This window comes from Manis javanica, chromosome 7 (genome assembly GCF_040802235.1).
Source record: "Manis javanica isolate MJ-LG chromosome 7, MJ_LKY, whole genome shotgun sequence".
NCBI classification, from domain to species: Eukaryota; Metazoa; Chordata; class Mammalia; order Pholidota; family Manidae; genus Manis; species Manis javanica.
The window spans coordinates 132,604,458-133,468,008 of NC_133162.1; the positions used below are offsets into that span (position 1 = coordinate 132,604,458).

The 863,551-nt window shown below is 39.7% G+C and overlaps 2 protein-coding genes and 3 long non-coding RNA genes across 9 annotated transcripts; 3 read left to right on the forward strand and 2 right to left on the reverse strand.

Annotated features, from left to right (window-relative positions):
- The first annotated feature begins 15,301 nt into the window (after window positions 1-15,301).
- Window positions 15,302-500,759, forward strand: B3GALT1 (beta-1,3-galactosyltransferase 1). Of its 2 annotated transcripts, XM_036996130.2 has the most exons (5): window positions 15,302-15,572; window positions 184,710-184,813; window positions 461,607-461,711; window positions 488,929-489,070; window positions 495,896-500,759. In XM_036996130.2, exon 5 carries the CDS (start codon window positions 496,123-496,125, stop codon window positions 497,101-497,103), a length of 981 nt encoding a protein of 326 aa, XP_036852025.1. In that variant the 5' UTR covers window positions 15,302-15,572; window positions 184,710-184,813; window positions 461,607-461,711; window positions 488,929-489,070; window positions 495,896-496,122; the 3' UTR covers window positions 497,104-500,759. The 2 variants fall into 2 exon arrangements, with proteins under 2 accessions (XP_036852025.1, XP_073097705.1); XM_073241604.1 differs by having other exon boundaries at window positions 488,929-500,759.
- Window positions 500,760-554,541: 53,782 nt separating this feature from the next.
- LOC108398533 (uncharacterized) lies at window positions 554,542-591,287 on the forward strand. Of its 2 annotated transcripts, XR_001853446.3 has the most exons (4): window positions 554,542-555,466; window positions 556,077-556,116; window positions 558,723-558,828; window positions 584,446-591,287. It is a non-coding gene; the product is annotated as an uncharacterized lncRNA (long non-coding RNA). The 2 variants fall into 2 exon arrangements; XR_012133429.1 differs by lacking the exon at window positions 584,446-591,287 and having other exon boundaries at window positions 558,723-559,486.
- Window positions 559,607-828,053, reverse strand: STK39 (serine/threonine kinase 39). 3 transcript variants are annotated; one of them, XM_036995948.2, is made up of 18 exons: window positions 827,706-828,053; window positions 776,258-776,370; window positions 762,713-762,821; window positions 760,150-760,291; window positions 758,889-758,944; window positions 739,288-739,397; window positions 738,932-739,033; window positions 736,746-736,879; window positions 726,657-726,705; window positions 726,490-726,555; window positions 680,787-680,909; window positions 680,652-680,681; window positions 673,571-673,633; window positions 671,753-671,820; window positions 622,881-622,933; window positions 619,961-620,029; window positions 579,004-579,068; window positions 559,607-561,041 (listed from the first exon to the last, which is right to left on the reverse strand). In XM_036995948.2, exons 1-18 carry the CDS (start codon window positions 827,887-827,889, stop codon window positions 560,967-560,969), a joined length of 1,611 nt encoding a protein of 536 aa, XP_036851843.1. In that variant the 5' UTR covers window positions 827,890-828,053; the 3' UTR covers window positions 559,607-560,966. The 3 variants fall into 3 exon arrangements, with proteins under 3 accessions (XP_036851843.1, XP_036851845.1, XP_073097706.1); XM_036995950.2 differs by lacking the exon at window positions 827,706-828,053 and adding an exon at window positions 794,510-794,531; XM_073241605.1 differs by lacking the exon at window positions 827,706-828,053 and adding an exon at window positions 776,711-776,729.
- Window positions 608,554-617,945, forward strand: LOC140850505 (uncharacterized). The gene is made up of 2 exons (XR_012133424.1): window positions 608,554-609,886; window positions 617,528-617,945. It is a non-coding gene; the product is annotated as an uncharacterized lncRNA (long non-coding RNA).
- On the reverse strand, window positions 630,124-639,926 carry LOC140850508 (uncharacterized). Its single transcript, XR_012133430.1, has 2 exons — window positions 631,167-639,926; window positions 630,124-631,036 (listed from the first exon to the last, which is right to left on the reverse strand). It is a non-coding gene; the product is annotated as an uncharacterized lncRNA (long non-coding RNA).
- Window positions 828,054-863,551: the final 35,498 nt, after the last annotated feature.

Here is an 863,551-nt window from a genome sequence, read left to right on the forward strand (position 1 = left end):
AATAAGGGTGCTAAAGTACATGTGCCCAAGGCATGTGGAACTGGATTAAGACACTAGCAATCAAATTTCCAAATAACACAGGAAAGAATGTATTGGTTGAGGCATGCTTTCTTTCTCATTTTTAAGGTTTAGACTCTGAATGTTTTGTTTCCTATTGCACTCTAACAAATAACCACACACTTGGTGACTTAAATGACACAAATTATAATCTTACATTTCTGGAGGTCAGAAGTTCCCAAACCAAGATAATCAGAGGACAGTGTCCCTTCTAGTGGCTCCAGGAGGTAACTTCCTTGCCCTTCTAGCTTCTAGAGGCTTTGTGGAATCTTGGCTCATATGCCAGCATAGCAGCAACCCAGTGTAATCAATCACAGCATCTTTAACTTAGGTACATCTGCAAAGTCCCTTTAGCCATGTAAGTATCATAGCCATAGTCTGAGGATGAAGTTGTATATGCCTTTGGAGAGGACATTATTTTGCCTAACACAGATCATCAAAAAGATAATGAAAATAGGCAATTATCTGAATTTCATTCATCCAATTGTAATTGAGAGTCTATTTTCCATGAAAAAATAACCCCTTCACTAAGAGCTTCACACTTTCAAGGCATTTTCACACTCAAAATCATGCGTGAGCCTTAACACAATCCTGGGAAAGAGATAAGGGAGATACATCCACTTTGTAGATGAGTTTTATGCATGTGTTCATAGACTGTAGTGGCTTGCCCGAAGGCACACATTTAAGTGAATATCAGAATTAAAATGCAATACCATGTTTTATAACTATAGATCTCATGGTCTTTCCATGACTCTGTAACTTTTCCTTGTGAATAGAAAATAAATAAAACCCCCTGGATTCATCAAATTTTCCACAACAGAAAGAAACAAACAAAAAAGTACTTCAGATGTTGACCCATCATCATTGCTCCTGAAACACTTGTCATTTTGAATGAAAGTAAGAGAGTCTAACCCTTTTCCATCCCTTTGAATACGTGGACTCAGGACTGAAGCACCAAGGGGCCCAGGAGGCACAGGATTTAGAAACTGTCAGGGACTTGGTGCACCGCCTGCCTCTCTATCCTCTAGATCTGAAAATGCATGGTGAGGAGTAGCAGCCGGGAATGTGCATGGAGGCCAGCGGGGCTTCTGAACATGATGCGGATGGGCTGCAGAGTCCGGCGCGGTCTGACCGAGCCGTGGGAGCGCAGGGCCTGCAGCGAGCTGTGGAGTGTGCTGAGCCCGCGAGAAGGGCTGCAGCTTCTCAGGACCAAATCACTGTGGCTTTGGGGAATGGGGACACAGTGCGGACAGATAGCATCTTTAAAAAAAGAGAGGAGCCAGAAATTTGAATTTTTATATTAAATCTCCCAAATGTTGTGGCTTAGCATTTTAAAGTGTCTTAAGACACTTAATCGTCTAAAAAAACATGTGGGGAGATCAGAAAGAGTCCACAGTGGGGTGCCAGTTTGGTCCCTAGCCTAAGGACATCAAGAGAACTAGACTGATGCTGTCAAAAAAAAAAATCTTTGGAAACAAATGGATGAGAAGGTGTTGAGAAGTAGTCAGGGACAGGTAAAGAGTGGAATATTGACTCAATTGTCCTTTTTACATTCCAAAAAATGGCATCTGCTCCTCATATCTCCTTCTTAAAATTTTATCAGTGGAAACCCTGATGGCAGCATTAATGGTTATTTCAAAGCAAAACAAATAAAAGAAATTAGACGCAGCAACAAGACAATTTTTTTCTTGAGTTTCCTAAAAATACACTCACAGAAAATGACAGATCACCAAAAGAGGTTTTTGTTTTGAAGATGTGAAGAGTGATTCTAGAGCAAAGGTCCTTCATCCTTCAGTACCGTGGGAGCGTATTCTAACAGTCCCCCCAAATCTGCGTCAGATAAAGAGATAAGAGTAAAATGGAAGGAAAACATGGAATGCTGTACACTGTGAGCTAAGAGTACACTCAGAGTTAAATGAGGGTTTTGCCTGCCAACTGCTGCCAGGCAGTCAGGACAGATCAGCCGGGAGACTGCCGGAAGCTCAGACACCAAAGGAAGTGTGGATGACCTTGGCAACAGCTGTTTGCTGCTGTGCAGCCACGTGAGCTGGGAGCCTAGTAAGAATTTACTTGGTAGATAAATTACTAAGACCTCAGGTGGCAAGAGGTGACACGTAGAGGATGAAGACCTGTTTGTAATATTTGAAGATGTGGGCAGAAATGAGTGAGGCGTTTCAGTGGCTCTAGGTGTGGAGATGCCCTTGAGTGTGCAGGTCTTGGTGAGGAAGGTGTTACAGGTGTCACATGTGAATACTCATTGGGTTTAGAGACATCTCCACAAGCTTGACTTTGGAGGAGTAGAAATTGTGTAAGCCATGAAATGCCTCAAGCAGGATTTGGAATTGTTATAATGGTGCCTATTCCTCCCATTTTGATATAATTAAAATAACTTTCTTTAAAAAGTCAAGGTAATTTCATAATCAAGAGATAATTATTGCTACTTCCAGGTATAAATTTGTATACCTTTCATCCTGGGATCCTCCAACCCCCTAAATTCTTTTTAATGTCACATATTAAGGTTCATTCTTCCTGCTATAAAGTTTATGGGTTTTGAGAAATGCATTGTGTCATGTATCCACCATTGTAATGTCACACAGAATAATTTCACCACCCTAAAAAAATCCCCTGTACTTTACTTGTTCAGTACCCTCCCACCTTGAACCCTTGGCAACCACTGATCTGTCTGCTTAATATGTCAATAGATTTGCTTTTTCTAGAATGTCATACAAATGGAATAACAAAGCATGCAACCTTTGCAGACTGACTTCTTTCACTTAGCAGTATGCATTTGAGATTAATCCATGTCTTTGTGTATTTTGATAATTAATTGCTTGTACTTTTCCTGTCTGAGTAGTATTCCATTGTATGGATAATGGATAACTATGGTTTGTTCATCCACCTATTGAAGGACATAGTAGTTGCTTTCAGATTTTGTGATTGTGAATAAAGTTACTATCAACATTTATATGCAGGCATAAGCAATTTCATGTGGGCATAAATTTTCATATCAGCTAGGTAGGGTCCAAGGAGCATAATTGTTGATGATATGTGATGTTTAGCTTTGTAAGAAACTGCCAAACTCTCTTCCATAGTGGTTGTCCCCTTTTGCATTCCCACCAGGAGTGAGTGATAGTTCCTGTTATGCCGTATCTTCAACAGCAGTTGGGTTGGGGATTGTAGCCATTGCAATAGGGACATGGTGGATTGTCATTGTTGTATTATCTTAGTTTCCTAGTGACGTGTGATTTGAGAATATTTTCATATGCTGGTTTGCTGAGATGTCCAGATCTTTTGTTTATCTTTAAATTGGGTTGTTTATTGTTGCATTTTAAGAGTTCTTTGTATATTTTGCATACAAGTGCCTTATCACGTATGTATTTGACAAATATTTTCCCCCAATATATGGCTTTTCTTCCCATTCTTTTTACTGGGTTTTCCAGAGATTTTAATTTAATTAAACCCAACATCAGTTTTTCCTCTTTCCTGGATCAAAATTATTGTTTTTAACTTGCTATTTCCATTTGAAAATATTTTGCACATATTATTTACAAATGTTTTGAACATATTCCTTGCTAATCAATATATATTCATAGTTCAAAACACAGAAAAAAAAGATTTCAGACAAAGAAAAGAAACAAGTGAGAAAAGAATGTTTTCTAAGTTCATTAAGCATAAAATTAGTACCAAAAAAATACCCGTCTTGGTTTTAAGAATAAATGAATGTGTTATTTGAAATACAACTTCCATTATATTTTCTGCATTTTCTGATTATCTCTCCTTAATTTAATTTCTGTTCTGCAACTACCACTGTTACCCTGTCAAGGTGGATGCTGACAAATAACAGAATATCAACATGTCTTCCAGTTATACTACTTAAAATAATACCTAGTTCTTTGTGATATCAACAGCTTTGAAATCTAAGACCGGGACTTCAGAGAGAAAGAACTTAGTTGGAGGTGAATTTGAATCAGAGGGTCTGATTTAAAAATGAAATTTACAGACAGCCAAGCGACACATGAAAAGATGCTACACATCACTAATCATCAGGGAAATGCAAATCAAAACCACACTGAGATATCACCTCACACCAGTTAGAATGGCCACTCTCCAAAAAACAAGAAATATCAAGTCTTGGCGAGGATGTGGAGAGAAGGAAACCCTCCTACACTGTTGGTGGGAATGTCAATTAGGGAAGCCACTGTGGAAAGTAGTATCGAAGTTCCTCAAGAAACTAAATGCACCCCTATGCTTATTGTTTATTGCCGCATTATTTACAATAGCCAAGTCATGGAAGCAACCAAAGTGTCCATCAATAGGTGAATGGATAAAGATGTGGCCCATATGCACAGTGGAATATTTTTCAGCCACTAAAAAAAGAAATCGTGCCATTTGTGACAACTTGGATGGACCTAGAGGGTATTATGCTCAGTGAAATAAACCAGGTGCAGAAAGATAAATACCATATGAATTCACTTATTTGTGGAATATAAAAGCAAAGCAAAAACAGAAGGAAGAAAATAGCAGTAGACTTGAAGACACGGAGAAGTGACTGTTTGTTACTATGGGGTAGAGAGAGGAGGGTGTGGGTGGGAAGGATGAGGAAGATAAAGGGACCCAAAATTTCTGAATCATAACATAAGTTTGCCATGGGGATGGTAGTACTGCATGGAGAATATAGCCAATGATTCTGTAATATCCTCCTAGGTTGACAGATAGTAACTATACTATGGAGGTGAGGATTTAATAATATGGGGAACCGTTGAGCCACCGTGTTGTACCTGAAACCAATATAAGATTGTATATCAGAAATACTTAAATTTTCAAAAAAAGATGAAATTTACAAGCAAGATGAAGATTATGGGTTAAGTCCCTTGGATCACCTTTGATTGATAATAATCAGGACAATGAGATATTATGAACTAAAGGCTTGCACTTGTTATACCATTACAGAACTTATACACAAACTGCCTTTAAATTCGGATCCTGTTAATTAAGCAAATTAGTATGTAATATGTACTCAGGAAAAAAGATACTTTGCCTTGTGCCATTATATCTTGTGGTCTCCAGTTTTCCTACAAAGTAGTGATTATTATTCCCATTTTATAAATGAGAAAACTGATGCTCTGGGAAATGCAGTGACCCAATGGCATACAGCCAATTTGTAATGGTGTTGGATTTTGAACCCAGGCCTGAGTGATTCCAAAGCCTGTTTTTTCAACTACCAATACAGAAGTAAGAACCAAGTGTATATTGTCTATTTGTATATAAATACTTCTCATTTGGGTAGGAGATGAGCCAGAAGTGACACAAATATAGCTCCTGATGTGATGAAAAATGATCTCCCAGAGTGTCACAGTAAGAACGGTGGAAGGCCAGTAAGAACTGAAGTACATAGGTGAGGAGCTACTAAGCTGTTCAACAATCCCATTTCCTCTCCCTTCTGGGTAGCTAGACTATGTTTCTCAGCTCACTTACACAGCTAGTCTGGCCATGACTATATCACTTTCACGCCTGGCCCATAAAAATCACCTAAATCTTCCTCTTTTTCTTTCCCTGGGTTTCTATCAGCCTGAATTCTTGAATGGCTGAGTGAAGTCAGTACTACCTACTCCTGACTGGATTTTATGTGAACAAGAAATTAACTACTAATTTAAGCCAATGATATTTCTAAATTTATGTCACAGAAGCTAATGTTACCTTGACTAACACATAAATTGGTACCAGAAGTGGGATGCTGTATAAAACAAAAAAATTAAATGTGTAGCTCTGGCTTAGTCACTGGACTGTAGGCTGCAAGAAAGTTAGTACTGTAAGTTTAAAAGATCTAGAATGATGCCATGTGCAGGAAAAATATTTGGAAAAGTTGTTAGCAATAAAGTGAATAAACTGAATGTCCAGAAAGCATTTAGACCTAGGCGGAGACGTTGGAAAGTGCAATTGCAACAGTGTGCATAATTTGCTAATAGCTAAACCTAGAAAGGTATTGAAAAAAAAGGGAAGATGATTTCAGTCACAAATTGACAGTGTTATAAGCAGAAATGAAAAAGAACAGAGAAAAACCAAAAGATTGGGGACTTTAAGCTTGAGGAAGTTGACTGATTCATCTCCTCACATATTAGGGAATGCAATCTAGAAATACATTGAGCAGCTTGGATCATTAAGTTGGTTTAAAGTGTATTCACTCCACCCATGTCTGTCAATCCCAAAGAAACTCTCACTGGATGGAAGGGCGAGGACAAAAACAAACAAATTAGGCTTGAGAATTATGTCCAAGAAGGAACTTAAAGTGTGAATGCTAATATACAGCACTGTCTGGAAACAAACAAGACAGAAGCCTATTAAATCTTTGATGAATTGTGTTGTCAAAGAAATCAAAAGTTCAAGATTTGCAAACAATAAAACTCGGACGTGTGAGACAACCATCAAAATTCCCAAACGTGCCCCAGCAAGAACAGGGCGCAAAAGGAGAACATCTTCACCATCACCAGCTTCCTGCGGGATCGCGGAGAATGATTTACAAGGGAGGATTCCTCTTGCAGGCGGACGCAGGGCCAGAGAGAAGTAAGCACGAGCGCATTCCTCCCGGAAACAGGAATCAGATCCTCCAAGCCCATAATGAAGTTTCCTTGATTGCCATGGATCACTGTATCCTTGGTATCTCCCATATTCTTATTTCTAAGATGTTTTTTAATTACCTCTAAATTTACCACTGTTCACTGGGCACAAGTAGTCTTTTAGTTTATTATAGTTTATGAGGAAGCACATCAGATTCTGATGGAGAAAAATGAGCAGCACACAGGTATCTTGGTTTTGAGGCAAACACAGTATCTAGTTTGGTATTAGTTTATCTTTTGACCATAGCAGGTATCGGGCGAAATTTTGAAAAAGGTTTGCCTGTGGTGGAAACTGGTAAGCTGCTCACAGAAAGGATTTCTGAGTCCTCTGCACTGGGACCGCCATCCCCAGCCTCCCCTCCAGTCGATGTGGCCACTCATCGAGCTTTCACTGGCCAATGGAACGTCAGTGGAAATGGCACAGAGCCCCCAGCTGAGTAACCTTTCCTGCCTCATCTTCCGTCTTGCATCCGCATGTTCCTTCCCAGCATCACTCTGAAAGCAGTGTGTCAAGGATGGAAGAACCCAAGCATCTGCGTGGAGCAGATCCCTTTGTCTCTCCGTCTCACGGCACCAACAGAACAGGAATGAGCAAGAAAGGAATTCCCACTGTGTTAAGCATCTCTATGCTGGTATTCATCTGCTGCAGAGTGGCCGTCCCAACAATACTTCAGGTACGACATCCCAAAAGAAAGAGAAGTGAAATGACTCTTGAAATCCACTTGCAATGAGGAGCATACCTGCTTTAGTGGGAAAAAAGCATGAGCAGAAACTCTTAGACTGGTTGACCTTTGAAAGAATGGATGGAAGCTGGACCAAGTCAACCATCTCAACTTTACGAGTCCCCTGCTCTAACATATTGATTAATAATAATGAGAATGATCTACATAGCTGATTTATATTGAGCAGTTATCTTCCAGATACTAAACTAAGCACTTAGAACAGATTATCTCATTTAAATGTTGTCACTTGATGAACTATTATTATTAGTCTTATTTTATACAAATGAGGAAACTGAGACACAGAGATATAAGTAACTTGCTTAGGTCACACATCTCATAAGAAGTAGACTTAGAATTTCAACTAAGGTTGCTCTGTGCCCAGAATTCTCATTAATTACACCATTCTATTGCTTATAAAGCAAACCACTTTAAAATGTCCCTGCCATAATCCACTTGATATAAATGAAAATGTGCATGGGATGGTTGGGGTTTTGTGGTTTTTCCTAAATGATCCAAGCTATGCTTCTCGTAAGCACATTTTCAGATGATCACCAAAACCAGCGCTCTTCTTAATGTACCACTGTCAGTCAGTAAATGTCCAGAAAAGCCCATGAAATATGTATCTCACCTGTGTTTTTCATTTTATACTAGCCACTCCATTAAAGTGAATAGAGACATAGACTATTAATGACTTAGTGGTTAATTTTCACAAGTTTCTCATTAAAAATCAAGCAAAAAAAAAAAGGATATTTACGCATTTCTTGGTTTTTCTTTTATTTTCTTCTTTCAGCTGATCTGCAATTGTGCCCCATTGAATTATTCTATTACTTTTCAGAAAATTATGATGTTCTTGCCCCCAGAGGCTAAAGCCCAACAAAGAGGATCTCTGGTCTAGTGCCAATACCAGCTGTTGAAAATCATCTTGCCGCTCAAATTCGATCTGTTGCTTTTAGATTCCAGGGTCTCCTATTCAATTCCCAGAAATAACAATTTTTCAAAGGCTAAAAAGTCACCAGTTACATTAAAGTATCTGATTTAAATGTTCTGCTAAGGGATTTCCAAGTTGCTACAACTGCTTGATACTTTAAATAACATTTAATGGGTTTGTCCTGTTACATTATCTTTGGTGTACTTGATGGGGATGTAACCCCGAGGTGCCATTAGAAGGGCTTGAGATGGCATGTGGCTTGGCAGTGAATTTATTCAGGGAGATTTACACTAAAGTCTTAAAAACCACAGGGCAGTGGGGCAGTGGCATTATGAGAGCTGACCATCCAGGAGGCAGTGGGGGGCACAGTTAAATACAAGCAAAATAAAATACACTGTCATCTATCTTTCTCATACATATTAACATTAATTCCAATACAGCACATTTCTAAAGTGCCTAAAGTATAATAGAGACGTATCATGTTGGGAATCTATCTTACCCGATGCAACCATGGTTTGTGATATCCTTGTTATAATATTTATAATTCATGTCTCAATGGATAAGTGCTTGATAATGATGAGAATTTCTTCTCTAAGAATGAAGTATTCAAGTATTATATAGGTCTAACTCACTGTTGAATATAATGAAACCTGAATGCAGTGTATACACATAACAGCTCAATCAAAGCACTGAAGCATACAAAAATAGAAGTCATTATTATTACAAGTTTTAAAATGAAATTAAAAACAATGAGTTTTTTCTTTGGAGACATTCATGTAAACTGTTAAGAAGTCACATCTTTGGGGAGAGAAAAATCATGTAGAGAAGAATAGAGTTATAAGCATTTTAGAATGGACTGTAAGCCTGGGACATAAAGATCTAGACTATAAGATTTCTAATATTCTAGTTTATATAAGCTAGATTTTAAGAAAATTCCAAAATGTGAAAACAGATTTTTACTTTTTTATTGAATGAATGCTAATAAGGAAATTAGGTTTTTCTACCACTTTTAAAAAATGTACTTCCACTTTCTCTAATCACACTTGAAAGTCCTTCCTGCTAGCAGGTAAAGGCCAATGGGCATGCATGAATCTACTTGCAACGTTAAATTCTATTCTATGATACTAAGCTCATAAACACATGCTTTTAACTCTCTTTTTTTTAAAAGCCTCAAAATTCTTGACATAGCAAGGACATAAAATATTTTGTTGGGTATTTTTATTTAAGGCCATCAATACTGAGATGTGCAAGTCTATTATATTTTTCCTCATGACTGTAAAATTATTCCATAGCACTCACAGGGCCTCTTGGTAGTTAACATAAATAAAACGAGCAGCAATGGCTTGCATGCTTCCCTTACCAACTAAACAACACAGTCCATCTACCCTTTGCGTCAACCGGTCAACAGCTGGCATCCTAGTAAACTGCAAACAAAGTACTAAAATATGCTTGTGACTTGGTGTGACAGACATTCAGACAATTCAGAAGTGGATTTTAAAACATCAATCCTGTTATGAAATAACATTAAGTAGTGGGAATCTGACTTATCCCGTGCAGCCATGTTTCCCAATGTCCTGGTTACATGTATAATTAATGTTGCATTTGAAAGTACTTGATAATAATTAAAATTGTTTCTCTGTTAAATAGACACCAAAAGTTACTAAATATAAAGTATGCATGCAACCAACCTCCATAGTAATAGGACAGTAAAATTTAAAAAAAGATTGCTAAAGGAAACATAGATTTATCTTGCACTGTAGGTACAGAGACTAATGCAGGCTTTCAGAGCAGAGAATCATTTTTTTAAGAAAGAAAAAAGCTTTACAAACTTGACTTCCAGAAAGTAATTATCATGCTGCATGGTAGCATAAAGCCCTATTGATCCAAATTTCTTTTTCCATATGAACTTCACAGGCTTGCATGACTTAGCATCAGTAACAGCTAATGATGATTCACGCTGTTAGCTTCAGTGGCCCCAGTCCCTTGGAACTTAGTTTTGACCTTTTATTAGCACTTCTCTTCCAAGTAGGTAGGATCATTCTACAGGCACAGTTCCTAATCACCTGAAAACACCTAGAGAATTAGTTAAAAGTCTGACTGGTGAGGTGCTGGGATGCTAAGGGAAAATGCAGATTCAGTCTAGTAAAAGAAAGCACCCATGGTGTGATCTGTAGAGCAATCCTGGAAAACTAACTAAAATAAAATAAAATTATATGTTATGATTTCATTTATGTAAACTTAAAACGGTCACAACTACAAGCAAGTTAAATGTTATCAGTTGGTGTGAACTTTTAGCAGCAGCTCTCTGCCCGCAAACCAAAATCCCTACGCAACATTTGCACATTCCCATTTTCTTGATGAAACATTTACTGAGCTCCTAACACTATGCTAAGCAATTAAATACCATTCTCTTGTGATAATGTGGAAGTCATTCATGTTTTAAATTTTATTAGTGTTCTCTGCTTCACGTGGCTTCTGAAAGAAGTACTGATTAGTGAAGCCATGGAGAACTGCTACCCAAATAACGTGAAAACTGTTCCTTCTCTCCTTCTTACTCTTCTGATCTCCCCCTTCCCCCTCACACCTCCCCCACCCCCACCCCCACAGTACACACACCTGCATATGCTTCCTCTCCTGTTTTCTTCCTCATGCTGAACCAATGAAAATATTTAGCTGCTCCTTAGTGATTACAGCTAAAGAAAAATAAAAAGAAACTCATTATTAAAAGAGGTTGGGTTCTCTTATTCAAGCAAAGAATGTTATTCTAAATTATAAAAATTGAAAATGGAATGTTTAGGGTAAAGAAATATCTTTTCTTCAATTTTGGTAATGGTTTGATTTCTATAACATACACACTCATTGAAGACTGCTTCTCTTTGCAAATGATAATGTTTTAATAATAACAATAAAGACTGTCAATAATTTAAGACTTTATGAGCCATTATACCGATTAAAGTTCTTTATACAGCCGTCTGCATAAATCATGACTCCACCTCTATTTCAGAATACTGAACTTAACATAACTCTTTCCTGATATAACAGAAACATATCCACTTGAACTAATCCTTTCCCCGTTCTGTGTGGGTCCAATGTTTTCACCCTAATAACGTTACCATAACTGTCCTTTCAAAAGAAACCAAAACATCTCACTTAATTCATTATGTCTTGCCAATACTTATAGTCAAGTTGATATAATTAAACTTTCACTGCTTTGTTTTTCCTTGGACTCCACAATACCAAATTACTTTTTGCCTTCCTAGATTTCAGATTAAAGTTTGCTTCCCCGTGGAAACAAACAAACACCCCCACAAACCAGCCTTACTTTCTCTTATTTATAAGTTGTCTCCTAGGCTTGTTGTTCTGCCTACCCTTTGTTCTTGGATATCTTTTACATTTTCTTAAGTCTCAGTGATGCCCTCTCTACTGATAATTTTCAAATCTCAGGAGAAGAGTATGATGTGGTGGGAAAAGTGCAGTAAGGGTAGGCGTCTTAGTATTTGCTTGGTTTGGGGTCCTGTTTCCTGTGAAATTTTGATGAGTGACTTTACTCCATTTACTTGTGTGTGTGTGTGTGTGTGTGTTAAAAAGAGAACAAGAGAACACAGATCCTGTATAAAATATATTTCTAAAAAAATACTGGTTATGATGAATGAATAGAATGCTATTTCATTCTGGTGGTTTTCATGTTTTAAAATTTTGCTTTAATATTTTAATATAAAGACTTTTTTAGTAATCTTTAACATAAACATCAATGATACCTGTTGTTAAAGGTGTTTTAGAGTTTCAAATATGAAAACAGATGGTTTATATGTTTTGAAGTATCTAATTATATTATTTGGGGAAATAGTTTTTCAGGCACACTGACACCCAATATTAAACAAAATGGATTTTCCTTAATTTAAATTAAGGTGTCAGCCTTTAAATTTGCATATTTCAACCATTTTGGAAATGACATAGTGAAGGATCCATGAGTACAACATTCTTGCTGGACATCAAAAGATTAAGTATACCTGATAGTTAATTTCTTGTAAAATTGGTAAAAGAACCTCTTTGGGACTTAATATGTTCATCTGTAGAACTAGGTATTATGTATTCATAATGAACAGAGCCATTGTGAGAATTAAAACTAAGTCAGATTCAAAAGAGGGCAATAATCATTGAATTGCAGCGCTGTACCTTTCTGGAAAGACTTTTCTGCAAAGAGCCCATTGTGGCTTGCCGTTCCAATCATGAGTTAATCCTCGCATATGCGAAAGGCAGCTATAGGTTTGATTTTGTTTTTAATCTCTATTTCACAGATAAGGAATGCTGGACAAGTTTAAGTGACTGACCTGTGACTCCTCACCTGGCCATAAGCAGAGCTGGAGCTGGACTCATTTCTTTCCTTTTCATTTAGCTTCCTGCCTGCTGGATGTAGCTTTTGTCAGAATTGACTCCAATCAAATATTGTTTCTATCTTTATAAATACTGATTTTTTGCATCAATAATGTAAAATTTTTTTACATATTTTCAAGATTTGGGCAGAAGTTACTGATTTAAATAGTGCCTAACCATATTCCTTCACTACCAAGTTGAGTGAGTTTCGCCATTGCAAGGGGAGAAACATAGACATATTTAAGTGAGCAAAAAAAAGGGGGGGGGAGGGGAAGAAAGAAGGAAACATCAAAAGTTATTTAAGTATAATTAGCTCATTAAATACTCATGCAATTAAGTAACACAAGGCTTTCTGCCCAGTACATCCTGTGAAATTCATAGCAATGCAAAAAGCCTCGTGTGAGTATGCAATCTTTTCAACTTCTTTAAATTTATTTTCTTAATTTTCCATCTTCACTGATTTTAAGTATTTCAGTTTTCATTGTTAGGAGATTGTTTATTGTGCAAGTTTATTTTGATCAGAGCTGCTTATTCAAAGAATGGTGAGATACCATTACTGTTATATCTGCATCCATTCTGTTGATTTTCTTTAACTGTTTGCTTCTGTAAGATAGTCATTTGATTATCTTACTATGGAATATGGTATATAGTAGCCATATTTTTTCAAGATTAACTGTTGCAAAATGTCAGATAACAAGAAGAAAATATTACAAGATACTGGAAAATAGTACATTTGGCAGGGCATGGAAGAGTGGTGGGAAAAGTTATGTAATTGTGCATGCACTTGCACATCTCTGGGAGTTTCTAAATAGCTTATAATATTCTAAACTTTAGTATTTTCATATTTTACATGCTTTCTTTAGTCAAGTTGGTCTTTTGATTGGAGATCATCCTAAACATCTTTTATCAGGGGTATTTCTAAATTGTTGCATTTAAATTTTCCAATTTTAAGATTTAAGTTTTAACATTTCTACTTCTCGCATGTATCAGCTCCATCTTCCCCTAGGATGTGAGTAAAACTTTAATTTTTTTCTTCCTCTCCCAGACTTGAATTCCATTCCTCTAATGATCACCTCGTGTAGTTAATGAAGATGTTGATTTTAAGTTACACAATAACAACAAATAAACAATTAACAACTTTAAAAACCTAAACAATAACAAAAACTTCTCTAGATTAAAAATTCAAAATGATGTAGTACAGATCTTTTTTTGGCCTAAAAAATAAACTTCCCATTATCTGTTTTAGCACACTTGGATCCTTAAAAAGAAATTGTGTGCCTCACAAACTAGATTGGCCAAATGACTGAAGGGGGGCTGTGGGCACAAGAAAACCAGGAAGCATGATGCTGAGATGCACGCATTTTCTACAGTACTGAAACATGGCAATGCGCAGTCTCATCTGCGAATTTTCTTTATGGTGTTCATATAATTTAAGCAGTGTTTATTTTGGGTATCACAGGATACATGGAATTGTCTTTAAGGGAGGGTAAATGAAGAAAGAAGTGATTACTGAAAACAGAAAAGGATCACTTAAAATATAATGAGAAACAGCAGCAGCCTAGCTAACACCTACTACATTCCAGCTATTTGTCAAACAACTATGTAGGTGATTTATACATTTCATTTTTTACCTTCACAACCTTGTAAGATAGGTCACTTGGGGAAAGACCCACACCCATTAAAGTCTTTGTGTACAACTTATTTTACATTTTTCCTGAAACGGGGCATTACAGACTTACTAAAACTATGGAACATTCAGACTTATTTGTGCTGAAGGGACTTAAAATGCTCCACAGGGACAGATCAAGTTTTGGGGACGGTGGTATGGGAAAAGTTTGCCACTTTCATTTTCTTTTTCTTTCCTCGAGAAGTAACATCCCTTCTGTGGCGTTTGTGTCACCCCCCTACACACTCACACCCCGAAGTGACTCTCCAAGGGAAAATCAACTAGGTGTCTGCTTAAACTGCCTCTCCACTGCTTCTTGAGGTGTTTTGCTCTGTTGAGGGGGAGGCGAGGGCGTTTACTTGGAAGCAGGGAAGGTCCACTCTAACTGCAACTTTGGGAACGCGTCCCCGGGAGCCTCCTCCGCGGCCCGGCACCCTCCCGGGCTCAGGGCTCCGGGCGCGGGAGCACCGCCCTTCGGATACCAAGGCTGCCAACGGGAGGAGGACGGGGGCGCTGTCTGGTGACTGTTCGCGCATCCTTCCAGGCGGCGACCACCGCCGGGGGTCCGCCCTCCCCCGCGCCCGGCTGCTCGGTCCCGCGGCCCTGCCCGGGATGCCCAGGCGGTGACCCGCCGCGCCGCGCCTCTGCGGACACGCACCCCGGGGCGCCCCTCTCCTCCCCGCCGCGGTCGGAGAGCGCCCCAGCCCGCCGGTCCGCGGTCTGGCCGCCCCGGGGCGCCCCCGGCGGGAGCCCCGCGGCCCTCCCGGCCCCCCCACCCCACGCCCGGCGCCCGGCCGCCCTCCCGGAAGCCAGGCTGCGGAGCCCGGGCGGAGGAGCACCTTGGGCCTTCCGCTCTGATTGGTCTCCCCCGCCGCGCGGGGCGAGCCGGCGATTGGCTGCCGGGCGTTGTCAGTCGCCGAGGCCCGAGCCTCCGCCGGGGAAGCGCCGCCGGCCCGGGGCTCCGGCTGCCGCCGCGGCTGCTCAGCGGGCGCAGCTGCGAGCTCGTGCGGGCGCCGCCGCCCACGCTGCTGCCCAGCCGCAGGCGCCTCCGGGAGGGCGGCGGGAGAGCCTCGCGCGGGCGGACGCGAGGCGGTGATGCTGGCGCCGGGCAGCGGGCAGAGGCGGCGGAGCGGCGGCATCTCCGGGAGCCCGGCTGCGGCGGCCCCGTGGCCCGCGGGCCGGCGAGCGGCGAGGGAGCACGCGCCCCGCGGGTAAGCCCCGGCCCGGGACCGCCGGCGTCTCGGGGGGTGGCGGGGTTGGCGCGCCCGGGGCGTCCTGACGGGGGGGGTCCCTGCCCGCGCCGTGTGCCCTCGGCGCGGACCGGCGGGCGGGCGCGGGGACGGCATTGTGTGTGCCCGCGTGGGGGGCGCGGCGGGTCCCCTCGGACGGGAACCGACGGCCCCGGGGCTCCCGGCTGAGAGGGAGGGAGGAGGGCGCCCGAGGCCCGGGGGCGGCGGAGCGCACGGAAGGCACGGCAAGTCCGCGGCGGCCCCGAAGCGCAGGGCAGGTGGAACTTCACTGCCGTGATGACAGAGAGACGAGCGTCCAGCGCGCCCGGGGAGAGGCGCGGCCACCTGGGCTCCGCCAGGTCCCGCTTCGCGCCGGGGACTTCCGAGGGGAGCGGGACGCAGGGGAGGGCAAGTAAGGCTCGGTGCGCCCCGCCGAGGCAAAGGAGGAACGAGGAGGGGAGTGGAACCAGCCTCAGAGGGTGGCCACTGTTCGGGGCCAGATGCGCCCGGCGGGAAGCTCGCCACCCCTCTCCGGGGCGCGGATCTGGGGACTGAGAGAGTCCGGTTTGCGGGGCTTGACCGAGGCTGGGCGTGCGGCGCGCGTGTGAGCCCCGGACTGCACGGCCGGAGCGCGGCGGGGTCCGCGCGCGCGTCCAGGTGGAGCCGCTGCCCCGGGGCTGCCTTGGCCCGAGTGCCCCCCTGGGGCCCGGCCGGCGGGGCGCGCGGGGGCCGCTGCGGACTGCCGGGCGGCTCTGCCCGCCGAGAAAGTTCCGGCCCATTGGGATCTGGGCATCCGGACCTGGACAGGGCGCGGAAACCACCCAGGTAACCAGGCTTATGCACCCAGCTTTCTCCAGTGCCCGTGCTGTTTTTGTTTTATATTAAATTGTATTTTGGAAAGCCGTTGGGAGTTCCACCTGCGCGGCACACCGTTCCGCAGAAGGCGGATTGTAGGCGCTGCTGCAAATGGATGGTGGTGCCGGCCAAGCCGAATCCCCGTAGCTCAGGGCAGTGTGTTCTCCATCCTTCGTCAGGACACACAAACTTACTCTTGGCGATTGTTTTGTATGCGGCCCGCTGTCTCCACAGGAGGGTCAGCTTGGGAAAGTTCTTGAAATGTCTGGGCACTAATGACTGTCCGCAGACGTCCCTGCTTGCCAGCTAGAATCTTTGGAAAAATAAAAATTGGCTCCGTACAGCGAGCCGGATCTTGAACTGAGAACAGCACTTTCCTGTTACTGTAGCTCCTAAATCTCTTTCATTGGAGGGATCTTTTGTCCCCAAGCACAAGACAACACAACAAAAATAAATTCAGATCCAAACCGCAGAAGCCACCTTGGTTGGGCTCATTTTTGAATTGGGAGAACAGAAAAAATTAAGACACCAAAGAGAAATACTGTAGAAAAATCAGGAGGGAGCTGTCCAAAATGTCAGCATTTTTTGTCAGTTTCGTGTGTGTGCGCGCGCGCAGGCGCGCGCGCGCGTGTGTGTAAAGATTCCATTTTATCCCAGTTTCGTAATGTAGATTGTTCTGAAGCAGATGTATAACTTACTGGTAAACTAGCAGTAAAGTTAGTTTTATGTCCGAGGATGATTGCACAGTTTCCATCACTTGATTCATAAACTATAGATGGAATTTTTAGTACTGTTTTAGTAGAACACATATATTGCATTTGGGTTAGTAGAAAATTAGTAGTAAATATTTTCTCCTTAGTAGTCATCACATCTGGGTTGAAAGTGTACTTTTTTGATATAGAGAGTATAGCTTGTGTTTGTTACATTGACAAAATTCACCTGGTGCCTTGTGATTATTTTAGTATTGCAATATTACAATTGTAATTGTCAGGACTTCAGATTATTTAACATATTAAGCAGTTGATTTTAATTCTCTGTTTCATTTGTGCAGTGCTACAAGCTGGTAAAACTGGGTTCCCTATTGGCTGATATAGGAGAAATTGGATTAGAATGTGTTAAGCATTATTAATCAATAATTTTAAAATAAGCTTAAAATTAAAACCACGTTACCAATAACAACCAATACTGAAAGTGGAATTTTTAAAGAAAATTGTAACTACTTAGCTAAGAAAGTGGTTTTTCACATTGTTATCAAGTAACATCTTGCATATCTGCACGGCATTATATCTTAGCGTAAGCCACAGTCTTTAAACAGAAACAGAACCTTTGTACTCATTTCAAGGTTTTTGCTTTTGGTGAGGAGGACTTTTACTTTAGGGAAATTTTTTTTTTCCAAATAATAAATGTACTTTCAAAACCAACAGGACAAAAATGTAATCAAGTACAGAGAACTGTGTCAATGAGCATAATATTAGCATAAAGCAGTAGGATCTATGTTTGAAAACAGAAATGATGCAGTGTTTACTTGTGTGTGTGTGTGGTGGGGATGGGGAGGGTGCCTCCCCATGGGAGGTCATAAACAGTGCTAGCCACTTAGTTTACAGAATTTAAATTCTGCAAATTCACTTCAGTTTTGACTTGTTTTGCTGGAGGGCAGCCCATGACCCCAGACTGCCATATTTTCTAGATGGATTTTAGTATCTCAAGTAAATGTCAACTTGTCAAGACTCTAGGCCACTAATTTCACTTTTTGACCTATACCAAATTTTAATTTAAATACTGCATGATTGTTCTAAAAAGATCACATTTACTGTAAATAGCAGTGCAATAAATACCAACCATAGCTTGTTAAATAAAATGTATTTGATTTGTCAAATAGTCCTGATTAGAGTTTCTGCCTTGTTAGGTAAGATAGTGAGGTTTATTTTATTTTATTTAACAGTAATGTATTTTCTTTTAATTAATGATGGGATTTTTTTCCCCAAAAAAATCTAACACATTTTTTATTGTAAACAGTTCATTAAATCAGAAATTCATTTGCATTCTCTTTCTGTTTCTCTGTACCTTTCTGTCATTCTGTCTGTCTGTCTGCCTGCTTGCCTGCCTGCCTGTCTGTCTGTCACTCTTAGTATACTGGAAGGCTCTCAGTAAGGATGTAACCCTCCTGCATTTGAAACAAATTCACCAACCCATCCTGAATGATGAATGTACTTTGTAAGGCAAAATTCTCATCCTCTTAAGTAATTTATTACCAATTAATTATCCTACTGGTTTAATCAGGTATAATTTAACAAATTGCACTGTGTTCTTAATATGTACAAAACACTGTTCTAGTTGCTTTGATTATATCAGAAAATAAATCAATAGAGACCCTTGCCCTCATGAAGCTTATATTTTACTGGGATGAAATAGTTCATAAACAAAAAATATAATTTATAACTTTTGTAGAATATTTATCTCCTACCAATCTGTTTTGTCTAAACCCCCATACCTTGGCCCAGTCTCTTTCCATTTCATTTTCTCTCCGATTAATACACCCTACCCACACACCCACACAAATATACTCAAATTAACCTAAAAACTAGTGAGTAGTCATGGTAATACTATAATGCATGTTATTCCTGAAGCCATGTATCTGACCAGTAACAGCACTGCATGAGGTAAAGGTAAGAGAGGTATTCAGAGATGATTAAGGAATGAAATGACAGGATATCTGCCCTTTAAAAAGTGTTTAAAATAAAATCATAACTTTTCAGAGGAACTAAAGTGAGAAACATTATCCTTCAATATATTTACTTCAAATTAACATTTTAAAAGGGATTTATGACTATCTAAGGTCAAATCTACATAACCTCATTTAAAGGGGATGAGTGAATTGGAAATAGTGAGAAAAGACTTAAAAGCATAATTTTTATGAGAAACATTCTGCTTCTTCCACACTGAGAATTACATATTCATGTATTTCTGTGCAAGTTGACAAAAATCCCTTGGATTTGAGGTCAAGATTTCCCTAAAGTTTATGCATCAAAAAAAAAAAAAGACTCAGGTTTTGGTTACTTTATTAAGAAATGCCAAAACACTTTAAAAAATTCAAATTAAGTTTGTCTTTAATTCATAATCGATTTAGTATCCAGTGTGTCTAATTACAGATAACATCTCGTATAAAATTTACCAGGTTCTATTCTCTTATGCATAAAACAGTGTGCAATTACAGTTCTAGTCTCTTCCTGTGCTTTCCATTTGATTATTTTCTTTAGGGTCTTTGGCTTACATCCCAAAAGAATTGTCTTTTTTTGACCCTCATATAAAGAAAGTCAAGAAGCTAACTTGATTTTCAAAACTTGGTTTGTGTACATTTTCATATTAGAGGAAAGCTGAAATTGTACCGCCAAGAAGCCACACCACATAATAATTCAAAAGTTCTATTTTGACAATATATTAGTGCAGGGCACACAGTGCTAACAGTCACTTATCAATGGATTTCCATCATGCGAGAAAAACCTTCAAGGTTGCTCCTGTACAATCCAGTTTTGGGAGAGGGGGAGAAGTCTTCTGCTAATGTCATTTTAGTGTTTTATTTATTCAGATTCAAGAATGTACATACCACCCACTTAAGCCTTAACCCTCTTGCCCTTGTATCCTTTTTGCCCAAAATGTAAAACTTCAGGAAAACAGTGTTTTTAAAAAACAAATAAATCAACCAGTGGTTACCACTGTTAACACATAAAGTCAGCTTTGGCTGATTATGAAAGTGTTAGGATGAGAGCTAAGAAGGGATCAGTTATTTAGACTTGGGAGGCACACAGGTCATTTAATTCAGTGTCCCATATGTATAAGGAAGAACTTTCCTTTGAGAAGCTCGTAATTGTCCAGCCAGTTGAAAGTAGAGCTAGGTCTAGAAACATTGTCAACCACTAAGTGTGTAAGTTAACACCATGCCAGTTGCCCATGAAACAGCTCAACATTTTGTAAAATAGTAATGTAAGAAGAGATGACTGTGTCTACCAATTTTTGTACTTAAGTATTTAAACATCTGACATAATATTACACTGTATTATGTTGAGATGAAGAAAACGATGAACTGGGGTGCATTTAGAGATGTCACCCAAGATTTATAGGCCTAGAGGTAAGTTGGCATGTACAATTTAGTTGTTATGTCCATAGAATTCATTTTAAATATTTACGAGTTATCTCCAAAACAGGATAACAGGATTTCTTATTTCCAGAAGTCTACAGGCTACACAGTGATCTATAGGCGAGCTTCAGGGACTACAGGAAATATTAAAATTGTTTGCAAGATCTTTCTAGTCTTGAATGTTCCAAAGTAAGGGAAAATGGTTAAGAAAAGCTTAAGGGTTACTACTGTAAGACAGGTTAAAATAAAAACAAAGTGTGGGCAGAAAGAGGGAACCTGGGTGTATAGGGAGAGAATTTTAAAGAAATAGTACCTCTTTTTTATTGCTCAAAGGAAAGAAAATGAAACAAAAAAGCCCAAAAAACTATCACCAGATTCCATCTGAAAACAACCCCACTATGGTTTAAAGAGATTCTTCATTGTCCTAAATGTAAATTTGCAAGTTAAGAGATGGTTTATAACTGATGTGTGGCACTTAGTTCTGAGTTACTGCAGTTAGCATTTGTTTTTTTGGTCTCTAGCTATGAAATGTTTTCCTAACATATATTGATGACATCAGGGCTGAATCAATTCTTCACTGAACAATAAAATTTCTGGGTGAATTCCCAGGGCCCTAGCACTTAGTCAAAGATGATTGCCAAAGGTAGAGTTCGATTGTATATGATTAGTTGTAAATTTAATTGTGACGTGGTGCAAAGAACTGCATTCAAAGTACAGAAGTGCACTTGGCCCCATGAACAGGGCCTCTGAGCTAATACCCTTCCCCTATCCCGTACCTGTCTGCCCCCGGCCCAGTGCAGGTGAGCCCCCACCGGAGCCTGTCACCACCTTGCTTTCTCTGTCTGTAAAAGGATGAGCGCATTACTGATCGCTTGAATTACAATTTTTGAGAAGTTAGATGAATCAAATATGAGTGATACATTTTGATTTCTCTGAGTGAACACAGCCATCAATTTACAGGCAGGAGAGGTGCTGTATTTTATAAGTGACAACTAATGAATTGTGATAGTTATTTTAGTGATTATTTTGGCCAAATTCCTACTGTTTAAAGAAATAAGAGATAATCTTTAGTTTCAAATCATGCTGACTAAAATAAAACTAGGCCAATCCTGCAGTTTCTTGAAGGTAGTTAAAAGTAGTCATTTTTACCCTCTGTGTTGATTCCTTCTCAAGCTCTCTTGTGTCTTTCTGTCTCTCTCTGTTATATGTATTTAACATTAAATATGCATATATATATATATATATATACACATATACTTAACATTATATTTTAAATGTCACATGGAGCTATTTCCTCCCTACTTTTGTTATAGCAAACCAAGATTCAGGGTATTAAGACTCAAACCTTTATTAATGGACATTTACAATAGATGTGAAAAACTAGAGAAATTTCCAAAATAGAATCACTGACTGTGTATGTATGTGTACATACATACATGTATAGACAAGCCAAAATAAAATCCAAAGAGATTTTGTAAAAATTTAGAGATTATGAGCTCATCTGGAATAGCAATTAGGTTAGAAAATTTTTTTAATTAAAAAGAAAAGCCTTGAGACAAAGTTGCACTGCTATTTATAAACATTAAAAATGGCAGTAATTAATTATACTAAATGTAGACAAACATGAAGAAGAAAGTAAAAGGAAACTCAGATTCAAACTTTAAGATCCATGAAAATGAAGCATAAAATCCAATAATCATAAATCTCTGGGAAAATGAAAAATGATCAATAGATGGTGTTAGGAAAATTGAGTAGTTATTTGTAAAAAATGTATACTTCCTACATCACATTGCATTCCAAAATAGTGTCAGAAGAAGCGGAGAGTTAGTATGAAGAAACTCTAAATCAAGTTAGAAGAAAATAAGGATTTCATAATTACAAACATAATGGGAAAAATATAAAGATTTGACCTTTTAAGATTGAACAGTTTTAAGTAAAAAAAGCCATAGATAAGTCAGGGATATTTTGAACACAAATTACTAATAACATTTCACATTCACGCTACAGAAGTTAATTATGACTAACTTAAGGAATAAGATCCACAATGAAAAGAAGGTATTTTGTAGCTTACATAATCAAAAGAAAAGGAGAAGAATCAGAACAGCTGCAGAGATCACAGGGGAAACTGATGATGTCTTTACCAGGGACCGTCACCGTGGTGAGTCAGCATCAGTCCTTGTCTGTCCCTGGGCCAGTTCGCTTCAGACCCACATTCCTAGACTGAGAAGTATGACTGATGCAGCTCAGGGTTCACGCCTAGGCTTCAGTGAGTGGATAACTGGGCGCCTTGATTGCCAGACCGATCAGGATTTTTAAAGGAAAATCAAGGGAATGATGTCAGCAGAAGGGAACATGGATGCTGGACAGGTAAAAAAAACAATAGATATTCACGGTGTGTTCAGAAAGCCTTAAAAATGCTCCCTTTGTTTCAGTAATACAACTTCTAGGAATTCATTCCATATAATTAATTAAAAACACACATGCTTCCATTAAAATGCCATTTTTAGTGGTTTGACAATAATTATAATCTATTTGGCCAGTCATATGGGAATAACTAAATTATGATATATATCATTAAATCATGATTTTTGAAAGGTTGGTAATAACATTGGAAAATGCGAATGAAATAATGGTGAAAAAAACACTACAGAATTTAATATGAAGGAGGAATGTACATTCACATCTACAAAAAGGCAATAAATAAAATATTAACATTTTATTTGGAGATTTTATTTTTAAGTATATAATTTTGTTTGGCTGGAAATAGGTAGTACTCTAACAATCATACTAATATCTATACTAAAACAAGCAAAAGAATAATTGGTGAAATGATAGTGGCTTTGGACTTGCAGCCTATGTTGGAAGCCAAACATTGGACTGTTAACACTTAGTTTTAGAAGGAAAGGAGCTAATTGTAAAATATTCCTTTTTTCTGATTAGTTAGTTATTGTAAGTGCAATTTGGCAAGTTTCCTCCTTAGGAAACTTTTCAGGAGTCGTTTGGACTTTGCTTTCTCAAATCTTTATCTCAGTGTAATAGAATTTAAAATGCATTTGCATTTTGGGGTTCAGATGTGGAATTGTTGTTGGCATAGCCAGTTAAAAAAAGATAAAAATAATAACATGTAGTGATATGTATATACATCTTATCAGTTACCCTAATTCTCAATAGTTGATGCTTAAATTGAGATAATATAAGCTAATATATCTTAGGATAAACTATAGTCTTGTCCAGTTACTTATTAAATACGTCTAGACATTTTGTTAAATTTAATTATAATAAGGCAGAAAAACACGCTTCTTTATATAAATCAGGAAGCAAATACAGCTGACTGCTTTGAATTCTTTCCCCCTCTTGGTTCTTACCTACAGCCCAGAAATTGGAACTGCCGCAGGAGGATAAAGGGGTCTGGATATCAGAATGGGTGGAATTTTCCTAAAAGCATGAGAACATTGTTGCTGTAATACATTTTTGAGTAGCAGTTTACTCTGACTTATTGGCTGAGCTCTGTATGGGATGATTTTGATGATTTCACGTTGTACTTGAGCAAATAACGCAATTATTGGAGAAGAAGGAAAGAGGCAAAGAAAAGTGGTTGATCACTGTTTCCGTCGAACAGCCATTGCCTTCTTACAGCACATGGGGATGTGCAATCTGACAGCTAGTCCCTTTCCAGGATATAGAGTAGGGACACTTGTTGTCATTGTTTTCTTTTGTGAAACTAATGTATTTAATTTTTGAATGGATGATACACGTGGTTCAAAAAATACATAGTAAAATCCCTCCCGTGTTCCTTCTCTTGATACCCAGGACTCATCCCCTCAAGTGGTTAATCACTCTTATTAATTTCTTGCTATCTTTTCAGAGATTCCCTATCACATGGAAACACTATACTTTTGAACTCTTTCTGTTCTTCAATTTGTATAAAAATGGTAACATTTTATGTATATGTTTTACTTCCTGGTTTTTACTCAGCAATCTTGAAGGACTGTCAGAGTTGATACACAGTTTCTTCATTCATCTTTAAGCTCTATGGTATTACATGTATTGGAAGCACCATAATTTATTTATTATTAGACAGTCTCCTCCTGATGAACAATTATATTTTTCAAATGTTTTGAATAATACAACTAACACTGTCATGAATAATCTACATGTTATTTCATGTGTGCAAGAATCTGTTGGAACTAGAAGTGGAATCACAACTAAAATGTATGTGTGTGTGTTTACTTTAAAAGAGTACATGTATTTGTTTATTTTCATATTTGATGTTTTTAATTTCCTTGTCTTCAGTTGCATGATTAACAGTGCTGAACTGGACAAGTTTAAAGACTTGGATTCATGACATTTCTCTAGGGATCCTTGCCCAGGTTTACTTATTAGCATGCTTTGTATGTAGGCAATTTATTGTGAACTTACCTTGTTTGGTGATCTTCCAGCATCTGCTTAACCATCTTGACCACAAAGATAGCCACTAGAATAGGGAGATTATGTCAAATTGTTCCTTAATTTAAAATATTCTCCTTTTTCATCCTCTGGTCTACTAGACTAATACATTATATGAGCAATATGAGGACTTGTTATTCATTTACTAAATGACAATATTAAAAATAATCATGTCCCATGTTGGCAAGGATGCTGTGAATCTGGTGCTTTCAGAAACTGTTCATTGCAATTAAAATTGCACAGCTCTTTTGAAAAGCAATTTGGCAGTATATAGGGAAAAAACTATAAAAATATTCATGCTGTCTTATCCATTAATATTCTTTCTGGGACTCCTAAGGAAATAGTGCAAAATATGGAAAAGGTCATGTATTTGAAGATGTTGATAGATGTATTATGTAAAATAAAAAATCGGAAGCAATGCAAATGGCCAATAATACATGTAGGCATGTACATTTGAGGATAATGTGAAGATTATAATAAAATAAAAATACACTATACTGGTTCTTGGTGGGAACATGGCATGAAATTACAAGTCCTGCTATAGCAAGGGAAAATCTATACATATGAACACTGAAATTATAAATGTGTTACAAAATAGTGGGAAAATAGACGATTCCTTACCTATCTTTTTCTCTCCAGTTTTCTGTAATGTGTTACATTAAAATTTTTTAAAATGGAAAAACACAACTAGGTTTTCCCTTTTTGTCTTTGATGTTTTGCACTGTATATAAGCAAGTCATAGCTTTTGATGGTCCTAACTTCTTTGCCACTGTCCAGTGAGGTGAGATTATTCATCTTTTTTATATAGACGATTTCATCCTGGAGTTGGCAACCCCATGCGCGTTGTCTTCAAAGGTCTCTCGTTCCCTTCTACGTATCAAAAGACATCTTAGTCACTGAACTCCCTTTCAGTCTCACCCCTTGTGAGATTTTTTTCTCTTTGGAAGAAATATTCAAATATTTGGAACAGCACTGAACTTGCTGCCTCTTGCCTACTTCTTAGACTTCATCTCCTGGCATTCTCCCCCCTGCTCACTAAGCTTTTTGTCATGCTGATCTTTCTCTTACTCAAACACTCTAAGCTAAATGGGACTGTCTCTTATTCTTTATAAAATTCTACATATTTCATTAAAATATACTGAAGGAAAGTAACATAGCAAATATATCATGTATATCAATATAGTTACCTTGTGGAATAGATGGACATTAGATAAGATTTCCCGTGATAGTTGTGTATCTTTAAGAAAAAGCAAACGACTGAAACATAATGTGAAAAACACTCTTTCATGTATGTTAATGTGTTAAGTTGAAGTGAAGTAGGAAGGAACAATGTGAAGTATTTCTTCCCCTACTCTTTGGAAAATGACTGTGGTAGTATTCCCTCTCTTTATTGAAATGCAATTTATATCATAAAATATTATCCTTGTCCAGTTGATTATCACATTATCTTCAAAGTATTAAGCTCACAGTTAATTTCAAAAAGACTGCAGTGAGAAGAAGAGGGTCATCTCATGTTTGAAGGGCTATGTTTTATAGTTGTGTCTACGTATCTTTACTGTCAGGTGAACTGATTTTGAATTTCTCCATAATAAAGATGTTATTTCCTAAGACAGTGCACCAGTGAGTAGATGGATCATTTGCAGTGACAGTGGTAGGCAGTATGTAGCTGTGTAAAGGACTTGATTTGGACAGCGCCCCATCCTGGTCTGCCTGGACTAACATCTGAGACTGGGTTAAATTTAAAGCACTGTTTTGCTTACAAGTGCTAAAAGTCCTCTTTCTTCCTCTACTGTACCCTTCATGGATATCCCTGCCAAGATCATCCCTTCCCTTATCTTTTCCTACTCAAATTCAGACTTCACTTTCATCTACTCCAAATTGCCCACCAACACTAGTGAATAGTTTGAAATGTTGTGGGTACCATCAGTAAGAAGGCCTTCATTAGCTTCTCAAGCTGTAAAAACACTTTCATTTAAAGTTACATTTATAGTTAAGTGTTCAGTCTATGATTAGAATTAAGAATGATATTACAAAATTGAAAATGAAGTTTAAATATCATTTAAGTAAATAGGTCAACAGTTCCTATCTCTTTAAACATTTTGCTGAGAATAATAACAGCAAATAATTTCTGAAGTGTTACCATGTGTTAGATATAGAATGCTAATCATTTTATAGGCATTATATACTTAGCATGCCCTCATACTAAGTATGCCTCAATACTTAGCAAAACCTCAGGAGGTAGATGTCGATATCCCCATAATATAGCTATTGAAACTGAGAGCCAAATAGAGATTGTGTAACATTCACAAGGCCAATAAATGAGTTTTTGATGGAGCCAGGAATCCGACATGAATCCAAAAAGTGCACTAATTTTGTTGACTGGCTTTTGGTGTAGAGGGACCAAATTTTCAACATTTTCCCTCTGCTGAACAAACTCAATAAAGGAGGTAAAATTTAAAATATACATACGTTTACATATGCACACATGTGCATATATACATATGTGTGGACAGTGCGTATGTATGTGTATCTATCACTAGAAAGGAGATTCTAAGTGAACAGACTCAGGGCAGTCTAACCACGGGAAAAACAGCCCCGTCTTCCTCAGACTTTGGCAGCCATTTCTCTGGCCATTATTCATGTCCTCTGTCATGCAGTTTACTGGGCCGCTTTTTTATTTCACATTTTAATTTAAAATTGGGAAGTGAAGTAAGCAGTATGTTAAAATCAAATTTGAAAAACCTTCCAACAAGATTCCCTCTATGTGGTCAGTTTAAAAATGAGATGGAGATTTGGGTAACCAAAGCATGTGTGTGTGTCTTTTGGTGGGGTGGGAATGGGAGTGAGGAGTTGAGTGCATTACTGTTAGATTTTTTTTGAAGTCTCTCATTTTATGTGGATAGTTTATGTCCCTTTTTAAGTTCGCAATGGGAAAATGACATCCCATACTTAATTTTCCTCTGTAACTCAGATAGGATGTGAGAACTAGATTATTCTGTCAGGGGCTTGACAAATATTTATGATGGCTGATCTTTTTCATCCATATGAAATTTTCAAAAATAACCAAAAATATCTAAAGCAGTGGTTTCAGTTTTTAGGAACTCCATAATTAACTCCTGTTTGAGCTGCAGATACACCTGCCACCTTGTTTCCAAGTTTTTTTATGTTAAATTCATTATCATATTTATATCTGCAACTTTACCAGTTGCAAAAGTAATTTACCCGGCAAGACCTGGCTTACCATCCAAAGGGCCATGAATCACAATCATGATTTTTTTTAAACTAAATATATTAATGTATTTCAAGAAACTCACTTCTCATAGCTTATGACTGAAGAACACTATTCAATGTAACTTTGTCTATTTTTGACACTCAGTGTTCCAGAACAGAAAGGTTAAATTTGGCATTAATTACTGTTACTCAATTTTTCTTTCCTCACATTTGCTTTGCCTTTTTTGCAGTTACTTTTTATACACCCAGGGCTAGCTCAAAACTAAATTGGTGTCTGCAAGATCCCAAATAAATAGCAAGATTTCAGAATTTCTGAGAATACAGAAAAAGATAATATGTGAACATAAGAGAGATGGAAACTTAAGAGTTTATGTACCTTGAAATTATATACCCACTTCTTTGTGTTACTTTATATTCATGAACCACTTTTTCTGTGCAGCAGAATACTGTATGTTGTGCAGAGGGTAATATGTTCTAGTGGAACGTCATAGCTGCATTGACCTGCCTCTTGAAAATTACTTAGGCTGTTTCCTAATCTCAGTCATTTGATGATTTAGAAAATGCTCAATGTTCTTTGATGCCTGCCAAATCACATTGTAATTCCGAGAGTCCAATTCATTCACAATGAAGGGTAAAATGATAAAAAAATTTGTAAAAAATGTAGGATGATGATTTCAAAAAATTCATTAGGAAAATGCATATTTGACAAAGTTAATAATATGTCTTCACTTTTCAAATTGATGTTACACAATTAGAAAAAGTATTCAGATACTTCTTACTTATATGTATATGTGTTATTCAAATTTTGTTTTTCAGCAAATAATGCTGTCCAAAACAGGCAAAACTACAATGCCTGTCAAATCACATTATGATTGCAACAAGTCACTCAGAGGATAAATGCATTTGGATGTTGTACACGTGTGATACACATTCGTTTTAATGGAAATGTATTACGCATACCACAAAAACAGTAGACAAGATATATAAAAGATTTTCTGAGTAGACATCAAAAGCAAACAGTTTTTAGTGATGTACAATATTTATGATTTAATTTTTTTAATGGAATGCATTATTTTCACTGAGCAACTTATATTTTCCCCAATAAGCCAGTATCTTCCTTGTAGAATGCTTGTTTATCTTTTTTTCTCTTTTTTCAGCCTAGCTGAAAAGAAAATAATTCAAAAGTATTTAGCCTCAAATGCAGTTATATATTCAGTTACAGTTTACTTAGTGCCTTTTATATGCCCGGTCCTGTCCTAGGGACTGGGAATGCAGCAGCGAGTAAAAGCCCCTCCTCTCGTGGAACATGTTTCAGTGAGAGGAGGGAGGACAGGAGGGAAGGAGAGAAAGAGAGAGAGTGGGTGATATGAAAGAGGGCGGGGAAGGGAGGGAGAAGCGACGAGCAGGGTAACATAGCCGGTGTTGTGAGTCCTGTGAATACACACAAGGCAGAGGGAAGCACTGGACTGATGGAAGAATGGGCAGTCTGTTTAGGTGGGGTGGCTGTGAGAGGTTTTTCAATTTTGATATTGAGCAGAGACCTCAGTTAAATGAAGGACCACACCAGGTGTCTCTCTGGAGAAGACCCCTCTGGGCAGAGGTGCTGTGGAAGAAATGAGCCTGTGTGTTGGGCACCTCGTGCCACCCCGGGCTGCTGGAAGAAATGAGGGAGAAGGAGTGGTAGGAGGTAAAGTTGGAGAAGCAGCCGGGCCCGGGAATGAGTCCTTTGTAGGCTGTAGAAAGGATTATGGAGCTTCTTTGAAGTATCAGATGTTGAAAGGTTTTGACTGAGAAGGTAGGGTGATGATGTGTTCCTGGCTGCCATGTGTAAAACTGACAATAGGATAAAAAAGAGCCTGGTAGGAAATGAGAGAGGCTATTTCAGAGACGCTTGGGAGAGAGAATGGTGGCCTTGGGGGCATGGACTAGGAACTCCTCAGCTGTGTTCAGGCACTTCTGAAATGATTTATCTTGTTTGCTAAGGTCTCACTTTTGATTCCATGTGTCACGTAAAGATAATGGCAGAAACCAAGTTGCTGTGGACTCACTTGGGTGCGATATTGTACCCTAATCATGAATGTGCATTTTATGTTTCCTGAGGCAACTTATCAATAATAAAACCACTAAAAGATCTGACTACATGAAAATTAAATGTGCTAATTAGCATTTCCATCTTTTCTCCTCTTGATTTCATTCCTGCGACACTGTTTATCATTTTATATGCCTTCTCATTTGATTATTGCTCATTGACCTGTGAGTAATTGAGAGGCGTTATCTCTAGTTATACACAGACAATCTTATTGTACATAGATTTCAAAACTTTTTAATCATTCCAGACTGAGTTTCAAGAGACAGAAATCCAGTTCAAAATAGCTTTAGGAGAATTTACTGGCTTGAACAACCGAGCGGCCCAAGGGGCATGTGCATTCAGGAAGATCAGGTTCAAAGGGGTCATCCAGTGCTGTGGGGGTCTCTTCAAACCTGCCTCTCTGTTCTGGCAGCTTCTGCCGGGCCTCATCCTCAGGCAGTTTCTCCTTCTCCCACGTCAAAATCCCCTCCCCTGAAACCGGCAAACTCCAGATCAAAGACGCCAGAAAGGGATGAAGTTCTTTTCCAGTGACTCTGGGAAAGGCCGCAGTTTAGGTCATGTGACCTGACCTATGTGACAGAGAGAGGAAAGTGCTGACTCAGGCGTCTATACATTTCTTTCTGGAACTCCTTATAAGGCCTGATCATGGCCGTAAGGAAGGTTCATAGGGAGACAAAAAGAAATTATATCCACTTTAACTGCCTTACTACAAATACATTTCAGACCTTCTGGATTTCTTGGAACCTACCACTCTATATTTTTTTGGGTTAATATATGTGAGAAGAGGTTTTTAGAGTTTGAAGTAACAGAACAAACCTCATTGTCATTTGAGCAAATGCAGAAATTGCCCAGTAGCTACTAGATAACAATACGTAGATCATTTTCTGTTGAATATTGCTTCCAACAAGGATACGCACATTAATTTCAGCAAGAGCAACAGGAAAAGTTGGATGAAATTTAAAAGAAAAATAAAACTTTCTTAAAAGCAGCAAAGGGAGAGGACAGAACCTGTGGAGGTGAGGCCGACATTCAAGGATATTTTCATCACCAGGAAGAAATGTCTGAGAGGCTGAGTTGCACTTTTGGTGGTATTTTGGGTCTGGGTGGAATCCAAGAACCTTCACAGGGAGATTCACTAGTTGGCCGTCTGCTAAATGGACTTCTAAAGAGCTGCACCTTAGGGTTAAGTTTGTTGGAAGCAAGCCTGTCCTTGCACAGACTTTCAACCCACCTCCATGTAATGTGGGTGGCCTGAAAACATCACAAGCCTTATCACAAGTCAGATTAAGGTGTTTCAAGTCATCTAGTATCCCAAGTGCCTGGCAGAAGAAAATGAAAAGCCTCTCTGATTCTTTTTGTCCTTGAATTATCTGAAGTACACACACCTTTAAATAAGTTGAAGGTGTGTGCCATAATTTCTAGAGTAAATCTGAGAGAAAAACGTATTACATTAATAAAGGGAAAAGTGAAATATGAATCATAAAGAACATAATCTAAAAGGAGACCTCTCCCCCAGAATTACAAAAGTTGTAATAGCACAACCAGGACAAATAAAAAAGACAACATGGTGAAGTCACAACACATTTTGGTAATGACATAATATAAACTGATTAAATGATCTCAACAAAAATTGTTGGGCTCTATCAGAAAATGTATATGCTGTTTACAAAGGAATATCTAAAACATTAGGATATGGAAAGTTTAAAAGAAAAAGTTATCACTAATTCTGTATGGGTGGGTACTGAAGGCTTTTTCAATTTAGCATATCAATTTAGGTATGCTGATTGTAAGCATTACAATTTATAAATCAGGGAGACATGTTAAACCAATATCGTTTTTTAAAAAATTATTTGTGATGTAATAGGGAGATGCAAATCAAAACCACAACTGCTAGAGTGGCTATCATCAAAAAGACAAAAGATAAAGTGTTGGCAAGGATGTGGATAAAAGAGAAACTGTGTGTACTATTGATGAGAATGTAAATTGGTGCAGTCACTGTGGAAAAATGTATGGAGTTTCCTCAAAAAATTAAAACTAGAATGGCTATGTGATCCAGCAATTCCCCTTCTGGATATCTATCTGAAGGGAATGAAAATAGGATATCAAACATTTTCACACCCATTTATTGCAGCAGTGCTCATAGTGGTGAAGACATGGAAACAACCAAAGTGTCCATCAGGAGATGAATGGATAAAGAAGAGGTGGGATGCAAATACAAAGGAATACAACTCAGCTATAAAAAGGAAAAAATTCTTATCATTTGCAATAACGTGGGTGGGCCTTCAAGGCATTAATGCTAAGTGAAAACAGTCAGACAGAGAAAGACAAATACTGTAGGATCTTCCATATATATGGTATCTCAAAAAGCTAAACTTGTAAAAACTGGAAGTAGAATAGTAGTTGCCTGGGGGTGAGGATGGGGAGATGTGTAATTATGTGAGGTGTTAACTAGCCCTATGTGGTAATCATTTGCAATATGTGCATGCATCATATCAACATGTACTTTACATTTATTTATACAATGTTATATGTCAATTATACCTCAACAAAGCTTAAAACAAGATTTAATTCACATAAATTAGTTCAAAAATATTACAAAGAACAGACATAAAAATGTACCATTAAACTATTTTACACTTCTGTTTCAGTTTTATCCCATTTGTCTGGAATTTTCTTTTCTTTCTTCCTCCCTCTCTCAAAGTACACTCACTTGTGCTAAGCAAAGCCCCAATATAGTGACCTGGTAGAGTGACTGCCTTGCTGAGTGCTGCAGCATCTTGGATTAATCGTGTTCTGATTTTCTTCTTCATTCATAGAAAACCAGTGTACCATCACTTCTGCCATTTTCTATGGAGATCTTACTCAACTAATTCTCCCCTCCGGATAAATTGCTATACATTTTTGTCTGCCTGTTCTCTGCCTTTTATAAAGAAAGGCATGTGGTGTATTATGAAGTCCCTATCCCGATCCCTAAACCATCTTTCACTATATGATTCACATAACCTCCTCTTGAAAATTGACAGACTGTTCTTGACTATGATCAACATGTTAACAGATTTAATGCAACAATTTTAATTTAAACATAAATAGATGGAAAGATTAAGGGTATTTTTATGTACATCCCAGCTGGGTCTCCCAACCTAAGGGGACTCTAAGGACGCTGGTTTTTTGGTACCTTAGAGTAGGAGGTCAGAGAATGATCCCTTCCAATGCAAAGCATTCAGTTTGTTACTTTGAGTTGAGTAAAGGCGGGAGAGAGAGCAGCTCCCCTGTGTAGCCCACCGTTTGGATGCTGTCATGTGGACTTGCCTGATTTCAGACTGTCTTTCTGTGGCAAGTGGTCTCTGGTCCTATTTCTTTCAATCAATTTTTGAGAAAATAATTGATTTGTTGATAATTATTAGATGCACAATTGAAACAACTGTGCATCTGATGGATGCACAGCAGGTTAGTCTACCTAACAACGGATACCCTTCCTTTGCAGTCTTGACAAAGCCCAAGTCTTTGCCGTTATTTCCCTTTGACAAAAGAAAAGTGTACTGGTACCTTTTGGTTGTGTTATCTTAAGTCCTGAAGTATGTTAAGATTATCTTTTCTCATTCTGCACCCACTAAGAGTAACATGGCTTTATCATTAGGTTAAAATCCTCGGTAAGATCATACGCTATTATTGAGCATCTCTTGCTGGGAAATTAGAGGGTCTGAATTCTTCACACACAAAAAAATGTCAGCAGTATTATGCTGATGTGCTTTTGAACTGAGCTTAGAAGTGAACATTTAAAAATACCCCCTATGTATGTATGGTATGCATAAATGTTGCTCGGCATTGGCTTCTAGGTTGAAACTGGGAAAGAATAAAGTTTTTAAAAAGGAAGTTTGGGGAAAATTGGCCTAGAATCTAAGGAATCTAAGAATTGCTTGGGAGGGGAGAAAATTGCTCAAATGATGTATTTTTACTATAATAATTTAACCTAGAAATTATTCCTGTGCCAGACTCTCACTGTGACTAGCATATACAATTTTATTTTCACTTGTAAGAATATTATAAGCTAATTGGTATGATGCCAATGTGGTAACAAGTGTTCCTTCAGTCATATATGTCCACTAGATCCTCTTAATAAAGACATAATTTGTGCCTGGGGTTGATGTCATTCTTGGTTTTATCAAATTAATTGTGTGTAATCAAACTATAATTTGTTTTAAAAATATTCAAAATTACTAATAGTGATTTATCATTTTAAATTGTCAATATAATTTTTATTTTATTGAGGTAGGCTTGCATGCAAATCAGAAATATTTTTATATGGACACAATTTTTTTTTCCTGAGTGTGATAATGCTGTTAACTTGGGCTGCTGAAGTGCAATAGTACATTTATATTGACTAAAACAATGCTTCCATTTTGTATTTTCAAGCCCTTCAAGATTCTGGACCTCCCTTTTTCACAAATAAAGGTCATGAGAGATATTTTACATAAATTATATGGATGTATAATCTCATATCCTAATAAAACTCTTAAATTTACATAAATAGGTTGTTATATATTGACTCTCCATTTCTAATTAAAGAGCTATTTCTTGACTCAGTTCAGTGTGTCCATTAGATTGCAAAATATCTCCAGAACAGGAATGCTTAATAAATTATACCTCTTAAACATTATTAAAATAAATCATGCATATTTAGTAAGACCTCTGTTAATGTAGGGGTAGTGATATACATCCATTGATTCTTGACACTTAATTGAAATATTAGTTAAACCTTTTAAAAATGAAGAGCTTGTTCTACATAATAAAATATAAGCCGAAGAAGAATAAACCATGCTTTTTGCTCCATGTAAACCATATTTAAAATCCCTATTTACTGTCATAGTGACTAAGTATAAATCTACCTACTGTGAACAGTTGCTCATCTAGATACAAAATGAAGTGAGATTTTTTTCACATAGTCTTGTTATGTCGTGTTTATATGTCAATAGCAAACACTGAATTTTCCAGTCTTGGGTCGGGTGCTTTTAGAGCGCGTTGCCTGGTGACTTCGGGCCTTCCATTCGGTTTCCTGTGACCCGGGTAGGATGTGTAACGGTAGCCGCCACTGACTTCACCACCCCTACCTTCTGGTCTCCTTCAGGGCTGGCAGGAGCTCTTCACTGCTCACCGAATTTTCTATCTGGAAAATGGAAGGAAGCAGCACGTCACCCCTAGAAAAGTTTTACAAGGATAAAATGAGATACTTGTACCTTGAAATCTTAGACTGACATAATACTTTATAGTTACTATGAAATCCACAATGTCTTCCCTCTCTCCTCTTCTGCTTCCATTGCCAAAAGTGATCCCATTTTAGCTCAGTGACTCCAGCAGAATTAACTCCTTGCAGACCTGACTTTACAGCCTTCTTGTTTACTTCTAAGGTTAATACTGAGAGAAAATCATTAGAAAATGTAATGATAGTTGAATTTCCATACAGGTACAGAAAATATTTCACTTGGTTTGATATGACAGGATGTATTTAGAAGCATTTCTATTATATATTTAAAAATATATTTGTTTTGCCTATTAATAAACTGCAAATGTTTTTCAACACCCAGTCCATAATTCCTAATAGCATGAGAAGAAATATAAGACAATTGACCAGGACTTTGTTTTATATTCAACGAGGCCTTGGAAATAAAAATAATCTTGCTGTATTTCTAGCACAGTTGTGCTTTCTAACCAAGATTGTGAGAATGGATAAACCCATGCAGGCAGGCTGGATGTGTCCAGAAGTTAGTGCTCCCAGGAATATCCTGAGTTAATTACCTAGTGAAGTTGGAGGTAAATACCCAGCTTCTGTGCTCCCCAGGGGGATAAATCCGAGGTATATTCTGTATTGTCTCTCAGCATTCCCTAGCCAGACTGTTTCCTAAAGCAGTAATAACTTATTCAACAACAAGCCTGGCGTTAACTTCCAGCCTTCTTTATCTCACTTGTGCATTCCCATTATTAGTGCTTCCTGAGATCAGCTCCAGAATAAACTACTTGCCCTGAAACCCTCCTCACAGGTCTAATACTGAAGTAGTCCAAACTATCACGTGTACCTTCCACAAAATTCTGAGGACACAACAAGGGAAAAACTCATAGCACAGATACTCAAGTGACACACTGCTCAAGTTTTTGTTTTCCTGATTTTCAGTTTATGTCAGGCCTCTGAGACTGGGTAATATATTCCATTTTCCCAGCCACGAGGATTGAGTAGGGTGGATATCTTAAGATGAGAGGAATAAACAAAGAAAACAGCTCTGATTATTTTACTGTGAAGCCATATAAGCATTTAGAGGGCTACATCAATAAAGTGTTTGCATCAGAGGATAGACTGAAATGTGCGGGATGTTCCAACATTGATCAAAACATAAACAAACAATGCAGACATTTTAGAGCATCTGGATAATCAGCCCAGCTACCTGGCATGGCAGCTGAACACACAAATTGAGTGGGTAAGTCAAGTTTTAAAGAGAAGCATGTTTTTAATAAGACTGAGCCAACCTCTGCTCTCCAAGTAGAGAAGAGAAAGGGGTGCTTTAACTCCTTCAACACAGTACAGTCACATTGTTGCTAGGGGTGACGTGAGGACACATTTAAAAGCATGTGAGCCTTCTGAGTGCCCACTGACAACCAGAATAAAGAAGCCTAGGCACCTATTTGAATTTCCAAAAGAAACTTTCATATTCTCCTTGAGTAGCATCATCACAATTTGGGGTGGATATATATTTCATTTTTTCATTATTACAAATAATTTCATTACTGCAATCTAGCATATTTATAAATTCCTTTAAAAAACCAAAAGTAAGAAATGAAGTATGATTCTGTCACAGTACAGTAAAAGAAATCAATGACTCATATGGTTTTTATGCAAAAGTTTCCTACTTGTGCATAAAGATAGCAGCAATATGTTTGTTCTTATAACAAATTACAGAATTTAAATACTAAGGCTATTTCATTTAAAAAAGTGAAAACCTATTTTCAGAATTCCTGGAAGGTGAGTTTCCACCTTGAAAATAGAGCCAACTCTAACCTAAAAACCTAAAATTCACCATTAGAAGCTGAATAAAACTTAATGAAAGTTTTGTGAGTATAGTCAAAATCAGATGATTAATTATACCCAATACTAAAATTATCCTATACATGTTTAATTTTTATGCAACCTTAATATTCCGATGCTTAATTAAAAATAAAACCAAACTGTTGAAACGCAAATAGTAGCAGATATTTACCCAAGTCGGATTTCCCAATTCCTATTATTATTTTTATTGAGGCAAATGACTGAGTTAGCCTTCTACCACTGGTTCCTCCCCCAGTTAGGCCCTTATCCTATTAAGAAATGTGATGTTTAGGATGGATGAGAAAAACCAACTTGTGTTTCTGCACTTATTTTTTTATAAAAGGTGTTGTGTTTCTTTTTTTAAGTTCATTAAGACTTCACAACTATTTAAGTTTAACATTTGTTGATCTTAATGATCCAATTTACTTTCAGAAATGCAGGCCACCCACACTCTTTGACTAGGGAGAGGCGGAAAAGCATCCCATCTCCCACCTCCTGGGTTCTCGGAGGTGCCGGGGCTCTCGGCCAGCCTCCCTGGGAGGCATGTTCAGCTGCCGCGGCCAGTAGACCCCCGTATGCTGAGAAGGGTCTCTCTGACCGAAGCTGAAAATGAGCCCCAGAAAGCCAGCAGCAAAGGGGACGGTGGGGCCCCTGGGCAGCCTGGGGGTCTAGCCTGTCGGGGCCTGCAGGGTGCCATTTACCATCAAGAACACCTTTTTTTTGTCACCTTCGCTCTCAGAGGAGCTTGAGCCACTTCTGTTTATAGCTGTGAAGAGGAATGACTTCTAGAGATGCCTTACATGGGCCATGTTGGCGTGAGAGAATTCAGTATTAGGCACCATCGGCTTGCTTTGTGAGGGACTCTGTGAGGACTAATAATAATAGTACAAATAATAGCTAGTACAAACTGAAAGTTGACCTCTTTCTGCTCATGATGTCTGTTTGGAGCACATTAGAGGCAAAGCTGCCATTAATCTCCTTGCCCTTAATCTCCTTACTACAATAGGCAGGTCTGCATGCAAACATCTCTAAACTTTTAAGAGGACTCTTCTAAGCCTTTCCTCTTTTCCTCTCTGTAGTTTGCCTTTTGTATTCTTCCCTGAGAGCCGAAGTTCCTTTCCAGCAAGACGACTGACGGTGTCTTTTTCCCTAATGCTCTGGAGATGGTACTTATGCACGAATTCAGCAAAATGGTTTTCAGTTATCAAATGCTTGTGCGGGGATGAAGTGATAAAATGTCTACATACAGTATCAGTTGTACCTGGTAAATAAAAGAGCACAGAATCTCTATAAGTCACACATCAGACTGTCAAACAATTACAGAAAGAACACCATTGACCTAATACTTTTTTAGCATGAAGGACAAAAAAAAGAGACACATTCTCCTTAGTCGGAACTCAAATAAGGAGATTTTTCCCCTTATCACTTAAAACAGGGGCATAAAAAGTCATAACACATTATGTTTTTGTAAATTCTCAGGTAGAGTTACTTAATCATACATAAAGAAAAGTCTGTTGATGATTATACTGGTTAAAGTCAAGGCTCTGGGCCAAGCTCTCTGTTCCAGCTGCCCACTGGGTCCCGATAGGCTAGGACGGAGATGCTTTTGCTCTGTCTTCATAGTTAAGTGGCTTGGTTACTTATATGCTTTAGGTTCTATACCTTAAAAGCAATGAAGCTATGATTTGAACATAGATCTATTAGCATCCTACGCTGGCATAATTAATCACTGTCTTATATTGCTTGTCTCCTTTCTTTAAGGCTGTACAATGTGATGATTTAATATAGGTATATATTATGAAATGATTGCCACAATCAAGTTAATGAACACATCCACCTCACATTGATGTGATCTTTGTGTGTGTCTGTGTGCTGAGAACCCTTGAGATCTACTCTCTCAGCAAATTTTGAATATACAGTTTGGCATTATTAACTCTAGTCACCAAGCTGTACATTAGATCCTCAGAACTTAACTCGTCTTATAAATGGAAGTGAGTACCCATTGGCTTGTGTTCTTCTTGAAACAGAGTAACACCTTCCCTTTACAACAGGGTTGAAGAGTGTTCTGATATTATGAATTTTTTAACCATTTCTCCATTTATGCAAGTCAGCATCCTGGGCTGTGTTTTAAGCTTTGCCTCGGGGCGCTGTAGATCTAGGTTTCAGGTTCATCCTAAAGCTGGACAGCGCCACGTTTATTTTACACAGTGAAACACACTTTCCACCATTGTCTCTGTTTTTCCTCCCTCCAAAATGACCCCACCGCAGTACATATAAGCATAAAGACATTTTCAAGACACTTTAAGTAATGTTTCCTAAAAGGTTATAAACTGACATTATTTGACTGTATTTTTAGGAAACAACATGTTTTTAAAAAATCAATCGGAAACATTTAAGTGGGTAAATGGGACTCAATTCAGGAGTGAGCATTGTAATTATATACTGGTTCTTGAAGCAAAATGTTCATCTCATGTTTACTTTTTAGGTTACAAGGAATATTTCCAAGTTGAAATCCATCAGTCACCATAGAGTAGAACCCCAACTCTCAAATATCCCAAACAATGAAAAAATATGAAGTCCCATCTTTTTAAGGAACTTTGGTAATTAGGGCAGAAATTTTAAAAATAAAAGTGAACCTTGGTCGAAAAGCTGGTATACTTTAAAAATTGAGAAAAAACTAAAATAGAAGAATGGAGTTAAGCCAAGGCCTTCATGTCACTTTTCTAAAAGACTTTTTGTAATGTCGTTTTAGTTTTACAACAAAATTGAGAGGAATGTAAAGAGGGTGCCTGTATACACCCTGCCCCAACACATGAATAGCTCACCCCATTATCAACATCACTCACCAGAATGGGATTTTTTTTTTTTACCAAGGATTAATCTACATTAACACATCATAATCATCAAAGTCCATACCTGACATTACAGTTCATTCTTGGTGCTATATATTTTCTGCATTTGGGAAAACATGTAATAACATATCCACCATTATAATATCATACAGGATATTTTAACTGCCCTATAAATACTCTGTGCTCTGTCTATTCATCTCTTTACCACCCCACTCCTGCAACCACTGATCTATTTTTTTTTTGGCTACCTGATTTTGTGTTTTTTGGAAAGACATATATTTGAAATCATACTGTATGTAGCCTTTCTCAGAGTGTCTTTGTTCACTTAATCATATGCATTTAAGTTTCCTGCATGTCTTTTCATGGCTTAATAGTTCATTTCTGTCAACACTGAACAATATTCCATCATCTTGGAGGTGCCACAGTTTATCCATCCACCTACTAAAGGACATCTTGGTTTACTCCCAGTTTTGGCAATTAAGAGTAAAGCTACTGTAAACATCCATATGCCTGTTTTTGTATGGACCTAAGATTTGAACTCCTTTGGGTAACTACCAAGGAGTGTTATTGCTGGATTGTAAGGTAAGACTGTTTAGTTTGGTAAGAAACCACCGAACTTTCTTCCAAAGTGGCTGTACCGTTTTGAGTTCCCACCAGCAATGAATGAACGTTCCTGTTGCTCCACAGCCTCACCAGCATTTGGTCTCAGTGTTCTGAATTTTGGTCTTTCAAATGGGTGTGTAATGGAACCTCGTTGTTTTCATTTGCATTTCCTTAATGATGTATGATGTGAGGCATCTTTTCATATGATTATTTGCATTTGAATATCTTTTCGGTGAGGTGCCTGCTAAGGTGTTTGACCCATTTTTTAATCAGGTTGTTTGATATCTTGTCACGTGTAAGAATTTTTCTTATATTTTAGAGAATGGTCCTTCATCAGATGCGTCTTTTGCCAATGTTTTCTCCTGGTCTGCAGCTTATTTTCTAATTCACTTGATTATTTTCTTTCCAACTTTATTGAGATGCATTTGGCATATTTGTGTAAATTTAAGGTGTACAAAGTGTGATTAGATACACATATACTTCAATATGATTACCACCATAGTGTTAACTAACACCTCCATAATGTCACATAATTACCACTTCATTTTTGTTGTGAGAACATTTACTATCTACTCTCTTAGCAGCTTTCAAATATATAGCACAGTGCTGTTATCTGTATTCACAATGCTGTACATCGGATCCTCAGAACTTACTCATCTTCTAACTGAAAGTTTGTATCCTTTGACCAGCATCCCCACATCTCCCTTCCCCCTCAGCCCCTGGTAACCACCATTCTTCTTTCAATTTCTATGAATGCAGCTTTTTTAGACTTCACATATCAAACAGTATTTGTCTCTCTCTGTCTGACTTATTTCATGTATCATAATTCCCCCAAGGATCATGTTGTCATAAACAGCAGGATTTCCTTCTTTCTCATGGCTGAATTAGACTGCATTTTGTGTATATGTATCACATCTTTACCCATTGATGGGCACTTATTTTGTCCATAAACATTGAGGTTTATTCCATATCTTGGCTATTGTGAATAATGCTTTAATGAACATGGGGGTGAAAATATGGTTTTGGTATATTTCCATTTTCATTGGGTATATACCCAGAAGTGGGACTGCTGGATCATATGCTATTTCTATTATTAGAATATTTTTTGAGGAACTTCCATAATTGTTGTCCATAGTGGCCGCACCAACTTACATTTCCACCAGTAGTACATGAGGCTTCCCTTTTCTCCATATCTTTGTCAACACTCGTTGTCTCCTGGTTTTTGGATGATAGCTGTCCTAACAGGTATGAGGTGATATCTCATTATGGTTTTAATTTGTATTTCCCTCATGATTAGTTAGGTTGAGTGCCTTTTCATATACCTGTTGCAATTTGTATGTCTTCTCTGGAAAAATGTCTACTCAATCCCTCTGCCCATTTTAAAATTGGATTTTTGTTGTTATTAGTTTGTATGAGTTCTTAATACATTTTGGATATTAACTCCTTAGTTAAGAGATGCATGGCTTGCCAGTATTATCTCCCATTCCATCCATAATTTGTCTTTTCATTTTGTTGATTGTTTCTTTTGCTGTGCAGATGATTTTTAGTTTGGTGTAGTCCCACTTATTTATTTTTTCCTTTGTTGCTTGTGCTTTTGGTATTATATCCAAGAATTCATTGCCAATGTCAGAGAGCTTTTGTCCTCTGTTTTCTTCTAGGTGTTTTATGATTATATATCTCTCATGAATGTCTTTATTCCATTTTGAGTGATATAAAATGGGTGTCCAATTTAATTTTTCTGCAGGTGGTTACATTTCTCCCAGCACCATTTATGAAGACACTGTTCATTTTCCATTGGATATTAAGAATTCCCTTATCAAATATCAGTTGACTGTACATGTGGGAGTTTATTTCTGGGCACTCATTTCTGTTCCATTGGTTCATATGTGTGTTTTTATGCCAGTATCATACTGTTTTGATTACCATAGCTTTGTGGTATAGTTTGAAATCAGGAACCATGAAGCCTTCAGCTTTGTTCTTATTTCTCAGGATTGCTTTAGCCCTTTGAGGTCTTTTGAAGATCACACAAATTTTAGAATTGGTTCTTTCACCTCCTTGGCTAAATTTATTCCTAAGTATTTTATTATTTTTGATGCATTATTTTTTAATATGTAATTTTCAGTGTTAACAAAAGATAATGTGACCCTCAAAATCTGTTAATGTATACTATACTTTTGAAGTTAAAGAAAAAAACTAAGAAAGGATATTTATTGGTAATGAAGGGAATAACTGGTAACATTAGTACTTATAAACCTCTTAGGGAAGATAAATCTGAGTATTTTCATTTGTACAGAAAATAGTCTTAGAACAATATTCCTGTATATATAAAGTCACTGGTTTTCGCATTTCAGCTATTAAATGAATTATAGTAAACAATGAAGCTAAATACTTACTGTATATGATGTCTATGTTTTCTGTTGCACCATCTACCTATACAACTTTGAATTACATCTCCCACCATTTTCAGCTTCTAACATGTCCAGCCAATGCAGGGAAATCAAAGTCAGAAACACAGATCTCTAAGTATCCAAACATCTATTGAGACACCTGTATCATCGATCATTTAACCAGGTGAGGGTGGGAGAAACATGCCTCCCCTTTGCTGTCAAGATTTTTCCTTTGTATTTTTCTCAGAATCTTGCCTTCCTCTTTATTGGTGCCCCTCAATGTGCATTTAAAGATTTTCTTTCCATCTTGAAATGATAACATAAACAGTGTCTGTCCATCCCATGTCTCATTTTAATTGCCCTTTCTTTTTCCTTCCACTTACAAATTTGTTGAAGTGGTAATCTAAACGTAGGTCTGTTTTCCCAATTTTTATTCACTTCTCAACCAATCCAATTCTAATCCAACTTCTCTCATTATCACTCACTTGAAAATATTTCAGCAAGGTCACCATTAACATCTGAGCGGCTACCTGCATAGGGCATGTGTTGGTCTGTGTCCTGCTGGGCATCTCAGCACCATCCAGGGCCGTGGGTCATTCCTTCCTTACTCAGAGGCTCCTCCTTGGTGTTTAAGACAGTGTGATATCCAGGGGGGAGGGAAAAACATCATGACACCTGATGTTCTCTGAGGGGTGTGGCTGCTTAATCTCAGTCTCTCTTGCAGCTTCTCTTCTGCTGTCAGTTCTTTTATAGAAGTGATATTTTCAGATGTTTATTCATTCTTTTACTGTATTAATATTTAAGAATCTACCCATAACCGGGCATGTTTTCATGGCTGTGTTACCTGTAAGTACGTCACAGTTGTCAGGATGATATTTTTCCTCCTTCCTTCCTTCCGTCCCCCTACCCCCGGCCCCATGTCTTCCCGAGAGTGTGTGACTCAAAACCTTGCATTCAAAATGATTTAAACGCACCAGTGTGCTATATTTTTACTACAACATGATAGATAACTTCACAGCTTTCATATACACATTAACATTGACTAGGTGGCAGAAGGTTAAAGCAATAACAGACCAGGAGTGGAAACACTAGAATTGTATCTTTGTGCTTCTAAGAACATGGTGATTTTTTCCTTTCCTCCTTCCATATTTTTATGGCACACATTTACATTGTGAAAGGATGATAAAATGCCATTTTATAAGATTGCATTTTCTGTAAGAGAAATGTCATGCAAAGCTATTACGCTACTTTATTGTAATAGACTTGAAAACAATAAAGAAACACACTTTTAGAACAGAATATCAAGGAAATTGTTACCTCTTTCGTATTTCTCAAAAACTGAATTGAATATTTCAAATTAAATTCTAGTTGTAGGTACTGATATACCCACATTGTGGATGTCTAATTATTAGCTATCTCTCCATCCCACCAATGAGAAGTACACTCTGCATCTTGAGATGTTTGTTCTTAAAAAGGTATGGTTATGAAACAATCCGTAAAGAACAGGGCATGTCTTTCCAGGACTCTAATGTAACAAAGACCTGTAATAAATTCCATTAGATTGAGCTATCTGGGGATAATTTAATATATTTAACAAGTTCAAAAATATGTGCTATCTAATATTTATAAGCTTTTTAATAAAGGGAACACTAACATGGAGTAAAAATTACAGGGATATTTTATTTGAGAAATCAACTGTTTCTGAGGCCAGGGAATCTAATTTTTAAAATATCCAGCCAATGACCTAGTTACTCCTGGTGAGGCGCTAAAGGTGAGACTTTCTCCTCTTGTGTGTTACGTCTGTGAAGTAAAGACACGTATTCTCAGGAAAGTTAGAATCTATTTTGAACACCTAAAGTTAATTTAATGATGAAATATGTTGCTTAATTTCTAGGAAAAGAAATACTTCTTATTACTAAAATATAACCTAATTTCTATGAAAAGATCTTCCCCCAAATATTTTTAAAAGGATCATCGTGATGTAAGCTGCCCCTGCCTTCCAGTTAATAGATGGCTGAAAAATGTATTTAATAGTTGACTATCTGAAAGAAAAACAGTAGGACCTCACAAATGAGATTCAACTCCCAGAAAATTAAGAAGGGATAAAATCCATAATTTTTCTAGAGATACTGACATTTTATTATTTATGATTTGTAACATTTTTTTAAATTTATTTATTTTTATTTTTTTGAAGAACATTATGTTTACTAGGCTCTCCCCTACCCCAAGTCCCCCCAACAAACCCCATTACAGTCACTGTCCATCAGCATAGTAAGATGTTGTAGAATCACTACTTGTCTTCTCTGTGTTGCAAAGCCCTCCCCTTTCCCCCACCCCCCACATTATACATGCTAATCATAATACCCCCGTTCTTCTTCCCCACCCTTATCCCCCCCTACCCTCCCATTCTCCCCAGTCCCTTTCCCTTTGGTAACTGTTAGTCCATTCCTGGGTTCTGTGATTCTGCTGCTGTTTTGTTCCTTCAGTTTTTCTTTTGTTCTTATACTCCACAGATCAGTGAAACCATTTGGTATTTGTCTTTCTCCGTTTGGCTTATTTCACTGAGCATAATACCCTCTAGCTCCATCCATGTTGTTGCAAATGGTAGGATTTGTTTTCTTCTTATGGCTGAATAATATTACATTGTGTATATGTACCACAGCTTCTTTATTCATTCATCTACTGATGGACACTTAGGTTGCTTCCATTTCTTAGCTATTATAAATAGTGCTGCAATAAACATAGGGGTGCATCTGTCTTTTTCAAACTGGAGTGCTGCATCCTCAGGGTAAATTCCTAGAAGTGGAATTCCTGGGTCAAATGGTAAGTCTATTTTGAGCATTTTGAGGAACCTCCATATTGCTTTCCACAATGGTTGAACTAATTTACATTCCCACCAGCAGTGTAGGAGGGTTCCCCTTTCTCCACAACCTCGCCAACATTTGTTGTTGTTTGTCTTTTGGATGGTGGCCATCCTTACTGGTGTGAGGTGATATCTCATTGTGGTTTTAATTTGCATTTCTCTGATAACTAGTGATGTGGAGCATCTTTTCATGTGTCTGTTGGCCATATGAATCTCTTCTTTGGAGAACTGTCTGTTCAGCTCCTCTGCCCATTTTTTAATTGGATTATTTGCTTTTTGTTTGTTGAGGAGCGTGAGCTCTTTATATATTTTGGATGTCAAGCCTTTTTCGGATCTGTCATTTACGAAAATATTCTCCCATACTGTAGGATACCTTTTTGTTCTATTGATGGTGTCCTTTGCTGTACAGAAGCTTTTCAGCTTGATATAGTCCCACTTGTTCATTTTTGCTTTGTTTTCCTTGCCTGAGGAGATATATTCATGAAGAAGTCACTGATGTTCACATCCAAGAGATTTTTGCCTATGTTTTTTTCTAAGAGTTTTGTGGTTTCCTGACTTACATTCAGGTCTTTGATCCATTTTGAATTTACTTTTGTGTATGGGGTTAGACAGTGATCCAGTTTCATTCTCCTACATGTAGCTGTCCAGTTCTGCCAGCACCATCTGTTGAAGAGACTGTCATTTCCCCATTGTATGTCCATTGCTCCTTTATCAAATATTAATTGACCATATATGTTTGGGTTAATGTCTGGAGTCTCTAATCTGTTCCACTGGTCTGTGGCTCTGTTCTTGTGCCAGTACCAAATTGTCTTGATTACTATGGCTTTGTAGTAGAGCTTGAAGTGGGGAAGTGAGATCCCCGCCATTTTATTCTTCTTTCTCAGGATTGCTTTGGCTATTCGGAGTCTTTGGTGTTTCCATATGAATTTTTGAACTATTTGTTCCAGTTCATTGAAGAATGTTGTTTGTAATTTGATAGGGATTGCATCAAATCTGTATATTGCTTTGGGCAGGATGGCCATTTTGACGATATTAATTTTTAGCCAAGAGCATGGGATGAGTTTCCATTTGTTATTGACCTCTTTAACTTCTCTTAAGAGTGTCTTATAGTTTTCAGGGTATAGGTCTTTCACTTCTTTGGTTAGATTTATTCCTAGGTATTTTAATCTTTTTGATGCAATTGTGAATGGAATTGTTTTCCTGGTTTCTCTTTCTATTGGCTCATTGTTAGTGTATGGGAAAGCCACAGATTTCTGTGTGTTAATTTTTTATCGTGCAACTTTGCTGTATTCCAATATCAGTTCTCGTAGTTTTGGAGTGGATTCTTTAGGGTTTTTTATGTACAATATCATGTCATCTGCAAATAGTGACAGTTTAGCTTCTTCTTTACCAATCTGGATTCCTTGTATTTCTTTGTTTTGTCTAATTACCGTGGCTAGGACCTCCAGTACTATGTTAAATAACAGTGGGGAGAGTGGGCATCCCTGTCTTGTTCCCAATCTCAGAGGAAAAGCTTTCAGGTTCTCGCTGTTCAGTATGATGTTGGCTGTGGGTTTATCATATATGGCCTTTATTATGTTGAGGTACTTGCCCTCTATACCCATTTTGCTGAGAGTTTTTATCATGAATGGATGTTGAATTTTGTCAAATGCTTTTTCAGCATCTATGGAGATGATCATGTGGTTTTTGTCTTTCTTTTTGTTGATGTGGTGGATGATGTTGATGGATTTTTGAATATTGTACCATCCTTGCAACCCTGGGATGAATCCCACTTGGTCGTGGTTTATGATCCTTTTGATATATTTTTTGAATTCAGTTTGCTAATATTTTATTGAGTATTTTTGCATGTACGTTCATCAGGGATATTGGTCTGTAATTTTCTTTTTTGGTGGGGTCTTTGCCTGGTTTTGGTATTAGGGTGATGTTGGCTTCATAGAATGAGTTTGGGAGTATTCCCTCCTCTTCTATTTTTTGGAAAACTTTAAGGAGAATGGGTATTATAGCTTCTCTGTATGTCTGCTAAAGTTTCGAGGTAAATCCATCTGGCCCGGGGGTTTTGTTCCTGGGTTGTTTTTTGATTACCGCTTCAATTTCTTTGCTGGTAATTGGTTTGTTTAGATTTTGTGTTTCTTCCTTGGTCAGTCTTGGAAGGTTGTATTTTTATAGGAAGTTGTCCATTTCTTCTAGGTTTTCCAGCTTCTTAGCATATAGGTTTTCATAGTAGTCTCTAATAATTCTTTGTATTTCTGTTGGATCCATCGTGATGTTTCGTTTTTCATTTCTGATTCTGTTGATGTGTGTTGATTCTCTTTTTCTCTTAATAAGTCTGAATAGAGGCTTATCTATTTTATTTTCTCAAAGAACCAGCTCTTGGTTTCATTGATTTTTTTCTATTCTTTTATTCTTCTCAATTTTGTTTATTTCCTCTCTGATCTTTATTATGTCCCTCCTTCTGCTGACTTTAGGCCTCATTTGTTCTTCTTTTTCCAATTTTGATAACTGTGACGTTAGACTATTCATTTGGGGTTGTTCCTCCTTCTTTAAATATGCCTGGATTGCTATATACTTTCCTCTTAAGACAGCTTTCGCTGCATCCCACAGAAGTTGGGGCTTTGTGTTATTGTTGTCATTTATTTCCATATATTGCTAGATCTCCATTTTAATTTGGTCAATGATCCATTGACTATTTAGAAGCATGTTGTTAAGCCTCCATGTGTTTGTGAGCCTTTTTGCTTTCTTGGTACAATTTATTTCTAGTTTTATACCTTTGTGGTCTGAAAAGTTGGTTGGTAGAATTTCAGTCTTTTTGAACTTACTGAGGCTCTTTTTGTGGCCTAGTATGTGGTCTATTCTGGAGAATGTTCCATGTGCACTTGAGAAGAATGTGTATCCTGTTGCTTTTGGATGTAGAGTTCTATAGATGTCCATTAGGTCCATCTGTTCTAGTGTGTTGTTCAGTGCCTCTGTGTCCTTACTTATTTTCTGTCTGGTGGATCTGTCCTTTGGGGTGAGTGGTGTGTTGAAGTCTCCTAAAGTGAATGCATTGCATTCTATTTCCTCCTTTAGTTCTGTTAGTATTTGTTTCACATATGCTGGTGCTCCTGTGTTGGGTGCATATATATTTATAATGGTCATATCCTCTTGTTGGACTGAGCCCTTTGTCATTATGTAGTGTCCTTCTTTATCTCTTGTTACTTTCTTTGTTTTGAAGTTTATTTTGTCTGATACTAGTACTGCAACACCTGCTTTTTTCTCCCTATTGTTTGCATGAAATATCTTTTCCATCCCTTGACTTTTAGTCTGTGCATGTCTTTGGGTTTGAGGTGAGTCTCTTGTAAGCAGCATATAGATGGGTCTTGTTTTTTTATCCATTCAGTGACTCTATGTCTTTTGATTGGTGCATTCAGTCCATTTACATTTAGGGTGATTATCTATAGGTATGTACTTATTGCCATTTCAGGCTTTAGATTCATGGTTACCAAAGGTTCCAGGTTACTTTCCTTACTATCTAAGAGTCTAACTTAACTCACTTAGTATGCTGTTACAAACACAATCTAAAGGTTCTTTTCTTTTTCTCCTCCTTTTTCTTCCTCCTTCATTCTTTATTTATTGGGTATCAGATTCTATACATTTTCTCTATCCCTTGATTGGCTTTGGGGATAGTCAATTTAATTTTGCATTTGCCTTGCAATTAGCTGATCCACCCTCCCTACCATGATTTTACTACCTCTGGTGACAGCCATCCAACCCTAGGAACACTTCCATCTATAGCAGTCCCTCCAAAATAGACTGCAGAGGTGGTTTGTGGGAGGTAAACTCTCTCAGCTTTTGCTTATCTGTAAATTGTTTAATTCCCCTTTCAAATTTAAATGAAAATCTCACTGGATAAAGTAATCTTGGTTCCAGGCCCTTCTGCTTCATGGCATTAAATACATCATGCCACTCCCTTCTGGCCTGTAAGGTTTCTGCTGAGAAGTCTGTTGTTAGTCTGATGGGCTTTCCTTTGTATGTGGTCTTATTTCTGCGTCTGGCTGCTTTTAACAGTCTGTCCTTATCCTTGATCTTTCCCATTTTAATTACTATGTGTCTTGCTTTTGTCTCCCTTGCGTCCCTTGTGTAGGGGGATCTGTGGATCTCCATGGCCTGAGAGACTATCTCCTTCCCGAGATTGGGGAAGTTTTCAGCAACTACCTCCTCAAAGACACTTTCTATCCCTTTTTCTCTCTCTTCTTCTTCTGGTATCCCTATAATGCAAATATTGTTCCACTTGGATTGGTCACACAGTTCTCTCAATATTCTTTCATTCTTAGAGATCCTTTTTTATCTCTGTGCCTCAGCTTCTTTATATTCCTCTTCTCTAGTTTCTATTTCATTTATTGTCTCCTCCACCATATCCACCCTGCTTTTAATACCCTCCATCATGTTCTTTAATGATTCGATCCCTGACCTGAATTCATTCCTGAGTTCTTGGATGTCTTTCTGTACCTACATTAGGATGTTGATTATTTTTATTTTGAACTCCCTTTCAGGAAGAGTCACGAGGTCCATATCATTTAAATCTTTGTCGGGAGTTGTATTAACAATTTTACTCTGGACAAGGTTCCTTTGGCGGTTCATGTTGTATATGGCGCCCTCTAGTGTCCAGAAGCTCTATTCTGGAGCTGCTGAGCCCCTGAAGCAATGTCGGGGGTCGCAGGGGAGCGGTACTTGGGGGAGGAAAGAGCTGTTCCCCTGCTCCTGGCTCCTGTGCCTGTCTCCACTGCCTGAGCCAGTGGGCCGGGCACACAGGTATAAGTTTTTGTCCCAGAGCAGGCAGATATGGATCCCTGCTTTCCACAAGCAGCCAGAATCCCAGTCTCCCCAGGAACTCTGCCTGTATTAACTTTCCAACCCGGTAGTCATGCAAGTCTCATGAAAGCACCATGAAATGCATGTTTGTGCTCCCAGCACAGATCCAGAGCTAGGTATTCAGCAGCCCCAGGCCTTCCACTCCCTTCCTTGCTCCATTTGTCTTCCTCCCACTGGTGAGCTGGGGTGGGGGAGGGGCTCGGGTCCCACAGAGCCACAGGTACGTTACCCTGTTTGCTGAGGTCTGCTCTTTTCTCCAGTTGTGTACAGTCTGAAGCATCCTCTTTCCTGTTACTCTCTCAGGATTAGTTGCACCAATTACATTTTCTAATCTTATCCAGTTTTAGGAGGAAGCCTGTCTCTCCTCTCATGCCACCATCTTTAATCCTTCTCTCGACTTGTAACATTTTTAAAGATTAAAAACTGGATTAAGTCCTAGATACAGAAAAATTGATCTCTAAAATAATTTACTTGATCTACTTCTTAAAATGCATGAATGGGCCATGTTTTTCCTATTACCAGGTCATTTCTGTTTACTTAAATGACATTTAGGAAAGTCAAAATAAGCGATTTGTTTATTAAGAAGTATTTGATAATGATTTTGCAAGGGAAAGAGTAAGACATCCTGCTGCTCACTTTCATGGCTTCTTATCAACTTCCTTGAAGGATTTATCAAAAGAAACACGAACACATTTTTTTCTCTTGGTGTAAGTGCTTATAGCAACTGTATAGCTCTCTAGCTCTGTGAGACTGGGAAGCCCTGTCTGAATCCAAATTACTGGTGAGCTTTTGAACCTTGATTTTTAAGCATATGATTTATAATGCTTATTTATTTTATCCAACACTAAATGGAGGCTTTCAGACAAAATTTTCAGTGATAGAAGCCTGGCAGTTCTTTTTCATGATTTTGGATTGTGTTATTTTTCCTCACAATTTTAAACAGAGCCAATCAGCTTAGGACTCATCACTTTCGGCATGACTAACCATTTTCATTTTGTCTCAATTGTATTATCTCCAAAACAATGCCTTCATTTTCTATTTTCTGGTCATTTTTTATAAAATAGAGGCAAAGTGCAATAAAACATTATTGTGATGGCTCAAACAATCATTGCTGTGTTTTACGTGGGCACAGCCATGCGACGAAGGCAGGCAGGTAGGCCCTCTGTTCAGTAGCTTGAAATATTGGTTCACCAGCTGAAGTTATAAAGGTCATAATTTAGCAAAGGAAAAATATTTAAGACTGAGTATATGAAGTGTAAAACTGTATGTGCCATGCCTGTTGGATATGTGAAAGATTCATTTTAGGTGATAAAGTATATCATAAATGCAAGTTGGTTTCTATTCTAGGAAATCCTTGGTCAAGGCCTCTGTATTCTTGTTTGTGCATGCAACTGCATGTGTTCTCTCACTCTGAATAGGTTGGTGCTCTGAAAATGCTGATTTAATGTATGTGTGATTAAATGAATGAATGACTGAATGAGTGGCTGCTTTGCTGAAATGTTAGGTTATTAGGAAACTCAATAACTAAGCAAGATAGACAGCAATGGTAAACTTAACAAATATATAGGGGATATTAACTGTGCACATGCAGAGCCAGTGGATGTAAGAGTAATAGAGCTTTTTTAGGAAGAGTCTGTGATGCAGAGGAAAAAGCACATTGCAGCGATGCACACCCATGTTCAGACTCTGCTTGTGACATTTCAAGCATTGAGAATGTCAGCCAATTATTTATATTCTATGTTTCCTCATTGATAAAACTAGGCCTGAGTTTTCTCACTTGTAAAATAGAAATAATTATGTTTTTCTCATCAGATTTTGTGTATAAAACACTTAGCCTGGTGATTTACATTTGATAGATATTCAAAAACTCTTGATTATTTTTTTCTTCATTCAAGAAGTTGTACTTGTCCTTTACCTATGACATCTGGGACTTAACTAAGATGCTCCAAAGTTCAAGTTAGAGTCTGGAATTTAACGCTGGCTCAGTTGATTGATTCCTTTTTAAAACATGGCCAGTGATATTGTCTTGCTAGTGGGAGCTTGATAGAAGCAATCTAGGCCACCAACAGTCTCCGTGGTGGCTTATTGCTTTGTGGCTCATGTGTAGCTCTGATGGATTAGTGGTTCTGCAGGTGCAAGATTTGGCTACACTCTTCTGGCTGGAAATGCACTCGTGCCCTGCTTCCGAGTGAATGCTAATGTTGATTCACAATGCAATTCAAGTTATCACTGTGGGTTTTGAGATTCCTAGGGATATGGCCCAGAATTACCACACCTATGATTCTTTCTCCTTTTTAGTAGCCTAGCAGCTGAAATTAATAGTAGTAGTTTGGTAGAAATTTTCAGGTATTTAGATGAAAATCTATTATCTATGGAATTCTCCATTAGTTCTCACTGCTTTAGTTCATGACATTGAGTTCACAGTAGAAGGCACATTTTGATAGATGATGGAGTGTCAGGATGATAATTATGAATAATCAATTATTTATAACTTGTCACATGGTACCAAAAAAATGTAGTTAATTTTGCTCTCTGGTATTGACTTCATTTGTCATTATTTCTAAAGTTTCTGTTTGTTCTGAGATTAACTAATAGCATGTTATGACTTACTCATACCTGAGGCTTTTTAAAAAAATTAGGACCTGAAGCCAACAAGAATGATTTTATCTCATAAACATAACACACCAATTTGTTATGTGAAAATTACTGAAGCAATGTGAAAATGTGAAATTGCAAGGTTACCTATTGTACTCACAGGAGCAGTTAAAAAGTGTTAGATTGCTAAAAAAGAGTCACAGGATCCAAAAATGATAATGCTTGCAAATTATAATTTATTGCAGGAAAAATGATGAAATATAGGAATAGCATTTAAGATCTGCATCACATCCAAAAGTTATTTTAGAATCAGGGCTCAGGAAAGGGCAGGTGCCAGTTCCAATTGCTCTCCTTAATAAAGGCCCTACTAGATGTACTTTCTCAGGTCAGAAACCATAGACATGTACTTAAAAGTCCTTGCAACCTAGGAGCCCCAACCCAGATGACCACTAATCCCGTAGACAGATTTTGCTACATAACTAGCTGAAACAGCAGGCCCTGTGAGAGTCTTATGGAGACCCAGTGCAAGTCGTCAATCTCCCTGTTATCAATGAACAATGCTGACCAGCTGGTACAAGCTTCTCCTCTTGGACCCATGATTATAAAACAACACTATGAATCATTATATTTCATCTTTTAACCAAATGTTGGTGCTGTGCAGGTACACATATTTTAGTAACACAACTCAGGCCAATTTGAGGTCTGTTGGAATTAGCCCTCATGTCATACCTTTTCTGAAACAAGTTTAAGAAAACTTAATTATAAGTGATGATGGCAAATTGGATGTGTGCATTTGCTTTCATTCTTTTCTAAAGTCCTATTAAAGTGATGGTATGGGTAACTTTTTACAGGTATGAAGCCAAAGGGACAAAAAGTAAAAGAGGAGACAACAGCAAACATAATTTTGGAAACCCAAAAGTGGATGGACAAGTGGTAGCTTAACCTGGCAGCCCTAAAAAAGCTAAATCTTAAGGAAATTGCATAGAAAGCCAAGAAATTACACAGTTTAACTTTATAGGTCTCCAGAAGTCTTCAGTTGGTGCTAAGAGGGACCTCTGGAAGGATAAAGCAGAGGTAAAACCAGGAAAGCTGGTCAGAATTATGTTTGAAAATGGGTTAAGTCCTCAGAACTCTTACCACTTTCTGCCTGCTGAAGTACTGCGCAGCTGCAGAATTTTACTTTCTGAATGTCAACATTAGGCTGTATTTGAATATTGAGCCTATGGGGCCTTTCTCAGGCTCAGATAGCTAGTTAGTGAATGAAACTATATTAGGCATGGATTCTAAATTTCCTTCTACCTGTGCTGAAATGACCTGAGAACCCAAAATGGTTCTGCAAGGGAATGCTTTGCCTCTATTGGTATATCCTGCTGGTAACAGAATAGACAGCTCAAGATTTGGGGCGGCACAACGTCATGAGAAGTCATCGGTCGGTGGTTTGTCGAATGCACTAGATGAGATTTAGATAGTAGTAGGGGAAATCATCTAGTACAGTATTTCAGGGAGGAAGTGGGCTAGGTTAGCCCAAACTATGGTAAAGTTACTGGGAATGGAAGGATGAGGACATATGTAAAAGACTTAAAAATAACCTCTCTTCTCAGTTGTGTTAGGCGGCATTGAGAAATCTTCCAACTTAGGAGCATTTTTTGTCTTTGAGGTGTGAGAGTATTGTACCTTTTGTCTCTTCATTTTCTTACTTTCCAGATAATGGCTTACTAAAACTTTTATTCAGGTGCCTATTTCTATTTTATTACTTATGTCAATTAGCACCGTTTATTATAATTGATAACAGTTTAGTACATGACCCTATTCATATTGGATAATAAATATAATACAGTGCAATGCAACAGGTATTTTAGTTACTTACTATGACTGGTCTGCTAGACACCCTCATAGACAACTTGCACACTAAGCACAAAACTTTATTATGAAATAGAAGAGACCATTTGACATTTGATTGCCTTTAAGATGAGTATGGATGGAGAACCAGCCATCTGGTATCTCCTCCTAATCTTGTGCAAAGAGGTATAATAAGTTAGAAAATAAAGGGACTCTATTCACTTTTAAATAGACTCTGCAAGATGATTTAACCATGCTTTATAATTCATTATGTTAAAGACAGTTGATGAAGCATGAAGCAGTCATTTCTGAAGTTAGTTTTAGGAGGTCATGAGCTGATTCATTCAGGTTTGTAATTCCCTGCGAAGCCCGCTCTGAACCAAAGATGTTTTGGGATGAAGTATATACATACACACTAACATTGAAACATATTCTCCTTGTTACTTGGATACTTATTGAAGGAAGATGAAGGTGAAATGAGCAATAAAGAGAAGTTTGCAATCCTTAAATGAAAGATGATAGTATAGCTTCTCTTCCTTAATTAATAGGATGGTGTTTTAGGATGACATTCTTTAGGAGGAATTAAAAATTTTATTCACAAAAACAGATAAAATATGGTGAATAAGGTGAATACAGAGATATTTTAACAATTGTGAAATGCCTCCAAAACCAAAAGTTTATTTGTACAGACTAATTCTGGCATCGTCCCTTAAGAATTATAGATAGGAGATTGCCTTTCTTTGTGGAGAATAATTTTCTTAGGCCTGTTGTCTCTTAAATTGCATGTGATTGTATCCCATCATTTATTCTGTTTTCTTTGTATTTGCCCTTAGTTCATATTCATTTCAGTTGAAGCTCTGCTGCTATTACTGTCTTGGTAGGATACTCAACTTTTTATTTCCTTTTTTATGTTTCAACTGTAGGTGTAATTTTCTGACTTTGCTTACGTGGCTGCGTCTCCAGGTTAAGCTCCATTCTCTTTAAAGCCTAAAATACTTTTCCTTACCCTTTAGTTCTTGGTCTATTATCTCCAAAACCTTCTCAAAATGAAAAAATAAAATAAAAAATAGCACAGCTTATTTTACTCTAAAAAGTAAACTGTCTTGTCTGTCTTTCTAATGTCCACAGGTGTATTTTTGGCCATCTATTCATTTACTATAGAAGTCTTATTTTCATAAGGATAACCACTTCAAAATATCCTATCCACCTTTTCCAGCTTGATGTTTTAGAAATAATTATTGATAAATACTCTATACTTAGCTTATACGTACTTAACATTTTTAATAAATAGGCATAATAGGAAGCATATAATTCCAGTTTATATAAGAACCATAGGGTTTTAGTGGTGCATTGATATTTAGGAAATTTCAACTTAGATGTGAGAAAATGAGGACCCAAGGAAGTTTGAGATTTTACCCAGAGTTCCCCAGCTAAATGACTGCAAAATTTAATTGATTAGCATCTTACTATGCTGATGGACAGTGACTTAATGTGGTATGTGATGGGGACTTAATAATGGGGGCAGTTTAGTAACTGGAATGTTGCTCACGTAATTATATATTAATGATACCAAAAAAAAAAAGGAAAAAAAATTTAATTGATTGTTACTTTACTGGTGATTGCCTTATTGGGAGAGAATAAAAAGCTTTGGTTAAAAAATAAAAACTATTTATTTTGCATAAATTATTGCTTGTTCTTGCCTTGTCTCAATTATGTCTGCCAGGCTGTGGACTGTTTGCTAATGTCATGTTGGTGGGGACCCCAGAGGGAAAGCTTGATGTTTACTTCCATAAATTTATGGTTAATTATGTGACTCACAGAATGAAATAGTTTTCTACATGTCAGCCTGGATCCTACTGTTTTAGGGCATCTGAGATCACAAAGTAAACACCATGAAGCGGAGTCCTTAAAATCACGTACATTTTCCCTGCACTTTCAGAGTGTGGGCATCGGGAGTCGTGTTTGATAAGTCTTCAGGGTTTACCCAGAAAGGCAAGTCTGCCATCCAGAAGGCACTCCCTCTAATGGTCATCAACAAAGATGCTGATCAGTCTAATTGATGAGTTGGCATCTAGATTAATCTCTGAAAGGTATCTCTGTTATGGTACTGTGAGCAAAATGGTACCTGGGTCAGCTAGGGTGTTCTTACATAAAAGTGGGTTAAAGTAGATAAGGCAGGTTGATGAGTGTTCTCTGTTCCTTTATTTCTAGGTGCTTGACAATTGATCTGTAATAATTTTTCCTAGTCCTTTTTACAGGTATAGAAGTTAAGTGTCTCCATTTCCTAAGTGAATTCTTAAGTTCCTTGAAAATATAGATACTTATTAGTAATTAATTCCTATTTTCTTTAAGCTGTTTATCATCATAACATAAAGTCTCTAAACTGATATATGAGGCTATGTTGTAATTTTAGTTTTTCTTAAATCAGTAAAGGCCCTATAATAATTTTTAAAGTTCTAAACTTTCCCTCAGGGCCCATTTTGATATTTGTTCTGAATTTGGCCCAGGAGGCCCAACTGATTGTAACCTCAGCTTGTAGCCACAATTGAGCATAGAATTCTACCTAGAAATCACTTCCTCATCCAGTAGGGTAGGTGGAGACAGGAGAACTTCTACAGTTCCCCTCTGGGTTTCCAAGATTTGCTTCCATGCCCCTCTTCCATGGGTAGGATTAGGATGTGGAGAAGCCAGGACTGGTTAGAGTAGCATCAGATGTTGAACAATTACATGAAAGTTGGTTCAAAGCTATCAGATGTGAACTTGCCCTTTAATTTTAACTGAAAATTGCATTGTACTACAGGAAAGTCTAAGGATATTATTTTTATGTCTTCATATAATTCAGGTGCTTACCAGGGAATATAGGTAATATGCTGTGAGGATGGCAGTATGTTAAAGTATTTCTGAATAGAGAGTATTCATCTATGATTCATTCCTTTGCTACACTCCTCAAACGCTCGCACACAGACACATACAGCCACATGGCTCTATAGCTCTGTAGCCAATTCCACTTTTCTGTAAGTGGGGAACTTCCTAAACAGAATCTAAATAAATTAGAATTTGGGAAGGAAGAAATAAAACTGTTTGTGTTTACATGATTGTCTATGTAGAAAATCCAAACCAATTGGCCAAAGAACTCCTGGAACTAGTAAGCAATTATGGCAAGGTTGCAGGATACTAGGTTAATGCACAAATGTCAATCAGTTTCCTATATACCAACAATGAACAAGTAGAATTGGAAATTAAAAATGCAATATCATTTACATTTACATTAGCATCTCCCAAAATGAAATACCTACGTATAAATCTAACAAAATAGGTACACTATCTTAATGAGGAAAACTAAGAAAATGCTGATGAACTAATGAACTAAATAAATGGAGAGATACTTCATGTTCATGGATAAGAAGACACAATATTGTAAAGATTCACTTCTGCTAAACTTGATCTATAAATTCAATGTAATTCCTGTCAGAATCCCAGCAAGTTATTTTGTGCATATCAGCAAACTGATTCTAAAGTTTATACGGAGAGGCGAGAGGCCCAGAACAATCAACATGATATTAAAGAAGAACAGAGTTGAAGGGCTGACACTACTTGACTTCGAAACTTACTATAAAACTGCAATGATCATGATAGTGTGATGTTGGCAAAATAATAGACAGATAGAGCAATGGAATAAAATGAAAAACAGAAAAGACCAAAATAAATTCGGTCAACTGATCTTTGGCAAAGGATCAAAAGCAACCCAATGGAGCAAATAGTATTTTTAACAAATGATGCTAGAACAACTGGACATCTACACATAAAAAAATGAATCTAGACACAGATGAACACCCTTCATAAAAATTAACTAAATTAACCAGCAGAACTCAATGTAAAATACAAAACTATCAAACTCTCAGAAGGTAACAGGAGAAAATGTAGATGAACTTGGAAATGGTGATGTTTTTTAGATACAGCATTAAAGGCATCATCCATGAAAGAAGTAATTGCTAAGCTGGACTTCATTAAAATTAAAAATACCTACTCTAAGAAAGACAATGTCAAGAGAATGAGAAGATAAGCCACAGGCTGGGAAGAAATTTTTTCAAAACACACATCTGATAAAAGTCATCCAAAATATACAAAAGGAACTTAACACTCAACAATAAGAAAACAAACAACCCAATTAAAAAATGTACCAACATTCTTAGCAGACACCTCACCAAAGAATATTTACAGATGGCAAGTAAGCAAATGAAAAGAGGGTTGACATCATACGTCATTAGGGAAAAGAAAATTAAAACAGCAATGAAGATAGCACTATGCATCTATTAGAATGGCCAAAATTGGAAACACTGAAAATACTAAATTCTGATGAGGATTCAGAGCACCAATAACTCTGAATCATTGCTGGTGGGAATACAAAATGGTATAACCACTTCGGAAGATGTTTTGGTGGTCCCATACAAAGCTAAATATACTCTTAAAATATGATCCAGCAATTGCATTTATTGGTATTTACCCAAAGGAGTTGCAAGCTTATATGCGTACAAAAACCTGCAAAAAGATGTTTATAGCAGCTTTATTCATAACTGCCAAAACTTGGAAGCAACTAAGATGTCATGCAGGGGACAAGTGGATAAACACACTATGGTGCATCCAGACAATGGAATATTATTCAGCATTGAAAAGAAAAAGAGCTATCAAGTCATGAAAAGACAGAGGGACTTATGTGCATGTTACTAAGTGAAAGAAACCAATCTGAAAGAGGTTGCCTGCTATATATGTAGGTTTGATTTCTCTGTATGCCATTTTGGAAAAGGTAAAACTATGGAGACAATAAAAAGATCAGTGGTTGCCAGAGGTATGGTGGGAGGAGGGATAAGAAGGCAGAGCATATAGGGTTTTTAGAGCAATAAAAGTATTCTGTATGTTACCACAATGACTGATACATGTTATTGTATTATTTGTCCAAACCCATAGAATATGTAACACCAAAAGTGAACTGTAATGTAAACTATGGACTTTGAATCAATATAATGTGTCATTGTGGGTTCATGAGTTGCAAAAATGTCGTACTCTGGTGGGAGGTGTTGATAGTTTTAATTATCATGGGGAGGCTATCCATGTGTTGGAGGGGTAGAAAGTAAAGGATAAATTTCATACCTTCAATTTTGCTCTAAATAATTAAAGTCTTAAATTTTAGAAATCAATTCAAAATTTACCTATGGAATCAGTAAAACAGAACCAAAATTATAATGGGTTTTGCATTAATGTTTTTATGTATAACAGAAACTGGGTACGTCTGCATTTCCCAGCTTCGTGCGCAGTTAGTTTAGCAGGCGACCAGCACCAGCAGGAGAACAGGAGGGGAAATCACATGCCTCCCGCTGAACCTGAGCTCGAGGCCCCTGAGATGGTCGTGAGGCCACAGACCGTGGCCATAGACAAAGTAGTCCAGGTTTCTGATTCACACTAAAAATTTATACAAAGCAGAAAGATGTCAAGAATAAGCAGCTAATTTTGAAGACAAACATATAAAATGAGAGAAGAAATAGATGAACAGAAGAGAATAGACATTCAAAAAACAACACATGCAAACCTGAAAACTTCGTCGATGATACAGTAGCATCAGTGAAAGGAGGCTGAGTCCATTGGCTACACTTATGGAAAAAATTAAGCTGGATACTTACTGCATACCTTTTCAGGTATTAATTATAGGTGTATTAAAAAGAAAATGTATGAAGTATGCATTTATGACATTTGGAAGAAAATTTAGAGAAAGGATTTACTTCTTAAGTAAGACAAAAACATACAAGACATAAAGAATTGACAAAAGTTAATACATTAAAGCTTTAAATGTCCGTGCATTAAAAGACCCAATAAACAAATTGAAAAAGGATAACCACAGACTGAGGAAAGGTTTTGCAATATATACAATCAAAAAAATCATTGATACTTAGCATAAATCAAATTCCTTCAGTAAATAAGAAAATACAAATTAAAAAATAACAAAATGAGATACCTGTTCATACCATCAGAGTGCAAAATGATAAAGGTGAAATAATCTAAGTATTAGAATGTAGAGGAAAAGTAACTCCCATAAAATGTGGATGCTACTTAAATTATTATTGTCACTTTAGAGAGCAATTTGTTCAATTTGAAGATGTGCATAAACTTTGATCTAGTAGTTCTTCCAAGTATATACTCCAGAGAAATTCTTACATATGGGAAAGGAAAAACTGCAGAAGGATATTCATAGTCATTTTGATTGCAATGGGAAAAGGACAGAAAAAAATTCAAATGCTCAATGAAAGTGTATAACAGAAACTACACGTATCAATGTAATTAAATTTCAAAATAAAAACGTTGAATTTTTAAAATGCAAGTTACACAAGGTAATATAACATGTACTATTTATATAAAGTTTAGAAATGTGTGAAAATACTAAGTAAATTATGAATTTGAATGCATGTATGTGGAGGATTACGAGTGTGTGGTTGTGGGTGGGTGTAAATAAAAGGCATGAAGATATGTATAAAATGATAAATACTAAATTCAAGAAAATGAATAATTTGGGGGAGGGTATTACAAGGACTTCTGTTGTGCTCTCAGTGGTTTATTTGTTAAGTTGGTAAGTGAGTTGATTTGCAAATATTTACTTCTTAAGCTGGATGGAGTATACATCGGTGTTTGGTACATTATTCTCTAAATGTCTTTTGCTCGTCTGAAAATAGTTTATAGGCAAAGGAGAGTTTCATTTGGGTAATGGAAATTCAAAACATTAGGAGCCTTCCATTTCCAAGAAGGATTAAATAGTTCACAGTAGGCCAAAACTCTCACTAAAAACAAATAGAGAAGCCAGTTCATTACAAAAATCATGTATTTAAGCTGAATTTCTGTTTAACTCCATACACAAAAGTAAACTCAAAATAGATTAAAAACCTACACATAAGATATGAAGAAGCCATAAAACTCTTAGAAGAAAACATAGACAGAAATCTCTTGAACATAACCATGAGCAAGTTCTTTTTCCTGGACACGTCTCCCCAGGCAAGAGAAACAAAAGCAAAATGAACAAGTAGAACTACATCAAACTAAAAAGCTTCTGGACACCATTGACAAAACAAAAAGCAATCTACTGTGTGGGAAAATATATTTATAACTGATTTATCTGTTAAGGGGGTAACATCCAAAATATATAAGGAACTCATACAACTCAACAGAAAACATAACCCAATTTAAAAATCAGCAGAGGACCTGAACAGACAGTTTTTCCAAAGAAGAAATACAGATGGCCAACAGGCAAATGAAAAGGTGCTCCATATTGCTAATATCAGGGAAATGTAAATCAAAACCACACCAGTCAGAACGGCCACTCTCCAAAAGACAAGAAATAACAAGTGTTGGTGAGGATGTGGAGGAAAGGGAACACTCTTAACACCGTTGGTGGAAATGTAAATTGGGGCAGCCACTGTGGAAAGCAGTATGGCAGTTCCTCAAAAAAAACTAGAAATGCCATATGACCAAGTAATTCCACTTCTAGGAATTTACCCAAAGAAAACAAAATCCCTGATTTGGAAAGATATATGCACCCCAATATTTATTGCTGCATTATTTATAGTAGCCAAGATATGGAAGGAACCAACATGTCCCTCACTAGATGAATGGATAAAGAAGATGTGGTACATATGCACAATGGAATATTATTCAGCCATAAAAAAGAAATCCTGCCATTTGCAACATGGATAGACTTAAAGGGTATTATGCTAATGAAATAAGCCAGACAGAGGAAGACAAATAGTGTATGATTTCACTTACATGTGGAACCTAAAAGCAAAATAAAACAAAGTGAACAGAACAGCAGTGGAGTCATAGACACTGAGAAGTGACTGCTGGGTACCATGGGGGAGGGGCTGGGGGAGGTGGTTGAAACAGGTGAAGGTGGATAAAGAGGCACAAAATCTCAATCATAATTAAATTAGTCAAGGGGATGAATGTACAGAGTAGAGAATATAGTCAGTGGTTCTGTAACATCTTTCTGTGTTGACAGTAACTACAGTAGTTGGGGTGAGGATTTTATAACATATATAACTACTGAATTACTATGTTGTACACTTGAAACCAATATACTATTGTATACCAATATACTTCAATTAAAAAAAATAAGGCATTATAAAGCAATGAACACTAAAAAGGGTAAAATTACAGACAGGAAAAATCTTTCAGACTTAAGCTGAGGATCTCCAGTGGTCCTTGGGGGCAGTTGCTAAATCTGTACACAGGCTACAAATGGCAAATATGGGCTAGGTTCATATAGAAGGTGACTGACAGAAACAAAGAATCTAGCAGAACTTTTTATAACCTCAGAAGGCTGGAGCGACAAAAGTGGAATTTGAGGAGTCTCGAGCACATGTGCGATCTCTGACTCTGACATCTGCTGAATTCTGAGGCTGCACAGCTTTGAGTGAAAACTTTGTAAAAGCAGCATAAGTTACTTGCATTCATAAGCATCTGGGAAATAAAGACCTGCCAAGGAAATGTGCATAGGACAGCAGGTAAGAGTTGAAAATACTTGAGGAAGTAGCGACTTGACTTTGATAATCTCCTCAACCACTTGATCCCTAGGGTCACTTAAAAATCCTGCCATAGTAGAGACTGACATTCCAAGTTTAACCCTTGACGGGGGGACAACTGCTGTGGGACAGGAAAAACAAAACAAAAACCACACAGGGCTTTCAACAGTGGATCAAGGCTGGTGTTACAAAATCAGGGACTTAGAGGCCTCAAAACAACAGCCCATCTCCTCCTCAAGACCTTTGTCAAAATCTGAAATTGTACAAGGCAGGCACCAAAAGACTAGGTCATTAAAGCCTTAGAAAAAGGTGGATTATTTTTACTCTTTCAGTGCTGAGGAGACAAAGATTCACTGAATTTTCAAGGGGAGTCATGAAAGGCCATCCTGTAAGGAAAGCACAGATAGTCTGGGTCTTTCCAAAGTAGCCTCCTTACCCTGACGTGACTCCCTGTGACAGCATCAAGGCACTCACCTTCATCCCATCCCCACCTCCCTCTCTCTCCCTTGCAGAAGAATGAGAAAACCCTCTTTAGTTGAAGATACCATTATCTGGAGCCTCTACCATCTAAAATAAAAACCCAGTGTCTAGCATTCAAACAGAAATTACTGGGCATGGGAAGAAAAGATAGAACCATGAAGTAGATCATGAAAAAAATAAGAAGTGAGTCAGTTATTTGTGTTGGCTGGTATTCAGTTGAAAATAACTGTGTTAAATATAGTTACAGAAGATAACAGAAGACAATAGGGATACGATGACAAGACGGAAAGCTGTACCAGGAAAACTCAAAGCAGCATCTGTAAGCCAAACTGAAACTCTGCAACTGAAAATTAGCAACAAGAACTCATGGATTTAACAAGCAGCAGAAATAGAACCATAGAACTTGAGACAGGATATTAGAAAATATCCAAATTGAATAACATAAAAAAACATGGATAAATAGGAAAGACTTTTCTGGAATATGAAGACAAAAATCAACAACAACAAAAAAAAGCACCCAAACATTTCAACCAGGGCAAAGAAATAGTGTTTCTTGGTTTTTTTTGTGTGTGGCTGATGCTTCACTCCAGGGCTTCACTGACATATGAGGATGTTCTGATGAGACTAATGATTTGAGGTCTGATGTACTATAAATATCTTCTTACCCTTTATTTAGAAGAGAAGCTGATATATTTTTTAAAAGGCAAAAATGAGGATCATTGCTCAGGCTTTTGTCACTATTTGTAGTGAACAATTCAGCTCTGGTTCCAAATATGCATTCTTCATCCAGCCCTCTAAATGTTCTTCATCAGACTCACTTTCCTTAGGAGGATATAGTCAGCAGACCCTCTTTTTAATTAATTTTTTAATTAAAACATGACTTTTATATTTCACCACTTAAAAGGAAGCTTATCAGTATTCATTCCAATCATATGGAGTGTTATTTGAGATGGGAATTCTGGCAAATCAGAATTTTCTTCACCTTATTAAATTTCTAGTCAATTTGGGAGTTTTAAAAAAATAAATCGATGATTGTTCTTATTTGGCTGAATCATCACTTTAGTCCAGTTTTTCATGAATCAGTGAAATGTAGTCAAGCCACATAAAAATATATTGAGGCCTAGCAGAAATAACTAAAACAATAGGAATCAGAAAGCCTTCGAGAGCATCTGAAAGATTGCTTTAAGTAGAAATTTGTAAGGTTTTTAAAATCTAAGGCTCCAAGGAAAAATAAAGTGAACATTCTAAAGTCAACATTAAGAAAAAAAGATACATCTTGAAAATGTCTAAAAAAGGACAAAAAGTCTTGGAATCAATATTTCCTGAGATGAAGTGTATGAACAGGAAAAGGACAACTTGTAAAATATTGCTGGAAATGAGTCTGTATCACATTCTCTGGCTATTTAGTTCTCTCTTCTGTTTTCTTCCCCTCGTACCTCTTCTTTATTTCCTGTTCCTTTAACTATAATTCCAATTCCAGTTTACACATCCTGGTATGTACTGAACATAAAGGGCTTGACTGGGGATCGGGGCATCTTCTTCTGTGGCCACTGTTACAGTGTTTAACACCTGCTTTTCAGCTTTCTTTTTCATTTTCTTGAAAATCAGGCTTCTGGGCTCCTAAAATTTGCTCGTAAGAGAAAAAAATAACAAAATCAAATGAGCTCTTAAGGTGGTCTAAACACATGTCACCTCAAGGGGGGGCATTCAGGATTTATTCATTTATCTTTCTTGAAGTAAGTTGTCCTGTCCACTGGGTTAAATGTCTGAATATTATAAAACTGGAAAATCTTGTAGTGAGTGGTAAGAAGTAGCTTCATTATTTTTGTTCAGTCTTTTCTCTAATAATGTTTAAATTATAACACCTGAAGTGTGAAGCAGTTGGAGTGAAAAATGAAATAAGTGTCCAGGGAAAGCACAAAAGAGCAGGCTTACATTAGGACGTTAGACAAGATTGGGTCTAATATATCCATGTTTTTGCACATGTGCTAAGAATTATTTACTCTATTGAAACTAGGAGGATTTTTATTCTGAAGTGCTAAAGGGATATAATTGATGTTAAATAAACATAATTCATCAGTTTTAATGTCTTTTTCTGAATTTGGCAACCTGAGACAAAATGTCTACAGCTATAAACATCAGAAAAATAGACAGCAGTGGCTTATCTAACATTAACTTATTCTGAGCCACCCAGCACTGGCAGGATCACCCAGGGTTAGAGGGGACCAGGCTCCTTGTCTCTCCTGGTCAGCCACTTCTACGATTATGGGAACAGAAAACCTTTTTTTCCACTACTTAGCAGGGTGCTCTGCTCTTCATCTATGTAAGTTAATGGTTAATATACCTAAAGAAAATTTGTCAGTTACCACATTCATCTCCCCAGAACTCCAAGTTTCATTTAATTTCAGTGTGTTTTATTGGTAATGAAAGGAAGGAGAAAAACAGTATGGATTATGAGTATATGACCTTCCTCATTATGATTGCAAGATGACTTCTGTGTCTAGGTTCAGTTCTCTTTTTCAGGTTGGATTAAAAGAAGGAAGATGGAAAAGACTAAAAGACAAAGGATAAAGACGACATGTTTTCAGAAATGCCTGCTCAAGTCTTCCCCTCACTAAGAGCCCATGATTTCTACTTACGTGCCATTGGCCAACACTGGGTCATATTTCTAAATCTCGCCTCTGTGGCAGAGAAAGATGAGGGAGATGAGAGTATTATATGGCTTTTGAGTGGACAATTTGCAGTGTCCACGACAGTTGTTTCCATTTCTTTCTTGATTTTTAAAAATAATTACAAAAAATAATACATAAAAATTAAAATTGATGAGTATGACAAATAAATAAGTAAAATAACAATGTAACAGAGAATGTGATCTGTGAATATAATAAAAATAAATTAGGACCTAATTTGTAAAAATAAGATGAGCCTATTGAGCCACAGTTTTTTCCTATGTGATTGAAAGAAAACTTGTCTAGTAATCACTTTGCAGTTTACAAATGTATCAAATCTACACTTTGTACACCTTAAACTTACACAATGTTATGTGTCAAATAATATATGAAAAAATCTGGTTAAAAAGAACCTTGTCCGCTTACCCCCAAAACAAACTCATCTTCACTTCTGGCAGTGAAGGGACAGTGAAGATAAGCGGCAAATCTAGGACTATTTTTATAGCATTTAAATCCATTTAACATCCTATTTTGTGCTGTTGTTGTATTTTGATTATGCTTATAATCAGCATCTTTTTTTCTTCCTTCTCATAATAATCAAACACTCTGAAATTAAACACTGAGGGCTTTGGGTGGATGAACACATGAAAATTCACAAACTCTCCTTGTAGATGTTGTTAGTCAATCCATCTAGGTCCAGAGCAAAATACTACTTAAAAAAAAATTTTTTTTGAACCCTCTGATACTACAACAAATCTTAAAAAGTGGACCCTGACATTAAGTGAATAAAGATTTCGTCAAAGTAAGTGCTTCTCTCTTTATCTGTTAGGTGGAATTTGTTTCCATTTAAATGGAATCAAATCTTACTAGATTAACAATAAGCTTTATAGTGAAGCCTTAGTAAGAGACATAGAAGTACTGTATCAAAATTTATTAAAAAGAATGGGTGATAAGTTATTGAAGTACTTTAGAGAATTACCTCAAAAATTGTATTTGGTAAACATGAGTGGAAAATGAATAGGAACCTCAATATTTTACTTGGTAGAACCTAAAGATTAAGCTGTAATTTGAAGTTTAATGTAAGTGAAATATCTACATCAATTTCAATAATAAGGTGGTTACCAATTTTAATAGGAAAATAGTAATGCTATAATTTTTTAAAAATATAAATTTCTCATCAGGCCTTAGGATTTAGGCAAAAGACTTTTCTGAGTCACTGAAGCAGTTTCAAATGAACCTTGTAAGTTACCTCAAATAAAGTTCTAAATAAATCTCCACTATGGTAAGAAAATATATTACAGACAAGAATATTATTAATTATGCATTTTTTCCGGCAAAAATGCTGGTTGGGGGATGTCTCAAATGTTGAAATCACAGCCAGGAGGAGGTTGTTAAGTCAAAGTCCTGTGGGATCCTCCGCTCCTAATATAAATAACGTAGCCTTCCTGATTTTGGTTTGTTCTTGTCAGTCCGTTTGGGCTTCTATAAACACAAATACCATAGACTAGTGGCTTATAAACAACACACATTTACTTTTCATAGTTCTGGAGGCTACAAAGTCCAGGATCAAGGTGCCGGCTGATGAGGTGTGTCTGAGAGCCGCTTCCTGGTGCCCAGACAGCAGTCTTTGCTGTGTCCTCCCTGGGGAGAAGCGGTGAGGGCGCTCTCTGGGGTCTCTTATAAGGACACCGATCTGCTCATTAGGGATCCAGCTCCATAACCTGATCAATTCGCAAAGACCCCGCCTGCAAATACCATCACCAACAGACGTGGGAGCCTCGCGATGAGGAGGGTGAGCTGGCCTGGGTGAGTCTGTAAGAAGCCTCTTAAAGCCAATTCAGTCTTGTAAGAAACGTCCTTTTCTGCAGGACCTTTCACCAGTGTTCTCTCTCTGATTATCAGATCATCTCCCTAACTGGTTTCTAGGAATTGCATTTGAGTTTCTGAAAGAGCAGAGGGCATTTTTATATTTTGTGTGTACTGTATCACCCTTCAAGCCCTATGTGACTTGGATTCACAAGAACTGATTATACTTGAAATCCTTGAAACTGGCTTGATATTCTTCAACATTGGCATCAGTGCCAAAAATGTGCACAGAATGGGTTCCTACAGAATCTTGTCATGGGCCTGCTGCTTTTCCTTAAAAATACCATTGATTCCCATGATCAGGTGAAATAACAAATAGAAAATAATTCACTTATTTTTTATTCTGGAAGTTGAATTAGTATCTGGCAAACCCAAATGTATTAATATCTTCAGAAACCAGATTTACCGTAAGAATTACTAGTTCGGTGTTTAGGGTGGTAAATAGAAGTGACACTAGTTTTTTGAACATACTTTCTGTGTGACCTTGGGCATTTCTGACTCTTAATTTCATTTTCTATATAAGAGTATTAATAATTCCCAAACTACTCACCTGTTGTGATGATCAAAGAGTGTTATGTAAATCTAAATTTTGCAAAGTACCTGGCATGTAATATATAGTGAGAAAAAGTTAACTTTTTAAATATTCTTAATAGACACGACTACCTTTAATTGTATAGAATATCTTCATGCATAGATAAAACTCAGTAAGACAAATATTAATGATGAAGATCTTAGGACTTAAGATTTACCAAAAAATTGAAACAATTGCTAGAATATGCTATGCTTAGAACCACATTTATTAACCTAATTCCAAACTTCTTATTTTGTTGTTCAAAACAAAGCCTTCTATGAATTGGTTCCTTCTGCTCCAAATTTACCTTCTACTGATCTAATTCTTCTCAAATGCAAGATGAACTTCGCTTCCTGGCATCATAAATTATTTTTTATTCACCCAGGACACAAAGTATTTGCATCCCCATTGAGTATGTGCACATCTCATTCCTTCTAAAAGACTTTTATCAAAGTCATCTATTCCAAGAAACCTTCCCAGATTCCATTACTAAAAGTACTTGCCATTCCTCTGGCCTTCCATTGTTATTTTTCTAAAGAGGTTTTATAGTATCTATCTTTCTGCATTGAAACACAATCGTATTCCTCATGTTTCATCTTTCTTATTATGGCAAAAGCTCCGTGAGAGTGGGATCCATGCTTAACCTCTGTGTCCCTGCAATAGTGAGCATAGGGCTTTATACCTGGTAGCCATACTATACCTGTTTGTTGAACTGGTCATAATTCAAATTCCTCAGTTCAGGATATAGGTATTGAAATATACTAAATGATGTGATGAGATAGATAACTATATATTCAGTATTCTCTATAGACAGAGTCTGTAACTTCTTAACAGGTATTTTTAATGGAACATACTCATATTCATAAATTTTTCTTTAAAATGAACTCTCTACACATTCTTCTATAAATAATATTGAAGACCTGAAGTTTACCATTAAGCCTTAATTCCAATCAATGCATTCCTTAATGGAATACAAAAATAGAAATCCATTTATAAAATATGTTTTATAAAAGGTTTGGTATCAATGCAAAGAACTTTAAATATATCTTCACAATTGTAATTGCCAATAAGAACTAATCACATTTTCACAGATACAGCAAAACATTATTTCCAACCATTTCAACCTTAATTAAAGGATAGTAGTTGAAGAATATTTTAAATCCGTGTCAAACTGACCAGAATCATAATGCTAAGTAATTTCACCACCTATTTACAATGGGCTTCTTGGTAGATTCCTAAATCTCGTTGAATTCCTGTTTATTCTTCATTTTAAAATGAGAATAATAGCACATGGCCTGCCTACGCTGTGGGTTGTTGAGATCAACTGTGATTATATAAGCAAAGGAACTTTTAATCTCTGAGTTGCTTATAAAATATAAATATTATAACTGATTATACTTATCACTTGCAGTCTTTTAAAAAATAATTTATATCAGTGTAGGAGGGGTTCAAGTGTGGCTGGGCACCTTCTGTGTGTTTCCAAGACCTTATGATCAATAAAGGACTTGCTGGCAAACTCACAAATTTTATCACATGCAAAGAGCTCAGATCAGCCACTACGTACATCCTTGTTCCCTCAGCATCCCACACATGCAAACTTCGCTTGAAACTGCCTAGCAGCCTGCTCCTATGGCTCTTGCATATGCCCCCAGCTTTCTGATTTTCAGACCCCTGGACTCATTCTTCTGTAGCCCAAAGTATGGCGCATACGGCCACACCGCCATGTTGGCTGCAGAGTGGTGCCACCAGTTGTGGAGGAGCACTGCGTGTCAAGGGGCTGGATCTCATGTACTTTTCCTGCCCTTTTGCTGTAAATAAACATTGCACCACTTGCGCCTGCTGTGCATGTTGTCTGTTCTTAGGGACCTCCAGTCATGCTCTGATCTCTTCCCTGGGAGGCACTTACCTGCCTTTTAAACTTGGCCACACTCACATTATACTCTGTCCTGGGGCACATCCTGACCACTTAGGTCATTTTAAGTTGTATCGTCACCCCGGAGGTGTTTGTGTACAGTCTGTGTTACAACTTCTTCGTGTTGTAGATAAAGATGATATTCATCCAGTTTCTTCTACAACAAAATAAACTATCTCATGCAATAAAAATACGTCTTTGTAGTATCACATTAATTCCTATTTATGGTGTGGCAAAAGCAGTTCCACTTTAAAAAGCAGCCTTGGCTCTGTGAAAAGGGATTTGGAATGGCGATTCAAATAAAGTAAACAAGCGTGTGTGGAGGAATGGGTAAGACGGCAGGCTGGTTCAGTGTTCAGGAATATTTTTATATATCTGAATTTTGCATTTGTAATAAGCAACACACTGATAAAAGATGGAGGTCAAGGGGACTGAAAACTTAGAGAAATATTAATTTTGTTTTTGCTTTCTCCTTTACTTCCCATGCCTCCTTCCATGGTTTGAAAGTATTATCTATATTCATCTACATGGGTATACAGACATACGCAAACATCACTTTGCTTGATTGGCAGAATCTCCCAATACTCTGAAATGAGAAGCGTCTTCTTGAATTGTTTTAAAGTCCATTGCTATTTGTTTCTCTACCTTCATCAGTTTATTAAGAGATGAATAATAGTTTGTTTCTCTTTTTATCATAGAAATGTCTGTAATTTGTCTATGTAAATAGACTTAGAGTATTTGAGATAGTTCTGTAGAAACTGTGCCAAGAGAGAGACTAATAGAATAAAGAACTCCAGTGGTCACACTTGATAACCTGGCATAAAGAGTCAAGAAGAATGTCTGAAAGTGATGGTTTACTCAACAGTCTCAAAAGGAGAACTGACGTTTGAGTAGACATCTCCCATTTTCAGAGAGAGTGAATCTCAGGGTAACAACAATAATTATCCTGACAATGAGGCACACTACTATAAATAGTAAAGCCAGTAGGATTTTTGGTGTCAAGGGATTATTGATAATAGAGGTTGAAAAAAAGAAGTGCTGGGGAGAAAAATTAGGGGAGAAGAAGCAGAAACGGAAGAGATTGTATCTCTGGAAGTATTGTAAATACGCCACCTTTTCATTGGGTTGTCAGGCTTAGTCCATCTATGACAATAAATGGGTTTCCTTCAGAGGCTAGGGTTTCGCTCAAATGGTAATAAGGTACATAAGTTCCTCCTCCTTTATTCCTTTTTCAATTGGGGAACAAAACTGATGGTATGTGAGATGATTGGGGGACAGCTATTTTCTAGACTTCTATTTAGGAGCTGGTGATTTGAAGTCTTGAGGTGGTGTATTTTAGGTGCAAGATTGTCCAGGGTTCTAAATGCAGAGTCAATAATTGGTCAGAGGTATCCACGAAAATACAAGCCATTCTGCAAGGTAGGTGACCTGTGACTTGGGGCTTTATAGCTTTCCCAAATTTTGCTTGAAGCTGAACCTTAATATTTTTTCCAGGGATTGCTTTTTCAGGGGGACAAATGGCTGTTTTGTGGTTAGCTACTTTTATATAAGCATTGCTCAAACATTACTAGGTAGGATATTTTCTAAGGTCTTGGGATATCTTATCTATTCAGTATATATATACAACTCAGCTAACAAAGCAAATATGACTGTCATAAAGGATAGTATTTTTTACTACTGTAGCTTATATTATTGCAAAATCTAAGTACATCAGATAAATAACTAACAGTATAAAATCCATATTAAATTCTGAAGTCATATAAGAGACTTGCATGAGTTTCCAATTCCCTGTGTTTTCCACTGTAGTGCACCTGGCTGAGTCACTTGGAGTACCAAACACCTGCCTAATAGGTGTGATACTGGTGCTCCGATACCTTCTAGAGGTTTGGGGAAGGAATTTAGTGTTAAAGGTTTTGAATGCTGGAGTGTCAAGCCTCTTTATTTCTTGTGATAAAAAAGGTTTGTCAGTGAAATCTTACAGATCTATTTCAATTCATAAAAGCATGAAATGTGGATGCTAATATAGTTTTCTAGTATTTTCCTTCTGGAAAAATGCTACCATTTTGGAAGTCTCAATGCAGTAAGTCATGAGGAAGCTTCCACCCGCTGTGGGTCAGCCCCTTTGTCGGATAGGCATGTTCAAGAGCCATGCCCTGCCAAGTTGCCAGGGTTTATAACAGCTCTCAGTTTTCTATACTTTTCCTGACTTATCATCAAGTCATACTTCCAGTCTTTCTCTAAAATAGCTAAAACCTGTCCAAGTTATTCCCAGCTTTTCTTATTTCCTTCCCTTTCACAGTAATACATGCACAAGTTTAGCTGTTTATTCCTTTATTAAATCTTTTGTAACTGTCCTTTTCTTCTACGTTCTTTACCACTACTTAGGATCAGACCCTTATAATGTAGTACTCAGTTTATTAAGAGCCCCTTAACAGAACTTTATGCTTCACTCTGTCATATTCCATGCAAATTATTCTCTGCTTAACAACCCTTCAATTGTCTTACATTGTTTGTACCACATTTACATCTGTCTTGCCAGTCTAATTCTTACTTATTTTTCCATATTTATCCATCCTAATGTCATTACACTAACCATCGGTTCCCAACAAATTGGTTCACTAGGAAATGTCATGCAGCGTCTAGATTGTCACCATGCTTTTGCTCATTCAACATTTCCTTCTCTTCCTTTTCCTAAAATACCTTAATTCTTCCCTTCTTCCATGGCTAATCTCAAATTTTATCTCTTCCGTAAAGTCTTGCTAAGTCCATCAGTGTGGCCCAACAAAAGCTGCATTCATACAGGCTTTAAATAAAATAATTTAGGAGACTAGATGAATTTGTTACATAGAAAGTGGCCAAGAAACATGCGTTTCTCTACCCTCCCCTCTTTTCAACAATATGTCTCAGGATGACATGTTCTCAGTTTAACCTTGTAGGTTACTATCTCAAGGACTTCGGGAGGCTCACAGAGCCCTACAAGTAATTTGCAAATTACAGTTAGTCTAGAAGTGGAAACTGGATTGGTTAAAGTTGCATTACATGGGTGCAGAAGTGAGGGCTGAGTGGACTCAGTGCCCTCATGAGGTGTGCTGGGTGGTCCTAACTTAGGAAGTTGAATTCGATGAGATATTGTCAGACATACACCTATGGGTTATACTTGGCAACTTTATAGGGCCAGTGCATATAGGATATTGCCTATAAATATCTTTTACTTAAGCAATCTGAACTCCATGATATTTACATATGATGCCATTATATATATACTCCTAGATTTGTTTTTCTGCATTAGCCTAGAACTTATCTTTTATAAAAAATACTTATTAAAATGAGTCCCTGTCTTTGTTTTTTATATTTCTGAAATTCAGAGTACCTGTTCTTGTGTTTTTTAGACCAAAGATTTTTTTCAACCACTAAGTTTAAAATATGTGCATTATGTTTGAATATTTGTACTGAATCCCAGATATCAATGATGGACATTTTTAATATTTTGAGATGTAGAAAAATGAATATTAACAGCTTTCCTTTTCTTCAAAGAGGATAATTAATGGTAAATATACTGAACCATGCATTTTGGGTGAAGGGTTGGAGAGTATTTTTGTTTTCCTTGTGGAAGAGATCAGACCGTAGCACTAGGAATGACTCACGCACTACAGCATGTCCAAGTGTGCCACATCAATGTATATAGCAATTGAGTATATCAAGTTTTCCAAGCAAAATGAGAAGAAGCTATGCACAGCTGGTGGAGTGTGAAGCCCAAGGCTGGTTAAATCTCCTCTGGCGAGAGAGTCACTTCACTACCCTAACTCTTGTCCCCTCCTCACTGTCAGAATTGATCTCAGTTTGTTGGGAAGGTCGATACTTCATTTATTATTCATTATGAACAGTGGTGCCTGAGACGGAGATATTGTGCACATATCTTGGTACCTATTGTTATTCTGCTTTTATACTGACTACACCAGCTAATGAAAATGAAATAGACCCCAGTACACTCATATGTCCTTCGCCAAAATTTGGAGAATGAAGGATGGATAAAGACATAGACTAGAACGAAGAATTTGATTTTTTGAAGTGTTATTGTCTTGAAACTGTAGCAAAAGGCTTATTATTTTTCATAGTAGATAAAAATGTATTACATAACTGTGATAAATTACATCCCTTCTATCATTCTAATTTTAAATTTCTTTGTAACACTGTATAGGTAGTGGTATATAAACAAACACTACTATATTGGGAGTGTTGTATTTAAAGAAGGCTAGTTGCAAATCCTTTTATAAAGTGAAATTTTTGGTAATCTGAAAAGTATAATTTTATTTGAAGTATTCTAGAATTTCAGACTTCTCTAATAGATTTGCTTAAACCTTGGCTCTAAGGTAATTGCTAATGGTTTCTAAAATAAAATTTGCATAGTCATATATATTCATTAATGTGTATATTCACATGTTAATAAATATATAAATTCATATATTTGTGTGTGTGAAAATATATGTGGGCAGCAACATATTACTGGTTTCCAAATAATAGGTGAGTCAAGCATCATTAGGGTGCATTTCAGTTCACTGATAGTCACACACAAATAACTCGAAATGGATTTATGATTTAAATGGAAGGGAGGAAATCATAAACATACTAAACAAAAGAACAAAAAAGATACACAGTTACCCTTACATTTAACATGACTGTTGGAAGTAATTTCCCCAGTTTAACTTGTGGGCATATGTACACATATATGACCATAAACATACACCTGTGAATATGCATGAGACAGAATTACTTTCCCATTGTTTTCTAGAACCTTGTGGATAAGTTATATAAAAAGTATATGGTAAATACACAACCATATTTATATTTAATATCATTCAAATATGTATTTTTTAATTGATCACAAGAGTTCTTTGTATTTTCCAAGTTTCTTCAATTAACTTGCATTTCTTTTATGATTAAAAATTTTTTTCAGAATGTTTAATTAATTCATGTAGCAAATCCAGGAGAAAAATTTGTGATTAAAAAAAACAAGTATTTAACTTCTAAACATATTTTTCTATTGGAAATTCACTTCAATATTTTTTTTAATGCAAAATAGTGCTGGTATTCATTTTAGCTTCACTCTAAAATAGAACATTTGTTGTATTGAGTTACATTTGGATAGTTTGTTAAAGAGGAATTTTGTTCTTCTTTTTATAATCTCTGCCACTACAACTTTGTGTCAGAAAGCCAATCAATTCTGTCAGGAACCAGGATGGTGCTTAAGAAATTGAAAACATTTCTACTGGCAGGTTCACTATTCATTTCTGACACCCGGCTGGTACAATATCGAGCACTTTAATTTATTGAAGTTGCTATTCGGAAAATAAAAGCCATACATTCTCCTACATGGAACCTATTTCAACATTTCTTTATATCTGTTTGGACACAGTTCATAGCTTTTTAATAAAACATTGTACATTTATCTTCTTAAACTGCAATAAAAATGATAGGTAAAACTATTCACTAATATGAACCCAAAATTCATTTTTAACATTTACAGAAGTCATGGGATATCAAACTAAGAGCATTTGGAAGTGTGATAAAGTGAATTTTTGTTTGATTTGGTTAAATCTTCAAAATTTGGGTATTTTGAAAAGGGTTTAAAATGCAGATGCCTGTTTTAAAAAGTCCACTTTAGTCCCACAATGCTCCATGTTTTCCTTTCTCTGAAGCTTTTTCTGCAATACATCTATTTTACGCTAAGGTTCAAAAGTGATATTTGAGAAATACTGTTTTAATCCTTTTCTCATTCAGAAAATTACTTTTGTCTCACTGAAATAAAAAGCAACACTCAACACACTCTACAACATGAATTTCAGGATTATAGAATCTTTGTACTAAAAGTAAAAAGGAAATAACTATCCTGCAAACCCTATTTGCTACATCTTTTATGAGAACATATTCACCTCCCACTCATTAGCATACTGGAAAGACCAAATAAAGAAAAATTTTTAAATAGAAATAAATAAATTGGAGACTAAAAAAAAAAGTCCACTGTATTGCTATCAAAATTACTATCTAGTCTTTTTTTTTTCTTTTGCAAGGGATGGAGCAAAACCTATAGATATGATGACGCTTGAAGGAATGCTGGGAGACAGAGCTGAGGCTGTTAGAAATTGGGTCTGAGCTGTTCCTTTAGAAAGAGCCCATGTCAGTACAGTGGAACCAAGATAAGTTCACAAATGTAGTGTCGCGGAGGCAGAAGCCTGCGTGAGGAGAGAGTACAATTTAAAAAAGGGAGTGAGAGAAGAAGGGTTCTAGGTGATCGTAATATGTGACACTGAAGTTGAGAACTTACTCTCATGGGCTGTTCATGAGGAGTACAAGGGTGGATTCAGGCGGCATGATGGCAAAGCCATAATCAAATTCTAACTCGGCGGGTCTTGTTGTGTTGGAGACAGTGCACATAAATACTTTTTCTAATTATGAATACAGCTAAGAAAATCTATCCAGTTTTGTAGAACCTGCTGGTGAATTTCTTTTTAATAACAACATGAGAATTTTGCAAGAGGCTCAATTTTAAATTGTCAAACCTTACACTCATTAAATCATATATTTATTTTGATGTGATACCTAAATCAATAGCACCATCCTCTATTATGTGACAGGATTTTAATAAATTTTACCTATATGGGTTGCTAATTTCTAGTAAATTAGACATTACATTTATTAGCTGTATAAGGTAACAGAATTGTTTTAGCAGAATTAATATAATTATAATTCACACTTAATGTGCAAAGATCTGTTAAAAATATCATCCTTCTAAATGAAATAAAATAGCTCAAAAAGTTCTGTTCTTCCAAAGTACAAGGTGCCAGCAGCATACTACTCCCTTCTGCAGTACCCACGGTAAATGTCTGCCATTAACCACAACTTCAGTGATTCTGAAATTTTAGGGTGCAGACTTCCAGGTATAGTTTTTAAATGTCCATCTTGGTATAGTATCTCTTACACATGCGCACTGCATACGAACAACCTGGGTGATTCTGCTACAGGAGATGCACAGGCCACATTCTGAGGACATCACAGAACTGGTTACGAGCACCTAAGCTGTCAGTTGTGAACAGTGCCCTCTGGTGGCTGACAATGGAAAACATTTAACCTAAATGGATACTGAACACCTTCTCTTTTTGCCCGTTCAGCAATACACCGTTTGCGGCCAATCCCAGGAGAGTTTGGCTGAATCTGTCTTAAGAAATATATTTATTAGTTTACATAACCTTTGTCCTTTTTCTTTTCCTATTGCAACATTTGCTTGTTAAACCAAGAAAACAATGCATTTCTCATAATTTCAGTGGTTAAAAAAAAAAAAAAAACTTACCAGAAACCCTTCCTGGAAAGAGTAAAAAGTAGTGTTAAATTTTATCAGAAAAAATTGAGACATATGTTTTGAAATGAATTAAGATAGAATAATTTAAGTACTGCCATAAAGAAACACTCAAAATTCTCTTTCCAATTTCAATGAAGGTTAATACCTCTCTGTATAGTGTCTGCTTTTCTTACAATTATTGATTACAGGAAATAAGGGTTAAAAACATTTGGACTCCCATTGATATTTTGTATATAAAGGCTTTTCTTTTTTTTTGAGAGGGCATCTCTCATATTTATTGATCAAATGGTTGTTAACAACAATAAAATTCTGTAGGGGGGGTCAATGCTCAATGCACAATCATTAATCCATCTCAAGCCTAGTTCTCGTCAGTCTCCAATCTTCTGAAGCATAACGAACAAGTTCTTACATGGTGAACGAATTCTTACATGGTGAACAGTACAAGGGCAGTCATCACAGAAACTTTCAGTTCTGATCACGCATTATGAACTATAAACAATCAGGTCAAATATGAATATTCGTTTGATTTTTATACTTGATTTATATGTGGATCCCACATTTCTCCCTTTATTATTATTATTATTTTTATTTTTAATAAACTGCTGAAGTGGTAGGTAGATGCAAGATAAAGGTAGAAAACATAGTTTAGTGTTGTAAGAGAGCAAATGTAGATGATCAGGTGTGTGCCTGTAGACTATGTGTTAATCCAAGCTAGACAAGGGCAATAAAACATCCACGGATGCAGAACCTTTCTCTCAACACGGGGTGGGGGGGGGGGTTGGTGAGGTTCTAAGCTTCACCACTGTTGTTCCCCAATTTCTCACCTGTTGGCCCCCCTGCGACTGTGGCTGTCTTAGGTTGTTCCTCCCTTGAGGAATCTTACCCGTCTCTGGCTAACCAGTCATCTTCCGAGGTCATACAGGGAAATGTAAAGTTGGTAAGTGAGAGAGAAGCCATATTGTTTGAAAAGGTTAGCTTTTTACTTCTTTGCAGATTTATGCCCTGTGGCTTCTAGGCCCAGCACTTGTCTTGAGGTATCTTTACCACCTGGAGGAATTATGATGCTCGGTAAATTCAATATGAGGCACGAATTCTATTTAAGGGTTGTAATTAGGAAGGAAGAAGAAAAGCTTTAGAGGTAGCATATGGAAGAAAACATGGGAGGATTGATTATTTCTTTGACATATCTTCTTGTAGAGTACCTTAAGCATGTATAGGTTTTAAACTACTAACTAACTTGTGCACACATATTAACATAATAGGAATACGGTGACATAAACAAAGCAAATCTATAATTACCAGCCATCTCCAGTGAAGCCAAGAAAACCATTTAGGCACCCTAGGCATTTGTGAAAATTTGTCTATGATATGATGGATATTGTCCAACTGTACTTGAACAGTCTGAGAGAAATCAGACAAATTAAAGCAACCCATTTCTGGGAACTGTTCACATCCCATATGTTCTTTTAACCGTAGATAGTCTATAGTCGTAAGATTTTGGAGCGCTACACCTTGCACCCCTCCCAACTCCTAGTTGAGGTCCAACAGTACAGATCCGGTCAAATTTGTTGTCTCACTGTATGCACATGCCAGCCTAGACATCTCCCTCCTCATTCCTATGGCAAGTCTGGGAAATGGTGGGGTGGACGCAGCCACAACCGCAGCATCATCTGGATCCCTGTGGAGGCTTTTTGATGATCATCCCCGGAAGGCTTTTCTTTTTTATTCAAGCCAAAGTCAACTGAAATATTAGAGGGCTGTATATGAGGCAATACATTGTGAAGTGCAAAATACTGATTTTCACATACTTTGAAGTAGTGAATTTGTAGATTAGGAACTGTTATATTCAGCCAGATACAATTAGGTATGTAGTAAGCAACTATTTTGCTATTAATAGTGGTGAGGAATTTATTAGTCATTCTATTCAGTTAATGATATGAGCAGAAAACGTTGTTAATCAAGGGAACTTAAGTTCACTTGCTGTCATTCTAGATATAGGACTGAATTTTGAGCACATCTGTTTAGTGGAGATGATTTACATCAGTTGGTCCCCACGTGTGGTCCCCAGACCACAGAACCATCAGTATCACCTTGGAATGCTTTAGAAATGCACATTCCTGGGCCTAACTTCAAACCTACTGAGTCAGAAACTGCAGGAGGCCTAGTGATCCTGATGCATTTTTAAGTTTGAGAACCACAAATCTGCATACCTGGAAATACCACTTACAATGGGAGTGTATGACCAGTTGTACCATAAGAAAGCAAGAAAATTCTCAATGAATCATCTCTCCTACACGATGCAGAGAAAATTCTTCATCAGGGAAGAAATCAAGTAACCCAGCGAAAACTGACAATGCCCATTGTTGTGGAAGCCGCAAGAGGCAAACGGAACAGAGACGGAAGTCAGGTGTGGGGCAGGGTGCTGGCAATTGCGGAGCTTCCGTGCACACAGAGGGGTGGGGTCCGTGCACAAGAATCCAGGACACATGGGGAGAAAAAAATCTCTGCGCTTTTTCCTTTGTCAGAGCATCGCACTGTTTAGCATTCTCGGTGACTGTCCGTCTGTTTCCTGCTTGTCAACACGCTGAGAAGCAGCACCAATCAACACTTAAAATGTTTCCCTGTTTTTCTCTCTCCTCTGTTTTTCATTCCGGGACCTTTTTTGTCCCACGTCAGAGTTTCAGACTCTAAGAAAATTACCTGTCACTATGGCATAGATTTTTAAAAAGAAAATACATATTCCACAGTTCAGATCTATATATGTAAATCCTCCAAATTCCCTATTGTTTTTCCACTTTGGACTTTAAGAAAGTCTTTAGTCATTGCATGGCTGACAAAGATGCCGTGATACATAAAAATGGGAATAAGGTCTAATCGGTGCCATGACATATATCGGTATTTTCCCCTCTTTTTCTGTGCTTGCCTTTATTCTCTTTCCTTTCTTTCTTCGTTTCTACCTATCCTCACACATTTACTTCTCCTAGCTCTGGGATGTTTCCTTTCACTTTCACCTCATCATACCGTGTCTTTTGTTTTCCCCTTTTCCAAGTTTTCTGTTTTAAAATGAGCACTTTTTCCCTAAATCTTGAGTATCAGATTCTTCCTTGATTCACTGTCTCATCTGCGCATCACATACTCCTTTTTATTTCTGCAGGTCCATCACCCACATCGCCGCGCTACCACCCACACCCCTTTGTCTCTCTCCCTGCTGGCGTCTGCGTTCCTCTTCCTCCTGAACCTTGACTGTCTCTGACTCTTGCCCTTCTGAGCACTCTCTATATCTTAATTTTTTTTCCTTTTTTTCCAGTTCTCCGTCTCACTCTTTTTCAACAAAATACTTGATGCTCTGAGAAAAATGTACACTGTATGTGATGTTCTGAACATACATTCATCATAGCAGAGCGAATAAGGCGTGGTCCTTGCCCACAAAGAAGGCAGCGTTCTCCGCTTTAGACTCGTGCCTCTGAAATGTGTCCTAGCCATTGTCAGCTGGGCCCTGGATACCTGGGGACAATGATTCGGCTCATTCTGACTCGTAACACCGTCACACTTGTCTCTTCTTCCTCCAAGCCCCGCCGCAGTGTCCTCTGCTGCTGCAGGACGGTCTGCCTCCAGACTCACACGCACTGCGGGCCGGACATTTCCGCAGGTTGGGGCCCCCTCCCCTTCTGTCTCCTCAAGCTCCAGGCTTCACCTTGTAAACCTCCAGGTCCATATAAAGTTGATTCACTCCTCCTCCACCTTCCGTGGTTTCCCAAGGGCTGTGCTACCACCTTTCCTGGGGCATGCTTCTCTGCGTATGCCCGGTGCCTGGCGCACGAGAGGAACTCAGTGTTTGCTGAACCAAGTTAACGTACATCTCCCCGCCTCCCCATATTCTCCGCACCATTTCCTCCCGTGCTGTAAGTCTCATTCACTTATTATTCTCAAGTGGTTGTTTACTTGACTCTTACTTCCCTTAGTTTTTGAGGGCAGGATATCCATCTTTGACTCCCAACATCTTCCTACCTAGTACACAGCAGAAGTTCTGAAAACAGTTTTGCTAAATGAAAGAATAAACATTGAACGAATCCATTTTTTTGCCTCCTAGGAAAACAAGAAATATCTACCCAGCTTCGCTTCTGGCATTTCTGCCATTCTTCACCCTTGCACCAGGGTGGCTGGGAGTCGTGGCGAGGCGCAGTTTGCATCGCGTAACGACTGGACTCCATCTAGAGCTAGGTCTGCTCTTGCTCATGTTTTCATATGCACACCTACACATGGACAGCAGTTGCATTTTATATTTAGCATAAATGTTGATATTAGTTCATATCTCCATTTTCTTTGTCTTTTCTACTTTGGATACCATGTATATTGCTAGACTAGATAAAATATGCATAAGGTCCTTTTAAAATGCACTCTTACTTCCGGGAACATTGAGTATTATTTTGATTAGCAATCTAGGTGGCCTCAAAGTACTTTATAAGAATGCCTCACGTGGATGGATCTAGAAGGTATTATGCTCAGTGAAATAAGCCAGGTGGAGAAAGACAAATACCATATGATTTCACTTATTTGTGGAGTATAAAAGCAAAGCAAAACAGAAGGAATAAAATAGCCGTAGACTCATAGACACTGAGAAATGACTAGTGGTTACTAAGGGGGAGGGGTTGGTATGGGGATGGAGGGTGAAGGGGATAAAAGGGCACAATAATTCACAATCACAGTATAAGTTGGTCACGGGGATAGTTGTACAGCATGGAGAATACAGTCAATGATTCTGTAGCATCTTACTACATTGATAGATAGTAACCATGCTGGAGGGGGTGAGGATTTAATAATATGGGCAACTGTTGACCCACTGTGTTGTATATTTGAAACTAGTATAAGATTGTAGATCACCGATACTTCAATAAAAACAAGAAAGCCTCATAGGTAGGTGGAAGATTTTCCTTGGACTTTAAATGCCTGAAATACAACAACAACAGCAATAAAATGTGAGCTATAGGAATTCACTTTTCTGATGGGCTTTTACACTGTGTCTGGCTTTTTATATTAGTTCAATAACAGACTCTAAGACAGTTTTGAAATTTCTTGGCTGCCGGTCATTTCTGGGGCTTCAGAGAACGAATTACAGAATTACAGTTGAGGAGTCAGAACGAGGGACTTATGTCTAGGATCTTTGCCCACCTCCCTTCATGGATCAGAACCTGAAGTCTAGAAACAGTCTCAGAGTGAGAAAAGATCAGAAAGGATTATGTTCTTCCTGCCCTTTCAGTTTGGAGCATTTGGTAAAGCTGCCTCAAAACCTGCTTCAAAAACAACACATACGTCTTCAGGTTATGTTTTATTTAATTCTCACTAAAATATGAAGAGCTTATTCTGTTGCCAAAGGATCAGACATACTGTTCCTGTGTGTTCCTGCTGTTGTCATAATGATACTTTTCGTAATCACCCCTAGTCCGCAAGATGCTGAACAGGAAGGCATGAGATCATACCTCTTTCCTTAGGGAGCTGGTTTTCATAATATAAGGTGCACATACACATAAATGCCTTTTGCCAAATTATCGGGGAGAAAAATAATCTGCCTTGTTTTTTGCTGGTTTTACATGTCTTGTTTTCTTACATTTTATTTCTTCTGAGTGGGGATATATAAACAGATTGCCCTAAAATCTCCAAACCGTAAAAATGAAGGCGTGCTTACTAACACGGCACACACAAAGAAGTCAGTGTGATAATAGTGGCAATAATTATCGAGTGCCTTTGTAGTGCCTCTATTAAGTACTTACATAAAAAGCAAGGCAGAAATAGTTATCCCTAATTTATGAAGACTGAAACTGAATCTCAGATTGATTAAACGACTGGCCAAAGGCTGCACATATGGGAGATTCCTGTGTTCCTTTTACCCAGCACTATGGAAGGCATTGGGAGAAAGGGCACAATTGCTTGCACAGAATGGCTTACCAAGGACACACTGTTAAGTTTTGAGAAAAATTTTGGACAGACTAAAAATTTTGAAACACTTTGTAATTGTCTCTCTAACATGAAAAACTGGCTCACTCTGTGTATATCAATGTCTTTTTTTTTTATAAAGTATTCAAACTACTGGCAATTGTGGCACCCCTCACTTGAAATCCTGTACAGAATCAAGTATACTTATGCAAAAAAAAAGTGAGTTAACTCTTTGGCTCCAAAACTTTACTTTTTTATCAGTAATAATAGAGAAGAAATTAAGATTTGGAGTGAAAGGTAATATGTTAACCATGAATAGATTCAGATGCAGATGATGAAAACACTGTAGTGTGTTTTGTATCACTGGATTTGTACAGCCATCCTGTGGGATAGTCAAGATTTATACATGAGGAAATTGAAAATATGAATAGCTAAGAAAGCAGAACATAAATGGTGGACCTGGATCAAGAATCCAGATCTTCTGATGTCTATTGTTTGGCTCTTCAGAAACACGATGCCCATGAGCCATTTAAGCAGAGACCAAGGACAGTGTATCAGCTGTCCGTCATCCCAAAGCAGAGTGGCTTAGGATAGTAGCGGTCACGTATTTGCTCGTATGTCTGCCCTTTGGGCATGACTCCAGCGGGTAGCTTCTCTCTGCTCCGTGGGACACCAGTGGGCTCAGCTCACCGGGGATTGGAGGGTCCCCTTGTACGGTGCATCACTCATGTCTGGAAAGTTGATTTTGGCTCTTGGCAGGAAGCTTGGCTGGTGCTGTCAGCGGGTCCTGGACCCTCTTGCTGTGGGCTCTCCATGAGGCTCAGGGTGAGCGGACTTCTTACGGTGCGTCCGGCTTCCTTTAGGGCACAGAGGCAGGGGCCGCCAGGCCTCTTAGACCTTAAGCCTAGGATCGGCACAGTGCCCTGTCCTCGCACTCTTTTGGCTACAGCTAGTCACCGAGCTCATCCGGACTCAAGGGGAGGAACTACACAAACACGTAAATAATGGGAGTTGGGGGCCACCGGGGACCCCGATGTCACTGACTTGCATCATAGAGCCCTTAGAAAATTCTAATTAAGAAGGGTGGAGGCATAGTATATATTTTTTGAAAGGTTTCCAACAACCCAGGTATTTACAAAAATGAATTTTAGTTAACGGGAAGGATCTTTTACTTCTTCCAGTGAGCCAGGTAACAGGATCCACTGTAATTTGAAAGAGTATCCTAACTTTTTTTTCCTTTTTAGCAGTTTGGTAATCTGACTTCAACTAGATCTTTCAGTGAAGATGTGATGGGTGACGCAATTTCTTAATTTGGGATCCCCTTTGGGGGAGTGTCCAGCATTTTCCAGCATTCTTTACTGGATATAGAGCCAGGAGAATAGCTTCTCACTCACATTATTGTGTTACTGTGCAGAAGTCACATATATTTTATGGAGGACACATTTTTGAAGAAAAAGCTAATAAGCCAGAGATGAGATGTAGGTTTTGTCTGTGATGTATTTGGCTCTATTCAACAAGAGGAACCTGCAGTTCTACTAAGAATGGAAAATCAGCTATTGTCACCAACTTTACATCTGGGAAAGGCAATGACGTTCTTTCCAGCTAAACATATAGACTGGCCCTGAAGGAGTTTGATCAAGAATTTGAACATTTATTTGCTAACTAACTAAAAAAACAAAACCAAAAAAAAAAACAACAAAACACCCAGCTCTCCCCTGAGTAAGACTAGCTTCTTTCATGGGATATTTATCAAATCCTATGTCTCCCTTGCTATCATCGTCTTGCACTGGTCTAGTCATTCTTTAAATCATAAATTGCCATCTCTGGAGTATTCCAAGCATAGCAAATCAAATATAACAGGACTGCAAAAGCAAGAATTTTCCTGTTTATTCTTCTACCAACCTTGTGGGCAGGAAGAGTTTTCTGCCCTGCACTGCAGCCCTCTGCTGTGAGCCCTCCTTCCTTCAGCAGCGAGGCTGAAGGGCAAGAGGACCACAGAGTTACAAGGAATACTTTTTTCTAAGAATGAGGAAAGTATGACACCTTCATCTCAAGTAATCTACAGACCAGAATGTGAAGATTCTGGAAGCAGTTAAATTTGGCCCAAGTAAAAAACTGATTTGAGGGAAACATTGTCTTCTGGAGTGTGTGACTCAGAATGCTCAAGTTCACATAAGTTTCATCCTTGGGTGCCTTGACATTTCATCTTTTTTTCTTTCCCCCTTGTTGATTTATTTAACAATACAAGATGTATGGTTTAAGTCCAGGAGCTATTAAGAAAAATGAGATTCTGTTGAGTAATTATTTGTGCCAAAATATAAATCCTGAGGGTTGTATTTCAATTTTGGAAGTCTTAAATCCCACTGTTTCCACCCCATGATTTCCATGTGCCTTGTCCCTAGTCCCTTTCCCTTGTTCCCAGGTGGTAGGAGCAGCTAGAGCTGCTGTGATCATTTCATGGTTGTACAGCAATTACGTATGTCAAATAAAATTCTCAGCCAGCATTTGCTGTGCAATCCCTGTTTTCCAGGTCCGTGAAGGTCTGGAACTTTTTGTCGCTCCTCGTTAAGCAGTTTGCAGAGAGGAATTATGTTCACCTGAAACACCTGATTAGGAAGTGTTAATTAAGATTTTATATGATTCACAATTAAGCCTCTAAATTTAACCTTGTATATTTCCAAATAAATGCTCTCCTTGCTGTCTTGTCTCCCTGTTGATGGGCCTGTTAGGAACCCATGCTCTTTTGAATCTTAGGGACCCTGCATCTCCTCAGCCCCAACGCAGAATGCTGCAGGATTTTAGTGTGCCCATTCATGACCGCTTCTCTGCCTGCCCAGCCCATCAGTATTCTTGAGATGGGAGATGGGGTGTAAAGCAGCCAGTTTTAAGTGAGGTATTTACGAGTAAATCAGTTATTTATAAGGAATTAGCTTGGTTCTTTTTTTAATCACAAAATTTACTTTTTCAGCCCAATATAGTAAGAAGTTTTTGTATTGGATAGATACAACTCATATACTTGTGTGCATGTGTGTCTATGTATGTGTGTGTAGTCAGTACCTTTGAATGGGAGAGAGACCAGTCTTATTTTTATGTGTGCCTGGCTTTGCATACAGTGGGGCCTTTGTGTGCTAACTATAATCCTTCAGAATATAGTTATTCTGAAGACCTTGCCTTTTACTATCTCCATATTCAGAATAGTTGGAAAGACTGAGGGATAGAATATTTTATGACTTTGAACCCGGGCATGCAGAAATCATATCAAAAGTTGCTTAGGATGATGATGTCCACAATATTTTGTATTTAGTAGTTATATGAAGGATGTAAGAGGTTTTTCAGCATCCTTCATTTTGAATGCTAACAGGCAAGATTAACATTTGAAGTATTGCATGGAGTAAACTAAGGCTTGGAAAATATTTGACATCCACTTGCTAGCAAGTCAACTGAGCTGTGAAATAGTTGAGTAAAATTACATACCTTACAAAGGTAGTTATAGTAATATGCAATTTTGTTTTAACCACCCAAGCAGAGACTGGAGTACATTAAGTGGAGGAAATGAGGCTGGGGTGATTTTGTAGGTCTAGAACAGGATTGCTTTTAGCTTCACTACTGTACATGTACCAGCCCTCAATGAAAGGAATATGTGATAATAAGTATAATTGTGGTTCTGAATAAATAAAAACCAATTTTTAGAAAGTACTATAGCAGGATCACATTGGACCAGGCAGCAAAGTGAAATTCAGCATAGTGCAGATAAAAATACTATCCTTCATGGTGGTTTTAAAAATGTACTTATTAGCTAAAGATTTTTTTTTATTGTGCCAGTTCAATTAACAAAATAAACCAGAAGACTTCAGTTCCATAACTGAGGGCCAGTAATTCTCTGTGGGTTTTCTTTGTTGTTTTTTTTGTTTGTTTTTTATTTCATTTTTTTGAGTAATGGAAGGCAGTGATCATTGAAATTAACTGTAATTAAGTGCTGAGCAGGTTAGTGTTAGTTTTTTAAAGCCAGAGTTTCTATTGCTAGACCAATGTTAGTGCATTCCCATTGCTTGTATTATGAGATTTAATCTGCTCTGTAATGAACATGTGAATACCTCATTGCTGTACATACATAGGGTTTTAGTTTAGCTTCCAGTCTCTTAAAAGGTCAAGACTACCATTTAATTTCTGTGCCTGCTCACGTGGTTATTCATTTTGTTAAGCATGTTTCTTGCAGAGGCATATGTCACGCCTAAGGGTAACATCTTCAGGGACTGAATGACAGAACCAGGAACTGAATGTTGAATGAATGTTTTTTTAACCATGAATTACAAAATTTCAATTTTGTGCACCAGATATCCTCATCAGGAAGTACGGCAGCAGGGATGCAGTAGAGATAAAAGAAAAAAGACAGTATAGCAATCAATAGAAAAAGCCTCCTAAAATGTCTACTGTGAGTCAAGAATGTCCTGTCTGATTCACTGATCTTGTTCTCATTTGCATTACAAGAATAGTCACTCTGTGAAGCAGGTTTCTTTTTTGTTTTTGTTTTTCATTTCTGTATCTTTGATGCCTTGTGCACAGTATGTGTTCAAAAATATTTCTTGAATGTTGACATAGTATGTCATAAAATTATTTAGTCTTTATAAATCACACATTTTTAATTTCTTTCAAAGTGTAATAAATATGGTCCAATCCTAAGGAGTATATATTTCTAAAAGGGCAACATTTGGATCTTAAAGCTCTTGTTGTACTGTAACAGTAATGTGATTAAATACGTAAGACTGACCCTCCATTCCATGTTTGATGATAAAGTCCAAAATTGCCTAGAATGTACTTGTGAGGTACTTGAGAAACTCTCAAAGACAGATATAACTAAGACTTTTAGCAGGCTAAATTAATTCAAACTTTGGGTAATCTATAAAAAACCATGGTGAAATACTAAACGATTTTCCTGATTAGGGACAAAGCAAAGAAGCTCCCTCTTTCCACCTCTGTTGTCCCTCTTTGTGGAGGCTCCAGCCAATAAAATAAGGGAAGGAAAAATAATAGGAGACCTACAGATTGGAAATGAAAACTATAACAAAATTATGATGGTTTATTTAGACTATCTTACAAGTCTAAAGAACACTTTCTAAAATTAATAAATGAATTTAGCAAGCTTACAGTTCAAGTAAATATATAAAAATCACTTGCATAGTTTTTTTAGAAAATGGAATTTTAAAAAGTCATTTACAGTAATAGCAAAGCAAAATCATATCTCGAAAAAATTTAACAATTCAGAAAGCCTATAAATGAGAAACTGTAAAACATTGCTGCAAGGAATTAAGGAATACCTAAGTAAATGGGAAGACATGACATGTCCATGAATTAGAATACTCAACGTTGCTAAAATCCAGTTCTCCCCAAATCGATTTACAGATTCAACACCTGTAAGTCATAATCTCAGAAGACTTGTTCCTAGAAATTTGAGTCTAAAATTTATATGGAAATAAAAATGGCATGACCTAGAATAGCCAAAACAATTTTGTAAAAGAAGAAAGTTATAGAACTTAAAGTACCTGATTTTAAAATTTACTTAAAGGTACAATAATAAAGACAGAGTGGTATCAGCATAAAGGTAGTCAAATACGTCAATGGAATATAACATAGAACCCAGAAATAGACCTACACATCTATGTCCAATTGATATTTGAATAAGGTGGCAAAATAATTCCCTTGGGAGAAGAATGTCTTTTCAAGCTGGTGGGATAAAAAAGAGCCCCAACTCCACTACATATTATATGCTAAAAATTAATTCAAGATGGATGATAAATCTAACTTTAAGAGCTGACTCATTTGAAGCCTTTAGAAGAAAATATAGAAGAATAAATTTAAAACTTTTAGGATAGACAAGAAACAAAGCACAAAGAATAAATAAAACACATAATAAGTTGGATTCATCTAAATTTAAAACATTTGTTCTTTGAGAGACACCATTAAGAAAAAAATGAAAAGTAAACCGTACGTTGGGAGAGAAAAATATTCTCAGTACATGTCAGACAAATAACTGAATATATACATTAAAAAAAGACTGGTATTCAGAATATATAAATAATTCCTATAAATCACTAAGAAAAACAAAGAGGCAAATGAAAAAAGGAGCAAAGGAGTTAAACAGACACTTCATAAAAGATGGAACTTAAATCATGAGGAAGCAAAATAATAAAAGTTGTTCTAATGTAAATTTTTTTCTAAAATGCACTCTGACATATCAGAATATATCCCTTTCAGGTTTATATATATCCCTATTTAAACCTGAGACTTTCAGTGCAGGCTATATATTAGAATCACTTGGGAGCCTTTAAAAACACCATTGTTCAGGCTCCACCCCTAACCAGAGTCACCGCTGTGAGGGTCCGGGGGCTGTCAGTATTATCTGAAACTTTTAGTGATTGTAGCAGGCAGAGCTGAGAACCAGTGCTCTGACTGACGTTCATATGCGTTACACTTCTGAGTCTACGTCTGAGGGAAGCTTACATAAACTGTGCTGTATTTGTGCCCTGAAAATCTGATTTACCATTGCCAGCTTCATGAAGGTATATTAGGCGTCATGCAACGGGAACCTACAGGGAGCAAGTAATACCGACTGTTAACCACAGGGGGACTGTTGTTTTAGGGATCAGATAAAAAAAGCCTTTGTCATGTTGAGGCTGCAAAATTGGCAGCCAACATCTCATTTAACGGTTTATTTACCTATAATTTTGATCAATTTCTCTTACTCTGACGACGTAGCCAGCAGGAGCCTTTAGAGTCTGGATCAAGTATGTCGGGCACACCTATTACCTCCGTAACCAGAGCGGCCAATTGTGTCTTATTGGAGGTTGGTGGTGTGAGCCGGCGGTGGCTGGTTGCAACAACAGCAGCAGGAATAAGTTATTGAGCTTAAATTTGAGGCTATTCATTTTATGGTTACAGGATGTCATTTTCCCATCTCTCCATTTAAAGACTTATCAAGTGCCTTTAAGTCTGATTTATATGATGTTAGTGATCCCACCATTAAATATTTTTCCCTCACGTAGCAAAACTACATTGCTGTTATTTAGGATTTAGGATTAGTGGTCCAATTAGGATTGTTGGGGGTTGAGTTTGTACTGCTCGGTTCTTGTCCCCATCACAACAAAGAATTAAAGGGCAGAGACACAGTAGGGAAGATGAGTGAAAGTTTTATTTGAATGCACTCCAAGGAGGAGCCCCCCAAAGTCGGGGGAGACAAAGGCAGGTTTACTTGAATAAAGCAGAGAGGAAGGAAAAATGGAGGAAAGGGAAGCTTATTGAACTCCTGCTCAACCTGGGCACATCCCTTGCCAGCTCCTAAACTCAGTGTCACCTGGCATTCAGTGTCCTCTTGAATATGCACTACATGGGAACTAAGGCCCTGCCACCCCAGGATTTGGGGAAGCCACAGAGCACTGGATGGAGTGAGATTATATTCTGAGAACTTCCCAGAGGCAAGGAATGGAGGTTTTCGGGCAAGCTGTTAAAGAGCAAGATTGCACAGCTGCAGTCCTGTCCAGGTCACCCAGGCAAAGGGAATTTACAAGCCCCAGATCAGAACTCTCAGTAGGCCCTCCCTGCTTAACTGGAGTAGAACAGAGAGAGTGACACACTCCAAGAAAGGCAAAGAAAAACAAGTGTGGGCAACCTCAGAGAAGGCTCACTTTAGGGATTGGGGTCTGGGGTTTTATAGAGCTTTCGGAGTAGGAGTCAGCATAAGACATGATATGTTCAGGTGATTCATAATTCCTTTAAAGGTTTGTCTTAAGAATAGAATTATTTAGGTGACTGTGCTGGTTCAGATCTTGGCATTCTTTGTTCACGTAGGTTTATTTACACTTGGGAGGTCTGTCTCCTGTCTCAGTTACAAATTTACTTGATTAAGGGGCTGGAAGAAGAGGAACAACAGCATACAGATTAAGTTAAAAAGTAAGATGGGCCTTTTTTCAGGCTAAATAGATTTTACAATGGCGCGATCTAATTGGTACAGTGCAGACGTGCTCTGCTTTCCGATACTTTTCTTTATCTGGGGAATATACGGGCGGTGTGAGTCACTCCTGGCCTTGGAACATCAACTGAGTGACCTCATGAACTCTGTGAGTCCTTTCTGGTCCTCTGATTTTATCTGATTAACCCTTTGAGTCCTTTTTACTGGGCTCCACTGGCCTTTTTCTCTCTCCATCTACTCGTACCTTGTCTTTCTGCCTAACTGTATCTCCAGAGGGAAGATATAGTCCCAGCCCAGGGCAAATAACCTCTGAAGCCAAAATCAGTCAAAGGGAGAAATAAAGTGGGAGAAACTCGTCTATTGCATACAAGCAGTTGTCTACCTCTGCTCACCTATGTCTCTCACAACCTGACTGCAGAGGATCCCCCCAAACCTTTCCAGTCCAGATGTGTCCCTGCTCCCCACCCACTCTGTAATCCCCTGTTGATATGGAGATGGCTATTTCTTCCCACTCCTCAGAAACACCTATTGATAATGGAGATGCACTAAGGCCAGGTGAGAGTTTCTGCAAATATTGCAGTTTTATCCACACTAACACAGTCATGATTTTGGCATTAGAGCTTTTTTCCGTTCTACCCTGCTACAGGAGGTTTTTTCCTCCTTTCCTTTTTTTAAAAAAATGTACCCTTTCCTAACCTCTTCACTGCCTTTCCATTACTTTTCTCTTTAATTAAGGATGTTGCTTATGGTTAAAAATTGTATTTGGATTGGGTCCCTGCCTCCCCCTCCCTCCTGTACCCCCAGGCTTTCTGTGTTTCCTTTGTCCTTCCTTCCCTTCATATATTTATCAACAACTTCTTTTATGAGGATCATTCAAGAGCTAATTGGGTTTTACCTTATAATGGAAATCTGTAGTTTTAAAAACGATCACTGTTAGAAATACAGTAAGTGGAAGAAACAGCAGCAAATTGCATCCTGGAGTTCCAGCTGAGGGAGTAAAAAGCAAACCCAAAGGCTGCGAGAGCAAAGAAAGAGGCTGGCAAGCCTAGGGTGAATACCACAGAGGTTCACTGAGGGTGTCTCACCTACAGAAGCGGGTCCTGGAGGGCTGCAGGACAGACAGACATCCACGCTGCTTTGTGTGTAGGGAGGCTGATGTATGGCTGCAGGTAGACATGGCCCGTGTGCAGGATAACCACCTGTGTGCGCAGTGAGCAGGGGCTGCCATCCAGGTGTTACAGCTGGAATTTAGAGCAAGGAGTTAGGTCCCAGGGAACAATGCTAACTGTTCTAAGCTTCTACTACCTAAGGAGTACTTGTGTGTCAAAGGAAAGGGAGTGTAGAGGTGGTCCATCAGTCAACTTGGCAGATTTGACAAAATGGCATACTCTTGCTCACAGACACTTAAAAATTAAACTGCATGAATATAGTATATGGAAACTTAGCCCACTTCCTGGCAGGCGAAGTGAAGGAAGAGTGGAGGTGAAAGGTGGAGATGGGGGAGCAAATCATGTCTGAGTTGGCATGTGTGCCTAGAATTACTCTGAACGAGTCATCAGGGAAGATTGTATCTACCTTAATCTTAGATGGCTGTACTCTATATCTTATTTATAAACATGTTCTACATTCCTAGGATCCTTCTATATCAACTAAATAGTTGGATTCAATTCCCCTCCAGCTCTAGCACTTTATAATTCTATATACAGTACCTTACTTTGACCAGAATTCATTCAGTAACCTCTTTACCAAAGTTTGCTACCAGAGGACAAGGTCAACTATCCTTCAATTTTGAGTAATTAACATAAGAGAAACAGCTGTGCAAGAAAGGCCCTCCGAAGGCAGTCAGTGTGAGGCGCCCACATCACCGATCTGTCCAGGAACTAGGACGTTTCCAAGCAATGCGAAGCAGGCCGAAACAGTTTCCACGATTTAATACTATGCTTGCTTAGATTCTATCCTGAAGTAACCCCTACACACCCTTCAGACTCAAGAAACCTCCTCTGTGCGCCTGCGGTAGCTTTACCGCCTAGGTTTGAAAAAACCCCTCTGAATTCCTCCCTTATAGCATGGAACACACAGTATTACAATACTAATTTCTCATGTACTTTTCTGACCCCTCCACTGGGCTGAGATCAGGGATCATATTTTTCAGATCTGAAACACCAGCATATAATATAGTATGAAACACATTGTAAATGCACGATAATTTTTTTATTGAAGTATAGTTAATATATAATCTTATATTGGTTTCAAGTGGTTTAACAACACGATGGTTCCACAGTTCCACACATTATTAAACCTCGCCCTCACTAATGCAGTTACTGTCTGTCAAGGTAGGAAAATGTTACAGAGCTATTCGCTCTGTTCTCCATGCTGTCCTTCCAGCCCGGTGACCAACTTATATTATGACTGAGATTTTGTTCCCCTTAATCCCACTCATGCTCCCCACCCAGGCACTCTATACCCTCCCGCATGGCTACCCCAATCCCTTCTCAGTGTCTGTGAGTCTACTGCTGTTTTGTTCATTTTGTTTTGGTTTGGTTTTATATTCCACAAATTAGTGAAATCCTGTGGTATTTGTCTTTCTCTGCCTGGCTTATTTCAGTTAATACCCTATACCCCTCTAGGTCCATCCATGCTGTCAGAAATGTACAGTAAGTTTTTTAAAGAAAATCTGGGTGGTTTTCCATCTGGGTGGTGTAGTTGTCCACGGTTCCCTTCTGCTGGTGGCCACTTCAGTACTGGCAAGCCAAGTAGCCACTTCAGTTCTTCACAGCCCTTTGCAGTATAACCCTTCAGTCATTAATGGCAGTTTTTCTCCACTCTCTTCTAATGCAACTTCTCTCAGGTTCCAAATATTATGATCAAATTTTCATAGCTTATTGCTAAAAATTTTCTCATATGTTTTAAAATGTAGTATAACATTACTATACCACTTTCTATAGTAGATGCCATACTTCTAAAATAGAAAATGTTTACATATACATCCTTACATATATGTTAAATATATAGCTCTGGTTAGAAACAGTATGGATTAGTGTAAAGAGTATCAACTCCTATGGTAAGCAGTTTTTATTCAAGTGAACATTTTGATTTTAGTTTTGCAATAATAGTGACAAAATCTGATCCCTTTGATGGATGGGATGTGGGGGAGATGGCATGAGATAATGGGTTTGGAAGAGCTTGAAAACTCTAAAAAGCACACAGTGTTAGTAAAATGGTGCTGTCTGATTATCTTTCCTGGATCCTTAAAGACTGGAAGCAGTACTAAGAGGCTTCTCCCTCCCTGGGTGGTGGAGTACGTGCCTGCGTGCTTGGTAAGCCTTGCTCATTGACACACTGCCGTTTTCTTTGAGTTTACATTCTGGACATTTATTTTTGAAACCGTCTCTCCACCCCCACCCGCTCATTCCCTCACACACTTCTGTATTCCCTGATATGCCTGTCCGCAGTCACCATCCAGTCAGCCGCCCCACCTAAAAACCTCCGATCTGCCTGCCCTCCTTCCCCTGCTGCTGCCAGTCGCCTGGTGCCTATAAAATGTCTGTAGGATGATCTCCCCCCTCCGTGTGCACTGCCGCCGCTCTAGGGCCAGTCCTCGGCATCTCTTTCCCGCACGATTGCTGCAGCCCTCAGTTCCCTCCTAAGCAGCTGGCCTTCCCTTTCTCTGGCCCGAGCCATCGCCCATGCTTCACACCTTTCACCCCTGTACGACATTTCCATCTCAGTCTCTGTGAACTCAAAACCTGGTTCTCTCTCTGGCCCAAAAGTTACCAAAAGGAGGTGATTAGCCACCTTTCTAGTTTTTCAGCCCCATCTTCCTCCAAATCTTCAGCATTGATATTGATACCCTCGATACTGTGATCCTCATTTGGACCATCACCAGAGTGACCAGTTACCCTTCGTCAAGCACTGTGCTGAGAACCGCAGGCATCTCACTTAATCTTTACCGCAATTGAGTGCAGTGGTGATGCAGAGGAGGAAACTGAGACTTAGGGACTCTCAGGAAAAGCTAGGAAGCAGGGCCCCAGCTTGGGACCCGCGAGCCCCAGAGCCAGAGCTGTTAGCCACTCTTCCCTGGCCATTCTCCCCCCCTCCCACCCACGCTCTCCCAGATGCCCTTCCCCTTCTCCGCCTGGCCCACTTCCAGGGAATCCCTTGAGACGCTGCCCAAATCCCATCTTTCCCGTGGCAGAGGTGTTGTGCAAGATGCCAAAGACCACACTGCTAGGGAACAACGTTTCTGGGTTGAAAATGAGATAACACAATGACAGTTCTCATCAAAACAGTCGTTTTGATGGACACCAGTAGCAAGGGTTGGAAATCCATCCCAGAAAACTTGTTGACTCTCATAGAATTCCATTTTGCAGCCTAATCCCAGGTTTCTTGGAGGCTGACCTTTAAAAGAATTCTATCAACCCATCTCCCAAATTTTCCACCCTGAAAACACAGGAAGGAGCGGAAGGGGGACTGCTGACAAGCTTCCATTTACATTCTTGAGGAACGGAGTCCAGGTAAAGCACCTGATGCCCAGTGTGCTGGTCTCTTCTTACTTGCTTTGCAGGATGCAGCTGTTAAGTCGAACCGTTGGTGCCCCACGCGGAGGCTCTAAGCCCTTAGTGGCTTTCCCTAATTGGCATAGACTAGAATTTAAATAAATGCACAGTAGGAAGTCCAGTTATCTTTTATTCTGCCAAAACCTAAAGCTACTGTTTCTTAGAAAATGTTAATGAAGTTCTGTTAGGTTTTGAGAGCTTACTGGGTGCCTGGTCAGGCCATTTTGTGTAGGATTGCACTGTTTATTCTTTATGAAAGAAGTTCTTCAGTATAAAATGAAAATTCTCCTTTCCAAACCTAGTTGATTAGAATTCTGCAAATGATTGTATTAATTTTGTGGTGGGAAATTGAATAGAAACGGAGGGGATACACATAAAATAATAATGTAAATTATGGTTCTTTATAGAGGGTGAGCAGCAGAGTCACTTGGGAACAGGTTTTCAAAATAGGTACCAACCCGGCCATCTCGCGTTTCCTCCAGATTCTGACTCAGTATATGTGGGATGGTGCCAAAATTGAATTTTTTCCCCCAAAAGCTTTCCAAATAATTCTGGTACACTGGATTATAAATGAGAGTGATTGTCTCAAGCTGTATTACTAGTCCTACACGGCCATATGACTTCATCCTTTAATATCAAAGTCCAGTGCAATATCCCTGACGCTTAGGACACGTGGTCTGGGAGCTCAGAGCCTATTGTAAAGTGTCCTGCTGCTTCCGGAATTGGGCGATCTTTATTTTAATAAGGCACCAAACTAGTTTTAGAAACAGAAGCCTTTTTTTTTTGCTTCCTAATAAAAGTAGTCCTGACTGTAAAGTAGGTGAAAGAGGAGACCGACTGTATGGCGTCGGGGCTGTGCGATTGCTTCCCACTTCCTCTGGGGTTTGGGTGGCCTCCCTGGTGCCCTCGGGCCCCCACAGTTGTACCACTGATGGTCTGACATCCCACTTCATAGGTGAGGAACCTGAGGAGCAGGGAAGTGAAGCAACTTGCCTTGGACACCGTCGTCAGAGCAGGAGAGTCCTCGCTGCCAGTCTGCTGTGCTTTCCATTATTGTGTTTATTTACTTCTGCCAGGAGAGAGCATGAAGAGATGTAATTGGCTGCCACTGGCTTCACTAACAGTTTGAACAACATGCCATTCCTCAGTCGGATTTATGATTGCTAAAATAAATGGAATAATACGTGGAAAATTAAATTAGCTTTAGTATCCCATTAAAGGAACCATTTGATTTTGTCACTTGGGAAAAATCGAATAAAATCAGATGCTGTATTAATTAAGTACAGTAATATAATGAAGCTTCAAAATTGTGAAACTGGACCTGGATAGGGCCCACTAGATGAGGAGATATGTTATCTCATCGTATGAAATCTCATGGCAGTTTCTCTTAGATACATTCAATTGCAAAATGTAAAAGTTAGTGGAGACCCCCTTCCTTCCACTCAAAGAAAAAAAAAAGACTAAGAAGCACTACAAAAGGAAATGGTGATGGTTTAGAAAACAGAACCACTCTGTGTTATCTCCTTACTTCAGTAATTGCTGGGCCTACCTTAAAATCCTCCAAAAAGGGACTGGTTCAATTTAAGTTGTTACTTAGCCTGCACAATTCATTTTTAAATATACCTATTCACTAGTTAAATCATAGAATGTGTTGATTTACATGCATTTAATTTAGGTTAAGTAACTCTAAACCATATAACACCATGGATATATTTTATCTGGAAAAGGGAAAAGAGAAAAGGATAATGTAAATCCCATTGCCAACCCTCCCCTGAAAGGCTGATAATGCTTATTTTCTGCAGCTGGCAGAATACAGAACATTGCATTTCAAAATTCAATTTTCTTTATTTCATGAGCGCGTGGAAGCATCTTTGAAAGGAACATATGTAACTTAATGGGATGCCACCTATTACATCACTAGTGGCATTTCCTAAAGAGCAAAACTTGAATAAAAATGTAAAACAAATATTCAATATTTTTGAATAGCAGGTGACATTGGCAGAGAGATAGCTTTCCTGTCAGCAGCATCAAATATAATTTTTTAAAAGGAACATTCTAGAGGGAGGAGAACTTCTGAGGCATTAGAATACTAAGTCTTGCATTTATTGGGAGATGCAGGATGATGAGATAAATAGATATCACAAAACAAAGAGAGAATGGACTTGGTACTATGAAATTCACTGAGGAGGGGAGATTGAGCTTTACCTGGTAGGATTTAAGATTGCATTGGAACCCACTGAAGGCTTCTGTGCGGTAAGGGAAGAATCTGGCTTTAAATCATCAAACAAATTAAAAATAGCAAACTGTTTTGTTAAGACAATCCATCTGTTACCACGCTCTAGAAGGAGAGAGACTGAGGAAATCTCCAGAAAGGCTCCTGGGGTTTAGGAGTAGGATGGTCTCACTGCAGCTGATGCTCCCTGGGGTCTCTCTCAAGTTCATTACTGAGTATGACCAAGCTGGACTTGAAGGTAATACCCGGGAAAGAGAAAGTGAAAAACCTGAGGTCAATATTCTGTCCGGGTAAGCAGGATTCCAATGCTCCGTAACAAGGAAAAGCAGAGACAAACTGACCCTGGGGGCGTGGTCCTCAGCCCTGACTGCACACGGGAATTACCTGGGAAGCTCTGAAAAAACATCCCCCTGCCTGGGCCCCATCCCAGGTCATTTGAATCAAAGACCCTAAGGAGTGAAGCATCGGTGTTAGAAGGATTTGTTAAATACTCTGCAGGTGACATAATGTGCATCCAGCCTTGAGAAGGTCTGTTTTATAATAAGTATACAGTAATAATACTTTCCATAGAAACAAGGAGAGCCATCTCCCTAATAAAACCATACATTTTTATTTGGCAGATTTGATGTACATAAATGTAAGAGAAGGACAGGGAGGTCTTGTCCCTTGAGGAAGAATGCATCTGTTTCTTTTGTGGACAAAATAATTTCCTAGAGTGTAACTTATATACATATTTTTAATTCTGGAAGAGACGTTTCCAAGAATATATCAACTTTTTGGCTGGCAGGAAGAAGTCACAATCTGGTTACAGAGAGAGCCAGTGTATTATATAAGAACATCTTGTCATAGACTTAATTCTGTGATTCTGGTGTGCTCATGAATATGTTTGATGGTGAAGACAAGTCTTAGATTATTTTTTCCTAGCACATTAAGCATCGTGTATGAGGAATTTGAGATTTTTGTCCATGGTAAGCATTTTGGTTGTATTATTTGCAAATCAGAGAACAAATTCAGATGCACAGACCTTACCAGTTGCATTCAGTAGAAAGCAGAGAAAAATAAAAAATGTCAGTAAACACACCACTGATGGGATTCAGGTGATTTTTTTTTCAGTGATTTGTGGCATTTTATTATTTTGATGTCAATTTGAGTAACTGGCATGCCTGTAGGAAACAACTACCTTAAGAATAAAGAGTGGCCATTATGAGCATCTGCTATACATTGTGTAAATTAATCAGCTTGCTGATGCTACCTTGAGTGAAGTCAACTAAATACTTCCAGGCATTATAGAGGCCAGCATAAATATCTCATGCATGAACAGGGCCCAGAAAAAAGAAAGTCTAGGCAATTGTACAGTGAACTAGAGTTGCATGGTGATCGCAGGAAATTTGCTTATTTGCAGAAAGACCCTAGTAAGAGATCATTGGTATGAGAAGCAAAAGCCACCTATAGGAAACTGACAAGGGCCAGGTGAGTCATCAAGAGAACAATCTCATGAGAAGAGGTTCTGGAGATGGCGCCTTTCTGAGAGGGACCCCAGCTATATTAAGGGAGAAGCCCAGACCTGTTCATTGGGCCATTTTGGAGGAATGAGGGTAAAATAGCCGCTAAGTAGGGTCTCAGGACAAAGCCATTGCTGCACTCTAGGGGTGACCCCCAAGCCCCGGGAAAAGGTAAGGCTAAGGCTGTTCAAGTACTTGCTTCCCCTGCTAGGGTTTATCCTGGGGACTGAAGCTAGGTTGGTGTGCAGGTGGAGCTAAATAGTTGACTCAAGTACAGGGGGGCTACAGAGCTACGGAAGAAATGAGGCAAGAACTGACAGAGTTGCTCTCACGTACGTGATCCTGATGTCGCTGTTTCCAGAAGCTGCCAGCAGTAGTACACCACCCTTCTTTAAAGAAAAGGACCTCATTCTCACCTGCCAAAATCATTTACATCTTTCCTCTCCTACTCGGCTCACTGCTAAAGGAGATGGAACACCAGATACATTGGCTGAAGAAGATTCTATTTAAAGGTCTCAGACTTTGACCTGTGGGCTCCAGGCAGAGTCTGTCAGTTGAAGTGCAGACAGTAGCATCATTTTGGAGCATTTTTTCAAACTACACATACCACATGATCTTCACTTTCTCTCCTTTTTTTTCCTGGAAATTCTGAATGTGGTCTGTCCCTCCACCTCTCAGTCCCCCTACCCAGGTCCTGGACAAAATGCAGAAGCAGTTCCTATTTGAGATCCTTTTTTTCCATGTCATTCATGACACTTGCAATTATGTATTTATTCTCTGCTAAGATGATTTCTATGCGGGAAGAACCTGTGAAGCAGAGAAAACATTTAGTAAATATCTTAGTGAATGGATGAACCACTGGTCTATTCATTTTTAATTCAACATGTTCGTCTATCTTCCTTCCTGCTTTAATAACCATACATAGAGAACACTCCAGGACTTTTTGTTTACTTTTTTTATTATATTACCTCCAACCATCATTCTCATTTTAAATGGCTCTATACATAGGAGAATAGAAATGGTCTATATTTATTAAGAAATATACTATAAAACTTGCTTTGAGACAGAATTTCTCATCTCTGTCACCTTGAATTACTGAAGGGAGAGGAATGTGGATATTGTGTGATGTTACCTGGTTTGTTGGCTTCCCTGTGGTGATTATACTATTCGTCCTATTAACCACCATCATTGGCACGACTAGTGGTTTTATCATGTTATAGAAATTCTCTCTCCTCGGAACGGCAGCAGTGTGCAGGTGAGTGAGTGAAGTGGATAACAGTACATTTGTGTGGTAGTTTTAATTATAGTTCAGTAGTTACTGTGTCATGATTTTTTTTTTTAGCTTAGTGAGGTCCCTGGAGCTTGCTTTTTGTTTCTTGATTATAGCACACTTATTATTCAGAATCTTTTACATAATAGTTTCACTGCTTCGGTAAGACTTAGATTACCTTATAATACAGGACCGGAGGCCTAGTCGGTCAGTTGAGCAGGAACACTTGTGTGAGTCGTGGGAATAACTGACCAAAGAATAGTGAATGTGCTTGCACCCACTGCTGGCTGGCATCAGTTAGGTTTGATTTTGCTAAAGCTCAGTCTAGATCAACCTGACCTAATCGATTTTTGTGGCAAATGTGAGCTCCATTTCCTGTTCTTAGGGGATCGGTAAGTATGAGCATTGTGCTCCCAGCTGCCATTACACTTTCTGCTTCTTTGTCCCTGAGAACTTAATCCTCATCTCCTGCTTCAATCCCAGTTTCTTTGATTTATTTCCATCCAACTGTAAGTGGGCGATAACTTCTATAGGAAGAGCAGGTTGTCTACTCTGTCTCAGCTTTTGATCTCTGGCCCCTAAAGCAGAGCCTAGGACAGTGAAAGCATGTGATAAACCCCTGCTGAGCCACTAAGTGATGTAACCTTAACTACTATCCAACTTTGAATAAAGGTGAGGGTGAATCTGATTAGCAAGTATACACATTTCAGAGGTGACTAAATATTTCCTGTATCCCACAGCCTTTATCAGACGGGACTTCCTGGTCTCTGTGGAACCCCATAGTTTTCATCAGTACTGTGCAGGTAATATTCTTCTGTGGCATCTGCACTGTCCAGGCTGACCACCGCTCTTTCTTTTCCGTGACCTTCCTTATTATTTCCTTCTTCCCCCTGGGTCCTGCAACTGAACTAGACCAGAAATATCTCTTCTTCCCTCTTTGCAAACTCTTCCCTCCAAACTACTTCTGTAAACTTCTAACAGTTATCTAGCTTGGGAACTTTTCTCTCAAAGACAAAAGGGTTGGGAATATGGGAGAATCTGCAAAAAAGACCAAGCCAAAAAAATCCCCCAAATATGGTAATCTTTTACTTTAGGAATATATATTTTTTCCCAGCCTCATGATTTGCCTCTTTCATCTCTTTTGTTCAGAATGTAAGCCTACTGGGCACCAGAGTGTAATCTATTATATCTCAGACTGCTCCAGGTAATTGTGATGTGCCACTCATGATAAAAGCAATTCAGTTTCAATTGTCAAGGCTTTATTATTATGTGGGTAGGAAAGGTCAGAGTTAATAGAACAATTGTAGATTATAATTTTTGCAACTTATTTTGAGATGTCTTATTGCTGTTTTAGAGCTGAATTCATTTTAAAATCAAGTAAGATAATCAAAATTACTTGGTAAATATTTTAAGTAGCTACTCTATCTCTGACAACTTTACAATTTTTTGGAAAACAACATAAAGTAGCACAAAAAAGCATTAAAATTTAAAGATAATAACAGGATTTTAATACATGTATTTCACTCAATATGTAATTTTTTTTTTTTGAGAGGGCATCTCTCATATTTATTGATCAAATGGTTGTTAACAACAATAAAATTCAGTATAGGGGGGTCAACGCTCAATGTACAATCATTAATCCATCTCAAGCCTAATTCTCGTCAGTCTCCAATCTTCTGAAGCATAACGAACAAGTTCTTACATGGTGAACGAATTCTTACATAGTGAATAAATTCTTACATGGTGAACAGTACAAGGGCAGTCATCACAGAAACTTTCGGTTTTGATCACGCATTATAAACTATAAACAATCAGGTCAAATATGAATATTCGTTTGATTTTTGTACTTGATTTATATGTTGATCCCACATTTCTCCTATTGTTATTATTATTTTTATTTTTAATAAAATGCTGAAGTGGTAGGTAGATGCAAGATAAAAGAAAACATAGTTTAGTGCTGTAAGAAGGCAAATGTAGATGATCAGATGATCAGGTGTGTGCCTGTGGACTAAGTATTAATCCAGGCTAGACAAGGGCAGCAAGACATCCACGGATGCAGAAGATTTCTCTCAAAGCAGAGGGGGTGAGGTTCTGAGCCTCACCTCTGTTGATTCCCAAATTCTCACCTGATGGCCCCCCTGCGACTGTGCCTGTCTTAGGTTGTTCCTCCCTTGAGGAATCTTAATATGTAATTTTTTAAACTCAACAAAAGTTATGCCAAAAGCAATTTATGATACTGATATGATATTGATGGAAATATCATAACACAGTAATCTCCTTTACAATGAAAACTTCTGAAAAAGCTATACAATTCTGGGCTGAAAGGGAACCATTAATGAATATTTCTATTGGTGTTGTTCTGTTTGTTTTTATTATAATCACATCTGTGATCTGGTGGAACCCCTCCTGAGCACCAAATTTATTAAGGCAGATTTGGGCAACAGCAAGATGCTCAGGGGCAGGGAGAGCCTGGATGCTGAGTGGTAATTGTGCGATTGGAGGAGGCGTGAGGGCAGCAGGAATCTGTTATATGCATTGTTTTCTTCATTACAGGAACACAAATTAAACAAAGTGTTAGTAGAAGACAAAGCAACTGAAGGTCCATCTCCATAACCCTTACATATTTTCTTAAAAATAAATGCAACTGTACAGGCCTTTTTAAAACGGTAAACGATTATGAAAACAATTTATCTACATTCTCCTTTTGAAATGAGGAATTACTTTATCTCAGTAAAGATGTCCTGTTTTCAAAGAGATACAAATCCACAGTATAACATTTTGGAGGCCATCTCAACAAAATCTTTCAACATATTGTGGTATTTTTTCAGCTGCAGGCCTTTATTTGTCACCCCCTAATCCTCATTACATAGGGCGGGACTTTAAGGCAATAAATGGACCAGAACATGCCTCATGATTCAGAGCCCTTACCCATTCATCTGACTTTGCTCTAATTTATTCCAAATTGGATGTGGCGTGAACAATGTTGTCCTTTATCATACACTTACATATAATTTAATGTTTTACAATTTATTACTCTGCAGCCAAATATCCCACTTCATTATTAAAGCTAGCCTATTGATTAGAGGCAGAGGAGGCTCACATCCCAGAGACATCACGGCCTTATTCTAGTGAGAATTCTTACCAAAAATAAACAAACCGTTCTTCATATTCAATTTTAACTGTGTAAGTAATCCAAAGTAAAAAACAAAATAAATAGCTGTGTTAACGTGTACCTTTTAACAATGCCATCTACCTCTGACGTACAAAGATTTCCAATGAGGTTGTATCCAACAAAAATTTGGGATCAGGAAAAAAACAAAAACTAAGCTCTCCTTCTACGGATTTAAACATTCATAGTTTTAGATCAAACACACTTTGTTTTCTGTATCAGTGATGAAGAGATGTGGCAGTTCTTCTAAATTCCGTCTGTCGTTACAAAAGCCAGATTCCAAAATAATCATTGCATGTGGTTCAGAAACAGAACTGTCTTAAGCAAATTCCTCATCACACAAGGTATGCTGTGCTGTATTTCTGAAATAGTATAATTGCAGCAATGGAATTCTTACTATATTACTCCATGTGTACATGATATTTCGATACTATAACTTCGGTGCAGCCCTGTGAAAGCAAGGGTCTTTTGTTCTTTTTTTTGTCAACATAGAGGTTACAAAATTATTGACTATATCCTCCTTGCTGTACTTTCATCCCTGTGACTATATAAAAATTGAGATTTTGTTCCTCTTTATCCCCTTCACCTATTACAACCACTTACCCTAACCCCACCCCATGGTAACCGCAAGTCACTTCTCAGTGTCTCTGAGTTTATTGCTGTTCTGTTCGTTTGTTTTGTTTTTAGATCCCACGTGTAGGTGAAACCATATGGTATTTGTCTTTCTCTTCCTGGCTTATTTCACTTAGCCTAATAGTTGCGGACGACAAGATTTCTTTCTTGCATTTGGCTGGCTCATATTCCATTGTACCTCCCACTTACTCTTTCTCCGCTCATCTATTGATGGACACTGGTTGCTTCGTATCTTGGCTAATGTAAATAATGGTGCAGTAAACATAGGAGTGCATGTATCTTCTCAAATCAGGAATTTTCTTTGCTTCAGGTAAATTCCTAGAAGTGGAATTACTGCGTCATGTGGTATATCTATTTTTAGTTTTTGACGAACCTCCATACTTTTGAGGAACTTCCACAGAGGCTGCACCAGTTTATATTCCCACCGACAGTGTGTAGGAGTTCTCACTCTTCTCCACCTCCTCGCCAACAACTGTTATCTCTTGTCTTTTTGATTCTAGCCATTCTAACTGGTGTGAAGTGGTATCTCATTGTGGTTTTGATTTGCATTTCCCTGTTGATTAGCTATGTGGAGCATCTTTTCATGCGCCTGTTGGCCATCTGTATTTCTTCATTGGAGAGTGTCTGTTCAGGTCCTCTAAACCATTTTTTAATTGGGTTCTCTGTGTTGCTTTTGTGGGGGTTTTTTTTTGTTTTTTTTAGAGGGGGGGTTAAGTTGTATGAATTCTTTATATGTTTTGGATATTAGCCCCTTATTGGATGTATCATTTGAAAATATATTCTCCCATACTATAGGTTGCCTTTTTGTTTTGTTGATGGTTTCCTTTGCTGTACAGAAGCTTTTACTTTCATGTGGTCGCACTTGTTTATTTTTGCTTTTGTTTCCCTTGCCTGAGGAGATGTAGCCAGGAAACATTACTCATGTTTATGTTCAAGAGATTATTGCTTGTTTTCTTCTAAGAGTTTTATGGTTTCATGGCTTATGTTCAGGTCTTCAAGTTTGTTTACTTTTATGTTTGGGGTTAGGGATTTATCCAGTTTCATTCTCTTGCATGTACCTGTCCAATTTTCCTAACAGTATTTACTGAAGAGACTGTCTTTTCCTATTATTTTTTCTTGTGTCCTTTGTCATATATTAAATTACCATATATGCATAGGTTTATTTCTGTATTCTATTCTCTTTTATTGATCTAAGTTTTGCTAGGTGTCTGTTCTTGTGTTAGTACCATACTGTTTAAATCACTGTACCTTTGTAGTATAGCTTGAAATAAGGGAGCTTGATTAGCCCCAGCCTTTGTTCTTCTTTCTCAAGATTGCTTTGTCTATTTGTGGTATTTTGTGGTTGCATGTAAATTTTGGTATTATTTACCCTAGTTCATTGAAAAATTCCATTGGTATTTCGATAGGGATTGCATTGAATCTGTAAATTGCTCTGGTCAGGATGTCATTTTGACAATATTAGTTTCTTCCTATCCATGAGCATGTGATAGATTTCCATTCATTTATGTCTTCGTCAATTTCTCTCAACACCATAATTTTCAGAGTACAGATCTTGTAACTCCTTGGTTCAGTTTATTGCCAAGTATTTTATTCTTTTAAATACCATTGTGAGTGGAATTGTTTTCTTGATTTCTCTTTCCACTAGTTGATTTTTAGTGTAAAAGAATGTAACAGATTTCTGTATATTGATTTTGTTTCCTGCAAATTTACTGAATCCATTTATTGGTTCTAATAGTTTTTTGGTGGAGTCTTTAGGGTTTTCTATGTATAGTGTCATGTAATCTGTAAATAGTAAGTTTTACTTCTTCCTTACAAATTTGGATGTCTCTCATTTCTTTTTCTTGTCTGATTGCCATGGCTAGGACTTCCAGTACTACGTTGAATAAAAGTGGTGAGAGTGGGTGTTGTTGTGTTGTTCCTGATCTTAGAGGAAAAGTGTTAAGTTTTCACCATTGAGTGTGATCCTAGCTGTAAGTGTGTTCTATATGGCCTTTATTATGTTGAGGTATGTTCCTTCTATACCCACTTTGTTGAGAGTTTTTATCATGAATGGATGTTGAATTTTGTCAAATGATTTTCAGCTTCTATTTAGATAACCATACGGTTTTTATCCTTATTTTTGTTAAGGTGGTGTGTCACATTGATTGATTTGTGGATATTGTACCCTCCTGGTATCTCTAGAATAAATCCCACTTGATCATGATGGATGATCCTTTTGATGTATTTTTTAATTTGTTTTGCTAATTTTTTGTTGAGGATTTTTCTTCTATATTCATCAGGGATATTAGTCTGTAATTTTTTTTTTGTAGTGTCTTTATCTTGTTTTGGTATTAGAGTGATGCTTGTCTCATAGAATGAGTTTGCAAGTATTCCCTTGTTTGTTTGTTTTTTTGGAATACTTTAAGAAGGATGGGTATTAGCTCTTCTTTAAATGTTTGGTAGAATTCACCTGTGGTTTGGTGTTTTTCTGATCACAAATTCAATTTTGTTACTAGTAATCAGTCTTTTCAGATTTTATGTTTCTTCCTGGGTCAGTCTTGGAAGATTGTACATTTCTAGGAATTTTTCCATTTCATCTAGATTGTCCAATTTACTGGCATATACTTTTTCATAAAATTCTCTTATAATTATTTGAATTCCTGTTGTGTCAGTGTCAGTTGTAACTTCTCCTTTTTCATTTGTGATATTATTTATTTGGGTCTTCTCTTTTTTTCTTGATAAGTCTGGCTAAGAGTTTGTCTATTTTGTTTATCTTCTTGAAGAATCAGCTCTTGGTTTCATTGATTTTTTTTCTATTGTTTTCTATTCTCTCTGTTATTTATTTCTGCTCCAATCTTTATTATGACCCTCCTTCTGCTAACTTTGGGATTTGTTGTTCTTCTTTTCTAGTTACTTTAATTGTGAGGTTAGCTTGTGTATTTGGGAGTGTTCTTATTTCTTGAGGTAGGCCAATATTGCTATGTGCTTTCCTCTTAGAACTGCTTTTGCTGCATCCCATAGATTTTGGACCATTCTTCATTATCTTCATGTATTGTCTAATTACCTCTTGGATTTGTTCCTTGTACTATTGATTATTTATAAGCATGTTGTTTAACCTCCATGTGTTTGTGGGATTTTTTTTTTGGTTTTCTTCAGTAATTAATTTCTAGTTTCATAACATTATGGTCTGAAAAGATACTTGATACAATTTCAGTCTTCTTGAATTTATTGAGGCTTTTTATGAACAGTCTTTTTTAAATTTGGGGGATGGTTTGAATTGGTCTTTTTGCTAAGAGCAATTTGCTTTGAGGACATTTTCATATATTATACTTTTTTTAAATGAAGCATTATTTTCAGCATTTCATTACTAAGTACTGGGAAAAATAGATATTTTCCTTCAACCCTGAGACACAGTCCATCAAATATTCCCTATGCCCCAACCATAGAAATTGGGAATGAGGTGGTTTAAGAGTGGAGTAAGGTCTCAGAGGGCAGAAGTGTAAACCACAGAAGATTATTCCCAGGAATTGAAACCTCATGGTGTTCACCTGCTTGGATTTGGTATTGCATATGCCCTTTATTCCTTCCATTTTCTTCCCTTTGGAATGGGACTGCCTATAACTGTTACCCTATGCTGTCCCACTATTGCATTTTTGGAGCAATTTATCCTCTAATTTCACAAGCCCACAAGTAGAAAGGAATTCTGGCCTTTCTGATTTAGATGATAGGATTTGGGACTTTGGAGCTGATGATATTTAGAAGAGAGTTTCTTTCTTTGAGTTAATGCCAAATGGGTTGAGACTCTGGGGAATATTGGGATGGGGTAAATATATTTTGCATGTCAGATGGATGTAAATCTTTGGGGGCTAGGAAGTGTACTATAGTGGGCTGAATAATGGCAGATACAGCCATGTCCTTGTTCCTGACATTTGTGGAAATTACTTTATAAGGCAAAAAGAACTTCTAGAACTAACCAAGTTGTGGTTTCTGAGATTAGGAGATTATCTGGTTTGGCCTGATGTAAACACAGGCTCCATAATAAAAGGACACTGGAAAAATCAGAATTAGAGAGGAAAATGAAGTAATGATAGAGGCAAAGATTGCAATAAGATGTTTTGAAGATGGAGGAAGAGGCTACAAGCCAAGGAAAACAAGTAGCAACAAAAAGCTGGAAAATGCAGGGAAACTAATCACCCTCTAAAGCCTCTAGAAAGAATGCAGCCCCACTGGCAGTTTAACTTGGACCTAGCAAAACTGATTTCAGATGTCAGACCTCCAGAATTCAAAGATAATAAATTCATGTTGTTTTACATCACTAAGTTTGTAACAATAGCAATTGGAAACTGATACAGAGGGATCATATGAAATGGCTTTGTAATGATAGATTCTGGTAGAAAACTGATGATTCTTTGGGATATTAAATTTGTACTTCTTGAAAAATATTCAAACAAATACAGAAAATAAAACTTTGTAATGGGGTGAGAGTTGGAGATGAAGTAAAGGTCAGTAATGTCTGTGACACATTACTGTGTAATAAAGAAGAGAAATTTTACAGTTTGATAAGGCTATTTTGACGAGTGTCCAAAAACTGTGTCAAAAACCAATTTCTTCTTAGTTTTCCTGGGTATTTTCTCTCCTGTGTCACCCACCCTCACTCCTCCAGAACACTTCAAGTTAGACCTGCAGAGACCCCACTGAAGGTAAAATGAAATTTAAGGGCTTCAATTCTTAGTTTCCCTGCTGAGACAAAAGTTACACTAATTAATGGCTTTTTTGAAGACTTGGTTTTTACTGGAAATAAAACCAAATAATTATTGGGAACAGAGTTTATAACTAATTGCTACTTAACATAATTTGATTTGAATTTCTCATGGAAAACAGTTGAATGGAAATAGAGTTGATTATTATGAATCCCAAAGTGTTTTCATCTAAAGATGTTAAGTCACTATATCATTTATAAAGTTTATTGTGCAATACATTTCCTGGTTTGCTTTACTCTACATGTTTGAATGCGTATTAAAGAGAATGAACCTTTGGAGGAACAAAAACTTAGTTTATTAAGTAGACTAAAAGCTTTCCTACCTGGAACTCTCCAAAAAAATAAGTTGTTTCAGATCAGGACATTTTCTGAATAGAATTTCTCCTTTTAATCAAAAAGCCATCTACATACCCTAGGTATGTTGACATATTTGCTCTTTGATTTTAAACACTTTGGAAGGAAACTCATAATATATAAGTAATACTTGTTTGTGATTTTTAAATAATATATGCAATACAAGTTAACGTTTTCCTCATTGCTACTGTACTACCAAGACACTATTTACCTGGACCAAAACATAAGAGCACAAGAATAGGCTTGTCGAGACGTGTAAAGCATGAGTGTATATGAAGTCCAGGACATGGCCAAGTAGGGCCACAGCCAGCAGAATAAGAAGGGGTGACATCACCACTTACATGATTCAGTAGGCATGAACAAAAAGGAAAAGGAAATACAACTTGTTACTGCAAAATGAAGAAATTCTTTTTCATTTCATTCCAGAAAATGCATCTTATTTTCTTGAGATGATAGGAATAAAATTTTTTTAAATGATTCTCACGGTATTGAATAGGGGAGAGGAAAACCTTCTCAATTCAGAACACACTGTGTTGGAATGTCGTTAATGTGGTTTGAAAACCTCTTAGAACATCTTATTCCCACTGGCGCCCTGAATGTGCTAACCAGCCCTCAACACAAAAAGACTCTTCAACAGTTAAGAAAGGGAATGGAGACGATTAAGAGGGAGTGACCATTCCTACTCAAACACTTCATATTGCATATGTAACAAATGATTTATTAAGAAATGTATTGGTGTCCTGTCTTTTCTTGAGGTTATAGATTCATCACCTAAAGAATGAAAAGTTGTTTCCCCATTCATGCCTTTGTGTTCGTAGGTTCTGGATTTTTTTGTCCCACGGGTGGGTACAGCTTATCCTTAGTCCATCCAAAAACATCTTCAGCCATTAAAGGCATCAGGTCAGTGAGCAGAATGTCCTCTCCTCCATTTTCTAGGTAGTGAAATCCTATCTTCTACCACAGTCTAAGGAAGAAGGCAAGGAACCCTGAGACTGGACTTCTTATTAAACTAGGTGAATGTCTTCAGCCCTAGCTTTGATTTGATTTGTACAAAAACAAAGTAATGTGACATTTCTTGGACCTCGAATGTGGGGGCACAATTAATCTTTATTGCCCATACAAAATAGTAACAGGGAACATTGTGATATACTCCTGCATTTGAAATCCAATTCACCGGTTTCTAGTTATGAATAATGTGTTTTATTTACTACTGTGAACAAAATTTGTGGCTCAGTCTTTGGGGATATAATCGGAACCAGTTCAAGTTAGTAGTATGCAGTTGAATGGATCAGGTTCCACAGAATGACCAAAAGTTTTAGATCTTCACACTGTTAGCCCAGGCTTGGCAAATACAAATTCATTTAGGTAATGAGAGAAACACTTGATATGATTTTGCCTTTTTAGTCACTCTTCTCTCCCCCACTTCCTCTTTAGTGTTATACCTCTCTAGCTGTATCTTTATTTCTCTCTCTATTATTCTCCAACTCTTAGAAAGTGATGATAGTTAATACCTAACCTTTACTGGGTATTTAATGTGTGCCAGGTATAACTCTCACATGAATCTTTAGATTTGAGGGGATAAAGATTTGGGTAAGATGGAAAACAACGCAATTGTTGCATTTTAAAGCATTTTGAAAAGTAAACATCAATATACATTGTAAAGTATTAACCATTCATGAGAGGAATACCAACTGAGGATATTCATGAGAAATATCCGTTAAGGTTACAGGTCTGACTAAATCAACTGGGCAGAATATCATTTACGTAATCACTCATTTAATTTACTCCCCACCCCCTTCATTCATCAGAGATAACTTAGGTGCCTACTATATATCAAGAGTTATGCCAAAATCATTGTAGCTACAAAACAAAGGAAAATTCGTTTTCGTCCACCACACCTGTTTCCTGTAGTGGGTGTTGCATTTCCATGCTGGAGCTCTTTCTTCAGAAATGTTTGTTCTGACACCAGTATATCTAAAGCCAAGGTGGCTTCTGTCAGCACAGACCTTCGTATACTAAGACTTCTGACTGTAATCAATCAACAGGGTTCACAACTCCCAGCAGTTTGAGCAACACTAGATGTGGCCAACTGCAATGGCCATGTCTGGCAGAAGCATGTTCACAGCCAATACAGGGCGGATTCTCATTGAATTGAGATGCCTTGGATAGCGATAGTGCAGACGGCTTCATTAGGTGCATTAGAGAATACAGTCAGCCACAGAGCTCGAAAATTCTAGAAGCACTTGGGCCAGCAGGAGCTGCACACCCAGGTAATTGAGTTGCAAGTCCCCGCCAGGAACCATCTTCACAACAAGTAACAAGTGTCCCCTAGAATGTTATCAAATGTCTTCTGTTTCTTAGAGGTCAGAATAATTGTTAATTTGTAACATGAATAGAAATTGATTGGGTAAAACGAAGTTTAAACACCCTTTTTTCCCCTCTGAAGTATCAATGAAGCTGTGTAAGTCTAAAATAACAACACCTGTGCCATTTGAAAGTCCATGTTTCTAACATCAAGGCCAGATGGTTACATTGTTCATCATACTCTTTCTCTTTTCCTCCTGCATTCTATTTTTCTCTTACTTTCAATTGTTTAGAATTTTGTTAAATTGTTTCATATTTTAACATTCATTGTTTTGTTTTTTTGCCTGTTTTGCTTTGTTTTGTAGAAGGAATATATTCCTTTATTTATTCTTCAAAATTATTCATTTTTTCAATTAAATAAAAAGAATTCTTCCCTCCCAGTGAGATTCCCCCATAGTTCTTGATCTCCTCTCTCATGAATTACTTGTTTTCTAGGCATGCTTCAAACATGTTATTATGACGCTTCTCTTAGATGTACTTCTGTATTAGAGACACTGTTTTTCTGGGACTTTATTCTTTTTTTCTACCTTGTTTGGCCCTCATTTTGTTAGAATATATACGTAAGTGGGTTAGAAGCAGCAAGGGAGGAGTAAAAAAGTAAAAGTTGATAGTTGCATGTCTACAGCATATTTATGGTACCTTTATCCTTCATCGATAACCTCATCGGACATAGAATTATAAATGCAAAATCATTCTTCATTAAAATTTGAACATCCCTCCAATATTATACAACATTTATTTTTGCTCATCAGTAGTGTGATACCAGAATGATTCATACTCTATTACATGAGATCTGATTTTTTAGTCTCTTTAAGTTCAGGGATTTTCTCTTTCCCCTCTAAGTTGTGACATTTCATAAATATATGACAGAACAGGACTTGCGTTATCCATTATTCTTGGAAAAAAAATGAGCCATTTCAGTCTAAGGAGTTGCTTTCTTCCTTGGAAATGTGCTGTGTAATTTTGAGGGGTCATATCTTTGATAATTTCTTCCCCTCTATTTTTTCTGTCCTTCTTTTCTTGAAATATTTTTAAAGAGATCTCTGATTTCTTGAATGAACTCTTTATTTCTTTATATATTTTGCTCACTTTATATAGTTTTCTATCTCCTACATTTTTATATAAATTCTACCATTTCGTTTAATCCTTCAGCACATCTCCATCCATTTCCCTCCTGCTTTTCCAGTTTGAAATTTTCAGCTGGTGTGTGGAAGGGAGCATCTGGGATCCTGTACTCCTACTAGACCCTGGAGATATATCATCTTCAGAAATTTGTTATAAACTCATTCATTAAAGATCTCCCTCCTTCTGTTTTCTTCACTGTTGTAAACTTACACTCTTCTTTGTGCATCGTTACTGTCAATTCAGGGGGATTTGGAGAGGGTGGGAGGGAAAACTTGTGTAGCAATTTGACCATCTTGTAGCAAACAGAATGTGCATTTTTGGTAGTTTAATTGGATTTAGAGTCTACTAGAAATCTGACTGTGTAGAAAATATATCCCCCTGAAATTGTCATCACAGACAGGAAATAGAAACTGCAACCTAAACTTCTGTAGACCTGAATTAAATAGGAAATTCTTGTACGCAATCCAATAGTTAGAGCTTCAAGCTGACTTGCCAGTGACTAACTAATATAGAGCAAGAATTTTATTTTGCTTCAGTCTGTTTTTTAAGTTCCCTCTTTTTCATGCACACATATGTAACCGGTTTGAGTAGGCAGGCATCATAGGATGTAGTTAGAAGTCAGCAGTATTTTTGTCTTCCACTGTCCCCTTAAATCTGCTCAGTGAGGAACTCTATGTTCCTGCCACTGACAAAGCCCAAGACAAACCGAGAGTCCCTTTAAATTACCCAGAGTCTCAATTACATATTTAAAATTTCTTGGTCCCAGATAATATTTTAAAATGCCAACTTTATTTAAATTAGCCTTCTGCCTTTTCTTTTTCCTTTTTACTCAGCAGCATAGCCTCAGTTTTCAGCCCATCTGCAGTTAGAAGAATTGGAAAGAGGATAGTGCATTCTTTGATTCAGCAGATGTGTAAAACTGACCCTCTCAGGGGGACTTTGGTGAATTCCGTGGAGACTCCCCCATTGGGTCTTTCATTCTGCAACTGTCCTGAGATGGACGTTGCCCGCGCCTCTATGGCGCCAAGCTTCTCCCGAGCCCCTAGCTCCACTCCGCGCTGTCCTCACCAGGCGCTCACCACGAGGATCCCCTGCCCCGGTGCCTTTGCTCTCGGGGCTCTCCCCAGCCTGACCCACTCGCTGACCCACCGCAGCGGCAGTGCAGGGAATGCACTTCGAGTTCTCGGAGTGACTGGGCTTCCTGGCTGATCCCTTAGAGTTCGCGGTTGCTTTTGCTTGAGGTTAGGCTGTAACACCTCCTTGCCCCCTCCGCCTCTGGGGATGGATTCCCAGCCCAGTTCCCCTCGAATAGATTCTCCTTCCACATTCCTGCAGTGAGGTGATCACTCTCAGACTTCTATTGGCCAGCGCCACCCAGGGCCGTCACAGCTCAGCCAAAACTGAGAAGGGAAAAGTCACGTTTTTTAAAACATGTTATGCACACAGGCTTATACTTCTTAGAATATAATATTGAGCACAAGTGTGAATAACTTTTGGAATACTCTGTGAACTGAGGAAGATTACTTGGGCTTGGATTCTGAAACCGGAGTAGAATCTTTTAAAAGCAAGGAAAATGGAAATGAATGAGTTGTTACAATAAATGGCTTGAGAGAGTCACTCGTTTGGAAGTAAAAAGTTCTGAGTGAAAGGTAAGAATAATGGACAGTCTATTTTAAGAAATTCAGACAACATGAGTTTGAATAAGAATTGGTCAGGAGTTTTAAGTAATAAAAACATAAACAGTTTCATTAGGGGAGCTAAATGGAAGTAATTGTTAAAATACCTACTAATTAATCTTATTAATAGGATAAAATTTTAATTTCTAGAAAAATTTCATAAAAGAACTATGCTTGATTTTGATCTTTATGAATAATGGTAATCATCAACCTGAAAAATTTAGAAGTATAATAAAAAAAATGTCTGATGATTGTCTTATTTTACCCTACTTAGAAAAACAAAAAGTCAACCTGACAAATGAGTTGGAACCTGGAAATATGCATTTAAGCAAAATTATCCAGAAGCATAAGAAATTCTGAAAAACTGCTGTCTTGTAGATTACAGATCTTCCTCACCTTATGATGGGGTCACATCTCTATAAACCCATTGTCAAGTGAAAATATCATAAGTCAAAATGCATTGAATACACCTAACCCACTGAACATGACAGCTTAGCTTAGCTTACCTTAAACATGTTCAGAACATTTGCATTCTATAATTTGGCAAAATCTTCTAAGACAAAGCCTATTTTATAACAAAATGTTGACTCTCTCATGTAATTTTTTGAATATTATACTGAAAGTGAAAAAGTAAGTGTTTGTACAGGTGCCGATGGCTCTTTACCCATGAGATTGCATGGCTGACTGGTAAGTGTGGTTGGAGAATATCTCACTCATAGCACTAACCCAGGAAAAGTGTCCAAATTCAAAATATGAAGCATGCTTTCTAATGAGTATGTTATCGCGTTAGTACTATTGTGAAGTTGAAAAATCTTAACTCAATCCATCCTAATCTGGGGACTGTCTGTACATAACTGGACCACTATTCTGAGCTCACATCTTGACAAATAAGTTTCAAATTAATAGTGTAACACCTACTAAAGGCTTGCTGTGTACTAGGTACTTTCTTAAAACTAATGTATTTCAATTAAATGAATCTTCACACACACACACACACACACACACACACACATACACACACAAAGCCTATGATGTAGGAATTATTATCACTTTCATTGTATTGGTAAAGAAATTAGGCTTGGGGGGTTTAACTCCATTAGAGCATACAACCAATAAGTGGCAGAACTTGAATTAAAGATCAGGCCATCGAGTGCCAGAGCTCTGCTCTTAATAATTATGCTGCTGGAAGCAACCAAACCCTCATAAAAAGTGAGAGTTATCTTCCTAGTTGAGTCGACCGACACAAAAGGGTCAGATTTCTAAAAGGCCAGAGTTGGTCACATTTCTATGGCATGAGATTTTGGAAGATGATTTGATTCTCCAATAGAGATAAGTAGTTAGCAATGCAATTCTGCTATTTCGATTAAAATGAACAAAATTTCTAACAAGCACAATATGGAATAAAAGCACAATATGGTAAGCACTTGTATTTGTCTCTAAATAATGAGTAAGACTTGGCTAAGTAGAAGCATGTTTTTAAAAAAAGGTCTGGAGATTTGGTTGCACAAATACGGCTTTAGTTGAGTCAGTGTGAGGCCAGAGAGTTATATGATCAATATTATGATGTGCTCAACATACTATGATGATGGCTATGCGAGGAGAGCTGAAACAGGAATAGAAGCCCTGCTTAATCTGCACTGCAAGGACCAGACTGAAACACTGCCCACTCTCAGGGACAGACTGGATGTCATTCTAAGGGAGACAACTGATGTGGAAAGAACCTTAAACCAGGTTGTGAGAAATAGTCAACTATTATCTTGGATGAAGGGGGAGAAAAGAGGAGGAGGTCATTTTTTAAAAATATGTAAAAGTTAAGGTTTGTTCATGAAAAGGAATTAGAATCATTTTTTTCTTGATCTCCAGAGGCAAGGACAGATGGACATAAAAGGTTTCAGGACAATATAAGGAAGTATTTTTTTACAAGCTGACAAAAGTAAAATGGAGTCTTTTGAGATGAGTGATTATTTTAAGTGTTGAAGTGGAGAAAATTTCATTAATTAAAGGTTGTTCTGTTTTGTTTTATTTCTTCACTGTTCAATAGAATTTGTTTGCCTAGCATATTTTGGCTGATATGCCCAACTTGAGTAATTATTTTGAAATTGTGAAGATGCGTCACAGTCGGTATAAATATGTTCACTCTAAGTCCTCTTTTCATAGTGAAAGTTGATGTTAGATGGCACAGTCATTCTTCGCTCAGTTTGCTCAAAGACATCTCCATTAACAAGAATGTCTCACCTTAGCACAGATTTCAAATGCTTTGGTGATTTGTGCTCTGCTTAAATAAAGCCCGTCCTGGCATGAAAATGAATGAATGCCTCCTGGCACTCTGTTCATGTATTCCTCAGAGTTTATGATAATTAGGATGCTTGTTTAATTGCTGTCCTTTTATTTCCACTGGGTTGTGGCAGCTAAAGAGCAGCTTTCAAACTATGTGCATTACATACACAGGTAATTTATAAATTCATTTTGGCTGTTATGAGCAGAAGAAAAAAAAACCTGGATGTCAATAAGTCAATGTTTTAATCATTTTGTGCCCACCAATACTAATGATACATTTGTTCTTCTCCTTAGATAGGAAGAGTAACCCTTTGATGACTGCACTGCATGACTGTGTCATTTTAGTCATGATAGATAAGCATCATTATACTATCATAATTTTTATAGAATAAAAACTCAAGATTTCTTATAGGTGCAGCCAATTTACAAATTCAGTTATTTAAATATCTGTAAGCATAAAGTGGATTTCAATCATATCACATGCAAATATTATATTAAATAATTACTATTACTTAAAAATGTTAGTAACCCTAAATATATTCCATTTATTATGTCAGGAATGCTTTAAGGAGATTGAATTTCTGAGAGTTGTTAATTTTAGCTATTATGGTGCAATAATTATTTTCCAACTACTACTCTAATTATAGTAATCATTTTTTAAAAAATAATGAGCCCAATATCCTGGGGTGCTGTTACTGGGTTAGAATGTGTCAGAACTTGGGGTGGTATTATTCCTTATAAGGAAATCATTTGCAAGTTCATGTTAAAAGTAGGATGAATCAAGATAAAGAGAATCTGACTGTCTTTTTTACATTGTCAGACAAAGGATTTTCTTCACATATGTATATTTGGAGTTACAGAATTACTTAGTCATTAGATTCCTCATACCTTCCCTTTTTATATGAAATCTGAAAAATAAATTCTGTGGTTTGATTCAGTCTCATTTGTTTTAAAGCTTATTTTGCTTTTGGCTATGATTTAAGTTGAACTTCACCATAGAGAATCATGAAATAAACAAATCTGACTATTATCCAGAGAAGCTCAAGAAAACCATAGTGAATTATATACTCTAAGGACTCAAAAATAGAATTATATTTTAAAAAACTGTGGTTAAATAAATGAATTATATAAACATTTGTGGATAAGTAGAATGAAAGAGAAATCATAGAAAGAAATATTGAGGAATAAAGCAGCTGTTGTGTAAGGATGGATGGTATTTGGTGAAATACTTTTACTTTGTTTAGTTTTTTAACATAATTTAAATATTTTAAAGTCATCAGTTACAATGGGAACCCAATACGGTTTCTTGCCTTTATTCAGGATGTCATAAAAATATGCAAGGAGGAAACAGGCTAGAATTGGAAGGAAAGATCTTAGCAGGACCTGGATCAAAAAAATACACATTGTGTCTGAGGAGAATAATGTCCAGAAACTATTTCTTCCAGATTTGTGTCTATTTTGACAGCTGTGGTAGATGAAAGATCACCTAATTTCCAGTCCAACACACTGTAGCATATCATTGTTCACGGAAGAACACTGAAGTTTTTAGATCATTTCTAGATTAAAGGTAAATGTATATTATACTTTATTATATTGGTGTCATATTGGCATATTGTATAGACCCAACAGCAAAATAAATTTTATAATAAATGAGACTTAAATCACACAACATATTATCTTGGTGGCACTATATAGCATTTGCTTCAAAACTGAAGATAATACTTAAAGGTATGAGCCAACTTGAGAAAACATATTTTTTAGAGAGTTATATTGACTCTATCTCATACCATACACAAAAAGCAACTCCAGATGGATTATAGAAATAAATGTGAAAGGCAAAACAATAAGGCTCTTTAAAGGAAATAATAAAGGAATCTTCTCAAGACATGGTGTTGGCAATGCTTACATAAATAGCAAATGAAAGCACTAACCATGTTGAAAAAAATGAAGAAAAATAGGGAAACAAAGTTACGTTTTAACTCCACATGTCTATCATATGATATCATTAAGCAGTGAAAAAACCTAGCCATGGAATTGCAGAACATACTTTCACTACCTTAATCTAGCAAAGGAATTGTATCCCAAATATGTAAAGAATTTCTACACATCTATAATCAAAACACAGACAACAAATATAGAAATGGGCAAAAGTTTTGAACAAGCACTTTGTAAAAGGGGATATCCAAATGAGCAATAGAAATATGAAAATGTTCTTTCATTTTAGAAACAAAAATTGAATTTGTAACCTAATACCATACATACTCACCAAATGGTTACTCTAAAAAGGGAAAATTATACCAAGTGTTCGAATAGATATAAAGCAACTGAAACTCTCATACATTGGTAATGATAGTGTAAACTGGTATGACCACTTTGAAAACTGTTTAGTATTATTTACTAAAGTTTAACCTGTATACCTTATAACCTTGTAATTGCAAACCTATTAGAGAGCAAAAAGAAATATGTACATCTTCTCACCAAAAGTCATGTACAAATGACTTTTTGTGGAAGCACTGGAACTGGAAATAGCTATATAGATCTCAAATGTCCATGAATATATTGTAGTATAGTTGAGTACATTACCAATGTGAGAAGAAAATGAAAGAAAAAAGTCAGAAAGCTACAAACTGAGTGGATCTCACAGCATTATAGTGAACAACACACATCATTCAGAAAAGAGTACATACTATATGATTCCATCTATTGTATTAGAAATCAAGATAGAAAACATGTATTAGAAAACAAGATTAGAAATCATGTTTCTTGCATGATCTACATTCTGAGATGAGTATGATAACATCTTCAATCCCACCTTTTTATTTATCACTTCCTCTTGTTTTGTCATTTAGTCCTTTGTATATTTTGAAGATGTATTGTTGGGTTCATATTTATGATGAATGTAAGTTGTTTGTCTATTACTTGTTTTTAAACTATACAATATCTTTCTTTGTACTCTTTTTTGGTTTTGCCTTAAGTTCTATGTTTCTAAGAGCTTTATTTGGGTTCATATTTGCCTATTTTTTTTTCATTCTATTAATATATTTTCTATGTCTTTTTGTTCTATGTCATTTACAAATATCATAATTGCTGTTTTATTAGGACTTAGCTATCTTCTTGTCCATATTTTAAGATTTCTATATTATCATTTTTTTTCATTTTTTGTTTGTTTTTTAGAATAGCTCAAGTTGCTGGGGTTTTTTTCCTGATGGCTTACAGTTTGTACATTTTAATTTTGTTTATTGTAATTGCCATACACTTAAGAAGCATATTCATTTTATTTACCCATATTGTTATATTTAATATATCAGCATTTTCTCCCTCATAACATAAACACTTCTGTACTTGAGGGAAACTATTGTTTGGTGATTTAATATTGATGTATGTGTGTGCTGGATCAAGATGTGAGATGTATTTCTTATTGTGGCTAATGATCAAAAACATTGAAAGCCGTGAGTCTAGTTTATATGCCTTTTTTAGAGGGTTAGCATATTTCTTTTAGGTCTTCAGTTTATTTCTCTGCCCCAGTGCATTTCCAAGATCATTTTTATTTGGATATTTACTGCAGCACACATCTAGCAGGGAGTGGTGCTCAGAATGATTGAACAGCGTTCAGGTATAAAACTTATAATAGGAATATCTCAAAAGCCAGTCTGCTTTCTTTGACTAAATTCTAGATATTCCAAGCATAATGACAAGTTATTTTAATGTTTGGAAATGTTTTCAAAAGAAACAAAAGAAAAACTACAATTATTTTAATATCTGGAAATATTTTCAAAAGAAGAAAAAAGATTAAAAATGCAAATGATTTTACTTCTTATGTTTCTTTAAAGTAAAAAAAAATAACCTGTAGGAATGATCTAATAGAGTGGGAAAGATATAGTGGGAAAGATACAGCCAACCTCCTTCTGTCTAATCAGTAACTGTTAATAGAAATAAGAGGCCATTCAGGATAGAGAGTAATATCAATATCAATGGAAGAGGGATGCTGACGACTTACTGCTGATACTGAGGCCTCATTCTTAAATTGATTTCTCATTTTGCATCATTTAAAAATTTTACTTTCATCTGCAGAATAGGTCATTGCACTTCATATAATTCATTAATTTATGAATTAGTACACTAATTAGAAATTGGAACCAGTAATATTTTTCTCAATAGTTAATAAACAAAATTGTGATTCACTCTGTCCTAATTAGGTGCTGCCACTATCTATTTCGATAGGTCAGTATTCCTGTTGTACATGTTTTAAAATTTTTGATTAGCAGAAGTTTTTCAATGTTGGCTGAAAAATTAATTTCATAATACCCCATAATATAGGTTAAATATAAAACTCATTTACTAAAAGAGGGGAACTGAAGAAAATGGGAGAGATTCAAATTTTCAAAGAATAGCTTTGCTTTTATAATAGATAACACAAACAGAAAGGACAATTTATTTTTGCCCAGTTTTGGTTAATGAGTCCTAGCAATTTTTGCAAAAACCCTGAACACCACTTTTGTCCTTACTTTTTACTTACTTCTTACTAATTTCTTACTCATTCTTAGGAGAACACAACCAATAGAATAAATAGAAGACTTGACCTTGAATCTTGACTTGGCAATTGACTGGCCATGTAATTCTGGCCAAGCAATGTAACCACTCTGGGAAGCAAAAATTTCTTTTTGCTTATTAGTTCTAATGTACAAGATGCAAATAACCAATTCATTTATAATATTCACTTTATGGAAGCCATGTTTGTTCGCTGTGTGTTACATTTGTCTTAAAGTGACACATAATTAAACATGTGCCCTCTTCTTGGTTCAGTGCTTTGTATAAGATCCAGAATAAATTAAAGATGCTGAATCTTGGATTTCAATAAAGAAAGTAAAATGGACTTTCTGTATAAAAGTCATTTACATAAACTGTTGAACCATAGAGGTAAGTCATGTTAAAGATCTGTTACATTTGAAATGAATGCATACTCATTCTTATGAACCTAGGGTAGTGTCCACGGAAAACACTGGAAAAACATCAATCAACAACTCTTTGCCATGCCACTAAAATAAGTCAACTGTGCCACAGATTCAGTCAGATATGCTTTTCATCTTTCCCCAGGCTTTCACAAATATAGTGATCTTGCCAGCCATAGGTATTAGGAATATAAGGTATATTCCCTTAATGCATAGCCCAGACTTGGTTTAATTTTTTAACAGACATTTCATGCTTTTCAGGTGAAAAGGAAGTCCACATTTACTGCATATTTATTGTATGTCTTGTATGCATTATCTCAATTTTATAACAACTCAATTAGATAGATATATTTTATACCCCCTTTTGTAGTTTAGAGACTGCATATCAGAGTTATGTCACTTGGCCAGATTTACATGGTCAATCAATTGTCAAATCAAGATCTGTGCTCTCTTAAGCGGTTAAAGAAAACTAAAACTATTAGGGTTTTCCTGGAAATTTCTAGGGCTCATTTACCCACCATTGAGAGGTGACCTCAGAAATAATGGTTAGTTTACCAGTGAATAGTTTCATGATTTTGCTTAACCCATCAGGCCCAATGAATCACAAACTATCATCGTCATGGTTACTGAAAGCATTAACTAAAACAGAAGCTATGTTGTCTGGCAAATGATAGTTTTGCTATCACAGACTTGGATGTTATAATGAGCACTATGCAAATCTGGCAGTAGTATTTCCTGATACGTTTCTATTACTAAGCACTATTTATTTTGTCACAAAATTTCCATACTACTCTGCTGTTTAAAAGAGTTTCTTAGCTCTTGAAAATAGCAGATTTGGGTCATAGTTTAATATTCACTTAGACAAAATTTGCATGTGACTTACTTCCATTTGGAACCTCCACCTGGTGGCCACTTTATGTTCCTTTGATTGAAAGCAATTTCAGGAATCATTTATATTTGTTTCCATCATGCCACTAACTCTCAAAGTGGCACACAGATCTTAGTCCCCAAACTTTTCAAGCATTTCTGGAAAGCTCATATTTCCAGAATGAACTTTCTGACTAATACTTTCTTTAACTTTCTCTCCTTGGGTATGGGTATAAAATCAGTGACTTACCTACAGAAAACAGCTTGATGCCAAGTCTAATGTTGTCCTAATACATTGGGGGAGCAAGGTATGGGGGTAATGCATGAGTTTGGGAAAAGGATGATTAAAAAGAGGATTACTGTTGTTTTGTTTTGTTTTCTATCTATGGTGATGGAAGGAAACATACAGAAGAGAACCAATTGCTCTGGAACATAAAAACAATTTTCCTTTATATTCCAATATCTTCCATAGACCCCAGTGACCCTAAAGGCAACTGTAGAATGGAGGTTGTTCTTAGTGGTTACCCAACCTTCTCTCATAAACAGTACTGTTATTTTACCAAAGGCTACAGATGAAGATACTTTCCCAATTCCTTCCTTTCTTCCTCCTTCTCTCTTTCCCACCCATCTGAGATGCAGGATGCTTGGCTGAAGGGTGAAGATGCTGTTCTGGCTTTTGCCCCATTGGACAGTACTGTGTGTTTGCTTCTGATAAGTGGCACACGTGATCACCTAGCCTCTGGGTGCTGCAGTTGCCCCCTTATGTCCCAGTATAGGAATGAGATGATTCTCTAGGTTAAATTGTTTTCTTATATTTCCAGGAAATGAATTATTAGGAAAGTATCTCTGTGCTCTCTGACTTAGGAATAGAGCAATGAAATGAGAAGTGTCTTGACCAGAGGTCACGAAGGTATATCTAAATGAGGAGAGCCAGTCTTACCAAAGAGCTAATAAATAAACTCTGGGATTCAGACTATGAGGAGCTACTATGCTTTCAAATGCAATCACGTGAGAAGAAAATTGCAAAGTTATTTAAAGCACAGAGTACCTTCCCTGAGTAATCGAGGTGTTCGTGCCTAATCACTGCCCATGAAATATAGCAACCTTTAAATCTGCTTTCTCCTTCCCAAAAAAAGTCCAAGTCTGGCATTATACTTACTACTTACTGATAAACAAGTATTTATTTAGATGCCTTCTCTTTGCCTAGCATCATGCCAGGCACTTTGAAAAATATAGAAAACATTTGAGACATGCATCCTGTCCATAAGCAGAGTTTGTGTGAGAGGTGACAATGGAAAACATCTTTAAATCGCCAAGTCAGTAATAACAGCAATACCACAGGTATTTGGAAAATGTGAGACCGATAGAAAGTAAAGCAGTTGGGGCAGTCACTAGAGATAAGCTGGGACAGAATGCCTTTATTCATATCATTCATACTCAAAGCATGAAGAATTTGAATCATACTTGTTAATGTGCTTTATTAATGCATCAAGATGCATCTGATAGCCTTTTCACCTCGAAAAGTATGCAGTAATGATAGTACTTACTATTTCTGGTGGCCGTTGACTTTATTCACCATCATCTGAAAGAGTCCCGTGGGCCTGATAGTGTCAAAACCAGGGAGTCCTTTAGTGATGTTATTTCCCAGCAGATTCCAACAATCATAAGAAGCTGTCATCGTGTACTAAAACCACTGCTGTAGCCAGAATAGTCAGTGTTACACAAAATACATATTTTTTACTTTAGAATTTGCTAGGAGGATTTAAAAGATTATTAAATGTCACTTGATGAGATACTTCCTACAAGATTAGTCCCAGAAAATTGCTATCTGGCTTCCCTCCATCCAGCAGAGAATAACTCTAAAGTGAAGTTCTAGAACAAACTGGAGTTTTTTGAAGTAATCTAAAGGGCTGTTGGAGATTTAGATATGACTCAAAGTTCACATATAACTTCTATGCATTGGCATCAGCATTCTGTGCCATCCATTCTTTAAGATGATAACATTACTAAACAATGAAATCCTGTCATGTGCCCATAACCTACCGATTAAAACTTAAAAAAAAAATGTTGGTGATATTCTACTTAAACTGGTGAATAATAGATAGAAGCTGGATGGTTTGACAAAGTAACAAAAGTAGCTACAAGAAATAAGAAGAAGCATAATTACTGTAAACCTAGATGAACTAAAAGTAATGTGGGCTCCTAGTAAACCTCAGAAGCAGCTAGTTCAACATAAAGTAGAGTTATCAGAGATCATCTGGCTTTTTTGAACAGACATTGTGCATTTCAAGAAGTAAGGACAGATCCATAAATCAGAATAGCTCACTGCACACTGAAGTTAACCCTAAAAAAGGCTAGTGAGCCTGCATGACTTAAATATGTCCTTTGCATCTCTAGAGTGTTTTGAAGTAGATATAAATTACTGCATGCCCGACATGACCGTTGCTGTCCGTATCTATGATGGATGGCCTTAGAAACTGTATGAACCATAGTCCTTGTCCATCCTACCAGCTGCACATGCACTCAGTCTCAGAGCACAGTCTAGTCATTGCTCTAAAGCATCTTCTCTGAGGAATAAATGGTGTACACTCTAAGTCTTACCTTCCAAAATTACTTTATTGCATAAAGGGAAAGGGCATAGGCATAGTTGTGGTAGCACATAGTTAGGGACATCATTGCAATATTATCAAAAGTCAGCAGCTTATCATAAAAAAAAAATGAAATCCTGCCATTTGTGAAAACATGGATGGCTCTAGAGGATATTATGCTAAGTAAAATAAGCCAGGCAGAGGAAGACAAATACCATATGATTTCACTTATTTGTAAAATATAAATGCAAAGCAAAACAAAATGAACAGAACAGAGTAGACTCACTGACATTGAGAAGTGACTAGTGGTTACCATGGGGGAAGGGCTGGGGTGGGTAGGTGGGGAGGGTGAGGGGGGATAAACGGTCTCAAAAATTCTCCATCATAATGTAAGTTGGCTACAGAAATAGTAATACAGCACAGAGAATAGAGTCATGACACTGCAATATCTTTCTAAGTGGACAGATAGTAACCGTATTAGTTGGGGTGAGGATTTAATGTGGGTAACTGTTAAACCACTGTGTTGTATACTTGAAACTAATATAAGATTGTATACCAGTGATACTGCAATAAAAATACTGAGTGGTTTATGCTGATATCACCAACTAACATTTAAGTGCTAATCTAATGTGAAAATGAAGAAACAGAGTTATTCAATATTAACTGAGTTGACTAACGTAATGCACTGTGAGTAGGACATCATTCTGGGTATCGTACAAGGGAAAAGAGATGAAGATCTTAATCATTTGGTACTGTACTGTCTGGTATGGTAGATACTAAACATGAGAGTATTTAATTTAAATTAAAATTAATGTACACCTAAATTTTATTTAAGTTAAACTTAAATTAAATTTAAATTCAACTAAGCAAAATTAGAAATTTAGATTTTTAATTGCCCTAGCCATTGGAGATGTTCAATAGTCAAAAAGATGGATATTGGCCACCACTTTGGACAGGGCAGACCTCTCCATCATTACAAAAACTTCTGTTAAAGAGGTCACTTGGTTTAGAGCTAAATGATTTCTATCTACATGAAAAAAACAGGGAACACAAAACAATAAAGCAAATGCAAACAGTTAATATTGCATGTAAAAATATTTAGTAAACTCTCAGGCTTTGCTGGAATTTATGTAGTCATTCTCTATGTATAGAGTTTGTTGTGAAAGATTTCATGAAGGGGGAGGCAACTATCGGTATAAAAGAAAAGACAAAGCTTTTTATTAAACATTCATATATTTAAAAGGATGTTCAAATGTTATTCTTTCTGTCTCAGCATGTCAGAGGAACCCCCAAAGCTGATACAAATGATTTTACATACCCATACCCCCATCTAAAAAGAGCATTCCTGAATTGTACATGCAGTTCTTCAAAAGGGTTGACCAAAAAGATTATTTTACGAGTGTTGGAGCATCAGCCTCTGCTATTGACTGAATTGTCTCCCCCTGAAATCCATATATTGAAGCCCTAATTCCTAGTGCAATGGTGTTTGAAGATGGAGCCTGTGGGAGTTAATTAGGTCGTGAAGATGGGGCCCTCATGATGGGATTAGTGTCCTTACAAGAAGAGACACAAGAGACCTCTCTCTTCCACATGAAGACACAGAAAGAGGGTCCTCACTAAGAACTGGATCTGCTTGTACCTGGATCTTGGACTTCCCAGCCTCTAGAGCTGTTAGAAATGAATGTCTGTTGTTTAAGCAACTCTGTCTATGGCATTTTGTTATGGCTGCCTGAGCTAAGACAACCTGCTTTTAGCTTACAGATTGATGAAACGTGGTAAATAGGATTTCTTCAGAGACAAGTTGGATGTAATGCTGAGTCATTTCCCATCTTTAGTGCAGGGGAAAAGGGTTCTATTCCCTTCACTTCATGCTAAATGAAAGAGAATTCCAAGAAACCTTAGGCATGCTTCACTTGGGTCTCCTGGAGATTGGGGGATAGGGTGATGGATATCTGAGTCATGCCTATGAGGGTGTAAAGATCGGCGGCTGGTGGCTGGGCCAGACACCCCAGTTTGGACAGCAGATCAAAGAGTGTCATTCTGGGATTCATCTCCCCTTCCAGAGATTGGCAGGGCAAAGGTGCATTTTCTTCCATGAGCCTGATGTGGACTCTATGGAAGGGAGCCAAGCTTAGGCCATCTTGAAGTGGACACCAGCCAAGAGTCATGGGTAGATCACCTTTGAGGGTGGGGTATTTTACTGAGGAAGTCAAAAGGGGTCAACTACTGCTGAACAGGGCAGAGGAGAGGTACGGAAGCATTAGCCAGAGGAGACTGCCCATGTCAGAAAATTGTTGCAGGAAGTGTGAAATATAGGAGTGTGAAAAAATAGGAGTGTGAAAATCCCTCAAAATACCCCAGAACCAAAATAGCAGCATTTGGACATCAAAATCCATCAGGCTATACCTGTACCAGTCAAGTGAGACCCATGTGGCATGTGGTTTTTTCTTCTCCTTCATCTCCCCACCCCAACCTGGGAGATCAAGAGGAAACATTATGAATGGGAGAAGAACCAGTGGTGAGGAGTAAAGAAGTGGACTGTGCCGCTGTTCATATGGGGGTATTGAGTCCAGGCTTCAGCCGAGAGAAGGAATTTTCAACTAGGTTGAGTGACTACCTCAAACTGGGCTGATCTTTGAAATACCAGAAAGCAACTTCAAAAGAAGTAAAGAAGAAAGATTGGTTAGAGAGGACTTGGTGAGAAAGAACCTGTTTGCTTTCTTTCTTCTTACAGTCCAACAGGACCAGTTTATGCGATAATCCAGATACACATACCAAAAGTATTTCTCCCCAATGCAATGAATTAAAAATCCTTCAGTGTAAAGAACCTTTAAGAAATGACATGACCTGTTGTCAAACACAAGCTGAGGGTTTCCATTCAAATTAACAAACTGAATATTTCTGCCCCGGGTTTGCCACCATCATTCTTTGCAGAATTAGTACCAGTCTGAAGGGAGATTATGACTAACCTGGTGACCAAAAGCAGGACACAGACCTGATGACCTGTTGTGTCTCAGCAGCTGCTTGCTAGGGGCCGACCTTGAATTCTTGGTGCTTTTGTTTTTTTATTTGCAGATCCGTAATGATAACCTCCACAATATAACCCCCTTTCCCCAAACAGGGATTTTTTTACTTATTTTTCTCTCTGTTCCTAGTGCCAAGAACATTACCTGGCACGTAGGAGATGCTCATTAACATTAAATGAATGCCTTTCCTGCCTAGCTCACAAGAATACACTGAAGACCAGATGAGGTGGTAGACATGACATGTTTTAAGTGCTACCCCCAAACCAACAAAGTATCTTTATGCAGAATGCAATGACTCGAAATGTGTAGATGCGATCTTTCCTGGGCATATCTGGCATCTCTAATTATTCAACTACAAATTTATTAATTGCCTAGTATGTTAAGTTATTTGCTTTGATGTATCTATTCCAGTCTGTCTTGAATACTACATGTACCATAAGTTAAAGGGTCCTTAAAGGAGCCAAAGAGATAAGGAAAAGAAATTTGGGATAAATCTCATGCTACAAAAATGAGGAAAGGTGCCAGAAGACCTGGTTTTTATAGGCATCCAAAAATGATGGTGACAGTAATGTAATTCTCGATCAGTGAACTGGCCGACTCACATAATATACAAGGAAGTGCAGATGCCAGAACTTCATTGATCACTGAAATGCCACCTGCTAAAATGCCAGAAGGAAGACATAATTAAAATTATGTAATCCAAGAACAAGCCTTTTTTTCCAACTTGAAACTTTTAGAAGTGTTCTCTACAGTGATGTGTGTGTCGTGTGTGTGTGTGTGTGTGTGTGTGTGTGTGTAGTGATTTCCAAAATGATGAACCAAAAATAGTTTGCAAAACATATTTAGAGATTGAGGCAAGTCTATAAGTCCTAGGGCTCTCTCATCCCCTGCTCATTTTTCTATGGTTGACAATGGAAATATACACTTTAGTAACAGCCATTCCCTTTTATAGCCAAGGGGGTTGTTCTGAAGGATTGTAGACTTATAGCAATAATAGAAGCCTTACATATACTACACCTGATTTCCAGCTACAGACAGACCATGAAATTTGAAAGTACCCTGTTTAGATTCTGTGCCATAGGGTGAGCATAAGAGAAGGAAGAAAATTCTTTTCCCATAAGTTTGAAATCAACATTGCATTCTAACCAAATGCACACACATATGCCTGCGCTTCTTTCCCCAGCTGCTCCTTCTGGTTAATCTGTTTACTTCCACAAGCTGCATCTTGCCAGTGGTTTTATCAGCCTCTCCTGTTACTATAAATCTACCTATTACCTAATATGCTGCAGTAAATAATTTGTATTTGTGACTGTGAACAGTGCCGGCAACCTCTTTGGATCCGAGGCTTTGGACGAAGTCTGCGGAGTGTCTTGTCTGTGGCCGACGGGGCCCTGCCGGTTGTGTCCAGTACTGATTGCAGATACCAAACTGGGCTTCACACATTCTGTTGGCAGTTGTCATTTACCACTTGAACCTAAATTTGAAGGCTACAATTGCTCTGGCTGTTATTTTGTATGTGATTCATACTTTTTTCACATTTTTGGAAGTAATGCCGTGACACGTTGCATAGAATAAGCAAGAGACTCGGTATAGGTTTAAGTGCCCACCATGGAATATTAAAGAGTGAATCTCACCAAAGGAAAAAACACACCTATTTAAAAGAAACATTTATCTTAAATAATAAGAATCTTAAAGGATTAAGGACAGAAGTAATATAGTTGAGAAAAATCCCTTTTTCATATATCTCCAGATGATACATAATTCTCCAATTGCATGCTGTGGGGACCATTGCCAGACTTGGGTTATCAGGATTAACTCCTATGGCAAATTAGTATGGGAATAAGAGAATTGCTATGCTATGTAGTCTTCTACTTGATATTCAGTGCCAGATTTTCTCAGGTTCATTTTATTTTTTCTTTTCATTCTGCACTTATGCACACAAATGTGTAGTTGTATCTGAGTACCAAAGCTATAATGATTTTCAGTGCCTTTGTACATGATTTATATGAACTAATTTTGTAATTATGAGCACAGTAGATGCATGTGTAAAAACAGAGGCACTTAGAAAAGTATGTCCATAGAATTTAAATGAAATCAGAATTCCTATTTAAAAACTGAGTTGATTAAATATTATTATGACATGAGGCATAATATACCATTTGTTGCCACTTTGAGGCACCTTATCTTCATTCCATCTAATTTGTTAAGCTAAGCCTTACAATCTATAACCTTCAAGGGCTATAACAATCCAGAAAAAATATTTCCTGTGACATGAAAGGAAAATACTCCCTATACTTGGGGGTGCACACATCAAACCAATAGAATGGAAGTGAAGCACCTTGAACCGCTGTTGAATATAATCTATAGTCGTTACCAGGACGATGCGTCAGATTCTTTATCTCTGCAGTAGGACTCTTTCCCAAAAAATCATGTTTGTAGTTTATTGGTCCCCCAGAGGGTTGATAAAAATTTGAATCCGGAGGGGCATTCAAGATTTGTTTACCATTATTTCAATTTACAGTGGATACAGTGAAATAGTATCTATGTTCCCAATGCCTAGAACACTGACTGAGACACAGAAAATCTTTAAAGTTATTGAATGAATATGGATGGATGAGTGAATGAGTATAATATATACTGAGTAACCTGACAAATTTACACAATTAGGTAGTGACAAAGCTCTCAGGGATGCTCCTGCACTGCTGATAATTATGTAAATTGGCAAAGTCATTTTGCACAATGGTGTGGCATTAACATAGTTATCTTGAAGCTAGGTACGATATCTGGATAGTTACACTGAAGATATGAACAGTCTGTGCCCCTGCATTCCACAGCTTGGTATATATCACAGAGAAGAGTGTGGTTATGTGGTACAGAATACAAGGGAAAATATGTTCATAGCAACATATTTTAATATAGCCCCAAACTGGATTCAGTCTAAATGTTCCCCAAGAGTGGAATGGATAAATATGTGTGGTATAGTCAAATAGTCGAATATTATATAACAATTACAATGAAAAACTTGCTGTAGCTCAATTTTCCAACATTAGATTGAATAAAACTGAAAAGCACAAAGGAACAACAAAATACAATTCCATTTATACAAAGCTCAAAAATAGGCAAAACTATATTGTTTAGATAGAGCATACTGGGCAACACAATTAAGATAACAAGATAATTAATACTATAAAGGCAGGGAAGTGGTTACCTCTATGCAAAAGAAAGAACTGTGGTTGGAAAAGATACACAATTTGGAGAGGATATCTGGGTGTTCGTGATATTCTATTTCTTGACCTGATTGATTGTTACACTAGTAATCACTTTATAATTACTGATTAAACTGTCCGTAAAGGTTTTATATATTCTGTTGTAAATGTAACGTATTTCAAAGTAAAAAGGTAAAACAAGGAGAAAGTTCAACCCAACTTATATTTACTAGAATCTGTTTAAAGCAGTTGGACTGTATATTGATCATGAACTCCCTGTGCAAGGAGCTGTTGGCAAAAAGTAGCAATTTCCCCAGCTTGATTGAAATATAATTGGTATGTAATATTGTACAGTTGACCCTTGAATACCATGGGTTTGAACTGAGTGGGTTCACTTAGATGTGGATTTTGTTTTCAGTAAATATATTGGTAAAATTGTTGGAGATTTGCAACAATTTGAAAAAGAAATTTTCTTTTATCTAACTTACTTTATTGTTAGACTACAATATATAATACATATACAAAATAAGTGTTAATCAACTTTTTACATTTCTGGTAAAGATTGTAGTTAACAGTAGGCTATGAATAGTTAAATTTTGGGGGGATCAAAGTTATACATGGATTTTTGACTGTAGGGAGGTGGTGCTCCCTAACCCCCATGTTTTTTAAGGGTTAACTGTGTAAGTTTAAAGTATACAACATAACGATTTGATAAATATATATGTTGTGAAATGTTTACCACAGTAAGTTTAGGTAAAGCATCCATCACTTCACGTAGTTACAATTTTGTATCTGTGTGTGTGTGATGAGAACTTTTAAGAGCTGATCTCTTAACTTTAAAATACATAATACAGTATTAATTATAGATCACCAACAACAGATTGCTAATAACTTCTTTTGATAACTAATACTATACTTAAGACATCATAGTCACCTTTAATATAGGAATCATAAAATATTAATGTCAACAGTCATGTAGTCCAACTCTTTTTGTCACTATACAGATGAAGCCATTGAAACCAAAAGGAATTGGCTAAGTGTAGGTGAATCTCGGTGGTAAAGGCCAGAAGTGTCGCTCTTGTTTCTCTCCAATCCTGGGGCATGTTATTCCTAAATTTGTCTTCTGTTAATGAAGTTAAGGGAAAAATGCTCATTCTGCCTTCTGGCTCCAAATTTCTTCCCTTTGAGGCCCTGTGGCTGTTCACCTCACAATATGTCTTTTCCCAACTTTCTTCCTTCCGTAGTCTAGCTGCAGTGGAGTAAGGAGAATGGGGCTATGACCTACCGTAATTCTACCATGAGCTAAACTGCATGCAAAATTTATTAGTGCTTTTGTGCAGAAGGGGGCTCCAGTGAAGATTTTGATGAAAGATTGAGATTGATGCAGAAGTTGTTGAATATCAGAGAAAGCCCATTAGACTCAAAATCTACAGTTGGAATTAACAAATTGAGATGAGACCCTACAGCAACCCCTTCTGAACAAATATCTAGGGTTCTGATGCTGTGGTTCAGGGAAGCACAGATCGAACTTAGCTGCATGTGACACAGTAGGCTGGAGAATCCACCCTGAGCAAAACGTTTCTCTGTCTCCAAGTTATTAAAAAATTTACCAGAAGCATTTATGAGGTTACAGATTGACTTTCACCTGAAAACTCAGCCTTTTCTTTCTGTGTGAATTTTGACTTATTTTTGAATCTCAAAAAAATATATAATGTTACATCATAAATGTTGACATTTATAAAAGGCACATACCATGGAACCTATAAACAAAAATGCCATTTTCCACTGCAATAGCTCCTATAGAGTTTCTATAAATAAAAAAGGGAGTTTAGGACTAAAACTCAAAGACTTTGGATATTTTGATAGTCTTTATATAACATTCAATTTTTAGTTCAACCGTTTAATTAAAGGAAAGTACATTTTAGAAAGATACAATAAACTGCCTGAGAATCTACTTATTCTGATACTTTTTATAAACTGGAAGTCACTACAGGATATTTTGGAAGTATGGTACCGGGCAATGGATCTCGATTTCTTTTTCAAAAGAGTTATAAACGTCAGTAAGAGGCCACTACCACGGTAACCGGGTTTCCCAGTTCCACAATCCTCAGACAGATCAAGGGACAAAAGCAGATTGTTCTGATAGAACCAGTGGGAAATGCAGGTTTTATCTTTGACTCTTCATTCTGGGAATGTGCTGTTCCTCCTTAATGGTCTGGATTTCAGACATAACATTCCAGAATTAACTGGAAGTAGAGTTGGGAAGGCACTAAGAGGGATAGAATGAGTTTGCAAGATGTGTCTGTTCTATACATACAGGAGGGCAACATTTATGTGACTGACTACTTTAACGGTAAACTGTTAGAACATGATGTGATCACTATTATTTAGTTCCCCATGTGCTATAGACAGTCCTTAAAAGAAAAAGCAAATGAACAAATGAAGGGAAATAGGGCCTGAAGATCACGTTTCAAAATTCAGAGTACAAAACTGAAAATGCATGACTAATAATAGTAACAACTGTTTACCGAGGACTTAGACTAATAAAGTGCTTCACGTTAAATTATTAGTTGTTCCTCACAACTGCATTAAGATATAGAAAACAAATTTGATAAAACAGATGTTAATTCAGACTTCAGGGTACTCAGCTGAAAGATCATTTCAGTATCATTTAAAAATTAAACTTAAAACCTTCAACACAAAATCATTCTAACTTCAAATTCTGTATCTTCCATTCATATCCCTTTACTCACAAAGTTTCTTCTTGGTTTGTGTATTAATTTGTTGCTGGGTTGATTGGTCAGTTTGGACTGTGCTTGGTTCCAAAAGGAATTTGAAGCGGCTTATATATATGTAGGTCCACAAACTCAGATTTGCAAAAAAGTCACTTTAAAAAAAGAATTATTTTCTCTGACTCTGCTCAATTTCTGACCCTGAAGCCGGAGGAGCTCTTAGAGAAATTAACCTCCGTGCTTCCTGTGCTCTTCCCCGCCCCTGGCTGGCTCCACAGCGCTGGCGTCTCCGAGCGGGCCGTGGCCGTCCCGGGCCCGTCATCATCTCGGCAGATGGCGTCGGGGAAGCTCTGGCCCCTGCCTGCGTAACCCCTCAGCTCCCCCCTGACCCTGGGCCTGCCTAGAGACCCTAGGTTTTCTGTGAGGCTGCCTAGATGCTCCGCAGAGCTTCTCCAGGGCCCGGCTGCCTCCCAGGGTGCAGCCAGAGGCCGAATCCACCTCTTCTGCTCAGGGGTTCCCCAGGCAGCCTTTCTCCGGATTTCCTCATCACCCCCTCTCTTCACCCTCGAAGTCTTTTCCTTTCCCTATTCCGCAAACCTTTTTACATTAGTTAAAGGATCTGGGCATCTGGAAAACAAAAGCAAGAAATCCTTCCAGGCTATTTTGTTTCGTGGCTGCTGCTTGTCTCTCACCCACAATACAAGCTGAGAACATAACGCTAAAGGGCAGTCGAGGAATGAGCAATTTTATAAGAGGTCAAAACAATCTGTGGCAAGAATACAACTCTTTGACTTAATTTATAAATAAATATATTAATCTCCATGCCATCTCATCCCAAGGAGATTGGGGAAGTTTATGCAAATACTATATACTACAAAAGATAAAATGCCTAATAAAGTAAATCAGAATGTGTGTGGGAATGGGACTTCCAGGAAGTAGTATAAAGCCAAGGTTAAGATCAGCATCCAACATTGCCTGCTAAAGCTGAGCGGAAAATTTCTCTCTTAGTTTCCTAGAGAAGAACTCAGAGGGAGACAGAAATAAGCAGACACTTCACAGTGTCCAAAAGATAAAAATGAGCCACGTATGAGAAAATGAGAAATATAGCTTGTCTATTTTTGAGACCTAAGAGAAACTCCTTCCATAGTTCTACATTAAAGAGAAACTTTCTCAACTAGTGAACTATGTCCTCTACTTATACACACACACACACACAAGTATCATGAGTTTCTAATGACAGCAAGTACAGTGTTGTGATTAAGAAAGCAGAGACTTGGGGGACACCAGACTGGGCTTCGATTTCAGTTCAACCACCACCACCTGTGTGACTTTAGTTATATTTGCTCTGTGCAGGGTTTCAGTTTTTTCCCAGAAGGCAAAAAAAAAGCACCAACTTCATAGGATTGTGAATATAATCCCTATAAAGACCATGTCCAGCCAATATGAAAAAGCAATTAATGTTAGCCTCTAATATTGTCATTATTCTTCAAAATCATTCAACACATACTTATTGAACACTTGCTATATGCAAGGAACACTTGTAGACACTGGCGATGCAACAGAGAACAAAACAGAAAAAAATTTCTGCCTGCAGAGAGTTTGAATTAAACTAGGAGGAGGTAGACAACTATCAAAATATTTAAATAAATTGCATAGTATGGTAGGAGGCCATAAATGCTATGGGAAAAAACAAACAGGAATGAGGATAAACAGTGCCGAGGGCAGTGTCCCTTTTAAATAAGGTAGCGGGGAGGGGGTTGGGGGGCCTCTCCTGAAGATCAGAGGAGGCCTGAGGATATGTGGAGGACAGCAAGCCAGACAGACAGAGCGGAATGGCCGTTCGTGAGTATTTGAGGAACGGCAAGAGGACACGTTTGGCTGAGGGGGGAGAGAGACAGGAGATGAGGACAGTGATGAAGCCCAGGCCAGACCCAGTAGGACCTTGTAAACCTGTTGCTTTCTGAGTGTGACTGGCGTTCGGGAGAACTTGAGTGGGGGAGTGATGTGCCCTGACTTAGCTTCAGTGAGGTCACGGGCGTCCTCTGTCGGAGGCTGTGCGGTTACCCAGGTGCGCATCGGCAGTGGCTTGCAGCATGATGGTACATGTCGGTGGGGCTGGTCGAAACTAGTCAGCATCTGGCTTTTTTTTTTTTATTCTGGAGTCAACAAAATTTGATGAAGGATTCTGTGCAGGACATCAGAGCAAAAGAGGGGGCAGCTAGGGCCCCAAAGTTTTGGGCCTGAGCAAGTACAAGGATGGAGTTGATACCCGCTGGCTGAAGTCAGAGAGTTCCAATGGGAAGACTGTGGCAATAGTCTCAGGCAGAATGCTGTCAGCATCAGCGTTATCCTTGTTAGCATTAATACTATTTTTCTTGGAGCAAAGTGATGTCAGACCCCCAAAGCTTAATTCGGAGAAAGCACTTCAATGAGGATCTGAGAGGTGGCAGGAGAAAAGTACAGCTTTTTGATGGCCTAACTGACCTAAAGCAAGGATAAAATTCCATGTATTAGGAGAAATTAATAAATTGCTTGTCCTTTGGGCAACCTTCCAAGTTATTTCTTACAACTGCAAAGTTGATAATAGGTGGGCAACGGAAAATTCTTTGGCATGAAACTGTCATGTTCTTTATGCTACTGCCAAGGGAAAATCCATGTACTTGATGGCCAATTGAGTGGATAGTATAATTAATTGTGTACAATGGAAAATGAAGAAAGAGTTGCAGTTGAAGAGATAATCATTTCCCTTCACAGAGAGGAAGGTGATGGAGTAAATGATAGGGGTAAATATTTTCCTCAGAAAACAATACTTAGACAAATGGGAAAATAAAGGCCCCCCAATTTTTTTCCTTGGATCATTGCTCTTAATAATTTTGACCTGGCAGAATTTCAAAGCAGCATTACCAATCACCTAACAGAAAAATTTCACTAATGAAGTTTTTGTTGAAAGAGAGTTTTAATTTTAGTTTTAGAGTAATAGAACTTTTTGATGAATTCTGCAGGACTAATTAAGTCACAAAAATGCATCTCCAAGTAGCTAAGTGTGTTAACCTTCTATAAGATGTGATGGTTACAAGACAGTTTAGTATTGGAGAATATCTTGCTCAAATGGAATTTTTTTGCTTTTAGGATATTAGTCCTTCAGTTATGTTTTTTGACAGTAACTGGACATCATGGTCAGTTGTCTTTGAGACTTCCTCCTTTGAGATACTAAAAAGACATCATTAGCCACTTCCTGTTTACTGGGGTAGAGGTGCTGGCATCCCGATTGGCCAAAAGCAGTTTCAAATCATAACGATGCAAAAGATGAGCAAAGCACACGGCTCTTTCAGACCACTTTAAAATTATTATCTGAAATTTGGTCAATCTTTCTGGAAAATACGATTGCTTGAAAGTTTTGCGGGGGAGTATCCTCTTCTAGTCCAAGAAAAAGATTGAGAAAGTAAGAAAGGAGGAAATCTGCAACACCACTGGAAACTAGGGAATAAAACCATAAAATTACCTCTAACTGAAATGTTTTTTGCTAGAATCAGTGTAGAGGGGGCATGAACAAAGAAGAAACTATTGGTAAACCACTGGCCCAGAAGAGGGCTGTCACGTGCAGAAGCATGCAGTCAATATCCTGGAGGACTTAAGGGTTCCTGGATTTGAAGGAGTGAACTGAGACTGACCAGGCAAGCCCCGTGTAGGGCCCCACTGAGTCACATGGACCAGCCACACACCGTAGCGGCACCAGATGGGGAAAAGCCGAAAAGTGGAAGGAACTGAAAAGCTGCAGCATGGATGACAGCAGCGGCTGTTGGTCTGGAACAGTGGTGTCCTGATACCATTAGTGAGAAGTTTTATTGACCAGAAGGTTAGTAACAGTGTCCCAAAGAAATCAGACTGTTAGTGCACCTGGAAGAAGGCTGGATCTCACTAGATCCTAGCTACCGACCCAGAGGATTCTGCAAACACAGAGGAGAAAGTGTGCAAGGTTGCCCTGCTGGGCTCATTCATAGCCTTAGTGGGCCCCTCTCCTCACAACACGATGCCAGCACACTAGCAGCAAGTCCTCCAGGCTGAACTTGAAGAGAATTTCTCTTACAACGTGCAAATGGAAAATGAGGATACCTAATAAGAGCCCCATGCCTTGTTTTCATGTGGAAATACCAGATATAGTTAGCCTTGCCACCTTTGAAAAAAAAATTTAAGAGAGGCCTGTGGAAAGATATTATAATAAAATGGAGCACAGAGCATTCAAGAGGCAGAGGAAAACCATGTTTTAGGAAGTAGACTTTATTTTTAGAGCAGCAAAATTGAGCAGAAAGTACAGAGGTTTCCCGTACACCTGCTGCCTCCACAAATAGCCCACTATTAACACCGCCCACCAGAGTGATATATTTGTCACAACTGGGGTGAACCTATATTGACACCTCATCATCACCCAGAGTCCATAATTTACATTATGGTTGACATTTAGTGTTGTCCATTGTGTGGGTTTGGAGAAGTGTATGGTGACATGTATCCATCATTATGGGGTCACACAGAGAATTCCCTCCGCCCTAAAAATCCTCTGGGCTCTGCCTGTTCACCCTCCCCACATCCTGGTAACAGTCTCAGTTCACTCCCCACATCCTCTGTGTTCCCTGGCAACTGCTGATCTTTTACTGTCTCCAGTTTTGCCTTTTCCAAAATGTCATAAAGTTGGAATCATGTAGCATGCACAATTTTCAGAGTAGCCTCTTTCACTTAGTCATATGCATCTGAACTTCCTCCTTGCATTTTCCTAGTCTGATAGCTCATTTATTGTTAAAGCTGGGTAGTATTATATTGTCTGGATGTACCGCAGTTTATTTATCTATCCATTCACCTACTTAAGGACATTCTTGGTTGCTTCCAAGTTTCGGAAGTTATGAATAAAGCTGCTCTAAGCATCCAAAAACATACTCTTGAAAAAGATTTTATACATACAGTGAAAAATTTCAGATTCTATTTCCTCTGTCCTGTTGACAGAGAAAACACAGACAATATAAGGCAAGAGATAAAAGGTAAAAAGGCTGTTAAAATGGAGCTGTCTGAGGGGCAAAGAGAAGTTTGAAGAGAGATTTGTAATACAAAAAAGTGAGCTTATGAAGATATGGAAGAATCTTAAAATGTTTTAAAACCAATTAAGATCACATATTATACAACAGAAAACTGAACGAGTATTGCACATCTCAGAACGCAGACAATAACAGACATTTAACTGAGCAGCAAAAGATAAGTGATGTGAAAAACAACACAGAATTGCTGAAGGAAACAGGACATATTTAAAAATAATATTAAAACATACAATAGAGGAAACATTACATAGCTGAAGGAGTAATTTGGACTAACAAAATTTATACAGTTAATTTTTAAAAAATAAGTCATGGATATAGTAAAGATACGGAAATGGAAGCATTCCACCAGGAAATAGTAAATAAATAACACTTTTCTTGTCAAGGCAACTATATTCTTAGATCTCTCTTCCACAGTTATAGAAAAGAATAAACAATAGCTGGCATTTTTTTTCCCTTCTTGTTCTGTTATGGTTATTTTCAAATATATACACAAGTAGGTAAACTTGCATAATAAGCCCATATGTACACATTCTGCAACTCAACATTTGTCAACTCCTGCCAACCTGGGTTCATCTATATCTCCACCCAGTCCCTCCACAATCTTGGAAGAAATTTCTGGACATTGTACTACTTCTTTCATAAATACATAAGTACATGCCTCTAAAATAAAGAATCTTTTTTTTATAAAAAACATAACTATAAACCATTACCATATCTAAAAATAATGCCTTTGTTAGTCAACAGCCAATCAGGTGATAAATCTTCCCAAATTTTTCATATTTACTAATGGTTTGTTCAAATCAGTATCTCAAATACATTCACAGATTGTCTGGTTGATTAAATCACTAAAGCATAATTTCATCAATAGATATCTCCGCCCATTCTTTTTTTCTTTATAATTTATTAATTGAGGAATTATTTATTTCTCCATCTACAGAGTTTGGGGGAAAACACAGTGATTTGAAAATTCTAAATTTAATCAACTAGTCATTTATTTGTACATGAGATCAGGAAATGTATCATCCATATGCCTTTCCTGAAATGCAAGCAAACAGCAAATCTATGAAAACAAAGAATCTCAAACTGCAAACATGATATCAAACTGGTAATAAAAATAGGATTAAATCTTAAACTTATAAGTCTCCCTTACAAAGTAGAATGAAAATATCATGACCGGTTCTTAAAGTCAAAGATAAATAATGTATGAGTGTATAATCCTAGATAATTTCAGTAAAATCATATTGAACTGATTTATTTTTTCTTTTTATAGTAGAGTCACCACATTTCTTATTCATGCTTAAAGTGGATAATTAGAAAAGCAAAGTTTAAAAAACTGAAAGCAAGTTTTAAGAGGTATACTTGAAAATTTTTTCAACTACTTTTGCTAAATATTAATCACAAATACAAAGATACTGAAGATTTATCTAATTGTTTATTATTTGTTACCAAATTCCAGGCTCAACATTTCCAAGAGTACCGCATCTTTATCTCAACATTTTTTTTCAATAGTAGGTCGTTCAGCAAAAAGTCTGAACTTGGTGCTCACTTGGGTGCTAAAGGTTTCTTTCTTGAATGTCTTCCCAGTATGAATATTCTGATGAACTTGAACCACGCTTTTCCCCCTTTTACTTTAGGACTGATATATTCCCAGTGCGAGATTGTTAATGTTGACTAGGAAGTGAGTGATCATTAAAGATGTTCCTTCATTTAAGGGATGAGAGTGTTTTGTCAAGTGTGAAGCTTCACACGTTCTACAAGTATTGCTGTGTGAGTGATGAATTTCCAGCATTACCACAGTGAATTGCATCTCCACCACGAATTACATGGTATTTCCCAAGACAGTTCCCTGTCCTGACAAAAAGAACTCACAAAAGAGAGAAAACCTATGTCTGCAATCAGTGTGGTCGAGCCTTTAGTGATCATTCATGCTCATGTGACGTAAGTGAATTTATATTGGGGGGAAACTACCCGTCTCTGTGTGGGAAAGCCTTTAATGCATACTCTGTTCTTAGACAACATCAGAGACTTCTCACCCAAGAGAATCCCTGGGATGAATGTGGAAGAGCCTTCGTCAAGAGTGTACCTACATAGACAGCAGAAAAGTCACACAGGGGGGGAATAATGAAATAAATGTAACGGATGTGGGGAAGATGTCAGTCTGAGAGCTCACCTTTATTTACCCTGAGGAACACATGGTGGAGTTGTATGTCGATAACTGCTATGGAATGGCTTTCATTGATAATTTATCCTTTAAAGAACATGAGCAGATTCACATTGGAGAGGCCTCCCAGTTATGCAGTCAATCACTGTGGAGGGGACTTTAGTTAAGCTCCAGCCTTGGTATGCACAAGAAAACTCTGACTTGGGATAACACATAAAATAGAAAAGAAGGCAGGGATGAGCTTTACTAGATATAGATACTTCAAAAATATATACTTGAAAAAAGAGATACATACTTTAAAAATTACTGGGAGATAGAGTGTGGGGAGAAATCATAAGAAAGCCTGGGCTCAGGGGAAAAAAATGTTATAAGACATGTGTCTGAGAAATGCAAGCCTCCTAGGTTTGTGGTCTTACTCTAGGCTTGGACAAACGCGAGGGCTGGCCGTGCGGATTCTAGTTTAATAAGGACTGTCAGTTAATCAGCCAAAAGTTATACAGTGGACTTTAAAATATTCCTGTGGGTTAGATTTGTTGTCTAGTCTATCAGGGTTAATATTTAGTTTAATTTTGTTGTGATTGGAGCATGTTGCTTGTTTCCATTCTACTCTTTAGAATTGATTCAGTCATGATATCAAAGTAAATGACTCCTTTTTTGATTGCCTCATAATTGTTTGAGTCCCTGTCTGAAGAACATGAATTACTCTTTCGGTCTTGATCTCTGTCTCATACACATATACACATACACATATACTCCTCTTAGTCCACGTCACCATCATGTCCCACCTCAGCTACTGCAGTAGCGTTTAACTGGTCTCCCTGCCCAACACTTGCCCCCCTATATTTACATGATGAGAATAATCCCTTTGAAAATGACTCATGTTCTACTTGTAGAACGTGTGAACACTCTCACTTGACAAAACACTCTCATCCCTTAAATGAAGGAACGTCTTTAATGATCACTCACTTCCTAGTCAACATTAACAATCTCACACTGAGGATATATCAGTCCTAGAGTAAAAGGGGGAAATGTGTGGTTCGAATTCATCAGAATATTCATACTGGGGAAACATTCAAAACCTTCATCTCACTCAAAATAAAAGTCAGTATTTGTAAATGATTTATCGGGTAAGGGGTTATCATCCAAAATATGTAACTGCTCATACAACTCAACATAAAAAAAATGGCAGATAACCCCATTACAAAATTAGGTTTTTAACAGAGGATCAAAATAAATGTTTTTCACAGACACAGACGGCCAGCACACACATGAAAAGATGCTCCACATCACTAATCATCAGGGAAATGCAAATCAAAACCACAGTGAGATATCACCTCACACCAGTTACAATGGCCAACATCCAAAAGACAAGAAATAACAAGTACTGGTGAAGATATGGAGAAAAGGGAGCCTTTCTACACTGTTGGTAGGACTGTAAATTTGGACAGCTACTGTGGAAAGCAGTATGGAGGCTCCTCAAAAAATACAAGTAGAAACACCATATGACCTAGTAATTCCACTTCTAGGAATTTACATGAAGAAAACAAAATTCCTGATTAGAAGAGATATATGCACCCCTATGGTTATTGCCACACAATAGCCAAGACATGGAAGCAACCTAAATGTCCATCAATAAATGAATGAATAAAGAAGATGTGGTACATATCTACAATAGAATATTATTCAGCCATAAAAAAGAAAGAAAGCCTGTTACATAATACAACATGGATAGACCTAGAGAGTACTATACGAAGGGAAATAAACCAGGTAGAGAAAGACAAATACCATATGATTTCACTAATATGTGGAATTTAAAAACAAAACAAAACAAAATGAACAAAACAGCAGGAGACTCATAGACACTAAGAAATGACTGGTAGTTGCCATGGGGAAGGGGTTCGGGTGGATAGGGAGGGAGGATGAGGGTCACAGGCACAAAAAAATCTCTATCGTAATATAAGTTGGTCACAAGGATGGTAGTACAGCACGGACAATCTATATTACCTTCTCATAGTGACACTCATTGGGGTGAGGATTTAATAATGTGGGTAACTGCTGAACCACTCTGTTGTGTACTTGAAACCAACATAAGATTGTATATCAACTATACTTCAATAAAAATAATTAAATAAGTAATGGAACAAAAGAAAGAAGGAAAGAGAAAGAGAGGAAGGGAGGGAGGGAGGGAGGGAGGAAAATGGATAGATAGAAAGATTGATTGATTGATTGATTGATGATTGATTGATTGATTGATGGGTGGATGGATGGATTGATTCAGCAGCTTACCAAACCCAGGATGGCACACCGTCATCTGGGCCCTGGCAACTTCTCTGACCCCCCCTACTATTCTTCTGCTAATTGCTCCATCCACACTGGCCTCCTTACCCTTCTTTCAACCTGCCAAGAACTTTCTTACCTCAGGAGTTTTGCCTGTATCCCTCACTGTTACACTCTTTCTCAAACATGGGGATGACTTGCTCTCTTAAATTTAGGTCTCTACTAATATGTGTCCAGAATTTAGGGGCCCATCCTTTGACAACCGAATAAAAATAGCCCTTATCCATCCCCTTACTCTGAATTAATTTTCTTCACTGCCCTTAATCACTACCCACTACACTACATATTTATTACTGACATATTTATTTATTATTTATTTAATATGTGTGCTTATTATTTGTTTCCCTCCACTGGAATACAAACTATGTGGCTATACCCCCAGGTCCTGGAACAGTGCATTCACTCAGTATTCGGTTAGTGAATGTGACCCATTCTCACCTCTCACTTTGCATGCAGGTAAAATCCATACCACCCTAATATGACATATAGTATGGGCTTCTAGTAGTCATCCACTGTGCTTTTACCCATCAGTCCCCAATTCAGGGGCATTCATTCGAGTTCACTATCATTGGTTAAGTAGCCTAACTACTACATTGACAGTTAGAGGTCTTGTTCCTGAAACTTGTCACTGAGGTTAGCTGCATACTATTTTCTGGAATTATGCAGAAATATGAATAATATTTCATATTCATAATATACCATTATGCAGAAATAAATGATAGCTGAGGTTTTCCCCAACGTAAAAACAGGAAGGGAAGCAATGGCATGGTTCTGATGGGATTATGGAGGAACACTGTATATGCCATTTTTTTCTTAGGAAAAACGCTCTCAAGATATTTAGTAGATTTTCATTAAATCTCTCTTGTTGAAGGTCTTCTCTTATTGAGGGATGGAAGGTTCTGGATTTCTGAACTCCCACTAGGTGGAGCACTTTCCACACCAAGGGTCCTGGAAATCCTTCCCAGTGGAGTCGGTAGCGCACACAGTGGTAAATGAGCATTCATTTGTGCCTTCTGATCCTGGGTAGGATGAGGTGGCCCTAACAGGTGAAGTGTTCGGGCACTGCAAGTGTACCCCCTACTTTATCACAAAGGTCAATACACTCTAACTCCAATGCTGCCTCTTTGAGCAGAACATTCTGCAAGAAGCAACAGGCACAGGTTTTCTATTTGGATCTAACTTCTGCAATTTTAGAGTGAAAAAAATCACTGTCTTGATTAATTTTAAAGTTTGTGCACCCATTCAGATATCTGAAGTCAACATGTGATGTTCTCAAAATCAGGGAGATGCTCCATCCTTTGACTTTGTCCTGAGAACCACAGCTTCACCTTATATGAACTCACTACCCGCATGACATTTTTAAGCACTGGAAGTGGGCCTGGTCCGTCTGTTCAATTAGCTTTTGTTTGTTCTTCTTCCTTATTGCCTGAAATGATGGAGGCAGTGGAGATTTTCCCAGTGTCACATATTTCTCAGCCACAGCTAAATTCCCAAATGCTCAGTTATTCCTTCTGCAAGAGTATCATATGCCACCATTGAGTCCCAAATTGCCTTAACTCGTATGGGGAACAGAGAAATTCACATCTTCATTACTGATACCTCATCTGTAATGGACACTTAGAGTCTGTGAGGCTAGACCTGTTGTCCCCAGTGCCAGCTCACTGCATAACAAGATGTTAAATAGGACATCAGTCTTAGTTTCCAGCAAGGACCAAATGACTGAGTAGAAAATTGGTGACAGCTTCTCCCATGATCTAAATTAAGGTGTTAGACCACCTACATAACCTTGCAAAGGAAGTTTTCAACTTCTAGCTGATCGACAACCTATAAAAGAGGACAGAGAGGATGAAAGGGAATTGGAAATTGAAGAGAGAATTTCTCTGTAAAATTTGTTGGAACGCTGTGGCGTATCCCCACACACACCATGAAGGGGAAAGGAAGGTGCTCCTCCTCCAACCCCAAGTAGACAGAGAGAAGTTTCAAGGAGATCATTCAGATGCCTGAGAAAACTAAAGGGCAAGAAATGGGAGTCGCTTACAGCAGCCCGTCAGAAGGCTGTGATTCGGAGAGTGACTGCTTTTTCAGAGATTGATCAAACATGCATGTTTCCTGTGGACTTATGTACAGAGAGAATTGCCGAGGATTGGCTTACTGGGATTATTCCTAAGAGTGCAACTTGGCAGTTTGGTAGAATTCCAGAAGGGAGCTACTTAGCTTGCTTTAGGTTGTTGAGAACTAAAAACTGAAGGGCGGGGTGGGAGGTCACCAGAGGCAGCCAGCTGGAGAGGGCGTGGGAGAATCTCAGCGATGATTGCAGCCAATGAGCATTCATGGAGTCCACAAAGCACAGGAGGAGTGAGGGTCAGCTTGTAACATACTACAAGCTAAGAAAGAACTGACACCAGCTTACGATTCTTTCCGTTTAGGGCGCTATCTTCTGCTGCTTACCACTCCCCACCGTCTTTCAAACTTCAAAGGGCATTGGCAGTCCAGTGAATTGATACAGGGGAGAGACAATAGCTTCAGATGGGGTAACAGAGAAGATGTAGCTATGTCCCCCTTTCCCCTTTAAGTGTTTCTAGCTTTAGCACAGAGAAGGACTTTACTATTTAAAAGTGAGCAAATGAAAGTTGGGATCTTCTTTTATCTGAAGTCAAGGAAGGCCCCTTGGATGAAAGCCCACCCAGAGAGAATTTTCAGAGACAGCCATGAAAAAAAAAGTTGCCTTATTTTGCCCCCTTGTTCTGCCCTTTGACTATACCACATATATTGTACATATGTACATATATGTATTATGTACATTTTATGTAATATACCTTATAAATACATTATGTACAAATTACATGTATCATATATATATGCACACATGTATGTCAACATTGTTAATTTTACATCCTGAATATATTTTGTCCTCATATTCTGATGCCTAAGATAGTGTGAAGTTCAATATACCTCAATTTTCTTCTACACTAACACATTTTTCTTTGTATACTTTAAAACTAAATTGTTTGATGCATAAAGATGGAGCTATTATGTCATCTTAGGCCATTTTAAATATTTGTTTCAATCTATTTCTTTTTATTTAGCTTTCAGATTTTGTAATGATTTTTTACATTTTTCCCAATATATTATACTATGTTTTTCCATCATGCCTCTTTCATAAATCCTTCTGTAATAAAAACAGTGTATTCAACAGCTGTAGTATTAACAATAATTGGAAATTAAAAACACATTTTTCTAACCTCTTACCTTATCTCTCTTTTATCCTGTACACTTCTAATAACTTGGATTTTTGTTTTGTTGGTTTAAGAGATATCAGCAAAAAAAATCTTAAGGCTCGTAAATTGTAACATTTTGAGGTGTTAAATATCCTATGAGTATGAATATAAATTCAAAATACTGATTTAATTGGGCATAAGAGTTGAGGTTTGCATTTTTCTCTCCTTGGGCCTTATAGATATTGCACTAGTTTTAACTAAGTTTTCATATTTTAGGTTAAGAATGTGTAAATGTGTTTCTGTTGTCTATAGAAAAACATTTTAAAATTTCTATATGGTTTTATGATTTTTTTCTTTATTTGGTCCTTACTTGAATTTACTTATGTCTAGTTGTTTTCTTTTATTCAATATTGGTCTTTATTTTCTTCTTTCATTATTTCTTCTTTTCCATCTTCTCAGTTATATCCTTACGGAATGATCATTTTGACAGTTATTAGATCTATTAAATTGATGCTCCATTGTCTCATAGATTTTCCTTCATAATTTTTTTTCCCCCTTTCCCTTTTTATTGTTTTCTGACAGAATTTCTAGTTTCAGCTTTCGGGATCCCTAACATGATCTTTTTTGCTTTGCTTTTTTATTTCTCTATTGTTTTCCTCTAGCCATAGCCATTATTTTAGTCAACCTTTTGATGGATCATGATTAATTTTTGTAATTATATGTAGTTGAATATGTAATATATTCCAAAGGATAAAGTTTGGATTGATCTGTACTAGCTGCTAGACTGGATTTATTTCCCTCCAGTGGCCTAAGCACAGTGAACCCAGGTTCTGATTGCAGGACCCCTATAGCTATCGCTGTGGACTGGGTGTGTGTCTGCTCAAATGGCTTCTAGCGTTACATTCTTTGAGTAGTTTCCTGAAGAGATGCGGAGGTTGCCTGGACCATGGCTCTACTTTTGGCTTTGGTCCTAGTACCCACCAGTATGAGTCTCTGTTGGCAGATTGTTTGCGTTAGAGGGCTGTTCTTTTGTAGTTAGCTGGATCAAACTCTGAAGCCAGTGGTCCTGAGAGCATGGGAATTAAACAGGTTTGTACAGCCTTTTTATTAATGCGTCTACTGATTGCTCCCAGTTCCTGCTACCTTGTCTTCTGTTACAAGGGTCTTCTGAGAAAACTCACTTTTTGGCAGTTCTTTTTTTACAGTATTAAAGCAATTTTTATAGTATAGTGAGTTCTTATTTTGCATAGTTTTTTCCATCAAACTTATTATCATACATCTGTTATCTTCCAGAAATTCTTCAAGATTTGATTTGATGGTGCCCTTCCTTGCTAGCCATTAGCATACTGATGTTATTCTTACTTTTATTTGTATTTTAACATTTCAGTGGGGTTTGGATAGGACATATATAGTCAGATGCCCTTCTGGTTTTAATGACTCAGATTATTGGATTTAGATATCTGATTATTAAAGAGCAGATACATCCTTTTTGTGGTTTAAATGTAAGGTATCTTGCAATATTTACAGAATAATCATTTGGGTCAGTTTTGATTCTGATGTCCAATTCTCTGAACTATTTTACTCGTAAAGAGTTACAGTAGGCAATTTTGCTATTTAGGGCTTCTCTTTCTCACATTTGTTAACTTTTACTGGGAGACACCCTGAAAATCTGCCAAGATTCGGAAGCAAAGATACTCAGGAAGTGTATCAGTTGCATTGCTTTCACTTCCTGAATTCAGATCAAAATATCCAGGCAGAAGCTGTCATCCTGCTCAAACAAGGAAGGCTGCCAGTAGATGAAGGTGGACAGAACTGACCTTCTTTTGATACTACCAGCAAATAATGGCAGTAACCCCTTTTCGTATCTGTATCTTTAAATTCATTCAAACAAACAAACATTAAAGACAGCATTTACTCTGCTGGGAAATGCTCATGGCAAGACACCCTACACTTGATAATCATTGTGTTATCAAGCAGTCGTGTTTGAGAGGAATCATATCTGCAAAGCTTGTTTTCAAATCACTTTCCAGTGGTAGGGCTTTCTTTCTGAGGCTCTTCATGGGTCAGGGGCAGGTACTCTTCTTGATGACCAGGTGTCAGCCACATGTAAATTTTTGCTTAAATGATGAAAGGATCTTTCAGTCCCTTGTTGTACGAGAACATGAGAATTTAGGGGCTTGTTTTCTACCATATAGGAAAGAAAAATGAATGTGCACTGGGTAATTTCTAAAATATGTTGTCCTTTTCAGGAGAGTTTCCCAGCCATCCAACCTTCAGAATGTAAACAAAAATGAATGAATGATTTAGCACTAATAGTGTTTTCCATTTTTATGTGAGTTAAATGAAAGTTATTCAGAATATTCTTTCACTCAAATTAATCTCTCCTGGATTCCTCATACATTATTCAGAATGCTGGGATAGAATGACCAATTCCATCTGAATGCTGGATGGTTTATTTTCTTCTAAATAGAGCCTCTGTCCAGCTGCATGAATAACCATAGCTTGATGACAGCATTTTTCAATGTAAAATATATGTTTTTAAATATTTGAAATATTTTCCCTATTCCTTTTTAGTAACTACTTTTATCGCCATGCTGATTTCTAAATGGCTGAATAACACAGATTCATCAGAGAGAAAATTACCACTCTTCTAGTATTTGTAGAATAGGTGATTAATTTTAAAATAGTTCATATTTTTTAAACAATTCATGATCATGGTTGTCTGTGTCTCTCAGGAGTATTTGAAATATTTGTTGATGATGAAAGAGAAATTGGTGACAAAGTAGTCACAGTGAAGAGCTGCCTGGGTGCAGAGTCGGCGGCTCATTGTGTTCCGTGCAGTGGGGCTTGGGAATGTACATTTGCAGGTAGAATCATTCGGATATACAGGTGTAAGGATTGCAGTGCTAAGTAGATCAAATACCAATGTTAATTGATCAGCATACTCCCTTTCCTGAAGAGGTGTCTGCATAGGGAGCTAATATGAACTTGGTGGCCTGCATGGGGAATGTAGTCACAAGGTAAGGGGTTATGTGACCTGCACAGCTGGCCTCATCAAGCCTGATAGGCACACCTTCAGGAGGGGGTACACTTGCTGGGGAGGTGCGTGTGCAGCTTAGACCCTTCGTGCCCCTCTTCAATTGATGTGTTCTTGTATTTCGAGCTCCCCGTCATCCACACTAAGGAACACTATCCCAGCTCTGTTGCGTTCCTTCATTCTTTAAGACATATTTTCACACATCTCACACATAGACTTGCACTTTATTCACTTATTCCTGTTGACATTAATCATCTCTTTCCTGCTCCCTAAAATGCTTAGTCCCCCTTGATTGAAAGTGGATGTTCCAGCTTCTCCATGATCCACTTCATAGTTCATGCCTTAGGGTGGATTTGCTTTATGTAGGTCTAGTATTTCCTATTGTATTTCTTCTTTTTTTTAAGTTTCTTCCTTAGAAGGTAAGACTTATTTCCACATTGCTAGACAACCCTGCTGACTTTATATTTCCTGAATCATTTCTTCAGTATCGATTAGATGATTATATGAAATGCAATGTATACATTCTGTTAGTTTTCACAAAGTTGATGTAAGAGTTACAACATTTGAAGACAAAGCTGAAATGAAATTGAGTAGAAGAACGTTCAGCTTACGGTCATAGAATGATACATTTTTCTGTCATTTAGGAAAAAGTGTTTGACATAAAATTGAAATTGTATGTACAAAGGTACTTTCTTACAAAGGCACTTCACCCTGAAAATTGGACAAGTGCCAATGGAGTATTTGACCTTCTCTTTTAAGTGGGAAAATGGTTGACCAAGAATTACTTTGTTTTGGGAGATAAATTTTTACTACCATTAAACTCAAGGGAAATTTTAGCAAATGATCAATTAAAAACATGTGAAAGGAAGGAGGTGGTGATCAGAATTTCTTTATGAAGTTCTGTCAAACTAATTGAATTTTCCTCTCTGTCAGAATGATAGGACTCTTATAACAGCTGAAGTAACAGCTGTAATTTACCTTGACTTTAAATGAGCTTCCGCTTCTACTTGTTTTGCATACAAATTACAGATTTTTAAAAAGTAGTCCAGACTGGGCTCTTGCATGGTTAGGGTTTTATTTGTCCACACCAGAGAGTTATCCAAAATTACCTAACATTTTTTAAATCCGTTGTCTTAAGTTTCTATTAATGTCATAACTGTGTGTGTGTTATATTCATATGTTCTCAACACACAACTGCAGATTGTGCAACACACAACCCAAGGTGTCCGGTACAGTATTAACAAGAATGGTGTGTGTGTGTGTTTGTAAACCACAGACAAAGTCAACGATCTGCAAGTACAATATTAGCTCAGCGTAGGTTGTCAGGAGGGACCTTCTGGAGAAGCTATAAGGCATGGCAGTATGGCCCCGTGGATAGTGTATGGATCAGGTTTCTCTAGAGAAGAGAACTAACAGTATATACACATGATAGGGAAATGGCACTGTAATTTTGCTCCCCTATCTTGAAGCCAACCAAAATCAACAAAACTAAGAAATATGAATCCTCAGGGGTGCGTGAGGCCTGATGATGGCCTGGAAAATAGCAGGCATTCAGTGTATGTGTGTTAAATTGTTTTTAGCACATTAAAGTTACATATTCTAAAGAAGCGGTGCATGGGATGATTATGGAGGCTGAAAAGTCCCGTGGTCTGTAGTCTGCAAGCTGGAGGTCCAGGAAAGCCGGTGGTGAGGCCCAGTTCACATCTGAAGACTGAGACCCAGGGGAGAAGGTGGCATAAATTCCAGTCACAGTGCAGGAGGAGAGGGGTGGCCCTGCTCAGGCTGTGAGGCCGACGGAGGTAATTCTCCTTTCCTCCACCTTTTTGTTGTTCGGGCTCTCAATGGATTAGATGATACCCACTCACATCACAGAGGGGATTCTGTTCTACTCAGTCCGCTGATTCAAATGCTAATCTCATCTTGAAATACCCTCACAGGCACACCCAGAAATAAAGTTTAGCCATATACCTGGGTGACCCAACCAAGTTGACACATAAAATTAACGCAGATAGCCACTTCCATCTCTGCCCTCCAGTGTCCTTCTACTCCATTATCTGCTGGCCTTGGCAGACCTAAAATAAACCTTATTATTTTCAAAAAGAGAGAATAAAAAAAAAGGGAATCTGGGGAGAAGGAAAAATGCTTTAGAAGTTCAGAGATCAATTTTTCAAATATAATTGATACAGCAGAAGAAATGTGGTTTAGACTTATGCCCCATGTAAATATTGTTTGCTTATTTAAGTGTCAGCCTCATTCTCCTGGAAAACTGAATATGTTCAGAAAGGAAAGCAATATTAAGAATAATAACCCCTTTGAATAGGATTTTTTAGTAATAAACAAAACAAAAATGTCATCTGTTACCTCATTTGCTATTCAGAACATCCCTCTGAAATGAGGTGGCAGTTTGTTACTGTAACACCAGGTTTTCATATGAGAACATCAGGGTCAATAAATATTACTCTCTAACATGCTGGAAACAGTGTAGCATACATGTACTGAATGCCTACCACCTCCTTGGCCTCAAACACCCCTGAGGGGTTCAGGGGCACATCCAGGGGCCGGCAGGTTGTGCTTTCCTGTATCTTAGCCCAAATAAAGAGCAACAATAAGTCGGACTCCCCCTGGAGAACATGGTTTTGAACACCAAGCTTTTATTTCAACTTACTAACTCCTTCTGCAAGAATTTCACGTACCGAAGTTCAACATTTCCAAACCGAAAATCCACACATGGGTTTCCATGCATGGAAAATTCCGTATTTTTCCTGTGTCCCATGATTCCCATAGACTGAAATCTGCTAAAAGATATGCTCATACATTGAACCTTTCAGAATGATGACATATATACATATATTATTATATATTAATTACAATAAACAATATATAATGAAATAAGGAACTTGCTTTATCCCTCAAATGATATTAGGTGGATAACAATATATATACATATACATATATATATATATATATATATATATATACACACACACACTACATATTATACAAATATATATATAAGCAGAATTCAGCCATTTACTTTTAATGGATTACTCTAAATGGTATACTCTTAATAAATATCTATAGTATCATAGAGTACAACATGTCACATTCCCTTAAAATTTTGGTCCAATCAACACATTTATGGCACCTGATTTATGGCAAAGAAACCAAACAGTACAGTGAAGAAAAGATGATCATTTTCAATAAATTGTCAACTGGATATAAAAGAAATGAATCTGACCTCTAATTCATATTATACAAATAAATCAACTACAGATAACTTCAGATCTCCATGTGATAAGTAAAACTATAAAACTCTCAGAAGAAAACAAACAAAACATCTTCCTGACCACAGAGTAAGTAGGGATTTCTTAAATAGGAAACAGAAAGTATTAAAAACAAATAAATAAAAAATAAATAGGACCATATTAAGGCTAATAACTTTGATTCATCAAAATTACACCACTCAGCGAGTGACAAGGCCAGGCACAGCCTGGGAGGAGGCTCTCATTGGCCTGTGGGCTGTAGTTTGCTGATTCCTGGTCTAGAAAATGGAGTAAAGGAAAATTGAGAGACAAAAATATTTTGTAAAAGAAAAAAGACATTTCCTTACTAAGTTGAAGAGAGTCAGTCTTCAGAACCGGCTCATCAACTATAAAGCATCAGGTATCCCAATGGAAAAAGAAAAAAAGAAACCTTGCAAAATTTCCAAGGTCATTACATTCATGACCAGTCTGTTCATGGTAGAAAAGTCACAACTTTTTCCCTCAAATGAATATCATATCTGCAAAAGGTAAGACATATCTTAAGACATAAGCATACAAAAGTCAGGATTAAGTTGTTTTGTTAAAGTAGGTAAAATACTTTGGTTTTCATTTGGGGGAAACCTTCAATCATTCAGGGTGACCTTGGCTTTTTGTTTCTTCATGGACTGCAAAGTGCACACTTTTCCATAGTGGCAGCAAGATGGCAGTTTTGCATTCACTTATGAAGGGTCCTCAAGGCAATATCTCAGTTCCTAGAGATTATTGTGAAAAGTACATATGTTTCAGAAGTATTTCTAGAGATTTTTAAATACTTTATTTCATCAAGGATATGGGTGTGTTAGGTAAGATGGTTTTGTTGGGAAGGAATTATGTTCCCAGTCACAGGGAAGTCAGATAAAGTAAACGGGAAACCAAAGTCAAGAAAGGAAGATTATTACGCTCTATAATAGACCTCCCGACCTAGTGACAGGCCCTGAATATTTGGGGAGAGTTCCTTTTTATGGGGTTCACAAGAGGTTTTTAGGAGGGGTAGTGTTATGCAAACAAGCGTGGGTTGACAGACTGGCAATATATGCTAATTTTTACTGCACATGCTCTTTCCCAGAATTCTCTCTGCCCACCAGTGGGACTAAACCGCAATGCTGATTTATTTTAAAGACATTGCGGTGAGGAGAGGTCACTTCAGGACATCCCGAGAGCATGCGCAGTTGGACCCTCACTGTGGAATGTCTGGTTTTACTCTTCCCGCTGGGGATTTTCTCACAGGTGGAAGCTGTTTGTAGTCCCGCCCTCTCTGTGGTCACCTGGCCTCTCCTCCTGCTTTCTGCTGTAAGGAAAAGAGAATTCAACTCAAACCAATTTGAGATTGACAATTCTGGGGAAAGGGGGGTGTCTCTATTAACTGAATAAACTCAAAGGTGGTTCAGAGGCAAGCTTTTTTCTCTCTCCTTCTGTGACTCCGCCCCCTCCGCATGAGTTTCATCTCAGGCTCTTGCCAGGATGGCCCCTGTACCTTGCTTCACGTTTGTAAGTAGGTGAAGGCACGGAGAGTGACTTTCGAAATTTGGTCCGTACTTGAAGCAGCTTTCCCAGAGGCCATCATCCGACCTGCCCTAACATGTCTTTGGTCTGAAATCTGTCAAGCACCCATTTCTTGAGCAAATCCTTGTTACCAAGGTAATGGCCCTGGCTTGAGCTGCTTATTTTGAATGAAATCACTGGGGCAAGTGGCCTGGAGTTACCCGGAGTAATTTAGCCCAACACTTCTCAAAGTGTGATCCCTGAACAGCAGTTGCCAGTAGCACCTAAGAATTTATTTGGCCTGTAATTTCCTGGGCCTCCCTAGACCAGAGGAATTAGAATCTCTGGGGAGGGCCCCTAACAACCTGTATTTTATTGAGTCCTCCACGAGATTCTGTGCATACTACAATTTGAGAACCTCTGTTTTTGACTATCAGAGGCTACATAGAGAGCTGGAGTCAAAGCTTCAAACTATGCAGCTACTAGTTAATTGGAAAGGTGTGGTATGTATAATAGGTAAAGCCATAAAGTCAACCACACAAAAAGCATATAAGGTATGTTAATTTGATAGTGAAAAATTTTCAAAAGCATTATGTTTAATCAATTAAAGTAGTGAAATGTCATTTCTTGGAGTATATTTTAAATGAGATAAATTCTTATCTGAAATGGCTTATTTTTCCTACTTGGAACTGTGATCTTTTTAGATGATTAAAGAAGTTATTTTATTTAATCATGACCAAATTTTTTAATATTTTAGATTTAATATAGAGTATAGAATAGAAAATAAGAGTACAGCAATGTGAAATTTTGATTCAAATGCATATCTGCATGTATAAATACATATGTGTTACTAGGTTGCAGTATCAGATGCTTAACAACAGGCTGTCTTGAAGCAGGCCACTCTGGTTTATAGTTTGTCAGTTTCCATGGCATCAAGAGTACATGCCTGTCCTGCCAATGGCAGATGTCAAACCTCCAATGTGACACCACTGAAAGTATATATGGCCAAGATGCACAAAGCATACCATTATTTACTATTGCAACCATAAAGATACAACAGGTGCAAATAACTTCAAGAGCATATAATAAAATAGAATAAAATATTTAGAAATTGCTAAGCCTTGATTGTTTATTACCTTTATTTCTGACATATTTGGTTTTAAATTACTTAATGTTTAAAAATGACCATTTTTTAACAACTGGCTCACAACATTCTTGAAATTTAATAATCAGCTCTTATGAGCTGGTATGGGCCAGTTCAGCTGCCAGGAAGTTTGAAAGCCACCGCTTTAGGCCATTCCCCATGCTTACTGCGGACACTAAATGTATGAGAGAAAATAGCCAGTGTAATAAGCCTTTATCATTCCTCTGGACTACTTAAACTTCTCTCTTAAAAGAAGAAAATCTGATTTTCATCCACTCCTCTTTTTCATATTCAAACTATTTTCTCCCTAAAAATTGGTGACTGTATCCATCTTTGTCCTATGCCTGACAAATTGGATTTGGGCACCGAAGGAAAGAGGAGTTGAAAACTATCTGTTATCCAAGGGTTGGTGTAATTTTGTGTCATTAACTTCAGTGAGGAGACAGGAATAATAAAACTCCACATGCTTCTTCTGTTGACTGGATCATTTCACAATTCTATGGATTCCCTCAGTATAAGCGTTTCTCATAGTCATCTTTAGCTCATGATAGTGTATTATAAAAAAATAAATGAAGAGTAATGAAACTCATTCTGCCTACGTATTGTCTCTAATATCTCATGTAAGGATATCCAAGGAAATAACCTAGGTAACAAAATTTCAAGTATGACAACAAGATAATTGCTGCCTAAGTTTGTTCTGTGGCACTTTTCCTCAGAGCCTCTTAAGTATAATAATAACAGAACAAATGTGAATTTATTGGTGAATAAAATTCATTTTCTATTTAAGCTTCAGAAAACACTATAAATCTTTACCTCAAAGCATAACTTAAGTCCAATTTTCTTTGCAAAATCATTCCTAATGACTTGCCCTAGTTTATTTACTTTTAACTATACTTTCTTCTTGGCAAAATTAGAACTCTACTGTTTTCTCATTACCGTCTTACCTCCACTAATTTAAGATCCATGAGAACAGAATCTTTTACTTTATTTTTATCTCCCATAACCCTTACCAGCATTGGGAACATAGTATACAATGCCTTGTAAAGTTTATTAGAAAGAAGTGTAAGATTCTGCACATGGGTCTATACCGTCAGCTCCCTATAATATTAAATAAAATACATTATTACTATTATTTAATGCTTAATAACATTAAGCACTATTCCAAGTATTTTGCAGGGCTTATTCATAAACTATTCACCACAAACTCTCATAGTAGGAAAGAAAAATTATCCCATGATCACATACTAAGGTCTGGCATCCAGGAAGTTTAACTCTAAAATCTGCACCTGTAATCATTCACTCTACCACCTCACATACATACATGATTAAGGAGTAGCAACATATTTCAAATGTCTACCAACAAAAATTTCAACCCTGATAGATTTCAGTGCTTTTAAGGTTGTATAAAAATGGAATTTAGAGTTTTGGAAGTTCTCTAGAGGTCACCCAGTAAAAGATATGAAAATGGCAATTATAAGACCAAAGAGAAGAGTGGGTAAGAGAATAAATTGAATAATATAAACACTTGATTTGAGCTCCTTAAAATTCAAGAAACAGGAGATGTATGGTCCTTTGCTAAAAATTTATTATAAAACCAGGAAACATTTGTAAAATCAGACCTGACATTTTAGAACTATAGTTCAAGTCTTTTGCAAGGCCTCTCACCTAGAGGATCTGATCAAGAGCTAGGACAAAGCTCTGCCTTCCTAAGGTCTAAGAAACTTGATTATTCCATTTTTAATCTTCAATATAATTTCAAAGAAAAGTCAAACTGAAAGAGAGGAGCTTTCTGAAACGTAGTTTACTTAAATGATTTATATGAGGAATTCACTACTAGAAACCAATAGTCCTGTGAGATTTTTTTTAAAGGATTTCTTTTCAGTTAAAATAATGATTTGAAAAATTCAAAGCATCAGGAGGATAATCATATAATTCCACTGCTTCAGCTAATTCTTAAAACAGATCAACTGAAAAAAAAAAAAGACAGTCGAAAGGCAAGTTCTTGGCCCCAATGAAATAATCATTCTTTTCAGACAAGAATAGAATTCATACTATTTAGAATGGGCTGTTTTTTCCTTGTGCGAAGTTAAAATTGTATCCTACAGCAGATTTTATTTGGCCATATGAAAGTTCCATGACATTCCAATTAAGAAGAAAAATATAATCCAACCTCTGTCTAGAAAGAAAAAAATATTTTGAGTGCTAATAGTAACCAGTCTTTATCTGTTTAGTAGACTCAGAATTCACCCAGTGTAGAGTACAGCAATACTCCAGGACATTGATGGTGAGCAGAGGAAGTTAAAGTCAGATCGCCTTAACTTAGAAGCTCATTTATCTGATTATTGACTGAGTGATGTTAAGATATCTAATTTTCCTTAACCTCTACTTCCAAATCTCTGACATGGATATGAATGGAAGTAGTGACTCAAAGGATCTTTGGAAGAAATAGATGATCTAATAGATACGAAGTGCCACATGCAATAAATGGAATTTGCAATATTGTAATAAACATTCTGTTTTTCATTTATGTATTATTCATAGCATAATTCATCACAAGAACATTTTTCAAATTTGTATTGGCATTGTGGTCCATTCTGCTTAATTCTTTCTAATGACATAAATAAGATACTATCTTAAAGCATCCACATGGGTTTCCAGAGGGAGGGTCTTTTGACATAAATGAGTAAATTGATAAACAAGTAGGTAAATAAATACATACCTTGTTTGTGCAGACAAGGCATTCCCAGTTATTTTGGAGGTAACTGCTAACCGCTCTGCTTTAGCCCTTTGTATGACTCTAAGATTTTCGTTCCATTCTGGAATGTGAGATATTAAGAAATATTTAAATATTATGAAACAAGAAAGTGTTTATGAGAAAGAAAATCAGTCCATTGAACTTCTTTGAATGGCGTATTTTAATATAGCTTCAAGTATTCACAAAAGGATCAAGATGTGTGTTTCAAGTGTATTCCAAAAAGAACTCCAAAAACAAATATTCATTATTTTTAATTATCTAAAACATTGTTCATTAATTGAGATTGAACTGTAAAAGAGAATAGTGCTAAGTGATTGAAAATAACTTCATTTCACGCACAAGGAAAGTGAACAGTTTAATGAAGATGTGACTGGATTTTTTTTCCCTCCTCTTCAGTAAGGTTCTCTTTCCATCTCCAAGGGCCTTTCTCGCAATGACCTTTGTGAAATTAAAGCTCAATGACATTGCCTACAGAAATCATCTGCTGCTTCTAAAGTCAGTCGTAGATTTTGCTTTAAGGCAAGAAAACACATTGCTCCCAATCACAGCTCAGCCTGCCTTCTTCAGAAAGCCTCGCCCTCCTGTAAATGCAATCCCATCTCTTAGAGTCAGACTGAAATACAGATGGTCCCTCAGTTACAAGGGTTTGACTTGTGATTTTTTTACTTTACCAAGTTGCAAAAACAAAAGCATTCAGTAGAAACCACACTTCAAATTTCGCATTTAGATCTTTTCCTAGGCTAGTGATAGGCTGTTCAATGCTCTCTCATGATGTCGGCAGTGGCAGTGAGTGGTCACGAGGGGAAATGACCCTTACAACCATGCTGTACCCATCCAGCCATTCTGTTTTTCGCTTTCATGCAGTATTCAATAAATTGCATGAAATAGTAAATACTACTATTTAGTATTTACCTATAAAAATAGGCTTTGTGTTAGATGATTTTGTCCAACTGTAGGCAACTGTAAGTGTTCTGAGCATGTTTAGGTTAGGGCAGGCTAAGCTATGAGGCTTGGTAGATTAGGTATGTTAAATGTATTTTTGATTTATGAAATTTTCATATTATGGGTTTTGTCAGGATATTACCCCATCATAAATTGAGGAGGATCTGTACTTCAATGACTTCCTCAAAGGAAATGTTACTTATGACCTATTTCACTTATATGTCTAGTGGAGCTGTGGTTTTTTTCTTTTTTAAGAAAAGAAAAGAGATGTTAAGGTATCAAAAAAGGAAGCAGTAACTGTGAAAATCAAAGTGGATATATTAAGAACTATGCATGATATCTATGAATATTTTAAGCAGGCTACTCTTGAAAAAAAAACTATTAACTTGGCCTCAGTAATCTATGTACCTTATTTGTATACAATTATTAACTCCTGTCAAGTTCCTTTATTTAAAAAGTCATACCACTGTGCTTTAGCTATGGGCCTTTGGATAAATACAAATTCATCTACAGTTCCCTTTAGTCAATCTAATGACCAGCAGGGATAGGAGACACTTTCTGGAGGGAAGGCAGAGTTGAAGGGAAGGGAGGCATGCTTAGCCATGAAAGGAGTAGAGCTGACTGACCCACGGGGTCTTATTAATATCATGCATCTTTATCTGAGCTTACCTAAAACGATACTTTGTTTTCCTGGGAGAAAGTAGAAGAGAAGTACAGAAACCCAGGTATTCCCTTGGTTTATTACCTAGTGTAGGGCATCTCCCAGTCATAGCTTTTGATAACTCATAAGTAGTCCTCAGCCACCATGTTGAGTTATAATATTATGTAGTAAAGAAAACAGTACAAAACAAAAATGTCACATTAGGATTCTCAAAAGAAGACTGCTTTATTTTTTTGACTTATTACTCCTACATATTTATAAACCCTATGTTATAAACCCTTGGCTGTGATTCTTTGTTTTGTTCTGTCAGTCAGAGTTTTGACGTGATGACATATGCCTGGCAGGGTTGTGCTCCTTGCCGAGGATGGGAGCAGAAGGACATCCTAAGGTAGAAATAATGAGAAGATTAGTAAGTTGGCTTTTAGCTCACAAGGCCATTTTGCGAAGCATTTGTATTTTGTTTGTCAAAAATATTTGTCAAAAAATTTGACAATGTTTGTCAAAAAAACAACTAGAAAAAAGCAGACAAGCAAATGAATTCAGCATACACTTTATAAACTTGGTACTATATATATATATACATGTAGATAATCTAAAGCATGAGATTAATATATTCATTCATTCAACCCATATATGTTAAGTGTCTAGTATGTGCCAGGTACTGCTTAAGGCATTGGGGTGAACCAGAGACCCTAATCATACAGCTTATATTCCGGTGGAGGAAAATAGACAATAAACATTCAAGTACACATATAATATGTTGGTTAGTGATATGTGCTTGGAAGGTATGCAAAGCTAGTAAGGGGGTAGAAAGGAGACAGATAGTGGTATCACTTCTTCAGCAGGAAGCTCGAGAGCTGTGAAATTGTGAAAGAGCGTAGCTTTCTGGAATGAAGCCAATCTTGGGAAAATTCTATAGACCACCGCTTTTCACAATTTGAAGGACTATAATATTATAGGGAAAAATATTATAGGGAAAAATTTTATTATAGATAGATAGGACTATCTATAATAAACCATTTCCAATATAATAATAATAATAATCCAACAGCTAAACTCATCTTGTTGGAAGTCACAATAATGATGACTTGTTGGGAAGAAAGAGTGTGTGAGGAGACACAAGGAGGTCTTCCGTGGGGCTGCTATTCCTGAAATGGCCAGAAACACTCATTCTACAACTAAGAGTTGTAGAAGCCACATCAGTAAAATAAGCTATTTAGTGGTGTCCTGAGGAGCGACATAGTGTCATCCTTAAAACTGTGGACGCTGCAGCCAGCCTACTGAATTGTAAAAGCCCGGTCCTACCACTAGCTAGCTAGCTGGGGAACTTTACTTAACTTCTCTGTGCTTCGGTTTCTCATCCGGCTAACAGGATCTGTTTTGATTGTGGGGATTCTTGTGAGGACTAAGTAAGTTGATGCTTCAAAAGCATTGAGAATAGTACCTAAATATGTATTGATTTAGCATATACTTATTAAATAAATATCTAATATGTATTTATACTTTGTATGTTTTTATTGTGTACTTAGTAGTTATTAAATATTATCTTGGGAAAACAAGCAAAATTTGAACTATTTTGAGAGTTCCTGTTTAGAGTTAAAATGTTCTCTGTACTGTGTCTGGACAGACTAGTACTCATTGGGTACATTTAAGTGTTTGTGTGAACAAATGTGCTCATGGTAAGAACATATTCGGAATCTTACTAAAATGCATCTTAAATCACTATTAAATAGTATTGAAAATGAATTTTCCAGATATTTTCAATCACTGTAAACCTTTTAAAGGGACTTTGATAACATACTGTCCAATTACAGAAACATGAAGCTATACTGCAAAGCAGTTTCTAATTATCATTCATATTCTTTATAAATAAACACATGATTTTAATTAATATGTATGCTCATTAGAAATTCATGGCAGGCAAGAAAAACCTATTGTTAGCATTAAGAAGTTACTAGCCTTCTATATCTTCAAAAGCAATGCAAATTGTCAGGTATTTTCTATTTCCCTATTCAAAGCAAATGGTATAAAATTATTTCTGTAAGATTTGCAAGACTATCCACAATGTTGATTCTCAAGGACAGGCTTTTTTTTTTTCTGAACACTCATTTTGTCCACTTTCAAAAGTGAACTCCCATCACAGTAGCTTCCCTCTGAACCGTAGTCCTGCTGTATATTCATGACTCCCAGGACCAAGGACCTAGCAGTACACCTCTCCAGCTTCAAACCCAATGTCTCTACTTGATTCCTCCTCTATCCCAAAGGGACTTTATTTGATGTGATTATTTTTATAATACCAAGAAGGTCCAGTAAGTTCACTGGTATAATCATCCCCTAGAATGGGCCCCTTAATCATTTCTGCTATCAGATCAATCCAGAAAAAACTAAAATTTGGTTAACTCATTTTCTGCATTCAAGCAGTTAAGAACTAATTAGAAATAGTAGTCTGAATATGTCTGTCCTCTCTTTTGAATTAAGAAATAGATTTTAGTCTCAGCATCCTAACTTTAAAATGTAAATAATATACAGATATGTTTGTACTCTAGTGTAATTCATTGAAATGTTACAAAGACTAGGATTTTAAATAATATTATATAAAGTGATGTAAGGATATTTTAATAAACTGTAATAGCTATTAAGTATTCTGTTTTCTTTTTTTTTATTGTTGCTATCTAAGCTACATTTGGAAACAGAAGGAACTGGAGAGGGATTGGAACTCATCTTTCTGACTTGAGGTTATTCCCACCCCCATAATCTCTCTCTACAGGCGAATGCTACTTTACTGATTGCATAGGATCATGATCCATTCAACCCATGTTGAAGACTTTACAGTATTACTTAGAATTATAGTCACCGGTCATTTCGTTTTACTTTGTGAGATATAGTTGACCAGTTTCTGGGAGCTTATTTCTATTTAAAAAACTTTGAAAAGCACTAGGGAAATGTAAAATTAAATAAAATGTGTACCTACTTTTCCATGTAGCTTGATCAATTTCATTTAGCTATTGTAAGGGAGCATTCAGAGCCTCTGTCCTAAGGATTTATTATTCTACATAGAATTCAGACTTTGTGGCTTTTGGCAGCTTGATATTTTGTTATCCTTTCTACAGGTAGGAAAGAGCAGGCTGATTGAAGAGATTTATTATAATGTAGTTTTAGCTCCTTGATCCCATCCAGTGGGGAAAAGTGAAGAAAAATCTGCTAAAAATAGATAAGCAGAATGCTAGATAAATAAAATGAAGAGACCCTTTCTTATTTAGGCTTCTTTCCTGAAAAATCCTTTGGGAACTGTTATTTCTGAACAGGACCTGCTAATTAATTAGCACATATTAAGTAGTGGGCATTTTGAAAGTAAAAATTGACATTTGGTTCATTTATACCACATAAATAGAACTAAGACTTGGTGGGAAGAGTCATTCCTATATATAATTATCGTTTCATAGATGAAATAGTTTTATCCCTTCAAAGTTAGCTGAGAAGGAAAGAAAGTTGATATGCCCGAACTCATCTTCTAAATGACACTCATTGAAAATGAAAGATGGGTTTTGCAGTTGAAGACTTAACAGAGCAGATGTAGAAACTGAGATTTTGGCAACCCTATCAGAAACTAATGAGCTTTGAAGAAACCCAGCTGATACGGAATTTGGATGGATTACTATCAAACTACAGGGTGTCCGACACCTACAGTAGACTGGCTCGCAGGTGGCCCACAGAGACTGACCAGAGGAAGCCCTTCCAAATGCTCAGAGGATCGCTCAGCATCACCGAAGGCTGCCCGGTGTCGTGGTGTCCAGTACCTCTAGAATCAGTACTCCTCTAATACATACACCACACTACCCCTCTTGAAGCAGGCGTAAAAAGTTCACAGTACTTTCGACTCTTGGCGGGTGACTTGTGTGGTTCATTAGTCACCATAAAGCTATGGATGGCCTCTCTTTCATGGTGGCTGTCTAGGCCAAGCCCATGGATAACATTCAGGTCGAGGGCTCTCAGCGGGAGGCCCAGAGCCTCCCACCAGGTGTTAGCAGAGCAGAGAGACGGTATGAGCCCCTGTAGTCGGAGGAAGGGCTCACGTCCATGAACACTCAGGGTTCTTGAACTCTGCATAAGGAACTCCCTTTCTGTGATTGGTGCTCCCTAGCAGTTTTGCTGTTCGCTTCTTTGCTGTGATCGACTATGAACAAACTAGCTAATTTCAGCGCGTTCATTATTTCCGTGGGTGTTTCCATATGTTTTCAGTGTGTTAATATAATTAGTGCGTATTTGCTCTTCCTGCACATCTGGCTGTAGGTTGTACAAGACGTACAAATGAGGCAATATTTATCTGTTGATAGTGATAAGGTGCTGCCATGGGATTTCAAGTCAGAATTCAGACATACACCTTTTTCAGTTAGTCCTGCTCTATCAATGTGTGTGTTTGGAAAGGTGTAAAGGTGTAGAATAAAAGTGGAGGTGGGAAATGTTAACAAGAATGAACAGGAATCTCTTTGCCGAAGATTGTAGCCCCCAAGTATTCTGGACCTTTCCAACCTATCTCAGCACCCTCCTAATTCATGGATCTAATCCAGTGTATCCCATAAAATGTAGTCTCACTGTCATTTCCACCCCTTGGGTCCAGTAAATCCAGGTTGGCGACTCATACCCTGCTGAACCTTCAATGGCTTCAGATTAAATTTTGGGATAAAGTTCAAACCTCTGATCATGGGCTAAAACATTCCATGCCAGTTTAACCCTGTCCACCCAACTACCACAATTATCTAGGACACACCCAGGTATCCTTTCTCTTCTCTGAATTTTTCTAAGGTCCTCCTGGTCGGAAGCCTTTCCCTTGTGCTTCTCTCGGCTCACGGCCTGTGCTTCCTCACTCTTCATTTTTAGACCTGAAGTGTAGCCTTTACTTGGCAGCATCAAAGGGGTAGAGCTGTCAAATGTTAAGTGAAACAGGGTGAAAAATGGCAGCCACCTGCAGGGATGTCAATGTTTCCATTTGTTTGGAATTATTTGTGACAAATTTGTCATCTCCATGGCAAGGGAGAGGTCTAAATGTCCTTTGTATTTCTTGTGAAAAAAGGAAGGGAATATTAAGGCATTTTCCTTGTGGAACATTAAAATTGCCAAAGGCAAATTTATCCTGGATTTGATATTAATTATATGATTAAGAAATCTGTATTTGGCATATTATGTATTCAGAAATCTGCAGTGAGTTTTACTTAGGATCTTAAAGTCTATTTCCAGAGGCTAATTATTCACAAAATCAAATCTTATAAATTCATTCTTTGATCAATAAACATTTATTGTGCAACTACTATATGCCAGTGACTCTAAAAGCATACAGATGTCCAATATCATTCTAAAGCATACCCATGGGAATAGATGCACAGGAAATAACTTGTAAAGATATTTCACTTTCTTGCAAACATTACCTGAGAATGTATTATGTACCCATGACAGCATGAGGCATTAAGAATATAGAGCTCCTGATTAAGAAGTTCACACTCTTTGGCAGGAATAGATTTAAATTCAATGTATTATCATAAGTAAAATAAACATTTTAAAAGTACAGAAGTGGTAAAAAAAAAATGGAAGGGGGAGTAGTCAATTAATAGTGAGACAGGTGGAAGTGTGTCATTAGGGAGGTTTTCCTGGAGTTTCTGGGAGTATTTGAATTAGGAAAGAGAAGGAACACATTTTATCAACATAGTGTTCTGTCTTTCTCTTTTACGTGGAGCTAAAGGTGGTTTTCTTATTTTCTTTCTGTCCACTGCTCTCCTAGAAAGGTTCTGCCTTTGACTGATCAGTTCTTTGATTATCAAATCAAGAAAATGAGGAAGGGGAAAACATGAATGAATCAGGACTGGAGGGGAGGTTTGGAGATAATTTAGAAGGAATATGAGTAGGGGTTGCTGTTTTATACGAGGACAAGAAACAGGAAAGAAGGTAGAGATTTTTAAAAGTATGGCTCTTCTTAGACTATGTGTCATATTTATGGGTTCATGAGCATGACTATCCTGGAGCAATGGAGATAATGTAATGGATTCTCAACCCACTGTGGAAAATCATATGGAACACAGACAGGTAAACAGACATTTACTGAGAAGACAAAGAGGGATGACACCCAAACAGAGAAACAGAATGGATACATGAAACAGTGCAGGTTCTTGAGCCAACGCCAAAAGGCTTGGTACTGAATGTTGTTCACAGGGAAAAGGAAAGTAGCAGAGTGGAGATGTTAGTATATGCAGTTATGTCTATGGGACGTACCACTGAAATATGGAAAAGTTTTAAATCACTCAATTGGCTCATACTTCAACAACTGTTTTGACTTACTGTTAGCACTAGATTGCCAGACTGGCCAGCTAAATTGATCTGACATCTCAAAATGCTGGCATGAAATCAGACTAGATTGATTTGTCTAGAACATTTGCAATATCTTTAGGCATAGTCATCTCTCTTTTCTCTTGTGTGCCTACTTGTATGTATTGCCCAGTTATCATCTAGCAAAACTGTGTTGATCTAAGCATCTCTTCATCCATGAAATTGGTTGTATGGTCTCTGGGCTCTGCCATCACTGTCTTATCTCTAGAAGTAGGTTTCAGATGAAGTTAATTAAGACTAAGCTTCAGAACCTATCACTTACATGGGCCCATTTCATATGAATCTAACTTTTTACCTATAATCTTCTCTTTTTCTCTTCAACAGGGATCCCAAAGTTACATAAGATTCAGTCCTCATAAGACCTACAGTTATCTCAGATACAAATCATGAGGTTCAAGCAGAGATAGCTGTCAGCAGCACATGGGTCAGTTCTTATCTATAGGTTCTTAGTACCACTGTCTGGGTAGGCTCCTGAAGGTCGATGTGGTGTTGACCCAGGTGTTAAAATGTGAATTATTCCACATGGAGTTTGCTCTCCAGAGGGAGTACGTAAATGTGGTTCTAAAATGATTCTAGAATTTTGAATTGCCAATTCAGATATAATTGCTGGTTGATTGAGGATCTTATCTCCTCATAATAACAAATAAATATACATGCTCTGCATTGTAAATACCACATCTTAAATTAGGTATCGTCTTACTAACCAACTGTATTAATTTGCTAGGGCTGCCATGACAAAGAACCGCAGAATGGGTGGCTCAGATGAAAGTATTTGTCACCTCATGGGTCTGGGGGACAGCAGTGTGAGGCCAAGGGAGTGGCAGGGCGGTCACATTCTCCTCTCCCAGCTTCTGGGCATTCCCTGGTGTCTTCATTGTACCTTGGCTTCTGCTGCTTCGTCCTGTCTACCTTTGTCTTCACATGGCATTCTCCCTGGGTGTGCATCTGTGTCCAAACTTAACCCACTTTACAAGGACACCAGTCAGATTAGGCCCATGCTACTCCACTATGATCTTATCTTAACTAATTACCTGGATAAGATCCCTATTTTCCAGTAATATCACATTCTGAGGTACTGAGAGTTAGGACTTCAAAATACGAATTCTGAGGGAACATAATTCAACCCTTCACAATGCATGATGGTAAATGGAGCAGAAAGGTCACTATGACATTCATGCCATTGGCTTGCTTCAATTGTGGACAGTGCTTAGAATTAAAGTCAGCAGCACTAGGTGTTCATCTTGAATAGGCGCAGCCAGAGTCAGGACAGCTTAAAGTACTGAACATTTTTTTTAATGTCAGTGGACTTAGTTATGAACATTCATTATTTTTATAGTCTGGAGTTCAGAAAAATCTCTCGCCACCAGGTTGTGGCCTCCAGGCCCATTTCAGTTCTGGAGCCTGCAGCTTTACAAGAGCAACTGATGTTGAAAGGTACAAAACATGACCCTTTGTGTCCTATTAAACCTTGACAGCTTCTTGGGTTTTCCCGTTTGGCAGGGTGGGGGAAACTGCTAACAGTTTTCAAATCCTGTCAACTGTGTCAGGGTCTCAGTATCTTAATGAAACATTCTAAGCAAAAGTCTACTCCCTCATATAAAAATATAAGTTCCCATTCAAAATAGAGTTTTGAAATTCCATCCTCTATGCCTCTCACTGAGATAATGACTTCCTTAAATTTCTGAGCTAAACTGAGCAATTTATTTCATCACCTACAATCTATATTTAATTTTAATTGATGAAATGGAATAACTAAGAAGAAGGGAATTAAGAAAGGAAGGGCAAAAAATAGAAAAAGGGGATGACCAAATGAGAAGAAAAGAAAAAAAGAGAAAAGACCTTTTTTTTTGAATTTTCAGAAAGCTTCTCTTAAGTAAGTATTGTAGTTCTGTAAATAATTTCTGTCTGCAAAAGATAAAAGGAACAGATTGGCCAATTACTTTCAAACTGTTTGATCACATCCAAGTTTTCATTAATAATTCCAGCTTTCGGAGTCATCAAAGAATCCTAACGCATAACTCAAAAGGAGGAACAAAAGCTAAGACACTGGCAAATGCCTTTTATGTTTAAGATTTCTCCTACTTAGGAATGTCTGTGCTTTTGAATGTTGGGCTGATTTAAACCCTGTACATGGGAAGGAGGTTGGCAGTCTAACCTTTTGGGAAAAGGGAAAGAAGGGCATAAATTCAACCTGCTTAAAAAGCCATGTCAGCAAGTAAAGCTAGAGGTGCAGGAAGAAGTGACCTGCTGTCAGCCTGTCCCCATGTGCCCACATCCTTGGTCTGCCTGTACATTTGTTGCTCCAGGCCAAGCAGTGATTGACCACATGTAATAATAGTACCTGAGCCTTTAAACAAAAAACTAGCTGCAAGAACAGTCTAAGGATCGTAAGAAGAATGGAATGAGATGATTAGACAGAAGAAAGAGCAAGAATGCTGCAGTGAGATCCCATAATAATTTGTAAGGGAGTTCTCAAGAAGCCTTTTTATGAAGTCTGTAATATATTACTTTAGTTGTATCCTGATTGTAAGTTATCAGACCATTTTATGGGCACTATAATGTCACTGGAAGTGCAAGTCTAACAAAATAATAGAGTGCATTACCGATTCGCCTGTGATGACCACTGCAGAGACACTGTAGATCCATTTGTTAGTGTGCCTTGGTGTCTAATAGCCTTAAAGAATGGATGGTTGTGAACACTATTCGACAGTTTAAAGATACCATTTCTCCTCATACACTTTCCATTGAATCATCAGTTTTGAGTTCACTATTTGTACACCGATGCCTTTTCAGTAAGTTGACTGAGAAGTAAACTAAAAACATTTGAAATGACAGACTAGGAAATATTAACAACGTGGGAATAGCATTTGGAAAATCTATTTAGTGTTTCAAACAGAATTGATATTTTATAACATTTGGATATTTGGCAAGTTGACCCAGAATATGGATATATATATAAAATAGATCTTCAAAATAGGAAAATCTGCTTTGTGATAAAATAACTTAAAGGTCTGAGATAGTAGTATTCATGCCATTATAAAGATTTTCTCTATAATAAATAGACTTAGCAAACTCTTTGAAAGCATAGCTTAGGTATAGTTTATACTACTACATTTATACAAAGGGGTTTGCCTTACCAATTCTAACTGCATCCTGCATTGACTGATCTTGTGTTCCCAATCCTTTATAATCCCAAATGCCACTACTCTTTACCTGTCTGACTGTTTTTAACAGTTATTAAAATGGGTGAGGAGAAAACAGAAAAAACCTGAAGGGAAAGAGAGCAACAAGGTTTTTTTTTTTTTACTAAAGAAAGAACTACTAGTCTGCTCTGTGCCCTTGAATGAGTGAATTCCATCAGTTGTTAAACAGAGGACTGAACCACTCGATCCATAAACCCACCCTCCATCTACAATGTTACGATGCTGAGTGAGGGCACTAAAATAAAAACTGTAAAAAACAAATAAAATCAAATAATAGTGTAGAACCTGGTTTCCAAAATTGCTTCAAATATTTGAAAACAACTTTTTAAAATTAAGACCAGCATGGAATTCTAACAAACCTTTTAAGAAGAGCTAATACCCATCCTTCTTAAAGTATTCCAGAAGACGGAAGAGGAGGGAATGCTTCCCAACTCATTCTGTGAGGCCAGCATTATTCTAATACCTAAACCAGACAAAGACACAACAAAGAAAGAAAATTTTAGAACAACAGCACTGAAGAACGCAGATACAAAAATCCTCAACAAAATACTAGCCAACTGAATTCAAACATGCATCAAAAGAATCACCCACCACAACCAAGTGAGATTTATTCCAGGGATGCAAGGATGGTACAATATTTGTGAATCAATCAACATCATACACCACATTACAAAAAGAAGGGTAAGAACCACAGATCAACTCAATATATGCTGAAAAAGCATTTGACAAAATTCAACATCCATTCATGATAAAAGCTCTCAACAAAAAGGGTAAACAGGGTGAGTACTCAACATAATAAAGGCCAAATATGACAAATCCACAGTGAACATCGTATTCAATGGCAAAAAGCTGGAAGCTTTTCTCTAAGATCAGGAACAAGACAAGGATGTCCACTCTCCCCCCACTTTTATTGAACATAGTACTGGAGGTCCTCGCCACAGCAATCAGACAAGATGAAGAGATAGAAGGCACACAAATTAGTTAGGAAGAAGTAAAACTGTCACTATTTGCAAAGGACATGATATTACATGTAGAAAACCCTAAAGACTCCACCAAAAAACTAATAGAACTAACTTGATTCAGCAAAGTTACAGGATACAAAATTAATACACAAAAATCTGTTGCATTCCTGTATACTAACAATCTAGCAGAAAGAGAAATCAGGGAAACAACTTATAATTTACAGTTGCATCAAAAAGAATAAACATAACCAAGGAAGTGAAATACCTGTACTCTGAAAACTATAAGACACTCATGAAAGAAATTAAAGAAGATACACATAAATGGGAAAATTAATATTATCAAAATGGCCACCCTGTCCAAAACAATTTACAGATTGAATGCAATCTCTATCACAATATGAATGATATTTTTCAGTGAACTAGAGCAAATGCCCCTAAAATTCTTATGGAACCACAAAAGGCCCTGAATACCCAAAGCAATCCTGAGAAAGAACAAAATTCTCAATCATAATACAAGTTGGTTACATGAGTTTTTGTTCTGCTGATGGTGTCCTTTGCTGTACAGAAGTCTTTTAGTTTGATGTAGTCTCACTTTTTCATTTTTTATTTTGTTTCCCTTGCCCGAGGACGTGTGTCCAGGAAAAAAATTCCTTGTGTTTATATTCAAGAGATTTTTGTCTATGTCTTCTTCAAAGAGGCAGTCTACAATATGGAAGAGAATATTCATAAATGATTTATCTAATAAGGGGTTAACACCAAAATATATAAAGAACTCATATGCCTTAGCACCAAAAAAGACAAATAACCTGATAACAAAATGGGCGGAGGACAAGAACAGATATTTCTCCAAGAAAGAAATACAGACGGCCGACAGGCACATGAAGAGATGCTCCACTTTGCTGATCATTGGGGGAAGTATAATTCTAAACTGTCATGACATGGATGGGCATGATTTTTACTATGTAAACTTGATTTTAATGAAGTTCATTTATTTCAATCCCATAATCATCTTTAATTTATCCTAACTTCCCATCAGATCATGTATTATAAGAATAAAGAAGGCTCAAAACAAATGTCATTGTTGAAAAAAAAAACCGGTCCTAATGAAGCTTTGAAAGCTCCCCTGTGTAACTGTAAAATATCATTTATCTGTTCAGATTTTGATATATTATTAACTTCATTTTAGAAACATTAGAATCAAACTGTGATATCACTTTATTAGCAAAGGGCTGCAAGGAGAGATGGTCCTCTGGGGTTTAGCCGCCCCCTCCATCTGACTCCCAGCTAGAACAGACCCATAGACCAATGGAACAGAGTAGAGAGCCCAGTTATAAACCCATGCATATATGGTCAATTAATATAGGATAAAGGACCCATGAATATACAATGGGGAAAAGACAGTCTCTTCAATAATTGGTTTTGGGAAAACTGGACAGATACATGCAAAAGACTGAAACTGGATTTCTGTCTAACTCCATACACAAAAGTAAACTTGATGTAGATCAAAGACCTAAATGTAGCACATGAAACCATAAAACTCTTAGAAGAAAACGTAGGCAAGAATCTCTTCAACATAAGCACAAGCCTGGTCTGTTCTTGTGCTAGTGCCATACTGTTTTGATAACTGTAGGTTTGTAGTATAGCTTGAAATCAAGGAGTATAATACCCCCAGCTTTGCTCTTTCTGAGAATTTTTGTGCCTCTTTATCCCCCTCACCCTTCCTATCTACCCACTCCCAGCCCTCTCCCATGGAAACCACAAGTCACTTCTCAGTGTCTCTTGACTCTACTGCTATTTTGCTCATTTTGTTTTGTTTTATTTTTATATTGCACAAAGTGAAATCATATAGTATTTGTCTTTTTCCTCCTGGCTTATTTCACTGAACATAATACCCTCTAGTGTAATGGCAATGATTAGATTGTTCTTCGATTACTTATTCAAAATATTAATGTGTATTTTATGTCAGTAATGTGTATTTTAACATCATGCTAAATGCTAGGCATCCAGTAGTTGCAGAACTATTTCTTCTCCTCCCTCTTAGCTGCTATTTGATTATTTAAATGTTGATCATTATGTGTTCCTGATAGAGCATATATTTTGTATGTATTAACTTCTGTTTTAAAAACATATGTATGACTAAGAAAAAAATGTAGCCAGTCTCAGATGCAAGTGCGTAAAAACACAACTTTTATTTATCTAATAAGTGTAAGTGAAGTTTCTGGTCCTGTTTTGATTGCTAGCAGAAAATCTGATCTGGTTAGTTGAAGGTAACTTGACCACTTCTTGTCTCCTGTTCATTCACATTTTGTTCAATGCAGGACTTTCTACCACCACTTTTTTCTATCCCTTGCTGTTGTGGGAGAAAGCGGGAGGCCCTAGCCCTTGGGCCTCCATTACAGTGGAGTGTTCTTGGCTATGCACAGGATAGAAATCAAATGAAAGCTGGGTACGATGTGAAGCAAATTTATGAAAAGTATAGCTCAGAGAGCAAAGCAGAAGGAACTACTCCACAGGCAGGATAGCCCCTCCCTTGGGGCTTGTTTGCTCTTTTGTTGGAAGTACAAGGAGTATGTAAAACAGGGTGGAATAGTCATGACTGCTCTGGGAAGATTCTTAGAAAAAGGGGTCTTTTCCTTATTAGGTCTCTTCCAGAGGGTTGTCATGACAATTGAAACTGTCACACAGATGAGCATGATTTTTACTATGTAAATTTTATTTTAATGAAGTTAAAGGGCTATTCCCAGTCAAACTGGATGCCATCTTGGTCTAATCTATTTCCAGCCGTGCCATCCATCTTGCTTATCAGTCTCAGGCCCTCTCCCCACTGTTCCCACATCAGGTTAGTCAAGCCAGCTCAGACTTTCTGTCTGCTTCACCCTGGCATTCCCTTCCCTACCTTACTGCATTATTCCTTCTGTTGGGCTCTGTGTACTGTCCTAGATTCAAAACATCTGACCTGTGGTTGCATCTCCGTCATCTGCAGTCTTGGTTGTCATCTGACTTCCGTCCCATCGGCACTGATAACATGGAATTTGCTCTGTGGGACCGTGGAGTTCTGCCACTGCAAACCCAGGCCCCTATTTGGCTTTTGCTGACATGGTGGTCCCCTAGGATTTACCAGCTCCTCCATCTGACTCCCAGGTAGAGCTGCCCATCAGCTGTGGGGTCTGCTCACATCCAGCTAGAGCACCCCTTAGACTCACTGATCCCGAGCTCAATGCTCTTGTTCCTTAGTCATAGCCTGGAGGACTTCCGTTATTCCCTCCATGCTTTATGAGAGCCAAAGAAATTTTGGGTAGGATAGTGGGCTATTTCAGGCCCCTTCCTTACCTAATCTGCCTGGGTGACATACCTATTCTGTAGCCGACTTTGATGAAAGATAAATGGCAAGGTTATTTTCTCAAGTTCCAGAGTAGATGTGAGGTGAGTCACTAGTGTAAGAGATACTGAATGTTTTGGGGAGTTTCTGTCTCCTGACTCTCCAGACTTCCAACCCCAAAGTAGGTTCAGAGAATAAGGCCACCCATACTATCTATACTTTTTATTCTCCTATCCCTGTCTCCCTTTCCTTTTCTAGTCCAGAAAGGATTTTTATTTTTATCACTTCTCTGTTTTGTAGGAAAACTGTTGCTTTGACATCACTTATTTTTTTCCAGCTTCTCTATAGCCTAAACCTTTGCTCTAAATCCTCCAGGATTTGTCTCTTGATATTTAAATCTAAGCTTTTGGAATTTTTTTTCCTTTTAAGCTGCTGGTACTTGCAATTCAAAGCCATGGTTTTAAAGACTATTGTCTGCACTGTTGACTTACAAAGGTCAAATTAATTGCTTAAAGGCCAAAAATGTGATTCTTTGTTCTCTCTGAATCAACCATACCCCCAGGCATAGAGAAAGTCCTCTTTGCTACTTACAGTAGAAAAACAGAACTAAAAGAAATTGAAAAAACAGACACTTACTTTAATAACAAAATACCCCACCACAGAAGGAAATTCACAATGGAATAAAACGATAGGTATATTGTACATATATCTATTTGCCTTTCTCTATAAGCTAAAAAAAACAAAACAATAAATGTGCCAGTTATATTTTATATTCTAACTTGAATAATGTTCTCTAATTAAAACAATTATTGCTAAAATGTCTTTGCTATAATAGAGCTTCACATGTTATCACTAAGTGTTTTTCAAAATCTTTAACATAAGCATGCTGTCCTGGGTTGAACCCTTCCAGCTATAAATATCGTTGATTCATTTATTGAATGTCTACTATATATCAGGAACTAGGGATAAATAAGTGAAAAAGAACAACGGACATGTCCCTAAACCTACTAAATGCTGAGAATTCCCTGAACATCAAAATTCCTCAAGCTTACATTCCACACAACAGAACCTCCCAAACCCTGCCTTTATATGAAGTTCAAAGCCACACCTTTAATCTTCCCTTGTTCCGTCTGGTGGTAGAGTTTACTGTGTATTTGGTATTTCCTTTTCCACCACTACAAAGAGGACTCTGTTCAATTCCCCAAAGAGTTAAAGGCTGAATTCTGAAAAAGGCTCTTTTAAATGAATAATACGCAGAAAGCAATGCATATTTTAAATGACTAAAACATACTTCTCAACTAATAGCTATCATTTCCCAAGATGCAACTGGCTTTAGAAGAGTAGAAAATGACTCTGTCAGTTTAAACAACACAAATTTGGTTTATTTCCATTCTTCTTGGGTTTAAAACGGTGTGATGTAATAAGTTATAAGAAATACATATTTCCCAGGTATATTTGGTCTTCATCCACAGTTCTTGAAAACACTGCAGAGTCTTACAGGTGAAACTGGTGTTTTGTCATGTTAATGAGAAACTTTTAGACCCCCAACCCAAGGGCAGGGGCTGGAGGCTGAATCAGCCAATGGCCAATAATTCAGTCAATCATGCCTATGCAGTGAAGCCCTCACAAAACCGTTGAGAAGAACTTATCTATCTCTACGGGCTCTGCTGGGTTGGGTCCTGCTCATCAGTCAGGGAGAGCTTCTGTGCTTGGGGAACCAGACCGCCTCCATGTGTCACCCAGCCAGGCCCCAAACTCCATGAAGATAGAAGCTCCTTTATTTGGGACCTTGCCCTCTGTCTCTCTTCATCTGGCTGTTACCTTGTATCCTTTATGGTATCTTTTATTAAACTGGTAAACGTTAAGTGTTTTCCTGAGTTCTGTGAGCCACTCTAACAAATCAATCGAAACCGAGGGGGAGGTAGACTCTCTGTAGTGGGTAAGTCAGAAGCACAGGGAACTGCCTGGGACTTGCCGCTGGCATCTGGAGTTGGGGGTGGAGGGCAGTCTTGTAGGACTCAGCCCTTCACCTGGGGAATCTGGTGCTGTCTCCAGGCAGACAGCATCAGAACTGAGTTGAGCTCTCTAACACCCTGCTGGTGATCGAGAATTGCTTGGTGTAAATATGTGTGGGGAGACTCCCTCCCACATCCTTACACACATTGGAATCAGGTCTGGATACCTGAATGAAGTCGCACCACTATTACTGCTGGGTATAATATTGTTACTGTTATACATATACATCAGAAAGAAATACACCATGGCGTTTGGTGTCAGAGATATTACAAATGAATACATCATAAATCCATCTCTCCTTGCAATCCTTTGCTAACAAAATAATCTCATAGTCTGAATTCTAATGTTTCTAAAATGAAATTAATAATATATCAGAATCTGAACAGATGAATGATATTTTACAGCTACACAGGGGAGCTTTGAAAGCTCCATTAGGACTCGTTTTTTTTTTTAAACAATAACATTTATTTTGAGCCTTCTTTATTCTTATAGTACATGATCTGATGGGAAGTCAGGATAAATTAAAGATGATCATGGGATTGAAATAAATGAACTCTTTCTGTACACCAGATCTCTGTCTCTTAGATACTAAATTCCACACATGTGAAACTTGAAATATATATTGTCCACAATCTTTTATGTTAGTGTTTCTCAAGTCTATATAATATGTAGTCTTTTAAATGGAAAAACAAAAACAAGGACAAAAATCTCCTTGAACCCCAGTAGTAAATCATTTTTACTATAATATTACTTAAAAATATGCAAAAAAAGTCAGGCATAATTGCCTTTATGCTTACACCTGTTATAGAACATAATTGCAGATAAAATAAAAACATCTATAAATTTGAGAAATTCAATTTCACAATTTGGTTTTTAATGTAGCAGGAGATGTTTTGCTAAAGTGAAATATCTGTTCACCTTGTGAATATAGCATTGGCTTGCTATATACAGATTATTATATCCAGTATGTCAATACAATATGCAGTATTGTGACAATTTTAATATTTGTGTTAACTCTCTTTGTACAAAATCATGTTGGCCTTTTTCTGTCTCTGTTCTTACTAATACCTCTTAATGCCAAAATAATTGTATTTACAATCATGAACACTGGGTTTATATGAGAGTGTGTGATTATAAGATAGTAGTCTGTAAGACCCATAAATCACTTAAATTATTTTTTAAATTACGGGAAACCAAAACAGATATTTTAAAAACATATTATTAAAGGGTAGTTTTTAATGGGGCACACTTAAGATTGTTATACAAATATGAAAAATCTGTCAAGAATTTAATTTCATTATTAACGAGAAAACGAGTAAGATGTTGTCAACTGGCTCAGGGAATTCAAAATACCAAACATACATAGTTGATTCAGGAATGTTGAAATGAATCTACAAATAAATTCAAAACTGGATTTTTCCCTCCAGTTGTAATGGGAGGGAAATCAGTTTTCCCTCTATTAGAAGGAATTTGCATGTCTATAAAGGAATTTTAACTACTATCAGTTATCTATAATTTAGAGCTTTGTAAATAGCTCAAATTGCCCTTCAAAGAACCAGATAACCAAGAAGACTATTAGATAAGGCCCCCTTTCCAGTAAAGGTACTCAGTATTCCAAGTAGTGACCCTGTGCCATCTCACTACGCTCATGCACAGTGACTGCAATGGGGTGTGGGGGGGACTTGATCATACGGATGAATGTAGTGACCACATTGTTTTTCATGTGAAGCCTTCATAAGAGTGTATATCAATCATACCTTAATAAAAAGTCTTTTGGTCCATTTTAAAGCCTTTCACAATTTTCCCATCCAGTCTGTTTAAAAGGAATACATAGATCTCATTGAACCTATTCATGGATCTGTATGGAAACCTTAAAGATGTCCTCAGCTCACTTATCTCTCCCCAGAACTGACTCCTAGCTACAGATAATCATCCATGTGAGCCCTTCGTCTTAGAGGAATATGTAGTTCTCCCTTCAGATATAAACACCAAGCAACACCAAGCAACCTGTTTGGATGAGTTGGGTGACTTGTCTGGTGAAAGCTGTGATAAGCCCGATCTTTTACACATGAAAATTTTGTCTAACGGCAGAGAGTTATCTATCATAAGTCAAATCTTTGGTAGGGATGATTGAGCCTTTGTCCTTCTACTTTCTTTTTTAGGGGAAGGGCAATTACCACATAGCAGGTGTAGGGTAAAATTGCAGGATTTCCAGAACGCCCCACCTGGCCTTAGCCCGCTTACAGGTGTTTCTACCCGCAGCCTGGGGGAGAGAGGCTGTCCTCTCCACCCTCTGCGGCACAATTGGTCTGCCGCCTGTCAGTCACTGGGGATCTGCCTGTGCAGTTTTCCTGTAAGGGGCTGGGGAGAGGCGAGCACGTGCTGTGCCGGGATGGGCGAGAGCGGGGAGGTTGTCGGAGAGGGATGAATGGCGCCAGGCCTCCTGTGAGCCCTCAACGGGTTTCTCGCACTTTATCCTTTCCCTAGACTTCTTTTGGCTTCACCATTTTCACTAGTTTATTCACCCAAGCCTCGGAACACACTTCCCGCGGAGCTGCAGCAGGTACTTCATTTAGTCTTTTTATATATATTATTTCACTGAGCATCACAATAACCCTATAGGCCTTTGCATTTTACAGGTGAGAAAATTCTGTCTGAACTAGCCACATGGTAAATATTAAAAGATTATTGAATGAAAAACAGGGCAAAACCAAGTATTGGAAGTATTTAATGAAATCTTCAATGAATAAACAGGACAGTGTCTTAAGGACTGGTTTAGATGACACATGTTGTCCGAAATTAGATTCTCAGTCAATAATTTATGGAACACATCCTAGTCCTTCCCACCTCATCTGAGAAATTAAGTGTCCGGCCAATCTACCTTTTTTTTATAGCCCATGTACACATTTGTCATAGCACATGCCAAATGGCATTACATTAAATCGTCTCTTTTATGTGTTTGTCTCCTTACCTTCATTGGCTGATATGAGTTAGAGAAAGGGCCATGTTTTTTAATTCACGTGCCCACAGTGCCTTCCTTGCACAGTGACTGACATGTGCTAGGTGCTAAATATATGCTTTTGAACTTATCTTAAGTGTGTATACATGGTAAAGTTAATTTCTAAAATTGAGCCCCACCCCACCATGAAAGATTCAGTCCTAAATCACTAGTTCCAAATATTTTATTTCTTCTTTCAAAATGTTTCAATGCTCATAGGAAGATTTTATTGTTTAACAGATTTATTAAATTTGAATCTGCTTAAAATGTGCTCTAAGGACACATGGGAAAGGTTTATCTCATTGGATCCAGGCCTGCGGACTGAGTATCATGATGTGACATCTTTGAAAGTGGTTGGGGAAGAAAACTGTGACAATGCAGAAACCTTTAGAAATCATCTAGAATTTTGCACCACAATTATGCATCCAGTGGCTTGAGACTGAGAAATTCTGAAATGCCAGTACTTAACAAGGTTCTTCAAATCTCACAACCTCAGCAGCACTTTTTTCGTTAAAAAATTTCTTAAAATACCAGTGAATTTCAAAGAATGATGGGAAGAATTGGGAACACAGAGAGCTGATATTCACATTGGCAAAAAAGACTAGAAACCAAAACTAAAGTGAGACTGAGGGAATAAAAATTGGAAAAGTGGAAGGAAAATTACATTAAACTTTTAAGAAGATGTTCCATTGTGTTAACTATTCCAATCATCAATTCTTTGGAGAATAAAAATAAAACATAGGATTTTTTTTAAAAATTGGTCAAAATGGTGCACATTTCTCAAATCTTAAATATGTTCAGCATATACAAACAGGATCTATAGTTCCTAATTGGCAAAAGAACATTTCTTTTGAATTTCTCACTGAGCAGAGTAAGAAAGCAATGAAAGTGTCATTTTATACTTTGCAATCTGGCAGAATTTTCTATAGATATATGGAATGGCTGTCATGTTTGAGAGAGTTTTCCAGAGTGCCAGTTACTTCAGAGTTTTAGTGACCATTCTTTGTCCAGCCAGCAACTAAAACCTTAAGTTGTCTGGTCAGAGACTGGGAAGGACAGTCAGACCAGTAACAGGTAATGTTGTATATGTTTGGTTGATTATCCATTATGGCCTTGGTATAAAGTAAGCTTCTCATTACGGAACTACTTTAAACAATCTTTTAGACAATCTTTAAAAAATCAAGTTGGTTTTCTTCTAGAGAGTTTCACAAAGTAAACAATAAACTAGTCTTCCTTAGAAGACTTGGAAATTCAATAATCATATGGTTCCTGTTTTATTTATTTGCTTTTCAATTATAGTCTTTCATCGTTTTAATCTCATAAGCAGCTTCTCCCATTTTGGAAAGAATTTTGAATAGGTTATAAAGACATACAGGAGAGTACGATGTTTTTTTATACCAGTCAAGCTAAGGAAAATTTTCATGGCTTTAGGAATTGGATTGCCCACAGAGAGACTTCATTTGAAAATGGTGGAGTAGTGAGGGAGATGTATTTACTTGAAAGTATTTCATGTTGGAATGCTGGCCTCTTCATGGTTATACTTTATTTGTATATCAAATACTGCACCTGTCACAAGCTTGGATTTATCCTGAGTATACATAATGCTTGTTGCTGGGAGACTGCAAATCCCTCATTGGTAACAGGATCAGCAGAAGTAGATGCACCTGTCTTCCCAGCTGGGCTTTGCTCATGAGAAAGAGGGTCATTTAACACCATGGTATCCTTATGGACAGCTGTATATATAAGCTTCCCTAGGGTGTAGAAGACCTAAATTATGTTTTTTTAAAAAAAGACTTCAGTGTACAAATGAAATTTGGCATGAAAAGAATTCTGATATTTTGATTCAGTTGATTGAGAGAATGTTTAATGGAAAAACTTAATTTGGTTTGCTTTGGTCTGACCCCTCTAACAGCTTGTAATGACTCAGAGAACACCAATATTTTCAGCTCAGATTATCTTGGGATTTAGCATAAAATAGTTCATTCTGTTTTGATGCAAGCCCTTAGTTGAAACATGGGTCTTCTCTCAATACTGTAGTCATAAATCTTTGTTTTGTCCATTTTCATTATCTATTTCCCCCCTAACAGACTCTAAGCTCTGTAATTAACTGCCACTGTATTAACTCTGGATATATATTTGTGCTTAATAGATCTTTGTTACATGGATGCATAAGTGAAAGAATGAATCACTGTGTTCACTGACCAGGAAGGACGTAAAGACTCCTTCATATAGACTGCATGATTCAAAGTCATTCAAGACTGATGTCTTTGAATCCCATTGTTTGTTTTTAACTGAAGTATAATTTACTTAAAATAAAATGTAGATTTTGTGGGTGCAGTTTCTTAAGAGTTTTTATCAAGTGTAATCTATGCACTAACCACTACTCCAGTCAAGATACAGAATTTTTCCACTATTCCACAAAGTTCTCTATATGTCACTTCTAGTTCATCTCTCATAACTACTGTTCTGACCATAGCCTTTTTTTCCCTTTTCTAGAACTTCATATAAATGTGACCATAAAGTTTGTACTTTCCTTCTGTTCAAAATAAGATTAATAAGGAAGGGCCATGTTATTTAAATAACTACTATATACCTCTCCTTGGAGGATTTATTGCCCCAACCATGTGCTCTTAAGAATTCCAAAGATATACAGAATAAGATACCTAGATGCAGAGGTCAGAAGCACCATCAAACTTACGTCATTGTACTGGGAGCCCCCATTAGCAGATCCCTGGACAAACCATAGTGATAAAGACCCCTCCATCCTAAAGCCTGGCATACAGCTCGTCTTCCTGATTCTGAGCTTTGCGCAGCACCGCACCATTGGTTTTCCTTGTCCTTGAGATCATTCTCTGGGTAAACAATCTGTGTAACAGGTTGTAGAGGTTAATGGAGGAGCTCCAAAATCATTTATCTCTGTTAAAAGTCTTCTTTAAATTATCTTTTCAGTACCACAACTCTGGGGTGTAGAGGGTGGTGTTTGGGTAGAATCGCAAAGGAAGTTTGCAAAGAACTGTAGTCAGTTTGCTGGCAGTGGAAAGAGTCTCACCAAGTAAAGCCGGCAGAAAATGGATTCATCAAATTAGAGCAGCCCATGATTGACTGCCAAAGCCAGCTTATTTTCTTGCTAGCTCCAAAAAAGAATGCCCGAAACTTTGTGGACATGGAAGGCTATCTTTTAGAACATGCTGGCAGAGCACACTTTTTCTCTGCTCAGGTCAGTATTACTATGGACTTGATGAGGTACTTAGGGCTCTAGTAGTGATTTTTAGGTTAGGAAAAAAACTGGGCACAGGAGATTAGGATCCAAAATGTGTTCATTTATTTCATAGCAGGGTAAAGCAATAAAATGGTCTAGCAAAGCCACAGACAGGACTGTCTAAGCCTAACAATTTTCAGCTTCTCTTCCAGAAACATTTACTATTGCTAACAAGACCGAAGAATAAAACTGTGATCCAGTGCACGTTAGTAAATAATCATGGGAGACGGTTAATATGATGTTGCAACAGGTAAAGACCCCATTCATTCAAAGATGGATAAGGGGAGATTATAAGTGATTTAAAGGAAGAAAAATTTCCCCTTAAGGCTCTCTGCTGATTATTTTGTACAAGATAGTTTGATGTTAGATTTGTAAAAATTTCCTGAAATGGCAAAAAAGAGAATCTGAATAACTTAAAACAGAAGTGTTACTGTCAGCTGCAGCACACCAAGGAAATTATGTATTTTTCTTTCCCCGTAGACCCAGTAAAGACGCTTGAAGAACTGCTCAGCCCCAGCATGGAGGGATCACGTGACGACATGAATGCTTCCCCCTGAGATGAGTGCAGACATCGTCATTATAAGGTAATAGCCGAGTCGCACTTCTGGTTTTGTAGCGTTGGAAAACTAATGAATTGTGATGCGGAATTAGGCAGTATTACCAGAAGTATGAAGGACGCTGTGAATTTGTTTATAGCTTTGTAGTATATACTTCTACATGCTTTATGCTTTTCATGTGAAATATGTTCAGAAATAATTCCTGGGCAGATTTACCCATGTTTGACATAGGATGTTGTGAAGTACCAATATGGCCAATATTGATTAAAATATCATTGGCAGAGATTCTCTCAGAGGTGCTTCTCAGATGTTTTTCTTGTCATGCCCTCATTGGAAATATTCATATTCCTGTGATACACTGCAGAGGCTGCTCCCTCCCAGAGGCACCTGGCCTGGCAGGCAGCTCCTGAGCAGCTCCAGGGTTGAAGGGATCGAATTGGGAACATCTGTCAACCACTGTTCGGGGAGCTCTGCTTTCCTTTTTGAAAATCCTCACATCCCCTGCTTTTTAGGTATCTGAGTGGTTGGGGTTCGGGTTTAAAGTTGTTCTTAGAGATAAAGAAATGATATTTTGGGTGCTATATTTTCACATGAAGTTAATTTTATGCCTGAAGATTGATCAGTTTCCTTGAGTTTTGTATCAAGAAACTTGAACTTAAAATGTTTTCCTTCCTATCAGCACATGATTTTTTTTTAAAAAAGACCTTTTCTAGAGAATCCAGGGGAGCATCTCACTTATGGTAAGACTCCTTGTTGTCCTGGGGCTCTGGGAAAATTTACATCTGACAAAATCTGCCCCAAGGGTCACAAGGACTCCCTATCCGTCTGAAGTAATTGTGTAACTTTTGAAGAGCTCACTTCAATATTTGGTCTAGTCTGGGTGAGACCTGTTTTAGGTGTCATTCAAAAATTGGCTAAGGTTTCAACAGATGTGGGGCCTGTCTCAAATCCAGACTCAATTGCAGAATCATAGGTTTCAGGCTAATAGAACCTGGATACGCTCTGGTATTTTTCTTCTGTGCCTTATTCCAATATTGTCTCGGGTCGCACCACAGTTACCACCTCAAGAATAAGTGGGAGCAACTGGGTGCCCAGTGGGGTCTCCATGAAAGCCTGGTATAAAACACCATTGGGCATAATTATAGAAGTTGGCTTACCTTACCAGGAGTTCTGTTTTATTTTGATTTGGTTTGGTTTGGTTTTATAACCTCTGAGTCTTAGGTTTAGCTTTTTAAAAGTTTTCTTTAACAGGTTTTTTTTTTAGAGCAATTTTGGGTTTACAGAAAAAAAACCTAAGTTTTTAATTGAAAACTACAAAGAGTTCCTACATACCCTCCCTGCAAACACACCTAATTTCCCCTATTATTAACATCTTGTATTAGTACAGTACATTTGTTACAATTGATGAACTAATATAGATACATTATTATTAAGCAAGTGCTCACTTTTGATACTGTACATTCCATGGGACTTGAAACTATCTAGTGACCTATTTTCACTGTTACTGTATCATGCAGAGTATTTGCACTGCCCTAGAACTCCCATGTGCTTCCGCTACTTACCCTTCCCTTGCTCCCTTCCCTTCCCTCACTGAAACCCTGGCAACCTCGGATCCTTGTACTGCCTCCAGCGTTTTGCCTTTTCAAGAGTGTCATGTGACTGGACTCATCCAGTATAGAGCCTTTTCTGACTGTCTTCTTTCACGGAGCAGTGTCCTCTGTGTCTTTCTGTGACTAGATAGCTCATTACTTTTCATTGCTGAATAATATTCCATTGTATGGCTGAACCATGGTTTGCTGATCCATTTGCTTATTAAAGGACATCTTGGTTGCTTTAAAGTTTGCCAGTTATGAAAATAGCCGCTGTAAACATTGCCCTGCAGACTTTTGTGTGGACGTAAGTTTTTAGTTCATTTGGGTGTGTACTGAAGTGTGAGTATTGGATGATGTGGTGTGAGTATGTTTAGTTTTACAAGAAATCTCCGGACTGTCTTCCAAAGTAGCCGTACCATTTGCATGCCTCATGAATGAGAGTTGCTGTTGCTCCATACCCTTTCCAGCATTTGGTGGCGTCAATATTTTGAATTTAGCTATTCTAATATGTGTTTTCTCCTTGTCTTAGGTTTTTAGTTTAATTAATTACAAAAGGGATTATGACTTCCCACAAGACTCTGGACACTTAGCCACTAGAAATTTCTTCAGTATTTACTAATAGTGTAATGACATCGATTAAGAAGCTGTGGTTACCCTGACAGTATCCACTCTGGTCATGCATTTTTATGAGATGAGTGTGTGTGTATACCTAAGGGTGTATGTACATGTGTCTCTGTATACCTACTATTCTCTATTACAGGAAGAACTCACAATAGGCAAAGACTTTGCTAATAATGCACAATTAAAATATGCAGATATTTTTGTTTCAAAAATGATATATGAGTATTTCATAGATCCTGATGTTTAAACAGGCCATGCTTGATGTTATTTAAAGCTAGCCTTCTGGTGTGAATAACAGTATTTTTTATATATAAGCCACACCAAATTTGTCATTCCTAATTTTCGTATTCAGTTAAATTCAGCCATGTAGATATAGCCATAGGAAGATTCTTCACAGTCCTTTTAAAATAATAATTTTTCTGTATGCTTGCTGTATGTTTCTACTTTAGATTTGATTACTTTGTAAATATTTCTGATGGTAAACTTCCATGCTACAGGGTCACTTTCTCCAATGTAAGGACTACTTTCATATTTCTGTTTCTAAAACAAAGAAAACAATTTCATGACACTTGTTAAAGATGCTAAGGAAGACTTTATTCAAGACGGACTACTGCAATGGAGTTTTGCACTAGGGAAGGGAAATTGCACTCAACAATAAATATGACATGAACAAGTGGAGATGTGTAGCTGAGGATTGGGGTGAGGATCAGTGGAAGGACAATTACCCAGGCTAGGGGAGTTCTTACGAGTCTGACTCAACAAGATTCTTGCTGAAGCCAGGCCAAGGTGATAAAATATGCAGAATGGAGGACGAGGGATTTGATCTACTATCAAGGATGATAAGATACGAGGGGAAGAAGATTTTTGCTAAACTGACTCAGCAGAATTCTTTCCAAAACTGGGCTAAGCAAGGTCAAGATGAGAACCCAAGGTTAGAGCCTCACTGAGAAGAGGGTTCAGAGGCATCTGACCCAGATGTGGTCGAGTCTTTGTTACCTGGCACATAGAATTTCAGTGAACACGTATTATGTTATTATATAGAGAGCTCTACATCACATACTGTAGAAAGCTATGAGGAAAGTCCTAAAGACACCAAACAAACAATGTAATTTATGGAAAAAAGAGGGAAATCACTTGAATTATATAAATAGTTTTATGTAATGTTTGAGACTAACCTATTTAATAGAGCGTGGATCTGGCTCAAAATTAAACTAATCAGTTGTTTCTTTGTGCAAAATAGAATCTCAGCAGTAACAGAAATGCAAAGATAAAGTAGATATGTTCTTTCTAAAAAAGATGCACTGCAGTGGAGGAGGGATGTGGATGACAGGAGAGGAAATGTGTGTCACATTAGTGTGTTAGTGATCAGATATATACAGATGTTCACAGATTGTATAGAGAAGTACAACAGTTGTACTGGGGTTGGACAAATCTGAAATCTAAGTTACAAATTCACTGACACTGTGGAAAATGGAAGACCAGTATTTCAAGCATAAGTGTGCATAAAAATTACCTTGAATCATGTTTAAATTTCACTCTTTTAATATCTATACCTTGAAGGGTCCATGATTCTACACTTTTAACAAGCGTATCAGGTTATTCTACAAGCATAGGGGATCCGCAGGCCATGCCTTAAAAAACACTTACCTGTATTATTTACAGTTTTCCTCCCTGGAGTATTATTGGTGTTAGAAAGCACCCCTTGACCACAGGGTGACAGGGAGATCAGCCCAAATACAGGAAACGAGAATGTGCCAACAAGATTAAGTAACTTCACGGCCACACACAGTTGTGTGCTTGATAGAGGATCTATAAATGTCTATAAATGAAAAAAAGAGTCTAATTGGAGGGACCAGCACAAAAATTGTGTCCAATATTAGAATATTTTAAGAAGAATGAAATGTATATTTTGTAAATAGAATAAATATTTTCTAAATAGGTAAAATATATCAGTATAGTTATATCAATATTTAATTGTTTATGATAAAATATAATTATATCAGTGTTTAATTAATTGTTTGTGATAAATACCCAAGAAGTCCAAAAGTGGGGAAATGATGAAGTTAATTAGCACCCCCATCCCAACTGAGTATTATTTTCATGCTATGAAATATTAGAAAGAAATTTAGGAAATATCTAACATGATGTTACATCAGAAGAAAAATGAAAACCCACAAATGTATGTTTGATGTGTCTGCTTCCGTATAAAATACGTATGTATATGTGGTGAAATTTTGGTTGTTTCATATTCTACAATTTTCTTAGATAATATATGGTGCTCATAAAATCAAATGCTAGAATCTAAAATGTAACTGAAGTCAATCAATAACATCCAGAATCAGAAGCTTTGGCCATGAGTTATTAATAATTAAAAGGAAATGATGTTTAAGTCAAAAGGCATTTTGAGATGATGCTATATTGAGCCCCAAGTAAACTATCAAAAACACTGATACCACCATCTGCCCAATTATCAGATCATTTGGGGCACTTTTTGAAAATATGGATTCCTTAGACTCTAGATAAGTGATTCTGTTTCTGCAGATCTGAGTTTGGGCCCTGGAATCTGCAGTTGCAAACACTCTACTGATGGTAGGATTAGTTAGCAAAGTGTGGCAACCACTGTTGTAGAGAAGAAAATGTATACCTTCAGGAATTTCTGCAGTGATCAATACATGACAAAACAAAACAAAAAAATACAAGGCAAAATAATGTCAAATTCTAGAATGTTTAATGAATATAACATTAAGTAAAGTAGAAGTTCAGAGGAGGGGAAGACTAATATGAGAAGTAAAGAGGGCCGTCTATGACTAGAACCTCGTAAGCATTGGTAGCAACCAAATACTTCATCATCTGTATCAACCAAATACTGTAGCAACCAAAAGCTTCATCATCGTGGTAGCCTTCCTGTTAAGACAAGGAGTGGCGAGGCTTTGGACCACAGAGAAGGCAGTAGAAGAGTGGCACCCTTTTGGGGTGCCAGCTTGCTCATCAGTCCAAAGTGTAAGCCCTGCGAACACCCCTTCCCAGAGCTCCCAGGTCAGTTCCCAGGGTTTGCTCCTGTTGGGGAGGAAGAAATTTCCTCTGCCCTTCAAGGTTCTTCTAGCTGGTCAAATAATCAAATTGACATGAGGCAGATTAACAGGAGAAAAAAAAACAAAGTTTAATTACAACCAGAGTTTTATTATGTACGTATAGGGAAACCATAGACATGGGTGACAAAGACAGTTTAGGAGGATGAGGTCCATATGTCATCCTGAACCCAGGAGAAGGGGGTAGGTCTCTGAGACTTCAAAGGACAAGGAAAGCAACTCACAGCAATATGAAAAGAGTAAATATTTGATAATTAAATATTCTGGACCACATAGAAACAATAAGGGGGCATCAAGAGGAATTTTAACAGACTTCACCCTGTCCCTCCCTGTCTGCCACACCTAGTTTACATTATTATATAGCTATCAATGGTGATAGCTCTCTTCCTGGAGCGAGTGCCCCTTCTAAATTCTTTTTATACAGTTGAAGAGTGGGAGGTCAGAATTTCTTTCTGAGTCTTTTGGGCCTTGATTATTCTCAACTCTGAAATAATCTACGTGTCACATGGCATGTCTGGGGGGGTAGGGGGTGGCCTGCCCTTGGTCCCTACACTCCCAAGATGAATCCTGCCTTTGAGCAAGGGATGACTCCTGGGAGAAGAGGCTAATCAGCACCTTGGGGAGGGAGGCATGTATAGTGTAGAGATCGGTGCTTCTTGAAGTAACGGAAAGGAAGATGAGAAAAGCACATCAGAATATTTGTGGAAGGACAAAACATTTATTTTTTATGTTTATTAAAAGGAATTACATCCTTTAAAAGACAGAAATTCAATCACAGAGTAAGGCTGAACTTGAACCTTTACAAATAGGCATGTTTTGCTTTCCTAGAGCATGAAAGGTGGAGGTGCGAGGCATTTCAGGGATGGGACCACATATATCTAAGCCTGCCAAGAGTCCTCTTCTGTGGAGTCAATTTCTTCTTAATACAAATGTTTAAATTTGCATTCCTCTTGCTCATGTTACCTAAACTGACAGTAAATTAGTTTTATGCCACATAGGACCTGGGACAAGGGAGCTCGACAAATATTTCTCAAATGGAAAAAGCCACTACTAGCTTGGCTAGAGTCAGTTGAGGACTGAGCCGAGATGAGGCTGGATGTGACTGGCAGTTATACTGAGCTGAGCGGGGTCTCAAGTCCCCGCATAAGGAACTCTGACTTGGCCTTACTGTGAAGGTTTCTGAAAAGCATAATGAGAAGATAAATGTGGGTTTTGAGGAAGAAAATCAGCCAACAGTAACGAAGAGGATCAAAGAGAGGGGGAGCAGAAATGCAATTCGCACGCTGATTAGCTAATTACCATGAGAGGAAACCTGGATGAGGCTGTTGGTAGTGAAAAGAGAAAGAAGGTAGAGGATAATTTAGGGAAGATTTTCAACCCGATTAGGGTAATATTGATTAATCACCCACTAAGTATCAATCACCGTTCTAGACCACTGGGGACATCAGTGAAAAAAATAGAGAATATATTCTATCAGGGGAAAACAGACACAAGGACCAGGAATAAATACAATAAATAATATACATCTGTGGGGAAAATGGAACTTTCTGACCAGGATTCCCCCTGGCCTTAATAGCACCCACTGGGTATGTAACAGGATCACATTTGCACATTCATGGGATGTTTACCAGCAACAGAGCCATTGGCCAGTCACAGGAGCACCTGCCCAGGGGAGGGCTAGAGAGGAAACACTCATTCTATCCTCTGCCATTGTTCCTGGGATGTAATTGGTCAGGCATCTGCTGGTCACCAGGGACCCACCCACAGAGCTGTTCCTGGAGTGTGGTGGGTGCTGGGTGCCAGAGGGAGAGAGGAGAGAGAGAGATGATGTGGGGTCCCAGTGCTCCTGGAGAATGGAACCGGAGCTTGGGAGCAGGGAGAGGGCAGGGAGCCAGGAGATGCTGAGGCCTACTGCCTAGAGGATTAGACTCGTGCTGGGGAGCAGACCCTGTAGCTGGCCTGGGGAGTGCATTTGAGCCAGCAGTGTACTCTGAGCTGCCTGTGACTACCGTGAGAGTAAAAGGGGTACCTCCTTTCCCCCCAGCTTTTTTGCCTTTCTTCAGTCTCATCAAAATTCATAGAGAACTTGCCCCGGGTGGGGAACTCCCTCCTCCCAGAGCTACAACATAACCTGTTGAAAGTCAGAAGTGTTATAAAAAAACTACAAATCTGACCAAGTAAGGGGAATCAAGGGGAGTGGGGGGACAGCAGTTTGCAACAATACATAGGATGGTCCGGGGAGGCCTCACCGAGAAGGCTGAAAGACTGATCCAGTACCTCGAGGGAAGAACATTCCTGACAGAAGGAAAAGGAAGCGAAAAGACCCTAAACTGGGAGTGTGCCGAGGGTATTTCAAGAATAGCCACATGTTGAGATTAAAATCTATCTCAAGGCAAATGCCCAGTTATGGGGTCACCAACTATCGAGACAGAGGATTTTGCTGCTAGAAAGACTCTTTTTTCTTTGTAGTTCTGCTTCAGGCCAAATGGGATTAAATTCCTAAAGGATGAAAGAGATGGGAAAAGAATAGTCAGCCTTGGGCCCTGCCCAGAGTACAAGTCAGTTAGAGAAAGCATAGGAGGCTGGAGCAGTCAGGAAAAACAAAAGAAAAATGATGGAGTCTGTCTGTAAAATTATATAAAGAGGCCTTAGCCAAGAAAAGGGGGCTCCTGGGTGCCAAATGTGGTGAAAGATCAATAGGCTATTAGTGAGGTTTTAGGGGAGTCAAAAGTTACATGAAATTTCCTACTGCATGGGTTGAGGGGGTGGGGGGTGTACAGCACCTCTAGTTCTCATGTTTTTCAAGGGTCAACTGTAAGGTTTTCTTCAGGACATCCACAAAGCTTGTATTTTATTAATGCATCAGGCCTTTCGCTAGAATACAGTGATGTTCTGGTTTCAAAAAACCAGCAGAAACATATGGTTATCATAGGAGTAAGAGTGGGTCCTATCACTATCATAGATGGTTCATTAGCTCCCTTATTGGATTTCTTTTAATATCTGCAAGAATTAAAATATAACAATAAATAATGAATCATGACATTTCTGTCAGAATGTCAATACAAAGTTGTGCAGAAGTCAGGGATTTATAAAATCAGTACAATCACCTGTGGTTCCTGCTCCTTCTGCTGTGACCTAGAATCCATTTTTTAAAATATCTTTTTGTTACGTAGTGAGCTATCAAAAAAATTCTTTGAAAGCAGCGAGAGGTTAGACATTTAAAGAATGGAAAAACATCGTAATAGAATAAAAGGAATGAGCTTGTTATTCTGGAACACAAGTAGGGAAAGGGTGTTAAAGTTGAGGTGATCGATGGTGGGATTTCAGGACTGATTGCAAGAACTTTCTGAAGGAGATTGGATTAATATTTAAGGTCAATCCTTTGCCCCTTATTCTCTTTCCTCTTCCCAGATTCCTATCACCGTGTCCCTATTAAAACTTGTGCTTGGGAATAGATCCACTGGCAGTCTTTTATAGCTGCATATGAATTTAAATCCATGTATTATTCTCTCAAGTGTATTTATATTTCAAACAGGAAAGGAAGGTTGTGTCACCATTTAAAATAATTACAGATCGGCCTGCTCAGTCCGTATGTAAGATGTCAGGTATTTTAGGGGTTGTATTTTGACTTGGTGGCTGCACATTTATATTTGTTTTTTGATACTGTTTTATATTACAGAAACTGTGTGGTTCCCGTAATTGCAACTTGATGAGATTGGTCTTACTTTTAATGAACCTGACTTTTTCTTTCTTAACTCCACAATTAATTCAACCAAATATGTTAGCAAATGAAAAATGATAGCTGCAGTAGTTGCATGTTGCCTTTACTATGTACTATTTGATATGTCCATCATTATGTTTCAAAGGGGAAAAATATTAAAATCCAGATTTTACTCTGTGATAAAAATCACCACTTTTTCCTTGAAGGTAGAGATTTTTGGAAAGGCAGCACTATTGGTGTCATTTCTCGGAAGGGTGGTAAGATAGTAATCTAGTATATTTGGTATTATGATACCCCAGAACTTAGCAGTAAAAGGAAATCGTACTGAAGAAAAAATACACGTATTTTGCTCAGAGGAAGAGAGTTGAATTGCTGTATTTGTGAATCTGGCAATGCTAAAAGTGGTTACTTTAAACCTTTCTTAAAGCTTTTTATTTGAATTAGTCATTGTAATTGCACCAATAACAGCATTCTTAATTTTTGTAAGCACTGAAGTGTGCATTTTTTAAAAATTATTCAATATCCAGAAATACACAAGACATATATTTTATAGAAACAGAGTGTTAAAAGTTCAGAAACAACAGAAGTAAAACCAATGAACCACCTAGGTAGTAATTAGTAAAAGTTTATTGTGCTCACCAAAATGATAGTTTGTAAACTGGGAGCCCACAAACCCAAGCAGGGAATGAGGCTTCGGAGTATATTGTTAGAAAGCAACTCATGTAGTGAGAAAGCAGGGACCGTTTGTCTTTCACAGCGATTGGTTATGACCTTAGAATTCCCTTTAGTGGTAGGGAACTAACTGGTCAGTGGTTTCCAGAGGCCCAAGGGCATAAGCCAAAAATGGTCCAGGTCAAGTTAGTCTTGCAAATGAGCTAAATTGACTTTGCTTGTATGACTAAACTGGTTTTGTCTACTCAGAGGATTTTCAAAGCCAGACTCTATTTGTGTTTTGACTTTAACAACTGCTCGCTTTTGGTTTTTCTTCCAGGAGGCTGTGTTTGACCAACCAGTGTAGCATTATTCTTGCTTGTCTCTGCTGATGCAGTCAGGCTAAAGAATCACATACTGGGTGTTTTCATCCAGTTGAATCATCAGGCTGGTAGGTCATGTAGTCACCATCTTTATCTTCTATATGATCATTGTTGATTTCATCCAATTTCTGATGCTGATACATACCATTTGGTGTGTGAGTGGCTGCCAACAGGCATTTAAAACCCTCAAAAGTATACAACCCACTGGAGAGGTTAATATGATGACTAAAAGGAGAACAATAGCCAATAATTGAAAAATTCTCTGGAGCACAGATTCCTAAGAGTCAAGATTTAGCCAGTTAAATAACTCAAAAGGATTATAATTTTTAAAAGTTATTTACATAAGCACAACATGATGTATTAGCAAATATATATCCTCATGACTACTTAGGATGAATATGAGGATGTTTTATTTTAGGAGATGGTGTTGGAAATGAATATCTGTCTAAATTAGGCCTCTATTTGGTGCGAGGAAAAGCAAATTTAATGAGAGACTTTTCTATGGAAACAAAAGAAAAGCATTAGAAGTTTGAGCAAATTAAAAGTTCATATCCTGAGTTTGGAGAGGAGCCCATTGAGATTTGTAGATGCTGCTTCCAAGCATCAAGGGCAGGCGTGGCAATCTGACAGGTTTTCCTCGTTTGTGGTATGAATGTCTCTGGTGATCTTTTTGAGTGTCCACATGGCCACAGATGTGAAGGTTGTCCACACATGAACTATTGTGGTGATTTTTCTGAAGTTTGTATCAAGTTGCCCAGCTTTAGTTTGCATGGCTTCAGGAAAAAGGCCAGTTTTAGTTTCATAGTGATTCCCAGTCAAAAGAGTTGGCAGAAAATTGGAAATGTTAGTTTGGCTCATTCTAGCCAAATACTGGAAGAAACTAGAACTCAGGGCCCAGTCCAGTTTACACATAGAAAGCAAAACCCCAAAGACAGTTAAAGCACTAGATTTATTTTTCATAAATTTTCTCTCTATGATCATCCCCATTTCTATCAAGTGTAACCACAGTAAGACTAATCACCTTTGTACAATGAACTTGGCCTGAATATTTACATAAATGAAGCAAGAATAGTAATTGACATGTAGTGACTGGCCATGATTAACCATGACTTTTAAACCTGCCTTGCTGAAGCTCTTCCTAAGGAATTTCAGATTGCACTTTCAGGAGTCTCTCAAAGCTAGGAAGAGAAGCCAAGTGTTGCCAGACAGCTGCGTCTGGGGAGGTCTCTCCCTTCACACTAGCTTCACACTAGCTGAGCCTCAACCCAGACACGGGAGGGCTCTTGACTCTGATCGGGAAAGAATTCTCCACTGGGTCAGACAATTGTAGGTAAGGAAGGAATTCAAAGCAACAGTAGTAGTGAATGGCAGTAGCCATGCAGGCAGTAGAGAGCAAGGAAGACCAAAGGAAGGATAGGAAAGTTCACTGAACTCCTGTTCAGAGAGGGCAAATCTTTTGCCAACTCCTGAAGCCAAGGTCGCCTAGCATCCAGTGTCTGTATGAATCTGCATGCTATGGAAACTAAGTCCCTACCACCCCAGAATTGGGGGAGTCACAGAGCACTGGGTGGAGTGAGGTTATGCTCTGAGAACTTCCCAAAAGCAAAGAAAGGAGATTTTCAGGCAGGCTACGAAAGAGCACGATGCTACAGCTGCAGTCTCATCCAGGTCACCCAAGCGACGGGAGCTCGCAAGCCCAAATCAGAGCTCTCAGTAGCCCTTCAGTACTTGTCTGAAGTAGAACAGAGAGACTGAAGACTAGTGCTTAAGTCTAGAAAATTAAATGAAATAGTGAAGTAACAAAGGTGGTTACCACTGGGAAAGGGGTTTCACTTAACCTCCCCAAAGGCTTGGGAGAGCACAGAGACAAAATGCAGTAAGTTTAGCAGCAAGAAGGCTTTATTTAAGGCAAAGTGCAGTCAAGGAAAGGGGAGTGTGGACAGCCTCGGAGTGGAGGTGTGCTTAAAGTCTTAGAATTCGTGTCTTCTCAGGATTTCGAGAATGGGGTAAAGGGCCTTGGGAGCATAGGCTTGACATGTAGTCTAATGATGTCTGTCTACAGTGAGACTTCATGTCACCATCCATAGTCTGTCCTCTAGATATTCTATAAGATAAAGAACACAAGGAATTTATTGATCCTGTTCTTCTCCAAGATAGTGGTTTCCCTTAAGCAGTGGGAACATATCATTTAGGACAGCTTGCCCTGCCTTCACATAGGGTAGGTTACTGGCTGATTACCATAAAATACGTTAGGAATATTACCTCCTAATTCCCTGCTTGTTCAAATGGGATTTTAGCCTTAAGATGGAGGCCCTCCTGTTCTTACTACACTATTTATATCTTGGCATTTTTCATCATAGGCAGGAAAAATTAATCACGATGCTTGTCCCATGTCCCTGCCCTACCTCAGAAGGACTTGTCCAATTGTGTCCTGTTGCAAAGTTGTATTGAACTTATGCAAATACATGCATTATCATGAAAAATTAATAAGAGTCTCTGAATTCTAGAGGAATCAGGTAAGGAGAAAAAAATTTAAAGTGTCAGCCTTTGTTACACAGATACACTTTACCAAATTGCTGTAAATCGCTTATAAATAGCTTAAAAGAGAGAAAGAAAGGGGGTCCTTTAAATTTGGAAAGCAAAACAATAAAGAATGAGCAACATTTTAAAAGAAGTCCTAAAAATTATAATCATCTTCATTAGTTCAATCACTATTATGTATTCTTGTTTTACTTCGTCTTGTGTTCGCAGCTTTATCAATAAGTTTTCCATTAGAAATCTAGAAATTCTTACCTGTTCAGTATTATAAGCTTTATGTTACCAGAAATCTTCACTTTAGAGTTTTTGTCAGTTTTGAATTGCCCTGAAGTCGAAGCACTTTTCCTGTAGTTGACTGTAAATGCTTTCAGAGAAGAATCAAGAGTAAAACAAAAACTTAGTGAGTGACAGAAGACTTAAAAATAGCCATGGTTAAAGATCTGGTGTGAGTTCACATATACACACACAAAAAAATGTTGTAATTGAAAAGTCAATTTGGTTATTTTTGTGATATAAAATATTTCACAGTAATAGCTGAAATTATGACTGGTAACATTATACCAGGATATATCATATTTTTTTTAATTTCATATAATTTCAAAATTGCTTATTTAATGATGTATGTACCATATAAATATGATCTAAGAAGGTTAATCATTACCTTTTATTTGATAATGTTTCTCATGCAATTTAATATATCAAAACTAAATAGCATTTGTTTTTTTACGTACTCAGAATTTGATTTAGGGAAGTTTGTTTAAGATCTGTCAAAAAAGTTAAATACTTGATCAAATTGGATCTGTAAAATAATGCTTTGTTAGCTGTTTAACAAAATGACAGGTAAAAGATTTCAAAGGCAAATACAGAAAGTCATATACTAGTAAAAAACCCTTAGCTCTTTTAATAGAGCAGAACCAGTTTGTTTGTTTGAAATCATCAAAGACCTGATAAGACAATGTGAAGTACAAGAAACTATTTTCATAAGACCTAGAATCTTTGTTTCTTAAGCAGATCACATTGAAGATAAAGAAAAAACATTTGTTTATAATTTCTGATTAAGAGCAAACAAATAATATAAGAAAACTTTGTCCTTTTAACAGAGAACAAAATTCTAATTTTGCACCGTACTTTTGATACAAAACTCCTTTTTTCTTTTTTAAGTTAAATAAATCTATTCCAGTCTTTGTATGACCACATATAAAATTTCTTCTCAAAATTCCTTTTCACAAACCTTCTACAACTTTTTATAATTTTTTAGCTTTTGTCTTTTTTCATTTCTTATTCTGTAACAGTCATACTTTTGAACAAAATTTCCTTCCTTTTTTCCTTGCCAGAAACAAAGGAAACAATAAAACAAAAACAAACAAAAAAAGTCCTTCATATCTTTCCTTATCCAAAAAAAGTTCTATTTTCCTTACTTTTCATACACAGTCATTTTCTTTCACCCTTATTATTTCTAGTAGTTTTAGTTACATATATAAATTAGAACTCTTAACCCTTAGAATCCTTAATTTCCAATGCAAACTTAAGAAGTAAGCCAAGTGTGGGATGGCAAATTTATCATTTCTTGAGTATATTTGTCTTTGTAGTAAATTTTCAATGTTGCACAAAACACTTATTAATAGACCCCAATATCTTTTGTCTCTTGGTAAAAAAATTTGAAAGGCAAAATAGATAAACTTATGTTTAGCATTTAGTGTTTATCTTACTTGGAAATGATTTATTCAATGAATATCCATTATTTAGTTTAACTTAGTATAAATTGTATCCTTTTTATTTTTATTTGAATTATTTGCTGTTTGGAGAAGACAGGTAGTCTTCTCCAAAGAAGCCGTATATACCATCTTCCTACGCTGATGGACAGTGACTGCAGTGGGGTGTGGAGTGGGGGGTTGATAATGTGGGTGAATGTTGTAATCACAGTGTTGCTCATGTGAAACCTTCATAAGATTGTCTACCAATGATACCTTAATAAAATAAATAACATGTTTTTAACAATTATGCTTGGATTAGACATTAAACACTTAATCATCATCTTAAATTTCTTGTTGACAAATTTTGAAGACATTGGAGATAGCATGGAGCTTATTTGATTGGTAAACCCACCTAGGAAAAGTTGTAAGTTTGTGTTACATTTAATATTCATAATTCTGAAGACATGCCTGTTTTTATTAAACCAACAAATTTAAACTAGCTATTATACATCAAAGATTGTATCAGATCATGTGAATTTGAAAGACATTTGGGTTAGTTTCTATATTTCCAAGAGCTTTAGGAATATCTACTTTATATAAGGGCTTGTTTTTCTTCAAGCCAATTAAATAGAGCTCTTTACAAATTAATTTTGGCAATACCATTGGAGGAAAAAAAAATCACTTATCTGTAACATAAATCAGATGGACTAAGTTAAGGTTTCATGCTTAGATGGCCAAAGAGTTTTTACTAAAGATTTTTTACCTTCACATGCTATAAGGATCCTTTTAGAGCTGTTTTTGGAGTAATTTTGTCAGAAGAACTCTTCAAACCAAAGAATGTGTTCCATTGTCTCTGAGAAGTTTGGGATCTTCTCTTTTAAGGTATCCCATAATGTGAACTTACCAAGTTAAAGGCTCCCCAAAGTGACCACTACAATTCCAAAAGTTCATTCATTTTTCCATAAGGCACAAGATCCTGGGCCATAGACCAGGCAGGAACCATCTTTGCCTGTAGATGCCCTATGACATCCTAACTACAAAGGACCTTGTTTTCTTGTTTCCAAAACACAGGGTATCACGTATTTCCTCCCACCTTTTGAACAGAGTAGGGTGACTTACCAATAAGCTTCACTAAATAAAATATGGTTATGCACAATAAAGTTGGAGAGCTCAAAACGCAAAGAGAGCAGAGCTCAGGTCCAGGAGAGACTTACTCTCAAATGCCAGGGTCAGCAAGGAAGTAGTGAGCTCAGTGGGCTCTGTGGGCACCAGCTCCTGTTCAGCCTCAGAACCGTTGAGGGGGCCTTGTTTGAATCCTACTTCTGACACCATGAAATGTCAAACATTCAGAAATAACAGAAGTAAAACCAATGAATCACCTAAGTAGTAATTAGTTTGTTGTGCACACACCAAAAAGACAATTTGTAAACTGGGAGCCCTCGAACCGAAACATGGAATGAGGTTCAGGGACTGTTTATTTTTCACAGTTGATTGTATTTTAGAAATTTCTTAAGTGATAGGGAATTGGTCAGTGGTTACCTCATATCCACCTTAGAAAACACTTTGAGTTTTGCTTGTGATTTCCAGAGGCATAAGCAAGAAATGACCCAGGTCAGGTTACTCTTGCAAAATAAGTGAAATCAGGCTTTTCTTGTATGACTAAACTGGTTTTGTCTGCTCGCACAATTTTTATAGTTAGTTTCACTTGTTTTGATTTTAACAAGTGTAAGAGAAAAGATAAATTTTATCAAAGCATCTCAAAACTCTGCATTAAAAGATGAAAGAATTGTCTTTCCTTCTCCAGCAAAGAGCAGCAAACAAGAGCAATTTGCAATTTGGATGGAGGAAATACACAAATCAAGTGAGAATGTATGACTGAGCTAGAACCTAGAGATTCCATAGTTAAATTAATTTATCTGCTCTACTACTAAGTACAATCTTAGTAAATTTTGTAGAAGGTGGGGAAGGGGTAAGGAGAAAGAGAGAGAGAGTGTGTGTGGGGTGGGGTGCGGTGTCAGAGAGACAATCTAAGAGGCAGACACAGGAAACAAACTCGGAAGAATTTGAGTTCCAAACAGAAGGAGATATTTGATTATCTTTCAAGTTTATGGTTTGACACTCACAATGGCTTTTGTTGCTTTGGAAACATCATATCACTTTCTTGCATCTGAATTTTTCTGAGAAAAACATCCTCTAAATGTCACAATAGCCTCACAGGAACAATTTAATAGTTTCTGCTAAAAGCCTTTAAGAACTCTCAGAATAGAAGATGTAGTTTTGCAAAGGTGTTCTCAGCCTCCATCAGTCTTAATTTAACATTGAGAAGTTGATGAGTTTGTTATCAAACCATCAGTTGTAGAGAATAGAAGGCGCAAGAATAATTCTTTAGAAACTGTTAGAATGCTGGCTATGTAATGACCAGAAAATTACAAGTGGACCTTCTTCAATGGCACTTCTAAAATATGGCTTCAATATGCCCAGTTTTATTTCACTACTTTAAACACTAACTAATCAGAAAAAAATTACATGGTGTGAAACTGATAAGAAAATTCTCTTCCTGTATATTCATTTTATGTGTTGTGGGTTCCTCCCTTGATTTGACCATATCTGGATAATATGGCTTGTCCATTACTATGGTAACTGCAAGCATCTAAGAGGCTCTGTGCCACACCGGCCCCAGGTAGAACTTGACTTAGGGAAAAGGGGGGCAGAAAATTCCCTCACTGCGCTTGTTATAAAGGCAAGAGTGTTTGCCCATAGCTTCATTTTTGTGAGCATCAGCAATTCTTGAATACATTGCTAGTACATAGATCTCAAGGTGAACGTGGCTGACCATCTCTTGGCTAATGCTATTGGAACTTTCAGTTCACTTGCTGATTCTAACTTATTCTTGGCTGAGAACTGAAAATTCTTTTGAAGAATGATTCATAGGAAGAGAATGATCCTAAAGAGGTAATTATAGGCTGTTTAGTAATGACTGGTTGTGTAATCCACAGTTCTTTACTGATAGTAGGTCTATCATACTATCTGGGATAGTGGAACTACTAACTGTATATTGAATAATTAGATTCATTCATTGGTTTCCTGCCAAATTCCTATAGGAAAATAATAGGATACCCTTTAAAAATTGACACTTAAGGAGCCAATTAGGTAAACACTTTAATGATATGTTGTGATAAAGTACAGCAACTATAAAACTATTTTCTTTTTAACAGACTTTATAAGATAGTGTATAGTGGAAGCAAATGGAATGGGCTTTGATTTACAACATGAGAGAATGCCTAATTCATTTTTTAATATCAAGTATATAAGAAATGACAGCAAATAGAAATATGTTTACTAACTCAAAATTCAAAAATATATTAATATTACCTTATAGTTATTATGTTTCAGTAATACTAATAGAAAAAAGATAGCCAATAACTATTTCTAGTTTCACATCTCAAGTTTTCAGTTTTTTCTACTTAAACTTTTAATAGGTTTTTAAAAATTTCCTGATTTAGCTTGCAGTTCAAATTTAGACAACAGTACAGCAAAATTAAAACACCAGAGCATTTACAAAACAAAACCAATGTTTTAAAGGTTATGAAACAGTTTCCAGTTGCTTTTTAGTTGCCATGTAAATATAAAATCAATTAGATCTTTCCCAAATTTGGAAACGTTTTTGCCCTTAAAGACAGCTCTCAAAAACAGTAATTCCGAGGTTAGCTCATCTGTAGCCGCCGAAGAATGTCAGTGGGGTTGGGCCACCGCTGTGGTGCTCTTGCTGTAATTAAGTACCTTGGACTTTACCTTGAAGTGCTTGCTTATTTCCTGGCATTTAGCCTTCAGAGTAGTGTTGAGCTTGAGACAAGTACATGAATGAATTACATGTGACATTTATGGAAAGACTCCAGAGTCTCATTTCCACTCTAAATTCTTAAAGTGTTAATTCCTTTGAAGCTTTAAGTGTCTCAGTGAAATAAACTTGTTTTATATCTACATTTTAGTAGTGGATAAACAGATAAATATTTCGTCAATCTTTCCATAGGTACAATTATGAGAAGTGCCATAAAGAGAACAAATATCACAGAATGCCTTAGCACTGTCAGAGGGATGGGAATCTCTAGGAGAAAGACAGGTGGAGGGAAGGGGAACATCTCAGGGAAAGCAACCAGAAGGGTCTCGGGATTTATTCTTTAGGATGTTTCCTAAACAAAACTATAGGACCACAAATGTAATTGTAAAGGATTTCAATTTATGTAGATTATTTCATGATACTTTTAAAGTTAAGGTTATGGACATACTAGAACTTCTTAAATTTCTTTTCATAATCCTTCTTCCTACCCAATCTCACGGATTGACCCAGCTATTACAAAGTGTTTACAAGCAGGGAATAGACCTGATGGATGTTCATGAGCTAATTATTCATGAAAAATTCAGAGGTGGGTATACTTCAAATCAAGATCTGCCGATCATCTGCCTGCCGTGTTTGCTTCCATGTCAGAATCACACAGACTGCACTCCCAGTTCCTGAACACCTGCAAAAAATAGAAGAGCTTACTGTTAAGTTTTTTATCATCATAGACTTTTTAAAGCTTCTAATAGCTGATGTATTTTATATGATAATGTCAAAAGATAGTAGCTTGGCACTAAAAACTCTTTACAGTCAATGTGATCTCCAACCTGCATTTCCAGCATGTCACCTACTACTTCCCAACACAAATTTTATGCATTGGCCAAAGCAGTTCACATACTTTTCTTCTAATGTACCTGAAGTTACCTCACCTCTAAGAAATTCCATCCCTCCAGGTAAAATTTCTCCCTGCAATTTCTCTTCTTCAAAAGCCTGCCTACTCAGTCTTCGTAACATCATCTCTGGTCATCTCACTAGAGTGCTTTTTTATCTGAATTCCAATTTTAGAAATCACACAAGTTCTTTAATACCATTCCATATTCCTGGACGCCCATCTGCTTGATAGCAGTTGCAAAAGTGTGATTGCATTTCTTGTGTTAAATTTCATGTGCACTTTCTTATCTTCCTTTTGTGCATAGGTTCTGTTTGCAGAACAGATTTCTGTTGTCCTATATTCTAGGTATCCTTTTTATGTTTCAAATCCAACTTTCTAGTTTATACTTAAACCTGGGTGTTTTGACTTTAAGTCAGGGTACTTGCCCATATTCACTGTCTAATAAATGCGTGTTTCTGGATTGATGAAAAAGAACAGAGACTTAATAACCACCAACAAGCAAAAGAACTGCTGCATCATTGCCAGAACTTTCTGGCTCCCTGGATTAATATGCAGTGGGTACAATTCTATAGCAGATTAATTGCTTCCAATCGTAAACAAGTTAAAATACTCTCATAATTTAGAAGCTGTACTTGAATCATAATGAAGTTTCTTAGTTCTGTGCCAAGACCATAGATTGAATGTCTATTATTATTTAGCTAGGCTTACTTATTTAGGGGTAATCATTTCCTGAGACTGTGTAGAACATTGAGTTGGAATGGATACAGTTCTACCCTAGAGTCTATATCTTAGTAGTAGGTATAAGTAGCTCAAGATTCCATATTGTATGCGAGTATATGTGAGCTAAGAAAATAAGCGCTAATCAGTTTTAAGGATCTCAAAATAAATCATGCTGAATTTAATGGTCTACTTTTTACTGTTTTCATTGTGATTGGTTTTCATGGGAAGGCAAATTATAGGACTGTTTGCTAAATACAGTTACTTCTTTTCTCTTAAACTAGTAATAAAGAAAAAATAAAGAAAATGACACATCAGAAAGTCCTTCAATTTCCATTGATGGCTGATTGAGTAAATTAAGGTTCATCTATGCGATATAGTTCATACAGCCATAAAAGAGCAGAAATACATTATTTCTCTATATACTGATACAGAAAGATCTCCAAAATATATGAAGTGACAAGCAAGATGCAGATCTGTATACGTGATATGCTACTATCTGTATAAATACAAATAAAAAGGAATATGGGTAAATCTACACAAACAGAGGATGAATCAGAATATATACATAGGATATATCAGGAATATTACGTAAGGTCTGATTATACTGATGACGTTGGAGGGAGAGGGGAGATGATTAAAATGAAAAAATGCGAGGGAAATTTTTCACTGGTTACACTTCGTATTTTTTTTTCCATTTTTAATCATGTGACCTAACTATTAAAAAAAATGAGATTCAGAAATTTTCATTTAAGTAATTTACCCTGTGGGATAATCATAGAAATGTAACAGTATATTTACTGTAGTGTTATTTTAATGAGAAGGCATTAAAAATAACAAATGATAAAAAATAGTTAACTATTTTATTCATTCTTTAAAAATAATGGACAAATATATAGAAAATGAAAATAAGTAAAATAGAGTAAGAATCTATGTGATTTTTAGATAGACCAGAAAATGAAATTTGGCATTGATTTTTCTTTTTCAATGAGGAGAGTCTTCCAAATTTAGCAAATAATTATTATTGAATGGTAGGTTTTCCTTTTTCTCCTTTTATGTATTTTCTAAATTTTCTACCTAAATTATATATTCAGAAAAAAGTTATCTGAAACCAAGGGAACAATGAATTCTGTGAAAAATGTAAAGACAACTACTAACGTGGACTTGAATTTTAATAACATTTTTTAACTTACTATTTTCGCTTATTCAAAGGGCAATTATTGAGCACCCACAGGGCCCAGCACAGGGATACAGCAGTACCCACAACTAAGCCCCTTCTTTGTGAAGCTCACTTTCTGACTCCAAGAGACATACAAATAAACATCTAGTATCTTGGAAAGCGATAGGCTCTCTGGAGACAAATTAAGTAGGACGCAGGGCTAGTTGTTACATTGATGACACACTTTGAATTAAAAGCACAATTTGAAATAGAAGCTGTGACAGCAAAGCAACGTTTCTCGTTACCCACGTGAAAAGATATGTTAATATTCCAACTATTACATATGATGTTTGCTACAGATTGTAGAAACTTTGTAGTGGTTATAGAGTATCCCTTATATTTGTAGTGTTCTGAGTTGTTACCATGAATAAATTTCGAATTTTATCAAATTCTTTTTTTATGTATTTATTGAGCTAATATTTTTCTTCTTCATTCTGTCAATGTGGTGAAATACATTAAACAATGTTAAGGCTACAACATGGTATTCCTGCATTAAACCCACTTTGGTTTATATTTATTACATAAATTTATATAACTGTGTACTTATAAATGCAAATTTATTTTTATATTCATGTAAATCTCTGTGTGTCATTTATATAAATACAAATGCTTATATTTTAATTTTAAAATATATTTATATTTGGTTGGAAAAAATTGAGTACAATTGCTATTATTTCTTCCTTAAATGTTTGGAAGAATTCATAGCACCATTTATAAAGTAGTCTTGCCCCCTCAAAAAAAATTTAAGTGGAATCTATCCAAACCTCTAAATCTAGCTATCTGTTCACAGAAAATCTAGGAGAGTTAGGAACAAGTTCAATGACACATGAAGAAGTAATCAGCCAAATATAAATAACAGAAGTTTTTTTGCAGGCTAAATGACCTGTTTTCTTCATCAAATTAAATAGTGAAAAATTGAAATCTTGCTATCACAGCTTCTATTTCAAATTGTACTTTCTACCCCCTGCTAAAAATAGAGAGAAATGAAAGGACTAGTTTTTACAAATGCAAGTATAGGGTTTTAATTTGAACAAATCATCAGAAGAAGACATTTTGAGACAATGTGGAACCTTGAACATAAACTGGATAGAAGATATTAAGAGATTGTGATTAAATTTATTAGGCATATTAAAGGTACTGTAGTTTTAAAAAATGATTGTCTTTTAGAGATATATATTGAAGAATTTCAAGAGAAATTATATGATTTGGGGGATTAAAAAAATTTGGAGAAAAAGTAAAATAAAAAGCGAGCGGGAGTGGAATAGATGAACCAAAATTACAAGATTTGTTAAAACTAGATTATGTGTAGATTCAGTATACTCTTCCGTTTCATTTTTGTGCATATTGAAAATGTCTGTTGTAAAGAGTTAAATTTTTTATATAGAACAGAATAAAAAGGTATTGTTAGCTTGCAAAATGTAGTCTTTGCTACAGTATTATTTCTGCTGTTGCCATAAGCTAATTTACTTTGTTCTTCCTTTCTATGCAAGTTTAACTTTGAGAAAATGTTCAGAATTGAAACATATTTTACTAGCTACTTTTAAATGACATTTTAAGCACATTTTTAAAGCAGATATCAATTATCTCATCTTGTAAGAGAAGAAAATAAATGTTTAAAACTGAATGAGCAAAATCATGGCAGTTTTAAAAAATATTTATTTTTGAAAATGAGATGATCGTCAACCAGTAACAATTCCCTGTAGAACACAGGAACAAAGGTTGTCCTTTCTCTCTCTTCTTCCTGCTTTACAATCTCTCTCTCTCTCTCTCTCTCTCTCTCTCTCTCTCTCTCTCTCTCTCTCTTTGTGACTACTATCTCTTTTTAATGAAAGATTCTAATTAGAAATCATGTGGCAAAGGAGAAATAAAGTTCCGAGGTCCAAACCCAGCTTCACCACATATGAGTAAATTTGGGACTGTAACAATAATCACTGCCAAGCAGGGTATCTGTTCTTTTATGCACTGAAGTTTCATCTAGTATTATTGTTTTGTTTCTCATCAAATAATGTAAATTATATAGAATAATGACTAATAACATAGACTTAGAAAGCTGCTACATCCTGACTTGCATTTGGGTAAATTACTGGCTCTCTGCAAGCCACAATCTCTTCAGGCACAACAAGGGAATAATAATCATACCTACTTTCTAAGGTTGTGGTGAAGAAACAGTGAAGTAACATGAGTAGCCCGATCATATAATACCTGGTTAATAAATGTGAACTCCTGCACCACTTTTATAATTATCATCTTGCTATTGTCATCATTGTGATTGGTATTTTTAATGTAAAAATATACCCAAAGTCTAGTTTAAAAAATTAAAAGCATGCATATTTTGATAATTAGTAACTAATTTGACTATTTTTAATCTTATCATTCACACATTCATTTTACAGGTGATGACCTTTAATATATTGCATTTAATAATCAGAATATTACTAAGGAATGAAAAGAATTAATATCTTCAGCCTGAGCTAACCTAATGAAGCTTGGAAAATCCAGAGATACATAAGAGATTATCCTCTGCAGGGAGGGAGATACACAGATTTTAGTTAGGTACCCCTAGGTCAGATGGACATATCTACTTCAGATATTATTATTTCATTCAGTATGTTTAAGGCCAATCAAGCAACCCTCAGAAACACATTGGGATGGGGGATGCTCACTTGAAATGTCCTCATATTTATTTTGGAGTTTACAAAAGATTTCTTAGCTGTGTGTAATTCAGTAGTGTTAGTTAATGTTAAGTTAACTTCAAGCATCAGCTGATAAACCATCATATTATAGTGAAGCGTAAATCAAAATGCTGAGAAGTGCCTCTGTGAGCAGATTACCATCTCAGGGAGGACGTGCAGCTATTCATTGTTTTGTCTTTACGGTGAATGTAAAGCCACCTCATTATTGTTTAATAGGGTGAAATGTTTATGTTGGCTTTGTTTCTGATCTCACTATCTTCAATTACTTTGATTTCCCAAGGAACTCAAACCCGTCATAAAGCAAGTTCACCTAAAAATTTTATTCTAAAATGCATGATGCAATTGACTTAAATTTTGGACCTCTTCAGGACATATTTATTTAGTGAATCTCTTCAACCTTACAGGACAATCAAGATATTTTTATTATAGTGACTTTTATGTAATATGGTTAAAAAACAGTCTAGTAAAACAACTATTCTAGTAAAAACTAACTTTATTAGGTCACAAGATAAACTACATAAATTTTCCGGGTCTCTTTATGTACTCAGTGTATTCTAGCAATACTTATTGTGAAGTAAACATTAGACAGAATGGACATTAATCATATTTGCCCATAGGGTTTTCCCCATCTGTGCTACTAGTATACTTTTGGACCCCCTTTTTAACCCTGTGATACTATACATAAGCTAGAAGTTTCTATTCAATACGCTGAAAACTTCGACTGAATTTTTTTTTTTTCTGCCAAGAGGCATTTGACATCTGCCCTCTGCCTTCTTGAAGCCCTTATTACTTCTTGTTTGGACTGTTTCCAGAACGTTTGAATGCTTGTCTTGCCGGGACCCTGCTTCCCTCCAAGCCATCCTCAACAATTCTGCCTTATAAATCCGAACTTTTTTTTTGGCTCAAATTGTTTCAGTGGCTCCGTATCACCCTCAGAATTCATTCCAGACCTTACCGTGACTTACTGTGCCTGCCACTCTCATCTTGAGCTCTCACCGAGGTGTCAGAGGAAGCCTAAATTTCAGTTCAATCATTTGTTATCTGGGTCACTTCTGGCAAGTCATTTAATTTCTGTGGGCCTCAATTTTCTCAGCTGTAGAATATTAGAAATAATAGTACTGTTACTGAGAAAGGTGTATTAAATGAGTTCACATATGTAAAATGCTTAGAACAGTGCCTGGCACAAAGTAGAAACTATGTCGTTTCATCTGTTATTCCTTTGTTTTTGCTGGTTTTTTTCCTACTACTGCCCTGTCAAGGCCATTACAAACATGTCATGCTGCCGCCATAATGATGTGATCATACCTGTAAGTCCTACTTGCCTCCAAGATCTATTTCAGTTTTCAGTTTAGTGACCAACCCCCCACCCCCATATAGGTTACCTGCTCGTCCTAGATGCCACCCAAGTACTTCTTTGCATAAAAGTTAACCTTTTTGACTGTCTTCCCTACAAAATTATAGTAGTTTAAAGGCAGGAATCTGTTGTTTGGGGGATTTTTTTTTTTAAATCTGTGTACCTCTAACAAAACAGAGGTTACCATATATTAGGTGCTTAATAAATAATTGAATAATTATTTTTGCAATAAAAGTGAAGAAGAGGCAGAGAGGAAGGTTCTCTTCAAATGGATTTTCTTCTTTGTTAAAACATGAAGGAGACGGATAGTAACCCCGCCAGAGGGGCTGAGGATTTAATAATAGGGGCAACTGTTGAGCCACTTTGTTGTATATTTGAAACCAACATAAGACTGTATATCAATGATAATACGTTAATAAAAAAATGAAGGAAATTACCATCTCCAGCTCTAGGATGCTATTATTATTGACGTTTTTTGCTGTACACTCAAAGAGAAAATAACCCAGTACACAGTAGCTGCCTTTCCCGCTGCTAACAGATGAGTAGCATCAACTCCAGGTCATTGACAAGCTTTTGTATTTTCTAATGGAAACGCTATTTATTTATAGGAGTTATAAGAAAATCTTCTCAAAGCAAAATAATTTTTAGTCCAGAAAGAGTAAAAATATTGCAAATATTAAACTGAAATAATTTATACTGTTAACCAGTTCTAGCCAGTTAGTATACTGCCCATATAATCAGGAACTGCTTTTCTGAAATTTTAAAAGCACTATTTCCTATTTTATAAGTAAGCCTCTTACTTTTTCATTGATTTCCGTTACAGTGAGAAGAGCAGCGGTCCAGAAACAACCCATGAATTACATTATCTAATTTAATTAAGGTGAACTGGAAATCTCTCTAAAGATTCAACAGTCACCAGACAAACTAAAAACGAAACTTTAAACTAGCTTTGTAGTGGGCATAAGCTCCTGCCATTTGCATCATTACCTCATGCTACCTGCCTTTACAGGGGCTTATGAATAATTCCACAAACACATAACACTGGATTTCCATAAGCAAAGCAGGTGTTTCCAAATGTTAGTCTGCTACTTAGTCCCAAACAATGGTAGGAGAAAATCGTTCTCTCTAATTTTATGAACCCTACCTCTGATTGTGTGGTACTCAAGTCTGTAAAAACTATTTTAGTATACCAACATAATCTCATTTGATCCAAGCTTCTGTAAACTCACTTTACCCCAGGGGTTCCTGGCCAGAGGATGCAATGTGTTTGCATCAATAGAACTTTGATTTAAGTAGCTTTCTGGGAAATGATAAGGTCCTGGAGCAAGGAAAAAGGCTAAGGCTGTAAGAAAAGACCAGGCATTAACTCAGTTCCTTCAAGCTCACTGTAGCAAGTTGGCACACCTGGGAAATCCTAACAAATGGGAAATGAGGAGTTGACTGACAGACTGACTAAATGATGAGATTTCATTCTAGATTTTCATCTTAGTGTAACAGACACCCATCTTTCTAACAAAGATAAAACATTGTGAAAACAGTTCCAAGTCAATGTTGATATAAGCTACTAAATGCTGAATTCTTACCAATTATCTACTTTGTATTACTTAGATAGAACAAATATTCAATATTCAGTATGTACGTTTTAGGCCTCTCACATTTTACCCTAATTTCCTATAGATTTTTCTTTCTTATTTATTTTTCTTGAAATTAATGTTTCTGTTCATTTCTTGTACAAGTCCATGCAAATGGGTCTAGTAACTTCGGTATCTTTCATTATTGTAAGCCTTTTCCTGGGAAGAAGAAAATGAGTAGTGTGATTTTACATTAAGCTGAATAAAAATAATTTTCCATTTGCTGGATTTTGAATAAATAGGAGTCAACTAAATTGGTTAGAATATGGTGCTAATGAGATTAAAATTGCAGGTTTGACTCCCATATAGGGTAATTAGTCTTACGTGGAAGAAAGCTATTCAAAAGCCATAATTTTGATTCCCAATGAAATTCTTGTGAAAGGAGGACTAGGATATGAATTGTAAAGGGCTTATGGCAAATTGTTCTTCCTTCGGTGAAAAAAAAAAAGGGCAGATGCAAAAATTTTAAGTAATTTAGAGTGGGTAGCTTGTCAATTGGCCATCTTATATAAGGCTACATATCACCATTTAAATGGGCACTTAAGTGACTCAGCTCATTTCTCCTTTAGTTCTGTCCCATTGGAAATAGAATCCCTGAGAATACCACGCCCAGATCAGAGCTACAGAATGCAAAGAATAATTGAGAAATTACCCCTACTAGAGCAATTATTAAGAATATGATTTAATTACTATAAGTGTACTATCAAACTGAGTAATATAAACTTGGAAAATATTCATATTTTTATTAGATACATCTTCTAAGATAAGCAATTATATTAAGTGTAATTTTACCCTGTTTGTTTCCGATATGGCAAATCTTAGCTAATCAACATGGATAATGTGAGTATATTTTATATGTGCCATGTTTTCTGCATGTTAGCTGTTGGAATATTAAAATTAAAATTGGAAGACCCAACCTCATTTTAGGTTTGCTGGTTATATTAAATTAGTCTTCATTTATTCGATTTTTTTAAATTAAAAACTAGAGTTTTATTTTAACAGAAATATATGGTCATCATAGGGAATTTGGAAAACATGTAAGACTTCAAATGAAATGAACATATGAAGTACTCATAATTTCAGCCAATAATCATGCCTTGTATTTTCCTTTATGTTTCTTTTCCTTTTATAAGAAAAATGAATTAACATGAAAAATAGAATCAAATATATATATATATATATGCAAAATTGTAGACTGTTTTTTTTCCCCACTTTCCTATCGGTTGCTCTTCAGAATACTACTTTAGTGACTGTATATATCCTTGTCTTGCCAGTGGGTTTCAGGCCTGGGCAAGTTCGCTATGGATTCAGTGTGACCAAAGAAATTGACAGCAAAACGTTCTTGGGGTGAAAGGGTTGTACCCAACTTTATTTCCAGGTGGCAGGTCAGTCACTAAAATCCCATTCACTCTGAGGGAGTCTGCAGGCAGCAAGCCGGTCTCTGCCTCTAGGCCCCTCTGTCTGCACAGCTGTCCTCTGGGCCTCTGTCCTCAGCACTGCCACCACTCCAGCCTCTGTTCTGCTCTCCTGCAGCCCTGCAGCCCTGCCACCTTCATGGCCAGAGCACTGGGCGGAGCTCTTTTTATAGAGTCAACAGCCACGTATTGCCCACAGGTGTGCAGTGAGCTAGTCAACCAGGGCCAGATGAGAATCCTGGCCACAGGAACTCTCATTTTATCCACAGTCCTGTTTTAGGTATATATTGTCATTTGTTTACTTATTACCCAATCTTAGAATTTATGGTGTTTTTTTAAATTTCTTTCATTATTAGAAATAATGCTGCTGTGAACATCTTTGTCTCCAAATCTGTCCAATCTGTACACGTGATTGTCTACCTTGGTTTTTTGTATTGTCTTAGGACCAAGGTTGTTGGGTAGAAAGGTTTAAATATTTTCAAGTATTTGATCACAAATTGCCAAATCTCTTCTCCTCCACAAATTGCCCTAATTTATTCAACCACCATCAGTAAACAAGGACACTCACTTGTTCACAGTATTACCACATTATTATCACTTTTAAAAAACCACAATTGTTAAAATTTTATGCAATTTCTAGAATTTCCTTCCTTCAACCCCCTTTAATTTCTAGGCTGACTTAATGTTTTAAAAAACATCTAATTCATGTGTATTTATTTCATTACACCAAAATCATGCAGATATTATGTAGAAAGACCTGTTCTAGCCACAAAGTAACATTAGGTTTTTGTAAATTGATTAATACAAATTATCAACATAAGATAGCTATGTATTTATCTATATAAATTTAAAATTATTTAAGTGTTGACCAAAATATATTAAGTATTATTAATTTGGCCATTGCACCACAGATAAAGACATTATAATGTCATTTAATCTGCCATAAGATTTCTAGAACAGAAATGACAATCTAACATTTATGATATAAGATTTTGGTATTTTCACTAAAGAGTAAAGTCATCAACTACATTAAGTACTCTACCTCTTGGAGGACAGGTTTGAGAAATCTATTAAGATTATCTGAGGGGGCAAACTCAATGGACAAATTCCTACCCTGTGACAGTTCGCCTTCACAAACATGCTGCTCAGTCTTGCCTCTTTTCCCAGTTTTGTTCATGCACCATTAAAAATGCTTAATTAAATTCCTCTGGAATTTTTCAGATTTCTCTGGAAAGTTCTATGTTGAGCTAAGTTTTCAATGTTGAGATAATTTTTCACCAAAGACATATTTGATCAGAAGGAAGAAAGATTACCCAGTAATGTGTTTCCCAGTGTTCCTTGTGTGTTAAATTCACGAATTAAAATGAAAATTAAACCTAAACAGTTTTTAAGAATCTGAACTAGAAAATCATAGTGTACATTAAAAAGAAAAGATTAAGTCTTTACCTGATCATCCTGAGTTCAAAATGGAATACTTCCATCAATAGCTACTAATGTAAGATTTGTTATGGCTTCCACTGTTTTTCAAATTAAAGACTGAGTTTCCTTTACCAAGAATGGAAGTCACCAAAGTCCTTCAAGACTGTATATTAAATAGGAAAGTACTTTTAAGTAGGAAAAAAAATCTACAAGTACTTTAGAGAGAATTTCAGTGTAGGCTTAGCCCCGAGCGCACTAGTAAACCAGGGGTGTGCAAGTGGGTGAATCCTTGGCCCTTCCTTCCTTTAGATGCCATTGAATATCCACAATTCCCCACCAAAATCGACTGCTGCCCCACGGACGCCCATATGCTGTGTCTCTTCTATTTCCCCACCAGTCTCAATCCTATCCCAATCTAATCTCACTCATAGTTCCATGCTTCTAGAACTGAAATTATCTTAGATTTTTAGAAAACACATCTAAATCCTAAAAGAATGACTTCTGTGGTGGGAATTATAATCTCATAGTCAAAGAAATATTTTGGACCAATGCTTCAATTCATACCGAGTACAAAAGGATGCATAAGTGACAAGTCATTATCCCACTCATGTCCGCCAGTCATTCAGATTCCTACCTCTAGAACAACCACTATTACAAGTTTCTTGTGTATCCTTCCAGAAATACTCTATTCATTTGTAAGCATTTATGTGAATTCCTTATATTGTTTTACACACATGAGACCAATATATCCACAGTATTCTGTAACTTGTTAATTTAAAATATAATATCCCAACTTTTTAATTTTATTACATATAAAACTGCCTCATTCTTTTTTTGGCTTCACTGTCCACTGATGGATGCAGCACCATTTATTTAATCAGTCACTTTTATTGGGTATTTAAGGTGTTTCAGACTTTTATAAACAGTACTACAATGACTGCTCTTGTATATATGTAGAATTTTCTTTATCATAGGATGTGAATATTTTAAAAATTTTACTATATAATGCCAAGTTGCTCTCCATAGAAATTCTACCAATAGATTTCTAATCAAAGTTTGTCTTTACCTCTACGAACTGAGCACATTAAACATTTTTCTTTTGCCAATGAGAAACAAAAATTATATCTTATATTTAAAGATCCAGATATATGCATAGCAGGGTAACCACTGTTTATGATTTCTTTATAACATGACAATATTGCCTCGACATTTTTTTCTCCAGGATAAATAATTCTTTTCCCAATGATTATAAAGTGCTAAATTAATCCATTTCATAGACAGTTAATTAGTAAGGCTGTTAGAACCTCTAAATGTTACATAAAATATCTGCTTAGTTTAACTTTTTCGCAGAATAATAGAACTTTAATTTATTAAATAAATTACATTTTTAGAGAGACTCTGCTGGGGTTTTCAGTTTTTAAAATAGATAATTTTTCAAAATTCAAGTTATGCCTTCTGGATAAAACTTTTAATGACCTTTTTTTTCCACTTGGGGGACAAGTTTGTACACAATCCTCTAAATGGTTGAGCAAAACAGCTACATATAATAATATTTTTTCAAACGAAATAAAGAAAAGGGCAATTTCATTTATTTTATGTACCCAAATCTTATATTTTTTAAGTATATGGCCAAAAATCCCACTTATGTGAGAACTGGTGTTTGCCCGATTTATATTTTGTTTTTTATTGACTCTGTTCCTAGCAGAATATATCCTAGTAAGAATATAAATTATTGCAAAACTTTTAAAGAAAATTCAAACCACATTATAACTAACCTAACTCAAAACATAATATGATGGTTTCATTTCTAGGGGGAAATCATCTGACAGTCTTCATCTGCAAAATTTTCTTCTATACCTAATTACTTAATTCTCAGGACCAGCCGGAGTATCTTCTGCAAATTAGTTGCTCCTCGATCACATACTGCAGTTAGTATACTTTACAGCATAGGTTCTATGCCTGTTATGGCATTGAATTTTTATTATAGCAGGACTAAGCTGTGGTAATAAACCATTGGGAGATTTCTCATTTGACAAATATCTTAATTTATGGATGTCTTCTATGTTTAGTATTCCCAAAATAAATCTCTACTCCTGTACATGAAGCATAAAAGTTCCCCTACCTTAGGCAACCAAGCTTTGCTCCTCTGAAGTGTTCAGTTAAGGCCTAAATACTGAACTGTGGATCATAGACAAATAATTAGAAGGTTAACTGGCGGTCATTAATTATCTATTACCTTTCTTTCCCTTGACTTTTTTAAACATGAACTTGTACAGTACACAGTTCTAAAGAATTCTAGTATAAACACACTTAGCTTAAATTTCTCTATTTCCCCTGAAAAATAAAATCTATTAAAAAACTAGCTAATATAAACTCATTTAATTTTCTAATTATTTAATATTCAGCTATTTCATTTCTTAGCTTGTTTAATTTCTAAAAATTAGTTTGGCTTTTTAAATGTATGGATATGGTCCAAAACGGATGTTTTTGATGCTTATATATTGAATTTTATTTTTATAATGAATTCATTTAACATTTTCTCCATTGTAAAAGTAAAACATATTCCTTATGACAAATTTGAGAAAAATACACTAAACTTAGAAAAAAGAGAGGGAAATCCCTTATTTTCTCACCTCTTAAAAAATCACCACTATTAATATTTTGATGTATTTTATTTCAGTCTTTTTCTATTCATAGGGTTATTGTTATCTTTTGATTTTGTTGTATACACAACTTGATACTGGCTTTTTAAACTTAATATTTTAATATTTATCATATTATAAATATTCCTAATTTTATTTTAATGGGCATAACAAATATAAATCATCTGAAAATGTAGTTTCAACTAATTGGATACTATTCAGTTTTACTTGAGGGATATATTACAAACCTGTTAGACTGTTAGAGGTCAAAAAACATTTTCTCTAAAGTACTGGGTAGTAAATATTTTGAGATTTGAAGGCTATAAAGTCTTTCACATTAGCTCAACTTTGCCATTTTAGTATGAAAGTGGACACAGACAATATATAAAGAAGCCAAGGGCCTCATTTAGCCTATGAGTTGTAGTTTACCAACCTAGTATAAAGCCATTAGACAAACTCAGTAAACAGAAGTTGAGATACTCATGTTTATAAAAAATAATTAAGCTCTTAAGTCTCTATAAGTATGTATTGTGTCCTAATGGATCACTGTGTCACACACAGAGTGTGTGTGTGTGTCTGTCTTGTAGACACAAGTACCCAAGAATTCAGGCACACATGCGGGCACATGCAAACATTTGCATTTTTATCTTTATGGCTCTTTCAATAAAGTACTATGATGTGGCCAGTTTACGTCTTGAAACTTTGAATATTTTGGCTGCATCACTTCATTTCATATTCTATCATTATGTTCTTTTTTTTTTACTGACTATAAAAACCATTCATGGTCTTTGTATATTTTAGAAAACAAAATAAAGAAAATCCAAATTACCAATTTATCTACCATGTACATAATCATTATTAACAATTTGTTGTATTTCATTCCAAAATTTTTTTCTATGAATATATATTTCAATGCATTTTATTTAAAATTTGCCTCTAACTATATATTCAGTTTCACATAGTATTTCTAAATGATATATAAAGAATATTTCTGGAATTTCTTCTCATATATTTAATATTTTGATTTTACAACATCTTATGAATTTATCATAATGTATTTAATCATATCCTTGATGTGATATTTACATTCCTTCCACTTTTTTTTATTTTTACCCATTTCTGATTTATTTGGGAGAAAATATAAAGTTACTGTACTCAGTAGTGGAAAAAGGCTAATAAATTTATGATTACTTCCCAGGCTAAAACTGAAGATCATATTTTGTCATTTAGTTATAAAAGATTAACTTATTTGGATGAGTTTGACTAGTAAATTAATTAACTTCCTTTTTATAAAACACAAATAAGAGAACTTTATTTCCAAACACAAATGTATTCATCAAAAAAACTCAAGTTTGACCCCCATATTTCATGATACTTTATAGCACAATACTAATTATAATAGAGTACATTTGTATACAGTTTTTAAAATATTTTTCATTCATAATCCTATCCTGTCCCCATACAACCTTATGCTTTTCATTTCTAAGAACTGAAAAAATCAAGGCATTATAAGGTCAAGTGGCTTTCAGAATTAGCGGCCTCTGTAGTGACAATACTAGATTCAGAATCTGAAGGGTGCCCACTATAACTATGCTTTTTCTTTAATTGAAGTATCATTGCTATACAATCTTATAGTGGTTTCAAGTATACAACACAGTGATTCAACAGTTACCCCTATTACTAAATCCTAACCCCGGCTAATGCAGTTACTGTCTGTCAACATAGGAAGATGTTACAGAATCATTGGCTGTATTCTCCATGTTGTACTGCCATCCCCGTGACCAACTTACATTATGATTGAGAAGAAAATAATACTTTTAAAGATACTTGTTTGTGTTAAGTTTTTCCCAGAATTGTTTTTAAAAAGAAAGCAATTTGAGGAATTGTTCTTTTTTGATTTTGGTTAAGGAGGAAATTGGGTAAATATGAAAGGTAACATTAAGTCAGATATAAGGTTACAAGAGAAAAAGCATGTTGCAAAATACTAGCTAACCATTGACAAATGGGTCATACAAAAATACTAGATAACATTGCCAGACTGGTCATACATACTGGTTTAGCTTAGGAGCAGCCAGCACATAAAGTAAACATGATCTCTCACCTGTGCTTACGCTACAAGCCACCCTATACTACTCTGTTCCCTAAGTCCGAACCTGATCTAGCTCCTGCCTGTCTCTCTCACCCCATCTGTCCCACTCACTGCCGTTTCACTGTTCTTCAGCCCTCTGAGCTGGCCTCCACTCTGTTCCCAGATTGCTGCAGTTGCTTTTGTTGTGTTTTCTAAATAGAAGTCCTCAAAGTCCTAGGTCTCCTGTTTTCCAGCTTTGCACTCTGGCCTCTTCAATCTGCTTCTCTCTGACCCATTTTATGCTACAACTTTCTAAGGGTTGTCTACCCACCCTGTCATCTCCCTGTGTATCTTGACCCCATTTCGGTCGGATTTTTCCTTTCCTACCACTCCACTTAATCAGTGTCTTCTGTGAGCTCCACCTCCTTGAAACCCATGTCATTTCTCAGGTGTCCCAGTACTTGACCTGTCAACAGGATTTGCACATTGATCACCTGATCCTTACGGAACAAATCCTTTCCCTAGCCCCCCAGGACACATTCCCTCTGGCTTTCCTCCTATTTCGCTGGCTATGCCTTCTCAGTTTTTATTACTCCCTTCTCATCATCTCCCTAATTCTAAATGCTGGCACATATCAAGGGGAAACTTTTGATTCTGTCTATATTTATAGTCATTTGCTAGGTGATTTACTGGTGACATATCTTAAACGGCTGTCCATACATTGGCAACCTCCAACCCAAACCTCTTCAGTGATACCATGTTCTGAACGTTTCCTTCCTTGACATCTCTAGCAGACGTCTAATAAGAGCCTCACATTCAACATACCCAGAACTGAGTTCCCGATCTCACTCTCCTCCCAAACGAGCATCACAGACAGCTGCCCCGTCCAGTTGGCAGCAACTCCATCCTTCTAGTACTCAAGCCAAAATACTTGGAATCATCCTTGGCTCCTCTCTTTTGCTAATCTGACTCTTCCATAAATTCTGTTGTTTATATTTTAAAACCTACCTAGAACCCACGTACTTCTCACGCTGCTTTGTGGCTACTACTCTCGCCATGTTGTTGCTTTCATTCTGGTGTGAGTCGCCATGTTTCTCACCTGGATTTCTTCATAGCCTCTTATACGGTCTATCTCCACCCTTATCCCCAAGTCTGTTCTTCATAGAGTGGCCAAAGCAATTCTTTCCGATCACAAACCAAGTCGTGTCAGTCGTCTTCTCTCAGCTTTCTAGTGGAGTCCCATTATATTTAAAATAATATCCAAACTTCGTACTATGGCCCATGAGACTTTATTTGATGTAGCCCCTGTATAACTCTACCAGCCTCCCCTTGTCCATTCCTTCCTTAAACATGAACGACCTTCCAGTCTTGGTGATACTAATATTGCTCCTCTCTGCTTGGAATGGTCTCCTCTGAGATATTTGCATGGCTTGCTCCTGCATTTTATTCAGCTCTCTGCTCAAATATCATCTTCTCAAATAGGTATCGGCTCTCTACCACCCAGTGCTAACAAAACAGTGCTCATGTCTCTCTCTGTCTCTTACCAGAATTCATTTTTGGTTATTATACTTACAGTACCTGATATAGTATGAGTTTTTGTTAATCTCTTTTTTTGTTTGTTGCCTTGAGACTTTCATTTATGGAAAAATATGCATTTTGTGAAAACATGTGCTTTCTATAACTTCTCATCTGCTGGATCAGTTCTTGGTACCCAAAAGGTGCCCATTAAACATCTTCTAAAGGAAAGAATGAAATAATGAATGACCTCTATACAAATGTGTTATATAGACACTGCTGTAATTCCTTAAATAAAGTCATAATTTTTTTTCTTGAATTAGACTGAATGATCTATATTTTTTGATATTTGATGTTATTTTTAAGGGAGACTATGAAACAGCCACTAAAAATTTTTAAGAATCAAGGGTGGAAGAAAACTCAGAAACTCATCTGAATCAGTGACCAACTACTAGCTTATATAAGCATTCAGGCAACCATCCATCTTTTATTGAATGTTTGTCTTGTTTTTACAACTTTTCCAGCATTTTACAACCTTGATGGGAAATCTTTTCCAATATTTAATTATTATTTCAATTGAACATCTATTTTTAAGTCAAAATCAGATTTGATCACACAAGTTTAAGTTCTTTTTTTAAGAGATCTTCTGGGAAAATAGAAAATTAATTCTGCAAACAAAATGCTTCAGTAGAAGAATGTTCATATTCAGTACAGGGGTGCATAATAGGAATGCTGGTGCTTGAATATTGTGAAATGAATCATGGGAACAAGAAGGAATTTTTTAACCATTTCAAGTTCTTTAGGGTTTTTAATCATGAGATCTGTTTTTATTCATTCATTTTTGTTCAGTTTCACATACTGTTTTTATTCTCCTACCAAAGCACAGATACCAGAAGTTCACCTAGAAAATAAACCCCACTAATTTAAAAATAATAATCCCTAGGTCTTGCATAGCAAAGTAATAGTTCATCTCAGCATCATATTATAATTTTAAATAATAGCTCTTCTGTTTGGCTCCTGGAGGCACTCAACATATATCTGTGGATGGGTTAGGGTGGAAATGGCAAGAATATAGAAGGGGAACAGAGCAGAAAGAAAGATCATTTCTAGAAATTGATGGTCACTTTCTATGTTTGTTACCTTGAAAAAGATTAAGGGAAGGGTAGAAGCTTTTTATAATTCAGTCATTGTTTTATTCCCATAATATGTTAAAACAAACCCAAATAAATGATCAGCCATCAGGTATGAAGATATGAGCTAAAGTCAGAGTAGGGCTACTTTTGGGGACTGTTTGCCAAATACCCCTTGGCTATTACTATAGCCAGTTGTAAAGGCATTATTGCCAAGATAGGGAAGTTTAATGCAATTATTTTTTCTTTAAATAGTACATGGCTTACTTCTGATAAATAATAAATACACTAAAATTAAAATAATATATGTAGCTGTTAGAAAGTAAAAATGTGAATTTTTTGAAAGAAAGTGAAATACCATGATGCCACCATCTATGTAGAATCGTTGTTAATATTTTTGCATTTCTTTCCTTCTATGCAATATTTTAATGTATTAATCAGTCTGTAGTATTAATTATACTCTATAATTACATATCACCACTTTTAATTAATACTCTAATATATGTCTGTTTCTTACAAATGTCTAACTTTAATGATCACGCAATCATTTCATGATTTATCAATGTATGTTAATTTACTTAGCCATTTACTTATTATTTACTTCACACATTCAGTATTACACTTTTTTGCCCAAAACTTTAAAATTTTTTAGGGGGTTAAGTTCCTTTTTAAAAATAATATAAGGCAAACAATCTGAAAACTTGTCTTCTTACTAGTAGTGAATGTTTGGTGTTGTGCATTTCTCAAAATTTTATTTTAAATTGCTAATTTAAATATTTAAATTGCTAATTGCATCCTATTGTTATTTTAATTTGTATAGCTTTGTTTACTCCTGAAGCTGAACTTTTTTTCATGTTTATTAGCCATTTGTGTTTCTTATTTGGGGACTTGTTCACACAATGTATCAGTTTATCTGAGTCCTAGTGTTTACATTTTCCATAAATAGTTTCTGTTATGAGGACAAGACTCTGTGGTCTTGGATCGAATATAGGTTTTTTCCATCAGGTTTTACTTAGTATGGAATGATAAAGAAATATTCAAGACCATGTAGCATGGAAGGAAAATACCCTTTGTTTAGGTCCCATCCAAATATTTTCTAAATAAAATATCAAGAATCATTTTCTTTATAGGCAATACTATTCTGCCTAGATTTATTTTATAAAATAATTTTTTTTGTTTCTTGTTGCAAATCAAATAAAACATGGTTTTCTGTCCATGCTTTTGTATATTTTCTTAGTTTACTCTGTTCTCACCTACACACATGCATTTCCCATTCATTTATTTATCTTACTTTTTTAAATGAAAAGGTGATTTTATTGGGGGGAAATGAGGAAGTAAAGGTGAAGATACTGAAATTTTGGAGAATTAAAGAATGGAAAGGAATTTGTTCAGGGCTTGCCTTGTTTTTACATGCTACATACATTAGTGAGAAACATGTATTTAGTTGAGCATTTTCAATGAAAAATCTTTGTAAGCTATAGTAAGGCTAAAAAATCTAGTTCTAAAGTGAGAAGATCCAAATACAAGGAGTATCTTAGGAAGAGGATCAAAGAGAGACCCCAATATATTAACTGGACTGATTCATGAGCTACCCTGAGCATCCTCAGCGTCTCTGTCAAGCAACCATTGGACATAAATACATAGAGAAAATGTTTATGTGTGTAGATATTTATATTCTGGGGGCATAGCTACGTTAAATTGGGTTATCTTGGGGAGATTTATGAAAGGTTATTGGTATTCCTTTTCCTATAATTTCAATAATCAAATCTTGTCTGGCAGATATTTGGGAGAAGGAAATCAATATTTATTAAGCATTTATGATGTTCTGCATTAGGCATCACATATACTTAACCCTTAAATGGTCCTGAGGTGAAAATTTTGTTATCCTCATTTTACAAAAGAAGATATTCCACTTGAAGATACAGACGCTCATGAATACAAAGCTAGCAATCTCACAGAGCCAGATTCAAACCCAAGTGTGACTCCAAAGACCATGATCTTTAACAAAACCATCCTGTTTTATCATAGTTTCTATACCCCAAGTTATCAGCAGAGAGAAACAGCAGAAGGAGGGAAAATATTATCCTATTATCCTAGAGTAAGTAGCTAGAGAGTATAAAGAATCAGTTCAGTAAATCATACAATTATAGATTTCTGTTTTTTTCTATTAGAGGAGACTCTCATTCACGGCAGGGATGAAGTGGCTGCAAGCCCGCAGAGCAGGGCCTCACGTGCTGAGCTCTGCACATCTCGGGGGGTAAGATGAAAGTAGGGCTCCCTTGCATTCCCTGGTCTATAACCTGTACAGTGAAGCTCCCACTAGGGAAAACATGGCTATCCAGTCTTCCCAGCTCTTGGGTACAACCTGCAATGTAATTTTAAGAGTGCCTTCGAGGTGGGGGTACTGATCTCAGGGAGAATCAAGTTTGGTCAGTTGGTGGAGTTAACTGAGTGCTTTACCGTTTACTGCCTGGGTCTTACAGAAAGAGGTGACTCAGTCCTCTTAGTTTACTCAGTCTGGGAAGAAAGCAAACAACAAAACACAAAAAGCACAGGGATATGAAGAAGTGGTACACCTTGTCACCCGCCCCCCAATTTAACCAATGCTATGCTATTTAGAAATAAACTTCTAGCGTAATTTGGATTTTCAAAGCAATTAGGTCATGGAATTTTTCTTATATAATTAAAAAAAGATGCTGTTTGTGTAACTTCTAATAAACAAGTGTTATTTTATAAAATACAGTAGTAATAATAATATGAATGAAAGTGTATTTTGCATTTAATTAATGCACAAGGTTAAAAAATTCAGTTTCAGAGTGTCTTGTCTGACAAAATTTCTTCAGTGTAGCAGTATTACAATTAGATATCACAATTCATGCCAGATACACAGTTTCTAAAATGTTAGGAAGGACAGAGAAATAGAGAACAGGAAAGAAAGAAATTAGAGAAGGAAAGGGGAGAGAGACAAGAAAGAGGAATTCTTAAATGACATCAGATCAACTGAGTTGTCATTTAGAAAGACATAATTTTTATAAAGCAGATAGCAAAACTTTTAATTTCTCCTAAAGTGCTACATGCACACAAAGGACATATCTATGTATCTATATAGACGTATATACATACGATCTTATGCATCATTGTTCTATAAATTCCTCCAACCTGTATTTGAACACCCCTTAGTTTCACTCATTGCCCTTCCCTTCCTGCCTCTCTACCCTTCAGCCCTCAAGAAAACAATTTTAGTGTTGGACATAGGGTGTGTTTGTGTGTTGAGAGGAAGAAGAAGAGAAAGGAAAGTGTGCAAGAAGAACAAAGCCTTTCCGGTTCCTCTTATACAGGGTTTGTCCCCTGCAGATTCCAGGAGAGTTAGGAGTCCTGGAGAAGCAGTACCTGGGGCCTTCCTCCCTGTTACCCCAACTGCAGGGACTAAGGGACTGGAAACTAACTCAGTAAGGCTGTAGAAAAAAGTGAAAGTTTTAGCTTCCCTTTCACCTCCACACTCCAACAGCCTACTTTGGAACGTAAATTTCATCTGCCTACTTTTTGCCAAACTGGGATTTCTAGAAGCCTGAAAGAAGTCCCAGGTCACTGATGCAAGTAACTGAAGGTTGAAATAATGACCGAGAAGACAGGAAAAACATTGTTGTATTTATCTATGAAATGCTATGTCTCTGAGAGAACCGGGTGAAGGTAGAGTAGGAAGGGATACTATCAAGGGAAGGACTTAAAGTCTAAAGAGATGGTAGTTTTTTAATATATATCTCCCTTCAGTTTCCCCTCACCGTGTTTCTGTAAACGGAACAATGATCCACCCAGTGGTTGAAGCCAAGACATCGGAGCCATTCTAGTTCCACTCCCTCCCAGGCTCCGAGGCCCCCAGACCCAGCCCATTTCTAAGCATCAGCACGTTCCCTCACCTTTTCCTCCAAACCTTTCTGACCTCGTCTTGCCACCTGTCTAACCTGATTCCCTGCTTCTGCTCTTATTGGAGGTCTGACATAATAAAAAAATCTGTGGTCTCTGGGAATAGAAAGCCCTTTCCAAACATATTTCTTTAAATACCTAGATGTTCGTTCTGGAGTCAGCTATGTTCTTGGCTTCGCGCCTTTGTGAATACTTCTTTGAGCTATATCATCATCAGCTCACTTATCCTAAGACTTAGACTATATCTGCATACTAGAGAACTAACAAACAAAAGATTTAAAAAACTATAAATAAGAAAATTTGGTTTTCTTGAGTAAACCACACACATGTATGGATGCATATACATACATATGTGTATGTATATGTTTTTAAAGTGTTTGTATCCATATATGTGTGTGTGTATATATGTTTTGTGTGTGTGTATGTTTTTGAAGTCTTGCAAATAGTGAGGTGGTAGAGGATATATCATGTGCAGTATTGGTAAGAATACAATAAGGGCGTCATTTTTGTCTCTGTAAATACTATCTCACTGTTTTGCTCCTCTGCAGTTGAGTTGACTGCTTAAGACTTCACACATTAGTGAGCATATTCTCCTTGAGTCGCCCTGGGTAGGGTGGTGATCTTATCATTCTCTTCACAGAAAACAGCTTCGATTATTATCCAAACTGGGTTCACTTGGCTCACCAACATGAAAAATTAAAAAAGAAAATGACTTCAGTTCATCCTTGTATAGCCCAAATAGTAGCTTACATTATATAAATCATAGAAACTGCTGAATCAAATATGAAACTAAAAAGAGTTTTTGCAAGAATTTAAAAATACCTAAGGATTTCACGAAATCTGTACTGTTTCTAGAGAGTGATAGATAATCACAATTGATGGCCTACTAAAGAATGTTAAAAATTTCATTTATACAGCAGTCCTAACATACTTCAAAATCTATGTGACGTATTTCTTGTCCTCCAAATTATTGCCTTATTACTGGTGAAAAAAAGAATCCAGAGGTAACATCTGATTATACATAGTTTATAATACTGAAAGTAAAAAATGGTAAAAAGATATACTATTTTTTTGTTAATTGTTAAAGACATTGTGGTAAAAACTAATGACAAATGAAAGCAGTACAATAAGAGCAACAAAAGTAGGTTAATCTTCTTAAGCTCATATGAATTATGTCAGCCTCTCTTCTTTCCCCAATGGTATAACCATGATTAGAATTCTCAAAAAGAGCTTAAGTAGAATATAGTCATTCCACTACTATTTAAAAAAGATTTGGTCAAGACCAGAGTTAGCTGTATCAATGAAAACAATCTTTGTAATCAATACAAAGCAGGAAAAAGAGACCTCCAAGGACAAAAAAAAAAAAAACCCAAATATGCAAATATTTGCAATTTCCCAGAATGGTGCAAGTATACTCTTCAAGCAAACACTTAACAAAAATTATTCATTATTCCAAGTAAACCAGAACAATTCATTACTTTGCAAAAACAGATTGCCCTCTCCAAACAAAGTGTTATATTTTGAGCCTCAGCCTGATATGATTTATGGTATATGTTGTGAAAAGACAGGATAGTGGTGATTATTCCTTGACATTACAGCATAAACTTGAGGTCATATAAATAGGTAGAAATTGAATTACAGTAAAATCACTTGCAGAGCTATACCCATTCTCTTCTCATATAACTCTGTTTATAGTTAACCAAAAATAGCTTTCATTCTGTTTTCACAGCTTTGTTTTTGAGATGATCAAAAAGTGAGCTGAAGCAAAGATAACATAATTTGGTTTACACGAAATATGAACAAAAAAAGAAATCATCACATACAATTTTAAATTTAATTTAATTCAAGTAACCTTTTAGAAAGCCTCTGATTCTTTTTTGTTTTCCAAACTTTGGCACAATAATCAAATCAATAAATGAATTTCTCTTTTACACAATTCTGTTCCTTAAAAGAGCAAGAATATAATTCAGATTTTATTTATTAAGAAAAAGTAGAATCCATTAAAACAAATTAGTCTAAAGCAATTACAAATGGGCATTTCCCCAGTCTTGTGTTTTCAGTAGAATGCTAGTCATTTTTTCTATTTCCAAAAGAATCCTGTTGAGTCTATGGTCATCTCCCCTCTGGGTGGCCCAGTCACCCTAGGGCAATGTCCGTAATAAAGAGTACCATTTTGGCCAGAAGATGCCCAGATTGCCTCAATCCTGGATTAACTCATTCAACCCATAAGCCAAAAAAGCGCCTTCATGTGTCCCTGTGCCGTGTAACATGCTGTCCCAATGGTCTGCAGACCAGGAGCATCCTGCTCTCCTAGATGCTTGTTGGAGACACAAAAACCCCAGGCCTCACCCCAGACCTAGAATCTACATTCTAACAAACTCTCTGCATGATTCGTCTGCACATTAATGTGTGAGAGGTGCTGTTCTAAAGTTTGAGAGTAACTGAGCGCTGTTCCTGGTAATAACTCGAATGCTCTTTGTTTTTCTCTTAAGTATTGAAACTATCATGCCTTGTTTAATCCAAATTATGCCAAAAGCCGGGTGCTTATTTTCTGTTACATTGTAGAGATGTCAGTTGATGTTAAACTAACCTACCTGTTTTTTGTGGTTGTTTTGTTGTCCTTTCCCCATTGGCTTTCTTTGGTGGGCATGTGTGTTGCACCTCACATATGTCTATTATTTCTGAAGTACCATTGAATCTACTTTTAAATTTTCTCTTACTCCCCACTAAATGCAGTTCTGGAAACTTAATTATTTCCTCTATCAAGCCTTGAGAAAGAAGAGTCAGGGATACCAGAAATATGAAGTATCCTCATTCAAACAAGGCCTCCCACCAAATGAGAACAAAGCGTGTTAATAGAAAATCATTGAGGTGATCACTTCTCAATCTTGGCATGTATAAGTCAGTCACTAAAACAGCCCCAAATAAACGCATTAGTCATGCTTTGTTTGGCTGAGATTCTGAAATCATTTTAAAACAGAATCATTTGTTCTTGCCAAGCAGTAGCATTTTTAGAATTAATGGTTAGTTCTTATTTTTTAAATCATCTCTTCATGCATATGCTTTTTTTATTGAAGAGTAAGTTCTAAGGCTTTTGTTTTCAAACAGGCTACTCATTTTGAGTTCTTACCCTGCCCTCCTCCCTTTAAGGTTGAAAAACAATTATTCCCCTTTCTGAATGTGCTCTGATTATATGATCAAGAGGATAGACTGTCATTTTTAGCTTTTCTGACTCATTTTTATGCTGCTGCTTGCCTAAGCCATGCTTCTTTCATTTCTATACTCCTCATCTCTAAGCAGTAATTTATTTTATAACAACCAAATTATATATAAGCATATCAGACAAGAAGTAAAAAACTCTTTTTAGGTAACTTGGATTAGTAAAAGTTTTCATGGTGCCCTTTTCCTTGTTCCACCTCTTTGTTGTAGGTATTTGAAGATGTGTCATACAGGATTTATACTATCTACACACAGTGAAGTAGATGAGATATGAAGTAATTCCGGTTTTCTTTAGGGTAGTTTCGACATTTCAGTTTTCGCTTTTGGAAGACACTGAACTATTTAGAAATCACCTCAATTCTCTACTTCCTGTAAATCATAGAAAATCATTTTTTTCTGCAATCCCTGCAGCAGTCCCGCAGAACATTTATTGAGGGCCTATCAGATTTTTATATGCTATGATTATATCATCCTCCATGAATGTCTCCCAGTTCACCAGATTCCTGGTTGTGGCTACATCAGGCTGTACTTATTTAACTCATTATTCCTAATTAACCTATGCTTTGAATTTCTGTAGTGGTTAATCTCCTTAATATGACCCATTCCTTAAAAGACAAATCATCTAGTGGAAACGGAATTGGATTCAGAGGTCACAGCACAAGACTTTTGATCCTTAATCTGCTGTTTGGGTGACTAATACCCTAGAAGGAGCTGCTTGAGCTCCATTTTTTTTTAATGGGAATATTAATAATGACACTGAACCTGGATGTTGTGAAAATACATTAAATGCTTTTTTTTACAAGTTCTTATGAAGCAGTGTTTAAATAAATCCAAACTATTAACTGTTTTCCACCACTTTTATTGACTCTCTTAACATTTTTTCTATACCTGTTTAAAATGTGAGACAATATACTCATTATCCTGTACAAATGATGTAAGATGATGTTTCTGCCTGCTCTGATAAAAGAGAAAGGGAAAGACCTGTCCTTTCAAAATTTATCTATAGTCTCTTTGTGTTTTCAACTTAGTTTGGTTGTATTCAATTTTCTTTTCTAAGAAAAGTTTCAAGATTTAAAATAAGGCTTAAGAAGTGATTCTGCTGTGAGATATCCCACAAAACACATCACTGTCTAATGTGGAGCCCGGATGGTGAGCTTGCTGTATGTTTGCTCTGTTAGAATGTGTGCAAGTCAGGGTCTGTCTTTTCTACCTGAAAATCTCCATTTTTGGAAGGAGGAAAAAGCCCTGGCAGTTTCTTCCTTATTGACAAAACTATAGATAGTGATTTAGAAGCCTTTACTTGCTTTTATGCCAATAAACTGAGATATAAATTCAGCAGAAAGCTTTTACAAAGGAATGGAAGAATATCTGGAATAGCTCTAGTAATCACTGGTCTACTCATATGAATGTACTTTGTTCTCAAAGAGGTGGTGAGGGTGTTGATGGAAAAACAAGCCCACAAAGTAGAATCTGGCCTCCCCATATTTTGCTTCTGAAATGCATGGGCTACTATACAAGAGAGGCAAAATCTTTTCAGTACTATAATATTTAGGGATCTGTGTATGATTTGGTATTAAGGCTTTTTCTTTTTTAAGATGAAAGAAATCAGGTAGATTTTAAAACTGTCAGTTGTATTTTGTACATGCATACTGTCTCTTACATTTTATGTTAAACACTTTTTTAAAATACTCCAAAACAGAACATTTTCAAGTGGGAGCTTAAAGTTCTTGGTGTGAAAACATATTTTCTCACTAAAAATAGTCTCATAGGAGGTTTCCTAATTAAACATTAATATTAAGAGATTAGAGAGACTGAGAAGTAATTGATGTACTGGTTGTTATTTATTTCAGACATTTTGGAAGGAAAATATATATTAATTATATACTAATTATGTTCTCAGCTCGGTCAGTAACAGAGAGAAATTGTAATTTATGGGAATTATCCTCTAGAACAGGTGCACTTGGTTAGGTAAGTAAATAGGACATAGTCAAGGAAGTCTATTTAGTAATTACTTAGAAATGCAGTAAATTTAATACTTATTGTAAATCAAATAAGAAACAAATTCATTTTGAGCAAAGAGTACATAGATGCTTTCAGTACCCTGAAATCAGATTAATAGCTTAATAAATTTTTAAAGTTCTTTAAAATAGGATAAAGTGGTTTTCATATGAATGGATATAACATTATTATGCACTATATGAATATGTTGAGAATGATGGGATGGGAGTTGGTAAAAGTCAAGAGAAAGGTGTAGTAAAAATATAAGAATAAAACTTATGAAAAAAAGAAAACTGATCATTCAGTTTCGGTTGTTGATTTGAGAATCTGGTAACGGAACATCAAGTATATGTAACTTTAACTTTCTATAACTGGAAGTATATTCCATTTACTATGCAGAATAGTACATATAACATTAACTTCATTATCGTTCATCAGACCATATCATAAGATAAGGGACAACATAGAGAAAAAGGAGTGTTGAGAAGGGTGTTGGGATGCGAGTCAGAAGATGGGGGGCACAGTCTGGTGCTACCTGTGACTTTGAACATGGTGCCTGACCTCTTCTTTCTATGGAGACTTGTGCCTATTGTAAGTGCGTTTGGCGACAAACAACAAAGAAGCAGATACATACTGAATCATAAACTTGCCAGTTTATAATAAAAACAAACAAATGCAAGTCTATTTTTCTTACATGTAGTAAGAAGTTCTGAAATAGAAAGCACAGGGGTAACGCAGTGGCTCAAAAAATGTCATTAGCGCTCCAGGCTCAATCCAACTCCCCTTATTTTGTGGGCTTCTGGCCTTATGTTCTGCCCTCCAGCCATTATGTCACATCCAAGGCAGATAGAGCAACACCAGGAGAAAAGCTGTCTGTACTCTCTTCTCAGGAAGGCAAGAACTTTCCCAGGAGGCATGTACCCCCAAGAGAAGCCTGTTCAGAGCTCTGTGGCCAAAGCTGGGTCACACGGAAACACTGGGAGAGTGAAAACACAGAATTGGCGTGAGGGACTTAGCCCAAATTTAATCCAACTCCTGGCCTAGATAAGTTCGTGGACTGCCCTTAATAAGGTCAGGAAAAGGGCAGTGGATTATGAATGGCCGGCAAACAGTGCCAACCGCAAAGAACCAGCAGACTCTAAAAAGGGAAGAGATTCTAGGTGAGGGGCAGCTGGAAATATTCAAACTCAAGGTTGAGGGCACAGGTCTCTAGACTGCCAAGTCAGCAGCAGGCATTCTGTTACCATCTGAGTTGCTGTTTCCCCAGGATTGTGTCTTGGAGGCAACAAAGAATGAAGCCAACAGACAAGAGCACAGAGCCACCAGCAAAGCTTTAAATGAGGAGTGAAAAGAGAACAGATCCTCCTAATCAGGGGGGGCTCCGAGAGAGAAGGCCGTCTGGGCTGCAGCATCCAGGGGATTGTAAGCCCTGGGAAGGGCACTGCCTGCCCCAAGACAGCCTTCATAGCAGACACTAGCCACAGTTCAGAGGTCTTCGTGGCCACCCCTCACTTCAGACCAGCTGGCTACAAATTTGGGTTCACTGTGGACTCCCTCAGGTGCAATGACTCACTAGAATGACTTACAGAACTCAAGAAATGCTATAGTTAAAATTACTGTTTTACTTTAGTAAAAGGAGATAAGTTGGAACCAGCCAAAGGGAGAGATACATAGCAATTTCAGGGAGGGGTCCATGCATAGTTTCTAGCCATCTTCTCCCGTGGAGTAATGGGTGGCACGACCTCCTCCCGACTCTGATTCAAGACTCAACATTGAGACTCAGTGACTCAAAGAGTGTTGCCAACAGGGAAGCTCAGTTTCAGTGCCCAGAGTTTTGACTGGGCCTCATATGTGGCCTCCACGGCTGACCTTTAGTCTTCAACCATCCTGGAAATTAGGGATCATACCCTTATTTTATAGTCCTCCCAATGTCAAACCGGACATGGTGGTTTCTAAGCCCCATAACATTCCACACGGTTAGACTGTCCAGTGACCAAAGCCCCCAGGCAAACAAGCACACTCCTTTTAGGCAGGATACTAGAGGGGCCTAGAGATCACCTCCCAGCACCCAAGGGTGAAGCCCAGACCCTTCTTTGGGTTAAAGTTAATCTTCACTACACAAAGGGAATTGAAAAGAAGTTCTGATTCTGCGCTCAGATAATCCTGGCATCTAAATGTACCAGCAATTTACAATGTTGGGTTCCTGCTTGATACAGAACACCCCTCTCCACACTGCTGCAATTGTTTTTACCTTGACCTTTTCCTCCCTCTCACATCTTCCCCTGTGGTGCAGTCGAGCATCTTCCAACAGCACCAGCCTGGAGGAGTCTGATACGTTCTTAGCACCAGAAAACAGCTGTCATTTCCAAGGGTTTCTGCATCGAGCCAAGCCTCCTCAAGGTCAAGATGCATCCTCGTCCTTCGAATTCCTTCACCCCACTGTGGCCACAGGCTGCTCCCCAGCATGCAGCCTCACATCTTGGATTCCGCTGCCCAGCCTCTGAGGTTGCCGTACAGGCTACTGGAAATGATTCCCCTGTAGCTCAGGAAGCTGTGCTGGCTCAGACCTACCACTGCTGCACATCTCTGGTCTTCTCAATGCCAGACAGAGTTGTTCGGCTCTAGATGGCATCTTGCTATTGGAACCTTCCTCCTAGCCAGCAGCCACATGTTTCACCGGATCATTCAGGGGTCATTTACTTCCCATGTAGCCAGCCCACCTCGTACATCAGCACATTAAAATCTTTGTCAAATTCCTGAATAGGAGGGAGAGAGACCTCTGGGTTTCTACATTATTTTGTTACAATACCTACAAAAATGTTGCATTTAGTAAAACTGAAATTCAAAGAAGTTGAATGATTGGGTGAAAGTCCCAGAGGTCGTGACGATAAAGCCAAGACAGTTTTGCTTCTTGAGTATATCTTGACTCCCCAAATAGTTGTAATCTCCTCCTAAAGACCAAGGTCCAACCACTTCTTAGAATCACTTATAGTTTCTAATTCCATACTGAGAATGCATAAGCTCCTCAGTAAATACTTAGAGAAGTGTATTAAATGAATTATTGATGTTTGTTATCAATGTAAGTTATTTATAATAGTTAAAACCAGCCATGTTTATGTATATGTATGTGTGTGTAGCTAACAAAGTCAGGAGGCACACATTAGTTTCTCTATTTTGCATCAAAAGAAACAGAGTTGAAGAACTTCAAACCGGCAAATAGCCCTCCTAGAATGCTCATCCCGGAAAAGACTAAACTGGACTCAACCCTAGCTTTCATAACCTGCGTAGACTTTGCACTGCACCCGGCGGCCTTAAATTCCCAGATAACTTAAGCTCTTCACTCAGTGTGGCTTACCTTAGATGATGTCCCTGTCGGGTGGGAGCTCCCCATTGAAATCATTAATAGGATAATTCCTTCCTATTAGAAAATAACTATTCCTTTCCCTTGCTATGTTCTCTTCTCAGCTACATCGCTGGGGACACTGGCAAAAGTGCTTAGCTCCACACAGCAAACATGCCCCCACTCCCTGACAGTGTTGTCACCGGCAGGTGGCAACCAGCTTCTCTTCCTGCCTGTGATGCCGTCTAGTCACTAGGGTTCCATTTCTCGGCACCCAATGGTCTGGGGGCTTCCTAGGCCTCACAACCAACCCACGTATCAATCAGCGAATATTTTACACAGTCCAGGAGTATGAATCCATATGATCTGAAAAGCTTGTGGAGACGTGCTGCCTTCCTGCCAACCTAATTTTAGCCTCAAGTATTATTACTGTTAAATGTTCATAATTTCATTTTCCATTTTAGTGTTTGTATTAGGGTATTCTAAAAATAGAAGTAGTTGCATGGAAAAAAGCCTTCAAAATACTCTATATTCTTAATCTTTGTGGTTATGAACAGCTGTGCCATATATTCTCCATACTTTTTAAGGTTTTTGGTCTTCAGGGCTCGATATTCAACTCTAATCTTTGATTCTCTACAGTAATATTTCCATCCACTTTCTACTTTGTTGTGAACCTATTTATCTTACCACCAACTCAAAATTAATCATAACAGGTAGTTCTGATCTCAAAAGTACACATCCTTCCATCTCTCTGCATGGCCATCCTTAAAAGAGTGGGAGAAAGCAGATGGTCTAGGCAAGTTCGTCTCAGATAATGAAGTAATTCTGTATAGTGCGTACATTAAACAAAATAATCAACTGCATTTATTATACTTTATATGAAAGCCTGAGCACTGGGGGAACGTCATGGAGTTGAAAGCACGTGTACTGGATTTTGTGATCTAAAATGCAGTTATGTCTCTGAAACCCACTTTCTTACTGGAATAGCCTGTGGTGGTTACAAACTCTGTGTGTTCTTTTAAAGTAATAGGGAAGTTCTCTCCAGCCCAGAAAGCTGAGTCTGTTCTACAGTATCAGCGTGAAAGAGTAGGAATTACATGATGATCTCTCAAATCTTGACAAACGGGAGCTGCTTTTCATATTCCTGAAGCGTTGATGTATTCGGGAGCAGAGTGAGGAGACGTGGTGTCACTGCATCCCTGTGCGCATGCAGGGCAGCTGCCTCCAGTGGCTGGCTGACTCCCCGCAGAGCGGGCATTTCAGTGGGCTCCGGAGACAGTATCTAACGAGCAACCGCCACATCTCAGTGGCTCCCTCCGGAAAGCGCTCTCGCTTCTGTGGTGATCCAGTGCGGGCTGTCACAGGTGGCCACCTCTGCACCGCTCAGGGCCTCAGGTTCCTCTGATCTCATGACCCTGCTGTCGCCCAAGGCCCACAGTCCTCTCCTGGATTTCCTACGCCGGAGGAAAGACCGAGAACAGGGAGGATGGCACAGGAAGTTGTGCACATTAGACCCACATAAACCGGCGCACTTGATTTCAGTTGCTGGATCTTAGTCATAAAGCCCTCGAAGGGAGGCTGGAATATGTGGTCTATGTGTAAGTCCAGGAGGAAAAAGGAAGCGTTTGGGTGGACAGCTACCTGTAATAACTGAAAAAAGGAGAGGAGTTGGGATACAGAAATGGCGAAGATGAATAAGCAAAAATAGACTGTTTGAGTGAGTTGGGAAGAGATGAGACAGAAGGCTTTGGTGAAGATGCTGCCTTTGAACAACAGCATAAGAAAACACATTCTCTAGAAAAGAGAGAAGAAAACATTCGTGTCCAGAGGCACTATATAGAGGACTCTACAACCACCGCATTTCCTTCTAACCTCCAGGGGACCTCAGGAGACAGCAGATCCCAGAGCAAGATCTGCAGAGTCTAACAGTGTGTGTTGCACAAAGGCACCCTGCCAAAAAAAAAGCAGAAGGGGATGAAAATGAGCTCTGGTCTGCCCTCTAAGCCATGTGCTCTGGGAACATCTGCATCCTCCTAGAAAAGAGCTACATTTTTCTTGGCACAAAGTCATCTTGTGCCAAGGGGCTGCACATCACCTAGATGAGGTGCCTTTTTTTACTTTAGCTGTACAGAGGGGGCACCTTTTCCTAAATTCACACAAGGTGCCATACAGGCTGACAGTGGCCCTACTCAAGATTAGGGGTGACTTGGACCACATAAGAGCAGATATATGAGAAGCAGCGTTGTGCCTCCCCTCTGTGGGGTCCGGAACACACTGGAGTTGTCAAGTCCCTGAGCTGGGTCCTACATTATACCCTTGCTGTTCTATTTGAAATTACTTTCTTTTCCCCAGTAGTTTAGACAAACTGTGGAACATTTCTGTCATTTCCCAGAGATTGAAAGACCTATTATAAGGAAGGTTTTTGTTCTTAGAGTCTTACCTTCATGCTAGTTACTGCTATGAGCTTTTTCTTGTAGTGAAAATTCTCAGTGCTAGAAATCAAGAAGAAATTGCTCAAACTTTACCCCTAATTAATTGGGTGACCTTGAAAATCTTTTCATGTATTTGACCTTTCATTGACTTCTGTAAGGACACTAGTGAGCCCACACTGAAATGTTTTCCTTTGGAAAAACCACTTGAAATGACAAAGAACAGTAAAGTGGCATGGATTTCCAGGCAAGATAGTCTTTATGTTTTTAGTCCTACAGTACGTCACATTTTGTTTGCTAGTTTTTTTTAAGGGTGCTTCTAGTCCTTGAATTTTTCCAATACTCACATTTATCTCTCATTTCTTATTCCTTAATAACAGTCTTAATCAAGCCTTCAGTACATGAATGTGTTGTTGCTCTACAATCTTCAGGGTGTATGATTTTACCCCTGATTATATGACCAAAACATATCATCAAGTATTTTTCATATCATCATTTTTAAGGGATTTATTCCCCATACAGAGAAGAATTTTTAAGCCACCCTTATAGATTTTTTAAAAAGGATAACCGGATCCAAAGCAGAACTGAGATCTTAGTATAAAAACTATTCACATGAGAAGAGCGAATGAGGGCAGTATTTGCATTCGGAATCAGAATGGTGGGAAGCTGAAACATGAGCCGCATCTGACAGTGTGGCCATGACTCTGATAGAATCAAATTGACCATGATGGAATGAAACTCAGGATAATAAAATATTAAAATTTGAAGCAAACTAAGAAATCAAAAAGTAAAAACCCTTTCTTTTCACACTAGGAAACTGAGACCCAGAAAGCATAAATGACCACCTGAAGAGAAAGCAGCCATTCAGTGGCAGATGTAGGGGACACGACCCCTTCCTTCACTGGTCAGTTTTGCTTTCTGTTGTGTGCACCTCCAAGAGAACAGAAAGAATCCTGGGGCTGCAGTCCACTCCCAGCTCTGCCTAACAAGCACCTGGAAACAGCCATGGACCCTTCTGGGCCGTCCGTCCTCATCCATAAAATGATAAGACTGAGACCAAATAAAGGCTTAGATCTGTGGTAGCTCTAAATTGCTCTGAATGCCTGCCATGGCTCATTTTTCTCAGTAATAGAAACCAGGTCTTTTTCCCTGGCACAATTTAAACTTATAATTTTGGAACCATAACTATGGATATGAGGCTCTTAATCATCAAAGCATTTTTTATAGACATTTAAGCTGATGCAATTTTCAGAAATCAGAAAACAAATTTTGCAATCACTTTTCCTAGTGATTGAAAAGAAGGTAAAAGGACAGATAGGAGAGGCCTAATTACATGGCGCATTTAGTAAACAACCATGTAGGCAAAATGCCAAAAATAAGGGCATCCATCAGGCATTTGAACTGTACCTAGATTTACCGTATTATGGATTTTCCTCCATGAGATCTATGTGTATTAGGAGCATGACCTTTGGTCAATGGCCTAGATTCTGGTTCTGGCCCTTCTGCCTATAAATGATGTGACTTTGAACAAGCAAAGTCTCTAAACCTCAGTTTTCTCATGTGTGGAACAGGAATAAAAGTAGTATCTACCTCATGGTGGGTAAGGGAATAAATGGTGATAATGCACATAAACTTTTAGTGTCATGTTTAACGTGTAGTAAACACTGAAGAAATATCCTTTCTGAATAGTTAGTTACTATGCTGTACAAGCTGTTAAATAATCTGAACATCGCCCTTCTCTGTAACGAAGAGTGATTGGAAAGAAGCACCGCATCACCAAGCAGAAACGTCTCTGGCCTTTTGGAAGCTCCCTCTTGGGTGCTCAGTAAGTAATGGCTGGATGGACCAATGGTTAGATGACTGAATAACACACCAAGATAACACCAAGGATTGTTTCAAAACCAGTAGGAACCAGTATTATGCAGAAAATCTGCATATCATCTTCCTTCTTAGTATATGTGCTATCCATAGAAGATTTTTTGCTTATTTCCCCGAAGATTAGTTTAAGCCTGTTCTTTATGTTCTCCTCACCAAAGTATAAAACCAGTCAAATCGTCTTTTGAATTACTTGCAAGGGACTTGTACCTTTCGTCAACTGACTAATTCCGTCTGTTCTTGCATGGTATTTCCTGACATGTCCTGTCATTTGGTCACCATAAAAAATCATGCAACTCCTCATATAACCTTTATTAAATAATCACCATATGATATAGGGCAAGGAAATAGAAGGTAAGAAGCATGGGCCTACCTTCTGAGTCTTCTACGACAAAATAGATGACACTATAATGACATAACATGCTGAGTGATAATACAAATCCACATTTCTATGATGGACTTATATTTCAAGTAACTGAACTATAGAAAGACAATACATAAAAGACTTCCATTATCCATAAGCTTCAGTTCCCAAAGTTTCCATTCAGTCTACCTGGGAAATCTCAGGCAAGCATTAGCGGGTACAGAAGGCATGGAAATAAGGCAGCTATAACGTGTTGCCATCAAATTTTGTGCCCCGGCCCTGCGCTCTAGCCATTCTGCACACATTGTCTTACGTAAGTGTCACCACAGTGTCATGAAGTGAGTTCATGACACTCTCTAATTTCAGAAGCAACTTGTCTCTGTGTCCCACAAGCGAGTCCTAAGCTAGAACAGAAGCGCCAAGTCCCTGTTGTTTCCCCTATACTACATTTCTAGGATAAAGTAGAATTCAGTCTTTCATGGGCATTTTCTTCCTACCAGTGTATAGCTCTACTGCTTGTCACTGAATTACCACATCTGGAGCTATTTCATCTTTTTGCTTACATTTTACTTTTATACACTGTTATAAAAATGCTGCATTCCAGGAAGGAACACAAGCTTTTATTCAGACAGAAAAATAGACTAATAGTAATGACAGGGGTGACTGGGAAAGGGGAAGAAGCAAGTGACGTTGCCAAATCTGTATTAGGAGTTGCATCATCAGAAAGGACTGCAGCATGTCATGCTGTGAAGATGCACATGACAGAAGACACAGTGTGGTGCTGAGACTGATTCCGTGTGCCATAGGGTGTGCTGACACATCCCGTTTCCTTGGAGAGTGCCCTAAGGATGGAAAGAGAACGGGAGCCTTCGAAAGTGTATTGAATAATCATGAGTCTGAATGCATTGTGATTATACCACCGTGACTCCATGACGATAATACCAGAATTTTTGAATGCATGTTAAGCCATTCTCCGCCTATTGATATCAGTCAAATATAAATTATTTCAACAAGACAGAATCTCCAAGAAGTATTCCGTGGATCTCAGGGACAATATGAAAGGGAACAAAGCCAAAGCAGCTTATTTGTGAGCTGCTGTTTTTATAATTATAATACAGTAAAGTTTCACATCTTCACTGGTAATCTGAGAGACAAGTCATGAAAAGGGATGTCTCCCCCTATGGAAGGATTTGGCAACATTTTCTAAATATGTTTAATATCATAATTGTGGAACCTTCACCTACTTCAAGGTTAGGTGAAAAGAATACAGATTTAATCATAATGTTTAAAACTTCAGCACAGATGAGGCATTCAAATGGAAAAGGCTAAACCCTCTTGTAAGAACTGAAGAAAACAGTTAAAAGTTTTGAATGAAAAAGGTCTTTCCTATCCATAGTGCACAAGAGTGGAAATGTACTTTTTTTTTTTTGGAAACAGTATTGTCAATTGTTCAAGCTGAAGTATTAAAAAATGTAATAAGGGTACCACAGAAAATAACATAAGGAGGTCTTCTTAGGATCTTTCATAAATTCCATTATGTTTAAAACTATTTCAATTAAAAAATGGATTTTTTAATCAAAATATTTGAACTCAAGAATTTCACTGCTTTATTAAAATCTGGAGCTAACACAATAAGGGCATATTCACTAAAGCACGGCAGGAACATGTAGTGAATAGACTCTTCACCCTTCATCTTCGTCAGTCAGGGATACCCTTAGATGGGGAACTTCCGTTTATTGCAGCTTCAGTGAGGAAAGAATATTCCAGTTATGCTTCTCTTCAGGATGCTGTTTATGAATAATTGTTCTCTTGTGGGAAAAACTGATTTACTCATTACTACGTACAGTTTAGAGGATGTGGGGAGGGGGCTGAAAGCCCAGTCAATAACTTTTTTTTTAATGTTTATTGTTTCCTGCTTCAGAATGTAAACCTTTTTTTTTCTGGCCTGGTGGGCTGCTAAGTCAAGCATGAATCCAAGCGGGATGCAGAGGAGTAATACTGAGTTCTTTTTTTTTTTTACACGTTTATGTCTTAGCTCTGAAAGAGAATGGAGATAATGTGTAGTATTGTGAAAAAGGACAAGTTTCAGATTATCAGAAAAAAAACTGCCTTTAAGATCATTTTGAAAGCATCTGGCTTAGATAAAATAGCATGGAGAGAAAAGTAAAAGAAAAATCAAGGTTTACACCTGATTCGCGGAACTTTGAAGCAAATCGTGCTTTTTGGAATAATAAAATCTAGCATTCTTTTGCAATAGCATGAGGTTTTAGTGAAGTTATGGGGCTTGCTAAATGGGTGGTGTAACTATTTAATAGAATTGCTGGGACTAAAACCCACATTTCCAGGCTGAACAAACATGCTTAAGTATGGATGGAACGGGATTCAGAGGGGCATTTGAAGTGAGGAAGCGTGGGTATTTCTATACTGAAGTCCTGAGTGACCCATAAGACCTTTCCCAACCAATGCTGGAGGCTATGCCTTTGAGCGGGAGGGAAATTGCGTTTTAAAAAATGACTGAAATTGGTCTCTCCTGGCAACATGCTCTTCAAAGGCAATTTTTGAATATTGGACCATGGACCGCCATCTGAATCACCTTGGATGCTTATTAAGGATGGAGTTTCCAGGACCTCATACCGTCTTACTGAATCAGAATCTCTGGGAAATGACCCAGAGAATCTACATTTAAAATAGCTCTTTGATGACTTATGCAGACACAGTTTTGAGAAAGTATTTGTAAAGAAATTGAATTAAAGGGAATGATGTTCCCCTCCCTGCATGGGATCTGAATTATTTTTTTTTTTGGAACTAAAGAGAGTGTGGCTGTATTAAATTGATATTAGGACAGTGGCTTCGATAACTTGGAAACTGTATTTTAAAACAAAACAAAAAGAAATAGAATTAATCTGCAAGGCTGTAGGTAATAATATCTGATTATTTTTCAAAGAGTTTTCAAATGAATATAATCCTTTGATTTAAATATAGGAGTTGTCTTCGTTATGCATGGAATTTTTATTTGGTTTTGATAATCCAAGGCCATCTCAAGGATGGAATAAGCTCTCTGTATCATTTGAACAAAGGGATCATCCTTGAAGTATTTTGTGTTCTTAGTAAAGTGAAATGATAGTGACATTGGTGAGTGAATTGATTTAAAAAAAATCTGCTGTCACTACGCATCTTTTTTTGTAGTGTTTTCAGTAATACTATAAATGTTTTTAGTTTTATGCATTTATACATTATTCACTTCCAAGATATTGTAGTAGATAATGATAAGAGTGTTGTAATTGTTAATGTGATGGAGGAATTATATTAATTTAAGAGGTATTTGGGGTACTCTGATTGAGTGGTATATTTAGCTTTGCACTTCTCAGCAGATATGTCAAAAAGCAATGCAAAAAAATTTCATCCTAGCACTCAAAACCATGTTTTTTAGGTTGTCTTTAGTTCTTTAATTATGTAGCAACATTTTAATGGTGTTCGGAAAAGAAGGTTACATCTTCTGGCAAGCAGGAAATGTGACTGTTAAATCTTGGAGACTAACAGTACATACACATCAGCAAATCTAAGTCTCGAGGACACCCTACGGTTAAAAGGAACCTGTTCAAATTTTGAATCTTGGTTCAATTGTTAAACAAACTTAGTTTCACAAGCGAAGATTTTTTCACTTTTCCTACATAATAACATCCTCCACAATAATTTTCTTTTAAAACTATTTTGGAAGCTGTCAAGTTACATAATTCTCGTTCTGTGAAAGAAAGCATTCTATTTCTTCAAGAGATATTTCTCCAAGGTATCACACTACAAATAAAATTCACCATGGGGGAAAGGGGACATTTACAGGGGATATTAAACAGCATAGCAGATAGGAACTTCAACAGAAAACACAGAATTTGTCGTATAATCATCTCTTCTATCTGCTGTTAATGAATATCTACATTAACATTAAAGTATAATCCTTTATTGGTGATTCTGTAGTGGGGGAATCTCATGTCTTCAGTTGTGTGCCTTTTCATTCATGTACTTGGTACAAGACTGGAGCTCAGACCACCTCAGAACAGGATTTCCCTTACCTAGTGGATGCTAGGGGGGTGATGTGTGTGTGTGTGTGCTGGGGGGCTTGGGGAGATGAGATGGGGGATAGGTGAAATAGATCAAGGGGATCAGGAGCTACACACTCCCAGTTATAAGTCATGGGGATGTAATGTACAGCATGGGGAACATAGCCAATAGTATTGTCATATCTTTGTATGGTGACAGATGGTAATTACAATTATCCTGGCGAGCATTTTGTCATGCATATAAGTGTTGAGTCGCTATGTTATGCACCTGAAACTAATATAATATTATGTCAGCTACACATCAGTATTTTTAAAAAATGCTGAGAGGTAACAAGGGCTCTTATAAAGCAAAATTGCTGCATTGAAATAAAAACCTCTTTATTATATATCATTTTAGGCAGACAAACATTTGATAGGCCTGGAACGAGCACATAAAAGATTATGCTCTTTGAGTTCAAATTCTGTGTTTCTGACTGAAAGGCAACAAGCAGGCAAAGGCAGGATTGGTACTTAATTAGGAAAGAAGAAAATGCCACTCAAGTCTTGCCCATAGCACCTTACACAGAGCTATGCTACAGTTGCCCCTAGAAGCTCGCGGGTTCTGATTTAAGTACCTGGATTAGGATTCAGTCAAGACCCCAGAGTTCCAAGCTATGGACAAGACTTCTCAACTTGGACTTTTTAAAGATCAAGAATACCTGGCAGTGCGAATCAAGCAGAAGAACTGCAACCGTCCTGCTGCTGTGCTTCTCTGCGTTCAAGCAGGTTTTCTTTGCAGGTTACCTGCCAGCATGAAGCAGCCAAAACATACAACTGAAAATAGTTGACCTCCTAATTGGGTAATTTTAACACTTAAAATTTCATAACGTTACAATTAGGAAAACAATAGAAGAAAAGGAAGAAAAGAGAGAAAATAATCCAAAAATCACAGTAGAACATAAGTAGCTTTTGAAAGAAACAAACAGAAGATACCATAACCTTAGACATGTCAGAAATGTAAATAACAAGAAAGAAAAGTCATATTATAGTGATTCAACTGTGAAACAGTATGGAAGTGGTGGCCGTACCTCATTATGTTATCATAAGTCAATAATGAGCATAAATACAATTAGTAGAAACAGAAGTAAAGGGAAAAACAGAATAATTAAAGTGAAGGTCATTCTATTTACACTATTAATAAGTGTAAACAATTAGTGAAATGCTCTTTCCTTCTCTAAATGTCTGCCTGTTAGTAAGTCCCGTCACTTTAATAACATTCCATGAAAAATATGTTAATGCCAAGAGTTTAGAAATATTTCTAAATACGTTTTCTATGTCTGTTCAAGTTTTTAATGATAGGGCATAAATCGCTTTTTATTTTAAATTGTTGAGATTTTCAGCTTTATGGAAGACCCTTCCAGGAAACATTTTTCAGATTTGGAGTTTGCAGTGTACCAGATGCTTCACTGACTTTCTTAGTTTATTGAGGATTAGCTATCCCAGTACATTAAACTCGCCACAAATTGTAAGACTGAAAAACGAAACAGGACTTTCTTTTTCCCAGCCCTGTTTCACCAACCAAACAGGAATTGGGATTCATGACTATTTAAGTAGAGCCTGTGTATCTGCTTCAATACCTGGTAGACATGCTCCTGTAGAGGTCAGAACCTTCACTTTGCACAAACGCTTCATTTATCTGAGATTGGATCTTGTGCTGTTCATGCTGCCCTGGACATGATCCTCGGGTGGGCGGCCTTGCTCAGTTTACAACACATTCCTGTCTTTCAGTCGTGAGTTCGCAGCACTGCTACCAAGAAGCACCTCTCCGACGGCCTTTGAACAGCCCTAGTTGGTTGCTGAGTGGTACTGGTGCATAGATGCCTTAGGTTAGAGGGAAGAAACATTACTAGTCGCCCTGTTAGTTAGAAATAAAGAGGGAAAGGAAGTGAAACCCTGCCTCCTTGCCCTGATTCAAAGAGACATTGGTCAATGGAAGCTTTAAAAGTTCCTTCTCCAATTATCTCAAGCCTGTAATGATGCTTTCTCAAGCGTCTGCCCTCAGCAGCTTCTTCCCCATGGGCGATTTCTGTCATGTCCAAAGGTGACCTGTGAGTCAAAAAGATGTGCTGAGATAAGGCAGGTGGGAGGTGAGATGAGAAAATTGTCCTAGTCTGCAAAGATGCGGATTTCTCCTGAAAATAATTTTGGAAGAAAAAAGAGAGCTTTTTAAACTAAGAAAATACAATATTCCTATTTTACATAAATACACTTTGGGTATTACTTGGTTATCTCAGGAAACTGCTTTTGCTTTCCATTCAGTAAATTGAAACAGAAAAGGTATAAACTTTTTAAAACTATTTAGATTATTGTGGAATTTTGTTTGACACCAGCGATGACAACAAATGTGATTAATTGTCACTCGTAATTGCAGTTTCATCCCAGCGGTTATTGCTTGTCAGTATCAATTAATAGCTCAACCAAAACCTCGTTCATTCCAGAATATTAAAGAATGATGGCTTGTGGGAATTACGCTAAACTAGGACTTTCAATTAGATTCTGAATTTTATAGGGTACTGAATAATAGTTTATGAGTTTATAATAGGAAGTACCAGTGAGTTATTGTTGAACTGTAAACACTATAATTATGTATGTTTATCTGGAGAATTTTAATTAGTATTATCTTCATGTTTAAGATTAGGCTATTGTACTTAATTTTTAACTTAATGTATAGTTTCTGAAGTTCATTATATAAAGGAATGGGCTTCAAAAATAACCAGTTCCAAGAATCTGGGATGAAGTGCACAGAGTATGACTCTTGGTTTATCAGGGCAGGGAGTGATTGAAGGGAAACAACGTGAGGGATCAAGAGACGAAGCTTCTCTGCATCCTGTGGGTAGTCTGAACTCAGTGGTCAAATTTTATTTTTTTTATTCTATAAATAATCTACCATATGAGTTTATAAAAACAGCCTTATATGAAAAAGTAGCAAAATGGACTGTAATACAACTTCCTTGTTGAAAGGGTTGAAACTTCAATTTTATTTTGCTTCCAGAATCTTTTTGATCTTGCTTCCAAAATTATTTTCCTTACATAATTCAAGTTTCCACCAACCCTCATAACAATTAGAGAAAGCATATTAATTTCACATTTGATGCTATAAAATATAAGCCATTCACTTACTCAATAATGCAAGGGTATTTAGCATTTAAATAATATCTTCATAAACAGACTACAGAGAATTCAGCAATCCAGTCCTGAATTAAAAATTCAAAACTAAAATCTGATAAAATTGTTAATGTGGAATATTTGGAATAGATTGAAGCCAACTAAATGTAGGTCCAATTCCCTCTTAGCATAACTGAACCAGGAGCAGTCAACTAAAAAGAAAAAAATATATAGGGATTATGTGATCAAATTAAGTGAATGTTAAAGTAAGGCCTGGTTAATTGAGAAACATAAAAGTGATCCCGGATCACCCAGTTGATCCACAAGACTGTGTGGTAAATATACATTAATATGATTGAAAAAGACATAAATGGACTATGCCATGGGATTCAATTTCACTTTAGCTAGACTGCTGCCTTTATCAGCTTGCTTTATTGAATAATCATTCAAATTTTCTCAACATTTTATGTATTGGACTTCATGTTGTGCTGTTTTGTGTTTTTCTTTCTTCATCAATGAGGCAAATAGCTTTTTCAGTGTCAATATAAATGCAGGAAGTGTGGAGAGCATAATATTAGATTATGAATGAATTTGAAGCAGGAATGATACCATATGGAAGAACAGGAATGTTATTTCCTCTGTTTTAGACATATTTGTTCCACGAATGCTGCTGGAGATGCCATTATGGCCACACTGACACCTCATGTTGAGCTCCCTGTCACAGAAAACTTCACCTGTGGGCTCTTCACCCTGTCCTGCCTGGCAACCTGTGGTTATGTACTTAGGTTTTGAAACCCAAGAGCAGAATTTATGACATAGTGCTTCTTGAATGGAAGACCTGTAATCTATTCTCACTTCCCCTCTACATACTTGCTCTGTGACTTGCAGAAAATAGCTTTATACTTCTCTTTGCTTTGGTTTTCTAATCTGTAAATTGGGAGTGACAGTATCTCTCAGAACACTGATACACTCCTGTTAATTTTATCCATCCTGCCAGCTTGTTAAGTTGCTTTAGGACCCTGATGCTGTTTTATAGTTCCTAGCACAGCGAGATATGCAAATATGACAAGATTTCCTTTACTTCTTCGTGCAAGTCATTCCTAGTAATGTTTGGCAAGACATGGCTGCACACGGAGCTCTTTGGTGTGCCAATGGGGGGTCTCCTTGCTAGGGTGAAACTGATCCACTAATCTCACACTCTTTATACAGTAGTTCAACTAGTTTGGCATCTGCTTAACCAGATAATTTTCTGTTCACACATCTCTGTCTTGTATATGAGAATATCATGACAGATATTGTGGAATAGCTTTCTGAAATATATTTTTATAAAACCAACAATACCTGTCTCCAAATCATCTTTTAGTTGAAGTTTTATATAGGCCATCATAGGCCTACTCAATTCTTTGACTCATTGCAGAGTATCTCTATATTTCCACCACCCCCACCCCCACCCCCAAAGAACAAAGGAGGGTGAAGCAATAGAATAAATCATAATTATTATCATCATCATTATAGCGATTTCATGGCTTCCCAAATGTTTTAAAACCAGGGGTTAACATCTTTAAATTCTAAAATCACATGAAATACATCTGTATGTCCCTCTGCTCTGTAGTTGCCCATCAACCATATATAATTATCTCTAAATAATTCTATACTTTGAATAGATTCCATAAATGAAAATCTTCTTGCTGCCCTTGTGTGATGGTACCTATCTTGAAATTCCAAATCGCACATTTTGTAAGAAAAAGTTGCTGGAGAAAACAATAAAAAATCCTTCTCTGATTTGCCCATCTACCAGTATTCTAGGTGCCCAGGAGCACAAGGCTCAGTGTGCTCAGGGACTTTCTGTCATTGTCGCTTCTCGCCTGTCTTCCCCCGGCTCACATGCTAAGCGCTCTCTTCTTGAACAGGCCACCACTCCGCCATATAAATAGCTTGTGAAACTGATGACCCTTTCGCATCAGTGAATATGAAATCTTAATAACCTCAAAAGGCAATTAAGAAATTTTCTCTGCTTTGTATGATATATAATATATTTACTACTTTCTGCACCCAACTCACTCCACCACAATTTTCAATAAATGCCCGGTATGCGCAGGGAAGGCGGTATAGCATGAAGCAGACACGTACGGACTCCACAGCATCTTACTGCGCTGATGGACAGTGACTGTAATGGGGTATGTGGGGGGGACTTGATGATGGGGGGAATCTAGTAACCACAAGGTTGCTCATGTAATTGTATATTAATGATACCAAAATTAAAAAATTAAAATTAAAAAAATAAAACACACTGTGATCTATTTCAAAAAATAAAAAATATTAAAATAAATAAATGCCTGGCATATAGAAGGACTCATATGATGGGAAAATGATTAAATTGAAACTAAGAGACTAGCATTCTAATATTAATACCAATAGTATCTCAGTTACACTGGGTTCCTTCTTTGTATGTCACAATACTCTTATAAAATGGAAACCCACGACTAGATTAATAATCACATCCATCAGTTAAAAACAAATATCTTTATTTTTATTTTGATGATTAACATCTGTATAAAGTGACAGAACAATGTGCAGAAGCTTAAGAATGGTGGAGCAATAAGATAATCACTTTCAATTAACCAACCCGTATGTGTTAATCAATCACTTAGTCCATGCTTCATGATGCCTTCATAATGAATATGTTTCTTTTCCTGACTTGCCTGCGCTTCTTTAAGCTCAATCATATTCCTGCTTTGTATATAACATAGCAATATTTTTTCATGTGGAATATGGCCTCAGGGGTTACAAACATTGAAATGAATTACCTAGGGGTCCTGAAACATTTTGGAAGAAATACCAGGCAGCCCACAAAGTTTACTTCATTCAAGAGAATTCTTAATTATAAAATTAACTTACAGTCCCCATAATAATTTACCGAAAAACGTTAAGAAGTCAAGCAAAATGTTTCTTAGCGAACAACAAAAATCTGCCTCTATAACCCTATTAGAGACTTAACTTTTCAAATTGCCCTTTGAAAATGAGTACATAAAACCTTGCATAAATGAAGCAATCAAAGGTATTCTCTGTCTCACATAATTCTATTCAGAGATGTATTATTATCTACCATAAACCTTAAGCAACAGGTATGTTACCAAATACATTTTACTGTTTTTTCTTTGCATGAATACACAGCACTCACAATGTAGTGGCATGTGAACAGTCACTCTTGTATGCTTGTAAACCACAGCACTGAGTTGTGGAAGGGAACATTCAGATACCACCTAGCCTTGCTCCCTGGCATGAAGAATATACCCAAAGCATTTCAATGGAATAAGAGGGAAAATTGCCCAGTAACAGATATGAAAACTTGATTAATGAAAAGCTCCAAGTATCTGCAAGGACAAATCAGAATTAACGATGGCAATAGGTTGCATCCATGCTGTGGGTTCCCCAGACCCATGTTCCCTCCATTAGTGTTATTTCTGTGATGAAAAACTGAATTTTATAGTGCCATCAGAATGATGTCTAAATAAGCATTAGGTCAGAATTTCCCCTATTTGCATCGACATATTCAAACAAAATTTTCCTTGCAGTATTTTAGAGGAAAAAAAAAAACTAGCTTTTGAAAAACAGGTATCGTCAGCTTCTGTAATAAATGTATTTTCTCCAGAGAACAGAGCAACTGAAACAGATGTTCTAAAAAGAGTTCTCTTAAAATCATAACAGGTGTCTTAATGGAGGTGAAGAAACAAAAATAGCCTGGGTCAGAATATAGGTACGCTCATGAGCTTTAACATCATCTTTTTTCTCATTTCAACATGTTTCAAGGAAATCCCAGGAGTTGAAAATCAGTGATGCTATGGAAATTAACAACTTCTGCGAGTTGTGGGGACATTTGGAGGGCAAATATGCTGCTTTTTTCTTGCAAAGCTCTGATATTCAAACCACAGGATGGGATGCATATAACAGGAAACCTAATAATACAGTGGCAAGTATTTCCTTTCAGCAGAAAGAGAGGGACATACAAACGGAACAGATGGCGATAAGTCTGTGGTAATAGGACGAAGCACTAAATAGTCTTCGACAGAGTTTGCCCCCAGATAGAATGGCAGTGGAAGGGCTTAAATCATTTTTTACATTACTCGTTGACTTTCTTTGCCTGCTAATAAGTTTTTCAGAGAATAACTTTCATTTGCAGCATGACTTTGCCTTTCTCTGTTAATGTTACGTGTCCTATGATGAATTTGTTTAACCCTATGACCCCAATTTTGGTTTCAGGACCCTCTTTTCAATCCTTTCCTCTTTTTAAATGGAATTGTATAAAAAGCAACTATTGCCGTTGACTATTCTCTTTTTAAATTTTGCAAAATAACCAGAAAAACCTGGAGAAGGAAGTGGTTCTAGTCTTAACTGTACAGCAAAAGAACTTGGGGATCCCCCCCCCTTAAGTGTTGATAATCTGTTTCCACTCAAAGACAATTAAATCTCTAGAAATCTATAGATTTCTGTGTAGCCTGAGCAGTCTGGACATTTGTATGTTTTCAAATAGCCCTCAAGGGATGCTGATGCTCAAGAAGTGTTGATAACCTCTTGACATAGGCTTTTTACACAGGCTGTGGTAACTGGCCATCTGATGCACTGCTGAGAAAAGGAGGAATTTAGCTGAATTAGAAGCCATTCTTCCTTGATGCTCTGGTACCTAGGGCTTGTTTTATCACAGTGCTTATCCTAGGCTATCACCATTGTTGCTTTCTGTGTGTATCTCTCTCGGGAATGGAGGCAGAGATTAGATTTTAATATCTCTGTCTTTCAAGTTCCTAGCCTTTATGTAATACATTGTTGAAAACCAACTCCTGAAAGGCAAGAGCATGTGAATTTTTTTAGTATATATTTTTTCTTTCAAGTTTCTAGCCTATTTATATAAGCGATTGAAAAAGAGTCGTGGAGTTCAATTTCTTTTAACCGAATTTAGGCTGTTGCAAGTGACAAATGAGATGAGCACTTCACAAATTTCATTCACTCCTGCATCATCTTTACAATACTGAGAAACAAAGCATTGAGTAAAATAAAGATATTTTGATGTAGTTCCTCAGTATTGTATTGCATCTCCTTCTGCAGCCAGACAAGTCTGATGATAAAATGGGCTCATGAAAGGGTAGTTTTTAAAATATGTTTCTGCTTTTACTTAGATTAAGTAGGACACTAAAATTTAAAGTATTTTAGGTGAACTTGAAACAAAAATGCTTTTAGAAACATATTTTTCTTTAAAATAAAACTCAATTGTTAAAACAAAAATAGCCCATTAATAATACAACACTGTCTCCTGCCGCTGGTTTCTCTTGCTAGCTGGGCATCTAAGTGCTCCATTCGTCCTCTTGGTCACAGGAGCAATGGCCAAACTCCACTCCTTCCTTTTCTTACACTATTCCCAAGACTTGGGACCCTGAAGAGAAAGTCCCTACAGCCCCGATGAGAAATGACACCTAACTTCCTGAGGAGACAGAGGCCCCCCACGTCCTCCTGAGGCAACCACCCTGTAGAAATGCAAATCGCTCTTTGTTGGGCCTGTCTGTCCATCACCATATTAATAAGATCTTGCAAATCATTACTTTTCATATATTAATTTCATTTCAACTGATAGAAATATCCACTTGCTAACATCCATGGTCCAGGGTGGGGAGAGGTTAGATTTTGCTCATCAAATCTCTGGTTTTGTTTGGAGATGAAACTAGATTAAGGAGGCTTTCCCGGAGTCTTGTAGACTTGTACTGATGGGCAGTATGAAGGGGGCGGGTCCAAGGGGCTGAAGAGGAAGGTCTGGGGCTGATGTTCACTACAGTTCCCATCATTTCTCGTAAAAAAATTGGGGGGTGGATCAGAATGGCTTCTTCAGTCTCTTATTATATAAACCACACTCTCCTCCTCTCACTCCATTCTAGGCTCAACGTAAGAAATACTATTTTTTATTTATCCCCAAATATTTGATCCTAATAAGCCCTTAAAATTATCTGATAGTATTGAAAATTATTTGATAGATGGAAAACAACTTAGAAGTTTTCCATTCCTACCAATTAAATGATCGTTTTTTTGTTCAGTAGCATTGGTTAAATGCCAGCCGTCATCATAATAAGATTTTAAAAACTGTCACTGTCTAAAACATGCCTACATGTACCTATGGAAACCCCTATGTAAATAGTTCATTTCAATATAATATATTACATATTATATGCTGCAGTAGAGGTACATACAAAATGTTTAAGGGCATTATGCCTTAGATATGCCAGAATAAATGGCTAATAATCATTAGAGTCATAATTCTCCCACTGACTGTTCTATTATTAATGTAGTCAACAATTTATCATCACTCCCTTATTCATTCTTTCTCTGAGATTTGTAATCCAGTGGAAAATATACATGACTTGAATACAATTGAAACAGATTAAATACCTCTTCTGGATTGTCTTTTGCTTTAAAAGCCGATTCATTTAGGCATCATTAGGCCCCATAGTTCTGGGGAACTGGGTGTTTTGATTCTGGCCCTGACAAGCCTCCTGTGCCATTCATACAATGATGTCAAGTGAAAGTCATGACTAACACAGTAATGACAGCGAACTGCATTGTAAGACCAACGTAGTGTCTGTTAAATCTGAACATTAATTTCAGAAACACAGAGACTTTTGAAAAACCATGAAAAGGTTTGCAAATGATTTGAGGAGCCACACTCTAAATATTTCCAGAAGGTAGCTACCCTTCCTTTTGATGTATTTGTGGGGAATCACACGGGTCCTGCAAATTAGAGTGTGCAGAAATAATTTCTTAGGCCTGTATTGTGTTTGTTAATAACCATCCAACTTGTTATGCTTCTCTCTGCACATGTGTGTCCTGGTGGTAGAACAGGGTTCCTTCCCTGCCACAGGTTAGCAGAAGCTTGAGAGTGACGATACTAAGATAGGAGGATAGCTCTTCACCAGTGAACTGATTTAACATGAAAGGAAAACCAAGCCCATGGTTTTTGGTCCATCTCCCAGATTATAGAAACTCACTCTCATTAGTCATTAAAACAGCAGCTGTTCATGTCTTGGAGCTGGTTGACCAGTTTGATTATCTTGGCATCTGGCTGGATTCCTCTTCTTTTAGCCAACATGGGGGTTTCATTCTCTCCAAACTCACCCCAAAGCAAAAGAAAATTTCAAAGGGTCCTAAAAAAGTTAGCATCATTGCCTGCCATGGGCTCACAGAATTGCTATGCTGTTGTGTTACGATAGTAATAAGTGTTCTATGCAACTGGCTTTGCAGTTAATACTGCAGTGGTATCATACATTTCTTCACTCTGTGCTCAGATGTGCCAAGGAAATACAGTGTCATTATTCTGTAAAACAGCTCTTATCTTTTTTACTAACCTCCACACACTCAATAGTAGAAGGTAGAGACATACTAGAATTAGTTCAAACATAGCCTGAGCCAATAATTTAATTTCTCTTGATTTAACTGTTTTGAAAAATTATTCAGTGTTACCATTTCCTCTCTTTCTTACCTCAGTCCCTCCTAAGATGGTGTTTGGGCCATAGGAGGATTTATGATCCAGTACGTTGGCAAGGAGTGGTCTTCCAGACACCCTGCTGGTCCTTGAGTTGGTGCCGGCAGGAATCTACACATGACCCAGGCAGCCGTTTCTGGGCCATCTACAGGGACGTGCTGCTCAGTTCAGAGAATGGTACATCTATAGTCGAACCTCTCAGACCTGCGTCAAGGCACAGGAATGATCCCTGGCTGTGTCTCATATTCATGTTGAGCTCTTACCGCCATCTCCAGAGTGGCCCACTGGCTGTCAATCAGCATCCCTGCCGTGTGGGCCCTGGAAGAGCCCGAGACCGTGCGCTCTATGCCTGGCCATTCATCCCGCCTGATGATGTGGTCGCAGCAGCTCCCTGTTGGAAAAACAGCCCCATAGTACTTCTTTCCTCAGGGCACCATCAGAGAGAGAGACAAGGAATACTGTCCTCTTACTGTTGCCTTCAGCCTCTGTAACCCACCTGCAGTTTCATCTAAAGAAACAGGATTAGGGCTCAGCAGCCTGGCGCTGCACCTCCTTTATCACTGTTTCTTCTACTTTTTTTTTTTTTCACTGTCCCTTAAATAACAAGCAGCCGGCTTTCCTTTTCTTTTCCTGTATCATTTCTTCCTTCCTCCATATGACTGTAAGCTTCATGATACAGTTGTAAGAGGAGCATCTTCTCTGCACTCTGGCAGAACTCCTACAATCTTTTACTTTCATGATTAGATGCTCTTGTCTATATGTTTTTAAAAAGTTAGGAATTCATTCTCTTTCTTTACCCGTTTCCCTCTTTTCACTCCTTGTCCCCCTCTCTCTCTTGCCTGTCAAGGTCATTTTTTTGTTAGAAGCATCAGATACCTGCCCCTTCTCTGGGATGTTAGAAGGCTGAGGGGATGTTTTTCTAAAGAGTAAGTTACAATGCACTAGTATATATTTACAAATATTATATTTGTTACCTTACTCTACTTTCCACATCCATCTTAATATATCAACACCTCCAACAACTGTGAGTATCTCCAGATAGTGTTAACATCATCTGGGACATTTGCACATTTAAACTTGACATCAGTGTACTTGAGAAATTATTTTTGGTATTGTAAGGGAGGAGAAAATTTCCCCCTCTACCCTGCTAGGTTCTCCAACTGAGGCTCTGGAAATTAGACTGATAAAAACAGATTAACAAGAGAAAAACATTGTCTCATTAACAAGTGCTTCATGTAAACACATGCAAGAAATGCAAGAATTCAGTGATGAATAACTCAGTGGGGTGGTTAGAACTTGGGGCTTATTTAAGATCTGAGCAAAGAATGATAAATTTTTAGAGGAGTGACAATACAAAGGAAAATGCATTTAGGCTCTTAGGGGTGGCAAATATATGGGGAAACTAATGGAAGGTAAGGGTTATTTTCTTTAGGTTTGTCATGTAGATCCCTCTCAGTGCTGTCTCTGGGCTGATAAGACTCTAAATTCATCTCCCGTAATTAAGAATCACTCTTTCTTCCCTGGTAGAGGAGAGGACAGAGAGGTTTGTGAGTCGGCGGTTGGGAAGGGCATGTGCGCATACATGCTTCTTTTCAATTACTTTAGTTCAAAATAATTCCTATGTCAGAAGGTCCCATTTTGTCTTATTTTGGACTTTGGTTCTGAAACCCTTTTGAGATTTTAGGAAGTTTCATCTATTAAAAATCATGTTGTGACTGGGAGGAGAGATTTGATTTCGAAGTTGTGAGATTAGCCATCTGTAAAGGCGGAGACAAACATAGATTGGAAAAAGCAGAGAAGAACAAATCTGAGCACATTGCTCCATATCTTATTGAATCAGTCTCTCAGTCATGAGAATAGGTCAGCCCAGATAAATAGTTGTGTCTCATTTCAGAAGGCAGGCGTGCAGTTGGAAAAAGGGCACCCACTGAAGTTAGGGCTCCAGGTGGTTTGTGCAGCCAGGCATTTTAATGAGAGGCATTTCTCGGGGGGTAGGGAGTTTAATGGTTATAACAAACTATAAACCCAGCTTTTGACTGAATAGGGCAGTCAACCAAGTTTCCTAGGTATTCCTGGATGGTAGCATAAGGCCAAGCAGTGGCTGTCCTACAAATTTTTTGTTTTGTAGTTTGAATGTCTCTGCTGATGGCACACATACATCACCATGTCATGGTTATTTTTCAGAGCAGAGTGTGGAAGCCCTATCTTCAGCTTGCAGGGCTCTTTTAGATAAGATCTGGGCAGTCAGGTTTTAGTTGTCAGTGATGCCAAGTCAAGAGAATGAAAGAAAATTTGGAAACCTTAATTACTGACAAAATACACAAAATGCAAGGTCCAGTTTGCAAAGAGATGGAAATAGCTCAGTGATAACGAGTGGCTGAGAAGTAAGTCCAAGAGCCTGCCATCAGACTTTTCCTTCCATACCTACAAATTTGGTGAATTTCTCTCTTCTTGAGGTCCCCAAAGCATTTTAAGATTCTTGGGCCAGCCAAGAAGTGACCTTTCTTCCTCACCTGTAACTCCAGGAACCGTGTAAGCCAGTACCAGACCAGTTTTTTTGAGGAGCTCTGTAAAGTCAATCTTAATTCCTTACGTCTCCCTGGTCGTTATCTGATTCTATCCACATCATGCTCGAATATGATATTCCAGTCAAAGTCTTGGTAATGCAGCCAATGTTTTCAATCGTGTCCTGTTACAAAGAGAAGAGATTTTTACTGAACAAATGCAAAGAACTGTATTACCATGAATAGTGTAAAACTTCGATTAGAGTTTTCTGAGTTTGGGAGGGATCAGTTAGGGAGAAAAATAAATGTTTCATTTTTGTTTATAAAAGTATAATCCACCAGTTTGCTGTAAACCATCGATAATTTAAGAGAAAGGAGAGGAATCATTTATTAAATCAGGAAAACAAAACATTAATGTTTCAAACAAAAAGTCATAAAATTTATAATCATCCTCATCAGGTCATTCAGTCTGGTATAATTTTTGTTCTTGATCCTGGGCTAGCAGTTTGGTGAATCCATCAGTTTTTCATTTGAGTTGTGGAAATTCTTACCCAGTCCAGTGGTATGACTTTAAAAATTATCAGAAATCTATACTCTGGAGTACTTGTCATATTTTTACATGAATCTATTTGAAGACAAAGTACTTTTGGATAGCTGATTATAAATGCTTTCACAGAAAAATCAAAGGAAAACTGTGAGTGGCAAAAGACTCAAAAGATGGTCGTGGTTAAAAATTTAATGAGAGTTCATTATAGTGCAGTTGACAAGGACATTTAGGTTTTTCTGTGATATGCAAGATTTTAAGGTAACTGGAATTATGTCTGATAACATATCAGGACATATTATGGACCATAAAGACAGTGACAATTTTCTCGGAATTTCATAAGACTTTTGAAACACTTGTGTTAGTAACATATTTGTAGAAATTTATCCTAAAGAAGTTAAACATCACTTCTTTGACAGTTACCCACATAATTTAATATATCAAATAAACCTAGTCAGTTTAACATCTCTTTTGATAAGGTGAGAGAATAAACCCTTTGAGATTTTCCAGACACCTTCAGGGAAATCTCAATGTTAGTTCAACATCTTTTGACTTCCTTTAAAATTCGATTTTATCAAAATTCAGAATTAGAAGTTTGTCAAAAATGTCAAAAGTTTTGACCATGTGATTAAATAGGATCACAGATCACTCTGAGACATTCTTGGTTATCTATAACAAAAATGACAATAAAAGTTCAAATGCTAACTTTACTCATGCTATTTCCTATCAGTATGTTCTTGTCTCACAACTACCCAAGTGCCTTTTGCAATTCTTTTGTTCTAAGGCTGATCTCTACTTCCTAATCTTGTGAAGGGCCAGGAAAGAAACTGTCTTATTTCTTTCTTTTTAAAAAACCTGATCTTCCTGTAGGTACCAACAGAACATTTGTTTAGGACGAGAGCTCTCGAGCAATCCTTTTAGACATTTTGTGAAAGGAAGATCCTGTGAGCCTTCAGTGGGTAGGCTCTCCTAGGGTGTTCCTGCTCCGCCTGTGGCACAAACCATAAAACCTTTTTATGGAAAGACCCAGGGGCAGCTTTCCAGGCTTAGAGTAAATTTTTACTGTGGATCCAAGAGTTCTATGATCCAAATATAGATGATAGAGCCACCGTGATCCCACACAATCACCCCCGAAGAAGATAAAAGAAAGCAAAGACTTCATTTTCGCAGACAGTGCTGGGGAGAAAGAAATTTCCCCTACCCCTTGAGTTTCTTCTAGATTATCTAAGAATCAAATTGACATGAGACAGATTAACAGGAGAAAAAAAACAAGTTTAATTACATGCGTGTACAGAATCCATAGACATGGGTTCCAAAGACATCAGGGACAGTGAGGTATATTTGTCATCCTGAACCAAGGGGAACGGGGTGAGGTCTGAGACTTCAGAGGAAAAGGGAATTTGCAAGAATATGAAAAGCATACCCTGTAGCACTGTCACCAAGCCAAGCCAAGAGTCAAGACACAAAACAAGACAGAGAACCTCATCTGATTTTTTTAATTGGTGACCCATAGTAAAATTTGTGCAAACCGACACTGGTCTGGTGAGAACTGTGCACTAGCCAGTCTGTGGTGCCAGCTGGAACAACAGGCCTATAGGATATAAGCCTGTGTCTTACCCTTTCACTCTCCTCCGTATGACAAATAACACCAAAGGCAGAGACAAAGGGAGATGGCAGCTACCCAGGTGATAAATGGATCAGTAAAAAATAGCCAATGCCACACACACCCAAAAAGGAAGTTCACACAAATCTTTTCTCGTATTCATCTAAATTTGGAAAGGAGAAATTTTTACCACTTTTTTCTCAACCATACGCTACAGGCAGAAATCTGGAAGGTTAATTTGGACAAGAATTCTCACTCCTTGGCTGTGGCCTCTGGAGTAAGTGGGATGTCCCGGGCACCCCATCTGGGTCACCAAAACTGCAGGAGAGGGAAACACTTCCTTTACTCTCAGGTTCAGTGGCTGGGCCTTCATGATAAATGAATGAAAGACAGCTTAACAAGAGAAAACAGTTTCTTAGCAAGCGTGTTACACATGCATGTGGGAGAACTTAGTGATGAGGATGTCCATGGGGTGCTTAGAACTTGGGGCCTATCTCGTATGTGAACAAAGAACAATACATTTTTAGAGAAATAACAAGAGAAAAGGGGTTTAGGCTCGTAAGGATGGTCAGTTGTGGGAAGGAAAATATATGAAGAAACTAATGAAAGATAAGAGCTAGTTTGTAAGGTTTGTTACGTAGATTATTCTGGGGGCTGGGGAGTGGGGAGTGTTCGGGCCGTAAGAGTTTAGAGCTGTCTCCGGAGATTAAAGATCACCCACTCTTCCCCGGTAGACGGAAGCAGGACTAAGAGTTCCCACTGTGTGTGTCCGCTTCTTTTCAACTGCCTTTAGAGCAACATAACCCTTAGGTCAGAGTGCCATATTTTAGAGTGGCATTCTCTGATCCCTTTTAGTATTGGAGGGGAGCAGGTTTGGCTACCCCAAAATATGTCTTTTTGGCATAAGGATTATTTTGAGCTAACAGTAATCAAAAACCCAGCAAATTCAGGAAAGACACTTTACCTCTCCCCTTAACTAAATTTACATGGGAAAGGAGGCTTTATCAGGAAGAGAGCTCTTATCAGAGATACCTTTTCACCTAAGAAGCTCATCTTTGTCATCCTGTGCACTGCCCGCCTCCCCCAGGTTTCCCGAGACTCCCACCGTTTTGCTGGGCTCAGGATGTTATATAAACCTCAATTACCTGGCTGCCCTTCAGGTCTCATAATTTGTGGGCCTCCTGTACACATGGAATTTGTTTTTCTCTTCTTAATTTGTCTTGTATCAATTTAATTATTAGACCAGCCAAAGAACTAAAAGGAAAAAAGGGAAAATTTTCCCAGTGCTACAGTATTAATTGTATATTGTGAAATCTTAATCTTAATGAGTCATTTTAAATATCCACAGCAGCAATTCTTAGTTTTTTTATGTCTTATATTTTTAAGACTCCAATAAAAAAATTAATGGATTTTCTGCCTTTCTCTCCCCCCAAAACTTGCACTCTTACAAAATCCCACTTCAATTTAAGAACTAATCTCATATATGAATTCTACATCTAGAGTCAGCTCCCACTCATGACAAAATAACTTACATCAAATTAACCATCCCTCTAGAAATAGCATGATAGCATAATAATAATAATAATAATAATAATAATAATAATAATAATAATAATAAAGCTGTCTGAAGACATTGGAAACCATCCAGGATAGCCAGGGGCAGGGGTGCCAAGATCCTGTGGAGAGGGGAAATGCATTCGAGTATCATGGGCCGGAAGGCCAAGAAGAATGTGGTGACCTGGAGCTTTTAGCAGCTTCATTAGACTAGGGAGATGAAAATTAGAATTAAGACTGTTGGTAAGAAATTCGGTTTGGAGGTGCAGGAAGTCAGAGCGGAAGGAATTCATTAAAGCAAGAATAGCAGGGCATGGCAGCTGCCCCTCAGGCAGCAGAGTGCAAGGAAGAACCGAGGGAGGAAGGGAAGCTCACCGAACTCGTGCTCGGCATAGGGCACATCCCCTGCCAACTCCTGAAGCCAGGGTCACCTGGTGTCCAGTGTCTGCTTGCATATGTACTGTTATGGGAATAAAGTCCCTTTCACCCCAGGATTTGGGGGAGTCACAGGGTACTGGATGGAGTGAGATTATGTTCTAAGAGCTTCCCAAAGGCAAAGAAAGGAGATTTTTAGGCAGGCTACTAAAAAGCACAGTCATACAGCTTCAGTCCTGTCCAGGTAACCCAGGCGATGGGAACCGGAAGGCCCAAACCAGAGCTCTCAGCAGCTCTTCCTTACTTACCTGGAGTAGAGCAGACAGAGTGAGGACTGGTACTTAAGTGTGGAGAAGAGAATGAAATAGCTTAGAGACAAGCTTACTACCAGAACAGTACAGAGACAAGACATAGTAAGTTAAGCAGTAAGAAGTCTTTATTTAAGGCAAAATGCACACTCAGAGAAAGGGGAGTGCGGGAAGCCTCAGAGAAGAGGCTTGCTTAAGGGTTAGGGGTTTGGGTCTTCATAGGGCCTCCTGGGTGAGGGTCAGCATAAGGTGTGATATACACAGGTAATTCATAATTCCTTTGAAGTTTTGTCTTAAGAATAGGGTTATTTAGATGACTCTTGGTCTGGATCTCAGCATTCTTTATCCACATAGGTTTATTTACACTTTGGAGGTCTGTCTCCTACATTGGTTACAAAGTTACTAAATTGATTAAGGGGCTGTAAGAAGAGGAAAAACAGCATATAGATCAAGTTAAAGAATAAACTGGACCTTTTTCACAGGATAAATAGATTTTACAATGGCATGAACCTTGTCCCATTTCCTGCCCTACTGGTATGGCAGAGAAGCCCCAGATTGACAGTCTTTGACCTTGAGGCCTGATCTAATTGGTACAGGGTTATACGCTCTGATACTTTTCTTTATCTTGGAAATTGTTTTTCATCTGGGGAATAGCGGACCATTCCAAGTTACTCCTGGCCTTTGAAACTTCAACCAATTAATTAATTAACTCTGAGTCCTTTCTGGCTCTCTGGTTTTACCTGTTAACTCTTTTGAGTCCCTTTTAGTGGGCTTTACTGGCTTTATTCTCTCTCCACCCCAGTCATGTCTATCTTTCTGCCTCACAAGACTAACATTGATGCCAGGATCCATGGAGCCAAGATTTCCTGGGAAGAGAGACACAGAAACACAAGCCCTTTCCCATTGAAGTGTCTGCTAATCACCAAGCTAAAAGGCTAAGCAAAACTCCTCGTAGTGTCGTGGTTTTAAGCAAACTGAAATTGGAGTTCAGGGACCATATTCAGGCTGTACAGAGAATTCATGTCCAAAATATATTAGTAGGTCCTACAAAACAATTAAACAAAAATAGAAAGCCCCTTTAAACTATTGGACAACGAACTTAACCAGGTACTTCACAGAAGAGGCCAATAATCATGCTCATCTCATTACCTCTTTGGTCATTGGGAAATTGCAAATTAAGTCTCAGTTAGATACAACTACAAACATACCAGAATGGCTACAGTTAAAGAAAATGACACATCTGAGTACTTGGGTCAAGTTGCACATTTACACACAACTGGTGAGAATATAAATTTGTGTATCTACTTTGGAAGGCCTGTTTTGCCAAATATACCAAAACTAAATGTTCATTCTGTATGACTCAATAATTCTATTCCCCGATTTGTACACAATAGCAGTGTACAGCTCCAAAAGACACAGGAAGGGAGTTCATAAAAGCATTATTTATAATATTTGAAAAAACAGAAACAACTCAAATATCCATCAGTAATAGAGTAGAACAATAAATTTTGCTATATTCACACTATGGAAGAACATATAATAATAAAAATAGTACAGGTGCTTGCCATGAAGATAGTGTTGCATACCACGTGTACTGTGTCTGAACTCAAAGAGAGACAAAACTGATCTAGGGAAGGGAGCAAAACAGGGGTTATGCTTGGGGGAGAGCATCTAGGACAGCGCCAGGGGAGCATCTGGGTTATGGGCTATGCCTTGAAGTGGGTGATAGTTACACAGGCCCATTCACTTGGAGTATTTAATGAACCTGTCTGTACATTTGTGCGATTTTCTGTATTTATATATTTTTTGAATTTGTAAAAGTTTCACTTAAAAAGAATTATTCAGTTTATGGAGACTATCTGTTTTGAACAAAATCCTTTAATTCTTCCTTATTCCAGGAAGCAGTGAGCAAATTCCAGAAGGCCTCTTTGGGGCACAATAAAGAAAAAAGTTATTTCATTTCGTAGATGCCTCTCAACTAAACACTTAAGGCTGATTATAACAACGAGCCCATTGTATGACGTTCTGTGCTAATCAATACACTACTTGGAATAAGAAGGTGAGAATATTGATAAGCAGTCTAAAGCTGAGTTAGGAAAGATGGGAGTTCATTATACTATTTTTTTATTTGCATGTATGCGAAATTTTTCTTAAGTTTTTTCTAAAGAATGGGAACATAAAGACATGCTTACTCAATAATATAAAACAAATTATATCAAAAATGGATTCCCGGAGAGGAGGGAAAAGAAGAGTCAAAATGAAATTATATAAAATTAGATGGTAAAATTTGATTTGCTTTAGCTATGAATTTTAGTTAAATGTCTTATATTCCTACCTTCTTCCTAGAAAATTGAACCCTATTTCTATTTTTAGGGCTTATTTTAACCCTACCTTCTCTAAAAAGCCTTGATTCCTATTGCCTCTGAACTCCAGTTGCTCAATTATTATTTGTTATCACTTAATTGATATTATATGATGTGCAGCCCCAGTTCTGTTTCTATGCATGTTATTTTTCTTTGAAATATTTTACTGCATACCTGGGAAACTTGTCATGTTTGGGAAATACTAAATATTGAATATTTAAGTTTTTTAATTTATTGAACTCATGTTTATTATTTATTGAATACTTATTATTGGTCAAAACGTGTTCTTAGATGCTACATATTCAGTATGCACTAAAACCATATGAACTTGCTATTATTATCCTTATTTTATGAATCAGGTCATTAGGGCACAGAGAATAGGTTACAGGATGTCACATAGTAAGTATAGGGACTCTGGGCCTATATTCTTAAATCTACCTAACCCTACCTGTTGATTGCTTATTGGGCCTAGCACAGCACAGCAGGGACAAATACCTTTCAAAGTTCCTCAAGAATATAAAGAATTTTTTTTTAATTGAACAAAATTTTTTTTACTTCAGAAGCTATGGAACATAAGGTCTAGTCCCAGTGAATATAGAATTTGTGTTTTCTTTTCAAGACTACTTGAATTATATCATTAAAATTTAGGCCTGAATTTCTTCAACTAGTTGAACTGTTCACCACTAATTATTCTTTTTGCAAATTCTCCATTCTCATACATTAATATATTATGTGTTCTTAGAAAAAAATTCTACCATTGAGTACAATTGAAAAAAGAATCTTAACTAATTATTTTACTGTCCTTTGGAAGCAGAATTCATTTCCCATTGTGGAGTTTGAGAAATAGCTGCCATGTTGTATCCCAAAGGCTAATTAGACGGAAGTTTGGTGAATGTTTAAATATTTGAGGATCAGAAATTGACTAGCACTGATCAGAATTTGCCTATGGATCCTGATGAAGTCATTGTATCTCTTTAAACATTCTTTGCCCTTCTTAGCTTCCCCATATTAAGTGTGCTCAGAAACCCAATGTGCTTCTGAAAATAGCCATCTCAGGACTATACAGAGAGATGTATGCCTCTTGTTTCCAAATAGGGCTTCTAGACGAAACACATGGGCACACAAACGGAAAACTACCTTAAATCACCTGAGATCTCAAAAACTGGCATCTCATAAATGCCAACTATTAACATTAAGGTGTATACTTCCTGTCCCCTTCCGCTACACAAATATTAACCTTTATGTTAATTAAACCAAAATATAAAAGAAGATTTCACATATATTTGCATAATTCAAAATCATTATGTATGTTAAATGATAAAAGACTTGCTAGAACCATTGCAATTTTAGAATTTTTATACATACTGTTAAATTGCTTTCTTAAAATTTTGAACCAATTTACACTCCCACAAAACATATAAGAGCATCAATTTCTAATATCCAGACTGACAATGATTATTATTTTTCAATCTTTATCATATTCAGTGGTATCTCTATATGTTACTTTTCCTTTGATTACTCTGATAGTTGAGTGTTTCCATGTGTTCATTGACATGTGAATTTCTTTCGGGAAAAAAATTGTTTCTTTCTGACACTTTTTTCCTATTATATCGTTTAGATTTTGCTTATTAATTTGTAAGATCACGTTATCTTGCCCACCCATGTGCTCACATGCTCTACCTCTCTCTCACCTCTTTCGCTCTCTGTTCCTTTCTCTCTATAACATATACATGGATCTATTTTCTAAATATTTTTCTAAATTTCTAAAAATTTTTCTTTTTGCTGCTTTTGAAATATATAAGCTTGAAATTTATAAGTGTTTAGATCTATCAGTCTTTTCTTTTATGGTTTTTACCTTCATTGTAATACTTAGGGGAGCCTTCCCTTCCCCAGGTTTCAATAAAAGCACAATTCCTTGTAATGGTTTTATAATTTTATTTCAAAATTAACCTAAGATTTATTTTGTTGTAAGATGTAAGGTAGAGTTTGAAATTTTTGTTTCCTAAAATAACTGTCTACTTATTCTAGTACCATTTGTTAAATAATGTACACTTTGCCCACAAATATATTATTCCGCTTTTTTCACACAATTTTGATATAATTGGATCTCTTTCTAAACTTTATTTCATTCCATTAATCTGTCTTCCTATTCTGACACTGGTACCACTCAGGATTTTAATCACATTGCATTAAAATTATATATTATTTTGGGAAAAAAAATCACTGTGACCTATTTTAAATTTTTATTATAGATACAGTAAAACAAGACAGTTTTCTAATATCACAAAAAAGATGATTTTATTCTTATTTCATTATTATTGAAAGCCATAATGCTCTGAGTAGTAAGAAGCCCAGCAAAAAACCTTGGGCCCACCTCCCATGAGTCTACAGGCCACTTAAAGTACACATTTTGTACATCAGCCCTGTCTCCAACTTCATCATTTTTCCTATCTTTATTTCTTCTTTGTCTCCATTGCATAATTTGTGGAGTTTTTTCTCTTAGCTTTTTTTTTATTAAAGTAACACTAATATACAATCTTATGAAATATTTACATGATCAACATTGTGGTTACAACATTCACACATATTATGAAGTCCCCCCCATACCCCACTGAAGTCACTGTCCAGCAATGTAGTAAGATGCAATACAGTCACTACTTATCTTCTCTGTGATATGCTGCCTTCCCTGTGACCCCCTTAAATTATGTGTGCTAATCATAATGCCGCTCAATCTCCTTCTCCCTCCCTCTCCACCCTCCCTCCCCAACCCCTACCCTTTGGTGACTGCTAATCCCTTCTTGGAGTTTGTGAGTTTGCTGCTGTTTTGTTCCTTCAGTTTTGCTATACTCCACAAATGAGTGAAATCACATGATACTTGTCTTTCTCCACCTGGCTTATTTCACTGAGCATAATACCCTCTAGCTCCATCCATGTTGTTGCAAATGGTAGGATTTGTTTTCTTCTTATGGCTGAATAATATTTCATTGTGTATATGAACCATATTTTCTTTATCCATTCACCTATTGGTGGACACTTGGGTTGCTTCCATATCTTGGCTATTATAAATAGTGCTGCAATAAACATAGGAGTGCATATGTCTTTTTGATTCAGGTATCTTATTTTCTTAGAGTAAATTCCTAGGAGTGGAATTGTTGGGTCAAATGGAATTTCCATTTTTAGTTTTTTGAGGCACCTCCATATATTGCTTTCCACAGTGTTTGAAGTAATTTTATATTCCCACCAACAATGCAGGAGGTTTCCCCTTTTTTCCACATCCTCACTAGAATTGGTTGTTCCTTGTCTTTTGGATGTTGGCCATCCTAACTGGTGTGGTTTTAATTTGCATTTCCCTGATAATTAGCAATGTGGAGAATCTTTTCATATAATTTATGTTTTTAAAAATATTTTTGTGTTTGCATCTACTAACCAGCTCACTCCTATCTTGAAATGACTCAGAAGTATATGTAAAAGCTTTCAATAGAGTCTCAAATAAATTTATGAGCATAAAGATCAAGAAGCCCTGGTCTAGACCATTTAGAATGACTCATTAGTGGCCAAATTGAATATAACTTTACAAATTTCCTGACAACAATCTATTCAAGAAAATCCGCATGACCCAAACAGCCATGACATTATTTGCAGAAGTATATGTGAAATTAAAATGTTAATGTCTAGAAGGCTGAGGCTGAAATTAAGTACCACCCATAAAGTCCATGGCATAATGCTTAAGTTTCAAGATAACTGCAATAAAAACACTCAGCTAGAGAAGTAGAGGATATAAAACAACAGAGTGCTATCTGGTGCATACCACATGCCAGAACTGGTTGGCGGGACTCACGTCCTCACTCATCCGTACGTAAGACCTACTGAGCTCTTGCTGTTGCAGGCCGCTGGGACAGGCCTGGATTTATGGCAATGAACAACGCAGCCAGAACTCTTTACTGCCTCGGAGCCTACATTCTTATGGGAGGACAGAAACGACAAAAAAATAAATAGAATAAGTAAGTTAGATATTGCTAAGTACAATGGAAAGTTGGGAAGTGGATAGGAAGTGTGTATGAGAAGGTGGAAGTTTTAGAGGACTGTGGGAAGTCTCACTGGGAATGTCATCTGAGATCAGATTTGTTCTTCAGAAGCCCTGATTTGGGGACATGTCACACATGTTGAGGCACAGCCAGGAGGCAGTATTGGTGAAATAAAGTGAGGTGGAGACGGACAGAGTCACAGGTAATGAGGTTGGACAGACTTTCTCTCTCACAGAAACGCTGGAGACTGTTGCCTACAGAGTGACTTTGAACAGGCTCATTTTAGCTGCTGTGTTGGAAGTAAAGAGGGCCAGAACCTGTTGCACCAGTAGGAATCTTATGTGTATTAATGTGGACGGATCCAAAGATAGTACTGAATGAAAAAAGTAAGTTGCATAAACACCTATATAGAATAATACCAGTTATATTGCGTGCACATTCACTCACACACCATAATTCTATTTTTTAAGTGTGCAAAGTTTGTATATTAAAAATGATTTTTAAAAATATAAAAGTATTTCTGTAAAACTCATAATAGTGAAGGGAACTGGGATTGGGATAGCAGTCAGATGACTTCAGCTTTGTTGGTATATTTGGAATTTTAAAAATAAGGAACAATGAATTCATGTGTGCTTTTGTGATTAAAAATTGAAGGAATCAGAAATAAAATTACTGAGGTAAATTGATGGTAATTGAAAAGAAGAAATAGGTACAAGAAACAGTTCAAGTCACAATCCGCTGGCATAAGGGGATGTGGGTGAAGAAGAGGATATAAGTCAAGGGCAGCGCCAGGGTCCCAGCCTGGATGATGGGTGCTGTGGTTCAACCCCAGTGAGTTCAGCGGGAGGAGCCCATCTCACAAGAGACTCTCAGGACTGATAGATGTTAAGATAATGCAAAAACTGAAATGGAGTGAAGGTCAGGGAGGAAAGTACCAGAGATGGAAATTAGGAATTTATCAGGCAGAGACAGGCTGAAACCGTAAGAATGGATAACCACACAAGGGGTAGAACTGAAAACAAACAAAACAACCAAATTCTCCACTTACTTTTCTTTGATCATAGCTATATACTTGTAAGATGAAAATGCACTTATTATGTATCTGGCTCACAAAAGAAACCCATTTAATTACAAGAAGATTGGAAAGATAGAAAGCAATGTGTTAATAGTGGTTATCTTGGGTAGAGAGAACTTTTGGTCTGGGCAGCTGTATGGTGTAGATGTCATCGTCAGAGACTTCACTGCTCCTACTCAGGTGGCATTAAGCAAAGGGCTGCAAAGCAAGTCCTTAGTACATAGTGTTCAATACATCATAGATGATTTTCTTTTACTGGATATATGTTGTTTATTTCCATAAATTTCTTTTTCCATCAAGGCTGTATCATTAAAATAATATTTTGGATTAATTAATTGACTGAAAGACTATAGAATAAAATCATTCCTGATAGGTGGCATTACCACATTATGATTGGATGTGTATCTTATAGCCCGATTTGTCATCATACCAAAACAATTTTTTCCAGAGTGCTTTTTAAACTTTCTGAAATCAAGTAGCCACTTCATCTGTTAAGCCTTCACAGCCCTGCATTACAAATGTGTATGTAAAACTGGGAAAATGGACAAAGGTGTAGGCAACTGCTTGCCCTGAACGTGAACAGTGGAGCTGGAAGTCAGGTGGACAGGAGAGGCTGCAGCAGGTTGAGAGGTCAGGGCGCAGAGCAAGGAATCCGGGACTCGGAGCCCATGGCAAGGGACGGAGAAGAAGTCACGGTGGAGACAGCAGGGGAGGAACAGTCCTGGGGGGCCCAGATGGTCTGTAAAGCTCTAGCAGCTAGAGGGTAAAGACAGACAGAAAGAAGTCGTGGGAGGCATCTGCTCTGGACCGCCCGCCCACGTCGTATGTTGTCCTACCTATATATTTTGCGACTTTAGTTCTTCTTATAATTAAACATAATTAGGGCAAAGACGGTCCTGTTAAATCATAGGCAAATAAAGCCTTCAGATTGTCCAAGAGTATTTTGAAATATTGTGAAATATTGAAATATCCATGTGTCTATGTGTGTGTGTGCATATATATATAATATATATGGAGGAGGAATTCATAAAAATATTCCACTCTTTATTCTGTTTTACATTTAAAAACTACACTGGAGAATCACAAAGTTTCAAATTTAAAACACCATGGAAACTCCTAGCAATGACCATAGGGGAGAGGGGAAAAAAGGTTAAAAAAAAAGTCACTTAAAAATATAATTTCCAAAATGTGACTAGCACACAATTCAGTACTTAAGTGAACCGAAATGTATGCTTATGTATTTTGGTAGAGTAAATGAAAGCTGTTTCCCTGATTTTATCAAAGATGCTTGCAAGAGAGATTAAGAAGCCTGTTTTGTCTCTTTCTGTGCTGGTATTTGCATGTGATGGTTATTCTCATTCATTCCAGAGGGATTTAAGCTTTTCAGTTCTTCCGATTTTATCGTCTTGCCTCCTATTACCGCTGTTTCTTACGAGAAGGAAACACTCCTAGGAGCCTTCCTAGAAGAGACGATTGTGCAAACTCCCTGGTCCGCTTCAACGGCGTGACGCACATCAGTTGGTAACGTTTAATTAGTTTGTGCACTAGCAGTTTGGTCTCCTGAGGAGGGAAATTAAATTTCTTCCTTTTAGCAGAGAAGAGCGTGGATAGTTTGTGAATATCTTCATCTTCTTTAGACTTGAGGGCACTGCCTTAAGCATCTATTGAGGCGAATGCAGTAAGAACAATCTCAGCTCAGAGAATGACAGATCATTTGCTGAGAGCACCAGTTATAACACAGGAAGTACCTGAGATGTTAGGTGCCTTATTTAACGGTGCCTGTGGGATTTAAAAATTGGACTGTATATAGGGTTACATTTTCACATACCTGTTCATTTTATTGAAAAAGAGAGGCAGTGAGTGAACACCAGCTTTTGAGCCATTTGTATCTAAGTTCCAAACATGTCTTTACCACTTAGTAGTTGCACACCCTTGGAAGATGTACTTACCTTCCAAGTCTCATTTTTCTCATCTGCAAAACAGGAGTAATATTACTAAATGCCAAAAGGATAGTTGAATAAGAAATAATCTGCATAGAACACTTAGTGTAATATATGCCACATAGTAAATTTTCAATAAATGATACAGTTTTCATTATTATTATTGAGATCCACCTAATTTATCTATCCCTTAGTTTTTTTCCCCTTGTCATATATAAAATTAAAATTAACAGAGAATATTATGAAAAACTGTAGTACACTTGAATAGTATGTATTAAAGTAATCACGTAAGTGCCCACACCATTGAATAATTTTAAAGGGAATTTAAATGACAAATTTATTATAGGGTGTTTTTGCAGGAGCCCTCAGTGTAGTTATTTATAAAATAGGAATGGCATAACTAACAGAATTTTCTGAATTAAATGGCATAAGATTTGTAGAAATATTTTGCAAGCTATAAAAGATTATGCAAATGTGAATTTGGCCCTGGAAAACACTTCAGAGTTCATTAAAATCTCTTATTTAATGGTTTATAAAAATGAGGATTAGAGAAGATATGACTTATCCAAGAGCGCACGATGTGCTCTGAGTAGCTGAGCACAGCTCTAGATTTAGTGACTACTATTCCAGAGTATCTCCCGCTAATGCTTATAATGTGCATCCATTGTCATATTTTAATGGGCCATTTAATATCCCTCTAGTTTTCTAATATTACATTGCTATCGCCACTATTCAGGGGCAGAAGGTGTGAAATGTGTAAAAATCAGTATGAAGTAGTGCTGCCGAAGCGAGATGAAGATCTGGCTCTGTCTTAGAGAAATGAGGGCGCTCTGAGGGTTCCCTGCGTCACCACATCATCTGCTTTCTCTGAATTGGCTCTCCAGTTTGCAAAGCCACTACCATGTGCTGTCTGGTACTCTTTTAGAGTGAGGTATTATTGAAGTTAAAACCCTAGAATTCTGTAGTTTCATTCAGGGGACAAAGGTGGTTCCAAATCTAGGCAGCCATTTTGTAAATACGTGTAGAAGGTACTCTTTCTGCTCCTGGGAAGGAACACAGAAGAATGAAAGTCCGGTAATGCCATTACTGAATATTGGGAGTAACTTTGCCTGTCTCAAAATAGTTAGCATCCCCAACCTCTATTCAGAAACTTAAATCTCATCAGATTTCTTGATACTTATATAAGGGAGAAAGTAAAAAGATAAGATATAAGCCATATAAGATCTCAGAAGATGAGAGTTGTCTGTGCAAACTAGAAAATTCTAGAAGATATCATTTGGATGTAGGCTGGTAGACGGAATTACAATTATTCCATTATTGGAAAATTGAGGCAAAATAAATATATATCCAAATAAATTAATCAGTATAAGTCACCTTTATGTTTGAATACTCAGTTCTGGTTTTGCACGTACTCTCTCCATATATATATATATATATACACACACACATATACATACATATGCATTGCATATATATATATGTAATAAATATACATGTATATGTTCACATATGTACATAATATATACATAATATATATACACACATATACATACATATGCATTGCATATATATGTAATAAATATACATGTATATGTTCACATATGTACATAATATATACGTATATTATATATGTATTATACATTCCATATTTAGTTTGCATGTATTTGTATGTACATACTACATATTATAGAATATATTTATTTATTTCAATATTCCGAAGAATTTTCTAAGTAAACTATTAGTTCACTACACCCAATGTGACAAGCAAAAAAGTTCAGGGTCACTTGTCTCAGGTATCAGGTGTTAATGCAGAATTTAGCCTTTTATTATTAATAAAGAACAGTACTCATAAAATAGGGATATAATTCTATCAGAAAAAAAAACCCAAGAACCTCGAAAGCAACATTTGGAAAATTTTATTATCATAAGCTCAGATAGAGACTCAAGTAAAATTAATGTAATCTACCCTAAAGAACAGAAAGAAACTGGTTTTCTCTAGCACAGCCTCAGGGGTTGTGTCCAGTATTTAGTGTCTTGTGGGAGTTTCCTTTATTGCTTTGGGTATTTATTACATACATAATAGTCCCCTTTGGTACAATGCCTGAACTGCCTTCAATTATTCCATTTTTATTGGTTTAAAATGATAATTGCTGAAAACTCTTAGTAGATCAACTATTTTTTTATAAACATGGCTTAATTAAAATGTAGTAGGAAGGACATGCACTCTGTTCTCTATGTTCATCTTTTGGACACTCCAGTGCCATATCACAGAACCATAGACTGCCAAAGCTTTAAAAAAAATGTCATATGCATACAGGCCATCTGGTCCAAATGGCCATTTCTTTACACACGGGAAGAATGAGGCTCAGAGAGTGGTGACTTGCTCGAGGTGAGCATACCGAGTAAAATAGGACTCCTCCATTCACAAGTCTCCCTATTACATTGTATCTGCATTTACTTTCAATACTAGTTATTAACTGCAATCTAGTTCTCTCAGAATCAGGAATTATTATAACTAATAATACTTTATGATGAATAGAGTTTCATTTTTTTCCATTATGTTTTGTGTGACTTTTAGAGTCTGGAGTGTAACTCATCCGTAATAGTAGACAAAATAGCCAAAAAAGTGAAAAATAATGAGATTCCATTTTATGAAGATAAATCCAAAAACAGACAGATCACATTGCTGTTTTGGTTTCAGTGATATTATCAATATCTCCATCTGTACAGCACATTTAAGAGCCCATTACAAGCTCTGTGATTAGATTTCACGTTGCATAGGTGGTGAGAGATGGGCAATTTTTCATGAAACATGTGTTGAAGAAAGCTGTGAATTTGTGGGTGGTTTTTCCCCACATGTTTTAAGAATATCCCCAAATTAAATACTTTTGTTATATGTTACCAAACTATGAGTCAGTTTGTGGCAGAACATTTCATTTTACATTTTATATATACCTAACTTTAGATAAACATAAACTAAAATCAGATTCTTTATCACAAAGTACCCCGCTTTACTGCTAAAATTGTTCTTGCTGCAGAATTGAGTGATTCTGATGTATTACCAATCACCCATGTGGCTTTTCCCATGTCTGACAGCTTATTTCTGTGGGAAAGTTTGTTGTATCCAGGGTAGTAAACAGTTGGTTATTGATTGTTAATTATAGATATGGAAAAAGACAGCAATAAGCAAAATGGGACATTTATCTCATCTTTATCTGTAGGTAGCAGAACTGCATCTCCATATGATGCATGCTTTTGTAAGCATTTGATGTTACACATCACCAATCTACTTTTGTGTTACTTGATACATTTTGTATTTCTCTTCTGTACAGAGAGCCGGTTTAGTATAATAAACATCTTAAAGGGAGAAAATTCTGCAAGCATGATCATGAGTGAAATGGAGCTTCAAAACCAAAGTAGGACAAAATTCACCAAAAATCTAAGAAATAGACACAAGGGAAACATCTCAGAAATCAGCCATCACCCCTCTCTTACAACTCCAAGGCCTCATGTTATTGAGAGGCCAGCCCTCTAGCCTTTTCTCATGGTTAGCCACTACTTTTTTAACAACTTTTTTGAAATATAATTAACATATCATACAATTCACCATTTAAAGGAATACAATCAAACAGCTTGCAGTACATTCACAGATTTGTGCAACCATCGCACAGTCAATTTTCAACCCCTTCCATCACCTCAGAAAGATACCTGTATCCTGGCACTATTACCCAGTTACCCCATTTCCCCAGCCCTAAGCAAAACCACTAATCTACTTTCTGTCTCTATAGATCTGGCTATTCTGGGCACTTCACATAAATGGAATTATATAATAAGTGGTCTTTTGTGACAGACTTCTTTCACTTAACATAAAATTTTCAGTGTTCATCCAAGTTAATCAATAGCATGTATCAGTATTTTATTTTGTTTATCCAAGCCATTATTTATCCATTTAAAGGATATCGTTTCCAAATTTTGGCTGTTACAAATAATATTGCTATAAACACTTGTGTAAGTGTTTTTAGAAATGTAGGTTTTCATTTTTCTTGAGTGTATATATATATATATATATGCATACACATATATAATATGTATATGTACATTACACATACACACACCTCTAAGAGTGGAACTGCTGGATTGTTTAGCCGTTTTTAAACTTTTTAATGAAATTCATTTTATGTCTACCTAGATTCTCTTACTGTCAGATTATGTTGTTTTAACCTCTGTGTAAGACAATTAGATCCTTCTTTATTGTTGTCTCTCAGGTCATAGAGAAGTTTACTTATCTCTTTGTCTCGATTCCAGATTAAACAATTTGAAATCCCTAAACATTTCAAATGTTTAAAATCTATTGCCCTGGTCACATTTACTTTAACCTGGAGTTGCTCTAATATCTCCACAACTAGCACTTCTACTTCTTATAAACCAATCCCCCTCAATGAGAATTACAGTGTACACTTAATTGACTATATCCTTTGTGCAGGTACTATGCTAAATGCTCTATGTGCATTTCTCTAATCTTTTAAGCACTAGTGAGATAAATGTTATCATTCCAGTATCAAAAATGGTGGAACAGAGGCTCAAAGAAGTCAGGCGACTAGTGACTTACCCAAGGTCTCTAGCTAAGTAAGCGGTGAAAACAGATTAGAAACCAAAGGCCAGCCAGCTCAGAAGCCTGGGTTCTTCTCCCATCCCAGGCAGGCCCGGATGGAAAGTCTTTACCAGTGACACCAAATAAAATGATTTTCTCCGTGATTCTTATGTAACTGTTTCAACTATTTACTTCAACATAGGCACATCCAACAGTGAATTTAGGAGTAAAATCTCAAATATCCACCAAGAGCAGGATACTTAATATTATACATTCGGTAACAAAGAATAATTTTCAAAATTTATTTTTTAATCATTCAAAATAAGAAATACGTCTTATCCCAAAAGCCAGTTACAACTTAACGACTGAAAGCATCAAGCATGGTTCACATCCACGCAGGTATCAGGGCCCATGGGTCTCTAAGCACAATTTGAAAGCCATTGGCATAGAGAATCTGCAGTAGGGCTGACTATTGTTTTTTTTTTATCACAGGCTGATCTGCAAGTTTTTCCTTTTCTTTGAAAAATAGCCAGAGACTACGAAAATCCTTCCCATTGCCATAGGACCACAGAGCAGCTGAGTATAAGACGGATCGGAGAAAGAGCAGTTTCCACTAGCATTTTCATAGCTAAATGAGCTCCTAGCAAAGAAAGCGGACAGAGAGACTGAGCCGCAGTGCCACACGATTGGAGGGTTCCAGATTAATCAGCAGCTAATCATGGGCGATTTTTAAGGCATATTGAAGGAAAGAGAACCACTTTAGAAACATAGCTAACACTCTTATTTTTAAATAATTGCAAATTTAGAAACAATTGCAGGATAATCTGCAATTTATGTTAGAGGCCTTGATAGAAGGAAATGACCTTCTATAGATCAGTGTAGGCTCAGAAGCAGCAGAAAGCAGATAAATATTCAAGGATAAAAGTATAATACGAATACTAGTCTTGATGAGAAATACTTCAGTTGGGTACATTTCTTTAAAGGCTCCCACCATTTCTATGGAGAAGAGTATTTCACTCTAACCACATACATGTTACATGTAGTTTATTGTAGATGCAGATTATATTTAGCTCCTTACCGTAAGTCTCAGCTCATAGTAATCACTTGTACACCTCAATTTTTCTGTTGCCTTTACAAAACCCTGAGTTAAAAAATAAATCAATGTACTTTTAGAGAAGGCTGTGGCTATGGGGTGGATTGGTCCAACCAACAGTTGCCACTAAGTAGGACAAGTAGCTCCACTTGTATAATATTCCTTTAACAAGAACTATTCTTGTTTGGCTGTGCACCTGCTAGGAATGTTAGGTAGAAAGATAGACATGAACAGCTGGAAAAGAGGAAGATAAGGCTCAAAGAAGAAGCCATGCAAACCCTGCCCAGGGAGGGGGTCCCACGTGGAGACAACACAGGCTTTGCTGGGCATGATTTCTTCCCCAATTAGATCCCAACAGACAGAACAAAGGACTACCCGAATCCCACCTCACATGGGGAAGGGACGTGCTCACTGAGAGGCAGGACTAGATAGGAAGGCCTGTAAATCAAATAACCCCACCTTGTCGGTCAAAGAGGTGCCTCTTAACCAGAATGCAACAGATAAGCCTCCTGCCTAACAGATCGAGGCCTTTGTCTCCCCTGACTCTGGCCCGCATCTCCTTGGAGTGCATTCAAATAAAACTTTCCCTCTGCTTCACTATTGTGTCTCTGCCCTTCAGTTCTTCACTGCAGCGGAGACAAGGACTGAGGGGAACTTAGTCAACGGGTAACACACCCATCTACGTGAGTGAGGTCACCACATTCAGAATTAGCACGATCAAATAAAGCATCCTTTTTGCCGGATGTTTGGAGAGCTTCCTTAGCTTTCCTCTTGGCAGTAAGCATGGCTGGCACACACAGGTATGGTTTCCACTGTATGTGCCATCAACATTTTAATAAAGAAGTGTCTACAACACATACCCACTGTTAAGATAACCAGTTCATGTTGCCAATTCTAGTTCTGGCTTAGCACTGGGCAGATGTGAACTTTCATGTGATTTCAAAATTTTATCCACCTCTGCTCACAACTGTATGTATCTCAAAATTGAAACCACAGAATGATGCAGTGGAAGCCCAGGAATCACAAGACACAGATAAAGGCCAGCTCTGTCTTATTTGCTTTGTCTGGATTACTTCCTAAAGAGAGCAAATATTAGGAAAGTCAGCAATCTTTTTGGAATCTTGGTTTCCGCCTAGGTGAAAAATGGAAAACATTTCTATCCCAGCCTCAATCACCGAGTTGTTATAAGAAAGGAATTAGAGAAAAGATTTGGAATTTCTTTGTAAATTGAACGTTACAACGCAAACGTAGAGATGAAAGGGAACTCATTAGGGAGTTCCTTCCTTCACACCTACGTCCTTACAAGTTAGTTATCTAAATATTTCCATCCGTGAGTACTAACAAGTTGTTAAAACTGTTTTTTTGCATCCTTGTTGAAGTCCCTACTTGACAGCCAGTGGCCTCTACATGTGATCTTTACTTCACTGGCTTTTTGCATCAAATCCCTTTCCTTATAGTTTGAATAGTCCTTACTGAGAGATACGCTATTGTAAAATGCAAACGGCTGCCGCCATCTAAATTGAAGTGGATCGAGGCAGCTGAGAACCACAAAGCTGAGGAGCAAATGTGTTAAACATTTCTTCAAACTGAAGTCTTTAAAAGAAAAAAAAAATTTTTTTTTCAAATCCACGTGGAACAAAACCTGCCACAATTCTAATTTAAAATTTCTCTGGCTTAATTGAGTTATCTCAATTTAAAACAACACACTGGGAAAATTTCAACAGAAAAATTGCCAGAGAAGAAATAATTAAAATAATTACTACGTGTAAGAGGAAATTTCCTGAACTGAATGTATTATTCATACAAAAAAATCTTAAATCATTATAATCTACAGTAATCATATTCTTCACATTGCAAATGCACAATAAGTACTCTGTTCCGACACTGGTTGTGGCCTCTTTTGGTACAGGAAAAGTAGCTCCCCAAACAGGTCCTTTAATGTGCTGATGCCAAGCCTGCCATGATAATTGCTTAACTGCCACCATGTTACCATTTGATTACAACCCCTACCAATGATGGCAAGAATTCGCTCCCCTGGAAGAAGAAATTTTGAGAGATTCAAGAGGTTGGCTATTTATTGAAAATAAAGAGTATGATTGGTTACTGAATATACAGTTGTATATTTTGATACTGTCACTTTTATTAGGAAACTTATCTAGATACATATAACCATTTTGTCTTGTAGATTACTGTAATTTCCATTCATTTGTATCCTGGGGAAAGGAGACATGTGCATTTATATACCTGCGATTAAGTTCATACCGTTTCTAGTGCCACATTGAACAGACCAGCAGTGATTCAGGGTCGAGCATAAAAGGCCAAGACAAAATCTCAAATCAGTGTTCATTAGATGTAATAGATTTGGGGAGGTAACTAATCAAGTTCAAGGACTGGGGAGGCAGAGAGATGGTAAGCATAGGGAGAGGTTTAAAAAATACTATAAGGAAGTGACAGGAAGTCTATAAAGGTAGGGAAGTGGGCAGATAGGCAGGTTTGGTGCTAGGTCTGTGATGTCCTCAAAAATAGGCAGGACAAGGATCGGGGGGCAAATGGAATATAAATCTGGGAAGGCCATAGGCAAAGGAGACTGAGGAGGTCTTTAAGGGCTGCACCCTTTGAACAGGTTGGAATACCTGATTTTAGGGCAAACATATTCTCTGCCCTGAGATGAATCGTCAGGTAAGGACTCCCCAGTATGTGATAAAAGAAGATGATATGCACTCCAGTGAAGACTACAGTGGAAAGGAAGCACTACTCCTCCTAGAAATCTTTCATATAGGTGAAATCTTCCTTCTCTGTTTTTTTTATTTTTGGCAAAGCATCTACTTTTTATTTGCCCCAGTGCTTAGGCATTGAGCAGCCCCAGATGCACTGACCCTAAGCTTGTCAAATAGAGCAAATAGCACACTATTTTCCTTCATCATTGGGGAAAAATAATAATAATCGCTCCTTTTATTGAGCAGTGTTTTGGCTATCTGTTGCTATGTAACGAACTGCCTAAAGAACTTAACACCTTAATGGCTTAACTTTGTGGCTTAAGAAAACAAAACGACCATCTCTTAGGTCTGTGGGTAGATGAGGAACAGCAGACTGCAGTCCCTGGGGATTTGGCCCAAAACAAGCAGGATGGCTCACTCTTATGGTTGGTGCGTGGTACTGACAGTTAGCTGACGTGGGGCTGTCAATCCAAGCGCCCTGGGTCTCCTACGCGTGGCCTTTGTGTGTGTGGCTTGGGCTTCGCGTGGCTTGGCGGCTGGCTTCACTGGAGGAACATCCCCAGCTCAGGGCCAAAGCTGCGTGTCTCTGAAGTCCCAGCCTCGGAAGTTATTCCGCAGCATGGCTGCTGCATTCTACTGGGCAAGGCAAGTCTCAGGGGCGGACTAGCGTCCGGAGAAACAGATCCCAGTGCCAGCCGGGAGGAGTGGCAAGAGCAGCCCTCGTCCTGTCGCCGCAACTGCCCGCTGTGCTGCAGACACTCCCAAGTGCTTCATCTATTGTGTCTTATTTAAACCTCAGAACCACAGAGCAAGTTAAATATCATTATTCTCAGTGTATCAAGCAAGAAATTTGATGATCAGAGATATTAAATTACAGAGCTAATAAATGGATTAGATGGGACTTCGTCTGACTCCAAAGCCCCCAGTAACCCATAGAGAAAGAGTACAGGGATGAAAACTGCTTGTACCTTTGTTAGGTAAGTTGTATGGCTCTATTGGCAGGTCCCAATCTGTTCTTTGACTCCCCTCCCCAATTTTTACTACTTTAAGATTATTAAAATTATTTGTTGTAAAGTCTATAAATCTGATTAAATTGTCTAAAAATTTCTATGGCACAATTTTTCTGTACTAGCTCACCTCGCTTCTCCGAGTTCTTAAAAAAAAAAAACAAATTGGTGTTTGAGTTCTTACCAAGAACACCAAGAACTTTGGACAATTACAAAGATAGATTAGGGCAAATATGGCCTGAAAGTTTTTAATCATGTCCAGGTCCGGCCTGACCAAATATACGTAAATTGATAGAAACCTATGGGAAATGTGCCTAGCTGAATTGAAAGTAACTATTATTACAACTAAATTAAATCTGAATATATAAAATATGCGTCGACATATAATACTTTAAGCTCATAAGCAAAGTATTTCCTTAAACTCATTCATTATAATTTTCCTTGAGTATGCTATCCATTTCAGATTTTGTTCTTTAAGGCTATAAAAAGTATTTGGAAAAAAAGAAACATTCAGTTCAAAAGTAGTTTTGTCTATATGAACAGCTGGTTGGATAGATTTCTTTTCTGCTTCAGTTTACTTTTCCACCAAATAGATCAATTATGCAACTACGACTTATGAAAGAGAGAGAAAAGTTGCAAGTGTTTGAAGTTCTGAAACTCATTTGTAAGGAAAGATTAAAAAGCTGGTGTGATTTAGCTCTGTAATTTAATATCTCTGATCATAGAAAAGTTGGGGAAAATTTAGTATTCTCATTGATAGGAAGAACTGTGCTATATTGAAAGTAAGACAAATGCAAATGTGTGGAAATGACAGTTATGGGGTGTTAAACTCTTTGCAGGTAAATTTTGCCAAAAACAGTCTTGTAAATGCTAGATTACCCTTTTAAATGAAGTTGCAGACTTTTTTTTACCATAAGCTCTTTTAAAAACAATGAAGATTCTCAGATAGTCTGTAGCCCTGAGAGGACACATTCCACATGAAGACAAGGAGATGGAGGAGTTTGCCTGCAAAAAGTCCTGTGGGTCATGATTTTATGAAATTCTTCTGTATCCTCGAGTTAAGGATTGGGAATGTAAAGACCAATGAAGTTAAGTAGCTAACCAAGGTCAATGACTAAATCAAGATAACAAAACAGTATTAGAAGATGATTTTTGTCCCTCCTTTTTCAGTTGGCAGATTTTATTCTTTGTAGAAAGATAAAAGGAAAAAAGGAAAGAAGAAATGAAGAAGGAAGAGAAAGGCAAGGTGATCTACCTGCATTGTAATCAGTCCTATATTCTCAAAATCTAACAATAGACTTTTTCTTTTTTTGTTCATTAATAATTCAGTATGGATATTCAGCAAGTATCAGATACATCTTCTGTTTCATGTAGACAGACTAGAAGAAAACATGTGGACTTGTGGGTCATGACTTCTGCCCAAGTTCATTAGTCAGAACTTGGTCCTAATGACTCTACCTGACGTCAAGGAGGCTAGTACATGTAACTTGGATGTGTTCCCAGGAGTGTGTGTGTGTGTGTGTTTAAGCAAGAGAAAGGAACAAGGCTAAGAGTACAATCCAAACATACTTTCTTTCAAAGCACTTGTTAAGCATGAACTCTATAGCACTGGCAGTGTAATACTAGAATGCATTATTACTTTAAGCATAAGACCAATTTTAATCCTTTCTAAAATATACTTTGAAAACAAATGGTGAATTTTTTTTAGTGTGGACTCCTATTATATCTTCACTTGAAAATCAAACTTGCTGTGAATTCCACTAGAAATTCTTAGGACTGAGCAATGAAATAGTGTAATTTTTAACAAGTGCCAATGATTTCCATGTGAATGGGGCCTTTATTAAACATATTTTAACACTCCTGTGGATTAATAATGTGTTAGCAGAAAAAGACATGTTGAGCTTAGTGCAATTATCCTTCCATCCCAATTATACTGTGACATTAAATCTTGTGACATTTAATAAGAAAGGCCATTTCACCCATGGCTACCTTTAGTGCAGACAATTTATGCAACAGTGTTCCCATAGACTAAATTATGAAAAGAAAGCATTCCAACATGCTGATATGTCTAACTGTCCATGTAAATTAAATAGAGTGTATCAAAATATATAGATTGTTAATATTATGATTACCTGGCCCCTGAGACAAAAAAAAAAGAGAAATTACCAATGGTGTTTTTTAATCCATCAAAATTAAACAAATGCAAATGGGTAACTAATAAGAGGGAGCTGCTTAGTAAATAGGGATTCAGGAAATTAGTTATTTCCATGGGAAACATTTAAAGCATTTTCATAATGTATGTCCTTCTGGCATATTTTGCCTTTAAATAGCTTATTATTTGTTGAGACTTAAATTAATTTGACATTAGAATTATAAGATGCCTCAATTACCTTAGAGAGTTGAAACTTGCATTTGAGGTTTAATTGTTGATATTTTAAATTAAGATGTTTTGATATCTTAAATGTCTAGATTTTGTATTTATGTGTATATGTATGCTTAATCTGCCAATAATTGTATAACATATTCCCTCCCAAATTGTTGTTATATCTAACACTACTTCTGAATTTACTATGAATTTTACTATTAAACTATTAATTTAGCATTAAGTAATAAAGAGCAAAATGTAAGAGATGGTAATCAAATATTTGTTAATATCCATACTTTTATTTCTGATCTATACACTATTGACATGATGGAAAGCATTAAATGTAACAAAACAAATCATCATTTAGAGGGCTAATCTCAAATGACTACATGAATTTTTTATTTACATAATAATTTTACCACTCATTTTAGTTTGAAATACAGAAACAAAGCTTTCAAAGGAAACTGTTAGATTTACAAAGAGCCATTATTTTTGGAAAATTTGAGAGGTGTAGGGAAGGGAAGGTGTTTTATTTTCCTCATGCTCTCAGGTTCTATGAGTGGGCCTGAGAATTAGGCTAACAAAAGACAGATGAATTTCATTTGTTGCTGATATTTTTACATATACATAGAGGCCTTCATATGAATGAAGACCCAAGGGAACAGCTAGTCTGAAGAGCTTACAGATCATGTTAACAAACAACACCAACTAGTGGAGACATGGCAAGACAGGAAATAGAAGTTTGGGCCAGGGCGTTAAGTCATGGGAAAGTGACTAGGAAATATATGGTCAGTGGGGGGGTGGGGGGTGGGGGAGGTGGAAAATGGAAAATAAGGGTTATTTTAGTAGGTTTGTACAGACTCATTTGGTGTGAACTCCCCATCTGTGGTGATAAGAATGTTCTCCTCTTCCACATACAAGGGAATCTTTGTCATGAGAGATTTGTGCCCTGCTTTTAGGTAGAAAGAGGGAAGTCAGAGAACCTTTCAAGCATTTGCTCTTCAGTTCAAAATAATCAATATGCCAAAGTAGCATATTTGGAGATGACACGTTCTGATATCCTTTGGGGTTTCATATTATTATATTTTGTACTCCTCTGGAGTATTTGTGTGTGTGTTTGTATAATTAACATACATGTAAGTAGATAGATAAGAAAGATAACTAGTTGAATAAAACCACATCTTAATCAATGGTCTGAAAATCACTATCTTTGAATTTAAAGCCTTTAGAAATTTTAGACAGTGCTCAGATTCATAGATAAAAAAAATCAACTTAATATTGGAATTGAAATTGTCCTTATAGCATAACAAGGATGTCAGCCACTCTAAGGGCAGCCCATAACCTTGGGGATCATGATCTTGAGATTAAGGGATGCTCCCCAGCATCAGTGGCATTATCCCAGAATCTCTGGCATGAGTATAAGTAACACTACGTCCTCTAGGTGGAGTTGGTCTCGTCTAACAGATGAAAGGCCCTTATTGACTTAGGGATGGGCCTTGCTCCTCAGAATCCTAGAGTATCTCACTATTAGAGGAACAGATATTATAATTATAGATTTAACTGTTTAGCTATTGCCCATTCTTATCCTAAGTGTTCCTTCTTGAGCATAAAACACGTGTCTTATCTTTATACCCTAAGGGTTACTGTTTGGCTTTTGATTGTAGACCTAAGCAGAGGCTGGCCAGTTGTCATGATCATACAAATATTGTTGGATATTCAAACTGCTTAGATGCAGAAACCAATAACAATCTACTTTCTTCTGTGTTTTCATGACATAGATTTAAAGGGAAACTATACACCAGTAAAACCCTAGCTTGCACTGTCCTTACTAATGTGACAATTTTACTATTCCAGCTAGTAACATATGGATTACAGAATGTCAGTTTGGGTCCTTTGGACTACAAGTAACCAAAAAGCCAACTCAAGTTGACTGAAGCAGTGAGAAAGTAAAGCGTAAGATTGGTTGGGTCCAGTGACTCAATAATGTCTTTAGGTCCTAGAGTTTTCCTCTCTCTTCTCTAGCTTCCAGAGTGTTGTCTTCATCCTTAGTCTGGCTCCACTTTGATTTAGAATGAATTCCAGTGGTTGCTACATAGACCCTGTACAAGTCAAGAAGGAAATGAGAGCTTAGCACAACTGTTCTCCAGTAAAAGACAAGGAGAACATTCTCAGAGACAACCAGCATGTATCCTCTTATATCTCAACATCCATTATTGTGCCACATGCAGTTCTTGAGCTAATCACTGCCCAGGTAGCTAGAATTCCCAAAGGCTGATCACAATAAGGCTAAATCCCCCTATGCTTTTTTGCTTCTTCATGGAAAAGGAATGAGATAGATGCTGAGTGACGAGCCATAACATAATTTTTGCCACAGTGGGATTAGGGCAAGGAAAACGACAGGGAGAGAAGGGAGAAACCATGTGAAATGAAGGCGTTGGAGTCTGAAATGCACCACAGTTCTGCCAGAGGGAAGGAGGGACAACACAAGCCAAGCAAAACAGTGAAGTTAAAAAAGGAGAAGAAATGACAAATGAAAGATAGGTAAGAACTATTTAATAAAAAAGTGGGAAATGCTAAACTTCTGAAAGAATTTGTTAATAGAGACATTTTCATCTTTGGAGAAGAAGATGAGGATAAGAGAAAAAAAGGAACCAGTGATTTTAGTTAATATTAACTCATGATTTGGGATTAGGGTTACATATAAGAAAGGCTAACCTATTGATCCTGCTTCTATGGATCTATTTCATTTGTATGGAAAGATTTAACCATGTAAGTGTTGACATATTGGTTGGTTGTTACAAGTAGGCAGAGTATAGATAATGAGAAATTCAGCCATACTTAAAATCAATGGGCTTATCTTTGTGATGGCCTGTAATGGGCCTTCTGTGCACACTGGAAAATGTATGTTGTGTGTTTTATAGAAAACCTTGCTCCACAACCTTTCCACAATTTCCATTAACAGGGAGAGATTTACCATTTTATAATCAAAGTTATTTGTGGGTAGCAGCTCCAAAACATACACTATCAAAATCCAAACATATCAATATATAGCCCTAGGAGAGACAAATCCCCCTGCCCATAGCAGGAGCTGTCACTAAGGCCGGCCCTAGTTAAGTATCAATGACCACAAGGTTCCCTCTAGCAGCATTTCAGGGGGCAAATAAGAACCACACCTGGTAGCGGCAATCCTTCCAAAATGTGTGCCTCATCAACAAGTTTAATCCTGAATCAACGTAGACCTCAAAATTAAGGAATGAGGCAGATTTCTGTGTGAGGAACAAGCGTCTGTGGCTAATGATAGAACCAAAGAGGAAACCACACGGGCATCCAAGACAGAATCTGGGACCAAAATCCGTGTCCCAAGCCAAGCAAACTGTGCCATGTCAAGGGCCACAGAGCCAATCTTTGGGTGGAAGTGATTTTTAGAAAGTTCTTTTCCTGCCTTATTTGGACAGCAAAGGAAATCTGACTGCGGAGACCTCAATCGTGATTAATGTTTATGTGGACTGAGTTGGCTGTATATGTGCTTCCTAGGCATATGTACAGTTTCTCAAAATGTGTTTATTTTTAAAAACTGGGTCTTTTGTGATATAACATTTCATACCTGTTAAATTGTAGGAAGCTGTCCTTCCTGGAACTTACCTGGAGCTCTCCATCATTTTCTTTCATTTCCTCAAAATTCTTCAGGCCAAATGTGGGCTGCAGGATGGAGTTTCCCTTATGAAAGTGTTCACATAATATTTCACATAAAGTCATTTTTGCATTAAGGCCTGGCAAGATAGCTGGTTTCTGTAGAAACGTATGTATAAGGACTATGTCTACATTGCCAGTGAATTGTCATTAAGAAATGGTGTGGCCTGCAATATGCAGGGAGAGGGAGATCTGTGAAAATTTCAGGGTATCAAATTCTAAGGAACAGGAGTGCCCTACGGTCACATGGTTCCATCTTGGCCAAACGAGCCAAAGCTTTGTAGAAATGAATTAGTGACTATCGCAGACCTGCAATTCACCATAAAGCAATTTTCTTGACCTAGTAAAGCCTAATCTTTTAATGTTTGAAACTCATTGGTTTCTAAAGTGAACACCTAATATCTCCTTATTAGTTCTCTCATATTCCATTGCAGCAGCAGGAAAATTGGGCTAGTGCACCTGGAGCACATCTACTTTAACCTTAAGGATGACTTTGCCTTATGAAAGTTTTTTTTTTTCCCTTGTCAAGTTCAAGCAGAAACACTTCAGACATGGAGACTCAAAAATCATTTACAGTCTGGGAAATGGAATCCATCATATTTCTTCTCTGATGGAAAAGAATATCTAAGAGATTGTTTAATTTGAAAAGGGGAACAAGTGGCCTGCTGATGAATTGCTTTAGTTCCTGACGTTACTGGGAGAAGCCTGATAAAAATGTCTTTATACATAATTATTAACAGCGGGACTTTTTTAGGGGCTTGCTGATAGCCTGTGGATAAACAAAAGAATTAACTTACTTCTTTCTAAAGCAGTATGCAAATCCATCTTCCATTGTTAAAGGGCAGTTAAGAAAATTACCAATTTCTTTGAGTGATGTAGTTTGTAGCTTTTATCACTAGATAGTTAATTTATGAATAGTAGACCTAAAAAATTCAATATTTTCTCCCTGTGGTAATATGTTTGCAATAAGCGAGACATAAACCTTTTCAAATCTTTGCCGGGAACCAGGAGCCAAGTGCTTTTAACAGACATTATTGGGACTTTCTCTCTTTGAGGTGCCGAAGCGTGCTTTCCACTGCAGCTTGCTCACTGGGCCTTGTGTTAGGATGAGCATAGACTTCCTGAGACCAAACCACCGTTTCTCTGATAATCCCTGTGCGGTGATTCCCATTAGACCATTGGATCCACTAGGCTGTGTGCTTGCTTGACAAAGGCTAAATGATCCAGCTTGCTTGAGGTCTTGAAGTCTCATATTCCAAACATCATTTTCATTTGTTTTTTAAAAGTATTTAATAATTTTCCCTATTTTTCAGGTATTTTGTAATACTTTTATGTGAGTTTTACCATAGGAAAATTTTAAAAGCCCTTTTTGCATTGAAGAATGATATTGGTATTGATAACAATGTCAGGCTCTGACAAAGGATCTGGGAGAATTTATGAAGATTTACCACCTTGAGCACTTCATACAGTATCTTCTATTTTTTCATCCTATTTTGAAAGCAGGATTTAAAGTATATAATTCTATTTTAAGGTATTTTAAAGAAATATAAGGTATTTATATTAGAAAGGTAAATATTTATATAGAAAGTTTTTATATTAGAAAGATAAAATACCTCTATTTTAAGGTATTATATTAGAAAGAGGAGAGAAAATATATGAAAAACAAATAGCAAGACTGGCTAGTAATTATCTCCTTTTTTGAGCACATGAGTCTTCATTTTTCTTTTGTCTTGATTGAAATTCTAATTTTAAAAATAATGGATACATATTAATTCTTTAGGAAAAATTTTTTTTTAAATATTCTCAAGTGCATTTCCTCTGTGGATGTCTGTTCAGGTACGTCAGAAGGTAAGTCCAGACTTCACGGAACTTGTAGTTGGCAATTAACTGATTTATTTCAGTGCTTTATCTTTCAGAAGGCACAATAAAACATCAGTTAACATACTGCAAAACTAATCTATATTTTTTATTTTCTGATATGCTTACTGTATAAAAATGATCTTCTAAGAATTTAAAGATAATTGAACACCAAGGATATTTTCATTCATTATAACATCAACTTGCTTTTCAATAAATTTCTTAGGAAACTAGGAATAAAGGCATTTTTTCTTGAAATTATAATCTGCCAGAAACCAATAAATGGCAATAATGAAGCCATGTTAATTAAAGGCAAAGATAAGACCAAGATCCCACTAACATTGTTGTCAGTATTTTTCTGGAAGTTCTAGCAAATGAAATGCAACAAGAACAATAGATAAATTTAAATTTATAAGTATTGGAAAAGAAGGGGCAAAATTATTATTTACTAATGATATGAATGTCCATCAAGGAAAACCCAAGTAAATCACCAAATAAATGCTTTATAAAGTAATTTACTGATTTGGCTATATTTTATTACACAAAAATTCAATGCTTTCCTATATGTGTTAATCATGATAGCAGTACAAAAGAGAAGGAAAAAACCTCTCCTATTAAAAATAACTACAAGATATGAAAAATAGAACTAAAGGGAGCAAAGCCTCTAGGATAAAAATGACAAAATCTTGAAGACAGATGTTAAAAAACAAAACTGGATAGAAAGTCTAAATATTTAAGAGTTGTCAAGTCTCCGTGAATCCGTTTGTAAATGCAAAGAAATCTTCATGAACATCTAGTAGAGCTATGAAAGAAGTATAGAGCTCTTACAGAAAAAGTGAATCCAAAATTCATCCAGCAAAATAAATATTAAAATAGTTAAGAATCCTAAAAAACAGATTAATACATATGACCTTTTAAAAATGTATTCTAGAGTTCTAATAATTAGAACACTGTGGAACTGATACATACTCAAGTAATGCATGTAGTTCAGTAGGACATAATACAATGTCTAAAAGCTGACTGAAGTTTGAATCCAAACTGACAATGTGATAAACATAATTTTAATACATCAGAAAAAGATAAAAGATTTAGTATATCAAAATGAAACAATTGGCCAACAGAAATAGGTTAGATAGATAGATAAATAGATAGATAGATAGATAGATAGATAGATAGATAGATAGATAGATAGATAGATAGATAGATAAACAGACAGACTTGTAAGTAGTTATATAGTTGTACTCCTAGGTTACTCATAAATTCCAGATTGAATTGAATGTGAAAAGCAGGAACATATAAATATGAAAAAAAACACAGGAGTCTAAAAGTAAATATTAGCCTGAGAATGAACTTCCTAAGCATAGTGTCTAAGCCAGAAATGATGAATGAAAGGATTGTTGATTTAACTATGAAAATATTAATTTTTGTGTGTCACATAGGACATTTAAAAAGTTGAAAAACAATAAATATTAACAAAATTTATAGCAGAATACTAGTATCTTCAATACGAGTAATATTAACACCATCTAGCACTTACGTGGTACTTACCATACGTCGAGCACTTTTGTAAGTGCTTTATTTACCCCATGAACCAAATTCTCTTAAGAGCTCAGTGTAGAAGTACTTCAAAATAGAATAAAGGGCAGAAAAGAGTGTTCACAAAATACAGAAATACTATCATCAATAAACATTTAGAAAATGTTAATAGTAATCAAGGAATGAAAAATAAAAAGTGATTAAATATTTAATTTTTCATACTACTAATGATTAAAACATTGATTAAATCTCCTGAGATGTAGATGTGGGGAAACAGGACTCTTACACTGTGTTGATAGTGCATTTCTAGAGGGACTCTTTGAAAACTATATGAAAAAAATTTTCTTAATCACATACTTTGACCAAGTAATTATTGCTCTAAGGAAATTATTAAGCAAGTGTGTGTGTGTAATTCAAATATCATTTATATGGAAAGATTACTTATTAACTAAAGCTTTGAAACAGAGAACTGTATCAGTTAGGAATGCTTTTGACTGAAATAGAATAATCAAACAATGGTGGCTCAGGAAATATAAATATTTACATAGATCACATAATTTGACCTTTGGAGACAGGCAATTCCATGTCTGGTCCTGTAACTAAGCAATGCCATTAAGTACCCAAGTGTCTTAAGTTGGGCTACTGTAACAAAGTACTGTAGTCTGAGAGGCTTATAAACAACAGAAATTAATTCTCCTTGTTCTGGAGGCTGGGATGTCCAGGATCAAGTCATGGCAGGTTCAGTGTCTGCTAAGAGCTGGCTTCCTTGTTCACAGATGGCCCTGCTCTTGCTGTGTCCTCACCTGTCAGAAAGGTTGAGAGTCCCTGATTTCTTCCTAATACCGTCACACTGGAGGTTAGGAGGTGAACATGTGAATTTTGTGGGGACACAACAGTATTCAATCCATTACACCAGATATTTTGTTCTATCACTCTCAACATGTTGGCTTTCCTACTTCAACATAAAAAGCCTCATGTTTATAATTGCCACAACTTAAACCATCACTTTAGTCATATAACCACATTAATGTCAGGAAAATAGCAGGGAGGGAGGATGAAGTCTTTTACCTGGTGAGTTTCCACATTTTATCTGAAAAGAAAACCTTTCTCAGAGTATCCCTCTCTCAGCAAACCCCTATTGTCCTGGCAAAACTGGCATATCCACCCTTAGACCTATCCCTGGCACAGGGGCATGGGATTCCCGCTGCTTGCTTATACCAATTGTGAGTCACCCCTTGGGGCTGAGAGAGGATCCCCTCTATAATTAAGGGGGAGCCCATTCCTCCACCCTCACCTATTCAGAATTAGGGTTCTGTTAACTGTGAAAAAAAGGCTGAAGGCTGTTAGGTAGGCCACAGGTAATACCTGTCACAAAAACTGAATCTTCTTGTTAACACAGTAAAACAAAACCCAAAAGTCTTTGTCAGACTTTTACTGGAGAAATAGACGAGCCCGCATTTCAACCACATTCTTTTATCATTTGTATTTTGGGAGATACAGAATCATAGAAATTTAGAACTAGAAGGAAACTTAAAAATTACCCGACTAATCCACTTAACTAATTAATGAGGAAAGCGGGGTGCAGCAGGTTCTAATCGACTTCACATCACTTGGCTTTATAATTAAAGAGCCAGGCCCTGCCTCCTGATCGCCTCTTCAGTACACAGCCTCCCATATTTTTGCCTCTAGCATGTTTGAATCGAGATCATTAAAAGCAATGTTCTATTGCGCTCCTCTTCATTTACTGTGTTTTTTCAGAGTTTTTGCTGGATTAAGATTTTTTCCTCTACCATTTAATGGCTTTCTCTTATTTTAGTCCTTATTAAATCCAAATGAAACCCTGTCACATTTCACCATGGCCAAAGACAGACAAGCAAAGACAAACAGAAGCAAAGGCGCGGAACACTTAGAACTTTACTTTCCTTCTTGTTACCACTATGAAAATCTCTTCTTGGAACCTTTGTTCACCCTCTTTGCCTGAGATATTTCCTCAGTTTCTGATTCTTAATAGTTAATACTTCCATAATTGCCTCTAATACATTTCTAAAACATATTGGACTATAGCATATTCTTGTAACTTTTTATTGATTTCAAACTTACAGAAAGATTGCAAAAGTAGTTTTGCCAGGCAGCTGCATCTGGGGACATGTCTCGCTGCGTGCTAGGTGAAACCTCAGCCCAGTCAGCGGAGGGCTCTTGACTCTGGTTGAAAAAGAATTATTGACCAGGCCAAATAAGTGCCAGCAAAAACGGAATTCATTCAAGCAAGACTAGAAGCATGTCAGCAGCTGTGGGAGGGAGTGGAGAGCAAGGAAGAACAGAGGGAGAAAAGGGAAGCTCATTGAACTACTGCTCTGCACAGGGCAGATGCCTTGCCAACTCCTAGAGCCAGGGTCACCTGGTGTCCAGTGTCCTCTCGAATCTGCGTGGCTTGAGAATTATATCCCTAACACCCCCGGGATCTGGGGGAGCTGTGGAACACTGACTAGAGTGAGTTTACTTTCTGAGAATGTCCACTTCACTACTGGTCTGAAATAAAACAGGGAGAGAGGAAAAAACGATTGTGTTAAGACTAGAAGGCTGAATGAAATTGTAAAGTGACAAAGATAATAAGCACCAGAGGTGGAGGTTGGAGAGTTCCTGTGTTTATCGTGGAAAGGAATTTGAAGAGAAAGTGCAGTAAGTTCATGCACCAAGAAAATCTATTTGAAAAGACAGTACACACTCAGATATGAGTGCTGGCAACCTCAGAGAGGAGGTGTGCTTATGGGTTTAGGCTTGGGGTTTTATATGGCCTTTTGGGTAGGGTTTGATATAAAGCATGATGTATACAGGTGATTCACAATTCTTTTGAAGTTTTGTCATAAGCATAGGGTTATTTAGGTGACTGTGTTAATCCTGATCTCAGCATTCTTTACCCATGTAGGTTCATTTACACTCAGGAAATCTATCTCTTGTCCTGTTTACAAAGTTACTTAACTAATTAAGGGGCTCGAAGAAGAACAGCAGCATATAGATTAAGTTAAAGAATAAACTTCACCTTTTATGCAGGCTAAGTAGATTTTACAGTGGCATGCCCCTTGTCCTATATCCCTGCTCTTAGTAGCACAAAGAATTTCCATGTATACTTCATCTATATTTCTCACATTTTACACATTTGATATATATGTGTGTGTATGTACATAGAATTTCCTAAACTTTTTGAGAGCAAGTTATGGACATGATGCCCATTTACTCCAAAGCACTTCAGTATGTGTTTCTTAAAACAAGGGCATTGTCTTACATAAACAGACACAAAAATGATCAAAATCGGAAAAGTAACATGGACACAGTGTTATTATCCAATCTATAGGTCTTTTTCAGATTTTCCCACTATTCCACTAAAGTTATCATAACAAAGGAAAAGTAAATTTTCCACTCTAGATCAATCCAGGGTCACATGTTGCATCTGATTGCTATGTCTTTATAATCTTCTTTTATCCAGAGCAATTCCTTAGCCTGCCTTTTTTTTTTTTTGAAGTTTAGAGGTCCTTTGTTTTGTAGTATATCTCTCAAATTTGGTTTGCTAATGTTACCCATAATAAGATTCAAGATAAGCATTTTTAGTAGAAATACCAGAGAAATGAAGTCGTGTTCTCAGTGCATCAGGAAGCAGATGATGCCAACTTTTCCTTTGTGGATGATGTTAACATTGACCATTTATTTTAAAAAGGTGTTTTGCCAGCCTTCTCTACTCTAAAGTTATTACATTTTTTCTTTGCAATTAATAAATATTTAGTGAGGAAATACTTTGAAACTAGTTAAATATTTTTCTCATTTCCTACTCCCATTACTTTTCCTAAAACAATTATTACTATGGTGGTTGTCAAATGATTTTCTGACTCCATTATTTCGAGTATATTTATTAGTTAGCAAGCTTCCCCTTCTCTTCCATTTATTCATTCATTCATTTTTATCAGTAGGGATCCCTGGATTTTGTTTTTATTTTACAAGTTATACTATCATTATTTATTTTGACACTCAAATTGTCCTGGTTTTGCTAACTGAAACCCCTTCAAACAGGCTTCTGTGGCCTCTCAACAGGTCTCAGCCATTCTTCCCATCCCACTTCCCCAGCTCTGCAACCAGCCATTGTTCGAGGGTCCTTGTTCCATTTATTAGAGAATAATATGTAAAAACCAGTATCAGGTCACTAGGTGTTTTCATTGTTCCTCGGGTGTTGTTACTCATAGAACCATTTAAAGTATGACATACCGATGGAAAACCAGAGTCTTGCAAAGTATATATGCTTGAGTAAAAGTATGCAGGGAAACATCATAATTGATTAAATGATGAAAGAAATGTACAAATACTATTTGTACAAATGTCTATGGTTTAACACATTCCACAAATTCCAGAATTGAATCATAGGATAAGAAGTTGGAAGGATAAATGGATGGATGGATAGATGGACAGAGGATGACAGACATGCTTTATGGAATATAGTTTGGAAACTTTATTACCAATTCAATCTCAAATATTAAACCTGTAAGATACTGTCCAGTCCTTCCCTGTTCCTTTATCATAGTGTGAGAATCAAACTGGTAAAACTTTCTGTCCTAATGTCCCTCTTTTTTTCCTTCTTACCCAGTGCTGGTTTAGAATTGCTTCTTTTCACTACCAAATATTGGATAAGTAAATTGTCTTTAAAGTTTTGGTGTTAAAACATATCAGTGCTTCAGAAATAACTTTAACGTATGCTTTGCATTATGATAAGTGATCCAGCAATGATATTAAGTAGAGTAGGTTCTAAATTCCAAGCTGGTAGAAATGTACCTACATGTTAACTAGGTACTTACTGTATAAGATCAGGAAAAAATAAAATTTCATGAAAAGTTGAGGCACTTGAATATGTATTGGGGGAAAAAACTACACAGATGCCCTCACTCTAAGAACAATTTTGTAATAATATCTTTTAGAACTAATTTTTAAATTATCAACATTGCAATTTTGTGTAAATCCTTTACCTTGGAGCTGCTGAACTATAGCTTTAAAAGTGTGATTCCTCTGAAATACCTTTTATTAAAACCTCAATTTCAAACAGTGATGATATGTTGACAGTTGTAATTCAGCACACCTATGTGCACACACACATCCACGTGTACACACACATCCCAATGAGAAAGTGGCAGAAAAATCTCAGTTTTTAAGTGATTAATTATTTATTGCAATTTCTGAAGATTTGGGATTGTCGTATTTGCAGGAGATGGATTCTTATCCCAGCTCTACCCTTTACTGGTTGTATGACCTGGGGGTAAATTACCTAACTCCTCCAAACTTCAGGATCTTTATCCAAATGCTAAAGTGATTCAATGTGTACAGCACCTAACATCATCTCAAAATATCACACCAAAATTGTGTGGCCACCTGAGATATTGCATATAAAGAGTTGGCTCTAAACCTAGCTCTTTGCAGATGTTCGACAACCTTCATCATGACTGTTTACCAAGGATATTTCTGTAAAAATGGGGCTGAGATTAATGAAAATTCAGCTTAAATGTGAGCAGACTGATCTTTTTCTTCCTGTCCAAGTGCTATATATTTTCACAAAGTTATAGAACAGGATGGTATTGGCCTATTAGAATCCAGGTGTTAGATGCCTAGAGCATCCTCCCTTGGGTACTTGTGAGAATTTTTACCTTAGTTTTATTCTGTCCTACATATATTTATTAAGAACCTACCTACCCCCATGGTTTTAAACCACCTAGGTTTTGATGATTCTAGCAAGTACCACTTCAACTCAGAAATCCCTTTAGTTTCCCCTGCTCTCTCCCCACTGAACATCCTCTTTACATTTTTTATTTTGATGTCTAGCACTTATCACATTTTGTAATTCTATATTTTTATATAATCATTTGTCCAATAACTGTCTCCACTCTCATACTAGATACTAAACAGCAGGGCAGGGACCAGATTTGTCTCCATCACCCAACATCCAGTGGGACGCCTGATCATCACAGTTGCTTTTTGGAAGAACACTTTCGTACTTAAAATATTTGAAGGGCATAAACCCGCATGTACATTTCCCTATGCCTTCTTATACCTGGCTTACCCTGGACAAAACATAGCTTAAAGGCGAAAGAAACCAATTACAAGGTAATATTCACTGGTTCTATCTGTGTGATGAGGCAGAATATCCCAGGTCATTCTGTGGGAACTCTGCCATGAATGTTTACATGTGGAGATCCCAATATATAGAAATAACATTTTTTCTTATGCAAATGAAATATAATATTAGTGAATTATTTGTAATTTGTTCTACCCTCAATGTCTAGATCAGTGTCTAGAGGTACATGGTACTCAGTAAATATTTGTTGAATGACTGAGTTTGCACATGAAGTTGAAAAGCTATTTAGATAAATAACAAGGGCAGGTAAATATGTGTGTCTTCCTTTAAAATAGCCATTGGTCTTAGGTAATTTTACCCTATCACGTCTGTCTGTATATTTTATTTCCCAGCTTTTGGTAGTTATAATTTTCACTGGATGTAACAGAAGTACAGAGCAACGCTAGTGCCTGTGGGGTAGCATCCTTCTGTCAATGGTATTTGTGTTACACTGATATATGTTGTAAGCAAATGTCACCAGCTCAGACTTGGCTATGTGTAGGATTGAGGAATGGTTTAAGTCTTATAAAAGTGAGTTTTGCACAACTAGTAGTTGTGAATTGCCAGATTTTTGTGTAGTGCACGTAATTAACCCTTTAAAACACCATTCATTCCTCTGGTCAGTCAGGCAGTCAGTTGGACAGCTAATATTTATTGAGGGACTGCAGTGGTTATGCACAATGCTACGGATATGTACACATCAGAAATCAAATAGGCCATCTTCATGGAGTTTGCAGTTCAGCAAAATGATAGGCTTTAAACAAATAAACACCTAACTACTAATTGCAGTAAGTTATTAAAAAGCATAAAGAAAGGATACTATGAGAAGTAATAACATGAGGAACCTACCTTAAATTGTATGGTTAAGAAAGTCCTTTCTGAAGAGACAATATATATGCAGAGGTCTGACAGACAAAAAAGAAGCAACTGTGTGAGGAGAGAAAAACAGAAAGGTGGGTGTGCATGTGCATGTGCGTGCGTGTGCGTGCATGTGCGTGTGTGTGTGTGTGTGTGTGTGTGTGTAGAAGAAAAGAAAGGAGAACTCCAATGAGGAAATAGAAGTATAAAAATATGGGTAAGCCTCACGTGAAGAAATCTTTGGGATGTCCCAAGAACTGATAAATAAATACCTCTGCAGCTGAACTACAGTAGGCCAGAGAGAGAGAGTGGCTGGAGAAGAGGTGGAGAGAGACACTGCAGTCAAGCTGTGCTGGTCCTTGTAGGCAGTGCTAAAGATTTTGGATTGTATTTTTTTTCTAAGAAAAATGAGAAGTCAAAGGTTTCAGGTAGAACATCACATGAGTGATGTTTGGAATCACATGACTCATAGTAGAGTCAATCCTCATTATTCACTGATTCTGTATTTACAAATTTGCCTGCTTGCTAACATTTATTTGTAAGCGCAAAATTCATACTTGAGGTGAAAATTTACAGTTGCTGGACAAACAGGTCTCAGCTCACTGTCAAGGTGCCACTCTGCCTTCCTGTTTGAGCTTTTCCTTTGCAAACTGTATCTATTTCAGTGTATTTGGTAACACATTTTGCCCATTTTTGTGCTTTTTATTGGTGATATCACTGTGTGAAATGGCCCCTAAGCACAGTGCTGAAGTGCCGTCTAGTTTGCCTAAGTGCAAGAAGGCTGTGATGTGCCTTGGGGAGAAAATCTGTGTGTTAGATAAACTTGGTTCAGGCATGGGTCTTAGCGCTCTAGCCATACATTCAATGTGAATGCACCAACAGCATATATTATAGAAGGGATCTGTAAACAGCAACACAGATAAAATAAGGTTATGCATTGATCGGGTGACAAAATGACCAGAGAGTCACAGGAACCTAACCTGGCATGTGCTCTGGAAGCAGTTGTTCAGTATTTGCTAATTCAGTCTTTGCAGCAGGTATATAGACCTTAACTACGATGAACGCTAAGAATCAATGACATCTGTTCAAAAGATTACGCTGGCTGCAGGATGGAGTGTGAAGGATGAAAAAGAGTGGAAGTAGGAAGCCCTATGGAGAAATATTTCAGTGGCCAGTGTGGGAGGTAAAGGTGGCATGTACTGGGACTGTGGTACATACGGATACAAGGACACATGTTTGAGAGATTAGGGTTAACTGCAGGTAAAGGTCCCGGGGAAGGTGTCTCTGGGGCCCTCCCTGACTTCCTCAGCTCCTTTTCTTGAGTTGCCCAGAGCACTTAGGATCCTATGATCCCATTCTCTCAAGAAAGTTCTCCATTATATAATAATTGCTATTATTTTATAAGATAATCAGATTCATACATAATATTTAACTAAATATTTAGCTAAGTACTTAAATATGATTCTTTGTGAAATCTTTCAAAGAATGATACTGATATCAACCATTACACACAGACTGTGTTTGATACTATCTTTTAATTAGTGTGGGCTTGATTTATTCTTTTGACATATATTTAATAGGTTTCCAATGGCTGTCACATCATTCTCTGGGAGGGGATGTCTTCTCTACCAAATTGTAATACTGATACTAACCAGCCTTTAAAAGCAAATTTTTGACCTTACCATTATCTCAAGAACCTCAAAAATGTGCTGTCCTCCCCCCTACCAAGTGGAAGGTGCTTTCCTTTCCACAGTAGAGGGTTTAGCATATTAGGCAAAAAAAAAAAATTAATATCCCTGTGTTTAGTATCTTCTGATCTCTTTTCAAGCATGGCTTTACATCAATGGGATTAGCTCTTTGGTTTGCTGTATTGGAAGGGATTTAGAGGAATTTTTTTTCTTTAAGTTAGGGGTTTGTAAATACTTTTCTATTTCTCTATTTTTTCTTGCAAAGTCTTGCTTGCTGTACTTTCCTATTTGCATTAAACCTTATGAAGAATGTTCATGAATAACATTTAGTATTTATTACTAGGAAATAACCTGTAATTACCTATTTCATTAAAATATTACTGAATAGCTGTCTAAAGATTGGTCAGTCCCAACTGATCAACCAGCTAGTGATTTTCTATCAGCTTAAAGTATGTACTGTTCCCTTGGGCCAAATCACATTCCATAAGGAACAGAGGGCCAAGCCTAATTGGAGAATAAATCTCAGGCATGCATCGTGAAGAATATAGATTTTATTTTATTTTCTACAAATAACTTGTCATGGAGGTGCCTTGAACTTCGGAAAAAAACTTGGAGTTCCGCAGACTCAAATGCAAGTACAATAGAAAAATGTGAAACCTTCCATTTTTTTTCTTTCAAACAATGTAAAACCCAAGTTGTATGCTTTTTTTTTTTTTTAAGTATAGACCAGTCTGCAACTCCAAAGGCCACAAAATGCCATAGAAATAAAAATAGGTGGCTAACCTTTGAGGTACTGCTGACCTGGGCACAATCATTCTGACCTTTACCAGTTTAGTCCTCTTATAACAGCTTCGTTATGCCTTTATTTGAAGTGCTTTTAAATATTACATAATAGGCTAAAACATTTGTTTTAACCAAACGTCAGTATTTAATGGAGTAATACAAAGCAGATGTCTGTGCTCCTATAGTATGATTTGATCTGTAAAATAAAAATATAAAAAGGCTAATATCAGGGGAAGAAACAGGATGTTATACATTAACCCAAACCAGCCCACTCGCTGATTTGGATTCTCACATTCAGAAGGAAAAATCCACTGACACCCACATCTACTTTCCATGTCAAAGGAGAGCTTTAGGTCAGTGTTATCATTACCTGTATGGCATGATTCATTTCAAATTATAGTTTCTCCATACTTGTAATTAATTTTCTTCTTTTTAGTCTTTGGAAACTGGCTTTGTTTCCTTTCCCCTTTTAATTTCTCCGTCTCATGTAATGACTGCCTATTGACTTCAAAATTATCTCTAGGTGTGACAAATTAAGGCTGTAGAAATCAATGAATGTAGATGTATTTGTGATATTTGCTTTCTGCTTGAAGCCAGGTCATATAAATTAAAAACCACGCAGATGACAGAAAAATCAACATCTTGGCTCCTTTGTCCTTTTTTTTTTTTCCATTAGGAATTTCAAAATCTAAGCCATGGCAGTGATTGCTGAAACCTCTAAAACAATTTCACTTTGAAGGGAACAATTATCAGCTCAGCTGAAGCTACAGCAGTGGGGTTAGGAAAAGGCAAGAAAAGGCGATTTGAAAAGAAACATAAAGGTGGCTATGAGCAGACTAAAATGTATTTTAGTAAATATCATATTTTTCTTTTTTTAAATTTGTGACAGTTGCCCCTAGCCATATCAAGAAGCTTTTAAAATTATGCATTTATATTATAACTGTAATTCTCATCAACCCCTTATGGGTCTTCTCTGCTTCCCTCACTAAATATTTATGCATTCTTTATCTCACAGCAAGAACCTTTGCATTCAACAATATCAATATATTAACTCATTTGTTCCATTCCTGTAATACACCACAACAGACTTGTTAAGTAAAAGTCAAGATTTCCATAGGATTCTATGTCAAGAAGTTTAGTGTCTGAATGTTATATTTTGGAGCTAAACGTGTTGCCAAACTGACAGATTTCATCAGAAATAGAGCTGGAGAAAGCACACAGTTCTTTTTAGTTTCTGATTCTCGCTTATTCAAAGACCAAAAGCCAGAGAGATATTGAACATAGCTGTATTTTTTCCTCACTAGTGGTTTAGGCTTGCCTCTGTCTTTCTGTTAATGTCAATTTGGTGAAGAAATAATAATTGAAAACATATTATGATTATTCCTGTGACTCTGTACATAGACTATTCTGTGAAACGTTGATAAGCAAATGACTCTATAGCCAAATACATTTGGTAATTACTCATTTAAATGTATTTATATATTTACAGTCACTGTAGAGACTCCTGGGGTTCTTAATGGGGGGTTAGAAATAGTCGCATAGGGTGTACACCTCCCAATCTTGATCACATAGCACTTTTCTTACTCTGTTTTCTTCAAACCACAGAGCAATTTTTATGGTGTGTGGCTTCATACTTATATAGTTAATTAATATCTCTCATCTCCTAGATGAATGCCCTTGGAGGGTACTGACCATGTCTGTTTTTCCTGTCAACTCCAGCACCAGCAAGTGCAGAGCACACGCGTGTTTGATGACTCATGATGGAACTTTACGATACCCTCGCCCTCCATGACATGGCTCTCTCTACCCCTTTTCTCTGCTTTTTCAGTTTCCTCCATTGAACTTATGACCATCTGACACAAGTGTATTTTATCTAGGCTATTGTTTGTTTTTGTCTTCTCTAAGTAAAACTCCCTACCCATGTAAGCAGAGGTTTTTGTCTGCAGTGTTCATTCTGCAAATTAGTGTTAAATACTGACACATAGTGTGTCCTCAATTTGCTTAATAGTACGTCCTCAGTTTTCATCCATTTGGCTAGAAAAAGAACCTTAAAAATTAGTACTACTCTTTCAGTTTCTTCCCTATTACTAAACTAGGTCTCCCATTGATCAGAAAATCTTCCATTCTCAGGCCAAAAATGGCAGAAGCTCTTGGTATAGTTGTGGTTTGGGGTCACTAAGGCATGGACCTCAATAATGCAAATATCCACCTGTGATGTGTATGTGTTTGTGTGTTTATGTGTGTGTGTGTGTGTGTGTGTGTGTGTGTGTGTGTGTTAGGTTTTTTAGAGTATACCTGACATACAATACCTTTTGGCCTTTTTCAATATACAGTTTTGTGGGTTTTGACAAACCCGTACATTCTGTTGTCATCACCACGGTCAAGATACAGAATATTTCCGTTACTTCAAAAAGTTCCCACTTACTCCTTTCTCATCGACCTCCTCTCCTCCTTCGCGCCTCCCAAAGACAGCCAGGGGTTGATTTCTGCCCCTTTGTTTTGCCTTTCTCCAGAGCATCTATACAAATGGAATCACACAGCATGTCCCCTTTAGAGCCTGGCCTCCTCCTCACAGCGTAATGCACTTGAGATGTATGCGTGGAGCTGCATGTATCAGCAGTTCACCTTTTTTATTGCTGAGTAGTATGCCATTGTGTGAACGTCCCACAATTTGTTTAACCTTTCACCAGCTGGTGACACTTGAAATGTTCCCAGTTTTTGAAAACTATGAATAAAGCTATTAGAAACATTTGTGTACAGGTTTTGTGTGGACCAGTGTCTTCATTTCTCTTTGATAAATACCTGGGAGTGGAATAAGTGGGTCATATGATAGGTGTAGACTTCACTTTTTAAATAAACTCCCAAACCATTTCCTGATGTGGCTGCACCATGTATATTCCCACTGACAGTGCATGATAGTGACAGTGCTGCTTGCTCCGCATCTGTGCTAACTTTGGTGCTGAATTTTAATAGAAACGTTCTAATTAATAGGTGTGCAGTGGTGTCTTGTGATTTGAATTTGCTTTCCTCTAAAGACTGATAGTTTGAATAGTACTTATTTTCCATCTGCTTCTATTCTTTAGTGAAGTTTCTGTTTAATTAGTTTGCCCTTGTTTTTTAAAATTGGAATGGTTTTCTTATTACTGACATTTGAGAGTTCTTTACATATGTCAGTGAACAATCTTTCATGATGTATGTGTTTTGCAACTATTTTCTGTCTGTGGCTCATCTATTTTCTCTTAAGAGTATGCATTGTGTTTTTTATCCCAAATGATTTCCCTTCCATGGCATCCTGTTGTGAATTAGAGAGAATAAGCTAAAACTCTTGTTAGTGGAAATGATCCTTTGTGCGTCAATGCATATATGGATTCCACCTGAAGTCTACTTAAGCCTGTGAGAGTAAACTTGGGGGAACAGAGTTGAGAAAGTTGCTTCTACAATCATTTCCTTATTTGAAAGTTGGCTTCTGGTACCATTTGATCAAAATCTCCAATTATTGTTACATGAGCTTCCTCTAAATGTCAGCTCCTCTATAGGAGTCATTGCCCTCCACATCATGAATTTTTTGCCCTAACTATATGTCCTTGATACCAACATTTTCTTAACCTTTTTCTTTAAATTGACTTTCAATTAACTCACCTTTGTTTTTAACTGAGCCTCAGGCTACAGAATAATATCCCAGGTTAGTGCACTAGCTGGAGTATTTCCTTACGATGCATTAAAATGAATAACTGCAAAAATAAAAATTGTGCATGAACCTAAAATTACCTTGTGTATCTCACTTTGTAAACACTGCCCTATAGCTTGGCAGATTTACAAACGTAATGACACTCTGTGAGAAAACAGCTGACCTTCCCCAATGCCAAAAGCTCATTAAGTGCTTTTAACATTTGAAAATTATGTACTAAATAATACATGACTAGGCGGCATATCACACAGCTGGTCTCTTTGGGCCTCTTTTTCTTCTATGTAAAGTTGTCTTTTCCAACTCTGAATGTTAAAGTACTAGACAAAACTATGTGAGACACATATAAAGAGTGAGGAAGAACACAGACAACATGTGACCTTAGAGAACTGAGTTAATCTCTCTAACTTCCATTTTCTTATCAGTAAAACAGATGCACTAGTATTATTAATGATTTAGGATTGCTGTAAGGATTAAATGAGATTAAATGCATAAAATTCTCATTGCCATTCATGATATGTAAGCACATCATTGGTTAGTTATACATAAGATGAGTGGGGAACAAGTTAAAAACACCCTAAAGAAACAACCAAATTTGATCTCTTCATGAAGTTATTGCAAATTTTTTTTAAGTGTGAAGTGGAGCATTGTTCTAGATAAGAATTTTAAAACACTTGTTGTTCAAGTTCAAGGTATTAGTCTTAATTAAATACAAATTACAAAAAATATATGTTAATGACGGGAAATAATTGGAGACATTTTAGTAGTCACTGGATATTATATTACATATGAGAATTATTGCTGATTTTGATAGGTAGAATAATGGCTATACAGGATAATGTTCTTGTTTTTAAATGATAAGTCCTAAAGTATTCAGGAGGGAAGGCTCACAATATCTGCAGTTTACTTTGAAATGATTCAGCAAAAATAATAAAGATAGCTGATTGAAAGATAGGATAAACAAATTGGGCAAAATGTTAACAGCTTTCATTGTTGGGAGTATATTGGTACTTATTATACTAAACTATACTTTTCTTTGCATTTGAAAATTCTCAAAATAAAAACTTAGATCACTTTTTTCAAAATAGGGAAAGGGTTCCAAGATACACACAGGGCAAATAAAGCCAAGAAGTATACAGAATAGTCCACTGTGTTCATCTTTCTTGTTTCTCCTTGCCTGCCTGCCTTCTTTCCATTTTTTAAATTTTAATTCTGGAAAAATAAACAAGAAACTGTAAGTCATGATTTATTTGTAGAGGAGAATCATAACTGAGGGGAAAAGGAGGCTTTACTTCTCATTTGATTGCTCTCAATATTGTTTGAATATTCAGCACATATTGAGCTGGGCCACGTACTAACTGGAGATGGTGACTTGACCATAAACAAAATGAGGGTTTAATCAGGATGCAAACACCTGAAGAGAACCTGCTGGCATTCTAACACCTGTCATTTATCTGAATAGAAGAAGTTTTAGATACTTGCTCTTTATTTTCTACAATTTGCCTTTAAAAACATAGATTGCTTGGCCATTTTACTATTAAAATATAATTTTTTAACTTAGTCTTGCGCTACAGTTTCTTAGCTAAGTTGCACAGCGGTTTGCTTAGTTACCTTAGAGTGTGGAGAGCTAGCAGTGTCCCTAAGCCTCCCCACCCATACCTACCTTTCCTTTCTGGAAGAGATTAAACAAGAAATTGAACTGAGCCGTGTAAAGCGGGCTGACTGAGGACCTCTCGGCCAGCAGCTGAAGAGACTCCCCAGGCAATGCTAACTTCCCCTCCCCAGTTCTTCTGCCTGCTCTAAGCAGGCACCTTCGGGGGTGCAGGATAAAGAGGCTTAGCCCAGCCGCACCTGGAAAGCGGAGGGGACCCTCTCTGTACCAAACTGAAAACATTCTCTGTGTCAAGGTGCGTAATCAGCCCTACGCCTCTATGGCTGTTCCCACCTATTCCGTTTGTTAGATATTTTGACGATCTCCCTTTCTGCAGGAATGCATATGGGAAACGTAATCAGACACCCACGCACATATTGAATGAAGACGAATTTCTACTCTTCTACCTTTTTTAGTTTGTGTTATGTATGGTGCTTTAATGGCCTAGAAGGGCCTAAATGACTCTACAACTTTTTAGGAGACTGAAACATTACAGGGATTCTTCTATCACCAATATCCTGATTGCCCAGCTACCACCACCATCATACTGATGGGTGCCTCTACCTTTGATTCATTTCTGGTGTGCATGGCTACTCTGTAACTCCTTCTCTAAAATCTCTACCCATATTCATTGGGGCAATAATCGGAGGATTTTTTTTGAAAGAGGTTGAATCAATAATAGTGGCAATGGTGACCAGGACAGGAGGTCAGAATCAGGCAACCTGCTTCCTTTATCAACCTGTGCAAGGATGTGTCATGTACTCGACACTGTATAATACTTCTGTGGATACAGACTCAGAGCAATAATGCTGCATCTGTAAATTCCAGGCCTGTAGAGGCACTACTGAATGAGTCCATGGATAGGGCAGTCCTTTCAAAATCGATTATAAAACTAAGTTTGGGGAATCCATAATTTCATAAATATTTCAACAAAATGTAAATAAAACATGCTTTGTGCTATTGTAAAGACACATTTTTATATCTTCACTACTAAAATAAAACAGCATTGACGTGGCAGTCATATTTCATAACTGAAAGCACAGTTTAATGAAATGACATTTATGAACTTCAAGCAAACTGATCTTTAAACAATCTCCATTAAAGCAAGATGCCGTGCTCTTTGGCTTTCCATAGTCAGCAACTGTCTTGTTCCACGTCTCCCTGTCCCAGGCAATAAGATTTGTTTGAAGCCTCTTAAGTCAAAGAGAAGGGAGGGAGGTGCATGCTTGAATGGCTCAAAGCCATGATATGGATGTTAGAACTCAGTGTAGAGTAATTCATCCATCATCCAGAATGACAGTGATACAAGATCCTAAACCTTTGCATTTTTGTTGTATTATTTTGAAATTAACACTGTATCTATTAAGTTTTAAGATTTTATTGTGTATGTCTGTGACTCCATTAAATACAAAATTTAAATTAGAATGTTTATAGTTTTCAAGTTTTTCTTGACTATCATTCTTTTAATTACTAAAAGAATTTGTCACTACAGTAAAAAGAACACTAACTAGGATTCTAGTTATAACCAAGCCATTGATTAGCTATAGAAACTTGGGCACATTATTTTCTGGCCCTTAATTTTCTGGTCTAATAACTCTGTTCTAACATTCCGTGGTTAGGGTTTTTTAATTCCATTGACCTGCCTGTGGTGAGAGCAAAGAGCTGTGTGTAGTTAATAGTCTCACAAGTTTAAATTTCTAATTGAGACATAAGTCTTACATATGCTTAAACATGACTAGATGTAATAAGTATCCACAGGAACCCAAATAAGAAGTCTGTGTATTCTCTACTTCCAGGACATACTATTTCTGGGAAACATAAAGATAGAAAGTTATATATTATAAACCTTAATGGTCACTGTATATAATATCAGATGTAAAAAATGGCATGTTGCAAATTTGGCTATTTTTATTTAGGTGTTTAATACCTGATTTATCTATGATTTGATAATTAATCTACATTTTAGTAACCAGTTTACATTCCCAGTTTGAACTTTGAGGCTTATTGAAATAACTTATACTGAGTAACAAACCTATAAAGATTATTCAGCCAAAACAGAAACACATTAAAGAAAGAAAGCCTATTCTTTTGGGTAATTTCTTCACATTGTTTGTTCATACCAAATTCATGAATAAATTGAAGTTCCATGTACTGTCATTGGCTCAATTTGACCCAGGAACGAATGTAGCTTAATTACTGTAGACTTAGAAAGGTAGTCTACAGAGGTTAGATACAGAGGCAGTATTATGGTTAATCAGCTGCCCACTGTCTTATTCTCATGTGAATAAACTGAACTTGTAGCACAAATGTACTCTAAGAATCCAGCACTGCCTCTCTTTTAGGTTGCATAACCTTTCTTTGCTCTATCTGTGTGTAAATCATTTCTCATTCTATGGATCCAGACAACGAAGCACTGCTGCTTTGTTGATCAAAAGAAATACTGTAGTTGGCGTCCAGATCATTGAAGAATTAGCTGGTCCCTGCGTATAGCACCTGAGTTCCACTCCTCCTTAATGTGACACCCCGAAGATCCCACCAGGAGAAATGGTGTGACGTGTGAAAGTAAATGAAAGAAAATTTCTTCTGAGTTTACCTGGGAGATAGTCATTGGAGATGCTAAAAAAATAAGAAAATCATTTTGAGACTAAATGATGGGTTCGAATATTATTTGTCAGCATTACAACAAGCAATTGTTTTGTAGACTGTGATGTTCTGAATATCTCTGTAGATACATTCTTTTGATCTAAGTAGTTTGAGATTAGGATGTGCCAAGCGGTTATAAAATATTTACCTGAGTACAAAAGATACATTTTCCCTTAGAAAAAGTTGGCCTCACACCCTCCACATCAGCGAATGCTGCCCTCGGCTGTGACCTCAAAGGGGAGAAGGTCCACCACGCTGTGTACTATGCAGTGGCCCTCAGCTATCCCCATGCACCTAAACTACTAGCTGTCCTGCTCTCTAAAATTCTGATACTCTGTGTCAATTTCTTTAATTCACTGTTTTTCTGTACATTTGACTGACTGCCCCCCACAATCACTTCTGTTGGTTAGCCAAGTTGACATTGTTCATACCAGAGGTCATAAACTAGTGCCCCTTGGACCAGCTGTATCCCACAGATGTATGTGTTCATTTACACTGAACAGTATTTTTGAAAAAATGAGTTAGATGCCAGCATTAAAAAATGGGGATGATTTCATATAAAAATTCCCAATTTCTGGCATTTCTCTAGTACACCCCAATCTGCTTACCCCAAAGTTTATAACCAATTCATTTCACTCATTTCCACTGCAGCCTTATTTATTTCTGTAGGCTTTTGAGCCTTGAACTTCTGATCTAGACAGACCTATGATCCCATATTTGAGCATTTTGGACAAACTATTGCCTTTACGTTTCATAAATTTCTATTTATTGAACTAGCAATAATCTGAGCATCTTTGCTGATACTCTATTTGACCTTTCTATCTAATCAAATTCTATAAAGCCATTCCAAAATTAATTTCTTCCATTAACCTCTCCCTTATCTTAACCCTAATCAACACTAATTGAACACTTAGCAGAGCAGAGAAATGGGAGTAAGGGCTGAAATACAGAGGTAAAAAAGTAAAAAACAAAAAGTGCGCCCTCAGAGTGCTCATAGCTCTGCAGGAAAGATATATGAAAGAACAATTAAAATATTCTCAGCACTATTTTAATAATAACCATCAAGTTTTGAATATTCTGAGTGTTAAACATAGTAATGTTGTGCATGTCCTTATCTACTCTCTCTTTCTTATTGCCATTTGCTCTTCAAACCAGTCAGTCTAGTTTCTGCTCTACTGAAATAGCTTTGTGGCCATCAACTTTCTCCATCTTCCTAAATCCAGCCGTCAGACTGCATGACCAGGGGTATGTTATTAATTCTGTCCCCCAGTTTCCTCATCTGTAAAATAATGATAATATCAATACCTACCACATACAGTTGTATGAGATAATTAATGTGAAGATGGACTGTATGGGATAGTTCATGTAAACTCTTAGAACAATGTTTGCAAGGTAATAAGGGAAGAATACATGTTAGCTATCATTATTATTATTATTATTATTATTATTATTATTATTATTATACTATTACTAGTCATTTCTGTAGCAGTATTTGACACAAATGGGCATTCTCTTCTTTTCGAACCACTTTCTTCCATCGGCATGCCTTTCCTCAGATCACACTCCCCTGGCTTCCCTGTACTGTGACTGGCCTTGATTTTCTTCACTGGTTCCTTCTCCTCGTGAGTCCTGTAACCATTGGAATGCCCCAGACCTTGGTACTGAGCCTCCTTCTCTTTCCCATCTTTCCATAGCAGTCATGTCTAGTCTGTACTTTGGATGTCATCTATGCTCTCATAACTGTACAATTTATATCTGCATCCCTGACTTTTGTACCATCCCAGTACCTTCTCAGCATGTCTGTCGGGCATCTCCAATCTGAACTCCTGGCTCCCTTCACTCATCTGTGTCTTTCATTTTGACTCTCTACAGAGGGTCCCTTCTCCATAAAGCAGCAGAATGATGGTTTTTTTTAAGTCTCAAATCTCTCAATGCATCTCTGTTGGTTGACTGATTGCTACCAGCACTGTCTAGGTCAATGACATCCCTCCTGGTGTGTGACAGGTACTTACCCTCACTGCAGACGTGGGGAGATAGAATTCAACAGCATTCACGGTTTCCAGCCACCCTCTAGGTCTACCACTTGCTACTGGAATTCTTGAATAAAAAAGAGTGATAACCACTAAAAATTATTCACCATTGTGGCCTCCAGCCAAAGGTTTTATTTTACCCTGAGAACCAATGAATCTAAGACTATACTTTTTATTTATGTACCCTAGAACAGCTGATATCAAGAATTAAAAACTCAAAGGACAAACCACCTGTTAGGCTGTGTTTATTAGACCAAGTGTTGATTTAATTTTGCTTTCTGATTGCCGTGTTGGATTAGCATTGTGTGAATACAACCCATCAGGAGATAAACCTTCTTTCAGTGACTCTCAAACTTGTCCTTCCTGAGACATCCCTTTAGCCCTCTGCTTCCACTTTAGCCCATTAGGGAAGCTGTCCCTGACTACCTGATCTGAAACAGTAGTCATCACCTTGTTCTTTCGCTCCCTGTTTTATTTGTCTTCTATGTAATATATTTATTTGTCGAGCTGTTTGTCACTGCAGTTGTGGTTGTGGTTACTGTTTTCTGTCTCTTTCCTCAAGAATACAGGCTCCACAAGAAGAGGGGCTTCATATTTTATGCCCCTCTTGTATTCCCAGCACCTGATACATCACCTCATATTAATCATACAGTAAATAGTTATGAAAATGTATAAATAAATGAATGCTATTAATGTGTTAAAATGTAAAACCAAGTGAGTTCTCTCTGAGAGCTCATCCTGCATCATTTCCCCACCTAAGAGCTAAGGCTATCATTATATATAAGGTTGTAGGGAACCTTCCCATTACAGAGTTAATTGTAACTGCAGTTTACAGTATTTTCTAAACACAATCATGAAATGAGTTCAGTTATATGAAAACATTCTTTATATGGTAAGCACATACCATTTCCAAAATTCTCAGTAACAAAGAAACTATAAAACTAGTGTACATTAAGTCTGTGTTTGAGATTTAGGGGGAAATGATTTATCTTCATTAAGAATGAGTAATTCAAAGCCTGTCCTTTACTTTTAGTTGATGACTCACATATTATTGGTGTATGGTCTCTTTTTACCTCTGCTGCCACTGATCACATTTGTAAGCGGTAGGTAATACAGATAGAGATTGGCTCAAAACCCGTGCTGTCCATGGTTTACAGCATTGCCCGTCTGTTGGCATTGCTGACCATGGAGCCGGGCTGGCCTGCTGTCTCATGCACCCTTCCCTTGTAAATGGTAGAGGCAAGCAAAGGAAAAGCATGCAGTCAAAGTTGACTGTGGAAAATGGGGGTGATCCTACTGAAACCTGAATTTGAAATGTTGACCCAGGCAACTGATGACAGAAAAAGAGAAAGGAAGAAAAGGACAATAATGGCAAATTACTCAAGACTTCCACTGACATGTCATAGCCCTTTTCCCTACAGTCATCATGCTAGATGGGAGAGATCCTCACACATACTCAACACTTCCAAATATAACCTATTCTCCCTTTCATGAGGCTCAGCCAAGATGAACCTTATCTGCTCACAAATATAAAAGGTGCAGGGAATTGGCAACATGAATGACGTGGGTCTGAGAACCTCAGGTGCCATGTGAAGACTGGTTATATTATCATAGAAGTTATTTTTTATTATAATTCTTTGTGCAAAGTGAACTAGAGGATTAAAGCAGGTGTTTTGAATTGTCATTGCATCCATCTTTCTTTTTTGTATAAACATTGTCATTGTCTATAAAGTGGGTGGGATTATCTTTGCAGGAAGAAGAAAGGAGAAAAGCATAAGTACAACCTAAAACCAAAGTGAACGGTAGGATAAGAGAGCACAAGATCAAGCATTACACCCAGGGTTCGCAGTTATGAAGGTGGGGTTTAGTACTGTTAGGAATAATTATATTTTATCATATTGATTATTGTTTTGATAATAATTGATAATGCCAGAAGTGGGCACTCAATGGAATGCCAGTTTTGGAGTAAATGGGCAAAACTCAGAAAGTTGGATCTGAAGGAAGAATGTGTACGAATGAGTTAATTGACACGTTTTCTGTGAGAGAGAACAAGTCTTACTGGTAGAAAACAAAAAAAAAAATCCGTAATATCTGGTTAAAAAAGGGGGGCAGGCTATTTTTCTAGAAGGCTTGAAAGGAGTATCCCCATTAATTTGACTTACATCGTTCTCCAAGAAAAAGCCCTGAAGACACTGTACACAGAGTAACTAAAAGAAATATCTTTCAAGACCACCTAGTGAACTGATTTGAAAACATTTTACCAGCTTTTATTCTAACTAATATATTCCTAATAGATTTTCTTTTGCATTCCAAACAGGAGCCTTCTTTCTAGAATTTACCATATTGACTTTGTTATCTAAGCTTTAGAACCATTCTGACTCAAAGCCATGTTCACCTGAAGTGCTTAATTGCAACTGAATATTTATTGGGGAAAGTCTGAAACTTCACGTTTAAAATATTTTCCAATATGTTTCCCATTTATTCTGAGTATATAGCACTACAGTGAGCCCTGGGCCAAAAGCTTTTTGTATCTTTCACCATAATCGACTCCTCTTATTATCTTTAAGCAAAACTATGGAAGCCAGCAACGCTTAGGGGCTAACTTGAATTGGACTCAGCCATCCACTGCTATTTAGGAAAGACTGCCGGCAGAACTGACCACCATATGCTCCCCACCCTGATTTGTTTTTCACAGCTTTTCCATACCTTTTCAAGCAATACTTTAAAATAAAGGAAAAAAAGGAATTCCTAAAATGTACCATGATTAAAATTCTTCACAATATTTTTCATACACTCTTCTCTAAAACGTCACTGACAGCTTCTTGGAGAAGTAGGGTGATACAGACAAGATATACTATTTAACACTCAAACTATGAACTCAGAGGGGAAAGCTGTGGCCATTATCAGAAAGAAACAGGCTGGTACACTGAGAAGTAAGTCTCCAGCAAGTTCCATAATGCTCTAGTGGTTTTAGAAGTGTTTGTACATGTTCCACCCTCGCTGTTACCAATACAAATTTATTACTGGGGGCTCCTATCAGTTGTGAAATATCTGTGTGAGTTTAGTAGCAGGAGAATGGCTTCATAAACTATGAGTGAAAATGTAGAAGTGACTTGTGGGTAACTGATGTCAGCCTGAACTCCCTTTCCTAGTGAACAGTTTTCTGTGCCTTCTCTGAAATCATGGAATGTTAAAAGTTGGAAGAAAGCTTAGAGATTATCTCCTTCCACACCTTATTTTTACAGAAAGGCACCTGAGGCTCAGTGAAAATAAATGGTTTGGTACAAAGTGTGAATTAAACTTCCCACAGATAACTGTGAGAGGCTACCCGACGTCAGTAAGTCACCACAGGCCTCGTGAAGATCGGAGAGCAGTTCGAAGCAGCCAAGAAATAGAGAGAGTCCTGGCTTTAGGCTCTGGGCTCTCATGAGCAGGACTGGAGGTTTCCACCAAGCACACCTCAGTTCAGTCTTCCTGATCAGAAAGGAGCTCTTCCCTGGAGTGAAGGGAGAAGAGGGAGCTCTTCTACTGTTACCCTCTTCCTCCACTGCCCCCCGCCTCCTCCTAGTCACCGACCACCTTGCGTTCTCTGTGTCTAATCGCGCTTGCCTAACCCCTCAGTATAGCTGCTCACGCAGCTGAAACTACCTTTTTCTGAGTTCCTGGTTGCTGTTTTTTGCTGTTTCCCACCTCAGCCTCCTCCACCATCACATGATCCAATTAAACCCATAACCACCGCAGTGGAAAATCAGATACTTGTAAAAATGCATTCACCGAGCAAATCTGAATTGGCACAGTCTGAGCCCATCCATTCACTGAGGGTGCGTGAGGACCTACTCAGCCTTGTGAGAAGAAGACATAAAAATGGCAAGGAAAGAAAGGAGCAGCATTAAGCTGGTCGGTGATCCTTTGTCAGCTAAATATACATTTTTCTAACAATGAATTTTGAGAGCGAATGGATTTTATTAATAGATTTATTGTAGATCTTACTGCATTATTTATAAGATTTTTTTTTTCGTCATCTCTGGATTCACTCGATGGGCATTGTGACACTGGGTCTTCAGAACTGATCTAGAGGTTTCTTCTTTGAGAACACAAGTGTAAAGTTCATCTGTCTTAGTTTAGTTTCTTACTGTGCTTGCTTTTGACACTCAGTGTCTCCATGTCACCTTCTATACTGGAACACTGCCTTTGTTAGAATAGATTTTTCCCAAGACTCCAGCCAGATAAGCCAGTTTACAACTGGACATGAATCTTCTTAACTGTGCTCAGTGTACATCTTAGAGAGGAAGCGGCAATGTCCCCCATGAAGGTCCCCCACACAGCTCGCCTCATGGGGCAAGTAGGGACCCCAGACACGCTCATGTATTTTCCAGAAAGTTCAGCTAGCTTAAATACATTTGAGTTTGTATTTCCTACTTGGCTTTTATTTCTCATAGTACCGAGTGTACCTTCCACAAGAGACTCCTCCTAGGTCTTCATGACTGAGCCGAGCATGAACAGGGGGGAAGGGAAGGCTACAAGACGGTCGATCAGGAGACACCGCAGCCTACTCGCTGGCTGGTACCCCATGGCAGAAGGCCTCTCCATCTCTCCGTCTCACAGCAAGCCTCCTTTTTGCCAAAATTCTACTGAAGACAGGGTTTTGAAACCATTCATTCACTGAGGGTGAGTGAGAAGAAGCAATAAAAATGGCAAGGAAAGAAAGAAATAGCATAAAGCTGGTCAGTGATCGTTTGTTAGCCAAATGTAACATTCTTCCAACAATGAATTTTGAAAGCCACTATTTTTGTAAGGACTCCAAGCACACTCACATGCAAGAGGAATACACAAATGCAAAAGCAAAGGCGAAGAGTCCCTGCATTAAATAATGATGCAATTTGGTATTTAAATCATGTATCCAGGGCAGCTCGAAAATTTGGAACCCCTTGAGAGAGTTAAAACAAGGAGTTTTAAATTGGTTTCTCCTAAGCTGGATTTTCTCTTTACTTCCTATCCTGGATATTTGCCCTATAGGAACTCTCCACTTGGAGAAGTCCCTGGGATCTCAAACTCTTAAGTTTCTGATTGGGCTCACTGATCACACACTCCAAATATAGTCCTTCTTTCCAATCACTCCATTTTTGATAGTGTTTCCACTGTTGTTCTAGTTTTTCATCTTACAAACCTGGAATCATCAAAGAATTGTCACCTCTAATTCAGCCACTATAGTGACCAGTCACCAAGTTTCACATCCATGAAATCTTTTCTGTCCGTCTCAGTGTGACCGTCCTAGCCCCATGACAACTTTGCCTGGATAACCACCAGAATCTGCTGACCAGTCATCTCCCTGTTAAGGTGTCTCATCTTTTCATCTTGAATACAATTAGATATATCTTCTGTAATTCTGCTTTTATAATATTGTAGTCTTGCTCAAAATCCTCTAGGGCATCTTGTCTGCATATAACGTCCATACTCTTCATGTCAGCATTTAAGGACTTCATTTGTTCAATCCTAAACTACATATCCAACCTTAATTTCTTTCCATGTACAACATAAACTGTTGCTCTTAGCAAAGTCCTCACTGTATATCATCTGGTCTCCCTGCCATGGCCATCTCAGTCTGTCTCTTACTTGCGGTAGTGTCTCTACCCTTCCTGTCTGTGACCAGTTCCAATCCATTCCTTACGATACATATGATCCCATTACCATTACCATTACCATATGATATATTCTCTCCCCTTTTTACTGCACACAATTCTGTACATTCCTCTGGTATCCATCAGTGAGGACATCTGGTCCTGGGCTTTTTTGGGAGGCATTTGATTACTGATTCAATCTCTTTTCTTTTAGAGATCTGTTCAGATTTTCTATTTCTCTTGAAGCCGTTTTGGAAGTTTCTATTTTCCTGAATCTTTTACTTCCTTAATCACATTTTATTTTTCCTTTCACATTCAAATCTTACATAAAGCTGAAAGTCAACAGAAAGATGACCCTTTTTGAAAGTAAATCTAAATGGAAGTATGTTAACTAGAGTTAAGCTAGTTTCCTCCCTAAAACTAAGTAAATTAGACAAGAAAATATGTCTACCTTCCACATAATAACTGGCCCTTCATTTTATGCAGCGAAGTTCTGCTAGAGAGCTCCTGATACAGTCACTCCAGTCCTCTAGTCACTTTGCTTCCCCCAGAAAGTATGCATGAGCCTTATATGCATATCCAAATATATTCCTGGAAGAACAGAAAAGGTGTGTATGTGTGTGTATGTGAAGAGAGAGTAAATAACCACTTTGCTGTGCTCACTGGTCACTGAAAGGAGTAGAATTTAGTCAGGATAATATTACCCATACCCCAAAATATCTTCTGATCTAACCTACATCTTTTTACTTTCCCTATAAAGCCATTACCTATTATGATCTAGGTTTCCTAAATTATCTTTTAATGGGTGCAGTCAGCACAGATAATTATACTTCTCCATTCACGGGGAAAAGGAGGTATCTACTGAAATACAATACACAGCCACTGCCTCCTCAAGTTCATTCATTCAATACACATTTATTGAACACATACTATCTATCATGCATGTATTATGTTAGACTTTTGAGTACCCAGTGTGTACGACCAGACATGTTTGTCAAAGATTCAGGTCATGATGCCTTTTGCCAAGGACCCTGTTCATGGGAGTACTGTGCTCATCATGTGCAGAGTTCAACAGCACAGTGAACAAGACAGCTGAAGGCTCACATACCAGTGAAAGTTAAATGGTCATTCAGCAGTGACCCCAGAGCTTCTGCTGCCCGGGAAACATTTAATGGCGTTCTCCAGGAAGTATCATGACACTGTACAAAGGGGCATCTGTTTGCAACTCTAACCTTGACAAAGAAGCCATTCTTCTTGCTGAAGGGAGTAGAATAAATCCCTTCCCTTTGCCCCAGCATGCCCCACGCCACTGCTCTGGCAGAGTGCTGAATGCTCACAGTAGACAGAAGGCTGCAGGGTCAACCAAAACAGCAAGAGCCAACCCAGGGCTTCACAAGGAAAGCAGGAAACCAGCCCTTTGCTGAGCATATTGGGGGGAAGCAAAACCGTGAAGCCATTGACGGATGCTGTACCAGCACCATCTCAACAGCCAAGAGTGAGACAGGCTACCCAGAGCTCGGAGTGTGGAGTGAGGAAGCAGCCGATCTCAGCATAGACAGCCTGGGTTGGAAAGGAGTGGCCCTGCCTGCAAAGCAGAGCAACAGCGGGGCCGAGGCTGGACCAGTTTGTTCTTCCTTTACTGACATGGGACTGGGGCTAGGCCGAGGACTGAATTCTAGCTCTGCCACCACCCTGCTGTGGCACTGTGTGAGCCACTGAACCTCTCCAAAGCTTGGATTCTTTGCCTGTAAAACAAGCTTACAACATTGTGAGAATTAGAGAAAATAAATATAAAGTAGGCGTGCCATAAATGGCAGGCACTTTTATTTTGAAGTGTGTATTCCATCATCACAAGTGAATCCTTTGGTAGTGTTCTTGAAGTTCTAACATGTCTTTTGCTGTTATGACTCTAGTGTCGGATGTGGATGCCTGCCCCACAGATGCCTTTAAATGGTTCATTTCTGCCTAAATGTGGTACACCTGATGATGCCCTTATTACATATTTGTCATATATTTATGACTCCCTTCCGCCTTCTACCTTCTGTCCCTGCCATCCTAGAAGCTCCTTGGGATCAGACCCATGCTTCATTCGCCTTTGCCTCTAGCGACTGTCATAGTTTTTGAACACAGTGCATGCTCCACAAAATTTAATACTTTGCATGCCTCTTCTTTCATTACTTTGTGCCACGTTTTCATACATTTTTGTCTTGAAGGGTCAGCTCACAAGAAAAGCGAAGTATTTCACGTGTGTATGTTTGCATATGCACATGGTATATACGCATGCGCACATGCCTGTGTCTGTGTAGCAGAGGAGAAACCACCTCATCTGCATTAATAGCTCGGCGTCCTCATATGCTAAAGATTTGTGAAGAACACCTTTCCTATTTACTGAAGGGAATACTTACAAATAGGACTTCAAAAATGTGGATATATATTAAATGCTAACAGCAATAAAAGCGTGTGATGAAGACTCCCCTGCTGAGCTTCAAAAACAAAATGCAGTCATTTAATCGGTATGAATATTTGTATATTTATGTCCTGAAAAGTATATAATACAAAAAGGCCTAAAAAGGTTAGGATTCGAAACAGCAGGATGTTACCCAGTTGTGGCCAATTTGTACATTAACCAGTGTGCCCCATTTTCTATTCGCTGTTGCTAATTTTAGTCTTTAGACACACATACAGCAGTTTTAAAACCTTGAAAATTCCGTGAGCTCTTTTGTTAAAATCTAGCCTCTCATGATGATCTCACTGCTAATTATCTTTTAATAAGTAGCTTTACTCCAGCACCCCACAACCTGTTTGAGCTGCCAACATCAAAAGACAGAAACTGTGGGAAGAGCAGCAATACCTCCCTGGAAGCACGAAATGATCAAGCCTCTAAAAATGAAAGAGCTCTGGAAACCAGCAGGCTTGGCTTCTCTTCCCACACCCCAAACCCTCCACCAGGTTATGTGTGAGATGCAGCAGGCTCAGCCTCCAGAGAGCCATCCCTGTTTGCTAAGCATTTTCTGCATCCAGTATGGAGGGCCTATGCTTGGGTCTCCTTAAAACCATTAGAATTAAAATGTGAAAACTGTTTTATCAGCCAGAAATGCGGGTGCCTCTACTGCCACTGCGCTGGAGGGAGTTCACCAGGTGGCTCCGCCCAGTCCACCCCTGCCCAGTTCATCACCATTCACTCCCAGCTACCCAGAGGCCTCACCATGCATTCTTTGGGCCTTAGGAGTGACTGTCCTGGGCCACTGAAATGGGAGCTACCAGCACACAGTAGGTCTGTGGGGTTAGGGGCAAAGCCTTTGTTATCACTCCCACTGGACAGGACACAGTGACACATGGCTGGTTACTTGAATGGACCTTCCTGAAAGGGCCACAGAGTCGTGGTAGGAGTGTGGCCTCTGGAGTTGGGTTGGTTGGTTGACATCCTGGCTTCGGTGCTTCTTAGTTGTGTGATCTTGTTCATGCCACTTTTTGTGCCTCTGTTTCTCCTTCTGTAAATGGAAATAATAATAGTACCTGTTACAGGATTCTTGTAAGGATGAAATGAATTGATACTCATAACACACTTAGCCTGCGTGGCATTTAGGATGCATTTGATACTGTAGCTACATTAACCTCACTGCATGGACTGAGAATGGTCCCAGAGCCCCTTACTACCAACCTCTGCCCCGTTGACAGGCTAAGATGCTGGCTGTTCAGGCTGATCTCTGAGGCCTGACCCTGTGAAATCTCTTCCAGTATTTCTAACTCTCCCAGCCCAGGTATGAGTTAGAAGTAGGAGCTAAAAACTTATTCTGCAAGACTGCATCAGAATTTTCTCTCTTCTATCTAGATCAATTCCTTTTTTTTTTTAAAGTTAAGACTGTCATTATGACTTTCAGGTTCTCTCATGCACCTTTCATATTCCTCTGACCTCATGTAACTACCCACTAAGTCAACAATTAGTGCCTCTGTCTAATTGTCTGGGGAGGATAGAGAAGGCTCTGTAGTAGAATTAATGAACAAATTCCACAAGTAAGGGGAGGCAAAGGGAAATGTTTAATGTTCTTGGAAATGGTACTTTGTCATATAAATCTACAACTACACTTGTTATCCAGAGAGCTATATTATTCAAAACTATTTCATCCTAAAAAAGAAACTTTTTACCATACTCTGAGATACACAAATCTCATTTGAATGCAGGCAAAAATTATTGACTGTGCATGTTTTTTACTTAGAGCTTAAAGCAAACAGATTAGCAAAACTGCTTAGTTCTGTAATCTAGAATCTCAATTTAACATGGAAGCCTAAATTAAGCTGGTGTATGTTGCAATTCCGTAATGTAACTCAAGCAAGTAGAAATGATAAACTCAATGGAAGGTGAGCCTTCAAGAATTCAGAGAAAATGTAAAACTGAAGAAATCTCCCTTGCGTTTGACCTGGCCAAATCCCTTTTTGTTTCTCAGTCACAACACTGACTAAATCAGATTATGCAGTCTTAAAAAATAATCATTAGGTCCTGAAAATCAACATATTATGACACATATGTAGAAATTACGGAATGATATGGAAATAAAATACCACTTGAGCAGGGGCGCTCAGAAAATATATTTTGGGCACTGGAAATTTTATTTCGGGATGCAAATAAGAGAATAGATTTAAAACTGTTTATTGACAGCTGGTAAATCATTTTTTCCCCCCATTTTCTCTGCCTGGCACAGATGGGAGGCTAACATCTTCCAAATTCGTTTCTCAGTTATACATACGTGTAAATTAGCCTGTGTAAATTACAAGTTTTCTTTGTGTACTTTATTAAATCCTGTCAAAGCTGTTATTAGGACTGATTTTATGTTGTCTAGTACTTGTGAAAATTGATGATGTAGGTTTGTAAGTTAGTCACTCTAAAAGAGTCTTAAGTATCTGATCAAATGTCAGCAAAGTAATGAAAATGCCTGAGTGTGTAAATATCTGTGCTCACATGCCACTAACACTTTCATTCACATAAATGCAATGCCCCAGCTCTTTAAGAACCTAAGTATTCCCTGCATTGGACAAGCCACTCGGGAGTTCCTCTCCCCGAAAGCGCAGAAGACAATGTGTCTCGCTGTCATTTTAGTAATTAGACAACCTAGTGGACACAGATGCCCGTGCTGTTGTCCCCATAGATGCGTTCTAGGTTCATGTGAGAGAGGAGTGTCAGGCTTTCTAAGGTAGTGGAGGTTTTCCAGCTAATACTTCTCCTCCTGCCTGTAATTTCCCCACTCAAATGTGTCCTCTTTCACTCCCCAGGTTATAGTAGAGGCCAGTTTCAGTTTGAGAAGTTAATCATTCAGAGGTCTTTCTCCTGGTTCAACCCTTGGGTCTAATCATACTATGGATCCATAGAGACTTTATGACAAAGAGCAAAAGCAAGCAAAGTAACCATACAAATCTAACTTTAGAGCTTGCTGTCGAATAGAGGAGTTTTCAGGATCTGGCTTTTTTTTCTTTTGCAATGGCACTTAGCAGAACTGAATTTTCTTGTGAAGCATTAACAACTTTTTCAATCCTCTTTTATATGCATTTCTCTTAAAATTCTAAGGAATCTAAATTTAAACCACTGCGATATTAAGGAATAAGAATCGTACTTCAGTGTGTTGTGCTTCAAGCATGTAATTGGAAAGAAAAGGCATCAAAAATGAGAATAGTGACAAGTCATTCAGGCATCGAATTGGCACATTTGAGAGTTGTGACTTATACTGGATTAACCATCCTAAAGCTTATTGTTGGTGAAGTAACAGGAAAACTGATTATAGTGTATGATCTATACAGAATTTTACCACATTCATTTAATAAATACTCAGTTTGGGCATTTCCCTACTAGATGTAGTATTTGGATTTTAGAGAGGGATGGAAGCCTGAAAGGATCCATAGATCTCTTCTCTAATACCTTAGAGAAAAACAGGTCCTCAGTAAATACTTACTGAGAACCTGTATTTAAGTACAGTGTTGGGTGTGAGAGATTCCACCGCGAAGGAGACAGAGCTCACCCTCTAGTGAGGAAGATAATAAGGAAAAAGGCAGCTCGGAGTCAGTGTGATAAAGGTCCAGGATAGGGGGAAACGGGTTTTCTGCCGGCTGAATGGTGGTGCCGTTCTCTGAGATATGCTCAGAGGGCACTGGGGGAAGACATGTTCAGTTTGGTACCTATTCCTTTGAAATACCCATGGAATGTTCAGAGATGTCTGGCAAACATTTGAGTTCACAAATTTTGAAGCTCAAAAGATATTTGGGCTGGGGAGTAAGAGCTGGGGAACTGTCAGCTTTTCACTGTCAGCACCGCGTTGCATCCTGGGAACATCAAGACTGCCAGAGATCAGCTCAGGGGGGGTATGCAGAGAGGAAGGAGCAGAGAGCCCAGGGAAGAAGCTGGAAGGGTCACGAGCATGTCGGCGGTGGACGGGGGCAGGGAAGCCTGCACAGCATCCTGAGTGGGGGGCAGTATCACGCTGATGCAGCCCGTGAGTGTCCGCAGCAAGGGGGCAGAGCTCCTCTCCATGAGTTATCTACCAAACTGTGTAAGAAAGACCATCTGCTGGGAATCGATATAAAATTTTATCAGCTAAATGTAGTTTCTAAAGTAAAAATATACATCATCAAATTTGCACAAGTATCTCGTAATTCATTTGCCAAGAGTTACAACCAAGGAACAAGCGTAAGGTTTTTTGAACCCTTCCTTACGTGAACGGTTAGGACCTTTACTAATAAATAGCCTTTTAGATTAATGTGGTATATGCTATAAGAATGTCTTTTATTACTTTCAAATGGGTGATTCCCTCAAGCCATTGGCTAAAGGACTTTGGTGATTGTGCCTATACTCTTGAGCATCCTGTCCCTACTCTTTAGAGAGCCAATACAGAGACTCTATTCATCTGTCTATAATAATCAAGGCATATCTGAGACAAGCAGGTAGAATTAGGAGAAGGCTCATCCCCACCAACAAACAGAAGAAATATATAACAATAAGTGCAATCAAAAGCAAAAGGCTGTCCTGTCCTATGAAGTTTTCTTTGTGTCCATAAACCAGTAACTGTTGAGTATATACTATGTACCTAGAACTGCTGTGGGCTACATACTGCTTTGAGCAAGACAGAAACGGGCCCATGAACTTGTAAGGCTTCTAACTGAGGGAGACAGAATATAAATACAATGAAGATTTTAAACACACAAGAAAAGCTATCAAGTAGTAATGAGTGCCATTGAATAAAAAAGAGCGCTGTGATCATGCATATCATGTCAGATGCTTGTAGGGAAGTTCCTCTAGAAATGCATAAATTGGCAATCTAGAAGGAAGGAAGTTTAACTGTAGTGAAATTTTCAGAAAATAAGAGGGGTTTAGACCCAGAGCTAAAACTGAAGTATTGGCCTTTAACAGACTAACCTCATCAGAGTAACAAAAAGGAAGAACTATCTGCACCTGAGAACAGATTGTGTGTATCTCTTCCCAAATCCCCCTGACATTACTATTCACACCAGGGGAACTGGCAAATGATACTAATAAGGCTTTTTTATTGTTCATGGACTCCTATTTGTTAAACATTTACTGGCACATCACCGGCTAAGTATATGAGTGGGTTGATCTATTTCATCTTAGAAAGATTAGGCATTCCTGCCTGCTATCTATTTGCTTCTATTAAGTAATAAGCAAAATCATACACTGAATGGTATATAGGAGATTTGAGGCACTTAGATAAAATTTGAGCAGCTGCTGTCATTAGATTCTGTGTAGATTCAAGTATCTGGCTGGAATTGCACGAAGCTGATGATCACTCATGAAATAGCTGATCCTAGAAGTCCTACCCAGCACTCAGAATATATGATAATATTATAAAAGTGATTACTGAGGAGCAACAAATTCTAATTCACTTTTGTCTTTTTAAACTAGTTTTCTAAATTGTTTTCCCAGAATTGTAGGTATAAATATGCATCACTTGTCATTTTTATGTCAGTTATTTCTTATCACTACTATTCAATTGCTCATTAAGTTTCATTTTAAAAAGTCTATAATGCTGTGATTTAGAACTCAATTGCAAATTGGAAAAACAAAGGAACCAAATCAGGGACGGAGACAAGAAGTATATCTGAATGGTATATAACTAACTCAGTAAATATTAAATTAGAAAAAAAACATCCTGGGGATGCCAGGATTCTTGATCACAGAGCCGAAGAATGAACTTCGCAAACTTTCAAGGTAGAGGCTTTTATTTAGAGATAAAGTGAGAGGACAGAGCTCCTGGCTCATGCCAGGAGGGCACAAGAGAGCTCCGGGTGGTGCATTGTCTAGGGGTTGAGGATTTTCAGGAATGGGGGTAAAGGGCTAGGGGTGCAGGCTTGTTGAAAGACCGCCTGCCCTGCCCCCAAGATGGGGTGGATTGTTGTCCGTTTGCTTGGGCTGGTTATAGTTAGGACTGCTTACCAAATTAGTCTTTTGCCTAGGTTGCAGGTTACTTGATTAGGATTAGAGAATGAAAAACAGCACATGGTACAGTTAAAAATAAGCTGGGCCTTTTAGCAGGATAAGGCAAATCTTCTAGTGTCATGATCTAATTGACACAGAGAAGTCACAGGTTATGCTGAGATAGCCTTCTTTATTTGCGGAACGCTCAAACATTCCAGGCCAAGTTGCTCCTGGCCTTTTGAGCTTTAAGTGATCTCACTGAAGACGCAGTTTCAATAGGAACTTCTTTGCACATTGTTACATTGTTTTGACTGTGATTATCTTGCTTTGCTTCTTTTCCAAAGGCCCTCACCCTACTCTGCCTACACCCACAGACCCGGTCTCACTGGGCTAGTTCTATATAATCCTTTGTTTGTAATTTTTAAAAAATATTTTAATTTTGCCTTTGTCAACAATTGTTCTGTTACACTTCTTTGACTCAAAGTTGCTACACAGATATTACAGAAGAGTTCAAACTTTTTTTTTTACGTATAATTAGACAAAAGCCTTTTGGCAAGTGACCCATCAGATGAAAACTTCAATATTGAAATCTTCCTAGACAAGAACACTAAAACTTCGTCAAAATAAACTATAAGGAAAACTTTAAAAACTGATACTATACATATTAGACATTTTCTTCTACCACATTGTAGAATATTTATTTTACTGGTTATTTCTTCAAAACCATCTAGATGACCTTGGTTCCTCAGATATTGCATAAATTACACAGATGCAGAAAAAGATGTAAAGCAAAATAATGTTTGCAGTGACTTGCAGAGCAGTGATGCAAATACTGAAAAGTCCTCATGTTCTAGGGTCTCTCCTCTTGTGCCATTACCACCCTGTGATAAAGCCCACGGACTGTTTCTGAAGAGATTATTTTAACCACTCCAGTTGTAAAATGCTTCTGTGATCTGCTGTGGGTTTCTTATGTGGAAGTTCCTTTGCAGGAAGACGATGATGTGTTGATATCTCTCCCTGATCACCAATAGCTGAGTCATAGGGCACTTCCGAGAGAGAGAATCTCCTCCCTTCTTCCCATAGTGGAGAAAATATTTTACTCCTGTCCTAGAGGCAGAGCCCCAGCAGCTCCTGCAGGTGCATAACAACTACGAGCGATGGTTCCCCGATTCCAGAAGTGAGTGGTACCCCAGTCCAATTTTTGTCCCAGTTTCATGAAGACTGTTGGTTTTTCTCTTGAGTCTGGCCTTTCCCAAGATTATTTCGGGGAAGGAGCTCTCAGGAAACAGCTGTTTTCTGTATCATTGGCCCAACTCCAGTTAGAAGGTGTTCCTGTTTGTCAGTCAAGTGAAATTTCATAAACATAGCAATGCTCTTTGGTAGGGAAATTTGAGGTTTATGCAGTATATTTGGGAAGTGAATTTTTTCTCTTGAGCATTTAAAGCTCTCTCTTCTCATAGCTGTTCCTAAGTCATAACACAGATGCACACCCTGAAAGTTACTGCAAGAAACTGCCTCTAGTTGTTGTTTGGTCTTCTCCCCTACCTGTGCGGTTCTCTACTCTATGTAGAATGTGTCCCTGGCCTGTGTTTTAAGGGACCAGGAGCAGTCCAATAGTTTGGTAAGAAGTTTAGTGCAGTTCAGATGAGATAGAGTGAGATTCAGTAGGAGAAACAAGGTTACTATTCTCTATGGTCCAAAGGAATCTTGAGAGAATATTCTGTTATTATGATTCAGCTTCCTGGGTCTCAGAGGCCTAATTACTTGGCATATTTCTATTTGCTTGCATACTATTCTAGAGTAACGCATGAAGGGGCTGTGAGTATCACTATCAATGAAGACTCTTTCAAAATGACATTTGTGAGGGTCTTGATCCTCCTTTCATCATGCATCTGAGTTCGCTGTGGCCAGGTGTTGGTTATACCTCTGTTAGCAAACTTCTACGGAATGATCCTTATTTTACTTAATGAAGAATATACTGATGGTGACATTTTCTTCATCTTATCAGAAGGTTTTCACGTAACTGACACATGACTGCTGCCTGGCTGACAATGATTGCATGATACATTGCATTGTAAGATAAACCTTATTTCAGAAAGGTTAAAAAGTGAAAATATGTGTTGCTGAGAATTGATGAAATAAGGTAATGAGGGAGAATTTCCTGGATTGCCCCACCACCTTTACAAATTTGATAAATAGCTTTTGATGAATTGTTCCTGATAGTTTGTCATTGTTGATGCAATTTGTAGTCTTCTGATGTGTGTTTGATCAACTAGAAGGAAAAGAAAGAAAAATAGGCTATAATCACTGGATTTTCTTCATTGTGCAATAGAGCGTAAATCCTCAGTGTAGGATGGACACTCACCATCATCAAAAGCCCTCAAAAGAAATTAATTGAATAAATAGGAAAATACTCCTTTAAGTCTGGGAAGCAATATTGTCACTCTCTTATCCCTCAAGTACAGTGTGTGAAGTCTCACTAGTATTTTATTGAAGATGCTTCTATAGTTCTTTGTCTTTCATTAAATCCCAAAGCAATTTCTATAATACACTATGACAGGTGCTGAACTGCTGTTTGAGTCAGTCTATGGAAAAGCCCCTTGTGGAGGAGCATTAGCTCTCCCTAGCCCCAGGAGGACTGATATGTACAGTTTGATTTCTTCAAACTGATGAAAAGTTCTGTCTGCTTGGAATGCCATCCACCCCATTCATTCAAGTGCTTCTAAGCTGTTGTTCTCCAGAGGGGTGTCTCAGTCTCACTACTGTTGACTTTTGGGACTAGATAATTCTATGTCCACAGGTGCTGACAGTTCCCTATAGGATGTTCGGCAGAATTCCTAGCCACGAGGGGCCAGAAGGACCTTCTCTGCAAGTGTGACAATTAAAAATGTCTCCATGCATTACCAAATGTCTCCCGGGGCACAGAACTTCCCTGGCTGAGGGCCGTCGTTCTAGAGCACTCATCTTCTTCTAGTTAGGGATGCTCTGGAGGTCAAGGATCAGATGCTTTGAAAGTTAGTTCTCATCATTGTTACGATGAACAAATGTGCAGCCAAAGGGTGACAGGCCAGGAGTTATATGAAGCAGTAAAATTCATGCTTTTGGTTTATGGACTCACTACTGCAACATGATGCTACCCTCTGAAATAATTTAATGTCGGGTGGCTTTGAAGACTGGAAAGATGGCATACACTTCTCTCCCTCTCACACAGTTTCTGTAAAGAAAAAACTGAAAGTTTCAGAAGTGTGAGTAAACTGTCAAAAGTACACAAAATCAATGTTACTCATTCTAGACTGCCTTGATCCTATATATTAAGAGACCAAAAAAAACTAAATTTTTCAAGATAAAGAATGAGAACAAAAAAAAATAACAAACTGTCATATAACCCAAATGAAAATGTTGTTAGAATAACAGCACTCCTACCCCACTAGTGCTTTGCCCAGCTGCATGAAAATATGAGTCACCTAGGTGCTTGCCCTGAAGGACATCACTGTGCATCTAAATGGCCTATTCCTCAGTGATTCAACAGGTCACTGCAGCTGCAGTTAGTTGTGCTTTCTTTTTAAAACAATGATATTTACACTATGCCAGAACAAAAAACTGCACTCTTACTTTGCACAAACAGAAAAATCTCTCTAAGAGATGGTCTAAGAAATGTACTGCCCCTAGAGCTGCAGTATTACAATCAAGTATGTTACCATCTGCAATAGTGATAACCCGCTTGGCACCAGTATGGAATGGCATCGTGTCTCACATGGACTAGTGCAACAGCCCATTTCCTAGTCTCCTGCTCCACCTTGCCCTGTAGATTCTCTTCTCTCCACTGTGCCAGAGCGATCCTGCTAACTATGGAGGGGATCATGTAAGCCCTCTCTGTAGCAAGTCCATCCATGGTTCCCATCTTACTTAGAACAGAGGCAGAAGGCCATACAATGGTCTGCAAGGCCCCACCACTCCAGTTTCATCTACTTATTTCTCTCCCCCTTACCCACTCCAGTTTGATTTTTCCCCCTAATATCTGTCTTTCAAACATGTTAATTCCTTTGTGGTTTGGTCTGTATTCTCTATTCCTCCCAAGAACAAAATTCAGTGAAGACAAAGATTTTTTTGCTGTTTGACCTCCTGTTACATCACAAGGACATAATAAGGGCTGTTAATACACATATTTATTGGATGGATCTATGATCATAAAAACAAGTAATAGTATAATCAGAATTTATTTGCAAGGTATAAATTCAAAGATCATAAAGAAGATATCTTGATAATCAGTTTTTTTGGAGAATAGAGTTTCAAATTATATTTCATATGGCCTGTTTTTAATCCCTATTACTCTAAGAAAAAAAGCAATGAATTATTAGGAGGAATAATTTATAATGTAAAATATTTCCTAATTATGAAATATAAAATATATTAAATGTTTTTAAATCATCATGATTTTGGAGTGGATGTAAATTTGGTGAAAGAATGTCAGTGATTAGATTATTATCATTTGCCTTGATTCCCATTGAGGGAAAAAGGATGGATCTATAATATATTACTTTAATATCTTATTTTTGTAAAAAAAACACATTATGAGAGATTCAGCTTATGCAGTTATGGAGGCTATGAAGTCCAGGACCTTCAGTCAGTAAACCAGGAACCTAGGAGAGCTAATGGTGTAAGTTCCAGTTAGAAAGAGAACAGGCTGGGGCCCCCAGAAAAGTCAGCATTTCAGTTCAAATTCAGAAGCTGGAAAATATTGTTCCAGCTCAAACCATCAGGCAGGAGAGGTTCCCTCTTATGTGAGGGAGGGTTGGCCTTTTTGTTCTATTTACAGGGCTTCAACTAACTGAATGAGGCCCACCCACATGAGGGAGAGCAATCTGCTTTGCCCAGCCCATGATTCAGATGTCAGTCTCATGCAAAACACTCTCACAAACACAGCAGAATAATGTTTTACCAACTCTCCGGACACCCTGTAATACCATCAAGTTGACCCATAAGATGTACCATCACAATGTATTCCACATTTCTTTACAGTTTCCTAGGTATTAAAGTTTTTTTTTCCTAATGACTCTAGAATAAAACCATATGCATCTTCATTGTCTTCAAAAGTAAAAGCAATAATATGTTGTATGTGAGAAAAAATGATGACTATTTCAAAAACTACTTGAGATAATATCAAAAAATTTATATTTTAAAAAAATCACTGAAGGTTTTTCTATTGAAAACTCTCCATTTAAAGAAGAATGCAAATTCCAAGGGGAAAAGATTATGACAACTGTAAGAGTGCACTTCTATTTCATGGTAAAAACAATATAAATGTAACATCTTTCAAAGGAGGGACTTCTGATTTATTAAATTTTATTTTAGTCTTGTATACAGTGTTTGAAAGGAGACTAAACAAATTTCAGAACTACTCTTTTAAAGGAGTGATAGTCAAATGTGAGAAAGAATGTAGTGCCCCCAAACCGATACAGTCCCACAACTTTGATTTTCTCAGAACCCCTCAAAGCTCAACAGTTGCTAGGAGCGTGTTCTCCTCAGCACTCCTGCTGTTGGTTCAGTTGATAGTTGCTTTGTTGTTGTGTTTTCATGAAACCCCTTGATCTTAGAGTCGCTTTAAGATGCTTTGGCTCAGTTTACCCTGGAGAAAAAAACTGGATTTTCTTCTCTGTATTGTCCAATAATATATCCAAACACCATCCTGGGGGAAAGGGACCCTGTGACTTGACACTGAAGCAAGAGTTGGTCTGTATGAGGCAGTATTCAAAATATTTAACAGTTGGTAAGCCATAGGTACCCACCTATCAGACCACATGCCATAAATGTCACTGAGTGGATGTGCCTGAAGTTCTCAGGGGAATTTTGGAAGCTCTTGTCACATAAGAAAACAGTGATGTCTACAAATTTCATCCAGCCTATATAAATGTTCTCCTTTCTTCGGGTCATCGTGCTTTTGCATTTCAAACTCTAACTTACAGGTCCTAAAGCTTTCTGAGTAGTAGTTTAAACATGACGTTAGCATTGTTGCTGAATTATAATGGAAATCAGTATTTTATGAAAATACTCAACATCATGCATCTCAGAAATTTTTATCTAAAATTGTTCAGAAAGCTTTGTTCCAGCACAAATAGAGTCTATTGAGGATGGGCCAGGAGAAAGAGAGCGAGAGAGCGAGAGAGAGAGAGAGAGAGAGAGTGTGTGTGTGTGTGTGTGTGTGCTGAGGTATCTGTTTGGCGGGGCAGGGCAGGGAGCTTCAAGTAAGGGTACACAGGTAAAAACACCCTGCCCTCAGAACCTCAGAAATACAACACTGTTAGGAATGGGGGAGCACATGTGCATAAAGATTAGAAAAACTGATCAAGTGTGATTCCTGTGAAGAGGTGCGGGAGAATGTATCGAGCATCGGGAGAAAAAGAACCCTTTCTATGAGAAGACCTCAGAAAAGGCTTCATAGAAGAGGTGATGGCACAGATTATGAGAGGAAAAGAGGAAAATGAATGAAAAAGCAGGTTTTGGATCATCTTGTGACCCATAAATGGTAAACCAAAGCCCTGTCTTGTGAATGTGAGGTATAAAAAATATTGAAAGACAGAAAACGTGTTATCCAGGCAGAAAATAATTCGATCTTTAAATAAGAAAAAACTGATACTGACTCTTTTAAGAGATTGGGGTGATACTTTTTAGATTCTATGCTCCTTAGTGAGAATAATTACTGTTAATCTGATTAAATTCTGTAATTCTTCCCATTTGCTCCCAATAAGCCCAGCACTTGGGGACGCTCTTAAACAGGATTAGCATCTTACACACTACCTTGCTTATAGTGAATAAATATTTTTAAATACATATTTATAAAATTAAGACAAAAAGTACTTAATATGAGAGCTCAAAAAGGGTCTAATAAACATTTTTCGAGATACTAGATTGTCTATTTAGAATTCTTAAGAGTCACAAGCATTGTCTACTTTAGAATTATTTAGTTACATATTTAGAATACATAGGATATAGTTAGATATTATGGTCTAGTTAGTTATCTAGGAAAGCCTTTGGGTGTAATCTATTTCTAAGGACCTCAGAATAATCAGAAAATTTGTCCCCCTCATTTACATTGCTGAACAAAGATTAAAAAGCAATGACTGGTTATTGTAACATTTGCTTTGCATGATTAATCCTAATAGTTAAACAAATTGGAAATTAGATATTAACTAGTTCTGAATTAAGCTTTGCTATTCTATTTACCCATGGAAATTATTGCTTTAATTAAAGACATAACCATAGTAAATAGCAATAAGTGGCTTCAGGATCTACATGAACTAACAACGATTAGGATTTAGTATATATTAGATATAACAAATAGTGGTATTAAAAGAGAAAGGAAGTTTACACTGATATTCAGGGCCTTTAGGACTGTGAATCAAATGTTTTTACTTGTTATTAAAATGGTTCCTGTCAACAAGCTGTTCAGAAAGACCTACCGGAGTAATAAAGCAAAATTTATCTTTGTTTATGATTGAAAACTTAATGAGTAGAAAGCATGGTCCTACTTTCTATCCCATTATAGATACACATCTCTTCTTCATTTCCTTTGGAAACATTTTTAATAAATGTCAATTTACTTTGTGTAAGCAAAAGATTAACACTTAGAAATGTACTTGTAACATAAAATGACTGGGATAGTGAGCATGGGGCCATGTATGGACTAAAACACATTTTGGTGCAGCTTCCAGAGAAGCTTTTGTCAAAGAGTAACAAGCATATAAAGCAACCAAATAGTCCATCCTGAGTTCACTTTTCAGCGATGAATAGACTCAGACTGACTCAAAAGAGTAAACAAAATCCTGCATTGGAAGTGCGTAAATGATATGCCGGCAAATGCATTGTTGATAAACAGGCACTATTCGATGAAAATTCTAGACCAAAGAGATGAAGGACCAGAGAAGATAATCAAAATTTGCCTCTTTTTTTGGAAGAGATGGTAATTTTTAAAAGGAATTTGTATTTTGACTATTTTAAAATGCTGGGCAATTTGGCACGTCAGGGATAGTTGCATATTTGTAGCTATATGTATACAAAGTGCATTAGGAAATTATTACAAACAATTTGCCTCCAACACAAAAAGGCAAAGTTGTAAATTATCACTTCCTGAAAGTTATTTTGACATGGGACCTGATGCTGAAAGTGTATTTTTCCGAATTACAGACATAAGCATCTTTCCCAGGGCTGGGGTGTGGACCTCCCAGGTGAGCTCCTCTGCACCTTGGTGGCTGGGCCCTTGGGCGGCATTACAAGCAAGAGCCTTCTTGCTTTCGCAGTGTCCCATCATCCTCCACTTTCTAAGTTAAAGTCAGATCAAGAATTGAACTTGATTCCCAATCCACCGTTGCAAGAGAGAAACTAGCAGTTCAGAAATGCTTCTGTGGTACTTTGACACATTGATTCTCAACCCTGCCATACTCCAAGCTCCTCTTTACAGCCAATAGTGTGTGAGACATCTTTATCCACCTGAGAGAAATTCTGAGATAACCTACTTGCACAGACTATTTTGAAGAAACCAGTACAGTGCCCTATGTGTAATATAAAGGGACACCTACATAAATGTCCTGGAGCACAGCTCCGGGGGGCGACATCATGACGTGATGAGACACCCGCCTCTCTCCAGGGTGGACCCACTGTAGCCTCGTGGTGAACACACCAGCTGCAGAGGCCGAGTGATACAGGGGAGCATCCTGGGAACCCAAATGCCACGAGCAGCTTTGCTGCCTTGTGATGTTATTTTCAAAACAGTGAACAACCGGCAAGTAAAAAAAAACCTGAACCAGTGACAGTCTTTCTTCCCTTCACACAGTAGCTCCATTCCTGATAAATTTTGTATGTACTAAATCCATGCCAAAAATACATTGTATTTTACTTTGCGCAGGCTTTTGGAATTGTGCCCAGGTACTTCACCTTCGTGCATATGTGAGAGCCGCGGGGGTGGGGACTATTTTGTACACTGCACGGTGCCTACATCCCTGACCTCCACCCACCAAATGCCGGTAGCATCCTCTCTGCTTTTCTGACAGCCAGAATCATCCGCAAAGATTCCCGAAACACACCCACGGAGTGGTACCCATGCTGCTGAGAGCTGTGCCTGGTTCTCTGCAGAGCAGGTGATCACGCATCCCTTCTGCTCTGCCCCAGTCCTGGTAAAGCCTAAACTGCGCCTACACTGACTCTATCAGAATAATTCCCACCAACTCCAGCATATAAAATAGTGAAAAAAAAATTTAACCCCCAATTTTTGAAAAGTTTATTCTCATAAATACGTGAAAGGAAAATATAAGGTTCAGAAGAGCAGAAAGTTGTGAAAGGCTTATTTTTTAAGTGACTATATCAGGACTCTCAGTGGTAAAGGCGCTGAGTTGTTGGGGAAATCCATTATCTTTGCACAGCCTTCTATGCAACTTCCATTAATTAATATTTATTAAATGTTTAGAACAGTCTCTGGCATGTTGTAAGTGCAATATAATCTTTCCTAAATAACTAAACGAGTTCTCTCAGAGTTATCCTAAAATTCAAATCTGGTCATATTTCTTCCTCCATCAACAGCTTCAGTGGATCTTTTTTTTTTCAGGTATTTTTTAAGGAGCAGACCTTTTTCTTCAAATAAAAATCTTACATGGAAACACGGTACATGAAAGTGATAAAGGCAGTTCTGCTCTGGTTAGAACAAGAGAGGAGACCCGGCACCCCCCCGCACACACACACAAGCACCCTCACCCAGGCCGGCCCCTGGAGGTGTGTGAGGCATCCCCCCAGCACTGGCAGTCATGGGGCGCTAGGGAACACCGTTCGGCAGGACTGGCCCACAGGACTGGGGACTAACAGTTAGCATGGCTCTGTGAGGCCCGCACGCTCTGGCCCCAGAACCGCTCCATCGGTGTCGACACCTTCATACCGTTGCCTCCAAGCGCACCCCACTGCGGGCAGCTAAGTACACGCCTCCAAGTGGACTGGCCTTTGTGCCTGTTTCCATGGCTCCTCCCCTGGAGCCCGCTGGCCACCCATCACCCAGGTAGATGGCTCCCAGTGTTCTGCCAGCTCTCGCCTCTCCAGGATGCCCTCCTTCACACAGCTAGACCGGAGGCTCCTTAGCCTTTGTGCCCCAGCCCGCTCTGTCTGCCCTCCACACAGGCACAGTCATGGCCTCTGATCGCGGTGTGGCAGGGACCTTTCTAACCCCTTTCCCGTTTTCACAAAGTCTTCCTCCCAACAGCCCTATGATATATATCCTTTATTTATGACACAGGTACTAATAGTGCCCCCATCTTGCAGAGGAAAAAACTGAGGCCCAGAAAAGCTAAATGACTTTCCCAGGATTGTTCGTGACTAGGAAGCAGAAGCTCCGCAGTCTGATCCATCATCATGCCCTTTTTTGTTGTTGACACCCCCTGTCTTCTACACTGGGAACTCCTTGAAGTGAAGGTCATATCTTACCTCCCCTGCTCAATAAACATCAGAAAATGCTGCTCAAAGAACCAAAATGAGTGCTTACTTCGTGGGTTCAGCCCAGTGAGAGACTTTAACTCAAAAATTCATAAAATGTTTACTGGCCTTCCTAGAATAATTTCCCCTTCTCCCACTTTTATTACTTATAAGCTGATAAAACTAACAATGTTAGGTCAGTGTGCAGCAGTGTACAGCGCCAATGATAATAGAAATTAAAAATATTTAAAAGTAAATTCAACTGACAGATTGCAGTTTCCTAAACAAACTTTGTTCATCTATTAAATGTGCTTGTTCAACAGGGAATCTGTTTCATGTAATCTGTAGTTTTATGTGGCTGTATTAAAGAAGTTTCCTTTTGCTATCCTAAATAAGAAATATGTCTCTTTTTGGGGAGGGCTTTCTGTATTTTTTTCATCTTTTAATTGAGATATAATTGACATTATCTTAGTATCAGGTATGCAACACAGTGATTTGATATTTGTCTGTATTGCAAAATGATGGACACATTTTAATGTCTAGTTCATATCCATCACCAAACAGTTAGGATTCTTTCCTTGTGATGAGAACTTTAAAGAACAACTCTCTTAGCAAATGTCAATATACAATATCATCTACAGTCACCATGCTGTAAATTATGTCCTCATGACTTATTCATTTTATAACTGAAAGTTTGCACCTTTTGACCACCTTTACCATAGGAATGCACTGGAATATGCTCATTCATGTTTCTGTTCTGATTTTTCAAAGACTCATTGTTTTTTAATTAATTGTGTGTAATTTACTTTTTTACACCTATGCTTTTACTCAACTCTTTGTATGATTACATTGTTTCCCCGGCGTATTCTCTTAAGTCAGGCCTTTGTAGACTGAGTTTTGCAGCTTTGGAGATTTTAGGGCTCCCAGTAGTTGGGACTGTGGGTCTGCCTCCAGCTTTGCCCCTTGCCACCTGGAGACATTGAACAAAGTCACCCTTCACCTCTGAGCATCACTTTCCTCATCTGTAAAACTAGATTGTGATCGTCCCTACCTCAGTGTCTTAAAAGTTTAACTCAATGACTGGCTCACACTATATGCTCAGTAAATGTTAGTTATTTTTAACTTTCATCTTAATCTTGCAGGGGGAGACGCTCCTTTTTAAAAATAAGTATCTCAACTTTCTAATAGACTGAGTGTCCTTATCACTTCCCCTGGGCAAGTAGCACATATTTCTTTTGTAGTTTCCCTATATTGACAGAATATAGTCTCTGATACTGGTCTTGCTAACTCATAAACATATTCTTGCTACATAATAAATCATATCAACATCTAAATTACTTTTTTGTCACTGCTCTTTAGTGACCCCGTGGACCTGACATTTTCTAAATGCTAATTTCTTTCCTCTATCACTTTTGGTGAAGGATTAGTCCTAAATAAATTTTTTGTGAATGAAAAATATCATATAAAATGTTAAACTCTTTTTCTTGATACAGGGAACAGATTTATAAATATGCATCAGTGATTTAAAGTTGCCATATTGTCCAAAACCCAGAAAGAAGGTATTCCCGTTTCATTTCAGGAAGCTGATATGTAAGAAGTTATTCACCACAAGTCAGTCTGTGAAGATGTTTGTGCTAAAATCCAGAACTAAATATTTTAAACACAGAGAGAGAGGCAGGAATAGTGCTTTGCACACACTCATAACCATATATCAGAATCTGCCAGTGGTTTGAAGGATGCCTGCGGCCTGGTGGGAAGGCGACCTTGCCAAACACTTGGTCACTAGGTAACCGGGTCTCCAAAGCATTCGGGGCACTGGATGGGGATTTTTTTTTTTTTAATAGGGGAAAGGGATTAAGAGCCTATTCCCTCCATTTTTATCTTATGTTTTTACATAGTTTAACTGTTTCCCCAATATTCTCTAAGTTCACAGATACTGAGAGAGCTAAGTATTTATGATTCATGTGGTTTTTAGAGGGTGAAATAGGTATCTCAAGAGGTGAAGGGATTTGTCTGAGCCAAGGCCACAGAAAAGGTTAGGGACACAGCCAGAATACAGACTTGGAGCATTTCTCATGTCTTCCCTGATTATTGGTGCAGAATTTACTTCTTTCAAAGAACTAAAAGAATTAAGAAAGGTTTCTTATGCTTCTGGGAAAGTCAAATATATAAAAGAAAATGAAATATCATGCAAATTGCATTACATGTATTTGCAGAAATCTAATCTAGCACAGAATTTTTTTTTAATTTTTCTATGAAGGTTTTCAGTCATTTAAAAATTCTAAAGAGAAATAATTTTTAAAGACATAATCACAAGGTGGTTGCTGTTGTTTACCTTAAAGGCATAAAACATGACAACAAAGGCTATGACAGGGAACCCTGCATACCAGAAATGAGGTTAGGTAGGGGATAAAATGAAAATGAGGAGAGAAAGTGGAGGGGCAACTGCTCTGGGGTGAGCACCCAGTGGGGAGAAGGCCACGTGGTGTGGAGATGTTGACCCAGGTCATGGTGTTTTGCTTCAAGGAATGAAATTGCAGCCACCAGATACACTATTTTTCTATGTATCCCAAAAATCTGTTTTACATCACCATTTTCTGCTTGATAAAGCAGAGAATTTGAGTCACATCATTTTTCCCTAACTCTACTTTAATGACCTAAATGGTCTGTGAAGCCATCTCGGTTGCAAAATACCTCCCAACACTCTCTCCTCACGAGTCTTGCTGACCCTCTGAGAGACGATTCAAATGGCAGCCCGTGGGCTTCTCAGGTGTTTCCATGAAGGGGCTATGGTTCCAGACCACCAGCTGAGCTCTGTGACTTTTTAGTGATGTGACCTTGACAAAATATTTAGTATTTCTGAGCATTGGTTTATTTTTAATGTTTAAAACGAAGATAATCATATTTACCTCATATGCTCACCCTAAGAATTAAATACAAAGATATATGTGAAAGGCTTAGCACAATACTACCATTTAAACAAATGGTAGCTCAAATGCTTTTCACTGATCAAGGTCAGATCCACTGAGCAGTCATTTTCATCAGACCAGAGGAATCTATCTCTTTCTCAGTTTCACTACGTACCATGGATGTAATTGATTGGATTTGGTGTTCACCAAATAAGCAATAATAACATTCACTGGTTTATACTAAGTGTTACTCCATTTGACTGAAGTTTATTAATCACAAATCATGAAGAATTTAGGGATGAACACCAAAAAATAGGGGGGATTTCAGAAGAAATGGGCAATAGGCGTAAGTTAGAGAGTAGTATATGCACTTAATCATAATAAACATAAAGCAGAATCCTTACATGTTGAACAAACTACTACAAGAACTGGATTCTAAACCTTTGCACCAGCCACAGACCTGACGCACGTCACCCAGTTTCTAGGGACCTGGGTTTCCTCATTTGTAAGACAGGGACTGGACTGAATCATCCTGTAGGTCCCATTCAGTTCTAACATGCAAGAATTGTTTGTACTGGAAAAAGTTAGCAACTAAAGTCTTGAAAGCAAATCTAAAGCTTAAAAATTCATATTTTTAACTCTATTAAGCAACTATAACTTGTAATCTTTACAAATAGCAGTACTTACACTCTTTAATGCAAAAGTCTTGTGGACTTCAACATGAAAGACCATGGGCAAACCCCAGTCATTTCTCCAAAGTCAAACTGATGGCATCTGTTTAACAGGAGACACGTCTGGAAAGCCATCTGCTGTCATTCCTGCAGGGCGCTCAGGCTCAGGCTGTCAGGATACAGCGGCCTAACTAACTGTGTAACAGGCTAGAACACCTTTCCTTTGAATTTTCCAGGACAGGAACCCTGCCAGAGGACAGTGTGTTTCGGGACGGCCTTGGTGGAGAGCAGAGGCAGGCGCTAAGGGTTTTTGGGAAGGCATTTGAAGCCAGAAAGTGCTAATTCCAATGAATTAATCAGTCTGTGGATTCTCCAGCCCAGTCTGGAGGTGTGTCACCATGCAGATAAGAGAAGAGGGTGGGTCTCACCGCCGAAGTCCGTGGAGTGCGGAGCAAGCAGCAGGTGCCCAGCTGCGGCACGGCCAGGGCAGGGCCCAAAGCCCGGGGACAAGCCAAGTCCGAGGGTACGCGCAGACTCCGTGGTCGGCGCAGTGTATTTTCAGGACAGTGAAGCATGGGTGCCGCGTTGTACTTTCCTTTGACCTGCTTTCCATTGAACCACTTCAGAAAGTGATCTCATTAAGGTAAATCATATTGAATCAGTTCCTTATCCCAGTAATTACAAAATAATGGATTGTCACTGTTTTTAAAAAGCCACAGCTATTTTTGCTCCTTGTCTTTCCATCCAATTGGAGGTCAAGTCCTTTAATTTTCCCCGCGATGTCTGACTCCTCTCCGACCTCTTCCTCCTGCTGTAGTTTTCATCCTCTTCCTCTCTTGCTTAGATCATTGCTCCCTCCCGTCTGTACGCTTGCCCAGTTCCAGTCCTCTGTCACCTTTGTTGCCTGGTATTTTAACGAAGGCATTTTGATCCAGTGGAATACACTTTTGCAAAAAAACAAATAAAATATTAAACTTTCAACTCATTAAAATGAGAAATTAAGGCCTGAAACAAATCCTTACATTTTTATCTTGTCCTCATTTTCATACTTCCAAGCCCTAAAAAATGACCCAGTGTCTGATTTAATTCCAAAAGAGGCATAAATTGTATAGAATGGAAATCTTGGAAGGGCAACATCTGCATTCAGTCCTTCAAGTAGCCAAGTGACCTTTTACAGACCACTGTGCCTATTCCTTACTTCCCTCACCTAGAAGAGCTCATTTCAAGCCCAAAGATTCTGTGAGTCCAAAAAGAAGTCTTCCTATTTCAGGTAAAATACCTACTCCAATGATAAGTATAAGCCTCTCTTGTTCTCCTAGGGTGTGATAAAACTTTTCATAACTATTTTGTAAAGTTAATGAAGATCCAGTGGCTTTAAGCACGTTTACAGTTTCCCCCTTTATCCTAAGCAGAATTAATATGAAAGAAAGAACAGGTGACTTTGTGCCTGGTGTGGGTGGCAGAAGCCTGGTGGTCAGATCAGCCAGTGCTGTTGCCACTCATGGGTGGGCTGATTAACAGGGTCCCCATGGTCATCCAAGGTACATGTGTCGCTGTCCCATCCATTAATCATAGCTGACTGTACTGAGGCTCACGGAAAGTGGACAATGACAGTGAAGGGTGTGAAATCGACATCAGCCGCACTACTTAAATCTGGATATGAGTTACAGCATGGTCTCTTCCTGCTCTAAACTGTAGAAATGACCTTAATTTCCTCAGATTGTATAAAGGCCTGAAGATATAACAAGATAGTGTACATGGGAATCTTGGTACATTGTAGAATAATTATGCAAATATTAGTTCTTGGACAAAATTAGACTGTCGCAGAACATAACCTTTGAAAGAACGAGAATCAGCTACTCACTATTTATTGAGCATCTATTATATGTCAGACATAGTTCTAGGCATGGTCCTAAAAGAAGCATTTGTATTATTTTAGTTAGAATACATAGAAAATGCAGCACAGAGGAGAGTTAGTAAACAAATCATTAAAATAATTTTCAGCGTGTCTGAGAAGGCTACTTTAGCAGTGACGCTCAGGAAACACCTAAAGGTTATCATTTGATTTGAGAGCTGTGAAAATCTGAGGAAGAGCATCCTAAAGAGAAGCAAAGACCCTGAGGCAGGGGTGAGCTTGGTATGTTTTAAGGGATGGAAGTGAGCTGGTGATGCTCAAAAATAGAGAATGATGTGCAAGTGGAATATGAGACAGAAAAAGAGGCAGGGGCCAAAGAGAAGAGTTTGGGTTTTATTCTGTGCAGCAGAATATCATTAGAAAATCCTAAAGCAATGTACGCATGTGCTCAGTAGCCCCAGAGTAATTCTCTGAAAGCTCCTCTTTCCCTTCAGAGGAAATGGCTAAGCAGACAAGCAGTCTCACAGACAAATTTCAGCCAACTAAGCACACACACTGTTTTGTTTGCTCTATTAAACCTGTTAAATATTTCACTCCACCTACTTCATTTAAATGAAAAGCTCACTTTTAATTTATTTATTATTGGTTTGCTTTACTGAAAACCAAAGAAGTCATTTACAATATTTCAAAGTGATCCTGATTTTCAAAATGAAGGGTTATTAGAATTCTTTCCCTGCTTTGATGTGTTAATTATTTCTCAGTATTCTGTTGTGAGAAAAAACTGAAGGTAGGAAGATTAGACAGTACATTAGGATTTATGAATAGCTCATTTTAATAAAAAAACTTTTAATACTTTATGCAAAATTAGGTTTACTAATAAAAACATATGCTGCACGTCATCCCAGTATTTCCATCCATTTATCCAGTTATTTACTGGGCTTTACAGTTTTATAGTTATTTAGAATGTGATCTTGTAGTTTTTAACCCATAGCAAAAACCTCATATATTTAAATTAAGATTTTTTAATAGAGAATGAAATACAATATTACCACATTAAACAATTCTTATTCATTCATGTGAATTTCTGAGTAGCCATTAGAAGAATCTAGATGTATTTGTTGCATTTTAATTCCATAAAATTTAAAAAAGTAACATTTTAAGGATCAAATCTAAGAACTATTAGGATCAAACCAATTTTTTCTCCATGTTATGTTGTTACTTAAAGATTTTATTTTTGTTATCAGTTGGAAAAAAATATTTGAATAAGATTCAACTCCTCCTTGAAGCTAGTCAGAATTTTTTAAACAGTATTTAAGCATCTGGAGTGTAGAAAATCACATGTTCGTCATATGCCATGCTCATCCCAACATGCCTGCACCCACACTTACACACATAGTAAATCCATACCTTCATTCTTTAACATGTGAGGCTCCCAGAAAAGAGGTGACCAAGTAGAAACTTTCAAGTGCTGACTATTTCCATTTAGGGTCTTGCTTTCTCCTCACAGTTCCCTCCTGAGTGGCAAGTTAGTGTGGAGGACCTGCAATGTGCAACCATCACACCTTCCTGCATAGAGGGGAAAAGGGAGGCTGTGTGTAAGCAGACATTTCTAAATCAGCCGAGGAGAAACCTTTGTTGTCATTTGAGAGGTTTTCAACTTTCTGGTGCAGGTTTGTGGGTATGTTTAAGAAGTCTCAATATGAATCCAGATATCTTGGAGTTTAGCAAAAACTTCCTGATCTATTGCATGGCATTCATAAATTTTGCTATGTACCTGAGTGACATATTCCTATACAACTTGGAAAGTTCTCTTAGGCAAGTACTGGCCTTTTTTTTTTTTTTAACTGCATTTGGAGGAATTATGAAACAGAATAACTGTTCTATAGCCAGCAACTCTCTGACATTATTCTCATTGAAAGAGTTAACTTGAGACTTATCATATAACCAGTGATTTAAAGAAAAATTAAAGAGTATCCCAAATTGTTCAAGTGATATCTCTAATTAAACTGAACATATTTAAATGAAAATGAAAATGAGCTCAAAGTTCTGGTAGTCATGGCAACATAATGTGAAAATATACCATGTCATTCAAGTCTATTAGAAAAAAAAATGTTATCATTCTAAAGGTTTCTGTTGCTACTTTTAATACTGACTATGGAGGAGGAAAGGAAAGAAGACAATGAGAGAACATAGGAGCCAGGGAATATATTTATTTTCATTACAAAAACACTTGTTTGAAAATAATCTGATCTAAATTCTAAATAAATCTGACTGCAAACAGAATTGATATTAAAGAATATGAGAAATTAAACACAAATTTGTAAAGTTTACTACTTTACAAAAATGTGGTACATCTACTTCCTTCAAGTAAGAATCTAAAAGTGAAGAGTAATTTTGTATTTTTTAACATTTATATGAGCTGCTTTTATAGCACATAATTTATAACTATTCATATGGAAACAAAACCTCTAAAACACAACTTTAAATAAGTTTAAGCAAGCATGCAAGATATTCAGAGCTTCATTCAAAAATCGTAAGAGGGAAAGGTGATTAAATTGGGATTACTGTAGATAATTGAAGGCATAGAAAGATTAAAAATGGAAATCATGCAAATATTATATTCATTCAGAATCCCTGCTAATATTTTAAGGTCTATTCTTAAATTTTTTTCTATGCTAGAAATCCAAATCTAGCTGTAGATTTTTTCCTGTAAAAATAGAAACACAATATACTGACTTGTCTATAATTTGGGAATTTAAGAGCCTAGCTTTAATGTTAGATACAATTGGACTAAATTTCACCTTTCAGTCCCATTTCTAAAGGTGTGTTTTGGGACCCATCTGAACGTCCATTACCTTATGTGAGGAAAAAAAACATAATAGAAGCACCCCTAGCAAAAGACCAGTTTCAGTCCAGGAGATATCAAACTAATGACAAAAGATAATCAATAGATACCAAAACAGATCTGACAGTGTTAGATTTCCTGCTAGAGATTTTAACACAGCCATCATAAAAATGCTCCAAGAAGCAATTATAAACACACTTAAATGAAAAAAGAATAGTCTCAGCAAATAAATAGAAAATATAAAGAAGAACCAAATGGAAATCTTAGAACTGAACAATAAAATAGCTGCCACTATAAAAACTCAATAGATGGACTCAACAGCAGAATGGCACGGGCAGAGGAGGAAGAAAACAATCAGTGAACTGAAAGATGGAACAAAGAAAATTACTCATTCGGAACAACAGAGAGGAAATTGACTAAAAAATAAATGAACAGAGCCTCAGGCTTACAGAACTAATTGAAAAGATCTAACACCATATCATCAGCCATGGAAGGAGAGAAGAAAGAGGGAGGTTCTGAAAAGGTATTAGAAGAAACAATGGTGGAAAATTTTCCAAATTTGACCCAAAAAAACACGTGAACCTATAGATTCAAGAAGCTGAGCAAACCCCAAATAAGATACGCCTAAAGAAATCCACACTAAAAAACATCACAGTTAAATTTCTCAAAAATAAAGACAAAACAATTCTTGAAACAGCAAGAAACACCTTACTTGTAGGGGAAAAACAACTTGAAGTGGACTTCTCAACAGAAATGATGGAAGCCAGAAGTAAGTGGTACAACATTTTTTAAATGCTAAAAGAAAAGAACTGTCAACCCAGAATCCTATATCCAGCAAAAATATCCTTCAGGAATGAAAGAAAAGTCAAGACATTTTCAAGGGAAGAAAAACTGAGAACAATCATCATCAATAGGCCTATAGCCAAAAGAATGGCTATAGGAAGTTCTCTAAGCAGAAAAGAAACAATAAAAGGAGGAATCTTGGAGCATCAGGAAGGAAGAAAGAGGATGATAAGCAAAAATATGAGTAAATGTAATAGAATTTCCTTTTCCTCTTGAGTTTTCATCAAGAGGTGAAGGTTAATCTCCTTGTGAGAACTTCTGGACTCTGAAAGATATAAGGAGTCATTGGAAGGGTAAATCTCCAAAAGATATTAGAAGCCACAGGAGTGATGTGATCTTGTCTGACATTTAAGAAAGTCTTCCTGGCTGCTTTAGGGCTACCAAAGTGAAAGGAGAGATATAGGGACATCCTAACACACAGTGAGATGATTGAAAGCCCGACCAGTGCATCCGCAGAAAGGTGATGAGAAATGGTCTATTTTTGGATGTTTTTAAGGTACAGTCAACAGAATTTGCAATTGATGATTGTATAACAAGATGGATCTTCAGTGAGTATGATGTCAGGTTCTTGTTTTCAACAGCTGGAAGCATAAGGTTACCATCAACTGATGGAAATGGCCATCAAAGACTAAGTGAGAATTATTTGTGCTATAGAATCTTTGTTGATTTTCATTGTTCTCTTCCTTTTGGAAATGATTTACATATGGAAGAATGCTTTCCAAGCAGGTCCACCTTTATTTAGTCATTTTTAAACTTGCTGAATTATAAAGTGGAAATTATTCACATTTCAGATTTTTTTCAAAGATCTGGAATAACAATAAGAATACCAACAAAAATATCAGCATTTCATTTATTTAAAATAGTGCAAAATACCAGAATACCTGATTATAGAAAATTGATATTTAAATTCATGAATAAATAACTTTCTGAACTTGTATCTTTTATTTAAGTAATTACAGCTAAGCTACCAAAGCCTGATTCAAATTTCAGATTTTTTTAAAAGATCCGAAATAGCAATAGGAACACCAACAAAAATACCAGCATTTCGTTTCTTTAAAATAGCACAAAATACTGGAATCCCTGATGGAGAAAATTGATATTTAAATTAATGAATAAAATAACTTTATGTGCTAGTGTCTTTTTTTAAGTAATTACAGCTAAGCTCTCAAAACCTAAAGTCCTCACAAGGTGTTTAAGATCATATTCTTGTTTCACTTTTTTTTCCTCTTCAGAGCTAGTCATAGCTTACCTTTGTAAATGCATCAGCAGCATGTTGGTTCCAAAGTGTATTGAATTTAAGCTGGCTTTGACTATCTCATTTAATTTTGCCAACCTGTGATGGGGGTCTTTTTCTAATCACAGCTTAATATCCCATCTGCAAGTGTTACATTTACCTGTATTGCCTACAGGTAATACTGAAAAGTTACATTTTATATTAACATTTGTGAGCCTTTCTGTTGTTCCATGCCCTTTGGGGTAATTTATTTAATCATGTACCTAGAGTCTACCTAGCATCATATCCATATGGCATAGTTTTCATGATATTAGTATATATGTGAAATATGTATTACTTTATAATAAAAAGAGCATGCTATACTCATTTTTTAAAATTTTGGAGTCTAGTAAATTCCCTCTTCTTCTCCCCGGTGAGTTGGTTTGAGAACCAAAGGGTGCTTATGGTTAACATAGTTGGTACAAGCTTTGCAAGTGCCTTGTAGTTTAAATTTTATGTCTTCCTTTGCATTTAAATAGATATTTTCATCTTAATGGGTTTGGGTATATTTCTGATTAATAATAACTTAAAAATAATAGACCTTTCCAAGAGTATTTAAATTACTCCAAATCATAAAAATCAAATGCCAAGTATCTTCTAAGTTGATAACATAACTCTAAATAAATGATTCTAAATAAAATTTTTTTAAAACCATTGGGCTCTGCTTTATTAACTCAGTGAAGACATTATAGCCTGTGGGTAATCCAGGAGAAAACTGATGAGATGTGCTCTTCTTTCAAGTTCCCAAGCTATGCAATTCAGGCCGATTTCCAACAAGTTTGATGAGCCGAGAAAAGGAAGCAAGGCCGCAGTGGTGCACACTGACAGCACCGTAAGTAAAATTATAGCCCTTAAGGAAGCCAGAGCAACCTCCGGGGTTGCTGAACTTGTGATTGAATTGACTGGGGCTCTCCGTGGGAGTGCTGAGATGTTGGTAAGGCAAATGAGCATTCACAGCCCAAGAGTGCCCAAGGTCTCGGTGGAAAACCCAGTATAGTGTGGGCAAGTGGTTATCTAATCTCAGTTATTTCAAGAGGCTTTTTCTTTAAAGAGCCAGACTTGCAATGGAATACTAACTTGAAAATCAGCAGGAGATAGACAAACAAAAACAGGATATTAGTAGATGTTGCACCAGATACTGATAATAAACATGGTTGTTTCTAAGTAAAGGAAGCAGAAATGTGATATTTAAAAGGTCTGTACCCTTAGGCTCATCCCTTATGTAAGCACCTGAGGGGAAGACCAAGTGAACTTGAGCAACCCTGAATAGGCAAGAAAATCTGGTAAACTTTAGGCTTCTACCAGCTTTATGAAGAGTGGCAAATATTGAAAAGGCTGTCTACTGTAGGACACTCCATCAACAAATACTCTCTTGGAAAACAGTACCATAATTTGGGGGAAAGAAATTCTCAAAGTGATGCTTCACTCAGTAGGTGAAAAAAAGAAAATGGCCCTTTTACAAACTGGCTACACTAATGACAATTTCAGATATTTCACTTTGCTAATTGGCCCTCAGATAATGCTTACACTTTGTAAATGTGAGATGCGGTCTAATTTCTTTATAACATTTGATACTGTAGATTGTCTCTGTTCCTCTGCTGCTATAAGAGTACATGATTCTGATCTATCTCCAGCCCTTTTAGATTTCAGTTTCTTCCACTCTGTCAGTCAGCTGCTGCTGTATAACAAATCAATCCAAAACAGAGGCTTAAACAATTTATTCTTTCTCACAATACTCTCAGCCTAACGTGGGTGGTCTTTTCCGTGCGGCATTGGCTGAGTTTTCTTAGGCAGCTTTGTTCACGAGGAGCTTAGATGAGACAGGAACCTCCAAGCTGGCCTCACTCACATCAAGGAGCTTTCTCTGTGCTGGCTGGACCTGGTGAAGTTTGGCTGGGCCTTTCTTTCCCTCAGGGTATCAGGTGTCAGGCCTGTAATATGACAAAAAATGGAAGCTGAGAGACTTTCCCACATATAGGTCTGAAAATACTCCATGTCATTTCCACCACATTCTACTGGTAAAAGCAAGTCACCAGATTCAAGGGATAGCCAAGAGTCAAGGCGAAGGATCATAGGCTGTATCTTTTAATGAGAAGAATGGCGAAAAGGTTGCAGCCCTCTTTAATACAGTACATCTGTCTATTCTTCTTCATCTTTGCAAACAATAACTATTTCTATTGCTGAAAAGTTTGGACCTTAACTCTCTACTTTCCTCTGTTTAAATTTTTTTCATTAGGGAACTTCATTTAAAAGCTCTTCAAGTAATTCCAGCAATTCCTATATTCTGATCCTAAAGAACTGCCTTTATTCCTAGAATGAGCCAAGCTGTGCCACATAACATCCGCTCAAAACATCCTCTACCATGTATCTTCTCTCCTTATCTGACTTACGCTTAATCACTCTGTAGCTCTCCGATCATCACTTCTAGAACTGCATTCTCTGATAATCCATGTCAGAGTTTAGTTTTAGCCTGTGCACTCCAATAATATTCCATTTTCTCTCTAATTCTTAAATTCAATTCACTCTGTGGTCAAAGTTTATCATTTGTATATCTAATTTGTATATACCCTAAGTAGATACCATACAATCATGTATATAGATTTGTAATCTCCTAATTTTCATTCCTGTTTCTTGGCTATTTCTTATTAGTCATTCCCCAAATGATTAATTATTTATTATCTTTAATCAGTGGTTAACCTTTAAGAACAGTTTCATTATATCACACAGAATAGAGAATCAACAAATGTTTGCTGTATAAGGGAGTTAATGGGTTAATAAATAAGAATACAAATCCCTGCTCAAAGCCCCTCAATTGCTCTTGTTTACTAAACTGTATATCTTCAGCCCGGCCAAGGAAATCCCTTCACAACCTGACCACCTCTTATATATCTAAGTATCTCCTGCTGTTTATCAAATGTACCTTCGGCTTTACTTTTTTTCTATTATGTTTATTACTGCTTCTACCACTTACCCTTTAGTGCTCCACTAGATGAATTCTTTGAGAGTAGGACCCTGCAGTATTCAAGTCTGAAATGACAGTGACTTAAACAAGTTAAAAGCAATTTTTTTATGTGTATAATAACAAAACAGTGAGTCCTGGGCTGATACTGCAGCCCACTGGTATTAGAAACTCCCACCATTCTCAGCATGCAGCTTTTATCTCATGACCTAAGTTGACTTCCTTAGATCCTACCATCACGTCTGCATTCCAGCCAGAGGGAAAGGAGGCAGGAAAAAAAGAATGTGTGTTCTTTCTCTTTTAAGAAGTTGCATCTATCACCTCATGCTCCACGGACTAAAATATAGGCACACAGCCACGTCATGATGCAAGGAGAGAAGAGGAAAGTATAATTGCCCTGGTATCCATGTGCCCAACTACAAGTTGAGGACTCTATTCCTAAAGGGGGGGAGAACGCACCTTGGGAATAAAAAGTTTTCTCTGCCACACTTTCATTTATATATTTCAAAACTTGCTTATATTCTGACTTGGACAGAGCAACATTCAAATCCCAGCTCTGCCTCTGAATCAGATCAAATTGAACATATTACATGGAAATGAGTATATGATGAAATTAAATAGTTACAACAATTATATGCCTATTTGCAAAGTTTAAATATGATATTTGAAGTCATTCATGATTGAAGGATTGATAGAGATGAGTAAACAAGGAGGCAGCCGGCTTGGGGATGCAAACCATGCCGCTATAAAGGACCACCTGTTCCATCCTGCACCACACAGGCTGCCGTGGCTGTGCGCATTCCAGAGGGGTGGCTGCGCTGGCAATCGCATCTGTGGTCCTGCTCGGTGAGGAAACCCACTGTCATGCTTTCCTTTTTGAGAAATGCACTGAGTCCTCCACACTGACAGATTCTTCCAAACAACACAACAGCTTCAACACAACTTGCTCTCTTATACTGGATTTCTCAGTGAATCCTACTTGATTTACCTGTCTGGGTCACAAGGGTTCTATTTGTCATTCCAGTTAAGACTTAATTCCTGCCCCCAAGGAGCTTACAGATGGTGAGAGAGTTAACCAGATAATCACGTATAATTAGACTTGAATTGATATTTCACCTACCAATATCATTGCTTTTGCCTCAGAAACACTTAGTTTGTACAATTTCAGCCTGGGTTATCTTCTAGGGAAAATCTTTAAAAAGGTTAAGTTATATATAGCCTTGAAAATAAATTTATTTGCTGGGTATTGTCATGATTGCCAAAACTTCATAACTGAAATTTTGGAAGACCATATTTATTCTTGAACTAGCCTTAGAAAGTTTAGGTTTTACAAGGAGTTAGTTACATTACTTAACCATGTGGTTTTCTAAATTAGTAATTTTTGTGGAAATAAGGAAAGTATTTTGAATGATCTTGGTCATGTGGATATCTTGTTTATAAATAACTCAAAGTTTGTGGTTTGAGTTTTATTTATGGCTCATTAAGCTATACTTTCAGGTTCAGAAATGCTCTGATAAGTGAAATTAGTAAGGAAAGAATAGAAAATTATTTTTAAAGCATTTTTCTAAAAATTGAAGTATGATTGACAATACAATCTTATATTGGTTTCAAATGTATAACACAGTGGTTCAACAGTACCCATATTATGAAATCCTCACTGCCTCTAGTGCGGTTACTATCTATCAACATTGAAAGATGTTACACAATAATTGACTCTATTCTCCATGCTGAACTGTCATCCCCTTGACCAACTTATATTGTGATTGCAGTTATTGTGCTCCTTTTTCCCCCTTACCCTCTCTCCCACCTGCGCCAGACTCTCCCACATGGTAACCACTAGTCACTTCTTGGTGTCTATGAGTCTACTGCTGTTTTATTACTTCTATTTTGCCTTGTTTTTATATTCCACAAATAAGTGAAGTCATATGGTATTTGTCTTCTCTGCCTGGCTTATTTCACTGAGCATAATACCCTCTAGATACATCCATGTTGTTGCAAATGGCAAGATTTCTTTTCTTTTTATGGCAGAATAATATTTCATTATGTATATGATCCACATCTTATTTATTCATTCATCTACTGATGAACACTTAGGTTGCTTCCATATGTTGGCTATTGCAAATAGTGCAGTGTTAAACATAGGGGTGCATATATCCTTTCAAATCAGGGATTTTGTTTTCTTTGGGTAAATTCTTAGAAGTAAAATACCAGATTGAATGGTATTTCTTTATTTTGTTTTCTTCTGTTTTTTGAGGAACCTCCAAACTGCTTTCCACAGCAGTTGCACAATTTACATTCCCACCAACAGTGTATGAGGATTCCCATTTCTCCACATCCTTGCCAGCATTTGTTGTTTCTTGTCTTTTGGACAGTGGCCATTCTAACTTGTGTGAAGTTTACAGCACTTTTTTTAGGTCATTTACTTCCTATTCTGGAAACTGTGAGTGTGTAAATAGATTTAGATTTCCAAAGATTTAAAAAATGGGGCATTAAAAATTATGTCTCTCTAAGTCCCTCATATTATAAATTATCTCAGCAATTCCAAGCCAAGGGACTTCCCCAGTCCAGACAGAGGCAAGAATTGAACCACTGAGATCACCACCTCCTAGTCTACCAGGATTTTCTTCACACCAAATTCTCATTCTTAATTAAGGAGGAAAAAGAAAGTAAAATGGACTCATTGGTTTTTATATTACAGCCTCTGAAAGTTGAGTGAAGGACAGGACTTTGATAAGTTCCTTCCAGGTTAAACTACACCAAAAAAACCTTGAAACATAAGTGTTAGTGGATGATTATTCACAATAAAATAATAAAGAAAACGCTGCTGTTCAATAAATGTTTGGCCTTTGGAGGTTTAACATTTGCATTTTTGACCCTATAGGCCCGTAACATGGTCTAAGGCAGGAATCTGGTCTCTTCATATGGCTATATTTTTCTCCACTGATTTTGAATACATAGTAAATCTTCTGAGGAGATTATTTGTGGAATTGCCAGCCCCTAAGGAAATCTATCTTAAATGTTCAGCATGAAAATGAAGAGAAAGTAAAGATCTGAAAAAAGACTCTTCTTAGCTTTAAAATAATTTTTAAATTATCTTTTTCTATATTTAAAGAATGATCAGGAGCCAAAGAGAATCCCTAGCATTTCCAGTTACGGGGGAATATATGTCTTAGAGTTATTGAAAATTTTCAGAGATCTGGATTTTTTTTCCTCTTAAATATAAGCATTTGCTGTATACATACTAATATTAAGATAATACTTTTTTATTTTTCACACACTTAAAAAAATGACTGCTTAATAGAGGCATATCTATGTAAGGATAGATCTGCAGGCATCATTTATATATTGCCTTACTAAAGTTGTTACCACGGTGGACACAATACATAGGTGTTCTGTTGTTGATTTATTTTTGCCATTATCCCTGATTTTTTTTAAATCTATTTTTGCCATTAACCCTAGCTTAAAAAATATCTATTAAATAAAACCACAATTACCAGATTATGAACCACTCTGCTTTCAGTTGAAAGAGTAAATAACCAAAAAATTTGAATAAGAAACTTTAGCAAAAATTAAAGTTTTTCAAATATACCATTATAAGAACATATTTAGTCTCTTATAATCTGTCTAAATCTTTAAAAGCAAGATCAAATTTCATGAAAAATTACTTTTAGTCACTTGTAACATTTTAGTCACTGCAGCTATCAAAATATTGGGGAACATTCAGTATACTTAATATAGAAAGGCTAGGTTATGAACCAATGTATTTTAGACAAATTTTTAATTAGAGTTTAATATAGATTTATTGCTATATAATTTATCAATATAACTCTAGTCAGTATAAAAATCAAAATGGAAAAGTTTAGCTTTTCTTGATTGTTTAGTGTTTTTGTTTTCCTAGTTTGTCATCACTTTAAAATAATCTAGAAAAAAATAACTTCCTTCAAAAAGAAAAGTATATCTTTATTGTCACCCATGTAAAAGATATGATCTCCTTTTGAAATAATAACTTTGGGAACTGATAGCCTAGAAAAAAAAATGTGCATTTTTCTGAGACTTAACATCTACTTCTCAGTGGATGCATTTCTAAAATTTATTTTGGTCATAAAAATTTATGCAAAGAGGAACATAGGGAGTAAATTAGTGGAACACTTGCTTGCTGTCATAATTCACATGGATTTAAGAAGCATGTTGAATTCTCAACAGAGAACCAAAAAGAACAGTGACTCACAGGCTGAATCAGAAAGCAGACCCGGTCTAGGCTGGCACTGATGCCTCAGGGGCTCGCCTGGCGGGGAGCGGGGGCAGGAGTGAAGAGGGGCTGAGAAGAAAGTATCTCCAAGAAAGTGTGACATGCTAGTCACATGGGTCAGACTTGTTTATTTTTCAGTGAAGAAAAACATTCTTTATTGGGAAACCCTTAAAACTTGATTACATACATTATGCAAAGCAACTGACCTCACACATGGTTATCTAATGCTCATTGTGACATTAATTGTTTTTGAGAGGCCTGTAAATTTTGAGTTAGAGTGACTGCAGTTGTAAAAAAGCAGCCAGGGGAAATGACTCTAACTGAAGCAAAACATTATGTAGCACCGTGATTCAACAGACTGTCCTTTCTCAGAATCAAGATACTAACACCTGCCTTCATAATGATAATAATTTCTTGAATATTTGCCGTATGCCAGGCGTGGATTGTGCCTAATGCTTACGTGAATTTAATATTCACAACCACCTTATGAGACAAGCATAATCGTTGTTTATTTCGTAGATGACAAAAAAAAACAGAGAAACAGAAAAGACAGGGAACCACCATTAGGGAGAGGCGCAAGCACTCGTTACACTGCTTGGCAAGGTCCCCCTAGTGCTGGAATGGAAGTCAGGAGTGCGTAGGAGCTGCTGGGGAATGGCTCTCCGTGGCACCAGTCCCTTCCCTGGGTTCGGGAGGATGAAGGGTGTGGCTGCCAGAGCTGGTGAGCAGGGGGGCGGTTCTTCAGGGGCAGTCTTGGCCTAGGCGAGGTAGAGACAGTGACTGAAGGTTTCCCGGGCAAAGAGACCATAGGCACTGATGCTTACAGTGGCCAAAGCCATCAACGTTTTCTTTAAGAAAATTAGCAACTTCCTATGAAGATGCCCATGGTGGTCATAAAGTTTCCTTTCCGAGTACATGGACAGAGTGATGAATACCAGGTTCCACAGCAATAAAAATAAAGCATGTCATGAACCTGATTTTTTTCCCTAAGCTCTGTTAAATTGAAAAGAATTTAAGATCTTATGACATCTTATTCCTTTGTTCTGACTGAAACAAATGTCCACGATCAGAAATTAATTAGTTACAATATAAATATGTAAGTTTTGATAATTGAAAGTAACATTCAGTATACAAAGCTCTTTCTCTTTGACTAAAATTCAGATTCACTTTTAATTTGGCATAACGTTTTTCTGGCCAGGCTTTTTGAGGACAGATGCTATTTGGCAAGCATCAACACGCCACATGAAGCCTCTTTTGAGTCCTTTGTGAGAGCTTTGGTGCTTTACTATTGCGTCACATGTGGACCTGTTAACACCTGGGATAATGTCTCATCAAATTAGGCTCACCAAAATTTGGCATGGCAACCACCAGCCTGAGTTACGATTGAGTTCTGAAGAAGTTGAGGCTGTATGGAATCCTTTGCAGAATAAACATTCTACATTCATAACATTAGGACCTGCAAGCCTTTGAACTAAACTCCATAGCAGTGGCTTATAATGATCTCTATGTGATACAGTCCTCTCTTTACCAGAAGTTCCTTAGTGGCTACCTGGGGAACTCTTAGCTCACTTATTATGCCAACATACCAAAAGCCCAGAATCTTCTTTGGTCATTCACCAGCAACTCTCTGAAAAAGCAACCAGGGCAGAAGAGAAAAGAGTTTATTTATTAAGCCTGACTCAAATCTCTTCCTGTTTCTACCAATTATTATAAAATATCTCTGCATTTCATTATTTTGTTCTGAGAAATGTTCTACTTGATGAGGCAATATTCTTCCATTTCAGTTTCTGGGCGAGTGAGATTAACATAATGTGCATATATGTTGAAGGGTAAAGCAAGGTATTGCACAATATAGATGAAGTAATCATCAGTTTCTTTTACATTCTATGCATTTTAAATAAGTAAGTTCCTATTTACAGGAATTAAATGTTCCAGATATTGATTTCAGAGGGGTAATATATAATATGAAAATAAAATTCAGTGATGTCATGCAATGGTATTGTAATTCAATATAGCTAGAACCCTGGAAAGTAGAAAATGATGCTACTCCTGTTGAAATATTTCAGAAAATCAAATTCAATCCCTGAAGTACATTATAATAAAATTGCAGCAATTTTGCATGCTTTGTAGTCTTCAAATTCCAGTTTTTAAAGTGATTTTCATGTCCAAAACAAGGGATTTGTTGGCTCCTTTTACTCAATCGTTTATATATTCTGTAATGACATAAGAAAAATTTACAAAAGAAACATTACAAAGCATATGTTACTTGCCAGAAGTTATACAACATAGTGATGGAGAGAGCCAGGTTTCACACTCAGGAATCAAAAACTGTTCTAACCATTAGACCACTCTCCTCACCATTAGATCCCTAGAAAGAGTGCAAATGTCTCTAGTGAGGGAAATGACTTCCATGAATGGTCATGAATTTGATTTATGAAAACTTGACACATGCTCAAGTGAGCCACAGAGAGCCTGGTCCCGGGAAATCAGTGTTTTGTCATTTTGTTTTCTTTGAAATTAGTCCTGGAGGATTGAGATTATTTTAACATAGAAATAAGAATATTTGAGCAATGCAAAAAGAAGCTTCTTCAGTTACAATAGATGGCATCTGCTGCCTGGCTACAATTCATTTTAAGGTGACAGAAAATGTTACCACAGGGACAAGGGAGCATTCATTAGCAAAGACCAACTCTTGGCTCCTTTTATGGGAAGTTGAGCTCAATCTGGAATTCTTAGAAATAGCTGCAAGAGTGGATCATTTTAGAGTAAGAAATATTTAGCAATCAAGGCCTAAAGAAAAATTTAACTGGAACTTGAGTAACACCAAATAAAAACTCCTCATGAACCCTTCAAAGACTCCCCCTGACCCTCAAAAACAACCATTCCCCTTTCTCTTCTTCTGAAAAAGTAACTCAGAATTAGAAACGTGTAAATAATGGAATTATGAAGTTTCTTTCTATCCTGATAACTATGACAGCCTGTCAGAATATTTGAAGTATAATGATATGGTTTTTATTTGTTTCAACTTTTTTACATATAAATAATACTTGCCTGCTGAATAATCTAACAATGTGATAGTATGTGAAGGATAAAGTGAAAATGAGACACCACCACCTCTTCCCAGAGGTGACCTAACCTTCCTAATCTCTTCTAACACATATAAACACGAATATTTATTTATATAAATAGCATCATTCTAAATGTCAATCTAATTTCATAACCTGCTTTTAACAATAACAATATACCATTAATATTAAAGATTTGGCTTTTAAAGATGTTGAATGGTTTAGACTAAGCTCGACTAATTTTAGACAAATGCTGTAGAACTCTAAGTGGGATAGCCCCAGAGAGACTGCATTCTAAACCAGTTGGGTTTTTTTTTAACTAAAGGAACATCAAAGGCTTTAAGAAAAAGAGAAAACTAAACAAAATTGATGCAATAAGACTAATTATTCTACCACATCACATTGAGAATATCAGATGAGTCATTAGAGCTCACAGTTAGTTAATTTCAGATAACTAAATTTGTTGATGTGTTTGCCATAAAAAATGTGATTTAAGAAAAGTTTTCCAAAGATGAAACTAAAAAAGAGATGCATCAAAGCACCATTTCTCTCGGTGTAGAAAAGGTTTTTTTTAAAAGCCTGGATTTTATTATCATTACCAGAAAAGTGTGTGTATATGTGTCTGTGTGTTTGAAAGACAAGTGGGGAGAAGGATTGAGTTTGGTATAAGTGTGGTAAATTAAATCATTGTTTTTAATTCTTCATTCTCTTGCACTCGTGCGCTATATCCATACCCTCTCCATGGCCTCATAGTGGGAAGTCTACCTGCTATTCTGTGACTCTGCTTGGCCATGTGACTTGCTCTGGACAATGGGATGTTAGGCTGTGTAATTTGAACAAAGACTTGACATGTGCTTGCAAGGCTGAGCTTTGTCTCTTGAGATTCCAACATCCCTGTGAGAATATATCCTGCAATCCCTGAGGCAAACACAGCCGTACTCAGCCTGATTCAAGCAATGCAGCCAACATATGCTTTGTGTTTTAAGCCACTGAATGTGAAAGCGGGTCTCAGTGCTAAGCCCTGAAGGAGCCTTCTTCTGGACTCCGCTGAGCTAGCCCTCAGGTTGGGAAGGTTGGGAGCAAGGTGATGCGGACCTGGCGCAGTTGGCTCATATCACAGCAAGATTTGGGGAGCCTTCTGGAGGAACCAGGATGTTCTTTCTAGGGAGAGTAGGCATGAGATCCGTGACCACAGGAGACTTGGTTTAGCTGTGTCTTTGGTAAATGAGGCTCATCTTAGCAAATAAACCTGTTCAGGGAAAAGCCAGAGTCCAGTTGAGCTTCTCATCCCTTTAAAGTTAGTGATGCAACTGGAATTACCAGCACATATAAAAGCCTTACATGCTGCCACATCCTCCGGGGGCTCTGACAGTTTCACGCCTCCCTCCCTGGCTGTGAGGCAGCTTGGAGAAACTGAGGACCTGGAGGCACACTGGGAGCCCATCATTTAGAATCATAATATCCAGCACTTGGTAGTGTAGCCACTAACCATGTGTGGCTGTTTACCCTGACATCAAATGACATTAAATCAAAAAGCCACTTAGTCACACTGGCCACACTGCGAATGCCTAATGTGCTCATGTGCCTAGAGGTCCACAGTGGACGGCTCAGACACAAAACACCTTCATGGTCGTGAATACATCTACTGAACAGCACCCACAACAGGCGAGAAGTATTGGTATAAGTGTGGTAAATTAAATCATTGTTTTTAATTCTTCATTCTCTTGCACTCATGCGCTCCACCTTACACACAAGAATCAATGAAATCAGCATTATAGTTTTAAAATAACACTTACATTGATTAATGGCCTCTAGATATCAACTGAGGTGCCCCATCCATTGAGATTTAAGTGCAGTTGGTTCAATTGTCATTGTTAGTGAACATTTCACATTCTTTCCAGTCATGGCCGGAATTCTGGCTGGAATCTCAACATTGTTGAGTCCACCGTATTTTTATAGTTCTCCATCTCCTAAATTAGTTGAATTTATCAATTTTCTCACCATCCCACATATAACATCTCTGCTCTGTTCTGTACCTCACTTAGATATACTCCCCCTCCTTTCCTGCATTTCCACAAAAGAGCAAATCAAATCGAACCCAATATAATAAAATAGAGAGCACACAAAAAGATTTTGCGGAAAGTGTGAGGAAATAGAGTGCATGCACATTAGTCATCTATTCATTAGTCATCTTAACACAGGAGGCCAAAATTTTGTAGACCCTTGTTTAAAAAGGAAGAAGCCCAAAAGGACAATTACTAAGTGTGGGATCTCCGTGTGGGAGCTACTTTAATTGACAGAAGAAAGCACAGGATAGAGAAAATTTAACATCTGTCATTTTACTTACTTTATCAATCATTCAACCAAGCATAATCTTCCAGATAGGAGAGACAGAAATAGATATTGTGGCAAAGAAAGCAGAGGAGAGTTTAATCTTTGTAATTGCCAATCAGCTAAGATTATGTGAGATCATGTACCTTGAGTAATTAAAACCCAAAGGCTGTTTAAATCTTCATTCTGTTATTGTGAGTCGGAGCCTAATATGTATACTTCAGAGTTTAATTAGGTCTTGACTTGAAAGACTCCGTCTGCGTAAGGGACTGAGGAGCTTCTGAAAGACAGATGTTCTGTTTGGGTGTTCTTTAACTGTGTGACCCAGAAGCAGAGAGGTGGAAGGTTCCTCTTTCATTACAGCCTGCCATATGCACTGGGCTCCTGAAGAGTGAGAATACAGTCGGCATCACAGCAAACCTTCCATTATCCAGAGCGGTATTTCAGTATTCAGCTGTAAGCACTGGGAAAGGAGAGGAGAACTTAAACTGCATTCCTCTTCTGCATGTATCAAGAGCTAAATACAAAGTGTATCTTTAAACACACCTGGGAAATACACTGTGGTCTTCCAGAAATAATTTTGGGAGATGGTGCGCAAAGGGCCGAGATGTCACATGAGTAACTGTCATCACAGACTGTAGCTTTCAAAGAAGGACTCACTCCCATCTCCCATGTACGACTAGAAACTTGCCCTTCCCTGTCGAGAGGTGGATATATGTCCCCCCTCCTGAGCAGGCCAAGAGCGTATGGCAAAAGGGAAGTCGCGTTACTTCCCAGCCTAAGTCATGAACATGTGGCGCATTTCTGCATTTTCTCCCCCTGCTTCTCCTGGGATGCGGGATCCGGCAGTCGTACCGCATCCTGCTGGGGAAACCCAGACAGCCGGGGTGAGGGAGGGAGTGCCCGCGCCCTCAGCGCCAGCTGAGCTCACAGCCAAGCTCCTGGGTAACAGCCGACACTCACAGGGCCGTAGGCACAGACCGTCCCTTCACCCCGGCGGGGAAGCTCCAGGCTGACAGGGCGTGGGACTGAGGCCAACTGCCCGTGACCCCTGGCCAGAGGGCAGCTGCACAAACAAAGTAAATGATTATTGTTGTTTAGGCCATCACATTTTCAGGTGGTTTATTATGTGGCAATAGATAACGGATACAGCTACACTTTTGCTGCCATAACAAACTTGGTGGCTTCAAACAACCCAAATGTGTTACGTTACCTTTCTGCAGGTTAGAAGTCAGACATGGGTCTCAGTGGGCCGGACTCAGGACTCTGGCGGCTCTGGGGGAGGACCCGTTTCTTGCCCGCCCGCTTCTAGAGGCCGCCCGCGTTGCTTGCCCCACGTCTCCCTTTCTCCACCTTGCAAACCAGAAGTGGCGTGGAGTCCTCTCATGGCGGTCACCCGGGCCCTGCCTCTGTCCCCTTCTTCCGGATGATTACATGGAGTCCACCCAGAGAATTCCACGAGGATCTCCCTATTTTAAGGCCAGCTGATGAGCACTTTAATTCTGTCTGCAAACAGAAATCTCCTTTGTTGACCCAACGTATCCACAGGTTCCAGGGGCTAGAATGTGGGCCGTCACTCTGCTGCCACAATAATTACACACAAGAATCAATGAAATCAGCATTATAGTTTTAAAATAACACTTACATTGATTAATGGCCTCTAGATATCAACTGAGGTGCCCCATCCATTGAGATTTAAGTGCAGTTGGTTCAATTGTCATTGTTAGTGAACATTTCACATTCTTTCCAGTCATGGCCGGAATTCTGGCTGGAATCTCAACATTGTTGAGTCCACCGTATTTTTATAGTTCTCCATCTCCTAAATTTGTTGAATTTATCAATTTTCTCACCATCCCACATATAACATCTCTGCTCTGTTCTGTACCTCACTTAGATATACTCCCCCTCCTTTCCTGCATTTCCACAAAAGAGCAAATCAAATCGAACCCAATGTAATAAAATAGAGAGCACACAAAAAGATTTTGCAGAAAGTGTGAGGAAATAGACAGAGTGCATGCACATCCCCAGAAAAATTTATATTTGTACTTTAGACAATTCTGGTCACATGCCAGTTCCACTGGGTTAGCCTCCCCACACGGCACAGCTTTCTTTTCCGAGCAAAACAAAAGAAAACGTAGTCATCTACTGCCTCACGCGGAGGGAGGCATCTCTCTGCAGCCTCTGACCTCAAGCTCAGCACCAGCCTTCCCAGTATTTACCCAAAATTCATTGACATTCCCCATTTCTCATTGCTCTTTCCCTCAGCAGCACCTACAAAAGGGAACAAGAGATTTATTTCCAGAGAAATGTAAACAGTATAAGTTTCCCCCAGTATCCAAAAGTAGAACGTTCCTATGAAGGCTTTCATAAGCCAAAATGGTGTAAAGGGAAAAAAACAATTACTATTAATCTACATGGAAGTTCTTAACATTCCCAGACCCAAAAAATAACCTCTCAGGCTTTTCTGATACCTTAGGACACATCTCACTAATGAATGCACAAAACAGAGATAAAGCACACGTGCTCCCAGACACGGTTTACGGCTACGGTGGCTGGATGCCAGGGGGCTGAGGTGGTTCCTGGGAAGGAGCTTGGAGGGGCCCCCTTGCCGCTCAGGTTGCACGATGCTGCTGTGGGCTTGCTGTAAAACACACCCTGAATGCTGTCTCTGCTCTTTGCCTTGTTTCTTAAAAGCAAAAACCCTCTTCAGATTTCTCTCATTTAGTGGAAGCAGGTGCTAACGTCAGAGGCAAGTGGCATAACGCAAACTTTAGAAAAGCAGGGGAACCTATATCATTACTGCCCTTTACCCCTTTAGAAGGCAGCAGACGTTACTGTCCATTTTGCTTTAAAATATATTTTCCCCTGTATTCAGTTATATGAGCATAAAGAAAAATATTTATGCAGCACTGATATTCAGGAAATTCAGGGACCTGGGGACCTTGGGAGAGATGTTCTCTTGTGTTTTCTTCTTTTTGCTCCTGACCATCTCAAGCCCCAGTGTGATCCGCAGACCAAAAAGCAGACAAAGCAAGCCGGCAAGGAAGCTCTAATCCACAGGACGAGGTACCTGGTAATGGGGGCTTAAGAAACGAGAGGAGGCAGTCTTGCCAGGAGCTGGCCCGGGCCCAGAGCGGCAGCCTGCCAAGGCCGGAGGAGAGGAGCCCAGATGTGACTCGGAGTCTGCGGGAGCACTTCAGAATTTCCAAGGAAAATTAAAAACTAATAACCGGGTAGTACATTCTGAGCTGTGTGCCCTGTGGACATCTGCTGAATTTTGGATAAGGTGAGGAAGAGAGGGAAGGAAGGGTGGCTAGGGAAAGCACAAACCTCTCCCAAAGGCCGCGGGTGGAGCATAAACCCTCCTCTAACTGGTGCCTGAGGGCTCAAGACGGCACTGGGGTTTTGCCTGTATTAAAACTGTGCTAATATTTGTTGGGGAAGATGAACTCAGCTTGGATAGAAAATTTTAGTGGGGCGGAGTTATGAATGCTTTGAAAAATTTAGAAAGACAAAGGCCTTAAAAGCATAAGAGACATAGTGGGGCTGCATGTTGGACGCGGCTGGCTCAGCTCAGGGTCTACCTGGGAGGTAGTGAGCTGGGCCGACGATCCGACCCGGCAGAACTGGCCTGACATCTTAGCTCTGCCGCACGCTGGGGTTCAGCTAACTCAGTTGTGAAATGGGATAAATATACCAACCACTTCTCATTGTGATGATTAAATAAATTTATAGGTGAAAATCACTATTCACAGGGCATGTGTTTCCTACAGCACGTGCTCAGCAGTGGCAAATGCAGGTGTGTAAGTACAGATGCTGTGTCTTTTCCACTCAGGGGAGTTGATGCTGCAAGACAAAAAATTACTAGAGTACCAGGAAAGAGGACAACTAGGGTTTATTCACCTCTAAAGAAAAGATGTAGTTTTATCCCAGCTGCAAAGGGTACTTAGTGTTCAAGCACAAAGAACTTGACCTGCTATCACTTCAGAAGGACTATAAATACTACACCAGAAGAAACACATTTTCTAAAACCTGGAATTAAGTGTAGGAAGAAAACAATGAAAAAACACCTGAATTATCTTTATTACTACAACTTAGGTATGATTTAAGGCTTACACACTTATGATCCCTGGAATAGACCCAGCGGGGTTTTAAAACACAGAATTTAAAAATTGGAAGCCACCTAAGAGATCATTTAATTTAAAACTTCTTACTTTACAGACAAACTGTGGCTCTTCAACAATGAAACTCCTCTCTGGGTGCCGAAGCTACCCACAGAGCAGTGAAACTGCTGTGGGATTTTCTGTTAGGAGATAGCTGTTCGGTGTGGTCTGTGGGCTCTCCTCAGCAGACAAGAGACCAACCCCCTAGGGCATTAATGTCTAAAATGAAACGCACATACCTAAGCAATTCAGATATCACTCCATTAAAATTTCACCAAGTGCAGCTCCCTGTGTCCCATTAGTTTTGGAAAGGGGAATATTTTTGCTGATTTTTTTGAAGCCATTTAACATGATTGTCTTTGAGTCCTGCCTTCCTTTTATCCCTCACCCCATCACACCAAGCAGCAAGCCCCACTAAGTCAGCCTTTAAAGCACACAGCAAATGCATCCACTCCTTCCCATCTCCTCAGGGGTCAGCCATCATCTTTCACTGGGGCCAAGGCCATAGCCTCCCAGTTGCTGTCATTACTCCCAGTTGCTGTCATTACTCCCATCTCACCCCCTCGGGGGCAGTGATCTTCTAAGTGTAGATCGGTTTGTTGTGGCCCTGGAAAAAGCCCTCCAGGGTTTTGCATGCCTTTACAATAACATCCAAATGTGTCACACTACCTACAAGATTCTATGTGATCTGGGCCCCCGTCACCCTCTTCAAACTCAGCTCCACCCATCTTCCTGGCAGCCCTATGCTTCCGCCCGTATTGGGCAGGATAATACTTTATTGTCTTCCTTAACACCCCCACTTCATTCCCACCTATGCTCTAGAGCTACGCTGCTTCTGCTGGAAGGCTCTCTCACCAGGGTCTCCTGTGTCTAATTACTCACTGCCAGTCCACTTCCGGGTCATCTCCTCCAGGATGCCTCCCCCAGCTATCCAGCCTAAACAAGATCCTGCTCACACTCTGTCACATTACTCTGGTTTATTTTCATTGTAGCGTTTGATATCTTCATGTCTCATTTATCTGTTTGGTTTATTGTCACAATCTCAGCACTTACATCTGTGTCTGACAATAGCAGATGTTCAGTAAATGTTTGTAATGAGAGAACAAATGAACGGTGCTACAGGTAGAAAAAGTGACCCATGAAAGTCCTCTTAGTCTGAAGGGGTTTGCAGACGGACAAGAACACGTGCGAGACTTGGAGCACTAACTGTATTCTGTATTCTGGCCTCAGGGCCAAAATAAAATTCCTCAGTATTTTTTCCTAAGCCTAAAACCTGCTAATACAATTTCCAGGAGGTAAGAAATTTCATCACAACCAGATCTAGGTAAGTAGCCTAAATCTTGTTCATAAAAATAATAATTTTTAAAACTTTCAACATTTCCTTGGAAATATAATGTAAAATGTATTAGCTCTTCTATCTAGAATTTTTTCCCAACATTTATTTTATGTTTTTGGCTTTCATCACTTAGATCTTTTAAGCCTTTCAGAAACATTCCTTTCTGAATGTTTACAGCTTTCAAATGCGGTGGGTCAATTTCCAAGTTTTAATCCAAACTTATAATAATAGGGTGGTGGGAAAAGAGAAAGAGATCAGTAAAATAGGGTCCCAAACCTGGGTTCATCTCCTTGAGTGACCTACTACTTGCATTTCAAAGAAAGCCTCTAAATATGCTACAAAATGAAATATGTACTAGATGTTTCCAAAGAACAGACCAACATACATAATTAAGAAAAGAGATGAAGAAATTAGAATAAAAGTAATGTGGGATCCAGTGAGTTCACCCGCCTGCAAATAGCATCTGTCACCCATATTTCCCAACAACCAGGTCTCCCGTAGACTACAGCCAGCCAGCAGCCTTAGAGAGAGCAAAGCCCAGCATTTCCTCCGCAAAACCTGAGCCTCAGCTTGGTCCATACCTGAAAGAATGCTTCCTTAGTCTTAAGTTTCATGAGTTTTCTTTGGCTTTTTTTTTTAATTGACTTTATTTTTTTAGAGTGGTTTATGTTCACAGTAACATTTTGAGAGGAAGCTACAGAGATTTCCAATATATATTCCTCACCCCACACATGCATTGCCTGCCCCATCATCTGTACCTCCCACCAGACTGGTTCATGTGCTGCAACTGGCGAACCTACAGTGACACATCGTAATCACTGAAAGTCTATAGTTTACATTATGATTCATTGTTGGTGGTGTACATTCTATGGGTTTGGACAAATACATGACAATTGACCACTATTTTAATATCTTTTCACTGCCCCTTCCCTCCCAAATTATACTTTTTAATTTCCATGAAGTCCATCTTGTCAATTCGTTCTTTCCATGGATTGAGCCTTTGGTATTCTACCTAAAGACATCACTATACCCAAAATCAAAGACTTTTTTCTCCTGTGTTATCTTCTAAGAGTTTTATAGTTTTGCATTTTACATTTAGGTCTGTCCGTTTTGAGTTACTTTTTGTGAAGGGTGTACAGTCTGTGGCTAGGTTCATTTATCTGTGTGGGTGGATGTCCAGTTGTTCCAGCACCATTTGTTGAAAAGACTGTCTTTGCTCCATTATATTGCCTTTGTTTCTTTGTCAAAGATCAGTTGACCCCGGGTTCTCTATTCGGCTCCATTGTTTGATTTTCTGCTCTTTAGCTAACACCATAGTGTCTTCATTACTGTATCTTTATAGTAAGAGTTAAAGACCGGGGGTGTCATCCCTCTGACGTTGTTCTTCCCTTCATATTGTGTTGGCTCTTCTGGGTCTCTTGCCTCACATAAACTTGACAATCAGTTTGTCAATGCCCAAAGAATAACTTGCTAGGATTCTGATGGGGAATTCATTGGATCTGTAGATCAATTTGGGAAGAACTAATATCTTGACAGCACAGAGGCTTCCTATCCATGAACATGGAATATGTCTCCATTCATTTAGTTCTTCTTTGATTTTGTTCATCAGAGTATTGTAGTTCTGCTCCTATGTATCTTATATGCATTTTGTTAAATTATACCTAAGTATTTCATTTTTATGGTCTAATGTAAATAATGTAGTGTTTTTAATTTCAAATTCCACTCATCGCTGTTGGTATATAGGAAAGCAGTTGACAGTTCACATTAACATATCCTGAAATTTTGCTATTATCACTTATTAGTTCTAGGAACATTTTTGTCAATTCTTTCAGACTTTTATATAGATAATCATGTTGCGCAAACAAAAACAGCTTTATTTCTTCCTTTCAAATATGTATACCTTTTATTTCCTTTACCTGTGTTAATGCATTAGCTAGAACTTCCAGTACAGTGTTGAAAAGGAAAAGTGAGAGGGGATACCCTTATCCTGCACCTGATCTTAGTGACAAAATTTCAAGTTTCTCATCTTTAAGTATTATGTTAGCTGTAGGTGTGTTGTAGATATTCTTTATCAAGTTGAAGAAGTTCCCCTCTATTCCTAGTTTCCTGAGAGTTTTTATCGTGAATGGATGTTGCAAATCCTTATTCTACATCTATTAATATGATCATAATGAGTTTTATTTAGGCTGTTGGTGTAGATTACATTAGTTGGTTTCTGAATTGTTGAGCCAGCTGTGCATGCCTGGATAAATCTCACTTTGTCATTGTGTATAGTTCTTTTTAATATGAAGGTACCTGAGTACAAACTCATTAGCTATGTTGGACTAAATCTCTATCAAATTACATTACTCGGGGCTTATTTGGGAAAGCTTAGACTTCAAACCAGGCCCTTTTCCTTTAATTCTTTCAGATCTTATTGTGATCTCACTGCATATATGTTCTTTGAGTTGTGAAGTGTGCACCGGTTAAGGAGTGAGGTTGCCAACATTTTAAACTCTAGGAAAATGTGTTGCTTTCTGTTGAGAATGACTCCATCTCAAGTAGCAGAGATTTAGGAAAATACCATTTTCAAAGTTAAGCCTATTTAAATTCTCTGCTGTCATTAGAAAACTTAATATCAAGGGGTAAATCTAGTGACCATTTTGAAGAGAACCTCAATATGAAAATATTAGGGAATAATCAGTCATTGGAAAAGGAGGCCCCATGAATTTTGCCGGTATACACATGGCAACTATTGTCCCTTCTGAGCAGAAGAGAAAAATGAGAACATGCCCTAACCAAACAGTGCTTGCTGTTAATGACATCCAGGATCCATTCACAAACTCACATGCTCATTTCCAAAATCTAGGACCAAATTATTGCACACCTTACTAAGTAAACTAATAACTAGAATACAAGAACATATATAAATGACAAAGTTTTCTTGGAGGGAGGGCTATTTAAACTGAGGGTTAAAAAATGAATTCCACTTATTTTAATTAATTATTATTATAAAATGACATGAAAATATTATAGAGTATTTGGAAAACACCCATGATTCCGTCATCCTAAGAAACCTATTACGTGTGTTATATATCTTTCAGGCATATTTTCACAGGTATACATATTTTATATAGTGATAATCATATTATATATACTCTTTTCAGTTAAAAAGTTATCAAAATTATTAAAATTACTTATCAAAATTACTATCCTTTGTTGCTATAACTGTCCTCACAATTATGTTTTGGTTGCAATATTTCTATCATGTAGCTATACCTTAATTTAATTAATATTTGACACTTAAGTTCTTCTCAATATCAAAAAAGTTTTGGAAGTAGACATCTTTACAGGTAAGATTTATTTCTTTCCTCATTTGGTTTCTTCCCTTAGGCTACATTTACAAAAGTGGGATTATCAGATCTATGCTTCTGAACGTTTTTTACAACTCTTAATACATTATGCCAAGTTAATTTGCAAAGGCAAAATGATCCTTCCTCTGACATACTGAAGGATTGCAGATCCACCTCAGCTTCACAACAAAGGGACAACTGTCCATCTGTTTCTCTGAAATGTAATAGGTAAAAAATTAATATTTTATTCAGGCTTCATTTCCATTTCTTTGATTAATAGTGACATCATTTTAACATGTTATATAATAATCATTTTTCTTTCTTTTTTTGTATGATCTGTTACAATTTTTAAATGAATTTTTCTCATTATGGAGATGCCTTTTCAGCAGAAAACATAGACAGTTGAAGGTCACATGTACATAAATGCAGAACACATAGATTTGTTTGAATTATAGAGCGCACGGGAGAATGGGTGCAGAAAATAAAAATATGCATAAAACTGCAACCAAATCATAGAGGACAGAGAAGGGAACACAATTTCCTAAACAAGACTTAAGGACTGTTTTCTTGCAAGAGTTGAGGCAGATGTGAATTATTAACATTTCTTAAATAGGATTTATACACGTTGGCTCAGTTAAAAAAAAGGGTAATCCTATTTCCTCTTTTCCTCATGATTCATGAAACAGTTAAATAGGTTCTTTGGTCTCCAGGACAAAGGTGTTATAAAAATAGGTTTGTATCTTTCTGCATATGGGAAATTTATTCTTAATACTATTTTAGATTATCAGTGTTAGTTTTTGTCATCATTGAAATTTAAATACAGGACAAGCACACAAGAATTCCGGCTTCCAAGTGACAACATAAACTAAATTATGTAACACGTGTGAGCAATGCAATATCATCCCAGTAGTAGATTGTCAATACAGAAATAACTGTAAAAACAGCATCAGTTAACAGCAGTCAAGGCTGAGTAAAATAGTGCCATTTCCACATGACTACCAAAGCGCCCTTACTCAGAGTTCGAAATTATCCCAGGCTCCGTGATGGTATTTAACTTGATTTTAGTCATTTTCTATGTTTTTTGTCTAATGTGTTTGTATGTGTGTGTGTGTGTGTGTGTGTGTGTGTGTGTGTGTGTGTGTGTGGTTTTAAAATGTTTTCAAATAATATATAAATAAGCTTTACTACTTTGGTTATTAAAATGTTTTTTATATGATATAAATAAGCTTTGTTACTTTAGTTATTAATGTTATCAAACAATACAATGTTTGAAATACAGGCAGGTTCGGTGAATTTGTTCTTGATATGCCGTAACAGTACCAATAAACAGTAAGTGATTGCAGCCTTTTTCTGCACTCAAGTTTGCATAATGTCATTTATTTAAAATAAGCTTGTCGAACCTATAGGAAATAGGATTCATTGGTATGATTGCCATCTGTTATAGCAGGATCATAGTCCCTGTCTCTTACCTAAAAAAAGAAAATATTGCTCATCACTAAACACAACTGCTTTGTTTGAGAGGTGCGGTTCTTCATCAGAGCGGTGGGGACTGAGGGTGATGAGGACTGTAAGGAGCCCGGCCTGGCGGCAGGTGCCTGGGTGAACAAAAGAAGCAACCACTGCTCTTGAGCAAAGTGAGCCGCACTTCTGCTCTTGATCTACCCAATGATGTACCTATCAGCACAACGGCATCATACACATGACAACTGACATTGTTATCTACACATGACAACTGACATTGTTATCCTGTGTCTAAAATTTTAGCACTCCATTTCCCTTTTCCATCATATAGTGTGGTTAAAATGTGTTTTTTTTTTAATGGGTTTTCTTGGAATGTAACTCTGGAGATATGGCAGGATAGACCATTTTGATAAAAATAGTTGTTTTATCTCGACATTTGCTAATATATAGGAATTGTTGTTTTACAGAAAATTGGTTTTTGTTTGCCTGTTCACCTCTTTGTTTTACATTGACTGTTGTATTAATTTACTCACTCACTTGGTCTTTGTCGAGAGAGGGCACATTGTGGAGATACCAGCTAAAACATCATATGTGGATGTTCAGCATTCAATTATCTGAATGCTTAAACTACATCATGCAAATATCTGGACACTGGACACTGTTCTCAATTTCTGTTCAGATGATAAATGATAGCAAACTCAATCACTGTCGATAAGCACCACTTGCATTAAAATACTGGGGTCATTCAACTTAGAAGGCATCCATGCAGTGTATCCCCATTGGGGAGTTCAACAAAAAGAGGGCTGTAAACTGCTGCGCATTCGCCAAGGAAAAATTCCAGGGGTAGGACTTCCTGGGAATTCTTGGCTCTCACCCCACTCACATACTCCCTCACTTCCTGGATCACTTATCCAATAAGTATATGCAATGAAGTCAGACTTTGATTTGGAAATGATGCGTTAGACTTGCATTATTTAAATTTCCTCCTAGAGGAAATTCCTCTACCACCCATTTACCCTCCATTTTACCATCCTTGAACTTTTGATTTGGTTGATTTTTGACTGAATATATTATCTGGGGCTATTGACTGGTATGTTCCTGCCCTTTATGCACTGAGAATAAATACATTACTCTAAAGGGAAGAGGAGCAAAGGGTGCACCATCCATTGGGAGGATGTACTGAGGACCTCACGTAAGCCATCCTGTTGCTTTAACTTTCGTTGTTGCTGTTTGGCATCCTCTCATTCTCCTTCTCAATCTCCCTTTCTCTCTCTCTTCCTCTCACAGCTCAACCAGAAAATGTTCTGCAGGTGTTATTCATCATTGAAAATACACTCTGTTACAGACAATTTACTTTATGTGGTATATCAAATACACACAGTTACAGACAATTTATTTAATGTAACCAGGAAGTTTTGGTATCTGATCATAACTCCTAGTTGGAGCGAGAGTAGCTGAGGACAACAGGAAAGAACTGAGTAAGTTAAAATGCATTTAAAGGAGAGGATAGGGAAACAGTTTATGAGCAGCTGAAGCAGTGCAGAAAAGAAGAGTTTTATATCTCCCTGTCTGTACTGCGTTTGATTTTTTTCTGATGTAGAAATTTCTCTTGTGTACAGGCTAGGGCAGAAACAGAAAATAGCAGCATAAATATTGGAAATTTTCCCCTGTCAGAGACTGACAGGTGTATCTTAAGAGAATACAACAGTGTGTGTTTTCTGGATGAACAGCTTATGAGAATAAGAATCCAGGGCAACTAGGAATTGAAAGGACAAGGATCAGACCTTAAAATAGGGAAGGGGGGAGAAAGTCAGGGGGAGCTTTGCAGAGTGCCAGGCAGTGTCCAAGCCAAGTCTCGAAACAGGAAAGATCCTCTTCAGGACAGAGAGGTACAGTGAAGGTACAATGTCAGGGACGCACCTGGCTGACCTGTCTCCAGACTCACAGCCACCCGGGGCTCCACACACACACTGACCAGCAGGCCGCAATGGCTGTGAACCTGGGCAAGGCCAGTTTTGTTGGCTAATGAACTCCAGTCCTGCAGTAATGTAGAGGTTGAGAGCAGGCAGGGACAAGCACTTGTCATATTAGCAGAATTATTTTCTTTTTAATTTCTGACCTCCTTGGGAGTAATTTTATATGCCCCCAATCTTTCTCTAATAAGTCTTACCTTTATCATTTATTTTGATTGTCTTTGTCACAGATATCACCCTTGGCTATGGTATTCTATGTTGCTTTTGTTGAAAATCTGTTTTATGTCAGCAGGGTAAGGAGTCAGCTAATTACTTTTCTCAAGTGTTAATTGTAGTACCAGTACTTATTTACTTGGAATCTTTGTAGAATGATCACAGACTTTGATGTAGGCTACCATACTAATGCACTGTAGTGTAAATATAAAGTCCGTGTGTATTAGAGAATTCCCTGTGCAGGTACTCTGAAGTTAATGAATCTGTGCAGTACATCACAGACTGAGTATTCCTTCCTCCTTTTGATATGATATGAGTGGATTATGTAATATAAACAATTGACCCTCTTCTCAAAGTCAAGAGTCTGAAATTACCTCAAGAGAAAATCTTTAGTGTCTTTTAACTGACATAAACCACAGTTTTCAACTTCCAGATATACTGAATAAAAAGAGAATATCAGATATTCAAAAAACCTCATTCTTTTTAATTAGCTTTTGATTAGCTTTCTGTCTCCTGTAATGAAGATTCAAGTTTTTTGTAATGATAGAAAGTTCATGACCTCTACATATTCTTAATGCCATGAAAGCCAGAATTTTGCAAAATAATTGGTGACTTAAAATGCAATAGCATGGCAGATGAGCCATAAGATGATGGCTTTGAATTAGCATAGTCTTTGATAGGATTTTTATTCCACTGTCATGGGCATCATACTTTAAGCAAGAGTTGTTTAGAATTGGATGAAACCCAGGAGTAGTGAAAATCAAAATTCTTAAATCAAGTGACACAAATTTTAGTGAACCAGAGAAATCAAAACTGAATTGGCCCCAGAACTAGATCTTCCCTCCACCTCTATCTCTACCCAACTCCTACCAGCCCCAAGATGGCCCAGCAAGTGTGTAAAGGAAAAGGACTACCCAATGACCGAGTGTGTCTAAAATTACTTGGTTGAAAAATCTAAATTATTTAAGCATAAAAATTTTACCCCTGCCTGAAATACCACAGTTTTCTGTGCAGGTCGTCTTAGGTTTTTCACTATATGTCACTGAACTGACATCACCATTCACAATTTTGTGATGGTTGATCTAAGTTTGTGATGAATTTTGCCTTTGAACTTCATAGTAAAAATAGAGTAAACAAAAAGAATTATAAGATAGCAGGTGATGTGTTTTATTGCTCGGGAAAACAAAATAGTTAAGAAACCTACTCAGTAAAGGCCTACATGTGAATGGATGTCGGACCTACTGATCATTGACATCTTCTCCTTGTTTAGTAGATGTAAAGACTGAGTTTAAATGACTTGCCCAAGAATCACAAAGCCCAAGAATCATTTTGCTTTCATTAAAGTTAGATCCAATCACATAAGCATTTTAAAAATCTCACTGTATGTTAGATGGAAACATGGCATATATTCCAAAACATTATACTTGCATCTTTTAATATTTTAGTTGAAAGTATTTCCTTCCTAAGTTTATTTTCATATACTTAGTTTGGACTTCATCTCAAGTAGTCTACTTTACTGAGGTTCACCCATAATCATAAATCTTATTCTCCAAAGACAAAGCTTCACTGTATTGTTTACTGTTTCCTCTAAACTCTACTCCAGTGAAAATACTGAGAGATATTTTTACATGTGATGCATCCAAGGGATGAAACTTCAACCAGTTACCTCATGATCATACTTTAACATGTAGTGTTTCTCACTAACATTAATAGCGTGATTTTCCTTGCATTTATCCTAAGCTTTTCTTCATTCAGCTCAGTCATGCCTGGTTGTAGGGCACTTTCTGTCATCGCTGGGTTATTCTAGAGGCTGAAACGTAGGCAAACAGTGCAATGCCCACTCAGATCTGTCAGACCAACTCCAAGCTCCAAGCTGACCAAGGTGGAGGGACTCCAAGTCCTGCCAGGGGACCTCCTGTGGCTAATGGGTCAGCCCACAGCAAACCAGGCAAACAGTCTAATACCCTCAGGTCAGCCCCCCATATCTCCCAGGCAGCTTACTGTCTCATATAAACCCAGAAACCAAGAGTCTTTGCTCACTTTCACTATTATTAAAAGACTGACTATTCAGAAAAATGTGAATTCTTTTGCCTCCGCAACAGTGGTTCTCAAATATTCTGATCCCTTTCCATTCTCAAGAATTATTGAAGGCTCCCAAAGGCTTTTCATTATGTGGGGAACAATTTTTACCATATTAGAAATCAAAGTTGAGAGATACATGTTTTTGCTTAATTGTAAGAAGCAGTAAAGTCACTGTCGCGGTCCAGCCACGCCTAGTTGAGCAGGTCCTGAAGTGCGGAGGGGGGGGGGGGCGAAGAAAAGAAAGAAAGACAGAAAGAACTGGGAGGGCTGACGCTCCCACGCATTGCCAGCAAAACTTTATTGAAGGTCCAGGGTTTATATAATGCAGTGGGGTTACATGATTCCAGGACACAGCATTATCCAATAGACAATCAAGCACAGTATTGACGTCAGCAGTAGCCAGGCAAAGGTAGGCTCAGCAGGGTTCCAGTTAGTTGCTCATGGAATGCGTAAACAGAATGTTCTTTGTTCTCCATTCCCGCCACATCGGCAAGTCGGGGAAGGGCGGGCATAGCCAGAAGCAGGGGCGGTGTTTCCACACATCTTCAAGGTCTCCCTATTTTCAGAGTGAGGAGTCTTGGCTCGTCTTCGAGGACAAGATATGTTCCTGTGGACAGATAACTTCCAAGGACTGCACCGGTTGTTCTCTAGCTGGTGCTTTCCCATGCTGCGTTCAGACATGGGGGAAGGTGCTTTCCCATTCTGCCTACAAACATGTGAGAAGACAAAGGCGGTCCCCAACATCTCCCCCTTTTTTCTTTAATAAAACAACCAGCCTAACTCAGACTGGGTCAAGGTATGTGCCTGTTTTAGGTTGTATGGTTGAAGTAAATCCTTACCCGTCACGGGGCCATAGTCCTCTGTCGACCACTCCCTGTCTTAGGTTGGTATTTACAATTCAACCATATCTTACCCGTCACTGGCTACCATACTTGACTTTAGAACTTATGCATTTTCAAGTGGGGGGAGGCCGTCTGCAATTTCAAATAATGCAGGTCTCAAGGCTTGTTGGATGAGTTTCCACATGCTGTGAGGGACACAAGACCCTAGTAACAGCAACATAAAAGCTTAGGGTTAAGAGAGGTGTGACTGTGCCAGAGACTATTCAGGGGTTCTTTGCTCATGTCTTTTATCTGATTTAATATATCAGATGCAGTTTTAGCTGCAAATAAGATATGATTTAAATGGTTCTGTGGTGACTGGGGATATAACTCCCCCTTTTTTGTTTTTTCCAGTTGAGCTTTAAGGGTGCCATGGGCATGTTCCACAATGCCTTGGCCTTGTGGATTATATGGTATCCCAGTTTTGTGGGAAATATGCATTACATGGCTGAGATCGAACATGTCGAAAGACAGACATAACTTGAATATATATATATATAGGTTTTGACAAACTACTAGTTAAATTGCATACACACATTAACAGAATAGGAATACAGATACATAACAAAGGCAGACTTACAATTACTAGTTATATCTAATGAAATTAAGAAAACTAGTTAGATAGCTTAGGTATTTGTAAAAACTTATTGACAATATGAGGGATATCATCTAATTGATTTTGGGTAGTTTGAGAAATTGAAACAGCACATTCTTGGAAACTGATCACATCTTACATGCTCTTTTAACATCAGACAGTTCACAGCAGCGTGATTCTGAAGCACTGCAGCTCGCAATTCTCTCAGTTCTTGGTTGAGTTCAGATAATACAGAAGCAGTCAAGTTTGTTTTGCTATATGCGCAGGCCAGCTTAGATATCTCCTTTAGCATTCCAATGACAAGTCTAGGAACTGGCAGGAGGAATGCAGCTGCAACTGCAACAGCGACAGGACCTCAAAGTTTCAAGTTTTCATCACAGTCAGATGGCAGAACTCGGAGAAGTCTCTTGTGCTTATATTCAGGATGGTCTATTAGAGCAGGAAGAATGCGTCTTATACTACCAACACCTTGATAGTGTGGAGAAAGGGCTTAATATGTTTCAGTATCACACAAAAATACCCAACTATTTGGAAGTCTATATCTAGAAGACCATTTTACAATGATTGCACAATTGCAGTAAGAGGCTACATGAGTACAATTAATACATACGCAATCAGTAATTATAGTAATATTAACAGGTAGATTTAATTGGGCATCAGGAGCAAGCGCTTTAGGGGGAAGAGTGATGTTTATGCCTGAGATATTAGTAAACACCATAGGAGAAAGTCTTATGCCTATTAAATTCTTCTTCAACAGTTAACTGATAGAGGAATTTCTTGCTACACAAAAAGATAACTTGTGCAACTTTTGGCTCACGAGTTGTTGTAACTACAAGTTAGGTGAGGAAAAATTATTTTCTGGAATGAGTGATATATTTAAATACACCTAATTACGCTTCTACAATATGACAGGAGTTCTTTTTTGAAACTTTTCACAACTGCCAGTATCTTCTCGGGACAAAACTGCTTTATAAATATCATAATGATCACCATTTCTAACAGACCAATCAGCAATATCATTCTATCTAAGTTTTCCTCTATCATGTGTCTATACCTTTCTTCTGTAGTATGTACATACATAAGTGCCATTTTTGGAAATTAAAAAAAATCCTATTATTTAGTGGGCTTCAGTTTTCCGTGTTTGACATGCAGACTTTTGTTGAGGTTTTTTGATGGTCACCTTCTGGAATGACTCCTCCCGAGGATGTTAATGTTGGAAGTTCTCCTTCATATCGTATGTGAATTCATTTTCTGGGCGGCCAGATCAAGCATTGATCCTCTGTAAAAACACAAGCAAACCCCTTGCCCCACACCTTGCTTGATATGATCTTTATGCCATAGTGAAGAACTCATTGGAGACTACCACACAGGAACTGTTGTTTCAGAAAAGGAAATATTATCAGAAAAATGTACCTCTACCACTGACCGTCTTATCACCCTCCAGAAGATCGAAATTAAGGATATGTAAAGCATGCACCAATCGTCAACTTGCAACTAATTTTATCATATCGGGGAGTAATCCCTCCTCTTTGTATTAATAAATAATGTTTAAGAATAAGGTGACAATATTCAATGAGAGCTTGACTTGTAGAATTGTATGAAATGCCTGTGTTATGAATGATGTTATATAGCTGAAAAAATGTATGTAACACAGAGGAGAGGTAAACTGGAGCACTGTCAGTCAGCTTAAGAGATAAAGCTTAAAACATTTTATCAGCAACACTTGAAACAAGAAGCTACAAAATCATTTTTCCTTAGTTTACTCAATTCTAAGTAACCAGTACTCAATTTGCTGAAATCTAGTTCTTCACTAGTTTAGTAGTAATTAAACAGTGATTATAAACAAGAAAAGATTTACAAATGACAATGGTTAAAGATTTGATGAGAACTTACTGTAAGATAGTTGATATATGGAAGTTTGGATATTTATGTAACAAAACACTCAGTAATAAGATCGAGCATTATTCTTTTTGACAGCACTTTTTAGGTGAGTATATACCAGGTAAATAAGCCAAATTAGTCAAATATTTTCTTTGATGAGAAGAAATTCTACTGATATCTTCCAGGGGCCCTCTGGAAAATATCAGAGTTAATTGAGAGGTAAAAATACCTTTTTAAATTTTGGTTTTGGGAAGCTGTCAAAAGTTTTTAAGGCACTTGCCTAAATAGAATTATAGTTATTAAATAACCCTTATTATTTAACTAGAATGATAAGAAAGTTTAAAAGCAAATGCAGGTTACATAGTTGTTAACACTTAGCTTAGTCTTTTTAGTAGTAAGATCTTATTTTCTTAGATACTCAGACAATTCATTAAGACTTTAAGCATAAGAAACTGTTTTAATAAAACAATTAGAGAACCCTTTGCAATCTTTCAATATTAAGAGCAGACTAACAGTTAAAGAATACTTTGTCTTTCCAACTGAAAACAAAAGTCCAATTTTGCTGTGTTCTTGATATTAAGACTCACTTGCTTTAATTTCACACAGCATGATTATATCTGTAAGAATATAGTAATTTATTCTTCATTTGCCCTATGGTCCCAAGCACACAAGCCAGTGAGAACTATGCCTGGGCTTGCCTGGGGCTTGGCTGGGTTTATCCCGCCTTATCTCTAAACATCTTGACCCTCCCCCAAAGCAACAGGCTGAGCGGATCCACCACAACAAAGGGCACCACGCTGCTGCACCACACTGCTCTCTCTCTTTGTCTCTGTCTCTCTGTCTCTCTTTAAATAAATAGCAGTACTTACAATTAACTTTCTTTTACTCTCAACAAAACTAATTTCTATTCTTTATACTTTCTCTTATTAAAACACACATCATTAACATACTAAAATATTTTCCTTATTATATCAAGTAGTTTTCATTAGAACTTAAAACTATTTGATACTTTAACTTTCAGAGAACACTGAAAAATATGTCGTTGTAAACTGTTACACTAGCATTCTTCAGATTGATACATTTATGAACATATTTAATCATTTTTGGAAATGTGCCTTATAGCACAATTTCTCATTAAGTACAAAATATGTCTATATAGCTTAGCAAACTTTAAGAATATTGGTTACCACAAAAATTCTCCAGCTGTTTGCAGATATATACACTGTTATACATTAATACAGTATTATTATTAAAAAGTTTATTTGCTACACTTGTTTACTTATTTTTAGCAACCATGCTAAACTACTTACAAAACTTTTACCAAACATTAGACAAAGTCAAGTTTTTCTTTAAGTATTTTCTTGGAATATTTAACAGGTAACATCAACTTAAATGACTTTAAGTAAAGTATGGCAGCTAATAACTATAAGGACATGTCTATATCAGTTAAGCTTAAATTAGCATTAATGCATAATACTTTTTTATTAGATTTTCTGGAAGTTTTAGAATGCCCAATTTTCACAAGTGCTTGTTTTTAAATAAATTTTATTAATACCTTCCGGAGGTAGAAAATTTTTTTTGTTACACACTTAGACACACAAACATACAGACCAAGACATAATGACTACAGTTAGCAACACTTTTCATATAAAAACATATACAGACAAACTGACATGAAGGCTCAACTGATAGGGACCGTGTGTGTCCAGAGGGCTGAAAATGAAATGCAAGTACAATTCTAGCTCCAGTCATTTAAAGCCAGGCTGTATTGCAGAAGATAAATTTCTTCTATCTCAGGGAGTTTAGTTTAAGACTTCTCAATTCTCAAAGATAATGATGAACTTAATAAGTACAATAGATGTTCTCTAAAAGAATTTAGAAAACTAGCTCCATATTGTAGTAGTTCATGGAACTTTTGACTATTTTCTTCCCTTGTGGCAAAATATATTTAGCTGCATAACATTATATTGCATACTTCTTTTGGGGGCCAACCCTGTCTAATCAGAGAGTTTGTACTGGGGCCAGGTTTGTGTGCAGAAGATAAGATACTTCTTTTTAGAGTTTAGGGATCGAATTGCTCTCAGTTAGTTTTCCTAGTTTTTTCTGCCCGAGCTTTAGTCATTCCTCAAGAGGCCCCCGCCTGTCTGATAAATGCAGGGACTGTGTGACTTTTCGCTACTAGAGCCCTGATCTGAGTCACAAGCTTGTTTGGCTTCCCTGGGGCTGCTGAGGAGGAAATGCTTAGCTCCAGGATGACTGCCTCTAAGCAGTTAATAGAATGGAGCTATTTTCATGTTGATGAGGGTTCAGCTTAATTACAGGCTCTATTTACATTACACAGGAGGAAGTAACGCAGGCCTAAGAGGACTGCTTTGAATGGGGAGCAAGGTGAAAAAGCAATCTTTAAGGTCAATGATAGCCATATTCCAGTCTTTTGGAGTCATAGCCAGAAAAGGGAGGCCTTGTTGTAAAGGTCCCATAGGTTTAAGAACAGCATTAATTTCACTTAAGTCATGTAAGAGTCTCTAATTAAGGTCCACAGGCCAAATGTGTCCACCAGAAACTTTTTTGGACCATGGGTAGAGTAATAAGATTGAAGTCCCTTTCCTACCTCATTCCACAATTCTATGTCTACTGTCCCTTCTTCCGGGAACTAAGGGCACACTTTCTCAATAAAATCTAAAAATCTTTCTAATTGGGGTTTCCCTACTTTAATTCCTCTGGCGGCTAACAACCTCTTTAGCCTGCTAACATATAACTGTTTGCTCCCTGCCTGTCCCGTATTGGACTCCCAGAAAAATTCACTTACCACATCCACGTTTCTTGCACGCTTCTTCTCTCGCGCGTCTTCTCTGGTTACCCTGGCCAGGGCTTTCTTTTCTCTATTGACCTCGTGGTGGCCCTCACCTTCTCTCTCTCCTTCAGGTCCCTGTTCAGGCGCCACTTGTCGCAGTCCAGCCGCGCCTAGTCGAGCAGGTCCTGAAGTGCGGAAGGGAGGGGGCGAAGAAAAGAAAGAAAGACAGAAAGAACTGGGAGGGCTGACGCTCCCACGCATTGCCAGCAAAACTTTATTGAAGGTCCAGGGTTTATATAATGCAGTGGGGTTACATGATTCCAGGACACAGCATTATCCAATAGACAATCAAGCACAGTATTGACGTCAGCAGTAGCCGGGCAAAGGTAGGCTCAGCAGGGTTCCAGTTAGTTGCTCATGGAATGCGTAAACAGAATGTTCTTTGTTCTCCATTCCCGCCACATCGGCAAGTCGGGGAAGGGCATAGCCAGAAGCAGGGGCGGTGTTTCCACACATCTTCAAGGTCTCCCTATTTTCAGAGTGAGGAGTCTTGGCTCGTCTTCGAGGACAAGATATGTTCCTGTGGACAGATAACTTCCAAGGACTGCACCGGTTGTTCTCTAGCTGGTGCTTTCCCATGCTGCGTTCAGACATGGGGGAAGGTGCTTTCCCATTCTGCCTACAAACATGTGAGAAGACAAAAGCGGTCCCCAACAAGTCACTATATATTAAAAATAGATAACTTCCTTAAAAAAATAATCACTACATTTTCCAAGACAAATTAGTGAGAAAATGGCACTGTTTTTCATATTCTAGTAAATTTTGTTAGTGTCTGGCTCAAAAGAAAATTACCAGATTCTCCTATTGCTTTTGCAGTCACTCTGCTGTGAGCCACTATTTCACTTGAAATATAAGAAGAAAACCAGGCCTCCTGGAGAAATGCAGCTGGGAAAGGGAGGGTAGTATAGGCCCCCTAAAATGGTTCCAGGGGCACAACAGGGATCCAGGACCCACCTGAGCGTGGTTGCTCTGGAAATCGCAGTGCCTATTCCACCTGGAACTTGGAGAACACAAGGAGCCCCAGTTTCATTATTCAGAAATGACACTGAAACTCCTTTTTCCAAGAAAACATAAAAACCCATCAGCCAAACACTACTTTGTTAAGAGTGGTTTCTATAATTCAAAGCCTGTGTGTCCCAGCAGGGTCTTTCTAGCCCACAGCTTGCTCCTGTATTCTGATACCCTGCCCTTCAGACATTTCGGACTCCATAAATCACTATATTCTTTCATCTAGAAGCCTTGACACTTGGAGGACAACTGTCAATTCAAAGCTGTAATGTAAAGCCTGTATTTCTACCAATTTCTGGTGTAGAGATCTGAAGGGCTAGTCCACCCTTGTCCCAGTTCTCAGACACCATAGTTTTTTGCAGACAAGCACATTATGGCTCTTTTATCCCCTTGCCAATGATGCCTTGATTTGTTTGTGTGTGAGGTCCTTGAAGTGTGTGGCTGAGACCTTATTCTATACACCTTTGCACCTCTTCGCTTCTTCAGGGATCTATTTTGCATGTCTGGAATCTCTGAACTAATCATTTTAAGCCATACCACTAATTACTTCACTTTTATAATGGAACTTCTTATCTCCCCTAAGATATCATCCCTCTATGATTCAGATTAGAAGACAGGCATTAAGAAGGACAAATGGCTTTTCCCAGGGTACACAGAAAGTAGAGCAGAATTTACAACCACCCCTTTATGGACCCTTAAAAGCAATGTGGCTAGACTATAAAGTGCAATGGAATAAATATGTCCCTAGAACTATACACCAGGGGGCCCTCTCCCACACTCATGGCCACACATCGTTGAAACATTCTTCAGCCATGACAAACCCTAAACTCCAACATCATATGAATGTTAAGGGAGGAGGGTACCTTCTGTCAGAACCATGAATTTGTTCAGAATCTCCAAGAATGAAGAACAATCTTAGTCAAACCAATTAAGGTCATAGTAGATCTCTACAAGGGAGAGCCAGCTCTGAACAGTTCTGTCTAGATATTGTGCTATTGCTGACCTTATCTAGAAATAGTGAATGGTCAAAAGTTTCCTCTGGTGTTAGGGATTAAATATGTCTTACTAGATCTTGGTCCTTTAAGGCGGAGATTCTGTCTTCTCTGTAAAATTGGTCTGAGTCATCCTGAGCTGCCTCCTTTTCGGGAACAAAGAGCTTCCCATGGAGCTCCCCATGCCGCTCATCTTGGCATCGTTGTTCAACCTCCTTTGCCAGATTCGTTAGGTCTGCCCTGCTTCCAAGTGTTCCTACAACACCTCGCTCCTTTGTGAGTCCTGCCGTGATTATTTCTTGACATGTGCTGTGTCTTTCATACCCAGACCCTTACCCTGCAAGTTGATATTGCTGCTCCTACCCCTGCCTCTGCCTCTGTGTGGCAGCCTTATCTTTGTCAGGAATCTGCCACAAGCCTCTCCTTCTGGCTTGGCTTTCACTGGTCCAGGCACATTGCCCTGCCTGCGACGGAGCAGCAGCCAACTAAGCAACTACTTATTTAAGAGTAAGCAGTAGGCATGATTTAAGGATGGTAGGAAAACCTGTCTTGCCACAAAGCACCTCCTCCTTGCAGACCTGCAATGTGACAGAACTCATACTTGGTGATATACCATGAAAGAACAATAGTGACTGGGTTTACAAAAGGCACTAAATTAAACACTTTAGATACTTTGTTTAACATTCACAGCCTCCCCAGGAGATAGATAACATTATCCCCAATTTATAATCAAGAGAATTAAGACTCAAAGAAGCTAGCTAATACCATATCCAATTCAGCACAAGTAGAATGTAGTAGATGCAGTTTCATCCTTAGGACCAAGGATGACTCTATACCCAGTTCATTCTTTCTTGCAGAATGGAATCTAAAAAACCTCAGGCACCCTTAAATTCATTACTGCTTACATGTAAGCAACATTTGGCATATGGCCTTGCATATCTCTTTGTTAAGAACTTCATCATTTCTACGTCATGTGTTCACTCATGGGAACACATGACGTAGAAATAGGGAAGATATATGTTCTTTGCAAACCAATTGATTTGAGTGTTAAGTTTAAAGTTATGTCATCATAAACATCTAACCCCTTTTTCTGTACCAAGTAACAGGCAATGACATCAGAGTGATTTGTTCCATGCCAGAAGCTCATTGACCAGCACAAGCCATCTGTACTTTTTTGAGCTTAGAAACTGTGGGTAAAATTGTACTATTTCCAGAATATCTTGCCTGGCTTTAGTACATCTGCATATCAACAGGCACTCAAGGGTAGAGAGAAGTATGGCTTTCGTGCATTTGCATCATTCCTCAGGGATGGAGAGAAGTTCATCTCCATATCAATGCTAATTACCCGGGCAACTGGAGGGCTGATCTGTACCTGAGCGGTGAGGGGGAGGGCCGGTTTTGCTTCTTCTGGAGCAGGAAAGAGAGAAGGGCTGGGACTGCAGTTTGTGAGCAATAAACGGATTTAAAATTTTATTTCTCCCTTTGACTGATTTCAGTTTTTAGAGCTATTTTGCCCCGGAATTTCCTCTCCCCAGACTTATAGAACCCATCGACACCACAGAGCCCCACAGCCAGAGTGAAGGAAAGTTTTGAAAGTGATGGATTTAAGCTTTGTCCTTTGGGAGCTGTATGTGATTACCTCCATCAGCTTTTGTTCACACTTTAAGAGCTCATTTTCGAGTTTCACTTAATCTTCAGCCTCTTCTAATTTCAGAATCCCAAGGTTCAGAACTCTGGGCTAAACACTCTCTTGACCAGCTAGTAATTTTTTAAAATTTTTTATTAAGGTATTATTGATATACACTCTTATGAAGGTTTCACATGAAAAAACAATGTGGTTACTACATTTACCCATATTATCAAGTCCCCACCCTTATTCCATTGCAGTCACTGTCCATCAGTGTAGCAAGATGCCACAGATTCACTATTTGCCTTCTCTGTGCTACACTGTCTTCCCCATGATCCCCACACACACCATGTGTGCTAAACATAATACCCCTAAATCCCCTTCTCTCTCCCTCCCCACCTGCCCTCCCACACTCGTCCCCTTTGGTAACCACTAGTTCCTTCTTGGAGTCTCTGAGTCTGTTGCTATTTTGTTCCATCAGTTTTGCTTCGTTGTTATACTCCACAAATAAGGGAAATCATTTGGCACTTGTCTTTCTCCCCTTGGCTTATTTCACTGAGCAAAATGTCCTCCAGCTCCATCTATGTTGCTGCAAATGGTAGGATTTGTTTCTTTCTTATATCTGAATAGTATTCCACTGTGTATATGTACCACATCTTCTTTATCCATTCATCTACTGATGGACACATAGGTTGCTTCCATATCTTGGCTATTGTAAATAGTGCTGTGATAAACATAGGGGTGCATATGTCTTTTTGAATCTGAGAAGTTGTAGTCTTTGGCTAGATTCCAAGGAGTGGGATTCCTGGGTCAAATGGTATTTCTATTTTTAGTTTTTTGAGGAACCTCCATATTGCTTTCCACAATGGTTGAACTAGCTTACATTCCCACCAGCAGTGTAGGAGGGTTCCCCTTTCTCCACATCCTTGCCAGCATTTTATTGTTCTTAATCTTTTTGATGCTGGCCGTCCTTACTGGTGTGAGGTGATAGCTCATTGTGTTTTTAATTTGCATTTCCCTGATGATTAGTGATGCAGAGCATCTTTTCATGTGTCTGTTGGCCATTTGAATTTCTTTGAAGAACTGTCTCTTCACATCCTCTGCCCATTTGTTAATCGGGTTATTTGCTTTTTGGGTGTTGAGGCCTGTGAGTTCTTTATATATTTTGGATCTTAACCCCTTGTCAGGTATGTCATTTATAAATATATTCTCCCATACTGTAGGATGCCTTTTTGTTCTGCTGATGGTGTCCTTTGCTGTACAGAAACTTGTTAGTTTGATGTAGTCCCATGAGTTCATTTTTGCTTTTGTTTCCCTTGCTCGAGGGGATGCGTTCAGGAAGAAGTTGCTCATGCTTATATTCAGGAGCCAGCTCATATTTTAAACAATAATAGAATGTCATTAATGAAGAATTCTTCATTCTTTTTTAAAAGTATTCAACAGATGAATTTTGGTAGATATGTAGAATCCTCTTTTGCCTCATTTTATAGAGCTTTTATTTTCTTTTTTGTACTTTTTCTTATTTTTAAAATATTATCTAATTACTGTAAAAAATAATTGTGAAAGAGGGCATCCATCCTCCTCTGTCCCTAGTTGAGGACTCCATTTTAACTGCCAAGTATGGCAGTCAAGGTTGTCCTCACCACCCCCAGAATATGTGAAAGTCCTCATTACTCTTAAAGGACCAGAAGGTATCCTAAGTTTGCTAGATGGTCATGGAGCCAAGACTTTTGCTGTCTCCCAGGCTTGAGTCCCACTCCTGTGGTAAAGTTTCCACCCAAAGACCTTGCAGCCTATTATCCAGACCTGATGCAAAATGTCCCTGGGACTCTAAAACAGTGACCCTTTGTAAGCATCGGTCCTCTTTTAGCAACAGCTTTAGCACTGTCTGCTGGCAAGAGCCATTGTTGCACCCTGGCCCTGCTGCACTCCTCCCCCTTTACCCTTCTTCCTCAGCCACCCCCTCTATTTATGCTTTCCTCCCTTTAATCCCTTCCCATCAAAGCCCTCATCTCTTATCACTGGTGATTCTTGGCTTATCTGGAATTATTTGACAGTCTATTAAAACCAGAGTTGAATCATTAACAATGGGTAAAAATGCTTCCTCCTTTTCAAGGGTAATGAATTTCTTCTTCAGAACACAACCTTTATTGCCTGTAAAATAAGAGAATTGTCTGTGTTCTTTCCTGGGGAATATGGTATTCCCTACCCTGAATGGACCAAATGATCAATTCATGGGAAAGAGTTATTTTCATGTCCTTAATGGGTTAAATACTCATATTTCACTCATATAAAAGGATATGATTAAATGCCACCTAAATTCCAGTTTCCAGAAGCAGCATGTTACATATATGGTATTAAGGACTGAGTGTTTGTTTCTGCAAAATTCATTGTGTTGAAGCTCTAATCCCCAATGTGATGGTATTAGGAGGCGGGGCCTTTGGGAGGTGACTAGGTTTAGATGAGGTCATGAGGGCAGGGACCTCTTAATAGGATTAGTGTCTTTGTAAGAAGATGAGACAGAACCCCCTTCCTCTCCCCCTGCCCCTCTCCCCCCACCCTCTCTCTCCCTTTTCCCCTGTCGGGACACAGTAGGAAGACTTCAAGCCGAGAGGAGAGCTATGTAACTCCGGAGGAAAATCCCGGGGCAAAATACCTCTAAAACTAAAACCAAATCTCAAAGGGAGAAATAAAGTCAAGAAACCCTTTTATTTCTTACAAGCAGTTGTAGCTGTCTCTCTCTTGACCAGGTCGCAACAGAAGAGAGCCCCACCCAACCTCTCTGGTCCAGATAAACCCTTGTACTTACCTATTGATACGTAGATGGATCACTTCTCTCCACCCCTTGAAACACCTACTGATATGCAGATGCCTCCACCCCTTGAAACACCTACTGATATGCAGATGCATTAAAGCCAGGCCAGAGATTCTGGAAATATTTCAATTTTACCCACAAGCTCTCACCAGAATCCAACCATGTTGGCACCCTTATCTCAGTCTTCCAGTCTCCAAAATCGTAAGAAAAAAAAATCAGGTTGTGTAAGCTACCCATTCTATAGTATTGTGTTATAGCAGTCTTTATTTTTTATTTAGTTATATATTTATATCTGCTACTTTTAAAGATGCATACCACAGAATATTTTCAAATCTATTTAACTTCATAACTCCTGATAACACCATGCTATTATATGTCCCTATCTTCTACATTAGTTTCCTGGGGCTTCTGAAACAAATTTCCATGAACTTGATAGTAAAACAACAGAAATGTATTACCTCCCAGTTCTAGAAGCTGGAAGTCTGAAGTGCAGACTGTATTTCTCCTGAGGTTCTAGGCAGAATCTGCTCCTTGCCTCTTGCAGCTTGCGGCGGGTACCGGTGTTCCTCGGATGGTGGCTCTATCTCTTATCTCTGCCTCTGTGTTCATAATGCCTCTTCACTGTATGCGTGTATATCTATTTCAAAATTCCCTCTGCCTATCTCCCATAAGCATAGCTGCAAATAGATTTAGGGGCCACTCAGAGAAGCCACTCTCAAGATCCTTAGTCTAATCCCATTGTTTGGCATGTAAGGTAACAGTAACTCTTTTGCCGTATAAGGTAATATTTGTAGGTTCTAAGGATTAGAAAGAAAATGTGCCTTCTTGTGGGAGTGACATTTATTTCTGCCTTCCAAAGTCGATCCTCTGGTCCCCAAAGATTCACATCCACCCCACATGCAAAATACATCCCATCCCAGCATCTTCCTCTCACAGAGCAAATCTATTTCTACAACACAGTAGTAAGATAAGCCTAAAATAGCAGTTAAAGACATTCCCATTCCCAAAGGGGAAAAAAGAAACAGCTGTGGTCTGTGTCATTCACAGTCACCCAGTTGGGCCATACTGGCTACCAGCAGTTCTGCATTGCTTCCTGGGGACAAGTCATTCTCGTAACATAGGATCTTTTTCTTAACATCTCCCCATCTTCAGGGTTGGTATTTAAATTCTGAGGCAAGTCATAAGCCCCCAAAAACTTCATACACTTTTTTTTTTTTTGACTAGCTTCACTTTTGTTTTTTGCTTAATTGTTTTACAAATGGATGAAAGTTAAACAGCGTCTCTTGAAAGTCAGCCAGAGCTTTTGATATGTCGCTGCCTGATTGAGAGTCTTTCCTGATGCATGAATCAGTCACACTAGCTTCTATTGGCTCTGAAAAGCTTGTGATCTATTCCTGAAGATTTGGCTATTTCTATTGCCTTTAATTGCATTGTCTGGCATGCAACAGACACAATCTTCTGCATACACAATATTTTTATGTCAAAGCTGTATCAAAGTGTATTTTAAGACAATTAAAATGACAACTAAAGTGACAGTTAGAAGTACAAACTTAAGTTAAAATTCATCCATCTTTGTACCATTATAAATAACTCAACTGAGATGACACACAGATAAACAAAAACCTTTCTCTTTATATACATTGGTACATGTAGGCAACATCTTAAGTCACAATTTACTCATCTGATTAGTAGCGGTTGAATTGTTTCAGCATTGGTTGTGAGATATTCTCAGATTCAAAAACATTAAGCAAACCATATGTATCTTAGACTTAAGGTGATGTGGTATGCCCATGTAATTAAATATTCTTTTACAGTATCACTTTTAATTACTGCATATTATTTTACTTTATGCATGGTTACAACCTGCCTCTTATTAATAATTTGGTTTATTTTCAATATTTCTCTCTTTGAGGTTCACAATAAATGTTCTGGTACTGAAATAGAGTTCAGATAGTTAACATTTATTCCAGAAATTATCTTAGTGGGAATTAAGAAGATGTCTTAGATTAATATGCAAATGAAAATGCCATTTTTGTATCCATTTCTTATTTGTTTTCTTCTTCACCCTTATTTTAACTTTCCAGTATATTCTTTGTTTGAATAAATTGACTAGGTAGACCATTAAGTCATTATCAATCATCAACACCTTCTGTACATACTTGTTTGGTAGATCAGTTTCAATGCACTAGGAAGACCCAAGGAAGGAGGCATGGCTGTGGTGACTGTGGGAGAGGAGAGATTAAAGGGAAAGGCCTGGACTGTGAGGGATGTCAGTGAAGGACATTCCTGCCCGCTCAGAGGGGACGAGCTTGTTGAATGGGCCGGTGGTGACAGGTGCTGGCAAGCATGATGGAGGATGGTGGAATGCAAACGTTGTCTCCATCTTAGCATGCCCTAGAGGTTCAGCTGATAAGCACCCAAAATGTAACACACTCACCATTACCCTTTCTCTGATGCAAAAGGGCAGGTGCAGATAGTGAGCACAGGGATGTTTTCAGGGAATTCAGGAAGAACTATGGGAAAATGAAAGGAGAACTTGGCCCCTGAAGCACTGGCTCAGTGATTGTATTTATAAGTGTGGGAGAAAGGCAGGAGCCTGGGATCGGATACAGGGCCGCACCTCACTAGGGCCGGCCGTGGAACCTTCTGCCGAGCGTATAAAACTCGCCTGATCCGTAAACATACCCATTTCCCTATATTTAAAACTCTTCTTGAAATCTTTAATAAATGAAGTCTGGGTTTATTCTTCTACGTGTTGCCTTACCAAATGTTATGATTCGTTTTTATCCATCACCATATCCCCCCATCTTTTCTAATGTATTCTCAGTGGTCTCTTCTTTCCTACGTGCTTTCTGCACACTTAGAACAGACTCGAGCAGATCCCAAAGAATAATGAACAGAGGTGATGTGGGCATAATTCCTTTGGGAAAAGCACAGAAAGAGCTAAGGGGCATTCCAATGCCCTGCAGAGCTGCTGCAAGCCCGCCCCGCTCTTCCTCCTCCAATTAGACCCGTTTCTCCACCATCCATGGGGTCCGGTGTGTGGGAGCGTGGAGGTGGGAGGGTTTGTTAGTGTGTGTTGGATATGAGACACGCTGGACTTACAGCTGACCTGCCGTGCCCCAAAGGGTGCTCAGCCAGCATTGTCCAGGCTCCAAAAAAAAAGAAGAAAGGAGCCCATTGTCTCCTGGTAAAAGCCTGAAATAGAACTGCCCTTTCAAATGCTGCATGACATTGTAAAAGCTCAAATGTATTTTCTGACTTACTCTAACCACTGGGTCACTCATCCACCGTGTTGCTCTATAGGTTTCTCTGCATGTATTTCAGAATCCTTTCTTCTTGTGTATACTGAGTTACTTATTGAGGTTGAATCACATTTCATGTTTTGTTTGTTTTAAACTAAATTTAGTGCAGTGTGTCTCAGTTCTTAATGGTATCTGCAGCAATTCCCAAATTAGACAGCTCTTCAAACTTCACTAGCACTGTGTTGATTTCTTGCTTTTTTCAAACCTTCTCAACTGTGTTAACATAATAATTAATATTTGTACAGTGCTTTCGAGTTTGCAAAATACTTTCAAACCCATCATCTCCCGGGAGGGAGTATTATTCAGAACTCTTTGACAAGGTGGAGACTTAGGCTTGAGGATATAACTGTCAAAGGCTACACAGCTACTGACAAGAGTTGAGGCTGAAACTGGCCTCTGGCTCCGAGCATCACGCTGCCCCTCCTATCCCACAGTGCTTCTTAGCACCCATTCGTGTGTTTCTAGGCAAGAAATTATGGAAGGCAAGTAGAAGTATTATTTAACAGGTAAGGAAATAGATCACAGTGTCTAGAAAGATGTTCCAACTATAGGCTTTGGTCAAAAATATGTCATTTTACTCCCGTTAACATGAAAGCAATACACACAAAAGCACTAGCCGGGGCTTTTAAAGATATTAATAGCTAACTAACATCTATTGAGTACTTACAACGCCCCATACTCTATACGCAGTGCTTCCCAAATACTGCCTCATTCGTCCTCATAACAAACCTGTGAAAGAAAGTCCTAGGGGCTTAGCTCAGGCTGCTGCCACAGAATACTGTAGTCTAGATGGCTTGGACAAGTTTGTCGCTCAGGGGTCTGGACGCTGGAAGTCTGAGATCAGAGTGTCATTATGCTTGGGGTTCTGGGTGACGGCCGTCTTCCTGGTCCACAGACAGCTGCCTGCTTGCTGTATCCTCACACGGTGGGGAGAGAGAGATTTTTCCCTCTTCTTGTAGGGACGCCACTCCTATCTTTGAGGCTCCACTCCAGTGACTTCATCTAAAGCTAATTGCCTCCCAAAGGCCCCATCTCCACACACCAACATGTGAGGAATTAGGGCTTCAACACACGAATTTTTGTGGGGGGGTGGGACAAAACCATCCATAGCAACTAGTATCATCCCCATTTCATAGATGGGGAAACAGAGTCATTAGAGATTATGTAAGCCACCCAAGAGAGTAAGTGGTGGGGTAGGGACTTGAACCTGGGAAAAATGACTCCAGTGAGCACATTCCTAACCACTAAACCACAGAGATTAAGATGTCTGGTTCTGTTATCAGGCTTAGGTTAGAACTTCAGCTGCATGAAAGTGGGGGAAGTATTTCATATAGGTTTTTCCATCTGCAAAATGATTGAATAACTTAACAAAAACTGGCATCTAATTAGTAGCCAAGAAGTGCTAACTAGTATGGTTCTACTAGTGCGACACACAGCTCCATTTACTTCTTACGTTCTCAAATCCGCGTGGAACACCGGCTGTGTGGGCCCGGCTCTCTATTTCTCTGCACACTCAGTTTTTAGAAGCTGCATCTCTCCTGCATCCCCAAGATTACCAGCATCCAAGGCAACCCAGGCGCTTTCCCTTCTTGCCTGCATTTGAGCAATTCTCTCACCATATGGAGTCAGGATTGCTCAGCTCGAGCCTTGCTATTGTTCCAACTGAGTCTCTAACTCCAGAATCTGGTTTCGCAGCATTCCTACCACTCTTTATCTCCTTCAAAATGCCAGAACTCATTTCACTATTTCCTAAGGCTACTTGAGGACACCTTCTCATATGCATAAAGGAGAGCGGGCTGTCTCTGTACAGACATCTGCCATTTACACGGCATGATTTAAAATCAAAGTCCTCCATCTCAAGTTCCCCCTCTTTTTTTCTATTCCACTTTCTCTTCCGCCTATAGACTGGATCGTGAGCTGATTGATGCCTCAACCAGAAGAGCAGTACTCTGCGGTTCTCTATATTTAAGTGGATTGTTTCCAGACCCCTTCACCCTGCCTGTCAAGTGTTGTTCCCCAAGGTATTGTTTCACCCATTCCTCTGCCCTTAGAACTTACTTGACAAGCTTTCGCTTAGCTCTCAACCTATGATGATTAGTGAAATACTTCTGTCAGCCTTGCTGGACTCCCTAGGAAGACTGGTGTTTTATACACAGTACTGCAACTGATGTAATGCTTTTTTGGTACAAATATGGCCAAGAACAAATATTCTAAGCTCAATGTCAAGTCTGATGCTATTATGATAAAACAAATGCAAAATGCCTTTAATTGCAGCAGACATTTTTATGATCTGAGTATTTCTGTAAACTCAATCCACACAGCCAACATAGCCCAATGTAGAATACACTGAAAAGCATAAAACTGTAAATTGGACATGTGGATAAGCTTTATTGGTATTGTAAAACTTACTGTCAGATCTCATTTTGGGCACCACATTAAAAAAAAAACAGTAAAAGTTGTGAGCAGTATTGACGTAATTAGAAGCTGAATATATTCGGATTCACAGCACTCACTCGAGACAATTACAGCCTCAAACTTCCAGCAGATGGCCGGAATGAAGTCCTGGTGAGCCTGTTCCACAGCCGTGACGCCGACGTGCAGCATGACCTACCCCGGGCCAGGCTTTGACTTCACCTGGAGACAAGCTAGTGGGGTGAAAACTGCTGAATCTGGTAGCGAGGAGGCTGTAACTTCAGCAGAACAGTGCTTTTCTTCTAAGTCCTCAGCGTGTCTGTGTGGGGCTCAAACAGTGGTGAATTTGGTGGGAAACCCGTAACTGAATGCAGTAGCGGGAGAGAGATGCACAAAGGAGGGAAACGCGTCCGCTGAATTGGTTATTCACTTTGTGTGAGCAAAGCAACATGGTTTTTACTGGAAGGTCGTAGTGCTCTTGGACTCGCAGCACTGGTACTCTTGGTATAACAATTATCTATCAGGGCCCTACTTTGAAGATAATTACATGAAAGGGAAGAGAGGGAGGAAGGAATATTCTCGGGGAGATTCATGAAAATCAAGCCTTGCTAAAAAAAAAAGCAATATAGAGTGAACCAGAGAGAAGGGTCCAGGCTATTCCAGTCCATAAGCAACATGTTTCTTTCCCTTGTGCGCAGGCAGGACATTTAATGCATTGGTTTATTGACATCTGAGAGTCATATTTACAGGTGTATAAAAATTATTAGTTGCTACAAATATTCAGAAACTTGAGTCCATGGAATGTTTTGCAGAATAAACCCCCCAGTGGTATTTTCTAGAGCCAGTCACTAAGGGAGTAAACATGTGTCGGTCCAGTTATTATTCACTCAGCCAGGATGTAAAAGAAAAAAAGGAGCCGTGCTCTTTGATTGCATTTCCTACCAGTTTACAAGTTTGTGTGCTTGTGGCTGCTTCTGTAACATCAAGTTAAAGCAATTTCCAGGCCATTATGGTTCTAAGACAATCGCGACTTTTCAGTGGCCTCCAGCATGGCCTGAATGTGTGGGGGAACATCAGAGATTACTCAGACATCAGCAAGAAATGAATTCTGTGAGCGAGAGTCCCATGTGCTGTATGAGTCCGTGGCAAGGAAATCAGCATCATACGATGCACTTGAACCTGAGGGTGTGAGAGTTGTACAGGCAGCCACAACAGCGGCACTGGCCACTCTTAAAAAGTACTCAAATACGGATCTTAGAGAACCGAGAATGACTCATGAAAGTTTCTTTTAAAATCTCCTTCTCTTTAACAATCCAGTTCCTCGGGTATCATGCCTGGGCCTCTTTTCTATTAGATCTAGAAGATAATACAAAGAGGAGACAGAAAGATGTACTCAAAGGTTGTTTGACATCTTTTTATCATGTTGTTTCTGCATTTTTGATTCTTCCAATTTTTCTCTTTTATATTTGTTTTTCCATCCATCTCTGCTGGATTTTCAACTATTTCAAATGCTCACTAATAATTGCCTTTGTTGCCTTTCTTGTTTTTGATATGTTCAGTATTCTTTTCCCTTTCTGCTTATACTGCCATCATCTCCTCGCTCTCTCTTCAAGTAACTGAGTTTGCACGTGCTTTTCATCTTTCTAAACAATCATTCCGACAATATTCCAGCTGTCTCCAGAGAAGGGAATATCATCTTAAATATAAATCAGCCTGAGCCAAATGAAAGCATGCTCAAGCGAGGCATGAGATCCCCTTGCTGATTCCTAAGACCACACTGAGAAATAGCTTAGGTCAGCTCTAGAGGATGTGGCGAAGGTGAAAAATGATAGTATGAAGAGCCCCAGCTTATATCAAATTTTGCTTTTCTTTTACTTTGGATTTGCCAATAAATTCTGGGAGCCATGCCTTTTTAATATATTTCCTTGGTGTCTGCCAGCTCCAGTATTTGGCAGATGGAATTCAAATAGGCTGCCTAGAGACCTCTTGCCCCAACAGCCACTGAACATCTCAATGGGCCGACCGTGGAGCAGAAGCGGTGAGCGTACGAATTCCGATCTTTTTCTACCCCTGCCATCTTAGCAAGGACTGCTTCTATTTGATAATATATAGTATAATATTTGAGAAACATTTTCCCTGGCACAAAGCTAGTTGGGCAAAAATCAGAAAACAAACACCTCTCCTCCATGCTTCCTACAGATACAGACAGATGTAAATGTAGATATAAGTGAAGAATGAAAAAAAGGTTGAGGACAGGATGGGAAAGAAATAATGTTTGGTGAGTCATTGCGCCTCGACTCTGTCCCACCTGCTTTCAGTTTGCTGCCTCATTTAATCTTACAGTTATCCTATGAAGTACTCACAGTTACACCTTTTAAAAGGATAAGAAAGTGAAGGCATGGTTAAGTATCTTGCCAGTGGTCACCTAGAAAATGGTAGAGTTACTATGAGTCCAATGATGCTGATGGTGATAATGATGGAAACATTTACTGAGCCAGACCCTGTACTAAGCATGTCATAAACAGTATTTCATTGCAACTCTCTGAAGTAGATAATTTTGTTACTTCCATTTTATTGCTTAGAGACTAAAGCATAGCTTTGGCAAAATAAATGTTTGTCCAAGTCAACAGAGCTAATGGGTGAAAACTCTGGGATTAGTCCCACAGCTGACTAACTTCTGATCCCACCCTGCCAATTTCAAATCCACATGTTCTCACTGTATAACCATGTCTTTTGAGACATTTGAAATGGAAATTCAAGACCAAAGATATATTTTAGTGCCATATTTAAGAAAAATAAAAATTCTGTTTCATTCAAGATATGAATTGCAATGCCAGTGCCATGCAAGTGCTGAAAAGGTTATGTGAGAAGATGATTCCACATGCCTGGAAAGAGCCCACAGTGCCTTGTCATCACTGCAGCACACATAGGACCCCTCCATAATGTGTTGGGAGTTCGGAATTGTATTGGTGGGAGAAGAAAAAGCATTTTCTAAAAGTGCAAGGTCAGCATATCCAGTTAACTCTTATTGCTCATATAGGATTAGCAGATTGCTGTTGAAATGGATTAATAAATTTAAAGGATTGCATGAACCCAGCTAGAATATATGACTCCAAACTGAACAAAACCAGTTAACTCATTCTAATAAATCCCTTTTATAGGGTTAAAGCAATTAATCGTACTCACTCTTTCCTTTGATGAACTATCCTAACAAGCATTATAATATTTTAATAATTATTTGTCCCTTTAACTCTTTAGATCTCTTTATCTCTCACAATGTCAGTTTCAATCAATGGAAAAGTGTGGATTTACAGGAACTTACCCTGAGCATCTACTGTGTGCCTGGCACTGTGCCAAGTACTTCACTTGCATTCTGTTATGTGAGGTGGGAACTATGTAATTTCTACGAAATGTATGAGGAAACAATGGCTTAATAGCATTAATTTTTCCTGAGTCACATAGCTAAAAAAGAACTTGGCTTCAAACCCAGGTCAGTTCTGACTACAAAGCCTGAGCTCTTAATCAGTATTCATTGAATTCATAGCTGGTCAAGTGATCATATTCAAAAGGTATAGATTAATAGATCATTGTCAGCATGGAAGGACTGTGTACTGTTCAGTTCTGCATCTTGCACTGTGAAGGAAATATGGATCAATTGGCGTGTGATCAGAAAAGAGCCCCTTGAAGGGCAGAGGCCCCTCAGCCACGTCAGTTGGAAAGGAATCTCAGCAGCCAGCAGCATTTAGCAGAAGAGAAGACCCAGTATGGTCCTGTACTGAGATACTTGAAAAAAACTGCCCGAAAGGAAGTGAATGAGCCTGTGGACAGAGGGGATGGGAAGAGCATTTCCAAGGTTCTCTGTAATTCTGTGATTCTGTGATATGTTCGTCGTGCATCCTAGAAGGACTGCTCAGTGTAGACAGCTGAAACAAGGCATCAGAGACAAGGCAGTGTGAGGAACAAGCATTTGTCTCATGTCTCTGGAGGCTGGGAGGTGTGCACTCAGGACGCCGGCAGAAGTGGTGTCTGGGGAGGGCCCTCTTCTCATTGGGTGTGGCTCGTCTTCTCCTGGTACCCTCATGTGGCAGAGAACAGAGACGGCTAGCTCTCTTCCTCTTTTTATAAAGACACCAGTCCCATAATGGGCTCCCCACCTTCATACTATAATCATCTCCCAAAGGGCCCACCTCCCAACACCATTCACTGGGGTTCCAACATATGAGTCTGGGGGGGACACAGACACCCAGTCCGTAGCAGAGTAGAGCCGGTGGGGGCTGCATGTCAGCTTCACTTGGAGAAGAATTCTCTGCTAGAGCGACCTAATGGTTCCATTGTGCCTCAGACTTAACCCATCACTGTGTTTTCTAGCACAGATAAGAAAAACTCTTGGCGGGAATTTTGGAGAGGAAATTTAAATATAGGGTGATTGATTAAACTAGATGCCTTTCCCAGTCTGGACAGTCCAGGAGATGACATATAAACACTTCATAATCACAAACCCCATGAGCCTCAGGTCCCATGTTTCATCTGCTCATCTTCAGAAGCCTCCAGGAGAAAGGGAGGACAGAGAATTTATAATGATGGTGGCATCAGCTTCAGCTCTTGCTCTTGAGTTCTAATATGACATAGGCAAGGTTATAAGACAAGTGTCAAATGATTTCACTCATCTGTGGAGCATAAGAACAAAGGAAAACAGAAGGAACAAAATAGCAGTGGAATCACAGAACCCAAGAATGGACTAACAGTTACCAAAGGGAAAGGGACTGGGGAGAATGGGTGGGGAGGGAGGGATAAGGGCGAGGGAAAAAGAAAGGGGGCCTTACGATTAGCATGTATAATGGGGGAGGCACGGGGAAGACTGTGCAACACAGAGAAGACAAGTAGTGATTCTACAACATCTTACTATGCTGATGGACAGTGACTGTAATGGGGTGTGAGCGGGGGACCTGGTGAAGGGGGGAGACTAGTAAACATAATGTTCTTCATGTAATTAAAGATTAATGATAACAAACTAAAAAATAAATAAAAAAGAAAGAAAGAAAATCCAGGCAGTTATTCACAATAGCCAAAAGGTGAAAGCAACCTAAATGTCTGCCAATGGATGAATGGATAAAAAGACATACCATGTATATAATCAAATATTATTTAACTTTTTTTAAAAAATGAAATTCTGTCATATGCTACAACTTGGATGAACCTTGAAGACACCATGTTACATGAAATAATCCAGTCACCAAAACACAAATAGTTGGATAATTCCACTCATCTGCAGTACATAAAGTACTCAAATTCCTAGAAAGTAGAATGGTGGTTGCTGATGGAGAGGAGAGGGTAGTTGTTATTAAAGAGTTTCAGTTTTGCAGGATGAAGAGTTCCTAAGATCTGTTGTACTACACTATGAATATACTTAATGCTACTGAATTATTCATTAAAATTCACTAAAGTGGTAAATATCATATTAATTAATTAATATAAAATTCATATTAATAAGATTGATAAGATCGAATTCATTTTCAAGTGCAGTAAAATCAATTTCAATCAATACAATGAGAATGATAAAATCCACTCAGCAAATACCCTGTAGCTGGGGTTAATTTGATCTTTAGCTTTTCTCAACTGATATTTTCCTAAAGAAGAAGTCACTACGGTGTGTTCTTTTTATGTTTTCTTTCAATCTCAAATACCCCTAATATCTTTTTTGTGAAACACACACATGGATATACACACACAAAAATTAGTTAGAATCCTTTGCCAGACAGTGTGACTGTTCAAACCTCTGAAAAGAGACATTTCAAATAACACCTCAAGATTTCTTAGCCTTTCAAAATAGCTAGAAGTTTCAGAGAAAAGTCAAACTCTCCCTTCTGAGTGTCTTGTTGTTTGTGTACTTTCCATTGTGGGACCAACTCCTATCTCTGTTTGAAACCAGGGAACAATTCCCTTTGGAACTCCCTGTGTCCCTGCATCTTCCATTTTCTGGCATTCACTATCTTTCCAGGTTTCCCTTCATAGCTGTTGGATTGGAATGTGTAAGTGTTAAGACAGTATTATAGCAGCCATTCCTTTATGGCTAGACATGAAATATTCTTTCTCCTTAAGCCCAACCTACCCTATTTTTCAGTTTCATGACGGTTAATTCTAGTCTCGATTCCATTCCATCTGCTCTTGTTGCTGCGGGTTGAATTGGTTTCTTTTAACTGCCTAAATTATAACTGGGGGCCTGTGAGGGATAAACTAGCTATGATCCTAAATTGTACCCTATCAAATGGGGAGAACTTTAAATTAAACTGCTTCGAACTTTTTCCTAAGCAACTTGATTTCTAAATTTATGACTCACATATAGTTCTGGTGTGACTTACAGGACAGTTTGGTGTAGTGATGGAAAATGTAAATAATTCCCTAAGGTAAAGATCAGAGAGCTGTCCATAAGATATAGTAGCTTCCTTGGTCCAGGAAGATGGTGGAGATGGGAATCAAGAAACATTTGTCATAACGCCAAGGCTAGGGACTCTTCCAGAAAGCTGCTGTCAGAAGGATGTGGTCCAAATGGCTTTATTTCCTATATTTAGAAAAGTACGGGAAAATGATTTGTGTTCCCTTCAACCACATTTTTTTCTAGATATTTAGTATTTTCTCCTTCCTTTCTGAAAATAAAATGCCTTATTTTCTCCATAGTGCTTTTCTCCACCTAACATATATACTGTGTGTTTATTATCAGCCTCTATAACACTAGACTGTAAGCTCCCCATCATTCTAAAGTTAGCCTGTAGTAGGAGTTCAATAAATAATTGTGAAGTGAAAGTAAGAATGAATGGTGATATTGCCTTTTTAATTATAATTCACATTGCATTAAAAGCAATTCGTGGGGAAACCTATAAAGCAATGTGTTTGGTACTACTCAAACTAGGATAAATGGGTCCCATTTAATAGCTTCTCTGAGGTACTCATTATTAGTAACAGAAAAAAATGGTTGGTACATACAGTCTCTCTAATTTCATGCCAGAAAATGAAACATATATTTTAATGTATAAATGCAGAATTTTCAGAGTTATTTGTCCTATTTCTTTCCAGGAATGTTAGTATCTATTGCTCTTGAACACCAGTAAAAATGGCTTATAGTGGGATGTCTTTGGCCTGCTTCCATTTTTTAATTGGATGCAAAATAACACTGAATAAAACACTTGTGGACTTTCTTTTAATCAAAGTCAAGTGTGGCTAAAACAATATTATTAGAACAAGATAATGAATAACTTTATTATTTTTCAGATACTTTACAAATGCATTGTATTAACAGCTGACATAGTAAATTGGAATAAAAGGGTACAGAGTAGAAAAAAGTCTAGATAATAACAAGAAACAGATAAGATTATCTTTATACAAATACTCTGAAAAGTAAAATATTAGCAATAATAATAACCAAATATGTAAATGATAAAAAATTTTCTGGGAATGGTTCATATACACTTGATCACTTTTAGGTTTTGTTATTACAAGCTTTGTTCCAAGCCAGAACCTCTCTTCAGAACTATTCAACCAATTATCCTTTATTCCTTTGGATATGTGGTGGCCTCTTAACTTCCATCCACATTTCACCTGGTAAATATTTCAGTTTTCCATCCAGTCTCTGGGAAGAACTCCCTTTTTCCCTGGCTCTAGGAATCATTGGTTCAGGGGTAAGCACATGACCCAGGTCAGGGCAAGGAGAATGGAAAACAAGATTTGGAAAAGAACTTCCTTGTTCTTGTGAGGATGCTTCCAGAATTGCTCTTCTTTATTTCTCTCTGTCCTCAGTGAGAATTTCTATAGCCTCTGGGGTTGTTGGCAGCCATTTGTATCTACATGGGTGATCTGACACCCCAGAGGGTAGAGTGGAGAAGCAAAATGAAAGTGGGTGTTTCATAACATACTGGAACCAAATTCCTCTTGTGAGTCAACGTATTACTTCATTAATATCTGTGTAAATTGAATATATGGTTACTTATCACCAAGCACATTCTAACAATTGAAATTCCTTTTTTCTACAAATATCTACTAAGAAGATACTAAATTCCAAAGGTAATTAAGATCTCTTTCGTTCCCTCAGAGAAGTTACAATCTGGTAGGAGCAGTAGAAAGTAAATACCAGGGGAGGGTGGGGAGGGTGGTCCATCACAGATGCAGGCAGTAAAGACGTGCATTGCTTTTAAAGAGAATTTTAAAAATGATAAAATTGACTAAAAGTCAGTCTTCTTTTTATTACCACCATGCATGCCAATTCTAGTGTCAGTGCGATCATATAATCCTCCTCCCTGCCAGGGTGGACCATTCCCAGTGCCTCCCGGACCCCACATCTTGTTTGCCATTGTTAAATGACTGCCTGATGTGCTGAGCTTGAAACAGCGCTTTGATCATATGGGAACCAAAATCTTGATTGCAAAAATGAAGGAGAACTATCTAACTGTAACAATGTTGGCAACAGGGAATATTTAATTCAGTATTGTGTGAGGGCGACTCAGGAACCTACTGAAACTGTATGAAGATACATAATGAGATAGGGAAAATTATTTGCCACAAAATATTAACCCTGTAAAGTACAGAGGTGATACATACTTCCAGTTTGTCCTTTCAAAGGAATAAATGACATCTTTCAGCCGTCTGTGGCTATGAGAACAGACTCTGTAGTGACTCAGCTGACTCCAAAAGTTCCTGCTAAAGCGGTTTAATCCAATGATGCTGTTCTGTGCATTTCCTATTCTGGCTGCAATCTAGGCCTTATCAGAAGGTCATTTTACTTTGAGTATTTTGTACTCTTACTTTCTTATGAACGCTTGCTCCAAAATTGCCTGAAGTGTAGTCTTTATCCATTGTAGGATGGAAGGCAGTCACTTCACCATTACAGCTTGGCTAGTTCCTACCTGATGGATGCAAGTTACACTGCAGTGTAGGTACAGGTAATATGGAGTGGGGGATGGGGAACTGCTGCTGGTGAGTGAGGTCAGCTGTCACTGGGGAGACAGGAAAAACTGGATCCTGACAGATGAGAAAGACTTGTAGCAGCAGGGGGAGAAAGTAAAGTCACTGAAAGCTGAGGAAATAGCTCAAGATAGAAGAATATAAAAATATATTGTATAAAGACACAAGGCTAAACTATGAGTATGTGACAGTATATGTGAGGGAAAGAAAGCTGTTCTAACATTGTAGAAAGATGACGTAACAGCAGAAAGAAGTTGCATCTAGAACGTTGTGCTAATTACTTAGAACTTCATTTAGTAAATATTAAGGAGTCATACAAAGTGTGACCACAGAAATTACACAATTCTGTTTCAAAAACGTATTTGAAATATATGTTTAAGTCATGAATAATAACATGATTAATAATATTGAACCTACCACTCAATGTAAAGAATGAAAATAATTCTAATCTCACTGCATGTATACTTTGCTTCCCTTCTAATCTGCTTTTTACTTCCTGCTCAATTATCTACTACAATGAATTTTGTTTTATCATTTCTTTGCTATTTAAAAAGAAAAAAGATTTACCATGTATTTATCTATAAATAATATATCACTTGGTTTTCCTTCATTTTGAACCTTATGAAAATTATATCCATGTGGTCTTCATTACTTGCTTTTTCTGTGAATATTATTTTCAAAATGTATTGATATATAGTTATTAATTACAGCTAGAGTTCACTCCCTTCACTGTCTAATATGCTAATGTGAATGTGCCACTTTTACTTATCCATATTCCTTCTAATGAACATTCCAGATTTTTCATTATTATGAGCAATATCTTTTAGTATGCAAAGCAAGAGTTACTCAGGTATATACCTAGGAAGGGAATTGCTGAAAGTTACATTTATGAAGGTTTTATATTACAAAATTATGTGAATATTTTTTTCTTAAGTAGTTAAAGCAATTTAAACACTGGCCAGCGTTGAACCACATGAGCAGCAGCATTTGGTAGAATCAAACTCTTTGGTTTTCCACCAGACAAGGAAACAACAAAATATTTATTGTGTTAGTATCTTTATATTTCCATGAGTACAAATGGAATTGAGCATTTTAAAATATTTATGTGCCATTATATCTCTTTTAAGACATGTCCTTATCTTTTGCCCATTTTTCATTTGAAATGCTTTCATAGTTATAAAACTATTTCAGTTTTTTATATTTCAAATCAGTTTTGGTATGGATGTTTCCCATCAATTTTGTCTAAATTTTTAGATTTTTGCCATTATTTCTCTGAATATCTTTTCATTTTTTAAAAATCTCAAATGGATCTATAGTTATATACTTATCTGTATCCAAGTATTTTTGTGTCTTCTCTCTTTTCTGCTTAATCAATCTGGCCACCAGTGTCTACTTTAACAGTTCTTCAGAGAAACAAGTCTGACTTTGTTACCATCTATTTTTATTTGTTCCTGATTTTGCTTATGTTTAAAACTGTCATCTTTATTATGTCTGTTACTCTGCTTTCTAGGGACTTATTCTGTTTTTCTAACTTCTTAATTTGATGGTTTAGCCACAAGCATGTTGTTTGCAAAGTTTTGCTGAGTACTATTTCAATATAACATTATCATTCCATTTAAATATTTTAATTTCTCTTACAAATGTTTTGACCTATGAGTTACTCAGGAGTGTGTGTGTGTTTAATTTCAACTGCATTGAGATTTGTATTAATCCTTTGACTATTATCTTCTGATTTATTTAAATTGTGGGGAGAGGAAATGGTCTATGTGCACTGACTTCAGCATTGAGACTTGCCTAATGACTTAGGTTGTGAATTTGTTTACAAGTTCCATGTTTCTTAATTAGAATCCACTATCTCTAGCTGTATGCAAGGTTCAGTAAATCAAGCTTGTTAATTGTATTGGTCAAATATTTTATATATTCATTATTTTGATCAGCTTGATCTATTAATAATTAAAGGATTATGTTGAAATCTTTTATTATAGTGAGAGATTTTTCTTTGTAGTTCTAACACTGTACACTAGAGCTGTAGTTCTTTTTTTCCTTTTTTTTTTAATTTGGGACATACAGCTTTGCAACTGTTACAGCTCTCAAGTGAACCGACCCTTTTATCATTATGTACTAACCCTTCCTATTTCCAATGGTTTTTCTTCTTTAAGAATATTTCATATTCTCCACCCTTTTTTTGGTTAGCAGTTAGCCTTTATCATCCCTTCATTTTCTATTTTTCTCTTTTCTTATAGGCATACCCCTTAAGTCATACCTAGCTGGTTTTACTTTCATATTCAATCTAATAAGCTCTACTTTTAATGGGCAATTGAAGATCATTTGCATTTATTGTAATTACTAATATGCTTGGACTTTGTTTATCATTTTATTTTACACTTTTCCTATGCCTCTTTTTCCCCTTTTTGTTTGTATTGGCAGAGGGTATTTTTTTTTTTTTATTCTGTTGTTTGCCATCAGCTGGCTTGGAAGTCATCTTATTTATATTATTTTAGTGGTTGCTCTACAAATTTTACCATGCATACTTAATAAAGTCCAATGTTAATCAATATATTTACCCTATCCTATAACTACACAAGGATCTTGGATATGTAATGTTAATTATGGCTTACCCTCTCTCCTAACTTTCACATTATAGTCTTTTTTTGATATCATTAATGTATAATTACTTGAACAACATTATGGTTACTAGACTCCCCCATTATCAAGTCCCCCCCACATACCCATTATAGTCACTGTCCATCAGCATAGTAAGATGCTATAGAATCATTACTTGTCTTCTCTGTATATAGTGCCTTCCCCATGTCCCCACCCCCCTACATTATGTGTGCTAATTGTAATGCCCCATTTTCCCCCTTATCCCTCCCTTCCCTCCCGTCCTCCCCAGTCCCTTTCCCTTTGGTAACCATTAGTCCATTCTTGGGTTCTGTGATTCTGCTGCTGTTTTGTTCCTTCAGTTTTTCTTTGTTCTTAAACTCCACATGTGAGTGAAATCATTTGGTACTTGTCTTTCTCCACCTGGCTTATTTCACTGAGCATAATACCCTCTAGCTCCATCCATGTTGTTGCAAATGGTAGGATTTGTTTTCTTCTTATGGCTGAATAACATTCCATTGTGTATATGTACCACATCTTCTTTATCCATTCTTCTACTGATGGACACTTAGTTTGCTTCCATTTCTCGGCTATTGTAAATAGTGCTGCGATAAACATAGGGGCGCATATGTCTTTTTCAAATTCGGCTGCTACATTCTTAGGGTAAATTCCTAGGAGTGGAATTCCTGGGTCAAATGGTATTTCTATTTTGAGTTTTTTTAGGAACCTCCATACTGCTTTCCACAATGGTTGAACTAGTTTACATTCCCATATAGTCTTTTTTTAATTCCTTATGTTAGAGATGATTATAGTTTACTTACATAGACAGTGTTTATTTAGATTTATCCTTATAAACAGTTTCTTCTCACCATTTTTTCTTGTATCTCAGATTGTCTTTTTGAGATCATTTTCCTATAACTTCAGTATTCCCTTAAAGATTGCCTGTCAATAGAAATTTCATTTTGTTGTTTATTTTGTTTTTTTAAGTGAAAATGTCTCTATTTATCTTCATTCTTAAAAGGTAGTTTTAATACTTATGTTGAAAATTATTTTCCCTCAGCACTTTGAAGATACTATTCAGCTGGCTTGTAGGTTCCTTTGTGGTAGAGAATCTTACCGTCATACTCATCCTTTATAACTTTTCTATTTTCCCCCTCTGGCTATATTGAGGTCTTTCTCTTTGGTGTTCTGCAGTTTTGCTGTATGTCTAGGTATGGATTTGTAGAAATTAATTTTGTTGGCATATAATATACTTCTAATGTATGTGAAGTTATGTTTTTCATCAGCTCTGAAAATTTTTCAACCAAATGTTGAATTTAAATACTGCATCTCCTACATTATCTCTAGTTTCTCTAACTAGAGTACATTTGTATGTATATGTATATATATATACATTTATATATATATATATATGCTTTATTTTCTCATATTATTCTCCATGTCTCTTAACTTCTCTCTAATAATTTCCATCTTCTTATGTCTTCCTAATTGTGTGAGAACTAAGTCCTCATCTGCATGTAATCTGTTGAGTTTTATAAATTGGTTGTGGATGAAAATGGAGAAGTAAAGGATAATTTAGGAAGGGGTAGAGTCACTTCAAAGATACAGGAGACAGGTTAATTCTTTTCTAACATGCATTAATAACCATTATCTTTATTATTCTGTTTGTTTTAGGATATCTAAAAAACTTGATGCTGTACAATTAGCCAAATTAACTTACTTGAGAAGAAATTTTAACTTATCTTTCCAATTATTGCATTAATTTTTCCTTTAAAAAGACCAATGGAATGTGATCTTTAAGTTTTGAAATTTAGTTAAGAAACTTACGAATCAGTGCTGTAACATGTACTTGCAGGCGTACTGCATTGATCTGTTTGATGTGAGAGCATCTCCCAAGCCCTCTGAGGCCTTTTACCTGCATCTCTAAGAGGATATGCATGACCTGCCTAAAGGCCAGCACCATGTTCTGTGAGTGTGTGATTTATTGTTCTCCAAAAAGATTTAAAAAATCTTGAGTTCAACAAATGCAGCTGAATTCTCCCACTATTGAGCAAATCCACTTCTTATTGACTTTCTTCAAAGCTAGGTGACTGCAGAACTGCCTTCCCACTAATCTCAGCAATGACAAATTGGTCATACACTTCAATTAGTAATAATTTGATAAAGAGCCCTAAGGCACCTGTTCTTCAAAGTTTTTAGGACTCCTTGCTATACACTAACTTAATATATATACAGAGCTCAATTGTACAATTTATTTTTAAATTTTATTGCATTACATTAAACAGCCCTTAAATTTATGTGTCTTTTAAGAGCCCCCTTCTCCACAGATTGTAAATCAGTCTTTTTTATTTTATTAAGAAATTAAATTAATACATACAATTTGATCTCAGAAGTGATGCTAAAAACACATGCATTCTATACGTCTAGTAACGTAACATTCAGATTAAAAAGGTACTTCTTTCATTCCCTATGCTGACAGTCCTTCTCCTTTCCTGCCTTCCTCCCTCCCTTCTTGCTTTCCTTTCTCCCCTCTCCCCCTCCCACCAAATCCAGAAATTATTTGGAGCCACTCTGTTGACATTTTCCCCTTTTATAATGAGTTCAGCATTTGCTAGTGTCAGCATTTGGGACTTACACAGAAAATAACTTCTCGATTATGCATGGTGATAAAGGGAACCAACCGCCTTGCGGGAGTGAGAGCCCTCCACACTGTTAGAGCTGGCAGCCAAGATGATGGGCTTGGAGGCCATTCTGACCCTTGATGCCATCCCTGAAGACTTGACTTCTCCCATTAGCAATTTGATCCTTTGGGTTAAGGCATTGCCCCTCATCAAAATGCAAATCCCTCTGGACCAGAAAATGCCTTAAGCTGCTATCATTCATTAACATCATATGACTAATTCATATATTGGAATCCTTCCAACAGAACTAGGCTAAGAGCAGATTATGTAAGAAGAACTAGAGAGATTCATTTTCAAAGAGCTTCAAGACTAGATGAAGTCACAGAAGGTCCAAAAAACAGTTGAAGGCCGCTGCAGGCAGAGAGAAAGAACAATCAGAGGCTGAAGAAGCTCGTGAGAAACTCATCTAACTCCCATTTTGCCCATCCTTATTCCCAGGGTTGAACTGTTTTTCCATAAAGGGTGGGGGGAATCCATGCGAACATCCTGTGAGCCTAGAGCAGGGGACTAAATTTCCTGCATAATTTCATCTGGGATCACAATAGGCAAGACTCAGAGAGTGTGGAAGGATCAATAGAAATTAACGTGTAGATGATCAAAAGCATGGAGTGTGAGACTGGGAGGGAGGGTAAAGGCTATTTATTTCATTAACAGGATTTTAGAACATATATGTAATTCCGATAATGACTCTTAAAGGTAGGAACAAAAACTGGTCAAAAGTCTCATTTCAGTCCAATAGTTAAGTATTCTTTTCACCAAACTAGAATTGGATATGTTTCCATATGTTCCCTTTTTTCTCTCTCATAATTACTCAGCATTTCTAATGTCCTTATTTGTACAAGTTTCATTGCTGATGTTCGGGGGAATACAGGGAATAAAAAAAACAAAACAAAAGAGCTGTCCCCAGGAAGCTACCAAAAATCTTCAAGGAAATAAAGCAATAACTGTGCTTCAAGGTAGGCTATGATGTGAGCTCTCTGGGAAGTACAGATGGAGCACAATGTGATATGAAGAGAGCGTTAAGTAATGCTCAACCCTTCTGCTGTAAATAACATATTCAACCATTGCTACAGAGATTGGCAGTTGGGGGTGGCAGTTAGTTTCATGCAGATGACCTAAGGTCAGCCATCAGTTACCCACTGAGATGGGAGGCAACCAGAAAACCCTGGGAATTCATCATCTGTGAAGAGTCTCTGCTCCCATCTTTGCTAGAAATTCTCAAAGATCCATAAGCCTTCAAGGAAGGAAACAAGTGAAAATATCTCTCAAAGCTTTTTCTGAGATTATTCCTTCCCAGTCAGGATCCCTCCTTGTCTCAGTAGAAGTGGGTCTGGGAGATGCCAGAATGCTAGAGGTCAGAGCATTTTTGAGCTGAGGTAGCCGAAGGGACCCAGGCTAAGGGCCCACATTGTGCAAGTTCATGATCCAGAGTGTCAGAAGGAGAAACTTAATGGGCCACAAATTAGAAGGAGCCGGAGGCAGATACTGAAGTCAGGGTATGAAGCCAGAATTCTGTTAGTCACGTTGGACCCCACCATAAGTGTTCATGTTTCTGACTTCCTTTCATGGAGTATGGGGAATAAGGTCAGAGGTTGAACCTTCCTGGGTTGGGGCTGAGTGGATATTGCCAGTCAAAGCGTCTTCCTTGGATGGGCCCGCATGCCTGTCTGTGTTCTGACACTGCTTAATCAAGATGAGAATCATTCTTGCAGTCGTCTGTTCTTGCTTAGTGAATTCTCACTTAATCTCATGCATTTGTTAAGCATCTACTGTGTCCCAGGCTCCATGCTGAATGTGCGGTGGAATCGAGTAGAAATAGTTGGTGCTCCAGAACCTAGAGCCCAAAGGGCACGTATAGAACACCTATAAGCCAGACACAGCTAGACTGTATGTATTTTTGTGAGGCTGGCCAAGAGCTTTGGCCTTTGAAGACTGGCTTCAGCTTCTGAGTAGTCGTGATGAAGCTGCCCACAGAGCGCGCACAATTCATTATAAACGTCCTTTGGGTCACAACCTTTTCACCGACCGATGTGTTGTAACAAGCTGACCTTGAAGATACATGCCTTTGAAGGACTGATGACCAGAAAATAAGGAGCCTCTTTCCGGGTAGCACTCAGGGGCCCCGTGGACGGTCATTTCTGTTCTCGTGCGCTTGCACGTCCCATTCTCCTCCCCATCTGTTCCTTTCATTCAAGGCCCTGGAATCCTACACCAGGAGCAGGCTTTTCACGTCTCAATATAGCACGAGCTACCTTACCCCAGGGGCCAACCGACCTCCTGAGAATAAACTATTGTCCTTGTTTGCCACAAGAGACAACAGATATTTGGTTTTGTTGTTAACATACACGAGCCTGCGTTCATTCATCAAACTGTATATTCTGATCCTGAAATTTCAGATTCTAATGACTTGAAAGATCGACTTTCAATCAGTCATTGATCACAGTTCGAGGGGCCCCGGGCCCAGACTAAACGCAGTGCGATTCATCGTAGGGCAAGTGACTCCTCTTCGTTTGACGTCTTGAAGTCGTTTTAAATGCCTTTAACCAAGTTTCTCCAACAGCAGTGTCAGGATTGTGACATTTTATGCTAGTTTTGCAGCAAAAAGGAGTTTTTAGCAATGTGTTGAAAGGCAATGTGAGTTCACTCTGTGTCCTTGATCATGTTTAATAGCTTCGCTGTGAGACGGTGAGTCATGATCTTTCTCTTCTGCTTTGCAGTTTGTATTTACACCTCCTTGCATTTGATAAAAGCAATGTAACGGGCTCTGCCCATGGACAGTGGTGATTCCTTTATTTTAATCAGTCCAGAGGAAAAAAAAATAAAACCTGACATAATGGGGTGTAAAACCCCTTCCTTCAGCCATTTTAAATTTTAGTAGTTATGTGTGGAACTTTGGGGAACCATGTCAGTCTATCTTGTCATTTGTTGTATGTGAGAAATTTTTGCTTTCTTCCATCAGATTCAGTTTAGCAAATGAGGTTAAGTAAAAATCTTTCCTTGTCTACTTGCAAGCCTTAGTGATGTAACCCTTTAAAAGCATGCCCTTGTAATATTTCATTTAATGGGAGAAAAATCAATGCCAATTCTCTCTATGTCCCAGCGAGGCTGAATTGGTCCAGCAGCAGGGTGTGGTCAAAGAAAATGAACTGCAAAAATGCAACAACTATGGAGTGGGGCCAGTATTTCTGAATCCCTGCTGCACTACAATATAACTGTTAATAATTTATCTTAAGTTTGCTCCTCTCTAGGTTCTGTTATTTTAAAGTAATTTCTTCTAGAAGTCTTTGAGCTTGGCTTTGCATTTTGGGGTCCCCCCCCCACATATAATAATGTCTTTAGTCAGATGTCACTAATTTGACAATAGGTTTCATTGCTCTTAGCAAAAGCAATTTGGCACCTGAACACCTGGTTATGTGCCCCTCTATATTTATCCTGTATATTTAGGATCCAAGCACAGAGAGGAAGTAATGGATGGGTATAAGGTGGAGCTTGGCAAACTTTTTCTGTAAAGGGTCAGATAGTAAAAACTTTTGTCCTGGTGAGCCATAGGTCTCTGTCACAACTACTCAAATCTACTTTTGTCACAGGAAAATAGACATACGCGACATGTAAAGAATGGGCAGTGATCATGGCTTTGTCCAAACAAAACTTCATTCACGAAAACAGGGATCAGGATAGATTTGGTCTATGTACCATGGTTTGCTAACCCCTAGTATAAGGTATCAGCCCTCTGGGGATCACATTTTGGCACATTACTGAAGAATTAGTGACTATGTACATTTTCTTCATGTGAGAAAGAAATTCACATCAAGTACACATGAAGTACATGTAATGAAAATGTCAGGTTTTTGAACATGAGAGAACATGCTCTTTCATTACAGAGAACGTGTTGCATTCTTTGGGATACTAAAAAGTTACTTAAAATGTGTCCGTACAAGCCCTCGCTCAAGGCTTGCAGGGAACTAGGTAACAAGTGCTTGAGTAAAGGACAAGGAGGACCAGATGAGACCTGGGCAGAGGTTCCAGACAGGCATACCCACCCAGTGTTGCCCAGGTGTTGATAATTGCGGGGTCGAGTGCATTGGAGTGGGAACAGAGGAGGGGGTTTCTGCCATGGGAGAAGTTGGGACCAGATACTATTCTTGCCAAGATGTCCATCCCAAACAAGAACCCATCCAAGAGCTTAAGGAGGTAGGAGCCCTCAAGGTAATGGGCCCTAGACTGCTGGATGCTCACAGGCGAGACTCAGTCCCATAGGGTCATTGGACTGCTTGGTAGGTACAACCTGATGGAAGGTACCTGTGTCGGGGGTGGGGAAGGGCTGGAGGAGCTGATGGAGGTGAGGGCAGGGGAGGAGGCACCAGGTGGCTGATGAGACATTCAGGAAAGTAGAAACTCCTGTGATTCAGCAGCTAGCTTAGCTGCCCAAGGTTTTCCCGGACAACCTGATTCCCGGCCTGTTGCAATATCGAATTACAGTAGTGCTGGAGGGTGTAACCAAGCTTCCGACCTACAGATTAGGTAGATGTCTGCAGACAGCGCTGCGGAGGCTGTGGAAGCGCGTCATCAGCACCCAGGAATGAGGCAGCCGCTGACCAAATTAGGGTCTTCAGCATCGTGCTCGCATAGGACAGCAACTACAAGGGACAGAAATGAAGTCCTTCTTTGTAAAGTCTCACTGATACTTCGGCAGGAAAATCAGACACTATGCTTGACGCTGCATTGTTCCCTGGGAGAGAAGTCATATTGTCTGCTTTTCTTTTTGACACTAAAGAACTTTAACACTCTGCAAAGGTTTTAAAAGATGCAGTGAGAATTTAACTTGAAAATGGAAGCATTTTCAACACGAAAAGTGGAAACAAAGAACAGCATAATAGGTATTATGTTCAGTAGGCATTTCAAGTTGAGATGAGTTATTATATTGTAGAAAAATTTTTAAATAAAAAGAACAATACTTTTAACCTTTGTGTGTATCTTTAAGCACTCATAAAACATTTCTACTTTTTGTGAGAAGAATTTCAATGTACTTACAAATGAAAGCCAAGAAGGATGCTTGATATCATTTGTATAAAAGCCATAGAGATGTAAAGCATACTGCTTTTATATCTATGAGGAGACCGTGTGACCTTGTGTACCATGTGTGTAGGTTTTCATACATTTTCCAAACAGAGGTATTCTATTTGCTCTTTAATAAACTTCAGACTTTGCCATTGGTGAAGAATAAAACAGCTACCCTTTAACTTCACAATTAGCGGCTTCTGTAGATAAGATTTGCCCAAAAGGAAACATACATTCCAATTCCAAGAAATTAACATCTCCTAGTTAAACAAACTCTAAAAAGAAAAAAAAAGAAATTCAGCTCAGAACTTCCCAACGGTTGAAAACAACAGGACTGACACCTTCGTCACATGGGTCTTTGGCAACCCCCTTTGGGGAGCTGCTATTTGACAGAACTGAGATGCTCGCTAAGTGAGCCGGGGAGATGCGATGCCAAATGTAAGCAGTACTGACTGTATCAGCAGCCACAGCTCCCAGGATAAATCTGCACGTGCAAAGTGGGGCCTGGGTCGGTGCCATCTTAGAATACCTACCTACCTCCCAGCAGATGGGTGATTGTGGAAAATAACTATATGCCAGCAGCCCACTAACACTGATGAAGGTCCGACTGCAAGCAGAGCTTTGGAGAGAGGGGCCATTCCGAGGAAACTGGGAACCCTAGTCCAACTATACACCTGAGCTTGAAACGAGAATGTGAGTTACACTCACTTTGTATAAGGAAAAGCAAGGTAATAGCAAAGGCCATTCACACTTGTCCAGACTAGAGGAATACCCAGAGTCAGGCCCCCTGCAGAAACTGCTAGCAAGCCCTGAATCCCTCGGTGTGTGTAAGTATTGGTATTGGGCCGTGATAGGCCAGGAGAGTTACTGCCCAGCAGATGAAACCCAACCGCACAGCCTTCTGAGAAGTGGAAACCTGGGTCTGGCTCTGAGGTTCCTGATCCTTAAGCCATGTTTCACTTCCCATTTTCCATGCGGAGAGTTGAGTTCCGACAGTAACACACCCAGTGAAACGTTTCCATTTCCAGGAGCACTTGTGTCTCTACTGAGCCAGCACCCTGTGGAGGTTCTGAAGCGCACTCTGTCCCCACAGCCTTCAAAGCCCTCCCTCTGCCCTTCTCGTGGAAACGTGGACAAACTCACTTACTCACCAGATGGTTTATCTCAATGCCAAACAGCCCAGCTTACTTGGTGACTGGTTTGACTGCGGTCAGTTAGCTTATCCGTGATTCGGGAGGAGTCACAGCTCTGCATCGCAGACCTCCTCCACTCAACCTGCTTTCCCACAGACCCATCTGGGGGCTGTTAGAGGAGATGAACTCTTCCAGTTGCTCATCTGAGGGGAGAGCCCAGCAGCTCAGATTCAGTTGGCCGCACCATTCAATTTGCACCGTGATAAACTGGGGACTGCTAGCTCTCTGACTGCTTTAGACAAGAGGAATAAGAGAAATAAAATGAATGCTTTGGGACAAAGGCAATCAAGTATTGTTATGGCTAATAAAGGAATGATTTATTTTGAATGCCAATTGCTTAGCAGCAAGGATTTTGTAAAAATCAAGTAATAATAGTTACCATATTGGCAATGTAAATATTCCTGTATTGATCTTCTTGGAAATCAGATTTCAGATAGACAAATAGCCGTACCTAAGAACAGATTCCAGAGCAGATATCTAATGATGAATCGTTACCAAGTTTCTAACTGCTTCTATTACATTTTCAGAAGCACCCTGATACTTAGATTTATAACTTGTCCTACATTCCTTTGATTTCTAGATTCTGTAGGTTAATAAAATTGAAGAGTGACAAGTTTCCAAGGCTATAATGCAGCAGTTCTCTTTCATCTGCAGCAGATTCACCTGGAGAGTTTATTTAAAAGACAGATGCCCACTACATACCCTCCAGAGAATCCACCCAGGAGTCAGCATTCATACTGTAAAGCCGGCCTGTTCCTATGCTTGTGGCCCTTCATCGTATTTTAAGAAAAACTGCAACAGAGTACATTCTGCTTTTGAATCGGGTTTCACAGGGCACATAAAAAACGAGGACAGAAAGTTAAGAGGCTTAAAATAGCTGAAATCAGAGCTGAGATTAAGCCTCTGATTCAGAGTGGACTGCCAAAAGGGAGGAAAAGGATAAAAAGGAATATATATAGTCGGGCCACTCACCTTGCTCCCCTTTTCCTGATACACACCAAGTCCACACCTCACAGGAGAGCTCAGGGCTAATCCTGCTTGGTCTCCAGAGCTCCCGTGAGTTCAGCACTCCTGCTGCCTGGGACGAAAGGCAGGCGTCAGTCATGTAACACTGCATTACCAACTCTAGGGCTACACAACACACACAATAAAAGGTAAAAACGTCAATCGCACAAGTGTATTGTCTTCCCTACTAATTATTTTTAAACATCTGGATCACGTACTTCATCTACAACTTATCCAGATGTTTCAGCCTCGTGTCCCGAGCCATGCAACACGTTCGAGCCTTCTGCTTTGATGTGCAGTTCCCTGCTTGACAGTCAGTGTCTGATGAGTATGTTGTGGGGTGGAGGGTGAAGATACAGCCTGGAGCCATGAACCCACAGTTCCCCCAATTTCAAACAGATGCTGTCCCCAAGACTGGTTCGTGACTTAGATGTTCAGAGCATAGTTTCCTCTGGAAACTGTGTTCATTCAATGGTTCACTGCTCAAGCCAACCCATAAACATCTCTCTAATCCATAGCAGACCCATAAACAGGGTATAGAGGAAATGACCCAGCTGAGTTGTAGAAGTAGGGCACCCCCATGAAGCCCTCTGGAAGAGGAGGAAGAAAGGAAGATTTCTTTTTCCTTCCTCTATTCACAATGACCCTGGGCTGCAAAATCTGCCTCCCTCACCCACCCCCAGTTAGAACTCACCTTCCTGAATTCAGTCGGTCTGAACTAAACATAAATGAGAAATTTGGACAACAAATTTGAATAAGTAGATAAATTATGGTAACCTCCTAACTTTCCAGGAGATAACTTGGCTTTCAAAAGATGCTATTTATTTATTTATTTTTTAGGTTTTTTTTTTTTTCCTTTTTTATAAAGGTATCATTGATATACAATTGTATTAAGGTTTCACATGAGCAACTTGTGATCACTACATTCACCCATATTATCAAGTCCACTCCACACCCCACTGCAGTCACTGTCCATCAGCTTAGTAAGATGCCACACAGTCGCTACTTGTCTTCTCTGTGCTATACTCTCCTCCCCGTGACCCACACACACACCATGTGTACTAATCATAATGCCCCTCAATCCCCTTATTCCTCCCTCCCCACCCACCATCCCCTACCCCTTCCCTTTGGTAACTGCTAGTCCCTTCTTGGAGTCCATGAGTCTGCTGCTGTTTTGTTCCTTTAGTTTTGCTACACTCCACAAATGAGTGAAATCACTTGATATTGTCTTTGTCCACCTGCCTTATTTCTCTGAGTATCATACCCTCTAGCTCCACCATGTTGTTGCAAATGGTAGGATTTGTTTTCTTCTTATGACTGAATAATATTCCATTGTGTATATGTACCACATCTTCCTTATCCATTCATCTACTGATGGACACTTAGGTTGCTTCCATATCTTGGCTATTGTAAATAGTGCTGCAATAAACATAGGGGTACATATGTCTTATTGAATCTGAGAAGTTGTTTTCTTTGGGTAAATTCCTAGGAGTGGAATTCCTAGGTCAAATGGAATTTCAATTTTTTGTTTTTTGAAGAACCTCCATATTCTTCCCACAGTGGTTGAACTAGCTTCCATTTCCACCAGCAGTGTGGGAGGGTTCCCCTTTCTCCGCATCCTCACCAGCATTTGTCATTCCTAGTCTTTTCAGTGTTGGCCATCCTAACTGGTGTGAGGTGATATCTCATTGTGGTTTTAATTTGCATTGCCCTGATGAATCGTGATGTGGAGCCTCTTTCCATGTGCCTGTTGGCCATCTGAATTTCTTTTTTGGAGAAGTGTCTGTTCATATCCTGCACCCATTTTTTAATCAGGTTATTTGCCTTTGGGGTGTTGAGTCATGTGAGTTCTTTATACATTTTGGATGTTAACCCCTTGTTGGATATGTCATTTACGAATATATTCTCTCATACTGTAGGGTGCCTCTTTGTTCTACTAATGGTGTCCTTTGTTGTACAGAGATGTTCATTTTTTTTAAAAATAAGTTTCTAATTGTTGAAATGGCAGACAGTGCAGCATAATATTAGTAGTATGGTATAATATTAGAACTATATGAACATAAGAGATTCAGATTCTTTTTTGAGAAAGTGAGATTATGGGCAGGCTAGATTTGCCCAGGAATCCTCTCCTCCGTCCCCCAGATGCTTCTCACATTTGTACCAACAATTTCTATTCCTCTACGTCCAAATATTCAGATTTTTCCAAAGGTTATGCATTATGTTTTGAAGCAGCCAAATAGAGACAATTAGGCCACTAGTGGGTGTGTGGTGGGCAGGGCTTGGGTAGGCAAAAGGGACATGCATTTGAACATATGGATTATTTCTGAGGTGAGTCCTTCTACTAATGAGAAGTATATCAGTCTGTGTAGACAAATACCCATGCTGATTGTATATAAATATGCTGAGTGTCGATGGTGAATCATGTTAATTAACACAGACTAACACTCAGTGATATGCTACAATCAATGCTGTTCTATTATGATATTCATCTCTAATTAATTTGGCTCGGTAGGCTAAAACTGCAGACCCTGCCTCCCAGGGAAGAGAATTTGAAATATGCATCACTTTACTTGTGGACTGAGCTAGTGAATGCCTAAGGTTTGGGGGGTAGGAGAAATCATTTCACACCACTGCTTTCTGCTGATGAGTTTCAACCAGAGAGCCTCTGCACAGATGAAAAAACATAATAACTGTAGGAGAGATAGAAAAAGAAAAAAATAACATAGATAAGCAAGAGAATCTTGGGGCTTCAGTTGAAATCAGCTGGAAGGACTGGACAGTTATGGCATTTAATGCAAAAGCTGGACACTCATCCTTTTTGCCCCATTCTCTTTGTAAGAGTGAAATACCTCTTTCTCATATTGGGCAGCTTTGTGTTTGAGCATTAAGTAGAGGGGCTTCAAGTTGACACGAGTGGGTTCGAATCCCATTTCTTCAACACTATTTTAGCCACATTGTTTGGGACAAGTTACTTATTTGCTCAAGTATCCTTCTCATTTGCAATATGGGACTATTGATAGTCATTATCATCCACTCAGTCATAGGAAGTGATGCCCAGGAAGACATGCTGCGAGGACCCTGGCACTCCATCACGCTCACCAACTGTAAGCTGTTATTAGTGAGTGACATGATCTGATTGTGTGGCCATTCAGTTAATGTAATAATGGGTTGTGTGTAGCATCCTAGTTCACCTGCCCAGACATAATCATTCCACGGTAGGCCGAGTCTGCAACCCACCCCCGCGTGACCCTGGGAGCCTGGAGTGGGAAGATGCTCTTTCTCCAAGCTGCCTCTCAGTGACCTTGTTTGTGACTGTGCAGGCAGCTTGGTTATAGGCTGGAAAAGAATAGTAGCTTACATCCTGACTTTTTAAAGATAATTGTATATGTTATGATGCATTAAGTCCATAAATTTTATATATATGTGTACATACATATATATAGCTATATCTATATAATACATAGATTAATATAACATATAATAAAAACAAATATATATAATGATTTTATACATCATATAATTTCAATTCAACAACAAAAAAAATAAGTCAACAATTTTTTTTGTTTGTTTCTGGAAGGGTGTGGCCATCTCCAGCATAATCTTAGGAGGGGACTGATCACAATCTGGAAAAGAGCGAAAGGCCCCTTTCTTTCCCAGGTCTCATGTATGTAAAGGTCAGCCTGTGGTGGATTTGACTTAATTTCCTATTTGCTCTGTAACTGTGGACCAGGTCCAGCACTGGGACATCCAGGGTGCACATTATAAAGCCAGCCCATCATTCAGGGTATAATTTCAGTTCCCTGAGATGAAGGAAAGGAGCAGATTTCCTGGTTCAGGATCGGAGAGGTCGTCCTGGTTCCGGCTTCATTAGGCAGAACTGTGACTCATTTGCTATTTGTCCCTCACTTTAATAAGCACTGAACTCACTCAAAATATACTGAGATAGTTTTTATGAAACATAATATTGAGAAAAGCTTAGGTTCTTGGGTAGCACTGCAGGCAATTACTGCCATATATGGATTCAAATGGGGGCAAAATTATAATAGGTTTTAGAATTTTTGGTCTTTTTTCTCCTTTCCCTCCAGTCCCAGCTCTGTCAAGTAGGCCTATAATGAGAACATGGGATGATGTCTCGGGAGTCCCTTTTAGAGAGCCTTTGATATATAATCCAGCCCATGCAAGCATATTTAGTCTTGGATTATAATCACCTATGAACATCTCCATCTGCCTCATTTGAACATAGCTCGTTAAAGACTGGGATAGATCGTAGCTCCTTAAAAATTCAGGTGTGTTCATCATTTTTTTTAACCCTGTCTCCACCCCTCGCTGCCTCAGCAAATGGCTCTGAGCTGCCTTGAGGTGATCTCAGGGATGGGGACACACAGGAAGAAAGGAAGCCCAGGCGGCGGCTCAGAAGCGTGCTGCCTGGTGCCCCATGGAGACCTGGGTCTTCCCTGGGGACACTCCAGCCTCTTCGGCGACTTTGCTGCCTCTCCTCCTGCCCCACCTCTGCCCAAACTTCTGTTCCTCCAGCTCCCAGCTTCTGTCATCTCCTAACGTCTGTTCAGTGCCTTTTTTCCTTCATATCGTCGTATTAGTGCCTTCTCTGTGTGTCTCACATTCGCACTGCCAGGGTGGGTACTTGATTGGTTTAATTATTACACAAGTTGTCTCGTGAACTTGTCTCATAGGCCGCAGAGTGGTCTACAGGTGGCCGAGCTCAGATCTCCGACCCAGTCAGTGGGACTTCGGGGTGCTTGCACACCTGCAACAAAGCATGTCCCCAGGGCCCGGTGTGCTGGGCAGTGGCCTGTACAGAGAGAAGCTCTGGATGTGGTCCATCCTCAGCCTTGCAGCCCCTTCCCTCCAGCAAAGAACAACCCTCCCAAAATGTTTCCTGAATAGTTGACTGGCTCTATTGGCTGGGCCTTCACTTGAGGTACAACAAAAACATAGATCCTTGAAAGGATGAGCAGAAGCCTGTATAAAGCTGCCAAATCCCAGCACTTTACAAGACACAAAGGAGAGAAGGAGTGACTACAGCTCTGTCCCCATTCTCAAGGCACTGCAGACTAGCGAAAGACAGCTGTGTCAACCCCTAAGAGCAGCAGCGTGTGACACTGGCTAAGAGATGGGTCATTGGTGACCAGTTCAAATTGTAGGTTTTCTACTGCCTAGCTGAGCACCGTTAATTTCCCTAGTCTTCAGTTTCCTCATTTGTAAAGAACAGCCTTGTTCTGGGAATATTTGGGGAAGGAAGGATGCCTGAGAAAAGGGCTCAGCAACCACACATCCTGGTGCTTTGTGGAGAACTGGAATACGACCATAGCAATTCCTTACTTGCACAGTGTTATAATACATAAATTTGTACATAAATCACATAACACAGTGTCTGGCACATGGGGATTTTACTGAAGAATGGCCATTTATTTTCCAGCGCAACCTAAATGTTAAAACAAAAGTATCCATAAAATACCATGGAAAGGAAAAAAAAGAGGAAGGGGAGGTCGGAGACGCTCCTACTGAGAACTGGTTGCTCTGAGCAAGGTGGCAGGGCCATGGCTGAAGCTCAGGTGCAAAGTGATGATTTTTTTCCTCTGTGCCACCTGAGTTGCTGCAGCTTTTCATCCCAGCAGGGAGCAAGAGGCAAGCACGCAGGGAAAAAGTGAGGCCAGACCATGTGCTAAAGGACAACCACAGCATGTCTGGCCTAAGCTACTCTGTTATCTTGCAAAATGCATATCCTGTTAGAAGGGGAGTGCTCACAATTTCTATAGATTTGCACTAATTTTTTGTGTTCATCTAGGCCTATAAGGGTGTTATTAAGGCTGAGACACCGTTTTGGGGGTTTGTTTACTTAAGTTTAACTGCTCCTGGGGAATGCATAGTATGAAAAATACATGACTGTGCCCTTGGATTTATTTAACTCAAGTATTTCTCTCATCATTGAAATCTCAACCGAAGGTACCAGTTGGAAAGTCTAATTAACAGCCAAGAAGGTCATTAGGGAAGGACTTGAGAGTTCACTTAAGCAGACAGCCTTAGTTAGTTTACTTCGCAGGAAAAGGTAAACACAAAAGTAATAGCTACAAAGATTTGTTTCTGCTCTGTGGTTGTTTTCAGTCAGAGGGGGAATATTTATACTTGTTTAAGACTCTGATTAAAACTTATACTTATTTAAGCCCCTTATTAAAACTTATACTTGTCTAAGCTTCCTGTCATAACAAATTAAGAGAACTAAGGTTGGACTAGGGTCACAATTTATAGTATTAACATGCCTGGAATTATAATGACAGTGACACTTTCATGAATAACTCAAAGTCTCAGGACCCTGGGTGTGGGACAGTGAATGTTGTGATGAATGAAGAAAGCCGATATCGCAGCAGCAATTGTCTTCTGCCATCGTCAAGCTCACCTGCTACCTGCCGCTTGCCGAGCAAGCAGGTCATCAGGGCCAGCGCCACCCATTAAAGTGACAAGAAGGAACTGCTACAAATCAGGCTGCCACATCACGGCCACCCTTTTTTCTGAGATAAAATGAAATGCTGGACTTTCTTTGGTTTTTACAGTCTTCCTTTTAGACATAAGGAAACTATCTTCTATTACCAGAAAAGTTTACATTGTAAATTTATTAAGACATAGGCTGATCTAAACCATAGCAGTTGACACTTACATGCCTTTGAATTCTTTAGCAGTTTCTTAAGCTACCTAATAAGTATAACTCTTATTTTTTAATCATCTGTCCATTAGGATGCTTAACAAATATCATGTGATAATAACTTAACAAAAGGAAGAAAATGGGAAAAGAATGTTACCCATGTGGTTGATATTCGTGTTACGGTGTTTTTCACATTTTTTACTACTTTCACCATTGCAGGCACTAGAAACAGGATTTGGGATACAACACATTGAACCTGGAGTGTGGCAGGGTGCTTTTTAATTCGATAGTATGCAAGCCTGTTGACCTTTAGTTCCTGAGGACAGCCTCTTGTAGGTGGTGCATTTCTTAGAAGCATTCTTCCAAGGCTCTAGATAACCTTTCCAAATGAAAAAGTGTTAGAAAATACTGTGAAATAGTGACCTAGTAGTCACCCAGTAATGGTTTAGCCTATTATCAGCATTTTGTAATAATAAACACAAGTTCAAGTTTGAATTTCAGTAGCAGGCTTTTCTTCTGCAGCAAAAGAGAGATTTTCAAATGATGCTGCTGGATCAGTACAAAGCACCACCTTCCTCAGAACATCGCTGCTCACACACACACACTCAACTTGGGGAAATGGCATATGTGAAAATGGTATTCATAAGTTAGAAACATGAGTTCCTAGGAAAAATGCGTTTCAAGTCAGTGGATTTACAGCATTTTCCTTTTCTCTATGTATTTTTTTTTTAGTAATTTTACTCATTCTTATGGTGTGGTTGGGCGATACTGTAAATCAAGACATTTTCCCATTTTTCCAGTGGATGTCTATGGAGAAGCAAAAGCCTGAGAAGAGGAAAGATTGTCTGAAAAAAGCTCCACTCTGGTAACCCCAGGCAGTGCCAGTACTTCCTAGACTTCTAACCAGCCAGGGCAAGTGAAACCACCGTTAGTTCATAGGCTTCCGTCTGATTTTTTGTTCAGAGGTTCCACTCTTTCCAAAGCAATGAAGTTCAACGTCTAGAAGTAGAAACAGGAAATTGATTCTTTTCCACCCCCAACATATCAACAGGTTAAAAAGTCTCTGACTCCTACAAATACATTCAACCAAGGCATTTAATCTCCACGTACTTAAGAACAGGGTCAGAACTCATGGCTTCCCATGTCCGTTAGGTATCAGAGCCGTAAGTAATCTGCCTTTTGCTCACCTGTGACCCCTCACCGCCGTGCCTGGCACATCTAGGCACACAGTCCGTGTTAGCTGAATGGACTCGGAACTCTGAAGGAGTGAGGAAGCCAGATTTGAAAGGGAAATTATCAGACTACAACTTCTCTTTTTCCCTTTCCTAATTAAAAAAAACATAAATAGGGAAAGGTACGTAAAATATATCTGTACTGTTTAACAAATAATTCAGAAGTGAGCCACCCTGTATCCACCACCGAGTAGTTTCAGTCTCTTCGTTTTAGATCCAAAATAGTTTACTTTTATTCGCTACTGCTCTTAGCACAATGACCTGTCATTTGATAATTAACTGAAATGAAAATAAAAATTTCAGATATTTTGTGTCAACCCATTAAATCAATACCAATACTTACCATACATAAAATGTAGATGACTAGGACCAAGGATACGACATGTCAAAAGGGAGTTATTCCTTCCTCCACTCTGATTCCTTTGCAGATACAATTATCTTTTGAGAGAAAATGTACCCATGATAATGCTGAGATTATATAACTTCAGAAATTTCCAAAAAAGTGAAAATGGGTCTCCTTCCTCTGGAGCAGGCCACTATGCCTGCAGTGCAGCTCATGCAAATGCCCTGGGAATCTCAAGACATTTTTAAAGAAAGAAATTGTTTTGTGAATGTAAAAGAAGTGTAGACCAGAAAAAAAAAAAAAAAGAACTGAAAAGGTAAGATTTAAGAAGATAGCTATTTCTTGCTTAATGATTTATTTATGTGCTGACTGAGCAGACAGCCCTTTAAAATTAAAGTTTGGGATGTGTCCAGGCTCCTCTGTGAAGAAAGAACTCCACCAAATTTTCCCTGAGAGGCTAGAGAGGAATTGAGGTTGAACATTTTGTTTGATGGATTTCAGAAGTAGCTCAATTTAGCTAACTTAAGGTTGAAAAACCAATAGTGAGAAAATCCAATAAGATCCCAACAGCAAAATTCTTTTTTCTATAAAAACTAATCTTTTGCCAAAAAATGCTTGCTTTAGAGCACAAAAAGAGCTCTCTCTGTTAGAGTTGTGATGTTTGAAACAATTGCCATCATTCTTGCCTAGAGGGTGAATTAACCTAAAACTCATCAGCCATGTAGTAAAATTATATCTGTTAATAAAATGTATTTTTTTCATAATAGGTACTGATAAATACTATAAGTAATCTCTAGGTTTTGAAATAAATAAACTGTGGTTAAAACAATGAGTACTTATCAAGTACCTGGGTTCTATACAAAATGATACTAGGAATTCTGAAAGTGCCATTAAGTGGGTAACTCTATGCAGACTGTCTTGAAATATACAATAAATGCTGGCAATAGTCATGAAAGTAAAGATCAGGAAAACTAATAGTTTCTTAACTTTGAGTTGGCTTTTTCTCTTAAGAGTGATTGAAAGGGCAGAAAGGAACAACTTTGGTGTAATAAGCATATCAATAAAAAAGTAAACTCTTTGGAATGTATGTAATGACTGCATATTTTAAACTAAGCACTGACTGGACAGGATCTGTGAAGACAAAAGAAGAGACAGATTACGGTCTGTTTTTCCTCCCCTGTAGCCTTCTCCATGTCCAATAGAGTCTTTTGGAGAATACTGGCAAGCTGTTCAGGTGCGAAAAGAGAAGCTAGTGTTTTTTTGTTAAAAAATAAAAGCTGTGGTCACTGGAGTCATCTCCATCCCTGAAAGAAAAGTACTATATAGTCTTAAGGGGAACAAAGGAAACGTGAGTTGCAAGCATATGCTTGAAGACGAAGGACCTTAGTCCTATGAGTTCTCACACAGGACCAAAGGTCAGGAATAAAACTCAGCCAAGAATAATTTCCATGGAAGTATATGAGATGCCTTTGGAAATCAAATCACACTATGCTTAAAAAATAGGGAATATAAAGGCCTCAAGTTTTAAGTGCTATGGGAAGAGGTACAATCCCCTCAATTTCCAACAGTGAGATTTGTTGCAATAAATAAGTTCCTGTTTTTTTAGGTTTAAGGGAACCCTAACATACTTAAAACAGTACCGTAGCATACATTAAACATCAAGTGCCCCCTTTCCCTCACAAAACTCCTCTGGTCTGCCCAAGTCATTGATTCCAAGTAACCCTCTTGGGGGTACAGTGTTAACCCTCGTAGTCATATTCATGAATTCATCCTAGATCGCTTGCCACCTTCCAAGTGGGCCTCTCACTTTTCCCTTTCAATTATGTAGAATAATTCATACTTTTCACTAAATGGAGCTATTAATCACATAAGTGTACAGGGTAGTGACTGCACCACCGAGGAGGAGGTGCCTACTCAGGTGTAGGTACACAGATGCATACAGCATAATAGGGCCCAGAGACGTGATTGGGTTAGTCCCAGAATAGTCCAACTTTGTTATCGTTCTAGAAAGGTCTCAATTAGGTTGGCCTAAGTGCCAAAAAGAATTCATATTTATTTATGCACCTTGAATACACCTTTATAAATATATAAAGTGAACACACTTTGAGAGTTTAGTTTTATAAACTCTCTTCCTAAATAAACACACTTTTTGATTAAAAAGAAAAAAGAAAAATAATTATTTCCTGATTTATTCCAAATTAGCTAAAGGGCCCAAAACATAACAGAGCAAATAATGAATACAAATGAGGAAAGACTCCACATATTGCTTTCCTTCAACCCCAGATTTATTAGAACATGAGTACGTGATGTAAGGAAAACAGCTAATGGCTTCCTACCCGGATCTTGGTCCATGCCTACAGACTGACTGCTGCTTGGGTGCGACCCAGGAGAGCCACCGTAGCCCGTGACTTACAAAGCCCAGAGGAAGCAAGTTGGGGAGGTGGTCCTATGGGCTCTCCTGTTGGGTATTGCCAGCATGCCGTGCCTTTGAGTGGCCCTCACCAGATAATATGGAAGCAGAAAACTTGACCCACTTCAGAAATTACTTCCCACTGATATTTTGAAAGGAGCAGAGATCCGGTCCAGTTGTCAGGTGACCAGATTGGTTTAATGTCGCCCTTTGGTCACTGTGACTGTGTGAAGTGGTTTCCCTAAAAATGCATCCTGGAGACCCAGCATGGTGTGAGGGCGATTACCACCTGTGATTGGGCTGCGTCATGATTCATGAGTCATTATGGGATTATTACACGCTGGCTGTGATCACTGGTGTGTGCCTGTGTGTGCGTGTAAGATGAGCAGTTAACACTGAAGAGAAACAGAAGCCCAGGTAGAAAGTTTAACGAGAATCTGCTCTCCGCTTGTTCCACTTGGATCTAAGGCAAATCTGTGACTCCAAAAGGAAGCGGGAGCCCGTAGGCGTAAGCTCTGCCGGGGCTGGTTGGAACAGACGACATGCTGCTAATGGGAAGATACGAATGGCCAATAAATCTCTTGTTCTTGACCCAAGGAAATTTGGAATAGGCTTAATTTCTAAACTCTTGAGTTTATAACCAGAATTCGCCTATTGGCCAAGTGAACATTATTATTTTCTTATTTGGCTTGCATTAAATGAAAGATATCATTTGTATAAGAAGCAAATACATTTTCATGACAATGTAACAAGATACCAAATTTGATTAGACAATCCACTGAAAAATGCTTTAAATCCTAAATGAAACTCAGATAATTCATCTTAGAAATGCCTTTTCTTCATCGAATGGAGGCAGAACTAACACATTGTGGATGTTTATTTACTCTCTAGACTAAGATGTATTATTTACTGATAAAGCTTGTAGCATCTTGATGGGTTTTTGCCTCCTTGGTACCTTCCTCATAATCTGGCTAAGGATCTTCCAGAGACATGCAAGCTCTGTTCCCATCTCAGGCTGTGTGCAAAATGGTTTGACCACCTTAGGTTACTGATGCTCCAAAGATCTTTCCACTATTTGGTTTTCTATCTGAAGAAAGAAGGAACGCATGACTGGATCTGACAAACCATCCATGGGAAGTCAGAATTGGAACCGGTGTCAAAGACAGGATTGGCGATTGGCTGGGGCGTGATTTAAGTTGAGTGATGTGAGCGTGAGGACAAGACATGAGCCTCCCGGCCTTTCTTCCGCTCATCCCTCCTAGGAAATGAGATAAACATCGACAGAAACCTCAGCCATGTAGCACAACCCCTTACATCTGTTAACTTGCCAGGCTGAGGAGCAGTTTAGTTAAACTTGGCTTTAATTAAGGAAATTCCATAATAGTATCCTCTCAAAAGGAGAACTGTATGAAGAAAAAGTTTATAAATCTTTACAGCTAACTAAGAAGGCATTTGTTAAATGTACGAAGCAACTTGTAAATATTGTAGTCATGTATTCACTCTGCTTTCCTGCAACCAAAATCAAGATTCTCTACTCTGAATAGTAGTACTGGATTTATTTCTGTCTGACTGGAGTCCTTTTCTTTTTTTTTTTTTAAGAAAATAAAAGTCATCATAGTCTAAAAAATGGTAGGCACAGCGACCTCCCCACTCGGCATTTATGTCATTACGTTCTGATGAAAGCCTGCTAACTCGAGTGGCAGGTCCACTCTAGGCCAGAGGACAGGCAACAACAATGCACTTCCACATGCCACTCGTAGCAGCAGCAATTATTTTGATGACAGGAACACATTTATTCTCAAAGATACCAGAACATAAATTAAAACATTACATTCTCAAACTGACATCCCGGAAAACAAAGGTTATTCCCAGTGTGGAAGGCAGAGATTTGCCTCTGACAAGTTCATAGAATGCATCTTTTTTTCTTGGTGTTGTCACCAGCAACTCACCCTGACGCCTAAAATTTCCCTGTTCTTTAAAATGCACTTGAAGTCGTCTGAAGTACATGGGAGACATCTGGAAATCACAAGGTTTGACTGTGCTTGGTAAGAATTGTGGGAAGATTCTAACAATAACCAAGGTGCCTTTGGGTCTTATTTGCTTTTTCTGGTGTCTTAATCATAAATTATAATCTTGTTACCTTTGCTCTTCCATTTAGGAAATTATTGCTCAACAGGAGCCTAGTCATCTTAGAAAGGCAGTATACTCCCAGACTTGCCTAGTTTTCTCACTTGTGAAAGATTAACTAATGTAAGATTTTCTTTTTCTATTGAATCTATCCTTAAAGAGATAGGTAACAGTAGAAAAAAAGTAGTTGAAATTGCACTGAATTAGTTGGATCCTCCAGGGATATTTGGTGCCCGTGGATAGGCAGTCCGGCCGTTCTGAGGATCCCGGGCCAGTCCCAGAAGTGGCAAAGAGGCTGCTGAGCTCCGAGGCCTTCTAGCTTGAACTTCAGCCACACAAACCCTGCAGAGTGTGATATGACGTTATACTGCACGGAATCAAACTGGAGCTGAACCCCAGCCCCTCCCCCCCCGGGGGGCCCTCCATTCTCCTCCAAGGCTGAGTAGGAAGAATAGTCTTTTGCTGAATTGCTTAAATCTCAGTGCCCTCTTTTTGGTTGTTTTGAATTTTCGTTTTCATCTTTTAAGAATTTATGTGCAGTAAGACTCACTCTCTGGCATATATTTTTATGAGTTTTGAAAAATGTAGAATTATATAACCACTACCAGGATTAAGAGACAGAATAGGTCCATCATCCTGCCCCCCAAAATCTGTATGTTACTCTTTTGTAGTCAAACTCTCCCTGTCTTTAAAAGAGAACAGAATGACTCTTGGTCCCCATAGTCTGTCATTTCCAAAGGATCATGTGAATGGGATCGTACAGTATATGGCATTTGCTTAGCATGATGCCTTTGAGATTCCTCCAAGTGCGCTGTGTATGATGTATATGTTGACGTGTGTTCTTGCGTGTAACGATAGTTAATTCCATTTTATTACTGAGCAGTAGTATCCATTCGGTGGTTGTGCCACAGTTGGTTTATCTGTTTGTCAGCTGAGAAACATTGGGTTGTTGCCTGATTTGGACAAATAGGAGCAGAACTTGCAGAGTTTTGTGTGAACATGGATTTTCATTTCATCTAAAATATCTAAGAGTGAAATTTCTGGGTTACAGGTAAGTGTATGTTTAGCTTCATTAGCAGTTGCCAAACTGTATACCATTTGGCAAGAAAGAAAGACATGAAAGTTCCAGTTGGCCTACAGCCTCCTCTGCACTTGGTATTGTCAGTTATTTTGTTTGCTTTATTTTAATTTAGCCATTCTAATAGGTAGATAGCGATATTGCATTGTGGGTTTAGTTTGTATTTCCCTAAAGACTCAGGAGGTTGAGTATTTTTTTTCATTTACTTATTGGCCATTTGTATATCCTCTTTGGCGAATTGTCCATTCAAATCTTTTGTTCATCTTACGGTTGGATTGTTTGTTACTGAGTTTTGAGACTTCTTTAGATATTCTGGATACAAGTCATTGGCCAGATATGTGGCTTAGAGGTATTTTCTCCCAGTGTATGACTGGTCTTCTCACTCTCTTAGCAGTGTCTTTCTCAGTGCAAAATTTGTATCTTAATAAAGTCCAGTTTATCAACTTTTTTCTTCTCATGGATCATGCTCCTGGTACTAAACCTAAGAAATTTTGCCCAGCCTAAGGTCACAAAGATTGTTCTCTGTTTTCCTCTAAAAGTCTTATAGTTTTTTGTATTAGTGCCCCCTTTTAATAGGCCATTAAGTACACAGAATTCTGAGTATTGTAAATAGAAAAATCAGATGTCAAAGAAATTTTTAAATGCCCAGTTTGATCTTTAGCTCCTTGTAATCAAGGCTACATCTCACAGTGGCATCACTATGCCTCGCCCTAGCCCATCCTTGTCAGCAACTAGGTGTTCAATCAACAGTCATTAAGAACCGATAAGTCCTCTGGAAGAGGTGGACTTACTATTTTAGCATCGTGTAACACAAGAAGGGTAGGCTTTGCAGTCAGTGCTGTGTGTTCATTACAGCCCCACACCTTCCTGACTGCATGACCATGGGCAGGCGCTTTTCCTGAAGTTCTTTGGGGAAGGTTTCCTGACTTAAAACAGTGGACTAGTAATGCATCTTAAGATTTTTCTAAGGATTAAGTGTGGTAACACGTACCATTTGGCATGAAAGCACCTTCATAGTGCCCGATGAATATTGGGAACTCTGGGACGAGTTATTTTCTCTTATTTTCATCCAATCCTAAATATGTCTGTGTCTTAACAGTTGAATAGCTATGGTTCTGAATAATGGAAATATCCATCATGCTGTAAATCAATATATTCTCTATCTGCTCTTTGAATATATTCTTTCATGTATGAATTTATTTTTAGCAAATAAATGACTACAGTGGTCCCACATGGCAGTTTCAGGAAGTTCTCTTCTTAGAACTGCTTTTCTATTGCACACGAGGGGAGGGCGTGTGAAGGAGGCAGAGATGGGATGGTGTGGGGGGTGTAGTGTCGTGGGACTTGTGCGTATAGGAATCCGGTGAGGCAGTCTTAGCCAGAGCCCGGCAACTGATAAGCTAACTCAGAATTAAATACAAGCTAGAGAAAAATGGCTCTGCTCATGCTTTTCTCACCAGATCATTACCAATAACTTAACAAATATAACTTATGCTTTTATTGATATCTCAAATTTTTATTGAAATATGAGAATGTCTTTATTTCAAGTAGTTCATTAATGACTGACTGAAGGAACCAAAAAGGGTGGCTGAGTTTCTAATCCCAGACAGGTTGGTAAACTGGAGATTCATGTTATTTGATTAACAAGCTACAAAGTAAACCCCCAGATTAGTTTGGAAGCATAGATTAATGCAATATCTTGAGGTGCTCCTAAATTGGTTATTTTGAGAACTAACCTGAAAAGAAAGTCATGATGATATTTTTTTCAAATAATGCTACTAATACTTAAGCACTTGCTCAATGCCAGGCAGTATCAAGACTTGTGTACATTTTCTAATTTAATTCTCAAGACAACCCTCGAAGTGGGTGTTGTTACTATTCTCATTTTATGACAAGGAAATTGCAGGTTTATGTTAAATATCTGCCCTTAGGTCACACTATTCATGAATGACTAACTCAGAATTTGAACTCAAGTCTCTACAACTAGAAAGCCCTGTTTTTAACTGCTATGCAATACCGCTCTCCTCTGCATTGTTTACTTAAAGAAATGCTCTCTAAAACATGCAGTCCCAATTTTGGAAACCCAGTTAATCAGTAATTCCTAACTTTTAGGTATGCAGCTCAGGGTCTTTTGATTAGGTGCACATGTATTTCAGTTCTCAATTACAAGATTAAAGGTCACCTAGTTTTATGTTTCCTTATTAATTTCCTAAACATTTTAGCACTTTCAAATGCATAACATGCCAACCATGTTACTCTTATCAAGCTCATCTAAATACATGCAGTGCTACTGATTAAACTTTATTGATCCCTGTCAAGAGGTAATTATCACTTCACAGAGCTGCCCAAATGTTTCCTAATCCCTAAATGCAGAATTCCCCCGACAACAGAAAACATTCCCTTAACCCCTTAGACAGGGAGGATCTTGAGCCTCTAATACCACTTTTATCAAAAATTTCTATAAGCTTCTTAGAAAAAGGACAATATCCCATGACATAGTCCATTACTTTGAGGAGAGAATTTATGAATGATTGCTGTGTTGATGAATGAATGAATGAGTGAATGAATCTGTCAGCAAATTTGAACTCAATAAATGTTTTTTGGATAGAGGAATTAATTAATTAATTAATCTATTTGCAAATTTTATCTCACAGAGCAAGTTTTCCCCACTTAGAATGAACTTTAGAATTAGATAATTTGGAAACAACTTTTGATACTATATTTGAAGGTATAAAAACAAATATATATATTACATATCTATGTATCTATACCTATATATGTATTTTAAGGCAAACATTAGTATCAAGTTTACTTTTCCCTAATTTATATGCATTTTTATTATAAATTTAATAAATTTAAAGTTCATGGACATGTTTCCAAGACTGGTACTTTTAAATGGTTTATATAAACTGAATCACCTTTATAAAGAACTGAGTAAAAGATGCATAAAGTAAAAGAAATCATGAGCAGCAGACATCCTTAGGTTTGGGGCCTTGTATAGGCCTAATGATAAGTAAACAACAGAAGGAGGAAAATATTAACTGCAGAAGAACAAGACATTGTCCGTCGTGGTGGTCAGACCCTTCAATTCTACATTACTGTCTCCAAGCTAAAAGTTACAGAAGTCAGCACCTAATTCTGGGCTCCTTTGGCAGATTTCTCACTCCACACAGGCTGCTCACCTGCTGTACTTTAGTTGTTCTGGAAATTATTCCAAAGACAGTGGAAGCCACATCCAATCACATGTATTTTGCAATGTGGGAGCAATTATAACCAAGTCTCAATGGTCATTCATTTTTGCCAATCTCTTAATATGGAGATTTATTCTTCTGACCTAGAGGAGGCCCAGCCCCAAGGCAGGATGTTTTGTTAATAAGCTGATTGAAAGGTTACGCTGATAGCTAGCTACTCTGAGTGCTCAATTTAAAGGGCCATGCTTCAGAGAGTCCAAATAAAATGGCCTCCTATTTTTCAAAAGTATTTGAAAGATATTATTTATGCATTAACTTACAGGACCTTTATTATTAGGTAAGCAGGTGATAATGTAATCACCAAAAAAGTCATTTCTATTTGGTTCAAGAATCCCATGTGACAGTAAACCAACAATGTGACCCAGTGTATTCAAGTTCTAATATGACCATCCTTGACTATTTACTGTCAGCGTTAGAATAAACATGGATTAAAGAGCCAAAGCCCTGTACTTTCCTTGTAACGTCACCTAGGCCAGCACCCAGAGCCCTTACCAAAATGCAGATATTATGAAAACGTATAAAGACTGAGGAACCATTTCCCTTTCCATTGTCGTTCTAAGAGTTTTTGTCTTTCTATGTGAATCTGGAGAAACCGCTATCCTTTGAATATTTGCCTCGTAATTTCCCTGTGTTTATTCTTAAAATTCGAACTTAAACTATGTTTAAAATTTGAACTGAAACTACATTTAAAGTTACATTAATAAACATTAAAAATCAAGCTCACGAACAATTGAAAGAACACATATGAAAGTAGCAATAGGATATTATCATTTGCCTCTCGGAGAAGAAGCACTAAATTTTGAATGATAATGTTTAATGTTGATGGTACTGTAGACAATCATTCCCAGGTACAGCTTGTAGCAGTAAACTTGACCTCCCTGGAAAGCCTTCGGACAGACTGCCTGCCTTTTCCTGCCTATTCTTATCCAATAAAAAGAGTTCTACAACTCTATAGGAAGGAAGATAAAAATAGATAGAAAGATTCATGAATAAGGAAGTTCCCTATACTGTTACTTGAGACAAAAATTTCAAGTTAGTTAGATGATCATAATATGAAATTAAATTACAGTCTACACCAATGATGGCATCTTCTTTTATCCAGTAAAAAGTATATTCCCCAAAAATTGTGATATGATAAAATGTTATATACATTGATAATCCCCTGAGAACAATGAAATACCATAATTTCTCAACTACAAGCAGTGTGACATATTTTAATCTTGATACCTACACAGTGTATTGCCATTAATGGCCCAGGACATTCCACCGCACCGAGTAGGAATATTCCAGGGTGTCCCTGTGCCCAGGACAGCGGTTCCCAATCAGGGGTGATCGTGCCCTCAACGGACACTTGGCAATGTTTGGAGACATTTTTCTTTGTCACAACTGGCAAGTGGCATGCTGGCTGCTGGCATCTAGTGGCAGGAAGCCAGAGAGGCTGCTAAAAATCCCAGAGTACACAAGTCAGCCCAACAACAAAGAATTATCTGGTTCAAACTGCCAAGTTTCAAATTTGAGAAGCACTGGCCCAGAACAAGAATGGATGATCCTGTGAGCTGTCCATTCATCCGATACGCCTGCGTTGAACACCACTGCAGGGCGGCACAGACCCTGAGACGTTTGGCGGATGAATATTTGCAGTTGAGTGACAGGCAACAGGCTCCGCTCCCTAGCCCTGCATCAGCTCGCCGCCGCTGGCGTTGCCTTTCCTGTGCTCCCCTCCGCTCCCTACCGCCCCTTCGGCATTTCACTTTCTCCTCCTTCCCCGCCTGCTCCCTTCCAGCAACTCCTGCCCGTCCGTTTTCTTTTGTTTCTCCACAGCACATCCCACACGTTTCCTCTCCTGTACTTTTCATCTCCCTGTTGCTTTGTCCTTTCCTCTAAGACTGAAGTGTCTGAGCGGTCCTGCCCGGCGGGTGTGCAGGGCGTGGGAACAGAGAACTAAGGCTCTGGTACAAACAAGGAGACACTGTATACTTCTCCCATCGGCATGTAAAATAGAGACCCAACAACTGTTTCAGTATTTTGCCTATTCTCTTCTTGTGTTAGGATTTTGAGAAAACTTTGGAAAAGTAATTTAAATCCTTGCAAAATACAGAATCTTGTAATTCCTTAAGGCCACATCTTCACAAGGAGAGAATTCATCAACCTGCGTGAATGTGTGTGGCTGACAACTCCTTTAGCAGGAAATTCTGTTGGGATTGATAAAAATATTAAAGCAAGCCATATTCCCTAATTCATCCCATTCTGCTGGACTGAAGGGGTCCCAGTCGGTGCAAGTCTGTAGTACCTTCTTGAAAAAGTCAGGGTACGTAGGCTGATTCTTACACCCCTCTTCTGTTTACCTCCTGGGAATGTGGCAGGGCTTTTCAATTAATAATGACATCAAATGCAAAGATTTTGGCCATGAAATTGGAAGAAGGCTAGGTCTGTGCAGGTGTATTATCACCTGAAAGTCCAGAAAAGCACTGAAGGGTTTGTGAAGCAGAAATCCATCTTTTTTTTTTTCATTCATTCATTCACTCTTTTCATCCATTCATTCCAGAAAAAAATGAAGTGTTTGAATAGCATGTCCAGGTTATCATCCTCTCCCTGTCTCTCTCTCTTACTTTCCCTCCCTCCACACATTTTCTCAGGTTTTTTAAACAATCCACATAGCAGAAGAAAGAAATTTGGAATCACTTGGAATTACTTATTATGTGTAGATAATCTGAATTTGATGATCTGCAAGATGAGAAGGGAACGGCCAACTCATCAGGAAGGTGGTGGAAATGTTTCAGGCTGGTAAATATTTTAAGACCAACAGATTTCTCTAAGTCACCTGCCATGGTAGGTACATTTCCTTTCTATCGTGGAAAGGCCCTGGCTTGTATAAAATATATCCACGGTCTTTTTCTGTCTTTCTGATGTAGTTAGCTTCGATCAATAAGCTTTATTTTCATTGTTCAGTGTTTATTGATCATAGCTATTACACTGGGAATGTCTGGTGAAATATAAACCTCCTGGTTTTGCATATGCTCTGAGAGGCCATTCGTGCCTCGCTAATTTGTAGGTACTGGTCATTTCATGTGTCAGGGGCCCCTGTGGTTCAGTGCCCAGCAGGCAGAGCCCAGTCTGAATGTCTGTTTGCAAAAGCAACCATCAAAAAGAACAGTAAGAACTGGAGGATCACATATTGTATTGTTCTCACAGTGCCACTCAAAGCAATAACTGTTATTAATTTCAGAGTAATCACTGGATGATAGAGTTCTATCCATCTGTTCCGACAATTGTGGAGCACTATTAAAGGATTTGCTACATATGTAGTCCCTTCCACTTACTATCACATATCCTAAAAACATTCAAAATGTTTAAATCTATATCAAAATGTCACTGTGAATGTGAGGAAAATTGTTAGATTACAATTTTATCTCACTGCATGGATCAAAAATCTCAGGCAGGCTTCAAAGATATTCAGGAAAAACATAATACAAGAGTTTGTTTTTCATCTTTGCTGCGTTACCTCCACTATATTCAAGGCAGTGCCTCGAGCCAGTGAATAAGATTTCAAAGTAGTTTTTGCACACAGGCTTCCTGTGACTAAGAGAATCTTGAATGACAAATACTTATGGATGATACTGCATTGTACACCATGTTTTAGATCAGCGTCTCCAACCTGTCATGCTAGATGTTGAGCTCTGAGCCCTGAAAGTGGCTCAAGGGGTCCTGAGTGGCCAGAACCCCTGGTCCAGTCAGTTCCAGGCCTGATCAGCTTTGACCATTGACCCCAGTGTGCTATCACTTCCTGTGTGTGTGTGTGTGTGTGTGTGTGCTGGCATAAAAAAAGGTTAAGAGCACTGCTTTCAACCATCAACGTTAGTAATCATGCTCTAAGAAAGGCATTTTGTATTCTGTAAGGTCCACTAAAATTTTACAAACTCACTAACAAAGCTGTGACATCTATACACAGCTGTCTGTTGCCAAAAATGTTCAAATAGGCAGTCAATTCGATTCCAACCGCAGTACTCTGCCCTTAAGCTTCTAGGGTCTCTTTCACATCTTTTTCTAGTGTGTCTTGACGTATTCTTACAGATGCACACCTTGTTGATAAAGCCCTACCTTTTTATTAGATTACTATATTTTGGAAGCACGGTTGTCCTTGAATTATTTCCTGACACTACCAAAATGCCACTTTTCAGAAATCAGAGAAGTGTTTCATGCTAAAGTTTTAGTGCTGGAGTTCAACTTGATTTCAGCTCTGGGGGTGTTATTATACCTGACAGCAGCCTGAGTTGAGTGTGGGATGTATCACTCTGTGGTCACAAAGAGAATATACCAAAAGGGACCAGAGTTACTACCTGCAAAAGTAGCTATGCTCTTATATGTAAGTCACAGGCTTGAAGGTCATGAAAGAAAGTTCTTTCAAATCCAAAAAGAATTTTCAACGTTGAAAATCTCCAACAGGCTGAAGGCTATTTATTTCTTTCCATAACACCAGGAATGGTCCAATAAATGGGAATGCCACGTGCTGGTGGCAAGCGTCCTGCAGCTCTTGGGTACACCTGTGTATTCCACAGTACTTTTGTTATCTAGAAGTTGAAATATGACCCCATGGATTTGTTATCCTTACATTTATTTTTCAAGACTTGTCTGGAAAAAAAATTAGTCATATACTACTAGAAACGCTTGGGGGAATGAAGTACTGATACATGCTACAACTTGGGAGAAACTCAAAAATATTATGCTAAGTGAAAGAAGTCAAACAGATAGTTGCACATTTATGATTGAATTTATATGCAATATCTAGATGAGGTAAATCCATAGAAACAGAAAGCCAACTAACTGGTGGTCCAAGGGGAGGTACGTGAGAATGGAGAATGGCTGCTTAACAGATACTGGGTTTCCTTTTGGGATCTTGGAAAATATTTTGGAAATCAATAAAGGTGGTGGTGCACAACATTGTCAGTGTACTAAATGCCACCGAATTGTTCACTTCAGAATGGTTAGTTTTATGTTAGATGAATTTCACCCTAATTAAAAAAATATAAGTTAAAAAAGCACACACTCATTTGGAGGCAGAGAAATGCAATATTAGAGAAAGCTTGATGCACTCCTGGTCCCGCATGTAGTTGATGAAGAAAATCTCTCAGGACAACTAGTTATACTAAAAAAAATTTTAAACACTTGGTATGTTTATCAGTCATCTGTAATACATGAATGACTGTAAAGAAGCCCTGCTAAGGATTATTAGTATATTTTAGTACCCAGGGTTCTAATATTATTAGGTTTAGGGGTGAAGAAAGAGAACAATTGTGTGACGATTTTTTGGACCAAACAAAGAATAATACTTTTAAAACATTTCAGGCAGTGGCTCTTCCTAGAAGAAGAGGGGGTGTCCTCCTTTCTCCCCTGGCAAAATCTAGTTGGTTTCTTTACAAGCTCTTTCCCAGAGCTAGTGGTTTGTCTCCTGTTTCTATTAGAAGTTAAAGTCTGCCCAGATGAGTACAGCACTCCATTTAATAAGGCACATGGTCATTCACTGGAAAGTTATGTCTGTAAATAAAGCTTTGGGAACAAAAAAGGAAGATGGAGACACAAAGCATCTGAAAAATCAAAAGGATTTTCACTCAAACTCATTTCCACATGATGTTTTCAGCTATGTCTGAGTGCCTAAATCCTGTCCCCTCTCAGGCAGGAAACAAACCATGGTTGCTTTCTCCCGATCTGGACACCGTGGGCCGGGAGAGGTGTTGGCTGCCCCTTGCCCATGGCGGCAATGGAGGAAGCCAAAGGTAAGAGACAAGAATCTGTGAAGGCTACAGATGGCTGAAGACTAAAACTAGCATAGCAAGTCACATATTAGGTCCTGGATGCAGGGCCTGAGTGCAGTACAGAAACCCCGTGAACCCAGATTCCAGGCTTGAGGGAGAGGCTGAGAAGGTAAGAGAGCAACAGAAGGGAAGGCAAATGAAGGTGGCCAAGAGAAATTCTGAAGAAGAACGGTGAAGCCATTGGTGACTTTATTTATTGTCCTTGAGTGGGTTTGGGTGGGCGTACAGGGCTTGTTTAAAGGAGCACAGGAGGACAGACATGGGGAACTCTGAGACCCAGCAAAGGGGCCAGGAGGCGAGACATGGCATCTTCTAAGTGTACACATCAACAAATATGAACATCTATCTGATAAAGTGGCACACAACTCTTGATAACCTAGGCAAATTCTTCACATTTTAAAAAATTAAAGTATAGTTGATATTTCAGTGTATTTTCAGTGTACAGCATGTGACTCAACATTTCCCCATTACATAATGCTCACCATGATAAGTGTGGCTGCCATCTGTCTCCATACAGTTGTTATGATATTATTGACTGTATTTGTCATGCTGTGTATTTCATCCCTGTAACTTACTCATTTTATAACTGGGAATTTGTACTTATTAATCCCCTTCACCTGTTCTTTTCATCCCCCTGGCAACCACCAATTTGCTCTATTCATGAGTCTTTTTCTTTTTCGTTTGTTCATTTGTTTTCCTCATATAAGTAAAATCATATGGTATTTGTCTTTCTCTGTCTGGCTTACTTCACTTAACCTAATACCCTCTGAGTCCATCCATGCTGTTGCAGATGGAAGGATCTCCTTCTCTTTTTGGCTAATATTCCATTGTGTATACATCCCCTGTCTTCTGTATCCTGTCATCTATTGGTGGACCCTGTGTTGCTTCCATATCTTGGCTATTATAAACAGTGCTGCAATAGTAGGAGTGCATATATCTTTTCAAATTAGTATTTTTGTTTTCTTCAGGAAAATACCCTGAAATGGAATTACTGGATCATATGGCATTTCTATTTTTAATTTTTTGAGGTACCTCCATATAGCTCTCCATAGTGGCTGTTTTACATTCCCTCCAACAGTGCACAAGGGTTCCCTTTTCTCAACATCTTTACCAATACTTATTATTTCTAGTTTCTTTGATACTAGCCATTCTGACTGGTGTGCAATGATATCTTGCAGTGATTTTGATTTGCATTCCCTGATGATTAGTGATGTTGAACATTTTTTCATATGTTTTTTGACCATCTGTATATCTTCTTTGGGAAATGTCTGGTCAGTTCGTCTGCCCATTTTTTAATCAGTTTATTGTTTTGGTGGTGAGTTGTATGAGTTCCTTATATATTTCAGATACTAGATATGTCAGGTATATCTTTTGTAAATATATTCTCCTATTCAGTAAGCTACTTTTCTGTTTTGTTGATAGTTCCCTTACCTGTTTAAGTTTGATGTAGTCCTGCTTCTTTATTTTTGCTTTTGTTGCCCTTTACCAGGGAGACACATACAGAAAAACTGCTAACAAATGTCCAAGCATTTATTTCCTATGTTTTCTCTTAAGAATTCTATGGTTTCAGATCTTACATTTAGATCTTTAATCCACTTTGAATTTATTTTTGTGTATGGTATAAGAAAGTGGTCCAGTTTTATTCTTTTGCAGATAGCTGTCCAGTTTCCCCAGCACCATTTATTGAAAAAAATCTCTTTTCCCCATTGTATGTTCTTGCCCCCTTTGGTGTAGATTAACTGACCATATAAATGTGGGTGTACTTCTGGGCTCTCTATTCCATTCCATTGATCTAGGTGTCTGTTTTTTTGCCAGTACCATACTGCTTTGGTTATCATAGCTTTGTAGTATCATTTTAAATCAAGGAGCATGATACCTCCAACTTCATTCTTCTTTCTCAAGACTGCTTTGGCTATCTAGGGTGTTTTGTTTTCATAAAAATTTTAGGATTATTTTCTCTAGTTAAATTTTAAAAATGCCATTGATAGTTTGATAAGTTTAGGTTGCTTTGGGTAGTATGGACATTTTAACAGTATTACTTCTTCCAATCCATGAAGATGATATATCTTTCCATTTATTTGTATGATCTTCAATTATTTTCATCAATGTGTTATACTTTTCAGAATCAGGTCTTTCACCTCCTTGGTTAAATCTTTTCCTAAATATTTTATTCTTTTTGATGCAATTATAAATGGGATTGTTTTCTTAATTTCTCCTTCTGCTAGTTTATTTTTACTATATAGAAATGGAACAGATTTCTGTACATTTATTTTGTACCCTTCACCTTTACTGAATGTATTTATTAGTTCTAATAGTTCCTGATAGAGTTTTTAGGGTTTTCTATACATCAGATCATGTCATTTGCAAATAGTGACAGTTTTACTTCTTCTTTACTAATTTGGATGGATTTTATTTCTTTTTCTTGCTTGATTGTTGTGGCTAGGACTTCCAGTACTGTGTTGAATAAGAGTGGTGAAAGTGGGCATCCTTTTCTAGTTCTTGATCTTAGAAGAAAAAATCCTTCAGCTTTTCACTGTTGAGTATGATGCTAGTTGTGGGTCTGTTATATATGGCCTTTATTATGTTGATATATATTCCCCCTATACCAACTTGGAGTTTTTATCATGAATGGATATTGAATTTTTTCAAGTGCTTTTTTTTAATATCTATTGAGATGATCATGTGGTTTTTATCATTCCTTTTGTTAATGTAGTGTATTACATTGATTGATTTGTGGGTGTCAAACCATCCTTGCATTCCTGGAATAAATCCTACTTGATCATGGTGAATGATTCTTTTATTTCTTAATTAAGTTTGCTAATATATTTTATAGGATTTTTGCATCTGTGTTCAGCAGGGATACTGGTCTGTGATTTTCTTTTTTTGTAGTTTCTTTGGTTTTGGTACCAAGGTAATGCTGGCCTCATAGAATGAATTTAGAAGCATTCCTTCCTCTTCTATTTTTTGAAATAGTTTAAGGAAGTTAAACATTAACTCTTCATTAAATGTTTGATATAATTCACCTGTGAAGCCATGAGGTCCTAAACTTTTGTTTGTTGGGATTTGTTTTTATTAATGATTAGATTTTATTACTAAATAAAATAACTGGTATGTTCAGATTTCCTATTTCTTCTTGATTCAATCTTAGAAGATTGTATATTTCTAGGGATTTGTTCATATCTTCTAGGCTGTCCAATTTATTGGCATTTATTTTGTAGAATTGTTTTGTAATCCTTTGTATTTCTGTGGTGTTGGTTTCAACTTCTTTTTCATTCATGATTTTATTTATTTGAGTCCTGTCTTGTCTTTTTTTTCTTGATGAGTCTGGCTAAAGGTTTATCCATTTTTCTTATCTTTTCACAGAACCAGTTCTTAGTTTCACTGATATTTTTTCTATTCTTTTCTTAGGCACTATTTCATTTCTTTCCAGTCTGATTTTTTTTTTTCCTTTCTTAAACTAACTTTGGGCTTTGGTGGTTCCTTTTCTATTTCCCTTAAGTGTATGATGAGATTGCTTATTTAAGATTTTCCTTGTTTCTTGACATATGCCTGTAATGCTATAAACTTGCCTCTTAGAACTGCTTTTGATGCATCCCAAAGATTTTTGAATCATTGTGTTTCTTTTTTCATTATTCTCCAAGTATTTTTTATTTCCTCTTTAATTTATTCATTAACTTATTGTGTATTTAGAAACATGCTTTTTAGCCTCAACAAGTTTGTGTGTTTTTTTCCACTTTTTTCTTGTAACTGATTTCTAGTTTAATATGATTGAGACAGGAAAAGAAGCTTGATATGATTGCAATGTTCTTAAATTTGAGACTCATTTTGTGGCCTAAAATGTGATCTGTCCTGGGCAACATTTCATGTGCACTTGAAAAGAATGTGTATTCTGCTATTTTGGATGGAATTTTTTTGTAGGAATTTGTTATGTCTATATGGCCTAATGTGTCATTTAAGGCTATTGTTTCCTTGTTGATTTTCTGTCTGGATAATCCATCCTTTGATGTAAACTGGGTGTTAAAGTGCCCTATATTATTGTATTTCTGCATTTATATCTGTTAATATATTTAGGTACTCCTATGTTGGGTGCACAGATATTTACAATTGTTATATCCTCATGATGAATTGATCTCCTTATCATTATGTAATGCCCTTCTTTCTCTTTTGTTGCATTATTTGTTTTAAAGTCTGTTTTGTCTTATATAAGTATTGCTACTCCATCTTTTTTTCACTTCCATTTGCATGAAATATTTTTTTACATCCCTTCACTTTTAGTCTATATGTGTCTTTAGGTCTGAAGTGAGTCTCTAGTAGTCAGCATATAGATGGGCCTTCTTTCTTTACCCATTCATCCACCTTTGTCTTTTGTTTGGAGCATTTAATCCATTTACATTTAAAATAATTATTGATAAGTATGTACTTATTGCCATATTTATCATTGTTCATATTGTTTTTGTAGTTTTCTGTTCCTTTCTACTCTTGCTTTCTTCCCTTGTGATTTCATGACTTTCTTTAGTGTTATGATTGGACTCCTTTCTCTTTATTTTTGTATATCTATCTCTAGGTTTTTGGTTTGCAGGTTCCATGAGGTTCATATGTAGCATCCTACACTAGAGCAGTCGATATTACGTTGATGGACACTTAAGTTCAAACACATTCTAAAAGCACTACTTTTTTTATTATTTCCCCTCCTCATTTTGTGTATATGATATCACAGTTTACATCTTTTTATTTTCTGTATGTCTTAACTAACTTTGCATATGTAATTGATTTTACTACTTTTATCTTTTGAACCTCACAATAGCTTTATAAGTGATTGATCTGTGCTACCTTTACTGTATGTTTTTCTCACCAGTGAAATTTTTTTCCTGCCCTACTTTTTCACATGTTCATTATATGAATCTTATCTTACAAATATCCTTTCCAAACAAAATCTACTCTATACGCATAAATACAGAAACACAATGTATGGATCTGTTCATCCAAATGAATGTGGTATATCTTGATTATTCCATAAATAAAATAGGCAATTATATACCCTTCCAAACTCCTGGAGAGAAAGTTATTTTAGCAAAGCATGTGCTCAGTAGAAAAGTATGCAACTATTTTTCTAAATATAATTTCTAAAAACCTGGAATTGTTTTTGAAGACTTCTTAAAAGTGTGAGTAAGATTATAGTATCTCTCAATGTTCCTTTGAAAGTTAGGTTTATAAGGTCATTAAATTAACTTACTAGAGAGAATAAAGAAAATAATAAGAATATGTTAAAGAAATAAACATTTTAGATTAAATACTAAGCACAGCTTCTGGCTGTATGTTTTATTTGCATACTGGAGAGTTCTCCTAAATGTATGGGCATAGAATGTGGTGGGACATTTAATTTACGGTGGTCTGTTAGAGGATAAGAAAGCAGGCTGTCTGCTGCAGTTCTGCACTCAGAGGGGAATGAGGCAGACAGGTCTAGATCACCGCCTCTGCCTTCTCTTGTGCCCCTAATCTAATACCAAGCAAGTGGAGTTTGAAAGAGAAGAAAAAGTGATTAGAAAGAGTAAAGAGGGTACAAAAAATGTAATATGTCTTTCAATGAGGTTTGATCATTGAACTCATCGGGTGTACACAGAGGGAAAACATGCCAAATGTTTGTGTCCCACCGGGGACGTTTTTCCATGTACCATGTCAGCTACAACCGCTGGTGGTGAGAGAGAAGATGGGAAAAGCTGAGAGTCCATGCAATTACTGTTTCCCAGAGCCAAGTGAGGTGCCAGACCCATCATATTCCCTTCCCACCTCCATCGAACACCGGACTCTGAGTCACTATGTGATGCCTCCACCGGCAGAGTGGGAGTTCTTTTTCTGGAATCTGAAAGAAAAAAAAAGGATAGTCATTTTCCACATATTTTCTTACCATTAAGCTAATTGGGAATTTATTTTCTTATCCCCCACATAGGTGATGCCTTTAAGAACAAATAAGGAAGGAAAGGTGACTACTTAGCATGGGGAAGAGGAGAGAGGGAAGAAACCCTATGATCCTGTCCGTATGGCTCCCTAGTGCCCCTGAAAGGGAAGGAATCAAGGTCAAAGAGACAATGTGCCCTTCTAGTTAATCTTGCTTTCAAATGCCAAGTCCTGCAGTCAGGTGAAATGGAATTCAGCAAAGTTGCCGTGGTCATTAACCTCCTCTATCTTAAGGACAACACCCATCTCATTAGATTCAAAAGCAGTTTTTCCAGGCCAGTAACCCCCGGCAGAAGCCAGGGCTGACGACTGCAAAGAGCAGAAGTAAGCATGACCATTTGCAATGGCAGCAGTGGAAGCGTCAGTCTGGGGAGGAACGAAGGGAGGGTAGCTGCAAATGGATATGAATTGAGTGGCCTAAGGAATTTGGACCTGGGAGAACTGGGAAAATTTTAGGTCACTTTCTGTAGCCCATTTCCTTCCCAGACTCCAAGCCATTGGTCCCTAATTCTATTTCCAGAATTTTTCCCTGAGTACTGAATTCCAGCAGACCAGCTAAAATGTACCAAAGGCATAAGGCCAGGTTATCAGCATACACAGTGCCACAGGGCCTGCAGATTGGGGGTCAACTACTAGGAGACGTGTGCTTCTGGGGAGTCCTGCAGACACACTTGGCTGCGGAAAATGGTGCTCACAGCCTGTTGTGTTTGTAGAGATATGAAGCCATGTCATTTTTTTCATAACAATGCAAATACTCATGGAAATAAAAAAGGATAGAGGTACCCTTTTTCATGGACAGTGGCACTGCTACTTCACATGTTGTTTTTAGAAAGCATTCTGGTATTGAAAGAGCTAAATACATCATTATGCCCTTTGAGCAAGTATCCCCACCTTAGGGAATTTACTAAAGAAAATAATTTTTAAGCCTAATTGTACAAAGATGTTTATAGCCTTATTTGTAATAGCACATAACTGGAAACAACCCAAATGCTCAACAATTAGAGAGCAATTAAACAAACTTGGGAAATTTAGTATGGTGATAAAGTCCATGGCAATGAAAATGATGAATATATCTGGACTATGTAAATATTTAGAAAGCCTCTGTAAAAACAATCCTATATTAAAAAGGAGAGTACACAATATTCCAAGTATAGTATGATGAACTGTCATTATAATGTTAAAACCACATATGAACAATGATAAGAACAGAAGAGGCCATTGTCTTATATATAATTAGTGCTCAGAGTAAATGGGGACCTTGTATTTCTGTGGTAGTTTAAGGTCTTCTTTTTTTGAACACCAAACTCTAAAGCTGTTTTAAAATACAGTATTTGAAGATAGTATCTATTACTGCGGTAAAAAAGCTTTGAAACCCTCCACATATGTTAGTCTGCCCATTCACGTGATGTACACATCTGACTTATGCCACAGGATCAACAGAAATTTGTAGTCCTGGAGAAGCCAGTGCGTTAAAGCACTATACAGCTGGTCTCACCTGAAAGTAAAGGCTAATTTCGCTTTAGATACTGATCGCTGTTTGAATCAAGATAGAGGTCAGGGTCAAGAATTCCACAATCGAATTATCAAACAAAGGGAGGATCAGAACCCGAAAACCAGACCCCAGTTAAATGCCCAGTTGAGGGATCTGTGGGAAGATGGTCAGGCTCACAGGAGTGCAAGAGGCAGATGCAGACTGGAATAAAGGATGTACCGAGAAACACAGCCCAAAGGGGGCTTTGGGTACCAGGTTATCACGCCAGGGGCAGCTTTTATTCCTCTGAGTCCTTGATTTCAGATTTCAGGTATGATAGTAACAAAGCAACCCTTTGGACAGGTTTTCTAGAAAGATCTCACATGCCAACCCAGTCAGGTTGTGTTGCAGTTAAGAAGCCATTGAATCAACATAGGTGGGTCACAGGGAAGGCAGTACAGCATGAAGAAGACAAGTAATGACTCTATAGCATCTTACTACGTTGACAGTGACTGCAGTGGGGTCGGGGGAACTTGATAATGTGGGTGGATGTTGAAACCACTATGTTGTTCATGTGAAACCTTCATAAGATTGTTTATCAAGGATACTTTAATTTTTAAAAAGTCATGTGAATTATGAACTTCAAATCATGTAATTTTCAATGATTAACAACTCAATGCACTAGGTCTAGGTCATATAATTAAAAATAGTTTATTTCCTATTGCTGGAATAAATCGAGTAGCTAATTGGAATAAAGTGCATAAAATCCTTGAATGTCATGCTTCTCTGAGCATTTAACAGGAGAGCTTGGATCTAGAATTATTCATGTAAGGATTTCCTCAAGAACTTAGTGGCTAAAACCCAGATTCTTCTTTCTGTGGTTTTCGTGTTTGGGGAGTGACCTCCATTTCCCCCTGCTCACTGAAGTCAGATGAGAAGTCAGAAGCCCTCTATAAAGATTGACAAAACCCTTAGGGCTTTTCTACAACTGCTTTTCCAATTTCATATCAGTAAACTCTTTCCAACTGTTCGAATCAGCAGGAACCATTGATTCATGGGTGCTACGTTGAAAGCAATTTCCACTGCTCGGTTTCCAATCACTCCCACTAGTCAGCTTTTCTGAATCACTATAGCTATTAAATCGACACAGATGCAAATGGCAGACCTGCCTCTCACTCTGTGAATTTGGATCAGCTCTGACACCACCAAAGATCTGTTGAATCTAGATCATTCCTGTTAGTGTGAAGTAGTAGAAAGATGATCATTTTCAGCCAAGAAACCTGGGTTTTAATTCTACCCTGGGTAAGTTGTTCATACACAGAGTGGAAGCGTCCGTACCTGTTACACAGGAGAATAGCATCTCTTGCTTTCTGGGAATGTTATGAGGATCAAATGCAATGGTAGTGAGTGGGGAAATGGTAAGGAAGTTCTACAGCATTACTGGGTTCTCCTTACAGGAATGGTGCTTTGATAGCTAAAGTGCTCATTTTCTACTTAGGCTGCATCCTTACTCCCTTATTTAGGGCTTATTTAATAACATGACCTCAGGTTATTGGCAGAAAAATCTTACTTGTATTTTTGGTCTTCTCTCTATAAGAATTTTACTAAGTTAAATGGTAACATTAAGTTACGTGGCAGGCACTAATAAATATAGTAAGTCCATCTTCATTCCTTTATCACATATATTAGCATAAAGTGGCATTTAGGAACATGGAATATTGATAACTGAAATATCAAAGATGCAGTGTTTTATAACTTCCCTTTTGACTGTATAGAAGCATCTCCTGGTATTTCTTTCTCAAAGCTTCTGTCTGTTTCCTTAGAGACCATGATTCTCACCTACCACCCAGGTGGGTACTTAAAGTAAGCATTATCTCTGTGTGAAGGAGTGGTTTTCAGTCCTGGCTGCAGTCACAACACCTGGAGAGCAATGTGTCCATTCTCACTCTGACCATCGTTCAGCAGTGATCTGTCCTCCTGTGATTGTCTGTAACATGGAGATAAGGGCACCTTTCAGACGCGGCTGCTGTGAAGTTTATATCAGGAAACATACCCACTAGCAGGCACTTAAAAATGATAGCTCTGTTAATAATTAATGCAACAAACGAGGTCCCTATTTCCTCATCAGAAGTGAACAAGCTGAATAAACAAGGTCAGAGAAATTGCACTGCTTAAACTGGGCAGTTGGGTCTAGCAGCTAGATCAAATGAAAAGTTTCTGGATCTGTGGTATCTGATCATATTGCTCTTGACTTTTCTTATTGTCTTAAGTCTTACCTGGGGGACTCACAGCTGACCATTAAGAGTCATGTACCATCACATGTCAAAGAGAGGCGCTTCACCATTCGGGCTTGATTCAGTGACTCCTTACCCTGTCCCCTCTCTCAGAGCAGGGCATGTCACTAAATGCTGGCGGGCCAGAGCCATCTTTAAAGGATCTTTCCCAAGAGTTCCCTTGAGGGTAGGACAGTCATAGCCCAATGATGAGGCTGCACAGAGGAGGTCAGCTGGAGAGAGCGTCCACTATGTCAGTAATGGGCATGGTGGTGAGGGGCGGGGTGGTAGGCAGAGACCTAGAGAGATCGTGAACCCGCCCGGTGAACCAGAGCCAGCAATGCCAGGATACAAGGTGTGATGCCCTATTTAGGTGAGACCTTGCTGTCTTCCTCTCATCTCTACCACAGGGCCCCAGGCAGCACAGGGAGTGGGGCAGAGGAGAGGAAAGCAGCCAAAGAAAAGATGATGCCACCTCCCTTGCCACACCTGGCATGCCCAGTCTGAGCTGGGAAACAGTTTCTTTACATTGGATGAGAGAGAAGAGTTTTCAGTTAGATGACACTTGCCTCTTCAATAACTTTTCTGATGCCCCTAAAGTGACCAGAAAATCTATGGGCTGAACCCAAAACAATGATGAAGGGCGGCAAAGGGATAACCAAGAGAACAGATCTGGGGAAATGATGTGAGGAAAGTGAATGCTATTTCATGACTGCCTCCTCCCCAGTGCAGCTGGTATCGTATTCCCGTGTGTACTTCCTCCTGGGCAGAGGGTCCAGGGCTCCCTTGGCCAATGCCATAGTGTTAAGTGCACAGATGTTGAAACGACATTAGGTCTCTTCTGACACAGCCTTGAACAGCTCCCTCGATTTCTTTTAAGCCAAAGAGTTTCCTGATATTTTATAAACTAGTACCGGCCATCAGTTCGATGTTATGTAACATACTCACTTCTTACGCACTGATGCATTAGGAGACAGGTCGTTGGACGCATCAGGTTCTTTCTGCAGCCTCAGCAGAAAAAAGCACCATGTTTTTGTGCCTTTATTGCATAATGCGTTTTTCCTCAGGGGCCTGACCCCCTAGTATATACACAGGTATGGAGAATGTTGGGAGCATAGGCTTGGGGGTCAGACAGATCTTGGTTTTAATCCTGACTTTGTCACTACCTCTGCAACGCTAGTATGTTTCTTAACCTCTCTGACCTTGATTTTCTCAGCAACAAAATGGACATAATATCTGCTTTATAGGATTATTTCAAGGGTTATATGAAAGAGTGTGAATAAAGCCTTTGGCACAGTGCTTGGCATCTAAGTGCTCAATAATGGCAGATTCCAGTATAATAAATGATGGTCGTGATAATCACAATAATAACCATTATTATTGAAAGGCTTTTTTCCAAAGAAAACTGTAATATTTATTATTGGGTAATAACAAGTGCTATTACCCCACCACCAAAAATACACTTTCCTCTAGTGGGGAAGAAGAATAATACTATAGATCCCTCCAGAACTTTCCAACCCTCTCCGTTGCTTCTCTATCTCCATGCTCCTCCCACAGCTTCCAGCTCCACCATGGGTCAGCAGTCGCTCTGTGCCCTGTGGTCACAGTGTGAAGATTAAAGACATAGGCCCATTACAACAAGATTATCAAATCTGCACAAATGCAAAGAGAAGGGTGAGTTTGGGATGGGCCCCCTTCCCCTTTGCCTTTTCTAGTATTTTCTATACAACCGACACCACCACACAAGAATGGACAAGTGGCTCAGACTTCTCTGGGGTTCGCAAAGACTAAAGAAAACTACGGAAGAGGCAGGGATTTTTTTTAACTGTATACTTTCCCAGACTATCCCCCACGACAGTAAAAGCTCCAGGAGCAATCAGGCTCCAGGGTTGGTTTGCTGAACACCAGTTCGCCCACCACTACTTTTTCACGCTTACTAAGACGGTTTCAGCCCACCTATCAGGAAATCTTATTCTACCTAGTGAGTTGCTCTCAGCCGGTGTGTGAGTGCCTTTTTCAAGGACTGTCTCCCCAGGCTGAGTTGTTCGATCTAGACAACGCTCCCCTGGGGCCCAGCGAAGGCAATCAGGATGGACATGCATATTCTCCATCCACTGGCCTGCTAGGCGAGGGTGAAGAGTGTGAGTTTGGTTTTTTGTGAGGTCTCTCCTCCTGGGAAGCTGTAGCCAAGCCTTCGTGTTCTAAGTCTGTAACAATTACCTGTTGGACCACCCTTCCCACCACTAGCCCACCCCATCCCCAGTCCATACAACCACACCCCTCCCAGCAACAAACTCAGACAGGGCTTTGAAACTGATACAGAGGAAGAAAAACCTTTCTCCAGCTGAAAAGCCCATCTCTCTACCCCCACCCCCAGCCCCCAGAATGGGGTCAGTGTGTTGTCCATGTTCCATGTTCTTACGCAAAGCCTGGTTAGCGTCTTCCATCAACCCTTTGCTCCTTTTCCTGTGTAATCTTTACAATCCTCGTTCTAGCAGAAACTATTTAAAATAGCAATTTTTCTACCTTTTAACTGGCTGTTCCCTTCACTACAAAACACACCTAGTGGAAGCTTTGACATTACCACTTGTATTGACCTAATTAAGGTCTTAAACAAGGTGCCTCCCTTTTCTCCTATTTTTATTATTGTATTATTTTCTTCTAGTTGCCCTTTTACGTAGATGTGGCTTAAATGCAGATCTCCACTTTGGATGTTGACTTGCCAAAACTGTGTAAGGAGACGAATACAAATCTCTGTCCATCCTCCAAATGCTTACATACACTTCCTATGTGCCAGGCAGCATTCTCCGTATTTTACAAACATTAGCACATTTACTCCTTACGACAATCCTATAGTTAGGCATTATTATCAGCCCCACTTACACCTGGGGAAATGATTGCACAGACTAGGTAAGGAACTTATCCAACAGCCTATAGCTAGTGAGCAATGGGATTCATTTGCAAGCAGCTTGCCCTGGGGACTGGGCTTTAACCAACAGGCCATCCTCCTTGGTCATGCCATACAAGCTATTTTCTCATTCTTTATCTCACTGAAGAAAAAGTCCTGATGTATTTGATTTATCATCATTTTTAGATGTGAAAGAAACTAGGCTCTAAATAGTTGAATGTTTTTTCCAAGTCACAGTTAGGCAGAGCAGTCTTGTAAATCTAGTCTGGCTTCAGCGTCCTGCTTTCTTCTCGCCTGGGTATATCCAGGTAGTCTCAGAAGGGTGGGCATGAAGGATTTGTTACTATAGAATTTTATTTACTCACTTGACTTTGCTGTCCATATAATCATTTGATCAGGCTTCTAAAGCAGAGCACATGTGCCCAGAGGGTCCTATAATGAATCCATTGTGTAAATTACAGAGAAAGCCATATATTATCCCAAATAAAGGGAACATGGATCAAGGCTGTCATATTTCTATGAACATTGTAAGGAATGTTTGTAACCAAATTTGTATTTTCTCCTTGTAAAAGGGTAAAAATTATATTGTTTTGGCTTTTGGATCATTGAAACTTGTATTTACTTTATGTATTTTCTCAAAAGAATCTCCAGAGATTGACAGTCATTTAACCTGCTCTTAAAAAGAAAACAGACATAAAACAACAAAATTATTGGACATGCAATGGACATGCAATGACTACTTCTTTATGGACTGAGCTATTAAACAATTCATACTTTGATCATTATTTAGGGCAATTTATGACTTCTGTGAGGCCTTTTATCGGTAGCTCCTGACTGATTTTCCAAAACAAATGCAAATTTTAAAAAAGAGTAACTTATTCTAATCTTTTTTGATGGGGCTAGATTGTGGTATTGAGCTCCCCCATATCATGACATGGGCCTTATCAGCTCAAAGTAAAGATGGCAGGGGTGCTATGTACATGTCTCCCACTGAAACTCAGGCTCTCTTGAATTAAAATTTCCCACTTTTGCAGTGTAGACCTCCCTCTATGATCAATTGCAATATACTTACTCAACACTGGATTGCACACTAGAGATTCAGAAATAAGTCAGGCATGGCCCCGGCTTCAAGGAGTTTGTGGTTTATTGAAGAAAACAGACTTACAAACAAGTGCAAAGAATATTGTACCATAAATTACCAACAAGATATTCAAGTGGCCCAAAGGAGGAGTGGCCAAGTGAGCAGAATGGGTCCACAGTCGCCCAGAAGGGACTTGCTGCGTTTTAGCGAGGCCTTGGACGATGAGGAGCCGGCTGCTCAAAGCCTAAGCAAAGACTGTATCAGGATTGAAAACTTGGCAAGGGCCAGATTATAGAACACCTTGTAAAGGTGGAAATACTTGAACTTATGTTCACCATTCCCAACAGTGAGAAACTATTAAAGAATTCGAAGTGGAAGAATAATGTGATTTAGTTTCCCCTCTAGAAAGGGCAGGATGGTTGCAGTCTGTTAGACGGATCCAGAGGCCAAGGCTGCTGGCAGGAAGGTCAATTAGAAATTACTGTAAGCGCCAGAAGGAAGACACGTAGGCGCACAACCAGGACAGGAGCACAGAGTTATAGACAGACAGACAGACAGACAGGATTGGAGGATGGGAAAGGGAAAGAAATGGAAGCTGCCTACTCTCTTGCTTAGTTGAGGGGAGTGGAAATTTATCAGTTAAGGTAATTTCAGGGAATTTATTAGCTCAGATAACCACAAGTGGGGAAGTCAGGGAAGCCTATGGTCGGTCAGTTCAACCAAGCCCATCAGAGCCCAGCTTCCCTTTCCTTCCATGTTCCCACGGTCCGCGCTGCTCACAGCCACAGTATAGTGCCCCCATTCCGTGTGGACACGCCAGCATGTGGCAGCACGAATGGGAGGGTGTGCACCCGAGTACCTCTTTCTGAGAGTGAAGGAAGCCTTCCCAGAAGCCCTCAGCAGGTCTGTCAGGTCTCAGGGCAAGAGCTGAGACTAATGCCCTGCCCAACCCCCTGATGGAGGGAATGAGGTCACCGCAGAGCAGCCCGGGTCAGCGTCACTCTGCTGGGGCTTGTGCTGCCTCTCCTGGAACACAGGGAAAGTGCAGAGAGGAGAAACCCCATTACCGAGGGGGTGTCAGAGGGGAATGGGCACCAGCTTGCACACCAACCTGCCCAGGAGCAGGAAAGGTGACGTGTCTGGCTGCTCTCCCTCCACTGTCTAGTCGTGGCGGCAAGGCATGTGGGGAAACACTATAAAAGTAAGGTGAAAAGTAAAAGCTCCCATATATAAATAACCCAAATGATCAATGTTGGGCAGACTCAGGATAAAGCAAGCATCTTCCATCATTTTTATTTTTAGAAAAGAAATACACAGACCCAATCTGATGCTTGACCTGCCCAGCATCTAGCCCGAAATACTTAGCAAACATCTGAATAATGGATATTCATTCACCTTTTTTTTCAAATGCTAGGCTACAGAGTCTATAAATTCCCTGAACTCTCTTCCATTTACATACAGTCCCTTCCCACAGGGTTTGGATGGAGAAACCCAAGAGGAGCCTTTACTGCTCAACTGATGCACTTTTTACTTCAAAACCAGCCCATTTTTCAAATGAGATTTTCCAAAAATGAGGCAATTTGATGACTCTCCACCACCAGTGAGGAGGAGGAAGGTGCCTCTGCACTTCGCGTGGCTGAACACCTCCGTCTTCGTGGTCCTTCTCATATTCCGCAGGTCTCTCTCTAACTACTTAGAAATATTTCTAATGTCTCTTGAAACATAAATTTCTTCTCATGTGTATAACACAAGTTGGACTCAATTTTTTCAGCTTTATTATCACTTGATAAACAAAAACTTTACAGTGATCCTAATGAATGTATGTCCTTTTCAAATAAGTCTGGTTGATTTGACTTTTTTAATTAAAAAACACACACCCTGGAACACATGGCCTTCATTCATAAAGTAAAAGAATAAAATTCTTTTTGTTGATTGACCATTACGTAAAAATCAGAGTAGGAGTTCACTCCTTTGTTGTACTTCGCATAACAGAAGGCAGAGCATTAAGTCAACAAACTATACATTGGCAAGTCCCTTATTTAGCAGGCACCCAGTTTAACTGATAGCTTAAGGTTTTGACCCTCTCTAGGTGAGCCTATAGACCAAAAAGCCAGAAAGCTTTGCTGTATAGCAGTTATATTCCTCAACCTTGAAATTTATCCAGAAGGCACTCAGCAAGGCCTTTTGTTATAACAGAAAGGTCGACTTCATTGTCACTGTTTTTCTAAGATGCTGTTTATTGCACAAATCCTTTTTATTTCCCCCTTTTAAAAAGTTTAACCTAGAATGCACTAATGTGATAAACTGCTGACTTTGATCCTGGGCACCCAATTCCACAAAGTCAAAGTGATCAAAGACTAAGCTATTTCTCACCTTGCTTTAATCTCACTGCCTCCAGGGAGGATGGAAGGTGAACGATCACACTGAGCTCCAATTACCAATAGCAAGATAAAAAAGAAGTGGCTTTCCTCTTCCACCTTTGCAATTATGTATGGATTGATGTAAAATAAATTTCAGAGCTTCAAGTACTCTCTTGCTTTCTGATGGCAAACAATGGATTCTGAACAAGGACAAATAAGTGGGGGAAGCAGGAGAGGGACCCTGGTGACTAGGCGATCTCGGTGACACCATGACACACAAACAGGTTTCCACCCTCAAGCTCAGCTTGCTTTTGCTCTATGAGTATTTAGATTAAAATTTTTTTGGCAAACTAGAATTTATGCTTTCCCAAGAACCTATGTAGCAGAAATATGGTGAAGAGAATTTTTTAATTACTGGAAGAGAGCAAAATTATAAGGAAAGGGACAAACAATTTGATGTTCTGTAGCTGCAGAAAAGAAACCTATAGGGAAGAATATTCTGGGGCCGGATGACACCAATATGGTCCCTTGTGAAAATTTTAATTAGTAGGGGAAAAGCCTCCAAGAACACTTACACGTGGGTTGCTTTTTTTTTTTTTTGTCCTGGTTAGAGTCTTCATTGCTTTTTTGGTCGAATCACCCTTTTATTTGCGAGAATTAATTAAAATAATTAGTTGCTTTCTATCTATCTGAAGAATAACTCCCCCATAAAACCTTTTTATTTTTCTGTGTTCTGTGGTAATATTTGGGATATTTATGCAAGTCTTAGAATCAATGCAGTGCTGTGTCTGAGGAGAATCTGATTCTTTTCATTCATTTCTCTGCTAAGATGGACTGTTACCTACATCCTGTACAAGTAGGAATACATGCTGGTTTGTTTTCTCATCTTTCACAGTAAATTGACAGTCCTGCCCCTGGTCGATTTAAATTTCAAAACTTATAGACCATCCATCCACAGTCTATTGGCATTATGGAAAACCAGCTCTCCAAAAGTTTTTTTCCAGAGGGTTAACCCTGAATTGTCAGCAATGCAGATATTTCTAATGCCAAAGGGAAGAGGGATCTGAGGGAAAATGGAAGGCAATTAATCTGTCTGTGTTTCATATCATGGGCCATGTGTTCATATCATGATCATCTACTTCCTTCTGGAGCTGCCGTCACTAAATTGTGCTTTAAATTTGCCCTTAGCTTTTATTGGACTTGATTTAATAACTGGTTGTATGAAATATGCTTCAACATTTGGATAGTGGCCATAATACAATTTAATCTCCCCTTTCACGTTAAAGTTATTCTAGAGTATTTAGTCAAAAATAACTTGATCTCCCCTGAGAAACTAGCATGTTTATTCCTTTCATATTTAAAAAAAAACTGTGTACCTAACTTATCACCTTTCTTATTTTTACACTGGCTGCCAGGAAGCTCAAATGCAAATCTAAAAAAGGCCTCCAGCTATTGGTAACAGTAACTCTTACGGTTAACTTATCTGATTGTTTATAGCGTGGAGTCTATTTTTCCATTTCTTTTTTATTTGCCTTATGATTTTATCTTCTGCTTTATGCTCCTGAAATATTTCTTGGAAAGAGATGGTATATAAGTAAATTCAACAAAGTATTCTTTTTTTGGTCAATTTTCTGATTTTAAAACATATGAAGGGTTTTATAAGGAAATTATAATCAGATATTTTATCTTTTTCTCTGAGAACAGTGTAAAACAGAAATGAATGTGTGGATTGTGCTAACCATTAAGCAGTAATTAGTAAAGATAAATGTTTTTCTCTAGTGAGCTAGATTGACAAGGGAGATTGCAGGAACATTTTCGAGAGGCCATGAAATTGGAGAACAGTTTTGGCAATTTTTTCACATCATCTGAAATATATCATCATTATAACACAGTTATAATTAGATTGTCTATGTGTCTGACTCCCCCATTAGCTGCTGGCCTCTTGAGAATATGATCTATGTTTTAGTCATTCCCAGACTATAGCACAATACCTGACCCATAGTAGGACTTCAGTAAATAGTTTTAAGTGCCAAATGAGTTTTCATCTATTCAGAGGCATTAATCTGTAAAGAAATATTTCAAGGCGCTTTCCAATCCTGTGACATCAATGAATTCTCATTTGTTACCATAGATACCATTTCCTTAATATGGTATTTGATGCGGCCTCTTGATTCTATAGTCATTTCATCTATGAAGAGATCATTATCAGACAGAAAGTTCACATCTAAACATGTGTCTCATTGTTAATGAAATGTATCAAAATCAACTTTCAAAAACCATCATTTTCAGAAACCAAGAAAAATTAACATAATGGGAACACTTTTTTTTTACTTTACTAATTTGCCAAAAAGGATTGTCCAGCAAATGTAAAGAGAATTTCGACAATTGTTTCAAACCAGACCACCGGCTCCACAATAATGCGTGCTCTTGACTAGATTATAGAACCAGAGATAGAGGATCGAAGGAGGAGAATGTGAAAAGCTCTTGTCTGTGTAGTTTTCAAATACATGTGTGTAGAGAGAGACAGAGAGTTTTCAGTACTCTACTGCGAAGGTCAGGGCCTGAGGCTCTCTGATTAGGTACTGAAAGGCAACAGTGAAAACGAAGCCAGCTGGTGTATATTGGTCCTCAATCAAAAATCCGTCAATCAGTAAAATCACCCCTTTGAACAAATCGGGAAAATCATGTAGACAGGGGAGACAGAAGAGGAAATGTGAACCTTAGATTTAAACAACTCACTTGCCCCAGACCATGCTTCAAATTTAATGTCTAGTTTAAGCATGAAATAAAAAACTTGTATTTGTGATGTTTTATCCATTTTGAATATGACTTACTAAAATCGAACTGAATTCCTCAGAAAAAAATAACAGTGCATCTACCTTCCATGAGATCTCCCTAAAGGATATAAATGATTTTATTTGCTACAATGAGCTACCTGAATGTCATGCTGTGATTCAACATGGCAATACTTAAGCTGGGGTAATTTGGCATGGCAGCATTTTTTTTTTTTTTGGACAGAATTTTAAGTATTTTAGATTGATTTAACATATTAACAGTGTTACATGAAATTTGCTACAGCTTTTTGAATCTAAGTGCATTAAATGTCACGTGATCCCTGTACATCCCTAACGCTAAACACCAGCTCTGCCCTCAGAGAGTTTCTTCCTTGGAATCAGCCAGCTGTGATCTCCTCCTGAAATTGAACAGTGTGGGATTTCATAAATGATCACTGGGGTGTCCCAGCATATTTGGTAGCAAGAAGCAAGAGTCACTTTTCTCTCTGCATCACGGGTAGTGGTACCGTAAGATGCAGTTGGGTAAGAACAGGGGGTGGTCCTGGAGCTCCCGAGCACGTGGACGTGTTGATGTGGCAGCTTGCGCCGTAGACCTCCCTATCAGCCCAAACTTCCTGCGAAGTACCCACTGCCCAGGACAGGGCTTTAGCATATGTGAGCATTGGTGTCCAGTAGGGAGCACCTCCAACATCATAAGGAGTGAGACGTGACTCGGGCTCCTGATACAAGCTTAGTGGAAGAGAATGCGTGTGCAAGAGGCGCCTTGGAGGAGCACCTCCTGGGTTCCAGAGAGACTTGATTTCATCAGGTGTGGTTGTTTTTATTTTCATCATTTTTTTAAATATAAAAGTAGTATTTGAATTCATGTCGGTTGTAAACAACTCAAACAACATAGAGGCATAGAGAATAGAAGCAAGTGCCTTTGCAGTGGCTTCTTGAACTATTCCACTCCTCTCCCGGAGGTAATGACTGATAATTGTTTTCTAAGTGTTTTGTTTTGGTGCTAGACCTAAACATTTAAACTTGATATAACCAAATGGTTTAATGATTCTTATCATGGGACTCATTGATAATAGAGAATTCCACTGTATCATGTCCCCATTGTATTACATATCTCTAGTAAAAAAGTTCCTATTGTAACTATTTTATTAACAACTCTTGAAATATATGCCCTCAGTGGATCTAATCCAGGAGGGAGAACTTCTTAACATTTAAAATGTTGTGATTGCCTATAGGTAACTGCTATTTTTTTAATAATCTATGGATTGAAGAATAATAGTAACAGAAATCTACAGTGAAGCTAACAGCACTTTAAAATGAATGTACATTTTTCTTATCACGAGAGCATATCTACACATTTGGAAAAATAATAGTACCTACACATGCAAGACATTTATTTAGGCTGCAAATAACAGTTGGTGTGCAGATGGAGATTAAGTTGTCACTACTGACCACATACACCCACCTCCCCAACATATAGATACAGACACACACACACACCTCATGGGATGGGAAGTATCAGTATCAGACTATGGAAACTTTCCATCAAACTTGTCATCACTTGAACTAAACCCTTAAAAACCTGCAGTGAAGTCATACTGTTCTAAATGGGTCACTTAATTTTTAGATATTTGTGTGTTTTGAAGAGCAAATCGGCTTTCTGTTCCAAAATAGCTCAATTATGTTTTGATTACAACATCAGATTTTCCAAGGATCTTGGATCTCAAATACTGTATTCACTTCTACATAAGTTGATAATTGCTTTACAAAAATAAAAACTGTTGCTGTGGTGTGGTAGTATGGGCATATGTGGTGTTTTCTATCATCCCAGAGTTCACAAAGTGCTTAGCTCTATTAATTTTGGAAAACATGTTGTTTGATTCTGCATGATCAGGTATCTACCTCTTCCAGGTAAGAAAGAGGAGACAGGGAGCTGGTGTCTGTGCCTCTAGAAGGCCCTCGTCCAGGTGGGCACTGGCAGTGGGTCACCATCCCCTTTGCCATTTAGCAGATGGTTTTACTCTTCGTAGCTGGTTTCATTGGCTTCCTGAGCAAAGCCCTCAGATATGAAAGAAGATTCAGTCCATTTATCCCAAACTCCCCCAAGGAATACATTTTTTAAATAAAGTACACCCTGAGTGACCCATTTACACCCTCCTTTCAGCACATATGTCACGATCCCATGGAGTAGTGAGCGCTTGGAGGTCTGCATTTAGCCCGGTGAAAGGCTTGTATTTTACCTTAATGGGGACATAGCTCACAGGTCCTTTTGTATTTATTTCCATTTTTTCCTAGCGTAAAATGTATTACAAAGAGTATATACCCAGTTGCCCTGATTTTTTACTTCTCTCAAAATTTTCCTTTTTATTTTTCACTAAAAATTAAAAAATGAACTGTTTGGTGTTTAGGAGCCTGACCAAGAAGGTTTTAATAAAGGGAACGGAGAGACTGCTTAAGGTGCCATCGCTTGGGGGCTACTATTGGTCTAAGTTTAATGAAACAGAGACAGAACCAAGCACTTGTTAATGTAACTTTCAACTCCAGAATTGATCGTTGCAGCCATCTGTGCGCTGCATTGCCCATCTTGGTTTACCCCCTAAGTTGAAGTAACACACAGCTAAGCGGACTAAGTCTCGTAGGCCCCGCTTCTTGCCCCACACAAAGAGAACAACACACAGCGCCAAAGGCAGCTGATCAGATATCCTTTTAATAGAATTCCAGAAAACTCTGCACATATTGCCCAAGGTTGTTGATTGTTATCTTGGGAGAAAAATAGTTTCTTTTTCTCCTATCTGCCCATTTAAAATGTACAGAGTCCTCCTGGGAAGAAATCAAGCAAAATAACACAAGAAGAAAAAGCATGAGGATGTAGTTTGTTCACGCCGTTCTCGGGGCCGGTGTGGGCCGCCTGCGCTTCAGAGGAAGAAGTTCAAGGTGACAAAGAATGGAAAGCAGGCCAAGTTGTGTCGCTCTCATGGGAGTGAGGTGTGTTGGCTTCCAGGACCCTGAATGAACAGGGAATTCCAGATCTCTTGAAAAAATAGCACTAGTCAAAGTACTAGAATAACAGGTATACATTGCATTCATGCAGCATAATTGCAGGGTAAACTTTTTCTTTTGCTTACCAAATGAAAGGACTAGTGTTTTTTAACAGGAGTTGCAAACATTCCCCTGTTTACTCATGACATCTCTAAACTGATTTCCCTCCCAACTTAGCCGATTATGGGCAACCCTTTCAGAGTGCAGGTTGAACTCCCCATTTCTTTAGAAGGTCTGCTGAGGAAAATGTGCCCAATTTGGAAGTAATAGATGTGCCTTTCTTTTCACATCCAAGTGCCCATCAGTACATCCTAGTGTGAGAGAAGAGCTTTATGTTTTTGAGCAAAGATGCCCTGCTCCCACAATGGACCTACTGCTTGCCATGCCAGGGCTTCGGCCAGTCTCCCTGACCTTCAGTACAGAAATCCCCCTTCAGCATGACCTCTCTGTGAGTTCCCACCTCACCCCCGATGCAGGGACTGCTGCAGGCTCTCTGTCACGCCTGTCTCTGATCACTGTGGCTGCTGGCCTCGGCATCAAATGGGCCTGAGTGTGGTGGGGAGGCTCTTAAGTCAAAAGAAGGATCATTTTCTAGGCACATGTCAGGCCAAGGGGCTGCCCTTTGAATTAAGAGATGCTGTCGCTCCTTCAGTCATCTGCAGGAAGGCATGCACTTCAGGCCATTGGTTCTGTTCTGCTGCTTTTTTAGTGATGGTGATGTATTTGTGCAGACACCGGCCTGTTCTCTCACTTACTGTCTCCAGTGACAGATGCCATATCCATTTCTAAAAAACTTATCTAGATTAAAATGCCCAGAGAAAAAGGGAAAAAAAGCAAAGCAACTGTCCACAGATGGGTCACACTAAATTCTCATTGAAGTGAACTGGCTGCACACAGTCTATCTCAAAATAAGAAGTTGTGTTCAGATTCCATGAGCTTACATGGCATGATTTACTGTAACCGTGTTTGCAAGATTTGCTGAGTATGACCTGAAAATTCAGCAAGGCGGTCATTGATTCAGTCAACATGCAAGCTTTGCAAAATTCCTTTGCACATATGCCCTGGAATGGTCTTAATTTTCAGAACCATTTTCTGCCATCTATAAAGGCAGAGACCTAAAGCTGTAGCTGAAAAGTTTGACAGCCAAGTACAAACAAGGATCTATACCTTTGTCTGCTTGGGATAAAGGTAAACTCTAGTCTTTGAATTGTTTGTGAAACAGCTCATTTATATAGGCTAAAATTTTACAGACATAAATTAGAACAGTTCTGCTTTGGAAAAGTATGATGAAATTATACCAAACTTTTGAAAGACTCATAGCCTATCAGATATATGAAATTTCTTGCTTAGTATGACTTTGATAGCAACTTAGATTTGCTTCATTCTTCTTTAAGTTTCCAGGACCTATTATGTGAGCTGCACTTAAAAGGAAAATTAAAATATTTTCTAATAATTTTTTATAATTTTATCTTCCACTTAAAAGGAAAATAAAAATAATTAGTGAACTACTAGAAGACTAGCTCAAATGAATTTCAGCTTAAAATCTGGAAAAATAGCCCAGATAGTTTTTAGGGCCCCAATGCTAACCCTTTGAATTAAAAGATGCTATTGGTGCCTCAGTCAAACAAAGATATCCTCACAATATCTTTGTTTGATTAACAGAAATAATAGCTGCATTCGTATTTTTCAGTGAAAACAATTGAAGCTATTGCTCTTAATTATCAATATTTTTACACCTCATTCAAGAGAAAAATTCATTTGATCACATACACATAGGGCTCAGGGTCTCTCTTCCGTGGTTTGGTATCTCCATTACTATATTTTATTATCTGAATTTTATCTGTCTCAAGAAGGATATGAGTTCCTCTGTATTTCCAGCTCCTAGTAGAATACCACAATATAGAAAATACTTAACATGGTTTTTTGTTGAATGAAACAATGGACCTCAGAGGAAAGGAATTAAGAAGCTTATAGAATCTAAATGTGGCCCTAGCTATATTTCATCAAGTTGCGACTCGCCAGACAGAGTTTGTGCCCAATGATTTTATGTTATGAAAGAACATTTGTTAAAAAACTCACTTCCTTTCTGCTTTGATGCCTGTTACAGAAATATGATAGACAATAGAGTAGAGTCAATACTGAGTCACTTTTTAATTAGTGAATTTCAGAATTATCTTCCCTTTTCTTACTGAGTTTCCTAATTCTTGCCTCATGTACTACAATCATGACAAGTTCTCCTCCATTTGATATCCATTGTTTTTCCTAAATTGGATGCCTGAGTGGTGTTTTTGCAATTACTACATTGCCAAAATTTAGTGTGGGCGTAGGATGCAAGGGGTGAAGCTGAGAAGGGGTTCTGTACATCTGTCTCTGTCAACCCTTAGGTCTCCCTTATTGTCTTTTTCTATGGAGTAAAGGGCTCAGAAGACGAAAGAACTTTGACAGATGTGTGTGTGGCTTGTTCAGAATGGCCCCCCCTAAACCTTTCTGCTCTCCCAGTTAGTGGGGAACTCCCACACCACATCTCTGAATTTCCTAAACATTGATATTTGCAAATACATACTGGCTTCGTCCATCTTCTTGGAATTAACTTTTAAAAACACTGGAATGATTTTAACCCAAATTTTCTTTGTGTTGCTTGGCTAAAAAGCTTAAAATCTCCTCCCACCTACTGGCATATATCCTAAACACACTCCAGGAATATTTAGTGACTTCATTAAGCAAAGACATGCTGTTGTTATTATTCTGCTTTATTGGTATGAAGGGGGGTGCTTACAAGGAAAGAAATGGCAGTGCTTTTAAACAAAATCATTTCAGCCGGCTTTTTTCGAAGCATTGTATCCAGGAGGTTGTCAATCAGCTGCAGCACTTACGCCTTTGGGGACTGTGTCACTTAGGCCTCGGCGGTTGTATCGCTAAGCCGTATCTCGTAGGGATGGTCCTGTTTCCAAGGAAATTCAGTTGCCTTTCTCAGAAAGGCAACAATAAAGATCACTGACAACACGGCAGGGCTAGAAATCCTGGGATTAGAATAGTAACAGAGGAGATCAGCCTGGAGAAGTTACAGCCATTCAAGACCTGGGAGTACAGTGTGGCATTCCCTCCACACAGCACCATGTGCCACTAAGAACTTACCACATGGATTTGGGCACAGAGATGTGTAGATAATCTTTCTGAACAGGGAGTTTGCTGGCAAATCAGCTCCGCAGGGGTTGAGGACTTGGGAGCGAGGAGCAAAGAGAGCCCTGATTTCTAGCATCGCCGGTTACTGTGCTGTATGTGCCCCACACACAGGCCCCCAATTTCAAGCCATCAGCACGTGTCCCTGACCATGAAGCCGTGAGCTCTGTGCAAGCCCGTGTGAGCTGGCTCCCGCACACCCTGGACCTCTGCGGGCCCGTCTGGCTCCAGAGCTCCCTGCACGGTGCGCTCAGGCCTCCCCTGTGACTGCATCACAATTCAGTCTCTCTCTTCCCTTCTTCATTTCCTCTCATCTCGGAACAGCTGTTTCTCCTGAAAACATGCTCCAGTAAACCCTGCTGCATGAATGAGTATCTCAGAGTCTCAAAGTCCCTTTCCCAGGGACCCAACCTATGACAGAGAGAAATGGAAAGCTGAGTCCATTATCACTGAAACATGGAAAATGAAAACCCTGTGTTCTCTCTCCTAAATTCATTAGCTAATTAGATCAACTATTATATCCACCTGGTTTCCTGATGAATCACAGAATTTCTCTTGATACGTTAACAAAGCAGTGCTTTCTGATTCGTTCTGTTAGTCATTCAAGTCCGTGGTAGCAGACAGACCACCACAAGCCAGGATCAAATGCGGCCCCACTGTTGACATCCAGTCACAGTCACAGGGCAGACTCCTTCGTTAGCGCTGGAAGGGCAGTAGCGCGACTGGGAGACTACATCTCACCTCAGATACTGTTATTATCATATTTGTCTTATTATGCTACTAAAATACTTCCTAGCTAACTCCCGTGCTGAGATGCACAAAACACATGGTTTCCTTGGACAGAAATGACTCTGGCAGAATACCTTTACTGCCACATGAAGCTAAAAAGAAGGGAAGATGGTAATAAGAGGTTATAAAATCATCTACTAAAATAGCTATAAATTTTAGGCCTGGTAAAATTGTAACTTAGATGCAAATGTGAGTGACAAATTTTGAATCTATAGCTCTTTCTCCAGCAAAACACAACAATTTATATAGTCGGTTTTCAATTATCTCCCCAAGGAATGATAGCATTAATGGTGATTATCCAGAAGAGTAGATAATGAACAAATTCATTTCTGTTCGACCTTAAATATTGTTTTGTATTCTAAAAGTAACATTTGAAGTGGATACATTTTAGATTCTAGAAAGTTACGATGCCTGGAACTTAAATACTGAAATTACATTTTAGGAAGCCTACTGAAGAAAGTGAGTCATATTTTTCACTTTGTCTTGTATAGTACATTCCTCCTGTCTGTATTATTGCTGAGAACAGATATCATTCTCTCTTAAGAGAGTGTGAAGTTCATCCTAAACAGAAGGAAATTTGCATCAAAATGTTTCCTACTTTATATTTTCCCAGCACTGAGGATGATTAAATATGTTGGTTGAAAGGACACACTCCTTCCCTGTCCTTGCTTGGCTACAATTAATTTTTTTTTAATATTTTAAGTCAAACAAATACAATTGGTTATCAAGGTATGGAGTCATGTCTAACAACACTTGAGATGGTTAAACTAAAATACCTGCCCATGGAAAATCAAGTTGGCTATGTATATATGTCTATATCCTCCATCCCTGACTTCCTTCATTCAATGTTTTTATATAGGATGCTTCATATTAATGCTTCAGACACTTTAATGTTTATATTTTATTTCACTCTTTCTTTGCCTAGAAAATTCTATAAAAGCAAGGACTTTTTAAAAAATGTGCTAAAGTAAAATATTCCAGGTGTTGTTAACCCAACGTCAACGTTAAATGTGTGTTTCAGTTCCTAAAGCTACCTCCGTGGAAACTGATTTATCAATATTAAGCAGATAATCTGTTAAGAGCCATAGCATTTTCAATAAGTCTGAGCATTTATGTGGACTCAAAGTTAACCTCCTGCTCTCCTAGCTTATTCTTAGTCACGTGGCGCACGTTCCTTCTAAAACAATACATTTTTACATAAGGGTGGAAGATTATCAAGCATTGCAGGGAATTTGATTTTTGCTTTGGGACTCCTTTGCTCTGGTGTTTGACTCAACAAGTATTTGATGTTTGACACCAATACAAAGTTGATTTCTCTCCTTGTAAATACCTGACTTGTATCTTAGAAAGCACTGGAGAGCTGGGGAAACAAATCGCTAAACTGAGTAGTTTCAAACATGGGCTCTGCCTGCCAGGGTGGCATTGCACAGGAGATTTTATCTCCCAAGATCATGGTTTTCTCATTATTAAAGGGAAGACAGTCATATAAAGTGATGAGGATTGTGGGGATGATTACAGAAAATAAATGTAAGTAAATTGAGGGTATAGTAGGCGCTCAGTAAATGCTGGTGTTTGTTACAAATACTAGCAAACATTTACTGAGTGCCTACCTTGTGTACATACAGTTCTAAGCACTTTCTGCAGATTGATTCATTTAAACCTCAGGACAACTCTGTGTTCAGGTACTGTTGTTATTATTTTGCACATGTGACCTAGAGAGCTTAAGTCAGAATTAAGTGGCCAAGTCAATATTTAAACGGATCCCATACATTTAACCATCACCCAACACCACCTCTCATATAAGCAGAGCAGCCTTTTAGCAGAAACTGGATCCAGCAAAGGGATCCACTTGTGCTTCCACTCATGCCCCTGGCCCTGCCACATTCCACTACTGGCCACACTCCTGAAACACCCTCCCAAATAAACGCCTGTAAGCAGAGTATTATTTCATAAGAGGGATCAGCAGATTTCAGGCACTCATCTTTACCCCAAACTCCTTCCGTAATATGAATGGTGAGAAAGAAAATTGTACCCCTTATGACGAAGTTTTATATAACATGGCTTGAGACCCAAGGACCACATGAGCTGAAGGCAGCTTCTCTCTGGCCTTCTCTCTGTTATTTAAACAGGTCTGATCAGAATCAACCAGTCTTGGAGTGGTCATAAGGGAAAGGAAAAGGGAAGCTGCCCCTGCTTACAAGCCCCAGCAAGGCCACTTACTGGCTTTTTTTGCCCAAGGGGCTTCCACCTTCTGGACCCTTTTTCATTTGCAAATTGAAGATGTTGCTGGCCACCCAAGAGCTAAGCCTGGCCCTCAAATAGGCTTTGGCTTTAGCCTTGTTTGACTTACCCCAAATTTTGTTTTGCTTAATTGCATTCTAAAATACAAAACTCAAGAGATTTTACATAAAAATCCTTATTTCTGTCTTCCTTTGAAAAGTGAGGTTGTAGCATCATTGGGGCCGTTTTCCCTTATGGCATCAGTGAGAACCATCAGCTAGATCTGAGCGGTGGCTGCCCCTTCAAGATGGGACGTGTGCTCACTGGTCCACCACGGCACACCCTTCTCCATGGTCCCACACCCAGTCGGCTCCCACATTTACCCTCCTTGCCGGGTCTTGCAGGCACGGGGGTTTGCAGTCCTAGGACCTGCTCTGACCTTCATTTGTTCATTTATTCATTCTTCTTTTCATTTGCTCAACCCACATGCCATTCTATATGTTGTACTTAGAACCAAAATGTAAACCTTTTTTTCAAGTGACAGAATTCTGTCTTCATTTCTCAGAGCCTGGTTCATTACTGCTGCTTCTAAAGTTTTCTCTCTTCTTCTTATCCATATAGGATCCTGTGGTTTGCTAAGCAGCAGCTTCTCCTGGTCCGAGCCACTGCAAATCTCCTGCTCCCGTGGTAGGAAGAAGGGAGAACACAGCAAGCTTGGGCCAACAGGTAGGAGAAGGATGCACTGCTCAGTTATGTGGCCCAATACTGGGGAAAGATAACAACACTTCTATAAAATCAGAAAGCAATCCCTATGGACTAATGATAGGGAAAAAAGTTTAGTTTTTTCTTCTTTTAATCTTTGCCTACTATATAATAGAACATGCTATAAAAGCCTTGTACCTGAATATACAGGAGAAAAAAATACAATTTTTTTTAAAAGTCATTTTAAAAAAATGCATATTTACAAATGTCTATGAAACCTTTGACTGATTTTAGTGGTGGCCTCTTTTAAGATGGAACATTAGGGAACGAAAGATACGCCTTACGTGACCTGAGACAATGCCTATTTAAAAATCCATTTCTCCAAGGCTATAGCTAATTGATTCTTGAATCTTCTTTGCTGAAATAACTTTGTCCCACAGGCAATTATAGTTCAATTATTTATTATTTTGCTTGAAAATACTAGCATTTTTAAATAGAAAATGATGGTACAGTCATAAAAAAGTGTCTAAAATAACAAGTAATCATTAAAATGTTTTTATTTAAAATGATAATTAGCAAAACAAATATTCAGAATATTCTTTTACAAACCAATTTTTTGCCCTAAATAGCACGCTAAGTTTATAAAAGTGATCGCAGCCTTCCTGAAGTGTAACTCAGAAAAAGACGCCCCTGAGTGGCACAAAGACTTGCCTCATACTTTTATCTTTCGCACCACCACCTCTGCGATTTGGGCCAGTCTCTAAACTACCGTTTCCCGGGCCACAAAATGGACAGTTACTTCACAGTGTCTTCTAACTACCAGGCTCAGCTGGACAATGCAATACCAGGTATTCGTGGAAGGTGAGGGGGTAGCTCTGAGCTACTTCCCTTCAAGCTCATTTACCAAAAGCAGCTTCAACAAAGTATCTATTCACCAAATTCCTTTCTTCCATAAGGATTCTATGAATTCAAGACAAATATGTTCAATATGTAAATACAGTAGGCAGATGGACCATTTTTGAGAGCTCTTTCATGGAATTAGCCTGCTGACTGACATGGTCCTTCCTCTCAATGAACTTACCGTCCAAGGGAGGAAAAAAGAATAAAACCAAAATGGAAAATAAATAAATAATGCAATTATAAATGGTGATAAACACTATGGAAAAACAGAGTAAGGAGGTAGAGCCTGCTTCGTAACAGGTGGTCTGGGGGGCTGCGAGAAGCAAAGCAGCTGCTCCCATTCCCGTCTTTGGCGGTTACAGGATAGGGGTGCATTGCCTCCGTCTCCCGGAGGCTCCCTGGGGCCGTGTGATTTGGGCTGGCTCGCCAGTTCTCCATAGAACAGACCGGTGTCATTTCCATGCCAGAGCATCTAATGCTCATTGCTCTAGTCTCCTTCCCTGTGGCATTCTGACAGGTGATGTGGTCCAAGATGTGGTGGCCCCCTTAGCCTAGAAATTGTGAGACTTCAAAGAACAGAGCCCCCCCTTAGCCCACCCACGCTAGCTTGTAGCATGAGAAAACAACAAGCTTTTACCGTTTTAAGCCACTGAGATTATGGTAGTTATTTGGTAATGCAGCTTAACAGAGACAATCCTGACTATTACGAGAGGCATCTCTGAAGAGGAGAAGGTTGATTTACACAGGCTTTAAGACAAGAGTCTTTGAGCTTAGCTGGTTCACAGAATTGAAAGAAGGCCAGTATGGCTGATTATAGTAAATCAGGAAAAAGTAGCAAGTAATACTTAGAGTTCCTTCTACTCTCTCAACTCTTATCTCTTCTGGCTCTGAGGCTGTTCTGATATTTATATTCCTGGCAATGCTTTGAGATAGATTAAGTAGTTTGACTCTAAATGTCTTTGATTTGTTTACACAAATCAAACTCTCATATTTTAGTTCTTGCCTCTGGATTATGAACGTTTTTATCAAGAATTTTGCATGTGGGCTATTGATATGATAATGCAATGCTAATGCCTTCTAGAAGCTAAGGGCCTCTTCCTTTCAGTCAATACTAAGATGCACTTGAGTATATAGGCCATTCATAACTGAGCTGTGGTTCAGGATGAGTAGCTCACAGCATTTTGCAATGGAATAATTTGTAATACTGTACAATTTTTAAGCTCTTAGCTTTTCACATCAATTTCTAATATTCTGGCAACAGAATCTAAGGAAAAGCCCAAGCTTTTATAGGACTCATCATAGCCCCTTTAATGTATATGTCAGCAGGATTGTCTTCTGCACAGAAGATTTTGTTTGAAAACAAACAAGAAACCCCTAGCAAAAAGCAGATTGCATGAGATGCAGTTTATCTTCTTTGGGAGAAAAGAAGAGCTGAGTCAGCCATCCTGGGATTTGACAACTACGGTACTTCTTTATCCTTGACACTGCTCAGATAGAGCGGCTGATATAGTAACTGCCTTTATTGAAGTTTGGTAGACTTAGAGGAAGTACATCTGGCTGATATTATAGTCATTCTTGTAGAGTTCTTAAAGTCTTAAGGATTTTTATTGAGGTGAATGAAATCCTGCTCAAGAAAAATAAAGTAGAAGGGAAGAGAAATAAATCTAAAATAAAAAATGGGTCCTAAACATAATCCAGGGCCAGTGCAAGTACTTTCCAATGTATTATCCCCCTACAGTGGAGGAATGAGCACAGGGGGGTTATGACCGCCCAGCCAATGAGGGGCGGATTAAGGAAGGTACAGAGGTCTTCTCCCTCTAAAGACCCTGCACTTTCCGTTCTATCACTTAGACTACAGTGTAAAAGACTCCCTCTACCATCATCACAGTCAAATCCAAAATGGCCAGATACTACATTTCTGTAATGCCCAGAGTTATCTTCTAAAAGATAAATACTTGGTCACTCTTCATTTATTACATATCTAGATTCAGAAGAGCCTCTAAACAGAGTTGGAAGTTGCACTCTGCTAATTGTACAGCTTCCCTTTGTTCAGCCTCATCCTGTATAATTAGCACAGTCTTAAAAATAGAAGTTTTCCATGGCATTAAAATTCTTACATGGCACACCCTCTAATTATTTCATATCTTCACATTAGGGACTAAGATACTCCCGTGGTGGAGGGGGTAATTTGGTTTGTTATTTAATTATTTGTTGAAGGAGTTCAGGAAAACAGGGAAAGAGAGATTTTTTGAAAGTTTCTACTTGACTGAGGTATGTACACATAGAAACAGGCACACGCATACATTTTTTTTCACACCCTCACTTCCCCCTGGCTTCAGACTTTACCGTTTTTGGCACCAGTCTTGGTCACACCTGTTAGTATATTTTTCTATCAAGGACATATTCTTCAAGACCTACTCAAAGCCCGTCCTCCACAGGCCTTCCCAGACGATCACTGTTAAAATTAAGCTCCATCTCCCCCTACCTGAGGGTGCCTTGTGCTGATTGCAGCTTCTCTGCTTGTACTGCAGGGGTGGGAGGAAAGGTAGAGAGGGCTGGTGACTCTCTCAGATGTACTCTCAGTCTTTTCTTCCATGTCCTCGCTTCCCTTAGAGTTAGGTGTGTCCGCATGACGAGTTTCCAGCAACGGAATATGAGTAGGAGGATGCTAGGAAGTAGGCGTGCCTTCTCTGTGCTTCCTCTCCTGTTACCATCTGAGTCAGGGAAGCTCTGAGGCCCTCAGGCATGGATGGAGTCGAGGCCCATGAGTCATCAGGTACAAAGCTATCTAGCTGAGTGAGGGTACCCCCCCCCCAGGTTACATAAATAAGAAATAACCATTTATTGTGTTAAGTTCAGAAATTCAGTGTTTATTTGTTACAGCAGCTAGTGTAGACTTAGCTAACACAATGGGTATGTGTTTGAAAGCGGGTATCTCTGTATGTGTGATTCCCCTATTTAGAAGGCCTGGAAGGACTGGGCCAAAAAACATCATCCTTCTCTGTGAACAAAATTAAACTAAATAACTGCCTTGTTTGGGAATGGAGCACCTGGTTGTCAAAATGAAGAGTGGAGGGAATACTCTAAGTGGTCTTTAATACTGGAAGTGCCATTTTCTCATTTGTAAGCAACTGTCCAGAATTTAGTAAATAATCTTATAGGCAACGAATTTAGAATAGAGAATGAAAGGGAAATCCAGTGAGTTTCCATTTTAAAATGTTTCTAGTTCATTATTTCAAATATCATCATTATTTTAATAAACAAGGAGGTATTGAACACATGCCTCGTGCCAGGCAGTCCTCTAATACTGCCGATCAAGAACAGACCCGGCCCCCCACTCACTCCAAGTACACAGTCCAATGGGAGAACCAAACAACCACCACGTCCTCACAGGACTGAAAATGCACTTAGTTCCCACCCAGGTCCTCAGGTTCCTAATCTGTAAAAGAGAATAATAGTATTGCATGCTTCTCAGATGCTTGTGTACTTTTTTTTTTGAGAGGGCACCTCTCATATTTATTGATCAAATGGTTGTTAACAACAATAAAATTCTGTATAGGGGGGTCAATGCTCAATGCACAATCATTAATCCATCTCAAGCCTAGTTCTCTTCAGTCTCCAATCTTCTGAAGCATAACGAACAAGTTCTGACATGGTGAACGAATTCTTACATAGTGAATAAGTTCTTACATGGTGAACAGTACAAGGGCAGTCATCACAGGAACTTTCGGTTTTGATCACGCATTATGAACTATAAACAATCAGGTCAAATATGGATATTCGTTTGATTTTTATACTTGATTTATATGTGGATCCCACATGCTGAAGTGGTAGGTAGATGCAAGATAAAGGTAGAAAACATAGTTTAGAGTTGTAAGAGAGCAATTGTAGATGATCAGGTGTGTGCCTGTAGACTATGTGTTAATCCAAGCTAGACAAGGGCCTTAAAACATCCACGGATGCAGAACTTGTGTATTTTTTAATCAGATAACACTTAAATGTAATGATTTTAAAACATTTAGCACTGTGCTTGACAGCTGAACTTGATAAACAGTCAATAAATCTTAGCTATTATTATTCATATTAATTTAGACAAACACTATAAGATTGTTTAAGAAAAGAAATCTGACTAGACTAATGGAAGGCTGTTTGAAATGCAACCATTTCCCCTTTGAAGTAACTGCTGATATAAGAGTTGAGAGTTTGAGTATAATACTGCCCATGATTAAATATAAAACAGTATGTGCAAAGGACCAGGGATATAAAGAGGCATTTTTGAGGAATTGAAAGAAGAAAAGAAAGAGTAGAAGAAATACAGAGAATAAGGGGGAAACCGCTACAGGAGGAGACGGTGCAGAGCCTTGGGACCAGCCATGCTGAGTCGGCCTTTGTGCTGAGCACAGTGGGAAGTCACTGGATGGTGGCAAACAGAATGCGGCATAGGATGATCGGCTTCATTTTGGGGGAAGTATCACTGTGCCTGGAGTGTGAAGAAAGCAGAGGTGAGGCAGCACAGAGTGTGCGCGTGTAGACCACGTGGGAGCTGCTGTGGGTGTCAGAATGAGAAACCTGAGGTTGGGTAAGACGGAGGCAGTGGAGATGGAGAGGAGTAAAGAGATATGAGACACCTCTGAAGTGACATCCGCCGGACATGGTGACGGTTAAGCACACATAGAAGAGAGGGAGCCGCTGAGAACGGCCCGCGGTCCCTCGGAGGGGTCCAGGCCCGCCCCACAGGCCGGGAGAGCCCGAAAGGAGGTCCGCACTGTGAGAGCTGCCCTCGGATATTGGATATCTAAGGATGTATGGTTCTGGACCTCTGTAGACACAACTGAACTTGATGATAAATGTAAGAGTTGTTGGCATATAGATAGCAACCGAGGCCATAGGAGGGAAAAAAACTTCTTAGAAAATAGGTAAAATTTAGACTGAGAAGAGAGGGCTAGGACCTAACGTGAGGGAGACCTTATTGGTCAGAGTTCTCCAAACAGAACCAGTAACGTGGGCATATATATGAAGAGTTTTGTTTTAAGGAATTGGCTTGCATGATTATGGAGGCTTGGCGAGAACAAAATCTCATAGGGGAGGCTGGCAGGATGGAGACTCGAGAAGGACTCCTGTAAATTCCACGCTAGCATGTTTGGAGCCCAGCAGAAATGTTTCCCCTTAGGACTTCCTGTTCACTTCCACTCTGGGAAAGGCACCCACCCCCTTTCTTCTGCCCTGCCCCAGCAGCTGTCGGGAAGCACCCCACCCTTCGCTGCAGCCCCTGCAGCAACGGGAGAAGCGGGGCCTGTACCGTTTCTCCTCTTTCCCGGGACTGGCACGGAGGTCTGTGCGGCAGCGCTTATTCATTCTCTGATCTCTGGAGACATTGCTGAGGTATTTGATGAATTATCCAGCTTATAATTCAATATGTACTGTGAGGCTGGCACATTGTTTTATTTTTCTTTTTAAATGAAATATTGATAAAGATCTTGGACCGTATCAAATTCAGAGCTAACTTTTCCACTGTTTTCCCTCTGATTCCTTCTCTTTCAGTCCTGCAAGGCGAGGTGTTAACTTGGGCATTGTTTCTTGTTATTCAGACAGACACCAGGGCCATGAAGTACCCCCTGTGGGCTTTCCTTGGCATCCTCCAGCGGGCAGAGTGGCGGCCCCACCCCCTCTCGGCTCCCACACTCCTCCAGGGACCTGCGGGTAGGCCTCGGTCACACAGGCAGGAGTGAGTTGTCCCTGGACTCTCAGGCTGCGCTCTGCCCACCGTCCCCTCTACCCTCCCGGCGCACACCCAGCACCTGCTAAGGTCTCCCCTCAGGCCTCCAGAGCCTCAGGAAGGGCAGGAGCCAGCGTCCTTTGGTCCCTGGAGGGTCACCCCCAGGGCAACCCCTCAAGCAGCTGAGCCCAGGAAGACGGAGAGGAGGCACAGGAGGCTCTCCGCTTGACCAGCCCCACGCTCTAGCTCGCCGCCCATTGCCTGTCTCTGGCCCTGGAGGGGTCTCTGAGTCCCAAACCCTCGAGGAGACCGCTCAGGAAATGCCACCAGGAAAGGGCGAGGGTAAAGGAAGAGGTGATGCCCGGCACCCAGAGAGGCGAGAGGAGAGACGAAGGTCAGGGATGGGCTGAGATCAGAGCTGCCCACAGTGCGCGTGAATACTGGCCACTTAGAACGCCTGGTCTCACACTGCGGCCCACCACGTGCCCTCCACATGAAAATCATCATGCTTCACATGCAGAGGCACAAGTCCAGGCCCCAAGAACACGAGGTGACAAAACATACAGACGTCAAGACTCAGACACCAACACAAATGGGGCATCTTCCCATCCAGGTGCTTCACAAGTCACCCCGTTTATTGCCCGGAACAGCCCTGCGAGTAGTGTTCGCACATTCACCTGACCGGTGAGGAACGGGCCCCAGAGGGTGAGCGCACAGGGCACGGCAGGTGCCCGTTACAGTAGGCAGCGCGCGAGACGGACCATCCAGTCACAGAGAACAAAACGGAATGTACGGGGTTCCACGCCGAGAGGCCGAGCACGTGGTCAGCACCTCAGGCACCGTGGTACTGGCCTCAGGTCCCCTGATCTACGGAGGCAGGAGTCAGCTGTGCACCTGCAGGGCTTTAAGGACCTAGGGACTAGGGAGAGCATTGGCCCAGGCTGGCACCCGGGGAGATAGAACAAGCCACAATCAGGTGGCGGGTGAGGCTCGGAGAGCCAGGCGTGCTCCCTGCGGATAACGGCCCCCACTGCACGGCCGCTGCCCAAGAGTTTGCTTCCCCGAGGCTGGGCTCACCGCCCTGGGTGCACAAGAACCCGCACCCTTCCCAAGCTGTGCCACAGCCACAGAACAAACTAGAATGGAAACCGAAACGTTATATAACCCCTAGGTTTCAGAAAGAAAGAAAAGAGAAGGTCCAGGGGCGGGATTGGGGTTGGGGTTGGCCGTTTGCCACGCTCAGCCCAGAGCTTTGTCGGGTGGGCTTCACTGAGCCCTGGATACAGCACGGAGGGGTCTTTAAGCACAGTGGAGATTTCTCCAACCACAAACGGGTTCCAACCCACAGCATTGATGCTTAAGGAGGGACTTACTTCCCTGTCACCTCAACAAATATTTCCTCAGCGGGGTGCAGGCCCCGTGCTTCCTCACCAGGCTGTGACGTGTCTCGTGTACCTCCGGCTCCCTGGCACCCAGGCCAGAGCCAGTATTTGGTCAAATGAATTATCCATATAGTTTCAGGATTTGGAAAATGCCCTGTAATATGAAATGGTCAACAAATCCTCCTTCACCAGTAAAGTCTGCCAGAGATCACGAATGGCTCCTCCTGTCTCTCCTGATAGCACCCAGTATTCCTCAAACCCTAGTGAAATAAGTGTGGCATACGACAAGCTGCCTTATAAATTAATGAACAACACCCTGCTGAAAAATGGTCTATTGGCATTTGAAATGGCGAGAAAAATGACAGGCCAAGGTCACATAGTTGATAAGAAACCTACCATCATTGTTCCTGATTTTATTTTTTCTGTCACAGTCCACCTAAGAGGTGAATTTCTCATGGGTCACACCTCCCAGTGGGTCCACCAAGCCACACCCCTTTCTTTGACTCTCAGGAAAGTGATCAGAAGGCCAGTGAGTAAGCTCAGTGTCGACAAGGATAAACTTGAATCTGCTGTAATTTTAGAAGTTGGAGCCAAATAAGGGCGGCCTCCATCGAGTGCTTACTATGGGCTAAGCACTGCGCAGTGAGCTTTGCACAAAGGATCCCATTTGAGCTAAAACAGCCCTGTGTGGTTGATTTTAGAGCATCTTCATTTTGCAGGTTAGGGATTTTTTAGAATGTTTCCAAGACTAACACAGGTGGAGGACTGGAGTCCAGTCTTCACATTCACACTCTCCTGTGTCCAAAATCATCATACTCAAGGGCAGCCCTTGGTGACTGTTACTATAAATTTCCTGTGACATCCCCCATAACTGACTGCCACAAGCTGTGTGTTATAACAGCCCTGTGTTATGCCAAGACAATAGTGCTGCTTTTATCAAAACTGGATTTTGCTGCATGTTTATTTATTTGAGTCACTTTGGGTCTTAAAATGCAATAAGATAATAACCATCTTTTATTGGGTGTCTATTATCTTCCATTCATCCTGTCAGACATTTTACAGATATTATTTATCACATTACATTGATTAATTAATATTGCTTATTTCTAGTATCATATTGATTTATATTATAGTAATTGATATTAGATTTCAAATACAATGGATATATGAAGTGTTATGTGTAAAGTTGGAGCAGGACGGAAAAGCCAAGACTCACCGCATTTCCGAGGTTCGTTTCGGGCTCCAGGGCCTCTGATCTCCCCGCCCCCACTCTCTGCACGGCTCACTGGGCGCCTTTCCTCCTCCTGTTTCCGTCTCCATCTCGGCCCAGAGCAGAGACTCAGGCCGTGGCTTACGAATGGGCCCGGACGACTGCTCTGGGAGAACAGGCCCCGCACACGCAGGAGGAAGCTGGGAGAAACAGGAAAGGTCAGGGAGAGGAGCCAGAGGGGGGTAAGTGTCCCCAAATGGGGCAAATCCCAAGTAGGAAAAAGGAGAAAGGTGAGTGGGATAAGAGGTGAGCGAGAAGAGAACGCAGTGGGGCACCAGCACCGTCCGGGGGGAAAAGGGACAAGAGAGCAGAGTGGGAGGAGGGGCTGCAAGTTACCCAGAGTCTTGGGGACCAGCGGGGAGGGGAAGGAAATCTCTGGGGAGCACTGACAGTTGTTTATAAGAGAGAACCACACAGAGAAAAGGCACTTTTTCTCACCCAAGCTCTGACATTTGGTGGAAGCCCTGTTGAACAGACAACCGGACTGTTTCCCCCAGCCTCTGGCCAGTCACCACCAGGGTCTGGCAGTCACCCCCCAGGGAGGTGCCCTCAGGACTAAGCGCCGAGGGAATTCCCTAGACTTCTGCCACTGCAGCAGCCCCCTGAATGACAAGCTGAGGCAGAGCTTTGTGCACAGAGCAGGGAGCCGAGCTCAGCAGTGCCTGGCTGTTGGGCAAACCCACCGTTGTCCAGACTGGGATGAGGGAAGACATTTAAGTGGAATGGGATGGAGTGGGGATCCATTCGTGCTAAAAAAAAAAAAAAGTAAAGATGTGGGTCAGAAAGGAAGATCAAGGACATATGCAGGTTTATCTCAGCCTTCCGCAAAATGCTATCAAGACTTCAGCTGAGGAGTTTGTACATTGTTTTATTTCAAACTTTTGCGTAGTTTTAAACCATCAATATCAATATAGGCACATGATTCTACATAACTCGTGATGCAGCTGCCAGTGGTACTTAGCCTGCATACGTGTGGATTTAGTGGGAAAGACTAGTGCATGTCTGGAGTCTCCTGTGTTGCACAAAGAACTAATTTCAAACTGTAGATCTTTGAAAACAGATACTTAAACTGAGGATTTGATATAAAAACGAACAAGTGCTTCTTAACCTGTATTTTCACAAACAGCTGATTCAATCACTATGATCGTAAATTAAGAAATCAAAAGGTAGTCAATTTGATTAAAAACACATACACAGTCTAACTAATTCGTTCACTGAGCTGACGGTTCGCCTGAAGAGCCAGCATGGTGTGATGGGAAGAGCGGTGGCCTGGGGTCAGGCGGCCTGGGCTCTGTCTGGGCTCCGCCACACGCCCTCCCTAAGAATCGGAGTGACCTCTGAGCCTCAGGACACTCATACCTACATTCTGGATTCCAGTGATCAGCAAACAAGATGACACAGCTAGAATTAGTCTGCACGCCAGAAAGTTCTCTACGAAACTCAGTTTTTACCATCAGTAACTGTCACATAACCCCAAAGCCAAGTATTCATGAATCCTTCAAAATGCTGACACTCTATTTGATACACTTCCTCCTGGGAAACGTCTCATGTTCCACAACTTCTGTCCCTCTCCTGCCTGAATCATACTTCCTGGTAGCTGTCAGCCATGCCCTTTATTACCAGTTGAATTCAGCACCACTGAAGATAATAAAACCAACTACTGCTGCAGTTAATAGAAATTCTCCTTTAAATGAGGTGCATCTGCTATGGCATCTGTTTAAAACCCATAGAGGATTCAATATTCACAAGCAAATTGAGTAATTACTATGTAATTACACTAGAAATTGTGTGGTCATTGATTTGCTCTCAAAATTCGTATCTTGTGGACACACTCCATATGAACACCACCTGGGTTCTTCCATTTGTGCACGTTTTTATAATGGCCAATATAAGGATTTGAGCTAAACACCTGTGGCCCAAAAATGAAAGTATTATCTCCAGAAGAGAGAAAGTTCTGGAAAGGGAAGAAATTAAAGTATGGAAAGGAGACGTTAACAGAGTGAGAAAGAAGGGGAGGGATACTTTGAAAGTGGGTTATCTAAGTGCTTTCTCAGTCATTTCATAAAACCTTTGGAATTGCTAAGCCTTGCCGGTAGGAGAAGATGCAGGCGGCAGAGAGAGCAGCCAGAGATGCAGGACCCCACCGATACTGAGCAAAGCCCGTCACTAGTGAGAGCTATTGGCGTGTTGGGAGATCGGGCCATATGTAGTGGGGAGAGGAATTAATGACTCGAGTGATACTAATAGCCCTTTATAACCACACAGATTTATAGTGATAAAAACAAAGACCTAATACTTTGCTAAATGATTACAAAACACAGCTTTTTGGTGTTCCTCTAAAGCCAATCTTAGAAAGCCAGGCAACCACATATTATATTGAGTATGTAAAACATACAAGGCTAGGCTCTTGGAACAACACAGAATATGAGTAATTAAGGCAGCAGCTTGGCATAGAGGAAGGCAGGCTGACTGTGATCCTGGCTGGCCTGAGTTTGAATCCTGGCTCTCTTGAATAGCTGTTCGGTTGAGCCAAATGAAGCTTCTGATGCTCAACCATTTTGAAGCTAAGTAAGTAGCAATTTCATGTGGTTCAACCAAAAAGAACTTGAAAAGTCTCTTAAATACTCTGGGCCTCAGTTTTCTCATTGCTAAAAAGGAGGATTATTTGAGAATTAGAGAAAATGTTTATAAGATGTTTACAATAAATGTTTAGAATATGATTATGGTAGAAGGTATATAGAAACCTCCTGCCCTTGGTCTCCCCTGGAGAGTGTACCAAACAACAACATTAATGTATAGTGGGAATGGGGTCAAGGTTAAGTCAGTGTTACAAAAGTCAGGTGTGGGAGTCTCCCTTCTAACTATTGCATATTTAAAAATCCAAGTTCCACTAAATAAAGTTAGGAATTTTATTAAAACAGGACCCATTTACTAAAGCAAAGGTATTTGCTGCTGCAAAATATGCAGATGTACGTCCAGTCTCTAAAACCAAAATTCTACACCAAATACCCACCTTCAACACTCAGCCTGTTAAAATCAGTTACTGTGCAATTACATTAACGTCGATGGTTTGATTTTAATAGCACAGCACTTTCCATCATTGTCCTCCATAACCTTCCAAATGTAAGTCCTGTTTAGGGGAAGGATGCAATTTTACACAAGTAAAGTAAAAAAAAAAAAAAAAAAAAGGCACTCCAACCAGCCAGTCACAGTTACATGGGAGCCGTTCCTCTTGGAGGTGTGGGGTTGCTTCTGCTCTTAGCAGTATCAGAAGCGGCCACAGGGGAAAAGCCAGCGCCATTAGTCAGTTTGCTAAGTAGAGACAAAAAGCAAGTTCAACGGAGCAGAAAGGTCCCTGCCTCTGTGGAACTGATGGAGAGAAGGAATGTGATTGGTTTCTTAAGGGGCAGGCGGAAGGACCGCGTGTAATTTCGTCTCCCCTCACTAAACAAGCCTGTCGATCAGAAATGAATCAACACCTTAGATTACACATTATGCAAATGACAGAGGCAGTTCGGCACCTAATGCAGTCTCCTGCCAGAATTTAGATTCACTCCCACTGTTGTCTGTGAAAAGTGAAAACGTGTTCCCCTTCCCCTCCTTGGCTTCCTTGTCCGTGAAATATAGCTTCCTCCAAGCCCACAGCTCAGAGGCTAAGCTGTGCAGCAGATGGCCCCGTCTCCTTGCAGAGGTTATAAAATCAAAACTCTCAAATAGGAAGTTAATTTAACAAAAACAAAAATAGCGGCACCAATGACTTGCAGTGAGGATCTCAAGGAAATTCAAAAAGATCCTGAAGATGTTTCTGTGCCAATGAATCAGGTGAAAACCACCACCCAAAGAGAGTTATTTCTTGATTTGTTCATAGGAAAATGACACTGGGCACCAATGGAACAATTATATGTGGTGTAAACTGATTTTTTTCCCCACTGTTGAAATAGGCATGTCTTAATCTGGGGAAAGGAGGCTGGAAATTACTTCTCTGTTCTCACGTAAGTAATATAAAAGATAATTGATTTGACTATCTCCCACCAAGTCCCAGGTTAAAACCGGAAGATACATGCTAAAAGTGTAGTAATAGCTAGTCTGTATATGAAACGACATCTTTAAATACACAAAATCCTAGTACAAATTCCCAAGGAAAATTCTGGAAATTGTCTTCCTGTAACTCCTAAGATACATTCATATCTAAAGTGTTGTGATTTACTCCTGGGGTAGATGACTGTCTTAAAGCACCTCATAAGGGTACTTCCAGCATTGAAATGTAGACCATAAGAATGAAATCAGAGTTTTTAACAAAACCAAGCTCAGTGTTGGATTTTTGTGCTAGTGAAGGGTTGAATTTTATTGGTGAGTAGATTATTATCTGAAAGAACTTCGCTGGACAAATAGGATGTGTTGGTTTCCATTTCAGAAATACTCTCTAACACAAGTCAGAATTCATATGAGGAGAACCAGGTCAGGGCCATGGAGTTCTTGTAGATCATAGGATCTTTATATCTACTCAGACTGAAAGGAGGCTCCATTTTGTATCCTGAAGGCAGTGCATGTAACCGTCTTCTGTTTAAACACTTGTGCCCACAGTAAAAAATTTAAGCTCTAAGTCAAGAAACAGATGCACCAAAATGAAACCTAGATTTGTTTTATTAAAAGTCAGCCATGTCTGAATAATGATCTTCTTCATGTGCATTATTTGTAAGGACATAATATGGGAAGATGGAGAAAGACCAGCTTACCCTGGCTTGTCTATCTCTGAAAGGTACAGTGTGGTCCCTTTTCCAGAAGACAAGTCTTTTAATAGCATCCGAGACTGGAGTTCTAGCCTTAGATTCCCTCTGGTTCTTTTACTTTGGTCACAAATGGTTAATCTCTCTGCAGACTTGCTCCCTATGAAGTGTAGTAGGTTTCTAAACTAATCATGCACATAAACACATTGAAATCCTTCTTATCCAAGCTAAGAAACTCTGCCACTGCCTTGCATGCTGTCAGTCTGAATGACAACTTGATAAACATACTATGGGATCCTGAGAATCACCTTGAACTGTTTCAAAAGGCTACTCCAGAGCAATCACCTCCATCCCGTGTCAGAACACAGTATGGATTGGCTCAAGGTCTTCACCCTCAAGACAAGAAGGTCGACCTCTGTGGTTCATCCCCATCTGACATTTGATCATGGTGAGCTGTGCCTGAATGGAGACCAAATTTTGAGATATCCTTTCTATGGCTTTAGGATAAAAAAAGACAATGATATTAAACCAACCTACAATCTGGCAAATTCCCCAAGACACTGAGACGGTATGGATGCCCTCACGTTCTCCAATTAGCAAACCTGGCCACACTTGCCCGAGCAGCTTCTGCAGAATGTGCAGATAAGATGTAACGGCCATATAATGAGGCTCAAACCTGTCCCAGCCTCCACCTTTTCCTATCAGGGAGTGAGAAGCCATACCAGGCTGCTTTTCAGCCAGCAGCCACCAAAGTCATGTGCCCAATTAGGAAAGTAAAATGCCCCAGGCAAAGACACAAGAAATCCAAATGGTTATAGTAAGTGCAATTTGAGATGCTGTATTTTCTGCCCAGAGAATATCTCATAGAGAAGGAAAAATATGGTAGACCACAAGAAATAAGAATGGAAGGGTACATATGTCTTTTTCAGACTGGGCTCCTGCATTCTTAGGGTAAATTCCTAGGAGCCGAATTCCTGGGTCAAATGGTATTTCTATTTTTAGTTTTTTGAGGAACCTCCATACTGCTTTCCACAATGGTTGAACTATTTTACATTCCCACCAGCAGTGTAGGAGGGTTCCCCTTTCTCCACAACTTCACCAACATTTGTTGTTTATCTTTTGGATGGTGGCCATCCTAACTGGTGTAAAGTGATATCTCATTGTGGTTTATGCTCAGTGAAATAAGCCAGGCAGAGAAAGACAAGTATCAGATGATTTCACTCATTTGTGGAGTATAAGAACAAAGAAGAAACTGAAGGAACAAAATAGCAGTAGATTCACAGAACCCAAGAATTGACTAACAGTTACCAAAGGGAAAGGGACTGGGGAGGATGGGTACGAAGGGAGGAGGTATAAGGGGAATAATGGGCATTACATAAGCACATATAATGTAGGGGGGTGGGGGGCACGGGGAAGGCAGTATAGCACAAGCAAGACAAGTAGTGATTCAACAGCATCTTACTACGCTGATGGGCTGTGACTGTAATGGGGTATGTGGGGGGGACTTGATAATGGGGGAATCTAGTAACCACAGTGTTGCTCATATAATTGTATATTAATGATACCAAAATAAAAAATAAAAATAAATGAATGGAAGGGTAATATATTTAAGTAATTTTCACCCTTTAAAATATCTTTTTTTTTTTTTGCTTGTTTCTGTTTAAACACCAGAAACTATTAACTTGACTTGAATACGTTTTTAAATACTTGAATACAATGTGGTTCGGTGGTACCTGTTAAAGAAGCTGAAAAAATAAACCCAAATGAATTAAAATGTATTCCCTGAGTTAGACTATATGAAGATACATATTATCATAAAAGTTACTTTGTCCAGAGACCTAGTAGGGACTTGTTCTGTCACCTCTTCTGTAGGACAATAAAAACCAATGGTCAAAACAAAACAAAACAAAAGCACATAAAGTCTCTCCAGGTCTTCAGATTTAAGCAGGAGTGGAAAGCCCTGGCGAGAAGCAGCAGCCACATTTCATGAAGTCTTGCTAGTGCCTGGCAAGTAAAACTCCCCTCCTGTGCCATGAGGTCTTCCTTACACCCATCTACTCTGAGCGGAGCCTCTTCGCAACATCTCATACATGCTTCTGTGTCATTTATTTCATTGCTTATGATACGTTATTGAAATAAACTGCAGGTGACTACTCTCTAGACTTCACCTCCTTAGAGGACAGTATGTTATTCAACTTTCTACCCCCAGGCACTAGCACAGTACATGCCTGCAGTAGAAACAATAAGAGCATCCTTATTGATAATAAATTGTATTAAAATATTTAAATGTATTCACACTTTTATTTAAATGTTAAAATTAATAGTAATAGTATTTATTAAGCACTAATGGGTGCCAAGACTGATACTGAGGGCTTTCCTGATGTTTATTTCATTTCGTTTTCATGAATCTGAAGTGGGTACACCTTTTCTGTCTTCCAGCTCAGGAAATACAGCTAGTACATGGCAGAATGTGAACCTGAGTTGTCTGTTTACATGATCTGTAGTTTTAACACTTCACAATACTGCCTCTTGATACAAATCCCTTACTTGACAAATGCTTTTAAAAATTACTAACAAAATCCAAAATCCTAGGCGTTAAAAAATTAAAGTTTTGGCTGCACATTTCCGTGAACATTTGACATGTAGAAATAGCTGAGATATTTCTTCCAATTTGACTTCTTTTTTCTGAAGTGCTTCACAGTTGGAAACTCGGATGAAAGGTAGTCGAGATCTTGTCCTCACAAGATGGCATGCCTGGAGTGCAGCTCCACACAGGCTCCGTCTTGTTATGCCTGACCAGATGCCCAGAAGGACTTCTAGGGCGAATCTCCAGATAGGAAGCCTCAGTACTCGGCAGTCGGTCAAATTATTATTAAATTTGGCTCATCAGTCAGCATACTGATTTCAGCCTCTTGGGAACTGCCCCTGGGGCGCTGGGGGCATTGTGTATGGTGTCTCTGACGGGGGCGTGCATTCCAGAACAGGCTCTGAGATAAGTAACTTGGAGGATGTAACCTAGAGGAAACTGTCTCCTGCTGCCATAAAGGCCCCCCAGATCCCATCCTATTCTCATCCCAGGAGCCAGAAGGCTTGGCTTAGTGCTGCGCTGCGCATTTGACCCACAAATTGCGGGTTTCGACTGATTGTATTGTTCCTCTGAAATATCAGTGGCCTGGGAATAAGTTGTAATTGCAGATTAATGAGCCAGGTTGGGAAGTTACGACTGTCAGTAGCACCATGAGTATGATTTCAGGGACTCCAAGCAGCAGATCATTGCTGGTGCCTTTGTTTTCTGACACTGCAATTGAGACATGTGAGGTTTCTAGGACAAGGCTTTACAGAGTCACGTGTTCTCATACATCACTGGAGTCGCTAATACTAACAGAGTAAGCTCGGGGAAAGCTGGGGGCCTGTTAGACGAAATATCCAACCGTGGAGGTATGATTATGTAAATGAAGTACCGCAGTCATTGAAAATGAAGTGGCATCGGAGTAGGTAATAGCACGCAAGGATGTTGATGATGCTGGCTAAGTAGGAAGAAGGAAACGTGAGCATGTCCATACAGTATGATCCTATATAATTATAAATGAAAGAAAAAATGCAAATAGAGGAAAGATGCACATCCGCTTGTCAACGGTGCTTACTGCCTGCCTGACAGCCTGGGTGGTTTTCATCTTCCTTTTGATCATTTTGATCTTCTAATTTTTGTCTTGAGAGCACCATTTTCATACTACTAAAACAAAAGCTTTCTCAAAAGCAAAAACACCTTAAAGTACATTGTTAGAGAAAAGTTAAACATATCAGGAGTAATAAGGTACTAGTCTTACAAGGTTTTTGTTTAATAGATACTCTAATAGGATTATGTTTACCCTATAAAGTAACCAAAGTGTGACCACCGTTCTTCAGACACCTTTTTTAAGAAACAGAAAAATACAGTAACAAAAAAAAATGGTATGTAGTCATTTGTAATTCCAAAAGGGAAATCAAGGAGCATCTTAACTGTCCAATAGGACACAGCATTGTCGTGCCAAACTATTGCCAGGAAGCTTCTACTAAAAACAAAAGTCAGGGAGCCACATTTTATCTTTGACTTGAGATTCTTAAAAGAATCTTCTCAAAGATCGTATTAGTGGTTCTGAGCAGTCCTGCAGTGAATCAATTCAAAGAACTTCATTTAACCAAGGGTTACCCCCCATTAGCATCTCAAAACCCAAAGTAATAAGGATATTGAAATACAATCTGGCTGATATTTGTGTTTATGAATAACTAAGGAGAAAAAATCTATCTACTTATAAAGGGAGTTAGCAAGGGAGATTTTCTACTGGGTCTAGACTAGATAGAGAAAAAAAACGTCTTTCCTTAGAAGCTGTAAGCATAGGCCCACCCTCACGTGGGTTCAACAAACAGTGGTTACTTTTAAGGAGATAAACTAGGGTTGGGTTGAGAGAGGAGAAAAAAAACTGGTGTTATTTTTTTATCCTCCTATACTGTATGCATTTTTATTATTTGCATTTATTACTTCACTTCTTAAAAATATAAGAAATTTTTTAAACTAAAACGTATGCGCAAAACAATGCCAGCAATTGCAATATAATTAGATTTATAATCTGACAATTAAAAAAAAGGGAAAAAGGAAAATTTTTTACTATTTGGCTGTAAGACACTACTTTGAAAAACTTCTTCTTTCAGACCACATGAATACATGACTCCTATGGACATTCACTTATTTGCTTAACTCTCTGACCCAAGAGGAAGATTTCTGGCAATTGCCCCAGGAACTGCCCTATAGCTCCCCAGGGACACTTGTCTGTCAGTCTTCTGGGACTGACATATGCCTATGGAACCATGGATCCCATTACTGCGGTTATGCTTCATGACTTGAAAACTTTACAGTTATTAGAGGGTTATTCTTCACCCCATTCCTATTCCCCAAAAATGCAAATTATCCTCTTGAATTTGGCACCATATTGTCACTGTAAAGAATTTCCAAGCATGTTAAAACTAACCTAATAATAGGTCTGAAGATAATTTCCTGGAAGGGCAATTTTAGCACTGAAGTTATGTCAGCTCCAAACTTTTCAATGTATATACTCTTATCAGTAGCTTGGATGTGACATGAGGCGAAGCATCTTGTTAGGGGATTTCATGGAAGAACTCAGCACAGTAGCTATTGCAAATAATGACTGTGGCTATGGTAACCCAAGGTGAAAAGCACTATTTGCATCACTTTATCACTCCTTAGAGATCCAATTTACACATGTTACTGCCGTAACTGGACAAGATGGATGTAATCACAAATGACCCACAGCAACAGCAAGCCAGATAACTTATAAAAAATTGCTTCAGAAAGACATTCAGGAAAGAATAATTCAAGGATGACAGTTGACAACTTGTGAAAACTTTGAAAAATATTCACCCAAGAAAAGATTCATATTCTCTGTTATGTTTCCTGAATTTCTCTTTTATTATTTCTGGATTAGTGTGTGTGTGTGTGTGTGTGTGTGTGTGTGTGTGTGTGTGTGTGTGTGTGTTGCCAATCACAAAAACTTTATCTTTTATCCAGAAAAATCATTTTTAATTTAGACTCATTATAGCAAACTCATGAGTTCAGGAATTAAGTCAGAGGCAATAATTTGCTTCGAATGACATAGTATAAAGGGCCAATATGGGAGAAAATATACACTCAGACCACAAAAGACTGTTGGTGTATCTTTGCATTGCATAGATACTTGCTGTAAAATATGGTCCCCCTATCCATGATATCTCAGCTCCCAAAAGCCCTCAACAAGGGCTCTTGTCGATGCCACTATTGGATGACAGAAAATAGTTTATGGCTATCGAGAAGCCATTTATTCAACAATTATTTATTCATCAACTACAATATTTCTTGCACTGTGCTATTATACTTAAGCTTGGTGATAAGCATAAGAATAAGAGTAATAAAAATTGCAATAAAGCCAGATAGTATCTTTGCCCTTAACAGAGGTTACACTTTATTGAAGAGACACAGATAAAGGCAGTTGGGAAAACTAACGCATTGATGGAGGGGCTCTTCCCGTGTTATGTGAAGAAACAATCAACAGACAATACAATCAGTGGCAAAGTTATTGGAGATGAAGAAATGATAAGGGTATGGAGGAGAAAAAATACACTCGTGAGCAGCAACACCCTTTGCGTTCTCAATTTCGACTATATTCTACCATGAATCCAACACTCTGTCATACTGGACAGCTCCCTGGTCAAAAAAAATCAAATAATTTAACACCTTTTTTTTTTTTTTGCAAATGGATTCCTTTTACCATTGACTGTCTCTCTCCAGAACTAATTTTTCTCCTATTTATATTTCCAAGGTTTTATGGTCACCGACAGAATTAGACAGTAATGCTTGTCATCTGATTTTTCCACTCCCCACTACAGGCTCCCTTACAAAGATTAAAATGCCCAAACTCCTGAGTCTTTATTTATAAATTTACATGGGGGATATTAACAAAGAATGTGCAATACAAAAAATGTGCAGGAAAGATGCGACTCCTGCTTAGAAGCCAACACTGGCAATACTTGGTACTTAGTAGTGGTTCAATAAATAGAGCAGATGGAAGTACAACTTTTCCTTCCCTAGCCTTCTGCCTTTACTGGCCATTCCAGTGCTGCTTTCATTGTTCACCCAAGTTATGAGCTCCAAGTCAAATTTTTATCTCTTCCATGAATTTAACCCAATTATCCTCATCAAGAATTAACTATTTCAGTTATAGCAGCATAACTCTAATTATTCCTTAATTCTTCCCATATAGGCTGTAGTTAACTATTAGCTCCTTAAAGGTATGAGATTTGTGTTTTAATTTGAATATTTAGTATAGCATTATAAATTTTAATTATGAGATTGTCAATGTATTCATTCATAATGAATGAATAAACACAAACAAAAGCATAGTGGTCCTTTCTCAGGACCAAAAACCTAAACAAAACAAAAGGACAGAGAATAATGAGTTGTCAGCCTATCTCTAGACTTGAGCGTAGGCACGTTGGATGCCAGGTGTAATTATATAAGTAAAATTAATACATCATGAAAACAGAACCAAATGACTTTTCTGCAATTTTTGAGTGTATTTACCATGGCCTTTTTTTATAAGAAGGCTGTGTGGTTTTTCAGTGAATTCGCCCAGGAGCAAGGGGTGCGAGACCCTGAAAGAAGTAATCAGTTATTCAGGGCATCTTGTCCTGAGCAAGAGCACAACAAGGCCACGTGACTTCCAGTCAAAAGACACATCTCTTAGACAGTGTGGGGAAAGCAAATAGTTTTCAAACATAATCCTCAATTCAAAAAGCGGCCTTTCACATGGGCAGTGCTACGTAGCATCTTTCAAGATGAACACAGCAGGAACTTAATTTATTTTACACTGTTAGGTAGTTCTCTTAAGCACTGTTGAAGGGGGCAGCAATTAATGAGAACAAAAATTCCACTTTATAAGGCATTTTAGTTTACTGTGTACCTCACCACCAGCCTGAAAATTGTATTATCATCATCTCATTTTATACTTAAAAAAGCAGAGAGAATGGCATATGGCTTGGGGTTCCTAGTTGCAAACATCAGAATGCACTCTGCCAGGCTAAGGAGAAAGGAGCTTACAGAGGGGCACTAGTGGCTTGTGGAATCTCCGGAAGAGTCACACCCAGGTTTGGTTACTGACCAGCCAGAACAGTATGGCCATGACCCACGCAGTCCAGACAACACCTGACAATTCTTTGGAACCATTTTAGGGGACACACCATTGTTTCCACTGCCTCTTCTCACCTGTGATGCTCACTTCTGGAGACTAGAAATTCTATGAGCAGTTCTAAATGGAGCAGACACTGTTGTCTCTCCACATGCTCAGTCCAAATCACCGGAAGCAACAGCCACGTTCCTGTGCTCACTCCTGCATCCAGGTCTTGCCGAGGGGCCACCAACTGGAGGAAACTCAGTCAGATGTCTTTATCCTACTTGTAAAGGGGCTTGAAAAATGTAGTTTGGACTTCCAGTATTTCACAACTGCCCCACTTCCTGTAAGAAAAGCTAAGGGGGATCAGGATAAAAAATTAGTTGGCTAAGCTGCCAAATCTGCCCTAAATGGAGAATTTCCTTGACTACAGTCCCATAACTAGTAAGTGGCAGACTCTCAGATGCCAAGTGTTAACTCATCCCAAGATAAAATGACTGCTTCATTGTGGTAGAAATAAGTAGCTCATCTGGCCTTCAGAGCTTAATTAAAATATCCCGTAAGAGCAACTGTTCCCTTTACATAGAACTGCCTGAGCTCCAAGCATCATTACTGGTTGGGTTTTCTAGATATTGTAATATTGTGAAGGGAGTAGCCTGTGAACGAAGATGAGCCCCCATCCTTTCTCCGGCTCTCATTAAAAAATAACGAGTACGCATCTCCACCAGGAAACCAAAGATCTCAGAGAGAGAAACACCCTTGAGCCATCTGGGATGCATAGAAGCTCTAAGTCTATTTTCCCTACATCTCACATTACTCCATGGATAATTAAAGGAAGTTCTAAAATCTATATTTAATCTTACTACCATGTAAAAAGTGAGATACAGAATATAGAGTAGGACCTGCACATTACAGTTGAACAGAACTTGAGTTCATATCCAGGTTTAATTGCTCACTACCTGTATATGCGGGGCAAATTGCTTAAATCATTTTGGACCTCAGTTTCCTCTGCTGAAAAATGGAAACAAGGATGCTGTTTCCTGTAATTGTTAGTAAAATTGTATGTAAATTATAAAGAACTTCACAAGTGTGAGTAGAGGGAGAGCAAACAATGATGTGTGTCCTCTAAATATGTAAACTATGTATACAAGTAGTTATTTATAAAGCACTATATATAGTCCTAGCAAATAGTAAGTGATCAAATAGAAACTATTGTTTAAAAACTATTTCAAAGTAATTACTTAATGTCATAATTTTGATTTAACAAATATTAATAATGATGTGCCATGATAATCTGTCCAGTCATAAAAATGGTTACAACTTTTGACTGAAGAGATAATGTAGAAAATGCCAAGTAAAACTTCTTTTTCTCTTAATTTCTGATTGCTTTACATTTGTATAGTTTCATGTATTGAAAGAGGACTATTTCTTTTCCTAACTGGCCTGTTTCCAATTATACTTAGACACCTTTCATAAATTCTACTTTTACAAAACTTTCAAATTATCTGATGGGTTTTCAGAATATGTAATAAGAGAGAGGGAAAGCAAAGAGCTTAAAATCTCTTAGAACAGTCACCCATATCACCTAACTGGGACTTACTGAAAAAAATGACTATTAAGATGCAGTCTTTAAACAAAAAAAAATAACACCAGAATTTTATGGAAAATCATGTTTAATGGGCCAAGTAAAAACACACTGAATGGGACTTTGAAACATATTTTACAATTTCAGAAACAGTCTGATGTATCAAATATAAATACATGTAGGTGAGCAAAAAGCACAAAATCATTTTTTGCCTTTTGTTGTCATTAGCAAAACATATCCTATATGCCTGTTCAGTTTGTCTATGATACTAAGTGCCCAGTTGAAGAACTGGACTCAAACACGTGTTCTGAAATACATTTTCTACATGGAAAAGAAGGAGCAAACTGTCTCTCACTTTGGCATAAACTTGTATTTACACTCTGGCAGAAAGGGAACAGGGCTGACGGCGGCACGATGTCAGTGGAGCTCGCTGGTCTCTGGTCCGCCTTCCTGTGAACACTGTTGGAAAGCTGATGGCAGGAGCCTTTTCTCAGCAGAGCAAACTCCCGGGCTGATGGGCCTCAAGGGCGGGCTGGAGATGGTTTGGGGGATGGGAGCAGCCAAAGACGGGAAGAGAAGAAAAGCCAGAGGACCACCAGAACTGTGAGCAGAGAAACACGAGGGCCGGAAGGAGCGAGCCCAGGCAGGAGCCGACGGAAGAGGGTGATTGAGTCTGTCAAGGAAGGTCTCGTGGCTTTATTCATGGATCATGCCAATAGGTTGCAAGAGTTAAAGAGGTGAGGGAATGGAGAAAAGCAGGAGAGAGCACTTACTTAGAGGCTCTGGATAGAAAATGAAGGAGAAAAATATGACAGTGATTGAAAGTCATGCCAGGGTCAAGACAAGGTGTCATTGTTGTGTTGTTTTTCTAAGCAAAGGCAGACAAGTGGTCTGGAGATGAAAGAGGAGCTGATGGGAATGGAAAGACCGAAAGGGTCAAATACCCGAGAAGAGTCCTTCTTGTTGAGATGACCTGGGCCAGTGGCAGAATTTCTGGTCAGTGAAGGTTAACGCAGTTTCAAAGCTAAGGGATTTTGGGGGGAGGAAATGTTTCCGGAGAGATTTCATGGCAGAACTACAACCTGAACCTTTTTCTGTTGACTGTCAGTCCTGTGCTTTGTCCAGGAGACCAAACCCTCTCAGTGTCTTTGATCATGAGATCTTATCCCATAATTTTTAAAGTAACAGGAGTAGAAATAAAGATGACCAGCGATGTGGAGAACTGATGCACTGCAGACGAGAGAACGGAGAAATGACCGCAGAAAGGAGAGGTGAAGTGTGGCCGCCTCAGGAGAGATGAGCCGTGGAATCCCAGCTAGAGGGGGCCCGGGCTGCCCCACGCAGACTCAAGGGCTGTGGGCAGTGGACTGTGGTGAAGTGGTCAAGGTCCCAGGGGGATGAAAATTGGCCCACTGGGGAAATAAAACATTTTAGCAGAAAAGAAGTGTTTGTGTAGCAATAGAGATCTCTAGCATGAAGTAGTGTGTGCTGAGGTGTTTGGTGAAGAGCTGGCAGGATTTGCTGGGGACTGGCAGAGGTGAGGACTTGGAAGAACCAACATAGGTGACCAAGGGTGAAAATGAAGCCAAGGGTGGCGTTTTCCTCTGACTGGCTTTCTTTTGGGTGCATTTCTAGAACAATTCGTGAAGCCAATTCTAATGCTCAAAATTGATAAGTTGCTTAGGTAAGTGATGAAATGACAATGTGCTTTTTAATATTATGTTTTGGGTTGGTTCTGTTAAAATCTTGATGAGCCTATGAAGTAAAATAATGATGAATCTTATGTTGGCTTTGTCTTAAGTATCTGTAAAATACTCATGGTGTGACCATTTCAGGCTATCTTAGAGTACATAGAATATTAGTTACGGCTATGTACATGCTATTCAGAGTCAGAGAGCTATTTAAATCTGGTACAACTTTGATATTCTAAAGTTATATTTGAAAAATCTCTAATTCTACATCACATTAGTGATAATTAGTCATAATGATACGTCCTTTAACTGGTGCCTCCCCCCTGCTTTTCTTATGGAAGTGTAAGACCTTTTTATGTTGGCATTATGAAATCAAATTGAAACTTCTCATGAAAACAGTCAACTGAAAATGCCTAGCTTTTCTTTTCCTTTTGATCAACAGTCAAGTAAGAAAACTGCTTTTGCACCGATTAATCAATATGCATTGACTGACTACTGCTCATGAAACATTTTACAGGTGATCCTCTCTGGATTTGTCTTCCTCGTGTCTCTATTAATGGTAATACTTTTTATTCACACAGTATTCAGCTTGCAAAGTGTTATCAAATACAGTATCTTATTGGACCCCTACAATGACCCTGCGAAGTGTGTCCAGATGTTATCACTCTCACTGTATAGATGAGGAAACAAAGGCAGAGAGATGCCCAGAATTCAGAGTTCATGACTAAAAGTCTAGATATTGAATCCAGGTCTTCATTGCCGTGAGGTTGCCTGCCTGCAAAATAATTTCCATTGACAACAGTTATACACAATGATTTTTGGCTAGTATATATTCCAATAAATTGATACTGTAGAAAGGGGCATTTGAGTTAGGAAAGGAAAATAAAAATTGCAAAGTGTCTTCCATATGTTATCAGTTGCCTTATGGAATTAATATCATGGTTTGAAATATGACCTAAAATAATATTACCTCTCTATGTCTTGATATCTAAGAAAAATCTCCATAGACATGGTATATTTTAGGTAGTAAACATACTAACATCTTTCTGGTTTCTAATAATGTACATTTATATCAGCTTTCCCCCAAAATAATGGGCTAAATGAATTTTTTTTTTTGGTATCACATAGCTCATCATTTTTAAATTCGCCCAGCTGCTGTTTATATTAGCAGGATGTCTTTTCCCCATCCTCTTCCATATCTGTAATAAAAAATCCTGGCATTTCCTTTCCCAGTGGAGAAGCTCTATGTGAGGCCTGGCTGTGCTGCCAGGCTCCCAGGCTTGTATGATTAAATAAGCGATTGCTCCTCTGCCCGTCTTTAAAAATGCGCCTCATATAAGGTAGTCAAGACACCATATCCATCACTGCAGAGGAAGCCAAGCATTTATTTAAAATAATGAGATATCCTCATTTTCATTTTTCCCTGGGAGGACTGTAGTGATGTTTAAAAATTCTCTGAATTCTAGAACTAGGGCAACACACTGATTTGACGGAAGCTCTAATCTAACCTTCTAATTTGAAGTGCACTTTTTCTGCAGTGAAATAGAGTGTAGCCTTCAAAATAGCGAGAGCCCTAAGCCCACACAAAGACATCCTCTCCCGACTACTCCTCTTTCAAGTCGGCCCCATTCTTCCGAGTGCAGGGGTTTATACAGGCCTTTTCTATAAATTTCAAGATATATTGAACTGAAAGGATAAAGGTTCAAATAATTTCTTCCAGATTTGGGAGGGGAATCATTTCAGTCGCCGAGTCATGATGAATATTATCTTGTGCTTTCCGCCACTTCCTCGCCACAAATGATCTGTTGGGCAAGTTCAGTTACGGGGTCTTTGAAAGGATTCATAATTAAATTTTTTAAAGGCACAAATCAGCTCTTTGTCTTTCTGAGGCGGAGGAGTCCGAATGCTTCCTTGTGTGATCATTCGGGGGTTTAGGCTGCCGTGGGTAGGGCTCCCTCCGCAGCCAAGCAGGCTTCCTTCGGAGAAAGGCTAGGAGAGAAAGCCAGCCCTCTGTAGATAGTGAGTTAGCACGCTGTGTAACACAATGGTCTATGAAATTCTTCCTTCAAGGGCCATTATCTAGTGTTAACAGTGCTTTATTTCTTCCTCTCCTGTGCTTATTTAGAGCCTAATTACATGAGCAAGAGAGAGAGAGGGAGGGGCCATCAAGATAACCGTTCTCCAAATTAATGCAGCCGAGTAGACACGCTGGCCTCTGGGGCTCCTTTATCGGTTCGTTCTGTTGTGGTCTGAATGCCTGTATTTCCCCACAGAATGAAGATTCTTTGACTTCACCTACACAGCGGCTCTGAAGAAAGTCACGTGAGATCAAAACATTTTTCAGGCAGGATGTCTTCCACCCTCCTCAATGCGCTGCACTTTACTAGAAGCCGGCGTCTCCTCCAAGAGCATTTCGTAAGCGCGGGGAGTCAGCCCCTTCGCTTGCTCGCCTTTGGTTTTTCTGATTTTCTGTCTGCCTTTTATTCCTCTCTTTAAACCTGTTATAATTGGGTTTATTTTCTTTTCAACTGCTTTATCTTTTGGCACCGTGTTTTAAAGTGACTATGTGGATTTTAATGTTAAAAGCACTTTCGTAGTGCCATATGGTCTCGGTATTTAAAATTGTCTCTGAATAATAGAAATGCTGATAGTTAAAGGTAAAGCAGGAGAATTATCCTTATTCTCCAGAAAGCAAGTCAGTATCTCAAGAACTGTTGACCCCCAATATGTTGAAAAATGTGTCACAGTCCTGACTTAGTTTTCCCAACTAATTACAGTTTGGGGTTTTGTTTTTTTTCTTGAGGGGAGGAGTCAAAGGACTGTTTAAAACTATGCCCTATTCTCCATGTGGTCTTGAAAGAATCTGAACTAGCTCTTTTTTTTATTTAAAGATAAACCAAACTTTCTGTCTCTTTACATTTGTGGCTCATTCTTACTTGAATACTAATTACCAATTTTTGATCCTTTAAAAGTTGATTTACAAAAACTCAAAAACTTACCTGCTCAAATCCAGAAAATGAATGTGAAGAAATGAGGTCTTCTGAGGTGAAAAATCTCATTGCACCACATTTTGAGCAAGTGATTTTTTTGCTGTCTTTTTGTTTCTCACTAGGAAAGTAGGTGTTAAGGATGGAATTGTGTCCCCCAAAAATGAAATGTTGAGGTCCTAACCCCCAGTACTTCAGGATTTGACCTTATTTGGAAATAGGGTCTCTACAGGGGCAATCAAGTTAAAATGAGGTCAGTAGGGTAGGCCGTAATCTAATATAACTGGTGTCCTTATAAAAGGGGACATTTGGACACAGAGGCACATGCAGGGAGAACACCATGTAAAGATGAAGGCAGAGATCTGGGTGACGCATCTGTGAGCCAGGAGCACCAAAGATTGCCAGCAAATCACCAGAAGCTGGGGGCGAGGCATGGGCCAGATTCTCCCTCCAAAGGAACCAACCTGCTGACATCTTCTCAGACTCCCAGGCTCCAAAACTGGGAAACAATGCTTTTATGTTGTTTAAGCGACCCAGTTTATGGTCCTTTGCTTCAGCAGCTCTAGAAAACAAATACAGTAGATGACTGTGTCTCTAGAGCCTGAGGGCACTGCGGCAGTGGGCAAAATGGCCCCGTCTGGAGAACAAGAGGCCTAGATGATCCAAAAGACAAGAAAGGAGCAGACGCAAAAGAAAAAAGAAAAAAAAAAAAGACACTCCTAATAAAGAATTACTCCCAAAGAGCTGTGAAAATAAAGGGAAACCTCCCTGAAAGGGAGTCAGGAGGCCAGCAGGCAGAGCTGCCATGCCCTATACCGCTGGCCAATTGCTGACCCAACGGGAAGAGACATACCTTGCAAGTCTATGCTACTTCAGCCACTACTTTGCTGACCCAAGGAAGAAAGGGTGTTCTTCTGCCCCAGCAACAGCCCAGCCAGTCAGAGACTGTCACGATTTGGCCAATGAGAAGCCACAATGCTTTGAGCTCTCAGTTCATTCAATGGGCTTTTGTCTATAACCGTCCCACCCAACATTGCCATTACCTCTGTAAAAGAGCATTTGTATCCTTTGTTCTCTGGACTTGCCTGTGGTTTTGCCATAACTTGTTTGTCCTGAATTATATTCTTTACTATTCCCAAATGAACCCATTTTTACTGTTTAAATAATTGACAGTTTTTAGTTTCAAGGTTAACAGAGCCAAGCAAAGAAGCAAACCCAGTTAAAGACCCAACGACTGAACTGGAGACAACAAGGCATTCTGTGCTCACCTCCAATGTCACCCCTCAGAGAATGGTCACTTTCCCTACAGTAGCCTCTCTCTCCCCTCCCACCTCTGTTCAGTCTCTATCCCACTATCCCACTTCATTTACATCATGACACTTATCACTACCTGAAATTATTTTTGCATTCATTTATCATGCATTTATTTTCTGCCCTCCTTTCCTAGAAAATAAGTTCCCATCTATCTTCCCGGCTTGTAGAATATCTAACAGATGTTCAGAACATCTCTGATGAACAAATGAAGCAGATTTGAAAATCCAAGGGAAATCAGAACTTGGAGATATCATAGTCCTTAAGACACCAGACTGTGGAAGGGGCCCCTGTAGCTTTGGCCGTGGGTGGAGGGCAGCTGGAATGGTTGCCACTGATGGACCGTAATGGGGAAGGATGTGAACTTGCCACCCCAAACTGTACACAATTCACCCAGGAGACACTACCCCCTTGCTCCTAGGACTTCCCTCTAGCCATACAAGAAAAGAATTTTGCAAATTTGTGCGCTTTTCTTTTTAATACATTACTCAAAAGACAATCCACCATGCAATTTCTAGGAGAAACATGTGCCTTTTAAATTGAAAATCCTGCCCCATTAACTTCCTGAAAGGTGAAGGTAGATAGTAACTGAAGGGTTCTGTGAATGAGGAACTCTTTGATACAGTATGGCCCCTGGGGGAGAAATCTTTCAAGTGTTCTAGTTGAACGTTTCTGTTTGGCAGGATCTGTAGTTAATGGATGACAAGTTGGTGTGTCATCAGTGTCTGTGCTTGTGGTAGGACTGCTAAAAGGAATGACAAATGTTCTATGTGCAACTTTCTATTTTACTGATACATTAATGTGTCTGTAAAATATGATTTTTTTTTCATCTTGTAAAACTATAAGAAACCTCCAGAGGATTCTGCCCTGTGACACCTCAGCTCCTTCCCCAGAACTTTGCAGCTGACTTAACTTTCTTTGCTTTTTAATGTAACTTTAGCTTTGAGTTTTCCAAAAAGAATACAATTCTTTGGCAGGAAAATCCATACAGTGTAGTCACTACACCAAAAAACTGACAGCCATCCTGTATTTTGTGAAGACTTGATTAATATATGTGCCCCGAATCCCGGATGGTGAGCTGATGAACTGCCGTAATCCCTTCATCCCAGTAGAACCTGTTCTTTGTATCGTAAACACCAGCTGCCCTGGCAGCGCCCTTTCCCCAGGAGCTCAAAGGATTGGCGATGATCATTAATACCCATAATGTATGTGGAGATAAAATAGGTATTTTTGCCGTTCTTTTGTTCTTAAGGGCACTGATGCACAGAAAGCCACATAGCGAATCAGGAGCACTCAGGGAGCAAATGGAGACATCGGCCCATTAGCAACCACTTCTGCCAACACATATGAAATTGCTCTTTAGAATTAAATTTATCATGCTACTCTCTCTTGTCTTTTCTTATATTACTATTTCTGGTCCAGAGGCATATTTCTGTACTTGTTTGGCCACCTGAGAAATCTGTATTGTCAGCAGAAAGTAGATTTTTAGCACCCCTTGCTGGAGGTCCGCATAATCCTTGGCCTCTCTTCAGATGCTAGACTAGTTCCTTTTCCGAATCCAAATCCTCTGTTTTGGTGGTCACTAGTGACTAAGATGTGCAACTACACCTATCTTTCTTCTCATGTGAAAAAAAAGTCAACAGTGATTCAGTGTGTGTGTGTGTGTGCGTGCGTGTGTGTGTTTCTGGACTTCAGAGAAGGGAACTACAAGGTGTTTCTGAACCTCTTCAACAGCTGCCACTCTCCCAGCAACTTCAAGGTTTAAGGGGCTCTTTGCAAATCACCATGTTTTGATGATCAAGGATGCCCAGTATGGTGTAGTATTATGGTGTGTAGCAAACCAGAATAAACTAGAATAAAAACTAAAGCAACAGACACACATCTAAGAAAGTAAACATTTGGACCACCGGGAGAAGAGCAGCCTGAGGTGCACCCTGCCACCCTGGGCTTTCCCACGCAAGATTTTACCTGTTGTCCTAACAGGCCTTAGAAAGCTGGGGATGAACACTGACCTAGTGACTCACTAGCTGTGTGATTTTGAGCAAGCTCTTTAATATCTCTGAGTTTCCATTCTCTCATCCATAAAGTAGAGAAAACACCTCTCTTATAACACTGTAAGGAACGGAACTCTATAAAATAATGGCATATAACACAGCACATAGCACAGGGCCCAGTGTATCATACGCATTTTTAAATAAGTCCGGCAATAGCAATGGTGAGAAGTAGCATGTTTGTTAGCTGTCTAGGAAAGAATGCTCATTCTTCTTTGAAAAGTGTTAATAAAGACGTAAACTTTATTCATGCTCTTACCATTTCTCTTGTATTTCTCCCTCTTTCTAAAATTCTTTCAAAATCTCCCAGACAATCTGCTTTATGGAGTCCCTTCCCCCAGAAAATCACACTGAAAGGGATCAGATGAAATAAGGTGTCCATCGATCCTTCTGGCGCGTAGAGCTGTGAGAGAGAGAAATCCTTGACACAGAAGAAGTAATTGCTATTGAAATCCGCGGACAGGTCTCAGGGGAGGTTAAAATCCTACCTTACAACCTTTAGATCGCAAAGACGGGCAACAGCTCCTCAGCTCAGACCAGTTTCTAAGCACCACTCGGCATCTGAGCCTTGCCTGTCTTCATAGCCCCCAAACCTCACCACCCCCACCCTGCTCCCCATCACCCTGTCTTCCTCCTTTACTCTACTATTTGCAGTCCTGGCACACACCATGCTCTCATTTTATGCCTTTGCATATGCTGTTCCTATGCCTGAACTGCCAGCCCTCCTCTAGATAATTCATGCTTGTCCTTGAAGTTCGAGCTTAGATAACTTTTCTGAACCTCTCTTGCATCCTCCCCAAGACAGCCTCCTTGTTTGACTCTGGGGTCCGACTCACGCTGCAGTCTATGGGAATGGCACCCTCTCGGGTGTACTGTGCAGAGCCTGCAGGTCTGGACCTGGTTCCCCCGCACGCTGGCCGCCAGCCCACAGTTCCTGTGCACTCCGGTAGCCTCCTGATGGGAACTCTAACCCCACTGCTTTCATCACGGACATGAAGTCTCTCCTCCTAGACCATGAGTTCTTTGAGAATAGTATGGTTTCTATTTCTGTTTTTCCCTTGAATATGCTGTTAATCCTCCACCAAGAGCTTGATCAGTGACTCCAGGAGAGATGGCGTGAGCCTCTTCCTGGTGACACTTTCTGGTAGTCTTTTACAGCTTAGTAATAGGTGGTCCATGACTTAGTAGGAGTATGAAAGGCGACAGGAGCTGTGTGCTGACAATGGCAGATGGCGTGAGAATCAAACGCCAGGCGAGGACGCTGGTGGGGCGCCTCTGGTTCCTCGTACCAGCTGGGGACGCACATCCCGTGGAATTCAAGTGGAGCCGATGTCTGTATTTCCGAAGCAGAGAAGCCCTGTTCTGAACTCTCTTTCTGATTTCTCTCCCCATCTTTTGCTGACTCTTTAAAGTTCCAAAGCTTGCTGCACTTACATCCTTCTCTTTATCCTTAGAGCAGAAATTTCCTCCTGAAGGCCCAGGATACTGGGGCCTGTGTTTAGAGAATACTGCGTTTGGGTTAGACAAAGGCCTGACTGCGCCTAGAGTCAAGCCGCTTGAAGCCACTCTAATATTCATTTTGTTGGAATCATAACCACACTGAGTCATTGCTGGTCTCGTACGGATCATATATTCACAGTCAGCTCTTGGCTTCAACACGAGGGTGTATATTATCTCTGCTGTTGCCTTTCCTGTCTTTTCATTTCATTATGAGTATTGTGCTTTCAATACTCATAGGATGATTTTCAATCTATAATCCCAGTTAAATTCTTTCAACACAGTCTGTACGTTTAAACACATACTTTCCTTTACGGCAGACTTTGTGCCATTGATTGCCATCATCTGCTCTGTCTGTCTTCCAGGACAACTACACTTTGCTCTGAGAAGGAAGAGACAATTTTTTAACATGAACAGACTTTGTAACCTGGCCTGCATTTGTAACTGACTTGATATCAGCTAAGTTCTAGAAAGGATTAGTGCCCTGAAGGACAACTTTTTTATTTGGACACCAATTAAAGTGCTTGGTCACATCTCCATTGCGTTATGGTCCCCAAGCTCAATTCTCTCTCTTATTATTCTCTTGCTGTGTTTATTATAGACACGTGTAACTAAATGAGAAGAATTAAAAGGGGCCAGCATCATCTCATCCAGGGAACATAACTGAACTGTGGAAAACCGCAGAAAACCATACCGTCTAGATCAACTCCAAGTTAATGCCGCAGCTATCTGAGAGGACATGCGGGTGATGCTCTGAAGGCATGAGGGTCAGGGTATTCTCCACATGAAGCCTCAGAGAGAACTGAGGACTAGGAACAAACATTCCTGCCAGCCAAAGTGAGGGAAAAGTAGGGAATTACTTCTAAGTCAGAGCCACGAGAGACCATTTTAGCAGAGATTGTCCAGTGGTCAAGGCAGTTTCAAATACAGGGCTAGAGAAAGCAGAGATGTTGAGAAATGATTACTTCATCAGAATCAAGCAAGCAAAAACTCAGACCTGGAAAAATGGAACAGAGATAGGAGGCCGTGGGGAAGACTTTCCTGATTAAAAGAAGACTTTAGTGTCAGAAAGTGTTTAACCGCCAAGAAGGCCCCTTTGTGCAGAAGGGGAAACTTTAAATTACTCATGTTCAGTGTACGTCATATTCATCTAGAGTTTATAATCGATATACTTGTTGACTGGGTATCAATATATAAATAAACAACTTCTATGCAGAAGAGAAGAAAGAGGATGGTTGTGTTGGGGAGTTTTCAGCACTGATGGAAATGAATGATTATGTTTATTTTAGTCATCCTGTTTATAAAGTCATCATTTATACCCTTATTGTGTTTAGTTGAGGATGTAAAATGATGAAATAAATCTGAAAGACAACTGTACTTTATTAATTTTGCAGAGTTAAGAGGAAGACTTATGAGGCATGGAAACTTCCATCAGGTTTGGGAGAACGTAGAGGGAATGCAGAGACGCCAGACTGCTGCTGAGACCCACGGACAGTTCCGCACTCATGCGTCTGTCGAACTTTACAATTTATTAGCACTATGCTGCCTCTGCAAGATGAAAAGAAATTAATGCCAAGAAGGCATATTCTTCAGCATTTGGAATAGACGTGCCCGCAAAACAATGGCTTCAAAGGTCTCCTGTCTGTATGTTTTGACAGTTGTGTGCTGGGCCAGCGCTCTCTGGTACCTGAGTGTAACTCGACCCACTTCTTCCTACACTGGCTCCAAGCCATTCAGCCACCTAACAGTTGCCAGGAAAAACTTCACATTTGGCAACATAAGAACCCGACCTATAAACCCACATTCTTTTGAATTTCTTATAAATGAACCTAACAAATGTGAGAAAAACATTCCTTTCCTTGTCATCCTCATCAGCACCACCCACAAAGAATTCGACGCCCGCCAGGCAATCCGAGAGACGTGGGGGGATGAGAACAACTTTAAAGGGATCAGGATAGCCACTCTGTTTCTCCTGGGCAGGAACGCCGACCCTGTCCTCAATCAGATGGTGGAACAGGAGAGCCAGATCTTCCATGACATCATCGTGGAAGACTTCATTGACTCCTACCATAACCTTACCCTCAAAACATTAATGGGGATGAGATGGGTGGCCACTTTTTGTTCAAAAGCCAAGTATGTCATGAAAACAGACAGTGACATTTTTGTAAACATGGACAACCTTATTTATAAACTATTAAAACCCTCCACCAAGCCAAGAAGAAGGTATTTTACTGGCTATGTCATCAACGGAGGACCCATCCGGGATGTCCGCAGTAAGTGGTACATGCCAAGGGATTTGTACCCTGACAGCAACTACCCGCCATTCTGTTCAGGGACTGGCTATATCTTTTCGGCTGATGTGGCTGAACTCATTTACAAGACCTCACTCCACACAAGGCTGCTGCACCTTGAAGATGTATACGTGGGACTGTGTCTCCGCAAACTGGGTATACATCCTTTTCAGAACAGTGGCTTCAATCACTGGAAAATGGCCTACAGTTTGTGTAGGTATCGCCGAGTTATCACGGTGCATCAAATCTCCCCAGAAGAAATGCACAGGATCTGGAATGACATGTCAAGCAAGAAACATCTCAGATGTTAAAATTTTTACCGATGTAAATACGTTTCTTTTCTTTTTTAAGAAATGGGGCCTAGAATGTTGATATTTTACAGGTGTCACCAGGGAAAACGTAAAGGGGTTTTTTAAAAAGGTTTTTTCTTCCTGCCCCTAGTTGCTTTCTTGTATTACCTATTTACAAATGTTCGGCTCTGGTCATAGAAACAATACATGAGTTAGAAGGGCCAGATTTCATTCTCGAGTCCTGAGGCATTGCATTTATCTCAAAAAGCCAACTTCCTGAAAACTGCTAGGATTTATATACTGTGCATCTGAGATAAAAATCTGGTTCTGGGAAACTGAAATTCAAGGAATATCTTCAAATCATCTCTGCAAAAATAAATAAATAAGAAATTACTCTTTTCCAAAAACAGTTCAGAAAGAATGCACAATCAGGAAGACACACTGGATCATTAATACTGCGTGTGCTATTATTACACTGAATTTTTACATATCTTGCCAGGTAGTATGTATAGCATTTACAGTTCCATCAAGAAATGAACTTAGTACTGGCAGGGCAGCTCCAGTTGAATAGAAATTTAAACTTGGGAACCAAAATTCCATATATTTGGAAGACAGTGCTATCTGCTCATGCAAGGATCAAACCTGGTCAGCCGGTGGAAGGTATATAAAAAGCTACTTAACGAAATAAATGAGAATTTTTTTTGCTCTTTCAGAATAACCTGGTATCTCCAAGGAGACTTAGCCAAATGTAATCTCACTGCTTCCCTCCATACAATGTCATTAAATGCAGTTTACACTTTCTGGCTTAGGCGAGCGCATGTACAGTGAAGTTGGTAGGAGGGCAGAACAATAAATCACACAGAGAAGGTACAAATTAACATAAGCTGAGCCACAGTATAAGATGCCCCTCCCCACACATTTGCAAGGCACGTGAGAAATTCTTCTAACCAGTACCAATGTTATTGAATGATTTGGCCCTACAGTTGGTAGATACAATGTTCTTTAGCATCTGAAACATCCAAGTACCTCTAGCAGCAATGCTATTCGGTGGTGTTCTGAAGGCTCTGTGATTAACATTCATGGAAGGAAAGGTGGGGAAGCTTGGATTCATGTTCTGTTGATGCCATCAGGCTTGGGTCATATGAGCAGGCATCTTAACCTTGCTGTACTTCAATATGCTCATTTATCAAATGGTTAGAAAACACCTACCTCACAGGTGCTGTGAGGACACATCAAATCAGCTAAGTTAGTTTAAAAGGTGCTACATAATGCAAAAAGTATCACGCATTATGCTAAATGCTAAAATAATTACATCATTGCAATGATGGTCCTCAGTAGTCGTAACATCACCTTAATATAAAACCTGCCAAAATAAAGATAAAATCTGAACTAAGTGCACCTGACTATTCTAAGACTTTGACCCTTCCTTGGATATGTTAGATGTTTAGGGAAGCTTCAATTTCTCTGTCATTTCTTCTGGTTTCAGTGAGTAAGTTGGCACTTTGGTGTGTTGCCTTGACATCCCAGTGTGCTTATAGTGAAGGCAGCTTGCCTTTCTTTGAGGAGCCTCTGGCTGGGGTATATTATGGTAATTCAAGCACATGCTTTGCGTATAGATGCATATAGAATCAAGTCAACTTAGATCTCGGGATGCATTTGATCTTGAATTCTCAGTAAGAACTTTCAGGACCAGGGGAGTGAGTCCACCTCTATCACAAGAATAGGCATTCAGTGTACCCAGCCATCACTCGTCTCCCACCGTTCCTTCCTTAGAAAACTTCTGTGTATTTTCATTCAAAGAAAGCCCCACAACTGAAAGAGTATACTTTATTTTTAACCTGACCTTTGGAAGTTTCCCTAGTAGTTGATAGCAAACAGACAAACAAACGGAAGTGGTGGCCTATTTCTTACAAACACTGGATTTCTTGTCCTCAGCACAAAAACCCAGTTTGAGACAGGCCTTCCTCTCCCTTACTACAGCCTTTGTAGAGCTTCTGGGGTGGATCAGAAAGCAGCAATAGTCAGCCTGAGGAGAGACAGATCAGCCTAAAGTGAACCACCCTCTGACCCCCAACCCCCAACTGCTGTGAGTTCCAGTCCCTGGAAAAGTCTTGTGATTTTGTACGTGGTTCACTTTTCAGTTGTATAACCTGATCAGGCCTGTGTCTCATGCTAACATCTTGCATTTACCTTATGCTCAATCAAGCCACCCTCAGTGTCAAGGAATTGCACATTACCAACATCGTATATGTATATCTATGAATTGTTTGTGTGTGTGTACATTATGAATAGAGCCCTAAACTTAAAAAGGAACACAGATCAGAGAATCACATGTCTTAAAGAACTATTGCCCAACTTTTTTATGCTAGGTAATGCCCATGTGACAAACATGTAAATATTCAGCAAAGACCCATATGTATATATTTTAAGGGTATTTTCTTTCCTTCTCCCCAGCTGTACGTATAGCTAGAATCTGCTTGCTATGTACATTTTCTTCTGCATGGAGTTCGGTGAGGCAAGGCCATTTGTCCAGTGTTTCAATAGCCTAAAGCATGTTTGCCCTTTGTTTTTTGAATGTTCAAAAAATATTGACGTCAAGTGATCAGGAAAAAAAAAAAGCTCTAACTTTCTACTTTTGTTAATTTCATAACATTGGCCAAATTATGGTTTCTAATGTCTGTTAAACCATTGTTTTATTTATTATCATTTCTCTGCCATAAAATAATGTTTCAGACAGTATTGTACAAGGAGTCATTCAGACTGTGTTTACCAAACCTGACTGTCCCCCAACTATTTTGTTCCTTATGCAACACAACAAAATGTATCAGTAAGTAACGTCTGTATTCTTCAAGTTTCTTTGTTAAATTTATTTTCAGTGGCCAGTTTGTGTGGCATTGTGTCTTTTTTATTGGAGCCAATGCCAGTTTCAGTACATGAGATTGTACTTTAAATAACCAAAATCAAGAAGTGAAGATAGCTTTCGATTTGGATTACATTCAGACGAACAAAACCCTTTTCTGTAATATGACATGGGGAAAACAAACTGTGCAGAGAAGCTAAAGAAAGAGTTTTTCAATCAAATCTCTCCTAGCAAAAGACAATGGAGCATTTACTTAAAGGGTCTGGGATTCATTTTCTACCTTTCCTAGTATGTGGGGTTAGCTGGGCAGCGAGGGGTGGGGGGATTGATTATGTCATTTCTCTGTCAAAGTGCAGATAGTTTTTATGAGCAACAAAGTAACTTGTGAATGAAAGAAGTAATTTACTTGAAACGCTTGTTGATTGATGATAACTGACATTTAGGTATATCGTTGTATAGGAATGATTGTATTTATGTATTTATTTGTCAAAATTGTACATACTATTTCGCCAAATGTAATTGTCTGTAAAAGCGCACTCTCCAGGTTTGTAGTACCTTTAGGGTTACATGGGTTGCCAGTCAAGCTGCTAATCAGAATACTATTTTTTGAACCAATGTTATAAAACTGAAAAATGACAAACAGATGCTGAAGATGTCTTTACATTCAGTTTCCTCACCTTCCTCTTGAAATGTAAATTGTTGAGAGAGAAAGCACGATGCTTCTCTCAGATGTACAAGCCCATCTGTCATGAGGAAGATTGTGGTTCCATAAAGCTGATTTTTTAACCATGGGACAAATAAAAAGAAGGAGAACATATTTTCACTTTGCTTCTTTTCTGAATGAATCTCTTTGGTAAGATATGATCATTAAAATTAGCCAATGACCTGTCATTTATCATTAACCTTCTCCACAACCTCAATTTAAGTAATAGTTCAAACCCTTCAGAGTTCATCTGTAAGAGCCCAGGGCAACTTAACAGTCAACTCAGAGATGATTTCATCTGGTAGACCATGGGCTACTCCGGGAGTTAAGAAACTGATATCTCCCTTGGCCCTTGATGCCCTCAGGAAAGTCTCTGTGCTAAATTCTACAGATTGAACATGCCAACAGATGGCAATTGAGAGAGCCATTGGTAACGCCATTGATAATTGGAGAATTAGGATGTTAAATCTAAGGCAAAAGTGTCGTTCTTATGTTTCACCCACATATATCCTTTGGGATATTGCATACTATTTTAAAAATTTGATCAAACTGGAATAAGAGCTTTTCTGGCATTCTTCACAGCAGACAAGTACATGCTGATTGCTGGTGCCTAAATTTGTAAGCAAGAAACTAATAGCTATTTCAGAGACAGAAGTTCTTTTTATGATCAGTCCTGATCCAACTAAATAGGTCTTCACTTTTAATTTAACTTCAGCTTTGGAATTTTGAACTTCTTGTATCTTAGAGTTCAAAGTATAAAGTCTATCAGGTGAGAATGATGAAATATAAAATATAGAGATCCATATTCATTGTGATTTTTTTAAAAGGACCACCATCAAGAGCAATGTTCTAGGAGTGTGGTCTAGACCAGGAGCCTCAGTGTCAAATGGGAATTTGTTAGAAATGTAAGTTTGGGGTCCCACCAGACACTTGGGGGTGTGACTCAGCAACCATTCTAACAAGCCCGTTAGGGGACTTTGATGCACCCTGAAGCTAAGAACACCGATCCAGAGCAGAGTTTGGCAAACTGCGCTCTGACCCACTTCTAGCCTGCTGCCCAGGAGCTAAGGATGGTTTCATAGCGAGTATTTGCAATGACTCAGGGACAGAGGACACTGACATTGAATCCCAACAAAGCAAAATGTTATCCCAACAGTAAGAATCCACTCTTCTCATTAACAGATGTGTTTTGCAAAAAGAAAAAAAAATTGTACTCAATTACTATCATATTTTAAATTCCATCAATATAAAACTATAGAAATTTGTTTCTTATTGTGTAAGTACTTTAATGCATCTTCAACTTTGTCTCTTAACCTGCAAAACTTTAAATATTTATTATCTTGTCCTTTATAGGAAAAGTTTGCTAACTGACTTAGAGAAGCAAGGAAACATCTGAAAATGGTACTACATACAAAATGCCTCCAACTGTAAATGAAAAGTCACATTAATAAAGAATACTGGCATCGTCTCCATGCAGCCAGGGAAATGACAATGTAGTCATGGTAATAAATTGCATTAAAAACCAACAGCTGCTTATACTTTTTAAATATTTCCTTTTTTCTGAATGATTTTTAAAAATTATAAAAGCTTGATTCTAATTGTAACAATTACCCAAATTTTAATTAATCTATTGCTTAAAGACGTATGAGTATTAGACCTAAGAGGGTGGGTTTCATATAGCTTGATTATCATAATTACAAGTATTCTATTTTCTCATTTACTTAATTGATTGTCATAGCTTTTCAGACGAATTCATGCTGTTGGAAGAGAATTGAATACATGTCTGAGAGAAAAAAAGAAACAAAGAAATGGAGCTCTTTAGAAGAGCAATGTGTCCCAAAATATAATGCACATGAGGATGAAAAATTGCCCTCGATGATATCTCCTTACCTCTTTGCTGGTTAAAATAGGCATTTTTGTGACATGAAAAAGAAATGAATGAAAAAATATTGTATTAATTGAACTCCATCTGTAATAACACTGGCTCCAATGTCTCTTCAGCCGGAGGGGCGCTCGAGAAAAATTTTCCATTTAGTTTTCTTTATAGAATCTATTAGTTTGGTACATTATGTTGACTATTTGTTTTGCCTCTCACGATGACTTCAGCCCTCACCTGGAGGAAGCATGGCATGAGAGGTGATTTATTCTGTCTCTGAGGTTTATTCCAGAGCGTTTACTCAGCAGTGGCTGCCTGGTACGGCAGGCTGGGCAGAGTTAGGGGACAAGGATGACTTCACCAGGCATGAGGTAAGGGGAAAATAGCATCAGAGACCTTCTCCCACTGCAAAGCCTTGCATTTTCAGCACCCATTTTTCTGGCTTATTGTTGTTTCTGTTGTTGAATCCTAACAATGACCCCATGACCTTGTGCTGCTATCTTACTTGACAGATGAGGAAACTGAGGCAATGGAGGATTTCATAACTTACAGGGTGAACTCAGGCCCTCTGGCTCTAAAGACTGTGTTCCTGACCCATACAGCACTGTGCCTCTAAAAAGAACAAATATCACCACCACCACCCCGGTTCCTGTCGAACTCGGTATAATTATTAACTTGTTTTCAGGTTAGAACCCCCCCCACTTTCTTATTGAGTTATAATGTACATACTTTAAAATTCATCATCTTTAAGTATGCAGTTCCCTAAGTTTTGACAAATGCATAATTCAGGTAACCACCACCGTAATCAAAATACAGAACAGCTCTATCACCTTCCCAAAATTCCTTCAAGCTCCTTTATAATCAAACCCCTTCTCCAGCCTCTGGCAATCAGTGATCTCTTTCCCAAATCCTATCTACATGAGATTTTCATTTTATTCATATTTATCATCTATAATGTTTAACATTTAGAAAAAGAGTCTTGGTACCAAATTCGTACCCAAAAAAGGAACAATCTAGAAAAAAAAAAAAGAATAGAAAAAGTCAAAAAATCTTAAAAAAATATTTAAACATAAAAGTATAGGTAAAAGATTCAGGAATTTTAAACTCAACCACCACTGATTCGATATATATAAATCTAATGAATATTAATAAGAGGGCACAAGTCAAAAGTCTATAACCCCACTCCCTCAGAGTCTAGCCCAGCTCGCCAGGGACTTGAATAGAGCTGCTGTCCTTCAGAGCTCACACACACCTTCCTGTCGAGTAGAAGGAACGATCCATAAGGTCAGTTATGTAATTTTCCCTCTTGGAAGCGAAGGGTCCCTGGAGAGGCCTCCATCGCTTGTTCGCTCATTACAAAGGCAAGCCCCCGCCGCTGGGGGATTCCTCTCCACACCTGCTCAGCCCACCCTCAGACGAGCTCCGCCTCTCTCCCTCCCTGTGCTTCCTTTCTTCTGGGTTCTTCCCCTATGCTAGTAAACATTTCCTTTAGGAAAATATAACTTCACAACCACAAGCTTGTCTTCAAACTGTATCGACAGAAGTTAAGTTCACTTGGAAAGCATGCGTGCCATTGGTAACAATGCGCCCCTCCGACCTAAAGGCAGTCAGGCTGCAGGCGGCATGACTGTGTGGGCAGAGCAGGGGCTGGAGCAGGGAGGGCGGCATGAGGGGCACATACACTCTACAGCAACGTGTCTCGGGTTGTAACGTGTAACCTGGGAATCTTGTGAAAATACAGATGAGTAGTTCAGGGTACAACCCAAGGTTCTGATTTTCTTAGAAGCTCCCAGCCAATGCTGACCGCTGCTTGTACATGGATTATTCTTAGTAGTGAGACTCCAGTTTCCAAGCCTAGATTCTGGGCAGAGATACTAGCATTTGTTAAGCATCTATCAGAGACCATACCACGGGCTTTTGCAAGGTTTCATCTTCCCACCAACTACCAAACTCTTAACAAGCCTAACGTAGGAATACTAAATAGCAATATCTGGCCAAGCCGCAGTATCTGGCCGTACTCTGTCTGGTACCAGAGCATGGAGACAACAGGAACAGAATGAAAGCAGCAGGGAGAGAAACACAAATATACATCATCTGTCAACAAATGGTGACCCCACATAGGCAGAAATGTGGCCTAATCAGTGTCATAGACTATGACCATTTCCATCAGTAATCTGACCTCTTGAGGAAGAATAATGATTAGGGTTGGAGAAAGAAAGTTTTTTTTGGCATGAAATCAGAATCTGTGTGGTACCTCCCAAGTAAACAATCCAGTGTTTATTATTGTCACCATTCGGGGGTTGAGGAATCTAGTAGTTAGAGAAGTTAAGTGGCTTTTCCAGTGTCAAAAATTGATAACTGGAAAGATAATATTCAAACGCCAAGTCTTTTGACTGGAGTCAAAATGCTGTTTTCCATTTATCTTACTGCTCTCAACTCCATCTGCAATTCTGGCAACAAAGTAGGGGAAAACCCCGGCTTTAAAGGTTGGAATTAGCAACGTATCCAAAGCCAAACAGACGGGGCTTGAGGTGATAGATGAGTCTGGAAAGGCCACCTAGAAGCAGAGATCCAGAGTCCAGACATGCAGCCCACAGAATGTGCAGAGAGCCGCAACAACCGCCTCGGGATCTAGGAGAGCGTCAAGGAGGCAGGGGCAGGACATCCGTCAGGATTACTGAATATTAAATGGCAACAGAGAACCAGGTTTTTCAGGCAGCAGCTCTCGTCCAGAAATACTTGTAATTGCCATGAGCTGGGCTGGTTCCAGGACCCCCAGAGCGAAGGCTGTACCTCTACTTTGAATCTAGAAGTAACCTTGATGAAATGTAGCCACAAATAAAATGTTTTTCAACAAGAACACAAAACACTTTGCAAGGGCTTTGTATGCGCTTTTTTATTTCCAAGGCAAACCGAGGGAGGAGAAAGTGACTCTGAAATAAAAAAGGAGGAGATGTCAGCAAAAGAGAGAGTGAGAACTTCACAAGGAGACAATGAACTAGGAGCGGGAGGAGAGGAATAGAACAGGCAGGAGCGACTCTGGGTGAGACGGAAGTGAGGGAAGATTCGCGCCTCTTACCCGGTAATGTTCATCAATGTTTCTTCCCTTTTGCCATCGTGCAAAGTACCTAAGGATTTCAGTCCACTTTTCATCAATTTTCCTCCAGCTAGAAAAGTTAAAAAAGAGGGGGAAAAGGGGAATGGATAGGGATTCTCCAGAGGCGGTTGTCAATCTGTGCTTTTTTCTAAGGTAAGAAGTTTGTAAATGTAAACCTTTAAAGGTAAATGTAAAATTTACATTTTCTTGTGTATCAGCATGATTTTTTGTGTGTGATTTGCTTGGCTTGTTTTTTGCTTTATAATTATTCTCAGTTAGCTCTGGTGCCTGTAGAAACACCACATTCTTTTGCATTAAATTTTGCAGAAGTACAATAGACTGAATCCTAGATGTTGGGCTGGCATGGATTCCACAAGCGTGGATTGAGTAGTAAGTGAAATCCCTAACCTTTTAAGTGGTGAAAGGGATTGTTGGATACTTTTCTCTCCACGTTGGAAGACAGGTACAACCTAAAGAAGCCTAACTATAAAGTCTAACTAAAACTTAGCTTTAAAGCCAAAAGATAGAGAATCACATTAGGTTTCTGATACACCATGAAATCAGTTTCACTTGAGAAAGCTGTCATTTTGCTTTACTTCCCTCGAGCAGATGGAAGAACACCGATGGAAGCCCAAGGAGCACATTCATGCACTCAGCCATTTACTCAAAGTATATTCCTTGAAAGCTAACTGCGAATCAGATACAATGTTAGCACCCAGGGTTATACATTTTAGAAGTGGATTATGCAATATCTTCTTCAAAATTCAAGCTTTCTTGTTATTCAAAATCAGAATATGCATTTTAGAATTCCTAATCCCTGGATGCCTTAGCACAAGATCCTTCATTTTAAAAAGACTTGTGATCCCATGATCACCAAGCCAGAATTATTTAAATCTTGGTCCATGGAATCAAAATTGTTAATCTTTCATGAATAAATCTAATGGATTAAAATAAAGGCTAGATTAGTGTCTGTTAGCCAGAGAAAAACATAGTAATGCATATGTAATCCTACATGTTTGAGTCTCTCAACTGTTAAACCCCTTCTCATTGCACCAAAAATTGTATTTGAGCCCCAGTCCCAATCAAGAACCAGTAGGTTTCATTTACATTATGTGCTGATGATTTTGTTTCTTCAAATAATGGAAGATGATAAAGAATTCTAAACAGATTTAATAATTTAAAACTATAATGTACTTCAGTGAAATTAAGAGCAGCAGATTTCCCAGTGGCCAGTAGAATTCGCTATGTCCAATCTGTATTCACAGCTATGCATATACAATTGCACATGGCTTGAAATCTCCAGACCATTCAGCAATTGCCCCACTGTAGCTGAGGCTTCTGTCACTTAGCTTTATTGAACATCACATAAATGCTCAAGAAGAGCTGTTTAAAATCTTCCCTCCTATAGCATGGTCTGGGATGATGTCACTACCCCACACCTCCGTTTACGCAAACATCAAGACTCAAGTCAAAGGCTACTCATTGATGTTCTTTACTGCCTTTCCACAACTCAAAGATGGCATTATGGGCAATCATGAGAGTTGAGAAGCTTTCCAAAATACAAAATCGTTCCAAATGCATTGGATACTGCCATGTAATCTCTAAAGATGAGAATAATCAAATAGAATTCCGACATCCATCCATTGGTCTAAGGAGAGTTCCCGCATCACTCCTCTTCATGCCTGAAGACCTTACAAGCTCCTTTGGAAAGAATCAACACAATGGTTACCAACCATGGACTTGGCAGACATCATTTAATTTATCTTCTCTCAAAATCTCCTTTTCCAATTTTCCCATCTCAGTGATTGGGCCCTCCAGCCTTAGTCGCCCAAGCTAGAAATCTGGGAACCACCCCTGACATCAGCTTCTTTCCTACCCCCGTGCAAAGTGCGCCCAGGCTCTAGCCATACCACCCACGGCAAAGACGAAGAAAGAAGTCCAGGAAAATCACCACCACCAGCAGATGGCGGCCAGGTCTACCTGGAAGCAGCAGGCCCTGGAGCAGCCGATCGGCAGCTGGGCAGAGAGAAGAGACAGAGCAAGGCGGCAAGAAGCCCCTCTCACGAATGATTGAGAATTGGTCTTATATTCAAGTAAGGAGAAAGGAAGAAACGAATGAGAGGCCGAGCCAGGAGCTGACCTGTCCACTTGCAGGGATCCTGCCTCCCTAGACGGGGCCAGTCGTCAGATGAGCGTCCCTGTGCCTGGGAGAGGAATAAGGAGAAGGCGGGGACTCCCCTACTCCCAGGTATCCAGAGAGTCAGGGATGGGTTTTAAGCCCCAGATGTGAATTTGGATCTTAGGAGTGTGTCAAGTGAGGAGAAGGGAGGAAGGGGAAGAGGTCTGGAGGCAGGGGCAGGTCTGGGAGACCCTGCAGGGGCTCCAGTCTCTAAGGAAAGGGGAGGCTTTCTTTTCCTGCACAGGTTCTGATGACTTTGATTTGCGAAGTCTTTGAATGGGAGTAGCAGGCTGGCCACAGGCTTGTCTCTTCATGGCTGATGAGGAACCACGGGAGCTGAGCTCGCCCTGGCAATGCACGGAGCGTTGGCAAACAGGCAAATCCCTTCTGTGTTCACTACTGAAGATCGCCTCTGTGGCTAACATAGGACACTGGTTACATGTTCTGGGCCAGAGAAGTATATTCCCTTTTGAAATCTGGTTTGACCATTACAAACCTCTTACTGTGAAACTTTGAGAAAGTTACCAAGTAAATTCTCGCCAGAATCCTTGACACAGATGTCCCCCATTAACAGGCATCCTGCGTTGCAGGAGAGGAGCAGGTGTAGACAGAGAAAAGCACTCACTCTCCGATGGGAAATAAGTGTTGGAGTCCCAGGATTTAGCTCTGGCAGGGAGAGGACATCTACCAGAGGTGAGCCATCTGAGCTTCTCTTCCTCAGGGCACATGTCTGAACAGGGAGAACAGATTGGGAATGAAAACTGATTGCTTTTCAAATCCAGAGTCAATTTCACATGCATAGATCATACTGGCCTTTGGGAATCTTTGTCTGAAATCCCAGAACAAATTATTTTGAGGATAAGAAGGCAGGGTGAAAGGCAAGTTGGTGAGGAAATATTTTTGAAACCTAAAATCACACCCATTGCCAGGCATTGTTATGGGGCTTTACATGTCTTACCTCACTTAGTTCCCTTTAAAATTCTACCAAGAGGGGCTGTTATCATTACTACTTTACGGAAAGCCAAGGCACAGAGAAATTATACAGCTAGTTCAAGGTCACAAGCTAGTTAGCAAGAGAGCTGGGATTTGAACCCAGGCGATCCTGGTTTTAGAGTCAAAACCCTGAAACTATTGTGTTAACCAAACCTGAGATTTGTTTAGGGGCTTAAATCAAACATGACATCAGAGGGGCTGTGGACGAAGCGGACACCTGTCCAAACTCCAAACCCAGCACGTCTCTCGTGGCTGTAGAGTGTGAGCACCCTGGAGCGGCTTGCCTGAGAGTGATCACTGGGAGGGGTGATGTGGGGCAGGGGGAGAAAGAAAGGATAATCCCAGCTTTGACGAAGAGGTTGCATTTCACACAGAGCGCTAGGGAATCAGAACCACGGCTTCCTTGCAATATTCGTTCGAGCCCACTTACAGAGGAGAAAATGGATTCTAAGTGTACAGTTCTAAGAAAGCAGATTTCTTAGTGAAGACTGTTCTTTCCCCCTGAAGAAAATACTTTGAACAGAGTGAAGAAAGCACCGTTCTTAGGTCCGTGTTTGAATCCCGGCTCCAGCACTTGCTAAGAGCAGCCTTGAGCAAAGAGTTATATGAACCCACTGAACTTGACTCCCTTATTAATAACATGAGAAGATTGATGGATAAAATGGGGCTGGGGTGGTGGTGGTGGGGAATTAAGATGACGGTTGTTATTCTCTTAGGCTACATAAAAACAGAGCATGTTTGGTTTGCTCTTGTGTCTCCGGCACTTAGCATAGCATTTGTGCATAATAAGTGGGTGCTGAGCGAATGAATGTGTGAATAACACTGCCACTGAAACTGAGGTTTAGGGACATATCAAAGCTAATTGCTTCGTTCTTTCTCCCAAGGCTAAAAAATGAGCTCTCCCTCTCACCCCTGCTCCTTTCCCAGGTGATTACTTCCCACCAGGGTTTGCAGGTCTGTTACCCTAGGAATTGGTTCAAAACTTCTTTGGTTTGGGTTGCTTACATCTGCATCTTCTGCTTCACCAGCTTATCCCCTTGTTATGCAATAAATCATTTTCACTGAGCACCCTAAAAAGGACAAATGGAAGCTAAATTTTTTAGTACTTTCATGTGTAACATGTCTTTGTTCTCGCCTGGTGTTGATAATTAATCAGTATAAAATTCTAGGCTGAAATTTTTCCCCTTGGAATTTTAAAGGTGATCCTCTAATGTTTCTTATGATCTGGTATTGCTTATTAAAGAAATCTGGAAAATGGGGGTGAATGTAAGATTAAAAGCAGCAGCAGTCCTACCACCCAGAGACAATCCTGTTGGCACTGTGATGTGTACCTTTCCAGGAAACACACACACACAGCTGTATTGTGTATATAGTTTCACATCATGATGTTAATTGTGTATCATGCCATCCTCATGTCATTGTATATAAGTAAGTTATTTTTAAGGCCCTTTTCAACCCTAAGGATCAATGAATCTATGACTTGTTAAGGAGAGATTGTGACATATGGGTGGTTTCAGTAATAAGTAGAAGTTTAGGAATTGGTTTCATTGATACAAGCATGAAAATAGAACTGTGGCAAAGGAAGATAAGGTTAACTACTTGCCAAGTACTTTTCATTTAGGGACACCGAAGGTTCTCAGTGAGTTTAACAGAATCAAAGACGTATTACAGATGGGGCTCCATACATCGTCTGAGTATAACCTACAGTCAGGAAAAGCATGTTCGGATGGGGGAAAGGACACAGCAGGGCCTCCTGGAAAGAATATCGTGGGCCACCTGCAGGATGAAAGGGGCCACATGGAAGCCAAGTGCTCAGGGTCCAGAATGGGAGATCGGCAACCAGGGCCGCTTCCAAAGGCCTGCGGTTAAGGAGGGCAAGCAGCAAGGGAGCACAGATGCCCCACTGGACACAGAGCACCTGTAAGAGCACGCAGCCTAGGTGGGCTTCAGAAAGAAGTGGAAATGAATAAAGAAGAGGAAGTTAAAGGAAAACAGAGCAAGTAGCTAGGGATAGAAGAGTGGTGTGCAGAGACACAGCTCCATCCAGGAACAAACCAGAAAGCACTCACCCAGCACATGTATCTCCGCTGTGCTGAGTTCTGGCCTCCAGCAGTGGCACCAGTTCACCCTTCTCATCTTTCCCGTCGTGGTAATGGTGGGAGGGCACAACGACTCACAAAACTGTGGCAGTACTGCAAACCAGAAATGAGTATCGGCAGTTTTATGCTCTGAAAGGAGTTTCTGCTAGACAAAGCCCAGATGAGGTCATTTGGTAAAAATAACTGTGGCAAGCAAAATGCTTCACCATATGAGAGAGAAGAGCAGGTCTACACAGCAGAGGGGGTGGAGAAGAGAAGAGGGAGAGGAAGGGACTCCTGCTACACCTTTTGTCCCATGTGGAACCTCACCTCGAGGCTGCAAGTCCTAAGAGGACAGCATGCACACGCATGTGCACAAAATAGAATCTTCACTGATACCTCCTCCCCTGTACTAGAGATGTCCCATAGTGCACTGGAACAATGTCGAGAGCAGCCTGCTGTAACAAATGACCACAGACAATACAAGTTTATTATCTTACAGTTCCCTGGGTCAGAAGTCCAAGGCAGGTCTCACTGGGCTAAAATCAAGGTGGAGCAGGTCTCTGTTCCTTCTGGAGACTAGAGAAGAATCTGCTCCCTTGTCTCTCCACCTTCTAGAGGCTCCCTGCATTCCCTGGATTATGTATGGCCTCCTTCCTAGAAGTTCAATGCCAGCAATAGCAGGTAGATCTTTTGCAGATCACATCACTCTAACTTCCACTCCTTCCTCTCTCTTCCCTCTTTAAGGGACCTTGTGATAATATTGAGCCCACTGGATAATCCAGAATAACCTCCCTGTCTTAAAGTCATCTGATCAATAACTGAAAGTCCACCCAAAATCTCATTCCCCTTTGCCATGAAAAGGAACATATTCACAGGTTCCAGATATTAGAATGAAGACATGTCTAGGGGACCATTATTCTACCTACCATAGCCACTAAACACGTTTTATCAATAAAAGGAAACATTTCAAACATGAAGAATGGGGCTTCTAAGAAGCATCCCTGCCCTGTGAGATACACAGCCTCTCCCACTGCAAAGTGGGACATTGAAATGGGGGAGCTTAAAAATAACAGCATCATCTACTCACTGTTTTGGTTTATTCATTTTATTTTTAGAGGATTAGTAATACATTCTCATGGTTGAAAAATAGAACATTAAAATATTCAGTGAAAAATTTCTCTCCTAATGCTGATTCCTGCATCTACCTGTTCCAAACTTCTACCCACTTGCAGTTATTATTGGCAAATTCCTGTGTATACTATACTATATGAGCATATTCAAGTAATTATCCTTTTTTAACTAATTTTTTTCCCTTTACTTATTTTACCAATCATCCCACCTCCCCCTATGGTAGCCACCACTCTGTTCTATGTTTATAAGTGTATTTCAATTTTGTTTGTTCATTTGTTTTGTTTTTTAGCTTCCACATATAAGTGAACTCATATGGTATTTGTCTTTGACCTATTTCACTTAGCATAATAATGTCTAGGTCCATCCGTGGTGCTGCAAATAGCAAGATTTCATTCTTTTTATGGCTGAGTAATATTCCATTGTATACATGTACCGCATCTTTATGCATTCATCTACTGATACATGTTTAGGTTGTTTCTATATTTGATCCTGTGCCATTGCCATACTGTTTTCATTACTGTAGCTTTGTAGTATAGCTTGAAATCAGGGAGCATGATATCCACAGCTTCATTGTTTCTCAGGATTGCTTAGGCTGTTCAGGTTCTATCATGGTTCCATACAACTTTTAGTAGCATTTTCTCTAGTTCTGTGAAAAATGCCATTGGTATTTTGATGGGGAATGCATTGAATCTACAGATTGCTTTGGGCAGTGTAGCCATTTTAACAATATTAATTCTTGCTATCCATGAGCATTAAATAGCTTTCCATTTATTTGAAATTTCTTTTACTAGTGTCTTATAGTTTTCAGAGTATAGTTCCTTTACTTCCTTGGTTAGATTTATTCCTAAGTATTTTATTCTTTTTGATGCAATTTTAAATGGGATGATTTCTAATTTCTTTGTTAGTTCATTATTTGTATATAGAAATGCAACAGATTTCTGTATATTGATCATGTATCCTTCAACTTTAATGAGTTCACTTATTAATTCCAGTAGTTTTTTTTTTTTGAGAGGGCATCTCTCATATTTATTGATCAAATGGTTGTTAACAACAATAAAATTCTGTATAGGGGACTCAATGCACAATCATTAATCCACCCCAAGCCTAATTCTCTTCAGTCTCCAATCTTCTGAAGCATAACGAACAAGTTCTTACATGGTGAACAAATTCTTACATAGTGTAATTCCAGTAGTTTTTGGTGGAACCTTTAGGGTTTTCTATATATATTATTATGTCATCTGCCAATAGTGACAGTTTTACTTCTTTCTTACTAATTTGAATGTCTTTTATTTTTCTTCCCTGATTGCTAAACAACATATATATGTTTACACATAAACTACCACATACTTTATATATGATATCTCACATATATAGCAGTCTATGTTAAGTTGGTAGTCACTTAAGTTCAAATGCATTCTAACAGCACTAAATTTTTAACTCCCCTCCTCCACACTTTATGTATATCATGTCTTCTTTAATACCATTTATTTAGGTAATTTTCAGTAGTATTGATTTTACTACTTTTGTCTTTTAATCTTCATATAGCAGTTAAGTGGTCTACTACCTTTGCTATCTATTTGCCTTACTAGTGAGATTTTTCTTTCCAGACTCTTCTTTTTTCTAGTATTGCCTTTCCTTTCCCTCTTAAAGAAGTCCCTTTAACATTTCTTTTAAGGTGGTTTAATGGTCTTTATTTGTGCTTATTTGAGAAACTCTTTATCTCTCCTTAAATTCTGAATGGTAATCTTGCTGGGTAGAGTATTCTTGGTTGAAGGGCTTTCTCTTTCAGCACTTTGAATATATCATTCCAGTCCCTTCTGACCTGTAGAGTTTCTGCTGAAAAATCAGCTGAAAGCTTTATGGGGTCCCTTGAAGGTAACTCATTGCTTTTTTCTCACTGCTTTTAAGATTCTCTCTGTCTTTGATCTTTAACATTTTAATTATTATGTGTGGTGAGGACACCCTTCGGTTCCTCTTTTTTGGGGGCTGTCTCTGTTCCTGGACCTGGACTGTTTCCTTCCCTAGGTGAGCTATTTCTTTAAATAAATTTTCCATCCCCTTCTCTTTCTCTTCTCCTTCTGGGGCTCCTAAATGCAAATATTAGGATGTTTGATGTTGTCCCAGAGCTCCCTTAACATAGCCTCATTTCTTTCATTCTTTTTCTTCCTGCTGTTCAGCTTGTGTGCTTTCCATTGCTCTATCTTTCAAGTCACTGGTCTGCTCTTCTGCATCCTCTAGTCTACTGTTGATTCCCTTTAGTGTATTTTTTGTTTCACTTCTTGTATTTTCATGTCAGATTGGTTCTTTTTCATATTTGCTATGTCTTTGTTGAAGTCCTCCCTGAGTTCCCTCTATTCTCTCAAGTCCAGTGAGGATTTTTATAAATGATTATTTTGAGTTCTTTATCAAGTAGATTGGTTAACTGCATTTCATTTAGCTTTTTCCTGAAGTTTTGTTTGTCTTTTGGAGCATATTCCTCTGTCTCCTCATTTTGTTTGACTTTCTGTGCTTGGTTCTATGAATTCATCAACAGAGCTACTTCTCCCAGTCTTGAAGGACTGGACTTCTGCAGGAACATCCCCTTGATAGATTGTATATGCCTGGTTGTTTTGGCTGACTGGCTGGAGGCCAGGTGGGTGTGGACTGGTGTCTCAGTGCTGGGGTTCCTTGGGCATGGGCCAGGCGTTTTCTATATGATTTCCAGTTGGAGATCTACTGATGGGGCAGCCACACAGTCAGGGGAGATGCCAGGTGGGCAATGGTCTGGGTCCACTTGCGGGGCAACTGTGGGTGGCAGAAAGGCACAGTCTGGGGTGGGCACCAGCTGGGCTAAACTAAAGGGGCAGCTGGTGATGTGATGAATAGGTACAATCCAAGTTGGAACCATGCTATAGTTGTGCAAACAGGACAGTGAGGGATGGATGGGGCATGGGCAGGGTGAATTCATGTGCACATCACGTTAGTGACACTTTGGTGGGACTGCTGACATGTGTATTTGGGTGTCCCAATATCTATATTTTTAACCCATTCTTTCACCTCAAAGTTTTCATACTGTGTACCATGACTTTTTTAATTGTAAAAAAACACATTACCATCTTAGCCTTTTCTAAGTGTACAGTTCAATAGTGTTATGTACATTCACATTATTGTGCAACCAGTCTCCACCACTTTTTCATGGTACAAAACTAAAACTATACCCATTAAACAACAAGTCATCTTCCTCCAGCTCTAGGCAACTGCTACTCTACTGTCTGTTCCTGTAAATTTGACTACTCTAGTGGCCTCATATATCTAGAATCATACAGTACTGATCTCTCTGTGACTGGCTTATTTAATTTGGCATAATGTCCTCAAGATTCATCCACACTGTAGCATGTGCCAGAATTTCCTCTATTTTAATGCTAAATACTATTTCATTGCATGTGTATACCACATTTTGCTTAAACATTCATCCACGGATGGATACTTGGGCTGCTTCCACCTCTTAGCTACTGTGAACAGTGCTGCTTTGAACATGGATGTGCAAAATACCATGACGTTTCATTTCAGCAATGTTACAAATTGGAGCTCTTCCCATATTATATATGAAGAGCTTTTAGTTGCTTTCTTTTTTAAAAAGTAGCATCACAGTATTTTGTTGTATTGATGGATCCTATATGGTTAATGAACACCATGTTGAACATCTATGATCTTTCCATTTAGAATATTCAAGGTGCAAAAGTTTTATCCTTAAAAATCTACTCATATCCATGTTTTCTTTTGTAGAAGTCAGGAAGAAATTCCCAGATACTTTAATTAATAAAATTAAAGATATTTGAGTTGATCTAGAAATGAATAAAAATATGGAACTCAAGTTTGGAAAAGTCTGGATTACCACTGAAAGTATTTAAACAAAGGATTAAATAAGATAATTTTTATAATATGGCTATATAACTAAGTCATATTTCAAAAATAGATAAGGCACAGAGCACTAACTTAATAGTGATTTGGAAATAATCTGAATGAAAGAGTTCAGATACTATACCAAACACTAGAATGTATTTTTTGTTAATGAGGGGAAATAATGCATCTTAGTCCTTAGCCAATGTAGATAAGAGTCAAGGTCCTTATGTTTTTCATGTTTTTGACCATTTACAAAATACAAATCAAACCATTTTCAACAGAAAGATTACCAGTAATCAAATTTAAAATTATATTAATATATTACAATTATCAGAGAATAATGGTAATCTCCATTGAAAATCCTTAGGGGAGGATGAAGGGAGTGTTGAGAAAATATCAGAAAATTAAAATAATAAGGCAGATGATAAAAGAAATCCAAATATGAAAGAAGGGTTGAACACAGAACTTCATAAGGCAAAGAGTTAGAACTCAAGAAGTCAGAAGACATGAGTGAGATCAAAGGGAATCTTAACCAAATAAACAAAAATCACCTAAGCTGGAAAAATAATACAAACTGGGTAAGGAAGTACATCACCAGGATTACCAGACCATGAAAAAGAAAGTGGCAAATGTTGGGACTGAGAAGAGAGAAAAAAAATGTTTACTTGATACAAGGGGACCAGAGACGGGTTTGCATCTCGTCCAAATGTTAATTAGGAAAAGAGGAACCTAGGGGGCTTATTCCTGGTGAGGTTCTGGATTATCAGTCAGATATGGGGAGGCCCATGAGGTCCATGGAGGAAAGAATGCACAGCTAAAACCTGGGAAGGGCGCAAGATCGGATCTGTAAAATGCATGTACTCCCAAAAGAAATGTGAGAGGAAAGTTATTTAAAGCTCTGCTCTGCTTTCTGCACATAGGGTGGCATAAGGATTCACTGCCTTGAGAAAAATGGAAAGAAAAGTCACCCCTAAAATTAAATAATTAAATCCATTGTGAAAGATACACTTTTAGAAATAATATCTTTTTGGGTCTGCTGTAAGAGTCCAGAACAAAATCACATAGAAAGAAGTTGGCTAGTATTGCTGATACAATTAATTTGCTAGGGAGGAGAGAATTTGTAAAATGTAAGTTAAAGGCATGTTTGTTCTTTCCTTTTTTTATGATGCTATGAAAATAACCAAAATTAATTTATTAAAAGCTGGGAATTCAATAAAACTTCATGTGGAAGAGGAGCAAACTCCACGTAATCATACTTCCTAACTGAAGATGACCTTAAAGAACATTCTACATGAATGCTATATTAAAAATGAAGGCATAAGACCATCTGTAAGGAATAATGAAGGGGCAGGAAACAAATCAGCCTTGAAAAGGGCCAATGATGGGTGGCAATGTCAGAAAACCTCCCATTTTCTCAAAAGAAAGAGTGAAAACAAAAATCTTAGAGATCTGAAGTAGATATTCTTATTTATAAATAAATTGCATACATAAATAGGTGAAGAATAAGAGGAGGCACAGGAAAGCATTTTTGAAATAGTCATTCTTGTTAATAGTTAATGGCTAAAAGAGAAAAGGAAAGATGGAAACCACACAAAAATAAAGGCTGTTACACTTAGACATCAAGAATAAGAAGAAAGAGCGATGAGCCAAAGAAATTTTTAAAAAATGCTTTCAGATAGCACAGAAGGAGAATCCACAGACGAGGTGGGAGGTGACCAGCTGCAGGGGAGAGGGAGGGGGTGAGGCTGGAGATGTGAGGACTGCGGCGTGAACCGGCACAATGAAGAACAGGACTGATGGGCCGGGGCAGAGGCACAAGTGAACTCAGCCTGAAATTTTAATGCTCCCATCATGGCAGTTGGTGTCTTTTCTTGGTACATATGCATTTTTTTCCTAGCCATGCTCAGAGGTCCAGAACTAGAGTAGAAGGAAACTGAGATGAGTTGCGACCATACCACTGGGATTTCCCCCAGAACACGATTTCAAAATCACTTTTCCCACTGCCCCCTTCTGCAGCACACGTCATTAGCAATGATAGGGCACATCGCCAGGACTAGCAACTCCTTCTCTCCTGGCTCCATACCCTGCAAGCCTAGAAGTCATCAAAATGGGCACCTGGTTCCTTGGAACGATGACTGGGAAGCATCCCAACCTGAAATATCTACAGTCTCCGAAATCTCCATCAGAGATTCATCATTTAGATCTGGGAGGCTGCATCGCCAGCTTCACACATGCTCTTCCTCCGACTTAGAAAGCTTCCCACTCCTCCTAAATTGTCTGACCACATCCTGTTTATCCTTCATAGATTAGCTTAACTTCGTTTCTAGAGGAAGCCATACTCACACCCATAATTATACTTCTGTGTACCGTATGAATAAAATGTTTAAAATTTGCCTGATTATTAAGCCAAGAACCATGTATATTTTATCACAAGTGAATCTTCAATATAGAGCAAAGTACTCTGTGTGAAATATTGAATGAATGAAAATATACATATCCCTCAGAGCAGTAATACCTTAAAGCACTGGTACTCAAAGGGCGGTCCATGAAACAGCAGTATCTGTATCACCTACTGTTAGGATATAAATTCTCAGGCCCTCAGACCTACTGAGGGTTGAGTCCAGCCATCAGTGGTTTAACACACTGTCCATATGATTTTGATATGTACTAAAGTTTAAGGACCACAATCTTAGTTAAGTATTAATCAGTTTTTGCTTTACAAGAAGGAACACAGACTCAGATACATATAGGAATAATGAAAGTTGTATAAATGAGTTACATAAAGGGATCAGGTACAAAACAACAAGGAGTGGTGGAAACTGTAGCAAAATACACAGCAAGATCACATGTCCAGCCTAAAGAAGTGAGCTGCAAGTGACATCACCAACATGGCAGATTCAGAGACCCCACGGGAGGACCCCCAACAAAGAACAACAATCCGACATCTATCCATGAATGAAAATAGCCCTGGGAGAACTCAGGAGTCCACTTAATAAGTTTCAACAGTGCAGTGAAGCCAAAATCCTGAAAATAACCACACGAAAGGGGTAAAAACTCTCATTTGCCTACATCAGCCCATCCCCCCAGTTTGGCACAGCTCATTATCAAGAGGGAACTCCTCTCACAGGGAAAAGGACAGTGGGGTGAGCAACCAGCTTCCCTAGCCTTTTGGGGCGCTATAGGGAGACTTGCTTCAGTTTCACCCCACCCAGAGATCAACACAGCTGAGACATCTAGAAATAGCTAGTAACAAAGAAGAGGGCAGGAGCTACCAGTATGAGCCACTTGATGGGAGCAGCAGAGTGCCCAGTGGCCTGCTCTACAGAGGACCCCAACAGCCTTCACTGCTGAGAATCTCAACAGCATTTGGGGATGCTGTGGACTCACAGCTTTCATGCCTGAAGATCCCATCACAGACCCTAGCAGACAGCTCCACAGAGGACCCCAACAGCTTTTGCCACTGAGAAAACCAATAGCTATCACAACTGCTACAGACTCCCTGAAGCTTTCATTATGGAAGCACCACTGGTTTTTGCATTCACAGACTCCAGCGCCCAGAGTCCCTCCCTGCCCCCACTCCGACCAGAGCCCCCCAACCAGCACCACTGTGGACAACTTAGGATCCAGCACAGCCATCCCACCCACAGCTAGTCCCACCTTCTGCATCTGTGTGTGTGCGCAATGCCAGCCCATGATCATGCATCTATTCTGATGTCCAGAGCCAGCCCTGATTCCTGTCATTAGTCTGTACTGCCACATGTACCCACAGCTAAACCTGAAGCTGCTACCTACATGCTATCAGCTCCAACTCCCATCACTGACTATCACTGACATGCAGGCACCTGTGGCTAGCCTTTGCAAGCTCCTGTTATACCTGTACTTGGCCTCAGCCCCTGCCTATGGCCATGCCCTTCACCACTGTGCAGCTTCTGCTGCCATCCCTGCCATCACACAGACACTGGCATACAGCTCCCACAGCTAATCACAAGCACAGCACCAGTTTTAGCCACCACCACCATATACCTCATCCTAAGGGACGGAACCCAGAAGTACTGCTAAGGACCCCAACAGCTCTTACAGCCACTGAGGACTCCCTGCAGCTCTAGGATGAGCCAATGAGACACCATGCCTCTCACACCCAGACCAACCACAGGCTCCCGTACTTAGTGCCCTGAACCAGTACACCTGGAGCCACAGCATGCTCCAGCATTCCCCTACCTGCAAGGGAATGTCTGTCCTTACCAAAATCAGGTATAAAGTCTAGAAGGGGTGACTGCATCTTCAATATGCAAACTCTAATACAAGGCTACAGAGATCATGAAAAATCAGGAAAATGTGACACCATCAAAGGAAAACAATAAACTTCCAGTAACTGGCCACAGAAATCCCAGGTCCATGAACTGCCCAACAAAGAATTAAAAATAATTGTTCTAAAGGAGCTCCAAGAGCTACAAGAGAACACAGATAAACAATTAAACAAAATCAGGAAAGCAATAAAAGAACAAATGAGAAGTTCAACAAACAGAAAACATAAAAAAAGAACCAAACATAAATATTGAAGCTGAAGAATATAATGACTGAACTAAAAAATGCAGTAGACAGCTTCACTAGGAAACCCAATCAAGCAAAAGAAAGAGTTAGCTCAAAAACAGGTCATTTAATATTATCATGTCAGAGAAGAAAAAGAATGAAAAGGAATGAAAAAAGCCTATAGGACTGACTTACAGGGCACAGTCAAGCAAAGCAATGTTCACATCCAGGTACCTGAAGCTCAAAGGTCTCAAATCAAGTTCAACCCAAAGAAGATTTCAACATGACACATTGTAACAAACAATCAGAAATAAAAAACAGAAGGAATCTTGAAAGCAGCAAGAGAAAAGTGGCTTATCTTAAATAAGAGAAGCCTCCATAAAGCTATTAGTGGATTTCTCAGCACACACTTTGCAGGTCAGCAGCAGAATACATGTTCTTCTCAAGTACACAGAAACATTCTCCAGGATAGATCATATGTTAGGCCACAAAACAAATCTTAACAAATGTAAGAAGATTGATTGAAATTATATATATTTTTACACAATAATAGTACAAAACTAAAAATAACAGGGCAAAAGAAGGGAAATTCACAAATATGTGAAGATTTAACAACACATCCCCAAATAAGCAATGGGTCAAAGAAGATACCAAAAGGGAAATTTTAAAGTATCTTGAAACAAACAAAAATAGAAACACAATATACCAAAACTTATGTGATGAAGCAAAATAGCTCTATTATGGAAATTTGTAGTGATTAATGCTTACATTAAGAAAAAATATCTCAAACCTATCTTTCTCCTTAAGGAACTAGACAAGAGGAACAATCTAAGCTCAATGTAGTGGAAGGAAGAAAATAACAAAGATCAGAGCAAAAGTAAATGAAATAGAGACTAGAAAGAAAATAGAAAAAAAATCAATGAAACTGAGAGTTGGGCTTCGAAAAGATAAGCAAAATTGACAAACCTTTACACTAAATGAAAAATGAGAGGACTCAAAATCAGAAATGAAACAGGAGACATTGCAACTGATACCATATAACTACTAAGGATCATAGGACACTACAATGAACAGTTATATATCAACATATTGGATAACCTAAAAGAGATGGATAAATTCCTAGAAACATACAAACTACCAAGACTGAATCACAAAGAAATACAAATTTGAATAGTAAACCAATAACAATAGATCGAATCTGTAATCCAAACAAAGAAAAGTCCAGGTGCAGATAGCTCCACTATTGAATTCTACCAAATGCTTAAAGAAGAATTAACACCAGTCCTTCTTAAACTCTTCCAAAAAAAATTGAGGAGGGAACACTTCCAAACTCATTTTACAAGGCCAAAGTAAATGGCATTGTCCTGATACCAAAGTCACACAAGGAGACTACAAGCAGAGAAAATTACAGGCTAATATCCCTGATGAATGTAAATGAAAAATCTTCAGCAAAATGCTAGCAAATCAACTTCAATGGCTCATTAAAAGGATCATATACCACTGTCAAGTGGGATTTACCCCTGGGATGCAAGGATGATTCAACATATACAAATTAGTAGATATGATACACTCCACTAATTGAATAAAAGATAAGAATTATATGATACTCTACAGATGCTGAAAGAGTATTTGACAAAAGGAAACATCCTTTTCTGATAAAAACTCCTCTAACAAAATGGGTATAGAGGAATACCTCAATGTAATAAAGACCTTATATCACAAACCAGCAATTAACCTCATACAATAGTGAAATGCTGAAGGCTTTTCCTCTAAAATCAGGAACAGGAAAAGGGTGCCCACCCTTATCATTCCTATTCAACATACTAGAAGTCCCAGCCAGATCAATAAGGCAAGATAAAAATAAAAGAGATCCAAACTGGTGAAGAAGAAGTAAAAAACTGTCACTATTTGCAGATGGCATGATATAATATATAGAAAATCTTAAAGACTCCATCAAGGAACTATTAGAACTAATATATGAATTCAGTAAAGTTGAAGTATAAAAAATCAATGTAAAGAAATCAGTTGCATTTCTATACACTAAAAATGAACTATCTGAAAAATACAATCCTATTTACAATAGCATCAAAAAGAATAAAATACTTAGGAACAAATTTAACCAAAGGTAAAATAGCTATACATTAAAAACTATAGTCATAAAATAAATTGAAGAAGACACAGTAATACCATACTCATGGATGGGAAGGATTAGTGTTGTTAAAATGTCCATTCTACCCAAAACAATCTATATATTCAATGCAATACCTATCAAAATACCAATGACATTTTTCACAGAAGTAGAACAAATCCGCAAACTCCCATGGAACCAAGAAAGACCCTAAATATAACTAAAAAAACCTTGAGAAAATAGAGCAATGCCAGTGACATTACACTTACTGATTTCAAACTATATTGCAAGGCTGTAGTCATCAAAACAGTATAGTACTTGGCAAAGAAACAGACACTTGGAACAGAACAAAGAGCCTGGAAATAAACCCAACTGTATATGGTTAACTAATTTTGAACAAAGTTGCCAATAAACAATGGGAAAAGGAGAGTGTCTTCACCAATGGTGTTGGGAAAACTGGACAGTCACATGCAAAAGAATAAAACCAGATCCTTATCATACCCCATACACAAAAATCAACTCAAAGTTGATTAAAGACAAACCTAACACCTAAAACCGTAAAACTCCTAAAAGAAAACAGGAGAAAAGCTCCTTGACCTTGGTCTTGCCAATGATTTTTTAATTCTTGTATTAACATAAAAAGTTTCTGCTTAACAAAGGAAACAACAAAATGAAAAGGAAATTTATGGAATGGGAGAAAAGATTTATAATTATTATATGTCTGACAAGGGGTTGATACCTAAAATATATAAGTATCTTATACAATTCAGTAGCATAAAAACAAATGACCAGATTAAGAAGTAGTCAAAGGACTTGACATTTTCCAAAGAAGATTTACAAATGATCAACATGTTTATAAAAACATGCTCAGCAACACTAATCAACAGGGAAACGCAATTCAAAACCACATGAGGTATTAGCTGACACCTATATAATAAAAAAGTCAAAAGATAATACATTTGGTGAGGCTGTAGGGAAAAGAAAGCCCTTGGGCACTGTAGGAGGCAATGTAAATTGGTACAGCCATTATGGAAAACATTATTGAGGTGCCTCAAAAAAGTAAAAATTGAACTACCATAGGAGCCAGCAATCCCACTTCTGGGTATATATCTGAAAGAAATGAAATCACTATCTTGAAGAGATACCTGAACCCACATGTTCACTGCAGCATTATACTCAGTAACCAAGATTTGGAAACAACCTAAGTGTCACTTAGCAGACGAATAAATGAGAAAATATGAAATAGAATTTTATTCAGCCTGAGTAAAAGAAGGGAATTCTGCCATTTGCAACAGGGATGAACCTGGAGGATAGGTTCTAAGTGAAGCAAGCCAGATACAGAAAGACAAATATTGTAAGATCCCATTTATATATGGAAATCTAAAAAAAAAAAAAAAAAAAAAAAAAAGTAGGACACATAGTAACAAAGAATAAAATGGGAAAAGGAATGATATTGATCAAAGGGCACAAACTTTTAGCTTATTCAGATAAATATGTGAGTAAGCTCTGGAGATCTAAGGTACAGCATGGTAGCTATAGTTAATTTATTGTATACTTGAAATTTGCTGAGAGATCTGAAGTGTTCTCACCACAAGCAAAAAAGGACAATTGTGGAAGATGATGGATATGTTAGTTTCCTTGTGGTAATTATCAGAACATCACGATGTAAACCTGAAATACATGCAAATTTTATTTGTAAAAATAAAAATGCAAAGAGAAGAGATGAGCCGCTTTGCTGCAGGACCCGAAATTCTACAGGCCAATTTTTTCAGTTGTCTAAGAAATTCTAGCAACTGAATTTTGATATGACACACAAACTGTTAACTGTATACAGTCCTCACAAATCTACCTGCCAGGCAAATGTAGCCTGTGGGCAGCGTGGGTTTTAGGGGGTCTCCAAAGACAATACAGATGCATGGGGTGTATTGCTGGGGACCCTATGTGTGGGTAAAATTGTAACATTTCCAGAATATCTTGTGTGGCTTTAGGGCATTTGCATATCCTCAGGGGTGGAGAGAAGTTCATCTCCATGTCAATGGGTAATTACCTGGGCAACTGAGAGCGTGTCTGGACCTGAGAGGTCAGGGGAGGAGGCTGGCTGGCTTGCTGGTTTCTTCTGGAGCAGGGGAGAGAGTCGGAGCTGGACTGCAGTTTGTAAGCAATAAACGGGTTTTGAACTTAATTTCTCCTTTGATTGATTTTGGTTTTTAGAGGTATTTTGCCCCGGGATTTCCTTTCCCTAGACTTACACTATGCAATGACCAAAATAGGAGAGACAATAACACTGTATGCCGACCTAGTATTTTTTTAGGATTGGCCCTAGTTATGAGCTAAAAAGCAGGAAGTATTTGGTTTCATCTCAGTCTAGCAGCAGATTTGATATAAAACCTAATCAATATAGCACTTGCTCTAAGAACTCACTGTGGAATTGTGCATAGAAATTTAGCAGGAGGAAGGAGTACAATACACTTACAACAAAATTACAGGTTTTTACTTTATCACCTCAACCCCAAATTATACGGAAAGGAGTTGAAATTAATGGCTTCAAGGATTGCATTTTTTTTTTGTCTAGTTTCATTTTAGACAATTCTTTTCCTGAAGTGATGATGTAATTGCCCAAACCTTTATGTAAATTGCCACACCTTTAAAAACAACATCAAGAACAACACAAAACTAAAGCAAAAATCATCCAAAAAAAACCCCACAAACAAACACACCCCGCAAGTGCTTTCATACCAGCCCTCCCCCCCCAGATTAGAAATACAGCCAAAGCGCAGACTTCACTTGTCTACCTCAGGGGCAGACAAATGAAGAATTTAATCAAAGAAGTCCTGCCTGAGATGTGAAACACAAATCTTAGGCTTTTTTTATGGAGAGTGTTTAGAGAAATGGCTTTAATTTCTTAAAAGGCCTTATAATGTTAGCTTGTGTCTTCACATCAACTGGTAAAAGGACAACAAAAACTCAAAAGAATTCTCTTAAAATCCACATATAAAAAAAATAATGAGACAGTTAAATTATCCATTGAAGGAGTTGAAAAGCAAAAGACAGGGTTTTTGTGAAAGGACTGTTCATGTCTCCCAAGTAAACAAAGACTAGTGAGCGAATAAAAGGAAGAACAAGAACATCTTGTCCTTCTGCAAACTATTTTGCAAGGAACAAGCAGTTACCTGCACGGGTAGGAAGTAGAGACTATGCACACTCAGGCCGGAAGGAAGCAGAGACCCTAGGGGAGGAGTCAAGCTCCTCTACCCTGTTTCCAGCAGTCAGGGGGACGCCTCCAGGAGAGGTGCGGTCAGTGACTGAGTTTCCTACAGGTGTCAAATTCTTAAGGACTCGACTCAAGGAAAATGTCTAGTCTAGAACTCTGCCAGAATGCTGGGCGAGCACGGCAGGTACTAAGGAGGCTTATCAATAACTGCTGCCAGGATTTTGATGTCAAGTATATGGTAAGCTTTTCTTTTAAATTTCATTTATAGAAAAAATCTCATTTTAAAGTAAATTATAAAATATGTAAATATTAAAATCAGAAAATACAGAAAAGCATAAAGAAGATAACTAAAGCTATCTATTATCTACTACTTAAGGATAACAACTGCTAATATTTTGTACACATCTTCTAGTCTTTATACAGCTATATTATATAAATATAAAGGTATAAAGATATGCAAAAGGATACCAATTTTGGGATTAAACTGCACAATCTATTTGTAACTGACTTTATCAAAATATGTTTTATATAGCATATTAAATATATTTATATTTTAAAGAGTTTGTTAAACCATTATATATTTTTATTCAATCTGATTTTAATGTCATTACATTGCATTACAAAATATGTCATTACATATTTGGGGTAACAGAATAATTTATTTACTAAAGCACTTATTTTAATAATTGCTGTTGCACATGAATCTTTGTAAATAGCTCTGATAATTTTTTATTGGGTAAATAATTTGAACAGGAATTGCTAAGACAAACTCTATTCTAAAGACTCAAGAGATACTTCTTTTTTTTTATTAAGGTATCATTGATACACAATCTTATGAAGGCTTCCCATGAGCAACACTGTGATTACAACATTCACCCATATTACCAAGCCCCCCACACACACCCCACTGCAGTCACTGTCCATCAGCATAGGAAGATGCTATGGAGTCACTATTTGTCTTCACTATACTGCCTTCCCTGTGACCCCCCCCTACATTATGCATGCTAATCATAATGCCCCTTAATCCCCTTCCAAGAGATATTTCCTTAAAAAAAGAAAATTCAGGTAGATTGAAAATAAAAGCGCTTAGGACACAAGAGGAATGCAAACAAGAAGAAAGCAGGGGTCACAATCTTAATATCATAAAAGGTATCATTCAGGACCAAAAGCAATGAACAGGACACAGATGGGTACCTAATATAATACAGTTTTAGTGAGTACGAATATCTATGAAGCAAGTTGGCAATGATATTCATTAGTCAAAAGTTTCAGGAATTAAAGAAGATAAAAGCAGAAAAACATTAATGAGAGGAAACTAACTCAGCTCTCTCAGGCAATGACCATGCGAGTAGATAAAACAATAAATGTGGATGTCAAACCCTAAATCCTGGAAACAACATTCCTCCTTTTCAAGAATCTATACAATTGTCAAAAACTGATTAAGTCTCAAATAATCTCTTTATGTTTCAAAGTTAGAAATAGTATAGTCACTGACAGTAATGTATTAAAACTTGACATTAATAACAAAACCAAAAAACTACATGGAAATTTAAACACTTTCTCTTAACCAACTATTGGAACAAAGAAACCCCTAAATACATTTTAGAATGTCTAGAAAACAATAATAATATTACATGTCAGAATCTGTGTGGTTGATTAAAGCAACACTCAGAAGAAAATATGGAGATTTCAATATATTAATAAAAAGTGAATAAAAACAAACCCACTAAATATCAAACATAAGAATTTTAAAAAGGAAAAACAAAATAAACCAAAGGAAAGCAGAGTAAAACAATCAGTAAAGATCAATGCAGAAAGTAACAAATTAAGAAACAAATAATAGAATAATAAGTAATACAATAAATAAATACAAAGAATAATAAACACACAAGCCAGTTATTTGGAAAAAAATAGGTAAATCCATAACAAACATAATCAAGAAAATGAGAGCATGCCCAAATACACAAAGTAAGAAATAGGAAGAAGAAATTACAGAAACAATTAAACCATAAAACATAACTTAATTTCAGTCAACAAAACTTGAAAATTCAGGTTAAGTAGATAATTTCCTAGGTAAATATAATTTTTTTAATTGAAGTATACTTACTATATAATGTTATATTGGTTTCAGGTATACAACATACTGATTTGACAGTTATCTACATTATTAAATGCTCACTCCTATAAGTGTAGTTACTATCTGTCAACATAGAAAGATATTACTTTATTGACTATATTCCTTATGCTGTACTTTCATTCCCTGACAAATTTATCTTATAGTTGGAATTTTGTGCCTCTTTATCACAAACCCTTTCAAAAACCCTCCCCAGTCTCCTCCATGGCAACCAACAGTCTCTTCTCTATGAGTCTATTTATGTTTTGTTTGTTTTTTATATTCTACACATAAGTGAAATCCTATGGTAGTTGTCTTTCTCTGCCTGCCTTATTTCACTGAGCATAATACCCTCTAGGTCCATCCATGTTGTTGCAAATGGCAAGATTTCATTCTTCTTTATGAATGAGTAATATTCCATTGTATAATAGCCAAAATACAGAAGCAAGCTAAATATAATTTATTTTTTATATTAAAACAGATTCAAGTGCACATAAAATATACCAATATACTAATTAAATAGAAGAAATATAGAACATTTTCACAGAGCTATCTCCCCCTAACCCCCCAAAAAAATCATAACAATCAAATGGCTTTGTGGTAGGTTTTTTACAAATCTTCAAAAAGCAAATAATTCTGTAGTATAGGAGAAGAGCTTCAATATTTTCTTTTATGAATCAAGAATTAATACCAACATTCAACAGAAATCCCACCCCCCAGTCCTTATAGGCCAGTCTCTCCTCTGATTATGCAAAATACTAAAATAAATAGTAGCAGTCTTATGCACCACATTAAAAGAAAACCATATACTGGCCAATTAACATTTTTCTAGTAACACAAAAATTTTCAATATTAGGAAAGCTATTTATGGAATTCACTATAGTAATAGATCTAAAAGGGGGAAAAAATACAAAAACACCTCCAGATTTTCTGCAAATTAGTATTAGGAAAGCTATTTATGGAGTCCATTATATTAATTGATCAAAGAGGGGAAAAATCATGAAAACAACTCCAGATTTTCTGAAAATGCATTTGATAAGATAAAAAGTCCATTTGTGATTTTAAAGAATCTTAATTTGGAATTGGTTAATATCTTCTAGACTAGTTAAAACACATGTATCATTAGCCAATGGGGAAATGCTAAAATCATCCTTATTAAATTGAAGGATAAAATGTTTTCATTATTGTCACTATTATTTAACATATTTTTCAGATATTAGTGAAATTAGAGATGAAAAATAAATCACATGTATAAGAACTAGTTAGTAAGAGATAAAACTAAATATAGATTATGTAGTTTTTGCCTCAAAAATATAAGTCAACTGAAAATTGACTACAAACAATTAGAGAATTCAGTAAGATGTCTGATCATAAAATTAGCATACAGAAATTACAACCTTTAGATAATAAACAAGAACTGGGTATAAAATGTAATGGAAGTAAAGACCCCATTAGACATATAAATATATAATTTATAAATTATATATATGTAAAAATAAATAATTTCAACTTAAAGTTGAAAATTAAAATTAATGACAAAAATTTTAAAATATGAAGTGAAATTATAAATAAATATGGTAAATCTATGAAAAAAACTTGAAAATGTTCTTAAGAGAGACAAAAACGTATTTGAATAAATAGAAAAATATAACTTGTTCTTAGAAGATTCAACATCATCAATAAAGATATCAATTCTCTCTAAATTAATAAATTTAATGTGATCCCAACATAATTTGAAGTAGAGCAAAATAGGATATAAATCGCTTTGTATGAAGTTTAATGTAAAAATGAATAAGAATATCAAGGAAAATTCTGGGAGAAATAACAATAAAAACAACAAAAGACTAGCAAGGGGTTACTAACTCTACCAGACATGTAAACACAAAAACTGCAATAATGAGAAAATTATGGTTTGTATGGCAGAACAAAATAATAGAAGTTCAGTAACAGAACCTAATGTGTGAAGAGATTTCATATATTACAAAGTTGGCGTCGCAAGCCAGTGGAGAAGAAAGTTTTTATTAAGTGTTATTTGAACAACTGCCAGCTCATCTGCAAAACAACACACCTAAAACCATACCTCTTCCATTAGAATAAATTCAAAATGTGTCAAAGACTTAAATGTTAAAAAAAAAAAATGAAGGTATAAAATCACTACCAAAAACTATGGGCATTTAGAATGAATAATTTCATAGTGGGAGAACCTTTCTAGCTATGAAACAAAACTCAAAAATAAAAAATGATAAATCTGAGTACATAAAAATCAGAAATGACTTTATTGGAAAATGTACAACTGTTAAAAGAAAGAAAAAGCAAAGACAAACTTGGAAAACTGGGCAGAAGAAGTTTTCCTAATAAGTTCATGAATCCATTTTTTTAAAGATACAACAAGGATATGTAGCGAGAAAAAAATCCAAATTAAGCACATGAAGAGATGCTCAACTTCACTTATAATAAGAACATGAACTCTGGAGCCAAAATTCCTAATCCTGGTTCCATGTCTTACTGGTTGTGTGACCATGAGCAGGTTACTTAACTTCAGTGCCCCTCAGTTTTCATATCAATAAATGAGGGGCAGTAGTAAAACTTACCTCTTATGATAGTTATGAATAAGTAAGTAAATATTTGTAAAATGCTTATAACAATGCCTTGCATGTTCTAAGAGCCACATAAATGTTATACATAGAAATTAAATAAATGCAAACTTAAATTATACTTATATGCCATTGTTTTGGTTATGGGATAAGCAAAGGTTAAAATATTTAAAAATGCATTGTATTGAAAGGCTATGAGGAAATAGGCAGTCTCATACATTGCTAAACTCCATGGAAGGCAATTTGGCCATATGCATCAAAATTGTAGGTTAAATGTATCTTGTGAACTAGCAACTTCACCTCTAGGAATTTATTGTACATATATACTCCCATGTGAATGAAATGATGCAAATACAATGTTATTTATTACAGCAGTGTTTGTAATAGCATGTGACTGAAAACAACCTAAAAATTTATCAGTAGGAATGGGTTAAATAAATCATTATACATGCACATAAAATATCCTAAAAAAAAATTAGGAAGCTTCCTTAAAAAACTGATATGAATGGAAACCAATGTATTTTAAGTGAAAAGAGCAAGAGCAGAACAGCATGTACACTATGCTACCAACTGTGTGAAAAGTAGGAAAATAACATCCATTTGGGTTTGCTTAAATATTATGAAACATCTGTGGAAAGATACAAAAGAAAGTGATTAGCATTGGTTACCTCTGGAAGAGGGAACTTGGTTCCTGGGGGACATGGGTAGGAAGGATATGGTAGATATCCTTATATATCTACAGTGGATGCTGTGGTGTGCCACCGGATACCTCTTCAGGTCAGAGGCACTCATTGCCCACAGTTGGCCAGGACAGACTGCTTTAATGAAGTTGGTGGGCAGAGGGAGTTACAAAAACTGGCCCCCTTTCCTCAAGGTGGGACGAATCGGAGCAGAATCCTAGCTCCAGGACTCCTCATGGGTATGGGATTATGTTATTGGCTGAGGCCTTTGTTTAACTGCGTTGCTATTCAGCTTTGCCCCGTGCCTGACCCCGTTTCCTTCACTCCCCCTCTGATGCAGCCCCTCCCCAATAACCTGGTAACCTTCCTACATGCAGATTCATCATCTTAGAGCCTGTTTCCCCACAGAACCCAACCTAGACCATGTTTTTCTGAATCTTTCCAATTCTGAATCTTTTTTTTTTACTATTTATATAAACAAATGAATGAATAAACTTCAGATTTCAAATTTTTAAGTTTTCCCCCCCACGTTACTGATATTAACTCTTGTTCTTTTCAATATGACAACAAGGTTTCCATTTTATAGTTTGTCTTCTAATTTTATTCATGTCTTTTTGTGTTAGGAAATTTTATTTTTTTGGCAACACATCTTTCAAACAACAACATTTTTAGAATCATGTTCAAGTGGTGTGCGGGGTACCATTGATTACACAGAGAGATATAAAATTGGATGGTTGCCCTCAAGGCAGTTGAAAGGATGTGATGGCACAATAGAAGGAGAATGGGCCCTAGACTCCCATTCCCTCGGTAATCTCTCTGTTTAGAGTCATGTTAGCAGCATCTTAGCCAATTAACCTCTCAGAGACTCGGTTGCCTTAACTGTAAAATACAGATAAAATATCTACCTTTTGAGATAATATTAAAATAGTGACTTTAAACACCTACTTTAGTGCCTAGACTTTAACAACTGCTTAATGTGTGTATATATAGTTGGGGAGGAAATAAATATCACCTGAAAATATCGGCAGGAAATGCAAAGCACTAAATTGATAAAATAGACTATCATTACTGTAGAATTCAGAGGAAGGAGACCATTTTTTTAGGGGAGTGTGGTCATAACATATTGATTAAAGAAATGAGACGTGAAGCTAGATCCTGAAAGGTAAGTAGTCTGTGTCATCCCAGGGAGGGGGAGTGACGTGTGGACACAAGAGTGAGATGAACATGTTTGGATACAGGCAAGAGCCCACCTACAGTAGAGGACAGAGAACTGAAAAGATAAATTGTGGTCAGGTTGGAGAGGACATTAGATGTCAGGCTAATGAGTTTCCATTTTGCTCATAGGAAGCTTCTTTAGATTTATGAGCAAGGTAATATCACGATGGAAGTAGTGTTTTCGGTTGATGATGTTTTGGCAGCCAGCCATACACATTGGGGTCAGCAAGGTAAGAAGATCAGAGACTGACTTAAAGGTCATCTGGGGGATGGCAATGGAAAGAGAGTGAAATGGGGAGAAAGTTGTGAGAATCAAGAAAGTAAGAACTGAAAATATTTTTATTAGATAATGCTATATGGTAGTGATGTGGGAGTCTTCAGAGATGTTTTAAGCCAAGTTGCTAGACAAGTAAATAGTCCTATTGAACAAAAGCAGAAATAGAGGGCAGAGGAGAATAGTGTCCTAGTAATATAAAATATTCATTTATGTTAACTCATGCTAAATTTGAAGTGAAGGTGAGATAATCTAGTGGAAAAGTCCATCGTGCAGTTGGAAATACAAGCTTTGTGTCAGGGGACAATGGGGCTTGAGCTATAGAAATAAGATTCACTGGCAGATGACACAGTTGACAGCATGAGGTGAGATTCTATACTGAGAGTGACAAAGTCAATGACTGAAACTTGGGCCGTGTTCATATTTATTACAAGAAGAAAATGGAGTTGGTGGAGAAGACAAAGAAAGGTCAGTGAGAACAGATAAGAACTACAGTAGTATGGTGCTGTAAGAGCCAGAGGAGAGGTGAGAGTCGGAAGGAAGATGGGGACAAAAGATTGAAGAGTGCAGACAAGTCCATGAAAATGAAAAAGTGGTAATGTCGATGCCAGCCTCTTATGAGGTCAGCACACTTCCTGCATGTGGGTGCAGAATGCTGGGAGGGCTGACTGCAGAATGAGAGAGAAAGGCCGTCCGAGATAGTGGTGTGCACTGTGGGCTCTGAGATCAGACGGCCGGATCTCAGTCCTCTCTGCCACAAGCTCAGTGTGTGATATTGCGCAGGCTGCTTAATTCCTTTGTGTCTCCTTTCTCCCACCTTAGAAATGAAGGTAGTAATGACCATAGTTACGTTAGAGGGTTTTTGTGAGGCTAAAGAACATGTATGCAAATTGCTCAGCACAGTGTAGGCACAGACCAGGCACTCAAATGTGACTTATCGTTTCTTGTTATGACTGGAATTGGAGGCTGGGCTGCATTTGGCCATGGGTCTTGGTAGGGAAACGCCGAAGGAAACTAGCAGGAATCTTGGGAAATCTTCCCAGGCAGAGGTATGCACATATCTGCAGGCAAGTAGGAAGGGGAGCTAAGGCAGGAGTAGAAATGGAAGGTGTCAGGGGAAGAGGAGACGTAAAAGGTGCAGAGTCACTGAGGGGAAGAATAGGAGCATGTGGGCTTCAGAATTCAGGTTGACTAATCAGCCTGGGAAAGCAGGGCTAGACACCATCTGAGGTTGTAAAATAGAAGAGGCATATTTTTAGAGAGAGAGAATCTTGAAGAGACCAAGGGAGAACAAGAAAACACACACTGGAGGCCTTGTTTTCCTCCCAGTAAAGGAAGCCATGAGGCCATTGGTCAAACGTGAGAATTGCTGAGTGGGAAACGAAGGTCTCTAAGCATTTGAAAAATCTCCTAACAAATTCTATTTCTCTGACTTCAAACTTCCTCGAGACTCTTTTTTTATCCTACAGCGGCTCAAAGTAGAAAGTAAAGAACAAAGGAGAGTTCAAAGCAATTAGGAAATATTGTAGGATTAACCTCACGCCACCCAGCAGTATTGATAAGGGAGCTGGCAGTGAAAACCAGCACTTACCCTGATAAATCTGTTCGCCTCCTGCTGGGCGGCAATCCAAGGAGAACCGGCGACAGCAGGGGCCATGGATCAGTCCAAGACCTAAGTGAGCCATACAAATACCTTTCATCTAATGATTGGAACAATAAATAAACCCAACAGCCTGGAAAGTCTAACTTCTCAAGGCCTCTGGAAGGTCCTTTTAGATCTGTGGTTTTAGAAAGCTTCCCCTTTTCACCTAGAATAACATTTGATACTGGGTGGCTTCTAGGTTTAACTCTACAGAACCACAAATCATCAAAAACAAGTTGCCCTCTCAATTAAAAATTCATTTTCACCAAAGCTCACATCTAGCATGAACCAGCCAACTAAATCTGGTGGTTTGGTCCTTTGTTTTCCAAATGTCTTTTGGCCAACGGGAAGCGAGCATATAGTCATTCTCAGGATTGCGCCGGTAGAGCCAAAATGCCATCCATTTGTGCCTGCATCTGCCTTCTGAGTTCCCTCTGGGTAACAATTTCTTTTGGCCAAACAGCTTGACATATTAACCCAGAGAGTGTGGAGGAAAGAGTCTGTCCTGCAGGGCTATAACCCTGTTGGTCCCAAGGGAATATGGGTATCTCGGATGCTTTAAACAAGCGGAGGGAGAAATCCGATGGAGATGAAGTGCTGTGTGCCATAGCTCGTTACTCTGAGCAGCTTTGAGGCAGCCAGGCCATTAGACTGGCTTCGGCTTTTGCCATCAGTATCCTTCTGGAGATGGCCTATTTGTACAAGGAGCAGGGTCTAGGCTATGCATTCATTTGTGAAAGATGCCACCACACACATTCTGCAGTTAATAACGTGTTCATGAACTTTACCTGTGACTAAATACATTTCATTTCTTACAGCTGAGCTTCAGTAATTGGTTTTTGCAGCCATAGACGCATCCAGCAGGGAAAATATGAGAAGCTGAGCTTTCGCCCCACATTTTGAAATGGCTTTTGCTGCAGATGGGAGAAACCATCCAGCTCTGAGCTGGCGGTTCCCAAGGTCAAATCTGAGAAAGCTGGCACCTGGGCACTCAAAGGCGAGGAGGAGCAGGTGGCTTTGCAAGCATAAAGGACCCTGAAGGCAGGCAGCAGAGGAAGGGAGAATCAATCGACTGTGGAAGGGAGGCGGTGAGCAGGGAGCGACAAGATGGGAAGTCCTGCTGAATGAGCCTCGCATCCGGGCACAAGACAGATGAGTGTGGTTTGTTTCCCCAGATCTAATGCAGGCATGAAGATCTCTTGAAATGCTTGATACGCCACCAAATCATAGCACAACCAATTGCAGACTAAACTACCACTGGGGGCTAGAAAATCATTATGTAGGATTTGGCTGTGAAAAGAAAATGTGGGTTCATCCAGTGAATTGATGAATTTATTCCCCCCAAAAGGTGGCTAAATATGGCAACATTTGCTTTCACCTTGAAAGCACCCTTTAACAGTCTGGTTCATTGGGTCCCATGGTGCCAAGAGGTGGTCTAATTCTGGTGTCCACATATAAATTTGGTACTAAAGCACCAGGATTCCAGAATGCATCCACGGGATATACAAAATAGTCATATTTTTCCATTCTGAGCTAGTTTTCAAGACAATATGATGTAAGGAAATTTGCCTCAAATCCCCCCATCCCCTGGCTTTACTATTCTCTCCTTTACCTGCCAAATACTCAATGTCTCCAGCTTTTTCCCTTCTGCCTGGGATGACCTGCCCTGGACACCAACCTCACGCCCCAGTCTTTCCCAGTGTCTTTCTTCCCTGAAGCTCACCTTTTAAAAACCATTCCATCCTACATTAATAGCTTTAGGCTGATGAAGAATTATTTTCCCAATGCTATTTGCATTTTCACCAGCCCTTAATTATGGTAGAAAGTCTCACACAGAAGGAGGGCCAGGAAGATTTTTGGTGATAGGAGGGTTATTCTCCGAACATCTTGAATCGTAGCATAAAGGCGTGAGTGCCATTATCTGCCTCTCATTTTCACTTTCCATTTTTTGGTTGTTTTCTTCATCAACCATAGGACCTACTATGTGTGAGGCCACTGTACTCAGTGCAGAGGCCCAAAGATGAATGAGGCATAGGCTTTGCCTAAGAGATGCTCATGATCTGGTGGAAGAACCAGTAAATAATCAATCACATGCAGTTTAGTAAGTGTGAAGGGAGAGCTCTGGTCACAGTACTGTGAAAGCCTCACAGAGGGAATTCTGACTATTGCAGGAGGAAAGAAGTATTAGAGTTGGTGCGGCTTGAGTCGGTATTTTAAAAATAAGTAGAAAATTGGCCTGATTGCAAAAGGCTTGCACATGGACTTGGCAAATAGGAACTCATAATCATATGGAAGAAAAACACAAGGATGGCCTCTGACCAGCTATGCCAAATTCTCCCCCATCTATTGATAAAACCTGGAGATTCCAGCAACTGGGTTATCAGTCAGCTTCAGGATGAGGAGAGAGAAGAGGACTTTGCTGGCTTCCTCAGAGCTCATAGGTGAGTTTGTGGCTGCACCTAAATGTTGGCCCTGAAGACAGAGTCTCTTTTCAGTAGCGTGTAATTAGATGCCTCCTAGCAACCTGTTCAGCAGGTTATGAATGAAACCTCCTGACTGGATGCAAACCCAGTAATCCATCCCCGACTCATCCCTGTAGACTTGTATGTGATTCCATTCTGTCTTCAGTATGTGAGATCCTGACGAGTTTGGGCACGTGGTATCTAGGGAGAATGGAAGTTCCCGAGGCCAGGATGCTCACCTGACCCTAATCTGCTTGCCCGCTGCACACGTGCGATGATGTCATTGGCCTACTGCCAGGCACAGGCTTACACTCATGTTGGCAATGAGCCATTATTCCCTGCGTTGCTGTGTAAAGAGCTCCTCTCAATGCTCTGCGTGGAGGGGAAGGTGGAGGCAGAAGCAGGTGCAGACTGGTGGGGATAAATTGCAAACTGTGGGCTTGCGAGAGGCAGGCGTGACTCTAGTGCCCAACCTGCCCCCATGAGAATGAAGCTTGGTATAAGGTGTTTTAGCCCCAAAGTTCCATTGTTGTTATTCAGTCTCACCAAGTCCAGAGTGAACTTGCCCAGAGCTGAACCTGCAGTGTGCCATGGTATGAAAGCACAGAAAGAGAATTCCCCAGTTCTGTTCGCCCAGGTATCAGGTGCTGTGAGTAAATGCATGATATCAACTCCTCCCTGCTTCTCTTTTGCTCATGTTCTTGGGAACCACTGTCCTCCAGAGCCCAGGCTTGAACCCTTGGCACCGTGTGTGGGTGGTAGGATGCTGAGGTTCAAACTGCAGGCTTTTGGAGACAGATGACCTGCTTTAAACCCAGACTCCTCCATTCCTAGACATAAGACTCTGGCAAGTTATTTAACATCCTTTGCCTAAACACCCTCCTCTGTAACATTGGGATGATGTTAATATCTGTCTTAAGTGGGTATTTAGAAGATTAAACAACTTCATATATATAAAGGTATAAATAATGTATGTAAAGCTCTTAAACCAGGCACATATTAAATTATCTATACATGTTTGTTGCCCTTCCTGTTGCTGGGCATGTATTCTTTCTCATATTTCACTCCAGCTCTCAGGAAGGAGGCACCCCTGGTAAGTTCTGAGAACTACCAAGGATATCCTGGGCCCAGGCAGGGCCCCCACCTGGAGTAACGGCTCCCTTGTTCCCCTCCCAGGACCGGGAGGCCAGACCCGGATGGGGTTACCATGCAGACAGCCAGGAGGGGGCACCTGTTTTTTCCCCTCTGCCGCTTCCTGAGAGATGAAATGTGACCAGGTGTGCCTGCCCTCTGTCTCCAGTTCCCGTAGCATGGGGGGTGCGTGCGGGTGGGGAACAACTAGGCTCGGGGGGAAGATACATGGGCTCTAGCTTAGGCAGTTTTGGAAAAGACTTCAAGGGATCCCTAACGTTCCTATTGTCCAGACCAGCAGGCAGGGCTCGGGAAATCGCTGTGACGGAGATGAGTGTGTGTGCCGTATTCCCTGTAACTATTACAGTGTAGGTGACCAAGATTCAGGCAATGATATCTTTAATCTGCTCTGCCCCTCCCACCCTCCTCCACCGACTAGCCCCGACCCCTCATTATTCTCCCAGAACCTTAGGGAGGCCTTCCAGCTGCCTGGCTCTCCCTCTGTGGGCCTCTCTCCTTTCCAGCCCCCTTCCCCAGGACTGTCAGGTCAGTTCTCCTCAACCGTTGCTCTGATCACTTCACTTTCCTGTGAAAAACGTCCACTGGCTCTGCACTGGACCATATACCTACAGGGGCCGGCACGCATCAAGAATGGGCAGAGGGGTCACATGGAACAGGCATGCTTTGGATTGGAGAGGCTGAAAACATTTGTAACTTCCATATGAATTTGCACTTCCTCCTGTTTATCTTGAAAATGGAGGCCTTCTAAATCTACAGTTTGTTTCCCAGCTTTAGTGCACTCGGTACAAGAAATATCACTTTACTCTCTACCAGTCAAATGATCGTCTTAGGACTTGTTCGTTATGCTTCAGAAGATTGGAGACTGACGAGAATTAGGCTTGAGATGGATTAATGATTGTACATTGAGCATTGACCCCCCTATACTGAATTTTATTGTTGTTAACAACCATTTGATCAATAAATATGAGAGATGCCCTCTCAAAAAAAAAAAAAAAAAGAACCAAAAGGAGACATATATTTTAAAAGACTGAAAAGGCATACGACCAATAGAAGTGTGCGGATCTTATTTGTATTGGATTCAAATTGTGTAAGTAAAATGATGACATTTATGAAACAGTTAAAAAAAAAAAAAAATGATCGTCTTAGGGTTGGTTTGACTGTTCAGAGACTAAAGGGCAGTGGCTTCCCTAGGACAGAAGATCCGTTTAACTTTACATGAAGGTGTATGTTGGTACGTGGTCCAGGGTGTGTGGGATTAAGGGTTCTGCTTCCCTGTGGTCACATGGGACCTCAGTCCCTTCTGTTTTGTCCTCAGCAGTGGTTCTCAATGTCTGGTCCAGGGACTCCTGGGGTTCTTTCACTGCTTTATAAGACCAAAATTATTTTTATAAGAATACCAAGGCATTTTTGCTTTTTTTATTTTCATTTTCTCATGAGTATAAATAAAGAGTTCTGCAGGTTACATGACACAATATATCAAATGCAAAAGTGGGCATGAGAATCCAGCTCTCTTGTAAGACTTTATAGAGAGATACAAAATGTAAAACAATGCCACACTTTTCATAGAACTGGTTTTTACTTGCATTTTAATTGTATTCTTTCACTAAAAAGGTTATTTGCATTGACATGTAATGGATTCATTGTTGTTTTTAAATGTTCTCACTTTCCATTTTAAATACAGTAAATGTTGAGAGATACAATTCACATAAAGCTCTTTGGGGTTCTCAGTAATTTTTAAGAGTATAAAGGAGTCCAGAAAGGATGAAGTTTGAGACCACTGCCTGCGGACGGTTCCCTCATCTCAAAGGGTGAAGCTCACGTCCGTGTTCCAGCAGGAGGGAAGGGGACGGAGCAAGCAGCCTGCCCTCACTGCTTCTGCTCACACCTCATTGGCCAGAATATCATTACATGTTCACGGCCTGCAACGGAGAAGCTTGGAGCTGCCGCGGTAGCCAAGGAACGGTGACTGCCGCAAGCCACCAGCAGCCCGGAAAGTGCCATGGGACAGATTCTCCCTGACGGTCCTCAGAAGGGACCAACGCTGCCCGCACCTTGATCCAGGACTACCAGCCTCCAGAACTGTGAGACAATTCTGTTCTGGGCCACCCTGTTTGTAGTTTACGGTGACCCTGACAATCTAACACAGAAGGAAAAGCAGCTTAAGAAAACCTCCCACTCAAATGATGACCATATGTGGCAGAAATGCATCAGAACTTCCGTGTTAAAAGAAGTTCTGTGTGCAGCGTCTCCATGTGTTTATCTGGTTTTGTTGATGCCAAAGAAGCAGCTGAGCATCATTCCGCTACCAGCCATGCAAATCTGCACTTACGTGCACCACTTTGCCGTTTCCCTGGCTCCCAGACTGAGTATAAATGCAGGCGGTAAATGTTTCCGTAACGTCCCATTGATGTGTGCTCAGTTCCCGTCAGGATATAGTGGCTGACACATGCTAATGCATTACTGCTGTCTCACTATAAACACGTGTGCTAAACGAGCATCACTGAGCTTCCAAAGGGAAAAAAACCAACTCTTTCATCACATCAGAACGTATCCGGTAAAATGTTTCTTTTGCTACGTTAGCGCTGTCATTTGGAAATCAATACTCTTCAACAAAGCATTTTCTTTGGGGTTGAACCTTGTGAAATTATAAGCCACCATTAAACTGTTTGCCAGGTTGATCATTGCACAATGTATACAAATATCAAAGCATGAAGTTGCACACCTTAAGTATATATAATTTTTATTTGTCGATTACACCTCAATAAACCTGGAAAAGAAAAATAATTTTTTACCCGATAGTCAGCTACAAAAAGCAGGTCAAATATAAACTGATCAGATCAGTGTTCGACTTGGTGGGTCGGTTCCCTGGCCTGTCCAACATTCAGGACCCTGGAAGACTCACTGCTAACACGATGTGCAATTACACATCGCCTCAGTATGTAATTGAGGTGTCCCTTTTACCAATTCCTCGGATGATTTAGCACTTACAGAAAGCCAGCCAGTCACTGGAATAGTCTGGGCAGAAGAGCGTGGTTAAGGCTGCGCCTTGATCGCAGCGGAGAAGGCAGTGTGACACAGGCAGAGAGCCCGAGGAGGGGGTGCCCATTTGAGTTCTAGGAGTGGGTCTGCCACTACCGAGCTGATGGGGGCGGGGCCCAGCTTTCTCCATATGTGAACAGATGTGACTGGAGCATAGAATCTCTCAAATTTGTGACTTCTGTCAGAATGTGCTTCTGAATCTAAGCTCCTAGGTGTTATCATATGTCCATTATTTTCCAGAGCTAACAAAAATGGGAAAAGACACATTTTTAAAAGAGCTTAATTTGACTCTACCACTGTTTTTCCATTCCTCATTTTATCCACAAATATTTGTTGGGCGTCTACGTGGTTAGTCCACAGCTGGCTTGGGAAAATCTGGTTCCTGACTATGCAGAGAATCTGTGTCGTCTCCAAAGTGTGCTCCAGTTCTGTGTTGGCAGCTGAGATCATGGAAGGGAAAGCCGATTCCAGCAAGATACCTGGAATGGATAAATCTGAAAATCTTGATCTTTTATACACCTTTTAGTTAAATGGAGAGCTTCACTGGCTAGGTATTCTGTATTTCCTAATGTTATATATATATATATATATATATCAGTTTCTTTTTAAGCACCCCAGGCACCCAGTTTAAGTACTATTATAAAAATAATTGTTGGCTACATACTTTGTAACATAAGCAAAAAATAAAGAAAAAATTATATATTGACGAGACATACACAGACCTACTCCCAAGCTAGGACTGCAGGAATAAGATAGGAGTGAATGAAGTTCCCCATTCAGGATTATCACGGAGACCGAATGGCTTAATACCCTCATGAGAGAACAGTATTTCACCATCATCTGGTTAGTTTGACTGTTTGATGGAGTTTAAGAAATGTGCTATTTATGTGTTGAGTATTCAGAAAAATTAATGTACTTGGAAATACATATGCTTCATTTCTGAGTTGTGGGCTTGAGTGGTGTTCATTTTGGATTGATTTTTATGAATTTAGTAGTAAAAAAGCATCTTGCGGCAGCTATGCCATGTAAATAGTGCCAATGGAAGCCTATGTAATAAGGAATTTCTTAAACAGTCAAATGATACAGGTAATTTCACAGGTCAAGAAAAAAATTAAGAGAAAATGTTTATTCTTTATTTTTTCTTTTGCACATGTGTTGTTTTATAGGCTTCATAATTCATCTTCCCTTCTGTGTTACCCAATGGCGTAAGTACTTATAAAGTTTACTGCAAACTCTGAACATATATTTAATTTTTAAAGACATGGCTCTTCTCCAGAAGCCCTTACAAATAACAGTGCATTAGAGCTCTTACATCCTGTCCCTGTTCAAAGAGAGGCATTTGTCTTAGATATTTTCCCAATTTTTATCCAAATAATTTATTTCCACACCTCTGAAGGCATTTGAAAATAGAGAAATGTAATGTTCATTCACATTAACCCATTTAAAAAACACTTGAGACAACATGAAGCCTAAGCCCCGTATCAGTGCTACTAACTAATGCCAGTTCTCCGGGTTCTTGCTTCAGAAGAGGAAACATTAGGTTCATTTAGTGAAGAAAACAAACCGAGACTTTGCCTCATCAGCTTTGCCTTTTATTCTGGAAAGCTTGCAGGGACTGATGGTGAGAACACTTTGCTAATCAAGACAGGCAATGCTAGGAATGCTCGAAAGAATTTCGTTTCTTAATGTGGGAAGCCAGATGAACCTTCTTGATCAGGTACAGGGCACAGTAACAAAAAAAATCTCTTCTACTCTTCGTATGTTGGAGGAGTATACACCCCAGTGAACTCAATTACTTTTAATATGAACATGTTTGTTGCCTGCTGAAGACATTTCCCTCTTTTTTAAATTCATTCAACTCTTTTTTCCAGTTTTTTGAGAAATAAAGGACATACACCACTGTGTAAGGTTGTAGGTCTACAACATGATGGTTGATTTATGTATATTATAAAATGATACCACAACAGGTTTAGTTAACATCACATAGATACCTCTTAGAGAAGATAATCTGATGATGACATCATCTAATATAGATACAATCAAAAGAAAATAAATATTTCTCCTTGTGATGAGAACCCTGAAGATCTACTCTCTGACCAGCTTTGCTATATACCATAGAGCAGTGATAACGGATCATCATATCACCCAGTACATCATAGTACTCAGCTGGCTTATAACTGGAAGTCTGTACCTTTGGACACCTTCCTCCAGTTCCCCTACCTCTGGTAAGAAAGCCAACCTCCTTTTCCAGAAGCTTGGTATTTTTCTGTTTTCTGTTTGTTTTCTTTAGATTCCACATTTGAGATCATGCAGTATTTGTCTTTCTCTGTTTGAATATTTCACTTAACATAATGCCTTCAAGGTCCATCCATGTTATTGCAAATAGGATTTTCTCATTTCTATGGCTGCATAATATATTATGGTGTATATATACTATAACTTCTTTGTCCATTCATCAACTTAAATTGTTTCCCTGACTTGGCTATTGTAAATGATGCTGCTATGGACACGGGGGTGCAGGTATCTTTACAAGCTAATATTTTCATTTCCTTTGCATATATTCCTAGAAGTAGAGTTGCTGTATCATACAAAAGTTCTCTTTTTAATTTTCTGAGGAACCTTCATACTTTTTTCCATAGTGGCTGCACTAGTTTACATTCTGACCACTACTGCACAAGGGTTCCCTTTTCTCCACACTTGCACCAGCATTGGCTATCTGTTGTCTTTTTGTTAATTACCATCTAAGAAGCATGAGGTGACAGCTAATTGTGGTTTTGATTTGCATTTCCCTAATGACTAGTGAGGCTGAACATCTTTGGTGTATCTGTACGCCACTTGTACAACTTTGGAAAAATATCTACTTTAGGTCCTTTGCTCAGTTATTTTTACTGAAGTATAGTTGACATTTATTATATTAATTTCAGGTATACAACATAGTTATTCAACATTTAGATACATTATACAATGACCCCCACAATAAGTCTGGTCACCACATAAAATTATCACAATATTATTAATTATATTCCCTATGCTATATTTTTCATCCCTATGACTTATTTATAACTGGAAGTTTGTACCTCTTAATTTCCTTCCCTATTTTTGCTCATCCCCCTCACCCTCTCCAAACACAAATTTATTGTCTGTATTTATGGGTTTGTTTCTATTTTTCTGTTTGTTCATTTGTTTTCTAGATCCCACATATATGTGGAATCATACAGTGCTTGTCATTCTCTTTCTGACTTATTTCACGTAGCTTAGGACCCTCTAGGTCCATCCATGTTGTCACAAATGGCCAGATTTCATTCTCTTTTATGGCTCAGTAAAATTCCATTGTGTATACATACTACATCTTCTTTATCCATTTATCTATCAAGGGACACTTAGGATGCTTCCATATTTTGGCTAATAAAAATAATGGTGCAGGGAACATAAGGATGCATATGTCTTTTCAAATTAGTGTTTTCATTTCCTTTGGATAAATACACACAAGTGTAATGATGTATTTTCATTTTTTTGAGGAAGCTTCACACTGTTTTCTGAAATGACTGCACCAATTTACTTTCCCACCAACAATGCATGAAGGTTTCCTTTTACTTCATATCCTCGTCAACTCTTGTTATCTCTAGTCTTAACGCTAGCCAGGCCATCATTGTCCTTGGAAAAATGTCTATTGAGTTTTTCCTCTTCCTGTTTTTAAATTGAATTGTTTTTGTTGAGTTGTATTCTTTAAATATTTTGGATATTAAACCCTTATTGGATATATCAATTGCTAATACCTTCTCCCATTAGGCAGGTTACCTTTTTCATTTTCTTGATGGTTTCCATCACTGTGCAAATACTTTTAGTGTGACAGAATCTTAATTTTTTGGTTTTGTTTTTGTTGCCCTTGCCTGAGGAGACAGATGCAAAAAAAGTTGCTAAGACCAATGTGCAAGAGTTTACTGCCTATGCTCTCTTTTAGAAGTGTTATGGTTTGAGGTCTTATATTCAGGTTTTTAATCTATTTTGAGTTTAATTTTATATGGTATAAGACAGTAGTTTAGTTTCATTCTTTTGCACATAACTCTTCAGTAGTTCCAGCACCACTTATTGAAGAGACTGTCCTTCCCATTATGTATTCTTGTCTCTTTTGTCACAGATTAACTTCCCATATGAGGGTGGGTTTACTTCTGGGCTCCCAATTCTATTCCTTCGATCCATGTGTCTGATTTTATGCCAGTACCAAGCTGTTCTGATTATTATAGCTTTGTAGTATAGTTTAAAACCAGCACATGTGATACCTCCAGCTTTATTCTTCTTTCTCCAGATTGCTTTGGTTATTTGGGGTCTTTTGTGGTTATATACAAATTTAATATCATTTGTTCTAGTTCTGTGAAAAATGCCACTGGTATGTTGATAGTGATTGCATTGAATCTGTAAATTTCTTTGGAGAGTATGGACATTTTAACCATATTTGTTCTTCCAACCATGAGCACAGTTTATTTTTCCATTTATTTGTGTCATTTTCAATTTATTTCATGAATGGTTACATTTACTCTTAGGTATTTTATTCTTTTTGATAAAATTATAAACAGGATTGCTTTCTTAATTTCTCTTGATAGTTCATTATTTGGTTACAGAAACACAATAGAATTCTGTATAAAATTTTGTATCCTGAAACTTTACTGAATTCATTTATTCTAAAAGTTTTTGGTGGAGTCTTTATGGTTTTCTGTATTTTATATCATGTAAATCTGCAAATGGTGAGTTTTACTTCTTCCTTACCAATTTGGATGCTTTTTATTTAATTTTCTTGCCTAATTACATTGGCTAGGACTCTGAATACTACTATGTTGAATAAAAGTGGTGAATGTGGGCAGCCTCATCTTATTCCTGATCTTAGAAGAAAAGACTTCAGCTTTTCACCACTGAGTATGATATTCGCTGTGGGGTTGTCACAGATGGCCTTTATTATGTTGAGGTATGTTCCTTCTATACCCAGTTTGTTGATAGTTTTTATGATATATGGATGTTAAATTTTGTCAGAAGTTTTTTCTGCATCTGCTGAGATGATCATATGGTTTTTATCCTTCATTTTGTTAATGAGGTGTATTGTGATTATTGATTTGGAGATATTGAGCAATCCTTGCATCACTGGAATAATACCACCTGATCACAATATGTGATCCTTTTAAAGTATTGTTGGAACTATACAATTCAGTATAATGTATATTGAACTGAATTGAATTCAGTTTGCGAGTATTTTGTTGAGGATTTTTTAAAATATGTCTATCAGAGATATTGTAATTTTCTTTTTTTGTAGTGTCTTTGTTTGGTTTTGATCAGGATAATTTTGGCCCTGCAGAAAGAATTTGGAAGTGTCCTTTCCACTTCAGTATTTTGGAGTACTTTGAGAAGGATAGGTATTAATTCTTTCTTACATGTACATAGCAGTCTATTTTCAATTGATGGTCACTTAAGGTCAACACATACTAATGGAACTAGATTTTACTTCCCCCTCCCTTTTTATATTTTTGTCATCCTATTTCACATCTTTTTATTTTGTGTATACCTTAATCAATTTCTGTAGATACCATTAAATTTACTTTATTTTTGTCTTCTAACTCATACTACCTTTTTAAGTGGTTGATCCATTACCATTACTCTAAATTTGCTTTTACTAGGGATATTTTTTCTTTCATATTTTTCTTCTAGATATGGCCTTTTCTTTTTCTTTTGAAAAAATCCCTTTAATATGCCTGATAATGCAGGTTTAATAGGGATGTACTCCTTTAATTTTTGTTTGGGAAACTTTTCTTCTTTCCTTCAATTCTGAATGATACTCTTGCTGGGTAGAGTATTCTTCTTGATTATAGGGTTTGTTTGTTTGTTTCCTTTTAGCACTTTGAGTATATCATAACAGTCCCCACCGGCCTGTGAAGTTCCTGCTGAAAATCAGCTGACAGTCCTATGGGGGTTCCCTTGTATGTAATTAATTGTTTCCTTTGTTGCTTGTAACAGTCTGTCTTTAATTTTGGCATTTTAACTATTATGTTGTTGGTAGGGACCTCTTTAGGCTTACCTTGTTTGGGCTCCCAGTACTTCCTGGACCTGGATTCCTGTTCCATTTCCAAGACTACGGAAGCTATTATTTCTTCAAATAAGTTTCCCGACCCTTTCTCTCTTTCTTCTCTTTCTGGGACCATATAAAGAAAATGTTAGTTTGCTTGAAATTCCCATGGGCCACTTATACTATCCTCACTTTTTAAACAATTCTTTTGGCTTTTTAGCTTGGGTGATTTCCATTACCCTGTCTTCCAGATTGCTGATCCATGTTTTAAAACATCTAATCTGCTGTCAATTCCCTCTAGGGTATTTTTCATTTCAGTCATTGTATTCTGCAGCTCTGATTGGTCTTTTTTAATTGAAGTATAGTTGACATATGATACTATATTGGCCTCAGGTATACAAAACAGTGGTTCAACAGTTACACACATTATTAAAACCTCACCCCAAAAGTGTAGTTACTATCTGTCAACACAGATGTTGACATTGATTATATTCTCCATGCTGCATTTCCATTCCTGTGACCAACTTGTATTATGATCGAGATTTTTGTGCCCATTTATCCCCCTCACCCAGCTCAGCCACCCACCCACCCCCCACCCCCATGGTAACCAACAGTCACTTCTATCTCTTTGTTGAAGTTCTCACTGTGTTATCTGATTTTTCCCCCTAGTTCAGTAAGCATCTCTATAACCATTACTTTGAACTCTTTATCAGATAGATTGCTTATATCCATTTCATTTAGTTCTTTCTCTTAGGTTGTCTTATTATTTCATTTGGAACATACTCCTCTTTCTCCCCATTTTGTCTGACTCCCTATGTTTGTTTCTATATATTAGGTAGATCAACTACAATCTCCAAGTCTTTAAGGAGTGATCTTATATAGAAGGTGTTCTGAGAAGGCCAGAAATACAATCCTTGCAGCCACCAGAACCAGGCACTTCATGGGTGTCCCCTTTGTGTGTTGGATGTATCCTCCTATTGTGGCGAGGCCACAACTGCTGCAGGCAGTCATATGGGGCTGGTCTCCAGTTGGCTGGTGGTAATGTCTAGTTGTAACTGCTGTGGGCATAATGATGGGAGGGACTTGCATATTGTTGGAGAGGCTCAGCCAACTGCTTTGGATGTGCTAGTGGATGGGGCTACTCCCCTGAATAACTGGCTGTCAGGCCTGATGGCAACTGTTGCAAGCACTGTGGTGGGTGGGGCTGGCTTAATGCCTGGGGCAGGAGCCACTTTGTGGGAGGTGTGAGTCCTGGACAAAGGTGCCCACCAGTTGTTGTGGGCAAGAGCCTCTTTGGAAGGATGCCTGTCTGGGAGGGTAGGTTGGGTGGGGTAGGACTCCAAGGGAACATGAGGGCAAGTGAGCAGTGCTAGTATGGTAGACGGAGAATGTCAGAAATAGTGTCTGCCATTTCTAGGGAGCTACGTAGAAGAAGGGTAAGAAAAATGGCACCCACAAGCACTTCTGTTCCAAGAGAAAGGCCTGCAGATTCCTGCCCCTCTGGCACATGTCCTCAAATTAGACAACAAATCATACATTGCCCAGTTACTTTTCAAACTGCTCCTCTAAGCTATGTCTGGGATCAAGTGATTTTGTGACCAAGCCCTTTAAAAGCAAAGCCTCAGTTTCAGACAGCCTTCTGGCTTTCTTGAAGTTAAGACTCCCTAATTTTCAAAGACAGACATTTTGGTGACTTGTCTTCGCAGTGCATGTGTTAGGGTGGGGGTACCTGACTTGGGGCTGAACCCCTCATTCCTCAGGGAGGACCTCCATTGCTGTGGTATGCTTCCTATTTGTGGGACACAGCCCTAGGGGTGTGGGTCCCAACCAGACTGTGTCTCTGCTCCTCTGCCGCTCCTATTCTTCATTATGTGTCTTTTTCTTTATATCTTTAGCTGTGGAAGAGCTATTCTGCTGTTTTTAGGTTATTCTCAGAATTGTTCTATATACAGTTGTAGCCTTAGTGTGTCCATGACAGAAGGTGAGCTCAGGACCCTCCCTTTGCCCATTTTGAATTGGATTATTTGGGTTTTTTTTTGTTGAATTGTATGAGTTCTTTATACATTTTAGATGTTAACTCTTTACCAAATGCATAGATTGCAAATATTTTTTTTCCCATTCCGTAGGTTGTCTTTTCACTTTGTTAATGGTTTCATTTTCTGTGAAGAGTTTTGGTTTGATGTAGTCCCACTTACTTGTTTTTTATTTTGTTGCTTGTGCTTTAGGTGTGATTTTTAAAAAAAATCTTTACTAAGACCACGTCAAGGACCTGTTTTCCTATGTTTTCTTCTCAGAGTTTCATGGTGTCAGGACTTAAATTTAATTCTTTAATCCTTTTCAATTTAATTTTTGTGAAAGGTATGATGAATCAAGTTTCATTCTTTTACATATAAATATCTAATTTTCCCAGCACCATTTATTGAAGAGACTGTCTTTTCTCCACTGAGTATTCTTGACATTCTTGCCAAATATTACTTGACTATATATCCTTGGATTTATTGATGGGTTCTTGATTCTCTTCCTTTGGACAATTCATCTGCTTTTATGCCAGTACCATACTGTTTTAATTACTGGAGGTTTACAGTTAGCTTGAATTCAGGAAGTGTGGTGGCTTCTGTTTTGTTCTTCTTTCTTAGGACTTCTTGGGCTATTCCGGTCTTTTTGAATTTATATAAATTTTAGGAGTGTAAAGTTTCTACTTCTATAAAAAATACCATTAGAATCTTGACACTGATTGCAATGAATCTATAGATGGATTACAGTATTGGCATTTTAATATCAATTCTTTCTATCCATGAGCATGAGATATCTTTACATTTATTTGCATCTTCTTCAATTTATTTCCTCGATGTCATTGCAATGTTTTCAGAGTAGAGATCTTTTAGTTCATTAGTTAAATTTATTCCTAAGTATTTTATTATTTTTTTCTGCTATTGTAAATGAAATCAATTTCTTTTTCAGATATGTCATTGTTACTGTATAGAAACACAATTGATTTTTTCTGTTAATTTTGTACCCTGAAACTTTACTGAATTTGTTGATTAGTTCTCAGGTTCTGGTTTAATCCTTAGGATTTTCTGTATAAAAAATCATGTCATCTGAAAATAAAAACGTTACTTCTTCCTTTCCAATTTTGATGTCTTTTATTTCTTTTTCTTACCTGATTGCTCTAAGTGTTAGTTGTTCTTGGATAGGGAGTAAAATCAGATGCGACCTATATTCCCGCCTTGGTGGTGTCACTGTCTAGCTATGATCTGCAGGCCTCCCGTGCACTTACGGCACTGAGCAGCAGTGAACGATGTGCGCTTTCTGTGGGAAGCTGCCCAGGTGGGAGGAAGAGGTTGAGTCCATGACACTCTTAGTCACGGGGCTTTATGAGAAAAACAAGGATGAAGGGACTTCCCATTCTTCAACCTGGCACCATGCTCCAATGGAGGAAATTTCCAGTGCAAAATCTCTTTCAACACTCTGCAGGCCAAGCCAAGAGACCTAGATAGCCCTCGTCACCCCCGTGTGAGGACAGTGTGACGAAGCGAGGAAGGGCCTTAGCTCATCCACTGGTTTGGGCCCTGATTCCACCCCATCCTCATTTTAGGAAAGTAGGCAGATATCCAGTGAGCTTGTCTTTGGTTTTTTTCATCTGTAGAAAAGGACACTATCCATCTCTTGGGGGCCATTATGAGGATTAGATGCAATCCTGCATATACAGAGTTTGGCAAGGAGTTAGCATCCGGTAAATGATAGCTATTATTATTTGTTACACAACACTTTCAATCCTGAGGACTCTGGAGAGGAATTTTCAGCTTTTCTGTAATATATCCCTCATTTTGGCTCACGAGGACGCAATGCCCTGGGAGTTCATAGGTTTCTAATCCTATTCTCTTTTCCTTCTTTTCTCAAAAATTTCAAATCGTGCTACAAATGATCATTTGGTTTCAAGGAAGGATGGAAGGGAAATAATTTCATTAAACTTCGGCAGCTTTATAGAGTGTGAAAAACTTTAATGGCTACGAACTTTTAAGCCTGAGCTCTTCAGTGCACCACTGCTTATGCCAACCCCACACAGCCCCTTGCCTTATCCCTGTTTGGTTCAGGTCTTTGATTGGGTCTGAAATCTCTGGACACCAAGAGATGATGGGTTGATTCTGAAAACAGCTTGACCATTAACAATCTAACAATCATAAAACAGCCATAATGTGGCATTGGTGTGGGCTATGATAATTGGCATTATTCATGGCGGTCAAATAAATTATGGAAGAGCCACAATGTTGGACAGTGAAATCTGGATAGCTGATCAGCTGGACCAGCCTGTAGAGAGCTACAGGGGAAACAGAGAAACATTCTTTCTAGATGAAGCAAATCTGATAACCATTTCCAGTCTCCTGCCAAGAGATGCATCAGAGATCTAGGACACCAAATGCCCATCCCTGTTTCCATTTACTCCTTTAAACAAGTTCCTGCTGGGTACATTCTGGGAAGCAGCCCGTACTTGGCCAACAGATGTTATCAATTTATGGGAGGAGGTCATTGATACAAACAAGATTTTCTTAGAGGGATTTGGAAAAAATCATCACAGAATTAAACATTAATATGTAAATGCGGCATTACCATTCCCATCTTTCCAAGCTGAGCCCTCTATGCTGCCTTGAGCTTCCTGACTCTGGCCCCCACCCAGAATTTCCACATCGCTTCCTCTACCATTCCTGCTCTCATTAGGAAGCTGGTCCATCAGAGACGGAGAGAACGATGGGCTCAAATCAATTCACAATAATGTGTCAGTAACTGGCAACCTTTAGCACCACTACCACGATATTTGCATTTTAAGAGGTAACATCCCTTAAGTCAAATATCTGCACAATTGCTGAAATTTCAGGCTAAGTGAAAAGGGAAAATAAAAAGCTCCAAAAGGGAGATCTCTTGGCTAGTTTCTTTGAAGTATTGCTGTTGTTTCACAGCTTTTCCCATGTTCTTCCTTAAGAATTCATTCACGCTTTCATCAAAAGTACACATGGAGAGACTAAAATATCCATGTTACTCTTATGGGAGTCTAAATACATCAGTAAACAAAGTGACAATCTCAAAACTTAGGGAGTAGAATGAGACACAATCTGCTAGACATAGCAAGTACATTTTATAGACTTAGAAGGTAAGGGCTTTGGGAAAGAAAAAGAGTAAGGGGGATTAAGGGTGCTGGGTAGGTGGGTTGAAGGTTGAAATTTATTTATACAATAACCTATTAGTTTCATGTGTACATCATAGTGATATTTTTTTATGCATTACAAAGTGATCCCCACAATAAGTCGTTACCATCTTTAACCATACAGAGGTGTTAAAATATTGACTATACTCTGTAGGTAGTACATTACATTCCCATGACTTACTTATTTTATAACTGGAAGCTTATACCTCTTAACCTCCTTTACCTATTTTACCCACCTTTCTTCAACCATTCACCTCTGGTAACCAACAGTTTGTTTCCTGTATGAGTTTTTTTCTGTTTCTTGTTTGTTTTGGTTTTTATTCCACACATAAGTGAAATCATATGGTATTTCTCTCTCCCTCTCTCTCTCTCTCTCTCTCTCTCTCTCTGACTTATTTTATGTAATATAACTCCCTCTGGGTCCTTCTGTGTTGTTGCAAATGGTGAGATCTCATTCTTTTTGATGGCTCAGTAATATTCCTGTGTGTGTGTGTGTGTGTGTGTGTGTGTCTAACTTCTTTATCCATTCATCTATTGATGGACACTTAGATTACTTCCATATATTGGCTATTATAAATAATGCAACAGTAAACATAGGAATTCATACATTTTAAAATCAGTAATTTGAGAGAATTAGTAAAAATCAGCCTTGATGTTCATTCAATAATCATTGCACAATTACTTTAAGCTAAGTCTTATGTATCTGATTATTAAAATAGACATGAGTTTACTGTTTTCATGGCCTAGCTCTCTTCAGAAGTGCCTAATTGAGGTTGTCTTTGTCTAGATTTCTGTGTTGTAAAACACAGTAAATAAATGCAGTCTCTTTGCACAAATGGAGCATGGACAATGGTGATACCCTTTTGAAGAGGCAATACTGAGCTGTTTCCTGAAATGTACAGGCAATACTGAGCTGTTTCCTGAAATGTACAGAGCCCAGCATTAGATCATTGTTTAAAAACAAGTCTCATATCTTCCTGATAGAGGGTAAAGAGCTATATAAAATGAGGGACAGAAAAGATTTAGACTCAGAGGTGATCTTTCTGTGGTAGCGAGCATTGTCCAGGTGACATACTTTAAGGATAAGTGTAACCTTGTTCCATACCACGTTGTTACCAAGAAGCTCAAGAAATGCTTGACTGCTCTCCAAGGTGGCTCTAGTGATGGATAAGTCAACCCTTTCTCTCTTAACTCACACTAACACATCATTGTGTGTTTTTACAGTTCTGGGCTGATCTTTTTAGCAATTTGCTACTTCAAGTCTATTATCTGTCAATCACTTTTAAATTCATCTTGCCCAAACTGACTGTGGTGTTATCACAGTGCTCCTTATACCAATGGTATTCGATAGCTGTGTGGCTTTGAAAGGCTGCCAACACAGAGGACCCGCTGAAAATGCTACTATCCAGCAGGCTGTCCTTTTCTTGACTGGTCTGCAGCTACCACTTGCAACATTTACAGCCTGGTCTCTTGCTGGTCTGAATGCAGTCAATGGTTTTCAAGATTGTATGTCTCCTACTTTTTTTCTGGTTTTTGGTTTTTGTTTTGCCAGTTCTATTTTGGGATTTTCCAATACACATTGAGAAAGGGGCTGCACCAGTACCAAGTTTCACTGGAAGTAGCTTCTCTAAGCAGCTTAGACTCTATTGGTAGGTTGACAGGCAACAACAAAAAAGTTCTAATAAATATAGCAAAAATGCAAATTTAACTGGGAGGCAATGTGGTATATTATGAAGATACATGTGAATTCAAATTCCACTACTGTGATTACTGGCTGTTGACCTTGGATAGGTTACTTAACTTCTCTGAACTTCATTTCCTTTTGTCTGTAATTTGGATGCAGGCATGTCTATTTTGTATAGTTATCAGCTTCAAATATATATATATATATGAAAAGCACATAGAATGAGATAGGCCTTTGTGGTTACTATTTTTAGCAACATTATTCTTAATAATTGTAATTACTAAATATTCAGAAAACAAAAATGCAAGAAATCTGAGGAATATACAACGTCCAGGATTTTGGTTTTGACTTAGATCCCAGGAGTCAAAAGGAGGCTGAGGCTTTGACCCCGTGTGGCAGGGTGCGTGGGGGGGCCATCTGTCAGGCGTCTCCCTCCTCACCTCTCCCATCCTTGATTTCTGTATCAAGAGCTCTGTGGGGGAAGAGAGCTTGGGGGCATGGCCCCTGTGGGGTCCTGTGGGCTTAGGTCACAGCCCCAGAAATGGGAATAGCTGCTGTCTGAGGCCTGAGGACCGCGTCTCCTTCCCACCGCCTCCTCCCACCCAGCGGCTCTCTTCAAGAGTCTGCAGGGCAAGAAGCAGAGAGTAAGAAAGCGTCCTTGTAGAGCTCCGAATGTCTGCCTTTTTTAAATTCTCCCCCAGGTTTGAGGTAAAATTGAGAACAAAAATCATTTGTACTTAAGGAACACAATGTGATGTTTCCATATACATACACATTCTGAAATAGTCACCACAGTCAAGCTAGTCTACTTATCCATCTCTGTGACTTCCGGTAGGTGGGCTCTGACTCTCCCTGCGCAGCTCTTTGCCGTAACAAAGGGCTCTAATTAGCTGCCTAGAATTTCTGAAACTCAGTCCACCAGCAGCCCAACTATCCCAGCTGAACGGGCGGACCAGTGCGGTCAAGTAGCCAGTCTATTCGTCGCTCAGCTCCACTGGGTCCCTGGGATGGTCCTGTCGGAAAAGGACTTGATGATCAGTGAATCCCCCTCGATCTGAAAATGAGCCCCCTGAGGCTTAGTGAGATGAAACGGAGCCTGGGTAGGGTCACACCGACAGCAACAAAGCCTGAGCAGAAGCCATTTTGGTTTTGTATTTTATTCCCAAAGATTGTAACTTATTTTTTGAAATTCTTTTTTTTTTTTAAGGCATTTAAGATGAAGAATCCGATTGAAATTGTCCCTTCTCAAACAACTATTTCTGGTTCTTTGATCTTGGAAAAATTACCTTCCTGGATTTGGAAAAAACTGCATCACACAAGGCTCTGACGAACATATGATTAGCTTCAGTACAAATCCTGAAATGAAGTGCAAGTGCAACACACCGCTCAGTGGCAGAGACGCGAAGAACAATCCTCAGGCCCCTTGCAAGACTTTTACCTAATTTTCCATGAATAACTTCGTATCCAATACTTAAAGAACACTTAAAGAGAGTAACTGGCTGACCTTGGAGAAGTTACCTAAGCTCTCTGTACATCTATTTTCTCATCTGGAAAATGCAGACAATGAAACTCATTTCCTAGAGCTGTCATGATGCTTCAGCAAGGCGAGGTAGGAAGTGTCTTAGGGCCTGGCTCAGAGCAAACCTGCAGGAAGGCATAGCTTGAGGAGGGAGGGAGGGTGTCTGATGTGATTAGGAGCATTGGGCTTTAGAACCAGATACACCTACATTCAAATTCCTGTTTCATATTCCAATACATTTTATGTTATCTTGGGTGGCTTAGTCATTCTGAGCCTTTGTTCTCTCATCTTTAAGATGGTGTAATAAAACCTAGCCAAGAGAGTTGTTTAAGATTAATGAGATGATGTAAAGTGCTTAGCAATGTGACCGGTTTTGGCTGGAATAACAAGAGAATATCGAAAATGGCTTTAAAAAGTAGCTTCCAAACATTTTGGCTACAACCCACAATAAGAAATAGATCTTACATTGTTACACACATGTACACATTATCACGGGTCTATTGTGTGGATCAAATTTGATACTCTATACGATCAGCTTCATCCAATGTTTTGGAATTGGGAAATAAGGAGGGCAGGATCTGAATCGGGCTTTCCCAGCACCATACTTGAACAGTGCCAGCATTTCATTATGCTACATGCTTGCTTGTGCTTTTCCTCACTTCCCCATTTCATTTTAATTCATTTATTTATTTTTTTTCAGAATCCTACAGCATTGGAAGAAAGGATTAATAAAACCTTAGGTACGTGAAAAATCTACCTGAATGTACTTAATCTCACTCTGATCACCTGTTAATGTTACTTAATGTCTGTAAGTCCTGCTGCCAGATTGTTCAATACCAAAGTGTTCATCTGGGTAGGGGTTGGTTGGACCAAAGCATTGTCTATCCTGTTTTTTAAAGAACCACGCTGTCCTACTTCTCCCAGAATATGGACGCATCAGCGTAGTGAACATTCTGCCCAAACAAGCCAGTGTCACCTGTGAGAAGTGACGAGTCTGGGTATCATCTCAAGCCAGATTCTACACGAGGGATAAACACACCATAATGGTTATCCTATTACTGCTCCTTCATCACTGTAGCAAATTCAAGTAACAATAGTGGGCGATTGTAACTTTAGTAACATTCCCTGCCCTCCGATGAGTTAGGCGCTAAATCACATGGGCTCAATCTGCAGTTAATGATGCTGGCTTTCTATGCTATTACTCACTGTAACTCAGGACAAAATATGTTCCCACCCTGGGGCAAATTACCTTTGAAACTGAAATCAAAGGAAGAAATAAAGTGGGAGAAACGCATTTATTGCTTACAAGCAGTTGTCCACTTCTGCTTTCCTGTGTCTCTCACCACCCGGCTTCAGAAAGGGACCCCACCCAACCTCTTGCTCCAGATATGCCCTTGCCTCCCCCTTGTAATCATCTATTGATATGGAGATGAACTGCTTCTCTCCACCCCTCAGAAACACCTATTGATATGGAGATGCACTAAGGCCAGGCGAGAGATTCTGGAAATAGTTGATTTTTATCCACATTCATGGAGGGTGATGTGTTATGTATCTTTCTTTTTCACCTGGGGATACTTGATAAACACCGCATGCATTGGTTTGGTACAAGCTGCACGGTAGTTGATAACCTGATTGTGTGGATTTTTCTTCACTGCTCCTAGATCCCCATCCTAGCTGTGGTAGCTTGATGAGCATGGCACAAGATGGTGAAGGCATTACTGTCATTTGACCATACATTTTTTGAGGCAAAACTGCATCTAGCAATCACAGGGAGTTTCGGAAGAGGCATTTTTGAGCATTTTTTATGCCCTGTCTGTTGGCGGGCTGGCCTCTTTTCTGGTGGTGTTTTCAGTGTTGTTGTACATAGGGCCCCTGGGGTCTGTCACTTTATCATATACACGTATGCTTTTACAGTCCACACTCTGTATGCATTAAACATTTTATAGTTCCTGGTAGTGCACATCCCACACACGGCAAACTCCAGGAAGGATTGCATCAGCTTAAAGGAAACACTTATAATCAAACTCATTACACTTGAACTTGCAGTTCATGCCAATACCCAGTGGAAACTGTCACTTGAAAGACATTTGTTTATGACCATCAGGCTTAGTAATAGACCTTTTGAAACTTAGAAGCCTGGAAAGCATTACATAATCCTGTGCTGGGACATTCTGACCCTGAGGAAGTGTTCTAGGACCACCCACCATGGCACACTGCTTATGTCCAAACTGCCCTTTAAACTCCCGGCGAGAGCCAGAGTCTCTAGCTGGGACTTCCTAACACATTTGACAGTAAATGCATATAGCAGAAAACGGGTATATTTGAGTTCCCTTTAAGCTGAATCCTAACTGTATAAAGCTACATTTGAATGAGCTAGAGGCATGCTCTCAGCTGTAAGGTGGATAAACATTTTATTTTAAACTGGTCATGATTTTACAATCACAAACTCAATGGGCCTCACTAAGCAACAACTTTTATCCAATGTACTTCCAAGAAAAAAGATAAGATCATTTACTATCAAATGCAAATACTAATTTTTGACATAAGTCCTCCAGTGCTAATTGGCTCATATTCACTGTCTGTTATTTCATTACTTAAGGGTAGATTCTGCTTACTAACTTATCGTGAAGGGCTCAAAAAAGGAAGGTATGTTGCTTAACACCAAAACAGGCCTTAAGTACATTATTGAAATGAGCGGTTAAAAATCCTGATGTAAGTTTTTCCATTTTAAGATTACTGAAGACTAGATCTGTTTTTTGAGGGAATTCTTGGCTCTTCCCCTAAGGACTACTACTTTACCCGACTCAGACATGGCATGGAGATGTGGTGGACAACCACCAGATTTATCAGCATGTAAGATATATAACATATATGGAACACTACAAGGATAATTTTTTGGGGAAAACGCAATTAAGAATTTTCATCACATGATTTATAGGTGTCTCTACAAGTTGCTTTAAATACAGAGAACCGTTGTGTTCACATAGGAACGGTATGTTGGGAGTTGAAATTAATAGGGAACTTGTTCGTATTTCACATCTTTGCGAGCTGACCAATTAAAGCGCATTGGATGCAGAGCAGTTTTTCTATATATTCAGGTGTGAGGTGGGGGCTCTGATTTTACTAGAAGGCTGCAAACCCTCAGTTGTCAAAGCATATGACTCTGTCCAAATACATAATACCACCTATCTGGGGTTACCAAGTTTAGCCAGTGAACAGAATCACAGCATTGCTGCATGTCATCTTTAATCAAAAGCCTGATCAGGAGAACTAGTCACAGGATTTTTACCTGAAGGGTATATAGTCCACTTATTCCTTTAAATCTAACTTTGCTGCTTATTCCTAGACCCCCACTGAGAGTAACTGCGTGGACTGTGCTCTCGGTAACTTGCCGACTGGTGTTTCCTATCACATAACCTACTTCTGGGCCACCACGGAAAGTATTAGAAAAGGTAAGTGTTCAAAACTTGCTATGTACTGTAGGACTGTATTGAGTTTCTGATAACTGCAACTTCCTAGAAGAATTTCATTTCAGGCTTCTGTGCTAGGAAAAATTGTGTTTCTCTTCACTTAAAAAGGTTTACAAACAGCAGGCTGTATCTGATCAATCAGTATTCCTCTCTGCTACTGCCACTGAGAGCTCTCATCCAAACCTGTGTGCTCCTCTAGTGTTTATGCAGGAGCACATGGTTAATGTCTTTTAACTAACTGCACCCTTGCTTTCAGTTTGAGAACCAATTATTGTCCCTTCATCCTATTTTTAAATAATTATCCTATTGTATGAGTCTATGTAAAACCCCCTCAAAAACCATTAGGAAAGATATGGGGATAAATTATAGACATTAAATGGTGTACATATGTTGAAAAATAAGGGTTCTGCAGTTGGTCATTATGTGTTACTCGCTCAGTAGATGAGGACCCTTTTCTTACACTGTTTTTGCTCACAAGTTGAGCAGCAAATTGTTAAGAACAGGTGCTGGATGTCAGGAAACCAGGGCCCTGGGGGTCCAGCTTTGCGAGTAGCCCCAGGAAGGGTTCCGAACAAATCACTTAATCACTGTGCGCCTCAGCACTAAAATGATGGAAGGCCTTCTCTTGGTTCCCTGCAGCCCTACGGTTTGAATCCAGTTTGTCTTTCATGCTTTCATGAGGCACAGTATGAGAGCGCGGATGCGCACCGGGCAATGCGGTGAGGACCTAAGGGAGGAAGGAAACAGCGTGACACAATCGCTCTGTGCAATAGACACTTTTATTGTCCTTTCACCTTTGCAGTCATCTTTGAGTAATCGTCGTGTAAACAATAGAATGGAATGAAATTACATTAAATTGTAGGCAAATGGCTCTAGAACACCTTAACAATTATGACAAGGCAATTATAAATAACTTGTTTTCCTTAGTAATATATAGTTGCTTTTTAAAGTACATTAAAGAGCTGCCATATCTAGGGTTAGCTAGGAAAGAGCAACGGTACCATCCCGGGAGCCCACCTGCCAAAAGTTGAGACTCCAATTTTGAAAATCCTAAGGTTTACTATTTCATAATATATAGTCAAGCAGAGGGCTATGTGGGTTGAAAGTATTTATTCTTGACAGCGTTTTACCTTTAGTCATTGCACAAGACCCTTTCTATTATTTTTCACTCCATCTGGGTATTCTGCAAAATTTCAAGTAGAACTCAGATTCTGGTATTTTCAAGTGTATCACTTAAGGAGAAGTCAAATCAGAGATGGATACATAATGAGCGATCTAAAAGAATGGCAACATCTTACACAGCATTCTAAACGTTCCCGTGAAGCAAAGCTTAAAGATGTCACTTCATGTAGAGGACATTTTAGATCTGAGACTTTCCCAGAGCAAAGCAGTCTCAGGCACATTCTTGATATCAAAATTTGCAAGGCGCCTCCCTCTCCCAAGAGACAATCAGATTGTGGATTGGTTTTTAGGCAAACGAACCAAGAGTAGCATCCTAATTCAGTCATTTCAAAAACCGGAAGTTATAAATACTCCAAAGACAGACCTGAATTTTTTTTTTGTTTAAATAACGAGATTAACTGCAAGAAGCATATAATCAAAAACTTTTCTTCTTATAGCTAAGGTGTGTAATGCATAAATATATGAAAAATAAAATTCACAGTCAGTTTGAAAACTAGAATTCAAGTTTGGCTAATAAATCTTAATTTTATAAGTATATTAATTTCTAAATACAACATAAAGAGGCAGTTATTGTCAGATATACAATTAAAGGAGAACAGAAAAAACGATGAAAGAACTAGGCTTCTGATAGAAAAAATTCCTTTTGTTGCCAATAATAGGGCCACCTGAGTGTATTTCAGATTCTTTTCACTTAAGGGGTATCCGAATTGATTGCTGAGAATATTAAATAGCAACAGTTGCACAGCTGTGGCATTTGCGTGTTATCATACTGTGGATTGCTAGAGAATAAAGCAGAACTTGGGAGTATTGTTAAGGTCAAAAAAATTGTTTTTATCCCATCTCATTGAAGCCAGTCTCTTCACAATCTTCTGATTTTGCTGGGAACTGGGAGGAGGGGTTGGGGGAGAGCAGGAGAGGACAGCGTCGAGGGACGTACATCAGCTGACACTCAACTGCGCAAACCCGATCAGCTTCACTTCATCAGGAATCTCCGACCCGTCGCAGCCGGAAGCCTGGAAAGAGAGAAAGAATCCTTCAGCGCTCTTTTTCAAGAGCTGCTCATGTGACAGCATATCTAAGTAGAGTCTGTGTGGGGCCACAGGTCCCATCTCTGCCAGGAGAGACCCTCAGAACCACTCTGTTGAATGACTACTGTAAGAAATACCATTAGCCTGCTGTCAAGTACAGGAAATGGGGGGGAAATGAGATTTCCCATTAAACCACCACTGGGCTCAGACTCAGAGCTTGGGAACTGCCAGTGAGCCACAGGACTGCCGTGAAACCACATACAAATGTTCACTTACTGAAGTGATTAAAAGAATGTTACACAAAAATAAACTCAGATTAAACTCCTAAGAGAAACCACAGGCAGTAATCTCTTAGACGGCACCCGGCCTCAGTAACAGCTCTCTGGATCTGTCTCCTCAGGCAAGGGAAGTCGAAGCAAAAGTAAACAAATGGATTTCACACCAACTAAAAAGGTTTTGCACTGCAAAATGAAAAGTCCAAGTGAAAAGCAACCCAAAAAAAGGAAAAGTCAGCCTACTGGAGGGGAGAAGCAATCTGGCAAGGAGTTACTATCCAAATACCTGAAGAGCTCATACAGCACCAAAAACATAAGACATATAGATCAGTGGAAGAGACTAGCCCAGAAATAAACCCAAGCTTATGTGGTCAATCTACGACAAAGGAGGCAGAATATACAACAGGGAAAAGACAATCTCTTCAATAAATGGTACTGGGCAAACTGGTCAGCCACATGCAAAAGAAAAACTGGATCTCTCACACCATACACAAGAATAAACTCAAAATTGAAGACCTAGTTCTGGGACAATGGCATTAGAAACATTTTCTGGATACAACTCCCCAGTCAAATGCATCAAAAGCAAACATAATCAAGTGGGACTATATCAAAGTGAAAAAGCTGCACAGCAAAGGAAACCTTAACAAAATGAAAAGGTGAATTACTGAATGGGAAAATATATTTGCAAATGATAGAGCTCGTGAGGGGCTAATACCCAAAATATAGAAAAGACTCTTACAACGCAACACCAAAAAGACATACAGATGGCCAGCAAAACACATGAAAAGGGGCTCCACATCACTGACCATCAGGGAAATGCAAATCAAAGCCACAACGAATTATCACCTCACACCAGTCAGAATGGCTACTATCTAAAAGACAAGAAATAACAAGTGCTGGAGAGGATGTAGAGAAATGGGAACCCTCCTACACTGTTGGTGGGAATGTAAATTGGTGCAGCCATTATGAAAAACAGTCCAGAGGTTACTCAAAAGACTAAAAATAGAAGTAACATATGATCCAGTAATTCCACCTCTAGGAATTTACCCGAAGAAAACAAAATCCCTGATTTGAAAAGAAAAGATGTATGTGCTGTTATGTTTACTGCAGCAACATACACAATTGCCAAGGCAGAGAAGCACCCTAAGTGTCCCTCCATAGATGAATGGGTAAAGAAGAGGTGGTACATAGACACAATGGAATGTTAGCCATATGTTGGGCCCAGAGGGCATCATGCCAAGTGAAAAAAGTCAGAGAAAGACAAAGACCACATTATTTCCCTTATATGTAGAATCTAAATGGATTCAGACATGTAGAGAACTGGGGATTGCCATAGGGGTGGGGGATAGGCAAAACGGGAGGGGATTAAGAGGTATAAACGTCTAGAAAAAAAAAAGAATAGAAAGACCATTGTAAGAAATAGTCAGTAATAGTGTAATAATTGTGTGTAGTGACAGATGGTAACAATGCTTCATGGTGAGCATTTCATAACAGTCAAATTATAATAAATATAATATTGTATGACAACTATACTTCAAAAAAATACTGTGAAAATGAACACAAGCGATCTAACAGGTCACCTTGGGGTGTTTGGTTTTCCCCAAAAACATCTCCTTAGTAAAACTAGCCAGAAAAAAAAGGGGTCACCAAGGAGTGGAGTGGCTCATGATAGGTTAACTCCTATTCAAGTGCCAGTGAGTGATTTGAGGAAAGGTACCATAACACTGTTTTTCTCATAACAGAATTTTGTTTATAATATTTTAGAACATGTATTGCCTAAAATTGTCCCAAATTATAGTGTGCCAAATACTTTTTCTCTTCAAAATCAAAAGGAACTGGAAATAAGCCACTGCCTATCGAGCTTCTCGTTGGTCCTAATTCCTAAGTCATTTTTCACTGCCTCTCCCCGTTTCCTCGTCACTCATGCACAGAGTATTCAAGTCACCATTTGAAGCTGCACCTTCACTCAACAGTACATAAATCAAAATTGGGTATCAGGAAGTACCGCAAGTGGGGATGGGTAAATCTTTTCTTAGCCTAATTCCTGCTAAATTATTGTTGAAACAACTTTCCATGGAAAAAAGCACTTCCCAATCATCAGACTGCTCCAAGAAACAGCACATAAACTCAGCCCTCTGCCAACCCCAGCATTTACTTTTAAAATAAGCAGCTAATTAGACCTATAACTAAAATATTTTAAATAAAATAATATTCAGTGTTAGATATATAAGAAAATCAGTAGTGTAAAGGGTACAGATATTAGTTAGCAGTTAAAGAATTTACTTTGTGCCCGTCCAGTGATTTCTCTAGTTAAATTTGACAGATAAGCTATTCAGTAATTTCATCGTGTTGGCAGGGGCAGTAAGATCAGAAATGCTCCTCTCCTTATAAGTTTTAAAAAAGTATATAGGCATAGAAGGCTTTCAGCTGTGAGATTTTCCAGTGGGTATTTGTCAAACTGATACTGTTATATTCACCACCACCCTGCCACCAACTTTCTCCTTCCATTATCAATGTTACTTATCTGTCTCTCTAACCCTTTTCTTCCTTCCTATGCAGCTATTGTTAACGTCATTTACTCAACCCACTGAGTTGGGGCAGAAACAATTCGTGTAATTAATAGGCAATGACACACGTCTGCGGACAAACTGCTGCTGGAGACAGAAAGGTCAGACTGGCAAGCGGGAGGCACGACAGCGCATTTCAAAGCTCCATCAGAAATTTGGCAATGTGAGTAAGGAAGGATAAAATGACTAGAAATAAAAACAAAATATCCGGGGGCGGGAGCCAAGATGGCGGCGTGAGTAGAGCAGTGGAAATCTCCTCCCAAAAACACATAGAGCTATGAAAATATAACAAAGAAAAATCTTCCTAAAATAGAGACCACAGGACACAGGACAACATCCAGACCACATCCACACCTGCAAGAACCCAGCGCCTTGTGAAGGGGGTAAGATACAAGCCCCAGCCCGGCGGGACCCGAGCGCCCCTCCCCCCGGCTCCCGGCGGGTGGAGAGAAACCGGAGCAGGTTTTTTTTTTTTGGCGAGCGCTTTTTGGAAGCCTTAGAGGGACGGGCCCCCGTTGCTGGGGAGGCAGGGTGGCGGGACCGGTGAGGAGGTGCCTGGGAACGGCGCCGGAGGACAAAGAATATCCCGCGTTTCTCCCTGCGAGACCTGGGGGCGGGTGCCTGAGACCGGTGCCTGAGGACGGAGGAGGTCGCGCGTTTTTCCCCTTTTTTTTTTTCTCTTTTTGGCAAGCGCTTTTTGGAAGCCTTGAAGGGACGGGGACCCCAGTGCTAGGGAGGCACGGTGGCGGGACTGGTGAGCGGGTGGCTGGGACCGGCGCCTGAGGACAAAGAATATCCCCCGCTTTTCCCTGCGGGACCGGTGGGCGGGTGCCTGAGACCGGCACTTGAGGACAGAGGAAATCGCGCGTTTTTCCCCTTTTTTTTTTCTCTTTTCTGCGAGTGCTTTTTGGAAGCCTAAAAGGGACAGGGACCCCGGTACTAGGGAGGCAGGGCGGCGGGACTGGTGAGCGGGTGCCTGGGACCGGCACCTGAGGACAAAGAATATCCCGCATTTTTCCCTGTGGGACCGGTGGGTGGGTGCCTGAGACCAGCACCTGAGGACGGAAGAAATCGCGCGTTTTTCCCCTTTTTTTTCTCTCTTTTTGCCAAGTGCTTTTTGGAAGCCTTGAAGGGACAGGGACCCCGGTGCTAGGGAGGCAGGGCGACGGGACTGGTGAGCGGGTGCGTGGGACCAGTGCCTGAGGACAAAGAATATCGAGCGTTCCTTCCCTGCGGGACCGGTGGGTGGGTGCTTTTTGGAAGCCTTGAAAGGACAGGGACCCTGGTGCTAGGGAGACAGGGCAGCAGGACCAGTGCGCAGGTGCCTGGGACCGGCACCTGAGGAAAAAAAAAAAAAAATCGCGTGTTTTTTCTTTTTTTTTTTTCCTTTCTGTTCCCTCTCTCATTGTTGCTGTTGTTGTTTTGGTTTGGAGAGTGCTTTTTGGAAATCTTAAAGGGGCAGGACAGGTCACTTAGACCAGAAGCAGGGAATCTGGGGATCTCTGGGCACTCTAACCCCCTGGGCAGCAGGGAGCACAGAGGCCCCTTACGGAGATAAATAGTCTCCTGGCTGCTCTCCCTCCAACGGGGCTCCACCATTTTGGAGGAACAGCCCCAGCCAGGCCAAGCCCACAGCAACAGTGGAGATAAACCCCAAAGCAACTGGGCAGGAAGCAGAAGCCCTGTCTGCGCACAGCTGCCCAGCACAAGCCACTAGAGGTCGCTATTCTCCCAGGAAAAGGCTACAAACCAACAAGAAGGGAAGCTCTTCCAGCGGTCACTTGTACCAGCTCTGCAGACTATCTCTATCACCATGAAAAGGCAAAACTACAGGCAGACAAAGATCACAGAGACAACACCTGAGAAGGAGACAGACCTAACTAGTCCTCCTGAAAAAGAATTCAAAATAAAAATCATGAACATGCTGACAGAGATGCAGAAAAAAATGCAAGAGCAATGGGATGAGATGCAGAGAAAAATGCAAGAGCAGTGGGATGAGATGCAGAGAAAAATGCAAGAGCAGTGGGAGGAAGTCCAGAAGGAGATCACAGATGTCAGGAAAGAGATCACAGAAGTGAAACAATCCCTGGAAGGATTTATAAGCAGAATGGATAAGATGCAAGAGGCCATTGAAGGAATAGAAGCCAGAGAACAGGAACGTATAGAAGCTGACATAGAGAGAGATAAAAGGATCTCCAGGAATGAAACAACACTAAGAGAAATATGTGACCAATACAAAAGGAAAAACATTCGTATTATAGGGATACCAGAAGAGGAAGAAAGAGGAAAAGGGATAGAAAGTGTCTTTGAAGAAATAATTGCTGAAAACTTCCCCAAACTGGGGGAGGAAATAATCGAACAGACCATGGAATTATACAGAACCCCCAACAGAAAGGATCCAAGGAGGACAACACCAAGACACATAATAATTAAAATGGCAAGGATCAAGGACAAGGAAAGAGTTTTAAAGGCAGCTAGAGAGAAAAAGGTCACCTATAAAGGAAAACCAATCAGGCTAACATCAGACTTCTCAACAGAAACCCTACAGGCCAGAAGAGAATGGCATGATATACTTAATGCAATGAAACAGAAGGGCCTTGAACCAAGGATACTGTATCCAGCACGACTATCATTTAAATATGATGGTGGGATCAAACAATTCCCAGACAAGCAAAAGCTGAGGGAATTTGCTTCCCACAAACCACCTCTACAGGGCATCCTACAGGGACTGCTCTAGGTGGGAGCACCCCTAAAAAGAGCACAGAACAAAACACACAACATATGAAGAAGGGAGGAGGAGGAATAAGAAGGGAGAGAAGAAAAGACTCTCCAGACAGTGTATATAACAGCTCAATAAGCGAGCTAAGTTAGGCAGTAAGATACTAAAGAAGCTAACCTTGAACCTTTGGTAACCACGAATCTAAAGCCTGCAATGGCAATAAGTACATATCTTTCAATAGTCACCCTAAATGTAAATGGACTTAATGCACCAATCAAAAGACATAGAGTAATAGAATGGATAAAAAAGCAAGACCCATCTATATGCTGCTTACAAGAAACTCACCTTAAACCCAAAGATAAGCATAGACTAAAAGTCAAGGGATGGAAAAACATATTTCAGGCAAACAACAGTGAGAAGAAAGCAGGGGTTGCAGTACTAACATCAGACAAAATAGACTTCAAAACAAAGAAAGTAACAAGAGATAAAGAAGGCCACTACATAATGATAAAGGGCTTAGTCCAACAAGAGGATATAACCATTCTAAATATATATGCACCCAATACAGGAGCACCAGCATATGTGAAGCAAATACTAACAGAACTAAAGAGGGAAATAGACTGCAATGCATTCATTGTAGGAGACTTCAACACACCACTCACCCCAAAGGATAGATCCACCGGGCAGAAAATAAGTAAAGACACACAGGCACTGAACAACACACTAGAACAGATGGACCTAATAGACATCTATAGAACTTTACATCCAAAAGCAACAGGATATACATTCTTCTCAAGTGCACATGGAACATTCTCCAGAATAGACCACATACTAGCTCACAAAAAGAGCCTCAGTAAATTCCACAATATTGAAATTCTACCAACCAATTTTTCAGACCACAAAGGTATGAAAGTAGAAATAAATTGTACAAAGAAAACAAAAAGGCTCACAAACACATGGAGGCTTAACAACATGCTACTAAATAATCAATGGATCAATGAACAAATCAAAATAGAGATCAAGGAATATATAGAAACAAATGACAACAACAACACTAAGCCCCAACTTCTGTGGGATGCAGCGAAAGCAGTCTTAAGAGGAAAGTATATAGCAATCCAGGCACACTTGAAGAAGGAAGAACAATCCCAAATGAATAGTCTAACATCACAATTATTAAAACTGGAAAAAGAAGAACAAATGAGGCCTAAAGTCAGCAGAAGGAGGGACATAATAAAGATCAGAGAAGAAATAAACAAAATTGAGAAGAATAAAACAATAGCAAAAATCAACGAAACCAAGAGCTGGTTCTTTGAGAAAATAAACAAAATAGATAAGCCTCTAGCCCAACTTATTAAGAGAAAAAGAGAGTCAACACAAATCAACATAATCAGAAATGAGAATGGAAAAATCACGACAGACTCCACAGAAATACAAAGAATTATTAAAGACTACTATGAAAACCTATATGCCAACAAGCTGGAAAACCTAGAAGAAATGGACAACTTCCTAGAAAAATACAACCTCCCAAGACTGACCAAGGAAGAAACACAAAAGTTAAACAAACCAATTACAAGCAAAGAAATTGAAACAGTAATCAAAAAACTACCCAAGAACAAAACCCCGGGGCCGGACGGATTTACCTCGGAATTTTATCAGACACACAGAGAAGACATAATACCCATTCTCCTTAAAGTGTTCCACAAAATAGAAGAAGAGGGAATACTCCCAAACTCATTCTATGAAGCCAACATCACCCTAATACCAAAACCAGGCAAAGACCCCACCAAAAAAGAAAATTACAGACCAATATCCCTGATGAACGTAGATGCAAAAATACTCAATAAAATATTAGCAAACAGAATTCAACAGTATATCAAAAGGATCATACACCATGACCAAGTGGGGTTCATCCCAGGGATGCAAGGATGGTACAACATTCGAAAATCCATCAACATCATCCACCACATCAACAAAAAGAAAGACAAAAACCACATGATCATCTCCATAGATGCTGAAAAAGCATTTGACAAAATTCAACATCCATTCATGATAAAAACTCTCAGCAAAATGGGAATAGAGGGCAAGTACCTCAACATAATAAAGGCCATATATGATAAACCCACAGCCAGCATTATACTGAACAGCGAGAAGCTGAAAGCATTTCCACTGAGATCGGGAACCAGACAGGGATGCCCACTCTTCCCACTGTTATTTAACATAGTACTGGAGGTCCTAGCCACGGCAATCAGACAAAACAAAGAAATACAAGGAATCCAGATTGGTAAAGAAGAAGTTAAACTGTCACTATTTGCAGATGATATGATACTGTACATAAAAAACCCTAAAGACTCCACTCCAAAACTACTAGAACTGATATCGGAATACAGCAAAGTTGCAGGATACAAAATCAACACACAGAAATCTGTAGCTTTCCTATACACTAACAACGAATCAATAGAAAGAGAAATCAGGAAAACAATTCCATTCACCATTGCATCAAAAAGAATAAAATACCTAGGAATAAACCTAACCAAGGAAGTGAAAGACTTATACTCTGAAAACTACAAGTCACTCTTAAGAGAAATTAAAGGGGACACTAATAAATGGAAACTCATCCCATGCTCATGGCTAGGAAGAATTAATATCGTCAAAATGGCCATCCTGCCGAAAGCAATATACAAATTTGATGCAATCCCTCTCAAATTACCAGCAACATTCTTCAATGAATTGGAACAAATAATTCAAAAATTCATATGGAAACACCAAAGACCCCGAATAGCCAAAGCAATCCTGAAAAAGAAGAATAAAGTAGGGGGGATCTCACTCCCCAACTTCAAGCTCTACTACAAAGCCATAGTAATCAAGACAATTTGGTACTGGCACAAGAACAGAGCCACAGACCAGTGGAACAGATTAGAGACCCCAGAAATTAACCCAAACATATATGGTCAATTAATATTTGATAAAGGAGCCATGGACATACAATGGCAAAATGACAGTCTCTTCAACAGATGGTGCTGGCAAAACTGGACAGCTACATGTAGGAGAATGAAACTGGACCATTGTCTAACCCCATATACAAAGGTAAACTCAAAATGGATCAAAGACCTGAATGTAAGTCACGAAACCATTAAACTCTTGGAAAAAAACATAGGCAAAAACCTCTTAGACATAAACATGAGTGATCTCTTCTTGAACATATCTCCCCGGGCAAGGAAAACAACAGCAAAAATGAGCAAGTGGGACTACATTAAGCTGAAAAGCTTCTGTACAGCGAAAGACACCATCAATAGAACAAAAAGGAACCCTACAGTATGGGAGAATATATTTGAAAATGACAGATCTGATAAAGGCTTGACGTCCAGAATATATAAAGAGCTCACACGCCTCAACAAACAAAAAACAAATAACCCAATTAAAAAATGGGCAGAGGAACTGAACAGACAGTTCTCCAAAAAAGAAATACAGATGGCCAAGAGACACATGAAAAGATGCTCCACATCACTAATTATCAGAGAAATGCAAATTAAAACTACAATGAGGTATCACCTCACACCAGTAAGGATAGCTGCCATCCAAAAGACAAACAACAACAAATGTTGGCGAGGCTGTGGAGAAAGGGGAACCCTCCTACACTGCTGGTGGGAATGTAAATTAGTTCAACCATTGTGGAAAGCAGTATGGAGGTGCATCAAAATGCTCAAAACAGACCTACCATTTGACCCAGGAATTCCACTCCTAGGAATTTACCCTAAGAACGCAGCAATCAAGTTTGAGAAAGACAGATGCACCCCTATGTTTATCGCAGCACTATTTACAATAGCCAAGAATTGGAAGCAACCTAAATGTCCATCTGTAGATGAATGGATAAAGAAGATGTGGTACATATACACAATGGAATACTACTCAGCCATAAGAAGTGGAAAAATCCAACCATTTGCAGCAACATGGATGGAGCTGGAGAGTATTATGCTCAGTGAAATAAGCCAAGCGGAGAAAGAGAAATACCAAATGATTTCACTCATCTGAGGAGTATAGGAACAAAGGAAAAACTGAAGGAACAAAACAGCAGCAGAATTACAGAACCCAAAAATGGACTAACAGGTACCAAAGGGAAAGGAACTGGGGAGGATGGGTGGGCAGGGAGGGATAAGGGGGGGGAAGAAGAAGGGGGGTATTAAGATTAGCATGCATGGGGGGGAGGGAGAAAGGGGAGGGTGGGCTGCACAACACAGAGAGGACAAGTAGTGACTCTACAACATTTTGCTAAGCTGATGGACAGTAACCGTAATGTGGTTGTTAGGGGGGACCTGATATAGGGGAGAGCATAGTAAACATAGTATTCTTCAGGTAAGTGTAGATTAAAAATTTAAAAAAAAAAAAAAGAAAGAAAGAAAGAAAAGGGGGATTACTCCTTAACAGGATAAAACTATTGGTAAATCAAAGATCAACGCATGCTTTAAATATCCTTAATGTTGATCACTTAAAGGGTGTCAGATGATCAGCTATGGAGGTACTCTTTTCTGATAATATTCCTTTCTCTTAATTAAAAAAAAAAAAAAAAAGCAGTTCCTGTGTGCTGACCTCCAATGAGTTCTGCACAGTGGTATAGAGGGCATGTCAAAGTGTGGGCAAAGGGTCTGTTTGTTTCTACGCAGAAGATCAAGGCCTAGCTTGGATACCCAGAAAATGAACTAAGATACGATATGAGGAGGAGCTTCCGGCATCAGCACACTCTGGAGGACTCGTGCCGGGGGATGATCATCAAAAAGCCTCCACAGGGATCCGGACGATGCTGCGGTTGTGGCTGCATCCAGCCCACCGTCTCCTGGACTTGCCATAAGAAGGAGGAGGGAGATGTCTAGGCTGGCATGTGCATACAGTGAGACAACGAATTTGACTGGATCTGTACTGTTGGAACTCAACCAGGAGTTGGGAGGGGTGCAAGTTGTAGCACCCCAAAATCTCATGACTATAGACTATCTATGGTTAAAAGAACATATGGGATGTGAACAGATCCCAGAAATGGGCTGCTTTAATTTGTCTGATGGTTCAAGTACAGTTGGAAAATATCCATCATATCATAGATAAATTTTCACAAATGCCTAGGGTGCCTAAATGGTTTTCTTGGCTTCACTGGAGATGGCTGGTAATTATAGATTTGCTTTGTTTATGTCACCGTATTCCTATTATGTTAATATGTGTGTGCAAATTAGTTAGTAGTTTAAAACCTATACATACTTAAGGTACTATACAAGAAGATATGTCAAAGAAATAATCAATCCTCCCAAGTTTCCTTCATATGCTACATCTATAGCTTTTCTTCTTCCTTCCTAATTACAAACCTTAAATAGAATTCGTGCCTCATATCGAATTTACCGAGTATCATAATTCCTCCAGGTGGTAAAGATACCTCGAGACAAGTGCTGGGCATAGAAGCCACAGGGCATAAATCTGCAAAGAAGTAAAAAGCTAACCTTTGCAAACAATATGGCTTCTCTCTCACTTACCAACTTTACATTTCCCTGTATGGCCCCGGAAGATGACTGGTTAGCCAGAGACGGGTAAGATTCCTCAAGGGAGGAACAACCTAAGACAGGCACAGTCGCAGGGGGGCCATCAGGTGAGAATTTGGGGATCAACAGAGGTGAGGCTCAGAACCTCACCCCCCCTGCTTTGAGAGAAATCTTCTGCATCCGTGGATGTCTTGCTGCCCTTGTCTAGCCTGGATTAATACTTAGTCCATAGGCACACACCTGATCATCTGATCATCTACATTTGCCTTCTTACAGCACTAAACTATGTTTTCTACCTTTATCTTGCATCTACCTACCACTTCAGCATTTTATTAAAAATAAAAATAATAATAATAATAGGAGAAATGTGGGATGAACATATAAATCAAGTACAAAAATCAAATGAATATTCATATTTGACCTGATGGTTTATAGGTCATATTGCATGATCAAAACCGAAAGTTTCTGTGATGACTGCCCTTGTACTGTTCACCATGTAAGAATTTATTCACTCTGTAAGAATTCGTTCACCATGTAAGAACTTGTTCGTTATGCTTCAGAAGATTGGAGACTGACGAGAATTAGGCTTGAGATGGATTAATGATTGTACATTGAGCATTGACCCCCCTATACTGAATTTTATTGTTGTTAACAACCATTTGATCAATAAATATGAGAGATGCCCTCTCAAAAAAAATAAAAATAAAAAAAATAAAAAAAAAAAAACAAAAAAAACAAAAAAAAAAAACAAAATATCCAGTAGCAGTGAACCAACTAGCAACAAAAGAAAAACATTAAATTTTCTTGTTGAGAGTCATGGAAGTGAGAATTTACAATGACAGTGGGTCACCAAACCAGGGGTGGCCATGGGTACACTGCCCAGGGCATCCTTGGAGCCTGGATCCCAGCCCACGTCGCAGTGTCTCCTGCAGCTGCCCTGGGATGTTCTGCTTCCTGGCAAAGATGCGCAGGCCGGGCTGGAGGGCAGTCCTTCCAAGCTCTGCAGCCCCTTCTTCCCCACCACCTTGCTGGCGCTCTCCTACCCAAGGCTGAGGTCCTGTCTCACTGCAGCGCAATATGCAAATGGTTCCGAAAGGTGGACCTGAGGCGAAAAGGGCCCTGGGGGCAGGTCTCAGAGTTTTTGGTCGCAGGATTCCCTGAGAGTAAAGTGTCACAAAAATTATCAAGGACTCCAAAAGCTTATGTTTATGTGGGCTTATTTATTACACTGACTTAGTATTACCAAATAAATATAACCCACATTAACATGTTTGTTTTTAATATATTTTAATAATCCCTTTAACATTATTCAAATGTTTAACATAGAAACGGAAGATATTTAACAACGAAGTCATTAAAAATAATAAACCCAATATATACTAACAAATAATATTGTCATAAAAATAACTACAGCTTACAAAAGCAAGAACAGCTGAGAAGTGGCACTGTTTTACATTTCACAGATCTCTTTAAAGTCGTGCTAAATAGACGGCCAGATTTTCACACGTGCTTCTGTATTCAGTCTATTGCTGTGTATTGTTTTCTTTGAAGTATATACAGAAAAATCCAGTCTCACCAAACACCTAACTGAAAAAGGGAATCATGTTTTATGGCCTTTACAGATAACTGTGGATATTGTTCGTCACTACACCAAAACTCACCAAGCAGTAGTTTCTTAAAGGTTAGATGCAGCGTGGAATCCAAAACCACAGCATAGAACTTTTTATTCCCTGTTGTGTGATGGCCCATCGGTTTATCTTGCACTTTGAATGGAACTTTCCCACGGCCATGACTTCTCAGCGTCACTGAGTTACGCACATTTTCCAATGTTGCCATAGTTCACTATACAGTATCAAGTCATGCTCATTAATTTCACCCACCGCCATCAGAAAGTCCAAGTACTGAGGGGTTGTTTCCCACATCCCTAGTCTGAATGATCAGTTTGTCAATTGTTTTTTCAAGTAAAAATGGTGTTTCATTAAAAAAAAAGAGATTAAATAAAAATCAGTGTTTCATGCTACATTAGGAAAATGCGTATGTGAAACTGCCTTAGTTCTGTATCTGTTTTTTAAAGTTACTGATGAGGGCAGATGCCTAAGTGGCTCTGAAGAACAGGGCGGCTCCTAGCACAGACTGATGTTCCTGCCTTGATTTGCACCAATATAAACAGTTTTGACCACCATGGCTTTTACACCAAGGTCAGCACTGGAAAAAGCAGGTAACATTTAGTATTATTATGAAGGCGTTTGACATCCAGGATGGATACTTTAAAGGGAACCCACAAAGAGCTCCAGAAGTCCAGGAGCCATACTTGGTGAACTTCAAAGGAAAATACATGTACTGTCAGGAACTCACGCAGCACGACAGTACAATACCAGGCACGCTCTCTCTCAAGTGTCTATACTCTGAAAATCTCTACCTCCTCACTAGCCTGACCAGCAGGTATGGCCTGAGTCCAGCAGAGGAGCTAAAGATGGGGTTATCCAGCACCAATCACAGCGATTCCCTCCACCCCAAACCTGCATGCACTGTGGAACCACCCAGTGAGTCTGGAAGCATACCAGTGCCCATGTCCACCCCCGGAGGCTGGACTGGTCTGGGGTGTGCTCTGGGCACTGGGATTTTCTGAGCTCCCTAGGAGATTCACAGGTTCAGTAGAGTTTGAGAATCACTGTATCCTAGTGCTTCCCAATGTGTGGAACTCCAAGTTTCCTTTAAAGCAGTGATTCTCAAACTTTCACAGGCATCAGAACTACCAGGAAAGCTTATTAAAACAGATTCCTGTGTCCCACTCGCCAGAGATTCTTAGGCCGGAGATGGGGCCCTAGAATTTACATGCTGATCAAGTTTCCAGGTGAAGCAGACACTGCGTGTGGCCACACTGGAGAAACACTGTTTCCGATGCAGCAGGAGGCATGGACAAGTTCTGTAAGATCTCTGTCTCACCTTTCTTCCCCTACAGTTTTTATCTCATTTGAGTCTTGGCTTTACCTGCACTTCTGGAGGCTCAGCCTTCCACTACACCTATGCTGAAAGCCTCTAAAAATAAGGCCTTTCAGTCATTAACTGCCAAAATGCTTATAAAATTGCTATCTGCAACACGTGATTAAACTTCAGTAACTAAAATCTATAATGTGCATGTAAATATGTGCCAATGGGATGTTAATTACATGTACTTACAATGTGTATTCTGTTTTCAATCTCATTTCATATTTTTACTAATGAAATTTAAAATATCACACGTTGAAAGCAGTAAGACTCACTTTGCAAAATTGCAAGGTAGAAAATTTTAAAAATGACTTAAAAATATTTATGAAAACTTGTCTCGATGCAAGGCTCATAACACCAACAAACCAGTGTGGGTACGTCAGACCCAAAGCAGATAATACTTGAGCTGAGATTCCCTCTTTTTGTTAAAAGTGATTTAAAAAAAAAGGTTTCTGATGTCCCTGGCCGTGCCAGCCGCGGCATCATACTCCACTTTTATCTGCCAAGTGGAGCTGAAGATCTCATTCCGGAGAGAAAAAGTAAATGCGCTCCTTCATATGAACAACACCCTTGCTCCTGGGGCTATTCCTTCTGTAAACAGATATACAAGGACAGACACCTTTTCAAACTTAAGCCAAGGTGGAGAAACACTCCACTGGTAGATGGCTCCGTCTTCACTCTCCCCACTCCCACCACTAGTAGAGACACTTGGCTCAACACCGCAATCACCAAGGGTGCTTTCAAAGCTCCCAGAGCCCAGGTTCCACCAAGAACAGTTAAGTTAGGGTGCCTGCTGTGGCACCTAGGCATTAGCCATTTTTTGAAGTTCTCCCTCCACCCCATCCCCTAAGTAAATCCCTGAAGATAGCACTGTTCTTTAGACCATTTTGAGGCCCCTGACCTTCTCCCTTACAAAGCAAAGAAAGCTCTCAGATTAAACAGCTGAGTGATAAAAGGACCCTGAGCACCAGGAAAAAAAATGCCTCAACTTTATTATTCACCAATAAAATAACTGAATTGATGAATGAAGGCCAATGATGTGAATCTCTGGTTTACCAGGAAGTTAGCATTCTACAAAAGATGAGGCCAAGGATTGGTTCTGATTAGCTCTGTCAAGGGCATCGCAAACTGGCTGGCAACCGTTAACAACAAAGAAAGCTTCTAGGTTTTAAGTAGGGCTGGGCTGAAGGTTAAGTGACAGAAACAGACGGGCGCTCCTGCGCTTGGCTTTATTTAACATCCTTAACTCTAGTGGGAAAAAGCCATCAATTTCCATTTAGAGAAAATGCCACATTACTTCATTCTCAAGCTGTAAGGGTAATAAGGGAAAGCGTGTGTGGGCTGTCCTGCAGGAATCCTGTGCCAGATGGGCCAGTATTACTCAGTCTGCTTAAGGTACAACAGATACTCAGTCTCAGCCACTGCAAATGCAGCCAGTCATCGCGAAGGATGACTCCACAAAGAAACAAGAGAACTGTGAAGCCCTAAGGCTGCAGCGTCCCACCTCCGGGAATGACTAGTTGTTGGGAGTATGGCCTGGGACGCTAGACCAGAGCTGGATCCCCAGCTGCTGCACCATCTGACCCTGGGCAAGTCAGCCTCCCAGAAGGTGCACCTTGTGATATCACCGTCTCGTGGGGTCGCGAGGATGGAGTCAGTCAAACACCTCAGGCACTGCCTGGGCAAGCAGTGGATGCCCCAGAAATAGTAATGATTTTTGTTAGTTCTGCAGGCAAAGCCAAGGAATTTTTAAGGGATTCTGAAAAAAGGGGGCACGGAGAAGAGTCCCAATTTGAATTCTTTTACAAGGAAGGATTAAGACAAATGTAAAGGAAAAGTAAATAATGATGGCTGAAGTGTTTGTAAATGAGGTTTATATTATTCCAATATATTTCAATTATTATCAAGCCCCTGCTGTGCACCAGTCACTGGGGATCTAAGACAGAAGCCTGCCTTCTTGGGCCTCTAAAGGTACTAGAGATATAAATAAGCTCTGCATGGTTTCATGACATAACCCTTGTCAGGGAGAACATAGGAGGGGGACTTAAGCCAGGATTGGATGTCAGAAAAAGCTTCATGGAGAAAGGAAAATTTAAGCAGAAAATTGGAACATGTCTAGTGCTGGTGAGACAAAGAAGAGGCCCGGAGATGTGGGGAGAGAAGAGCATTTTAGTAAGAGGGAAATGGAAATGTAAAGGGCCAGCCACTGAAAACAGGAAGCCTGAGAACGAGACAGACAGAGGGGTGGGGGTGGTAAGGAAGGGTGAGGCCGGCGATCCGAGGGAGGTCTGACCGGGTGGCCTCCTGAGCCAGGTTCAGGGGCTTGGGTTTTAGGAAGAGGCAGCAGAGACCCACCGAAGTGTTGGGGGCATTTGGGAACGGTAAAAGCATCGCTCCGGCCCCAGCCCCAGTGTGGGGAACAGAGCTGGAGGCAGGAAACTCAGGGTTGGGAAGATAGGAGGACCCCAGCGAGGTACTGGAGGTGCGGATGGAGTGGGCAGAATCAGACACCGGATCCAGGGAAGCAACGAGCCGATCAGAGCAGGGGATGGGAGACGCACGATATTCTTCCAGTTTAGAGAAAGCAGAGTAGGTGTTCTTATAAAACCTTCAATGAGAGGAAAGGGCTGGGGGCCTGCTACTCCTGTTTATAGGTAAGCAAGTTCCAGACAATGTTTACATATTCAAAATGAGGCAAAATATTCCTAAAGTGGCACATTTAACTTCTTTCTTAGGGTATGAAAAATGAATCATGAAATATTATTATTGGCTTGATATGCTGACACAGGTGGTCATGTTCTCATCAATACAGTCTCATATAAATATGTTTACAAAGATGCAGGTAAGTGAGAAACATAATGGAGGTGACAGAGGAGTCCCAAACCAGAAGGTGAGATTTCAAATTAATTTATCACTCTGTGTCTAAACAATATATTCTTATCAAAACAAAATGAATCTCTTCAGATAAATTCTTTCTGTAAAATCTCTGTGTTTAACTTTTACCACAGAGTCTAGTCATTTGAAATTAGGTTAACATTTACTGTAACTAATCATTTAGCATTTTTGGCCATGTACATTTTCCATTAAATTTTCACAAAAAAATTAAGATATCAGTATGTTGTACATAGCAAAGTGTCAGTCATCTAGGTATTGAATTGCAGCATTCTGACTGGCCCTTGGTAAGACTAATTTATCATTTCTTAAATGAGTCGTTTAAAGGTCCTGCTTTCAGGAAAATAGTCACTATTTGGCCACTCCCCATTTCTGGCCATGATCGCCATCTCTTGGTTTCACAATGATCCCAGCGTGTTCAGTGTTCTGTGTCTCTGTGGCCATCCCAGATCTTAAATTTAAAATTTATTAGTGTAGAAAGGCTGCTGGACTGTTTCCCCTCTAAGAGATTCTGTCTCTGTGTTTTGAAATGTGGAGTTAAAATGTCATGTCTTTGTTCACCAGCCTCTAGCGGGCAGTCGCTTCCAATCACCTAAACCATTTCTACAACAATCAGCTTCAAGTTTTAAAAGTTAGAACCACTTGGCTTTCACTTCAGCACGTTGCTTGGAATTCAGTTTAACTTTGTAGATGTAGTCAAGCAGCCAAACGAACTGAAAGCAAAATGGTACAGGCTGCAAGATGTCTCACATGGCTCTTCTCAGAGACAGGACGGCAGGACAACGAGCTACACTCACGGACGACGAGCCTGCTGCTCGTGATCAGAAAATGTTCCCAACTGTCGAGCAGGCAAACGGCAAATGCCAAAATGGGCCCCAAAAGAAAAGAACAATAGCGACAAAGCTACAGAGCAGGCTATTAAACAATATTATTATTCCTTGCTGGCACAGCATGATAACGTATTTACCTTTTCCATAACTTTCAACTTACCAACTTAAATGTCAATGTTTTTAAAGCTTTGGGATCATCTACAATCTTCTGTAAATTAGCAGCCACTGTAAAACACAAACATGGAGGGAAAATGTCTACATTATTTCCAATAACATTGGGTCTTTACATTAGTGATTCAGGCAATGTGACAAATGATACAATAAGCTGCGTAGTCATTTCTTTCTCAGATGTTATTACAAAGCGCATGTAAACGACCAGATTACTCTCGGGCAGACATTTTCTACACCAGTATCTTCAGCACATTTGAGTTACTCATGATACATCAACCCCACATTTCATAAAATAAAATGAGAAATTACGTTCTAATGCAAAGTAGAAACAGTAGCAGCAGCTCCCAGTGTTCCCACTAGGTTTTTCTCGGCGCTCATGACTAAGCAATTTATTAGCCAGGAGAGGAGAGTACAAAGCAGAGAGGAGATACTGCAGAGAACTGTTTCTCTGGAAATAATGGGTCACCACATTTGAACTCCTGTCCTACAAATTCACTCAATCCTCTGTATCCATTGTCATCAAAGCAACAAGATAGAGTGGATAACCTCTACAACTTGGACATATGTTTTAGTGCTTTCAGAGCCCAGTGATCCATCAAGCCAGTAAAGTGCCCTGGGGTAGTTGGTGGACCACAGTCAAGCACGAGAGGCTGTCAGTTTGGAGCTCGATAGTGAAGATGTGTTTTCAGTATTGGCTGATTCATCAGAGACTCGTTCTATTTGCCATGGAATCATGATACATTTGATAAGCTAGTAGAGACATCAGCTTTGCCTGCCTACTCTGCTGGCTTAAGATGCTGTCTATGAACAGAATTATCAAAAGGTAATGCTGATGGAAGTTTAAAACCTTGTTCTTCCCATATCTAAACTTAAACTACTGGAAGTAAGGGCTATTGGTTAGGGTCAGAGAAGTTACTATTGAAGAAATTAGGGGAGAAGGTGCCATTTATCATTATCAAATCACCTGCTGCTTCAGTAATTAGGCATCTGGAAAGTCTGAATATTTTAAGATAAAAAATTAAGATGAAAAAGTAAACCTATAAATATTTTGAGAAAAATTTTCTAGTAGACAATGCTTAAGTAGCACAAAATCTGTGCAAATTTTATTTTCCTCTAGTAGGAAACAACCTAGATCCACGGGTTTGCAAATCAGTTTATTTCATTTAATTCAGCAGCTGAGAGGAGAAAAAATATGAAAATTACATGCTCAATACAGCCTATTTCTCTTTAGAAAGCATAATACAAGTGTCGTTTTATCTTCATCTGTTGCCCTCTTAATATCTGCTGGCCTTCCGTCTGAGCAATGGGCAAGGTCTGCGTCTAGTAATGCTCCCATTCCCTCGTCTCTCTCCTCTGCCTCTTGCCCACACACACATGGGGTAGAGCCTGGGCCACCAACCTCAGCATAGCTACGCTTGCCAAGCTTCCTTTAGCCTCCTCAACAGCTTCCCGAACACACTTCAGATACTCACGTCGTCTAGTAATCCACACAAGAAACCCTGGCCCAGGGAGTGAAAGGCACTTGCTGTAACTTCTGTCCACCGCAGCCAGTGTTAATTCTGTCAGGGCATTCTGACTGTATGCAAATTGCAGCCCGGGAGCACAGTCACCATTTTGTTACGACATAAAACTGTTCTAATAGTTCCTCTGATTTGGGCTGACTTCATGAGTGGCCATAAAGTCTGTCTATGAATTTCCGTCCTTTCATCAGAGCCTCTCAGTTAATGGGGATGATTTATTGCCTTGTTCTGGGTCATCTATTTCCAGTCTGCTCCCTAACGTTCTGCCAAAAGCAGAGCTCTGGCCTGCACTGGAGCACATCCCTCTCGTGCTCTCTGCTGCACACCGGATGTGCCACGGCCACTTTCCAGGGAACCTGGCTAAGCGAGTTGTAGACTGGAGGGCAAGACAGAGCTTCTAGCGTCTTAAGCCACCATCCCAGAAATGATGCTCCCCATTTGTGATCTTACACCTCAGGGACATTAGCAATTCAGCTTCTGTCTTTAGCTCAAAGCAAAAATAGCAAAACTGGCCACTTACCTGATTACTTATCCCAGCTGCTAGGCTTATTTTCAATTTAGTTGATTCTAATTTGTTGTAAAGTGCTATAAAATACCTTCATTTAACTGACATCACAAAAAACTCAGAGTGATGCTAATTTCTCTTCCAGTAGCAATGCTCATTAAAAAGATGGGTGTCACTGTTTTCTCCCTTCTCCTGACTGTGCACCTGGATTTCAAAAATAAAAATGCTCCTTACCTGGAACGTGAGCTGAGAAGAAAGAGCTTGCTGTTACTTTAGAGTTTCTTAAGTATGTGCTGGTAACACTGAACTTCAGGTTTTAAATTACTCTAGCAAGGCGTCTGAATGCTGCCCCCTCAACATCTTTCCGGCCCTTTCCCACTTTCCCAAATGAACCTCTTTCCCCTCCTTTCTGGTGCAGACTCTACTGTCTTCCTTGAGCTCAGCCCCCTCTGCCCCCTGCCTTCACTTACAAGTGCCTTGCCTTTCTCCTGGTCACAAGGACACAGGTAATACTCACTGAGGACCCAGGATTGGGGCCTTCTTGCCCTACCGCTGGGGCTACACAATACTTTTGTGTGAGTCATCTATTTCTTGCTATTTTTGTGTCCCAGTGTCCCACTTACAGGCTTGAATCCCTGTCAGAACTAGAAGCTTCTATTTGCTCTTTTGGACATTTGGCCTAAGGTATGGTAAGTATCGTGCTTTACGAAACTGTAATAATATCATTAACAGCCACGTGAAAAAGAAGCAGATGCTCAACACCTCCCTGAATCTAAACAGAAGAGGAAGTAAGATTGTTGGGGGGGGCGCGGATAATCTATCGGCGGCACGGCAGCCGAGCTGATGTTTCTTTGGCAAACTAAGTCAGACATTCTCCAGATCATTTTCTCTACAACTCCCGGTACTACTCAAATTCTGCACATTTTGACAGTTGGAAAGGTAACAGTTACAAAATGACTATTTACAGTCTCTGTTTATGTTCCCAGTGATCGGCGGAATGATACACTTCTCTCCCCAGATACTAGCATATTTCACAACAATCTCATATGGTATTGGTGTTCTAGTGGTGGTGAGTTAATTTATGTGAACTGTGGGGAATGCACATCAATGAAACCCAAATCTAAAGTACTTCCCTAGAAAGAAATTCTTAGCGAAGACAGAAGCCAAGATGGGTTACCTGACACAGTGATGACATAACAATATTGTCTTACACAAAGCCCAAACCTGAACATCTGCTCTGTACACTGGATCACTGCAGAAAGGCAGAGTGCAAATAGGTATGGGTGCCAAAAAAGAATCCAAGCTTCAAGGGGAAAAGGAGGTGATAGGGCGGGTTTCCTATGACCCTGCTGTAACACTCATGTGAAGTGATGGCTAATAACGCAGTGTGGGACACAGTAGAGATCTGTCCAATTATTTTCCTAGATCTCCAGGCTCTTACCTTCATGAGAGGAATGTAGCATAGTATGTAAGGGCCTGAATTCTCCAGTCTGGGTTCCAATCCTGCCTCCTGTTTCGAGCTGTGGCCCCATGAACTTGGGCAAGTTTACTTAGTCCCTTGTGCTTGAGTCTGTGCATCTGTCACATGTGGATAGATATAAGCAGTGCCTGCCTGAGAGTGTTGTTTTTACTGATTGAGTTAATATACATGAAGTGCTTAGACTCGTGCATGATGTATAGCAAATGCACACTAAATATTGGCTTGTTACCTCTACCTTGAACAATGGCATATCGTAAGTGGCTTCCTCGCCTTTGGTCTTAACTCCTCATGAGCCCCTCTTTTTCACCTTCATCAGTTACTTAGAAAAAGTAGGTCATAAATGGAATGTGTAATACCATTTAACTGTTCACATCAACTTCAGAGTGAAGTCCAACTTTTTAATGTGGTCCACGATCCCTTCCACCTAACTCTCACTCTCTCCCGGTCCTTTTCTGCCATTTCCTACCCTGGATTTTGCCTGGAAGAGCTTCAAACCGCTCCCTCCCCTAGATCTCTAACACCACTCTTACCATGTGGTGCTGAAATAAGCCATTACGGATCTGAGTTCCACACTACATTCAAATGCTTTGATACACACAAAATCTTACTCACTGTGCAAGAAGTTCACCTTTGAAATGTATCCACATATACAGACACTGACAACCTCTCACCACCTCCCCTACTACTATCCACACATGACTAGACTTGCATAATAGTTTTTTGTTTCCCTGCTTCCATCTGGGTCCCTCCATGGCCCAGCCTTCAGCCAGCAGCCAGCAGAGCCTTTTTACGTGCAATCAGACCATGTTCCTTTTCTACTGAAAACCCCCCAGTAGCATTCCAGCTCGGTGTAAAAGCCAGTCTCTAAGTGGTCTACAAACCCCAGCTGCTCAGGCCTCCCGTGCCATTTGTGACCTCACCTCTCACCAAATTTCTCACTACCACCTGAGAACTTCTATCCCCGCCATTCCTTCTTCCTCCATGACTGCCTCCCTCCCTCTGCCCCTCCCAGCTTCTGTTCAGATGTCCCTGGCTACCTTAGTAACACCTCCCGCAATGCTTCACTATTTCTTTATCCGGGATTTTCCTTTTTGAAAGCACGTATCACCACCAGACATGCTATATGTTTATGAAGTATTTTTGGAGGCAGCCTTTCACTTACCCTACATGCCCAGAACATAAACTCCAACAGGTACAGACACCTTGCCTGGTCCACAGCTGGGATCCTAGTGTCTGACATACAGCGAGTATTGAGTTAGACGGCTCCAGGACTAAGCCCCAGGCTAAGACCCCAAGAAGAATTAGTCATATCTTCAAGAATTTCTACAAATGTGTCTCCTGGGCAATAATCCCATTTCTCTTCCCCAAATTAACTCGGCTCAAATGAATACTGGGCATCCTAGGTAACCATGACTTTAAAGACTGGCCATTTTTCGTTTTTAAAAATTGAGTTATAATTGACCTGTAACACACTTTATTAGTTTTAGGGGTACAACATGATTAATTTTATACATATTATATATATATGAAGTATGTATATATAGATGCACATGTTATGAAATGATCGCTACAGTAAGTCTAGTTTACATACGTCACCATATGCTGGGCCCTGGGGTCCAGCCCTAAGTTTGTGCGAGCCACAGCCCTGTGGACCTTACGGACACAAGCCCTGATGGCTTTCAAAGTGAGATGTTTTGGGGGCTCATCTCTCAGGTGCTGGCCTTAGGAGTGGGGTGTGGGGTTCAGATCCTGTGCTCCTCAAGAAGGAGCCGGGACCTGTAAGTTTCCTCTTAAGTAAGTGTATATTGCCACACTCGGGTGGGGTTTGTGGAGAGATTGTGTCTCAGCCTCTCGTTTCCATTTCATTTTTTTCTTGTTTACCCAATGAAGGAGTTGTTGCTCAGCAAATTTTTGGTTTCCTTTCAGAAGAACCAGTTCCAAATGTAGCTGCAGATCGGGTATGTCTGTGGGAGAAGGTGAGTTCAGGATCCTCCTTTGCTGCCACCTTGAACTGGAACCCAGCATTTATCTTGATCGATTTCAACTGTTACATCTAATCCACCAGCAATTTCCAAAGTTCTGCCTTTACTCTGTATTTGAAATTGTTTACCTCTCTTCATCTCTACTATCTCCAACCATTTCATCTACAAGGAACCAGCCAGACTGGCCATTTTCCACTCGGTTTTGTTCACAGATGAGAGTCCAGGTCACTGCACAGGTAAACCACCCAGGCTAGCCCAGGTGGCCGGCTCAGGCAGAGGACTCTGCAGTGAGTACCAGAGGATGGACGTGATGGGCATGCGTGTGGCCCAAGACGGTCTGCGGCAATGGGAACTGCAAGTCACATCCTGAACTTCCCCTCTTAGCACTCTTCCCGGGAAAAGCAAGCAGCCCCTTCTGGGAGAACTGTTCCCAGGTGGATCCAAGTGATGCAAAGGGCAGACAGTGGATCATGCGGTGCGCAGCCCCGATCTTCTCTCCAGGAATGGCGTGACTATCCCCCATTGGCTGGGGCACTGGGTGGTGGATGCCCCTTAGTTCCATCCTCTTTGGGAATTCTCCGAGGCTAAGGACAGCCGTCTCCCCTCAAGTCAGACTCTTTCCCTAAAGGCAGCAGCATCCATGACTGACCGTGGCAGTACACAGGCCCCACTGCCTCTGGGCGGGACAACCCTAAGGGACGCCTCCGATGCAGAACTCCCTGTGGGATTGGCTAAACCCTTTGCTGTAGTTGAGTGGCTATTTAATTCCTCTGTCTGCCAAATTCTACTTCCTTTACTCCCTCCCAAATGTTGGTCAAGAAAGTACTCCTCAAAAAACTTGCAAATGCAAATCTATGTCTCTGGGTCTTTTTCCTGGGAAACCTTAAGACTACATTCATGCAAGGATGTGGTACAATCACCTTAGAAGGGTTTCCTTTATCAAATTTATAAGACAGTGTAAATAGCAAATAAAATATCAGAGGAAAAGGGGAATTGAATATATTATATGCCATTTTTCTTTGCATTTCACTCAGAACTGTAATTCTGGGTGGTGAGAAAAAGCAGTGGTTGGAAGGATTTTAGGAATATTATAGGTACTATCAGCAGCAGCCTTAGAGACCAAAATGTCACACAGACTTGAGTATTAGCATTATTTATATATAGCCAGAAAGGATTTTGGAAAATAAAAAAGAGATACACTTGTTATTCTCTTTAAGGTTTGGGTAAATTTCAACTTCTTAGTATTATCTTGGCATAATGGGGAAGTTAGAAACAGTTTAGAATAGCTAAACTGTCAGATATTGACTCTGTTCTTTAAAAAAATATTCATAAAATTGATATTTTGGTCCTGAATTTCCTCTACTGTATTTAAGGCAGGATTTTATGAAGTGGACCACAGTGTAGTAATGGAAGTGTTCAATAATCATTATGTTATTATTACTTATTTTGAAAGCAGTGCAATGGTATAATCAATGAAATGGTAGCCTCATTTAGTTGGTGGAGATGATAAACCTCGGGTTTTTAGCCTGAACCTTCTAAATTGGAGGCAAAACCTCCTGCTCATATTTCTGGGGAGAGGTTCTGCAACTTTTACCAGACTCTCACTGGGATCATGTCCTTTATAATCTTAATCACTGTCCCCAAAACACCTTACACTAACATAAGCAACTGAGAGGTACAGTCTTTTGTTTATTTTTCTAACAGCCTTACTGGAATAAACTGACATATAATAACCTGCACATACTTAAAGCACACACTTCGGTGAGTTTTGACATATGCATGCTACACTGAAACCATTGCCAGAAACAAAATTATGAGCATACCCATCATACCCAAACATTTTCCTCAGATCTGTTATATTTCCCTGCACCTTCCCCTCTTTCTATTCTATCCAAGAAACCACTGATCTACTTTCTGTCACTGTAGATTAGTTGGCATTTTCTAAAATTTTATACCAATGGAGTCATATAGGATGCACTAATCTTGTTTGGAGTTTCTCACAAATCATGATTATTTTGAAATCTGTCAATGTTGTAGCATGTATCAAAAATTCATTCCTCCTTATTGCTAAGTAGTCATTACATTGTATGGATATACCATAGTCAGTTTATATATTCACCTCTTGATGGACATTTGGGTTGCTTCCAAGTTCAAGTCTGTGTACAGAAAAACATTTTCCTTTCACTTGGGTGATACCTCAGAGAAGAGCTCCATCATATGTTAGATGCATGTTTAATTTCTTAAGAAATTAGTGAAATGTTTTCTTGGGCGACTGTACCATTTCTATATTCTCACAAGTAGTGAATGAGTTCACATTTCTTACACACTTGTCAACACTTAGTATGATCAGCAGCTTTAATTTTAGCCATTCCAACTCCTTTGTAATGGCACCTCATGGTCATTTTACTTTGCATTTCCCTAATAGAAGTAAGTATCTTTCCATGTGCATATTTTGTAGAGTCTTTTTATGGCCACTTTCTGACAGTGAAAGTACTAAAAATTTCCATAGACACAAGTGTGGTTTTCTGGGTTAAGTAGAAGGCTTTTTCTAAAACAAACCAAAAGCCTTTGTTAAGGGACAAAAGGCATTTCTTTATCTGAGAAGTAAAATTTTCAGAGTGGCTATCAGATTTTCTAGCTCACCAAGTAAATGAATAAAACACACACGTAAAGGTACCAAGCTCAAGTAGCATCAGTCTGCATCTTGGGAAATCTCCTAGAATTTACTGTATAGTTCAGAAACCTCAACCCTCTTCCACTAGGAATTTTTAAATGTGTAGGTCATAAGTTTGACCACATTAAACAAAGAAGAGAAATAAATGATTCTATCATGGAAAGCAGAAGAGGTAAGACATAGGAAACCCATCCAACTTATTTCTAGGGTACAAAAAACAACCTTTCCAGATCTTTGCTGTCCAAAGCAATAAGTTCTTCTTATTATATATGTCTAGATTCTTACACCCAGGAGCAAATGCTGGAAATATTAACAAGACTATAAGTACATAAGGCATGGTACAACATACTCTGAGATTCTAATGGCAATCTCATAGCCGCTGTTGAGAGAAGACTTACATGCAGCAAGTACTACAAATTAGGATGACAGGGCTACTGTTCTCCAATATATTCTATGAATAAGACAAAAAACAAGTTGTGTCTTCAGTGCCTATAATTATTGATTAAAAACAAGAACACTTACAGAAATAAGCTTTAAGCTGCCATCATAACCTTGTCAAATACTATGAATTCTAGAAAAGTTCTTATCAGTCTAAGGAAAATGCCAAAGGGAAATGAAACATTAATTTTCATAGTATCAACTTTTTCTTATTGTCACTCTTCCTTTGTCTTGATCTATTTTATGAAGAGATTTTTCAATAGACGCATATTAATAGAAAACACACAGCTTGAGATTTAATCTAGTGGCTTCTGGACTGGGAAAAGCTTTGGACAAGTTAAAATTAATGAGACAGTAAACACACTGATATGAGGAATGTTACTTAAGCAATGGACCAATGCAGCCAACTGAGGCAAAGCCATCTGGCATAAGCACAAAGCTTGAAGAAACCTGACGGACTCCGAGTCTGGCGTGTGGTGGCAGCCTTCCAAACAGGAGCACTTCTTACACATGCAGTCAGCCCACGCGGAGGAGGAGAGAGCTGGGCTTTAGTTTACATTATGTGGCACTGCCCCAGAACAGGACATCTATTTTCTCTTCATTCCTTGGGTCATTCCCCCACCCTCCTCACCCTTAATGTGTGGTACATTTGAAGTGAGGTTTACTAGCCAGTAAAAGGTACAGAACAAGGTGAAATATTTCACTTCTGTGATAATATGACTGAGACCTCACTCTACATTAGGCCATAGCCTAAAAACTAAAGGACTTAAAATCTGATGCTGTTTATAGTACTTAACATGAACTTTGAAAAATCACCTTTCTGTGCTTTAGACAAGTGAAGCTCAAAGTAGCCAGTGCCAAAATGTTTACTGGTCCACGTAAGGTATAGAGTGTGCGCCAGACTGGAAATCAACAGTTGCTTCCTCTATTCTTGCTATAAAAAAAAAAAGTGAGTGTAACTATAAAATCTGCTTAACAATATAGTTAGTTGAGTGCAGCACAAGCCAGCACATGGATCCCACTTTGAGTAGGACTACCCTTGACTGCTCCAAAATAACATTAACCAGCTTCATCCTTTCTTAGCCATTCTTGATTGGTTTGGATCAAGTATAAGAAAACTGGCTAAATGTGTTATGTGGTATCTCCAACAACAGGTAAGATATTTAAATCAAACTTTTTGCAGAAACTTCACAATAAGTGGTAGAATAAGAGATGAAAAGGAATGTGCAAGAGTTCATGGAGTACAAAAATTAAATATTTCATAAAGAAGCCTCTTGGAGGAAATGGCCAAGTAGGAGGTTCACTGGGATAATCTCCTCCCATATACACACTGAGGCAGCAACTACATTTAATACAACTGACTCTGAAAATGACCTGAAGACCTGAAGAACAGACCTTCCACAGCTAATAATGAAGAGAAGGTCATATAGAGAAGGGTAAAGGGGACAGAGCCATGATCAATCACGATACAAACCCCACCCCAGCTCAGCCCGTAAGTGGGAAGGAATAAGGTACAGAAGGGGAAGGGGTATAAACTCCCTGCACCCAGAACACTTGGCTCTGGGGTCTGTATGAAACAAACACAGAACCAGACAAAATGAGGAGGCAGAGGAGTATGTTCCAAACAAGGACACAAGAACACATATCAGAGAAATTGCTAAATGAAAAGGAGATAAGCAATGTACCTGAGAAGGAATTCAAAGTAGTGGTCACAAAGATGCTCACTGGAATGGAGATTAACTTAGGGAGGACTTCAACAAAGAGTTAGAAAATATAAAAAAGAATGAGTCAGAATTGAAGATTAGTAACTAAAATGAAAAATACACTAGAGGAAATCATCAGCAGATTAGAGGATGCAGAAGAATGGTTCAGTGAGGTGGAAGACAGGCTAATGGAAAGTAACCACACTGAGCAAAAGAAAGAATTTCTGAAAACAAGAAGATACTACTAACAGATCTCTTACAACAACTGCAAATGAAACAAAATTCACATAATAGGGGTCCCAGAAGGCAATGAGAAAGAGAAAGGGGCAGAAAGCCTGTTTGGAGAACAATAGCTGAACACTTCCCCAAATGTGGGAAGGAAACAGACATCTAGGTCCTAAAAGCACAGAGAGCCCCTAACAAGATGAACCCGAGGAGGTCCACATCAAGACACACAGTAATCAAAATGGCAAAGATTAACAAGAAAGAAAGAATCTTAAATGCAGCAAGAGAAAAGCAGACAGTTACCTACAAGGGAAACCCCTTAAGGCTGTCAGCTGAGTTTTAGCAGAGACTGCAGGCCAGAAGTTAGTGAAAACACAATACTCAGAGTGATGAAAGGGAAAAAAAAAACCTACAATCAAGAATACTCTACCCAGAAAGGTTATCATTCAGAATTGAGGGAGAGACAGAGTTATCTAAATAAACAAAAATTGAAGTTTAAAGGAGTTCATCATCACCACTAAACCTGTCTTATAAGAAATGTTAAAGGGATTTCTTTAAGTGAAAAGAAAAGGCCATACCTAGAAGTAAGAGTATTAGAGGAGGAAAAAAATTTCAATGATAAAAGCAAACATAAAGTTAGCAGACCAATCACTTAAAAAGCTCTTATGAAGTTTAAAGATAAAAGTAGTAAGATCAATTACATACATAAAAATTAGTCATGGGCTACATAAAATAAAAAGATATAAATTGCGACATTATATGGGAGGAATAATAAAAAAGTTAGTTTCATTAGTTTCGTTTTGAACTTAGGTGACCATCGACACAATATAGACTGATTATATTTATGATGCTATATATGAACCTCATGGTAGCTGCAAACGAAAAACTTACAGTGGGGATACAAAAAATTATTAGGAATCCAAGCTTAACACTAAATAAAATCAGAAAATCACATGGGAAGAGAGCAAGAGAAGAAGAAAGGAACAGAGTAAAACTATAAAAACAAGTAAATCTTTAAACAAGACAGAAATAAGTATACACCTACCAACAATTAAATGTAAATGGGCTAAATGCTTCAATCAAAAGACATAGGGTGGCTGAAAGGGTAAAAATACAAGACCCATCTATATACTCCCTATAAGAGACTCACTTCAGACCTAAAGACACATATAGGCAGAACATAAAGGGATGAAAAAAAGATATTCCATGCAAATGGAAGTGAAAATTTTAAAAGGAGTAGCAATACTTCAGACAAAATAGACTTCAAAGAAATGAAACAAAAGACAAAGAAGGGCATTACATAATGATAAAGGGACCAGTCCATCAAGAGAATAACAATTATAAATACCTATGTATCCAACATAGGATGACCTAAATATAAAAAGCAAATACTAACAGATATAAAGGGAGAAATTAAAAGTAAATAATGTTAGTAAGGGACTTTTTGATGCCCACTTACATCAGCAGCTCACCCAGGCAGAAATATCAATAAGGAAATAGTGATGTTGATCAATACAACAGACCAAATGAATTTAACAGATATATACAGAATAATCAAAATCTCTATATATCTGGAATATATTTGAAACAATCCATATCTGTATGTATATATCTGGAATATCCAATCCAAAATCAGCAGAATACACATTCTTTTCAAGTGTACATGCAATATGTTCCAGAACAGATAATATGTTAGGCCACAAAACAAGCCTTAATAAATTTAAGCAATCTGAAATCATACCAAGCATCTTTTCTGACCATAAGAGTATAAAATTAGATACTGATCACAAGAAAAAAACTAGATAAATCACAAAACATGAAGGCTAAACAACATGCTACTGAACAAGAAATGGGCCAAAAAACAAATTAAAGAGTTAATTAAAAATATATGGATACAATGAAGACAGAAACAAATAATTCAAAATCTGTGGGATGCAGCAGTCCTACAAAGGATGTTTACAGTGATAGAGAACAATCTCAAAAAAAAAAAAGAGTCTAGCCTTACAACTAACTATAGGAACTAGAAAAAGAAACACAAAGTCCAAAGTTAGTAGAAAGAGGTACATAATAAAATCAGAGAAGAAAAAAATGAAATAGAGACTAACAATAGGAAAAAGATCAATGAAACTAAGATCTGGTTCTTCGAAAAGATAAACAAAATTGATAAACCTTTAGCCAGGCTTATCAGGAAAAAAAACCAAAGGGAACCAAGTCAGAAATAATGGAGGGGAAGTTACAATTGACTTCACAGAAATTCAAAAGATTATAAAATAATTCGATGAACAATTATATACCAACAAATTGGACAACCTAGAAGAAATGGATAAATTCCTAGAAACATAACATCTTCCAATAGAAGAGAAAGGAACAAACCTTATTCTATGAGACCAGCATTACCCTGATATCAAAACCAAAGGCACTATAAAAAAATTACAGCCCAATATCCCTGATGAATACAGATGCAAAAATATTCAACAAAATATTAGCAATCTGAATTCAAAAATATAAGAGAAGTATCATTTACTATGATCAGGTGGGATTTATTCCAGGGTACAAAGTGGGTACAGAGGGAACACACTTCAACATAATGGAGGCCATATATGACAAACCCATAGCTAATATTATACTCAATGGCAAAAGGTTGAAGGTTGTACTTCTAAGACTGGAAGCTAGAGAATGATGCCTACACTCACTACTCTATTCAACATAGTACTGTAAGTCTTAGCCACAGAAATCTGACAAGAAAAAGAAAAGTCATCCAAATTGGTAACAAGTAAAACTGTCACTATTTACAGATGACATACACAGAAAACTCAAGAGACTCCATTAAAAAACTATTAGAATCTATTAGAATTAGTAAATTAATTCAGTGAAATTGCAGGGTACAAAATCAATAAACAGAAATCTGTTACATTTTTATGTACCAAAAATGATCTAGCAGAAAGAGAAATTAAGAAAAGAATCCCACTGTAATTGTACCAAAACTAAAAAAAACCTAGGAGTAAATTTAACCAAGGAAGTGAAAGACCTATACTCTGAAAACTATAAATCACTGATGAAATAGAAGACATAAATAAAGGGAAAGATACATGGTGCTCATGGATTTGAAGAATTAATATTGTTAAAGTGTCCATTCTATCCAAAGCCACCTACAGATTCAATGCAATCCCTTTAGAAATACTAAAGGCATTTTCACAGAATTAGAGCAAATAATCCTAAAATTTGTATGGAACCACAAAAGACCTTGGATAGTCAAACCTATGATGAGAAAGAAAATGGCTGAGGTATCACACTCCCTGATTTCAACTATACTACAAAGCTACAGTAACGAAAACAGTATGGTACTGGCAGAAACATAGACACGGAGATCAATGGAAAAGAATAGAAAACCCATAAATAAACCCACACTTATATGGTCAATCAAAGTACAACAAAAGAGGCAAGAACATACATTGGGGAAAGGACAGTCTCTTAAAAAAAAATGGTGCCGGAAAAACTGGACAGCTCCATGCAAAAGAATCAAACTGGATCAATTTCTTACACCATACACAAAAATCAACCTGAAATGGAGGAAAGACCTAAATGTAAAGACCTGAAACCATAAAAGTCCTAAAAGAAAAGGTAAGCAAAAAACTTTTGGCATACTGGCTTTAGAAATTTTTTTCTAGACACATCTCCCCAGTCAAGGGTAACAAAAGCAAAAATAAACAAGTGGGATTACCTCAAACTAAACACTTCTGCACAGTGAAGGAAACCATCAACAGAACGAAGAGGCAATGAATGGGAAAATATATTCGCAAATGATACATCCAACATATATAAAGAACTCATACAACTCAACACCAAAAAAACAAATAATCCAAATGGGCAGTGGACCTGAAGAGACATTTTTCCAAAGAAGACATACAGATGGCCAACCAGACACATGAAAAGATGCTCCATGTCACTAGTCATCAGGGAAATGCAAATCAAAACCACAATGAGCTACTGCCTCACACCAGTCAGACGGCTAGTATCAAAAAGACAAGAAATAACAAGTGTTGGTGTTGGTGAGGATGTAGAGAAAAGGGACCCTCGAGCACTGTTGGTGGGAATGTAAATTGGTATTGACACTGTGGAAACAAAGTGTCGGCACCAATTTTGAAGAACCAAAAACATATGGTTCTTCAAAAAATTGAAAACAGAAATACCACACAATCTAGTAACTCTATTTCTGGAAGTTTAAAAATTCTTATTATAGTGTTTCTGAGATTTGTTGAAAACAACTATTTTCTTGTTTTGTAATCCTTTATTTTGCACTGAACACTTTAACATGAAAATGAGTTTTTAAAAAGTACACGTTTAACAAAAGTGAAGAACTGAACTTGTTTTTCCAGGAAGCCATGTAACCCACACATAATGTTTGTCAGTGTTTACCACCCACTCTGGTGCTGGAGTTCCATCAGTGACTCCCAGGAATACCAGGAGAGACCAGTTGCCTGACAAAGCACAAAATTCTCTGTTAAGAGGTGGCAGCTACTTTTAAAAGGTTGTTCCTGAAGAAAACGACTTAATGGTGCAGCTGCGGAAGATATGTTTACACATTACCCTGTGAGGAATGCCTTTTCATCTTTCACAAATGTCCTGGTTTGCACGATAAATTGGTATGTCATGCTGCTCACACAAGAGCTAGACTCAGGCTTCCTGAATGTGGATGCCATCTGTCACCCAGTGAGTCCCCAGCACTGAGCCTGGCACCCAGTAGGTGCTAAATGAATTAATAAAGGAAAGATTTGCAAATACCTGGTTGCCAGGATTCAGAAGTATTTTTTTCAGAAGTTGGTATTTCCTCTCCCCAAAGATGAAAAGAAATAGAGCTCACGAGGCAGGGTGAAGTCACGAAGCTCACCTTCTCAGACCTGCAGCTTCCACTTCACATGACCCGCCTCACCCCACAGAAGTAATCTCCCCAACCTTATTAGATGCTTCAAAATCTCCTTGTCCTCTCCGACTGACAGAGGCCAAGTTAGCGTGGAGACGGAGATAACATCTGCTTAGTTCACGGCTATACCCCAGTACCCAGCCCTGAGTCTGACTCACAGAAGTTGCACATTAATAATTATGGAACGAATGAATGAAAATAAACTAGCAGCATATTTTGTTAAAGTTATTATGTTAGCTCTTATACGCACCCGCAATCAGCTTTGGGCTTGATTTCTCATTATGGATAGAAGGGTGGATTTCATAGAAAAGAAATATTAGGCAATTAGAAACTAGTGATGGACTTATTCTCCTTTTTATGGAAGGAAGAGGTGGAGGCTCTCTTTGTCCCTAAAACTTGACCAAACCTATACAGAACTCAGGCATTCAAGTGAACCTTTTGATTACACTGCACTGAACTTGAGACGTCCTATCCCTCCCTTCTGCACTACATCTCCCAGACGCTAGCACCTAGTAGCACAAGCACTCCTGCTTGTAAGTTTACCCCTTCCATCTGATAGCACACCCTGGGGCTTCTCTCTCTCAATACAGGATTTAGGCTATGTTCTCCTACCCTCCTGTGCATGTTCACATCCCAACTTGGAAACTCAAAGCCTTCTGGACTCTAATTTGTTTGTAAACCTCCAGAGTCTCAGGATACATTGGGCAGTAGTACTTACTCAAAAATCCTTCAGATGTGTATTTTATTATGATCAAGTAGCTCATAAGGAGACCACAGAGAATGGGGCCCCACTGTGCTGTGGGGTTGTTGGGGGGAGGAAGATGGAGTGTTGAAAGTTGTGTAGAAGGAAATCCAAGCTGTTATCTATTAAGATCTGTGACTTTCTAAAAAAGCAGGCAGGTGTTCCAATACAGGTACTATGTTCATTCAGTTGTTAAAACACATTCTTACAAAAGTGTACCCTAAGCTGGTATTCCTGCTAGATGCTGGGGAGATGCACGCGTGAGGAGTGCAAACCTTGCCTTGCACAGTGTGTGGGCAGAATGATAGCACACGCCCACCACGAGCACTGTGGGAGGGGCGGGGATCAGGCACACACTGCTTAGAGAGCAGTTCTGGGTAGGGTTCCAGGAAGAGTGATACCTAATCGGTGCCTTGAAAGAAGAGCAGTTTGCCAGGTGAACGGGACATTCCAGGGAGGAGGAGGGCACTTGAAAGGCAGGAGCAGAGCCAGTCCGAGAGTTGCACCGCGTCTGCTGGAGCGAGACGGGAGCAGAGGGGTCATGGGAAACATGCAGGAAGCTTCTAGAGGCCAGTCATCAAGGCCCGTCCACCAAGGAGTACGGGCTTTATCTTGTAGGAAAAGAATAGTAAATATGACACCACTTACTGATAAGTATATACAGTGAAAAACATTATTATTGCTTTAGAAAGTTTGGAGAGATCTAAAATTTTGTTTCAGTCTTGTAAAAGTGCTTCAAAAGTCATGTGATATGCTGATTAGAATGGATCATTAAATATGTCAACTCTCTCATATGTTTTAAAATGAAAAGCTTTATACATGTACCAGCCTGGCTTCATATTTACTGCTCAAACAAAACGATGTTGTCACATTGGATGTGAAAAAATTAACGAAGTACATTGCCTGGATTAAGATAAATGGTAGCCATTAAAACACCTGACTTCGGTACTCTCATCAGGCAGCTCGGCCCCATCTCTTCTAAGATGCTGCACGCATGCGGTGTGAGTTTTAACATAACTCACCTTATGTACAGCTTTTCCCCCAGATGATTTATTAATTGAGAAATCACTGTGTCTCACTGTATTAGTTGCCCTAATTGAACAGATAACAACCCTCTTATCTGGGAATTCATTTTTCTTTCCTGATATTGTTCTCTTACCATCAGAGTAACGGAGAAGGAAGAGCTATTGTTGCAAAGAAGATAAAGACAATACTGGGAAAAAAATCTTCAGTGGAGGACTTCGGAATTGATGTTTTGTTGGTACATCTGTCTCACCACAATGCTTTAGGAATAAAGTTAGCAGTGGAAAAACAGCTTACAATGTGTCTTGGTGTTAAAAGGGACATTCAGGGTTACCGACCCCAGCTCTTATTCTTCAGGCAGAACTGTGTATACATCATTTAAGACCAAGAGAAAGTTGTTTATCCTACTTTGTGATCGTCTAGAGAAGGAAGTTCCGATCTCCTTTATTACTCATTTCCACAGCACACTGATTATAACTTTTAATACCTGAGAATGCATCTTAATGAAACTACTAGTTTAACCAAACTCTTGGTGGATACAGGACAGTAATTTAGAGGGAAAATTGGTTATCTAAATAGTAAAACAGCCTCAAAGACTGCACATGTGCACTAGTATTACTATTAATAAATATTAACTTACATGCTTTAGGGCATCAAGACATTCATTCAGCACCTACTACAAGTCATAAGAAGGTATTTTCAGGAAATAAGTACCCTAAAACCTCAATAGCCAACCTTATATTCAAAACTCTTTGCAGCCACAGAATAAGATAGACACTTGCGCTTCTATCTTATTCATTAAATGCACTATTTTGGGAAGAAAGGAAATATTGAGTATGGCAAAAACTGAGATCATAAAGTCCATAGTCACGTCTTTTCTAAGAGTTTATGCCACTGGCATTTTTCTAGATTGGGATTCACCAGTTATGTGTGGTTGGCCAGCACTGTCAGCTTGCACAATAAACCGATTATTAGAAATTCTGATCTTGCTTGGGCGGGGAAAGCAGGGACAATCTTAAACATACACTTCGGGGACATTGTCCTTCATGCCAAACACAGTAAACATAATCATCAACCATATTTTTTGTTGCCATTACTAGAAATTATTGGAAGAAATAAGGGGAAATAAGACAGCCTGCAGTGAGGATGTACTGAGTGTCTAAGAACTGGTGGGGGATCAAATCATTAGGTTTAAAAATAGCAACCCAAAGCAGGGAACAACTACTGCAATTTTGTTTTGGTTCTTGCAATATGATATTGGAATTTCTGAACTAGAAGATCACCAAACTTTCAAAAATGTTTATGTACTTACACAGGGGTCCCATACCACAAGGCCCCTGCCAATACATGAAACATAATAAAACTATTTGAATTTCAAATTTCCATTCCCTCCCTACTAAAGAGAGAGGATACCAATTTGCTGTCTTTCTGCCTTAGAATACCTGGACACAACCAATGGATTCAGACTTTTTACAACAGTGAGCAGGTAAAACATAAGTGGAATAGATGCCACATTGATCTGGGGAATACACAACAGAAGGAGACAAACAAAACACTTCTGGCAAGGGACTAGATAAGAAAGGACCACTGTGAGGTCATTATGAGGCACAGGTAGTGTGCTATCCTCATAAATAAAGCTGTTGATTATCTTAGGGAAGGGAGCCATTTGCAGGAGGATGTGGAGAAGGGGCTCATGCCGGGTGCAGTAATGAGATCGAGGTCTAAGGAGTCACAAGCAATCAAAATACAGAAGAGAAGCCAGAAAAGAGATGCTGATATGGGGATGATCATCAATAATGCACTAAGGAATAAAAATCAGAAGAATGTTTGACAGCAGTGAAAAGGGCAAACCGCACTGTGGGCTGCACATGCAGCCTCAGAGAGAACAAGCCGGGACTGCTTATTCCAAAGCTTTTTAAGGCAGCAAGAGCTCATTAACTCTAGGCAGGTTGGCTTTTCCTACCCACTGGAAGAAATCAAGTGAAAAGCTGGAAGAGTTGCAACTGAAGTCAATTCCTGGTTCAAAAGATAGGGCACAAGTGAAGACAATGCAGTTCCCAGCCCCAGTAGTTCCAGTTCGCCCTCCCGGCCTTTCCCTATTCCCGGGTTTAGCATAATCCTATAGTTTTAGGGTGTTAAGAAGTGGATTAATGGATTTAGATCAGCCAACTGTGAGCAGAGCAAGGACAAACAGACCCTGCAGCCTTTTTAAACTCTGATTACCTCACTCCTCTTCATAGAAAGCTCTATGGCAGTGGAGTCAACTACCGAAGGCTGTAGAGTGCATATGAGAAAAATAAAGATATGCTAACCCTGAGACAAAAGGCGGACAGTACTTTTTTTTAATGATGTATTTTGTGCATGGTTCTCCAAATGCTTGATGAAACAGACCATGTAGGAGATGATCCTGAAATTCCAATCAGATGCCAGAATATGATGTATTTTGTGCATGGTTCCCCAAATGTTTGATAAAACAGACCATGTAGGAGATGATCCTGAAATTCCGATCAGATGTAAGGAATGCATGGCAGAAGTAAGCCCAGCCAGCCGAGATCCTGACACGTCACAAAGGCCATTCTGCACTCAGCCACTTAGGGAATGCTGAGACTTCCAAATAACCCCCACAGGAGGTCTTTCCGTGTTCCTTTTAGGGAGTGTTAATTTCACTGGCTGCTCATGATCACGTTCCAGAGCTGACAGTTTCTCATTTTGACTTTGAGGAGTTCTGCTAACCGGAACAATGAAATAGTACTGAGTAAGTACAATTATTATTAATGGCTCACGATAACATAGTTACTGAAACTTACCATGCTGTATTTGTATCAACTTGTAATGCTTACAGCCACCCTATGAGGTTGGAACTAGCATTGGCCCCATTTTACAGAGGGAACGGCAGCCCGGAGGGAAGCAGCCCCTTGCCCAAGGCCACACAGCAGGGAGAGGTCCAGGATGGACATGGACACGGCACAGCAGGTCTCCCAGCTTGTGCGTATGACCACAGTTCATTCTGTTGCTCAGAGATCTGACTTCTTAAAACAGATTGTTACTGTTTTAAGGCAGGCATTTCAAATAAAAATCAAGACTTAAGAGGCACTACTGGTGCCCCTTGTGTATGGAGTCTTTTCTTCTACTTCAAAGAGCAGGTGCCAGAATGGCTTCTGCCTCGTCTAAAAGCTGCTTCTGCTCCCGTGCGGCGGGGTGAGGCTTAGACGGAGACCCCACTGGGGACTGACTAGTGAGCCAGGGCAGGAAGTGACACGCACATCAAAAAGACCTCCGTGTTCTCCAGCACAACCATTTTAGTAAGAATTGGGGCTAATATTTCCCAACATACAAATATCATCACCTTCTTGATCTTAGTGCCTTTCAGCCAAGATTTTTCAAACACCTGAACACTCAAAAACTTGACAGCTAGTCCCATTCAGGCTCTTAGAGGGTAAGCTGTGTTGAGGATTAGTTTGTTGATGTGTCTATGTCTTTTTTTCTTCCTTAAGGAAAAAGAAACCCCACTTTTTTCCTTAGGTGGAGGCTTTATCTTGCTGATATAAAGAAAAACGGTATTGCTAGAATGGAAGATGGGATGGAGCATATTTAGCTTACATTAAAGAATGACCTTAGAAGTTCACACACTAAATTCCTGATATCATGACCACATTTAAAAATACCTATAAAAAATTGTGATATTTGTGTCTATGCAAGAAAATACTTCCAGTCACTGCCTGCTTCTGCTCTGTGTGAAGGGAGGGCACGGGGGCAAACGGAGAAGAAGCCACCACTCGGGGCTTTCACCAAGAGCAGGACTGAAGCCTCAAGGGCTCAGCCCACAGGCCCAGGGTGAGCAGCACCCTCAGCTGCTGCTTCTCTTTCTCAAAACTGACATCCGCGAGCTCCGGCTGAGGCCAGGCCAGGGAAGGGCTGAGGAGTGTGATCCCAGCTCCATCATTCATCGGCAGCTTTAGGGCTATAAACCCGCTCCCTGTCACCATGAGGGACCCCCACCCGGACCATCCTTTAAGCAATAAGGCTAATCATTCCCCAGAGGAAGGAATAATAAAACTGTGGTGAAGGTAGAGCCACACACGTGTCTTTAAAATTTTAGGGCTTGGTAATCACACCAAGGAACCAATCCCTACCATGAATCATCATGTGAACAGTCTTCACCAAACAGCCAGTCAGGGTGGAATCCCCTCTGCTACCAATACATGCCTATCCATTGGCCCCAAAGAGCCAGCAGTACCTGGTTCATGGAGTTTATTTGATTTTTGCACAAGAACAAGAAAAACAAAATCAGGATGCTAAATATTCAACCACTGCTGGTAAACTTGACACTTGAAGAGGTCCCAAGTGAGGATGGCCAGAGAGTAGGGGTTGATGGAGTTCATGGGGCCAAGTTGAAGATTTGGACTTTAAGCACAGAATAATTACTAAAGAACTTTAAAAAGGACGTTGTTTGCAGGTTTTCAACCCTATTTATATATTCAGAAACAGGGATGTTTCTCTAGAAGAGCAAAAATGAAATAGTCACTTAGTCCAATTAAGTGTTATTTACATCAGACACGGAATTTTTTTAAATTGCAGGAAATTCTGAACTAAAAAAAAGAAAACACATCAATCACACATTAGAAGCACAGCTAACAGGGTGCTGAGCAGTAGGAAAATCATGATTAAAGTTACCCAGTCAGATGCATTAGAGCATTTATTTTCAAACATAGTGATGGTGGACTAAAAGTTTCAGTTGCTATTAGAATAGAACTTAATGTGAAATATAATACCAGGGCTAAATGAAAAGAAGCACTAGATTGAAAACTTAAAAACAAATTAGAAACCTGGTTAACCAGCAATTAAATAGCTAGTAGAAGCTAAATTTAAAAAAATCCTCATCCACCAGCTATTTCAATAAGATGAGAATGCAGCTAATGACAAAGAAAGGATGACAAAGACATTCCTTCACCGATCCACCTTATCAAAGACACAGCTGCCTGGCAGAGCCAAAGAGAAGCAGAAAAGACTGCAGCGGACTGACAACTGATACGCAGGATCGCCTAAGACAAACGAGGAACCTGTTCACAACCAATGACATTTTGGCAAGATTACGTTGAGGATTTATTTCTGATTGGCTGGAGGTCAGTCAAATATACATATTTTCCATTTCCAATGAGTTAACCTTCCATAGGTCCACAGTGTCTGTGCAAATGTACATTCAATTCTTAGTTGAGCAGAGTGCAAAACTTGGCCCTGCTCTTGATGAGACATTGGCAGTATTAGGCTTTTTAATGAGAAACAGTGAGATAAAAATGATGAATTCATTCTTGCCTGCGTAATGTAGTAAAAAGGACTGCATTCCAGCTTCTGGTGTCTGAGATGTAATTCTGGAAGATAGAAACCTTTGGAACACTTACCCTTCTTAGTCCATAAATATGAACAGAACCAATTCGGACCCCCAACTTTTGCTGCTAACACATGCCAGTGATTTAAGACCAACAAAACCCAATGGCAGAAAGAACCGTGTACACTTTTATAGTATGAACAATGGTGTAAGTTAATCATTCATTCATTAGACAAATATTTACTGCGTAGCTACAAAGCACTTACTATTCTCTTGTATTCCAGTGTTTTAGGATATACCAGTCAACAAAGCAGGCAAAAAACCTGTGTACAAGGAGCTTAGTCCAGTGATTGGTGAACTTTTTCAACAAAGTCACTGAATAACCAGCATTTTCCAGAAATGACATTTTGCCAGGCATTACTATCCATCGTGCTCAAACAGGGTCCAAAGTGGCAACCTCCTCCTGGAAGCCTGTATGATGAAGGGGTGCCGTGGCGGCACGGCACAGAGCAGCGGGCTTTGATTTTTAAGGACAACCCAGATTACCTAGTTGGGTCATGGAACAAATGCATGCGTCAAGGGGACTCTCAGCAGATGTTATACTTTTCAAAACTCACTGGTCCACAAAATCTGTTAATCACAAAAATGTTATAATGCCCAACTAAGTTACAACTGAGAGATCATAGAGCATTTCTCGCAAATGACACACACACTTCCCCAGGGATGGGACTTCCTGTGATAAACACCTAGATCAGACCAGAAAAACTAAGCCAAGAACAGAACATGAAGTTGTGTGCCTGGCCTGGGAATGACGTTAGTGTTGGAATACTCGGCCCTGGGCAGCACCCTGGTGTGCGGAAGGGAAGGGGATGGTGACCCGAGCAGTGCAAGTCTCCCTAAAAAAAAATGTAAAGGGACGTAAGAGTTTAAAAATGAGTATGTGTGATGGGGGTGGGAGAGGTCTACACTACAGGGATGTTAGGACGATACTGTAATCACCTTTGAGCAAGAACACCATGTATTGCTCTGCTGCGTTATTTACTATCTAATAATATGAATAAGGCATATATGTGTTAATTCTGCAGTTTTCCATGTTAGGTGGGGAGTACATATGGATTTTAGTTTTATGAGCTCTATCAATAAAGTGTGAATAAGTGACCAGGGTATCTGTAGAGCAGATTATCAGCAGAAGTGACCCACACTGGGTATCCTTTAAGGGGGTGCTCCTGCAGGCATACAGGCATCCAAGCTACAACTGACTAAGGACCTGGCTCCCTGAGAATTCGGTCTCCTTAGCTATCTATGATCAGTTATCATGGACACAGATCACTTTTTTCTCCCTTATGGGAAGTCATTTAGGACTTTATGTGGTTCTGGTCTGGAATCAAACTTTTTCCAAACTGGACAATGAAGTGCACACTGAATTCTTCTATTCTAAGATCTTGTCTAAAGATGCTTCCAATGAGTCATCAGGGAGATGGGAGTCTTTACAGAGCCACAGGGCCTTGCATGGACAGCCTGGTCAGAGAGGCAACGATCATGCTTCTGTTGTGCTTAGAAAAATATTCTTTTAACTTTCATCTAGGTCTGCAGAGATGACGTGCTGGTTACAGGAAGAAAACAGGATGGCGCCAGTTAGCACTAATACCCTCCCTCTACAGGGGTCGGAAACTCCCAGGTCTTCAGGGGCCAGGAAGATAACGAAAATCAGTCGGAGAGGAAGAGGCAGAATTGGTAGCATTTAGCATTTATGCTCAATTGTTTTCAGATGTTTGGTTTTTCTAAGCCAAGCCAGACCTGAATTCTCATGTCAACTCTCTCACTTTCTAAGTGCTGGCCACAAACTCCAAAACGTAAAACACTGTCCAAGCCAAACAAAATACATCTGTAGGCAAGATCCAGGCCTTGGGGCACTTGGTTGCAACCTCTGTGCTGCTGTGAAAAACTGAAATAACTGTTGGGAACTGGTGTCAGAGCAGAAAAAAGGATGTGGGATGGATTATTGACTAAAATGTGGTTCAGAGGCTTTGCGGTAAAAACTCGAAACTCAACAGATCTCAGTGTTGGTATGCCAACAGAGGAAAAGAATTCCACAGGCACAGAGACGCTCAATTAAGACTGCCTAGCTTCATTTCCTCAAGAACTGTGATTAAATTAAGACTTGAGATGGCAAACGCGAGCTGAAGCAATTTGAAAAATTAGTTTTTCATAGTTTGGGTTTTAGCGTTTAACATATTCAAACAAAAGGAGTCATGGCACAAAGTCAGGGGAAGTCTGTAACAGATGATTACGGTTGGGTGTCTGCATACCAAATGTAGTTAAGAAAATGGGACAGAAACAACAAAATTAGCAATGAAGCTCCGAGTGTAAACCAACTTTAAAAGAGGGCTTGTCTGTTAAAAACAAATTTATATAGCCTGCAAGTCCAAAAAAGGCACATAAACTAGATTTTGTGCTTCAGGCAAGTATGAGACACTCATCAATGAAACATGAGCACGGACGACGGCGCACTGCGGTTTTCCCTCCTCTGGAACATTCCTCACTTTTGAAAATGGGCTGCAAACCACACAGCTCCATAGCACATTTGCAAGATACCTCCCACTTCCATGGCATAACCTAAAGACAACATGAATATTCTGAACACCTGGCTACACCTAAAACACAGGCAAATTTAAAAAGAAGATTCGAGACTAACAAGATGACTATTCTGGGGCCAGCAGTGGATATTGTAGCTGATGCCCCACAATGAGTTCATGGGGGGGTCTCCATGCCCCACTTGCACTGGGTCTGCTTAGGGGTGGTAGTGAGCCACTGTGGACCCACGGCAGAGGAGGAAAAGCCCGTGGGGCCTTCTTAGAGAGCAACGCTCTTACTCCTCAGTGAGGACCACACAAAGCCAAAGAGGAGTTAGGAAGCATGTGGCACTGTTTGGCACAGGCAGCCCCACAGGACATGGAAGGGAATGAGCCGTGGTATCAAGGACAAGCTGTGAACAACGGGCTGGCAGGGAAAAACCCCAGGTCCTGACCAATCCCGCTTGGATGCAAAACATCAGATAAACCCCGAAACCTTCCTTTCCTCTGTATTTCTAGTTAAGCTGGAAGTCCTTCTTGTTCAAAACCATTTTCCCAGTTTTCTGTTATTTGCAGCTTAAATCACTCCAACTTAAAATGTACTTTTTCCTGGAGAATCATTCAATTCTTCAAAATGTTAAGCGTCCATTTTTACCCAGGCATTGACTGTGTTCACACAAAAGTGTATAGAACCAGAAGATGCCCTTTGTCTAATTTTCTTACACACCATAATCTACTAGGAATGATACATTTTATTTGGAAATGATTGTAAATAAGATAAATACAAACAGAGCATGTTTTAAAACTCTGTCCAAAAAGATATTCCTTCAGAACCTCCCCAAAGGAAAACTCTCTGTATTTGACCCAACCACGTTCAGTTGCCATTCTAGAATACAGTCTTACACCCACCAGTGAGCAGCTTAAGTAAGTGAATGGTAAAGAGAGTACATACCAAGACATTACTAAAAAGTCACAGAACTTTCACTGCTCTGAGCACAATGAAACTACAGTTTTAAATACTATATGAACTTAATTTATTCTTAAAATAATATTTATCTGCAAGGATTGCTACACTGTCAATAATGATCTTCCCGCCTACCAACAAAAAGTACTTCAGGCAGGATATGTAGTAAATAGTTCTAATAATGCAGTTACTGAAAAATCAACATTGCTGATTTTAATATTTACATATATATAATGCTAAATTCCAGATACTTAAGTATTGTTTCATACAATTTTTTTTGAGATGCACATAATATAAAAGTAACCCTTTGAAAGTGAACAATGCAATGGCATTTTGCACATTCAAAGTGTTGTGTCCCCACCATAAGAATCCAGTTCCAAGACATTTCCTCACTCCAAAAGACCCCATACCCACTAGCAGTCACTCCCATCCCCACCCTCCCCTCAGCCCCCTGTAACCACTAAGCTGCTTTCTGCCTTTATCATCTTTTCTTTTCTGGATATTTCATAAAAATGGAATCGTACAATTTGCGACCTTTTCTGTCTCGCTTCCACTCAGTATAATGTTTTCAAGGTTCATTTCATAGAATTTAAATAAACTTAAAAAGTAGACCAGAAAGACTCCTGGTTTTAGAATTCCCTGGAGAAAAGTCTCCAGTACAGCTCAGAGACTCTGCACAGGCCCAAACAAATGAAATCATATGAGACAGACAAAGCCTTCAGGTCACAAAAACTCAACTATACAAACACAGAATCAGAGTACATTGGGTTAAGTAGCAGCCAGCTGGGAAAAGATGTTGTAAAAGAGGATGCTGGGTGGGGAGAGAGCAGTTTGCAGCAAAGCTGTCCACAATGAAATCTCAGTAAGTGTGTCATTCTGTGGTATTTTACATAGTTTTCTATTAACTTGAATTTTTTCATAATAAAGCATTAAAAGTTTTTCTTAAAAAGTGGCTTTTATTTATTTAAATGATGTAACTTTAGTAAGAAGTAAATCTGCATACACAAGGCTGGGAACAAACTCTTGTGAAACATAGAACTTATCTGGCAGGAGCAGACATGGGGGTCGTGCAGGGCAATGCTGGAGTGTCATCTCCCGGTTGCGAGCACCCAGCATGCCCTGGGCATCAGCCGTGCGTTTTACAGAGGGAGCCGACAGCATCACTCAATTTAGCGGGTCAAGTTCATGGAGGAGGCTATCCCGCCACAGAAAGATTAGGCTTACGGGGTCCTTGTCTGTCTGGGTTGCCCTTTGAGGCTGAGGAGCACAGCCACATTCCCGCGGGACAGAAGTGTAAACTCCCCATGAGGCTGCTGGGCATTCCTAGGGCCAAGTGTCAGAGAAACAGGTAGGTCTTTGGGGAAGGGTCTGAACTCAGAGGTCAGGGAAAAAGGCAGACCCCTGGCCGTGGAAGGAAAGCTCCGAAGGCAAGCCTCTGGAGGCTGAGGGGAACCACGTTTCTCCCCAGACCTCTCCTTTCGTCAAGCAGTGTCCACCACGTGGCATCCTCCCAGGCAGCAGGGAAGGGGAACTTCAGTTACAGGGAAGCAGACATAAAACTAAACAAGACACGCCACAACTAAATTTATTTGGAGCCAGTTATTTAGTTGCCTCTCCCTGTGTACCCATTTGTTGTTAGACCACCTGCAAGCACGGCCGGGGCTGAGCAATGAGGGGGAAAGTAGCCGGCACAGAGAGGGCCGGGTGAGCATGGTAACTCGCAGGGACCCTAAATGATGATGGTGCTTCCGTCGTTCTTCCCTATGTGGAGTTTCTGTCTCCCCTGCCCACGAAAGACACGAGTCTCACTGCACTGGGGGAAGCCCAGGCCTGCCTTGCATTCTCTGGCTGGAGTAAAAGAAGTCTTGTATCAGCTAGTTGGCCAGAGGAACTGGTTCTAAACAGAAAGGGGAAAGAATGACCATTTACCCAGTGCCGTTCCAGGCCGTCACACTAACCTCTCCGTGTAATCAAACACGACTCGTAACAACTCTGAGTTAACTGATCACATGCTATGAGCAAAGGAGAAACTGAGGCCTTGGGAAATGAGGTCACTTCCCCAAGTCACATGTCCTAACCAAAAGAGCTGGGACTGGGCCTGCAATGGCCTGGTGCAAGAGCCGTGCTCCTTCCCAGTACCACATGTTCTCTGCACGTTTCGGATCTGGAGAGGAAGTCTAAGCAACAACATGGGGCTATTTTAGCAGTTAAGTCACAAAAAGCAGTAAACAATGTGGAAAGCCATGTGGTCATCAACAGACATGTAAGAACTAATTTTACTAAAATTTGCCAATAACCAATCCATCTGAATGGGTTACTTAAATAATTACAGATGTTAATGGCGCCCACACAGAGTTCTTAATTTCTATGCCATTCAATTTTTTCTATGCCAATTTTCTATGCCATTCAATGTTTTTGTTACCTCTACTCTTCAGAAGTTTGGAAAGCAATACTAGGAAAAGTATTGCATAGAGAATAAAGCCAATAAAGGGAGGGTTTTAAAAAAAGGACTGACCAATACTATCGGACAGCTTTACTAGTTCATAATCACTCTAGAAATCACTACTCTGAGAAAACACTGTCCCGGCTCTAAATCCGGGTTAGGACAAAGGTTAGGTAAACAAGAACTGATTTTACTATGCCCGTGTTCTGAACATGAGGCCACTTGAATGTCTACTTTAATTTAGGTGATTAGAGTATTAGTTCCTGAAAGAGAATTCACTAAATTCAACTGCGATGAATGGATTTGAAATGGTAAGTTTGCTTTAACCGGTTGTACGTGAATATTTTGTTGTCTGTGCTGTATTGTAATGATAATTGTTCTACTGGATGGATAAGACTACCTTAGCCCATACCGCAATTTGTGTGAGAATAAGGCAATATTATGAAATGGGGAATATAGTTCATCCTCCTTGGGAATACATATGAATATATATATATATATAAAACCAGTTAACCCAGTTAAAGAAAATGCCTGCAACTAGTGGCCAACCTGTGTCTTTCTTAGGAATACTAACTTCCCTTTGACAGAATAACTGGATTCAGAATTACTGAAGGTATCTCTAAAATTCTGATTAGCAAACATGAAATTACAAGTCACTTTTCAATGCCCTTGAACTTAAATGAACATAGAATGTTGAAACATAATTTCAGTTTTTATTTTTCGAGTCCTCCAGAGGTACTGTCCTGTCCGTCTGTGGCTCCTATTGACCTCAGTCAAATGGTAAATCAAGTCCAGGCAGCAAAGGGATCTGAGCCCACGCAGACTGTATGTTTAGACTCTCTGCAGAATGAATGAGGCTAAAGGAAAGCATTTACTTGCCCTCTGATAGGAAAAAGGCAGGGAAGGTGCAAGATTTATACTTCACGTACGTAAGAGACTGTATCGAAGCTGAATGAGTAGGAATAGTTTTCCTGAGTCATCAAGGCGATGGCTATTTACAAGGTCCTGTGCGATCATGGTCATCTTTCATACAGTTCATTATCTTGTACGTGCTGCGCCTCTGCCCAACATGTCCAGGCAAGATCTAAGACTTTACTCACATGTTTGTCCCTCACAGGGGCTTACTCTGCTTGTGAATCTAAATGAGGAGCCCTGTTCATTACTGTGTTTCTTTTTGGCACATGGATTTCCCTTCACAGCATGTCTCCCAGTTTCTCACTCCACTTACATTATTCCCGTGCATGGACTGACCTAATGTCTGTCTCTCCTGTTAGACTGGAAGTTTCATGGAGGCAGGAAGCCTGTCTATTTCCTCACATGGAGTACACCCAGCAGGGTAGATTAGATGCTTTATTTATTGAACAAAGAAGTAGGGCGGCCTCAGGCCCTGGATGGCCAAGCGTGGTAGAAGGCCCCTCTCTTCATTTCTGCAAAGAAGCAGGTCCCACTCTGGCTCAGTGACAGGAAACACCTGGGACCTTGTGGGCACAACACCGCTGTTGCAGCACTAGATCTGTCAAGCTGGCTGGCGATGCCAGCGAGGACTCTCCAGCAGGCTCTTGGGCAGGGAACAGGCAGGAGCCAGGGAGCCTGCCCCGTGGTAACCCACAGGCACTGACAAGGCGATGTGAGGGCTGCTGGGACACACCCTCTGGGCACGCCCAGTAACACCCCAGGGGAGTGTCTGTTAGCATTGGCTGAAAACTGTTTCATCTGCAGATGCTTGAATTCCATGGATATTTCAGATTGTGCCAAGAAGCTAGAGCTGTTATATTTAATTACTGCTAATTAACCATACAAAGCCACTGTTTCGAGTTATTTTAAGTACAGAGCTCTATATTTTTGACAAAAAGAAATCCTGAAAAAAATATCGAAAGTTAATTTCTCATACCCATGACTTACCTAATAAAAATTTTCCTGAGCACTAAAAAAAAAAAACAAACACCAACTTTAAAAAAGAAAGCCTGAGAGCTCCAGCAAGCCTAGTGTGCCAGGGGCCAGGAAGTCCATTAGTCAGAATAGCCGATGGCATTTCTATGCTTCCCAAGAGCAGCGCTTTCCCAGTCACGCCCACTAATTTGTACCCTCCCTTTCTATTAGACGTTGGATTTCCAGGGTACGCCACGCCCATCACTCAGTTCTACGAACACTGCAAGAACTGGCAGCAAAACAGTGAGAAGGATATGGGAGGCAACTCAGCCCACAGCGGAGGAAAGCAAGGCTCGTTAGCCTCTGACCCCGCCTAGCACAGAGGGACAGGGAAGAATTCTGAGCCCAGATCCATCCATCCAAAGAAGGAAGGAGTAATGAGCGTACTGAGTTTCTACAGACCTAACTAAACAATTACAAACAGGTAAGAACTCTCGAAATCTGTTACAAAGTAGCCCTCCTGGGGGTCTGTTACTGAGAAGACACTTTGAATCTGATGTCCTTACTCCAAGTACCAATGTCTCAGGGCAGACCAGGTTCCCTAAGGTTGAAGATGAAGGCATTTTGCTATTAAAAAATTAAAACAAAAATATCTGCCTGCCCAGTCTAATGCACAGCTCGTCTTCCACTTTCTGCCATAGTGTCCTCTGGCCAGAAAGTGTGGAGAGCCAGGCCCATGAGTTTGCACCTGTGGCTATTCTAGTGCTTTCTTGAAAAATCCTTGCTAGACGGCCCTATGGGTCATCAGCCATGGAATTCTCCAGGAAAACCTGAATTTATGGAATGCTAGCCATAGGCTACACAGTATAGTATGTACTTGTGATACGCATTAGCTCAAGAACAAAATTGGGCATAAATGTCAATGGAGAAAGTGTAAATCTAATGAAAAGGACACGTTTCCTAATCTATTATACTGTTACTGGCCAAAGTCTCTCCTTATTTTAAAGTGAATCAGGGAGAAAGCATTCTTATGCACCTTTGGGATGCTAAACTTAAGGAGTTCAAGATTAAGAACTAGGTTTTCTTACAATGGTCATGAAGGTCCTCTTTGCTGTTTTTTTTTTTTTCGTAAATAATAACCAAATGCCAGGTACAAAGTCAAATTTAAGATTATAATTAGACATGGAGCCAAAAATAGTGAGAGTAAGCCCACACTGTGTTAAAAATGTTGACCTAATTTTCTTTCTTTGTTTAAAAATTTTTTTTGATTGGGTAAACAAGGAGTTCTATGTTCAAATACATAGCAAATTAGCAGGCAGTGAGTGCCTTCTCTTTTATCTCAATAATAGAGTAAAAAAACAAAAACGCAGAGAAATTTGGTTTGAGATTAGATCTGCCTGCCAATCTGCCAGCCTACTACAAGCAAAGCTGGGCATGTACTTTTATCTACAATATTATAATGTGAATGAAATAGTTAAAGTTCACGGAAGCCCAGAGATTTCTGAAGTGGGTAAACACCAAACACACACAGTAACTAGATAGAGCCAGTGACAAATCAATCTGCAAATGGAACACAGTACTCAGGAAAAGAGCCATTTAATTTAGACCCTACACACCTGGTAATGTTAGAAAAATGTATAACATCACAAATATTCGGCTTCTTGTATCAAAGTAAACCTACTTGACTTTTGCCAGAAAGATATTCTCATTAAAAGCAGTGACTGGTAATTTGGGATTATTGTAATTCTAAAGTCAGAAAATTTGGTTGGATTCAATATAATCCCCAGGCACATCTGATTCTAGAGTCAAAAGACACATTAAAATAAGTTAAATAGGACAATTTAAAGAAATTGAAAAAAGCAAGACTCTACTGATTAGTGAATATCTAAGAGTAATCTACTAGCAAGCCCTTGCTTCACTTTAAGAGAAATTAAGGATTGATCTGTATCAGTGGTTTTAAAGGGATCCACATTCCTAACTAAATAAAAAGTATAAAAGTTAATTAGAAAATGAGGGTTTACAGCATGGTTTACTGGTACACTAATTCATAATCATGCAATACAGAAACTGAGAACACCTGTGGGGAAATTAAAGGTGTTATTTTATGTTTTAGACCTTCCTGCAAATAACATCTGCCCCCATTTGGAGAGGTAATTTTGAATTGCTTTTCCCCAATCCCACCAAATCAGAACGTCTTTAAAAACAATAAGACTGCCAACCCTTATCTGGATAGTCAATCATTTTCTAGAATTTTCAGGTAAGTAAGCAGAGAGGGTGGCTGGGACTGGCAGTTAATTCAGTCATGGGAGTGGGCAGCTCATTTTAGCTTCTGACTGGGTTTTCTAGGAAAATGTTTCTCCCATTTAATTCCCTAGAATGTTTCTGGGCAGGGTGAATATGGTCACCAGATCACAAAAAATGATACTCTGTTAAAAGAGAATTATATTTTGCTTCTGCCTGTCTGTTGCAATTAAATAAAACTAAAAATATGTTAACTCTTAGGTCTGCAACCTCATTAATGCTTTGTGTGTATGTGTACACACACGTGTGAGCTCCACACATCTATTCAGGCCTGGTTCTGAGCATTCCACAAAGGAAACAGTTCTTTGGATATTTAAACAGCAACATGGTGATTCTATCATCTCTCCAATGGGTTCAATAGCTGAATATTTTAATTCAGCTAGAAAGGGGAGTCATTTTTCTGAACGTATGGTACTTTTATGTTAGTCCAGCTTGTCACTCGTAAATACTTAAAAATAATTTTTGTATACTCATTTTTCATATTAAAATATTAAATTTTCCTATTTAAGGGATAAATACCTCCATAAAAGTTTAAAAAAAACATATTTGGGAAATCAGGAAATAGATATCTGGCAAACCAGAAAAATAGATATTTGGGAAAAATGAGTTATAATCAAATTGGCAGTGGCACATTTTTGAAAATGGTAACTCTATACCACATTAAACTATTCAACATTTATTTATGGTAAATATATACAAGGAAAGTAATTAGTAGCAGTTCTCCCAAGCCAGGAATCTCTAATTCCCTAGACGACTAAACTTAACATACAGACAACTTTTAATCAGGAATCACTCAACTGTATTTATTGACATCATTCAACTAATCCCAAGCCTGTCAAACCCAGAAAAGGCTTCAGGAGTTTTCTTCCTTTTTTATCATCTGTCATCATTTTAAAATCATGGTATGGTTGTGTAATAAAGACACTATTTTTTAATGAAAGGTTTCCTTCACTGAATTTCAACATCAGTAACATCTCAGCATCATCACTGAACTGCATATAAGAGAATATGTTCACTCTTTTTCCAAGACTTTCACTGCCAAAGTACATTGCTGCTCAATAAATCCTGGATCACTCACAACAGACTTACATATCCCCGGCTACAGCCAGGGTAACAAAGCACTTCACACATACAACCATATGCTCATGAATGAGCAAAGATAGTGGTGCTTGCATATGCTGGAGCCTAAAGACACTTTTCCGTTATATGGAAGTATAAAAGCTGAAGGCCACCTGGAGGATCTACTGCACCCTGAGCAGCAATAGCAGTTTTAATAAAAAAAAAGAAATGTAATGGCTCATTATCATAAAAATTTATACCACAGAGGCTCTACCACATATCTATACCATTTAGACACTCACAATTTTAAAAAGTTAACTGGCACAGTTTTAAAATACACTCCTAAAGGGAGAAGAGAATCAAATAAGGTAGAAAAACAAAGGAGATCACTGAGAGTGGAAAGAAGATACAGATGACAGGCTGAAACAGTCTCCAGAGGTTACTGCAAGCAGAAACTAAACAAGTGGCCATGAAATGCTACTGTGTATAAGAATCACCTTGTTAAAAATGCACATTTCTACACTCTATGCACAAGAATCCAGATTTTGTAGCTCTAGGCTGGAACCTGGAAATGTGCATTTTTAATAAGCACCCACGATAAAACTTCTGACTCAGACATCTCGGAGTCCACACTCGGAGACAAAGAGTGTAACTTCAGCAAGCGCGAGGGGACAGAAGGTCTTCTAGATCAACCACATTTTCTTCCTAAGAGGCAAGATTCTCAAGTCATTCTTTAGAAAGAGAGAAAGAAGGGGAGGTGGGGCAGAGAGAGGGGGGAAAAGAAAAATCAAAAAGAAAAATCAATCTTGATGGGGAATTACTCTTCCATTTTGAGAAGTTGCAACATTAAGTGTACCATCAACTCAAGCACTATTCCAGCATTAATGTGCCAAGTGGAATTAAATGTATTCATTTAAACATAGGCATGTTTATTAAGTGCCAGTGTGTGGTGAAGGGGGAAGACTCAACAAAACAGAAGACAGGTCTTGCCCTAAAGGCATCCTCACCTCCACACAAGGGGAAGGCAGGCACCAGCACGCAGCACGGGATGAAAGCCACATGGCACTAAAAATACAGTTGGCTCGCATTCGCCACAAGGAAGAGTTGCCCTCCAGAATCTGTTGAGGTGGGGACCAGCATCAGGGAAGTCTTCCTGGAGGTGGCATTTATGGTGAATCTTGAAGGGCAGACAGGTTTTGAATAGGATTCTCCCTGTGCAGGAAAAGAGCCCCTCAAGAACATAAACAGTATGTCAGAAGACCCGCTGAGATGGCTTATGAGTCTCTATCATCAATATCAGCTTCCTGCGCAATGATACCTAGTCGGCGAGGCTCAAAATCCATCAGAGGAAACCTGCACAAATAAATGCCGAAACACATTTCCCTTCTCAGGAAACAGAAATTCCGACATCTGGTCCTAAACTCCGCTTGAAGGAAAAAATGCACATACGTTGTTACAGAGCCGGGAAATGCTATAAAACCCCAGCAAAGAGCAGTCAGTAGGCATTTCTTTGGAAGACAGCTGCCAGGGACCTTCCTCTCCCACTCGCTCTTTGCTCGCTGCCAAACCCTGTTCTCCGGCTCAAGCTTTGCGGATCAGAGGCCAACAACTTCGCAGGAGCTACTGAGCAGGGCAGACAACTGGCTACTTTCGACATGCACTGGTGCGCCTTCTGTGGTGGCGGTTCTAACACTTACTCGGAGAGTCTCAAAATTATCAGGCATCACAAAGCCTGAAGAGAACTCAGAACTTTTGATGTCTTTTGTACATATGAATTTGGATTTTTTTTCTCCCCTGCGTTTCTTTTACAGGGAAAACTTCTGATCGGCTACATTTTAAGTATGAGGCAAAATAAACAAGTTTCTCCGCTGCCTTACTTTATCAGTGAACCCTGGGTTTCCTCTTTGAAACAGCTGGATTGGGGGCTCAGATCTGGTCTATTTTCGCTTATCAGCCATCCCAGCCAGGCAAGATACGCACATTTATACATGCATACCATCAGGTTCTGCATCTTGCCAAGTTAACTTACATTTTTTAAACCAACACCCAGCCAGGAGTCCTCGCCAATCTTATCAGTTTCCATTTACACAAGCCTAAAACTGTTCCCGGTTTCTTGCCTAAGGCTGGGCTGCCTTTAAGCACAGCTTAAGTGGCTTTGAGATTTCAGTCTACGTTACATTTCACTCTGCACTGCTCTGCGTCTGCACACAACCATCCCATCACTACACCGGGTCCTCTCTGCTTTGTGAAGGTGGGCACACTAAAGGGAGATCACCCTGAAGCTGGGTACTGAAGACTTCTTGTAATATATCTTTGCCACATCACAGGAAAAGGTTTAACATTCACTTTTCCATAACATACACTATTGCTTTTTCCAGGGTTTTTTGTGTGTTGCCTTAAGCATTTACTCCAATTCAAGAGAAAACTCTGATGGGGGAAACAAAGATTTTTAATCTACTTAAATGTTAGCTGTTTTATATTCTAAAAGCTAAAAAAATATACATATAAGAAATCATTCAAACCTCCATATGCCAACATTCTAAGCTGAACTGGACTATATTTTTGCACAGCCTTTGTTAAGCGAACATAATTTCACATTTATAAAATGCTACATGAATTCTGTACTCCTGAAAGTAAGCTTCTTAAAATACTGAAATTTCATACTCAAAATAGACTTTGTTTCTAAAGTAAATGTTATGAGATATCTATTTCAAAACTGTATTTGTTTATCTCTAAAAAGTGTTGACTGAATGCCTACTATGTGAAATGCATATGTGGCACTGGGAACATAGCAATTAATAAACAGATAAAAAACCTGGCCTTCAAGATACTTAATGCTCAAGAAAAAAATCCCTTGTAGTTACTGAAATAAATGAATGAAACATATAGCCTGTTAGGTGGCGAGAGACTGGGTAAAAGAATTAAGGAAGGAAGAGGTGTAGATGATGCAGACGGGGAGCAATTTTAAGTAGGCTGGCCAGGAAAGGCCCATTTCAGAGGCAGTGTCACATTTAAGCCCTAGGAGATGCTCAGGTGTACCTGGGAAGGGGCATCCCCATAGAAGGAGTAACAAATACTAAGGCCAGAATGGCTGGGGTGCAACGAGCTACAGGGGAGAGGAAGAGAGAGCAAAAAGGTTTGAGAAGTGACGGGGCAGATCATGGAATTGTAAGCCACTGGGATGTGGGATGGAGAGCCGCCAGAGGGTTTTACTTGAAACATTAATGTGATCTGGCTTACTTTTTATATTGAGATATAATTCACACTATCATAAAATTCACCCTTTTAAAGTACGCAATTCAGTGCTTTTAGTTGTCACAAGGTTGTGCAACCATTACCACTTCTAATTCCAGAACATTTTCATCATTACCCCAAAAAGAGACCCCATACCCCTTGGCAGCCAGTCCCCTTTTCCCTGTTCCCTGCAGGCCCTGGCAACACTCATCTACTTTCTGATTCTATGGATTTGCACATTCTGGTCATTTCACACAAATACAATCACCCTATGCGGCCTTTTGTCCCTGCTGACTTCTTGGGTCTCTGGCTGCTAGGATGAGAATAGGTGGAAAGGAGACAAAGCCAGAAGCGGGGAGGCCAGCACAGAGGTGGAGGCGATACTTCAGCTGAGGGATGAGGAGGACTTGAAATAGGATGGGAAGCGAGATGATGGGTAATGGCTGGATCTTGGGTACATCTGTACAGACTGGATGTCGGGTATGAGAAAGTAAGCCAAGGATAACTCTTGGGTTTTTGGCTTGAGAACTTGAGAAGATGGAATTGACGTCACTTTAGAACGCAGAGGAACTGGTGGGCTGGCTGGGAGCAGACACTAGGAGCTGGATTACGGAGGTGGTGTTAATTCAATCTGGGATACCTACTGGCCTTCCATGTGAAGATACCAAGAAGGCAGCTGGATATGAGTCTGGAATTCGAGGAGGGTCTGGGCTGGAGATCTGAATCTGGGAATCAGAGACTGGGAGGCGGTAGTACCACGGAACTAGATGAGCTCACCAAGGAAGCGAGCGATTAGAGAACAGAGAAGAGATTCAAGGCAAAGAGTCCTTAGACCTGTCAATGTTTACAGGTCAGAGAGATGAGGAGAAACCAGCAGAGTGAGGTGACATCAGTAACGTGACGGACCAAAGGAGTCTTACAAAGCAAATGCAAACACTTGCCATGCAGGGTGCTAGTGCTGCTGAAGTTCACACAAGGTGACGACTGAGAATAAACCACTGGACTTGGGAGCACGCAGGCGCTCGGTCACAGCCCACGACCGTCCACCCTCTCCTCCTGCTCACTGCCGGCCAGCCACACTCACTCCTGCGCTTGCCGCTTCACCCGCTGGGTGCGTGCCTTCCCCGGTGGGGCTTTGAGAGGAGCAAAGAACGGTCTGAGTGGAGTGGGGAGGTCAAAGCCTGACTGGAGTAGGGTCCAGAGATAATGGTAAGAAGGGAATTTAAGTCAGAGGCAGTTCTTTGAAGGAGTCTAAGTTTTCTAACAGGGTGGAGAGAAATAGCTGTAATGGGAGGTGGGGTAAAGAGAGGGCCGTTTTAAGATGGAAGAAATAAAAATAGATTCCTATGCTGAGGGGACAAATCTCACAAAGAAGGAAACAAATGATAAGGCAGCGAGTGGAGAACTGAGAGGTGGGTTAGAGGGGACAAAGTTAAACACATGTATCTGTTTCTTAAATAGTCAATGATTAAAATTTTAATCATCTGATGCGGGAAAAATAAGTAAGGACAGCTATTTTCTTTTTTTCCAGAAGACATGAAAACCTCCATCATTTAAAGTCACCTGGATTTACTTTTCAAAGCTGAAGATACTGGATGAATCGTACACAGAGGAGAAGGCCAGGGCCAGGCTCTGGGCAGGGAGTCCTGATTTCAAAGACGATGACAAGCGACAATATCCTGGAAACTTCTTTTGACCTCCTTTTTCGTCCATAATATACCCATTAAAACCAACTTGTCCTCTCTACCTTACAGAATTTACAAGCTGATCAGATGAAATACGCAAGCGTGACTCTGAGGTGGGACGTTCCTCTGAGGCATTTTTATTGACACTAAGATAAGGAAGAAAGGCACATGCTTCCTCTTACTCCAACGTCCTACACGTCAGCCCCAAGGAGAAAGAAGGCAAAATGGAAAATTCTGGAAAAGTAATTAAAGCATAGAAAGATAGATGTTTTCTAGTTATCTTTGTATTTAAAACATATTCATTAAGTTGTACATGAACTATGCCTTATTTTCCATCTTAAAAAAAATAACAAGAAATCACTGACTTTAGATTCAGCTGAGCCTGGGGCAATGACAGTAGTGCACTAGATCTGAGTGTGGCCCTCAAGCAAGACAATGTTAAAAGAAAAAGGTAGGACCTAGTATCTTTCCATGAATCTCTTACTCTCTTTGTTCCCTACCACTTGCCATGATCAACTCAAATCAAAGACTATTTGATCCTCGGTTTCCTGCCCAATAGGAAACATTAGTGGGTGTTTTAAAAAGAATTTACATTTTAATTTTTATCTACTAAGGAATTTTTCATTCTGGCGGCTTTGTGTATGGCCCATACACCATAGCTCTCTTTAAAGAAAATGTATCTTACAGGGTATCTTCATCTAGCCATCAACTTTTCTCCTTATTTCTTCAGGTAAACTAAGACACAAAGGTGTGTGCTTACTTTTTCTAATGTGAATGAGTATCTACCTTTATCAAGTAACTGTTAACAAAAGTTAAGTCTAAGAGGGAATTTATAGCAGATACCCAAGTTGAACTGACCTTTTTACTCAACTCCCTCTCACACGGGATCAGAAAACTTAGGTAAGACGTTAGCGGTCACAAGATCTCAAACACCATATAGGAAAGTGTGAAAAGACAGAATATACGAGGACACACACATCACTTTCCTTTAAAAGTGGATATCTATCTTTGTATACTTACATTTATGACATATTATTTATATATCAATAATACATTTGAAACTGATTCTTTAGTCAGAATTCTCATCTCCCACTAAAACCCCAGTTGCTCTTATTTAAACAGAATAAATTCACTTTACAATGGTGTGTGTTATATAGAGGTTCTAGGAACACAATACTCTTGGCACCTAACTACATCCGCCGCAAACTCTCGCACACTCCAGCATTTATCCGGGAATGACCAGTTTCAGCTAAGTGGTTTTTTTTTTAAGTTAAAACATACCACTTAAATGATTTCAAGCATCAGTTTTGATTGGAATATTTCTGAAGTTTTGTCATAATACAAATTCCCTTAATATGTTATTATAATAATTAACAATATAATTACTATGTTGTAGTTAACATTACTACAGTGTTAACTCATCTTGATTACTTAGGGTCAGCATGATGAATACTCTGTAACAGACTACATTATAAAATCTTCATAAACTCAGAATTTGCTGGGCATGGAACTATTTACCCTCCTCTTAGGCAGAACCAGGCTACACTTTTTCTCAGATGACAGTGTCTGCCTCTTACAGCTTTCTGCCTCCCTTGCCTTGTCAGGAGGCTACCAGTCATTTTCTTGCTCCTAGAAATGAAACACACATGCAGGCTAGTGTGCAGCAGGCTCCCCATCTCCATGCAGCTACTGTTTGATTCTAAAAGGGGTAGAAAGAGCTTCTGTCTCAAAATGAAGTGTCCCTGCGACAACCCAGCTTCATGGTCTTGCACAAAATACTGAATCACTTTAGAAATCTGTTGACTTTTGTCTATTCAATGAAAGGAATGGCCTGAATGATCTTTTAAGTCTCATCCAACCTTAAGACTTTATGATAAATCTCGCTAAGGGCTGGGAAAACTAACATCAAGGTTCATTAGAACTATATCGAGGAAGGAATAGAAAGCCTCTGAGAAAGGACCTCAGAGGATCCTGTACATTGGTGCATGGAATTTTAGTTTTGCTGTGTCACAGACATTTGAGTCTTCTAGGTTCTTTGCTATATTTCCAACAAGTGAGGTTCTGCATCAGATAAATCATGTCCAGATAAATTAGACAGAATTACATGAAGAGCTTTTTAAAAAATAAAATTAAATATGACTCTTAAATACAATTCTTTCATATAAAAGAGCAAGAAGAAATTTTCAAAAACCCAGAGTAAATTATTCCTTCATGAAAACTTGTTTCTAAATGATGTCCATTTGATGTATCAAAACACTTCATACTAAAAAATGATTTACCTATAACTACGTCATGCCCATCAACCAAGCCAGCAGAGAAGAGCTCCTGAGAAACACCATCTGCCGTGTCTGTCCAATTACATAATGAATATGTATTAGTAACAATAAAATAAAATAACAATAAAAAGCAACAAACCAGTTCAATGTAAAATACATATCTTTCATTTATGAAAATCATGCTCATGTGTTTTAAAATTCAACAATTCTGATTCTATCAAGAGGAGAAATCAGAAGCCATGTGAAATACATTTTGCCATATACAGTTTGCATCTTGCTATTTATTCAACAGAAGTTGTATAAAATTATTGTGTCATTTCTGGTGAACCAAGAAACTTTCGCCCTTTGGCTACTGTCTGAATTAATGCTCACATGCACTTCTAGAAGTTAGCTCATAACTGGTCCCTGTGACACTGCTTTTCTTTCTTGCCAAGGTTAATTCCAGCCATCATCAATCCTTTTCTCTCATGAATAGCTACTGAGTCAGAATTTATGGCAAAGGTTGAATAGGTAGCATTTGATACAAGCTTATATTTGGTACAAACAGCCTATGAGCTTGTTGGACTATTAAGAAGAGCTATTTAAATTTATGCTATTAAGAGCCTCCTTTAACATGACATTGATCATTTGATAGCAACAGATTCATTCTCTTAGAAAATGTGGTTGAATAAAAGAATGTAGTTTCTCAAAGATAAGTGACAGGAATTAGCAATCTCATAAAGATGGGACTGAAAAGGCTGTAGCAAGTGAATATAACTGAAATAACTTAATTGAAAGGTTATGAAGGAACATAATAGGGAAAGTCTGTTTGAAGACTTTGTAAAAAGAAATTGATAAATTGCAATGTGCTCAAAATAACCATCATGAACCCTTGTATTTACAAGGAAGATGATGTGGTCCCAAAGGCCTTCTGATATTCTCACAATCATCCAGAACCAGAGCTGGATAAAAACAAACTGGCTCAACAGCGGTAACAACCTCGATGAAAGTTTGACTTAAATGTCTTCCAAAGACAGGAAGGCACTGCAAGCAAGTACAGCCGCTGAATCACCTAAACGGAATTGCAGTTCACTATGCTAAAGGATGCCCTCAGCACAGACAAGGTTCCCCAACTACATCTGTGTTGGCTTGCGTGTGTGTGTGGTGACTAAGTCTGAGTGTGCGTGCGTGTGTGTGTGTGGGCATGTGCGCACACACTCGTGTGAATTATGTAGCTGAAGGCACACTATCTTCCACAATCCCTGGGCTTTAATGTGTTGATTTATCAGCCCAGTGTCTGATGCACAGGGATTTCTCATTAAATGGTGTAGCCGTGATGATGAAGCAGCCAGCAATCATCTGAAAGGCACCTTCCTTAAGTTTCTGTGCACTTTCTCACTTTCACACATGGCCCAATTTCCCAAACATCCAATAAACATTTGGGAGTCAATGTATACTCTTTGTACTTCCAGAGAAATTGTGGTATTCTATCACTTTACTCATTCAATTTCATAATGAATGAAATAGAATTAAGTGAAAAAAAAGGTAAAGAAAAACACAGGAAACTTACTAAACTGTGCAATTCCATGTAAGGTAGGCTTACCTGGGGTTTTGTACTCACTGTTAGAAGTACAAAAACACCTTAAAAATTCTCTTAGGGATAAAAATGATCCCTTAGCATGGAACCTAGGGTAGCACAATGAAGCGCTCTACTCTGAACATGACTCAGCTCTGTGAAGCTGGCTAGAACATTCAGCCTTACAATCTCAATATTTTGTTTGGCTAGCAGGGGTTTTTTAACAAGTGAACCTGAATGTATTGAGACAGAACACTCTGATTTCCTGAAGCCCCTGCAAGCATTCGAGTTTCTAACTACCCGGTGATAAACTAGCAGGGAGGTCAAAGCAGTTAACTCACTGACAAGATACAAAGCTAGAAAGTTTCAGGTTTTCAAAATTCTAGCAAATATGATTTATGTAATCAAATCAAAATTTACATGAAATCTAGGACATAAAATAATTACAGCGTGTTATTAGCTTATATGTATTAACAGATACAAATATATGAGATGAGTATACTTTAGGAATATACTCAAGATAGACATCAAGGCTGTTTTCATGTACATAAAAATCTGAAACCAGAGGCCAGGGAAAACAGTTAACAGTCTTATTAGCATTAGCATCTGATTTTCACTTATCTAGGTTGTTCTGGTCATAATCTCAATAGTGAAAATAGCAATTTTTATTTTAATAACTAGTCTTGTGGTCTCCAAAGGCTGTTCATATATGTTATTTACCCATTAGTAAACCAGAAATTACTTGAGATTCTCTGGCATAGCAGCACTTGCCAGGTGCTAGAGATGTCAAGAAGTGAGACATGGTTCTATCACTTCCACAGATCTGGGAGCTTAAAGAGCAACCAGTCTGGCCTGTAAGCCATTTTAATAACTATTTAAAATATTGAAATTATATTACGTTGCAAGACTCACATCGTTCCTACCACGCTTAACAGCAGAGGCTGCAGCAATTTAGAGGCTAAGACACTCCACAACATAGGCTTTGTGCTATGTGAACTAGGAACAGACGCAGTGCCACGTTTTGGTCTGATGTCATTCATTACTTGACCCTCATTAGGGCTGCTGTATGTTGCTGATTACACTCATCATGTTCTCTAGGCCCTACATCACTATGCACCTCTTGTCATGGTTGAGCTAATGCATTTAATTTATATGTGTATACATACTGTGGAGCACGTGTCACTGAAATTCACAGTCAGTATAGCTTCGTTTGAATTCCCCACAATTATCACAAATTCTTCCTTTCTTCCCTCCCTCCTTTGTTTTTAGAGAAAGCATTTTTGAATAGCAAATTATAACTACACACTTGCAATCAATTTCTGAAATGCTCTTTGCAGCAATAAAACACTAATTTCAATTAAAACTTACCTCTTCCTGGAGTAAATTCAAATCGTATGTCATTAAGTTCCTTTCTGGAGTTTCTGAAATACATAACATAGAGCACATTAAAATCTAATGAAGCAGAGTTTAATCAAACCAAATGTATTCCGATTTTTACAAGATGCTACTAATGCACAGAGAGCATTTTACAGTCTGGGTTACCTCCAAATGCTTCCTCATCTGGGAGGAGACAGTTATGACAATAATAAAAGGAGAAATTTATTGAATTGATTGAATTAACCTTATAAAAACAGACTCATATCACAAAACTCCAAAAATAAAATGTTCATTTTATAAGTTCCACACTAAAGCAGTAACTTTAAATATAACTTCATAACTAAAATTTTCAAAAGCCCTTACAGTAAATAATACACATTTTTCATATTTTACCTGGGAAATGGCATTTTATCAAATTATTTTTAGGTGAAAACAAACAGGATAGATACTCTTAGTGATGAAGCTCATGACAGCACTTTGCTTAAATCATGCGAAAACAAAAATAAAGTACGGATTTTGTCATAAAAAATTTTATCCAAATAGTAGGGACCACTGAATGCTGTGAAATTACCCACTGAATATATTAAGCTTTAAATATAAAATGCTTCCATTAAATTTTTATGCATGTATACTTCAAGAATTAAATGACACTGGGGAAATATGGACCATGTAAATATCTAAGATATGCATTTTCAATTCATATTAATTTCAAGAAATGATAATAAGGGACAGTGAGCTGTAATTAGAATGGTTTTAAATTCTCCTAAGAACAGAGTAACTGTCAACAGATGCCAGAATTAGTTAATAACAACACCTTAGGTCGTCAACTATTTTTGCTCAGCTGCCAAAGGTGTCCAAGACAGACACAGACGGCCCGAGTACCTACTCATGAACCTCCTCCTTCGGTGCTGGCGGTCCGCTCTACAACTCTGGTAGGGGAATATCTCCTGGCCTCTACGTATAGTGACCAAATCATGAGGCCAGTCTCTGGGCCCTTTTTGGTCCACAGTCTGACTTTGGTTCTTTAGGTCATACCACATCCTACCACACTAAGTGCTAGGAGGCCCAGAGAGGCGACAAGGGCATGGTACCTACCAACAGACAGCCCTCCCCCCGGTACCTGCACAAGCTGGCCTAAGTCTGACACCCTTCCACAAGCACAGAAGTAAAGGGTCAAGAACTCAAGAGACACCCAAGAGCACTTAAGGGCCTTGACCCACTCTGCATCTCTTCTCAGGTGTCTCCACCTTGACTTTATCATTACTCCTCTCAGAGACAGAAAAGGACTAGAGCATGTTAGCAATTCCTGTAGCTGGGCTTCTTTTAGGACCTTCTGAGAATGTGAAAATTGTGAGAACTGTGGACTCTCACTCTAAAAGTGTAGACACATGATGGACATAGGGAACTGCAGACAACTGTACACGGTTCAGAGATCATCTTGGACCCGAGATAAGCAACTCTGCCCTGCAGGTGGAACAGGTCATGAGCAATCAGTGCCTCTAGCGGAAGGACTGCTGGCACGGGGCGTTGTTTCAGCAGCCTGAATTTTCTTCATCAACTACCTATGTCATCACACATTTACACAGGGCTTTCCTACACCTCCGCAGTCCTCAGATGTTCTGGTCTTGGCACCCCTTTAGGTTTTTAAATGCAATTAAGAAGATTTGTTTATACTGGTTACATTTTTCAATACTTATTGCATTGAAAACGAAAACATAAATTTCAAGACACTTATTTGAGAATGACAGTAATCCATCACCTAATAACATAAAAAAATTATTTAATGAAATTTGCTTTACAAAAGAAAAATCAGTGAAAAGCAAGTGCTGTTTTCTATGTTTGTATAACTCTGTAATGTCTGGCTTAAAACAGATGGATTCTTTTATTTGCTTCTGTATTTAATGTTATAATATCACATGCCATGTAGCCAGCCACTGCAAAATTCCACTGTATGGTGCGTGAAAGAATGAGAGTAAAAAGAGCAAATGATTTCTTAATATTATTGTAAAAATAGTTTTGACCTCTTGGGCTCCTTGAAAGGGTCTCAAGGACCCCCAATAGTTGCAAGACAACACTTTGAGAAATGCTGGCATCAAATCTCATGAATTAAACCTCCTCTGGTTCCAAAAAACAACCTTTGAGTTATGCAAAGTAGGTATTCATTGTTTTCCATTTCTTAGGTGAGTATATCCAATGGCTTTTCCAAGTTAACAAATTTAATGAGTGCCACAGTGAGGATGGATAATTCCATACTGGAAATAATCTAACACAAACATAAATGCTCAATCTCTTCCACTTTTGAGAAAAAACATTTTTCCCTAAGGTTTCACATGTTCCTATATTAAGATGAGCAAGCATTCAATTTATGTAATAGCCTTGGTTTTTTTGTGAGCTATATGTCAGCAAAGGTTGAATTAGAACTAAAAAAATCAGCCCTAGGAAAGCAAGTATTTACAGTGTATTTAATAATGACATGACATTATGAGCAGGTGAAAATGAATGAAAAGGAATTTGATTTGATGCTAATTTATGTCACTGCCCTCTTTCCTTTTCTTTCTTTTCATCAGTCTTGTCTAAATCTGTTTGTTCCACTAGGTTATGAAAATAGAGGTGTCAAGAACCATGCCCAGAATATCATCATGCACATCCGGATTCTTTAAATATTAATACCACAAAAGTAATATCCAATACCCATAATCTCTATCTTCATCAACTGGGGCTCAAGTTCGGGAGGTTGCATAGTCCAGTCTTCCTTTTATGACTCTGAACCTAAAACACATGCCTTTGAAAAGATCACAATGATTGATTGCGAGTAGTAGACATGTCCCATCAGGATGAAATATGGCTGGAAAAATGCCTAATTGGATATAACTACTGAAGGTCATCCTTTTATAAAGAATTAATCTTTTCAGACTCATACTTAACACCTTTAATTGAAAGTACATTTACTTTCATTGATATGGCACAGGATACTCTTGATTTTGGGGAAGCTGAAAATAGATATGATTTAAGGCCAGAAACAAAGTCTGTGCAACTGTACAGAGGGAGCGGTAAAAACTTGAGAGTAACAGCCTCTAGACCCAGGCTATCTTTGATAACTCTTACTAAAAACTCTTTTAATCCTTAAAAAAAGAAACAAAATGCAAACCAAACTCTGAACATTTGCCAAGGCACACCTCTTATTTCTCATTCTATGTTCATATTGTATCACAAATACCAATGTCTACAAGGCTGAGGCAGAAAATTAATTTTTTCAAATAGGTCATATAATCAATCACATGGTGTAGAAACCGAAAGGTACCATTCGGTATTCTGGAAATCTTAGCCCACCCACTCCCGTCACTCAACTACCTGGTTTCCGTCTCAGGGGCGATCAAGGCTCTCAGCTTTTGGTGCACCCTTCCTGAGATATTCCATGCATGTATTAGCAAATATATATACACAGATCCCTCTGAGCCTGTTTAATACAAAACCCACTGCTCTGTACCTTGCCTTTCTTTTTAAACTTAATAATATGCCTTCAATTTCTCCATATTGGTTGATAGCTTCCCTAGTCTTTTTTTTTTATAGCTGCACAGTATTCTGTTGCATGCTATATCCTTTTTTTAACCAGTTCCCATTCTATGAACAGACTGTTTCTTTCACTATTATAAACAATGCTTCAATGAATAACCTTGCTCTTACATCATTTTGCATATAAATGAATATAAAAACAAATGTCTAGAAGCCAATTGCTTGGTCAAAGGATATAGGCCATTTGCAAACTGACAGATATTGTCACAGTCTCCTTCATTTAAGCTATAGAGTTTACACTCTCACTCAAGGCAATTTGCAAGCAACACTGTAGGAACTTTAAGTGAGCAAAGCAGGAAATGTTAAAAAAATAAATAAAAACAGGGAGATGTGAGGACTCTGCCAGCTGGAAAGGAGGTAACCTCTATTCAGCACCAGCTGGTTAGGCTAGGCAGGAATGTGGGCTCAATTTTCTTAAACACTATTTTTTTTGCTATGTCCATTCCAAGTGAGAAGTTAGGAGATACAGCTGGGCGTGTGGAAGGTTTCCCTCTGGCTCTTTCAATTCGCCTGCAAGGAGCAAAGTGAACACCCAAAGGCAGCTGGCTAAGGGGGGTGGTGATGACGAATACCCAGGTGAGCACAAAACCCTGCCTGGAGGCTAGGGTGCAGAGACATTTTACAGCATGTAGCATTTTTCTATACCTCTGAATGTACCATGTCAGGACACTCTGCCAGAGTTACTGCTCCTGAAGGGCTCCAAAGCCAAATGCCAGTTCAAGACTACTTGCATTCCTTGCCAGCGAACATATGGGAGCACGCGCTAAGTACCAGATGTGATCAAAGGCGCAGAAGTCCCAAGACCAGTTCTTATTTTCAGAGGACATCATAAACTACGTCATTGGCATTGCGAGCTCACACAGGAATGCTCTGGGGTGTGGTTGAAAGTCAACTGTTTCCTCCAGCTCTTAGGTTGAAGGATACAGTCGGGGTACCAACACCCAGGGTTCCTATAAGAGCAGCAGGTACAATGCTTCCCAGGCAGCCACAGGCGGCCCCTCCCTTCTGGCTGCAGAGAATTTTCTTAGCCAGCATCTCTGCTATTCCTAACTTTCACCTGAGAGTCCAGGTCAGGGCGAAGCTGCTGGTGTCTAAGCAGATCCAAAGGGACTCCCATGCACTCCTGGACTCCTGGAGCGTCCACCTCTGTTGGGGGCAGCATGTGGGCCTTACAAACAGGCTGGGTCAGGAATCAGGACACCATTTGAGTTTACCTTGCTTCTTTCCTCCACAGGCACTGAACTGAAGTCCTCCCCCAAGGACTGAAGCAGAGAGAAGGACTGCAGGCCGCGCATGTGCCAGCACTTCACAGATGTGGTCTCATTTTGGGCTCAGAACAAGCCTAGGGATGAATGACTATTATCCCAGTATTTTACAGGCAAGGAAACCGAGGCTTAAAAAGGGTAAAGGCTATATACAAAATCACGTAGCGGAAGAGCAGGCTATTGCATGAATGTGTGTCTCGTCCCCTGGAGAATGAGTTCCAGAAGAGCAAAGACCCTCCTCTCGCCTCGTTCACTACTCACTCCCATTACAGTGCCTGGGGAGCGTACAGATAGCAGCTGCTGAATGAATGAATACATGAATGAATGAAGCCTTTTCAATCTGGCTTTTGTGAAGTGCCTCTCCCCTGGCCTCTGTGACATGGTCACCCCCACCCCGTAGCTGTCCCTTCTCGGTGTGCCCCGAACACTCCCCAGGTTCATGGTCTATCCTCCATCATACTCTCTTCTCCTTCTCTCCCCAGATGAATTCCACATCCATAAGTCAAATCCAGGCACTATCAACTCATGATCCAGCTGCCTCTACAGCATCTCTCCACACAATGTTCAAGCAGACACCAGAAAACTCAGCACATCCACCACGGAACGCTTCACTTTTCCACTCTAACTCCCTTTCTCTGCTCTCTGTGGCAGTATATGGCGGTGACAGCTAACAACTGTGACCTGTGGGTTACACCTTCGTAAGATTTCTAACATTTCTCTGAGACTCCACTACTACTGACCAAGGGCCAGTCATCATTATCTGCCACAGATGAGGATAAATGATTTAGTGAACAGAGGATGTTTTATCCACACTCATGCACACCATGCACACACACACGGAGAAGGTGCTGCTGAAGCTGAAGTGGTCCAGCCAAGGACTGAGGGTGTCGAAGGCCGAGGGAGCTGGCACTCAGGGGCGACCCTTGGCAGGCGAATGTGTTGTAGCCTATGAAGAAAACTGGTGTACTTAATGCAATGTGGAGAATGATGCCGACATAACCACAAGTTGAAGGACACCAAGAACGTAAGGCCAGAAACAAAAGAGTCAGGAAGGACAAAAGCAGCTCCCCATGTCCACGCCGATGGCTGCCCGGATGCCAGGTTTCCATCCATCTCTAGGCTTTCCTGGAGCACAGTCTTCAAGTTGGCTAAGAGGACTGCCTTCCAAGCTGGAGGCCAAGTGCAGGCCAGCCACCCACCAGCAGTCACTTTCAGTTAGCCCTGTCACCTCGATAACCCCCAGTTCCTTCTGCAGGAAAAAGGGGAAATACTGCTCTCCACATGGACTTGCTGGCTGTGTGCACATGCTGAGTGGCCGCCTCAGCCACTCTCAGGCACTGGGGTGCCTGCTGTTTGGAGGCGCACATGAGGAGGGGGAAGTCATGGTTCCAGGCCTTACAAAGTTCACGGTGTTCCCTGAGAATGACAGCTGACGTACGGACAACTACTGGAAACGCCCCTGGGAATGAGGGCTTACACAACAGCAGAGAAGGCCAGACCAGACCAATCCAGGGAAAGAGGCATTGCTGCCCCGCCCTGGCTCTCAGTCCACCCTTCACACTCCTGTCAAATTCATCTTCCTTAGAGGTTAAGGCTCAATCACAGCATCATATAGTTTTGTAACTGGAAAGGGCCCTAGAGGTCACCTAATCCATCTCCCTCATTCCTTGGGTGAAGATACTGAAGCCAAAGACTTTAAGAGGCTTGCTTAAGATCACAGAGCTGGTTAATTCATTCAGCACTCCATGAGTACTAGGTGCCAGGCCTGTCCTGGGGGACATTAATGGCAGAGGTGACACTCCCACCCAAGATGGAGACTTGGAGATGGCTGCTCTGTTCTCCACTGGCGGGCCTCACACCGCAGACCGCGAGCTGAGGAGCATAGGCTCAAGGACGGCGTTTCCCTCCACTGACTCCCATTTCCCAGTCAAGCAGCACTGCACACAGAGAGGTGAATCACGGGAACGTTTTCCCATGGCTGACGTGACGGCAGAAAGGCTGAGCGCCAGCGCTGTACCCAGCAGCACCGTGCCCCTGAGCCCTGTCTGAAATGGAAGCTCTCCTAAGAGTGAGTCTCCCCATACACCACGTGGCATGTGCGCTAGGAGTGTGAGGGTAACGGAGTCCATACCCATCACTCCCACCCCTTGACCTTGCATTTGACTTGCCTCAAAAGAGCCCTCTGGATCAGCGGGTCTCCTGAAAAGTGAAAGTGAATATTCCTTTCAGCACTGCACCTCCAACAGCCAGAAATATGCCTTCACAGTGTGAGTTGGTCATGTTTAGAATTCTGGTCTCCAACAAGCTGCACAGCCCATGATTAATGTCAAACAGGTCACAGAGTCATACCATTCCCTTTAACAAAGGAACTTAGGAGTGACTGACATGCATACACATGTGTACACACACACACACACACACACACACACACACACACACACACACACACACACACACACACACACACACACACACACACACACACACACACACACACACACAGTTTTCTCCAAATAAGGTACCCTGACATATCTTAAAAGAATCTGATCATAAACACCCGCTGTCTGCAGGCTTTTCTGCAGCTAGAAGCTCAGGCAAAGGACTCTGATGCACCCCACTGGCTATGGAACAGGCTGAAGGACCCTTTTAGGTTTGTAGCCTATAGGGAGCAAACCATCTGGCTGCAGGTGACTCCACACGGCTAACACCTAACTAAGAGGTGCATGTGCCAAGCCCTGCAACGGAAATTTCCGATACTCTGCACAACGCTGACATCTATGAATAAATCACATGCAAAAATATTATTATAAATAGCTGTCTACAAAAAGTACTCCTCATCTGGAAATAATCCAAACTAAGTTATTTTTTCTTTAACAGAAACCTCCAGAAAATCTCTATGTCTATTAGGTAGAGAACATGGCTATTTCCTCTCCCCAACCCAACCCACTCTCCGACCTAAACAAACATGTCCCTTCTTTTCTTCAGGGTATATTCTTTGGTAAATCATGAAAAACACTTCAACACACAGGAAAGCTCAAAGAGTTATAAAACAAACACACATGCACCTACCATCCATAACTCTTAAAATGGCAATACTGTTATGTTTACTTCAGAGCTTAATATATAAAATGCTAATAATGTTTTACCTACATAACACAAAATCGATGGTGTTACATCCCAGCTGTGGTAGATCATGAGTACAAACACATTATTGTGTAAGGGCTCTGCTTCCTGTCAAGGTTTTCACAGGCAGCGGTCCTTCTCAGCATTTACAATGTCCAGCGATATAGTTACTGAACTAACTTTTACCTACAGGACAAAAGGGAAACAGAGGAACCAAATAAAAACTAGACTCAGGTACAGCTGGTGGGAGCAGAAATATTTTAGTCTAGTCAAAGATCACGTTTTTTTTAGCAAGGGAAGTTATTAGCACACTTACTCAGGGGACTTTGTGTATGTCTCCTGGTTGAAGTCCACTGATGTAAGCACAGAAGCAGCCTTCACCAGCATCCCCCACGCCTCCAAGTTTGGTGTGTCAGGGTTTTCTGCAGAAAACCCACATTCACGAGTGTTCCTCCTTCAGTGCAGCAGCCTAAGTCAACACTTCAAGTCCATTATACTCAAAATGAAAAGGCCCCTATAAGACTTAGAATTCAATAAATGTCTGTTTGGGCTCATTTCAGTAAATGCCCATTTAGACGGCAGGCCATGGTAGGCGTGTCTATGTGGATCGACACAATACACGCGGAAGTGGGAGGCGCTGCACATATTTGCAGCCTTCCAAGATGAATGACTTCAAGATGATGGAAGTTTACTTCTTTAAGGCACAAGTGTCACAAACTCTAATTATTATGGACAATTCCCATATTCTTTGCCAATGATTTATTTGGTCTAATTCTCGCAAAAAGGATGGTAAGTAATTTCAAAACTGAACCAAATAGACAACTGAACATTTGATTATTAGAAACAACAGAAATTAAAGGGAACAGAGGAAGAGATGCTACACATACTTGAGATGTCCACTACTTCCACTAAGCACTGACTTTAGTTTTGCTTGCTTCCATCTAAAGCAAAAAGGGACAATATTGCATGATACAGTTCTTTATCGAAAAAAGAAACATGCAAGGGAGATTCCCCTCCCCCTTGGCATTAATATCAAGGAAAAAATTTTTATGTAAAACCCTTTATAAGGTACACTGAGTAATGTCTTCAACTTTATGTTGTAATAAACGACCTTTTTTTTTTTTTTTTCCTCCAGAAAAATATCTTCAACTATGTGGTGCAAAAGATGGGGATTTCTTTCCTCCCTTGTGCTGAAGGCACAATATTAAATCTGACCTGAGTGATGGCATCTCTGCGGGGAGCTGAGCCGATGTAGCTGAGGCGCCTTGTTTCCTGATGATTTACCTCAACAGAAGGAGCTTGCAGAACTTGGAGAAATGAACGGCCTGTGCAGGCTGTGCCCTGAAGCCCCGAAGTGGCTCTGTGGGGGCGATTCCATGACTGAACTCCCACAAGTATTTGAAAGCATCTGATAGTCTATGTGTTGCTCAAACACATATCTTTCACTTTGGCTAAAACATACGTGGGAACCAAGGGCACATTCTGCCGTGAACCTGGAGGAGGCTGACGTCCGCTCTGCCCTCTGCGAGAGAGCTGGCTAGCTGCCGAGGGAGGCGGGCTTCGGGGTGTCCGGACTTCCCAAGGAAGCTGTGTCTGGCCAAGAGCTTGGACATGTGCAGCTGAACACCGAACTTAGTTACTTCAGAACACAGAAAGGACAATTTTTGGCTTAAGAGTTTTAAAGAGTACTCTAATTAAGAGTGGCAGCCATAAGAGAACTTTAGTGTAACTGTAGTGATATAAAGTGCACAGACAGTAAAATTATTTAGATTTTAGCCAGGTGATCACAAAAGTAGCAAGAAACATGCTTTACTTTAACTCTCCCATTCTTCTAATTTCCTTATTAATTTATATGTATAATCTTATCCAGGGAAAGCTATAGTAAAGATTAGCAAATTTAAAGGGAACATGATAACTTTCAACTAGGTACAAAATACCCACCAACAAAGAGAAGCCTATGAAGGACCAGGGAACAATGAGTGTTAGTACCAGTGTCCTCTAGGTCAGACAGGCAGGCAGAAACGGCCCTGACTTTTCCACAGGTGGTGTCTTAAGGCAATTAAATTTAAGGATAAATGAGATTGAGCAAGTATTTTCCCTTTTGATCCACTTGGGAGAAATGGCCTATAAGTAAATGTATTTACAGTCTAATGGGGATGACCCTTTGGCAAAGACATCATAAATCCTTAAACTGGACTTTTTTGAAATTACTTCAGCAAATGCTATTTGTAAAATACATAGTTGCATAGAATTTAACCTTGTTAACTAGGCATTGGATAGGTTGTTGATGGGCATCAGAAGGAAATAAACATATATTAGAGCCACATGGGGCCACACTTCTCAGGATGGTAGATTAGGCAACGACTTTTATTCAGAATAACATTAAACAATTTTTTTAAAATCCAAAGACTCTCTCAAGGCAAAAAGAACTTTTTTTTTTCTTTTGCAGGTTGGAGTTGGGCATTGTGTTCCAAAATAGTTAGTTGATTGGCTCCAGTTATTGGCACGAGCAGGGCTGAAAAGCAGAAAGAGCGTGCAGGGGCAGGAGCCTGTGAACAGAGTCGGGGAAGCATGCTTTGGGGCAATAGACCCCGGCCCGCAAGGGGATGTGAAGGAGCTCATTGTTTCATTATTTGCATGAAAGGACATAAAGTGAGGGCTAATACCTGAAAATATTCCCAGGTGTTTTTACAAAATCGATTTTCTTTTTAAACCTGAGGATTGCTGCAAGTGAGAGAAAGGAAATCTGAAGTTCAGTCTTATCTTCTGATGGATGGCCTGCCAAAAACCCCATTGCTGATCTGAATGTACAATTCTTATTACTATAGAGTCGTCTTTAAAGTGCAACCACCTCTGTTGCCTTCTTCCTTCTCTTCTGGATCCTGGCAAATTTTAAAAAGTCAACCTTTATACCTCAGCACATGCTGAATTTGTTCTCAGCTTCCAGAGCACTAATTTATGGCATTCATTACTAGAATGTTTCAGGAAGAAACCACTTTTTCAACAGTCCCAGATAAACAAAATGGCACTGACCAACTGGCATGTCAAAAGTGGAAAATTCCAAACTTCCATAGCTCACCTTGGCTTCATCATGAAGCTTGGTCTGCAATGGCACAATGCCACTTCCATCACAAGGGCGTATCTGAGGACAAGACTCAAGAGCAGACTAGTGTAGTATACTACCTTATTCCAAATGTCTGAAACAATTGATTGCTCGTGTTCAAACACATGCTGTATGACTGTCAAATAATGAAGCTGATTTTCATGTCAGAGTCATGGACCCCATTTTAGAGCCATACTCACATTTCAGTGATTTCAAAAAACATGCTCGACAAGGTTGAATAAGCAACTGCCATGTGTGTGTAAGTGCACCATGAATGAAGGACTTAACAGCATGCACTTTTCTTATCTAAAAATCACTAATAAAAAGATATACCCAATAATTTCCTTCCTGATGGTTTTCTCAAGGACTGACCTTTACACCCAGTCTGTTGCTCTCTGACCAGTTTTTTAAGACTAACTTAGTTCTCTAGATCTCTACACTTAAATAAAAATTTAGAAGGGATGGCAGGCTGAATAGAGATGAGCTCTCACAGAATATTTATACCAAGCATTCTGTAAAGAACTTGCAAGTTGCTTCTCTGTTCTAAAGTGGCAGATGTGCTTTTCATAAAGTAAGTACAAAGCACAGTGCCACAGCCTGGGGAGGGGGAGGGGGTCCAGAAGGAAAAGTCAGGGGGCCCTTTCCAAGATGATCAATGTAGCATAGAGCCTTTCTCTATTAGTTCGAGGCAAAATAAAATAACCACTCATTATTCATCAAATTTAATCTAAGAGAATTAGTTGTGAAAAAAAAATAAGCCACTGAGTATCAGTAAGAAAGAAAAAGGGATGGTAAAGGGGAAGCATGATAAGCACCCACAGCAAACATACAGAATGCACGTGCCGGGCCAGAGGCACCCTGGTGCCCTGCCAGGTGTCTCCCGGAGTGCATGGCAGCAGTGGGTCTGGCACAAAGCAGGCTCTCCACAAAGACTCAAGGAACTGCGCTGCACCGAGCGGCCCACTGTTCCTTCTTACCCGCTGCATGACATAAGTGTAAGCACACCTGCCCAAATCCTTAGGTAGGGAGGGACCCAAACATATATAGATGCCCAAGTGACAAAGAAACAACCAATGACCTTCTGGGCTGAGGGCATTTAAGGTGCCACATGGGCCAGAGCGACTCAACATAGTGTGAGTCACGTGAGGCCTGAACCTGCGAGAGGTAAATAGGGTCTGTTACGCGGATGAGATTTCTGGCCCCAAAGCTATTCCTGAGAGCAGTGGGCCGGGTCACCTCCGGGGAGGTGGGCTCCACTGGACAAGACTCAGTCAGTACAAGCCAGGGGCCAGGCCCAGCCTGCCTTACAGAGGGGCTCTAGGGGGCCGGGAAGGCCTCACACCCCCACCAGGGTGCCGCTGTGCCACCTACCCCTCGGCCCCAGGCTCTTCTCTCGCCCACAACACGCTTACTTTGTCTTACGTGTAGAAGGCAAGGGAGCAGCATGTGCCCTCATAGTAGCCCCCTTCTCCATCGTTCCTCCTTGTATACCATCTGCTCAAAACCTTTGAGTCAAAGCGGAACAAGACATGCTTTTTTGCTGGGGTGTGATCGGCATGGCATAGATGGTTTCTGAAGACAATGGTTCTTGAGTTTAAATACCAACTGTAACATTGACTAGGCTGCACGTCACTGGTGTCTTAGTATCTCCACCTGTGATAAGGTGGTAGCAGGAACTACTTCATAGGCAGCTAAGAGGGAAGGCCTGGGAGTGCCTGGCACACAGCGAGCGTTCAGTCGTTAGCTAAACAGCAACAACAGGGACAATAAACAGAATCCTTAGCCATTAAGTTCTCTAGGCCAGGGGTGGGCCCTGCCTGTGGACTGTCCTTCCTCATGCCTTCACCTCACCCGGGCAGCTGCTCCTGACCACAAACCCCAACGTGCACAACAGGATTTCAGGGGGTATGGGTTTCTGTATCCACTGAAGAATCCCAGTAATACTTGAATAAATGGGGCCTGTGCATGTGGAGCTGGACAATGGCATTAAATCAATAAATGACATTAGGAGACAAGGAACGGAGCTGCCCTGGCATCCTTGACATCCGCAGGGAGTGCCATCACTGTGACGACCGGGTAAGGCTCCTGATAACCACCCCGTGCCCCGCTCCCTTATGAATAACTGAAATCCCCCAATTTGTGGGATCAAACCAAAGGCCGGAGTTTGTGGGAAGGCAGAAAGGTACAGCAGAAGACCCAACGTGCCTGAGGTACGCGATCCCGTCTGCCAGGTTCGGCGAATTCCCTGAGAAAGGAAACACGGAGAGCGCCCGCTCGTCAGCGGTACGGCCAGCATTTCTGGCAACTTTCTTCCTTTGCACCAGAAGACAGCACACACGTCATTCAAATGATATCCTCACCACTATCCAGGGCCTCTTTGGACTTGGGATGGCCTGAGGAACAGTGCTCCAAGCCCAGAGTGCTATTTAATTGTGACTCTCATCACCACTGTTATTACATGTCTATCATTCAGAAATGCTCTCTGCAGTGACAGCACGCAGCATTGTGAAGATGACATTTCCATGTTTTGTATTCTGAACATTAAAAACCAGCTTGGCTCACCCAGTGAGCAGCGGGTGCCATGCTAATTATTTAACTTTTTAGAGCACTAATAGGATCTCCCACTGAGCCAACTGGGAGGAAAAAAAATACAATACTCATTTTTATCTCAGCCAAAGCATACTGACCTCCTTCAGCCTGCTGATGCGGCTATTAATAAAACATTTAAAAATGACCTGAAAAGGCTTTTTATAAACCGGAGCCTGGATCTGGCTGCCAAACAGCTCTGTATTTGGAAGACTTGGAACTGGTATCAAAGTAGACCGCTGATGACACAAGCTTGTTCTGAGAACTTCCCACATCCAGAATGCTGTCCACACTTTTGATTGATTACAAAATGAAAAGAGATTTCCACCCTTGAGGAGTTTTAAAGGCTGAGAGGAAGGATGCCTGTGGTGACAGTCTTGCTTTGCCTGGGACACAAAGACTTGATTTAATTTCATTTCAGTATCTGACAAGTGATCACCAATATGCTTTCCCACAAGCTCCCTTTGCTTTTAGAATAATAATTTAAAGTAAATTATTACTACTCTTCCAATTCTAAAAGATTTGAATGGGTAGTTCTGGAAAGCGAAATCAGAGAGGAGTTTGATCCTTTCTTATTGTGCCTTCCCCTTCTTCTGACAAAGCCACCCAAGTAAAAATATGCATCAAATATAATTTTTTAAACTTCAAACAAAATGTTAACAGGACCTTTAATTGAGGAGAGGTGATCAGATCTATCTGACAACTAAAATGGATGTTACACTGATCTGTGAGTTAACAATGACAAAAGCACAGAAACTCACTCATTCAGCTCAGATACATAGAACACACAGACAGCATGTGGGAGGAGAGAAGACAGAGGTGGAACAACGAATACAGACTGTGCTCAATGAGCTTTTTTTTTATGACCAATTATAAAATTCAGAACTGGAAAAACCTCTGCAGGTGACCAAGCTGGGGTACATCAAAGGCGCTGGATGTGCTATATCCTGAAGAGAATTCTCACCTCAGACACTGGGATCACGAATGCTACCTTATTCACCTTTGAAATGCCTGCTCCATCACAATCCGCTACTCCGCATCCCCACCATCCTACCATCCTCTGCTTAAACACACATATTAAAGACCAAGGGGACTGCTTACATGATGAAGGAAGGGGTAACAGACTGAAGGTCATTCCCAGCCTTCACACTTGCTAAAATGAACTTGCAAATAAATGCTTAGCATAGAGGAAACTCAAGTCTATCAAACCGGGGGGTGGGTGGGAGAATTACTAAGGAAATTCAAGGCCACTTTGCAGGTTTCTTACATTAAGACAGATGAGGATGGGTTTACTAAGCAACAGTGTGTAACTCAGGATATTTTTCTGAGGAATTAGCCCAGAGCCGTGTGGTTACTCTGCCGGTACAAACATGCAGGACCGTGAGAACAAGGACGGGAGTTGCTAATGTGGCTGAAAGATGACGGTGCTGGCGAGGAAGGCTCATGGAGCAGGCTCCCATCCTAACCCAATTTAGTAATTTTTAGTCATTAGGAGGTGATACTACAAGACTCCATCAGGGTCAGAAATACATCCTCATGTGTCTTTGGGGGAAAAGAGGTGCCCAATTATTGATTTCTTCCTGGCATCAGGCAAGCCTCATGATTCTAGCCTTCGAGTTGAGAAAACAGTATCGGCCCAATAGCTCTGCTCACTCTCTCTAAAAGTGGCTTTACTGTAGTTGGGTGGAGCAAGAGTGTTTACCCATATAATTAGACAACAGGTCCGGGAGCAGAGGCTTTAAGGGGAACAGGTGACATATATTCCTACACCAATCTGGGCATCTCTGGCTGGTCAGGCTCCTAGAAGAACGGCACCGACTGGATACCTAAGTCAAGGGCTTCCCTCAGATGCTGCACTTCTGCCTTCTACAGGCCTACTGGGAAGTCTACCAACAGGCTTCCAACTGCTCAGTGATAAAGCAAGAACACGCACAGTCATTTTAGGGAGAAGTTAGGAAAGGCGAAAAAACGAAGCAACTGCTATGAGGAGGATGCTCCTCTGCACCTCAGTATCAAAGGGATAATCTGTGAGCACCCAGAGGAGGAAATAATGACCACTGGACCTCAGCAGGTAACCATGAAGAGCAAATAAGCTGGGAATAACCTGATTCCCTTCTTTGCTATTATACTAAACCTTTCAATTTCAAGGAAAAGCCTTAAGCTTGCTTTGTTAAGACTAATGCACGTTTTGGGACATGGTGTGAATTCTTTCACAGTAATAATAAACGTATCACTTTTTTCTCATATAGGGGTAAGTCATTTTACTAGGCCTAGGAACCCTGTAACGATGAAAAGGTCTTTTCAAGCCCTCTTCAGATTTTCCACCCGGGGATTCTGCCATGCGGCTCAACCAGAAATGCAAACTACAAAACCCAATCACTACTTTTTCATCTACCAAATAAAAAAATTAGCAACGACTGCAAAATGATAATAGGACACATGAAACAGTGGCACGGATGGAGTCCATCAGACCTTCCTTCATTGAAACTCAGAGTATGAACTGATATTTTGAGAAGATCATTTGGCAATGTTTCCAGACTCTTAAAATAGTTATACCCCTTGTTGACCAATTCTGCATCTATGACTCTTGATATATATAATAAATCATAAATTTGACAGTTTTCTTTCTGTATACGACACTCCTTAGAGCACTCAGTTTGTAGCAAAAGCTGAAACCAAATTAAGTCTTCAATGATAGGGTGATAGTCAAATAAATGTCAGCAGAATAACCATGGAATGCAATATTAATGCAATATTATGTAGCTATTAAAATGTTTATAAAGGATTTCTACTGACATGAGAAAATGGTTATAATGTTAATACCAAGTCTAAAGGCAAGGCACAAAACTGCACGTGTAGTATAATTGGGACAATAAAAAATATATGCAAAGTAAAAGAAACAGAAGGAAATATACCAAAATGTTGATCTTGCTTACCCTGAGTGACGGTCTCATAGGTGATCATTTTAACTCCGTATTTTTAAAATTTCCTCTAATGAATATGTGTTACCTTTATAATGCAGGAAAAAAAGTTCATTTAAAAAGGTCTGCTAAGATTTGAAAGAGAAGCTGTGCTACAATGATTCATCATTATTTGGGTGGGGAAAAAAAAGGCAGAGAACTCAGCTAAAATTTTAAAAATAAAAGCAATCCTAAGTGTTTTTGGTCAACAATGGGGGTGAAAAACAGTGAAATGCGGGATCCTCAGGTGAAGTGATAATCTGAAACATTCAGAGAAATGGGACGTGAAGGTAGCTAGACTGGCTTAGACTAGAGCCTTGTCTATGGGAATAATCACAGACATACAAGTATGGAGAAAGTCCTTGAAAGACACCAAATGTTAATAGATGGATTGCTTAGGTGGGAGACATCTGAGGTTCAGTCTTTTGAACTTACCTCCCCTCCCAAAAAATCCCACATTATTTTTATTGTGACAAATTTACTACAAGTTCAGCTCACTGGACAAGTGAGGTTGGAACAACTGAGTTTCTGTAAGAAAAATAAACGAACACAGACTTTCACCTTATACCATACACAAAAATTAAAATATTCACAAAACTGAATGTTAAAGGCTAAATGATAAACTTTCTAGAAGAGGACATAGGGAAAAAATAGAACATCCCTGCAACCTAGAGACAGGTGAAAATTTCTTTAGGTATATAAAAAGTACAACCAATAAAAATTAATAAACTTAGTAAGATTTAAAACTTTCATTTTTCAAAGGACACCATTAAGAAAGAAAATGCAAGCCATAGTATGAGAGAAAATGTCACAAGACACACATTTGATAAAGGACTTATATTCAGAATATATAAAGAATTCCTACAGGTCAGTAATCACAAAGAATCCAATAAAGTGTTGATTTGAACAGAGCAAGATATATATTTTACCTTTGAGACTTTGAGCCCAGGCTTCTCCACTTGTTTAGGGTTTTAACGCACTGTTGTGGCTACTAAACACATGAGAAAATACTCAGTGTCACTCAAGAGGATTGAAAATTAAAACCATGATGGGGCCACTACACACCCATTAGAGGGCTGAAATGAAAGACCAAGCACACCATGTACTGGCAGGAATGTGGTGGTACTAGAACTCTCATACACTGCTGATGGGAGTTAAAAATGGGAAATCCACTTTTGAAAACTGTTTGGCAATTGCTTAAAAGTTAAACACACACCTACCATCTGACCCAGACACACACTAAGTATTTACCCAAGGAAAAGAAAAATGCAGTCCATGTAAAGACTTATACATGAATGTTCACAGCACCATCATCCGTAACAGAAAAACTAGAAAAGCAAATGCCCACCAATAGGTGAATGAACAAACAAAGTGTGCTATTGCCCATACAACGAATACTACTCAGCAATACGAAGGAATGGACTTCATACATGTAACAGCATGGATAAATCTCAAAACAATTAGGCTGAGTGAAAAGAGCTCTCTCCAAACTAGTAGGTGAAAACCGCTGACAGATGAAGCCACACATATCCCATGCACATGACCCTTTTAATTTTATACTATTAAGGGAACAGAAGGTATAATATACCTCCTAATATATCCTAACATACCAATCCCACTTTCAAAAGGGCTACTTTCTAACTCCTTCTCATTCATACATCTAAATAATGTCTTGGTTATTTACATAGCATATAGGAAGGTAAGAATCTGGTTCATTTACATTTTTAACAAGTGTTTGATAAGCTCTTCTGTGGCAGGAACTTGCTAAACACAGAACCTACAGAGGTGAGCAAAACAGACCTACTGTCGGGGTGACAACAATTAATAATACTGTGCTGTGTATTTGAGCGTTACTAAGAAAGATCTTAAAAGTTCTCATCACAAGAAACGAACATCTATGTGACATGACGGATGTTAAGCAGACTTACTGTGGTGACCATTTTGCAACATATACAAATAATGGAATCATTACGTCATACACCTGTAACTGTTACCTGCCAATTCTATCGATTAAAAAAATAAATTTAAATGAATGCTGATCATATACAGAGCTAAATAGAACAGCATTTAATTTAATTAAAAACAAAAACAGAACCACAAACACCTGGCCCTTGCCTGCTGGGAGCCTGCGGCCTAGTGTGACGAGAAGCATGAGTCCCGCCAGGAGTCTCCCAAAGCAGCTGAGCCTGTTGACTGTATTAACAAGTTCAACATTAGCATGCTAAAACCACCATTATGGTTTGTGATTAACATTTGCTAACAATGAAGTGAAAAATATGTGATCTTCCAACTCTTAAAGGGAAACTCTAGGAGATGTACTTCAAATGCAACATTTAATACAATCTAAGTACTAAAGGACATCCCTTAGGCTTGTGGAAGATTCCATCTACTTGATCAACTTGCCCTTGATCACATCTACTTGAAAAGTGATTTGCTCAAGCTACAAGCACTTCTATACTGCATGACTCACAGTTATGGGATATAAACTGAATACTTGGGAAAAAGTATTAGAGGCTCATTAGAAAATTACATGATCTATCCCCACAGCTCCTTCTCTGCAGCATGTGTACAAATGAGAGCTCCTTCATCTGGATGGAGGAGGACATGAACATCAGCTTTCTGAACTTTCCTATGAGAATGGCAACATTTCTAGCTGCTCATTTAATAGCTACCCCAAATAATTTCCTTTCACCAACACACTGAAAAGGAGCACTTTGGCGGCCACACTCTTAACCGGGACTAACTCTGTTCTCTCCCTGCCAAAGGCAGTTCCTTAACATTTCTGACCGCAGGTGCTCTCTAAGGGTTGATGAGCAGAAAGAAAACAGCTCTCAGCCTGGTTTAGCCCCTGAAGAAATTACTTCATGCTGTAATTCAATTAGGGCAAGCCCTGGACTTCTAAAGATGGTAAATCTAAGAAAAACAATTCAAGAACATTTTTGCACATTTGCAAAAATACTGCAGGTCAAATTTTTCGCTATGTTATCCAAGGTTCTTTACAGAAAGAACCATAAGACACATTTCTCTTGAATTAGTTTCAAGCAAAAACTTGCCTCTCTATATAATCCTTGAATCATACAGGTTTACTTTTATCAGGAAAGGAGAACTAGACAGACAGCTGTAATTTCCCGGCTGCTCAGAAGCTAAGAGCTGCATTTATTTCTCAGTGATTATAATTATTATTACTTTGGGTTCCTGGTGTCCAATTCTCTCTCCACTCTCACGATAGTTTTAAAATTTCATTTTAGCTCCATTTTATTTCTTCTACTTCATGTTTTCATATTGTAAATTACCACCACTTTCCTCTGAAAAAGGCAGTAGGAATAACAAATGACGCACGTGCATCCTGTGGTTAAATCAATGCTTACTTAAGTTTTGGCACCTCTAAATAGCTCTATGGTATGTCACATCAATCCCCTTTTCCAAGTCATTGTTCAATATGCTGTTTTCTATGCATACCACAAAGCTCCTCTAGTTAAGTAATTCTTGCTTAGCTTAAAACAACACAATTTTTTAAATGTGTTTTTCTCACAATGTTTACTCCTCCCACTTCCAACAGGCGGCATACCTAGTATGTGCAGCACATGTGCCTAGAGATGGTTTTGCATGAATTACATGCCCAAGTCCACCAGCATCCTTCGTAGAGAGCCTGGGGACTGGCCCATGTGGGGTGCTCCTGGTCTCCGACAAAGGAGAACAGAGGCCCAGAGAAGATGGTAGAGCTAAGAATTATGCAGGAACCAAAAGAAACTCAAGGAAACCCAAGGCGGCCCCTAAGCCACATCAGCCAAAAATCAGTTGAGAAGCCAGACTCTGGGGATGGAGACAGGGAAGCATGCAAGAAACAAGAGCCAAAAGGAGGTGGAACGGAAACTGCGGATTAAAGTTCCTGGGCACCTGGATTCTGTTAAATGAACAGGGTTTACTTGAGGTGTTTTTCTTGCTCTTCATGTCTCTTAGCTCGAGTTGTTGCATACCATCTCCGCTGCTCCATTCCTCACAAGTATTTAATTGTTTCAATGAACAATAAGCAGAAGTTAAAACTGCAAAGGGGTCAAATGAACATAAATTATTTTCAGAACATTTATGGCAGTTTCGATTTTCCTGCCGTGATGTTGGATTAGTACCACCCCCATCTATCCACCTATTGACAGAGGAGTTCTCACTTTAGAAATCATCTCTGCAGACAGCCTACAGTCTACCACAGAGGCGAGCAAGCACCTTTTATATATTCAAAACAGCAAACAAATACATACAACAATTCATATTTCGAGTCACATTAGCTCAGTTCAAAGGTGTGGGTTATGATGGAGTCTGGGCATTCGTGGAAAATTAGTAACAACTGGTTATACAGGTTTTAATTTGAGCTCCCTTCTTCCTGGTCTGATTTTTTAAAGTCTATAATCACAGTGGCTAAAAACTGTTACCTTTTCCATCTATCTGTATCTACTACCCAACTCCACCCAATCAATCTTCAATTACCAGAATCTACACCCCAAAGACAAAATGCAGTTCAAGGGCCACCGTTTACTCAGAAACCAGAGTATGTTCCATTTATCTTTTTAACTTGTTATATTCATTTCTGTACACCAAGCACAGTGCTTAACATATGGTGGGCACTAAAAGAATTTTGATGAACAAATGAAATTAATTAATCTGAGGAATTCTATTTATTAGCCATTAATAGCAAAAACACACCAGTAACAAAAACTAATAATATAATAATAATAAAACTCATAGAGACAAGTCTAATATGTAGGCTGATGTGTCCTAATTTTTTAACTAAAAATAAATATAAACTGCAGTAATAGGAGCAATTATGCGTGTACATATAGAAAAAAAGGCAAACAACCCCCCAGATATAGCTCACTATTTCTCCTCCTGATTAAATCATGCTGCAGCTGCTCCTAAACCTTAAAACACGGAGGCAATGCAAATGTGAACTTTCTCCTGCAAGACTCTCCAGTGACAAAAAGGAAGAGGTACATTAGCTTATGGTGAAGTCAAAAGCAGAATACAGGCACAATTCCGATCACTGTGAAAGACGCAGGCCTCAGCTAATACCGCCACACTCCTTTCTCGATTACCTTCCTGGTTTCTCCCCTGAACTTTGTCATAAGCACATACTACTTTGTAAAGATATTTACTTTCTCACAATTCCTGACCTTGCACTTTGGGCAGTATTATCTCTTCCTGAAAGCTAGAGAGTTCCAATTTCCTCTTTTCCTTTAAGCTCACTCAGCAACTGCAGATTATCCAGTACAGAAGTCCCCTAGAGTGAGGATCTCTTTATATAAAATGATTCCCCACTCATAATTCTTTATCAGGACAATAATAGACATAGGTGTTACCGAGGACTTAGTTGAAAGCAACATTTCAAATAGGGGAGAGGACAGCATTTCATAAAATTAATTATTATTCATTTCTCTGACGACATGGTTTTAAAGTCCTTGGTTGTATGCGCAACAGGTTAACATGTATCATTTTTTCTATACCTCAAATCTAAAAACATTTATTCAACTTAATCTAAAAACAAAGCAAAATAAAACCAGTTCACTCATTTCTCCCAACCCCCAGCCCCTGCTGCCTCTTGCAACCACCAGTCTACTCTCTGTATCTATGAGCTTTGTTTTGTTTTTTTTTTTAAATTCCACACATAAAAGAGATCATGTGGTATTTGTTCTCTGTCTGACTTATTCCACTTAGCATAATGCCCTTGAGGTTCATCCACGTTGTCACAAATGGTAATCTTCCATTTTTTTTTATGGCTGAATAATATTCCATCGTGTATATGTAACTACTTCATCTTTATCCATGCAGCAAACAAGGGACACAGGTTGTTCCTGTACCTTGGGCATTGTAAATGCTGCAGCAGTGAACATGGGGATGCACGGAGCTTCTTAAATTAGTGGTTTTGTTTTCTCTGGATATACATATTCAGATGTGTAATTGGAGCATATAATAGTTCTATTTTTCCTTTTTTGAGAAATTTCCATAGTGTGCACCTATTTACATTCCCACCAATAGTGCACAAGCATTCCCTTTTCTTCAAATCCTCACCAATACTTATTTCTTATCCTTCTGATAGCAGCCATTTTAATAAGTGTGAGGTGGTAGCTAATTGGGGTTTTTATTTGCATTTCCCTCAGAAATCTGTATGTCTTCATTGGAAAATGTCAATTCAGATCTTCCGCCCATTTTGAAACTGGATTGTGTTTTAGGTATCGATTTGTATGAGTCCTTAGTATATTTGGGGTATTAGCTCCTTATTAGATATGTGATTTGGAATTATTTTCTCCCATTCAGTAGGTTGGCTTTTCATTTTGCTGATGGTGTCCTTTGCTGCCCAGAAGCTTTTTAGTTTGATGTCCCATTTGCTCATTTTTATCTTGTTGCTTTTGGTATCAGATTAAAAGAAATCATCACCAAGACCTCTGTCAAAGAGCTTACTGCCTGTTTTCTTCCAGTTTTATGGTGTCAGGTCTCATGTTCAAATGTTTAATCCATTTTGAGTTACTTTTTGTGTATGGCATAAGATGGTGGTCCAGTGTCATTCTTCTGCATGTGACTGTCCAATTTTGCCAACACCATTTACTAAAAATAATGTCCTTTCCCCATTGTATATTCCTAGCTCCTTTGTCATAAATTAACTGACTGGATCTGTATGGGTTTATTTCTATGCTCTCTATTAATTTACATTGATCCATGTGTCTGTTTTTATGCCCATACCATACTGTTTTCATTACTATATCTTTGTGATATAGTTTGAAATCGAGGAGCAAGATGCCTCCAGCTTTGTTGTTTCTCAAGTTTGCTTTGATCATTCAGGGACTTTTGTGATTCCATATAAACTTTAGGATTGTTTTCTCTATTACTGTAAAATATAACCATTGGACTTTTGGTAAGATAGTAATGAATCTGTAGATTGTTTTGGGTAGTATGGGTATTTTAATAGTATTAATTCTTCCAATCCATGAGCAAAAACTTTCTTCCCTTTGAGTTGTGTCTTCAAGTTCTTTCATTCATGTCTTGTGGTTTTTTAATATATAGGTCTTTCACCTCCTTGCTTAAATAAATCCTAGATGTTTTATTCCTTATGATGTAATTATAAATGGGATTGTTTTCTTAATTTCTCTTTCTGCTAGCTTGTTATTAATGTAAAGAAATGCAACAAGTTTTTGTGTATTGGTTTTGAACCCTGCAACTTCATTAAATTGTTTCTTAGTTCTAATAATTTTTTGATGGAGTCTTTAGAGTTTTCTATATATAATAGTAGTCATCTGAAAATGACAGTTTTACTTCCTACTTTCCAATTTGGATGCTTTTCCCTTTTTCTTGTCTAATTGCTCTGGCTAGGACTTTCTAAATACTCTTGAATAAAAGTGGTGAGATGGGCACCTTTGTCTTGTTCCTGATCTCAGAGGGAAAGCTTTCATCTTTTTAACACTGAGTATGTTTTTAGCTGTGGGCTCGTCACATATGGCCTTTACTATGTTGAGTTATATTCCCTCTATGTGCTTTGTTGAGAGTTTTTAATCATAAACAGATGCTGAATTTCATCAAATGCTTTTTCTGCATCTATTGAGATATTTTTATCCTTCATTTCATTAATGCTAGGTCCCATCCCTGTTTAATCTCTACATATTTGTGAATTTTCCAGTTTTCTTCATGTAAGTAATTTCCAGTTTTGTACCACTGTGGTTGGAAAAGACTCACACCTCTTAATTTTATTAACACTTGTTCGGTGACCTAACATTTGATCTTGGAAGATGTTCCACATGCCCGTCCAAGGGATGTGTATTCTGCTGCTTCTGGATGGACTGCTCTGTACACACCTGTGAAGTCCGTCTGGTCTAACATGTCATTTACAGCTAATGTTGTCTTACTGATTTTCTGTTTGGATGCCCTATCTATTGATACAAGTGGGGTATTAAAGTTCCCTAATACGAATGTATTGATGCCCATTTGTTTATGTATTTTAATATCTGATTTATATATTTAGGGGCTCCTAAGTTGGGCGCATAAGTGTTTTCAAGTGTTGCATCTTCTTGTTGGACTGACCCCTTTATCATCACATAATGCCCTTCTTTGTATCTAGTACAGTCTTTGTTTCAAAGTCTATTTTGTCTGATACATGAATAGATCCTCCAGTTTTCTTGTGGCTTCCATTTACATGGAATATCTTTTTCCATCCTTTCAGTATGTAAGTGTCCTTATATCCAAAGTGTGTCTGTTGTAGGCAGCATACAGACGGGGTCTTGCTTATTCTCCTTATATGTTCAGCTGCTTTGTGTTTTTAGATTGGAGAATTAGTCTATTTGCATTTAAAGTAATCACTGATAGGTATGTGCTTATTGCCATTATGCTAATTATTTAGCTATTTTTGTAACTTCTCTTTGTTCTTTTCTCACTCTCTTCCTTTACAGTTTGATGACTTTATTTAAGGGTATGTTTATTCCCTTTATCTTTTGTGTATTTACTAGAGGTTTTTGCTTTATGGCTACCATACGGCTTACATGTAACAAAGTCTGTAACAGTCTATTTTAAGTTAATAACAGCTTAAGTTTGATCCTATTCAAAAGCTCTACATTTTTACTCACCCCCCTATTTTGTGTTTTTGATGTCACATTTTACATCTTTTTATCTTGCATATCCCTTAACTAATTGTAATCAGTTACTTTCACTAATTTTGTCTTTTAAACCTCCAAAATAGATTTCAGTAATTAATGTACTACCTTTATTATACATTTACTGAGTGAGATTTACTCTCATAAGTATTCTTGCTACTATTTAGTGCCCTTTCTTTTTAGCTTAAAGAAGTCCCTTTAATATTTCTTGTAAGCTAGTTTAGTGCTGATAAAACTCCTTTTAGCTTTTGTTTTTCTGGACAACTCTCTTTCAATTCTGAATAACTTTGCCAGCCAGCTATAGTATTCTTGGTTGGAAGTTTTTTTCTTTCAGTCTTTGAATATGCTGCGCCGTTCCCTTCTGGCCTTCAGAGTTCTACTGAGAAAGCTGCTGATAGTCTTAAAGAGGGTTGCACTGTACATAATAATAAGTTGCTTTTCCTTTGTTGTTTTTATTATTTTCCCCTTGTCTTTAACTTTTGATGTTTTAATTATAATATGTCTGAGTGTGGGTCTCTTTGGGTTCTTATTTGGAACTTTGTGGACTTCCTGCATCTGGATGTCTGTTTCTTTTCCCATATTAGGGAAGTTTTCGCCCACTGTTTCTTTAAGTATAATTTCTACTCCTTTCTCTCTTTTTTCCTTCTGGGAACCCTATGATGTGAACATGATGTTTGATGCTGTCAGGTAAGCCTCTTAAGCTTTCTTCACTATTTTAATTTTTTCTGCTCTGATTGGGTACAGTTCACAGTTTTGTTTCCAAGCTGACTGACCCTGTCTTCTGCATCTAGTCTGCTGCTGAATGCTTCTAGTGTATTTTCAGTTATTATATTTTCAGTTCTCTGACTTCTTTTTGGTACTTTTTATATTTTTCATCTTTGCGGAAGTTTTCACTTTGTTCATACATTCTTCTCTGCAGTTTGGTGAGCATCTTTATGATCACTACTTTGAACTTTATCAATTAAATTACACATCTCTGCTTCATTAAGTTTCTTCCTGAGCTTTTATCTTGTTCTTTCATTTGGAACATATTCCTTTATTTCTTCACTTTGCTTAACTTGCTGTGTTGGTTTCTAGACAACAGATAAACAAACCACCTCTCCCAGTCTGGAAGGAGCGGCCTTGTATAGGAGATGACCCATTTCATTCAGCCCTGCCCCAGCTTTTATTTGTCTTTCAAACATCTATACTTATCCAAGCAGCCTATTATATTTTTAATAGCTCCCAGTAGTTGAGAATATGCTAAGAACCTGTCAGTTTCCCAAAAGGGAGTATCTCAGCACCTAGATGCAGGCTGACTGGAAGCCAGATCCACAAACAGCTGCTTTTAAAAGAATGCAAACATATACAGTCTAAACATACATGCAAGTATAAGCCCAGCTGGTCTTGAGCTGGATCATCGGATATGTCATGGGTGGCAATCACAATAACTGGGGTGCAGATGAGTGTATAAGCTCCTTTCAAAGATATGCCAGCAAGTGGGAGCGAGACACAGGGACCGCACCAAGATGGCGCCCACAGCCCACATTCCTTGAGAGCAGCTCACTTGAGAGGGAATACCTACTAAATGCATCTAGAGGCCATTTACTGTGTCATTGTTATGTGGCTCCTTTTTCCTGAGTTATACAGGGACATAAGTAAATAACAGCTGGCCTTTCAGAGACGGGAGAAGTCCCCAAAATACTGGTGAGTATATCAAGGGTATTGCCATCTAATGGCAGATAGACTCCCTTTAAGGTGACCTTAGACATGGACTGTTCACAGTTTCAACACAAATAGTAGGGAATAAAGTGGGAGAAAAATATATGACTTATCACTCAATATGCATCTTGAAGTCTGAGGCTACTAGATAAATTCAGAGTCCTTACACATGGTGATTTAATAAGCATCATAAAGTCAACTGTAGTCTTAGAGAGGTTACTGGGTATCAGCTTGATTAGTCATATAGTAATCTTTTTAGAATACTGGACTATGAACCAAACGCTGCTTACACACAAGGTGAAAACACCGAAAAGAGCAGTCTCTAATCATTTGCTAAGAAACAGAAAGGGAAGCATAGAAAGACCAGGCATTTTCAGACAGAGGCAAAAGCAGCAGAATAAAACGTACACGCCATTGAATCTACCAACACCCAAATTCACGCACTCCCCACTGCACGGCGGCGGGGCAGCCCAGCCAAACCAAGGCAGCTTTCTGGGAAGGTGAGGAAGCCTGTCTGGGAGTGAAAGGAGCGGCGCTCAGCTGCTGGGCACGCGTCACGGAAGACAAACCAGACTGGGGCCGGAGGCTGAGCACCAGCACGCCTCAAACCCGGGGCAAGCCAACCACCACGACCCACAGGCCCGGACACAGGGGCAAGTGTAACAGGACCGTTGCCAAAGGGGGGGCGGGGGGGTTACATAAAATTCTCCTTTCAAGTACGTACAGAAACATATGAATGAGTAACACTGAGGAAGAAGAATCCTGATGAGAGACAAGAACGAATAGCACTTAGTAAACAGCAAAGCTCCTACGGCTTCCATTTCAGACTTGGAAAGTGCAGGCACAATTCTCAAACACACATCGCTCCCCTTTACGCTTGAGAAACCATGCAGCCCCCACCCCCCCGAAAAAGGCATAAACAAAAATACAATTAGGTCACCTTAAGATTCAGTCTGGTAAAAAAAAAAATCAAGTTAGTCCTAAAACTGTGCCTTAGTATCTTTTCACGTTTCCTTTACCGTCCTCCCCATGCCTTATAGCCTGCGGAGCCCCGCAAGGAGCTGCACGGCACAGGTGGAAGGCACCGCGCTCAGCTGCCTCCCGATTCGCCCGCTGCCCCAGCCCTCACAACATGTCAGAGAGGCAGGCTTGGGGGGCTTTGCCAGTGGGCACTAACATTTGAGAAAAACACCATTTATTCTCAATTATATTTATTTAAGCAGTTCATAACATGCTGCCTGATATGGTTATTTAATATATCCTCTGTTTATAGCTTTGTTTCCTAACACTAAAATGTAATATGATCCTTAAAGGCCAAGGGTTATGCTTCACGATATTCCCACGGCAGCCTGGGCACAAGCGGGCCGATCCGCGTGAGGAGAATGATTATCAGCAGATGCTCAGTGGAGCTTCTCCTATTGCTCCAGAGTCGGTTCCCGGATGCTAAGCTAAGAACAAACATTCCATCAGGTACACCGTAGTCTAACGAGTGCTGCGATCAGAGGTCAGCCACTCCAGTGTTTATTAAATGATGTATGGCCAGAATGGCTAGGCGAGCCCCGGCTACGGCCCCTGACTCCCTCAACTATCTAGTAAGCAGAACTGGAGTGGGGAGAGGGGGCAGAACCACAGAGGGTCTTCAGTCCTGAACGGTCCATCCGGAGAGTGTGCTGGAGGCTCCCCGCCACCACACATGCACTGCAGTCTCCTTGGGAGTCACTCTCAGAGGTGCGTGCAAGGAGGGCAGGTTGGCATCTCACTCCCCAGGTGTTCATCTGCTTATGTGGCATATCTGTCACCTGGCCCTCCCTTAGCTACCTGGGCGAGGCCTAGCGGAGTGGGGGCGAGGAACAGCAGCTGCAGAACCTGCCTGCGCACACTGGGCTTGGTGCGCCGAAGGGGCCAGCTGGAAGGCACCCACATTAAGCCACCTTGCCAGGACCCACTTCTGAGCACCACCTGCCCAGGTGAGAAAGAGGGGAGCTGGGCTGGCCTGGAACCCTTCAAAAAATCCCACCAAGGTCTCTGCCACAGAGCGAGCCTTTGCACACTGGCTTCAGGAGACACTGGCAGGCAGTCTGTGACACACAGGGACAAGCCAGAGGAGGAAGTGGTGTGAAAAGGAGAGGGTGGGAAAGGGCGGAAGAGCAGGTGGCGTCTCCTCCTCAGCCAGCGGGCAGCCGGGAGAGGGAGCGGATAATGGCCACACGGAATGTGAGACTGACGCTCAGACTAGACTCAACTTCTTTACATCCTGACCGACTGCCAAGTTATGGCCTAATGCCCAAGATACCATTAAAGGATGGGAAACGATGGGAACGGAAGAACCAAGAAATCCAACACCTGTGATGAAAGGAAAATGAAACTTTCTTTTTTCATCCCAGAAAGTATAGCTTATTCAATAAACTGATTACAAAAGAATGAATGATTATTAAATCTCCTCTTCGCCTGGATTCTTTCAATTCCCCAGTTCCTTTGAGATCTTCTGGGAGGGAGGAGGTGAGGGAGACAGTATCCAAGGACAAAAAAATTCATCTCAGCTACTTGGATATTGCTAAGAACACCCCAAGCAAACACTACACTTCCCTGCCACAGAGCAGCGAGCCTAGTGCAGTCAAAAGGCCGACCTGACAAAGATCCTTGGTGTGATTTACTACGTCAGAGCTTAAAGCGGGCTTGCCCATGCTGTGGTAATAAACACTCATTTTCTGCCTTTTAAAGTACTAATTCTTCATCTGAACATTCTCAGAGGAAGCTCTCCCTCTACGGGAGAATGAGCAAAATGGTACAATCAAGCAATGAAAGGAGAATGTATCAAAGTACAAAGACTCTCACAGCTTTCCCATCTAGCTAACCTCACATCCACGCCAGTGCGAGAAAAATCTAGACCCAACTCTAGACAAATGAGCAGAGTTTGATTTTATAAGGGAAAATCTCCCTTAAGACAACCAAGGCGATCAGCTGGCATGTTGGCACATTCCCCACGTAAGGAAATGAAGTCCTCTTAAAGCGCCCCCCACAGCAAGCTCTGGGCGAGGAGCGCCACCTGCCCCAAGGACTTCGTAACCCCAGAGAAAGTGATCTGCTTTCTTGCTCAGGGCAGATGCCCTCCACACTACCTTGAAAGGAGGTTATTATTTCTACAACTATATGTAAACCAAAGGGTTTTTAATACAATTTACATACTTTGTAGGCAGCTGTGCTTTATAGCATCTCCATTACCTAAATTCACTAAAATTTCACCAAGATTCTTGTTTTCCTTTGGAGATTATGTTTACTTAACTGTTTACCTCACTGGGAAAACTCATTGAGCTAAGTAGATTACCAGAGAAAAGTGTAGAGTTTAATTCTTTTTTTATTTTAAAAAGAGTAGTTCTCAACATTTGTGTGGCAGTCTAATTTCCATGTGACCCAGAGGCTGGGAGCTCAGAAGATAATCTTTATGCAGCCAAATTATCATTACATTAAGATCCTTCCCAAATGATGAGATCTTATTTTACCACGGTTCCCTAAAATACAGCGGGTATCTGCCTCTTTCCCAGTCTACACTTTCAAGTTCAGGTAAATGCACTTTACACATCATCTTTCATAAACATAGGGCCCAGGTAGGTGGTTTGGAAGAGGCCCTCTCCAGCCCCCAGGTGCAGACCTTCCCTTACCCATGTAATACCCTCAACAGCAGCCTCCAGACTAAAGGTCATCAACTCTAGCAGACAGCCTCATGCAGCCTGCTTCTGAGATGACGGTTTTCACCACTCCTTGCAAAAGGGATGACTAGAGACAGACCCGGCAGCCAGGGGTCGCTGAGTGTCTCACAAACCATCGGGCCCTTTACCCAGGTGCTCTTTGCACTGGCAGGTGATGCACAAAGAGAACAGTGGGAAACAAGCAGCACAGAGGACTCAAGGGCGGTGAGAGTGAGCTGAAGGTGAAGACTCCCAAGAGAGCCAATTCTCTCCCAGCCGCCACCCAACATCTAAAACCACAGCTAATGTTGGATAATGACATGAATGAAGGCAGCAACGAAAAGAAACCCCAATTTCTACGTCAAAGTCCTAATAATTTTCTTACTATGTTGCCTATTACCCCAAAAATACTTTCATTCCTTCCCCTTACCTACAGAATAAAAAAAATTCCTTTACATAAAATCCATAACCTAGTCTTTACCACTGTATCTTTCTGGTCTTTTCTTTCAATGTAAACTTCACAGAGCAGTATTTAAATAAGTGTCCACCAGGATGTGATAACACAAGTTGGAATTCCTACTTAGGTGCTAAACAGGAGTGTGACTCTAGACAAGGAAATTAACTTCTGAGCCTTGGTGGTATTTTTTCATTTGTAAATGAGAATAATATTAGTATCTATTTCTCAGGGTTGTTAGGAGAAGCCAAGGAAATAAAGCAGTGGCATTCTGCACTGCCCTGCATGTGCTGGGTGAGCAGTCTATGCTCTCACAGAAATTAGCACTCCCAGCCACAGACGGAGCTCCTGCGACTCCCTGACTATGTCCGATACTTCCCTGAGCTATGTTTGTGTTCACACTCTTCCTTAGGAAATAATTAAATGTGCAAAGAGTGGCAACTGTTTATAAAAGTGAATATCTGGAAAAACTCTACATGTATACCAGTAGAGAACTGAGTGTTAGATCCCAAGCGAGGGGCCTACATGTCGACCAAGGACGCAGACTGCTACCCCCTGGATATTGTGGGAAGGCCTACCTTCACAAATTACCTTCCTAATGGCTGAGAAAGTGGCTTAAGAAATGTGGGACCAGGAAGAAGGCATAACAAAAGTTAGAAATTATACACCATGAACTAAAGATAGACACTGTCACCACCATTCAAGAATGTGACAGAGAGAATAACACCCCCCAACCCAAAGATGTCCACAGCCTAATCATGGGAAACCCGTAAATCTATAGGTTCCATAGCAAAATGGACTTTGCAGATGTGATTAAGGTAAGGACCCTAAAATAGAAGATTATCCTGGATTATCCAGGGTCCATTCTAATCACATGGGTACTTAAAAGTAGAGAACCTTTCCTCACTGTGGTCAGAGAAAGAGATCTGATGCCAGAAGCAGGGCCACAGAGATGTAAAGTTGCTGGTTTTGCTCACGGACCAAGGGGGCTGAGAACTGAGCAATGTGGTCGGACTCTAGAAGCTAGAAAAGGCAAGGAGACATTTTCAGTTTCTAGTTCCACAAGAAAGGGGCTGAGAAGTCACCAGTTCATCAGAGCCACAACTGAAAAGCTGAACAGACTGAAAACCAGCAACTCCTCTTAGATCCGTAAGACAGGGGAAGACACAGGGCAACCCGTGGCCCACAAGACTGGAGAAAAAGACAGGCAGATACAGGGGGTCTTGGCTTACAGGAACAGAGGCTCATGAGTGGACACCAGTGCTGTGGTCTTAACTGCAACTGACAGACTGCTGGAGGCTCAATGTGGACAAGGCAGAGTTGAAAACATCAGAGAGACACAGTCATAAGAGGACCTCACAATACTGTGAGATTGACTTTGAGGGGCTTGACCATATTCCCACAGTAAATACCTGAGCAAAACCCTCAGGCTTCGGATAGGCGGATGGGAAAAAGAAACATTTTGAAACGCACCACAGAACTCTCTTGCCCTTAACAGGCCTGCCCTCAGGGAAAACCAGTTAACCAGGGCTAACCTGCAAGGGTATTTCTCAGATCCTAGCTGAACTGGGGGAAGGGAGACACCCACCTCCAGCCATCCTGTCCCACCTACGGGAGAAAAAAACTGAGCAACTCTGTGCAGTTCACAGTCTAGAAACATAGGCTCACTAAAAGACTGACACCTAGTCACAGCACTTCAGGACCTTCCTCTCCCCAACACTCTACTAAAGGCGTGTTTACAGCAGCTTCTTTTATCCAGGACCTCATGTCTGGCAATCAAGAAAAAAATGACAAGGCATAACAAAAAGGCAAAAACACAATATGAAGAGACAGAGTGTATATCAGACCCATGAAATTGAAAATGAGAAATCAATAGAGAAAACCAACCAAATCAACAGCTGGTTGTTTGAAAAGATCAATAAAATTGATAAGCCTCTAGCCAGGATGGCTAAGAAAAAAAGAGGACATAAATTACTAATATCAAAAATGAAAGAAGAGACATTGCTACATAGCCCACAGACATTAAAAGAATAATTTAGGAACATTATGAACAACTCTATTTCCACGAATTTTAAAACCTAGATGAGATGGAACAGTTTCTTGAAAGACAATCTGCCAAAACTTATGCAAGAAGAAATAGGCAATCTGCATAGGCTTATATCTATTAAAGAAATTAAATAAATAATTAATAACCTTCCAGAACAGAAAGTACCAGTCCTAGAAGGGTTCACTGATGAATTCTACCAACATTCAAGGAAGAAATTATACCAATTTTCTACAATGTCTACCAGAGGATATTGGGTGAGCGATCACTTCCTAATCCATTCAATACCTAAGCCACTCAGTGAGGCCAGCATTAACTCTAACACAAGAACCAAAGACATTAAAAAAACTATAGACCAATATCTGATGAACAAAGATGCAAAAATCCTCAACAAAATACTAGCAAATCAAATCCAACAATGTATAAAAAGAATCACACACCACAATCAAGTGAGATTTAGTCCAGGGATGTGAGACTGATTCAAGATTGCGGTATCAATTAATATATCACAACAACAGACTAAAAAGAAAAATCATATGATCATATCAATACATGCAGAAAAATCATTTGACAAAACCTAATACCCATTCATGATAAAAATTCTCAGCAAACTAGCAATACCAGGAACTTCCTTAACTTACTGAAGAATATTTACAAAAATAAATATTTTTGTCATACTGAGAAAAGCAAAACTATGGAGACAGTAAAAAGATCAGAATTTGCCAGGGGTATGGGACAGGTTAACAGGAAGAACACAGAGGATTTTTAGGGCAATGAAACTACTCTGTATGACAGTGTAATGGCAGAAACATGTCATTACACATTTGTCCAAACCCATAGAATGTATAGCACCAAGAGTGAGTCACAATGTAAACTACTTTGGATAATAACCTCTCAGTGTAGGTCACAGATTGTAACAAATGTTTCACTCCATTGGGATGTTGATAGTGGGGGAGGCTATGCATATGTGGGGTCAGAGGGTAAATGGGAATTCTGTGTACCTTCCTCTTAAATTTGTTCTGAAGCTAAAACTGCTCTACAAAAAATAAAGTCTTTGAAAGCAAAAAAAAGTTCAAAGAAACAGAGTCTCCTCTAGAGTATCCAGAAAGGGACACGGCCCTGATGACACCTTGATTTTAGCCCACTGAGACCCATATTAGACTTCCGACTTACAGAATGTAAGACAATAAATTTGTGCTCTTTTAAGCCCCTAGGTTTGTGTTAACTTGCTATGTATAGCAGCAGTGGAAAACTACATCAAAGACCAACCAATGAAATTCACTGGGAACCTGAGATTTCCCACTACACCATCAGTTAACAACTATACGAATTTTACCAAGGAGAACAAAGTTTTCTAGCACTCTGGGAATTGCAAAATAAAGTTGGAAGTGTATTCCAGGGAGTCTGATTTCAATGGGGAAAGAAGAGTTAATGCAAAGAAAGCCTCCAAACTGAAATATGCTTGTTACCTCTCCAAGACTCAACATTACGAGGAAGAAATCTTACTGCTCATTATCTCCAGGGACACGGTAACTGGGAACTGAAATATAACTTAGCAAACAGTCTTCAGAATTATTCAGCTCTTATCAAGGGGACAAGTCCTAAGAGACAATCTTCCGGGATAAAACTGGGGAGGAGAATTTTTAGAATGCTAAGAGCAGCAGGTTACCACATCAGCAGCTAGGAAAGGTGGAATATAAAAAAGGGTAAAGGAGACAGCCTCTGCATGGTGACAGAAAGGATAACTTAAAATACGAAGGTGTTTGTGAAAATTCCAGGCTATTGCCAGGCAGGATAGCAGGTGATTAACACTGACTTAAATACCACCAGAACTTTTTAAGGTACCCACTATTTTTAAGACATCTTCTCTTCATGCCTATAGGTGCAATGACATTAAAAGGTTCATGACAAAGAAGCAAGAGTTCAGGGAAGATGTGAAATTACAGGAAACATGACCAAACATTTGGCCCAACAAATAAAACCGGTTCTGGCTAGAGCACTATGGCACTTATGATGAGACAGAGGAGGGCAAAGAGGCCACCCCTTGTAGGGTGATACTGGAGTTCCATTCCTAACACTGAAGGTGACTGGTCATGTGACATTGTACCATTTACTGCACTTCTCCGAAGTTAGATGACAGACAGAGCCCCTGAAGACACCCTACGTCGGAGCTACAGCTATGAGTGTGCACCGCAGAGGCATGCCAGCTTCCACGTTTAAGTGGCTTATAGAAATCAGGAGGACAGTTCTGCAGAGAGCAGATCACACTGACACTTCAAAACCTGCACACGAGACTTGGCCCTGAGACCCAGAGAGAGGCAGGTAGGCACCGCTAAAGGATACTGGTGGCAACCCTAGGAAAAGTGTTCCCAGCAGGGTCTGTAGGAAGGGCAGAGTGCTCCTGGGAGGAGCTGAGTTAACAAGGTTTCTTTTCTCTCGTGCCACTGACACTTGTCTCACAGTTCTTACAGCATGGAGTCCATACGTAATAGAGAAGGGACATCCAAAGTATTACCTTGCTTGGGAATTTTTGTAAAGGAAATCTAATAAAAAAGGATTTTTCATACACATTTCTGCTATAACATAAAAAATAAAGAACTACCAGAAAATAGCTTGTGAGGCATCTTGGTATTAAGCTTGTGATACACATGCCTTTAGTTAAGATTACTCAGTTGGCACTTATGTAACACACATTTATTAAGAGTCCATCATATGATAGGCATTGGAAAGAGCATAAGGACAATCTCTCATCTCCTCCGACTATGATGTCCCACATGTCACGTCTTCTAACCCCAGGGTACTCAAAGTAAGCCAAGGGAAAATTTCTTGAAGAATATGCACTAGATGAACCCAAAAGAATGGCTGCAAAATGGAAACCCTAAGTTTGTATTCTGTTGCTGGTGAACATATCGTACACTCAGGAATCTTTCACTTTTTGCAGCTTAGCACAGTGCTTTAGTTACATCTGGCTCTAAGAATTGAGCCCTAACAGAGTGAGAGAGCAGTGCCAGCTGCTACATGAAGTGACCTCCTCTGACCCAAAAGCCACACACAGCCTATATAATCCCCAGGGGCTTACTCAGTCATGTGGCCTCAGGTTTCTCAAAGTCTGAGCATTTCACTGAGGTCAAAGTTCAGTGCTGAAAGGGATTTTTCTACTGGACAGTGCTCACAGATCATTTTTACATATATATGCTTTTATATGCTGCCATATGAAACTTTGTAAATATCAAATAATACTTTTTAAGTAATATCAAATAACACTTTACAAGTAACATGTTTTGGTACATTTGGTCAAAATGTAAGGCAGCCACTGAAAAGGACTGGGTACATTTATATTCATTGGTATGAAAAGACATTACCAAACAAAGCAGATTATAAAAAATAAGGTCATGTGAAATAAAATAACATTAAAATAATTTTAAGTATACATTAACATAAATATAGAAAAAAGACTATAAGATTATTTATCAAGAGGTTAGTAAAATGTATTTCTCAGTGGTGAGATCATGGATTTTCTTTTTTTTAATTTACTTTGATTTTTTAAATTTCTAAGATGACCATATATTGCTTGAAAACACTGAACTCAATGCATTCCCTACTGCTGAAAGTATCTGTACTTAGAAACATCTTCTTGCTCCATTGTCAGAAAAAAATGACATCTCACAATGAATAGTTTTTAATTCTTTTGCTTTCCTTATAGTTCCAAATTTTTATGATTATCAATCTTTATTCCTTTACCATGTTCACTGAGGAATTTTGTATAAGCAAAAGGCCTACACTCTACACCAGCCTGTCTCATCTGTGCTGTCATCAATAACACCAGATTAACATCAAAAGACCCAGTCTCCCACCCGATATACTAGCTCTGTGACTGTAGGAAAGATACTTTACGTCTCTGATCTTTTGTTTTTTGTCTGTGGGCAGCGAACAGGACGAAAGGAGAAACTGAACAAGGCATGTGATGGGACAGTGCTCTTAAAACTATAAAACGCTGTAAATGTTGATTGTTATCAGCACGGTCACCTTTAGCATCTCCTCCAGAGTATTTAGGTATTCCTGTCACAATACTTAATGATGAGTCTATTAGGAAACATTGTTAAAAGACTATTTACATGAAATGTTGATGGACATATGGGTAAATGTAACAGTCTTAAAAAGGACACCAGTTTCTTACTGGTGTACTTTCAAAAGTACATGTACTTTCAAAACCGAACTGAACGGAGCATGGCCACCGGCTCAAGTGGAAAAGAACGTGGCCAACCTGTTCAAGATACCCAGGTCCAAGACCCCTTTCTGCGTGAGTTGTGTGATACTGGAGAAATTACCACCACTGCTTTACACTTTAATCTCATGTGAAATGTCAGTAACAACACTATCGATGCTGTAGGGGTTTGTGTTCATTAAAGACACAGCACACCCAGCACCCGGTACATAGTCGGAACCTCATCTTTTGCAAGGATCTCACTGACAGCAAAGCCAAGATGCGCAACAATGACTCCAGTTCTCCGAGGAAAGGAAATTGCCAAAAGAGAACACTCAACAAAAAAAAATTTACTAAAATGCCAAATATTTTTCATATTAAAGAATCATATCTCTAATAACTTGGTGCCCACGTAATAATATGTATCACTCCACTGAAAAACAACATGGTCTTGGCAGAAATTACTTAAGTGTGGTAAGGCCCTTACCAAAGATCAGAGCCTACACTGCCCCTGGATGCTACCTAACCATTACTCTTCTCCAAGTCTAGATGTTGAAAAAAAAAAAAACACTGGTTACTATGCGATCAAGTAACCCAAAGATGCCGATCAGACAAAAGGGTTTTCACCTTCCTTTAACCACCGGTAGCTCTTCTTTGCATTCGTCTTCTTACCACATTGATCACTTTTTACCTTGTGTTCCAGTCATTTGGGCAGGGTCCGATCCCCCCACCTATACAGGAAGCGCTTTGAGGGCAGAAACCCTGCCTTATTCATCTTTGAATTTCCAACAAAGCCTTGCACAAAGAAAGCCTAAGTAGGTAGTTCGTTGGTGGGGGCGGGGGTAGAGAACATGCCCTAAGGAGCACTGCCGGAACCGAACACTATGCCTACACTCTTTAACCTTCCAGGGGAAATCAATCAAGCTCCCAACCACTTGACTAATAAGAATTATGCAATTAACCCCATTTTATAGGCTAGAGAAATCACTTCAGAATTCTAATCCCTCCTGAATGATAATGTGCAATTAGAATCAGGCCTACTGATGCCGAAACCCTGATCAACATTGTTTTTATCAGCTTCGGCTCTCTTCATGAAATTACAATTCACTAAGTATATACATTACCAATGGCTAAATTCACTTTTTAATAGAGAAACTAAATTAATGAGCCAAATTAGGCAATACTGTCATAGTAAAGGATTTCAGGTTAAAAAAATATTCTATTACAGAGGTCATTTTCCCTATAAGTAGGAAAACTGTTTTGTTGGTCTAGGGTCTTTAACTGGCCCATCAAGGCCTAGTGATATTGTTTGGTAACAGGACACATGTTATGGGCAGACTGACGGGCTGTCCCCTCCCAGAGCATCTCGGCACGACAACTGTTTCAGTCGCCTTGAGCAAAACTAACTGCCATCCACAGGGCTGAGCTGTCAGAACTATGAACAGCACCTGACACAAAGGAATTAATAATTTGACTGATAAGTTTATCATTTTTCCAAATCACTGAGCCTGACTCTCAAAAACATATGTTTCATGTCAAATATATGACTGTTCTATTTTATGAAAAATATACTAATGGCAGAGTATTTGTACAATGTGTATCTCAAACTAGAAATTGTATTACCACCTACCGACAGGGCATATATTATGAGGTGAGCCATTTGGTATATTTCTCCTGAGACTGCGCTTAAGAGGATAGCCTTATCTTATACCTAATTTTGTGATTCTCAATTTTTTGATAACACAGATGAGGTTACCAGATTCATAATGGACAAGAGAACATTTGCAGAAAAGTACTTATAAGAAAAAGGGAAATCTACATGTTAACTAGTTCCAGCACTTAACACTGAAGCCTAAGGTCTAATCCTTTTTCTTCAGCCTTACAGGTAACAGGTCAGTTTTAAAAGCAAGTTAAAGCAATGTAGTATTTTTTTCAAGGGAAGAATTTGCCTTTGCTCCCTCAGCCTTTTGCCTATGATGATCAGAATGAGTAATTCTTACAGAATGTGACATTGTTAGAAGTAAAATATTTCCCAGTTTCCTACAGACAGAATGAAGGGGAGACTGTCCAGTTTTACCTGGCACCTTGAGAGGATGGGGTGCTGGGGAGGAAAGAAGCTGTATTCCTAACAGGTAGGTCTGCGAAATGCTATGTCAAAAAAAGTCAGAATGACCTTTCCAAGATGTGGAGAGGGCAGTCCCCACATAGCATTAGTTAAGGGCTAACGGAAGGCCGGCTGGAACACCAGCCTCTGCCCACTAAGCCTATGGAGCTCAGTACACAGAAATGTCATGTCTACGTGGCCTCAGGGGATAAGAAAGACAAGCACACTGTTTCCTAATACCTGACTAGCAAAGATGAAAGAATTTTTTTTCATTTCATCTTTTTTTTTTATTAAGGTATCAGTGATATACACTTTTATGAAGGTTTCGCGAGAAAAACAATGTGGTTATTACATTCACCCTTAGAGCCCCCCTGCCCCAAACACCCCACTGCAGTCACTGTCCATCAGTGTAGTAAGATGCCACAGAGTCCCTATTTGTCTTCTCTGAGCTACACTGTCTTCCCTGTGACCCCACACACACCATGTGCACCAATCATGATACGCCACAAACCCCTCTCCCTCCCTCCCCACACGCCCTCCCACACCCCTCCCCTTTGGTAACCACTAGTCCCTTCTTGGACTCTGGGAATCTGCTGCTATTTTGTTCCTTCAGTTTTGCTTCACTGTTATATTCCACAAATGAGGGAAATCATTTAGTATTTGTCTTTCTCTGCCTGATTTATTTCACTGAGCATAATAGCTCCATTCTTGATGTTGCAAATGGCAGGATTTGTTTCTTTCTTATGGCTGAAGAATATTCCATTGTGTATATGTACCACATTTTCTTTATCCATTCATCTACTGATGGACACTTAGGTTGCTTCCATATCTTGGCTATTGTAAATAGTGCTAAACATAGTGATAAACATAGGGGTTCATGTGTCTTTTTGAATCTGAGAAGTTGTTTCCTTTGGGTAAACTCCTAGGAGTGAATATCCTGGGTCAAATGTTATTTCTATTTTTAGTTTTTTGAGAAACCTCCATATTGCTTTCCACAACAGTCGAACTAGTTTACATTCCCACCAGCAGTGTAGGAGGGTTCCTCTTCCTCCGCATCCTCGCCAGCATTTCTTTTTCCTAGTCTTTTCTGTGTTGGCCATCCAAATGAGATATATGTTGGATATCTCATGTGGTTTTAATTTTCATTTCCCTGATAATTAGCGATGTGGAGTATCTTTTCATGTGCCTGTTGGCCATCTGAATTTCTTCTTTGTTGAAGTGTCTGTTCATATCTTCCGCCCATTTTTTAATAGGGTTATTTGCTTTTTGGGTGTTGAGGTGTGTGAGTTCTTTGTATATTTTGGGTGTTAACCCTTTGTCGGATATGGCATTTACAATAAATTCTCCCACACTGTAGGATGCTTTTTGCTTCTGCTGACGGTAGCCTTTGCTGTACAAAAGCTTTTTAGTTTGATGTAGTCCCATGTATTCATTTTTGCTTTTGTTTCCCTTGCCTGAGGAGATGCCTCCAGGAAAAAGTTGCTCATGTTTATATGCAAGAGATTTTTGCCTATGTTTTCTTCTAAGAGTTTTATGGTTTCATGACTTACATTCGGGTCTTTGATCCATTTTGAGTTCACTTTTGTTTATGGGGTGAGATAATAATTCAATTTCATTCTCTTGCATGTAACTGTCCAGTTTTGCCAATACCAGCTGTTGAAGAGACTATCATTTCCCCATTGTATATCCATGGCTCCTTTATCATATATTAATTGACCATATATGCTTGGGTTAATATCTGGACTCTCTATTCTGTTCCATTGGTCTATGGGTCTGTTCTCATGCCAGTACAATTTGTCTTGATTACTGTGGCTTTGTAGTAGAGCTTGAAGTCGGGGAGTGTAATCCCCCCTGCTTTCTTCTTCCTTCTCAGGATTGCTTTGGCTATTCAGGGTCTTTTGTGGTTCCATGTGAATTTTAGAACTATTTGCTCTAGTTCGTTGAAGAACGCTGTTGGTATTTAATAGGAATTACACTGAATCTGTAGATTGCTTTAGGCAGGATAGCCATTTTGACAATATTAATTCTTCCTATCCATGAGCACAGGATGTGTTCCCATTTATTGGTATCTTCTTTAATTTCTCTCATGAGTGTCTTGTAGTTTTCCGAGTATAGGTCTTTCACTTACTTGGTTAGGTTTATTCCTAGTATTTTATTCTTTCTGATGCAATTGTGAATGGAATTGTTTTCCTGATTTCTCTTTCTGCTAGTTCATCATTAGTGTATAGGAATGCAACAGATTTCTGTGTAGTAATTTTGTATCCTGCAATTTTGCTGAATTTAGATATTAGATCTAGTAGTTTGGGAGTGGATTCTTTAGGGTTTTTTATGTACAATACCATGTCATCTGTAAATAGTGACAGTTTGACTTCTTCCTTACCAATCTGGATGCCTTTTATTTCTTTGTTTTGTCTGATTGCCGTGGCTAGGACCTCCAGTACTATGTTGAATAAAAGCGGGGAGAGTGGGCATCCTTGTCTTGCTCCCAATATTAAAGGAAAAGCTCTCAGCTGCTCACTGTTAAGTATGATGTTGGCTGTGGGTCTGTCATATATGGCCTTTATTATGTTGAGGTACTTGCCCTCTATACCCATTTTGTTGATAGTTTTTATCATGAATGGATGTTGAATTTTGTCAAATACTTTTTCAGCATCTATGGAGATTATCATGTGGTTTTTGTCCATCTTCTTGTTGATTTGGTGGATGATGTTGATGGATTTTCTTTTGTTGTGCCATCCTTGCATCCCTGGAGTAAATTCTACTTGATCATGATGGATGATCTTTTTGATGTATTTTTAAATTCAGTTTGCTAATATTTTGTTGAGTATTTTTCCATCTATGTTCATCAGGGACATTGGTCTGTAATTTTCTTTTTTTGTGGTGTCTTTGCCTGGTTTTGGTATTAGAGTGATGCTGGCCTCACAGAATGAGTCTGTAAGTATTCCCTCCTCTTCTACTTTTTGGAAAACTTTAATGAGGATGGGTATTAGGTCTTCACTACATGTTTGATAATATTTAGTGGTGAAACCACCTGGTCCAGGGATTTTGTTCTTACGTAGTTTTTTGATTACCAGTTCAATTTCATTGCTAGTAATTGGTGTGTTCAGATTCTCTTTTTCTTCCTTGGTCAGCCTTGGAAGGTTGTATTTTTCTAGAAAGTTGTCCATTTCTTCTAGGTTATCTAGTTTGTTAGCATATAATTTCTCATAGTATTTTCTCATAATTCCTTGTATTTCTGTGGTGTCTGTAGTGATTTTTCTTTACTCATTTCTAATTTTCTTTATGTGTGTAGACTCTCTTTTTTTCTTGATAAGTCTGACTAGGGGTTTATCTATTGTGTTTATTTTCTTGAAGAACCAGCTCCTGCTTTCATTGATTCTTCCTATTGTTTTATTCTTCTTGATTTTATTTATTTCTGCTCTAATCTTTATTATGCCCCTCCTCCTACTGACTTTGGGCCTCATTTATTCTTCTTTTTCTAGTTTCATTAATTGTGAGTTTAATTGTTCGTATGGGATTGTTCTTCTTTCTTGAGGTAGGCCTGTATTGCAATATACTTCCCTCTTAGCATGGCCATTGCTGTGTCTGACAGATTTGGTGGTGTTGAATTATTTTTGTTGTTTGTCTCCATATATTTGCCTGATCTCTGTTTTTATTTGGTCATTGATTCATTGACTATTTAGGAACATGTTATTAAGCCTCTATGTGTCTGTGGGCTTTTCACTTTCTTCGTATAATTTATTTCTAGTTTCATACCTTTGTGGTCTGAGAGGCTGGTTCGTACAATTTCAATCTTTCTGAATTCACTGAGGCTGTTTTTGTGGCCTAGTATACGATCTGTTCTTGAAAAATGTTCCATGTGCACTTGAGAAGAATGTGTATCCTGTTGCTTTTGGATGCAGTGTTCTGTAGATGTACGATAGGTCCATCTGTTCTAGTGTGTTGTTCAGTGCCTCTGTCTCCTTACTTATTTTCTGTATGGTTGATCTGTCCTTTGGAGTGAGTGTTGTGTTGAAGTCTCCTAAAATGAATGCAATGCATTCTATTTCCCCCTTTAATTCTGTTAGTATTTGTTTCACATATGTAGGTGCTCCTGTGTTTGCTGCATCTATATTTATAACGGTTATATCCTCTTGTCAGACTGACCCCTTTGTCATTATGTAATATCCTTCTTTGTCTCTTATTACTTTCTTTGTTATGAAGTCTATTTTGTCTGATTTAAGTACTGCAATTCCTGCTTTTTTCTCCCTATTAGTTGCATGAAATATCTTTTCCCATGCCTTTACTTTCAGTCTATGTATGTCTTTGGGTTTGAAGTGAGTCTCTTGTAGACAGCATATGGACAGGTCTTGTTTTCTTGTCCATTCAGTGACTCTATGTCTTTTGATTGGTGCATTCAGACCATTTACATTTAGGGTGATTATCAATAGGTGTGTACTTATTGCCATTGCAGGCTTTAGGTTCATGGTTACGAAGGATTCAAGGGTAATTCCCTTATTATCTAACAGTCAAAGAGGAAAGAATTTTATAGACATAATTAAAGCTCCAAATCAGTTGGTTTTGGCTTAATCAAAAGGGAGATCACTCTGGAAGGGACCGTCTTAATCATGTGAAAAGCCTTTCACAGAAGCCCTGAGCCCTCGGAGGGAAGGGGAGATGGCCTCCTGCCTGCTGCCCTCGAAAAAAGCAGTCAGCTTGTAAGCTGTGCAGGGGGGCCTGCAGGAGCGGAGGGCCTCAGGCCACAACTACTGGAAACTGAACACTAATACCCACAGAGCTTGAACGAAGACCTCGAGCTCCAGAGGCACGTGTCTTAAGTGCAGCCTGGAGGGACCCAGCTGATAATCCAACTGAACTGCACCCAGACTTCTCATCTCTAGAAACCATGAGATGATGTGTTTTGTTTTAAGCCACTATGTTTGTGGTAACTTGTTACACAGCAGAAAGCTAACATGCTTTCCTTAACATAGTATGACACTTCCTATACTTACTATTCTCCTGCTTTTCCTTCGGAGAGCCTGATATATGAGTAATATGAATATTTGAGTGATTCCTCTCCCTGACTCTAGGATGGAGGTTTCCAGAGGGCAAGAAATTTGTCTATGTTTTTCTCCTTGCTACATCAAAGCACCTTGAGCAGTGCTTGCACCGAGTAGGTGTTCAAGAAATATATCACAAAAATTTAATAGCACTGAACTTTTAACTTTCAAAGGCTATATCTCAAATTAAAGTACAAGGATTGCCCTTAGAGGAGTCCAACAATATACTGAGAGATTCAAGAATTCTCAAATATGAAAAACACTAGGTTAAATACCTTATAAATGTTTAAGGAAAAAAGTACACAAACAATTAGGCCTCAATGTATGTTTACTGAAAATTCATTTCCGTTTTTTAAAAGTGTATCTAGATGGTTGGATTCAGGAAATATATATACCACTGGTACGTTTTAATTTCAGCAATACTTATAATAGATCCTTTTATCATATATTTCTGAATAGTTATGTAAATGTCCACTGAAAGACAGTAGAGTCAACAGGATTTGTTTCTGGTTGAGCAACTGTACCAAACAATACTAGTTAATTATTAAAAGCTACTCAGAATGTGAGTGGTTTCTCATAGACGCCAGTAGGTCTTCCCAACTTGAACTGTTGAACATGTTAACCCATGTTTTGGATAAAGTTGTAAAAAGTAAGTTCATCAGGTTGCAACTGACATATATCCATATGTAAATAATATGACACATTGACAATCCTGAATGAAATATATGGTAGGCAGGCAGTAAGTCAAAAATGACCAGGCTCATTATTACAATGATAAATGTTAAGACACACAAAGAGTTTTAAAACACAAGTTGCAGTTCAGAATTAGGCTTGATATTATATTCTTAAATGATTTGTCCGAAAAAAGGGTTACCATCCAAAATATATAAAGAACTCATATACCTCAACACCCAAAAAGCAAATAACCCAATTAAAACATGGGTGGAGGGCTTGAACAGACACTTCTCCCAAGAAGAAATATAGAGGGCTACAGGCACATGAAAAGATGCTCCACATCGCTAATCATCAGGGAAATGCAAATCAAAGCCACAATCAGATACCACCTCACACTAGTCAGAATGGCCACTATCCAAAAGACAAGAAATAAAGAAATGAAAAGCACTGGCAAGGATGTGGAGAAAAGGGAGCCCTCCTACACTGTTGGTGGGAATGTCAGTTGGTGCAGCCACTGCGGAAAGCGGTATGCAGGTTCCTCAAAAAACTAAAAACAGAAATGCCACAGGACCCAGTAATTCCACTTCTAGGAATTTACCTGAAGAAAACAATATCCCTCATTCAAAGACGCATGCACCCCTATGTTTATGACACACTATTTACAATAGCTAAGATAGGGAAGCAATTTAAGTGTCCAGAAGGGCTCTCTAAATAAAGTTATTTGATATTTGATATTTGAGTAGATCCCTGATGGAAGTGAGAAATCAAGACACAAGGTTGTTTGGAGGCAGAGTAAACTGACTGCATTCATTCTGAGCAGGAAACATGTCATAAGCGGGTATAAAAACAACCAGGGGACCAACGTTGCCAGTGTGATAGGGGATGAATGGGTAAGGAAGAGGGTACGTATACACAATGGCATATTACTCAACCATAAAAAAAAAAAAAGAAATTCTGCCATTTGCAACAACATGGATGGACCTAGAGGGAATTAGGATAAGTGAAATAAGCTAGGTGGAGAAAGACAAATACTTACAATTTCACTTATTTGTGCAATATTAAAACAAAACAAAGCAAAATGAACAAAATACTAATACACTCATAGACACTGAGAAGTGACTAGTGGTGACCATGGGGAAGGGGTTGGAGTGCGTGGGAGGGGAGGTAAGGGGGAATAAAAGGGAATAAAAATTCTCAATCATAATATAAGTTGGTCACAGGGATGGTAGTACAGCATGGAGAATAGAGCCAGTGATTCTATAACATCTTCCCATTTTGACAGACAGTACCTTTCCTAGAGGGGGGTGAGGATTTAATGATGTGGGTAACTGCTGAACCACTGTGCTGTAGACTTGAAACTAATTCAAGATTGTGGATCAACTATACTTCAATTACAAAAAAAAAAAACACAATTAGGCTTGATAGCCCTACAAATGGAAAGAACAAAATCAGAGGTTTTGTTAGGTCAGGCTGAATTGTCACCAAGGACATGGCTATTCCAAATGGCAATGAAAACGTAGGCTTATCTAGGAAAAATATGCAGTGTAGTTAAAAAAAACATCACACAATCTTACTATCATATCCCATCTTGCCAAGACCATTTCTGGAGGCCTGCTTTCAAATACAGGTGTTGCATTTAAAAGGGACATTAAACCAGAAAATAACTCCATGAAAAGAGTTCTGAGGTCCAACAGACTTTGGGGTGAGCATAATACAAATTCCTTTCCTATTGAACTTCTTAGTACGTTTAATACATTAAAATTCCTTATGATTTCCCAGAAAGTACGTATGTGCACAGAAAGATGGATACTATGCAGTGTTTCTTAACATATTTGCACATGGAACCCTTTCTTCTTGGAGCATCCTGTATACTAGGGATCTAAGCCACGAACTCAGGGAACACGCACCATGGCCTATGAGCAAAAGGTAACAGAGCAGGTGCACAATGAATGTCAGCGAAGGTGAACAGCCAGGACTGTGAAAGGGACACAGAACCATAGTGAGAAGCAGGGCTTAAGTTACCTGCACTGTATGCCTAGGAAAAGAGAACAAGCCTTGTAAATATACAAACAGCTCTCAGAAAAATGGAGAAATGCACTTGTTCTCCATTGTTCTAGTACCTAAAGCAAAAGAGTATCTGGATGTAAGGCTCAGCAGTGTGTGCTTTAACACACTCTCCAGGAGACTTGTACCCGGAGAGCCTGACACTTGCTCTAAAGGGCAGAATTTGAGCCCAAGGAGCCCAGACCAGAAGAGGAAGGCCAGCTCCATCTTTAGGAGGAAGATAAACCCGAACAATTTAAAGCTTTTCAGTGTCAGAGGGGTGATCACAGAAAAATAATGAGCTGGAGGATACACAGGGGTTGGGTATATATCCAACAGGGACACTAAAGAAAACATTTCTGCATATATAAGGCAGGAGATGGGATGATTGGATTCTAAAGGTCATCTCCAAGACCGTAACCTCTGCAGCCTCGCTCACCCCTGCATCTCAGTAATGGACACTGGGCCCGGCACAGAGTGGGCTTCTCATAAACATTAGTGCAATGAATGAACAAATGAACAAGGGAAAAAAATTAATGAAAGGAGTACCTGGCTCCCAAGGGAACAAAAAGGGAATGGGGCTACTTTATTCTTTGGAGATTGCTAAGTACATTCACCATGGACCATAATCAAGGCTACTTTCAGATACAACGAAAATCTTCTTGTAATAATTTCTCTTCTAGATGGGGAAATCAACTCTGAACTAAATCACACCAAGGGTTGTTATGAAGTTTCCCTGGTAAGTAGGTGATATGCACCAGATTGTGGATGACCATCAGAGGGAAGGGGAGATTACGGTGACAAGAGTCTACCCTGACAGACCATGATAACTCAAGGGGCTGAACTCTGACCTTGAGAATGAATCCACTTTTTACACCCTCAACTCTGAAAATGGTCCATTAGCCATGAGTTTTACTTGTTTAATTGTCAAAGCAGAACATGTATATAAACTTACTTTAATTAAAACACCTTCAAAAATGTGACAGTGTTCTGACTGACCCAGTAAATTAAGCTGTTTGCAATTAAGTTTAAACCAATTTCTTTTGTCTTGAGATACCCTATTCTTAAAAAAGAATATCCATTGAGATGGACCTTAAAATCTGAAAATCCTTGAGATGGAGACTGGTTTCATTTACAAGATACAAAGACTATCCTGCCAGGCACTACATTTGTTTCCATTTCCTAGAAGACAGAGGATTCTTTCAAAATATACCTGTCATTTCTTCACAGTGGCCGATCAAACCTGCCACTGGAAAATGTTCTGAACAGGCAACTTGTAGTACAAGCATGGTTTATTTCTGTCAGGGACTGACTGCTGAAGTGTGAAAGAAACTCATTAAAAATCTCTCACTGTGATGTTACATTGTAAAAAAAAAAAAAAAAGGAAAGAAAGAAAAGAAAAGAAAAAACCTAAGAAAGAAAAGGCGAGGGGAAAGCAGTTAATAAGGGTACACTGAGCCTGCAGACACCCTCGGATGGTGCCTTTTGTTTTTATTCTTCTTTAGTAAGCAGTTAGAAGAGAGCAGTTCGTCCTGGGAATGCACCATACCCTGGCTGTTTAGGGAAATCAAGTAAGTTAACAACTTTATTTTAAGCTAATACTATGAAAAGTTAATGAAGGAGATCAGACTACTGTACAGTAGGAAAGGCCATACAAACCAAATAATATTATTTACCTTAACCTTAAAACGAGGTTCACGGCACAGGAAGCTGCTTGACAGTCTTCACTAGCATTGGGTAGGCCCTTGAAAGACAGAACAGCAAAACAGTGTTGTAAATGTGCAAACAAATGAATGAACTCATGATATCCCTCAATTGATAAAGCTCTTTCTTTATGGAAATTGGTCTTTACACAAGAAGATCTTATTTGGCCACGTAACACCTTTGTGTGAAGGTTGGAATGATGCCTAATTCCCATTTCAAGTGCAGATACAAATGTTTCACACAGCAAGCCTCAGTCGTAGGAGGGGCACTATGGACAAAATGGCATAAACTTCAGTGAGTCCAAAGAAGCAGGATCAGCCGTCTAAAGGAGCGCCGAGTAACCTGAGCCGCGGACTAGACCCACTGGGCCTTGGGGAGGCACAAAGGTTCGGCACTTCAGGATGTGGAGGAAGACGGAACCTGATGGATGAGGCCACCTTATCCCTCCTGCCATTTTCATCTAGAACCCGTTTCCTTGAATGCAGATCATCGTCCATGAATGTATCTACATAAACAGCCCCTCTCTACTCCAACGAACCTCTCGACATGAACAGACCTTCCTGTTGGAGCAGAAAAAGAAGGGATTTGGCTCTGCCACCGACTGATTATATAACCATAAGCAAGTCCTTCTCTGAACCTATTTTCCCATTTACAAACTGGACGTAGACCTGTCTCAAAAGTTTGCTGGAAAAACAAAGCAACATACATGAAAATGTATATAACATGTTATATAATATTATTTATTCTAATCCTTTTTCCTGCTTCTTTTACTCTCCTTGACCCATTATTATTTCTAACTCTCCTTTTATCATTCACCCAAGCCCTACAGTTCACCACCAGGTGTTTCACTGAGTTGTCGGATGCAGTGTAGAGCCTGGAACTGAGTCCTGACTCCACCTCTAGGCACCTGCGCGATCGCGGGTGAGGCATTCAACCCCCGCAAGCCTTTCTTCCTCAGCTATGAACTAAGGGCCAAGGATTAGCTATCTCACCTCAAGCAGGCTTCCTGCAACCACAAAATTCTATCGCTCTGTCTCCTCAGTATACAGCTGCTTTCAGAAACACAGATCAGGTACCACAGCAATGAACTTAAGTGGAATATGCAAGCGGGGGTGGGGGGTCGGGGGGGGGGCTGTGATCCCAGGGCTGGGTGATGCTTCCTAACACACTCACTTTGAGAACCAAAGGGCCTGCCTATTAACTGCGCAGCAAAAGCAGATCGGGGGCCTGCACTCCAGCTCCATACCCATAGTTCCTCCCCCGCACTGCTCGGCATCCTTCATCAGCCCCCAACATCACTCACAGCACACTTTTTTTGTCATATAACATCTAATATAAATGTATTTCACGGTCACTGGGCTATTATTTTTTACAAGGCAAATTGTAGAGATAAACTGGCCCATAAAATTCAATGATAAAAGAATTATGAAAACAGGTCATAGAAATCCAAACAAGAGCAGAGAAGTATCAATTAACTACCATGTTCTGTGGCTAGAATCTACCAAAGTGGGGGGTCATTTTATTTCCTTTGCTTATTTCACACAGTACCAGCAATCTCTGAAGCAGTCCAGTAATCAACTCTTGATCTCAAACCCATCATTTTAAAGGCTGGAGGCCCTGAAAATCACGGTCAATAGTCACAAGACTCTCTTCACCATACCTATTAAAGAACAGTTTACAAGCCCCTGATTTGGAAGCACTACCCTGAAATCGTCTTTCTAAAATATCGGGTTTTCTAAAGATCTATGTACAAAGCATGGTGAACATAAATGACGGGCACAGAAACGTACCTGAGAGTCCTGCACAGAAAGGGACTGAACCTGCTCTGAAACACTGCCGGCATTCACCGCCATCTGTGGAGAGAGCAGCCGTTACAGCGCTGAGGAACCCAAAACCAAGGTCAGAGTGGTTACATTAAGCCCCAATTATCAGAGAAAAATTATAAGTAATTTAAGTAACTTAAAAGCAGTACTTCTCAAAGTGTGGCCCTGTGCCTTCCTCACTAGACTCACTGGGACATGTGTTCAGGATCCCTGGGCCCTGCCTCGCCTATGATTCAGAATTTCACGGACACAGCAGAGACTCTGCATCTCTAATAAGTGCCCTGGGTGATCCTAACGCTCTTTGAGAACCACTGAGCTAAAGTGAAAAGGCACGAACTACTGAACATTTGACTCTTGGTAACAGAAAGATGCCCTAGGACCATTTTTTCTTGTCAAATCATTTCACCTAAAGTTAAGGGCCACCAATGAAAATGTTCAGATTAGTAAAACTTGCCCCTTTAATCATTACTTTGAATAATTTACTAAGTGGATTTTAGAAACATATAAAGGCAGTTGGATTTTTAAAACACACTTTCCCCCAAAAGAAAAGCCAGGGTGATAGGTTGTATTTTTTTCTCTCATGACCCTAATGTGATACCAAAGATATTTTTCCTCAAGCCCTACTACTGTGAACTCTGCCCTTGACCAGAACTTGAAAGACAAAAGCCCTCAAAGAGAAACAGCAGTGAAAAGAATGAAACATACATATTACTTTCTAAACTATCCATTCTAAAATAATGGAGTCATCAGAAATTCTCTGTGACAAGAGTTTGCTAACATTTAAGACATAAAATTCATACTCCAGTTCCTCAAAAACAACTATGTTATTCAGAAATGAAGTGAATTGGGGGTTAGAGTACTGATGTCTGCAACTGACTTTGAAATGCATAAGAAAAATGAAGTGGACTAACGGATGTAAATGTATGTGCATATGATAAAGCACGTAACAGATGGCAAGATCCGGGTGATAGGTACATGGGTGTTCACTATAAAAGGCTTTTAATGTTGCTATATTTTGAAAATCTTCATAGCGAAATGTTGAGGGAAAATGACTATGTGAAAAGAACCACCAGCCTGTATTCATTAACCAGCCAGAAGGTCTGGGCCTACACCAAATGATTTCTTGTAGTAAAGACTCTTTTGGGCTTGTAATGAGTGTTTTGGGCTCATTCCACAATCTTAAGGTTTGCAATACAACCAAAGCTATATCAGCACTTACAGAACAGCCAACCTTTAGTCAGAGAACTACTGTAATCTAGGAAACTTTGATGGCATGTGCTACAGGTGCCAACTCCTTCCCCTAGGAAAGCCCCATCTCCTGTCCTGCTCCTTCACTCTTGGTGGTCATCAGGACAGAGAGCCAGTCACCCGGACCGGGGGTTGGAACCCTGTGCCGCCGCACTGTGCAGCTCTAACCCTGCACGGAAGGAAGGGATCAGGCTCTGGCTCACGGGTGCACAAGCAAGACAAATGATTCCTCAGAACATGCGGAGAGATGCACAGGAGTGGGGGGAACGGAGTTCCCCATACAGACCATCTTCCTGGACAACCAACTCTAATCCCCAAATTTCACCATTGTGGACCCTGTTTTGTCAGTTTAGGGCAGTCTTTTGGGCCTATGTTTTTAAATGTATAAGCTTACAAGTAAAAGCTAACACATTAAGCAGATGTCATTCATCAACAGTATAACATAAACTGCCTATTGGAATTTTTGTTGTTGCTTTTAAACAGTTTGTTGTAAGAGACATTTGAGAGAACGGGTATTTTGACAAGAGGGGAAGAGAAAAAGAGGAGACTAATGTTGGACATCACCCTGGAAACAGGCCTCTGGGATCGGGTAAAAGAAGAAAAGAACTTGGAATGAAGATTGGGACAACATCTGCTTTCCAACATTTCATAGTACTCTGCTCCATCTTAGCATTTTCTGTTTTTAAAAATACTGTGGCTAAATGCAATGTGTTATCCTAGATTGGATCCTGGGACAGAAAAAGGATGTTAGTGGACATACTAGTGAACTACAAATACAGTGTGAGGCGTAGTTGGTAGGAACAAAGCCCTGTTGGTTTCTTCCTTGTGACAAACGTACCTGGGCCATGTAAGAAATTAACAGTGGAGGAACCTGGGTGAGGAATGTATGGCATCTTCCGGTTTTTCTCTAAATCTAAAATTAGTCCAAAATAAAAGGCTTATGTTCATAAGTATGGAAGATTTCTGACAACTAGTCGGGAAGCCAATCCCCTGCCACCCGAATCCCTTGTAGGAGATGGTATCATAAACCTGTCGGGTTGAAAGCTGTCTGTGATGACTGATGCTAACTATAATAAATTCAGAGGGAGAAACCAAATCTTCCCCTCCATCTATAGATGGATATCAAACACACACATATGAGAGCTGACAGGCATTTGGAAAACATGATGTCATCAGAAATAACTTTAAAAAGCTCAAGGCAGTTTTAATAATCAACAGGCAATAGCAATGACTAACATAAGCTATAATTTTACCTTTCACATTGTGTCTAATCTCTAGGAAAATCAACTCAACCTAAACCCATACCCAATGCATCTTCTCCTCAGAAAAAAAAATTACCAGAATTAGGAAACAGAACATTTTCACAATTAACCTAGCCTAGACTCTCTTAACAAATATTCTTTAGTTTTTGGGCCTCAGTCAGTAAACCTTCCCACCTGGCTTCATTACACTTTCTAAAATAAGGACAACTTTTCCCTGGGCTTTGTGAAGCATCTTCATTTTCTTTTCTTCCTTTTTTTTTTTTGTTTTGATATTTCTTATAGACATATATTTAAAATAAACCTTCAGGGATTTCAGCACACAATCCTCCGGATTCCAGCATGGACTTCTGGATTCAGAGTGACTGGTGCAGTTTTCCCAGTCAGTGGTCCTTGATCCCAGCCACATATCAAATCATGTGTGCAGCTTTTTAAAAATCAGAATTGCCTGAACCTCACCCCCAAACTACCACATCACACCCGGAGGACTAGGTCTAGGCAACTGCATTTTTAAAGATTTTGTTTTTTCTGGTGTGGAGCCGGGATTGCAAACCATTTGTTTTCATATCACCTAGTGGAGGGACTGATATAAAAAGAATGCTTCCTAATAGAAACCTTACAAATGTCCTCCTTGGCTAAAAGAAACAAAAAGTGAATTTAAAGTCAGTTTTAATTTTATATAGAAAATCAGGGAATGAGGCAAAATTGATTGTCAAAAATATAAAGCACGTATCATTTCAAGAGCCTGACTAAAAGAGATTCCGAAATTACTGGTCAAAAAGGAGATAAAAAATGAAATAGTAGTTGGAAGGTATTATACAAGCTAGGATGCCATATAAGCTAGGAAACCCTACTTTCCTTAGGAAGCCAGTGCTTGCAAATACCTTGGCCCCCTGTCTTGATCCCCACCCTCAGAGAGATAAGAAGCTTCTAGAGAGTAGGCTCTTTGCTTTCTTTTGTGTTAACTCCCACCATGCCTAACACAGTAGAAATCAGGCACAGATTAGATATATTTGTTTGATTAACTTCATTATTAGTATTATTGTTACATTATTAACCTCTAGTCACCACTGACTTCCACCACCCAAGTGGAATAATAAATAAATGAAATTGGCATAAGTCACCTACTTACTGCAAAGTGTTAATTACTAGTTGGTAACTGATTCTTTGAAAAGTTCTAAAAAAATCAGGCTAGGAACACAGAAGAACCCATTTTCAATGGGTCTGGCTATGACTCTCAAGATAAATGGTGTAACTCTGGGACTTTATAGTTCTCCCTGGAAACTCTCTTGGACTGAGGGTGATCTCCAATTATTCCCCAGTACTGGGCATGCCACCCAGTGTCCTTTGACAAACACCCAGCCTTGGCCTTCTTAATCTTCTCTAATGCTGTAACACCTAGACAATCTGCCTTATTACATGCATTTCTAAAATATTCCTTTATTGCATCTAACTTCACCTGCACATGGAACTACTAAGGCTCTTTTCTCTGAACTTCAGCTCAATTGTATAACATGTTCTGATCTTTCCCCACTCCACCTACTTATAAATATGACGTGGCTATTCAGGCGCTTGTTTAATGTCTGTATTTCAGTGTGTGGGTATCCATGTCACCAGACATGTATACAGTGTCTACTGGATGCACAGGGAACACAAATATGAATAAAATACTATCCCAATCTTACAGTGACTTATAGTCAAGTAAATAACCAAACTGTGATTTAAATGACAAGCATTATTGAAAAGCTTATTAAAATATAAACACTCAGACATTTTTAAACATGCCATTTGGCAGAGATAAGCATTTTCTCCCTCAAAGGTATTTAAAGGCATAAAATATGCTATCAGAGGCTGTATATACGCAGCTTTTTTTTAGCTGTACTGAGTATAATTGACAAGTGAAATATAAGATATTTGCAGTGGTATACCTTTTGATAGCAGCTATAAAAAAATTCAACATCAGCTGACTGTCAAACAAAGCAATCACAATTCTACCTATTTATACTTTACCTGCATATAAGCCCCTCAAAAGACATACACAAACATGTTAGTGGAAGGCAGTTTGTAACAGCAACCTAAACGCTTACCAGGTAAGAAATAATGAAAGAAGCCATTTCAATCAACCCAAGGTGATGCGACCCGGCAGTTAACAATAAAGAGGAGAATCTACAACAACTAATGTGGAAAGATTTCAAAGAAAAAGCAAGTTGAAGAGAAAATAAAAAGAAAAGAAAATTTATAGTTTTTATAATCTATTCATGTTTTTAAAATGATGTAACAGATTTATGTACTTATTTCAATGTGAATGAGCAAAAAAAAGTCTGGAAGAAAACATCGCAAATGGATAACCTCTGCAGAAAGACAGGACAGTCACAGGGAGAGAGGGTCCAGCAGGGTAAAAGGGGTCCCTTGTTTTTTTCTTCCCTATTTAATGCTACCGTACATTTTACAAGTCTTCACGTGACCAAGCCATTTCAAATGACTGACCCCTGCCAGACTACCTGTACGGTCTACGCATTCCATCTTTCTCTATTAATCCTATTCCACTGTAACAAACACACACGTTATTACTTATGAGGCTACTGCATGCACTTTATCCACTCCCATCAAAATGAAAGTTCCAGGGGGTAGGGGTTTCACTCTGTTTTTCTCACGGAAGCGTCTCCAACACCTACTAAAACAGTAGGTATATATATATATACGTTTGCTGAATATTTACATATTCAACAATTTTATTTCCCTTTAGAATAGATTAATAAAATGCCTTTTGCTTCATTTACAAACAGTGAATTGGGGTGGCTGGCAAATCAGGGGGCTACTTTACTTAAAAGCTTAAAGGACAGAGGAACCTTCACTGTAGCAGCTCTTACAAAGCCCACGATACTGAAATGCCGGTGTGCAAAGAAACAAAAAAGTGGCCTGAGAAGCTATACAACAGCAGGTGGGCTGATTGTTCCTAAAATTTGGGGGGAGTATTTACATTCAAAACATGTATTCTTTCACAAATATAAGTCTCTCTGTTTCCTTAATGATAAGCTAGTTTGGGGTCACAGATATACCACTGGGAAGTGCGTCTATATACAGGGAAGTGCTGAAGACTTTCAAATCCCACCCAAGAAGGTCAATAGTGATGCCTGGTGATCAACTGACAGCATGTTATTCATGAGTCTTTCCTATCCCTACAGGAAAAATACTTGCTCTAAAGATACGGCTATTCTCCAAATAACAAATCAGTTACTGGAGCAATTTCACCCAGCACATAGTAAGATATTGTCACAATAAACTTAACAAATCCTCATGAGGAAAGACCTACACCATCATTCTGCACAAGTAAGGCAGGACTCACTGGGTGTCACCCCGTGAAGGTTCCTGCAGTGAACTCCTAACAAACGCTTTTGGAGGCAGTGACGCTCCCTGAGTCATGTTCTTTTGTACTTTTAGTTAGAGGCACTCTAACTGATGCTTTTAGTTAGAGGCACTGATGCTTTTAGTCAGAGGCACTCTTAGATGAAAAACCTTGACTCCGCACTTCACTGTGGATAAAATAGCAAGTGGGCAAGAAGAGGGCAGAGCTGACGATACCTAGTTGAGATCATGCTCAAAACCTAGCGTGACATGTGTGCATGTGCCTGGCCTAGGCAAGGCCTGTCGATGTGCCATGAAGGACGGGAAGAGGCCAGAGGGAGGGAGGCACCACAGGGAAGGAGTGGCTGGAGCTCTGTTGTGTCTTAAGAAGGTCCAGTGGCTGTTGCCACTTAAAGTGAACTGATAGGATTTACCCCATTTAATCTAAAGGAAAATGCCTGGTATTTAAAAAAACAGTTGGGATGGACATCATTTGGTTGGCCCCAAAGTCTTGTTTTTTAGGTATAAATTGCTAGGTCTGTAAAATATTTGGAGCTATTTCAATAGGCTCAAATTTCCCGTAGAATTACCAACTCTAAACTTAGGCATTAGGATAATCAACCATAAGAGGAAGTAAATGTAAACAAGGTTTCCAGTTCTCACCAGAAAGCTCATCGAAGAGTACTCCCTGTCACTAAGTCACCCAGGGTATTTACAAATCTTGACCAACAGAGTCAACCTAGGCTTTCAAGCCATTTTCATATCTTGCTTTATTGTCAACTAAAAATCCTGAAGAAGTTTCACCTGTATGCCTACTATATTTTCTACATGACAGTAATAACTGAGTTGACATCAACTGAGTACCTAGTCTGTGCCAAGGACTCCAGTGAATGCTTTACATATGTGGTTTCATCAATCCTCACAGCGACTTTATAAGGGTTTGATTATCACCAGTTCACAGGGGACGCAACTGAGGCTGAGACACTAAAGGAATCAGCCCCAAAGAAACTCAGACACGGGTCCTGCAACGTGCACATGCCATTTCTTTTTCTTTACTCCATGAGAACAGAATTTTGAAGTCTCTTCTCCAGTTGGATTAGACTCTTGTAACTGTGTGTGCATGTAGTGGCATTGAGGGGTGGGAGCTGGGGACAGTGGACAAAAAAAATAGGTGAAAATAAATAACTACCACTCACCTCTGGATTTTCTTCTTTCACTCTTCGTGACTGTAAGGCAATTATGTATCCATTACTATATATATACACACACACATACAAAAGTACCACAAAAGTAAAATGTACACAGGTTAGCTTATCACCAATTGTATTTACCTTTTCTTGAGAAAAAGCTGCTTTCCCTTCTTCACTTTTTTCATCCAACTCGTCGTCACTCCACTCCCAGTCACCGTCTTCAGTTTTATGAAGGTGACCGCTTGACCCAGGAACTCTTCTTACCTGAATCAAAACAAACCCACCCCACTCTTCACTAGGCGAATATGACTAGTGTCAGCTCACGGTGCTACGCAGGTGAATAGCAAACGCCTTCCCTGAAAAGAACCTGTGGGTGTACATTCAGAGCTAACAGCAGTTAATACACAAAAGGACCACACAGCCTCCAGACTCCCACACTCATGCTCTTTCCAAAGGGTCTGCCTTCTTGAAATACATTACCAAGCAACATGTAGAATGAAAATATTTTGGAGGAATACCACACACATCAGCCATGAAGGATCAAGCCTGTCCTTCACTCATGCTTCAGTTTAACACTTGATTAATCACTATACATAAAAGGCCACATGGTAGGTATCAGAACTGCCCAAGGAAATGAACATGAGCAGCGGGACTGTGGACGGAAGTGAGGCAGGGGCATCAGGCAGGCTGCTGAAGCACACTTCCCCGGGGTATCAATGATCTAAAATCTAAGGCAAAAGACCAACTGCCCTTGTGGTGCCACCCTGCTCTTTTTCACAGCCTGACGTCATGCTTGTTTTCCCAGGATTCTGCTCAACCTACTTGAGCATAACAAAACAGTATCAAACTATTCTTAAACATCTCGGAGCACTTTTAGGATTTGTGAGATTGCTAGGAACCCAGCAAAATCAGCAGCAGCCACACCAGGTAATCTAAACAGATTATAATCAGCCTTCTGCAATTATTTCATTTTCTTTTTTTTTTAAGGAGGGTAGAGATGTGATCCATGGGCATGCTTTCCACAAGTGTTTGTGGTTGAAAAAAAAAGTTTTAAAAGATAGTACGACTGAGAATGAAAAGTCCCTGAGAAAAGTAATTTGCCCTAAAAAAAATGAACCGAAACATCCAGCAATTAAACAAAAAAGTGTACCAGAGGAACATGATGTGAACATAACAGCCAGTGATCTACTGATTCAGAGAAACTCCAAGTTGAAAGGGACCTTGGAGACGGTCTAGCCCAAGCCCCTCGTTTTACAGATGACACGCAAGTTCAGGAAGGGACCAAAGATCACACAGCTGTAAGAACAAAATTCAGGCAAGAAAGAAAGCCTTCAGACTTCCATTCAGATGTGAGTCGGCAGGTGCCATTGGACATTAACTGTGAAAAAGAAGTTGTCTAAAAATGTCCCATGAAGACTTTGAAAGATGATGATGTGAATTAAGACTATTTTCCATAACAGAAACTTAGTTACATCACAGGAGCTTCATTAATGCCACGGAAAATATTACAGAGCTTAAATGTCAAGGAAGCATTTAACACATGCCTGATCATGGGAAGTCGTAAGCCATGTGGGCTCACAACGTATAAAAGTAAGCCCAACCACTTGTCCAGAAGACTGGAACTCCAAGATGAGAAGTTAAAAAGGAAAAAGTTCTTACTCATAATTGCAGTTATGCTCAATTCTTTTTTAAAAAGCTTGCTTTCTCCACTCAGAAAAAACATTTAACAACTAACTCACCTCAATAACAACCCCTTCTGTGCTTGACAGGTATTATTTTCCACCTGCATTTTGAGTCACTGGAAAGACCTATTCTAATGATAGTGATTTTAATAGTGCTTAAAGATGCTAGCAAAGTACTGTAGGAAAAACATGCTGAAATGCACTTCAGGATTTTCAGAAAGGATTGCTCATTTTAAAGCTACAAAGAAATGCATAGGGAAGAGAAAATAATTTTCTGTCAAAATTTACAATAAAATTGATTATTTTCTTAGCAACATTAATCATGATGATAGCAACACAGAGGAAAGCCTGACAATGACATTTAAAAGAAAAAATTTAAAGCCACCTCTATTACAAAGCATACTATTGACTAAGAAGTGAGAATAAAAGATAAAATTGTGTATAAGAAACAAAACAAAATGTCTTTACTGAAACTGAAAAAAACAAGCATGGTTGATGAATTACTATTCTTCAAATATTCATCCAAGAGATTATACAAAGGAAATTGCTTTCTGAAAATACTTAAATTGAGCAGCTTCCCATCCTAAAATAAAATTTAGTTTATGCTCTTTTTCCTCTCACTCTATGTTTACATGGCTGTCAGTTCCATTTCTACAATCAGGATCCAACCACAGACAATAATATGGCCATAATTTAAAAGCCTGTCACCCACTTAGTTTTATTTGCTAGAAGAGGGGGAAAAAAACACGTTTAGGATTATAGCCTCAGACATTGAAAGAAATGGAGAGGGGCCTATAAGTAATAAATGTTAAATAAATGTAGAAATTAAGACAAAGAACATTAAAAACATCTATGAAGCATAAAAAGTTGGTGTAAGAGGAGCAAGAATAAGAATACAAATATGTTCATTAAGAAATCCTCTCAATTTACTGGAAAGAGGAAAACCTGCAGCATGATTTGAGCCCCAGGTTTCATGGAGTATTTATGTGACAATGTGACCTCTGCTGAAGAAGCCAGAAAGCAATTTTACAAAGCTACATCCTTGTAGGGAGTTTGTAGGGACAACAGGAAACAACTTCTACCTTTTACAGACAAGGAAACTAAATTTCACATAGTTTAACAAATGAGGTTCTTATTTAGTAACTGAAGAACACTCTTCAAAGTAAAAACTTCAAGAAAAGGTGTATAAAAGCCTCTATCTTCCTCCATTCCCTACAATAATAAGAATAGGGAATAAGAATCCTTAAAACTCTGACTGCATTACCATCACATGGCTCTTATTCTGTTACCAGTAAAGCCAAGAGGTGGTAGGTAGAAAGAAGTTTTTTCTGTCAGGATTACAAAAAAATATGTGCTTCTCAGAGAAATGAGCTCAATTTGACTGATAGCTAGAGAGTAATAAGCCCACAAAGTCCTCAGGTCAGAGCTGGCAACAGTTAGGTTCAACAGTTTTAAGACATCCAGTAGTAACATTTATTCCCAAGTCTGGAAATAAAATACAATTGAGCAGTCCTGCTTACACCATACCTCTGAAAAGGCAAGTTGCTTCCCTTTCTCTAAACAGCACCTTTATGAAAACCCACAAAAGAAATGAACTGAAGTTCTGATTCCCAAAAGAAAAAAGAAGTCAGGCTCAGCCAGACAGACAGAGAAACAGTATGGCTCAGAAGCGCAGGGTCGGATGTCAGAGGCAGAGCTGGGACAGGGCCGAGCGGCCAGGGAGCGGGAGTCTCAGCAACGAGGGAAAAGCCACTGGAGCTGTCAGACTGATCTTCCCAATGGGCGCCTCTAACGGGAGCTTCCTGTAAATACCAGGACCCAGGACAGGCAGGGTATGAAGGACAGTGTAAGAGAGTTCATGATCAAACTCACGCGGTAATACAGGGTGTCAGGTATGTCGGAAGTGGAAGTGTGTTTCTCCAGCACAGTCCTGAGTGATGGATGAAGGGGACCCAAAGAATTACTAACCGAAATTCAGAAGCATTTGTCCAGTCCTGCATGCTTCCTTCCCAGGCAGCTGCCAGCTGCTTCCACTGCCTGGTTAACTTCTCCTTGAGGCAAGACATCACAGTCTCCTCGGAAGGATTGCCCATCACGGGGAGCCCTGCACTCCCCTTGTTGAACATACTGATTGCCTGGCTGCAGCCTGAATTCCAGTGAGCCAGGAAGCTCCCCCACCAAGGGCCCCAAAGGCCGACTGCACATGACAGAGGGCGGCACCCAGTCGCTTTTCTCTCATCAGGCTTTCTGCTAACCAGAAGTATAAAAAAGGTCTCTAATCATTGTTATCATGTCCTTGAGGCACTGCTGAGCAAACAAAAAGCCTTCTAAATCATCAAAAATAAAACAATAAAATGAGATTCAGCAAGGTTTAAGCAGTAAAGTTTTTCCTGTCCCCCGATCTTCCATTCCACTCTGATGTGGCCTCTGTGCCTGACCACCACCCGTCTGCCACCTCGGTCCCCCACCTACTGCGGGGCCTCACTGGGCTCTCCTGCCCCTTCCACCAGTCCTCCTGGCTTCACTCCCTCATCTAAGGGCAGGAGCCCACAGCTCATCTTTTGATGCTACTTTTTAGTGCCCCATGCGCCCAGGCCCCCTCCTGTCCTGTCCACACCTGGGAAGAAGGCTGCTGGCTCAGCAGAGAGTGCGGAGAACAGCCCCGCCCAGTATGACCACCGGCCGCTCTCAGCTGGGACATGGCTGCTCCTACAGCTACAACCCTCCAAATGTGGTCTCCGGACCAGCAGTGATGGTATCACCTGGCAATTTGCTAGAAATGCTGACTCTTGGGTCCCACTCAGAGGCCCACTAACTCAGAATCTTCCTTTCAGCAAGATCCCCAGCCTGGTCAGCCCTGACCTAGATAGCACTTTCACGCATTCTTGGCCTAGTCTCTTTCCCCAGCCTGTAACAGCAGCTGTTGTCCATGTAACAGTCCTACGCCTGAGCACTTTAAGTAGGTTCGCCAATTTAATCTTCAGAGTAGCCCTGTGAGCTGAGAATCATTTTATCCCCCATCTGTCAAGGGAAACTGGGACACGGGCAAGTTCAGCAAGTGGCTCACGTCTGGGCCCCGGCTTGCAGGCTCAGCTTGTGCTGCTCACCGGGAATGCGCCTTCACTCAGCCCTGCCAGCCCGAATAACTTGACCTGCTACCCTGATGGACCTCTGTACACTAAGTCCATCCATCCCGGACCCAACCCTTCTCTTCCTAATAAACTTCACACTCTCTCCTTTACAGCCTCTTTCCCTCCTAGGCACTAGAAAAATGGATCCCTTTTCCCTCAAAGACCAATGCCTGCTGCTGTGCTCCACATCTATCCATCCACTTATTCTTCCAAGACACGGTCAGGCCTTAGAGCCCCTACATCCATCACTAACATGCTCCATTCTCCCCAGTGCTTCTGCCCAAATGGGCCAGGAGGGGCTCAGACTAGCTTCTTCTGAGGCCAGTCACTGCTTCCAGCATCTCTTTCTTCTAAAGATTGTCTCTAACTGCTGCCCTTACTTTCTTATGCCCACCCTCATTCTTCCATCTCCTATAAAATATTACCTTTCCCCACTGGGGACTCTTCTTCTCCCCAAGATTCTATGACTTCCCAGTCATATAATTCCGTGCTCCTCGGCTGCTGCTATAACGCTAGGCTGCAGACACGGCCAACCACCCCCCCCCATCACCTCATGCACTCTCCAGACCTGTCCCGTTTCTCCTGCTACTTCTCTCCTGTCCTTCCCCATCTCCTACTCTTCTTTGTTCTGTCTTTACCGTGGCTGCTCCCAGCCCGCTACATGCTCTTAGCTCACTAGACGCTGCTTCCCCAAGTGAACGCTCCCCATGGCCTCCCCTCTCCCACCTAAGCCAACGACCCTGGAAACTTCCTCTTAGTCCTTTTCCAAATGTTCTGTCGGGTATGAACATCTGGGCAATTTCTAGTTGGTCATCTCCACCCACGTGGTAATGCTCTACCCCCAGCCTCAGCCTGCCACTTCTCCGGTGCTGTCTGAACGAACACATTGTGCTGGAGTCGGCTCACGCTGGCCCAGGAGGGCCCACCGCTACAATTTCAGAAAGTCTGCAAGACAGCTGACTTCACATTGGTCACTTAAAACTGGCCTGAGTAGGCTAAGAATGTTTATACAATCAAAGTCAGGGAACAGTAAAATTAAGATTTGTGCTCCCCCTTACTGCCAGAGTACCAGCTTTCGACATTTACCAGCACAATACTGGTAAGACTCAGCTCGTGGAAACATCAAAGTTGACACATATTTAACACGAACTTAGTAGTTATATCTGGGAATAACTACTTTACAATGGCAAATATCTCAATTTTATTGTACAAGCCTCTCAAATTTCATCTTTAAAAGCATCATACACTACTTGATTCTTATGTACCAAACACAGCCATATAAATCCTGGAGAGGAAAACTATCTTATTTTTATTCAATGATACATATGGTTTAGGATAACATTTCTGTGAAAGCATCATGAGGCGACACAGTGCTATATTTTTTTTAAATGCAGATGAAAATGAAAAGGGCATCCTCTGAAAAACCGTCAGATGATGCAAAAATTGGCTTTATGATGATTAATGCCAGTACTGCAAGTCAAGCTCTAATATTGAGTAACACAAAATATGAAAGGAAAACAAATGATAAATATCTAAATAAAAGGGTGTTATATAATACATTATTTAACAGTTATATATAATTATACTAATAAGTTATCAGTAGTTTGTTATCTCATCTATAACCGTAAGTGTTCATATGTTCAAACTGTAAAACTTTTTTATTTTCAAATTTCCTTTATAATTAGGAATGCATGATAGATTTTACAAACAGAATAAAACATTTTACACCTAAAATTTTTTCTCAAAAATGGAAATACAGATCCTTGCCTGTTAAGGTATGAAATTGAAATTAGGTTCTCAAACTTAATATAACTGGTCATATGACAGTAGACCAATGGTAAATGTAGATGTCATCGAAAAATTATTCTTTCTGTTTATAACAATTTGGAACCTTGATTATTTGATAGAATATTTGGGAGGAGTAAAATGTGAAAGATGGAGATATACTGTTTCTGTTTGTGCCTTCTAATCCCAGAAAAACAGAAAGAAATGTATTATTTCTATGAAGTGTGTGTGTGTGTGTTTGTGTGTGTATACATATACATTATATATATATATCTGTATTTACTTATATACTAAATATGTATGTATGTATAGATAGATATGGGATTGTAGAAATTGTGTTCATATAGCATTCACTCAGTATTGGCTTACGTTTCCTATAAATTGTTTCCATCACAAAGCAATTAAAATAAAATTCTACTCTGAGTTAAAAAAAAAAAAAAAACATGGCCAGCACACATGAGCACTTCCTCAAAAAAAAAAAAATGGAAAGAGGTCACTATTAACTGCAGAAGGAGTCCAGTGCCTCATTATTCAAGAGTCTCCGCACCCCAGCTCCAAATTCCCTTTCCAGGCTAATTTCCCACAAAAATCTTTAGATCCCCCACAGCCCATCTGTGTACAATTCACACGCTTTCATGACTCCATCTTTTCTCAGGTCGTACATCACACCTTGCCTGATCCTTTCGCTCATTCTCCCAACTGGTATTTTCCCTGCATCTTTATATCATCCAACTTTGTATTACATTTAATGGATATGTAATATCTATTACATATCCAACTCTATACTCTATACTTCTTCAGGGCAGAAAGCTGGCCTTAGCCTTTTTTAAGAATCACTCATTCATTCATCCAGTCAACAAAGCTTTATTTCATACCTACCTTGGTGACAAGTCGTAGACAAAAGACAAAGGAAATAGGGGCCTATGCCTTGGAGTAGTTCACCATTCGGAGAGAGGGACAGACACCTAAGCTAACACTGTCAGTGAAATGTGAACGCAACGACAAAGGAACAAACACGGGGAGCCCGTGGAAGAGAGGACTCCCGTCTGTGGAGGGACAGCATGAAGGGCTGGCTGGTAAGAACTCACCAGCAGAAACAGGGGACAAGTTACTCTCCCCAGAGAGGCTAGAACTTACCATGTTCTACTGACTCTAGACTCGAGCTCAGGGTGACTGGGTCATAAGGTACTGGGGTCTAGGGGTTGGGCTGAAGGAGACAGCTGAGAATATGGCTGGAAGAGCTGTGTGAAGCCTGCACTGCCAAGAATGGCAAATCCAGGGCCTCCAGAAGCCAGGCCGGAAATAGGAAGCTGGCCCAGCGGGGACCCGGCTGTCCTGGAGGGCCCGTCCCACCTGGGTGCTGGCCTCAGCTGACTCTGCCTTGGAAGGCAGCCCCAGGGTGCCGATTGGATGCTACCAAAGAAGTGGGTAATTTGGACTTTCTGGTGAATGCTCTTGATTTTTTTTAATGTTAACAAGTATGTTGAGTTAAAAAAATTCCTCTGCACAGTCTAAAGAATAATGTCTCTGTGGGACGAATTTGGCCTATGAATTTGCAGCTCTGTTGTATACCAAGGCAGAGGGCTTAGGATTCAGACAATGGAAAAACACAGAAGGCCCCTGAGTGGGCCTGGTGAAGGCAGTGGGCATGGCAGGGTTGGGGTTTGGGCTCCTGGAAGGAGAGCAGGCCGCATCCTGGGACCCGAGGGTGACAAAGGCCAGAAAGAAAACAGTATTGTTCTGTGTTCCAATTACTACTGATGTGTGACTGATCACCCCAAACTGAGGGTCTTAAATAACAAGGGAAGCCGCACGGCTGTCAGACTTGCATCCCTGGTGTTGGCACAGATGCATGAGGACCCTGAGTCAGAACGTGCCCTTACCAAATTCCTGACATAACCCAGTGCAAGATAATGAGACTGTTGTTTTAAGAAGGTTGTCAGCGAGGGTTTGAAGGAAAGTGAGGCCAGCGTCACCGGAGCTGGAGGACAAGAGGACCCTGCTGTGCAGTGACAGCTGGCCACGCTGGTATCTACGCTGAAGTGGGAAATGGAAGCGTACTGAGCAAACTCAGTGATCTAGCTAAAAAGATCTCCAGGCAGAATGCTTCAAGTGACACCTGGGCTCTGCTCACTGCTCTAACAAAACCTGAGTGGAGAGGAGCTGAAGAACACTGTTAAATATGAAACCACTTCTCATTCTCAGCCTCCCCAGATGTCACGGAGTTCTCAAATCAAGAAATGGCTTCCGAGCAAGGATCAAATCCAAGGTGTGAGTGTGCGACACTCTGACAAGACTTCAGAAAGATCTCAGGCGGTGACTCGTGAACGCATTCAAACAGACCTAAGTCACGGGGATCATAACAGCATGTGTGCAGAAGCTCTGCGCTAACAGTAAGGCTTCTGAGCCCCTTGCGAGTGTCATCCCTCAGCAGCCTCCCTACGGCAGACAGAGCGTCCTGGCGTCACGGCTCTTGTCCAATGTATGAGCCCATCAAGATTCACAGAAAACCCACAGGGTTTTTTAGATATTTGTACTATGGAACTGTGGCCAGGTTAGACTGAAAGAAATAGAGAGAGTACAAAAGTTGAGAACCTTCAGATCTCTCAACTTCTGTAACAGAAAGCGGTCTAGATGGGCTGCTCAGCTACACACGCGGGCTCCTTCTTATGGAAAAGGACAGATGCCTTGAAGAGCAGAACCAAGAGCTCAGAAAGTGGAATTAAGAGGCACACAGAACAGCTGAACAGGGATCTGGGGGCCTCTCACTTTCCCCCTGTGGGGCAGGACGGACCTCAAGATGTGTACCCTCCTGCCGTGTTTTGGGTGTGAACTGGGCAGATTATTGAGAACCGTAGTCAAGGAGGTATATCCAGGAAACTGGTCCTGAGGAGCCTCATTTGTACCCAGGCCCAATTTACGTGGCAAGGTCCTTGACTCTCACCCTGGGCCTGAAGCCAGAAGGGAATGCGATTTCTGGAGTGTCTTGGAAGCACAAGACTGTACCTTTGCATGTGGGAAGAATGAGAATTATTGTGGCCACACAGTAGACAGGGCGATTGTTTTTTCCATAGATGCCCATACCACTATCTCCTATCCCACATGTCCTTCCAGAATCTTGCCACTCCACTACCAAGAGATGGAGTCCAGTGCCCTCTCCTTAAATCTGGGTGGGTTTGTGCCTCTCTGTAATCAACAGAGCTAAGCGATGTGGCTTCCAGAGCCAGGTCAGAGAAGGTGATGCACCTTGCTCACCGGGATGCCCTCAGTATACGCACACACCTTCAGCCATCCCATGAGCGGTCCGACTGCCCTGAGCCCACCATGAAGAGGTCTCACCATCAAACTACAGCTGCACGAGACAAGAAGCCAGCCTGCCTAGGCCCTCCTAAAGCTCTGACTCACAGGAACTTAATAAAGGACACCCACAGATATGGATGTCTTAAGCTGCTAAATTTAGGGTGACTTGTCACACAGCAGTAGGGAGATAAGCAATCAGAGTAAGGACGTTGATAAGGTGATTAACTGAATTTAATTTTCATTTTGTATACTTAGTAGTTCTTTGATAATTAGTAGATCCTATTTGATACTCCTTACCATGACAGATAACAGACCCTACAGTGCTTGGCTTTTTGCTTAGTGTTTTCTGACTATGGGTATTCTGGACCTCTGAACATTCAGATTTTAATTTATACTTACACAAATTTTTTTTTCCATTTACCATGTTATTACTCATTAAAATACCAAGAAGAAAAAGTCCCTTCCTCGTAATCGTAGATAAGTGGCTACAGCTACACCTTGGACCTTTCTGCCAGTGATTCGCATTAACATTTCCTTTCTTTTTTTTTTCTTGACCTCTTGGAATTCAGTGCTTATCTAGTTCTGCTAAAATTTGGCATTCCCCTTTTTAGAATGTAAAATGATAGAATAAAGGAGTGAGTATATTAAAATGTCCTGTAGGCAATTAGAAAAAATTCTAGAAAGACTTATAATTCAATAACAATTCAAAAACACTGGGCTAGTTCAGTGAAGGACACACTTGTAGCAACTTCCCTACAATGCTTTAACATTTTCTAAGGTGAAAAGAATCAAAGTTGATAAATGTTTCTCGTCAGATAATGATAATGGGATTTTGTAACTTTGGAAATCCAACATGAAAGGGCAATGCCTTGAAAGAGAATGCTCTGGAAGCTGGAAGGGAGCTGTTCTGAAGCAGCAGCACAAAACACAGAGAAGCAATTAGATTTCTTATTCTGCTTCAGTCCTACCAAACCTCCAATATGGCATTTCCCCAAGTTAGGGTGACAAAGAACAACGACAGCTAGCTAGCAGCCCAGAAAGCGGCATCCAATTTTGCAACTATTGTCTTTGAGAATTAAAGCTCCTGCTGGAGTGGATGCCAAGCTGATCTGTAACTTTAGCTAATAAAGAAAACAATGGGAACATTCTGTCCTGGTAAGACAAATAATACAGAGGAGAAAACAGACTTCATGTAAAACCCAAGGCAAAGGAGAGAAGATAAATGCCTGGCACCATAGCAGAGTGGAGGCTGCTCTGGGTACAGCGATCATTCACAAAGTCAACTTATTTAACTGCAGAAAGAGCGGAGGGAATGAGAAAGAAGAGCGCACAGCCAACTGAACACAGCCCCAGGCAGAGCATAACGGACCACCAGAACCAGGAGAATTCTAACAAGCAGCCAGGAAATACGATGTGATGGTCGGTTTTAGGTGTCAACTTGGCTAAGCGCCAGTCTGTGGTCATCCAACCAAACCGGCATCTAGGCACCGTAGTAGACATGCAAGCCTTAGCACACAGGATTAAAGTCCATCACTGATTTAAAGAAAGGGAATTATTCTTGATAATCTGAGGGGGCTTGATTCAATCAACTGAAGTTCTTAGAGCTGAGCTGAGGTTTCTCTGAAGAAATCCCACCATGGGCAACTGCTTCAGCCATGCCCTGGAGTTCCAGCCTGCCCTTCTTGTCAGCTGGCCACGTGGATTATAAACTTGACTAGCCTATTCCCATAATGGCATGAGCCCAGGCCTTGTGATAAATCTCTCTCTATATCTCCTACTGGTTGTTTTTCTCAGTTTGAAGCCTGACTGGTACACTAAATCCCGCATCTTCACTATTGGAATTAAAACACAAAAGCCTAATCAGCTAGCAGAACAGTCTGCCCACAGCATTCACTCATTTTTGGTAATGGAATATGTTAATGTCTCCTAATGAAATACAGAAAGTGTTGAACAGAAAGAACAATAAAAGGAAAAGTAACCAAAGTGATAGAAACTACCATAATACAGACTGGATTCTTACCTTGTAAAGACACCCGGTGTAAAGATCAGGGGTTAGCTGCTGGTTAAGCATCATTCACGTTAACTCTGAGTAATACGATCAACAACACCACCTGGGAAAATGTTCTGGCAAGAACTCAATCTGCTTAGGAAATCATGGCCCATGAAACACACCCAAATGTGCTCAGTTTTGTAGAACAGAAACTACATCCAGACCCAGCAACTCTTACATAGAACATACTACAGAAAATATCTGTAGTATTATAATTTCACTAAGACATCTGACTTCTAAAATATACACATTTATACAAACATTTTGAAATAACTTTTAGATGTCAGTATCAGGAGTTCCTTTATAAAAATTCTTACTAACTGCCCTAATGATACATTTTAGCTATTACTCATCTTACAGCTTCCAGTAAAATGTCACCAACAGGTTCTCGGAAAAAGTAGGTCCTTAAATAGAAGATTTCTAGTACATTCCCCATTAGCAAGGACCAAGTCTTCTCCCCTTGACATAAATATGCCTCTTCCATGAGAAAGAAAGCACAGAAAGCAGTTGTTATCCCGCCGGCCAGCAGCACAGCTTTACAGTGTCTCACTGTTTACCAGGCATGAGGCTCGAATGGAGGCACATCTGTTCTTTCTGTCCTTATGCTGTAGAGCCAAGACAACATCCGTACTGTGGAACAGTCTGCAGCCAATACCAAGTATCAAATAGATCATCAAAATGTATGAAGTAGAAAACGCTAGTAGAGAACAGAGCATTCCTCACTGCTTAACATAGAAATGGGGGCAGGTACACACATACACATCTCTAATACGTTTGTATATGCACAGAACATTTCTGGAAGGATCCACAGGATGGGGTGATGGCTTCTGTGTGGAGAGGGGACCTCGTTTTCACTGTGGTGTCCCTGAAGGAATCACAATACATAACATCCCCCTCCCCCTCCCCAGAGCTGAACTAATTTAGAAAAAAGACCAATAAACATAGAAGGGTCAAAACATCTTCTTTACTCCTTAAAAAGGTGACCCTTGAGAATGTAGCTGCAATGTTGAGCCAGCAGCCTTCCTTGAGAACTAACTGATCCCTGGATTTAGAGAAGACTTACCTCTCCTGTCACCAGCACGGATGACCGGCACAGCCCTCCCCACAGACAGGGCCACGGTAACAGAGAGCACCTCCCTCTATGCACAGGCAGCTCCAGTGGGCCCCATTTCTCTCTCCAAACTCACCAGTCAGGTAAGTCACTGGTGGAGAGAGGCCAGGAACGCTCTACTGAAGGAACAGTTAGTCCCTCTGCCTGCTCACCTGACGCCGCCCACTGCATCATTTGAATCTGCATGATTATTAGGTATGATGCTGTCAGCGAAAACAAGTATTTGAAAATTACACCTCTTAACAAAAATTCGAACAACACCATAGTGTAAAAGAGAGAAAAGTAACCATTCCTAATTCCAAAGAATATTTATAGATTGTGACTTTTCCAGAATGGGGGGAAGTGATGGAAAGACGAGTTACCTAACAAATTTTCAAAAACTAAAAAACTAGACATGAGAAGACTTCTAAAACCCTGGCATGACAGTGGGGCAAAAACAAGGACATCAAGTTGCCACCTGCACTGCAATAAATGTAACAATTTAGGATTTCCAACACTTTTAATATTTGATTTTTATGCAGCAACTCTATCAAAGATTCACATTACAATACAATAAATGAATTGTAATACGTGAAATTCTGGTCAATGAAAATATCAATAAATTTTTATACACATAGGAAATGTAGATTGGAGTGCAAGCTTATTAATGCTCTGCCTTTTACATTTCTCTTAGCCAGGTAGGTGATTTATGTTCTTCCATATTATGTCTATAGAATAATCGATTCTATTGTTTATGTTAATCTGGTATTTGCTACTGAATTCCAAAGATACTAAGAAAATATTCAAATATGTAAGACATTGGAGCTGGGAAAGCACATGCCCTGGACATAAGATGCAGGTAAACCTATTCTGAGTCCTCGTGCAGAGTACCAAGTATTTATGGTATTAGGAGGTACCAACTATAAAGTTGTTGCATAAATGAACATTTTTCTCCTGCTCTCCAAAAAAGTTTTGCCAAGGCAAACCTTGCACCAGGAGGGAATTTCTCCCCATCCTCCGGCCACCACCTCCCTTGGAGAGAGATGTCTGGGGCTGGAGACACTGCATCACACAGGTGCCAGAGGCATAGAAGGCAAAGGCAAGTTAAGACCCCACTACCTCCTGAGACCCCTGCAGCTCCTCATGTCCATGATCCCCAGATCCAGAACGTAACTGAAATTTGCTGCAGTGAACAGAAAACCTCGCTATGTGAACCAGCACCCAATATAGACCACTAGCGCCTAAAAGTTACTAAGAATGTTGGTTGGACAAATGAATGAATAAGTAACCCTAGGATAAAACAATAAGACACAAGAAGTTCTGGGGCCAAATATCTCAGCTTGCAACTCAAAGGCATTTTGTCTTATCCTCAGAAAACTACTGCCCTTTGCCACTGTGATATAATGAATTATAAGAAATACCTATTTGGTCATTACCAAATAGGTATTTCCCAGGTATATTGGTCTTCATCCACAGTTTCTGAAAACAGCGCAGTCTTAAAGGTGAAACAGGTGTTTTCTCATGTTAATGAGGGCCTTTTGGACACCTCCCCACCAAAGGTGGGGGCTGGAGGTCGGGTCAGCCAATGGCCAATAGTTTAGTCAGTCATGACTGTGCGATGACGCCCTCACAAGAACCTCGGAGAAGAGCTCATGCTCTCTCTGCTCAGCTCGGCTCGGCTGGATCCTGCTTCTTGGGGGGAAAGCACTTCTGCGCGGGGAACGAGAACACCTCCACGTGCCACCGAGCCAGGCCCCAAGCTCCATGAGGAGAGCTGGAGACCTTGCCCTACGAGTCTCTTCACCTGGCTGTTACCTGGTATCCTTTATTAAACTGGTAAATATGTTTTCCTAAGTTCTGTGAGCTGCTCTAGCATATTAGTCAAACCTAAGTGGGAGGTTGTGGGAACCTCCACTCTGAAGCTGGTAGGTCAGAAGCACAGGGAACTGCCAGGGGCTTGCGACCGCGTCTGGAGTTGGGGGTGGAGGGCAGTCTTGTAGGACGGAGCCCTTAACCTGGGAATCTGGTGCTGTCACCAGGCAGACAGCATCAGAACTGAGTTGAGCTCTCCAACACCCTGCTGGTGTTCGAGGATTGCTTGGTGTAAATATGTGTGGGAAGATCCCGCCCCACATATTTACATACACTGGAATCGGGTCTAGGTACCCAGATGAAGTTACACCACTCTTACTTCTGGGTATAATACTGTTACTGTTACACACATATGTAGGGAAGAAACACACCATGGCATTTGGTACCAGAGATGTTGCAGCCATCATGGACCCCGTCACTGTGATGTGGTTCATAGACGAGCAAAGGGAAGCTAGAGGGCTAGAATTTATTCCACCTTAAACACAGCAGCAGCCAGTAAGAAAACACCGAGCCTTCCTCTGAGAATCTGAAGATCTGCGAGGAAAGGCATAGTTCTAAAAGCCACACTGACAGCAAAGCTGGTGATCCACAGGGATGCGCCCTGCCCGTCTGCTTCTGAGATGACCTAGCGACGTCTACCATGCTGGGAATAATTCAGAGACACCAACAAGTCTGTGTTGGTTCGCTGAAATCATGTTCCCTTTGTGACCAACTCATTTTGCTATCCTGCTGTCTGCAAAGGGCAGAGACTTTGGATGGAAATTTAGTTAGAAAAAGCACACACACAGCACCGACTCTTTGGTTTGGAAGAGAGGAGGGTCTGATTCCAGCACAAGTTTGAACTGAAAGAAAGAAAAGTCAATTATTATAAAGTCATCACAGCAACTACATGCGGAAACACACCTCTTTTAAACTTCTACTCTTTCCCATTCACTTCTCTTTACAGATCACTCCACCACGTCACTCATTTGAAAGTCTCAAAGATGTGAGGAGACAAGGAATCCTCTGCATGGCCACGTCACCTAGAGGCTAAGGCCCTGAAGGAGGAAGAGATGGGACGTGCGGGGACCACTGCCCAAGAGCTGGCTGGGACAGTGACATCACCCAGACTCCTGGGTTCGTGGGTCAGAGGCAGCAAGATTGTCACTCTGTGCACAGAAAGAGTGCCATGGATGCCATAGAAATGTCAAAAACAGGCAAGAAACTGACCAACTCCCTCGGGTTCTTGGTTTTCTCGTTTTACTATATTCACTTTGCTAAAGCTTTTTTTAATGGAACTGTTCATGACGTGTTCATAAGGTTAAGAACAGAATAATGAACCTAATTTACCCACCTTCAACAGTTACCAACATTCTGCCATTAAAGTTTCATCTTTACACCCCAACGCTTCTTGCTTTGGTATTTTTAAAGCAAATCTTAGACATTTTATCACTTCACATGTAAATACTTCAGCAAACATCACTGATTGATCAGGACATTTTAAAACATCACAGTATCATTTTCACAAAGAACAAAATCACCAATAATTCACAGCTAGAATTTAGTATCAGTCTATGTTCCATCTTTCCCACTGTCTCAAAAATGCCTTTTATTTATTCAAATCAGGGTCTAAATAAGACCTGCATGTGGTGCACACTCCCACATCTGTCACAGTGCCTCTTACGGGACCTCTTAAGAAGCTGGCCACCATACCTACTTACTCGAGCTCTGATTTACATGCTGCTTTTTGAACTAAAAGAACAATGAAGGAGCTTCACTGTTTACCTGTTGCTAACAGAAATACCACCTCCGCAGGGACAACACACACATTCTTTACCTCACGGGGAAAATTAATTCTCAACAGTGAACACAAGCTCTGATGACAGCTCCAGCATAAAAATGCTCCAAACAGGGTTTTATTTCTGGGGCTATGTCTCAACTATACTTCGATTCAGTACTGAAAAGGGACATAAATTCTATTTTTGTTAGTTCATTTAGTACTAAAAGGAGTTTACCAGAGGAGCAAAATAAGTAACCCAGATTTCTCTGTAAGAGATTCCGAAAAACTATTTATTGCAATTCATGTATTTCCAAACAAAGACAGTATCTGTCCAACCACTGATTTAAAAAAGAAACCAATACGTAACATAGTTGTATATTCTCATAGGGTTATTACATTACTGGGTTTTTTCTGGAAAATTGAAGCTTCGGAGTCCTTGGTAAGGGATGGGGGAGAGAAAGTGTCAGCATATGTACCTGGATTCCCAAGTCAGTCAAGTGGCCCTCTGGGATCTGATACCTGAAATCAAATCCTCTCACCACATCTGCTAATCAGTAGTAAAACTAAGTCCATTTTGGTCCCATCATTGTTTTCTTCTCCGGCCTAACTCCTATTAAGTGTCTGATGGCTAACTTGTAGATAACCTAAAACAGAAGGCACTCAGAAAATGGGAGTTCTTGACTCAGGAGGTGTGTGTGTGTGCTGCACAAGGAGATCACGTGTGTGTGTGTGTGAAAATGGGAGTTCTTGAGTCAGGAGATGTGTGTGTGTGCGCGCGCGCGCTGCACAAGGAGATCACGTGTGTGTGTGTGTGTGTGCATGCTACACACTCCCACACAGCTTTTGCACACACGGGTCTCAGCTCTCCTGTCTGTGCTGAGGGCGTCCACAGTTCTCTCCGCAGGCATGTACGCAGGTCTACCTCTCCGTTTAAGGTGAGGCGTCGCATGAGCACCTCAAGCTCAACACATTCCCCAGTAAGTGTTTCTTCCTACCTTTCAGTCTCAGAAAGCAGGAAGTCAGCCCCGGCTTTTTCCAAAATCTCCCCCTCTCTCACTTTCCTCTCGCCCTTCCATCCCATAAAAACTTTTCAAAACCTAAGTCACGTCAACTCTGCTAAGCAGCTCTTCTACCTGTTCTCTGCCTGCTCTACCCCAAGTCCCCATGAATCCTGATAACCTGACTGCTGCTTCCAGTCCTGCCGCTCTGAAACCATCCTCCAGGCTGTCAGGATGGTCTTTGTAAAGGCAAACTACATCCTTGTACATCTCTGCTTAAATTCTTATCCCACTTTCCCAGAGCTTTCAGGAAAAAAAAAACTAAAAGATTAAATACCTAAGCTCATCAAGATATGTTAGGCATTTTTTGTTCTGACTCCATGCCTGCACTGCCCGCCTCACCTCTGAGTACCTTCCCTCTATTCCAGACATAAATCGCTCTTCCAATACATTTCCAAGTGCTTGCTGTGCTGGTCCCCCACGCACCCTACACAGGACAACTAAAGCACCACGTGCAGCCCTGGAACCAGACACATGAACAGCAGGCTTGCGCCGAGTGAGTAGCTGAGAACCACCTTGAGAACCACTGCCCGCTAGGATCCTCCGTGACACACACGCGACCTCACCCATCTTTCTCCTCTTCCACATGGAGCTTTTGTATATACATGAGTGTCCACTGACCTCAAAAGCCTCATGTCCCAAGCTAGGAAGCCTCTTCCTGCTCTTTACCATCAAACTTGGAGAAGTTACCCACTTACCCTTCCTGTCATCTCCTTACTCATGAAATCGGACTGTCCAGCTTCTCCCTTAATATTAAAACTGAGCAAAACCCAAGGGCCTTTTAGAAGACCTCATTTTCCTTACCATCTCTGCAGAATTCGGAACTGCTGAGCACCTCCGTTTTGGTTCCTGTGACAGCGCCCTCCTTCCTCCACCTGTCCCGTAACTGCTCCCCGGGACTTACCTGTCCTCCACGCCCTTCTTGGCAGTGTCATCTAATCACCTCCACGGAGACAAATGCTAAACACAGCTCTCCTCAGTCATAGTGCCTCCTGGCTACACATTTCCTTTGCCTACAGACCTTCAAATGGGAGTCCCAATGGAGCTTCAAAGCCAAATAGATGCCAACAAACTTGGCATTTATCTTCCCCCCTAAACGGCCTTCCTCCACATCCTCCCAGCCACACAGCCTCGGACTCTGCTGTCTCCCTTCTGTGCTTTACCTCCCATATCCAGCCATTCACCAGGCTCCTCCGAGTCCAGAGCTCCAGCAGCACTTTCTCCTGCCCCTTCCCCCCACACCTCCACCAGAGTCCCTCGGACTACCCAACTTGCACGGTTGTTCCCTGCTTACAGGGCACCCACCATCGGCTCCCTGCAGCCTGGAGCACCAGGTCCCAAACCCACGGCTTACAAGCTAAGGCTCTTCACATTCTGGACCCAATCCAGATTGAAAATCTCACTGCGTATTGTTTCTCTTCTTGAAGGCTGTTCTCTAGCTCAGGAGTTCTCAAGCATGCCTGATCATACAACTTACCTACCTCGGTCATTTGTTAAAACTTCAGATTTCTGGGTCCTGCCCAAGACCCACTGAGGCAAAACTTCCAAGGGACGGTTGGGAGGAAGGAGCCTCTGGGACTAAGTGTGGGGCAGGGTGGAGTGGGGGGATGAGAAGAAACAGCCTGAAATCCACTGATAATCTTGAAGTTAATTTGCCTCCACTGTACCGACACTCTTGAAGTCAAATTATGGTGGTGGGAGGAGAAAAAGAAGAGGGGAAAATGTTCAAATCCCCACTATCATCAGAAATCTTTATGGAGCCTTCTAGCCATTCAGGCATCTCTCTCTTCCTTTATTCACCAAACTTCCTCAAAAATCACCTATAGAAATAACCTTTCTATACACATAAATGCCTACAAAGAGAAGGAATATGCTCTTCATGTTTCTGTCAAAAGACAATCCCCTAAGCATGCTGACAATGAAATAAAATCAGTTTAGAATCTGGGACTAAAGATCTTAAATCAATAGGTGCTATTTTCCCAAGAAAAATAACTGAAGCAGAAACCTTAATACTTATATGTCTACTGCATTTTAGTTTAAGCATTAATTACAGCATCTATTTAATTGCTAAAAATGGGGTTACAATGTTCAAGTGGGTATAGTTTTATATTTTTCACACCACACCAAAAATACATGTTTTTTATTCTAACTGCATTACAATACACGTGTTAAGTTATATTGGTTGAGGTTTTTGGTATTTAAAATTGGTTCACATTTATTATACAACATTGAGGTAATCAATAAAAGAACTAAGATGTAATCAGAATCTCCCCACTAGGTGACAGTATAGCATAGCAGTTGCCAATTAGAGGGCTTTTACATGAGACAGATCTGATGCTAAATTCTGGCTTTACTACTCACTGGACGTCATCACTTAGCCTAAGTCTCAGTTTCTGCACCTGTAAAACTGAGTTATAAACACCTACTTTATCAGGTTATTAGGAAAAATGAGGTAACATGTTAAACATCTAGTCCAATACCCAAAAGAGCATGCTCAAAAATGCTGGTTTGTATTGAATTCTACTCTGGAAAAAAAAAACTGGGTGTGTCCTCAGTTTCAAGAACTCTCAGAGGATGAATCTCTGTGGACTCCAAATACCTGGGTTTTAAAAACCTGCTGTAGACTTATCTATTTTCTTAGAAACACGTGCAGCCTAATACAGCTATTTTGGGATAGTTGCGATCATCACTATGAACATGGATAATAAATGAACGGATGAAGATGGTATCAGGTCACAATTTTTCTCTAAAATCTCCATACAGGAAGAAAGATGTGGCACTCAGGTTATAACGGTATAATGAGATTTAAAGTATTAATGATACAATGTCTAGGTTAAAGAGAAACTTATGAGACCTTTTCTATACTATTATATTCCAAATTATACTCTTACAACTCTATGTGTTGAATCAGTAAACATAGGAAAATAAAAAATCCTACAACAGATCTGATTCTTTCCAAAATACTATAAGGAGAAAGATCAGAACAAGCTATTAACTTACTGTTCTAGGACCCTTTCATACCACACAGTACTTTGTGTCTTTGTCCTACTGAACTTGACTTCCTAATACCAGCCTGGGTTAAAGTTGTTAAGTCCCCTCAAGCAGACCACGCCCTCTGACACTCTGAGACTATTCAGGCCATGCCTGGCCCTGAGATGACGTCTTTGAAAAGGCCGGCGTTCTATCACACCACTGCAGACTGCTTTCTAGCCATGCAAAACCCTTTCCACACCACCTCTATCTGACACGTTAAGGACCCCATCTGAAAACGCACACTGTTGACTTTGCTCATGTACCCATTTCACCTTTTCATGAAGTCACGTGCATTTTCAGATCTTTAGCACAGAGGAACCCTCGTTATGCAGGTTTCACAGAACAGAGACATCATCCAGCTTGCTCGTCCCTGAATGCCAGAGCCTGGGACACTAGCTGGGACATTCCAGGTGTTCAACCAAGATTAGTGAAGTGAATGAATGCAATCATACAATGCTTGAGTTTGTACCACTGTCTCACATGATTCTGCTTTAGAACATCTGACTGAGTCACAGTCTAAAAAGGTACCACGAGGGAGCATGTATTTAATGTTTCCTGTGTGCTTTTCATCTTGCAAACATGTCTCCGATATGTCTGAAAGCTGTGCAGATGTTTATCACAGATGGAGTCAGAAAAACAGAGTCACATAGCAGCTAAATGATGTACTACAGACCTCACAACAAGCTAATATTAGCCAGTTCTCAGGACACATACAGGATACAGGGTAAATGTAACAACTGTGTGAAATACTGCTGGGTCATTGTAGGTAAAACTGAAACATTTCCAGAATTTCTCGCCTGGCTTTGGTGCATCTGCATATCAACAGGTGTTCAGAAGTGTAAACAAGTAGGCTTTAGTGTATTTGCATCTTTCCTCAGGGGTGGAGAAGTTCATCTCTATACCAATGAGTGAGTACCTGGGGAACATAGGGCCTATCTGTACCTGAGAAGTAAGGGGGAGGGCCAGTGTGGCTGCTGCTTGAGCAGAGAAGAAAGACGGCCTGGGACTGCAGTTTGTGAGCAATAAACAAATTTTAAACTTTATTTCTCCCTTTGACTGATTTTGGTTTTTAGGGATATTTTGCCCCCGGATTTCCTTTCTCCAAACTTATAATTGGCATAGTCGGCAGGACTCCTGTGAACCCGAAACCTGTCATAATGGGTGCGATCTTTGGGAGGGCCGCCCCTAGAAATGATGGGGAGAAGCAGCACTCATGCCAAGGGACATATGTCTACACTCGTGTGGTCGTGGAGGCGCCACCACTGCTGCTGGCCACTCCAACCCCAGCCCGTGACCCGAGCCTAAGGCTACTGCTTCTGCTGCTCCTGCTGCCGGCCGGAGCCTGGCCACAACCATGGAAAAGAGCAGAGGTCTGGGTCACCTTGAAGCAACTGGCTGCTGTGTACCACACCTTGCTGGCTACAGAGCCCATTGCCAGAACAGCTCCGACCAAGATAATAACCTCCTATCCCATCGTGGGGTGGGTGCAAGACTGGACCCAAAGGCCAAGGAGTGGCATGGCACAGACACCTCAGAAGACAATGTGGGCCCATTGGTGTGACTTGTCTTTCACCTTTGAAGAAGTCAGCCGAGCCTGGAAGGAGTGCCCTGCACGTTGTGCAGATCAGCAAACCACCAGGAGGGGCCTAGAGCATCTCTCTGAAGCCTATGGTCGATTGCCAGTTACTGAGAGCGATCAAGGCACCCACTTCATTGGACATGTGTTGCAAAGATGAGTGCAGCAATTAAGAGTAAAATGGATGTAGCCCTGGACATTTCAACACATAGATCGGCGATGGCTAGCTCTTCTGACACCTTGGGGAAAAGGCCTGGAAGCTGGCCTTCTGTGTATTCCTATAATAATAGCAAATTGGCCCCTGACAATCACAGTTATTTGCTTCTACGGTCTTTGTGTCCTGGATGCACCCCCTGGCTGCAGCTGCCCGGTGATGGCTGGAATGGACGAGCTTTGGACTTAATCTGCATGGGACTTTGAACCTAGCTGAATCCTCTGGCTTGAGAATTATGACTGTGTTGCTGTTATTAAGAAAATAATGTTTAAAGAGAGGCTTGACTTTGTTCTAATATTTAGTAAACGTTTTGTGAGCAATCTAGCACGATTGTTAGAAATGAGTAAACAAGTGTAGAAATCTATTTTTGTGCTTAGTGAGAGATTGTGCTGAAAAGTAACCTAGCTAAATCTCTGGCTTGAGAATTATGATTGTGTTGCTGTTGTCAAGAAAATAATGTTTAAAGAGAGGCTTGACTTTGTCTAATATTTGGTAAAAGTTTTGTGAGCAATCTAGCATGATTTTTAGGAATGAGTAAACAAGTGTAGAAACGTATTTTGTGCTTAGTGAGAGATTGTGCTGTAAAGTACATTTACTTAATCTGCATAGGCTGAATCCTCTTGCTTGAGGATTATCAAGATTTTATTGCTGTTGCTATTGCATGTTACTAAATTGGTCAGAAGAGGGACATAGAGTAAATTGTAAGGCGAGATTTCTGGAGGGGTGGACTGTAGGTAAAATTGAAACATTTCCAGAATTTCTAGCCTGGCTTTGGTACATCTGCATATCAACAGATGTTCAGAAGTGTAAACAAGTAGGCTTTAGTGCATTTGCATCTTTCCTCAGGGGTGGAGAAGTTCATCTCCATATCAATGAGTAATTAATTGCCTGGGCAATAGAGGGCTTATCTGTACCTGAGAAGTAAGGGGGAGGGCCGGTGTGGTTGCTGCTTGAGCAGAGAAGAAAGACGGCCTGAGACTGCAGTTTGTAAGCAAAAAACAGATTTTAAACTTTATTTCTCCCTTTGACTGATTTTGGTTTTTAGGGGTATTTTGCCCCAGAATTTCCTTTCCCCAAACTTACAGTCATCATTACATTACTCTTCTTTAGTCAAACACCCCAACCTAGAGCAATGACTAGTTTTTTTTAACTTGCATTCTTTTTTAATTAAAAAATATTTTATAGTGAGGTATGTACAACGAAATGCAATCTTAGTGCACAGTTTGATGAATTTTGACACATGTATGCACTCAAACGCGTGTATTCATTATGTAACTGCCACCCAGATCGATACCAGTCTAATTTTTCCCTCCTCCTAGTGTACTGTAAGCACCCAATAAATATTTTACTTTTAATCAAGCGCATATAGTTTAATAATCAAGATAAATGTTTATTGCCAAGTAAGGAGAGAATGAGAAAGGACATCTCTAAGTGTCCACCTTCGCATGTGGGGTCTGCACAATCATGACCATTTCATACCCATACCATTCACCCTCCCTTCTAAGGAGACTAGAAATTCCTGCCTCCCAGGGTGACTCTGATCCTACACCTACTGTACTTCACCACATGTGACCATGGCCAGCTTATCAGAGCACCTGGACAGAGGCTCTGTCCTCTCCCAGATGCTGTACAAGTTTGGTTAGCAGGCCTCGTACTCCTGCCTGGGACGCCATCAAAGGCACATCCTCAGGTGTAGTTCCTGTTGCTGTGGGCCCAGAAGGCTGCAGGGACACCCTGCTCCCCAGGGGCTGTCTGTCCTGCACCTGAGCTGTCCGCCTCCTGCCCATTCTGGCTTCTGCGGCTCACTGCTGCCACTCCACCACCAACCCCCGGCCTCTCTTCTTCCTTCTTTCTTTCCTTGTCTCCTCTTTTTGCCTTTAATTGTAAAAGTGACTGCACGGATGGTATGTTCCAACACAATTGCAAGACTCCTCATCCCACACACTCTTTCTACAATGTGTCACTGACACTCCTTGCACGGATGGGTAGTCTCAGTCCCCTCCTCTTGAGTCTGGGAAAGCCTGTAACCAAAGACAGTTAACGTGCGTGGCATGCAAGGCCAGGTCAGTAAAGGCCAGAGTCTCTGCCCGGCCCACTTGGGATGCTCGCTCTAGAAACACACCCACCACGCTGTGGGGAAGGGACACCACATGGAGAAGCCATACAGAGATGCCTAGCTAACCGTCCACACTGAGGTACCAGACAGCTACCACCTCCTGCTGCCTCCAGAGCCATGGGAGTGGGGTAGCTTCGAAGGCACCAGGGAGTCACGGGGAACTACATGAGAGCCCAAGCAAGGTTCCCCTAGCTGAGCTGAGTCGTGCCCCAGAACCATGAGAGGTAACAATACAATGACAGCTGCTGAGCTAAGCCATTAAGTTTGGGGGTGATTCATTACCCAGCAATAGACACCCTACTGATTATAACCAACAGTGACCTAATACATCAGTTTGCCTTAATATCTAGAGAGTGAATCTGCCCGTCCAAACACAAGTGGGGCTGTTAACATGGAGATTTAATATCTTTGTTAGTGGTATTAATGTTTATTACTTGGTGGCTTCTTTGTGTTCCAAAAATGGGTTCTACTGCTTTATTCCCCAACTGCTTCTAAATTGGGAGCTACTCTGGAAACCTGAGTATTCCTGAAATCTAATTTTCAGAAAGCTTCCATTTTACTATGACATTTGTCAAACGCTCAGCTATTATTATCTTTTAAAGTGTTGAGCTTTATACAAAGTGACACACTGTCCAGGTTGTTGAAAATTTATGTTTTCTTAACACCAATCCATATATAGCAAGCTAATGCAATTCCAATTATCTAAAACCCTGTCAATTTAACTGGGGTGAGAATGCTAGGTTGATGATGACCTCTGTAATTCCTTCATGTGACACTGATTCGACAAGGCCCAGATGCAGTGGCCAAAGTTGTTGCTTTTTTTTTTACACTATAACATACACGCACACACACACAATATTCTAATAGGAAACCCACAGTGCACTTCACACCAACACTACAGATTCAAAAGTTGCTTCTGGGAAAACTGAAGAGACAGGGGTCTCCATTGCTTTTAATTGCCCAGCCTGTCTCAAGTAGAAAAATCGGAAAAGTGAAATGGCCAGAGACAGGCTGGTGGGGAGAAAGGAGAAAAAGCAAAGCACCTGGTAATTCTTAGATGGGCTAATCTGTTTCTGGAAAGTCAATAGCAGGCAGGGTCACGAATCAATTTTTCAAACAGTTTATCATGGCTAATTGGAATTTTTGCTGACTATTTTGAAGTTTATATTGCATCCACAATTGGGAAAATCTTTATGGCAGAAAGGTTCAAGACCAAACAAAGGCCAGCTGAAGTCACATGGATCAAGCCCCAGGTGGGAAGGGCAAGCGAGCGCCAGGCCAGCGTCTGCAGCCGCCGTCCTGCAGGGAAGCGCATGCTCATACAGTCTCCGGGACAGCTCGACCCCATTTAGGCCAGCAGAGCCACATGCTCACGGTACAGCACTTCACCCCTCTGGGCCTCGGTTTCACCACTTGTTTAAGAAACAAAAAGCCTACATTTTTTGAGTACTTACACAGCATCTCTGCTTACCGCATTATGCTAAGAGCTTTATCCTGCATTATCTTTTATATATACAGCTTTATTGAGATATAATGCATCCACCATACAATTCACCTACTTAATGTGTACATACAAGTCAACAGTCTTTAGTATATTCACAAAGTTGTGCAACCATCACCATAACCAATTTTAGAAAAAAAATGTATCACCCCAAAAAGGAACCCCACGCCCATTAGCATTTACTCTCCATTTCCCTCTGGCCTCCAGCCCCAGGCAAACACTAAGCTTCTATCTCTATGGATTTGCCTATTCTGGACATTTCATATAAATAAATCATGCCATATAGCATCCTTTTTTCCATGCATAAGCTCATGCTAATTAGGGTTGTTTCCACTTTGGGCTCTTGTGAATAATGCTGCTATGGACATCTGTGTGTAAGAGTTGATGTTTTCTCTTCAGTATGTACCTAGCAGGAGAATTCCTGGGTTTTGAGGAACCACCAGCCTTTTTTTCAAAGCAGCTGAGTCATTTTACATTCCCATCAGTAAGGTATGAGGGTTCCAACTTCTCCACCTCTCCACAGCCTCACCAACACTTGCTATTGTCTGTCTTTTTGATTATGGCCAACATAGATGGTATGAAGTGGTATCTCACTGTGGTTTTGACTTGCATTTCCCTCCCTTGCAGTACCTTATGTAATCCTCATGACAGCATTATAAGAATTAACCTACTTGATAATGGGGGGAGTCTAGTAACCACAATGTTGCTCATGTAATTGTACATTAATGACATCAAAATTAATTTTTAAAAAAGAATTAATCCTTCATTCTTACTGGGCTCACAAGGCAACCGTAGGTAGGAGAGGTTGGGCAACTGATTCAAGGTGGGAGCCTTAAGCAGACTGTGCGCCATTCAGAGGCCTCCCATGACCCTAAGAAGTCTGAAGAGGACGGCCCATTGAGGCCCTTCCAGCTGTGACATATTGGGATCGTGACTTTACACTGCAAAAATCTCTTCTCTAGGTGAATTCCTCTTTGGCCTCAATATCAGGAGTACCTGGACTTCTCCTGAGTAGGAGACTTGTGTTCTAACCACAAGGATAATGAGTCTACAAGCCCATCATGCTGGCTCAGGGCCAAATCTGAGGTCTACCTCCAGCAACTTCATGGGACTTAGTATTGTAAATAAACCATACCAAATCACCCATATTCAACTTTTCTTGAACTCCAATGGTTGCCGATTTTATGTTTTACATGCATTTTGCAAACTAACCTTACTCCTGGTTATTTACTTTTCTATCCTTATTTTGCCCTTTACCTCCTTTCTCTCATCTATCAAATAAATTTCATCCAGCCCATTGTTTGCATCTTTGTGAACCATCTTTTCTGAAATAAAGTATAGTAGTAAAGAAATAAACACGCCAAAATGTTTTCAAGTAGGCTTCAAAAGAACCCATAGCTGGAAGTCCTTTCATTAGACTGTGTACTTTCCTAAGCAAACTATTCTCCAAGAAATAGAAAACATTGCTCTTTCCTGCAACTTAGCAGGAGGGAAAACGCTTGTATAATATCCTAAATTAGACAAGCTTTCCAAAACAGTTTGGGGAAGGGAGAAAGACAAGTAGTCACTGCCCTGCAGGATAAGAGGAAGAGAGCAATGATTCGTTTGAGCACTCACAAATACACTCAAGGGTTATTTCTCCTAGAGTATCTCTTTGAGATTTTTTTCCTTTTATTTATGTATAGAATTTCTTGATGATTTTAGATGACTGAATGCTGCGACTGAAGGTCACAGACAACTACAATTTGATGGCTGCCCAGGAGGCAGTACTCACCGTTTCTGTAAACTTTCTTCTCTTGTATAAGTACTTTCTTAGATCCCACAATGTGTACCCAAGCTTTAACACATGCTCTTCATTTCTAAGATTTTCCCTTCCTGTGGAGATAATTGCCAGTACCTGTCAGACGCACTGACTCAGAAAACTATGAGCAATGAATGTCAATCAGTTCAGCACTGCTTAAATAAACTATGGTGTGTTTACAGAAACAACTACTATATATCCAGTAAAAATATGCAGAATCACATCGGTGGACATGGGAAAGATCTACATATTTTATTGAAGAGAAGCAAAGCACAGCACCCAACAGTTAGAACAGTGTGAGTCACATGTGAAACTGTACATGTCCGTCCGTGAACATGCCGACGTATTCAGAGATGACCAGGAAAATGTGCAACAAAATGCTGACTGTGGATACTTCTGTATCAGGGTTTTTCAGAGTTTTTAGGTATCCGGCACTTGAATGCACAATTCTTTTCTCATTATACACATGTACTATTATTTACCAAACAACAAATCTGCTTTCCTGAGAAGAGTAAAATGGAATCCCACAATGTGCAGAGAACTGCCCTCGGCATTAAGAAGGAGCACAAAATGAGGGCGAGCTAAGAGCGCTGCAACAGCTAATGATCCTGCTGGGAAGGCCAGATGGGACAAAGGAAACAAGTAAGCTGCTAGCAGTATACGGTGGAGTTTCAAAATGAGCACAGTCTGTACAGGCCATAAAAAGTCGGCAGAGGAGAGCAACATGAACCGTGAAGCTGAGAGTCCACCAGAGAGAGAGGTTTTGTGTGCGTACACGCACACTTGTGTAGGATTTGTGAAAGTGAAGAATGGAATTGAAGGAAGTCATACAGAAATTCATACAATGGGTGCAGTGATAAAAATCTGTATCGTTTTCCTCAGCCACTACTAGGGCTCCTACTTAGTTTTACTGAGGCTTAGCATTCTGACTTAAGAGCAGTGGGAGGTAAGGATGCTAAAAACGATGACATCTGGACGACAATTTGGTAACATCTACCCAAAATACTTACATATACACCCTTTGATGGCCCATTTCTACCTTGAGTATTTTTCGTACAGAGAAACTTAAACACATGCAAAATGGCATGTATATAAGAATAATGAAGCAATGTGTGTGGCTGCAAAAGTTTGGAAACACCCAGATGTCTAACAATAGGGAACTGGTTAAAGAAGTTCTGTCTTACCATAGAATAGTAAGCAGCAATAAAAAAGAGTGAGGGTGTTGTGCACAGAGGTGGAAATCCATTCAGTGAGAAAAGGCAAGGTAAAGAACTGTGTAATATCTCACTTTTTGGGGTCAAAATGAATGAGAACTGTTCATATTGGGAAGGTGAACAACATGTGAATAATAATTTCGAAAAGGCAATTCTGGCAGTGGAAGGCAGGCTGAATGTTCAAAGTGTTTCTTCATTTTAACCTCTAATTGCTGCTGGAAAATTCGTTCACATGAAAATGAGAGAGAACTCAACCCACCGTACTCATTCGGGTGAACTTCAAAGCTTCCCCGGGCTCTCCTCCAGCCTGACAGCCTCCAGGAGCAGAACAAGGCCTGTGCTCCTCTAGGGGCACCACAGCCGAACGAGTCAGCAAACTAAGGACCAGCTCTGGCCCCGTGCAGGTACCTTGAACTCATTCTACAAAACAACACAGTCAGCAGATCGGGCCTTTGAAAGGCAGACCAACCCCTTGTTTCAGCAGGCACACTTCAGAAAATTCCCACAATGTGATGCTATCTAATTGGCATAGAGTACAGGGTCCTGGGAAAGGCGGTCTGGGCTTGTAAATTAGTTTCAAATGCAAGTGCCAGCTGACAAAATGCAACCGTAAAACCTTGAAAATTAAAGGAAAAATTTTAAAGAAGCAAACACCATTTCTTAGAGGAGCTTACATCTGCAGGAAATACCAATCATATCTTTTAGGAAGACTGCATGGAGCTGTACACATTTAATTGAAAATTTTTAAAGCCAGGGTTTGCAGAGTTCATAACCAAAAGGGCAAGGCCTTGTGTGAGTAATGACTCCAATTCTGGGAGAAATGAAATCAGCTGTGTCCTATGGAAGGGCTCTATTTATTCCAGAACCTCACTTTAGCAATGAAATTCAAGACAAGAATTCTGACTTCCTTTAAAGAACAATGAGGGTTTCATTTAAGGCAGTCTTGCTGTGCAGTCCTAGTGTACAGACCTTGAGAACAGTAATATATCAACACGCCAATATACTTTTAAAGTAATGACACTCAGTGTGGAGGCAGGATTGTGTAATATTTTAAACCATTGGTTTTAGAGTAGGACTTGCCTCTGTACAAGCCCCCACTCCAAAGCTTAGCAGCTGTGAGACTCCAGATAAATTATTTACAGTCTACACACCTGTGTTTCCTCGTCTGCACCAGGGAGCTATAACAGTACCTGACTTAAATGACTTTGTAATGATGCAATGAGAAAACCATTAGCCAGTCACTTGCATGGTATTTGATCTCTTTAAAGCTCAATAAAGATTAGCTATTATCGTTACTACTCTTGTTTCTGTTACTGTTGTTATTAGCACTTCCTCTTCTATGATGGCACATAGGACAGAACTGCAATTTTAAAGAACAGACTACATCCCAGATTAAGCAACACCCAGGTTAAAGATTAAATTATAATCCAGAATCACATGGAATTCATAGCAATATAAAATTCACTCCAAAGAAGCTGAGGGGGTGTTTCACGTTATCTGCTGTTTTTACAGCAGAGGGGTCACCTTGGAGAATGGCAGCTGTTTCATATACAACTTTAAGTTTAAAAAATTATCTGTTATTTTACCAGATATGTTTATATCTACCTAGCATCAGTGGCATTGCTTACAAAATACCTTAAAAATAATCATTAGTTAACTTCATAGCTACTACACTGAAAAGAAGAGGTTGGCTGATTTTATCCTCAGGTCTTAATCTCAAATATTCTAAACTTTGCCTTTTTCTGATTCTACTTCCCAGATGAATAACTTTGTAACATGATGAATTGGTCTTTCAAACTTTGGTCTTGAACACGAGGCTGGCGGGTGTCTGCTGTGATACAGCTATAAGGAAACTTCTGAAAGGTACTGGGGATTTGGAACTTTCCAGAAGGATGTTCCACCTCACTTACCACATGCCTTGAAAGAAGAAAGCATCTGTCCTGAAGGACACGAGGGTAATTATAGTCAGTGCGTGGCATGCACCATCTCTGCTGGTTTGCCTCTGCAAAGCACCTAAATGGGGAATTAGCTTGAATATTTCTTATTAGGGAGCTGCCACAAAATAAAGGAAATCTGGACTCAATGACTCACTACTTGACCTTAAAAATATCACTGCATATTTACGTACCTACATTCAACTTTATCATACACAGAATGAAATATCTGGCTCCCCTTTGCCTCCCTTACATTGACTAGTGAAATGAAAACACAGTGAACATAATGCAAACTCTGGAACGTGACTGGGGATTTTACTCACTTTCACATTCCTTATTAATCTCACAAGTGGAATAGTTACTGTTAACATCGTACATAGTGATTATGTCCTCTGACCACACATAACACAAATTTTTATACCTTCCTAGGCTTTGAGTAAAGGGCCTAAAAATCACTTTGTAGTGATTCCTGCTCTTGCACCAGTAATGCCATTACTGACAAATCCAGTTTAGTGTTTCCCAATGTGCTCAGTCAAAACATTCGCAAACCCAACAAATTTAAAAAACTTCTCTTCCTAATCCCCACACACCTGTTTCCATAACTGGCAAAACCCTACTTACTACAGAATACACATGGAGCTTTAAATTATCCACTGGAACTACACACTTTGTAGAATACCTTCTGGCATTACCAAGCCCATTCGTTAACTGCTGGAGTTGAACTTGACTGCCTCTAAGTCAAGAGCACAGTTCGGGGCTATCTTGACCCCAGGGTACCAGCTACCTATGACCCACTTTTGGAAAAGTTCCTTCCCCAGTATTCTCTCCCTGTAGCCAAGAAATGATGGAGTACGTTTGCTAATATTCCAGACTTTAGAAGACTTGGGGGGTGGGGGGGGCATAAAGTTTGCTCCTCCCCCCAGAAGCCCTCTGCTTTGGTCAGAGGCAAACTCTACTAAATGCACTAAGCCTTCTGAAAAGATCTGTATTGTTTATGCATATTTTGATCATCTTACTTCTATCGTACTATGAGAACCAAAGTACATTATATAAGGGAGCACTACCCACTTTAATTCCAAGTGAAATGGGTAGCACCATACACCCTGTTTTAAGAAAAAGATACGAAGTAACGAAAGCTAAATATATTGCATACTTCTTCCTAAGGTGGCACTAACTTACATCTGTGGAAAGTCCCATTTAGTAATCACAGCTGCTCCATGATGTAGGTGCTACTGCAGTCACCCCAGTCTTCAGACAAGGAAACTGAGCTTTGAAGGTGAGGCAGCCTGACCACTGCTGAGCCTTTAGAGAGCAGAGGCGCCGTGCCTGGATCCGAGGCAGTCCGGCTCTTCCTGTTGTTGCACACGAACGGAGCCTAGTTGGCAGCTGGTGGAATGCAGGTGAGAGAGACCTTACAGGCACCAACCAGGAGGGGCCGCTCCAGTGGAGTTCAGGGTGTCAGGGACAGAGGCGGGCACAGCACTGCCCCAAGGCCAGCGGGCAAAGGCAGAGGCATCGTGGGTGAAATGTGGGCATTTCAGCTCTGTCTACATAAAGCAGGACTGTCCAATAATTTCTTGTAAAGTGAGCTTAGCAATATGGTTTCTTCTGAACCCGGAAACAGACCAGAAGATCTGTCACAATCACTTGTACCACTGCCAACTGACCTGCTTATTAAAAATGCAGAGTCCTGGGTCATGGCCCCAGAGCTACTCAATGTGGCTCTTTGGTTAAAGGGCCTGGGTATCTGCACAATAAGCTTCCCAACAACTAGGCATTAAGCTTCTGTAAGAAAGGGCAAGGTGAGAATCTCTCTCGAGGTGGTAAGAGAAAACCAGGAGGGATCCCACAGAAATAACAGTACAGGAAATGTCAGTGGGGGAGAGGGTGAGCTGAGGTCATTCACTTAGGAAAGTTTTATTTTGTTCTAAGAGACAGATTCATTAGAACTTTAAAATGTACATTAAATGGGGGAACATTTCTAATTATAACTTAAAAGTTCATAAATAAATGGAATTGGAAATCTTACAATTAAAACAGAAACAAGTAATAGAGTTCTAAATAAACCTCAATAATCTGAAGTCCTTAAGGAAACTAGTGCGACTGTGTGTGCTGGCAGCAGAGCAAGACAGGTTTATCTGCGGAACACGTGTTCACAGCCAGTGCTGCGCAGAGACAGGAAGAGAGGAGGACAGAGCAGGGCGACATTCACTAACCTCAGACATTAATTTTCATAAGAAAACAAGACAAGCCTCTCACGACATTTAAATACTTTCTTATGCTCACTTGTATCACACACGCCTCCTTCCTTACAAAATATGCCCTGGGGCACAATGCAGGCAGAAGGCAAAAGCATTTCTACAATCGCTGTTATGTTATGGATGCTACATAAGCATCTGATATAAACTGCCACATTCAAACTTCAGAGAAAACCTCGGAGGATGGGAAGGTGAGGAAACTGAGACTTAGAGAAGAGTGGTGACTCACTTAAAAGCCAGCGAGCCAAGGGGCAATGAGGATATAACCACAAGGTCATACATTTTTTAAATGTCCTGTGCAATGATTCCAAAAAAGAGAACAATGGGCTTTCCGACTGTAAAAGCTCTAACTGGTTAAGATTATAGGGGATCTGAACCGGACACCAGTACATAACAAAGTAAGAGAGGAGAAACTCAGCATCCAGGCTGGGTGGTGCAACCCTGACTGAAGATGCTGGGCATGACCAGCCCCTGGGGCAGCAAGGATGGCTGGTGTCAGACCTACACAAGGAGCACCTTAGAACCACAGAGCACGGGAGGGTGGAGATGGGAGATGATCTGATCGCTACTCTCAGGCTGGCGGCCAGTTAATCATGTATTTGTTTTGGACAGAAGAGACTGCAGTGACAGACTGATGGGCAAAAATGCCTGTAACACGCACACTGGCCCAGTGCTCACAGGGACAACACCTCCTTGTCCACGAAGAGGCTGCAGAGCCATAGGGCTCCCTGTGCTCTTCACCACCAATGGCTCTTTGCTGACTTGGTTTAATGGTCCTAAGAGTTCGAGACCCCAGGCTGGGACCTCCGACCTCCATCATAGGCTGAGTGTTGTTTAGCTTTTAGTAAGTACATGGTACTTTCTACTCTCTTTTAAAGTTACAGAAAGTTTCAACGTTGCAAAACTGCTAGAAGACCTGAAATGCTCTCTACCAAATCACTCACTGCAGATCTAGAAAAAGCAAAATAAGATAAATGTAATGGATAACATTTCATTACTAAAGAGTAAGTAAAAATATTAAATACCACATGCTAGGCACTGAGCTAAGAATATGCATTTGTGTGCGTGTGATACATTATTCTGCAGATGAGACTCAGGCTGAGGCTTAAAATACCATGCCTCCCATTTTAAATCTTACTAAGCCAAAATGCATCAACAATTAAATGGCATATACCCTTTGACCAAGCAATTCCACTCTTAGCAACATATTCTAAAAAACAAGTGACACTGTATGTAATAATGCATGAACAGCAATGTCCATCCCAGTGTGGTTAACAATAAAAAAATTGCAAGTAACCTAAATCGCTACAATCGCTGTTATGTTATGGATGCTACGTAAGCATCTGATATAAACTGCCACATTCAGACTTCAGGGAAGCCCTCGGAGGATGGGAAGGTGAGGAAACTGAGGCTCACCTTCCTACCTTTCTACCTCCTTCCTACCTCCTACTGCTTCCCATCAGGAAAGAACTGATTATTAACTATAGTCTTTCTCTTAGTAGAATATAAAGCAGCCATTACAAACGACTAAGTAAAGCTGCATTTCTTGACACAAAAAATTGTCCACAGGTATATCTTAAATGAAAATGCAGGTGGATCACAGAGCAATAAATACAGCATGATTCCAATTCTGTTTCCTGGAGAAATGACTCTTTGAGCTACAGCTGAGGTCGCCTGAAGATGCAGGGGGCTGACACTTCCAGAGGAGCAAACAGCAGTTACAAGAGCCTTGGGCAGCTGGACACGTGGAGAGCTGGGGATGGAGCACAGGAGGGAAGCCTAGACCGAGGCCCGATGAAGGGCTGGATCTGTACCCCAGAGGCAGTCTGCACCTCACAGATGAGGCATAGGGGGTTTCAGCTGATGCTCACACTCACCCCAAAAGCGAGTGGAAGAGCCAGGGTCTTCTGGGGCCCGCATGAAAACCCCAATCCTGGTCTTACCTGGGACACAGACTCTTGTGGGTCCAGCTTCTTGAGCAAGAGCTACTCTTGGGCCTTTTCCACCTCTTTCCAGCCTTGGCTTCTAATTTTCCTCCTCCTGTCTCCTTCCTGCCGCCTACTGCTTTCTCCTAAGATAGCTTATCCCGCCGTACTTTGTCCCTATCCCCTTAAGAGATTAATGAAACAGGCCCTTCCCAGTTCCTACCCGACTGAATTCTGCCAGCTAACAAGCAGCTGTATAACCAAAACAATTTCAAAAGGCCTTTAAATTTGGGTTAAAGGCTGTGGTTTGTATTTCTTAGCTCCATTATTGCTTCGTAAGTTGTACAAGGGCTTCTTTCCTTCTGAATGTGGAGGGAGAAATTAAGATATTATATTCTTCTAAATTAGTATTCAAATTTATGAGAAGTAATTTAATGGGAAGCTTGGAAAATCCTGTATCAGAGTGCAACCTTGACTGGGCCTCTTAAATTTTAATTTGTTTTAAAACTAATTTCAAAGTAAAAAGAAATTGCCAAAAAATATATATATGTATGTGTGTGCATGTGTGTATATACATATTTTTTCAGGACTTTAAAAAAAACAATGGCACCATCCACCTCTATTATATCAAATAAATATGATTAACATAAAATAAGCAGAGCCCCTCACCTCACAAACATTTTTTAAGCATGTGTACGACGCCCTCTGCTGACCACACCACATTTCCTGAATAACCACAGAGGGGCTGGCAAAGGTCTGGATGCCTTTCATGGCTGTGGACTTCTTCACCAATTTTATGCACACCAGTTCCATTTTTTTTCTATCTCACTCACCTTCCCTTCTCCAAAATATCATACATACTTTAAAGATATATAGGATCATGATATAAAGAGTTAAGTTTAAATTACCTCCCCTAAAGAAAAGGATAAGTAACAGGTATTTCAAAATTAGAGAGTCATAAAAACGGATTTAAATCTACCTTTGAAATATCCTCCTAATTAGATATGGATTCAGGTAATAGTAAAACTTATGTACATCCTGGCTGGGAGAAGAAAATGGTAATTAGATTATGCTCAGTGCTAGAGACTAAATTTTTGCTGTCAAATAACCCAAAATGGATAATGCACAATTGATAGATAATAAAAGCTAAGCATTCTATTTTACAATAAAGTGGCAAAGGTGAATCAATTTAATTGGCTCATGCAAGACTCGTTAGCAAGTTGGAGATAACAAAGGATTTTAAACGTAAGATCAGATAAACTCTGAGTCCTAGGCTTGAAATGCAAGAATATAGCACCAACTGAAAAATATCTTAACTATACCCTTTTAACACTAAGAGCAGATTCCCTTTGCCTCCCTGCACGCTCGCACGCCAGCTCCCATATTATTATCATGACTTGGCCCTCTGGCCTGCTGACGTTCAATCTCAGAAACAGTCACTGATTGACAGAGATGTTGTTCTGGATACCAGGGACACTGGGAATAACAGGACACCATTCCTACACCCAAGGAGCTCACAGTCTGGAACAGAGGGCAAGAGTGTGAGGAAATAAACTGCAAATGAGCGGTAAGTGCAACAAGGGAACTGTGTCTGGGAACAGCAACAGGGAAGATAAAAACCCGATGGACCGCCTGGGGGTGCCAGGGAATGAGAAAGCTTCACAGAGGAGGTGCTAGACTTGGAAAGACACAAGTTTGGGGGAAAGCCTTCAGACCAGTACATGTACTTCTGAGGAAAGCACATGTGGATTTCAGGAGTTCATTGGCAGGACAGTAGAACTGGTAATTCCAGAAGGGTGTGTCAAGAGTGAGGTGTCAAACAGCTGGGGAGACAGCCCGATCACAGATCATGAGAGCCTCACATGGTCCTTGCCAACACGTGATGTGGGCCTCGTCCTATCAGGAGCGGGAAGTGGGAACTTACCCTATAATTGACAGGAAGCCATTTAACAGTTTTAAGCCAGGAAGAGGGTATGATCATATATCTGATTTTTGACATGATCAAAAAGGCTTCTGTTAACTCTTTACACTAACTTTCTACAACTATGGCCAAATTCCTTTCCATTTTTCATGGTATATTACTTTTAAAAGAAATGGCATGCTAGTTATGAGCGTGAGCTGGAAAGGTGGACAAAGGCAAACCACCTTAATGGCAGCCAGCACCCTGTACGTTACACAAGTGATGCGCAGTGAGCACTGGGTGAGCAGCCAATTGGGGACCTCCCAGTACACTATGCCCATTAAATTTCAAAGTTCGTTGATGCACACAAGGCTTAGAAAAAGTTAGCAAATTTCCCAAAGGCAAAAAAATAAGCTAATACTGCATTTGAACAAGCAGATCTCAAGACTCTAACTAGATATGAAATATGGCCACTGATTCTGCTCATTCATTTCCAGTAAGAAAAAACAATCAGTTCCCTACAAACTAAGTTGAATAAATAGTATCCCTAACAGTATTTTCAGAATGTGTATCATGATTTCAAATTTCTAAAAGTGGATCTCCAAGATCTGTAAAAGTTTTAAAAACTCTCAAGCAGTTCATGCCTTTAAAAGATACCTCAATCTGAAATTACAGTCATTGCCCTCAAATGGAGCTGCCAGGATTAGCAAATCACAATTTCCAGAGTGGGTCCTCTCTGCTCTAAATCAATGTCACCAGAAAGAGACCTCTTACCCAGAATATGTGCATTTTCAAGTCAATTAACCAGTAGAATTCGAAGTAATTTATGTACAGCCCCGCCACTTGCTCTCTTGTCAGCAAAACCACGAACCTAATTCACCCCCAGCACAAACACCAGTCAAGACTCCTTAAAGCAGGCACAATGCAAGAAGAGATCTATGGCCGCAAGGGATTTTACAGACTAGTACACAGTTCCTGTCCATTTTCTTGGAGGAAATGAACTGTTCTAATAGCGCCCCCTGGTGACCAAAGGCACTCCGCAGACCAAATGAGCTACACATTCTCAACTGACTAAAAGCAATGTACTTAACATTTAACAATAATGAAAACGTCCGTGAGCTTACACTCCGAGAACACCTGTCCCCGTTACAGGCCCAGGTAAGCCAATAACGTTAACCTCTCTCGTCAACTCTTCTCTCCGCACTGGGAAAAATAACATCCTCAGCCACACAGTCCTCCTCTCTCCGAGCCTGGGAGCCCCTCAGTCAGATGTGTCACCAACACATGGTTGTCTGTAAAGAAGAGGAAGGGGAAACGCGAAGCAGGAAGAGAATGTGCGCCCCCGGGCCCTGCGGGTCCCCCGCGGGTACCTTACGGAGTGACCCACCGTGTGCGCAGTCCGCTCACGGCTGCCCCACAGCCCCAGGTGCTCCTGCTCCCCCTCCTGTTACCTGGCTCTGGGCGGAGGGGCGCGGACCAAAAGGGCTTTTGGGGAACAGCCTGCCGCCGCCCAGAACATTCACTAATTTGACCACGAAACACCAGAAGCTCTCCAATCCCATTGCCAAAGTTGAGATTTTTGTTTCGGACATGACTTAAAATACAAATGTTATATATGACTTTCATTAATAAAAATATAACTTAAAATGCAAGTGTAACAATGAGGACTGCTTAAACCATCACCCTCCCGTCTGGGCGCAGTGAAAAAGCAGCCCAGATGACGAGGGCGCCGGGCCGTCGCGGCTTAGGGGGAAGGTACCCGGGGTCCTCGCCATCCGAATCTGGGACCGCACGGGATTTCGGGGTTTCGCTCGCAACTCAGTTGGCCTTTCGGGGCCGCAGGAGATTAAAACCCACTGCTGCCCTCTACCGGGCAGCCCCGGAACAAAGCGGAAGGCCGGCTACCCAGGACTCCACCGACAGGCTTGTCAGGCGGCAGCCACGACTGGGCGTAACCCCAGCACCCGCACGGGGGCGTCCCGGTGCACGAGCAGCACGCCCGGTTGCCCCCCATCTACCAGCTCCGCAGCCCTCCTATCCCCATGACACACACCCTACACCCAGATCCTACAGCATTTATACTGCCGGTCCCCGAGCTTTCTGTCTTGGGGTGCCTGCACTGGGTTCCCACAGAAAGGCGCGTCTCACCGTAGGGCCCCGCAGCTGTGAACCCTGCCGTCCTCCGGGTTCCCCCAAGGACGCTGACAGCACCTAAGTGCCCCCTCGTAGCGGCCTGCTCGCTCTGAGAAATGAAGGCAAATCACAGCACGCTAAGGCACCCACCTTCTTGAAATCAAGAGCAACCATTTTGTTTCCCGCACCCTCCAATCAGCAACGTCCAGATCATGACACCACCCTAAGACCCAATCACCAACGACCCCGTGGCGGGACACACCCAACCCCAACTCCTCAAAACAACGCGCTCCCTCGCCCTCGAGCTGGTGCTCTGCTGAGAGGCAGCCATTAAACGCTGTCGTGTGGATTCGTGCCTCGCCTCCCTGAGTTATTTCAGGGAAGGGAGGGTCGCGGTGAGATACCCTTTCAAGAATGACCGTGTACCCCGCCTTCTCCGGCTCTTCACCGCTCGTCTGCCTGCCCTCTCTCCCACAAACCCTTCCTCCCCCGTCTCTTCTCCAGAGACGTCTAGTGGGACAAGGACAGACCCAGAAACAATAACTGCCTTGTGACCCTGGCCGAGGCACCGCTCCTGCCACCCGCAAGGCCTGATAATGGCGGTGACGCCCGCCCGGCCTCTCCTGGAGCGAAATGGCTGAGCGTAAAGGAGGAAGGCAGGGAAGTGACCTAAATGCCGCAGAGGAACAGCCGCCGTGTGTCAGCTGCATTCTTACAACTCTCCGGTCTCCACAAACACACTTCCTGCCCCTCTCCTTGGGGAGACAGGCCTCGCTGCCCGGGGAAAGCCTGGCTCCCGCCCGCCACCAGCGCTGCGACGGGGCAGGAGTGAAAACACGAAGGCCAGGGATAGGCTGCGGCCATGAATTAACGATGGTCATTCTTTTCTTGACTTCGTAGGCTTCCAGGGGCTTTTCCCCTCTGCATCCAAGGTAACAGCGTAACGGAAACAGCCTGCATCGCCCATCCCCCAGCGAGCCTGCTGCCAGGGCTTCCCTCCCTCCCTGCTTGACCACGAACTTCCAAAATGCCCGTCTTCTGTGGCCACAACAACCCTTCTCCTTCTTGTTTACATGATAGTCCCGGTGGCGGCTGCTGGATGGGGCGCTCGCCGTGTGTCCGACACCCTGCACGGGTCAGGTCTCACCCCCAGGGCCGCACGTATAATGCTTGGCTCAGAGCGGAGGCCCGGGGCCGTCGGGCGGCGCACATGTCCGGCTTCTGCAGCTTCGCCATCCGCCCGCAGGCTGGGGCGCAGTCCTTCCAGCTGCCCGCCTGCACCTCGACATGCAGGTCCGCAGAGAGCAGTGGCCAGACTGCTCGGAACTAGCGGGAGTCCTGTAATTAACGTCCTGTGAATGTACAGCCTCGTGACAGAAGGCATAACTGTTCCCTTGAAGAAAGGCTAAAGTCCCTGTATAGTAAGTATACTTTACCTTTTAACGTTCAGGATAATGAAAACCTGCAATATCAGTGAATCCCTCCTACTAAGAAGTCATTGTGTTTACAGTGAAGCAGCTGGCAGCCGCCACCGTAAGCACGTGACCCGAGTTACCATCACTAGTCACGGAGGAAGTCAAGACCACGTGCCTCTTGACGCGGTACACAGGCCAGCACCACTTCCAAGGCGTTCCTGCCCAACAGTGCATGACCTGAACCTGATCATAAGGAAACACTAGACAGACCCAAACTGAGGACCACCCGATAAAATGACTGGCCTGTACTCTTCAATGGTGCACAGTTGTGAGAGAAAAAGGAAAACTATCCCAGATTACAGGAGGCTAATGCAGGCAAACAACTCAATGACCGTGGACCGATCCTGGACTAGATAAGTGAGTAGCGGCAAAACTCGCAAAATACTGTGTCAGAGTTTGATTTTGATAATTATTCTGTTATGTAAGAGAATGTCTTATGTCTAGGAAATACACACTGAAGCATGTATCTTTTGAAATGTTTCAAGAGAAAACATGTACAGAAATTGTACTGTTTTTCTAACTTTTTTAAAGTCTTAAGTTACTTCAAAATAAGAAAGTAAAAACAGGAGGGACACATCATGAACACATACTAAGTATTAAATAAAAGTTAACTGTAATATTCCCACCCATTTATCCCCGTGCACATAGGAGATTAAAGGAAGCCAATACCTTGGACCCCTCACATGAAGCCAGTCGTACAGCCTAATACAAGAAATTCTGGGACCAACAAATACTGTTCTCGTTTTTTCTACTTCACGATAGTTCCCTCCAAATGCAGCAGTGATACAATATCCTTTTCCTCCTTCTAATAATGACTAACCATTTCTAATTTCTCAATTACATGATTTAAAAAATGCAAACAAAAATCGTCCGGTGATTCTACTTCCATGAAAACACAGGCAACCGCAATTGAAGAACTGTGTATATTACATTTCCCCGCCTCACCCCTCGTCTGGCCACTATGCTTTTTGGCCAAGCATGTAGCATTTAGACATCTGTGTAGTTACTAGCCCTTTGCCCCTGTCCTGCCATGGGTGGGTTTTAGCCACAGACAGTTATAGCCATGAGTGTGAATGTGATGATGCAAGGTTTACATTACTGATAAAGCATTCACCGCCGACTCAGGCACAGAGATGCTACAGAAACGCACAGCCTTGATTGGCTGCAGTCACGTTTAGCAAAATGACTTCCGCTCTCCCCACCCAGCAAATCCATCAGTGGGGGAACACCACATGGTCAAGCTCTCAAACCCTAAAAGATGGCTGGAGACAGGCCCCCAGAAAGCACATAAGGAGGAATGGCTTTGAAGCCTTCTCATGTGCAAGGTTAAGTGAAAAGAAAGGGTAAGCAGAGAGAAAAAGTAAGGTTCACTGCTCTGAACCTAGTTTCTATGGTCATTGTTAGCAGGTTCTCATTTAGTTTACAGACTGTCTTGTGGTCCAGAAACATCAAATTTCTCATCGCCCCTTACCACATGCCTGGAGTCAGAACTGCCACTTCACAGACAGAAAAATTAAGGTGGAAGAAAATGAAGAATACTCCCCAAACAGTGTCTGTCAGCCAGAGAACCCAGAATGGACCAAATACCCTGCATCCAGGAAGAAAACAAACATCCCTAATATCTACAGTCACCGCACACACAAAATTCATTTTATGTCACTAAATTATCAGGGAAGCCACACGAATCTGTTTCTCTATTTGTTTCCTGATCTAGAGGAGTCGGTCCACCATGGAATCACGTGGCTCCCAACAAATGCTTCACATTGTCCCCGGACCTGAACGTGACGGGCCTGTGCCTCTCTGGCACCAGAGGACAGCTCTGGTGGGCTCCTGGGGCCTCCTGAGAGCCACTACCATGCCAGCCCCTTTCTCTCCCGAATATGAGAATTATGTTGAAGATAAATGCCTATTGGAAGACATCTCTGGATGCTGGTAACCATAAGGAAGGAGAAGCAGAGACTGGTGCTTATGACAATAAATTTCAAATCAACAAGGTTGTGTAAATGCCCAGAATTTAGTCAGCAGGCTGAGTTTTCATGGAAACACTGGTCTATCAACGGTCTGTCTATTTCTGTTTTAGAAACAACAGAGACAAAATTCAAAGGACCAACATCAACAAGCAGGCTCTGAGGAACAAATCTACAGCAGGACCCCAGACCATGACCAACTGGGAGGCATCACTACAGACAGGAAGGAAGCAGCTGAGCCCATGTCCACAAAGACAAGTTCAGCCCCGAACAGACGATGATGTGAAGACAGAAATAAGGCCCCCCGGAACAACTTTTAAATCAATTTACAGAAACACTGTAAGAACCTAACACAAGCAAAGATACCCTACAGCAAAGGTCTTTAATGCACATGGTGATTAAAACAAAATTTACTTCCTGGCAGCCAAGCCTACCAAGAAGGCTTGCTCTTTTTTTCTCAAAAAAAAAGAACAGCACCAGTGTTTCAGGAGCCCCAGGGAAGGAGGGATGCTCGCTACTAACAGGAATCCTAGGAACAAGTGTATGCCAAGTATTTGGGCTTCTGGCCAGTGAGAAAGTGCCACATGGCCTTCCTGTGGTCACGTACGCATATGTGTCCGCTGAGTCAGCAAACATTTGCGGGCACATACTATGGACAAGTCACACAGTGGGACTGATGTTCTGCTCAGCATGCCTCCCACAGAACCTCTGGGCAGACGTGGAATGTAGCTGACCATTAACGTGCACCTTAAAACGAGAACAGGACAGGAACACAGCTGGAGAGCCAGAAGAACATTACTATGGGCCACTCTCTTTTCTACAAGTTGTTGAAAGAGCTCATGTTTGTCCTCCCTTTACCCCTCGTGGTGTCACCAAGATTGCCTGGCCACTTTCCATTTGAAGGGATGAATGACGAAAACGAGCCCCGAGATTTAAGTCTAAAATCAAGGAGCAGGTAAGTGACAGAAGACATGGCTGGGAAAAATCACGTCTCCCCAAACTCTAGCTGCTTAGTGTTTACAGGCAAAATGGGATTTGGAATGTACAGCATATTAATGTGTAACAAATAATTTAAATGGTTTTTTAAAGAAAGAAAAAAAAGTCAGAGCCCAAACAGATTCTTCATTTTCTCAAATAGAAGGAAGACCAAAAAGTAAAGCATGGGTTTATGTATGGGGAACTATAGCTGAGTTTAGGATATAAGGCTGAAAGTTGAAATGGTGCACGAATCCAAGGCTAAGGAGTTTGGCCTTCATCTGATAGGAACCCTTTTTTTTTTTAACTCCTTTTATTCGCTCCTGTGCTTGTTTTTCTTTAATTTTGGGAACCACTTTGGAACAATTAAGAGACATGATCAGAAAGTTCATCTGTGTTGGTAGCGCCTGACACAGAATGGAAAGGAGGGCTGGAGGGAGAACAGTGAGAAATCTCCAACAATTGTCCCGCAGTGTGGCAGAGGGAAACGTGGGGAGGGAGGGAGGAGGTCTCAAATATAAAAATAATGCCAGTGTTCTGAGGTCAGGTGACTGAGAGGGAGACACAGGGCTCGGGGAGGTCAGGTCTGGGAGGGAAGGCGAACCGTTCGGAAACACTGCCCTGCAGAGGCTGGAGAGAGGACCTAGGGGTGTGAAGGCAAAGCCCTGGAGAGCAAGCAGGCCTAGAAAACCCACTCTCAGGGAACGGTTACAGAATGAGAGCTGATGAAACTTCTAGCAAAGACAGCAGAGACAGAAAAAAAAAATGTTCTCTGGGGACACAAACTGCACATGCTAATGGCTTTCTAATGGCTTTTTTAGCTCGGCTGACATTTCAGGTTTCTGATCAAAACACCCCATGCTAGACTCCAGTATCCCCGAGGCTCCTCCTTCAGCCTTTGGGGTGGAGCCCTCAAATACTGGTCGGGGACTTCTACCTGCTGTGCCTCAAACCGAGGCTTTAGCTTCTCTGTGCTGCCCCTTGGGACGTGCTACTCTGATGGACCACCTGCCAAGCCTTCCCTTTTCCTCAGGTCCCACCAACCACCCTTGGCTCAGCTCTCTGTGTTGTTCACCACAGCTGTCCCCCATCCCCAGCCTGGACCCATAGCCCAGCACCCAGCCCACCCCAAAGAATCCTGTTGGTCCAGGAGACCTGCTCAGTGCCTGCACAAGCAGATCACTTCTTAAAGTCTGTTTTGAAAGCAATTCAAAAGCATTAGCTAAATGCATTTTGCTATGTTTTAGAAAAGGCAATGTCTGGAAGTTAACGCTCAAAGTTACTTAACCTAAGCATGATGAGATGCAATCTCTAAGGCATATTTCTTTGATGATTTTATTTATAGAGTAGACAACTCAAGATGTGTTATCAGCTTTTCCTGTATTAACTGTAAAAGGGGAAAAAAGGACATCCCTTTCTAAATCCATGACTACATAAATATTTTTAATTATAAATCGCTAATAAAATTTTAAAAGAAACTATAAACCAAACCGGATGTTAAATTTTTTTAGGTTTCATGCCATAATGGAAGCAGTAATTACAAATAAACAAAACTCTGGATAAATACATAAATAAATATACACAAACATACATACCATTTAAAAAATCTAAAATCTAGAATGGGAAGTTTTTCAGGTAATCATTAACATAACTTAGTTAATAAAAGGTAGACTACAATAGGAGCCATACATCTTTTATAAGGATAAAACCTATATCCCACAGATGCTGAAAATAACCATTAAAAACAAGTTTTGTTTTTCATTTTGTCATTTCAGACTGTTTAAAAAATGGCTGTTCCGTTTCTGTAAAATGCAGGTGAAGGGTATTTTACCTCTTAAATCTCATTACAGTCCCCTCCCCTCTGGCCTTTGAGCAAAGCTGATAAATGAAAAAATGAAAACATTTGAGTTCCACATGTTTCCACACCCAAGCACATAACAGCAAGCTGAGATCCAAAAGGCAAAACTCGGGTGTCTGAAGTTATCACTAAGCAGATAACCTCTAAATAACACATCCTGAGTCCGTGGAAATGTTTTCCCTTCTCCCAACGGGCTCCACTTCCCTGGGGGGCCGCGGGGCCGCGGGCAGCACTCACCTTTTTGGCTCTCTGGGCTATGTCCGGCGTTCTTGTAAGCAGCTTCTCAATCAGGTACTCTCTGTTCTGCAAAACAAACATTCCACACAGTTTAACATCAAATATGATAGTAGAAATTCACAGTGATTTCAAAATAGCAGATTTACTTGGGTTTTTAAACATGTTACCTTGGCTTTCTGGAAGAATTTGCATTTTAAAAGTTCTGCTGCTGTGGGCCTGAAAGATCAATAATAAATTAAAGTTGAAACAATGACCACTCAATAATTACACTGCCTTGATGAAATGACTCAATCCTAGAGTATTTCTGAAGACCAGTTTTAGGAACAGCAAAACCAGAACCTAAATTAATCATGAGCAGCAACTCAATACAATGGTGCCCATTTTCTAGTTCTTTCCAAACATCTCTGCTGCAAGATTCATCAACTCCTATAAGTTAAATATGTGGGGCAGGATCAATTTTCCAGCCTTGTTCCTTACACTTCACTGAGCAAATTCACTGCTTCTAAAAGGTGGCAGACTGACACGTCTGTGAGCTAAATTCCTGTATTTATTAAGAAGCTATACAAGATGCAATATGACCCTGTTACAGAAAACTACAGTCTGTTGTTATTCTGTGACTCCCCAAAAGTAGCAGTTACTGCAAAGGGTCCACATTATCCTGAGCACAAGCTCTGAGTAACCCTGTCTCAAGTGTACACGGAAGACTGTTTTTCAGGGGAGAGTAAATGCGACGTTGATTAATAAAATGCAAATTCACTTAAAAGCATTACTGGATGGGTCTGATGCTATCCTGATGGTGTCACTTAACCTGTTCTTCTACCCTCTACCTTCTATCAGCTGAGAGTCAGGTCTCAAGGCTTGATTAGGTTCCACCAAGTCTTTGGGGAAAGAATATTTGATAGATGATATGCTTTACAGCTCTTCCTGAAGCATGTTAGAGGCATACACAGTGAGCTTATTTAACTGGAGTAATGCTAACTTTAGCCAATTCATCCCCAGACCCAAGACCTCCCCACTGTAAGAGTGTATTTCCCCCTCTCCCGCTGGCAAGCATTCTGTCCGGCGACACTCTGGCATCGTATGAATATCCTATTCCCCGAGACCTGTCATCCAATAGTTGTAGCATCTCTGCCTTAAAAAATTATTCCACAGGAGGCAAAATACTGATTTTCTACTGCAATCATTCCTTCTATTTGTATTAACTGACATTCTTCCATAGAGAATAGCTTCCTTTATCAAAGTTCTTTCTAAAAAAATGCAGCCATGCAGTAAGAATCAGAAAAATCTACAGTATAGGGCAGTCAGCAAACCAACTGGCCTCATCTCTTCAAAAAGTCAGTGACCAGAGGAGAGGGGACTGTCCTAGACGAAAACAGACTTCAAGAAACAACACCAAATGTGCACGACCCTTGCCAGAATCCTGCATTTGAGGGGGAAAGTGAAGAAGCTACAAAAAGCAATTGGAAATAAAGATAAGTGAATACTCTGGGGTATCAGGCAATTTTAGGAAATTACTGTTCATTTTCTCATGTGTGGAAAAGTACTGCGGTTATGTAGGAACATGTCTTTATTTGTAGAGAATGCAAGCTGAAGTATTAAGTATGTTACTTTCAAACTGTTAGCAAATAAAATGTAGATAAATAGATACAGCAGACACAGAAAATGTGAATAACTGTTGAATCTAAGTGGTGGTATTGAAGTAAACACTGTACTATTTTTTTTTTTTACCTTTTCTGTACATTTCAAATTTTTCATAATAAAAAGATTTTAGAATGGGGGGAGGGAAGCATTACTGAGTATCACTCAGTATTCTCTCCACGGTGATGACCAGAGGTACAGATAAAATGCTGTGCTGAGGGGATGCCAATTTAAGAAGAGTCTTCAGACTTGGAAAGATTGGGATCTGCTGCTCTGGAACTAGGCAACGTCATAAAGTGCGTCACTTTAGAAAGCACGTTAAGTCTACGGGGTCACAAACTTTATTGCTGTGCAAAGAAATTTCCTAGTTTAACTGTTATCACTCTTTTCCTCCATTTCAAGTGGAACACTGGTGACAGGAACCTGACAGAGAGGCCAGGCCACCGCGGTGCCCAGCTGCTAACTGCTACTGGCTTTCGGTAAATAAAGGTCTAATCAACAAGAGGGGCACGTTTTACATTTAGTGTGCCACACACCCCCTCAGCTCATTGAGATTCACAAATTTGTACCTTGTTAGGCACTAGAACTAAGCATGACACAACTATTTTACATGATTTAACTCGGGCTGTTATTTCAATGTGCACTCTTGCTGACCTTCAGAATGTTTGTGGCCTCCAGCTAATCCACACTCATCCCTCCATCTTGCAGTGAACATTTAATGAGCATCTACTATTTGTCAGGCCTGATGCCAGGGGCTAGACTTACTACAGTGAATATGACAGACAGAATGACTACCTTTAACAACGTCAAACCTAGCAGAGAGGAGCTCGAGGGCGCTGCTAGATGGCAAGAGGGGCCCCGAACAGGCAAACAGTGGCACTGTGTTTGGGTGGAAGCAGCGGGAGAGCCACCACCCTCTCCCCACAGGGAACACGCGGGCCCTTACACTGGGCAAAGCCTGGGGTCATGTCTGGTGCCTCACAACATGAAACAAAATTTAGAAAACCAAGAGGCATACAAAATAACTTCGACTTCATTTTTTTTTAAGTGAAAAGAAACCCAAGAAAATCAAGCTGATTATGCAACTCTAGGCCACCCTCTTCACCTCTGGCCCATACAGTTACAAAAGCCCCCCAGCTAGGCTCTCTGCCACCTCTTTCTCCCATCGCCCACACTGCTCAGAGAGTCAGCGTCTACAGAAAGCCAGTCCTGACCCACCTACTGACGCTTCCGGCCTCCCTTACCTCCGCACCCCAGGGGAACCCCATCTGCCGACTACCTGCATCCTCACCCATCCCTTGCTCTTTCATGACAATACACACGCTGCTTTTCTCGCTTTAAAATGTTTTGTAACCAATGGGCACAGCCTTTGCATCAGTCAAGAGCCAACTGAAATGCCACCCAGCTTCCACGGCACCTTCCCCGGCTCCTGCAAGTAGAATTCATTGCTCCCTACGTGATGCTCACACACCTACCTACCCACACTCGCATTCTATAATTATCTATTCTCATGTCTCCCTGCCTCGGCCCCACGAGCTTAGAAACTTCTCCAAGACAGGGAACACACAGTATTCATTTCTGTATCCCCAATGCCTGGCGCAGACCAGAAAACTATAGCTCGATATCATACCATCATCAAACATGGGGTTAAAGTAAGGCTACTTGACTTTTGGACACTCCTGGCCTTCCCACAACTCCTTTGGGGCTGGATTTAGTCAGCACCAAATCCCAAGCATCGATCCAATGCAGTAGGGAACTGGAGAATGCTGCGCTGAAAATGAAAGACTCACGTTCAGAAAACAGGAAGCATTAAGTCTGTGCGCGACGGGGGCACGAAGGTGGAGAGCCAAACGCTTCCCCTTCTCCTTTGCACGGCTGCGTCCTGCCTCCTCCTCCTGCACACTGAGGGGCCAGTGTAGGACCAATGCAGAAAGAAGGCTGGGGGATGCCAGACACACCTTGAGATACAGAGCTGGGAAAATACTTTCCCTTCCCCAGCAAGATCATCTCTGTGGCAAGCAAAACTGTAAAGGGGAAAAGCATGCAGCAGAGAAAACTTTCTCTGTATTCTCTAGTCTTAGCCTTCATCGAAAATATAGAAACACAATGACGTAAGAAATGAGAAATCACTGAAAGAAGCTACATCCCTTTTTATAGGCTTAATATTTATGTTAAATAATAGGCAATTTCTACTCCATACAGAGAAGAACTAAAAAGCAGGTCCTTTGCATGCTCAAATCAGCTCAAGTGTCTACACGCTGGAGTAAAATCCTACATAAGAAAGTTTGACAAAATGAAACTGGAAGAATGAAGAAAATGAGCGAGGGAACAACCGAATAGAAAGTACACGAAAATACGAGGCACATGCAGCCCATCTGACTTTGGTTGGTGTTTTGTTTGCATGTTTGTTAGTTTGAATTTCATGCTATAGCGACCAGCAGTGCGGGGTTAATGTGGAGCCATCAGCACTGCCTGCCTCTTAGCTACCTGAGTACAAGGGAAGTACCTTTGCAAGCACACTTATGTCATACAGCGCTGCTAACAATTGCCAAGAAATACAATGTAATGTAAGTACAAACACTGCTTTACAAGAACAACTAAAATGCTATACCAGCAAGCAAAATAATGGTCCAGACTTTAAAAGATGATTCAGTTTAAAATCCTTAAAAACAATGCAGTGGCCTTTAAGTACCAACATTCTCAGAAGAAAACCTCTTAAAGGATTCAGCTAATACATATGAATGAACTAAAGTCCACTGAGACTTAAAATGATTTTCAAAAGAGGAATATGATTCAGTTTAAACAGTCTGACAATTTGCATTATAAATTTCTAACAGCTCATTGACCTCAGGCAGAGCTGCATTTTATAATGCCTCCCCTCCCCCAAAAGAAGTATTTAAATTTCATTCATTTCTAATGGACTCATCTGTGCAGCATTCAGCCCTTGCTGCTCCAAGAAAATGCTGGTTCCTTTTATAGTTGCCATCCATGGGAAGTATGTAATCTACAAGACTAAGGCTCATTCTTTTTTCAAGGAATAGCGAAGTGTTCTGTATGTAAATACAAGCAACTCTTCATCTTTGCCAAAGCAGGGCACAGACTCATGAGGCAAAGAGCTCCAGCGCCTCAGCTCCCTCTTATTAGGTAAGTTCCCTGAGCTCTCAAGGTTGACAGAAAGCCCAGCTCCTCCCCAACTAGCCGGAGGGCTCCTGCATATAAGAGCGAATCTGTCTTGGCCACTGTTCCCCTGTGATATGTTTCCATTCATCGCTAAAAAGGTACTCAGCGAGACCAGAGTTTGGGTACCAGTCAACTGTTTTCAGATGATAAGCAGGCGATTTCTGTGCAGGCAACAGAAATAAATATAAATATCGGAAATCTTGCACAAATTAACTCCTCAACCCAGGAGAACCTGGTTTGTCTCTGAAACTCTTTTCAGAGTCCAAAATTATCTCCAAATTGCGAGCTCCTCGTTGTCTCCAGTTGTTCAAGAAAATACCAGAGTATGTACTACACACTAGACACTGTGGATGCAAGATGCAGAGATAAGAGGCACACATTCTCCTTCTAAAACACTTGCACACTCATGGGAAACTGGATGTGTGGGACAGTAAATAGACACAGTGTGATGAATGCTACAAGAGATTATCTTGTCCATACTATAACAGAGATGTATCTTCTAACATAGTGAAAGAAAACTCAAATTTGCAATACCTCCACTAGGTCAGGGAGAAAAGGGTGAAAAACAAATGGCCAGTGTCCCAATTTCCTGAATAGTTAGGAACCTCCAGGCACTGTGGCTTCCTCGATCAAGTGCATTACCTCACTCCAGCCCCACAGCAATCCTATGAAATAGGTGTTATTAGGGCCATTTTACAGACAAGGAAACTAGGTCCTGCAAAGGATGATAAAGTAGAGCTAGGAATCTCACCCAAATGTACCCAGCTCACCAAATGCACGAAGATGGGGCCTTTGAATTAAGTGTTGAGGGCAGGTAATAGGGGGACGGAACAAGAGGAAGAAGCCTTGGGCAACATAAGCAAAGGCAAAGAAGACAGGAAATACGCATGATTGCTTTCAGAACTGTGCAGCACTTGAATGTTTACTTATTAACTCAGTAATGAATGGCTGCCTTAAAATTGCACCTTATATAATAAATAATTCAACAGTATTGCTCTCTTCCACCCTCACATTTCACGAATGTTTTTCCCCCAAACTTCCCACATCCATGTCTTCTCACTAAAACAAAGTCTGTGCTCCGCTACCATCTCTAACTGTTTCTCATAGAGGCGGCTGCACAGTAGTGGAGGACAGACCATGGTACACAGAGAACGTCTGCAAGAAGTCCTTAAACGACTAATACTTTGTAAATCAATACCGTTACTAAGAGAACACCGAAAGAAACACTAAGAATTTGAATCTATGGTGTATGGCTCCTTTCTAAAAGATTTTTTTTTATTGTTACTTTTTGGTGGGGTGGCAGGACCCTGATATTTGAGCTCATATAATCAGTAAAACCTGAAAAGACTTTCAAGATTATTACTAAGGACGGTTTGTTATTTCTTATTGAAATTGTTATTTCAATTGCATTAGGTATTTATATATATATAGCTTATATATATATAAATATAACATATTGTGATCTAATCTATCTTGGCCAAACTACAAATCACCTAAAGAAATAATACTGTTATATCATTAAGTACAGTAGTAAGTCTCCCCTTCAGAACCATTTTCTGAAAGAGCTTGAATTGTGCAACATTACATGTCACCACCACTAGGTGGCACCGCAACTAGTTTGAGAAGCGCCAAGACCATGGGTAATCACCTAGTGCCAAGGGAAGACAGGCACGGGGACCTCAGAGATACAGGGGGTTTGCTTCCAGACCACGGCAATAAAGCGAATGCTGCAGCAAAGAAGCCAAATGAATGTTTTGGTGCCCACTGCATATAAAAGTTATGGTTCCACTCTACTGGAGTCTATTAAGTACACAAAAGCATTACATCTAAAAAAAAAATGTATATATCTTAATGAAAAAGCACTTCATGGCTAAAAATTGCTAACTATCATCTGAGCTTTCAGGGAGTCATAAATTTTTGCTGATAGAGGGGCTTGCTGCCATACTGATGGCTGCTGCCCCATCAGCAGGTGGTTGCTGAAGGCTGGGGTGCCTCCAGCAATTTTTTCAATTAAGACAACAATTAAGTGTGCAGCATGGACAGACTCTTCCTTTCATGAGGGAATGCGGCTTGACAGCACTGTACCCACAGTAGAACTTCTTTCAAATTGGAGTCAATCCTCTCAATCCCGCTGCAGCTTCATCAACCCCCTTCATGGAATATTCTAAATCCTTGGTTGTCATCAACGATCTTCACAGCAACGTCACCAGGAGTAGCTTCCATCTTAAGAAACCACTTTGTTTGCTCTTCTATAAGAAGCAATTCCTCAGCCATTCAAGTCTGATCCTGAGATGCAGCAGTTCAGTCCCCTCTTCAGGCCACACTTCCAATTCTAATTCTTTTGCAATTTCCACCATATCTGCGGTTACTTCCTCCACTGAAGTCTTGAACTCCTCAAGGTCATCCATGAAAGTTGGCACCAACTCTTCCCAAACTCCTGCTAATGTTAGTATTTTGACCTCTTCCCATGAATCACAAATGATCCAGAAGGATGACTCCTTTCCAGAAAGTTTTCAACTGGCTTTGCCCACAGCCATCAAAGGAATTACTGTCTATGGCAGCTATAGCCTTACAAAATGTATTTCTTCAATAATGAGACTTGCAAGTCAAAATGACTCCTTGATCCATGGTCTGCAGAACAGATGTTGTGTTAGTAGACAGGAAAACAACTTTCCATCAGAGCTCTTGTGTGGCCGGGTGCACTGTGAATGAGCAAGAATATTTTGAAAGGAATCTTTTTTCCTGAGCAGTAGGTCTCAACACTGTGTTTAAAATATTTAGTAAAGCATGTTACAAACAGACATGCTGTCACCCAGGCTTCATTGTTCCATTGATAGAGCACAGGAAGAGTCAATTTACCATAATTTTAAGGGCCCTAAAATTTTCAGAATGATGAGTGAACACTGGCTTCAACTTTAAGTCACCCTCTGCATTAGCTCCTAACAAGAGAGTCAGTCTGTCCTTTGAAGCTTTGAAGCCAGGCTTTGACTTTTCCTCTCCAGCTATGAAAATCCTAGATGGCTTCTTCTTTCAATAGAAGGCTGTTTAGGCTACATTAAAAGTCTGCGGTGTAGCACCTTCATGAATGACCTGAGCTGGATCTTTTGGGTAACTCGCTGCAGCTTCTCCATCAGCACTTGCTGCTTCCACCGCACTTTTATGTTATGGAGACGCTTCTTTCCTTAAACCTCATGAACCAACGCCCGCTCGCTTCCAGCGTTTCTCCGGTAGCTTCCTTCCCTCTCTCAGCCTTCATAGAATCGAAGAGAGTTAGGGCCTTGCTCTGGATTAATCTTGGTTCAAGGGAATACTGTGGCTGCTTTGATCTCTCCAGACCACTCAAACTTTCTCCATATCAGCAATAAGGCTGCTTCACTTTCTTATCAATCACGTGCTCACTGAAATAGCACTTTTAATCTCCTGCAAGAGCTTTTCCTTCGCATTCACAACTTGGCTAACTGTTCGATGTAAGAGGCCTAGCTTTCAGCCCATCTCGGCTTTTGACCTGCCTTGGTCACAAAGCTTAATCATTTCTAGCTTTTGATTTAAAGTGATGGATGGGCGACTATTCCTTTCACTTAAACACTTAGAGGCCATTATGGTGTTATAAACTGACCTAATTCCAATATTGTTCTGTCTCAGGAAATGGGGCGGGCCTGAGGAGAGGAAGAAAGATGGGGGAACCCCGGTCCAGGGAACAGCCAGAACACACACACTTATCAACTGAGCTTGCCAGGTTACATGGGTGCGGTTCATTGTGCCCTAAAACAATTAAAATGGCAAAACATCAAAGATCACTGATCAGAGATCCCCACAACAAATATGGTAATAAAACACAAAAGACTGAAATATTAAGAGAATTACCAAAATGTGACACAGAGACGGGAGTGAGCAAATGCTGTTGGAAAATGGCACTAATAGACTTGCTCAGCACAGGGTTGCCACCAACCTTCAATTTTTTAAAAAAAAAAACATTATCTGCAGAACAAAATAAGGCAAAGTATAAGAAAACAAGGTACACCTACACTTCTCTCAGTGGGTTTGGAGGACCAAATTCTGTTTCCTTGCCTTGGTGATACCAAAAATTTATGTCTGGAGATGACACCAAACACAGGCGAAGGAAGCAAGTGTTCCAGAACAAAATTAGAATCTAAGAGCATTTCACCCAACAGGACAGTGAAGAGGTGACCTCCAGGAAAGGTCACTGTAACTTTGGAGGAAAAAATAAGCCCTACAGATCAAATGCAAAGGGTTTGCTTAAACCAAGATGTTTAAGAAGCACCAGCTTACAAGTGTGACAAAATAATCATCCCTTTACAATAAATAATTTCAAGAGGCTTAATATACACAGTCTTCAGGCCCGACTCCTAGAGAAAGGTGACGGATACAGAAAAGATTCAAGGCAAATTCCATGAAAAGTAATGGGATGAAGAGAGTAGCTACAAGTGGGTAAAATAATGCAGATGGTGTTTGCTCTAAAGAAGGGTAGGCTTACTCAAACAGCAGATAACTGTGTAAAGGTGAAAGGCTTAAACTTCATAAAGAATTTAAAATAAAAATAAAGGAATCCTTCCCTGAAAAAGAAAGTTTCAGAAGAAAAGCCAGTATTTATGTCTTAAAGTGTAAGTATCAAATAGGACCCTCGGGCGATGAGGCTGTAACCTCTCACAGGCCTCTGCAGGCCTGCAATCTACGCTCACTCTGTTAGGACAGCCCTGCACAGGGACCCTACCCGGGCAATGCTGCGGCTGGTTCGATCACTCCTGTTTTCCTTTAAGCGGTAGAGGCCCTGGGCTCTATTATCACCACCCAGGATATTTGTAAGTCACAGAAATCAAGAAAGAGGAAACAAACCGAGAAAACAGACACAGTACAGGGCAGGGCAATAACCCAAGAATAAAGAGGAAATACTAAAGTTACTTATTTGCTATTTATGTTGTGATCAATCTTTCTAATGTAAAAATCTTAATCTTCTTTACTGATCATCTTTTAAACAGCACCACTAACTTGTTCTGCAGCTCAAAGGCAGCTCATGCAGAATTCAACAGCCCTGCCTGGCTCAGACCAGAGCTAGCAGGATATTCACCTCCTCAGAGGCCAGCTCAGCCCTGGCACTCAGGTGGAGCATTAGCCCAGCTTCTGAAAGTGCAGCCGACAATTTCTTTTGATTTCTGTTTTCCTTCATTTCCTTTGGTGACAGAGCCCTCAACTTACATAACAACAAATCTTACAAACTCTAAAAATTTCCCTCTGCCCACCCCTCATCCTCACTTCTCTCACTCTTGGGCCCACGCTGCCTTCCACTAACAGGTTGGAAATCGGGGCCAGAACAGGACTTCCCCTGAATGAGAGGACATTTGAGGCGCCTTCTCCCCGTCCACCCACAAAGCTGTCATGACTCAGACCAGGTTACTAGCTCCTCCACACATTTGACATACCTTTTGGAAGGGTCTTTCTGAAGACACAGTGAAAGTAATTTTCTAAAGGACTTGCCGTACTTTTTCATCATTTCCTTATCCTCTACTCCGGTTTCTAAAGTGGGTGGATCATTTTGCAAAGTCAACATTAACACCTGCAACAAAAACACACAGGAAGACATAATCTCAGTAGAGCAATTCTTACAACTGAGTTTTTAATGCTTCATAAAGCCTCAAAGACAGTCCTTGATCAGACACAAATGTGCTTTCCCAAGATTTTAGCTTCCAAGAAAGCGGGTATTCAAAGCACTCCCCTCTGCAAATCGGTTCGTGGGCCCTTTAACCTTTTTGTTATTCCACTGACAGAACTTATAAAATCTGCTCTGTGGGTTAAGAATGATCTCCCAAAGCGAGCAGCCCAGGGCGTCCTGGGAAGTGGTATCACACAGCCTTAGCCTTGAGGAGCGCGCAGTTCCCCATGGGCTTAGTGCAGGCGGGGCCCTTCCCTTCCCCTGGGAGAGGGGCTGGCAGAGGGGAGGGCGAGAGAGGCCCAGGGCAGCCAGGTCATTCATACGTAAGGGACTGCCTGTACTGGAGCTTCTGTGACACAGTGCCAGCCCTAGGAAATAAATACACATCTTCCCAGGAGTTAATACATGATTTCCTTTTCTTTTTTTTTTTTTTTGAGAAAACATGCAGAGAACTGCTTAAAGGCTGGGCAAAATTGAGTCAGTAAGGCACTGAAAAGCCAAAATACAAGAGTGTTATTAAAAGCCACGACCACAGCCAAAGGCCCATGCTGCTTTCGAAGGGGGACAAAACAAAATCAAAATACTCCTTCAAATCAAAAAAGGGAAAAAAGTCCACCGTAAGATCAAAATGATTTGCTTAAAAAAAGGGTAGAATCTGCAGTAAGCTATTGACCTATGAAATGACTAAACCTCATTAATGCATAAATCAGCCTTAATTTATGCAAATACTATACACGCCAAAACTCCTCAAACACTCTCGGATGTGTGAACAGATGAAGGATTAAAGTGAGAGTTTATAGCTGGTGGAGGTAACAGCAATCAGAGGAAAGTGGGGGGACTGAGAGTCTGGGGAAACTCCTGCAGGACTTGAAACGGTAGGAGCAATGTAGCTTTAGATTCGGGTGGGAAACACTTATGAGGTGGGGGAAGAAAGGAAACAAGAAATACAAAAGAATACAGAAAAACCAGGTGGAAGAAAAAGTTCTCAAGAGCTGCTTCAGGGCTTCTTCTCTAAAAGATCATTTCAATTGTTTACACCTCAACTTTAAATTTTCTGTTATCAAAATCAGGTATGTATACAGATACCCCCAAATCTTGGCTATCTTAAAATATGTATATAAGTGTATAGAGAAAAATAATGTAACAAATTACACTAAAATCTTAATAAGGATTGTCTGTGGCTAAATATGGATTACTTTCTTTATATTTGTTCTTCCAAATTTTCTATGATAAGAATGCATTAACTTTTTCACCAGTAAAAATTACTTTAACATTTTTTTTAATCCTTCTGCGTCTTTTGTAATCCTCCTAAGTTTTTCCAATATTTTCCTAGAAAAAGTGAAAACAAACACAGACCACATTCTCTGTAAAATACTGTTATATAAATTTCCACTAAACTATTTCAGCCTCAAAACAAAACCTAGCTGGGTAAGTTAGGCCTAATACCACATCTCAGAACTAAGAGAAATGATGTAGGCTGGTTAAAAATGTACAAAAATCTGAAAATAGTATCCAAATGTATGTTATTTCCTAAAAACACATTTCCAATGAGTCACTAACACAACACTGCACGAACAGGGGTGAAATGTTATAGACCATTTTTAAAAAAAGACCTAAAAATTTGGGAACTCTATCTGCAAAGATGTCACTATAAACTATGTTTAGGTTGCTTGGGGGCTGGGAGGGTTCTGCTACCAAGAGAATAATGACCAGCATCTGTCACAGTTCTCAAGCTCCATCAGTCAATCAGATTCATTCTTTAGTGAGTTCTGTATGCAGAATGTAAAGCAAGCTTCAAAAGTGGGAATTTAACATTGAACCACATTTAACTTGGCTGCATTCCTCCACTAATTCTCCTCAGGTCTAAGAGAAAAATGACAGTGTTTAAGAGAATTACAGAACAGATATCGTTAAATTATATTTCAAACCCAACATGTTATTTCCGACAGTAATTACTTTCATAGGAGGATATTTGTGATAAGGCGCTGCTCCAGTTGCTAATTCAATGGCAGTTATTCCAAAACTCCACATGTCAGCCTTGAAGTCATAGCCTCTCACCTAAGAAAGGAACCAGGGAAAAACACGATTATACAGCTGACATATTACATATCATGAAGACCACTGTATGTTGGAAGTTCACAGCTGTGTATGCACACCTGATATTACTTCAGTACTGAGGCCCAGCAGTTGGGAATTAAATCCTAGTTACGTGATGCTTTCCAGTAAAATGATTGCTTTGAGTGAAATGTTAGTGTATTAATAATCTATATACTACTATACTATGTCAATCAAACCATCATTTTTTTTTTTACCTGTTCCATGACTTCAGGGGCCATCCAACATGGGGTGCCAACAAATGTTTTTCTGACTTTATTCCGGGTAACATCACCCCCTGTTGCTAAGAATGCACTTACCCCAAAATCTGAAAGGCAAAAAAAAAAAAAAAAGCCCTTATTTTATGTGAGACATTATTGCTTTTACAAATTCTGACTTATGAACACCTTTTTTTCCTAGTGAGCTTTACAACGGTGATGAACTGTTCCAACACCACGGAGCTCTCTCAGGTATAGGGCAGGGCGGCCCTGCCACCTGCTATAGCCCACACTTCCGGAGAACACCATCACGAGTAACGGGTCAGCGAGCCCACCGCGCCCAAGGCTCAGCACACCGAATTACATCTCCTGCCAAAAAGGTATCGAAAGCCCTAACTAACCATAAAGGGTCACATCAATAAAATATAAACACATTCCCCCAAAGCCCTAAGTATAAAGGGTCTTAACTTTCATGAGAACAGCACCAGAGGCCGTAAAACTAATATGTGAATAAAAAAGAAAACTATAAATGTGGTATAAAAACTCTTTACATTTTTCTTTTATGATGATGATGATTTCCCAGCCTCTTTAATTCCCTATCACCAATATTTGGGGACGGGATTTTTCTTTTTAAATATAAGATGGGTAACACCCATCTTCCACATTCTCATGCCCTTAAACAGCGCTAACACCTTAGCCAAATCGTAATGCCAAGTGCACAAACCCAGACACATAAAATCAGCATGCCCAGGTGTGCCCACATGCAGTAATCAGCACTAAAGAAGAGGCTCAGTCAGCAGAGATGGTCTTTTTCAATGTTTGCTTCCTGGGTAGTTTTCATAGGTATATAGATGGAACGGTTGGTAGAATGAAATCATCCTCTTCTGAACATCCCCAATATACACTAAGAGTCTTTTTATGAGGTGAATTATTTAGGCACACTGCATATATGTGCATGCGTATATGCCAAAAGGGTATCTGTGACGGCAGAGAAGGGAATACCCAGTGATTATCAATGCCTGCATTTCTGCTTTACTAACGGTTACAATTAGTTAATAAGTTAAAGTACCAACTACCCAGGGCTAGTCCAGACCTGCTAGTGGGAGCCACCTCAAGGACAGCTTGATAGTAAGCTAGAGAACAGTAATAAAAAAGGGTAATCAGCACTTCAAACGCTGCAGCAGATTCTGCAGCATGACCCCCTTCAAATCATTCACATGTAGCTCCCCTTTGTGGGACCTTTGCTGACTGCCAGGGTGACAAGCAATTGCCAAGGGACAACATCAAGGTCAGAAATGTGGTAGCCTTTGCTTCAGGTCCTGCAACATTAAGTTATGCAATAACCCTGGAAGCAGGTGCCTGAGTTGAAGTATGTTGACTGTTTCATTTTATTTACATTTACATTTACTCAGCTTGCAGTAAGATTTAAACGACAAGTGAGAGGACTACAAACTGACAAATAGACTTTGATCCAACTGCTACTGTCATGTTAATACTGAGCACAAGTATATCTTGAAAATGCTATGCAATTTAATTTGCATGTATGTGCTAAACTCTAAAAGTCTTTGAATTCTTATAGGGAAGTCAGAAAAATGAAGCCTTGTGAAAAGAAAACCCTGGCACCAGTGAACCTCTCTCCCACAGGTGGGAGGGGATAAACTTAATTCTCTTACAGAAGAGCTGGGTGACTGGAATCATTTGTAAGTATTTATCATATTCAGCTCGAGGAAAAGACAGCATGGCAGAGCTTTCAAAAATATTAATTCCAACTTAATCTATGTTTCTGAAAAGAAGTTCAACAATGAATCCAACATTCCATTTCTACTAAAGTAATTTTGTAACATGGTAATATTAAATATTTCATCTTTAAATAATGAAGAATATGGGTGAAAGTTGCTTTAATGAAAAATATTCTTTTAAATGCAATCAGAGCAACCCTAACTCCAAAGTCTCTTCCTAAAAGACACAATCCAGACAGAAATCCATAGTTAACATTAGATTTTCTTAAAATTCCTTAAAAATTTCTTCTGATCACATACGCCCTTTTTAAAGCTGCAAAAACAGCTGAGAAAGACATATAGTAGCAACTCATTATTGATGATACCCCTCATGATATATCTTTCATGACTCACATATTTATTCATAGCTTCCACTTAGAACACTCTCGTTAAAGTCATAAACAGATGGTTAAACATCGTTAAAGCTCAGAACAAAAATTACAGAAGCAGAAAACACCAACCCAAAATCTACTCACCCTGATGACTACAGAATAAATACACAATCTTCTCCCATGTACGGCTGATGTGTGTAGAGGACGATTTATACGTACTGAGAAACAGAACGCACTCTGACTGAAGTACATGGTGTGCTTGTGTAAACAGGAAAATTGGTACATTTTGTCGAGACAGCTTACAGACCACAGTGAGCAGGGGCTGGCGGAGCAGTGACGCGTCCCTGCTTCCTTAGGGTCACGTCTATGAGCTGGAGAGAGTGGAGCCAGACACACTCGGGTCAGACCCATGGGCATTGCTCTGGCAACATGGACCCTAAGGCTACAGCTAGCCAGCCCATCTCCCTGCCTCCAGCAGGAACCGCATCCAACTGGAAAGGATGCCGCCATCCTGGGGCCTAAACGGCTCTGACACAGCTTGAACCCATCCACTTCTCTCCTTCCCCACGGCCACTGCATAGGTTTACGCCAGGATTCCTACGGCATCCTAAGCCACCACCCCCTTCCTTTCCCCAGAGCCACACTCCAGCATCCCCACCTTTCCAGGTCACAGGCCTGACCCCTCCTACAAAGTCTTTAAAGGCTCCCGGCTCCCCGAGGAGAAGCCAAAATCCTCAGCACAACATGCAAACTGACTGCCTTTCCTCACCTGCCTCACCTTTCACCACTCCCACGTTCAGACCTCGCTTGTGCTCCAGTTCTCCTCAACTACTGACTTGTCATGCCCATTCCCGCCCCCACCAGTGTGGCCTGGCACCCGAGGCTTCGTGGTTGATCGGGCACATCATGCCCTGAGGGCAGGGCCATCAAGAGAGGCCAATCTGCTTGTCTTGTTACTGACAGAAGCATCCCTGGCACCCTGATACTTGGTGCCTTGGGGCTTTGGGACAGCCCTTACGTTAAGGAGGGGTGGGGGTTCGCTTGAAGTGCATCCACCTTTGCCTAATGTGTGGTGTATGATTTAAGTAACTCGGGGGGTTGTCCTTTGATAGGTGAATGCTAAGCCTTGAGGAGGACCTGCAAGGTTCTGCAGCACAGCTGCCTGATTTGGAGAGCAGTAGACCCTCCAGGAGGGAGCGAAGCCCTGACTGGCAAGGGCCAGGCCCCCAGCGGTCAGGCCAAAGATGAGGCTATTCCCAACCGTGGGACTCCAGCAAGGCACTTGACCTTCCTTACAGCCTTCTCAGAGATGCCTGTTTTGAGGTATTTTCATATTTATAACCCTCTTCCTTCTTTGCACCATGTATAAATATGCCCCACAATAATTGTTGGGCAGATCAGCAAGCTACTACTACTGTCTGCCATTTAACTGTGCCGAGGCGAGAAGCATGAACATTTTTACAGAGGTAGATATAAATTATGAGAAAAATGTGTGTCCTGACCTTAAGAATCTCCTGACCATCTAGGAGGGAAAACAGGAAAACAACTAACAACAGAACAATGTGCAAAGTGGAATGCCATGCCATGCTGTCTGTGCAGGGGCAGCGGAGCCAGGACCCTCTGCCTCCAAGCGGAACTTGAACCTGGCCTTGAAGATGAGGTTAAGATTCGGAGAGGCAAGCCTCAAAGGAGACAGCATCCCACACAAAGACACGGTGTGAGCAAAGCACATGCGCAGAGCCAAGAAGAAAAACTGACAGCATCAAGGTCAAAAACTCAAACATCTAAAGGGGCCAGGCAGGAATGGAAGGGAGGGAAGACGGTCCTGGAAGCCAACAGCACCCAGCTGCCGGGCGGCCCGGGAGTCGGTTCACAGGGCCTCCCCCCAGGTCCGAAGCAGGCGCTGCTGTTTAGCTGTAAGAGGAAGTGGCCGGGAGGCCTATGGACGAGATGCCCCGATTTCCCTGGGGAAAGCCGAACACCCAGATCAACCTCCCTCCTTTGTTGTTGGCAACAAATTCATCTTTTTTAAAGTGGAAAAGCAAAGTTAAGCCACTTCACCTGCCTGATTTAGGCTGCAAAACTAGTCTGCCAACTGAGCTGTTATAGTTTCTAAAATTTACCTAAACGATTTCCACACACACCATGCGGCGTCTGCGGTACCACAGCCCAGGTGGTCAGTGGCATTCTGACCCAGTGTCTCACCAAGGGGTTTCAGCCCCGGACAAGTTCACTCTGGACTCGGTGAGACCGAAAAATGACAATGGGACATTCTTGGGCTGAAAGGGTTTATACCCGGCTTTATTCCCACAGTGGCGGGTCAAGCACTAGAATCCCGTCCACCTCAGGGCAGGTCTGCAGGCAGCAAGCCGGTCTCTGCCTCTGGGCCCCTCTGCCCCGCAGCCGTCTCGTCCTCGGTGCTGCCACCCCTCCAGCCTCTGCTCTCCTGCAGCTGTGCAGCCCAGAGTCCTGGGCGAGCTCTTTATACAGAGTCAATAATACCATATGCCCACACGTGTGCAGTGGGCGAGTGGGGCAGGGCCAGGTGAGAATCCTGGCAGTGGGAACTTTCATTTTCTCTATACCCAGGTTACACAGTGCTGGAAGTTTCTGGAAGCATTTGATTCAAGACACGAGAGGCAGCTGCTAGAAGTATTTCTGTCACCTGTATCTAAGCGTAGATAGGTATGAGGCAGGTGAATGCCCAGAAGAAGCTACTGGGGGAGAGAGTTGCCCGCTGGCAGGCACAGTGCATGTTAGAAATGGGCTTTCACTGACGAAAGCTAAGATGGTTAGTACATAGAGAGGGGCCCAAGTGGTGTAGACACACTGCCTACTCTTGCATGAACAGAAAGAAAGAATCTAGCCAGGCCCAAGTGTAAGCTAAACCGCTAACCAGTTCTCTGCCTAGTCAGCGTCAGACAAGTGTAGAATACTGCATCTGGAATTCTGGCATGTCTGCTCCAAGAGGCTCTTCCCTTCACCTGGAAGGACAGAGCAGGGATTTCCATGCACGTACAGCACCAACTGGGAGAACTCTTTAAGATTTGCCTGCTAGTGAATGGCAAAATCTGGTCTGAAACTTGATATCCTTGAAACCTGGGAGTGGCCCTATGGGTGAATTGCTAACCTTCACCGACCTCAAACATCTACAACAGCTACTAAAATTTATGAAAAGGCACCTGAATTGTGCATGAAAAAAAAAACTGGCTTAGGTCAACTCGACACTTGGCTAGAGAGTCATGGAGTCAACATCTGACAAGTCAGATGGAGTCAAACTGGGGAACAGATGCTGGTCCCTCCAGCCTTCCAAGTGGCTGGTTGGGCAGAGGGAACCACTTTAGCTGCAGGGGCCCCCGGTAGTTCTTTGTGAGAAGCTGCCTTTTCCCCCCAGAGGCCATGACCTAGAAGAGCACGGAAGCAAGGAGAGAGCCGAGGGACCCAACCCCAGGGTCCGAGTCCAGGTGAGGGAAGCGGTGCTGACCCACTGAGCGCCCTGGACCACCGCCGCTCTCCTCTCTCTAACGAGGAGCAAAGTTCAGGAAAACTAACCGCGCAGGATGCTCAAGAAAGGAAGAGGACTAGGGCAGGAAGGGCCATGGCCACAGCCCAGCAGTAAGACCAGCAGGGCCTGTATTTGAATTCAAATACAAATTCTTAAGAAAATATAATGATTTAGTGGATATTAGACTTGAAAAAGAGGAATAAAAAAAATTAACCTCTTGCCAAAGACCACACAGCAAGTTTCTGAGGGGCTGAATAAAAGCTACAGTTCCTCACAGAGGAACTCATCACTTAGCCTAGATTTCCTTTTCCAGAAAATTCAGTGTATTTTCTTTGCTGAAAAGGAAATGCAAAATAGTATAATGGAGCTAATACTCCCAAACTCCTAAGCTCTTTCCTAAAGATCAGGTTGTGATTACCCAACACAGAAAAACTAGTTTGAGGTTTTCTGCTTAATCCCAAATGTCATATTTCTATTATCAAAAACAATCCCTTCATAATACAATTTAATTCCCCAATTTTTTTTTTTTTCATGAGACTCTCAAGACTTTACTGACAAAACTGAAATGTACTTTTAAACACCCAGAAACCTGTTTAGGGATGCCAGCATCCAGCCTTCCGGAGCCCCCAGGTTACCCTAAAGTGTTAGCACCACTCCTGGACGCATGAGGAAACACATGAAGAAGTGCCTTACTGTTTAAATGATGCCAACTACATAAACAGAAGCACATCTTTTCTTCTATTCTGTTAGGAACAAACCACGGGAAGCTTTTTGCTTTAAACATGTGTTTAGTTGTTTCTTTGTTGTTTTTGTAGTAGAATGTGGGTCGGTGGTGCAGTACCCCACTTGGGCTGGGGAAGCTTGGGGCTATTGTGCACAATAGTGTCTAGCTGGTGTGGGTTTAGACACAATGGGGCCTACAGAGCTTTGACTGAGACACAACTCTGGCCTTCTGGTGAGAGCTACCGTGGGAAAATACAATATTAATTTAAATAGAGTGATGATTACATGATCTAAGCAACATGACTACAAGAAATGTATTCATATGCCCACCATACCACGCTTGGAACTAAACTCACCTTCTGTTTGCTGGTAGTTCCTAGGTGCCCCTTCCTCCCTGATTTTCTTGGTGAGGGATGGGAAACACAGACAAGGGTGAGCAAAGGCTTCAGCAGTTACACAGTCAGAAGCCTGCTTCCTCCAGCTGTAATCTACGCTACTCATTCCACCCAGGTTAACCTTCCTGAAGTACAGTCCTGAGCCCAGCACTCTCTCTGCACAGGGTATCGGAACAACAGCAAGGCAGCCCGGCCCCACCGGAACCCGGCACGCGTGCGGCAGCCAGCAGCTTCCAGCACTGGTCCCTTCCACGGCAGAGCAGACCGACGGCCACCTGTTCTGGTGGAGTGCTTCGTGGCTTCCTCAGCCTCCCAAATAACCATCTCTTTTTAATGTCTAATTATACCTGTCCTTTCCTACCAGATTCCCTGTTTTATTTTTGTCTTTGAATTAAATAGAAACACCTTTTCACTCCCCTGGAGCCCTGCCATTTCTGTGACCTCTGGGCACTATGAGCCAGGTCTGAGTGGGAAGGGGCAGGGCCATCCCTGTGCCTACCCGGGACGCCCGCAAACTGAGGCAGAGAGCGCGGTGCAGTGCTGGCTCGGAGATGGCAGAGGGGATGCCTCAGGTCCTCAGGGGGACACCGTGCCTCGGTGCCTGTGCCATGCTCAGCAGAACCCAGCCAAACCAGGACAAGAGGAGGCCCAGAGCCCCACGCACTGAGTCGGGATGTGGAAAGACCTCACACAGTGGCTGTCAACACCTCCAGGGCTCGTTCCCTTCTTGAAATAAAGCCCCTTTGCTAATCAGTCTATTCGCAATGTCAGGGGCACAAATCAAAACAAGTAAGTGCACTGGTGTCTCAAGGGGAAAAAAATACGCTGCTATTAGAGTCCGATTCACTTGTTTTGCCAATCTTTTCTGTTTGGAGCTATGCTTACATACACCTCAAAACAGAACAATACACTTCTAGGAAAAAAGGAGAGAAGTATCTTCAACGGTGTGGTCTAGACCCTTGTTAATTAAACTATCAGCATCAACTGGGAGCCCCTGAGAAATGCAGCATCTTGGGCCCTATGTCAGAACTGTGAAATCAGGATGTGCATGGCAGCGAGATCCCAGCTGATTGGCTGTGCAGAGCAGTCAAGAAAGTCTTCCTGGCGGGGGTTTCCGCATGAGTCAGGAGGACCAGAAGGCCTCCAAGGACAGCCCACTGGGCTCCCGTCTTTCCCTTCTCCATGCAGAGAACCACACGAGTGGCTAGACAGCAGCAGGGTAACGGTGTTTATGTACATGCATTCACATACTGTATGACACAGTAAGCACAAGGTGGAATACTAAAAACGTCTATCACACAGAACTGTCTGACCTAGGGACTCTTGACGGCATCCACTGTGCCAAGCAGGGCAAATTCACACACATGGCACACTGCAAAAGGAATACTCAGATTTGTAAAAAATCTTTTTTTTAATACATGAAAATAATCTCTAATCATAAGACTTATTAACAGTCCATCGGTAGCAGCCGCTCCCTGGAGGTGCCAGGGCCTAGAGGGAACAGGCTGCGGGTGCCGCGCTCAGCACAGAGGTTTTTAGCGCTACTCCACTCCTTCTCCCGCTCATGGAAGCGCTGACATGCGAGTATGTGAGGGTGACAACACTGTTATTAAAGCAATAACCCTGAATCTGCTCACCCTTTAAGTCAGTAATATGCTGGCCCTCTATCAACTGTTAGTGATCACTTAGTCATATACCACTTTACTGCAGACTGGGACACACCTCCAGTCCTGCTGTGGGTGAGGAGAGGCTGGCACCCCAAGAGGGACCAGACAGAACCCAGGAGCATTCTCTGGAACCCTCACTCTCCACCCAATCTCTTTCCCCAAACGAGACTCTTGATTTTGCTTTCCGTCTATTCCTTGTGAGCACACGGTACTCAGCGGCCTTCTCTGGCTCTACGGGCAGCTGCCCCCATCATTCACTGTCAGGAAACACCACTGGCCATATTTCCTGAGTCTGGGCCCTGGAGAGCCACTTCTCAGCTGCTCTGGACAAATCCCTGTTTCCCATCTCTTAATAAGGGAAAGGCAGTTCTGACTTTCTTTGAGACTTCAGAGAACGACAATCTCACAGCCTTTGCTGACAACAAAAGAAGGAAAGGAATCAGAAGACACCATCTTTTTATTCCCTAACGATAGAGTCGTACCTTTCAAAATAAAAAAACACACAAAGACCCAAAACCTTCCCATGACTGCCATCTCCTGTGGTAGGCGTAGGCTCTCAAAACTGCCAGCAACAGGTTTCCATCTAACACACTAGAGTCTTATTTACAAGGGAGAAGTGTTAGCACTTGTTTGCACTTTAAACATGGAACCAGCATCACTTCACGATGATACAAGACAAATCACAGGAAAATTTCCACAGGAGGATTCTTGGTAAAAATGCCACACACTTGTATAAGCTGCTCCTCACACCCTACTCCTCGACCAGTCTCACAATCAGGACAGCACGAGCTTAAAAGGGACAGAAGGACAGAAGTAAGTGGTGGCTGATGTCACTTTATACTCGGCTCACAGCTGAGCTGGCTAATACAGTCAGTCAGCACAGTGTGAAGGAATTCTGCCCACCAAGGTCAGAGCCACAGAGCCATTCCCCGAAACACATGAATTTGTGGTAAGAAGTGAGGCCACACCTGGCAGGGCAGCAGCAGAGGAGAGGGGCCCAGGAATGCTGGAACATTATTCTGGACCACCTGTCCTGAAGGTACAAGGTCAGTTTTCTCAAGTTCATTGGGAGCCATGGCCAAGAACTCGCTAGTGGTCAACTTTCTATGAAATTATGATAACTGCAGTGAGCAATGGAAAAGCACAGATAATCCCCAAATCACAAATCCATTTTTCCCTAGCTCCCCAGTTAGGGGTAGGAAAGATATATTTAAAGATATTCTAGTAGAAGTAGGCAGAGGACAGATACTTAGCTTACTCTGCCTTCCATGCCCAAGATTCTGATTCGAATGCTCTGAAATAGGACTGAGAATGTCTTTAATGATGGGCCAACTCAAACATTTCGGTGCAAGATAGGTCCTTGGACAAAGTCTTCTCAACCTTCCTCATTTTACAGCTGAAAAAAACTGAGCCCAGGGCGGCTGAACTGTCAAAAGGCATAAGGTTAAGATGTAAAGGGGGAGGGGGCGAGGGAGTGGCTAAGGGCAAGGAAGTAGCCAAGGGCTGAAAGTGATGTCGGGAGATCTGAGAGGGAGGGCTTTTATGACCTTCAGAATGACCTTAACCGAATCCAATGGCTGAACAGTCCTCAGTCTTCTCATCTCCAAGACCTACTTGGCTGAACTGACAGAGCTCCTGTAAAGACACCAGGAAGGATATTATACAGGCATTATCATTTCCCAAGCCACAGGCATGCTCTGAAGTCAATGGGAGCTCCTGGCTGCCCACATCCGCAAAGACGGGCACAAGCAACTTAGATCAAATATTAATAAGTCTAAATTTGCAATGCAATATTCATATACCTGCAGGTGGTCTTTTTCATACAACTCTATACTCAATTGGCTCTACTATCAGAAGTTCTGATAAACCAGAATGACCTATCTGTACACTTTCAAGAGATGGTCCCTATGGGAGTGATTAAAATAGCATGATTCCAGTGGCCACAGTATTTAAAGCAACAATTTACATCATTTCCACAAAGTTTTGAGAAGGATCAGTCAGTGCTAACACAACCTTCAAAGAATCTTCAGATTTTTTAAATCTGCAAAGAAGAGAACCTCACATTAAAACCCTTAACATTGAAGAGTCACTAAAATATGAGGATCACACATTGAACTCTGCTCCTCAATACTCTTTTATCTAAATGTACTACATAGTTGAATGTTCATTCAGTACTGACTTCCTACTAAGTGCCATTTCCAGTTCTAAACACTGGGACTATATGCCCTTCCTAAAGTTGCTGACCTTTAAGTCAGGGGTGGGGAGGACAGGTAAACACAGATAATAAACAAAATTTCTAACAACAACATACAGCAGTGATTCTCAGACTGTGTGTACATTAGAATCACTAGAAGACTTCTTAAAATAGATTGCTAGGCCTCATCTCCAGAGTTTCTGACTGAGCAGGTGGAATAGAAGAAGAATTTGCATTTTTATCAGGTTCCCAAGGTGACAGTGGTACCACTGGTCTGAGATCGCACCTTCAGAACCACTAATACAGATACACTGACATGTATAAGAAAGGAATTAGATTAGTGATAGGGAGTTGGGGTACTGGGGGCTGCAGTTTACCACGGGAGAACCATGAAAACCTCACTGATGTGACATTTGAGCCAAGAACTGAAGGAGGAACTGATAAAGAGTGTTCAACATAGAGGGAGTAGTCAATGCAAAGGTCCTGAGGCAGGAGCATGCACGGCAAGGAGGCCAGTGTGACTGGAGTGGAGTCAGGCAAAGGGAAAAGTAGGAGGCGAGGCCCACAGGACAATGAGGGGCCAGATCTCGCAAGGCCTGGTGGGCCACCCTAAGGATTTGGACTTGACTCAGAGATGGGAAGGCACTGAAGGGTTTTGAGTAAATGCGTGATGGAAGCCAACTTAGCTTAATACCATCACTCTGGATGCCGTGTAAAGGACAGAGGGACAGGCACAGGGGAGGACCTCTTAGGAGGCTGCCGTCACACTCCAGGCAAGAAGAGGTGGTGGCTTGGACCAAGAGGACCAGAGGGGAGGCGGGGAGCCGTGGTTCAGGCGGATTTCCCGACAGGCTGGACAGGACACGAGGCAGGAGAGAAAGAGAAGGGCCGGGGAGCACCAGCCCTCTGCCTGCTCAGCAGAAGGACGGAGCTGCCATTAAAAGAAGCGGGCAGGACTGTGAGAAGGGCCGTTTGTTGGGGGACATGGGATTGTGGGGTTTTTTTCTGTATTCAACTTTTAGGGTCAGGAGAAAATGTGAGAGCCCAAGAACCTCGTTTTAGAGGTGACGCTGTACCCTCAAATATACTCTGTGTGATCTCGCGTTAAATTCATATCCCACAGAGTATGAATACATGTTCATTCTTTAAATTTCCTAAAACACTCTGATCTACTTATGATTTAGGTAGTAACTTAAAAGATGTTACTGATCAAAAACACTTCTCCCAAATCATTCAGATTTATAATACAAATTTAAGAATCATCCCCTGGACAATTTATCAAACTACTTAATGTGGGTAACTTAAATTCTCCAGGTATAAATATTTTCCTCTACTTACAAATTTTTGAAATTAAATTTGATACTAAACAAATGTCTGTTTCCCCTGACCTGTGAACTCCACTGTGGCGGACAGCATGTCCCCCCTGCTTACCACCGTATCAGCTCAGGGGACGACACCTGGAACATGGTCAATGGTCAGTAAATATCTGTCAACTAACCGCTTAAAACGTATGGAAGCCAAACACCTCATGTTCACCTTTTCACCAGCAAAGGACCATCTTTTGTTATAACAAATGGAAGTTCTGGGAAACAGAAAAAAAAAATTTTTTTTTAATTGCCTGGCGAAGAATTGAATCGGGTTGCTCTGCTCTCAGGCCAAAGACTCTTGCTCTTCCAGACCCAGCAGTTTGTGGTAAGATACAAAATTTAATTTAATGATGACATTGCAGGCCCTGAAAGGAAGAGAAGAAGAGAAGGAGGGAGAGAGGGAGGAAGCAAGGAGACTGAGTCCCATCCGCCTCCTGCCCTCGGCACGGTCTTCCTTGCAGTTCAGCCTTGTCCTCCACGCAGCTAAACGTGCCCCACGAGGGAGTATTCCAGCAGAGGGGCCGGGCGCAGTGACTCTCCCCGTGTGTTTGCCCAGGGAGACGTCCTTAAGTTGTCGCTGAAACCACAGTTAGCAGCTGTTAAAGGGCGGGAAGCTACTTAAAGTCTCCCCAAGTACTTCTCGCGACGGTATACAAATGGAATGCAAAACTAAGTTCCCAGAATGTATTGAATTCTTGATTCATTCAGGAGGTTTCACCAACTGTTACCATTTGATTTGTCAAGATCCCAAGACTCAGGGAACCACATTAATTTGCTGTCCTTATTTACTTAAACAAACAAACAGAAAGAACTAAACTAACATATGCGGATTTTGGCATAATTCATTAAGCCATAATTTGCATGATTATAAAACTCCAAACATGTATTTCGGTTCGCTGTAAAGCACTTTATAAACCCCCAAAGATCTTAATTTGCACTTGCAGGCTGTTTTCTGAGTGTGCCAACTTTTCAGTCTTTTCACTTATTAATCGTTTCATTGCTATCCTGCTAAGGCAGAGCTTGCCTAAAATCAAAGCTGAAAAATTTTGTAAAGAAAACTATTTTCAGCTTTAGGAATTTGCACTAGCACATACCTAAATATTTTAAATATTTTCACCTCCCTGTTAAGCGGACATACCCGCACTTGTCTGGACATTCAGCTCTGCCTTACGTCTGCAGCCTCTTACCACCGAGACGGGTCTAGCATGTCGACCAAAAGTCCATGAATACTTGCTATGTGTCAGGCACTTCTGGGGGTCTTGAGATGAACAACACAGAATGTCTATCATCTGGAGGGCAGACGGGGATGTGATGACCCAATTTCAGCACTGTGTAACAGGTCATCCAGATGGAGTGAGTCTGGGGCACTTCCTAGCCACCAGGGTAAGATGCTTAACCCGCTGATGGTGGGGGACTGGAGGGAAGGTTGGGAAGAGGTTCCTTGAGGAAAGAATGCCCTGAAATGAGGTGTGAAGGTGAAGTTAACCAGAAAAAAAGAAAGGGGATTGTGAAGAAGTGAAGCAGAAAGTACCGGTGGATGAGACTAGAAAAATAGGGCCGTCATCTGCAATATTAGGGAGTTTGGGCTTTAGTCCCCCAGCAGCAATTCCCAGCTCTATGCAACGGAACTACATGGTCAGACTTGCATTGTGGATTCTTCACTCTGGTCATATTGTGGAAATTGATGGGGTGAAATAAGGGAGGGCAAAATGATATGCATGAGGCCAGACAGGGTGCGTACAGGTTTGTGATCTCATGACACCCTGAATAACTAAAACCACCCCCATTTCAATACAAAAGCAACAGAAACTAACTCTAAAATGGCAGGTGTGTCAACTCCTTTAACCCTCTAGTATTTTCTCATTGCTCAGATGTGGAAACTGAGGTGCAAAGAGGTTAACTAACTTGATTACGGGGCTAAGAGGAGTGGTGCCAGGATGTGAACTACAGCAGTCTGGTGTTGGAGCGTCAGCTCCAGGCCAAGGCACCCATGAATGCAATGCCATCATCGCTTCCTGATTCGGCCACCTCAGGGGCCTCTAGAGCTTCCTACTATTAGTCAGAGCCTACCTCCAGCTCACACAGGACACCATGATCACCTTGCTTCAAGTGGTTTCTCTGCTCTACAGCATAACAAATACCCTTTTCTTCCCCTATCAAAGTGCCAGTGGCAGAGAACTACAGAAGGGGGATGAAAGAATCTGGCAGTTCTAGAATAAACCCCACTACCCTGCACACCTTCCTCTGGCTTCTTGAGAATAATATCCAAGTGCCAGAAGTAAGGTAGGTCTGGCAGCATATTTTCTCAGCCTAAGGTTTAGTCATAGGATTTTCAGTTGCTCAAGATGCAGACAGGAGCTGGAACTGTATTCAAAGACCGACTAAGAAAGATAATCTCCCTCCCAGAAAATTACCCAAAGTCATACCAGTTCGCCTTAGTGAAAAGCTGTAAACTTGATTTGGATGGTCTCAGATACACCGAGACAGATGTGGTAATGACTCTCTAGAGTACTGGGCCACCTTAGCTCAGTACCAGACTGGACTTCTGTTACTGAGAGCTAGAGAGCTAGGGATGGGAAATTCACATTCCCGCACATACACATGCAGGCTTAAAAGGCAAAAAGTAAGTGAAAATGAGCATAAGATCCACCTTATACAATGTAGCAGGATGCTTCTAGAAAAGTTCTTCGGAAATCAAAATGTTTTGAAATCAACATTTTTTTAATGTAACTCAGAGTGGTCACTATTAAAAGAATTCTAAGATAATCACATTTGCAGTGATCACCCCAAAGTGACTTGTTTTACATGAATTTGTTTGCTTAGAATACTATCTCTCAATAAATCCAGACAAACAGGCTTAGTCACCTGCCAAAGCACGAAGCTCTTCCTCACAATATGAGAAAGCATCAGAATGGAAATAAAATGCTAGGCCACGGCAAAAGCCTGACTCTCAAATAGCCACTCCCATTATACAGTGCAGCAAAAACTACATCCACCAAGGTCTACTATCCAATTTATTATCGGGACAATGTCACACACATAGGTTCTCGGAGCACAGAAGACACAATAGGAAGTAAAATGAAGCATTTTATTTTAAACTATGAGTAGGCAGTCCTCGGGTTTTAATTCATGACATCAAATCTGAAATTTTCCAATCTCAAAAAGAGTGTGGCTTCACCACAGTGCTCAATTCTGCACCAAGTAACGCCTAAGATGACTGCTTCTCCTGTTCCCTGAAACCTTACCTGTGATGTGTGTCTAAGCTTGAAGTAGCAGAAGAAAAAGGTGCTGAACATGTTCCCTGGCCCCAGAGCGGAACGGATTTACGCAAAGATATAAAAGAGCTGGCAACTGATTGCTATTGGTCTTCCATCTGAAACTGTGGTCATTTAAATCTAGACTTAGGGTTCTCTTTCTGGAAATTCCACAGGCATGGGGTCACAGGCTCAGGAGCCAGACTCCTCAAATCTGAAGCCTACTTGTGACCTGGGCAATTTACTTCTGCTCTCTGTACCTTAGTTTCTTATCTGGAAAATGGGGACAACACATAGGGCTATGGAGAGGACTGAATTGAGTCACAACACAGCGGCATGGGGAAGCTGGCCTGGGGCCCAGGAAGTGCTCATACACATTAGCTACTGAGTTACATCTGCAGTCATTACAAATAAATGTAATTCACACAGAATTAGTACTGTTGGGAATAAAACCCAGCTTACTAGCCTTGGTCACCTTAGTCACCACACTTGTTAGCTGCATAATAAGGTGAGAGTTTCTCATGGTCTCAACTAGGCCCCTTAATTTTCCCTTTTCTAACAACAAGTTCTAAGAAAGAGAATACACATATGGTAGAATGGGTGGTTTACTTAAATAAAAACTGTTGTTTTCTATTAGAACAAGAAAAGCACTCTTTTAAAAAGGCTCATAATAATACTCTCAAGGTAAACAAACATTACAGTCAAAGAAATAATGCAAACTTCTCCCCTGCTTCACTTTTACTTCCAAAAACTGTCCCTAAAAAGCATAAAGATATAAAGGGAAAGGGCATAAACAGCCTGAATATATAAAGCAATGTATTCTTCTTCCAAATATAACAGGTAACAACAAAGAGAGAGCCTTGCTCTGCTGCCGAGCCTCTGCTGTTCACTCTCCTGTCTCCACGGCTTCACCTACCAGACCCAGACGCCAGCAAAGGACCCAGACAGCTCCCTCACCAAGAAAGTCAAACTCCTGTGAAACAGAAATAGCAGCAGCATCTACCTGTTCCAAGGAAACATTACAAATATGTTTTTAAAGCAATAACCCTACTTTATAGTTAAGACCAAAAAAAATTTTTTTAATACTCTACTGAATTCAATGTTGTGCTCAGGTCAGAGGATATGGAAGAAATTAAATGTGAAGCCTAAAAAGTTATAGCTCCAGAGAAGTGGACAGTGCACATTTAAATGCCTACTAACCCACATGACAATCCAGGAAATGGTAATTCCAGTTCATTATTACAAAAGCATGAGGTTGCATACACAGAATGGATGCCAGGGGAAGCCCGGAACGGCTGTACACAAAGTCCCCACTATGTGCCAGGCGCTGTCTTAAGCACTTCGCACACTGACTCCTTTAATCCTCAGCACGACCCAGGTGGCAACTTCCTGCACGTGCCCTTCTGACCCAGCAGCCCTCACAGGGCACACGCACCCTGGGCTACACACAGCACGGCCACCCGCACACACGTGGGAAAACCCACACAAGACCAGAGGAGGAGCTCAGGTCATTAACCTGACAAGAATAATGGGATGAAGTGGCTGGCAGGGTACCAAGTGGCAGAATAAGGCAGGGGTTGACCTGACTTTGCATTTCAGAGGCAGAGGGTCAGTTCACATTTGACCCTCTTGGTGAGAAATCATCATTGCAGCACAAAACTGAGAAAATTAGCTATACTTCTGTATCATCTTAGAGCAAGATTAATGACAAGTGAATGTCCAAGTTCCATAATTAAAAAGCAGTATCTTTTTATAACTCCTAAAGCCCCTCAGAGCCTCGGTGTGACCCTGCTGACTGCGGCAATAGTAACGGTGGCCCTAACAACCACAAGTAAGTACCGAGTGCCCCATACTGCCGGCTGCCGCTAAGATGCCTGGATATGAAGAGCTACATGTGATTTCACAAGAGAAGATGAAAGATGAGGTGGGTTAACTGTGTATCTCCCTTTACGGAAACTGAGTCTTCAAGAGGCTGAGTGACTTGACTGTGGCTGGATAGTGACCTGGGAATTGTAACCAAGCCAGGGGACGCTAGAGCTTATCCTCTTCACATCTCTGGACAGTCTGAAGCTTCTGTCCACAGTTTTTTCAGTTGTCTCTGTTTAGCTGAAGTGCTTTTTCCATCATGCCCCTAGCCCGTGGGAGGAGGGCCGTTCTCTGGGGCAAGGACTAGATACACATACGTAAGGCGCTAACTTCAGTGGCTCAAGAACAAAACTCAGCATGAATCCTAAGAGCCGGTGAAGTAGGGGGCGTGAAGGCAGAAGAAGCAGGAATGGCCGAAGGCTTATAGTTCCCGAGGCCAGGTGATGGGTACAGGACGGTCTTCCTATTTTTCTCTACTTTGGGCTATGTTTGAATTTTTTCATAATAAAAGGGATAAACATGGCTCTGAGCTATTGAGAGTTTATTATGTTCATTGAGTCATCTCCTTTCATTTGTTTGGCTAGATCATACTTTTACATGCTGCCAGATTCAAAATGTTATAAAACACATGCACTATGTAGTTATTATATAATTTCCTTCCCAATTATCTTCCTAGTGTTTCTCTGTACAAATATACAGAGATATTATTTCTCCCCATTTCTTTCATAAAAGGTACACATAATATATACATTGTATCTCACCTGATTGCATTCACTCAAGCAGGTAGCCTAGGAATTCTCTTGTCAGTATATGGAGAGTTTTTCATTTTCCATTATAGTTGATGGGTAGATATACATACCATAATGTAGATATACCATATACCCCATTTAACTGGGACACCTAAGTTGTTTCCAGCCTTCTGCTATCACAAACAATGCTCCAATCAATAAACTTATATTGTCTGTTCCTGTCTTTTGCCCATTTTTATTTTTTGGTTGTACCAACCCTTTCTCACGTTTATTGACTTGTTGCAACAACCTTATAAGAAGTGGATCCAGGTTTCATAGGACATGAAACCTGTACAATTTGGAAGACCCTTTTAAAAATATAAAATAAAAAAGTAGTTACAAATGGGCATATTTCTTTAAAATTAAAAATTCATATCTATTCACTGGAGTCCTAAAGATTAAGGTCCTTTATTCTGGTATCTTTTTAGACAACTGAAAAAAATGCCTACATATAGAAATACCTGCTGGTTGCAAACTGGGTTCTCTCCTGCAACTCCCCGAAACATGCTGCACTTTACGGGGGCCTGAATCTTTAACTGCATGGGAAATCTGTCTCACAAATGGGGAAACTGAGGCTTAGAGATTACAATAACTTGCCCCAAGTTACACAGGAGAAAACAAGTTAGCATCATCCCATCATACAGGCCAGGACATCACCCAACAGGTTCTCCAGCACCTACAGAGGGGCAGACACTGAATCAAAGAGATGACTCAAGGTTTTTCCTTTGTGCTGGGGGTGTGTCTGCTTTCTGCTGGATTTTCACATTTCTAATAACCCCAGATGCTCATATTTCTCTAGAAATGAAACTGGGACAGCGGACTGTGATTGTTTTGGTCTAAGGACTAGATATGCAAAGACCCTATGCTAGAAGATAGAAATCTTCCCCTCCCACCCAAAAAAAAGCAGTAGATCAGGCTGATTAAACACCTGGAGTAAACTTCGACACTCTTCAACAGCAAAAACCAATCAGTGATTCTTAGCAAGAATGTTGCTAGGACGTGCTATAGTGATGTTTAATGTCTGGAGGTCAGAAGGCTGAAGATGCTGTGAGGACAGGGACAGTCCAGGACAGGCAAGGACGACCGGGCCTCAGATGCCAAAAGCAGCGACGGCTGAGGAACGGGCTGCATTTCGCCCCGGGCCTTTCTGGCTACTCATGGGACAGTAACAAAACGAGCAGCTCTGCCCACCGAAGACGCTGGTCTGGGGCACGCCCTCAGGATGCCTGTACTGCCCCTCCAGACCTCCCTTTTGTCAAGGACAGCCACACAGGTCATTTTCACAGCAAAATAAACCACAGGCTTTAAGAGTTCACAAGTCTTTCAGCCTCCTCTTCAGAAATAAAGGTTTTAAACTCATGTGTACTGTGCTTTAAACTTCCAAACACATCAAAAAATAAAAACCTCTCAATAATGCTTTTCTTGCAGGTATGTAAATATCACCCTTATTCAATCTGAAAGGCCAAAAACAGTAAAACTTAAAGTAAAATTGTCCTTTCTCAAAAGGTTATATTCTAAAATAGCATTATTTATAGGATGATCTAACACAGATTTATAAAAATGATAGGGAAACATGTTCAGTCCCAGACCCAAATACTCTGTAACAGAGCAGCTCAGATACATTCTTAAAACAGAATAAATGCATTTATTAATTTCTTAGAAACAACTCTACATTCCTTGAAATGGTGATACTTGTGTAAACAAGTTAGGATTTTTTCTTTATTAGCTTTACCTGCTATTTGTACCGAACCATCCTCACCCAGAAGAATATTACCAGCTTTCAAATCCCTATTAGAAAAAAAAAAAAAAAGGAGAATGAATTGTGAGGTACAGATATTATGTTGCATTAATTCACTCAGAAAGATTTTTAAAAACTGTCATATAATTCAGCTCTTCAACGTAACTATTATTTTATAAATATTAAAATTATATCACAGATTTTAAAGTTATAAGAGTACATTATAATTTTATAGTTTGCTCTTAGGGGATGGTCAGTGTTTTAGTAACACATATTTTATGTGACATCATCATCCAGATTAAATTAAATCACTGGTGAGTAGATTCTTTATTTTACATTACAGAGTTAGAGATTGTCCATAAACTCACAATACTATCATTTCATCAAGAATGAAAGCCCATTCTAAGTAGAGTTGTGTTCCTGCCACTTAAAAGTGTCTGTGGTATAATTTTTCTAAATCTCACCAGCGCCTTAAACAATGGATTTGATCAGTATCTCCTCTGGGGGGATACTGATTATAAATACTAATTATAATATTCTATATTGAACTTCTTCACTATATATAAACCTTAACACTTAAAAAAGAAAAATTTACGATTTATAAGTTTCTATCTAAAGTAATATTTTTTCTAATAACTGAAAGACATAGTAAATATTATATATATATAGCTCACTTACAGTTCAAGGCAGGGGAATTACAATATTAATATTACTAGAAGATAGTTATTTACCTGCAATTATTCCTAAGAGCCCAAGTTACATGAACCCATTTGAAACATTAAGCACTCATATTCTCTCTGCTATTTGGCTGTTTAAGGAATTCCCACTTTATGTCACAAAAGAAGACGAGATTAGTGCTGCCTCCTTCCCTGTCACTGCTGTGCCAGAAATAATTAGCACAATACAATGTTTGGAACTGTTCAGCCTGTATTAGAAAGTTAGAGATGTTATCCAGTTCAACTGAGTACACTCCAAGACTAGTATGTTAACTGGTTTTTAAATGAGTTTACTCAGTACTTTTTATATTTTGTTCTTATTTCAGAGAAAGTAGATAAGCCAGTCCTGAGGATACCAAAATAATCCATCAAAATCGATTCCCTATTTCTTTCCTAAGTACTTTTCCCCCCGTCTATTTAGCCTCTCGCTGTTAGAAATAATGTGGATACCTACCTGAAATAGGTGTCTCCTTAATATTCTTTACAAACTAGGACTAAAGATACAAACAGCTGAATTCAAACGTCTGCAGAAATCATACCTGTGAATCTGACCATTTCTGTGTAGATAGTCTAAACCTTCCAAAACCTCTTTAAGAATCGTTGCTATTATTGCCTCTTCCAGAACTCCGTTCTTGTGTTCTCCCCGGTTGACAATGTATTTTATGATGTCCAACATTGAGCCTAAGTGGACAGACAGAAGAATTGAAAAATTTTTGTAAACACTTTCATTACACATTACCAGGATAGGGTGCCACTGTTCAGAAAATTAAATGCGAACATCAAACTATGTGGGTTTTTTTGTTCACTTAGCTAAGGCAATTATTCCCAAGGCATACAGACAATTACGTGGCAGTGTGCGACCAGAAACACCAATCCAAGCCGGTGAGAGCTCTTTCAGTGTGAACTTAATGAGAAGGATTCTGGGTCAGGAGGCAGAAGATTGTTCAGAGTCCCTTCGGGGTTAGTCCGTTTATGTCGATTTAGACATAAAATTGGTTATAGATTCAAAAATGGGCTTAAGATGTCTGAGCTGAAATAGAAAGGAGAGACCAGGAGGACAGACAGCACTGAACTGCCGAGAGAGACAGGCACAGCCCTTCCTTAACACCTACAGCACAAGTGGGAGGGGAGGGCAAGGGCATATCACCTCTGGATCCCTGCTCGGCACCCAACAAGTCCTCTGTGCCACTCTAGGCAATCTTTATTTTCATTTACCTGATGCGTTATGTACAGACTTATAATAAAGAAATAAATAGAGTTCTTTGTTACTATAAACAGATTAGTATCCTTGGCATTGTGAGTTCATGTTTCAACACATATGAATTATATTCCAAACCTTAAGGTCATTTTAAAAGCCATTAATTACCTAAGGGTTCAACATTTCTGAAGAGTTAAGACACGGCTTACCTCAGCACCAGAATTTGGCTCCTGGCTCTCCGATTAGCCAAGAGGGTTGAGGTTCCCCATCACGTATGACTGTACCAGACAAGCCACCCACCTCTCATTAAGAGATTTAATGTGATGGAATATTACAGAAGAAAACAAATTCATATTTTCCCCCTCAGAGAGAAACAAAACAGCTATTTTATTCAATAGCTCTTGGATTTTAGGATAATTTAGAAAATGATACTTCCAAAACCATTTGATTTTTATCTTATAAGGATATACTATACCAACACGTATGCATTTCTGGCTTGCTGAAAGAAAAATGAGTGACTTCACATCTGCCTACATTCCCCTTACCTGTGGGAACCTGCTTCTTACCTAAAGCCCAGGGAAACTAAACTGGATTATTTTAAAAGGACAATGAAATGTTCTATCAAGTTCTCAGGCAAGAGGACATTGAAAAGCCCAAAGCTTATGAAAGGTTAATTGGAATGAAAATAAAGAGAGGAAGCAAAATCCTCAGCTTGAGCAGAATATTTGAGGCTATCCAGGATCCCGGGTCACCAGAATCCTTGTTTCCTCAGAGCTGATGGAACCCTACAAGAAGAGACTAGGTTTGAGATCATCTTACTGACAAACCACCATCTTCCCAGAACTCCGGGGCAGTCCCAGCACTCAACACGCGGTCAGGCTCCAGCGGGCTTCCCGGTTCTTTTTCCCTTCCCATTTTCATTCAAAACCAAAGGAGGCACTCAAGGAAACACAGACTAACAGGACTGACAAGACTGGGAAGAGAACCGAGCTCCGCCCGCCCAGGCTCCCCGCTGAGCCCTACGGAAGTAGACCAGAGGCAATCACAGTGCCTTCCTCATCCCCGCTCTGGGCCTCTGCTGGACCCAAGAAGGTTTCCTTTACAAAAAAAATTCAGATGCCTCCCTGATTCAGCCTTAGCTGGAAGTAGGTCTGCAGATTAAAATGGGCTCTGCAATATGATTTCTGCTACGCCAGTTCTGGCTCTGTCCAAGGCACCACAAAATGTTCTCTGCTCCCTAAACCCTACTTCATGTCTCAGAAAGATACCTAAGGAGTGAGGGATGTAGGTGATCTGGGTGTTACAAAGGAAATCACTTGGGTTTTCTAAACTTTAATTTTCAGGTCTATAAAGTGAAGGTTGTAATATTTGCAGCATAGCATAGCTTGTAAATCAACAGGTCCTGCAGTCACAAATTCCAGCACTAACAGTCACTATGTGTGTGACCTTGGCCAAGCTGCTTAACTCTCTTGAGCTTTGGTGTGCTTTCTGAAAAACAGGGATGGTGACACCTGCCATTCAAGGATGTTATCCGATTATATGAAATAGGCAAAGTGAATTGCTTAAACAGGAACTAGCCACAGCCTAAATGATTTATTACTCCCTATCAAATAGTGATATTAAAAGATGGAAAGACATAAAACATAGGAATGTGAAAGTACCTTAGAAATGAAATAGTCAATGGCTTTTATAACCAGTGATCTGAGGCTGGAGAGAGTTGCTTTCCCTTACCAAGTGCACACACAGAATGAAAACAATGTCACTTTATTCTCTAGGCAAATAATAAATCCAGCAAAACTTTTAAATACAGGAGTGAATGGATCAAATCTAAAGTTTAATATGCTGGCTCACACCAAGGGGGGAAAAAAGCAAAATGCAGGTAAACAATGACAAAACCCACTTACCTCCACTGAGTAATTTCATGACCAGCCAAAGTTCATCTTTTACAACAAAAGAGGTGTAATACGTCACAACGTTGGGATGGCTGCACTGACTCATGGCTTGAATTTCTTTCTATAAAGAGCAAAACATGACATAGTACCACGGGGTGATAATCAGAAAGCAAAACACACAAGGGAACCCCAGTGGAGTACCTGCCTGGACCCCTTTCCTACTTAAAAGCATAGCTGTGGGGCTGCTTAAACCTAGTTCAAAGAAGAGACATGAGAACGAACTCTCTCACAGGAGAACCAGCCAAAGGACCGAAGGACTTGAGACCAGCGTTATCACGCTGCACAGAGCCTGACCCTACACGCCTAAGTGCCTCCTACCTGAACTGAAGGCTGACAGACAGAAGAAAGACAGGGTGAGCAATCAGGGGACTGAGGCCCCGGGGCCAGCCTGAGCTCTGGTGGATCTCAGCTCTCCCCTTACCCAAAAGGGGACAACTGAACTCTTTCTGTTTCTCAGGACTGCTGCAACAGTAAATGAGAAGATACACGTGAAAATGTTAAGAGTATCACTTCCCAAACTGTATCTCACAGCTGATATTCCATCAAGGGGAAAAAAAAAAAACACATGTGGGGAGGCAGACAAAGTGAAATAAACTTGGGAAACATCAGATATTATATGTCACTCTAAAAGAATCACAGGGAATATTAATACTGTGAGAGGCTGTGGGAAGTCCTACAGGAAATAGAACTGTCAGGTTGAATCTACATGAACAGTGCAGGAAAATAATGCTCTGTGGGTCATCATTTAGGAAACACTGCCACAGAGAAGTTTTAGAGAGAGATATGAAATAACAAAGCTTTGAAATCAAACAAACGGGCAACTTCATTAAACCACATTTTTCTGCAATACTGACGTTCATATTGCTGCAGTGTGTTTCAAGTTACTGCCAGGGGACTCCTATAAAGCCTCAGTCAGTGTTTACCCTCAGCCAAAGGTACCAGACCGGCTAACTCACTTTCAAGGTGTTGCCCAAAGGCTCTAAGAATAACCTAAGCCATCAAAGGAACCTCATTTATGCTAATACGTATTTAGGATGAAAGAAAAGCATTTTTATGTAGTCTATGAATATTTTCAATAATAATGAACATCTCGTTAACTTGGAATTAACTTAAAATCACCTGGCCAGAATATTCCAATTTGTGCAGCAATCTGCATATGTTAATTACTACTCAATCCTCAAACCACCCAGGCCCCTATATGTCCAATGACTTGGCCAAAATACCATGACATGTAACACATACACATACCATAATAAAAGTGTTTACCTAAGTGCTTTTTACCAAGAATAAACTCCTAAAAAAAAAAAAATTACAATTTTTTTTCTGTTTTCTTTTCATTATATAACAGCACTTTCCCTTCTTCATACCCCTCATCCAGTTAACCAGTGACAGGTTTTCTAAATCTGATACTTTTCAATTTGGCAACTCCTGTCCTTCGAACAAGATCTGAAACCTGAGGTCCAGTTTCCATCTGTTTGTGGTGTTAGGTTTTGATACCATAAGATGCTTGCAAAGCAGAAATGGAACACTGCCCAGGCCAGTCCTATTTCAAGTCACCAGCATCTGCTCACGGTGGGGCTGTCCCACTTGGAAGCCCTGACACTTTAAGCAGCATCCAGTTTAAACAGATGCCTCCATTGTTCACAGAAATGAGAACAATGTTTCTTGAAAGTAAGTGTGCTCTATACGCTCCCTGTTTTGTATTTGATGTAAAGGAATGCCTAAGCACAAACTTGGAAATCATTAATCACCATGCACGATAAACAACCAATATTCATATGAGAGGAAATCCTTTGCATTGAAGCAAAGTTGGGATAGAATCTGGAAACACACATTTTCTAGCCCATTGCATTTAGTAGCCAGTATCATTTCCTATTCAGAGTATCAGGTTCCCTGACACCCCAGCGAGCAAACTGCATGTGTGTTGCATGTTATGTGACAGACAGACAGAGTGAGGGAGACAGAGAAACTCTTTTAGATAACCTCTGGATATAACTCACCAAATTCTATCCCTTCAAAACTGCAGATCCTAGAAGTACCAAATGGACGTTTAAACCACCTGGGGATTTAAAAGAAAAAAAGGGGGGACACAGATACCACCCCTACTAACACCCCTCAGGAGCAGCCTAAGGGCAAATCAAAGAAGAGGAGGGGCCCAGCGGGGCAGCTGTACCCGTCTGACCACCCATAACCTCGCATTCTTCCTCCTCCTGCCCCGGGGTCCCTCTTCACCAGGGGGCCGAGGCAGTCGGTGTCCCCACTCCTACACCACCTGTTGTACTGCACAGCCTTTCCATGCAGTACAGCCTCTCACGCTGAAAGACATGACAGAACCCCGGTAAGGTTTCTGGTCGCTCTGCCTGAGACATGACCTACGCCATCGCTGAACTCCCGTAGGTAATACTGCCACACACAGGGTAGAAATGCACGTAAGAAAGAACTAGGCGCTCTACCTATCTGCCCTTCTTTTCATGTGTATATAAACTTTTTGCTTAGTTGCCTTCTAGACAGGTACAAAATTTATGTTTTTATTTTGCTATGGTCTCAAAGTTTGTGTCCCCACAATTCATATATTGATGGTATTAAAGCAGAGACTTTGAGGGGGGATTGGTCGCTAGGTGGAGCCCTCATGAATGAGGTTAGTGCCCTTATGGGGGAGACCCCAGAGAGCGCCCCGCCCTCCATCACATAAGGAGCAGGGGGGAGTCTGAGCCTGCACAAGGGCCCCCACCCTATCCAGCCGGCACCCTGACTGCGACGTCCAGCCTCCAGAACTGTAAGAAACAAGCTTCTGTGGACCATATGCCACCCAGTCTGTGGTATTGCTGTTACTGAAGCCCAAATTAAGAAAATTTTATATTTTTATATTTTAAACTGAAAAATATAAGTATTTCTTGAATTAAATATTCTTTTGGCAGAACTACTGTCTCCATTTCTTTTCAAACCAGTGATGAGCAATGCTGTTTGAGCCCCTCCTTGAAAAGTCTACCAGCCACGTTACCCACAGTCCTCTCAGTGCCCGGCCTTCCTCACGGGGCAGGCAAAACCGTTGATTCCCAAGCATACGCATTTCTTCCTCTCTCTAAAAAGGATGCAAGTATTCCCCAAAGATGAATGAACTGAATATGAGAACAACAAAAAAAACCTTTTTATCCCATTCTTCTTACAGAATGAACGGGTTCAAAGGCTATTCCCGCCATCAGGATGCAGCCGGGAATCAGGGCGATCTGGAGCACTGCTTCTCGAACCTGATGCTCACAGGGATCGCTGGGCACCCTGGGAAAGGCGGATGCTGATCCGGCAGGTCTGGGCTGGGGCCTGAGAGTCTGCATTTCTAACAGGCTTCCAACTGACACTGATGCCTTGGGTCCAGAGCCAGTCTCACGGTGGCAAAGCAGTCGGAGGCAGGCAGAGAGGCCCCTGGGCGGAGGGATGAGCAAGGGAGGAGCACCAGCAGCCGGGGAGGGGGAGGGGGGACCCCCGCAGGGACACGGCCTGGAGCGCCACCCCGCAGCAGCACCCCGGCAGGGACACGGCCTGGGGCGCCACCCCGCAGCAGCACCCCGGCAGGGACACGGCCTGGGGCGCCACCCCGCAGCAGCTGGCCCCAGGAGACGGGAGGAAGCGGGGTATGATATTAATGCAGTTTGAATGTCACAACTACAGGAAAGGGTAGAAAATTCAAAGGGTGAGAAAAGCACCAGGAAAGGGGGAGGAACTCCCTGAGCCCTGAAACCCGCTGACACACTGGCCACATCTAGAGTCAAGGAAGACAACCCAGGGGCTCCCCGGGAAGTCCAGAGAAATCAGACAGACGGGTCACCAAGGGCCAGACCAAGCTGTCGCACAGCATTTGACCTTCCCTGTGGCTTCCAGAGCCGGATCTGCTCATGCGGCTTCATCTGAAACACGTCACAAGTGAAACTGCACAAGGGTGGGAAAACCCACCTAAAATGGAGTCGCAAATAGGAGGCCTGGGCATCTGCTAAAACCGAAGCGGCAGCCAGAGCAGCCCCCCTGCCAGGAGCGACATGGGCAGAAGGCAGATGGCAAGAGGGGCCCCCACACTGCTGCTGGGCCAGCCCAGGGCATGACACGGGCCTCTATGTGCCCGGCCTTCACTCGGTTTCGGGAGGGATACAAAAACGGGGTATCCTTCTGGAAATAGTGTTGACTGGGAGGGGAAAAAACTGCCACACACACACACACACACACAAACTATGTTCCCTTTAAGAAATACTGTGCTTAAATATTTATTTGAGGGATTTTCTAATATTACTGTATGGGCTTTGTTTCCCCTGCACCCCCAAGAAAGTATTTCTCCTATAAAAAATATGGACAGGCCAGCAACCCTCACTAACAGGGACATGACTCAGCAGGGGCCTCTTCGAAGTTCCAAACCTTAAAGACGCAGCCGACTTGGAGGCTTGGCTATGCCACTAACTGGATTGACCATTGGGCAGGTTACCCAGTATCTTTGAGTCTCAGCCTCCTTTTCTGTAAAAGGAGCTTAATGATGCCATCTACATAGGATTGTTGTGAAATAAGATTTATATAAAGTGCCCTGCCAAGGGCCTAGCATAGAACTTGAGGGTTGAAAGTCAGGCTCTCAGTGACGTAGTCCCTTCCTTTGCACGTGAGCATCCCTGTACTGACCACTCATCTTAAGCATCCCAACTTCCTCCGCCTCAAAGACAGAGACAGACCTTCGCAGGGGCAGCACTTGCCTTTTCCTACAGAAACGTCACGTGAGGCGCTCTGAGTACCCTGCAGGCTGCAGGAGTGCCCCGTAATATGCATACAGGTCACTGGGCCACGAATGCAGCTTTATTCCTGGCTCCTCATGGTCCCCTGTTGTAGCTTTCCTAATTATCTCACCCTACATTTAATTTATATTTCATGCACCCTAGGTACACTACCTCAAACCCTTGTGGAATAGGGAGTCTAAACAAATACTTATGCAAAGGGCTCAGAAAAGAGAACTGAAGTTTGAAGATGAAAGAATTAGGAATAAGGTAAGATCCAGTTCCTTTTGTCTTTAAAACCATGACATTCATAAAGCACTGAAAGGAAGGAGATTTCATTACTGAAAGGGAACAGTTTAAATGGATTCCGGATTCAAAATGTGAAACTATACTTAACTGAATTAGCATATTTTCATAAGTTACATAAATCCTAAATAAACTCTTCTTTATCTGATATTGGTGGCCAAATATTCTCCTCCGTCTTAGTTAAGAAAATCAAACCTACTGAAACTCCAACCTCATGTGTAATTAAATCTGAGAAGATGCTATTTCTAACTTTATTCTAAAGCAGCGGTTCTCAACCTTGGCTGCACATTGAAACTGTCTGGGGAGCTTTAAAAAATACCCATGCCTGGATCCCAGCCCTAGATATGGTGATGGTTTAGGATACAGCATGGGAATGAGAATTTCCAAAAGCTCCCAGGTGATTCTGATGCACAGGCAAGGATGAGAACCACTGCTGTCAAGCTAGGCACTGAGATGCATTATTCCTTCAGTAAAATGCTGAGAAAAACATCTAACACCCAGGCACATTTCCACACTGCAACTTAACCTAAAAAGAAAAAACTCTATGTGATTTATGAACACTACCATATAAAACATATATTTCCAAATGCAAGCGATAACCAAATACATCCTTAAAATCTATGCAACACACTCTAAGCATTTAAAGAATTCCTTAAATGATACAGGATAACCATGTTAAGTAAAAACACTTTGCAAAAAGCCATTTTCCAGTTTGCATTTCCATTATATCAGTGTCATTATAAAGGGTAACCTAATCAATATTCATAAATAGCCCAATGCTGTAAGTAGCAGAACTTTTTAAAAAAGACAAAAAAAAAAAACCCATAAACTTCAATGATTTCAAATGTCAGCCAAGAAATGGAAGAAAATGATCAACAAGGCTCTTATAAGAGTGATGTATTTTCTGGATTGTCATTTGCAATTATGAAAAATATCAGAGATTTCTTTTTTACCTATAAAAAGTTATATACCACATACGTAGCAAAATCTTGTCTCTTTGAGAATAAGAGTACCAGCAGGGAAAAACCTACTCAAGGAAAAGTAGTCAAATACTCTGATTATACCACTTATAATGAACCACCCCCTGCTCCTAGCCACTTAGTTTTGTAATTATTTTCAGATGATTTGGTATCTGTGTTTATCTAAGTACATTCCAATTGAAGGCAAGATTAGAAATGGGAAAAGTCTAGATACTCTGCAGACAGGAGAAGTTTAATTTTTAAGAAATTAGGAAAGAGGAAGCATAAATTTTGTGATAGCTTTCATCACAAAATCCTCTCTAAATCCTAGAGAAGGATTTAGAACTCAAGCGAGCAGTTTTAAAAGGTAGTGTCACGGGCATTAGAGGTCTGGAAAATCCCTTGAAATCAGCAGGGTAATAAGACCAGCTAAAGACCTACTTGCTGACAGAATACAATGTACATCCCACAAAGGTGGGCATTCTGCAAAACAAAGTCTACAAAAATAAAGAACTTTGCTTGCAAATGTGTAAGCCACTGGAATAGTCACAGTCTTCAAGAGAAACAAGGTGAGGAAAGGAAGCAAAGAATGAGAGTGATGCTGAAATGCTATTGCAAAACTCAGTGGGGAAGAGCCATTTTCTTTCAGAGTTAGCTTAAAAAGTTCTTCAGCAAACTGAAACTAGGATGCCTCCGTGGGACCGCAGGCTCTTAAGCTGGCCTCATGCAATCTGAATCAGACTCAGCTATCAGCAACTGCTGTGCGAACGTTCAGTTGTCTTTATTATGAGTCCTGGAAAAGGTAAAGTGGAAGACTTCATTAAACACAGAAACATGAAGACCTTATTTTTTTTGTCAGCCAATTGATGCTGTGGAAACCTCAGGGCAACTCCTAGAAGTGTATCTGGCTTCATCAACAAATGATGAGAACGGAAGGTGAAATGCGGCGTTGCCTTTTCTGTGGTGTCCGCTGGCCCGTGTCTGGGGCCGATCGGCAGCCTGGGGCTCGCTCCCCCGGGAGAAAACCCTCCGACAAAAGTGGCAGAAACCCTGCCAGTCACTCTCCGACCTTCCCTCTGAGTATCGCAGAGCCCTCCTTTCTCAGCAACAGCTTCATTAATTGTGGAAATAACCGAACCAAAATAAGAAAAAAGATAACATAGGAGAACAAACTAATTTGTCTCAACCCAAGCGGCGACATGTCCCAGAAGTCTATGAGGATGGCAAAAGTGAGTTATGAAAAAAAAAGAGAGAGACATAGCTGAAGTTGTATTCAGTCTGGGAGTGCTTGCCCCATTTTCTCCTACTCTAAGAATGAGGGTGTGTTGGGTCCCTTTGGTATGAAGCACATACAAGTCCAGAGACATATGTGTCCTTACAATGTTAATTTCCACTCACTTTTTCGAAAAAAAAATGAGGTGTTAAACAAACATTTCAGCAAGCCATTTTCTAACAAATGTGTAAAAACACTTAGAGTAAATTCAATTTGTATATTTCATTATCATCTGAATCAACTATGAGTTTTAAATTTGATGTTGCAAAAATGAAAGTTTTCTCCAACTAAATCATACATATTCCTAAGCTAATGTAACTTTAGAGCTGTAAAAATAACTTTTGCATATATAGTATTTATTCTCTAATTTCTTAAAAATGCACATCTTCAAAATTCTTAAAAATTTCCCATTCCACTCCTGCCCTCAACTGGACTATACTTGGGTAAACACAAACAAGAAATCATGTGAAAATAAGTATAAAGTCAAGTGGCGAGAAACAAATAACAGAACAAAATTTAATGTTTGAGACCTGAAATGTTCAAAATAGTATTACATTCAGTAAAGTAGGCTTGTATTTTAATGCTATACCCTTGGTATAAAAGATTCTATGAGACACAGCCAAATGTAATTTATTACCACATGTGATGAGGAATAAGCAGGAATATGAATAATTAATTTACTAATTTAAAAGTTTTTTAGTTCAAAAAGAATGGAAAAATACTTTCATTGATACAGTAAAAACACACACACACATAATAGCTTCCAGCTCGTCAAGTGATGTCCTTAAATTGGCATATCATTTTTCCTACAATAAACTAGATTTGCAAAAGTACTGACACAGTTACGGAAATAAGGTAAAACAGTGCAAAGAAGTTTTTTATTTGTTAATTTTTTTAAACCTCAATTAAAAAGAAGAAAAAAAAAACCTTCTGACTAGAGAAACTGCTCAGAGGTCCCCAATTATTATAATTTATTTTTTAAAGGATAAGAGATTCCTGTGTACATATCTAGAGCTTTATTCTCAAAAATAACCTGCCAGTCATATGATTCGTTCCTCTAAAGAGCACAAGAAAAGTAGGAGAGGATGGAGAGAGGCAGAGAACGGGGAGCAGGGAGCAAATAGCAGATGACAAGAAATGAAAAATAATCAATAAAATAACATTAGAACAGAGAGGAAAATGAGGGCAGTGGCTTAGTCCTAAGGAAAGTAAGCTCTTGCTCTACCTACAGATAACGTCAGTAAGACACAGCAAAACATCTTTTTAAAGATGACAGAGGAAGAGAAGGGCAAACTCTGGAATTCTCCAGATCGAGAAGGGGGAACTCTTTCACTCTGCACATGGAGAAACGGATGGCATGCTGTGTGCCCACGTCTACGAATTCACAGTGGGTTTGTATCGTTACACCACAATGCTGGAGTGACTTTGGCCACCCTGAGCCATAAAGCATAAATTGCTAGTAATTTGTGTTTTTGTTCAAATGATTCAAAATTGGGATTTGGTTAACACAATTACTTTTTAAATGCACAGAATCGTATTAGTTCGGTGACAAAAAATAAAATTTTGCCATTGAACATAATTCTTTATTGAATGAATGAAAAGACTGAGGGCCAGAGGTGAAACTGCTCTGCCGGAAGTCCATGATCCAAGTGAAGGCCGCAGGCCCTCTGACCTCGGAAGCAATCTTCCCTCTGACGCAAGTTTCAGCATTCATCACCTGTGTGCGGCCATCGTTTCTGAAGCAGTTTTGCTCGGGTTTGTCAACCACCACAAGCGGAAGGATTTTAATAATCATTCCATGTTATTTCATACTGTAATCACTTAAATAGGCTTTTTTCTTTAAGAATTAAGTGGTTTGCCAGCCGCAGGACCTTGATTTCTCCTACTCATATAGCACTCCTGCCGCTAAGAATTAAACGAAGTTTTGGTGGCATCGATTGACGTATGTGTAGGTACAAGGAAATGCTACTCAGTTTTCTGTGACTGGACGCTAAAGACAGGCTGAAAATATGAGAAGCTTGAGTCCAGAGAACAAACTTGAGAAGGATAGAGTTAAAGTCTAAAAATCAGCAAGTCAAGGAAGGTAATGAATGATAATGTTCATTGGTCCCTCAGTAAAAATAAAGGAGAGTCCCCTGAAGGTTGGAACAAGTGGATTTCAGGATAAATGCAAGGAAGGACTATGTTGCATTTATGAAAAACCAGCGTCACCTGGTGACAGAGACTGAAAAAAACAGAGATGGCTTCAGAAAATTGTAGATTAATGCTTCACTCACGTAATAGGTTTTAAAGGAAGCCAAGTATGCCCTAGAGGAGCATCCGTAACCCCTGAGGCTGATCACAGCCCAGAGAACCAAGCTCTTTCAAGAAACCTCAAGGCTGTCTTCCGACTGAATATGCTAGTCTACATGTCAACGGGTCAGACCCATTTAGCAAGCCTTAAACTCCTACTAGAAAGCAAGAGCTCCCTCAATGGAATACACATTAGTGAATCTATCAATCTGCTAAACCATTTCTAGGCAAATAGAGGGAAAAGGTGAAGAAACATATCCCTTGCTCAAAAATCTCACCAACCCAATACAAAAATGAAGAAACTCATTTACCAATCCCCAGTATCCCCAAATACAGGGACCTTTGTTTTCCCACCACCTAGCTCAGTGCCTAGCATCTGGTTAGGGTTTAGTAATTATACAGTTAACAAGTTATGTTCTAAGACTACCGATAACTCCTAGAGAGTGTTAAGCTAATTATAATTAGTCATTTACAACCACTGTGGGATTAACAAAGGTGGGGTTAACAAATATGGGAATAACACATTTCGGAAATTATCAAAGCATCTAGGCTGGGATGGTCAGGAATATGGAACAAATCAGCAACACCCCACAGCTCCTGGAAAATCACCCACCGAGATCATCTTGCCTAGAGAGATTAGGACATAGTTAAAACTCTAAGTCCAAAACATGTATGAAAATTTAAAAAAATGCATAGGTAAATAATTAGCTTAGATTAACTAAATGCTATTCATGTGATGCCAAGGAAAACATTTATTCTAGCATGTTCTAATCTAATTGCTATTGAAATAAAATAAAATGAATTTTAGTAAACAAATGCCTTTGTCCTCCTCCAAAATTCATCCTGTTTTGGGGCCTAAGCTCGGTGTAGAAACTTGTTACGGATATTCCGAATACATTAATAAATGTCTATTAGATCTGGAACCAAATTATCTTTGAGGAATATTATAGCACTCATTTCAAAAGTATAAATTTGGTTTACCAACTATTTAGCATCAGTGATCGTGTCCAACATTTCCTGTCCTCCCTTCGTTCCCACAGAAGCTGGCACTGTAATTATCACTTTGGCTTCAGAAGTCATTGGCCGCTTGAATACTTCTTCAGCCAAACCTGGCACAAACTCTGTGACCACAGGAAAAGCCACTGAAAGCCCCCACCACAGAAAGAAGCAGAATCCAGGCCAGTCCAAAACTGTTCTGCGCCATCACACCCAGCCTGTTTACATCCCATGGTACTACGGGAGTCAGGACAAGTGGGTGGGGACCGGGAAGAGAGGAGCAGGGGGACAATACAGTTCCAGCAGGCGAGGCAGCTGTCCCCACAGCCAGCATAGTTGACAACTGTGACTTCTATGACATAACACTTTCACAAGCTAAGGATGCCAGTGGCCGTTGTTCTTACAAGAACAACGGTTCCCAGTGAACACGTGGCTGAGCGTGTGGAACGATGCAGAGCGCTGGCTGTAATACAAAACACACACACATGGAATTAAAGGATTATTAGGATACCGGATGTCCAAACCCTGCCAAATGTGAACCCAGAGAGAGAATAAAAGTGCAAGCCACAGCCGTGTTAGAAATCGAAAGGATTACAGCAGCTTGGCCCCACACTGTCGCATACGTCAATAGCTAGGCCACCAAGAGTAGGCAGCAGTAGGCAGCTTATGCTGTAAATTCCATTTCTTTTTGTTTGCAAACGACCCGGGACATCCTCAAGAACAAGAGCCATTCCCCCATCTCTGGAAATACCAAGATATCAAAAGGCCGAAGACTCAAGATTAGGGAAAGATCAAAGCAATAAATCAATGTGCCTTTTTAAATGAAAACAGATAATTATGCATATATGCCACATTAGCAGAACATGGGCAATTAGCAGGGAAAGGAATGAGAGAAAGAAATAAGTTCGCTGCTAATAAGAAAATTCATAAACCCTAAAACCTAGTGTCAATGGAGCCGAACACAAAGTCATACAAGTACCAGTCCTTACACTGACAGTTCTGCCTAAATCCGGAATACCTCCAAGTGATACTGCCAAGGCTCCTCGTCCCAGACAAACAGAGGAAACGGTCTGGAATGAGGGTCTGCCTGTGGTCTCCCTTAGGACCCTTACATAAGCTAGTGACCATTACAGGCAGCTGACTGCTGATAAAAAGCCAGCAGAGGGAAAACATGATGGAGGCTTTGGGTCACTAAGGGCTTGGCAGAGGCCAGAGACCACAGTACCGGTCCAGAAGGCTGGTTCCCGAACAGTCACATACGCATGCACACAAGCTGCATACAGATCCTTATAAATATTCTGCTGATACTGAAAAGACCTCCAACAGAGCACCACAGCCAAATACAATTATCATGGGCAAATTCATGAGCACTATTTCCAAACAGGACAGAAGTTTAAATGTATACTCCACATTTTTAAAAAAATTAATGCATACGTAGTATAGCCATGGCATTTGAGGACTCCTCAGGGGATCTTAGCCATCTTCCAATTCAACTCTCTGTTTAAACAGTACAGAGCTCTTAGGCAACCTGACTCAAGTCAGAAAAGTCAATGGCAGGGGCAGGACCTGACTGCCCACAGCTTAACACCTTTTCCCCTCAGGGAAAGTGCCCTTGAAAACTGCTTGGATGATAAAGACACCGTTTTACTGGTCACCGTGACTGCACGCAACAGAAATATACAGACATAATTTCAGTAAGAGCAAAACACAGCTGAAATTCTGAAGAGGGCAAAAGCCTTAAATGCATGCAAGAAAAACACATTTTTAATTGGCATTAAATTGTGGGAGCCTGTGCTTTAACCTGAGTCTTAGCTGGCAATCCGTTCCTTTAATCCCAGTGAAACCTATGACTTGCGCAGCCTAATTTAAAATGTAAGACCAAACAGATCTGAAAAGTACAGTTTTACCCTTGTACTTACTTTATACTATAGTGTACTGTAATCAAGCCTGAAAGAAAAGCTATATTCTGCATAAAGACAAAAAGCTCTTGTTAATGACATTCCATTCTCAGTGTAGAATATAACAAAGGCCGCTTCATCTGGAGCCAACTGTCATCACACTTTGTAGCTTGTATGGAGCGACTGGACTAATATTTGTGCTGGGATTAGTGAAGGGGTAACCAATCAGTTAACTCCTCCACTGCAGTTTTCTATTATCCTCAATAAATGGCCAAAAGAAAAAAAAAGAAAATTGGCAGGCAGCATGACAGCTCTATTTATGAGATTAAACTCTCAAACCCTTCACAATTTGCTGGGCAACTAATAACTATTTGCCGAGCTGTTCACTGAATAATGAGTCAGTGAAGCCAAGAGAGAATGTCCTATGAACCTACCAATGGTGCTCTAACCATATCCACACTGACAAGCCCCGATTATTTATGTAATGTACTTATTTAGAATAAGAAGTACAAGTTGTCTTGTATGAAAATCAACTCCCCTTATTAGCCAAATGCAAACAACCTAACAGTATCAAGGAAACTGAAATTTGTAGGTGATTTTGTAATTTATGACAAGTCAGAAGGATCAGCAAATTGTTTGGGGGGGGGTAATTCCTTTTTGTGTCACGATTCTAGACCAAGGGCCAGACGCTCTCCATCCAACTCCATGCGCAGTGTGACATACCTTAGGGCATCTAACTGTATCTGTTCCCTCATTGCATAAAAGGGAGTGTCAAGACTGAGACCTTCCTTCCCAGGGGCTTATGAGGACTGAGCAAAGCTGCTACACTGTGCAACACATGCACCAGGTACAGTACAATTAATCAGGGGAAGAAGCAGAGGCGTGGCTGCTTCCCAAGGAAAATAGGTGTCAAAATTGGAGACAATACCAGGTGGCCTCTGCTTTCCCTCCTGCTTTTCCCACCCATCTCCACCAACCCAGAAGCTCAGGAAAGCAACCAGAAGGTGACCCCCTTCGCTTTTACTTACTAATAGTTCATCCATACTGGTCTGGCATTTTTCCAAGTTGATCCGCTTTATCGCTACACGCTCTTGCCTGGGTTTGCACAGCGCAGCCTGGACCACTGCCGTAGCTCCACTGCCTGAAATCAAATGAAAGCGACATGAGCTAGCAAATGGCACCCTGGCCAGTTACTATTTGTGACCTCCTTCACAGATAAATATGTAATTTTTGAAAGTCTTCTACTCAAGATTATTCAAAACATTGCCATTTGTTAAGCCCCAAAGTAATTATCTAGAGGAAAATGGAAAAACTGGACTTTATTTGGGAGGATGCAAAGACAGTATCTTGTGCTCCAAAGGCTAATAATCCAGGAAGGTGACCCACACCACCAGAGCCATTGAAAAACAGCGTGTTTATGGCCGCCCAGAGCGAAGGCTGAGAGGGACGGGTCTGAGGTCACGGGCGCACAAGACACGTACATTGTCAGTGTGCAGAGGACCTCTCTCCTCCTGTGTTTTCTAACTTCAGTGCCCATAAAATATCTCAAGCACTTCTTCCGCTTCAGCCCAAAGGAAACCACTCCAGCCCGAGCTCCTTCAGGGCTTCCAAGAGACGCTGCAACAACATATCTGCCGTGAGCACTCTTTGAGCTTATTTTTTGTGAGCTTGCTCTACAATTAGAAGAACAGGAATCAATCCTCCATATGCGGGCTGATGTCAAGGATGCCAAGAAAATGATGCAAATGTGTCATTACAAAAGCTCTCAGCATTCATATGATTTTCCTGTTTCTAAGGTTTCGTGATCATTAGCTAATGCACTCAAACTCCTAGGAGATGGAGTCATGTCATTATCCATATTTTATAAGAGCAAAATGTAGACGTGTAATGATTTGTGGCAGAGAACAAAGAGCTCCTAATCGGATTTATATTCCGTAGGGGCAAAAAGACCTCCAGGTTAAAGCATCTCGGTTCTGCAAAGAATACGAAAAATCTCATTCTGATCACATAAACCCTCTATCCCCGGCAGGACTGCCGAGAGAAACAGCCCGTCCCCGGGACTGTGCAAAGGGGGTCGGGTGTCACCAGCTAGCTCTCTCCTTAAAATTTTCCTTCAGGTACTACTTCTCAAATGAGTCATTAAACATCATCAAAATGGGGGAGAGGGCACCTTTTGATTATAAGGAAGAGAGAGTATTAGCTTTCCTTATATACATGATGGAAAGGTGTCACATTTCTAGTGTAAACCGCGGCCTTCCCACCCCGAGGAAGGGCCCATATGGGTGTGTCTGGAGCTGAGGTTCTGCCCTTTCCTCTACCTCCTGGTCTCATCAGTAGCGGGGCCTCATGACCTGGTGACCTGAGCAGGTCACCCTCATGATGACCCCAACCCGGAGCCCCAACTTGAAGCCTCCCATTCCAAGAAGTCCAACCTGCATTTCCTGGAGAAGAAAATGCACCCACACTGTGCAGCAGGCATTTCACTCCTGTAATTCTCATCACAAGCTTGTATGCTTCTTGTCATCAGCCTCATGTTATATACGTGAGAAAACTGAGCCCTGGGACGCCTGCCCACTCGGTTACGTGCCTGAGCCGGGATCTGAGTCAGGCCTGCCAGACACCCAGCTCCACGCCTTCTTCAACTCCCTACAAGCCAGAGCACCCTCTTCCCTTCCTCGCTGGCTTTGGCCTCACTAGAAAAATATTTTCTCCTACATGGTTGAAAAGAGAAATAACCTCAAGGGAAGGCTTTAGTGAGCCTGCTCTAAGAGTTCAGTGCAAGGAGAGAGTGCCATGGCCGGAGGTGGTCCGTCGTCTCATTGCCTCCTCCATCAGCTACTCCACGTCTTCCCTGGCCCTGAGGAGCACAGCACGTGGGGTTCAGTCCAGAATGCTCCAGGCATCAGAGCCGAACACTGCCAGGGCCCTATTGAGGGAACAGTGCATTTTCCAGCCAATGAGTCCAGAAGAGGTGACCATCCCTGAAGGGAGCCACAGAGAAAGTGGTGTAGCTGGTTAGCACCAGGCCTGGCACCTAGCAGAGAAATCTGCTGCTGATGGGACACCTGCTATAAATCGCCCCCAGTCTGACCCCTCCATCCTTAATCCACATCCCAGAACCTTCTCAAGTCAGAGGAACTGAAAAATAAGGAAGATGAAGACAAATTCCCAGAAAGAATAAAACAAGTGCATTTAATATGGGCGACCACCCATGGTCAGCGAAGTTCCCGACTACAGAAGACAGATCCACAGACAGGTGGAAGACGGATGCACAAACAAGACACCTAAAAGATGGGGGGTGGGGGGTGGAGAAAGCCTTTTATGCTTCACTCTGCTTACCAGGAAGATTCAGATGGTTTAAGAGGAGGAACAGGAGGACTAAGCTGGAAAACTAAGTCTGTAAGATGTGAAATGACATGAGTAATCTAAGAGTCTAAAACAGAAGAACCCAGAGAACTCAGTAACAGCTATGAATTCATATTCTATAGCTCAACTTCTCACTAATAATGTACTTTGATATCTAGCCTTAAAAAAACAATTTTAGAAAACCTTTATTGATGGACAGTGACTATAATGGGGTATGTGGTGGGGACTTGATAATGGGGGGAGTCTAGTAATCATATAATGTTGCTCATGTAACTGTACATGAATGATACCAAAATAAAAAATTAAAAAATAAAAATTTTAAAAATCTTTATCCATCCAGATGGTTGGAGTTCACATCTTAGTCCTGCCACATACTAAACTGCTTATCCTCAGATGACTGGCTAAACTTCTCCATGCCTCAATTTCTTCATCTGTAAGATGGGCATAACAGCATTGAGCTCACAGGGTGGCTGTGAGGATCAAATGAATTAATACAAGGAAAGCCCCTGGAACTGTGCATACTGCATAGGAAACACTAATTAATCTTAGCTGGTATTACTCAGGGAAATCCCTCCAGGTCAATGGATGTATCCTGCCAGTTTGTTTTAATGCTATATGATATTTCACGATGTTGATATGCTATAAGCTATTCAGCCCTTCTATTGATGAGATTCTCTTTATTTCCAGCTTCCCACCCGCCAGTGCAGTGTAGAATTAAACATCTGGCATTTTAAAAAACATGTATTAGTCCATAAGAATTTTTCTTTATGCTAAAGATACGACGTGGTCAATTGTCCAGTAACCCCTCCCCATAAATGTAGGGATTTTGAAAACAAAAAGCATTCCACTAGCCTCTGACATTAATGGTGCCCAGTGGAAGGACATTCCATCATCACATCCTACTTAAATGCGGAGCACCAAGCCAAAACTTTACCAAGCGCTTGCCCGTCTGTTAGCGTTCCCCTTGATCATGCCTCCCTGGTCCTTCCTCCGCAAGCAGAGTCCAGAGATGCATCAGGCCTTGCTTCTGGATGTGCGGGCGGGAGGTGCGTAAATAAACAAAAGAAAGGGCTTTGGTCCAACTGATGATTACTTCCAGTTCTCTCTTTACTCGCCTTACTCCAGGTACTCGAGTTCTATCAGGTACCCAGCCTCCAAGCCCATGAAACCAGTCAGGTCACGTAAGGGCCAGAAGCTGGCAGCGGGCGAATGGGCGCACACCTGCACTCTGCTAGGGCACAGAGGCATTCTCCTTTGCCCCGTCGCTATGGGAGATCGCTGCCCTAGCACGACAAGACTGATTTTTACAGAAAAACGGAAAATTCAGAATTGCGTCTAAGATTTCCTAATATCATAAGATTTGCAAGTAACTTTTTTAAAAACAAAAGCATTGTGTGTCACATAAAAGCTTGCCTCAGGCTGTATTTTGATAAATTGGGTTCAAAGGTGTATCCTTCCTTACCTGATGGTCCGAATTTTTAATTATTGATTAGATTACATATATGTGAAGTTGCTATTCTACTATTTCAAAAATATGTGAATGTACCTAGGATCCAGGCATATATCGTTGTCCACCTCATCCTCCCATTTCACACAAAGAGATAACTGGTTATAGAGTTATTCTCCTGTCATTTGGTGCATCCCATGTGAAAGGCAGAGCATGGTAAACTCTCAAGTCAAACACAAGGAGCAGAAACAGGGACACGGGTATTCTGAGCAATGTGCTGCACAGACCCCTTTACAAAGCAGGCACCACCACTGGTCCGTCTGCATGAATGGTACACAGACAATGTTCACACAGGGCCGGGCACAGCAAGGCCATGTTTCTCAAGGAAGCTACAAACCTATGACCCTCCTGAGTGGCCTGGTCTGTGTGACAGCCAAGATGGCTGACTTACGTCCTGCTTCCAACAAAAGGGCCAGTTAGAGCCACCTTCTGGGATTGTTGAAGCAGATTTACAGCCTACTGAAAAATACAGACAGACCACTGAGGTAGAGAAATAGCTACTCAGTGAATGAACTTACATTTCACCACTGACCTGGGTAAATTGCCTCACTGGGAACACCTGGCTTGTGAAAATCTTTAGAGATCACAGGTCTCACCAAAGAAAAGCAGCCACTGCACGTAAGACAGCAAGAACCATCTGATAATACCTCCAGCAAACAAAAACAGCCCGGGGACCTGATCGGAGAGACAGAGGCAGCCAGTGTGCAGTATCACATCGGCATGAATATAAAGAAGCTCGCCTTGGACCCCAAGCTACATCCAAAGCAACAGCCACCACAAGAACATTTAAAAACAGCCCTACAACTACACTTACTAAACTCAGAAGGCATGTGGACTGGAATTACCTAACGTAAAGAAAATCAATAATGAAGTTATGAGGGGCTACTGGTAAATCCTAGGCACCTGGCTGAAGTAGGATTTGTTAAATAACACTCTAATTTCCATCTAATTCAATGTCATTGCTATTGGGATTGACTCCTAGATTTTCTTTTTTTTCTTAGTGACATAAAGGAGATTTTAAAAATGTAATCACTCTACGAATATGATTCCTGTCAGCTAAACCAAAAACTTAACAATTAGCCTGAAGAACACGCTCAATTCAATGTTAGCCCCCCTAGAAGCTGAAACTGTGTTTGAGGATTCTAGGCCTAGTGTGGACACTGACCAATGCAAAACCTGTAGAAAACATAATCTGTGATCGTGCATTTATTTTTTCAGAAAAAGACCATCGTATTTTGATGTGGGCTGGTTGACAACCTGGCCTCAGGCATTGGCTATGAATCCCCTGAGGTGCTGTTTGCAGAGTTGGTCACCTCCTCTCCTCTCCAAGTGCTCAGCAGGGCCTCGTGGTAGCGCTCACACACTTACAGAGCAGCTTCCCTCCACTTACTCACAGAATCAGCCCTTCCACGGAGACCCCCATCTGGCACCCAGGAGGCATTCTAAGTGTCCTAAGGATGAGGAACTCTCACTGCCAACTCCTCCCCAGGGAAGCCACCTGGAGACCACGGAAGTGCAACTGTGTTCGAAGCTGGGTCTGCACCAAGAACACGAGGTGAGCTATGCAACTTAGAAGCAAGAAGAGCAATTTTACTCAGCATGTTATCTCTGGGCTGCTCACTGCATGTACTTTAAGCAGGTAGCTGGATGTGGCTGTTCACTTCAAGGAAGGAGCCCTGGGAAGCTATCTGCCCCAAGGCATTTCTGATTTGCAAAACATCTGTTCCAATTCTGGAGTCAAGTGTCACAGGAAAGCTCTTACTAAAGAGCAGTGTTCCATCAGATTGGAGCGGGAACCTCAGTTTTTAAAAATAGAATCCCCTGGCCACAGCTCAGCATGCTGGAGCAACACAGATAGCGTAGGGCCTTTGATGATTCCACTTGAGTATAAAGAGGTGATAGAAAATGCCTAACAATGTGGAGAGGTGATGGACAGGAGCCATCAGCAGTCCTCTAAATCCATCTCAGGAAACACTGCATCAGGCCCTGGCCTACAGGAGGGACACGTTCCTACAGAGCAAATCTGATTTCCATATTCAACTAAAGGTCACACTGAAGTCCTTGCCCCCTGCAAACTCAAAGCCCCGTGACCTGGCAGGACTGAAAAACTTCCTGTTCTGCTCAGAGGGGGTAGTACAACTCCTCCCAGCAAAACCCACTCCTTTCACTGATTAAATCAACCAAAGAGAAGCCAACATTCCACAAAGGAATGTCCATTGCTATTCACCCAGATAAACAGATACACCCACTGGCAAAGGCCAAAAGACACAAGAGTCCTCTTCATAACACAGTAGTGCTCTCACACAGGATGGTGGCGGCCTCCAATTCCTTACTGTTCCAACCTGAAGCCACCTGGAAATGGGAAGGCCTCTAAATGCACAAGAGCCAGTATCTACTTCAAGGGTCAGTCCCATTCGCCCAGTCTCAGATACATGCAGGCTGCCTTTGGACAAACAAGCAAAAGGTAACCCTCTAAATGGACACACACCTGGGGCTTCAAGGCCGGCCAAGTGGGAAATGCACACTGGGGGAAATGCTCCTTTCTCCCTGCTCAGGCATCAGAGCCTGTAGGGCTGACCATGGGCTGCATGCAGCCTCCAGGGGGAATGTACGACTTCGGCTGCCTTTAATCAAAGATTAGTATATCCACAGCCCCCCACCGCAGACCTAAGGAACAGCCCCATGAGAAGGCCCCAGATTTGGGCAGATTTTCTCAAAGCCTCTGAGACAGGTTAATTATATCAGAAACATCTAAGATGTCCATTTAAAAAGCAGATTCTTGAGCCCATGTCTAGCCTGTGAATCAGAATTATGACAGCTGGAGGCCTGGAATCTGCATTTTTCATAAGCTTTTCCAGTGATTCCCCTATACCCTTAAATTTGAAACCCAGAGATTCTGGTAGCAGCTTCCCCATCCCCTCCTCTGCCAGGGCAATAAGAGGCCAGTTCAGATGATGGAAACCACATAAGGTATTTCAACAGACAGTATTTAATATACAGAAATGGTTCAACAGTGTTAGCGAACTGAAAGGATTGAGCCATAGGGAGTAGCTGCAGGAAGCTGCTCCCACCTGCAGGGCCAGGGGAGTCAAAGGGAAGAGGCAGGCGGCTCAGACTCCCCCAGTGTGGGTGAGGAGACCCACCAGCCCTCTGAGTAGATGCTGGCATCTCAGGGCCTCAGTGAGGGTCCACGTGGGCCTGGGACTCACACTTCTGAGGACCGACTAGGGATGGATTCTCTGAGGAGCACTGGGAGACTGATTCCAGCATGTGGAGAGAAGCTGGAGACCAGAACCGACGGCGGCTAAGAGAGTGAGACCCTCCCTGGAACGAAGCCGGCAGCCGCAGCAAGCCAGCAGGGTGAAGCCTGGCCCTTCTCCCTCCTCCAGCATCCCCAGGAGCAGAGCGCGACAGGGAACAGCAGGCAAAGGTGGGACGTGGTTTGCCGAGCCCCAGGCAGTACACAAGCCGGTCTAGAAGGGTCTATCTAGCGCCTGGGGACAGTCGCTTAATAAGGAGGCGCTGAGGGAGCAGGCCGTCCGTCAGCTCCAGCGAGAGGTGGGCACTTACCCCAAGCTCCGCCTAGCAAAGGCCAGCCTTTAAACATTCTCATTTCACTCTGCTTTTGAATACAGTTCCTAAAATGGCCCTTCTGAATAGCTAACACTCCCCAAATGTTCACTCTGCACCTCCAAACCCAGCCCAGGCCCATTCTACTTCCTCTCGGTCGTGTAGTAGTTGAGTGGGGGTCTGCGGCCAGGCAGCCCTCCCAGCTGTGGGGCCTTGGGCAAGCCGCCTGGGTACCTGTCCCCTAAGTTTCCTCAGTTACAAAAAGGGAATTGTGGCACCTCACAGTCGGCTGTAAATGTTAAATAATACACACAAATGTAGTAATAAATAACCATGTCTGACATATAAACATTTCATTATGTTTTGACTGTTATTAAAATTATCAACACTGGACTATCCCAGACAACTCTATGGAACTAGAACTAGGTGTAAGAGATTTTAAAAAAACTGCCTTTCTGTCCCCCTTCCCTGGGGCCCTCCCCTCCCACGGAGCCCCAGTTGCTAGCTTCCTGCTAACTCCACCTCTCCCAGCCCTGCTCCTGGCAGCCAGCACTCACAGTCGACTAATTATTATACCACAATCATTGAGTATACAGAAAACTGTGCAGGGAAATAATTCATTGTTCGAGATCCATTTCCCCAGTGATTAAATATCCTTGGCTAGCACATCCACAAAGCAGGAAGTGACTAGAAGATCTCTCCTCGCTCAAGTTCAGAGAGAAGAAGTCCACTGTATTAACGTCGGCCCACCTCTGCCTACCTCCCCATCTGATTTTGATTTCCCCTGGGTAGAGGTGCTCCCTCTCGGGGTCACACCCAGAAGCAGGGTGATGGTGCTGCGATACGAAAGGACACAGAAGAGGCATTGGGCCAAAAGGAGCACTTGCTCTAAGGAGGCAACCACGCAGCGGGAGGGGAAAGAGCGTGTCCACCGCGCCAGCGGCCCCAGAGCACCCGAGAGCTGTGAGTGTCCGCCTCCTCCAGCCCCACCCGGCTGGGTCCTCGAGGCCCAAGCACCTGCAAGACCCCAAGGTGCCACAGGCGGGAGTCCCCCAGGACATCAGGAGAACTCCCTCCTGCGTGGGCTTGGGGCTGGGGGCCAAAGGGTTAGGACAAGGCACGAACTGGAAATGTGTATCCTGGGAAAGTGTAGACACTGAATTAGTAGGTCTGGGGTGGGGTCTGAGACTCTCTACGTGCCCAGGTGATGATGCAGTTGGCCCATGGGCCACATGCTTTGAACTGCGAGGGCACAGGGGTGCTGCCTGACTCAGACCACCCACCGAGGGTCCAGGGACGTGCCTCCTAACCAACCCGAGGAGTAGAAAGTTTAGAAACCTCCTGACCAGCCTCCTAGCCCCCAGTGCTGGCACGCAGGGAAGCATAAGCCACGGGAAAGCAGGTGCCTGGGGACTCCCAGAAACAACAGGGGTGTGCCTCCCTAAGGAACCACTTTTAGGGATTTTATGTCTATTTAGCTCTTCAAAAATGAAGATTCAGCGCTCCTCCCCCTAACATGGAAGTTTATTATTTGATTTTTCAGGTACTTTTCAGAAATTTGCCACAAATCAAAGATGAGGACAACTCTACTTTCTTGCCTCAGCAGGCAAAATGTAATTCAACTTCAAAATTCTTTCCTGAATTATTGGTTGAAATTAAGTCAGGCTTCAATTATCTGGAAATTTCTTTTATTAATCTACAAAACATGATCCCACAAAGATTATGGGCAACAAAGGACACATAATAAACAAAGGTGAACAGTCAGATCACTGTAAATACTTTGATTCAACATATATTGGGTCCCCAGTCACACTCACATTAAACAATTAAACTTTACAGTAGCATTACTGTGTCTAAATTCAATATACACAGATCACATGGTTTGACAGTCCAAGAAAAAAAGATTATTACAAATAGTCTTTTTTTTTTTAATTGAAACTACTTTCTTACAGCATGAGGCCCAGGTCCCCAGATCTATGACCGTATCTAACTGGAAGAGGACACACATGCTATGAAGAGCTGCTTAGGATGACAGTGTTGCCATTCGGCTTCTCACTCATTTATCACTTTTTTTTAGTATCTAGGCTGATTAGACTGACACGTACTTGCTATCAATCTCTTAAGAGATCAACTTCTTTATCTCCTTTCTGTTTCACTTAGTTGACAAATGATTGGAAGTATTTAGTTTTATATATTTGCTGTCAAATTTCTGGTTGACTAATATTTCTACCTTGACCTCTAAGCTCTCAGAGGCAGTTACTTACACTCTGGACTTGCCTGGCTCACTGCCAAGAGGACACCCCTGTACATAATTCAATAAAAGCCTGTTGGTGATAATGGCCAGGCCCTCAGGTCTAGGCTCTGGGCTGCGGGCTAGTAGGTACAGTGTGTGAATGAAAATCCTGAAGAAGCCCAAGTTCCAGATTCAGTCTCCTCATCGGTCAGCTTGACTTTGTTACTGTAGCCCATCCAATCCCAGTAAGGAGAACAAAATGGACAGACAGATGTAACACCGGCGCCACCATTCATGGAGATGCGGTGGGGAGGACAACCAAATGCACAGGATCCACTTTGTGTAATGATTGTAAGAGTGGCTCCAACCCACAAAGAGTAACAGCATCTTGGCACTGGAAGATACTTCAGTATACAGCTCACACAGTCATATAAGGGTAGAGACGAGGTACTTTTTATTCATTCAAAAGATTTCATTGAGCTTCTAGAATATGCCAGGAACTAAAGTACTGGGAAAGAGGCAGAGAGCAACAGGTACCTGCCCTCCTGGAGTTGACATTTTAATGGGTAAGGAGGCCTAGGTTTTTAAAAAATCACAAATAATACCATTTCATGATAAGGTTATAAACAAAAATAAGTGGATATAGTATTGATCTGTGGGGAAAGCACTTGAGCTTTGGTGGTCAGGGATGCCTCTCCGAGGTGGTGACATCTGGGCTGATGAGAAGAGCTGCCTGCAAAGATCTGTGGGCAGGGCATTTCAAGAAATGATGAGGTAGCACATGTAAAGGGCCTGAGGCAGGGATGAGTTTGGGGAGCTCAAGGGACAGAAATAAGGGCAGTATAGTTAGAACTTCATGCCTACGAGGGCGTGTGAAAAAAGATGTGGCCAGAGGTAGGTAGGGGACTGGATCCATGTAGAGAGCCCTGGAGACCAAAACAAGTGCTCAGGAGAGTTTTGAAAAGAAGGATGGCGTGATCTGGCTCACGCTGCACAAAGCTCACTCGGGCCATGCTGTGGAAGTGAGGCTGTTTCGGGGACATGAGCAGAGGGAGCAAGATGGGTTAGGGAGCTGCCCCAGATGTGCAGGCACAAATTAACAATGGCCAGCGCTAGCATGACTAAAGAGGAGAAAACTGATTGGGTTTTGGGACATATTTGGAGGCAGAGCTGCAGAATTTGCTGGTTGACTGAAAGTTAATTATGGAAGAAAACACTTAGGCACTAAAGCTGAATCGCCTCTACTCTACTTATCATTGCACTTTATAATGAATAGGCTTGATTCTCTCTTCACCTTCTGCCTTCCCAAAAGTCTGCCACCAGAGCTGGTCCAGCCACCAGAATATATTCTCCTTGCTCCAGATGATAAATGAAAATGCCGGGGCTGCCACGCATTGTTCAATCACCCTCCAACATCAAGAACACGAAAGGATGAGAATACAGAGGAAGAAGATGTAAAAACCAAGCTGCTGCCGTCTCCCATTTACTGGGAAGAGGCAAGCAAGAGAGGGGGATGTGTTTCCACACAGTCAAGAGATATTTCAGAGAAAAAAAGAACTTCTGAGTCACCTCTTACAAGGGAATGTCTGAGTGTACTGCTGCCTATGAAGAAACATTTTACAAAATCAAAAGAAGAAATACAAATATTTAGCATTTGTAGGTACTTTTTTTCTATCCTATGCTTTTTCTTTCAGATGCTCAAAGAAGTATCTAGTCCACTGAAAGCTTTTTCCTCCCTTCCTTAAAATTAAAACACACTAAAGAACGAAAAAGAGTATCATAATAAATGTCCCATTACCCACATACGACTGTTTTCATGGTTGTATATTACATTCTATCCCTTATTCATAAGCACACCCTCATACACTTACATATACTCAAATACATATCACAATAATTAGGGCTCCATATTCTGCTATTTGCATTGTGAATTAGATCATAAACGTTTTCCATGTTTCTAAAATATGTTTACAATTATATTAGTTCTAACACAACATCCCAACGTGTTACTGAATCATAACCTATCATCTTTAATCCTGAGATGGGGCACTTGATTCCTCCTTTCTCTCAGTTTTGTATAATAATTTCAAAGGAATAACCCACCATTGGCAAATAAAAGCTAAAACAGTGCCAAATGCATATGCTTCAAGGACACTGTAAAGTCACTGTACTTGGTAACTCATTAAATTGCTTATAAAATCATTTATTTGTCAATGATTTGCCAAACCAAGTGAGTAAAAAAGAAATACATCAATCTCAATCGGGGATTATTTACCTAGGATACTAGAATAACTCACAAAGCACAACAGGCAATCAGCTAAAGATGCACCAGAGAGTGTGGCGGGTTTTTTTTTGAATGAATGAATGAATGGAATAGGGACTTAAGAGGGGAAATCAAGTTCTCGCTGCATGGTAATTTCATCAAAGTCTCAGCCTTCATTCAGTGCCTAAGGACTAGAGGTAAGAGTCCTCACTGCACAAGACAACTCTGTAAATCTTTGAGTATCATTCTATATTAAAATAGTTTGCTGTATTTAAAAATGTACAAGTAACTTAGGAATTGTGTGTGTATATGTATGTATATATATATATATACATACATATACACACAATCATACAGACATTATAGAGGGAGAATATTATACCATATTCTAAAGGTTCCTTTAAGGCATCAACCTCCTTAATGCATGTCTAAAAAAGTGTCATATGCTCATGCAATTGCGTTTCCCAGCTGTCCTCCACATTCTTACTATGGCATTATATTTTAGGCAAAGCTAAAAGTAGCAGAGGGTCACGGGCGAGCTTCAGAGGCTTTAGCCTCACAAAGTGCTTGAAAGAAAAATCCCATATCCCCTGATACCCTGAAACTTAAGGGGTTTTCTATGTAGCAGACATGAGGCTGATACCACTGAAGTTCATTCTCAGCTTTAGGAGGAGCCCAGCAGCAGCCTGTCTGTGAAGACTCTTCGCCAGCCTTGAAGACCAGAACGTCACCCTTTTCCATGTTTCCTATTCACCGTCCTTACGTTTTGAGTCCAACCATTCAGAAGAAATGTCTGAAGGAGAAAAAGCAAGGCTATCTGCAGACCAGATCCCACCAAGGGAGAACCTGAACTGCAACCTGGAAAACTGAAGACATGGCTCAGCTTTGCAAACCATGTCGTCTTTCAAAGTCACTGGTGGAGAAGCACCCACCACTTTAAAGAATTCTGCGACAGACTCCCTTTGTGAAAGAAAATGGTAACCCTGTACTTCAACATTATGTGCGTGCAGACTTTCACGTCCTGTGCCAGGGCTTATGCTGAACAAAGACTCTAAAAAGGACATCCAAATTCTTTGGACAACTGGTATTCAGCCATATCAAATATTGCTTGAAATAATTAAGCTGTCAGCAGGGCCTTGGAAATGTTTGGGCTCTGAGAGTATCTGGATGTCATATTATGTTTCACGATAGTATCTGACCTGCATTTCAATTCCTCACATTCTCCAGCAAGAACCAAAATGACCAAATAAGGCCAACAAAATAATGTTCTTTTTTCCATTCACCTTCCTATCTCTCTTGATCATTAAAGGAACATGTTTACGGGCTTTTTCACCTAGGTATCAAAAACTACATATCACAATATTTAAGAAGTGGGAAAGGCTATGACTGATCAGGAAAAAAAAATTCATGGAAATATCAAAGGCAACGCCATCAGTCTTTGACATCAGCAGACTTCAAAGCTACAAGATGCCAGCGCACCCAACTATCCTCTTACCCAGCTCTCAGCTCTCAAACAAATATAGCTAAAGGATACCGCAAGCCAAAACTGGAATTTTAAAAAAACTATATTCAGTTAAGCAAATTCTTTCTCATTTTTCACCATCATTTAACCATTAAACATTTACCTTTTATTTCTATACCAATGTATAAAGAATTCTATGTCCTCTCCTTGGTGTTATTACATGAAATCCACAGAAATGTCTACCTGCCACAGGCTCAGGGACCCAACATTTTCAGGCAGAACAATTTTCCAGTCACTCAGGCAGACTGACACCTGAGTAACAAACATATGTGAGAGTGAAAAACACCAATCCTGAAGATCCTGACTGGTTTATACACTTTTCATGTTCACATTCACCCCCACAGCTTCAAACTCACTAGATTCAACGGACAGGACTTTAAGGGAGTTCTTGGTCAGGGAAAATGACCAACAAAGAGTTAAAACTTCAAAGGCACATCTTACACAGTTTATATTTTCCAACTACACTCTCCAGTTGACCTTTAATTTCTCCCTCACATTTTCATTTATTAAATAAATGATGGAAATTCCTTCCGAGATTTTCTCTTTAAATATTTTGAATTCACAGCCCACATTGCGGGGGGGGGGGGGGGGGGGGCAAACCCTGCCTGGCACAGAGACACTATGCTTGAGGGCAAAGTGTGGGTAAAACAAATCCGACAGGGGGAGGTCGGCAAAGCACGTGCAGACCCAGCACCGTGGCACAGGGGAAGCACGGACATATATCTCTGCACAAGCCTGGGATGTTAATTTTGTCCTTATGTCAGGAAATCACATTCATTTCGGGAGTTGGCAAGATGTGGTCATCGTAAGCCCCCACTCCGTGAGCCAGTCTCCCACCCCACAAACCTGGACTGTTAAAGGAAATTCTTTAAAATACTAATGAACTCAGTATTCTTGACTGCCAGGCACAGTACAATGAAATAAGAGAAGCTAGACATGATAATTTACAAGTGGATGGAATATGGTCATTTTCATCCCGTTCCTAAAGGACTTGGGAGAAATCACTTTGGAGCTGGGAGAAATCCTGTCCATGTTTCACTTTTTTTCCCCCTCAAAACCTTCCAAAACCCCCACTGAGAATAAACACCACCTCCGTCCAACCTGCTCCTTCCCCACCCCAAATCACAATCCCATCAGCCAATGAACAAGGAGATTGTCCCAGCCTGGCTTCCTGAACTGGTTCCCAAAAGACTTCGGACTCTCGAGTCAAAATAATGCTCAAGGAGACTATCCAATAAAAAGAAATCTCTAGTTGTCATTAAAAGCAAGGACAAAGAACACTTTTGTCTTGCTTGAAAACAATTCTAAAAGATCATTCTCTGTCAACGGCCCCAAGAGAAACAGAACACAACCAGCCGTAGAGGAGGCTTCCTGGGAGGCTGAGGCCCCCCATTCTGTGCCCACCGGCAGCCCGTGAAACCAGGATTTCTCCAGGCATTTCCTGTGGACCCCCTGCCTCAGAACCACGTGGGTTACCATGAAAAAGACAAACGCCAAGACTCTGCCAAACTTCCCAAGTAGAGTCTCTGGGGGTGTAGCCTGAGGACCTACCTACTTCTTTAACAAGCCACCTGGGAACTCTTCTGCAGAATTTAAGTTTGAAAACCGCCATCAAACTCAAAACTGCCTCTGCAATTTTCCCAAAGGTTCGACTCTCTTCTCCAGCAGAAATCATGGACACAGTTAAATAAACCACCAAGTCCCTGATAACAAGTGCTAATGACCACTAGCACCGACATAGTCCCATTCACTTTATTCTCCAACAAACCTACTAAGTATCTCATCCCCATTTTATGCCTGAGGAAACTGAGGCCCACAGTCAAACATTTCGTAAATGGCAGAGTTAAGATTTGTATCCAGCTCTCCGGGATATGGATAACGTCTCCCTCCACGTGCCTCCCTAATAAGTGGGAGAACTAACTGCTTTCTTGGTCTCCTACCATCACTTACATTGTTGTAAATGTAATGCCCCCCATTCCACTCCAAAGATAACCAGTCCCATCACTGCAGCTGTGGCCCCACTGCCAGGATGCTGCCTCTGGATCGAATCCCTACAAATTAAGACATAACACATGAAAAATCTGGAAAACTTCTCGAGAAATTAAGAAGAGAAAGAGAGAGAGAAAAGAGGCTATAAAACAATAAATTTTATAAGTTAACTGCGATCAGCTTGGGAGAGCATGATCACACGCAAAAGGCGGTGAGCGCACATTTCCATCACAGCCTCAGAGCGACTGACCGGAAGCCTGCGGGACTCAGGTTAGCTGTGCGGAGGAACCTTCCAAACCTTCCGATAAGGAACAGTGTGAAAATGTCATGGAGGTTTATGTAACATCACTGACGGCAAGATTTTTGAAAAAGCACCTTCATACCTAGGGTGTGGTTTCTCAGCCTCGCCACTACTGACATTTTGGGCCAGATAATTCTCTACCCATTAGAGGCCAGTAGAATTCCCTCACACCTCTCCAGTTATGGCAGCCAAACATGTCTCTAGACAATGACAAATGTCCCAGAGGGTGAGGGGAGAGGTCGTCAGAATGTCCCCACTGGAGGACCACAGTTCTGCACGTTAGAAAGGGCTCTGCCTGCTGAGGGCAAAGGAAGGTATCGGGTGGAGGAGGAAACGTGGGTCCCTTCCAAGTATCCAGGTCCTGGCCAACCCTGTCACTGAGAACTGAAACGGCCTGAGGGAAAAGTCAAGGAACCTGGATAACCCAGAAACTGGACTATCTGCCTGAGAGGGCCAAGGACCAACTGCCCTCAGGAAAACAACAGAAAGGAAGAAATGGAGACAAAAGACAGGAAGAGGAACCACTTTGCCTTATGAGATCTGGTTACGTAAAGTCAGGGCTCCACACACCTCAGTTCCCAGGAAGGTGTTTTAGCCAAGGCTGAGTCTATGAAAAGAGAAAAGGTCAGAGCAGTCGCCAGGGTCAAAGTCGATACTTTTCATCGTTTTAAATGGTGCTGACGTGACCCCGAGATTGAACATCTTGGGATGTGAAACGTGGGTAAAGATAAAGGGCCTGCTCTCTGTAAGGCCTGAAGCCACTTGAAAACACAAGAGGTTATAAGGTTTGGAGAGCCCATGCATGTTCTGGAAATGCTTGTGGAAGGTCCCACGTGCTCACAGAGCAGGACTATAGGGATTCTAGAGGGTTTAACAGGGACAGATTACTTGCACATCAACATTTATTAAGTGCCTAAACACACAAGGTGCTATGAGGGGACCTGTACACAAAGGCCACCAGGCCTGGTCCTGCCCCTTGGGATACACAGCTTAAGGCAACTTTAAAGGCGGGCACTGGAGAGATACAAGCAGGAGGAGCTTTCTGTGCCCACCAAGTTTGTCCCTCGCTGGCACCGAACATGCCACTATCATCACCAAAACAGAAGAAAGAGCCTGTCACTCAGACAGGAAAGGCAGGTAAACTGGCAGAAAATCCGTCCACAGCAGAAACAAGAATGAAGTTACAGAGTGGAGCGCCAGTGCATCCATCTCCTGCCCAGCGAACCTGAGACAGAAGGAAGTGGGGGAAGCTCTATCCCAGGTCCCCAGGGCGCCTGGAGAGGCCGCCCCTCCTGGAGGCTGTGGAAACCACGCTCAGGTGCTTTTCCATCAACAAGCCCACCCACGTTCACTACCTACCCAGTACTGGGGCCTCTAACAGCACTGAGAACATGAGAGAGAATTATTAGCCCCTCAAGGGCTTTTCTTGTCCCTGTGCTGAGTCTAAATTAGGCATAAAAGCAGGTGAGCGAGAAGGTCATTCTCCCTGGGTCTTTGTTTGCCACTTCCGATGCTAATGCTGCGCATTCCGCTCCAAGGCAGTTTAAATCCCTGGATGTTCCTTCTCACTCCACCTGGCAGCATCCTCTTGGCAAGTTTTCCAGGCTTTCTTTGTGTATTCTCAGAGAAGACAAATTCCTCTGAATACTGGTGTAAACCAAACACAATTATGAAGGGACAGGAGCTCGGTTAAAAATAATAGGCCACACTGGCTTGTACTGTGAAATGCAGGGAAAAGCAGTAAGATGGACTGGTGAATGGTCAAAGGGGATGGACAGATGGGAAAGTAATAAAGCAACAGAACATAAACGGCAGAACACAGGTGATGGACATATGGGTATTCAGTCAATTTCTTCCAACTTTGCTGCATGTTTGAAAATTTTTCCTAAGAAAATGCTGAAGGCAATTTTTAAATAACTCTGCAGCAGGTATCTTAGAATATGCCCACAAGGGGAAAAGTAATAGAAATAACAGTTATAAAACATGATCTATATTATAGTCCCAATTTTGTGAATATATAGCAAATACCAAGATACTGTTTTCTCTTTTGGAAATGGAATTATGGGTGACTTTTATTTTCTTCATTGTGCTTTTCCACATTTTCCAGTTTTTCTTCAGTGAGCATATATTGTTTTGCAATTTATAAATTCACTTTGTAATATTAAAGTTTAGAAAAAGACAATCTCTGAAGCCAAATCTAAATTACTCAATATTGAAAATCATATGGACTATAGTTTAAGTTTTATTACAGTGGGTTTTCTATATAGAAAACCTCAACTCCCTTGGCAGATTTGAAAAGCAACTCAGTAGAAGATAATCCTACAAGCCCTATGCTTGACAATCAAGGCAAGAAAATGAGGAAATGTATTTTAGCAGGTAGTTCCTTTTAGGTAGATTTTCAAGTCAAAGCCCCTGTTTGTGTAATTCTACCAGCCCCATAACATCCATCTGGTTACCCAGCACACAGTACGATCCCTGACAGCAGTGTCTTTAGGGGGTCCTCCTTAGGGTCTCCAGAAGGGAACATACCTGGCATGCCTACCCAGGCCTCTCTGTCCAGTGCATACAGCAAACACCTATTTCCTGGAACAAGCTCAAAAATACACCTGAAGAGACAAAAGTGTTGTGGTACAAAGAGATTGAGACTTTGTGCAAATTTGTGCAAATCACATGACCCCTAACTGTAAAATGAGAGTACTTGTCTCAACATACCAAGTTCCTTTGTATTTTTTAACACTTTTTAGTATTATAGATTTATGAGACAGAAACCCAACATTCCACTCCATTCTAGAAGAGAATAAAGGAATGAAAAAAACAGAGGTTTTCTCTAGGATATCTTTGAGGATCCAGGGTTCAAAAATGGTGATCAATCCAAGGTAGGTAAGGAGGGCAGAGAGAACTCAGACCCATCCCTGAGCTTCCTGGGGCCAGGCAGGAAGACCAATGATGCCTCTCCCAGAGGACGGAGATGGGCTCCACTCGCACAAACCGGGTCCACAAAAGGAACGTAACTCCCATAAACCCACTCATGTTATGAGATTCCCACTTCCAGAGACTCATGCAATACCCATCTTCTGCCTTACCAGGTTCAATTTCCCAGTCAGACAGCCGCGGGCCTTGCAAGCAGCTGAGTTCCGAGAAATGAAAGCCACTGCTCAGCTCTGTAAATGACCAAGGTCGCACTCAGTCCTCTGCGTACTCATGAACTGCTACTTTGTGATTGTGGCAATCTTTCCTGCCTTTTGCACTACTTTCATTACTTCTTTAATTTTCCTTTTTTGTTGTTGCATTAAAGTCTCAATTACATAAACAAAGAATCGTGTACATACTCTAGAGAAATAACTGAGCACTATTTGAAAAGTAGTTACATCTTCCCACTTAGGAGAAATCACCCAAATAAGTGAGCTATTTTATAAATTTATCAGTTCTCTCTCCTTACATCTCACTTTGACACAATTTAACCTTTACTTGAGCACCTACTACACCACGAAATGAAGGCAATGCAGCAGGTTCAGCGATGGATGAGGGACACCTGCTGCCCTGTGGGATATTAAGTCTCCATATGCAAATACACGGTAAGCAAAAAGAAAAACACAAAATGTCAGCCGAGGTCTAATGTGCTTTGGCAGCCCAATGAAGTAAGTAATACCAGTGTCTGGCGAAATAATGAAGAATACGTCTTCATGAAATAGTTATTTAAGATGTGCCTTGAAATACGGGAAATTACAATACTACTAACCATTGCTAACACGTATGAGGCAATGAAAATGTGCTGAGTATGAAGTAGTTTGCACACATCACTAAATACAGTTGACCTGTGAACAACCCAAGTTTATATTACACGGGTCCACTTATATGAGGACTTTTTTCAGTAAATACGTTGGAAAATGTTTTGTAGATTCAGAGCAACTTGAAAAAACATTTTCTTTTCTTTACCTTACTTTATTCTAAGAACACGGTATACAAGACAACACAAAAAATATCTGATAATCAACTGTTATCAGTAAGGCCTCCAGGCAACAGTAGGCTACTAGAAGTTAAGTTTCAGGGGAATCAAAAGTTATACACAGATTTGCAGGTGCATAAGGGTTGACACCACAGCAGCCATGCTGTTCAAGGGCCAACTGCACGAAGAATCTCAGGAAGCAGCTCTTCAGCCCCATGTTACAGATAATGAGGCTTCGGCAGCGATCTACCCAATGTCAAGCACCTGGTCACAGGAATAAACTCCAAATTCAGATCTGTGTACTCCCAGGGACCATGGAGGCAAAGTAAACAGGACGAGTTGTTAAGAAGAAAGAATAGAGTTTGGAAAGGCAAGATCAGAGATGAAAAAGCAGGGCAGGGAACACTCACATAACCGATTCATCACCTGACCCAGTAGGTCCCTTCTCTGCGGGTGTTCTGGGGAAAGGAGAAGATGTATGCGCACACATTCCAACGTCAAGGTCAAGTAATGAATACTCTTGTTAAAAGAGATAACAGCCAGTGTCCTCGTAAAGTTTAATATGCACAGGAGTACATACTAACTCTCTCCTAATCCTACCGAGATAAAACAGTAGTAGGAATGAGCATTTCTCCACCACAACACCCAAGTTCTGGCCAGGACAACCTCTTGTCATCCAGATTTAAGGACCTGCTCACCGAAAAGATCGCACCACCCGAAAATGATCAATCAATCAAGTCCAAGTACACTTTTGGAAGCAGACAATGTCAACACAGCATGAAATCAACAACAGGACCAACAGGACCTTTCGGACTTTCCTGAGAGCCGCACAGCTCTGCATCCTCACACTTTCCTAGGGCAGCATACAGGCTGGGTCGCAAAGACCCTACATGCAGAGAAGCCATCACAGAAGACTGAACTCAGAGTGTACACTTTCCCTTTTAATTCGCTCCCCTATTTCTTTTTCTGGTTTCCTTTCCTGTAAATGATTTCTCTCAAATGCTCATCTCTACTTCCAGTCTCTGCTCTGAGATCCCAATCCTCAATTAGACGCATGTACCAGACATTGCTGGGCTCACCGGTACCTCCCTCCTAAGCACAGAAGCACTGCACTACCTCGCCGTGGGCGGGGCGCATGACCGGCTGGACAATGGGACGTGAGCAGTGAGGACCGACGCCGTCACTGAGGCAGAGGAAAGCCCCTGCCACCCTCCCCTCCTCCTGCCAACAGAGGACAGAGCCACGGGACCTTGGCAGCCCGGGTCACTGAGTGGCTGCAGGAGGGACAGTGGACCTGGGGCAGCTGCCACTCACAGAGGACTCTGAGAGCAAGAAATACATTTCCCTTGTGTTGTGCTCCTGTGATCCCGGGGACTGGCTGTTACCACACCACAGCCGGGCCTTTCCTGACTAGGAGAACAAGCGTAGTGAGCCTGCCACGGGCACCAAAGATCCTCCACCTTCTTCTACAGAAACCCATGAGGCCCACCCACCTTCTCCTCCGGGTAACCCCTGGAATCCTCGGTTCTGCCCCTCTCCTTCGCATCCCCAGGCCTGGATGAACAAACTACACAGAAGCAGTTTGATGAATTTGTATTGATGGTGATGAAAGTCAGGCAAGAGTCAAATGAATTTAATCAACTAGATTTTTAAAAGAATGATAGAAATTGTCAAGGAACCACCAGAAAAACATTTATTCTGGAAAAAAAGTAAGACTCAGTCATAAAGTTGAATTAGAATTCTACTTAGATATATAACTTTGAAACTCTCTCTTACCATAAGACACTAATGTGATTGGAAAAACAGCTCAATTCCTATGCTGCAAGGGCACGCCAACTCCGGAGATTTCAGAGCAGATGAAATAGACATACAAACGTGCTTCCATTTTTCTAAGGGCCATAATGTTGCTACTCAGAATATACAGAAAATACTCAGAGTCTTCACAAATTACACCCACAACTGTAAAAATTAAAGGCTTAAGCCCACAGAATTGTAAGGCAAATATCAAAAGTTCACTTCAAACGTCATTTATCACCATTTTTTTCCCACCCCTTCTTGCTAAGGGCCCACACACACAGGCTCAGAAAATAGATATGAACAAAAATATATATCGTGGTTTCAGAGAAGTTTCTGTCCTGGAGGTGTTGTAAATGTCATTGCCCGTTTCCAGATCATATAAGCTGCAGCGAAACATTAAGACACACACGCCCATGTGTTTATCTTCTAGTCAATCAAGCTGTCACGCTTTGAAGAATGAATCTAAAATCTGCACTCAGAAAGCTCTTTAATCTCCTTTTTGTTTTCTGTGGGAACAGCAGAAAGGTTTTCTTCTGATCTGAAAGACAATCTACACACAATGATAAAAAATCTAATTACTATTCTATTTGTCTTTCTCTGAAATAAAGCAAAAATGCACTCCCCAAAATACCAATCGTGAGCATGCATTACACTGTTAAGAAAGGAGAGGCAATTAATTAACCCATTTTCTCCATGGTCATCTCATCACATCACACCGAACAATCTCAAACATCCGCTCCTCTCAACCCCCATTTAAAAATCTTGCCTTCGCTATTCCAGGGCAGAAGATTATCGAGTAGCTATGAATCAGGGAACTAAAAAGGCTCTAACTTAGATTTTACCCAAAAGCCAAGGCATGACTGTTCTCTCTCCCACCCACCTATTTCTTCTTGAGATTGCTACTAAATATGGCAGGATTGCTCAACACAAGTATCTATTTCAATCAGAGTGATTATCCTTCATTTCAACCATATGAGTCAAGAGGAAGTAGTATTAATTATTAATTGGTTTGCACATAACCATCAGGTACTTAACAAATGTGTGCACCTGTTTCTAAGGGTCATTTCTGTTGCAGGGTTTACACAGAGTTCATCGACCCTGGGAACAGATAAGCCAGAAGTTCTGCCTTCTCAACCATGCTTTGTGCCTTTAACCTCTAAACCAGTGAGTTCCAGGTAATATTCGGTGGTAGGAAACATTCCTAATTTAAAGATGTGACTTCATATCTGCATCTGCCTTCCAATTTACTCTTATTTTTTTACTTTACTTAATTTTAAGTAGCAAATCTGCATCTACTACATAAAGCATCATCAACATTGTCTTCTATTTCCAAGTCGCTCATCAGGGGAAACCTGTATAATCACTGGGCAAGAGTGGAAAACAGCCTATTGGTGTAGCTGTGTATAAGCACCTCCTCCTCCTGCACATGACGCTCAGGTAAAGATTTCCTATTCCTGGGTCTGAAAGTAAAATCCAGACACAAACACCCACTGGTCTGTTATAAACCAAGCTGTAGACCATTTTCACAGTGTGGGTAAAGGTGAGGGGGCCAGAGATGGGAGAGGTCCTTGCAGGTAACAGCCCTGCTCTACCAGTTATTTAAAAGTGACTTTCTGATCATTATTCACTTGGGCTCCACAGAAAAATGAGGTGTCTCAGTTGAATCTAACATCCAAGAGGAACCCGAATGGCACCTTTAAAAACCACTTCTTCAGTCATTCTGAACATCTGTTGCTTTCACTTCTGAAGAGGTCAAAAGAAGGAAGCCCGAGTCCTGACCTGAGACGGCGCACAACTCCGTCCCACAGAGCAGCAGCTTGTACAAGGCGGAGATTATCTTAATACCTTGTGCTCAGTAAACAGATCAAACTCATACATTCATTCAGTTCAGTGTTTACACAAGGAAGTCACTGAAACTTAGAGCTCTTGAGAATGCTTCCTCCTCACCTGCCTAAGGAAAACAGCACCCACCTTCCTCCCAAACCTTGACCTCCAGTCAATAACCCTTCCAGAAAGAAGCTCTCTACTCCAGGCCGCCTCTCCAGCACCACCCTCCGCCTGGAAACTGGCCAGCTCTCCTGACCCTGCGCCCTTGGGAAAATCACTTACCCTCTCTGAGCCACTTGATCAGTGGGGGACCTTGAGGCAATGCCTAAAGAGGGCTTGCAGGTATCACGCGGGTAACTGCTGAGAGCATGCTTCCAAAGGTTCCAAGCTGCAAAAGAACTCATGCCCTGTACCTTGACTAATCCTAACCCACACGTTCACAATTCCAAATGCAGTCATGGCATAAAATAGTAAACTTTAGCTAAAGGTTATGTTTTCAGACCTGTTTTTAAATAGTAAATTATAATGAAAAGGGACACATGAAGAAATTCTCCTTATAACGTATCAAATCATGAACCATGAGGCTCATCTCCTTCCTGATCCCCTTGTGCATCTTCCCAGTATCGCCAGTTTGGTGTCTACCCTTCGGGTCCTTTCTATAAGCATCTAAGTGCATATTTTTGAAACCACAGAAACATACAACATAGAGGTGTGAGCTCTAGCCCAGCCACTGTGCACAAGAATTGGTCTCTGTCAACACTTAGTCCTAAGTACATATATACTTCCATGACCCAGGAATCATGGCCCTGGACATGTACCCCAGCAAGCCCTCCTGCAGGCCCAGCAGGGCATGTATAAGGATGTTGCGTGTGGTGCTGTGGGTGGGGACCCCAAGCTGGAGGAAAAGATAAGGAATCCCTCAGGGAACAAATGTCAGAACACAACAAGGTAAATAGATGAATCATAAAAATATAGTGCTAAATTTAAAAAATAAGAAATAGTATGAACTAGAGCACACACCATTTATGTGAACTTAAAACATACATAAATCTCATCAGCTACAATGACCAACATACCTCCATGAGTCCTGTGAAATGGGGTGAAATACTTAAAAAAGCCCTGGTGGCAACTTGAGCACTTAGTAAATATTCACTATTGCTAATTAGATAAAAAGATGTCCACACTATATTGCAAACCTTAAAGAATACTTCATTTGCAGTATCATCCTTTTTCCTAAAGGGTTCTCTCTTCCCCTATTAAAAAAATGCATAAAAGAGATTGGAAAGCTATGTTAAAAAATGTCTACAGTGGCCTCCTTGGAGGGGAATTACGTGTGTGCTTTGCCCTTATTTTCCTTATTTGGCCATATTTCTACAACAAATATTTATTACTTCAGAATTTTCGTTGTCTTTACTGTTCCTTTCAATATGATGCATGACTGAAAACAAAACAGAACCATCCTACAAATCAATGTGGGTTTTATTCAATTATGGTACAAACAATAGAATATTCTATAGCCACTTTTTTGTGTGTTGCATACAGTTGTCCGGGGAAAAGCAAGCTCTCTAACTGCACATGTATGTAAGAGACCTGAGAGGCCATGGACAGCAGCGGTCAGCAGCATGAACTCTGGAGCAAACCCACCCACATTCACATCCTGCCTGCTGCCCAGAAGTTGTGCAACCTCAGGCAAGTCACTCGGCCTCCCTGACCTTAATCCTCATCTGCAAAATGAGGTGACGATGTGCCCACCTGATGGAGTTACTGTAAATAAATGCAACTGATGAAAAAAATACACACAAAAAAAAACCCTATGCACAAGGTCTGCTAAAAGATATGTGTGCACTTTATGTAAATTCAACCTCAACACAGTTGGTTGGAAAATATATGCAGACACACAAAAGGTCACGTACTGTGTACTTCCAATTATATGAAATGTCCAGAGCAGGTAAATGCTTAGAAGGCAGATGGATGGTTGCCAGGCGCTGACAGGTAGGGGACGGAGGGCAGCCGCTGCGCGGGTCTGTGCTTTCACTCCAGAGGGATGGCAGCTTTTGGCACTAGATAGAGGTGGTGGTTATGTAGCATTGTAAAACACTAAATGCAAATGACTTGCCCACTTTGAAATGGTTAATTTTGTATTACGGGAATTTCACCTCAAGAACAACAACAAAAAAACACATGTGTAAAACAACACATTTTACAAGAATATATATTACAAATTAAAGGATAAATATAAATAATCAAAAAGGTTAAAAGGGGGAAAGGAGAAAGAGGAATGGACCTAAGCGAAATCCAAAGATGATGCGAATCAGCAGAATTCAGAGAGAAGCCCAGCTGGCCCTGCACAGCCTGGTAACAACAGCACCAGCACCAGCACCAGCGCCAGCAGGGCCCGAAGGAGGCCCCCTGCATCTGAGGGCCAGAACCCCGTCTTGGTTGGCTGCCTTTTTTTTTTAAAGAAATGGCATTCACCTTTGTGCTCCATTTCGCCATTTACTGTTTTTACCCACTGGGATATCATGGGGCCGTCTTTGCATTAATACCTGACACCCTTTGGGGTTGCTTTGAAAGCAGGGATGGACCAGAATCTGCATGTTTTCAGCCTGCTTTACTCAGTATTTTGCACTTGATCATACATGACATGCGAAATAACAAAGGTTTCATGGTGAAGGGTGAACATGGTATACAACTGCCTTTGCCAAAATAAAACCCTGTTCTGAAATAAGTTAATTTTTAGAGCTGTTTTATAGGCATCCTTCGTAGCCAAGTCCCTCGAACAAACCACTATTCTCATCTCCAAACTACAAAAAAAAATGCAATGATGGTCCTGTTTCAAGATGCCTAACTGAGCTGATTTAATTTTACAGGAAAAAGAAATATGTTAGCTGGTTATGAGCTCAAGCATGATTCAAGTTCAAGTTCGATTCTTTGCAACAAGCTGGCCCTTCCCTAAGCCCAGTGACCTCCTGGCCGGGCTGTTTGGTATTAAGTTTAAAGGCTGGAATTCGCTCAGAGGACACACACAGTGTCAGTGGAAGTCCATGAAGTTCACGTTGGAGCCCCAGGCTCCTCCAACGGCCATGCCTGAAACTCTACTTCCTTCTGGATCTGTTTTCCAAAGCCAAACAGCAACATGTCACTGCTCCGTTACAGTGTAGCTAACATAGTCCTCTGGGATTCTGATTCCATCAGAACAATCTAAAAGTTTGCCCTTTTTAATAATTAGACACGAATGTCAGTTGCCTTGAGGTGACACAGGAGAGACAAACGACATTTGTGAAGAAACGGCAGCTGGAAAGAATCACATGGGGAAACACACACACACACAGAAACATCCTCTTCTCAGCTAAGGAAAGACAAGCATTTTAGAAATCTAAAATTAGCCTTTTATCAGAGCAGGGGTAAAGGTCAACCCCACGGTACTAGGGCTGGGACAGAGCCACCTCTCAGAGGCACTGTGCCCTGCCCTCATAGGACCTGCCAGGGAGAAGGGTCTGTTCAGGGCCAATGGCAATCTGGAATCTCTAAAGACTGGGCAGTTATGCAATACAATTATGTTTTTTTGCATAGCATCCCTCCCACAGGGCATTCCAAAAAGCTTGACAAAGGGCGTCATTCATAGACTTAATTAAAGCAAAGTAAGGAGAAACTTTGGAACATGGAAGAAAGACAGGAAATAAACAGTTGAGATATGGAACTGGCTCCCAGCACTTCCCTGCTAGGCCTTCACCTGCCTACCCAATATTCAGAGGCAGAAAAAACCAAGGTCACAAAAGAAAGAGATGGAAAGGGAAGAGGGAATAAAATCTGAGGGTGACAGTGGGAGGGTTTCCTGTCTCCCAAAGAAGGTGCATCCTTACTGACGGCAGACAGTAAAACGATCTGTCAACTGATCTGGGATTGGCTTGGCATTTTGTTGTTGTTTTTGAGGCCAGCCATTTATTCAACTTCTTAAATAATAAACACAAGTCACAAAATATTTTCCAAATTTATGACTTACCAGCCTAATTTATTTTGACAGAAACAGAAGCATGCCTATACACCAAGGCAAAAGTTGTATTTGGCTTTTTAAAGATCTCCTTGGAATTCCTATAAGAAATTCCTGGGTTGGGGCAGTGCAGGAGAAGGGGCTTAAGGTCTTTTTTCAGAGAGGTGAGTCACCTTATGACATGGCAAATCACCATTCTTAGCTTGAGCTAACCTTGGAGAAATATAAGTCTTCAGGCAGGGAAACTTTGTTATAAGCCGCCTTCAATACTAGACATTATTCTGTGCTTTCAACCTTCTAAAGGCAAAGCTTATTCTACCACAGCAGCTCTGAGTCATGGACAGTCTCAGGAGCAGGAGAGAACTATCTCCCAGGCAGGTCTCCCCAGTATAGTGCCTACCCGCAGAGTCCGGTACCGGGAAGCTTCCCCCAACACTGTCCCAGAACAAAGCTCTTTAAAAACTCAGCCCAGGTGTTGGGGTGGGGGTGGGGGGCTGCTGGCTGGGGGGAGGTCAGCTCCAGCCCTGGGTTCTCGGCAGCAGCAGACGGGCTGCATCAGGTAGAAGAGCCTTCTCTTCCACCTGCTAGGGCGGCACTGCCACAAGGCATTTCCTTGTGGACATCAACCAACTCCCAAAACCCAAAGAAGGGATCATGTGTGCACTGCAGCTCTATCAGTACCTTCAAAAGCACCCCACTCTCCCAAGTTAACTCACAACATTCCACAAAGGGTGCATGGAAAGTAATGCGTTAGAATTCCTTAGTCACCCAGGAAATGCATTCCATTACAGATTTACCTTGTTCAGTGTCCTATTGACCTTCACTATGAGAGGAGATTCATATATAGGAGATACAGATACATAGATATCAAAGCCAGCACTGGAAATGGTGTCCTACAAAAAGAAAAAAAGCATACCTACTGGTCTCAAAGGTCAAGTCCATGTTAGCATCATAACTCAGAAAGAGCTTACTAGCAACAAATCACTTAAACTCTACTTTCAAAATACTAGGATATATAAGGGATCATACAAACAGCTTATAATACGGTGTAAGTAAGGAGGCCATAACTGGAACTTGCTGGGATGCCCCCTGCTGATGGAATCCTGACAGAGGAAGGATTTAGGCAGTGCCAGCCCAGAGAACCTGGAGGGGGTGCCACCAGCTAAGCTCTGTCCCCAGAGCACTGCTGCTGGCCAGCCCCCTCAGAAGGGAGAAGTTTTTGTTTCAGCGGAGCAGGTGCAGGGACCTGCACTGATGTCCAAAGGAGACAAGTGATTTATACGACCACAGAAGCTATGGCAACGGCAAAAGAATGCCTTGGGAAGTTCGCTGTCACAGTACCCACATGTGACAAGGTCCCACCATCCAAACAGTGGCCCTGGGGTACAGAGGCACTGCGGAGACCAAGCGAAGCACAGAGGTGCCCGTGTCCTCCCTCCCCCAGTTCTCCGCAGCAAGTGCGTGGTCACTGTGGGTGAGCGGCAGGATGCAGCCGTCCCGACAGAGGCCCCTGAATGTCCGACTGGAAGGGCTGAGCCACAAAATCAAAAAGCTATCCTATTTCTCCAAAGGTAATTCTGGGCACAGAAAGCAAAGGCGAGAGCACAGAGAGACTTCTCAAAAACTAAAAAACAGAATAAAATAAAAGCAGATTCCAAAATCTAAAAGAAAGAAGGGAAAGCCTGAACTGGACAGAGAAACAAGTAGACAATCAAAAGGCCAATGTTCACGCAGCAGACAAGGAATGACCAGCGCCCACCCAGGAGCCAGGAACCGCGTCAGACATCACTCAGGATACAGAACCCAGCACAGACATGTTTCTTATTCTCAAGGAACTTAAAAGCTTTATGTTTTACCAGAGCAAATCAGCGTTATGCCCAAATAGCTGCATTATCCAAGTGCAGGTGATTTTCCCCAAGAACTGTATGAATCAAGAATTTGGGATGGGCGTTTGAGTTGAACCATTAAAGATTCATATAACACATATTAGGAGCAAAAAAAAGATGCAAGCACTCTAGACAGTGGCTGAGCAACAACAAAGGCACAGAAGTGGGCTGTGGAAGCGGGGAACAGTAGTGACGAGCAATGGAAGATTACTTGACAAAGCAAAATGGAAGTGAAATGGGACCGGATCATGAAGGGACTTAAATAATATTCAAGAAAAAAGGATGAAATCTCCAAGAGCAGACTAGCAGGACCTGAAGTAGCAGCGGCAGAAATACATCAGGGCAATCGATATCACCTGTTATCCCAGACTGCTTGCTCTATCTTCAAAACGAAATAGAGCAGAGCAGTACAGATGTGGGATGACTGGTGCTTTTCTCTGTCCCTTTTCCATCAAGTACTAATAGTTTAGGAGAGAATAGGTATCCAGTCGGTCTAACAGATGGGCAATGATCCTGAGCAGCCACGACGGTAACACCAGTCCTTCTGAGGCACTGTTACCTTGGCCAGACAAAATCTCAGTCCTCTTACCAGTCCTATATGATACCTAAGCAGCCTGGTGGCCCAAACATGTCTCTTTATGTCTGGGGAGGGAGCGAGCAAGGAAAAAAGGAAGAAAAGAAATTTTCAGGTATTTTGGCTGTGTTCACTTTCCATACAGACCTAACTCAATGTGTTGCTCAGCTGAACTGCACAGCACAGGTAAGTCATGATGCGTGGGACTTCCTCCCAACCCACGCTCGGGAGGTCTGTGGCCCAGTCTCCCCCTGTCCCCTTCCTGAGGGAGGGGAGCACTTTTCTTTCAGCTTCCTTCACTTCCCTCCTTAGAACTGGGTTACAGAGGGTTGTCTGTAGGTCTCCTCTGTCCCTCTGCTGCCCAGACCAACTGCCAATCACACAGATGCCCTCTGCTAAAGAAAACTTCTACCCCTCATCTTCCCTCCAGATGGTCTGTAGCAAGCTAGCACTCCTCTCCCAGGGCAAAAAAACTTCTGGTCTCTCAACTGATTCCCAGGCAAGTTCGGTGTTGTCTAATGATCCAGGCTCAGGAACAAAAGAAGCCATTTCTTAGAATCTTTAAAAAGATGGGACTTACAAGTATCAAATGATTTCATTCATCTGTGGAGTATCAGAACAAAGAAAAAACTGAAGGAACAAAACAGCAGCAGACTCACAGAACCCAAGCATGGACTAACAGTTACCAAAGGGAAAGGGACTGGGGAGGATGGGTGGGAAGGGAGAGACAAGGGGGAAAAAGGGACATTACAATTAGCACACATAATGTGACGACAGGGGGACCCGGGGAAGGCAGTACAACACAGAGAAGACAAGTAGTGATTCTATAGCATCCATGCTGATGGACAGTGACTGTAATGGGGTATGCGGTGGGGACTTGATAATGGGGGGAGTCTAGTAACCATAATGTTGTTCATGTAACTGTACATTAATGATAGCAAAATAAAAAAATAAAAATAAAAAATTAATTTAAAAAAGGTGGGACCATGTTCACAGCTTCGTGGGTGCCAAGTCCAGGCCCTTGCCCAGCTTGGGGTCAGGAGGACTAGTCAAAGCTCTTTAATCTGTGTGTCTTGCTTTCAACTACGGTTTTTATATATGGTGCTAATTTTGATTCACAAGCTTGCTTTATCCTGTAAGCATTTCGTGCTTATCTCCTGTGTACTGTGCCTCAAACCCTGACAGCGGTGGAGCCCCGCACAGAGAAGCAAGGAAGAGTCATCATCATCTTGTCTACTTGAATAATCACGGTCATCAATGTTGCTCTTTGTTGGTAGAGTCAGTGTGAGAAAAAGTAATGGAATCAAACTATACAGCTCAATACCAACAGCAATAAATGCCAAACAAAGCATTTTGACGGCGATGTAGTGACTGTGCTGTCAGTCCAGCCGATGAGCGCTCTCCTGGGGCAGAGAGAACCACTCCAAGCTGCACAGCAGCAACGGCAAGGAGCATGGACTTCGGAGAGACCAAAACTACATTTGATCCTGGCAAATTTTAATCCTGGGCTTTGGCGTCCTCATTGGCTTGATGTATTAAGTAGGATGTGCATGTAAAGTGCTTGGTAAAGGAGTTTTTAATACAGTACTGATGGAGTGTCAGAGACAACTAACACAGAAACCGAGCTTTTCTCTCAAAGAGATGACACTTACATGTACAGGCAGTGTCAAGAGGGACATCAAAATCAAGAGCAAGACACTGCAACTCAGTCAAGAACAAAAGTCCATAAAATGAAAGCCAGTATTTCTAGGGGAAGTTCTGGTCCTAAGCAGTTTTCCACTAAATGCTTTAGTTTCTCCTGGATAAAAAAAAAATTAATTTGTCAAAGATAATGTAACTGTACATACGTACACTTAAGGAGATCGGGATTCTACCCCGGGGCTCACCACCAATCAAACAGCACCTCCAATTAAATCCAGGACTCAACAAGGGGTTATATTTTTAAGTAGGCCACATTACACAGAAAGGTTTATTTTCCAATAACAGGTAAAATCCTTGACTATGAATGCAGATCTGGAAGACAGAGGAAGAAACAATCATTCCTTTTGCTTCTCAAGTCCATTTCTCTTACACTGAAATTATTATTTGTTACCTTGGTTGAATCCTAGTGAACTGCTATTGATTCCAGCACAGGGAAGCAATGAACATGTGAACAGGATGAAGGAAAATAAAAAATTCCACTGCAACCAGGATGCCTTTGTTCAAAGGCACAACTTGATTAAATCCACATCCTGTGGTCATTGTTGAGCTCTCAGAACAATGGCAAATTTAGTTATGGAGAGAACAAAAAATACCATTGTTCCTTTTCATTATTTTCCTTCCTTGTTGAAAGTTTAAACACTGATGGTCTAAGAGTCCACAGTTTACATACAAGATAAAAGCATGATATTAACACATGCACATCAAAGAGTCAGGCACAAATACATATACACATACTTACATATATATTCAACTACTGGTAGCATTTAACCCATGTTTGTATAGACAGCACTGAACCTCAGATATTGTTATGAAGAGAATTACCAAGTTCGATGAAAACGTTAGTCCTATCTCTCACTACAGTTATGCCTTGGAACAAACTACAACACACAGTGGGTGGCAGGAACTTAAATTGGATTTGAAACCCCTTTCTTTAGGGTTCTGACAATAACTATATGACATGCTGTTGATGAAAGACTGAAGGACCTTGGAGATGGGGTGATTAGCGCTACACTTTAGTTGCACACCGCCAGTAGAGAATTACCTCTCTGGGTGTATGTGGGTCCCTGTTTGCTCCTGTAGACTTTCAAAGTTCCTCCAGGTCAGACCCCAAAGGGAGTTTCCTCTTTACATCACAAAGATGTAGCAATGGCTGGTACGATGGCAGATAATCAAGCCACCCTCTGATCAGGTAAAAGCAGGGAGGTATAAATTCTGACCTTCAGCCAGCTCACAGCTGCTCAGGTCTTTCTAGACTCATCACACCCCATCCTTTCTGGTGTTCTGAGAAACACAGCTCCATTTTCTCCAACAAGTGAGAAAGAACTTCCTTAATGGATACAAGGCCTTGTACTACCTGCCAGTAAATTCCAGGTTATTCCTGGAGTGTTTAGAGAGCAGTATGTTTTCATATTGTTGTTTTTTTTTCCTTTTAAATGTTTAATAGTCTGCTGTTTGGGCTGAATTTTTTAGTTAGGTTTCAATGTTAAGAAGCCTATGAGCAAAAGCCTTTTGATTTTCTCTCTTTGTTATAATGAAATACATTTGAGTTCACTGACAGAATTCTGTGTCCTTTACAGCTGTCAACACTTGAGTATTACTGTTAATAACTTTTTTGAACCTGCTGATGTCCCCACCATTGATTCAGGGAGATGACAGGCCATGAGGATTCCTGCTTTACCCAGCTTATTTATTGACTAAATTTGTAGGTACTTAGTATGGTAGAGAAGAAAGGATAAAAGGACAGAGAGTTGAGGGCATTTTTTTTAAAGATCCATCATCCTCTCATACAATCTCCAAAGCCCTTTCTACCAACATGGCAGCATCCATTTACTGTAAGAACACAAAACACCTGCTTTGGAATATAGGCACTTCTGCCCACAATTTTCCTGCTTATGAAATGTTTAAATAAGTGCTTCAGTTTTCCTGAAATTAATCCTTTTTAACACAAAAGAAACCCGTTACAAAATTAGTTATACATGTAAAAAGTTATTACAAGATTAAAAAGCTTAGAGGGACAAACTTTACCTTAATAACCATAGACTAGGTGTTAATTAAAGTCTACCAAATGGCAGTGAATTTTCTTAAGTGAATGTTCAATTATCTATACTCCCTTTTCCCCAAAAACAGAAGGGTACACTGGTATGGAAAAAATAAATAGTAAAATTGCCTGCGTAGAAAGAGGGCTTTCTATGGGAAGCAGGGGTGACTGGACCTGCCTCACTGGGTTGTCCTGGGCATTAAATGAACTATGAGAAGTTTTTGGCCCAGGGGCTGACACGTAATAGCTCCACAAGGCTAACTGCTATTATTAAAACCATCATTATCACTGATTATGCACTGATATTATCCTGCAAGGCTGACAGGATGATCCTGCTTTTGATGATGAAATACTGTGAGGCACAATGAGGCCAAGAACTGGCTCACAGTCACCAAGCTGGCAATCAGGCCAATGGCTTCCAAGCCTGCCTGATGCGCAGGTTTCAGCTCTAACCCCCATGTGATGCTGCCTTAAAAACAGAGACTTTCTCCTAGAAATTACCTCATCTTAATAGCTTGAGAATCCTAAAATCAGATCAGACAGAAAAAGCAGGGGAGGCAAAGCGAGAGAGCACAGGCTTTGCAACCACACCTCACTGGGTTCAGATCCAGCTGTGTGACCTTCAAAAGATCATGTGATGTGGCCCCAGTCTCTGCTCCCTAACTTGTAAAACTGGGATAATCACATCAACCCTGGCAGGGATGAGGTCAGGAGGAGGCATAGAGCCCGTACATACCTGGCAGGGCCCTTGGCCCACAGCGGGTGCTCCACACATGAGAGCCAGAATCTCCCGACAGCTAAAATCACCATTACAAGTCCTCAAGTCTCCACATAGAAAACAAACCAGTCCCCAGAATTTTAACTCTAAACACCTTTTTCAAAGATTATGTATCTCAAGAGATACAATAAAATTCTCCCCCAAGAGTCAAATAATTTTTATTATCCACCATTTTTCTTTGGTTGTATGTAATATATCCCGATACACATAAAGAAGAGAATGATACACAGTGGTATAATCTATGTGTAATCATATTTACACACACCTGGGCGCTTCCAAGGGGAGAAAGACAAGAGTGTAATGAAAATTAAACCAAAGTAGAAAAGAATGGGAAATTTTTTTAAAAAACTTCACTTTCCTGAAGCACTACCATGCTACAAACTAAACAATCAGAAGGCCGCTACAGGTACACACATACACCAGATCAGCATTTAAAAAAAAAAAAAAAAGGATAAACAAAAGCGCATAGAGCCAAAAGGGAAAATGCTAAACTTTTTATTTAAATCTGGTAATCAGATAAACAGTCAAATCTATAACAAAACAATAGGCAGGAAAATTCATTTTATTATCTCACAAGATGAAAAGCCAAGGAGCCCATTTATAAACACACTCTAAGCCAGGCACCAGGTGATTCTCAACTCCCCAAAACCAATCAAACAGAGATTAACACGCCTGTCAGCTAAGACCAGGCTGTCGAAAACAAAGCTTTAAATTACACACGTCCTTACCAGCAAGCATTCAAAAGATTTTTCTACTACATAATAAAGAGTACGGATTTTAATAAAATAATGTTTCATTTTGCCTATGTGCTAAAAGGCGTTTTTAAGCAGATTAAAACAAACGAATTCGAGACCACCAGAAGAAACTTTCCAAAAGGGAACAAGACCATTTGGTTGTGTTTTCCAAAGGCAGATGTGTTGTTTGTCTTTCTTTCCCCCAACAAAAATTCTTACAAGATGATAATCAAAACCTTTAGGTAAACAGGAGCTTAAAGGCTGCCTCTCAAATCAGATTACACTGCAAATGATCTAAAACCAAACTAAAACAGCACTGAACGAGCATGGTTCTCATTTAAAAAAATAACAGGGAAACTGCCCTTTAAAATGCTCAGAGGCACTAAGTTAAGGACTCCGGAATTCCAGTCATTGAAACATTCAACCCACTAGCCATTATTTTGAAAGAAGAGCAAATTGGCGTTGAGGAGGGAGGAAAACTAAAAGAAAAAAAAAACAGGGGGTGAGGGGACGGGGGGAACACTTGGTCGTGACTCTCAGGAAGAAAACAAAGCACTTTAGAGAACTTCTCCAGAGAAATGCTAAAGACCTTTCTTTTCTGAAACACTGGAATGCCAAAACACCCAATAAACGGAGGGGGGACCAGATACTCTTCCCAATGTGCACGGAGAAGACAGGGCTGACATAAAACTCCTCACGGAGGGGAATGAGTTGTCCCAGCCCTGTCGGGTTCCAGGTTCATTTTTCAGAATTTCACCATCATTACATAAGCAGAATTAATGATTTCACAGTACTTTCAAGTCCAGAAGAAAAGGCAAGGCCCTATCTCAGGATCCAGGCGTTGGTACTTTACAACTGAGGGCACAAGTTTTCCCAATGTACACTCCTTATGGAAAGGGGAGGTTGCTTCCCAGGGAAGTATTTACCAACTTAAGGGAATAAACTGCTTTTTAAGCACAACAGAAGTATATACAGTTTTAACAAAAAAGGGCATTAATCGCGGTTACACTTTGAATAGGTTACTTACCTAAGAGTAATGCTAAATAGACACTTAACTCTCTGGGGCCTGCCCAAGCCCAGCCCCCTCCCCACGGTCCTGACCTTACCCTAGGAAGCACTTGGGCTGGGGGAGCATTTCCCAGGCTGGCAGAGGTCCTACGCAAGGGCCGTGGTAAAAACCGGACTCTGAATCTTTGAGATTAAAACTGGGAAACAGAGAGAAGGCAGCAATGAGCTGGAGTAGCTGTGGCTCAAAGGGGAAGAGGAAAGGAGAAGCTGCAAGGGCCACAAGGGCTCTGAATAAGCCAAACTTGTGCCTCAGCAGAGACCACAGGCTAGAGGCGAGCAGGTGGACATGAACAAAAGCAGACGGACACTGACTGGCTAAATCACACCAAGGTTAGAGGATCCTTGATGCGAAATGAAAGTCCCAAAATTCCTGCTGCTGAGGTCTTGGCGCAGTTCCAGGCTTCACGAGATCACATGGCGCATGAAGACCCAGGGACTCAGTCTTCCCTAGGTTGCTGCAAAACCTGGGATTATGGCTGAGATCATTCCCACACCTCCCTAGACCCACAACTATCTTTATATTCCCACATCCTTAGTAAGAAAGCCTTATGACTTGGGGGTAATTTTTTGTAAGTACTTGGCTCTTACAACCAAAAGGGTATATTAATCCACTTTGTTACGTTCTATATAATCCAGACTTTTCACCAATTCAGGAAATTATTTCACAAATTTGTTCACAGTAATGAACTTCATGACATTCCATATTTTTAGCCCAAAAATGGTACAACTTTCATTTCCTAATCTCAGATGACCATCTGTCTCTTTTCCAATCCACCTCCATTCCACCCCATCCACCATTTTCTCCTCCTGGTCTTGGATATTTTCCGTCTGGGTCAAGGAGGGGATAAAGGCAAAACGCCTTCTCGGGCTAATTCCTTCCTACCTTTAGGAGCAGAAATGGAAGCAACTAAGAGGGCAGTTAGTGTTAATAGCTGGAGAAAATCTTTATAGTAACTCGCAAAAGTACAAATCAAATCTTTCTAACTTAAAAATTTTAATGAAGACTAGTCATTTCAATAGCTACTTCATTGTTTTGTTCAAAATGTTATGAAATCCTTGAAATTTAAAAGACTGAAAAATTCAACACTCAGATCATAAAATTAAATTTCTTGAGACTCATTTCTCCCACACGTCCATGAAATCAAATGGCTAGTTCTACCAAAAGATACCATATATTCAACCAATCTAGAAAATTCTCACATGGCCAGCTCTAGGTTTGATAGGAAAGGTCAATGTGAAATCTAAAAGTCATTACTGTGTTTGAACACACCTACACAATGAGAAATTTACCTACCCTTAACTTTCCTCTATTACCAAACTATCTGTAATACACTTTTCCTTCTAATCAGGAAAGTACCAAATACTAGAGTAAGGTGATTCATAACACCCAGAGGACAAAAGGCCAAACATAAGAGATACTTCTAAGAAATATTAAATTGTGACACAGACATTAAGAATAGACTGCAAATGTATTCTGAAAACATTTGAGTATGAAAAAATACACGTATATACTCTCTAGTAATTGTAAAGTATGCTTGATTTTCAGTGTACCAGATCTCAAGAAACCAATCACTTCTAACCACGCAAATAGTAATCCAAGACTGGATTATTTTTCTTGCTCTAAATAAATTCAATGTCAAAGTAATGGGAATGCTAAAAAGTATCAATTCCAAAAATATCAATTCACAACTTGTTTTAAAAAGTCCTATCCCGTTTAAACTTACACTCCCACACCCACATTCAAACAGCATCTAGCCTTGGGTGATGAGGCGATGGTGATTTTTTTACCCCTTTTTACACATCTGTACTATCCAAATTTTCTATAATGACCATCTATTGCTTAGGTAATATTTGGGAAGTTAAAAACAAATAAGCTTCGAGTATTTAAAAACTCAGAGGTCTAGGTAACTTGCTTTTCTCATTCTCCCTTACATGAGACAGGCCATGGGACACACACAGGAAAGACATCCCACATATCTAGGATCCACGCACAGACCCATCTCCCCTTTGAAACAAACAGCAAGTCACTTAGCATTTAAATTCATAAATGTATAAAGATAACACTCCACCTTCTTCCCACATCTAAAAGCATACAATATTTTATGATAAAGGTTTTTACAAGACTTTGCAATTTAATAAACGGTATACTTGCACACTTCCTATCCATTATTTTTGCCATTTTAGTATCTGATAAGCTAAAGAAAATGGACAAATTCTGTCAACAACTATTACTAGGCTTCCAATCCTTTTATCCTAATAGGCAGGCAATTTATTTTTTTTAAACTGACAGTAAAATACTGCTGGATCAACTTCAAAGTAAAGAAACTTTCCTAACTATCTACACAACAATCCACCCTTAAACTGAGGAATGCATAGACAACATGTTATTTTTAGGGCTGTGATAGATCTAATTCACTGACTTCTAGGTGGCAGGAGAAATAATTACATATGTATGCAAATAATCTATATTTTTAATGTGGTGTTGAGTTTTAAGAAGGCCAGTCTGGAATAAAACACTTGGGAGGCTAAAAAGGATCAGCAATATACACACACACCCTTCACCCTTCAAATGTCACACCAGAATCAACATCTTTAGAATTTTTTACCAAGTTACACATTTCTAAAGCCTCTTTTCTAGATAAAAAAATCATTCTGACGGATGGCTCACACAGTATATTAGATTATGAAACTTACAAGCAACCAAACTGTACAACCAGGGTGATGGTAATTGAGTAATTAGAGCCCCAACCACAAGGTAAAAACAAATTAAATGAACAACAAACAGTGTATATATACCATCACCCTTGGGCTAAATAAAGCTGCTGAGGTGGAGAGTTTGCAAAGATGGAAGTAAGAATTCCTCCCCTCTTGGTGTCCATAAACCTTTGCCATGTGGCTTTACCACTCCCCCCAGCAAGGAGGGAAATGGACTTCCCTTTCCCTAGAATCCGAGGTGTCCTTGTGATGTGCTCTGACCCAGTGAATGATGCAGCTGTGTGGCTACCAGGCCTGGGCGCCGAGAGGCCTCGCAGCTCCACCCCTATCTTGGAACGCTGCTGCAGCCAAGGGGTGAAGTACACGCAAACCTCCTTGAGAATCAGTGGAATGAGAGGGCCAGCCAACAGCCTGCGCCCCACCACCACCACACACACACCCGAGAGCATCTGTAAATAGATAGCCCCAGACCAGCTGGCAACGGACTGGCACTAGGCAAGACCGACAGAGTCGCCCAGCCCAAAGCACCCACCGAACTGTGAGCAAATAAAATGGTGGTTATATTAAGCCTCTAAGTTTTGAGGTGGTTTGTTACACAGCTACACCTCGCTGCTACAGAGACCGGCAGAATCCGCACTCAGAGAATGGAGCCTTTTCAGTGTGTCAGAAGCACCCTTGAAGGCAAAGCTTCAAATGAGGTGCCCACTTCAGCAAGATGCTGCCACTCAAATTCTCTGGGAAAAATTTTATTGTCCCTCCTTGCCTTGACCCCCTGCAGATCTCCTGCAAATGTTAAACTTGGATATGCCCCTGAGTTCTTACTCCTCTTTCTCCTGCTCGGTCTCAGGGCTTTTGCTGGCTTACGTGCTGGTCTGCCTTTTCAGGATCTCATCTGGTCTCAGGTTGGACAGATCTGATTCTGGAATCCTATCCCCCATCCCCCACTCCTCCTCTCAGTCCCCCATCAGCTTTTATTTTTGTTTTCCCTGACTCTAGACAAACTGCTCCCTGTGATCGCGAAACACAGTTCCGGATAATCTCGTTACTTCTATGAAGTAGTGATGCGCAATTACTAAAGACAATGGTAAACAAAACTAACTTTAAGCAACTAATGGCACTGCCCAGGCTAGAGTCATCTTTTAGAAGATTAATTATTACAATAAAGTGACAACTGCTTAAAACATTTTTGGAACTATCTGTAAAAGCAAATGAATGTCAATTAGAAAATCTGTCTCACTTTTTCATAGGAGGGCTGATAAAGATGGGGAACTTTTAGAACTGATGATAAAAAGTAGCTACAAAGTGTAAGTGGACACACTCCCACCATGACCCCTTGAAGGAAACAATACTTAAGAATATTAACTCATTTGAAAATAAATCGGTTTGAAAGTCAGTCATTCCTCACAAACACCACCTTTCATATTTTTGTCCCTCCCTTTCTTCCATGCACCTTCAAGAGACAAGGAAATATTTAATTTTTAAACTAATATATATAGCCAAAACAATTCACTATTAATATGATAGACTTAAATGGACCACAGCCTACGAGTGTAAGAAAACCAGTCCCTGACTGCAGCCTTCCCTACCAACTGCCGCCCATCAGTTATCCACCTTTAAGGCTACGTAGGCAACAATCTAAGCTACAGAGCTGCCTACATTATCTATTTCTCACCGGCTTTAAAAAGCGGGACCTGAAATCACAGCCCTGAAAAAGCTACACTGCTCCTATGGACACAGACCGGACAATGGCTACAAATGAACAGACAGGCTCATTATCGCTGAGCCCTGGAGCCTGTCACTTCTTAAACAACTGATGAGTATTTATCTTAGTGAAGATAAACCATCTAGCCCTGGTCTTGCATCGTGCCAAAAATACCACTATTTGCACTTTGTCCTAATGATCACAACTTGAAACTACACAGAAACACTTCACCCGCCCTCCTTTAGCCACCCAAGTGTCAAGGAAAGGTCCCATATTAACATGTTTCCACAACAATCCTCGTTGAAGGTCAGGCACTGGATTGAGGCCTTAGGAACTTGGAAGGGCATCCATAAGGAAAAACAGAACAGGATCACATGGTAAAATATTTTCTGTTACGGCCCTGGTCACCCAAGGGAATGCTAAATGTGAGAAAAGTACAGACTGTTCCTGAACTGCACCAAATTAAACCCAGTTAATCTTCCTTCACAGATTTTTTTTTTTTTTACCCCGAAGTCATTAATTCCCTCTCCTAACAAAGCAGGTATCCTACCCAAGAAGTGGTTACTGGTTTGAATTTCTATTAAGGTTCTAACTGAAACACTGGATGTTTTATTTGCTTTGTGGTATAGAACTTACTAAACTATTAATCCTTTAATGACTCAAATACCAAAAAGTCTTAAATTCAAGGGAAAAGAGGGAACCATGACTCAAACTCGAAAAAAAAAAAACCCTATTCAGTCTATTATTTCTTCATAACATAAAAGATGATAAACTGAAGTGATTCTGTCTACCACATCCAACCCCAAGACTCTGAAGGGAGTTCTTAAGGAAATGTAACATTTTGATACTTCTCAAAATACTGGATTTCATTGGGGAGGATCCTCTGTGTGCACAGTAATGACAAGAACATCCCAGAAGGAGTTAAGTGGGGAAGATGAAAACTCATGCTTCAAAACTATCTCCCTACGTCAACAGGGGTGTCTGTTTCACCACACACAGAAAAATAATTGTTGTCCCAAAAATACAAATCAATTAAGCTTTCAGGCAGAGCAGAGAAGGAAAACATGAAAAATCAGGTTAGCACGGCCGGTCTCCTGGGGTGCTTCTAAGTCCACAGCAGTGCCTGTTACACAGGGGGCCTCAGCTGTGGACCCGCACATCACCAGAGTCAGTCAGTTTCCGAACGTCTCTGAGAAATCACCATCTAGCGCTGTCCAGTAACACTTTCCCAGTGACATACTTAAATGGACAGCGCAGATCATAGACTTACAAGTAAATAAATGACCACAGTTCCTCAGCTGCACCACTTGGTTACTGAGCACCTGCACATGCCGGGGGCTGGGACCAACGCAGAATGCCATGCATCCCCCACTACGGCCCTGCACGGAGTGACTGTCCTCTGAACTCAACCTATTCATCCCTCTCTCCCCAAAATACGTATTTAACTTCAATTAATTTAAACATACAGAGCCACATGCAGCTAGGAGCTACCGTACTGGGCAGCGTAGAGCTTTGCACTCGGCTGGGACTGTCCCTGCCCTGTTATAAAGTACCGGCCGGGCAGAAGGGACTAAGTTTTTTTGGATGAAATTACAAAGAAGTTGTGAAACTAACTTTTCTTAGGGAAAATAATACCTCTATCAATTTTAGTGACTTAAACGGTGGGTTTGAGTCATGGGTCCCTCTTTTCCCTTGAGCTTAAGACATTTTGGTATTTGAGTAATTAAAGGATTACAGTTTAGTAAGTTTTGCATCACAAAGCGAAAAAAACATCCAGTGTTTCAGTTAGAATCTTAGTCGAAATTCAGACTCGAATTTCTGGCCTCGTACAGAAATTCTGCTCCAGCCAACGGGCAGCTGGGATGCACATGGATTTCATATGCACGCTCCTCAGCCTGCATTTTCCAACGCACACCCGCTCCCCACAACACAACTCCCTGGTGGGATATAACCAAAGACTAAAAATATAGTCTGTTGTAACAGACCAGACAAAAGATGATGGCTGAAATGAAGCTACTTAATATGCTCACATATCACCAGGTTTACATGTCAAATAAACATGCCATGCTGAAGAAATAAATACGAAGATCACTGGAAATCCTCTAAAGGAAATTAAGACTTTTACTATGATATATATACAAGGTAAATGTTCCCAGATTTATACTTACTTGAGTAAAATTGTAGGTATAAAATTCAACGAAGTCAGTATTTCTAATTTCTTCCTTCCCACCAGTGTGAGGAATCAATGAGATGTAAGTGGAAGAAAATATTGTATGAGGTAGGAATCATGGGCCTAAGAATCATGAGATTCTAAGGACTTCAGGACCACAAACAAATCACTTCAACCTAGGATATTAGAGTCATCAGTGTGTGTAAAATGAAGGCGCTAGAATGGCTTTTCTCTTTGGTCTCCTCCAAAATTAAATCTCCTTATTGTCCCTATATTTTCATGGCATTCCTCACTTAGGAACTGACTTATAAAAGCCAGACTTGACCTCTCATTCCTTCCCCTGGACATGTCTTCCTCTACTTTCTTGAGTCATCCCCATAATTAAGCAAAGGGATGGTGACGTTACCAATTAAAAAGGAAGGAAGGAAGAACCAGATAATTCAAATTAAAATGTAAGCAACACAAAGTAGGCCAATAGGTACCAATGCAGAAAACATCACCTTTTTTCAATCCCCAAATTAAACAGGGCAAGAAAGAAACTGGAATGCCCCCCCTCGTTACAAACCATTGTAAAAATTGTGCTCCCAGTTCAAAACAACATCACAGATTCTTCTAAAACTTCAACCATCAATAGAGTGATTTTTGAGACATCTCAGAATTGCCACAAGTCTGTGGCTTCCAAAGTGCTCCCCAAATGTAGACTGGCCATTAATATGGCAGAAAGTCATCAACCTCTTACTTACCACACTAGTAGTTCTGGTATGCAGCTCCGGTACTGAGTAAAGGTTGGAAACCTACACTCCATAAATGTCACCAAGATGTCTATTTTCACCCAAGGGAAGAACAGAATGAGCGCTCCCCGGGCTAGGGCTCTGAGAATCATACTAAATGCCACTTAACATGGAACAAGTTCGACAATAAAACTATCACAAAATGGTGTTTTCCCACATATCAAATATACAGTTTAAAAGGTCAATACATCTAATTCCTCAATGTTCAAGAAGTTTCCTAAAGCTGAGACAGAGTTCATTCCCAAATAACTGTTTGGCAAGTGAGAAGAAACAAAATACATCGGCACTTACCCATAGCAGATTCCAAAGCGTTTATCTGCATCAATTCTAGGACCGCAGCACTGCCAACCCATTCTCTACAGGACAGCCATTTCTCCTCTACGTCCCAGGTAAGCCACATCTAAAACGCCTTTCTAAAGTAACATACTGAATTCTCCAGCATCAGAAACTGGACCCAGGAGCAGCAGATTTGGAAAAAGAAACACCTGAAATAGTTGAGTCACTTCAACCATCTTGGAGCTGTTTGGGGATAATTTAAACTGCCCTGTAGGAAAATGTAAGACCTCATAGGACTACATGGAGGGTTCTACTTAAATAGGAAAAAAAATACCAAAAAAATACACCAGAGAGGAATTAGAACACCTGTTAGACTGGTGTTGACTTAGAAAGACTCGGTTCTATGGTCTTAGCATGGACGACAGCAATCCCATCACCCTCAGGCCCCTGCTTACAAACAGACAACTCCTGCCATCGTGACTCCTGTGAAAACCACCTGCCCGGATCTCCTGCTCGTGTGTTTCGCCTGCATCCCTCATCTCCCACAGCAAGAGACCCCACGGAGCCTCAGTGTGGGGTTACATGCAAACACAGGCACAGCAAGGGAGAGATCATGGGTGACTCTAGAGGACAGGAGAGCGGTGCGGGGACGTCCCCGTTCGGCTTCACATGCCTAAGTGAAACGCAGGGAGCTCTGCGTCCTTTAATCTGAAGAGGCCACCTCGCAGCTGGACGAGCCCAGCAGGCCTCTGCCAGCCTTCCTTTCCTGCAGGGCACGGGTGGGTGAAAGTGCTGCAAGAGCCTCCCCGTGTTCTGGGAGGATCCATGACTGAGCCCTCGAGCCCTCGAGGCTGACCGGCCCAAACGCAACTGAGGAAGGACCATCATTAACCACAGGCAACATCAAATCTTCAAGATCCAGGGAGGCACATTTTTAGAAGTCAGGCAATGTTCTTCTCTCACAAGGACGGAGGGAGTATTTGTCTGAGAATTCAGACTTTCACCCAGAAAACATTTAGCCCATAGTGCATAGGAAGTGTGGGATATGGAGGCCAGAGCGGCTGTTGTTAAGGAATTAACATCCAGCGGGACGGGCAAGGAGGCCAACGGCTCGCATGACGCATGACGCGTAAGGACTGTCCGGGGATGAAAGTCCCGGGAGAGCGTGGGCAAAGGGGACGCAGGCTCAGGGGCAGACACGGTTTGTGAAGAGAAATCACTTATTCTGTGTCCTAAAAGGGCGCCCAGATAAGAGTGTGCTCCATTTATGAACATACATCAAGCTATACATTTATGATATATACACTTCTCCACATGCATATTAGACTTCAATAAAGGTAAAACTTAAAAGGAGAGACAGAGCTCTGTTAAACAGCTGAAAAGGGAAGGGAAGGGCGGCAGAACGGTGTTCCACGCAGAGGGAAAACCAGCCTACTAGAGAAGGCGAGGAAGCAAGAGACATTTCTGCCACCACAAACGGTTCCCAGCGGCTGGGAGTCTGTCCTGACCATGGAATGACCGAGGTATGCCTGGAAAGGGAGGCAGGAGACAAGTCCCAAAAAGCCTTAAAACTGCACTTAGACTTACTCTTAAGGATAATGGAAAAGCGACGGAAGGTGTTTCATCCTGGGGGTGACAGATAGAAATGTTGGCACAGCAGGCTCACTCTGGTAACAATGCACACCAGAGCTGGAAGCAAGAACGGAGTCAGGAGTCTGGTTAGAAAGTTAGTACAGTAATCCAACAGGAACTGAAAAGGGTCTGAACTACACCAGAGATGGCCAAGAGGAAGCATCAGAGACAGTTCAAGGAAGATGCCAAGTGTGCAGAATATTTAGGACTGACAACCAACTAGATGTGGAAGATGGGAGGACAGGACAGCTCATTTCTGCTTCTCGCTTGAGGGTCTTAAGGAAGATGGTGAAGGTTGGGGGAGCGGCATTAGGATTGGAGGAAAGGTGAAGGGACAGGGAGGTTAATTGTGAGTATGAAGTTCTGTGAAACATCTAAACTAAGATGTACAAAAAGGTTGTCCAAACACTAGTCCAAAGGTCAGGGAGCCCCGCAGCACTGGAAGTGGTGGTTGAAGCCTCAGACGGAGAGAGAAGTGGCTCTGGTACAGAGGCGGCCAAGAAAGTAGAATCAGCCGGTGCCGAGGCCTGCAGAGTGAGACCAGAAGGCCTGCAGCGTCCACTGGCTCCGGCCACAAGAGGGTCAGGGAGACTGCAGACGGCCACTGTGGTTTCTTTGCAAGCGGGCAGAAACCCCATCGCAGGGGGCAAGCAAAGAGCTCAGCTGTGAAAGGGGGAAAAGAGAGGAGGAAGCAATAGTGAAGCGTCTCGGTTTGCTCTCCTTGGCTCTGAAAGGTGGGAGAGAGGCCTGGGCCTGCTTATAAGCTGAGGGACAGCAGAGAGCGAAGGAAGGAGACAGGGGGGCACTGGAGATGACTATCTGAAGACGAATGCCCGTCCTCTCACTCCCTGGGACACGCAGTGGCGCTTCCTGTAGTGTAGTCAGCAGCATTTCCTGCCGGCACAGCAGCCTGCACAGGGGCAGGGGGAGCGCAGCAGCAGAAGTGCGGTCTTCCCAGGTTGTTCCTCCCAGCAACCTTCCCCAGGATGCTCTCACCGCTTGTCAGAGGGCCACTTGGCACCTGAACTTCTGAGCTGTCCAAATCGCCAGGAGCCCCACACGTCTCTCCAGCTTCCTCCCACAGCGGAGGTGTGAGGGGAAGCCAGGCCCACGTGGGTCTCCAGCTCCCCCTGCAAGCCCCCCTCCCTCCCCCCCAGTTAGGAGGATGCTAGCAGCGAACTCTCCTGCTTCCTCCCTGGGAGACAGCAAGCCAAGAAACCCCTCAAAGCAACTCCAAAATCTTGCAAGAGGCAGGCAGAACGGTTCTCTCCCAGTGACTTGAATCTGATTAGCAAATGCAATTTCTTAGTAGTTATGGCTAAGACTGATTGAGAGCATGCCTTGTGCCAGGCACGGTTATAAGTGCTTAACATTCTCTCAATCCTCACAACCCTATTTTTATCATCTCCTTGTCACAAATGAGGAAACCGAGTGCAGATACACCTAAATAATTTGCTCAAGGTCGAAAGGCCAGTGAGTGCCATTGCCTGCGTATGAAATAGACCAGGCCGTCTGACTCCAGAGCCAACATGTTTTAATTTATTCTCAAACACCATCCAAAATGTTGTGCTCAATAGATTCTAAGAGACAGGGAAAAAAATTGTTGTGATCACAAATCAAATGTATAAATAAAGCAAGTATTATAATAATTCTACTATAAGTTTCTTTTTACCTAGGGATTTTTTCCCCACATGATCTTTTGAACAGCACATTTAAAAGAAATGTTTCTGCTGTATATAGAATTAATGCTAATCAACTGTATGCATGAAAATGGTTAAAAGGGTAAATCTTATGTCTATCTGTATATTTTACAATAGAAGAATTTAAAAAGAGTATTTCTCTATACACTTTTCTCTTTATGTGTACACACACATAGAGAGGTGAAATACAAAAAATCAAAAGCCATGTCTTAGGCCATGAATCTCAGGCCTCATTTAATTAAAAAAAAAAAAAAAAAGCCTAACAAACTAACCGCAGCAGCAGAGCAGCCTCGTTTGAAGGTCTGGGGGTCAGAATACACACTGAGTACTCTGCGCCTCTGAGGTCCTACAAACTGATTGTGACCCAGTGCAACTCCTGCCGTCCTCAAATCCCTCTAGAACATGTATAAGCCCAGTTCTAATGCCTGATTACAGACCTCCATGGAGCAAAGCGAGAGAGCTCTGGGGGGCCTGCATGTATCATTTTAGGAAAGGGTGTTGCCTTTTGAAGACCTGGTCATATGCCCTATTACCTGGGCCTGGGGAAAAAGGACATAAATGGTTAAACAAAGCCTTGCAGGAATGAAATAAAGTTCTCAGAGGAGGCCTCTATCAAACTAAGGCTAGAATCTAGGAACCAAATTATTTTTGGTGACTAGAACAAAAAATTAACTGTGTTACTTTTAGACCACTCTAAATGACCACCCAGGACAAAAATAAAGCCACACTGAGAAGTCAAGGTCAAAACTAAAGAAAGGCTCATCCTAAAAAACAAAAATACAAAACAAAAACTAAGAAAATCAGATATACTGTGAGGCAGGAGTCTAATTAGTGTTGCTCTAAGGAAAATCAGCAAAGATTAACAGCCCCTGCCGGAATTTTCTGATTTAAACGCAGACACTGATACTGCAACGACTATAATTCTTTGACAGAGAAGTTCCCCAAAGTTGTTCAGTTCTATTATGGGCATCAACATTAACACGATTCACCTTTTATTCTTTGTTTGGTGAATCAAGGTACTATTATTACCAACAAATAAACTAACTTTCCAATTGGCATTCAGAGGGCCCCTTCTACTTCTAAAGATGGAATGTGAGTGTGAGATGAAGAGGAAAGGAAGATCAGTAAAGCTGCATAAAGAGAATCAACAGGCTAAAAAACCTCCTAAGACCAGTTACTTTCATAAGAGAGAAAAATATTTGAAATCCACTAACAGCACAACGATGGCTACAAGACAGAATTTATAATTTTACGTTTTCCACCCCCCTCTGCGTCTAAAGCTCCGTCCAACAGACTTCACATCATTTCCAGGTCATGCACAAACTTCTGAACCAGATCACTCCTGAGAGCAGAACAAATTCTCCATTGATCTTTTACAACACAAGAACAATACAATAAAAGGAAAACTTTATTTTCAGACTAGCAAAATCCTGTGTTTATTTTTTTTTAAAACAGAAGTCAAACAACTGAACCTGCTTTGTTTGGACTTTAGTAAACCTATTCTTTCCTAATCTTGAGGCCCCAACCTCTGCCCAGAAGGAAATGAAGAGAAAGTTTCTCCGTGCCACGCTGGACAGTTAAAAGAACGTGCCTCCCTCGGCCTCCTGCTCAGGCACACCTGCGCCTTCTGCTGGTCACCGTTCGCACTGCTGGAGCCCCACCATGTGACACCTGCATACACAGCAGGGAGCGGCAGAGGATGTCCAACCACATTCATGTTGGAACTGGTTCAGTGTTTGAACTACTAACTTGAGTGTAATGTTTAAGCAAAAGGGCTTTACCACAAGTTCACTCACAATTACCCGACTAGCATTAGACACTAAATGGAAATGGGTTTGTAATTCCCTATAAACAATAAGCCCCTGCAAAACCCTATTCCAGCAGTTTGATTTTTCAGTAACATGGCCTCCACACAGGGCACCTCTTTTAGTTAAACATGAGATAAATTTAAAATGTAGAAAATCCCCTTCCCACAGTGTGAACATGGGAAAATCAGCACAGGAGTAATAAGCAGGTGTTTCTGTTCTCAAGGCCCTCAGGTAAATTTCTTTTTTAATTAAATTAACCAACCATAATTAACGATGCCGGTAGGGCAAGCAGGAAGTCCTGCAGTTAATCCCAACACTTAAATGACGATTCCATTTGTTAGTTCACGAAAATTGGTCAGCTCAAAATATTACATTTTCAAATGAAAAAGCTTGCATTTTAACCCTGATAATTAACCCCAAAAAGCATATAAAATGGATTATAAGGAAATTCTGGCCCCAACCCTATAGAAGACTATGTGGCAAGCACCATCATTCAACTTTTATGGACCATCCCCACATGCTAGAACAGAGGGATAAGTAAGACCCTGGAGAGGTTCACAGCTGGTTGGGAAGGTAGCAACGGAGACAATAAAGCACCTTACAACTCATACTCAGGCATCAAACTCCAGCTCAAATAAAGCATCTTCTGTGGGAAGTCCTGCTTCTCATTTCTTCTAGCACTCATGCCCTTTTCCGTGCTCTGCCAGTGCTCACACGTCACAATCTATAGAGCCATTTATATAAACTTTCTAAGTCCTTGAGGGCAGGGACCTTTTTTCATTAATTGCTATACTGCTAGCACCTAGCACAATGCTTAGGACACAGCAGGCCCTCAGATTTGTTGTGCGAACAAAAACCCTGGGCTTACAATGCTATGAAGTGTGTAAAAGGAGGGGCAGAAGCCATGGGACTTGCCTGGGAAGAAGCAGAGGGCTTCTCAAGGAACATTCACTCTGGCATTGGAAGCTGGGCGCGATTCACTACAAAGATGAGCACTTAGAGAGGAGTCTGCGCACAGGCAGCAAGGAATGGAAAGGCAGATGCCACCCCGACAGCAGGGTATTCAGGGTACAATCAGTACGAGCAGAACAGGGGAGAGGGCAAGCTGCGGAGGGCAGGTAGCACAACCGCAAGGTGAAAGGGCTTATATGTCAGGTTAATGGGGATTTCACTTTAAACTCTAGGCTTTGAGAAGCGCTTCACGTTCTTCAACGCAGGTGCTGACACAAAGCCCCACCCCTTGGCACTCTTTGGCCAAAAGTAATGAAAGGTCTGGGTTTTCAAAAATTGTTAGATAAAGATGTCAATTTTAGGTTATATGTAGCTTTTATACATAGCCTAGGTTACTGTTCCGCTCACAGTTTTCATAAATACATATAAAATTTTCTCGTATTTATAAAATACATATATATATACATTCAGTCTATGGTGTTTCATTCACACTGTAGATGGCAAAGGCTCATTTAAACATCTGAGGTTTACACCTGTTTTAGTTTTGAAAAGGGAGAGTGGAGAACTTTTTCTAATGAAAAGCAAAAAAAAAATATTTTAGATAAATATTCTGAGTTCTTTTTTCATAATCGTACTTAAATATCAACATATGGGAAGGCAGCAGCATCCCACCCCGGCGCCAGGAAGGTCAGAAGCTGAAGGCCCACTTCACACGGGGGCCCCCCTGACCGGGGGTTCTCAGGACTCCCAGAGGGGCTGATCCGCTACGGGAGGTTCTAGGCTAAGGCTCAGCCCCAAATTCCCGGCCCTTCAGTGCTCAGCCCAGGAAGGGTAACGCCGGCTTCTTGCCGCCGACTCCGCCAGGTTTTTAAAAATGTAAGAGAAGGTGATACGGCGAGCCGACTGGAAGGCACCGCAGGGCGGGGAGCGGTTCACCGACAGCTTCGGGTTTCACCCGTGCAGCGCGGCCCTGGACCGGAGGAAAGCGTCGACCCGGTGCAGGAGGCCAGGGCGCCTGCTCTGCCCGGGCGGCCCGGCTGGGCGGCGGGCGGCGCGCCCCGGCACCGAGAGAGGCGGGTCCCCGGGAACGCGGAGGGCCGGGCTGCAGGCGGGCGTGCAGCGGAGCAGTCAGGGAGGCAGGCCAGCATCCTCCCGGCCTCGGGGAAGATCCCGGGCCTCCGCGACCCCTGCACGGCCCCGTTACTCGGCGAGAGGCTGCGGGCCGGAGGCGGAGGGGGGAGCCCGGGGAGCAGGGGCGCGGCTGCGCCCGCCGAGTCCTCCCGGGGCGCTGGAAGCCCAGGGCGGCGCCCCCGCACCCCACCCAGCGCCCGCGTGGCCATCCGCCACAGGCTGCGGCGTCGGCGCGCGGGTGGAGGGCGGCGCGGCCGGGGCCCCCGCTCCGCCGCCCCGGCGACCCGGGAGATAAAAGTTTGCAGCATGCGGCTCGTCCGCAGTGCGAGTCACATCCGCCGCGCCGCCTGCTGCAGCGCCGGCGCTGACAGAGCGAACGAATACAGTAAAAAAAAAAAAAAAAAAAAAAAAACTGTGGAAGCCGGTAGGCCCCGAAGCCGGCAGCCTCCCCCCCCGGGCGCGCCAGCAAGGAGCCCGGCCCCCGCGCCCCCCGCGCCCCCCGCACTGACCGATAACCTCCTGCAGCTCGTACGCGTCCCTGCAGATGGGCCAGCCGACCTGCGCCGCCGCCGCCGCGGGCGTCACCGGGGCGGGCGCTGCCGCGGCGGCCACGGGGGCAGGCGCCGCCGCTGTCCCCGGGGCCGCCGGCTGGGGCTGCTGGACGTGCACGGGAGAGCCGCCCGGCTCCGCCATGATGCTGCCGGCGCAGAGCGGGAGGACGCGCCGGCCGGCACACGACCTTCCACTCGAAACTTCCCTCCCCTCGCCGCCGCCGCCTCCCGGCCGGCGCACGCCCTCGCCGCCCGCCGCCGCCGGAGCCAGCCACGAGGGGAGGGAGCGCGGGCGGCCGGGCCGGGCGGAGCGAGGCGGCAGCGCCGGCGGAGGCGGGGACGGGAGGGGGCGGCGGCCGCCGCGCGTCCCGAGCCTCGCGCGCGCAGCTGTGCCTGGGCGCGGGGACGGCCGCCTCCCCGACCATCGGCTCCCCAGAAGGGGGCCCTGGGGGCCCCGGGGGCGGGGTCGTTGAACCGCTGCCAGGTTCCCAGCTTCAGAAGCCTCCCCGGCTCAAGAGAACCCGAAGTTCATTTACAAGTTAGCGAGTGAGACGCCCACATGCCGCCCGTTTGCAGGACGCCAGTTAAAAAATAACCCAAGTTGTAACTTTCCGGCGCTCGACCTGCCAGTATCCCTTTCCCACCTTGCCTAATCTAATCGCAGCGCGTCTATTTTCTCTTAGTGGAACATGATTCCTTAGATGCTGGCTTTCACAGACTTTTCATTTCTTCCAAGCCGCTTGGATCCCAGGGAGGTGATGTCAGGGCCTAAGAAGTTAAAATAAGATATTTAAGAGAGATCCGGACCCCTTGCTTCTGATTCTAAACCCTTCATAACATGCCACGTTAACTCTTTAGGACAACAGCAGGCCTGTCTTTTGCAGAGCATGGTGGGTGGCAGAGAATGCACTGTGTCATGAACTGCGTCGAAAATTTCTGCTTTTTCAACACTCCCAAAATTACCTTATCCGTAAAACTGCTGTGATATAACCACAGGTCTTCCTAATTACAGGTGTCATATTTAACCTGAATGTTCTCAGTGTTCCTTGGTAAAAAGGACCAAGATTACACCATCCTTGTCCTACACTGACACGGTGCAGTGAACCAGTTGACATGTTGGTTAGTTGGCCAAAATTATCTGGTGTGCTTTTCCTGACAATGGCTACTGAATAAATTAGAAAGAATAATGAGCATTAAAAAAAAAAGAGAGAAAGTCTGTGATACCTTGTCTCCTATGTTTACAAATAAAAATCTCAGATTTTATTTTAAAGATAATTGAAAAAAAAAGGACATTCAGTAAGAAATGTTCAATATCTAACAAAAAAACATTGATGTAAACTCAAAATGAGAGTGCTTAATCCCTTCCAGCATTACACAACAGCTGGGATAAAGCAACTAGGTGCTCTGATCTGTGAGCAGAAATTTATGCTGAACTAAGAAAATGTACATTCTTTTACGTATAGGTGTTCAAACACTGTATTAATTTTAATGTCCGTCAAGAAACAATCAACCTCATAAACAAATTCCAGGCTCCTGATGTTTTAAAGGAGCAGAACAGGACAGCTCTCTATACCTGCTCACCTCTTCAGATGCTGTTTCCCACCCCGAAGAACTGTTAAGGATAATTTTTAGGGCCAAAGAAAGGTAAAATTAAGTGAATATGACTCTTATGTTTGGACTTTCAAGCCATGAAGGGGGCCTGTGAAAGTCAGAAACTTAATAAAAAGGAAAAAAAACATGGTGCTGTCAAGACCAATGGTGCAGATTTAAATCAAACACATATCACCCAATTTCCCATAAAGAACAGCTGTCCCACAGTCACATACCAGACATTCGTACCCACGTGACCACTTTCTAAATAACTACTAGGATGATAACTTGCAAAACCGCTGACTCAGCACAGACCCATCACCGCTACCGATAAATCAATTTCAACAAGGTCTACATCCAGTGGCCTTTGGCATCATTTTCATATATGAGAACAGAACATTAATTATATTTCTAAATTATATAAAAGCATTAGATTAGAATTTTAAGTTAATGTTTCCACACATAATTGAGTAAAGTGGTACTTAAAACTTGGGAAATATATCTGTTTAAAAAGTATTCAACCGCTTTGCAATTTTCTCTAAAGACCCATTACTAAATTTAAACTGTAAGATGGCAGGGGAGGAAGCCTCAGAAATATAAACAAGGTATATGTATGTATATTTCAATGCATAAAGAATACATTCAGTCAGTGACTTTAAAACAGAAAAAAAAAGAGCATAAATTTTGTTAAATATTTCTATCTGTCTTATTATATGTCAGGATTTTTCAACATTAGCACTTCTGATATTTTTATGCGAGAGAATTCTGTGTGGTAGATATCTGTTTCCCTGACCCCTACTCACTAGATGCCAGTAGCACCCCCACTCTCAGTCACGATAAAGTGTCTCATGTCCTCGAAGAGCAAACCACTGCGTTAAGTAAAAAGAATATACCAATTGTCATTTTGTAAAGAGCTTATTACAGTGATTATTTGCTTTAAAAAAGTTTATATAGGGTTCAGTTACGTATTCATAAATCCTGAAGGGGGATCAAATTATGCTACCCCAAAACATGCCACTCTTGCATAATGGTTATTTTGAGTTGAAGGCAATCAAGAAACAACAGGCTCAGGAAGAGCTCTCTGCCCTCCCTGTACCTTCCTAAAAGCAGAGCATAAATTCCCCTTTTGTAAATGGTATTTCCATTTTAAAGGAAATTTCCATGTGTAAAGGTGCTCTCCTTTCCCTTACCCAGAAGGGGAGAAGGACTCTCCTCAGAGAGTGGCACCAAGATGAGTCTGCAAAGCAACCTTTACCCACCCTCAGTTACCCCTTACATTTCCTAGTCACCTTCCCACAGTTTACCCCACCTGGAAGTCCAACCCCCTTTTTCCTTTGCCTAGTCACTTCTTCACCATTTATCAACCTTTGTTGAAATGGTATATAAGCCTGAAATTCCAACCACCCCTTTGAGATTTATCACCAAGTACTCCCACTGTGCATTCTGTGCACAGGTAAACTTTGTTTTTTCCTCTTGCTAATCTGTCTTTTGTCAGTTTAACTTGAAGGCCTCCAGTTACTAAATTTGAGAGGTTAGAGGAAAACTTCATTCCTCCTCTATAGCCCCTTCAACAGTTAAGAGAAAAAGGGTAGTGTAGTAGCCACGACCTTGACGAAAGAAAGTTCCAGATTGGAATCTTGCTTCCAGCATGTTTTTTTTAATCTCAAATTGGGCTTACTTAAACTCTCTGAGTCTCCGTTTACTCATTCACAAATCAGCAGCATACTAACTTTCACCTGGGTTGATATAAAATGTGTGTGTAGACAGCATAATGGCTGACACAAAGTCAATGCTCAATAAAATAAAAAGCACTCATCAGTGTCAGCAGCAGCATCATTCTTACCTGCCAAGATTTGTGTCGAAACATACAGGAGAAAGACGATAAGTAATAATGGCACTATGAACTGTGCAGAATATAAGCTCCCCAAGGGGAGGAATTTCTGTTCCGTTGGTTCACTGCTGTGTCCTAGTGCGGAGGCTAACATCTGGCAGAAAATATCCTCAGTAAATGTTTGTTGAATGACTATAACACTTTTTAAATGTATAAAAACACGCTTTTAAACAGCAGAGTGAGTCAGCAATGTCAAGGGTGGGTTAGATGGGAGGAAACCCGGAGGCGGAGAGACCTATTTGGAAGCCACTACAATAGCCAAGTTAGAGAGATGTGTATGTGAACAGAACCATGATACGGAAGTGATGACGACGGGGTAGATTTAAGAATTATTTAAGGAGCAGAGAAATGGAACTTGACGACAGATGAGATTCCTTTAAAAGTCAAATTGCCCCAATGTACTAAAAAAGTAGATGTACACATCAGCAATTCATGATGTTTTAAGGAATAGGACGTGCTCTTGATTGACAGCTGGTCTTTCTGCCATTGGCAGCCTGAAATCTACAAAGTCACTGCTTCACGGTAGGAAAAGGGCAAATGTTTTCGGCTGGGAGGAAAAATCTATCACCAGATTCTCTCTCTCCAACTCTCTCATACTTACTCTTTTTAGTAACTATGTTTGAGGGGAAAACTGGGAAAGAGATGAATTTTTATTTAAACAATTGCTTCCAAAGACCAGGATCCAGCGTTTTTTGAGAGTAGTGGCAGAGCATAGTAGAAAAGGTATGGGTTTAAGTCATTTAAATTTAAGTGGATTTAAATACTTGCTCTGCACTTACTAGCTGGCAGCTTAAACTCTCCAAGCCTTTTGTTTTCTTAAAATACTCATCCCCAAATGACTGGGTTGCTGTTTAAGGATGAAATGAGCTGGGATGGGCCATGCACCTGACCCCCAGAGCACACCCTGCTGCGACTCCAGAATTTCTGACTGGAAGGGACTCAGGGGTGGTGGTCTCAGGGGAAGACAGGTAGTATAGGTTAAATTGTACCACCTAAAAATACTTGTTGAAGTCCTAAACCCCAATACTTGTGTATGCAACCTATTTGCACATAAGGTCTCAGGAAATGTAATCAAGTTACAATTGAGTCATGCTGACATAGGCTGGGCCCTATTCTACTGACCAGTCTCCTTGTAAGAGGAAATCTGGATCCAGAGTCACAGACACACACTGGGAGGATGCCACATGAACCAGGGAGGCAACGATTGCAGTGCTGTGTCTAGAGGTCAAGGAATGCCAAAGAGGGCTGGCAGCAACCACAAGCTAGGAGAGAGGCAGGGAACAGATTCTCCCCCAGAGCCCCCAGAGCACCTAAGCCTGCTAACACTTTGATTTTGGACTTGCAGCCTCCAGACTGTAAAAGAGGTTTCTGTTGTTTTAAGCGTCTCGGTTTGTGGTGCTGTGAGAGAGCAGCCCTAGCAAACCAATACAGCAGGATTCCAGGATTTGTTCGTTAGCCAGGGAATTCCTGGCAGAGATGGCAAACATCCACCTGAAAAATGCAAGAATATATGAAGCTTTCCAACTTTGAAGACCAAGCTATCTTCCCCTTCGTGTACTGACTGAGATGTCATGGGCCTTCCATCCATGCTGCCTCTTACCCAAAGCCCAGAGCTGGTGTGAGTCAGGGTTAGTAGGTCTAACACAGTTGTGTGTGTTAAGGTGTCATTAGTGCCTATTTCCTGACCATAGATGGAAAGAAAGGCTTGAATGTGTTTTAAGCTGAATTACTGCAAAGACACTGCTTTTTAAATTCATCACATGTAATTTAAGAAATTAAACTTATATGAATTATAACTTCCAGGCATGTGTTTTCATTTATTTTCCAACCAGCTGTTGAAATTGACTTTCCATTGCATTTTATATTGCAGACAAAATTGCTCTGGTGACAGTTAATGCCTCGTCATTAATCTCAGATGTTCCCGACCATGACTTGGGTCCTAATGGAGAGAGTCTCCCGAGAAGCCCTACTGTCTGTAACCAGAGTGGAAAACCTCTGTGTTTAGCAAAGCTTGCCCTTTGCTAAAACATCCAAAGGCATTTTAGTCAATCTGTGCAGTATGTATATTTCTTTTATGATGTAATCCACCTACAACCTGATCGTCCTGTCTCAGGCACAATGACATAAAAATGTAATTAAAAGCAATTCGATTCTCTAGTGCTTTTTCCACTGAAGAGTCACAAATAGGAATCTCATTAATTACACAGGACGGCACCTTCTGATAACATTTTGTTCATTCCTCTCACCTTCAGATTTTCCCAAACACTGAGGATGTCTCAAAGCCTCTCTCTTCCTATTAAAAAATCCCCACCCAAACTATCCACAAACCCTGAATTCTCTGCCTCTGCCTCTCTGGTTGCCCTGTCAGGCTCAGATCTTTATCAGGAGAGGCACCTTGGGCTGCTTGTATTCTGAAACACAAAGGCAGGCCAGGGTTGCCCTGACTTGTAAGGAGGGCTATGTATTAAAACACTTACAATTTAGGTTACTAGTTCTTTCATTCAGTAAAGACATCTTTAGAGACTATAATTTGTTATGGCACCTTGCCAAATGCTGTAGGAAAATCAAAGACAAAACTATCTCAGCCCTTATGAAATGTATAAACCATAAAACCCCACTTCATCCAGCATCCAATCTTCCAGCTCCCAAGCTGCCCCCAAAAGGTACCAAAACATGTGAACACTTAAAATAGGGAGAAGAGCCAAAACAAGAGGTCACAGAAATGTAATATGATGGTTTACTTTGCTAAACAAAATAACTAACTTCTCACTGGCAAAGTCTAAAATGTATATAAATAAAACTATTCTCTTCTGGTGCTAAAGTCAAGAATCTGAAAAGAAATGGTAGGAACTGGCAAGAAAATTAAAATGAAGTCCAGACAGAAGAGAGGAGAAATAGGAAACAGAGGCAGATATTAGAGGCAGCTAGCGATACCCTGAAAGGCAGCTGTCTTTGCTATTAAGCAGTTAGGAGAGGACAGCAGAAACGGCCTTGAAGAAAGAGAAATTCTACTGGGAGGAAGTTGAGTATCAGGGGCCAAGCCTGCATCGAGGGAGACAAGGCCCAGGTGCAAGCACATATGTCCTCACAGTATGAGCAGTGGGGCCATGCCACGCCGAACAGTGCCGCCCCAGCACGGCATGTTGTCACACCAGAAAGCTAGCCCTGGGGCCAGATCTTCCGGTTATTTCAAGAGAAGCCAACAAATTTGATTTTATGTGAAATTTTTCAGTTTCTAAATATTGGCATAATTTTATAAAATGCTGTACAGAATTTGATACCATATACGTGATGTGTTAAAACAAGAAAACACTTAACAGTCTTTGAATAAATACATATTTAGTGAAGCATATGGGTCAGAATGATAACCTTCAGATTTGGGGTCGTTGTTATCCCTGGAAAGGATAGGTGTGAGAAAGGCATGCAAGGAGCTTCCGTGCCATCTGTAATGTTTTATTATTTTAATAAAAATCTATAATAAATATAGCAAAATGATAAGTTTTGTCAGACTGGATGGTTGGTCTACAAGCTTTTATTACATTACTGGTCTTTATGTTTGAAATATTTCACAATTATAAAACAATAATACTGTGCAGGCCAAACATTTTTAGTCCACCTCAGACCAGTAGAGCACCATTTTGCAACCTTGCATAGCCTGTTTCTGCTCAGGTTAGACCAGAGACACAGCACTTCAGTCACCCCAGAGGAAACCACAGATGGTGCAGCTGTTTTTCACCCTGGGTGGGCCTCAGAATCCTGCTGCAGCTGATCGAAATTCCTCCTGTCTGGGTTTCACCTCTGCTCTCCTAAACCATAGCCTGCATGTAGGACTAGGCACCTAGATGATTCTGATGTGCAGCCAAGAGTTGAACACAACTGTGATCACCCTGAGAATATCACTGTGACACAGGAAAGCCACAACTAGAAAAGCACCCAAGTCAGCGGGCTCCTAACTAGGCGACAACTTTAAAAGCCTCAGGGGTCACCCATGGCTTTCCTGAATTAGACGTAACAAATGACAATTAGAACAAGATACCAATTAAAAAGGACTAAGCTTTTTTGAAATAAGAACTCTTGAAATAGTAGCTATTTTTAAAAATATTTTCATCAAAATGGTTAGAATATAATAATATTCAGTGCATTATTTGGAAGAAATAAACTAGTACCTACTGTGTGTAAGCCTTCTGCATGGGGCTATGGAATGGTGGAAAGATGAATGAGACCCATCCCTACTCTCAAAGGGACTTACCATCTAATGGGGCAGACAGACATGTAAGCAAATGATGTGTCGCTTGGGAGTAGGGAGATGGGTCATGTAAACGGTCGTTTGCCTAGAAGATTCCATTAGAACATTCAAGTTATTGGGCCTCAGGGGCATATTTTAACTCCTCTGATGGCCTGGGTGTGGTGGAAAGACCCTCTGAAGCTGGGACAGAAGAGCAGAGTGGAGAGGAAGGGCCATTTAAAACAACTGAGACTTCAGACAGTGTTCGTGTATGAAGGGTTTAAAAATGGTAATCCTTGAAAGACTGTTCTTCCCATGAATTCATCAGGTTTATCCACAGAACCTCTTTTCCATGAAAAAGAGACTTGGGTGTGGTCTTCTCTGTCAGAGCCCCACATGGGAATGAATCACTGAGGGTATGAATGAAATTTTAATCCTCATAACAAACATAACATTGGATCGTAATATATTGCTTTAGGATAATCTTCAGGAATGTCTATAACCCAAAGCATTTTCTTTCACAACAATAACGATAGCTACATTTTATAGATACATTGTCGTTAGCATTTTAGATGTACTGCTGGATTCACGTTTAACTACAACCTGATGATGCAGATCATATTTTGTGCATTTCTGTGCATGGAGAAACTGCAGGTCACAATGGGTAAGTAAGTTAAATTGAACCCTAATCTACTTGATCTGTAGCAGATCTAGGATTCAAAGCTGCTCTGTCCAATTCCAAAGCTTGAAAATTAAACTCAGCACTACATTCATTTATCTCTCGATAAGGCATATTTGCTATTATTACATTAAAACTTTAAACACATATTTTTAAATTAAACTTAACTAAAATTTAATTAAAAGTGACTACTGATGTGTTATGAAGTTTAATGCCATTTCTAGCCAGAAGGTAAGGCCATATATAGACAGGAAATAATCACCAGGAATGGAGAATGCCTTCTGGAAGCAACAGTTTTTGACAATTTTGAGTTTGGAGACAAAATTCCGTATGTGCCTCTATTCCTCCATCCAAATATTATAAATATTACTTCTAAAACTACATTTGTGCACCTTCAACAATACCCTGTGAACAATGACCATTGTTAATCTGTGCTTTAAAAATTACTAAGGTAATTGTTAATTGGAATAATCAATATAAATAACTTTCAGTTCGGTCAAAAAGCGGTATGACTGTATTTCAAGGACTCCATTAGCTAAATGGAGCAGTTAATTCTGTCAAGTAGTGAATAATTTCCAAATCAATCTTTCCTCAGATATAAGGGACAGTGATCTACATAAGTAATTCAAGAGACTAGAAAAGGCCAGGTAATATTATAGAACTTTGAGATATATTTCAGTAGATAACCCAGTAATTTTTTCATTTTCATTAGCTTAGATTTTTAAAATAACATTTAAGCATAAAAGAAAAACTTGAAAAAAAATCACAAATTTTGGGTATTATATTCAAGTCACTTAATGCACACATCGTTTGAATACTGACAATAATAACAGGCTTACCTTTTAGTATTTATGCAACTGGGCTGTCAAAGTGGGTTAGTCACTGCCTTAACCCATTGAAGAAAGGTTATTTTTCCTTTTCTCATGAAAAGGTGAGGTCCATTTTGTATCTTCCATAGATACTTTATGGATTTAAGGCAGCAGGTGAAGTATTTGCCATACTGAAGGAAAGAGCTTGTGGAGGTAGCTTAATGTCAACAAAATATTATTTACATGTATGTAAATATAGCAAAATATTATTTATTGGCACAAATATTGTTTAAAGATAACAAGAATGTTTATCATGAGGTGGAACGCAGCAGCCCAGCAACCTGAAGGGTTCATACACCTCTTGACAAATTTTGAGATTTGTCCTTTCAAATAAGCAATTAATCGTGGGAACAGTGGCTGATGACAAATTTAATTAGGAAAGAGCTTACTTTTAAAAAAAGCAATACACCAACAACTAAAAAAAAATTAAAGGTAGAAAGGGTATAGAGCAAAAACTGCACCTCCTTCCTGCCTTTATTTCCCACCCACGTGATTCTCTTTCATAGAAGCCCTGCAACCACCTTACTCTTGCATCAGCCAAGAGATACTCTGTGCATATGCAACTATGTTTATATTATTTTCTATGCTAACGGCAATATATGTAACTGATCCATAACCCCATTTTATTTTACTTAACAAATGTCTTGGAAAAGGTGTCATGGACTCCTTTTTTTTTTTAACTTAACGCTATACTATTCATGTTCCTATTTTTTTATTGAGGTATAACATGCATTCACAAAGACGTTCAGATTCAATTTGTATGTTCTGAGAATTGAATACTTGGGTGTAACTGCCTCCCAAAGCAAGATAGAGAACATAATTATTAATTAATTAAGATAAGTGATTAATTAAGAGCTAATTAAATTCCATTACAGGGATGTGTCATGATTAATTTAACCAGACCTCTGTTGATGGGCTATTTTGCTGTTCCATACATGGTTGTAGTGAATATTATGTGCATGTATGATATTGCATGTGTCCAAGTATACCTCTAGGGAAATTCCTAGAAGTAGGATTTCTGTTTCAAAGGATATGTGTATTTTTTATTTCAAAGAACATTGACAAGTGACTTACCACAGGGATTGCACTACTTTACACTCCTGCTGACAATTCATGAAGGCTCCTTCTGCAGCTGCTCTGGTAATTGAACTTCCTGATCTTTGTCTAGGTGAAAAAGTGTGTTGCACCTTTAATTTTGTTTTCCTTGCTCTAAGAGATGCTGAGCATCTGTGGGTAAAATTGAAGTATTTCCAGAATCTCTCTCCTGGCCTTCGTACATCTCCATATCAATAGGTGTTCACAAAGGGTGGAGAGAAGTAGTCCATCTCCGAGTCAGTATGTGTTTACAAGGGGCAGGTGGAGAGGTGAACACACACCGGGACAGGAGAGGTTTTTTGGCCTCCCCAGCAGAAAATGAGAAAAACGAGCTACAGGGGCGGCCAGGAGAGAGATGAACAGAGCCAAAACAAGTTTATTTCCCCTTGACAGATTTCGGCTCCATAGGTTTATTTGTCCCAGGCTGGGAACACACTTACCCCCGACTCCTGGAGTTAAAGCATCGTGTCTGGTGCTTTAGAACCATGAAACAGCTTCATTGCAAAGGACAATTTGAGCAGAAGCAAAGGTTCTGTGAAGACTGTGCTGCATCTGGAGTGATGAACAGACACAGAGAAGACTTGGCATTTATTCTGACCTTTCAAGAGAAGTTGGACAAAGTAGTATTTTTTTTTAGAACAATAGAAACTTGAGGAAACTTGATATTTCCAGTAAAACTTAAAAAGAAGATGCCAAATCTTGAATGGACAACTCCAAGAAACCAATGACCTAAGAAAGCATGCCTGCCTGAAACACAAATGAAGACAATATTAATTTGCTTCTTCAGCCTAAATGGCACTGTCTACAATGAATTAATCTGCTAGGTTGGACAGACAGGCAGGCTTACTGTGCAGAAATTCTAAAACCTTTGTGAGATCATGTGCTGCACAGGCTTTTCTTGGTCATGCATTTTATTCACGACACTTTGCTCTGAACAACTTTTCCATTGTCTTTAAAATCAGAGCCACTCAAAAAGGCAAGAAGCAACCCAAAAAGGAAAGAAAATACACCACTGAGGATATTCAAAAGAGCATGACTCAAGTTCTAATGGCAATTTCAAAAAAAAAGATTCAAAATGCTTGGGGCAATATTTGACATTATTCCATGGCTGCCAATGTGACTTACTGGACAGGACAATACTCTCTTAGATTCAGACGTTCTGATTTTAGATTGTTTCCATTGCTGGATAATTACATCATTGATGCCATGTTAATCTATCAATCAGGAATACTTAAAATCCTTCAACTACCTTCTCCTCCTCCAACAAAGTACTTCATGGGACAACAGAGCAATAAAAAGAACACTGTTGTTTAATTTATCAAACTCTTACTTACTAGTTGCAAAATATTGTTAAAAGTTACCTCTTTTCTGGGCCCCAGTTTTCTTTTCTGTGAAATTCATGTTACAAATTGTACTTGCCCAATTAATTATTAAAGCCTTTTAACAAATAGCATATAGTAGTCTCTTAATAAATGCTTGCTCTCCTCCTTTATGTGTATCTAATGAGGGCTTTATTAATAGACCCAGAGGTAGCAATTAAAAATGAATTATTGAGATTATGAAAGATTTAAGTTTCAAATTAGGAAGGATTTTCTTTTACCAACACCTGTGATAAAAAGCAAAACCTTAAATTGAACACTTAAGGAAAAAAATGTATAAAGATACATTTTCAGAGTTTATTTGAAAAGAATTGAATCCATTCTAGCTACTTAAAGGGAAAGTATTTATTACAGAATATTAAAAGACTTTCAGTTTGGGGGAGATGGATAAAGGGAATGAGGCTAGATTCAACTTTCAAAAATGATTCCCATTGCATTTTGGGACACTATATTGGGTTGAAGAGTATTCCCCTGAAATTCATATCTACCTGAAACCTGTAAATGTTACCTTATTTGGAAATAAGATCTTACAGATATAATCAAGTTAAGATGAGGTTGTATGGAATAGAATGGGCCTTAATCCAATGACTGGTGTCCTTCAAAGAAGATAAAAGAGAAGAGACACGGATACATGAGAGAAGGACAGGATAAACTCGAGTCAGAGATGGGAGTGATGCATCCACAAGCCAAAAACTGGGGACAATCACCAAAAACTCTAGGAGAGGCGAGGAAGCATTGCTTCAATCACCTTCAGAGAGATCATGGCCCTACTGACACCTCAATGTCAGACTTCTAGCCTCAGAACTGTGAGACAGTAAGTTTTTTTTGTTTTAAGCCACCAGTTTGTGGTCCTTTGTTACATCATAGCTAGCAAGCTAATACAGACCACAGAGTAGCTGCTGAATCTTCCATAGACAGGGATCTTCCAGTGCCAGAACCATACTTCTATCATAGTTAATAAACCTTCAAGATCAGGAGACCACTATCATCAGGAAACCAGCAGGATCGGGCAACCTACCAGAAAAAGACAATGCTTCTATCATTGTTTTGCCAACTATGGAGAGAAAAAGACAGCAGAAGCACAGCCTTGGCTTCCCAGTGGCAGGTACACCTGACTGGTTGATCTTAAATCATGTCCAGAACACTAGCTGCAAGGGAGTCTGGCAAGTATAGTTATTAATTTCCTGGTATCCCCAGTACAGGAAGATGGGATAGATGTGGAGCAGCAGTTGTCCGATTTATTAAATCACTTTATTTTCTAGACCTCAAATATTTCGTATGTATACAACTAAGACTGGAGGTAATCTCCAAGGTACACTCTATATTTTAAAATTCTTTATTTTTTAAACATGTATAAATCTGTACAGACATAAACATACTTTTCTACATGTATATACCCACAGTATTTTCTAGACTTTCTTGGGAAAAGGTACTGGATAGAAATTCCTTAGCATTTCTATACTAACACTGTAAACGGTCAATTGACTTGAGTTCAAACGGAGGCACAGAATAGATTTACTCTTTGGAGGAGGAAAATTTGTATAGGGATGTGTGTGTGTGTGTGTGTGTGTGTGTGTGTGTGTGTGTGTGAATGTATTGTCATGTAAACAAACTCAAGTCAACTGAATTTTTCATGACCAAAATTTCTCATGAAATTGCCTATGTGACAAGCTTGTGCTAGTCTTCTAGAGGACAAGAAACAACGCAGAAAAATGCCAAACACCCCAGACAACAATCAGCCACCCTCACCCAATCTGGTAGCTGATCACAGCTATATGAATGTGCCCAACTGAGACCAAGGGAGCCCTTAGTTTAGCCCAAGCTATGCTGCTGACCAACAGAATCGTTTATTAAATAAATGGTTGTTGTTTTAAAGATTAAGTTGTGGGGTGATTTGTTATATGGCAAAAGCTAACGACTATTCTCAGTTATCCTTAATTTCCTGTCTCAAATATAGGGATTACTTTCTTCAAAGAACTGCACTTTTTCCTCCATTCAAAATTAAAGTACGTTGTCTACAGAAATTTTAAAACTTCTGATGCAAGAGAAAGAATAGTACATGATTACTCCTGCCAGATAACAACTCATACAATTTTAATGTATGTCTTTCTAGACCACCTTCTAAATATAGACAGAAAATTTTACATATAATTTGGTTTATTTTTTTAAATAAAAATTTCATTTTAAAACATTTTATGAAAACTTAGATATCCTCATTTTTAAATGTTTGTTTAGTATCCCATCTTACAATTGACTTGAAAACATGGTCGATTTAAGGCATCAGTTCCAATTGCTTAGATTTATAAATAACAACAAATATTATTTACACATTAACATTCCTATAAATCATGTATAACAGCGCCTGTTTCACTGATTTCTAGCCAATACTGTATATTTTACATTGTAAACAAACACAAACTTTCCTTCCATGATAGGTGAAAATATATTTACTTTACTATATTTAACATATATTTACTAGATATGAACTATGCAAACATGTCATTAACTAGAGTTCAATAATTGTTTAAGATTATTTTTTAAAGTAAAATGTTTCATGAAATACCCACATCATAAGTATACCCGTCTATAAGCTTTGACCTATGTAACCCAAACTCCTATCAAGATACAGGGCATTGCCACTGACCCTAGAAAGTTCCTTTATCCTCTTAGCAATACCTGCCCTCACCATTCAGAGGCAACCACCGTACCAGTTTTCTTCCACCCTAGATGAGCTCTACCTGTTCTAGAACTTTATGTAAGTGGAATGATATCATATATAGTCTCTTGTTGAACACCTCTTTCCTTCAGAATAATGTTTTAAAAATTTATCCATACTGTTGCATCTCTGAGTAGTGTCTTAGTCTGTTTGGGCTACTAAAACAAAAACACCACAGGCTGTTGAGTGGCTTATAAACCACAGAAATTTATTTCATATAGTTCTGGAGTCTCGGCAGTCCAAGATCAAGGCCCTGGCAGATTTGGTGTTTGACGTGAGTTCACCTCCCGGTTCATACACAGCCTGTCGTCTTACTGTGTCCTCACAGGGCAGAAGCGGTAGTTGCTCCCTAAGGTCTTACTGATAAGAGCAACAGTCCCATGTGTGAGGGCTTTCTCTACCTTTGTGATCTAATTCCCTTCAAAGGCCCCACTTGCAAATACCATCTCACGGGAGTTAGATTTCAATATATGAATGGCGGTGGGGGTGGGGAGAGAGAGGGGATGGGTGGCAGGACCCAAACATTTAGTTTATAGTAAGCATTTTCTTCCATTTACTGAGTGGTATTCCATTGCATAAATATACCAAGTAGGTTTACCTACTCTTTCATTGATGAACACCTGAGCTTTTTCTGGTTTTCTGGTCACTGAGAATAAAGCTCTTATGAACATTCTTGCACAATAGTATTGTTTTGCAGACATATGCTTTCATTTTCTCAGGTAAACACCTAGGAGTGAAGTTCTTAGACACTTGTGTAGATACAGGTTCCATTTTATAAACAAACTGCCAGAACTTTTTTCAAGTTGATTTACCATCATACAGTCCCACCAACAAACAGTGTATGAGCGTTTTGACCACCCCATGTCTTTACCATCTGATGCTGTCCATCTTTAATCCTAGCCATTGTGGGGACATAGAAACAGGCTGCCTTTTAACTATTTAATTTTGGGAATAATTAACATAGTGATCTAATTTAAAATTCAAAAGGTGCTAAAGACTATTCTAGAAAAGGTAAGTCTCTGTCCTGACCTTACTCTACCGTACAGGTCCTTGTATATTCTTCTAAAGATAGTCTATGAATATTAAGAGTACCTTAGAATATGAACTTTTCAAAAGATATTTTCATACAAACAGCATCTTGTTTTTAACCTACCAATGGATATTTCATCTCAGTAAACATAATATTTAGCCAGTCCTCTGTTTCTAGACATTTAGGTTGTTCTTAGTCTTTTGTTATTACTTAAAAAATGCTACAATGGACTTTTCCATATATATGTGTGTGTGTTTGTGTATATGTATAAAACTTTACATGGGCAAGCATAGCTTTACAATAAACTCTTAGAAGTAAAATTGGTAAGTGCAATGGTTAGTTTTATGTGTTACCTGGGGAGGCTGTAGTACCCAGTTATTTAACCAACACTAATCTAAGTGCTGCTGTGAAGTCAAAATATTGTTGACTTTATATTATCTTCAATAATGTGAATAGGACTCAACCAATTAGTTGAAGGCCTTTATAGAGAAAACTGAGATTTTCAGAAAAAGGAGGGATTCTGCCTCAAGATTGCAGCATTAATTGTTGTGTGAGTTTCAGCCTGCAGGCCAGCCCCCACTCTCAAGGGCAGCAATCCCTTAAAATAAATCCCTTTATACACATATCCTATTGGTTTTACTTGTTTAGAGGTCCCTGATTGATACACTGAGTCAGAGAGGATGAGTATTTTTAATTTTCATGGATATTGCCAAATAGTCCTCTAAAGGACTTATATGCCTGTCCTTTAACTTAAACAATACTTAAAAATGCCTGTTTTCCTACTCCTTCACCAATATAGTGTGATTTCAAACTTTTTGTCTGATAAGTGTAATTAAGAATCTCATTTTAATTTGCATTTCTATCCAAAATATTTTAATGTTTTAATCTTCTAGAATACGCTATTTTGTTTGATAGCAGGTAGGAATATAATTTTTTTTTATATAATTACTTATCCCAGTGCCTGAATTCTGTAAACTATACCATTTCTTACTATAAATTGCCACTGTTGCCATGTACTAAAGATGTATATGTAAATATTTGGGATAACTGTTCACACATATCTCTGGGTCAAAGCATATAGTTTCAAGGGTACACCATTTTATTGACTAGGCCATTCATTCCCTACGAATTTGAAATGCTCTTTTTATCATGTATAATTTTTTTTTATTTATTTAAGATAATTTTATATGTATATGTCCTATTCCCTATTTTCCATTTTGTTTTGTTGTGTTTCCCTCCTATTCTGGTGTAACTACTGCATATTTTATCTCCTTTTCTTCTTTGTACATATAAAACATGGTAAACCAAGATCCCAAATTTTTTTCAGAACCTTTATACTAATTTTTGCTCAGGAACCAATAGAATAAGTAGCTCTGTTCTATTTTACCCAAAATTGCTTTGAGGTTTTAATTTAATATCATTAATTAACTAGATTAGGTTATGGAAAAATGGCATATTTATATCAGATTTTTACATGATTGTTTTAAGCAATTTTATTTCTCTAAAAAGACAATATTTATATTTCATATGCCATACCTATATATCATATCTATAAATAATGAGAAGTTTGTACCACCCTTTCCAGTACTTATCATATTTACTTTGATTTTTGGGATTAATTGCATTGGTTAACTCTGAAAGGAAAATATTAAATAATAATAACAACTAATGACATTGAATGTGTCTAATTTTTCCATGTCAAGCATAATACCAGTAAATAGTTACATATATATTCTTATTTTCATAAATATGCAAATATTCTGCTTTTATTTTATAGTAACTTAAATATACTGATAATTAAACACACTGATGCTGACATATGTACCCAGTTCCATCTACTGTTTGCTTTTATATAAGGATGTGACAGGATCAGAGAAGCAAATTAGATTTAAAAACAGTTGGTTTAGTTACATTGTTGAAGTCCAACTACTAATATTATGCTCCTTTAGCACTTAATCACCTGGAGTGCTTATTCAAACGGATCCCTGTGCTTCCTACCCCCACCAGAAATTCTGCCCAAGATACCCTAAAAAATGTTTTTGTTTTTGATTTTCAAGAGTAGGGTCTGATCTTGAAAAAGTAAAATCAAACACAGGAGAAAGTAGACCCTTGGTGTCAGAGCATAAAGTCAACACTCAGAAGCAGGCAGCGATGGAAGATGCAGATTGCAGAGGCCACTCCCTGGGCACTCGCTCCTGAGGCCCGGCCACATCGATCAGGATCACATTTATGTCGGTTCATCTCTCTCTTGAGTTCCACTTGAGCTCAAACAAGGTTTCTGCACTTGTTAGAGACGCCAAAGCCAAATTTCACAGTCTACTTAGGAACCACCCTCTTTAGAAAGGGATATTCTGAATTTAAATCACTATAATGCAACGTAGGTATCTCAGCTCCTCTTTAAGACATTCATGTTTCTAAAAGTCGTATCTGTAAATTAGAGTGCTATTTCTGTTATCAAATCTCTATAGTGTTTGTGAAAAAAAAACAACTCAAAAGAACATTTATTGGAAATCTAAAAATCAAATAGTGCAACGGCTTCGGACATTCCACTTCCCTACCCTAAGAGATTTGGATATCACAGCATCACACATCTGCCACATGTGAACAGGGAAGATGGCTTTTGAAACAGTGTTGCCAAGTGTACATCAGGCTTTCCTGTTAGAATGTCCGTTGATAATCCAATGCATATTTTTCATAGATAATTAGTTCTGAGAACATCTATGTTGAAATATTTATCTTCCTATCGCTTGGTTTTTTAACATCAGGATTCCTTACTTAAGGCTAGATAATGGGACTCTGTTTAGACATCTTTGCAGATTATTATCTTAGTCTACAGGAAAGTGTATATGAAATTTGGAGCAGGGGTATCTGTGAAGAATGGCAACGTTAGAAGTTGGTTTACAGAGTTTAAGGACACATACCCTTCCATATTAAACAGAATTGGATTTCCATATGTTAATTCTTCAGTCTCAGGTTCGAGGAAGCTAATTCATTATAAATGATGGATTTCCTCTTCCTGGCATCCTCTTCACTGCAGTGAGCAGAGAAGACCGTAAATGGTCAGGAAATATTTCCAAAATGAGATCGCAGCACAAAAAGGACAGTTCTTCAGGTTGACTAAGCATGAACTCCAACCAAGAACAGGGAAGAGTCCGAGGGGTTCTGCCATGGGCCTGAGCCATTTAGCTTTTGCCTGGACTTTCCTCAAGATGCTGTTTAGGATCTAGATATTCGGCAGAGTCAAGAATGAACTTAAAATCATAAAACTTATTTAAATAAGAGTAATCGCTAAGTGAGCATTCCTATTAGAGGCAGCATATTAAGTCAGTATTGGAGAAAACATGTCAACAGGCAGAAACTCTCAAAACTATTCTTTGTCCCAACTCAGAATTTGCGGAATCCCTGAGAGACTGCGTAAGGCTTCTTTCCCGCACACCTGATAGTTAGGTTTTCATCTGAAATCAGTAGGCCTTGAGATGTTTAGAACGGTTGGAATGAACTTATTGCCAGGCCTGTACACCGGTAAGCTCCAGAAGGATGCCTAGAGTCCCTGGAAACTCAGTCATTATAAGCCATCTCCTCCTTGCATCATTCCCTATGGGATTTAGGATGCTGAGATGACTTGTTTGGGGAGTCTGAAAAAGATACTGTACTATTTAGTAGACATTCATGGCTGACGCTGTTATGGAAGCTTCCTTCTTTGAGTCAGGCTTGGTATGCTCTTTGGGTTGTTTCACGATGTTATGTGAGCCCAGTGTACCCCCTACATCTCTTCCGTTTGCCGGGTCTCTGAAAGATCTCACACATTCTATGAAATACCTTAGCCTTATTTAGAAATACCCATCATGTCCATCCTGAATAGACCCAATCTAAAAGTAAAATGTGACAGGTATTTGTTTTCTTAACTAACCTCCAATCCGTCAAATTTACTATGGTTTCGGAGATTAGGATTGCAAAATATTGGCATAGTGGTCACTTTTTAATCAGGATTTTAGTGGGTGTAATTATTATTTTCAATCACCTCAATGCTACAATTATTTTTGGCATCTCTTTTAATGAAAGGCAGTTTGTTTTACTTTTATACCGAGTTGTTTTAATCCGCAGTGTTTAACCAGTACATACAGGAATTCTGTGTTTTCTGTTGTTTTCAATTTTCTGATTAACAAAAAAATGCAAGTAATATCTTTTTCCCTTTTCCTCTATGCATTCATGTGCTTAGGTCGCTTGCTATGCTTTCACTGCAGGACATTAGAGGGTTTCACGTGTGCGTTTATGAAAGTTATTGTATTTCACATTAAGAAGCCAGGTTCAATAAATAAAAATTGTGTTTCAGTGGATCAACATAATATTTGAGTTGAAAAATAAATGAAGGGACGGTCTGTGAGAGATGAATAACTGAAGTTCAAAAGATTAGAAAAAATATGTTCTATGTTTAAATAGTTATGGAGATTATTCTATTATTCTAATTATCTTTATTGGTTTCTTTTGACCCCCAGAATCTTACAGATTTCAAGGACATAAACATCTCTTGCCAATGTGCAGTGCTATAGAGATGGAAAATACAGTTATTTTTTAGGTTTTTGTTGTTTCTTCACTTATTCATAAATAAGTTCCCAGTATCTTTGGCCTAAAGTGAACATTCTAAAAATCTGTGTCACAGTGACAAGGCTTGACACTGCTTGATTTTTTCTTCCAACAAAATGATAGTATCAGTGTGTTTACTTGTTATTTAGCCCTTTTTCAAAAAAAAGAAAAGAAACAAGATACAGATAACTATCTGCTGCCTGAGTCTATTGCTTGAATTTTGGATGTGTAGAAGTTTAATTTGTGATATATTAAAAAAAAAGCCTGCTATATTTCCCTTATTTCCTTTTCAAAGTACGCTTTTTATAGATTGAAGGTGTCCCTCAGGGACTCAAACATATTGAAAGCAAAGAAAAACACCCAATGTCAATTGATTGCTGTAATATTTTGTGGATCATTTGTCCTTACTCATCCTTAAGAAATATCAGTTATGTTCTCATTTTTTAAAGAAGTGATTATCATCTCTTCTAAAACAGCCTCCCCTTTGTTTTTCTGTTGGTATAACAAAGTACTTCAAATGTTGTGGTTTAAAACAAAAACTATTTTATTTAACCTCATGGTTTGGTGGGTCCCAAATCGGGCAGGATTGGGTTGGGTGATTCTCCTGTCCACACAGCCCCAGTGAAGGGCGCTCAGCGGTCTGGAGAGTCCAGGGCGTCTTCTCTAACCTGGCTGGGCAGCTGGAGGGCCGGGCTCCCCTGGGACTGTGATCAGAGCACCTGCAGCTGACAGTGCCAGCGTGACGGGCTCAGTGAAGGAGGGCTTTCTGAAAGCTAGTGTCCCACGGATCAGGAGAGAACTCGGGTATTCTCATGACCCAGCCTTGGAAGTCTCGCAGCCCTGCGCCTGCCTCCCCTATTGTTTCAAGCAGTAACAATTCACTCCAATTCAAGTAGAAGGAACATAGAACCCATCACCCTACATCATTCCATGGGAGGGGTGTGCAAGAATTTGATGTCAGGTTTTGAAGTTACCAGACCTTATCTTAGGAGGCTTTTCCCTATCCATTATTCTAACTTCTAAAATATTCTCACTTTTCCCTTAACCTAGAAATGGTGCAGTTCTGTGAAATACTTGGCTTTAAATTCATTGATGGTAGAGTTTACAACTTTGTGATTTGTACATTTGCCCCTAGTATTTTTTGCCTAAAATAAGGATGCTGATACCTCTGTTTACTACATGTAAAGCTGGTAATAACACTTACAGCTTTCTTTAGTGGGAAGTGATTCATTTAATGACAGACTTTATATTTCTATGATAAAATGCAGATTATCTTTAGAAACCAAAAGTATAATTTCAGCTTGTAAATGTAATGTCCTTTATATTTCAGTGGAAATATAAAAGTGGAATATTCTCCAAGTTCTGGTCTTCAATTTTATTCCAAATATAAATATATTTTTCTACTTGAAAACCTTTCCTCTAGCATTTTTCTGCAAATAATCAAGTGAGCGTTGATGAACAGATTAGGCTTACTAACATTACCTTCCCCTTTCTGAAGAGAGCTAGTCTACTTATATTTTTGACAGTTGAAAATGACTGCTTGCCACCAATGTCAATGATTTGTTGAGTAAGAAATTATGTTCTATATTGTTTGCCAATACCCCATTTTTCCTACGTTTTCTTTTCCTTTTCTCTTCATAGTCATTCTTATTGAGGTGAAACAATTACAAATGAGTAGGAATTACCTGTCTTCCATGTATCAAGTGCATTCATGCTTTGCTTGGTTTTGTAAATTCAATTTTTACAAAACAGAGTGAAAGATGCTACTACTCTGCTTGCTAGTCCTCAAAACAATGACATTGTCTTATTGAATTGGCTTTGCCACTGGTACCCATTCGACAGGGCCTGAGTCCCGCCACCCTGACTCTGGAAGAAGGGCCATGTGAAGGACATGTTCATTACATTTTGGCAGCAGAGGACCAGATGGCCCTCTGGGGTACTGTGCATTGTCCCAAGGGCTCAAGTATAATATTGTGGCATAAAGAATGCTGGATTAGAATCTGGGATGCTTGGCTTTGCAAACTGTAGTGGACGTGTGTGTCCTGAGAAAGTACGTGGGGGGACCACTACTCCTTTCTCTGTGTGGCCATGTGAAGCAGGAGTCGTCTCCTAGATCTGGAAACAGACACGTGGCCATAGCCTGGTTAAGCAGCATATCTCATGTTCCTGGCCACAGTTCAGGAAGAACTGATAGATGCAATAAGAATCTGACTTAGTACCTTTGTTACAATTACATTGAAAGAAAGAAGTATTCTCTTGTCACTGAGATTGGTAAATAGAATGTAGTACTTGAGCTTCGAATGGCCATGTTTGCCACCACTTAAAGAAAATTGGCTGTGAACGAAGTCCATTATAGCCAAGAAAAAGATTAATTCCTGGTTAAGTTATTTGAGCACTGCCTGAATTCAGAACTGCTCCCTTGACTTTTCAGTTATAAAGTCTATATACTTTGATTCCATTTGTAAGTAGAATTGGTCTTTGACCAGCTCAGGGATGGACTCCCCCAAAAACGTAACTACTAATAGGCTACTGTTGACTGGAAGTCTTACTGATAACATAAACAGTTGCTGAACACATATTTTGTATGTTGTATGTGCTACACACTGTATTCATACAATAAAGTAAGCTAGAGAAAAGAAAATTTTTTCAAATTCCCTCAAATCTCCAAAATACTTTCCAATATGTTTATTGAAAAAAAATCCTCATGTAAGTGGACCCATGCAGTTCAAAGCTATGTTGTTTAAGGGTCAACTGTGGTTTTAAAATAGACAAATCTCATTCATAGTGATAGAAATCAGATCAGTGCTTGCCAGAGATGTTAGAGGTCACTGATGGGGACGGTACACACTGCAAACTTGTCCAAAATCAATTAGTTGACTGTATATGTGTGGGTCTTATTCTGGGTCTTCTGTTCTATCCAAACGATATATATATGTGTCTGTTCTTACCCCAGAGTCATGCTATCTTGATTACCATAGCTTTGTTTAATAAGTCTTGAAATCAGGTACTTTAAGTCCTTTGTCAGTTCTTGAAAATTATGTTAGCTATTATAGGTGCTTTGACTTTCAATATAAATTTTAGAATCAACTTGTTAATTTGGAAAGAATTGACATATTAACAACACTGAGTCTTCCAATCCATAAACATGATATGAGTCTCTGCTGTTTAGTCTTCTTTAATATGTCTTGCCAATATTTTATAGTTTTTAGTGCACAGACATGGCACATATTTCTTTCAAGTGTACCCCAAGTATCTCAGGTTTTTTATCTTGTTTTTGTTTTAATTTCAGTTGCTTGTTGCTATTATATAGAAACATAGTTGATTTTTACATATTGATCTTTGTTCTGTACCAATGTTAAGCTCACTTATTGTCTCTAGTAGTTCACTGGCAGATTATTTAGGATTTTCTGTATACACAATCATATTGTCTGTGGTAAAGACAATCTTCTTCTTTTTAGTCTATATATCCTTTTCCTTTTGCCTCTAGTACAGTGTTGAATAGAAATGGGGAGGGCAGTTATCTTTGCCTAGATCTTTATCCTAAGGGGAAAGTATTTTGTATTTCACCCTTAAATATGATGTTAACTATAGAGTGTTCATAGATAGATACTATTTATTATCAGATTGAAGAAGTTTCCTTTTATCCTGGTTTGTCAAGAATTTTGGGGTTTTGTTATTGTTTTATAGTGTTTTGTTCTGTTTTTATCACAGATGGATGCAGAATTTTATCGAGTACTTTTTCTGCATATATTGATATAAACAAGAATTTTTTCCCTTTATTCTGTTAATATGGTGACCTATATTAATTGGCTTTTTAAATCCTCTAAATACTGACATATGTCTTTCTTTAAAAGAAGGACATTCCTTATATAACTATAGTACAGTTACCAAAATTAGGAAATTTATATTGATACAATGATACCTAATTTACAGACGTTGTTCAAATTATCTAATTGTCCCACTAAAGCTCTTATTTGGGTCCAGGATTCCATGTATGATCACATTTTCAGGAATGTCATATCTCCTCTTTTAATTTTTAACAATTCTCTAGTCTTTGACACTTTTGAGGAGTATTGGTGAGTTATTTTTTAATGTCCTTTTGAGTTTAGGATTTAATCAGGTTATGCATTTTGGGCAGAACGCTAAAGAAGAAATATTATGCCACCTCGGTTAGCATTTCTGGAGGAACATGTTAATTTGTCCTATTACTGGTGGTGTTAACTAATGACTACTAGGTTTCTCCATTATAAAGTTACTGTGTTCTCCTTTGTAATTAATATATATCCTCTAGGGGACATACTTTGAGACTTTGTAAACAACCTGTTCCTCACCACAATAATGTGCTCACTAATTTTATCATCCATTGATGATTCTTGTCTAAAACAATTATTGCCGTTATGGTTGCCAAAGAAGAGTTTTTTGATTCCATTATTCCATCTACATGTACAACATGTAGTTCTGGAATTCTGCCATAAGAAAGAGGGTTCCTTTGTTACCCATTTACTTATTTATTCATATACATATACATATATGTACATGTATATATACATACTTGTATATAAGTTTGCATTGTATATGATACAGTATATCAGTACAGTCATATATTCTTATTTTAGTTTGTGGATTTTAGTCCATTACTCCTATTTATTTATTTTGCGCAAATTGATCAAGAGGAGTAGAAGGAGAAGCTTGTTGAAGATGGCTGGTCTGTCCATCCGACATGATTTTTCGGGTACTTCCTTACTCTTTGGCACATGATGTTTTTGCTAGGCAAGAGTTCTAAGAGAGTCCCTGAGATTTCTGCCCCCTGGTGTACAAACTTGGTATATCCCTCTCTCCTTGGAAGGGAGAAGGACTTGCCTTGTGATGGGACAGTCACTCCGGTAATTGTGTTACATTATATGAAACTCTGCTGTAGCTCTATGCAGAGACTGTCTATGCTGGCTTGGAGGAAGAAAGCTACCAAGTGGTAAGAGGGCCATAAAGGGCCAGAGAGTGGCTTCTAGGAGCTGAGAGCAACCCCCCTGAGAGCCAGAAAGAAAATGGGAGCGTCAGTCCTCAGTCACAAGGAGCTGAGCTCTGCCAACAAGGCGCGTGGGCCTGAAGAGGACTCCGAACTCCGGATGAAAATGTAGCCCGGCCGGCCTCTTGATTTCAGCCTAGTGAGATGCTGAGCAGAGATTCATTTGACTTGTGCCTGGACTTCTGACCTATAGAAATGTTGAGATAATAAACGGGTGTTATTTTAAGCTGCTCAATTTGTGATGATTTGTTATGAAGCAATAGCAAACGAATGCAATGTCTAGGCTACCCTAGTGTTTTTCCTGCCCAAGCCCTGGAAGCAGTAATTTTTTTCAAGGAGTCCTCCAACAATGAGAAACCTGGCTATGATTATATATAAATAATAATAAGCCTGGCTACATCCCCTCATCACACACATATACTTTCCATATATTAGAACAAAACTATCAACCCATCTTTTTCTTCTTTCTCTATTTATCGACATGACTTTAATCCTCCTTTTCTCATTTTAACTTGAATTCTTTTGTCAGTTTTTAATTGTATACTTTCATTCATTTCTAATGCTTCTACAATTGATAAGATTATTCAACTTTCCTCTTTCCCTTTTCAAAGAACTATGTTTTAATTTAATTGATTTTCTCTATTGTTTGCCCTGTTTCTATTTAACAGATTTCTCCTTTGTTATTTATTTCCTCTATTTTTGGCTTAATTTGCTCTTATTTAATAACTTCTTGATGTAGAATCTTGGATATCAAATAAAAGACCTTTCTCTTTCTCTATATAAGTATTTAAAACTGTAACTTCCTTCTAGTCATTACTAATCCCACAAACTTTGATATGTTGTGTTTTCATTATCATTTAGTTCAAATATTTTCTCATTTCCATATGATTTTTTTCTGATGATTATTTAGAATACTTTTTAAATTTCCAACTATTTGGGAAACTTTTGATATTTTCATTAGTAATTAATTTCCAACTCTACTGTAACTGAACAACTGAAAACATTATAACTGAAATCACTGGGTGTGGTTTTAATCCTTTTAAATTTATTAAAATGAGTTCTATGTCCCAACATATGACTTATCTTGATACATTTCTTTAATATCTTTTGACAATACTTTGTAGTTTTCAGAGTGCAAACCTTACACTTCCTCAGTTAAAAATCTTTGTAAGTATATTTATTCTGTTTGATACTATTATAAATAGAATTGTTTTCTTAATATCATTTTTGGATTGTTTAGTGCTAGTGTATTAAAAAACCCAATAGAAATAGACTAAGTATATTGATTTTGCACCCTCTAATGTTGCTGAATTTATTAGTTCTAATAGTGTTTTCATAGATTGCTTAGGTTTTCTATGTAGAAGACCATGTCTTCCATTTACAAATGTAGTTTTATTTCCTTCTTTTCAATTTGGATCTTTTATTTCCTTTCTTGACTAATTGTCCTGCCTTGAATTTTCAGAACAATGTTGAGTAGAATCTTTTACTTATAACCTATATTTAGCCTTAAACTTGGAGTGTGTTTCATGTAAATAGCATCACAGTTAAGTATTATGTTACATTGATGTGCCATTTCTTGCCGTTTAATTAGTGTTTATTCCTTTTACCTTTCATGCAATTTTTCAAATCATTGCAGTCAGTGGTGTGATGGTAAATAGGCTTTCCAAATTAAAAAGCTCTAACTTCAAGCATCTGCCGGTTTCCATTATATAAATAGTCTGACCAATGCTGGTTTCAAACCACCAGTGTGTTATCACTAGATGGAGAGTTGGGAAAGGCATACCTCATTCACTTTATGAAATGGCATCAATTAGTACCAGGACACCACTGGTTTAATACTACCATCTCTCTATTTGTTTTGTCTCTCTCCCATTTCCCTGTTTCTTTTTCACCCTTATTCTAGGCCTTATTATAGGTTGAGATGTCTCAGAATTCCGTTTAGTCTTTTTTATTGGATTATTATCTATATACCTCCCCATTCTATTTTTTTTTCAACGATTGCACCTAGGGTTTACAGTATACATATTTAACTTATCACAGCCTATCTTCACATAGTATTTCATTTCATGCCTAAGAATTCAATTCACAGCAGCATACTTCCCATTTCCCCTATCCTTTTTCTTCTAAAGTAATTCCTTTTAATCTTATTGCTAAAAAAGTGATTAATCTCACATAAATTGTTATCAATTATTTTTTATAAAATTTTAAAATGGTAAAACACATTTTATATTGCCCCACATATTTGCCATGTATGGCATTCTTTTTTATTTTGTGTATATTTGAGTTTTTATTTAGTATTATTTTCCTTTAGCCTGGAGAACTTTTTAAAACTACTTTTTATAGTTTGGTGACAAGAAATTCTTTCAGGTTTGTCTGAAGATACCTTTTACTTCCATTTTGACTGTTTTTGTTGGGTACAGATTTCTAGCTTGACATTTAAGTTTCTTTTGCCACTTAAAAAAAATGGCTTTGCATTGCCTTCTAGGTCACACTGTTTCTTATGGAAGTCTTTTATATTTTAACTTCATACCCCGGTATGTCTTTTTTTTTTCTAGCTAATTTTAAGAACTTTTCTTAATAATAACTTTTTATAACAATCCGTTCATGATATGTCTTTCTCTTTGATTTCCTGCTTGGAATATGTTGAGCTCTTTAGATCTGTGGGTCAACATTCTTAATTAAATCTAGGAAATTTCAGCCATTAAAATTTTTTTTCTCTTGGAAATCATAGATATATTTGTGGCATAGATTATAGTGATGGTTTCATGGATGTAGATTATCTCTAAACTCATTCAGTTGTATACAGTAGATACGTTCAGTGTTTCGTAAGCTGATCATATACCTCAATAAGGTGTTAAAGATTTTTTTCCGACTCCTCCCTTTTCTGAGACTCTAATCACACAGCACATACTGGATGACTTGACATAGTTCCTTAGGCAATATATGCTTGCTTTGTTGTTGATTTTTAAAAAATAGAGGGTGTTTAAATTTTCATACCAAAAAACCCACTCATTTTAAGTATATAATTTAATCACAGGATTTTGTCGATTTACAGAGATGAGTAGCATTATGACCAGCTTGGAACACCTCCAGAATTCCAAAAAGGAATCTTGAGCCTATTTACAGTCCCTCGCCGGTCCTGCCCTGTTCCTAAGTAGCCAATAATTTACTTTCTATCTTGATGATTCATCTCCTTTTCTTGACATTTCATATAAATGAGGTGACACTATGTGTTTTCTTTTCTGTCTGACTTCTTTCACTGAATCTAATGTATTTGTGGTTTGTCTGTTTTTTTAATTCTTTTTTCCCCTCTTTTTCATTGCACTGTCTTCAAGTTTACTTACTCTTTTTCCTGCAGTATCTAATATATTGAGTCCAGTGAATTTTTCATTTTAGATATTTTAGTTTTCAGCTCTAGCAGCTTAACTTGGATATTTTTGATAATGTCTGTTTCTTTCCTCACTGTATACCTGCTTTCCTTAATCCTTAATTATATTCATGATAGCTGATTTATAGTCCTTCTTTGTTAATTTCATCATCTCTGTCATTTCTGGGTCTGCTTCTATTGAATGATTTTCTCCTGGTTACAGATCACATTTTCCTGTTTTCTTACAGTCCTGGTAAATTTTTATTGTATGCTTTCTATTGTAAATGTTATCTTATTGAGTATATGAATTTTGTCTTTGAAGAAGGTTGGGTTTTATTCTTGTGAGCAATTAATCTATTGCAGTTCCCCTTAATCTTTCTGTGGTTTGTTTTAAAGCTTTGGTGTGGCTGTATGTAGCGTAACCAATACTGTAGTGGTGATTCAGTCCTAGTCTTCAAGCAGAGCTTTTCTGGAGCCTCTACTGAATGCCCAGTTGTTCAAGGATGTCTTTCCACTTTGGCTCACGTATGGAACTTGAATATCTCTGGTTCTGTGCAAGCTCTAGTGGTTTTTCAGTTTATAATGCCCCTGTAGTTGTCTTTGCCTGGCCTCGTTAAGAGTTACCCTATGCACGTACAGGTTAATATTTAGCCAAAGACTCAAAGGAACCCCTATGAAGGTTTCGAGAGCTCTTACCCTGTACGGTTCCCATTCTCTTGTTTTCTGTGCCACAAAGTCTGGCTGCCTCAGCCTCTCTCATCTCTGACCTCTGTCTTAGCTCAGTGAGACACCGGAGCTCTGCTCAGGCTCTCTCTGCTCCATGGCCTGGAAGATGCTTCTCTGCGGTCAGTCTGACTAACTGCAGGGTTCGCCTTGCTTGCTTTCCTTCACTCAGGGATAACAGTCCTGTGCAGCCTGTAGTCCAATATCTGAAGAAATCGGTTTCAAGTATTTTACCCAGCTTTCCAGTGTTTTACCAATGGGGAGCTAGTCCAGGGTCAATATTCCATCATGGCAAAAACCTTATGTTCCAAGACTAAAAATTGTTAAACCAGAACATTTTTTTTCAAGAGATATTTTAATCTTTAAAAGTATTTTTAAATGATTTTTAAATTACGAAGGGATAGTAAAGTAAAATCTTTAAATGTGAGAAATCCCCAAGGTATTTAACTCTGGCTACCTTTATGTAAGTCAATAAAAGATAAAACTTTAAGACCCAAGCAGTAATTTTGAGCTTATGTCAAGAGTTTTCAGTGTACATTCCTCCTATTTTTATCTCTACTTTCATCCTCCTAAGATAAGCTGTTCACTTGGAAAATATTTTTCTTCTAAAAAGAAATTGTTTCCAGAAGGGGTATATATTTGACTTAAGATAGTTATTTGGAAAATGTACATAAAATATGTCTTACAATATTCTGTAAGTGGCAGTTGTATTAGCTAGACAATTACATGGGTTTAGAATAAATGTAAAGTCTTTCCAGCTTTCATTAATCTAATAATAATAATAATAATAATAGCTATTATAGTAAATTATAGCTAATAATAATAAAGTAATTATTATATAATTATTATAATTATTATAGCTAATACTTTAATAGATTTTATTATGTGCCTGATAATCTAAGTGCTTGATGCATGTTAACTTGTTTAATAAGCCTATAAGATAAATGTCAAAATTTACCCACTCTACTGATGAAGACACAGAACTAGCTCCATAGAGCTTCAGTAACTTTTCTAAGGTCATACAGCTAGAATGATTTAAATGTATTCTGCAGAAATTTTGTAGAAGTTGCGTCTGTCCTGGCCAAAAAGAAGACTTCATTAGATGATGTAATGATCTAAATTTATAACCCTTTCTTATTGCTGGCTCAAGGCCCAAACTCATACTCATACCTAAGAAAGATCTTGCCAGATTAAGTCAACTGAAGTGTTGCCTACATTCATTGAATAAGACTCGAATCATCATAAATATTCTGGAACTGAGGCCAGAATCCAGGAGAAAAATAGTTGTTCACATCAACGGTGTTGCTCGGATTTAAAAAGCTGGGGTTTTTTGCTAGCATCACAACAGTTTTATTTGAGACACTGTTCATGTTTACTTAAAGGAAAAAACATCTGGGCTGGTTCACTAAAAGAAACTATCTTTTCTTACTTGATTGGAGGTTGAGAGACCTGGGAAGTTGCTGAACTGTTGGTGGGAGACAAAGCTTTCTTTTAGTACTTAAGACCTGGGTGACTGGGTGTGGCAAAAGTCCCCAGGAGAGAACTGCTTATATTATTTGGCAGATAATCTACTGATAGGGGCACAAACTAGGGGCTAAAAGAAGGGGGAAAAGGTGCCCCTGGTAAAGGTAGGGATTCAGGTTGGGAAAGGAGTTGGCCTGGTGGTGTTCACACCTTCTTTGAGAAAGAAGGAAGCAGTTCCTGGGGGCCTGGCCCTCAGAGTACATGCTGGCTTTTGCTCACAACCAAACCAGAAAGAAGTAGCACTTTCATGAGTCAAATCCCCCGAGAGCCAAGTTTTGGTTGGTTATAAATATCTATGAATTCTTTTAGTGACAACAGAAAACCCTATAGACCTGGATTCGTCAGACACACCTGAACCACCTTTGTGGGGGCCTGAGACCCCCAGGGGCTCTTTCCAGGGTAGTCAGCCCTACTTCCTCAGGGGTTTCCTCCCATCTGTGTCCCAGGCCGGCACAGCTGAGGAATGCATTGCTTGTGTTTGAAACCCACCCTTGCCTGACCAACACGGCCTGACTTGGCGGTGCAAACACATCTCCTCTGGATGCTGTGATGCCTACCAAAGTCGTCCCCTTTAGAGCCTCTAGGCATTGAAGACTAAACTTAACTAGACTAAGTTAAACTAAACTGGCGTCCCCTTTACAACATACACAGCAAAAAAAATCAAAACAAAATTAAGCCAAAATATGCACAATTTACATTTAAGAGAAATTATAATGATTATTTTCCTGCATTTTCATATTGCATTATTCTGGATAAATCCATTGAGGCTGGACTTAATCTCTTTTCTCTTTCTCGCTTACTGTTTTGATGCCCAGGCACATGTAGTCTGCCTGCTCGGTGATTCAGCATAGCTCTCTGGCCAGCTTGACGTGAAAGGTTTTCTTCTTTCATATCCTATCTGTATTTCAGTTTTTAACTCATTTGCCTGGCATTCTTAACATACAACATTGAATTGTTGTATGAATATGTAGCTATAGCTAAGACAAAAATGCTTAATTTTGTAAACTTTTAGAAAAAAGTTCAAAGAGAATTACGACAGCTTTTTTGTCTCTTATCATCATAAAAACCTTCTAACTGAAACCTTCTGTTTCAGTTTAGAAGTGTGAGCGTCACACTTTGGGGATAGCCTGGGGTTGAATGAAGCTGAGCAAACCCGATCTGAAGACACTTTGACAAGCATTTCTTCTGGGAAACAAGGGAATTGAACAATGAAAAGCTTTCATATGGCACGGGACAGGGAAATGTCTAATGGCTACAGGTTATAAATAGGCTAAAGAGACTGAGAAAACAGTGGAAACAAGTGAGAAAGCATGGAGCATATTAACGTCAACCTGATGACTTTGTAAACTTGAGACATTAATAATCTAGGTAAGAAAAAGAATGAAATTTTATAATTACAAAATAAAGTAGTTAAATTTCTAAGCATGCAAATTGAAATGAATCTAATTTTTCAGGTAACTATCATTTAAAAAGCCATTTTATGACATGGCTTTTTCATGGAAATACTTTGAATTAACAGAACTATCTTCCAAAATCTAAGTCAATAAAAAAAAGAAATCCCCACTGCAATTTTGAAGATGGCTTAACTCATCTGAAAATAGGGCAATTTTGCCATGAATTTTAACACACATACAAAGTCTGTTACGTATAGAACCATGTACAGAAACCAGTTATTTGCAATGCAGGTCAGACCTGCCTAAATGAACTGAAAAACTTCATTTAGAACTGAGTATACAGAAGTCAATATTTGTAGATATACTATTTGTTGAGATATTATGGTATTTGAAAATTGTTAATAAAAAGTATGACTTACTAGAATTTGAATATAACTTCAAAATTTTTATTATTTACTCAAAAAGTATTTTGTAATTAACTTGACTGTTTTAAACCTGAATTAAGTTTTCTTGGCTGATAGGCATGCCCCATCTGCTAACCTACCATTTATTTGGCCCTCTGGCGAGCTGGAGTATTTCTAAACATTGGGTGTTTGTACAAACCACCCAGGGGTGAGCTGTCAGCCTACAGCTGCCCATGTCTTCGTGAAATAAGTATCAGCTGCCCCACCACACTGAGGGCTTAAGCAACATCAAGTTCATTTCCTTTTTCTCATGCTAAATAAAAATTAAAAAGGAAATCCTGCAGGACACTCCTGGGGCTCCCCAAATCCCTTTGCTCATCCACCAATTGTGGTGGCTTTTCATTCCAAAAAAGAGGTCCATCCACTTTCAATTCTACTTCGGAAAGAACTTTGTGTTTTAAGATCTGCTTTTGCCTTGTGTCCATTGTTCCTTGCTGTCACACACCGTCCTTTTGAGTGTCTACTTGACTGTCCAGAGCTGCAGGGAAGTCACCCTCAGCCAGCTAACTCTGCCACAGGTCATCGTAAACTTTCAAAGGAGGCCACATCTGTGGGAGGCTCCGGTCGACCCAGGAGGCCTTCTCTGGGTTCCCTGGACTTCTCCTTAGGACCCACGCAGCTAAGTTCTACTGCTCAGACGTTATATCTTGAGCTGACGAGAGGGTTAACCCATCACAGAGCACGCAGCTACTATCCCTCTTTCCAGTCTCAGAAATTCAGGGAGCCGGGGGAGGGGCTGGCCAGCCTCCTCCGTTCCCCGCTCCTGATACACAGAGCGCTCATTCCATAGCCTTCATCAGAAAACAGAGTTTGCTCTCCTTTGAGAAGGGTGATTATTTTTAATGGGAAATACTTTCTCTGCTGGAATATCTGCGGCATCTATCTTGAAAAAGCAACAAATCAATAACCATCACTATGGTGAACAACAACACAATTCAAACCAGGAGTGGGTCACTCCACCACTTTCATACCCTTACGTTGCATGAGAATTTTCAGGCACCTCTCTGTTTTGTAAGAACTCTACTGTTTCCAAGGAACTACCTATATCTTCTCTAAGGTACTGAGCTTAGGTAACAATTTTAGATGGGACCCACGTTGCTCTTCTCCCGGGAGGATAAAGAGCAAGGCCGTCCAGTAGACCCTTCTGTGATGATGGAGATGTTTAACATGATAGTCACCAGCCGCATGCAGCCACTGAACACCTGAAATGTGGCACATGCAACTGAGGATCAGAAATTTTAGTTTTATTGAATTTTAAATAATTTAAATTAAAATAGCACGTGGCTAAAACGAATGCATTGGACAGATAAACTATTTGCCTTAATTACTTGATTACTCTTTATGAAAAGAACTTAATCAAAATCCCACAGGGAATGTTTTTCTTAAACTCTGAGTTTAAACAGACTCCTCTTTAAACAAAACACTTAGTCTGATATTTTTAAAAGACACCCACACTGAAAATATGTATTTTTGTTCTTTTATCAAAACAAAAGCTTATTATAAACTTAAGAACCAGACATTTTTGCTGGATAAGGTTTCCCCAGCCGACTTTTCCTCTTCCACAACATGGCTTTTATAAGTTAAACATTTGCAGTGGTAACATAAATAATATCTCTCCAAAATTAACACACACTGAATTTCCAGAGCTGAGAGACATTCCTTCCCCCCCTCAGCCCATCTTTCTGTCAACATGACCTGTCGCACAGACCTGTTCTATGAACTGACTCATTTATGAAATGTGCTTTTTTGACTCTTCAGAATAAGACCCTACTGTGTAGAGAAATTGAAAATTAAAAATAAATATGAGCTGATGTTATTTCTTTGGACCTACTATCTGTTTGACAACCTGCCTTCAACTAAAACAGGATCTGGAGTTCCATTAATAGTCTCAGCCGACAGACTCAGGTTTATGTCCCATCCGAAGAGCTAAATACATATGAAGCGCAATTGTCTTCAGTAGGAGGTATTTTAATTTACCACAAGTCCACAGTTTTGCCCACGGCTATTTTTAGAAGCATGTCCATATTGGAGAACTGTACCCCTTGCCACAGGGGCTAAAGTTAGTTGCCAAAGATTCATTTATTTTCTCTCACACTCACTGGCTCTCCAAAGTCTAAAATTATTTTAAAAATGACTACTCAGGGATGATTCCAATGTTCAAACAGTGTATCTTGGGGTAGCTGAAAAGTGAATCTGCAAATAAAAATGACCACTTTGGCTTCTGTGATAAAAAGCTAAGGAATTCTACTTGGAAAAGAGATCTATATTTAAGAAGTCTGCCTTATGCAACTTACAGTCAACAGGTCTTTTAAGAAACAGTGTGCAAACCCGAGCCTTCAGTAAGCATGCTGAAAAGCTGGCTGTGGGAGAACCTGTTTGGACAGAACAACAATTCAAATTTAGTTCCTGGTTTGCACAACAAATTATTTCTACTGTACTAGAATGAAAAATTACAGCTGATGTAATGAATATATTTTCCCCTCAACTGTCTACTATCATGGGTGGAGAAATACACCATGCCTATAATAATTTATGAACAATTGGAAGCCACTGTACAGTCTATACAAGTCATCATGTAAAATCATGCTTAATTTAAAATGCCTGCTACTAAGAAAGGAGAGTCATACATCAGAATGTGCATCAGAAATGTACCAACAGGGATATGCAAGTAAACAAATGCCAGGAAATTCAGGCTGATGCCTTAGAGGTCTTCTCCTGTGGGCCTGAGCATTACAAAGAATTACATCCTGGAGGAAGTATACTTGTATCAAAAGGTAATAACACTGTATCACTGAGTTGGTCTCTGGGCCCAGATTGGGATTGATTAAATCTCTCATCCACACAATATGGATAGGGACAAGCACAAGGGAAACACATAAATATACATTATTTATTTCTTTGTACTTAGCACAGTGGGATCTGTGCCCTTAAAAATTGACTACTTAGATGCTGAGTGGGGTAATTTGGAGTCAGTGAAGGGTTTGTTTTACCGACTGTGTTCCCTGCTTTCACTAAAGAAATCACAGGAATAACAGGACTCAAATGATACAACTTTGCCCAAGGGAGGAAATCAATTTCCTAAATGAGGTAAGGAAATGTGAAAACAGCTCTCAGAGAATTAGTACAAAATCGGTCCCTAAAATATTTCAAAAAATAGGGTACTTCCCCTGTGTCTGGTAAGGGGGCCTTAAATGCAGCTTCTTTGGGAATAGGGGCTGTTCTGCACCTACGGCTGGGAGTTGTCCGGGGGT

Excerpts from the sequence above, each read along its gene's own strand:
- B3GALT1 (XM_073241604.1), top strand. The coding sequence starts at position 496,123 with ATGGCTTCAAAGGTCTCCTGTCTGTATGTTTTGACAGTTGTGTGCTGG.
- STK39 (XM_036995948.2), bottom strand. The coding sequence starts at position 827,889 with ATGGCGGAGCCGGGCGGCTCTCCCGTGCACGTCCAGCAGCCCCAGCCG. Across the intron at positions 776,371-827,705 it reads CGAGCTGCAGGAGGTTATCG|GCAGTGGAGCTACGGCAGTG; the intron begins GTCAGTGCGGGG and ends ATTTGATTTCAG. Across the intron at positions 680,910-726,489 it reads TAGCCCAGAGAGCCAAAAAG|GTAAGAAGAGTTCCTGGGTC; the intron begins GTGAGTGCTGCC and ends GTTTTGATTCAG.